We start from the raw sequence: 1,144,487 nt of genomic DNA, 5'->3' as shown, positions 1-1,144,487 counted from the left end.
GCTCAACTCACGAACTACAAGGTCATGGCCAAGATCAAGACTTGGACACTTAACTGACTGAGCCATCCAGGTGCCAGTGGGATTATTTTCTTAATTTCTTTTTCTGATAGCTCATTATTAGTGTATGGAAATGCAACTGATTTCTGTATGTTAATTCTGTATCCTGCAAGTTTACTGAGTTTGTTTGTTTATTTATTTATTACTTGTAATAGTTTTTTTGGTGAAGTCTTTAGGTTTTTCTATATATGGTATCATGTTATTTGCAAATAGTGACAGTTACTTCTTCCTTTCCAGTTTGGATGACTTTTATTTCTTTTACTTGCCTAATTCTCTGGCTAGGATTTCCAATACTATGTTGACAAAAGTGGCAAGAGTGGGGTATCATTGTCTTGTTCTTGACCTTAGAAAAAAAACTTTCAGTTTGTTGCCATTGACTATCATGTTGGCTCTGGATTTGTTATACATGGCTTTTATTACGCTGTGGTACACTAGGCTGGTTTAGTGATGATAAACTCCTTTAACCTTTATTCATGTGGGAAACTTTATCTCTTCTTCAATTCCTTTTTTTAAGTTTATTTATTTATTTTGAGAAAGAGATAGAGAGAAAGTGAGAGAGGGAGGAGCAGAGAGGGAGAGACAGAATCCCAAATGGACTCTGTGCTGTCAGTACAGAGCCTGCCATGGGGCTCTAACTCACAAACCATGAGATAATAATCTGAGCTGAGATTAAGAGTCGGATGCTTAACCAGCTGAGTCACCCAGGTATCCCTTTCTTTCAATTCTGAATGATAACCTTGCCAGATAGGGTAGCATCGGTTGTAGTTTTTTTCCTTTCAGCACCTTGAATATATCATGCCACGCCTTCTGGCCTACAGAATTTCTGCTGGGAAATCAGTTGAGAGCCTTATGGGGTTTCTCTGGTATGCAACCAGTGCTTTTATTTTGCTTCTTTTAAGGTTCTCTTTTTATCTTTATGTTTTGACATTTTAATTGCTCTGTGTATTAGTGTGGACCTCTTTGGGTTCACCTTGTTTGGGACTCTCTGTGCTTCTTGGACCTGGATGTCCATTTCCTTCTCCAGTTCAGGGAAATTTTCAGCTGTTATTTTTTCAAATGAGTTTCCTGTCCCTTTCTCTTTCTTCTTCTGGTACCCCTATAATACAAATGTTAGTATCCTCAATGTTGGTCTTGAGGTCCCTTAACCTATCCTCATTTTTTAATTCATTTTTTTCTTTTTGCTCTTCAGCTTAGGTACTTCCCATTACTCTGTCTACCAGATCACTGATCCTTTATTCTGCATCCTCTAATCTGCTATTGATTCCCTCCAGATTTCATTTCAGTTATTATATTCTTTGGTTCTGATTGGTTCTTTTTTTACATATCCTCTTTGTTGAAGTTGTTACTGAGTTCATTCACTCTTCTCTCAAGTTCAGTGAGTATCTTTATGACTATTACTTTGAACTCTTTCAGTTACTTCTTTTTCTAAAGTTGTTATATTCTTTCATTTGGACCACATTCCTCTTTCTCCTCATTTTGTTTGACTTCCAACATTTGTTTTTATGAATTACACAAGTCAGCTACCTCTTCTGTCTTAAAGGAGTGGCCTTGTATAGGAAGTACCCTATGTAGACTATGTGTGCCTGGAGGTTTTGGTTAGCTGGCTGGAGTTGGAGAGGTTGTGGGCCAGGCATCCCTGAGCACTCTGCACCAGGGACATCCTGATGAGATGGATGGATCTGGGGTGAGTACGGGCTTGGTGATACTGAGGTGCTCTGTAGCAGGGTCACCCAGGTGGGATGGATGGTGCTTGCACAGCCATACTCCAGAGAACTCCATGCAGGGGGCATTCTGGTGGGATGGCTAGAGATGGATTGGGCATGGTCTGGGGTGTCCCAGTGTGCTTTACACCTGGGCTACCTTAGCAAAATAGCTAAAGCTGTAGTGGGTGAAGACTGTGTGTCTCCTTGTGTGTGCCATGCCAGGAGAGCCATGGAGGGACAGCTAGAGTTGAGACAGTCACATGTGTGGGCGGGTGGTAGGGAGCTGGTATGGGCTAGAGCCCAGGGCTTGCTGAGGTAGCAAGCTGCCTAAAGTGCCTAGCCCTTGCTCCTGTTTGTGCTATCAAGGTAGAGGAGAAATGTAAATAATAGCATTCTCTAGCCCTATGACTCTGTAGAAAGTTTTGGCAGTTTCCTCACTGTTAGGTGGATGCTCTAGGGTTGGCAAATGGGTTTTGTTCACTTATGGTCTGGTTTCCCTTTTAACTGCTGGGTTATTTTGTTTGTTTTTTGCTATGTTCCAGGTCATGTGAATCTGAATGTGGACCACTCAATGCTATCCCTTCTCACTGAAGTTTGTAGAGTCATGGGTGGGCTTCCTATTGCTACTGTGTCTCCATCTCTCTTGCTGCTCTCTCTGTGGTCACTCTATCCTTTGTTGTGCAAAAGCTGTTCAATGGACCCTCAGTTCTTCTTCAGGAGGATTTATGCTACATGTAGATTTAGTGTGTCTGTGGGAGGAGATGAGTTCATGGTATTTCTATGCTGCCATTTTGGACCTGCCCTCAATACCTAAATTTTTTAAGCTAAGAAATGACCTACCTATGCTATGAGTCAATGGTGGGCTAGGGTTTTAAGGTTTTTTTCAGGACCTTCACCAAGTCTGCCATACCTTGTTATGGTAGTTTCCAGGGTACTAGGCATGGACTGTACACTTTAAATATATTAGTTCATTTAATCTTTAAAATACACCTGAGATAGATTCTATAATTATCACCATCTTGCAGATGAGAAAACTAAAACACAGAGAGACTAAATACCTCAAAGTAATTGAGAAAGTAAACAGCAGAGCTAGGTTTTGAATTCAGGCATTCTGAATCCAGACACTGCCCTTAAATACTTTAAGGGATAAAGCATATTAAGGGCAGATGATCCTGGGCATTTTCTTCTCTCACCATTTTTTAAATAGTTTTCAAGAATAAGAGTGGGCTTCCAAAGTGACTTTGTGAAGCCCTGAGGACATCCCATGGATAAGTGTTGATGTAGGATATTAGCCTAAGGAGTTAATTTGTTCCTGGGTCACTGGAATATACAAGAAGTGATTTAAGGCATAAGTGCATGACCATGGAAAACCTTGAGCAGAATTCTTTTCCCAAGTGTGCATTGCTTCTCTGAGTACAGACATCCATGGTTAAAAATTGGGATGAGGGGCGCCTGGGTGGCGCAGTCGGTTAAGCGTCCGACTTCAGCCAGGTCACGATCTTGCGGTCCGTGAGTCCGTGAGTTCGAGCCCCGCGTCAGGCTCTGGGCTGATGGCTCGGAGCCTGGAGCCTGTTTCCGATTCTGTGTCTCCCTCTCTCTCTGCCCCTCCCCCGCTCATGCTGTGTCTCTCTCTGTCCCAAAAATAAATAAAAAACGTTGAAAAAAAAAATTTAAAAATTGGGATGAGATAATTTGAGGATAGTAATACAATCTTACTTCATGGAAACAATATATTGATGTTGTCATGTGTTTAAGGTATAACTAACTTCTTGAAAGTTATATAAGATATTTTATGGGACATATGAAAACATACTAACATTTTTAGGGACTAATTAAATATGTATGAGTGTGTATAAATATGAATAATTACTATATTATGATTTATTAAAAAGGAAAATACTTAGAGAAGTAGGATAATACCTAACTTTTGCAAGTGAATTTCACATTATTTCACCTAATCTTGTTTACAGACAAGGAAGCTAAACCTTATAGAGATTAAGTAACTTCCCCAAGGTCACAAATATGATAAGGACAGAACTGGATTTGAAATCAAGTCCTTGATCTTTAAATATCACTCTGTGTGTGTGTGTGTGTGTGTGTGTGTGTGTGTGTGTATTTGAGAGGTAGAAAGAGTGTGCTGAGTAGAATAGAATAAAATGGTTTCCTTTTGTAGTTCTAGTAAGAGCTGAGTGGTACCACTTCTATACATACATTCTAGAGGTCATTTAGTTAGCAAATGTTATTAAGAATATGTTTTATTGAGATTATGTGCAAGATTATGCTAAAAACATTACAGGATATAAAGAACCAATGGTCAGCTCTACCTTGTACCACTTGTGGTTGGAAACGTTCAACTCTGTATCACTTATTGATTTCTTGTTCAAAGTTTCCTTCCTGCTTTTTCTTTGAATATCAGCTCATTTAATTACATCAAGGCCATTTTCTTCTTCCAAGTCCCAGTGATAGTAGGCTTATACCAAAGAGCTCTCAGTGGGGACTAAATGTTAGAGGAAAAGGTAAGAAACATTAAAAACATAGCAAAAGGCATGGTTACTGATATTATGGGAATGACAGATGTGAAAGGGGCTTTGAGGGCAAAAAAGAAAGCCTCCTTATTCCCAGACACCTTTGTATCTGGGTGACTGCAAAGATGCTGAATCATTCTTGAGGAGACAGACATTAATATTATACACAATGCACTCAGAAAATACTGCTGCTATTAAGACTAATGGTCAAAATACTGATTACAGCTCTGGTCAAAGTGCCTTCACATAGGAAGAAGAGATTATCAGGCCTCCGATAAGATCATTGCTATAAACTATTTTTCTAGGGAAGGTGAATTTCTATTGATATTTATTTTGATATAGCTATGAGGTTTAGGGCTTATCCTGTTGCCTTACAGTATAACCCAGCTAGCTATAGGTGAACATAGGGTTGGATTCCAAAATTTCTCCCTTATTACTTGGGGCATCCACCAGAAGAGCCACATAGTTACATATTACTGAATGCCTTTCTTGGAAAAGGAAGTGCCAACTTTTCCTACTCCTCTCCATACACATACCACAGCCTTATTTAGTTCAAGAGTGCTTAATCAGGGAATAACTAAATTGGGAGTACAGTACTCCTCCCACCCCTTATCTGCAGTGCCCCTTCAGTTTCAGTTGCCTGTAGTCAATGGTATTTCAGAAGCAGATGATCCTCCTTCTGACATAATATCAGTAGCCTAACACTACGTCACTATGCCTAAGTCATTCACCTCACTACATCTCATCACATAGTCATTTTATCATCTCACATCATCATGGAAAGGTGAGTCCACTACAATAAGATATTTTGAGAGAGAGACCAGATTCACATACCTATTATATACAGTATATTATTATACTGTTGCATTTTATTATTGTTAATTTCCTACTGTGCCTAATTTATAAATTAAACTTTATCATAGGTATGCATATATAGGAAAAACATAGTATATATAGGGTTTGGTACTATCCTCCATGTCAAACATTCACTGGGGGGGGGGGGGGGTCTTAGAACATAATCCCCGGGGATAAGGGAGGACTACTGTAATAAGTCATAATCAGTGTGACAGGGCAGTGATGAGTAAACACTGAGTGTTCAATAAATCTCAATAGCCAGTCAATAAAAATAGGAGGGACAGTAATTAAGATGGATCGCCACTTGGAAGAGGTAATCTGAGAGGGAGGAAAAGGTGATAGAGGGTTATGCTGCCCCCAGGAGTCAGCAAAGCCCTCATATTCCTTTGGAATTCCTCATGAAACTTAGACCTCCCTTTATAAGAAATGCCGTGACCTTAAGCAAATGCACACCTCAGGAATGGCAAATTGTAGTGATTGCCCAGATTAAGGGTGAAAGATTCAGAGTGGCTTAAAGAGAAAGAAGTGGCAAGGTTGCCAGGAAAGCCTTAAAATTCTTGAGAATGTAGCATAATGAATGAATTAAGAATGAATGTATGAAGAAATGAAGACTAAGAATCAGAAGGCTTGTGTCTTTCTCAGTGAAGCTTGGGCTCCACATCTAACTTCATTTTCCTTGTCTGTAACAGGAGGGGTGTAGGCTAGAGTAGTGCCAAGGTTCCTTCCTGCTTTAAAGACTCATGGTTCTGAACTCACATCATTTCAGAATCTTTACAGAATTGACACATATCCTTGATCCCCAGTGAAATGCTAGTTTGGTTGCCTGACCACAGCATCTCCCTGCCTATTCTAAAACCACTTCTCAAGGAGCATAGTATTGTCTGGCAGTATCATTTCTTTTTAAAGATGTTCTTTGAGGGTGACTTTATATTTTGATATAATTTCAAGCTTATGAAAAGGTTCTCCAATACTTTTCCCAGATTCACCAATTATTTGCATTTTGTTCATTTGCTTAATTATTCTCTGCATGTGTATATGTTTTTTTATCACATATATACTTATAGACAGAAAACCATTTGAGAGTATATTTTAAATATTGTCACCCTTGATCCTTAGTTTACTGAATATTTCCTAAAAACACAGGCATTTTCCAACATAGCCATAGTCCAATTAACAAAACCAGAACGTTTAGCATTGATATATATTATAAGCTAACACACAGTCCATATGGAATTTTAATTAATTATGTCAATAATGTCCTTTATAGATATTTTTCCTTGTCCAGGATCCAATCCAGAACGATTTATTGCATTTAGTTGTAATGTCTCTTTAAATATGGAATGGCTCCTCAACCTTCCTTTACCTTTCTTGATCTTAAAATTTTTGAAGAGTACAGGTAACTTGCACTCTACAGTGTCTTTCAACTTCAGTTTGTGTAATGTTTCCTTATACATAGATTCAGGTTATGCATTTTAGGGAGGTAGTTGTATCACTGAAGTTGTATTGTGTCCTTCTCAGTGTATCATTTCATTCGGTACGTGATACTGGTTTATCCCAATATTGATAATGCTAACTGATCATTTGATTAAGCTTCTAGCTTTCTCTACTGTAATGTTTTGTTTTTTCCCTTTATAATAAATAAAATTTTAATTCACATTATAAGTTTCTAATCACATATACTTTAGCATGTTAGATATTTCTACTCCATTGTTTCACTTTTTTTGTGCTAATATTGGTATGATTTCCTGCTGTCAAGTTTACTTATTCTTTTCATCGATGTTTCCAAACTGATGATAAGCTGATCTACGGGTTTTTCATCTCAGATACAATATATTTCATTTTAGCAATTTCGTTTGACTTTTCTTTTATAATAGTTTATATGTGTATGCTAAAATTACCCATCTGTTTATTTATGTTATAAACCTTTTCCAATATATTATTTTAACAAAGTTATTTTAAAGTCCCTGCCTTATCATTTTAACCTCTTGGCCATCTCTGAGTCTGCTTGTATTTCCTTTACATTTTTTTCTTCATGTGTTTTATAGTTTTTGATGTGTGCATTGTATGTACTAAAATAACAACAACAACAGCAACAACAATAAGAACAACCCAAACCAAACAAACAAGCAAATAAGACACAGTAGAGACTGTGAAGTAAATAATGAGTAAATATGTTTCTACTCAGGAAAGGGAACACCCTTTTTTCTGTCAGAAGTCCATCTAAACCATAGTTGAGCTATTGTTTTAATTAGATTTAGTACACCATTAGGTTAGTGATTCAGGGGTGAATCAGTACTTACCTTTGGCAGAGTAAGAACTCTGTACAAACAATATCCAACTTTTAAATCAATTGGAATCTCATTCTGTCTTATAAACTGGCTCCCAGCTTTTTATGTTGTTAAGGAGTTCCCTTTGCTATCATGTTTTGCTTCCTGGCTTTCTGTGTTTCAAGAGATCGCTTTCTACTTTCCTGTCTTGACCTTGTCTTCGGAGTACTGAGAAGTGTAGTCAGTGAATGCTCAGCATACCTGTAAGGGTTTTAGCATGGTATGTCCAACAGACAGGGCAGAAGAGCTGAAAGAGACTCTCAGGTTCTGGGCACCTGCTCCTCAGTGTTGTCTCCCTTAACTCTTCTGTTATTCCTCCTGCTTTGGAAAGCCTCTGAGAAGTATGTAATGAGGGTCTTCAGTGCCTTGGAGGGTCTCTCTCAGTTCTCCTCTCCTACTCTCAGCATTCAGCAAGTGCCTGTGTTTTAGGGGTTCTGTCTCAGATCTCTTGTTCTGCTCATAATCTTTTGCATAAGCATTTAGTGAGGCCTATGGGAAAGATCTGATGAGTAGGTATAGATTCTCTTTGTGCATAGCACTTCTCAGAATTCTGAACATCATACCAATTGCCATTTTAGTCTTTAAAATGTTTAGAGTTCAGTTAATTTCTCCTGAAGCCCATTAATGGTAGTTTCTTCCTATTTCCACTTTCCTACAAAAGATAAGAAAAGTTGTAGGACATTTTTTTTTTATAAGAGTCTAGTGACTTTCTAGATTTTGGTTAATTTTGGCTTATTTCATCCTCAGCTATCTGATGAGTTTACCAAAAAAATCTATGACTTTGTAGGTTATTTGGCTTGTTTTTGATATTAGGGTGAAAGTAGAAGCTGAAAATAAGATTTGGTGTTCTTTTAACACATTTCCATCATTATGTAACCACTTTCTGATAGAACAAGATGTTCCAGGATCATCTTATACTTTCCCGGCTCCAGCTCTGTAATTAGCCTTTTTCTCATGGATCCCTGGCTCTTTTTAGCGGAAATGTCACTATTAATTAGAAGCCAAATATAAGTATTAGATGTGTTCATTGCTACTAGTGTCATTTCTTCTAGGTCCTCTTAAGTAGACAAAGCTGAAAAACTATCATCTATCTATCTATCTATCTATCATCATCATCATCATCACAATGTATCCATTCATCTATTAAAAACTGAGTTCATACTGGTGCCTCCTATTCCAATCTAACAACATTATATACATCATAATCTTCTCTTTTTTAATATTTGTAACTTTCTGCTACAACAATGTTAAACTTGAGCTTCATTATCCTTAACACATTTACTCATTTGCTCAAGAGAGAATACATAGAATTTAGTTTAAGAAATACTAACCCATATCACTGGGAAAAGACAAAACAAACCAACTAACTAGAATTCAATATTTATTTACCATTTTAAGGTAAAATTTACGTAAAGTATAGAAATATTAACTATTTAATTCAATGAGTTTTGATAAATGTATATGTAGTATAATCCTCACCCCTTTAAAGATACTGAACAGTTTCATTATTCCAGAAAAGATCCCCTTCCCTCTCTGTCCCCAAATCAATTCTCTCTCTCAAACAACTGAAGTTCTAATTTTTTTCATTATATATTAGTTTTGCCTGGGCTACATATTCACGAAATGGAATAATACAGTATGCATTCTTTTGTGTTTGGCTTCTTTGGTTCAGCATAATGTCTGTGAGAATCATATGTGCTATGTGTATCAATGGTTCATATTTTTGAGAAGTATATTATATGTACATATTTCATAATTTGTTTATCCATTTTCATATTGATGTACATTTGGGATTTTCCAGCTTTGCTATTATGAATGAAGATGCTATGAACACTCTTGCACAAGTCTTTGTGTGAACATATATTTTCATTTCTCTTGAATACATTATCATGTATTCATTCTCAAGAATGAAATTGCTATGGCATAGTATATATATATATGTATAACTTTATGAGAAACTGATAAACATTTTGCCCAAATGTTTGTATCTCAAGTATTTTTTTTTTTACTTAATTTTAACACCTTTCTTTTGGAACTAGTATGAGGCTTTTTAGCTTCCCCCACTCTATGGTTTTACTTGACCTGAGTGCCCTCCATAGAAAGAGCTCTAGTGTTGGATTGATTTAAGGTCATACAGGGAGCCCTTACCTAACTGGAGTAGGCTAGTTAAGTTTCTAACTGGGCTTCAAAGAAGTGGCAAGGAACCTACATTCTCATTCAAAGAGCTTCTGGTCTTCCCCAAATTCCCCTCCATCTCCTCAATCATGCAGCTATTCAATTCTGAACCTCTAGGAAAGTTATCATATTTCAGCAACGGCTGGAGTTACAAGATACTCTGAAACTTTGTCATTTGGGAACATACTTTGTCCTCCACAAACCATAAGATGTGATGCTGAGGAGTGGGTTGGTGGACATTCCTTTGGCTGACTTGACCCCTTTGCTCTTTTAGTCATCTTGTGGCAGAGTAATTGGAGGCTACTTAATGGCTGAACCAGGCCCTAGTCTTTGTGATGTCTAGACTTCATGAGCTCTGTCTTTAGCTAAGAATTGTCAGAAACAAACTGACTAGGGCGTTTGAAACTCTGCAGTGTTCTGAAATACAGTAAAGCGTCTGTACTCCCAAAATAGCACTCACACAACACTTGGAGTGTGCATTCTCTCTCTCTCTGGACACTGTTGTTGCATTTTCTTTACCCACACCAGTTCATCCTATTACCTCATCCTTTTCTTTAAAGGGAGAACGTGCTACAGTTTTCTTATCAGATTCAGACACTTCTCCCTAACAAAGTCTTTTCCTTCAGATGTATTCTTATTCTCCTTTTTCTGGTTTATTGGTGTCATAGGGCATTATCATGTATTATTGTCTGGCTGTGTCTCCTTAAATTCAGGAGACACTAAACCCCTGGTAATTACAGTGCTAGCCTAGTGAAGGGCTTTTGTGATTAAAATGTTTTATCATCAGTGGTTGTTGTTCATGATTTTTTAAATGTGTCTGCTGTCATGAACACATACTGTAAACATAGCTGTGATACGCAGCTAAAAAGAGCAGTAAAAATACATTTCCTGGTGAGTCAGTTCATTTTAGGTAACAAACCAGGCCCTGGTTATTATGTATGTAGCAGAGATGGCAGATTCAGAGAATACATGTCAGAAGAAAACTTCTGTTGATGATGAGAGCAGCCAGGCCCTTTTCTTTTGGGCAATGGAGAATGTGCCAGGAGCCCTGCTTCTCTTCAAAGAGAGAAACTGTTTCCATTACTAATTTGGAGTCTATCTTTTACTTCCTGAGATATGACATTATTCTCAGGGAAACCTGGAGTCCTGTGTTGGTTCTTGCAGCCCCATCCAACTGTAAATAGAAGTTCAAATATTTTCTTTCCATATTCCAATAGGTCATTTGTTCTTCCTTTGGGGCATGTATGTACTAGTTTGGAGACCCTGGGTTAAAGGATGAGTTGGATATGAACCCCTCGTATCTGACCACATTAGAGAAAACTCCACATAAAAACTTAACTTTGAATGATGAGTAGAAACTGGAGAGTATGCACCATAAGAGAGTGAATGGCATGAATACTGCCATGGAAGCACAGGGTATGTGGGAGGAATAACAAAATGTCCATTATTTTAGAGCATCAAAAGAGATTTGTGAGGAAATTAGAGCCAGGATATTAAAGGCATTGAATGCCTTACCTAGGGTAAGAATTTAAACTTTATTCAGTAGGCATTGGAAGGCATTTTACATATATATATATTTTCCCCTTTGAACTGGGAGGTGTTTAAGGGAAGCAACGTTTTTGTTTATCTCTCTTAATCTCTAAGAAACTGGCCCTTTTCTTATGTGCATTCCCTTCCCTACACAACTTGTTATTGGAAATACCAGTCTAGAGTAGATAGGGGCTGGGATACATTGGTGGTGAAGGTGATGAGAGAGGAATTCAGCAAATGAAGATGCTTCTTACATGACCAGTGACTGGTTTAAGTCTGTTATATCAAAGCCTTAAAGGAGGGTGATGGTGATGGAAATGAAGGCAAAAATCACAGATTGTTTAGTGAAGGAAGAGAAAAAAAACATGCTTCCATTAAGAGTTTCCAGCCTGCTTAAGTGGGAAAGTGGGGATCAGGAAAAATGGAGACACCTGGAGAAGGAGCAGATTTGAAGGACGTCATAATCATGGGGGCTGATATTTAGCTAGAGGTGCCCAAAATAAAGCAGAGAAATAGGTATATAAAGATAGGGCTGGAAATAATATACACAACTGGAACATTAAAGGAATTAATAAGATTTAGAGGGGAATTGGTTAAAAGGAGAAGATGATCAAAGACAATGTTGGGAAGACACCTCCCCACATTTAACCAGGCAGTACTAGTTGGAGCAGAGACTAGGAAATCTCAGCTTAGTCTCTTAATTCAATTATTCATGTCTTTGGTGATTGTAGCTACTTCACAAATTCTTTTCTATCAGTTAGGTAAAATTAATGTGTTTCAGAAATCAGACTTCAATAATCTCAGGGAGTAAGTTTCAAGAAGTCTCTACACTAAGAGGGCTTAAGGAGCAAAGCAATACAAAAGAGCTAAGCATACTTTTAGAAAATAACATAAAACATAATGAAAAGTGAAAAAAATAGAAGTTTCTAAATACAGAACTACCTCTGAAATGGAAATAATTCTGAATATTACCAAGGCTATATTTAAGGTGACTTCCTTAAATGATATAGGCACACTGATGTTACGGACTTATCAACTCCACTAAATGTGAAGTTTGGTTTTTTTCTCACTGAGTTGCTCAGTTTGACTGAATTGATAAACTGTTTTGCTGTCATAAAAAAAAAATCCAAAAGGTTTTTAAAAGAAATATAGAGAATTCGTGAAGCCTTTAAGGTAACAAAAAATCCTAGATCAGGGCTTAGGAAGTAATTTGGGGAAAAAAAGGTTAAACAAGGCAGAGACGCATTTCTGGCAAATTGCCAATAATATTATACTTAGTGGAGGAAGGAAGAGTATGTATTTTTTTATGGGTTGAACTATGTTGCTCCAAAATTCATATGCTGAAGCCCTAACCCTCAGTATCTTAGAATGTAACTAGATTTGAAGAGGGCCTTTAAAGAGATTATTAAAATTAAATAAGGTCATTGGGGTAGGATCCAATATAATATGACTGATGTCCTTATAAGACTTGAGAGCACAGACTGGCACAGATAGGTGATCATGTGAAGACACAGGGAGATGATGGCCATCTATAAGACAAGGAGAGAGGCCTCAGAGGAAATCCACCTTGTCAACACCTTGATCTTAAACTCCTGGCCTCCAGAACTGTGAGAAAATAAATTTTTGTTTAAGTCATCTAGTCTGTGGTACTTTGTTAGGACAGCCCCAGCAGACTAATATAATTTTTAAATTTAAAAAGGGTGACCTGAATTAAACTTTTGTTTTGTTTTGTTTTTGTTTTTTGAACTTGGACAGGTTACTGGATGGATACTCATGAAGAAAAAAAAAAAAATCTTGTCAGACTCAATCATTATGACCTAGAAAGATAGGTCTAAGAAAGATGTGATGCAGTCTATCTTGACTTGAACATGTTTAAAATTATATTCCATAGGAAACACTCATCATTTTATTAGGGAATCAGATTACAACCATCCGACGGAGGCTCACTGGTTAGAGGACCAAACTCAGAGCGTGGTTATGAAGGTATATGCCAACATGGAGGGGGGTGGTCAGGACAAAGTGGACAATAATCTAGAAAGAAAAGACACATTAACATTTGCTGCTAAAATTGTATCTGTTTTACAAGATAGAATCAGCATTATTAATGCAGATTCCTTACTGATGTGGGCAAATGGTGAGAGATTCACAGAGAATTTTTATTAAGAGTGTAAAGTACAAGGGGCAGAACAATAATTACCAAAAGGGAATCCTTGCTTTGTAATCTTCCTTAGTCTGGCTGATGGCTATTCCAGGGGTGATTATCAAGCAATGAAACAAAAAAGTAGCCCTATAGAGGGTAGAGTCACCATAATGAGAGGCAGGAATAGAAGTGCAGAAATCAGGAACCATGAGGTCATCTTTCAGTTATGCTTGCCACTAGCCAGACAGTCCCTGGGACCCATTTTTAAGCTCTAGATTCCACTTAGGAGTTAGAGGGAGTTTAGAGGTGAAGATAAAAATAATTAGGAAGTAAGCTCTATGAATATAGGTTAAAATAACTGATTATTAAACAAGAGAGGCCTAGGTTATTTAATAGTACCTTGATTTTTTTTTTAAAGAATGGTTTAGTTATAACTGATGATAATCAACCATTCTCCATTTACACAGCAGGGGTCAAAACAAGAGGAAATGGGCCCCAACTGCAATGTGTGGGATTTAGATTAAACATAGGGAAGAGTTGGTTGAGTGGGATGAATTACTATGGAAGGATATGGAGTTTCCTACGTGGGAGAACTTTATAAATAGTTTCTCAAGTGTCAAGCCTAATTTAAAAATTAAATCCTGTCTGAATAGTGGGGCTGGAGATTGGTGAATTGGAAGGTATAAGAAAACAACACAAACACTGAAGAGACCTTCTAATCTTCAACTGTATGATTATCTTGTAAGTAGTACAAGATATGAAGTAGGATATTAGAAAATCAGTGAGCACTAATACATGTGTTGTGATTTATTCTTAATATTTTATCTTTCTTCTTCCATTAATCTGGGCAGCAGTTTGGGCCTTTGCCAAGCAAGTTATAATTATCTATTGTTGAGATTTAAATCTCTTGATTATGCAAAATGCACCAGAAAGACCAGATAGAGAGGTTGGGAAATTTTTGCCTTTAAGTGTGTGTGTGTGTGTGTGTGTGTGTGTGTGTGTGTGACTAATATAGGGTGGTTAGATAAACACATGGGAAAAATTAGTGCACAATATTAGGTAGAATTATTGACTTATGTGACAAGGGCTATTTGTGTTGGAAGAGTGGGACAGAGGGGTTTATAGGCTGGAAGTGTCACAGAGTAGATTTTAAAGGATGGGAAAGAATTAAAAAAGAGTGAGGGTATAAGAAGGACATTTCTGGTAAAAAAGTGACCAAAGGGATGGAAGTGAGAATGTGTGTACTTGAGTCATACTTTTGATACACCTAAGAGCCTTGCATAAGTATAGCCTCTGGGATAAATTCATAACTGTTCATAAGCCACACAAAGCTTTTATGATTTGCCATTACTGACATCTGTGACCTTAACTCAGCTTCTTTTTGTTCACTCTAACTCCCTTTTCTTTGTCACTGCCTTGAGTCTGTTTGAGTTCAAATTCAAGTTCTGCCACTTTATGACTCTGTGACCTTGAGTCTTAGTTGCATCATGTATAAAATGGGGATAATAATGGGACCTATCTCAAGGCACCTGGGTGACTCAGTTGGTTGAGCTTCTGACTTTTGATTTCAGCTCAGGTCATGATCCCAGTGTTGTGGGATTGAGCCCTGCATCAGGTTCTGTGCTGAGTGTGGAACCTGCTTAAGGTTCTCTCTGTCTCTCTCTGTCTCTGTCTCTCTCTCTCTCTGTCTCTCTTTCTGCCACCTCCCCCCACTTGTACTCTCTCTCTCTGTCTCTATGTCCCTCTTTCTGCCACCTCCCCCCACTTGTGCTCTTTCTGTCTCTCTCTCTCTCTCTCTAAAATAAAAAAAAGGACCTACCTCAAAAGGTTATTGCGTGAATCAAATAAATTAATAGATGCAAAGTGCTTAGAATAGCACCTTGCATGTTGTAAGCATCAATAAAATATTATCTATTATTATTATTACTACTAATCCTGTAAGTCATGAAATGTAGGTGTTATCTCATCCTTGTCCATTCCTGAGCAGGCTACATCAACATCATCCGTGTGCTTGCTAATCTTTGTTCTTACCTTGTTCACACACAGTGCTCTAATCCTAGGCTGGGATGTCTGTATCTTCCTGGGTTGTGGGGCCTGCAAGCCACCATATCTTGTTTATTTCTGTGTCCCAGAGTCTAGGAGCAGTCAGTCAATATATGTTGAATAATTAAATGAATGAATGAATAAATAATTGATAGATATAAATCTATGAATTCACACATTATACACTTCCCCCCGCCTCCACTGAATCCATCTTGTTTAGTTACTAATACTAAAGAGTAATATTAGCATTATAAAAAACCAAACAAAATAGTGGAATATGTAATGAACGTGTGTGGATCAAAATTTAATGATTTTGTATAATTGATCTCACTAAAAAAAGCTTTACAAAATATATTCATATTGCAAAACTTAAAGCCTACCACTATTATGTAATCTTAACAATTATATTGTACTTTAAAGATTTGTCCATAGTAATCGAGGCATGAGGTATTTCCACAACCTAATTAGTTATAAAATGTACTTTCTATTTTTAAAGTTTTCTATTGTAAATTCTTAGACTGTAGAGGTGGAGGGATCCAAAGGTAGGAATCAGGAGATATGGCAATGAATTTCTCTGGGCTTTAGATCCCCTTCTTTGAGGGTTTGGACTAAACAGTCTCTAAAATATCTTTCCTTTAGATATGTTTCCTGTAGATTGTCTGAATTTTGTAAATCTATGATGTGGCTGAGGTTATAATCTAGGTTTCTGGAATGTAGACCTAGTGTTCTTCCCATTAAAATCATGTAGTTTTATTAGTCACAGGATTAGTCTTTTCAATTATTTTATTTGCACAGAAGCTCTAAAAGATAGAATTATGGCAATGGAGAATTATTAATGTTTTAATAAAAAATAAAATGGTAAAAATAGAATTTTTATCTTTTTTTTTTTTGGTAGATACCGTTCATTTTTTTTTTAATATATGAAATTTATTGTCAAATTGGTTTCCATACAACACCCAGTGCTCATCCCAAAGGTGCCCTCCTCAATACCCATCACCCACCCTCCCCTCCCTCCCACCCCCCATCAACACTCAGTTTGTTCTCAGTTTTTAACAGTCTCTTATGCTTTGGCTCTCTCCCACTCCAACCTCTTTTTTTTTTTTTCCTTCCCCTCCCCCATGGGTTCCTGTTAAGTTTCTCACGATCCACATAACAGTGAAACCATATGGTATCTGTCTTTCTCTGTATGGCTTATTTCACTTAGCATCACACTCTCCAGTTCCATCCACGTTGCTACAAAAGGCCATATTTCATTCTTTCTCATTGCCACGTAGTACTCCATTGTGTATATAAACCACAATTTCTTTATCCATTCATCAGTTGATGGACATTTAGGCTCTTTCCATAATTTGGCTATCGTTGAGAGTGCTGCTATAAACATTGGGGTACAAGTGCCCCTATGCATCAGTACTCCTGTATCCCTTTGGTAAATTCCTAGCAGTGCTACTGCTGGGTCATAGGGTAGGTCTATTTTTAATTTTCTGAGGAACCTCCACACTGCTTTCCAGAGCGGCTGCACCAATTTGCATTCCCACCAACAGTGCAAGAGGGTTCCAATTTCTCCACATCCTCTCCAGCATCTATAGTCTCCTGATTTGTTCACTTTGGCCACTCTGACTGGTGTGAGGTGATATCTGAGTGTGGTTTTGATTTGTATTTCCCTGATAAGGAGCGACGTTGAACATCTTTTCATGTGCCTGTTGGCCATCCGGATGTCTTCTTTAGAGAAGGGTCTATTCATGTTTTCTGCCCATTTCTTCACTGGGTTATTTGTTTTCGGGTGTGGAGTTTGGTGAGCTCTTTATAGATTTTGGATACTAGCCCTTTGTCCGATATGTCATTTGCAAATATCTTTTCCCATTCCGTTGGTTGCCTTTTAGTTTTGTTGGTTGTTTCCTTTGCTGTGCAGAAGCTTTTTATCTTCATAAGGTCCCAGTAATTCACTTTTGCTTTTAATTCCCTTGCCTTTGGGGATGTGTGAAGTAGGAAATTGCTACGGCTGAGGTCAGAGAGGTCTTTTCCTGCTTTCTCCTCTAAGGTTTTGATGGTTTCCTGTCTCACATTCAGGTCCTTTATCCATTTTGAGTTCATTTTTGTGAATGGTGTGAGAAAGTGGTCTAGTTTCAACCTTCTGCATGTTGCTGTCCAGTTCTCCCAGCACCATTTGTTAAAGAGACTGTCTTTTTTCCATTGGATGTTCTTTCCTGCTTTGTCAAAGATGAGTTGGCCATACGTTTGTGGGTCTAGTTCTGGGGTTTCTATTCTATTCCATTGGTCTATGTGTCTGTTTTTGTGCCAATACCATGCTGTCTTGATGATGACAGCTTTGTAGTAGAGGCTAAAGTCTGGGATTGTGATGCCTCCTGCTTTGGTCTTCTTCTTCAAAATTAGTTTGGCTATTCGGGGCCTTTTGTGGTTCCATATGAATTTTAGGATTGCTTGTTCTAGTTTCGAGAAGAATGCTGGTGCAATTTTGATTGGGATTGCATTGAATGTGTAGATAGCTTTGGGTAGTATTGACATTTTAACAATATTTATTCTTCCAATCCATGAGCAGGGAATGTCTTTCCATTTCTTTATATCTTCTTCAATTACCTTCATAAGCTTTCTGTAGTTTTCAGCATACAGATCTTTTACATCTTTGGTTAGATTTATTCCTAGGTATTTTATGCTTCTTGGTGCAATTGTGAATGGGATCAGTTTCTTTATTTGTCTTTCTGTTGTTTCATTGTTAGTGTATAAGAATGCAACTGATTTCTGTACATTGATTTTGAATCCTGCAACTTTGCTGAATTCATGTATCAGTTCTAGCAGACTTTTGGTGCAGTCTATCGGATTTTCCATGTATAATATCATGTCATCTGCAAAAAGCAAAAGCTTGACTTCATCTTTGCCAATTTTGATGCCTTTGATTTCCTTTTGTCTGATTGCTGATGCTAGAACTTCCAACACTATGTTAAACAACAGCGGTGAGAGTGGGCATCCCTGTCGTGTTCCTGATCTCAGGGAAAAAGCTCTCAGTTTTTCCCCATTGAGGATGATGTTAGCTGTGGGCTTTTCATAAATGGCTTTTATGATGTTTAAGTATGTTCCTTCTATCCCGACTTTCTTGAGGGTTTTTATTAAGAAAGGGTGCTGGATTTTGTCAAAGGCCTTTTCTGCATCGATTGACAGGATCATAGGGTTCTTCTCTTTTTTTTTGTTAATGTGATGTATCATGTTGATTGATTTGCGAATGTTGAACCAGCCCTGCATCCCAGGAATGAATCCTGCTTGATCATGGTGAATAATTCTTTTTATATGCCGTTGAATTCGATTTGCTAGTATTTTATTGAGAATTTTTGCATCCATATTCATCAGGGATATTGGCCTGTAGTTCTCTTTTCTTACTGGGTCTCTGTCTGGTTTAGGAATCAAAGTAATACTGGCTTCATAGAATGAGTCTGGAAGTTTTCCTTCCCCTTCTATTTCTTGGAATAGCTTGAGAAGGATAGGTATTATCTCTGCTTTAAACGCCTGGTAGAACTCCCCTGGGAAGCCATCTGGTCCTGGACTCTTATTTGTTGGGAGATTTTTGATAACCGATTCAATTTCTTCGCTGGTTATGGGTCTGTTCAAGCTTTCTATTTCCTCCTGATTGAGTTTTGGAAGCGTGTGGGTGTTTAGGAATTTGTCCATTTCTTCCAGGTTGTCCAATTTGTTGGCATATAATTTTTCATAGTATTCCCTGATACTTGTTTGTGTCTCTGAGGGATTGGTTGTAATAATTCCATTTTCATTCATGATTTTATCTATTTGGGTCATCTCCCTTTTCTTTTTGAGAAGCCTGGCTAGAGGTTTGTCAATTTTGTTTATTTTTTCAAAAAACCAACTCTTGGTTTCGTTGATCTGCTCTACAGTTTTTTTTAGATTCTATATTGTTTATTTCTGCTCTGATCTTTATTATTTCTCTTCTGCTGGGTTTAGGCTGCCTTTGCTGTTCTGCTTCTATTTCCTTTAGGTGTGCTGTTAGATTTTGTATTTGGGATTTTTCTTGTTTCTTGAGATAGGCCTGGATTGCAATGTATTTTCCTCTCAGGACTGCCTTCACTGCGTCCCAAAGCGTTTGGATTGTTGTATTTTTCATTTTCTTTTGTTTCCATATATTTTTTAATTTCTTCTCTAATTGCCTGGTTGACCCACTCATTCGTTAGTAGGGTGTTCTTTAACCTCCATGCTTTTGGAGGTTTTCCAGACTTTTTCCTGTGGTTGATTTCAAGCTTCATAGCATTGTGGTCTGAAAGTATGCATGGTATAATTTCAATTCTTGTAAACTTATGAAGGGCTGTTTTGTGACCCAGTATATGATCTATCTTGGAGAATGTTCCATGTGCACTCGAGAAGAAAGTATATTCTGTTGCTTTGGGATGCAGAGTTCTAAATATATCTGTCAAGTCCATCTGATCCAATGTGTCATTCAGGGCCCTTGTTCTTTATTGACTGTGTGTCTAGATGATCTATCCATTTCTGTAAGTGGGGTGTTAAAGTCCCCTGCAATTACCACATTCTTATCAATAAGGTTGCTTATGTTTATGAGTAATTGTTTTATATATTTGGGGGCTCCGGTATTCGGCGCATAGACATTTATAACTGTTAGCTCTTCCTGATGGATAGACCCTGTAATTATTATATAATGCCCTTCTTCATCTCTTGTTACAGCCTTTAATTTAAAGTCTAGTTTGTCTGATATAAGTATGGCTGCTCCCGCTTTCTTTTGGCTTCCAGCGGCATGATAAATAGTTCTCCATCCCCTCACTCTCAATCTAAAGGTGTCCTCAGATCTAAAATGAGTCTCTTGTAGACAGCAAATAGATGGGTCTTGTTTTTTTATCCATTCTGATACCCTATGTCTTTTGGTTTGTGCATTTAATCCATTTACATTCAGTGTTATTATAGAAAGATACGGGTTTAGAGTCATTGTGATGTCTGTATGTTTTATGCTTGTAGCGATGTCTCTGGTACTTTGTCTCACAGGATCCCCCTTAGGATCTCTTGTAGGGCTGGTTTAGTGGTGACGAATTTCTTCAGTTTTTGTTTGTTTGGGAAGACCTTTATCTCTCCTTCTATTCTAAATGACAGACTTGCTGGATAAAGGATTCTCAGCTGCATATTTTTTCTGTATAGCACACTGAAGATATCGTGCCAATCCTTTCTGGCCTGGCAAGTTTCAAAAGAGAGGTCAGTCACGAGTCTTATAGGTCTCCCTTTATATGTGAGGGCACGTTTATCCCTTGCTGCTTTCAGAATTTTCTCTTTATCCTTGTATTTTGCCAGTTTCACTATGATATGTCGTGCAGAAGATTGATTCAAGTTACGTCTGAAGGGAGTTCTCTGTGCCTCTTGGATTTCAATGCCTTTTTCCTTCCCCAGTTCAGGGAAGTTCTCAGCTGTAATTTCTTCAAGTACCCCTTCAGCACCTTTCCCTCTCTCTTCCTCCTCTGGGATACCAATTATGCGTATATTATTTCTTTTTAGTGTATCACTTAGTTCTCTAATTTTTCCCTCATACTCCTGGATTTTTTTCTCTCTTTCTCTCAGCTTCCTCTTTTCCATAACTTTATCTTCTAGTTCACCTATTCTCTCCTCTGCCTCTTCAAGCCGAGCTGTCGTTGTTTCCATTTTGTTTTGCATTTCGTTTAAAGCGCTTTTCAGCTCCTCGTGACTGTTCCTTAGTCCCTTGATCTCTGTAGCAAGAGATTCTCTGCTGTCCTCTATACTGTTTTCAAGCCCAGCGATTAATTTTATGACTATTATTCTAAATTCACTTTCTGTTATATTATTTAAATCCTTTTTGATCAGTTCATTGGCTGTTGTTATTTCCTGGAGATTCTTCTGAGGGGAATTCTTCCGTTTGGTCATTTTGGATAGTCCCTGGAGTGGTGAGGACCTGCAGGGCACTTCCCCTGTGCTGTGGTGTATAACTGGAGTTGGTGGGCGGGGCCGCAGTCCGACCTGATGTCTGCCCCCAGCCCACCGCTGGGGCCACAGTCAGACTGGTGTGTGCCTTCTCTTCCCCTCTCCTAGGGGCAGGATTCACTGTGGGGTGGCATGGCCTGTCTGTGTTACTTGCACACTGCCAGGCTTGTGGTGCTGGGGATCTGGCGTATTAGCTGGGGTGGGTAGGAAAGGTGCACGGGGGCAGGAGGGGCAGGTTTAGCCCACTTCTCCTTAGGTGATCCACTTCAGGAGGGGCCCTGTGGCAGCGGGAGGGAGACAGATCCGCTGCCGGATGTTTGGCTCCGCAGAAGCTCAGAGTTGGGTATTTGCGCGGAGCGAGCAAGTTCCCTGGCAGGGACTGGTTCCCTTTGGGATTTTGGCTGGGGGATGGGCGAGGGAGATGGCGCTGGCGAGTGCCTTTGTTCCCCACCAAACTGAGCTCTGTCATCCAGGGGCTCAGCAGCTCTCCCTCCCTTTGTCCTCCAGCCTGCCCGCTTTCTGAGCAGAGCTGTTAACTTATGACCTCCCAGACGCTAAGTCGCGCTTGCTGTCGGAACACAGTCCCTCCGGCCCCTCCGCTTTTGCCAGCCAGACTCGGGGCCTCTGCTTGGCCGGCGAGCCGTCCCTCCGCCCCGGCTCCCTCCCGCCAGTCCGTGGAGCGCGCACAGCCTCGCCGCCCTTCCTACCCTCTTCCGTGGGCCTCTCGTCTGCGCTTGGCTCCGGAGACTCTGTTCTGTTAATCCTCTGGCGGTTTTCTGGGTTATATAGGCAGGTGTAGGTGGAATCTAAGTGATCAGCAGGACGCGCGGTGAGCCCAGCCTCCTCCTACGCAGCCATTTCCCTCTCCCCTTTTTATCTTTTTTTTTATCGTTTATTTATTTTTGAGACAGAGAGAGACAAAGCATGAACGGGGGAGGGTCAGAGAGAGGGAGACACAGAATCTGAAACAGGCTCCAGGCTCTGAGCTGTCAGCACAGAGCCGGACGCGGGGCTCAAACGCACAGACTGCGAAATCATGACCCGAGCCGAAGTCGGCTGCCCAACCGACTGAGCCACCCAGGTGCCCGGGTAGAATTTTTATCTTAAAATAACAAGTAAAACTATATAATCTTTAGTTAATACTAATTAATAGTATTGTTAGTTATCAGCATGGCAATTCAAAGGACTCTAGTGTGTAAACACTTTTAAAGGCAATTTATTTTATTGTTACATATCTGTCATAATTTAGAGATATAAGATAAAGAATATATCTATTTCAGCTACAGAATCCATAGGACTGCTGTATTTGCTTTCATCCCAAAGTTAATTCTTTTTGAGAAAGAGGAATTCAAAGGCCATAATTATATTATTGAAATAGCTAGAACACCACACACAGTATTCCAGGCATTTTGGAAACCAAGTGGGCTAGGTGCATGATGGATCGGATCAATTACCAAAAAGTCAACAGGCAGGGATGAAATTAGCAATGGCACATTCAGGCTGCTACATACTCTCATCTATTAATTGGGTTGTTTAGTGACTGAACTGACCCACCATTTCGCATTTGGAGTTAATTGACATAGCCAGCCTGACTATACTATGTTCTGGTTAACTGAGACATAGATATGGTTCCTGCTTTCTTGGTTCAGAGGGATAGCAAAAATAAGATGATGAAGGCACTAGTCAGGTTAGATTGTCAAATCTGAAATATTCATTTTGGTATTACCATCAATACTCTAAGGAACCATTTTTCTATGCTCTTTCTTTCCTACATTTTAAAGTTAGCATTATTTATTTTAGAAATCTGTAAAACATACTTTACTCCTTTTCTTATAATAGCATTTTGTTTTCTGTTGATGAGGCAGTATAGAACACTGCTCATATTCTGGGAGTATAACATAGTGGCCAAAAGCTTTGGAGTTAAATGGACCTAGACTGGTGCTCCTTTTCTACAGTATGGAAGGTACAATATCTAGTTCCTAAGGTTGTGGGGAATTAAAGGTTCATAATAAACATGAAGGCCTTAGCACATGGTGATTAATACATAGTAAATAATTAATTAATGTTACCTCTTGTTTCTGAGTGATGACACCAGAAATCAATAACCAATTTTTTCCCCATCATCACTTGATGGAAAGTTTTGACTTAACATTTCTCAGGATTCACTGTTGCTTGTATTGGAAAATGATATCCTTAGATGAGAGACAGCCTGGGAAATGGGGATATACAGTACTGTTTGGAATAAACTTATTTTTCTTCCTTTAAAAAAATTTTTAATGTTTTTGTTCATTTTTTTTTAATTTTTTTTTTTAATGTTTATTTATTATTGAGAGAGACAGAAGCAGAATGTGAGTGGGTTAGGGGCAGAGAGAGAGGGAGACACAGAAGCAGAAGCAGGCTCCAGGCTCTGAGCGGTCAGCACAGAGCCCGACACGGGGCTCGAACTCACGAGCTGTGAGATCATGACCTGAGCCGAAGTCGGACGCTCAACCGACTGAGCCACACAGGCGCCCCTGTTTTTATTCATTTTTGAGACAGAGAGAGACAGAGCATGAGCAGGGGAGGGGCAGAGAGAGAGGGAGACACAGAATCGGAAGCAGGCTCCAGGCTCTGAGCTGTCAGCACAGAACCTGACGCGGGGCTCCAACTCACAGACCGCGAGATCATGACCTGAGCTGAAGTTGGATGCCTAACCAATTGAGCCACCCAGGTGTCCCAAAACTAGATCTCATTTTTTAAAAGTAAGCTTCACACCCAGCGTGGAGCCCAGCACAGGGCTTGAACTCACAACCCTGAGAACAAGACCTGAGCTGAGATCGAGCTGGATGCTTAACCAACTGAGCCACCCAGGAACCCCTTATTTTTCTTTTTTAATTGTTTAATTATCAGGTGCTATTAATACAAGGAAAAACAGCTAAAATGATAGTGAGTGAAATAAAACACTGGTCCTCCATCATATATGTCTCATTACCTGAAATGTAGTTTATTTAAAAACTGATATATGCATTGAATTAAATCATGTTCTTTTTTTTAAATGTTAACTTATTTATTTTGAGAGAGGTGGGGGGAAGGCAGAGAGAGAGAGAGAGAGAGAGAATCCCAAGCAGGCTCTGAGCTGTGAGTGCAGAGCCTGACCTGGGGCTTGATATCACGAAACATCAGATCATGACTCGGGCCAAAATCAAGAATTGGTCTCTAACCTCTCAACCAGCTGAGCCACCTGGGCAGCCCGAAGTAAATCATGTTCCAATCTTTGACAGACTCCCTCACTGTGCAGTAGAGAATGGTGGGTAGAAGCTAAAAACTACTTGAAAGACTTCATCCAGCTCTGGCTTCTACAACTGAGAGGGAATAAAGACATCATGTGTGGAAGGTTCAGAGAGAAGGTACAAAGGTGCCAAGAGACTGGAGACTGGAGACTGAAGCCTAGGAAGAAATGCTAATGGGGTTGGGCTTGTAAAGAAGGAAACAGGGTTGGAGGATAATGATACTAATGTTATAAAGAGTTGACACTCAGCAATGTAGCACGGCCAGAGGCCAGGCCATACTAAGGTGAGGTGGGAAATGAATGTCCTCTCTTCCCTTTGGGTGTTTGATTCTGCTCCCCGGATGGCAGGGAGCCCCCTTCCCACACATGCATTTTCCTTTTTTGTTTCTTTCTTATTCCTCCTCCCCCATTGCTGATTCTTCTCTCTAGCACGTCTTAGTGGAAATAATATCTGATTTGAAGCTAGAAGCTCTGAATGTGAGGTTTCAGCAGGTAATTATTAAATATATGAACTTGAACCAGTTCTGAGTTTCATTTTTGGAAAAAAAAAATAAGCGTTTCTTAATTTGTAAAAGGACGATAAAAAATATCTGCCTCATAGGGTTGCTGAGAGGGGAAAATAAAATAGCAGGCACAAAAATCACTTTGTAACATGTAGAGTAAATATGGGTGTGGTTTTTAGTATTATCAATGTATTTCTTCAGTCTTTACATCTTTCCTCTCCTTCCCCTTCCAAGTAACAGGTAGCAGAGAAGAGAGACAGAAAATTGCCTTCTTACCTTTCTTTATAAGGTAGCTTCTTATCTTTAAGAAAAGGCTTAGTGATAGAGGGATGGATCTCAGGCTCTATTAGGCTTTATTCCAGTCTTGTGATTTCATGACAAGTAAACCTTCACATATTTCCTCTGTGGGGTTGCTTATTGCTTTTTTTTTCGAGGCCCAGAGCAATCACTATCGCCTTCTAAATCTATACTTTGAGACCCTAGACATTTTTTAAAGAGAAAACTAAGGAAAGGAACAATTTCAGAGGCATGATTATATTGGTATGGATTGTGCAGCCAGCCTCTCCGGGTTTACCACCACCAAACCTTGTTCAACGCACCCTGCAGCCAATGTGGATTTAATCCTGCAGTGCTTTGCCTTGGAGAAGGAGACCAAAGAGTCCTGACTCCTCTGCATTGGCCATGGCTGCGTTTCCATGGTGATCCCAACAGAGGCCAGACCTCTGCTTCCTGCTGTTTGCACTGTGCTACCTGAGAGACACAAGGCAGAGTCCTAGTCCTAACAGAACTCTCGGTTCTGTTGCTGCCCTAAAATCACAGTGAGCACTGCCTTTGCTCAAACAGTGTAACATGCTGGCCTGCCCTGGGCCACATTCCTTCACCACAAGACCTGGGATTTGCCGAGCAGAAGTTGCAAGTGTCTGCCGTTTCCTCACAGGTGAATCCAGAGTTTCACAGGAAACTGAGAGGATCCCATTTGCTTTGTCCTTCGTCTCTTTCTGTCATTCGGGACCATGTTAGTTTGTTAGCGCTGTGGTAACAAAGTACCATAGCTGGGTGGCTTAAACAACAGAAATGTATTGTCTCACCGTTCTGAAGCCTAGAATTCTGAGATCAAGGTGTCCGTAGGGTTAGTTCCCTCTGAAAGATGTGAGGGTGAATCTATTCAAGGTGTTTTTCCTAGCTTCTGCCATGTACTGGCAACCTTTGGTGTGTCTTTGACTTCTGCTGCATCACCCCAATATCTATCTTCATTTTCACGTGGCGTTTTCTCTGTGTGCATGTCTATATCTGAATTTCCTTTTTCTATAAAGACACTGACCTTCTTGGATTAAGGGCTTATCTTACTCCAGTGTAACCTCATCATAATTATTTACTTCTGCAAAAACCCTTTCCCAAATAAAATTACATTCTGAGGTACTAAGGGTTAGGGCTTCAGCCTATGAATTTTTTAAAGACATGGTTCAATCCATAGTAAGGAAAAACTCTTATATATATCTTGATTAAAATCTATTGAGTGCTCAAACTGTTTAAAACACGATCTGGGTACTGTAGACATTGCTTAAAGATGTAAACTATGAATGACCCATGCCTACTAAGAATACACCTTTTGTTGAAAGTCAACTTTGTAGCTGAGAAATGTTAAACAAACATATGGGAATAATCTGAGCAAAATTAATAGTAGATTTCCAACTTTTTTTAAGCAAGAGGAAAATCTTGGAGATTGAGAATAAAATATAAAAATTAGAAAAGACATATTTTCTCTGATTCAAGTGAGGATTTAGAGTCTCTTCTACCCATTTCTTTTCATAATAGCCATTGAGGTTTCATGGAAGTATTAAAATTGAATTAGAAACCCGAAGAATAGTTTGATCTAAAAGAGCAGAGGTGAGGAGAGGGAGTGTTCCAAAATAAAACACATAACATACGAGTAAAAGTTTGGGGATAGGGATATGGAAGGAATCTTAAGAAATTAGAGACTTGAGTTATAGAGAATAGTGGAAGCAAGTATTGAAAAGTAGGTTGGCTTCTTAGAGTGGAGGATTCCTTCATGGTTTGACTGACTTCAGATCTTTGAAAGAAATTTTGGGTAATTAGAAGCTTTCCTGGCCTCCAATGACCTCCATATATCTTAAATCATCTTATTTGCCTGTCTATACCTTATCCTTGTTTGATGGTTTCCAATCATTAGATAACTTTTCTTCTTAGAAAGGCAGCATTGAGACAATCTTAGAATTGGGGAAGCAGTTTTGTAAACTTGTCTCTTTATTTCTATGCTAGAAACAGCATAATTTTTAAAAATTACTATCAAATTCATGTATATAATATGGACTTAAAGCTTTGATGAGGATCAGATGACAGAATTATGAAATGAAAAGAACTATACAGTAGATACTGTCCCAGGGCCGTAGGTACAATATTGTATCTCATCTTCACAGATTTCTAAGAAAGATTTAACTATTCCTAATTTCCAGACGAGCAATATGAAGTTTAAGTAAAGTATTTTTTCCCAGTCTCACAGTGAGTAAGTGTAAGAGTTGGAATATGAACCCAGATCTGCTTGACTATAAAGTTTATGCCTTTTGTTTCCCCTAAGATCTTATGCTGGAGAATAGAAGATACTGAAATCTAAAGGTATCAACACAAGGTCAAAGCTTATAGTCAAATCCTGGATCAGAAATGACAAAAGAATGAAGGGTTTGTGATCTGAGGAAGCATGAATCCAGACTATTCAGTACTGATTTGACTTTCCTTAAAGACCATGGCAGAATTACATCTTAAAGATGTAAACTCAGCCTCCCATGTCCATTGTTGAGCCAATGGAAGAATTTTCCTACTCTGAAATGCACACTAAGTGGTAGTCACTTCTGTTTAGTCTCCAGCCCATGATATAGATGGTCTCATGTGCTTCTATTCCTGTTTGCCAGTCTGCTTCTCCCTACCTTATCGTCTCATTCATACCAAACTTCATTAAATAAATCTCTTAGTTTTGTGCACATTATTTTTTGTATGTACATATAGAGTCTACATATTATATAGCAGAAAATAATTTAATAGAAATACAGGTCAACTGCTGCCTCTAGGATAATGTTCAGTGGGGTCAGGAGGAAATCAGGAAGTAGGTTATGGAGTTATGCAATGGACTTCAAATAAGAGCAGGCTTTTCCTTCCAAAGGGAGTTTAAAATGTCCTTCCATTGTCAAAACTTGCCAAACACCAACTTAACAAGGAGAATGGAGCCACTGTATAAAAACCAAACTGAAAAGTTAGGTATGAGAGACAGCCATTATATCACATGCTATTTATGTGAAATAATAGGACAGGACACTAGCATTTTACAAAACATTTGGAAAAGCCTGTCATAGAACTCAGTCAATTCATTCTCACTATCCACTAGTTTCAACAAATGTATCAGCAAAGAATAGATACTCAGAAAAAATGTGGAGTTACAAAGAAAAATAATTATACACATGGAACTCTTAAAAAAAAAAAAGGAAAAATATTGAGAACTTGCTTCCAGAAACGCCTGAACTATTATGCAGTCTCATTCAGACAAGCTCTGTATCTTAGAGACATTAGCAGAATGCTAAACTTGTAAAGTTCTGAACCTGGGATCTGGCTATTCATGGGAAGCTGAGTTGTGGATACATTTAATTTAGGTTTCATGGAATGTATTTATGGAATTCTCGGTCACTTCTATGAATGTTTATGTCACTGCTAGCTCTCCTGGTATAGGAATGTCTATCAAAAATGTAGTGAGCATCTTTTGCTTTGACCCACCCAGCACTATGACAAAGAGGAGCATCTGTATCAGGTTATGAATGTGTCCTCCAGTGGTGGGCCATGTATAATCAGTAGTGGCAGAGAAACAGAGTTTGAAATGTGTGGACCAGGAGACAGCTATGGACATTTTTTCCCATAAGCTATAGTTTATATAAAAAATTAACTTGTTGGAATGCTTCCCAAGTCTTATAACAACATAAAACTTTATGTAATATCAATAAGTTGTGAAGCTGAATGAAACTTTGTAAAACATCATTAAGTAAAATAAATTTTGATCAGTCAATGATGATAGATAAAATACTGAATTATTTTCCATTTCCTTAATAAAAATTGTATTATAAAATTGTTGTCCTATAGAGTACTGATTAAAAAGTGTGCAGCCAAAAGTGTCTTAAAAAAATGACTTATATAACTGTGTTGGTCAATTAATAAAAATATTGTTATTTTTCTGAGCTTTGTGATGTTTATGTTATTTGTCAGACTTTTAAGACATTTAAATGTTATATTTTCATTCTCCATTTTAAATAAGTAATCATTTGTACTTAATTTCATATTCATGATTTTGTATTTTTTTCTTAAAGAGTCTCCTTAGTACATCAGTCTCCACCCCCACAAAACCTGAATTCTTTCCTGAATCTGAGCAATAAATGAAACAGTTGATAATAACCAAGATATCTAAAAAGGAATGAATAGACTTTTAAATGTGGTCCTTGTAAATCTTAATTTGATGTCATCAAAAGCAACCTCAGAAAAAGGATTCTCTGAAATTCCAATTTAAGCCTCACTTCTTCAGAAGTTTATCTTACATTCTAAGAACACATAAATTTGTGTCAAAGTATTTTCCAGGCTTCTGTGTATTACTTCCTGTTGCAGTTTCTCCTATCTCACACATAGAAATGTGGAAAGTCACACAATACTAAGAAGCAGAAGTAAGTGCTGATCTATACCCATAATTTGTGAAGTATTTCCACAAATTATAAAGCCACTAGAATTTCCACTGTGGCCAATAGTCTTATATACACTGTTCGCTTTTTCTAATAGAGCTCATATAAGGGTCCCCAGGAAGATAGAATTACTTTAGTCCTATTAACGTCAAGTTCTTGGCTCCAAGTCCCTGGGCCTCTTCCAGACATTGAAATGGGCAGCTGTCATCTACACAGGTATTTTCTTAGAAGTTTGCTGAAGCACCAACCCCTTTTCCTCTCACCATCATGGCTCTTTTTAAACACGTTTTGCAGCTAAAAAGCAAAATGATAAAAGAGCACAAAACAGGGAGTTATAAAAAGAAAATAGGAGCGGCTCATTATGTCACAGAGGCAAAAAGCTGTAAATGGAGGAAGATCAGGGAAAGCCCTGGTAGGACAACTAATTTGACAAACTGCAAATTAGATTATTTCATATATTCCAATCACTCTAAGTGTTACAGAATTATGGACAAGATGAGCATATCCATACTGCATGATGGAAGACACAGGAATGAAGCCAGAAGTTGTATACATAATCTTGTTCTTCAGATGGGCATATGAACCTGGGAGTCTACTCATCCAAAAATGGATAGTAAACAGACCTGGGGAAATTTGGATAGTGGAGGGCAAAAAAATTTCTTTAAGTATTACAGTATATGGAAGTGGAATACCATCTTGAAGATTTATTATTAAAAGAATAGGATGCCGAAAGAGATTTCTCGCAGGGAACAGAAGAAAATTTAATATAAATTTAATAAAAACACCTAGTCTCAATGCTTTCATTTTACTGGATAAACATCCAGTTTACAAGAAGATAAAATTCTTATGAAATAAAAGCCACAGTCATCCAGAAAAGTAGTACTATGAAAATAAACACTGGGGGTGGGATTATTTTTTTTAAACCCTATAACTAATAATGTAATAACGGAATAAAAATATGCTCGTAAAGGGAAGAACTGTTGTTGCAGAAAACCAAATGGGTAATGTCAAGGATAAATATACTACATGTCCCCCAGAATGCAGACAAAGAAACAATAGCAATAAGAAAGAATACGGCAGTTAGAAAAGATAGAGAGCAAGGATTCAACATAAAAATTACATGTCAACTTAAGGACAATGCCAAACAACTGGGACAGATTCAGTAAATAAAGGCAAATTGAACTGTAATGTTTGGACTGAAAAAACAAACAAAAAAGGCCCCCAAACTTGGTAAATGTGGATTGAAAAAGCTCATCGTATTCTGAAAAGAGCATGAAAAGAGATGCTATGCCAAGCTATATCTTGGCCAAATTTATGAATAATCAGTGACATCAGTGTCCCTACAGAAAATGGATGGAGACTCAGAATAATCTGAGGAGAGTTTATTTACAGACAGACTAATTTCAAGGGAGTGGATGAGATGCTTGGGAACCACAAAGATTAAGGTAAGAATCCAGAACTAGTAACAGCAGCAGACTATCTTACTCATAGACCCAAGGGAAAAAGGAGATGGAGAGGTCATCAAATCCCAAATGTAAGTATGTTACATAGGGCAGGCCACCTTAAGGTGATCAGTGGCTTTCTGGGACACCGGGTTGGTTCAGTGGGTTAAGCATCCGACTTTGGCTCAGGTCATGAGACAGTTAGTGAGTTCGAGCCCCACATCAGGCTCTGTCCTGACAGCTCAGAGCCTGGAGCCTGCTTCAGATTCTGTGTCTCCCTCTCTTTCTGACCCTCCCTTGTTCACACACAAACACACACACACACACAAACACACACACACACTCTCTCTCTCTGTCAAGAATAAATAAACATTAAAAAAAAAGATGATCTGTGGTTTTCTGTTAAGGAACAAACCATTTTGAAGCAACCTGACAAAGGGAAATAATACACTAATTTCTCTCCTTTCTCTTCCAAACTCTTGGCCCCAGAGGCCAAATCCAACAGAAAACCACAGGGTGGGCATCCCAATGGTGTACATTATTCAGGCCAATCTCTCAGGAGAGAGAACAGAATGGAGAAGGAACATGATGGATTGATAGAATATGCTCGATGCAGCAATCAGAAAAAAAAAAATCCTTCAACATTTGATAATTGAAGGAATAAAATGTGTAAATAAGCAAAAAATGTTAGGCTTAATAAATGCTTATTTATAAATTTATGATTATTGTTAATCCATTTGAAAACAGATGCATAATTCTTAATAAAGAACATATATATTACAAAATAATTTGAATTATGGTAATAGCTCACTTCTTTTCTTTAATGTTTATTTATTTATTTTGAGAGGGAAAGCATATGTGAGTTGGGGGGGTGGGGAGAAGCAGAGAGGAGGAGAATTCCAAGCAGGCTCCATATTGTCAACATAGAGCCCATTGTGGGTCTCGAACTCATGGAACCATGAGATTGTGACCTGAGCCGAAATCAAGTCAGCTGCTTAACCGACTGAGCCACCCAGGAACCCCATTAAGAGCTTATTTCTTAACACCACAGATTAGAGTGAGATTGGATGGGTAAACTGATTAATTTCTGATCTCATCAGGTGTATAGAAAAGATAAAAGACTTTTTTTTTTTCCTTTTTTTACCCTGGTATTTAGAAAAAGCTATATGTGTATCTGTGTGTGTGTGTGTGTGTGTGTGTGTGTGTGTGGAAACTTAGAGGTTATTTCAAATAGGCACACACTATATTTTTAAATGACTGAATAAATTTAAAATTGGACATAGCAAAAGATAATGTTTGAAAAAGGTAAACTGAAGAGACTGAAGTAGTCAAAATAAAAAAAAAATTTAGCAGTAATTACATGTTCCAATTTTAATAAAAGTTGAAGGTACTAGTTTAAAAAATCTAATAGCATGCTGCTGTAACACAATACAATAAACAAAATGAAGAGAGAAATAAAAATTAGATGATTTATCATGACCTTATAATGGTTCTCAAGCTTTTTGATCTCAGGATCTCTTTACCCTTATAAAAATTGAGAACACAAACAGCTTTCATTTAAATAGATTATATCTATCAATATAGATTGTGTTATAAATTAAACTGATTTTTTTTAGTCAGGTCGATTGCTGTATACATAGTAAAATTTACTCTTTACATATGCAAGTCTATGACTTTTGGCAAATCTCTACAGTTGTATAACCACCATCACAATATTTCCATGCCCTTTTGAGGTCAAATGCCTCTCTCTACTACCAGTCCTGGAACACTCCATTTTCTGGCTCTATATTTTTACTGTTTGCAAATGTCATATAAATGGAATCATTACATAGTGTATGGAGTCTGGGTTCTTTCACTTGTCATAATGCTTTTGAGATTCATCTATGTTGTTACATATAGTTTGGTCCCTTTTATTGTTGAGTACTATTCCATTGTATAGCTGCCCCATGAATTTTTTTATCCATTCACCAGTCAATGGATGTTTGAGGTTTTCCAGTTTTTTGGCTATTATAAATAAAGATGCTATGAACATTTGTGTATGGGGTTTTGCGGGGATATATGCCTCTATTTCTCTGGGTAAAGACCTAGGAGTTGGGATTGTTATATTGTATGGTCAGTGTATGCTTAACTTTATAAGAAACTGTATAAGAAATAATAACTCAATAAAGACAATTCCAAAGTGGTTGAAAAATTTTGCATTTCCATTAACAACGTATGAGAGTTCTATTTACTCAGCATTCTTGCCAGGACTTGGTATTGTCAATTAAAAATTATTTTAGCTATTCTAATAGATATGTAGTATTATCCTGTTGTGGTTTTAATTTGCATTTGCCTGTTGGCTACTGATATACAGCACATTTTCAGTGCTTATTTGCTATCTGTGTCTCTTCTTTGGTAACATGTCTGTTCAAATCTTCCACCCATTGGGTTGTTTTCTTATTATTGAATTTTAAGAGGTGTTTTTATATCTTCTGGATACTAGTCTTTTGTCAGGGTATGTTTTGCAAATATTTTCTTCTACTTGTGGCTTTTCTTTTCCTTTTTATTTTTCTTTAAGTGTCTTTCAAGGAGCTGAAGTTTTAAATTTTGATGAACTCCCATTTATCAATTTTTTAATATGGTTCGTGCTTTTGTATTCTATCTAAGAAAGCTTTGCCTAACCCAGGTCACAGAGGCTTTTTCCCATGTTTTCTTGCAGAAGTTTCATAAAACTGAGAAATTTTTAAAACATAAAAATACACAAGCACACCTACTATTACCCTTCAGAGTGTGATGTGTGTATGTATCAAAGCCACACATCATGTAGACTGGAACATTCTACAGTCCACTCCTGAAAGAACGTGAGTGAGGAAGGCAAATATCTTAGAATTATTCTGAAAAGATTGACCTCATAAGCTTTCTGAAAGGGTTTCAGGGATTCCCAAGAGTTTTTAGACCACATTTGAGAATTGTCAATCTAAAAGGTAAAGATAAACACAAATTATAAGTGGTAATATTAAATTTCAAATGGAGTAAAATTCAGGCAATACATTAAAGAAGACAAAAGGGTATTTCATATTAACAAACTCTCCTTTACCCAATTAAATTATAAGAGCTCTACATTTTATATATCAAACATATTTTTGAATATATTTTAGAATATATTTTAAATATTTTATATATGAAATATATTTGGAATATATTTTAGAAGTCTAGAAAATAAGGATACTTTCAAGTCATTGCAATTGTACTTGAAGAAATTATACGTCTTTAATTATTTAGAAGATAAAAGAGATCAATAATATATAAAATTTTTAAAGAGAAGATATAATTTTGACTACCTGAAACTTTCTATCTTATATAGAGAAGATACAACTTCTTTTGTTTTTAAAGTTCATTTATTTATTTTGAGGGGGGAGAGGGGCAGAGAGAGAGGAAGAGAAAGAGAATCCTAGGCAGGCTCCACACGGTCAGCGTAAAGCCTGATGCACAAGCAATGAGATCATGACCTGAGCCGAAGTTGGATGCTTAACTGACTGAGCCACCCAGATACCCCAGAAAAATACAACTTCTTTTTTAGCATTTATTGAACATTTAGAAATATTATTATTGCCATAGCTCAGTGTAGAAACGTTGCAGTTTGCATTTTTTGGATACTTACAATAAAATTAGAAAATAATCACATAAATTAAATAAACAAATAAAATTTACAAAGCATTTTTCTAAATAATTCTTGAATCATAAGAGACCAATACTGCATTAATAAATCATTTAGAAAATAACAAATAAGAGAATATTATATGGCAAAATTTATAAAAGATTGACAAAATCTTACTCAAAAGCAAATCCAGAGCCTTAATTTTTATGCTAATCACTGATGAGGAGGGGATATAAATAAACTTTGCATCATTCAAAAAAATAATAGCAATAGGTAAACTTAAGTAGAGATAATTAAATAATAAAATCATAGAAAAGGAAATACTAAAAAATATTTTAAAAGGAAATGAAAATACTAACTCAAAAAGATCTCTACGCCCCTGTATTCACAGCAGCATTATTTACAATAGTCAAGACATGGAAATAACCTAAGTGTCCATCAGTAGATGAATGGGTAAAGACGTTGTGATATATATACGTGTGTGTGTGTGTGTGTGTGTGTGTGTATGTGTGTAAAGAAATATTATTCAGCCATAAGCAAATAGGAAATCCTGACATTTGTGGTAACATGGATGGACCTTGAGGGCATCATGCTAAGTAAAATGAATCAGACAGAGAAGGTCAAATGCTATGTGATCTCACTTAGACATGGAATCTTGAAAAGAGTGGGGGGAAGTCAGATTTGTGGTTGCAGGAGGCAGGGGTAAGGAAAGGGAGAATTGGAGGAAGATGGTCAAAAGGTACAAGCTTCCAGTCACAAGATAAATAAATACTGGGGATGTAATGTACAGAATGGTGATGTTAGCTAACATTGCTGTATGGTACATAGGGCACCTGTTAAGAAAATAGATCCTAGGAGTTTTTATCACAGGGAATTTGTTTTTCTTTTTTACTTTCTCCTTTTATTGTATCTACATGAGATAATGAATGCTAACTAAACTCCTGCCTATCATCATTTCACACTATAGTAAGACTATTGTGTTGTATGCCTTAAACTTAAACAGTAATAAATGTCAACTGCATCTGAGTAGAACTGGAAGAAATCTGATGAAGAAAAAAGGAGAGAAAATCAAATAAAATATTGTAAATAAAAACGAATATAGTGAGAAGTGACAAGGTTTTTTAAAAAATATGAAGGATGTATATAAAAATTTTCTATTAATTTGAAAATGTTAATTATACAATACTATTTTGAAAAAAAGAATTTCCAAAAGTGTCTGTAAGAATGTAAAACCAAGATACATCAATGACCATAAAAGGAATTGAAAAATAAATAAAAAATATCATCAACAAAAATCACCAGGACAAGTTAATTTCATAGGAACATTCTCTCAAACTTTCAAGGAATAAATTATATGTTTTCCATTTTAGCCATTGTAGAGAACAGGAAAGGTGGTTAAATTTTGTGAAACTGGCATTACACTGGCAAATATAGAACAAAAGAAAACTATACCCTTTTCAAAATGTTAAACGAAACACTTGAATGTCCTGTCAGGAGTTAATAGTTATCCTACACAGAAAGCATTCCATATATTTAGCCAAATAAATTTAATAAACCATGGATAAAACAAATCTTAACAGAGTGCTCTAGTACAGGGCATCTTAGGATCTCAAAGATACAAAAATGCACGGTAAGCCTTCGTAATTTATTTAACCGTAAAAACACCTGTCCTTATTTTTTCTTCCCTGCCCCATATGCCTAATAATGGTTTATAATATTGGGCCTCCCAGAGTTCCAGGCACTGGTGTGTGTTAGTATTCTCAGCTACTGGACAGACTGTCAGAAACCAATCTCCCTAATTAACATAGGTGTTGAAATCGTAAATGATGAAGATCAAACTGACACTGGCAGAGTATTCACAGCATCATTCATCATCATCTTGTAGATTTTATCGTAAGAATGCAAGATTGATTTACTACTATGAAGCACATTAATGGAAACACTTTAGAAGGTTAGATTTACAAATATGATCATTTAAGCCAATGACAACATGGGCTCTAATAAAATTAAAGAGAAGAATATCTTCCTTTATGAAATTGGCAAAGATGGAGAAAGCCGGTTACAAAGCTGGCAAGACTGCTGGGAGCTGGGTGATCTCAGATGCTGCTGGTGGGAGTGTCAAATGGGCAATCTTTCTAGGGGACAATATGGTGACGTGGGTTTAATATGTAGTAAATTTCTTTAGAAGTTAAAACTTTTTAGAAGGCTTAGATTCTAAGAGAATCGATGAGAGAAAGAGAGAGACCAAGAGTGTTGTTAATAGTGTCTCTATTTTATAAACTTGCTCCAGTCCTTTGGAACCAGCCAGCCTCTGTCCTCCTCCCTTCCTGACCCTCAGTCCCATAGCGAGGACGCTTTCATGTCAAGGAAAATGAAATTAAGTCTCCAATTAAAAATCTTTCCTGGTCCCCAAGTAACTGGCAGGTAAATGGTTATCTGCAATTGTGGGTTAAAATATTACTGGTTCTCAAGTCATATCAAGAAGACAATCTTTGGCCCGGCCGGCTGGGCTGCAGTAGCCAGGATTTCCTCACACAGTAATAACTCGAATTGCTCCATCACCCAGGTTCCTAGGAACAGAAAGTGCTCACAGGCGAGGCCAGGTTACCATATGCTTCCTTCAAAGTCCACGGGGATAAGTGAAAGGGACGCTTATGGTTCTTCAGTCAGAACTTTCCTCCTTCAGCATTCTTAACACAAATGCAGTCTGGGAAGTTTAAAAATGTATTTTGTCACCTTTTGGTTCCCTGACTTCAGAGTACCAGTCAAAGCTGTAATGCAATAATATCCAAGAGGTGAGTTTTTGGTTCCCCTGCAGTCGGGGAGCCACAGCATCATGCTAATGTATCTCCTGCACAATCACAAAGAACTCATAATGCTGGCAGTGTAGGGGCCTGGATGTCTTTTACACCTATTTGTTACCTTCAAGGTCAGCAAGGATGCACCTGGAAAACACAGATGCAGGAACCTTAATCCCACCTACTCAGGAAGACTTGTCTTTGGTTAGGTTATTTGAATAAAACATCATTTGGGATCTCACACGGTATATTCACACATGCTTATTTTAAAAATCTGTGTTTTGTGGAATATGCTGTATTTTAAAAAATTCACTACAGTCTACCAGTTACATATTTTACTTCGCTTTTTACAGACTTCTGATAGCAACAGCAGTAAGACTACTGAAGAATATTTCATTTGTACTGAATATAAGCATGCAGATAATTGTATAAGTACAAAAAATACTGAGATGTGTGTGTGTGCGTGTGTGTATATGCATGAGCTTTAAATATGTACTATTTCCATGGCAACACTGGAGATGAAGCAATTAACAAGATTTGACAAATAATTTCAAAGAAACCTTTGCCATGTTGGAACTTACCAGGATATGTGCTTCCTTAAATTCCTCCTACCTTGACCACACCTTTAGGACTTGATGCTTATAACAAAGGATAGTCTGTTAAATACTAAAAAACATTCTAAAGCAACTTTGTCACCAATATAGCTATTATGATTAATTTTTCACTTGACCCTCCTTTAAAGGCCTGGAACAATTTTTTTTTCTTTTTGTTTTATGAGAAAGAATAAGTGAGTTATGGAAGAGATTTCTACTGCAAAACCTTTATTAAAGTAAAATATTCTGAAGCACATGACTTAAAGAATGTTGTTTTATTCTGCCAGTACAATTTAATAATGTCATTTACACTGAGCTCGATAGAATGGCAGTATCAGAAGTGTTGCACACCAGAAAGTCATTAAGCTAAATATTAAAAACGTTGTTTTATACTTTAAGGTATATAAATAATTTATAGTATGTAACTGACAATCTAGATGAGAAGGAGGGAATGACTGTGAAAAATACCTGGCCAATGCAGATGTGGAGTCTGACTGCTGTTAATGTGTAGTCCTGGGATTCACTGTGGCACATTGATGGGGAAGATGCTAAAAGAGTTAAAAAAAAAATGTAAGTTCTAACTGAAGGGTCACCAAACATTACCTGGGCCAGTCACTAATCCTCTCAGTGCCTCAATTTTATAATCTGCAAAATGAGATCATTTGGAAAATGGAATGAGAAGAACGCTGCAAAGACATTTTGAGAGCATTATTATAATAATACTAGGAGAAACAGAAGTGAAGTAGACTGTGGCTGGGTTAATCATATAGCTTCACCATTGATGTTTATGAGGGTAAAGTTGTGGGATGTATTTTTTTAATAAAATTGTATTTTATTTATTTGTTTGTTTTTGAGAGAGAGCGAGAGAATGCGCATGCATGCTCACGTGCGAGTGAGAGAGGGGTCCAGGGAAAGAGAGAGAGAGAGAGAGAGAGAGAGAGAGAGAGAGAATCTTAAGCAGACTTCGCACCAGCGGGGCCCTGTTGCCGCACTGGTTCTCACAACCCTCAGATCAGGACCTGAATCGAAATCAAGAGACGAATGTTCAACTGACTGAGCTACCCAGGCACCCCATAAAAATTGTATTTTAAATAAGGGCTTAGAGGAGTATGCTTTGCCGCATAACCATTACATTTTTCTCTCTTAATTGACCTTTCATTCTTACTAATAGCTTTTATTCCTTCATGATTTTTACCGTATATATGTCCCGTCACATGCTTCTCAGATATACTTTCATTCACATCTTGCTCATTTTCTTAGTCCAAGGTTTTGAGAAAGGAAACATATTGGTCCAGTTTATCTTCCCATGCCACACAATAGGTTATATGTCAGGGGTCTCTGGGTGACTCAGTCCGTTAAGTGTCCGACTTCGGCTCAGGTCATGATCTCCTAGTCTATGGGTTCAAGCCCCACATGGGGCTCCGTGCATACAGCTCAGAGCCTAGAGCCTGCTTTGGATTCTGTGTGTGTGTGTCTCTCTCTCTCTGCTCCTCCCCTGCTCATGCTCAGACTCCCTCTCTCTCAAAAATAAATAATATCTCTTTCTCAAAAATAAATAAACATTAATAAGTCATATGTCATTAGCCAGCAGGAATGGTTGGCTGTTATTGAGATAGTACCACACCTGGTTTAACCAGCTCTATTCAACGGGAGGGTCCAAGGTTTATAGGATACAAAACATTGCTGACTAAGCCACAAGATACCCTAAGCATGGAAATTTCACTAATCAGGGACTGTGAACAACTGGGTGCTGGGGGATATCTCATATTCATCCAGACATACTGAACAACTTCCATCTTCCTAAAGGTGAAATGTCCTTGCCTCTGGGTCTTTGTAGATGCTGATTCTCCCATTTTCATTTCTTTCATACATCTCAAACTTTGTTTAATAAATAAGCTTACTCCCTTGATTTGATGCTCCACTATCCCTTCCAATATTGAACTCTCTTTTGGCGTTCATTCAACATGCTTGCCCATTCATGCTTTCATTGTAGGCTGGGGAAATATAATTTGACAGGTGGGCCCGAGAAAGCTAACATGAGTAAAATGTAAATACTTTCTTTTGACTGGGTAAAAACAGTATCTCAGCCCCATCAGGCTACTGCACATCTATCCTTACCAACTTTTGATTTTGCCATGTGTGCAAATGAACAAACCAAACTCTGAGAGAAAGAAAGTTGGAAAGGTAAGCTGAGGGTATCTCTTTCATTGGTACGAAAATATAGGAAAGATAATTTGGCTGAGAAAGAGGAAACCAAGCCTTCTAGCAAACAAGCTTCTGAGGGAAACTTCATTGGAACACGCTTGAAGTAGGAGAACAAATTGCTGGTAAGTGATTTTGCTGTCTGAAGAGGAAGAACTAGTGAGAAAGTTTTTAAACCACCTCTTGGATTTTTTCCTTTGAAAAATGTATCTAAAATATTTTGTAGCATAATAGTTAATATTAAGTTTAATTACTGTTATAACATATTCTTTTTGGTGCAAGAAGGAGACTAAATTTACTTACTCTATGTTAATTGAATTAACCAGTGTAGTACGAAGCCTTATAACTTGGGTCACGTGACTGACATTCTCCCACCGCATTTGGAAGCTCACCTATCTTATAGGTGTGACTTTTTCCAGCCACTATTAAAGTCAACTGAGAATACGTAAAATTAAAGATACTTAGTAACAGTAAAGTACTAAGGTAGCAGTGAATGTGATCATGGAAAGAGCCAGAACTTCATTACTTCAGAAAAATAAAATAAAATAAAATAAAAACATTGCCTTTGATGTCTGAGAGGGCTAAATGAAATCCAAATTTTAGGATTTACCTTTTACGTAATCTCCAGCAACTCTTTCCATTTGTTTATTCATTCATCCACCAGATACAAAATGAGTGTTTATCATGTGCCCACGATTATACTAGATGCCAAACATAATGATGAACAAAGCTGGTGAACTAACGTCCTCCAAACGTCTAATCCAGAGACCACCGTCCACTTGTATTTTAAATATGAATATTTCTTATCTCATTGAAAATATATAATTAAGTAGTTTAATTATTTTCCCCAAATTTGAAGGGTTATTGTGAAAACTAAGTATTTTATAAAGTGCCTAGTATAAGTGCTTAATACATTGTAAATATTCATAATAAGTGGTATGTATTATTTCCACAGTGTCTTCTAAAATGTTTAGTATGGGACTATAGTTTTACTGATAATAAAAAATTGGTATTAAGAATATAATTAACTGAAATTTTTATGTTGCTTAAGTCAGAGAGATAAGTATAGTAAGCAGTATGATACAATCTGTGTTGTATATAAGAAGAGTAATTTTTTCCCAACTGACTATATGTGCATAACTTTTTGGAAGCTATTGGGAAAAGAAAAAAAACTATAAATACATAATATTAATTTCATTAGAAAGGTTTTTTTGAAAAAAAAATAGGCTTTTATGAGCTGTTTAAATAAGGGGAGAGAGAGAAGCGGATGAGTTTAGACGGCGTGGTGGGGGGGGTTCTGCTGAGTTTAGAGTGCAGCTTGGAGAAGGTTTGGATGTGGGTGGGAGAGGAATGCAAATAGGAAAGAAGGCTGTTTGCACATGTGCTCATAGAAGTGGTGAAGCTCCACAGGGAAATAAAGGAATCTAAAGGGAATGAAGGATAAAGGAAAAGTGATTAAATAGATTAATTCTAATCCAAAGTGTAATCAATGGGTCCAAAGTGTACTCCATTGTTAAAATGATGGGCACAAGTGGAGGGAAGTTGGACAGTACCCTGCTGGACTATGAGAAGAGTTTGCTTCTTCAAGATTAAAGAGAAGACAAAAACAGAATACTGAAAATGATAGGAAAGTATCAGGTTTTTGGAATGCTGCCTGGGATTACAGCAATGTACTTGCCTTTTCTAAACCTTGGAAGAAATATAACTAATCAGGGAAGAAACCCTGGAAATGGCAATAAGTATAAACTTTCTTCCTGAAACTAGAGGGTACCAGATCTCAACCTGGGTGGTAGAAATTATGAAAGAGGGAAGGATAAAGAGATAGAGGGAAAACAAGCTGAGATGGAGAACAAATAATGTGGATCAAACTTGAGAAGTACACAGACTGGTAATATAAGTAGAGGCCACCAAAGAAAATGGGAACCTTTTAGAGTGTGACAAAAATTGAGTATTAGGTCTATGGAGTGAACAGGGATTCTCAATCAAGCCAGTCTGGTTTGGACTTTGACATTGGACAGGGAATCTGAATAGCATATATTTATTTTTTTAGTGTTTATTTATTTATCTTTAGAGAGAGAGAGAGAGAGAGAGAGAGCGAGAGAGTGTGTGTGTGTGAGAGAAAGAGAGGGGCAGAGAGAGAGGGAGAGAGAGAATCCCAAGCAGGCTCCACACTTGAAGTGGAGCTCAATGGGGGCTTGATCATGACTTGAGCCCAAATCAAGAGTCAGACACTTAACAAACTGAGCCACCTAGGTGTTCCTAAATAGCATATCTTTAAGACAGGCCATGTAAAAGACAATCTGAGTTTTTACCAGGGCGGAGACTAAGAAGTACTAAGAAAGAGTGCTAAAGAAGAGTGGACCAGATGATGTGGGAAATGCATCAACCATCTGGGAATTTTAGGAAAGAGTGATTACCTTGAGAAACATTTGAGAAACATTTTGCGCTGCTTGAAAGTCTTTGACATGTCAGTATCTATGTCAGTTTCCATTCAAATGTAGACTGTGAAGAACTGCCATAAAAATGTGGCCATATTTTCCAAGATAATCTCAATTATAGTGTCTTGAGGGGACAATCTAAGTCTTTCACAGACATAGGGAGGATTTTACACATGTGTCACAGAGAATTAGCTATTATTATTTAAAAAGTGAGTGAGTTGTTCTTGAAGCAGACATACTGACATAGTTCTTTACAGTTGTTCCTGGAATTCCTAACACTTGAAACTGTGAGTACATTTGATGAATGCTTATAGTATTATTAAATTCATTTATTCTTAAATTCATTCTATAAATATTTATTAAGTACTTACTACATTCCAGGTACTATTGTAGGTGTTGGGAATATAAAGGTAAACAAGAAATATAAACTTTCTGTTCTCATGGAGTTGACATTCCATTGATGGCAGAGAAGGAATAGAAAATAAGAAGAAATGTTATTGAATACATGACAAAATAATTTTAAGTCATGATATGTGCAATACAGAAAATAAATAGGATGATGTGATAAGTCATGAGGAGGTGTGAGGCTTGGGTGATCATGACAGAGTCCTCTGAGGTAGTAACATTTAAGCCAAAAGACAAGATGTCAGCTACTGGTGAGGCAGAAACACAATGGCCTAGAGCAGAAATGAGCTTTGGGAAGTCCCTGGAATAGCAAAAGGGTGAGAGAGCATAAGTGCAGCTAAGAGGAAAGAGGGGAAGGAGACACAGTTGGAGAGAAAGACTTGGTCTGAGCGTACACACCATAGTATGGCACAAAATTTGGATTTTCTTCTTAGTGTAGTGGGAAGCCATTTGCTGAAGAGCAACTTTTTTTTTTAAAAAACCAAAACGTTGGCCATCTGGATGTCTTCTTTAGAGGAGTGTCTATTCATGTTTTCTGCCCATTTCTTCACTGGATTATTTGTTTTTTGGGTGTGGAGTTTGGTGAGTGGATGGAACTGGAGAGTGTTATGCTAAGTGAAATAAGCCATACAGAGAAAGACAGATACCATATGTTTTCACTCTTATGTGGATCCTGAGAAACTTAACAGGAACCCATGGGGGAGGGGAAGGAAAAAAAAAAGGAGATTAGAGTGGGAGAGAGCCAAAGCATAAGAGACTCTTAAAAAATGAGAACAAACTGAGGGCTGATGGGGGGTGGGGGGGGGTGGGTGATGGGTATTGAAGAGGGCATCTTTTGGGATGAGCACGGGGTGTTGTATGGAAACCAATTTGACAATAAATTTCATATATTAAAAAAAAAATGTCTACTTTACTACTGATGAAAGTGATATTGAGAAAGTGACCAAAGTATCAACTTTATTACTGATAAAACTGGTATTTATTGGACTGTAACTTAAATATTAACTTTATTATTAAAAACATATTGGAGAATTTGTGTTGTATCTGTGGACAATACTATACAGCATTAGAATTATAATTCCCCCTTCTCCCCCCTATCCTGGGCAGCTTGGACTGGGCGGCCTCTTCTCCTCCTCATGGGGTCCTGCCCCTATAAAACCATGTGAAGGAAGAAAGCAAAAAGGGTGGGCTAGAAAGTCTTCTATCCCAAAGGGTTCACTGGAGGACTTTTAAGAAGGAAGTGACACCGTATAATTTCAGAGGTACAAGAAAATGTCCTACACTTTGATGTTCTACAATTAGAAATGTATTTCTTTGCTCTCTTTCTTCCTTCCTTGGTTTGCCAAACACTTACTGAGAATCTATCACCCATTCATTACTCTGCTGGGTGCTCATGATCCAAAGAAGATTTCCAGCCCTAGGGATCCTCTAGTTTTATGATGGAAATGACACATTTACTAGCATTGGTGGAGGCTTGAACCAGCAGAATTTCTTTTAGGGGGAAAAAATCCATGTTTGTGAAAATGCTAGGATGTGCTGTTTTTGATTATAAAACACAAGGTCTCAACGTAGTGTGATGGGAAAAATTTGGACAGAGGAGCAAAACTGACCCAGCCAGTACAATGTCAGAAATTTGTAGTTTTCAGATTGGTCCACAGGACTTGGAATAAAGTAGAGAGTCAGAGTAGAGGGGTCCAACATGGCAGCAGGTAGCTGGTTGGGCTCTTGGGAGAGACAGCCAGTGAAAATTTCCTGTGATTGGTGAAATTTCAAGGAACATGGGATGTGGAGTTATTTCTTACCCTGGGCTGCAATTATCCCCCATTATTTATGACATTATTCTGAAAAGTCTGTTATGTACAATAGCCTTCTATCCCTGACTGGTTAAATTGGAGGAATGCAGAAGTAAAGTAGATGTCTTTGGTGGGGATGAAATGCTTCAAAGTGAAGAGGTATCTCTCAGAGGTAAGATGGTAAATGGGAGCAGGAAATCAGAATTACTGGTGGCAGAAGTATAAGCCCCTCAGAAATGTAAGCAAAAAGGGGAAGATTGCCTGGGATTTTCCAGCTGAGCCATCTTATTTAGGTATTAAAGGAAAAGGTAATGATCCAGAGGGATTAAGGACTTGAAACTTTCGAGTAGCAAATATTTGAATCACATAGAAAATTATAGTATAGTCTAATAAATACAAGGATTTTGTACTGAAGCCTGGGATAGAGGTAGTTAATGATAGTTTCCTAAGGAGGGCAATAAGAGTTAGCTGTGAGCCAAGGATGGGGTGAAGGAGGAGGTTTTTCATGCCAAAAAAGGTACAAAAGCCCACAGCAGTTTAGTTAATTGCAAGTGAGTTTCTAGCATCTGGGATATAGGACTAAAGTGGTGGAGCTAAAAGGTTAGCATCAAATCCCAGAGAACTTTCTAGACTGTATTCTGGACTCTATCTTGCAGGTAGTTAGACAAGAAGAGGGTCTCTGAAGGATTTTATGAGGAAATGACACACAAGACTTTTTATGTTTTATTTGTATTTTTTAAAGTTTATTTATTTATTTTGAGAGAGAAAGAGTGAGTGCGCATGAGTGGGGGAGGGGCAGTGAGAGAGGGAGAAATAGAATCCCAAGCAGGCTCCTCTCAGAGTCTGACACAGGGCTCGATCTCACGAACTGAGAGATCATGACCTGAACTGAAATCAAGTGTCCGATGTTTGACTGAGCCACCCAGGTACCCCTATACTTTTATCTTTTAAACCGCATTTGCATAAAGGACAGCTTCCCACATATTTAGAGTTGATTATGAAATGAGTGCAGGTTTCCTTGGAGGCTCTTCCCACCTCTCCTTCCTCCTGTTGTAACTTCTGATCATCCCACACTCCTAGACTCTCAGGTTGTATCCCGATGCAGGGTGCCTTCCTTCCCCTGAGGGCATCACATGACTGTGCCTTGATCTTCCTTTTCTTTTCCTCATCAAAGATCACTGATCTTATGTCTCCTACTCTTGAGGCCCTGTTCTCTGCCAAAGCAGAGCTGATAAAGCACCCATGCCTTCTGATGAGCATCGTCTTACTAGGACTGAGGGAAGATGAACTTATACATACCGTGTACCTTCCCTAGCCACAGTCCCTGTTTCATGTCCAGTACCTGGCACCATGCCTGAGGTGCAGATTAGACCTGCAACAAAAAAAATCTAATTAATCATTGCAACCAGCTCTATCTTGTTCTGATTTAGAGATGAAGAAATTTAAATTCAGGCAGATTATTAAGTTTATCCAAGGTCACAAAGCTGCTGAGTGGCCCTTTGAGGATTTAAACCAAAGTGGTTGGCCTCCAAAGCTCATCCTTTTGTCATTCTATCATGATACGCCACTCTCAGAGACATAATTAATATGAATTTCAGAAAAGGAGCTAGCGGTGTGTGTCATTTTCATATTCTTGTAGAATAATGGAGAAATACGATGTGGAGCTGGGATAATTAAGTGGGTACATGACTAGTTGAACAACCATACATAAAGGCGCTGACGGATTGATTGATGTGGGCTTGGAGGAAGATGTCTCCTGGCTATCCCAGTGTAAGTCCGCAACCACGTCCTCCTCAGCAATCTTGTTTAAGGCTAGAATGGAGACATATTGGTAATATGTACTTAATTTGTAATGACAAACGCTGGAGGATAATAAAAATGAGAATTCATAATGTAAAATGATCTTAACAGACTAAAATTTGGGGTTGAATTTTCTCCAACATTTTAGAAAGAAAAATTCTACATATAAAAACAGTTGAATGAATATTATATGAATACTCACATATTGAGTGGTTAGGTTAAACAACTGTTAATATTTTATCAGTTTTCTTTACCTATCTAAATATCTACTCAAAAATTTAAAATAAAATTTTTTTAATGCTTATTTTTGAGAGAGAGATAATGAGAGTGATCCGGGGAGGGGCAGAGGGAGCCCGAGACACAGAATCCCAAGGAGGCTCCAGGCTCCAAGCTGTCAGCACAGAGCCAGATGCGGGGCTCGAACTCACGAACTGCAAGATTATGACTTGAGCTGATGTTGGACACTTAACCAAGTGAGCCACCAAGGAGCTCTTAAATACCTACTTTTTAATCATTAGAAAGCAGGTTGCAGACCTCAAAATTTGACTACTCCCTATCTCCTAAAAATACATTCTTCTATATTACTCTAATTCTGTTGATCACATCTAAGAAGAAAATTAACAGTAACTCCCTAAGATCATAATATCCAGTCCATATTTAAATTTGCTCAATTTTTTATTATGGTAAAATATTTATAATATAAATAGAATTATCTTTTGACCATTTTTAAGTGTACAGTTCAGCAGTCTTATGCACATTCACATTGTTGTGAACCATTACTATTATCCATCTCCAGAATGTTTTCATCATCATCCTCAGTTTTCGAGTCACTGAATTTTATATGAAATTTTATAGGTATGGTACATAATCTTACATTTGGATCTAAAAATCAACTGCATAAGCAGAAGACTGAGGAGATGGAAACATATCTGTAGGATGAATAAAAAACAATTAGGGGCTTTAGTCAACAATAAGTTCAATTGTGAGTGTCAAAAAATGAGTGCAGGCTTAGGCTGACATGCAGTCTTAGAATCTGAAAGAGGGAGTCATACTATTTTCTGCACTGCTCAGACCCTATTTGGAGAAGTATGCCCAGTTCTAGGCTCTATACCATTGGACAGTCAGAAAAATGATACTTGGAAGGTGAAAGGATTTTAAAAAGGCATCATCTAAGAAAGAGGGGAAGAGATTGGATATTTGGGACTTTCAGAGAAACAAAAGTTAACATATTGAGCAAGAGATGTTATTTTAACTGTCTTGGAATATTTAAAGAACTGCCATTTGGAAGGTAAATAAGAGGAAAGTGCCATGGGAAAGGTTTTAATTCAGTGTAAGAATTCGATTGAAAATGTTGTCTTAGGAAGTAGCTAGTATCTTGTTATAAATGGCATTTACTGTAATATTTGGCAGAGGAAATTAGATGCATTGAGTGACTTTTTTTGACTAGATGACTTTAGAGTCTCTTCTGACTGTGTTTTGTTTAGGATTCTTTCGGTTGCAAGTAACAGACCCAAATAGTAAGCTTCTTAGGTAAATGAGGAATTTATTAAAAGAATGCTTGATGCATTGCATATGATCAGTGTTAGGGTTGAACACTGAAACTCACGCCAGGCATGCTTCTCTTTCTCTCTCTGTCTCTCCCAATACCCCCACCCCCCACCCCGTTGCTGTAACTCTCACACACTTGCTTCACCCTCTCTTTAGCTCTGGCCTCAGTTTCTATCATTGATTCAGATGCAACCTGGTCAGAAAAGAAAGCTGCTGACTGTTTCTGAATCTTAAGATGCTTGGTTGAAAAATCCTAGAGAAAGGCTCTGTGTTACCTACCTGTCAACTCTGGCCAGGAAAAATATAATAATGAACAGATTTGCTTTAGCTGTTGAGTTGTCAACTGTCTCAGGTAACAATGGACCCTTATGATGGGAGATTCAAATGTTGTGAAGGCCCAGAGTGAGTGTAAGACCCTATCTTGCCTTAAATGACATGGATGGCCAGTCCCGAAGGAAAATCACCATCTGCAGAGTGCTTCATGGCAATCTCAAGACACCCTAGAGGAGAAAATTCTTGAAGGTCACCCGGAAGCACCACATTAAATGTTGTAGCATAGTTGGGAGCTACTGAGTAATCCCTGCTACCCACAGACTGGCTAAGAATGCGGCAAATAAAGCAAGGCTTTTCTTTTCTGACAAGTTATGGGAAAGCTGTGAGACAAGGGCAGTGGTGCATACCAGCTTAGGCTCTGCAAACATTTACATTGTGGCTGAAAGCCAAGGGCGAGGCCCAGGACCTTTGGCACTGTAGATGAGATCCTAGCATTTTAGCAGAAAAGTCCATCCTTCCTTTACACTCAGGAGAGCTGAAAGTCCTCAAGGTGAAGTAACAATTCAGTGATAGAAATGATCCTCCCTAACATGGGAGTTCCCTGTCTCCTGATATTTCCTCTTTCCTGTACACTGCCCCATCTCTGAGAAATGACCTTATCATCTTCACAGAGGATCAGTGTGACTTTCTGTGCATTCACAGTCTGAGAAGGACTAGGCTTAGCTCTCAGAGGGTGGACAAATGTCCCCAAGTACCAGTTGCTGGTGTCATTGCAAGGACACCAACTGAGGAGCATTTCATTTTAATTTCTGCACAGCTATTTTTAAATTTGCTGAATATCATGTGCATGCACACTAATTTTGCTAGGAAATTATTCATTTCTGGGGAAATTCTACGAGTTGTAGCAGGGAATTGGGAGAGAGAACATAAACACATTACAGGCTCCTATGGGCTTACTCTCCTCCCCTGCAACTTGCCAACGCCCACTGCCCACTTCCCACCTTCCCTAGTCTTGTCCCTCTTCCTGCTCCCTCTGAGGCTGACCTAGGACAGGGGCAGTTCCAGGAGTGACCGAGGCAGAGTTCAGAATGAATGCCTTTAGTTCAGCCCACCTGGCTTTTGCACAGTCCTCCGTGGAAGGGGACATAGAATGATGATGAAGATGATGGCGATGGTAACAATGATGGAAACAGGTTGCCCCTGCCAACCAGTAAATGCAGGTGGATCTGCTTTGCTATTCTGAGAACGTTGTCGAGTGCTGAGGTAACTAATGAAATGAAAGCTGAAGCGTGTGCACGCTGTTGCTTCCCTGAAAACCCATAAGGAGAATGTCAAATGTTTGAATGTTTCATTATATTTTATATTTCATAAGATGCTGCAGGGTATAGAAAGAATAAAAAGTAATGGTTAAAAAATGGAGGAGCAGGAGTGATGAGTCCTAGAATTGAAAATAATCATCACTCTTGGTTTCTCAGAGTCAATAATACACTGTGAAAACCTCAGGAGGAAAAGGAGCAGGACTGAAAAAAAAAAAGTAACCCCACATGGATGTAAATAGGTCTCCAAAAAACAAAACAACAACAACAAAACAGCAAAAAACAATTAGGACAAAAGACAGACAGCCTTACTTTCTCTTTCTGAACTCTCACGCCAGAAAAGAGAAAAGGGGACCATTTGGGAGAATGTGCTACATAATGTAACAGTGGCAGCAGTGACAACAAAAACGTCCTGGCCTCACAATGAGTTATGGATGAAACCTATGTCTGTGACAAATGTGCCTCCTGTGAAAGATACAGCACTTTAAAATATATGGATTTTTTTTCCTCCCTGCATCTTTTGGTATGGAACACATAATCTATTGGAGACATATGCATGCTCATGCCCAGAATAAATCAAGAGTGAGCCCAGCAGCCTTGGGATGTGGAACACGGGCCAGTAAAGAGGGCCCGTTGCTTCGTTACAGTAATCCGATCACAACACCACTCCCCCCACCAAGTTCCACATCTGTCTATATGAAGATATGCTTTCAACAGTAGGCTTCTAGAGGGTGGCAACACGTCTTTCTAATTTGGTCAGCAGTATAACTTTTTTTTTTTTTTTTTTTTTTTGAGAGAATGAGAGAGACAGACAGAGTGTGAGTGGGGAGGGACAGAGAGAGAAGGACACAGAGTCCCAAGCAGGCTCCAGGGTGTGAGCTGTCAATGCAGGGCCTGACACGGGGCTTGAACTCACGAACCGTGAGATCATGACCTGAGACGAAGTCAGACGCTTAACTGACTGAGCCACCCAGGAGCTCCATGGTCAGCAGTATAACCTTCAGATGACTACTTTGGTGTTGGAACTGGGTCAAGATGTTGGAAGATGTCACAATTGTTCTCCCATGAAATGTGTGTTTTAAGCACAAACGGTCACTTGTTGCACAAACTGACCACCATTTCCATAAGAGGCATTGCCACAGGTCTCTCACGGAGAATGATGTGGACAGTGTGCAATTTGTTAATGCAATGTTTTTCATGTATTTTTACTGTGACCTACGTTTAACTCATTTTACACTGGAATGCATTATACATACACATTTGAAACAAGATTTCATGAAATAATAATTACCCTAGCTATGTGCACCGCTCCCTAATTTTTCTATTCTATTTCATTTCTTCTATGCTTTTTTCCTTCCTTCCTTCCTTCCTTTCTCCCTTCCTTCCTTCCTTTTTTCCTTTCTTTTCACCTTCCTTCCTCTTTTTGTTTTATGTATTACATTGGTTGTGGCTTACTGTTTGAATAGTTCTGAATTAGAAGACATAAAGAGATCAAGCAGAGCATCTGTGCTCTATCCAATGGGCTGGTTATAAGCCCTAGGAGGGCAGAGGCATCCTCAACACTTAGCACAGGGCACAGTGCATTACAGGTCCTAAATAAATGTTAGTTATTTTTAACATCATCTACTAATTATTTGAAATTGAACAAATCATTAACTGCTTTATGTTTCTATTTTCTCATCTGTAAAAAGACACTAATAGGGGCTCCTGGGTGGCTTAGTTGGTTAAGCATTTGACTCTCAGTTTCAGCTCAGGTCATGGTCTCACTGTTTGTCAGCTCTATGCTGACAGTATGGAGCCTGCTTGGGATTTCTCTCTCTCTCTCTCTCTCTCTCCCCCCTTCTCTCTGCCCCTCCCCTGCTCTCTAAATAAATAAATATTAAAAAAAATTTAAAGATACTAATAATACTTATCTCTTGGCATTGTTGTGAGGAGGAAAGGATCTACAACAGTGCTTTACACATAGTTAGCCATCATTTTTATTGGCAGTGTTATAATTAAAGACTCAGTGGCAAATGCTATCAAGTGTAGCCAACTTACTTGGCCCATTTCCTCATTCACTCTTTTCTGTAGTGCCTCCTCAGTTCCCTGAATGATGCTAAGCATTTCATATTCATTATTATCATTATCTTCTCAACAATTCTATGAGGCAGGGCCTGTTAGTCTCAATTTATAGATGAAGCTTAACTAGATGAGCTACTTGCCTAACATACCATATCTAATCCTTGACACCAGGTTTATATGACTCTGAAGACTGAGCCATTATCCCTAAGAAAGTGGAGTTGAGTAGAGGTATTTCAGGCAGATAGTTTGGCAATTGTAGAAGTCTGGCGGCAGAACTTAATTCTTTATTTCATATATGTTGTTTTCCTCTCATCTGTGTAAACACTCTGGATTAGATTAAGCGTAAGGAAGGTAGGAAAAACACACACCACTTGTGACAAAATAAAGGAATAAAGGAAGTATGGCTTGCTTCCTTTTCAGTTCTTGTAGAACTACTTTCAGAACCTGCTTCTCCTCAGTCCCATGGTGGGTGGGTTGGAGTCAGTCAGAGACATTGAAGCTCCAAATTTGATAGAGGTCAAGGAAATGCAGTAAGACATAGATTACCTGAAAATCAGGAATGAGAGACAGCCAAGGTCAAATAGACAAACTCAAGACAACTACCAAGTAAATACAAACATATAAATGGAGTAGATTCTGGAACTGGTGTTGTCAGGGAGTGCAGGCTAGACAGGCAGAGACTCATTTCTTAGGGTGGTTTTTATCTGCCCAGTGGCCACTTTTGAAGGGCTGAAGCTATCCTACCTTTGGCCCAAGCCTTCACTTCTGGAAGCCAGCTTTGATAAACGTTGTCGTTTTAGCCACCAAGTCCCAGAGCTGGTGGCCATTTCTTCATGCAAATTCCCATTCCTTATTAATTATAACTTACCTGCTTATTTAAAATTTCTTTTCCAATGTATATACTCAGTGGAATGAAGCACATTTTCATATTTTGATGTGAAAGTATTTCATGTTCATTGAGCCTCTCCAAGATGAGAATTGAAAACAATCCATTCCTGTTTGTCTTGGAGGAGACCGAAAGCCGTACACTATTGACAATGTAGAATGATATCAAAGGAAAAGAAGTTGCATGTAATGCCACATGATAGGTTTCTGAAGGAAATGACTGAGGACTTAATTTAATAACTGGACTGCTTGCAGAGTGACAAGCCTTGTCTTGCGAAAACCTGAAAGGAATTTCCTTTTTAGGAATGTTCTAATTCCAAACTTTTCACCCTACTCAGCCAATCCTGTAAATTTGACAATTTCTTCCATGATTTGTCACATTTTAGATTATGCCTGGGTCTACTTAGAGCCCAAAGATTCAAGTCCCTTGACATGAATGACTCCCATGGTCTGGTGCCTTCCATACACCAGAAAGCTCAGCTGCTATTTAACCTCCCTCTCCATTTTCTGGGTAGCTTATAGGCAGCCTCTCACTCTTCTTATAAAACCACCAAATATCCATATGCATGTGTGTGCACACATACTTCAAGTATTTAACCTGCTACATCATGGACCATGGGCACTGGCCTTAGAAAAACATACTGTATTGACTAAATAATAACCTAGTTCACCAGTATTTCATATTAACATTCCAAATCATACATATTTGGGGGAAAGGGGATATTTCTTTTTTTAAAGGTCATTTATTTATAGTTTCTATGTGTGGGAGACAGAGGAAGAGCCTGAGAGTGAGCAGGGAAGGGGCAGAGAGGGGTGGAGAGAGACATGGAGCTTGGTTTTATGACTCTGAGATGATTACTTGAGCTGAAATCAAGGGTTGGGTTCTTAACCAACTGAGCCATCCAGATGCCCCATGGGGGTGGGGGTGGGGTATTTCTTATATGAGACAAGTGTTCCCTATCGGTAGGAAAGGGAGGTTTGGAACCAGAATTCCTAGTTTGTTGTTTGAATTGCATGCTCAGCCCCAACACTTTCCTTTATGCTGGGGCCACGTCTCGTTCAGGTAGGAACTCACAGACTACCATCTTCTTTGTAAAGCTTTTCTTTCTTTACTGCTCACTGATACCATTAGCAGTTTCTTTTTTTTTATCAGCTTCTCTGAGCTTGTATTTTTACCTTGCTTCCTTTACTGTCCCCTTTTCTGCTAACCTCTTGGACATCACAAAATAAGTTATATGAAATATACATCTACTAAAAGGTTTGGGAAACTATGGAATGACCTAGAGAATGTGCAATTGTCTTTTAAATATGACATTTATCATAACCTCATCCATTTTCTAAGGGAAAAGCACTCAGTAGTTTAACTCTTCAGAAATAGTTCCGTCTAGCGGGGTTTCTCAACATCAGCACTATCAGCATTTTGGGCCAGATAATCCTTTGTTGGGGGGGGGGGGTCCTCTCTGTGCACTGCAGGATTTTAAGCATCATTCCTGGCCTCTACCCATAGATATTAATAGCACTTCGCCAGTTACGACAACTGAAATGTCTCTAGACATTGCCAAATATCCCCCGGCCACACCCCTGGAGTCTATATCATCTGTGTTTGAAAACCACTGCCCTCTAGAGACTTAGAACCACTGCCCTCTAGAGACACACAAAATGTGTTCTGCAAACTAGCAGCATCAACATCACCTGGGAACTTGTTAGAAATGCAGAATCTCTGGCTGTGCTCCAGATGTACTTAAACACAATCTGCATTTTGACAAGATCCTCTTAAGTATACCTTAAAGATTTTGAAGCTCTGCCTTGAAGAATGCCTCCATTTGTTAATTGTCTCCTCCTAACAGATCCATCTTTCTCTCACAGCTCCTTCTAATCTTCCCTGGAAAATTTTTCATCTTTGTGGAAATTCCTTAAGCTGCTCACAGATATCTTGGACTCAAGAGCCATAGAGTTCCCCCTTTCTTTCCAGCAGTTCCTTTCCTCAATTCTAAGTTATTTAGGCTATAATAACGCTCCAGAGGCTCTAGAGTAACATTCCAGAAGATGAGCCTGGGCTAGTAAGGGGAGGGGAAATTTGGGTCTTCAAGTCTGGAATAATAGTTCAGATAAGTACTGACAGTCTATGTCTGTTCACTCTGATGTTTCCTTGCTTGTGGGATTTGAAATTATACCTAGGCTGATTCTGTAGTTAAGACTATCATACTTCATCAGTTGATATCACACTTGATAATGAGATTCAGAATCTATGAACTGCTGTTAAGAAAGTCTGTCAATCTTTGACTAATGACTCTCCTCATTTTCAGTGGTCTTTAGCAGTTAGAGTCCAATATCATTGCTTAACACCTCTTCCCAATGAATTAGCACTTGAATACTATACCAGCAGGACAAATATACCTGCCTTATTTTGACATCTAATGTCCAATTTCCTTTAAAATTTTTCATTTGGTCATCTATTTTAATGTTATTGAAATTTAGAACTGGGCATAACTTCCACACACTTTCATATACTTACATTCTTTGTATCTCACTTCATAGGTGGTTATTTAATGGTTAAAGCAACTAGCGGAGTTCAGACACACAAGTGTCAATTGTTGCGAAGTGATGTGCAAACTGGCAGCCATATAATTATAGATCTAACAGGGCTGGGTACAAGGTGAGGCAAGATAGTTACCTGGAGCACAAACACTCTCCCAAGTTCATGTAACTTCTGATTCTAGTCTCTCCCAGAGACCTTGTATCTTCATTCTGCCTGTGACATGTTTTTTTCCAGTCATTTCTCTATCACCGAAGTCATGGATAACAACTAATTTCCCTGTTGTTTCAATATTCATGTTGTATTTTTTGTTCCCTACACGGTTTTCCCAGTCTCATTTCCTAGTCTTAGTTTTCCATGAAATTGGGCCATCTTGGATTCCTGTCTCCAGGGGAGGTAAATTCAGTAACTTGAAGAGTAGGGAAAATATGATTCAGAAGATCAGACTTGGAATTTTGTTTCCCAGATCCATGATCCCCATATGCTAGTTATCAATTTGTTGACTTCTCAATCCAAACCCACTCCCCTTTGCACTATTTCTTGATAGTGAATCTGTATCCTATAAAAATTTCTTTTGCCGGCTAGCTCCATGTTAAGCTTCGTGAGTAGAGTATGCTAGGGGAACTCTGTATGTACTCCTGTTTTGTTGCTTTGCTTCTTTCTTTGGTAGGGCAGTGGCCACAGCTACGTTCAAGGGGGAGACCAAGTGATGCACATTTTCCAGCAAGTCTTGCTGGCATTCCAGCCAGCATCTTCCTAGTGAGTTTGCAGGAGGTTGCACTTTAGCAGGTTGCTTCCTGCTTTCCAGTTCCACCCTGCTGCACATTAGTGAGCTTCAGTGTTATCCAAGGGTCCACAGCCATTATTGTCTCTAACAAGGTCTAAATCTCAGCCTTGGTGGGAAGGGATAGTGACTTCCAAGTTTGGTGCTTCCTTGGATATTCTCCTTCATTCCTAGAGGTAGTAGTTATTCCCTTCATCTGCTATTTCAGTAGCTCTAGAATTTTCTTTATTTCTACTAGTATTATTTCTCTTTTGCATATTTAACATTTCCATATGTGAAATTACTGGTGTTGTTTCTGTCTCCTGCTTGGATCCTATTTCATCTTCCAGTCCAAAAGAGAAGATCTACGAAAAACTAAGTCTATTCTAGTTTCAGAAGGCATCTGTAGGAGATACAGGGCCCTTGTAGGGATCCCATTTATTTTCTTTTAAACAGATTAGAAATGGCCTTCCTTGGGAGAGACTGTAATGACCAGCTCATTAAAAGGTGATGCTCAGCAGTTAAGTCTCTATTGCTGTAGCTTGTCTTCCTGGGTTCTTGCCTTGCCACCTTCTTTTCTCTAGTTCTGACTGTAGAGGACCTACTACCAATCTGTTTGGACACCATTTACTTATGTTTAAGCTTTGGGCTTTCCTTGTTTTTTATATATATCATTATATATATCTATATATATAATATTTACATATAATTATATGTTATTTTATATATTTATAAATATATATAATATTTATACCTAAATTAAAAATATCTAATATTATATAAAAATTTAAAGTATGTAATATGTTATATTGTATTATATATATATGTATATATATATGTATATATATGAAATCAGGTTTTAATTGTAATATGTAATATGATCTAACTGGAAGAGATCACATTTTCTAACTTTTTTTATTTTTTAGAGAGAGAGAGTGCACAGTGGGAGAAGGAGGCAGAGGAACTGAGAGAGAGAAAGAGAGAAAGAGAGAGAGAGAGAGAGAGAAAATCTCAAGCAGGTTTCATACTCAGCACAGAGCCCAATGCAGGGCTTGATCCCATGACCCTGGGATCATGACCTGAACCAAAATCAAGAATTGGTTGCTCAAACAACTGAATCATCCAGGTGCCCCCACATTTTCTAACTTTATTGTTTTCTATTTTGTTTTGTTTTCGACAATAGTAAATCACTAGAATGGCCTTTTCCCATGGTTTTCTACTTTCAGTGTAGTCTTTCTTAATAAGTGCTTGCTTTTTTATTTTAAAATTTTTTAATGTTTATTTATTTTTGAGACAGAGAGAGGCAGAGCATGAGCGGGGGAGGGGTAGAGAGAGAGAGAGAGAGACACAGAATCCGAAGCAGGCTCCAGGCTCCGAGCTGTCAGCACAGAGCCCGACGCGGGGCTCCAACTCACAGACCGGGAGATCGTGACCTGAGCCGAAGTCAGACGCTCAACTGACTGAGCCACCCAGGCGGCCCAATAAGTGCTTGCTTTTAAACAGCATGGATGTTTTCATGACTAACCATTTTGAGATTGATAACAACCATATTGCTTATGAGGCTTAATGAGAAAATACAAAGTTTTTGTAAGATTTTTCCATTTTTCAGCTATAGTTCTCTTACCAGCTGGGTCAAGGGGCCCTCTGATCTACAGGAAGAGCTGTTGAATGCTAACTTCTATGGGACTGTGATTAAACTGGTTGGCTTGAAAATATACATTGTCTTTACCATGTAATTCTGATCTGAAGACAGTTAAAAGAGGGGACATTAATACCTTTTAGTTTGCATACTTAGAAGTAGGTGTCTTATACTCACTTTGCATATTTATGAAAAATAAACCATACATCACCATCATGAGCCCATGACCTTAGCCCAAATTTATAGCAGTAAAGTATTGCAACACTGATTTCTGATTGATAACCTTCATAAATGGATCTCATGCTTCCCACTGTGTTCTTGGCAAACATACCTTATTATTTATTTTCCTATCAATAAAATTGGCATAGAATTATATTTTGGGGTCCATATATTGACTGTGCATACATTAAATGCAAAGTTTTGTTATTAATAGTAGACACACTGAGATCTGAGAGTTAATAACTGTCTAAACTCACATACTAACATGCCGATCAGGTGAATGTTTGATTAACAAAGTGACCTTCATAATTTACAATGTTTCTTAGTCTAAACTTCCCCATGACTATTTTCATTTGCACCTTGAGAGTTCTGTATCTCAGGGTCTTAAAGTATCCTATGTTATCTATTACTATTACACTATCCCAGAAAAAGATAAATGTTCCCTATAGATTTGTTTGATACAAATATCCTTTCAGAGTATTTTTCTAAAGATAGTGTTTCATTTCTAGATTGTAAAAGATGTAAAATAGATGCAGAATTTATTTTTTTCCCATCTTTTGGTCAGCATCTTCATTCACTGATTTTACATCTTAGTTATACTTTGGTGTGAACACCCATGAAAAGCTCCACATCTAATAAAAACAGCCTGAAAAATAATGCCTTCTTGCTTATGGCATGAGAGCTATTATGGAACACAATTCCTGTGTTTTGAAAAACAATAGAGTTTGTTATGAAATTGAGTTTCCCCAGAGAGTGCCACATGACCATAGGCTATTAATTATACAGTTTTATTATTATCTTTTGTTCAGAACAATAGTGCTCCTGAGGTCCTGTGGAACTTTTCTCCCATGCGATTATGTCGAGTTTTGATTAAGCATCATTATATACAGTTCATTAACAATGTATCTTAAAATGAGTTTTTGATTGAACATTTTTATTGGTCATTTACTATAATTGATGGATTCTGTTGAAATTTTACATAGAAAATTTGCCAGGATAGTTATAGTATTTTTCATTATGTATCATTATGCCCCTTTTCCTTAAAAACCCAAGTTTCTTTAAAAAAATTAACTTTCAAAAATTAGATATTGATCTATTGCCAAGGCAGTTGCTCCTTCCATAGTTCAATTAGGAGAGAAACAGAAACTGGTAATATTGAATAGGAATGAGAAAAATTTGGGAAATTAAATAATCCTATTAGCATAGTCCTTTTTTCCCTAGCGCTCAAGTCATTCTTTGGGAAAGTAAATGAATGCTTGCTGGTTGATAAGGATTCTTCTAATGCATTATAAAACTTCATCTGTTTCATTGGATTCCCCAATATTATAATATTAATCATAATGTTTACTGCACCTGTTCTTAACCTTAATCATAAATGATTTGGCAATGAGTTGACAGATTACTTTTTGTAATATCTTTATATTTAAGGAAATGTTAAAAATTTCTTACAAATTATTTAATGCATTAGTAAAAACTGCAGAAACTATTTAATGTGGTAGTAAAAACTGCCCTGTAATTTTTTGATAGTGAACTTATATTCACCGGAGTTGTTCAAGCAAATGCTTGATAGCTACTCATTGGGAAAGAGAAAATGGTAAAATAGATAATCTTTAATATTTCTTCCAGCTCTAACCTCTTACAAATTACTCATTGAATATAACATAAAGCAGAGAACAAAGGAAGAAAAAGAATTAGAGGAGGAGTTTAAAGACTGATAGTGTTTGGCTTCAAGCAAGCTACTTAACTTCTCTGGGTTTCAGTCACCTGTGATAATAAAGAAATTGGATTAGATAATGCTAAAGTTACCTTTCTATTGGAGCAATTCATGATTCTCTATTTCCCTGATGGCTGAGGATTAAATGAAACTCCTCTGAGAATCTATGTTTCATTCAGAAAATACCAGACCCTTGAGAAATAGAGTCCACTGACAACAGTTGGCAAATGTATGAAATTCCAATGAACTTACAGTTTTGGTATCTGTTACGTTAACTTTTATTCCTACCTCATCTAAAGTTTTGTACAGCTTTCCTCCTACTAAGAATGTGAACAAGAAAAGAAAAATAAAGAAAAAGGATTTTTTCTTTGTAATTCTTTATTTTCTTCTTTGAAATAGCAATTCCAGCTGCTGCTGGAAGCTTCTATGAATTAAAAATTATACTTTAGTGTTGTCATAGAGAAAAGGTCAAATTAAAGTTTTGGTTGCTGATCATGGGTTATTTTTCAGGAAAAGAAGAGCTAGTCATTGCTTACTATTGTAAATCTCATCAACTGATTGTCATTATCCTTCCCCTCATATTTATTTTCCTCTTTTTCCCCCTGGGCAGAATATGAATACTCTTAGCTCACAAGTATAATTCTAACCCTGTAGACTGAGCAGTTTGAACTCAGCCAACCACCCAGATATTTTGGGGGTCAAAAGGGCTCAATCTTCTGAAACTTGAAAGAAAAGAAAGCCTAAATGTAAAGGTCATATTTTATCTACTACAGAACTCTCTCTTCCTTCTCTTTCTATTTCTCTCTCAACATCCTACCCCAGTTGCAAGCCACCACTAACGGAAGGAAAATGTGCCAGGAATATGTTAGATTATAGTTAATTTGGTCACTATTTACCCTATAACATTGAGTGGATTACACTTTTGTATTACTTTATGTCTCAGAATTTATTTTTTTTATTTTTTTTTTTTTTAAATTTTTTTTTTCAACGTTTTTTATTTATTTTTGGGACAGAGAGAGACAGAGCATGAACAGGGGAGGGGCAGAGAGAGAGGGAGACACAGAATCGGAAACAGGCTCCAGGCTCCGAGCCATCAGCCCAGAGCCTGACGCGGGGCTCGAACTCACAGACCGCGAGATCGTGACCTGGCTGAAGTCGGACGCTTAACCGACTGCGCCACCCAGGCGCCCCAATGTCTCAGAATTTATTGATTCAGTGATACCTCAAGTCGTGGCCAACAAGGACACTTTCTCCATCTACCACACCTACTTTCCTTGATTCTCTTGCAATTTAAGTGGGAAAAAAAATCATGAAAAAATATAGTATGAAGAAAATCCTTTGTAACATCAAGTTCATGGGTCAAGTTTAAGACTCTATTTGAAGTTCGTTCACATGATATTTTGATTTACTTGCCATATGTAAGGTGAATGAGCAAACTAGCTTTGTGAGTATTTAATATTTTAACCATATGGAGGAGAATCACTGCTTTTGCTTAAAGGTAAAACAAGGAGATAAGATGCATTTTATTGCCTATCTTGGGTTATTACGGGTTAAGATCTACTGAAATAATAAGAGTTTCCTATCCCATCACATATCTCTACATATCTGGGTAAAAGAAAAATGTTCCAGAGTTAAGATAGTAGCTCAAACAACAACTAACCCTCTTATTAATTGATGTTCTTGGCCAGAAAGGGAAAAAATAGTCAAGTGTGACCCTATGCCTCATCTGTTTTTAATATTGGAAAACAACGTAGCCAAAAAACAAAACAAAACAAAACAAAAATCCTATAGGTTGTCAGTTAGTATTATAATCTGAATGTAGAGAGAACAAAATATGAAAACAGAGCCCAGTGATCCAGCCTGGGAATAGGATGGGAAGACAAAAGTGTCTTACCTTTACACCAGCAATAAGGCATTCTGAGAAAATCATAGAGTTTGGTGGTTAATAATGCTATCCTCCAGCCCTCAGTCCATCATGATGACTTGTGTGACCTAGGCAAGTTAATTCATCTCTATCAGATTTTCCGTCTTCCTTCCTTCCTTTCTTCCTTTCTTCCTTTTTAGAATATCAGATTTACTTTCTTAACATACAAAGAAATGAGACATCCTTGGAAATCTCTGGCACAGTGCCTAGTATACAGCAGGCACACACGAAGTAGTCATGGGTTCTGTATCTTTCCCATTTCCTCATTCATGATGTGAGGAGTTTGATCTATAACACAACAGTTTTCAAGTCTTTTTTTTTTTTTTTTTTCATTTGGACAACAGCAATAAAATTTTTCATGGAATCCCAACACATTAAATAGATAAAAGCTAAACTGTCCTGGTTGAAGTAAAAGTAGAAAGCCCAGAACCAGATTCACTGGTTATTTGTGTTTATTACGGCAAAGGATTGACATTCATCCAAGCTTTTGGTCAGTATATGTTCATAGACACTCACAATCACAAATTTTTTCAGCACCTTTCACTATTTCTTGAGCCAAAATGTATTCCAAGTAGGTTTCACATGGCAGTGGTTTCTAGAGTTCACTTACTGTTTCCTCAAGTAATCTCCTTGACAATTTGATGTTAAAGGGGGTTAATATTGGTATGGCAGATGATAATGATCCTGTGAAATCGCCCTGGAGATGATTCTTTTGTAAATGAAGGGTAACACACTAAACTGCAGGCAAACCTGATTCAAGCAGAATGCTATAATGAATGTCATTTATCTGTTCTGCTGACTGTGGGTGCTGGAATTTTTACTGAAATCTCTTGGGGACCACCCAGGGCAGATATCTATTTTTAACAATACATGAAAAGTTTCTTTTAATTCAAGACTATAAAAAGTTAAAAGAAATGTTTGGTTTAGTATAAATCAGAGCATTGTAATAACTGTATGTTTTACTAAATATTTAACTTACTTATACAATAACTATACTTAGCAGTATGGCATGGTTAGAAGGGGCTTCAGAGTTAAATCCCAGCTCTTTCACTTATTAGCTTTGTGACCTTGAGTAATTATTTTATCCTTGCTAAGCCACAATTTCCTCATTAGTGAAATGGAAATGAGAATTCATTCTTCATTTCGGTTGCTGTGAGATTTAAAAGGAAAAACCTATTTTGAATCCTACCATTGGACCCAGCATATAGTAGATGCCTAGTAACTTTATTTTTGCTTAAATGTGCTATGGCCTTGATGTCACTTATAGTCCCTCCTCAGCAAAAACTTGGTGATACTTGAGAACCCAGTTTGGCTGAGGAGTTGCAATGGTACAGCCTGGCTCTTTACCTTATTTTTCCTCTCTTTTTCTACCTCTGTGTCATTTACTGATCATCTCCAGAGTCTTGAGCTGACTTGGATTTTTATGCCAACTTACAGAGATTCTCAGGTTCTCTTAGGTTACTTGTCAAATGTTTATACAACATAAAGAAATAAATGTCTGCATTAACTGTATGCCTATAATCCAATCAGCTACTAGTAGGTACTGCACCAATTTACACAAAGTTAGAATAAGAGGAAAACTTTCTTTCAAAATGCGTTCTGCAAACTATCTGCTATTGTCATAAGTTTACCTAAGAATGGGTCCCCCACCCCTTTCGTTCCATTAGATGTTTTCCAGGTGGTAATGACTCCAATTTATATTCCACATAAAAACTTTTGCTATTCTGTGCAGACAATGCTAACTGTAGAATTAAATTCTCACAAATTTAATATGCAGACAAAACACTTGGGGATCTTGTTAAGATGCAGATTCTGATTCAGTAGATCTGGTGTGGAGCCTGAGTTTCTGTGTTCTAACAACCTCCCTGATGGTGCTCATGCTGCTGATCTGCAAACCACGGTTTGGGTAGCAAGGCGCCAGGTGCATGCTAGGTCACCTTGCCAATCATCCCTTATTGTCTCTCCACCATCTCCTTTGCCTATCTTGCTAGAATAAGCAGACTTGGTGTTTTGTTTGTGTTTTGTATTTATGTATTCCATGCCAGTCATGGTTACTTTTAAACTTTTTTAACGTTTTTTATTTATCTTTGAGATCCGGAGAGACAGAGCACGAGTGGGGGAGGGGCCGAGACAGGGGGAGACACAGAATCTGAGGCCGACTCCAGGCTCTAACCTGTCAGCATAGAGCCCGACACAGGGCTCCAACCCACAAACTGGGTGTTCATGACCTAAGCCGAAGTCAGATGCTTAACTGACTGAGCCACCCAGGCGCCCCATGCCAGCAATGTTTAAAATATAAACACAAAAACAAAAACCAAAAACCCGACAAACAAAACATTCCCAACTTGGAAATTTTTAGCTGTTTATCTCCAAAAAGTTGTCTTCTAAAGGAAAGAAAAAGAAAAAAAAAAAAAAGAAGAAAAAACAAACACAACTTTGTATCGATTTAAAATGATGACCTAGATTTATATGACTTCCTTTTTTGCATTCTAAACCTTCTTTTGACCATCATGCAGGTTGAATTTTCTGTCCACAAAGAAAGTAAAAATTCCTCATGGAAAAAACCTACTCTTATGACTTTGAAAAGTATTAAGATAACATTGGCATGTGACTGAGGCCGGCCCCCTGCAGGCCCAGCACTGACAATAGGGTGAACTCTTCCTTCTCTGCTTGCACTCAACAGTGAGCTGTCTGTAAGCCCTGTCCAATTAATAAAAATGATGCCTATGTGAAATGAACCTCTGTGAATTTATTAATTCATCAGTAGCCACATGAAAGGCATATCGGGTGACATGTTGGGCTCCCCATCCCTCAAATCCCAAGACTTGAGGATATTCAGAAATGCCATAAACTCCATTATTTTAAGAGCTGTTTCCTAAGAAAACTCTGGGCCAAGCATTTAGAATATATTATCACTTTAAACACAGATTTTCATTGACAACATTCTGTGGGCATCCATTTAATATTAATATTAAGCCAAAGAAATAATGGTCCTTGTTTCTTTCCTTTAAAACGACAGGAATAGTGGGTACTTGTTCCTTCTGAAAAACAGGAAATATCTAAGCCAGCAGTATTCACACTGGTGTCATTACTTGCATTACTTCAGTTATCGATTGAACCTTGCCAAAATTCTCCATGATGCATCTGCCTTCGAGCAAGGGAGAGGCTTCTATGAGAGATTGGCTTATAAAGGTTATCCCAGGATCAAATGATATGCAGTTCTCTGCCTTTTAAAAAAGTCTGAAAAGGCTGGGAAACAAGATACCGAGGCACAGAAAACGAGGCAGCTGGCTGTAATTTTCTAAAATTAGTAACATAATATTTTAATGTAACGGGTACAAAATTTGAACTTAATTTTTCAGAAGGGATGCCCAAACCAAATAAGCATTCATGAGTACTGTTCTGTGTCACCTTGAAATTACTGAATTCTAAATATCTTCCAGGGTTAGAACCCAGGGGCTCTTAGGAGTTTTCCAGAATCCTTGAAGTTCTTGCCTACCAAGCAATTTACAAGGTGGGAGAGGAGTGGGGCATAGCAGCCAGAATCAGAGGTCTAGGATGAGTTTATCCCCAAATTTCAGGGAGACTTCTTGGTGGTTCTTTCACTGACATTTGAGAATGTTGTATTTTATTTTGTCCCTTCTGTTGAATCTAGATTGATAACACCCTCCGAAACTCTTGCCCTAGGGTCTATACACTTATAAACACAAGAAAAGGAATTGCTGAGGCCTCAGTTTGTTCTATTGATTGGAGAGTGCTGCAGGGAGTCCCGAGATCAATAAAATACTGGCTTCCTCTCCTTCACCTCTTCATTGCCAGTTTTCTGTGCCAAATTTGCCTCTTTCTTTTCCTCGTCTTGCTTTTGGGGATCAGTGCCATAGGCATCTGATCTTTTTCTTAATCTCTCTGGGGAAGAAAATATCTTAAACGCCCAGTGATTTTGTCAGGATTTTATCAGCAGTATATTTCAAGGTGGATTGAAATAGTACCAAATTTGTATGACCACCTCCAGGTCCACCTTTCTTGTGTCTCCCTTTATCCATAATATCATGTAAAGGTGCAGTGCTTTAGGCTTCACTCAGATGGGTTTGACTATGGTTTTTACTGGCCTTGGCACAGGCTTGATTATATGTTAGTCTATGTGGTCATGTGAACACCCAGTATATTTCTTTCTGTGTTCCTGCTTCCCATTCTCATCTGCATGTGTGTGCAAGTGTTTATGCACACATGTATAAGTGAACATACATATACCAAGGACAGTATCTGTACGAGAGAGATGGGTATATTTTTAAAAGAGGTCAAAATAGGGATGATAAGACTCACATGAGGATAAAATAGAAGTCCACCCTCAGGACAACACTGTGATATTTTGGCGATTGAGTTCTACCCTAGGTCCTTGGTTTCCTCTCTGGAAGACCACCTTATTTTTGACAAGCCTTCCTTTAGATCAGCCTCTAGACAACCAGTAGGTGCCAGAGACTCTTCCTGAACAAAGAAGATATTCTGAAGAAACTGCCTTTCATCTCTCTAAGACCAGAGATGGATTTCATTCATTCATTCATTCATTCATCCATTCTGCTGCACAAAGACCCAGAACACCAATGAATTTCTTTAGATGCAGTTGTATAATTTCACTTAAGAAGATGTCCTTAGATTCCCCTGAATCTTTCTTTTTCCCTTATCCCCAGAATCAATACAAAAAATAAGAAGAAGAAGAAGAAAGTGAGAAATACATGACCATAATTTTATTTATTTATTTATTTATTTATTTATTTATTTATTTTTAACGTTTATTTATTTTTGAGAGAAAGAGACAGAGCATGAGGGGGAGAGGGAAAGAGAGAGAGGGAGACACAGAATTGGAAGCAGGCTCCAGACTCTGAGCTCTCAGCACAGAGCCCGATGCGGGGCTCGAACTCACAAGCCACAAGATCATGGCCTGAGCTGAAGTCGGACGCTCAACCAACAGAGCCACCCAGGCGCCCCCGTGATCATAATTAAAGAAGGTTTGAATAAAGCTCTTTCCCTACGTAAAGCAAATAAAAGTCTTGTTCTTTCCACCACTACAAACTACATATGCCCCTCAAGAATAGATTACTACTGCTGGAGTCAGCTATGGTTTCCATAATTTGCTCTGAGAACTGTTGGGATTAGCCTTCAAAGGGACCCTCTCCTCTGCAACTTTGTGCCTCCTTCCTTGACTCTGAAATCACCTCAGCAGAATGTCTGTTCCTGAATCCAGAGTGGACTTTACATTAGGAACAAAATTTCTTCCATGATCAATGGCTATCCAAACTAGATAATGGCTAGAAGAGGGGTCCAATGAATAGAACAGTTTCTATCTGGTTGTTCTACTATTCTTTTTTTTTAAGAAAATTCAGTAGTCTTTCAGGTGGGTCTCGGAACTCCCCAAAAGTGAATAGATTTGGAGTTGCTCCCCTTTAACTTCTGATATTGGACCCACATAGGGAGTGTTTTTGATCCACACTCCACACTCCAGGCTCATGTTCGGCTCTCCCTTCCATGACTGACAGTCCCTATCCTGTTCTGAGGAACCATCTGTCTCCACAGCTCGCCCACACAAGGATGGAGTTGTCATTGATGTGGCAGCCAGGACTGCAACAACAGGCACTGATGCCAGATGACACAGGTGGTCGGGAGCATTGAGAGTCACCAAGGAGACTCAGAGAAGACTAGCACTTCCATTAGTTGGGTGGGATGCGTCTGAAGGCATCACCATTTTGTCACAGATTAAGGAAATCTGAGAAAAATGATGGACACTGACTCCTAAAATGTGTCCATCACATTCATAGAGATGTTAAAAAATGCAATATGTCACCATTCACTGAAAAAACACTATGTTTTCACTGTAAGTCACCAGACTTCAGTGCTTCCTTTGACTTGGGAAGCTAAGGTAGGATGAAGAACATGGTCAATTTCATCTCTAACTCTAGATTTTGCTGTATAATTTTTAAAAGGTACAGAAATATTCCAAATATTTTCTTTCAAGATGAACCATTAAGATCATTGGATGACCATTCAGATGCCAAGAAACCATTTCCAAGGTGCTATGCTATGGTAGGTTATACCAAAATATCTCAGGCAGTTGAAGCTATTCAGCACGTCTTGTTTCAAAGAACAAAGAGAAACAACATCCTCTATTGGTCTACAAGTTAGGCAACATGTGAATGTAATGAAATTATACAACAAAACTTGATTCTTTTTCTTTCCTTCCTAATGACGACTCAAAGTCTGATAAGAAAACTCAACATAATCTCTTTCCTTCATTTTCTTCTTCAGTCTAATATGCAATGCATTTCCAGTGAAGTCCTGTTGATTCTTTGCATCTTTTCTTATCTCTTCCTTCTGTTTCTTCCTGGCTATAAATGCTGAGTCTAGAACAGACCTGGCATATACTTAAGTGCTCAATACATTAGAATGTTTGATAATCCCTGCTTAGCCATCTTCCTTGACTTTCTGTTTTTTCCAGGATGAAGTACAAACACCTGAACATTAGATTTAAGACACTTTGCATGTTGGTCTCAACCTGACTTTCCACCTCATTTCCTTGCATCTTCCTCTGCACAAACCTTCTGTTCAAGAAACCTGAAGATCTTGTCATTCCTTAAGCTTTCCATGTTTTTTCATCCATCTCTGCATGAAAACCCTTTTTAAGACTACCTGGAATACAGAGGTGCTGATGATTGTCTTTTCAGTCATTCTGTCAAACCATTCATTCATTCATTCATTCATTTCCTGACCAGCATCTACACATCCTTGAAGACCCAGGCAAAAATCTTGCTGTTCATATGAAGCCCTCCAAGATCCCCTGAGTTTGTCACATTTTCTCAGTGCTTTTGTAGTACTTTATATATAATTCCATTGAGTTGTAATTTATCTTATGTGTTTCCTTTGTCCTCCTCTGGACTATAAGCTACTACAGAGTAAGCAATGAGTCATTTATCAACTTGTCCCCAGTATATTTTACAGTGCTTGGTACATAATAAGTACTCAATAAATGCGTAATGAATAAATGAATAACTAAGCTACTGGGAATAGATACATGTTTTAGAAAGCAGAGATCATTGTTCTGGATTGAGGATTCAGCAGGTGAACTTCATAGCATTTTATCCATATATTTGAAAAACCTCAAGGAGTCTCTTTAGTAGTTATGTAAAATGCATATTGAAATGTTATTAAAATAATATTTTACATTATGTGAAATTCATAGAATAGCAACCAAATAACTTAAAGATCTTGGATCTGTAGACCAAGTAATATGATAATGAGTCATATAAACTGAGCAAAGGATAATGCAGCCTACAGAAAAATGTTTAGGGCTCCCTAGTCTCAATTATCTGTACATAATTCTCTATGAAGCCAATGAGAATGATGAATGACTAAGTAGAGTAACATTTGGTTTCTAGAGCAAGGAAGTTAACTATTTCAAAACAAAACAATATTATATAAATGTGATGATTGTCCTCATGTTTCTTTTAAAAGTGATGAATGTGCCCCCAAGTGACTTATTTAAATTTAAATGTAATTTGGTTTTTAAAGTAGATACTTTCACGTTTCTTAAATGCCAAAAGAGAAGAGCTGCCTAGTCATTTTGTTTTCCAGTCTCTCATTCATGCCTCATACCCTCCTCTGTCAATGACTTTGTTTGTTTGTTTTCCTACCTGAAGCTGCCCACAGAGAAAACAAAACAAAATGTTTGAAGGACATTGAAAATGGACAAGTGGGGGGGGGGTGCTTTCCCCAAGAAAGGGTACTTCTTAAATGAACTGACAGTGTTCTTTGTTGGTACAAATGAAAAGCTAACATAAAAATGTCCCCTAAGCTTCACTTTTAGTGTTTTGCAAGAATGGAGACCAGCTTTGACATATTTCTATGTGCCTATCTTAATCCTTCAGAACTGAGGATTCTGAGCAAACTGCTGAACCTGCAGTGTTTGTCTATTTATCTGTCTTCCATCTGCACATAATATAGACTACACATTGTTCATTTGGGAGTCCCTGTTATTGTCCAAATGCCTGTCACAAAATAGGGTGTCTTAGTCCTCTAGGGTAACTGGCCATGGTACCAACAGACACAGATGGTGAATGAATGCATTAATATGCTCTGTTCATGGCGAAAATTGCACAGAAATAATACATTAACTTTAAAGGATTGCTTCCCATCTTTGTTACAGAGTTTTTGAGGCCATGTCTGCATGCACAAAATGAAGTGGAAATTTAAGGCAATTATCTGGGCAATATTTGGGGGAAAATTATAGTTACCTGTTAATAAAGAATTGTTAATTCTTACATTCTGAATTTGCTCACCCAGCAAACGTTCCTGACGGATTTCACCCCATTTGTCCACTAATTTACCTTGCCATGTTTCATACTTAGAGTCACAGTATACTTAGGTATTTAAAATGCAAAGCTGAGTTTCCCAGCCCCTAAGGAGAAAGGGGAAAAAATGGCAATATTTCACTATAACTCAATTATTATTTATAAGTTGTTTAATAAAAGGCTTAAGTTTCATTTGTAAAATGGGAAGCACAGGACCTATCTGCCTCCCCACCACAGAGACAGGGCTGTGATGAAAGCCCTCTATAATTGTGAAATCCTTTATAAATATAATACTGTTGGGTTGCATGTATTTAGAGATGGGGCGAGGAGTGATGACAGAAGGTAACTCAACAGATCTGGATTTATACGAAATTTTCAGCAGGAAAGTAATCCAATCCTTTATTAAATCTGGTGCAGACACTCTGGAGATCATTTGGTCGTATCATACAAGCACTATATACATACGCAGAAGGACAAGGGTCTCTGCCCTAAATCCTTTCATGCTCAGTACCTGAGCATTGGCTGCTCTTCTGTGGGAAGGCAATGCATGTGAGGGTCAGTGTGAGCTTTCCTTTCTGTCTACACTCTTTGAACCCAATTTCATGCTTTTCTCTACTTTGCTGCCCCTCTGCTGACTTCTGGCATACTTTTTTTGTCTTTCTTTTACCAAAGTTTCCTTAAAATTTTTCAGAACAATTCATGCTTCCTGCAATCAATGAAGCATTGTAAAAAAAAAAAATACATAAAGAAAAATAATTAAGGGTCACCTGGGTGGCTCAGTCGGTTGGATGTCAGACTTGGGCTCAGGTCACGATCTCGCAGTTCACGAGTTTGAATGAAATCTTGTTCAGCTCTGTGCTGAGAGCTCAGAGCCTGAAGCCTGCTTTAGATTCTGTGTCTCCCTCTCTCTGCCCCTCCCCCACTCATGCTCTGTCTCTCTCTCTCTCTTTCTCAAAAATTAAACATTTTAAAAAATTAAAAAAAAAAAAGAAATAAGAATCTTCCTCCACATTCTCTCTCTGAACCCCTGTTTTTGATGGGCATATTCCATCAACTTTTAGAAAGTGATGATGTTAATCACCTGATGTGCTCTTTGCACACTGCTCTCTCTGCCACACATCCATACGTATAGGAAAACATATTTGCACATGAACATTTGGGGCTGACTTTTGCTTTTATGAAACATTATATTAAACTCATCACTCTGAAATATACATTTTTTCATTTAAAAAATCATTATGGACAGTTCCTGGCCAATAATATATTTTCTTAATAGCTACATTTTATCCATGCAATACTCCACTATTTGTTTAACTTATTGTGTCCTTTCAGCTTATTTATAGGTTTTTTTTCCTATTTTTTTAATGTTTATTCATTTTTGAGAGACAGAGACAGAGTTTGAGCAGGTGAGGGACAGAGAGAGAGAGGGAGACAAGATCTGAAGAAGCAGGCTCCAGGCTCTGAGCTGTCAGCACAGAGCCTGACGAGGAGCTTGAGCTCACAAACCATGAGATCATGACCTGAGCCAAAGTCGGAGGCTTAACCTACTGATCCACCCAGGCACTCCATATAGGTTTTTTACTACCAGAAAATTATGCTGTAATTGACACACTTGTTCATATATATTTATTTACTATATTTCTGTTCACATATATTTACTTTAGGAAAAAACTGACATAGTCAATGAAGGTGTGTTTTTACTTTTCATGTATTTTACCTGTATTTTTTGTATTTATCTGTATTTAATACATTACTAGAAAAGTTTCCAAATGGTTTATACCAATTCACATTTCCACCAAACTGAAAAAGAGTGTCTCCTTGCCCTCATCCTTTATCAGCACTGAATTGATCACTTTTTAAGTTATTTTGCCAATTTGTTACATTAAAAAATGTTATCTCATTAAACTGTGTTTGCTCTGTATTTTAGTGAGGTTGCACATCTTTCCCACATTTATTGGCCATTTGCCTCTTCTACTTTGTTATTTGTTCATGTCCTTTATATAAAGTTATAGTGTGTGCATATAGGGTCTCAAAAAATGCCGGTTGAACAAATAACAAAAATATCTCAAAAAATTAAAATTTTCCCCATCAGTTTGTAGTAGTCCCTTGTATACGGGGGTGCTATATCCCCTTTTTTACACTATCTGTATTTTTTTCAGTTTATTTGTCTCTTGGCATTGCTCTACCATAAATAAAGCTACAAGAGATCTCTTGGAACATGATATAAGTAAAAAGCTGATACAAGCTGTAAAACATTCCATAACTCTAGTAACTATGTCTAATAACCATGTCGCTACCCCATGTTGTTATGCCCAGCATATGTAGTGGTGTGTGACCATGTCCGATGAATGACTCTGGAACCAGGTCTCTTACATCACCTGTGGGGCTTAGTTAATAAATCAGAAAGCAAGGCACAGGCAAAAGAACAGCCTTTTCAGCCTTAGAGAGTAGAAATAGGACTGAGAGTGACTGTTTGCCTAATTGAAGGGAAGCCACACCTTTTAGGATATTTATAATGGGGCGCCTGGGTGGCTCAGTCAGTTGAGCTTCTGAAGTCGGCTCAGGTCGTGATCTCAAATTCATGGGTTCGAGCCCCACGTTGGGCTCTGTGCTGACAGCTCAGAGTCTGGAGCCTGCTTTGGATTCTGTGTCTCCCTCTCTCTCTGCCCATCCTCTGCTCACACTCTGTCTCTCAAAAATAAAACAAAAAATAATATTAATAAGAAATAATAAAATGAGCAGTAAAGGAAAATAATAATGTTAGTGATCATGATCATGATAATAGTAATATAAATACATCCTAAAAATGTGTTTGGTTTCTCTGTACAAAAGAGTAGTTGGTATTTTTCGCTGATAATTTAATATCATTTATATGGTGTTTTGTTCTGAAAAGAACTTTAAAATAGAAGGTGAACTCAAATATTTGCATTTAAGATTGCTACTAACCAAATAGAGTTTAGAATTCTGTCACTTTGAGTTGAGATTTATAAAGCAACAGTGTTATGCACATAGGGCCTCAATAAATGCTGGTTGAATAAATACAAATATCTTAAAAAACTTATGAAGTGTGATTTCCTCACTTTATATTTTTTTAAATTTTTGTGTATTTATTTTGAGAGAAAGAGAGGGTAAGCATGTGCACACACACGAATAGGGGAGGGACAGAGAGAGGAAGAGAGAATCCCAAGCAGGCTGCATACTCAGCTTGAAGCCCAACATGGGGCTCGATCCCACCATCTGAGCCAGGTAAGATCGTGACCTGAGCCAAAATCACATGATCATGACCTGAGCTGAAATCAAGAGTCAGACACTCAACCAACTAAGCCATCCAGGCACTCCTCCCTCACTTTATAGGTGTAGCTCTTGAGGTCAAGGGAAGCCAGTGAATTTTGGGGACAGCAAATGAGTATGTGGCAGTGTCAGGATAAAGAGGGACCCTCTGCTTTCAGAGTCTCTGCCCAGCACCCTTCAGTTAATTCAAGATGTAATAAAACTCATCCATCAGACTCTAACTGGGTATTGGACAAAGGGTGGGGTGAAGCATGGTTCTGCTGTTTGCTTAATGGGAAAAACATACCGTTGCTCTGTGACTGATTCTCTTCTTTATGAATATGCTCTTGATGTTCCCAGCACCTTGGCTTAACAGAAGAGGAAAGCTTGCTGATGAAGGCTCATAGTCAGTCACTCAGGGGCTGAGTTGGACTTGAATGGCCACTGTGATTCTTATACTGTTCATAGAAGAGAGCCTAAGAATGAAGAGGTTACCTAAGAAAAATCTGGCATCTCGATTATTGTTTTTATTTTGCAGTGTAATAGTCATTATTATGTTTCATGAGTTACATGGACCTCTGCCATAGATATGACTAGGATTGTCAACAGTTTTCACCTCAGATAACATGGTCAAATGTCTTACCAGGTATGAAGCTTAGTGATGGCCTACATCCAACTTGAACATTGATATGAAACTATTTCAGGGCCAATAAAGTTGTTATCCATCTTATAAAATATATGTGTTCCTCTTTTTCTGGCACCACTCCCAGCAATTGTTGGATGCCTCATCCTGCCCTTGATCTTCATGAGCAAAGCAGTCATGGCTTTCTTCAGCTGTACTCGCAGTTCCCCAGAAACTTAGAATCCCATGTGAGGAGAGGCAGCTGTAAGCACAGTCTAGTTTAATTCTTTAAAAAATAAATAATGTAAGTCACTTCCTTTTCATTTCATTTCATTTCATTTCATTTCTTTTGAACCAGTAATACATTTGCATGGTTCGAAGACATTCAAAAGTAAATAAGAGAAAGTATACAGGGAAAAATCTCCCTTCCATCTTTTCCTCCTTGTCAGCCAATCCTGCCTGGGAGAATATTAGGTTTCCGATGCATTCTTTCAGAGTTATTTCATAGTGTATACATGCATGTGAGGGGGTGGGTTTTGCGTGTGTGTGTACATATGTGTACACTTATACACATATTTGTTCACAAATGTTCACATTCTAACATGTTGTTCTGCTCTTTGAGTTTTAACTTTATAATATTTCTTGGGATTTTTTCCTTATAAATATGTAAAATTGTTCTTTATTCTGTTCATAGCTGCGGAGTCCTCCATTGTGTGGATGTATCATAACTTGTTTAGCCAGTCTTCTATGAATGCATACTTAAACGTTCCTTTCAACATTTGTTATTACAAAAAGTTGTAGGGGTGCCTAGGTGGCTCAGTCCATTGAGTGTTTGACTCTTGATTTCAGCTCAGTTCATGATCCCAGGGTCCTGTGATGGAGTCTGCTTCTGGCTCTGCACAGAGCATGGAGCCTGCTTATGATTCTCTCTCCCTCTCTCTCTTCCCCTCCCCTGCTTGTGCACTCTCTCTTTCTCTCTCAAAATAAAATAAAATAAAAAAGTAAAATGAAATAAAAAATAAAATAACACAAAAAGGTGGTATTAAATGACTCTCTATATTGGTTATTTCATTTATATTTGAAAAAAATACGCTTCAGTTGTATAAATTTCTATCAGTAGAATGGCTAGGTCATGGCATATAGTGCACTTATTTTGATAGATATTACCAAATTGCCTTACATATGAATGTGAGTTGATTGACCGCCATTCAGAAACTGTTAGTTTTCTTAAGATCCCATGAATCTAAATATATGTGATTTTGTTGTTTTGGGCTTATGAAGGGATTTTTTTTTACAAGTAAAGGATGAGTAAACTAAGGGTATTACCAGTAGCAAATGTTTCCGTAGCATAGTATGTGCCAGGCACAGCTCTAAGAGCTTAACATTGATCCAGGAGTGAATACTCCATCCACTTCCCCCTTCATCCTCACAAATAAGAATTCTCCATAATCAGCCTAAAATATTTTCCAATAACTTTATGATTAAAAGTAAATTTTGAGGAGGATTTTTCTTTCAACTTTTTAATCTTCAACTCTTTTCTCATGTAATTATTTGAAAAAAAAATGTGGATTTGTTCCCTATTTTCAGCCAGCTTCCTACTTCCTTTTGGCCATCTTGCCACTTGCCTTCCTCTTAACCTTGCTCCTAGATGCAGACTTTTCCAGATACCACTGTATATCATGTCATGGAGGAGTAGGTACTAATAGGTGTCATGAGCAGTTCTTATTTCCAAATAAAGCACAGGATGGACTTGCTCCTTTCACAGAGTTGAGAAGCTGCTGACTTCTATGTTCTCTTTAGTTCATCCACAGTTTCTCCTTTACTCACAAAGAATGAGTCATTTTCCTAGATCTTAATTTTTATTTTCTTTTATTACTAGCATAATCAGTTGACTTTTTATCAGACATTGTTTTTACAGTGAAACGTTGCTCTCATCTCCCTGTGGTTTACTCTCAGGGACAACAGCAGTGAACAAGAATAGGAAGCCCTTGTATAGTGCTTGCTATGTGCCAGGCTGTGTTCTAAGTGCTTTGAATATTGTATGAGGGGTACAAAGCTCATGTGCCTTCTCAGATCCCTCAATCGTATCTTTCTTTTTCAACATTCAACTAACACCAAGCACCTCTCCATTTGAGACCTGGCTGAGGCATGGAGTGTGGTTTCCAAAGTGCTTGCCAAGGGACCAGATGAAGCTATGGGTAGAATAGGGCAATTACCTCTCTGCAGAGTGAACCAGTGGAATTCAAGAGACCAAAAGGAGCCAGACGGGTATATCCCCTTCCTTTATCTCATTCATGGACTGCTGTGAGGTGTGCCTCCTCTTTGCAACCCTTCCACATTAATCCCATTAACATCACCTATGTTGAAAGAACATCTGCTGAGCAATGTGCTCTGTTTTCTTAGCTATTTGTAGAGTGGCCAGTATGGTAGGGCATCTTACTGCATTGCATGGTATCTTGTCTTGTTAGGTTTCCCTTTTAACACCACTGTTACCACCTTAGGCATGTAACTCCCACATGAACTATCCTCACCATAATGTCTGTCTCTGGGTCTTTCTTCCAGAGGACCCCAGCTAAGATCTATACATCAACTAATTTAGTCCTCACAAAAACTCTACTGGGTAGATACTACTCTTTCCCCATTTCATAACTGATAAAACTGAGACAGAGGGGTTTAAATGACTTACCCAAGGCCACCAAGTTTCTTTGTAGCAGCATTGGATTTTAGTAGGGTGGCTCCAGAATCTATGCTCTTAGCCATTCTTCTCAGCTGCTCTCCAATATGAAGCTCTTGGAGCTAAGCTGTATAGTCACCACTAGGCTCCTTCACGGGTTTAACTGACTTGTTCCCAAGCAACTGCTTTGCATCATAAGACTCAAATTTGAACCTCAAAAAAAATGATAATTTGTTGTAAGTCATGACCCTTTGGAGGTTGTTTGGGCAAACAGGAACCGACTGTTCAAACTGAATTCCAAGGGTTTGTTGTAAGTGTGGTAAGCGTCATATTTACTTTTTTGAAAAGTGTATTTTTGCATACACATACAACAACCCATATGAGAGTCATATCTTCTGGTGTGAGCATTGGGATGTGTGGACTAACATATGTGACACCTCAATATCTCTCCCATGCTAGACAAAAAGTGACCCAGGAGGGGTGCCTGGGTGGCTCAGTCAGTTAAACGTATGGCCGTTAGTTTTGGCTCAGGTCATGATTTCCTGGTGTGTGAATTTGAGCCCCACATCAGGCTTCCTGCTGACAGTGCAGACCCTGCTTGGGATTCTCTCTCTCCTTCTCCCTCTGCCCTTCCCCCACTTGCTCTCTCTGCCTCTCTCTTTCTCTCTCTCAAAAATAAATAAATTAAACAAACAAAAAAATGTGACCCCAAAAATCTGAGACACATGGTTATAGTACATATATATTTTACTGTTGGTAACAATTATTTTTATAGAATTTTCTGTCAAGGTTGGCTTCTCAGTATGCCCATTTGAACTTCAACTCTCAGGAAACCTGGGCGTAACTTCCTTAACTTACTCCCATAATATGGCAATCGATTAATGTGAGAGGCTGACTTCATGAGGCCAGTCCCCAAATGCTGTGGAGATTCCATAGTAAGAGAAGTATACTGCCACTGCTTTAAAAATGGTAAATGGAAAGGAATCAGAGGCGGCATCAATGACGCTTTACACATCAGAAAACTCTCTGTAGACCAGACAGAGAATGTTGAACATGATACCTCTTGGGGTTTGGTGCAGATGTTACACAGTAAATATAGTTTGAATTGTCACTGCATAGATTCTCTCATTGTCAAAAATTATGCTCTTTGAGGTCCATGCCTGAGGCACTGTCCTGTAATTAAATCAGAAGGTCTTGAAGAAGTCTCACATGCAGAATTTATTAAACCGTAACTAGGTTCTGTCAGAACTGTCTCATTATCCTGAATGACCAGTTCCTGGGGTCAAAGTTCCAAGTGACCATTCTTGTTCAAGAACCAGATATTTAAAGTAAAAGGTGCTATTAAAGTGGAGCCCAGTTAGAGATCACCTTGACACCAAGTTTGGCATTAACCGACCACCGAGAAGGGCAGAACGTTTTTGATGTATGTCTGGGTTTGTCAGGAATGAGAGCAGCCTGTTTGCTGTTGGGTCTCTAAGCATAACATTATGTGTGTATGTATGTGACTCGCCATCTAAGAACAGGTGCTGGCTTTCTAAAGCTGGTGGCCCTCCCTGACAGCCAAATTCCTCCCAGGCTCTGTGGGCTTGCCAGAGCCATTATTTGTCATTTGTTTAGTTTTCATCTTTCTGGGAGAATATGGCAAAGCACAAGACCACAGCTGTGCCTCTTCTCAAACCCTTTCATATTTAGACTTGGTTTTTGTCTGATGAGGAAAATTTTACCATAAAACATGATGTCTTCTGGATATGGCTAGCAGAGCCAAATAGGATGGCAATGTCACCTGGCTTTTAAGGAGGCTTAAATACTAAAAGGCCAGTTTGCAAGCCTCACATATTTTGTCACTGACACCAAGCTGGGAAAGAAACGAAAATATTTTGATCACTGGGTATGGGCATTTGTGGCAGATGGTCTCTTCAGCAGTATTCCATTTGGGGGGTCAGTAGGGGAGAGAGGAGGATATCCAAATAGAATATATAAAGTCAAAGAGATAGAATCTTGGCCTCATTTACAGGGCTTTGTGCCAAACCTTGGAACACCCATGCGTCTCCACTCAAGCGGGTAGAGGTTCCCAGTCTGAGCAGTGTGACAGAGATGACAGTACATTTAAACAGTCTGCTGGGAGGAATTGCCCGGTTGGAAACCCAGGACCCAGGGAGACTGAACAGAATGGGAAAATGTGTATGCCTGTACCATCGATCATGAAGGGGAAGGCTTCCAGTTGTGCCTGCATAAGCCCTTGGTAGGAAGAATATTGCCAGAGGCATGTGTCTATGGAAAAGACTTGGAGAAATGCAGCCAAAAAAAGAGCTGAATCATCTGACTTCACCTTAGGTGACTTTGCATAGGACTGAAATCCCCAGCACAGCTCCTTGTCTTAAGACCTGGATCCTGCTGGCTGAATGGCTGGCTGGCAGGGGTCCAGAGACTGAGTTGCCTAGAAACTTTGGCCCCCACCCCCAGTCTCACCAAACAACCATTATGATAATGCAAATGCACTCAGAAAAAGCAGGGGACACTACAAGCTACCAAGTAGAGCTGGGGCTCTTTGAGGTCACAGGATTCTGCTAATTCCACTCACTCGGGTTTTCTGTCTTGATATTATTTATTTATTTGCCTGGAAACTGCAGGCTTTTTGCTTTTTTTTTTTTTTGTTTGTTTTGTTTTGTTTTGTTTTTTGCAAAAATGTTTGGGCAGAGGCAAGAAAATTATATTGGAGAAAATATTTTTCCCAAGGGTTCACTGGGTACAGAAGTTGAGAAAGAAAAGGCCCAAGAATGCTATCAGTGTCATTACAATGGATCACCGTTGCCTTTCTGGACCTCCTGGTTGAAGATATCTCTCTCAGTCAGCTTTAGTCATTGGTGGGCTTGAACTTGGACTAACCTTTGTTGTCTCTGACAGCAGAGGCTATTTTGAGGTCCCTGACAGGTGGGCTTGTGAGCCATAACGCATTAGTGCCTACCTGATGACCAACCCAGGCAATGGTTCGCTTAAGTGATAACATTTTCTGAGCAATAGCTGTGTTCTAAGGCCTGTTCCACTCTTAGGGGAAGAGCAGACAGGAAACTGGCCCCCAAAGAGCATCCTGCTTAAATGTTCAAAAAATTGTTATTTCTTTTTCTGTTGACATAAAAAGACCAGCTAAAGCCCCAAAGTAATTACTCAGAGCCAGTGGCTTAGGACACCTGGTTTGTAGTCCCACTCACCTTAACTGTACATAAAAAGTGACAAGAAGAGGAGACAAGTCAGAATATGAGTTTTCTGTCTTTGGTACACTCATATAAATAAATAATTACATACAGTACATTACAGTTTATAAAGTGCTTCATGTGTATTTTTATATTTTATCTTTGCAACAATATATACGGATGCATCCGTTTTTAGATATGGAAGCTAAGTTTAAAAAGGTCAAATGATTTGCCCAAAGCAAGACATCTCATTGATGGAAAGCTGGGGGGAAAAGGCACAAGTTTAGGATTTCTGAAGCAAAACCTGGCATTTTATTCCTATTTCACAGCTGCCTCACTTATGTAGAGTAGTGCTAAGTGAGTACATCACTGTGAAACCTGTAGATTTTTAGCTGGGGAATGTTTAAAATGGAAATAGCCTGGTACAAAATGAGGCTAATTTTCCCTCTTTGCAGAGGGAGAGATTAGCTTGGGAAAAAGCGTACTAGCAGCCGGGATGAGTCTCATCTGAACAGGAGATGTCCTTCCTCCCTTACTGTGGAGCAGAGAGGTGACTGCAGGAAAGTGTATTTTTGCACATCTCTGGCATATATTGTCCATCAAGTTTCATCCCTAGCTGTGGCTGTGCAGGTTAGATCCTGGGTGGGAGGTGAGACAAGAACTTTGAGTTTCTCTGTCCTTCCTGAAGTTTCCAACAGAAGCTGCTGGAAACCTGAAAAGGGGATGTAAAATGTTCAAGCTCTCTTTTTTTTTTTAAAAAAGTTCTTTAATTTATTTTTGAGAGAGAGAGAGAGAGAGAGAGAGAGAGAGAAAGAGGAAAAGAGTGTGTGCATATGAGTCCGGGAGGGGCAGAGAAAGAGAGGGAGAGAATCTCAAGCAGGCTCCATGCTGTCACCACAGAGCCCGATGCGGGGCTCCATCTCACAAGCAACGAGACCATGATCTGAGAAGAAATTGAATTGGATGCTTAACTGACTGAGCTCCTTCAAGCTCTCTTCTATTTTCACTTTTACTTTACTTTTAACTCTTTATGTAATTTCAGAATACAGAAAAGTCACCCAAAGAGTAATACAGAGTTCCAGTATGTATTTCACTCAGTTGTTAACATTTTACTACATTTTTTCCTTCTTTCATATATATATATATATATATGGGTTTTTTTCTGAACTTTACAAGAGTAAGTTGCTAATACAGTGCCCTTTTATTTCTAAATACTTTACCATGTGTTTCCTGAAAATCAGGACATGCTCTTACATAAACCTAATGCAAATGTCAAACTCGGGAATTTAACACCAACACAATAATATTACCTAATCTATAGACTTTATTAGATTTTTCCAATTGTCTTAATACTGTCATTTATAACAAGAGAAACTACTAGATGGCACTTCGTATTCAAGAGTCATGTCTCTTTAGTTGTCTATAATCTGGAAAAATTTCTCCATCTGCCCCTGACCTTGATGGCCTTGATATTGTGAAAATTACAAGTCAATTATTCTGTAGACTGCTTTTCAGTTTCAGCTTGCTCTGATAATTCATTCTGATAATTTATTCTGGTTGAATTTAAAAATGAAGAAAAATGTCATTAATAAAATCATAAATAAATCAATGTACCTAAATTGTATTGCCTGTTTCTTTTCCCTTTTCCCCCTATTTACAGTTTTCCATTCTTAGTACTAATATTCTTTAGGCCAAGAACACTATATGTAAATATCCATTTTTCACTAAAAAATTCTGCTTTACTGCTCTTTTAAAATGTTCTCACTACCCTTTCCTTTTTTGAAATGTAACAAGTTTGATCCTTTGTCTTCTTTCTCCCTAGTTTCTTGCACATTTCTTAGAATTTTGTGGGTGTCCAGCATCCCTAGACATATAAAGACTCCTTTCCTTACTCACTTGCTCTGTAGGTCTCTTTTGTATCCCGTTTGAAACGTTCTTCTTTCTAGGATGATTGTTTCTCATTTGGTTAGTGAAGTGACACTAAGGGCATGAATCCATGTGGAATTTAGTGAAGTGTGTAAGCATTATAAGATCTCTTGGAAACGAGCTCTGAAAATCTGAGAGTCATTAGCAGGGCCTCTGTAATTGGCCGTGGAGGGGTGGGCTGGACAGAAAGTGCAATGTGGAGCAAGTAGGCTTAGCTCATTTGGAAGTGGAGCACTTTCTGTTTCTTTTTAATGCTTCATTGAAGCTGGTTTTGAGGGAATTGAGAGCAGTTTAGTGGGTACTTTCTACGTTCCCTTCTTTACTACCAACCCATCATACACCCATCCTCACACAGGACATTAAATACATAGGAGGGACAGGAATTACTGAGAGCATGTTCTGGAATTACTGGCGAAAAAAGAGACACTCAAGTCTGGAGGGTGTAGAAAATAGAACGCAAACACATCTCTTCTGCTCTTGCTGTTTTGATCATGGAATGGTAGGTAGAGACAGTGACAAAATGGAGCACGGTTGTGGAAGTTATGGTTTTCTGTAGAAAGGGGTAGGAACAGTAGTAAAAATACAATACTTAAAAATGAAATGTGTATTTCCTATGCCCCCACAGACTTGGAGATACAAGTGGTATCATGTAGGGCAAATTTTGTGGGTTATTTCTGATTTCTGCTAACTCTCCTGTATACTCACTCCTGGAGATGATATATCAGAAAGGAGGTCAACACAATGGAGGCTGATGAAAGGGTTGCTATTTAAAAGTGATTATAACTACTGCTGTAGAGCCACATTTTACTCCTTACTTTTTATGGGTAATTCAAAATTTATGGGATCTATGATTTGGAGGGAAACACAAAGTGGTGATGGAAACCCTGTGAAAATGAAGGTTTCCTTAACTTATGTTCCTGAGTTTTTCATAGATGTGTTTTCCTGCACATGAAACAGAGAGCAGTAATGTAACTCAATGTGTTTGAAGGATGTAACTTTAAGTTTATTTTTTTATTTTGAGAGAGAGCAAGAGAACACATGTGGGGGAGGGGCAGAGAGAGAGGGAGAGAGAGAGAGAATCCCAAGCAGACTCTGCACCATCAGTGCAGAGCCTGACACAGGGATTGAGCCCATGAACCATGAGATCATGACCTGAACCAAGATCAAGAGTCAGATACTTAACTGACTGAGTCACCCAGGCACCCCTGAAAGAGTAATTTTTAAATAAAGGCCATAGACATAGAACCAAATTGTGGTTTAAAAAGAAGAAACCAAAATGTTTTGTATATGAATAACAACCTCATTTGTACCCTTACTCTATAATAGTCTCCCCTTTTTATTCTTGACCCTCAATATCTTTTTACTAATCTTTGTCTGTTTTCGTGCAGGGTCATATGAATTTTCAAAGCTTTGATATTTTCACATACTTAAGAATTTAGTTCCTGCCAATTCAGCTTCTAGTATGCCTAAGACATTGGGCTAGCTGTGGTGGAGCACACAATGAGAACCAAAACATGGCCTCCACTTGAACAATGTCATACTTTAGTATAGAGGTAACAACCTAGAAATCTTGAAAATGAACAAACATAGCAAAGTAAGAGAAATCAAGGCAAGTCATCCTGGCTTCCTCACGTTCAGAGGCAAATCCCAGTGGAAAATGGCCCCAGCTCCTTCTCTGGTCCATTTAGCCTGGAACTCTTTACACTCATAAGATTCATAGGTCATACACTGTCTGCCTTTCCAACTACAAAGAGAAGAGAGGTGAGGGAGTTTTACTGATGAGAAAGAAAATGGGGATCAACACACTCAGGTTTGGTGTTTCTAAAAGTAGGAAATCTAAGACACATCAGATAGAGCTTTACAAACATAAAACATCTTTGTACATAAAAATATTGAGAATCAATATGGTCTACCTAACAGACTCATTTTAGAATAAAGGTAAAATAAGGTTATTTTTCACAACAATGGGAGGCAAAAACCTCACACATGCATGCACTGACTGCTACACTGTTCTTTATTGGTCTCTTCCTGAAGCACATGAACACTTTGTAACTGGAGACAAAATTACAAATAACTATAGAGTCCAAACAAGGATGCCCTGAGAGATATGATGAAGGTAAAATTATAGAAAGAGATTTGGAGATTGATTTGAATACACTGAAGAAAATGAATTCACTGAAGAAAGGTTACAAAGTACAGATACAAAAAATTATTTAAAAAATCATGCTCGAAATCAAACACTCTGATAATCTATTTATCATATCATGTGGTCTATCCTCCAAGATATGTGCAGACACATGTAAATATCAGCATAAATTTTTGAGCCATTTATTTAATAGTATAATGTGCTGGTCTTTATCTGGCTTCTATCCATTTCTTCATTATCTCTATTTTTATGATAAAATTTGTTGGTGTATCATTTTGTTATACTGATGTGCCATAATCTATTTACCCAGTAGTTTGTTGTTGAAAACTATATTTCTGTACTTTTTAAACATTAATTTTTATAAAGTATCTACTATTTATTGGCTATTTACCATCTACCATGCTCTTTATTAAGCAATAAGTTTATTGATCAGTCTCAACTCATTGGGTCTTGACATGGAACAAATTTGTTTTTCTACCTTGCTATTTTAGACCTTTGTTCTTTGTTCTTAGATGACATTTAAAGAAAACTCCATAAGTTTATCATCATTTTCAATTATTAAACATTTGCTCAGTTAAATCTCAAACTTGAGTTCTGGAGAGTTCTTTTAAGGGCCCTGTAGGGAACGCTTTGTGATGGATTTCCCTGGTGTGGAAAAGCAGGAGATGGAATCTGGTTGAGCAACTTCCAAACCCCTCCTCTCCCACCTCCAAAGCTTTTGCTCCCTGGGCAGTACTATGGAGGGAGGCACTGGAAAGGTCCTCAGAAGTGTTGCTTCACATACAGAAACTTAGATATCTGAACCTCTCAGGTTGTCATTTTGGGTGGCCTCCTGTCTTTCCACTCTGCTACTTCTCCTCTCTCCAACTTCTTTCTTGTGTCAGGTAGCCACAAACTGATCAAAAAAGTTATATACCTAACTTTTTGTTCTCCATCTTGCAGAGATCCTTAATCATTTCCAGTGATTCATTTGATGTCCAGTCTAGCTTATTCAGGCTACTATGGCAAAATACTATAGACTGGCTGGTTTATAAACAACAGAAAGTTATTTCTTACAGCTCTGGAAGCTGGGAAGTCCAAGGTCAAGGTGCCTGGTTAGAGCCCATATTCTGGTTGATAAATAGCATCTTTCCATAGAGTCCTCATATGGGAGAAGGGATGAAGGAGCTCCTTTTATAAGGGCACTTATCTCATTCATGAAGTCTCTTTTCTTCATGACCTAATTAATTAAAGCCTCCACTCCAAATACCATCACTTTGGGGGAATTGGTTTCAGTATATGAATTTGGTGGGGGAATACAAGCATTCACTCCATAGCAGAACCACACCAACCTAACTTTTCCCCAACTTAATTAAAGCATGCCCTTTGAAGGAAGAAAAAAACAAAAAACAAAACAAAAAACTATAGTCATGCCACAGTGAGCTGACCACTTACTACTCTGAAGATTTTCTTGTCTTTTTCCTCTACTGTCTTTTGCTTGTAGAGATTGTAGGTTAAACAGAGGGTCTGGATAAGTGTTTCTCAAACCTTAGTATGCATATGAGTTACCCATAGAACTTAATAATATTAAGATTTTAATTCCATAGTTCTGGGGTGGGGCCTGAGTTTCTGTATTACTAACAGGTTCCTGGGTGATGCTGATGGTAATGGTTTATGAACCACATGCTGATTAACAAAGGCCTAGTAATTATGATTGATTGTGGTCAGGCTGTTTTTGCCCTGTTTTAGAGGCCCTGGATACACTTGTGGCCCCAACTGCTGGCTGCTATCCTGTGAATATGTGGTTATAAGTCTTAGTCCTCGGGCTTGGGCTCCACTTTCCATTTCAGGTTAATGCAATAAGTCTCCGTCAGTGTCTTCTTTCACATACATTACCCTACTTCTTCTTCACATAAACTTACTGTTACTGTTAGGTTTACCAATAAAGAAACTGAGGCTTGAGAAGTCAAATAACTTCCCCCCCTTGTTACACATTTTTATGTATAAAACCAAGGAAAAACCCAGTTCTACTTAACTTCTTTTCAACCCTTTCTTGCTAATGCATCAATATCTCACACGATGTCTCACGTCCTAGTCCAATTTTCACAAAAACTGCCACAGAATTTTTCTTTTGCTGTAATAACAATACTAATAACTGAAATGTATTAAATGTTACTAAGTTCAAGGCCCAGTGTTGAGGACTTTACCTGCAAAATCTCGTTAATTTTCACATCTATCCAAAGAGGTAGAGGCTAGTATAATTTAGACGCAGAGAAGTTAAAAAAATAAAGGATCTGGGATTAGAACTGTGGGCTGCTCAAAAGCCCAAGGTTTGAACCATAACCCAATGTTATGGTATATATTGCTACAGCAATATCTTTTTGGTTTTAATTCTATAAAAATAAAGATCATTCCAGTGGGCTTTAAAAAGAAGTACGGATAGTGAAATGGACATTGGTAAGATGATTCTTCAAGTCGTAATAAAGAGATGTGTTCACAAATTGCTTAGAATTTTCTATAAACTCCCAACACACATTCTCTGAGATGCGATGATAAATTTTTTTTTAGGTCTGAACTGATGCATGGACTTAGTGTTTGTCATCTTCTGGGATGGTGCTCCTGGAAGTACACAGTTTCGGATCTCTAGCTAATTATTAGTGTGAGTGGTATGCATGTGGTGTGAGATATGGAGAGTTTAAGTAACTTTTCCAGGGTGACCATAAGATAGGTGTGGGGTTTGACCTAGAATCCAGGTCTGGCATGCACTCCAGGTTATATTCAACCAGGCTACATTGCATGTCTCTTTGTCCTACCTTTGGGAAATTGTGTGCTGATTCAAAATCTTGTCTCATAACCTATTAAGCATCCCTAAAAGGAATGGGTTTATTATGTCTCTTCACTGAAGTTTGCATGACAGATACTAGCTTCTGCTCCCTGAACCCAACTCTTTGTCAACATGTAATTCCTTGGAAGACATCAGGAGGCCCCAGCATAGGCCATAGCCACTGCTGGAAACATGAGCTTGCTCTTACTGTGTACCTATATGCTTGTGACTGGGCATCCTTTTGCCTTTAATGAGATTTTGCAGTGACAGGATTGGAACAGATTGCTGGCATTATGGCAGCCAGGATATTGTCAGGAGGAACTTGGCAGCACTCATAGGTGTTATGATGCTGGCTCTTTGCTCAAGGGCAAGAATATCGAAGGGAAAATTAGAGATAAAACAGAGAGTGAGAGGTAATGTCAGAAAAGTTCAGAAGATGAAACTGGGAGCTGTAAATACATTGGAAATTATTTGAGGTTTACATACTTTGAGTCCTTGGTGACTGAAGACATAGCCAAGAATTGCTTCAGTGATATTCCTTCATAAATCTGCATAATAATCTCTCGGCAGGGATTTGGTGAAATTACAAGTATTCATTTACTAAATTGGGTTCAGTGTCTGTATCATGCACGCCATATGAATATTCAGTGCAGTGAATTCTTCCCAAGCTATGTTGAAGTTAACACATAAGCTGAATATAACTCAAGTAGAACTCAAAATTGCATGCTTATTTTAACCTAACAGAGGTCCTAGTGTCTTAAAGAATTGGACCCACCCCCACGCCCAATATGTCAATTAATACTCATTCTAATAAAACAAAATGTAAAGGCTTTCAGTATTTGTATCTGATTTTTGGCATAAAGTAGTTTTCTTTATAATAGAGGATTAGGATAATAATACACAGGACTATGAATGGTTCCTTAGAACACAGTGGCAGCTGCCAAGCAGATTCAGGAAGAATGTTTAATTACAATACTCAGTAATAACAACAAAGGAAAAGTTCAATGAGAAGAAATGACTCTATTATAAGACAGAGGTCTGTGCTGAGTGGAGGAGGTACAATGGAGCCTTTTCTAGACCATAGACATTTGTTGTAGCTAAAGTTGCCTTGGCAGCTGATGGCCTTTTTACCTTAAAACTTGACTATTTTTCTTCTCAAAGAAACTCAGTTGGCTTTCCAGGTTAAGCATGCAGAATCACTTCAATTTCAAAAAAGTGCATTCTTTCCTGAAATGAAAACTGTTAATGATTTTAAGAGAAGGATTGATCATCTCTAGTTCTGTATGGCAAAAGAACACTTGACCAGGCACTTTGAGTTCTTGTCCAGAACTCTGTAACAAACCAACTGTGGGGTCCTCAAACAGCTATGAAATATCTCTGAGCCTCTTTGAAGGATGAAATTTTCCATGCTATTCTGATTATTAATATATATTTGAGAATATTCCTTTTAGAACCTCCTTGGTCATAATATTTCATATGGCCCTAGAATATAATATGACTTTATATCCACAGTAGCTTGTCACATGTTATATGTGAAATATTATTGATAGGTAATATTTGTTTGGACCTCTTATATGGCAGTTGTTATGCTAAATGTGTTTCACATGTCAAGTGTCAGCATATAAGATAGCTTTATAGATGGAGTGGTTATAGCCCAGAAGGTTTAAGTCACTTGCACAATAACGTGTATTCTCTAAGTAGCAAAACTGAGATTCAAGGTCAAGTTTCTCTGATTCTGACAACAATACCTTTCACTATTCTATACTTCTTTCCTTTAAGATAACTTATAGCTACATGGTGAACCTCCTGTGTCCATCACTGGTGTGGGCTGAGGAAATGGGCTTGTGTTCTTAATTGAGTGTGTTACTCATTTAAAGAGATCTGGGATGAGAGATGGGAGAATATTATTTAAAGGATTGGATTTTAGAGGAACTGAGAGAGGAAGGGTGGAAGTTCATTAACACTATACTTAGCAATAGCAAACAACTAGTGAGGTCAGTTTTCTCCTATTTTTAAGGATGTTACTTTGATATCTCTGTGGCTCTAAAGCAGATGTGGCAGAAACAGAAACATGCAAGTGTGCAAACGGTGCTTGTGAAGGCAGTACATGAGAGTGGGTGCAGATGCAAAGCAAGAAGTGACCTCACTTGCATGGGTCTTTCCAAATGAGGAAAGCTTTGGAAAGCTAATGCAAGGATTTGAGGAAGGAACTAAATATTAAGTCTGAAAGAAGATTTATTTTAGCAGAGACAGTGTGAACTGACTAGCAGACATAGAGGTTGCAGCTAGAGAATTGGGTGTGAAATTGTCTTGATGATGTAAGATGAGCCAAGTCTGAGGACAAGAATTTAGTGATGGTGATCAAGACACATGACTATAATATCTGGAAGGAGATCATCATTCTTAGGTGGTGAGTTGTCAAGATGCAGTCCCACATAGAGAATGCCTCTCAATGGGAATTTTTGGACTTGGAGGGATGGCAGAAGGGAAACTGTGTGCCAAAGTCAGCTTAAAGTTACAGAAACTTATGTAGAAGATAAAACAAGACTCCTGAACATGAAATTAGAGAAATTTATTTTTCTCTCAAGAAGTTTAGATTTAGATCCCATCAAACATGATAATCAGTTATAATGGAAATAGCTATGACTTGTTAAAGAAAATTGTAGAAGAATAATACAAAGTTCTTTGTGGATTGTTATAACTAATGAGAAAACTGGAGAGTATTTTGAAGTGGTGGAAGATGAGATTTATTATGTCAAAGCCAAAAGACCAATAGAATATAATTATGTTGGAAAGCAAGCTTTGGCATTTGGCCTGAAGGGATTAGGTAAGACAAAAGTGGTCAAGGGCAAATTGAGCTGACATAAGTTTCTCCTTGGAAATTTGCTTCAAAACTACTCCATTAGGAACTGTGTCATTGTTGGGCTACCATAAAAATTAAAGTAAAAATTCTTTATTCTTAAATTCAGAGTCTAAAGCCAGTACTAGAGGGAAGGTCTTTCTACATTCATAGTATAAGCAAAGAAGAAAATCATGTGCAAATGAAGCTGTCTATCTCATACTATCGGAAGCCATATATTTATATGTATATAATATAATATATATATACATATATATGATTTCTAACATATATATGTATATATATACACAAATGTTATGCCCAGAATTTGTGATCCCCAAAGACCACCAGGGAGCCGAGTCCGATGCAAAAGCAAAGAGCCTTTATTCGAGCTAGCTCCAGCTCAATCTCCTACTTGCACCGTCGCAGCGGTGAGATACCAGAGAGAGAGCCATGTTATTATGGTAAAAACTGTTGGTTTTAAAGTATACCCTGGAACAGTGAGAGTTTTATATGTAAACTTCAGCTTCTTGTCCACATGAATGGTTCGCTATCCTGTATCGTGATCAAACTCATATACATACATATGTGTATATATATACATATATATGTGTATATACATGTGTGTGTGTATATATATATATATATATATATATATATATATCATTTGTTAATTTATTTAACTAATCTCTATACCTAACATGGGACTCAAACTCACTATCCTGAGATCGAGAGTCGCATGCTCTTCTGACTGAGCCAACCAGGTTCCCCTACATGTATATTTTTTTAATAAAAATAATTCTAATATATTTATTTTGTTAACATTGTGAATATTACTGTGGTAGAGTAAGCAAAGTAAATCTAAATCAGGGAGGAAAAAATAAAGGGGTCATTAGAAAGTCTCTAATTTTAGAATTTCATGAATGAAGATAGTGTTTATAAAATTGGAGGACTAAAATGGGATCCTTCTTCCATATGTCTGTGTCTCCTAGTAAGCATGAATCTGGACAGTAATCATGGAAATTTACACATCCAGGATTAGATGAGTCTTCACTATGTTCTACTTAGCCAACTAACAGAGCATGGAGCTCAGCCTCAACGAGGTCAGGAGACTATTTGTGGTCCTCAGTGACTTTACTTAGATTACAAATGAAGCATCCTGATTTCAGGAAATAACATTCAATAGGAGGCCTGACCTTGTGCAGGCAACAAATGAAGCTGGAAAATGTACCCTTAGGCCAGAACATTCTCAAACAAATTGACTTAGATTCTTGTATTTACATGTCTTTGGTTCCAGCAAAATTTTTTTGGTTCATCTATAAGACAAATGATTTAAAAAAATCGGAAAACAACAAATAAATAAAACAAAGCAAAAGGGATTTTTCATGTAGAAATTTCTCCTTTGCTAAGGTCACTTTTTCTGTGGGTTTAATTATCAGGTCAGGAAGATGTAATCATAAGCCAGAGCAAAAGCAAACAGAATTGTCTGATTTAAAAGGCAAGAGTGGTTCATCTTGGTTTCATACATTTTGATTATATGGTATATTGAATTTGGTGTTTATAAATAAAGTTGGACTAACATGTCCAGACATAATTGTTTTCCATATTGCAATCTTTCAAAATGGAAATGGCTAGGCAGTATGTCCTTGCCAGCATTCTTTTTATTATTCTAAAGGGTACACCTTTTTGGGTTAGATACCTATGCAGACATCAATCTTTTTATCAGATGCCTATCTCTAGTTCCTGTTGACTTTAGCAGAACTTGGTTTAGCTAGTTAAACACCAATTGGCCATATCCAATGACCTTGGAAATTAATCGGTGAGAGTAGGTAGAGCAAGTGATATACACATTTTCCTTTAAAGTTTAGTTAGCAGAAGTAAGAAGCTTCATGAAGGAGACTAAATTACAATTAAAAAATAAATATTGAAGAGGCACCTGGGTGGCTCAGTTGGTTAAGCATCCAACTCTTGGTTTTGGCTCAGGTCATGATCTCACAATTGGTGATATCGAGTCCAGTGTCACTTGTACTCTCTCTCTCAAAATAAATATACATTTTTTAAAAAAAATAAATAAATGTTTAAGAAGCAAAGCATGGGGGCAGGAGGTGTTGGGCTTTCTTGGTGGAATAATGGATTTGATTCTGAGTGTCAAGTTTCCCATGGCTTAGTGAGACACTTGAAAGCCATATATTTATAGGTATTTACTTCAGTGTCTGCAAAATGGGAACAATAATTCCATTCAGTCCTACTTTACAAATAAATAACATGTAATTGACTTTGAGATCATGAGATTTAAAGTGCTATATAAATGTGAATGATTCAAAGTTGTTTAAAATGAATCCAATTGAAGGGTACCTGGGTGGCTCAGTCGGTTAAGTGTCTGACTTTGGGTCAGGTCATGATCTCAAGGTTAGTGAGTTTGAGCCCTACATCAGGCTCTGTGGTGACAGCTCATAGCCTGGAGCCTGCTTCAGATTCTGTGTCTCCCTCTCTCTCTGCCCTCCCTAGCTCACACTCTGTCTCTCTCTCTCTCTTTCAAAAATCAATAAACATTGAAAATAATAAAAAAAAAATGAATCCAATTGTTGAAATTAAATTTTTTTTTGAGAGAGAGAGAGAGAGAGAGAGAGTGTACAAGTGGAGAGGGACAGAGGGAGAGACAGAGAGAATCCCAAGCTGGTTCCCCGCCTAGTGTAGAACCTGATGTGGAATTGAGACCATGACTTGAGCAGAAATCAAGAGTTGGATGCTCAACCAACTGAGCCACCCAGGTGTCTCTAAATTGCACTTTCAAGGAGTCTTTATAAATGAATTGAATCAATTGAAATTTTAAAAACCATATAGCAAGGTATTCTGAATGGATTACTTTTGAGAAGCTGAGCTCTACTTTAATGATTATGAAAAAATCAGAGAAAAGGCAGCAGATTAACTTACATATAAGGCATGGCTCTGTTATTGTCTTGATTTCAAATTAGAACCAGTATTCCAGGAGTTTCAAATGACTGTTGACATGTGGGAAGAATTCTGAGTTTGGACTGTAATTTAAGCACACAGCATTATTATTAGTTTTTCCATTAAAATGAAAGGGAAAAAAAAGCACTTATAATGTGCTTCCTGTGTTCGAAGCAACATGCTAGGCTCTGGCGCTGGAATGGATGGGGAAGTTGAAAAAGAAGGTCTAGGGGCTAGACTCGGGCCATCATGGAGATCTGACCTGAGTCCCCATTTTCCATGACAAAAAGAAGACCTATCAAAATGCCAATGAAGAACATGATACGAGAGGGCTCAACACCACCCTATAAAAAGTTTCCAGGGCTTTATCGTGAAGTTCTAGTATATGGACTCAAGGTAAGAAAATAAAGAATGTCACCACTGGACATATTAAGGAGCATGTTGCAATATAGTTCTGCTGCTTCCTCCCCTGCCCCCTCCCCCCAAGGTTGTTTACAGCCTTAGAGCTTCAGTACTAAAAATAATGTAGAAAGGCAAGTCTGAGTTGCTCTGTAACCAGATAGATAAGGTACTGATGACCTTGAAGGATTTGGGATCCTGGAATCTTGAGACCTGGAGCCCCTTAAAGATAATTTTTCCTTAGAGGGGTATGAAGACCACAGATAGGATTTTCCACCCTCTACTGAAGAAGGCAAAGTATCAAATCTGCTTGATTTCAGGTAAACTTAGAAGACTTACTTATACAGTTACAATAATTTTCTATGCTGACATTATGAAGAGGGGCTATCTTTGCCTCTTCATATAAAGCAGGCAAATTTTAGCCTGTTTTTCTTTGTGAAAAATGGTCTGTGTGTGAGAGGAAAGTAATTTCCCCTCACATCTTCTGGTTGTTACAAAGTCTACATTAAATTTGTTCTTGTCTCTGAGGTAAGCCAGAGTCCTTTCTGAGGATGCCAGGAGATTTCTAGAGAGTAAAGAAGACCTCTCATTCATGGCATGTACTGTCAGTGCTTAATGTTGGACCATTTAGAAACTAGTGAGGTTGTATAATTTTACTTAGGTTTTCTTGCTGGTTAATCCTAGTACAATTTACCTCGTTAATTTGTTCTTAATGAGTTCATCAGCAATGATTTAATACAACTCTGAGGAACAGCTTTCTTTAGTCTTTAATTCGCGACAGTTCCCCTCCTATTTGGCAGTACATTAATGGAAATGGAAAATTGCCTCATTCTAAATGTCAGAATAATGCTGCACCAAAAACAATTCAGTCATGTCTTTCAAACCACGCACATATGGTTCATCACCAAATGTCACTGTTCTTCCCCCTTCCCCCCATGCCCCCCTCCTGCCTGTACCTTCCCTCTTCATTTTCTGTCTGTGGTGATCATTGTTTGGATTAACTTTCTAATATCTTTGCATGAGGTTTATTTCTCCTGCTGTCCAGGAACCAGTTCTCACAACACTAGTTTCACCTAGTTGCTTAGGATTTGCCGAGTTCACAGATCAGGTGACAGCTATTGCTTTTAGTATCGAAAATGGCTTTCATCTGCTCTCAAAATTGAAGAAAAAAAGTTTATGTGAAGTTTCTTCAAAATCATTTTTGTGCATAATTTGTGGCTGTTTTGTGAAGTTCTCTAAGTAAACTGTATTCCTCATTCTGTCGATGCTAAGTCAGTTCTTCCCCACACCCCTGCCAGTTTTGCGTTCAACCAAGTTTCTCTCTAAAAGAGATGCTTCTATTATGAATATTTTAGTTGTGATTTTTTTGGGTAAGTTCATATGAAAACACCCACCGCACAGTTTTACTTGCACTTAAGGATACAAACTTTTAATTGAAAATCTGGATTCACTAATACTTAAAGGACATTTCAATGGAGTTTTAAATTAGTCTACGAGCTACACTGTCTAAAGACTGTCCATTTTTTTTTCAAAAGGAAAGTTAAAAGATAGAGCAGTTTCCAAAATTATTTATCAAGCATCACTTCTGTGGGCCAGCCTCTGAAGAGTATTTTCAATAAGTTTTTCTTTCTTAAAGAGACCCTACTTCCAATAATATTTGAAAAAAAATTTTAAGAGAAAAGAATCTCCACTCTTGGTTGTATATATATATTTTACATTCTTATATTTAAAGTACTTGTCTGAAACTGGAATTTTGAATCTTAATTAATTTATTGGTTTGGCTTTTTATTTCTACCAGCAAGCTGACTCATCTGTGAAGTATGAATATTTTAATTCAAGTAACTGTTTTCTACAGATTGAGGATCATTTGTTTAAGCAGGCAGAAGGTAATCAGAGGGTAACTTGTAGTTTCGCATTACAGAGTTAGAAGCACCAAGAATGTTACCTGATTTCTCCGTTTTTCTTTTCCTCTCTCTAGTGATACATAGTTAAGATATTTTCTGGGTTTGCTCTGCAGAGACTATATAATTACTATCATAATAATTATATTTTTTCCACAATTTACTTAGCATCCACTGTGTCAGGTGCATTATACAGGTTATTGAATCTAATTTTCCTGAAAAGAGTGAAGTAAAGGTTATGAAAATAGTTTTCATAGAAGTTTAAAAGGCTGTTTGACATTACAGAGATGGTATGCATTTGGACGTGCTTTTCTTATTCCACACTTTTTCTTTCATCTGTAGTATTTACTTTAGAGCATAAAAGAACATAAGGAGTGCATTAACCATTCTCCTTCATTGTCAATAGTCATCTGGCCCCTTCTAGAGTATTCCAGTGACACAGAATTCACATATTCCTAGGGCAGGCAGACTGTTGTTGAACAGTTCTAATGGCAGAATATGATTCATTATATACAACTGAAGCATGTCCTATACTCTTGCCCATCATCTTTCTTCTAGTTCCTATAATTAGTCAAATCTTTCTTCCACATGATACTTTCAGCTGTTTGAAGACGCTGCCGATTTCTTGAATTGATTTCTCCTGTAGGCAAAACCTTTCTGATTCCTTGCTGTAGATTCTTTATTATAAACTCATAACAGGGAGCAATAGGCCTGTGATGAAATCTGAAGCCATGTAGGATAAAAAAGGATTTCATTTGGGCATTATATTTTTTTACATGTAGACTCATAGGGTAGCCTGTGCCCTGTGTCCACCTCCATGAATTACGAAAATTTAGGATCAAGTAAAAAATAAACGGCAACATAAATTCCTAGGAACTAGGTCACCCATTTTGTACTAATGTGATTGACCTTTTGACCCTAACATGAAACTTTATACTCTGTGTAATTTTATGCACACTGACTTGGCCAATCAGTGTAGTTTTTGGTTCCATCAATTGATATTTGAATCCTCTCTTTGCCCTAACATCTTTCTGACATAGCTGCATTTCATGGAATTTTTTTCTATATTGTTAGTCAAGTAATTGATATAAATGTCAGTGTAGGGGATCCTTAAAACAAACTCCTAGAACACAACCCCATGGGCTTTCCTCCAGCATAACTACTGTTCAACCCATCTGATGGGCTGTGATTAAGCGTTCCCCAAGTCATCCTGAACCTCCAGAGAAAATGGAGGCTGCCCCTGAGGCCTCTGCCTCTGTCCCAGACATTGCTTGATCTTTAGCTTTTGTTTTGTTTTTTAACTGACATCTGGATGTCAGCCTTCATGTCACGCTTCTAACAGAGTCTTTGTTCTTGGCTCTTTCTGTGTGATATTAATCTTTGCTTTTATAGCCCATTTGTTCAGACATTATTAATTCGTATGTTGAGTAAAACACACAAAAAACACTCATTTACTGGGGACTTTCTATGTGTATTAAAAAAATGCATGCCAGTTACTAGACCCTTATGAATCTATGAAAGACTTGCTCCCTGGGGTTTCTTCTTAAAGCAGAGTTCAACCAACTGCACCATGCATAGACACAAAGGCTTCTTCGGATTCTTCCTTCTTGTCTTTCTGAAAGAGATTCTAAAGAGTTCAATAGACTACAGCTCAGGGCGCCAAGTTTTACTCATTTTCACCCACTGCTGGGCTCATAGGAGGTGCTCAGTTCAGGTTTGTGGATCTCAGCCAAACTGAATTCTGATCACTTGTGACTTCATAAGAATTTCACTTTGAGGGGCGCCTGGGTGGCTCAGTCGGCTAAGCGTCTGACTTCGGCTCAGGTCACGATCTCACTGTCCGTGGGTTCGAGCCCCGCGTCAGGCTCTGTGCTGACGGCTCAGAGCCTGGAGCCTGTTTCAGATTCTGTGTCTCCCTCTCTCTGACCCTCCCCCTTTCATGCTCTGTCTCTCTCTGTCTCAAAAATAAATAAACGTTAAAAAAAAAAAAATTAAAAAAAAAAAAAAAGAATTTCACTTTGAAACTTTTCTATCCTTCTTAATCTTTCATGCTTTTGGAATGACTATCCTTGGGATGACACCTCTTTTGTTTCTTTTCCTCTTAAAATCTTGTGTTTTTGACCAACTGGAGTTCATTGGCCTTGGCTTGATGTGCCCTCTCCATGTGGTTGCTACACCCAACATAAGCCCATCATGTCCACAGAATCCCAACATTTCCACATCACCAGTAACATTCTTTCTGGATGCTCAAAATCAAGTTGTAAATAAGCTAAAGATCCAGAAGATATGATAGTTTCAGTCAAATCCAAAGTAACTAATAACGACAAACAAATGAACAATTAAATTCAAAGGGGCTTTTCTGAGTGCTAATTTTCATATTTTAATTTGTTTCTTAAAGCTTATTTTATTTTCAGAGAAAGAGAGAGAGGGCATGCACAAGTGAGGGAGGGGCACTGAGAGAGAAAGGGAGAGAGAATCCCAAGCAGGCCGCATTCCATCAGCACAGAGCCCAGCTCATGGGGCTTGAGCTCATGAACTGTGATATGACCTGAGCAGAGATCGAGTTGGAAGCTTAACCAACTGTGCCACCCAGGGACCCCTAATAATCTTTTTTAATCCAGAAAAATAGCTCCAACACTTCCTGAGCACCTCTTCTCTGCCAAGCACAGTCACTGCTGTGTTCATGTAAGTTGTCTCTAAAGTGTATGAAAGACTTTCTGGTTACCTACTGCTTTAAGCAAATTGTTTTGTTTATATAGGCTAATAGAGAGTTGAAAGGTAGATCAAAAATATTTGCTAGAAGTAGAATAAAATTTGATTCTCCTTTTGAATGGTTCAAGCAATTTTAATGATTTGTAAATTCAACTAAATTTTTATTTATATAAATGCATGCACATGATAAGTGCTCAATAATGTTAAATAATGACAAAGCTGATTTTTTTAAAAAGTAACTTCGTTTCCTGGTTATTTCTGTGACCAGAATATCAAGTACCAAAATAAACTGTAACATGTCTTATGATTGTTGTTAACTGGCTGGAACTGGCATATATCAGAGGTCAGAAGCTTATCCTCATAAGAATTTTAAGAGCGAAAAGTTTCAGGTTGCATCATGAATGCTTAGGCACATACCCATAATGCATACCCACAGCTTAGACTTTCTGAGAACTTTTTCTTATGTGATAAGTTCTTCAGCTAAATAGTAAGAGGTAGTGGAAAGAATGCTACCCTAAGAGTCAGGAGAGCTAGATTCTAGTATTGCCTTTTTTTTTAAGTTTATTTATTTATTTATTGAGAGACAGTGAGAGAGAGAGAGAAGAGGGGCAGAGAGAGAAGGAGAGAGAGAATACAAAGCAGGCTCCACACTATCAACATAGAACCCAGTGCAGGGCTTGAACTCAATGAACTGTGAGATCATGATCTGAGCTAAAACCAAGAGTCAGGCGTGTAATGGACTGAGCCAACCAGAGACCTTTTATATCATAAATGGATTCCATTGGAGGAGGTGTTGGATTCACTACAATAGGCCAATGGAAAGGGCACTTGAGTCAGATCTAATAGGACTAAACTTGTTGGGACAATGGCCTGGTATCTAAAATATAGTATCTGTATTGGTTTCTTATGGTTGTCACAACTAATTACCACAAACTTGGTGTTAAAGCAATAGGCATTTATTCTCTCATTGTTCTGGAGACTAGAAGTCCAAACAAAATCAAGGTGCCAGCAAGGCCATGGTCTCATTGAAGGCTCTAGGGAAGAACATTTCCTTGCCGTTTCCTGGTGACTCCAGGCATTCCCTGGCTTGTAGCTGAGCTGTGTCACTCCAGTCTCCACCTACCTCTGCCTTCACATAAACTTTTTCTCTATTTCTGTGTGCTTTTCTGTCTCTTATAAAGACATTTTGAATAGATTTAGGGCCCACCTAGTCCTGCATGATGTCATCTCAATTCTTACCTCTAGTGTGTCTTCAAAGGCCCTGTTTCCAAATAGAAGATTTAAATTCTATTTCTTTCCTACTTCTAGGTTCCAGGTAGATATGAAATAGGGAGTGGGAGCACACTGTTCAACCAACTATAGGATCTAAAGATACATGGTAACTTTTGATTTAGGCCAGTTTTGAGTCACTTATTGATCCATTGTTTCATTCATTCAACAATGATTTATTGAAAACCTATTATATGGCAGAATAGTGCTAAGTATGAGGGTACTATCCACAAGCAGATATAAACCACAATTTTATGGAGCTGTCTAGAAGCACATAAAGGGACTCTGCTGCCTATATTCCTAAAGCATGATCTCCGTACTGACTTGAGCATGCGTATTTTTTCAGCATGTACTTCTAATATAAACTTTCACATTTATTTACTCAATTATTATATGAACTACACTACTAATGCATATGTATATTGTATAACACACCCCAAAATTTATTTATTTATTTTTTATTTATTTTTTTATATGAAATTTACTGTCAAATTAGGTTCCATACAACACCCAGTGCTCATCCCAAAAGATGACCTCTTCAATGCCCATCACCTACCCTCCCCCTCTCCCACCTCCCATCAACCCTCAATTTGTTTTCAGTTTTTAAGAGTCTCTTATGCTTTGGCTCTCTCTCCCACTCTAACCTCTTTTTTTTCTTTTTTTTTTTCCTTCCCCTCCCCCATGGGTTTCTATTAAGTTTCTCAGGATCCACATAAGGGTGAAAACATATGGTATCTGTCTTTCTCTGTATGGCTTATTTCACTTAGCATCACACTCTCCAGTTCCATCCACATTGCTACAAAGGGCCATATTTCATTCTTTCTCATTGCCACATAGTACTCCATTGTGTATATAAACCACAATTTCTTTATCCATTCATCAGTTGATGGACATTTAGGCTCTTTCCATAATTTGGCTATTGTTGAGAGTGCTGCTATAAACATTGGGGTACAAGTGCCCCTATGCATCAGTACTCCTGTATCCCTCTGTATCACAGAGTGAATTCCTCTGTGTTTGAAATCAAAAAGACAGAGAAATGCAAGAACAGACATTGTTCCTGCCTGTGACTAACTTTATGCCTTTTAAGAGAAAGTGATCTCAGAGGCGTTACTTACCTCAGTAAAATGAAGGTAATAACACTTAAACTACTTCAAACCAGAGTCTCGGATCAGGAAAATTTTGCCATCTCTTCCAGAAATAAGACACATAACTGTAAGATTTCATTGTTTTTCAGTAAGTTAAATGTTTTCCAAGAAAGAAACTGTTGACTCTTCTAATGATGACAGTTAAAATCGCATACTCAAAGTAGGAGGAGGAGCATTTTCAAATAAATCTATATTTTCATGGACTCAGGAGTGTCACAGAGAACAGTAAGCTGTGGTATGTTTCCCTAAAAAGGTGTGGTTGATTCATAAGTGAATATCTTTGAAGGAATTTTACAGACTAAATGCATATGTAAATGCTGCCTTCATGGACTTGTGTTGTTTGATTAGGAGCATTGCTGGTTCTGTCTGATGTGTTTATAGAGGGAAGTATATTTGCTGAGAAATAGAGGTAATCAAGAAATGGTTTTTATTTCTTCTTTTTTAATTTTTTTGATGTTTATTTATTATTGAGAGACAGAGACAGCGTAAGCAGGGAGGGGCAGAGAGACAGGGAGACACAGAATCCGAAGCAGGCTCTAGGCTCCAAGCTGTCAGCACACAGCCTGACGTGGGGCTTGAACTCACGAACCGCAAGATCATGACCCGAGCTGAAGTTGGACACTCAACCAACTGAGCCACCCAGGTGTCCCAAGAAATGTTTTTTTAAAAACAGGCAATACAAAGATGAATCCTAAGTGGTTAGAAGAATTTGATTCTCACTCATTATTATTGAGGCTACCCATTTCAATACACTTTTGAAGATACTTTCTGCTCAGTTGTAACTATTGTGTTAATCCTTTAAAACTAACAATGGAGGAGCACCTGGGGGGCTCAGTTGGTTAACCATCCAAGTCTTGGTTTCGACTCAGATCATGATCTCACAGTTCGTGAGATCACATGTTGGGCTCTGTACTGACAGTGCAGAGCCTGCTTGGGATTCTCTTTCCTCTCTCTGCCCCTCCCCAACACCTCCTCTCAAAATAAATAAATAAACATTTTAAAGAATTAAAAAAAATAAAACTAACAAGAGAAATACAACCATAATATTATATTGAGATTTGTGATGCTTTTTTAGATAAGAAGTGAAATACCAACATACTTCTCAACAGTTTCGTGTAATAAAAATTACAGGATCTTGTAAGTTGAATAAGCAATGGATTGGACATCAGAAGGTCTCTTTCTCCTGGTGCCCATTAGACTCACACTTCCTATTTTTCAGATAAAGTTCCTTTCCCTCTTTGAGTGTTTTTTATTTTATTTATTTATTTTTTAACTAATGGGGCTGGGGTAGATTTTCTGTAACTTTCCTGATAGAAACATTCTGTTGTTTCTATCTCTGTTTCTTTCTGGTCTTTAACTCTGAGTTACTACTGTGCTCTCATGTTTACACTACGTTCTTCCACCCTTCATCTGCTTGGCTCAGCTGAACAATTATCTTTCCATTATTACCGCTCTTTTCTAGTGTCTCTGCTCTATTCTCTTCTTTTTTTAATTTTTCACATTTATTTATCTTTGAGAGACAGAGAGAGACAGAGCACAAGTGGGGGAGGGTCAGAGAGAGAATAAGACACAGAATCCGAAGCAGGCTCCAGGCTCTGAGCTGTCAGCGCAGAGCCCGATGTGGGGCTTGAATTCACAGACCGCGAGATCATGACCTGAGCTGAAGTCAGATGCTTAACCCACTGAGCCACCCAGGAGCCCCTCTGCTCTATTCTTTATATTCATACCATACCATGTGGATTAGTCACAGTTCAGAGCAAGGTGGATAATACCATTGATTTCAAGCTGTGTTTAATTCAGGGAATTGGATCCCCAAAGGTTAGAAGGAACTGAAGTTAAAAAGTCACTCTGGACTATTGATTTGAAGGTCACACCGTCATAGCAGCTACCCAGAGATCAGAAATTTCTGCTGCTCCCACGCTTTCCCTCATGGTCATTAGCTGGTGACTAGCCTCTGGGGCATGGAGTCCAGTCACCACCAACACACCTGTATGACCTTGCTTGCCAGTATCAATACAGGCAGGAAGAGGGTTGCTACCCCACATTTATTTTGAGCTGTCCTTCAAGTCCTTGCTCAGATTTTAAAACTTAGCCTCAAGTGCATATGGGAAATTTAGAAATTAGATTTTGAATCCCTTAAACTAGAAGGAGGGTAGAATTGTGATTAGGAGAACCAACCCAAATGTCTACCAAAGCATATATAATGCTTGACATGCTGAACTCGTTTATTTTACGTGGATCTTCTTAAGGGCAGGGACCATGCCTTATTAATTTCTGTATTAATAAATTAGGAAGAAGACACAGCATGAAAAGGTTATAGTCCATTCAGAAGATGTGTATCAATAGTAAACACTGAGAAAGACTTAAACAAAGTTATATGTATATATGGTGGACTGACAAAGTCTAGTTAGAAGACTAGTGAAATCTGGACTGATAGAGAAATCTTAAAAGATTTAGATTACAACATGAGTTTTTTTATTCATTTTTATTTTTTTTTTATTTGAGTATAATTGACACAGAATATGACATTAGTTTTAGGTGTACAACTTCTCTAGTGAATCAACTTCTCTATATGTTATGCTGTGCTCACCAGAGAACTCTATTACAATATCATTAATTACATTCCCAATGCTGTATCTTTTATTTTCAGGCTTACTCATTCCATAACTGGAAGTTTGTATCTCCCACTCCCCTTCACCCATTTTGCCCATCCTCTACCCGCCCCCCCCTTGGGCAACCATCAGATTGTTCTCTGTATTTATAGGTGTGACTCTGCTTTTTGTTTTATTCATTTGCTTTGTTTTTTAGATTGCACAAAGAAGTGAAATAATATGGTATTTGTCTTTCTCTAACATATTTCACATAGCATAATGATCACGACATGAGTTTGGAAGAACAGTAGAATTTGGATGGACCCAAAGACAAAGATAAGATGTTACTATGGAGAGACTCCACTCTAAGCACTGTGGGTCCCTGGAGCTGCCTCTTCTCAAAAAAGAAGTTTCTCACATACAAAAATATTTTTCATTTATTCACTAATTCACTTACAAATGTTTACTAAGTGGCTACACCATCTATTTTTCAGGGGCTGGGGTTATAGCAATTAAAAAACAGGAAAAATGATTACAGAAGTATCGAACTTTGGTAGAGCAGATATTTTCAGATATTGATACATTATTTGACACTGTTTTTTATATTTTGGAATAGTTTATGTGATTGAATAAATATCCTTCCCCACCCCTTTTTTTCTTACATATGTGGTTCAAATGGTTTCTAATATGTTTGGCAATGTAGAAATTCTCATATAGGCTATGCCAGATGGTCTCACTGTCTAAATGTTTAACAGTTGCGTTACACTATAATAGATGTTAACACAGTTGTGGAGAGGAGGGTAATAATAATATGTTAAGTAAGAGATATGGAGTGTAGTTAGCCTATTTATTCCCTACCCCATCCCCCATCTTTTGAAAAACATGAGTTTAACAGGGAATATGGTAAGTAGGAAAGGTGTTAATTTTGGCTTTATGTTAAGATTTTGTTCAAAGCCAAAACAAAACCTTTCTAGGGAATGCTAAATGAGTTTAGACTCATGTCTGTTTCCCATAAATATATCTTCATTCAATCTGTTAATGAATTTATATAGTAAGAACAAGTATCTCCCTGACTTAATCAGTGTCCCATGCCTTTATCTTATCTATATTGTAATCTCTTCAAGGGGTGCAAACTTTCAAGCTCTGTAAATGCCACCTCAACATTTCTTTTATTTTGTTCACCCTGAAACTCATTGGTCATTTGTGTGTCTATGTCATATTATTGTGTAATCAATCTGCAAATTCTTCCATCATTTGCCATTTGATTTCTATTTAGTAAACCATCCAGAATCATCTACACAGTTGGAAAATGTCTCCCTTATATTCCTAATCATTTATTAAAATCCTAAACAAAATTTGTTTCCTAGAGTAAATTTTTGGGTGAGAGACTGTATATTTATCCACTCATAAGAGTGACTTTTTAAAATTTTTATTTATTTATTTTTAATTTTTAACATTTATTTATTATTGAGAGACAGAGCATGAGCATGGGAGCGGCAGAGAGAGGAGGAGACACAAAATCCAAAGCAGGCTCCAGGCTCTGAACTATTAGCACAGAGCCTGACACGGGGCTTAAACTCACAAGCCATGAGACCATGACCTGAGCCAAAGTCAGATGCTTAACCGACTGAGCCACCCAGGTGCCCCAGAGTGACATTTATTTTAACCTGAGAAAGAATAATCTCAGGATGTATATTTTATACTCTGCTTTTATAACAAAGTATTTGAAGCAAATATGACTTAATATTGAATCAGTTCATATTTTTAATTATTGTCATTTCTAATGTATAATCTGCCTTTATTTTATAAAGAAATATTTATAATATAAAACATCAAAACTAAAGAAAAATTGAAATATCATAGAGTTCAAACAACAAAGATAACCAATGTTATAATTTTAATGTCTTTCTTTCTAGTCTTTTCATGATACAAAAGATACAAAAGAAATATGATACAAAAGAAAGAAATAGCTATATGTATTCTCAGAGCATTTTTTAGATTGGTTACAAATGGTGCCTTTCCCCTACTAGGTTATTTTTAGACATTCTACCTTTTTATTATGGCTCCATCTCAGAGCTGTTTCTGGTTTATAGCAATTGGGGTCATCACTCCAGACTTTGTGCTCTGGGAAGATCCATAATTCAACAGAGAACAAATTCCTAAAACTCCTGGGAAATAACTAGAAGAGAAGAAGGAAGAATGTTATCCCAAATGGGGGTTAAAATTACCTGAGACACTCTTATGGTTACATTTCAGCAGATATAATTCTGATGTGTTAGGGGTGTCAGGAGAGATAGCACTTCAACTTCCTTTAATTGCCACCCCCCTGCTCCCACCTCCACCCCAGCCTCCCACATCTCAGTCCTTAAGTTTAAGGCTGGCATTTTGGGAAATACTGTCTTCTTTTCCCTTCAGGGTACCCTTGATATTGCTTTTGATCTGCTTGTCTTGGCTACATTTAAGGGAATGTTTGTATGGTGGGGGCATATAAAATACTGCTTTTCAGTGATCCTATATGCCCCTAAATGTGGACTTGATTCTACCAGTTTATGATTCCATTAACTGATACTCATCTTTTGCACTCCCTAGAATCTTCTCTAGTGATCTTCACATAGAATGAAAGTGTGATCACTGGTTATACATCTCAGGCCTTATGGCCATCTCTGTCAAGTTATATGTTATGGTCACTTTCTCTATGCCTGACGATTTTCTGAAGATACATGATTTATCTCTGTCTAGTTTATCAGTCAGTCCAGCACATTTGTGTGCATTTTCTGATGTTAAGTCTGTAATTGTTAGCTTTTGTGGTAAAATGTTTGCAAAGAGGGCCACAGTTATTGTTCTCATTCTTATAAATACATACCTTTTCAGTGTGGGTTGGTTGTGTCTCAGGGTAAGATGTGGAATTTATTTCTCCACTCCCTGCATATGGGCTTGGCACGTGACTTGCTTTGGCCAATAAGATATATGCAAACAAAGGCTTGAAATGTGTTTGCCCATTGGGGCTTGCCTTCCCTTCCCGTCCTAGAAAAACTGTTGCCATGTGGGCAAGCTGGATTAGCTTTCTTGGAGAGCTGAGCCATGTGAAAAGAGGCCCACTTGTCCCAGGTTAGCTTGGCCTTGGTCATCCAAGCAAGGCCACTCTAGGCTCTCCAATCTTCAGGGAGTTGATTCAGACCAGAAGAACTCCCAGTCCGTCTACAGAATTGTGGTCAACAAAAAATATGCTTGTTTTCTTCCAGGCAGTTTCTTACGGGAATAGTTTATTATGCAGTAAAATTGAACTGATACAAAAATTGGTACCAGAAGTGGTAGGATGCTGTAACAAAACTCAAAACATGTAGCAATGACTTTGGAATAAGATTGGAAGTGAAGGCTGAAAAAGTAATGCAGAAACTGCTGTCAAAGCCTGAAAAAAAGGCAAATGAGCTGTTAGAGGCTAGGAAAGTGGTGAGGAAACAGCAATAGCCAGCTAAAAAGATAACCCATATTATGTAGCCATGAAAGAGTTGACATAGCTGTCATGGGATTAAAAATGTACCTAATAACCTTGTAGATATGCCTAAAATGATATTATGGCCAAATGGTTAAAGCGTCCATTGGCTTCTTCTCGCTGTACCTTATATGATACTGTGAGAAAAAGAGGAGCTAAAGAAAGAATGATTTGGCAAGCAGAATTTAGAGATGTAGAGGGAAGCCAAATTTCTAGGTTGGAAAATAAAGCTGTTTTCACATCCAACCTCTCCAGACGGCAAAAGATTCTCAAAATAAGAAATGGCTCCTTGATAAGGGTAAATCAAGTATATGGCTATCAGATCCTTTAAAAATCCTCCAGAAGAGGTAAGGTGGTGCTTAGCAGACTCTTTCAGCTGGACAAAAGAGCTTTCAGTAATTTTAAGGGTGCTTTCCTATATCAGCCTGACATGCTGCCCAAACAGAGAAGTGTCTATTCCAAAGAAATTGTGGATGTAGATTTTGGAACAAGGAGTGGACTTCTTCCTCTTCATAGGGGAACTTATAAAACTTGGTGAGAGATTATCCTAAAGAGAAAAGAAACAGTTGGAAACCAAGAGAAGCCTCTGAGCCCCAAATTTCTATGGATAGGACGCAGGCTTCTAGAGCTACACTGAACAATGGACTTGGGAACCATTCCTGGGATTAAAATTGGGCTCCAATTAAGGAACATGCCCTTCTCTAGGAGTAGAGGCCCTTGTTAATGTTTACTTGGAAAGATTTTACAATAGCTACCGACCAGTGTGACTACCCGTATTTCTTTCTTCCCATTTGAGTGGAAGTATCTATTGATGTTAGCTATTCTTTCTATTACATAGTGTGTGTGTATGTGTGTGTGTGTGTATGTGTGTGCATGATATAAATAACTTTAGTGCTAAGTCTTTGAATAAAGAGGAGTCACATTTGAGGAACTGTGCCTAAAGATCCTCATCTGTTTCTGGACCTTATTTAGATGAAGATCTTGTAATTCAAAATGAATACCATAATGAGAAGTGACTTCTGGGGAAGAAAGAGAATGTATTTTGTATGTGGGAGGAAAGTTTCTTCTGTGGCTAGTGGGCAAACTATGATGGATTGTCTGTAGAGATGGCCACAATAATCCCTGCTATGCTTATATACGCATCTCTTTGTAATGTAACATCGCCATTCTTTCTAATAAGAGGTGGAATTTTATTCTTGCTCCTTTGAATCTGAGCATAGCCACGTGACTTGCTCTGGCCAATGGGACATGAGGAAGACAAAACCCAGGCACATGAATGGTTATACATTAAGACTCATTCTCTGTGGCTGCACATGTCATCCTTTAACAAGGATGTGGCAGTCCTGACCAGAAACCACATGGATGAGAACCAGGGAGGAGAAGTTCAGGATTGCCAGACTGGTAGGTGAGGCCATCCTGACCATCCAGCTCCAGCTGAGCCAAGAGCTGACTGCAGCCACTTGAGTGAGAGACAGATAAATCCAGCAGAACTGCCCAGCTGATCCCAGCACAAATTGTCCATCTGCTGAATCATGGTCCAATCATTGTTGTGTTAAATAGCTAAGTTTTGGAGTCATTTGTTAGGCAGCAAAAGCTAATTGATACAGATTCTTCATTTAAAATGCAATTTAAAGTGCTGTATCTTCATAAAATTCCTTTTTTCATGAACATTACAGCAAATGTTTTGCCTTCATGTGCTTGAGTACAGCCTCCTTATCTTGAATCTCAAGAAGTTCTGTTAATACTTTACCTACTTTCCTTTCTTTGTTTAAGGACCTTAGTGTTTTATTTTGGATTCTCGTGCAAGGTGCCTTGTAATTAAGTAGCTCTTGACCCGTTTAAATTTGTTTAAATTTGACTTGTCACATTTATAGAATTCCCACTCTTCTTCCTGGAAAATTCTATTCCTCCCTAAAATGATTCCTTGCCCTTATCCCCTCCTTTTTTTAAACCGCCTTCTTTCCTTTGCCATTTAGGCATTTAGTGTTTATTTTCAAATGCTTGCTCTTTTTGGGCTGAGTCAAACATTTTTCCTGAGTTTCCAATAAGCTGTTCTTAAACAGTCTCCAGACTTCTTCATGGTTATTTACTTTCAGAACTATTTCTTTCAGGATTTTTTCCCTAAGAAAAGCCCAAATTTTGCCATAGTTCCCTTTTCTAAAACTGAATAACTTCATGATGAATATTTTTGGTTTTCCTTTTTTGTCAGAATGTTGGACTTAATCACGTGGTAATTGCTGTTAAACAAGCACTCCTTGAGAGACAACATCTCTCTTATGAACATCCCTTCAGATGAACAAAACCATCTCCTCCCCTCTTCTGAGGAACTTGAAAAACAAAGCTTGCCTGTCTATCTAAAGCATATTCTTCAGCTGTTGAGAAGATTCAGATGGAAATGAAGTAGAGGGGAAAATAACAGTTTGTTATTTATTTTGGTACTTTTCTGATTAATTAGCCCTCTCTATGAGGACATACCTTTATAGCATCTATATTACAGTTATTTGTAAATTCATCCTATCTTCCGTACTAGACTCAAGACATTTGCAAATAAGCTTCAGGTTTCCATTATCTTTGTATCTTTCAGAGTGAACCCAGGAAATAGGAGTTACATTATAAATATCTGAATAAACGAAGAATTATCAAATAAATTGATGAATGCATCCAAGCTATGACCTGGACCAAGAACTTCTGTGGTGGGAAAAAGAGAAGGTTTTCTCACTTAAGCGGCCCTCCTGAATGAACTGTTTGCCTCTCCACAGTTGCCTAGTTTTGCCTTCCTACCTTACTGTGCCTTCCTTAAATGAAACAGATGGAGTTAAAGAAATAGAAAATCTATAATAACAAATAACATTATTTGTCCCCACTTACCACTCAAAAGGAGTCTGAGCCTCCTGTACCTACTTCTTCTGCTGGTTAAGTTAGAGAGAAATCTGGAAGATGGTGATGGCACATTTCTTGAATCTGTCTGACTATCCATTAAAATAAAAAAAGTAATGACTATGATAAAACCAAACACCCATATAAGAAAACATATGAAAATATATTTTCCTGTACCTCCAAATGTGAGTGGTGACGAACCACCAACAGTTCACAATACAAGGTATTCATACCTGTGTGGGGAGACGCAGAAGGAAGACAACTGGATATCTGTTAGTTCTGAGAATGGTGAGCACTGGGCTAATCTGAGAATAGCAGTCAGAAAGAATATGACAGGTTTCTGTAGAATCCAACTCAAAAAAGACTACAATGGATTATACTACCATAAATTCTAATGGTGCTTGAGGCATCTGGGCCTATAAACTCTCAAAATTATTAAAACAAAACCTATCTTCCAAGGTTGCCTGGGTGGCTCAGTTGTTTCAGAGTCTGACTTCGGCTCAGGTTATGATCTCATGGTTCATGAGTTCGAGCCCCGCATAAGGTTCTGTGCTGAAAGCTTGGAGCCTGAAGCCTGCTTCAGATTCTGTGACTCCCTCTCTCTCTGCTCCTCCCCTGCTCACACTCTGTCTCTGTCTCTCTCAAAAATAAATGAAACGTTAAAAAAATTTAAAAAAAATAAATAAAAATAAACATTAAAAAGTATTAAAAAACTATCTTCAAAAAAAAAGAAAAAAGAAAAATAAAAGAGGGGAGGCTGGGTGGCTCAGTTAGTTAAGTGTCTGACTCTTGATATCGGCTCAGGTTTTGATGTCATGGTTGTGGGACTGAGTTCTGTGTCAGGCTTGTGCTAAATGTGGAGCCTGCTTGAGATTCTTTCTCTCCCTCTCTCTCTGTCCCTCCCTCACTCATGCTCTCTCTCAAAATAAATAGATAGACTTCAAAAAGTAAAGAAATAAAACAAAGCTATCTTCTAAGACTAAGCCCCGTACTGAGGAGAAACTTCTAGGAGTAGAATTCAACAAACAGGATAAAGGCAATAGGGACAAAAAAAAAAAAAAAAAAAAAAAAAAGACAGGTGAGGAAAGAGAAGAGAAGAGAAATATACCAGACTATCAGAAAAATTTCTTTACTTACAGGGATTATGGTTGTATCCAATATAGTGTAATGACTAAGACAAGAGAATAAAAAGAATAAGATTTCTACAGAAAATGAAAACATGCAAAAATGTCATGCCCTCAAACATTTGAAAATTGTATGCTAATTGTGATAGGCATAATAATGGCTCCCTAAAGATATTTTCATCTTAATCCCCTGAACTTGTGAATATGTTAGGTTGCATGGCAAAGAAGAATTGCATTGCAAAGAAGAAGGTTGCAGATAGACTCAGGTTGCTAATCAGGAGTAAACTAAACAAAATAGGGAGATTAGCCTGAATCACTCTGGTTGGCCCAATGTGATATCAAGAGACCTTAGATAAGGGAGGCTAAAAACAGAGAATTAGAGAGATGGTGGCAGGAGAAAAACTTGGTCCAAAATCACTGGCTTTGAAGATGCATAGATGCAGCTATAGGCCAAGGATGTAGGCAATCTCTAGAAGCTGGGAAGAGCAAGAAAACAGAATCTCACGTAGAGTCTCCAGAAGGAACTCAGACTTGTTGGAACCTTAAATGAGTTAAGTAAGTTAACCCAGTGAGATCAATTTTGGATTCTGACACTCAGAACTGTAAAATAATACATATACATTGTCTTAATACATCAAGCTTGTGGTAATTTGTCATAACAGGGACAAGAAATGAATACACTAGTATCTTAAGATTACCTACAAAAATTAAGAAAATGATAGAAGCTATTATAATTTTTAAAAATATAAATAAAGTAGTTGGAGAAAAGCTACATTTGGGGAAAAATGGGGGACAGACTCAGAAAAGAAAAAGAAACGATCATCTCATAAGTAAAGAACAGAGTACAGGAGCACCTGGGTGGCTCAGTTGGTTAAGCCTCCAACTTCATCTCAGGTCATGATCTCACAGGTTCATGAGTTTGAGCCCCGCATCTGGCTCTGTGCTGACAGGTCAGAGCCTGAAGCCTTCTTTGGATTCTGTGTCTCCCTCCCTCTCTGTCCCTCCCCCACTTGCACTCTGTCTCTGTTTCTGTCTCTGTCTCTCTCAAAAATAAATAAACATTAAAAAAATTTAAAAAAAAAGAATAGGGTACAAAGGATATGAAAATGAATAACACTACTGATAATGCCTTAATAGAAGTAGAAGATGGAAAGAAGGAACAAATTAAAAACAAATTAGAAAGGGGGTGTCTGGGGGTCTCAGTCAGTTGAACATCTGACTTTGGCTCAGGTCATGATCTTGTGGTTCATGAGTTTGAGCCCCACATCAGCCTCACTGCTATCAGTGCAAAGCCGGCTTTGAATCCTCTGTTCCCCTCTCTGCCCCTCTCCCTGCTTAGGCTCTCTCTCTCATTAAAAAAAAAAAAAAAAAAAAAAAAAAAAAAAAAAAAAAAAAAATTAGAAGATTAAAAAGAAATTTGAAGGAAAGTGATAGAGATTCATAAAGAAGGTTCAACACATTTATATATGACTCATTATATGAAAAACAAACCAAGGGAACAGAATATACTCTCATTAAAAGTTTTTTTAATTTCTTGAAATAAAAGATTATTTGCAACTTATTAAAATATATACCACATACTTGGGAAAATCTACACAGAAAGGTAAACATCAAGGCATAGTTTAGTAGAAATACTGGATTAAACAAATCCCATGTGCATTGAGGTAAAGAACAAAACCATACATAATGAAAGAAAATAAGATTATCATTAGAGTTTTCTACAGCAACACTTTATCCCAGATATGGAATAGAGTAGCATTTAAGATACTCAGAAGAAAGAAAATTTAAGACACATTTTCTATGTAGACAAACCAACTGTCAACATAAAAGCTGTAAATAAATGCCTATGAACATGTAGTGATTTAGAAAATATTATTTCCATGAGCTCTACCTGAGTAATTTACTGTAGAATGAGCTTTAGCCAACCAAAAGATTAGAGAGGTTTTGAAGTCAATAATGCAGTGTCTGTGTTTTCTTGCAATGTAGATATGGAACAATAATCAAATGGAGAAGAGAAAGCAGAGTATTTATAAAAAGAAGATTGCTGATTGCTTTAACAGTATTAACCTGGAATAAAAGAATATAACTTCATTTTGGATATTGTGCAAAAATTAGGGAGAAAGGAAAGGTTACCGGCTAATTTCAACATAGTTCATAGTGGCGAATCAATAAGCAATAGCCAAAAGTAAATTTAAAGGTACTATAAAAAGATATTAATGTAAGTTTTTAGTGTATTAGTATAACTCACTTGTGTACATATTATGTCTATATACATATATCTTTATGTATGAAACCGATATAGGGCACGAAATATTGATGTGTTGATCATGTCAAAAAATGTAAATAAGTTTAAAACACCCATTTGAAGTAAAAAAAAAAATTCAGACCGGTTAACAAATCATTATTTATTTATTTTGTTTTTATTTATTTTTGAGAGAGAGAGAGAGAGAGAGAGAGCACAAGCCAGGGAGGGGCAGAGAGAGAGAGGGAGAGAGAGAGAAAATCCCAAGCAGGCTCTGCACTGTCAGCATGGAGCCTGATGCAGGACCTGAACCCACTAAACCTGAGATTATGACCTCAGCTGAAACCAACCATCAGACGCTCAAAAGACTGAGCCACCCAGGTGTCCCCAGTTAACAAATGATGCTTGAACACTGGAGCACCTGGGTGGCTCTGTAGGTTAAGCATCTGACTCTTGATCTTAGTTCAGGTCTTGATCTCAGGGTCGTGAGTTCAAGCCCTGCATCTGGCTCCATGGCGGGCATGGTGCCTACTTAAAATAATAATAATAATAACTGAACACTATGCTACATACTATAAATCTGAGAAAGTAGAATTAAGACCAAATGCATTAAGAAATACAAAATTAAGGCTTCATTGTGCTAATGGCTACATTTATTCAATAACATAGTACCAACTTTCATAAAGCAGAAATTACATTAATAGAGAAAATTTTGACCATCTAAGTCAAATCAAGTGGACAAGGTATTGGTAAAGCTACAAAAAAAGTATGATATATTTAATAAGGTAGATATAATATATTCAACAAAGTAGATCTTAGATAAGAGATACATATCAAAATCAATCCTGATAATGGAGGAAGCACTTTCCATCAAGTGGATGTGAAATATTTATGAAGTTGACTATATCAAAGTACAGAAAAAGAACTCAATAAATTCAAAAGACTAGAAATAATATTAATTAATAGTTTTAGACCATAATGAAAGAAAACTAAAAATTAATAACTAAATCAAAACCCGAAAGATTTTTATTTAGAATTTTTTTAAAAAAATCCTAATAGATCTAAAAGAAAATGAAAAATAAAGTTATAAAATTTCTTTTAATTGTAACATAAAAACATGATATATTTGAATCTGTGGGAAACAGAAAAGAAGTTATCAGGGGAAAATTTACAGAATTAATTATTTATCCAAATAGCAATGTAAACAAACATATGAATTTGCACCTCAGGATTTTAGAAAAAGAAACACACCCCACCCCCACCCCCACACACACACTAAAGTAGAAAGAAATTAGTGAAGATTAAAAACAAAACTGATGAATTAAACACCAAAAAAAAAAAAAAATGGAATTATTAAATAAAACTAAATACTAGGTCTTTGAAAAAAATCAACAAAATCAACAAAACAGGCAAAGCATTGTGTAACTTAGAAACAAAAGGAAGAAAGAACAAATACTCAAAATCTAAAATGACAAGGAGAAAATAGTCATAATAGGAGAAATTTAAAATAGAAATAAGAAACCATTCTGCATTAGTTTACATAAATAAATTTTAAAACTTTGAACAGGGTTCTGTGAACTAGAGGCTAAATCTGGCCAGCTGTCTGTTTTTGTAATTAAAGTTTTATTGAAACACACCCATTCTTTTCTGTATTGTATATGGCTGCTTTGCTAAAATGTCAGAGTAGAGTAATTGTGACAGAGACCCTATGGTTTGCAAAACCAAAATATTTACTATTAAACTATTAACAGAAAAAGTTTGGTGACCCCCAAACAGAGAAACTGATGATTTTCTTTTTGGAAAAAGTAGACTTTGAAATGGGCTTCAATTGAAACAATATCACCCATTACTGTAGGAGAAATACAGTAAGTGCTTAAAAAGTTACTGCAAGGGAAGCGTTATTCCATTCTCCCAACTGAGAGACACCTGGAGGCCAGGGGTTATCAACAAGGAGGATCCACAAGTATGCAGTCCATGAAGACTTTGTTCCTACATTCCTGAGACTCCCCTTCCCCACTGAGAGACAGATGGACAGCACCATTAGGTGAATACTATCATCACTAGCAGACCAACATGTGAAGCTTCTTTAACTCTGCAGGCTAGAGACTCTTCCCCTACCTAGTGGCACCAGGTGGCCCAGAACTCAAAGCTTTTTCTGTCTCCTCAAGCAGCACCATCAAAGACTAGCGACACCCTTACAACAACAAATAAGTAAGCAGAACAATAACACTGCAAAGTCTGAAAATTAAATTGTCATGGACCCACAGTCTATGAAAGTAGACCAAGATCTACTTGCTAAACCTGACCACGATGACTATCTTAAATTTAAAAATTTAAACAACTCAGAGACTCTTAACATAATTGCCAAAATGTCCAGCATGCAGTTGAAAATCGCCCATTCCCATCAGACCAAGAACCAGGAATTCACAACTCAAATGAGAAATGATAATCAACTAATGCCAACATGGAGATGAATATTAGAATTACCTCATAAGGACCCTGAAGCAGGCATGATTAAAGTGCCTCAACATAAATTACACATTTTCTTGAAACAAATGAAAAACAAATAGAAAATCTCAGCCAAGAAATAGAAGTCATATTTTCAAAAAGGCAGTATAGAACTGAGAAATATAATAGAAAAATATATTTGAATAAGTGCAAAGATGCACCTTTATCTTGGATAGAAAGTCTCAGTAATGTCAATTTAACTTTAGTTAATGTAAAAATTTAATTACACTCCAAATGTAATATTTAATACATGGACATTGAGGAAATAAGAATGTTGATTGGATGCTTGGTTTTACTATGAAATAATCACTAATCTTTAAATATGATCATTATTTGATGGGTATAATTATGCAAATGAGTTCACATCTTTTGGAAACAAACAGTGAAATATAGAATAAATAATAGAATGTTTATGATTTGCTTCAAAATAATGGAGAATAGCAGGCATTAGGTAGGAATAAAACACAATTCGCTATATGTTAATTTGTTGATAATTGTTGAAGCTAAATGACAGGTATGTTCAGTCTATTATACAATTCCTCTGCTTCAGTATATGCTTGAGATTTTTCCAAAATAAAAAGTTTTTAAAATATGTTCTCAAGATCTGAGGCTTGCTGATTTCTGTTTTGGTGGGGGAAAAAAAAAGGTAAGGTAGAAGAGGCTGGCATTTGAGTAAGATGGAGGTAGGAAAATAATCGCAGGAGCCTGTAGGGGCACTAGTGAAGACGACTCCAGCCAAAGTATCCACAATCCACCATTTATTAAGGATATAACTTCAGAAAAATGACACACCCAATCTTGCTTAAAAATGGCGTTTTTAAAAATAAAAAAAAACCGACTCAAAGGAGATCATACCAAAATTTCCTGTAGTACTCTAAAATTTCTGTCAAAATCACCCTTAGTATCTTCTTATACCAGCTTCTTTTTCTTATTGTTTCTCTTCTTTAAGTGCAATAAAAATAAAGAGATAAACATTTTAGCATACTTTATTAATTTTCTGTTTTGCTTGGACAATAGTATTGTTTTCTGACATTTTTAGTGTAATTAGTTACCTATTCATGGGTCAGAACCTGTTTTCTGAAGACAGACTGTATATTTGAATCCAGCCTCCATCACGTAGGAGCAGTGTGACTTTGGGCAGATCACTCACTCCTTTTATGTGTCAGTTTCTTCATCTGTAAAATGGAGAAGAGCTAGTACTTAAGATGGTGGTTAGAATCAACATACTTACTGTGAAACTAAGGGAATTTGGGACACAATCTGTTCAAATGCCTGGGGTTTTTGATTATTCTCAGTGCATGGAAGGCAGTTTATTTCTTGAACATAAAACTTGGGACTGAGCATTCAATGGCATGGTATTTGCCTCTATAATTCTCCACTATCCATCTTCATTAGTTTTCGGTGACTGTTATAACAAATTACCACCAACTTGGTGGCTTACAACAGAAATTTATTCTCTAACAGTTCTGGAGGTCAGAAGTCTGAAACCAAGGTGTAGGGCAGGGCCACACTGTTCAGAGGCTTTAGGGAGAAATCCTTCCTTGCTTCTTCCAGCTTCTGGTGACCCCAGGTGTTCCCTGGCATGTGACTGAGCTACATCACTCCAATCTCTGCCTCCCTTCACATAATGCTTTTCTCTGTCTCTGTATATTTGTTTTTGTCTCTTAAAAAGATAATTCTCACTGGATTTAGGGCCCACCCTATTGCAATACTGTTTCATCTCAATTTCTACCTGAAGTATATCTGCAAAGACCTTATTTTCAAATAAGCCCACAATCTAGGGTTCCAGGTAGATATGAATTTGGGGGGACACTATTCAACCCACTATAGTATCTAAAGATACATCATAACTATTTTGGTTTGGCTTTCTTGGCTTGTGGTTGTATCACTCCAATCCCTGCCTCCATTTTCATGTCACCCTCTTTTCTGTCTTTCTCTTTTCCTCTGCATGTCTGTGCCCAAACTCCTTCGGTCTCTTTCCTCTAAGGATACGCGTGATTGTTGTTAGGGGTTACCAGAATTATCTAGGGTAAGCTTTTCAAGAATCTTAACCACATCTCTTGCCATGTAAGGTAATATTCACAAGTTCTGGAGGTTAGGATGTAGACATATATTTTGGGGGGCACGATTCAGCTCACTACACTATCTGAAAGAGTCACTCCTCTAACGAGGTATCGAATAAGAAGACTAGGTAAACACGTGTGGAGACTCAAATTCAGAAGCATCCATTTTGGAAGCAGAGGAAAAGGCAACATAATTTGTCACCTACCACACTAGGCTGTGACAATCTTGGATCCAGAAAATACTGGTGCTTTACATTTCTATCACTTGGGTCAAGGTCCACTGAAAGAATGTTGCACTGAATTCTAAGAACATAGCTTCATTACCTTTGTTTGGCTACCTGACTTCAAGGTGCCCCAGCTTGCTGGACCACATTCCTGACTCATTCTGGATGTTTTGAGTACGATTTAGATGAGTGCCCTTGACATTTTTATTTTGTTTTACCTTTAATTACAAAGGTAACACATGCTTCTTGTTAAAACTTGAAACCAAGGACATTATATGTAAAAAGTGAATAATCTTCACCCCTTGTTTTTAATTACTTTCCTTACCCTAACACCACCACATCTCCAGGGTACTCATTATTATCAGTTTGGAGTTTGTGTTCCCATGTCTTTTTATGTATATGTAAATATATATAACCAAAATAGACTTATACCATATGTATTATTTTGCAACTTCTTTCCAGCTTTCCTTTCTTTAAATTTTATTAATAGCTCTGTTTAATTTATCCGGAAAAAAATCCCGAAAACTATGTTACTACTTCTAATATCACCCATCTATTGTAACAATCCAAGTGAAAAATGCTAGCGGCTAATGTTAGCAATAGAGTTTTGAGAACTGACCAAATAATGGAGATCCAGATACTTACTGTGATCCAAACACCCAATGGACAATATTCTTTGAAATGCTTTTGTAAATTGAGAATTGAGTAAGTGATTCATACAGGGCTATCACCTTTATTGGTTTCTATTTACTGCTTAGGAAGCCAAGTACATTTCTTTTACTTTTGCTTTGCCAGGAAGCAGTCATCTACTTTACTTCCAATTTAAAATGCTCTATTGTAATCATGAAGAGCAACTCTAAAGACTTCTCAGTTCTATTAAACATTTCTAGCTCTATTATCAGATGCATATTAGTTAGTATGAAATTTGCACCAACAGCAATTTCATGTTGCTTTTTTCTCATGAAAAGATAGTTTCACTATTACTGTCTTTCAGCATTGTCGTCACTACATTCTCAACAGCCTATGCCTTTACTAAGGTCTATGACATCCTTGGCACTGTGCTAGGAGATACAAAGAGATGTGAGGTAGCCATCCTTTTCTTAAGAGCTGAAAATCTGGATGGTGAGAGAGAATATATAATAGTTCAAGTATCATAAATTGGTGAATTCATTCATTCGTCGTTTTTTTTTAACACTTTATGCTAAAAAATATGTATATCAGCCATTTTTTGGCTCTGAGATAAAGCATTGAACTAAACAGACGCAAATTTCTGCCCTCAAGAGAAATACTCTAGACCGGGAACAAAGCAATTAATAAGAAAAATATATGGTACATTAGAAGGTTAACAAAACTATGAAGAAAAATAAGAGGGAAACAAGAATGCAGAATGTTAGGGATTTTGCACATGAGGTTTTAAATTAGATGGGAAGTGTGGACCTCACTAAAAAAGTGATATTTGAGTGAGAATTTGAAGGAAATATGGGAGAAAGTCATGCCAGTATCTAGGGCAAGGACATTTTATATAGAAGAGATAGAGCAAAATCTCGGAGGCAAGATCATATCTGATGGTTTCAAAGAATAGCAAGGTGGTTAGTATGGTGCAATAGAGTGAAAAAATGGGAAGTAGCAAGAGAAGAGGTAAGGAAGGTCACAGAGCAGGGGGCAGTATCTTGGCTCTTACAATGTCGGAAATAGGGAGAGGTTTCAAGCCGATGAGTAACTCGTTGGTTGAAAATAGACTCAAATGTGAGCTATAGGAAGTTGAGAAATCAGTGAGGACACTGTTGCAATAATTCAGGTGAGGCATGATGGTGGTTTGGACCAAGGTGGTAGGAGTAGAGAAAGGGAGAAGTCATCAGATAATGGATGCATTTTGAAGGTAGAAACAGCAAGATTTTCTGATGAATTGGGGGTATTGTGAGACAAAAAGAGGATTACTCTGAAATTTACTAGGCTGGACAATTGGAAAAAAAGTGTTGCTGTTAACTGCCAGGCATCAAAGTTAGGAGTTCAGTTTGGCACATGGTAAGCTTGAGATGTTTATTAGACATGCAAGTAGAGATGTTACATAAGCAATTGGATATAAAAAGCTACAGTTCAGATGAAAGGTGTGGCTAGAGATAGAACTCTTATAGTTTATAGTGTAGACATGGTCTTTCTAGCCTTGACATTGGGCAACATCAAGAAGATATAGAACATCAAGGTAGAGAAGAGGTCTGAGGACTGAGTCATGGAAAACCCCACAAAGCAACCAGTAATGGTCCACGAGGTAGAAGGAAAACTCATGAAGCTCTGAAACAAAATATTTCAGGAAAGAGTGACCAACTTTGTCATATGTAATTGATGGATCAAGAAAGAGAAGAGAAGAAAAATATACATAAGTATGGAAACTCTTTATAGGAAAGCAAAAGGAACAGAAATATGGAAAGAGCTGGAGGGGAAGGTGGGTCAAGGACTTATTTTAGATGGGAGAATTAACAGTACAGATAAGACACTCTGTTTCATCTCTAATGTTTTAATGCATTGTGGATTTGAATATGTAGAGGAAGAAAAGTTTTCTTTTTCCTCCATCTGTTTTAAGTTCATAGTCTGGGGCCCTATAAATTAGACTGACACAAGACAGAGAAAAACAAACAGAAGTTTATTAACCTGTGTATCACACATACACACGAGAGTATTCAGTGATGAGTGACTCAAAAAGGTGGTTAGAATTTGAACTTATATGGCATCTTAAAAAAAAGAACAAAGCATTTTTAGAGAAATGACAACACAAAGGAAAAAGACTGTTTCTAGGGTAGAAAATTGTGGGAGGGTAAACACATTTAACACTTAGACAACAGGTTTGAACTGTGTGAATCCACTTATACACAGATTTTTTAAAAAAAAAAATATTGTACAAAACTGTAAATTTATTTTTTCCTTTATGATTTTCTTAATAGCATTTCCTTTTCTCTAGCTTACTTTATTGTAATAGAACATATAATACATATATGACATACATGTTAATCGATTGTTCATATTATCCATAAGGCAGCAGTAGGTTATTAGTAGTTCAGTTTGGGGGGGACCCAAAAGTTATATGCAAATTTTCAATTGCCCAGAGGGCTGGTGCCCTTAACACCCATGTTGTTCAAGGGTCAACTGTATATGAAGGAACTAATGGAAGGTAAAGGCTAGCTAGTGAAGTTTCTCATATAGAGTCCTCTGGGTTGATAAGGGTCAGAGTTGACTCTGGTGATTAATTTGGATCTTTCTTGGTGGAAAGGGGAGGAGGGACACCTTTACCAATGTATGTCCTGCCTTTAGGCAAATAGGGAAGCAGCTCTTGTATCTGCTTCTTCTCAATTGCCTTCAGCTCTAAATAATCCTTATGAAGTGGCATATTTTGGGGTAGCATATTCTGCTACCCTTCAAATGCCTCTTGAAAGGGCATGTTCTCTTCAGTTCTCCACATCCACCACATACTGTCTTTTGTCTAGCCCTGTAGGTGTTCAAGTTTGCAACTCCTGCAGGAAAATGTACACCTTTGTGGATTTAATATTGGCAGTTGTGGTATTTTAACCCTGAAAGACATGTACTCATTTGTACCTGTACTGAGGCACTTTCTGTCGGCTTTTTAAAATAATTTTTCGGTGCTTTGGAAAACTATAAAACTAAAATTTGTTTATAGTAGATAATTTAGAAAATACATAAAGGGAGGGGCGCCTAGGTGGCTCAGTCAGTTGAGCATCTGACTCTCAATTTCAGCTCAGGTCATGATCCCAGCATCATGGGGTTGAGTCCTGTGTGGAGCCCCATGTCAGACTCTGTGCTGAGCCTGCTTAAAATTCTGTCTCTCCCCCTGCTCCTCTCCCCCCACTCACTCTCTCTCTAGAAAAAAAAAAAAAAAAAAAAAAAAAAAAAAAAAAAATATATATATATATATATATATATATATATATATATATAATAAACAGAAAAAGGAAAAGGAAATAAATATTAACCATGAAAGATGGTAAATATTTACCATGAAAGATGATCCTCTATTACACTCTAGCATTTATGCTCATAGACTTTTGTGGATTTTTTTCAATGGAACCAAATTTGAGAAAAATGGGGTCACACTCTAAATAATGTGTCATTTATTTTTTACCTTCAACATAGTATAAAGTCTTTTGAAGTAAGTATTCTCACTCTATCTTATGTAGTGATCTATATATGGCACCATTTTTATAAGTAATGGAATTCCATTGTATGGAAGGATTGAAATCTGTTTAATTGATCACCTGTTTAGATATTTATCTATTTATTTATTGTGAATAAAATAATATGACAATGAACACCTTTGTAGCAAATCTTTGCATGTGTTTATTCCAAATTAGGATCAAAAGTGCTGCAAAGCTGGTGTGAAAAGTAAGTCACTTGGCCTCAGGGTGAGCTGGCTGACTTCCTCATGCAAAACTTCATAAAGCTCTGTTGTCTTATTAAAATAAATTACCTCAGTCAACCTTCACCAAAAGAGGTAAATATTATAAAATGTGTCTTTTAAAAAATTGAGGAAATTTTGGGAAAGTCACATGTGTACTGAAATAAAACCTCTCAGATGTAGAAAAACATCAATGATCCAAATAAAAAGTGTACTTCCCATGTAATTTTTCCTAATCTTTCTTTAGAGTTTGTAAATAAACAGCACCATGTCTAACTGGTTCCTTTCACACCTCAAGTCTTAGTGACTATTTCCAGGTTTTCTCTTATTGCTAAGCATTTAGACTTGTCAGTCTTACTATTTAGGCTATTGGCATCTGTATAGATGACTACGTATTTTGGCCTCAGCTTTTTCCTGCAAAGTCTCACATCTGTCAGTTGTCTGAGTAAGTGAGTCAGTCGCTTTGTCCTTTCGCTTTTCTCAAATATGGCGTAAATTCCCTTTCAACCATTCCGAAAGTGCTTTAAGTAACTAAAATCTTAGGCACTTTCACATTGAACTCTAATAAAATTTTGAACTCTGGAGATTCCCTACATAATTTTTATGCATTTGGTGCCTATCTCTTCTATGTAAGTTCCACCTGGGGCCCCTTGTCCAAAAACAGCAAAAAATATGCCATTAAAGGTTCTAAAATACAAAGCTATTTTCCCACAACCCACCTCTCAACTTGTCATGGCACTTTTATCGGCTATTTAAAATCATTCTAGGTGGAGGAAAAAATTAACATTTTAAATTATTACTATGAATGTTACTGTTCATCTTTATATTGTGCCATGCCAGTTTTAATGGCAAATATAAGAACAGTGAACACAAATATGGAATCGCTGAAATTACACAATTCCTATTTGGTGGCTCATAGGTGCATATATATTTTGTACTTACCAGAAGCAGAAATGCTGGACAAAACTAACTCACCTGATCTGTCTTCTCACATGGTGATAAAATTACATTCTGCCAATACTTTCTACCTTTGGATTACTCATGAGTAAGGAAGGACTGAAGGGAGAAGTTGGCTTTATCTTTCCCTTTCCTGCTATGCTGTCATTTTCAGCCTAAGTGGTTGACTAATACCTGGAAGCAATACAAGTAGGAAAAGATATCATAAGGTTCTTTGGCCACTTATGTTTCCTAGAACGCCACTTTCTTCTGCATTTGAAGCAAACTCTGGTTCCAACAGAAAGTGTGCCCTGTCAGTGTATCAGCTTGCTCAGCGGAGGATGCTACATAATCACTGTGTACGGGCTTTGAGTCTGAAGGACCTCCACATCAGAGTTCCCTGTTCACAGGGCATGTAAACACCGTAGGAGAACTAGGCAGCAAGAAATGCCAAACCTACATATTGCACCGGTCTCCTTTGCTCAGACGTGAACTTCATTGCCCTATTAAATTTCACTTCCAAAATACAACTTAAACGATAATGTTAGTAAGAATTTCAAGACCCTGACCACAGAGCATAAGGCCAAGTCTGGCACCCTTCTGACCATTGGTCTCCGTGTGACTGCCCAGGTCATATCCTCACGAAGCTTGCCCTGGTGCCAGCCTTTTCAAATGTTTTCTTGATCTTCATGGTGAAAAAAAAAAATTATGTCCTCTTCTCTTGCTGGATTCTCTTCCTAGAAAGCCACCTTTCTTAAAAGCTACAATTATGAACTCTATGTCAGTAATGTCCACATATCTGTATGTTCACAAATATCTGTATCTTCAGCCTAGAGTGCACTTCTGAATTCCAGAGCCATGTATCCACTATCCACCTGACATGTTTGCATGGATGTCTCAAAAGGACATCAGACTTGAAGTGACTAAAACAAAATGTATGAATTCTCTCTTCATTGCTTCCTTTCCTCCCATCTTACCCCAACACTTCTAGATCTTATCACCTTCTAGTGCCATGGATTTCAATGAAAGAGATCACCATCCAATCAATTACTCAAGTCAGAATTCCGAGGCCATCCTTAACACCTCTTTCTTCTCACCCTCTGTGCAATTCCATCATGACGTCTAGTCAGCTTCACCTTTTGAATATCTCCCTCATTTCTTTACTTCTCACCCCCCTCTCTCTCTCTGTTGCCGCTGCCTCTGTACTACAATGGCATCCTAATTGCTCTTGCTAAATTCACTCTTGCCACATAAGGTCTGTTCTTCATGCTTCATCCAGAACACTTTTGGTTTTTTGCTTTTAGGAACAAATGTGATTTTCCCACCTTCTTGAAACTCATCATTGCTCTTAGTTTAAAAAGAAAATCTTTAATGTGACATGCAAGGCCATTTGTAGACTGACCCCTACCACATCTTTATTGTACTCTAGTTCTGTCTTCCTTACATTCTGTATTTCAGAAACACCAACATTTTAAAGATTCTTAAATACTCCTTGTTTTCAAGCCCAACTTCAGGGATTTTGAAACCTGTCTTCACCATGTCTTGGAATACTCTTCCCTTCAGCTTATGTATTTGGATACTACTCTTCCTTTAGACCTCAGTTCAACTGCCGAATACAATAGTAAAGAATTCCCTGACCCCTAACTGAGTTAATTCTCCATATTATATAATACCACATTTGTCATGTAGATAGTCCTTTTATAAGTATATATTTACAATAACTTAGAATGCATCCTTTGTAAAGTGTTTTTGATCAAAATTTATCTCCTCCTGTATGAGTATACTCTGTCAGTTCAGACAGCATGTCTGGCTCACCATTGCCAACTCAGTTCCTAGCCCAGTATCTGGCATGTAGAAGAGACTAAATAACTATGTCACATCAATGAATGACCACTTACTTTGTTCCAAGCACGATGCTTGGCACTTTACATTTTTTTTATCTAATATAATCCTCAGACAACCGTATAGGGCAGAGTCTATTATTATCTCAATTGTATATAATCTGAGGCTTAAGTTACTTGTATAAGATCATATAGAGTATAAGTAGCAGAACTAGAATTTGAACCCAGAGAATTTGTTCTCTCTTTCTCTTTAAACATAGTAAAAGAGACCATTTAAAACTGGACTTGAGAGGGGTGATGGAAACAATGAGTTGAAACCTTAACCAGCATTCTGGAAAGAATCCTATATGGTTTATTTCAAAAAATTCATCAAAGCTTCAAATAATAGAGATAAATATGTGATCCCAGTGTCAATGCCCAACCCTCTTCACCAAGATGTTGGGAATCCACGTAGGCAGGACCAGCAAAGGAAGGTCTATCAGCTAGCCTCTGGAACAGACTTTTCCTTCCCTATCCTGCCATTCAGTCATCCTTTTCTGAGTCTTTTATAAAATGTGGCCCAGCCAGAGCTACCCTTACCCTTTCCATGTTCCCATCCCGATGGATCCACTGCTGAGAAGTCTATCCATTCAGCAATTGCTCCAGAGCGAGGCTTTAAAGTACAAAGTTTTCATCAACTAAAAGTCCTCCAGCTGTAGCTGTTTCTACCACTGAGCAAATGCTGAAACACAGCTTGCCTTTACAGCCTGCCCTGCCAAGTATGTCTGCCAAAGCTGCCTGGGAATGTCTTCTCGGTCCACACACAGAAGTGATAAGAGTGATTTCAGATATCTTCTTAACTTTCTGCAAGGAGAATAACACTACTTTGCTGCGTGCCACCTCAACAGGGCTTCCAGCACCATGTAAAATGTGTAAAATTACCATCATTCTCCAGGCACCTCTGAGGCTCCATTATTCAACAGTTTCTTTGTCAGCAGCAGGGCAGTTAAAGCTGTCACTGGCAACCTCACTTGGGCTTGTACTTTAACTATTTCATGACTTTGGGGGGGGGGGAGGGTGGAATATGTGTGTGTGTGGGAGTAAATTTAGTGATGGTCTAAAAAATAATTTTCTTTGGCTTTTTAAAATATTGATTATTGATACTTCCTTTTCATTTCCCCAATAATTTCGATTGTTCATGTTGCCTGGTTTGCCCAGTGATTACAAAGATCTTACAATCTGGAAAGTTAATAACAAAACCCATAATAATATATGGAAGCTTCCTTTTGAGAATGGATGTAGAGAAGAAAGACAGATGGAGAAAAAGGGAGTGTTAGAAATAAATTAGGGAATAGGGTTGGCCGCAATCTATATACACCCACATAGAGTTACTTGCAAAACACAGTTTTAATCTGAAAGGCAGTAGAATCCTCATGAATGGACATGGGAAAAGGTGGCATGCAGCAGTTAAATATTTTGTGAGCAGATTGAACTGGCTGAAGGACAGAGAGCTTAGAGGTTGGAAGGACAGAAAAAAAAAACAGGTGGCAGGAGCTAATAAGAGGCAGAGATGAATACAATATTCTTTTAAATGGAGCCCAATAAATATTTTTGTTGTGATTTGAGATGTGGCAAGGCACACATTGCTTTGACACTTACACCTTCCAGCACTGGTGATGCCATTTGTAGTCTATGAAACTAATAAATGGTTTCTGATCCGCCCTTTCAGTGCTGGCATTAACATATAGGGAAATAGTCAAGGCAAAACAAAAACACAAAGGAACTACTGTAAAAATATTGTATTATTTGGATTCAGTCATCACCAATCTTGCCAAATCCCTGCGGATTTCCATTGTCCTGCATAGCAAGAATAAAGGAAAATATAGGGGTCGATGCCAAATTGTTTTAAGTTGAATGTTTTTCAATTTTTTTCATGAGATGTCAGTAGTTCTTTAAAACTCAGTTAAGGGTTTTGCAATATTTTTCTTATATGTATTTAAGCAATACATAAATTTCAGACTCTGTCTTAGTTATTTTAGTTGCCATTTTCAAGTAACTGATTTCAATTGTGAATATGCTGAAACCCACCAAAAAAATAAATAAAAATTAAAAAATGGAAAAAAGATAAATATTGGTGTGAAACGATGCTTTCAATGCATGGGTGCCAGACAGGAAAAGCTCTTAGTCTTTTCCTATATTTGATCAATTGGCTTGTCTAATCCATTTGACTGTGGAAGGTTGGCCTGACATGACTTCAGATTAGTTTAATAGGGATTAAGGTGGCATGAAGTGTAAAACACCATGCATTTGCAAGTACAAACATGCTTAGAAATTCATTTGTCTTTTGGGGGAGGCTAGTTCCAACTCCAGCTATATTTACAAACAGATTCTAGCCACAGCCGAGCAATTTGGAGCTGGGGAAAGTAACTGTGCCTGCCTTTCCTTAAACCCACAGGGCCTTTGATTTCTGCCCAAATAAAGCAGGCCTTTGGCATTCAGCTCTCTTAGCTGGCAAGATATCTGCATAATGTCTGCAGAATTTAGAATGGCCAGGAGGGGCAGGTCAAAGACAGCCAAATTATGATATCACACCCATAAAACCTCATCAGTAGTGACATACAGAAAACACTCAGTGAATTGCTTTCATTAATTTATCCTTATTAAGAAATTCTAAGCAGTGTCTTCATTTCTTGGCAGGTTTCAGATTTAGCCCTTTCCCCTTCCTTCATTCACTGCTTTTCCTTAAAAAGAACAGGCACCACGGACACTGATTGACAGTAGTTGAAGACATGTGGCTTGGGGGAATCTAAGATGCTTGAACTACCCAGGAGGAATGTGTTATTTGCCTTTGGGAGAGCCAAAAACTTTCCAGAACCTCTGCTATGGGTTAGGATGAGAGCTGTTGCTGCAGAGAAGTAAAAGAAAACCTGACTATAGAGAATTCTGTATTTCTCTCTTCTCTAGAAACAAGGACAGGAGCTCTGACATACCCTGGGGCCAGACCCCACCCTGGCCTTGGGTTGCAATGATCTGACTCTGGAAAGAAGAAACAGGGATGGTTGTCATGTTGTCAGGATAGAGGCAGGATCAGGGAAAAGGTGGGATATGCAATGGAAGACGGGCCAAGCTTTTCTTCAGGTCATACATGTTTCTAAAGCTGAAAATCTGGCTGGTCTACAAAATCGACATCAGGAAGAACTGAGGGAAGTGAGAGGACTGATAGGAAACATTTCCAGATAATCAGCTGACCTGTTGACAGTTTAGAATGACATCAGCGTAGGGGCAGATATTCAGAAGACTCAGTGCCTTGTCTGCTTGTCTGACAAGAGGTCTGGGAAACATGACCTGAAAGCCTTATTCAGGAGGCAGAATTCATAAGCCAATACAGTGCCATGTGGAACTTTCCTATATAGGTATGTAGTGAGAGAGGAGTGCCAGAAATCTGAGACCAAGGAAGGCAGAAATAAAAAGACTTATCAGAGCATATTTAAGATTGGAATGAATAGAGAAAATGTTTTTTTTTTTTTAATCTTTATTTATTTTTGAGAGAGAAAGAGAGAGAGCAAGGGAGGAGCAGAGAGAGAAGGAGCCAAAGAATCTGTGCTGGTAGCACAGAGCCCAACGGGGGGCTTGAACCCAGGAACCACTAGATCATGACCTGAGCCTAAGTCGGAAGCCCAACCAACTGAGCCACCCAGGCTCTCCAAGAGAGTGTTTTGAATATGAGAGAAAGGATCAAAGATGTTGCATTGTTTCACAGACAAATTTTAAAGTAGCAAAGATATAATTTATGTAGTGCAAATGAATCCTTGTTCTTTTGTGCTTTTTACTTACTGTGCTAAATTTTATTTCTTGGATTGTATACTTTGAAAATTCAAGTTTTTAAATATTTTAAAAATCCTTTAGTTATTATCAGAACTAACTGAACTAGGGCATTTTGGCTAGTTAAAAAGTATTCTTTTAACTTAACCTTGCTAGTCACTGGCATTCTTAAGGACTTCCACGTTAAATAAGCATGTCAGATGGACCCTTGTTAGTGACAGGCATTGATACAAGATGTGGGCAGGGAATCATGATGAGGGAAATACCCAAGTGCAGATGTTAACCACTCCAAGGAGGGATGAAAAAACCCAAAATCCCCAAAGCATGACTTAAAGAAATCAACTGTGAAGACAGCAGCTCTTTCTTCCTGCTAGCTTACTGATTTGAACAGGATGTTGTCTGGAGAAACAGTCCTACACTAAGGTGAGAAAAGACTATCATGACTCTCATCCCGATTCAGTGTGAATGAACCAAACTAGAACTATGCTCTGATTTTCTAAGGATATCAGAATCTTAACTGTTTTGACATTATTATACGAAGGCTTAAATGCATTCATACTAATTCCTTCTAGGTGTAGAGTCATGATATTCAATAACAAGAGGTAATGCCAAGAGATGAAAAGACACAGCTATTTAACACAAAACAATGCAAAAAAAAACCCCACAAATACAAGTAATGGACAGAAAGGTACCCTGGTGAGAGACCTTGACCCGTGTGGGGATTTGAAGTCTAGTACAGGCTCCACTGCTGAACAGCTATAGAGGAAAGGACCCCTGACTCTAAGTTCCTTTTTAGCTCTGCATATACATATATATATTTCAGTCTGATTCATCTTCCTAAGAAATACAGTCCTAAAAAGAAGGAGATCTTGCCATTTGCAACAACAGGGATGGGCCAAGGCCAAGGTATAATGCTAAGTGAAGTAAGTAAATACCAAATGATTTCACTCATCCATGGAATTTAAGAAACAAAACAAATGAACAAACAAACCAAAAAGAGACAATCAAAAAAAAAAAAAAAAAAAAACCTCTTACAGAGAACAAAACGGGTGCTTGCCAGAGGGGAGGTGGGTAGGGGGATGGGTGAAATAGATAAAGAGGACTTTAAGAGTACACTTAACATAATGAGCACTGAGAAATGTATAAAATTGTCGAATCACTATATTGTACACCTGAAACTGATGTAGCCCTGTATGTTAATTACACTTCAGTAAAAAAATAAAAAAGAAAGAAAGAAATACAGTTTGAGAGGTTCTTGGGTGTCTCAGTCAGTTCGGTGGCCGACTCTTGGTTTTGGCTCAGGTCATGATTTCAGAGTTTGATGACTTTGAACTCCATGTCAGGCTCTGTGCTAGTAGCACAGAGCCTGCTTGGGATTCTCTCTCTCCCTCTCTCCCTCTCTCCCTCACTCCTCCACTCACGCTGTCTCTGTCTCTCTCAAAAATAAATAAATAAACAAACAAATAAACTTTTAAAAAGAAAAAGAAATAGAGTTTGAGTCTCAAGAGCACTGAACATCAGTAAATAGTGAGTCTGATTTCTTTTGGTTTTAGGAAAGACCTGCAATTCTGTATAAATAACTATTTGGGTTTACTCTGGTGCATACCCCTTTCATTTTATTATCTTGAAAACTAAACCTGTTGGTTTATGATTTTTGGAGAGTTCAGAGGTAAAGTTATTATACTGCTGAGTAGTTTTTATTTTCAAGTACAAATGATGAATCTGTTTCTGGTGCCAGCCCTGTTATATCTTCACTGTGGTCAGCTGGATCTGTTGTTGGGGTCAGTTATAGATATTTGACCTAACTTAGGTAGTATGTTGAGGTTTTCTGTTCAGGGCCTCTTTTAAAAAAAACTTTTTTTAAATGTTTATTTATTTTTGAGAGACAGAGAATGACAAAGAATGAGCAGGGGAGGAACAGTGAGAGAGGGAGATACAGAATCTGAAGCAGGCTCCAGGCTCTGAGGTATCAGCACAGAGCCTGACGCAGGGCTTGAATCCATGAAATGTGAGATCATGACTTGAGCCAAAGTCGGACGCTTAACCAACTGAGCCACCCAGGAGCCCCATGTTCATGGCCTCTTTTTTAAGCAAAAGGTGAAAACTCACACAAGCTTATGTGAGCTAGTATAACAACATTTTTGGTTTTACTATCACTATTTTTCCTCCTGGTGGTAACAGGAAAAGAAATTAGAGAACTTTGGGTTAAAGGTCCTCGATTTCTACAACGGCTAGTTTGATCCGTTAAGCACATTTAAGTAAAATGAAAATGAATTGCAGGCTAAAAGCAAGCTGTCTGCTTTCAAGAGTATCTTGGCTGATGATCCCAGGCAGCACTGAAATAGAAACCCCGGAAGAGATGCTACATATGAACCAGCGCACTCTGCAGTTCTCACTTCTCAAGAGAAACGTAAAATGGTCTTGCTCTTGTTGATGTGTACATGCACAAAACAACAACTACAAAACACCTCACCTTTCAATACCTTTGAAAAGTTCTATATGTTGATTGAACGGGGAATTTGATGAAAATGACAGTTTTCTTACCACTGTCAACAGAGAAGTATAAGAATAAAAGCAGTGTGTTTGTATATGTGTGTGTATGTGCTCATGTGTGTTCATACACACGTGAGGAAGAGGTGAGGAGATATTCAGACTCAGGTACTCTTGGTGTGAATCAGTAGATTAACATTTGACCACTCTAAATTTACTTAATGTTTTTTTTTTATTTGTTTATTTTAAGAGGGCGGGGGTGAGGAAGAGAGAGAGAGGGGGAAAGAGAATCCCATGTGCTGATGGCCACGCAGAGCCCAACACGGGGCTCAATATCACAAACTGTGAGATCATGACTTGAGCCGAAATCAAGAGTCAGACACTTAACCAACTGAGCCATCCAGGTGCCCCGACCCTTCTCAATCTCATAAGGGTTTCCATCTCCAGAAGACAGAGAAGAAATACTGACCATTTGGCATCTGTTTAGCTTTGCAGGTTTACTTGTCAGTGTAGTTTGTGTAATAAGGCTTCTCTCATCTCCAGAGTGTTCATGGTGGTCTTTTGCTATGTACTCCCCAAAAGTCCCTTATTTATTTAGGGAACTCTCCTGGGATACTGATAGGATGCAGTGCCTAAAGATGGCACACACTGTCACTTTGTCCTTGTATGCGTGTGGTTTTTAAAGGTATGATTTCTCCCATTTTTTTCAGTTTGGAAGTAGACGAGAGGGAGCTGGTTGTGCTTCTCACCGCCGCGTCAGGCCCCAGACACCCAGATGGATATTCTGGTGCCTGTAGGAGTGCTCGTTAAAGACCTAATCAACAGGCTTCATTGACTCACAGGCTGCAATGTTGTCACTGGGGGTTGATTTTTTTCCCCTCTCGTTCTTTTATTATTTTCTTGGCACCTCTAATATTGTGTTGAAGATCATCTGAGACTGAGACAGAATGATGCGTGATGGGAGGAAATCAGAACTGAATATATTTTCTGTACTGGCACATATACCACACAGTTCTAAGGCTGACAGTCTTATCTGAAATAGCCAATTTTTCCAGGTCATAGCATATGCCTTTGACCCCTGGATGCCTCCCCTTCCCTTCTTACAAAACAAGAATGTCAGAAGAGCTTTTAAAAATTGCCTTAATAGCTATATTCACATCAGATCGAATATCTCCATGGCTTTCAGCAAGAGCAGGCACACTGGAAGTAAAACATTATATTATTTAGAACAGATAATATGAAAATGAGAGATGAAGATGTTTTCTGTCTGAGGTACTCTGAAAAAACAAAACATGTGTCAAAAGATTATAATTCTATTTCTTGCTCTCTCATGCACAATTTTCCTGGCCTTGGAAACATGGATATCATCCTCAGCTTTATCAGAAATATATCATAAAGCTGAGTTTAGACAAGGATGGTGTGAGGATGGATAGATGTGGTGGCATAAGAAAGTCTGAATAGTTGGGTGCCTGGGTGGTTCAGTCGGTTAAGCGTCCAACTTTGGCCCAGGTCATGACTTCATGGTTCCTGGGTTTAGTTCTTGGGTTAGAGTCCCCCACTGGGCGATCTGCTGTCAGCACGGAGCCATCTTGGGACCCTCCGCCCCTCCCTCTCTGCCCCTCCCCCACTTGCATGCATGCTCTCAAGGGCGCTCTCTCTCAAAAATAAGTAAACATTAAAAAAAAAATTCAACTCTGGTGGGCTGGGAGTACATTACAAGAGACTGTCAATCACTCTCTTTATTGAGTTTTGTACAAAATGGGTAATGAAAAGCTAGAAGCAGAAAACATTTCTGTGCAGACAAACTTTGGATATGTGTTCCCTAATTCATAAGTCAAAAGCAAAGAGAAAACGGTAGCTTGTAAGATTGTGTAATCTGGAGATCCTACTATTGTCTGATTTCAAACAGACTAAGGACACTTTTTACAATTGTTTTTAATGTTAATTTTTTTAAAGAATAACATTTGTTTTTAAATGAGGAAGGAAGACTTTGCTTGTGTAAATGACCTCTGAGGATTCTGAATACCAAAGAAACTAAGATGTTGAAGGATGGTTGGAAGCAATGAATAGAAGGAGGAGGTATATTAAGAAATAAAAATCCATATATATATGTATATATACAAAATATGTATATTGTATATACACAAAATATGTATATCTGTATGTATACAAAATTATTTGGATCACTTCCTTTGTTGCCAAATCACACATCCAAAAAAGACTTAGAGAGTAAACCGAGGTTTGCCTCCTCTTCAATAGAATAACCTCAATTTCTGTGTATGCAGAGGTGGGTCAGGGGCAGCTGTGAGCTGGCATCCTGGGAAACTTCATTACTGGATTGGCATCATGGGAATTTGCCCATTCTGTGCAAGACAATTTGTTAAATCCCATTCATGTGTCCAAATGCATGATTAGGGACTTATAGTAACCACCCATGTTCACACATCTATCATTCAGACACAAAACAAAATACAAAACACCAAATGTCTCTAGAGTTGAGCCAGATCTTTCTTATCTTTGAACAATCAAAACTTATAAAAAGCCTCAGGGAATTGAAATGATTTATGAATGTTCAAATTTGCTAAACTTTTGACAATCGTTCTTGCTAAAACAAAACTGTCTACATTATCTTGTATTACCATAAAGATTTTGACAAAAAAATATTTGTTTCCAAAAAAAGAATATTGTTTTCTTGTTATTTCTTTCCCTTCTATTTAGACATTACAATTTTTTTAAAAAAAACTTTGTGTTTTTTTTTCTTCTGAAAGCTGTTATAAGTAAGAGCATCTGGGAGAAACAGAACCTTCCCAATGCAATGTAAGTAAAATCTCTGTTCTGGTCTGGTCCACAACTTACATCCTGTCACCAGGCTAACCAAGTAGACATTCGTTACCTCTTAAACTACCAGGGAAAATTGTAGGTTTTAGAATATGTAGATAGAATATGTACATTCAAGTCTGGTGAAAAGAAAGTGCAGGTTATAAAAGCCTAGCTAACTCTTACTTTATTGTGAAAGCTCCAGGGTCCTGCTACTATTTCTTTTCCTGCCATGCATATTTTTTCACATAGCAATTAGAGGAATATCATTGCTGTTTATGCTCATGGAAAATTAGCAAACAAATGTATTATTTTCTAAAGCATTCATTTATGGATAAATCTGTGGCTCATAATCAAAGTGTTTTATTTGCTTCTTTTAGTCATGTGGTTTCTTAAGAAGAGTCAGCTGTCAGATTTTTTTCCCTGGATACAGAGGCTGGGAGAGGAGAGGGCACACAGCAGAGAATTGCAAAGAGAAAGAATTATGATTTATATTTTCTTTATTCATTTTAAGGTAAAACTGAAAGATGTGAAATGCGGTAAATGAAAAACGTAACTGATCCATTGTGGTTAAAGACTTCTTGGTTTCTCAGTATTAATTTTAGGTTATGAATTTTTCAATCTTTTGTGAGATCTTAATGCCCTCTGTTAAGAAACAATTACGTTTCATTAACGTCTGATTGAGCATCTTGTCAGCCTTAGATGACAGATTGTAGACACCTAGAAAATCTCTAGACTAATGTTGTTATCACTGTTGACAACACCATTCTTCCAGATTTCAGTTACAATAATCAGTGTCTTTAGGCATTCTTATCCAGTGATGGTGAGATTATAAATTGGTGCAAGCATTTTGAAAACAGCTTGGCAGTATGCTGTAAGAATCTTAAAACCAATTCCCTTGAGCTAGTCATTTCTCTTCTTGGAGTACAACATAAGGAAAAAGTACCAGATGTAGAATGCATAGCTTAATTTTTTGATTTTATGTAAACTGAGGACCCCCAGGTCCTCCAACTATCTGGGATTATCCTTTGCCTTTAATATCCAAGTTAAATAAGTCAAGTTTTCACTGATATTAACTACAGAAAATCCAATGACTTTCTAAACTCTCAGAGACTATGGTACGGGGTTGAGGTCAGGACAAGAGATACTTATATGATTACGTTGGTTGTCCATTATAACTTCTCTAAACCACTGCAGCAGACCTTTACTGAATTCCTGTGACATCCCATACCTGCTTTTCCATGTCATACAAGTCTTGCTGTGCCATTTCATGCCATTTCCATTATTATCCCAGCACACCTAAGGTAACTGAATTTTTGGGAATTGTGGAAAGGCTTTGCAGAATGGGATAGGAAATAACTTAAAAATGGGTCTGGGTCACATTATGCTGTGAAAGCTAGTTGGCCATTCCCTTCCTGGTTGACTCTCTCCTTGGGCTCCAAACTATCACCCTGTTGATGGGCACTAGTCTCTCCTTTCAAAGCCTCCTTCCCATTTCCTGGTCACTCCAACTTCCTGTTTCCCTCCCCCTTCCTGACCTTGTCTCCTTTCCAAGAACCACACAAAGGTATTCCAAATTATTTTTTATCTCAACGTAGTTTTCCTTCAGAGAAAATACACTTTAACTTTATTTTAAAGAACAGTTTAGATTCTTTAATTTTAACATCCCCATTCTAAATTTTGTCTGAGACATATTTTTTCTTTTATTTCTCTTTCTTTCTTTCTTTCTTTCTTCTTTTTTTAACATTTTAGTTTTAAGTAATCTCTACACTCAACGTGGGGCTCTTGAACTTACAACTCCAAATCAAGAGTTGCATGCTCCACTTACTGAGCCAGCCGGGCATCCCTTGCCTGGGACCCATCTTATCTTTTAAACCAAAGGGTCTATTAAATGTTACTGTCAAATTCAGGAGCAATCATTTTCTAAAGCTGAATTCCGTTCTCATTGCCCCCTTCAAATTCATGAAACAGAATGTTTTTCTGATGTCCTGATAAACTGATAAAACTAAAAGTAGTCTGGAAAAAAACTAATGTTCCCCCAAAAGGAAAATGATTAATCAAATTAAAGCAGATACATAGAATAAAATAATAGCTTATAACTATAAATTATATTTATGAAGAAGTTTTTGTTTTATATGTCACTATTTTAAATGACATAACATTAAATAAGCCATATTATTTTGGCTATGTAAAAATACTTAAATAAGCAGAATAAAATACACTAAAAATAAATAAAAAACCATCTCAGTAGTAGAGTTATGGGTGATTTTTATTTTCTTTTAAACATTTTTTAGTAGTATCCAGTTTTTCTGTAATAAGCATATATTTACTTTATGACTTAAAAATAAATTTATTTAAAATTCTCGGGAATTTAGACTTTTACATCTGTAACTTCTGTTTTCTTTTCTTCTGATTGTTCACGATGACGGTATAAATCTGGTCAGCATGAATCCAACACAGTTAATGATCTGGGATGAATGGTGGGGCCAATAATCAAAGAATTTAGGCTAATAACTATGTAACTTAATAGGGAAAAAGATGAAAAGCCACATGTTCTCTGGGAGCATCCATTTAAATGTTAGTCAGCTATGAAGAAGATGCCATCTATATATAATTTTCTAAATTGCTAATCTGGCCCCAAGTTAGAAATCAATGATAATAACCTCACAGTCTAGTCATATTCTGTTCATGGTGGTACAGGCAAACACTCAACTCCTCCACTGCCTACTCACATATAAACTAAACCCCCTAAATCTTCAATGATTAAACCCATCAATTGGAATTAAACTCTCCCTTATCTGATATTTGGGGCTGCTGTGCAACATGTTCCACCAGATTTATGAGATCAGAGGACGACTCTGTGTGTCTTGTGTTGCCTGTTGAGCCTCGTGAGATGTGCTGGTTTTTAAACTGTTCTCTTGGCCCCCGTCAGATGCCGCTGCAAACTTTATTCTCAGAGTTCAGATCTTTCTTCGTAAGATCAAGCATTGCATCTGGGTGATATCCTCAACAAGCCTAGCAATATCAAAATCAATGATGTAGGAAACCCATTTATTGTACAAGGTGTAAGCATGGAGTGGGACATGTTGGAGCGCCAGAACCCCTTACGCAGTAGATACCCCTCACAGGCACCTATATTCCCCTTAGATGGTCTTTATTTTTGATGTAACCAAACAAACAGTTATTGAATAATAGATGTTTACAATTTCCAAAATTATTTAATAAGGTGCTTGTCCTTCTCATTAAGAAAAACAATCTTTTATTAAACTTGGGAATATCTGATTTGAAATGATATTTCTTTTATTCCTGTCCCCTGAATCCATAGATCTGTGGAATAAAGTCAGTAAAGACTTTTTCTAATAAACACATATTTGATGGCTCACTTCAGCCCACAATTTGAGATAGTAACTTCCTCGCCTTCTGCACTTTGAGTTATACCTTATGTCTGAGAGTCACAAAGAAAAATAGTCTTTAGCTCTGGGTAGACCATGATAAGCCTAACTCAAAGGGAAATTTATATCATGAAGGTGGCAGGATAGTTTCAAGGAGGAAGTAAAATCTAGAATTGAACACAGAAAAAAAGTGTTGCATTGTAAGATCTATTTTGCCAAAAAAAAAATGTTAATTTTGTTTTTCAATGCAGATAGTTACATCACTGAAGCGTACTTCAATAATTAAATTTAATTTTCATTAAGAAGAAACTGTTTCCACAAGGCCAAATATATGTACCAAATATCTAAAATCTTCTGCAACCAAATTAAAAATATAGAATAATTGCCCAGCAGTCTTGCCAGGTAGCTGCATCACAATGGTGGGGGCGGGGGTCTTCTTGAATAATGCTTCAGGGCACACACAGGCTCTGGAGATAGATGGCCTGAGTTCAAATGCAGGCTCTACCACCAGCTGGCTGTGTGACCTTCAGTTTATTATTTAATCTCCTTAAGCATCCATATTCTCAGGAATAAAATGGGGATTATGATGCTATTAACTTCACATGATTGTTGTGAGAATTGAAGGGAAGATAGTACACACAGAATACTTAGAACAGTGTTTGGGTGATGCTAAATGATCATTAACCTGTAGTCATTGACTGCCATGATTTTCAAGGATATGTGTGTGAGTTTGAAATTAAAAGCTCAATAATGATATAAAAGCTAACTCCTAGTTCACGTGCCCATATGGCCATTCTATGTTCATTTCTACATATTAACTCTGAGCAACTTGCTCTAAATGCTCAGAGGTTATCTCTGTGGTTGATAAATTATCTTCTTACTGAAAAAATGTGAGGAAGAGGATTTGAATGGTGAAATCTAGAATGAAATGCAGATGTGTTTTCCATCAAGAAAATACCCACTATTGTCATCTCCAGAATATCAACTGTCACCAAGCATCCAACAAAAATTGACAAAATATATTTGCCTAGGCCTTAGGGTTACAAAATAAATAACACCAGGGCGCCTGGGTGGTTCAGTTGGTTATGCATCCGACTCTTGAAATGGACTCAGGTCTTGATCTCATGGTCCATGAGATCTAGTCCCATGTCGGGCTCTGCATTGGTAACATGGAACCTGCTTGGGATTCTCCTTCTCCCTATCTCTATACCCCTCCCCAACCTGTGCTCACTCTCACGCTCACTCTCTCTCTCTCTCTCTTTCTAAATAAATAAATAAACATAAAAAAAACAAAATAAGTAACACAGGGTCCTGCTATCAAGGAGCTTTTCTTCTGTAGGGGAAATAGGGGAAATACCAAGTAGCCTCACTATAAGGTAGAAAGGGATAAGTGCCTGAAACATATGTATAAAGTGAGTTTAAAGGAAGGTATCAGGGGCGCCTGGGTGGCTCAGTCGGTTAAGCGTCCGACTTCGGCTCAGGTCACAATCTCACAGTCTGTGAGTTCGAGCCCCGCGTCGGGCTCTGGGCTGATGGCTCAGAGCCTGGAGCCTGCTTCTGATCCTGTGTCTCCCTCTCTCTCTGCCCCTCCCCCATTCATGCTCTGTCTCTCTCTGTCTCAAAAAAATAAATAAATAAATAAAGGAAGGTATCATTCTTTTTCAAATATGTTAATCAAAGAAAAATTTATGGCATTTGAGCCAGACTTTGAGAAATAGCAAGACTTCATGTAGTATTATGAAGAAAATGCAAGCATGATGGCAATTGCATTAGCAAATAAGATTAGTTTTGATTTTCTAGACCCAGGTGTGTGTAGCAAGTTATTTTCTGCATGTGTTTTGCCTATGAGATAACTCAAAGTTTAAGATAATTAGAGTCCTTATGCTTCACCTTATGAAAAGATTAGCAGAGGGATGACTTCTCTTGTAACTGCCCTCTCTCAAAATAAATTCAAAACAGGTCACAGAGTTACACACAAAAGTTAAAACTATAAAATTTCTAGAAGAAAATTCTAGAGAATACTTTGCAACCTAAGGGTAGATTTATCACCATTTATAAATCATACTTCATAAAAAATTAAAACTCTTGCTATCAAAAGACACCATTAAGAAAATCAGAATGCAAGCACAGACCAGAAGAAAGTACCACTATTCTGAATATATAAAGAATATATCCAATGTAATTTAAAAAAAGGCAAAAAACTTCAACAGATATTTTATCAAAGAAGATATACAAAGGGCCATTCAACATATGAAAAGGTGTTTAGCCTCATTATTCACGAAAAGGAAAATAAAAGCCTCAATGAAGTACAACTGACTAAAATTAAAAAGAATGACGATTTGAAGGATTGATGAGGATGTGGAACAACTGGAAATAGCATACATTGCTGGTGGAAATGCAAAATGGTACAACCACATTGGAAAAGCAGTGTGGCAATGCCTTATACAACTAACTATACTTACATCCTACATATCACCCAGCAGTTCCATCTCGGTATTCACTCAAGGGAAGTGAAAACACACGTCTATGGAAAGACTTATATAAGAATGTAGAATTGATAGGTTTGATATAACAGATATATATTTTTAAATATTTATTTATTTATTTATTTATTTATTTTGAGAAAGAGAGTGAAAGCAGTGGAGGGCAGAGCATGTGAGAGAATCCTAAGCAGGCTCCATCCTAAGTACTGAGCCCAGTGCAGGGCTTGATCTCACAACCCTGGGATCATGACCTGAACCAAAATCAAGAGTCAGAGGCTCAACTGACTGAGCCACCCTTGTTATAACAGTTATATTTAAAATGACTTACTAGAGCAGGGATATATTTTTCAAGTACAAATGGGACATTTATAAAAATTAACCATGTACTAGGTAAAAATACCTGTCACAACACAATGCCAATAATGAATATTATATAGCTCACATTCTTTGATCACTAGAAAACAACATTAAAAAGTTTTTCTCTAAGCCCACACGTATTTATAATTTAAAGATTCACTCATGGGTCAATGAAAGAAATAACGTGAAACTAAGGAAATACCTATACCTGATGACTATGGAACTACTACATATCAAAACTTTAGGAATGCAGTTTAAGCCATATATATATATATATATATATATACACACATATATGTATATATATATATGTGTATATATATATATGTGTATATATATATATATGTGTATATATATATATGTATAATCTATAAATGCATTCATTAAAAAAGAAGAATAAAAAGTAAAGGAGTTAAACTTTCAATTTTAGAATGTATGAACATCAGAATAAACCAACGTTGAAGGAAAGAAATAATAAAGATAAGAGCAGATTTAAATAATGTAGAAAACAAAGAAATAACAGCAAGAATTAGCAAACCCAAAAGCTGGTTATTTGAAAAGATGCATAAATAGAAACATTTGAAGCAAGACTGATCAAAAATAAATAGGCAGAAATGAACAAGATTAGAAACGGAAAAGAGGCTATAAGTCCAAATGCACTTGAGCCTTAAAAATCCTCAGAAAACAGACAAGTTTGTTTCAAATTAATTGAAAATTCAGAAGAAACAAAAAAAAAATTTCTAGAAAATTTTCCTTTTTCTTTAGAAGCAGTCCAGCAAAATGATTAAGAGGGCAGCCTCTGAGGTGTATGATCTTGAACAAATTCATTAAGCTCTCAGTTTGCCCATCTGGAAAATGTGGATAATCAGTGTGCTTTATAGAATTGACACAAAAATTGAATTAATAATGTTGTTAACATGCATGAAAGACTATCAGGGAAATATTAAGTACTTGGTGACTATTAACATTTATTATTTTTGTTAATGTTAATTTCCAACTCTAACTCAAGAAGAACAGAAAAAATAAATAAACCAATTACAACTAAAAAGTGAATTGAAAAGTAAAAGTATACTTTCTCTATAGTCACCATATCCACTGTTTTAGAAATGAATTTTACCAGACTTTCATATAGCAATCTCCGTTTTTAATAAAATGCTTCAGAAAATTGCAAATGAGAGTACACTACTAAATGCATTTTACAAGGACAATATAGCCTCTTCCATAAGGACAGTGTCATGCTGGACAAGGATAGTACAATAGTCCCCTTTATCCATGGTTTTACTTTCTATGGTTTCAATTGCCTGCCATCAACCATGGCCCAGAAGCAGGTGATCCTCCCTCTGACATATCAGAAGGTCAATAGTAGTCTAATGCTGTATCACAATGCTTACATTATTCACCTCACTTTACCTTATCACATAGGCATTGTATAGTTTTACATCATCACAAGAAAGTTGAATAAGATATTTGAGAGACAGAGATTGCATTCATATAACTTTTATTATAGAATATTTTTACAATTATTCTATTTTATTATTAGTTATTGTTGTTAATCTTTCACTGTGTGGTTCCAGCCATCCACTGAGGGTCTCCGAACCTATCCTCTCCCACAGATAAGAGGATGCTGGTATACAAGGCATGGAAAATTATAAACCAATGCCATTTACCAACATAGTTGTTAAAACATGGTTGTGAAAAATATGTACTAACTGAAAATTGACTAATTAAATTCAAGAGTATATGAAACATACATATGATGAAGTATACTGTGAAAAGTAGAACATCAAAACAACCTATTAATGTAATACCTATAATCTCAATGAATTCAGAAAAAGTTAGTTGATGAAATTTAATACAAATTAATGACAAAAATGTTGCATGAATTAGGGGCAAACTTTATAAAGTTTATTAACTTTAATTTCTGACAAAATAGAATTTGATGTTCAACTACATTTTTAGAAATTTGCAGCAAACGTCATGGTTAATACCAAGATTCTAGATGCATTCCCATTAACGTAAGGAGCAAATGATAATTCCTTCACTCAACATTTCTGTGCAATATTGTCCTGAGGCTGTACTAATTAGAATAAGGAAAAACAAAGAAATAAGAAGGGTAAGAATTAGAAAGGAAGAGATTATCTTTTACTAGATGATGAAATTATAATTTAATTAGACAATATGCAAACTATTAGAACAAATATGAATGCTAATGTTGTTAGATATGAATCCAACATACCTAAATCAATGATTTTCTTCTATAACAATAAACTTTAGATACTATAATAGAAAACATCCCTTTTTTTTAGCTACAAAATATAAGGGTAAGGATAAATATAGCAAATATATCTAAGAATTTATGGAGAAATTATAAAAATTTTTAATGACATGAAGGTAGACAATAATGAAGCAACACATGGTATTAATTTAAATGTAGACCCAATATTTCAATACTACAAATTATGTGAAAAATAATCAACATAGTTCAATAAAAATCTAACTAGGGTGTTTCATGGAACTAGACAAGCTTTTTCTAAAGTTAACATATACTTGAATGGGTAAAGAAAATGTGGCGTATATATACACAATGGAATATTACTCAGCCATAATAAAGAATGAAATCTTGCCATTTTCGACAACATGGATGGAGCTAGAGTTTAATGCTCTGTGAAGTAAGTCAGAGAATGACAAATATCATATGATTTCACTCATTTGTGGAATTTAAGAAAGGAGTAAAGGGGAAAAAGAGAGAGAGATGCAAACCAAGAAACAGGCTCTTAACTACAGAGTACAAACTGATGGTTACCAAAGGGGAGGTAGGTGGGTGGTAAGTTAAATAGGTGACGGGGATTAAGGAGTGCCCTTGTGATGATGAACACCAGGTGATGTATGGAAGTGTGAAATTACTATATTATATACCTGGAACTAACATTCACTCTATGTTAATGAACAGGAATCAAAGTAAAAACTTAAAAAAAGTTAACTAGAATAGCAAAAGGCAAAGCTAGACTTAAGGAAAATTAAAGAACACATTGCAGCAGAGCAAGTCCTACCAAATAGCAAAAAATAGGAAGCTGTGGAAATGAAGATAATGTATCTGAATACAGAGACAGACAAACAGACCAAGGGAACAGAATAGAGAGCCAGAAATAGAACTAATATGAAAACTTGATATATGATAGTGGTGACATTATAAACCAGTCGACTAATCAATCACTGGTGATGAGGAAATTGGTCATCCACATAGAATGTAGTAATAATGATAGGTTCCAAAATCAAACTATATCCAAGAAGAAAAGTCTATTCTTAGGGGGAGATTCTGATTAACTCTTCAAGGTAAAATTCCAAAAATTTGTAAGGAAAATAAAGGATAATATTATGATGCTTAGGTAGTGAAAGGTTTTTTCGTAGGTAACAAAAATATTGAGAGATTTCAGTATAAAAAGAAAAAGGGGGAAAAAGTCTGCATATGAACAGAAAACATAAAGAAAATGAAAAGGCAAGTCAGAGACTGGGAGAAGTGTTTTTGAATAGATAAAATCAAAACAGGACTGAGAAGCAGTGAGCTAAATTACCTGAGTTCAAAACCAGATTGCATCACTTATTAGCTGGATAACCTTGGCCAAGTTATTTCACATCTATGTGCTCCAGTTCCCTATATACAAAATAGAGATAATGGGTCTTCCATCTCTTAGAATTGCTGTAAAAATCAAATGAATTAATAAATATAAAATTGCCCCAAACAGGGCCAAGCTTGTCACAAGCACTTGATAAATGTTAGCAATTGTTTTAAAGGATTAGTATTAAAATATATAAAGAAATCCTAAAAATAAATAAGAAAATGACAATCTAATTGAAAACTGGGCAAATACTAGTCGTTTAAAGAAGATGCCTAGATGGCCAATAAACATTAGAAAAGATGATTGAAATATAAATTAGAACAATAACGAGATGCATTTCATGCTCATCAGATTGACAAAATTTAAAATGTAGGGCTATGGAGCAATAGACAGTCCACAAACTGCTGGTAAGAATATAAATTGCCACAACCAATATGAAAAGTAATTTGGCAATATCAAGGAACACTGATAATGCTCATAAGAGATAATCCAGCAATTGTACTTCTAAGATATAAACCCTAGGAGAATTTTAATATGGGTGATCCAAAAGACATGTACAATACCATATATAGTAAAATAATAAATTATTAGAAGCAACCTAAATATCTTTCAGGGGAGATATGGATAAATAATATTCTTGTACATTCATATAAAGAGATACTACACACAGTTACAATGAATGGACAAGAACGATATTTATCAACGTGAACAAGTATGAAAACCTAATGCTAATCACAGTTTGTGCATTTAGATTCCCCATCTTTTCTCACCAACTCAAGCACACCACTCTAAGAATTTCTCTTCCCACAAGAGCAAATGTTTTTATTTCTATTGGATTATTCCCATGAGCATACAACTTGCTCTACCTTATTTCATCTTACATTCATTCTTCCGCTATCATCCCATTTCCTGCTCTTCATAGTAGATCTCTTTCAAAGGGTTGACCATACTTGATGTCTCCAATTCCTCTCTTCCCATTCTATTTCTTAATCTTCCTAAATTTCCTTACCTGTTGCAACAGCCAACATCTCAAAGTATTATCCACAATTCTTATCTCTGTGTCTTTTAACAACTTAATATTTTCAATAGATAATATAGTCACACATTTCAGAAATCTAAAAATATAAATACTTGTATGCAGTAAGAAACTCTTTCTTTTACTCCAGTCTTTCTTCTACACAATTTCTACTCTTCTGTTATTTGTTTCTTATATATTATTCAGCTTATTTGTATACACAGAAGCAAATGGAAATATATTTACGCTGACTCTGCTGCAGAACTTTTTTCACTTAATGATGTATTTTGGAGGCCATTTCATATCAGCACATAATAGTTTTTCAATTATATTTTCTAAGTGTCTAGTATTTGATTGAAAGGAGGTACCATATAATTTATTTTACCACTTTCCTATTGATGAACATTTAGATAGCTTCCGTGCTTTTGTATTCATAAAAAATGTGGCAATGAATGACTTTGTATATTTGCTGTATTGCATGTGCATAAACATATGCAGATAAATTTTTAGAAGCAGAACTCCTAGGTCAAAGCAAAAATGCACTTAATTTTGATGGATATTACTAAATTTGTTTTATAGGAATTGTGTCAATTTAAGCTTTTCTCAACAATATATGGGAGTACCTGCTTCCTCACTGACTCCACAAGAAATGCTATTATCAAATTTTTATTTTTTCTCATTTCATGGGTAGAAAATGGTAAATGGTTTTAACTTGTATTTTTCTAACTAAAAAAAGTTCAATTCTTTTCATAGGTTTTAAACTTTGTATTTTTTTCCTTATTTTTTATCTTTTGTCATTTATCTTTTGCCATTTTTTTTTCAATTGGGTTATTCCCTTTACCAATTTCTGGGGGAGCTCTTTGACTGTTAGAGCTATTAGTCACCTGTTTGTGAAATGCTTTTCCCTTTTTGTCATTGACAATTACTTTTGTGATTTTTTTCTGCCATGAGAAGTTTCTTTTTGTTTTATAACATGTTGATTTTATGTCTTGGTGAGAAGAACTGGCCCCACATCAAGGTTATAAAAGGGTCTTCCTAAGTTTTCTTCTAGTGCTTTTATTGACTCATTATTTAAAACATTTCAATCTCTGGATCCCTTGGAACTTAGAATAGTGTACAAGTATGGATCCAATTTTATTTAATTTTTATTTAGATGGCTACAAGGTTACTCCATTTATTGAATACCCTACCCTTGAAATGCCAACCTTAGGCTATTCTGTATTTCTTTATTCCTGTATATTGATCTGTTTGTCTATTAATGTACCAGTTTCATATTGGTTTAATTGCAGGGTTGAGACTTCAAGTATAACTTTTAAATAGGTGTTTTTTTAAAATAAGTTTTAAATATCTAATTGAGCTAATATTTCTGTCTTGCCCTTCTTTTTCAGAATTCCTTTGCTCTTCTTTATTTTTCCACGTGAACATAGCATCTGTTTCTCTAGTGCCTCAGCAATCCCACTGGTATTTTAACTGGGAACCATTACATTTATAAACTAACTCTGTAAGTTAACACATAGAATTGACATCTTTGTGACATTGAATTTCTAACCCAAGATCTTGGTATGTAATTTATTTGAGCAGAATTTCATTCATATAATTTTGTATATTACTTCTGGCAAATTTCTTTCATATAGTCTTAAATATTTCATTTCATTCTCAGGTATTTTGTTATATTTTTTTATTCCTCATGAAAATAAGACTTTTCCAATTATACTTCCAAACTGTTTATTATTGTATACATAAAATATAATTTTTAAATTGATTTCATACTATATTACCTGATAGAATTATCTAGTTTATATTAGTTTTCAGTTGATTCTCTTGCCTTATACAGGTATATAAATGTAGCATCTGTAATAGTGATAATTTTACTTCTTGTTTTTCAGGTTTTATGCACCTAAATATTTCCTCTTCTCAGTTGTGTTGATGATAATGGTGGGCATTTGGTTTTGCATGATTTCTGTGGAAATATCTCTGGCTTTTCCTATTAAGTATGATGTTGGCTTATGGGCTGCTATAGTCATGTGGTAAGGAAATTTCCATCCATCCTCATTACTGCATCATTGAATTATCTAGAAGTTTCCTCAAGATAGCTTCATTGGAGCTATTATTTCCTCATATCTTGCACATCAGAACTGTTTAACTATAGCTTTTACAATTGGATATAATTTTGGCTGAATATAAACTTACAGATGTTCCTTTACTAATGAAAACTACAGTAGGAAAACATGATACCAATTTGATCTCTCCCCCTCTTATAAGAATGGCACTTGCATAACTTATTGTTCAAACTTATTGGCAATTCAAAGAGCAAAGGAGGGTTCTAATAGTAATTATACTGGAACAAAAACCATAAACTGGGACTGCCTTTCCTTCTATTCCTCCCCCAAAGCCTGAGATATATGATAACACTAACAGTAAGTAATTTCTTCTTTATTCTTGGATACACAAGATTTATTTCTTTCTAATTAAAGTTGAACAAATTTATTAAAATATATTTCAGCATTGGTGCCCCTGGGTGGCTCAGTAGGTTGGGCATTCCAACTCTTGATTTTGGCTCATGTCATGATCTCACGGTTTGTGAGTTTGAGCCCCATGTTGGGCTCTGCGCTGACAACTCAGAGCTTGCTTGCTTAGGATACTATCTCTCCTTCTCTTTCTGTATGTATATATATATATATATATACACATGTATACATACATATACATATATATACACATGTATATATATATACATACATATACATATATATACATATATATATATATATATATATACACATACACACACACACACACACACAATGTTGAATGTTCTATTAAGTGTTCTATTTTCTATGGTACACGTGAAATTTCAATATATAGATTCAAGTAGTCTCATATTCCAAGAAAGTTCTTAAGTTACATTTTTCAGGGTTTATTTTGTTCCACCATTTTGCTTTCCTTTTTCAGAGATTCATATATTGGTTCTCTTTTGCCTGTGTTTTATAACAAACATTTTCTCTCTAATCCTTTTTAACTCTTAATTTCTGTTTGAAATAGATTGCTTTTCTCATTTGTGGTGTCTCTTACCTTGCTCCATGATATATAATCTATTTCATGTTTCCAACTGCACTTTATTTTTGTGAGATATATATTTCCTTCATTTCTGAGTTCTACCAGATTACACTTAATCTATTTATCATCATATTTTCCTTAGATTTTATATTTCTGTTTTATAATATTCCTTCAGAGATGTAATTACTTTATCAAGTTTGGAAACTTCCAAGGCAGAATCCTTAGTGATAATTTGTATTAGCCTATCATACCATGTTTTTATGAGTGTTCTTTACCTGTTGATAACTTTTTTTGCTTCTATTTTTTTTCTTATCCTTATATTGACATTGTGCCATGTAATTTTTTATTACTTTTTACTGGATGAATTGTATTTTCCTGGACTAATAACTATTAGAAATTTCTTGAGCAGTTGAATAGAGCCAGGGTAATCTTCTAGGAAACAGAAAACAAAGGTGTCTCTTTTTTTATTTCTATAGAGATAGGCTGTTTCTGGTAAATACCACTCACCTTTATCTACCTCTGAATCCACTGATTTTATAAGCTATCCTCATCCAAGAGGATTTTTCCACCAGCCTTCTTCATTCTAGTTATAATACTTGAAAAGAAATGATGTGGATTTATAATTTAGGATGAGCCCTGTACTATCACAAAGTGTATTTTGTCCAAGACAAGGGGAAAAATGTGAAGTCACACAGCTGTGTTCCTAACAGAAATTCTCCTTTCTCTTTTGAACCTGCTCTGTTCGACACATTTTCTCACCACCTTGCTGAAAGAGGTCTTGCTAAGTATTATTAGTAACCTCTACATTGCTTATTCCAATGGTTGGTTTTTAGGCATGCTTATATTTGACTTTACGTTAGTACGTAGCACAGTTGATCCCTTCCTATTTTGAAACATTTTCTTTGATTGAATTCCAGCACATTCTTCTCTCTTTTCCTCTTATCTCTTTGGCTAATTCTTTTCCATCTCTTTGCTGATTCTTCCTTATCTTCCCAAACTCTAAACACTGAATACAATAGGGTTCCATTCTCAGGTCTTCTGACTTCTTTATCTTCACTTCCTTAAGTGATCTGATCCAGTCTCAAGGCTTTACACACCATCTCAATGGGGTTGAAATCCACTTTATATATCTTGACTCTATCTTCCTATGAACTCCATATTGATATATTTAATTTATCACTGAACACTCTCACTTGGATGTTTAACAGACATATCAAATTTAACAAGTCTATAATCAAACTCCAAAGCTTTCTCTCTGATATTTTTCACTCTTTCCCCATCTCATTTAATGAAAACACTATCCTTATAGTTGTTTAGATCCCAAATTTAGAGTAATTCTTGATTCCTGTGTTCCTCAAACTTCATATCCAATCATCACCAAATACTGTCAGGTCCTTCTTAAAATGTATCCAGAATGTGACCACTTCTAACCAGCCACCAACATCTCAGCTTGGATTATTGAAATGTCCTACTGTTGCCACCGCTCTTCTGTGGTCTGTCCTCCATATGGCAGCAAAACTAATATAATTTTAATATAAATGCTAGCACATTATATCTTTCTTCAAAATTCTTCGAAGTTTGTCCATTTTATTCACAATAAAAGTCAAGTTCCTTCAATGGCTGCAAATCCCTTAATGATGTGCTCTTTGCTCCAAATACAATATAGTTTTTTGTGTGGTTTGTCAATCATTCTAGAAAGTTTCTAACCTCAATACCTTTGCACTTGATGTACTCTTTGCCTGGAATTGTATTCCCCTTTTGTTTTCTGGGCTCACAGTCTCAGTCTTCAGATTGTGCTCCTAAGTCTGCTTAATATTAATGTTTTTCCATAAAACTCTACTTAAAATAACAACTATTGGACCATTCCACACCCCAAGTACTACGTATTTCCTTTTTCTTGCATGATTTATCTCTATAGTGTTCATTGTCATTTGAGATATTAGATGTTTGTATATTTATTTGTTCATTTTCTGTGTGCTCCTTTTTGAACATGTCATGAGGGCTAGACTTTATTGATATTGTTTATTGCTCTATCTTCAGTACCTTGTTTGGCCCATGGTTGAAAGTCAGTACATATTAGTTGAATAAATAAATTAAATACATAGGCAATAAATAGAAATTAAATAAATATATACTAAACATCCTATTAATTAAATAAATATAAACATCGTATAATATTTATATGAAGATTTACATTTGCAAAATAGTAGTCTATAACGCTGATGGAACAAAAGTAGATGGGGAAAGTATAAAAACATCTATAGGTTGCTAAGGAAGGAGAGAAGACACAAGGAGACATACATGGAGACCCTCAATTATACATATGATATTTAACTTCTTAAAAATTGTGAGAAACACATGTAACATAATGTTAAGATTTGATAAAACTCAGTGGTGGGTACACTGGTATTTCACTTATTCTCTACCATTGCTGATGCATTGAAATATTTCATTTCATTCCTTAGGAAAGAGAAAACAGAGTAATTTCTTAAAGGAATCCCAAAAATGTATAGAATAAGAACTAGTTGAATGAATACAAAATTTATTATGCCTGAGGAATGACTGAAGTGATTGGCAGGGATTAGTATGGTATTTAAATCCACCTAAATTTAAACAACTCTGAAGGCAAAAGAGTTTAACCTGGATCCTTTTTTCATCAGATGCCTGGTAAGGTGAGTAACAATTACAAATGTTATTGATCTCATCTAGAAAAAGAATATAGCCTATAGTTTAAGGCACAATTGTCCCTGAATATTTAAAAACCCACATTCACACAATAAATATATAATGAATTTTTTCTATTGATCAGATTTATGCAAGTTATGAGGACTACAGAAATGAATAAGATGAAAATGGGGATAAAAATATCTGGCTTCGCAGAGTTCACAGTCTCGTGGGGAAGATGGACAAGTAAACAGTTATAAAACAATGTGCTATAATCGTGCTATAATAGCGACGCGTGGGGCGCCATGGGGGCAGAGAGCTGTGAGAATGAGCTTCCCATATGTCAATAAAGATCTGTGCTCACAGAGAAACTTTACCCAGAGCCGTGCTGTCAGCAACTATGTTCCAAAATCTACCATAATTATTAGTCCTAACTGCCAAATCCAGGGCCTCCCACTAGAATTTTTTATATTCCAGGTTTTGTGATTATTTTTCCAAGTAATAAGGCATTTGTTAAACTCAACACGTTCTTAGGAAGTTTTTATACTCTGATTTAAGTGCCATGTGGCTAACTTAATTAGGTTGTTTTCTCTGCTTCTGAAATACCCCTATCAAACCAACAACTAACAAGTGAAGTCTTTTTGATCATAATTTACCCACTTAATCTAGTGATAAGAGATATGGATAAAAGCCTCTCTTAGGAGGAAATACTAAAGTGATTTTTTCAAACAAAAGCCAATTTGTTAGATATTAGCTGGCCCCATCTTAAGATACTACTAGTTTAGTTAGGGGTAAAATTAAGTGCAGCAACAGCTATAACAAGGGTCAACAAGAAGAGAACTCTAAAAATATTCACCCAAAGGGTGGTAATAAACAGAAACGGTCTAAATATTAAAAGATCAATATCAAGGTTTTTCTCACAGCCTACTATTCACAAGTATAATATCTTGTCTGTATTTCAGCAGCTGGTTTCCTCTTGGATTTATATCTGCCCTCTGAAAAGAGTACCACAGGGCAAAATCCTTCTGGTTGACATGATGGATAGCTTTGGCATTGCCATTACTGCTCTTAAGTCTTCAGGTATCCTGCCATCAGGTAAATAGATTTCACAAAGGTGAGATAGTTTTTACACTGGAAGCTGCAATCGAGAAAACTTAAGTGTCCCTTTTGGAAAGGAAGGCCATCGACATTTCTCCGGATAGCTTAATCAAAATGGGAAGTAACAAATTGTTATTCCACGAACTTGGAAACTTGTGGATAAATGGTTTCTGTATTTAGACATCGTTTTGCTTTACTGAATAATTCACTGATTAATATAATGGTCAACATTTCCTTCATTTGGACCCTCATGTTTTCCCCTCCATTTAGGTCCTAAAACCTTAAAGTTGAGGAAAGGAATTTTCCAGAACTCATGTTTCATTTAGGCAAATTATGCTATTGCTAAAAGAAAAGCTGACAAATTGTAACATTTACATTTCTATCCACATTATGGAGGAGGGGATTTAGTAGTTGGGTAGGAAATTCAACTTTTGAGGGAAAATAAAGTTCTACTTGGGAATATCCCTGGTCTCTCTGCCCGCAAGACGTAGAAGTGGTATCATATTTCTAGTTTATAGGGTAGAATAATTGCCTCAGGTTTCTGGATTGAATTTTCGCTAGAAGTTCTGTAGGACAATTTAGGCCTTTGGCAATAACTTATCTAGGAAAAAAAATTTATACAACATTTAATCAATTTCATCCCTCTACAGTGTATACTGTTGCCATGACGGTCTTTTGATACAACTCACTTCATGTCTCAATCTCTGCTGAAAACCATGAAATACAGTCTTATTGATTGCAAAATAATATCAAAATCCTTAAATACAGCATTGAAGGTTATTCATTATCTGGCTCCATACTACCCCTCCATTCCTTTCCTCTATTCACTTCTTAAGTAGCTTATTCTCTATTGAAACTTGCCTTTTGGACTTTCCCTCCATATTCTCTGCTTTTCCCACCTGAGTGACTCTCTCCTCCTCTCACACACATACTTTAAAACCCAACTCAAACCTGCCTTCCCAACCCTCCGGATTCCATGTATGTAACCCATCTCTCTCTGAACTTTGTACTTTTCTTCAGAACTTTTACATTATAGATTCTTCTATAATTGTTAGAAGAACACCTTTTCTTTTGCACCTCCTATGTGCAATGCTGGAATTAAGACATGACGGAGAACAACTTCATGGACTCCATAGTCTAGTGGGAAGGATAGACCAAAAATAGAATGAGGGAGGGAGAGAGAGAAAAGGAGAAGAGGGAGAATATAAGAAACAAATTCAAATAAATAAAATAAATAATGTATTACAATAAATGCTATTCATAAACAAACAAGCAAAGAGATAATATTAAAACCATCATGTAGGCCAAGGTATTTTCGGTAAGGGGTATCATTAGTCAAATTTCTTCAGAGAAGCCGAGCAGAGAGAGAGGGAGAGTGAGAGATTGAGATTTATTATGAGAAATTGAGTCAGAGTATTATAAAGACTGAGAAATCCCATGATCTGCCATCTGTAAGACATAGATCCAGGAAAGTCAATGGTGCAGTTCAGTCAGAGTCCAAGGGCCTGGGATCCAGAGTTGCTGAAGAAGGAAGTCTCAGTCCAAGGGCAAGAGAAGATCCATGTCCTAGTTCCATCAGTTATGCATATAAAAGGTGAATTCCCCCTTCACCTTTTGTCCTATTCCAGTTGTCAGTAGATTGGATGATGTCCAGCCATGTCAAGGGAGGGCAATCAACCTGCTTCACTAACTCCACTGATTCATATTCTATTCTCATCTGGAAACACCACTGCAGACACACTTAGAAATAATGTTTAGTCAGATATCTGGGCATATGATGACCCAGTCAAGTTGACACAAAATTAACTATTATGTATGATCAGGGAAAGTCTTCCTAAGAAGGTGAAATTTAAGCTGAGTGTGAAAGATCAGAATAATACAGCTATGGAAAGAGTGGAAGAAAAATATTTGAGGCAGAGGTAAAGGTGTACAAAAGCCCTGAGGAAAAGAGGAAATAGAAGACTATTTGTGTATGATGGAAAGGGGGAGCATGCAGAGCTTGAGGAGGAGACATTTTGTGTTTTAAATGTTCTGTAAAAGGAATGATTACTCTGTCTTTGGTGGGGAAAATGGACTGAAGGAGATAGTAAATAATGGGGCAGATTAGTTAGAAGGATGTTACAGTAATCCAGGTATGGTGCATTGTGCATGACAGTACATCCCACATGCTTTTACCTGCTTCTGTGAAAAGGGGAGGTCATTATTCCCTCCCGTTGAATTGAACAGAGGCTTGTGACTGCCCAAAACACTAGAGTATGGTAGAAGTGATGGTATGACATTGGAGGCTAGACAGTAAAAAGGATACAGCTTCCTTCTTGCTGATTGTGTGGGGGCACTCACTCCACGGAAAGCCAGCCACCATGCTGGTAGGAAGCCCAATTACCTTGTGTGGAGAGACCACATGGAGAGGTTCAGATGGAGAGAAAACTGAGCCCCCAGCCAGTCACAACCACCCAACACGTGAGTAAATGGCCCTTCAGATGACTTTGTCTTACAGCTTGTTTGTGTTGTGTTCTGTCTGGATTCCCGATCTACAGAATCAGTGGGCATTAAAAACAAAAAACAAACAAACAAAAAACTTGTTTTATGCAACCAAAGTTTTGGGGTAATTTGTTTTTAGCAAGAGATAAAAAATAGATTGGTGATACAGGAGGTGACAAGAAGGCAAAGTCATGATATTAAGAGTAAAGAGTAGCTCCACCTACTGAGGTCCCGAAGACAGGAGGATGCAGATGGCAGATTTGGAGAAGGCAAAGCTGATCTTTTCTACTAGACTTTAAGCTCTTTGAGAGCACAGTTGCACCTATTTCCTTCACAGCACAAAGCACAGTGGGTTTGGTTTTTTTTTTTTTTTTTTGAGTCTTAAGTGCAAAAAATATCTCCTAAATTGAACTGTGAAGAAGCTACTGCCCATGACTGCCCCCAGTGAGATCATCGCTTCTGAAAGCATTTATCTACAATATATATGGATATAAATGAAGATGCGTTTTTTACATTTGCATAAAAGGAATTGACATATTACATCAATTAATCACACTTGGCAAAGGAAGAATGCATAAATTAACTTTCTGTCTTTCAGACTTTGGCTGCACATAGCAGAGTGATATAAGGAACCGGAAAATGTATGGTTAATTTGGCTCATGGAGACATGCATATATTAAAACAGGTCATATCAGTCACAAAAATGAGGAATTGTTACGCCACGCTGTGTTCTGTAAACAAAACCTTTGTGCTTCTTACTTATGGCTAATTCTAGTTTATGCTTGCATGACCTTGGCCTTTTCTTCAGTGTGGCTGCTTAGATTTGTATTAGCCAAGTCTTCTTTATAAAGTGCCTAATTGAATATATTCTCTGCAGAATTTCTGGGAACTTTCCTGATGGGTCCAAGACTTTAAATAGACACAAGATGAGAAGTAACATAGCTGCAGTGACAGAAGAGCTCCCTTGCAGGGAATACTCCAGAGTAACACCTAAGTGGCAGTCTTTCTGAGTTCCCTGTTTCTGCAGTGTCCAAAGGAGAAGTCATTCTATCCGCATTCTTGGTGTTTGACACAGCGCTTTCTGCAAACTTGCCCACTTTGTAAATACCTTCACAGGATCTGGTTTGCTTTTTCTTTCTGGCACCTAAGTTAAGAATTTATCCCTTTTAAAATATTTGCTAATCTCATTTATATTCAAAGGGCAAATATGAACCCTGGAGACATCTCCTCTGGCCACATTTTTTGCCTCTGTGTTTCTGGTCGGGAGTAAAAAATGCCATGCTGTGGGTGCCATTAATGGGTCTGTGTGGGGAAAGGCAAAGGCCTTGAAAATATGACTCACAGTCCCAGCCACTGGACACACAGACACTGTGTCTAAACGTCCCATAACTATCCCAGGGGAAAGGTTCAGCTTTTTAATGATATAGATGTTTAATGACAAAGCTGTCTCCCATTTCACGTTTTTCCCCGTAGAAAGGAAGTTCATATAATCAACCCATTTGGCTTTGCTTTTAAAAAATGATGGTCCTGTGTAAGATGTTAATGTTTATCCCTTATTAAGTGCTGATTCTAATTAAACAAACTCTCTACTTTGAATGAGAAAATTGATTTTCTGTTTAAAATTTTTGTCGATAAAATTGTGGTGATTAGTGAGGTTGCAGTTAGTTATTAAGTCTTAATATACAGTTGTAACTTAAATTTAGCTATTATATTTTAATAATGTGCAATGACCCATCAGGTTTCCTGAGGTCTTTAGAGTTTTCACTGTTTATAATCCTCTATTGTGTTCAGAGGATTGTGAGGTACTCCAGGGAGCAGGTGCTAGTGGCCAAGCAGGTTTCTATTTTCATCAATGGGAGGAGTTTTCATAAAGGATTGAGTAATCCTACATCAATTGGCCTCAGGGCATCCCATGCCCAGTGAGTGTTAACACACAGTTTTTCTTTCTTCTCTTTTCTTCCTCTCTTTTTCTTCCCTTTTCTTTCTTTTCTTCCTTTCTTTCTTTTCTTTCTTTCTTTCTTTCTTTCTAACTTCCTTCTTTCCTTCCTTTCTTCTTTCTTTCTTTCTTTCTTTCTTTCTTTCTTTCTTGATGGAAGTTAGATCCACATTTTTTAGCTTGGTAATGGGTAATGTGGAAGAAAAGATGGAGCCTGTAGCAGGTGTTTGGTGATGTCAGGCTGCTCTTAACCCTCTTGTACCTACCAATGCCATTCTTCTGCATCTGTGGCATAGCATCTGGAGGCTTCATAAATTAAGGAAACTGATTTTAAAACTTCCTCTTAAATTTACCAAACCTTTTAAATTTACCTTTTGTTCATTGCAGACATTTGAAACAATGCACCAAGGTATATAAAATATAGTATCTTCATCACATCATCACAACTGATCTTGTGCTCTGCCTAGAGGTAGTCACTGTTTTCAGGCTACTACGTATCTTTTGTTTTGTTTTTTCTATATATACCCATAAGCACACATGTAGGGCTCTGTCGATGGTGGTGATTTTGGTCAAAATGGGATCATGTGATACAGTGCCTCCAGCTAGCTTTTTCACCCAATAATGTATCACGAACATACATCATGTAAAAATATACCATATTAGATCATAACGAAAAGTATTTAAAGAACACTGATTTATTTTTTTAATCAAACTAATCAGCATCCCAAATTGTTGTTCACTTTGTACTGATTGCATCAGAAGTCTAGCTATGTTCTTTCCACATTGCTACCATTTTTTGAAATATCTTTGACACTTTTACATCCACTTTCAGAGCCAGGTTAGACAATTCATCTCTTTACTTTGGGAACTCAAAGCAAATGGAGCATGCATTTTTTTTGCTTATATATACAGTGGGTTTTTTTGTTTTGTTTTGTTTTGTTTTTTTAATAGACCCCAATTTGATAGGCAGAATTCTAAGATGGCCCTCAAGGTTCTTTCCTTTGCCATCCAGGTCAGTATCATCCTCTCACCTGGGGTGGGAAGGGGCTGGTGGCTATGAGGAAATATCTCTTCTGGGATTGCATTATGTTATCCAACAAAGATGTAATTAATCAGCTGATTTTGAGTTAATGAAAAGGGTGGTTATCCTGTGGGAGTGAGCCTGACCTAACTAAAGGTAGGTCCTTTAAATCTCAGTCTAGAGGTCAGAGACAGAGCATGTCAGGCAGATTCAGAGCTGCAGCAGATTTTCCCCTGTTGGCCTTGAAGGAGCAAACTGCCATGTTGTGACGACCATGTGGCAGGAAACATCAAGCAAACTCTTCCTGCTCGGAGTGGCCCTTAAATGGCAGCCAGCAAAAAAATCTGGATCCCTGTCTATACCCTCAAGTAACTGAGGTCAGCCAACAACCAGTGAGTTTGGAAGAGAACCCAGCGCTTCACATTAGATTGCAGTCCCAGCTGACACCTTGATTTCAGCCTGCGAGCTGCTAAGCCAGAGACTCAGTTCACCCACGCAGCATTCTTGACCCACAAAAACTGTGTGATCATACATTTATGTTGTTTTCAGTGGCCAAGCATAGTGGTTTGAATTGTGGCCACCGAGAGGTATGTCCACAGGAACTTTAGAATGTGATCTCATTTGCAGATAGGGCTTTACAGATGTAATTAAGGGAAGGATCTCGAGATGAGATCATCCCGGGTGAGGGTGATGACACGGAGGGACAGAAAGGCCATGTGAAAATGGAGGCAGAGGTTACTGTTATGTAGCCCCCATGCCAAGGAGCACCAAGGGTTGCTGGCAGTCACCTGACGTTTGGAGGGAGTTGGTGAAGCCTTCACTCTCAGAATCTAGGAAGCAAACCAGCCCTGCTGACACTTAATTTTGCACTTCTGGCCTTTAGCACCATGAGAGAATAGATTTTTGTTGTTTTAAGCCTCTCAGTTTGTGGTAATTTGTTATGGCAGCCCTAGGAAACCAACACACCAAGTTTGTGATAATTTGTTACACAGAAATAGAAAAAGGATACACAATATTACAATTTCAGGAGATTTTGTTCTCTGTATCAACCCTGCATCTGCATCTCACATGCCAGCAGCGATTAAGAGGCAGCTGCTGCTGTTTGCCCTGGTCTGAGTGATCTGGTTCTCTCTGTGGACCACACCACTCCCACAATGCCCTTCAAGCACACTCACACCTGGCCTGTGTCTTCACCTGTTGGGCCCTTATGGTCATTTGCACTTTTAATCTTTGCTTTAGGATTTCTTTTCTTTCTTTTTTTTTTTTCTCTAAAACCTGAAACCATATTGCCAATTTATTGACACTTTGTTACTTCTCAGAACTGAAAACTCTCCAGCAGCATCGAGGTTATTCAGAATAGAAATGTGTATGTGATAAAAAAAGAATTCCAAACTATATTCCAAAAGTATGTTGTACCAAAGAAAACTTTTCCAAGCAGACTTGGCCAAACAAACCCTACATTGGACTTGAAATGAGGTGTCACTTTGCGCTATTTACCTACTTATTTCTCAGTACAAAACATTAACAATTTTTAAAAGCTTACAGTACTGTTTCCTGCCCTTAAACTAGAATACCAATACGGAATATAGAGTAGTACTAATTTTCATGGAAACTGAACGTGTCAAAGACAAACCGTCTCTTCAAAGATACATTCTGGATGAGTCCACCTTGAGTTAGGTTCATAGTTCCTGCTGTGGAGTCTGCTAATTCTAGCTTCTCCCTCTCATACCTGAGTTGGCAGCAAGATTCACAATCCTACCTGTTTCTGAAGAATGGGTCTTTCTCTTATGAAAAGGATTTATGGATGCAATTTATGCCCAGTGACAAGACTTCCATTTCTTTCTACCTCCTGCAGCAAAGTGCAATTTAAATTTGTTATTTATTCGAATGGGCAAAAACTTGCCAATGGCTTTAATAATTGCTTATTTGTTTCTTTGTCTGCCAATATCACTTATTAAAAGAACTGGAATGAAAAGAAATGTCAAAGAGCAAATACAGTTTTCCTATAGGTCGTCTTAATGGGAAACTAATACATTTGACCCTTGAATAACGTTTGAAAGTCAGGGGCACCCATCTCTCATGCAGCTGACAATCTGTATGTAATTTTGATTCCCCCCCCCCCCAAACTTAACAACTTCCTGTTCACCTGAGCCAATAATATAAATAGTTGATTAAAACCTATTTTGTATGTTAGATTATTATATACTGCATTTTTACAATGAAGTAAGCTAGAGAAAAGAAAATGTCTTTAAGAAAATCATAAGGAAGGGAACATACATTTACAGTATTTTTTAAAATCTGCATAGAAGTGGACCCATGAAATTCCAACCATGTTGTTCAAGAGACAAAGGTATAGTAGAGAACCAACATTTTCACAGGTGAGAAAGGAAGAGTTGATAAAACACTGAGGAAAAATGATGGAACAGAATAACTATGATATGTAATAAGATCCTTTTTAGTTTGATTCCTAACCTGAATTGAAAATAAAACCTGAGCCACTGTCACTTAAGGATATATGACAGTCTGGGAGTTGTGTTTTGATGATGGTTATGATTGAATTTCAATCAGAATTCAATGTTCAGGTTCACTGCTACCACACCATTACTATTTTATACCGACACAGCATCAGAGGATGGGCAAGCTCGTGTCTGGCAAATAAGACATTGCTATTTTTCCCAAGTCCCCTGGGGTTTGTTGTAAATAGATTTCTCTGCTGATCAGCAGCATTGATCAATATTTATTAAGTGCGGACTGGGTGCCTGGAATTGTGTAAGGCCATTTCATTTGTAAGATTGTTTTTGTCACTCATGTCATTTTTCTTAAGAAGGAATAGCTACTATTATTGTTAACAATATGCAAATAAGAATATTTAATTTATCATCCTTCCACTTTGATCTGGAAAAGGAATTAAAGCTTGCATATTACACCACCTTTCAATGAATCCTTTCCCAAAGACGTTATCCTAGATTTAGTTATTTTTAAAAAAATTTTTTTTTACATTTATTCATTTTTGAGAGACAGGGAGAGACAGAGCACAAGAGGGGGAGGGGCAGAGAGAGAGATAGGGAGACACAGAATTCGAAGCAGGCTCCAGGCTTCGAGCTGTCAGCACAGAGCCTGACACGGGGCTCGAACTCACAAGCTGTGAGATCATGACCTGAGCAGAAGTTGGACGCCCAACTGACTGAGCCACCCAGGTGCCCCGATTTAGTTTTTTTTTTTTTTTTTTTTTTTTTCAGCTAACTGATGCCTACGACTCTTCAGATTGTTGGGACCATTGCATAAATAGCTCTCCCATCCCTACGTGTCTGTTCTCTACAAGTTTCAGATCTCCTCTCCACTTTGACTTGCACAGTCCTCAGAGGGGTCACAGACAAGGGAATGGGTCAGACCAAAGAGGAGGAACAAATTGCAAACAGGGGATGACATTAGCTACAGAGCTTCAAATGGAGAGGAAAGTTGTATATTTGATATACTTACCAAAGACATCTAGTTTTTCAGCTTTTCAGGGGACTTCTGTGTACCACCCATGGTATGTCAGTTCATCGGCAAAGGAAGCAGGAAATAAAATATTTGTGAGGAGTGTTAGGAAAGTACCTAGGGTAACTGAGTTCTCACCTTTAGACAAGAGCAATCTATCAGTGTTGTATTATGCCATGAAGAATTGTTTCCCTTCCCTTTTTTCACTTATTTTTATTTTTATTTTTTAATGTTTTTATTTATTTATTTTTGAGAGAGAGAGAGAGAGAGAGATAGAAAGAGAAAGCAGGGGAGGGGCAGAGAGAGAGGGAGAGAACTCCAAGCAAGCTCTGTGCCATCAGCACAAAGCCCAACGTGGGACTCGATCCCACAAACTGTGACACCATCACCAAAGCCGAAATCAAGAGTCAGAGGCTTAACCAATTGAGCCACCCAGGGGCTCCTTTCATTTATTTTTAAAATTTCATTTATCTGCTAAATCACTTGACAAAGGGAGTATAAAATACTTGTTCTGGGTAATCTTAGAAGAATGTTCTAGATTTTTCTACTAGAAATTTTACCGGTTTCTTTGTAGACTAAGGACAAGTTAAATAGTCTCTTGTTCTGACCCATTTCACTTTCATGTTTTCTGCATTATCTTTGGAATCTTATTTATTCATTATTCAAAACTGAAAACAAACTAGATGCAGTGAGCAAGCAACCATTTTCTTTTGTGGGTGTTTCATTTTTGGCTTCTTAGAACAGTACCAGGGCCAATCCTAATTAGTTGTCATTGTTTGTTTTAGTTCTCTGCTTAGGTGGGAGGATAGAAGACCAGCTTTTATACTGCTGTTTTTATTTATTATTTTCTTACTTTTCCTGAGGTTGAAAAACCCTGCCTCTGCTGTTTTATTCATTGTAACAAAAATGTGCTTAATTAAACATAACACTTTACAGATGCTTCAACAAATGTCTTATGTACAAAAGCACCTATCTGGCTGAAAGAAGGGAAGCTTTTCCTTCCAACTCTTCCTGTATTTTAAAGAAAACAAAAACAATTGGTGTTATTGCTTGGGTCCAAATGTATATGTATCAGGAGGCACGGATGTATACTACAACAAAAAATTAAATTCTTCTGTTTATTTGGAAATCTTGTGAATACTTAAAGAAAGATAAATCCAATAAGATATTATACAAAGGTATGATTCTATTATATATGTATATAGCTATGTGTAACAAGAATAATTATATCGAAGATCATGGAGAAACACTTTAGATTCTTCAGACAGTAATGTATAATGGCAAGTGTTATCTGACCACATTAAATAACAGTGAAAGAAAATGTTGAAAATAGTTATTTAATGGAAATATATGTTTTATATTTTGCTCTTAGCATTTTCTTTCAACACTGAAATTTTAAATGAAGAGTAGAGCATGCCACTGCAATGATAAAAAATTTATACCTATGTTTTTCAGATCCATGGTCCTCCATGATCACCTCTGCCCTCCTCCCCAACCTAATCTCCCTCCAGGACACCACATGTGTCCTTCAGTCCAGGCTACAGGATGCATATTGCCATTTATTATCTCCACTTTGTTTTCCTTTTTCTTTGTTCTTTTCTTTCTTTCCTCTTTTTTTTTAATTGTCTGATTCAGGTTTTTTATACTTGCTTCAAACACTTCTCTTTGAATATCACCTTTTAATTTTATGATTCACAAATAACTAAAGATAATTAAAATTTTCTATGCATTTATACTGCATGTAGATTGCAGTTACAACTACAACTGAAAAGCTAGAGTTTGTGAGCAGCTCATGATTAGAATCCTGTTAAGGTGGTTTGGAGGAATTTCTGTGTGGAGAAATTAATTGAATATTCTGTTGCAGAAGCCCATGCCATAGTGCATAGTAAACCACTCTTGTAGCAGATTTAGTTTATGTAGGTTTATTTTCTCTAAGTTACTCTTTAAGAGATGAAACAGACAAAATGCCTCAGATATAATGCCATGTGAAAAAATTAAAAATGAGAAAATCATGTTTCTCCTTTACTGTTTACACAAATGGTGCTCGAAACAAACGAACAAACAAAAGCAGCAATTTATCTATGGATCTTGTGAGACCTCTGGTTTGGCCCTGTAAGATGATTATCAAAGATTGGTGAAGTCTGTGCACACTGGAAGCATGAAATCATCTCCTTTCTTTTATTGGAGCTGATTTTTTTCCAGTCATGGGGAACTACGTGTAGCGTTCAAATTGAATTATGATGTTTCAGACTGCTGTACCTTCAATGTACAGTCTTTTTCGCCTACAGTCTCTAAAGTGTCTTTCTTTATTTCTTCATCTTATCAAATTCTACTCATATGTCAAGATATAGATGTAGCATCATCTCCTCAAGGCAGCGTTCTCTAGATCTCCCAAGATAGTTAGTATGCATTCTCTCAGCTCAGGTAACATCCTGCATGAGTATTTATCATAGTAATTATGAACTGTTACCATTTTGATTTATTCTGTCTCTCTTGGACCACAAGCTACTCTGGGAAGAAGAGGATATCTTTTCCAGTTTTGTATACCTAATATTTAGAAGCATCTTTCATAGAAAGGGTGCTAACACTAATTTGTTGAATGAGTGAACCTGGCTGATACATTTGACTTGTACCATTTCAGACACTAGTTGGCCAATGAAGCTAATCAATATAATGAGTTGGAGTTCATGGTGTGTTTTCTAAAAATAAACCTGATCTCAGATGTCTATTTAAATTACACTTTTCAATGAAAACCATGGAATTAATTTCTCTGGTTTTCATTTAGAAACTCTATATTTAATAACCATGCCACCGTGTCCAGTTAAGGGAAACTTTAATTTCCAGATTTATGCCTTAATAATATTATTGTTATGGTAAATTTTAATATTTTAATCCCGTATCCTGGCCAGTTATTTAACAAATATATATTGATAACTGACTATGTGCAAATCCTCCCTGTTTGGGGCACTAGGAATACAACTGTGAACAAATTCCTGCTCTCATGGAGCTTACATTCTGAAGGGGATAGACAATAATAAGCCAAATATATATATCTATAGACAAAAACTCTGTCTTTAAAAAAATGTATTTCATGAACTCTGGGTTAAACATGAAACTAACTTTTAAGAAGAAGCTATCATTTAGCAGAAGAAGCTGCTAAAATACTGAAACACCTAATTCAGACCACAGACTCCTGTTTGCTCCTCTTGGGGATGCTTAACTGCAGAATTTGGAAGAGGCATCATGACCAGAAAGACTGAGACTTCTTTTTCTATGAGAAAACAAACATGGATATTTTGAATTCTTTACTACAAAATAGACTGAGTGTGGTTCTGAATATGGTCGCAAAATTGTTTGGCTCTGTGAATCCACAGCACTATAAAATTAAGCTTTCTGGTAAAAGGACTGCTTTTTTAACCTTAAAATTCGCAGGTTTTTTTTTTCCATCATAGCCCCTGTTCTCCCCACCCATTTCTTTGGTGCTCTTGGCAATGAGCCCTTTGGCTACACGGGTTTTCCAGCAGGTAGTATCTCTTATTTTTAGCCCAGTTAATGGCTTACTTGCAAACCAGTGAGTCTAAATCATAAAAAGTAAGGAATGACTCACATTCATTAAAGTGAATTCTGATACATTTGGCTACTCATGTAAAACAGAGGTACATAATGAGTCAATTGGAGGACACAGAATTCATTAATCCATGAGGTGGCAGTGATGCCAAGCAGAGACAGGCAGACATTCCTCTTAGGTCTCTTATAGGCAAAGTAATTATTTCTTTAAAAGATCTGCAGTTTATGAGCATTTGTTACCCTTGGAGGACTCCCCCTTCAAAACTTAGAAAAAGAAAATTCTCTGAGGAATTAACCCAGATGCATGAGTTATTATGGATTACAGTATCTATTTTATTCCCTAGTTTCTGTCAGATGCTATTCAACTACTGTTGATTCAGCAGTTCCTTACCTTCATTTGGATTTAGGCAGGGTGGCTGCCTAGACATTCAGGACCAGCACCACAACAGTCCCCCTGGTCCTCGTCATGGCTTACAGATGTCTTGGGACTGTGTCCACAGATTTGGATTGTTGGGTAGTCTTGCTTATTTATCTCAGAGAGCGGAAACAACAACCAAGGGAAAACTGTTTAGCAAAAGGCTGTCCATTACATGAAAGAATCCTCCTGACAGACACTCATCATTATCATTTTGGCCTTATCATCAGGCCATTTTTCCAAAGTATGGTCTCTTCGTAATTCAATCTAAAAGCAAAATATAATAAAATTAATCACTATTGGTTTAAACTAAATTCTTTGAATCTTAATTGGTTCACCTTCTAAATGAATTAATGGCCATAATAGTTGATCTGGTCGCATGGGTAAGGAAAGTCTTAGATAAGGATCCAGGTGTCATTTTTTGTTTTCCTAAAAGTACCTCTTTGGGGAGGATAATAGATTTACTCAGGTAGCTGGGACACAAAGACATAAAGATATTATCTTATTGTATCCAGAAGTTCAGCTATTTTTTTTTTTTACTTCCAGTGAAAGGATCTAAATAACTCAAATGATTCCTGATTCAAGACAAACTTCGATCATCCTCCAAAGCAGAAAGAACATGAAATTCAAAATATAAATAATAATATATGTGAGGAAATGAGTCATAAAATGACTTTATAAGGAGTTCTTGTAAATTATTTCTACCTGCTATTTTTCTGGACCATCCAAATTCATACATATGTGATAGTTGACATTGAAGACTTACTGATTTGGATAACTCATTTAAAAATCTTAGAAAATATAACCTCTAATCATATATTTTTTTTTTTAATTTTTTTTTTCAACATTTATTTATTTTTGGGACAGAAAGAGACAGAGCATGAACGGGGGAGGGGCAGAGAGAGAGGGAGACACAGAATCGGAAACAGGCTCCAGGCTCTGAGCCATCAGCCCAGAGCCTGACGCGGGGCTCGAACTCACGGACTGGGAGATCGTGACCTGGCAGAAGTCGGACGCCCAACCGACTGCGCCACCCAGGCGCCCCACTAATCATATATTTTTATTTATTTGCAAAATTTGAAGGAGTCACAACATTCATGAAAACTTTCATTTAAGGAGTCAGTTAGACTACATGTAGACATAAGAGTATATAATAATTAACATTTATCTGTATTTAGAAAGTCCTTAGGTGTAGGAACTTGCACTTGCTCTACAGGAGAAACATAGTTGTCAAGAATTAATGACTTGTAAAAAAAATTTAAAAAAAGGAATTAATGACTTTTTTCACCAACACTTATGTTTAGAAAAAAATCCCATATGTAAGTGAACTCCCTGGAAAGGGAGTAGAAAGCTGGTTATTTTGTAGCCCTAACTACCATTTCCTACCCTCTTTATTGGTAAGCTCCTTTCCATCTAACTTGTAGAAATGGGGTTAAAGTGGTCATTTGTATCTTCTCTATCAAATGTTCTAGAGATTCAAGTTTGAAACTATGTAATAAGGGAAATTCTAAAAATAGATGATCCCCTTTCAAGTATTTGCAAATCATCTCCATGTTTTTACCTAGAGAAAACTTTATTGAGTATTTACTATGTGTAAGACCTTGTAAGAAGTAGAAAAACAAACACATTGGAAAGTCACATGTCTGGTAAATAGAAGAGTTACAACTATGGACCACATGCCTCCTGATATTTCCTCTCCTTTCTTTTCCTCTTGCCAACTTCTCAAGAACTGCAGAGGAAATGTAAGTAAAATATTTTAGGAACGCATTATTTTATTTCTTACTACCAGACCATCAGGCGCAAGTCATTGTTCTTTACTAAATGGAAAGTTAAGCTCCTCAAAGTTATTTCTTTGGATTCGACTTAGCTAGAAGCAAGCCAAGACTAAAGATAGTGGCAACACCCAGGGTGGCTCAGTGGGAGATGTAGGGTCCCCCATCACCTCCATAATCACCTCTATAATTCCCTTTCCTTGATCTTTTTTTCTCCCAGTATTATGTAAAATATTATCTCAAGAAACCTTACACTCCCCCTTTGAATTGGCTCTCCCCTTCATAGAAATATTGGATGTGACATTGGACCTAGAGATTTCTCATCTTCTGAGAGTTTGAATGAAAATGTTAGGGACATAGTAGAGTTTTGTTTGATTTAAAGAAATAAAGCATTCAATAATTTATCTGCCATGCTTGAAGATGCAGAAAGGGATCTTGTTGCTAATGTTAAAATATGCATTGTATATCTAAGAAATTTTTCTCCTCAGCAGGCTAGGTCAGTACATAGAGTGTGCTTCTGAAATCTACATGCAAAAATGATCATGATGTAGGTTGATGAGAATTTGGAAGAAGATTGAAGCCACATATCAATCTGGGAAATCCTAGCAACAGTTAAAGATTTTCAATGGCAACTCAAATCTAAAACTCTGTATTATTTCTTATTAAACCACACAAATGCTCTGTGCAATAATCAAGCAAGAAAATAAAGGGATTCAATCAGAATTCAGTGTAACAATGAGAAAATAGCAGCCTGACTTTGATACTTCATGTGAGTCAATTTCAAAACCAAACAGAAAAATAAAAGGCTCTAAATACTACTGTATATATGAGTATATATAATTATAAAGCCACATTAATATGGATATGAAACTATGATTTTTTTTTAATTTATTGTATCAACATAGTCAAACTGGAACTCTATTTTCCTGAATTCGCTTTTTTGTGTGGATTCAGTTTAGGGCTGTACACAAGAGAAATTTGCGTGAGATTTGGAAGGTTGAAGCAGTTATCATGTTCGAAATGTTTGTGTGAATCCCAGGAGCCCAGCATATCACACATGTTCTCACAGTGTTCCTCCAGCTCTTGCCCAAGCTCCTCCTGGAGTTCTTCAACTTCTGGACAAAGCACCATGTATGGTTTGTAGCAAAGTGTACCCGTTTCTTCAGTGGGTAACCCACGTTGTCAAAGTTCTCTGAGGAAATCTGTTAGCCTCCCTTGCCTATAAAACCTGTGTTGGATTTCTCTGTGCAGTTTGCCCGTATAGGGACTGCTGATCCTCTGCAGAAACTGTCTCCACCATCTCTTTTTGCTTCCAGACCTATAGCCTGAATCCAGTCCTGGCATGCTCCAGGACCACCGTAAAGGTAAACAACCAAAATGATTACCCATATCAACAAACAAAATTATTCTCCATAAAACAAACAAAAATGAATGCAAGATATCTCCAATCTATATCAACATTCCTGGGAACATTCATGTTTGGGAATGAATAAGGTATGTTGAATAAGGGTGGGAAAATATAAAATACTGAATCTTTTGGTATAGGTGTACTCAAAAAAGATTCTAGATTCAACGTGTTAGCTTTAGCAGCTGGAAGTGGCTCTAACGGTCATCTTGGTTAGACAATTGAACTTGTTTGGTACCCTGGAGATGATGGTACCCAACCAAGGTCGTAATTCTAGAAAGGATCACCTCAAACCCACTCTCTGTCTGGATGACATTCTTCTCACAAATGATTTGCAGAACACACATGTGAGGGAGCTCTAGACTGGCTATTCTCTGTAGTCCAGAAATACCAGTAGGAACTGCCGCAAAGTAGACTAACTGAATGCAACAGGGATGATGAGACCTTGCAGTGCCAGGGACCAAGTTGTGGCACTTAATGGCCAGAGACAAAGTGGTTTGGCCCACTTTGGGTTGGCCAATAATATGTCTCTAGACAGGAATGGATTGACAGACTTTTAAAGTATTACTTAATGTGTATAGCAGTCAAGGTCTCTTCTGGTGAATGGAAATCTAACTTTAATCATTATAATGGTTATGCTTCTCAACCACTTCCCAGCATTGAGCTAATTTACAAACCTAGAGTCCCTTGAATGAGGCAGAGGCCAAGTTATTCATGAAGAAAGATCCTGCCTCATAGCCAAATATTTGTAATGTAAACGTCGTTTCCCAGATTTCCCCAAAAAGGACATAGAGGCATTTCTCAAGGTGACTGTGCATTTCAGAAGAGAAATAACACAAACTTTTGGGGTAATTGTTGGTCACTGGCTCCAAACTGACTTTAATTCCTGGAGACACAGAATGTTGCTATTGTTCATCAGTGAAAGTAAAGGACTATGGAATTCAGACGAACAGTTTGGGTTCATGTTTATCTCACAGTGGACTCAGCAGGTCCCCAAATCTATATTGGGGTTATTTTGCCAGTTAGAAATGCATAGATGGAGTATTATGCTTAACAATAGGCAGACTTTGCACATTGATTCCTGTTAGTAACTCAGGCAGTTAGAGTTGTGATGATAACACAGGCCAAGCAGAAACCACTGGAAGGACTCTGCCTACCAAATAAGTAAACCAAAAGCAATACATCGCTGTGGATAAATTGCAAAAAATCATTGCCAATACCAAAGGCTTGAAAGATATAGGGGTGGTGATACCTGTCACATCCCCATATAATTTGCTTACTTGGCTAGGACAGAAGATGGCTATATCTTGCTGTGTACAGTGGGTAACCTCAAAATCATGTAGTGAATCCTATTTCAACTGCTATTCTAATGTTTTCTTTCTGGAGAAAATCTGCAACAGGTATGTAGCTATTGTGCCAACAAATACTTTTTCTTTTATGCCTTTTAGCAAAAATCCCAGAAGCAGTTTTCTTTCAGTAGAAAAGATCGTACATCTTTATTATCCTACTTTAAGGCTATACTAACTCTTCAACCTTATGTCATAATTGAGTCCAGAAGGGCTTTAATTGCCTCACCATTTCAAGGAACATTATGCAAGACCATTGCCTTGTTGATATAATGCTGATTGAACCTGGTAAGTAGGAGTAGCAACCACTCTAGGCACTTGCATAAGATAGATGCATGTCAGATAGTAGGAAATAAATCCCATGAATATTATGGCCTGCCACCTCTAAAAACTTCAAAGGAAACAGTCATTTGAAGCTTAGTGGAATTCCCCTTCCAAAGTTAAGGAAAAGTTGTGGCATCTTGTGTTTCCTAGCACTACAAAAGAGACACAATGCCTACAGGGATCTCTTTGGATTTTAAAGGTATCATATGCCTTATTTGGGTGTACTTCTTATATTCATTTATCCAATAACTTCAAAAGGATCCAGTTTTGTGCGGGTTCTAGAACAAGAGACATCTCTGATAAGTCCAGGTTGATGTTCAAACTTCTCTACCATTTGGGATGTATGAGCCAGCTGATCATATAGTGCTTGAAGTGTCTTTGGGGAATGGGATGTTGTTGCAAGCCATTAGCAGGCATTTATAGGTGAATGAATGTGCAGATCTATTGGATTTTGAAATAAAGCTACGGCATATGCTGCAGATATCAGTTCTTTGAAGCAGTTTCTGGTCTGCTACTGGCCCCAATACAGATTAAATGCTAGACCATGACTCATCAATTTGCCATACCACATGAAATACCAAACATGAACTGAGTATTGTCTGACCACCAAACCATGAAGTTGGGTCATCCCTCATCAAATGGAAGTGGTAGATATGATAGCCAATGTCATGAAGGCATAAGTTTCATGAGCAAGTTGCCCAGAATTTTTGTTATGTGGCCTCCTCCTTCTCAACCATAAGATGGCCTCTTGGAGAGTTCCCTATGAGTGTAACTGAAAAAGAATATTTGGGTATGGTTTACAAAGGACTACTGGCACCACCATTCCTTAAAGAGATCAGCCTCTGTGCTGGCAGGCTGATTACATTGGACTTTTTCCATCATGGGAGGATCAGTTCTTTTTCCTCACTGAACAGACTCTTGGTCAGGATACAAATTTGCCTTCAATGCACACATTTGTTTTGTTAAAAAACTCCATCTCTGTGTGCTTTATTTATCCACATATTCCACACAGCATTGCTTCTGACCAAGGAACTCCTAAACAGCTAATGAAGTATGGATAAGGATGAGAGTTTTGAAGATTTTGTTATGACCCTAGCTGGGTGGAAAAATCTTGTAGGGCCAGGGTAGTGTCCTCTAAGTATAGTATTTACCCCAAATCGTGGCACTGTTTCTTTCACAGGGTCATCAAAGAATGGGGATTAGAGTCACTATTCTCATTATTATCATTAATGATCTATGAGAGATTTTGGGCTATACTAGCAACTTCGGGCTGGTCTTACTTTCCAAGAGAAAAATTCTTCTACCTGAGACACAGTAAGGGTTCCGTTAAACTGGAAGTTAAGACTGCTACTTTTAAACTGATACCATCGAATCAAAAGACAAAAAGAGAGGCTGGGATGTTCAATATTGACTATAAAGGAGAAATTGAGTTTTGCCCATAGAGTGGCCATAAGGAGTGGGTGTTTCTGGAATGTAGGCGGTCACCTAAAGCACCTGTTAGTATTGCCTTATCCTGTAGTAAAAGTTTGAATTACTCCATCAGGCATGGAATTATAGCAAGACGAGGTGCCTAGTAAGGAAAAATAAAATGGTAGTGAAAGAAGGAAGTCATAAATATAAGCTGTGGCCATATTTCCAGTAACAGAAATAAGAACTGTAATAGTTACAAATATTTCTTCCTTAATTTATGTACTTATTTTTGCGCATGTATATGTGTGTGTTTGTGTGTGGTGTGTGTATTTGTGTATATTAATAAATTATTTTGCTCCCCTCCCATTTTCCTACTATCCCATATAAGGCATGTTAATAGTGGTTAATTTTAGAGTTCAATATTTAAGCCACAGAATAGGAAGAGTGGGCTCAACCGGAAGAATGAACATAAACTAAACATGGATAAAGTGACATATGGGGCTGTTATATAGAGTGAGTGTGTTTTTGGTTGTACAAAGGATAGTTGCATCATATTCTACCACATTTATCTGGAAGTCAAAACATGCCTGAAAGAGGTATCTCTAGACATGGGGATACCAAGTGGACAAGTTGTTCAGAGACAACTGAGCTGGAAATACATGTTTGAGACTGTTCTTGCATCTAAAGATCCATATTATGAATGGCCCCAAGGGAAATTTGCACAAGATTTGGAAGGTGAAAATGAAATGGCAGCCATTACCCTCTGAAGGACAATATGGGGTGTCAGGCATCCCTGTAGTTCATGTATGTTGTCATTGATCTGCTGGCTCACCTGGGCACAGGACACAGCTGGACTTGTGACTCTTCCACCTCCCACTGTACCTCCTTCATCATCTTCTCCAAGTCCTGGACTAGGTATAAATGCATATCCATGGGAAAAACTATCCGCTTCCTCTGAAGGTCACCTGTGTCATCAAGAATTGCGGTAGCGAGAGACAGATTAAGTTCCAATTCTTCCTTGCAGGTTCCAGTTGGTTCTTACTGTGCTCTGCTTCCATTGGAAATTGCTCCTGGCTGCCAGTACTGATGGCCTACAATTTTAGAACCTATACAGCAGCAACAGCTTTCCATAGACTTTCTCAACCAGTTCCAACAATTACATATGATCTAGACCCTTAAATGAATTTATACCTCCATATCACTTATAATGGATCTATTTTCTGGATTAAACCCTAACTGATATGGTAACTAAAGATGTAATTCACTACGGTCTTCTTTTAGGAAGAATTACAATGTACACAGCCATTAAGAGTCATGTTTATTTTATACTAATTATTTTAAGCAAGAGCTCCTAAATTTATGTGATCCTCACTGACCTCAGCAGGAGAAAATTTATGTTGTTTTGTTTTTGTTTCATAGTTTTACAGTTCCTATTAAGGTTCTTCTCCTAGCATTTTAAGAGAATTATAATTCTCAGAATATTGTAAAATCTTCCTTATATATTAAAAATATGTAGCAAAAAGTAAACAAATAAGGTTTAGTTAACAAATGTGCTTATCTATATTCCATATGAACACAAATTAGTCCAAGTTCTACCTTAAGCACGTATATGTGAAAGAGAAAGGTAAAGATAGAAAATAGTGTCTCTTATTACATAGAAAAAATGGAAAAAGAAAAGAAATTATTTTCTTACCAATTTTAAGGATAGGCTTCAAGATAATAACTCTGTTACCCTAGGCCTAACCTTTAAATTTGAAGATCATAAATAGTCCATAGATGGAATAATACGTTTTCAAAAGAGTTCCACCTTAGATGAATAGGACTATTTACCACATCTAATTGGGGGGAAAAAACCCTGTTTTCCCCACTTAAAGAGATCACCTACTCAGCAATCGGGCTACTTTGTCAACAGTTAACTGGGACTGGAATCATGGGGAATCAATATTGCCACTTCCACCCCTACCCAGCTGGGGGCTGGAACCAATCACGGAGTCAGTAAATGGAGAGTTGAAATGTCAGCTTTTTATTTTTTTAACTGATAAAGTGGCAGCCCGAATAAGATGATTTTTTTTCTAAGCATGTGGGAGGGTGTCAAGATGAGCTTGCTAATTCTTTCCCTATAAAATGGGCAGACTCACCCACATAGTCACAAATAGGGGAGGATGACTGCAAGCCCCACTAAGGTAACTGCATAGTTAGTCCATATCTTTCCAGCAATATGGTTGCTAATTTTTGCTCTTGCTGTCTTGCTATGAAATTAACAATTTATTGTATATAATCCAACTTTGTACTTGCCTTTACCAAGTACCTCCTGCAGGGTTTTGATAGACTCACCTGATGATGCAACCCAAACCCTCATTCCAGGAAGTCTGAGCCCCTGACCATAATCTTCTCAATGTTTACAGGTTTTGATTTTATTTGTATAACATTGCCTTGTTCTCTGTGTATATATGGTATCTCCTTAAATTGACCATAAATTCTTTATTAATAAGAGTCCGTGTTTTATGCTTTTGTTCTACCTCGCTGCCCTTATCATAATGCCAGGCAATAGTAACTGTTCAAATTAAGGAACATATATTGAATAAATGAATTAATGACTGCTAGGTACATGTTGTGGGAGTATGGGAGTAGGTCCTAGGATAGAGATTAATGTGTAGAAAGTTTATTAGGAATTGTTTACAGGATCAATCCCTGGCAAAACAAAACAAAACCAAACCAAAAACCAAAAACCAAAAACAAAAACAAGATAAGGTAAAAGGAGAAGTTGTGTTATGTTGTAATGGCAACAAACAAAGCTCTCAGCTAAACCCATAGACAGATCTAAATCTGGGATGGACCTTCAAAGTTATCCCAGCTTGGGAGAGGCTTCTGGACCTTTACATCACAGTATCTACCATTCATTGCATGCAGGCTTCTCCCAGGAAGGGGCATGAGCTTGGCAAGATACCTCTCCAGGTGACTGCAATTCCTGCAGAGGCAGGCAGGTGGTATCTGTCAGCCAGAAGCACTTCCAAAAACTTGAGGACCACGTGTTTCAGTATTGAAGAAGATCTAGGTGATATACGAGAGCATCCATTACAGACCACCACTTACAATGCCTAGATTCACTTCTTCCTATAAATTCTGGGAGAAGCTTCTCAACGACTCTGGTGGTGGTCTTGTCCTGGAAGAAATTTCTAAGAAGGTGCATGGGACAAATTATAGACTCTCAACACCTGAGCTGTTCTTGCAGCCATTAATGTCATCTAACCTACCTCTTCCTTTACCATCCACTTTAGACTCCTTTCATCCTCAGCCAGTACTTCTTCAATTTTGGGTGGCCCTGACACAGATTTCATGCTTTAGGGATCTGAGTCCCTAATCATCATGCCCTTTTAAGGCTGTGTCATGTATTTGTCCACAAACCATAAAAAATGAGTGAGAATAGGTAGAAACATCCAGCTGAATCACCTGGGTGTCAATCATATTCCACTCTACTCCCATTGTGTAATAACATTTCTACTTTTTTCTGATGGTCAGGGTCGATTACTCCTTCCAGAAATGGTGACTCATTCTTGGCCACAGTCTCTTGGCATTAGGGTCCCTAGGTGCCTGCACAGCAGTTGTAGCTTAAAGTCCAAGGGCACTTCTACTGTGTCCCTTTGTAGAGGTATTCCCTTTTGGGAACCAGGACCTATATCCCACAGCATCTAGAGTTGGGGATTGGGAACTCTAAATTCCCAAGTGGGTCACTGGCAGTGTTATTAAGTGGGACCATTCACACTTCCATCCTGACATATTTTCTCACCACATTTATCTCCTAGTCTATTGCAACTTCAGGGACACAAGCTCAAGTGGCTTAGCCACTTGCATACAGTCTGGACCTACTGAAAATCTCTTTATAGTTCTTCACAGAACTATAGTTAAGTCTCCCATGCAAAGTGGGAAGGCTTTCATTGTATCTGAGAAATGGGTTGGAGAGGTATCCCCAGCTGTGGAATATGCTGCCTCTAAAACCTGAAGAGATCTACCAGCTATTGTGCTTCCTTCTTTGTAGTAAAGCAAGTGAGATGCAATAATTTGTCCTTTACTTTGGAAGTCATGTCCTGGCATGCCACAGACCATGGAACTTCTAAAAATTTTATTGATGTGGTAGGCCCCTGAATCTTCATGGGATGTACCTTCTCTTTCTGTAATGTCTATGTCTTACTAAGGACACCAAAAAATTTGCCAAATTCTTGTTTTTCTGGTGTGACTAGCATAAGGTCACCAATATAGTGGACCAGAAGGATGTTTCATAGTATGTCCAACTTCCAGATCCCTTTGAAATATAATATGACAGAAGGCAAGATACATAACACAGTCTTGGACAAGGCCATTCACTCTTGATCATTCTAAATGAACATGAATTATTTCTGATTCCTCTTTATGATAAAGACGGAGGACATATATGTACATATATGTACATAACGACATATTCGTTATGTACATGTGCCTGAGGTTCTATGAATCTGCCCTAGTAGTGGTATCATATCTAGCACAACAAATACTTCAAGCAACTACTTTTGTCAGTTTGGCGTGGTCTACTATTATTGTCAAGGATCAAGGTCTTTTTTAAAGACCAAGTTAGTGACTTTAATGGGGATATGATGGGACTACATATCTTTTAAGTCTGTAAGTATGACACACTAACTTCTGCCATTTCCCCGGAGTGTAACATTGTTTTTGATTTACCATCTTAGGCTGGAGCCACTTGGCTTTGTCCATTATATAGCTTTTACCTTCTAAGCAAACCAACCAAATTTGGGGATGGGGTAGGAAAACTATCAATTATGTCCAACCAGTTATACATTGCTGGTGAAATGATCAACGATGGGTCTGTGAGGTAGGTAGTTATTCCCTTTTTACAGATAAATCCAAGGCTTAGAGTAGTTAAGTGACTTGTCCAAAACTGACAAGCTAATGCGCAGCAGATCTGGGATTGAAACACATATCTCTCTGATCCCATATCCCTTAGTCCAACAGAACCATGCTAAATAAGCCACTGCCAATGTTAGGACGGGAGTATATTAAACAGTTCTCAGCTCATTATGTGAGAAGGGAATTCTAACAAGAATCAGGGAGTCAGTGTGGGGAACCCTGGGCAATCCCAGTAATCCATCCTAGATTATGCTTCTTAGAAATAAATAAAAGAAAACATGAAGCCTATAAAAAGTTTCTGCAGATTTTAAAAATGAAAACAGACTTACTCTATAAAAAGCAGGGGACATTTTGTTACTTCAAAAGGAGTGCACTTTAGAAAGCTTTGTCATCTCAAAAGACCTAGGGAAACTTGTACATTATGAAACAAAAGAGAAATGATGGGATAAGACCAAAACTAATATAAGAAATGGATTAAATAAGGAAAGATTGTAAAAACACAAATAAAAATGATCACAAAAATTTAAATCAGATTTAAAATAAGGCAGCAGCGATATTGCAGAAAAATGAATTCATGTTGTAAGAGGCAAACTAGAGAACTGTTCTAAAGTGCACAGAATAACAACGAAGGGACCAAATGGGAGGAGATGGTAGATATAAAGGTCAGGATATTAAGAGCCAACTTACAGATCACTTGCAAGCATGAATAGACAAAAAATTTAAAAAGCAAGTTAAAAGGAAATTTCCTGAGATAGAAGACTCTACAGCTAAGAAGGACAGATTTTGTATTAGAAAAAATTAGTAATACTTAGTACCTCGAAAGATCCTGGTAGCATTTTTTAAAGTAAAACAAATTAGTGACATTTAAAATAAAGTAGTTCTTTAAGTAATTCTAGGAATAAGTAAGAAAACTGTACATACAGAATATTTAGGGAGTAATGAGAACATTGTATATATAAATGAAGGGGTGTAGACAAGATAGTTTAAAAAGAAGATTTGTGAATCTAATTTTTTCCAATTAATCAAGAGGTTCAAGAACTGCTCACAGAAAAAACAACTTATATATTCCAGCAGATAAATGAAGAAAAAAACCAAGAACAAAAGAGTAAAATTTCAGAAAATATCTTCATGAACTTGGAGGCCAGGAAGGGCCTCTCTTAAAATTCCCAGAGTACTTTGATAAGAGAATAGTTGATAGCTTTGATATCATTCATATTAAAATGTTATGCACATAACAAAGCACCATTTTAAAAAAGCAAAAGCAAAACATAGGCTGATAAAAGTGTTTTGTTTTTGTTTTTTGTTTTTTTGTATTTTTTACAATGAACACTAGCAACTCAATAGAAGGAGTTCTAGAAATATAAAGAATACTTAAAATCAATCAGAAAAGACAACCCGACAGAAAATAGGCAAAAAGATATGAAGAAGCAATTCAAGAAAGTCAAAAGCTTAACAAAAAATAAACATGAAAATACATATAATCTCACTAATAACCATGGGAATGCAAATTGATATAAAAGGGACAAAATCACATGGGCAAAAACTAAGAATTTTGACAATAGTAAGATAGGAATGTGGAACAAGAAGAACTAATAATTCTCTGCAGTTGGGAGGGCAAATTATCACAAACACCTTGGAAAAAAATTTGACAAGTTAGTAAAATCAAAGGAATGAGTATTCAATGACCTAAGAATTTCATTCCTAAACTTATAGGCAATAAAGGTTGTGCATGTGTGTGCGCATGAAACATTTATGACTGGCGAATGGATAAATGTATAGGTAATAAAATTACCTATATGTGGGATGTTAGTCATCACATTCAGGGATTGGATACCTCTGGGAGAAAGGGAGGAAAAGGGAATATGAAGAGCAACCCACAGAGATTTCATTTGAATATGTAGTATATTATTTTTCAAGTTAGGTGGGTAGATGAGTGTGCATTATTTTATTCTCTATACTTATTTTCATGTGCCTTAAAAATTTATAAAACCAATATATGCCCAGAGAATTAAGATAAAGCCATAAATTAATGAATTAGAAACAGAACAGATCAACTAATCCAAGATCTTGGCCTTTTGGAGAGAAGTCTAAACATGAATTACAAAAATACAAAACACAAATATGGGATATTAGGCATGACAAAAGCATATCATGACAAATGGGATGTTTTAAAGTTCTAAAAGTATATTATCTGTTCAGTCTCAGTAAGTATGAATATTTCAACGAAGAAGACATTTTTCTTTCTTTTTTTTAAGGAAAACAAACCTAACTAAAAAGGCATTACTGGTCTGCAGAGTTTTAAATGCTCAGCTGGAACCCCCTAGTCATACCCTGTGACAGCCCCAAATCCTTCCAAATACTCTGAACATTTCTGAGTACCCAGGTTCCTGAGCCACTTCTGTCCTTGGGATCCCTGCTGACACTCTTCTTTGCCATGTTGACCAAGACATACAATTTATTCTCCTTCTCAGTTTCTGCCAAAAATTTAAAATCACTCTCACCAGACTTTTGAAATGTGGAAGGTTTTACCTAAAATTGGATGACGAAGTTAAATGTTCTCAAACAAAATATTAGACATAAATGTCATTTGGCCATCACATCACTAGGGACATTTCCTTAACTGATTCCCAGACAGCTCTCATTTCCCACCCTCTCCCTGACTTCTCTGTCTTACCTCTTCTTTCTCTATACTCTGCTTTCTTCTTTCTCTCTATTGAAAAGGACAATAATAATTCCTTTCGTCGTATCACACATGTAAGTAATGACACATGCCTTCTGGATCTCATGTTCTATACCAATGGCTCATCAAGGTATTTCCCCAATAGACAGTAGATTCTCTCTGAAAGGGACTCAAATTATAGATGCTAACATGCTGTATTTTTCACTTCCTCATTATGGTTGCCAAAAAACACCCAAGAAATTACAAAACAGTATGTATAACATTATCTAAAATATGAATTATGCCTATCATATACATATGTACTCTAAGATAATGTTATTTGAAGAGATACTGACTCTATTAATAGTGATATTGTTTCTATTTTTTAATATTATTTAGGTAATTAGAAAAATGACATTAAAATAAATAAAAGTATAGGCATAGCTTTAATAGATATAAAATAAATAGATATAAATAAGATATATATAGATATATATATATATAATATATCTATATAGATATAGATATAGATATAGATATAGATATAGATATATAGATATATATATATAATAGATATATATAAAAATAATAGATGTAAAATAAAATAAATTTATTTAATAAAATAAATAAAAGTATAGGCATAGCTTAAATAAAGAAGGCAAAATATCCAAGCTTTCTGCCAATGCAATTTCTATCACATACCTAGAACAAATATTGACAGCCACCATTCTGCCTCCAGGCAAGGCTGCACTGACCCGGCATCGTGGGGCCTAGGCAGACGTATTCCTTGTTCTATTTCTCCGGAAGCCTTCAGAGCGCATTTCCCTGTATATCCCTAGTGCTATTGTGCTGTATTTCCTGGAATCTGTACTCCTGCTGTAGTTGAATTTCTGTCCTTTGGGAAGTTGCCTTGTTTCATATTGATTCTCCAAGATGTCTTGCGGTGTTCCGCCCCTGAAGTCAATTGCCTACAGAAACTAGTGTCCATTCACAGGTATGCATTCAATGAAGAGTAAGCAACAGTGATTCTGGACTGACACCCTGAAACTGCAGCAAAGAATAAAACCCAGGTCTCTCTCTTTGTGTTATGTATGTCCCTGTCCCTATATTATTCTCCTTCCCTAATAATTAGTAAAAGTGACATTTTCTCATGCAACCTTCCTGAAACCCTGGGCTAGCACAACAGGCCTGCTACACATTCCCTTAGCAATCTTCGCTTTGCAATCTTTGTAAACATTAATTCCATGTAATTTAAGGCCCATGAGAGCAGGATCATGTTCCTCTTGTTTATTGCTATATTTATGGATGTAAGAATTGCTTAGTGAATAAATGAAGAGATGGATGAATGGATGGATGGATAGATGGTTGTTATACTGTCATTTTAGAATTTTCTCTTTCATCTTTGATTCTGTTCACTGGTTCTTACAGCAAAAGAAAAAAAAAGTTTAGCCAGTGTTCTCACCAAAATAAACTCTGTCTCCAGTGGGAAAGATCTAAAGGAAATTAAAAGTATCTTAATGAAATCAAGGTAGCAATTTAATAGGAATCCAGTATCAAGATTAAGAGAATTTCAACCAAAGGTTTTTCTTCATCCTCTTCCACTCTTGTTTGCTTTTTTAGGAGATTGTACTCAACCTAAAACATGAGGCTTTTCCCTGCCATTACTCGTAATGACTTCACATCAGATTCCTCTGTCATATGCTGACTCTAAATCTCCACCTACTTTATGCTGATGGCTGCACACTTACATGGCTCCTTCCTGTATCATCACACAGCCCTGTTCCTCAGATGAATACTTCCTTGGAATGTCCCTCTCTAAATTTGCCAACGATCACATTTTCCCACCAAGTTTATCAGTTTGGTTTTCCATATATATGATCACTTAATCCCTCACACCATTACCTGAAATATCATTCCCAGATGCAGGAAGGCTATCATTCCTATGTTGTAATTCCCAGCACATAGGCCCATTCTTCTTTTTCTTTTCTTTTTTTTTTTTTTTTTTTTTTTTTAGTACCCTGATTCTATTGAAAATAGCTCTTTATCATAGGTCATATCTTCAAAGAAAAATATGACTACTCTCCTTTTCCTTCATCTCCCCTACTTCTCCAACACCATCCTGCATAGTACCTATTTCCTGGCTAATTTGCCCAAATCAATCCTTTCTGAGGACATTATTTTCAAAACCTCTAAAAGCTTCTTATTGCCTTAGAATCTACTGATAAAAAAATTCTCCACATTTAACTAGGCATTCTCTGAAGGAGCTATAATGTTTATGTGTAACCCATTTTCCCTCCAATCCTTAATGTTGCCAACCATGCTAGCGTCCTCATTCCTGCCTGCCTGCATTTACTTCTATCGACCTTTTCAGAATGGCTCTCCATTCTGCTGTCTTCTGACCCAAATCCTATTAACTTTGCCCAGATCAGTTCCATATACACCATGAAGCCTTCCTTTAGTCTATCAATTATTGTTTATATGAACTCTTCTTATATTTTGTATTTAATACCAGATCATTAATCTAAATGTTTCATGTATATTAGATCTGCCTTTCAAAGTCCACTGTGTCCTTCTTTATAGAAATATGTATTAGACTTCTGTATTCCCTGTTATACCCACAACAGTGCTTTGGACTTAGCAAAACTTAATAAGTTTAGTGTCTACTGAAACATAAAGATGGCCTCCTTCCCCTGTTGAGTTGTTGAAGGTTGATTATTATTAGGAAAGAAAGGAATTGAATTAGGAAGATGGCAGGGAAACAGTGCACAGTAAATGAACGAGACAGATTTGAAGACTAAAGAGTTTTGAAAACTATTTTCAAGCCTGAGCCAATGTTACCATGACCAAGCTTGTCAACAACCATGAGCAAACTAGCTACCCACCTGCTGTGTTAAGGAAGCATTTGGAGCTCAAAGAGAGTGAGTAGTAGCTTCAGATAGCACTTTAACACTAAGATAATAAATATAATAAAGCATATTTATCAATACTTTTTTGAGAATCCCTAGCTGGTGTCTGGGCAAGCTTTCATGTTATACCTGTGATGGAAAGTGAGGGTACGGATTGTGAACATTTTGACAGAAGAGGACAGAGAGAAATCCCCTGCCGAATCTAACAGTGATACAACTGAGAATGGAAACCGGGTCCCATGCCTCACCATCTGGTGTTCTATCAGCTAGACCACACTGTCTCTCTAAATTGCCAACCTGGATCAAGAACTATGCCTGTGACATAATTCTCATCTTCCTCTTTCTGTGCTGTTGAAGATGGGATGTTTCTTCCATTGGGTATGGTGAAAATTTCTGTCTATATAAACACATTTAAAATTAGTGATATTGCTTCTTTATACACAACAGAATGATGATAAAATAATTTATTTAAGTTTATTTAAATGCCATAGGAAAATTAAGAAATTATTTGGTGTTAGGAAGATATTAAGTTATGAATTATATAAAGAATGTGTTTTGAGAACTGGATAATCTATCATATTCACTTCCATACATCTATCCTAAAGTCCGAGCTACTCTCTTCAACAAAGCAGGAGTCTGTGCACACAGGACTTCTGCAGGTTCAAGTTTGTGCCAAACCATGGTTACAGAAATAAGAATGCTGGTCCTTGTCATCCACTCATCCACTATGCTAGCCCTCATGTGCACTTCCTTGGGCAGGTGCACACTCACATACATTGTTTACCAGAGTTCAAAAACTGTACAATTTTGACTCAGACTGAGATGAGTAGTATTTTCTATTTAATTCAAGGAAAGTGACAGTTTAATATCAGGTGAAATATATTTGGTTTAATTACCAAACCAGGAATCCATTTGGGGTTACAGAAGGGAGCCAATCCTTGAATCACTAGCATTTCAATCTTTACTCTCTCAAATGTCTATGTACTTCAGACCAGCTGTTGTAATAAAAACTTCCCCACCTTTCTTTTATACCTTTATGGGTTGTCTGAATTATACACCACAATAAAGAGAAAAATTGTGGAAAACAAATTATTTACTTGAAAGGGATTAAGAGTTAAGGCACTGTGAGTGAGTGAGAAAGGATATCATAAAATATGGATCACTCAAGGGACAGTGAAGTTTGGTGAGTGACAGGAGGTGGCAGATTTCAGGGACATACTCAGCAGCAGACTCTAGGGAACAGCCCTGGGGCTGATCTTTAGAAGGTAACAGGGTCGCTGCCTCTCTTGTTCACTGTTGCCCTGGTTCCTCAACATGGTTTGCCCTACTCACCACTTCCTCTTTCTAAAGGAAAATTAAGGTTTTTATATTTCCTTCAATGGTGAATTTGAGCTAGACATAATACATAAAACACCAAGGAGAACTATTTCAGCTCCTGAATTAATTCACTGAATGTGTAAAATGGGGCGATAGGTCTGGCAGTGATCCAAATAGAAGAGAAATCTGAAAAGATTTAAAAATATATATAAAATCTCATTTGGGAATGAGCTACATAAGAGAGGCTATGGGAAGAGGGAGGAAAGAAAAGGGCAGGTGTGATGGGTGAGAAAAAAATAACCACTAACTCTTTTTAGTTCTAGAATTTAGGGTGAAAGATAATTGGGAAGGAAATAAAGAAGTATAAAGTAAATAGATGAACACAGGAAGGGAATGTTTCTAAAATATTAGTAAGGATACTGAGCAGGAAGAGAAATACTGCATTTGTGACAGAAGATAATAGTGTCGTGGGGAATACAGCATATTATTCAAGGGCCCTATATTTAGGCAATTGGAAAGTCATTTTTGAAGATTTTTAAAATATAGCAGAGAAGTATCTTTCTCAGTTCTTGCGGCCTCATTGCTGATCGTTGTAAACAGATTTCCTTTTTTAAAAATTTATTAGAAGTTTATTTATTTATTTTGAGAGAGAAAGAAAGGGGAAGGCGCAGAGAGAGAAGGAGAGAAAGAGTCCCAATCAGGCTTCATGCCATCAGTGCTGAGTACAACCCAGGACTCAAACCCACAAACCACGAGATCATGACCTGAGCTGAAATCAAGAGTCAGAAGCTTAACCCACTGAGCCACCCAGGTGCCCCCTGTAAACAGATTTTCTTGTCATTTCAATATTAGACAAGACATAAAATAAAACAAGACATAAAACAAGACATAAAATAAAATGGTGAGGGCAAATATTGTGAAAGGAAGGGAATCCTCATAATGGGGCTGCTGCACTCCTACAGAGCTGCCCAACTTCAGTTAAATAAAGGACAGAAGGGGTGCCTGGGTGGCTCAGTCAGTTGAGTTTCTGACTTCATCTCAGGTCATGATCTCAGGGTTCATGAGTTCCAGTCCCTCGTGGGGCTCTGTGCTGCCAGCTCAGAGCCTAGAGCCTGCTTCGGATTCTGTGTCTGCCTCTCTCTCTGCCCTTCCCTAACATGTGCTCTCTCTCTCCCTCTCGAAAATAAGTCAACATTAAAAAAAATTTTAAAAATACAATAAAATAAAGGGCAGGAAGCTTTAGCCTGCCCTTGAGCTCCTTCCCATGTCACCTGTTCCTCCCTCCCCTCACTTCTCTCTGCTGCTTTCCACCTTTTTGCCTTTCAAGTAGACTGACCCATTCTCTGCCTTCCCCTGGGGAACTGGCCACCACTCCCTCACCTTTCCTCAGGCCTTTCTCCTCAGTGGGAATGGCCATTTCCTTCCTCCTCTTGGTCGCATGTCATAGCTTTGTGCGTATGTTTACAAAGTCACAACAATCCAAGCTGTGTTTGCGGCTGTTGTTTTTTCTACTCTTCAGATCATCCAATAACACATGCTTTCCTTAGGCTGGATTTGTTTTATTCTGGTCACTCCATTTTTTCATGCCACGTGTTTTATTTCATAAACTAAGATTGTAATAAGTAGTGTGAATGCAGAGTCCCTCCTTGATACTATATAGCCTTTCCTGTGTTGACTAGCTGGGTGAAAACGGTGATGACTGAGAAGTGAGGCTTAATATATGCCTGCTGTTTCATTAAGAAGGACATCTACCATGTGTCTTTCACTGAGCATTTATAATGTGCCATGTTTGGAGTTAGAGGCTTGATGTTTAAAATCATAATAGTAAAAATCATCATCATATCTTTCTTTTCCTTTTCTTTCTTTCTTTTTACCTTTCCTTTCCTTCTCCCTCCCTCCGTCCCTCTCTCCTTCCTTCCTTCCTTCCTTCTTTCCTTCCATTTTTCTGAGAGTAAACTTAGTGCTATAATTTAAAAGCATTTAAAAGTTTCTCTTTGTGTTGCATTTTAGAAGTGAAGGTTAAATTGATGTAAATTTTAAGCTTGCATAAGGCAGGCAGTAACTTGGTCTATATGATATTTTTTAAATAAAAAGTTATTTTATTCACATGCTAAATATATGTCAAACCTATAGGTTTAAACACTTGCAATCAGATTATAGAGTTTGGACCTCTTTCCAGACAAACTAAAACCTTCTAAGTCAGTGGAATACTTGGAATAATTTACTAAGCTAGCTCCTTGACTCACTTACCAATGACTTTAAAACATTATTCAGAAATGCTTGGTTAGGGGCACCTGGGTGGCTCAGTCAAACACCTGACTCTTGGTTTTGGCTCAGGTCCTGATCTCACCTGAGGTATAGCTCTGCATTGGGTTCTGTGCTGAGCTTGGAACTTGCTTGGGATTCTCTCTCTCCCTCTCTCACTGTCCCTCCCCCACTCTCGCTCTCTCTCTCTCAAAATAAATAAACTTAAAAAAAAAAAAAAAGAAACGCTTGGTGAACAGTACCAAAAGATTCTACCTTGCTTTTGGGCTCTGCTTACTTTTAGGTATCTAGTGGTATTATAGAGTATGAGTCCTACAATTTGCTCTCCGCAGCCCTGAGAAAATCACAAACTAAAATCGGAGTTTTCCATTTGTGTTTCAAATTTGACTAAGCATTTTTATAGCATGACAGTCATGGACCAATGGTATACATATTTTGAGTCAGGCATGTGCTCGGTATTCACATGTCTTTAGTATGGCTAGTTGATAGTCCTCTCAAGCTATACATTTTCACTTGATTATGCAAATTCTCTTAGTGACCGGCTGGCATTAGTTAAAATTTCTTATGGCAATAAAGAACATGTAATCCTTGGATGTCTAGTTTTATGAGGCAAACTCTTCCATTATTTTTATGCTTTACATTTTTTCTCATATCCTGAAATTAATTCAGTATTTAAAAGTATTTTCTTCTAATTTTTGTGGATTTAATTTTACCATTTAATAATGCAGCTCAAATTTTATCTATCTATGTTGGTATGATGAAAGGTAAAAACACAATTTAGTTTGCCGCATGTAGCCAATTAAGCAACATCAGTAGTTTGCAGTATTTTGAGTCTTTTATTTCAGGATCTGTTTTAGGGTTATCTGTTCTGTTCCCTTGATCTGTCAGCTGATTTTTATGCCAATATCACACTGTTTTTAATTATTGTCTCCTATAATAGAATAAATCTTCTTGTTCCAGTATTTAATTCTTCTTTTTCATTATCTTGGACAGTCCCTTACTGTTTATTTTTTTCGGATTTATTTTTGAATCATTGCTCCAAAGTTACACAACAAATTCCATTGGGATTTTGTTTGGGGATTGCATTTTGAAGATACAAACTGATTTGGGAAGAATTGGCAGCATTACAGTATTTAATGTTCCCAATAGGGTAATCTAAATTTTATGTCTGTGAAAAGTGAAACCTGTTTCCTTTCTGATATTATTTGGGGGGGGAATGACTGTGAATGAATTTCAAGTAATCCAATACCGCTTGTTTGGTCTATGGATGAGCAGAATCTTTAGCTTCTCTTTTATCTCACAGCCTGATGTTCGCGATGGAACTTACACCTTCACTGAGGGGAACAGGAGTCCAAAAGCAAACCCAGGCCAATAGTTCCAGGGACAGGCTTGGTCAAGAAGGGAACTGGCATATCTGGCTGTGAAGAGGACTCCTCTATGTCTGGCCAGGGGCCTCTCTGCCCATGAGGTTACTAATCATGTCTGTTCTTGTGTTTCTCTGACCTTCTCAGCCTGTGTGGCTGCTTCTCCTCCATCTCCTCCACCCCGACAGGCACACTGGCTTGATATATATTTGAATTGAATTAGGGTACAAAGGAAGCTTAGTTCTGAGGCTTTAGGGGTGTCTTTGTCTCTGTTAATGAAAGGGCACACCAGAAATAGGGAATCAGAAATAAACTTAGAGTCTAGTTTCAAGGGAAAGTGTAAGCCTTTAATAAATTTTTTAGTATTAACAACAGATTTCATTGCCTCTTCATTGCTGTGTCTGTCAAAGCTCTCTGATTCACCTTTTTGGTGTTAGGAATTATTATTTTTTTTTTTTTAAAGGAAGACACTTTCCACCAGTCACCTTTTTGTCCCTATAAACACTGAATACTCTCTCATTTCTGATGAAAATAATTTCATTTCCAGGAGACAGCTGGAAGGATACACAAGCTCAACCATCAACAGATTGCAGGCCTTGTGGTTGAAGAGGTTGAGAGGTCTGTGGGTTTCATTTCTGTCCTCCCACAGTTCCATCAGTTGTTGGTAATGCATGTGACACCATCAGTCTCTGGTGTCAACCCATGATGATGATGGGAAATAAATAGCTTTTCAAATGCAAGCTTGGGTTTCAGAGATCCAGTAGAGCCAGGCACGAGGGCACTGAGTTGCATGGTTCCTGCCTATTATGCCTGGTTCTTGTCTTCTTTGCAATCTCCCCCAGTTTTTTGTTAACCCAAACTTGTTCTTGAAAAATGTTTGGAAATTCAATTCTAAGCAGTATTACTGATACGGATACTTTCCCCTCAATGGTTGCATTTAAAATATCTATTTAGGGGAGCCCGGGTGGCTCAGTTGGTTGGGCGTCCGCCTTTGGCTCAGGTCAAGATCTCTCAGTTTGTGGGTTGGAGCCCTGCGTTGGGCTCAGTGCTGACAGCTCAGAGCCTGGAACCTGCTTCAGATTCTGTGTCTCCCTCTCTCTCTACCCCTAACCACTTGTGCTCTGTCTGTCTCACTCTCTCTGTCAAAAATAAATAAACATTAAAAAATTTTTTTTCTAATTTTAAATATCCATTTAAGGGGCACCTGGGTGGCTCAGTGAGTTAAGCATCCAACTCTTGATCTTGGCTCAGGTTATGCTTTCAGTTTCTGAGATTGAGCCCCGAGTTAGGTTCTGTGCTAACAAAGCAAAGCCTGCTTGGAATTCTCTCCCTCTCTCTCTCCCTCTCTCTGCCCCTCTCCTGTCCGCGTGCACTCTCTCCCTCTCTCTCTCAAAATATATAAGGAAATTTTAAAAATAAGTAAAATAAAATATGCATTTAGGTATGATCTGTATGTCTATTGTAAATGTTTACAATATGTAGTATTTATAACAGAAAATGGCACTGTATTTTGATACAGCTTCAGATAATCTGCATCTTTCAAAAAGAAAAGCGAGTTAAGAAAATCTTCCACTGTTAGGCTATTGTGTCAACACAGCAAGAGAGAGAAGAGACAGAGAGAGTAGAGTTGATGTCCTCCTTACTCCGATCTGCTATTCCTGTCCTTAGGGTGACTCTCAAAGTTGCAAATCAGAGTCAGGTTACCTGAGTGTGGGGTCTGCTCACCACAGACCAGTGGTGAGTGTGTGTGCTGCATAAATAGGGGTGAGCAATCCAGAGGCTCTTTGGAGTAATCTTGAATTGCATGTGGGTTATTGTCTAACCAATCTGCTTACTATTCCAAAAGTGTTGCCTTGTCTCTGTAGATGCCTGATGTTCTATCGCATTTTTTCAAACTTCCACAGCCACTGCTTGTTTTAGATCTATTTTTCATGACAGGATGATAGCTTTTTCTCCTTGCTGTTGCTTCAGAAAAATGCTGTGAAAAATGTTTCACAGGATTTTCTTTTTTTCCCCTTTAAAATTTTTTTTTTGTTTGCCCTTTGGGTAGCTCCTGTGTACTCCTTTCACATGCAGCAGGAGATTAGATTTTTTTTTTTTTTAAATTACACTGCATGTCAGTTATGTATTAGAGCAATCTGTCATCTTCACATTAGAAACACTGAATGCTGGCTCCAGCAGCTGGTTCTCTAGGACTTATATTTTAGCAAGTATGGTAACGGGTGTTACATGAACAGTGTCAGCAGAGCGTTATTCTTAATATGACGTACTAAGTTATAAATATTACCAGACATCCTGGTGCAGGTTTAGGAGATGATTCTGTGGTTAAAACAAGAAAACGTTCACGCAACTACCAGGCAGAAGCAAATGAAGAAACTAAAAAATGTATTGTTTCTGTGAAGTTTTAAAGCTGAGGTAGATAGCAGCAGTAACTTGGTCTTATATCACAATAGTTTGGAACTCTATTTTATATGTTTTCTTTCCATTTTATAAATAAGTAAGTAAATGTATGACATATTTATACCCTACCTCTCCTTGCCCCATGAGGTTGGTCAGTGCTCAGCTTGGACAACCACCAAAATGGAGATCTGTAATTCTTCTTGGACCTTTGCTAAAGGTAGGAGCCCAGCGGTAGCTTTATAATAGTATCTATTATTAACGCACATCCATTCTGCAAGAAAAAGGATCCATGCCAGGAAGCACTCCAAAGAACCCAGTCCATTTTATCTTAAGGAGGCTGGTGTTTAAACGTCAAAATAAAATAGCTCACACAGCTGAAAGGAAAGCAGATGAAAAGCAGGAAAACCAAGTGGCGCAATCTGAACTTCCCGGCATAGCTCACCCAGGGGCTCTGCTCACACACTGAAGCTGTGTGCCCTTCAGGAAACTCTTCTTTCTGCAGCCGTACGGATCGTGAAACAAGTGTTTGTGGAACCGTGAAGACATCAAGTTGTAAAATATAAACCTCATCCTTTCATTCATCCACATTTCTTGAAGACCGTTATTTGTAAGTGCAAATAGTGGGCTCCATGATTAAATGCAGATGCATGGTGCAGTCATGTCATGGCAATTTATGTGTATCTGAGCACAACCAGCTTCTTTACCATGTTAAATACACACAGCACCTAACAGTGATCACATGTGAAGGTTAAAAACATCTTGTTCACATACCCATGTGATTTCTTTGTTATTCCAGGAACATTATTTAAAATAAGTATATGTATTTAAAATTCTCTTATTACATGATGGGTTATCAGTTCATAGATACGAAGTATATAAATGTTTTTCTAAAATACCCCATGTGTAATGACATGTGTCTATGGAAAGAGATCAATGTAATCACATTGTCTTTAAAATATGATGCTTTAAATAGTATGAGGCAAACATGAAAATCATGTCCTACCCATATGTGCTAGGCAATCCAAGATTCTCCTATTTACAAAGTATACTTCACTTACTATTAATTTACAATTTTGAGATCTTCTGTTTAACATATATTTGATGTGAATTTTCTATGCTTCAAAATATTTGAGTATTTCTTTCCCTCACACTCCAGAGATGCGACTATAAAAACTATTTGAAAAACGGCATTTTGTTAATACCATTCATTCATTAGCATTCCCTAACATAATAATTACGAAATTAGGATGGGATCTTTTATTTATTATATTTCTGTGCAGTTTTAGAGGATAATTGTATTTCAAGTATTTTTGCTTTAATTGTGAAATTTGAAAATGAACCACATATTATCTGACATTTGTACAATATCCTGATTCTAACCTGAGCTATTGTATTGGATGTTCACAGAACCATAAATTTTTTTCCCAGATATCTATTTGCAGAAATGTCAATGCATTGATTACACCATTTTCCACACCATGGAATCAGTTCATCATTTCTTGGTATCCATCCATCTCATTAACCTTAATTAGTATTTACTTGGTCTTACCATACTGGGTATATGGCACTGTGCTAAGTGTATGAAATGGTTTCACTTTAATTAAAAAATTTGAGTCAGTAATATTGTGCACATGAGCATACACACAGACATATACACACACATTGACCTAATCGAATGTGTAGGCCAGGCTCTAATGGTCTAGTAATCTCTGAGGGTGCACGAGCTTCCTCTGTTCATGAGTGAGTATGCAGCAATGATATTTGGCGAGCACAGAAGTGTTTTTACCAGCTGCACTGCACTTTGGCATCTACGCCACAGTACCAGAAGGATATATAAGGATCATTTGGCTGCTCTATTTATTTTTAGAAGTCATGTGTCAGTTTCATATGTACATTTTATTAAATTTTTAAAATTCATTAGCTATAACCTCCCAAACTCTAAAGTATTAACATAGTTTTTCCTTACTTTTTAAAAAATTAAAAATGATTTTGATGTTATTGACAAGATATCACAATTTCTTTAATATCAGTAATATTCATCAATCCATCACTGAGGCTCACAGACGGTGTGTTGCTTCAGCATGGAAGGTTTACTGAATACTTTTATTTATTCTTTCAATTATTCCATCTATTTGCAAAAAGAGGCATTCCTACCAAATAATTAGAGTTGTTTTCAGAATTTGGGAGGAAAATATCAACAACACACTGAAGGACAACAAAAGGATTAAGATGTAATTTCCACATTAAAAAAAACAAAAACAACTTCTCTTCCACTCATCCCATCCCTGTTTATATACAGTAAGGAATAAAAACCTGAGGCATGTTTAGATAAGTATAGTTATTAGCTATCTAGCTGTTAAACAGGCACAATTTCTTTGAATCTTCAGTTAATGTTGTCATTTGCTTGATAATTTATATTCCTGATGCTGTAGTCCAGCCCAGTCTTTAAATCTTCACATTTGCATTTAACTCCTTAGTTCAAGTTAAATGCTGTGGTAAATCTGAAAAAAAAAAAAAAAAAAATCCAACTGGAAAACATGATTCCTTGCTTGGAGTTAGGGAGGAGAGGGATAATACAGTCATTGGCTAAGGGACAACAGTGAAAGTCAGATAATAAGGCATGTGCAGGTTGCTCAACTATAATATTGATGTCCTGTTGCTTTTTTCTTAATGACAAATACCGGGGTATGTTTTAGCTAAAAATTTATGCATAAAACATCTCCCTTGGCCCTCAGAATACTCTTGATTTACTTTCTCAAAAAGGAGGAAATTCCAGTTTTACTAGTTAATAGGTATGCTACATTTTTGTTCTCTTGAAGCCAAGAAGTACAGATAAATTAATGTAAAAAAAATGGCCTCCCTTTAAGGACTGAAAACATTTTTACATTGCAGATTTTAAACCTTGTTTTATGATTCTTCCATTAAACCAAGGCAATAAAAAATAAGTACTATTAGTACGTGGTCCAAGTAGAGTAAATTAACCCTTGCTTTAAGGTTAAAATAGTACATGGAAAATAGTACTTGAAATAGCAAAATGCAAAATAATGCCCTGTGCACTAAGGGACTGCCTGAGAAACCTCAGGAATTGGTTCAACCACAGCAAACAGTGTCAGTTTGTCTTATACTCTGTGAAAGAAGCGATGGGATACAGTAAAAGACATTTCTACCACCTCTAAAACACCCGCTATGGGAACCGCTATTTATTTGCTCTGAATTCTTTGAAATAGAAGGGAGGCACAAGCTTTAGGCTTATTGATCTGTTTGTTTTACTGTGCCTGAGTTTCAGTGAAGTTACGGATTCTGAATCTATACACCCATTGCAGGTCTTTTCCCAGTAATACAGATGATATCAAGCAAGCAGCCTGCAACAGGTGAGTTAAACAGTGGCTTGCATAAAGTCCCACCTGCTTTTCTATGCCTTCTGGGAAAAGGAGACACAGTAAAAAACTACAAGACCTCACACCCCTTGCAGTCCGACTATAGCAGCCAAGAGGATCTCTGGTCTCAGCCCTTCCTGACCCCTGGATGCCATCCTTGCCATCGAATACCATGGAGCTTTGCTAGACCAGCTTCAAGTTGTTAGTAAAAGACAGGGATATTGGTTCATTCCTGTTGTTATTAAAATCAGGTTGGCAGGGAGGAAATATGTGAATGGCTTTTTGAGGGTCAAGCTGTTTCTGTCTGTAGGGAAGTAGTGTGCTCAGAGCCAGAATAAGAAATAGGCCAGCCAAGCTAGCACCTGGGCACTTAAACACTACTGAGGCCACTACAGCATGATTGAAAATGCTGGGAGCTGCAGCAAATTGCATTTTCTAGAACTCTCAGAGAGGACTGCTGATGATTGGAAGAAATGCCATGATAAGCTGCTTGCTTACCCTTGTAGTCGCAGCCAAGCAGGGTGCCTAAACTATAGGTGCTAAATAATATTCATGAAGCAGACATGATGCGAAGCCTGACCTCAGAGGCATGTTCAAGCAGGAAATGATCACTCGATGGTCTATAAAATGCCTTCTAAAGAGGGGTTATTGGAAGGAGCATTTTTTTTTCCTTTCTAAAATTCCTTCTTTGAGTGGAGAATGCAAGCTAATGACTAAACATTAGAGGAGAGGCTGATTTCTAAACCAGCATGTCTCTGCTCTTGCCCTTCTCAGTGTTCAGCCTGTCTGTCAACCCATACTCATATTTAAAGAATATCAATTTAAAGGAGTGTCAAATTATTAGTTAGACCCATACACTCATGTCTCAGTTTGAGCCTGAAAGTGACACTCTGACTTTGAGCTTGCTTGTAGTTATATATTTTCGGAATTCTAGTCCCAACTCTGTTAGTACATTCATCCTGGTGTCTGGAGAAGAAGCACTGTACAGACTCAGGAGTCAATGGTTCATTTTGCTTCAGTGAAAATCCTCCCCACTCTCACCACCCCCACATACACACGCTCACAAATAAGCATTGCTGTAACGGAGTTAGAGCTGGCTGCGTTGTTTCCACTGAGATAATCAATAGAAGTCCTTTATGTAATGCAGCATGGAAGAAATTTTTCATTAAATTTTATTAGAAGTGAATTGGAAATTTAAAATACCAGAGACATGATGCGACACCTGGGTGTCTCAGGTGGTTAAGCGTTCGATCGAGCCTCACATCGGGATGTGCACTGACAGCCCAGAGCCTGCTTGGGATTCTCTCTCTGCCCCACCCCTGCTCACACTCTCTCGCTCTCTCTCTGTCTCCCATAAATAAATGAATAAGCATCTAAAAAATAAAATAAAACATCTGAGATATGAATTTATTCCTGGACATCAGATACTTTTAACTCAAAGCATAAAAAATGATTGACAGGCATATATGTGTAGCCACAGTACACATTTACACAGTTTCACTTCAATGCCTTAAAATAATTTGTACCCAGTAAAATATCCACTTTATTTTAACAAATCATGAGTAACACACAAGATGACTGAGATTGTTCAGTGGTAATCTATGTAATTCACTTCCTAGGGTCCTTATTGAAAACATTTGGCTGCCCGGACATCAAGTGGGACATACCATCACCATGTATGACAGACTATGGAAACTTTCTCTACGATAATTGCACAGGTTGGATTTAAACACATGGTTAAAAAAAAAATAAAACTCCAGTGCTTTAAAGAATATGGTTCTTTGGTCTGAGATGCTTCCCATGATGGGGTTCCTAAATGAAGTACCTTGTATTGTATAATCAGAAACCATGATATGTGTTAAGGATACACCAAAACTCAAATATAGCCAAGCTATAATTCTTACAAAAGTGCCTTATTGGTGAAATTCAGCCTGCAGTGCTTCTTCCTTCAGTGCCAGAATTTCTGAACATTAATGAAAGGATTAGTTAAATCCTTCATTGAAATGCTAGAGTGTCTGATTTCCCTGACTTTTGCTTCCGGATTACCACTTTTAAAAACATCTGACAAGTCAAAGAAGAATGAGAAGCAAAAAACCTATTACTCAAAGAAGAAAAGTCAGGTAAAGATCAAGTTTAAAACATAACCATAAACAAGGAAACAGAGAGACAAAACCCTGAATATATTTCTTTAATTAAATACCATGTATGCAAATTGGGAATGTTGGGACATTCAGTTAACTTCCAATTTTTTTTCTAGAGTATCCAAATAGCAAAGACCCAGTTTTGAAGGCTGTAGAAAGACTTAAAGAAAAATGATTCTTATAGTGGATGTATGAATATGTTGGATGTATGCTTTTGTTGATCTAGTGTTAAACTGGGAGAATAATACAAAAAATTAAAGGAATCTTTATTTGCTGTTTTCTGTTTTCCTTTGAGATTTAATAAGGTTATCATTTTCGATCAAGATTCCAATGACTAAGGTTTTTTTTTTTATGACTAAGATTATTGATATTCAGCAGTGCATAGAGATAACTACCAAGGTTTCCCTCCAACATCTTAGCCTCTACCCTATGAGCAAGTTTATTTTCAAGAAAATGCTTTCTCCAGCAAACTGTCTGATGGCGGTCTCTGAATGTATTACTCCGCCTGTTGGCTCTTTGTTATTAAGAGTAAATTCTCAGGCTGGGTCAGGATAGGCTCTTAAAAAGTCAGAGAAGTAGAAGCAGGTGATATGCAGGAGAGATACAGGCAATGGCTCAACTATGCTGCAGGTACCACGTGTATCTTCTCTGAAGGAGCAGTTTCTTGGTTCGTGACTCCTGGAGGCCATTTGCCCTGAACTAAACAGTCCTGAAATTCACTTAGCTCTTGCTTGTGAGACTCTTTAAAATTTATGATTATAGGTATTATGTATGTGTGTGTCTATAATTCTTAATATTGAAAAACCCAGAATGTAAAGAAGATAACATTCACATCAAAATCCATCACCTACAGTAATCCTTCTTGACATTTTAAAATGTATATATTTACAATAATTTTTCCATGCATAGGTTTAATTGTAAGGCATTATATAGCCTAAACTTTATGTGTGAATATTTTCTAATGCCATTTTAATGTCTCTGTCATATTTCTCCTTACAAATGCATCATATTTTTAAAACAATGCATATTGTTGGATGTTTAGGTTGTTTGCAGTTTCATATTGTTAATAAACAATTCTGGTACAAACACTTTAGAAAATCATTGAGTAGCACGCCCATGATATTTTTTTAAGGATCAACCCTGAAAAGCAGATTTTTTGAAACTGGCTTTGCAGTACTTGGATCTTGGTATTTCCATGGTTTGCAGCTGTGCAACCCATAGGCTAACTGTGATAACAAACAACATGAAACTCTCAGAACCATAGTACAACAAAGATTTATTTTTTATTCACACAGAGTCTCCTGAGGATGTTCCTGGTCAGTGATTCTTCTGGGTGGCTTTCCTCCAAGCAGTAAATTCAGGATTCAGGCTCCTTCCACTGTATGTTTCCACCATCAAGGAGTCAACGGGAACCATCCTAAGATGACTCATATGTTCAATGGCTGTGTCTGAAACAGGGTATATCACCTCTGGCCACACTAGATTGCCCATAACTCAGTACCATAACTCAATCTATTTAGATTTATCTACAGAATGTCACACAATTTATCTATCTCCAAGTGCGTGTGTGTGTGTGTGAGTACGTGTGTGTGTGTGAGTGTGTGTGTGGGTGTTGGGATTAGTGGTGGTGGTAAATAAAGTCTTTCATTGAGCCCAGGAGGGAAAAAGAATGACTGGACGATGAAAAAGAATGAAATCTTGCCATTTGCAACAATGTGGATGAAACTAAAGGGTATAATGCTAAGTGAAATAAGTTAGAGAAAGAGATTTCATATGATTTCATATGATTTCACCCATATGTGGAATTTAAGAAACACAACAGATAAACATAGGGGAAGGGAAGGAAAAATAAGATGAAAACACAGAGGGAGGAAAGCCATAAGAGACTCTTAAATACAGAGAACAAACTGAGGGTTGCTGGAGGGGAGGTGGGTTGGAGATAGACTAAATGGGTGATGGGCATTAAGGAGGGCACTTTTTGGAATGAGCTCTGGGTGTCATATGTAAGTGATGAATCACTGGGTTCTACTCCTGAAGTCAAGACAACACTGTATATTAACTAACTTGAACTTAATTAAAAAAATACATTTCCACAAATAACATCTCCAAAAAACTTTAACATGATACTTCCAAGGTAGTAGACTCCTATCCTTGGAGCAGTTGAAAGGGAGGTGAGATTAGCATTTTCCAGGGACATTATACAATGGATTTTTAAATTGGTTGGAGGGTTGGAGTAGATAAGTTTCAAAGTTCTCTCAACTCTAGGATTCTCCACTTTTAGTCACTGGTCCACTTGGATCAGAGCCAACTGGGCCTTTTCGGGGGGACCAGCCATTGCTGTCAAATGCACAAATTTGACATGGCTTAAGACAGCATCACTTTGGACTGGGTCTTAAGAAGAATGGCTCAACCATGGCTTTCTAAAATAGCTTAATGCTGGAGATATTTTCAATGTTTAAAAAAGTGGAATTTTCTTTCTTTGCCCTAGGGAGTTACCACTAAAGAATCTAATAATATGTCTTTTCAACTGAATCAGTAAAAGCATGACTCTTCTTACAGGTATTCTTTTTTTTTTTTTTTTTTTTTTTTTTTAAGTGTACCATATTCTCCTCAATTCTGATTGTGTTTGCTGCTTGTGATGGACAGAAAACTGACTAGTTACATTCACATAATGTAATGGGTGCTTGCTAGCCCTGTTTTATTTCCCCTCTGCCTCCCTTTGCAAAATGAGAAGCTTGTTTTGCCTCCACTGGCACATAAATTATATTCTTTCACTGTAAAATTAAGACAGAGTGATAGGAGAGAGAGGAAAGGAAGGAGAGGAGAGGGAGACAGAAAGTGAGATACTGAGGAGGAATAAAGACAGAAATAGAAAATAAGACAAAGGAAAGAGAAAAGCATAAAATTATCACAGGCAAAATGGTATAATTGCTTTGCTTTCAAATTATGCATTGGTAGAATTGCCTAGTGATGGAATAGTTAAAAATATGCTACAAAATATGTCTATTGTCAGGCAAATTAGAGAAGAATAGTATAATTTCAGAAAACAAAACTATCATTAAGGACACTGAGAAAGGGAATAGAAAATACAGCTAAGTCTCTGTTTTGACTTCACTCACTCTGCATAATAGTTTAAATAACATATTCCTATTTACAAATTTGAAAATAAGTGTCTGATATATTTAAAATCATCAACTCTTTTTTCTTCTACCCTAGTTTTTTTTGTTTTTTGTTTTTTGTTTTTTCCCCTTTTTGAGGCACAGGCCAAACCAGGACCCATGGACTCTAGCTTCCGGTTTAGTTCCTGTGTCAATTATGGAGCATACAGAATGGCTTTGAGTTACCCACCAGCCTGCTTTCTCTTTTCTCCCCCCTTTTCCTCCCTCTTCTCTTTTAAGCTTCCCACAACCCAGCGACAATCAAAACACACTTGAATATTTTTCCTCAATTGTTTTTCCTTGCATAATTTACTTCTAAGTCACATCATTCACAACTATACCATTCTCAAAACAAATTCCCAATTATCTTAAGCAAAACAGAAAACTTTATCTTTAAATGAAGGGGGTTAATTTAGGAATTTTTAGGAATCCTGTCAAATAAAAACAACTTTTAGGGGCACCTGGGTAGCCCAGTTGATTGAGCATCCGACTTTGGCTCAGGTCATGATCTCGCAGTTGACGAGTTCAAGCCCTCCGTCCGGGCTCTGTGCCGACAGCTCTGAGCCTGAAGCCTGCTTCAGATTCTGTGTCTCCCTCTCTCTCTGCCCTTCCCTCGCTCATGCCCTGTCTCTCCATGTCTCAAAAATAAATAAGCATAAAACAAAAACAAACAAAAAAAAAACTTTAGAGGCCTCAATAGACCTGCTGAACATAGTACAACCTTGTGAAAATATGAGAAAGAGAAAAACAAAGGAAAATATCCTCTCTAGCAATGGCCCAAACAGCAAGGACTACCAAGAATGAAAATAAAAGTATTAGTGAAATTTTGTCCCCTAATAATTGCAAATTGATCCCATACCAATATGTCTTACTTTGACTTAAGTTACATTATCAAGGATTTAGCTTTATCGCCCAAGTAAAAAAGTAGATGGGTACAAAACCTCAATCAGGTTAACCTCATATGTTTCCAGTCACGTTCATTTCTTCAGTGCTGGCCTTTTAACATTAATACTTATTCATTCTTTTCCTGTCTTGACTTTCTTTTCATTTTTCTTCACTCACTTCTTAAGTCCCATGGTCTTAAAATCACCTGCATGTTGTTGACTGTCAGCCTTGTAGCTGCATTCTTTGCTTCAGCCTTCACGTAAGTTACCCCACTGTCCTCACCTTTGCATTATCTCTGACAAAAAGTCAGTGCCATTGTTGTATTTGTTCTGTTGTGGATTCTATGTCTCTTTCCTCCTGCTATGTTTAAACTGTTTATCACTGTTTTAGGCAGTTTGATCATGTTGTACACAGTTGTAGTTTTCTTCAAGGTTCTTGTGTTTGGCGTTGCACTCATTGGGTCCAGGAGTTTATAGTTGTCAGCAGACTTGCAAGATTTTTGCCCATTATTATTTCTGTTCCACTGCCTTTAAGGACTTCAATTAAAGGTAAATTAGACCGCTTGAAGTTATTCCACTGCTCAATAATTCCCTTTTCATAATTTTTAATTCCTTTTCCTCTTTTGTTTCCTTTGCATAGTTTTTGTCGCTATGGCTTCAATTTCACCAAACTTTTCTTCTATAATGTCAAAACTTCCATTAATCCCACCCAGTGTATATTTTTTATCTCTGAAATTGTATTTTTTATATTTAAAAATTTTCTCTGAGGCCTTTTAAATTTTCTATGTCTCAACTTTTGAACATATAGGGTACAGTTCAAACAACTTTTTAAATGTCTTTCATCTCATAATTCTAACACCTGTGTATATCTTATTGGTTTAGATTTATTTTTTCTCCTTATTACGAGTCATTGAGAATTTTAACTTGCTGGGTGTTGGATATATTTTATCCCGATGAGTATTCTTGAACTATGTTCTGGAACACAATTACTTGGAAACCATTTGATCCTTTCAAACTTTGCTTTTAAGATTTGCTAAGTAAGACCAGACCAGTGCTCAGCCAAGGGTTTATTAATCCCCACTACTAAGGTAAGACCTTTCTGAGTAGTGTACCCATGGCCCATGAATCATGAGGGTTTTTTTTTAATCTGGTTAGTGGGGGTACACACTATTTCTGCATTGTGAAATCTTCAAGTATCCTTAAAGGGATTCCTTCCCTAGCCTTGAATAATTCCCTCCCTTACATGCATTGATCTGTACTTTGCTAAACACTTGAGAAGAATCCTATGCATGTCTCTGACATTTTCTCTCTGTGCAGCTTTTTCCTCTCCAGTATATTGTCCTGTGAACGAGCCCCTTGATTTCCTAGAACTCTCAGTTTCATCTCCTTGACTCAGAGTCAACTAGGCTTTGCTTGGGTTCCCCTTCCCTGTGCCACAGCATGTAAACTCTCTCAAGGAAGCAGGTCAGGGAGATCATGCACCATATCTCATATGTTTCTTTTCTCTCCAGTACTGCTGTCCTTCATTGTCTGGTGTTCAGGTTTCAAATGTTTTAAAAACTGTTATTTCAGATATTTTTCCAATGTGTTTGTTGTTTCAGATTAAAGGTTAAACCCAGCCCCTGTTACACCATCTTAACTAGAAGTTCTACATTGTAATCTTAACCGTTTTGTTGAACTCCAGCTATGCATTCAACATTCAAACTTACATGTCTAACAAACATTCCAAATGTATCATGCATACAGAGTTCTTTATTCCTTGCAGAAGCTTCTTTTAAATTTTCCTCTGTGCTCTAGAAATTCAAGCCAAATATTTAGAATCATCATTTTTGCATTTCTCTATTACACCTCCTACAGTCTATTCATCATCAAATTTCTTTAATTCTACTTTGCAAATACATTCCAAATCCAACTTCATTTTACCTTAACTGAGACCACTCTACTCCAAGACAACATCAAATTTCTGTGAAAGCCCCATGTCAGTCAGGGCTCTGACAGGGATAAAAGATAGTATACTCAAACTGGTGAATTAGGAGAGAATTTAATAAAGACATTGTTTGAAAAGATGAAGCCTGGGCTAGGAAAATCATCAGAGAAAAGTTTTGTAACCAAGAGCTAGTAATAATGGGGAGTCATTTCCCCCCAAAGAGCTGAAAATACAAAGGGAGAAAGAGGTACCAAAGTTAGGGAAATTAGGGGCTACCTAATAGAGACTGTGGCTCTTGGTAGAGAGATACAGCCGACCCTCAGCAACCTCACAGGTGGGAGGCTGAGGAATTTAGTATCCTGACCTCAGTCTCCTCTCCATTTTCTGTTGGTGGCTCCCATTAACTGAACCCAACTGGAAGTCAGAAGTCAAAGGACTTTTTTTGGTACAGCACAGAAAGGTCATGTTCTAGGGACCCAGCATGGAGACAGACAGTGACTCTGGAGGAACAAACAAGTTACTGAGCATGTTTCCCTAAGTGGTCTCACTCCTATGCAAGCCCTCCTACTATCTGTTCAAACCGGCCAGAGAGATCCTTTGAAAATATAAATCTGTTTATGTCATTCCAGTGCTTAAAATGCTGAAGTGGCTTTCCCTGACACTTAGAATAAAATTTAAAATCTTTAGCAGGATCTAAAGTTCCTACATGATCTCATCCTTGGCTATTTGTCCAATCCAATCTCTAATTACTCTTCCCGTCTCTTATTCTTCTACATCCACAGTGGCCTTCCTGCTTTTTCTCCATGCCTTAAATTCCTCCCTGCTTTGCACGTGCCATTCTCTCTAGTTGAGACCTCTTTCACATTCCCTCATTTTATTGTCTTGGAGAGGTCTTCTCAGATTCACTCACCTAAATAGTAGCCTTTATTATTCTCTATCTCCTCACCCTATTTTATTTTCTATTTCTTCATAGTAGTTATTGCCACTTGTTTATTGTCTCCTTTTTGTCTCTGTTAAAATATAAGCTCCATGAAAGCAAGAGCTTGGCTGTGTAATTGGCTTCTGTGTCCCTGTGACTAGAACAGCCTGTCACATTATAAATAATCATATAAATTGAACAGTTAAAGACAGATAATTCTCTCCCTCTTTTCCTAATCCCGAGAAAGTTTCATAATATCCCTTCCAATTGTTGCATCTCATGCAATATTGTAGTTTCCCCATTTTATTTTCCTAAATATTTACAGACAATGTATTAGTTTGCTGGGGCTGCTGTAACAATGTACCATAATCTGAGTGGCCTAAACAACAAAAATATAGCTCATAGTTCTGGAAGCTACAAGTCTGAGATCAAGGTTTCATGAGGGTTGGTTCTTTCTAAGGGATGTGAGGAAGAGTCTGTTCCATGCCTCTGCCCTATATTCTGGTGGTTTGCTGTCAGTCTTTGACATCCCTTGGATTGTAGAAACATCAACTCAATATCTGTCCTTGTCTTTACCTGGCCTTCTCCCTGTGTACATCTCTGTCTCCAAATTTCCCCTTTATTCAACAGCCATGTTGGATTCAGGGCCCACATTAACACTAACACATCTTGACTTCAATAATTATAGCATCAAAGACCCTATTTCCAAGGTCACATTCTGAGACACTGAGGATTAGGAGTTCAACATATAAATTTTGGTGAAACACAAGTAACCCATAACAGATAATGAGTTTGTCATATGAATAAAATAGATTAAAATATGTAAGAATAAATAATTAAAATAATATTTTAAATGCTTAAATAATTTATTTTGAAGTAATTTCATATGCTTTGAAAAGTTATAGCAATGATACAAAGAATTCCTGCATCCTCTTGAGATCCTTCAGCTAAGGCTATGTCACGTGTATCACCTTTTTTCTCTCCTTCTCTCTCTCTTTCTGTCTCACTCAACCTATTATTAATATTCTTTCACTGAGCTATTTGAGAGTAAGTTGCAGTCATAATACCCTGCTCTCCCCTAAATACAGAGGCATGTAAATCTCCAAAACATAGTATAGAGGCTTGACACACACCAAATAGCCACAATACAACCACCCAAATCAGTAGATCAGTATTGATGCAACACTAACTTTTAGTCAATGAAGCACATTAAAAGTTTTTCAAATGCTTCCACAATGTTTCCCCCAACCCCCAGGGTTCAGTCCAGAATAATATATTGCATTTAGTTGTCACCTGTCTTTAGTCTCTTTTAATCTAGAACAGTTTCACGGTCTCTCGTCTCTCAGGATCATCAAAGTTTCATTCTGTGGACTGTTCTTCAATAGGAGTCCATCTGGTTTTTCCCCTTGTCTAGTCTCTGGCTGTGCATTCCCACAGGAATACCACAGAAATGAAGTTGTCCTCTCTCTGTGCATCACATCAGGAGGGGCCTGTCTCTCTGCCGGTGATGGTAAACTTGATCACCAATCCAAATGCCTGTCTGTCATGTTCCTCCCACTTAATATCCTCATTTTACCCTTTGCAACTGAAAAGAGTTTTGGAGGCAAATACTCTGAGACTATGTCAATATCCTGTTCCTCAAACCTTGACCCCCCAACTTAAGCATCTGTTAGTGACTACTACCTGAATCAATCACCAGTGTTACAGGGCCAAATGGTAATTTTTCTATCTCCATCATTTCTTCTAACTTATTAGTTGACATACTAATTTAAAGAGGAGCTTATACTTTATCCCTCCATTTATTTTTAAATACCAGAATGGAACTATGCATGCCTATTTCATTCAAAATGTTGTAATTTATTTCTATTATTATTTATTTCAATGCTCAAACTTCCTAGATTTGGCCAGTGGCAGATTCTCGCTAGGTTCCTGTATCCTTCAGACATGGACTTATCATTCTTTGGACACTTCTTTAGATTTCTTTCTTCCAAATTTTTATTTAAATTGTAGTTAGTTAGAATGCAGTGCAGAATTAGATATAGAATTCAGTGATTCATCAATTATATGCAATACCCAGTGCTCATCATAGCAAGTGCCCTCCTTAATGCCCATCACCCATGTAACCCATCTCCTTCCTCCCTCCATCAACCCTTAGTTTGTTCTCTATCTTTAAAATTCTTTCATGGTTTATTTCCCTCTCTCTTCTCCCCCCAATATATTTGTCTGTTTTGTTTCTTAAATTCCATATATGAGTGAAATCATGCAATATTTATCTTTTCTGACTTATTTTGCTTAGCATAATACACTCTAGCTCCATCCACATCATTGCAAATGGCAAGATTTCATCCTTTTTAATGGCTTAATAATATTCCATCACACACACACACACACACACACACACACACACATACCACCTCTTCTTTATCCATTCGTAAGTTGATAAGACATTTGGGCTCTCTCCATAGCTTGGCTATTGTTCATACTGCTGCTATAAACATTGGGGTGCATGTACACCTTTGAATGTGTATTTTTGTATCCTTTGGGTAAATACCTAGTAGTGCGATTGCTGGATCATAGGGTAGTTCCATACTGTTTTCCAAAATGGTTGCGCCAATTTACATTCCCACCAACAGTGCAAGAGGGTCACCCTTTCTCCACATCCTTGCCAATGCCTGTCGTTTCTTGTGTTGTTAACTCTAGCCATTTTAACAGGTGTGAGGTGGTATCTCATTGTGGTTTTGATTTGTATTTCCCTGATGATGAGTGATGTTTAGCATCTTTTCTTTGGAAAAGTGTCTAATCATGTCTACTGCCCATTTCTTAAAAGAATTATTTATTTTGGGGGGTTTGAGTTGGCTAGATTCTTTATAAATTTTGGAATTTCTTTACATTTTGACAAAGAAAGATGCCATACGCTTACTTTGTATTTTCCTTGCCTTTGCCCTGAAATCAGCCATTTCCCTGAGGATCCCTGGTCTCTTTTAGTGGAGGAAGTTTTTTAGAATTCAATATCTGGGCATTCACTGAGCTTCTTAAGTTGCTTTTTAAAATCCTTTTATGGACAGAATTAGAATATAAATATTCACATATATACATATACGTAACACACACACACACATCTTTCTACTTCCATCTTTTCCATATTTGTGAGTCCTTTCTCCAGCAGTAAGAAATGTTGCTGTCATGATCCTCAACATATTTACTCATGTGTTCAGTACTCAGGTATTCAGCACCATCCTGGCTGCCACCTTTGTTCTGGTCCCAGTGCTCTCACCTCAGCTCCTTGCCTATCACTGTGTCCTAGGGTGCCGCCGCCTCAGCGTCTAGTCATGTCCACTCCTTGAAGGTGAGCGAAAGGAACAGAAAGAAAAGAGGAAGAGCAACAAATCACACAGGATCACCTGAAGTACATAGTAACTATTTTATTCAAATTTGTTTGCTACCTTCCATTGCTCCATTTGTGTTTGACACTTCCTTTGTCCTTCTCCAGACAAGTGAGATCAAACCTCACTTCAATGTTCTGCTAGTGCACCTACTGATATGAAAGACCCTGTCTGAGATAAGGTGAGATACAGGTGAGATAAGACCCTGGACAAGATACACATCTTGCCTTCAGGGTGTCCACAGTTGAGTTGGGGATATGCATGTATGTGGATCTATTTTGTCAAACAAACTGGACTTCTTACACTATAATAAAAAAGCAAAACCAACTTTATTCACTTCTCCTTATTTCTGTTTGATTCTGTGTTAAGCACTCTCCCATGTGACATGTTTACACATTCTGAGAAAGCCTCTTACTGAATGCCTCTGATTGCATCTGCCATATCAAGCCATATGGCTCCTCTGGCCAGTCATCTCCATTATTCCTTTACGATTTCTAGGCTTAATCCTTAATCCTGAACACTTTGGAGCTGCATTCATCTTCCTTGGTAGCAGAGAAAACTGAGAGAAAGCCTTAGAGTTCCTTTTCCTGTAGGCCTCCTTAGTTAGTCCCTGGACTGCTAGGGACATCCAGCTTGTCATGGTCATACAGTGGCTCTCTAGCTTTTTCTGACCTTGAACCCTCAGGGAAGGGAGAGGCAGGAGTTTTGACCAAGGTCCCTGGCAGACATCGCCCAAACACTACCCCTAACAAAAAGCATTCACCTATGCTTCATAAAACCTTTCTTTCCCCATCAGTGAGGTCGTGGCCACTGCATTTCTCTAACTCACTCTCTAACCTGAAGAGATGTCTATATGCCCTTTTTAAACTACAGTAATGCTCACAGTCTATCAAAACGAGGGCTGTGTAAACTATGACAATGCATTTGTGGCTTCTTTTCAATTTTAATCAGATATAGCTACCCTTCCTCAGTGGCTCTTGAGCTTAGATTTTTTTCAAAGTAGACAATGTGACTTTTATACATTATAAGGAAATAAAATCACATGAAACTGCAAATGCAATTTTTACGTCAAGCTTAGTCTCTTCAATTTGTTTAACATGAAGGGGAGATGTGTTAACTGAACCTTGTTGGTGCTGATTACACCTTCAAATGTACTGATTTTTTTCTTTTGCAAAGAAAAGAGATAATGAATTTTTTTTCATTGAAGTACAGCTTTTGTCAAGCTAGCATATTGCCTGCGAATATGTCTTATAAGCCTGATCAGTGAGAAGTTCAACCTGCTCATCTCACTAAGAATCCATGATCCAGAGATCCTACAGACATGTCCAGCATGTACCAGTCACTGTTCCCATTATCCGTGTATAAATAACAAAGTTATTGAAGCCTCTCCAAACTGGACTTGTTTGTCACCATCTTGTGTTTTACTTACTCTTTTAGCTGAGTGAATGCTTTGATTGCATCATTGCACCATCTCTTGATATTTTGCATCCTTCTCCATTCCTGGCTATAGCACTAATCAAATTCAGTCTCAAAATTGCCCTGCTTGTGGCATAGAGCTTACCCACAAATAAGTTCCTTATTTCCTTAATTCAGTTTTAATGCGACAATAGATGTCCATGTCACAGATAAAAATATTCAAAAATGATGGGGACATAATTTTGTTTTGATAATTCTTTCTCTGGAGTTTAGTGTGTATCTTTAACTTCCCTCAGAGGCCTTTTTGGTTATAGCACTTTTCTCCTAAGAAAGGCAAGATTCAGGCCATCTTCATAGCTCAGAGTTTAAAAATCTCAATCTGGTCGTGTACTTTGATTTACTTCTTCCGTCTGGACTCACACTCTGTTCTCACCAGATACCCCGAACAGTCTTTCAAATTCATCAACAGCTTTCCCCATTGAGTGGTTCTTTATATAGCCTTTTATGGGTCCAGAGCTGTCAGTGTTTCTCTGCAATATTTGTTTTGTATTCAGAGATTACCTGCTGGATATCCTTGAAGTAGTTTTCTGGTGATGGATAATAATGGCAGCAGTTGTCCAATCCCCATGCTGTCCTCCATAATCAAAGTTGGCAGTGCAAATATGGGGCTGTCTGTTTTTCCACTATGTGAGAAACCTCTTACAGACAGGCTGTAAACAGCTTGGGTGGTATTGGCATGACACCGTCTAACTTTTCTGTCTACTTTTTTTAGACTTTCTGCTTGTTACTTTGCTCACGTGTACCCATGTGTCTAAATATGTTACTGAAGGCCTTGGAAGATAGTTTTTGTGCAACTTTTACATTGTCAATTTCAAAAATTTAGGTAAATTTGCATACAGAAAATGTACATATCCTATTGTACAGTTCAATGAACTCCAACAAATTAAATACCCCAGTCAAAATATAAAATATTTTGATTGTCCCCCTCAAAGTTCCTTCTACTCTTATACAGTAAATCCACACACATCATAAGCAACCACTGTTTGGATTTCTACTTCCACATTCTTGAAATTCATATAAATTTAATTGGACAATATCTATTCTTTTGTGTCTGACTTCTTTTAGTTATGAAAATTTTGAGATTCATCAGTGTTATTGGGTTTATCAGTGGTTTATTCTTTTCTTATTGTTGAGAAGCGTTATATTATATGAATATGTCATAATTTGTTTATCCATTTTCTATTGATGTACCCTTTGGGTTATTTCCAGTTTGGGGACAGTATAAATAAAATTGTTATAAACATTCATGTAGAAGTTTCTTTTGGATCGTTGTTTTAAATTCTCTTGAGTAAATATGTAAGAGTATAATTTCTTGGTCATGGGACAAGTGTGTATTTAAATTCATAAGAAACTACCAAAGAGTTTTCAAAAAAAACCTGTACCATTTAATATTTCTAACAACAATGTATGGAAGGTCCAGTTTCTCCACGTTCTAACATTTGGTATAATCTGCCTTTAACTTTACCCTTTTGGAACTGGTATACAGAATGTGATTCTAGCAGGTGTGATTTTCATTTGAATTTCCCTAATCAGGCTAAGAATTTTTTGTGTATATTTTTCACCATTTGTATACATTCAGATCTTTTTGCCCATTTCTTTATTGTAATTTTTCTTTTTCTTTTCTATTTGTAGGAATTCTTTGTATATTCTTGATAAAAGTGTTTTCTCAGTTCTATATATGTACTAGTCGGTGGCTTTTCTATTTATTGTCTTAATGGTATCTTTTGGTGAGTAGTTTTCCATTTAAATGAAGTGTCATTTATCATTTTTTTTTCTTTTCTGGTTATTGGTTTCTTCATGCTCCCTGAGAAATGAAATATTTGTCTACTCCAATACTGTGAAAATATTTACCTATGTCTTCTCTTCGAAAGATTTATAGATCGAGGTTTTGTGTTTAGGTCTATAATCCTTCTTGAATACATTTTTGGTTTTGGTGGGAAATAAGATGTGTGTTTCATTGTTTTCCATATGTTTTATTTATTTTAAAGCACTATCTATTAAGAAGGTTTTTTCTACTCCCTTTGGCACCTAGATAGAGAAATAATTTACTGTGTAAGTGTGGATCTCTGTTCAGAGAAGTATCTTTTTGGTTCCATTGATCTATTAGCCCACCTGTGTGTCAATACCATCCTGTCTCAATTACTACAGCTTTAGACTAAGTATGAATACTTAAGTATTATACCCACACTTAAGTATACTTAAGTAAGAATTCATAATAGTATGAATCCTTCAACTTTGCTCTTATTTTTCAACTTTGTCTTGACTATTCTAGCATCTTTGCATTTCCATATATATTTTACAACTGGCGTGCCAATTTTTTTAAATTAAATTAAATTTTTTTTAATTTTTAAAATTAAAAAAAAAGCCTGCTGGGAATTTGATTGGAATCTTTTTTAAATAAGAAATGAGTACTGAATTTTATCAAATCTTTTTCCACATATATCTGAGATGATTATATTTTTCCTTCTATTTTTTAAATATGGCAAATTACACTGTTTTTAAAACCTGGCCTTTCTGAGATTAACCTCACTTGGTCATGATGTATTATCCTTTTTATATGGTACTGGAATCAATTTTTTGATAATTTGTTTATCAGTATTCCTAAGAGATACTGACCTGTAATTTTTTTTTTTCTTGTAATGTTTTGGTCAGGTTTTGGTATAACAATTAGGCTGGTCTCATAAAACTAGTTGGGAAATTATCTCTTTTCCTTTATTTTAAAAAATTCGTATAAGAATGGTATTCATTCTTACTTAAAGATTTAATAAAATCCACTAATTAAAACATTTGTGTCTGAATTTTGTGGGGAGAAGGGTAAAATTTTTATTACATTTTCAGTTTCTTTAGTAGATACAGGGATATTTATATCCCTGTTCTTCATGTGTTTATTTTGGTAATTTGTATTTTTCAAGAAATTTTTCTATTTCATCTAAGTTGTAGAGTTTATTAGCATATTGCTGATCTTCAGATTTTCTTTTTACATTTTGTTATCTGTAGGATTCATAGCTCCTTTCTCTTTAATCTTATATTTTCATTTTCATTGATTTCTCTTATGTTTATGATTTCTTTCTTTACTTCTTTTATTAGCTTCTTCAGATGGAAGTTAAATAATTTGCACCACTCTTCTTTTCTAAAGTGGACATTTTTTAAAATTTTATTTATTTATTTTGAGAGAGAGAGAGAGAGAGAGAGAGAGAGAATGAGTAGGGGAGGGACAGAGGATCTGAAGCAGGCACCATGCCAACAGCAGAGAGCCCAATGTAGGGCTCAAACTCACGAATCTGAGATCATGACCTGCGGAGAAGTTGGAGGCTTAACTGAGCCACCCTGGTCCGCCTCTAAAGTAGACATTTAAAGTTATGTGTTTCATTTTAAGCCCTGCTTTATCTGCATCTCACAAATTTTGAAATGTTTGTTTTAGTTATTCTTCTCAAAACATCCAATTTCTATTATGCTTTACTTTAAGTCCTAAATTATTTAGAAGTGTATAGTTAATTTCTAAATAGTAGGGCCTTCTAGAAATATTCATATTACTGATGTGTAGTTTAATTCCACTCTTGTCAAAGAACATATTCTTTATGATTTTAATACTTTTAATTAATTGAGGCTAGTTTTGTCAGTCACCATGTGACTTATCTTGGCGAATTTTTCATGCATACTTAAAAATAACGTGTTCTTTGGGGCGTCCCGGTAGCTCAGTCAGTTAAGTGTCTGACTTTGGCTCAGGTCATGATCTCACGTTTCTGAGTTTGAGCCCCACATGAGGCTCTGTGCTGACAGCTCAGAGCCTGGAGCCTGCTTTGGATTCTGTGTCTATCTCTCTGCCTCTCCCCCACTTGTGCTCTGTTGCTCTTTCAAAAATAAATAAACATTAAAAAATAATTTAAAAATAAAAATAATGTGTGTTCTTTTGTTGTTGGGTGGGGCATTCTGTGAATACAATTAAGTAAAGGTGGTTTATAGTGTTGTTCAAATCTTCTACATCTTTGTTGATTTTTATCTACTTACTCCATCAATTATTGAGAGAGGGGTGTTAAAATTCCCAACAATGATTGTGTATGTATCTATTTCTCCCTTCATTTTTGTCATATTTTTGTTCATGTATTTGGAAGTTTTTATTTTTAGTATATACACATTTATGACTTTATGTCTTCCTGAGGAGGTGACCCATTTTTAAAATGCCTCTCTATTTCTAGCAGCAGTTTTTGTCTTGATGCCTGTTATGATTCTTCGCACACCATCTTTCTTATTCTTACTGTCTGCACTGTATACCTTTTCCAACTTTCTTAGTCTGAAGCTCAAGTTTAGTCTTAGCTCAGGCTCCCATAACAAAATACCATAGAGTAGGTGACTTAACAGAAATTTAGTTTCCCTCAGTTCTGGAGGCTGGAAGTCCAAGATCAAGGTCCAGCAGGGTTGGTTTCTAGTGAAGACTCTCTTCCTGGCCAGTAAATGCCACCTTCTTGCTGTGTCCTCTCAAGACAGAGATTGAGTCTCTGGTGTCCCTTCATTTTTTTAAAGAATGCCAGTTATATTCCACTATTGTGACTTCATTGAACCTTAATCATCTCTTTAAAGAAACTTTCTCTAATATAGTCACATGTGGAAGGGAACTTCAACAAATAAATGTAGCGGGGGTGGGGGGAACAATCCAATCCATGGCTCTAACTTTTTACATTCAATCTATTCATTTCTCCACATTTAAAGTGTGTTGCTTGTATATAGCATATAATTGGATCTTGATGTTTATGCAGCTGGACAGTCTTTGGTTTTTTTATTGAACTGCTTAGTCTATATTTAATAAAAGCATTGTTATGGCTAGATTTAATTCTACTGTATTCTTATTTGTTTTATAGTTTTTCACTCTGTTTTCTTTTCTATTTTCTTCCTATTCTGCATTAATTTTTGTTAGTCAAAAATTATTTAGTGTTCCATTTTGAATCTTTTTTTTTGGCTTTTTAGCTATACTACTTTGTATTTTTTAGTGATTGCTCTGGGGTACAATATGCATTCTTACTACAATTTTCCCAGAGTTAATGTTGTGATTCTAACATTCACTTAAAATGTATGAACCTCTCAAAATAGAATTCCATTTACTTTTTTCCATCCTTCATGCTACTGTTGTCATATATTTAACTACTATATTTATCATAAATTCTGTAAGACACTATTATTTATATATTTTCTCTAAAAAAGATCAGCTAATATTTTTCTTTAAGAAAAAAATAGAAAATATGATAGGTTTTAAATGCCACAAACGGTCTCTGTCAGTTTTTGTTATTGCTGTTGTTGTTGTTGGTGGTGGTGGTGGTTGTAATGGTAGTTCATACTTGCTTTTGTTTTCACAATCCTTTGAAAATATGAAAAACATTCGTAGCTGTCAGACCAAATAAAACAGGCTGTGAGCTGGATTTGGCCCATGGGCCATTGAATTTGCCTGCTTCTACTCTAAAAAATCAGTTGTTTTTTTAAAGAAATCAGTGCAGGGAAAAAAAGATAGAATTTTATATTTATCATTCTCAATGCATTTTTTCCTTCCTGCAAATGTGAATTTAGGTTTGTATCATTTCCCTTCAACTTGAATAACTTTAAAATTTCTTTTAATGCAGGTCTCATGAATTCTCTCTGCTTTTAGTTACCTGAAAATGTCTCCTTTTTTACTTCATTTTCAAAGGATATATTCCTGGATAGGGAAATTTGTTTGTAATTTTTCTTTTCTTTTCCTCCTTTCCATATTTCAAGTATTATGCCATCATCTATTGTTACACATGGTTCTGATAAGAAATCAGTCATAATTGTTCACCTTTATGTATTGTTTTCTTTTCTCTATGGTTCTTTGTGGTATGTAGAATCCGAAAATACATTGTTCCCTATCCCACCCAAGATTCCAATTCTTAAGACTATGAACATGGTAAGATATCATGCCTTGATTATGTTACATTACATGGAAAAGGGGATTTTGCAGATGTAATTAAGGTAACTAATCAGTTGACTTTAAGTTAGTCAAAAGGGAGATTATCTAGATGGGCCTAGTGTAAACATGGGCATGCTTTCAAAGCAGAGCGTTTTCTCCAGTTGAGATTGGAAGAAGTCCAAGAAATTCATTGTGAGAAGGAGTTGATGTGTCATTTCTGGCACTGACAATGGAAGGGACCACATGAGGAGGAATGCAAGTGACTTCTAGGGGCAAAGAGTAGCCTCTGGCCAACATCCCAAAAGCAAACAAGGACCTTAGACCTACAACCATAAGGAACTAGATTCTGCCAACAACCTGAATGAATTTAACGTGGATACTTCCCCAGATCTTCCAGATAAGAGTCCAGTCCAGATAATGCCTTGATTTCAAGCTTGTGAGATCCTGAGCAGAGTATGCAATTGGGCCCACACAGGCTTTTGACCCAAAGAACTGTGAGATAATAAATGGATATTGTTTTAAGCCTCTATGTTTTGTTGCAATTTGTTACACAGCAATAGAAAACTAACAGGCTCCTATCAAGATATTTCTCCTTATTGTCAGTTTTCAGAAGTTGGATTGTGACATACTTAAGTGTGGTTCTGTGGTATTTTCTTGTTTGGGGTTCACTGAACTTTTTGAATCTGTAGGTTTATGTTTTTCATATAATTTGGGAAATCTTCAGACATTATTTCTTTTAAAAAACCTTTTCACCAGAGTCCCTCTCCTCCCCTTTGAGACTCCGACTGTGCGCACACTTGGCAGTTTGACATCTCACAGATTGCTAAGGCTCTTTCTTTTCTTTCCTTTCAGTCTTATTCTTCTCTGTTTTTCAAATTTTATTATTTTTATTAAAAATAAAATCCCATCTTTAATCTGTTAATCCCATTCATTGAAACTTTCATTCCAGATACTGTATTTTAAAGTTGTCGAATTTCCTTTGGCTTTTTTTAATAATGTGCTCCATTTCTTTGCTGAAATTGCCTGTTTACTCTTTATGTCCATCATTTTTTCTTTGAAAGTCCATGCACACATCTATTAAAGTCCTTATCTGCTGATTTCTGGGTCATCTTACAGTCTACCTGATTTGACTTTTTCTTGATTGTGAGTTTCATTTTTCTCCTTTTTCAGTTAAATAGTAATTTTTTCTTTTTCAAATCTTTATTGTTATAACTTAGATTAAAAGAAGTTACACACATTTAGTGATGCATCTTGATAAATTTGGACATATACATACACTCATGATACCACCGCCACAATCATACTACTAAATACATCCATTATTTACAAAAAATTGCTTGTGTTCTTTTGTGTTCTGTGTGTGTGCGTGTGTTAAGAGCACTTAACATGATATCTATCCTCTTCACGTTTTAAAGTGCACAATATTATTTGTTATCTATTAGTACAGCAGATCTCTAGAACTTACTCATCTTGCATAATTAAAACTTTATACCCATTGAACAAACAATTCATTTTCCCATCTTCCCACAGCCCAACCCAAACGTCCATTTGCAGATGAATGGGTAAAGAAAATGTGTTATACGCATACAATGGCATAGTATTCAGCCTTAAAAAAGAAGGAAATCCTGCCATTTGTGACAAAATCAATGAAACTAGAGGACACTATGCTATTTGAAATAAGTCAGTCACAGGACAAATACTGCATGATTGCACTTATATGAGGTATCTAAAATAGTCAAACTCATAGAAGCAGAGAATATATAGAAATATATTTTTTAATCTAGAATATTATGGATTGTAGGCAGTGTAGATTATACTGTCTTTTTGAAGAAAGTTGAATTTTGTTCTGGCAGGCACTTAAATTACTGTTGTATATATAACAATATATGTGTATGTAACTACATCTGTAGTTAATACTGTGTTCTGTATCTGCAAGTTGCTAAGAGAGTAGATCTTAAAAGTTCTCTTCACAAGAAAAAAAAATGTGACTATATGAGGTGATGGATGTTAGCTAAGCTTATTGTGGTAATCATTTCCATATATATATATATATATATATATATATATATATAAAACCATTGTGTTATATAACTGAAACTTAGACAATATTACATGTCAATTATATCTCAAATTTAAAAAAAAAAATTAATGACTGCTGGTTCATTTAGAGTCCTTCAGGCCTGGTTTTATTGTTTGTTTTGGTTGGATTCTTTAGGATTGTCCTTAGCCATAGAACATGGCCCTTACTCAAGGTTATGGATCTTATGGGCCTTTCTGAGTCTAAAATGAATGACCAAGGAGTTCAGTGTGGCTTCTCTGCTCTGGCTAGACTGGAACACCAATGTCTTCCAGACTCACATTACCTCAGGTATCCATTCTATCTATTTATTATACCTTTGTGGTCTCTATTCAGCTCTCAGCCTCATGGAGACTACTCTCTACCAGGCCTCAGGTTGTCTGGACTTGTACATGCACAGCCAAGACTTTGGCCAAAGTCCCACAGAGAAGCCCCCCATATGGGTTCTGGCCAGCTTCTCCACAGCTCCGGGCATTCTGGGACGCTATCCCACACATGACTGGCACTTCTGTAACTCTGAACTTTGCCCCATCATTCTTTCTTTGGTCAATTCCTCCAGAAATTATTCCCAGAAAATAGCCAAGACAAAGGCACTTGGGTGGCTCAGTTGATTAAGCATCTGGCCCTTGATCTTGGCTCAGGTCATGATCTCATAGTACATGAGATCAAGACCTTCATCAGGCTCTACACTGACAAATAGAGCCTGCTTAGAATTCTCTCTCTTCCTCTCTCTGTCTCTGTCTCTCTCTCTCCCAAAATAAAACACTTAAAAAAAAACAAAAAGCCAAGACAATCATGGTGTTGACTCCTGTAGGATTTAAGTCTTGGGCTGTGTATTGTCTAATCCCTAAAAAAAAAACATTGTTTCATACAGGTTTTCCAGTTTTATACTTGTTTACGGTGGAAAGGAATGTCTGGTACCAGTTACTCCATCATGGATAGAAGCAGAATTTGCCATATTTGTTTTAATAATCTTTCAGGCCCCATAAGAATATTGACATTATTTTTCCTATAAATTGGGAGTATCCAAACTGTAATTCATGAAGTTATAGATCTATGAAAAGGAGTCTATAAATAAATACGCATAGGAAGAATTATCTATTGACTGAACAAATAAAATTTCTTATCCTGTTTGTCAGGTTTCGTCACTGTAAAGGTATTACCCCCCCCCCTTTACATATTGTACTCTTTGGAAGCCCAAACTTAAGGTGGGGGTCACCTCATTGGAGGCAATCTATCTACACAAATTATTTGGAATTCTTATGCATGGAATATTTGTCTTTTATTTTCCATTTATTGCTGCCTCCAATCATTTGTGCTCAGTCAGGGATTGGTTACTTCTATTTAGGAGACACATGGTGTAGACAAAGGGGCAATAAGCATATACTCATATGTTGGTTTGAGTCCTAGCTCTCCCACATGATTGTTCTGTGGTTTGTGTAATTTCTTTCATGCTGTTCATGCTCAATTTCTTCATATGTGAAATGGGAAACAACAATATTTGCTCCCTAGTGTATAATAAAGTTAAGAAAGAAATGTGGAAAAAACCTTTCAAAGAATTGTACCTTTTTGTCTACCTGCATCCCTTCTAGGTAATGAAGAAGTGGGATGATTTAAAGGAATTGAATCTAAAAAAAGGATAGTGATAGCTACATACCAGAAAATATTCAGATAAAGAATAACGGATTAAATCATTGAGATGTGTGCATGTGTGTGGGTATGTATGGATACATGAGTGATGTCTGTAATAAATGTTTATACTGTTAGAAAAATCTAGATAATTTATTCAATTTTACTTTTCAAACTTTTGGCACTCCCCACAGTGAAGCCAGAGAGATAATTACTCCTCTTCCTTCATTTAGTATCAACTACAAACTTGAAGAAAATTATTAATTTATCCTTTAGTTCTGTCATCTGTAAGATAAAGTAAGTACTACTCCTTTTGACCTTTCACCATATACTTTATATTGAAGTTATTTAATAAATATTCCTAAACATTTCCAAGTTTTATAAATCCCTCTTAATATTTAAAGTCTGAAATTAACATACTTTTCTCATAAAAGTCTAACAAAAAGAAGTTGTGTTCATTGAAAATAGCATATATAATTGTGGTTTAAGGAAGATTTTCAGCAACTGAAATAAATTTGGTTCTGAGAATAGTTAGAGAATTATCAGCCCAACATTGTTGATCTATCTGTTTTGATTAAAATAGAAAATGAGATGAGAAATTAAGATGTTTTAAAGTCTCTTTTGGAAGGACAATAAAATGTTTTGAATAATTGTATACCCCAGAGGGTTATCCTGGGAAAGAGAAAAACACGGGACTGAAGGGTAAAAGAGACCATTGCTTCCCCATGACCTGAGCATGAGAGGTCCTTGCTGTAGGCCACCATATTTTACAAGCCCCCAACTCTCACCTTCCTCTGTCTACACTCCACTATGACAAGTAGTGTGCGGTGTCAAGAGGACATGCCCTGTTAGAATCAGCACTCATCCCACCTACTACCACCACGAAACCATATTCTGGTTAGCTGGGGTTTTGAAATCCTAGCAATAGTATGAGTAACAGTTATAAGCCAGTTTCCTCAGCCTGAGTAGGCCTCTTGCTTGGGTCTGTGAGCCCAAAGACAGACTCTATGTCAGCATATGCTTCTCTTGGCTTTAGAACTGGCCGAGGGTGTATGGGAAGTATAGATAGGCCTCATTCATGCTTGTACATGCAGACTGGGTTATCCACAAGTATGTCTTTGAGGCCTATAGTGGTGTGGGTTGAACTAGGGATTAAAAAGAAAAGTAATGATGGTTTGCTTCAGACCAGGGGCTGGATGTCAGGGGCTGGCTCTCTTCATATACTCTGAGGAGTCTAAGAACTAAGAATTTTATTCAAACTGGAACATGCAGGTCATGATGAGGAATGTTTGTCTAAATAGATGTATAGAACATATTTTATTGAACACTTCGTGAGCTTGATTAATAACTTTTTAAGTCTTCAGATATATGACACATAGCTTCCACAGGTACTCCTGCCTTGAGCCCACAATATATTAGGAACAGCCTAGAGATAACCCAAGCTTTAGTTCTGGTCCTTCCACCAACCAGCCCACAAGTTTGAACAAAGGACTTAAAATGTTTGGGTTCTATTCTTTGTATTTGTAAAAGAAAGTGGCTGGCTTAGTTTCAATACTATTTCTGTCATTTATTAGCTGTGTAACTTTGAACACGTTGCACAAAACTCTGAGTTGAGGACTTTTCGTCTGAAAGTCTTAAGGTTTAGATCAGGTGACTATATGATCTATTTTAGTTCTATTCCACAAAGACTTATTTTTTTTTATTAGGTTAGTTGCGGACATTTTTTCAGAAGAAGGAAACATATTATTAGAGTAATGGCTAAGGTTGATAAAAGTTAACCTGCATTAAATCGAGTTCCTCCTTCCCTGCAGTGTCTTCTTTCCTGGTTCATTGTCACCTGAGAGCTCCGTTTTGTTTTAACTTAAGTTAAAATTACAGTTGAATAATGTGGTTCAAGGTCAAAAATCAATTAAATGGAAATTACAGTTTCATGTTTTAAAAGTTCAGGCAGTATTTCACATCATGAATCTGTTGGATGACAGTTGATATAGATTAATCAGCAACCTGCTTTCTCTTTGATCATGACTCAAATCTGCTCTGGACAGGAGTGATAATAAGGAAATAATTATGAGTCATTCCCTTGGAGTGGTGTACATGGAGGGCTTTGGATAAAAAGCCTCTCTGAGTGCAAATTGAAGCTCTTGTTGTTATGTAGGAAAATCAGATTAATTGTCTCAATTCATGTCCAAGAGCACAAAGGGCAGCTCCTGGTCAGTCACATCAATTCTTCTCTGCCCTTTATTATACATCGATTACCCATGAGGCAAAGGTTGATATGTTACCTTTTGTTTTACAAGGCACAGGGAGAGCCAGTGATATTCTCTGGGCTGTGCAGGGGGCTGAAAACTCCATAGCTGTGCTTTCTGCCTTTAGTTTTCTCCTGAACCATTAGAGAGCCTAAAGAAATACACAGAATTTAGTCTGGAAGGGTTAAGTTAATTGGGGTAGTAATTACTAGGGAAGAAACAGGAGGATTTTCCAACTGCAGTCAGAGAGACCACAGGGATGGCCCCTGGTGGAAGCTCATCTCTTCAGACTTCCTGTTTCCAAACTATTGGCCACCATCTTCCAATTTTCTCTATACCATTTATTTCACCTATAAAATGAGCTTTTACTTCCATTTCACACACACACGCACACACACACACACACACACACACACACACACACACAAAGTTTTGAGGCATAAGCATGATTCACAGCAACTCTTCCCTTAATTAATCCATTATACCATTTATTTCACCTATAAAATGAGTTTTTACTTCCATTTCACACACACACACACACACACACACAAAGTTGTGTGGCGTAAGCATTTTTAACAGCAACTCTTCCCTTAATTATTCCATTTACATAAAAATGATCAGATGTCTGTAATGAAGAAATAGCCCCTCTCCCATTTTGAACACCAAAAACAGAAAACATTATCAAGTCCATTCACAAGTTAGGCTTATGCTATACATTTGATGAATAAATATGATGGTGACTAGAATGTCACAATAAAATCTGTGTGATTTCTGTAAGGTATCTACAATTCTTATTTTAAAGAAGGGGGAAAATCACCTGCTATATGCTACTCAAGCAAAATCCTTAAAATATGACTTTATCACAACACCAGAGGTAAATGTTGATAACTTTTGTTGTACCAGAGGTAAACTGTCCAAACATCCGTATTTAAAGCTAATGAGAATGTTGCTCACCTTATTTCTCTGCCTGGGGCAGTGGGGGAAGGGAGGTAGAAATGAATTCAATAGTGCTCATTTGAAGGTAAATTGAGAGATTTTGCAGCCTACTCAAGTTTAATTAAAAATAAATGTGGAAAATTGTTTTATAAGATTGTACACAGTGATTATCTCAAATTGCCATGGGAAATACAGAAATGCCTCATTAAAAAACACATTTAGACATTTTTTATATATAAACTCCATCATTTATATTCTAGCTTAGAAAAACCTCCTCACTTCTAAACAACTAATCTGAAATATGTCATCATCACTTTTATGTATTCTAGAATATTATGTATATGTGTTCAGATGATTTTTAGTGTACATTGACATCAGGAAAATCATTTTAAAGGGAAACTGGAAGCTTGCAAAAATAAAACAAAACCACTGGACAATTAAAGGATTACTAAATCATGCACAGAAGCGAAACCAGCAATAAAACTGAATCAAATCTCGGTAGCCTCCCAAAATTAGGCTTGGTAAGTATCATGATGCTGCTTCACCATACAATTTCTTGGCGTCAGGTAGAGGTTTTACCTCACCTCAATCCTAAACTGTATGTATATGCTACTTAAATATATTGTGTTTTTTCTTAATTGTGTGAAAAACTAACATGACGAGAGCCATTTTAAAGTAGAGCTGGAGCGGCCTCTGCAGAGATACTCCCTTAACAATCTTCTTTTGAACTGGCCCAAAAGCTTTGGACAATTGTTTTAAGCCAAAGTCAGCAGGAGATTGGATATCTTTATCACAAGACATGGCTGTGGATTTTCTGAAGATAGAATCAGTAGTCAATCCATGTATAAACCAGAGTAGCTTAGCTTGTTAATACCCAAAGAAAAGTTTTTCTTATTTTCAACTCATGTAATTGCCCCCTTCTTTTTCCTCATAAAAATTTCCTGCAAGCGAGACAGTATTTGGGTTTCCACCTGAATCTGTGCTCCCCAAATGGCCATTCTGTGATCCCAAATAAATGCTTATTTGCCTCTCATTACACCTCTTTATTTTCAGGTTAACAACTGAAAGATTCAGTAGATCAAGAAAGATCAATTTTACGAATGTTTTTGTCATTGAGTTGAGCCATAGTTTGGTGTTGAGTGACTGCATCATAAAGCTGTATCCACAAAGTCAGGCTTTCCTCAAAGGCCAAAAAGAAATGCCTTGTTACTCTGCTTTCATTTTACTAACCTGAAGAGACACACACATCTTCAATGTAGTTGAGTGGTTCTCCCTGCGAGCAAGAGGTTATGGAGTGGACACGATGCAGAAAAGAAGGAAATCAAAGTTTTTAAGACTCATGAAATAAGTTGTTCCACATTTTAAAGAATTTGAACTTACGCTTTGTGGTTTCAGGAAGAAAGGATATTTGTATCATTAATAGTCATTAATAGCTTTATAGCCAAGAATAAATGATAGTACAGGGAAAATATGGACACTGTATAACTAAATTATTATTACCAATAACATACTGATTTTCCTTAAATTGTGGTTTTTGTGACTATCACTTTTTATGAGCCATATTTTCTATGACATATTTCTTCCTGGAAATTTCCAAAATTGCCACAGTACATGATGACTATAATATGCATACACATAAAATTGAAAAATGGTAATCACTAAAAGAGATTTCATTCTTAGGTAGAACTATGTGTAGACAATTTGATCACTAGCACAATGTCTTTGGGGAGTAAGCCTTTCCAAGCAATTATTATTATATTTTGTACCCACATCTTCTGTTTTATGCATTAAGGGTTAATGGACCTCTGGAGATCAGCAATAGAAAATTTTAGAAACTAGCAAAATATCTTTTTTTATTTTTCACCCTTAGTAACTCTGTGGTTGGGGTTAAATTTGTCCTGGGGTATTATCCACTTAGTCAACTCAGACTCTTCAGGCAAGTTGTCTGCTTTGCGTAGTTTCCGTGAGGCAAATGTTGCTTTCAAATATTCATAGACAGTTAATACCTGCCAGGCCAAATTAATTCCAAGGCTAACATCTTATACTGCCTCTATGAACTCAAACTTTCTGAAGACTAAAGCCTAAATGGTACGATTTGAAATTGATGTCCAGGTATCCTTCACTTTTCAAAAGTTCACATTACACCACTTCACTTTTGTAAAAGACCTGCCTTAGTACCAGTTTTCCCCAAAGGAAAGAAGTCCGAAGAGAGAAGAGGATTTTTGCCTTCACAAAGAGAGGTGAAAAGTGACACTAGTGTTCAGCATTTGTTTTGCAGTGACCCTTTATAGAGGCAGTGTGCACAGGGCTATAGGGGCACCACCGAGCTCTTCCCCTCGCGCCCCACCCCCACACCAAGCGACAACAGCTTCTCAGCATCAAGCCACCAAAGCTTGTATCTGTGAACATCTGTGTTTTATCCCCATATATTTTATACATTCATTAGCTAGATGTGTCCTAAATTATCAGAAAACCCTAAGAGAGAGGTTATTTTGGGGGCCTGGGAACGCTCAAACATTTCCCACATAAATTGATAGTAGTGGCTTCTTTGCTTTATGACATTTCCACTTACAAAATCTTTCATAGAAATGACCTGCTTTCGGATATTGGTGGGGAAGCCTGTCCTTCCCTGCATTACCTATGGTAGAGGAAGTCTCAGCTCTGGAAGGATGTGCCCTGTGTGAGGTGCTTCTCTGGGCCCAGCTCTAAACGCTGCTCCCTGGATACAGTATACTATGTTTTGGAGACACAGCTGGAGGATGGGCATGGGGTAAACGATTGGGAATAATCAGGAACACATCATCCTCATCAAACATTTTGTTTTTTCCTTCAACCAATTTATCTATAGAACATGCATTCAGTAAAAGGAATGTAAGCAAAGGAAATATTTATAAGTAGAACCTATTCAAAAACAGAGCATCACAAAACTACCCAAGGAAGATCTGAAAAAACAATGTACCAGGAGTTCGTTATGGGGAAATATTCCAGCCATCAGGCAACCCAGAGACCTGTATGTGCTTCCCACTTCTTCCCAAATCAAGGTCTCAGTGGTATACTATGTACCTACTTGATTGGCAAAGGTTTAAAAAAAACAAACTGACAATATCATGTGCTGATGAGGATATGGATCAATGAATTTCTCCCACTACTGGTGGGAGTATACAGAGGTAGAACTACATTTGAAAGTAATTTGGCATTATTTACCAAAGTTGAAGGTACAAGGAACATAAGAGCAAACAGTCCTACCAACAGGTAAATACCTAATAGAAATGCATACATACATGTTAAAATTATGTACAGTGTTCACAGCAACTCTATTTGTACCAGTTTCAAATGGAAGGCAACCTAAATGTCCATCAGCCATGGAACGAATTCAAATGTGTTATTTTATGTATGATGGAATACTATAAGCAATTAAATTAAAAATAAACTTACAGGATATAAAATAATATAGAGGAATCTTACATAAATAATATTAACTCCCACAAAACAAGACTGAAAATTATACATCTACATGAGATTCCAATCATAAACTTCAAATCAGACTAAACAAAATTATATTCTGTAGTGACATATAACAGGAGATAAATGTATTGAGCAAAAAACAAAAGGAAATGTGTATCATAAAAAGTCAAGGTGGTGGTTATCACTAGAGAAAACAAAGCAATAGTAATCCAAAGAGTGGCTATGGGAAGTTTCTGGGGTGCTGGAAAAGGTCTATTTCTTAAACCAGCTGGTAGTATATGGATGTTCACATTATAATTATTTAACTATAAATTTGTTTTATGCATTTTTTTCTAAATGTGTACTGTTTTTCTCAGTTGAAAGAAAAGATGTAAAAAAAACATACTTTATAGTATGACTTAATTTTGGGAGAGGCACTTTGGTTCCCAGAATTCAAAACCCAACTATAATGACATCTAAGTTAAAAAAAGGTACTGCATAGGATTTTTTAAACTAAACTTTTATTTTGAAATATTTGTAAATCCACATGCAGTTGTAAGAAAGAATGCAGAGAGAGTCCAGGTACAGGCATACCTCCTTCTACAGCACTTTGTTTTATTGTACTTCACCCATAGTGCATTTTTTACAAATTGAAAGTTTGTGGAAACCGTGCATCGAGCAAGTCAGCGGCATCATTTTTCCAACAGCATTTGCTCATTTCATGTCTCTGTCACATTTTTGTAATTCTTAAAATATTTCAAACTTTTTTCATTACTACTATATTTGTTACCGTGATCTGTGTCAGTGATTACGACTTGCTGAAAGCTTACATGATGCTCAGCCTTCTTTAGCAATGACAAATTTGTTAACTGGCATACATTGTTCTTTTGAACATGACACTATTGCACCTAATAGACTACAGTATTGTGTAAACATAACTTTTCTATGCACTAGAAAACTGAAAAATTGATTTGCTTTATTGTGATAGTCGCTTTATTGTGGTATCTGGAACCAAACCTGCAATATCTTCGAAGTATGCCTGTACCTGTACTCAGTTTCTTGCAAAGGTAACATCTTACAAAATTATAGTACAATATCACAACTAGGATACTGACATTAATACCTCAAGATACTGAGTATTGTCATTACAATTAGCCCTCACATTGCTCATTTTTTCTTTGGCTTCCCATTCCCTCCTTAACTTTTGGCAACCATTAATCTGTCCCCCATTTCTGTATATTACTTCATCTTAATATTTATTTGCTTTTGAGAGAGAGCATGAGTGTGGGAGGAACACAGGGGGGTGGGGACAAAGGATCAAAAGTGGGCTTTGGGCTGATACCAGAGAGCCCAATGCGGGGTTCAAACTACGGAACCATGAGATGGTGACCTGAGCCAAAGCCGGATGCTCAACCAATTGAGCCACCCAGGCATCCCTGTTTTTGTTATTACATCTTAGGTGAGAGCTTAGATAATTAATTGCATATCTTTCATTTCTATTATAATCATTTAAAGCTATAAATTTATTTCTAGGAAGTATTCTGTGTCTCACAAATTTGATAAATTGCAATTTCATTATCGCTCAGTTAAATTTTTTTTGTTATTTTCTTTGAAATGCTTTTGACCAATACATTATTTAGGAATGAGTAATTTAATTTCAAGTAGATGTAAATATTCTAGATATCTTCTTGTTACTGATATCTAGTTGTGGTTAGATATCATAGAGTGCATGATTTTAATCCTTTAAAATTTACTGAGATTTGCTTTCTGGCTCAGCATAGGGTCTATTCTGATGAATATTTCCTGCATAGTTAAGAAGAATTATAGCAAATTGCACAACAATGTTTAAATTTAAATGTTTACTGATTTTTGTTTGTGTGTTCTATTAATTTCTCAGAGAGGGGTATTAAAGAGCCGATTATGTTTGTGGATTTGTCTGTTTAGTTCTGCCAAATTTTACTTCATGTGTTTTAAAGCTTTGTTTTTAAGTGCACATCCATTTATTATTGTTACCTCTTTCTGGTGAATTGATCTTTTATCATTATGAAATAGCTTTTTTGTCTCTAATAACACTCTGAGAAAACTCTTGAAATTTACTTTATCTGATATTAACATAGCCATGGTGGCCATATTTTTCTTCAATTGATTAATTTTAATTTAATTTTTAAATTTCAATATAAAGCCAATTGATAGACTGAGTGTAAAAGCAAGACCAAACAACGTGCTTTTTATAAGAAATTAATTTTTACTATGAAGATGTAGATAAGCTAAAATTAAAAGGGTAGAAAAAGATTATACCATGAAAGCACTAAGCCTAGGCAAGTTTACTATGACTTAAGTGAGAAATAAATTTCTCTCTCATGTAAAAGACTGAGTTGACATGGTGCCTCTGTCCATGAACTTACCAGGAGCCCAGACTTGTTCTAATTTATTGCTTTGCCAACCTTGGGGTATTACACTCATCTTCTTAATTTAAAATTACTTAGCTCTGTCCAAATACTGATGGGAAAGGAGGAGGGGGAAGGCCATCTTTCTTCTATCTAAGGGCAGGACAGAGGAGTTTTCACATGGCACTGGCACTTAGTCCTGTGATCCTCAATGATAGGGTTTCAATATAAGCTGAAGAAACTCTCCAGAAATGCAATAAAAAATAAGGCTCTGTGTAACAGGAAAGAAAATATTAAACCATGAATATTAGGAGCTCTGGAAAATTACAAGAGGGGTAGGAATTTATCAAATATATAAATGTCTCAAACTGAAGGACATGCATTTCTAGATTAAGAAGGAATTTTTTTAACTGTTGGCAAAAAGAAAATTGTGCCATTCTACAGAGGAAAACGGATCTCACAAAATAAATTGAGAACATGAATGACAGCGTGCTTCATAACAACAATGGAAGCTAGAAAGAAAGAGCAATGGCTTTAAATTTTGATTGAGAATGTTTTCCAACCTAAAATTCTATTTCTAATGAAATAGCAACAATAAATGAGCAGAGAGTAAAGCATTTCAAACACAGGAGTTAAAAAAAAATTATCTTGTATTCATTTCTCAGGAAGCACCTGAAGAATGGCTTCACCAAAAATAGGAGGTAATCTGTGAAAACTCAAATCCATGAGTCCAGGAATTAGAGATTCTATACAAAGGAGAGATAAAGGGATGGTGGTGAACATAGATCTGTGATCAAGATGTAAGAAAAAGTTGATAGAATAATAATTTCTGTCTATAAAAGAAAGCTGAATGCTCCAGGAGGAGATTTCCAAGAAGAAATTAAAACCGTATTGGGAGGGGATTTTACCCATCTGGCAGTTTGGTGATGAATTAGTGTTAAATATATGGAATACTAAGCCGTAAAAAATTAGATGATAAAAATTATATGAAAAAACACGGCATTAGTATTCTACATGGCTCAGTAAGGATAATAAACTTGAAAATGGACTTAAACAAAAATTATAAGATAATTGTGGGAGGTGAGCAGAAAGACCCTAGAGATCTGAATCCTCATCTTCTACAGCAGAAAATCAATAGACAATATCTAAAAATGAAAAAAAAAATCAAGATTTAAGAGTACAAGCATGTTATTCAGAAATATGAAGGTAAATGAAAACAGTGAATGTGGTTTCCTCCAACAAATGGCAAAGAGGCTTTGGAAGGTTTTGGGGCAGGGAACTGCTGTTTTATCATTTTCAGTCCTGGTAGAATTGACTTTTATAACCATGTTCATGTGAAATATTGATAAGAAAAATAATAATTTAAAAAGAAGGGAAGATGTAAACTAGCATGATTAAATTCTACAGCTTTCTGCTTGAACTTAGTTCTCCAGCAAACAGGATTGTGCTGTTTCCTAAGTTCAGAAAAATCAAAGAAACACAAAAAGAAATAAATACAGTAAACAATGTAGTGTGAAAACAGAAGACCAATTTGGAAAACTTTCATCAACGATATGGCTGCAACATCACTTAGCTGTTTGTTTGGCTCAGGATTTGCTCTCAGGAATATGGTGAACAGCACCAAGGACCAGAGGCAGAGAGGAGACACACTACCTGCCTTGTCCAGGAGCCCAGAAGAATGAAGTTGACCTTTGGATACATTTTGGAGGTACAAATCTCCTTCTTCAGAGCATGCATAAAGCACAACCCCAGGGAAATTTCAAAGAATCTTTTAACAGATTTTGGCAGATAGGAAGAAGCAGAGAAAATATGGAGCATTTGAGATTTTATAGAGTAATGCTTAGTCACTTATCAGAAGTCTCTAGTGAAACCTTCACTATTTGTTGTATTTTCTGGCCTACAGATATGAAGACAGAGCAAAGGTACATGGGAAGAAGAACATATTTTATCCCGTGGATGCTGCATTTATTCAAGCCTTACTGCTCAGCACAATCAAGAGCTCCCAAAGGAATACAAACCAGAAAGCTGGAGAACCTCCAGAATCTGTAAAAGGACAGAGAAATCACAGGAGATGAGAGAGGGGGGAGAATAGAGAACAGATGGAGGGTGAGAATGATTTAAACCTACAGTGGATCTCTTGAGATCCTTGAGAAAGTTTTGGGAAGAATCTGAAAACAATTTTTTGGATCATCCTAGAGAATATCAGATACTACCTGAGGGAGCCACTAGGTAGTAAAACAAGATCGGTGTGATGCTCCTTCCTTCCAGGGGTTGCTATCTAAGAATAATGGACAGATATCCATTAACGGTTCTTCACAGATATACATATTACCCTAAGATTTGAGTTTTAGAGAAGATAAATAATTCTTTCATGACAGGCTTGGGCATTAAATATGACAATCCTGCTTTTTCAGTAAGGCTCTAATGTCTTAGATCGACAAACGTGAGAACACTTTATTGAATGAATGGCAACGTTGGAAAAAGAATCACTCCTCTAACACCTGCTTCCCAGCAGTCCCTCATTCCTCCTGTCTCTTCTTCTCCTTCCACTTTTAGAACTGTCTCTGGAAAGTGAAAAATTGATCCTTGCTCCAAAACCCTTGAGTTAACAGTTAAGTCGAAATATCGGAGCAGTGCAAAGCTCCTTCGGGCAATCTTCCCACAACCCGCATTCTAGCCATTCTTACCTTAGCAGTCTGGGACCAACAGTTTCTACTTGCAATGTCATTCTACCTTATTATTATTATTATTATTTTTAGTGTTTATTTATTTATTTTTGGGAGAGAACTTGAACGAACACAAGCACAAGCGGGGGAGGGGCAGACGAGGGAGAGAGAATCCCAAGTAGGTTCTGCGCTATCATCGTGGAAACTGACGAAGGTGGCTCAAACCCACAAACTGTGAGATCATGCCCTGTTTCAAAATCAAGAGTGGGTTGCTTAACCTACTGAGCCGCCCAGGCACTCCATTCTCCCTTCTTTTTAAAGCCAAGCTCGATAACCACCTCTTTTCTGATGATTTCCCTGACTTTTTTGGGCGGAGTTCATTATGTTTGGTGCAATGTTCTTGTAGTTAACTACAATTCCATTGCATTTGTATAATTGTATTGTGATTATTTCTGTCTACCGTTTCCCATTAATTTGTCCTCCTCAAAGGTAGAAACATATCTTATTTATCTTTTTCTTTGTCCCGAAGCACATTCCACAGTTCCTGATACAAGAGAGTGCTTCATGATAATAGTTTGCTGAAGTTATTAACAAATGCACAAGGAGTGGCGATTTTCATGCTGGAGGATGAGAAAGATGCTAGAGGGTATTCTAAGTTCTTGACGATAAATCCCAGTCAATCCAGAAAAAGGTCTCATTCTGTTCTGTCATTCTTAGTCGCGATTTATTAGTTTCATCTTTGTGTTTCTGTCCCAATCATCCTTGCTGCTGAATGTCCTTTGTTTCTGCTACAACCATATTGTGTTTGATGGGCAACAGGCAAACACTTCCAACTGTGCTCTTTAGAGAGGGGTAAGTAAGCCCAATCTTGAACAGAACAAAATAAGGGAGAGTGGGAGAAGATAGAATTAAACCAAAAACAAAGAAAACTGCCATTGTGAGCATTTTATATTAACCTTTTTAAATGATGGATTATCCATTCTGAGCACAAATATATCAATCAGGGGAAATTATAGAGGCAAGGGATATGACAGCAGCTGTGGAGTTCGCCCTAACGATTCTGGACTGCCAACATTTCTCAGCTTGGTGGTACAGAAGAGAAGGGCTAGGAATTACGTGAGGTTGTGAGAAGAATACAAATGTCCTGCATACCAATGGAAAACAAAGATCCTAAAAATGAAGACTCCAAAAGTTGCTGGTGAAATGGCTTCTTCTGGACTGTTGGAAGAGTAATTTTCACTACGCCACTACATTTCAATATCTGAGGCACTCCAAATTTGAAACTTTATTAAAACCTTATTAAAAGAAACATGAAAATCAGCCATTCTTACTCCTTAGACAATAGGATCGAAGGAAAGACACACATGTATATTTTACATATACATACATTTACTGAACACACATATAAACACACAAAGAAATACCAAACACTGAACCTGAACACCAAAGAGAACTGAGAATTGCCAACTGTTAAATGTTTAAAAGATTTTTCACCTAAGATCATATATGAATTCATTTCTGCTCAACACAGTGCTTGATGTGTATGTGGTTTGTGGGATTTAAACAGAGGATGAAGCATAGAAAAAAATAAACCTTTTAAAATTCTATTCTTGTCTGGTGCTTTGGGATCCTCAAATTTGCTTTTCAACTTTCTGTTCTGTTTGAGCAGACTTAGAGTATGTTTAGTAAAATTATCTGTAATTTAAAAAATAAACTGATGTGTCTGGGTGACTCACTTGGTTAAGCATCTGACTTCGGCTCAGGTCATGATTTCACAGTTTGTGGGTTAGAGCCTCACATTGGGCTCTGTGCTGACAGCTCAGAGCCTAGAGCCTGCTTCAGATCATCTGTTGCCCTCTCTCTCTGCCCCTTATCAGCTCACACTCTGTCTCTCTCTTTTAAAAATAAATATTAAAATTTTTTTAATAAAATAAAATAAAATAAAATAAAATAATTTGGTTAAGTCCCAGGCTGATGTTGAGGATGGGCAGGGCATGATTCCCACAAAGGAGCCGGAGGGCAATGGGATCACACCAAAGGGTACTTCCAGATCTCCTTTCAGTTAATCTTCAGGTGTAATAGCAGGAAAATCTCGAAGAACAGAGAGATAAACAAAGCAAAAGTTGTTACCCTCCCTTAACAGACTCTTGGTAATGTACACAAAATATATAGTTGCATTCTGATCTAAATGATCACTCATCCATTCATCAAGCAATTTTTGAGCTCTGGTTATGCGGCAGGACCTACTGCTATAGCAAATAAATCAAAGATCCCTGCCTTCATAGCACTTACATTCTAGCAGAAAGATCATGATTTCTAGAGGGGCAAGTCTTAGGGATACGCAGAATATGAAAAGTGCTCTTAAAAAAAATCATGATGTATTCTCCTCTTTCTAATTACCAATCCACCTATTTTCCTGAAGGCAAGTGTTAAAAAATGGCAGAGGTCATGCGAAATGTACACAGTATTAAGAGTAAAACATTAAGAAAAATTTATTAATGATAACAACCTCTTGCCCCAAAGGGTGAAGTCTTCGGCAAAACTAACATTTTTGTCAAATCTCAATCGTTCTTTAGGGTGGGGGACAACTGTGATAATGTCCACATATTTTGGTATTGATAACATAGCCTGTCTAGGGAGGATTTGCTTTAACCTTATGGGTTTCAGACCACAGGGCAATTGCATGTACACTTCTTTCCTGGAAAGATGAATTTCCACGAAATTATTTGTGGCTATTATTATATTAACTTGTAAAAAGATCAGAAAAATTATAACATCACAGAATATAAAAATAGAAGGAATGTCTGTTACAATGTCACTTCGCTAAAATACTTGGTCAAGAACTCTTGAAATTTTTAATGGTTCATATTCATCACACTGCAGGACTGAGTTTGTGCAGACAGAAGCATGCATAGGTTTCAGAATTGATCCTTAGAGGAAAGCTTTGAAAATATTAGCAATAACTACTATTGATCAAGGGCCAATTAGGTACCAGTAGTGGGCTTAGAACTCTGTACCAGTTAGTTGATTTAACAGCACAGCCTTGCAAGGTAGATACTGATATATACATTTTGTAGATTAGGAACTCAAGATCGAGCACTGAGATATGATTTGAACCTCAGTCCAATTCCAAACTTCATGCACTTCCCACAATGCAACAATGCCTCTCTCAATAAGAGTTTGAGTGGATGAAAAGATGAACAATTTACATTCCCTTACTGATGCATGGTTTCATGAGAGCTTCTTTACTAATACATACTCCTTGGGTACTAAGACCAAAAAGCTGTTGTCAAACTAAGAGCTTCTACAAATTTTAAGGGACTAGAAGTCTTGCTAGGTATTTTCAACACGCTTCTACAGTAAAAAATTTCTTATTGTTGTTCTTAACATGGGCAAATAGAATATTCATTTCAATACGCTCTGTTTCAAAAACTATACTCTGGGCATCAAATCATAAATAAGAGTACAAAAAACAAAAATTCATATGAACACCTAATAAAATACTTTTTGTGAAATGAGTTCATTTCAGGTCCACAGAAAGGTAAAATACTATAAAATATTATACTTGTAAATATAATACCTGTAAAGTTCGTCTTCCAATGTGCATAAAATCAGTGGAAAAGTAGAAGAGAGTTTGACCAAAAAAATAGGCACAAGCATGTGTCTCTGGGCTACATGGTGCTTGGTGGCTCAAGTTTCTACTGTACATTTCCTTTAAAGAAAATTGCCTTTTCTAACATAAAACCTCAGCAGGCATGCACTTGGCTAACAAGGGGAAAACTCTGTCCCAGTTTTCCATAATACATTCATGAAGGGATTTGAAGCAACCAACAGTGACTGCAGAAGGAAAACGAAAAAATGTTGTTCCCTGGCATTTTTTAAACAAACACAAAAGTTCAAGCTCTACAGCTATTAAGCTTTTTGGAGGCGACATAAACACAGGCTTATTTCTAACCCACTATAATCCTTGAATCAAACCCAATCTTCATTTTCTGTTGCAATTTTTCTGCAATACTCCAGGCAGCAGGAGTGCCTGAGGCAGGGTCACCAGGCCTGGGCTTCAACTGGATTCCTCCAGTAGCGATATCAGCACCAAGGTCTTCACTTCATCTCTCCTGGTTGAGAGACATCACATAATAAGCACCTTCTTTTCTACTCTGTTTAGTCTACAGGGAGGCCCTTTTCCTTTGTGGAAAAGTACCATCTCTTTTCTTGTTCTCTTTCTTCAGAAAAGGAAGAAGCATGTCCAGGGAGGATGTGGTTGACATATTTCTCTTCCATGTGAGCAGGGGGAAGGAAGTTCTTTTCAAAACATAGCTTGATTTATGCAGGATCTCCTAGGATATTATAACATGTCATGTGATCATTGTGCTCAGGGAAACCTCAAGGGAACAAGGTCCACCCTCTGCCTCTCGACAGACTGCTTATAAATTACAGCAGCACAAAAAGATACAAATGGATCTGTGCTTATAAGTTCTGGAGATGAAGTTTCCACAACTTCTGCTTGCCTTCCCCAGTCGAGATATTTGCCTAATTTTGTCTGAATCGTTTTTTCCATCATCGAAAGGCTTAAAAATATTCTCCTTTCAATAGAGAGAATGGTTGGCCACCAACACCTGAGTAATAACCCCTCAGGTTATTTTTAAATACTGTAATAGCACAATGGACCCAATGCACCATGAGAGGGCAATTTCCTAAGTGGACACAGAAGTCCTGAAGAGGATAATGTATGGGCAAATGTTACTTAACTGTCTCCATTTACCTAGCTACAACCAGGCCCGATAATTACAGGTGAGCAGTGCAAACTCACAGCTCAGTGCAAGGCCACGGAGTTTTTCCTCACATCTGCAGTCTTGCATGGCACTGAAATGCACACAATAGATGATCAATATTAACAAAGCTATCAACCTTGATGATACCAAGGCTCACTTATATGAGGATAAGTACTGGTAAAGTGGTAGAGGAAAAAGGCAAAGTTAACCCAAAAGATCTATACTTCATTGAAGCAAAGGTAATTTTGTATGTTTTGATTTTTACTTGTGGGTGCTTAATACCTATTAAATAAATAATGAGAATTAATAATTATTTACAGTGCAGTGGTTATTTGTACCTTAGTTATCTGAGCTTGCTGAGCTCTGTAGACAAAGGCTATAGTACGTGGTACACACAAAATATTTTTTTAAATATAATTCTAATTATTTAAAATTTGAGATTCACCTTCTCCAGCTAAGAATTCCTTTAGAAGGACTGTGAACAAGGCACTTCATTTTTGGTATGGACCTTGACTTTCCTATTTCTAATACAAGAAGGTTGAAATAAGTGATATTTAAGGTCTCTTTACCTCTAACATTTTGTGATTATAATTAACTATACAGCTGGAGATTGATAGAATTCTGGACCTGGAAGAGATTCCAGAGTGAATTTATATAGAATTGTTCTTAAGACAATCATGGAGGCACTTTTTTTTAAAAGACTGCATGTATTGAAATCTTATTATATGTAGTCTCTAGAAAAACCACTCTCAAAATTCTCTTTTATGCATCTAAGAAAAGTTCTGTGATTTAGACACTGTTGTAATCTTTATCTAAGGAGACCAAGGCTCAGGAAAATAAATTGCTTAGGAACTCAAACCCAATCTCTGGCTCCAAAACCCATGCTCTTAACCACAGTAACTGCTTTTGGAATAACTTCCCCATAATCCTATTCCCTGGAGAAAGTTTGAACTTGATCTTACACATCTCCTCATCACCCTACGATCTTTTTGTCTCCCCTTGGCTCAGAGCCAAGGTTCTGTTCAACTCAGAAAAACTAGTTTCCTGTAAGTGAGAAAAGAAAGTCACATTGCTTCTCAGTATTTCTGCTCAAATATCTGGGCAGGCAAGATGGGACAAGTGACCATTCTGCTAGTCTCAAGTTTTAGCACAATAAGATTTTTCTTTAGAGTTTCATCCGGGGGAACACGGTATTCTAAATTCTTGTTTCCTTGCAGGAGCCACCAAAGTATAGGTCATTCCCCTTCACTATAGGCTAACCAGTAAGGATGTCTCTGACAGGCACTTGCCTCTCTTTCTTTCTTCCCCCCTCCCTCTGTTCCTTTGCCCACTGTGCAAGCAATTAGTGCAACCGAATCTTTAACAAGGACAATTGAGTCCAACCCACATAGCTATTTTGTTCCTAATAAATCAAGTATTTCACCTCAGATTGAGGAGGCTGTCATGTTTACGATATCACAGTCAGTATCTCCATATTTCTGTAAGAAATAAGAATCTAAGGAGTATTCTCAGAGTGGAATCTCATCTTTCTATTTGTGTTAGGGCTGATGGTTGTGCTGCTATTGCTAGAGTCCCTTGTCTTTTTTTTCAACGTTTTTTTTTTTTTTTTTTTTTTTTTTTTTTATTTATTTTTGGGACAGAGAGAGACAGAGCATGAACGGGGGAGGGGCAGAGAGAGAGGGAGACACAGAATCGGAAACAGGCTCCAGGCTCCGAGCCGTCAGCCCAGAGCCTGACGCGGGGCTCGAACTCACGGACCGCGAGATCGTGACCTGGCCGAAGTCGGACGCTTAACCGACTGCGCCACCCAGGCGCCCCTAGAGTCCCTTGTCTTAACCACAGGCTTGAGAAGATGATTTAGCAGTCACTTAGAATACTTTTCACATAGAAGGGAAGAGAACAGATAAGGGTCCACAGAGCTCTGTTCATATTGGGTACAAGGGATTTGAACAAGTATGGAGGACCCTTTTATGCGTGATTTCCCTTCCAAGATTCTATAGGGCTAGGTGGATCCCATTATATAACATAATATTTAAAGCTTACCAAATGACCTTTAATTGGTAGGAATTATCAGTGCCTATTCAATTAGCAAGGTAGAATTTAATCATATTAAATTAAAATTTGAAATTCAGGTCCCAAATATTCCCATAGCTCTACCCTAGAATGGAGAAGCTTTAGGGATCACACACATGTTGAATGTGTCATTTAGGATAAATTTGTACTTTAAAATTTTATATCTTAAAGAGATGCCACGTGCTTTTTACTTAATAATGGAGACTTAACTAATTTTTGAATTGAAAATGTTATAAAAAATAGCTATCCCATTGTACTAGATTTAAAGTATATTAAACTAGATTTAAAGAATTTCCTTAGTAAATTTCCTAGTTGATCAATAATGTGGTGTGATTGCTCATATAACCCATTGGTAAAATATTTAAAGTGAGAGACTGATGCTCTTACTTTCCTTTCATTTTTCAGATAATTGAGCTCAGTACTGTGAGCCAATAGACTCCTATTAGGCTATTTTTAGACTACTATTTTAAGGAAAATAGTGTCAAACCTTAATATATTCTAGGAAGAGTGTTAAAATGGCAAGTGGATTAGAAACCCTGCCAAATATGAAGTAGTAAAGAGATAATGACTTATTTGTTTAGAAAAGGGAAGATTTGTTTCCAGTCAGGGAGTTCCTGCCCTGAGAAAGGCGTTTCAGCTCTTTCGTGTGGAAGAAGGATCAAACTTATTCGGTATGACTCTAGGGATAAAACTAGGGTCAACGAGTAAAACAAGAGAAAGCCAGATTATAATTAACTATGAGGAAATATTCTATTCTAAATGTTCTAATAGCCATAGCTATGCAAAAATGAGAGATGCTAAGTTCGTCTTGTCTAGAGATGTATAGGCAGACACTAAGTGCCCAGGTTGCAGGGATACTGTAGCACAGGGTTTGGGGAAAGAGAGCAGGAAATAACTCATATTTAAAGTTCCTTTCTATGAAAGACTACAACTCTACAGTTTATGTTCTCACTAAAAATATGATCTATACTTGTTTGATTTCCTTGAAAAACAGCATGAGCTCAATAAAAATAAAGATAGAAAACGAGGGAGAGAAATCTGAGGGATGGCCCTCTGATTGCTGCAGAGGAAACCTATCCTCTATCCTGGTCTCTTGACCATGGCAGTACATTTCCCTTCACTCTGCAAAAGAGTGAAAATCAGGGCCTAAACATGTTGACATGGCATCAAATATTAGACTACTATTTATTTTCCCAGAAACTGACAAGCAAATTTGCATCCAGTCTGCCAAATATGGTAAGGCAATAACATTAGGTAAGTTTGGATAACTTCCTCGAAAAGACATCCCTGTTGGAGTACAACAGGATAGCTATTTTTTATAGCATTTTCAATTCAAAAATTAGTTAAGTCTCCACTATTAAGTAAAAAGCACGTGGCATCTCTTTAAGATATAAAATTTTAAAGTACAAATTTATCCTAAATGACACACTCAACATTATGCATCCAGAATAACAAGAAGCTTGTTTCCCTTTTGAGAATAGTCATGATTTTGTTTTGCCTTCTCTTAGTTTTTAATCACTATCCTTGTTGTCTAAAAGGCGAATTAAATTGTTCCAGTGTTCAGCTCTTTGTTCATGCAAATAAATGAAATCTCTTTGTGAATTCCATTGTTAACATAAAAATCTAATTTTGAATTCTTAGTTACATCCAATCAATATCCTACCGTAGATAATATCACAACTATCAATTAATTGTACTCTTTTTATATTTTGGTTGAAATAAAGATTAAAAAGTTGTACATTGCCAAAAGAAAATTTTTGTAACCTTGGGAATGTTAGGAAAGTTTCCCTGGCAGCTAAGTTTTGCAAAGATCCATGGCTTTTTGTGTTATAAGCAGAAAAACATGATTGCAACCTACGTTGTCTCTTTCTTATAGATGGAGGAAATTTTCACCTTTTTGAAATAGTATTATTTACCTTATGCTAAGTTATACTGCAGTAATGATTGACTTCAAATCATCTGTCATTTAAAGCAAATGTTTATTTCTTGCTCTCATTACATATCCACTGTGGGTTGACCCATCTGGAAGACCTCTGCTCCCATCTCTTATTAATACAGTGACTGTGTGGTTGATTGAACAGCCTCAATCTGAGATTACTGAGTTCATGGCAGAGGGAAAAGAAAAGGCACAATGTCACTTTTGCTCGTGCTCCATTGACTAAATCAGGTCACAAGCGTGATGTCAGTCAGTGGAGTAAGCATGTATAAGGAGGAGCTGCGTAGACCTTTGCCTACTGAATGCAATGCTAGAAACATCAAAAGGGTCCTTATAATGTAACAAATGTCCCTGTGGACATATGTGTGGAAACATTTTATCTCATCTGTTCTGTTCCTTCACAACTCTTTTTTTTAAAGATCTATTTATTTATTTTTGAGTAATCTCTGCACCCAACATGGCACTCGAACTCACAGCCCTGAGATCAAGAGTAGTCGGCTCTACTGACTGAGCCAGCCAGGAGCCCCTCTTCTCAGCTATTTGAATGTGATCAATTGAGGTATTTTGTCAAGTTGCCAATATTTCATCACTCGTTATTTTGCCCTTAACCTTTGTTAACCTCAGATTATGTGCCTATAAAATGACAATTCAGTGAAGTTTCATTGTGAATAACCAGGGGACATGGTACTTTTGGCAATGCTTTTTCCCCCCTCTAAAGTAAAAAAAAATAAAATACTACGTGAAGCATCCACATGAATTTTTCTCACTAACACTTCCTAGTAAATGGATATTAATTCATGTTACTATAAATTACAATAGAGTGCCTAAGCTGCTATGGAATTACACCTCACAGCTACAGAAATACCTGGAGAGCTGCTGGGGAGTAATGTGATTATCACAAGCAACACCAGGGAAATAATATAATTTGTTGCCTACTATAAACTGCTACCCCATTTTTCTTAGAAGCTTGGCAGGTTGAAATAAATTATTTTAAAGGCAATTTATTAGATTAAAAAAACCCCACCATTTCCCCCTTCCTTTCCTCACCCAGAGACCTTTAACAAACAGGTGTAAAAGTCGGTAGGCAACCAAATTTAGTGAGGACTTTCTTGAAGAGAAAATCTTGGAATTAGTTAGGATAACATACTCTGAATAGCACTGATAAGATTACTGCCCCAATAATTTCTGGTAGGTTACCTTAAATAACACTTTGAAATTAAAATAATGATTAGATAGGTACACAAAAGAAGAAAGAGAAGAAGGGGGAAGGGAGGGAGAGTAGAAGAGAGAGAGAGGGAGAGAGAGAGAGTGTCAGAGCACAACAAGATTATTTCTACTGGTGCCATGGATTCATCAAAGCATGGGAGATTGTAGAGATGCCAGGTGCTGATATGAAGCTGATTTTTTTCCTTCCTTAGAAAGTAACAGCAGTTGACACAAGCTTGTATTTAAAAAGATTTCCCACAATAATTTCTCAGCTGAAAATCTTCTCTTCTCTCTCTTCTTTGGCCATGCTACTAACCTGAAAACATCGGAGGTGTATGTAAGTAGGTATGTGGGTTGCGTGGAGCTCTAATGTTGATGGTTGCTAGATTGTACCCTGGGTTCTTATTCTGTCCCTGGATGCTCAGAACAGACAGATATCCTGTATCCCTTTGAAACTATGTGCCCAAATGCTTTTTGTCCCTGCGGAGCCAGAGCATTCATATAGCATCTCTTTATTTTCGAATTCCACTGTGTGTTTTCTACTATAGCTGTTTGCATATTATATTCACAAAAATGCTCTTTTGAATTAAAACATAATAAAACAAAAACTAGAGAAATGGCTCAGTATGAAAAAGCAAGATAACACATTCATGGACTCACCACTGAATTATAATTTCACAATTATGGATGCAATTTGTGGTTTCTTTCCATATCTAATCACTAAAATGCCCTCAAGGGTGACAAGAACAGAAAAAATACATCTAGTACATCATCATTACTGCCTTTTAATTTATTACCTCAATATTCAGGTGCCTCCTTGCAATTTCCCTGTTGTTGACACACCTCACATATTCTGCCTCCCAACTGTTAATAATTCTATCATCAGCCTCATGTCTAGTGATTCAGTTCAAGATACATTCTGAAGGTAGAGTGGATAGAACTTGCTTGTAGATTTGGACATAAGGTGCAAGAGAAAAGGAAGAGGCAAAGATGAGTTAAAAATTACCTGAGCACCTGGGTTAATTGTGGTACCCTTACTAATGTGGGGACATAGTTGGACAAGCTGGATGTGGCATAGGAAGATATCCAGAGTTCTGTTTTGGGTCTTTTAAATTAAAGATATTGAAAGGACTATTGGATACACAAGCCTGAAATCCAAAGAGTAGATAGATAGAGCTTTCTCAGAAGAAAAAGATTAAATCATTAAAGAGAGGAGGCTGAATGGAGTCATATAGGGAAAAGGGTGTACAGTTGAAGAGAGGAGGTCTGAGGACTGAAGGGAAGAGCAGTGAACAAAATGGTCAGGAAAGAAGCATTCAGGAAAGTAGGAGAGAATGGCATGAAAGGAGGAGACAGAATGTAAACATTTCTTCCAAGAAGTTCTGCTATATAGTATATAGGAGAAATGGGTGGAAGCTAGAAAGAAAATCTGGTGGTTTTTTTTTTTTTAGTGATTATTTATTTATTTTGAAAAAGAGAAAGCAAGTAAGCAGGGGAGGGGCAGAGATAGAAAGAGACCAAGAATCCCAAGTGAGCTCTGCACTTACAGCAAGGAGCTCTATGCGGGCTCAATCTCTCTCAACCATGAGACAAAATCAAGAGTCAGATGCTTAACTGACTGAGCCACCCTGGTGCCCCAAGGTTTGTTTTATAAGATGAGAGATATTACATCGTATCTGTATGCTGATGGAAATCACCCAATAAAACAGAAGAAATTAAAGATGAAGGAGAAAACAAGATTGAATTCAGGACCAACGATTTTGCATATTTCAGAGGGGATGGGAATCCAGTGTACAAGTGGAGGGGTTGGTCTCAATGATGGAAAGACATTTCATCCACTGTAATAGGAAGGAAGGCAGTGTTTATGGTGACAGATACAGATAGAATGGTTTTTGTGTTGGGAAGATGGGGACATAGGTTGCTGCTAATTTCTAGGTTAAAAAAAAAAGCTTTATCAGCTGAGAGTGAGGATTCAAGAAGCATGGTTAAGGAAAACAAAATGATAGAAATAGTTATGGGAGGTGAATTGACAAGAGAAATAAAATAAGATTTCTGGATAGAACTGATGACCCACTTAAGATTGTGGTCATAATTTTGAAGGGAGACCAGTCGGCATGGTTGTGGATTTTTTTTAGCCACTTTCTGCTGTGAGAATGTGTTTCTAACTATGGTTGCTGTTTTGTTATGTGAAATCATGGATTGGAAGAACAGCAAAGGAGTTGAGATTTTTCAAAAGAATGATTATGGTGAAACACCATGGAACCAAATCTCAGTGAGAAAGAATGGTGGCCATGAGTGCCCATGGCAGTTAAACATCCCTCAAATTGAATTCATAAGCTTTCTCTTCAAACATGATTCTTGTGTTTCATCCTTTCCTCAGTGATGGGTTGCCTAGTTCTTTGAGCTGGAAATCCAGAAATATCTTAAGCTTCTCTTGCTTTGAAATCCCATCTCAATTTTTGTCAAATTGATCACATATTCTTCAAGTATTTTCTATTCTTCTCCCCATATGAGCTCCCCATGATTATGCTCTTTAGTCACTCACTTTGATATTGCAAGAGCTGGTATTTTAACTCTCCTCCAATCTTCCACCTCATTGATCCATGATCTGCAGTTACCAGAATGATTTTTAAGATCTGATCATACTATCTCCCTACTTAAAAACATTTATTGTCTCCAGATACTCTCCAGAAAAAAGTCCAAAACTTCAAGTGACAGAAGAATAATGATAGTTGATAGTTCTTCAAAGGCTACTATGTGCCAAACACTGGGCTAAGTGCAAAACGTCTTCGAACAGCCTCAGGGATCACTGATTGATTGATTGATTGGTTGATTGATTATTCCATTGCAATATTATATTACATGTAAAGAAATGGAAGGACAAAAATATGAAGTTACTTCATCAAGGTGATACTTAGAAGTAGAAGAGTGAGAGTTTGGATCCAAGTCTGACTATTTCCAGAATGTGCTCTCATGACCATGGACATTATTGTCTAAGTATAAGGCTTGCTGTGATCTAACACTTGCTCATCATTCCAGACTTGTTTCTTATCCTTTCTCTCGTCCCCTTAGACTTACCTTGTGGAAAATACTGTTAAATAATCTCATGCCTATACTTATGCATGTGCTTGAAATGCTTTCCCCAAAAGTCCCTCCTTCACCTCAACTCCACCTAACACCCATCTGTTACTTGAAAATTTTTCATTAATTGTTTAAAATTCGCCCCTTTTCTGATATTCCTGGGTATCTTTTTCCCAACTCCCCTTTCAACCTTCTGTTATTATATCAATAATACTTAATTGCATTTTGTTTATCTGTTCATAGATCTATCATGGGTTGACTTGTGTCCTTCCACCTAATTCATACGATGAAGACCTAGCTCCCACCATTTCAGAATGTGGCTGTACTTGGAGATAAATTCTTAAAGAGGTGATTAAGTTAAAGTCAGACCATAGGGTAGGCTCTAATCCAATCAGATTGGTGTTTTTATAGGAATGGGAAATTTAAACACACAGAGACATGACATGGTTGCAGACAGAAGAAGGATCATGGAGATCATGTGAGGACATGACAAGAAGGTAGCCACCTATAAGCCAAGGAAAAGGGCCTCAAAAGAAAACACAGCTGTGACTTTTTGATCTAGGACTTACAGCCTTCAGACTGGTAAGAAAATAAATTTCTGTTGTTTAAGCACCACGTCTGTGGTATTTTATTATGGCATCCCTAGTAAACTAATACAATAGCTTTACTACTAAACATTGGTGCAAGAACTCATTTGCATCATTAACCCTTAGGAATCTTATGCTGTAGACTCCTCTACCCTCTACACATTTTTTTTCATCTGACCAACGTTACAGATATTCAATATACTTTACCAAATGAATGAAAAACTAAACAGGTGAGAATGAATACGTTTGCACACAGGAGAACATTATGGACCTCCTGAATGTGGGTCTGAATCCATTAAATACTCCAAGGCCACGGTTGGTTATTTCTTTTTTTTTTTTTTTTTAATGTTCATTTATTTTTGAGAGAGAGACAGAGTGTGAGTGGGGGAGGAGCAGAGAGAGAGGGAGACACAGAACTCAAAGCAGGCTCCAGGCTCTGAACTGTCAGCACAGAGCCCCATGCGGGGCTCGAACTCACGAACCGTGGGATCATGACCCGAGCTGAACTCGGACGCTTACCGACTGAGCCACCCAGGCGTCCCCACGGTTGGTTATTTCATGTTATTTATGTATTTTCACATCTTTGCCTCTACATGTTATTAAGAATTATAGTTGGGTACTAAGAAATATGGCAGCGCATGTGTTAAATCAGTAGCACTCCAGTAATTCATTAGCCAGAAATGTAAACTGATGTCCAAGCCTCATGACTTTGATCTTCAGAACTATCGACTTCGAATTTGCCCCTTTCAGAGGTACACCTATGGAGGCATGGTTACATTTGCCGGTGTAATAAGAAATTGAGTGCCTTCCTCGGGTTTCTTAGTGTGGCCAGCACCACTGTTATTTTTCCCTCTCACATCCTTTCTTTCCTCAGTGAAGGAAAACAGAAGTGTGTTGACCTGGCAGACATTTTCAAGTTTTCACTGTTCTAGCTAAAACATTCCAAGTTACTGTCGCCATACTTGAGAAAGAAAATAGCAACATAGCCAGCCAGGATCTGATGAATGAAGTTACATAAATATTTGGTGTACGGTGTAGGTAAAAGCAGCATGATGTGTGTTAGAGGGATTCCATCCCTTTTGAGCAAAACTGCAATTTCAGCCGATTCGATTTTGTGGTGAACAAAATGATTTCCTAACAATTATATCAGCTTCTAGAATAGCCACAGTCCCAGCCTAGTGAGAAGAAAAATAAACTTTTGATCTTTGCAATTTGTAGGCTACAATGTCTTGTTAAACCCTGAGGGCCTTTGAAGGACTAGACTTACATTTTGAACCCCTTTTATTACCATATCTTCATTTTTCCTTAATTGTTTCTTTAAAGTCACAGGACTTTGTTTCTTCACCAGGAAATTTCTGACAGGGTTTTTGATAACTTTAGAACAACCCGAAGCAGCTTGGTGAACACACTTTTTGTAGTAACGAAAATGACTACTAAGGCGCGTGTGTTACAATTTTGATTTTGTGTGATTTTGATTTTTTTGCCCCCAGAGGTTGAGTTAGGGCTGGAAAGAAGAGTGCACTGAAGCAGGAAAAACTTTTGTGTTCCAACAAACCATTAGTCTGCTCTTGCAAACCTCCCAGGGCACTAAATAGCTAAGTAAGCAAACATAAACCTGAAGCCTGTCTTGACTTCCAATTCTGTTTGTGAAACTCCCCTATCCTGTCTGAGTTTTCTTTTCTAGTGTCCTATTAAAGATTCCTATAAAAACCCTTACACTGTAATTGTATTTCAAACTTAAAAAAATTTTATTAGAGGCTCATGATCCCATATCTATCAGAGTTGAACTCTCCATATTCCTAATTCCACTGTGGACACTTCCCTTCTCCAGGCTTGGCGGCCTTACCTTTTTCATCCACTCTAGCTTCCCTTTCTCCTGTTCCTTGAAAGAGAGCAGCAGGGGTTATATGAAGAAGGGTTCAGAAGGCCAGGAAACACAGTGAGTCCAATGATAGAAAGTTATGTGATATCATGGCTCCATCTGCGTTTCAATCTTCAAATAACCTGGAATTCATTATTCTGGCCTAGAATATACTATTCTTTGAATAAGATTTTTTAGAAACTATGCAAAGCAGACATTTGATTTGTATGGAGACATCTTACCTTTCTTTTTATTTTATATAGAATCTCCATAAATGTTGATGAAATGTCCCTATGGCCTCTTCCCTTATTTGAATATCAGGATACAACAGAGAAGGACAAAGAGATTTGACTTGTTACCTTGTTACTTGCTAGATACTAGGTAAAGCCAGGACCCTAGTGAGAATATTATTGATAATATTCAACTTAATAAAGGTGGTGAAAACTTCGGATCTAGGGAGGGAAGGCTTAAGAAGCTGGGCCCTCAATATGTTTATCTGAAGTGTACCATTTTCTTTAACTCATCTTTTTGTGAAAATTCCCAGCTCTTCCTAAAATAAACCTATTTTTGTAAGAAAAAGAAGACGTGTTCAAATTGTGGATAGCTTCGACTCTTTCTTAAAAACTAAGCAAAATCTAAACATTTTCATCTCTTTAAGTATTTGATAGGCAATGTAGACCTTAAGAGTCAGAAGAGGAAGGCCCCACCTAGCAAAAGAAACACTCGCTGTTAAATCAGAAATGGCTGGAAAGCAAAACCACAATGATTGCTGCTACAAGGCCATATGGATTTGAGTCTGGTCCATATTATAAAGGCTGAGGAAGACTTAGCCTCCTTCCAACACCACCCATTCCCCACCACCCCTCAGTCCACTGTCTTTGACTTAAAGCCAGGGTTTTGCTATACATTTTGAAGCATAATCCAAATATTCTCCTGTTCTCTTGCCTATAAAAAAAAGAGTCTGTCTTGGGTAATGTGTCTGTGAAAGTGTTCACCCTCATGAACAGTACAATCCAAGAAAACTATGTCACTGTATATATCCACAGCTCTTAACAAAACAATAAGGCCATCTTGTATGCAACACTCTTTCACAGGACAAAAGATACTGGGACTTTCCATGTGGGCAGACGTGGTCCTGCTGTTGTGAAGATGGCTCAGGGGAATAGGGGCGGTACCGGAGGTGAGGATGTGAGAACATGAGAAGAGACCTCCACAGAGAGGACAGGACTGGGATGTGTGAAGGTTTGGCCCCATTTTATGCACAGCTGTGTTATAAATGTGATGAACTAGCATTTCTTGGATGATGTTCAGCCTGGGTCACAGGACAGCTAAGGTGGGAATAAACGTAATGTTACCTTAGGCCTTCCCTCCCCCAGGATTGTATTTCTAAGCATTGAAAACTGCTGAGATCTGTCCTCACAGCTGCAAGGGCTCAGAATAGCATGAATGATGTACATTTTGTCACACCTAGCTCTTGGTTGCCCAGAATTGAGGGGGAGGGGATCTCTCTATATTCCTCTGTCTCTGTCTCTGTCTCTGTTTCTGTCTCTCAATCATCTATCTCAGGATTGGTTGGGGGATAAAGTCATCAGGCCAACTCAGACCTCCTCCTGAGCTCAAGAAGGTGGGAGGGGGCAGGGCTGGTAGTGACTTTGACATAGGCCAATCAGCAAATAATCTACCTAATATTTGTGTGAATTGCTGAGCAAACTGTGGTCCAATAGTTCTTGGACTGGAAGAGAGATTATGGGTATTCATACTCTTCTGGAAAACTGTTTGATATTATATGTTTAATATTAACAAAATACATAGGCATGCTCGAAAATGTTTGCCCTCTATTCCCACTATAAGCCATATATAATAGTTTTCTTCATATATCACAACTCCACAGATTTTTCTTTTCACCCCATGAGTTATGATTTGTAAGAATGGTGGCCAAATTACAAGTGGAGAAACTGAGTACTACAAAAAAAAATGTGTTAACTCTCAGAGCCTTACCACAAGGCATGGGTGGGAACAAACAGACAGAACAGTGTTTATACATCTCACTGGGTTGCCTTTCCCCTGAGAAAAACAGCACATCCTCTATTGATTTCCATGTCTTAATGAACCAGATGTAATTATAAATATGAGGGTGGGAAAGACACTGAGGGAAATTGATTTTGAAAAGAAACAGACAACTATTTCTGTCAGATGAAAGCCTCCCTCTGTGAAGACTGAGCAGGCAGAGAGTAGCAGCTAACGGGTACACTTCCCATGTTTCTTGTCCACTGCACACAAGAACATTCTCTAAGTAAAATTAGGTTTAAAATTTACGTCAGCTGATGCTTGTTAGGGCTTTAAGGATGAGCCTAACTGAAAAGACTTACTTCAGGGATTATGTAAAAATATTCAAGTTGAATATGATGAACTTCTGACTTTCTTATACCCAGATAATGAGTGAATTGGCTTAGAAACCCACCCCCTTAAAATAAGCCTCTGGTCTTAATGTTCAAATCCATAAAAAAACACTGTTGTGGGCTTCAACCTAATATGTGTAATATGATCAAAAGTAAGCACAAAACATTCTCGGCAACCTCACTTAAAGCAGCAGATGTCCTAATCACCTCCCAAATCCTTGAGATTGATGGGGCACCAACGTGATTTAATTCATGTGCTATTCCTTTACACAAGGGACTCTTGAAGAAGGCAAGGCAAGTTGCTGGCAAGGGCAGATCCCTGGAAGGCAATGCTCTGATAAAGTTGGCTCCTGAAACAGTTGTTTCACTCGGTGATAAAATCCCAGACTATGACACCAGGAACTGTTTCTGAGTCATATAGAAAACCACACCCAGTTGCATTTATTTCCTGAAAGAAGTAAATTAAAATTCCCCCTCCCAGCTAATAAACTCCAATGCACTCTATCCATTTAATGTTCTTTACAAAATACAAAAAATGTGAACAAAACATTACAGGAGCCTGATACACTCTCAAAATAAGGGCCCATCGGCTACAGGACCGGAACCCAGAGGGGCTCATGGTAAAGCTGAGGATATGATACTGAAGAACTAATGGAAATATTCTAAAGAACGTAAGATAAATTTAATATGCTCTCTGTCATACTCTCTTTCTCTGTAGGCTTGAGAATCCCTTTGACAGAAAAGTGCGTGTGTGTGTGTATGTGTGTGTGTGCATCAGAGTTCTTTTTTAATTCTAAACCTTATGGGAAGAAATAGAAGTAACTGAAGAGTACATAAACAATGAAATAAAACTGTGAAGTGTAGTTCATGCCCATGTAAAACATGTCACGTGGAAATTTTGATAGTTGATTATTTGAAAAAAGGAATTTGAAAAATTCAATCTAGTAATGAACACCCGATACTAGTAGCCAAATAATCATTGTTAATAATATTAACTGAAACTGTGTTCATTTTAAAACACATAGTACTTTCACAACGCCTTCAAAACTGAGAAAACTTTCCTCCTCTTGTTTTCATAATAAAGTTGGAAATGAACTTCATTTGGACTCTTGTCCCCCAAAACAATTCAACTTCCAAAAACTGCTGAGACATGGGTCTTTTCTCCCCCATCCCATTCTCACCCTCCCAGTTGTCTTTTATTCCAAAAGCATGATGACTGCTAATTATCTAGTTTATAAAAATTGTTTTCTCAAATGCTTTTACATAAAAAGGGCCTTCAAAACTCATTTCTCTTGAATTTTGCTTGTCTTAGTTTTGCTTGTCTTGATTTCTTCCAGTTCTATAAGGCTTCTTTAAGTCTGTAGCAGTCAATAGACTCCAAAATGAATTTTTTCTAACCCCATCATCTGTCTTACCACTTAATTCCAGGCACTTAGAAAACTCTTACTTTGATTGTAGCTGTTTTTCTTTTTCAGTCTGTTTCCCCCATTACCATGCCTTCCATTGATCCTATTTCATTCCCATCCTTTGTCTCTCATGGTCTAGTCTTCTATTTCTCCCTTTCTCTCTATCCCTTATTTGGGGGAAGAGGGGGGCTCTACATGACTGGGGTCCATTCTAAACATTTTTATCCATTTCTTTCACCGAGAGTTATCCTGTTGGAGAAGCTACAGTAACATTGTGTGGTGTAAACAAGAATTCATAAACAGTAAGAACAGTTTGTTGGTCTTTCTTGGATGAATGGGCTAATGATTCTTTTTAAAGCTGAATTAAATACTGCAATTGTTAATTAACTCTCTTGATAAGAAATAATTCAAAGTAAACATGACTAGGTAAAGCAGCAATACCCACTCCTGACAATACAATATTCATCTCAAAGTTTTTGACCTCATTGTCAAAAGCCTTATAAGAACCGAATTTATTAAAATTTCAATTCTTTTTCCTTTTTAGTAGTTTCCTCCTTCAGAAGGTAGAAACTACTGGTGACTAAAGTGACAAAATGCTAAGAAACTGAGAAAGTACTTTTTCATATCAAAGGATTCTAATAGAATAATTTCCTCTCAGTCTGTGACTCATATCAATACTGAGATCCTATAAAAATAAGACACGTGTTTCTTAGCCTAATTCTTTACTGTCAGCCTATGAAATAACAACATTGATACTGAAGGTGTTTTTAATTTTCTTCTGTAGTTCCAGTCTGGTTCCAAGGGAAGGAAAGGATATGTAAAGATATAACATCTAGAGATGGAAGGGAGGTACCTTAAAATAAAAACAGCCAGTATTCTTAAAGAATGTTTAAGCTTTCCCTCCTCCCTACCCTGTGAGCTCACTGAGGGAAGGGCCCACAATTTATCCATTTTGTTTTTGGCCTACCTGGCACCATGCCAACGACATTGTAGGTGTCCAGTAAATATTTATAAATATTTTTGAATGAATAAAAATGACTGTAAGCATTAGACATGCTAAATGGACACAATCCTAAGCAGATCAGATCTGTGGCTTATTTAAGTTATACTCCAAAGCATCAATTCATATTTTGTATACTATTGGTGTTCGAGTCCTCAGTGATTTAAAATTAATCGCCATAGACTAATTCATTCAATATTAATTTCCATCATTTCCTGATGTATGTGTTGAAAATCCTTTCTTTCCTTATTTTTCAGTGAGCTAAGGAAAATTAGGTAAGTATCATATCATATGAGGTGAATTTTGCAATCATAGAAACTTAAGAGACTTGTAATTAAGTGACAAGCCCTGTGGACTAACAAAGGTAAAATTAAGATGATACACAGGCCTTCTAAACCTAGAGCGGTTCTTTATGACCCAAATAAACCCTGGGTTAATGACAGAACCTGTGTTAGGGTGCTAAGATCTCAGCATAGCATTTACACATCCCAGGTTCATTTAAGCCCTTAATTGTTTTGCCAAGGGATTAATCTTTATTGAAGGCAAGAAAAAAGAAAGAAGGAAAAAGTAAAAAGAAAGAAAGAAATCTAGAAGTTCTAATATAATTCGAGTTACTGGAGTTATCAAGTTTAACTTAAAAAAATTTTTTTTAAATGTGTATTCATTTTTTGAGAGAGAGAGAGAGAGAGCGAGCATGAGGGGGGAGGGGAAGAGAGAGAGAGAGAGAGGCAGACACAGAATACAAAGCAGGCTCCAGGCTCTCAGCTGTCAGCACAGAGCCGGAGGCGAGGCTCCAACCCATGAACCTCCAGATGATGACCTAAGCCAAAGTCCCGCGCTTAACCGACTGAGCCAACCACACACCCCTCAAGCTTAATTTTTAAGAATATGGGATCTCTGAGAAGCCTTTGGAGCTGTATTTGCCAAGCAAACCAATTTAAATACTCAAAGCCTCATTTTTTTTCTGTCAAAACTATAGACTGCGTAAGGGTGGGACGACTTCTAAATTTGGCAAAGCTCCCTTTCCTGGTATTCTAGAAACAAGTATCAATCACCCGAAACAAGCAGATCGCACTAATCAGCAACCACATAATGAGTCCCACTGAAAAAACTTGAAGCTATTTCTTGTGTCAAGTTAGAAAAAGCTGGGGGAAAACATTCTTCTTTTGATTAAGCATCACAAAGGAGAATTACATTTAAGCAAGTGCTTTCTGTTAACTAATTTGGAGAACACACAGGAGACTAAAATTTTTACTGAGGATATGGGAAGAAACACGGAAAGAAACATGAATGTATTTATGGATGTGCCACTCTGGGATAAGTGAATATCTATCACAGCTAAAGATGACAGTTAATATTTACAAAAGGGATGTATATTTTTTAATCCAAACATCAATCCTCCAAGAGGAAAAGAAAAATACAAGTGTGATTTGACAGGCTCAAAAACACCATTTTGATGCATTAAAAGCCTTTAATCAAGAGAGGGGCTAAATCAGGCATTCTTACATAGGGAACAATCACCCTAAAGAGATCTATTAGAATTCAAGGGGGGTGGGAGGTGAAAATTTGGATGAAAAAAAATCCATTTTTATTTTTATTAATCTATAACTCAAGCTTCATCATTTCCTTCCAAATGAATGTAGGCAACCAACAACATTATTATTAGCAATATCTATGACTTTGTCGCCAACAGAAATCACAGATATTTTAATAATGTCATATGTATATGTATTGAAGATACCTAGAAATTTTCTTATCACTATTTTGAAATTATAGCAGTTTTAGACCAACTGCTAGATCTTGTTTGTTATTAACATTCAAAGAAATGTTATTTGTGTCACAAATATTTTCTTAATATTTTGACTGTTCTAATATAATTTGTTCCCTATTTCAATATTTGACTGTTTCAAAATAATTTGTTCCCCATATAATGCTATGCATTAAAAACATTATTGCAAGCTTTTATGCATTAAAAACATAATTGCAACACTTTACTAGTCTGCAAAAGGTAATCATTTCTAGGCTAAGCCACCAGTTAGAGTTTGGAAAAATCATCAATATACCTTGTACATGTTTGTGATGAACATTTACCTGGCAGAGAAACACTTTGGAGCATTCTCTACTACTTATATGTAATTATGTACTACAGTGTGAGTTTAATGGCTCACACACTGATAAATAATAGTTCCTTGTGAACTATTTACAAATGAACATTAGCTAGCTAAGTTGTTTAAACAATAAATGCACTGCACACTGGGGAAAAACAATACTCTAACAGATTTTTTTTTTACTAACTTTATACTAGGTACTCTACAAACCTGAAAAATGTTTGCATTTATATGACACAATTTACCAAGCTAAGTGTTCAAAACAAAAGACTTAGGGAGATGAGAGTAAAGAATTTGATTTTCTAGGTTAAGAATGGAGGTCTAATTATTCTATTTTTACATCCATTTTCTGCATTGTCAAACAGTGACTACACTTGAAATACTGACATTGATGTATTATAAATACCACACTCCTTTATTTATTCATCTATCCTGTCATTCTTTGAGCCCCACTGCATAGACAAAGTTGTTTTAAAATTTGGCTCTTTGCTCACTTTATTATTATTGTGAATTCCGTTTCTTGCTCCCTTTTCATTATGCAACAAATGATTCTAGTACTTTCAACACTAGATATTACTAAAAATATGCTTCTCCACTATAACTCTATGGAAGTTGTAGAAATAGGACAACAAGACATTTGGGGCTTGTTACACAGATTATTGTCAGTGATGGTGTTTGGGGCAAAACAACTAGAGAAATGAAGTTACCATGAACTCAGATGAGAAGACAGGTTTGGGGATTGGTGACTGGACACGACTGACACATTACGTTTGAGCTGCTGGTTACATACCCAAGTGGAGATGTCAAGTATTTGGCTGCATATATGAATTCAAATTTCAAGAAAGAAGGCTAATCTAGTGACATGAATTTGGGAGCCATTATGTAGATGGATCTGAATGAGATCGTCTGGGGAGTGGGCGTAAACATGAACAACCATAAACAAGAAGAGGCCCAAGGTAAGGACCCACAAAAAGACTGAGAAACAGCATCTGGAAAGACAGGAGGATGGCTTGGCAATGTTTCTTCCAGGTTCCTTTTCACTCCCTGGTTTGAAGGCATTATAAATGTGAGCAGTTATAGTTTAGTCCTAGAAAATGCTGTAAGGATGATGTTGCTTGGTTCAAATATGTTTAAAGATGCTGAGAAGTGTACCATATGCAGTCCATTGATATTTTTCTTTGGTTTGAATTAAGACTTGCCGGCTGCAGAAAACTAAAAATACATCATGCTGAAAAATGGACACCCTGAACACTTTGTGTGTGTGTTTTTCACAGTTTTCCATGACATTTTAACTAAGTGTGGAGGATATTGTTCTTCTTTTCCTTACACTTGGTATGGCTAATGCTGAATGTGTGGGGATTACAATCATACCATGTGACAGATTGCAGTGTCACACACACAAGATTCTGCCTCCACTGCAGGGATGAACAGAAGGAAGTCATGGCTGGGAGAGAGAAACTAGTTATTCAGCTGTAAATAGCATCATAAAGGGGTAATGATAATTAAGAAAGCTACCAGGCTAAAGTAATGCTTCCCTCAGGTTCTTCATTCTTCACTATTACCTGAAAGTATGTGTCAAAGTATATGTGTGTGTGTGTGTGTGTGTGTGTGTGTGTGTGTTTGCGTGTGTGTGTGTAGTTCAAGGTGTCTCCATCTTTATTAAAACAGATAGTTATATTTGCAAAAATACTCTACTTCTGTTATTCTGTGTTAAAATAGCACTCAACAAAGGCTAACTTTCAATTTAGGAAAAACTGACTTGCTTGGGAAATCAAGTAATGATACTTCTATGTAGAAAATACATATAAGGAAAACAATAGAGATCATACATTGCTTATATAAAAACTGTATTTAAATTTGGAAGCCAGATACGATTGATTAGGGAAGAAGTCCCAACGTCATTGTTTAAGGTGATACTTATCTAGGATGTGTCATTGTGTGAGGTCTGTCCTTCTTGTTCCTCTTGGGCACTGAGCTCCTTTCTCTGAGCACGTTTCTGGAGACAGATCAAGGAAGGCAAAGAAGACAAACATTACATGTCTTGGTTCTTCAGGTGCTATATAACGCTAACCTTAAGAATTTTTTTAAAAAGTGGTTTTGATCGAAGAGCTAAATTTTAACTAAAATAGACTTCTGATAGTTTATGAAGTTAATTTCTTCATGCTTTCTATGTCCCCCAATTTGGAATTAATATCTTAGAGACACAGCCAAGTAAGCAGATGACTTCACTCAGTTGTAGGGGGAAATGCCTCTCTCTGCTGCTGCTGCTTCTCTCTCTCTCTCTCTCTCTCTCTGTCACTTTGTTTGTTTATATGGCTGTTTCTGTCTCTGTCTCTGTTTTGTCTCTTTCCTTCACAATCTCGCCTCATCTTTCCCCTTTTGTAGTATAAGTTGTTAGAATTCACTGATTTTTTTCTAGATAATTTTTTTCAAATGTTTACTTTTTTGAGAGAGAGAGAGCAAGTAGGGGAGGGACAGAGAGAGGGCTAGAGAGAATCTCAAGTGGGCTTTGGACTGCCAGCACACAGCCCAATGTGGGGCTCGATGAGACACTTAACCGACTGAATCCCCCAGGTGCCCCATAATGTTTCAGATACTTTAAAGTTTTAATTCATTTCTGCATCAAACTTATTTCCAATCTCCTTTATTGCATTTTTTTCATCTCTGAATCATTCTATTTTTTTTCCTTAAAGTTTATCTATTTATTTATTTTGAGAGAAAGTAAGCAAGCTGGAGAGGGGTAGAGAGAGAGACAGAGTTAGAGAGAGTCTCCCAAGTAGGCTCTGTGCTATCAGTGCAGAGCCTGACTCAGGGTTCAAAGCCACCAACCATGAGATCATGACCTGAGCCAAAATCAAGAGTCTGACACTTAACTAACTGAGAGCCATCCAGGTGCCCCTAGGTAAAATTTTTGATAGAATTTTATTGTATAAAACAAATTATACTACTTGCTCCTGAGACCAGGTACAGATACATTTCTCAGGCCTCCTTTCATACTCAGTCAAGGGAAAAAATTTCATATCCTGACTGATATATTTTGTGCAGTAATCGTGTGTTCAAAGTAGTGTGCAAGGGGTGATGTTCGAATTCTAAAATTTAGGTATACTGATCTGTGAATTAAAAACTAGTCACTAGACTCTCTGAACCCATATTTTCAAAATTCACTTAAATGAGTTTGTGAAAAATAACACCTTTCATTTTATTCTTAGATATTGCTCTTAATAAATAAAATAATAAGAATAATTGAGCCCAACACCTATGGCATCTGTCCTTTTATGGAAATGCTCATCTTTATATATACTTTTCCAAGAAACAAAAATGAATTAACAGCAATTGATAGAAATTAGCAAGAACATCACATTGACCACATGGAATAAAACTTTCATTTCATTTCATTTCATTTCATTTCATTTCATTTCATTTCATTTTTTAAAGTATCCCTTTAATAGTCCCCTGGACTTCGTGATAAAATTAGGTCAATGAAAGTGATACAGTTTAATGATGTGGTCAAAAAGCCCCTGAGGAAATAAAACGTCAACAATAATTCAACTTGTGTTCAAAATTTATAGCCACCAATTTTGTGGCATTGAAGAAAATTCCGTTAAGCATTTAATACATCTCTTTTTCTCCCTGGAGGAAAACAAAGTATTTATCTCCCTTTACCATGATTAGAGAATTGTCACCTTTAAAAAAACAATGTCCTTTGTCCCCAAAGCAGAAACATAACAAGAAAATCACAAAGCATGTTCTTCTGAACTCGGGAATTGATTTGGTGATCCCACCTTTACTGAGGCATTTCCTATAGGTACACAGAGGTGTACTTCTATCGAATGCTACTAGATGCCAAAAACCGAACTGTGCACTTTCCTACTTAAACTTTTCCTTCAACAACTTCATAAGAATGTTTTTATTATTCTCATTTTCCAGATGAGAACACCATGTTTCAGAAAAGTTAAATGACTTGTTGATGGTTGCTATAGTTTGAAGTGTTAGAGCCAGGATCTGAACCTGGATCCAAAGGTGAAGAACTATACACCATGATGAATTAGCTCTTTGTAAAAATTACATATATTCATTTGTGTATGTGTGCATATGTGCATACATGCGTGTGTGTGTGTGTGTGCGTGTGTGTGTGTGTGTGTTGGGTGAGGGTGGACAACCTACACAAGCCAGCCAAAAGAGCAGATGAAGGTGTGCTTTGTCCTAGATTCAGAAAACAAGACATAAGTGAACAGAAGTGATGCTATGATCTTATGCTTGAATGCAGCTGTGCAGTTGGGTGATATTCTACTACACAGATCAGGGCAATTCCCTAGGGATAGGAGAGGAGCAAAATGGAAGGACCTCAGACCATGAAGACTTTAAGCCACCATCTGAGGCCTGGACTCCTATTCAAAATATTTCCGAAAGTGTCGTTTACTTTAGCCTAAAGCATACGTAACTAATATAGAACTGCACAGATTAAACATTCATTAACAGATTAAGCATTAATGATCTAAATTACAATCAAGAAATTAGGTAAATAACAAAACTTAAGAAAGTAGAAAAACAACAAAAGAGGAAATATTAATGTCATGGAAGATGAGCAAAAAGAATAGAGAAGAGCAATGAAATTAAAGCCCAGTTCTATAAAAGCACCATGAATATAGACAAAATTCTGCCAAAGTGGATCAGGGAAAAAAAAAGGGTGAGAGAAAGAGAGAAGCAATAGATAGACAGACAGGTGATAGGTACATAGTTAGACAGATATTGAAAAGACCATAAATATATGTAATATTGAGGATTTTAAAAACTTGTTCAAAATATCAGAACCTTTATAATAAATTTTAAAATAAAATGTTAATTTTCTAGAAAAAATACGTTAACAAAATGTATTCAATATAAACAAAAAATTTGAGTACACCTATATCAACTAAAGAGATATAATCATTATCAAAAAGTCTACATACAGAAAAAGCAACAGGTCCAGATTGTAGTATTCCACCACGTTTTCAAGAAATAGAAAACCCTTTTCTTATAAAACTGTCCCAGTGTTTACAAAAAATTAAAGTTCACCCACTAATTTTATGGAACTAGTATGTATTTGCTAATGATTCTGCAAATAAAGCCAGAAAAATGATTAGCAATTGTCATTTTTGAAATAGATGTAAAACTACTGTGTAAAATAGCAAACTGATTCACAATGTGTTGATCCTGAGAATATTTAGATGATTTAAATTTAGAAAATACATTAATATAATATGTCAACTTGACAATGTAAAGAAAAATTTATATAAATAAATGCAGCAGTCATTTAATAAAATTCAAAACAACTTATGAAAAAAAAGGAACAAAACAGTAATAGAAGGTCAATTTCTTATCCAATTGTTCATATCTGCCAAACAGCAAGCAAATTCAATGGCAGTGAAATGTTAGAACATTCCCTACTTTGGGGCTCCTGGCTGGCTCAGCCGGTTAAGTAGCCAACTCTTGATTTCGGCTCAGATCATGATCTCATGGTTCGAGACTTCGAGCCTGGCATCGGGCTTTGTGCTGATACCACAGGACCTGCTTGGGATTCTCTCTCCTCTCTCTGCCCTTTCCCTCCCTGCTCACACACACTCTCTCTCTCAAAATAAATAAACTCAAAAAATTATTTTAAAAAAGATCATTTCTTACTTTAGTTATTCCCCCACATATCTACCTCTAATCCAAGTTTAGGCTAATGAGATATAAATTAAAACTTTAGGAGGCAGCTTCCGAGAGCCCTTCCTTAACAGACATCTGGCCTGTGACTTACCACCTTTCTTTTTCTACTCTTCCCCCTTATTTCCACTGCTGATGTGGAGGCTGCTATGAACCAATGGTATCAGAGTGGAGAACTGGAAGGTCTGAGTTCTTAACAACATGTAGGACCATATCAGCCCCAAACTGCCAGTTTCCAGACTTCTTGAAATGTAAGAAATAAACTATTTTGTTTAAGCTGTTATTACCATGACTGCTTCCTCTCAACTCTATACTGGGAAGTACTGGCAAATTAATGAGAGAATAAAAAGAGATGAGATATAAATCATAAATTGACTCGAGGTGAGGAGAATTATATGATTATATACATAGAAAATCACAGAGATTTATACTGCAACATCAGTGAGTTTCAATTTCACAGCCATAATATTGTCAGAAATTAAAAGGTCTGATCACACCAAGTGTTGATAGAGTCATGGAAAAATACAAACCCTCATACATTGCTAGTGGGAGTATAAATATTTTAAAACTGTTTCAGCAAGTTTATAGTTAGAATTCTTTTGGCTTTAGGCAATAGAAATCTTATCTCAAATTGGCTTAATTAACGTGGACGTCTACTATCACCTGTGTACAGAGTTTAGCTGAAAACCAGGCTTATTATGATCAGAGGCTCAATGAGTCTTCAAGAAGTCAGTTCTTTCCAGTTCTGTTTCTGCCATTATTAACATACCAGCTTCTATCCCAGACTGGCCTCTCTCAGGGGCAAGAACACTGTAGTTCCTCCATGGATCTCATCCAGACACACAGTGTCTAGAAGAAAAGCAAGGACCCTATATTCCTGTGACTTCATTTTAGGATCAAGGAAACCATTTCCAAAATTTCATGTTTCTCTGCTCAATATTGGTCATGTGCCCATTCTCAAATCAATTATTGTCAAAGAGAATGGAATAACATAATCATTAGGCAAGGTTTTTCATACCAAAAGGACAAAGACTCAATATTCGGTAACAAGAAAATGGACAAAATTGTATGTTATATCATTACAACATCATACTACATAATAATATTAGTAAGAGTAATAGATAACATTTATTGAGCTGTTACCAAGTGCTAGGCACTCTCTTAAGTACTTGCTCAATATGTATTTGTTTTCCCACAGAGGGATGGACAAAATCCTTCAGGTGTTGGGCATTTAAATTGAGGCAGCAATTTCATCCTATTTCGTACCCATAATATTGATGAAAATTAAAAGTTCTGGTTAATAACAAGTACTGGCAAAGATATATGTTATGTGTGAATGTACATACATATATACATGTATATAAATATATATGGAACATAAACCTCAGAAACTAGTTATAAAAGTTTAATTTTTCATATAAAATTATAAAGCATTGGGGCGCCTGGGTGGCTCAGTTGGTTAAGCATCTGACTTTGGCTCAGATCATGATCTGAGTTCGAGCCCCACGTCGGGGTCTGTGCTGACAGTTCAGAGCCTGGGGCCTGCTTCGGATTCTGTGTCTCCCTCTCTCTCTGCCCCTCACTGCTCACACACTCTCTCTCTCTCTCACTCTCACTCTCTCTCAAAAAAATTAAACATTAAAAATTTAAAAATAAATAAATAAAATAATAAGGCATGAAGAAACTAAATACTTACCCAAGATCACAAAGCTATTAAGTGGCAGAGATAGGATTTGAGTCCAGAGAGTCTTTAAATAGCAGTTAAAATAAATAAATTAGATCTATACACATGTATCAATGTGGACAATTTTAAAGGCATAATGTTGAGTAGATGGAAGCCTTTCAACATAAAATGAAATATAAGAACAGTCCATGCTTGCTAAGGGAGAGGTAGATATTATGAGTTCATTAGGGAATAGGCTGTATTGAAGGTAAGGAACAAGGATGATGCCCCATAGTCATGTATACTACCATCCAAGAGGCAATCAGATACAAAGATTTCAAACGAGGTGTTTGGATCTGGAGAGGTGACAGTTATCAGGTAGTAGTGGAAACTGCAAGTGGATTTAAAAAGTGCAAAGAGGGAAGTAGGAAAGAAAGAGTCCGAAGTATGGGGAGAAAGGAACCAGGAAAAGAGTCTGATAAAGACACCAGAGTAGATGTAGATGACACAGTCAGGTCTCAAATATGAATAAGGGCTGAGCTTCAAGAGCATTATGGACAATATTGTCAAATGCTGCAGAGTGGTGAAAATACTTGGCACATCATTAAAGATATGGGAGAAACCAGTTTCCAAGGTAGTTATAGTTACAAACCTGTATCCATGCTTTGAAAAGTCAATAGGCGATAAGAAGGTTATGTAAAATGCAGCCTCTTTTTTTTCAGAGTAGCTTGGTTAGTGAAGGGAAAGTGAATATTAGAGCATTAGCCAGAGGGAATGAAGGATTTTTTCAGTGGAGAAGACATGGTAGTATTTTTAGCTTGTGTGAAAAGAGTCAGCAGAGGGAGACATCTAAAATACTGGAAAGATAGGGAAGGGTAGGACTTACTGTAGGAACAACATCTGGAAGAAGATGGGAAGCAGTGGATCAAAAACACAGGTGGAGAATTTAGCCTTGAATGTGAGAAATAATGAGGAAGTGAACAAGAGATCTCCCAGATGAGAAGAGAGACAGATGGAACAAAGAAAGGAGAGAAATGAGTTTTGTCCTGCTGTGTTTCCAGTCAGCTTTTCCCAGAAGAGATACTTGGCAAGGAAAACAGGAAACAGACAGGTGGTCCAAGGTCTTTTGGGTAAAGTTAATATATAGTTGCCTGATTATTCAGGTCTGAGTTTTAGGACAAAAAAAAAGTAGATTAAAAGCAATTACTGCAAATTTATGAATCACATCCAGTTGCCCAGACACCAGTCTCCTGACCTGAATTTCTCCTTCCCTTAGTGAGTGAAGCTGGAATATTGCCTATATGGAAGCCATTCTGAATTTACACCAAAAAACAAACTGAAACCAGAAAAGAGTTAAAGAAAAGTCTCACCAGATGTCAACACCAAAAGCCACCTAGTGATCATCCACACAAATCCACTCTCACTGAGGAAAAAAACAAGTCTCAAAAGGGTACATGATAGCTCCAAGGTCATCAAGTTATTGATGGGTGGAGATCTCATACTTTATTTTCATCAAATACATGATATATTTTATTTTTTTTAATTTATTTATCATTTGCCTCCTCCCATGAGAATATGGTCTCCTGGAGAGCAGGGATTTTTGTCCCCATTGCTCACTGCTGTTGCCTCAACCCTCAAAGTGTACCTGGTGTTTAGAAGACATTTGATCATTATTTCTTAGTGAATGGATTCCATCTAACCCAGTGCACTTTCCACTCACCCATAACAATTTCAAAATGAGCACTTCAAAGTGAAACTGACCCTTGTTAACAATCACCTCCACGCAAATAATTTTTATTAATTGCTTCTTCATTGGGTGGAGAAGGCTCCAGGGTACAGCAGAATTCAAATCCAAGACTGCCTGGTCTCATAGCTAAATGTTGGATGAATTTGACCCATTCAGTTAGTTCTCCCTGACAAAAACCGAAGGGGTTTTTGTGGCAATAAACAAAACAACAATAGCAAAATAAATGAAAGCCAAATCAATGTTATGTGACAAACTATACAGAATTCACACAGCAGTGACCTTCACGGTGTATTCCACATTCAAATCTTCACCCATATTTTTATGTCTATGCCCAGGTTTATGCCACCCAAGATAAATATGGTAGGAAAAACTCCCTGGGTCTGTTGCTAGGGGAGTGTTACGAAAATTGTAACTTCATATCACCCTTCCTCTGCTGAAGAAAATTCCCTATTTTGGGGGTTTTGTGTGAAAAAAAGGAGAAAGAAACACTGTAAAGTAGGCAGCTACAAAGAAGAATGTTGTTAGATGCTGGGTGATTCTGAGAGAGGTTTTCCTACTCTCTCTGAAGTGTAATTTTTTTTTTCCTTCAGGAGTCATCTCCAGGGACAGGAAGGAGAAACACTCTGAATGAGGATGTGTCCATCTCAGGGGAAGCATATGAAACCTTAGAAGAACAGCTCACACAACAAAGCATTTATTTGTGAAATTAGGTAAGAGAATCTAATTTTATAGCTGTGAGAGATGCAACTGAGTATTTAAAGATTCACATTCCTCAATGTTTTCTAGTATCTTTGGGTAACCCAAATTCTTACCAGAAAATGTACAGATTAGTATAATCAGTACATTAAACTTTATAATACATAAAATAGGATGGCAAATAGGATACTTAGTTTCTAGAATTTTTGCAAAGATCCAAAGCCAAGAATAAATATACCTCATGTTCTATGTTCAGAAAGCCCACCACCTTCCTACCAGGAATTAGTGACAAGAGCCAGTTTAGAAAATGCCTAGTCACCAACTCTCCCCATCCCCCCAGCATTATCCCAGTCAAAGAGGGGGGTTGGGTAGGGAGAGAGGTGCTAAGTCTTATGGAGAGAGCAGAGCTTGGGTAGGAATGAAAGTACTACTCTTCCCTTTCTAATGCTCAGTGGGAGAACTGCAGGAGGATCACAGAAAGATTGACAGTTCCTGCCAGGGGAGCCTGGCAACCCGAATCTAGCAGGATGTGTGCGGGGCTGCAGAACACAAACATCCCCGTCTGTGCCATCGTTAATGCTGAACATAGTCAGAGAGACTGGATTTGGGAAGAGCATCTGGGAGTCTGAAGCATAGAGCCTTATTCTTTTCAGCCCTCTTCATCCAATATGAGGAAGAACAAACGTGTCCCTGAAGTTGGGAAGTATACACAGACAGTGTGGTCTTGAACTTTCTGTAACAGAAACACCTGTATTAGCAACACTTGAAGAAACTGTGGCACAGTGTACCTGGGAGGAAAATGGTGGTAAGCTTCCTCCATCCCAATTTCCCATAATCCTCCGAAGTGTGAAGCAGACTCCAATAGTTTCCAGAGCTGCATGGAAAGGCACATGAAGGACAAAAGATGAGGGTGGACCTCGGGGCTGGTAAATAGCTGCTGGGCCAATTTCATAAGGCTCAATTTAGAGAAGCTGTGATACCCAATCTGCTGTAAAAGGAAAACTGCCCTAGGGGATGGGGTGTAACTATTTGAGTAACAGCAAGTTAACAGAGTTTCAGGGACATTGTCATGTCACCAACATTTCTGCCCAATTAAGGAAAACATTCATTTTCTTCTCAAGCCCTAATCAGCAAATAACCTGGTATCTTTGCTTTATTTTTCCATTAAAGTAGGAAAAGAAAAGACTCTCTTTATTGCTATAATAGGTAAGATAGTACAGGACCCAGAAGCAGATAGACAAAGAACACAAAAGGCCTAAAGAAGGGAAAGGTCAAGTAGAACTTTAGGATCACTGAAAAGAAATAAGCAATTCTCAGAGTGCTGAGTAATTTATGGGAAAAATCTTGCCATTAATTTCGGAGAAAACAAACCTCCTTGAGGAGCACTGTTGATAAAGTCTTGGTACACAAGCAGAAAAGAAGGGTTGTCTATAACTAATAATAAGGGCTGAAATACAAATAAACAACAACCCAGAGTAGATAGGTATGGGAAAAGAATAGTGCAGGAAACACCAACAAGATTTGGATAGTATATGAAGAAAAAATCAGGATGGGTCCATGGCAGATTGTATTTTCCAAAGAGGAACACCACCACAGAGTCCATCCCCCATTCTCCATTTAGAATGACATTGACAATCCTTCCATCAAGCAATAGAATCTCTGTCCCCAACCCTTGGACCCAGGTAGACCTTTGTGACTGATTTGTTCAACGGAACACAACAGAAGTAAGGCTGTATGACTTCTAAGTCTAGATTATAAAAATTCTCTATTCTTTTACCTTCTTGGACACTTGCTCTGTACATCCAGACACCTTGATATGAGGAGGCCAAAAGGAAGCCTCTGGAAAGGCCCATAAGAGGGGACCCATGAAGAGAGGAACTGAATCCCCAGGCATTCATCCTTCACCAACCTCCAGCTGATAGCCAACATCCAATTGCCAGCCATATGAGTGAGCCATTCGTGGAGTGAATCACCCAATGTCCAATTGAGCTGATGCTACATGAAATGGAGATAAACCTTTCCCACTATACACTGCCCAGACTGCAGATTCTGTGCAAATAAGTGGTGGTTGTTTTAAGCCACTAAGTTTGCCAGGGAGGAATGGGCAACAAATAACCAAAGCAAGACCAGGAAGGGAGGGGACTATTTACCTAGCCAAAGCTGAGTTTCCACAGGTCCTTTGGAAGGAAGAATTGAAAGTTTCTATCAGTACTGCATTTTGTATAAGAATACAAATATGACAAATATGTGATTTCTATAATTTATTGTCTCCTTAACGGTGTATGTGTAGAGAATTCTCACTTCGTTATATAGGTTTAGGTGTTATTAACAATTCTCTTGGCAGTTTTTATTAACTTTCGAATTAAACTTTAAGTATTGTTTTAGTTCACTATACAGAATGTTCAGCTTCAAATACTAGTAGTGGTTATAAGCTGTTGCCCGAAAAGGGGTACGGCACATAAACAATACTCTACAAAATGTGATTTACTCAGGCTGCTTTTTAATTAGGTGAATAACATGCTGTAGTTATAAAGATCGTCATGTGGGAAAAAGAACGCTTCCTGAAATATTTTCCCCAAATCTGAGTGGTAAATTTATAAAAAGTATAATCCAGACTCTCTGTGTAACAATAGAAAACATAAGGATCCATTAAGTGTGTGTTTGTAAAATATACATAGCACATAATTTTTTCATTTAACAGTACTCCAGCAAAGATTTTAGAGAAGCTGCCTGCCAACATAAGACTAGACATAGAAGATACAGAGGTGAACAAAACACATTGGTCCCTGTTGAGATACTAAGATGGTAAGTATATATATGTGTGATATACTTATATAAGTATACACACACATATGTGTATATGTGCGTGTGTGTGTGTGTATCAGAATGTTGAGAGGTATAGAAAATAAATTGAAGTAGGTAAAAGAGATAGCATGCCAAGGTGGGATGGGGGTGGGTAAGCATGATTGCTATTTTATATCGGATGCTCAGGAAACCCCTCCTGATGCACTAGCATTTAAGCAAAGAGTAAATCAGATAGCTACCTGGAAGAAGCACATTTCATGTTAAGTGAACAGCGAATGGAAACCCCATGAGATGAGAACAATCTTAGTGCACTCAGAGGACTTGAAGACACCATCAGGCTGCAACAGAGCAAGCAAAGTGCTAGTGGAATGATAAGCAGTACTGGGAATAGGAAACAGGTTGTGGAGGGACATGGAATATTAGAGAGACACTGGAAAGGTTTTAGCTTTTATTGAGTGATTATAATTAGATATAGATATAGATATAGATATAGATATAGATATAGATACAGATTTAGATATAGATATAGATATAGATATAGATATAGATATAGATATAGATCATGAACTGAATGCTTGGGTCTCCCCGAAAATTAATACATTGAAGCCCTAATTTGGAGATGGAGCTTTGAGGAAGTAGTTAGCGTTAGATAAGGTTAGGAGGGCAGAGCTCTTATAAGAAAAGCAAGAGATAAATTTCTCTTTCTCTGAACTCATGTACCAAGAAAAGGCCATGTGAGGACTCAGCAAGAAGGCAGCTGTCTACAAGCCAGGAAGAGAACCCTCACCAAAACTCAACCCTCCTGGCACTCTGCTCATGAACTTCTGGACTCCAAAACTGTGAAAATAGATCTCTGTTGTTTAGCCACCAAATCTGTGCTATTTAGTGATGGCAGCTTGGACTAAGACAATATGGCTATTGCCACAGTGACATATAGGACAACTACAATGTCAATCGGCTTAAAAAAAATTAACATTTATTTACCTTTGAGACACAGAGAGAGAGAGAGAGAGACAGAGCGTGAGCAGAGGAGGGGTAGAGAGAGAAGGAGACACAGGGTCTGAAACAGGCTACAGGCAGTGAGCTGTCAGCACAGAGCCCAGCACAGGGCTTGAACCCATCAACTGTGAGATCACGACCTGAGCCGAAGTCAGGTGCTTAACCGATTGTGCAACCCAGGTGCCCTCAATGTCAACCGGTTTTAAGTCAAGACTGAAATCCAATTTTCTTGCAAAATATCCTCCTCTTCATTCTTCTCTCAATTCCCCTGTCCACTTCTACTAGCTTTTGGGTAACAACGGTGCTAATTGCATAGTTCTCTGTGTGAGATCACCTAGTGATTGGTTTCAATCACAACTTTTCCAGTTGTATTTCTAAAATGCAATTTTTCTGAAATATGAGCAAAGACATGAACTTTGGGAAGTATGCCTCTCTGCCGACTGGAATGTCTTTTGTTAAAGTCTTTTGCAAACTGTGTCACAAAAATTAAAATAAAAAGTCTTCTCTAATATGCATATTACAGTTATATTGGCACGGTTTTATAGATGCTCTGGCTCTAAGAGGAAAACAATATTCTTTTTAATTTTTTAAAATGTTTTATTTATTTTTTAGAGAGAGAGAGAGAGAGAGAGAAAGAGACAGAGAGAGAGAAAGAGAGAATGAGCTGGGCAGAGGCAGAGAGAGGGAGACAGAATCCACAAAGCAGACTTCAGGCTCTGAGCTGTCAGCACATAGGCTTGAACCCGTGAATCATGAGATCATGACCTGAGCCGAAGTACGATGCCCAACAGACTGAGCCACCCAGGTGCCCCAAAACAGTATTCTTCTATTCGAATGAGAGATTCTTGTCCATTATATGGAAATCCTTCTGCCTATAGTTATTTATTTGTTTGTTTGCTTACTAATTAATTAATTATCCTTTGGTTAAAATAGATGGGGTTTCTGACTCTTCTTTTCAGGCTTTAGCTATCTGATTTCATATAGAATAGATTATTAGGCAGAGTTGAATTTAGCCTGCCAGCACAGGCTCTTATGAGTAGATGACTGTTTTTAGCTTCTCCTGGCCACATTTCATGTTCAGGTAGTTTCTTCTGAGCTCTTTAGAAGTCCCAGACCATCTTTGTGGTTATTGCTATGCTGGTTTTCTCCACATTTCTGTTTTTGTGTTTTGCAGGAGTGCTCAGACACCACATAATGGCAAATCTTTTAAGAGACTGAGACTCCTTTCCTTTCCTGGAGCACCTCTATTTCTCATTTCCTTCATCTTTGTCCCTGTCCCTTGTGCCACTTATCTTAGCACTTCCTCTTCCCCCTCCTCCCCCTCATCCTCCTCCTCCTCCTCTTTCCCCTCCCTCTGTCACACCACCCTTCCTCCTCCTCTTCAGTCCTGTCCAGCATTTGTATTCAGGCTCCCTGGCTCACGTTTTTTCTAGATCTCTAAGGGATTCTCACCAAGTTTCTGCACAATGGGTGGGACTGTTTATCATTTCTCAGTCAAGACTCTTTCTAGGAGAAGAAATAATTACCTTCTTGGCATTTATCTCCAATAAACAAACACACAAGAAGCAAGCAAACCAACAAGCTCTAGCACTGGGGGGCTTTCTGCTCCCTGTCTTTAATACTTATCTAGTGGCAATGGACCAGACATCACAATGGGCAGAAATGGTGCTTTGGACCCCTGCGCTTTTTTTTAATGTTTATTTATTTGTTTATTTTGAGAGAGAGTGCTTATGTGTGAGTGGGGGAGGGGCAGAGAGAGAGAGAGAGAGAGAGAGAGAGAGAGAGAGAATACCAAGCAGGCTACTTTCTGTCAGTGCAGAGTCCAACACAGGGCTTGAACTCACAAACCACGAGATCACGCCTGAGCCAAAATCAAGAGTCGGTTGCTTAACAGGCTGAGCCTCCCAGGTGCCCCTTGGATCTCTGCTCTTTCACTCTTAACTATGAGGATAGGTTCTGTAAGAAATCTGCAGTGTCTTCAAACTCAAAGGGCAGGGAGATTATGAGTTATCATCTGGGCTCACAATAGAATTCTAAGAATGACATAACATATCATTTGGGGGAAAAATGAACTTCTCTTATAAGGAACGTGGCTCACCTTATGCAGCACTTCCTCCACAGATAGAAATGTGGTATTTATGTCCTAGGAAAAACAAGGCCACAAAAATAAAGTGAATTGACAATATTGTAGGGATTCAAAAAATACATTTTTTCCAACTTTGTTTAGATTCTCCATCTTTCACGGCAGCTTTGGTTTTTATGCTTATGAGTCATAGTAAGAAAATTTCAAAACAAAGCTGACAAGATTTATGGAAATTTCATTCCATTATTTTTAAAGGAAACACTTTCATTGGAGGAAGGTAGGCATTCATCCCTCTCATATGTCACTACCTCGATTGCATTGGGCACCATAGGAAAAATGTTCATCTGGTTGTTTACAGAGAAGCAAGTAATCCTGTTAAGTTTAGACTAGAAAATTTTAAAGAGTCATATCATTCTGAACTTTAGAGTCAAAGATCTGGCTTTATATCGTGTTCCCTGTGTAGCCACAGACAGCTTACTTAAGCTCGTTTACCTGAGCTTTCCTATCTAGAAAAACCAAAATATCTGTGCCTACCTCTTAGGGTTATTGTAAGAATTAAAGGAGGCAATGACACATAAAGCACATTTAGCAGCACATCTGGCACACAGTAAATGCTCAGTAAATACTAGATAATATTATTAGAATTGTAACTGTTATGGTCATTTTGCAGTTCCATTTTCTGTGACTCATTCAGAGTATACTAGTGTACTTTGCTCTATTACTAACTGGAAACCTCAGTCAATTCACTTGTTTTCCTCATCCTTCATTCATAGCCTTCTAAATGAGATTTCCTTTACATATAGTGGGCTATAATAGCTACTTAACCCTCAATAAGTTATTTTTAGATCAGCATTTTGTTGTCCAAATGATAACATTTAACAATAGAGGTTCTGTGACATGCTAGTTCTACGGTCTAATTGAGCAAAGAAACTCCAGGGTGCCATGGTTCTGCTCCTTTTCCATCGCCACACAAACATATTCTCTGTGATTACTGTTGATGATATCCAGAATCTGTATTCAATGAATACACAATGACAGTAACTCATAGTATACAACCTCTTGTAACTCATAGTTTTGACCTTAGTAATTTCCAAATAAAAATAATTGTCTAGTTTTTGGGGAAGAGAGAGAGAGAAAGAGAGAGAGCTTGAGCGGGGGAGAGGCAGACAGACAGGGAGAGAGGGAATCTTAACCAGACCCCACGCCCATTGCAGAGCCCCACGTGGGCTCGATCTCACAACCCTGAGATCATGACCTGAGCCTAAATCAGGAGTCAGACACTTAAGTGACTGAGCTACCCAGGCACCCCCCAAAACTGTCTTTCTATCTCTGTCCCTTCTAATAATTAAGACCTTCATGTATGTAAGTTTTTAATGAAATCCAGTTGTTAGTGTTCTGCTAACTAGAAATTAATTATGAACATATTTTTTCCTTATTCTTAAGATAATGAAACTGAGACTGAATTTGACTGAGTTTAAAAGTGTCTTGGAAAAAAAAAGTATCTTGACCAAACAAAAATCAGAAAGTAGTAACAGGAGAAACCAGGATTCAACATTGGTCTGTCAAATACAAAGGAACTGGCTTTAACCATCACACATGACTATACAGTATATGGATCACTGCGAAGGAAGATTTTTTAGGCAGCCATTATAGGCAAAGTTATTCCCCAGAATGAACAATACCAAACTGTGGTGTATGTGGTATTGCTTTCCTTTTCCCATGCATTATTCAGGTGGTTGTTGACCCATAGGGGCTACACCTGTTACTCTACAGACAGCTTACAAATCTTACAGTATAAATAATAGAAGAGCTTGATGGATTCTTGTGAATTTACACACCATGCCAAGTTTCCAGCAACCTCACTCTACCAGTTTCTGTGTTAGTTGACACAGGGTGGGATATTTACACTGCTGATTTCTTGGAGAGGTAATAAGAGCTGTGTGGCAATAAAGGATCATTTAGCTCATCTATTGGCTGGAACTTATATTCTAAAAATGTAAGCTAGATGCATTCTTAAAAAATAATCTTCAAATCATCCCAGCTGCGTCTGATATACAGAGAAACCACAGGAGGTTGTATGTGTTCGAGTGGCTGCAGATATTTGCTGGGGGTGTTTTTATGCATGCGTGTGCAAGGCTCCAGAGCAAATGCAGTTTGTCTTCCAAAAAATGGCATTTTACAGCTTTACATGAACTTGGTGTGCATTAAGGCATCTTTTGTGCTTCATGTTTAGTATTTAGATACAGAAATACTGAAAGATGTGATGCAGTTATTTATAAATGACTGATTTGCTAAAATAATTTTGGATGCACACAAGAAATACTGCCTTCTCTAAATTGTGTCAGATTTTCACTATCTTCAGATTACACTTGCAGAGCACAGTCTCAATAGCTTCTCCACACACACACACACACACACACACACACACGGGTACACATAAATACACGTATAACTCTTGGGATCCTTGGTTAAGCAGTAGAGAGTAGTGATTTGGCTCTCCTGCAGTAGAGCTTCTCTGCTGAACATCTCAGATCCTAGCCCTTGGGTGTCCCATTCTTGGAATTCCTTCCCAGAGCAGTTCAAACTTCTTGATGTGGTGCTAGTTGGGAACATGCCAGACTTAGTGCATGATTAAAATGAGATGGTCCAAGTCTGTTATTGTCAATTACTGATAATATCATCAAGACAAGTCTTTGTTTAGAACTTTGGAACTTTTATCTGATGCATCAAGATGAATTGATAGAATTGTGATAAATTTATCTCTACTAATTCATTAAATAATACTCATGTGCTATATTCATATTTTGATGATTTCTTACTGAAGTTTAAATGAATGTATTTATTTACATCAGAAAAAAATGTATCACATGGTCTTCCCCACTTGGATTTGCCAATGAAAATGCCCCATCCAAAATCATTCCTTTCTGTAATTTTCTATCTCAGCTCCATTTTTATTTACTTTATAACATTCATTCATTACACTTTGTAATTATTTATCTGTTTTATATCAGCTTCATAGAGCACAGATCTTGGCTATGTTTTTTTTTTTTACCAACAGATCAAGCACTCTGAGTGGCAAATGAAGTCCTTCTTTAAATATTTATTGAATGAATGGGGCCCCTGGGTGGCTCAGTCGGTTAAGCATCTGACTTTCAGCTCAGGTCATGATCCTACTGTTCGTGGGTTTGGGCACCGTGTTGGGCTCTGTGCTGACAGCTTGGAGCCTGGAGCCTGCTTCAGATTCTGTGTCTGCCTCTCTCTCTGTCCCTCCCCCGCTCACACTGTCTTCTCTCTCAAAAATGAATAAACATTAAAACAATTTTTTAAAATATTTATTGAATGAGTGAGTGAAGTAATTAAATAAAAGACAGGTATTAATAACTTAAGTAGTCATCTTTTTAGCTTTATAAAATACTTTTTGAGAGGGCAAAAAGGAGGCTGACTCTAGAATATTTAAAACTACTTTTCCACAGACAACCAAGCTGAGAATGGTAGACTTTGGGTGGAAATATTAAGAAAAAGGAGGAAGGGAGTCTGAGTAAGTACAGGAATTACATTTGCTTTAATCTAGCCTTAGTATATTAAGTTAAAATTCCATGGTGAGTTGGGGACAGGATAATCTTAATGTTAAAAAAAAAGGCAGTTTTGCCAAATTTAGGCCAGACTCTAGAACAACTATGAACAATAGCAAAGCCCTTGATCCGATATTGGCCTTGAGTTATTTTCTCCTCTGTGAATCTTGTCCTCTCATAGCATCTTGAGATTCTAAGCAGGTCTCAGTCACCTAGGTAAGTACTAATGAAAGAATCAAAGTGGTGCCTTTTGATTGTCACATCTAGGCTATTGACTTCAGAGTCAATACTAATGAAAAACAGGTGGAAAGAAAGCTACTGGGCAAAGTGAACTATACTAATCTTACTCAGGACAAATGTGAGCCTGCTCATCATGCAAGTAAATGGCCATCTTACATGTATTTATGTAAAAGGATATTTAAGGTTCTTTGTGTGTGTGTGTGTGTGTGTGTGTGTGTGTATTTTTGCAAACAATGTAGATAGATGGACAGACTGACAGAAACAGGTATCAAATACTTTAAATTTACCAATATATCACAGTATTATTTATGCTAAACAATTAGGCACAAAGTGATTTTTCAAGAATCTGAAAATGACTCAGTGACTTATGACACACCGTCATGATAGAATATTTTTATAGAAGGATCTCATTTCCCTCAATCCTCATGCTCCCACACTCACTTCAGAGATGACGTTCCATCATTTCCACCCTTTGGTGTATAAGAGACCTCTGCCCCACCTCTCCATGTGTTATTATTCAAGGTTGAAACAGTTGCTAAACTTACTGGTAAATGGCTGATCTTCATCAGTTCACATTTTCACTAGTGTGGAATTACTTTACCTCACAAGTGGGGACACAGACTTTTAGGCTTTTATTTCATTCTTTACCTTTTCCTTGGGCTGTCCTCCTTGGGATCTGAAAGGAAGTTAGTGGGATCCTTACTATTTTTCCATGTGAAAGCATAGGATCCAGGTCCTGCATTTCAGAATATATGTCTTAAAATCTTAAAGGACAGTGCTTTCTTTAGCAGCACACACCCGAAAATTGGAACAATACAGAGATTAGCATGGCCCCTGCATAAGGATGACATGCAAAGTCGTGAAGTGTTCCATGTTTGGGGGTGAACTAGATAAAGATTAAGAATATACTTGGGGCACCTGGGTGGCGCAGTCGGTTAAGCGTCCGACTTCAGCCAGGTCACGATCTCGCGGTCAGTGAGTTCGAGCCCCGCGTCGGGCTCTGGGCTGACGGCTCGGAGCCTGGAGCCTGTTTCCGATTCTGCGTCTCCCTCTCTCTCTGCCCCTCCCCCGTTCATGCTCTGTCTCTCTGTCCCAAAAAAAAAAATAAATAAAAAACGTTGAAAAAAAAAATTAAAAAAAAAAAGAATATACTTATCATGATGAGCACTGGGTCATGCATAAAACGTTGAGTCATACTGTACACCTGAAACTAATACGACACTGTATGTTAATTATACTTTAATCTAATTTTATTTTTTCTACATTTTTTAATGTTTATTTATTATTGACAGATAGAGATAGACAGAACGTGAGTGGGGGAAGGACAGAGAGAGAGGGAGACACAGAATCTGAAGCAGGCTCCAGGCTCTGAGCTGTCAGCACAGAGCCTGATGCGGGGCTCGAACTCACGAGATATGAGATCATGACCTGAGCCGAAGCCGGATGCTTAACTTACTGGGCCACCCAGGCACCCCAACTTTAATTTTAAAAATCTGATAGAACAAATTCTCCCTGTTAATTTCTTCATTTTTAAGGTTGTAGTTATTTGTGGACTTCTATTTTTCAAACAACTTTTTAAGTAACTTTATTGTGTTCCTCAAATATCTAAGTGGATCTTAATTGGTTTGTACAATAAATTTATAGAAAAATAGACATAGTATTGTCATCTGTATAACATCAAGAACTTTTATCCACAACCATGGGATGTTTCTCTATTTGTCTTTTATTAGAGTATTAAGTTTTCCCAAGGAGAGTATGAGGTAATTATAGTAAATAGGAAGATTTAGTATGGCTTGTTTGTTAGGATTCTTGGGGCATCTTTGTCTTCAGAGATAAGGATGCTCCTTTTCTCTGGCATAGGAAGGGCACCTCTTACCTGAGAATTTTATGATCTGTTTCAATAGAGAAAGATTGGGGGGAAGATCAGAGTGACCTTTCTGCTTCTGCCATTTTCTCAAACTCCTTCAGCTTAAAATATTCAATATGCCAAAGTGCCATATTTGGGGTTAGCATGTCCTGAACTCCATCAAGTAAAAAGGGAAATCCTCAAATATTAATTATATATATGCTTCAAAAATGCTATAGGTCAGTTCTGAAAGATTTTCAAAATGAAGAGAAATACAATATTCTCTGCAAATAATTTCTATTTTCTGGTTCAAATCTAATGATTTTCAAAGTATATCTTTTACTTAGAGTTGCACCAGTAGAAAACTGAGGGAAAAAAAGTATTGATAATGAGCAAAAAATTAGTAATATAATTTAATTTACTAGGAAAGTGACTCTAAGGAAAACAAAGCAATCTATATCAGACTGATCACAAAGAATAAACCCCATGTGTTTCATGCTTAATTCTTTAGGACCTAAATTTTGATTATGGAAGATTCTCATAGAAACATTATATGATGAGAGAAAGTGAGAAAAAAAACAAGAGACTTGCCTTTTCACTCTCTTCCTTCCTATCCACTCTCCCAAACATTACGTGATAGCTGAGTCTTGCCAGTATAATTCTACTTAATCATTTTTATGAGAATTAAGTTGCCAAGTTTTTCATCAAACATCAACTACATATTGGAGAAATACAGACTTTGCGTCACATTTTATTTAGTGTTCTACCAAAAAAAAAAAAAAAAAGATTAAGTAAAGACTGAATTTATACATGTAAAGCAAATGGAAGAAATGGGGTTATTTTTCTGATAGTCTGTGCTGACATTAAATTTAACCTTGTGGAGAAAATAAAATTTAACCTTGGGGATACCTGGAATGAAGTATTTTATGATGGAAAGTAATTGAGAAATTAGCCCCAATTTTTCACTTCACTTAGAGTAAATAATACCTATTTCATTTCAAGCCAAAAAAAAAAAAAAAGGTTTTATGCTAAAGAAAATAAACTACAGAAGAAAATAAACACAAGCACATTAGGAGTTGGGGAACTTATTCACAGTTATTTTTTAAAAGGGCTTGTTGGATCACAATCTCCATTGAGTAACATAGTTCTATAGCTAGGTCACTGTTATCTGTGATTCTAATCTGGGATAACCTGACAGTGTAACCATGCCTAAGAGATCTCTTTTGTTCAACAGCATTTTGTTAACCAGCTGTCTTTTTGAGGTAGAAAACTGAATTTGTTAATATAAATAACACACAGGGAGGATATGAACAGTCAAAACAGTGTAAAAGGCCTCAATCTAATTTTTATCTTCCTGTCATCCTGGGTGGGTTCCCTGAGAGACAATACTCAAGAGCGCAGAGGGAAAACTCTTACGGGATATTTTACCCTTACAATTTATAGTAAGTTGTTTTTTGACAGCTAGCTTAGGGCTTTGCCCCTCCTCTTCTAAGGAATCATGCAAAGAATGTGTGAGCCTAGGAGTCTAAGGCGGTATTTTTCTTAAACTGATGATGAACACAGCCAAAACTGAAACCCAAGGTCACAGATAATGGAAAACACACCATAGGCATTTTCATTGCCTTTATGTTTTTAATGATGTCTTCATTGTCTCTTATTGGGTTTTTGTTTTGTTTTCTTTTTACAGTCGCTTATGTTTCCTGCTCTTTGCCGATTGCTTTTCGGGCTGGCACTATAGCACTTCCATAAAATATCTTAACGGCCCCCTGCAGGGCTTCTGTAGCGAAGGGTCTGCTAATGTTTCCATTATGACCCTTGTCTCAGAGATCTTTACATCACAGTCATCTTAATTTGCATTAGACCATGGGGAACATGTCACATAGGTCAGTCTTGGGAGCGATATTTTTTGGTACACTTGAAAAAAATGATGGTATAAATTCCCCAGCAGTTGTATAGCTCTGGAGCACTGAATCTAGTTACAGTAGCATTTGCTGGGGTTTTAGCTGAGTAACTTCCATAAAAGTTAATTGAAATTATCTGAATGAAGCCTCAGGTGATGCTTTGGAAATAGAGACTAACCTTGTAATTGCCTTGTTCTCCTTTCACCTTCTTCTCTTGTCTTAAATAAGTAGTGCTGCAGCTGATTGAGCTAGAATGTCATCTTACAGATGAAGGTGGAATGACCTATTAATTAAAAACAAATTGTATCTTAGTTTAATAAGGGCTTCCAATATAAATATAAGACATTGTTTTGAAATGTCAGAGTGACCTAGGATAGTGATAATAGAAAGATGCAAATGCCCAAAGCAATGAGCTCTCCGGAACAGACGCTCTGTCCCGGTATGGGGGTGTCACACTTGTGGAATCAAAGAGAATTAAATACCACTTTGTGAAATGCTTGTGATCTATTTTCTGGTTACAAAATGTGATGAGTATTCCAAAAATTTTATTTAAATCCTGAGTCAAAGAGTCAAGAAAAAAAATAATCAAGAAATGAATAGAAAAATATAAGGGAAAGATTCTAGTAATACCCAAATATGTAGATTGTTTAAAAACTTTTAGACATTTGGCATTCATTTAGTCTTTAAATCTTTATAACAATCTTTTGAATCATGCAAGAGATTCCCATTTTCAAGATAAGTAAACAGATTATTGACTGACAGCGTGTATTTTTCAGACAGACCTGGACTTAAATTCTTCCTTACCATTTACTAAGTGAAAGTTCGGGGCAAGTTACTCAATTTCATCAATTATGAACTTGCACATGGGCAATGTAGTGTTACTGTTACAGGGCTGTTGGGGTCCAATGAGATTCATGCATTATCTTCACACAATCCTAGCACAAAGAAGCTACTTACACTGTTCTTTCTCGTACTTTTTTTTCTTTGAGAAGATGCGGACTTACTTAACAACACAGATGGTTAATAGCAAAGACAAAATTAAAATATGAGAGGTTTGACTTTTGACCTGATTTTGTTATACTCTATACCTTGTTCTTCAATAATTAAAGTTAATTCACCAAATATTCTCACATAATTTTATTTTAATTTACTCATTTTCTAATCGAATTAGAAGGGATTGTATTTGAAGAAGCATGATATGGAACAAAGTATTTTATGAATAACAGAACAATATATGATCGTAAGGAAGATAATTTCTTTGCTTCCAAATGAAGCCGGAAAAACACAAGGGAAATCAGAAAATTTTGTACTGTCTGCTAGAAATCATGAAACAAAATGTGTAGAATCTACCACAGGGTCCTACAGAAAACTAAAATCTGGAATGTGAAAATTGAAGGAGATAAAGTTAACCTATATATGTAATAACAAATTGTGACCTTTCATTCTTGTTATCTAGATCACTCTCTAGTGAGTTATTTTACAGATATCTCACAGGATGTGTTCTGGGGAAATGCTCAAATTACAGTGTAATTATATGTCTCCATTTGCCTGAAATGGTCTCTGTTTCGGTTTGTTGTCCTACTGTAATTATTAATATGTCACCTTTCACTCTCAAAAAGTGTCCATCTTTGGATGATGAATTATATGGTCACCCTTTCAATTAAAGACACAAGCCCCTGTCATGAGGAGACATAGTATTCTATCACAATCCTTAACCCGATACCAGGCACATCATCACTTTGGCTACCTATGTTCATTACTCCTTGTCACCATCCAACCCCCAGAGATTAGGGCTCTTTGTAAAACAGAGTATGAAACTGGGAAAGACTATCGGATTGGGGCTACAGGGTGAATATCTGTAGGAACAGGAGGAGAGCCACAGTGGGATACATACACTACATTGAAATTAAGGCATTAATATTTTTAAACTGTTTCTAGTGAATAAAGATGAATAGTGGGTAGCAGAGCATCCAAACAGAGCATCCGGATGCTATAAGTCAATTTCTACTGTAGGACCCAGTTACATATTCAAAGCCCCAGGTTTGGATCACGTATGCAATTGTTTATAAAATTGTCACTATTCTTAGCAGCCACATCACTTAGTCCTATAGGCCATTTTGATTAAGGTTTCTGGAAGGCTTATTCCTGAGAATAATTTATATATTATAAACTGTTCCTGAGAAAATTTATCATATGTTATGCTAGTTCAATATGGTCAGTTGGTTGTCTTAGTTTCTTGCTGGTGTGAATAGATGAACTCGTGTACACCAGTTGAGTTACTGGGTTGAACCATATGAAATTGTTGCCTTTTAACCATTTTGACTTGAAAGCAGAATTCTATCTGGTTTAACCTAATATAATCCTATTAAGAAGGGAAAAGGAAGATAGAAAGCTTAATTTAACAAGGTAAATGATCCTGAAGCATGACAGAAAGGGGGAGAGAAGGGGAGGGGGGGAGGTAAAGGGGGGGGGAGAGAGAGAGTGAGAGAGAGAGGAAGGAAATAGGGAAAAGCCACTAACAAATGGTTGTTGAACACCTATTTCCACATGCCAAGGAACAGTGCCAGGTGTCTGGGACTTAAAATAGACATTCTCTCTTCTGTCATGGCACAGGCCTTTGGGAACATAAATTAAGAGTTCATTGTCTAGTTACTTGTCTTGTTTTTAAACATAAATTCTGATAGAGCAGATTCTCTTCCTCCTTTTCTATTTTCTTTTTTTTCCTTTCTAGGTTTTCTTCCATTCCAGAATATTTTGATAGTAATTTGCAATCATTTTTCCTCCTCAGTCTGAAAGCCTAAATTCCTATTGCTCTAAAGCATCTATTTCACTAGGGTGTATATTAGTTACCTGTTCTGACATCTGTGCCTCCTCTAAGCACCAAAATGTAAGCTCCTTGAAGACAGGGAATGAGAATTATTCATCTTAATTATCATGTGCAATACTTATTCCTGGCCTCAAATGTTGCTCAATAAATTCCCATTAAAGCAAATAATGCCCAGTGTACTGGTGCAATATCTAGGCTATGCCCAAGCCTCAAATATTAACATATTGATAATATAGATATAAGCATTGCTATTCACTACCCAGAAATTGAATGTTGTCACTGGATGTTATGTTTGGAGATCAATTAAAATGAGTTGCTTTTCTCATATATATGTAGCCTCTTTTTTAATGCGAACATTAATGGGAATCATTTTTCATTGCTCAGTATGAAAATAAAACAGTTTTGCAGTTTGATTCAGTGTTTGCTGCTTTTTTATGCAACCATGCCAAGAGATAAAAAATATTACTAAATGACATAAAACATGATGAAAATTTTCTGTGAAAAGCTACAGAAACCTTAAACTATTTATTTTTCTCTTACCTCTTTTCCTGAAAGGAGACCTTGAATCTGGAACCTGAATCGCTCTTGTTTGTCCTAAGATGTCAGTGGAAGATGGGGACAGCCAAGCTGGAAGGTCACCAAGAGACTTGCTAATGCATAATTTGTCTTGCTTCCTGCATTTCACAATTTTTAGAACATTGAATCTACTTGAATAACATAATAGGAAATACATAGCAATTCACTCCTTAAAACAAATAGGAATCCACCTACATGTATATCAGGGTAGAGATTATGCACATAGACACACAATACATATTTCATTTTAGATTTGAGAAAATATATAAGAAAATATTAATATATTCAGTTAAACTTTTGTTCCATATATATTATCTGGTATGTATGTTATATTGTGTGTGTATATATATATTTTTTACATAACATATATGCGTATATGTTATACCTTGTTTAAACAGCTTATTATTTAAACTTGTTCTATTAATAAATGTATATATTGCCCTATAAATACACTATTCCTGAAAATATTTTTTTTTTCTTTTTTTTATTTTTTTTTATTTTTTAATATATGAAATTTACTGTCAAATTGGTTTCCATACAACACCCAGTGCTCATCCCAAAAGGTGCCCTCCTCAATACCCATCACCCACCCTGCCCTCCCTCCCTCCCACCCCCCATCAACCCTCAGTTTGTTCTCAGTTTTTAACAGTCTCTAATGCTTTGGCTCTCTCCCACTCTAACCTCTTTTTTTTTTTTTTTTTTTTTTTTTTCCTTCCCCTCCCCCATGGGTTTCTGTTATGTTTCTCAGGATCCACATAAGAGTGAAACCATATGGTATCTGTCTTTCTCTGTATGGCTTATTTCACTTAGCATCACACTCTCCAGTTCCATCCATGTTGCTACAAAAGGCCATATTTCATTTTTTCTCATTGCCACGTAGTATTCCATTGTGTATATAAACCACAATTTCTTTATCCATTCATCAGTTGATGGACATTTAGGCTCTTTCCATAATTTGGCTATTGTTGAGAGTGCCGCTATAAACATTGGGGTACAGGTGCCCCTATGCATCAGTACTCCTGTATCCCTTGGATAAATTCCTAGCAGTGCTATTGCTGGGTCATAGGGTAGGTCTATTTTTAATTTTCTGAGGAACCTCCACACTGCTTTCCAGAGCGGCTGCACCAATTTGCATTCCCACCAACAGTGCAAGAGGGTTCCTGTTTCTCCACATCCTCTCCAGCATCTATAGTCTCCTGATTTCTTCATTTTGGCCACTCTGACTGGCGTGAGGTGGTATCTGAGTGTGGTTTTGATTTGTATTTCCCTGATAAGGAGCGACGTTGAACATCTTTTCATGTGCCTGTTGGCCATCCGGATGTCTTCTTTAGAGAAGTGTCTATTCATGTTTTCTGCCCATTTCTTCACTGGGTTATTTGTTTTTCGGGTGTGGAGTTTGATGAGCTCTTTATAGATTTTGGATACTAGCCCTTTGTCCGATGTGTCATTTGCAAATATCTTTTCCCATTCCGTTGGTTGCCTTTTAGTTTTGTTGGTTGTTTCCTTTGCTGTGCAGAAGCTTTTTATCTTCATAAGGTCCCAGTAATTCACTTTTGCTTTTAATTCCCTTGCCTTTGGGGATGTGCCGAGTAAGAGATTGCTACGGCTGAGGTCAGAGAGGTCTTTTCCTGCTTTCTCCTCTAAGGTTTTGATGGTTTCCTGTCTCACATTCAGGTCCTTTATCCATTTTGAGTTTATTTTTGTGAATGGTGTGAGAAAGTGGTCTAGTTTCAACCTTCTGCATGTTGCTGTCCAGTTCTCCCAGCACCATTTGTTAAAGAGACTGTCTTTTTTCCATTGGATGTTCTTTCCTGCTTTGTCAAAGATGAGTTGGCCATACGTTTGTGGGTCTAGTTCTGGGGTTTCTATTCTATTCCATTGGTCTATGTGTCTGTTTTTATGCCAATACCATGCTGTCTTGATGATGACAGCTTTGTAGTAGAGGCTAAAGTCTGGGATTGTGATGCCTCCTGCTTTGGTCTTCTTCTTCAAAATTACTTTGGCTATTCGGGGCCTTTTGTGGTTCCATATGAATTTTAGGATTGCTTGTTCTAGTTTCGAGAAGAATGCTGGTGCAATTTTGATTGGGATTCCATTGAATGTGTAGATAGCTTTGGGTAGTATTGACATTTTGACAATATTTATTCTTCCAATCCATGAGCAGGGAATGTCTTTCCATTTCTTTATATCTTCTTCAATTACCTGCATAAGCTTTCTATAGTTTTCAGCATACAGATCTTTTACATCTTTGGTTAGATTTATTCCTAGGTATTTTATGCTTCTTGGTGCAATTGTGAATGGGATCAGTTTCTTCATTTGTCTTTCTGTTGCTTCATTGTTAGTGTATAAGAATGCAACTGATTTCTGCACATTGATTTTGTATCCTGCAACTTTGCTGAATTCATGTATCAGTTCTAGCAGACTTTTGGTGGAGTCTATCGGATTTTCCATGTATAATATCATGTCATCTGCAAAAAGCGAAAGCTTGACTTCATCTTTGCCAATTTTGATGCCTTTGATTTCCTTTTGTTGTCTGATTGCTGATGCTAGAACTTCCAGCACTATATTGAACAGCAGCGGTGACAGTGGGCATCCCTGTCGTGTTCCTGATCTCAGGGAAAAAGCTCTCAGTTTTTCCCCGTTGAGGATGATGTTAGCTGTGGGCTTTTCATAAATGGCCTTTATGATCTTTAAGTATGTTCCTTCTATCCCGACTTTCTCAATGGTTTTTATTAAGAAAGGGTGCTGGATTTTGTCAAAGGCCTTTTCTGCATCGATTGACAGGATCATATGGTTCTTCTCTTTTTTTTTGTTAATGTGATGTATCACGTTGATCGATTTGCGAATGTTGAACCAGCCCTGCATCCCAGGAATGAATCCCACTTGATCATGGTGAATAATTCTTTTTATATGCTGTTGAATTCGATTTGCTAGTATCTTATTAAGAATTTTTGCATCCATATTCATCAGGGATATTGGCCTGTAGTTCTCTTTTTTTACTGGGTCTCTGTCTGGTTTAGGAATCAAAGTAATACTGGCTTCATAGAATGAGTCTGGAAGTTTTCCTTCCCTTTCTATTTCTTGGAATAGCTTGAGAAGGATAGGTATTATCTCTGCTTTAAATGTCTGGTAGAACTCTCCTGGGAAGCCATCTGGTCCTGGACTCTTATTTGTTGGGAGATTTTTGATAACCGATTCAATTTCTTCGCTGGTTATGGGTCTGTTCAAGCTTTCTATTTCCTCCTGATTGAGTTTTGGAAGAGTGTGGGTGTTTAGAAATTTGTCCATTTCTTCCAGGTTGTCCAATTTGCTGGCATATAATTTTTCATAGTATTCCCTGATAATTGTTTGTATCTCTGAGGGATTGGTTGTAATCATTCCATTTTCATTCATGATTTTATCTATTTGGGTCATCTCCCTTTTCTTTTTGAGAAGCCTGGCTAGAGGTTTGTCAATTTTGTTTATTTTTTCAAAAAACCAACTCTTGGTTTCGTTGATCTGCTCTACAGTTTTTTTAGATTCTATATTGTTTATTTCTGCTCTGATCTTTATGATTTCTCTTCTTCTGCTGGGTTTAGGCTGCCTTTGCTGTTCTGCTTCTATTTCCTTTAGGTGTGCTGTTAGATTTTGTATTTGGGATTTTTCTTGTTTCTTGAGATAGGCCTGGATTGCAATGTATTTTCCTCTCAGGACTGCCTTCGCTGCGTCCCAAAGCGTTTGGATTGTTGTATTTTCATTTTCGTTTGTTTCCATATATGTTTTAATTTCTTCTCTAATTGCCTGGTTGACCCACTCATTCGTTAGTAGGGTGTTCTTTACCTCCATGCTTTTGGAGGTTTTCCAGACTTTTTCCTGTGGTTGATTTCAAGCTTCATAGCATTGTGGTCTGAAAGTATGCATGGTATAATTTCAATTCTTGTAAACTTATGAAGGGCTGTTTTGTGACCCAGTATATGATCTATCTTGGAGAATGTTCCATGTGCACTCGAGAAGAAAGTATATTCTGTTGCTTTGGGATGCAGAGTTCTAAATATATCTGTCAAGTCCATCTGATCCAATGTATCATTCAGGGCCCTTGTTTCTTTATTGACTGTGTGTCTAGATGATCTATCCATTTCTGTAAGTGGGGTGTTAAAGTCCCCTGCAATGACCACATTCTTATCAATAAGGTTGCTTATGTTTATGAGTAATTGTTTTATATATCTGGGGGCTCGGGTATTTGGCGCATAGACATTTATAATAGTTAGCTCTTCCTGGTGGATAGACCCTGTGATTATTATATAATGCCCTTCTTCATCTCTTGTTACAGCCTTTAATTTAAAGTCTAGTTTGTCTGATATAAGTATGGCTACTCCAGCTTTCTTTTGGCTTCCAGGAGCATGATAAATAGTTCTCCATCCCCTCACTCTCAATCTAAAGGTGTCCTCAGATCTAAAATGAGTCTCTTGTAGACAGCAAATAGATGGGTCTTGTTTTTTTATCCATTCTGCTACCCTATGTCTTTTAGTTGGCGCATTTAATCCATTTACATTCAGTGTTATTATAGAAAGATATGGGTTTAGAGTCATTGTGATGTCTGTATGTTTTATGCTTGTAGTGATGTCTCTGGTACTTTGTCTCACAGGATCCCCCTTAGGATCTCTTGTAGGGCTGGTTTCGTGGTGACAAATTCCTTCAGTTTTTGTTTGTTTGGGAAGACCTTTATCTCTCCTTCTATTCTAAATGACAGACTTGCTGGATAAAGGATTCTCGGCTGCATATTTTTGCTGTTTAGCACACTGTAGATATCGTGCCAAGCCTTTCTGGCCTGCCAAGTTTCAAAGGAGAGATCAGTCACGAGTCTTATAGGTCTCCCTTTATATGTGAGGGCACGTTTATCCCTTGCTGCTTTCAGAATTTTCTCTTTATCCTTGTATTTTGCCAGTTTCACTATGATATGTCGTGCAGAAGATCGATTCAAGTTACGTCTGAAGGGAGTTCTCTGTGCCTCTTGGATTTCAATGCCTTTTTCCTTCCCCAGTTCAGGGAAGTTCTCAGCTATAATTTGTTCAAGTACCCCTTCAGCACCCTTCCCTCTCTCTTCCTCCTCTGGGATACCAATTATGCGTATATTATTTTTTTTTAGTGTATCACTTAGTTCTCTAATTTTCCCCTCATACTCCTGGATTTTTTTATCTCTCTTTCTTTCAGCTTCCTCTTTCTCCATAACTTTATCTTCTAGTTCACCTATTCTCTCCTCTGCCTCTTCAAGCCGAGCCATCGTGGATTCCATTTTGTTTTGCAATTCGTTTAAAGCGTTTTTCAACTCCTCGTGACTGTTCCTTAGTCCCTCGATCTTTGTGGCAAGAGATTCTCTGCTGTCCTGTATACTGTTTTCAAGCCCAGCGATTAATTTTATGACTATTATTCTAAATTCACTTTCTGTTATATTATTTAAATCCTTTTTGATCAGTTCATTAGCTGTTGTTATTTCCTGGAGATTCTTCTGAGGGGAATTCTTCCCTTTGGTCATTTTGGAGAGTCCCTGGCGTGGTGAGGACCTGCAGTGCACTTCCCCTGTGCTGTGGTGTATAACTGGAGTTAGTGGGCGGGGCCGCAGTCCGACCCGATGTCTGCCCCCAGGCCACTGCTGGGGCCACAGTCAGACTGGTGTGTGCCTTCTCTTCCCCTCTCCTAGGGGCGGGATTCACTGTGGGGTGGCGTGTCCCGTCTGGGCTACTTGCACACTGCCAGGCTTATGTTGCTGGGGATCTGGCGTATTAGCTGGGGTGGGTAGGCAAGGTGCACGGGGGCTGGAGGGGCAGGCTTAGCTCGCTTCTCCTTAGGTGATCCACTTCAGGAGGAGCCCTGTGGCAGCGGGAGGGAGTCAGATCCGCTGCCGGAGGTTTGGCTCCGCAGAAGCACAGAGTTGGGTGTTTGCGCGGAGCGAGCAAGTTCCCTGGCAGGAACTGGTTCCCTTTGGGATTCTGGCTGGGGGATGGGCGGGGGAGATGGCGCTGGCGCCTTTGTTCCCTGCCAAGCTGAGCTCTGCCGTCCGGGGGCTCAGCAGCTCTCCCTCCCTTTGTCCTCCAGCCTTCCCGCTTTCCGAGCAGAGCTGTTAACTTATGACCTCCCAGACGCTAAGTCGCGCTTGCTGTCGGAACACAGTCTGTCCGGCCCCTCCGCTTTTGCCAGCCAGACTCGGGGGCTCTGCTTGGCCGGCGAGCCGCCCCTCCGCCCCGGCTCCCTCCCGCCAGTCCGTGGAGCGCGCACCGCCTCGCCGCCCTTCCTACCCTCTTCCGTGGGCCTCTAGTCTGCGCTTGACTCCGGAGACTCCCTTCTGCTAATCCTCTGGCGGTTTTCTGGGTTCTTTAGGCAGGTGTAGGTGGAATCTAAGTGATCGGCAGGACGCGCTGTGAGCCCCGCGTCCTCCTACGCCGCCATCTTCCGGAACCTCCTCCTGAAAATATTTTTAAATATGCATTAAGTGGTAATTTTTGAATAGGTTTATGTGTTTTCTAGAGAATATTTTCCAGAAGAATCATCATAGTGCTCTCTAAAACCTTGGGAAACCAAAATCTAGAATTATGAGTTTAGGAGTGAAAGATTTTTAACAAAGTAGGGATTTGCCCTTAGCAGACTGTCCCTGGTTTCTCTGGCAAACAAGGGCTGTGCTAGAGTTGAAGGCTAACGTGTGCTGTCAGGTAAAGGTCACAATGACTCAGGTTGTTCTCTGTTCTTTGCAGAGTATTTGGGTGAAAGGCATCAAACTGATTCACAGAGTAATCACTTTGTTGTCTAAGAATAACAAACTGAGTTCTAGTAATAAATTTTATTTTGGCACCGGAGGAACATATTCTAAACAGTGTTTGTTTTTTAATTCAATTTATTTAAACTAAAACAAAAGCAAAACCACTACACCTATTTCTCCCATTGTCAACTCCCTGCCTCTGGCAAACACCAATCTGTTCCCTGTACCGATGAGTTTGTTGAGTGAAATTTTATATATATAAAATCATACATTATTTGTCTTTCTCTGTCTGACTTATTTCATTTAGCATAATGCCCTCGAGTCCATCCATGTTGCTGCAAATGGCAAGGTTTCATTATCTTTTACGGCTGAGGGATATTCCATTGTGTATATAAACCACGTCTTTTTCCATTCATCCACTGTTGGATGCTTAGGTTGTTTCTACATCTTGGCTATCGTAAATAATGCTACAATGAACATAGGGGTGCATATATCTTTTTGAGTTAGTGCTTTCATTTTCTTAGGATAAGTATACAAAGTGGAATTACTGGATTGTATGCCAGCTCCATTTATAATTTTTTAAGGAACTTCCATATTGTTTTCCATAGGGGCTGCACCAGTTTACATTTCCACCAGCAGTGCACGAGTTTCCTCTTCTCTACATCCTTGCCAACACTTGTTATTTTTCGTCTTTTGGATAAGAACGATTCTAGTAGGAGTGAGATGAGCAAGGGTTATCTTTCCATTTATTTGTGTCTTTAGTTTCTTTCACCAATGCCTTATAGTTTTCGGTAGGTTCTTCTCCTTGATTAAATTTATTCCTAGGTAATTTATTCCTTTTGATGCAATGTAAATGCAAAGTATTAGTGCATGAAATACAACAAATTTTATGTATTTTGTATCCTGAATCTTTACTGAATTCATTTATTAGTTCATTTATTAGTTTACAGTTCTTGATGAACTCTAGGATTTTCTATATATAATGACATTTGCGAATAGTGATAGTTTTACTTTTTCCTTTCCAATTTGGATGACTTTCATTTCTTTTTCTTATCTAATTGCTCAGGGCTAGGACTTCCAATACATTGTTGAATAAAAGTGGTGATACTGGGTATTCTTGTCTTGGTCCTGATCTTAAAGGAAAAGATTTCAGTTTTTGACTATTGAGCGTGATGTTAGCTGTTTGCCGTATGTCAGTTTGCCATATATGACCTTTATTATGTTGAGGTAAATTCCCTCTATATCTTCTTTGTTGAGTGTTTTTAGCATAAATGGATGTTGAATTTTGTCAATTTTTTTTCTGTATGTAATGAGTTGATCAAATGATTTTTTCCTTCATTTTGTTAACATGATGTATCACATTAGCTGATTTGTGGATATTGAAACATCCTTGCATGCCTGGAATAAATCTTACCTGATCATGGCATATGATCCTTTAATGTATTGTTGAATTTGGTTTGCTAATATTTTGTCAAGGAATTTTACATCTATGCTTATCAGGGATATTAAACTATAATTTTCTTCTCTTGTGGTATCCTTGTCTGGTTTTGGAATCAGGGTAATGCCGCCTCATAAAAAGTGTTTAGAAGAGTTTCCTCCTCTTCTATTGTTTGGAAGAGTTTGAAAAGGATTGTTATTAGTTAGTCTTTGAATTTTTTTTAGAATTCACCAGTGAAGCCATCTGGTCCTGCACTTTTGTTTATTAGCGAGTTTCTGATTACTGATTCAATATCCTTACTAGCAACGTATCAGTTCAGATTTTCTCTTTCATCATAATCCAGTCTTGGTATATTGTATATTTCTAGGAATTTATCCATTTCTTCTAGGTTTCCAAATTTGTTAGTTTGTAATTATTCACAGTAGTTTCTTAGGATCCATTGTATTTCCGTGCTATCAGTTGTAACATCTCTTTCATTTCTGATTTTATTTGAATCCTGTCTTTTTTCAATTGCCACAAATACCAGAGATTTGCAAAGATTCTGCTTTTCTATTCAAAGAATATCTTTTGGTTCCATTTATCTTTGCTATGGTCTTTGTAGTCTCTGTTTCATATGTCTGCCCTAATCTTTGTTATTTTCTTCTTTCTACTAACTTTGGTCTTCATTTATTCTATGTTTTTAGTTCCTTGAGGTATAACATTGGTTTATTTGAGATTTTTCTTGCTTCTTGAGGTAAATTTTTGTCGCTATGAACTTCCCTCTTAAAACTGCTTTTGCTGTATCCCATACACTTTGGTATATTACATTTCCATCTTCATTTGTCTCAAGATATTTTGTATTTCTCCTTTGACTTCCTCTTTGACCCACTGATAGTTCAGTAATTATCATATTAGTGAATTTTCCAGTTTTCTTTGTGTAATTAATTTCTAGCCTCATACCTTTGTCATCATAAAAGATACTTTATATGATTTAATTTCTCTTAAATTTATTAAGATTTGTTTTGTGGCCTAACATATGATCTATCTTGGAAAATGTTCTACGTGCACTTGAGAAGAATGTGTAGTCTCTGGGATTCCTGGACATGGATAACTCTTTCAGCCATTATTTCTTCAAATTGGATCTCTGCCCCTTCTCTTCTTCTGAGAACCCTGCCCAGCAAATGTTATTCTATTTGATGTTGTCCATATGTCAATTAACCGTCTTTACTTTTTTCATTCTTTTTCTTTATGCTTCTCTGATTGGATGAGTTCCACTGCCTTGTCTTTGAGTTAACTGAGTCTTTATTCTGCTTTATCTAGTCTCCTGTTGAACCCTTCTGGTGTATTTTTCATTTCAGTTATTGTATTCTTCAGCTCTATGACTTCTATTTGGTACTTTCTTATACTTTCCATCTCTTTTTTGAAGTTCTCACTGTTCATCCATTGTCTCCCCAGTTTGGAGAGCATCTTTATGACTAATACTTTGAACTTTTACCAAATAAATTACGTATCTCCATTTTATTAAGGTTTTTATCTTAAGGTTTTATCTGGTTCTTTTCTTTGGAGTATATTGCTCTGCTTCTTTATTTTGCTTGGTTCTCTTTGTTGGTGTCTCTACAATAGATGGTTGGTTTTTGTACAATAGATGCTTTCCAAGTCTTAAAGAAATGGTCTTTTAAAAGAGGTGAACCTTGTTGTTAAACCCTGCTTCAGTCCTTGGTTTTCCTCTTAAATCTTTGTTCTTGTCCAAGCAGCTCGTTATATTATTAATAGCTCCCTATGGTTGAGGATGTGCCAAGACCTCTTGATGTTCCAAAGGGGGAATCTCAGCACCTAGATTCAGGTTAAATGGAAGCCAGAGCCTCACACATTAGCTTTTAAGTGCAAATATATACAGTCCTATGTGACTGCAAGCATAAACCTCACCTGCCACCAGGGGATCCAGAGTTGTCCTTGGGTGGCACAGAAATCAGCACTTCACATGAGCGTATAAGCTCTTCCCTGAGTGATACCAGCACACTGGAGTAAGGCACAGGGAGAGCATTAAGATGGCATCCACAGCTTACATTCCTTAAGGGCAGCTTCAGCAGCCACTAGATATTTGCCAAACCTGAAGCTTGCCTCTCAGGCCAAATCTCCAGGACAATCTAAGAGGCCTCCTGCACAGAACAACTGGGGATTATGCCTCAGTCCTCTATGAAATGCCCTGGAAGTGACAGCTTGCAAAAACCATCTCTTCAATTGCCACAATCCTGTGGGACTCAGGAATGAAAGCCCCCTTGGCCACCAGAGCCAGGCAATCAAGGGATATTCCCTGGGCAGTGGCTACAAAAGCTGGGGAGCCTGACATAAAAACCAGGGCACCAGATGTGTGTAAATCTCTTCAGGGGATGCTGATGCTCTGGAGTACAGCAGAGGGTGAATGCAAAGATAGTGCCTACCCTCCATGGTCTTTGGAGAGGATTATAGTCAATCCCAAGATGTGTGTTCAATTAGAAGCTTGCCCCTGAGGCCACAGTCATGATTAGCTAAGAGGCTAATTCATAGAAACACTGAATTGCTGGGTCTGTTGCCTAGGGTGGTAGCTGTTTAAGAACTCTTTCTCTGTTAGTTAGTCCTATTGGACCCACAAATGTTAAGCCCCACCAGCCACCAGAGCCAGGTGATATACAGGTGTCTTATAGCAGTTGCAAATCTCAGGGTGCCAGAAAGGACTATGAACTCTTTTCTTGGTGACACTGATTATTATAGTCTCATAGGACTAGGAATACAAGCTCTCCTGGCCTCCAGAGCCAAGCGATCAATTGATTACAGCAGCTGCAAAAATTGGGGCACCAGACACACATAAAAGCTTCCTTCCAAGAGATACTGGTGCTCTGAAGCACAGCAGAGGGATAAACAGTTCTATATTTAGAGCACCACACTGTGCAATTGTAAAGGTGTTTGTCTCCTCCTATACCGTGAGCTCATAGGGGTCAACAGAACCTATGCTTGTCTCATCCGCTTTGTGTCTCTCAGCACCGGGCCAGCACTTGGCCTGTCGTACATTATCAATAATTGTTTGTGAGCTTAATTTAACTTGATGTGGAAAACAAGTCTATCTTAATTTCCATTATAGTCTTAAATTAGCTTTCCATTTCCCGGAAGGAGAGAAAGATTATAAATGAAGTGAAACAAGTGTAATGTGGGAGGAAATAAGATAATCAGGTTTACAATTATTTCACTCTGAGCTAATATTTACTAAGTGTTTGTAAATGATCCAGGCAATTTTCCAGGCAGGTGGGTACTCGTTTTTATTCCACTTGACAGATGAGGAAACTGAGGCACAGAAAGGTTAAGCAGTTTGCTTAAATTCACAATGCTTATTAATAAGTGGCAGGGCCAGGATTTGATCCATGTTATCTAATTACAGAGTCTACACTCTTAACTAGACAGTCAGTATCCTCCAGAATATTACAACATGAAACTAAATTATAAAAGTCACTAAGAGGGGCACGTGGGTGGCTCAGTCAGTTAAGTGTACAGCTTCAGCTCAGATCATGATCTCATAGTTCGTGAGTTCGAGCCCTGTATCAGGCTCTGTGCTGACAGCTCAGAGCTTCAATCCTGCTTCACATTCTGTATCTCCCTCTCTCTCTGTCCCTCCCCTGCTCACACTCTGTCTCTCTCTGTCTTGCAAAAATGAATAAATGCATAAAAATTTTAAATCACTAAGAGAAAGAAAAAGTTTTTTTTAATATTCACAAATTTTGCTAATTTGTATAATACTAAAAACAAAAAAGTAAAGTCTAGGATGTGACAATAAGTAATTCTGCTTTAAATTCTGCTTTACTGGAGGGGCATCTGGGTGGCTCAGTCGGTTAGGTGACCAGCTTCAGCTCAGGTCATGATCTCATAGTTTGAGAGTTTGAGCCCCGCATCAGGCTCTGTTCTGACAGCTCAGAACCTGGAGCTTGCTTCGGATTCTGTGTCTTCCTCTCTCTCTGCTCCTCCCCCGCTTTCACTCACTCTCTCTCTCTCTCTTTCTCTCAAAAATAAACATTAAAAATTTTTTTTAATGTTTTTTACTGGAGGTTAATGAAGCATAGCAAATTCAATAGGTGAATATACTAGTTAGTACTTGACATGAACACACTTGTACACCCATTCAAAAATAAATATTGAGCATTTGTCACATGCAAGGTAATCTGTTAGGGATGGAGCCAGGAGGTACAACGGAAATCAAATCACTAACAGACCTAAGGGGGCCACAAGAGGTACATGAATAGCTTCAGTGCAGAATACCAATACAGACAGCATGATTTGAGAGAGGGAGAGAGTTGTTTTCCCCTGGAGATCTGGGTGTGTGGAGATTGGGGGACAACTTGCAGCAAGAAAGCAAGAGACATTCAAGGGAAACGGACAGTAATATGATTCAACTGATGCATAAAATACATAAAGTAGATGAAGAATTTACAAGATACTGGCCCTGTTGGTAAGGCCTTGAATGACAGGACAAAGCAAGGAAGGAATGTGGTGTGTGTGTGCGTGTGTGTGTGTGTGTGTGTGTGTGTGTGTGTTTATGAAAGCATGAGAGAGACCACCTTATCTTCTTTTTAATTTTTTTTAACGTGTATTTATTTTTGAGACAGAGAGAGACGGAGCATGAACAGGGGAGGGTCAGAGAGAGGGAGACACAGAATCTGAAACAGGCTCCAGGCTCTGAGCTGTCAGCACAGAGCCCGACGCGGGGCTCAAACTCACGGACCACGAAATCATGACCTGAGCGGAAGTCAGCCGCTTAACCGACTGAGCCACCCAGGCGCCCCAAGACCACCTTATCTTCTATGCATTATTCTTCCATCATCCAGCTTCCCATCAACTATCTATTTATTGTGATGTGTGTGCAAACACAAATGCATCGAGTTATAGTAGAAAAACAAGGACTTTGGCATGTGATGAACCTAAGTATGGATCCAGACTTCACCTCGCTCTAGCTGTGAGATGTCAGAAAAATTGTTTCACATAGCTGGATCTTGATTTCTTTAACTGTAAAATTCAGATAATACTACCCTGCAGAATTATTATGAGGACTAAATAAGAACAAACCTCACTGCCTTGATTCATAAATATTACTCAATATATATTATTTATCAAAGAGTATGAATATCTTCCTACAAGCAATACAAAGCTACTACAGTATTTTAGGTGAGTAACATACTTGCTAATTCATCTTGGTTCTGATTTCTGTATAGAGTAGATTAGAGGCTTCTTTTTTTTTTTTTTTTTGACTAAAGAATTCATCAATACCTAGTGATATATATACGTGTGTGTGTGTGTGTGTGTGTATAATTTATATAATTTATAATTTATTATATATATAATTTAATGCCCTATTTCTTTGGTGTTCCTCAAGTTTGAGGAGCACAGTTCACCCTGCAGTCACATTCTAAACATGAAGGGCTTAAAGGGCTTAAGACAATCTGGTTTGATGTCGTCCCCCTGGACACCAGAGTAGTCAGGGTCTGCTTGTCTTCTGAGAACTTAAGAGAAATGAGTGCTGACTGGAAAATATTGCTCTGCTACTCAACTAATCTCCTCTAGTTTTTTACTCTTTCTTATTAACAAAGATACCTGTGGAAACTGTGGAAAGTAATCGGGGCAAAATACCCTTGGTCTACCTTGGTGGAGAACTCTGCTGTGACTTTTTTGGTTAACTGTCTCACAAAACATGCACAGCCAGGATAGATAGATATTCACTTCTCATGACTAATGCTCTCTGGGATATCTAAGAAGGAAAAAGAAAAAAAAAAGAAGTAGTGACAGTCTCAATGTTATGAACTGATTGCATGTTAGGTGTCAAATGAGAAAAAATGGGTGAGGGAATGAGAAATTAGGACCCATGAATCTTATAGCAGCAATAGAATATTCTATCACACTTGATATAATTTCCATATACTGAATGCCTACTTTTATATTTCCTCTTTATATTTTTACTTCTAAGCATACCTTGAAAGATTTGTCTCAGTGTGTTTCTTTCAGAGGTCAATCCTCAGGAGATTTTAGACGCATATATTCCTTTTTATATGTATATTATGGTTTTAAGATCCTGGAATTTTGTCTTCAGAACTGAATTGAGTAAGCCACTTATTACTCCACTCTTTTAGCCTGTCCAAGTCAGACTAAGTACGCTTTTGTGACTGCGCCTTCAACGCCTCAAATTCCCTATGTCAGCAGATTTTATCCTCCTAATGCATATGCCCTCTTTTGGGTCATTGATGTATAAAGTGAACAAAAGTCTGTCCTAATATTTATCCCTGTAGCAGTCCATTAGTTAGTCGTGACCAGTTACCATTCTCAATTACCTTCAATCTTAGTTATTCAAGGTAATTTTTCCCCTCATTCAAATATCTCATCCCTTCGTACCATAATTGCTGACCTTGTGAATCAGTTTTTCTGCACTCTATTATATTTTAAAATGTCTCAAATTAGGGGCGCCTGGGTGGCGCAGTCGGTTGAGCGTCCGACTTCAGCCAGGTCACGATCTCGCGGTCCGTGAGTTCGAGCCCCGCGTCAGGCTCTGGGCTGATGGCTCAGAGCCTGGAGCCTGTTTCCGATTCTGTGTCTCCCTCTCTCTCTGCCCCTCCCCCGTTCATGCTCTGTCTCTCTCTGTCCCAAAAATAAATAAAAAACGTTGAAAAAAAAATAAATAAAAAATAAAATGTCTCAAATTATATGGAAGGTATATATTCATTATTTCTATTCCCTCTAAATAAGGATTTCATGCCACCTTGTTCCAGAAAATTTTATTAGTTTTGTAATGAATAGCCTCTTTTAGTGAATCAGCACTATCTCTCTAATTTGAAACACTAATTTTTGTATATAAATTTTTTAGGTTTATATTTAAATTCTAGTTAGTTAACATATGGCATAAAATTAATTTCAGTTGTACAACCTGGTGCTCATCACAACAAATGCACTCCTTAATCCCCATCAACTATTTAAGTCATCCCCCAACCCATCTCCCTCTGGTAACCATCAGTTTGTTCTCTATAGTTAAGAGTCTGTTTCTTGGTTTGCCTTTCTCTCTCTCTCTTTCTACTTTTTGCTCATTTGTTTCATTTCTTAAATTCCACATATGAGTAAATCATACGGTATTTGTCTTTCTCTGAATGACCTATTTCACTTACATAATACTCTATAGTTCCATCCATGTCATTGCAAAATTACATTCACTTTCATAGCTTAGTAATATTCCATTGTGTGTGTGTGTGTGTGTGTGTGTGTGTGTGTGTACCACTTCCTTATCCACCCATCTATTGATAGATACATGGGTTATTTCCATAATTTAGCTATTGTAGATAATGCTGCTATAAACATCTAATGTTTTTATGTACTCTTATTGTCTCCACTCTCCAGTTTCCCATTTAGAAAAAAAATAAACTATTTTGTAGACTTTACTGGATCTGATTTGCTGTACACAATCTTTATAATTTAAAACAAGCATATGTTTTAAATATTTTTAATATATCTTGATTTCATACTAAAATACATTTTATAGGTCAGAGAAAAACACAAGGGAAGCAGAAGGCAGAAAGAAAAGATATTTGAAGATGCCATGCTGTTGCCTTTAAAAAATAAATAAAATGAAATACATTTTGTATATTACTGATACTTGCCTGATTTTCGTGATAAGCTATGGAAGTTAAACTGCTTTCTAGGAATCAAAGCTCATGGACTATTTAAATGCTTTTGTCAGTGAGCCAATTCCAGAGGTGATTCTATCATATGGTAACAGTAAATTGTTTGAGTAACTAAGAATCACTGGCTAAATGTTATTCAGTGGTATATTTAAAGCATTAACTTTTTTAGTGTTTATTTATTTTTGAGAGAGAGAGAGAGAGAGAGAGAGCGTGCGCGTGCCCTCACACAAGTGGGGGAGGGGCAGAGAGAGACAGGGAGACACACAATCCCAAGCAGGCTCCAGGCACAGAGCCAGACACAGGGCTCGATCTCATGAACAGTGACATGATGACCTGAGCTGAAGTTGGATGCTTAACCAACTGAGCCACAAAGTTGCCCCAAGCATTAACTTTTTCCAGATTACACTTTACTAAGTGACTAAGCCAAACCTACAAATCATAGTAAAAATATCCTGATTTGAAAACATTTTTTAGGTCTGAATAGAGCTGATTATTTCCACCTGTTGATGTTTCTCTTGAATTGCAGGATTTACTCTTAAATGGGTTATTGACCTCTTGAATATCAAAACAACAAGTTATGTCACAAAACCTATTTTTGACCATCATAATGAAAACTCAATATTGATCATGTGTGTATTTAAGATATTACACTATCATCACCACATAGACAGCACAGATAGTTTCAGTGGAATTTAATCATATCAACTCTAATTATAAGGAAATACAAACTACAGCCACTGGTAGAAAACCATTATATTTAAATTTTAAGTCACACCCAACTCATGCCTACTGCTGGAGACATCTAAGAATATACTAAAATAATGGATGGGTTTTTTGTTCTGACTGGATTTTTCTTTTGATAACTAGAATAAAGTAACCCATATTCAGCATACAGTTGTCATTTTATAACTTCAGGACTAAACCCTCAGAAAGCCTGCAGTCTAGGGCTGCTAGGGACACCGTGTTTGGAAAACAGTCTCTGGGTCACTCACCTCACAGTAAATTCTCGGTAATGTGCCTACAGTGCTACCAGTTGCTTACACCTCATGGAAAAACAGGCCACATTTTCCATCGTGGGTAAAAGGGCCTAGGAGTATATTTAAGCAAAAAAACATGGGTGGGATGCATCTTGAAGGACTTGAACAAGGAGTGTTGCTAGTATGAAGACCTGTATGCCAGGGAATTATGGATATTGATCATGTTATCAATATCAATGATATGATTGGTGTTCCTTGGACTGTAGACTAACTTCAATCCAGTTTAGTTTTTCTACACTTATGGAAAGTAAATTGTATTCTATTATCTCTTTCCATTGGCTTCTTTCTGTCAATCGCATTGCTATCTCCCTTGTGACAAATTTGCAAATAGTTTTCTTACTTTTAGACAAACAAGGACATGGGGGCATTGCATCATTACAAAACTGAAATCATCAGTGGCCAGTGATGATGGTTAACCATTCACCCTGCTATGGTTTGGAAGATATCGTAACCTAAAGCTTCCTCTCCAGTACAGTTATTCTTAAACTCTATCCCTACTAAATCCTGGACATTAGTACACATACTATGGCTAAAACAGACTCTATCTTAACTTGACAATATATAATTTCTTTCCCTTCCATGGCTGCAAAAATCTGTAACTGCTGAATAATTCATTTGCTCTTGAAACCAGCCATTTTTCATCAGCCATACCTTATTAATTTGCCACCCAAATCTTTTCCTCCTCTGCTAGATGCTATCCTTAACACAGGAACTCAAAATATCACAACAGTAGGTATTTAACTGTGGCTGATTCACTTTTAGCATAAATGGCAATTTGTCATTACATGAATTTGTATATCTTTGGTGCTAGAGAATTTAAATTTTTCATGTGTAATTTTTGTGCCAAATGTAACAGAAACGAAGATCCACATTAGAGTTCATATAAGTTTCCTATTTTGTCTTTATGTGGTACACTTGGGACTATGCATTACATCAAATTTAATCGTTTTCTTTTCTTTTTTCCTAATGTAATTCATATTATAATTTCTCCTATTACTGACTTATAATGAGAGTTTAATTAGCAGAAAAAAGAATTTAACATATTCCATCTCACTAATAATAAAGAAATTATAATTAAAATTATGTATTTTTGAACTATGAAATTGACAAAGGTTAAAAGCAAAATACTAGCATCTAATATTGGAAAGTAAATGCTAAAAGAGATTTGACAAAGGTAGTTATTTTGATAAAGATAGTTTGATATCTAATTTGATAAAGGTAGTTATTTAAGCTGGTGTGAACTTGTGGAATAAATCCTAACAATGTTTATCAATACCTTTGAAAATGTTCATGCCATGGGACCCCTGGGTAGCTCAGGCAGTTAAGCATCCAACTTTGGCTCAAGTCATGATTTCACGGTTTGTGAGTTCGGGCCCCATGTCAAGCTCTGTGCTGACAGCTCAGAGCCTGGAGCCTGCTTGGGATTCTGTGTCTCCCATTCTCTCTGCCCCTCACCCACTCACACTCTGTCTCTCTCTCTCCAAAAATAAACACTAAAAAAATTTTTTTAAATGTTCATGCCATGAATTTTTCCATAAATGCTCTAGCAAATTATGTTTTTAATTATAAGAAAGCTATACAGAGATACACATATAATTTCACTATAATGAAATTTCATATTATTTTACATACTCTGTATACATATTATACAAGTATAATGGCAACATTTAGAAAAATTCAAGGTTTCTTAAGAATAGGGGTGATTAAGTTACAGTATATCCTTTGGATGGAATGTTATACAGATACATCACTCAGATACATGCAGATAGTCATTGATAGAGATATATAAGTAGAAAATTACACATAGAAATATAAAACACCAAGAAGTTACCAGTGACTATTTCTAAGTAATGGAATTGTCAATCACTCTTATTTTTTATTTTTCATTTCCTGCATCTTCTTTGAAATTTTACAGGTAATTATCAATTATTTTTATAATTCAGGAAAATGTTATAACTGAAAAAAATGGAAAATTCTAAAAGTGAGTCAAATATTTTCCCATTCCTTGTGATGTCAATTTGCAGAGTTATTGAGTCTCCACTTGGTTGTAATGGCTGAAAAGATGGGGAGTTTTTCTGTTTGGGCTTCTTGGCCATCAGTAGTGAGTCCCAGACAGTCACATTTTTGCTGTTCCCACCCTCAAAGCACTATTTGGGGAACCACTTCAGAGTTCAGAAGCCTAGCCTTAGCTGTGTGTTGGCCTCTCCCATTTTGTGAGACAGGAGGGTCCTGTGCTGATGATCTGTTTTCCTAACGAAACGAAGGCTGACCACTTTCTCTTTTCCAGGACTTTTTTCGTCCTGCCTGTGGCTTTGTGCAGAGAAGACAGTTAATCTGTACCTCACTTGGGAATTCTCTTGCTCATAAACTATGATACTCACTATGTTGTACCCTAGTCTCCATTTTTATGGATAAACTCCCAGATTTCTGTGTCATGCCTATAAAGGACCATTATACGAGTTTGCTCACAATGCCACTCATTCTACGTTGATTTTGTAATAGTTCTTTTTATATGACAAATAGCAAACCCTTATCAACTGTATTCAAAGATCTCCAACAACTGTTCTCTTCTTATGTGAATTTTACTTTTATTGCAAAAGCATTGTTAACATATAATTTTTTCAGTGTCCTTCTATATCTTATTATGTCAAATTGTAAAAGTTGCCTTTCATCCATAGATTTTACAGGTATTGAACCAGCCCTGCATTCCAGGTATAAATCCCACTTGGTCGTGGTGAACAATTTTTTTAATGTTATTATTGGATCCAGTTGGCTAATATCTTGTTGAGGATTTTTGCATCCATGTTCATCAGGGAAGTTGGTCTTATAGTTCTCCTTTTTAGTGGGGTCTCTGTCTGGTTTTGGAATCAAGGTAATGCTGGCTTCATAGAAAGTGTTTGGAAGTTTGGTAGAATTCCCCTGGAAAGCCATCTGGTCCTGGGCTCTTGTTTTTTGGGAGATTTTTGATCACTAATTCTATTTCTTTACTGGTTATGGGTCTGTTCAAATTTTCTATTTCTTCCTGTTTCAGTTTTGTTAGTGTATACGTTTCTAGGAACTTGTCCATTTCTTCCAGATTGCCCATTTTATTGGCATATAATTGCTCATAATATTCTCTTATTATTGTTTTTATTTCTGCTGTGTTGGTTGTGATCTTTCCTCTTTCATTCTTGATTTTATTTATTTGGGTCCTTTCCTTTTTCTTTTTGATCAAACTGGCTAGTGGTTTATCAATTTCATTAATTCTTTCAAAGAACCAGCTTCTGGTTTCATTGATCTGTTCTACTGTTTTTTTTTTTTTTGGTTTTGATAGCATTAATTTCTGGTCTAATCTTTATTATTTCCTGTCTTCTGCTGGTTTGGGTTTTGTTTTTGCTGTTCCTTTTCCAGTTCCTTAAGGCATAAGGTTAGGTTGTGTATCTGAGATCTTTCTTCCTTCTTTATGAAGGCCTGGATTGCTATATACTTCCCTCTTATGACCGCCTTTGCTGCGTCCCAGAGGTTTTTGGGTTGTGGTGTTATCATTTTCATTGGCTTCCACGAACTTTTTAATTTCCTCTTTAACTTCTTGGTTAGCCCATTAATTCTTTAGTAGGATTTTCTTTAGTCTCCAAGCATTTGTTGCCTTTCCAAATTTTTTCTTGTGGTTGATTTACATCCATAGATTTTAAAAAGAAAAGTGTGTACTAGCTTAGAGGTTGTAATTTTTGATTGTATACAGGGGAAAACCATATTCCCTAGGATTTTCTCTGAAAAAAGATGTATATTTCTGGCGTTGATATTTTTTTATGATATTAACTGATTTGGTAATTTCACTGGTGGGGTCTCCACATGTGGTGCTAAAGTTGAAGTGGTTGAGAGAATCATAACTTAGGGACAAGATGACAGGAAACACGGAATGGAAGAAGTCAGTAGGAAGAATAAGTTGTCCCAGAAATAGTGAGGGCTGGCTATAAACTATGGAGAAAGGTAGCCTATAAGAGAATCCTCTGTGCATTGGTAGGTATGACCAATGGATTCTGGGATCTAGAATATTTTATTTTCAGTTTTAATTTAAAAAAATTTTCAACATGTCATTTTATTATTTTAGCTTTGGCCTATGTATTATCTAGGCCACTGCAACATGAGGAATGAAGAAATGTCCAAGTTTGTGTTTTGGAGGTAAAGTTGGTCAAAGAATGCTGGACTGGTAGAATACTTGACTCCCAAAATATATGTAAAGGAGCCCTAAAAATACTCAGAAATACTTGGACAAGAGATTAGTTTTTCTGAAATCATGTAGAATGAGGTTCAATTTATTGTTACTTAAATTAAAGGGGAGGGTAATTCCAGAAGGATATGTATAAATTAAGTATAACCCATTTGGGTCATTTTTTTTTTTTTTTTTTGCCAATTGCTATGTGGTTCTGGCCACACAATTTTTAAAATAGACATCCCTTCTGCTTTATTTGTATATTTTACTTTGTCTTATAAAATCCTTGTGTAGCTGAATTTATTTTAATTTTTGCCTCTTTTCTATGACCCTAATTTATTTTTTATCCCTTTTTTTTAAATTAAAAAAATTTATTCTAGTACAGTTACCATACAGTGTTATATACATTCCAGGTGTACAATATGGTCATTCAACTATTCCATACATCACCCTGTGCTCATCATGATGATTTTAACTTCTTTATGTCAGTACCACATTGCTTTAAATTATGCTTTTTGAATTTTGTTAATATTGTATTAATTTCCTATGGCTGCTGTAAAAGTATCACAAACTTGGTGATTTAATACAATACAAATTTATTCTCATGGTTCTGAAGGCTAAAAGTTTGAAATTGATGTGTGAGTGAGGCCATGATTTCTCAAAAGTCTTCATCCTTCCTTACTTCTTCCTAGTGTGTGGTGGTTATGGGCAATCCTTGGTGTTTCTTGGATTGTGGAAGCATAACCCAATGTCCACCTCCCTCTTAACATAGTGTTCTCCCTATCTGTGTCTGTCTGTGTCCAAATTATCCTTTCTATAAGGTTATCAGCCATATTGGATTTACCACCCCCTGTAACTCAGTATGACCTCATGTTCACTTGATTATATCTGCAAAGATCTAATTTCCAAATAAGGACATATTCTCAGGTTGTGGATGCACATAAAAATTTTAAAGAATAGTATTCAATTCAGTATAAGTATATTCTAATATAATCCTTGTAATATTGGTCTTTGTGTTACACAGACGTGTGGAATCAAAATTTATGTTATATTGCCACTAGGACTTAAGATAAAAAAAAAAACCTTTGTGTCTTTCATTAATTAAGTAAAAATTTACTAGTGAATATAGGCTATGTGTCAGGCACTATTTTAGACACAAGAATATAGCAAACGAGGTGCCTGACATTATGGGGCTTGTGTTCTAGCCCTATGAGGGCTAGAGAGATGAGGGATACAGACAATAATTGAGTATATATTTGGATCATTTCAGATATTTCAGATATTCTGAAGAAAATAAACCTAACATGAAGGGAGAGAGATTCACTGGGGGCAGTGTCACTGGGGAGATAACATATGAACAGAGCCTTGAAGGTTAAGAAACAGCCAGTCATGTGACCTTCCAGGCAAAGACATAGTGTGAAGTCATGTCCATACACAGGCCATAACTATGACACATCCATGGCATATTCAAAAAATTACAAAGAGGTGAGTTTATGTGGAATGAAGTGAAAGGGAAATGTAGGCCCTGAGGCTAGACAGGGATACAGAGATCAGGTTTTGCAGGGTCTTTTAGAGTATGCCAGGAGCTCAGATTTTATTCTAAGAGGAAATCACTGGAGTGTTATAAATATGAAAAAGGTATGATCTGATTTATGCTTGCAAAAATATTATTTTGCAAGTAATGTTTGCAACCATTCTCCTGACTGTTGGAGAGTTAGCACTCACCCTACATAAGTCAGGATAGTCTGGGCTCTATTGAAATAACAGACATAAACTCTGAAATTTCAGTGGTGTAATACAATAAAGATTTATTTCTCCCTTACATAGAGTCATACAGGTCAGGAATCTCTCCTCCACCCTATAGCTGTGTGATTTAGAATACATACTCCCCAAGGATGCCAAGGCAAGGAAAGAAAGAAGACTGGAGGATCATGTAAGATGCTTCTAAGGACCAGACCTAGAAGTGGCTTATATACATTTGCCCACATCTTGTGAACCTAAGCTCAATTATATGGTATAAAACTCCTAACAAGGAAAGCCAGGAGATTTTGTCTTCTTGTGCATCTAAGAATAGGAAACAAATGTTCCTGCCAAACTCCTTGAGCCAAGATAACTCTGACTTACTGCTTTTTAGAAGCATCAAAACCTGGTAGACATCCTATTCTCTTTTTCAGGAATAGTGAAGCAACACCTTCAGGTCTTTCCGGGGTCTTGGCATCAACTAGCAAGCAGGAACTTCATTAATCTGACAGAGTTCCAAGCCCCCACACACCTTCTAATTGACCTGGGATCTTGAGAGAGTGATAATTATTTCTTGGTCATTCAGAATCACTTTCTGCTTGCTACACCAAGCTAGTATAGCCAAAGACAAAAAAGCTTCTCTCCAGGACCAGAATCCAGAATGACTTACATGCCATACAACTCAGACCCCAAAGGAGGAGCACTTGGTATGGATGGAATGTATGAGCAGCTACATCTTTTCCTTTTTTTAAGTGAGAGGACTGATATAAGGAGTAGCACTGAGAGGAGCCATCTCCTTAATTCTCCTTTGTCAGCAAAATTGTATTTCTCCCCCAAATTTTCCTTTCACAGCTTTTTCTCTGTGAGAATGGGTAACTTCTTATTTCAGGACCACAAAGGGAAAACCAGAATTATTATGACTTTTGAGACACTTGCCTCTTTTTTTTTAATTTTTTTTTTAACGTTTATTTATTTTTGAGACAGAGAGAGACAGAGCATGAACAGGGGAGGGGCAGAGAGAGAGGGAGACACAGAATCTGAAACAGGCTCCAGGCTCTGAGCAGTCAGCACAGAGCCCGACGCGGGGCTCCAACTCATGGACCCTGAGATCATGACCTGAGCCGAAGTCAGACGCTTAACCAACCGAGACACCCAGGTGCCCCGGGACACTCGCCTCTTAACCAGTAATAACACAGGGGCACCTGGGTGGCTCAGTCCATTAAGCGTCCAACTTTGGCTCAGGGAATGATCTCACTGTCCATGAGTTCGAGTCCCACGTTGGGCTCTGTGCTGATGGCTCAGAGCCTGGAGCTGCTTTGGATTCTGTGTCTCCTTCTCTCTCTCTGCCCCTCCCCTGCTCTGTCTCTCTCAAAAATAAATAAACATTAAAAAATAAACCAGTAATAATACAAATACTGGTGATACTAAGAGTACTTATTAACTATCCTTTTTATTTATTTATTTATTTTTGGCCAGATGTTGTGATAAATTCTTTAGAAAGTTTTTTTTCTTTCAACTCTCACTACAAATGTATGCAGTTGGAACTACTAAAAAAATTGTTAAAACTGAAAAGTAGAAAGATTATGTCCTCTTTCTGGTTCCACCGCTAGTAAACAGGGAGCGAAGATTCAAACTCATTCTAATTCCTACTCCCATGCTCTTAATCACAAGAAAAGGATAAGGCAGATCCCCAGCCTGTTTTGATTAATCAAAATCCAACTACTTAGGTTAAAGATTCCATAGCTATTTACTAACTTCCCAAATACTTAGGATTCTAGAATCTATGGTCTAAATCTTTTTATGATAAGCAAATCAAACACAAATTACATTTTTTGCTATGGAGATATTAAACATAAATATTCTCAGGGCACCTGGGTGGCTTAGTCAGTTGAGCATCTGACTCTTAATTCCAGCTCAGGTCATGATCTCATGGTATCAAGCCCTGCATCAGGCTCTGTGGTGATAGTGCAGAGCCTGCTTGGGATTCTTTCTCTCCTTCTCTCCCCACCCCTCCCTTGTGTGCTCCACCCCCGCTCTCAAAATGAATAAACTTAAAAAATTATATTCTCAAAAGTTATAAATTCTATGGACTCTGGAGAATGTGCATGCTTTCTCTGATAGCTTTAACTTCCCAACCTGCCCCTGCTATCAGCCCTGAAGCCATATTTCTTTGTCTTTGAATCTTTCATATTGATTTGCAAATAGTATGCTTTCAACAAATGTTTGTTAAATTAGTGAATTCACATACTTATAAGTGTCTATGGGCTTGAAAATAGATGGAGAAGCACCAAGTATCAATATGTTTTGAAATTATATGACGATGTGTGCTTTTGTCTGTATTATGAATATCTTTTGTTTTTGTCTTATTACATATATAATAAATGATTATTGTAGAAATGACACAAAATACTGATACATTTCGTATAGGATATATGTGTATATACAAATAAAGTGGGCTTATGCTGGTGCACTGCCTTTAATTTTTAAATTTCTCTTTTGATTATCTATCAGCTACTATTCAACAACAAAACTTTCTAAACAATACCTAATATTATTATATGGCTAGTTTCAAGCTTTCATAGACTATTTATGATGTGGTTTTCTGGAGAGGAGCATGTAAAACCAGGTTTAAATCTTCCTGTGAAATAGTTTAAGTTTCACTGTTGTGCCAGTAAAGTATTCTTGCCTTGAAAATAAACAAAACAGCTCAAAAGTGAGATTTTTTTTTCCACGTATGATATGTACACAGATTTATGCAAAAATTCTATTGGTAAACAGCCAAACAAAACAAGGTCCCTTCATTATGAATGCAAGAAAAATAATTAAACAATCATTTAAAAACCCATAAACACAGTGCTCCTGTGCATACCCATACACACACACACACACACACACACACACACACACAGTCTCATTAACTTCAAACCACGAGAAATTAATTACAGATTCACTGCTAATGAACATATGGGCTAAGTGCTGACACTCAACTGGTTTCAGTTCAGTGATCACAGAAACAAAGCAATGCTCACAGACGGATGGTGGGGGAAACGTCAGTGAGTGGGGGCCAGGAAGCAAGTTTCCTTCATAACTATGGAAAGCAGTTCCAAAATATTCAGACAGAGGAAAAAAGGGCTCCAAAATTCATCCCATGTTGAATAGGAACAGACCTTCTCCATCACTACCACCTGCTGTCTCCACCTCTAGAAGAAACTGAAATGTCTTAGGGAGGGAGAAGCTTGAGCAGAGGGGAGAGGGTAGAGAATTGGCAGAGAACGAAGGCTTAGGAGTGAAGAGATACCTACCCCTTAGAAAATAAAATGGGCAAAGAAGAGAACAGAATAATAGTGTGTCTAAAGAAAAGAGTCTCAAGCTAGAATCAGTTACCTACACAAAGAAGTCCTGAGTTAAATCAGAGGTTAAGTTACTGAGAGATTGCAGAGAAATTAAGATAGTGATACTGTAGGTCCTTTTCCATTTAAATACACTGACAATTTGAAACACCTCATGAAGATGCAGATCATGAAGACACTTGCCATTAATATGCTGAGTTACAATGTCAAACTCAAAAGAAATGGCAGCAGCAGGATCAATGTCACTTTATCTTCAGAATTCTTACCTCAAGGAAAACAGAAGGCAGCAATGTCGGACTGGGGATCTATTAGCAAGATGTGAAAGCGAGTGATACCACCTGGAGTTATAAAATAGTGAATGCCACCTCTTATATTGCTTGGGATGAACAAATTCCTCTCCTGTTTCTATTCATGTCCAGAATCACCAGCTCATTTTTCATCACCTGTGATATATGCATTATTCATGATTCAATATTTATCAATTCATATTGGTGATTCTTCCTATTGAATCACTCTCCTATTCTTACTCATCTGTTTTAGATCCACTGAAAATGTCTTAATTTGCCTATGAGATGGGAAAATCCTAAACATCTTGTGCTTATGTACATTACCTATCTTTTTATAGTTACTTCTATGAAAATATTCTCCAGATATTTTAACTTCTTTTGGAATTAGGTGCCTTTATTAGTCTTCTTAGATCTAGAATCGTTTTCCATCAGCTTATATAACCTCTAACTCTATGCTGATAAGGATTTTAGCTTAATATGAGTACTAATAAATTCATTTAGTTTCTGGATTTGATTTTCATCTTCCTGCTTATCAGAACTTTACCAGTCTTCAAAAATAAATCAGACACTGACTTTCAATTATCAACAGTTAGGCAATAATAATAATTAGAGAATCTAATTTATTATACACACATAACATTTTTAAGAGATGTTACATAAAAGTATGCCTAGAAAACCATAATTTCAATCTTGTAAATAGACACTAAGTAACAAAGCATGATGAATCCCGTACTACCATGTCATTTTATTTATTATTCTTGTTGTAGAAAAGAAATACAGCTCTAGCTAATACCCTTCCCAAGTAAATCTTCCAGGGCACAAAAGAGTATAATTATATACAGATCACTATTGTAATAAATAAGTTCACCTTTTACAAATTTCAATGACTAGTTCTGATTGAAGGGGTGTCTAATTATTACTTTGCTAATGTTGAGAATGTATGGTGTTATAGGTATGGCTTTTAAAGTATGGTGTAGGGTAAGGCTTTAAAGTTTAACTGCTTGCATTCAAATCCCACCTTCTTAGCTTGCCAACTAAGTAGCTGTGCCTGGTTTCCTTTTTATGTAAAATTAGCTATTTGCAGAAAAAATCATTTTCAGGACTAAGAGACATAATGACATGATTTATATGAAGTTTTCAGAGCCTTTAATCTGACAAGCACTCAAGGAATACTGGTACCATTACGTTGATAAATGACTTTAAAGCAAGGGAAACAACCTGTTCTTGAAAGGGAAGTGTGTGTGTGTGTGTGTGTGTGTGTGTGTGTGTGTGTGTGTGTGGTGGGGGAGGGAGTCTAGGAACAAAAATTGGACCATACAGCCCCTAAGATAGGGGTGTTGCCTCCATATTATGTACAGCTCATGGGTTTTATCACCATACTCCTTGTGTATATTAGGGCATGGGAATGAAGAGAAGAACTCTTGAATTAAAGATAAGAGAACATCTAAGTTGGGTGGCTTTACCATGTTGATTAGACACGTTCTCTAATCCAGGATCCTTATTATCACAGAGAGTGAGATCTCAATTAAGTATTTAATGATTTGCTTTATTCTTCTTCATGTCTCTATATGGATGTTTAAAATTTGTCATGGACAGTAAAAAGTGATCTATTTTCTCCTTTAGCTCTGGTGACCCTGCACTTTCCTAGTTGTCCTCCCAGAACTCTGGGTATTTCTTCTGTCTCCTGTGTGGAATTCTCTCCCATGCACCTCAGCTTGTGTGCCCAATCCTTTTCTTTTTTAAATTACTCTTTCTGAGAAATATTCACCCTCTTAGCTTTATCTACCACCTAAAATCCCTGCAATGATATATTGAGCTGCCCTCTTACCATCCCCTGGATGTCTCACCAAGAGTTCAACAACAACACGTCTATGATAAAATTTTATTTTCACATCTCAAGTCCACTTCTCCTAAATTCCCTCTCTGAGGGATGGCCTGCCATCCGTTCATTAGCCCAAGCAAGAAGCCTGGAATCTATCCTGTTTTGCTATCCCTAAGCACACTCATCTCATTGTCAGCCCAGTTCTAAGAGTAATGTCTTAACGCTTTCCCAGCCTTTCTGTCCTCAAGTCTCTTAATTTAGCTTTTCATCATTTCTTCTCCACACCACTAGCTACATTAATGCACTGATCATCTCTGAGTTTTCCTTCTTTCACATTGTTTTCCATCCCATAGTCCCAGAAATGGCTTCCTTATCCACAATCACTCTATTGCTTAAAATCTACTTATTCAGACATTAAATCGACACACATTTATTGAGCATCCACTTTGTGCTAGTCCCTGCTCTAGGACCCAGGAAAACATGGTGACCACGCCCTTCCCTTGATGATGTATATAGATAATTTTAAATATATACACACATGCATACCCATGTATATATGTACACGTGTGTTGTATTTTTACATACATATATATATATATATATCTCTATGATGATATACCTACAGATACATAACTTTCTTATGATAAAAATATGTATCTGTGTGTGTATATATATACATATACATACATATACATATATATATATATATATATGTGTATATGTATGTATATGTCGCGGCCATATAAGAGCACCAAAACTGTCAAAAGTTTCCATTTCAAATTGGAAATGCATTAGAAGTATTCTTATCTTGCTTGCATTTTCATTCACTCATCCATTCAGCAACTATTCTTTGGTGTCTCTTTAACGCCTTCATGATAAAGTTCAAACTCATTAGCATTACATACAAGTGCCTTCCTGATCTTATCTCTCTCTCTTGCTCTGGCTCTCACTCTCTCTCTCACTCTAACTATATTTTCTGCCACTCTTTTATATATCTCCTATATTCTGATCATATGTTTTGTGTGTCCTATAATCTTATCTGCTGCCTGAGATTTGACATTCCTCTCCCTTCTACCAGGAACATCCTTTCCTGCCTTACTCATGGAAACTGAAACTCGCTTATTCAGAGTGACTTGTCTCCACTCACCTGACCTTTCAGACTATTAGAGACCCTTCGTTGTACAGAAATCTATCCCACCAGCTGCCCAATTGTATGATAATTGTTTATTTTCTGATCTCCACTGTGAACTTCCTAACACAACCCCATCATATTCACTTTCTTACACAATGGCTGGTACATAGTAGCAATTCATAAATGTCTTCTGAATGAATAAAAGGCAGAATGAATGAGTAAATTAACTACCCCACAAGCACTTGGGTCACATGCTGCAGAAATATTCAGAAGTTTGTAGAACAAAATGCTTTCATTTCTTCTTCTAGAAAGTTCTGGAATAGTGGTCTAAAGATACTATGAAAGTTTTCCTAAATTGAGACTCAAGTCAATTAAATTTTAACAAAATTACTATTTTGAAAGGTATATAAAATCTATTTAACATAATAAAAATACCAAAAGAAGTAGGAGAGAGTCGATCAAACTTTTTCTCCTAGACTTTATGGGCACAAATTTTGTAAATGATGAGACCGACACTTCTTCTTCTTCTTTTTTTTTAATATTTATTTACTTTTGAGAGAGAGAGAGAGAGCGTGCATGAGTGGGGGAGGAGCAGAGACAGAAAGAGGGCGCCACAGAATTCGAAGCAGGTTCCAGGCTCTGAGCGGTCAGCACAGAGCCCAACATGGGCTCGAACTCACAAACTGCGATCTCAAGACCTGAGCCGAAGTTGGAAGCTTAATTGACTGAACCACCCAGGCGCGCCCCCCCTTTTAAAAAATTTTTTAATGTTTATTTATTTTTGAGAGGGAGAGAAACCGAGCAGAGACCCACACTTTTTAAAATCTCTTCAGTTCACTCAAAGGGCAGCGTGCCTCAAGATACTCTTTCTTGATATCCACCTTTACCTCATTTGCCTTAATAAAATTGGCAGTTCTGAAAACTGATAAAACCTCTGGGGCTCTTTGTATCTAGTTTGCCTCATTTTTTTTTTTTTCCTTAAAAACGCAAGTATCCTGAAAGCTCCAAACATTGGAAACAGTGTAGCTGTTGAGATTAATATCCTCTGACCAAACAATGTGAAAACACTGGGCGATACCATCAGTTTTCAGGGGAGGTAACAGTAACCCCCTGCAGGGTCTGCGTGTTAGAGCCTCAGGGTATGCCACCTCGTTCTTCAGTTTTAAAACCAATGCACCCAGCTTCCTTTCTTTGACTATTTCCTCAAAAACTTGGCTTAAAAAAATTAGAATTCTTCAAATAAGAGTTATTTAGCATTACCAGCTTTGAAAGGCTGAGTCTACTGCAAATTATACTTAATGTTAACATAGGGAGTGTGCTTGAAAATGTTTTGTCGTGAGGCAACAAATATATGAAACTAAGAATGAAAATTATTACTTCATGCAGGAAATGGAAGATTTTGTATATGCATTCATATGTAATTTTATATGTAAGATGTTATATATGTATCTATTTAAAGCCAGACAACCAAACTGAATAAATAATGTATGAATTAAAATTCAATTTGACTTTAAACAATTATGTAATGTTCTGAAATCGTCTCAAGCTATAGGGAAGTTAAATTTCCATTAGCAAGGCCATTCTGTAATACTGCATTGTTCATTAATTGTTGCTTGAAGATTGAGTATGAAGTAATGGATTCTATGGCACTTACATAATATTTTATATTTGCAAAGTGCTTTGCAATCATGTGCCAGTTAAATGTTAACTGGCCTTATATCCATTATGGATGAGAATAAGAAATTCCTATATGCAAAAGGACAGATTATTGGAACTTCTTTAAATGAGACCAGAAACCCTTTCATTAACTACATATGTCCTGTAAATTATTGACCTGTCCACATCTTCCATTTTATGAACACTCTTTGAAGTGAAAAGTTTAAAATACAACTAGTCATTCTTCAATTTTAATTCAGATCTTGGAACAGAAACTGCACTGATTCCAACAATCACATATTTCTCTCTAATCAATATTCATCCCAAGTTGTCAATCTACCCTGTATTTTAGTGCATGTTAGCACTAATATCTCTTTTCTTCAACTCTTTGTCCTGTAGGAAACCTTTATCAGTCAGTAGAAATTTAATAATTTCTCCTGTCTTACTGGTCTTTGTATTTTTTTATGTCAAAGTCTTTGAGGCTCTTGCTTATTATTTAAAATGTGTTCAGCCTTCAATAAGATTAATGAATTTTTTTAAAAAATAGATTATATCCTCTCACTTTCTTCCTATCATATCATATTTATGAATACGGGAACTCTTCATAAATAATAGTTATTCTTATTAGAGATAATGTTCTTTAATATATTATAAAGATACTTTGCTGGTGGTAGTGGTGTTTAAGATGGTTTTAAATAAAACTGGATGAACTAAAATAAGGCATGCCAAGCCTCCCAAGTGGAAGAAACTCTTAGAACCCACATATCGTGCCTTGTAAACTCCTAACTCAAAATAGTCACTTACTGAGAAATAAATGTAAATAGAATTTATGCTGGTGTCTGCTTAAAAGGTAATGATTATAAAACACACCTACAGTTTAATTATACAATAATGAGGCCGATTCTTCAATATAAAAAAAAAGCAGAATGCTTCCATCCCTGACTGGAGTCAAGAACACTGAGTGGAAGGCACTGGAACAGCTCAAGTGACATCCCATAGGTACTGGAAATAGGGTAGGGCAGTAGATGAGCAAGGCAATTCCAGGTAAGGGAGAGGCCGCTGTAGAATCACCATAGTGACACAAGGGGCAGAACAGAAGCAGTAGGGGGATACAGAGAAAGCACTGCAGAAAAATCAGAGAGAGAGAAGACATAAAGTTAATTTTAGAGATTTTGGAATTAGGGTAGCGATGTCTGCCAGGTATGTGGAAATACAGAACAGTGCTTTGGGAGAGACACAGAGGTAGGGATGGGGAGTAACCAGTTTACAAGTCATCTGCACAGTTCTTTCTATGAGCCTATTTAAAAAAATTTTTTTTTGTTTACATTTTATTTATTTTTGAGAGAGACAGAGACAGAGACAGAGCACAAGTTGGGGAGGGGCAGGGAGAGGGAGACACAGAATCAGAAGCAGGCTCTAGGCTCCAAGCTGTCAGTACAGAGCCCAACGCGGGACTTGAACTCATGAACCACAAGATCATGACCTGAGCCGAAGTTGGATACTTAACCAACTGAGCCACCCAGGCGCCCCTCTATGGGTCTATTTTATTTTATTTTATTTTATTTTATTTTATTTTATTTTATTTTATTTTATTTTTTTAACATTTTATTTATTTTTTGAGACAGGGAGAGACAGAGCATGAACAGGGGAGGGTCAGAGAGAGGGAGACACAGAATCTGAAACAGGCTCCAGGCTCTGAGCTGTCAGCACAGAGCGCTACGTGGGGCTTGAACTCACTGACCGAGAGATCATGACCTGAGCAGAAGTCGGATGCTTAACCGACTGAGCCACACTGGCGCCCCTATGGGTCTGTTTTAAACAGAGATTTGGGTTTGCAAAGTCAAGAAGTAAATTCTATGTATTACTTTCTAAATACTTGGCTAAACTTAGGGAAAGGTTTTATATCAAGTACACTATACAAGATACATAAGCAGAGAAAGATTCAAGGACATAAAATCACCCAAGTCCTTTTTAGGATTGGTTTCCACATAACTTTCGCTTTCCAACACCCCAATACAATCATTTTTAGGTGGCAAAGGCCTTTTCCTTTGGGGAAAAAATTAAGAGTCAAGGTTAGTCTCAGCGCGCAGAGTGTAGCAGCCCCCAACAGTGAGTTTTTAAAGTGTTTTCTTGTTAACCCCTATCAACGAGGTACCATACTTCCAACTCCCCAGTTGTCCTGCTTTAGGAGAAATAATGTTTTATTTTTATTAGCATTCTCTCTGTTCTCAGAGTTCTGTCCTAGGTCCACTTGTGATCTCTGAGCTGCCTGCTTTTTTTTTTTTTTTTTTTTTTTTTTGCTGTTTTCTTTCTTTCTTTCTTTCTTTCTTTCTTTCTTTCTTTCTTTCTTTCTTTCTCTTTCTTTTTTTCTTTCAGGCTTGGAGAGAAGTAATAGAAAGACAAAACCAAAAAAAGTTAAAACTGAATATTTGTGCTACATGTTTGTGGCTGTGAGACTGTAAAACTTTTCCTAATCAGAGAAAAATCATTGCTTCCTTCCTGCCTTAGCTTTTTGGCCTTTGCAGCTGTATCTCTGTAATGCTCATTTGCATTGGCCAGCTTATCCTCAGGCAGTTCTGACACGTAACTAATTTCAGATACAAAAAAAGCTTTCTCAAATATTCATATTTATCAATTTTACCGAAGTATTTTACAATTTTAAAGTACATTTAAACGGAGACTTCAAACAATTTAAAAATAAAGATGAAATGTTTTAACACAGGCAATATATAGCATATGCCCAATTCACATTTGTAGCATTTTTCTAAATAAAATATCGTGAGATATTACAAAATAACTTGGTTCTTTTCTGTTAGGATACAAGTAAAAGGGGTTTTAATTTAAATTGTAGGGATGAGGGGCCCCTGGGTGGCTCAGTCGGTTAAGCATCCGACTTCGGCTCAGGTCATGATCTCGCGGTCCGTGAGTTCGAGCCCCACATCAGGCTCTGTGCTGACAGCTCAGAGCCTGTTGCAGATTCTGTGTCTCCCTCTCTCTCTGACTCTCCCCCGTTCATGCTGTCTCTCCCTGTCTCAAAAATAAATAAACGTTAAAAAAAAATTATTAAAAAAAAATAAAAAAAAAAAAAAAAAAAATTGTAGGGATGAACTCTGGGGCACCTGGGTGTCTCAGTCAGGTAAGCTTTTGACTTCCACTTAGGTCATGATCTCATGGTTTGTGGTTCGGGCCCTACATTGGGCTCTGCATTGGCAACTCAGAGTCTGCTTGGGATTCTCTCTCACCCTCTCTCTCGGCCCCTCCCCTGCTTGTGTGCTCAGTCTCTTTCTCTCTCAAAATAAATAAATAAACTTAAAAAAATAAAAAATAAATAAATTGTAGGGATGAACTCTAATGAGAAGAGCCAGTCTTAGGTTTAGGATCTGAAATAAATAAATAAATAAAAGTCTTTGCTGACACATTTGGGGCAGCCTGAGAAATAATGAGAGAATAAATTCACATCAGATTAAAACATTACTTAAAATCAGGTAGGATTGTTTGAACATTAAAGAGATTTGGGGGCAAGGGGATATATTCCACATCATGATAAATAGCCATGTATATGCATTACTCACTATAAGGTGATGAGTCTCCCTTTGAATATAGTTAGAAAGTTTATTGGAGGATTTATTAGATTTGTGGTATTTTTGCCTTACCACTTGGAAGGCCTTGCTTCCAACCTGTGAAGGAATGCTTCTTATTTTCCTAGTATGTGCTAAGTTTCAATATCTGCTTTACAGCTTGTATTCTAGGTGCTCTGTGTGCCATACATGATTTATGGAGTAAAGATGAAACGTGTTGTAACACTTGATGTGCTAGCAAGAATTTTTGTATATCGTGTAAGTTATTTATACAATTTACTGAGACTAAAACAGATATAATACACTGCCAATTTAAATCTTTACATAAGAGAGAAAATATGTGCAATTTGTAAGATAGTGCTTGAAAGCTGTTACATTTGACACATTTCCATGACTGGCATCAATCAATTGTGGATTCCATGGTGCAAGAGTTTTCAGTTTTACACTCTCTCAATGAGTACACAGCAATACACAAGGCTTAATATCTTTTTTCTTCTTATAGTTCTCTCATTAAACCGGTCTAAGGCAATGCATATTTGAAAACATTTTTTTTCCTGGTGAATATGTGAGAGCAGCAACACAGCAATGTTTTCATTTATATCTCAAGATTTTACTTAATATCCAAAGCATTCATATGCAAAAATCAGAGAGCCAAACCAAGTGGCTGATGGAACAGGGGTGCTTACCCAAGGTTCTGCTGAAGAACAAGAACGAAGAACAAAGCTCTGAAGGCTGAACCAAGCACCCATGACACCAAAGACAAGTGTCCCCCACAGACAGTGTAGGGCTGTCAACTGAGACACTTCTCCCGCAGGCTTCCCACTTTATCCAGGACTTCACTCAACTCAAGCCATGAACTTAAAAGGGAAAGCAATTAGTGCTAGAGCAGGAGGAAAGGGTAGGAATGTGAGGCCTGAACAGAAAGACACATGACAAACAAGTACTTCATTGGTGAAATGGAGCCTATAAATAGCCAGAGGTAGCAAGGACAACCTGATTCATTTGGTGATGTTTTCCTTGGCTGCTGTTAGGAATTACAATTCTTTTCTCTGTCTGCTGTTAAGCTCCGGTGGGATGGACTAGAAGGGATATAGATAGGTTGGCAGATTTAGCAAAAAAAAAAAAAAAAAACAGCACAGGACACTCAGTTAAATTTAAGTCTCAGCTCAACTATATGTATTTTTTACAGTGTATTTTTTCCCATATATAATGAGTGAAAGCACTTGTTGTGTATATGAAAATTAAAGTGGGCATTCTATGTTTTATCCAGCAACCAATAAATGGGGAGGAAACACGGAAGCAGATGAGCATATGTAAAAAAGAGGAGGGAAGAGGAGAGATGTCAAATCCCTGAGGTCATATCACTATTCGTACATGAACAGCCTCCCATTCATCTTTATCTTCTATGGCCCTCCTCCATCTTTATTACAGGGCCAGGCTGAATATTCCTCATGGGTTCTCTTCTACTCTCTTAGAAATTTGAAAGTCTGTTTTGAGATAAGAGCCACAAATATATTTTACTACATTGTGTTTTTTCCAAACCATTTCTTTGTGAAGCTAAGCCTTGTTAAAACCTCCTCCTGATCCCCACACACTGTTTGAATTCTTCATCAACATACATTCCTTTCTCATACACATACAGTCTGTCTCCTGAAACCTAGAAATAATTGGGACCAATGAGAAGGGCAGCCTCCAAAGTGCCTTGAGCTCAGTGCTTTTACATTTGCCAAATGCTTTTACGAAAAAATCTTCAGGGAATTTTAACTTTCCCCATAAACCAACACCTCAGTTTTGCTTCTCATCTAAAATTTGCTTGTCACCATCGTATAAAAAACATATTTTGGACAACTCACTCAAGGAAGATGCTATGAAAAGATTCTATGGCATTCTTCAACTCATGGAGAGCAGGAAAACCTTACCAACCTGCACAGCTTCAGCCACCATGACTGATAAGATGACGGTGCACTTGGGAATTCCAGCCCAATCAGCAATCTAAATTGGATTTTCACTTTGTTCTCCATGTGTGTATTACTTGTCGATCATTACTGGGCCTTTGTGTAGCATGGTGCTATATCCAGAGGTATCCTAAGTGGGATCTACAGCCATGTTGGATCTGAGAGAACTCTTGGAAGCTAGGGGGTTAAGGAGAAGCACTTCACCATTTCTTCAATGAACTCATGCTTTGGCTCTTCCCCATGCATATAGAATGCAGCTCACATAGAGAGTGAGCGCATGCTGTTGTGATCTCATCCTGTAGTGGGACATTACTTTGTGTTGGCTCCCACACTTGAAGCAATTTGAATTTCTCAGCAACTATACATCACCAATTTTGACAGAATTTGCAGGTTTGTTCTTCACTCCAGACCTAATGGATGAAATGAAACTTGGTGAGCTCCCAGAGTCGGACAACCTTCAGAATGCTGAGACAGACCAAACGAAGGAAGAAAAGTTCTCCAAGACTCAGCCCTCCCCCAGCGCCTGTGGCAAGGTCCAGTTGTTTCAGTGAAAAGCCATTGGACTTTGTGAACCAGTAAGTGGTCTCTATGATGACAAAAGCTTCTGACATTCCAGAATCTTTTGTTCAGCCCTCGTTTTTCCAGCCAAAGAAGATGGCATATAAAGTATGAAAAATACCTGACCCTTACCATCTAGCAAAATGACTTGCATATGCAGATTCTCAATAAATATTGATTCATCTCTGATTGTCTCTAAGAGAAAATACATATTCTAAAACCAGTTCAAAGTGTTAGGGTTAGTTTCTTTGTTTTGGGGCTTGCTTTTATCTGTTTAGTTTAAATTCACCTCAACTTCTTTTGATTAAGATTGGTATCAAATTATTAGACTTAATTTGTTCCTCTTGTACTTAGAATAACATCGAATAACATAGTTTTCGATGAATGAGCCTTCACATGTATCCCTTAGATGTACTAGTGTAGGTGCACTTTTCCTAAACCTGTCTGAAATATATACATTTCTTATTAGTATGTTCTATTTCTTCACAGGCCAGAAATAGCATGAGAACATCTCTTGTATTTATTTTTGTTTTATACACTATAATTTTAACTCTGCCTTTTCTAATGATTGTTATGTAAAAATAGATAAAAGCCACTGACCTAGATAAAACAATTTTTTTAACACTGAATATTCATAGTAGATTTTAGATCAGATCCTTGTTTTGCTTTCTCAAATAAAAATCATGTTCAGGATGAACTCTAATAAACATCTGAATGGGGTAAAAATATTGTTTCTCTTAACTGAGCTTTGTTTTCTTATTAGTTAAGCTCAGCAAGGATGGAGGGCAGGGCTGGCATGGTACTGATGTGTCCTGATGTATTATGAGACGTTACTGTGGAGCTCTATAGCCCTGGGCTGAGGTCAAGCGAAGGTGGAAGAGATGACTTCATACAAGCTCCTGCCAGAAGCTTGATATCCGATGTTGACTGCTGACCACAAGCCAAGTGAATTCACTAAAATTTGGACGCTGCACAAGTTTGGTGCCTCATGTGACTGTATAATTGGTCTTTATACCCCAGATTAAACTGCTTATAAGAGCAGAGGAATTGTCAGGGTGATACAGATTTTACCACAAAGGGAGAAAGATGCTTCGCAATATTCACAAACAACCCCACTGACCCAACTCTGAAGTGTACATATTAAGACTAACAATATAAATGACCTCATGCACATTATATGAGGTTAAAATTTAGAACTGAACTTCTTTCTTCAAATTATCAGATCTGTCCATGTAATTTTCTTGTTTATTTGCATGTTGCCTGTCCCATGATTGTCTGTTTTGTTCACTGCTATATGTATTCCTCAACAGACAGAAGGCTCCCTGGCCCAAAAGAGGCACTTAAGAAATTATGTATTAAAGGAATGATAAATGATGGAAATAAGAAACACCAAACTCAGGTTACTGGTTACCACTGAGTACAAGAAGAATGGAAATTAATTGCAAACGGTTACACAGGGGCATTGCCTGTATCTGTAGTGTCTCCTTAAAGAAAGATCTGATGTAAATATGCCAAAACACTGAGTTTGGGCAAAAAAAAACAAAAAACAACTCAGCCACAGTTAATGGGTATGACATAAACAGTTTCACAACTGGTTATAGCATATACCATGCAATTTAAAATTACATATGTTTTGATTCATATACAGGAAAATATAAAATTGTATTTCTTATCTTTTAATGTTAATTTTTTAAATGTCTTTAGTATCATTTTTGAGAGAGAGAGAGAGAGAGAGACAGAGCATCAGTGGGGGAGGGGCAGAGAGAGAGGGGAACAGAATCTGAAGCAGGCTCCAGGGTCTGTGAACTGTGAGCACAGAGCCCCAGACACCAGGCTTGAACTCACGAACTGTGAGATCATGACCTGAGCCGAAGTCAGACACTCAACTTATGGAGCCACCCAGGCGCCCCTAAAGTTAATTCTTTGTTTTCTTATCAACTGTGTTATGTCTCTGTTTAGTCAGAAATGATCATGAAAAACACCTATTTTTGTTTAATTTCTATATCTTTCACACTGACAACTATAATGGACAATTTCAGATTGTATAATACAGTTTGTCAAAGGCTTAACATTTACCTGTATATTTGACTAGTTTAAATTGTTCAAGCCCACGGTGACTTTAAAGAGAGTCCAAAGTATTTGGACAATAACGCTTCATTGATTACATTGAACAAATAATTTTGTTAAGTCTTTAATTCCAGGGTAGTTAACACTGTGTAATATTAGTTTCCGGTGTACAATATAGTGATCCAACATTTCCATACAATACCAGGTGCTCATTCACAGTAAGTGTGCTCCTTAATCCCTATCACCTATTTCACCCATCCATCTACCCTAAATTTAACCAATAATTTTAATCCTGGATTTTATTTAGCTTTTTTTTTCATAGACAACATCCTTTGAAGATTATAGGAAGCTTCCTGACATATATTCTAGATCCTATTCATTTACAAGATATATTTTCTGTCTCTTGGACTATAAATTAAATTTTCAAAAGTTGAACAAACTTTCATTGATTATCTGAATACATAAATGACAAGGCCAAACAAATGATAAGCAGACTGAAAATATCAATTCTTAATCTCACAAATTGATGCTGGCACTTCTAGAGGTGAATTATTTCATTGGCAACTGTTTGGCAGTTGGAGATATTTATTTTCTTTCTATCCTGCACTCAACATGCTTCAAGTTTCAAATGAATTCCGTGACCTCTATAGGAAGTAGTATAACAGATATATAATTACCACAAAAGGATTTTTGAAGGGATTTCATAATGTAAGAATCAAGAATATGTAACAACACGTTTCTAAGGAAGTTCCCCTAAGTTTCCCCTCATAAACAATGGTCTGCCGGTCTTCTCTGCATCCATTCACTCATTCATTCATTCATCCAAAAGATAACATTCCGAATTTCCTGTCTTCAGGAAGATGGATCTGACAGTGGAATGTTATGTGGGCATTGTCTTTGGACAAAACATTCTTCTCTATACATAAAGTCATACGGTAAGTCTAAACATATCCCACTGGAACTTTGGGGACTCTGTTTTCTCCAGTGGGATGATAATTGAGGCAGAAGAGATTGCCCCTAAAGTCATGCAAAAAATATTAAGAGGCTCTCAAACTCAGATATCATTTGAAATGTGTAGAGTATTTGTGGAAGATCCTATCTAAGGCTTTTCTTGAATATTTTTGGATAAAACTCTTCTTCCCCAGACAAGCGTGGTGTATTTTCTTTTTTCATACCTTTACTCTTAATGTGCCCTCTGTCTAGAATGCCTTTGCATCCTGTACCAGATGGAATACCATCCCCCAACCTCCAAGGCTCAGTCAAAATAGAATCAAATCCCTCTTCTAAAGCCTTTTCTAATTCTTCTGGTAGGAGTCATTTTTCCATCTTCTGAATTTCCTTTGCAACTTTATTAACCGAGTTAATGACCTTTAGATGTTTTCCACACATTTAACAGCTATCTATGTGCTTTAGACAATAAACTTTGGGGAGGTAGTGGGTATTACTTATCTTTGCATTCTCCATCTTAACCAGATGACTATTTTGCATGCACTAGGTTGTCAATCTATGCATGGTGAATACTAGTTGAATAATCTCTCCCTTTCTTTCCCACAGAAGGAATGGCTCAAAAATTACAGTTTGGCAGCATACCTTTTTTTCCATTTCTAGCCAGTCTGTCTCCTTTATAGAATAAAAGCCTTGAGATTCAGCCTATCTAAAACAACAACAAAAAAAAAAAAACAAAAAAAACAAAAAACGGGGGGGGGGGTGGCACTAATAATGGCAGCTATAAACCAGCTGCTACACCTTTTAAGATCCAAGAATTCAGCATAATCTGTTTTCCCAGGAATCTCAGAGCTGTTGAATGTTTGACACCACACTAAAATTATGAACATCAGCATTGGGAGGCTAATTAGCTAACCAATCATTTAGGTTTCTACTTCTCTCCTTATTCTGTTTGGCTGTTAGATAAAAGGTGGCAAAAGAAAAGTTAAAACTAAAGCTCTGGACAAAGAAAATATAGAGAAGGGGAAGTGAGTAAATAAAAGTGAGATTCATATTTTGAACTATTTGTATCTTTCAATTATAAATTAAAATGACAAATATCCCAAATGGACCTTTTCTTTAAGTAACCTGAATTTATCTATACTTTGTTATTGTGTTTGTTTTCTGGATATCCTTATCTAAACCTAATGTAACATATGACACCTGATATAATTTATCTTTCTGAAATACCTCATTACCCATTACATATCGTACCAGACAATTTTTCCCAAAAGAAATTTCCTGCTTCCTTATGGGTTAATAGTCATGACTCAGTCCCATAGTGAATTAATGTTAGAGCTCAGCCTTGGAATCTAGGTTTTCTGTTACCTAATTCAGAGCTTTTACATAGGTGTTAAAAACCCAGATGCCATTAAAAATCAGGCTCCCTTTGAACACATAAAACATGATTCCATTAACATATAATTCAAGTCAAATGGAATTTTTCCAGAAAACATCTATTACCTAAAGCAAGAGACGGAAGTAGTAGGACAAATGTAATGAAATTTAAAATAAAGCTAAGGAAAATGGTCTGGCAATTCATCAAAAGGTTAAATATAGAGTTACCATATGACCCAGCAATTCTAGTTCTAGATAGATATCCAAGTGAGAGATAAATCCACACAAAAAGCTGTACACAAATGTTCAGAGTGGCATTATTCATGATAGCCAGAAAAGTGGAAACAACTCAAATATTCGTCAACTGATGAATGCATAGACAAAATGTGCTATATCCAGACAATTGCATACCATTCAGCTACAAACAGGAACGGATTGCTCATGCATGTTGCAACATGGATGAATCTTCAAAACATCATACTAAAAAAGAAGCTGGTCAGAAATGGCCAATATTGCATGATTTCATTTATGTGAAGCATCCAGGAGAGACAAATTTATAGATTCAGAAAGCAGTTAGAGATTGCCTGAGGCTGGTGGAGGTGGGAAAAGAGAAGTTCAGAGAAAATGTAGAGTGACTGCTAGCAGGCTTGAGATTTTTGGGGTGTGTTGAAAATGTTCCCAAATTGACTGTGGTGACAGTTGCCCTACTCTGTGAATATACCAAAAGCTATTAGATTGTGCGCTTTAAATGGATAAATTTTATGGTATGTGAATTATAGCTCAATAAAGCTGTTACATACTTTTTTTTTTGAAAAAGGTAAGCCATTCGGACTGAAAATCCAATTTATTCATTTATCATTCACTATTTTATTCATTCATGTATATATTAATTTCTCCAGATTAGCCTGCTCTGACCTTGTTACCTCTCTACCTCCATGTCCATCACTGGACTCACAATATCCTCGTAGCACCACTCAATTTTCCTTCAGAGCACATATCACATTTGTAATCACTACAACCTTTATGACAAAGCACCATATCTGTTCTGGTCGTTGATTTATCTGTAGTACCTACTATGGTGTGCATGGAACATGAGCATTGTTTTCAACAACTGAAATATAAAACATTGAACACTAAAGAAGAACTTAAAACTTCCCAACAAAGCATATAAATATATATAATTGGATGAAGGTATATGTGATAATAATAAAAATGAACAGACAAGATTGTCGCTCAGTTGGAATTTTAATCCTAAATCTTTGTAGTTGTTTAAACAAAACAACAAATCAGAAAATACATCAGAGACTGATTTCAGGGAGACCATGGCATTCCTGATAATATGTGCAAATTTTCTTTCTATATATAGTATATAAATATATTTTTTCTGGGAGACTATATATAGCTATTATCCTATTTTAAAGCAGTTTATGAGCCTCCAAATGTGCACTATTATTAGACCTTGATCAAAAAGCCCCCAATTGCTAGTGCAATTCAAAATATGAATTGTCCACTTGTTCACTGTATCCATCTAGTTCATTGTTAATTTTCATTGATAATAACACTTAAATATTAACTGAATGTGCCCTTATGTATCTGTTTCTGCTTTTACTGCTTTGGTTCAGGCATTTGTAATTTCCTGCCTCAACTGATGTACTAGCAACCAAACCACTCTGCCCACCAGCAGAAGAGAGGTGTTCACCTTCTCCTTTAGTGAATTAGTCATTCACAGATGCTGTGCAAACAAACAACCCTGGGCTGCCTACTGTATGCATATCTGCAATTATTGTTTTACTTTCTTCTTTTTCAGTTAGTACATATAAGAGACAATAAGATTCTAATGAACAAAGACCATGATTAATCATCTCTATACTCATTCTTGAAGATTGTAGATGTAGAACAGCTATTTGTTTAATTGAATGAATCTGTAAGCCTCAAATGCCTAGCATGTGCTTTGCATAAGAGAGAGGTTTAATAACATTAAACAAATGAATAATATTTCTACATGCTATGTGTTCATGTAGATGCATATTCTATGTGTTCATTATTTAGACTTTCTTCAAAACCCTCCTGGGGGGAAAAAGGCAAAAACCTTGAAAACAGCAGGAGTTTATTTCTACATATGTTGCTTTATGAAACGGATGTGTCTTAAAGCCAAAGCCAATCCCATTAACAGAATAAAACCCCAATATTCGCATAGTGTGGAGTTGGCGCAATTTAATGTAGTCCTGAAAGTAGCTGCCTTGTAAACTGCCATCTTGTTTACATAATCTAGGAGATTTCTAGATTATGTTAGTATTTTATAAAAATTTATAATAACTTGAATTCTGGAAGTTGTTTTATCAAGGATTTTTTCCACTGTGTAGAGAATTAGCCCATTCAGTTTATTCCATTTAGCTGTCTTGAAAAGCTTTAATATATATTTAGTTATGCCCTAATAAAGACCTTGAACAACAAAACACACTGCTTTTAAAGTAGCTGCTTTAGTGTGGTGCCACACGCATCATAAAGGGCTTATTTACTTTTGCTTCTGGTTTCATGTTCACTAATTACCAGAGGTGTTTAGCTCAGAGAACTAGATTTACTGTGTGTCTTTTGGTAGACAATACATTTTCAAATAAGGAGGCAAATGCTTAGATTTTTTAAAGTCTGATACATCGTTATAACTCAAGTATGGGGCTAAAAAGGTATTTAAAATCTCTAAAGAGCAAGCCTGTATTGAATTATCAGTGTCCAGTCACCTTGCATTACATTGTACACGATAGGTAATGCACAACAACAACTTCCCAAACCACATTTGCAAAATGAATCCCCAGCAATCTATCATCCCTGGAAATGTGCTCATCATGTTCTCCAGGTGCATTTTTCTTCTTGACACTCATTCTATGCTTTTATTCAGTAGTTAACTAGCCATGGGCTTTGGGCACATCTTTGAGGGCGGATTACATCATCAGCAAAGAATCTGACGTCTTAACCTGCATAAAATCATGGGTGCTGAAGTAGACCAAGTATTGAGGCTCTTCCCAGTTCCAACGTCCAGTAATCTGGAATTTAGTCAGCATTTTCAGGCTCAGTAGGATAAGACTACTTTTAATAAGACAAAAGTAGGATGGAAAAGTCAAAGCAAGGCACTAGTGACCATCTTCAAAAGTCGAAAAATTCTAGTCTGTCCCTTCTCTCGAATCTAGCTGTCATTGCTTTAGTTTTCCTAATGTCACTGGGACAAAAAAAATCACTAAACTTCTGATTGATGTCATAAAACAATATTAGCTATATTCTCATCTCATCCTTGGTGAACACTCAGATATATTTCACTCACCTGCCATTTCTTACCTTCAGTACCTCCCAAGCCCTCTAAATAACTCCTGAGTTTCTTGCCCTTGGCAGATAATCATCCCTTTTAGAGATCATCATGGGAGGAACCCCTCCCCTCTCCATTCCCCACTTGTCTTCACCATCAACACACATGTTATGAAGATTCAACCATTTTCACCGTCTTTCTTTCAGGTGCGGAGAAAGACTTTTGCCTCAAGTCTTGTGACCACACCTTTATCATGAACCCATCTTGGCCTGTCTCCTTTAAAAATATGTTTCTCCGGGGCGCCTGGGTGGCGCAGTCGGTTAAGCGTCCGACTTCAGCCAGGTCACGATCTCGCGGTCTGTGAGTTCGAGCCCCGCGTCGGGCTCTGGGCTGATGGCTCGGAGCCTGGAGCCTGTTTCTGATTCTGTGTCTCCCTCTCTCTCTGCCCCTCCCCCGTTCATGCTCTGTCTCTCTCTGTCCCAAAAATAAATAAAAAACGTTGAAAAAAAAAAAAAAATAAATAAAAAATAAAAATAAAAATATGTTTCTCCAAAGATTCCCTTTCTCTTCTCTATTTCTGTATTACACCCTGCATTCTATAAATATGGTCAAATCTTTTGTATCTTAAAAAATAAAACAAAAATCCCCCTTTGATTTACATCCCTTGTTAGTTACCCTTCTAGTTTTCTCCTTCTCCTCTCAATAAGCTCCTCTGTGTGCTGTCTCCAGTTCCTTATTTTATGTTCACATTCAGGATCTACTTTACAATTTCACTATAAGCAATTTAGGGGAGGGTCACCAATAATCTCACTTCTCAACATCTAATGGGAATTGTCAGTGTTTAATCCACTACATACATGTTTTTGAATTTCTAAATATTTGAGCTTGTTTTACATTTCCTCTTTCTCTGGCTCCCAGGATACTTCACATTCCTAGTTTTCCTTCTATTCTTCAATCCTTCTTTCTCAGTATTGTTGCTTGTTATTCTTCCTCCTTCTGCTATTTGCATATTAATGCCTTTCCCATCTTCAACCAGGACTTTTCCTGGGCCTTTCATTTCAAATAGTATTCATTTGTGATGATATTACAATGGATGGGTTGAACTACCCAAATCGATATTTTGTAGGTATTTCCAATTCAATATGTTTAAAATTAGATGACTCCTTTCCCCCAAATATGGACCTATTAAGAGGGAGAATATTTAGAATAAGTTAAAAAGAAAAGGTCTTTTGTGTACTCAGTACTTCAAGAAGTAACATAGCCAAATGATTTTGAAAGAGTTGAGAGGAATTTATAAGTGAAAGAACTAAAAATAACTTCTTTCAGAAATTTCGATATACCTAATTAAATTAAAACTAATATTGAGAGAAATAATTTCACTGCCCTCCCATGAAACATTGCTTAAAACAGGACTTCTGTTCACAAAACACTGGCTGGATAGACCTTGGGTCTGACTTCTGGATTGATCCTGATATTCCTCGATTCACAAAAATGTGAAGAAAGATATTTTACATTGTGTGGAGCAGTGAATTTCCAACCCAGAATCCTGGGAAAGATATCATTCTAGGTACTATATATTAGAATCTTGTAGTTAGGCTTGGAACAGGGAAGGAGTATTAGGGCCTCTAAATCTACTTTGAAAAATGCTTCAACTATTATAATTATATATTATCTATAAAATATCAATCTACACAATCTTGAAATTTCAAATAACATGAAAGAAAGACTTTGGATTCTTATGCTTAACAAAAGTGGGTGTGGATTTCAAAGGCCTAAGAAATATCTGTTTTCTATCATATGACACTTCTTTTTTTTAGAACCTCATTGTTAAACCAATTGTTAAACAGATAGGGGATTTTTTTTTTTTTGCTGTAATACAAGTCTAGTTATTCAAAAAGAAAAACAATAGTAATTTTAGTCATACAACAAACAGTATTAATCCCAATTGGAATCCAAGATTAGAAAGCAGTTTTATGTTCAACTGGCTTTCATAACATTTGTTAAAACAAAATTCCCCATGCAAAGGGACACTTTCATGTTCTCCAGTGCTTTTCAGACACTAAAATTGGCCTAATAGAGTGTCAACCACACTGAACATGGTTCCTGAAGAATCTGTCATAATCCCTGACCTAAAAAATTCAGAGTCTTAATGTTATAATTTCTCAGTAGGCTCCTCAATTGTGACTAACCTTATATGTTCTTATTTTCTGTCCACAGGGGACAGTGCATTTTAACAGTGACTAGAGGATTATTGTGATTAAAAGTTTTATATGTTAAAGCAGCTCTAATGTGACCTTAATTCAGGTAATTTTTAAAGCAATTACAACAACAGTCATTCCAACAACAAAAACAACAAAAACCTTGGTGAAGAGCTAAGGGAGAAGGTTAAGGTAGAGGACACAAATAGTAGAAAGAAGTATGCATTACTGAAAATATTTATAATGTGTTTCTTAATTGGGTTAAAAATTTATAGTGGCTGACAAATGTAATTCAGACTCTACACGTTACAACAGTATTATTCCAAGAGGACTCAAATAGCACTTTATGTTTTTAAAGTCATTATGCTTGAATTTCCTCTTTTGGCCTTGATGCCTGCATTCTTGAAAGCTTTCTTAACCAGCAGAATTTCAGAATAGAATTAATTCTCAATTATCTGTGCTAATGGAGAAAATAAGAATAGAAAACAAAATAATACTAGCAAAAATAAGCAACATTTTATAAAAAGGAATTATAAACTCAAAAATTGTAAACTCAAAATGGATCAAAGTAGACCCAAATGTAGATGCTAAAACCATAAAAATGTTAGAAGGAAACAGGTGTAAATCTTTGAGACTTTGAATTAGGGACGCCTGGGTGGTGATTGGTTAAGCATCTGACTTCAGCTCTGGTCATGATCTTACAGTTCGTGAGTTCGAGCCTACTGTCGGGCTCTGTGCTGACAGCTCAAGCCTGGGACCGATTTCAGATTCTGTGTCTCCCTCTCTCCTGCCCCTCCCTCTCTCTCTCTCTCTCTCTCTCTCTCTCTCTCTCTCTCTCTCAAAAATAATAAACATCAAACAATTTTTTAATAAATAAAAAGACTTTGAATTAGACAATAGTTTCTTAAATATGATGCCAAAAGCACAAGCATCAAGTGTAAATACAGATTAAATGGATTTCATCAAAATTTTGTGCACCAAAAGATACTATCAAGAAAGTAGAAAGACAACCCATGGAGTGGAAGAAAATCTTTGCAAATCATTTATATGATAAGGATCTAGTATTCAGAATATATAAAGAATATTTACAACTCAACAATAAAAAGACAACCCAAAAAGTATTTAAATAGACAATTCTCTACAGTAACTATACAAATAGCCAATAAGTATATGAAAAGATGTTCAACACTATTAGTCATTAGGGAAATGGAAATCAAAACCATAATGAAATACCATTTAATACCTGCTAAAATAGCTATGTATGGTTTTCAAAAGGAAAATAACAAGTGAGAAAGTGGAGGAATTGGAAGCCTCATAAATTTCTGGTGGGAATATAAAATGGTGCAGCTACTGTGGAAAACAATTTGAAAGTTCCTCAAAGAGTTAAATGTAAAGTTACCATATGAGCCAGTAATTCTACTACTATATCTATGCCCAAGAGAACTGAAAACATACAATCACACAAAAACTTGAACACAAATTTCACAGCAGCATTATTCATAATAGCCTAAATGTGGAATAATCTGAATGTCTAGCAAATGATGGATGGATGAACAATATATGGTATATCCATATAATGGACTATGGTGCAATTATAAAAGGAGTGAAGCACTGATACATGCACCAACATGGAAGAACCTTGAAAACATTGTGCTAAGTGAAAGATGCCAGACTCTAAAGGCCAGATATGGTATGACTCCATTTATATTAACTGTCTAGAATAAGGAAATCCAAAGTAGAGTAATGATTACCTGTAGACATTGGGCATGCAGGGGAATGGACTACATGTGGTTTCTTTTTGGGTTAATAAAAATGTTCTGGAATTAGGGGTGCCTAGGTAGCTCAGTCAGTTGAACATCCGACTCTTGGTTTTGGCTCAAGTCATGATCTCATGGTTTGGGGCTTTTGATAGAAGTTAGCCACAGTTACTAACCTGGTTTGAACCCTGTATCAGGCTCTGGACTAATAGCACAGAGCCTGCTTGGAATTCTCTCTCCCTCTCTCTCTGCACCTACCCTGCTCACTCACTCTCTCTCTCTCTCTCTCTCTCTCTCAAAAATAAAAAACAAACTTTAAAGTGTTTAAAAAAAAACTTTCTGGAATTAGTGGTGATGGTCACTCAGCATTGTGGATATACTATAAAATCACTAAATTGTATGCTTTTAAAGGGTTAAAATAGTGAACTTATATTAGTTTTTTAACAATAAAAAAATTTTAAGTAATTAGAGTGTTGTCTGGATCCAGCTTTAGAACTCACAAACATGCGTACATACGTACATACGTACATACACACATTTAAATAGTAATTTGTTTTCAACTGGTCCTCTGATTATTTTTTAGTTAGGCCCTTGGCAAAACAATTCACCAAAGGAAGTCACTGTTGATAAACCACAATGTTACATAAGCTGTAAGTATTCTTTTCCAGTAAAGAGTTCCATCAGGAAAATAGACACAATTGTAGATATTAAAAGCAAAAAGGGAATTAATATAAGGAGTGTAGTGTTTTTAAAACAATTGAAAAGGCTATAGTGAAGACATAGACAGACCAACACTAGCTCTATAGCTTAACCACTCATTTCCATTGAAATGGATCACCCAGGTTAGGAACTGTGGCTAACTTCTATCAAAAGCCCCAGTTGTCTCAAGTACTCTGGGAGGCAATTCACAGGGCAATACCTGGGGGCTGCTGAAAAATTTCCAGTTTTCCAAGGCCTATGCTTCTGTCCAGAGTTGAACAATGCCATTTGGCAGAATGCAAATTGCAGCTAGTGTCATAAAGGCCAATGTAGTTTACAAGTTTCAGGTCTTGTAAAGAGGGGAGAGCATAGGAAGAAGTGGGGCTACATAATTGAAAAACAAATCCAGTACATTTCCAAGAGTTAACTGTAATTAAAATATTTAAATCCTCACAAGTGTCATTATCTGATTGGCAGATGTTAACCCCAGTTTATGTGACTACTATTTTTTCTCATTTAATTAATATAAATATTTATATATTAATTATATATATTAATATATTTAATTAAATTAATATAAATTATTGACGTCTGTGGACTTTTTTTTATGTTTATTTATTTATTTTGAGAGAGAGAGAGAGAGAGAGAGCAAGCATGAGTAGAGGAAGAGTAGACAGAAAGAGAGAGAAAGAATCCCAAGCAGGCTTCATGCTCAGTCCAAGGCTGGGTTCAATCTCACAACTATAAGATCATGACCTAAGCCAAAATCAAGAGTCGGATGCCTAACCTACTGAGCCACCCAGGCATCCTATCTATGGACTATATTTTGGGCAGGTTTTCCTTTCATAAGTTCTCATTCTTTAATAGGAAGTTCCACTTCTTCCCAGCAATAGACCACCAAGTCATCCAAGCCAGTAGGTGCTTTGAAAGGACAAAAACTGAAATGAAAGCAACATCTCTTTGGTTCACTTCAAGCCTACTATGCACATTTTTCTTTTCTTGATGATAATTGTTCTCAATCTAGCTTTCCAGAACAACCTGACTAACCTGGATTATGTTGAAACCTGATCTCAGAAAGAAAAACAGATATATGTGGAAGAGATGGGGTTTGAATCATTATTTAAATATAACTATTGTCATGAATTTCCTAAGATGAATTTAGGTTGGGGAAGATCAAGCTTCAGATCAGATAAAGAGTTAATATTTTCATCATCTTCTTAAAATACATGTTACATAAAGTCAACTTACAGTACATTAATAACTTAAAAACTAATAAAATCATCCCTTTGCAACAGATAATAGAAGGCAGAATCATATTATTAATAGATTTTAGACAAAATGGGGCATGATTCTTTTGAGTTACAAAGTGAGTAAAGCTAATATAATTTCTGCATGGGTACTTTTGACATTATAACCTAATTATATTATTCCCCTTACATTTGAAATAGAATGTTTCAGATTAATTTTGGATAAACTTGTAAAGAAAGAGTGTATTCCTTTTGCTCTTGTAAAGAAAGAGTTTATTTAGGTCATAAATAATAAAATCCTAAAAACTTACTTGCTTTGAATTATAGATCCCTAAATCAGCATGAATGCTAGCTAACACTTAGATTTTTATTTTACTCTCTTTGGAGAATCTAAGGCAATATTCTGGCCTTTTTCCTGTACAGGATGACCTCATCATTGGCTCATAAAGTAGGTGAAATAATGATACTAATTCATAGAAGCTATTTTAATATAAATGCATTTGAGTTGGAAAACACTGTAGGTAAGTATATTTCTTTTCTCTAAACATGTAACAGAAATCTTGTAACACAGCAGTATTATTATTAATATAGTTTTTTGCATAATCTTGATTTCCTGTCATAAAGTTATATTTTCAAAAGCAAAAATTAAATACAGAAATATTTTTGGAAAGTTAACATATGACAGTAACCTCAAAATGGTTCATTAATTAATTAGAATATTCTAATAATTATCCACCTATGAAATTAAAATATTTTGAAAAAAACTTTAAACATTTTCAAAAGTTTTTAAAAAGAAAAGATTTTGAAAAAGTCTATGTCCAAGTTCAAAACATAGAGAACTAATACTTTTACCTACTGTAAGAATGTTTAATCTCTATCATGTGAGCTTCTGTTTGGTTGGGATCTTAAATATGTTGTTCATTGTATCCCAGCCTAGATCAATAAAAATGTGTTGAATGAATTGTAAGGTATAAATATTGTTAATGGTTACAGTATCAACAAAGATGTGTCACTTCAAGATCAAAATGATGTTTCTTGTTACATATAGTAAACTAGCATATTTTAGCCTTCCTGACAATGATAATCTTGCCTACTTTTACTTTACACTGGGTATAACACTTCTTTCTAAAACATAAAATCTGTTTTAATAAACATTATAGGTTACTATCTTTTTGGATAGTATGAGCTATTTCCCCTTCCTGAAATTTCTTATTTCTATATGTAGTCTTAATTGTTATGGGTAAAAACAGGTTAATAAAAAAACAAGTAAACAAACATTTAATAAATGCATCCCCTTTCAACATAAATGAGTCACTAAAACTTATTATTACAATCAATTCCTTTCAAAGTTCTTGCTGAATAGCTTAGTGACTAGCTCCTACAGGCTTGTGTGAGCCTCTGCCCTGCTGGTGAAGAATCCAGTCCAGGAGAATTTCTACCTTCTATCAACCCAACTGTTAGAACAATTTTAAATTCAAAGACCTTAGAATTCAACAAACACATTCATAACAGTTTAGAATCAGTCGTTAAATTTGACTACCAACCTAACACACAAACCAAAATAACTTGACAGGCAGGAATCGACAATGAAATTATTAAATATGAGCCTCTCTTTCAGAAGATGGGTTGAAAATAATGTTTTGTCAAGTTTTAGCATTAAATAAAATAAAACTGAGTTTTTTCTACTTGAAATTTGCCATAAATGTCCCTGCATACCTTATTTTCACTAGTCTTGCTAATGAACCAGCCTCAAAATTTTGAAGAGAAGGACTCTTTATTCAGAACTAGAAGAAAGAATGCCAGGGAGGCTAGGAGTCACAGAAGTCAGTAGGGAGAGATTTTTTTAAAAAGTGAATTTAGCTATGTCAGTGGCTGTTGAGATGCCAAACAAAAGAAGAACTGAAAAGGGCATTAGGAAGATGCCAGTGTAGGAGGATGCTGGGCTCGCCTGTCCAGCTGATCGCTTAGATTCCACCCACATTGGCCTAAATAATCCAGAAAACTGCCAGAAGACTAGCAGAACGGACTCTCCAGAGCCAAGCATAGACAAGAGACCCACAGAAGAGGGTAGCAAGGGCAGAGAGGTGGTGCGCACTACACAGACTGGCGGGAGGGAGCTGGGGCAGTGAAGGGGCAGCCCCGCCTGGCAAGGCAGAGCCCGGAGTCTGGCTTGCAAAAGCGGATGGGCCAGACTGCGTGTGTTCTGACAGCCAGCGGGACTTAACGCCTGGAATGTTAAAAGTCAACAGTTCTGCTCTCAGGGAGCGGGGAAGACGAGAGGACACCAGGAGAGAGTTGTTGAGCCCCAGAAGGACAGAGCTCAGCAGGGGAACAAAGGAACTGGCAAACACCATTTCCTTCTCCCACCCCCCAGACAAAATTCCAAAGGGACCAGTTCCATCACCGAACTTGCTTGCACCACGAAAACGCCCAATGCTGTGCTTCTGTGGATCCATCCCTCCACCGGATCTGCCTCTCTCCTGGTGCTGCAGGAACCCTCCTACAGGGGACCAATGATGGCAAAGCAAGCTAAGTCTGCCCCTTCCACCCCTGTGCACCTTGCGAATCCACCCCGGCTAATACACCCTTGGCAGAGGCCACAGAAAGAGCACCACAAGCCTGGGAGTATGCAAGTAGCCCAGACAGAGGCCATATCACTTTACAGTGAGTTCTGCCCCTGGGAGAGGAGAAGATAAGGTACACACCAGTCTGACTGCAGCCCCAGCAGTGGGCTGGGGGCAGACATCGGGTCTGACTGCGACCCTGCCCACCAACACAAGTTATTCCAGACAGTACAGGGGAAGTGCCCTGCAGTTTGGAGCCACCGCAGGGACTACCCAAAATGATGAAACAGAAGAATTCTCCTGAAAAGAAACTCCAGGAAGTAGCGACAGCTAATGAATTGATCAAAAACGATTTAAGCAATATAACGGAACAAGAACTTAGAATAATAGTCATAAAATTAATCGCTGGGCTTGAAAAAAGCATAGAGGACAGCAGAGAATCTACTGCTACAGAGACCAAGGGACTAAGAAATAGTCATGAAGAGCTAAAAAATGCTATAAATGAGGTACAAAATAAAATGGAGGCGGCCATAGCATGGATTTTGGAGGCAGAGGAGAGAATAGGTGAATTAGAAGATAAAATTATGGAAAAAGAGGAAGCTGAGAAAAAGAGAGGGGAAATTAGAGAACTAAGTGATGCAGTGAAACTCAATATCTGTATAATAGGAATTCCAGAAGAAGAAGAGAGAGAGAAAGGGGCTGAAGATGTACTTGAACAAATCATAGTTGAGAGAAGGAAACAGGCATTGAAATCCAAGAGGCACAGAGAACTCCCTTCAGATGTAACTTGAATCGATTTTCTGCATGACATATAGTGAAGCTGACAAAATACAACGATAAAGAGAATTCTGAAAGCAGCTAGGGATAAACAGGCTCTAACTTACAAAGGTAGACCCATAAGAGTAGTCGCAGACCTATCTACCAAAACTTGGCAGGCCAGAAAGGAATGGCAGGAAATCTTCAATGTGATGAACAAAAAATTTATATGCAGCCGAGAATCCTTTATCCAGCAAGTCTGTCATTCAGAATAGAAGGAGAGATAAAGGTCTTCCCAAACAAACAAAAACTAAAGGAATTCATCACCACTAAACCAGCCCTATAAGAGATCATAAGGGGGATTCTGTGAGTGAAATGTTGCAAGGACCACAAAGTACCAGAGACATCACTACAAGCATGAAACCTACAGACATCACAATGATTCTAAACCCATATCTTTCAATAATAACACTGAATGTAAATGGACTAAATGCTCCAACCAAAAGACATAGGGTATATGAATGGATAGAAATACAAGACCCATCTATTTGCTATCTACAAGAGACTTATTTTAGGCCTGAGGACACCTTCAGATTGAAAGTGAGGGGATGGAGAACTATCTATCATGCTACTGGAAGTCAAAAGAAAGCTGGTGTAGCCATACTTAGACAAACTAGACTTTAAATTAAAGGCTGTAACAAGAGGGGCGCCTGGGTGGCTCAGTCGGTTAAGCGTCCGACTTCAGCTTGGGTCATGATCTCGCGGTCCGTGAGTTCGAGCCCTGTGTCGGGCTCTGTGCTGACAGCTCGGAGCCTGGAGCCTGTTTCAGATTCTGTGTCTCCCTCTCTCTGACCCTCCCCCGTTCATGCTCTGTCTCTCTCTGTCTCAAAAATAAATAAACATTAAAAAAAATTTTTTTAAAAATTAAATAAAAAAAAATAAAGGCTGTAACAAGAGATGAAGAAGGGCATTATATAATAACTACAGGGTCTATCCATCAGGAAGAGCTAACAATTATAAATGTCTATGTGCCGAATACGGGAGCCCCCAAATATATAAAACATTAATCATAAACATAAGCAACCTTATTGATAAGAATGTGGTAATTGCAGGGGACTTTAATACTCCACTTACAACAATGGATAAATCTTCTAGACACAGGATCAATAAAGAATCAAAGGCCCTGAATGATACATTGGATCAGATGGACTTGACAGATATATTTAGAACTCTGCATCCCAAAGCATCAGAATATACTTTCTTCTTGAGTGCACATGGAACATTCTCCAAGATAGATCACATACTGGGTCACAAAACAGCCCTTCATAAGTATAAAAGAAGTGAGATCATACCATGCACACTTTCAGGCCACAATGCTATGAAATTTGAAATCAACCACAGGAAAAAGTCTGGAAAGCCTCCAAAAGCATGGAAGTTAAAGAACACCCTCCTAAAGAATGAATGGGTCAACCAGGCAATTAGAGGAGAAATTAAAAAATATATGGAAAGAAATGAAAATGAAAATACAACAATCCAAATGCTTTGGGATGCAGCGAAGGCAGTCCTGAGAGGAAAATACATCGCCATCCAGGCCTATCTCAAGAAACAAGAAAAATCCCAAATACAAAATCTAACAGCACATCTAAAGGAAATAGAAGCAGAACAGCAAAGGCACCCCAAACCCAGCAGAAGAAGAGAAAAAATAACAATCAGAGCAGAAATAAACAATATAGAATCTAAAAAAAAACTGTAGAGCAGATCAATGAAACCAAGAGATGGTTTTTTGGAAAAATAAACAAAATTGACAAACCTCTAGCCAGGCTTCTCAAAAATAAAAGGGAGATGACCCAAATAGATAAAATCGTGAATGAAAATGGAATTATTACAGCCAATCCCTCAGAAATACAAGCAATGATCAGCAAATACTATGAAAAATTATTTGCCAACAAACTGGACAACCTGGAAGAAATGGACAAATTCCTAAGCACCCACACACTTCCAAAACTCAAACAGGAAGAAATAGAAAATTTGAACAGACCCATAAGCAGCAAAGAAATGGAATCAGTTATCAAAAATCTCCCAACAAATAAGGGTCCAGGACCAGATGGCTTCCCTAGGGAATTCTACCAGACATTTAAAGTAGAGATAATACCTATCCTTCTCAAGCTATTCCAAAAAACTATAAAGGGAAGGAAAACTTCCAGAATCATTTTATGAAACCAGCATTTGATTCCCAAACCAGACAGAGACCCAGCAAAAAAAAGAGAACTACAGACCAATATTCCTGATGACTATGGATGCAAAAATTCTCAATAAGATACTAGCAAATCAAATTCAACAGCATATAAAAAGAATTATTCACCATGATCAAGTGGGATTCATTCCTGGGATGCAGGGCTGGTTCAAAATTTGCAAATCAATCAATGTGATACATCACATTAGTAAAAGAAAAGATAAGAACCACATGATCCCCTCAATCGATGCAGAAAAAGCATTTGACAAAATTAAGCATCCTTTCTTAATAAAAACCCTCGAGAAAGCCGGGATAGAAGGAACACACTTAAACATCATATAAGCCATTTATGAAAATCCCACAGCTTACCTCATCCTCAATGGGGAAAAACAGAGCTTTCCCCCGAGATCAGGAACACAACAGAGATATCCACTCTCACCCCTGTTGTTTAACATAGTGTTGAAAGTGCTAGCATCAGCAATCAGACAACAAAAGGAAATCAAAGGCATCAAAATTGGCAAAGATGAAGTCAAGCTTTCACGTTTTGCAGATGACATGATACTATACATGGAAAATCCGATAGACTCCACCAAAAGTCTGCTAGAACTGATACATGAATTCAGCAAAGTTGCAGGATACAAAATCAATGTACAGAAATCAGTTGCATTCTTATACACTAACAATGAAGCAACAGAAAGACAAATAAAGAAACTGATCCCATTCACAATTGCACCAAGAAGCATAAAATACCTAGGAATAAACCTAACCAGAGATGTAAAAGATCTGTTTGCTGAAAACTATAGAAAGCTTATGAAGGAAATTGAGGAAGATATAAAGAAATGGAAAAACATTCCGTGCTCATGGATTGGAAGAATAAATATTGTCAAAATGCCAATACTACCCAAAGCTATCTACACATTCAATGCAATCCCAATCAAAATTGCACCAGAATTCTTCTTGAAGCTGGAACAAACAATCCTAAAATTTGTATGGAACCACAAAAGACCCCAAATAGCCAATGTAATATTGAAGAAGAAGACCAAAGCAGGAGGCATCACAATCCCAGACTTTAGCCTCTACTACAAAGCTGTAACCATCAAGACAGCATGGTAATGGCACAAAAACAGACATAGACCAATGGAATAGAATAGAGACTCCAGAATTGGACCCACAAAAGTATGGCCAACTAATCTTTGACAAAGCAGGAAAGAGTATCCAAGGAAAAAAGACAATCTCTTTAACAAATTGTGCTGGGAGAACTGGACAGCAACATGCAGAAGGTTGAAACTAGACCACTTTCTCACACCACTCACAAAAATAAACTCAAAATGGATAAAGGACCTGAATGTGAGACAGGAAACCATCAAGACCCTAGAGGAGAAAGCAGGAAAAAACCTCTCTGAACTCAGCCGGAGCAATTTCCTACTTGACACATCTGCAAAGGAAACAATCAACAAAACTAAAAGGAAACTGATGGAATGGGAAAAGATATTTGCAAATGACATACCAAAGGGTTAGTATCCAAAATCTATAAAGAACTCACCAAACTCCACACCCGAAAAACAAATAATCCAGTGAAAAAATGGGCAGAAGACATGAATAGACACTTTTCCAAAGAAGCTATCCAGATGGCCAACACACACATGAAAAGATGCTCAATGTCACTCCTCATCAGGAAATATAAAACAAAACCACACTGAGATATCACCTCACACCAGTCAGAGTAGCTAAAATGAACAAATCAGGAGACTATAGACGCTGGCGAGGATGTGGAGAAAGAGGAACCCTCTTGCACTGTTGGTGGGAATGCAAACTGGTGCAGCCACTCTGGAAAACAGTGTGGAGGATCCTCAAAAAATTAAAAATAGATCTACCCTATGAACCAGCAATAGCACTGCTAGGAATTTACCAAGGGATACAGGAGTGCGATGCATAGGGGCACTTGTACCCCAATGTTTATAGCAGCATTTTCAACAATAGCCAAATTATGGAAAGAGCCTAAATGTCCATCAAGTGATGAATGGATAAAGAAGTTGTGGTTTATATATACAATGGAATACTACTTGGCAATGAGAAAGGATGAAATATGGCCTTTTGTAGCAACGTGCATGGAACTGAAGAGTGTTCTGCTAAGTGAAACAAGTCATACAGAGAAAGAGATACCATATGTTTTCACTCTTATGTGGATCCTGAGAAACTTGATGGAAGACCATGGGGAGGGGATGGGAAAAAAAGTTAGAGAGGGAGTGAGGCAAACCATATGAGACTCTTAAAGACTGAGAATAAACTGAGGGTTGATGGTGGGTGGGAGGGAGGGGAAAGTGGGTGATGGGCATTGAGGAGGGCACCTTTTGGGATGAGCACTGGGTATTGGATGGAAACCAATTTACAATAAATTTCATAAAAAAAAAAGAACTGAAAAATGTTTTTGTGACATTGCTGAGGTCCAAAGAGTACTTGGCAGTTTAGTTGATGTTTGGTGGAAGTCAGATTACTGAATTAAAGAGTGAAAGGTGAGGAAGGAGAAAATGCAAGGATCAAAACTAGTTTGTGCCATTTCAAAGGGGCACATGCACCCCCATGTTTATAGCAGCACTATCAACAGTAGCCAAAGTATGGAAAGATCCCAATGGAGGAATGGATAAAGAAGATGTGGTGTGTGTGTGTGTGTGTGTGTGTGTGTGTGTTTTGGAGTATTACTCGGCAATCAAAAAGAATGAAATCTTGCCATTGGCAACTACGTGGATGGAACTGGAGGGTATTATGCTAAGTGAAATTAGTCAGAGAAAGACAAAAATCAAATGACTTCACTCATATGAGGACTTTAAGAGACAAAACAGATGAATGTAAGGGTAGGGAAACAAAAATAATATAAAAACAGGGATGGGGACAAAACAGAAGAGACTCATAAATACGGAGAACACACTGAGGGTTACTGGAGGGGTTGTGGGAGGGGGGATAGGCTAAATGGGTAAGGGGAACTAAGGAATCTACTCCTGAAGTCATTGTTGCACTATATGCTAAGTAATTTAGATGTAAATTTAAAAAACAAAAACAAAAAATAAATAAAACATTGAAAAAAATAGTTTGTGAATATTTGACAATGAAGAGAAGGAGACAGGAAAGTAATTACAGCCCTAAATTTCTTTAACTCTTTTTCATGAGAGTTGAGGTATATGTCCCATCCCTAGAATTTTTCACTCTGTGAATGCTTAACTAATAAAGAAGGCTTTTCCCATTTTCAGAACTGGACCCTAAGACAATGGCAGCTTCTTAAGAATATAAGCACTGTTTATTTCTTAGAATCATTATCTTTAAACTTATATAGATTTTTTGAAAGTCTCATTTTGGTTCACCCCACTAGACAGAATCTACAACTAAACATCCATCTGAGATAAACCCTCCTGCATGGGTCGTCTGGGTGGCTCAGTTGGTTGAGCGCCCAACTGTTGATTTCAGTTCAGGTCATGATCCCAGGGTCATGGAATTCAGTCCCGTGTCAGTCTCCATGCTGAGCATGGAGCCTGCTTGGGATTCTCTCTCTTTCTTTATGCCTCTTTCCACTGCTCATGCACTCTCTGTCTCTCAAAATAAAAAAAAAAAAAATTAATTAATTTTAAAAACCCCGCTCTACTGTGGGTTATGGAGGGGCCATTGGAAACATATTCCAATACATTTCTTGGAATATGGTCAACATTCTGCAAGGGAGCCCACATAAAAACTGTGGAGAGGCCTATATGGGAAGGAACTGACAGGTAGATAGCACCAATTTTTCAGTCATTTGGAAGAAATCTTAGAAGTGGTTTGTCCAACTCAAGTTGAGCTTCACCATCCAAAAAGGTATGGGTACAAATTGTTCTGAGTTTTGACAAAATTTAGACTTGTGAACAAAATAAATGACTGCTGTTGTTTAAGCCATTAAGTTTTGGGGTGGGGTTTGTTATGCAGCATACATAATTGAAGCAGATGTTGGTGCTGGAAGTGATATGTTGTCATGGCATAACAAAAACCTGTGGCATTGACTTCAAAGTTGGATGGTTATCAGAAGTGGGAAGGGCAGTGAGGGGTCTGTTTGTGGAAACCTAAGAAAATTCAAGGAGTGTTATGATCAACCTCAATGGTTGAGGAAAATGTAAAAGATTTCATAATACTGTTGATGAAGGTTTAAAATAAGGAAAATATCATTAAAAGCTGGTAGAAAAATGGATTCTTGTTATATAATGACAGAAATTTGATAACACTGTCACCTGAAGAAATGTGAAAACATGAACACATCTTCTGAATTCAATTATCTAGCTAAGGAGATTTTTCCACGCAAAGTGTTAAAGATCCTGCCTGGCTTCCTCTAGCTGTTTATTATAAAATTAAACTGGAGAAAGATGAGCTAAGAAGGGAAATTTTGAGTTTTTGAGGAAAATTTAGAAGAAATACAAATGATTCAGGGTCTGTTCAAAAATAAAAATGTCTTATTCTCAGTCTCTTTAGATGACAAAATATTTTCAAATTAAAATATGGCTTCCACAAAAAGGTGGCAGATCTGTAAGACCCTTTGTTAAGACATTATGAAGATTTAAGGTAATGCCTTATAGAGCCTTTCAAACAGACAAAAGACTTTCTAAAGATGTTAAAGGCATGCTTCATAGACCTTCTCCATTAAGCAATCATTTTCTAAGAAAATTAAGGACATGGTCCCTCAGTAATCCATTGTAGAGAAGGGTTTCTCAAATAGATTTTTGTTTGTAGCTTTTGTGTAGTGGATTGAACCCCAATTAGTTTTATAGAAAATCTACACAAGTTTAAAGCTAAACATTTTGGAAGAAGTACTATTTTCTTTTTTTTTTTTAATGTCTTATTTATTTTTGAGAGCACGCAGGCCGGGGAGGAGCAGAGAGAGGGAGACAGAGGATCTGAACCAGGCTTTGTGCAATGTAGGGCTTGAACTCAATATCATGAGATCATGACTTGAGCTGAAGTCCAACACTCAACCGACTGAGCCACCCAGGTGCTCCTAGAAGTACTACCATCTTGAACTAAAATGGACAGTACAAAAGGGAGAGGCTTTTAGAGCACCAACATATGCCTTCTAATGGTAAAGAAGAGCTAAGAAAAAGATTCAGTTGTAAACTGTTTTACTATGGAAAAAGTAGAATGATTCAAAGGACAGGATCAAAAGCCCAGAGAGTGGAACTAAGCCACAGAGAATCATTCACAGGGAGCAGGACTGGGAACTGGCAACATGTGCCAGGAGAGTTGAACAATTGCTAGGGTCCAGACAGTGTTGCATTCATTTTCATCTTTTTTGAATGGAAATATCTACTGAGGCTATCTTATGTTCATTCCACCATTGTATGTTTGTTGTATGGGTGGTGGGGAAAATAACCTGTCTCTTTAGTTCACAGGTCTTCAGTTTGAAAGGACCTGTGCTTGAGAAACCTTATTTACAACTAGACCTGATATCTATAACATGATCCTGAATCTCAAGCCTGAGGCTGAGCCTGTAATGAAAGAAGACTTTTGGGAATGGGGGGTGTTGGGAAGATGTGAGTGTATTTAGCACATGGATAGAATAACAATTAGTTTGTGGCAATGAGCAGACTGTGGCAATTTTAAATACTGTCTCCAACTTATTTTGACACTCTTCTATGAAGAGATGGAGTATCTGGTTTTTTTTTGTTTTTTGTTTTTGTTTTTTGTGTTTTGTTTTTTTGCCTTAATCTGAGTCTGCTTGACAAATATTATATGGCACTGTGTCAGCTGCTAAACTTAGACCTCAAGAAACTGGCAGCTTGTGACCTGGGTGGCTCATCAGTTAAGCATCTGACTCTTGATGTCTGCTCAGGTCATGATCTCATGGTTTATGAGATCAGACCCCACACTGGGCTCTGCACTGACAGCTCAGAGCCTGCTTGGGATTATGATTCCCTCTCTGTCTCTCTCTCTCTCTCAAAATAAATAAATAAACATTAAAGAAAGAAAGAAAGAAAGAAAGAAAGAAAGAAAGAAAGAAAGAAAGAAAGAAAGAAAGAAAGAAAGAGGCATCTTCACTCTCCCCCTTGAAATGCTCGTGCTTGGAACACTGCACCATATTGTGAGGAAGCTCAAACAGCATGTGAAGAACCCCAAGAGGGAAAAAACTGAAACCCCAGGTTCACAAAATCTGAAAGTCAACTACACTTCTTCCTCTTCCTTACCACAAGTATTTATCAAAATTATTAATTTTATCATACATGCAAAAATGTATAAAATGCACATGTTTATATAGTAACTGTATCCACACCCCAACTTAAAAAGAAGATCAGAAATTTAGAGCATCCTATTTGCTCTCCACAATACATTCTATTCTTCCATTCTAAAGATCACTAAAATAAAGAACCAGCTTTTTTATACTTTATAAAGTATAATAATATAATATGCATATCTTTCAATGTTGCTGTAGGCAGCTGTATTTTATTTGTATTAAAATTTTGTAATAAAAACTTTTTGTACTCTGTTAATATTTGTTAATAATCTTTAGTTCCCGATTTGGGCCCCCAAGAAATCAGACTAGTAGTTGCCAGAGGTGGAGGGTAGATGGAAAAATTGAGTGAAGGTGGTCAAAAGTTACAAAATTCTAGTTATAAAATGAATAAGTCCTGTAAATGTACTGTATAGCATGATGACTATAGCTAACAATACTGCATTATATATTTGAACAGTTGCTAAGAGTAGATCTTAAAAATTCTTTTCACAAGAAATGTGTGACTAATGTGAGGTAATGGATGTGAACTATATTTATTGTGGTAATCATATCACAATATATACGTACATCATCAAATCACTATGTTCTACACCTAAAGCTAACACAATGTAATATGTTAATTAAATATCAATGAAACTGGAAAAAAATAAAAACAATTAATTTCCTGCCATCATTTTGGATTTTTTAGTTTCCTTTTGAATTGTTCTCATTGTTTGTTTTTATATTTTATGAAAAGTAATTAAGAGCTTTCTTTTATCTTATTGTAAATGATAATGTTAACATATTGCATATTAATTTTTTGCTTAGCATATGTATATATTTAACTCTTTTCATTGTTTTATGTGCACCTCAAACAGATTACAGCTGGATTTTTAATGCAATTTAATATTCTCTGGATTATAAAAGATCATTTTATTTCTGCATATTTATTAAAAATATATTTGATCTCATTTACTCAAAAAATGTCATTATTTCATATGGTGTTATACTGTATAACTATGTCAAAATTTACTTATGCTATTTATGGACTTTCGGGTTATTTCCTGTTTTTACAATTGCAAGCCGTATTATAGTGATCTTGCACATATTTTCTTCTGGATGTGCGTCTTTGGGAGTAAAAACACTAGATGATAAGATATGTGCGTGTTTAATTAACAAGGTAATTTTAATTTTTTTTGCAAAATGATACCAAATTAGGTTTCATTAGTAGTGTATTAGAGTCTGTTTCTCCTTCTCCTCACCAATATACATAATATAACACTTTTTAACTTTTGACAGTCCAGACAGTGAAATAGCATCTGGAATAATGGTATTGTGGTTTGAATGTGCATATTTTTGATTACCAAGGAGACTGAACAGCTTCTCCTGGGCCATCCTTGCTTTCTCTTAAGGGAAATGCCTTTTCACATCTTTTGTCCATTTCTTTTTCTATTTGGCTGTTGATCTTTTTCTTACTGATTTATAGGAATTTTTAATATTTTGTTAATTTGTTTTCCATCATGTATGTTCATCCTTTTCCAGTTTTTGCCTTGTATTTGTATTCACAGTATAGCATCCTGTGATGATCTAAAGTACTTATGTTAATGTATTTGAATATATTGTTCTTTTCCTTTAGTTTTAGTGTGTTTATTGTCTTATTTAAGAAATCTTGTACCACTCCAAAAATGTGAAGAAATTCTTCTGTATCTTCTTTTAAAACTTTTATAGATTAGCTTTTTATGTTACATCTTTAATTCACTTGGAATTGATTCTTATGTAGTGTGATGTAGGAATTTTTTTTCTAGTAGGCATAATCAATGATTTACCAATGATTCAGTAAATACTAAGTCTTTATTTAGTGCTCCAAACTTTCGCAGGGATATTTATCCCACCTTTACATTCAGAAATATTAATCCCAGGGCGCCTGGGTGGCTCAGTTGGTTAAGCGACTCACTTCGGCTCAGGTCATGGTCTCACCGTTCGTGGGTTCAAGCCCTGTGTGCTGACAGCTCAGAGCCTGGAGCCTGCTTCAGATGCTGTGTCTCCCTCTCTCTCTGCCCCTCCCCTGCTCACACTCTGTCTCTCTGTCTCTCAAAAATAAATAAATGTTAAAAAAAAAAAAAAGAGAAATACTTAAGCCAACTTAACTATGAATTAAATTTTCATAGGTGCATGAATATAGTCCTGGATTATTTAATTTGGTCATTGTTTAATTGACTGTGCACTGCTCTCAAACTGTCTTAATATAACTTTATGATATCTTGATATTTCATAGGGAACACCCCCGACCTCAAACTTTTTTCCTCTTAGAAATGTCTGGTTTATTATTGTTGCATTGCTCTTCCACGTAAGTTTTGGAAGCATCTTATAGAGAATATGTAAGAAAAAAAAATCTTGTTGAGATTTTGACTGCAAGCCTATTTAATATAAAGAAAATTTTAGCAGATTTTATATGTTTCTGCCTATATAAATGCCATATCTCTTGCTTTATTTAGATGTTCTGTTTTCTTTTAATAAAATTTTACAATATTCTCTACAAAGAGCTTGTCCATCTTTTGTATATTAGTTTGAAATATTTTATATATTTATTGATAATGTAAATGCTACCTTTTTACAATAAAATTTCAAATGAAGAACAACAATAAAAGTTCTCAATCATTAGTATAAAACTCAATTTTGATGCTGTGAATACACCCAGGTAACCAACAAATAGGTATTAAAATAGAATACCATCAGAACCCCAGAAGACTCCTGCACTCCCCAAGAAGTACCACTCTCCTGTCTAATTCATAAATTAGTTTACTTGTTGTTTTGTTTTGTTGTTTTTGTTTTTGTTTCTGAGAGAGCAAGAAAGAGCACGCACACAAACACATGGAAAGTGCAGAAGGACAATGAGAGAGAGAATCCCAAGCAGGCTCCTGGCTGAGCAAGCTGAGGGTCCGTTCCATGACTCTGGGATCATGACCTGAGCTGAGATCAAGCGTTGGATGCTCAACTGACTGAGCCACCCAGGCACCCCTTGTTGTTCTTTGTAACTGTATTTCAAAATAATTATAGAATATGTGACTGGATTCTTCAACTCAGCGTTATATTTGTGAAATCCATCAGTGTAGCATTAGCTTATTCAATTTTCATTGTCATGTGATACTATACTGCAGTAATATTCCACCACTTACTCTCTTATTCTAATACTGATGTATAGTTTTGAGTTTTTGGCTATTAGTCATAGTATGGTTATGAACATTTTTTATACATCCTGGTACACATATATTCATATTTCTATTGGTATATACCTTTTAGATCTAGAATTTTATTTTACCCTATTTACAAGCTAGTAAGTTAGTTTCATGAATGCTGGCAGAAGACACAAGACCCCTAGCTTAGAGACAAAAACATGTACTACTCATGGCACACTAAACAGCACGAGTATCAATATATTTGTGCCAGCTTCCCTCTCCTGCCCCAAGACTCATGGGGATGAAGCAGCAATCAAGATGGAGCCTATACACATGAGTACGATGTTAAACAGGACTGGTTATAACAAGCATCTTTTTCTTCTAGATCAGGCAGCAAGCTTCCAAAATGTTATCATTAAATATAAAATTTATTCTCTTTATTATTTGTTATTGTTGCAGTTAGTATTGTCACAGTACATTTTAAATATAACATTGCACACAGATTTTAAGTGTGAGGAGTGAGGAGTTTTGATAAATGTATACAGACTGAAGTAAGTCCCATGGCAGACATGATTCTATGATGGCCTCATCATAGAATTCCCAAGTCCCTAAGACATGCACACTACATACTCTCCTCCTTTTGAGTGTAGATAAGACCTTTGAATATGATATCACTCCCTTGATTATATTGTGTTATATAGCAAGAGAGATTTTGCAGATATTAACATTCCTAGTCAGCTCACTTTGATCAAAAAGGAGATTATTCTGGATGGGACTAACCTAATCAGGCAGCCATAAAAGAATCAAGCAGCAGCAGCAACGACACACTTCTTCTCCTCCATAAGAAAATAATCGAGCATGTTGTAAACTGCCTGTGGAGGAGAACCCAAATTTTAGGCACTGAGAGTGACTTCTAGCTGGAAGTCAGTGAGACACAGAGAACTTAGTTCTACAGGGGCAAGAAACTGAATTCTTTCCACAATCACAGGAACTTGCAAGAGGACTCGGGGCTTCACATGAGATCTCAGCCCCAGATACATCATGACTTCAGTCTTGTGGGACCCAGAACAGAGGACCCAGTTACGTCATGGCCAGAATTCTGACCTACAGAAACTATAAGATAATAAATGTTGCTTAAGCCACTAAGTTTATGGTAACTTGCTATGCAGCAACAGAAGACTATTACATTCCCTCATCCTAGAGGCTGTTCTGATTTCAATCACCATATCTTACTTTTGCCTTCCCTAGAATTTCATAAAAATTATAAATAATTATGTGTGTGGATGTGTGTGGCATCTTTTGTTCATGTTTTTGTGTGCATCAGTAGTTTGTATTTTTTATGGCTAAGTATTTTATATTATTTATGTTAATATATAAAATTATATTATTTGTTGCTAAGTATTTTATTATTATATAATGTAGTTCAATTTGATTATTCACCTGGTTTTGGATGTTTGAGTAGTTTTTAGCTTGGGGATAATATGAATAAAGCTGCTATTTTTAACATTCTTGGCCACAAATCTTATTTGGATATATGTTTCATTTCTTTGGAATACGTACCTAGAGTAGAATTGTTGAGTCATAAGGCAAGTGGATGTGTATAAGATGTTGCCAAATTGTTTTCCAAAGGATTATATTATTTTTCACTCCCACCAACAATGCATAATCATGCCAATTTCTCTACCTCTTGCCAACACTTATTATTGCCAGTCTTTTTAATAGACTATGGAGTCAGACTGCCAAAATTTGAATCCTGGCATTGATGCTTAGCGTACGACCTTGAGCAAGCAATTCTCTGTGCCTCAGTCTTATTATTTGTAAATTGAGAATAATATTAGTACCTGATCCATAGGGTTGTTTTGATGAATAAATGAATTTATGTATATAAAGTCCTTAGAATTGTGCTTGTCATCTAAAATTACACAAATAAAAGTTATCATTTAAAATTTTTGCACTTGTATTCATGAAAAATACAGCTCTATAATTTTCCTTACTCCTACTCTCTTTTGGAGGTTTTCTGACTCCAAAATTATCATTCACATATCTTACTTTTTCTATTCTTTTGTAAATTTAACAAATCATTAGAGCATATTTTATCATTGATAAAACTCAACAATAAAACTGTGTGAGAATGGTGTTTGATTTGGAAAGATTTTTAACTCATTCTATTTCTTTGTTATGTGAAAACTCTAATTTCCCACCTCTTGTGTAATATCAGCAAACTATATTTTTACCCAAAGTTATCAATTTTATCAAACTACTCATATTTATCTCCTATTTTTTCCAATAATCCTTTAATTTTTTTGTTGCATTTATAAGTGTGAACTCAATTGTTTTCTAATAATGCTTGTGTGTGTTTTTTTAATTAGTCTTGCTATCATTTTGGCTGACCTTAATGTTTTCAAAGACTCAGCTCTTAACTTTGTTGAGATGTCACATTGTATGTTAATTTTCCTTATCATTTATTTGTACTCTTATCATTTGCTTTTTTTATGTCCTTGGCAAGATAACTCTTTTCTCTTTTTAACTTTTTAATTTGGATGTTTTACTCTTTAGTTCTCAGCACTTCTCTTAAAAATGTCAGCATTTAAGTCTAAATTTACATTTCCTTCTATGCACACCGTTGCTGCATACCAAAGGTTTATGCTTTGATAAAAAGAGTTTTCATCAAAACTTAGTAGTATTAAAATATTGCTAAATATTTACTCATTTCCACAATTACTTACTCTTTAATATGTGTTACACATACATGGGTTTTTTAAAATTCCAATATAGGCATCCATTCTGGTCATCTTTTTGCTCTTGAATTTTATCAAATGATTTTCTGCATTTTTTGAGAAAATAGTATTTCTAGTCTCTTTATTTGATAATACGGTGAGTTTCATTGGTAGTTGTCAAATTCTGAAACATTTATAGAGATTGATTTACTACCAAAGTTATGTTCAATTTTCCTAAATATAACATATGTGTTTGAGAGAAAATGTGCACCTTTATTTACTGAGTACAATATTTTATATGTCTGTTGGCTAAGCTTGCTAATCAAACTCTTCAAAATCATATATCCTTAGTGATATTTTTATTGGCTTGGTCTATTGATTACTAAACATTAGTTATCTTATTCCCCTGTCATAAATTATGATTAAATATAGTACTAAAACAATAGTTATGAAAATTAATAATTTTGTCAAGTTCAGCTTCTAACTTAGACTTTTTTCATGTTTTGAGACTATTTCATTAGTTGTATACAATTAGATCTCTCTGGCAGTGAATCCATTATCAATACATGGTGATCTTTGTCATTGGTAAAAGTTGTGCATTTTATTTCTGTGATTTGTGTAATACATCATCTTCTTTTGGTTAGTGTTTGTCTCTTGTAAGTTTTTAATATTTTTCTTCAATAATTGAGTATTTTTATACTTTAAGGATCTCTTTAGTAAAGATCTCTTAGCTAAATTTAAAAAATTCAATTTGACCATCTTTGTCTTTTAAGTGAAGAGTTTAGTCCATTTATATGGTTATAACATTTTTTATTTCTATCCTCTTTGTGCTTTTCATTTTGTCTTTCCATAATTGAAGAAGTTTCTCTTTGAACATATCAGTTTTCTATATTCATTATCTCTTTGTAGACAATGAATACATCATTCTGAGCTTTTTGAATAACTTTTAAATTTTCATCCAATTCCTCAAATCTCTCTTCAGCTGAGTTGAATATGGAGCTTAACTATCCATTAGGTTTAAAACTGATTGTTTTTGTTATTCATAGGAGCTCCTTCTCTCTCTCTCTCTCTCTTTTAAGTTATTTACCCATTTGAGAGTACAAGCAGGGGAGGGGCAGAGAGAGAGAGAGAGAGAGAGAGAGAGAGAGAGAGAGAATCCCAAGCAGGCTCTGCACTGTCAGCTCAGAGCCCAATGTGGGGCTCAATCCCACCAACTGTGAGATCAGCCACCTGAGCCAAAATCTAGAGTTGCTACTCAACCAACTGAGCCCCAGGTGAGCTCTTTCTGATTTTTGTTTTCAAATTTTCTTTGTAAGTTTTATATATTCTCTTGTTCCTTGTTTATATACTTAATCTTCTTATATTAAAATGTATTAATATTTAGTTTTTGCTGTCTCAATTTAAATATCATTGTGGGTTTGATGCTACCTCCTGTTGTTTTTGCTGACTCTTACATATGGAGTCATGTTTTCTTGTTTTGTTTTATAACTTTTAACTCTGAATTCATATTCCTTGGAGCTTTTTGTTTATAGAACTGTGAGGCCTGGCCTAAGGTGCATTCTCTAAAGGGGGATTGAGTTTGTTTATGCTTATTCCTGGGAGCACCACTAATCTGGATTCACGTTACATGAGCTGGCATGAATTTGTGCTACAGCCTCACATGATGGAAAGATTGTGTTGTGACATCTCAAGGGAGAATTTTTATATTCTTCTAGTAACAAGATCAAGGGAAGAAATATTCCTTGTTGGCCCCTTCACCTGGGCACCCTGACACTGAGCATATAACCCTTTGAGGCCCCAGCTGTATGTAGGGGAGTTCTGATAGACTCCATATTTTTTTCTGGCTCTAGAATGTATGTGTGTTTCTCACACATGCTGTAGCCATTGAAACTAAAACTCAAGGTCACTAGGGTTTGGCAGATATCATCAGAGTGGCTTAGACACTGGCTTACTTCCCAGAGTTTCTGCTTTAACTCACTTTTTGGCATCTATTGATTCCAACCTTTTTTGCCACTTCAGTTGTATACTAAGTTTTGATCTTTAAAAATTGTTTTTAAAATTTTTGTTCAGATAATTAGTTATCTTCTGCAGCTGGATTTTTCAGAGTGTCCAGTTTGCCAGAGTACTAGAAATATAAAACATTAATTTTTTAATACTTGTAGAATCTATCTCTTTTCTCTGTCTCATTTACAGCATCCTAAGGCCCTCATCTAGATTCTCATCTCGGTTCTGGTTTCACTCACTTCCACATGTGGTCAAATTTTTATAGGGTTCTCCTTGAGTTGCACAAAATCCAAATTCCTTGGAGGGACAGAGAAGGAATGGTCAATAATATGTGACTAAAACTAACGTGTGTGCTATAAGGAAATAGAGCCAATTAAAAAATGGATTACCAATAGTGTATTTTGCAGGATCTAGGGCCATGGAATTTTTTTTATCTCAGTTCTGAGTCTAAAAGTATAGATTTCTACTTTGCATCTGGGGGAAAAAAATCAAATTTTCCAAGTTCAACACTTGTATTTCAAAGCACATGAAATTATTTGCTTAGTCTAAAAAGATCTTTGACAGCAAGTTTCAAGTACTTAAGAATGCATAAGCCTTCTTGTCCATGAATAGAATGAACAGAGAGATGGATATATGCCTTGTTATGAAAGTCTTCCTGAATGATAATTCCATTGCAGATGGATAATGATATGTTGCCTCTCCTTGCCATTATTGAGCATTAGGTTGTTATTAACACTTTGTTTCATTTTCTATTACCTACAAAATGGATATGTAGACAAAAGTAGGTTCTTCTTTCCATAATAAACTTTTAAAGCTTTTTAAAATCAGTATCTAACATATTATGATTTTTAAATTATGATTTAAAAGCATGTGATCAGTTCCTTCACTCAATTAATTTAATACTAATTTTAAGCCCTCCAATCTTGAATGATAATTAGAGTTCGAGGAAATAATGAATCAGATAATACACTATGTTATTTTCATTTTTTTCTGCAGTATGCAAGACACACTCACACATATACACACACATCTTTATCAATGATCCGATCGAAAAGCACCTTAAGTTCTTGGACAGAAGGGGCAGGTTTTGCTGATGATATATCAATACATCTAATATACTGGCAAAATTTCATTTAGTAAAGATCTTTAGACAGTGGAAAGCAAATTTCACAAGGAATATTACCGTGGTTATAAACAGATTAAGAAACACAGCTGTTAAAGAAACTGTGGATATAGATACTTCAGAGAAACACCCTGTCGTCAATAATTCCTTGCCAAAAGCCTGGAATGGATCGTACCAAACTTAGGTCAGATGAAAACGATTTCCAAGGTAAGGGGTGTGCTAAGGTTAGATGTCTAACCCCATAACCTATATCTGCAGTTTGTTAAGTATCTTCATACCTTTATTTGTAGTTTTCTTATAACTCACTTACACTTATAACCCGGCACTTTAACTCAAAATATCAGGGCCTTGCTGATTTTGTTGTCTTCCTAATAATTGTTCCCTGTTCCACAGTCATCAAATGAAACATATCTTATAGTACTGTCCACTTCTAGATCAGCACCATCCAATAGAAATATAAGACAAGCTGGAAGTGCAAACCACATGTTATTAAAAAAATTTCTAGTACCACATTTTTAAAAAAGGAAAATAAATGGGAAATTAATTTTAATAATGTACTGTATTTAATACCCAATATCCAAAATAGTATGTCAAATGTAATCAATTCTAAAATTATTATTCGGTTTTTTTATATTCTTTTCTCATATGAGGCCTCTAAAATTCTCTGTGTATTTTATACATCCAGCACATTTAATTTGGGTTAGCTCCATTTCAAGTACGTAAGTGACAGTACAGTTCTAGACAATTTTTTAAAGGAACATATGGCACAGGCTTTATGAACTCAAGCTCAGTTGTCTTTATACCACCCTATGATAATGGAAGGTTGAGAATACACTAAACTTTCATTTTTAATCCCAGGAAGTTGAAATATCTACCTGTGTATTTAGCAAATATGTATTCTTTGATGACATTATGCTTTATAATATACTTGGTGCTAACTTTATTTTTTCATACTTTATTTTTTTTTTTACTTTTTAAATTTTTTTAACTTTATTTTTTATTTTTTAAAATTTACATCCAAATTAGTTAGCATATAGTGCAACAATGATTTCAGGAGGAGATTCCTTAGTGCCCCTTACCCATTTAGCCCATCCCTCCTCCCACAACCCCTCCAGCAACCCTCAGTTTGTTCTTCATATTTATGAGTCTCTTCTGTTTTGTCCCCATCCCTGTTTTTATATTATTTTTGTTTCCCTACCCTTATGTTCATCTGTTTTGTCTCTTAAAGTCCTCATATGAGTGAAGTCATATGATTTTTGTCTTTCTCTAATTTCACTTAGCATAACACCCTCCAGTTCCATCCACGTAGTTGCCAATGGCAAGATTTCATTCTTTTTGATTGCTGAGTAATACTTCATTGTATATATATACCACATCTTCTTTATCCATTCATCCATCAATGGACATTTGGGCTCTTTCCATACTTTGGCTATTGTTGATAGTGCTGCTATAAACATGGGGGTGCATGTGTCCCTTCAAAACAGCACACCTGTATCCCTTGGATAAATGCCTAGTAGTGCAATTGCTGGGTCGTAGGGTAGTTCTATTTTTAGTTTTTTGAGGAACCTCCATACTGTTTTCCAGAGTGGCTGCACCAGCTTGCATTCCCACCAGCAATGCAAAAGAGATCCTCTTTCTCTGCATCCTTGCCAACATCTCTTGTTGCCTGAGTTGTTAATGTTAGCCATTCTGACAGGTGTAAGGTGGTATCTTATTGTGATCTTGATTTGCATTTCCCTGATGATGAGTGATGTTGAGCATTTTTTCATGTGTCGGTTGGCCATCTGGATGTCTTCTTTGGAGAAGTGTCTATCCATGTCTTTTGCCCATTTCTTCACTGGATTATTATTATTATTATTTTTTTTTTTTTTTGGTGTTGAGTTTGATAAGTTCTTTGTAGATTTTGGATACTAACCCTTTATCTGTTATGTCATTTGCAAATATCTTCTCCCATTTTGTCAGTTGCCTTTTAGTTTTTCTGACTGTTTCCTTCACTGTGCAGAAGCTTTTTATTTTGATGAGGTCCCAGTAGTTCATTTTTGCTTTTGTTTTCCTTGCCTCTGGACACATGTTGAGTAAGAAGTTGCTGTGGGCAAGATCAAAGAGGTTTTTGCCTGTTTTCTCCTTGAGAAAACTAATCTTTGACAAAGCAGGAAAGAATATCCAATGGAATAAAGATGGTCTCTTTAGCAAGTGGTGCTGGGAAAATTGGACAGCGACATGCAGAAGAATGAACCTGGACCACTTTCTTACACCATACACAAAAATAAACTCAAAATGGGTGGTAACTTTCATGTCACAAAAAGTTTTCATGCTCATGGAGCTTGTATGATCATTAAAAGGATGTACACATAGGGGCTTCTGGGTGGCTCAGTCAGTTAAGTGGTCCGACATGAACAACGCAGTTCATGGGTTTGAGTCCCATGGTGGGCTCTGTGCTCAGAGCCTGGAGCCTGCTTCAGATTCTGTCTTCCTCTCTCTCTGCATCCCATCCCCCACCCCACTCATGCTTTGTCTCTCTCTCTCAGAAAAAAATAAATATTAAAATTAAAAAAAAAATTTTAAAGGACAAATAAACAATTGTCATGCATTTTGTGCTAGAAACTCTTCTAAGTGCTCCCTATATATTATCTCCAGCATGTATCAGGTAGGTAAAACTCTTCTCCCTAATTTACAGATGAGAAAATTGTAGTCAACTAGCTCCTTGCTCTAATGCCCTGTCTTCATAGCTCTTTTCCCCAAACTGAAGATATTCTCACCTAAAAAATCCTGGGGCAATAATTGTCAACTTTGGTAGCACATTAGAACTTTTAGGGAACCTCTCTCAGAAATTCTGATTTGGTTGGTCTGACTTTTTTTGGTTTTTGTTTATTTGTTTTTGTTTTGTTTTGTTTTAAACTACCTGGGTGGTTCTAATATGCTGCCAGGATTATTTTAGGAGAAATTCAAGGAGCTTTAATTCCATGGTCATGGGAAACAGCTGTAACTCACCGTTAATAGTAAACTCTTTCTCACCTTTACTCATAATAGATTAAGCTTTGTCTTTGTCCCTGATATCAAGTCTGAAGATTTTTGCCTAAATTCATTTTATCATCTTCTGCTCACCTAAGAGACCAAAAAATCACTTAGCTCTTTGCTAAGCTTTCTGTTCAGTCGAGTTCTTCTCTAAACCTCTACCCCAAAACAGGACTAAGTCTGCATTTCTAACAATATCCAGAAGTTGCTAATGTTTACCCAGGAACCACACTTTGAGAACAATTGCTCTGTGGAATGTTGTACTGGATTCCTCCCAAATACCTTTGGGAGGTACTCTAGCTGCCTCTTCCTAAATACATCATGGTGCTTGCCCCACTCTGGAATATGTCCATCTAACTCCCAGCATCTGCTGATCTACCCCATCTTATGTACTTTGTATTTATTTTAAGTATTTTAAATTTTATTGTTTATTTTTGAGAGAGAGAGAGAGAGAAAGCTCGATTGGGGGAAGGGCAGAGAGAAAGTGGGAGACAGAGAATCCAAAGCAGGCTCCAGGCTCTGAACTGCCAGCACAGAGTCCGATGCGTGGCTCGAACTCACCAACTGTGAGATCATGACCTGAGCTGAAGTCAGACGCTCAACCAACCGAGCCACCCAGGCACCCCTGTATTTCTGTATCTAGTTCTGTGATGAGATATACTTGCACTTTTGCAAATACAACAGTACGAGCTTTTCAGCAACTAGATCAATGATGCTATTGTAGATTCCACACAAACCCCATTCATCTATGAGCACTGCATGTGAAGAATGTTAAAATTGGAACTTTTATTGACCTAGAAATTTCATAGTCCTTTATGAAGCACTGAAGGTATAATGTTATGTCTTTAAGATGGCATATCTGATTATGAGAACAGCAGAGGATGAACAAGAAGAAATACTTTAGGGAGAGGAGAACATATCTAAATTACAAAAAGGAAATATAAAATCAGATCTTCTTAGATCAACTCTGTAGTATACTGCTGCTTATTTATGCCTGCTTCCAAAAAAAAAAAAGAGCATCAGTCCTCTTGAGGTCAATCAGTTTCTATTTTGTCTTACTTGGTCATCTTGTGAGTTATAGGTGGCCCTTGATGTTCTGTACTTTGTATTCTAGTTTAGCCTCTCCTTCTTTATCCTTTGTGGACAGTTCATTCAACCATCATTCCAACTCTCGAACTGTTTATCTTCCTCTATGATATATGATAGATGTTAGCTAAATACTTGAATTCTCAGCTTCCCTTCCCACAAGAAGTGACATAATTCTGTGGCATATTCCCGATCAGGGAGGTACAAGCACAAGTCTCTTAGGAAGGCTTTCTTCAAAACTTCACAAGAAGAAGACTTCCACCTTTATATTTTGCCCTTTGCCTATCCTCCTTCTCTCCACTGGCACCCAAACATATCTCATAAATTCAATAGCAATCTTGCAACCAAAAAATGGCAGGAAGGCAGAAAGATCCTAGGTCTTTGCTGAGATATTTGAGCAATCAAACCCATCATACAACTGACCTTTTTGTTACATCAGAGTGATAATCCCAATTTTATTCATCCCATTTTCCATCAAGTTTTTTGTAAAAGTGAAATCAATCCTACTTGATACATATATTGAACTCTTGAACTACCCTTCAAACTATTAAGTTACTACTTCTTTAAACAATACCTCATTAATGATGACTTTGAGCTCTCACCTGCTGGTACTGCCAGCCATATCTCACCACTGGAGTAAAAGGCCAAACCTCCTCACCAGGCTACAGGAATATTTGCAGGTAGGAGCTTAGGGAAATTATTTTTTCCCTATCATACATGGTTCTAACAATCAATATCTGCAACATGAAGAAGGGACCCTGGAAACTCACAAATATTGGGAAACTATAGTTTGCTTGCTCATGATTGACTACATTTTTTTGGTCAATTCACAACCATCTCTGTCTCCTCACTTATATGCTGTTCCCATTTTTGGTGTGTGAAGCAAGAGTCTGCTGCATTTCCAATAGATAGCTAGAAGTGAGTGTTTCATCCAATCAGTCACCTGTGCGCATTGGTCACAGCTGTTCCTTGACTGCTATGGTGAAAAGAGACACTTCCTACTCTACTCTTAGTTCAGGAACTAACATGGTCTCCTTCAGAGTTTTGAGCTTGAGCACTGCCCAGGACTGTACTCTGGTCCTTCCAGAGGACTCTGGACACATGTGAGTCATTTAGAAGAGGTCACCAGAATAAAAGGAAGACCACCTCTTGACCTAGAGTTCCTTTAATCCATTTTCTGGTTATCCTTCCCAAAGTCTTCCTTGAGTCACAGAGGAATAAATATTGCCCCTGGCCATTGAATAGGCAGAGACTAGATCTTTCTAAACCTACCAGCGTAACCAAGGCAAAGACAGCTGGAAGCACATAAACTTGCTGGTTAAGTTATTGTTAACCAAGAAGGGCTTAGCATACTAAGGGGGAAAAGTGCTGTGTTCAACATTTTAAAACGTTTTACGTCCCTGTAGCAGTGGGATACAGTACTTTAGCTTGAGATTAGTTTCACATAAATTTGCCAAGATAAAGAACCTTTGTGGAATGCTTCTTCCCTAGCTGCTTTATGATTAGCAATGCAACAGTCATAGGACCACATCTTGTGGTCTCCTACTTGCTAAACAGTTTCACTATGTCAGAATTTCACATTAAATTAAAAATGACATGAAAATGCATTTTAGTTTATGATGATGGGGACTCTTAAAGTCTCACACACTGAACAATTCTGAAATATCTGATGACTTACTCTTTTCATAATTTTGTTACTGCATTTTAGCATTCTGAGCTTAAAAAACACAAATTATTTTTAGCATTCGTATCACCCGTTTCTTAACGGAAAAAAACCCATGCTTTTTCTAAAAAGTACTACAAAGTTAACTAGACACAAACATATTTCCAGTGGTTATCCAGTCCATATAGAAAAAAACATTCCAGTGGAAGCAAATCACTTCTGGTAGCATTCTTTACATTTTTGATTCCTTGCATTATTCCTATAACCTCAATGGTTTCATTAATATGTCTGAATGAGGCCTTGGCAGCAAAGCCCTGAGAATGATGAACAAAATAGGTTAATTAGAAGCCTTCTAACTTTTCTTAACTTATAAATTCTCATGAATAAAAGAAGTGAAACATAAGTCTCAGAATGCAAGAAGAAAAATGGCATTATTTTTATACTCCCAGATGAATAAACTACAGTAAGAAAAAATATCATTTATGAAAAATCTTATAGCAATAGCAGGCATTTTTTCAAGATTGGCCCCATGCCATCTTTCTCACTGAGAGTCTACTCCCTATGGCTACCACAGCATCAGCATTTTTATGTAACATTCTCTTCTCCCCTCTTTTTCCCTATAGTTGTGAACTTCTGTCTTCTAGTCCTTCTTTCCCTGTGTTTGGACAGGAAGAGGATGATTTTGTGATCACAGTGATCTATAGTTGTCTTTCAATTATCATCATTGGCATTTTCCACTTCCCAGATTACCTCTGGCACTCTCTGAGCAAGTTTCTCCCACTGTGCAGCATGCTCCCAGGATAAATCCCCTGCCATCAGTTGCTGTGTGGGCAGGAAATGCAAACTAATTTTAACCTTAGCTTAACCAAAGCAGTATCAGAATCTTAAAACCACAGAAAAGAAATCACACAGGAGAGGTGAAAAGCAATTAGGAATGATGGAGAAGTGTGGGCCTATCTGGTAGTGGGGGTTATCCTAAGCTGATTTTCTCAATGAGTACCAATAATTGAGAACAGAGTCTATAGCTTTGCATATTTATTATTCTAAAGCACATGTCAGACAGACAATATTTATCTGGGTCAGTGAGCTCAGTTGGTGTGGAGCTAATAAGGCCAAAAGCATGGACTCTTTCCCCATAGAAACCAGGAAAATTGACTCAGAGAGAAAAACAAACTTATTCTACATTCACAAGTTGTACCCCAAAACCTGGCCAGACATCTCACAAATGCATGCTGTGGATAACAAGTGGGGTGGGTGAGAGAGACTATGCTAACTCATAATAAGTCCAATGAAAGTGTTCCAGAGTTGCCTCCAAGTGGAGGTCCTTCAGGAAGCAAATTAGGAATGTAATTTATTAAGAGGGTTGGCATTCATATGTCAGATAAAATAGGCATATAGATGCAGGTCACTGCCACTTGCCACAAAAAAAATTGTTAAGATAATTTTATCTATGTTGATGTATGCATTGTTTTAGAGAATTCATAATGAGTTTTTGGTGGTCTCCACTATTTTCAGGGTTCATCTCTTATAGGCAACTCTGCCTCTTGGCCACATGGGAAGACACTATGAAAATATCTACTTTGGAATCAGAGCCTGCTTCATTTCCTTCTTGCATGGCCCTGGATAAATTATACTCTCTAAATTGTTTCCTCATATGCAAGAGAGCAGTTGGGAGGATTCAGTGAGATGAAGTATGTAAAGCTATTAATTTAGTGCCTAGGACATAGTAAACTCTTCACTAACAGTTATTTGGGTTATTATTACAACATGAGATAGCATATGACAAGTGGCTGGTGTAATGTCAGGTTCATAACAGGGAAATCAACAAAGATTAGTTCCCATTCTTCTTCCCTTGACAGTTTCTCTGATTTTTCTGTAGGTTTCTCTCTTCTTTTTCCTTGCAGGTCACTCTCTCTCCCTGTCCAAAGCCTTCCTACTTTTATGATTTCACAGAACACCTGCTTAAGAATCTTGGCATCTCTAGCCTGAGGTGTGCTTCATCCTTTACACTTCATTTGTGCATTGACTGTGTCTCAAGGTCTTTTCCTCAGAGCAGCCATCTTGTTACTTAACCTTCTTCTAGCATTCACTCATTGGAAGATTTATAGATCCATTCAAAAACAAAACAAAACAAAACACGTCTATTAGTAGTGTTGTTCGGGAGGCCAGATATGAGGGATATATTTGGAAAGTATAGGCCACTTCACTTCCAGGTTAAAAATTTGCCTCTCTATATACTTTTATCTGTCTAAGAACTAGTTTCAACCTACCTGATTTAATGTTTTTTTTCTTTTTTTCCTCCTCAAAATGAAACTGAAAGTAAGCTTAATGAAAATAAACTGGTGGGCATGGGAGAAATGTACAATGAACCTTAACTCTGGTCTCACATGTTATGTTTCTCAAAGTTTAGTGTTTGCATAGGAACTTTGATGCTGTTTCCATATTTCAGTGATATAAGTGGTAGAAATAGCTGGACTTGATTTTATCCTTGTGTAGTTCACCTTCCAAGAAAAAAAAAAATCTCATTTGCCTCCCTTTGATACTGTGAAATAGAGAGTACAAGAGATCACTTCAACTCTACCATGGGAAACGGGTTCCTTTTTAATATTTAAGAAAGTACATCTGTGGGTACAGCCAAAGGCCTTCAAAAGAAATTCTGCCAAAGCAGTCGATGATTCAAGAAAACCTTGTCTGATTTCTCTTGGTTCACTCCCAACCAGCTCTGAGACCAGAGTGAGCAACCCTCACTCTTTTTCTTCTTTTTCCATTATGTGCCATAATAAGATTTTATCCCTTCTGCTGTTAATTCAATTATTGATCTCAGTTTGTCTGTAATCGTGATTTTTCTACACATTCCAGATTTTGATGACCATTCATGTCCTTGTAGATATATCTGACCTGCATCTGTATTTTTCTTAGTTTTGAAATTTGTTGGTAGGATTCACAAAGAGACAAGATGTTATATGTAAGGATGTCTATATGGAAGGCCCAAAAGAACAAAGATCAAAAAGATGCATTCTTCTAAAGCAGAATCCTTACAGAATAAATTCTGAAAACTCCCATATTTCTCTGATCCCACTCTTGGGTAGATTATCCAATCTGATCTAAAACAGTTTATTCCTCACCTGTTCCAAATTTGTAATGTTGTCCTCTAAGGAAAGCATAACTCCCAAGAGTTTTTCCTCTGACATCTTTCAAAGAATTATGAAAACTGAGGGTTGGAACATTGGGGGGGAGGCTGTCTTTAGTGTGGGTTATGAGGCTGATGGTTGGTCTACATCTTATGAGGACATGCTCTAATACTTTCTTGCTACTCTGTGAGAAGAGTGAAAGACATATGGTCAAGTTTATGCATTCATTAGACTATTGCATATTGAGAACTCATAGATGATGAAATATTCAAAAGATGAAGAAGACATTGGTTCCTGCCCACCATCTAATAGGGAAAGATGTAAACAAATCAGAATACAAATGAGCTAATTTATGGATACACTTTTAATACTTCAGTTCCTTATGGACAATGTATGTGCTTTTCACTTCTATTGAAATAGCACAACTTTTGGAGTAGAATTAACATCATACATCTCCTATAGTCTCATCATATTCTCTGTCCATATTAGTTTCCACTACATTCTTTCTGTTTTTAATTTCCTGTCCTTCCCCCAGGTCCCAGGCCCTCAGTCAATCAATTTCATCTAGTATCCCTTTGATAAGCTGCTGGGACAGTGTTATAAGTGTCAGTATATCTGCTAGTCTCCAGATCACTGAATAAATGTACTAAGACCTAAAATTCACTTGGCAATGCTGTTGGTTGAATCTTCAATAAAATTATGCACTGGGATATACTTGAATCAAAGGCAAACATGGAGTATTTTTTTATTGATATACTCCCTTGAGTCAAGGACTCAAATTTTAAAACCAAATACACTTACAAGGAGAATCATTTATAATGTATTTATTCATTAATTCAAACTGCCTTCACAGTTTAAAAAAAACAAAAAACTTGTAGAACCCAGAATCCCAAGCCTATTCCTTAAAAGAATGTATTTTAACCCTATTACAAAATGTAAAGGATATCAAAGTAGTCAAACTAAACTCATGAATATTTATAAAGTTTTACATATCTTTTCTCCATAGAATATCAAGACCTGACAAGTCATTTTCTCTTCCCTTCCTTTATACCAAATGAACTTATTAACAGTGATTACAATGATTAGAAGTGAAACGTTTAAGAGAGCTGACATTTAGGTGCTCATAATTGGGTTTGAAAGTTACCATATTATTGAGATGGATAGGGGAAGTGACTGTGTCATTTTCTCTTGTTCCAGTGGGCTCAGTTCCATGGGCAATAGAACATCACCAGAGGGAGGTTAAGAAGACTATAAAGTTTAAAATAGGATCCAGCAGAAATCTCACAGAGGGGCAGCAATTTTCAAAATCATAGTCTTTGAGTACCCTAACTTGTGTGGTCTCTGTACAAGTTGGAAATTATTCTTTGCCTATAAACTAACTAAATGTGTTTGTGTGTCCATTGCTTCTCTTTATTCCTGTTAATTACATCTACATCTATACTCGCATATTTCTTTTCCCCTTTAGCCTCTAAAAGAAATGGACTCTTGTTAAGGTGCTATTATGTAAGGAGTATTTCTAATCTAGTGTGTTCATTCTGTGTACCAGAATCGAAAAAGGAATTTTCAGCTGTATCCCTGGTTTAAGCACCTATCTATAAAAATAATAGCATGAAGTGTTAATAAATATTAAGTCACAGAGAGACCAATGTGGCATGAGAACTCCATACGCATTACTTAGGATTAATTATAAATAAAGCCTGGTTCTAGCTTCAACATCCAATGCAACCCTTCCTTAGCTTGGTGGCTTTCTTAGGTAAATTTGGCTAAAGAGATTGACTTTGCCCTCTTTAAGTTTGAATCTCTTCTTTGATTTTTTTTCTGGCACTGCTTTGCTTCCTTACTAAAAGATAGGTTTACAAGGTAGAATTTCTGTCTATTTTGTTTATTCCTGAATTTCTTATTCCTGGATGGTACCAAGTCTATTACTATGTAAACCATACATATATATGTTTATTTAGTTTTTCATTTATACAAATATATAAATTTATATATTTATACATACACACACATACATCAGGCATATTAGGGTTTTTCCCCCCACTAACATGTAACCATTACGTTTATTCTAGTTTTAAGAAGGAATTTCTTTCAGCACAGTACGGAATTTTTTGATCTAAAAATAATTCCCACAACTTAAGCAGCTGGTGGTAAGGGGAAAGATAATGAACCTCTTTGAACTTCAGTTTTCTTCCCTGTAAAATTATAATGCCTATCTCACAGGTTGTTGTGAGATTTGAATACAATAATATACATGAAGTATTTAGTACAATGTTTGGCATCTAGTTAGTATATGCTCGATAAATGCTGTGAAAATGTTAGAAGGGGTCTTATACTCTAAGATTGAGATGCGTTGAACATGATAATTATAAGGTTATAGAATTGCTTTATGGCAAACAGAGAATGGCTGGCCAGAATTCCTGACTGTGAGATCGTGCATGGATGACAAAGCCTAATCAGCCATGGCAGAATTGAATTGCTTATTTTGGCTTTATTTAACAATAAGTTCTGCACAATTAGTTGCTATCAAACTATTAAAATTAATTCCTTCTAGGGAAAGAGTATTATGTAAGTTATGCCTTTACTATTCAAAATGTTATGGTGTGATTTAAATTTTAAACCAAGATTCCTTCCCAAATACCCAAAGTTCAAATATTGCTTACAAATTAAGGTTGTATCAAAGCAAGCAATATGTTTTTGCATTTTAATACCCTGGTTTCAAACATTATTCAAATGTCACTTATTCCTAAGTTATTTTTTCCAGGAATATAAGACACATGGGTGCAGGGAAAATAGTACTAGAATCATCTTTGCATATTTACTTGAAATGCCCCACACTACTGCTTCAAAGTGTCAAAAATATGCTGATGTCAAGTCTACGATCCTATGAAAATTCAATGAAAAAAAATGCTAGCAAATCACAAGTTCTCACTTGATACACTATCAAGCTGTATCTCAAAATTTCCCTAGGTTCTAGGGAGAATACTTGGATTTAGCCAAATTGGGTCCACATCTCCAATGCTACTTCAGCTGCTGGGGCTCAACAGCGTTCCATTTTGACAGACATGCCTTTCACATTTACCATGGCCCACCCTGGATGCATTTCTGCCATTTTGGTTACCTGGGGATTTTATCTTTACTTCCAGAGAGTGGAACAAAGAGACCCTACACATAAATGATAGGCAATGTGTTCAGAAAGTGAGATTCTATGGAGCTACATGTGTGGGAGAAAATGACACATTGACCAAGGCCAGGGAGAAGATACCATAGGTGGAGAGAGGATGGAGTACAAAGGAGTCAAAAACTTTGGACAGCTAGAAGAGAAGTTCCAATGCTAGCAGCAGTCAGGGGGTTCAGACTGATCCCTAGGATATAATTTCTAAATCAGTCATGCCTTGATGATGTGTTAGTGGTGGAATTCACAAACTGAGGAAGACTAACAATTTATTTTCTTCTACCTATGGCTTATATCTAGCCCATCTTTATGCCTTATTTCTATCATTTGCTTTTGGAATATTTGTTATTTTTATTGAAAAATACTTACATAGCACTTACTGTATGCTGAGCACTCAAAGAATTTTACCCACAGTAACTCAGTGGTTCTCAACCAGGAGCAACATTTGGAAATAATTTTGGTTGTCACAGTTTAAGGAGGGGGGTGTTGTTGCTACTTCATCTAGTGGGCAGAAGTCAGAGATGATGCTAAACATTCTATAATGTACAGGACAGCCCCTCTCCTCGAGGCAGAATTATTTAGCCAAAGATATCAGTATCACCAATGTTGAAAAGCCCTGTATTAATTCGCTAATCTTCAAAACAGCCCTGTGAGGTAGGTACTGTTATTATCCTGATTTTACAGACAAGCAAAATGGGAGTCAGAGAGGTTAACTAACTGGCTAAAGGTCACACAGTTAAATGGCAAAGCTGGTGTGCAAGACTAATCAGCCTGTGTCTATAATCCATGCTCAACCACCACACCAGGCTGCCTCTCTCATGGTTTATATACAAAATACCTCTGCTATTTTGAAATCTCACCAAGGAAGACCACACTTCATCCCATTCCATCTCCTTACTTCCATACCACAGAATGCAGACTCTGCTGGCTTTGTCCTGTGTTGTCCATCCCTGCCATGGAGGGTATGGGTATGTCAGATGCAAGGAAGTTATTCCTGTCCTAAGCTGGTCTCCATTCATAGTGCATCCTTAACCTTACTCTGGGATTATTCAATATCATGGTCTCTTTATCCTCTTCTTCATGACTTCTAACATTTTGGCTACTTCAGGGCTAATCTATGTATAATTCAGAAGATAGATAATGGAGAAGTTCAAATGAATCCATTTGTGACAAGTTAGCATTCCTGAAGAAGGTATGAATACACAATTTGGAAAATTATGAATAAAATAAAGTCAGCCCACTATATGTGCATTCTTTAAATAAAACTTGACACACAGATGGCCAGACATATGAAAAGATGCTCAACATCACTAATCATCTGGGAAATGCAAATCAAAACTGCAATTTATATCACCTGTCAGAGTGGCTAGAATCAAAAAGACAAGAAATAACAAGTGTTTATAGGGATGTGGGGAAAAAAGGAGCGCACTCTTGGTGGAAATGTAAATTGGTACAGCCATTGTGGACAAGGGTATGGAATTCCCTTAAAACTTAACAAGAGAAATACCATATGATCCAATAATTCCACCACTGGGTATCTACTCAAAGAAAATGAAAACACCAATCCAAAAAGAAATATGCACCCTATGTTTACTATGGCATTGTTTACAACAGCCAAGATATGAAAACAGCCCAAATGTCCACTAATACATGAATGAAAAAAGGAAGATGTGGTATACAGAACAGAATGTTACTCAGTCATTAAAAAAGGTCAAGATTTTGCCATTTGTGACAACCTAGATGGACCTAGAGAGTATTATAAGTGAAATCAGTCAGACAGAGAAAGAGAAATACCGTATGATTTCACTTACATGTAGGATTTAAAAATAAAAATAAGCCAAAGAAATAAACCAACAAAAAGCAGAATCAAACCTATAAACACTGAGCTGATGGTTGCCAGTGAACAAATACTGAGAGCTGATGGTTGCCAGTGAGGAGAACGGTAGGGGGATGAGCAAAATGGGTGAGGGGAGAAGGAGGTTCAGGCTCCCAGTTATGGAATGAATAAGCCATGGGAATAAAAGGTACATTATAGGAACTACAGCCAATGGTATTACAATATGATTAGGGTGACAGATGGTAGCTACACTTACAGTGAGCACAGCATAATGTATAAGCTTGTTGAATCATTATGTTGTACACCTGAAACTAATGTAACATTGTGTTCCAACTATACTCAAATGAATTTTAATAACAAAATAAAATAAAATGGTCCTTAAATTCCATTTGATAACTCTAAGTATAAATAATTACTTGAGAGTTTGCAAAAATTGATGGGAAAACTGAAGGATAAATCCACCCCTACCTGAAAAAAATAAAAGAAATGGGGATTCATGTTATCTCTCTGCAGTACCAAGTGTACATTCACCGGGAAAACACAAGATTTCCAAGCAATATGTGAATTCTGTCACGTAAAAGATCTGAAGGAAAATATATCAAAGTGTATGTTTTTTAAAAAGCTACTCTTACGTTTGCAAAACACTTGGCGTCCATCAAATAACGTGTGGGTGGACAGCCTTGCTCTCAGAAACAGGGAGTATCAATTAGGCTTCTTTTAACTTTCCTCCACAATGCTGGATTGTTGGTTCTAAATATGTGCTGGGAAACCATGATGCTTTCACTATAACTGCCTGGATCTTCTGATGCCAGGTCACGGATGGCCTGCACCCTGGAATTACCCAGTGTGGCATGCTGTAACTGAATACAACTCCCTCGCCTTTACAGCTCTCATTGTGATGCAAGCATCATTACCACCAACCCAGGCTGTGTGCAGGGGTGCAAAGGGACTATATGCACAGGGGAAACAGAAAAGAGAAGAAAGGGAAGGAAACCAATGAAAGGAAATTGGCCAGAATTTAGAAAGAAGGGAACCAGTAAAGAAGTCAGTAGGACAGAACAACAACAACAACAACAATGACGACAACAACTAAGAAAGTGTTGTCTTGCAAACGCCAAAGGAAAAAGTAGGTGACAGTAGATAAAATAAACAACTACATCAAATAGTGTTTGATACATTGAATCAGGCAGGTTGGGACTTGACCTTAGGATTTGGCAACATGGTGTCAAAGGTGATGGCAGGCTAGGAGGCTTACAAGACCAAGCTGAACAGAGAAAGGTGTTTACCCCAGGTGGCCGAAAGCAAAGTAATTCATGGGAAGAACTAATTCCATGACTGGGAAACCTGGCCCAAGATCCAGTTAGAAAATAGTACACTTATGTGTAAATCTATCCCCATACACTTACTACCTCTGGTTAAAGGTGGTGAACTGTTTCGTGTGCCCACTCATATGCAAGACCAGCCACTGCCATCTGCCCCGATTCCTGCTCCTTCCTGCATTGATCACCTGTCTCTCATCTTTCTCTCTAATTGCTCTCATTTCTTCCAGGTTAATTTTATCAGCATACAAACAAGCTGTATTATTTCCAATCTAAACCACAAAACAAAATAAAACCAGCAAGTCTCACTTGACCCCAATGTGCCCCACTAGCTCTTGCCCATCCATTTGCTCCCCTTGGTGGCAAACATCCCCCAAAGAGGTGTCCTTGGACTTACAGTCTCTTCTCACATCTGCTTACCTCAATCCAGAATATATACCCCAGATTCTACCCAAACAACTCTTGTTAATTTTTCATCACCTCTGACAAGAGGCTCAGGGACTGATGTTAGATTCAGAATGGCAAAGAGAGAGAGAATGAAGGGGCCCTTTCTGCCCAGAAATGCCCAGACTCCATTCCTGAGTGTCTCTTTTGTTCTGTGTTATCTTCTCCGTGATGGAAAATGGCCTCAGACCATTTCCTCTGTGTTTCTGTGCTAATCTGACAACTTGGGGAAATAAATTTTGTTTTTTCTTTGAGAACTGGCATTCTAGAACAAGCCGCTGTTGGTCTCTGTTCACATTCAGCTGCAAAGGAAAGAACAGATAACAGTGCACATGGTCGTAGCCCTTCAAATACTGATACTTGCTACCATTGAACACCATCGTTCTTCACTTAAGCCAGGCCTGTGACAAACAGTAGAAATACAAAGTCTTTATCAATAAGGATTCTCAGGCTAAAATTATAATTCCTTTTTGTTATGTGTCTCTTGGCTAATGGGTAGGTGTGTATGCAAAAGCATCATGACCCTCCTTCATTTGGGTGAAGAAGGTGCCAGAATACCAAGACACTGGTCTGCTTCTCCATTGACTGGAGAAACTTTATCCTCTCAAAACATGGCTCCAAATATGGTTATCATGTCCTTTGCATCATGCTGAGTTGAAAGTCTCTAACCATTAAGTACAAGTATCCTAAAAAATTCCATTATAGACCTGCAAAATATGCAGCTAGACAAGACGCTCCCACCCTTTTCAGTAAGCAAACTCAATCTGTCTCAGAAACTAGCCCTCTAAATTCCAGGGAGGGACACTGTGTTGTTGATCTTCTCATTGCCAAATTTATTGGAAATTCAAATTTTGGCTTTGAATGGAAAGATTAACAGTTTGCCTAAACAAACAAATTTTTTTTCCTTTTTAAAAAATGTTTTTAATGTTTATTTATTTTTGAGAGAGAGAGAGGGAGTGTGTGTGTGTGTGAGTGGGGGAGGGGCAGAGAGAGACAGAATCCAAAACATGCTCCAGGGTCTGAGTTGTCAGCACAGATCCCGATGCGGGGCTCGAACTCACAAACTTCAAGATCGTGACCTGAGCCCAAGTCGGATGCTAATTGAGTCACCTGGGTGCCCCTAAACAAATTTAAATTTTTAATTTATTTTCAGGAAGTGATCATCACTTCTGATTCCCAGGCAACAGTGAATGGTGCTAAAGATAAAGAAGGTGTCAGGGGAGAGGGACTTAAGATTCTAGCATTGCATCTATTCTAATGTACTTGATAACAATTAAGAATGCTGTTCTGTCTGCACTGAGCAGTCTGAGCCACTCTAACGTCTGAGGAAGATACCGTTAGTCACATAGAATAACAATCCAATGTACAGAGCGTGGTCCATAATGAGCTTAATAGGATTCACAAGTTAAAACATCATAAACAAAATACTAGAACAGGTGGCTTGTAGATGAACAAATAGGAAAAGGCAGAAATCTTAAGTTGGAGAGAATACTGGGAGGGAATCAGGTGACTAGGTTGAGTTCCAGATGTACAACCTGCATTGAGGACCCAGGAACTTGCGCTCCCTCTGAACTCTAAACTGGGGATAACAGTATTGTGCCTGCTCACAACATTCCGTCATTCCTCCACAAATGCAACAGAGGTTTGTGTTCAACTTGCAAGGAAGGCTCCCACTGGGATGAAATGAAACATAGTGGCCAAGAGCCAAAGCACTAGAGCTCCACCAAAGTCTCCTTGCAGGAAGTCTGGCAAGTTACTCAGTTCCTTTGTGCCTTACCTTCCTCCTCTGTAAAACCAGGAGAGCCATAGGATGTGCCCCAGAGGACAGTTTTGAGGATGGAACAGTTGATTCTTACAAACGGGCAGAGTAGTCCCTGGCAAACAGTGAGTATGGGTGTTACCTGTCTCATCACCCCTGACCCCTCCACAAGGTATGGGGAGAACACAGATTTGGCCCTTGCCCTTGGAGAGTGTGCTGTGGCCTTGCTGTTTGCACAGGCAACTTTGTATCCTTAAAGATCAAGCAACATCCTAAATGGAAAAAAGCTTTATAAGTTCTTTATAAACACAAGGCATTATTATCATTATTTGAATTCACCACACCCCCAAGGAAGAAAAAGGACTTTAATGATGTGCATTAAACTAAATAATGCAGAATTTAATTAGTTTAAACTGTGGGATTCTGTAGGAAAGTCTTTTTAGGTGGGCTGTAGCATTGCTTTGAGGAAATAATGAGTCCATTTTAGGGTATTAAATGAGTTCCTAATGCCTTAAAGAATGAATGCACCCCCTGAAGAGCCCTCCTTCAGACTGGCTTGGCACGAGGGCAGAGAGCTAGCTCCTTGTTACCCAGACAGCTCTTCGTCCTTCCAATAAACCATCTCCTCTATACAGGAATAGCCAGGCAATTGCAGAACTCTTCTTATTTATTTTTAGTTTTCCATGCTACTTTTCATTAGGTTTAATCCTTTTTTATTTAAAGTCTTTTGAGTGTTTTCTAGTGTAATTTTTTTATAAAGTTTAAGTTATCTAGACTGGCACCAGAAATTATTTTTTGAAAATGTAAATTGATTCAAACATTGGTTCAGTGTATGTCAATTATTAGGCTGACAGCTGAACTCTTGGATCTCTCGACAATTTAAATATTAATGTAGACTTTCAATAGCATCTTATGTGTTATGTCCAATACAATCAAAAAGGAAATGGATGCACTCCAAATAGCTAGCATTTGATAATGTTCACTCTCTGAAACGCCCGACAGAGATGATCCCAGGGGAAGGGGACATTGCAACATTTCCCATAACATTTTGTCAGCCACGTGGCTTCTTACCCATTCCTAGAAAATGGTGAGTCTAGGGGCACCTGGGTGGCTCAGTTGGTTAAGCGGCCGGCTTTGGCTCAGGTCATGATCTCGCGGTCTGGTCCGTGAGTTCAAGCCCCGTGTCGGGCTCTGTGCTGACAGCTCAGAGCCTGGAGCCTGTTTCAGATTCTGTGTCTCCCTCTCTCTCTCTGACCCTCCCCCGTTCATGCTCTGTCTCTCTCTGTCTCAAAAGTAAATAAACGTGAAAAAAAAATTTTTTAAGAAGAAAAAAAAAAAGAAAATGGTGAGTCTAATTTCATAAAAGTTCCTACACTTAGCTGCATCTAAATGTGGATGGTTTTTGGATTCATGGGAGGAGCTGGTATTAACCAGGCTTTTTTATTTGAACTAAAATCCCTAGCACTTCAGGAATCATCCACTTTCAGAAAACAATGGGCTCCAAGCTTCATCCTATTATCATGAATGGGAATCTTTGGAAGGGAGTTGTTAAGTCAATGGTAGGCCTTGGACAGATTTCAAATGCCCAGGTACTCTTAAAAACTGAATGTATTAGAAACTACAAATATAGACGAATTGTTGTCCATGTTTAAAATCGTATTAGGTAGCATTCATCAAATATTATATTCTACTTTCTTTAGTGAGAGATAAGTAGTAATGGGATAAACTAAAGGAATTTTCAGATATGATTAAATTGACAAAATGATGGTTTCAGAGATAGTTTCTACTCAGAGTACAAATGCCAGTAATTACCTGGTAACATCAAGTCTGTCATAGCTTATCTTTGTACAAAATGGTGGATCAAGAAAGTTTTTCCAAGGGAAATTTTTTTCAAGTGTTTTTTAATGTTTATTTATTCTTTGAGATTGAGAGCATGAGCAGGGGAGGGGCAGAGAGAGGGAGACACAGCATCGGAAGCAGGCGTCAGGCTCTGAGCTATTAGTACAGAGCCCGATGCAGGGCTTGAACTCACTAACTGCAAGATCATGACCTGAGCCAAAGTCAGATGCTTAACTGACTGAGCCACCCAGGCGCCCCCCAAGGAAAAATTTTAATAATGAATTTGCAACAACAAGTTTTGGAGTTCTACCTGGGATTGAACCCTGTTTCTAATACTTATTAGTGTGTAATCATGGGCAAATGATTCAAACAAGTCACTGTGTTTTCTCTGGAGATACAATATAATAATGCCTACCTTTTAGATTTGAGAGGAGAAAATATGATAATGTAATTTATGAAACATAACTGGTTCATAGTATGTATGTATGTGTACATGCATTTTTATACATGCTTCCCCCATTACATATACAGAAATTGAGACCCTGACTCATGAATTTACTTCTCTAAGAACACATAGCTCTTCAATAGGAAAATAAGCTTCGAATCTAAGACAAATCTTTTAAATTTCCTCATAGTTAATGTGATCTTAACAAAAACCAGTAAGTCACTACAATGCTCTAATTCTCATTTCTGAAAACTGTCAGGTTGCTTTAATTGATTATTTCAAAATCTTACTAAATACAATCATGAACCCACCTCCCCTCCTCAAGTATGTGAGTTCGCATTCAAGCGAAATAAACCACAAACCAGCATGATAGAAAACTGAGGAAACCTTCAAGATGCTAAAACTGGAAGAAAAGCAATTAACTTGGAAAGCAGGTTAAACCTAAGTACAGCAGACAACTGCTGGTCTTTATTTAGTATTGGTGAGTGAAAAAGAAAGGTCCGTTCCATTCACAATGTAAACCAAACCCTGCACTAGACAGCAACATATTAGCATACCCAAAACTTGGATTTGCCACTCCAGATTTTACTTTGCTCTCACCCATATTTTGCTTTAGCTTATGTGTTTTGATAGGCAGTAATAATGATAATTAATAATGCCTCTTCCTGAAATTCTCCCAAGTTTTGTTTGAGACTAGCAGTCTGTGCTAAACACCAATTCCCTTCAGAATCAGGAGCAATGCAAATGTAGTGCCACTAACACTTGAACATGCACGTGAGGGATATGAGTAATCGTAAGATTAAATCTTTGATTTCAAGATGTTTGCAATATAGTTTGGGAAACTATTATTTAGAATTAGGTTACTTTATAAGTGACGAAAATTCAAAATATAGCCACCTAAACAAGTATATTTGTTCCTAATACTGCTGTATAAAACTATCACAAATTTAGTGACTTTAAACAACAAAAATGTATTCTCTCACAGCTTGGGGGGGGGGGGGGGGGGGAGCAAATAGGCAAATATCCAAAATCAAGGTATTAGTAGGGCCATGCTCCCTCTAGAGGCTCTAGTGGAGATTCTTCCCTTACCTTTTCCATCTTCTAGTGGCTTCCCACAGGCCCTACAGCCGGATCACTCTAATTTCTGGTTCTTGTCTTCATATCTTCTCCTCCTCTGTGTGTCCGATGCTTCTCTGCTGCCTGTGTGTCTCCCTTCACTGTGTCTGCTGTAAGAACACTTGTTGAATTGAGTATGGGGCCCACCTGGATAATTCAGGATGCTCTCATCTTGAGAGCCTTAACTTAGTCACATTTGTAAAGACTTTCTCCAAATAAGGTTACAATCACAGGTTCTAGGGATTAGGACATGGGCGTATCTTTTGGGAGGACATAATTCAACCCACTGCAAGAAAGGAGAAGCTTATTTCTCTCTTATAATACCTAGGCAAAGTGCCAAAGGCTGACAGGATTCTCCTCAGTGTATCAGCAACCTGGACTCCTGCTATCTGGTTTTCCTGCTAAAACGGGCTTCCTTTCTGAAGACCAGCTTACAAGCCAAGATGGCTGATTCAGTCATTGCATCTGATTTTAAGCCAGTAGAAGGAAAAATAGGGCTCATGAGAGAGTTCCAAATGAATGGCAGGGCTGTTGACCCTGGTGTCTCAGACTCCTCATTAGAGAAGAAATAAAAACTCCATATTTTAGTACTTTGTAAGTTAAACTAGTTTTTCTATCACTTCCAGCAAACCAGGCCATAAAAATACATACACATTTTTTAAAATTATTTTTTAATGTTTATTCATTTTTGAGAGAGAGAGAAAGAGAGAGACAGAGCAGGAGAGGGGGAGGGGCAGACAGAGAGGGAGACACAGAATCTGAAGCAGGCTTCAGGCTCTGAGCTGTCAGCACAGAGCCCAATGCAGGATTCAAACCCATGAACTGTGAGATCATGACCTGAGCCGAAGTCAGATGCTTAACCCACTGAGCCACCCAGGCGCCCCCATGCACGTATTAAAGACTATTAAGCCATGCAAAGCAGCATATCATAGGGACTGTGATAGAGTCCAGAAGAGGGGAGAACTCTGTGGCTCAAATGATCCAGAAACAGCTTGTTCCTGATCATTATCAGAATTAGTGAGATTTGACAAGGTGGGAAAAATGAACTTCCAGATGATGTCAAGACTTAATTGATCTTTCTGGACCATAAAATCCCAACAACTTGGATTTCAGTACTTACTTGTTGCCTGAAATCACTTAGATTGTATGTTGGGAACAACAAAAAAAATATCATTCTGAAAGCAATCGGTGTTATATTACTCACCTCTTAGGTTCTGGAGTGCTGTCAGAGCAGCACCAGAAGCAGAACCAGAAGAAACCTAAGATTTACCTAAGATTGCAAGGCACTATCTGAGGAACAACAACCAAAGGGGGTGGGGGGAACAAACAGATATGGGAGATAGGAAGAGAGGTAGAGAGCCTGAGTTTTGAGGAGAACAGAAGAGTTTGAAGAAGATGCTGCTATTTTAAAAACTGCTCCCCACACCCTGCTTGCCCCATATTTGCTACCACTACAAGAGAACTTAGGACAAGCTTATCCTATTACTGAGGGTTTTGGAGCAGCGTTGTAGACAAGACTTAACACAGGGACAAGAAAGTACTGGGGAAAATATTTGCACCTGGAAGATAAAAACAACAGCAGCAAAACTTAACAAACTACATAATACAAATCTCAATTACGATCACTTAAGATGAAGGTAGATAACTACTTTTACTCGTGTAGAGATGATTGAGAAGCTAGGCACTGCGCTAGCCACAACATTTACTCCCTCAAAATCACAGAAAAATGGGTAAGATGCAGACAGAACACACAAATATGGCATAAGATATTGGTTGTTTTCATGTTGATTTCAATAGCATTCTACCTTTATTGCCTTTTAAAATTATCATGCACAATATGCAAATAAACACCCACCATGAGTATTTTTTCCATAAATTACTTCTCCCTGTGCTGAAAGGAGCCCAGGGGATTACCAACCGGTGGTGCAGGTACGTGGTATTTACTTGCTACACAGTGCCATCTGGTGGCAAATGTGGCAAATTTCAGACACAGGGTCCCTGAGCTCTAGACAGACTCACAGGGGCTAGGGGCCTTGATGTGTCAGCCCAATGGAAAATAAGTAAATACACTGGAACATTTGTCAAAGTTGAAGATCAAGTTATTTGTTAATTATTCTCGTTAGTACTCCTAATATGTAGCTAATGTATTTCCAATAAAAATGAACTCTTTTATGAACAAATTGATTCATAATAGCAACAATTCTCAATCTTCATTAACACTGTAGTTTTTAAAGTCCTATTCTTATTTAGGAATGCACAAGATGGCTATGGATATTATGCCTTTCTCACAAATGGAAAATGAAGCTCTGGTAGGCTAAAGAAATCGCTCAAACTCACAAAGCTAAAAATAATGGTGCTGCTAAAGCCCAAATAAAGACTCTCTGTTACTAATCTGTGTGTCTTTACACTGATTCTGTTAGCCTAGGCTTAAAATGAAATGACGCATTTTCAGTTGAAACTAGATTGAAGCTTTTGCTTCCGTACAAAGTGGGTCTTTTGAATTAGATGGCGCTTCATAAAGTAACAGTTCCAAGCCTCCCCTTATGGGATCTGGAGGAAGACTCTGGGAATGTTGGTGGAAATGGCTGTGCATTCCTAAAGATCAATAGGTGATTTTTTTTCTTGTTTTCTCCCCAGCCCTTGTACTCACATATATGAAACACCACCTGTCTTTGTGTTTTGCTCTGCCTCCCTGTCTTGGGATTTACTCTTTATAACTGCTTTTTATCAGAAGCAACACCTACTTTCCAGTAGACCTTCAGGTGGCCCCTCACTCCCTCCTGGTAGATGTATTTCTTTCAGAGTTAATCAAAGAATGATATTTAAGGTGGCATCTCTTATTAGGCATCTAGATGACTTATGCCATTCGTATCAATGAGACCTTTTCAACCCTAATATCTGTTCCAGAGATTTATGGAGTACAGCCTTGAAATTTAATTATGGTGATGTTTCAGAGACTGATGGACAGCTTTAAGCATCTTGCCTTAACATCGTTAGACAGTCCCAAGTTTCAGTGCTATAAAAGATTGAAGATCAGGCTACTGCATGTCTTACCTTCATTATGATCTATAGGTATAAGCCTACATTTCTCAGACTCTGTCAGAAGGTTTTTTATCTTGTGAGAAACTATTGAAATTTAAGGCCATTTTTTCAAAAGCCTATTTAAACCTATGGATATGGTCCTGATGCCGTCAGTATTTTGGTCATTCCTTTATGGCTGCTTATATTTTTAGACTTGAGCAAAGAGTCCTAAAACCATTCCAGGATCAAAAGTTATTAATGTATTCATTTAAAATAACCTTCTGAGGGGCGACTGGGTGGCTTGGTCGGTTAAGCGTCCGACTTCGGCTCAGGTCATGATCTCAGGGTCCGTGAGTTCGAGCCCCGCGTCGGGCTCTGTGCTGACCGCTCAGAGCCTGGAGCCTGCTTCCGATTCTGTGTCTCCCTCTCTCTCTGCCCCTCCCCTGTTCATGCTCTCTCTCTGTCTCAAAAATAAATAAACATTAAAAAAAATTTTAAAAAAATAAAATAACCTTCTGAGAAAAATGCTACTTATGCATTATGATGTTTCATTTTATTGGTTCATCAAAGTCATTTTGAAAATATATTTGAAAATTTATCCCAAAATGTAGAACATTTTCTTTCCCAAAGCTACCACACCAGTGAAAACCCCAAATTTCCCTTTTCCTTTATGCCATTTATCATCAGCCGCAATAAAGATTTTGGAATTAGAACTTAGGTAGCAATTTTGGGATGATGTATTAGCCCTTCTTCAGCTATGTTTGCTCTAGAGAGGTGATTAATATAAATGTCAGTTTATTTGTAAACTAGGAATATGTAACACAGAAAAAAAGACACAGGGAAGAACTGATACTGCCATTTCCAGAGCCTCGTTTTAGACCCTAAATGAACTTTAGTTGGGGAATGGCCATCGCTGATAAACGCTAGAAGTGATATTGCCTAAAGTGACAGAAAATACAGTGGCACCCATCTCTTTTCAAGGTTAAGAAGTTGCTTACTCTGTCTCAAGAGCTCAGTATATAAACACAGTTTACAAGGAACTTTAAACTGATCACTAAAACCTGTGTATATTCAACTGTTAAATCAAAAGGAAGCCTGTGGTGTTGATCAAGCCCAATAATCATTCTTTAATATCACCAGGGAGATAGCAGCATGATGAAAAGTATAAGGATGGTATAAATCAACTGAAGAAATTCTGAGCCAAAGACCTTCATTTTTAAAAGGCAGAGATTAAAATCACCAAGCTAATAAGATCTGCTCAGGGACCTAGAAATGTCAGCCAAAAATATGGAAAATGTATCCCCCAAGAGTAAGCTTTACTAGGTTGGTTTATAAATAATAGTTATCTGCTGAAAACAGACCATTAAGCTTGCTGTTTAGCTTAAAGGTAGTATTTAGTTAGAATTCTATATATGGGATGTCTTATTCATATATTAATGTTCCTGTCTAATGGATAGGAAAAGAAATAACTATTCAAAGGAGATTATGCATTAGTTTCCTAGCTCTTTCCTGACATCTGACATTCCCTTTATGCTGCAAATACTACTGCTTTGTAAACATCTCCCCTGACCCAAGATCTTCACAAGGTACTCTTGGTAACCCCTCATATTATTTTGACCACCTAAGGTAGTGAGTGGTATGATCTATTAATTTAGCAGTCAGTCCCAATAGATTGGGGGTTAAAGAACAAAATAGTGTCCTAGTAATGTTGCCTCCAAGGCCTATCTCTGTTCCAGACAAACAGCAAGTGCTTGGTGCAAAACTGTTGATCTTTATTAATTCTCTCACTATGTCTCAACATAGACATATCTCCAACCCAGCTGATCGACTTCTGATCGCCAGACAATGAAAATCCCTTCTTCTGTCATTTGGTTTATACCATATATCCTTCTAGGAGATTCTGGTTCTTTACTTTCTAACTCTTTCCATTTTTTTAGACAATTTTTAACGCTTATTCGTTTTTTGAAAGACAGAGAGAGAGGGAGCGCAAGTGGGGGAGAGGCAAAGGGAGAGGGAGACACAGAATTCGAAGCAGGCTCCAGGCTCACAGAGCCCGATGCGGGGCTCACACTCACAAGCCATGAGATCATGACCTGAGCTGAACTCAGATGCTTAACTGACTAAGCCACCCAGGCACCCCATAACTCTTTCCATTTTTATAAGTTACAGTCTACGAGACATCCCAGAGAAAACAAACTTTTCTCTCCTTTCTCTTCCTACAACATTGACTATTTTCCCCAATTCTCCTAGCTCATGTTAGTACATGCTATCTTGTGTCACTGCTATGTTTCTAATTAACAATCAGAATTCCAAAACAAGACTGAGTCTCTTCAAGGACAGGAGTCATGTCTTGGATTTTGTCACACAGCAGTTACCTAGGGTGCTACATTAGCACATGCAGGTGCCCAGTAAATCTGAGTTTAAAGAACGCTGGTTCAATGCTCATCTAATGATAACATAGCATAATAAAAATGAAGCCCGGTGCCTGGCAGGCAACACAAGTGCAATTCTGAACGTTACCTTGATAAATTATGTGAAAGTTCAGGCTGAAAACAGGTAATGCAAAATGATTTGATAAAATTAATTTTTAAAGAAAATTTGAATCATTACAGTGAAAATGTTGTGCAAAATCGTACTCATCATTCAGTACATAAAAAAAAAAACACGCCACTTTTTCAAGAATGATTCCCTTATTCATTTCCCTCCCCTCCCCAGCCAAATCAGAAGCAATGGTTTCCTAAGATAAATACTCCAAACCTAGCATTTATTTCTCAACTATTTGGTTTTTCTCAGCTATGCTTAAAGTATCATCTCCATTTGGAATGTACTTAATTGAACATAATGTGTTTTGTCCTCTTCTAAGCCATAAGGTATTTGAGGGAAGGAGATCAAGTTTAATTTATTTTTGAAATAGTCCCAACACGTAGAGCATGGCTTACCTGTAGAAGGGCCTCACTGTGTGCCTGCATGCCTACATGAATGAATAAGGGTCTACATCATTACAATAGGGGCATTCAAGTTAAAATTCTGTACTGGAGACCAGCAATGGTTCTCAAGTCCTAGAAGCACACTTTTTAATTTTAATGTTTATGAAATCACAACACCTCTTACATTGGATGTGAACATTTAGTGTTGTTATTGTGGAGTGTGTGTGTGTGTGTGTGTGTGTGTGAGAGGGAGGGAGGGGAGGGAGAGAGAGAGAGAGAGAAAAGCAGTTATTAATTGGTGGCACATCTTAGAATAAATAGCATCTTTGAATTGAGAAACTAGAATACAGGTCAAAACTTCTGACTTAAAGATTAGCTGGGTTTACACATGTCTACAAGAAAGAGTACATGGTTCAATGTGAGGAAAAGAATCTCCATCTTCCCAGAGAGGTGCAGAGTTCTTTGTCTGATGCATTGCATCCCTAGAATGAGATGAGTAAGTATTTGCTATGACTAGAATACATACTCATCTCTAAAAAACTGCAGGAGTTGTTTAAAAGAGAGCTAGCCAACTGCCCACTGTTCTTCCTGCATCCCTTTGTTCTCAGATGTTAATCCGTTATCTCCCATGCCCCCATTATCACTGTGATTCATGGCCATCTTTAAATATAGATGGATTGCTTAGTTCTATCTTCATTCATGTTTTGCCTGAACCTTCTCATTCATGATAAAGACTAGTTGATTTGGATGTGTAAAATCTTGGGTTCATAGCCAAACAACAGTTGGCCAGTTTGCAAATTAAATCCTCGGTTATAAAGAGTTCCAGGAAAGAACAGAAAATGTGGATCACATAGTGTACCTAGAATTCTACTTCTAGAAACACATTCCCTGGCACCAGACATGCTGATGGTATGATGTGAGCATAACCTTAATCACAAAGGACAACAGGCTAAGCTTCCCACACTGTCTACAAGAAATAATCAAGATGACAGAACCCTTTCTGATCCCCTGCTACCTACTTCGGGATTATCCATAAGGTTTATAAAAGTAAATAGAGGAGAAAAATCACACACTGATTAACTTTGGACAATGGTCAGGGCAGCCTCTTAAGTATATATATATTCAGGAAGTGTCTGATAAAACAAGAAGTCATTGTTCTTAGGCATATGTATGGGAAATGCTGTTGTTTTTCCTTTTTCATAGCATAGCGGTCTAACCACTACCTGTATGTGTGCATGTGTCTGGGTAGGGATGAGTAAGCAAATGATAAAGAACATGTATTGAATCAAATCATATTTTGAAGTGTGATCATTGCTATAAAAGACTGCAGTTGTCCTTGTGAGTCTAAAGAGTTAATTTTTTTCTAGCATGATTTCATTTTACATCCCAAAGAATCAGATTACTCCCAGAAAAATGCCACTTAAGTGGGAAAAATAAAAGGAGGCAAGAAAGGGATAGACAAAAAAGCAGGCTTGAATGCATAATGAATGCTTTGCAACTCATTGATAGACAACCCTTAAAACAAAGCATTGTTGTGTAAAATGTTCTAGAGAAAAGAATTCAAGAGTTTATCAAATGAGTTATTGGAGAAGAATTTTTTTTAAATCTGCCAGAAATGTACCAGGCCATTATTGCATCTTATAAATTATTTATTATTCTTAGATATGTCATAAAGCCCAACACAAATAAAGAAAAAATGCTGACAAGACAGAAACATCATTGTGAATATAGAGATAGCTTTCTGAAGCCTTGCAAAAACTCTCTAAGGATCTCTGCACCCTGCCCCCCACATCGTCACCACTTTTGTGTCTTGCTTCTTTGTATTTGAGGGTGTCAGCACTTCGCTCCTCCAACAAGACCACCCATTCTTGTTTCTCTTTGCATGACTAAGCTAATAGACCACAAACCATTTGTGTCTGGGTGTGTGTGTGTGTGTGTGTGTGTGTGTGTAAGAGAGAGAAAGAAAGAGAAAGAGAATTAGCCATGAAAAATTAAGTAAAATATGATTGTGAAGAGAAATCCAATTGTAAAAACATCTATTAATATGACTGCCTAGTTTATATGCAACTCTGCAAGATTTTGCCATTTCTCACGACTGCCTTAGCTCTTCCAGAGTCTTATTTAATAGAGCAGAGAAGTCTCCCTAGTCTTTCATTCTTATGAACCAGGCTAATGAAATATCATAGAAATGGTTTCATTTTAACACTGGGAAGACATTAAGTATCTGACTGTAAAATACTTTTCTCCTTATTCACTTTTAAGGGTCTTATGGAAATGAGTATGGTTTTAAGTAAAAGCAGTAATTTCAAAGTTGCTTAGTCACATGAGGACACACTATCTTCCATATTTTGCTTTATTCTTTGCCCATTACTCCTTTCCAGTTCTGGAAGCACATTTTTCTTCTTCATGGCCTTTCTGGTGAATGGCTAAAACTAGATCCCAAATCCCCTTAGGACAGACATTCTGTCTTGGGTACCTTAGTATCCTCTGCAGCATTTCATCAAATGTTTTGCAGATCACAGATGTTCCATAAATATTTGTCGATTTTAGTGAGTATGTGTGCGGAGTGGGTGGCAGAGAATCTTTCACCTCCTCCCAGTATGCACCAAGAAAACTCTAGGGCACCAAGTAACATATCACTTTATCTGATCTTCTCCAGGGTAGGGGTCCCAGAGGTCACAGCTCTGATCTTTTTTGTATCTAGGAAATCATACTAAATAATACAGCTATTTGCGATTTAACTCCTGTTTGTGAGCACAACAACCCTAAGAAGACAGCTTGCCTACTGTTAACTGTTAGCCACATGGCTCAACATTCTCCTGACTTCCATTTTCTTAATCTTGTATCTAAATAAATATACTCTTAATCCATTTTTTTTTCCAGAAACATTACTATATATTTTGTTAAAGGTTGCTCTGGCAATATTCAGATGAAATAAAGTCAAGTATGGATGGTCTAACACTTAGGAGTAAGCAGAAAATTTGAGGCATTATAGAAAGAACCATAGTAGGACCTGGGGTATAGTAAGAGATGTCTGTGAAGGCTGAAGTTGCCCGCGAAAGATGCGGCAAATGGAGAATTATTTCAATTTTATACTGTTATTTTTGCCACATTCAGGGCCTTGGAAAAACCAGAACTCGGGTCACTGATTGGGCATAAAGGCCTCTATGACTCTCACATAAATATGGAGTGTATGGCAGTGAAAGGAACAATTGGCGGGTGGTGAGGAAGCCTTACTACTAACAGCTGAGAAATCCGGGGCATTTCTCCTCTTGACTGCAGCTTCTTTGATTGTAAAGTGAAGGCATTAGACTGGATTATTTCATATTTTTTAATGTTTATTTATTTTTGAGAGAGAGAGAGAGAGCTTAAAGGGAAGGGCCAGAGAGAGAGAGAGAGAGAGACAGAATCTGAAGCAGGCTCTGAGCTGTCAACACAGAGCCTGATGTGGGGCTCGAACTCATGGACTGCAAGATCATGACCTGAGCCAAAGATGGACACTTAACGGACTGAGCCACCCAGGCGCCCCTGGATTATTTCATTTTTAGTTTTTTGTTTACATTTATTTATTTTTTTGAGAGACAGAGACACAGCATGAGTGGAGGAAGGGCAGACAGAGAGAAGGAGCCATAGATCTGAAGCAGGCTCCAGGCTCCGAGCTGTCAGCACAGAGCCCAAGCCTGACACAGGGGCTCTAACCCACAAACCATGAGATTATGACCTGAACCGAAGTTGGAAGCTGAACCTTCTGAGCCATCCAGGCGCTCCTGGATTATTTCATTTTTCAATCATTGTATTGTATTCTATGGAATCCATCTGTGATATTTTCTTTCTGCAGTGCCCTATAATCTATCACTCCACGAGGACTCCTGAGAATGTATCCGTGTCTGTTTTCACCCCTCTTTTGGTTCAGACCCTCATCAGTGTTTTCCCTACTTTTGTCTTTACTGCCTAATTTACCCTGTACATTTAGTCTTTGCTAACCATGACTTAAACTGCATCATTTCCAGCTCCAGCATCTTCCAAGATGTCCCACGATTAGAGAACATGATTCACTTACCGTAGCCCAGAGTGACATCTGTTTTTTGTTCATTCTTTACTGAGAAGTTAGCTATTAGCTGACTTCTTATCCCTGATGTCAAGTTAATAGGTGTGAACACTACTTATTTCTTGATTTCAAACATAACCCTTGCTGGTGTGATTTAGGTCCAATTTCTTTCCTACATCACTCTACTGCACAGCGATCTCTTTCTCCCCTAAATCTCTATGGTGCTGTCTCTTCCAATCGTATCTTCCTTACCATTTATTGCTTCACTTGTCTGGATATGCCAGTTATTATTTATGTGGCTCTCGGCAAATTACAATTGCTGAAGTCTTCAGTTGCTCTATCTGTTAAATGCGAATGGCAGATGCATATACCCACAGATGGTCTTGAATCCCCTCAGATAATACGTACAAAGTACTTTGTACTGTGCTCAGTTCCTAAGAATGACTAATACTGTTACCTAGACAATATGTATCATGTCCTTTTTCATTATAAGGAGTTTACTCTTAATTACAACAGAGCACAAGACAAGGAAAAATAAAAGCGACCTAGAGGTCTGGGTAGAATGCCGTGTGTACACAAACATATGACTGCTCTTCTTATGACAATAAAAATGACCAAGAGTATGTCAAAATGGGGAGTGTGAGGAATCTGTGACAGAACAAGACTTGAGGAAGATACCGTCTTCTTTATGGAATTTTCAAAGATTTTCCTGAGAGAAATAATGGCAATAAAACCATACGGAGAAGAGACCCTCAGAGACATATTCACTTCTCTATGCAATAGGGGTGGGCTTTTGAAATCCAGGTAGAAGAGCTCAGGGACTCGATAAACACCATCTATTTGGGTGGATTGAAAGTGACGGTGAACTACAGGGCAGAAGAGGCTTTCCTTGGGCAGTTGTGGATTGAGGACACTTGAGAGAAACTAAGAGGGTATACAGAGGGTCATGGGCATTTACACACAGCAGAGGCTTCCTTCAAGCTGCCTGTCTGTTCTTGAAAAGGCAGTGGGTGAGCCATGAGCATCCTCTCCCAGGCGACACTGGTCCCATTAACCATTACCCAAAGACAGTGCCAAGACCATGTTTCTCTTTTGGAGATTGCCTATTAGTTACACAAAGAAACAGAAAGCAAACGGCCATTGAGCCAAGCTTTAAACTCAGTACTGTTTGACTCCAAAACACTAAAATAAAATATTTAAAGAATAGGAAAGCCATAATATAATTGCCTGAAGATGGGCATCGAATCCTTTTTTAAATGTTTGAATGTTATAAATACGGTTGCAAGAGTGGCAATTTTATTTTTGAAAAATAAAATATGTGATATTGTGAGAATTTTTAAAACTGGAACTATAAATTAAATTATATGAAAATAAACCAGGATTTGGGTGAGAAGGTAAAGTATGGCAATGTTTCCATCCTGCATCACAGGAAGCCAGTGAATACCATTTTGTTCTTGATATTGACAAAACACTTGGAAATTAAATACTCTTCTAAATAAAATATACTAAAACTGAATTTATCAAATATATAGGGAGTATAATGACAACACTGCATATTAAAACCCATGGACCCCAGCCAAAGATGAAATTAAAAGCAAATTTACATCATGAAAAACTTTGATTAAAACAAGGAGAGGGGCACCTGGGTGGCTCAGTCGGTTAAGCTTCTGACTTTGGCTCAGGTCATGATCTCACTGTCTGTGAGTTCGAGCCCCGCATCGGGCTGTGTGCTGACAGCTCAGAGCCTGGAGCCTGCTTCAGATTCTGTGTCTCCCTCTCTCTCTGACCCTCCCCCATTCATGCTCTGTCTCTCTCTGTCTCAAAAATAAATAAACATTTAAAAAAAATTTTTAAAAAACAAGGAGAAATGAAGATATGCAATTTAAAGAAATAACAAAATCATTCAAAAGAAAGGAGAAATAGAAGGGATTAATAAAGAGATATATGCAGAAGTGAATAAGTATAAGAAAAAATAAATCTATAAATAAAAGAAATTCCTTCTATCCTATCATTCAAAAACTGTCTTATAGATGTTAATAAAATATGGAATTATGTTTGATGTGGCATGATTTAAAATATTGGATCCATAGGCACTTAAAAGTTAATTTTAGAAGTTCTGTAGGCCAACTCAAAGAAATAAATTTTCATATTTCAATATAGCTAAAGCCGAGGATGAAGTTTTCGTCTAATCCTAAGGACAACTGAGATGGTCTGCTGGCAAATAAAGGCTATGAGGGAGACAGAAGCTTCACCTTGGGAGCCCATGGGAGTAACTAAAAGAAAAGGTTATAATCCTACAAACACCCAGAGCTGAGACATAATAAGCGATCCACAGACTAAAAAATAGGACAAATATGCCGCATGTATTAAGGAACAAAACGATCACATCAATATAAGTATTTTAAAAAATCAGCGTCTAGAACTAGGAGGAGCATGAGATTTTATTTATCCTACTCTCAAATTAACAAATTATCCCACCACAATTTCATGAAGCTGGCAGAAGATACAAAACCCATGGGTCAGAGACAAAAACCTTATGAGTATCATGTTTATATTAATTCCTCTTTCACCCGAGTTCTAGAGGAAGTGATGTGGGGTGGGGCCCAGTGGTTGCTGGGCACACAGTGGGTTTGCAATCATAGCTGAAGAGCCTTGAGCTGGAACCCAAATCTTTTGTAACGGACTGCATGCAAACCTCCTTGACCTCTGTGGCAAAGCAAGATATTATCATATTATCTTTATTATGCTCGGCAGGAAACAGATCTGTCTTCTGCTCCAGAGGGAGACATTATCTTTATCTTCCAAAGCTGTTTGCTCTACAACATCTTTGAAAAGTTATCCTAGGACACAGGCCGCCGTGCCTCTGCTCACAACATGTGCAGAAATGAGGGAGACCTATGGAGAATTGTCTCTGAACACACACAGATGCTCTGAACTGCAGATGCTGACTTACAATTGCTCTGCATCTTAACCTGTACATATCTGTGTAACAGGCTATAGAGTAGATAGGATCCAGGATTTACTTAGCAACGCTTAATAATTTTTCCAAGCAAGTCAGATAGTTCATCCAGTAATGTACAAATCTAAGAGTTAATTATTTGAAATTATTTTTTTACAGGAAAAAAATAATAGCCAGACAGCCTGGATGAAAAATTTAAAAATGCAGAAAAATAGAAATTAGGAAAAGTATATAATACAAACAAAGAGGTCAAAAAACATCATAATAAAATACTATATTTAACTAAATGATATAATATATGATTTTCTAAGAAACACGAATTATCTAATTTTTGGCACTTTAATCCTTCTGGAATAAATTTTGGTATACAATATGGCAGTGGCATTGAATTCTGAAACATTAATTTATCAAATATATCCAATACCTGATATCTCAAATGTACTATATAATTCATCTTTAACCTACTGGCATATGTAGAGAAAAACCTAAAATAAAATAGTATAACATTAGAGATAGTGAAAAATGGTCAACAGATTTGATTTGTGATTTTATCACTGTCCATTCTGTCTAGGCAGTAGTGTAGGGCAGCATTTAAGAGTTTAGATGCAAGAACCTGCCTTCCTCAGTAAGAAAACTCACCCATCCCAAAATAGCTGAATGACTAGGGGCACGTTATGTTATCCCTTAACTTTTCTGTACCTTGATTTTGTCCACTGTAAAATGCAGATAATAAATGTACATACCTCTATCTGGATTAAATGAGTTAATGATTATAAAGTGTTAATATAGAACCTGAGACAAAGAAAGCACACCGAAAGTGTTAACAGTTGTTATTTTTTGCTATTTTTCATTTAGCACAGCAAAATATGGCAAATAGAGATGACAAAAAATGTAACATGTCTGAGATTCAGATTATTTAGTCTTAATTTAAGAGAAACCTACAAATCTTTAAGAAAAAACAAAGACCCTGATGGAAAAATTGCTAAGAGACATAAGCAGGTGACACACACACACAAAAATACAATGAAAAATACTATTAAAATATTTAATATTTTATGTGTTAAAATATTTAATATTCTGTGAAAATAGAAACAACCAGGTCTTTTCCTATCATATTGCAAAGATTAAAATGAGTGGAAAAATATGCATAAAAATGCTCAAATAGTGCTGAAAGAATAGGCATAGAGACATATCAATTGCCTGAAGGAAATATGTCAATATGGATCAAAGCCTTAAGTGTTTGAAGAAGAAATCCCACCACTCTACATTTATTCCAATGATAAAATCAAATGTCTATAATGTTGTGTGTACACACCTAACAGAGTGTTATTTATAACAGCAAAACATTAAAAAGAACCTAATGTCCAGCAGGAGAGCACTGATTATGTATATTATGGTGCATCTTTACGATACCAGGTTCAGGACTGAGACAAAGGTGAGGCAAGACAGGTGCTCAGAGCACATGATGTAGGGAACCACTCACAGTCACTGTCATGGCTAAGTGCCAACACTGATCGTACAAGCCTCCAGGAGTGAGCACCTCCTCAAATATTGCTACCGAGGCAAAATTCTTTTGCCTCACCCTAGGCCAGATCCTAAATATGAAACTTTCATATTTATAAGTGTTTATAACATGATATAACACTTAAAATCATGTTATAAAAGATTGTCTAATGATCTAAGACCATATTTTTATATATTTCTAATGCAAAATCTAGGCTTGACACAAAGGCAGAAATAATACTAGGATAACATTAGTCTAACTCTCGTCCTATTACTTATTCAACATTTAATTTCTTGCTTTTTTTTTTTTACTATTTTGAGTAGTGTTATGATGACTCTCCTTGTATATAATTTTTTCTGTATATCATACATTATTTATTTTTGTTTGTTTCTTGGAATTGGAATTGTTAGTCAAAAAGTATGAACATTTTTAAGACCCTTGATAAAAGTTAATGATTGCTTTCCAGAAAGACTCCATTTTTATACCTTCAAGTGAGCAGTGTGACTCTGAAAGCCTCCAAATATGTGTCACCCCTTCTATTGAAGCTCAAATGCATGAAAATTTTGGATTATTTCTCCAACTCACCAACTATAGAAACTTCTAGCGAGGTCAAGACTTGATTGTATATACTTTTGTTTTCCTTTCTGTGCTTTGCATATTAACCTGCATTAAAAGCTTACTAGGCACTAGTTGATTGGTAGTACCTCACATATATTTTTTCTGCTACAACTTTATACACTTTTTTAAAAAAATATTTTTAATGCCTTTATTTATTTTTGAGAGACAGAGAGTGAGCAGAGAAGGGGCAGAGAGAGAGAGGGGGGACACAGAATCTGAAGCAGGCTCCAGGCTCTCCACTGTCAGCACAGAGCCCGACGTGGGGCTTAAACTCACAAGCCGTGAGATCATGACCTGAGCTGAAGTCAGGTGCTAACCAACTGAGCCACCCAGGCGCCCAACCTTATATACTTCTTAAACTTATGAGTTCCTTTTCTTCTCTTTCCTTTTTTTTTTTTTTTTTTTTTTTTATCTTCTGGTCGCAGCAATATGAATAGAGGCTGGCCAGAAGTCAAGGGAAGACAAAGGAGCCAGCTGGCTTCAGCAGCTCCTATAATTCTGTACAAATCACAGTGTGGAGAATACTGAAAAATGGCGAATTAATGTCGAAGGCCTTTCAGGAGAACTTCTCCCTCCACAGACTGCTATCCTTGATTGCACTGTGCTGATATTGCATACAAAATGCTGCACAGGTAATATTGAGAATTTACTAAATTAAACTTTGAGCGACAGGACATTAAAATCCACTTGAAAAAGAAAACCAAGAAAATAGTTCTGATTCTTGTTTCCATTGCCAAGGCGTCCCAGAATAAGAGGTAGATTTCTGAAATGTTTTCATGAGAATGGTGCCAGTGTCCAAGGGGCCACGTGGGTATTTTTGGGCCACATCAAAATTGACCAACAGATCCTCTATTAGTCTCTTTAGTTTCCTGCTTATATTAATGGGAATTTCCACCTAGCTGATGATACCAGTGATCCCAAGGCTCTGTGCCAGGCAGACACGAACACAGAATCAATAATGTCACAGCCCAGGCTTTCGTGGTCAAAAGGACACGGACTGAGAGCCCACATGAAGTACCTACGGGCTTCCTGAGGGTGATGACTTGGCAGATAACTATGACCTGAAGGAACTTGCAGTGAGGGGCAAACTGACACACACACAAATGGCAGCACACTCTAGGAGTCATCTCAAATTCCTAGAAAGAAAAATTTGTTGTTAAGGCTTTGATACTTGTTTTATTTTTCTGTTCCTTCCTCTACCTCTTTCTGTCTCTCACATTTACACATTTAAAAGGAAACTTTCAATTAGTCCAAGAGAATCTGCCTGTGCTTTTAAAACAACAGGAGGTCGCCAATCTTATTCTCTAATGAATACTGACTAGTAGGCATATTTACAATGGGACTTGGGTTTTCTTGGTGGATATTGTGAATTTTTTTTGAACGTTCAGTATCTATTTTAGCAATTGCCCCAGAGACTTACTTATGATTTCTCTATCAGGTAACATGGCATTATATCTATAGTTACCAGTTTTGAAATTTAAGCTGTAAGCTACTGAATAGCTTATCATAGAATGTTCATCCCTCTTTTAGCAGTTACAGTATTGAAAATAATGTTACAGACTTTAAGAATCTAAAAAAAACCACTTCTGATAGCAAACAAAATGAAGCAAGCTTAAGTGTTTTCTCTCTTTAGTCCCTCAAGATCCAACGGGTCAGGTTTTCTTGGCACCTGCTGTCCCCAGCTGTGGTGGCTACGGTCTGGCTATGGGATAATAGACTCATCAGAATTGTGCACCACCAGCTGTTCCGTGTTTCCATGTCTTGTCCTCAGGGTCCCCTTCTGATTCCGATTGACCCACTAGTTGAGTGCCAGTGCTCTGAGCATGAATTATGAATGGCGTGCCTTGCCCATCCATCACCTGGACTCTGCAAGCTACCTACACTTGTCAGAAGTGGGTAGAGTGCTACTTGTAAAAGCCTGTATAAAATAACACATCCAAGGAAAGGATGGCATTCTCTGCACTTATCTTGCTCAGTCCAGTCCTGGGCCTTCCATTTGCACACCTAGTCAATACAGCTTTCCTTTCTCTCTAGCAGCGAGGAAGTTTTTGTAGGCAGAAATCTTCTGACAAACATAAAATGCAATGAGAGAAAAGAGTCAGAAGTCTTGAGTCTGAGTTCTACTTGAGGATGTGAGCACATTTAAGCAATCTGGACCTGCATATTCATCTAATGAATTCAGTTTGGAAATTTGGCTCCTATCGCTACTTCCTAAAAGAGATGGAGTGCCAAGAGGGTAGCAGCTGAGAGGGGAGGGACAGAAGGCTGCAGAGTGGGCGAGACTAATTGGTCTTGTCACATAACACAGATTAGATTATGTCTGCCTAAAACTAGGAGGGGGAAGGGATGTTTAATCATTGTTTATACCAAAAAGATATAAAGCCGAGCAGCCTCATAGAACCAGATGCAGGGATAGAAGCACAAGCTTCTTGACAAGAAAATAGGAAAAACTAAGTGTGAGAAAAAAATTTTTTAAATGGTACAACATTTTGTTTTTCAGCTAGATAAGGGAATTGAGAACTGGAACAGCAGAGTATAATCTAATAAGAATTATGGTAATTTCTGACAATTCACTAAGGCCAGAACAGAAGTTTACCTTGCTAACCTAGTCAATAGATTTTTTTTTAATAGAGCAAGAGATTGGTGGAGTTGTGGGGCATATTCTAGCTACAAAGATCAACTTTTCAAGGAAATGGGAGTAAATATTTTAATATAAATAACTAATATGGCTAACTATTAATGATTCTTATCTGTCAATAGAATAAGGCGTCTTAGAATCTCTATTCTAGAATTACTATTATAATTCAAGTTACTGTGTGTTCTACAATATAAAACTGCATTTTTGAGGACAGTACTCTGCAGATCAAACTCAGAGAACCCAGGCTGAGCACTCCTTCATTTGTTCATATTATTTAAGGGACTACTGCATGTTGGCTAAGTAAACAAAATGTCTAAAAGGAAAACCGATATGGGTTTTTTTGTCTACCCTTTCCTCTTACCTACTTGTTCTCCTGCCCCACTTTTTCCGTTGGATCTTTCTGACTTTCTTCCTTTCCCAAGATAGTTTGTCCCTTTCTGGCAAATTCCAACTATGTTAATAAGAAAACATGAGGAAGAAATAGCAAGTGTTGATTTGTGACTAAAAGTTTTCTTCAGATTACTGTAGGTTCTATGACATAACCTTTTCCCTAGACTCTGGAACTCGAATGAAACAGAGATTTCCCACAGGTCATTCTCTCTGTTGCCTCTGGCCTCGGACCACAGTTAAATCAGCCCCCCTGGGTTTGTCTTACATACCACATCAGATATCCCAAACAGCCCTCATTATTAAACCCAGCTGTGAGCTAACTAATAGTACCAAAATAGATTCTTCTCTCCTTTTTACTGTTGGGAAAACATACCTCAGAATCATAGCTTCCTGTAAATAGATGAGCCTGTTCAGCCACTTTAGTAAATAATCAGTGGCTTTGTCATGGGAAGTTTTTATTTAATTGGGGGGGTGGACATGGTTTGTCATATTGCATTGTGTCAAAGAACGTAAAGCTTTTATTCTATTCTTTTCAAAAAGGTTTCAGAGGGTTTTTAGTACTCAATACATATTTCCTATCTTGTCTTTCTTTTTAACTCACAGTTGCTGGATATTCATTTTCTGTGAAATTATAATTAGTGATATTTCTAGAAAGAATAATATTGAGTTTTGTATTGCACCTGTCACCCTTGAGTTCTCTGCAGATGTTTTTAGCAAGATGGATGATAAGGTAAGGTAATGACTGTGAAGGTAAAATGCATCAACTTGTGAATGTTCAGAAATGACTCACCTATGAGCTCAAACTGGAGCACTTATTTCTGAAAGGATTTTGGCCAGGAAACTCCAGCGAGGAAGATGATTTTATTTGCTTTTAGAAATGAGAGAGGGTAACTCTAGTTTCTAACCTTACATTCATCAGGATCAGGGGAAGGGAGGGAACGTGCAGAGAAAGGAAAGGACTCTGAGGGTAATGTGGGAGAATTTTGTGGGAGGGTATTAGGCCTCTCCATTAGTTACTGGAAAATCCTGAGTAGGTCACAATAAAAAAAAAATTCTCTTAAAAACTCTTAGCAAATTACTTGAATTATTTTTTGGAGACACTATTGCCAGAGACTGATTTTAAAGGCATCAGAGTTTTCTCGGAGATCTGAGTTCAGGAGAGGTGAGCTACCCTTTCCTTGTAGCCTTGTTGTCTACTAAGCTTGGGGGCAGTGTTTTAACCGGTTGCTCTGATAGTCCCAGGTGAGCGCAACACGAACAGTAAATACTCTCAGCCTGTGACCTGTATGGTCCCTCAGACGGTCTCAGCCATTAATCATGTGTTTTATTTTCTCTTCTATTTGTAGCCCAAAATGACATCTTTGTATTCCATTAGAATAAGCAAAAAATGGGCTATGTATTTTGATATTGATAAACAACAATTATTTCTGCTAATGTTATTGACTACTTACAATTATGGTAGTGAGGTAACTATCTACTTATCTATTTATCTATGTATGTATCCATCTACCACCTCTTTTCATCCTCCTAACAGTTTTATGAAGACAGGTAATATTACTGTCTTCATATAAATATATAAAACTTATATTCAAGGGCTGAAAAATTCCCAGGGTCATAACACAAGTAAGAGATAAACCAAGTTTTAAGCCCTTATCATTTTGACTATCAAGTCCATACAACTATCTTGCTCTCCTGCTATTTTAATTGATTTCATGTTATGACATTGTCATCATTTGTGTCTCATAGACAAAAGAGGCAGGAGTAATTACAAATGTTGGAATGAGGGGCACCAGGGTGGCTCAATCAATTGAGCATCGGACTTTGGCTCAGGTCATGATGTCACGGTTCATGAGTTTGAGCCCCGCATCAGGCTTGCTGCTGTCAGTGCAGACCCTACTTCGGATCCTCTGTCCCCTCTCTGCCCCTGCCCTGCTCATTCTCTCTCTCTCTCTCTTTTCTCTCTCTCTCTCTCTCTCTCTCACACATACACACACACACACACACACACACACACACACACACACACACAAAATGTTGGAAGGAAATGAGTTTCCTTTGTTTTACTACTATTCACATGCCATTTCCCAATTTCTGGTCACTTGTGTATGAATAGGTAATTAAACCAGATAAATTACCAACAGGGTTATAGGATTTTGCTTTGGTACTTTCTGTTTGCCTAGTATTTGCGTTATTCTCAGAGAAAAACGTATGATTGTTCTGAGATCATCCTTCACAGCTGTATTTTGTACAACTCAGTTCATTTTTATTTGTCTGAAGAGAGAGAGAGAGAGAGAACTTTGGTCTTGATAAAACTCATAAGAGTAGCTAGGAATATTTCTCAAAGCAACAACCTAAATGATTGAGCTCAAGGCCTCCAAATCACGATTTTTTGATGATACTGCATTGTATATTTTTTCAGCATTGAATTTATTTAAACCTTATTCTTTACAAAATGGCTTAAGGCAACTTATAGAAGAGACACAACAAGAAGCATACTAATTTGGGGGACAAAAGAATCAGCAAATAAGTCATAAGGAAAAGAGAAAAACACAGGTAGCCTAAACGGCAGGGTTAACTCAATTGTACAACTAAACTCCCAAGTTTGCCTGTGAGCCTCCTGGACACCAGAACAAGGAAGCCTGATGAATTGCATTGTTATGTCTAGAAAACATATGTTTAAGGTAATACAATTGAGTGTTGTCAGCCCTATTATGAACTCTTCTTTGTTTTCACATCTTTATTATGTCCATTCCTTCATATTAATTTTTCTAAGAAAACTGTTAGATGTGGTTCAAAACTTTTATAATCCCATATATTCCTGGAATTGGCATTAACAGGAAAGTTGTTATAAAATAAACATTCATTCTAAAAATAAATAAACGAATTTAAAGTGTGAAGCTACATTTCTGATTAATTCTGTTGGATCATCAATAATAGTAAAACCTACTAAATAAGTGGTTGAAGATTATGAAAAGAGAAATATAGGCATCTGTAAAACAGTGCAAATGAGCTCATGAGGAAACTGTGACACACTGGCAATGTTTAGCTCTGCCTCTGGACACATGGCGTTCAAGTTGAGCATGTAATGGTGCTGAGGATTCTTGAAGAAGTCACAGGATAAACATATTGAAGAAACTTCACACCAATTTTTTTTATATTATTGACCAAATTTTTGCTTCCTCTTGGAGCAATACACTACAATATCAAACTTCACAGTTACCAAAAAATTATTTATAGTTTTGAAAAATGTCTCCATCTAGAACTAGATACCTCAGCTGGCCACTACAGACAACATGAAATATATTTAGACTGCCTTTCAGCTGTTTCCTACAGCTTTTTTTTTGTCAGAATTTTACTTGACACTGAGTTGTTACCAATCCAGATTCTAGCTGGCATTTTTGTAACCCTTGAACCATTAAATAAATCATAGTCTTGCTACATTAGAATTCAACATTTCAACAAAATGGTTTCTAGACGTCTCTGTTGCATACTATTTCTTACATTTAACAACAACAAAATCCATAACAATTTTCTTTTTATATAATTTTATAACACTTCTGAAATTTAAATGTGTATTAACTTGTTCCTGACGTATTATTGATATTTTCTACAGGAAAAAACAAACAAACAACTATCATTTTATTGTTGAAAAGCAAATGACAGATAAGTGGACTCCAAGAAAAATCCAGAAAACATAGATATTCTACTAGAATTCCTGGGATTAGATAAATCAATTGGTTGAAAGTAAGTCAATAATTTTCTGCTCAACAGCTTTGATAAACTTGCCTCCTAATTTTGAAATAAGTGACTTTAAATTGTGTGTAATTTTAATTCATTTCTACTTCTTTTTAAGAACTGTCGTAAGTTCATGTGTCTTTTGACGCATGAAAAGATGCTCAACATCACTCATCATCAGGGAAATACAAACCACAAGTACAATGAGATATTACCTCATACCCATCAGAATGGCTAAAATTAACAACACAGGGAACAATAGATGTTGGTGAGGATGTGGAGAAGGGGGAACAGTCCCATACTGTTGGTGGGAATGCCAACTTTTGCAACCTCTCTGGAAAACAGTATGGAGGTTCCTCAAAAAATTAAAAATAGAACTACCCCACAGTCTAGCAATTGCACTACAGGCATTTACCCAAAGGACACAAAAATACTGATTTGAAGGGATACATGCACCCTGATGTTTATAGCAGCATTATCAACAATAACCAAACTATGGAAAGAGCCCAAATGTAGATCAACCGATGAATAGATAAAGAAAAGGTGGTAAGATATACAATGGATATACATTCAGCCATAAAAGCAAAACAATGAAATTTTGCCATTTGCAATGAGGTGGGTGGAGCTAGAGTGTATTATGCTAAGTGAAATAAGTCACTGAAATACAAATACCATATGATTTTACTCAAATGTGAAATTTAAGAAACAAAACAGATCAACATACGTGGGGAAAAAAGAGAGAGAAACCATAAAACAAACTCTTAACTATAGAGAACAAACTGAGGATTGCTGGAGGGGAGGTGGGTCGGGGGATGGGTTAGATGGATAATGGGTACTAAGGAGGGCACTTGTGATGAGCACTGGGTGTATAAGCAAGTGATTAATCACTAAATTCTACTCCTGAAGCCAATATCTCACTGTATGTTAACTAACAAGAATTTAAATGAAAACTTGGGCAAAATAAATTTAAAAATTATTAATACACTTAAATATATGAATTGAACATATGAATGCAATCTTGGTTAATTTAGTGTCACACAAATAGGTGATGAATCTAATAGAAGAACATGAAGCAATGGGATATTCTTTGGAGCCAGAGTCATTTCAGAATTCCCTTTTCACATAAGAAGACAAGGATCATGGTTGGTTATGTTGGACATTTCCCTCAATTCTTAGAGAACTCCATTTCTATACATGGCTTCATGGGAGACAGAACTGGAAGGCTGCTTACCACTTAATAGCTCTGTTATTTATAGCTTCTTCAAACTCCTCACTTTTCCTCCCTTTAAAATAAAGATACAAATATCCCCTCCCCCAAGTTTTAAAAATAATTATTTGTATATGACATTTCTTGGCTCATAGAACTATTAAGTATGTTCAACTCCGTTACCTTTCTTTGTATGCTGAATGAACACTGCCTTGTTATCTTCTGCTTCATCATTCCAATTTTTTTTTTCCTCTGGAGCTATATTAAACAAGCCTTATTGCAAAAAAGAAAAATGAAAAAGAAAAACAAAAGAACTGTCATAAATTTATTCCCTAAACAGTAAACAGAAATACAACATTTGTATAGGGAAATGTCCCTCAAGTTCTGAAAATAAAAGAGTTTTTCATTCATGTCAAGGATAATGCTCTATGTCTGCTGTAGGCAAATATACTAGCAAATGAGATGTATTTTCTGGACAAGATTTGCAGATGATGCAAAAGTGATATCACAAACACATATCTGTGACTTGAATTGCATTTTTAGCATAATTCTTTTTATCACAAATGAAGAGGATAAATGTTTAAGTGGGTAAAAGATGATTCTAAGAAAGCATGAAAAATGTTTTTGTTCAGACATGCTATGATGTATAAGAAATGCCAGATTTGATTTATGTTGTCCAGTAAAATAGATTCAGGATCAATAAGGGGCTGTTAGAGAGAGACTGCTTTCAGCTATCTACAAAAATTGTTTTAGATTGACAGCTTCATGAGGGCAGGAATGTCTTTTTTAGCAGTGTATGTTAAGCTTCTAGCAGAATGCCTGGAAAAACAAAATTAACTTATTAATAACAGTTAAATAAGCAGAAGTAAGATTTTAGAAGGAGAAGAGAACTTCCCATTCCTCCTTTCTCTCTGCAAAGATATACTCTCATTCAAAGATAGGTCAGGCTTGAAGTTTAGCAGAAAGATGCTTTGTAGGGAATCCCAAGATGACCATAATGGTCTGTACCATACCGTTCAGATTAATGGTTGTCAAATTTTTTCTGTAAAGGTCGGATAGTAAATATTCTAGGTGCTGAAGTCCAGATAGTCTCTTTCACAACTATAAAACTCTGCTGTTACAGTACAAAAGCAGCCATAGACAGTAAATAAATGAACTGGTAGGACTGGATTTGGCTTATAGGCACACCATAGTTTGCCAACCTACCATCTAGTTCTGTTATTACTCTCTCCCTACTTCCTTCCTTTAGCGATGCACTTTTTATAATTAAAATTATTTTATTTTATTGTTTATTGTGCTAATGTATACATTACAAAATATTAAATTTTAACCATTTTTTAAGTGCAACAGTTCAGTGGCGTTAAGTGCATTAACATTTTTGTATGACCATCGCTGCTCTCCATCTCCAGAACTTGTATATCATCCCATACTGAAAATGAATACCTATTAATCAACACTTCCCTTTCTCCTCCTCCCTCCAGCCCCTGTCATGACTGTTCTACTTTCTGTCCTTACTGTGGGTGCTTCATACAAGTAGAATCATACAATATTTGCCCCTTTGTGTCTGGCTTATTTCACTTAGCATAATGTCTTTGAGTTTCATCCATGTTGTAACATATGTCAAAAGTTCATTCCTTTTTTAAGACTATTTTTTTAATCAGTTTTACATTCACAGTGAAATTCAGAGGGAGGTACAGAAATTTCCCATATACTCCTGCCTCCTCATATGCATATCCTCCCCCATTATCAACATCCCCTACCAGAGTGTTACAACTGATGAACCTACATTTGGCATATCATAATCACCTGAAGTCCATGCTTTACACTGGAGTTCAGCCTTGGTATTACACATTCAATGTGTCTGATAAATGTCTGGATAACTTGCATCTATCATTTCAGTATTATGTGGAGTCTTTTTAGTGTCCTAACAATCCTCTGTGCTGTGCCTTTCCAATCCTCCCTCCCTCATTCCCTGGAAACCACTGATCTTTTTGCTATATCAGTTTGGCCTTATCTAGAATGTCATATAGTTGGCATCACACATCATGTAGCCTTTGGAGATGGTCTTCTTTCACTTAGTAATATGCATTCAAGTTTCCTCCATGGCTTGGTAGTTCATTTCATTTTAGTGCTGAATAATACTCTATTGACTGGATATATCACATTTTATTTATGCACTCACCTAGTGAAGGGCATCTTGGTTGCTTCCAAGTTTGGGAAATTATAAATAAAGTTTCTATAAACATCCACATGATGGTTTTTATGTGTACATACATTTCAACTCCTTTGCCAGGTTGTAGGGTTAGAATGTGTATAGTTTTATAAGAAACTGCCAAAATGTCTTCCAAAGTGGCTGTACCATTTCACATTCCCACCAGGAATAAATTAAAGCTCCTCTTGCTTCATATCCTCACAAACGTTTGGTATTGTCAGTGTTTAGATTTGTTTGAGATTATATTCTAATAAGGGTCTGGTGGTATTTCATTGTTGTTTTAGCTTGCATTTACCTGATGGCATATGATGTGGATCATCATTTCATATGCTTGTTTGACATCTATATTACCTTTGGTAAGGTATCTTTTAAGGTTTTTGGCCCATTTTTTAATCAAATTATTCCTTATTGTTGAGTTTTAAGAATTCTTTTTATATTTTGGATAACAATCTTTTATCAGGTGTATCTTTTGCATATATTTTCTCCTTGTTTGTGGCCCATCTTTTTGTTCTCTTGACCATGCTTTTTAATACAATTTTATTTAAACATTCCAATTATACCTCAAAGGAACTATAAAAATTTGAGGGAAAAATGTACTTCTGGTTAAGATTGGAGCAGCTCCTCCTGAGTATAGAGTTATCAGTGATAGAAAATAAAAGCTCACAAATGGAAATAGAAGTCACAGGAGTAAATTGAGGCTATAAAGTCCAAGCATCACATTTCCCTAATACCAACTCTGCAGATCTTTTCTTAGGTATTTCAGCACTTTTACACGATTGCAAAAAGTTTATTGGGGTTCTGGTGTCTGGTAAGATGGAATGAGCACATTCTGCTACTGAATGCATAACAAAACATGGACAGAATGCATGAGGAGCTATTTGAGAACACTGAAAAGTAAATAGTAACAGGCAGATGGGGGGGGCATAATTCTAAGTGCCACTAAATCACCAGTTATCTTACCATTTTTTGTCTCTGATATCTGCAGAACTGGTCTCAATGTAGCCTGATACTCAGAAGTTGGCATTCTCACAGAAAGAGTCATTAAGTTACAGCTTGCAAGATGGGAAAGGGATCTTCTAACGGTGAAAGATAGTGGGATAAAAATCTCTGTGCTATTGTTTCCTTTTCTCCTTTCTGTCCTCTCCCAGTTCTCAAGCAATCCAGTGCAATTAGTGGTGGCAGTGGAAGCAACAGCAACCATGATGGCTAAGGGAGGCACAATGAGGAAGTAGAAGCTTCCTTACAAATCAGAGATTAGACCCCATAAGAGTGGGGCAAGCACTTGTTGCTTTTTTTCTTGCTGCATCTCACTTCAGGAAATGCTTACAATTGCAGGGAGTACATGACAGAACTGGGAAAATAAAGCCCCAGTTTTCTGGCTGAACTGAAAAGAAGAGCCCCAGAGAGCCCAAAAAGTTCTAGGAAGGTCAAAAAAGAAAAGAGTTGGGAGAGTGACCTGAAAAGGTAGTTCATGAGCTCATGGGAACACTCCCAAGACACACATGTATAGCTTTGACACATAATAACATACCTCCAACTTTGAGAACTGAGCTGCAAGGTAGATCACCACCCAGGATTCAGAATGGCCACAGGTGGGAACACACATAAGACAGATCCATATAATACTGCAAAGTTACTGACAAAGGAAGTGACATTAAGACCACAACTCCCATAAGGCAGAACTTGAAAATTGAAACAAACAAAGTCAGTTGTGTGCTAAAAGAAAGACATCAACATTCTTCAGAAGACTTGGGCAAGACCCTGAGAACTCTAGCATAATATTCAAAATGTCCAAGATACAATCCAAATTACATGGCATATGAAAGACCAGGAAAGTGTCCCTTTGTGTGAAAATTTCTTTATAAATGCAAATTTCTATTATAAAAGGAAAACTTGTATCCTGTTTTTAAAGTTTTCCCTGCACCTACTGATTCTCAATAGCCATTAGCTCAAAATAATCCATATGCCAAAGAGACATATTTTGGGATGGCAAATTCTGGTACCCTTCAGGAATGATGGTTCTATAAATCTAAACGGGTTAAAATTCAGAGAATTGTGCACTCTAAAACAGCGTATTTTTATTATATTTTAACTTGAGCAATAAAAAATGTTAGAAATACAAAAAAAACTCATTGGGGAAAAGTAAACTTAAAATGTGAAAGGAATTTTGAGTTAGATGTTCTTCATTCTAGATCACCATCCAATAAATCACCTTCAAGTAAATTCATTTTTAATTCTTCTGTTCCCAGTCTATTAAATGGGAATAATAATATCTGACCAAACTTTCTGGATGGTGTGGTTCTCAATTTTATTGTCTCGGTTTCCCATTTATGTTCTTAAAAAGTATTAAGTATGTTAAGGATTTCATTCATATGGGTTATGTTTAGTATTTACAATATTAGATAATATTACAAAATTAAAATGAAGAACAAATGTAAATATTTATTAACCCATTTTAAAATAACAAAACAAACTCATTACAAATTAGCACAAGTAATATTTTTAATAAAAAGTATTTTCCAAATCAAAGAAAATAGTGAGAAGAATAGAATTGTTTTAAGTATTTCTAAATCTCTCAATGTACAGCTTAATGGAAGACAGCTAGATTCTTACTGTAGTTTCTTCTCTCTGGGCCCTCTGGGAACTCATACCATGTTTTGGGAACTACTGCTTTAGAGAATAGGAGAAAGAAATAATCTGAATCTTTATATATACATCATTAATATATTTTAAACTGGTGTGTGTTATAGATTCATAAACAGAGCCGAAAGCTACTTGTTTCTATGTGAATGAGAACACATGAAAATTGCCGTAGCCCAAAAAACTAAAATCTTCTTCTCTGACCCCAAATCCCATATAATTTCACTATGCCATGTTGCCTCTCGAATGCCTTGCTAGGGACATTCCAAATCCTGCTTACTTTGCCCCCCTCTGGACTATATTGGAAGATAATATTAAACACTTCTGAAATCATTAGGTATTTTTACAGTCTAAAAATGCTATTCTTATTTAGTTTGTTGTTTTCCTATTTTCCTCTTGGGTTTTTTTCCTCTAAATTAATACCTTCCCAAATATTGTCTGAATTTTTCTGAATAACAACAGCTGTTCATTCCCAGGTTGGCTATGACCCCAAAGCAGCAATGGCACCAAGCCAATGTTCTCTCCTTGACAGCATCAAGAAAATTAACATTTTCTGGATTCTATTTACTCGTAGATCCTCTTCATATATGCAATCACAGGAAATGTTAGAAGTGTGAAATTAAATGAAAATAGTGCACCTTCTGGACTTTTTGCTTTGGAATATTTAAGAATATTGGAAGGTCCCAAATGTCATTAATAATGAATATATCTGAAAAAAGAATATATCTGAATATATAATATATAATATAACCTATAAAATTAAAGAATTTGAAACGTCCTTGAGAGACTATTTTATTGCACAACCTTTATACAGTAACACACTGATGTGAGAATTGTATGAAACTGCTGCAAATATTTCTCATCAAAGAAAAGGGGAGACTTCACAAATGTTCTCGGTAGCCCATTGTAATAATTTTTGCTATAGAACAAACCACCTCAAAATGTGTTCATTTAGCTTGTGATTTTCTGAGCCAGCAACTTAGGCTAAGCTCAAATGGCTGGTTTTTCTGGGCTCAGCTGGCCTTATGTGTCTACAGTCAGCTGGGTAACTCATTTATTTAAAAAAAAGATTTTTTTAATGTTTACTTTTGAGAGAGAGAGAGTGAGACAGAGTGTGAGCGGGGGAGGATCAGAGCGGGGAAGGGAGACACAGAATCAGAAGCAGGGTCCAGGCTCTGAGCTGTTGGCACAGAGCCCGATGCGGGGCTCGAACTCATGGACCACAAGATCATGACCTGAGCGGAAGTCAGACACCCAACTGACTGAGCCACCCAGGTGTTCCATGGGTAACTCATTTCTGAAACACAAGGTCTCATCCCTTAGCATGTTAGCCCACACACTGGATAGTCAGAATTTTGCAACAAAGCAGATAATCACGATTCTTTTGAAGCCTGGACTTAGAATTTGTACACTTATGCTACATTATGCCACATTCTATTGGCCAGAGCAAGTCACAAGTCCAGCCCAGGTTGAAGGTGTAGGGGAGTGGAATCCATCTCTTGATGGGAAAAAAACTAAGTAACATGGAAAGGGTATATTTATAGGAAGGAATATAATATAGCCAGTTTTTCAAATAATCTGCCATACCCATTTTATGAGATCCAGAAAGCTACTCCATGTCAATTTTCAGCACAAGAAAATTATAAAGATGTGGAGGCAAAAATAAGAAAAAGAATGGGAAAATATCTAAGTACACAAGGAGGGACACTTTTGTTGGTGGTGACAGAGAGAGATGGAGAAAGCTGAGCGCTAAGGAAAATAAACAGCACTTTGATCTCCATTGTGTAGTTACATAGAGTGTAAGTAGGAGTAATGGAGAGTGAAATTGAGAAAAAGAAAACTTGGGCAGAATTCTATGCAAGTTCTAAGAGTAAAGATTATTATTCTATAGAATAATCTTGCAGACTAAGCAATGTATTATGCATTGCATCAACACTCAAAGAAGGCCTATAAAACCACACTTTTTAATTCCATAAGGAAGAAACTTGCTTCATATGCTGCGAGGCTGGCCAGTGTGTTTAACCTTCTCCTATTCTGTACTTACCTGCTGATGATGCCAGTTCTCAGAGTATGTTATCCCTTCCCCCTCCATTTCACAGTCTTTGGGCAGATCCCAATCAAATCATGCCTGGTATGCATCTCAGCTGGCCATCCTGTTTCTATCATTTCCTCTTCTTACAATAATACTGAGAACTGTATTCCAAAGGTATCATCTTGGAATTGCACTCTCCTGAACAATGTAGTGTTTTGTTTAAAACTACCATTTTCAGGCAACGGACATTAATTCAGCTCTTGTCACATGCTAGGTGCTGGATAAAAATTAGTTTGTTATATAAAATGTCATCAATGTCTAACTGAATATTTTCTTTTTAACCATTTCAAAGAACTTTCTCATCTGTTACATAACTGAGTCTCTGTGAATTGGCTAAGCAGATGTCGATACACGTGGAAACTAGGTACTGTAAAATATATGGGAGTGACTAAGGCCATGTAGCCAGTTATGTGTACAATTCCCCAAATTAGCAACAACAACAAAAACACAAAGAACAAAAAATTAAGACTGTGAGGCCTGAGGAAGAAATGGAAAGTATATATTGCACTGTTTGCTCTGTTTGAGCTGGTCAAAATTGGATCTTCTAAATCACTGCTCACTTAAAAAATACTTATGAACATGGACGATCCTCCCACGGAAAATGTGTTCTTCCTTCTGCCAGCTCTCTCCTCTCTTCAAAATGGTCTTCAAAACTCACCTCCACCAAGGAATTTCCTAGAGAATCCTTGGTTATAAAACCATTTTACATTTATAGATTGCATTAAGAAAAAAAATACTTGTATAGATTTTATTTGAACCTCACATGGTGGTTCATGTGAGTGGATTTTTCTGTTTTTACTTTACTTTTCAGATGAAGGATCTAGGATGACTCTGGGGAGTTAAGGGATTCCTGAGGGTCATAGCGAGTAGAAGAGTCAGTATTATCATTGGAGAACCCAGGGAATTTCCTTCTACAGGCACTGGTTCTAATTAGTCATTATAGTTTCTCCTTGGGGCCTGTGAATGTTGCTACACATCATTGCATATTCCTTCTGTTTATATACCTTCTATCGGAGCATGTTCTCACACCCCTCATTATGGGATGAATTGTGCTCCACTCTTCCTATGTCAAAGTCCCAATCCTCAGTACCTCAATGTAACCATATTTGGAGATAAGTTTTTTAAAGAGGTGATTAAGTTAAAATGAGGTCCTTAGGATGGAGCCCTAATCCAATATGACTGATGTCCTTATAGAAAGAGGGGGGTGACACCAGGGATGTGCATGTACAACCGACACAGAGAGAAGGTCGCTATCTTCAAGCCAACAAGAGAGGCCTCAAGAGAAACCAAAACTGCCATCTTGGACTTCTGGGCTCCAGAACTGTGAAGAAATAAATGTCTGTGTTTAAGACATTTAGTCAATGGTATCTTGTTATGGCAACCTGAACACCTTAAACCTTATGCTGTGGTCATACTTCCCACTGTTCTTGGAGTGCCTGGGTGGCTCAGCCAGTTAAGCGTCCGACTTCAGCTCAGGCCATGATCTCGAGGTTCATGGGTTCCAGACCCGCATCAGGCTCTATGCTGACAGCTAGGAGCCTGGAGCCTGCTTCAGATTCTGTGTCTCCTTCTCTCTTTGCCTCTCCCCCACTTGCCCTCTCCCTCTCTCTCTCAAAAATAAATAAACATTTAAAAAATTAAAAAAAAAATAAGAGGACTGTTCTCATTTCATGGTAGATTTTATGTCTAACCATAAAAGTTTCAGGGCTTTCTAGCATCTTCAGAAATCAGAAAGAAAATATATACGCTTTGGCACATTACTCTTCCTTCGAGATAAATCCAACAAATGACCTCTGCACTAAAACAACTGTTAGAGGTTTTCAGGTAAGAAAAGGGAAAAAATTAAAAAGTAAATTTGATCAAAAGAGTGTTGCTTTATATGACTTTCCTGTGGCTTAAGGCTCTCAGATCACCAAAGTTTACATTTCAGGTGTCTTTCCAATATTTAAATGCTTATTGGGATCTAGGAAAATGTTGGTGAAGAGGGCTGCATCTGCTGTGACTACAGTAACAAAGTATGTTGCTAAAATAGAATTTGTTCTTCCCGTGCATGTGTCTTTTCCCCTTCATCCTGGAAGCACACAGCCCCACCCACAGGTTAGTCTCCAAAATTAAGGACAGGCAGAATATGCGTGGTGAAATGCTAAGTCATGCTAGGTAAAGCCTCTCCTGTTTTCTACTGATGTCTCAGTTGTTTCCTGATCCTGTTCGAAGTGCAGCATTGACTTCTTTTTCCAGCCTTGGAAGGACTTGGTCACTCTCCTAGAAGAACGAGTTTTAGAAATACAGGGAATTGATGAGACATGGTGTAATGGTATCAGAGTCCTGGCAAGGGATTATAGGCAAAATAATTCAAACCAATGCCATTCACACCTGCCAGATTTTTGGTCAAGTAATGTGCCAAATATTTGACAGAATAATGATGAATGAACAATGAGAATCTTTAGAAAACATGAAAAACTGCTTTATTTTGAGAACTGCTCAGCGCACAGACAAAACATAACTTCATAGATTAGAGCCGCTGTTTAGGAAATAGAAAATCATATTCTACCAATCCTCAGGCAAATGTTAGTAGCACAACAGATAGAAGTACAGGTATTTTCTTTTTTAGGAACCTGTGGGATTCTGGGCCTGTCTGTTGGGCTGTGTTTCTGGTCTGATGGGACACCCAATTCTAGGTCTCTTGTCAGGAGAACGGCAAGGAAACAAAAATCACTTCAGAGGATTGGGTCCATATGAGTGCTCTTTAGATCTAACTCTGCAGGAACTGGACAAAATAAATCCTGTATTGTCTTCTTGCAACAAACAAATTTCTCTCGTGTTACACTGGAATCGAAATGGACTGCTGGAGTAGGAATCAGGACCAGAGACAGCCCTCTCGGGGATTTAGAATCAAATCCCAGATTTCCCCAAGGACCAAATGAGCCTCTAAGGCTGGTGGTGGGTGGAGGTGGGATGGAAGTGAAGGCTATCCTTCAATCTATGCCAAAGCAGGAAAGAGATCCTTAATCAAGAATTCTTCCTACAAATATCTATTAATTTACTTTTCTATGTTGCATCACTACCAAACCCCAGAATGGCTAAACATTTGTCAGCTGAATTCACTTCTTTGCCCTTCATGGTTATCTTGTGGAAGGTAACAGATAAGAAGGCATAGCACACCTTCCATCTGAAATCTAACATTCTTTCCACTCTCTGTGCCTCATCAATATGGAGAAGACCATGGTGTCAGAGGGAGGATTATGATCTGAAGGGGAGGAAAATATGGAGCTTGCCCTGTCTGCCTTAAAGCTTCAAAGTGCATATAAATAATTCAAAATGTAGATTATTAACTTGTTCATAAAGTTAACTTCTGCTAGAAATCCAGTATGCCAGTACAAATGAAAGAACTTTTTCTCAAAGAGAATCAGGAAACATGGAAAACAGAGTTCTATTTTCAGATTGATTTTCAGAAAAAAAAACCTTTTACATCTTTGTAGTTATTTTTTACTATGAAAGTAATGCATGCTCCCTATCTAAAACAAAATTTGAGACAATACAGAAGAATATATAGTAGAACATGTGATATTCTCATTTCCCTCTGCTCTCTTCTTCTTTGAATTGAATTCTCTAGGGATAAGAACTTTAAAACAATCTGATGTATAGCTTTATGCAAATGCCTGTGGATTTACAAATACACATCCCAAAACCAACAGAATTGCAGGAGTTATACAACAGAGACTATCCCATCATACATTCACTTAGTAATTCACTGTGGGCCTTTTTTTTTTAACATGTACATATTTTTGAGAGAGAGAGAGCACGAGTGGAGGAGGGGCAGAGAGAGAAGGGGACATAGAATCTCAAGTAGGCTCCAGGCTCCAAGCTGCCAGCACAGAGCCTGACACAGGGCTCAAACTCACGGAGAGATCATGACCTGAGCTGAAGTCAGCTGCTTAACTTACTGAGCCACCCAGGCGCCCCCACTGTGGACCTTTTCTAAAATAATATGTAGATCTACTTCATTATTTTTAACCACTGCATAATATTCTAGTACATGCATTATAGCAAAACTTATCTAACCAATCCCTAAAGATGAAAATTTAGGTTTTTCCATATTTATTTAAAAGAACATAAACACTATGCCTGTACATGCAAGCATGCATTATACACTGTCTTCTCTTACAGCACTTATTCCTAACATTGCAATTCATAGTCAAAAGGGTACTAGCAATTAAAATATTGACAAGGGACACCTGAGTGGCTCAGTTGGTTGAGTGACTGACTCTTGATATTGGCTCAGGTCCTGATCCCAGAGTCATGGGATTGGGCCCCATGGTGGGCTCCATGCTGAGCATGGAGCCTGCTTAAGATTCTCTATCTCCTCTTGTCCCTCTCCCCAACTCGCACTCTCTCTCACTCTCTCTCTCTCAAATAAAAATAATAATAATAATAATAATAATAATATAATAAAATATTGACATAGTTGACAAATTGCTCCAAAAAGTGTGTCCTAAACTTATTTATGATCCTAACAGTACTGTATGAGTGCCCAATGTCTTGGGGTGCCTGGGTGGCTCAGTTGGTTGAACGTCCTCCTCTTGATACTGGCTCAGGTCATGATCCCAGGGTTATGGGATGAAGTCCTGCTTGGGCTCTGCCTCAGCCCTCTCTCAGCCTCCATACTAAGCATGGAGCCTGCCTGGGATTCTCTCTCTCTCTTCCTCTGCCCCTTTTCCCTGCTTGCGCTCCCTCCCTCCCCCTCTCTCTCTTTCTCTCAAATAAGAAAAAATAAAAATACATATATATATGTATATATATATATGTATTTTTTTTAAAGAGTGCCCAATGCCTTCATTCTCACCCAGACTGGATAGTAGCAGTCATTTGTCTTTTGCCAATCAGATAGGCAAAAAGTTACATCTCTTGGTCATTTTTGTTTGTTAGTGAAATGGAACATATTTGATATTGTGCAATTTATATCTCTTGTGAGCTGCCTGTACATACCCTTTGCTCATTTAAAACAATGTTTTCTTCTTCCTTATCATACTGATATGTAAGACTGAGCTCCTTATATTCGAAGAAGGTTAGCTTATTTCATGTGCTATATGCTGTGAATATATTTTGTTAATATCTTGGGAATGTTTGTTCATGTAGAAGTTTTAGATTAGGATGTATTAAATTTGAATCAGTTCCTTTCCTTATGGCTTCTAGATTTTGTGTCAGGCCTGGGAAATTCCTCCAAGATTGTCATAATATTCAATTGCATCTCATCCCAATACCTGTATGACTGCATTTTTAAAAAGACATTTAAACCTATACCTCATCTGGAATTCATTCTGGTGTTAAATTTGAGGTAGGGATCCAATTTACTTGTTTTAGCTACTGTTAAAATCATCAGTGATTGAATAATTATTTCCCAGTGATCTGTAATGCTGTCTTTCTCACACAGTGAATTCAAATAAAGGTTTAAACCTATTTATTCATTAATCTGCACCATTGGATTATCTATTCTTTTACTGGTACCACAGTATTTTAATTATTGTAGCTTTATAAAAGCCTTAAAATCTGATATGAATATTCCTCCCTCCTGATTATTCTGTCTTTCTAGAATTTCTCATCTTAGTCTAAGATATTTATATCTCTAGCTGAAATTTATGAAGTTTAAAGAAAGCTGTTATGATTCACATTAGGATTTCATTTACTTTATACATTAATTTAAAAAGCATTTTTATCATTACAGTAAACTTTTCTATGCAAGAATAAAGATTGTCTCTCCTTTTAAAAGGCAATATTTTTCATACTTGTAGCTTATCATTTTTTAAAAGAGGTGCTATGTACTTTTTTCTATATTTCTAGCGTGGTTTTTTTTGTTACTTCTTTAACTGGAATATGTTTATTCAATCATCTTCGATACCTGCTTTTGACGTTTGTAAGGTAATTTTTTTTAATGTTTATTTATTTTTGAGAGAGAGAGAGAGAGAGCATGAGTGGGGGAGAGACAGAGAGAAAGGGGGACAGAGGATCCAAAGCTGGCTCTCTGCCGACAGCAGAGAGCCTGATGTGGGACTTGAACACACGAACTTGTGAGATCATGACCTGAGCCAAATTCAGACACTTAACCAGCTGAGCCACCCAGGCACCCAAGTAATTTTCAACTAGTTCCCAACTAAATTTTAAAAATGCAGTCGATTCTGTTTTTTCCCCTCCAGGCATGCAGTCTTAATATAATTTGCACATAATCCACCCTACTTGAATATAAACTCCAAGAGTGCAGCCCATCCATCTTTACATGGCAGTATGTCCTAATAGCCATGTTATATGACTGACACCTAATAGGCTTTCAATCAATATTTGTGGAACAAAATGGATGAAATAATGTTTTCCCCTTTGTAGCAATGTTTCACATGTTTCTTCATTAATCTTAAACACTACCAATTATAGTGGGTATCACTGTTATATTTCTGACTTTAATTGTAATACTTCAACTGCTTCGTTCTTTACCATGACACTTTTAGTTGGCACACATATTTTTTCATGTGAAGGAAATTTCTGTTGATTCCTATTTCTCTAAGAGTTTTTCTTCTTGAATCAGGAATGGGTAATGAAATTTTCAAATGTCATATCAGCATATGTTGAAACCATCATTTGTTTTTTTCCTCCTTTGACTTATTAATGTGCTGAATATTAGTAATGCATTTTTAAATATTGAATCAGTTTGGATTTCTGGATTTAATCCCAATTGGCCATGGTGAATTATTCTTTTAATGTACTGCTGGATTCTATTTGCTAATATTTTATTTAGGAATTGCATCAATATTTCTAAGTAAGATTGGTTTTTAGTTTTCTTTTTGTACTTTATTTTAAAATATCAGCATTATGGGCTTAGAATAGAAATAGAAAAGAAGTTTACCTTCATTGTGTTATAGAAGATTTTAAATAGCAGGCAATTATTTCTGACTTTTGAGGTCTCCTTCCCCTAATTCTCTAGTCTGAAGAAAGGTTAATCTTGATCCCTCTAGGGGAAATCATCCCTTTCCAAGTTTGAGATATTGTTCTGATATCTGGCCCTTTCAGATCTTTTTGTAGATTCTGCCTTCCTTCACCAGAGAGCTTTTAGAATTACTATGTGTGTCCTACATATGTATGTACTTGAGTACTTGAAAGCATTTTCCTTCCTTGTTTAGACCAAACTTGAATTTCATCACGTGGTTCTCCTTTTTGTGTGTCACATGTTTATTTTCATCACTCTTATTTGTATAAACATGTGCTGCATATTACGAAAGATATTGAGGGGCACCTGCGTGGCTCAGTCAGTTGAGCATCTGACTCTTGATTTCGGCTCAGGTTATATCTCACAATTCGGTTAATGACATTGAGCCCCAAATAGGGCTCTGTGCTAACAGCGTGGAAACTGCTTGGGGTCTCTCTCTCTCCCTTTCTCTCTGCATTTCCCCCACACTCTCTCTCACTTTCTTTCCTTCTCTCTCTCTAAAAAATAAACATGAAAAAATAAAAATAAAAAGATGTTTAAAGATATTGATTGGGATGCCTGGCTGGCTCAGTCAGTTAAGCATCCCACTCTTAATTTCGGCTCATGTCATGATCTCACCATTCGTGGGATTGAGCCCTGCATCGGCCTGTGAGTGCTGACAGCCTGGGATCTGTTTGGGATTCTCTCCCTCTCTCTGCCTCTCCCCCACTTGCATATGCACAAGCATGTTCTCTCTCTCTCTCCTCTCTCTCTCTCTCAAAATAAATAAATAAACTTTATTTAAAAAAATAAAGGGAGGTGCTAGGGTGGCTCAGTCACTTAAGCATCTGTCATGATCTCAGGTCAAGCTTAGGTCATGATCTCACGGTTGGTGGGTTCAAGCCGGATCAGGCTCTGCGCTGACAGCTCAGAGCCCGGAGCCTGCTTCGGATTCTGTGTCTCCCTCTCTCTCTGCGCCTCCCCTGCTCACACTGTCTCTCTCTCAAAAATAAAATAAACAGTTAAAAAAATATATAAACATAAAGATTGATTAAACACTATGCTTTTGCTATAATTAAACATTTAAAGAGCAGTGCCTGGGTGGCTCTCTTGGTTAAACATCTGACTCTCAGTTTCAGCTCAAGTCACAATCTCACACTTCATGAGTTTGAGCCCCACATCTGACTCCATGCTGACAGTGTGGAGCCTGCTTTGGATTTTCTCTCTCCCTCTTTCTCTGCCCCTTCCCTGCTCACCCTCTCTGTCTCTCTCTCAAAAATAAATTAATTAATTAAAGAAAAACATTTAAAGATATATCCTTTGGAGAATATTATCATTCAACCTTAGTACTTTTATTGTAATAATTTTGAAGCACTATTGGTTATCATTTGAGAGAAAGTGCGACATAAACCAGAGTTGGGTGATCAAAAGATGCAAGTATTAGGTTACCCAAAATCTTGACATTGTGGCAATGTCCAGAGACACTGTAAATAGACTAGACTGTTTAAATTTATGGTTTGGGACAAACTTTTCCTGATAGTGCACCAACAGATAGGGTGATGCTGGTTTCTGATGTTTCATTATGCCAGAATACTAATGTGTTATTAAGTATCAAAATAACAGTCTTTTTGTTGCTGTAATACTATTTTGATACTTTTTTTTACAAATATGAAATCTAGATCATTTCTGCTTTAAAATGCCTCTAGAGATTTATATGTTACATTAAGTTTTCAACTGGAAACAAAAATATATTCCTCCAGAAACATTCTTCACTGTGTAAAACACCTCCCAGTGCATATTACTGTTTTTATTCCAAGTATTTGTGTTAGCAGGGAGGTTGAGCATATTGTATTTATTTTCTATTTCTATTTTTTTTTTGGTGGAGCCAGTTTGTATTTCTACATTTAGAAGATCCTCAAGGGCTTTAAGGAAGGTGGGAGAAGCCCATGGAAGGATAACTGGGGAGGACAGTGCAAGAAGGGATAACAGCAGGGATCCAAGGCCCAAATCAAGCCCTTCCTCTGATGTTTAACCATCTCTTTCCCCTAGAACTGGATTCCTTCTGCTACTCTCATTTTTTCCCTTAGGACCAGATCTAATCTCTAGGTCTTTATCTTCCAATGATAATTTATGTTAACCAGGGACTTCTTTTTAGTTATCTAGTTGAGTTACACTCAAGCATGAAAGACAGAAGAAATTTAGTCCTGGACCCTGAGCTTTTCTTAGGGGAAATTGTTTCTAAGAAAAAAGTACAGAAGACTATCACAATGTAATCTCATTTTTTAAAGTAACTATGCAAAGAGTTATATATTTTGTTCTCATATTAAAATCACTAACCACATTGATGGACAAGGCCAAATATTGACCTTTTAGTTTCTCTTTCTTAAGTTCTCCAAACAGTATATTTTAGTGGGTAAAACCCTGAAGTAATTACAGTGAGTCTGGGAGCACTTTAGGAGGGTCTAAAATATTGTAGACAAATGTAAGCACAAAGAAAAAGCAAGGGCCACAATACGAATATCAGATAAATTTACTTAGCAAAAGAAACCTATATCTCTCCTGCAACTTTATGCCATAGTTGGTATAACTGTTGTGTGACTTTAATAAATCCTCAAATGTAAATAAACAAACTAAAGCAGAAGAACAGGACATTTTAAGTTCTGAGTGTTATCAGAACCAGGGACCATGGTAGGAAAAAAAAGAAGGAAGAAGGGGAGATTGAAATGATCTGAATGAGAGACAGCAACATCAGTGGACTGAAGTTTCACTAGTCTGGTGACCAGTTTATTGGTGACCAGTATATTGACAGCTCCCAGGATTCTTGCTGAATTTTGTTTGGAGGAGAATGCAACTGTTTGCTCGTGTGTGTAATGAATGAGGATAAGTTGACCTGAGAATGGAAGATAAAAGCTAGGAGAGAGTAATATGGAAATGTTGGCTGGAGTGGAGGGGTAATGGTTTGGAAGTGGCAAAGAGGGGAACTAAGAAACGAACCCCACCATTTGTGACCAAAAGATATGGGAGAGAGAGGATAAAGTGCTACCACCTGAGATGCCACCTGCTGAAGCCAGGTTCTCAGGGTCGAGGCAGGTTTTAGTGAAGCCTAAGGAGAAGGAAGCAAACAGAGAAATGATTGAGCTATGAAGAAAAACTGATAACTTTGGGAGGACAGTTCCAGAGGACACAGAGACTTGGAGAGAAGTGGGACTTGGGGGGATGGGTGAAACAGGTGATGGGGATTGAGGAGGGCACTTGATGTGATGAGCGCAGGGTGTTGTATGAAAGTGTTGAATCACCAAATTCTACACCTGAAACTGTGATAGAAAGCTGGAATTTAAATAAAAACTTAAAACTAAAAAACCAAATGTTTTGGACTCAGTCCAATTCATAGAAAAATACTGAATAGTTAATATGGAGGGGTAGCCTTATGGAAAACAGAGGGTAACAGTTAATATCATAGGAGTCAACTGACAAAACATAGGAAGCATGATCAATTTAGCCTCATTTTCAGGAGGGTGGAAATTGTGCCTGATGCCCAGATGCCTTGGCATTTAAAATACTCAAGAGTCTTCCATATACAAAATCAGTATTCAGTATTAGTGACTTAAAACCGTAATCATATAGAAAGTTAAGCATAATTTCAATGGGTTCCCTTTTACCTATGATTTACCCATTTGGTTTATAATAGGAATTGTGATATCATAGAAAGATATGTGGTCTCTGTCCCCAGTTCCTTTGTTCTAAGCTCCTAAAAACCTTGGAATTTTCTGAGTGATAAGAATAACAGAATTGTCTTATGCTCTAATGAGGCTACCTTTGGCAGGCCCCTGGACAGCTTCAGGATGGGTGCTAGTTACCAACCAGAAAGACCAATCCTTGATTAAAAGCTTGGAACATGCAACCCTATCCCCCAGCCTCTAGGAACAGGAGAGGGACTAGAGATTAAGTTAATCTTCAAGGGCCAATGATTTCATCAATTATGCCTACCTCATGAAACCTCCATAAAACCCCTGATGTGACAGAGTTCAGAGGGCTTTTAGGTTGGTTAATGCATCCAGGTGCAGGACAGGCGGTACACCCCAGTTCCACAAGGTCCACTGCTCTAGACCCTTCCAGACATCACCCTTTGTACCTCTTCCTCTGGTTTATTTGTATGCTTTATAATAAACTGGTAAATGTAAGCAAAGTGCCTTCCTGAGTTCTGTGAGCTGTTTTGGCAAGTTATTGAAGAGGCTCATGGGAACCCCTGAATTGTAGCCAGTCCGGCCAGAAGTACAGGTGGCTCAAGACTTGTGACTGACATCTGAAGTAGAGGTAGTTCTTGATGGCCTGAGCCCTTAGGATATGAGGTCTAATTCCAGGTAATTAGTGTCAGAATTGCATTGACTTGTTAGACACCTAGTTGGTGTTAGAGAGTTAAAGACATAGGTTGAGAAAACATCATAGATTTGATGTCAGGAGGGAAAAACATCTCTCAGGTACTCTTTTATTATTAGCCTTATTAGCCTAAGCTACACAGAATGAAGTAAAATTGAACAGAATGCAAACTCTACTGAGATGAACTCTCTAGTACCCCCTACACTGAAATTTAGTCATAGACTGTAATTCCAAAGTCAAATAGCAATAACTGTGAGCATAACTGAAATTTAAATTTATGAGTACCTAGTGTTTTCTAAGAAACTACAATCTTCCCTCCTCTGTATCTTCCATATAGTTTTGTTCCTATTCCCAAGATTAGACTATAATTACTTAATCTAGCTTGTAAACTTCAGGATCATTCTGAGATCAAGCTTGTAAAGGATACTTCTATTGAAATGAATAGCATTTCTAGGCTGTGCTGAATACTCCAAAATATTATGTAAGGAAAGATGTTCAGGATACGTGGCGACTATGTGAGCCCCACATGAAATAAATTTGTCATTGATTTTTACTGCAATTATTGTATGAATTTCAACTGATCAACCAGGATAGCTGTTTGAGACCTTGAACTTCCTTCCTTCTGATATGAAATTTAAATGAATAAATCACCTCTTCCTATTCAAAAAGTATGACAATACAGAAATTGAAGTACTTTTACCTACAGAATTTCTCTTTGTAGATTATACTATCACTTTTCATTGACACATACATATTCTAGAGAGGTAAATAAATATCTCATCTTTGTTCTGTCTCAACTCAAATTAATATTCTGAACCAAGCATGATTCTCAGACACTTTACAGTAAAGAATTCTGAAATATTCATTGATTCTTCTATATCCCTTGAAAGCAAAAAGCATGATAGTTTTAGTCTTCATTGTTTATGTGAGATAATAGTTTCCTCAATCACTTTCCTATGGAGTAAATTTGTACTATAGGGGAAAATTTTAAACTTGGTATCTTCTCATTAACAATGAATTTTTTAAATACAGCACATAAATGCCAATGTGAATCTTTTATGTTTAATAGATGATTTTAGAGGACATTTAAAAAATTATATTGTAATCTTATCTAATCAATGTGCTAACAAAATTTCCCTATGGTAAGTTAAGGATATATTTGAAGATAGAAATCTTTAGCATGTTTATATTTAAATTATCAAAAATGTTTCTACTTATGTTACTAACCAGTAACATACACTGAATTATCTGAGCATTGTTAAGAATTAGTGGATGTATCCTAGAGGAAAAAATATATTCTCATTAATGATGGTTTTATACTGAAGAAAGAGAGCTGAGGTACTTGCTATAACTTTCTTAATGAATTGTAAGATACCTCTCCAATCTCTGTCACCTATTTCTCCTCCCCTATTCTATACTGAATTTCAATGTGTAACATATGCACTTTAAACATGATGCCAGAGATATGTAAATATGTGAAAAAGAGAACAGGTGTTGGTGTTAAAATTAGAAAAAGAAAATTGAAAAAAGAAGAGTTTATCACATCTCAATTTATATTTGCATAAAAACACAATGACATTTATCTTTTGTTTGAGGTGGAGGGATCATATGGAAATTTGACCTGTGACTGCATTGCTCACACCTGTATGAATTAGTAGAATTTAAAACTTTAATGTACATCAGTGGACATATATCAGTTTTACTGTGAAAAAAGAAAAGATGTTTTGAAAGGCACATACTAAAAAAAAAGAACAACAACAACAGAAAAGAAAAAGCTAACATCGCAGCACTACTTAAAACAGTAATTATCTCTCGTTAGTAATTGACATTATATTACATCAGGAAGTGATTTAAACTGTCTGAAGTTTTCTGAAAATATTAATTTACTAAATTCAAGGTAATGCACAAACTGTTGGATATATGTCCAGGTACTTTTGGAGGGCAGGAGAACTCTGAATGTAACAAATAACAGTGTAATCATGGTAACATAAAACGTTACAGGTTACAGGAATTTAAAATCAAACACAATTAAAAAAAAAAGCACCATGTGCCAGAGGGGGAGAGGGGCAGAGGGAGGGGGGGGAGAGAAGCTTAAGGAGGCTCCATGCCCAGTGCAGAGCTTGAAGTGGGGCTTAATCTCATGACCCTGGGATCATGACCTGAGCTAACATCAAGAGTCAGACACTCAAGTGACTGAGCTACCCAGGCACCCCAAAAATCAAATACAAATTTAAAATCAAACTAAATTTTTCTTAAAAACACCACAATGTGAAAACTTTTAATTTTTTTGTCAGTGTATTGACACTTACTTTTTCATATAAAATCATTATCTCTATTCAGTATGTTATTCTAAGCAGCTTAAGATACAAGGGTTCAATTTTTTTTAAGTTTACTTATTTATTTTGAGAGAGAGAGACAGAGAGAGCAAACAGAGGAGTGGCAAAGAGGAGGAGAGAGAGAATCCCAAGCAAGCTCTGTGTTGTCAGCACAGAGCCTGATGCAGGGCTAGAATTCATGAACTATGACCTGAACCAAAACCAAGAGTCGGACACTTAACCAACTGAGCCACCCTGGCGCCCCAAGAGGATCTCATTTTTAAATGCCCCATGTGGACCCTACAGAAATTCTACACTTTCATTAGTTTGCATGAAGAAAATTAAAATAGTAATTTTGATATACAAAGGGTACTATTTTGTTTTTCTCAGAGCATCTGATATAATTGGACAAAAATGTCAAGGTATGAGGGATGTTCCCAACTCAATGGAAGATAGCTGGTTGTGTTTTCTTGTTATATATAGTACTTCCATCGACACCAGATCTGTCAGTTTTTCAGAAATTCATGGAAATCTCAACAAATGTAAATCGGGTTTTCATGTAGATCTCCATCAAGCTTGAACCATGTCCAGAATTCCATCTAATGTTAATGAAAGAACTATAGTGTATCTGACAGCAAACAATCTTGCTCAGTCAAGCTTGCTGAAATTTTGCCTTATGCAAAATGTCAAAAATATATCTTTCCAATATGTGTCCACTTTATTAAATGACTAGTTCGGGAGCATTGACTCCTCTCACCCATTCCAATCACCAATATCCAAGTCTTAAGACTTTATCAATCATGTTGAAATGTTTTTGCTCAGTACTATTTTAGAACTTTTCCAGAGTCATTTGTTTTTCTTTCTTTCTGAGAAAGACTGGGGTGACTATAGTGTGGCGAAGAATTGCAAACAAACTTGCATTTCCACATTCTATCAAATTTTATGAATATCTCCATGACAAGACACAGAATAATAGATACTTTCACAAAGTGGCATTTCCCTCCAGATAACCCCAATTTAAAACAGGATATCCTGGTCTCTCAATTGCCTGACAGGAACTCTATTTGGATAAAATAGACCATATGTTTTCCATGATGCAAAACAAAGAGATGAAGGATTTGGTGGGAAGTTATTAGACATTCCTCACAAGGATGAAGGAAAGCAGCAGAAGCGTCTTTGAGCTGCACTCTGGAGGAGCGTGTCATAACAGATTTAGGAAATGATAATCCAAGACACAGAGAAATATTTAGCTAGTGGAAGGGAGAATACATTTTCTAACCATGAAGCTATTTAACATTTAGTTCTGTGGAGCGAAAAGTTTATAGGGGAAATTCTTTGGCTTCCCCGCTAAGATAATTCCCTGAGGGTGCCTCTTCAATTCTTATCTTAAAATACACCACTGAATCTTGGAATGATAATGATTTTCATTACTTTTATAGGGATTTGTCATTTTTTTTTCAAGTTTGAGTATGTGAATTATTTATTTCCCCAAAATAACTAGGGGAATATTCACAGATACTATTTAACAAGTATTCCTTCATTCTGAATTCATCTAGAAATAGCATTTGCTTGGTTCCATTGCATATGTAATTATGAAGAGGGATAACATTAGTAAACTGAAAATGACTTACACATCCTGAGCATAAACATGATTGTAATAGTGATTCTCATTAGATATTTTCATCTGATATTGGTGATGTGCAGTGTGTTTGTTATCCCTGCTAATCAATACCATAAGATCTTTATTTCTTAAGTTAACTGACATTCATCAAAAACCTTATACTTACTAAGCACTATACTAGGCACTGAAGAAAGAGACGATCAAGTAAATTATCTATGAAATACAGTATATTTTAAAGAGCTAAAGGTAATAAATAATCTGTCTATAAACAGACATTTATTAAGTACCTAATAGGTTCCAGAAACTATGGTTAGTTGCTGAAAATTTAAAAGTGGATAAGACATGATTGCTGCCCCCACAGATCATACAGGATATCAGTTAAAAATAATTACAATGGAATATGATAAATTCTGACAAGCAAGTAAAGATTATTAATAGAAGTACATAACTGGCCAACCAAACCACTCAAGGCAATCAAGGAGTAAAGACTTCTAGGAGGAAATGTCTAAGTTAGGACCTAAAGAATTATTAGCAGTTACAAGGTCAAGGAAGAGTAGAGAGTGAAAAGGGAGTATTAAGGCAGGGAAAACATGTATAAAGATAAAGGAGAAGAGGAAGGATTTGAAAGAAGTTTAGTACGCCAGAGTCTAGTCTTTAAGAGCAGAAGTGACAAGAATTGAGGATAGGGGAAACAGGGGCCAGGTCATAAAAGACCTGGATCACTACCTTAATGGGATTGGTCTTCATTTAAGATCAAGGAGGAATTATTTCGAGTTTTAAGTATAGGAACAATTTATCAAACTTACCCTTGGAAATACTACAAGGGCTGCACTGTGAAGAATGGATTGAGTAGAAAGCAGGGAGATCAATTAGGCTTCTGTAACAGTAATTCAGGTAAGAATAATGATGGTCTGCAGTAAGGCAGTGTGGGTGGAGAGGGAAAAAAGTTGAATTTAAAAGATATTTAGAAGGCACGATGGCATTTCTGAATGGTAAATGTGGAGAGAAAGTGGAAGAGATGAGGCTAGAATAGCCCTGGTTTGCTGATTTAGATAACTGGTAGGAAGGTGCCAATCATATATTCAGGGAATCCAGGAAGAGGAACCATTTAGAAAGTGGAAAGGTGGGAGTTGAGTCTTGAATATGCAGAATTTCAGGTGCATGTGAGCGATCTAAGTAATAATATCTAACAGGCAAATGGTCTAAGGATATGAGAGCAGCCTGAATTAGAAGAATAAACTTGAGAGTCAGTAGTATTCCAAGCCACTACAGTGTGCGATCATAGATGCCAAGAGATGAGAGTGCTTCAATAATAGTATTTATTAGATACTTGCAACTTTATTTGAGAGCTTCCCCTGCCCCCGGGCCTATATGCAGGGGGAACTGTAAAGTGTCAAAGAGGTAATGTCTACCAAAAGAAATATAGGAAATTGGCGGGTAAATGCCCCAGCCTGCTTGTGCATTTTTTGTAGTCTGAGGTGTGTTCTACACAGTGTCCTAGAGTTCCCCGGTGGAATTAAGGCCCAGCTGTCAATGGTGGCAACATACTTGCTGAGTCACCCTTCATTGCTTCCCTCTCTGCTCCACTTCATCACTCCACCACGTGTGTTTTCTGAAATCACCTGAAAAATTAACTATTTGCACTCGATTTCTTGCTCAGGATCTGCTTCTGAAGGAAACTAAAACTAAGATAGCTGGTATAAGAATTTGTCTTAGGAAGCACTCTGTTAACATGGTGTTCTGAAACTCAATCATTTATCCATCAGATGGCAATTAAGGATACCATTGCTGGTCATGATATGGTTATAATTCCTGATATTGCTGTAGCACCATAATCACAGTGCTCTTGTGTGGAGTGAACTGGGATGAATACAGCTAGGAAGGAATGCCCTGGATTATGCAATACCTCTAACCTAAACAGATAGGGAGTCTATGGCAATAACAGGAGGTTTAACGTTTATTTAATTTTTAGACAGAGAGAGACAGAGCATGAATGGGGGAGGGGCAGAGAGAGAGGGAGCCACAGAATCGGAAGCAGGCTCCAGGCTCTGAGCCATCAGACCAGAGCCCGATGCGGGGCTCAAACTCACGGACCGCGAGATCGTGACCTGAGCCGAAGTCCGACGCTAAAGCTAAACCGACTGAGCCACCCAGGCGCCCCAACAAGAGGTTTAAAGTAGGGGGTGGGACGCCTGGGTGGATCAGTTGGTTAAGCTTCTGACTCTTGATTTTGGCTCAGGTCTTGATCTCAGGGTTCCTGAGTTTGAGCCAGGCATTGGGCTCTGCATTGACAGTGCAGAGCCTGATCAGGTTTCTTTTTCTCTTTCTGCCCCTCCCCTGCTCTCGCTCCCTTCCTGCCTCAAAAAAAGAAAAAGAAGTAGGTGGACTGTTACTTGGTGCAATAGATTGAAACTTCAACCTCTACAAGTTTTCCATGGTAAAGCCAGAGTTAGAGTTCTTGATAGAGTTCTTGAAATCAGAATATGTGGGTGACTATGTGTGAGAAGAACGTACCTGCAGATTCTTCTGAAATCACTGGGCTGGCAGAAAAGGACTGCATCCTCTTGTGAGAGAATGACAGTCCCCTTTTATTAGAGAACATGCAAATTTATCACCTGATGGAGTTGCCTCACAAGATGATGCTTGGCCCTCTGAAAATCTACCCCCACCCGTCAGTACTTCTGGACCAATAACTAGAATACAGGCTCAACATGGCAAGATGGTGGGGGTGGGGATAAAGTCCTTGCTATGGGAGAAAAAGGATTATTACTAAAATAGCTTTGGGATCAGGCCACAATGTACTGGGAAAAAACAAACAAACAAACAAACAAACAAAAAAAAAACAGGAAAACATGCCTGAGAATAGATATTGTGAGTGATAACCCAGTGGCTGCAGAATAAAAGATTGAATAAAGGAGAGTGCACTGATATAGGGCACTTTATCATGACTCAAGATTTAATGATGAGGCAAAGTCATGTATGGCCAATTCTAATATACTGATGGATTGATTCTTTTAATTTTTTTTATGTTTATTTAATTTTTGAGAGAGAGAGAGAGAGAAGCAGAGCATGAACAGGGGAGGGGCAGAGAGAGAGACACACACACAGAATCCAAAGCAAGCTCCAGGCTCTGAGCTGTCAGCACAGAGCCTGATGCAGGGTTCGAACTCAAGAACCGTGGAATCATGGCCTGAGCCGAAGTCAGCACTCAACTGACTGAGCCACTCAGGTGCCCTGATGGGTTGATTCTTCTAAGCACAAAGCAAATTATGGTAATTGGGATGAAGTATCAGAATAGCCCTACCAGAGTATTGAGGAAGGAGTCAAAAGGCTCAAAAAAGGAGTGTATACTAGAGTGGACTTATCCTATAAAACAGAGATAACTGCATTCCGCAGGAAAGCCAAAGGGATACTCCCTTTATTCAAATGATAAAGAATGGGTTAATGGGGGGGCGGGGGAGGGGACTGGTATCATTGAGAAATCCAATGGAGGCTATCCTTGTAGGACAGTTAAGTAACTGATCCCTATGGCACCAATGAGGGTGATAGGACTTTCTAATAGTGGAGCCAGGTAATATCATTTAACTGATGGAGTCAAAGTGGGTACAATTACCATAATGTGCAGGAGATACCTGTAGTTATGGCAAATAGACCATGGTATTTGAGAAGTGAAAGGCTTCTAACAAAGGTGTTGCTTAAGTTTCAAAGCCAAGATATATCAAGAGCAGGTGAGCAAAGGCTGTTTCAGCCAACAGAATAGAAAGCCATCTTACCAGCAAACAGACATGAATCAGACCCAATGAACACCGTAGGGGAGGGAGACTCTCCTTCAGGAACGATCTTGCAATGTCAGAATAAATATATACAGTATCTATTCTCCAATCTTTCCCCACAAAAAGACATACAGACATTTACCAGAGGAGTTGTACCCATATATTTAAAGGATTGTTGAATAAAGAGTTGAGCTAACACTGGTAACAAAAAGATTCAAAAGATACTCATGACTCCTTTTTAGAGCTGGGTTTGGGGAGGCCTGGTAGAAAATAGAGTCCATGAACCTGCTCAGGGGTTATTTGTCTAGCATCTGATTGCATAATCAGGATGGATATAATTAACACCTTGCAGAACCCTCACATTGGTTTCCTGATCTGTAAATTAAGAACCATAGCGGCAGGTAGAAAACGCCAGGTGACAGTCACTGAAACAGCCCCAGATCCAGCTGAGATTATAAACGAGAAGCAAAACACATCTTCAGGGAAGTGTCAGAGATCACTGCTTTCTTCAAAGATTTTTAATAATGCTGAAGTAGTGGTCCCCATCATATATGCATTGAATTCACCAGTTTGGTGGTTTGGAAAACCAGATGGATCATGGCAGATAGCTAATGTCTGAAAACGTAACTAAATAGTAGCCACAAATGTAGTTGCTGTGCAGGATGTGATTTTGGCTATAGCTCATGAAACACTTGGCAATGTTGCCCTGATCCATTTGTCAAGTGATTTGGAAGCCTTATAATCTATATGGAGCCCAGAGCAAAAGAAGGTTGTGCAGCAGATATAGACTGCAATACACATAACCCTTCTTGGCCACACGACATGGAAGATTCTACGTTATTAGAGGGAGTATCCATGGTGGATAAGGATGCCCTGTGGATCTGCTAGCATGCCCTGGTAGCAAAGTCATGATGCACTCCTCAACATTTCTGGAGCACACTCATATTGTCTACACAGAAGAGCTAGCTAATGTCTAAAAAGTGACCTTAACATGGCTTATGCCTCAGTAGAATAGCTATGGAATTGGAGCTTCCCATATATGCCAGGCCTATCAGGTTGACGGGCACAGAAGCAATCCATTAGATAATGGAAACATCATATTTGCAATTGGATTTAAGCATAGAGGGGAGACAAAAGTCAGTTACATGAACAGGCGCCCACTTTATCATGTCACCTCTCTGTGACACCTCTCTCTTATCATACTCACAGCTTTGTTGAGGATTTCCTATGACCATTTGATGGAGGGAAGGGAAAAAAAACAATTTGTTTCACAGATGGGTTGGCTTAATATGCCCACGAGAACCAAAATTGGACCACAGATGCACAACATACAATCCTACTCAGCAGTAGTCCCAGATAACAATGGTGAAAGACAGTATTCCAGTGGGCAGAGCTTCAAGAAATACACCTAGTCATCAGCTTTGTGAGTTTTGGATATACTTGGACTGCAGCGAATGGCTGGTTTTGTTGCTTCATCAGAAAGACTGTGAGGAGAAAAACTGGAAAATCGGAGACAAAGAAGTCTAAGGAAGAAGTGTGTGAATAAACCTAGGGGAATGCACACAGAATCTGCAGTTCCTTGTGTTTCACCACCATACCTGCCAGACAAACTCCTCTAAAGAAAAGGCACTAAGCAACAAGGTGGGCAGGATGGCTTTTCCTGTGGAAGTCATCCTGCCTCTGTTATTGGCCGCTTCAGTGTTTGTGCAATGGACCTATGAACAGAGAAGCCATGGTGGCAAAACTGGACACTACGAATAGACCCAGTGGCATGGACTGCCCTTTACCAAAACTAACCTAGCTACTGAGCAGCTGAATAGCCCAAGTGACCAAGGTGAAGTTTGAACCCTTAATATGGTGTATCCTGAACTTGACCACTTTGAACCACTTCCTTCTGGGAAAGGATAGGGATTCAGAATTATTAAAATTAACTTAGTTTCTGAGTATCAGTTTGTCTTTCTTACTCCCATTGTCTTAGCCAGCCCTACTATACAAGGTTTCACACAAAGTATCTTATTTGTCCTATGCAATATTACCTTGGACAAATTTTGTGGGGAAGAATGTGTGATAGCGGGAACATGACTGTGGGATCCTTTATTCCTACTGTGACCACATGATCCTAAAACAGCCAGAATGCAAAAACATTGAAATAGTCTTCTAAAGATAAGCTAAAATGCCAGATAACATCCTGGAAGGTTGGGCCCCTGTCCCTCAAGATGTGGCCTATATTCTCATGCAGTCATTATATGGTACTGTGTCTTTGAAAGGTGGAACATATGGTCTGGGAAACAAAGGGTGGGAATAAGAGCAACCCCTGTCATCATCGCTCTCCATGACCCACTAGCAGAAACTGGGTCTGGTTTTCAGAAGGAGGATATTTCCACAGGTGATACATTAAGGACTGTACGAAATCATTTTGGGCTCTTCATGCCAATAGATTAGCGAGTGAAGAAGGACGTTACTAGACTGCCAGTGGTGTCTGGTCTAATTACCATGTAAGATAAGGCTGCTAATAAATAATGTGTCCAGAAAGCAGTATCTAGAAAGTATATCTAGAGCCTTGGAAATCCATTCACTATGCCTCTTTTAGCGCTTTTGTGTTTCCCATTCCCGCGAGCAAGAATTATAGCATCCATGACCTGCCCCCTGGAGCTTCAATCATGAGCTCGGACCCCTCAAAGCTAAAGGTTTTGCTTACCCTACTAAGCAAATAAGCTAGACTAGCAGAAAAGCTAGCCAAGGATAAGAGACAATAAAATGGGCGGTAAATAAAAAAAAATGATAAGTAGTAACACCAATTAATCTCAGAGCTGACTGCAGTAGAACAGAATGTAGCTTATTCCACTACACCCTCACTGGAAGTCCTTTTGTTGGTAACTGTGACTGCCATCACCTAGGAGAGTCAGTGACAAAACTGAGGGGTTTAGATCTAACCTATTATTTTACTTGGAGAGAAAATGAGGCCCAAAGAAGTTAAATACTTTTCTTCAAATCACTCGGCTAGTGAATGACAGAACTGGTACAGTTCTATCAATCAAATGTTTGTTTATTTACTCCCCAACCCACCCCCCCACACACACACCCAAAAAACCTGTGCCTTTTCATGCGTTAGCATTAGTTATTGTATTTTTTACATCATTTAATGTGTACACCTCTTGTTTTCACAAAATTATAATCTCCCACTAAATTATCCCTCATAGGGTAAATGCAGTTCTTATTAGTAAGTCTACTAGAATCTGATGACTCTGAGAACTCCGAAAATACGAGAGTCTCTCACGTGAGGGTGCAGTAGCTTCCTACCTTGTCTCCTGTCTCTGCCATCATCTCCCTAACATCCATGCTTCATGCAGCGCCCACAGTGATCCTCTTAAAATGTGAGTCACACCGTGTTACTGTTCTGCTCATTGCCCTGTACTGGCTCCACTTGCATTAGGAGTGAAGAGTCCAATTCTCATTGGTCCTTTCATGATTCTGACTCCATCTCCCAAAACATGACCTCATCACCTACTGTTGTTCCCTCTCTCATTCTGCTCAAGGCCTTCAGGCCTCCTTACTGCACCCACTTATGTTAGCATGCTTCTGCCCTCAGGCCTTTGAACCACCTGTTCCTTCCACCCAAATGTCTGCAGAAACATTTTACCTTTTTTAACCTTTTTCAGTTATGCTTAATGTCACCTTCTAAATGAGACCTACCTGATCACCCAAGTGAATACTATCCCCATCACACTCCACCTTAGGGGCTACAATTTTATTTTGTTCTATAGTATACATTAGTTTTGAACACTCTAAAGTTCACTTTTATGTCTATTTTTTAATTGTTTGTTTCCTCCTACTGTAACATAACCTCCACAATAGTAAGGAGCACTGTTTTGGGCTCACTTGTGCATTCCAGACTCCTAAAACCATGAATGGCACATCCACATGCTTAATGCTTAATAAACATATGTTACATTGAAGTTATCCTTTCCAATAAAAGCCTACTCAGTCCACTTACAGCATACTACATATTTTAAATTTCTCAAATAATTGCATTTATATTAATTACTATGATAAAGTCATAGTAATAATTTCAGGTTGGATAAAGTAGCCATAGAAAAATGAGCAATCAGGTAGACTATATAGATATATCTTACATCATTCTATTTCATATTTCCAGTGTATAAGCATTTCCTGAACGTAAGTTGGTCATCTTTGAGAGATACATTTACACTTTCAGATGACTAAGGTGCTATTTAAAACACCAAACAATTGGCAGACATTTCTTCAAAGGAGACATACAAATGGCCAATAGACACACGAAAAGATGCTCAACATCTTTCATCATCAGGGAAATGCAAATCAAAACTACAATGAGATATCGCCTCACACCTGTCAGAATGGCTAAAATAGAAAACTCAAGAAAACAACTTTTGGTGAGAATGTGAGGAAAAAAGGAACCCTCTTGTACTGTTAGTGGGAATGCAAACTGGTACAGCCACTGTGGAAGACAATATGGATGTTCCTCAAAAAATTAAAAGTAGAACTAACCTATGATCCAGTAAGCGCCCTACTGGATATTTACCCAAGGAATACAAAAACAATAATTCAAAGGGATATGTACACCCCTATATTTATTGCAGCATTATTTACAATAGCCAAATTATGAAAGCAGCCCAAGTGTCCATTGACTGATGAATGGATAAAGAAAATGTGGTTTACAGACACAATGGAATATTATTCAACATAAAAAGAATAAAATCTTGCCATTTGCAACAACATGGATGGACCTTGAGGGTGTTACGCTAAGTGAAATAAGCCAGTCAGAGAAAGACAAATACCATACAATTTCACTCATATGTGTAATACAAGAAATAAAACAAATGAGCAAAGGAGAAAAAGAGAGGGAGAGAGAGAGAGAGAGAGAGAGAGAGAGAAACCAAAATAAACCAAAATAAAGACTCTTAACTATAGAGAACAAACATATGGTTATCAGAGGGGAGGTGGGTGTGGGGATGGGCTGGATGGGTGATGGGCATAAGAAGGGCACTTGTGGGGGCACCTGGGTGGCTCAGTCGGTTAAGCGTCCGACTTCAGCTCAGGTCGCGATCTCGCGATCCGTAAGTTCGAGCCCCATGTCGGGCTCTGGGCTGATGGCTCAGAGCCTGGAGCCTGCTTCCGATTCTGTGTCTCCCTCTCTCTCTGCCCCTCCCCCGTTCATGCTCTGTCTCTCTCTGTCTCAAAAATAAATAAGCGTTAAAAAAAATTTAAAAAAAAAAGAAGGGCACTTGTGATGAGCACTGGGTGTTATATGTAAGTGACGAATCACTAAATTCTACTCCTGAAACTAATATTACACTATATGTTAACTAACTAGAATTTAAATAAAAACTTGAAACTTAAAAAAAAAAGAGTACACTTATCTTGATGAGCACTGAGTAATATATGGAAGTGTTGAACCACTGTATTGTATACCTGAAACTAACATAACACTATATATTAACTACATTGGAATTAAATTTTTTTAAAAAAAAGAAGCAATCAGAAAAAGCAGTTTAAAAATCTGGTAACAGTTCCCTCTGGGAAACTGGAACCAGGGGTGCAGTGGGAGTCTCCTGAAGACTTAGAAGTCTGTAGTTCTGTGTAAAAGGATGTATATGTATTATTTTGAAAAATATTATTTTGAAATTGCTGATATTTGTCAGTTTTGGCTTATGAAAATGGCAATTATACATGGTTCAACTTGATAAAAATTAAAGTAGAAAAAAATTAAAATAAATAAACCCTGGAACAGAAAAATGATAGTTTATAAAACAGTCCAAAAAAACCTTGCCTTAATCTATCATGCTAGTACCTTAAAAGTCATATAGAAAGATTTTTATTGTTTTAATTTAATTTATATTGCACCCTCATATAAAAACTTCATTCACCAGATTTGAGCTCATTTTGTCACTTAAATTCAAGCAGAAACGGATTTGACCAAATACAAACAGAAATATACATACGGCAACAATGTCATTTCATTCTAGTTAAATTTTCCTTAGTCTAGCTTTATTTTCTTTTATTTGTTCATTGTGATGCTTTCTGGTAACTAACTACATTAGACAATATCTGTTGAGTAAAAAGCATTGCTTAGAGAAGTCTGCAGATAGCTTTGTTTCCTCCCACTAAGAGTTAATTGTTAAGATCGAAATTTTTTAACCATTTTCTTTATAAATATAAAAATTTGTTAACTGAAGCAGAGAATCTGTTGAGCCTTTGTTATCCCCAGGAGAGATGCTGAAAATGCATGAGTTAATCTACTGTGACTATGGAACTTAGATACTATTAATAAGGGGAAAATAAATATGATTCTAGGCCACCATCCATTTTTAGTAACTATATTTGTCGCTATTATTCTCCCTATTGAAAATGTACATTAGGATTTGATGCCCTGGCTTTGGTGTACAGAATGCTAATACTCTCTAATTAGAGATATTTCCTGACACTCAGGTAGATGCTGCAGATAGTGTCCAACAATCCGCACCTGTGGTGTAGCCCTATGATTCAATATTGCTGAGAAAGCAAGTGGTCAGGGGAAGACATTGCTCAATGTGGCTATTTTTATCTTAGTTCTGATTTCCTTTTTCAATATATTCCTCTGACTGAATCCTTTCAATTATTTTGTTCTCAAATTTCTTCAGATTCAGGCTTACAGACCTTTTGAAAATTTAAGGATTAGAATCTTAGACTATCTCTCCCAGAATATGAAAATCTCAATGGATATTCATAAGAAGCAAGAATAAGGAAGTAAATCAGATTAGATAAGGCTGCGGATAGACAAATTATTATGGTAAGGACACAATGCACATAGTGGAAATTGTAGAGGGTCTGGGGCCAGCCCATCAATTCAAATCCTGCTTTGGGTACTTTAAATTAAGCTACAATTGTCTCACTTCTTGTAATGTGATTATAATAACAACCTAACCCATAAGATTTTTGTGAGGAAAGTGAGATATTGCTTCCAGTACATCTTTGCACTTGGAAATTCTCAATGAATAGTACCAATCATATAAGTTATTCCATTAAGTTTACTATCGTTTTTCTTTGAGATGAGTAGGTCATCCTAAAATCAATAATCCAGTGGGACAAGAGCATTAAAATCACACACAATGAACTTATTATGGTTCTGATAAAGGTTTTTCTTGGTTAAATAAAACAAAACAACATTCTGAGGCTTCTGTTGACATTTTTACTGACCAAAAAGTTTTAAGTGAGGTTTTGCAAGATGTTGCAAGTACCATATGGCTACAGTGGAAAAGTAGTTCAGAAATTTGAGCCTTAAGGTGAAGTTGAACTGTTACTGCCAAAGGAAATGGAAGGCAGACTGTCCCACAAGAGGCTTTAGATGGAGACATCCGTTACCCCTGGTTTCTCCATGGTGTGAGGGATGACCATCTCACTTTCAAGGCCAGACACACACTTGGTATGGATAAAAGTTTGAAAGTTACAGTTGATGAATGTAATTATGGTAGATGGCAGGGGTGGTTTCTTTGAAAGTCATTTTTATAATATTGCAGAACAAGTAAAGATGACTCTAATGTTCCGTGATTTGTGTAGCTGGCTTACTGTATCTTTGAAGGTTTCAACACCATTCTGAAAGAACTCGGCAAAATTAAAGGTATCCCCCTACTTGTCTCCAAACTGCTATGTGTATGGCAGAAACAGGAATTTGTCCATCTCCCAAGGACAGAATCATATTAAGCAGTTCATATATAAAATTGGAAAGGCAATTTATTAGTTGACAATGAATAATCTCTGCAATGAAACTAAATATTCAAAATCCTTGCATGTAGACTTACATGCAAGCCAAATATATATTAGAGGTTTTCTTAGAAAGCAGAAATCAGACCAAGAGAAGTTAGACTAGTGGAAATATATCATATGAATCCAATATTTAATTATATGCTTCTTTTTATAAAATTAAAAAAATTATTTGAGAGAGAGAGAGAGAGAGAGAGAGAGAGAGAATCCTAAGCAGGCTCCCCTCTGAGCATGGATCCTAGCGTGGGGCTCAATCCCACAACCCTGGGATCATGACCTGAGCCAAAATCAAGAGTAGGACACTCAACCAACTGAGCCACCCAGGTGCCACCAAGTATGTGCTTCCTTGACTGCATATCTCGTCTACCTATTGCTGCATGGCTCTGCTCTTTGCTTCCATCAAAATCTTCAGAGGAGTTTCTAGAATCGTCACAGCTTGCTCTGTCACCATCCTTTCATTCTTTCTTGAACCCACTCCATTTGGCCTTCATGTTGCCAAATCCAATGGTCAACTTCAGTCTACTCTAACTTGATCATTCAATGGTGTAAAACTACGTAAAACATAATGATGACATCCCCCTCCTTGAGACATTCCTTCACTTTTTTCTAATTTTTTTAATGTTTATTTTTGAGAGACAGAGAGAGAGAGAGAGAGAGAGACAGTGTGAGCAGGGGAGGAGCAGAGAGAGAGGGAGACACAGAATCTGAAGCAGGCTCCAGGCTCTGATCTATCAACACAAAGCCCAACACGGGGCTTGAACTCATGGACTGCGAGATCATGACCTGAGTCAAAGTTAGACACTTAACCAACTGAGCCACCGAGGCACCCCAAAACATTCCTTCACTTTTTCCCCCAACTGTGATGCCCCTGGCACCATACTCTCTTAGTTTTCCAATATCATGCTGATTCTCATGGACTTTTTAAACTTTTATTTGAAAATAAGTTTATATTTACAGAAAAGTTATGGGAATAGTACAAGAACTTCTGTACACGCTTCACTCAGATTCACCAACTGCTGACATTCTGCCACACTTTATCATTTTCTCTCATTCATTTTTATCCCTGAACCATTTGAGAGTAGAGACCACAATCCCCTTATCTCCTTTACTTTTCTGTGTAATTTCTCAGAACCAGGATACATTTTAACATAATTATAGTATAATAATAAAAATCAGGAATTGTAAGATTTATACACTACTATTTTGTATTCTACATTGGAATTAATCAAATTTCATCAGTTGTCCCAATAATATCGTTTATAGAATTTTTTCTTCTGGCCTGGGATCCAATCTAGGAATCATGACTCTATTACCTTGTTACACCTCCTTTAATCTGGTACTTTTCCTCAGACTGTATTTGTCTTTCATGACATTGACTTTTTGAAGAATACAGGCCAATTATTTTGCAGAATGAGTTTTCCTCATGATTACATTTAGGTTTGCATGTTTGGTAGGAGTGGAACTGTGTCATTTTCAGCACATCTCATCTGGAGACACACAGTGTTGGCTTGTTCCATTATTCATAACATTCTCTCTGATCATTTGGCTAGAGTTATGTCCTCCACGTTTCTCCCTATAAATTTACTACTTTTCTCTTTACAGTTAATAAGTAATTAATGAATAGATACTTTGAGATTCTGTATATATTCTGCTTCTCGTTGGCTTTCAACTACTAGTCTTTGTGTTTGTTGATGATTCTTGCTTTAATCAATCATTACTATCAGGGTTGCAAACGAGTGACTTTCTATCTTCAACCACATTTATTAGTTGGCATTCCTTTTGCTTTCAGGAAAAGTTTCCTATTTTTCCCCATTTGCTTATTTAACCATTTTTATATCAGCATGGAGTCCATGAATTTATATTGTATTCAATGGGTTCATTCAATGGGCTTATTCAACCTACTGTTTTTATAATTTGTTTTGCTGTTCAAATTGTTCCACCTTTTGAGTTCCTTTTGGTGGATCTTTTTTTTCTAATGTCTTGGTCTGTCAACGTTGGAAGTATTTAGGGCTAGTCCACAACTCTGATTTCTTTTCTTTGTACTCACTCTGGGAAATCTCATCTAATCCAATAGCTGAACCATCATCTTTACATTGAAGACCTTAAATTTATATCTGTAGTCCAACCCTTCCCCCTTAATTCTACATTTACATTTCCAATATCCTACTTTACTTTCTATTGTCTATTAGGCATCTCAAATTTAAACTACTCTCCAAACCTGCACACGACCCCCCTTCAGTATATCCCATCTCAATCAGGTACAGTTCTCCTGAATCAGAGCTCAAGCTAAAATTCTTGGAGTCCTTCTTGACATCTCTGTTTTCCTCACACACCACGTTTAATCTATCAGCAAATCCTGTATCCTCCAACTTCAGATATCATCTAGTACCTGACTGCTTGGAATCACTTTCACTGCTATCATACAAATCCAAGCAGTCATTATTCATCACCTGGATTCTTGCAGTAGGCCCCTGAGTGTTCTCTACATTTCCACTTTTACCTGCTATCCACTGTCTGTTTTTCAATCACTAGAGAGATCATTTCAAAGTGTATAGCATATTATAACATTCCTCTGTTCAAAATCTTCTAATGGATTCCTATTCATTCAAATTAAAATTCAAAAACTTAATCATGGCCTAATTTGGATGATTTGGCTGGTGATTACCTGTTTGACTTCATCTCTACCACTGTCCTCTTTCCTCAGTACATTTCATCCATTCTTGGCTCCTTGCTCTTCCTCTAGCCCTCAAAGACTGATCCCCGATCCTGCCTCAGGACCTTTGCATGTGCTGTCTTTTCTGCCTCTCTTTCTCCCCTTTCAGACATTTGCATGGTTTACTTCTTTCCATCCTTCAAGTCTCCGCTCAGATGCTACCTCCTCAAATAGGCTATTGCTGATAACTCATCAAAAACAGCACTCTTGTTTCTATTCCCTTACTTTTTTCTTAGCACATTTCACTACGTGATGTATTTATTTGCTCACGTTTTCAAAATATCTATCTTCCACAGTAGAATGTAAATTCTGAAAGCAAGGATGTATCTTTATCTTCCAATGGTATGTTTTCTTGTGTGTTGAAGAGTGTCTGGTACACATTAGGAACTAAATATTTGTAAATATGTTGATGGGATTATGCTAAGACAGACTTACATAACCTTCTCTAGAGATAGTCTTGCTAATATATCCAAAATCCCTGATGTCTGCTGATGCTAAATCTTCTATCCCCAGGACAGACTTGGGTGGCAAAATAGTTCTCCTTCTTCTGTGCTTCCTATGGCCTGAAAATTGCCATCTCACTTCCTGAATACATACCACATTGTTTTTCTAGACTTGCCAGTCCTTCAGTCAGGTTGTATTTTTGTCTTTCTGCTCTCAGTGTTATTTGGTCTATAAAGTGATTTTGCCCAACTATGGTCTATGATCTTACCTTTAACTCTCAAAAGCCAATCTTTTTAAAAAAAATTTTAAAATGCTTTTTCATTTTTGAGAGCCAGAGAGAGCCAGAGAAGAATCAGGGATGGAGCAGAAAGAGAGGGGACATAGAATCTGAAGCAGGTTCCAGGCTCTGAGCTGTCAGCACAGAGCCCAACATGGGGCTAGAACCCATCAACTGTGAGATCATGACCTGAGCAGAAGTCAGACAAGTAAACAAGTGAGCTACCCAGGCACCCCTCTCAGAAGCCAATTCTGATGCCTGTTTTCCAAATACTCGGTAACACCACATTGTTGCTTCTTGTTCTCAAAGTCACAATTGTTCCTTGTGAATTCTTTCACAGAATCATTTGTCACATAGAAGAAGTTGGCCAACTTCCCTTTTACATAATAGAAGCTCTGGTTTGGATTTTGTTAGCTAGGTTGTGTTACATACTATCTAATTTGAATATCAGTATTCATCTTTGTAACTATGACATGCAGAAGCAAATGTATATATACCCTTGATTATAAGTCATTTTCTTTTACCATAGATGGAACAATTCTTATATACTATTTTGGTGTCACTTATGACAATTGTTATACTATACTGTGCTCTATGTCATATACAAACATGTTTACATGGAAGCATCCAAAAACCGTGTGGAAAGAGTAAAAATTTTTACTTTTATAGGTAAAGAAATGGAAGTTTGGCAGGTGTAAGTACTTTTTCCCAAGACCATTCAAGTAAGACTACTTATATTCAAACCCAATTCATCAAACTCCAAAGCCTGTTCTTCTGCTACTATATCATCAATTTCTCTCAACATACTGAGTAAAGAGCCCTAGCTGTTTATGACTGTGACCTCTCCAACCAACCTAGCAAATGTTCTTAGTGCAAAGTTGCTTTCTTTTTAGTGCCTATAACAAGTGCCTGTGGATTCTTATTAGATATGACTGAAAAATATTACATTCTAAGCCAAACAAAGTGTATAATATATGTAAGCCTCAAACCTGCCAATAAATCTGGGCAGGTTTAATTTCTACCCAATTTTTTTTTTTTTTTGTAATGGATTGATATAGGGCAGCAATTCTCAGCTTGGGGCAATTTAGCTTCCAAAGAGATATTTAGCAATATTTGGAGACATTTTTGCTTGTTACAACTGTGGAATTACTACTAGCATCCATTAGGCAGAAGACAAAGATGATCCCAACATCCTACGATGCACAGAACAAAATATCTGATCCAAAATATGAATAGTATTGAGGATGAGAAACTTTAATCTAGGACAACCATGATATTCAAACAGCCTGGATGTCAACAAACAGGATTTGTCGTATATCCACAAAACAGGAATAATAATATTTATCTGACATAGACTGTTGTGAGGTTTAAATGAGATAATGGTATACAACTAGCAAACACTCCATACATATTCACTACTGTTATTACCAGTATATATTCTTTTTACCTCTATGCCAAACAGGTGTTTCTTAGTTTTTCCTTGAGGCATGTGCCATAGCCTTGCCTCCCTGAAATAACTGTTTTCTTGATCTAGGGAAAAGCTGAATTTTGATGGTTAGTAGAAGTACTTCTTCTTCTTTTCTACCACACCATGTCTGCTCCAAAAATTGAGCATCTGTGATCACTTTACACTTTTTCTGATCCTTTCTGTGAACTAGCAGATTGATTTTTAAGCTTATCCTGTTGACATTTTCAGTTCCTAGGAAGTAAGACATTTGTTTCTCTCTAAGCTCTGTCCCTGTGGATAATTCTACCCTGATGGCACCCATCTTTTAGGGATTTCAACAATCCCCCAAATAAACCTAAGTCCATCTGCTAAAGGACCTAAAAAGAGTCAGAAATGTGATTAAAGGAAATTGAACCTTTTGGTCTCACCATTCCCTCTGGATTTTCTTTTTGTTTGGTTTTCTTAAAACTCTAAATTTCCAGGGAACAAGTACTGTATCCTGCAGGTTAATGCACGTGTTCTCAGTAATATGAGAAATAGGGGGGAAAGGTGCTGGGGGAGAGAAAGTTATTACTGGAGAATTAGGAGGATTCATTACAGTCAAGGAGAAAAGGTATTTCAGCCTAATGGATTTTTTTAATTTTCTTCCACTCTTAGGCTTTAATGTGTGAGGAATCCCATTTTCCATGTAGGAAGGCAGTTTGGCAGAAATTTAGGCACAGACTGAGCTCAGATTTAGGCACTCCTATATTTCTCCACTGATTCAGCCTGGGCTTATTATAAGGTCTGAGCCTCACTCAGACCTTGGTTTCTTCACCATATCACCTGCCAGGACCAAATGCATAGTAAGCACTCAACGTTACTCTTATTTTACTTGTCCAATATTCCTCTTTGTTCAGAGTCTCCAACCCTCTTTGGAAAGAGGAGTGCTTAATATGCTCCAACACAGAAACTTTATCAAAACATTCTAATAACCTAAAATCTGATTTGTCAAGTTCTTTTTTAATTTTTTTTCTTTTTGCTGGTTTTTCTTCTTTCTTTTCTCACAGGTCTCTGATACAGAGCAAGATAAAAGATTTCCATTGTTGATTTCTCAAACTATCCTTATATGCAAATATTTTGAAAAGAAAAGGTTTCTATTCTAAAGTTACGATTTCTAAAGTTACAGGCGTTCTGGGCTCTAAGCTCTCAAATATGCAGAGGTCACTAAAAGCTACCTCTTGAGGAGTAGCAGGAGCTGGAGTAGAGCCATCAGGTCTGTGATGGGAGACTGAACATCTTCAGGAGTCACCGGAGGCTATAGGTTGTTTAGAGCTGTACACTGTGTTGGGAAAAGGAACACACACCAATCCAATAACCTGGGCTAGTGCTAAGCATTTAGGTAAACTACTGGATCTGTGATAGCTCCAACTAACAGCTGCCACTGTGAGGCCAGATTCTGTGCTTGATGAAATGGGGCTCAGTGTAGGCAACCAGAAATCAATTAAGTAGGGATGACTAGGGGCACCTGGGTGGCTCAGTCAGTTGAGCATTCAACTTTGGCTCAGGTCATGATCTCATGGTTTGTGGGTTTGAGCCGTGTGTCAGGCTCTGTGCTAACAGCTCAGAGCCTGGGCCTGCTTCAGATTCTGTGTCTCCCTATCTCTCCGCCTGTCTGTCTCAAAAATAAACAAACTCCCTGCTCACACTCTGTCTCAAAAGTAGACAAACACTAAAAAAAATTTAAGTCAGGATGACTAAAGAAAGAGGGAGAAAAATTAAAAGGGACAATAAACAATTAGAAACAATTCCTACTAAGAAGAGTCTGTATGACATAATCCACAGGAATGTATAGAAAACTAATACTATGGAAAAACCAACAAACTCAGTAATAAGGAGAAGGATTAACTAGTTGAAAAATCAAAGAAATGATTGTAAATGAGATAAAGGGAAGAATAGCAAACATTTTTAAAAATACATTCTGAAATAAAATTAGGAAGATATGAGTCAAGAATAAAAACAATAATAAATGGATATATAAAAGCACCAGTTGCAGAAATTTGCAGTTAAAATAAGTTTATTAATTTTTTTTAATTCCATGGATAAAATAATGTTCTAGCATAGAGGGACAGCTAAAAAGATAATTACTAAATCAGAATATAGACCTGAGGAATTCTTTCAGAACACAGTTTTGGGAGATAAAGAAAGAAAAATCACAGCAGAGAAAGTAAGAGACATGAAGGATAGAATGAGGAATGAATACACTTAGGTCTCATAGTTTCCCAGAGTTGAGAATAGAGGGAATGCCAGCGAGGCAATGTCTATTCAATGTGGTTGAGAATATTCCACCTTTGAAGAAAGATGAAAAAAAATGTGCATATAAAGCCAAGCCAGATAAATGAAAATGATTACTCCAAGAACACATCCTAGTGAAACTGCAGGATACCAAGAACATATAAAAGATCTTGTAAGCCTTTGAGAAAAATAAAAATATTACCTGCAAAGGAATGACAGACCTAGAACAGTGATCTCATCAGCAAGAATAAAAAGTAGAAGATGTTAGAATAAAGTCTTCTAAGTACTAAAGGACAATAACTCCCAATTTCACATTCTAGATTCTACCTACCATTCCAAAGAGAGAGAAGTGTAGATATTTTCAGATATTTAACACATAACAGAATTTACTACCCAAAGAACCTCATTGGAGAAACTACCAATAGTTACAATTTAGCAAGAATAAAAGTGAATCCAGAAAGAAAAATACCACAAATGTTAACAAAATATTTATCATAAAAATTACAAATTTTTGGTCAACATATGTACAAATCTAGAATTCTAAAAGTAAATTCTGTACAATTAAAAGTTAAACTTGCTAAATTTTATTTCTCATGCAAGAGAAGTAATGAAAACTTTAGGCTCTGATAGAAAAAAGTACTTGAGTATATATGTTAACATTTTTAATGGTAATAAAACAGTAGAGAGGAAAAGAGAATAAAGCAAATTGATCTAACAGAAGGCACTTGGAGAAAAATAAGCAAAGGAAAATCATACTAAACAGAAAACACAAAATATTAGAGATGATATTTGAGATATTAGATATTATTAGAGATAATATGAGAGATAATATTTCCAAATTCAACAATCTAAAAAGTGAAATTAGAAATATTTTTAAATTATATCATACATTTGAATACTACAATAATCTAAATATACATTAAAGATTAAACAAAAATAAAATTACAAAATATTTATAGTGAATAACATAGAAATACTACATATCAAACCTAATAGATGTAAAGTATTGGTTAGATAGAAACTTTAGACAAATGCAATTATTCTAAACACAGAGGTGTTAAAAACAAATTAGCTACAGAAGCTATTAAAAGAAAAAAGATTATACCTAAAGAAGGCAGAAATAAGGAAATAAAAGAGACAAGAGCAGACAATAATGAAATAGAAAAAATATATATAATCGCAAAAGCAATAGAATGTTTTTTAAAAAGAGTAATAAACCACCTCTAACAAGGTTGATGTGAACACTTTATATTAATTTATTTAATCCTCACAGGAACGCTGTGTGGTAGGTACTATTAACAGTTGGTACAAATAAACATTAATATAGAAAGGAAGGTAAAGAAGAACATGGCTACAGACTCAACAGAGATTTTACAAATAGTAGCAAATTCTGAAGACAACTTTTTGCCGGGACACTGAAAATTTGTCAATATCAATTACCAAAAGTAACTTACACTAAATAAATAAATAAATAACCCAATACCTATTTTAAAAAATGAAACTGGCAGCCTATAATCTCCCCCTCAAAAAAGTCATTTGTAAGTGGAGGCACTTTTACTGAATCATTTTATTAATTTCAAATCCTATCTTATACAAAAGGTTTTACATAATAAAATTAGGGAGTAGTTAACAAATTAATCTCAGGAAGCTAATATACTTTGAAAATAAGACCTACCAGAGAATTCAAGAAAATCCAAAATTAAAATAATCCCATGTGCTTACAAAGATGAAAAAAATCTTAAATACAATTTTTGTAAATCAAGTCCCGCAATGTTGTAATAAATACCATGTAACCAAGGAGGATTTCTCAGAGGAACTCAAGAATGATTCAATGTCAGAAAATACTGTAATGTAATACACATATTGACGTGACAAATGAAAAGCTATTTTAGGAAAAAAATACGTACATATATACAGTAATACTTGAGAAATATTCTCATTCATCATGAATAAGGCAGTGTTGCCCACTATCACTCGTCACTCATCAGTATTCACCATTGTACTAAAGTTGCTAGCCAAGGAAAGGCTAGCAGAAAAATAAACACATAAAGATTGGTAAAGAATAAATTAAAAAATTATTTGTATAGAACACATTTATAAATAAAGAAGACATACAGTAATTTCCAAACAATTAGAATTCACAATCAAGTTCAGCAAGGTGATTAGATAGGTCAATATGTAAAATCAAAAGGAGTGTGTATGTTTTAATATTTTAACTATATAAAATGACAAACCAATAACTAATTGAAATTATGACAGAAAATGTATTTGCAATTATAAATGTACCTGGAGATTATAATGTATCTAGGAAAATACCTAGCTAAAATAGGTAAGCCCATACTGATTTCCTATGGCCACCTTAACAAAATAGCATAAACTGAGTGGCTCTAAAATAACAGAAATTCTGAAGTTTCTAGAGCCTAGAGGTCTGAAATCAAGATTTTGGCAGGGCCATACTCTCTTTAAACTCTCAAAAGGAGGATTCTTTGCCTCTTCCAGCTTCTGGGAGCCTTACCCAGGTGCTCCGTGGTGTGTGATGCATACCTCCAATTTCTGCCTCCATGTTCCCCTGGTCCTTTCCCTACGTGTCTATGTCTCCACATGGCTGCCCTCTTATAAGAGCAATCATACTTATTAGTGTCCTACTCTATTTCCTGAGGACCTCATCTTAACTAAATATATCTGTAATGATCTTATTTCCAAATAACATCATATTCTGGGAACTTTGAAAATAAGAAGTTAAGATTAAGGAGGTTAAGATTTCAGCATATCTTTGTGGGGTGGGGGGCACAATCCCCAAATTCAAGGGGGCTTTGTTGAGGGGGTTGTTATTTAAGGAGATAGAAAACAAAGGACATTAGAATAACCTGTCTACAAACCTGACCATCAATTCTCCTGATTACTTGGCTCAGCAAGGAAGACTGCATGCCATGGGGAACAGTAAGAAGAGGATGTGTATGGGGGCCTTTGACAGGATTTGGTCTTGGGCTGTTGATTCGGGTGACAGCTTAAGGAATTTAGGGTTTGCTCTGGACTCGATGATGTCAGAAAGCAAAGGTAGCTGCTTGGGGATTGTGGGTTATTGGAGATCTTAACTTTTTCTGAGAAGTGAGAAACAAAGAAGTAACTTTGTAACTGGAAAAGGAGCAACATTCACACATTATCTGGAAAGGGGACATTAGGTCATCTTTGTGGTTTGCATGGTGTCCTTATTTTTGCCTGTGTCATTAGGTAATTGCCTTGTTTTAGTCTTGCTCCATCACAGGCTCAGTGACCTCGTGTGATGGGGTTCTGTGACATATTCACCACCATCCAGCTGTCACTGTCCAGCTGTCCAGCTGACAGCTATTAAGGGTACTTTCCTCCATATCACCTGAACTAATGGTGAAATTTACCATGATCATGAATTAGAATATTATAAAGATGTCAATTCTACCAAAGTTAATTGATGAAATCACTTTGTAAATAGACCCAGTAAGGATTACAGATTTAAAAGTGCATGCTCCTGGCTAAAAGCATTAGCTTTTTCAAAAGGACACAATTCATCCTTGGAACTGATTTCGTCCCATTCTATAGTTCAGGTGACCACACATTCTAGTTTTCTTGAAACAGTGCTGACTTACACCTATGTATAATCCTATCTTCCAATCCAGTTAGCATTTTCCCCAGATTTTTCATTTTTTACCAAAGTATTCATTTTAATATTTGTATTAAAAATAAGCCAGAATTAGTTTGGTAAACCTCCTCTGTGTACTTCCAGCTTGTCTATCATCTAGTAGTATGTGATGTATATGTGCAGAAAATAGCCTCATTTAGTACCAGGTGATTCAGGAAATCGGTCTCCAATGACCCATCTCTTTTCCAAACCTTTTCATAAATAATACAAGTTATATTCAAGAACAACATGCCAAGTATTCCCTGATAGAGCAAAGTTGTCTGCCCACAACAGCAGCTAGAGACAGCAACTTCTTTGGGTATCCAGTTTCAGTAGGGAAAGGTTTTGAGGGGCAGGGGAGTGTTTAATTATATTTTTATTTACTAAGGAGTCTCATTGGGGTGGGAGCTGTTACCATTAGTCTTACAAATAGAAATGTAAATTAAGCTCAGTTAATTAATTTTAGCAATATCCTGGCTTTTAGTAGTATTCCCCCCAGATTTACTGAAGTATAATTGACAGATAGAAATGTAATGTATTTAAAGTGTACAACGTAATGATTTGATATACATATGTGTTGTGAACATTTTCCTGCAATCAATGGGGGATGTATTTGATGTCACTGTCCTGCTGGCCACATGGCATACCAGACAGTTGTGCTCTAGCCTCTAGCCCCTGTCATAGTTTGCAAGATGTACTGAATCTCCAGACCTTGAGTTGGTGGAGTCAATAAGAAACATGGCAAATTACAGGTGAAGTATATGTGAAATATGTATGGGAAATGGAGACTGAGTAGTCCACAATAAAGAGTCGGGAGTGGCTTCAAACTTACGCTTATTTTGGTAACATTTGTTTTCTTTCCCATTTATTCAATCATTTATGTATTATTATGGACTCATGGAGTTGTTGTTGTTGTTTTTTTTAACCTCAGGGTTAAAATTCAATATTAGAGTTTGTTCTAGAATTACAAACTTTTATTATAAAACATTACACTTTGCTTCTTTGTAACTTCTCAGAAAGTGAGAAACTTAAGTCACATTATCTGCAATATATCTACTTCTTTGTTCATGCTTAGCATACCTGTAAAATAGTTTCAGAATTATTGACATGTATCTCCTATGGCAACATTTAAATTTTGCAACAAACACTTTTTAATAGCCATCAACTCAAGAAAAGGATGTCAACATTCAGTTAAAAATTAAGAACTGAATTTATTTCTCAGGATGCCTAGGTAGCTCAGTCAGTTAAGCGTCTGACTTCATTCAGTTCAGGTCATGATCTCATGATTCATGGGCTCCAACCCCATGTCAGGCTCTGTGCTGACAGCATTGAGCCTGGAGCTTGCTTCAGATTATGTGTCTCCCTCTCTCTCTGCCACTCCCTCATTTGTGCTCTCTCTCTCAAAAAGAAAATAAACATTAAAAAAAAATTTTTAAAGAACTGAATTTATTTCTCAAAAAATTTCCATAGTTATTTTCAGAAGACTATGCCCAAAGATGACCTAAAACGTACAGACTCAGAAGATGCCTTTAAGTATAACTCTGTAAAGTATGACATTCATTTAGATTAATTACTGAATGGATTTTTGCTTATTTTCAAATCCAAGTTTTCTTTTACATGATCTCCAACTTAAGTGATATCTGATAATGTGTTAATTAACATAACGTGATAATTCTATTATCAGAAAAAGATAATACACAAAGCATATTATATTAATGCCATCAGATTCTATACAGGGAAATATCAGTGAAGATAATTGTAATAATACTATGATTTTTTTATATATTTCATGAAATTCACATAAATCTTTTTGGAATTTCATCCTCTCAAAGGTGAGACAATCTGACATTAAAAAATTTTTTTTAATGTTTATTTATTTTTGAGATAGAGACAGAGCACGAGTGGGGGAGGTGCAGAGAGAGAGGGGGACATAGAATCTGAGGCAGGCTCCAGGATCCAAGCTGTCAGCACAGAGTCTGAGGTGGGGCTCAAACCCACGATTGGCAAGATCATGACCTGAGCCAAAGTTGAACACTTAACCAACTGAGCCACCCAGGCACCCCAGACATCTGATATTTTTTAAGTGCTTTTGTAAATTAAGTTAAAATGCTCAACATTGAAAATAGTTTCTGTGTTTGTAGTAAAATATCAATATAAATTTTGTGAAGAATGAGATTACAGTAAAAACGATGCCCTTACAAAATTAAGAAATATTTGGGGGATGCTCAAATGGGATGGTATGGGAAATATTTGGGTGGCTCAGTCAGTTAAGAGGCTGATTCTTGATTTCAGCTTAGGTCATGATCTCACGACTCATGAGTTTGAGACCTGCATCAGGCTCTTTGCTAAAAGCATGGAGTCTGCTTGGGATTCTCTCTCTCTCCCTTTCTCTCCTCCCCTCCCTTACTCATGTGTGCATGCACTCTCTCTATCTATCTCAAAATAAATAAATACACTTAAAAAAGTAAATATTTGGGGCAGAAATATTCTTGGAAATAGTTGTAGTACACACATAATTCAAATTGCATATGAACAAGCTACAGTATTATGAAATAGAAGCTATAGTTGTTGAATTTCTCACACATGCACACACATGCATGCATAGACTGGTAACCTGAATTAGAATAACTGTACTACAGAGTTTGTGGGATAAAGAGATGACCAAGGGGCACCTGGGTGGCTCAGTCGGTTAAGCGTCTGACTTAGGCTCAGTTCATGATCTCGCAAGTCTGTGAGCTCTAGCCCCTCATGGGGCTCTGTGCTGACAGCTCAGAGCCTGGAGCCTGCTTCAGATTCTGTGTCTCCCTCTCTCTCTGCTCCTCCCCTACTCATGCTCTGTCTGTCTCTCAAACATAAATAAACCTTTAAAAAAAATAAAAAAAATTTAAAAAAAGAGACTGAAACTGAAAAGATACTTCAGAATGGCGGCATGTACTTTCACTGTTGCCCATCGTCATCCTGATTTCGGAAATGTTTTGCTTTTAAAGAACTACTTTGTAAGTCAACTCCTTGTGAATCCTCTAGATTTTCTTTATTTTCTTCATAATCAATATGAAATCTTTACTAAAATTATTCAACAAAGGGAATTGTCAAAAATGCCATCTTTGAAAGACTTTGCTTAATTGCAATATATTGGAAAACAAAACTGGTAAACAGGAAGACACTGACATTTATTCATAGAAAAGCAAGACTAACTGAAATGATATCTAACATTTAATTCTGGAATTCTATAGTTTGCTTTGGAGTATCTTGACTGGTAGCAACACTATGTTATTGGAATTCTAACTATTAGTTGAATAAGTTATGTTCTGGGATGAAATGAATCTGACAAAATACCTATGATTTTACACCACCTGAAGTTGATAAAACAACCAAAAACTCATATTAACATATTTGATACACTTTTTTTCATGTGCAAACATTAAAGAATGGATGCTAACTGGAGGCTGACCATGAATATCTGTGAAAATATTGGAGTTGAAATATTTATATATTTATACAAAAAATTTTACCCTTGAGAATATTCTTCATTTGGCAGAATTTGCTCTGAGCTTACCAGATACCTTGGCATTTTTAGTGTTCTTTTAATTAAAAATAATACAATCTACAGAGAAGATTCAGTGGTAGGTGTCCATTTTTATTTTGTTAACCACAAATGCAACCTAGAAGTCTATTTCAGGCAATTTTATGAAAAAATAATAAAAGAATGAGACCATATTTGGGAAAAATACCAATGGCATTGTATTAAAGAGTCACTGCTAATTCATTAAAGTATGTGATTAAAAACGTGAATTACTACTGAAGGAGGATCCAGTCCGTTGCCTTGACTGACACCATTTTGCCTTCAACTTGTTCCTCTTAATTACTTTGTTTTTCCCTCCAGCTGATCTGTTAATTCAGGCAAGGGGCCCTGAGTACAAAATATGCAGCGATAGTAACTGAAACTACCCTCTCAAGCAATAATGGCTGCCCTGACTACATCAAGATCCTGATTGACCCCAAAGACAATGATCAGCCTAATCTTTGCTGCTCAGCTGCATGTACCCACCCATCTTTGTTCCACACTTTCATTATATAAACTTAGAAGTATTCACATCTTGAAGATAGATCCTGGGACCCTAGTCTGCTGTCTTCCCAGTATTGGCCTCACTGAAATAAATTCCTTTCTTGTTTCACCACTGCTCCTCTCTCTGCCTTCGGATTCTGTCCATGGTGAGTGGTTGTACCTGGTCGATTCTTGCACCCTTGGGCTCTGGAAACAATACCAAGACCAATTATGCTGCATCTCTTCTTTTTAATGTTCAAATAATCAATTAAAAGGTATTTTGGCATGTTACATGAAGGTATATAGATGTGTGCTATTTTTATTTTGGGGAGAGAGTTTTATTTTTGAAAACAATTTTAATAGAATTATTTTATACATCCAATATAACAAAATTAGTGGGAAAATACATAATTTTAGCTATTTTTGGTACCCATTTTACTCTCACAATTGTCTCATTTTTTCATCTGCCTTTTTGTGACCTGCTACTGTCTATACATTTGCCAGCGTTTGGTGTAGGATCAAAGTCTGAAGCCTTTCATATCTCAGTAAAACCCTTGCTAGCCTGTTCAGTTTGATTGGGCAGTCCTTGGTTTAAATCCTCTTAATTCAATGGACATTTCTCAAAAACTAGTGCTAGGTTTAGGGATGTGGTATAATCTTTGCTTTCAGGAGTCTTTTTTTTCTTTTTCTGGTGAGTTAAAAGTTCTGCACATGAAACAACTCATTGAGACCAGTATACATCAGTGCAAAATAACATCATCAAGAACAAAAATAAATGGGGCAGAGAAATTCATACTGGCAGAAGGGAATAAAAGCACTAAGGATGACTGGGTTTTCTGGGAAAGGTTTGAAAGAGTAGATCTAGGACTGGTTGTCTAGATAACTAGGTAAATTTCAAACAGACAAGGAGAAAAGGGGAGAGGTGCCTTGAACTGAGGGAGGGAGGAGGCTTGCTTGCTCTGGGGTCAGCAGACTAGGCAATAAGGTGAAGGTGTATTGCAAGAAACACAGAAGGCAAGGGTACAGATAAGAACTTTAGCCGAAGGTCTAGAAGGTAAAGAACAAGGAGTGTCTAAGATTTAGTAGGAAGGCCATGCATTGCTAGATGGATTGGAGAATAGGACACTGACGTTGTAGAAAATTCAGAGACATGTTAAGAAATCTAGATTAGGAGTGATTAAGTCCTGGACTAGCAGAACGAATGTGAACGTGAAAAAGAAAGGGACAAATCCAGGAAGTGTTTTGAAGAAAAGGGAACTGGCAAGTTATCTTATGTAAGAAACATGAGTTTTTTTAAAAAATGTAATTCTTTGTGATTTAACTCAGAGACTGTGTGGGCTAACCTGGGAGTCAAGATTATACACGAACTTTTCCTACATAAAACCTGAAATAATATACTGTATTGATATAATCATCTAGTCACAAGATGTATACTAGAAGGGAGGCTCAATATCAGTCATAACAAATACACAAAATAAAAATTCTAACAGGATTTTTTAAAGTAAAGTTGTTCTTTTTTTTTTTTTAATATGAAATGTATTGTCAAATTGGTTTCCATACAACACCCAGTGCTCATCCCAACAGGTGCCCTTCTCAATTCATCACCCACCCTCCCCACCCTCCCATCCTCCCCATCAACCCTCAGTTTATTCTCAGTTTTTAAGAGTCTCTTATGCTTTGGCTCTCTCTCTCTCTAACAGGAATTTTTTGGGTTTCAATAAAGTTTGTAGTAAATCGTGACATAAATGTTACCAGGATGCCCCTCAGTTGGTTTGCACAATGTCTGAGGCTCCCAGCATTAGTCACTCACAGTTGACAGGCCTTGTTAAAATGCAAACAAGGTAATACATGAAGCCATTAGGATCCATTAACACCTTGAACCAATTTAATTGATCAAATTAGCTAACCTGTTCTAAAGCATGAGGAAAAGAAGGATGCAAGCAAGGACAGCAGGGAGATTTTTTATGTGGGGGAAGAGAGAATACTAGAGAAATCATTCAGCATCAGGCACCTACAGCATGTGCTGTTTGTGATGTTGCCTAGTTTGGCCCTGCATTGTGGATCCTTCTTTCTAGAAAAATCCACACATTTTTGTCTTCTGTGGAGGTAATAAGGAATAGGATAAAGGAAGATTGGGCTGGGAATCAGAAGATCCGATGCCAATCCCAGCTCAGACAATAAATTGCTGTATGACCTTACTTAACCCTTGACTTCAACTTTTATTTTTATAAAATGAGGGCTTTCGACCATTTAAGTAATGCCTGCTCCAGCTACTCAATTCTATAAAATAGTTACATTTTTATTTTCACAGGGTTTTTTGTTGGTGCTTTTCTTTTAGGATAAGGGAGTTTTATAAATAAGAAAAACTCAGTTTTATCAAGAATATCACCTATTTAAGATTCTGAAGCATCAATGATGTTTCAAAGACATATTTTGAGGCTCTTTTACAGATTAGCCTGATATCTTGGTTTATGATGAAAATCTATAGGACCTGTATTTGCATAAGGCAGTATCAGTTTTCCTCAAAGCCATATTTCACTTATTACAGCATCCCAAAATGTATGTTCCATTAGTCATCTAACTATATGAGAGATTTTACTTCCAGACTAACCACTGCATCATTGAAACAGTACAAAATTTACAAATAGTTTAGTCTTTAATATACATGTCAAAATGCAGAAAGATTAAAGTGATAAATCTCATCCTATTCTATCCCTTTCATTTTTGTGGATTATATACAACTGTCAAGCTTCTGGAGTTTCATCAAATTATCATCCTGCTATCAAAAATAAAGTTACTTTTCTGATATCCTTGGCTTTTCTACTATAGAGGATTACTTATAGGAATATTATTTAAGGTATCAAATATGCTTTCAACTAAGATGAAGCTGCCATGACATGCAGGAGGAAAAATGGAGCTGGGATTTTTTGGGACAATGAGACATGCTAGGAGGTCAGATATCTGGCCTTTATGCTTATGGAGTACATCCCAAATCTTCATTTTGAAAAATGCATCTTACTTCTAAATACCTTTATATTGGTGGAGACTTTACTGATGAGCATTATTTAGTAAAGAGGGAGAAAAGGAAAGAAGAAGGGAAGAGAGGAAGAAAGGAAAGAAGAAAGGGAGGCAGGAGGAAAGAAGGAAAATAAATGGTTTAGGGTTCTCAGTTGAACAAGTAGTTTCTGGCAGCCTATTTTCTCCAGACTGAAAATCAGTGGTCTTTTATATAAAAAGAATGGCTCCTATCTGGGCACCTGGATGGCTTAGTCAGTTAAGAATCCAACTCTTGATATTGGCTCAGGTCATGATCTCATGGTTAGTCAGGTCAAGCCCCACACTGGGCTCCATGCTGACATTGTTGATCCTGCTTGGGATTTTCTCTCTCCCTCTCTCTCTGCCCCTCCCACACACACTCTCTCTCTCACACAAAACAAATAAGTAAACTTTAAAAAAATGGTTCCTATCAACATATTACTGAAAAGTATTTACTTAACAATTTTTATTTGAATAACAAAACCAAAACAAAATAAAACCCAAAGTTCTTCAATTTCAGGAAAGAAAAACACATACCTAAGAAATGAAAATAAAAAAGTTTCCCTTTAAACTGATGCTAGATGTTTGCAGGATTCTTGATGAATTATACAAGGGATTAACATCACAATATTGGAAAACTAATGACTGGATTATTTGGATACTTTTATAATAAAATGTTAAACCACAATGATGACCATCCAAGTAAAGCCATTTGAAATTTTTCTTGTTCCCTAAAATAATGACGAATGCAATCTAATCCCTGTGGCAGAAAAGGACATATTCTCTTCTTGAATGTAAAACTAGTCCACATTTCCTAGCCCCCTTGAATTTCACTGGAGCCAGGTGACAAGTTGTCTCCAAAAGAATGTGAACAGAAGTGATGATGTGTTCCAAGTTCAGAGTGAAGCAGTTAAGATATGGGTGTGTTTTCTCCACATTCTCTTTTTTGTCTACTGCATGAATGTGAAGACTGTGGTAGTGGCCCTAAGGAGTGGCAAAACTATTAAGAGGGAAAAAGACCGAATCTCTGGAAAACTGCACGGGCCTGCTGACTTGGGCTGGCTTGTGAAGTAAGCAAAAAAGATATTATTACTTTAAGCCAATGGGATTTTTAGGATTGTTTTTCAAAGCTGTTAACCTGCCCTGACTGATACACTTCTCTGAACATACTTTGGGAGAAAGCAGTTAATATAAAAATTTGGTCTACCTACTGTTGAAATAAATTTCTAGACCCAAGATAGAGCCACTCCTGCCTGAGGTGCCATCTAAGCAAACTGAAACTTAGATAACTTTCATGTTCCTGTCAATGCTCCACTTGACCAAAGAAATACAGTGTGTGACTTCAGCTGATCCCTAAATGCCAAACCAACTCTGGACTCTCCTTATTCCTTATTCCTTCTCACCCCAACCAAGGTCGACCATGTGGCACCAGACAGATAGCTCCTATTTTTCTCTTCCTTGTTCTTTATTCTTTATCCTGTAAAAGTTTCTTGCCTTCCACCCCATTTTGCAGTTCTCTGAATGGAGAATATTCACCTTCTGTCTTAATAATTGTCAACATGGTCTTCTTTAATAATTTTTCACTGTCAAAGTTTCCACAATTCAAATTTATGTGAAAGCATACCACAAATACTAAAGCATTTTGCAAATTTAATATAGGATTGTTATTAACAGCATTAATAAAAATTTTAATAGAGAATTCGGTATTTCAATTGTATATTTTGGAGTGGAAGTTGGGAAAAGAAGTGGATAGACATATAAGAATCCCCTTAAATCTGAATTTTATTTATTTTTTAATTTTTTAAGCATATTTACTTTGAGAGAGACAGAGAGAGAGAGAGACCGCCCACAAGTGGGAGAGGGGCAGAGAGAGATGGAGAGAGGGAATCCCAAGCAGGCTCCACTCTGCCAGTGCAGAGCCAGACACACAGCTTGATCCCACAAACTGAGATCAGGACCTGAGCTGAAATCAAGAGTCATAAACTTAACCAACTGAGCTACACAGGCGCCCCTGAATTTTCTGAGAGGTACTTCATGCTGAAGGATCACAGCTTCATTAGTACTCTAATAGCTGAACTTATTAAGAAAAATATAGACTCATAAGAAAATGTAAAACATAAGACATAGGCGACTAAAAGATGTAACAAAGCTGAATCTTGACTTTTCATTGTTTCTGGATTTTTTTTTTCCTAATGCACTTTTATTTAATTTGGCTTAGCTATTTTACAGATTGTATTACTCTAGTCAGAAGCAGTGTTTTAGAACTCAGCTGGGTCACAGGAACTTTCTCACCACTCCATTCTAATTTGCAGTTTTGCTATAATAAAAGGCCCAAATATATTGCTACTGTCTAGACGTTTTATCTGAAACAAGTGTCCTTTGTAGTCTCAGAGGACTTTTCTATTTTATTTCCAGTAAATCAAAGTCTGTGAAGAGCTTCGGTTCTTATTAAGACATACCCTTCACAGTCCAGTGACTGCCAACAGTAGCAAGCCATTGACAGTTCATTTACATATAAGTGATGACTTCCATCAGGTAGTTGGCTCAAAAACACAATGGACATTTAGAGCATATCCAATATTTCTTGTTCTTTGATGAGCACCAAGTGCCAATTTTTATATGGAAACTAACTATTGAGAAGTGAAGGCTTCTTTTCCCTGACCTTACGCTGTCTCCTGCAGCTCCACGGTGACATATTGTCACTGAACTTTAATGTAGGATCACATCTCTGAAAGACATTCAGTAGCCCTACCTCAGTTTGCTAAAAATAAAGAATAATAGTCAAATGTGGGAAACAGGAGATAAGAACAATTATCACATTTTGTTAAAGGAAAAATAAACTTCTATATTCTGCCCCCAACTGTCATAATCATACCTTAATTTTTATGTTTTATTTTTACAGGGTAATATTGATGCTTTTTTCTATTAATTGTTTTCTCTTATAAATATATTTGCCATTTGAAATAGTGACACCCATTACACAACACTCATTAGGAAATCCTGTATTTTAGTTTGTAGGTGCCTTTCATTATAATTCTATGGTTTTGCTCCCAATTTTTTCTTGAATAGTGGTAGCAGAAATCCAGCCAAATTTTCATCCTAATAATGCTATAAAAAGGAGCAGGCTGATGATCTGTTACCACACTGGAACTCAACTCATGTGTGATTTTTTTCTTTTCTTTTTTTTCTTTTTTTATTGTGCGCTTTCCAGATTTTTTTAGTCTTGAAATAAAGAAAAATGTTTTTCTTTAAAATGAAACACTTTCAATTACCAACAGGGAGAATTTGGATAATTTAATTTCACAAATAAGCTAATGTGTATATTTTAGCTCGTAATCATTTACCCTCACCCCTCCCCACCTCTAGCCCCACCCCCATCAAGTGTTTTACTGAAAACATTTTCTGGTTAGAGGATTAGCATGTTTTTTAGCCCAGCTTGGTTCTGGTTTTGGTGAGGCCCTGACTTAACATGATTTTTGTAACTGGCTTTTCTAAACATTTTATTCTAATAACTTCCACATGGGTTCTACAGTAAACTTTACTGAATCAAGTATCCTGAGAGAGATTTTATTCTTAAACCAGAGTTGATTACAGAAGTCACAGATCACAGGTAAGAACCGAAAAAATGAAACACATGTAGTTCCCACCTCTATTCATATCTAGTCTCTATGTTAGGTACACATTCTGTTCCTTCACTTATTTCTCCAACTGCATTCAGAAGGAGGAAGTAGAGGAGGGAAGAATTGATAGATAACCTGATGGATGGAAGGATGGATGGATGGATGGATGGATAGATAGATAGACAGATAATATTAAATGCAAGATTCTTAAGAAACTGGTGTTGTCCAACTGTGCCTCAAATCCTTTCTGAACTAAGGCAAGCAACTCAGGAACACTATATGTTGACTTCCAGTTTTTCACAAGTGAGGAATGACAATAGGGAAAAATAATACTAGACTACACTAATAAAGTCATATAGTTTAAAATACATTTTGAGAAACAATTTCCAAAAAATTTAAGAGAGTTTTTAGAAACAAAAATTGTAAAGTCTCTTTATGGCATTTATTGGTAATGGAACAACATAAATTAAAGTTCAACGAAAGGAACACTTGACACTAAGAGGTTTCAACTTCATTATGATAAGAGTAGCTTTTAGTGAAGAAGAGCCAGTGAATGGTTCATCCAAAGATATTTTGAAATTATAAACTGACTTGTTGAAATCCTTCTTTTGATATCCAAAGATGCTTGTCATTTTTTCCTGTTGATATATAATTAATCCATGGTCGATGTTAATGTATCTTTGGGTAGAAAGGTTCAACTCTTAAGATAATAACATTGTGTTGAAACATTATTCTACTTCTTTTGATAAATGTCTCATTTTCCTTTCTCTTATAGATCTGGATACTAACTTTCCAACAATCCGGATGTTAGCTCTTTTGAGTATTGGATGTCCGTTCACTATAAGACAAATATATACTACATTAATATATTTTCAAATAATATGACAATGTGCCATGCTTTTGAAATCATAAAATATTATAGGAAATAAATTATAGTTGTTCTAGAACATTAAAAAGTTTGAGTTGGACACATTTCTTTCAGGTATATTGTACTACATTATATATCATGACAAGAGACTCAGCAAGAGTTACTATAAAACCAAACAGCTGAGAGAAGGGATGACAGAACCTGGATCCCAACATACAGTGTACTTCAAATAAGTTAGATGCAGCATATGTTTGATCATAAGAGCAACAGTATTATTATTATTTTTTACAATACAACATACTCAGTTCTGATATGGGTATTCAAATCAATGTAAACTATTTACATAGATTGCTTGTACTAGATTCATCTTTGGATAAAATGACTTTCCAAATGAGAAACAAAAGCCGTAGATTTAATGTGTCTACCATGATACACACACTAATTTACAGATATGGTAGTATGTTTTTGCCTTTCAGGACCTATTGCTGTTATGAAGCAAAAACAACCAAAAAATAGTTTAAGTTATGAGGAGAACAATCCACGTTACTACAAGGAATTTAATGACTTGATGTGTTGCAAAAGAAGTATCAGGGCACTGTTGCTGTTTTATGTTATCTATATTGCCGTTAGACAAATACCAAGGCCTCTAATAACATAAATAAATTATACCACATTTGGAGTATTTATAAAATAATTATAATTGTATTTTGTAATTATAATTGTAAATTGTAATTATCATTCCAATTGTGATTGTTGGTAGCCACCAACTGGTGTTCTAATCTAGTAGTTATATAAGATAAGCATGTTAGTTCTAAAGATAAGATCTCAGGAAAAAAATGATTTCCTGTTGTGAATGTTTTTTAATTATATACAATACCAACCATACATTTCATCAGACAGAAGACAGTTAAAATATAGGATTTCTCAAATTACTTAAAATAGAAAAAATAGTGAAGATAATGGTCCAAGATCTTGTTTCTACACATTTTTCAGTGAATCCAGCCTTAGTGCTCAACCTTAGTTTCCTTATTTTTGAAGTGGGGATAATATCTATCTTGTTCAGTTGTTGAAAGGATCCAAAAAAACCATATATCAAAAGACATATGTTTAATAATGTATTAATATTTACCTTTTATTTATAATAAATATACCATACTAATGCAAGGTGTTAATAATTAGAAATGGGAGAAGGGGGTGTAAGGAGGTATATGGGAGCACTTTCTACTTTCCACCAATATTTCTATAATCCTAAAACTCCTAAAACAATAAAGTCTATTAGTTTAAAAAAAAGATATGTCTGATACTTCATAAATATTCAAGATACAGTTGCTGTATTGTGATTACATACACCATGATGTTATAATGTATAACCTTTATAAAGATATTTCACTAACAATTATGTGAGATAATAGAAAAAATATATTGGTCTCTGCCTTCTGATTCTTGGCACTGAACTACTAAAACCTTTGTAATTTTCTAAGTGATAAAAGCACTAGGAGCATCTTTTGCCCTAATGAAGTGACTCTGAGTGAACTCTTGGGTGGCTGCTGGATGAGAGATGGATCCAGGACACCCAGTTAGTATCCAAGAATTACTTGTTGGTGTAAGGGAAAAATTCACACACGGATGACCAGAATCCTAGTTGGTGATCAGGAGTGGGATTGGGAGTGGAATCCTAAATTTTATAATCCATTATTTTATAAATGTTTCAATTAAATAAAGGATCATTTAATTTTAGGAAGAATAAAAATATAAGTATACATGATATATTTTTAACCTTTCAAAGTAAATATCCTTGACCTTCATTTTCATCATATAGCAGAGAACAATCCTTTTGATTAAAACAAGTCAAATCTTGAATAAAATATTATATGTATTTTAACTGCATTGCTAAGCTGGCAGAGAAGTAGGAAAATGCAGAGGCCAAAAAGAAAGTAAAATAGTAATCTATAGTGGATATTTGAGTGCCAAAATCAGTTTTGTTTTGTTTTGTTTTTTTGGACTGAGGTTTTCTGCAGAACCCTGGATACCTGAACTTTATTCAGCCTTATGAGGGGAGTGGGGACAGGAGATAAAGCATATGGTCCATTCAAAATGGGGAGTTCATCAGGAGACCACAATGAAGGGGTGGGGCCCTAGAGGGATACAGCATCAGAGTAGGCAGAATGATGTTAAAAAAGAGAGAAGGAAGGGAAGGGAAAGAAAAGGAAGGGAAGGGAAGGGAAGGGAGGGGAGAGGTGGGCAGAGCAGAGCAGGGCATGGAAAGAATAGGAAGGGAAGCAGAGGGGAAGAAAGAGAAGGACGGGGGAAGGGTGAGCATCTGGGAAAGGAAGGGAAGGGGAGGGAAGAGGAGAGGAGGGAAGGGGAGGAAAAGGAAGGAGAGTGGAGGGTGGGGTGGTGGGGAAAGGAAAAGGAAAAGAACACTTCAAAGAAAAACATCCAGGGAACTTTCCTATCTCTGTGAGGCTGGTAGATACAACTGAACCCCAAGCCTGGCCCTGGTTTGATGTTCCAGTTCATGTCACCTGTGTGGTCCAAAAAAATTTCAGTAAGTGTAGAGTTTGTTGGTCTGCCAACAAACCCCTGTTGTTGGAAAAACCCCTATAGAAGAAAGCAACTTAAGAAAGCAACTTCAACCAAGGCTTTTAAAATACATCACAAAAACATACATTATCAAATGCCTATATGTTACAAAGTTATTTTAAATGGAAAAACAGATTACAAAGCAGTACCCACAAAATAATCCCAGTTTTTTAAAAAAATTATATGCGTGGGGCAACACCCACAATATTAAAAGAGCAACATGTTAATAGTGAGTGGAAATATAATTTAGCTTTAGTTCTGTTTGTTTATCCATATTTTTAACAGAACATACCATTTATGTAAAAATAACAATGTTAGAGGTCTTCAAGTTTCTAGATTGCAATATATAATAGAAAGTCATTTTTATTGTAATGAATAAATAATCATGAGTTAGATATCTTTGTTTATACTTCAATAATTTAAAGAAATGATTCAAATTGGAGAATTATTCAAATTAAATAGATAATATGCTGAAAATATGCATTTCATTAGCTGCATTTTTAGGAAAGGATACTAAAATTTTCTCAAAGATTGAAAGTATGCTTTGCCCTCTGTTTTCTTTTTAACCACCTCCAGACTTTCAGGTTCACATATCTATTTCATTATTTTTCATGCAATCTCTCTGACCTCTTCAAGCATATGTATTATTCTACACTATTGGCTACCTCCTGTGAATGCTTCAAAATGAACCTTTGAAAGGAACTTGGAAAGAAAATGAATGTGGATTATGTAAAAAGTAAAATATACATTTATGTCACTGAGTATCAGTAGAACCCTGTTTGTGCAGGGTCATGCTAAGTGTTATGAGGTGATGTAGAGGGCACCAGCTTAGACCTTTCTGAGTCTTCATTTCCTAACCCACAAACAAACCAAAAACAATAAACAAACAAACAAAACCCAGTAATTTTATGTTACTCATAGAGATTTAGTTAGAAAAAATAAATGAAAGCAACTACCTAACATGGTATCACAGCCCTGCCCACCAGCAAGATTATCAGAGCCTATAAATAGCACAAATATAGTCCTAGATGACAAACAATTAAGGACATATTTAAGTTGTTACATTTGATGCTAGTATATGGCAGGGTCCAAGTTTGAACCTGCATGTTGTGCACTTTAGAATTTCAAACAGGTGTATGTCCAGAAGACTGGCAGAACAAATCCTCCAAGGACCTTTCTGTAAAGAAAGAAAGAAATCCTCTTGGGGAAAATCTCTTAATACAGGAAGAGTTAGCTGAATATTCCGTCTTGGTCTATGAAGACAGTGGCAGCTGGCAGGGATGGGTATATTTACGTAATTTGAATTGCCTCTTGCTAAGATGATTTTGCTTTGACTTTCCACTTCCTTATTCCCTATCCATCTCTTCCCTCTCCCCCCCACGGCCCCCCCACCCCCCATCTGGATACTCTGTGGGAGATACTTTGTGGGAGAAAGGCCCCAGTGAGAAAATGACAAGGGAACTGAAAAAGCTGTTTTCCTACACCATGCCCTTGGGATGCTGAGAGCACAAGGCATCAATACTGAGATTGAGGTAACAGTGGTTCAAAGTCCAAGGGAGAAGTTTTTCCTTCTGCAGGTTGGAATCAGCATGGCATGGCCTGTATAGGTGCTGACAGCAATGGCAGCAGCAAGACACCTTTGCTAGGCTTCCTGCACTTCAGAGTGACAGCAGAGTGTAGAAGTCTATTTTTAGCCTAGAGTTGGGTATTTATGAGCACATGTGAGACATCCTAGAAATAACCAATTATGAGGACTGCTTTCAAAGAAATAACAGATTGCATAAAAGTAGGTAGAAAATTCTATGTGACTACCTTTGTGACTATACATGTATCTACATATACATATGTGTGCATATATGTGGTTGGATATTGTTTTGAAATATTAAAGGTTGGCTTTCGACTCTTCACCCCTCTTAGCTCCTGGTTCTGCCATTCAGGCAATAGTAATGGTTTCCTTGAGGGTGACTGAAAATAAATCACCTCATTTCTGACACTTACCAGTTTGAAACAAGGAAAAATTATGTAAATAGGTAACAAATATTCCATTATTGAGTTTTTAAATAGTTGGGTTCCTCTTTGTAATCTATAAAAAAATATATAAAGCAGGAGAACCTGGGTGGCTCAGTCAGTTAAGCATCCGACTCTTGATTTCTGCTTAGGTCATGATCTCACCATCGTGAGATCAAGCCCTGCATTGGGCTCTGCGCTAGGTGTGGAAACTGCTTGGGATTCTCTCTCCCTCTCTTTGCACTTCCCCTGCCTTTCAAAATAAATAAATAAACCTAAAAAGTGAAAAAGAATTGGACTAGCAAACTGGAGGGGAACAAAAGAAAAGTTATTGATGCTCTCATGAGAAAGGGCCAGGCAGCCTTTCCCCTTGTACCTTGCCCTGAGGGAATGGAAAATGGAAATCTCAATGACAGAAAGCACTTAGAGTTTGTGGAAAGATTTAGGAGTAAAGGAGTTTTGTTGAAGGGGCCATGATTCTTCTGAAACACAAAGCCAAGTGGCCAATATGGTGCTGTGACAGTAGCTGTGGGGAGGGTCTAGGTAAGGGTTATGCAGCATCCCAGAACAAATTGCAGCCCAATGTGGTATGAGGAGAGCCATTGAGATTGTAGAGATTTCTAAGTGGGAATGGGAATTCTGAGAAGACTGGCTGACTGGAGGAGGCCAGAGGTCAGGACAGGGAGAGAATCAAGTAGATGCACTTCTCTACTGGGGCTAAGGCAGATGCTAAGACTGAATGCCAATGAATGGTTCCTAAGGTCCCAAGGTTCCCAAGGTCCAGGCACAAGAGTTACATCTCAGGAGGCCATCAGAGAAAAGAGGTCACAGTGAGGATATCTCTCATAAGATGAAAAGAAACAGGAGAGCAGCCCTATTATAGGTGGGGGCCTGGCAAAGACTAAGTAAGAAAGAAGGACAAAAGTTGATGGTATATATAAGCAACAAGACTGGAATAAAAACACACAAGTTAGAGATGTAGCTTACAGATTACTAAGAGGAAAGCAGTCTGGTTACTAACAGGGAAATATTTTCTATGTGAAAAACTTGAGTATGAAACTCTACTTGCTGTGCAATCAGAAAATATGAGTTTCATCACAAGTGATATCCACTTATGGAATGGGGTAAGGGAAAAAGAGCTGACCTAAGTAACTTGAAAAAACAATGTTTTGCCTAGAAACTGGAAGCTAATGAAAAATGCAAATGGATAGATGCAGATAGATACATAGAGAAATAATTATGTTTACAAACTTGGGTTAGTAATCCAAGAATCATATTATATATATATATATATATATATATATATATATATATATATATATTTCTTAGATCTGTCTACTGAGGGAGGCTGGAGACCTCAGTAACAATGAACACATCCCAGTGCCCAGATTTTGGTTTCTTAAGACTACTCTCCAATAAAAGGAACCAAGAGTCCCTGGAGAAATGGCTGGCTCTAGGGCCAAGGCAGGGACAATATAAGATGAACCTTCAGAATCTTGTAATGTCAGAAAGTAAGGAAGTGCTCAAAAAACAAAAGGACAGGAGCATGTCACAGGGACTCAGGAGTCTACGTGAAAAAGCACCCAATGTCTAAAGCTGGAATAATCTGAAAAATAGCAACAACAAAAGAATGCAGTATTAGATTATAACTTAAAGTATAAAAGAAATATACAGGAGTACATGTAAATAAATGATTGAATAAATAAATAGGGGAGAAAAAATCTTCATTACATAAGAATTCTTTATAATTTATGTAGATATTCCCACTTCCCAGAGAAAATGTTTAATATCTCATTCATACTTCCTTGAGTGTGAGCTGGATTTAGTTATGGACTTTCAAAAAAAAAAAAGATTGCAGAGGGTGGATGGGGAGAAAGTAATTTATAGCAAATGGAGGAACCAGACAAACACTATCTTGGCCCGTTGATCGAGGTTAATATCACGAGAAATAATTCATATTGGTATGAATGTTCTTGCTAATGTGATGTGATGAGAAGGGCACTTCACCTCTGCTATTCTTTCAAAAAAATACACAACCTCAGCATTTGAAAAACAATAATATTGACAATGAGAAGGATAGCTTCCATTTAATGTACATTCATTCTTTGCCAGGCACAGTGCTGAGTGCTTTACTTATATTATCTCAAATTCTCTTTCTACCAATACCAGATGCTGTCATTAATATTATTATAAGAAACTCAGGGGCGCCTGTGTGGCTCAGTCGGTTAAGCATCCGACTTCCACTCCGGTCATGATCTCATGGTCTGTGAGTTCAAGCCCTGCATCGGGCTCTGTGCTGACAGCTCAGAGCCTGGAGCCTGCTTCAGATTCTGTGTCTCCCTCTCTCTCTGCCCCTCCCCCACTCACACTCTGCCTTTCTCTCTCAAAAATAAACAAACATTAAAAAAAATTTTTAAAAAGAAACTAAGACTCATAATACTAACATGACTCATTGGGCTATATAGGTAATTTTTGATACACATATGAATTGCAGAACCTTTTATAATAACTCACTGGAAACCATAGCACTATTTAAATCATTCATTTTTAAAGCAGGTCTATGTTACATTATATAATTCTTTTGCCTTTTTACTTAGTACATCCCTTGAGCATCATTTGTCCTTCTTCAAAATATCAGGTAATATAATTTTTGTGTCACTGCATTAATCTCTAAAATAGTGTCTTGCAGATTAATGAGTGTTCAATAATTTTGATAATGCTTATTTTTTTTACAAAATTTTCATCATATTATACATATTTTGCTTTCTTCACTCAAGAAGAATTGATGGAAATCTTTCCATGCTAACCAGTATAGCTCTAATTCATTATTTTAAGTGGTGCATAGTATTTTGTGATGTGAATGGATCATAATGTTGCTTTATTGATTAGCATTTACTTTGCTCCTCAGTTTTCCCAAATAAAAATAATGCTTAAAATAAGCATGCTTATGTATTTAGTAGCACTGTCATTTCCATGTGACAGATTCCCAAGATGTAGTGCAGAGTCAAAAGTATTTATATTTTTAATTTTAATTGATATTGCCAACATGCTTTCTAAAACAGGATGAAATGCAATTTATACCAGCAATGTGTGCCAATACTTCTTTGCTCATAACCTAGCCACAATAGGCATTATTGTTTTACTTGCTTTGTTTTAATCGTGACCAGTCTAAAAGCTGCTAATCCATTGAGTTTCCTCATCTTCTAGTGACTGAGCAACTTTGCATATATTCAACGACTTTTGGATTTTTTGTGAGTGGTTTCTCTACATCTTTTGTCTATTTGCTATTAGATTATCCTCTTTTGCTCAATTTTAAACAGTTCAACATATTAAACCTCTGTCTCATAAAATGCAATTCTACTCCAAATCAATTTTTAAAAATAGGTTTGTTTATGGTACTTTTTCATAGAAAAGTTTTGAAATTTTTATAAAACGAAAGTCATTTTTCTTCTGTTTTATATTCCTTATTGAGTATCTTTCTTGCTCCTACCTTAAATATGTAGTTCTTTAGATTTCCTTGCAAATTGATTATTGATTGACTAATTGGTTGATTGGACTCATTGTTGAATTTTCTCAATTGCTACTTTTAGTATCTATCGATATTATTATATAATTTTTCCCTAAAAGTCTTTATGTAATAAACTATGGGAATAGAATTCTGAATTTTTAATATGGTGTTATCCTTATATTTGGAACAGAATGTATTTGGCCTTAGTGTGTTATCCTTTAATAGATGCCTGGGACAAGTTCCTTTTTCCAAGTACTCAGTGCTCATAACTACTAAGACAAAGCATACCAGCCACTTCTACCTTGTTAGAAACTTTCTTTGGATCTTTCAGGCCCAATTACAAGAAATCCACTCTCAATAAGAGCCCTTTCGCCAGCATCATATAATAGTGGCTAGGACTGCCTCCATTACCCAGATCTCATTCTCTGCTCAATGGCTAAGTGACACAGCTTCAAAGCAAAGACATGAAAGATGAAAACAACAAGAGGAATTTTAGAGTTTTCAATTGGAAATTCTTCATCATATTTTTAAAAGTGTTATAAAAAGACAAAGTAATAAAAGCCAAAGACTATACAATCTGTGTAAAAAAGGCACAAATATGAAATTTCTCTAAGCTGAGGTAGATCATTTTTTCTGGGGAGGTTGTAGGAGGGAATCAAGGCAAGATCTTAATATTCCAGACAAATACATGAGATTAACATAACGAGGAGGCCCATCCAGAGAACTCACATCTTAAAAACTAGAAAAAAAAATACGTCCAAATGCATTTCACCCTAGATGTTTTCCAACTTAGTACCTCTTTTGAGCATCATTTGTTCTCCAACTCCTTGTCAAAAGGAGTGCCCCAATCCTGAGAGGCCCCCATAAGCCACCAGGCTTCAGGAGGTGCGAGGTTCATCAGAGCCTCTCCACTCCCCTCCCCATAGATGAGGCAGTCTGCAGCAAGCAGAAACAGTTGGGTTCTCTTATGGCAAAACGGCAAAATACCAAAAAGGAAGTTGAGAGAAGCCCTCTCTTTACTATCCAAGCCAAACACAAGCCTTTCTGATACCCTGCAACGGCGTCGTGCCTTGTACCACGCAGAAAACGAACTCCAAGAAGCCAGTAAACAACACAAAACAAAATAAAACAACAACAACAAAATGAAAATGGTATGGTATTATTACAATAATCTACCAGAAAATACTCAAGTGCTTCATTATTCATTTTAATCTACATTAGGACAACAGCAGAGTGAAGATTCAAATTGCTGAACTGCCTCTGAAAAGAAACAATCACAAAAAAATTAAAGTATTCCAATATATGTGCACAATGGAAAAGAGCAAAGAAGGTTTAAACCATGTATGTTGTAATCTATTGCATTCTAATTGAAATCCAATTGATCTTAACAGGGTTTAGATAAGGACATTTAATGGACAAACTTTTCAAAGCAGAATGGTCAATGTCTCACCAAGAAGTGATAAAAATTCTTGTGACATTTTTAGTAGAGAGCCAGGAGCATGAACTTTGGGATCAGAAAGACCAAAATACTAAAAGACTAAAATATTGGCGTTTTTAGCTTAGCACCTTTGTGATGTTAAGAAAGATGACTTTGCATGTCTTCATCTGTAAAATGAAGACAATATCAGTACCTACTTCAAAGGAATAGTATAGGAATCTAATAAGAAAATATACATAAAGCACTTGATTTAGATTTGAATGTATCATAAATTCTTATATTGTGTCTATTATTATCCCCCTTTCTCTTCTTTTTTGTCCTCCTCCACTGAGATGGAGATTAGTTTGTCACAATCTGCCCTGCCAGATATTTATTAATTTACTGGGTATTTTGTTGTTATTTTCTTTAAAGTGTACTTGCATTGTGAATGCCACTTCCAGATAAGCAAACAACCCTTTTCCAATGAACCACCATATTGTTTCCTCTAACTTCTTCCCATAGACACATTCTGTATTTACCACTGATGTGACTGCATTCTGATGTGAAAACCAGTGAAAATATAATTCCTAGTTAGTTTTTAACACACAATGCTACCTCTTCCACCCACACACATAACCAAGTGAAATTCTGAGAAATATAAAATCTTCACTTTGTTCATTCTTCTTAGATAAATCAGATAAACCTATCTAGTGTTTCCAAGAGGTCTACCAAAACAGCCCGTCTTCCTGCCCTTCCACCTCTCCCTTCTCATATGAGCATGACTCTGGAAATCTTGTTAAGACAGTCTGGTGGAGGGGTGCCTGGGTGACTCAGTGGGTTAAGCATCCCACTGTGGCTCCAGTCATGATTTCATGGTTTGTGGGTTTGAACCCCAGTGGCAGCACGGGGCTCTATGATGACAGTGTGGAACCTGCTTGGGATTCTCTCTCTCTCTCTCTCTCTCTCTCTGCCCCTCCCTCACATGTGTGTGCACACACTTGTGCCCTTTGTCTCTCTCTCTCTCTCTCTCTCTTCCCCTCTCTAATAAATTAAACTTAAACAACAACAACAAAAGACTCAGTCTGGTAGAGCGTCTTAAATTTCCTTCTCCCAGACCTTGAAGTGAGGCACTTACACTTTCTGAGTAAGCATATTTATTGATCATATAATCCCTTTCTATACAGTGTCTACATCTGTGAAAAGGCTTAGAATTGGGTATGTTCACAGAACAAATATGCTCAGTTAAACTTTACCACTAGGTGTCGCTCTGTCACATCCAAGCCAAAGTGGGGCCACTTCACACTACCAAAATGCTGTGCAGTCTAGGCACTTGTCCCACACCTGAGAAATATCTAACAGTAATATTGACTTTGCCGCACTGGAAGCAAATAATTAAGATTAATATAAGACCAAAGTTGGCTCTAAGTATCCTCTGATCAGGATAGAAGAACCCACTTATCTCCACCAACCATGATCTCATTTGATAGGTCCCCACTTCCAAAGGGCTGAGGTACACCTGCAGTGTTTCTGTCTCCAAGAGTTTTCAGCTTTCCAAGCTCCATGATGCCAGAGGCTAATGGAAGCACTTCTTTTATCCCCTCATATTGTGTTGGTGTCATGAGCAACAACTCAGATGGGCCTCTGAACTTATAATGAAAACTAAGGTTCGTCAATATGTCTTTACCATATGAAGCTGCTATGCAAACATGATCCAATTGATCCTCATTCTCTAAGATTCATTCTACTATTGCTGACAAATCATGGAAATTAATTTTCAGGCTGAGAATCTGGCAACTATTTTGCAGTGAGTTAGTGCACCCCAGAAAGAATTTTGTGGAGCTGAGTTCATGAAAAGCCCCAATTCTAAGCCTTCTAGATTCACACTTAGCACTTCTACTTCCAAAGATGGCCATCTCTAGAGATTTAGTAGTGTGTTCTATCCATGTCTACCAAGTCTTTTTCTCCCTTTGGTACCTCTCATGAATTTCTCGAGTTTTGTTTTTTTTTTTTTTTAAAACAACTATAATTAGTCTGAACCAATGATTAAAAGCAATAACAACAATAACAACAAAAACTTGTTTAATTATAAGTTTCACAGCAGTGAGAACATTCTCACACTCACAGAGATCCGCATTTATCTGACATGAACATTCTTTGAACAGAAGGATTTTTGAGTTCTTCGGAAACCAGGTCTCCATTGAGACTTGGTTAAAACTCACATCCCATTGGAAATTTAATGAAGGACTTCTTTAGACTTCCTCAATTTAGTAAATTTATATGGTACTGAATAGGTTTGCTTCTCTTTTAGGCATATCTTGTCTTGAACAGGGCATTCTAAGCAAAATTATAATGGGTGCAAGTTCAGTTTTGTTGACATCCTTCTCCTTTATGCTATCCTTTGACCAGAAAAATAGAAATGGTGAAATGTATTTGTGGCTCAAGTACAAAGTAATTTTAATGCTGAGCAGAAAGTTGGATTTAAATTTCCAGGTTATAGATCCCACAGTGAAACTCAAATACAAGTCATGGATCCATGAGATTCCATTTCTGGCAAAATCTGAAGCAATGATGATGAATTCTAAATCTTACTCAGTCCCATAATAATATGCCCCAAATCTAGCTTCTTAAAATTATTTTAAAGTTATCTTTAGACATCTTTTTGACAGTCAATACTTTTGCACACCCATTTGAAACTTCCTTTAAAAACCGTCTCTTTCTATTTGTTTCTCTATGTATTAGTGCTCCCCTGTATCAATCCTACGAATCTCTTTGGTCAGTAACCTTAAAATTTAACCATACATGCTAACTGCTAAAAAATCTATCTTTATACCTCTCTTTCATCTAAACATCAAGAAATGTCCCCACGGTCATGATCCTTCCCTATTTCTCTCCTTCTGTTCCCATGCTGTTAATGTGTACCTACTCTTGGAATGCTGCCCTTATCTTACATCTCTACCTCCTTCATGTATGTTTCTGGAAAGGCACTTTTCTTCTACTATGATTGATTTTTTAGGCAATAATCAGTCTATTCCCACACCCACTAATTTCAGAGAATAAAATACTCTAACATTGTAACTGCTAATGTTATAATGATTGAATAGATAAGGAAATCCAGCTTAGAGGGGCTAAGTAACTTGCCCAATTAAGAGGTGGACTGTGAATAAACACCCAAACAGCATTACTCCAGAGATTCAGTTAGACAGGCAGCATGAAATGATGGTTGTGAAGACCAACTCTAGACCATACTGTCTAGGTCTAAATTATCAATCTGCAGCTTACCATCCATGTGGTCTTGAAACACCCTCTCTCTCTGCTTCATTTTTTACATTTTTCAAATGGGGATAATGACTATATTACTATTTATAGTTGTGATGAATAAATGAGTTAATATATGAGCAAAACACACACAGTAAATGAGTTAAATGAGTAAAATGTATAGTAAATATTAAATTGTTATCATTAAACATTGTACTGTATCATTTTTCAAATTCAAAAAATATTTTAAAAGTAAATGTACATCTATAAGTCAAAATAATATGACCAGTCTATAACTCAAGTTATAAATAGGGGTATAACTTAGTATATTTAACAGAGGAATGATTCACTAACCTGTCTCTCCATATCAAATACTTTAGTAGTGAAACCCTCGATCAGAGTTTGAAACATGTAACAGATGCTTAATGATGATGATAATGATGATGATGATAGCAATAACTGCTAACATTTATTGTAACTTACTGGGCACTAGCTGCTTATTTGACGCTATGGTCAGTGCTTTAATCATCCCTATTCACAGATGAGGAAGCTGAAGCTAACAGGTTAAGTAATTTGTTCAAGATTGAGAAGGAACCAAATATCAACGTTTGAGCTTCATTTCACTGAGGTAATCACAGAGCTGACCGGAGCCTAAAGCTCACAGTCAAAACACAATTGAGTAGCACATACATTTTCAGATAAAGATGCTTCAAGTATTTGTAAGTGTAATCGTATTTCTTTGATTTATCTTTACATGGCATTACATTTGCTTTTCTACTCTAAAGTTGTACCGTTGGTCATAAAGTCATAGAATCCATTACTAATAATAAGCTTTAGGTTCAAAATATAATTATTTAATGTAAAATGTTCCCTAAATATTAGAATAAAAAGAATTCCAGAATATGTGCCTACTAAGCCTCTGGGTATGAAGATAGTTGTAAATTTAAAGGTAATTTTACCAAGAACCTTGTAAGCTGGCTCCATACTAGAATGGAGAAAGCTGCAGCCCAAAAAGGTTAACAAGTCACACAGACAGTAAGAGGCAGAATGGTTATTTGAATGAAGGGGGTTTTTCTGATCACAAAGTAATTTCCACTAAACCGAGTGGTTCTCCAAAGTACATATTTTTTCTTAAATTTGCCAGTTATAACTTAATTTTTTCCTTATAAACAAATTTAACTTTAATAAAATCAATCTGTAATCATACCCTCAAGTGCATCTTTTTAAAAAAAATTATTCTATTGTCACAGTTCCTTGCTTTTGAGAGACAAAATTAGTGGCGTTACACCTAGAATTTTTATAAATTGGCATCTAGTGTATTGGTGGTGAAAAAACTACACATACTATCCATCATATCCTATCTGGATAGCATATGAATATTGTGTACCAGTCTAGACAGTTTCATGCCCGAGACTATAATGCAATCTGTGTCTATAAGATATAATAAATAGAATAGGTTTATTCTGTTTCTTCTCAGAAGGACTGCAAAAACGAAAGCCTTGTGTTAAACCTTCAGAAAGAAAATGTTGACTAGACTGATAATGTTAAAGCAAATTCAATAACGAAATGTAAGATGTTTTCAAAAATACCCTGGATCTTATTCTGTGTCAGACATTGTTCTAAGCACTTTATGTGTACTATTTAATTTATTTCTTATCACAACTCTGTGTGACAGTACCATTATAATCTCAATTTTATACAGGAGGAAACCGAGGCACAGAAATTTTAAGTAAATTTCCCACAGACATAATGTTAGTAAATCCTATTACTGTACTTCAAACCCAAGCAGTGTAGGTGAGGTAATCATACACCGACTCCCATATACGACAAAAACAACAGCATTAGCAATAACAGTAATGGGTCAGACACCTACATAAGCATTTTACGTGTATTTTTTCACTTATCCTTGATACTAACACTATGAGATGCTACTACCATAATTCTTGTTTCATAGATGAGAAAACCACAGCAGTTAGATAACCATACAGGATCATATTAAATTTTTTTAATGTTTATTTATTTTTGAGAGAGAGAGAGACAGAGAAAGAGAGAGAGAGAGAGAGAGAGAGAATGAGTGGGGGAGAGGCAGAGAGAGGGGTAGACACAGAATCCAAAGCAGGCTCCAGGCTCTGAGCTGTCAGCACAGAGCCCAATGTGGGGCTCGAACACAGGAACCACGAGGTCATGATCTGAGCCCAAGTCAGATGCTTAACTGACTGCGCCACCCAGGTGCCCATTTTAAATGGCAAGATCAGGATTTGAATCTAGCTGGCCAACAGACCCCATGCTTTTGCCTTTGTCTGAATATTAATTACCCGCATATATATTTAGTTGATATATATTTATATTTTATTCAAATATTTTATACACATTATGATCTTAGCTCCAGGAATTTAAATGTAAAATAATTACATAAGTATTTATAAGCATTTTCTATTCTTGAATATTGACCCTGCAGTGGATATTGGGGATTGATTCCTGCCTTCAACCTTCCCTTTAGATTTAGAGCAACTGCAAATAAAAAAAATAAATTAAAAAAAACCACTTTATTTCTAAGATGGCCTTGAAACTAAGACTCTGAGTGTTACCTTCTATCAATTAATTATACTTTCACAGGATTTGGAAGGCTAAAGGGATGTGGAGACTTTTTTCTACCTTATTTGTTTCACCTTTCTGCTAGCAGATCAAGTAAAACAAAACAAAATAAAACAAAACAAAACGAAAGTAAGTTTGTTCCACCGCAATGTTCCAAAGACTGTTATCTAGATTCCTGAGTGACTAGGAGAATTTGGAACTGCGACAGTAATCTTCCTAATTTCACATCCTGATTTCCAGATCAACCGTTGGATGTTCTTGAAGTCATGGCTCCAATGGCAACTGCCAAGGTGGTAGCTTCCCTGATGGGCCAGGCCTTCATTAGTCTGAATGCCACTCCCAGAAGTTCAAAGTGAAATCCACCCGTTCACCCTCCGGTGATTTGTTATACTTAATTTATTGTATCAAATCCGCTTCTTCTTAAAACATCTAGCGTGCTTTTCATTTCCTGTGCTGAGCCTTGACTGATACAGTATTCGTTGTGGGAACTGTATTACTGCTCTCCAGCAGCAGTTCTCGGAGCTGATGACTTTGAGAGACTGTGGTGCTGTAGTACCTGACAGTTTTATCTTTCCATACACTCTGGTCCATCCTCCTCACCTAATCCTCTTTCCTTTAGTAACCCTGTCCATTCCCTGCTTCAAAACCATTAACGAAAACCATTTGATGGTCATGCCTAAGATGTGCTTTGCTCCCATTTCAGGAATATTAATATCCTTTTGAAAGAAAGAGATCATTCAGAAAGTAGAACATTCAAAATCAAATAGATTTTGATTTAAGTCACTTAAAAATAATGTTTCTGATGAAAATAAGTTTTGTAGGTTTGTTTGTTTGCTTTTCTTTTCTCTGGTATATTTAAACCAGAAAATATGTCCTGGTATCTAGTTCCTATCTCCTGCCACTTTTCACCATTAGTGCAACACCCTTTGGTGCTGCTATTGTTACTGCCTCACCTTTGCCCTAAAAATTGTTTCAAAAAAGGCTGTAGGTACTGTACTTGATACTTGATATTTGTCACAAACTATAAATGTCTACAAGACATGTGTATAAAAACTGGAGATCAAAATCATGCCAAGCCCCTCACCTCTGCCACAATTTTGCACAAAACCCTTGGTGCAATAACCTTTTTTGAAAACACTGTCAATTTTTTCCCCAGTGTATCCTTTATTAGCAAAATGGAGTTCAGCCTAGGAGTAGGCATTTTAAAAAGTCCCAAATCCATTCAGTTAAAAAGCTCAATAACTTTATATCAAAGAATAAATATTGGTACCAGAGCACCTTGCTGAATTTGTACTCAGCTGCACACTAAAATAAATACCATACATATTTATACGTGATGGTTGTTGGGAAGAATATCAGAAGGGTAAACAACATTTGGGAAAAGCAACAGCCATTTGCTTCTTTGTACCTGACCAAAAATATGTTCAGCTGGTATTTGTGCTACTACATAGATGGGCGCCTACAGCCCATCTGATACTTCTGCTCCCGTCTTCTTCCCCTGCAGAAGGGAGGGAGAAGACAGATTGAAAACTTTGCCCAAGTCCCCAGATGCCACAGCCAAACAGAAAAGTATCCTAACAAAAGACAAAGTCCCTGTCTCTGGGAACTGGCTTAGCTCCTACTTTTTGTCTCTGGATGGCAATTTTTGTAGAAAAAACAAATATGAAGTAAAATACAATTCCCACTCTCAAAGTGTCTTAAACACTAGTTTGAAAGTTAATCAGGTGAATGCGCTTATGTGAAAGGAACTGGAACTTTTTGCATTCTGGTTTCCTTCCAGATCTTTTTCAAAAACGTAAGTAAAATTCCCATTACTATTTTCTTATTATTCCATTGTGTTTTTCCTACACATTGTAATTCATTGATTTTTCCTCTAGTTATGATTCTTTAAGTTCAGATCGGAAGCATGGAATTTCCTTATCAAATAGTATTTGATGCCACAAGATTATTTTAATTTACATTTATTATAAATAATCATTTGATGAAACAAATAAACATCTATTGCATGTTCAATGATAGGGCCAGCAGGGGAATATTTGAGTCTTTAGTTTCCAATGGTTTATTACCAAATATTTGCAAACATAACAAAAATGTGAAAGAATTATACAATTAAAACCAGTCAGAGTCTACAATTAATATTTCACTATATTTTCTTTATTATGCATCTTTCCATGTCTCTGCCCTATTTGGGGATTTTGTAATCAGATATAAGAGGAATCAGCTAAAAAAAATTTAAAAAGTTTATAACTAACTAAATAGAAATCTCCCCACCCTTAATAATGTTTTCAACATTTTTACTTTGCTTTTTCCTTTCTAAAAATTACTATAAAAATTTGGATAATGTTTGAAGTGAATGCTGGGATTATGACTCACTCATATCTCAAATGTTTTCTGCAGGTTTTCTCATGTTTTTCAATAAAGTAGGATTTGTTGAGCAGTAGAGGACAAAGGGTTATCGCTGAGTATCAGACTAATATATAAAGCTCCTTACATGCCATCACACTGCCCTCGATTTTTAAATAATGGGATTTTATAAAAAGACTAAAAAAAGGACTCTAAAGCGATAAACTACAGAGAGATACAAGATGCTATTGCCAAAAACAGATAGCACTCAATTAGTTTTTTTAAAGGCATTCTTATCACATCTTCTCCTAATATTAGCTTTCTCAATAAACAATAGCCTGCTGCAATATTGCCAGGGTCGCCCAGCTGAGATGACAATGTGCAATGACAGATGATCGGGACCATCGAATGGTTGATGTTATTCACAAATGGCACTCACTGGCCCTTCGGTTTTTAAGATTATTCTATGACTCTAGCATGAAACCAGATTAATATTTATGTGGGAAGAGAGATGAGAAATGCATTTTCCTGCAATAAAAAATAAACTAAAAATATTCTGTGGGTCCATTTCCAGCTACTAACTTTTATCTAATTGAGTTTGATATGTACATAAAAAGCAACAAACACAAATCTTTCAGCTTTTTAAAAGGCTTTAAATCTTGTATGTCTATTCAAGAACTTAGTTAAGGTTTTCATATTGTATTCGGAAAAAAAAATCTCTACAATTTAAAGTAGAATGCCACCGTTCACACTAGGTTATGCCATTCTCTGGTATGTATGTATGTATGTTTGTATGTATGTATTTATTTATTTATGTTTTTATTTATTTCTGAGACAGAGAGAGAGAGAGAGAGGAGCAGAGAGAGAGAGAGAAACACAGAATCCGAAGCAGGCTCTAGGCTCTGAGCTGTCAGCACAGAGCCTGACACAGGGCTTGAAACCATGGACTGTGAGATCATGACCTGAGCCAAAGATGAATGCTTAACTGGCTGAACCACCCAGGCACCCCAGTCTCTATTTTTTTCTAACATATCAATTAGTACATTAAACTGCTGAGTCAAATTAAAGTTTAGAATATTTTATAATCTGTTCTTTTTATCCAGAATATAGATAATATGTAGTTTTAAAACAAAAAAAAATCATTATTTTAACCCATCTACCTAAAAAGTGTAATTTCAAGATATTTTGGGACATTGGCCAATTTGACAGTATTGAATCATCTGACTTTCTGAAAGGAAATTTAAATTTTACTTACAGGCTAGCACAAAAGTAAGATACCAATATCCTTGTAACATTATAATATCTCCAATTCAACACATAATGCAATTACTACCTTATGATAAATAAAAAAAATCTTAACATTATCTATAATGCCCTGAAAAGTGTGGCCCCTTTCTATCTTTTCAATCTCCTCTGGAATGATGTTCACAGGGTTTCCAGGTGAGTCAACTGTCTAGTTTTCTCCTACCTTCATGAACTTCTTCTTCTCTGCCTTTTTTTAGGATTCTCCCTCCTTCTCTCTGACTTGGTATCATATTCTGTGTCTTGAACACTATCCTCTATTCACCCCTTTGCTGTCCTTATCCAATCCCATGTCTTTAAAGATCATATATTTCTCAATGGCAATCAAATTTATATCTCCAGTTTCAATAGCTCCCTAAACCCCAGATTCAGTATTAAAAGGGGCTTTAGGACCCACTACATATCAGGAGGAAAAATTGAACCCTTTCAGTGATGTGCTGGACCAGTAAGAATAGATTTTACACATATCTTCCCAATTCTGCATTCAGTGACATCTCATTAGAAGCCTGAAATTGGCCATATTGGGAATATTTCACCCCTGAAAGCCAGCAAGTGGTACAAATCCTTGCCCCCTGCAGAACTAGCTTAGCAGCAAACAAATGCCTGTGATATCCTGGAGAGGCCCAAGAAAATGAGGGCCAAGAAGATGCTGAGTACTTAAGATGCCCTTGTGGTGTGTGTGTGTGTGTTGGGGAGGGAGAAATTGTTTTAGTTATTCCTTCAAGATCATTTTCTAAATCTATTGCTTTGGTTTATTTAAAATATTTCTAGGGGCGCCTGGGTGGCTCAGTCGGTTAAGCGTCCGACTTCGGCTCAGGTCACGATCTCGCGGTCTGCGAGTTCGAGCCCCGCGTCGGGCTCTGGGCTGATGGCTCAGAGCCTGGAGCCTGCTTCCGATTCTGTGTTTCCCTCTCTCTCTGCCCCTCCCCCGTTCATGCTGTCTCTCTCTGTCTCAAAAGTAAATAAACGTTAAAAAATTTTTTTTAAATATTTCTATATACACAAAGCTCCAAATCCTGATCAGCAACTAAATTCGTTTGTCTTGGGATATTTAACCTATTCATTCAGATGGAATAACATGGTTAGACCAATATATGAAGTTAGAAGAAACAAATTTAATTACTTCAAGGAAAATTTTACTAATAATTATTATTTGGATTGGGATCCTATGGTACTACCACCTCTAACTCCCCCCCAATGCAGATATTTAGATCTAGGAGGAGATACTTAACACAAGCTGGGCAACGAAATTTTTTCTCCTGGAATTTGTAGGGTGGTTAGCTCTTGATAGCCAAGCTGGAAAGTCATATTTATATCTTCCATCTGACATTAGTGCTGTGAAGAGCAATGTGTTACAGAGCAGAGGAAATCACAAAGCAACTAGGAGAATAAAGAAAATATGCAAAGAGAAACAGTGTTAAGAGATCTTGTGGTCCAGGAAAGAGAGGGCAACGTGACATTTCATAACCTGCAATCCCATGAAGCATGGCTATTCTGCCTGCAATTGGGTTTCACATGCTTCAGTTCTGTTCTTTAAATGAACACTTCTTTAGTTTAGAAGTTCTTATTAAAAATGCCATTTCAGATTTAGTTGAGAAAAAATATTCCATTAATATCCAGTATGGAATTAAATTGACCTCTTGCAATCACTTAGCAATCACTTAGATGTTTAATAATCATCTCAAAATTTACATCCAAAAGTGAACTCCCGAATTTCACCCCAAACTGTTTCATGCACATTTCATCTTTTTCTTCACATAAATGTCTGCTTTTTTTTCTAGTCATTCAAGCTAAAACCATTTGATTTTGACTTCTTTTCTCTCACATAACTACATCCAATCCCATATAGCATGTCATGTTGGCTCCATTTTCTGAATGTATTCAAAATCTGAATTTCTCATCATCTCCATTGCCACCAAGCTCTTCCAAGCTATTATTCTCTCTTGCCTGGATTATTGCAATAACTCTGAGTTAATAGTGCTCGTTTCTGCCTTTCTCCACCTCCACCCTTCCCCAAGTCTATTTTCTACACAGCAACCAGAGTAAATCATCCCTCTATTCAGACAACACTACATTAAGCTTCCTTCCCATTTCCCTCAGGCTCAAAGCCAAAAAACCATATAATGACTCCTCCTCTTTAGCTCTCTAACCTCACCTCCAACTATTCACCTCTTCATTTATTTCCTTCCAACTCTATGTTCTTCCCTGCTTTCCTGAAACACCTTTCCCTTCAGGTTCTTTGCCTTTCCTGTTCCCATTTGCTTAGAAATTCTCCTTAGTTATCTGCTTAGTTCAATTCCTCACCACCTTCAAGTGTTTACTCAAATGTTACCTTATGACTACAGATTTTCCTGGCCATTCAATTTAAATTAAAACACCCCCACCCCCCAGGACATCTTATCCCCTTTCAAGCTCCCTTCTGCCATATAATTTACAAGCATGTAATGCAGTATATATTTAATCCCTGTTGTTAATTTTGTTTCTTTCCACTAGACTATATATAAACTCTGTGCTGGCAGAAATGTTTGACTGTTAGATCACAACTGCATCCCCCTGTGCCTAGGAAGGTGTTTAGCATATAGTAGATGCTCAATAAGCCCTTGAATAAGTGAATGAGTACATTCAAATAATAAATAAAAATATTTGTGGGGGTGAAGTTGGGAGATGGCTGAATTACACAAACTATTTGCCTCCACTGCCCTAATTCAATGGAATATTGCCAACTCTTTGTTTTGTTCTATTTAGATTCTGCATCTGTGTAGATTCCGTTTCCAAAATTTGTGGATGTATAGTAATTTAGTCAGGAAAAAAGTTGTTTCCATGGATGCCTGGTAAACTGATTACAATGAAATTGGCACTGGGTTCTATAATATGACACCATGGCATATTAGAATTCTAATTTACACTATAAAGTTTTTCTAGTGGCAGAACGGGTACTTTCCCAGGTCTTTTTTTTTTTTTTTTTTTTTTTTTTTAACAGAACTTAGATAAATAGCCCATGTTGTATCTGGCATCTGATCACTCATAGCAATCTTCTCAGATAAAAACACAATGTCAGTGAGAAGAAAGGAAAAATATCCTGCAGAATAGAAAAGAATAATCCCTTGCAAAACCATCTCTGGATGCTAATGAACCAACAATAAAGGCCCTATTATGAAATTGTTTTGAGTGATATTGTTCACATTAAGTTTCAGTGATGCCAAAGGCAGAATCACCCTGAGGCTTGGACCCATCAGCTAGGACAATGACATTTAAGCTCAGCAATTTTAAAAATGGTTGGTGCGTCTAGTTTATATCAGAATGAAAAATTGGAAACTTGAATTTATTTTTAGTCTTATTTTGACATTATTGATCATATTCTTGAGCAGAAAACAAAGGAAATACCCTGAAATACACCAAACATATATCCTAATGAGACAATACCAGCATTTAAAGTGTATGGAGTCCTCCACACCCATCCCCAGGCTGAAAGAGTAATATGTGCTTGTTTTGAATTTCCTGTGTCCTCACACTGTAAGATTTTGAAATCTGGTTAGATTGGTAATTGCTTCCATTGCCATATGTAGACACTTTAAATAATGATGTAGGTGATAGGAACTGGAGACGAAATGCATAGCCAATATATTTTGACTTGCTCATAAATCTAGGAAATTTAGAGAATCTCTAGTCATTAAGTAATGTTTGAAATCATATGTGGATAATGAATTCCTCCATGGCCCTCCAAGGACAACACAGACTCCAAATTAGACACTAGAATTTTGTACTATATGAATGTGATACTGAGATCAGATGTTCAGCATTTTGGCATATTTAATAAACCATACTTGACACAATTGTATTTTTTAAATGTACAATTAAAGTTATGTCACAAACGAAGTAGTTGATCTAGGAAACGTTTAAGTCTTCAGTTGTAAAACTGAGTATTAAATTTGAACAGCTGGATCTTTTTGGCTAACTCTAGTGAAGGGATGGGCTAACCTCCTCTATGATTAATCCTCATATCCTTGGTAGACCATTCTGGAATAGTCCAACTTAGAAATTCTTACAAAGTTAAAGTTTCTATGAATGTAAAGATCATGTAGGACAGATGATGAAGAGGGTAGCTTCTCATGAAATTTGAGGCCTGAGAAGAACACTAGAGCTCAGCTTCACTCAATTTTTTCATTTTACAGATAAGAAGTTGAAATCCAGAAAAGCAAAGTAATGTGGACCCATAATAGTAGTTATAATTGCATTATGTGACTAAAGGGGATCTGAGTATGCCATTCCAAAATATGTCACTCTGGGAAAAGGATGATTTTGAGTTGAAGGCAACTGAGAAGCAACAGATGTAGGAAGAACTCTGCTCTCCCACTTTCTGCTAAAAGCAGGGCATAAGTTTCCTTTGGTAAGTTTCTCCATGTCTGTCAAAATTCAAAGTACAATCATCAGCCACTTTACTGCTGCATCACTTGAGCACTTAGAAGCAGTCCTAGCACACACTCAATGCTCAATAAGTATATTTGATTCACAGAAATGGATTCCTTTCATTCCTTTTGCTTACCTTCTAATTCATTTTCAAAGGGGCAGAGTGATCTTTTCAGTTCTCTAACACTATCACATCATTCTCCTATTAAAACCCACATTGGCTTTCCATCACTTTTTGAAAAAAAATTAATAAGCCTTAAATGGTCCTGCATGAATGGATTGGTTAATACTCTATCTTGTACAAAACAAGATGAGAAATGTGAGTCTGTGCACTTGTAATTTATTACCACTGTATAGGATTTGCACTGTGATGTCAACCTCCACATTGAATAATTGGGAACTGTGAGTGTGCCAAACTTCAATGGATGCAAGAGGAGAGAATATTGGGGGAAAGGATATCCCATATGGCACACACATTTTAAAATAAAATTTTTGATTATAAATATTTTCAGACACAAATGGAGAGAATATATAACTCCATATACTTATCACATAGTTTTAACAATTATCAATATCTTATTTTACATTCCTTTCTTATAGCTAAAGTATTTTAGGAGAACTCCTAAACCTCATACCACTTCATTTCAACTTTTATTTATTCATTTATTTCTTTACTTACTTATTTATTTACTTTTACTTATTTTTATTTTTTATTTTTATTTTAGAGAGAGAAAGCACACGAGCAGGGAAGGGGTGGAGGGAGGACAGGAAGAGAGAGGAAGAAGGGAGGGAGACAGAGAGAATCTTAGGCTCCATGCTTAGTGCAGAGCCCAACACAAAGCTGGATCCCATGACACTGTGATCAAGACCTGACCCAAAATCTAGAGTTGGATGTTCAACAGACTGAATCACCCACGTGCCCCCTCATTTCAACTTTTAATGGGCACCTTAACAATATGCACACTTCCTGATAAACTTCAATGCTGCTATCCTATTAACAAAAAAAGCAATAGGTGCTTGACATTATCTGATTCAAAAGCCATATTAAAATATTTAAAATTCTTTCAAAAAGTGTCTTTTTTACATATGAGTTATTAGAATGAGGATCCAAATAAGGTCCATAGATTGTGTTTGGTTATGTCTCCTAAATTTCTTAATCTGAAGCAGTCCTCATTCTCATCTTTTAAAATGTTATCCCATTGACTTAAGACACAGGGTTCGAGGTCCTACAGAAAGTCCTACATTCTAGATGTTTCAGTTTGATTCCTTTGTGGTCACATTTAATTTGTTTTGCCACAAAATTTTCTGTAAATTGAAAGTTACCCCAAAAGACTTGAATAAATTCAGATGAGTGTCCTCTTGTATTTTCTCCCACCAAGAACACTGAAGTGATGCTGTGCATTTCTCATAGCATTACAGAAGAGGCACACAATGTCTGATTCTCTTCTTAATGATACTAAAATAAATGTGGGTTCAGGTGGTGATGGACTGACCCCCTCCATTACAATATTACCAATCACACTTTTAACCAATACCTTCCTTCTTTGATTATTTTTGTCTTAATTAGGTTTTAAGGGTTTACAAATGATCATTTTCCAACTCTATCAATTCTTCCATATTTATTTGTTGGAATTTCTCTGTAAAAAAAAAGAACAAAAAACAAAACAAAAAACACCTTTTCCCTTGTCAACTAAGGCTGTTTACCCTAAAATGTAGTTCATATAGATAAAGCAGGATTGTTTTTAATTGTCTTCCATTAATTGACAAGATCCAAGTCTAGGTCCAAGGTCTAGTTTGCGTATATGTGTGTTTCTACAGCTCCGTTGAGATATTTCACATATTATAAATCATAGTTTACAGTTCAATGCTTTTCAGTATATTCATAGACTGTGCAGTCATCAACCTAATCAAATTTTAGAACATTTTCAATACTCTTGAAAAATCCCTGCCCATTAGCAGTCACTTCCAATTATCCCTACTTCCCAGTCTTAAGGTAACACTAATTCCATGTCTGACTCTATAGATTTGCCTGTTCTGGCTACTTCACATAAATGAATCATGTAGTGTGTCATGTTTTGTGATTAGTTTCTTTCACTTAGCATAACGTTTTCAAGGTTTATCTATATTGGACCATGTATCATCACTTCATTCTCTTTTATTGCTGAATAGTATTCTATTGTATTAATAAAACATATTGTTTATCCACTTGGGTGATATCATCAATAATACTGCTATGAACATCTGTACAGGAGTTTTTACATGGGCTTATTTTGGATAGATACCTAAAAGTGGAATTGCTGGGTCATATGGTAATTTCATATTGAGCCTTTTGAGTAACTGTCAGACTTTTCCAAAGCAGAGGTAAAATTTTACATCCCCATCAGCAATATATGACTGTTATGATTTCTCTATCTCTTCATCAACACTTGTTATTGTCTTTCTTTTTATCTTAGCCATCCTAGTGGTATGAAGTAGATTTTAATTATGCTTTTGATTTTCATTTCTCTAATGATCAAAATTGCTGAGGATCATTTCATATGCTTACTAACCATTTGTATACCTCCTTTGGAGAAAAGTGTATTCCAATTCTTTGATTACTTAAAATGTTTTTTAACTTTCTTTTTTTATTTTGAGAGAGAGACAGAGAGCAAGTGAGCAGAGGAGGAGCAGAGAGAGAGAGGGTGAGAGAGAATCTAATGCAGGCTCCTCATTGTCAGCACAGAGCCTGATGCAGTGCTCGAACCCATGAAGAAGCCATGAGTTCGTGACCTGAGCAGAAACCAAGAGTCTGATGCTTAACCAACTGAGCCACGCAGGGACCCCAGACTGTTTTTTATTTTGCTACAATCCTATGGGAATTTAACCCATTGGTACAGGCTTATTTAACTTTAGTTACTACTAACAATCCTATCTCCATATATTTCTATTCTTTACTTCATTATTTCCTCTCTAATCTTCCCCCCCCCCTTCTATTTCTAGATTCTTAGGGTGGAAAGGTAGATTGTTGATTTGAGATCTTTCCTCTTTTTAAATATAGGCATTTGCAGCTATAAATTCCCCTCTCAACATCACTGTAGTTGCATCCCATTACTTTCAGTATACTGTTTCCATTTTCAGTAATATCAAAGTATTTTCTAAAATTTCACTTACGAATTCTTCTCGACATACTGGTTATTTAGGAGGGTTCATTTATTTTCCACATTCTGTGAATTTCCCAATTTTTCTCAATGTTGATTTCTGATTTAATTACATTGTGGCCAAAAAACATACCTTGTATGATTTTAATACTTATAAATTTATTGAGTCTTATTTTATGACCTAGCATATTTCCATCCCGGGGAAAGTTCTCACTGCCCTTGAGGAGGATGAGTGATCTGCTGCTGCTGAGTGCTGTGTTCTACAGATGTCCATAAAGTCTAGTTGGTGTTTAGCCTTAAGTTTTCCATTTCCATGTTGATCTGCCTAGTTCTATCCATTATTGAAGTGGGGAAGTGAAGCCTCCAATTATTATTATTGAATTATCTATTTCTCCCTCCAATTCTGTCACTTTTTGCTTCATGTAATTTAGGGCTCTGTTAGTAGGTGAATATGTTATAGATGATTGGCCAATGTTCTTGGCATTATCTTATTAGCTATTACCTTATTTTGCTAGCTTAAAAGCAATGATTCTATTACTATTTCCTGTTAATCCTGAAAACTACTTTATTCCCAATTAATACAAATTAGTGGGTTTTTTTCTACATCTAAAGTTTCTATACCCTAATATAATAGTTCCCATTTGGAAGTGTGTGAAATTCAATCTTTGCTTTTTAAAACAGATTCTTTAAAAATAATCCAATTGACTTGTAAATATGAAACACCACTATGACATAATTTTTTTAAATGTTTATTTATTATTGAGAGACAGAGAGATACAGAGTGTGAGCAGGGTAGGGGTAGAGAGAGGGAGAGACACAGAATCTGAAGTAGGCTCCAGGCTCTGAGCTGTCAGCACAGAGCCCGATGCGGGGCTCGGACTCACAAATTGTGAGATCATGACCTGAGCTGAAGTCGGACGCTTAACCGACTGAGTCACCCAGGTGCCCCTATGATATAATATTTTAAGGATGGATGATGCAGTGAAATGAATAAAGGTTACAAATTTGAACATTAATATGGCAAAAATCATGCATAAGTGTTGTCAAGAGGTGATCACAAAATGGTAGATGGATCACCTTTAAAAGAAGTTCAGGGGCACCTGGGTGGCTCAGTAGGTTAAGCATCTGACTTTGGTTCAGGTCATGATCTCGCAGTTCATGAGATTGAGCCCCACATCAGGCTCTGTGCTGGTGGTGCAAAGCCTGCTTGGGATTCTCTCTCTCTCTGCCCCTCCCCCATTCTCTCTCTCTCTCTCTCAAAATAAATAAACTTAAAAAAATTAAAAAAAAAAGAAGTTCATGCCTGATAACTGATGCATTCGCTCTAAGAATACTTTGCAAGTATGTTATATTAAAACACTGAAACTGTAGAGGAGAGAGGAGATAGAAAATTCAGGCTCCATGCAACATGGAAATTCTATGACTTCCTATTAAAGTAATGAAAATGCATATGGAGCAAATATCAATAGGAAGATATAAACAGGAATGAAAGGCTGAAGACAAAGCTATAGCAACTTAAAGGTAATTTGTTAATCTCTATCATCTGTAACCAATATCCACGGCTGTGCACAGAAGACAGGCAACAAGGCTTGACTTGCATATAATGTTCTATAAATTACCTCCGTATAGTTCAACTTCAGTGAAATGATGGACTAGACAAAAACCTGTCCACAGAGAAAAGGAAAAGACATAGAAATGTGTCTGATATAACCTGGACACTGGGCAGGAAAAAAAAAAAACTTAATTGAAAATTTATAACCACAGTTCTTCCCTCATGGGTTTAGGATTATAATTTATGCTAACTGTATAGTTCCCAAAACTCCAAACTCCAAACTGAATCTGCATTTGTTCCATGATAAGGGTATCCCAATAACCTGGAAAGAAGCCATGGCAAAACTTTTCTAAAGTATTTATAGACTCATAATCCAAAATTTACATAAAGCCCCAGGAAATAGACAGCCACCAGAGAAAGTAGAACAATACATTGCAGACTTTGACCCCCAAGAATTTCAAATTTTACAAGTATATGAGATCTAATGAAAATTAATTAAAGTGTAAAGAAATAAGATTGAAACAAAAAGATGAACAAATAATAAAATAAAAAACAAAGAATAAAATATCAAGTGATGTGGAAAAGACCTAAGTGGATCGCTAGAGATGAGAAATAAAATAATGGAATTATAAACTTCCATACTGGTTAAGTTGCAAAATAGACATTGTAGAAGAAGAATGGGTGATCCAGTTGAAGAAACTGAGAGAATTAGCAAACATGAGAGGTAAGTTAGGAGATGTGAAGAAAAGAATGAGAAGTTCCAGTGTAAACCTAAAGGAGGTTTAAAAGGAAAGTGTATATTGGAAAAGATGAAATGTTCTAGAGAACAGGGGGTAAGAGTTAAGAATAATATAAAATATAGAAATTCAAGATTCTGGAATCCCAAACAAGAAAAATAATTTACCTACATCTAAACACCTTTTAGGCTGTAAGAAATCAAAGACCAAGAGAAGATTTTAAAAGAATCAGAGGACAAATATAGTTACATAAAAATGAGTGACAATAAACATGGCAGCAGTGAGAGACCCAAATTAATATTGGTGAGGTACTAAGAGAAAATCACTATAGACCAAGAATTAAATATATAGCTTATCATTCATGACCAAAATAGAAATAAAGATAATTTCAGATAAATAATAGTGAGGACATTCTAAAGGACATAATTCTGGAAAAAGAAGTTTCCCAGAAGGAAGTCAGAGATGCAAGAAGAATTGATTAGCAAAAAGAATTGGAAAAAACAAAAAATCTAAACAAATATTAGTGTATAAAATAATAAGCAGTTGGGTATAAAAATACTGAATAATAGTTTCCAAGTCAGGATGTTGGATTTCAGATGCATTTCTCCCTTCTCATAGTATTGTTCTTGGCATGCCCAATGCCATTTTTATTCAAATTGGTTTTAATATAACCTCTCTTTATTTGTTATGTTTTCTCTTTGTAAGCGTATGGATAATTTAACATAATCTTGATGGGTGTCTTGCTGTATTTATTTTTATGGGTACATTGAGGGCTTATTTAATTCGCTCTCATCTTAAATGTTTGGAAAATTTTCTTCCACTATTTCTTTTATAATATTCTCCCTTCATTTTTTTCTATCTTTACTTTTTGAAATTCTAATATTTCAGTTTAGATTGATACTCTAATTTTCTAAATGTTTTTTTTTTTTTAACATTTATTTATTTTTGAGACAGAGAGAGACAGAGCATGAACGGGGGAGGGTGGGAGAGAGAGGGAGATACAGAATCTGAAACAGGCTCCAGGCTCTGAGCAGTCAGCACAGAGCTCGACGCGGGGCTCGAACTCACATACCGCGAGATCGTGACCTGAGCCGAAGTCGGACGCTTAACCGACTGAGCCACCCAGGCGCCCCTATCCTCTAATTTTCTTACATTTTGTCCTCATTTTTCTTCTTTTTTTTTTTTTTTTTGCATTTTTGTATACTTCATCCTTTTCTTTTGAGAGATTTATCTTGCAAATGTTCTTGTTTTTGTCTTTAATGTTTATTATATTATTGGTTTCTAAGCAATGTTTTGCTTGTTCTCAGCCTCATTTATGTACTTTTTTAAGTTTGTTCAGTCACATCTTCTGGAGCCTTGACTACTTATTTCATGAAAAGCTCTGGTGGGTCATCTCTCTTCCCTTTCTGGAACAAACAGATGTCTGGCATCTCTTGCACTGAAGTCAGGTTCCAGGGCCTCCAAGGTGACTGCCAAGGTGGGAGTCCCTGCCTACTGGATACCCAAGTCCCACTCAGCTGAATCCAGTCCCTTTACTTGCAAACTAACCTGAAGCTCATAGCAGCTGGCTTCCTCAGCAAACACATTATACTCTGTGAAGACTGAATCTGAAAGATCTACTCTACATAGTTTTGTATATCTAAACTCCTCATCTTGAGAAAGGACTAATTTGAATATTTTTACCTAGTTATTCATTAGGTTGTATCAGAGAAAGGCACTTAAATCAAATCTTTCTTCCAGAGAACTTGCAATTACACTGTCTTGAGGTCCATATCACTGTCTCCAGACAATTTTATTTTGTTTTTTATTGGCCTATAATTTAACTGACACAGAAAAATCAAAGAAAGAAATCCTGCCAAATAAAACCTAGCTAAAAGAATAGGAAGAGCACATGTCCACAAACAGGTACCTAAAGCTGCCCCAGTGAAATTTAAGAATTTAAAAGAGGCCAATTCAAATGGGAAAGATGTCACAAAGCAAAACATATAAACATATCTATAGCTCACATTTGTTTTGATCACACGTTCCTCTAGGAAACACATGGCAACTAGGAAGAAAATCCTATTTTCACTGCCAGCAGTTAAAGGACTAACCTGCCTTGGAATCCAAAGTATTAGGAGTGTTGTATGTGTTTTAAAACTCATCAAGTGCCACTTTACAGGAATGTTAGAGATTCACTTTTGCAGTAATGATAACTGTTTCTATTATAGAAATATCATTTGCTGAATATAGCTTTCAGGCAAAAAGACCACTATGTGAGTTAATAGACTTCAGGTTCTAATTAAGTGCTGCTCTTTGGAGAATGGTTTACATATGGGTACCCTAGACTTAATGTTTTATTTAAACATAGCTTGTTTTGTATAACAAAGGATGGGAAATATAAAAGCATAAACTGAAAAATATCCCAAGGGGTTATATATTGCTTCTCTTTAACCACTGGAGAATTGTACAACCCACTTATCATGGGGTTGTCTGTTCTTTGCTAAAGAATGAGGGTGAATCTTAAATTATTCCAAGTATCTCACTTCGATTTCCTACGACCATTTCTATCAGGAGACAGAAAAGTATTTTGGGAACAATAAAGTGCTATGCAAATGCAAGTTTTTATAATTAGTATTAAGACCTGTTCTCTATTCCCAGAAGAGGAAAATGACTAGACATTTTGCATCTTATAAAAATTCTTGCACCCCTGAAAACACTAAGATGTTATTCTTCAGCTTTCTCCATGAAAATAAAACTCACATTTTACTTTTTCCTAATTAGCCTTACTTCTCAGTCTGAGTTCATTCTCCCTATTGGACAATTGCCAAACTTACCATGCCAGAAATATAAAACAAGTAATAAACTAGCAGAAAATGGGGTGATTTTTGTTAAATTTTTGATATTTTTAACAGATAAAGGTCAACCTCTAATTCAAGTCAATCATGTCTAATACTTATATTTTAATTTTTACAACTTTTAATTATGAATAATTTTAACATGAAAATTGAAAGACTACTACATCACCAGGAATGTCTACATCACCAGGTGGTCAATTTGATTCAACAATTATTAGTGTTTTCTTATAGCTGATTATCTATCATACACCCACATGCACACATACACAATTTTCCAAATTATTTTAAAGATGCAGATACTGCATAATAATAATGCAATTATCTCACCAAAAACCTCCAAAATCTCATTCAGTGTCAAGTCCATGATCAAATTGCCATAGTCATCCCACAAATACCTCTCCCACAATCTATATATTATAGGTAGTTTCTGGTTTAGCTCTCCAATTTTTTTATTGAAAAAATATATTATATATATATAATTTACTTTTTATTTGAGTATAGTTGATGATACACAATGTCACATTACTTTCAGGTATACAGCATAGTGATTCAACAAGTTTATGCATTATGCTATGCTCATCACAAGTATGGCTACCATCTGTCACCACACAACTCCATTTCAATGCCGTTGACTACATGTATATTATGTGAAAGGAAGCATGCCGTATGCAATTCTACACTTTGTTTTGTTCATTTAAATTGTATTCTTGTGATCCCTGTATATCAGCGCATACTGGTCATCTTCATTTCTCTAACCTCATGGGGTTACTGTGACTATGGGTTAATATATGCAAAGGGCTTAGCACAATGGTCATAAAATAGCAAGCTCTCCATAAATGCTAACTGCTATCCTTTTAGAGAGACTATATAAGAATCCTGGAATTAATGGAGAAAAACACCATGCTGTTTTCAGGGAAAGGTATATATAAACACACACACATATGTGTAAATTTACTCCAAGATATTTACTAATTTAATGAAATATGATTGCTGACTTTGGATTGGCTATCAAAAAGCAGTAGCAACACCTTTGTTCCCTATTGTCTTTAACTTCAGAGGCTGAACACCTTTACTACTCAACTCTCTGTCCTCTACTGCAGCTAATGATGTCAGGGAACATTAGTATGGTTATTGAGAGTGTGTGAGCATCCCTTACATACTTTTATCCTATAAAGAGGCAAAGTGTCACTGGGAAACTAGGAGTACAGTTTTCTATGGGTTCATTTTCCTCCTTCCTCCATCTTCCTGCCTAGAACTCAGCTCTGTTGACTAATGGTACATGGGCTATCTTAGGACCTTAAGATACGAAGCTTGAAGGCAAAGTCTTGTAAGTTAAAGATGGATGAATTGAAAACAGAAAAAAAAATCCTGAGTCCCTTAGGGCACTGCAGAGCTGCTGTGCTAACTTTATATTATCTACAGATTTCATGTTATAGGAGACAAATTTATATTTTGGGGAAGCTACTTTTGCCTGGTTCCTGCTTTTTTTCAGTCAAATGCATTCCTAATGGACACAGATAGAAGTCAAAATGAAAATATTAACAGAATTTTTCTGAAAACAATGCTTTTATTTTAAATTACATTTTTGATCCTTTGTAGTTGAGAATACCAAAGAGTATTCAGAAAAACAATGATGCAGAACACTAATATTATCAGCCTTTCTGTATATTAAGATAGATTTGAAGCAAAAATAACTAAATTAGCATATCATTGGGTGGCAAATAAATGATACATCAGTGGAAGAATATTAAAGTTAGTAAATGTCTAAAAGTATAATACATGAAAAATCAGGCATGACCAAATGATGAAGGCGGCAAGGAGCACCCAGTCATTTTTAAAAAGTCATCAACTTGAAAAACATGAGATTTGCTCACAAATTTTCTCGTGTGAAGCCTTACAGATTAATTCTTGTGGTAGACCACAGAGAGAAACCAACATACCCTGTTCTGTGCCATTGCTGTAAATTTTGCTCTAGCAATTTTCACATATGTTAGAAGTGTTGACTGGCTTGTCTTTTAACACCAACTCCTAAATAGCGCCCGTGGGCTCAATAAATGAACAAAAAATAATTGAATGCTTACTCCCTTCAGTGTTTGGTTGTGGCAAATTTATATAAATAAGACACACCCACCCTCAGAAACCTCGCAACCAGTAGAGAGGATATGATTATGTAACCCACCAAAAAAAAATAATACAAGTAGAATGTTATAAATATCTTGCAGTGGATGCAAACAAAATATTCTCTGAATGTACAGTATTCAAATGAAACCAAGAAAGAGGGAAATGTTTGTTTTTGTCAAATATGTGGATGAATATAACTGTAATGTCCTATATATTATTTAAAATAGTGTTTTTATCTTTTAGTCAGTGATGGACTACTTTGAGATCCAACCGCTCCCTATAAATATTCCTATATACATAGACCAAAATTTTGCACACAATTTCAGGAGATTTAAAGATTCCCTTGAAGTTTGGCCATGAACACTTAGTTAAGAACCCTTGATCCAGATATATGTAGTTAGGATTTTATCACAATTTATGTAATAAATAATCTGTGTCCACATATAAACTAGTAAACATCATACAGAAATATTTTTAGTAGTACAGAAGCAATGTTGCAGATCCATGATACAATAAATGTTATATATTAAAATACAAGTATTAAACATTATATTTCAATAGTTATGTGAAAATTTTGCTTGCAAACAGGTTAACAGAGCATGATACTTTCAGAGTGTTAGAACTGTTTCTAAACAATTACTTTTTAGCACTGCTAATGAAAATGACAACTTTTGCAATGACTTTTTGATGAAAACTTGGCACAATTAAAAGGTTACTTTTATAAAGGTTGATAGTTTCCAGGATATTGAGAGCATTTTGTGCACGCGACTTTGATTGAATATTAATTATGTGTTAATAAAAAATTATAAATGTTGAAGTAGATTATGTAGAAATGGACTTAAAACACTTCTATGGAAGAGGGAGTTTAATGCATTAACATAATTTTTTTCATGATGACTATACAGATAATTTGGGCTTAACAATCATGTGTTTGTTGCTGTGACTACTGACAGACACATGTGTACAGGTGCAGGAAGAATAGGAAAATATCTTTGAAATTCAGGACTCACTTATTCAATGTCGTTAAGGCTCAAACCATATTCAGGTCTGAGGGTCCCTCTTCTCTCAACAGCTATATTCTATATTTGTTAGTAGAAAAATACCATTCTTACTGTGGGGTTCTAGGGAAACAGTTATGCCTCATAATTTTCTACCCATACCTTTATAGTGATTCAAGGAAGAAAAAGTAGAGAGGGAATCTAAGGGCACAAAATATATAAGGGAGATTATGGTCAGAATTGTTCAACTGAGAATCAGTGCATCTCAGAAATTTGCATTTGCATGTTCTATACATCATTTTGGTGTATATTTATTGGTTCTGAAAATGTTGCTTTAGGGGCGCCTGGGTGGCTCAGTCGGTTAAGCGGCCGACTTCAGCTCAGGTCATGATCTCGGGGTCCGTGAGTTCAAGCCCCGCGTCGGGCACTGTGCTGACAGCTCAGAGCCTGGAGCCTGTTTCAGATTCTGTGTCTCCCTCTCTCTGGCCCTCCCCCGTTCATGCTCTGTCTCTCTCCGTCTCAAAAATAAATAAACGTGAAAAAAAAATTTAAAAAAAATGTTGCTTTAAATATATATCCAATATTAAACTCCGGGCCATCATTGACTCCTTTGTCCATGAAGGCAAGGAGGTGAGGCTTGGTTTACAGAGAAGCAAGCCACAGACTCAATGGTAGTTCCTCAAGTTCAATAAAAAATGCTCCATTTTTCATGAAATAACCGTATGGGGATCCAGACACCATACATGAAAATTAGAAATTAACAATGCTTTAATCAACATGTGGAACTATGTGGCTATAACATATTTCTTAGCTACTTATTAGGATCTTTCTCTATTTGGAGTATCCCATGTCATACAATTTAAAATTATTATGCCTCTATTTGTACGGTGCCTCTTAATTTACAAGGCATTTTCACAAACACGGTTTTCTGTAAACCTCTTAACTTTTGAGCAGTTCTCTCCATTTTATAAATGAGGAGAGCTAGGTTTTTCAATGACATATGCCTAGTAAATGGCCAAGCCAGGACATTAATCAAGGTCTTTCAACCCTCTCGCGCATTATTTCCATTTCAACACGGTTACTTGCATTTCGCGATACATAAAATGTACTGGCTTTTACATTTTTCATTATGAAATAATTCATCATAATTCTCAGAGGACATTCTTATTTGAAAATTCATCAAAAAATATATCCAATATAAGCATTTTTAAGTGAATGGAATATTTTGATTATCTTACGCATTTAATTTCTTGAGACCGAATGTAGTTGGTGTTTAGTTCTTCTTAAGAGAGATATTTATGGATCAAAACTACCTTTCCAGACTGCTGGTTTCCTTCCAAACAAAATTTCTTTTTGCTTTTTTTCCTCTGGCACAAGTTTCTGCATGTAACAGCAGGAATACAAATTATGTCCAAAGCACTTACGTAGTTGGCAGAAGTATTTTCTCTTCTGCTATAAATTTATCAAACATTTTTCAAAACAGTAAATCCCTGAAAACAAGGGCTGAATTCCAAATAGAATCATCATAGTTATGCCATTTACAATGTTTTAGTTAAGAGAATCTTCAATTATCTATTGTAAAGATCCTAAGTTCGAACGCAATAACAATTTGCTATGGGTCTGAACTGGCAGACTAATTTTCAGCTTCAGCAACTCTATTTTTTTCTTGAAACTTTAGGCCAGTTTTTCACTATGGGAAATGCATTACTAATTAGTGATCAGTTCCTGCATGGGTCTTTTTACACAACGTAAGAATATGCATGGCATTGCAGACTGTAGCATTATCATCAAATCGGGAGCATAATGGGACAGATGGAGGAGAAAGAAAGAGCTTTCAGGAGTCAGAAGACAAAATTGAGTGCATACGACATCATTTATAATGTCCTTATGTGTGCAAATTCAATTAGAGGTAAAATATTGATTAGGTAGTTGATGTCATAGATAATACATTATGGAAAAGTAATTAAACATTTTCAATTTTTCATTTTTTAAATATTCACAACACTAGAGCAGAATTAAAGATGAGTTAGTTAGGAAATAAATGGTGCTGATATGAGAAATGAGTTGAGTATGGACAGTCAGATGAGAATTTTTGTTAATCATAAAGTATTCAGCAAGGATTTATTAAGTGCCTAATATTTGTTAGGCATTCTGTCAAGCAAAATAGATACAATGATGGACACAGAGTAAGACATAGTCCCTTCCCACAAGGACTCTCACCTCTTGAGAGCAGTGAACACTCATCCTTTGAAACACCTTGCACCATTGCTCAGATTCACTAGGGTATTTATCTGGAGTTAGAGAAATATAACTGGGTATGTTGATGCAACTCCAGTTGCCACATCTCTATTGACCAACAACACAAAAATTTATTAGTACAGTAGTTGAAAATGGCCACCATCAAAGCACAGATTTATTAAGACCTTTCCAGATTCTGATTATTTGACATTTATCCTTTATTTCTAAGCTGTGCTTGAAAATATTAACCAGATGGAACCTCAGACAAGAGTCTCTGGGCTCTTGACTGCATATCAAATGAAAAGGCCACCCTGAGAGCTCAAATACAAGTTTGAATAATCTTAAATACTAAATACCAAAATACTTACATGCCAAAAACACAGGAATACAAAGGAGGTGGAGATGTTATGAGGAGTTCATATTTATGAATATAGAGGTGGAAGAGAATATAATAAATGCACATAAAGAAGGTAGTGTTCATTTCTCAGGGTAAAAAATGAAGTCTAGCAGCTGGTGGGATATAAAGGAAAAAAAATCAAATCAGATATGGAACAAAAATCTGTACAGTTAGCAACCATAGATGGGAAAGTGTTTGGAGAACATAAAAGGAATAAAAGAATATAGTCTCCAAGGATATGGAGAAAGAATGGTACAGAAAATATGTACACAAATATAGAGCTTTTCATCGCAGATTTTTATGGAAAAAGATTAATTAAGCAGTTGACAGCAATTTGTCCTTCTATAGAAAAAGCAGAGAAATATATTTAGCAGAAAGATACAGACATCAATTTATACTTTACATAGAAGAATAATTTGAATAACCTAACAAACTGAAATTCTTTGCTAATGTTTCCCATTATGAAGAAGCAATAATTCAGTAAATACATAAATGCAATCTCCCTTGAGACAGGAAAGTATGTTTTGGGATAAAATGGCACATCATTCACATAGGGGTTTCTGTCTCGCAGATCTACATATTCATAAGAGAAGGGACATTAGGCCATATAAAAAAAGAAAGGGGTGGGGAGGAAAGAGGCTTCTAAGCAGCCAAAGAGATAGCAAGATTGCATAAAATACTGTATACTCAACAAAAAGTTCCTAATACAGTGCCTGACACATTTATTGATCAGTGACTTAGTCAAAAAAACTTTCTTGGCCCTCATCTTACAGCCACTTAACTTTAATTTTAAATATTTTTCTAGCCTTGCCATTTGTTTTCTTAGCCCAGAAGAGATGAAGAGATGGAGATAAGTAACTTGATAAAAAATAGGAAATAGCTGACCTCCAGACACTAAATGGGCAAGTAGAAAATAAAATTTGAAAAAGCCTCAAGAAAACTCAAAATCGGTCACTTCATGTTGGAATATACCCCTGAAACAACTCTGCAGGAAATGGGTGTGCAGGGCAGAAATTATTACTCACAATCACGAACTTATTTTAGTCATCTATTTTCTCAGTGTATACTTACTGATCACCTACCTTAAGTGACCTACATTCTCAATCCTTTTTTCATTTTCACCCTGTAAGAAGTCTATTTAGACACCTATTTTTTTTCCTGAACTGCCATTCGCCACTCCTGCCATGAAAATGTAATACCACAAACATAATATTTATCTTTTTATGTACTGTGGTCCTTTGAAGGGTTTCAAATCTCTGTAATATCTATGATTTTTTCACCCATTAAAAACCACACTTTGTCCCCTTGAAGGCAATATAGCACCCCCAATGAAGATATATGCTCTACTTTGAGCCAAGCACTGAAGTATGTAATGGTAAACAAAATAGAAATGGTTTCTGCCCCTGTGGAACTCACTGTCTAGAGAAGGAGATAGTTAGTATAAGCTCAGTATAGTAGCAAATGCAAGGATAAAATGATGAACCCATATTACTAGTCAGCTGGGTAAGAAAAGACTTCTTTGGGAAAGTGACACTTGAACTGAGATCTGAAGATGGGTAGGATTATCTAGTAAAGAAGGAAAGGAAAAGCATCTGAGGTAGAGAGAACAGCATGTACCAAGGGTCTGTAGCAGGAGGGAGTATGGTAAGAGCAAGAGATTTAAGAAGACCAATATGGATAGAGCAAAGAGAACATCAGAGAACACAATGTACAATGAGGCTGCAAAGCAGGCAAGGGGGTTGCAGGCTATATTAAGGCTTTTAGTCTCCATTCTATCCATTCAAAGAGCAAGCTGAAAAAAGTGAATGGCCTCAACCAGAAGCAGAGTCTTTAACATAATCAGATTTACAATAATCACACACATACAAATTGAATTATGTTTAAAGTATATTCTGTTTGTAAATGCCTGGAATTATGGAAGTTGTAATATTTTCAGTGTTTTCCATTAAAATGACAATGATTTAAAAATTGATGCTTCTATGGTGGATTTTAATTGCCTAGAAAATTAGACCACATGAAACAGTTAATTCTCAACAACGCCAGGAAAAGCAGGTATTTTTCTATTTAAAATTGGACCAACTCATTGTGACATATGGAGTAATAAAGAAAATGAATAATGAATGTATGCAACAGATGATTATTATGTTTATAAAGTATGACAAGTAGAATGGTTGCAAAATAATTGATGAAGAATAAAGGCTGATAAGAGGCATATGTCATTCTAAAAGCTGTAAGAGTGAGCCTCTCCTCAACTGATATGCTATGCATCCCTACTTGAACAAAACAACTGCTTCTCTTACCTTTGAATGCATTTGTTTCCTACCATATTAGAAATTTCCATTAGAAACCATACCATTTTAAGAAATGACTTTAATAGTCACTCAATTCCTATTCTTTGGTACTATACAATAGGTGAGTCTTTTTTTTTTCTTTTTTCCTTCTTCCTTTTTATTTTATTTTATTTATTTTATTTTATTTTATTTTTAATGTTTATTTTTGAGAGAGAGAGAGAGAGAGAGCAAGGGGTAGGGAGAGAGGGAGACACAGAATCTGAAGCAGGCTCCAGGCTCTGAGCTGTCAGCACAGAAACCGATGCGGGGCTCAAACCCATGAACTGAGAGATCATGACCTGAGCCGAAGTCAGACGCTTAACCGACTGAGCCACTCAGGTGCCCCTCCTTCTTCCTTTTTAGAGAGAGAGAGAGAATGTATGAGGGGGAAGGAGAGTAAGAGAGTAAGGAGGGAGGGAGGGAGAGAGAGAGAGAGAGAGAGAGAGAGAGAATCTTAAGCAGTTTCTACATTCAGCATGGAGCTCCGACATAAGGGCTTAATCTCACAACCACGGGATCATGACCTGAGCTGAAATTGAGTTGGACACTCAACTGACTAAGCCACCCAGGAACCCCAACAGGAGGTGAGTCTTAACAGAGTTCAGAAACTTGCTTAAACTTAGTTACATTAGGGTTCAAATACATCTTTGATTTCTATTCTCAGTATATTTGTATTTGTCCACGTGTATGTGCATATACCATTGAATATTAGGTTCTAAAAAATCTCAAAATATCCTTTGAGGTTTTTTTCTACATTTTAATTTTATTTATTAATTTTAAATTTTTTTGCATGTTCATTTATCTATTTTTGAGAGAGAGAGAGAAGGAAAGCACGAAGAGAGAAGGAGTAGAGAGAGAGGGGAAGAGAGAGAATCCCAAGCAGGCTCCTTGCTGTCAGTGCAGAGCTCAACACAGGGCTTGAACCCATGAGCCCTGAGATCATGACCTGAGCTGAAATCAAGATTAGGACACTTAATGAATGAGCCACTCAGGCACCCCTTCATTTTATTTTTTAAGATAATACCATAGTAGAGAAACCAAGTGTTGCTATTTAAGAGCAGACTGTGTGCCCCAACTGATGCTCTCAGGTTAACCAGGAAGTATATAATATGAAAGAAAGGCAGGGAGGCCTGGAAGTTTGGTTTTTTTATGCTGTTCTAGAAAAACCTCATCTTGTTCAACTTGGCTATTTAACACTTTGGTCAGATATGTGCACACAACACAACCTTTGACAAAATTACTTCCTGGGTTGCTTTTATTTTCCAAATGAGGTAAAGTTATGTAAAGCGATCAACAACTTTCCACCACCCTCCCAAAGATGACAGAAACACTACTGCTCCATGCCATTGTGGAATACAAGGATGTGCTCCCATACCAACAGAGGCCCTGAGCCAATTCCAAGGTCCTTGGAAACTATCCAGTGGGTGAGAAGCCAGATCAGAAAATATTTACTGAGATGATTCACAAAAGGTCAGTCAAGATGGGGCCTCTGAGGACATTACAAATGACTCTAGGATGGGTCCAAAGAGCCGTGTGTGAATTAAAGTTCTGAAAGGCCTGGCAGGAGTCAGACTGTCACCCATGCCAGTCATCCCAGAGCCCAGAAATTCATGGCCTACACCAGAATGAGCTCCACTCAGACATTCTGGCACTGCCTACGGTTGCACACTGAGTCATAGGATGTGGCAAATAGTCCAGCAATTATCATTCTGGCATCTCACAAAGTAAAAATCATGGGTTGCTTTTGTTCTACTCTGTGAAGGCCAAACTGACAAACAACAAAACAAAAGATGGCAGGAAATTTTTTAAAAGTTTCTTTACCAAATCTCTTTTGGAAGTCAATTGGAAATTTGTGTGGTGGCACAGAGTGTAACTGTTCTTTATAAATAAAAGAGTAGTGTGTTAAAGGGCTTGTGAACAGCTCTGAATGTTGTTCAACGATCTGGGATCCTGAAAATATTCTTGTTCTTCCCTGGGCACTTTCCTCCCTCGCTTATGAAGATCTTCCACCCTGTTTCTAAAAGAAGTACACATCTCTATAGTGGGGCAGTAACACACAGAGGCAAATAGGCAGTAGCAACAGCCTTTCATTGGGGCATACTTCCCCTGCTGGTTGGCCCTATTCACACTGCATCCTGCAGCACGCCTGGGCACTCCAAAAGGACCAGCCCTACGGAGCTAAAAGACACCAAAATGCTCACATCTGCACCCTAGCAGTCCTTGAAATCACAATCATAATATTAACTATTACAGCTTATGGCAGTGTATTTATATGGCATAAAATGTGGCCCTAAATTATTAAAATAAGCTTTCCCTCCTGTGGAGAAACTGCTCTGCAACCACATAGCTAGCTACCTAGATGATAGATAGAATATGTTCAGACATATTTTTCAGACAGAGTATTTCCATATCATATATCATAATTATGAAAATTCAATTTATATATGTAATATTTTCATTTTGTAATTAATAAACAACTGGTTGGCGATGGAAAGTCTGTACTTTATATACTGAAATTCAAGACCGAGAGCTTAATAGTAGTGTTCACATTGTCACACTTTTTTTTTTTAAGTAGAAAAGTTGTTCAGGTATCTCTGCCTTAAGAAGAGCTATTTTCAATGACATTTAGGCTAAAATTAGCAAAAGTCAGACTTCTATCTTTACCTTGTGATATCTTCAGGTGAAGATGAAATTTTGTGACTTTAATTGACTGTCTTAAGGAAGTGATCTTAGAAGCTAGCTGGTCAGTAATCTCTGCAGACCAAGGACCTATTCCAAATCCCTCAATATAGTGGTCTTTACTGATTTCACCTCACTAGATTTAGATTTTTATATTGGAACTGTGTACAGTATGCTGGTGAGCAAATGGGCAAAACCCTCTTTTATTGTTGTTTTAGAATATGAGGAAAAAGAAATAAAGAAAACTTAATTAATTATCTTTGTATGTTTCAAGAAGCTAAGAGGTAGCCTCCCCGTTGCCATGGATATGGGCATCCTGTTTATAATAATGGTCTTTTCAAAGAAACTGAAGCTCATTAAAATCACCAGTTACACAGTAGCGCTTTTATTGCAATGCCCCATTAAATTTATAAAATTTATGTATCCTCAATATTTTGCTTTCAATAGTCTTTTGTAGCAGTTTTTTTCCCTACAATATGTTTTTCAAATGTCATTTTTAAATGATTAATATTTTAGTGTATTTTAAAACAAAATACAGATTCTATTCATTACAGTTCTGTTGGATAAAACATAATTGTTTAACAGTTTAAAATATGTTTTTATTTTTACACATATTGTGTTCATGGAAAATAGGTTAAAAATCTGTCAGTAAAAAAGTCAATTGTAGCTAACGTTTTTTGAGCGCTCACTATGTGTCATGTCATCTTCTAGGTGATTTGTATGTATTAACTAATCTGTATTTGGGGTCTGAAATTTATTTGGCAGCCTTAACAGAGGCTGAAATTAGTAATATTGTTTTGACTATATAGAAAAATAAAATTTATCGGTTAAATGTTCTACCCAGAGCGAGAGAAGAAGGAAAGGAAAGGAGTTACGGGGATGTTTTCTACTAGGTTAGTAAGCTTCTAGTTCACCTTAAGATCCATTTTATTAAGGTAGTTCTGTTTTTAACTTTTAGAGGAACCTGTTTTCCATAGTGGCTGCACCAGTTTTTGCCTCCAGCAGTGCAGGAGAGGGTGGATGGGTGAAATAGGTGATGGGGATTAAGCAGTCCCCTTGTTATAATGAGCACATCCAGTGATGTACGGAAGTGTTGAATCACTATAGAGTACACCTGAAACTAATATTACTAACATTACACTGTATGTTAAGTAATTGGAATTAAAATTTTTAAAAATCCACTTTATTAAGTTAAAAAAGTAGTTATGGTTCCTAGGAAGTACAATAATGAAAGTTGTCAACAATTACCAGGCTTTTTTTTTTTTTTTTCAGGCACTATGCTATGTTACTTAACTATTTTGCATTATTCAATCTACAAATGCTCTTTTCAAAATTTTTCTTTTATGGATAAGAAAACTTCTGTTCAAGGAAGTATATAATTTGTCCCAAAACACACAACTAATGGTGTTAGAGGTGAGATTGAGCCCAAATTATTCTACTGTTCTACTCCAGTACATAAGGTCTCAACTAAATTATCTATTTTTATTATTATATATAATTAAACTACATAGCCTTATCTTATAGATAACTTTATATGTATTTATATATCTTCATATATATCATCACATCTATATCTTAATACATATAAAATCAGCCTCTCACTCTGCAACCAGTCTTGGGGAATAGAATAGTAATACAATGAAGGTGGCCACAGTGAATATGATAGTCTAAAAGTTATGTCTTGGGGCTCTATGGCAAAAAGGAAAATGGGGGCCTAGGTCACCCCAGGCCTAATAAATTCCTCAAGACTTAAAAATAGCAACACTAGTGAGGTTTTCTTCACTAGAGTATTTAAATTATGCTTTTATTTTTTGAGCATTGAAAATCCAACTGTGGATATCTAGAGCCCTCTCAAAGGAACCTAACTCTTGTATTTGCATTCTATCATGTTCTTGGAGTCAACGTACACTGACTAAACTTAAAGCTATATACAGATTTCCTTTAGTGTTGGTTGTAAGTAGTAGTAGTACCTATGTAATACAGATCCACATTTCTATCCACTTACTCATAAGTATTTATGGAACACCTGTGATGTACCACAGTGTACAAGTACTATAGATGCAAAGATTAATGAGAAATCACTCCCACCTAATGTAGCTCAAAGTAGAATTTAGGAGACAGATATGTATAAATCTAAATTGTGATGTATTGTGCTAGAGGTCTTCAAAGTGTCTGAAAAAGGGCTATGGGAGCTCAGGGGATGGAGTGATTGTAGAAATCTTAATGTTTCATACCATAGTGCCAATAGATTTAGTTAATGTATACAGATAGGGTTTCCAATCAAGAGAGCAAGTCTTTTCTGTGCAAGGGAACCAGTGTGCTGAGGCAGGACCAGAGGAAGTTAAAAGGTTCAGAATGCCAAGGAGGTAGGAGACCAGCAGGCAATGGGATGGAGAGAAAAGTGTCCGGGTCAGAACAGGAAGGATCTTGAATTTTGTTCTCAAAGCCAGTGTGGTCTCTGAAATTTTTTATTGTGTACCTCTATTAGCACAAAGCCCTTAGGATATGCATATTTATCTATGTACAGGTGAACTTACTTATGTTATCATAAAGCACACATTAAAAATACAAATGTCAGAAGATATAAGAAATTAAATCAAATAGAGGTCCTGAAATTTTCTTCTCCTGTCCCAATGACACATTCTTTGTCTCTGCACCCCACTTTAGGCAGTGAACATTCAAAAGAGACTTGGAAACAAGGGAGTGGTGCCATCAGCTATGCATTCTTGACCAGCTCAGGGAGAAGTGTGAAGAAAGGATTGAAAGAGATCAGGGGGTGCCTGTGATGGTGCCAGAGAGCTGGTGGGGGAACCTGGATTGAACTGTGGCACAGCAGAGGGTGTGACTGATTGGCTCCCCTGGTTGGGGACGGGGAATGCCAGGACCACCCTGAGGCTCTAGCTATCCATCTGCCAGGGCTACTCAGAACCATATATACACAGTTTCTCGAGGAACTCTTCTTCCGCATGCTTTGTATCAAGACCTTGTTAAGGAAAAAAAAAAAAGAGAGAGAGAGAGAGAATAAAGAGAAGTATATAAACAAAAATTTTAAAGTTCTATCTGGATAGTAAATAGGCGAATGCTCATTATATTAGTTTCTGTATTTCTCTATGCTTTTGAAATATTTTAAATAAAAATATAACTTATTTGCATGTTTACATTTTTAAATCAACTTCATTAACAGAGAATTTGATTTCTGTGACTATTAAACATTAAGTTCTCCTTACAGAACTATGAAGCAGTTTTTTAAATTCAGTGAAATGTTGACATGTGAGAATTTCTTACCTTAAAATGACTAAACATTTCATACATCTGCAGATAGGTGCAAAATTGCTATCAACTCCCCTCTTCTGTTACAAAATTAATGAGTGTTCAGTGAAGCCATAACAAAGAATTTTCCTCTAGGCATGTTATAAAAACATTTCTAGTTCTAGTATGAATGCAAAGTCTTGACTGAAATCCAGTGATTTAAAATATGCACATTTTTGAAGATGACGAATGCCACACAAAGTAGTTCTTTTGATTTTTCTCATATTTAAAAATCTCTGATCTACCTTATCAAGCCCTATTCATAATGAATATTTTCCTAAGGGAAGATTGAGGAACAATTAATGATTAAATTCAAAGCATTCTCATTTCATCTGACTACTTGAGGATATGGAGCTCCAATAAATTCTGAGTATCACTAAAGGACTCAATTGATACTACTGTATCTCCTTCATAAAGGACGATTTTGTTCAAAACTGATACCTCAAATTATTGGAGGAATAATGGATTTGCTTTCACTATGATAGTTTTTTGATGTTATATAATAACACTGGGGTCTGAATCTCAGTCTCTGACTCATGGCACTTTCATTTTAGTCTCAATATAAATGAGAAAAGTAGTGTTGGAAAATAAGAGACAAGTCCATGAAAGTGCATGGAGTCATACATTCATGAAATAAATAATCATCAATGCATTCGGAGTTTGTCCATTATGCTCCTTATGAAAAAAACTTAATATTTCCATTTTATTTCCCCCTCTCCTTTTAAGAGTCCCCATGAGAATTTTCTATATTTTGTGGATACTTCTCAATTATATAATTAACATTTGTCATTAATCTTTATAAATGAAAGAATAACAAGCCAAAAATATTAACTGAGGAATTGTCTTTCCATCATCAATAGTCCTGTCTAGGAATTTTACTCTCACATTTATAGAATAACAACCTGAGGTTTCAAATGTAAAAATTAATAAAATAGATAAAAACAGTAATGTATTCTTAAAGGGCATAAGTCACATAGGGAAAAAAACTGCAAATATCAGAATTATTAAATCATGAAAATCCTCTGTTTTGTAGATTCATGGAGAAAAGTATATGCATCAGATCTACTAAAAACACATTTTATAACATGGACTCAACTGTATGTATGTTTTATTTTATAATTCTTATTTTTCCATTTATATTTCATAGTATTTGTATCTGGTTGAAAATAAACTCATTTTACACAACTTCTAAAAATGTCAATTACGCTGGAAAAAGAAATGGCTACTTCGATTAAAAAGCCATCATGCCACATTTCCACCATATTTAAAAACGCATGCTGAAAAAGCCTTGAACACTTGAAGTTTTGAGGTTACCTAGAAAAATTATATTGCAGTCATTGGTTTGTGAAGAAAGCTCAATCACCATCTCTTGCTCATCATTCTTTGTAATTGATGAGACCACTATATGAAAATAAGACTACCCATAAACTGATAGAATTCCTTCAACCCCAGTCTTCTAGTCTGCAAAATGAAAAAAAAGTCTACTTATCTATATCTGTCTATCTATCTATCTATCTGTCATCTACCTATTACTTGCCTCGGTAATATTGAAATGGTCACATTCAGAAGTGTGTTTTATAATGTTGACTGTAAATCACACAACTGCAAATATTCACAAAGAAGACAGCAGGAGTATGAGGTGTGTCCTCCCCAGAACACTAAATGGCTGTTACTCTGCTTTGTGGCTCCTGATTTTTAAAAAGTGCTTTCCTACATTTCCCAACTTAACAGTAATGCTCATCCTTCATCTACTGACATATTGCAACCCACCCAGGAACAAAGGGAGTCAAGAAAGGGACTGATGCTAGAATATTCCTTTCTGGGATGTGTAAGATCATAGGTGTAGTAGTATTAAATTCTGCAAGGGTAGCTTCTCACAAATTCATTTATCAAGAGTCTCTCTGGCTGGGCAGTAAGATTGCTGGACTGGGTAAAACCCTGCTAGTAAAGTTAGTTTAGAAGCTTCCTAATCAGATGACTTAGGGGGTCTGACCCATAAACAAGTGGTTAGCACTATCACCAAACAGATATTATCTTATCCAGGGATGAAAAAACAGGAAACACAATCACTCTTTCTCTGTCTCTGTACCAACAAATACTGCAGAACCAAAGTGATCTAAGGATTCAGAGGAAACATATTCCTGATAAATTATCTACTGCTGTATTCAAAATAAAACTCTTGGAAATTTTGGTACTTGATGCCTATGAAGTAGGAATTGAGCCTTCATTTGTTTAAATAAAGGGTTATTAGTATCTTAAACCTGACAGGTGTTTTCTTAAGGCAGTGTTTCTCAATCTCTTATATGTATTAGAATCACCTGGGAGTCTGGGGAGGCCCCCACCCCCCCCACCCCAGACTCATAGTATTCAGTGCTGCCCAGGTGATTCTAATGTGCAGTCAGGGCTAACCACTCAGCTAGTATAGGATACATCTGTGAACACAGGGGCACGGTTCCAGCTGTCATGGAGCCATAGTTCTGGAGGTTAGAGTTGCATCGTAAACAGAGAAGTAACATAATATTAGATAGTGATAAAAGCCATGATGAAAACAAAGCAGCTTATATTAGAGAGAGACTGAAGGCAAGGAGCAGGACATTTTTGATTGGCGAGGGTGGGGAAGACTTCCTTATAGAGGGGACATCTGAACTGAGACCTAATTATCAAGAAAAATGAGGCTTGCAAAGATCTAGGGGTACTGGTTTACAGGAAGAGGAAACAGTGTAAAGCCTTAAAGTGGTATGATTTTGATGGAGTTGAACAAAAGAAAGGAGGCCAGCGAGCCTGGGATGATTGGTGTGATGGAGATGAGAAGGACAGGCCACAGACAGATCAGAAAAGCCTCCTAGGGCTTGATAAATGTCCTGATTTTTTTTTTTTTAATTTAAAGTGAAGGCATAGGAGATTTTAGGCAAGGGAATAGCATGATCTTATTTACACAGCTATAGATCATTTTGACTTTGTGTGGAAAACAGAATGTTGGGTGGGCAAGAGGAAGATTAAGAGACTTTAAGTGGTCCAGACTAGAGAGCATACAACTGGAACAAGAATGAAATGGAGAGAGCACAAGGGAGGTTCTGAAACACTGCAAAAACGCAATGACTGATGAAGCTGGGTAATGAGGTTCGCTGGGCAATTCTCTCCATAACTGTCGGAAATCTCTGGAATAAAAAGCTGTGTGAACATATAAGTGCAGAATTGCTGTAGGCTTTCGCGGGAAAAGATTTTGACCTGGGTGCTTCATGTGCATTCTAGTTTTATGATGGGGACAGAAAGACTTTCGCAGGGTATGTGAGGACTTAAATCATTTTCACATTATTTCAGACAAACTTTAGCGGACGGAATGAGTAATCAAAACTAAACTGAGGAATGGAAAAGTTGTATGTTATAGGTTTTTCCTTATTCTATTCAGAGCCCCAAATCAAGGGTCTTATTAGATAATGTATTGTCAAAACACTCCTGCAGCCTGATCTTTTTCCTTAGTAGTATTCTTGTTTTTGCTGTGTTCCCTTTCTTAGGAAGTGTGTTTCTTAGGCCACATCCTTTAATCCACAATTTAGATGGAATTTGTCAGGCTAATGGTTGCTAAGATTTTTTAGGTCTCTCCCTAAAACCTGGAGCTAGACTCCCTGCCTAAATCAGTGCTCCTCTCCTCACACACGGGTTATCTCCTCGTCCCAGCTCAGGACTACAGAGCAGCTTATATTCCTGTGGGACTCAGCACCTACCTGTTCTGGGCACTGTGGTTCCACTGGAACGTGAACTACCTGAAGATATTTCTGGGAGTTGCCCATTCTGTTAGCATTAAGTCCACTTGGAATTTAATTTAGCAATCTTGTAATGTAACTAAATTAGGAAGATAATTCATCATACATCACAGTGGATACTTTTGATGGATGTGTCACAGCTTGGTACATAAAACCTGTTAGACCCAATGTCCACAATCTAATACTTTAAACTTGTACAGTTGAGTCATCCCCTCTCTGCTCTACAGGAGACAGATGCACTTTACGGTCTCCTCTCTGGTGATTCACCCTGTAGGCCAGACTGTTCTAAGCTCCTTGGTACATGCTCAGATGCCAGATGCTAAGAAAGTATTCCGTATTTCCTTTTTTACTTTGTTTTTTATTGAAGGTACTTTGAAGTTTGCAGAAATAGAAGCTTTAAGAGTTTGGTAGTTTATCAATAGTAATTTAGGTCTATAGGATGAGTCACGGTCATTACCTATATATACTTGAGCCTAGCAAAGGCAATGATGAGTTCTCTTAGCTTGTAGAACTTCTCTGAATGGCTAAAATATTTACACAGTTGGATACTCTCCTGTATTACCAATTTTTTTTTTCCCTGAACATAAGCAGAAGAGCAAAGAAAACCAGATTGGCCATTTTCTTTATAGGGAATTGTGACTGATGCTCTTCTGCGTCTTTTTGACTCATGTCGAATGACCTGAATCACTCAATTATTCAATCAACAAAGATTAGTACACTCTCCCATAGCTAACAGTATATTTCCATTGCTTTCTTCATTCTCGTCTTCCATTCAGACATGTGAATATTCTTGGCTTAAGTATGATAAAAATAAATATATACAAAAGTGTTTAACGTTATTAACATATGCAGTTAGTAAATTTTCTTACAAGCCATTATACAATTCATAAAAATACACAAAATCAACAGATTATTTCTAAATAAGTATTTCTCATTGCATTTTCTAAAATTTTCATAATGAGAATGCATCATTTTTATAATCCCAAAAATGATTTTAAAATTCCTGTGTGCATGTACAATTTGTATATGTCTTATCATTACAACTATAATAGTTGACCATGATCTACAGTTTCATTTCATGTAGTTTCAGTTACCTGCAGTTGACTGCGATCTGACACACCTCAGAAGGTCAGTAGTAGCTTAATGCTATATCACAATGTCTACATCATTTACCTCACTTCATCAGTTACGCATTTTATCATCTCACATCATCACAAGGGTGAATACAATACAATAAGTTATTTTAAGAGCAAGAAAAACAGACCACATTCACATAGCTTTGAATACAGTATATTGTTTTGATCATCCTCTTTTGTTATTAGTTATTGTTGTTAATCTTTTACTGTGTCTATAAATTAAACTTCATCACAGGTACATATGTATAGAAAAAACAGGCATTCCCTCGGGATCTTGGAATGTATCCCCCATGGAAAAAGGGGGACTAAGTATATTTTTTAAAAAAGCACAACATGAAAACACAGCAAAAACTTAATGATAGTTATCTCTTGGTGGTTTATTTTATAAGTGATCTTAAAGACTCAATAAATATTTGTTGAATAAAAAAATAACTTTTCCTCTTTATCCTTCCTAATTTTAAATAGATTTTGGTTATGAGCAAATATTGCATTCTTCTTAAAACAAAAAAAATCAATAAAATTTAACTTCGGTCATTGTTATTGACCCATAAGAACTAATCCCCCCCACACACCCAAAAAAGATTTTATTGATTACTAAGGCTTAAAATTGCCAGTAAAAATACTGTATCTATTCACAATATACAATGATTCCCATCCAAATAATTGTGTGTGTTGTCCCTCTTTTTAAACTATTGTTTGAATCTTTTATTCTGATCTATTTTTACAGGTTACGTGTTTAATACCCTACATCATTTTAACTATTCTAAATCATGGGCTGAAAAGTTAGAAATCATGAGCTGGTTTCATTTCACAACTCTACCACTTTCTAGCTATGACTTTTAGGTATATTGCCTCTCTGTGATTCATGGTTCTTATGGCACATGGCCCATTGGGTCTCTATGAGGATTAAATAATATTGCTTACATGAATATAGGTAAATCATTTAGCACAGTACTTTGCATATAGGAAGCATTCAACACATGTGAAGTATAATTATTTTTCTTTTTGCTTCCTAATAATAAAGTGTCTGGAGCACAGTTCAGGTTCACTAAACAGATACTGATTTGCTTTGAAGAATTCTGATTAATGTGAAACTTAAATCCAGAAACCAAAATCACAAATAAACAACGAATATACATGGAAGAACAGATTTGGGTATATTCTACTGTGTGGAAGAATTGTTTTACTACTATAACACACAGTTGTAATTTATTTAAGCAGGTTTTTTTAAAGCTAGAAGTAGTTCTCTTCTTCCTCCCATACATATGACAACATACAGTGATGTTTTTGCAAATAACCAGGCACCAGCAACTACCATAAAATTCCTTTCTCACCCATCTCTTGCACACGTTTCCCTCTCCTGCCTTTAAATTTTACTCTTAAAATCTCTTGTAAGTGCCCATTAGACAGTGCCCTCCACTGTCAGGTGGAGGTTAATATGTGTAACTATGAAAAGCACGAATGTTTTATGGTGCCAAACATTATACACTTTGCATATTTTTTAGTTCAGAGGTCCTATATGTCCACCTACAAACTGGCTCAAAAGAAATCCACTCGGTGTTTGGCCTGTTCTACAATTTTTTAATGTCACTTCATAGCTACAGGTTCCTAGTAAGTACCATAGCATGCACTTCAGAATATGTATTGAATAAATGAAGTTTTGAACCTTTCTTTTAAATAAGGTGAGATAGAATAGTTCATATTTTGCATAGACATCTGTCAAACTTACTCTGAAAAGAAGAAAGCAGGCCAGCCATACCACCAAAAAAGGGACAGTATATAATTGTGATGTGAATGTTTAAAAACATATATATGGTATTCATGGTCACTGAGTCCTTCTCATGCATAAATAAAGACAGTTAAAATTGTTGAAAGAGCTCTATTATTTGCAACATGCCACAAAGATCATTTTTTAAAATAAAATTATAAGCGGTTTTTATAAGCATTATGTCAATATATTTATTAAATAACTCCAGTATGCAGGTGTTTGCATATCAAATGAAACCTGGGAGCCTCTACATCTTTTTCAATTCATCACTCACTATTTTACCACAATATACAAATAGTTATAAGCTAAATAAATCATAATCATCAGTTGACTTTAAGTCTAAAGTATCTGTATTTATATAAAAATATCGGCTGCAAATTTTAAAGACTTTAAGAAAGAAAGACAACAATAGTTTCAGTACATGATTTACATACTTGTTTAAACTAATGTTAACATTAAAGGCATTTAAAATGTTCCAGGGTAAGCTTATTTAACAGGTTAATTTATTCTAATATTATATAATCAAAACAGGGTTCAGGCAAACTATATTTGAACTGAGATTAACATAATGACATACCTTTAATAGAAAGTCTTATCAGCTCCCTACAATTATCAAATGTTCTAATTTAACTGACAGTCAAACAATACAGAGGACAATTATAAAAATTCCTAAGTATTGTGAAAACATTCTTACCTCATTATACTTCAGTCTTTAGGGGGAAAAGTCATTACTATACCCTAGGGATATTAAATAATTTTCAGCTTAAAGTTTACATCTAATAAGGATCAGTTTCTGTTTTATGTGAGATTTCATGATGAAGCACTATTTCCTACAATTTAATATGTGTGGTTGGAAAAGGAAAGGAACTGAGCTAAAAATAGCCGTGCAAAACAAGATGTGACAGACCAAAACTGCCTGGTCAGAGTCTTTCAAAAAGGTTAGAAGCCAACATGTGCACTGGCAACAAGAGTTTTTGCAGCGCCAGACGGAGCAAAAAGGGGAGTGAGTATGGTTTCTTTCAGTTTTTGCTTTAGAAAATATACAAAGGACAAAACTAGCAGCCAATTTTTTAAGCTGGAGGGAAACAGAGAGAAAAATAAAGACTAGTACAAAGACAGATGTAGTAATGCTTACTTTGTCCAGAAAAATTACTTTTCATAATAAAGCCAGGATGAGGGAGTATGTGCATGTGGTGGTGGAGGGTAGATAGTGATGGGTCTGATGAGACTCTGAAGTTGAATCACCATCATGTTTATAATTAAGGTCATGACCTGGAACAAGCCACTTAGCCTCTGTGCCCTCTGCTCAATTCAAATGATTTTTTTTCAATACCTGCTAACGGGATCCCTGTAAAACTAAAAAGAGAATTGGCAAAATGACATGTATGTCCCTTCCAGGGCTTAAATACTCTAGTTACAATACGTTTTTACAAAATACTGGAAGAAAATATGCCAAAATAAAAAGTAGTTATATTACAGAAAGTAAACTCTCAGTAATATTTTCTTTTTTTAAAATTTGGAAATTATCTGTAATTCACCTTTATATTAAGTTCACACATAAAAATATCAATGTATAGGACACTATGGTTGATCACTATATAATGAAATAATGCTTACTCCTTAGTAAACAAGTGCACTATTTTAAATTATTTCCGAAGGGCTAGTTAAGCATACTATCGATGTTTTCGTTGAGGGCACTCTCTTCCTGTGAGCGTGAAATAACTTAAAAGGCATCCAGACAGTTCTCTAAAGACATCCCAGGTCTCTGCATCAGGGCTTATGCTCCTCTCTCAAGCAAAACCCCTACTATGCCTAACCTCTCAGGATTGCTTAGTGGATCAACTGAGAACACAGCATGGACTTGTTTTACAACTCTCATCGCTTTACATCTTCTACTGTAGTTAATTATGTATTGGTATCATTTCCCCAGCCTAAATCATAAACACTGAGGAAAGCTGTTTTATTTACTTTTGAATTCTCCTGCCTATCACAGAGTATTGAACATAAGGAACTCAATAAAGATTTGTGGAGTGACTGAATATGCTCTCATTACCTTGGATCTTTGCTTCCATTATGGTAAAATTATATTTTATTAATAAAAATTTTAAATATTAAAGAACTGTGCCATGTGTATTATAGCCATATCATATTACAGTAATCTTTGAAGGAATCCACAGAGAACAAACAAAAGTAATTTTAATATGTTGATTGGAAAAAAAGTATTTACCTTTAACATGAAAAATAGCTTAAATGCTAGAGTAATACTTTATGTATGCATTCCTATAACAAATAGTTAATGCATAAATGCCTACTATGTGCTAAGAATTCTAGAGTGGAAATAAGGATAATTAAATAGAGTGTGTTCTCAAAAGCTTATGGAATTATCAGAAGAGGTATTTAAAATAAGTATTATATTTTCATACCTGAAATGTAGTTTTAAATGCAAAACCACTTTCAATGGTTTTGTAAAATAAAATTTAAAAATGGTTTCATTCATTTCTCAATTTTTTTTGAAATGCTATATTTTATTTATTATTAATTATATGATAAATATACTTTTCATTATACTTCAACACAGCAAAATCAAAATAATATAAAGATAAACTTACCAATGAAAAACAATGTAAACATAGATAAAACTCTTTGATTTTTTTAGGTAAAGAATATGGCTTACATATGGAAGTTCAAAATGATATTTTACAAGTCCCTAATAATTTTATTACTATTGTTAGACAAGAAATGTAGAGTAAAACATGTAGACTATGTAGAAAAATTAGAAAATTCAGCCATACTCGAATAGTTCAAGTCCATTGGATTAACACAAGATTAAAATTTGCATATTCTTACATTCAATTGATATAACCATGTGAGTATACACACCATGCTATTATAAATATGTATTTTTTTGTATTTCCCTATAAGTAAGGGAAATACTTATAAGTCCCTATAAGACTATCAAAACATAATTTTGATAGTCATATAAGAACTCCACCTTATCATGAACCACAGTATACTTAACCATTTCCCTATTCCTGGGACTTTACATTGTTTTAACATGTACAGTAATTACAATATTGTAATTACTATCATACATATATCTATACGTATGATTTATTTAAGATAAATTATTATATACCTGAATTCTGAAAGAATAATCATAATTTAATGTTTTCTTGATGATTCAAAATAAATCACCACATTTATTGCAGTATATAGTAAGGTGGTAAGTGCTTGCTCTCAGTGCAGAATGTCTGAGCTGAAATCCTGGTGGCACACCCCAACAGCTGGATGATCTAAAGCAAGTTTTTTAGCCCTTCTAAGAAATGTTTCCTCTGTAAAATGAGTTCAATAATAGCAATTATCATATAGATTATGAAGATGAAAGGATAAAATCACATAAAATGTTTAGTCATTAGGCTTAAAGAGTACAAAATGAATAAATATGAATTTTATATTAACTATGTTATTTTACCATCGTAACAATCAGTAAATACCAGGAATTGCTAATTGTTCAACTCTATTTACCCCTCACTCAACAAACTAAAATTACAATTTTCAGTTTTGAAATATCATATATATATATATATTTCATAAATTACATGTAACTTCAAGATCTGAGTGTCTGTATGTACATGTATACATACACATATGTACATATAATTATATTTATTTATTTTTAGCACAGAGTATCTTACCAAGTGTAAAACCTCTCTTAGGAAATATTTTGGAACTTTGAGGATGTGGTATTGGGTATCATAATGATTGGGATGAGATAAAGTGACTTTTATTAGGTAGGAGCCAGGAATACAATATTTCCTTCAATAAATGACACAGTATATGCAACAAAGAAATGTCCCATATCCTACACAAATTTCAAATATTCTCCTTTAACCTTATGTAAAAGAATCCCATTTATTTTTTACTGGTTTTATTGAGAAATAATTGATACATGTCACTGTGTAAGTTTAAGGCATACAGCATGATGGCTTGATTTACACATATTTGTGAAATGATAACCATAATAAGTTCAGCTAATATCCATCCTTTCATATTAATACAGTAAAAAGAAAAGACAGGAAAACATTTTTCTCCTTGTCATGACAACTCTTAGGATTTACTCTCTTAACAATTTTCCTATATAACACAAACGTGTTATCTATAGTCACTATGTTGTACATTACATTCCTAGTAGTCATTTATCTTATAATTGGAAGTTTGTGCTTTTTGACAACCTTCCTCCAATTCCTCCTTCCCCCACTCCATGCCTCTGGTAACCACAAGTCTGATCTCTTTTTCTTTGACTTTTGTTTTGTTTTGTTTTAGATTCTGTATATAAGTGAGATCATATACTATTTCTTTTTCTCTGACTTATTTCACTTAGCATAATGCCTGCAAGGTCCATCCATCTTGTCACAAATACTAGGACTTCCATGTTTTTTATAGATGAACAATAAGTGTTCATGTATGACTGAATGGATACAGAAGTTTGAGATTCTTTGTTCTAGTTCTGCAAAAAATGCACTGGTATTTTGATGGGGATTGAACTGAATCTACAGATTGCTTTGGTTAGTATGAACATTTTATCAACATTAATTCTTCAAATCCATAAGCATTGAATATCTTTCCATTTATTTGTTCTGTCTTTGATTTCTTTCATCAACATCTTGGAGTTTTCAGGTCTCTAATCTCTTTGGTTAAATTTATTCCTAGGTATTTTATTCTTTTTGATGTAATTATAAATGGGTTGCTTTGTTAATTTCTCTTTCTGATTGCTTATTATTAGCATATAGAAATGCAACCAATTTCTGTACGTTAATTTTATATCCTGTGACTTCAGTGAAATCATTTACTATCAAATAACTTTTTGGTGAAGTCTTTATGTTTTTCTTTTTTTTAGATTTTTTTTAACATTTATTCATTTTTGAGAGACAGAGCATGAGTGGAGAAGGGGCAGAGGGAGAGGGAGACAGAGAATCTGAGGCAGGCTCCAGGTCTGAGCTGTCAACACAGAGCCTGACATGGGGCTTGAACTTATGACTGTGAGATCATGATGTGAGCTGAAGTCAGAAGCTTAACTGACTGAGCCACCCAGGCGCTCCTTTAAGTTTTCTATGTATAGTATCATGTCATCTGCAAATAGAGACAGTTTTACTTCTTCCTTTCCAATTTGGATACCTTTAATTTCTGGTTCTTGTCTACTTGCTCTGGCAAAGACTTCCAATATTATGTTGAATTAAAGTGACAAGACTAGGCATTCTTGTGTAGTTCCTGATCTTAGAGGAAAAGTTCTAAGCTTTTCACCATTTAGTAGATGTTAACTGTGAGTCTGTCCATATGACCTTTTTATGTGTAGGTATATTCCTTCTATACATGCTTTGAGAGTTTTTATCATACATTGGTTTTAAATTTTCTAAAATACTTATTCTGCAGCTATTGAGACAATATAATTTTCATATTTATTTTGTTAATGTAGTGTATCACGATGATTGAGCTGCGGAACTTGCATCCCTAGAATAAATCCCACTTGATTGTGGTGTATAATCCATTTAGTCTACTGAATTTTGTTTGTGACTATTTCATTGAGGATTTTTGCATTTATGTTCATCAAGGATATTGGCCTGTAATTTTTTCTTCACTTTATTTTTCTTTTTTACTTTTCTGTCAGTTTCTGTCTCTGTCTCGTCTTTGTCTCTCTATCTCTCTCTCATTTTTTGTGGTGTCTTTGTCTGATTTGGGTATCAGAGTAATGCTCTCCTCATAAAATGAGGTTGTAAGTATTCCTTCCCCTTCAATAATTTGAGGATAGTTACTATTCAGTTATTTGATGATAGTTAAAAGTTTGGTAGAATTCATCTATGAAGCCATCTGGTCCTGGTCTTTTTTTTTTTTTTATAAGCCTGCTTACATTACTGATTTAATTTTGTTATTTATCATCACTCTATCCAGATTTTCTACTTCTTGTGATTCAGTATTGGAAAAGTATGTGTTTCTAGGAATTTCATCCATTTCTTCTAGGTTTTCTATTTTTGTTTTCTTTTGTTTTTTATTTTTATTTTATTTATTTATTTTTAATATTTATTGTCAAATTGGTTTCCATACAACACCCAGTGCTCATCCCAAAAGGTGTCCTCCTCAATACCAATCAACTACCCTCCCCTCTCTCCCACCCCCCATCAACCCTCAGTTCTTAGTTTTTAAGAGTCTCTTATGCTTTGGCTCTCTCCCTCTCTAACCCCCTTTTTTTTTTCTTCCCCTCCCCCATGGACTTCTGTTAAGTTTCTCAGGATCCACATCAGAGTGAAAACATATGGTATCTGTCTTTCTCCATATGACTTATTTCACTTAGCATAACACTCTCCAGTTCTATCCATGTTGCTACAAAAGGCCATATTTCATTCTTTCTCATTGCCATGTAGTATTCCATTGTGTATATAAACCACAATTTCTTTATCCATTCGTCAGTTGATGGACATTTAGGCTCTTTCCATAATTTGCCTATTGTTGAGAGTGCTACTAAAAACATTGGGGTACAAGTGCCCCTATGCATCAGCACTTCTGTATCCCTTGGATAAATTCCTAGCAGTGCTATTCCTGGGTCATAGGGTAGGTCTATTTTTAATTTTTTGAGGAACCTCCACACTATTTCCAGAGCGGCTGCACCAGTTTGCATTTCCACCAACAGTGCAAGAGGGTTACCGTTTCTCCATATCTTTGCCAGCATCTATAGTCTCCTGATTTGTTCATTTTAACCACTCTGACTGGCGTGAGGTGATATCTGAGTGTGGTTTTGATTTGTATTTCCCTAATGAGGAGTGACACCGAGCATCTTTTCATGTGCCTGTTGGCCATCTGGATGTCTTCTTTAGAGAAGTGTCTATTCATGTTTTCTGCCCATTTCTTCACTGGATTATTTGTTTTTCAGATGTGGAGTTTGGTGAACTCTTTATAGATTTTGGATACTAGCCCTTTGTCTGATATGTCATTTGCAAATATCTTTTCCCATTCTGTTGGTTGCCTTTTAGTGTTGTTGATTGTTTCCTTTGCTGTGCAGAAGCTTTTTATCTTCATGAGGTCCCAATAGTTCATTTTTGCTTTTAATCTCTTGCCTTTGGGGATGTGTCAAGTAGGAAATTGCTGCAGCTGAAGTCAGAGAGATTTTTTCCTGCTTTCTCCTCTAGGGTTTTGATGGTTTCCTGTCTCACATTCAGCTCCTATATCCATTTTGAGTTTGTTTTTGTCAATGGTGTAAGAAAGTGGTCTAGTCTCATCCTTCCGCATGTTGCTGTCCAGTTCTCCCAACACCATTTGTTAAAAAGACTGTCTTTTTTCCACTGGATATTCTTTCTTGCTTTATCAAAGATTAGTTGGCCATACTTTTATGGGTCTAGTTCTCGGGTTTCTATTCTATTCCTTGGTCTCTATGTCTGTTTTTGTGCCAATACCATGCTGTCTTGATGATTACAGCTTTGTAGTAGAGGCTAAAGTCTGGGATTGTGATGCCTCCTGCTTTGGTTTTCTTCTTCAAAATTACATTGGCTATTCAGGGCCTTTTGTAGTTCCATACAAATTTTAGGATTGCTTGCTCTAGCTTCAAGAAGAATGCTGGTGCAATTCTGATTGGGATTGCATTGAATGTGTAGTTAGCTTTGGGTAGTATTGGCATTTTAACAATATTTATTCTTCCAATCCATGAGCATGGAATATTTTTCCATTTCTTTATATCTTCCTCAATTTCCTTCATTAGCTTTCTATAGTTTTTCAGCATACATATCTTTTACATCTTTGATTAGGTTTATTCCTAGGTATTTTATGCTTCTTGGTGCAATTGTGAATGGGATCAGTTTCTTGATTTGTCTTTCTGTTGCTTCATTACTAGTGTATAAGAATGCAACTGGGGGCGCCTGGGTGGCTCAGTTGGTTAAGCGTCCGACTTCAGCTCAGGTCACGATCTCGTGGTCTGTGAGTTCGAGCCCCGCGTCGGGCTCTGGGCTGATGGCTCAGAGCCTGGAGCCTGCTTCCGATTCTGTGTCTCCCTCTCTCTCTGCCCCTCCCCCACTCATGCTCTGTCTCTCTCTGTCTCAAAAATAAATAAACGTTAAAAATTAAAAAAAAAAAAAAGAATGCAACTGATTTCTGTACATTGATTTTGTATCCTGCGACTTTGCTGAATTCATGTATCAGTTCTAGCAGACTTTTGGTGGAGTCTATAGGATTTTCCATGTATAGTATTTTGTCATCTGCAAAATGTGAAAGCTTGACTTCATCTTTGCCAATTTTGATGCCTTTGATTTCCTTTTGTTGTCTGATTGCTGACGCTAGAACTTCCAACACTATGTTAAACAACAGCGGTGAGAGTGGGCATCCCTGTCGTATTCCCGATCTCAGGGAAAAAGCTCTCAGTTTTTCACCATTGAGGATGATGTTAGCTGTGCGCTTTTCATAAATGGCTTTTATGATGTTTAAGTATGTTCCTTCTATCCCGGCTTTCTCGACGGTTTTTATTAAGAAAGGATGCTGAATTTTGTCAAATGCTTTCTCTGCATCAATTGACAGGACCATATGGGTCTTATCTTTTCTTTTTTTAATGTGATGTATCACATTTATTGATTTGCAAATGTTGAACCAGCCCTGCAGCCCAGGAATGAATCCCACTTGATCATGGTGAATAATTCTTCTTAAATGCTGTTGAATTCGATTTGCTAGTATCTTATTGAGAATTTTTGCATCCATAGTCATCAGGGATATTGGCCTGTAGTTCTCTTTTTTTACTGGGTCTCTGTCTGGTTTTAGGAATCAAAGTAATGCTGGCTTCATAGAATGAGTCTGGAAGTTTCCCTTCCCTTTCTATTCTTTAGAATAGCTTGAGAAGGATAGGTATTATCTCTGCTTTAAATGTCTGGTAGAATTCCCCTGGGAAGCCATCTGGTCCTGGACTCTTATTTGTTGGGAGATTTTTGATAACTGACACAGTTTCTTTGCTGGTTATGGGTCTGTTCAAGCTTTCTATTTCTTCCTGTTTGAGTTTGGGAAGTGTGTGGGTATTTAGGAATTTGTCCATTTCTTCCAGGTTGTCCAGTTTGTTGGCATATAATGTTTCATAGTATTCCCTGATAATTGCTTGTATTTCTGAGGGATTATTTGTAATAATTCCATTTCCATTCATGATTTTATCTATTTGGGTCCTCTCCCTTTTCTTTTTGAGAAGCCTGGCTAGAGGTTTATCAGTTTTGTTTATTTTTTCAAAAAACCAACTCTTGGTTTCGTTGATCTGCTCTACAGTTTTTTTAGATTCTATATTGTTTATTTCTGCTCTGATCTTTATTATTTCTCTTCTTCTGCTGGGTTTGGGGTGTCTTTGCTGTTCTGCTTCTATTTCCTTTAGGTGTGCTGTTAGGTTTTGTATTTGGGATTTTTCTTGTTTCTTGAGGTAGGCCTGGATTGCAATGTATTTTCCTCTCAGGACTGCCGCCGCTGCATCCCAAAGCATTTGGATTGTTGTTTTTTCATTTTCATTTGTTTCCATATATTTTTTAATTTCTCCTCTAATTGCCTGGTTGACCCATTCATTCTTTAGGAGGGTGTTCTTTAACCTCCATGCTTTTGGAGGTTTTCCAGACTTTTTCCTGTGGTTGATTTCAAGTTTCATAGCATTGTGGTCTGAAAGTATGCATGGTATGATCTCAATTCTTGTGTACTTATGAAGGGCTGTTTTGTGACCCAGTATGTGATCTATCTTGGAGAATGTTCCATGTGCATTTGAGAAGAAAGTATATTCTGTTGCTTTGGGATGCAGAGTTCTAAATATATCTGTCAAGTCCATCTGATCCAATGTATCATTCAGGGCCCTTGTTTCTTTATTGATCCTGTGTCTAGATGATCTATCCATTGTTGTAAGTGGAGTATTAAAGTCCCCTGAAATTGCCACATTCTTATCAATAAGGTTGCTTATATTTGTAATTGCTCTATATATTTGAGGGCTCCTGTATTCGGTGCATAGACATTTACAATTGTTAGTTCTTCTTGATGGATAGACCCTGTAATTATTATGTAATGCCCTTCTTCATATCTTGTTACAGCCTTTAATTTGAAGTCTAGTTTATCTGATATAAGTATGGCTACTCCAGCTATCTTTTGACTTCCAGTAGCATGATAGATCGTTCTCCATCCCCTCACTTTCAATCTGAAGGTGTCCTCAGGTCTAAAATGAGTCTCTTGTGAACAGCAAATAGATGGGTCTTGTTTTTTTATCCATTCTGATACCCTATGTCTTTTGGCTGGAGCATTTAGTCCATTTACATTCAGTGTTATTATAGAAAGATATGGGTTTATAGTCATTGTGATGTCTGTAGGTTTCATGCTTATAGTGATGTCTCTGGTACTTTGCTTCACAGGATCCCCCTTGGGATCACTTGTAGTGCTGGTTAGTGGTGATGAATTCCTTCAGTTTTTGTTTGTTTGGGAAGACCTTTATCTCTCCTTCTATTCTAAATGGCTTACTTGCTGGCTAAAGGATTCTCGGCTCCATATATTTTTCTGTTTATTGCATTGAAGATTTCCTGCCATTCCTTTCTGGCCTGCCAATTTCAGTGGATAGATACGTCACTATTCTTATCAGTCTCCCTTTATATGTTAGACCATGTGTATCCCTAGCTGCTTTCAGAATTTTTTCTTTATCCTTGTATTTTGCCAGTTTCACTATGATATGTCATGCAGAAGATTGATTCAAGTTACATCTGAAGGGAGTTCTCTGTGCCTCTTGGATTTCAAGGCCTTTTTTCTTCCCCAGATCAGGAAGTTCTCAGGTATGATTTCTTCAAGTACACTTTCAGCACCTCTCTCTCTCTTCCTCCTCTGTAATCCCAATTATGCGTAAATTATTATTATGTTTTGTCGCATCACTTAGTTCTCTAATTTTCCCCTCATACTCCTGGATTTTTTTATCTCTTTATCTGCTTCCTCTTTTTCCATAATTTTATCTTCTAATTCACCTATTCTCTCCTCTGCCTCTTCAGAGCTGTAGTCGCCTCCATTTTATTTTGCGCCTCATTTATAGCATTTTTTAGCTCCTCCTGACTGTTTTTTATTCCCTTGCTCTCTGTAGCAATAGATTCTCTGCTGTTCTCTATACTTTTTTCAAGCCCAGCAATTAATTTTATGACTATTATTTTAAATTCATTTTCTGTTATATTGCTTAAATCATTTTTGATCAGTTTGTTAGCTGTTGCTACTTCCTGGAGTTTCTTTTGAGGAGAATTCTTCCATTTCATCATTTTGGATAGTCCCTAGAGTGGCACGGAACTACAGTGCTCTTCCTCTATGCTGTCTGGAGTAACTTGTGTTGGTGGGCGGGGCCACAGTCAGACCTGATGTCTGCCCCCAGCCCACCGCTGGGGCCACAGTCAGACTGGTGTGTACCTTATCTTCCCCTCTCCCAGGCGCAGGACTCACTGTGGAGAGGTGCAGCCCCTGTCTTGGCTACTTGCACACTGCCAGGCTTGTGGTGCTGCTTCTATGGGATCTGGTGTATTAGTCGGGGTGGATCCACAAGGTGCACAGGGGCAGGAGAGGCAGACTCAGCTCGCTTTGCCTTAGAAGGTCCACTTTGGGAGGGGCCCTGCGGCACCCGAAGGGAGGCAGACCCGTCGGAGGGATTGATCCACAGAAGCACAGCACTGGGTGTTTGCGTGGTGCAAGCAAGTTCCGTGAAGGGAATTGGTTCCCTTTGGGATTTTGGCTGGGGGATGGGCGAGGGAGATGGCGCTTCCCAGCGCCTTTGTTCCACGCCAAGCTGAGCTCTGTCCTCCAGGGCTCAACAACTCCTCCTCCCGTTGTCCTCTAGCCCTCCCACTCTCCGAGCAGAGCTGTTGACTTATAACATTCCAGATGTTAAGTCCCGCTGGCTGTCAGAACACACTCCGTCCAGCCCCTCCGCTTTTTCAAGCCAGACTCGTGGGCTCTGCCTTGCAAGGGGGCTGCCCCTCCATTGCCCGGCTCCCTCCTGCTAGTCCGTGTAGCACACACAGCCTCTCCGCCCTTCCTACCCTCTTTCGTGGTCCTGTTGTCTACGCATGGCTCCAGAGAATCCATTCTGCTAGACTTCTGGTGGTTTTCTGGGTTATTTAGGCTGATGTGGGTGGAATCTAAGTGATCAGCAGGATGCGGTGAGCCCAGTGTCCTCCTAGGCCGCCATCTTCCCTAAACTCCTGTTTTTAACTTTTAAACTGCAGTTTTAATTGAATTACGCACCAATATTACCATATGGAAGAATTTAAATATGACTATATATTTACCATTACGAGTGAGATTCACCTTAGTGTTTTATGTTTTTATGATGTTAATAATCATTCTTTTGCTTCCAGTCAAAGAACTCCGTTTAGCATTTCGTGTAAGGCAGGTTTGGTGGTAATGAATTCCCTCAGCTTTTGCTTATTTGCGAAAGTCTTTATTCCTCCTTTTTTCCTGAAAAACTGCTTCATCAAGGATAGAATTCTTGATTGACATTTTTCTTTCAGTATTTTGAATCATCCCATTCTCTCTCAGTCAAAAATGTCTTGTTGAGAAATCTGCCTAAAGTGTTATGGGGGGAGGGATGTAACCTCTTGTATGTAAATTCTCTTTTCTCTTGTTACTCTTGCCATTTGTGATTTTGTCTTTGACTTACGAAAATATAATTATTTGTCTCAGTGTAACCCTATTCGGTTTCAACCTATTTAGCATCTTTTGAGCCTCATGAATCTGGATACCCATTTCTCTCCCCAGTGCTGGGAAGTTTTCAGCAACTATTGCTTTAAATGTATTTTATATCCTTTTTTTCTTCCTCTTCTCCTTCTGGAATTCCAATAATGTGAATATTTTCTCTTTTCATTGTGTCCCCTAACTCTTGTAGGTTTTCTTCACTGTTTTATTAATTTTTTTTCTTTTTTTTCCCTCTGGGTAATATCCTAGCCTCCAGGTCACTTATTCTTTCTTGTGCATGGTTAAGTCTACTTTTGAAACCCTCTATTTCTTAAATTCAGTTATTATATTTTTCAACTCTATAATTTTTTTGTTTTTTCACGGTTGCTATTTCCTTGTCAAACTCCTCATTTTGTTTATGCATTATTTTCCTAATTTCATTAAACTGTCAATGTTTTCCTCTAGTTCATTAAACTTCCTTTAGAGGACTATTCTGAATTCTTCATCTGAAATTTTATAGATCTTCATTTATTTTTTAGGGTCAGTTAATGAAGCCTTATTAGTGTCCTTTGGTAGTGCCATATTTATGATTGCTCATGATCTTTGGCTTCTTATATTGATAACTGTGCTTCTGAGTAATTGGACGCCTCTTCCAAACTTTACAGGTTTACTTTAGCAGGGACAGTTTTGCATCAGTCAGTGCAGTATGGGTTTCTGAGTGTCTGTTGGTAATGTCTTTGGGCAGGTGAGGCCTGCTAATATGGTTTATTTTGGGATGGGGCAACCGCTGGAGCTCTAAAGAGGGGGATGAGGGGTTGTGTCACTGGCTGAGAACAGTTGACTAGGACTGCTGAATTGGTACCCAAGTAATCCTGTAGAATGAGTTCTGCAGTTACCTGGATTCTCTGGTCAGAATCAGGTGGTCAGGACTGGGTAGTACATTCAGTTGTATATGAGGTTTTAAATCAGTTTCACTTCCCTGGCAAGGCTACAGGACAGGACTCAGGTTCTGTACTGCTTGTTGGTTAGGAACCCAAATCAGTCTAGATGTGTACTGAGTCCCCTTGAAGATGAGGCCATTGGTTTTGTTCTAAAGATGGGGGAGTCCACAGACTGTGCTTTCTGTTCAAGCACTGCTGTATGTAGGTTTGCTGAATGGGCTATGCAGTTTCCCATGTTCTCTGGTTAGCTTCCCTGGTCAGATAGGCTGAAGCTTATATTCTGCCACACACAGGGCGACATAGTAGATTATCTGTCTGGAGACAGCAGGAGAAGCAGCTCCAAAGCTGGTAAAGTTCTTTGTTATCTTAACTCAACCCCACCCACACTGCCCCAAGTTCCCTGACCAGTCTATTGGATTTGCTCTGCAAATTATTGGCTCTGGTCACTTCTCAGCTCAAGTGCTGTTAGGCCAGCACAGCTTCCAGGAGTTGTCACCAGCTTTTCTGGTCAGATGGAGCTAGAAGACATTCTCCATAGTGATTGGGGCAATATCTCAGCTCCCTTGCCTAGGCAGGATGGGGAGAGGCCACTCCAGGCTACTCTCAACTTCCCAAACAGGCTATCAGTTGTGAGGAGCTGGGAGCTATCCTCAGCCTTGGCTATGAATTAGTCCTCTTGACTGTGCATGGCATGGGAACACTCCACACCCAGTATGGGCTTTATGCTGGGGTAATCAGCTCTGATCATCTGCCTCTTGGGTGAAGAACCACTAGACTACACTGCTTTCAGGTGTTGTAGCCAGCCCATCTGGTTAAATGGGGCCAGAAGATATTCTCCACAGCAGCTGGGGCTGTGATTCAGCTCCTTGCCTTGGCAATGACAAATCAAATTCTAGAGCTGGCAAAATTTCTCATTTGAGGATCCAAACAAACAGATCTGCACCCTGCTGAGTTCCCTGGTCAGAGTGTGATCCCAATTTAGTTCTGCAGGTGAGCAACACTGCAGGTTGGAATTACTACTTGGGTACAGCAGGTATCATCAACTTGGTCTGCCAAGATTCACATGTTGGTCGTTGCAAGCCCCTGTCCCTTCTCTGTCTTAGTCAGATTCCTAATGGTTGAGGCTCACAGATTTCCCTCTAATGCTCGTGATGTGAAATTAGAGTAAGGATTCCCATAGAGTGACTCACAATGCTGCAATGGGGCTGCTTGTTGTACCCCCTGGGTTATCTTTTCACTCTGGAGGAAGTATAGGCTCAGGGGAGATCTCTGTGCATTGTGTTGCACTAGCCTGAGAGATGGGCAATGCAGTCAACATATAGCTGTCTCTCTCACCCTTCTAATGCAGTCTGTCTTTGGCCTCACTCTCATGTTCTAGAATTCTCTCGGTAGTGTCTTGTTCTTAAATAGTTCTTGGTTGTTCTTCTTGTGAGGGGGTATGATGTCAAGAACAATTTATATTGCCTTCTTGGTGATGTCACTCTAAAATCCTGTTTATGTTTATTGGAGCATAGAACCCAACTTCATGTTATGTATAATCACAAAGTTTTTTTATTTATTTATTTTTTAAATAGAGAATTATACTTTATTTATTTATTTTTTAATGTTTATTGATTTTTGAGAGAGAGAGCGAGCGAGCGAGCAGGGGAGGGGCAGAGAGAGAGGGAGACACAGAATACAAAGCAGACTCCAGGCTCGGAGCTGTCAGCATAGAGACTGATATGGGGTCAATCCCACAAACCATGAGATCATGACCTGAGCCGAAGGTGGATGCTCAACTGACTGAGCCACCCAGGGGCCCTGCACAAAGCTTTTTTTAAAGCACTATTTTAAAATACACCAAGTTTTCAATGAATAAAAGCACAATGTAAAACACAAGACTAAACTCTGTCTTATTCAAAACTTTACCAAGAATTGTTCATTTTGAAATTATATCCCCCAAAAGCAATACTTCTCAAAATATTTGAGCTAACAATTCACAACACCTTTGTCATTCTACACTTGTAGCTGTCATATTTATGGTGTTTCTATACATTGCTGCAAACATATGACTATTTTATATATCCTTCTATAATATAGTCATGCCCAAGTATTTATATATCAAAGCACATTTTCATACACCACCTTTCCTTTTATCCTTTCTCATACATACATATATAATAAGGTAAATTTTAAAATATTTGTTATATAAAACGGGTGCTAAGTCTAATAAAGTTGAGACCCATTACTCTAGGACAAATTCTCTCAAACAAGAATATGCTTTTTCTGGTGTTTGAAATAAGAATAAATGGGCATTGAATGAGACTCTCTCCTGTGAGCTTTAATATGTTTCTTTTGTTATATCAATTTTGACTGGCTAGAGACACTTTTATGTGAATTTCCAAATTCTTTATTGCATTCTGAAGTTGAATTTATCACCTAAAATACTCTTTAACACATAAGAACTTACTCTCATCTCTAATTTTATATATTACTTCTATAATTAAAATATGTACTTATTACCTAAAATATTAATTAACTTATGAGGAGAGATTAGAGTGTGTGTGTGTGTGTGCGCGTGCACGTGCACATGCTATGTAGTCATAAACTACATTAACTAAATGTGAGAGTGAACGGGCATAAACTTCCAAGAGGTGACTTTATGACACTTGGCATTGTATACTATGTCACCAATTTATCAGGCTTTATAAAACCACTGTCTTAGTCTCGTGTAAAAGTTGTGCAGAAATACTTTATAAAAGGGGTGTGAGGTGGAATTTCTTTAAACAAACAACTGAAGAGAATGGATCTTTCCAATGTCCTTCCCTTTGCCTATAACACTTTATTATCTACTTAGTAACTGTAATCTGTGCTATAAGAACAACTCATATACCATAATCTTTATAAAATCATCTCTCATACAGCCAGATGTAGTCATTCCCTTCTCTTAGGCTCACAATTATACTTAATTGCTTCTGTTATTTCAATTAGCATGAAAGCTTGATTGTTTTCTTTATGTGCTTATTTATTGAGAATAACATGTCCTCATACTCTTAAGAAAAGTCAAATGTTTCTACAACTATGGCAATAAGTTACTACAACTTATTTTTAAACTTCTTTAATTAATCAATTATAGTTCTTTAGCTATGGTGGCAAGTAATGCCCAGAACAAGTTATAAACCTGTTTTATCAACAAGTGATAGCTCAATTCTGGAAACATACTTCTGAAAACCAACCAGTAAGTGAGAGATACTACTTTGACATCTAACTAATTAGCAAAAGTCCCTCTCTAGTAATACATGGTTGAAGGCCAGTCAATCAGCAACTTGGTCTTTCCTGAGGAACTATACCATAATCTTTTTTTGTTTTTAAGTTTATTTATTTATTTTGAGAGAGAGAGACAGAGTGCAAGCAGGGGAGGGGCAGAGAGAGGGAGAGAAAATCTTAAGCAGGCTCCACACTGTCATTGAAAAGCCCAACATGGGGCTCAAACCCACAAACCATGACATCATGACCTGAGCCGAAATCAAGAGTCAGACACTTAACCAACTGAGCCACCAGGCACCCCTACCCTAGATCTTATGTCATTTCACTTCCATTGCTAAAAGCCACTAACCACTAACTTGCATGTTGTGTAACAAATTACCCCTACCTTAGAAGCTTAAAACAACATTTGTCTCACATAGTTTCTGAGAGTTAAGAATCTGGAGTGGATTTTCTAGGTGGGTCCAGCCACAGTCTCTCATGGGGTTACAGTCATCTGAAGGACTGATGGGGTAGAGACTCCACTTCCATGTTGCATTACTCACACAGACCTCAGTTCCTCACTGGTTGTAGGTGGATGGCTTCAGTTCATTAGCACAAAGACCTCTCAACAGGTCTGCCTAAGACTTTTATCACATGGCAGCTAGCTTTCCTCAGAGAAGCTTATCTAAGAGAAGGCAGCAGGAGTCACAAAATCTCTTTATGAACTAGCCTCAGAGGTAACACACCATCACTTTTTTTTTGTATTCTGATACAGTATGTGTATTTCCACAAAAGCATGAATACCAGGAGGCACAGATCATTGGGTCCATCTTCAGAGATAGCTACCACTCTTCCCCCAAACCCTATATAACATCAATAGTCTGCTTTGCTCAGAAAGACTGTTTAACCAGGATAACTCTCACTTACTTAGATGTACAACAAACTGAGCTTGGAGTTTTTATTTCACATATTGACTGTTGCTGTTAGGCAGGTTCTCCCAAGATTTTTTTTTTTTTTTGAAGATCCTTGTTTTGTGGCATTTTGTTTGACCCATAGACCAATAGAAGTGCTCACTGGGACTGACTGAGCCAAAACACTCTGATAGTGCTTTGGATCTGCTAGAATGTGAACACTTCTAGGGCAGGGATTAAGCTCAAATTATTTTTCAAACTTTATTGCCAAGAACATAATTGACACTTAGTTCATGCTTGTTAAATAAATGGATGCAGAATTCAAATAATAAGACATTAATCCTACAATTTTCATTTTAAAAAGTTCAGAAGTATTGAGTGGTAGATTACTGTTTAATATGAAACTCACATTTCCTTTAGCTTATAGATCTAATGCCACATCTTAATGTCTTTCGCAAATGCTTCCATCCTGCTTGGTGAAACTGGGTTTTGGGAGAGTGGGAGACATATCTCTGATTTTATCAATGAAGTCCAAGAAAAAATGGAATTCACATAGAACACATTCATTCCATTAAATGAGCAAGACCTCATTCATCATCCTAAAGAATTTGTAATAACTTGACCATAGTTGAAAACCTTTCACCAGATACAATACAGCATTCATTTTTATCTTTCTGTGGATAATTTCTGTGAATGTACTAAATGTTGAAAGTTTTAACCAACTGAACCATCATCTAAAAATAAAATACCATTGTTCCACCAGCAAGTACCATCATGAAAACATAATCACATAATTTGCCCTTAACAAAGAAAATCAAAGGGACATTAAAGAACATGAAAGTTGAGGCTGCTGATAGTTTATAGTTGGTAAAAAGGGACATCGACAAGTATATATCAAAAAAACTTTACAAGTCCAATTGAATATAAAATATAGTTTTTAGTGATATTATTCTCCTCAAACAAGCAGGTTATCCATAGGCTAAGTAAGACCCTGATATAACCATAGTATGTTTAAACTTATCCAAACTATAATAGACCATTTCCTGTACTTAAGCATATATAAGTGATATAAAATATATGACGCTCCCTTCAAATCAGGATTTGAGTTTTTCATTTTTTAATAATTAATCTTACAGAATACCCCAAAGAACAGGTTAAAAACGCAAAGTAGTTTTAACAAGAGTACAAATGTCTATATCTTAATAAGTTAAGGATAATCAGGACAAGTCAGGATAGCAAGTTTAAGAAGGCAAAATAAATTGCACACATATTAATAGTATAAGAAAATATGGTAAAAAAGGAAAGAATGATGATGGGTAGAAATCCAAATGCTGAGATGTGTGTTTTAAAAGTTTAAAACAAGTGCCTATTTTTATCTTCTTTTATTTTTCCCTATATTCATTTGTTTTGTTTCTTAAATTCCACATATGAGTGAAATATGAGACTCCTAACTATAGAGAACAAACTGAGGGTTGCTAGAGGGGAGATGGGTGGGGGGAATGGCGAAATGGGTGATGGGCATTAAGGAAGGCACTTGGGATGATCACTGGGTGTTATATGTAAGTGAAGAATCACTGGGTTCTAATACTGAACCAATACTACATTATATGTTAACTAACTTGAATTTAAATAAAATCTTGGAAGAAGAAAAAAAAAGTTTAAAACAAGTACAGAGATATAAGCAGAATATGTGGTAGCTGGATTATATTCACAATAAATTAGATATATTCGATTATCATATCTTCTGAATTCCATCACTTAAAAGAAATGAGAAAATTTGGAAAATTTTTAGAGAGAAGTACCAAAAGACATTAAGGATTAGAACGAGGGCTTCTGAGGAATAATATTTTTAAAGGCCTATTATAGAAAAAGAAAGATTCTTATTAATCTATGCATAGACTTAATTTTGTGGATTGTGGAAAAGTTACAACTGCAATCAACATGTGTAAGAAAAGAAAGTCTTATGTTTCAGAGTAGAAAGTTCTGAGATAGATCATCATCAAAAATCAGACCTGTCAAGGACAATTATGTAATTGCCAGAGTCTAAAGATGGGATTCTCATTTGGCTAATATACATCAGGTCTTGCCTGAAGGCAGTGGAATAAACCGAACAGCATAAAGAGATATCTTTCACTTTTATAATGGGTAACAAAACAGTGATTAGGCCAGGAAATCAGTTCCAGCATTAATTATATAACTTAAATAACCATATGTTATAGGGGTAAGTAAAATGTACTATATGAAGGGCTGGAAATGATATATGAAGAAGTAGTAGAACTAGAGGTCTCTGCTCATTACTCAGGATCTGAACTAATTAGAAACCTTACATTAATATAATAATATGATTCAGTTAAGAATGCACCATTGGTTTGAAAAAGTAATTTAATCATTCATTTGTATTCTCTAAATGATTGTCTTGAGAGATAATGGCTAACCTACTCCTTTCAAGGTATTCCCATTAGAATTCCAGGGGTTCTTAATATAATCTACAGCTTTCAGGTTGAGAATCCACCAAAGTCACAAAAGCTAATGCAGGTGAGAAATAAGTTCAGTATGTCTGCGACAGGCCAGAAGAGCAGCGGGACTCAAGGGCAGACAACTCATAAGGAAAGATAACAAAAGACACATTAAAAGACCAGCCTTCCAAAAGGCTTGTTAAACTTATTTTCTGTAAATACATATGTTCCTGGAGAAAAAATAAAAGTTTTTAATTCATTGATCTAAAATGATAAATTATCATTCAGAAGAAATACTTTGTGTATTTAAGCAATTTGAAGGTATGACTGACTTATGCTGCATTCCAGTGACATTCAAACCAGTATGATAGGAATTCTGAGATATAAAAACATGGATATAATGATACTTTTAGAGTATGTATGGTCTTAATACTACCAAATTTGTTAGCAACCCATGCCATTTATAGAACATTCAGTAATTCTATTACTACTCCTCAGTTCTTGCTGATGATACTTCCCTAAATTACAGAGTGAAATCAATAAACAGGAGTGCCTACATGGTGGAACACATAATAAATTCCCAGAGCTAACTTCCTTAAAATGTTTCTAGCAGAGCAGATACTGAGTTTCAGAAAGTGCTTCTGTAATACACTAATCTTTCTCAAGGCAAATGCTGAAAACTATTTTGTCTATCAGTTTAATAACAACTGTAATTCAAAAAAATGCGAGACCTTGGTCACTTACAAAAAGGGAAAAGGTAAGCATAAAACTTCAGAAGATAGAGTCTTTAACTTACAAAATAATGCCTCTTGCATGTTTCCTTTATGTTTGTTTTATTTGCAACAAATGTTCACAAATGGGCTATAAACAATGAACACAAATCTTTGGAATGATATGGATTCCACTGTGGGAATGTTCAGGTGGAAAAGGGCAAAGAGAAGATAAATTGCAACAGGGTCTTGATTCATCTTATAAAGCCTGAAGCCCTCAATCTTATTTTTCATAATTTTCCTTCTCTTTTCCTCCTCTTCTTCCCCTGTTATCTATCAGAACAGGGTACTTAAATATGCCATTACATACACTAGCCCAATGAGACTGTGCTAAATCTGTGGCTCTCTATAGATAAGTTCTAAAATGCTGAATCTAAAACTTAAAATCATTTCTCAAAATTATTACCAAAATACAAATTTCACTATCTTGGTTCTTTAAATTTATTTTATAGCTTTATTGAAGTGTAAATGAAACTGCACATGTTTAAAGTATACAATTTGATGAATTCTGACATATGTACATATACATGGAACTATCACCATGATGAAGATAATAAACATTACCATCATTCCTGTCACAACCCATCACATCTCACTTCCACGTCCCAACCCAATCCCAGGTAAACATAGATCTGCTTCTGTCATAAGGTTTAGTGTTCATTATCTATAATTTCATAAAAATGAACTCACACTCTTACCCTCTTTTTTTTTTTGGAGGGGGGGTCTGGTTTCTTTTACTCAGCATAATTCTTTTGAGATTCAGCCATGTCGTTACATGTATCAATACTGTCAATAGTTTGTTCTTTCATATTGCTGAGTAGTATTCTGCATGGATATATCACAATTTGTTTAGCCTTTAACCTGTAGATAGACATTTGAATTTTTTCTACTTTTGAGTCTTTTACCAATACATGGATATTCATGTACAAGTCGTTTACAGATGTATACATTCTTTCGTCTTGGATAAATATCTAGGAGTGGTATGGTTGGGTCATAAAACAGGTTTATGTTTAACTTTTTAAGAAAACATCAAATTATTTTGCAAAGTGTTTTTACCATTTTACATTTGCACTGGCAGAATATTAAAGTTGCTACACATCCTTGCCAACACTGGGTGTGTTCAGTCGTTTTAATTTTAGTCATTCTAGTAAGCATGTAGTGGTATCGCACTGTGTTTCAATTTACATTTCCCTAATGAGTAATAATGATGCATATCTTTTTTGGACTTGTTTGTCATTCATATAAATCCTTTTTTCTTTTTCTTTTGTATTTATCTTGAAAATTTTATTTACAGTAAAATTCACTCTTTTGTTATACAGTTCATTTTGACTAATTTTTAGAGCCCTATGACCATTATCATGATCAAGAGACAGAACAATCCCATCACCCAATGAACTCCCTCATGCTGCCTCTTTGCAATCAAATCCTCCCACCAGCTGTAAGCCCTGGAAATCACAGGACTGATCTCTGTCCTATAGTTTTGCTTTTTCCAAAGTGTCATTTAAATAGAATCTATATATAGCCTATGAATTTGGATTCTTTCACTTAACATGATGCATGTGAAATTCCTGTTGTTGTATCAATAGTTCATTCCCTTTTATAGGTGAAAAATATTTCATTGTGTAGATGTAAAAATTTTCATTTACCACCTCACCAGCTAAAGAACATTTATGTTGTTTCCAACTTTTGGCAATTATGACTAAAGCAACTATATACACTTATACACAGGTTTTTGGTAAACAAATACTTTCATTTTTCTTAGGTAATTACCCAGGACTGAGATGGCTGGGTTATGGATACAGTACTGCAACTTTATAAGAAAGTACCAACAAAATATTCTTAAATTGATTATATCATTTTACATTCCCAACAGCAATAAATGAGTGTTTCAGTTGCTCTACATCCTTGCCAGACTTGGCACTGCCATATTTTCAATTTTATTTTAGTCTAATAGGTGAGTATTCTTGTGGCTTCAATTTGTATTGCCCTAGTTACTAATGATGTTGACCATTTTATATAAAACTTCAACGTTTTTTATTTATTTTTGGGACAGAGAGAGACAGAGCATGAACGGGGGAGGGGCAGAGAGAGAGGGAGACACAGAATTGGAAACAGGCTCCAGGCTCCGAGCCATCAGCCCAGAGCCTGACGCGGGGCTCGAACTCACGGACCGCGAGATCGTGACCTGGCTGAAGTCGGACGCTTAACCGACTGCGCCACCCAGGCGCCCCTAAAACTTAAAGAGAAATCATTTCATGTGCTTATTTGCCATCTATGTATCTCATTAGTCTATTTGGTTTTTACCAAAATACAAAGGTAATTAAGAGAAGGATAGTCTTTTCAACAAATAGTGCTAGCATATTTGGATATCACCATGTTAAATTTAAGAAAAAAAAAAGAACTTCAATCTATGCCTTGAGCCAAGTAAAAAAAACAAAAAAACAAAAAAACAAAAAAAAAAAACAAAACAAAAAAAACCCTCAAAACAGATTATACACTGAAATATAAAACCCAAAGGTATAAAATTTTCTGGAGGAAACCCTTGAGACCAGAAGTCTGGCCAGTTTTCTTGGCTATCACAACAAAAACATAAAGAATACAGTAGTAAACTGAATTTCATCAAAATTAAAAACTTCTCTTCAAAACATATTATTGAAAGAAAATACAAGACACAGACTAGGAGAAAATATTTTCAAAGAATATATCTTAAAGGATTTATATTCAGAATATCTAAAGGACTTTCAGCACTCAATAATAAAAGATATATATTAAAAAATGGTCGGGGCGCCTGGGTGGCTTGGTCGGTTAAGCGTCCGACTTCGGCTCAGGTCATGATCTCACGGTTTGTGAGTTTGAGCCCCGCGTCGGGCTCTGTGCTGACAGCTCAGAGCCTGGAGCCCATTTCAGATTCTGTGTCTCCCTCTCTCTCTGCCCCTCCCCTGTTCATGCTCTGTCTCTCTCTGTCTCAAAAATAAATAAACGTTAAAAAAAAAATTTAAAAAAAAAAAGGTCAAAAAATTTAAGATGGACAGTTGGCCGATGATGATATCCAATGCCAAATACATGAAAACATACTAAATATCATTATCTCCTGGAAAAGTGAAAACCACATCAGAATACCAATACTTCTCTATTAGGATGGCTAAAATTAGAACAACTAATTATACCAAATACTGATGTGGAGCAATTGCAGCTCTGAAGTCTGCAGGGGGCGGGGGGCTCGGGATAAGAAATGATAGAACTGCTTTGGAAAACAGTTTGGTTAAGAGGCATAAGCATAGACTTATGCTAGGATAAGTCTATCCACGATCCTGTGCATGAATGAATGTTCATAGTAACTATCCGTAGAGTATCACATTTTCGAAAGCAACATGAATGTCCATCATCAGGTGAATGAATAATCACAGTGTGTTTCTGCTATTCTAGAGGAAACACCAAAGTGTAATACAGACACTTTTTAAACTGCAGGAATAATACTTAAGAACTAAAATGAATACTCCCCAGGGCCTAGATATTACACTACATCATCTAAGTGACAAATAAGAGTTAGATAAAGGGTCATTTCTTCTATAATATAAAAAAAAATAATAAGATTCAGCATCTTACCTATATATTTATATCCTTCTTCCCCATTTACTACGGGTCTCAGCCAAGTTGACCTAAGTCGTATATTTTTACACACATGGGCACCTTGAGGAGGATAGAGTGTAAATAACATTTCAATCGCATTGTACTTCTTGAGGAGTTGAGAATATCTGTCACGGTCTTCTGTAAAAAAAAAAAAGAATATATATTTTTTAAATTTTAGACATTTTGCAAAAATGTCTAGTATTTTTAAGGGACGCACATTAGAAACTATTTAATAATTTGAATGTTAATGGTTATGTTGACAACTTGGGTTTTCTTTAGTAAGAAGTACTTCACCAATAATCTTACTGTGCAGATAATTCCTAGCAAAAATTAAGGAGTAATGGGTTTACTAATATCATCTTTAAACACTATCAGTTTAAAGTAGTATTGTTAACAGGTATGGAAAAAAGTAAAGTAACCAATGAATAGCATTTATATTATACATAATATAACTATATGTATATTTGTAATTGCTATTAAACAATGGAAATCAGATTAATCTGACAAAAATGTTGACTAAACGTAGAGTTCCCTAAAGTGGAATGACTAAATTAATATTCCTAGGCTATGGTCTTTAAGAAAATACAATGATGTGTGTACAAATATTTATTTTATTTTTTTAATGTTTACTTATTTTTGAGAGCGAGAGCAAGCAGGAGAGGGGCAGAGAGAGAAGGAGACACAGAATCCGAAGCAGGCTCCAGGCTCTGAACTGTCAGCACAGAGTCTCATGCAGGACTCAAATCCACGAACAGTGAGATCATGACCTGAGCTGAAGTTGGACACTTAACCAAATGAGCCACCAAGGCACCCCATACAAATATTTACATGCCACTTACTATATGGAAGGAATTGTTCCAAGTTCTTTTAAAAACTAATACATTTAATTTTCGTAAAACATCTATAAGGCATATCTTATTATTTCCATTTTACATGAGGAATTTGAAATGCAGAGAAATTAAGTAACTTGCCTAAATCTTGCATTCTGTAAATGATGCAAATAGGCTTTGGGTTATCTAAGGAAGCTCTCATTTGCAAACATATAATTCTCAACCAAACATAACCTGCATTAACTAGTAGATGAGAAAACTAGAATTCAAAAATAATTGGAACTGTAGAGTGAAAAATCTTTGGTTATGGACCCTGGGCCTCTGGGTGGTAACTTCAGTTTTTGGCTGATAAACTAGTGCCTAAAATTCAATAAGACAATCTCTTGAGCAATGAATTCAAAGTAACTCTACCTAGAAACATCTCAAACAAAAGAGAAATACTGATGTAAACCTTCACTTATAACCCTGTTACATTTTCTTTCTTTCCTTCCTAATTTCCTCCCTTTCTTCTTATATTCCTTTATTTTGTTAAATAGCATATTTTGTGGTAGAGTAAGTATAAGACAATATGACATAATGCTTGAATGATTAAGAAAGTAGACTTGTTGGTGGGTAGTGTGCCAGGTATCAATCTATTACCTCACTCCTAATCCAACTTTCACAGTCCTGCTTCTGAGACTAGAACACTTCACCATAAGGCACAATTTTAAGCATCTTACATAGAGAGCAAAGAAGGGAACTAGATGAAGGGGCTCTTCCTGGTTCTGGGTTCTTCTGTCTGCAAGCCCAGTGGCCACCAGTGTAGGGCACTTTCTGGGTTGTGTCTCCTGGAACACCCCACACACATACACTGGGAACTTCCTACCAAATTCCATGGTGCAGCACCTTCCCATAAATGGGTTCCCAGTGAGTTCCACAGTGTGACACCTCCCTAGGGACAGTTCCCCAAGAACCCCAGAAAATGCCTTCCCTGTGAGTTCCCCTAGCCTCCTACCTCAGTGAACTTCTTTGCCATTCACTGGGCCAAAGCTATGCTCTCTCCAAGAAGATGTGGCTTCTGGGAGGTGGGGGCACAGTGGAGGAAGAAGCTCATAAAATTTGTTCTCTCCAAAGGTGCTCTGCTTCAGACCTGGAGTACCAGCCACTCCCTGTATCTGCTCTCCTCAATTCTTTGCAGTTCCTTTCACGCATTAGTAGCACATCATAATTAATGATTCTTTACATTAAACTGTTCCTGCTCAAATTACTGTGTACTTTCTATTTCCTAACTGGACCCTGGCTGATACAGACAGACCTGGGCCCTAATTTTCAAATCATCATTAAGAGCTGTGAAATATTAGACAAATCAGTTTATCTTTAGGTGATAATATTGACCTTACAAAATTATTGTTAGGATAATCCTAACATTTAAGTGATATAAGATATATAAAACATTCATATGTCACCATGTCATATGTACTAGATGAATGTGTTACCAATTTTCATCTACTATTATTTCAATAATAGAAATGATGAAAGAGTCAGAAAATAATAATAATATGTTATCTCATCTTTCAATTATACACATCTTAGGGACTTTTCTGCCTCCTTTTAAAAGGGAAAGTTTAAAATTGTTCCCTTGCAACTAACAAACAAACAAAACAAAGAAATGAAAACCCAGACATCCTCACATATGTGAACAGATTACATGTAGATTTAGAAATCTATACATGATATATATATATATATATATATATATATATATATATATATATATATATATATATATATATCTGTCAACACCTGCCAACATCATCTGTCAACAGAAGAAAGGAGGCTTGAACTATTATAAAACCAGCGCTAAAGAGTGAACCTGTTGTACTTTTTGGCTCATACTTCTTCAAGAAGTTGGGGAGGTGGTACCTGGGTGGCTTAGTTGGTTAAGTGTCTGACTTCAGCTTCAGGTCATGATCTCACCGTTCGTGAGTTTGAGCCCCTCATTGGGCTCTGTGCTGACAGCTTAGAGCCTGGAGCCTGCTTTGGATTCTGTGTCTCCCTCGTTCTCTTCCTCTCCCCCACTCATGCTCTGTCTCTCTGTCTCTCAAAAATAAACATAAAAAATTTTTAAAGAAAGAAGTTGAATGGGGGGCTTTTCATGCTGGAGGAGGCTTCCAAAGTTGTAAGGGAGTCTAAGGATGCAGCATTACATCATGATGAGAAGTCACATAGCTAAATAAAACATAAGACTGAAATTTTCCATGATACACAAAATAAAGAAACAAAATAGATCAGAATTTCTCTCTTTGAAACCATAAAGAAAATGAAAGCAGGAAAGACTAGCAATAATAGCAGTTATTTAGTGTAAAAAGATAGAACCGTACTTAAGGTTTCTCCCCTCCCTAACACTTATATCTTTCTAACTCCTTTAGCCTGAAAAGGGTGTTTAGTAATATAGCTTGATAGGATTATGCTTATTGGTTTTAATAAGCACTATATTTTCCATAAAAACAAGTGTTTCCATCAAACAAAATAAAATGCCTACACTAAAATCTCTGTAGTGGTAAATGTAGAGCTACAACTTTTTCTTACTGGCTTAGCTCAGAGTCCTGCTAATGTCACCATTTACCATCAGGTAACACAAATGATATGATTTCTGAATGACTGTACCTTCCTTCATAATATCAAAGTTGATTACAGATAAACATTTTTAGTTTTAGAAAACATATAATTTATAAAACATGTTATCTTTTTATTACATATGTCAACACAAGATAAAATCAGGGATTTAACTTTTGTTGCTGATATTGAAAATTTTTGTTATTTATTGGAGCACCTTCCTTTGAATGCACTGCTAAGCCAATATTGCCATATTGGATTCAGATATAGTAGTACTGTTCTCAGAATCCAGAATAAGAGTTCTTCCTTCCTCCTTCCTCCCCACGCCACATGTATAGTAAAAATCTGAAGACCTTCAATATATGTGTCATAGTCTGGTTCTGTGGCAAAAGCCCACACAAAATTTCCAGAACTCTCTATTGCTCCCAGGTCACCAAGTAGTTAGTCATCTTCATTAGAGGGAGCAGTGGTTGCCAGCAGAGGCTCTGGAGCAGCACTTCTTGAGTGTGAATCTGGATCTGCCATTTATGAGCTATGTGACCGGAAGCTAGTTAGTTAACCTCTCTCCAGATCAGTTATCATTGGTAAAGCTGTCCACATGATAATGTTGTTATGAGGAATACATGGGTTAATGTACATAAAGTCTTTAGGAGAACATCTAGTCCTTAGAAGAACACCTCATCTATAGCCAGTATTATTTAAGCGTTAGATACTACTATTAATATGATCTGCTTCATTTAACAGATACTGATACAGCCTCTGTCCCATTTAGGTAATGATGGTAGTTTCCTGTCTCTTCCTCCATCTTACTTGTTTGTGGGTAGGTGGAAAAGACGTCAGTTGTCTTGAAGCAATTGCCCTTTCTACACTTTCACTCCTACACTGTTTTGGATGCTCTGATGGTTGGTGGTTCCTATTGGCTATGGACTGGAAGTTTTTGTTACTTGGTCACTTGTGGGCTACTAATTGGTGTTATGGAGGTCTTCCTTCTTATAATTATTAGTAATAACAATATTTTGATGGATCTAAGACATTACAGATGTTGAGGGCCCCATCAATTTATATACCACTAAGAAATGCAAAGGACTAGAAATTTAACTATGGCATAGCATTGATTATAAGACATAGTTTAATTTCAGTAACATTAAAATATGAAAGTATACATCTTAGAGTTAACAAAATGTGGCAAAAACAAGATACTTGTACAGTTGACTAATTGAGAACTCCACTTAACTAACGAAGAGGCAACTCAAAGTCTATGCACCAAAACCAGTCTTGTGTCAGGGTTACCTATCTCAGTAAATAGCATCTATCTAATGGTAGAGTCTAGAAAAAGCTATCACCTACATCAACAAAAACTCCTTAGTTTCCTAAATAGCCTTCTTGGCCCTTCCAATCTTATCTCTAAACAGCAGCCACAATAACATTTTAAAAATGTATTTTTTATCCATTTTCTATTCATTGGTTTCTTGATGCTCTTAAAAGAATGTTGGCCCTTTACTAAGTCCCAAAAGATGCTGAACATTCTGGCCCCTCCACCTCCTCCATCTCTAACAACCTTGGATCTCTTTCAGTTTCATAAATACACCTTATTTCCTCCTGTTAAAGGACCTTTGCACAAGATGTTGTGTCTGCCTGGCATGTCCCCTCTCCTTCCCTCCATTACCCCAGTAACTTCTACACAACCTCATGTCTCTCCCCAGAGACTCCTCTGACTCTCACCAAACTAGATCAAGCCTCTGCATTTTAAGATCCCAGAGTTATTGTTTTTGGAACTTTTCCTCTGTTATACTTACTGAAGTTTGTAATTCTATTATTTTATATTATTATTATTTGATTAAAATCTGTGTCCAGATTATTAGCTCCAGGCAGGCAAGGTCCATGACTGCTTGCTAACCTACTTACACTGTATCACCCATCACCTAGGAGTACCTGATACTTACAAAGGATCAATAAAAGGCCTCTTAATTAAATGAATAAAACAATAACTGGTTGTGTTTTTTGGGTGCTAAGCAGGTTATATATACTAGCTAACTGAATCCTAAAGGCACATATATTAACTTGCTGACAGCCCTGTGAATTTCATCTTATCATACTCATACCAAATATTTTTTTTTTTGTAAATGTTTGTTTTTTGGAGAGAGAGAAAATGCACACATACAAGTGGGGAGGGGCAGAGAGAGAGGGACAGAGGATCCAAGATGGGCTCCGTGCTGACAGCATGGAACCCAATGTGGGGCTCCAACTCACAAACCACAAGATCATGACCTGAGTTGAAGTCCGATGCACAACTGCCTGAGCCACCCAGGTGCCCCTCAAATCTTAAGACACTGAGACAGAGAGAGGTTGCAGAGCATTCTCAGGGCTTCACAGCTAGTAAATAGTGAAGCCAGCATCTACTCTTAATTCTGTCTCACCTCAAAGCTTGTCCTCTTAACGAGGATGTCAAACTGTTTTAAACACAGGGGACTGGGTATCAGGGGCTGTCAGTGGCCTCTAGAGTTGCTAGTCACCTGGTGGCCTCTCCCCTTGAAGTTTTCTTCCCATCTTTCTAACTGTTCAGCTGTCCCAACATAGTCAGCTAGTCCACACCATGGTTTCTCTCACAGAGGCAGCTCACAGCTCTTTCCAGCAGTTTTCTGACACTCATCTTCTCACAAGAATTTATTTTGTAGAGAATACTGATGATCTCTCAGATCGACACCATTATTAATCAACTGATTAAAACCCTCTTTGTTTGCTAACAATGTAAACTAGCATAAAATCCCAGTGTGACCCCCTTAGCTTCCTCCAGGTTTCCCCTGCCTCTCAGATAAGTGATGTTTGTTATCTTCAATATTTGTAGTAGATGGTGAATTTTCAGAGAACCCCAAAATGCACCTTCCCTTCCTCTCCCAAACAGGGCACTGCATTATTGACAGTTCATTGCTTCCCTCTTGCAGAGCCTGAATCTGAATATTTAAGGCAGGCTCCCAAACTTGAACACAGTGATTAAAAAAAATATATATTATCAATGGGATCTTACTAATTGAGTTTATCTGTATTTGGCAAATATTCTGGTTTCATGGTTATTTTAACATTATTTCATGGCTTTAAACCCATTATGTGTTCATGATAGGAAATTCTGGAAATACAAAAGAGCATAAGGAATAATTATTACTTTCAGTAATTGGCTAATCTAATCCCATATGCATAATTTTTATTCTCCCACAACGCTGAAGAAACCACAATAGAGCACAGGTAGTAAATAGAACACTTGGTGGCAAATCACTCCTGGATGAAATAAATATTAAAATATTTCTATTAAAAATAATAAATTGAGCAGATGCTTTAAAAATAAAATATTAAAAATTTTAAATTGGGTAATACACTGAAAGTTGGCAGCTTTACATTAGCAATCAGAATGATAAAAACAAAGACCATTTATCATCACACTTGTCCCTTTCTAAAATTATTATTAAAGGATATTTTAACACTAAACATGCAAGAGCAACATAATCTTAGATGAAAGAACATTATTTACATTGAATGATGGGAAACTTGAGTTTCTAAAATTTTTGAAAGTGTCAGTTTCTTCCTAATGGGCCTGTCCTCAACACAAATCCCAGCATAGACTCAATACTTAAAAAGGGCATGTATGTAAATTATTAAGTTCAAGACCAATTCTAAGTGTATCAGGGAGAGTTAGAAGGCTAAAAAAGCTTGACTAGTGACCCTGGGTCATTAAACCAGAATGGCAGACCTTGTTACTGATGTCAATTATTAACAAGTATTTTCAAGTATGGGTAGAAATAGCCTATTCTTTACCTTTGCCCAGTAACTGTACTACTATGTAGCCCAATTTATTGCCGAGGTAAAAATATTCTTTAAAGCCTTCATAAGCACACGAAGTTCACAAGCTAAAAGCAATGGTGACAGTCGAGGTTTTCTTCCATTGTGAACATTATGCATTCATTAAAACGTTGATTTATCTCTCATGTGCCACTGACCGTCATAGTGGGTTTTGGTATGGGGTTAATGAATGTGAGCTTGGACTGGTGGTCGAATGGACTATAACCCACTGTAAATGACCACTTTCTAAATGTTGTACTTTTACTATCTTGCCACTGCCACAACACGTATGTGGCAACCATCTTCTTTGATTTGAAATAAGCGAATGTCATACTTTTTCATCATGCCATTTTATCTAAGCTTTTTCTATTTATTAGTAAATTTATTTTTTTATTAATTTTTTTGTTAATGTTTATTTATTTTTGAGAAAGAGAGAGAGAAAGAGAGAGTATGAACAGGGGAGGGTTAGAGAGGGAGACACAGAATCTGAAGCAGGCTCCAGGCTCTGAGCTGTCAGCACAGAGCCTGACGCAGGGCTCAAACTCACGAACCAGGAGATCATGACCTGAGCTGAAGTCAGCCACTTAGCCGACTGAGTCACACAGGCGCCCCTATTTATTAGTAAATTTTAAAGAAGGCTACCAATTTATCAGTGTAAAAATTATCTATGTCTTGAACAAAGGAGATGAATGTAAAGCCTCCCTATTCTGAAAGTAATGAAACTTTCTTATATTTAATTTCTTTTAAGAAATAGAAGATCTTAACTATCATTAGTGGAAGAGCAAGATGTTAAGGTTTGAAACCAAAGGGCAAAATGGTTGAAAGCAGTTAAACAATCTGCCACTGGATGATATGACCTGCAAAAATAAATACAAGGACTATTGATCTTTCATATTATAGTTAAATACTGTTATTACTCACTTTAAAGAAGAGCAAAAATGTCACTAGCACTTGACTGAGAATAAAGAATATAAAATAAGGACGTACACCAATTAAAAATGTGTTAAAGATAGCAAATATTAATTTAAAAATTATTAAAATATAGCAAATATTACTACTTTTAAATCTCCTCAGTTCACGGAAACAGGCACATATTGTGAATTTTTCAGAATGTTCTTTACTACATAATTCAAAGGTTAAATATTAGAAAACTGTGTCTTTGACATATATCTTTATAAATCCAATAAAAATTATGCTATTAAATATAAAACTATAAAATTGCAGCCATTGGATTATTCAATAATAAAAGTACAGTTATTTCAAAAGGTTCACTTCTAATCAGAACAGAGAGTTCATAAAGAAATATGCTAACATTTTAATTTTATTCCCATTTTATTTTTACTCTTTACACTTAAAAGCAAATGCATTTTCAAGTATTTGATAAAGAAAGCTAAAAGACATTTCCCCTTTTCTGTCTTCATGAAACTTAGAGAAAAATACAGATCGTACTACTACACATAAATTATATAGCTACATAAAACAGTAAAATAACTGGTTAATAATTCCAATAGAATTATAAAGATTCCTTATGATGGGCTTTTTCTAAAAGCCTATGTAAAAACAAATGGTCTGTTAAAACCTAAATTAAATTGCTAAAGAAATGCTCAATGATAAATTTATGTTAAAAATCTTTTTTAAAAAAACATTTTTAAAAAATGCTTTAAAAAGATTTTTTCAAAATCTTTGGAAAAGAAGCATCTTTGTTATTAAACAACAAAGAGTAAGATAACTTTACATCTAAAAACCTGAAAACCATGAAAAACCCAACATCATATTTAAATAATAATACCTAAGGAGGAACAAAGATTCAAGCTGTAATATGATAGATCGAATAAAATGTAAATTATTTTTATAGATGTTGAAAAGGTATTTAATAAAACTAAAAAAAATCTCTTCATAAAGATATCTAGTAAACTTGGAAGAGAACACTTAACTTAAAATAACCATCAATAGTATATAATATTAAAATCAGTGAAGAAATAACAATGTCCATCCTTATCATTATTATCTAAGGTCTCAAAAGGTCTAGTCAATGCAAAAGCCAAGAAAAATATATCATAAAGTCACATCCTATATGACAGATGCATAATTATGAAAAATATCACAATATCATTATTTTCAGGGAAACAATTACATACTAATAAAAGTCAACAAGATCAGCTGAAAACTATTATGATTTTAGATAGTACAATATGGCTACAGGTCATAAAATAAGCATATGATAATTAACAGTCATAAGAAAAACTTGCTAAAATATATAACAGAAAAAGAATATGATTCAAAGAGTTTTTAAAAATCACAATCAAAACAATTACAAAAAAGCGCCTATGTGTGTGTGTGTTTGTGTGTGGTTGTCTGTGTACTAGAAGTAATGCAAACATTGTCTCATAAATGATTGGGGTATTCTGGTTAATATAAAGTATTCCATTTTAAAAATATGTCCTTCAAGGGCGGCTGGGTGGCTCAGTTAGTTAAGTGTCTGACTCTCGATTTTGGCTCAGGTCATGATCTCATGGTTTCATCAGTTCGGGCCCCACCTGGGCTCTGTGCTGACAGCACGGAGCCTACTTGAGATTCTCCCTCCATCTCTGCCCATCCCCTGCTTGCACTTTCTCCATCTCTCTCAAAATAAATAAACAAACTTTTAAAAAATGCCCTTCATTTTTCTCTTAAGGTCTGAGTCTCAGGATGGCCAGATTAAATCCATTAACATGACTCTACCTGACTAAAGACAAATTCTCCTCTCACCTTACTTTGAATGCCTTTACTTTGAGAGAACACAATACCACAAAACGTTCTTAAAACTTAAGAGCACAGTAGCATACATACAATGAGCTCACCATACATAATTCAAAAGATACGTCTTTTCACTTTCTTTGGAAGAATATTTTCATAAAGAAATTTACCTCCTAGATTGGAAGCATAAAAACTCCAAATAAATATAGTTACCTTAAATTGTTAAATCAAATATGAACTCCCCAATCCTCTTGTTTTTCTTGCCACATACTGTCATCTTTTTTGTCATTTCCCCATATATATACATATTCTTAAGGGTCAGGTGAAATCCAACAAATATTCAGGCTATTCATTAGTAATATCAGTTTTGAAAAGTATTTGGGGAGGGACGCCTGGGTGGCTCAGTCGGTTAAGCGTCCGACTTTAGCTCAGGTCATGATCTCCCAATCCTTGAGTTCAAGCCTGTGATGACAGCTCAAAGCCTGGAGCCTGCTTCGGATTCTGTCACCCTTTCCCTCTGCCCCTCCCCCACTCATGCTCTGTCTCTCTCACTCTCAAAAATGAATAAATGCTTCAAAAAAATTTTTTTTGAGTATACTGGGAAGAAAGGTGGAGTTATTTCACAATTCAGTGTTTTAAGTATTATTGCCCCCTACTATCTCAATCTCTTACTGAAAATTATAATATCTGGCAATTGAATATAACAAACCTGGGGCACCTGGGTGGCTCAGTTCACTGAGTGTCAGTCTTGGCTCAGGGCATGATCTCATGGCTCGGCTCCTGAGTTTGAGCCCTGTTGTCGGGCTCTGTGCAGACAGCTGCAGAGCCTGGAGCTTTGGATTCTGTGTCTCCCTCTCTCTCTCTCTGCCCCTTCCCTCCACTTGCACTCTCTATCTCTCTCAAAAAATAAACATTAAATTAAAAAATAATAACAATACAACAAACTTAGCTCTATACCTTTACTCAACAGTTATGTCAGTCTGCCATGCAAAAATTATTATCAAAAAAATCCAAAGATTTACTTTACCTCTCATGTGCTTAGGACTCTCTCCAGATACAGGAAGCCAAAATAATACCATTCTGTTTCATACAGCAAAATATGAACTCTAAATAACTAAGAATCTTTCCTGATGGATTTTCCAAATGAATACTACATAAATGAGGTTTTAAATATTATTTTATGTACTAAATTTTTAAACAGTGAGTGCTTTTAGAACTGAGCAATTTATTTAGCTTTTTGGAGTTCATTTGCCGGGTTAATTTAGATTTCTTAATACCAGTAAAGAATTCTATGACTTGAGGTCTGTTTATTAATTATCAAAAATCTTAAATGAATCTAAATTCCTTCTGAAACAAGATTGAGTACAAGTTAATTAGCAAGTGGAAGAATTAACTTATTTAACAAATGTCCAGTTTCCTGGCTCAAAATATTTACAGGTATACTTACGGGTAATAATATCCCTGGTTAAAGGTAGTAGAGTGAAAGAAATTTTTTTTCTCTTCTTCCATCCCATGATAACCGCCCCCCCAAAACATTTTTAACACACCAAAAATATAAATATATAAACATATTTAGTAAAAAATTAAAGTTCCCACAACCTCTAATAAATCGGAAAAGTATTTGACAGAAACAATGAAACTCAGACCTAAATGAGAGAGAATATCTACAGCTGACACAAACTTCTTCAAATCCTGGACAAGAGACAGATGTGTCTGAAGGGAAGAATCATGGTCCTGAAGGACCCCTCCAGGGACCTTTTGAGGAAATGACAAGACCTATCTGTGTAGATGGAACATAGGAGAAGCAGGAAAAGTAACTGAGATACCCAGTCCCAGTCCACACCTCAGAATGACTTCGAGATGGAGCCAAAGGAATCAAGGTTAATGTCTGTCTCACATGCATATTCACCTCATCCCAATGTCACTTAAGTCTCTACCATTGATAGCATCAAGTCAAAATCCAAAAATCTCATCAGTTCAAAAGTCCCCAAACTCATCATCAAAATCATCTAGGGGCACCTGGGTGGCTCAGTAGGTTGAGCGACCGACTTTGGCTCAGGTCATGATCTCACAGTTTGTGAGTTCGAGCCCCACATCGGGCTCTGTGCTGACAGCTCAGAGCCTGGAGCCTGCTTCTGATTCTGTGTCTCCCTCTCTCTGCCATCTCCCCCGCTCCTGCTCTGCGTCTCTCTGTCTCAGAAATAAACGTTAAAAAAATTTTTTTTAAAAATCATCTAAATTTGGTATGGGTGATGCTCTGGGTATAATCCATCCTGGGGCACAATTCCTCTCTATGTATGGACCTCTGAAACTTAAGAACACATTGTCTGCTCCCAAACTACAATGCTGAAACAAGCATACGATAACAGCTAAGATATTTCCATTCAAAAGAGAGAAAATGGGGTGGGGGGGGGAAGTGTTTTTGAAATCCAGCTGGATAAACTCCATTAGATTTCAAGGGTTGGAAATAATCATCTGTACTTTTCATCTCTGCCCTCTGAATCATTTTTCCTTTTTCATGAAGGGTAGCATGGAATCATAACAGAGTAGTTTTATCAGTCTGTTTCCTGCCTCTATACTTCTGGGTGTCCAGGAGCTTTCTTTCATTTCATAATGTTTTTGTCCTTTTTGGTCAAAACTGACCAGGTTCTGCTGGTATTAAATTCTCAAGAACCTTGTGGTTTTTCCATGTATGTTACATAGATTCATTCCGTTAGACAAAAGGCTTCTCCACACATCCTTCCTAAAATATCTTACCCCCATTTGTGACTTCTGCATAGATAACTGAGAGTTTCTATTAATCACATATTTTTCTCTCTTCAAAGAACCTTTGTGTAACTAAATTGTCTTTTTTTTTTTATCTTTCTGACGTATTAGCAAAATGTTGTCTAGCCATACTCTCAGCTTTTCCTATAGAGCATGTTTTTTTCTGATAGTGAAGTCTTAGTTTTAGCATCTTTCACAATTTGAATGAGTTGAAAATTTCCCAAATCATCTATTACGGGTTCCAGTTTTTTCTCAATTTATCCTCTTGCATTTTACTATAAGCTGCAAAAAGTAACCAGGCTGCACTTTCAACTCTGCTTAGAAATCTCCTAGTTGAATGTACAAGGTCATAGCTTCCAAACTCTAGTCTGTACATAACTATAGGACATTATTACATTATTTTCTGCCACTATATAATAAAGATCTCCTTTCCCCTAATTTCTAATCAGGTGTTCCTCATTTCCTTTTGAGCCCCAGTAGCAGTACATTTAACTTCCATATTTCCACTAACAGTCTGTAATTTAGGCATTCTCTAAGGTGATTTAGATTTTCTCTACCATGCTCCTCACTTCCTTCTATATCCTAATTAGCAGAATCATTAACCTCCATAATCCCACTAACTGTCTGTTCAAGCCAATCCAGACTTTCACTATCAGAGTCCTCAATATTTTTGTCTCCACGGACTTCCCAATTCCACATTTTTAGATAATTTTTATCAGTCAGCATTCAACTAGAGAGGCAGAAAGACATTTCTGATGTGTTGCTTATACACTTGTGGGGACTAGGTAGACAAGTCCTAAATTCATAGAGCAGACTATCAAGAAGGGCAGGCTGGAATTCTTGGGCATAGCTGAGGTCACTATCCATAGGCAGAATTTCTTCCTCAGGGAGGCCTCAGCTCTGCTTTAAAGGCCTTTCACCTGATTATTTCAGGCCTGCCCAGATAATCTCCCTTACTTAAAGTCAACCAATTATGTACTTCAATCATATCTATAAAATATCTTTGGAGCAACATCTAAATTAGTGTTTGACTGAGTAAGCGGGAATTTTAGCCTAGGCAAGCTCACACATCAAAAAGACCATGGAAAACCTAATGAACTTAAGGATATACAAAGCAGCCTCTGGGAATCCAAATCCCTTCCAACAGGTGATAATAGAGGACTTTGGTTCTTCCAAAACAGAAATCAACAAAGAAACAAAAAAAAAACTTAAAAGTTCTGAGAGAAGGTGCAATCCTAGAGTTTTATATGAAGCTAACTTTATAAAGATACAAAAATCATTTTCAGGAAATACGGCACCCACAACCTCTTTCTGGAATAAAACAAAACAGAGCAATAAAACACCACATTGTGTTAAAATAGAGCCAAATAAAATTGAATCAAAATAAGGAACTAAAGAACAGAGAAGCTCATGGCAAAACATTAAGGAAGGGAAGAAGGAAGGAAGGGGAAAAGGAAGGAAGGAAACTGATAAGTAATGAACTCATTTAATATATAGAAACACAAGGCCAAACAACTGTAGGACTTACAGAAAAGGTATATATGTTAGAAACCTTGAAAATATTTTAAAAAATCATTAGATATATTTTTAAGATTGGGAGATGTTTGGGAGAAGTAAAAGGAAGCTTAATTTTATCGTTTTATTGCTAGGATGTCAATAGAGGGTTTTGATAAGTTAGGAAATACTTAAAGTATTTCAATTTCTTAAAATATGGGGCGCCTGGGTGGCTCAGTCAGTTGAGCGTCCGACCTCGGCTAAGGTCATGATCTTGCGGTCTGTGAGTTCGAGCCCCGCATCGGGCTCTGTGCTGACAGCTCAGAGCCTGGAGCCTGCTTCTAATTCTGTGTCTCCCTCTCTCTCTCTCTGCCCATCCCCCCGCTCATGCTCTGTCTCTCTCTCTGTCAAAAATAAATAAACATAAAAAAATTAAAAACAAATAATAAATTTCTTAAAATATGCTTAAAAGGGCCAAAACCAATGCAGAATAATTTCTGATAAAGCTAAACTTCCAATGAGTAACATACATAGTATTTTATCCAGATATATTGCTGCCTCTAACAATTTAGAGGTTTGGTTACCAATGAAAAGGGGAAAGACCACACATGTATATATTTACCATCTTTTCCCATTCTCCAAATAAATTAAAGGCATTTGGAAAGAAACTCTCATGGGATATTTTTCCTGTAAATATATAAATAGCACATGTTTTCTATAATATAGAAGTGTATCGTTATGCGGTTTTCTACATGAATATAGAAGTATATCATCTTATGCTATTTTCTAGAGGTAGCTAAATATTTATTAGTCAGGTTATTCCAATAAATGTATTTAAAAGAAAAGTTCTATGGTGTTTAGAAGATTTTTTTCTGACATTTGAGATAGAGTAAGTAGCCAAATTCCAGTGTTTTGTGCATGCTATTTCTTGGAAATATAAGACAACTTGGGTTATTTCCCTTTGGGTTTTTCCAAAAGAGAAAGATTAATTGCTTGAATAAAGATAAGCTTATTACATAATTTATAAGTGTGTATGCAATCCACTGTACTTTATTTAATTTCTTTCATAGGATAACAAGCTTAAAGGATAAAGTAGATTAGAGACCTGCTATCTTTCTATTTTAATGGGGCTTTAAAGAAGATTTTGTAAAGACAAAAATATATGGAAACTAAGGAAAAACAGATTAGCAAGCACTAAGATCAAAAGTATTGGCAGAAATAATAAACAGATTGTTTTTAGTGGTCCATGGCAAATTAACAAGACATATTAAACTGATAACAAACATGAGCCTAATACACTGTATTGTCTCGAAGAAAAAGGGAAAAAGTTAGTGTAACATAGTTCAGAAAATGCACTGGGATAATCTTCAGAAATAATACAAAGTAAAGAAGAAAAGATAGGTGAATTTGACTACATTAAAATTAAGAACTACTGTTTATCAAAAGATGACCTTTCCCCTTAACATCCACTCCCTTTAAGGTGGAAATACCCTTTATAAGTACCACATACTAACGTGATACATAGTACACACTGCAATTAGATCACACTCACAACTTTCATTTCTTACCTTTAACCTTAAAGCACAGTCAAGAGACAGTTTGCTGACAACTAGCTCCTCCCTATGAATGATATAACCTGCAAGTAGACTTTTCTATGCTTCAATGAGGTTTTCTTCTTGGCTCAAAAATTAGCATTAACTAGATATAAGTGACTAAGAGAATAGAGAACAGATTCATTTTTATCTGTACTGTTATTCTCTGCATCCCTTTCATAACAGGCTAACGGTTATTTCTCTGATCATTTATCCTAAAATCTTGGATTTTGATTCAGATTTTTTAAAGTAAGGTTTATGTTTCAAGCAGCATTAACATGTTTTACCTAGGATGGCAGTTGGGAATAAAAAGAATATATTTATGTTATTTCTTCTGAGAAGTACACCTGTCCATCATTTAGGTTGTCACATAATCTGCTACTTATCTGGATTAAAAATGTTTTTCCCCTAAACAGACACACGAAAAGATTCTGAACATCACTCATTATCAGCGAAATTCAAATCAAAACCACAATGAGATATCACCTCACACCCGTCAGAATGGCTAAAATCAACAACACAAGAAACAACAGGTGTTGGCAAGGATGTGGAAAGAGGGAAACCCTCCTGCACTATTGGTGGCGATGCAAACTGGTACAGCCGCGGTGGAAAACAGCATGGAGATTCCTCAAAAAATTAAAAATAGAACTATCCTGGGGTGCCTGGCTGGCTTACTTACTAGAACATGCAACCCTTGATCTCAGGATCGTAAGTTCAAGCACCATGTTGCTTGAATTACTTAAAAAGTAATTCACCATGTTGAATTACTTAAAAAGAAAAATTAATTATTAAAATGAAATAAATAAAAATAGAACTACCCTAGGATTCAGTAATCACACTACTGAGTATTTACCCAAAGAATACAAAAATATTAATTTGAAAAGATGTATGCACCCCTATGTTTATTGCAGAATTATTTATAATAGCCAAATTATAGAAGCATTCCAAGTGCCATCAATAGATGAGTGGATAAAGAAGATGTGATATAAATACATAAGTCTAAGGGTCTCCAATTTCCAATAAGTATACTCTTTCTTTGTAAATAAAAGCATGCAAAAAGTCACCCTGCCAATACTTATATATATATATATATATATATATATATATATATATATATGTATATATATATGTATATAACTATATATATATATATAGTTGCAAACTAAAGAATATTTCCTATTTATTCCTCAAGGGTGTTGGCATGTAAGCATTTTCCTCAAAACACTTTTGATATGATTTTTTCTAACTTCCAGAGAAATCACCAAGGACTAAAAAAATATGTGATAATTATTATACTCTGACATGTAATATTCTGGATAAAATTATGTTGCTGACTTAAAATATTGAAACTATAGTTCAATGATATTTCCTTTTATTATTTGCCAGAGAAATTTGGAATGAGCCATTCACACTCTTATTTGGTGACTCATATAATCCCTGAGATGTATTTATAATAAAGCTGTCTTTAAAAAGGAATTCCTTCTTGTGCAATGGAACAGAATGGATTCTTTGTGTCAAGCTAACCGGCCCATGAAATAACTGAATATATAATTCTAGGTCTTTCTAATATGCTCTGTTCAAAAGAACTAGCTGGCTCAAATATGAATAATACTTAAACTTTTGAACAATAATAAAAATCTGTGTCAGTGACATTTGTTTTTTACAAAATTTTTTAAGATGCAAAGTGTCATTTTATTGGAAAGTAAATTGTATGGGAATGAGGAAAAACTTGAGAAATTGTTACAGCAAGCTGAAACATGGAATTTATTACATGGTACCAAAACCTTAATTTTAATAATCTCGGGAAGTGGTTGAAGGAAATAATGGGTCTGACACTTATACACATGTTAACTATTTAGTTATAGATTTCTTGTTAAAAATTCAAATGAAAGACATTATGCATTCTTCTAAATTGTACATACAAATGTATTTCCATGAACCATTCATTTTAGTAGAATATTTCATAAAGAAATTCAGAGAAAATATACTGCTTTAAATTTCCTTAAAATACAGTCAGGCTAATCAATAATAATTTCATAGAATCAGAACGGTAAAGCTCAAAAATTGTTTATATTTTACATGTATTAGAGTAAAATTCAAATGTTGCTAAGAATGTTAAGTCCCTCAAACAAAATGTTAACACATGATGTTAAAATAGCAGAAATCTAAAAATCAATCATTTTTAATTGAGCAATTATTATGTGCTAAACATTGTGTAAGGTATTAAAAATAAAAAGACAGCAGTGGCACTTTCCTTCATAGACCTGACTGTCTATCAGGATATGAGATAAATAATAAAAACAGAAATGAACAAATACATGCAAATGATTACTCATGTAACAAAGGGCAAAGACAGTGATGTGACAAAAAATAATACAGTGGGTAGTGGAAGAAACAACCACTTTAGCTAGATTTGTAAAAAAGAAATGCTTTTACAAAGATTGAAACCACAAAAAATATTTATAGGAAGAAGTTATCAAACATCATTAAGATACAATTCAAAATGTGTAGCATCCATAAACAAAATCGATAAACCTGTAGCCAGGCTTCTCAAAAAGAAAAGAGAGGGGACCCAAATAGATAAAATGACGAATGAAAATGGATTTATTACAACCAATCCCTCAGAAATACAAGCAATTATCAGGGAATACTATGAAAAATTATACACCAACAAACTGGACAACCTGGAAGAAATGGACAAATTCCTAAACACCCACACACTACCAAAACTCAAACGGGAAGAAATAGAAAATTTGAACAGACCCATAACTAGTGAAGAAATTGAATCGGTCATCAAAAATTTCCCAACAAATAAGAGTCCTGGATCATATGGCTTCCCTGGGGAATTCTACCGGACATTTAAAGCAGAGTTAATACCTATCCTTCTCAAGCTGTTCCAAAAAACAGAAAGGGAAGGAAACCTTCCAGACTCATTCTATGAAGCCAGCATTACTTTGATTCCCAAACCAGACAGCGACCCAGCAAAAAGAGAGAACTACAGGCCAACATCCCTCAACAATTCTCAACAACAAACTAGCAACTCAAACTCAACAGCATATAAAAAGAATTATTCACCATGATCAAGTGGGATTCATTCCTGGGCTGCAGGGCTGGTTCAATACTTGAAAATCAATTAGTGTGATACATCACATTAATAAAAGAAAAGATAAGAACCATATGGTCCTGTCAATCGATGCAGAAAAAGCATTTGACAAAATTCAGCATCCTTTCTTGATGAAAATCCTCAAGAAAGTCGGGATAAAAGGAACATATTTAAACATCATACAAGCCATTTATGAAAAGCCCACAGTTAATACCATCCTCAATGGGGGAAAACTGAGAGCTTTCCCCCTGAGATCAGGAACATGGCAGGGATGTCCACTCTAACCGCTGTTGTTTAACATAGTGTTGGAAGTCCTAGCATCAGCAATCAGACAACAAAATGAAATCAAAGACATCAAAATTGGCATAGATGAAGCCAAACTTTCACTTTTCACAGACCACATGATACTCTACATAGAAAATCCATCAGACTCCACCAAAAGTCTGCTAGAATTGATACATGAATTCAGCAGAGTCACAGGATACAAAATTAATGTACAGAAATCGGTTTCATTTTTATAAACCAATAATAATTCAACAGAAAGAGAAATAAAGAAACTCATCCCATTCACAATTGAACCAATAATCCTAAAACACCTAGGAATAAACCTAACCAAAGATGTAAAAGATCTGTATGCTGAAAACTATAGAAAGCTTATTAAGGAAATTGAGGAAGATACAAAGAAATGGAAAACATTCCATGCTCATGGATTAGAAGAATAAATATTGTCAAAATGTCAATACTACCCAAAGCAATCTACACATTCAATGCAACCCCAAACAAAATTGCACCAGTATTCTTCTCAAAGCTAGAACAAGTAATCCTAAAATTTGCTTGGAACCACAAAACTTGTATGGAACCACAAAAGACCCCAAATAATCAAAGTAATATTGAAGAAGAAAACCAAAACGGGAGGCATCACAATCCCAGACTTTAGCCTCTACTACAAAGTTGTAATCATCAGGAATATGGTATTGGCACAAAAACAGACACATAGACCAATGGAAGAGAATACAGACCCCAGAATTGGACCCACAAATGTATGGCCAACTAATCTTTGACAAAGCAGGAAAGAATATCCAATGGAAAAAAGACAGTCTCTTTAACAAACAGGGCTGGGAGAACTAGACAGCAACATGCAGAAGAATGAAACTAAACCACTTTCTTACACCATACACAAAATAAACTCAAAATGGATGAAGGACCTGAATGTGAAAAAGGAAACCATCAAAACCCTAGAGGAGAAAGCAGGAAAAAAAACCTCTTTGACCTCAGCCGCAGCAATTTCTTACTTGACACATCTCCAAAGGCAAGGGAATTAAAAGCAAAAATGAACTATTAGGTCCTCATCAAGATAAAAAGCTTCTGCACTGCAAAGGAAACAATCAACAAAACTAAAAGGCAACTGATGGAATGGGAAAAGATATTTGCAAATGACATATCGGATAAAGGGCTAGTATCTAAAATATATAAAGAACTCCCCAAACTCCACACACAAAAAACTAATAATCCAGTGAAGAAATGGGCAGAAGACATGAATAGACACTTTTCCAAAGAAGACATCCAGATGGCCAACAGGCACATGAAAAGATGCTCAATGTGACTCATCATCAGGGAAATACAAATCAAAACCACACTCAGATACCACCTCACACCGGTCAGAGTAGCTAAAATGAACAAATCAGGAGACTATAGATGCTGGCGAGGATGTGGAGAAATGCCCTCTTGCACTGTTGGTGGGAATGCAAACTGGTCCAGATGCTCTGAAAAACAATGTGGAGGGCCCTCATAAAATTAATAATAGATCTACCCTATGACCCAAGCAATAGCACTGCTAGGAATTTACCCAAGGGATACAGGAGTGCTTATGCATAGGGGCACTTGTACCCCAATGTTTATAGAAGCACTTTCAACAATAGCCAAATTATGGAAAGAGCCTAAATGTCCATCAACTGATGATGAATGGATAAAGAAGATGTGTTTTATATATACAATGGAATACTACTTGGCAATGAGAAAGAAAGCAATCTGGCCATTTGCAGCAACGTGGATGGAACTGGAGGGTATTATGCTAAGTGAAATAAGTCAGGCAGAGAAAGACAGATACCATATGTTTTCATTCATATGTGGATATTGAAAAACTTAACAGAAGACCATGGGGGAGGGGACAGAGAAAAAAAAAGTACAGAGAGGGAGGGAGGCAAACCATAAGAGACTCTTAAGAACTGAGAACAAACTGAGGGTTGATGAGGGCTGGGGAAGAGGGGAAAGTGGGTGATGGGCATGGAGAAGGTCACTTGTTGGGATGAACACTGGGTGTTGTATGTAAATCAATTTGACAATAAATAATATTTTAAAAAATGTGTAGCATCTGATAAAAATTACCAGAAATGCAAGGAAACTGAATAGTACAACCCATACTAAGGAGAAAAGTCAATTTATCTAAACAAAGACAGAAATAACACAGACTATAGAATTAATAGAAAATGACATTAGAAGTATTATTATAACCATATTCCATATGTTCAAGAAGTTAAAAGAAAGATTAAACATGTAAAGTAGTAAGTGAATGACATCATAAAGACTAGAATAAAACATCTAGAGATGGAAACTACAATGTCTAAAATGAAAGTATACTTGATGGAATTAATGTCAGATATAAGAACAGTATTTTAAATTGAAAACATAGTTATAGAAACTGCAAAATGAAACAGGGAAAGAAGAATGAGAAAATATAAACAGAGTACCAGTTAGCTGTAGGACCAACTTCAAGCAGTCTAATATATGTAAAACCCCAGTCCCCTAACAAGTAGAGAAGAACAGGGATAAAGAAGAGAATATTTGAAGACATAGGGCCAATTTTCCAAATTTAATGAAAACTGTAAACTCACAGGTCCCAGGAGGTCAATAAACCCGAAGCATAAGAAACATGAAGGAAACAATAACAACATATAATCAAATTGTAGAAAACTGGTGATAAATAAATGATCTTTAAAGTATCCAGAGAAAAAGGACACAATAAATACAGAGGAACAAAGATAAGTTTTAGAAATAAAAGGATTTCAACACTCCTCTCTAGGTTATTGATAGAACACACAGACAGAAAATCATTAAGGATATAAAAGAGTTTAATAAAAATATCAAAAACTTAATTGACATTGAATAAAACACTGCAACCAACAGTATCATAATATATATATTTTTCAAATGCACACAGAACATTTTCCACAATAGATTAAATTTTGGGTCAAAAAAGGTCTCAATAAATTTCAAATGATTCAAGTCATATACCATATGTTCAAGGACTACAAAGGAATTAAGTGTAAAATCAGTAACATAGAGGTCTCTGGAAAAATCCTCAAATCTCTGGAAACTATATAGCACACATCCAAGTAATTTCTGGGTCAAAAGGTAATTTAGAAAATATTTGAACTGAATGTAAATAAAAACATAAAATATTAACATTTGTGGGATGTCACTAAGGTAGTAGTAGTACTTACAAATTTATAGTACAAAATGCCTCTATTAGAAAAAGAAATACTTCTTGCACCGAAAAGTCAAGTTTCTACATTAAGACTCTAGAAAAATAAGAGTAAATGAAAGCAAAAAATTAGAGATGAAAAGAAAAAATACAGGACTGAGCAGAAAACAGTGAAATACAAATAGTAAATCAATGAAGAAAAACAACGAAACGAAAGAATTCTTTGAGATCAGTAGAATTGATAAAAACTTTAAGCCAAAAGAAGAAAGAAGATTTAAAAAAATATCCAATATCAGGAATGAGAAAAAGTGACATCACTACAGCATCTACAGATGTTAAAATAGGGGACTATTATGCACAACATTATGCCAATAAATTCAACAATTTTGATGAAATTGACAAATTCCTTGAAAGACACAAATTAGCAAAGCTCACTTAAGAAGAAATAGACAGCCTATATCTATGAAAGACATTGAATTTGTGTAGAAATACCATCCCACATAAAACTCCAGGCCCAAATGGCTTCAGTAATGAATCCTACAAAATATTTAATGGAGAAATGATAGCAGTTCTTTGAAATATTTCCAAGATTCTTGAATAAGAGGGAATGCTTTCCAATTCATAGTGTGAGTTAAAACTATTCCAACAGAAAAAGAAGGAAAGACATTAAAGAAAAACTACAGAACAATATTTCTCATGAACATACGTGCAAAAATTCTTAACAAAATTATAGCAAAATGAATTCAACCATATGCAAAAAGGATAATACATCATGTATAAGTGGGGTTTATTTTAGAGATTATGGGCTAGTTTAACAGTTGAAAATTAATCAATTAAACTTCCCACATTATATGACCATATATCATCTCAATAGATGCAGGAAAGGTATTTGTCACAATCTAATATCCTTTCCTGGTACAACTTTTCACAAAGTAGGAATAGAAGGGGACTTCTTCAACATGATAAAGGGCACCCATAAAAAGCCAACAGCTAACATCATATTTAATGGTGATAAACTGCATACTTTCTTTCTATGGTTGTGAACAAAGCAAGGATAAACGTTCTCAACTTCTTTTTAACACAGTTGTTCTAGTTAGTACTATAAAGCCAGATACAGGGGTGGTGGGATCTATTGTAGGAAGGAAGCAGTGAAACTGTCTTTATTCACAGACTACATATTTATGTGGAAAATTCTTTTTTTGTTAATTTTTTTAAGGTTTATTCATTTTTGAGAGACAGAGTGCGAGTGGGGGAGGAGCAGAGAGAGGGAGACACAGAATTGGAAGCAGGCTCCAGGCTCTGAGCTGTCAGCACAGAGCCCAATGCGGGGCTAGGACTCACTGATTGCGAGATCATGACCTGAGCTGCAGTCGGTTGCCCAACTGACTGAGCCACCCAGGTGCCCCTAAATTCTATGGAACCCACAAAAAACTACTAGAATTAATAAGTGAGCTAGGTCAGCTTGCAGATTATAAAATCAATTGTGTTTTTATATGCATGCAACAAAACTTCAGTTTGATATTTTAAAAACTACATTATAATATATGAAATATGTAAAGATAACTAGAAAAAAGGTATGAAGGACTTGAACAGTGAAAGCTACAAACATTTCTCAAGGAAATTAAAGAAAACTTAAACAAATGGAAAGATATATCATATTCACAGATCAGAAGACTCAATATTGTTAAGATGTCAAGTCTTCCCAAATTTATCTATGGATTCATTGCCATCATAACTTTGTAAAAATTGATAGATGATTCCAAAATTTGTATGGAAATGCCAAGAACCTGGATAGCTAAAATGGTTTTAAAAAAGAAGAATAAAACTGGAAAATTTATACTACCAAATTTTAAGGCTTAGTACAAGCTATAGTAATCAATACAATGTGGTATTCATATAAAAATATACAAATAGATTAATACAAAAAATATTAGAAAAGTTTAACTTGAAAAAAGACATTAGAAAGTAAGTTTTAAAAGAGAGAATATGGTAGACAAGCTTTAAACAAATAGGTAATGGAATGTACTAAATTGGAAGTAAAAGTCTCATGTGGCTGCATTATAGAGATTGTGGGAGATTAGCAATGAGACTGGAAATATAGGTAGGGCCTAGATAACATCTAGCCTTGTACACAATAGTTACTAATTCTTATAAATATAATGAAAGGGCATAATAGGGTTTTATTCTGGGTAATGTTATGATTTAATTTACATATTTAATAGACCACTTTGATTCATATGTGCTGAAAAGTAATATTGGAAGGATAGAGATTGAATGAGAGACTATTTGCCATAGCCCAGGCAGAAAACAATGTGCTTTGTAAAAAGGGGGCAGAGAAGTACAATCCAAAAATGACTTTAAGAATTCCATTCACAACATCATAAAAAAGAAGAAAATAATTAAAAATAAATTTAACTGGTGGGTGCCTAGATGGCTCAGTTGAGCATCTGACTTCAGCTCAGGTTCATGGGTTTGAGCCCCAAATTGGGCTCTCTGCTGTCAGCACAGAGCCCACTTCAGATCCTCTCTCCCTCTTCCTCTCTGCTCCTCCCTGGCTCATACTCTCTCTCTCTCTCGCTCTCAAAATTAAAGTATAAAAAAAAATAAAAATAAAAAATTTAACCAAAGGAATGTGAAATGTGTATACTAAGAATGAATTTGGACCCCTACCTTATACTAGATACAAAAATAACTCAAAATGGATCAAAGACCTAAATATAGGCTTTAAGCTATAAAATCCCTAGAAGAAAATAGGAGTAAATCTTTATAACCTTTGATTTGGCCATGGTTTCTCAGAAATAGTATCAAAAGCATAGCAACAGCAACTAGAAGAAAGATAAATTTAACTTAAAAAAATTTTAAAAATTTGGCTTCAAAGGACACCATCAAGGAAATGAAGACAACCCACAGGCTAGGAAAAAATATCTGTAAATTTTATTTGTAATAATGGACTTATAGCCAGAATATGTAAGAAACTCTCACAACTCAACAATAAAAAGACAATCCAATTTTTAAATGGGCAAATGATTTGAATAGACTTTTCTCCAAAGAAGATATATAAGTAAGTCAATAGTGTATGATTAGATACTCAACATCATTAGTCATCAGAGAAATATAAAAACCAAAGTGAAATACCACTTCATACATAATACAATGGCAATGATCAAAAAGACAGATAATAGCAGATGCTAACAGAAGTTACAAAGAAGTTACAGCCTCATATATTGTTGATGAGATTGTAAAATGATGTAACTACTTTGGAAAAGAGTTTGGAAGTTCCTCAAAATGGTAAAGGTAGGATTATCACATGATCCAGCAATCCTGCTTTTAGATATGAACCCATGAGAAATGAAAACATATGTCCATACAAAAAATTGTACACAAATGTTCATCACAGCATTACTAAAAATAGCCATAATGTGGAGACAACCTAAATATCCATCAACTGATTAATGAATAAACAAAATGTAGCTTATCCATACAATGAAATATTATTTGGTAATAAAAATATTAAACACAAATAAATGAGATAACATGGATGAACTTCTAAAATCTTATGCTAAGTGAAAGAAGTCAGTTATGAAAGACCACATTTTATATTATTTCACTTTATGATTATATCTATAATTGGCAAATCCATAAAGACAGAAAGGAGATTATAGTAGTGTTTGACCAATGCTGGGGATTTGGGTGGATAGCGGCCAGGTAGGGGATGGGAAGTGACTGCTATGGTTATAAAGTTTCTTTTAGGGATGATAAAAATGTTCAAAAATTAGGTTCTAATGATGGTTGCACAGCTCTACAAATATGCTAGAAACCACTGAATTGTACACATTAAAAAGATGAACTTTATGGAATATAAATTATTTTTTAATAAAGCTATTCATAGTTGTATATATTATATGTATAATATATATAACGATTATTGATTAAATTACTCAAATATTTAGACTGAGAGACCTATGGCTCTCTTGGTCTGGAGTCCTCTTTACCGCCATCTTCAAGTTACAATGCCCACTTGCCTAGAAAATGGAGACCATGCCCATCTCCTCTACTTTGTATGCTTAATGGAAAGTTCAACTCTGGATTTGATAAACATTTGTTCAATGTCTTAATGAATAAATGACTATAGTTTTATTAAAGCTATGAGTTAAAAAAAAAAGTGGATTAACATTTAATGCTTCCTATGAACCCAACAGCACCCTAGACATTGCCATACATGAGATCTCATCAATGACAAAGATGTTATGTTTTTGTTGTTATTCCCATTTAAAGATTTTTTAAAAGACTCAGAGTGGTTAAATTTGCAGAATGTTCCACAATTTTAAATGAGGTAGATCTGGTTCCAAACTTGTATTCCTCTAATTTTATATTTTTTCTCTATGCCACAATTAAAAGATTACCAATCACTTTTTTTTTTCTTAGAATCAATACAGTTCTTCCCTATCTCACTTGGTTACAACTAGAGTTACCAGGAAACATTGAGAAACCTTCTCTGTTCTTGGATTGCATTATAATTAGAACTTTCTAGAAAAGAAGTGTTGTATTTGTCTACAAAATGGATATACACTGGCCCTGGATCTTCTCCAACCTCCTGTGAGTTATTCTGGTCACTACTATTAAAAGAACAAAGGCAGGGTGATAGAAATGTGCCCTGCAATAGAAAGGGTAAACTTAATTAAGAGTGTGCTGCTCTCTTCAAATATGTAGTTTCAGAATGGACTTTAGCAAAGGCTCATTCACCTTGGCAGAGTTGATTTTAAAATTTATAACAAATCTAGGGGCGACTGGGTGGCTCAGTTGGTTAAGCATCTGACTTCAGCTCAGGACATGGTCTCACACTCTGTATCTCTCTTCCTTCAAAAATAAAACATTAAAAAAATTTATAACAAATCTGAAGAAATCAAACACAAGGCCATGGGAAGCATTGCCTGCTATTTTGCTATTAGCGTGATAAAAGAAAAAAAAACATATATCAGAGGTTGGCTGGCTAAAGGAAGAAAAAAGATACAAAAGTGTTTTTTCAAAATTGTGCAGCAATAATTTATGGAAAAAGGATTGGGGAAAAGGGTACCATGGTGCTAATACTGAGTTTTAGAAATTGAGCAAGGAATAACTTTTAAAATTATTTTTCTATGACTTTACTTTTCTATTATAATCATGTTTCTTCTTAATAATAAAGAGAAATGCCTGCATGTATGTTAAGAGGAAGAATGAAAAATCAGAAATTCATTTTGACTTGTTACTTTATTTCCTTTTCCTTACATATCTAAGTCATAGTTGGTTCAGGAAATGTAAATTAAACAATATTATATGCACATCAGCATGGGCAATCCCAGAGAGAAGAGGCAAAGGAGAACAAAGATAAACATAACACAAAGAAACAAAATAGGATAGGGGGCAAATGTCACACAAACAACTGACAAACAACTGACAAAAGTCGAACATTATAAGTACCACAGGAGAAGACGTAAAAAATCTCATTGGGAAAACAAAAATAGAAGTGTTGGAAAATGTTTAATTTTGTGCTTGAAAGTGTTTAATTATTCAGGCATTGTGGCTAATCAGTTTACTTAAATTATCCTGGCCATCTGAGAAATAATGTGATTTTGTTACATTAAAATAGGGCCAACGAAGAATGTAAAAGAACCTTCCCTAACAGGTAAACAGTGTATTTCATGTAGTAAATAAATTTTGAATACATAAATGAAATAAATTCAGGTAAAAGAGATGGCAAAACGTCTTATCTAAAATTTCTTGAGGCGCCTGGGTGGCTCAGTGGTTTAAGCATCTGACTTCAGCTCAGGTCACGATCTCGCAGTTAGTGAGTTCAAGCCCTGCATCGGGCTCTGTGCTGACAGCTCAAGGCCTGGAGCCTCTTCACATTCTGTGTGTGTGTGTGTGTGTGTGTGTGTGTGTGTGTGTGTGCGTGCGCGTGTCCCTCCCCCCGCTTGTATTCTGTCTCTCTTTCTCAAAAATAAATAAACATTTTTAAAAAGTTTTAAAAATAACAAAATATATTAACATATGTATCCAATGAGTAAATTTAGGGACCAAGATTAATGAAAGGCAACAGGAAATAAGTGCAAATATTGAGAACATTCAATGATAAAGTGTGAGACTATAATCTTCTTAGTGTCTTTTTCCTTTTCTTAAATGTCAATCTTAAGATTAAGTAACCTTGCTGTACAGTAAATTTTAATTTGTTAATGTCTAGTTTGTAAGAAAAAAAATAATTTAGGAGTCGATTTTCTTACAGAAAATATTAGAAAAGAAAGATTAAAACAATTTTATCCAGGGGTACCTGGGTGGCTCACTCAGTTAAGCATCTGACTTTGGCTCAGGTCATGATCTGATTGTTTGTGAGTTTGAGCCCCGCTTTAGGCTCTATGCTGACCGCTCAGAGCCCAGAGCCTGCTTTAGATTCTTTCCTTCTCTCTCTGCCCCTTACCCCCACCCCTCTCACCCTCAAAAATAAACATTAAGAAAACATTTTTCATCTTAAAAAAATATTTTATCCAATGTTATTCTTATAGACAAATTGTTTTGGTGTCAAACATTTTGAAAGCTAATTCATAATTTTATATTCTTGAAACAAAATCTTTTCTTCAAGTGGCCATGAATAGAGAACTTAACTGATTTATAGCTTTAAAATAAACAAATAAGCAAATAAACAGATTCAACCTATAAAAACTGTTTAGTTTCCATGGTCCTCCTCAAAGTACTAGGTTTGGGTGATTATGCTTTACCACAGATTAAATAGTTTATCTTTTGGGTGCCCTAGGCAGCCATCCAGTCTAGTAAATGGCTAACATAAGTCACAACAATAAAGCTAAATGGAGGGTTTCTGTCATTGTTATTTTACTTTCATCACCAGTAGATTATACTGTGGTGGGAATGTGACTCCCTGGCTGATGCCTTGAAAAATAATCCCATTTTTCATAGAGTAGCTCTGTCTATACTGAAACAAAAAGGTCTAATAGCTCAAGAAACATTATACTCCCTATTCTAAAAGCCTACAGTATGATCATATACTCAAGTTGAATGTAAAATAATTGTGGGTTTTTCTTATTTCAATGGGATAAAACAGACACAGAATGAAAGAAAAACATATCCTGTGTTGAGATATTTGTCACATTGTTTCCCCTAAAGGTCAGACTTGGCATTCTCAGCCACTCACTACTGTCTTGCCAATGCCTGGCACTTAGTAGTTACTCAGTAAATGTTGGCTGTTGGATTAACTGAAAACTATGAAGAAGTACTTGCAAAATCAAATTAAGAAAGCCTTCCTATTTTACCCCTTAATGTCACAATCTAATTTTAACTTAGTTTCAAGGTTTTAGAAATGACTGCATATATACACAGCATTTTTTAGTTGTATAAAATGTACACTTTAGAATTACCAAATAAATGTTTTAATTACCCCACGTAATATGAGTATATTGCCTCAAATTAAAGGTGAAAGATGAAAAGTTCTTGGTATCAGATAGTGTCATCTAAGAGGATCAACATCAATATAATAAAAGAAGAAAGAAAGAGGAAAATGGAAAGATGGAAGGAAGGAAAAAAGGATGGAAGAAGGAAAGGAAAGTAGGACCAAATTACTGAGTGTAAAAATTAACTAGGTGATGCAGAAAGCTGTAAGGCATTTTAATACTCACCACTGCCATATAGACCAAAAAATACTGATGGTCATTGGAAAATATTTATTTCATTAAAAAATAATCAGATATTGATTTTCAAAATTGCTGCTGGACCTCTCAATTTACTACTATTATACCACTTTAAAAATTCCTCTGTTAAAATAAAATCAATGTCAAAATATGTTAATAAAATAGTGCTTCAATCTGAACAGGTAAAGGGTCACATGGATTGATTGCTACTGCTCATGGTAAGATAACATCTAATGACCATGTTGACCATGTTATGACATCAAGAGTCATATCCCCTTGATAAGAAAAAACATTATGCTTATGAACACCTGTCTTTTCAAACAATATACATAAGCTTAGATTAGAAAATGTCAAGAAGAAGAAACATGAAAAAAATAGAACACTGTTGATTTCATTTCTGATTTTGAAATCGATTGGAAGGAAAGAACAATTCTAGTGTGGCAAGTTTCTTATCAATGGCAACATGAAACCGATAAAACTGAAGGAATAATTTACACATATCCAACCTGAGGCTATCCCTGGTATTGTGAATCATTTTCAAGAGCAGAAATTTCCATTAGAAAAGATTGAATGTTATCAAAACTTGGATTTGTCCCAATGGAAGTATCTTGTCTTGCATCACCTTATGAGGTTGCTTGTTACATTGTCAAAGAAAAGAAGTGATGAATGACTAAATATTGATGATATATTGAATAAACCACATGCCCAGAATATAAATGGTCAAAATGGCTGTGGCATTGACGGAAAATAAATATGAGTTCCCTTAGAACTACTTGGAGAAACTCAAATCTAAGCTAGAGGGAAGGAATAGAAACCTGAGAATGGTTAAAGAGCAAAATTGTATCCGTTAAAAGCCTTCTTTTTAGAGTACTAGAAAATGAGAAAGTAAAGTTCTTACACTATAAAAAGTAGTTGCTTTTATAGACTTTATTAATATATACTTTGGAGCTCTCTAGATAAATTGTGCCTAAGAGATACATAACATTTATTAAATCATTGAAGAATTCTTTGGAGATCTTGTTAATGTTCTACATATGTGGTACCCAAATGCACATTATGATTTGGTAGGGTTGGAGTGGAGCTTGAGGTTCTACATTTCTAGCATAAGTCCAAGTGGCATCAGTGTTGCTGATATCAATTAATATTGAGTGAAAAAGTTATCAATGGGCTGCCTCACTAGTGCAGGAGAAGGGTCTTTTTCAGGGATAGACCATAATCGGAATAATGACACTTCTTCAGAAAGAAAATAACTCAGTCAAAATAATGAGATGCCTGCCTATTGTCTCACAGTCCATTTAACTGACTACTATAAAGACATGGGAGAGAAAAGAAGGAGCATTAGAGGGATAGATGAAAAACTACTCATCTTTCCCCATTCTCCACAACAGCATGTACCACCTACAGACGGTACACTGAAGTTAATTTTCAATAAAGCAATAGAACTGTTTCCTGCTGTTTGAATCTCTTGTCTTTTATTTTCTTGTTTATCTTGCATGTGTCTTTTTCTCCATTCTCCACTTAGAGCTCATTAGTTATCATGGAAACAACGACTCTGGCGTGTATGAGGAATAGAGACGTAAGTATTTTCAAGTGAGGCAAAGTGCCACAATTACACTCAATTCTCAGAGCTGGGTTAACACCACAGCTGGACAGCAGCAAAATTAAATCAGAAATTAGACTGCTGAATTATTCTGGATTCAACTCTAGAAGTCAGGCTGCAAGTCAGGCTGCTAGTCTCCACAGGAGAACATATGAATTTGAGCTACAAAGAATGATTAGGCAATGTACAACACACTGGGACAAAATGAATTTGTAGGAGGAAGGGATAAATAAAAGTTCTCCTTCTCTATTCTACAAATTTCAAAATATCCCTTTGGTGTGAAGAGTTGGAATTGCTGCATTAAAAAACCTGTTAATAAGAACTTAGAAAAATAGCATGATCTCCATCATTTAGGAAACAGCTTTGGTTAAGGAAAATAATAAAGATATCCACATTATACAAAAATTCCATTTATATATGCAGGCAAAGTAAAGACTACTAAGCTGGAGGTGTCCAATGAAAATCTGAACCTGATTCATTAAGTCATGAAGACAAATGAAAATCAAAAAGAGCACTTTGAAATTAACTGCCATAAACAACAGGAATACACCTTACCCCTGCTATTAGCCATAATTGGCTTTGGGAAGGAAACAGAAGCTGAATGCAATATAGGTAATTAAAGAACAAGCTTTTGTTAACACTGGCAATCATGGGGTTGTGATTTTACAGACTTGGAACCTATTAAGGTACCCTGAAACTAGTCTATTTTTAAATAGGTAGTGTATTTCTCTTTCTCACAACACTACAGTATAATCCTGGCTAACAGACAGTTCGTTTTCTATTCAAACTATTTACTATCCATTTAGGGCAAAGATGAGCATTTTTAGAATCCAGAATTACCATGGAAACCATATTCTTAATCCCTGAGGGCTGGGGAACAATTGGTTATGAAATCATGATGGCTAAATTACAAGTCCCTAAATACTGCATTATTATAACTACTATCTCAATACTAAGCATATGGGGTTTTATTTTGTTTCCCTTTAAAATGAACTCTTTTTTTATAAGATGGCTATAACATATTAATTAGGTAACTTAAAGTAAATATGGTATTTCAAAATATGATGGCTGAGAATCAAAATTAAAATCATAATGAATTTAAAAGAATGATTACAATTGTCATACCAGATGTTCAGCATTTTTGGAGAAATAACATAGACTTAGCTTTTTAAGAAAAGTTCAGAAGTAAAACATGAAAATAACACCAGATATAGACCCGATAAGTATGAACCTTTTTAGAAAGTTCCTAACCATGCTGCTTGGAAAGAAAACTTGAATCTCAAAGAAGTAGCTCTTCAAATAAGAAATTAGAATAAACTGCACATTCACATTTCTTTCTACTTTGGGTATAAAAGTAGAATTATAAAGCTTTGTGGTATTCATCTTTTTCCTCTTTTTCTGTATATGTAATATTGCTACTCTGCTAATTATAATGAACTATTGATATCAGACTTTCATCACCTACCATTCCACAAAAAGGACACGTAACCCTATCTCAGTATTCTGTTCCGCATCACATTCTTAATCAAGGGCAGCTTAATTGCTGTTAAACCAGCTTTAGTCTGAGATTACCATCTAACTCTACTAATTGGTTTCTAGACTAGATCCTCATGAATAAACATTAGTCTTCACCTAAAAATCACTCTGAATCCAGTACTCAGATTCTTCCTTTTCCCTACCTCCACCCAAACCAAATTCTTAACATAGTATGTTGCTTATTTCTAGTCTCATCTAGAACTAGAACCTATCCTACTTTCATCTTGCTAGAGCTCTCTGGACTAGGTACCCAGCCCCTAAATTCTCTCTCTTGCCAGATTGGTCTGATTTCCCTACCTTGACATTTGACTATTGCCTGCTATCATACCCTCGATGCCAATACCTTGCTTACCTATGGTAAGCCACTAGGCCCTTCTCATGCAGACTTGACTTAACCTAATTGCACTTCCAATGACTTTTTTTTAATTTTTTTTTAATGTTTATTTATTTTTGAGACAGAGAGAGACACAGCATGAGCAGGGAAGGGGCAGAGAGAGAGGGAGACACAGAATGTGAAGCAGGATCCAGGCTCTGAGCTGTCAGCACGGAGCCCGACGCGGGGCTCGAACTCACGGACCATGAGATTGTGACCTGAGCTGAAGTCGGACGCCCAACTGACTGAGCCACCCAGGCGCCCCTCAATGATTGTTTTTGATGGAACTTTTTGAGATTGCTTTGCCTTCCCTGGGAGATCTCACCATCTCTAGGTTCTAGTTCTACATGATCAGAGCTACTTAATAGAACTTCCAGGGATGATACAAATGTTCTGTTATCTGTGCTGCCCAATATGGTAGTCATTAGCAACATGTGGCTCTTGAGTACTTGTAATGTGGTTAGTTCCAAGGCACTGAATTTTTAACTTTTAAATTTTTAATTAATTGGTTACCATTTTGAATAGCTCAGGTCCAAGTCCTCCCCCAACTTCTTGGTAGTTTACAAATAAAAATCATAATATAATGTTAAATAGGAATAGTTAAAAGTCTAGATGTATGATAGACACATAAGAGATACAGATAGAAGGAAACCATGATATTATTATTGTTTTCATCCTTCCCCCATTTCCATTATACCTGTGATACTAACAAGTCTGTGTAAGTACCTGAACCATTAACAAAAGAATTGATAACATATTAATGATATATAAATAAAAAGGAGAAAGGATATTTAAATGTTAATCTTTATGTATTTTTCCATGTGCTGTTTGGTATAAATAAGAAAAATATTCAGTGAATAGTATTATATTTGATTTTTTTAATCAATAACCTAACAAAAGGTTTGTGATATATATGGCTTGACAAGCACAGTTTACATAAATAATACACGTGCTTTTAATTGGTCTTCAAGCTCTGTATAAACACTTGTGACATGGTCACTAAAAATATGCTGTTTCTGTATATAATGGGATGCTGTTAGGAGCCAAAGGGAAAAATTGGTAACTAAGATTCACAAATCTACATTCTAAGTCTAGAAAGCTACAAGCTGTTGAGGCTTGCTGAGAGATGTATACTGCAGAACCAGCTCTAATTCCCCTCAATACCCACCTCACTGCACAAACACCACCAGCACTGGTAGAAATGAAGGTACAGTGGAGGGAAGGCCACTGTAGGAAAGTTGCTCCTTCTCCTTACCTCCTTGTGGGAACCTCCCCAAAGTCAAATTAGAAAGATTCTGGAGAATTGGTTGTAAATAATGGAGTTCCCTTCAAGAAGGGGACATTAGCTTTTTGGTTCCTAGTTGGCCATCTATTAGGCACTATTATCATAGACCTGCTTCTATGCTACTGAAGCAGAGAAAAGAAAAATGAGGAAAGATGAAAAGCTACCTGGTAGGGAACTGCCAAGGGCAAAAGAAGGGCTCCTTCTTATATACCCAGTTTCCAGGAGATCAAGGCACATAGATAGATTCAGGAGATGGTGAAGGGCAGGGTGGTTATGTTACTTTGTTTTGCTCCAAACATTTGAAATAATCATGAAAACAGATTTAAGCATTAGAGGAATATATTAAGACACTACAACTGGGAGATACCCAGAAGATGTAGTCTAGTCTAGCAAAGGGCCATCAATGCTTATGCAGGCTACTTGGGTGTGAGCCCTTTTGCAGTGAGTCATTTTGAAGCTCTTGCCATAGATACTGAGTCTATATACAATAAGTTAGAACAGCAGATACCACCAAACCTGATAGAGGCATAAAAATAAGGATACCATTGCCTTTCCTAGCCAAACTCTTGCCCAGCATTAGGACAGTAACTGCCCAGGAGAAGGAATGGAGGAGTGAAAACACACTGAAAGCCACTGGAGCCATGATCAACACTGTGCAAGAAAAGCAAGGTCTTAATGAAAGTATAAAATTAGTTGGTCAGAGTCTTATCAAACCAGATGAGGTGATTTAAGAACTGGAGGTGACAGAAAATTATTACACTATACTGAGACATAATTAATATACATGGATTCCCAGCAAAGAAAGGGATGCTGGTGGTTGATACCAGAGAATAGGAGGTTATTATTAAAATAAAATTATTTCCTTTTACTCCCAAATGAGATCACATCCTAATATAAATCGCTAGAGCTGAATCAGAAAAATATATAGGGGTGTGTGTGTGTGTGTGCACAGAAAATATGTGCCCAAATAGAAAGATAAGCAAAAAGTAGAATTCCCAGAAAGGAATATAAGGACATTTAAGAAAAATGCAAAGGTCTAGCACATATGTAATGAAGTCTCAGAAGAGGGAGAATGAGATATAATTCATAAACTTTCCAAAAGTTATGAAAAAAAATCAAACCAGAAATTCAGGAAGCACCAGGAAACCCAAGCAATATAAATACAGAGAAAAATCACTGATAGGCAAAGATAATGAATTTTTAAAAAATTTTTAATATTTATTTATTTTTGAGAGAGAGACAGAACATGAGCAGGGGAGAAGGAGAGAGAGAGGGAGAGAGAGAGAGGGAGAGAGAGAGAGGGAGAGAGAGAGAGGGAGAGAGAGAGAGGGAGGGGGAGAGAGAGAGAGAGAGAGAGAGAGGGAGAGAATCCAAAGCAGGCTCCAGTCTCTGAGCTGTCAGCACAGAGCCCAATGTGGGGCTTGAACCCATAAACCATGAGATCATGATTTGAGCTAAAGTCAGACGCTTAACCAACTGAGCCACCCAGGGCCCTGATAATGAGTTTTCTAAAAATTGAGTATTGACTATATAAAAATGTTATATGAGATTTTAGAATTTAAAAAATTGCCACTATAGACCAACAGACAGATTGGAGAAGTAAAATGGAGTTTAAGTGTTCTAAAACATTACACTGTGAGAAGTGGTCAAAGAGATAATTTAGATTAAATATTAACAATATTCATGTTGTAATCTCTAAAATAACCACAAATAAAATGGAAAAGATAGCTTAACAAACGATAGAGAACAAAACTGAAAAAAATAAAACCAATCACAAAAGATTCAAGAATAGAGATAGAAGTGAATGTAGAACAAGTGGAGCAAATAGAAAATGAATAATGAGAAGGGAGATTTAAACACAAACATATGGCAAGAGATATGAAATATAAACAGCATAAATTATGCAACTAACCAAGATCGTCAGACTGGATAAAAACAAAAGCAAATTCCATACCTCTTACAAAAGCCACATCTTAAATATAAAGACATGCAAGCATAAAAGAAAATACAAGGAAAGAGATATACCATTCAGCAATAACCAAAAAAAAAAAAAAAGAAGAAGGCGCTATTAGAACTGTAATTATCATAAAATGAAACAAAGTAAATTTTTAACAAGAAGCATTACAGAGATACAATGGAAATTTTCATAATGATAAAAAGTGTCAATCCATAAGGATAACAATTCTAAATTTATTTGCTACTAATAAAACGTAATATATAAAGCAAAAATTGATAAACCCAAGAAGAAACAAACAAATCCACAACCATAACAGATTTAAAAATATCTATCTCAATAACTTATAGAACATTTATATAAAAACAGGAAAGACTATGGAGTTCTGAACAATGTAATTAACAAATTTGACCTAAAATACACATTCTTTTTAAACTGTACATAGCAAATTTACCAAAAATGACCACATTCTGAGCCAGAAGGCAAATTTCAATACATAGTAAGGGGGTAAAACAATCCAAAGTATGTTTTCTGATCACAGTGAAATTAAGCCATAAATCAATATAATTTTTAAAAAAGATAACCGGTAAATCCACAAATGTTTGGAAATTAAGCAATGTAATTCGAAACGACCCATCAGTAAAATAGGTGAACGATAGATGATAAATGATAGGTAGCTCTCACTAGAAATTACATCTTTGAATTGAATGGTAATGAAATTACAGCATATCAAATGATATACAAATAGTAAAAAGAAAATATTTGCAACCTATGTACCAAAGGATTAATCTACAGAAGTTACTAAGAGCTCTAACAAGTTAAGAAGAAGACAATCTAACAAATAGAGAAATAGTCAAAAAAGTATCAAGAAATTAGAGGAAGAGGGGCACCTGGGTAGCTCAGTCGGGTAAGCGTCTGACCTTGGCTCAGCTCATGATCTCATGGTTCATGAGTTCGAGCCCCGCGTCAGGCTCTGTGCTGACAGCTCAGAGCCTGGAGCCCATTTCAGATCCTGTGTCTCCCTCTCTCTCTGCCCCTCTCTCACTCACACTCTCTCTCTCCCTCAAGAATAAATAAACATTAAAAAAAATTAGCTGAAGAAGAAATACAAATGGCTAATAAATATTTGAATCAGTCAACTTCATTTACAGAGAAGTACACATTGAAACAACTGAAATATAGTTTTGTTTATCAGATTTTCAAAAAGTAAACCAATTGATAATGTTGGAATTAAAACCTAGGCTGACCTCATACATCATTTTCACTGCCACCAATATTGTTTCATTGAATCAGTATTTTGAAGTGACTGTGAACAATGTTAATGTGTGCATCTCTATCATATCAGCTAGAACACATCATCACCGTTAGTGTTTATTTGCCCAGCTGCTTCCTACTAGATTGCAAACCCCTTGAGCAAAAGAATTGTGTGGACTGTATCATACAACCTGAAAGCCTTTCTTCATTGGCTCATAACTGAAGTATAACAACAACCACAACCACAACCACAGCAATGTTCAATTGAGTGCTTAGTTTACACTAATAGAAATGCAATAATCTGATCAAAGGAGATGCCTGTTTTGTTTATTTCTGCATGGGTTGAAATGGTATATTCAATTCTATGCATTACACTTTCTGTGGAATTTTACCAAGAGCAACATGACCAACGGAGGGCTCCACAGAATAGTCTAGACTGCTTATTAAAAAAGAGCTGGGGATGCTTAACTTCAAGCACACTAAAAACACAAAGGGCTTAGCTGTCTACAAAGGTTAACAAGAGTACCAGAGGAAAGTATATTATTCAGTATATTTTTCAGTAAGGATCTCAGAGAGAAAACAGACAACACACCTAATAAAAAGTTTAAGTAGACTACTTGAAAAAGGTTAAGGTCAAGGTTTAGGGTAACCAACAAGGGCTAGTGCATAATCTCAGGGCTAACAATTTCAGGGAGCTGTTATACCAATGGGCCTGATGGAACCAGAAAAGGGCACAGTTATCAAAATTCTTAAGGGCCATATCACAGGAGCTATAGATTTCAGTAGAGCAAGGCTGCCAATGGTGGAGACACAGCAGGAAAGAATCTGGGGAAATAAATACCCCAGCCTCATTGTCCCTTTGTCCTCTGATCTAGTGCTGCTGCCCCCCATTGATCACACTTGAGTGAAACCTCAAGGACCAGGGAGCCTGTTGATGCAGTTCACACAATTCATCATCTCAGGGCACAGAGCAGAGTGGAGAATGGCTCTGAGGGAGCGAATGAAAAATATCCATCATGGCATGTTGGAAGGTAGTAAGTATGCAAATAGTAATAAGAATGACAAAGTAGGGGCAGGGGGATGATGAGTACAGAGATGAGGAGAGCGTGTTGCACTATAAAGGGGTCAGAGTAGACATAATTGAGAAGGTGTCATTTGAACTAAGACTTGAAGGAGATAGGGAAGTTAGCCAGGTGAATATCTGGGTAGAAAGTATTTCAGGAAGAAGAAATGGTTGGTGCGTGGCTGCTGTGTTCAAGGAAAAGCAAAGCAGCCAGTGTGATGGGAGCTGTGTGAGTGAGGAAGAAAGTAGTAAGAGATGGAGACAAAGTATTTCAGGGAGCCAGATAATGCATAGTTTTAGTGGCTAGTGAAGGGTTTTGGTCTTTACTGAGCTAGGTCGGGAAACTAATGAAGAGTTTTGACAAGAGTAAAGACACAACCTAACATATTTTTAACAGATCATTCTGATTGCTGTGTTGGAAATAGACTGTGTGGCAGGGAGTAGCAAGGGTAGCATCAGAGCAGTGTGGGAGGATGATGTTGCAGTAGTCCAAGTGAGATGATGTTCAGACTATGGTCTGGCACCAGAGAGAAGTAGTGGTCACATATAGTTGAAGGTACAGCCCAAAGAATTCTCTGACAGATTAAATGTGGAGTGAGAGAAAGGCAGGAGTCAAGGATGTCTCCAAAATTCAGGGCCTTGGGAGCAATGGGAAGGATGAAATTGCCATTAACTAAGATGTTAAGATTGTAGGTGGGGTCAATTTGAACCAGAAGATCAGGAGTTTATTTTGAATATGTTGAATCTAGAGACTCTATTAGACCTCCACATGGAGATATTGACCAGGAAGATACATAAACAAGAATTGGGAGAGGGGTCTGGAATAGAAATAGAAGTTTAGGAGTGGTCAGCATATATGTATATTTAAAGCCATGAGAAAGAGATGGAAGAGATCATGAAGGTAGTAAGTATAAACAGAGAAGGGAAGAGGACCAAGATCTGAGACTTGGGGAATTGCAACACTAATGTGGTTGGGAAATGAGGAATCAGCAAAGGAGACTGATAAGGAAAAACCAGAGAGAAGAGGAAAACCAAGAGATATCTTTGAACAACAGTACAACTAAGTCTATGAAGGAGAAGGGAGTGACCAGCCCTTGGAAATGCTGCTGGTAGACCAATTACGATGATAACTGGATTTAGGAAATGAAGGTTATTGGTGGCTTTGACAAGAGAAGTTTGGGTGTAGGAATGGGAGGCGTGTGTGAAAACCTGACAATAGTGGACTTAAAAGAGAAAAAGACGAGAGGAATCAAAGACAGTAAGTGTAGACAACTCAGGAAATTTTGCTGCAAAACAAGTGATAACTGGCAAAGGAAGAAAGTTTTTGGTTTGATTGGTTGTCATTATTCCCTATTTAACCTGGGAGAAATACCAGCATTACTGTGGGAAATATCCATTAAAAAGAGGAAGACTGGTGATTTGGAGAGAGAGGTGAGAATTACTGCAGTAATGTCCTCAAGAAGGTGAGATGGGGCTGGATCTAGGCACAACTGAATGGACCAACTTCATCTGGAACATGAATCAAGTGGTGCATCTATGGTAGCAAGAGGAAGGCAGGGTAACTGATGGAAGTAACAAAGGCATAGACATTTCTTGTGAGCAACAATGTATTAGCCTCTTTGCTTGACATAGAAAAAAATTCCAAAATCAATCTCCTTTTCCTCACTCAAGCTGACCAGAGTAGCAGGAGGAACACAGGTTCTCGATTAAAAGGGAGGCTTTATATTACAATGTGAAGTTAGATGAACTTACGGATAAACTGACTTTATCATGAAGTCAGAAAGTCATCAAAACATTACTAAGTCTTAAGTGACCAGCAGTGTGAATTTCAGTGTAGTCCCTGAAGGCAGTAAGAGGCTGGGGACTAGAAGTTTGCACATTCTTTATAACCTGAAAAAAAAAAAAAATAAATTGCTAATTATCTTGAAAGGTCCAAAAAGTCAGATTCAAGATCTCTTCTATCAGACTAGATTTAGTCTAAGCTGCAAGGAGAGAAATTTCCTTATTTTTTTTTCCTTTAAATAAGTTACAGGAAGCTTTATGAGCCAGAGAGGAGAAAAAGCAGACTGAAAGGGTGAGTCCCCATGCCCATCAGATCCAGGGGTCCATCTCACATCAGTGGCATTGAGTCCTAAAGCTCTCTAATGATATTCCTATTCGTACAATAACAGCAACTTTTCACTTGAATAGAATTTTACAATTTAAACAGCTTTGTGCCATATCAAATGAAAATTATGTTGAAAGGAATCTCACAAATAGAGGAAGGCCAGAAACCTGGCTTCTGGGAAGACAGCTGGCGTCATAGAAACAGCCTGGTGCAGTGTGTAGGTTCCCAAGTGGAGTAAGGGAGGCTGCCATATGCAGGGAGCTCCAGATACGGCTCAAGAGATTGCACTAAGACTTGATCTCAAAAACTGTCTAGATCTGGAAAAACAACTGCCACAGCTGAAACAAGATGATACCCAGAAAAATAAAGTATACAGAAACATTAGATGATATATAAAGTACAAACACCGATAGACCTGCAATTAAAGGCCACTTTCAGAGATTAAAGGATGATCTTTGTATGGCTATCAACATGGAAGAGTGTTTTGTTCAAACCTCACAAGCATTGTTAATATGCCATTGGTGGGTCCACCTTTAATCACTGTGATTTAAAAATAGTGTTCTTAAAAGATATTTAGATATATAAATAGAAATATTTTTGGGGGCGCCTGAGTGGCTCAGTCGGTTAAGCGTCCGACTTCAGGTCAGGTCACGATCTCGCGGTCCGCGAGTTCGAGCCCCGCTTCGGGCTCTGGGCTGATAGCTCAGAGCCTGGAGCCTGCTTCCGATTCTGTGTCTCCCTCTCTCTCTGCCCCTCCCCCGTTCATGCTCTGTCTCTCTCTGTCTCAAAAATAAATAAACGTTAAAAAAAAATTAAAAAAAAAAAAGAAATATTTTTTAAAAGATTGTTTCCATGATCATTCATTCATTCATTCATTCATTTTCTTGACTGCAGCAGATTCTACTTCTGTATCAGGCAACATAAGGTGACTCTCATGCTGAAAAGGGCCGAAGCATCCTCAGCTCCGAGATGTCCAGCTTGCAGTGTAAGAAGGTGTACCGGGTGTACTCATTTGCCGGAGATTCCTGCAGGTGGTGTCGTCCACTGGGCTCTGCAGGGCCGGTGGCTTGAGTGGGCTTTTTTGGTGGATTTTGCTTCACAGGATTTGATGCCAGTCCCTTTTCACTCTGTCCTGATTGTGCAGAGAGAAACGGTGGGAGCAAGTCCTCGAAACACTTGTGCTTCTATAAACACAGTCTTTACTGCCCCGACTGGACCGTCCTTGCCACAGCAGTAGCAAGGCCTCCAGGACAGGACACGGGGGTGGGCCCAATACTTGATTCTTTTAATGTTTTTTTTTTTTTTTTTTAACGTTTATTTTTGAGACAGGGAGAGACAGAGCATGAACGGGGGAGGGGCAGAGAGAGAGGGAGACACAGAATCGGAAGCAGACTCCAGGCTCTGAGCTGTCAGCACAGAGCCCCACGCGGGGCTCCAACCCACGGACCGTGAGATCATGACCTGAGCTGAAGTCGGACACTTAACCGACCAAGCCACGCAGGCGCCCCTACTTGATTCTTTTAAACATGGAAAATTCTTTGTAAGAGTTTATCGGTATTGCTATAATGTTAATTATTTCAATGCCTGTACTGACCTGTGAAAAATATATAGTTACCATGCAACATTTATCTACTACAAAGAAAAGCATTCTTAAATAAATATATTAAGTTGTCTCACAAATATTTACCAATAATCCAAGACCACAAGAAATACCTGATTATAAAATATGCACTAAGGAAATGAAGGTTATGCTAAAATGAGCAAACTAATTTCAACATGATAAAAGTTCTATGAAACATTTAACTTTTCAAAAATACATTTGGGATAGACTAGGAGGCGGAAACAACCAAATTTTGAAATCCCTCAATTCATTTTCATATAAATGGCATTTCAAGTCAAGAACATAAATGAATACATTCTAAAAAGTTGTTAACACAACCTTTCCAGATATATTATTGCCATAACAACAAACTTCCTACTGTCATTTTTGAGGTTGTGTCATAATAGATAGACTGTCTTAAAGAACATGGAGAAATGACAACTTTCTCCTTAGGTACTGAAAACACACAGCTATGACCCAAAAGGACACTGTTCTATGCTTTACTTTGTGGTGTTTTATGAACTATGTAAATTCTAGAAAAAAAATAGAGGAGGCGGAGTAGGTAGACTAACATAATTCCCAAGAAGAGAAAGGTAATGGTAGATACTTGATCTCAGAAGGGAACATCAGCAGGGTGCCTGGGTGGCTCAGTAGGTTAAGCATCCTACTCTTGATTTGGGCTCAGGTCATGATCTCTGGCTCAGATCATGATCTCACGACTGAGCCCTGAGCCTGGAGTTAGGTTCTGTACTCACAGCCTGCTTGATATTCTCTCTCTGCCCCTCCCCCCACTTCTCTCTAGAAAAAATAAAGGTAACATCAGTTACCTTTATAAATGTGGAAACTTGAAAACACACCTAGGCATTTTTCTAAAGGACAATGAGAAGATGGACCTTTGGATGGCATGAATGGCTATGTAAAAACAGCAGTAATTTAAAATATTTTTGCTAAAACTATAAATCAAATTCTAATGATTTATAATGAATGGCTAAAGATTCCATCCAGCTAAAAGACTTGGATGATCTAGCCCTCTCCAAATACATTTGGATGGAGATTTAATTGGATGTTCTATTTAGAGTCTGTGCTATTGAAAAAGGCTTTTATCAACATCAAATGGGCATAGTAACATAATTCAACAAGCAAGCAAGTAATGGAATGAAATTAAACAAAGGAAAACATACACCCACAAAGGTGAACTTAGCGTTGGAGGGCTTCAACTACATTTTTTTAAATGCTGAATTAAATACAAAATGTCCAACATAGTCTTCCCAGCAAGTGCATTATTTGTTGGAAGCTAGAATGCTACTTCAATGCATTCTGATTCCTTATTTTGTTACATAATAATATGCTTAAAAAGCAACACATTGTGAGCTTGGGAGCTGTTAGGCATTTATTTACCATGGTGGGTTAATCTCATTCAGTGAGGTATAGAAACTCAATAATGAGTGCTACAGTATATAAGCTAATTGCTAGGATAAAACCAAATGAATAATTACTTAACTCCAGAATGAGGCCTGCGGGAATTTTTCTTTAATAAAGGTTTAATTCACCAGTGATAATGAATGCAATCTCACATACTACTGAATAACACCATTAGCATAATGGCTGCGATACAAAAACTATAATTAGAACTAAACAGAAACGTTAATTACAACCACCAAGGTACTGAATGAAATACTGTTGTTTAAGAAATTGACCTGCTTTGCTGTCATGCTTTATGGGTTCAAGGATATCTCTGTAATTATATATATATATATATATATGTATATATATATATATATATATATATATATATATATATATAGCCATAGAATAGGGTTTTTTTTTTTAAATCACTGTACTGGAATCCTTTTAAGTATAATAAATATATTAATGATAAATTGTCTAGAATTTGAATACAAGCTAAAACATCAACATGATTAAAACCTTTGTTTTATCTTGATTAAATGCAAAAATCAATATGTGTGTTAAAAAAATTCCAATATTAGAGAGAGTGGGAGTCTCCAATTTTGCTTTCTACTGACGTTAGCTCTATGAACACTAGAAAAACAATTACTAAAAAATGAATTGATTAATAAATGTGAAATATTACTTATAATAGGCTATAAAAATAAGTTGCATAATCAATGAAAAAAGTCAAAGTACAAAACTAATGGTTCTAAAAAGACTCAGCTATGATTCTTAAAATTATCTGAATTTCACTTACCAGATAAATAAATATGTATATGGCATTTAACTGCACACATAATAAAGAATTTATGTATCTAGATAGATATATATTGATAGGCATTTTGAAACCAAGTGTCACATTTGTTCTCTATTAAATATCAAAAATAGTAACAATAACCATAACAACCTTATATTATATACTTTCTTTTATTTTTATTTCTTTAATGATATATTTTTTAGAGAAAGAGAGAGAGAGAGCATAAGCAGAGCAAAGAAGAGAGGGAGACATAGAATCTGAAGCAGACTCCAGGCCCCAACCTTTCAGCACAGAGGCTGACACAGGGCTTGAATTCACAAACTGCAAGATCATGACCTGAGCCGAAGTCAGATGCTTAACTGACTGAGCCACCCAGGTGTCCCTCTAGATACTTTCAATAGGATATGCTTAAAAATATTATCAAAAGGATAAAGCCATATGCTTCAAATATGTTTCAATGCCAACTTCAATGGTATTAATTTTTCATTATCTTTATTTTTAAGATAGAACTTCAAAAGAAAAAACATATGAGCCAAATCAGTAAGACTAGAAAAATCTATCCCTGGCTACTCTTATCCCTATACTCATTTACTCCGTTTTAATGAAATAAATGTATCTCCACTATTTTTCTATCAATCCCCTCCCTCTATCATAATGCATTTTCCAACAGTCTAACACAATTTTTTGAGGTTATAACATCTCCAGTAATGCATCTGGAAAGTGGCTGTCTTCTCACTATCAGCCATCCCATTAAAACTCCATTCTTTAATGAAATATTACCTGGTAATAATTCATACAACAGATGTATTTATCCTTCATAGTACTCATTACAATTTTCTGTGACCTACATGACCGCTCACCACAAGTGGATTGTTAATCACAGCCTCCACCCTGACAATAGCCCATGAGGGAGAAGGGAGAAAGCAATAGCTGAGATGTATCCTTTCCCATGTTGCTTCATATCCTCTTACACTAATAAACTATATGAGTAGAACTGATGGTTTCTGCAAGTTTCTCTTTCGCCATCTACTCTTCTGTGGAATGTGCCTAAAACAACTACACCTGATTGGCCAGCTTTAAAATTTGAATTCCAGACTCCTGCTGGAGATTCTAATAGATAACTATAACTCCCAAATATGCCTTTGACCAAAGAAAGCTGCTCTTGTATCAAGGAATATCATCTTCTTGCACACTTTTGGATGGGTTACAGAATGCAGGGTAGAAAGGGAGGAAGACTGTGATCTGGCAAATTAGATGAGTACAATCAACTCTGGCTCCATTGGGATGAGTGATCACCCTCATTACTTATCTAATTGCCTGGTGGGCATCTCCTTCCCAATGATTTACAAACTAACCTCTGCTTGGTATTGGTCTGCACACATCTTCTTCCTCATATTCCCTATTTCAGTTAATGGTAACAAGATCAGCTCAACAACCCAAGCAGGAAATGCAGAAATTTTTCTCTACATTGTTAAATACAATTGACTAACAACTTTCAATTGCTTTTTAAAACAATTTATTTTCTTTGTCATCCTCAATAATTCTCTCATTTTTTTTTTCTCATTAAGAAGGGGAGGGTGAGACGCCTGGGTGGCTCAGACAGTTAAGCATCTGACTTCAGCTCAGGTCATGATCTCACTGTTTGTGAGTTCGAGCCCCATATTGGGCTCTGTGCTGACAGGTCAGAACCTGGAGCCTACTTTGGATTCTGTGTCTTCCTCCACACTCGTACTCTGTCTCTCAAAAATAAATAAACATTAAAAAGAAAAAAAGAAGGGGAGGGTAAAGAAGAGAATAATTTTCCTTCAACAAAAACTTGAGTGAGTTTTAATTTACCTTGAATTAAAAGAACTCTTTTTAAAACCATGAAAAGCCAACATTAAGAGTTTAAAAATACTTCAAGTAGAACAGCATAATATTGTCATTTTTGGAAACTGTGTCACCAACTGATGATCACAAATGTGGATTTAATACTATTAGTCCATCCAAGTATACCTAGAAATGCCTATCATTAAATTTTAACTCCCCAAAACATATATGTTGAAATTGCCTGTAAACATACAGTAAGAGTAATCTCATGTTTCTCATAATAAACAAGACTATGATTTGCCTGTCTTTCTAAAGGAAGAGAAAGGAAAATCCTAATGGCTCCCAGCAATCGGTATTTTTACCCTTGAGTGATCTCTGCAGTTTGAGAATGCATGCATGGTCTGAAAACATTCACCTTGCTATGGACCTTGAACCATTCTGCAAATACATAGAAAAATAAATTAAGTTAATTCAAGTGCTGTTGTGCTGCTAACACTGTCCTTCACGAGGAGAGGAAAAAAAATAGGTGGGTGGGGGAGTAGGACTATAGAGAAAGAAATTTGGAAATGGCACAAAAATCTACATTCTGCCTAGAGCTTACTGGCATATAAATTTCTTAAAAGGAGAATCATAATCAAACACAAACCATCTGTTTTGTTGTATAAAAATTAGTAACCATAGTTCCAGCATGTGGCTCTATCCAGATACAATGCTTTTCTTCTTTTTTTTTTATTTTTTGCATTTTCCACTTCATAATATATAAAAACTCCTGTCCAAACAGAGCCTGATACTACACCCACAATAAGATTCAGCCTCCTCTGTATTTTTAATTAACTCAGGCTCAGCAGTCGTTTTTAACAGCTAACATTTTGTGTGAGTTACAGTATGCACACTGCTGAGACATAAATGCAAAGTAATCACTCTAATAAGTAGATATAAACATTTACAATAATTGCAACAAGTCTCTGCAACAAATAAGGGGATAGGAAGAAAAATAACCAGCGGTAAGCCAGGAAATAAGTTTCAATACAACTGCATGAGTACAAATATCATTCAAAGCTCTGATCTTTTGTTGCATAGTCATTTCAACACCCCAAAGTCACTAACGAGCTTGTACTTTCAATGCCAAAAAATGAGTACCTTGATTAAGAAACAAAAACAAAAACCAAGACTTCAATTTTTATGTTTGTGCCAAAGACACCAACAGAGAACTCAAGGCACTTGGGTGACAGCATCATTTCCATAACAAAGAAAAATTATAACACCTCAGTCCAGAACCAAACAGGGCAAGCCTTCAGTTCTCTTTCTGAAAAGAACAATAGACCCTAAGTTGGAAAGATGCTGGACAGATGGGAAGAGCAATGAAAATGCCAAAGGGGTAAGATGAGGTTGGAGAAGGAGGCAGTGTGTGGAAAGCCTTCTAGAGGAGGATAAGGGAAACAGATACTAAGTATAATGAAAACATGGGAGACTTTTAAGCAAGGTGGCCCCATGACCTTACTTACGTGTCTTGAAGGTTACCATGACAGCAGGTTAAAGAATGGGTTATATGGGGCGAGAGTGAAACCAAGAAAACCGCCTATGGGCTATTGTAGTAGGATGCTTGGTCTTCATGAATAGGACTGTAGATAGAAACAGAAAGAACAGATAGATCAAGGAAAATATTAGGGAAAGTAAGGCAAAGGAAGAGACAAAGAATGAATCCACACTGGGACTTGGGCATATGGGTGAATGATGATGTCATTCACAATGACAGGGAATACAGGTAATAGAGAAAGAATAAAAGTTCATACAGAATTGAAGTCAACAATTTTCAGGCTTCTGATCTATATCAAGCACTGTCTACTATATACTATGGGTATTGCCATTGCCTTTTACTTAGTAGCGTATTGTCTGCTATGACACAGAAAAACAAATACATAATCATTCTAAAAGAATAGCTAACATGTGGAATGTATTAAGTGTGCACTAAGCACTAATCCGAGTGCTTTATCCATTTAAATCTCATACAAACTCATGTTACAGGTGAGTGAACTGGGGTCCAGCGAAGTAAAGTGGCAAGCCCACATACCTGATAAATGTTAGAGCCATGATTCAAGATGAGGCAATTTGCTTCCAAAGTCTATACCCTTAACCCTTTATACCACATAACTTTTAATACATACACACGTATATGTGTATACACACACACACACACACACACTATAAATTCTACAGTAAATGTACAGTAGAATAAAGATTGATGCCAACTCGAAGCATCTGGGAATGCAGACAAGCTACTCTGAGGATGGTGCAGAACAAACACTGAAGGCTAGATAAGTTTTTGACAGAAAGGAAGAGCTGGGTGTGGTTGTTAGGCTAGGCAAAATGGTTAGTGTACATATCAAGTGGGTAAGGTAAAGGTACCTTAGCTACAGAATCCAAAGAAAGCTTGAAAAATTACTTCTCCTCAGATATAATTTTGTCTAAGCCAAGGTTTGCCGAAAACAGTTGACACTCAAAGCAAATGTCTATTCTAAGTTGGTAGGGTGGTTTGTCTAACTGTGGTAAGAATTGGATAGCTCATTACTTACATTATCCCAGAGTAGTGAGTGTTTCATCCTCTCAGAGGAGGAAGAGATATTTAGCTGCATGAAATTAAGCGAATAGAACAGACCTGCAATTTCCATCTATGGGCCTTTGTACCCTTTTTACCCTTTGTACCCATCAGGCAAGTGGAAACATCTTGAGGACTGGCCAGCAAGAGCTTTTCTAAAGGGATAATCACATGAGGAGGGTAAAGGAGTTGTGAGGGATTAATCACATCTTTTTTATCAAATGGTATTTAGTTTGTTTCAATACCTTGATTATTGTGAGTAACGCTACAGTGAACATCAGGGTGCAGATATCTGTTCAAGACACTAATCTCACTTCCTTTAGACGTGGAAGGAGTAGGATTACTGGATAATATGATAGTTGTATTTGAGGAATCTCCATACGGCCTTCCATAGGCTGTACCAATTTGCATTCTCACCAGCAGTGAAAAAGGATTCCCTTTTCTCCGCATCCTCACCAACATGATCACTTGTGTTTTTGATAACAGTCATCCTAACAGGTATGAAGTGGTATCTCCTTGTGGTTTCAACTTATATTTTCCTCATGATTAGTGATGTTGAACATCTTTTCATGTGCCTATTAGCCATTTATATTTCTTCTTTAAAAACATGCCTATTCAGGACCATTAAATCAGGGTATTTGTTTTCTTGCTATTGAGTTGTTTGAGTTCCTTATATATTTTAGACATTAACCCCTTCTTAGATGCACAGTTTGCAAATACTTTTTGCCATTCTGTAGATCATCTCTTCACTTGGTTGACTGTTTCTTTTACTGTGAAAAAGTGTTTTGGTTTTTTTTTTTTTGTTTTTTTGTTTTTTAATGCCATCCCTTTGTCTAATTTTGCTTTTGTTGCCTGTACTTTTGGAGTCATATCCAAAAAGTCATTGTCCAGATTGATGTCAAGAAACTATTTCCATATGTTTTCTTCTAGTAGTTTTACAGGTTCAAGTCTTATATTTAAGTCTTTAATTCATTTTGAGTTGAGTTTTGTATATGGTGTGAGATGAGTTCAAATTTATTCTTCTAACATGTGGGTATCCAGCTTTCCCAACATCATTTATTGAAGAGACTATTTTCTCCCCATTGTGTGCTTTTGGCACCTCTGTTGAATATCAATTGATGGTAAGTGTGTGGATTTGTTTCTGGGGTCTCTATTCTGTTTCATTGATCTATATATCTGTTTTTATGCCAGTACCATACTGTTTTGGTCACTAGAGCTCTATAATATAATTTGAAATCAGGATGTGTGATGCCTTTAACTTTGTTCTTATTTCTCAAGATTGTTTTTGCTATTGTCTTTGTCATTCCATAAGAATCTTAGGAATGTTTTTTTTCTATTTCTGTGAAAAATATCATTGTAATTTTGATAGGGATTGCATTGAATCAGTAGATCTCTTTGGGTAGTATGGACATTTTAACAATATTCTTCTAACCCATAAACATAGAATATCTTTCCATTTATTTTTATCTTCTTTATTTTCTTTTATCAATATCTTATAGTTTTCAATATATAATCTTTCACTTCCTTGGATAATTTATTCCTAAGTGTTTTATTTTTATGCTATTATAATTGGGATTGTTTTACTAATTTCATTTTTTTAGATAATCTGATGTTAGTATATAGAAATGCAACTGAGTTTTGAATGTAGGTTTTGTATCCTGCAACTTTACTGAATTCATTCATTAGTTCCAATTCATTCATTAGTTTTTTGGTGGAGTCTTTAGGGTTTTATATATATATAAGATCATGTCATCTGCAAACAAAAGAATTTTATTTCTTCCTTTCTGATTTGGATTTGTTTTATTTCTTTATCTTACCTAATTGCTATGACTAGGATTTCCAGTACTACATTGAATAGGAGTGGTGAGAGTCAGCATCCTTGTCTTGCTCCGGATCCTAAAGGAAAGGCTTTTAACTTTTCACTATTGAGTGTGATGTTAGCTGTGGGTCTCTTACATATGGTGTTTATTATATTAAGGTATATTTATTCTATACTTAATTTGTGGAGAGTTTTTATCATGAAAAAAAGTTGAATATTTTGAATGCTTTTTCTGCAAATAATGAAATAATCATATAATTTTTATCCTTCATTCTGTTAATGTGGTGTATGGCATTATTGATTTGCACAGGCTGAACCATCCTTGCATGGTGAATGATCTTTTTAATGTGATCTTAAATTTGGTTTGCTAGTATGTAGTTATTTTTACATCTATGTGTAGAAGAAATGGATAAGTCCCTAGAAACATAAAACTTACCAAGACTGAATCATCAAGTAATAGTGTGTGAACAGACCAATAATAAGCAAGGATATTGAATCAGTAAGCAAATATCTTCCAACAAATAAAAGCCCAGGACCAAATAGCTTCATGACCAAATATTTAAAGAAGAATTAATGCTACTTATTCTCAAACTCTTTCAAAAAAATTAAGACAAAGGAACACCTCCAAATTCATTTACAAGGCCTGCATTACCCTGATACCAAAGCCAGACAAAAACACTACAAGAAAAGAAAATTACAGGTCAACATCCCTGATGACATTCATTCCTGTATTCATTAAATATTTATCAAACCTCCTGGTCTACCAAGGCCTCTTTGGGGCCTAATATGTGTGTGTGTGTGTGTGTGTGTGTGTGTGTGTATATATATATATATATATATATATATATATATATATATATATATATAATGACAAACAAGACAGGTATTTGTTTCCCAAATACACACTGTCTAGTGGAAGGGATAAAAACAAATAAATGCAATAACATCTTTTAAGTGCTGGGTAGGGCAACAGTGAGGACAAAAGGGAAGGTAATTTCTGTTAACTGTTGGGTACTGGGGGATAGTGGGGAGAATTGTTCAGAATGGCTTTGTGGAATCTTTCCCTCTGTCTTCCCTTTTGTCTTTTTTGTGTGAATAACTAAAAATTCTGAGTTGAAAAAATACTATGATGTTTTCCTAGGGAGTTACAATAATAGGGGGGACAAGAAAGTATACACAATTCTCTAGTCAGCTTTTCAAAGAAAGGAATGCCAAGGGAGAAAACTATAACTGATGGTGGCTACTTCTTTGGCTGTGTCCTGAGCTTCCTGGAAGGAGTTGGAAGGAGACCATCAGAAAGGGCCCGGGTCTGAGAAGGATAAACAACAGAGAAGCTACAGGACTTTCAGGCACAGGGATACTCAGAAAAATCAATCCTTCATTTCCTCCCCAGAAGGCCAGATATTAGGGGGGGAAATGTTACATTCCCCTGAATGTTTATCAAGGTAAAAAATAATGTTGAAATTTTATTTCATTTTTAAAAAGAAAACTACCAAAAAAAATCTCTGTGTTACTATCAATTGCAAGTTTGTTTGTATATTCTGATTTTAACTTTTCTTTCATTTTTTTTTCTTTTTGGTTCACAAGTTGTCTTGCTATTTCCATGTATTATTGAGTGGTTTTTGTTCTACTGTTACCAAATTGAGGCCAATACCCAAAATCATAGGTGCAATAAAATAGCACATTCTAAAAACAATTCTAGACACATCTTTGGGAAACTTCCTAAAAGAAGTTAGAACTAGCCCATTATGCCAACCCCACTCCATATCTACAATGTTTAAACAGAACACTATTCAAATAGAACACTCAGGCTGTAAAGTCGAATATCTGTCCTAATGAGTCAGTAGTCTAGGGTCATTTGTTTTTCCCGTCTTCTCTCCATAAGGGAAGGGAGGCACATGCTCCTTCCACCCAAAGCCAAGTGATGATCTGTAAAAACTGGGTGAGGTTGCAAGAAAGAGAGATCAACATTCTGTCTCTGATTATGAGCAAAATTACTCTGTGACTACTGAGCCAAAGAAAGTGAACTGGGAGAAGCCACAGGAGAAAAGGCAAGGGTCGATGATGGGGGCTGCCACCACTTCCATTATTTAGTGTGGCAAGGACTTCACATTTCTGGCAGGATCACATTTATCACAGAAAGCGGGCTGCCTTGCAAGTATTTCAACCTATTAGACTGCTTCCTGGGCATGGGGCTCCCGGCAGCCAGAGGCTCAGAGCTGTACCATGGGGTGGACAGAAACTAAGAGGCCATGCTGAAATCGATGCCTCTGTCAAGAAACTGAAATAGGGATGATCCCACAGGGTGCTGTGAAGGACACACATACCTCATCAGAGAACAAGCAATTAGAAGACAATTAAATAAAAAAATGTCTTCACGACTGTCATTTAATCCTCCCTCCAGTTCTGCCCCCTGCCCCAACACACACACACATATCCATCGCTATAGAGCTAGATGAAAAACAGAAGGGGTCGCAGCTGGGAGTATGAAGGAAGGCACAGGCCATATTCACTTTCACTCACATTTCAGGCCAACACCTGCCTGGTGGGGTTGGAAAGAGAAGGGATACGTGGAAGAAACAAAACTAAAATTGTGCACTGAGATAAATGGTACTGGATTTTTTTTTTTTTTAATATGTGAAAGGACAAGAAAACTATGGCTCTGCTTGAGAAACTGTTGAGAGGAAGAAGGCATATTTGAAGGCAGTACATGAAGAAATAAACAAAAATAGATGCCCCCCCAAAACTGTTCAATAACTGGTATTACCAGCATAGTTGGGTATTTAGAGAACAACTTTTACAAGTGATATCTGGATAGAAATAAAGTTGGAGACATGATTTATCCCCCTTCAGATGAGGAGAGAAAAACACACATTCAATTCTCCCAAAGTTCCTGAAACACAAACACAATTTCTGGCTCTTGGGAAGGAGTGGAGGGCAAGTGAAGAATGTTATACAGGGAACAGAAAATGTTAGGTGCAAATGCTTACCTATCATGTATCACTCCATCAGTTAAATATACACACATGTAAATATACCTGCTACTTTTTCTAGAAACAAAATAGTATAATCACCAGTTTTATTTAGCTCCTTTAATTTTCTCAAAGAAACAATATTTTTACATCAAAATATTAGGAAAGAAATAATTTGCCTTAGTAAAGGAGAATACAAACATAGTAACTCTAATTTGGAAAGATACTGAACCTATATTTATTTGCTAATCAAATATATTGTAAAACCAGAGAGACACAGCAATATTTAAAATCTAGCTGATTACTCTTTGGAGGCAGATGACTAACAGCTTACCTCAGCAAAGCAAAAATTGCTACCAGAGATTTTTTTTTTTTTATAGAAATGGTCCTTATTTATTATCTAAGTAACAGCTGTATACCCGATAGGCAAGAAATGAAAGCTCTTAAAAGCATGATTTTTAAAAATCTAAACTTTCTGTTACAGTAATATGAGGCGAATTAAAGGGGTGACTTGGAAATAAATTCAAGATATCTACTTCATAATCCACGGTAATGAAGAAAGGAAATGTAGACTGGCCAAAATAGTGGACAGAGAGTCTGTTGTATTTACTTTGGGATGTAATCTTTATCTGAATATTCGAGCCAGGGGAATAAAAAACATTGCCTCGGAAATTGCCTTAAGACTATGCAAGTTCTTCTATCTGACTCTTTCATGCTCAACAACTTCCAGTAACTCAGTGCATCCTGAGAATACACTGCTCTTTTCCAGCTGACCAAAGGCAACAGCCTAAGCTTAGCAGACCTTGCAAACCCTTTCTGGGGAAAAGTAGTTTAAATGAACAATCAATTATTAAGTTCCTGTTTTGTCCAAATCCAATTTGGTAAAGAAATTTTGTCTCAATGAACTTTCTTTCAGCGTTTCAAAGGTAAAGAATACCAGATAACAATAAAGAATGATTAAATAAGAAAGATCTCAACTATCAATAAAGGGAGATATCCCTGCAGAGTGAAAGCCTTACATGTGGCCCTTATAGAAGTCTGCTTGATTACGTATGACTTAAGCCAACAAAGTGCCAAATGACTGGCAGGCTTAAGTTTAGATAATATAAACCCTCTCTCTGTATTCATTTAGGAAGGAATGAAAACAATCCTCTGTTAGATGTAGTAAATTGAAACTTAAGGTAATTAGGAAAAAGTTAACAGAATATAGAAGTGTATGAAAAGAGTTCAAATATTCAGACTGAGATGACTGAATCAGAGATGGCTGAAAGAATCTTCAGATATGAACACATGCTACCTTGAATGAACTTTTAGAAACCATAGAAACTTGAAAAGTTACCAAAAGACTAAGGCAAAAGGGTGTTTTGTCCTTTTTTTTTTTTTTTTTTTAAGGATGGGTTCCAGGAACCATAGAAATGTTGACATCAACCTCAAGAGAAAATTTAAGGACAGAATTTTAGGCAGATAGCCTGTATATATTTAGGGAAAAAAGAGTTGAAATAGAAGGAGTCCAGTAAGAAAGTTCAAATCAAATCAATATTAGTTCCTTTTTTGATACTATTTCTCTAGTAAAAGAGTAGAAGAATACTCTAGACATAAATGACCCTGATTTCATTAAAATATTCAACAAAATCACATGCTATCATGGAATATAATAGAGAAAGAGAACAATGAAATGATATCAACTCAGAGTGCTATGCTACTCTAGGCTCTTTCCTTTGGCAATATTGTTTCTCAGCGCCTGCAAAGAACACATGTAAGTCATGATTACCTGTTACTTTGGGCTTCTGCACAAGCTGTTTCTTTTGTTTGCAGTGATTTTCCCCTTCCCTTCCTGGTTTGTTCAACAGAAGAGCTCTTACGTTTTCACCAAATCTGTTTGACTTAAAATTCTATCTTCTAGGATGCCTTCCCCAAAGAGCTGCTGACATATTTTCCTATACCTGAGTGAGTTGTTTACTTGTTCTTTAGCCATCTAGACTGTGACTGTCCTGAAAAAAAGATATTGTTCTTTACATTCATCCTGGTACAGATGAATAACAGATATTCAATATTTGATGAATAAAACCAGCTTGCATGATTCCAGAAAAAAGTTAGTCGGGATGGTGAGAAGCTTTTTATCAGAAATTGCAGAAGAAACCACAGCTATCTACCTGTTAGTAAAGAAAATTCCTGGTAATGTGAAAGGCATTTACCTGTTCATTGCTTCAGATTCCTACTGAAATGGCACAGAAAATGTAAAAAAATAAATAAATAAATAAATAAAATACAAGGTAAACTTATCAACAATGAGAAGGGACCACCAACATGACATTTTTAGTAAATTATACAAAAAACAGTACAGATGGGATCATATCGAAGATAAGAAATAAGAGATGATTTCCAAGTCTCCTGCTGAGATGTTCAGAATCAACATGAAGAAAGAAAATTCATGCAGAAAACTACTAACACCACATAACTTTGAGAGTAAATACTGGATTCATGGACAGTGCATGGCCAACATGGAGCACCCTTTTAGGGTCCTCCACTAGGACGTCCGTTGCTCTGGGAACTAGCACTGGGGCTGCAATGTCAGCAGGTAAGTGGAGCAGCAGCAGCATGAGAAAGGCTGACCCCGTGGTGAGGCTGAGAGCCAAAATAAGACAAGTTCCTTCTGTGGCTTTTCCAAATTCCCAACATGGCAGTTTCATTAATAAGAAGAGATTCCTCTATAAGGAAGTTCCCTTGTTGGTTATAGGGGGAAGTCCTTATAATAAAGTTAAAGAATTTTCTATAACTTTAATTCCCTTCCAGTTCACCTTAGGCTCCTAAATCACTGGTTAAGGAAATTTAGTTCAGTCTAATATCTCAAGACATGATAAAGGACTTTTAGCACAGTTTAGACAATAAGAACCCATCAAACCATTTATGGGCAATTACTAGCCCTGAATAGACTTCTCTTGTTCAATGAATATTTTTTAAAGTATCTAAATATATAAAGATATATAGATATCGTTATATAGAGACCAAAATTGCTCACTATTGAAAACAAAAGTAAAATTTGTAAATGTATCACTTTGTACTCATAATAAAATTCAATGGAAGTAAGAATTCTGGAACTACAGATAAAAAATAAAACGATAAAGCAATAGGCTGAGAAAAAGAAGAAAGAAGAGCCCATGAGGTAAGGGAAATTGAAAAAAAATGCAGTTGCAGAATTGAAATATGCATCAGGAGAAATGAATAGTGAAATTGGCACTACAGGAAGTTTGAACTCATTATGTAGGGGACAAAAGGGAAAAAATTTCCAAGCAAGCAAAAGGACTAAAAAAATTGGTATCCAATAGACATCTATGTGTTCCTAAGAATATATCAGAAAATTTTTGAATAAAAATAAAAATAATCAAAAATAACATCTCTGATCTATAGAAATGCCTGAATCTGAATATCTAAAGGACATACTAAAAATCAAGAAAACTAATGCAGACAAAAGAATACATGGCTATAGGGCAATGGAATTTTAAATTTCAGAGACAAAGACTCCCTAACCACTCAGGTTGAAGTAGTTTGAGGGGAGAAGGGAATCAAGACGGCTTCAGAATTTTTCCACCAAATATTCAATGCTAAAATGAAATGTCTACAGAGTTTTCGGAGAAAATAACTGTAACCCAAGATTTTGATGTGCAGCCAAATTGTAGATCACATGTAAATGCAAAAGAAAGATTCCCTAAAAGCTAGAGCTCAGAATCTAAAACACTAAGTATTTTTTTTTCTATTAATATTATTGAAAACTTATGTAGCCAACCAAGCAGTGAACCACAGGAAAAAAAAATATAAATAAAAAACTGAAATGACCAACAAAAAATCAAAATACAAAAAAGAATCTGTATCAGCTCAGAAGCACTGAGGAACTATAAAATATCATACAAACTTCAGGAAACTGAGGGACATGCTTATTTCAAAACACCAATATTTTAGAAAAAAACTACCATTAAATCAAAAAATAAACATCAAGTTGGAGAAAAAATTGCATCTGGAATGTTTGACAGAAGAAGAGCAGTAAGCAAAAGACATGGGGCACCTGGGTGGCTCAGTTGGTTGAGTGTCCAACTCATGATTTTGGCTCAGGTCATGATCTCATGATTCATGAGTTCAAGCCCTGCATCGGGCTCTACACGGCAGCTTGGAGTCTGCTTGGGATCCTTTCTCTCCCTCTCTCTCTGCCCCTCTCCTTCTCTCTCTCTCTCTCTCTCTCTCTCTCTCTCTCTCTCTCTCTCTCTCCCTCTCTCTCTCTCTCTCCCTCTCAAAATAAACTTTAAAAAAAGGGGGGGGGGCGCCTGGGTGGCTCAGTGGATTAAGTGTTGCACTTCAGCTCAATTCATGATCTCGTAGTTCGTGAGTTAGAGCCTACATTGGGCTCTGTGCTGATAGCTAGAAGCCTGGAACCTGTTTCATATTCTGTCTTCCTCTCTCTCTGCCCCTCCCCAGCGCTCGCTCGCTCTCCCTCTCTCTCCCTCTCTCTCTCTCTCTCTCTCTCTCAAAAATAAATATTAGAAAAAAAAATAAAAGAAAAAGACAGCTGCACCAATTAAACAAATTAGCAAATGACCCAAATATATCATTAACAGAAGAAGGATTTCAAATAGAGTGGAAGCTTATAAGAAAGATTCACTCTTACAGCCATTGAATAAGACAATTTAAAACAATACTATGAAATCATTTTTCATCTATCAGATTAGAAAAAAATGAAAAAGTATGAGAGTCAAGGTGAGAAGAAATGGACATTGTCATATATAACTAGCAGTCATATATGAAGTATTAATCTTTCTGGAAAGACACCTGACAACATGAGTCAAAAGCCTAAAAATGATTTCCTCTGTAACTCAGCAATTCCACATTAAAACTACCAATCAAAATATATGCACAATACAATGTAAGAATTATATAGGAAAATCATCTACTTATTTATTCAATAGGCATATATGTATTACCTATTATGTACCAGGTACTATTCCAAATAGGGACATATAATAATAAACATGGCAGTTCAAGTCCCTAATCTCATGGGGTTTACATTGTAATGGGGAAAAGGGGGGACAACAGGTACATCACGGAAATTTTTCAATATATCACCTAAAAAGTACATAGGAAAAAGACGAATTGCTGAAGTCATAGATAACCTGTGATTTAGCTTTAATTTAAAAATAATCTTTGACCCCTCTATTGAGGTAGTATTTCCTAAAGTATGCCATACTAAAAAAGGGGAATTCCAGAGTCACATTGTACTGGCAATAGTATATATTGGGAATCCCCTCAAACTGAAGGTTCTAAAGAGGTTTGAAAGTAAGATATCTGTTTTGTTTTCTTTAAGTTTTCTGGAACTTGTATTTTTTAAAATGTAGCTCTATAGGTTTTATCAGATTATATAAAAATATATTTGAAATACTTTCAAAAAGAATAGTATAAAAAAACAAATATAAATCCTCTGAATTCACACTACCCTGAGATAACCACCATAATAAGCATTTTGCTATTGATCTTCTTTTCTTTCATGTCTCCATGACTATATAGCCACACAGTCAACGTGTATTTAAAGACTGTTCTAAAATACTGTCCTTATTGTGGATGTATTTGTTTTATTTTTCTTTTCTCTTACCCCTCCATTTTCCATCCTGAAAATCAATGTTACGAATCTGGTCGTTTCCATATTCATATAATTATGCACAATTTTTTTTTAATGTAGCAGGATGTTAAATGGGATTGTCTCTGTACTTTGAAAGATGCTGAAGCCCTAAGCAGAAGATGTTGAATGATCAGTGCCAAAACATTCTAAAGATTTTAAAGAGGTCCTAGACACATTTTCACATGACTTACTAGGAGGGGAACAAAGTTGGGCCTATGAATCTTAGTTACCCCTCAACTTGAGCCTACATATGACTATTTATTTATATAAAGAGGTGCTGGCTTAACAGAGGGTGAGCCAGCATTTCTTCCTTCTAATAGAGGAAGGGGTGCTACCTTCTCACCTACCAAGCCAAGAACAGGAATGGGGAGTGAGGAAGACAGCAATAAAATCCTTGGGAAGATTATAGGAGGCTTGCCTAAGAAAACTTTGCCATGTCATTTTCTGATTGAATGCTTGTCAGTGTAAGGAAATACATCAGCCCAACCAGTACTACATTTCATACTATTGCAAAAGAATTCTCGGAGAATATGATATAGTCCTAACAGAGTTTGGGGGAATACATCATAAAAACAGAAGCTTCTGGAATTCCCCTGACCTCAGAAAAAGGAAGGAGATTAAAACAGAAATAAAGTACATTTCCATGGATATGGGACAAGAAGATAAGTTTTCCACATGTCAAGTGATACCATAAATGAAGTAGGTTAAAGCTGCCTTCAAAAGGTCCCTGTTCAGGGTACCTGGAAGAAAGAGAAGACCCAAAATATATAGTCTTTGCAAAGGAGCTAAGAAAAAATTATAAAAATATAGACCAAAGAACATTACTCAAATTAGGATAGGTGGAATATAAAAAAGTCATAACACCAGATTGCTTGGGTAGGGGTACCATTAAGGAGTCTACAAATGCATTTCAAAGAGAAGGAGCTAGCAGCACTAAGACATGTGTCATAACAGACAGCATACTGAAGCCAAGAAAGAACTCCCAACAGCATCAGCATTTGCCTGGTTGCCTCTCATCTCTCCTCCCTCCTTTGACACTGGAAGAATAAGCTGCACAAGAAATTTAGGAAAGAAGCAAGAACAAGAATAAATAGTGAACAAAGAGATGATACTGCATCACTACTCACATGCCTCTCATCTTCCTCATTGCTGTTTTGCAGAAGCAAGGATCCAGCCTGAACCAGGGGCAAGGGAGAAGATCTGAATTGCTTAAGAGATTGGTTTTGGTATTAAGTTAGATTGGATTTTTTATATGGGAAAAAAAAGAAGACTGGAAAGCCAAGAGATCTGAGATCAAGAGATAATCCAGGGACAAGGAAGGGATGCCTGACAAAGTCTATTTGGTCATCAGTAGAGAAAAATAAAAGGTATTTCCACATCAATCAATCAATCAATCAATCAATCAATCTTGTGTGGGTGACTGTGTCATTATTAAATTTACAAAATGCAGTAACGTTTATATATGTTATATTTCTTCATATCTTCCTCTTCTTATTTAATAATGCCCTCTGGAAAGCCTCCCAAACTTAGTTCTAATTCATTCATGAATGTTACTTTTGAGTCCTTGGTAGTGATGTGTCCATATTATCATCATTCCTGTGGCATAGACTCACAGTTAGTTATTTTTTTAAGCTTATTTTTATTTTTGAGATATAGAGACAGAGCAAGGGCAGAGAGAGAGAGAGAGAGAGACAGACCTGAAAGCAGGCTCCAGGCTCCGCTCTGTCAGCACAGAGCCCGACGCAGGGTTTGAACTCACGAACTGTGAAATCATGACCTGAGCCGAGGTTGGAGGCTTAACCGACTGAGCCACCCGGGTGCCCCAACTTACATTTCTATATGCATATATATATTTTTTGCTGCTACAAAAAACCCTGAAATATGCATTCTTTTTTTATACCAGCTTTTATTTATATCAGATTATTTTCTAGGAGTCTTCTTACTAGGAAAATATATGCATAATATATTCTAATATATTGCCAAAATGAATTCCACAAGGACTATAACAAAATTTCCACCCTCAATATAAAGAATGCCATATTCTTGGAATCCCCACTAGTAGATATTACCACTCTTTTTAATTTTTAACAACTTAATAGGTGAAAAGAGCTGTCTCAGTAGTTTTTATTTTATTTTATTTTATTTTTAGTTGGGTTGAGCATGTTTATTGGTCATGTGAATTTGCTCTTTTGGCAAATTCCTTATAATACCATATGCCTATTTTTCTACTCAGGTATTTATCCTTTTTTCTTATCAATTAAAAGGACCCTTTGAATAGAATTTAATTATTCATAACCAAAATATTATAAGTATTATTTATCAAGCAATCATATCTTAGCTATACATTATTTTTTTATTCTTTTAAAATAACCTTTGAGTTCATAAATAATTTTAGATTTATAGACAAGTTACAAAGATAATACAAAGAATTCCTGAATGCCCCTCACCTACTTTCAGTTCCCTGTGATATTATCATCTTCCATGATCATGGTACATTTGTCAAATAAGAAATCAATATTGGTATATTACCAATAACTAAATTTTAGACTTTGATTTCACATTAAAAAAAATTTTTATGTTCCTATTTATTTTTGAGGGGGGGGAGGAGCAGAGAGACACACACACACACACAGAATCTGAAGCAGGCTCCAGGCTCTGAGCTGCCAGCACAGAGCCCTAACACAGGGCTTGAACCCACAAACCATGAGATCATGACTTGAGTCGAAATCAGATGCTTAACCCAGTGAGCCACCCAGGTGCCCCCACATTTTTCCATTAATGTCCTCTTGCTATTCCAGAATCTAATCCAGGAAAGCACATTGCATTTTTTTTTCTATCTCTTTAGTATCCTATTATAATATTATAATAGTTTTTCAATCTATTCTTGTTTTTCATGACCTTTTAAGGAGTAGTAGTCAAATATTTTATAGAATACCCCTCAATTTAGATCTGATATTTTTCTCATGATTAAACTGAGGCAATGGGTTTTTGGAAATAGTACCACAGATGTGCTCTTCTCATCAAATAGTATCACACAGCACCTGGTACCATGTGACATCACTGGTGATGGTAACTCCATCACTTGGGTATCACAGTGTTTGTCCACCACAAAGTTCCATTTGTCTCTTTCCATACTCTATTCTCTGGAAGCAAGTCTTTAAAGTCATACGCTTTTTATAATCAAATACATACTTTTCATTTAAACTCCTGAGTTTCCTACCGAGATGTTTCATCACGGCTCATGGAATCAACCCAGCCTCTACAACATGACTCACAAGTCCATGGCAGATGTGACCCTACCCACCTTCCTCAGCCTCATTTACATGCTTACTCCATTCTTTTTTTTCCTCTCTGTCACCTCTGGTTTCACAGAGTTAAATCCCATTCTTTCATCAGATATTAACTTACATGTCACTTTTTTCACAATGCTATTTCATGAGATCTCCAGTTTGGTTCTGGTGATGCATCTCTGTGCTCCCATGGCACAATGTCGTCCCCTGTAGCAGACTTTATCATTGTGTGCTCTAATCTTCCACATCCTTCATTGGATTATATATTATAATAGGACAGTGATAGTGTCTTTCCTCTTTCTTTTGTGTGTCCCGGGTCTAGAATAGTGTCTGATACATAATGTGCACTTGATAAATATTTGATAAATAAAAATCTGTTTCAGAATACCATGGCCTTGATGATAGCAGCCTTCAAAAGTATTTGTTTATTGCTCTTAATTCTCATTCATTCGTTTAACCAATATTTATTACACACCTTCTCTGTGTCAGGTACATGCTGAGTGCTAGGTACCTAGAGAATAAGACAGACTATAGTCTCTTCTCTTATTATTTTATAAACATGTACTGCATGGAATTGTAAAACTTTTTAAAAAGCTAAGGCAACTTCCAAAAGTCACTCACACATTGTGGTTATCAGCACTGACTGATCAACCCCTTAGTTTCTGGGGGAACATAAGCTCTACTCAACAGAAAATGTAAATTAAATAATATTATTCCAGTTGATCAACTCCCCCTAGAAAGCACAAGTAAGTAGTTTATAAGAGTTAGGGAGGTGGGATGAGACTGGGGAGTAAAAATGTAGAAGGAGGAGGGGAAATGGTTTAGAAATTGGGAGATTTCTGCAGGGTTTTTCAGTGATACCATACACAATCTAGATCTGCAAGTTTTATCTCAAGCTAAGAAATTTGTTGATAGAAATGGCGGCAGCATTTTTAAACTTTTTATTATAGATATTTATTTGGCTTAACTTGAGAGAATTCACAAATATAAATTTTAATGGAGAGCTTTTGACCTTTCATATTAGATTAATTTATTTCTCTTTTAAGTTGTTTGAGTATTTTCATTTGATTCTGTGTTGTCAGTTGAATTATTCTACTAAGTCAGAGGTAAAGCTTACAATTATGAAATCCAAGCATACTTGTGACTTATGACCCAACCACCTCAAATTACTGCTGACTGAGTGAACCCCAGACCTTCTAAAATATTAATTGTGTAATTTCCGCTGAGGCCCTTGCTATTTCTCATAAATATGTGTTTCAAAAAAATGAAGTCACTACAGTCATCCACTATTCTGAATAACTTTTATCTCATAAAGCTGAACTGAAGTGCTTTTAATAAAGATACCCTTAGCTTCCTACTGTATGATTGCTTGGGTTGCTATGTGAATATAGCCAAGAGGGATTTAATCTAAGCTCAAAATACCTTGTTTAGGTTTTTATTTCCTTGCCTATAAAACACCTCCAGTTCTTCTCATATAAATAATGCAGCCATGTCCTAGATGTCATTTTTAAGTACAGAGCTAATGCAGACTAATGAACTACATGTACCCCAAACCCACTCTAGCTAACCAGTGGACCATAAGTCCAAAGTTGGTAGAGAAGGTAAATCTGGTCTCCTTATCCCAAAGAGAATCTTTGGAAGATTTACAATCTCCAATCTTACATTTTGTTTCTAAAGGTATGGAATAATTTAAAACTTGGACAACATACTAAGTGAGGAGAGGGAGTTGAATATTTCTTAGTATAATGAGCCAATTCCTGAAGGTGAATAAGAGTTCTGCACTCATATTATTTATAGTGCCCAAGTTATCCTTATGTTTTTGTCAACATAGCTTAAGAACTATTATTCACTCTATCAAAAAAACACACATGTGCAAAACAAATATTCCTTCCTAAAGAATAAGTGTGGAATGAAAAGAAAGAAAAGAGGGGTCACATTTATCCATTTAGTTGTAATAAATAATGCAAGCTTTCCAAGTGGAAGTACTGGAATAATTAATTTTCCAAAATTATTCTAGTGTATTCAATTATGGATTTTAATTATTTTAGAGAAGCAACTTGCAGTGTTAATGAACAAGACAGTAGTAAAAATCATGGTGGAGTTAGGTTTCATGTTTCTGCATTCTATAAGCTTTATTAGACAATGTTAATCAAATATTTGATGAATACTAAGAGCCTTTTGGGATAGTAAAATGAATATTATCATCATGACTCTGAGAACTAGGTTGAAGTATAATCACAGTCAGTTAAGGTAAGCGGATTTCACTGCCAAAGGGAACATTGGTTGAAAAGAGGCCTCTGGAGAACTGTTTGGTATTAAATAGAAATAATACTAAAATAAAAATTAAAGCTTTCTGAGTTCAAAATGTAAACCACAGGAAACCAAAAATAATAAGATAATGTCACTCTTCAATCTTCAACTCATAGTGGATAAAGATTCAGAAGGGTACAAGAGAATAGAATAAAATACGTATCATTTCATTTTCTACATCATATATATTTCACGTGTCACCCAAATACATCCTATTCTTTTCTCTCTATGGCATCTTAAAAAAGAAAAAGAGAAAAGAAAAAGAGAAAAAAAATGGTGTTTCGTTCAATGTTTATTGGACTACCTGCATCACAACTACCTGTCAGCGATAGTTAAAAATACAGATTCCTTGGGGCGCCTGGGTGACTCAGTTGGTTAAGCGACTGACTTCGGCTCAGGTCATGATCTCATGGTTCATGGGTTCAAGCCCTGTGTCAGGGCTCTGTGCTGACAGCTCAGAGCCTGGAGCCTGCTTCGGATTCTGTCTCCCTCTCTCTCTCCGCCCCTCCCCTTCTTGTGCTTTGTCTCTCTCTCTCTCTCAAAAATAAATAAACATTAAAAAAAATATTTTTAATACAGATTTCTTGTAGTCACCCAAATCTAATTAATTGATTGCTAGGGCTAAAAACAGGAATTTGTTATTTAAATGATCTACCCAAGTGATTCTTAATCACATTAAGGTTTAAGATCTGCTGAATTAGATTGCTGAGTAAAAAGCCATGTTAAATATCTATTTTGATTCCCCCCTTTTCCTCCAATAATAGCATGACAATCTTTATAAAGTATATGAATTTTACCTCCCTTAATAAATACCACATACTGAAATACTTTGCTTATTTGAGGTTAAAAAAATCTTCTGGAAACTTGTATTAGGGAACTATTGCTGTGAGACAAACATCAGAGACTATTAGGGACACAGAATGACAAGCATTTATTTACCTCTCATTTTTATCATTACCAATGATAAAAGTTTAATTGGTTCATGTGGGGGTCAGGTAAACTAAGCCAGGTTTACCTAGGCAGATATAAGCTGTAGGTTGGTTTTCAGTCTGTTTCATGTCTCTTGTCATCTTGGACCAGAGGACTAGTCGGGGCATGTCATTCTTACAGCAATGACTCAGGCACATGAAGACTAACCATGCAAGCACAGGTCAAGTATGCTGGTGTCACATTTACTAATATCCATCCATTGGCTAAAGCAAGTCACATGGCTGAGCCCAAAGCAAAAGAATTATAAAGCACATTCCACCCACTATGTAGCTAAACTAGACAAACTACCTAAAGCTAGTTACATGGCCAAATTCAGTATCAAGTGTGTAGGTAAGTCCACTCTTACCATGGAGTTTGTAGGGAGGAAATAACTAACAAGCTTAAAAGTGATAATTTACCTTAATAAAATTAGAGTAGATCTCTGCTAACTTAGTGCTAACTGGGTAGATGAGGGAGACCAGGAAAGGGGTCTTCTACCCACCATCATCTGCCTCAAATATCACTGCTAAGTTTCTTCTTTTAAGTCTGTATGGTATGTAGAAATATTCTGGTATAACTCAAGCTTCCCAGAAAGGAGGCAATACATTTTGAACAAAACAATATATTTTTTAAAAAATAATACAACATTTAGGGTACTGTCTCAGGAGCATATTCTTAAGTTATATGGGTCAGATATAAGGTATCAACAAAGAAAAAGAAAGGAAGGAAAGGAAGTCAGAGATACATGGGGGAAAAAAAAAAGAATCAAGAGAACACAAAAACTGATTGGATGGTATGAAACAAGTGTAAAGAATAACAACAGATTTTAGGTCCCAGTGGGTATTGAAATGGAAATGACCCACAGAATACTGGAAATGTGAGAAGAGAGCTCAGCCTAGAAGTTAGACCAGAGAGAAGGGGAATGGAAGGAGGGTGACAGGGAGGAAGGGGGTGAGAGAGAGAGAGAGAGAGAGAGATGGAAGTCTTTTTATTTTAAGTTTATTTATTTATTTTGTGAGAGACTGAGACAGCACAAGTGGAGGAGCAACAGAGAGAGACTCCCAAGCAGGCTCCACATTGCCAGCATAGAGTCTGATGCAGGGCTCAAACCCACGAAGAAGCTATGAGATCACGACCTGAGCTAAAACCAAGAGTCTGATGCCTAACCCACCCAGCCAGCCAGGTGCTCCTGGAAGTCTTTAACATATAAGTGGCAATGAAACTTGAGAAAGGAGGTAATGAGGTCACCTAAGATAAGCACTGGGAAAAAGTGTAGGAAGTAATTAAAGAAAGACTCTTAGGGAGTTTCTGCATTTAGGGAAAAATTAGTAAAGGAAACCGAGAATACCTCAATTAAGCTTACTTGTCCAGGACACATCAACCATACAATAAATAATAGATAATAGATAGCATTATTTGATCTAGAGAAGATAACAGAGAGATGACATTAAATCCCTACGATGTGATTTCTTGTCAAACAGTGCAAGAGACCATTTACTAGGCATTACTGTTCTTTTGCTGGGTAGAAATCACCTTCCTGAATCCAGTAAAAACAAGTAAGGGCAACTTGATGCTGTCTACAACACAGAGAAAGTATTATACAAATTTGTGATTAGTTTTCTACTAGTATTTCTACTAGTATTTGTTGACTATTTGATTCTATCATTTTGAAAAATTAGAAAATATATTCTAATTACTTTGTATGCAAACATAGTGACATTTGCTTTTCTTTGAATCAGACCATGCACTGGAATAGTGATTTCTTAATAATGTGCCAGTTAATATATGTGTCAAGCTTTTAAAACACTTTTACGTTTGATACCTGTTAAACAATATGTGGTAGACCTGGCTAAGATTTCCCACCAAATGGTAATAGTATGGTAACGGTGGTTAACATCTGCAGAGCACTAAGCACTTATATATATGCCAGGTACGGTTCAAAGTGATTTTTGTATATTAGCTAGTTCAATCCACACAACAACCTTATGAGGATACCCTTATCTTCTTTGTCACATAAGAAAATCAGAGCAAAGGAAGTTTGAGTAATGTACAGGCTCTCACAAATGGCAGATGCAGAACTCAAATATAGTCTGACTCCAGGGCTCAGCTGACAACACATCTCTCTCTGGTTTTTCCTGTTGTCCCAATGTAATTATTAACTTCACATCCTTTAATTCTCAAAGTGTCCCATTTGGGATGATAAGTTATATGGTTAGCCTACCTACAGCCTAAACCCTTACCAACTACACAAAGCTGCCTCTTGGGCAGAAAGTTTGCAGTGCTGAGGAAGGAAACAGAAAAATGAAGAAAGTACTGCTCAGAGTGGTAGGCAGATTAGTTAAATCTCAGGAAGCTAGGAGAATATATCAGGTTTATTTGCCTTATGTATATAAATGTAATTTGAATGTTCCAGGTGTCACAAATCTAAGATTATAAATAGTTCCATTAGCTTAAATGCACAAATCCTAACTGTTCTTAATTCTGTCTATATGATTCTAAGACATCATGATTTCCACAGACTCCCTCAGTTATACTAGGGTTTCTAAAATACACATCACATGCCTATAGACACAATGTATTCATGCTCTTCCATCCTGCCTCATCATTGAGCGCCTGATGTCCATCAGCTACTTAGCAGGGACATCTCTCCTATCTTATATACTCCATAAAAACACCACTTTCTCAAGAGTCCCAACCTTTCCTGTTGCTCTACTGGGCATAGCAACCCTCTGCTGGTCTAGCTACTATAGGGTTGCAGGTTCCCAAGTTTCCTTTCATTCTGGGAGGAAGCAAGGCCAAGGGCAGAATGGCTCACTAACCCACTCTGGGATGCTGCTTTTTCTTACATGGGTCCATAAGAGATAGTTTTGACCCAACATGTCACCAGGTTAATTATAAACAGTTCTTTTTGGTTATGGGCATATTCCTTCCTTACACAAGGCCTCAAATCCATCTATTAGTTAGAAAGCAAGAAATGCCAGTGAACAATCTGTCATCCAATTTTCCTCTTTGCCATCTTTCTTAGCACCTAAGAAGAGGAAGAGAAGAATGAGAAGGAGGAAAACAAGAAATGGAAGGAAGAGAGAGAGGGAGGAAAGAAGGAAGGTAAAAAACAAGGAAAAAACTTTCCTCCTCATTTTTCTACCATGCAAATAATTACCTCACAATACTCACAAGTTCCATATAGAATAACTCAATTTCTATCTCAGAGACAGAAAGAAAAATTATTCTACTTTTTGTAATGTTTAATTCAGCTTAAATATATGAATCTTTCAGCCTCTCTCAGAGTCAGAGGTTTTAGGTCAAAATGCATTCATGTCATTGAGTTGCAAAGTCTCAAAATCAGTCGACCCTTTAGACAATAATTTCACTAACATTTTAAAAGATAAGCTATTATTTAAATATCTTTAACATCAACAACATAAAAGTCTTCATTAGATTAACTGGGTGTGACTGAAACAATTGAATTTCAATGACTCCTTTTTCTAATTTGGAAGATGAGGGTAATACTTGAACACATCAATTAGGTTATATTGGCCCTTTGGACTCATACCTGCCACACTCCTCTGCCACTTCAGTGCAACTGATTGGAGCACTTGCTTTACTCTCCAGACTGGAGGGACTTGGAGAGTCTGAGTGACACCAGGGGTTCCCTGAGTTTTCTCTGGGCTGTAAAAGAGATTGGAGGCTAAGGTGGAGAGTCCTGGGACAAGGATCAGAATACCACTCTTTACTCTGAGAGATGGGACCAGGAGTGATAAGACCCTTGGAAACAAAGGACTGCTTATCCCAGAGAGCAAATACTAGTATCCCTTTCACTGGAAGTGTTACAGGGGAGTAAATGAGTGAGTGCAGTGCTTCGGACACTAGATGCTGAGAGAGCCTTTACCGTTAAGATCATCAGCGAGCAGCAGACAGGGTTCTTTGAGTTCTTTCCGGTACCTTGCCAGCTACTGACAACTTGCCAGCCAGTCCTTGCCAAACTATAGGGCAGACAGCTGCTCCCCTCAACACTATTCACACTCTCACAACTCCAGGCAACCAGCAGCTGCCCCTGGCCACCAAGAACCATACATACACAAAGAAAAATAACTTTATACTTCAGGAACCCAAGAGCCAGACAGAAGAAGAAATAGAACACCCAGAATAAATGGCTCCTAACAGAATAGAATTGCTGATGGAAACAGAAAAACACTTGAAAAAAATAAAGTAAGGGAATGTAAGTACAATTAGAAATTTTTTTAAAAAGCCTTTCCATAACAATAAAAATACAAGTCTTTAATAATTCAGTTTGTAAATTTAAAAAGAGCATAATTACTAATAAAGCTTGATTTAGTAGCCTAGAAGATAGTTGATGAAATGAATTCAAGTCATAGTAAGGAGGGGAATAGTGAATTTCTCAATATCTCCAGAGAAAATATAAACAACATATCAATAGACCCAAGAAGTATAACATGCAAATAGAAGTTTTATAAGAAGAAAGGAGAAGGAGGGAGAGGGAGGAAGAGAGGGAAGGGTAATCAATCAAGTGACAAAAAATTTTTTTGCTTGAATTAATCCGGATTTGACTCTATAAATTGAAAAGATTTACCAAGTTCCAGAATTCCAATTAGGACTGTAAATACAATTAGTTAAAAACGAAAAAGAATCAGTCAGGCAGTGGACTTGTCATCAACATAGAAAGTTTTAAAAAGTACCATAAAATCCTCTAATCGCCAAAAGAAAGGAGAGAATTCAATACATTTATACACAATCAAAGGATTGTTCACTTGTAAGAAAAAAGTATATTTTGGAAGTGCAAGAATTTTGAGAACACATTCCCCATGTTTTCCATCTGAGGATAATAACCAACAAAAAATTAGAAGAAAAGCCACAAGACAGACGAAGATGAAGAGGAGAGTAGAGAATGGTAAACAACAACCCTAAATATCTACATTAATATTGATGAATGGATGGGTGGATAGATAGATTTAAATCAAAATGGACAATAAGAAACAGACTGAGATCATACATAAAATAAGTACTATATAGGAATCCTGGAAAAGGAATATTAATATTGCAGGGGCAAATCAAATAATCTGGAAATAAAAATACTTAAATATCTCTGTGAAACATAAGTTGGGAAAAGAGCAGAGTAAAAGCATTCTAGATTGAAAAAAGTGAGTAGAAATAGTACCTGGTTATGTTGGATTATGATTAAGAAAAAAAAGAGTCATTAAAATTGATTGAATGAAATATTGTAGTAAACAATTTTCAGTTAAGAGATAAAAAGAAAAAAAGTGACTTGATTGAAAAAATAGGAAAAAGGGGGAAAAAAAAACAAAGATATATAATAAACTGGACCTAGCTGACTGAAAATACAAAATCCAGTTATATTTAAGTTATTTAAAAAACAGAATTTAAATAGTGATAGAAAAATACTGAAAATAAAGTAAAATTTTTCAGTTAAGAAATAGAAAAAAAGTGACTTGATTAAAAAAATAGGAGAAGGGGAATGGAATACAAAGGACAAGATTTATGAGAAAATATAAGTATCATAAATGTTTATGCCCAAACAATATGGCAGCTAAATATATAAGGCAAAATCCATTAGAATTATAAAATAATTAATGGAAAACAAAAAGCAATATCAGACCCATACATAAACTATGCACTTTCAGAACCAGATAGATCCAACATAATTGACAAAGGCATAACACAATTATGTTTAAAAAAATAAACCAAATTTGATATAAATTTTGCCTTATTTCCAAAATATTTCCAAAATCCAAAAGATTTCCAAATCTTTAACAGAGTTTAGATTTTACATATCTTCTGAATATAATCCAATTACATTGGAAATTAAAAATATGCAGATTCATTAAAATATTAATGACTTGAAAACTCATAACATACTTCTAAAGTAACTTTTGATTCAATCCAGTTATCCCATTCCTTAAGTACATACCCTAAAGAAATGAATGCGTATGTTTACCAGAAATATTTACATGTTCATAACAATTAGTGTATAATAACTTCAAACAGGAAATAAACCAAACTACCATCAATAAAAGAATGAATAAATAAATCATGATACATTCATACAATGGAATTCCAAACAACAACAATAAAGAATGAAATATTGTTACACAGGACATAGGTGATTCCTGCAGATATTAAAAGTGAAGAAAGTCAAACACAAAAACTACATGTTAGATGATTCCTTTTATATAAAAATGTAAAACTGTCTCTGGTGATACAAATCAATATGGTGCTTATCTTTTAGAATTGTATGTTGGTGTGAAAGGGCACAAGGGACCTTTCTGAGGTGATGTAAATGTTCTGTATGTTGATCTAGGTGGTGGTTACACAGGTATATACATATATATAAAATTCATCTAGAGGTATGCTTAAGAATTGTGCACTTTAGAGTGTGTAAGTTATACCTGATTAAAGAAAAATTAAAATAAAGGGACTGAAATTATGCAGTGCCTATTAAAAAAAAAGGACTACTTCAAATCAAAACAATTAGGATAAGATCTAATTTATAGCTTTGTATTCCTTCATTGTTAAGAGGAACTGACTACAAATAAAGAAATTTAATTTCTGATCTTCAAATTTTTTTAATGTTTATTTATTCTGAGAGAGAGAAAGCATGAGTGAGAGGGTGGCAGAGAGAGGGAGAGAGAGATTCCCAAGCAGGCTCCACACTGTTAGCACAGAGCCCAATCTGGAGATGGAACTCATGAAACACGAGATCATGACCTGAGCCAAAGCAAGAGTCAGATGCTTAACCAACTGAGTCATCCAGGCACCCCTGATCTTCATCTTCAAATGTTTTAAAATGATAAAATAACTAAAAGAAAATTATTAAAGATAAAAGCTAACAATAATGAAAAAGATGGGTGCCTGGGTAGTTCAGTCAGTCAAGCCAGTTAAGGATAAATGGCCTTTAATTAGATCTAAGTATATATAGGAACTTAATATATAGAAAAGCATTTTCATTTAGTGGCCCAGAGACCATTAACTTAGTAAATGATGTTGACACAAATGGATATCCATTTGCAAGAAAGTTGAACCCCTACTCACATCATATCCAGATATAAATTCCAGGTAATTAAAGATATGTAAAATATAATAAGTTTAGAAGAAAATTTTGGTAGGTTTTATATATAACTTAGAGTTTAAAATACTTTTCTAACCAAGAAACAAAGACATAAAAGTACACATTGTTAGAAATACAAAATTTTTGTATTACACAAGACAACATAAACAAAGTTCAAAATTAAATGACTGGAAAATGATCATAACATATATGGCAGGTAAAAAATTAATATATACAATAGAGTAAAAAGCATATTAAAATCAGTAAGACAAAGAGAAAGAACCAAAACTTAAATGAAGGACAGTTAAATGTCACAGATAGGGAAATATAAACTAAAGTAAGTTTAAATCATTTCCTACTCACCAAATTGGCAAGTACATCTGCCACTGGGAATTTGGATAAAAATATTATACTCAAACTCTACTGGTGTAAATCTGAATTGTTACAGCCTTTCTTGAAAATAATTTTGTAGAGGCACCTAGGTGGCTCAGTCAGTTAAGCGCCTAAGTCTGGATTTCAACTTAGGTCATGATCTCACAGTTGGTGAGTTCAAGCCCTGCATCAGGTTCTGCGCTAACAGCACAGGGCCGGCTTGGGATTCAATCTCTCCCTGTCTCTCTGCCCCTCTCCCACTCCTGCAAATGCTTTCTCTCTCTCAGTCTCTCTGTCTCTCTCAAAAATAAACAAACTTGAAAAATTTTTTAAAAAGAAAATCATTTTGTAAATATCAACCAAAATTTACAATATTTACATCTTTTGATCCAACAACTTCACTCTTTGAAGTTAAAAGCACCAATACAAAAAGATGTCTGTAGTGGTCCCAAACTATAAGCAAAGTCAATTCTCATCAACAGGGGAATGACTGAATAAACTGGTGTGCATCCATATCATAAAATATCATGAAGACATTAAAAAGACATAAAGGGTTCTCATGATGTATTGCTAAGTGAAAAAAGATTTAAAGAAATGCATATAACACAATTCTAGTCTGCAAAATAAACACTAGCTATAAACATTTACGTTCATATGCATCTATAAGCAAGATGATCATAGAAGATTTTTTTTTAATTTTTGCAAGAATATATTATATAAAAAATGTTTTTTCTTCACTGTGAAAAAGTTCAAAGAGCTATACAAGTGTGAAAAAATGGCTCCTCCTCAAATACTTTGCAGCCAGTTTCTATTACACAGATGAAAATAGAATCCACACAAAATGAAAGCTATTTCTCTGGGCAAGGAGAGACAAATCCATGTTTAATTTATAAACAATTAAATAATGCTGACAATAAAATGTTCTAAATAGACTTTTAACAATTTGATATTGTTTTTGGCATTTTATACATTTATAAACATTGGAACTAGGAAATTCTATGAAAATACATATTTTATGGTGATATCTTAAATATATAAACTGTGAATATGAAGGATTACTATTCAGAACAAAAAATAATCATTCTGCTATACCTTTATTTTTTGTTTTTTCTATATATTTTGTTTACTGATGAATCATATATCCATTTTAAAGAAATCATTATAAATATTTACAAATAATTAATTCTATTATTTGTGTTTATAACCTCTCAGAAAAAGTTATTACACATAAGTTTGGTTGTAAGACATTTACAGATCAGCAAAGCAAGGAGAATTGTAGTTTCATGCCAAAGCACTTTCCTGTATGATTCCTGGAATTATGATCTCAGCAAGAACTAAGTTATAATAGAGATACCAATCTGAGAAGGGAATCACCAGATCAACTTACTATAAAAAGACCATGATTATTACTCCCATCAAGTAGGACTTCACTCTCATCAAGTATCACTAGACTAAGCATGAGTTGGCCACAGCAACCAAAGCAGGTTTAATAGTTGAGTCCTTTGCCCAGAACAGAAACAAGAAAGGATGCAAAGTGATTAAATTAATGAACCTGTAGATGTGTTGCTTTATATGTAATATGTATTCCTCTATTGTTATAGACTGAATGTGTGCACCCCAAGTTCATATGTTAAAGCCCTAACCCCCAATGTTATGGTATTAGAAAGTTTTGAAAGTATTAGAAAGTATTAGAAAGACCTTGGAGAGATAATTAGGTTTAGATAAGAACATGAGGGTAGACCTTCATCACAGAATTCGTGCCCTTGTAAAGAGACACCAGAGAGTCTTCTCATCACCTTGTGAGAATACAGTGAGAAGGCAGCCATCTTGAAGCCAGGAAGAGGGTCTTCACTAAGAACTGAATCTGCTAGCACTTTGATCTTGGGCTTCCCAGCCTCTACAGAAGCAGGAGAAATAAATGTCTGTTGTTTAAGCCGCCCAGTCTATGGTATCTTATTATGGCAGCAGGAGCTGATTAAGACACTAGATGTATTTGTGAAATAAATCTTTAATTTCAATGCATTTGTCTTCAGAAACCGCTACAAATGATAATTTCTTGGATATAAGCTGGCAGCTACCAGTTTTTAAAATTCATTATATGCAGCACCAACAAAACTAGGCCCCACAAAGGAGATTGTATACTAGTCATCAGTCTTATTTTTATTTTAACAATAAGAATAATGCTCCCTTTTAATATTTAAACATTTGCTCTGATTAAACAGTCCATTTCTGCTGACTCATAACAGACATTGGCCTGGTACTGTTTATTAACTTTCCTATGAACATATTGTTTATAGCAGGTGTCTGATTAACATAACTGGTCACTGAAGGCTCATTGTTGGCCACATAAGAGAGTAGCTTTGCTTGGCAGCAGAGCCAGCTCCTTTATCACCTCATGTATTTGAATCCTAATCAGATTTAATCTCCTCCTAACATTCCCTTTTGTTGGGTGACTCATACTTGGCTGGCTATGCAAGTGTGTCCTAAGTTCACCAGACCATTGCAAAAAAAAATTTGAATATGTCTCAATAGATATGGTCTTGGGATGCCTCAAATGTTTTCACCTTAAAAACCTTAAAAACAACATATAAACTAAATAAAAACATGAGCAACAAGAAGCCCTTTTGGAGCCTGGTAAACAAAGCTGATGCTGGCATGACACCAGACCATCCTATATTCCTACAAAGTGACACATTTGCAATAGATCTATAAGAGATGTCCCATGCTTAAAATCATATACCCCAACACACCAAACAGAATAATCATGAATAAGAAATTATTACCTGGGCAAGCCTATAGGATCTGCAAACGTTTGGCTGGCAGAAAGCTTTGGAAGGTCCTGAGGGGATCAGACTTTTTCTGAAGGGTAACATTCCCTCTTGGCTCCAAGACATGACAGAAGGTGACTGAAGAGTCTACTTTTTATCATCTCTAGGAGTACAGGCAGATGATACTTTTTCCATTTTTTCCTACTCTAATAATTTTAGAGGAAAGTAGGAAATATTTTCCTTTCACATCTCTTTCCTTAGAACTGGCATGTATCCTTCATTCTGCTGTGGCTGGTGACATCATCTCTCCCCTTCTTTCTGTATACGCACAAGGGTCTATCCTATGAACTGGATCATAGCAGTGAACAAGAAAGATAAGATCACTGCCATATTGGAAATCAATAGGCAAGTAGAGGAGATAGACAGTTAACAAATAAACAAATACATGTTTGAATATAAATACATTCAAATATGTAGAAAATATCAAAGAAACGGAGGAGCATAGAGGGCAGAAGACAATGAGAGGAAAGCGAGATATTTCAGAAAAGAAAATCAAGAAACGTCTTTCTAAGAAAATAATACTGGAGTAAGCATGTGAGTCAAACTCTTACAAAGTGATCCAAAAGGAAAGAGAGTTCTAAATAGAAGAAATAGTGAGTGTAAAGAATTTAATATATTCAAAAACGTAAAGTCATCAGCCTGACTGGAGCAGAGTAAGCAAAAAGGAGAAGGGTAGGAATTGAAGTCATAAAGGTAAAAAAATGTATCATTTGTTAAGTATTTGAAGTTTATTCTACATGTGACAAAAAGGAACTGGGAAATTTTGATTTTTTAAATTTATTTCAGACATATAAAAAGAAGTTACTAGAGCAGCAAAAATAAACATGTGTACCCAGCACCCAACTTAAACATTAAAAGAAAGGTTAATCTTCCTTCATATCCTATAGCAATAAAAGATATGATACTTAGAAATAAGTCTGTTAAGCAAGATGAATAAGTCCTATGGGATCTGCTGTACAACACTGTACCTATAGTCAGCAATCAGCAATACTGTACTATGCACTATAAAAATTTGTTAAGAGGGGAGATCTCATGTTAATTTTTCTTAATATAAAAATATAAAATAAAACAAAAAAGAAAGAAGTCCAATAAAAATGCATAAGACCTTTAGGGAAAAATGAAGAAAACTACTGAAAAACATAAAAGATATAAATATAAAATATATACGAAAAACATAAAATGTAAAATATAAAAAAAACTTAAAAAATAACCTATACATAAGCACAAAGATTTAATATCCAAAAGTTAATTTTCTACAAATTGTTTTGATATTTACTGCATTTTTAATGCAACTAGAAAGACTAACTCCCACATTTTTATAGAAGTGAAAAAGTCCAAGAAGGTACAAAACAAAAAAAGGCCCTGTCTGGTCCAGTGACTCATTATAAAGCTACACTGACTATGATATTGGTACAGGAATATACTAAGAAAAAAAGAAATAGAATTGAAAACCCAGAAACAGACCCAGATTTAGAAGAGAATTTGATATATGTTAGAAGCAGGATTGCAAATCAGTACTCCAAGAGACTACTGATTTGATCAAAGAATCAACAAAGCATGCTGGGATAAATAGTTTAAAAGGAAAAAGAAAATATCTTACTCCCACTAAAAACTGAAAATAAAATGTAGGTGCTTTATGTAATCCTTTCTCAATTGTATTCTCACTTTTTCCCTCCCACCACAGTGGTAATGGCTCCTCTCTCACCTGCACACTGAGATGACCTAGTGTGAGTGAGAACATTCCCCTTATCCTTTTATCTATTTCTTCTATCCCATACCCGTAACCTGTATACAGCTCAGATTTGGCTGTGCTGGAGAGCTCCCTTTTATGCAAAATATTTCAACAGGAGCTTCCAGAAGTTTCACATGGGCTAAACTTGGCAGCATTTCTGTTAGGATGTTAAGATGGAAGTTTTAGTTCACATTTAGTTTTTGAGAGGATATTTCTGTAGTGCTGGACTCTTGTCCTGTACAATATTGATCTCTCTTCTCTGTGACCGACTGGGGCTCCCTGACATGCCTAGATCTCTAATGAAGCTGTTTCTGCCATGGTGAAGAAAAAAAAAAAAGAGTTAATCATGACTCCAAATTTACGATTTTCCCTTACCTCTTTCATGTCTTTATGCTTTTATTACAAATCTATGTACTCTTAAGTAATTAAAAGTTCATGTTAAAAGCCTAAAATTTTTACATAAATTATGTGTCCTTTGACTTCATTATTTTTTGAAAAATATTTATCTATGTTGCTACATGTACCATTAGCCCACTACCTGAGTAGTATTTATTACATGTCAGTGATTTTTTTATATGTCTAAATTACTTGATAATATGTCTTAAAAAGAAAATGATAGATGGAGAGGTAAGAAGATAACAGTCTTTTCTAATTTTGTCTGCTATATCATTTTCATTAGAGATAAGTCATTAGCAAGGAGGGGGAAGATAGAGGTGTTAAGTTTGAGAAGGACTGAATTGTATGAAATATTCTGGGAGAAGAAGAAATTGAATTAACTAAAAAAAATGGAATAAAACTGCCTGGCAGTTCTGGGGGTCCACCTGATATTTATGATCAGAAATTAAAGTGAAATAAATCAGTATGGTTGTGTTTTTCTCCAGCCATGCCATGTTCGTCTTCTTGAACTAGGCAGAGACTTGGCTCTGTCAGATTCAGCCTTTTGGAAATTAAGGCTGGGGAGAGTAAGGAAGTTAATATGTATTGTGAAAAGCTGACATGACTGGATCCATTTTAAATAGAGCTGGAGTGGTCACTGCAGAGAAACTGCCTTACCTCCCTTTATTTGAACTGAGCCATAACCTTTGGACTGGGCAAAAGGGCAAGCAATTGACTTAAGAAGTCAGTAGGAGAAAAGACATGCTGATCACAGGACTGACAGTTGTGAACTTTCTGAAGACAGAATCAGCAGTCAGTCAATGTATAACCCAGAGTAGCTTAGTTTGTTACCATCCATCGAAAAATTTTTCCTTCCATTCTTCAACTCATTTAATCACCCGCTTTTTTTTCCTCCTAAAAACCCCTTGCTTTCACCCTACAAGTGGTACACTATTAGTGGTACACTAACACTAACTATATTTGGTTTGTTACCATCCATCGAAAAATTTTTCCTTCCATTCTTCAACTCATCTAATCACCCGCTTTTTTTTCCTCATAAAAACCCCTTGCTTTCACCCTACAAGTGGTACACTATTTGGGTTTCTACCTAACTCCGTGCTCCGTGAATTGTAATTCTTTGATCCCAAATAAAAGGCTTTTGGGCCTCACATTACAGCTCTTATTTTCAGGTTAATAGTATGTGTGGGGTACCATGGAATAAATCCAAGCTAAGTAGTGGGGAAGGTGAAAGACCCCAAGGGTTATGAATATTATAAATATAGTAAAGTTAATGGATTCAATGTTCCATGTGCTGCAGATTTATTGAAGGGAAAGAAGAGCCATAAAGATGTGAGAGGTGGTCAGGGAGAAGGAAGCTTGAAAAACAGATATTGGAGGCTTGCAGTTGCTGGGAATGACAAAATCCTGTTAGAACCAAGGAAGTAAGTTGCTATAGGAATATGACCATTAGAAATGAAAATTAAAGAAAATGAGAGCCTAGGTTATGCTCAAAACTGCTAATTGCAAGCACCTCCAGAAAACTGAAGGAGCTGTAAGTAAACAGAACAAAAGTCCTCAAGTTACTATAAATGCCTCAGTCCTGCAAATGTTATATTTAGGAAGCTAGTTATTATCTGCAGAATAACAAGTTTGGAATATGGTAGTTGGTGATGGGCTTCTTTGTCTTTCACTTCAACCAAAAACATCATGAAGACCATAGTATTAGAAGCATTTCTAGCAATGATTGGTTCTAGGTAGGTACAGAAAACAAAAGTATGGCACAAGCTAGAAATTTACAGTACTTACATGAGCAGTCATCTCATTGCTGAAAAGCAGTACTGCTCTTAACTCCACAATAATCAGAATTTTTTCCAAGGGCAGAGTAAGCAGAGTAAGACTGACCTACTGGAAATTAGCCAGCTGATATGGGCTATTAACACACGGCAAGTGTTCTTACTCTATTTCTGGCTACACCTGCCCAGGGTGAGGTTCACCTGCATGACACATGCACAAGGGCTGAATTTGGGTGCAATTCCCAACACACCAGTCTTAACTCCATCCTTTCTCTCTCAACAAAAAGTCTTTAGAATTCCAGTAAGTTAGAGTGATGCTACAGGGATTATTTCTAATCCATTTAAATTTCTTTCTTACTTTAAAAATTTGGGTACAATAACTTTCTTAGAATCAAATTATTTGGAAATAAGTTTTTAACTTATTTAAATGCATGAGAATAAGACCTTGGTTAAGAGACATAAGTTTAATAGGTTGTTTAATGTTACATGAAAATCGCTATACTAGAAAATATACACAATAAATTGTAGGTATAGAGTCAATTTTGCCTTTTCTGATTAGTACTATGAATTAAACTCCACAAAGAATAAAGAGAAAAAGAAGGTTCTGATATCTGCCTTTTTTGAGCAATTATTAGTGTTGATGGGAGTTACTAACTATAATACATATGCTATGCAAATGTGCTTACATTTGTGTACTTGTTTTTACCTTAAAAGATGACAACTGCATACAAGGATGCATATGAAAATTAAGTCCTCTATATATAAACCACTAAGGAGCATCAGATGAAAAGATGTTTGGTTACTCATCATGCCAAAAATATATATATAAGCATTAGTAGATAAGGTATCATTGGAAAGAATACTTTGAAAGACTATAAATCCAACAACTTTCTGGTAGAAATATGAGGTATTTATGTTAAAATGCCTGAAAAACCATTCCCTGAAAGAATCTTACTCTATAAACATCTCCTTGCATAACAGACCAACGTGACTCATAAGAAAATGCAGCTACAAAACAATATTACCATGTGGATTTCAACATGGAAACAGTCACAGATTTTAAATTTTGGAAATTGAAATACCAAATGAAACTCATGAGCTTATCACAGCTTTAAAGGCAAACTTTAAGTTAACAAGACTTTAGCATTAACAACTGGCTTCTATGATGCCAAATTGGCAGTTCTCACAAGTGTGGTTCTATAGATCTGAATCATAAGCTTGCATTTCAGTACCATTTATAATATACAGAGCATGACAGACTTCACAACCTGGGAACATCATGGTGCCTTACTGAGCAGAGCATAATTTTTTTTTTTAGTTTTTATTTAAATTACACTTACTTAACATACAGTGTAATATTAGTTTCAGGTGTACAATATAGTGAGTCAACACTGATTTTTTTTTAATCTTGATTCAAAACTGTTAGAAAATGTGCATTCCTAAAGGTGACTTAAAAAGTGAACTGGGGAGACTGCGCGGGGCGAGCAGGAAGCCCTCGGCCAGGAGACCCTTTCTCTTGGTTTCGGGAAGGTGCTTCGGGCAGTTCCGTCTCCCCCACGGCCTCCTCCACGCGGAGGCTGCAGGCGCGGGGCGCAGGCAGGTTGAGATTGCCTGCCTGCAAAAGTAGTTCAGCTCGGGTTTAAGAAGACTGGACCTCAAGGAAGCATTTTATATGTATCTTTTCAGAAATTTGATTCCACCCTCCTAAGGACCCCAGAAGAACATGGGATGCAGGGGCTCCTCCTGAAGTGGATCACCTAAGGAGAAGCGAGCTAAGCCTGCCCCTCCAGCCCCCGTGCACCTTGCCTACCCACCCCAGCTAATACGCCAGATCCCCAGCAACACAAGCCTGGCAGTGTGCGAGTAGCCCAGACGGGACACGCCACCCCACAGTGAATCCCGCCCCTAGGAGAGGGGAAGAGAAGGCACACACCAGTCTGACTGTGGCCCCAGCAGTGGGCTGGGGGCAGACATCGGGTCGGACTGCGGCCCCGCCCACTAACTCCAGTTATACACCACAGCACAGGGGAAGTGCCCTGCAGGTCCTCACCACGCCAGGGACTCTCCAAAATGACCAAACGGAAGAATTCCCCTCAGAAGAATCTCCAGAAAATAACAACAGCTAATGAACTGATCAAAAAGGATTTAAATAATATAACAGAAAGTGAATTTAGAATAATAGTCATAAAATTAATCGCTGGGCTTGAAAACAGTATACAGGACAGCAGAGAATCTCTTGCCACAAAGATCGAGGGACTAAGGAACAGTCACGAGGAGTTGAAAAACGCTTTAAACGAATTGCAAAACAAAATGGAATCCACGATGGCTCGGCTTGAAGAGGCAGAGGAGAGAATAGGTGAACTAGAAGATAAAGTTATGGAGAAAGAGGAAGCCGAAAGAAAGAGAGATAAAAAAATCCAGGAGTATGAGGGGAAAATTAGAGAACTAAGTGATACACTAAAAAAAAATAATATACGCATAATTGGTATCCCAGAGGAGGAAGAGAGAGGGAAGGGTGCTGAAGGGGTACTTGAACAAATTATAGCTGAGAACTTCCCTGAACTGGGGAAGGAAAAAGGCATTGAAATCCAAGAGGCACAGAGAACTCCCTTCAGACGTAACTTGAATCGATCTTCTGCACGACATATCATAGTGAAACTGGCAAAATACAAGGATAAAGAGAAAATTCTGAAAGCAGCAAGGGATAAACGTGCCCTCACATATAAAGGGAGACCTATAAGACTCGTGACTGATCTCTCCTTTGAAACTTGGCAGGCCAGAAAGGCTTGGCACGATATCTACAGTGTGCTAAACAGAAAAAATATGCAGCCGAGAATCCTTTATCCAGCAAGTCTGTCATTTAGAATAGAAGGAGAGATAAAGGTCTTCCCAAACAAACAAAAACTGAAGGAATTTGTCACCACGAAACCAGCCCTACAAGAGATCCTAAGGTGGATCCTGTGAGACAAAGTACCAGAGACATCACTACAAGCATAAAACATACAGACATCACAATGACTCTAAACCCGTATCTTTCTATAATAACACTGAATGTAAATGGATTAAATGCGCCAACTAAAAGACACAGGGTATCAGAATGGATAAAAAAACAAGACCCATCTATTTGCTGTCTACAAGAGACTCATTTTAGATCTGAGGACACCTTTAGATTGAGAGTGAGGGGATGGAGAACTATTTATCATGCTCCTGGAAGCCAAAAGAAAGCTGGAGTAGCCATACTTATATCAGACAAACTAGACTTTAAATTAAAGGCTGTAACAAGAGATGAAGAAGGGCATTATATAATAATCACAGGGTCTATCCACCAGGAAGAGCTAACTATTATAAATGTCTATGCGCCAAATACCCGAGCCCCCAGATATATAAAACAATTACTCATAAACATAAGCAACCTTATTGATAAGAATGTGGTCATTGCAGGGGACTTTAACACCCCACTTACAGAAATGGATAGATCATCTAGACACACAGTCAATAAAGAAACAAGGGCCCTGAATGATACATTGGATCAGATGGACTTGACAGATATATTTAGAACTCTGCATCCCAAAGCAACAGAATATACTTTCTTCTCGAGTGCACATGGAACATTCTCCAAGATAGATCATATACTGGGTCACAAAACAGCCCTTCATAAGTTTACAAGAATTGAAATTATACCATGCATACTTTCAGACCACAATGCTATGAAGCTTGAAATCAACCACAGGAAAAAGTCTGGAAAACCTCCAAAAGCATGGAGGTTAAAGAACACCCTACTAACGAATGAGTGGGTCAACCAGGCAATTAGAGAAGAAATTAAAACATATATGGAAACAAACGAAAATGAAAATACAACAATCCAAACGCTTTGGGATGCAGCGAAGGCAGTCCTGAGAGGAAAATACATTGCAATCCAGGCCTATCTCAAGAAACAAGAAAAATCCCAAATACAAAATCTAACAGCACACCTAAAGGAAATAGAAGCAGAACAGCAAAGGCAGCCTAAACCCAGCAGAAGAAGAGAAATAATAAAGATCAGGGCAGAAATAAACAATATAGAATCTAAAAAAACTGTAGAGCAGATCAACGAAACCAAGAGTTGGTTTTTTGAAAAAATAAACAAAATTGACAAACCTCTAGCCAGGCTTCTCAAAAAGAAAAGGGAGATGACCCAAATAGATAAAATCATGAATGAAAATGGAATGATTACAACCAATCCCTCAGAGATACAAACAATTATCAGGGAATACTATGAAAAATTATATGCCAGCAAATTGGACAACCTGGAAGAAATGGACAAATTTCTAAACACCCACACTCTTCCAAAACTCAATCAGGAGGAAATAGAAAGCTTGAACAGACCCATAACCAGCGAAGAAATTGAATCGGTTATCAAAAATCTCCCAACAAATAAGAGTCCAGGACCAGATGGCTTCCCAGGGGAGTTCTACCAGACATTTAAAGCAGAGATAATACCTATCCTTCTCAAGCTATTCCAAGAAATAGAAAGGGAAGGAAAACTTCCAGACTCATTCTATGAAGCCAGTATTACTTTGATTCCTAAACCAGACAGAGACCCAGTAAAAAAAGAGAACTACAGGCCAATATCCCTGATGAATATGGATGCAAAAATTCTTAATAAGATACTAGCAAATCGAATTCAACAGCATATAAAAAGAATTATTCACCATGATCAAGTGGGATTCATTCCTGGGATGCAGGGCTGGTTCAACATTCGCAAATCGATCAACGTGATACATCACATTAACAAAAAAAAAGAGAAGAACCATATGATCCTGTCAATCGATGCAGAAAAGGCCTTTGACAAAATCCAGCACCCTTTCTTAATAAAAACCCTTGAGAAAGTCGGGATAGAAGGAACATACTTAAAGATCATAAAGGCCATTTACGAAAAGCCCACAGCTAACATCATCCTCAACGGGGAAAAACTGAGAGCTTTTTCCCTGAGATCAGGAACACGACAGGGATGCCCACTGTCACCGCTGCTATTTAATATAGTGCTGGAAGTTCTAGCATCAGCAATCAGACAACAAAAGGAAATCAAAGGCATCAAAATTGGCAAAGATGAAGTCAAGCTTTCGCTTTTTGCAGATGACATGATATTATACATGGAAAATCCGATAGACTCCACCAAAAGTCTGCTAGAACTGATACATGAATTCAGCAAAGTTGCAGGATACAAAATCAATGTGCAGAAATCAGTTGCATTCTTATACACTAACAATGAAGCAACAGAAAGACAAATGCAGAAACTGATCCCATTCACAATTGCACCAAGAAGCATAAAATACCTAGGAATAAATCTAACCAAAGATGTAAAAGATCTGTATGCTGAAAACTATAGAAAGCTTATGCAGGTAATTGAAGAAGATATAAAGAAATGGAAAGACATTCCCTGCTCATGGATTGGAAGAATAAATATTGTCAAAATGTCAATACTACCCAAAGCTATCTACACATTCAATGCAATCCCAATCAAAATTGCACCAGCATTCTTCTCGAAACTAGAACAAGCAATCCTAAAATTCATATGGAACCACAAAAGGCCCCGAATAGCCAAAGTAATTTTGAAGAAGAAGACCAAAGCAGGAGGCATCACAATCCCAGACTTTAGCCTCTACTACAAAGCTGTCATCATCAAGACAGCATGGTATTGGCATAAAAACAGACACATAGACCAATGGAATAGAATAGAAACCCCAGAACTAGACCCACAAACGTATGGCCAACTCATCTTTGACAAAGCAGGAAAGAACATCCAATGGAAAAAAGACAGTCTCTTTAACAAATGGTGCTGGGAGAACTGGACAGCAACATGCAGAAGGTTGAAACTAGACCACTTTCTCACACCATTCACAAAAATAAACTCAAAATGGATAAAGGACCTGAATGTGAGACAGGAAACCATCAAAACCTTAGAGGAGAAAGCAGGAAAAGACCTCTCTGACCTCGGCCGTAGCAATCTCTTACTCGGCACATCCCCAAAGGCAAGGGAATTAAAAGCAAAAGTGAATTACTGGGACCTTATGAAGATAAAAAGCTTCTGCACAGCAAAGGAAACAACCAACAAAACTAAAAGGCAACCAACGGAATGGGAAAAGATATTTGCAAATGACACATCGGACAAAGGGCTAGTATCCAAAACCTATAAAGAGCTCATCAAACTCCACACTCGAAAAACAAATAACCCAGTGAAGAAATGGGCAGAAAACATGAATAGACACTTCTCTAAAGAAGACATCCGGATGGCCAACAGGCACATGAAAAGATGTTCAACGTCGCTCCTTATCAGGGAAATACAAATCAAAACCACACTCAGATACCACCTCACGCCAGTCAGAGTGGCCAAAATGAAGAAATCAGGAGACTATAGATGCTGGAGAGGATGTGGAGAAACAGGAACCCTCTTGCACTGTTGGTGGGAATGCAAATTGGTGCAGCCGCTCTGGAAAGCAGTGTGGAGGTTCCTCAGAAAATTAAAAATAGACCTACCCTATGACCCAGCAATAGCACTGCTAGGAATTTATCCAAGGGATACAGGAGTACTGATGCATAGGGGCACCTGTACCCCAATGTTTATAGCGGCACTCTCAACAATAGCCAAATTATGGAAAGAGCCTAAATGTCCATCAACTGATGAGTGGATAAAGAAATTGTGGTTTATATACACAATGGAATACTACGTGGCAATGAGAAAAAATGAAATATGGCCTTTTGTAGCAACGTGGATGGAACTGGAGAGTGTGATGCTAAGTGAAATAAGCCATACAGAGAAAGACAGATACCATATGGTTTCACTCTTATGTGGATCCTGAGAAACGTAACAGAAACCCATGGGGGAGGGGAAGGAAAAAAAAAAAAAAAAAAGAGGTTAGAGTGGGAGAGAGCCAAAGCATAAGAGACTGTTAAAAACTGAGAACAAACTGAGGGTTGATGGGGGGTGGGAGGGAGGGCAGGGTGGGTGATGGGTATTGAGGAGGGCACCTTTTGGGATGAGCACTGGGTGTTGTATGGAAACCAATTTGACAGTAAATTTCATATATTAAAAAAATAAAAAAAAAAAAAAAAAAAAAAAAAAGTGAACTGGGTGAGGTACCTGGGTGGCTCAGATGGTTGAGCATCCAGCTCTTTATTTTGGCTCAAGTCATGATCTCACATTTTGTGGGTTCTAGCCCCATGTTGGGCTCAGTGCTGACAGTGTGCAGCCTGCTTGGGATTCTCTCACTCCTTTTCTCTCTGCCCCTCCCCTGCTCACACTCTCTCTCAAAATAAATAAACTTAAAAAAAAAAGTGGACTAGGTGAGGGGCACTTGGGTGCCTCATTTGGTTGACCGACTGTTGATTTCAGCTCATGATCCCAGGTCATGATCCCAGGGTCATGAGATTGAACCCCCATGTCATACTCCACACAGGGTGTGGAGCCTGGTTAAGATTATCTCTCTTTCTCCTTCTGCTCCACTCCCCTGTTCCCCCACCCCTGCTCTCTAAAATAAAATTAAAATTAAATTTAAATGTAAAAAGTGGACTGGGTGAGATTGGCAAAACTCACTTGACTGTCAAGGGCTGAAAATTACTCTAATTCCTTTGACAGTTTTCACTTCGCTGGGGGAATTAATGGGACTCTGGATCAAATGGAATGCCAGAAACACACACACACACACACACACACACACACACACACACACACACACACACAGCTCTTTAATGCTTTTTGATGTTGGAATACTTATACTATATCATAAAATGTTGCATTTCATAAGACTTTCTGATGAAATATTTTATATTAATGTTTTATTAATCAGCAACTTACTAGCAAAGTTGTTTTCAATATTTCATACCCCTGATACTATGGTAATTTAATCATATAAAACAAAGACTTGCTAGTGGATTTTGCATGTTAAGAGTATTGGGTGTGTAATCTTAATAAACAGTGATCTAACAAAAGGAGCCTAAAGCCTTGCCCTCTAATAGACTTATGAAAGTAATTATACCTTTATTGAAGTTACACTCCTCTCAAACCCCTGCTGTTCCTGCTGTTTCTTGAAGATGGTTATTCTCTACTTAACGAAAACAGACAGGCCTTAAAAGAATAGCTAGTGTTAAGTCATATTACACAATTTAATCAGATGCTCTATGTAGCTTATAACAATGGTCCAAATATTTCAACCCAAACAATAAAAGACTCAAAGGCTTAAAAAAAAAAAAAAATCCCAGAATGGCTAATTAGACTACCTTACTAATTGGAGTAACAACTCACATGACTGCAGGAAGACAGGAAAGAGGGGAAAGGGGAAAGTCTTTCACTGGCCCAGATCATTCCCAGGGCATATCATTAGCATAGGCTTTAACAGGCTTTGCACAGCCATAGCTAGGGTGAAAGAAGGCATTAACAGAATGAAATAATGAAATATGAGACAAAATATCAAGAACCATCTTTAAAAAGTGTTAGGGGAGAAAGCAGGCAAAACTGTGGGAGCAGCTGCTTGGATTACATAGCTGAAGCATGGTGGTGAGAGACAGATCCTACAGGGTTGCTCTTTGCCCCTAGGGTCTGGTCCCTCTAGTTTATGCAGGGGTGTTCAAGTTCTAGAGAAACATGTTTAAATAGCTCCTAACTGACACAAAACTGATGTATGTATCCAAAATCTAATATGAATTGTGTATTTGAAAATATCCATTTCCAATAGATGCCAGGTGAATACATAGGATTCAAAACAAGAAGAACAGTATAAGAAGAAACCACTGTCAACTAGATCTCAGTGAATGATCTGACATCTTTTAGTCAGCAGTTTTAGTAAACCACGCTCTCTCCAGTTACCCACAGATTTCTCCTCTTCACCGTTACCAGCTGACCTAAAAATTCTAATTTGCCTTGCACAAATCTCTCTTTTTTTTTTTTTTAATTTTTTTTTTTTAATTTTTTTTTCAACGTTTTTTATTTATTTTTGGGACAGAGAGAGACAGAGCATGAATGGGGGAGGGTCAGAGAGAGAGGGAGACACAGAATCGGAAACAGGCTCCAGGCTCCGAGCCATCAGCCCAGAGCCTGACGCGGAGCTCGAACTCACAGACCGCGAGATCGTGACCTGGCTGAAGTCGGACGCTTAACCGACTGCGCCACCCAGGCGCCCCACACAAATCTCTCTTTTATGTGTGAAACCTCTTTCTCTTATGATCTAGTTAACTCATGCAACAATGATTGACATTATCTTCAACATTCTCTATAACCTTCTCTGACTTCCAAACTTAAGACATGACATTTGTATTAGTGCTCGATACTATTGTGAATATATAAACATTTACAACCTTGTATTTATCTAGTTATATATGTCCATTTCCCTCCTGTTATTAAGTGGATTTTTGAGACCTTTGAACCACAATATATTTCACAGCACATATAAAGTGCTCAAAATGTATTTGTTGAAATTGTTGTTGAAATTTGTTGTTACAATTTTTTCAAAAAAGATTCTGGATTGCCACAACCACAGAAGGCATCCATGTAGTATGCTCTAATTCATTTCTTTTCACTTCATAACTTATTCCTGAAATCATCAGTCAGAGAAGAGAATGTGTTTTTACCTTTCACGTGGCTGAAAGCATCAGAAAATATCTACTAAAACACCAGAAAAAAAAAGCTGCAACCTGCTATACAAAGGCTATAGACACCACTGACAAAATCTTTACTTTTTTGTAATGCATGGAAAGAGTATCAGTTCATGGGAGTTTTGCAGTACACCCATCGAGTAAGTACTTGATATTACTTTTTTTTTTAAGTTTATTTTGAGAGAGAGAGAGAGAGAGAGAGAGAGAGCAAGCATGAGCAGGGGAGGGGTAGAGAGAGAGGGAGAGATTAAATCCCAAGTAGTCTCCACAGGGTCAGCCAAAGCCAGACACAGAGCTCAATTCCATGAACCATGAAATCATGACCTGAGCCGAGATCCAGAATTCGATGCTTAATTGACTGAGCCACCCAGGTGCCCCAACACCAAATACTTCTAAAGGGATCCAGTGTTCTATAACACAAGTACATGAAATTCTGCTAAAGAACTTCATGATAAATCGGTTCAGGATTCTTCTAGAATTCTTCTAGATTCTTCTAGGAAGTGGAGGTGATAGTAAAAGGAGTATTATCATTATATAGTCATTAGAATAGGTGCCAAACTTTCCTAACACTGACCATATGCTCCAAGTCATCTTTATTAAGTCATTTCAGATAATTTTGTCCTAAGAATTCTACTCATTTACTTGCCTCCATATTTTTTGAGCATTCTGTCTTTCTCTAGTGAACAAATTTAGATCACTAGGTCATAGGTTTTACTGAACTGGGTCATGACAATAGTATGAAGAACCAGTATCAGTATGTCTAACATGAGGATTATTCCTCCTACCCCCCCAGCCAGACACCAATCAACCAGGAAGCTAAATTGATTTGAAGAAGTAGGAAAAACTCCACATCTATTGACATTGAATAGTATATATAACACAATTGATAAGAAATAAATGGAGAGACACTGCAGCTGTGCTAGCCTGAATTCAGTCTGAGTTGGGGCAGGCACTGGCAAGCCGGAAATTTCAGAGGCATATTTCGAAATGAGAAAGCCACAGAATGGCTTGACAACTATTACACACATCCCAAGCTAACTGGAAAACAATGGGAATGAACAGGAAAGACCCAAGAGTACCAGTGGAAGGTAGAATATGAGGCAGATGTAAAATATGAGCACATTCGAGCACTGAATGTACTCCCAACCCACACACACAGATCAGGCAGAGGCTGGAAACCTTAATGGCTCAAGGTGTTTGAGTAAACACTCTATCTAATCATAGGCTGACAGCTAGGTTATACAGAATCAGAGATAGCTTTTTCAAAAGCCACTCTAAAAAAATTAAAACAATGACTGAGCAGAGAAATGAATAGCCAAACACCTGGGGGAGACAGATCAGATTCCAGATATTAAGTCCAGAGAAGTTACTAAATAAATAAATAAACCCTTGGAAAGGGGACGCCAGAATCCATAGTTGCAACAACATATTACCTAAAATGTCCAGTATTCAACAAAAATAACAATAGAAACATTCAAATAAATAGGAAAGTGTGACCAATACTCAGGGAAAAAACAGCAGTCAACAAAAATTAAGTCTGAATGGACTTATATATCAGATTTAGCAGACGAAGACATCAAAGATGCTACTATAAATGTGCTCAAATAATTGAAATAAATTATATTTAAAGAATTAATGGGAAATACGACAATAACTCAAAAATGGGCATTATCACGATAAACAGAATCTGTAAAAAAATAAATGGATTCTAGCATTGAAAAATGTAATAACTGTGGGGAATAAGCTTAGGAGTTCCCTGAGCCTGCACTGATGGGTTAACAAGGCATAAAGAATTAGAAAGCCATAGGATGTACACACCCAAGTTTGGGTAAACAAGATTAGGTAAATAAGATTAGGGAAACAGGGCAAAGTCCCCCTGTGTAGGAGAAGCAGGGCAAAGGCCTCCAGTATAGGACAAAAGTATAGGAACAGAGAATCTCAGGATGAAAACATCCAAGATGAGGTAAACAAGATTAGGTATTCAGGGTGGAAACGCCCCCCAACTTAGTACAATAGCAGAAAGCTGCTTTCACAGGAAGGACCAAATTAGGTAAAGAGGTAAATAGAGTTATAGATTGCAGTGGGGCAAAGTTGCCCAGAGGGGAGCTAATTAGCAAAAGAAAGGTGCCTTGTTGACCTTGAAGTAGCATGCTCAGTCTTTCTGGTCTCCTAGACCAGTTTAGGTAAACAGAGGTGAGGACTCAGTCTGCTGTGAACAACCTTCTGTCTGGTGCCAGGATTTTCTTTTGTATTGACCCAAACCCCTAACACCGCATATCTTCAAAACCCCCTTTCCCTACACACCCATGACTTAATGTTCATGATTTCATTGTCTCTTTGTGCACATCCATCACCACATTTGTAAGCCTTCTGATACTAATAAAAATGGAGCAAGGACCCTTATTTGGGGCTCTTGTTTCCTCCTGGACATTAGCCTCTCTCTCATTTTTAATCCTGTGTCCCATTTTCTTGCTGGACAAGAGAGAACTCCAGACACAGAGTCTATGACAAATAAAAAATGAAAAATTTACAAAACAGGCTCAGCAACAGATTTGAGAAGACAGAAGGCAGAAAGTAAACTTGAAGATAGATCAATAAATATTATCCACTTTTAAGAACAGAACAAGGGGCTCCTGGGTGGCTCTTCAGTTGAGTGTCCAACTTTGGCTCAGGTCATGATCTCAGAGCCTGGAGCCTGCTTTGCCTATGTCAAAGATGACACTGCAGATCAGGTAGACACTCCACATGCTATGTCAGTATGTAAATGCCCTCTATCCCTTTAGCCACAATCTCAGAAAAAAGGGAATGAAAAGCCAGACTGACTGAAATTCAATTTTGATGGATAGAAGCTAGAAATAAAAATTAACTTGTTGTAGAAAAACAGTGAGGGGGTGCCTGCGTGGCTCAGTTGGTTGACTGTTTGACTCTTAATTCAGCTTGTCTGGCTCTGAGCTCAGTGTGGAAACTGCTTAAGATTCTCTCTCTCTCTCTCTCTCTCTCTCTCCCTCTCCTTCTGCCCCTCTCCCCTGCTCATTCTCTCTCTCTCTTTCTTTCTCAAATAAAAAGAAAAAAATAAAAACAGTGAGTTTATGAGCTGAGATTTGTACCAACAACATAAATATATAGTGTGATCAAATTTTTATTATATAAAAAAAGAAGATTGTCAGATAGTCTCTACAAATGTTAATAGTAGCACTAGGAAATCCATATAAGACCTGACTACCTATTCTATTTGACCCCTAGTCAGTAGCTGGAACACAAAATAACCAGTAATTTTCATTTCATCTTTTGTTTTTAGGGTGTGTCTTCAGCATTTTATAATAAATATGTGCTAAATGTTTTTAGAAGTTATTTAAAATAAGGCTCCAATACTTCTGTATTTTTTTACTGCCAGAATTTGCCCATGTCTCACATTTCCTATACCCTAGAATCTCTTACTATCTTTTTAAATCCTCTTTAACCACTTTCCTGCATAATTAAAATTTTATCATTAGAGTGTCTGTTCATACGAAAAAAATTTAAGGAAAAATAATTATACGTTTCTAATTTAATAACATAAAACCTTTTCTCTAAAAAACAGCAAAAAATTCAGTGTTGTCCATTTATGGTGGACAAAGCTGTGCCCTGAGGAGCAGGAGGCCCAGGATTTAGTTATAGTTTGCTACTAACTAGTCAGGGAACTTGAAATAATTTACATTCCATTTTAGGCCACAGTTTCTTCAGATGCATAGAATATGTTAGGTTAAATAACATACAGGTAATTTCTGTGTTTCTGATTTTAAGGTTTTTGTCTAGAGCTCCATAGTGAAAATGGACTTGTCTTCATTATTACTGTGTGTTCATTTTAACTGCAGAAAATAAACTAAACGTTCTATTTGCATGCTGGAAAAATACTGGAAAACACTCAAAGTTCAAATTTCTAAAAATTTAGGCAGATGATAAGAGAACAGATGATATAGAACCACAGTGTATTATTTTCCTTACTTTCAGATATGCCTTTCTGTAGTTTTTAGTTTCATTTGTTGAGATTTAAATGAATATCAAATAATATCATGTTTGCATACTCTTCAGCTTTTAAGATCAACGCATGCATGTAGGCTAAGATCAATGTATACATGTAGCCTGAAGTTGCTTCATTTTCCCAAGGGAAGATTTTCAGACAAAAACCGTGTCCTCAGTCACAAATTTTTTTGTTACCATAGTGATGAGAATAAAGAATGGGGGTGGGGGAGCTAAAAATACCTGAATACATACAGACAGTTTTAGGAATGTGACCTACTTGGTGTCATACACCAAAGAAGTTAATCAATTGAATTAAGTACATATGCGTTAGGTAAAATATGCTACTGGATGAAAAAATGCGTAGGTTTCACATCTGGCGCTATTATCCCAATCAAAGAAGTCAGTATGAATGAAGATGACTGACAATCTAAAACACATAAAATCAGATTATTTTAAAAATGGAATATATACCAGAAGCAAGTAGAAAACCATTAATTTAGCTTCATTTCTCATAATTTTTTTTCCATTAGTTAGTATATTTCCATTTCAAATGAAAGCTTCTTATGCACCAAAAGAATTTTTTCAAGTGGATGGAGCAACATAATTGGACATATATTTTAAATTATGTTAGAGTGGCTCCTTTCTGTAAAAAAAAAAAAAAAAAAAAAAAAAAAAAACCACTTCCCAATTTCAGGCAGTATAATAAAAACAATATGGTTTAAAACTAAGTTTTCTTTTGAAAATTCTAGTTTTAATAAGAAATTTCATAAACTCAATCATTTGCAGAAAACCTACTATATTGCAAGGCATTAGGCTAGTCTGTGAAAGATCAACAAAAGGCAGTACTTGCTGTCAAGAATGTTTTCATCATCTAATTATGCTTTCATAACATCAACTTTTAAAGTATCTTCACATAGTAAAATGGAAGCAACACTGAACCTAACTTAAAGAGACCAGGAGTCAAGTTCCAACTCTACTAGTGAGCTTAGAAAAGTCTCTTCTTAAGTCTCAGCCCTCTCATCTGTAAAATGAGCATAAATGAACACACAGGTCATTGTGATATAAGAGAGTGTGGAAACCAACAAAAAACATTCACTAAACAAGCTCTATAGAATGAATCAGTATACAAAGAGATTCAACAGTTAAACGTTATCAACATAAAAAATTATCAAAATGATTAAGTATACTTACAAATTTTTTAAGAATAATGAAAGCGAACATTACTGAGCACTTGTATTGGGACACATATTTTACATAAATTATTTCATTTAAACTTCACAACAGTCCAATTGACTTAGATGGTATTATCTTTGTTTATGGTTGAGAAAAATAAGGCATAGCAGAGATAAATAAATTGTCCAAAGATACAACCAGTAAGTGGTGAAGCCAGGAATTAAACCCAGGAGAGCTAATGCCAGAGCCATACTCTAAATCTAAGCTTATATGATATATTCCAAAATAATCAGTAGAGGGAAATATTTCTATGAAACTGTTAATTTGAAAACAAAATTATATTTTAGATTACTAACACTGATCAGTATAAGTTTTAAAATGTCTAATTCATGCTATTTTGCTGCATTTAATTTTTTCATTATTATTTATTATAAAGAAAAATGAAAACAATTTAAACATGCAATGATAAATAGCTTATAGAACCTCCATATGACAGATTATCACCCAGTCATTAATAATGCTGTGAAAGGTATGGCTTGGAAACTTGTAAGTATTGGTAAGCAAAAAAAGCAGATTTTTAAACATGTAGAAAATAATCTCACTTTTCATAAAAATAATGTCATATACATAGAAAAAAATAGGAAAGATAGACATCAAATGCTTACAATTATTATTTCTTGGCAGTTTTGTATATTTATACATTCCTAAATTTTCTATAATAAACATTCTAGGTTTCTGTCATTAGAAAAAAAATTAAACAATCTAGTCATGACTACTAAAGCACAAAATGATTTAGATGCTTCTGCCAATCTGTGAGCAAATAGTTATTGAGAGTCGAGAAAACTGTTCTAGGTACTAGGGATACAGCAGTGGCAAAGCAAAGTCATAGGTAATAAATTAGGTAAACTAAAAATTAAGAAAGAGAACTTCAAACCTATAATGAATCTCCAACTTTGTCACTCTGACCTTAATCAAATCTTCCTACAGGTATATGAGTCTTTTTCCTGTATTTAAAGTTTATTTATTTATTTTGAGGGGCAGGGGAAGGGGCAGAAAAAAATGGGAGAAAGAATCCCAAGCAGTTTCCTCAGTGTCAGTAGAGAGCCCACACAGGGCTCATTTTCACCATTTTTCTCAATTAAATTGTGAACACACCATCCATCATCTCTAAACATAACAGCAAGCTATAGCACTATTATGCTCATGGAAACATTGAGAAGAACCTTAAGGAATTAAGGAAAACTTGTTGATATTCCCTACATCTTCGTGACAATTTTCACGGGATGTTCTTCCATTTAAATTATTAAGTATTCTCATACAATACTATCCTTTCACCTATTTACTGTTCAGAAAATAAATGAGTTTCTAACTGTAAAATTCTATTGAAATAGTTTACAATGTTTAAATATTTAAACTTGGCTATGTTCTTCAGTACCAAATCTAGCTATCCGGTAGAAAGATTTTTAGCATCAGTAGTTAAAATATAGTGGCTTAAAATACACTATGTTAGACATAATTTATATTGTATCAAAAATATATTAAAATCTTAAAAACTTAAAATAACCTCCTCCGCCCCTTTAAAAAACGTGTATTACATTAACTTCTTTGAATCATCCTTAAATTTCTTCTTTTATATATATTAAAATCAGATTTTTAAAACTTTAGGAAAAGGATTTTATAAGACAAATTTAATGGAAAAGAAACATGGGAACAATTTAAATTTAAATTATATTTAAATTAAATAAGAGAAGGAAGGAAGGAAAGAACAAGGGAGGAAGAAAAGGGGGAGAGGGAAAGACAAAGTAAGAGAAAAGAAGACAAGAAATGGGAAACCACTCACCTTTATGGACCAGGTCCCAAACTTCATCAATTTGCTGCTGGATTGGGAAATGACCACACTCATTGAAGAATTTAAGGAGCTCGCTTCTTTCCAATCCTTGCCAATCTTCTCTCTTAGCAAACATTGTTTCATAGACTAAAAGAAAGACATAAAATATTTTCTTTTTTTTTTTTAATGATGGAAATTTGGGAGAATGAGAAAGTTGATTTCATAACTAATTTACTTAAGAGGGCAGTTCTTTTTTTTTAATGTTTATTTATTTTTGAAGGAGAGAGAGAGAGAGCGTAAGTGGGGGAGAGGCAGAGAGAGAGGAAGACACAGAAACTAAAACAGGCTCCAGGCTCTGAGCTGCCAGGGCTAGCACAGAGCCTGAAGCGGGAATGGAACTCACAAACCACAAAATCGTGACCTGAGCCGGTTGGATGCTTAACCGACAGGGCCACCCAGGCGCACCAAAATATTTTCATTATAAATACTCTGTCAAGTACAAACTACCAGAAAGCTTCATCTAACTTCAAAGGAACTTTACCTCCAGTTTTATTTTTATGTCTTGATTAGAGTGGCATTATGGCGACCTCCTGGGGAAGGCTAGAAGGAAATGCGGCATGCTTCTCCTTCCTACATCCCACAGTAGTCAGATTTGGACCTGTTTCTGCAAGAGAACACTGGCATCCTCTGGCCTGGTTTACATGACAATTGCCCATGGATCATGCATACATCAGTGCTCAAATCACATTGTAAGACATAACTTTGATGTCAGGATTCATTTTTCATTAGTTCCCCTAATTTTTTCTTCTCTTTCAGGCTTCTATCTACATTCTAACCACTCGTATAATTGATTCTCCTCTGGACTATTTATTCTGCTTCTGATTTTGCCCCTAAATGGAATGATGTCTATTTTTTGTTCACTGACTTCATGTATTCTTCCTTCCTAGGTAAGGTCACTTGCTTCAAGTGACCACAGAAAGTGACCTTGCCACTCTTCGCTCAAGGTTTCCACAGAAAACCACTCAGTTGGGTCATCCTTCACCTATCTCCTATACTTGGCATTAATGGGAGTTAGACAATAACCAAGAAAACTGATGCATACATTTTACAAGTGTAGTTCCCCATAAAGAGTTTATTTTTTCTTTTCAAAAATGGGATACTAAACCTGTACTCTGAAGTATGATTGATTCGCCCCATGATGAGGATTGTCAATCAGAGTGAACAGAATGACAGGGTCTGCCTCAGTACAGGTTTAGTTCTGAAATACGGGTTCCAAATGACAAAGAGCACTAGAAAGTTTTCTAACAGAACTTAAGGTACAATCCTGGCACTCAACCACATGGACTTCAACTTTCCATTTATTTACTTATTTGTTCGGTTGAGGTGGACAGTCATGAAATATCAACAAATTCAAGAAATATTTAGTGATTGCCTAAATATAAGCCACTATTCCAGAACCTAAAACACAGCAGTAAAATACATTCATATGTAGAGTATCTATGGCTTTTTCTCTCTTTTCAAGGAAGCAAACTAGGGTCACCTGGGTGTCTCAGTAGTCTAAGCATTGGACTTTGGCTCAGGTCATGGTATCATAGTTTGTGAGTTCAAGCCCCGCACTGGGCTCTGTGCTGACAGCTCAGAGCCTGGAACCTGGTTTGGATTCTGTCTCCCTCTCTCTCTCTGCCCCTCCCCCACTCGTGTTCTGTCTCTCTCCTGAATTCAAAAATAAATAAACCTTTTATTTACTTTTTTAGTTTTTATTTAAAAAAACTTTTATTTATTTAGTTGGCTTTTTTCTTAAAAAAAAAAAAAAAAGGGAAATTGCTCAAATAAGCAAACTAGAGCAGTTGCTGTTGGTGCCCCATCCATATGGCCTTGTCCCTGGCATTTCTGTGAATGCTGACCTGACTTTCAATTGCCAGCATCTCATTTCACTGCCTCAGGGCTCCCTCTGGCTGCAGGACTCCACTCTGCCCACCTATGCAGCAAGTCAGAAGTGCCAGGGAATTAAGGCCCACAGTGCAGTGGCCCTCAACCACTGGCCATCCCTCAACTGAGAGTTGATGTATAAAGACCCAGCACTTAAGGAAAGTTGTCTACACTGTTCCCTAGAGGGATCGAGCTCTAGTTGATGGTAATCTGCTGGATAATGCATCCTTTTTTGACTTCCATCCCTTCCCTATCTTACCTCATTCCACTAACAGTATTTGCTGGGATAAACTTTCAAATAAGTTAGTTGTACTTGAATTCTTGTCTCAGGGTCTGATTCTGGAAAAATCCAAACTAGTGCAAAAAGAATGCCACTTTTTACTTTTCTGTTTAAGTAAATATACTTCTCCTTGAAAAAGTATATATATCTTCATCAGTTTTTCATTTAATCAGTTTCAGATGCTTCTCAGTAGATCAAACTGATGTACATATTAACATTATGGTCATGTAACTATATTAATAGATAATAATGTCCTTAACCTGTATATTATGCTGAAAAGCAAATGTTCAACAACACACTAGCAGAATTAATATTCTAGGCAGGTTTAATTAGGGTCATTACAAAACTTAAATCATGAAAATTAATGACATTTTCTGGTCATTAAAAGATTCTTGAAAATGTGTATAGATACCTGCAAAATATCACCCAATTAGCAATACACATATGGAAGGGATGGAGAATTTTCTAAGGAACATAAGGGCAAATAAGAACTTGCAAATTCTGTGGACTCTAGAGTTACTTTAATCCTTAATGCAAAGGGGCGCCTTAGTCGGTAATTCTTTAAATCATTCATTTAGCTAATTCTCTCCCACTGTTTAGATGCTACACTGGACAGAGCACCATCAGTCCTAACTGGACTGGACTCCTTTATGTACTTACCTCATGTCAGCCTATTCTCCACAAAACAGCCAAAGGGATGTGTTCAATCATAAGTCATATCATAGCCCTTGGATAACAGTCCTCCATGGGCTTCCCAACCTTTTCAAGGTAAAATCCAGTGGTCTATAAAACCTGACACAGCCTATGCTCCTGCTCCCTGCTACCTCTCCCATCTCATTCTGCTCTGTTCTTGCTCCATTCCAACGGCAGTAATAGTTTCCTCCAATACTAACAGCCTCCAACTTTGTGCCTTTGTGCTTGGGGCTCCCTCTGCCTAGAACATTCTTCCTCCATGTATCCACTTGGCTCCCTTCTGGCTTTTTTTTAAGACTTTAAGTAATTTTCAGCTCAAAACCACCAGAGTCCAGGCAAGAAAAATGAACCACATTAGCTCTTTTTCAAAATGAGAGATTAAGATGCAATAAGGGTGAAATCTGCAGCTAAAATCAAAGAGGAGAAACGGTGGGAAGAAAGTAAAACAGAAAAATAAGCAAGATTCTATAAGGTTAAAAAATGAATTTAGTGACAGACTTGGGGATGAAGACAAGACTAACTGTGTGAAATAGTGGGAGTATTTTGGAAAGTATATGTGATTTGGTAGTCAGTAGCTTAAAATATAAAATGAGTGGAAAAGAAAAGGTGTTCAGTGTAATAACTGTAAGAAATGTAAGGTCCTAGTAATTATTTTGATAAAATGATAATATTTGTACAGTAATCTCAATTAGAGAATATAAAATTACTGTCCATTAAAGAGTATTGAGAATACCTCTTATTAACTATAATTAATAACACTGTATTACATATTTAAAAGTTGCCTAGGCAGTAAATGTTAAAAGTTCTCATCAAAAGAAAAAGAAAAAAAAAAAAAAACTTGCAACTATGTATGGTGACCAATGCTAACTAGACTTATTGTGGTGATCATTTTGCAATATACATGAATATTGAATCATGTTGTACACCTGAAACTAATAGAATGTTATATATCAATTACACTTCAATTTTTTAAAGTTCGTTTGTTTATTTATTTATTTATTTATTTGTTTGTTTATTTAGAGAGAGGGAGGGAGAGAGAGGGAGAGAGGGACAGAGGCAGAGAGAGAGAGAGAGAGAGAGAGAGAGAGGGAGAGAGAGAGAGGGAGAGGGAGAGAATGAATCCCAAGCAGGCTCCACAGTGTCAGTGCAGAGCCCAACTCGGGGTATGAACTCATGAACCACGAGATCATGACCTGAGCCGAAATTGAAAGTCAGATACTTAACCGACTAAGCAACCCAGGCATCCAACACCTCAATTTAAAAAAAAGAAAAAAAAACTGTAAAAAAAATTATAATAAAACAAAATTATTATAAAACAAAAAAAATTATCTTTTTGAATTTTGTATATAGTGGTTGTAGAGTTTATGTATAAAAGTTGTAAAATCTGAGTGCATGTCAGTATAATCTCCCTCTCTCTCTCTCTCTTACTCACTTTTTTTTTAAAGGATTTTTAAGACAAAGGAATTCCAGCAGCTTCCTAATGAGAGAAATATTTTCCCTTTCTTGCCTCTCTCACTTGCTTTCTCTTTCTCCCTTCTTCCCATCTTTTCATCTCCAACACATTAGTCTCTTCTGCTTTTTTCTCTGGACACCAAGATTTTGGACTGCATTACGTGATCTAACTTAATTCTGTGACTTGTATAAATCTGTCTCTGACTTCTTCATTCCTTAACTTCTAGCTACAGAAAAGGAGTCATTCTAACTCAAAGAATTCTGGTTATTTGTAAATATCTTTCAGCAATTTTAGCCTAAGTAATAAACTTGATAAAAACTATCAACAAATATTTCTGAATCCTTTTGATAAAACAGGCATTTCCTAATAGTGTCTATTTATTAATTAATCAAACAGATACAGTCCTTGTCTTCATGGAAGTTATAGTCCACTGTGAAGTCCACATTTCATGATTGAACTATATAAAAAAATGTAGCACTATAATAAAGCAGTAAGATGCTCATTTCAGTTAAATATATCTGCATCATTTTGTTGTTTTTGTTTTGTTTTTTTAAAGACAATTTTTTAAAGGGCAGTGTTAAGTTGACAACAAAATGAAGAAGGTACAGAGATTTCTCACATACCCACTACCTCCACATAAGCATAGCCTCTTTTCATTACCAACATCACACATCAGAGTGATACATTTGTTACCAAGGATGATACATCACAATCACTAAGGTCCACAGTTTACCGCATAATTCACTCTTAGTGTTGCAAATTCTATGGGTTTGGACAAATGTATAATGACATGTATCCATCATGCAGTATTATGCAGAATAGTTTCACTGCCTTAAAAATTCTCTATATTCTGCCACATCCCTCCTCCCAACCCCATCTCATTCCTGGAAAATATCAATCTTGATTTTCTCCAGTTTTGCCTTTTCTAGAATGTCATAAGGTTGAAAGTATACAGTGCATGGACTATTCAGATTGGCTTCTTTCACTTAGTAATACACATTTAAGATTCTTCCATGTCTTTTCATGGCTTGATAGCTCATTTCCTCTTACATCTAAATAAACTCCCTTGTCCAGATGTACCACAGTTTATCTATTCATTTACTGAAGGACATCTTGGTTGCTGCCAAGCTCTGGCAATTATGAAAAAGTAGATATAGGCATACATGTGCAGGTTTTGTGTGGATATAAATTTTCAATGTCTGTGGGTAAGTTTAATTTGTGTGGACATAAGTTTTCAATGCCAAGGGGCAATCATGCCCCTTTAAACACCAAGGGGCATGATTGCTGGATTTTTTGGTAACAGTATGTTTAGTTTTATAAGAAACCACCAAACTGTTTTCCAAAATGGCTGTATCACTGGCATTCTCTTTAACAATAAACTATAGTTCCTGTTGTTCTACATCCTTACCAGCATATCATATTGACAGTGTTCTGGATTTCAGCCATTCTAATAAGGGTGTAGTGGTATCTCTGTTTTCATATGAATTTCCCTGATAACATATGATGTGGAGCATCATTCCAAACACTTGTCATCTGTGTATCTTCTTTAGTGAGGTGTCTATTGATATGGTTTCTGATTGATTGAATATAATTCTTATCTTTCTACCTCTATAGGAAAGGAATTTTTTTCCATGGCTTCTTTCAGGATTTTTTTTAATCTCTGGTTTTCTGTAGTTTGAAGATGATATGCCTACATCAAAAATGTAGTTTCTGGAACTTATTCTGCTTGGTGTTGCCTGAGCTTCCTGGATCTGTGGTTTGGTGTCTAAGAATAATTTGGGGAAATTTTCAGTCATTATTGTTTTAAATATTTCTACGGTTCTTTCCTCTCTTTCTTCTCCTTCTGATATTCCCATTATCCATGTTACTCCTTTTGTAGTTGTCCCATAGTCCCTGGATATTTTGTTCAGGTATTTTTTTTTTCAGTCTTTTTACTCTTTGTTTTTTGATTTTCAAGGATTCTACTGGTATATCCTTTAGCTCAGACAGTCTGTCCTCAGCCATGTCCAATCTACTAACAAGCCCATCAAAGGCATTCCTCATTTCTGTTAGTCTTATCTCTAGTTCTTTTTGGTTCTTTCTCAGTATTTCTATCTCTCTAGTTACATCGCCCATATATCTTTTGCATGCTGTCTACTTTATTCATTAGAGCCTGGAGCATATTAATCATAGTTGTTTTATATTCCTGGTGTGATAACTCTGACGTCACTGCCATGTCTGGTTCTGATGTTTGCTCTAGCTATTCAGATTGTAGTTTTTGCCTTTTTGTATACTTTGTAATTTTTTCTTGATACCCAGACATGATATATCAGGTAAGCTGTAAATAGGCCTCTAGTAATGTGACTGAATGTGTGGGAGGAAATGTTCTATAGACCTATGATAAGGTCTCAGTCTCTTAATATCCCTGTATCTCTCTGGGCTGTGAACTATACAAGTGTTTGTTAGGATCTTTTTTCTCCCCCTATAGGTGGGAGAGGAAGGCCAGAATGGACTGAAGTTGGGTATTGCCCTTCACCACGTCAGTTAAGCTCTGAAAATAACCCAGCAGGTTAGGCTCCAGTTAACTAATTTCCCTTGAAGGTAGGCCATGTAAAGAAGAGTGTGATCTGGCAAATTTCAAAATGGTTCTGTCTCTCTGATATTTACTGTGGGAATCTGCTCAATTTCCTGGAGGTAACTATCACAACACTGGGGTGGTCTTCTTATGACTGGGTCCTCTTGGAGTTTTGTTGTTGTTGTTGTTGTTGTTGTTGTTGATGTTGTTTTTTGTTTAACTCTTGGGATTGTTCACACTGAGCCTCCAGCTATTTGCCAATGACAGCTCATTTTTCCTAATTGGTGCTGGTTCTCACATCAATTTCTTTTTTCTTTTCTTTTTTAACATTTGATTTTAAATATGGTATAATATACAGTGTTACATTTGTTTCAGATGTACAGTATAGTGATTCAACAGCTCTACACACTCATTACTCAGTGCTCATCATGATAAGTGTACTCTCAGTCCGCTTCACCTATTTCACCCACCCTCTCTCCCACATCCCTTCTGGTAACCACCAGTTTGTTCTCCAAAGAGTCTGATTTTTGTTTTCTTTTTTACTTTGTTCATTCATTTTATCCAATTCCACATATGAGTGAAATCATAGTATTTGTCTTTCTCTGATTGAGTTATCTCACTTGGCATTCATTCTAGATCTGACCATGCTGTTCGAAATGGCAAGATTTCATTAGTTTTTATGGCTCAGTAATATTCCATTGTGTATATGTACCATTTCTTCTTTATCCATTCATTTATCAATGGCCACTATCATTGCTTCCATAATTTGGCTATTTTAAATAACGCTACAATAAATACATGGATGCACACGTCTTTTTGAATTAGTGTTTCTGTATTCTTTGGGTAAATACCCAGTAGTGCAGTGACTAGATTGTATGGTAGTTCTATTTTTAATTTTTTGAGGAACTTCCATACTGTTTTCCACAGTAGCTGCACTGGTTTGCATTCCCACCAACAGTGCAAGAGGATTACTTTTTCTCCATATCTTTGCCAACCCTTGTTTCTCCCCATATCAATTTCCACTCACCAGTCTCTGCTCTGGTAACTGCAACTCCCTGTATTTGAGTGTCTATCTCTTTAACCAGTTTTCTCTGTCTTTTCCCGTCTCTTATAGATCCATGAGAAGTTAATTTTTTAGTATATTCAGCTTTTTTACATGTTAAAATGGAGTGGAGACTTCCAGGCTCCTTACATGTGGAACCAGAAACCAGAAGTCCTCATTTATTATTTTTTTAATCAAGAAACTGGCTGTAATGTCCATCCTAATCCTAAGCAATGTAAATTCATTAAATATAATAGGAACCAGGCTCTCTGAAAGCTAAGATATAAATTGAGGAACTTGTTCTGTGAACAGAATTTCAACACTAACAAGCAACACATAATAGATATCTATTTAGCCTGCTTGGTGTCCATTAGCTATTTTTCTGTTAGCAGTATGTAATTTTCCTTTGGGGAGCTACCCTTCCCCCAATGGATATAACCTCTGTGAAACTCAAGCAAAATTCTCTGCCCTCCCATGGCAGAGTGTTGGATTCATGATTCAAATTAAGCTAATCAGATGTTCTCTCCCTGGAATTTGAATTTAAAGCATAGAAACAAAAAAGTCTTATAAGTGACAACAGCTTATCTGTCTCCCAAAGACAAATAGAGATTTTTTTTTCCCCTTACTTTTTGCTCCCTAAATCTCTGGAGTAGCTCTGTTTCAAATTCTGTGTGAAATCTGATTCTTTAACTATTTTTCCTATATTTTTCCTATAAATTTTCTTTTTGCTTTGGTTAGCCAGAATGGGTTTTCTGTTGTTTATAAACACAAGATCCTAATAAATTAAGCCAAATATACATCACTTTAAAATGCAAATAGCCACCAGGTGTTACATGGATGTATTGAGTCACTATATTGTACACCTGAAATTAATATTACCCTGTATGTTAAACTAACTGGAATTTAAATAAAAACTTTTTTAAAAAACTTAAAAAATAGATGGGGGAGGAGCCGAGATGGCAGAACAGCATGGAAGTTTTTTCTGTGTCTCGCGTCCATGAAATACAGCCAGACCAACACTAAACCATCCTACACACCTAGAAAACTGATGGGAGGATTAACACAGCAATCTGCACAACCTGAACCACAGAATTCAGCAGGTATGTGGCACGGAGAGGTGAGTTTGGGGAGCGAGAAGCCTCAGAGGGTAGGGAACCGCTTTTGGGGACAGAGAGAGGACAGAGACTGGGGAGGGGGGGAGAATATGGGAAAAGCACCCCTCCCCAAAGCAGCTGGAGAGAAAGTGGAAAACTGGAAACAGCCGCAGGGACTAAACTAAAAAGGGAGAAAGGAGAAAGGAGAAGGTTTAAATCCCATTAAGACTGTAAACAACGGCAGGGCAAAGTCTGCAACTCCACAGCTCAATACCTGGTGGTGCTCTGGTGGGAAAGACGAATCCCCAGGAACAGAGTGGGGTCCAGGAGGTTCTCAGGCCACACGGGGAAAAGCGGTTCCACTGCTGGAAGGGCATTTGGTAGAGACTGTTGAAGCCACCTGGTCCCAGCACACCCCAGAAAACGGCCACATCCACTGGTACTGGAACAAGGCCGCTAAGGGTGAAGCCTGGTGCCAGATGCGTGTTGTGATTTTCCATAATCCCTGAAAAGCTGCCGCTATACTATCTCGTGAACTTTTTCCAGGGCAGGCTGGCACCTGGCTGCAGTCTCGGGGCACTGGCAGAAGCAGGGTCCAGCAAGCGTTCCTGGGTGCAGCCAACATTTGGCCATTGCTTGTTCAGCCATTGCTCAGTGAGACCCTCCCACAGAGGGGCGGAACGGGTCAAAGCCGCAGTCCTTCAGAAGTAAGGGGCCAGGGAAAACAGCCGCATCTGAGACAAAACTTGGGAGAGAGGTACTGCCTGGGGCCTGGTCATGGAGAGTGAAAAAGCGGGACGTGGACCAAAGCTGAAGACAGAGGACAGGTGCGTGATTTCTGATCCCGGAGAACAGACTGGTAGCCAAATGGTGCCATGGTCACCCCTCCCGCGCATGCGCATACGCACCTACAAGCACCGCCAACAATCCACCCCAGTAGGCTAGCAGCGCCAACTAGTGGAGAGCAGAGCTGTTACACTGAGCCCCACCCAACTGGGCCAACTTCCCTCTTCAAGAACACAAGTCTCACCGCCGACTTAGTTTATGGCCTATAAAGCGCTACATAGACTAACTTCTAGGGGAAAACGAAGTAATTTCAGTCCTACTTCAATCTGTGAGCAGGTTCATCTATTCAATTTTCTTTCTTTTGTTTTCTTTTTCTCTTTTACATTTTCTTGAATACAGAAAGAGAAAAAATTCATTTTTATTTTCAATTTTTAATTAAAAATATTTTTCTTTAATTTTTATTATATTTTTTACTTTTGTGTAAATTTTTTCAAATTCTATTTTACTTCCATCATTTTGTTTTAGTCTACTTCAGTATATTCACCATTTCAAATTTTCAAAGAATTTCCTTTTTTTCTTCTTTCTTTTTGTTTTTTGTTTTTTGTTTCTTTTCTTTTTCTTGAATGTAGAAAGAGAAAAACTTCATTTTTACTTTCAATTTCTATTAAAAATATTTTGATTTAATTTTTTACCATATTTTTGCTTCTATGTAAATTTTTCAAATTCTATTTTACTTCCATAATTTGATTTTAGTCTACTGCAGTGTATTCACTTTTTTCAAATTTTCAAACGATTTCTTTTTTTCTCTTTTTTCTCTTTTTTCTCTTTTTCATTTCTTTTTTTTCTTGAATATAGAGAAATAAAAAATTCATATTTATCTTTAATTTGTATTAAAAATATTTTTCTTTAATTTTTTCCACTATATTCTTTACTTTTGTGTGTATTTTTTCAAATTCTATTTTACCCCCATCATCTCATTTTAGTCTACTTCAGTGTATTCATTTTTTCAAATTGTCAAACGATTTCCTTTTTTTTCTTCTTCTTCTCACCCCCCCCATTTTCTTTCTCTAATCTGTCAAACCACTTTCAACACCCAGACCAAAACACACCTAGGATCTAGCATCATCTATTCGATTTGTGTGTGTGTGTGTGTGTTTAATTTTTAATTTTAATATTTTTTAATTTTAACTTTTTTTATTTCAATTTTTATACCTGGTTAATTCCTTTTCTCACTTCAAAATGACAAAATGAATGAATTCACCCCAAAAGAAAGACCACAAAGAAACGACAGCCAGGGATTTAACCAACACAGATACAAGCAAGATGTCTGAACCAGAATTTAGAATCATGATAATAAGAATACTAGCTGGAGTCAAAAATAGATTAGAATACCTTTCTGCAGAGATAAAAGAAGTAAAAAATAGCCAGAATGAAATTAAAAATGCTATAACTGAGCCGCAATCACGGATGGATGCAGTGTCGGCAGGATGTATGAGGCAGAACAGAGAATCAGCAATATAGAGGACAAACTTATAAAGAACTATGAAGCAGAAAAAAAGGGAGATTAAGGCAAAAGAGCACAATTTAAGAATTAGAAAAATCAATGACTCATTAAAAAGGAACAACATCAGAATCATAGGGGTACCAGAAGAGGAAGAGAGAGAAATAGGGGTAGAAGGGTTATGTGAGTAAATCATAGCAGAAAACTTTCCCAACCAGGGGAAAGACACAGACATCAAAATCCAGGAAGCACAGAGGACCCCCATTAGGTTCAACAAAAAATGACCATCAACAAGGCTTATCACAGTCAAATTCACAAAATACTCAGGCAAGGAGAGAATCATGAAAGCAGCAAGGGAAAAAAAGTCCCTAATATACAAGGGAAGACAGATCAGTTTTGCAGCAGACCTATCCACAAAAACTTGGCAGGCCAGAAAGGAGTGGCAGGATATATTCAGTGTGCTGAATCAGAAAAATATGCAGCCAAGAATTCTTTATCCAGCAAGGCTGTCCTTCAAAATAGAAGGAGAGATAAAAAGTTTCCCAGACAAATAAAATTTAAAGGAGTTTGTGACCACTAAACCAGCCCTGCAAGAAATTTTAAGGGGGACTCTCTGAGGGGAGAAAAGATGAATATATACATATAAAAATAAGTAAATACCAAAAGCAACACAGATTACAAAAGACCAGAGAACACCACCAGAAACTCAACTCTACAAGTATCATAATGGCAATAAATTCATATCTTTCAGTACTCACTCTAAATGTCAATGAACTCAATGCTCCAATGAAAAGACATAGGGTAAGGGAATGGATAAGAAAACAAGATCCATCTATATGCTGTTTACAAGAGACCAACTTTAGACCTAAAGACACCTTCAGATTGAAAATAAGGGAGGGAGAACCATCTATCATACTAATGGTGAACAAAAGAAATCCAGAGTAGCCATACTTATATCAGACAATCTAGACTTCAAAATAAAGACTGTATCAAGAGATGCAGAAGGGAATTATATCATATACAAGGGGTCTATCCACCAAGAAGACCTAACAATTGCAAACATTTATGTGCCAAATGTGGGACACCCAAATATATAAATCAATTAATCACAAACATAAAGAAACTCATCGATAATAATACCATAATAGTAGGAGACTTCAACACCCCATTAACAGCAATGGGCAGCTCATCTAGTCAAAAAATCAGCAAGCAAACAATGGCTTTGAATGACACATTGGACCAGATGGACTTAACAGATATATTCAGAACATTTCATCCTAAAGCAGCAGAATACACATTCTTCTCCAGTGCACATGAAACATTCTGCAGAATAGACCATATACTGGGACACAAATCAGCCCTAAGTAAGTACAAAAAGATCAAGATCATACCGTGCATATTTTCAGACCACAATGCTATGAAACTCGAAATCAACCACAAGAAAAAATTTGGAAAGGTAACAAATACTTGGAGACTGAAGAACATCCTACTAAAGAATGAATGGGCTAACCAAAAAGTTAAAGGGCAAATTAAAAAGTACATGGATGCCAAAGAAAATAATAACACCACAACCCAAAACCTCTGGGAGGCAGCAAAGGCGGTCATAAGAGGAAAGTATATAGCAATCCAGGCCTTCCTAAAGGACAAAAGATCTCAGATACACAACCTAACCTTACGCCTTAAGGAGCTGGAAAAAGAACAGCAAGTAAAACCCAAACCAGCAGAAGACAGGAAATAATAAAGATTAGAGCAGAAATTAATGCTATCAAAACCAAAAAAAAAAACAAAAAACAAAAAAAAAACAGTAGAACAGGTCAATGAAACCAGAAGCTGGTTCTTTGAAAGAATTAACAAAATTGATAAACCATTAGCCAGTTTGATCAAAAAGAAAAAGGAAAGGACCCAAATAAATAAAATAAAGAATGAAAGAGGAGAGATCACAATAAAAACAACAGAAATAAAAACAATAACAAGAGAATATTTTGAGCAATTACATGCCAATAAAATGGGTAATCTGGAAAAAATGGACAAATTCCTAGGAAGATATACACTACCAAAACTGAAACAGGAAGAAATAGATGATTTGAACAGACCCATAACTAGTAAGGAAATCGAATTAGTAATAAAAAAATCTGCCAAAAAACAAGAGTCCAGGGCCAGATGGCTTTCCAGGGGAATTCTACCAAACATTTAAGGAAGAGTTAACACCTATTCTCTTGAAACTGTTCCAAAAAATAGAAATGGAAGGAAAACTTCCAAACTCTTTCTATGAACCCAGCATTACCTTGATTCTAAAACCAAACAGAGACCCCACTAAAAAGCAGAACTATAGACCAATTTCTTTGATGAACATGGATGCAAAAATCCTCAACAAGATATTAGCCAATCAGCTCCAACAATACATTAAAAAATTATTTACCATGACCAAGCGAGATTTATACCTGGGATGCAGGGCTGGTTCAGTATCCGCAAAACAATTAATGTGAATCATCACATCAATAAAAGAAAGGAAAAGAACCATATGATCCTCTCAATAGATGCAGAGAAAGCATTTGACAAAATACAGCATCCTTTCTTGATAAAAACCCTCAAGAAAGTAGGGATAGAAGGAGCGTACCTCTATGAACAACCCAATGCTAATATCATCCTCAATGGGGAAAAACTGAGAGCTTTCCCCTAAGGTCAGGAACAAGACAGGGATGTCCATTCTCATCACTGTTATTCAACATAGTATTGGAAGTCTTAGCCTCTGCAATCAGACAACACAAAGAAATAAAAGGCATCCAAATCAGCCAGGAGGAGGTCAAACTTTCACTCTTTGCAGATGACATGATACTCTATATGGAAAACCCAAAAGATTCCACCAAAAAACTGCTAGAATTGATTCATGAATTCAGCAAAGTTGCAGGATATAAAATCAACGCACAGAAATCAGTTGTGTTCCTATACACCAACAATGAAGTGACAGAGAAATCAAGGAATCGATCCCATTTACAGTTGCACAAAAAAAACAGAAAATACCTAGGAATAAATCTAACCAAAGAGGTGAAAAATCTATACACTGAAAACTATAGAAAGCTTATGAAAGAAATTGAAGAAGACACAAAAGAATGGAAAAAGATTCCATGCTCCTGGATAGGAAGAACAAATATTGTTAAAATTTCGATACCACCCAAAGCACTCTACATATTCAATGCAATCCCTATCAAAGTAACACCAGCATTCTTCACAGAGCTAGAACAAATAATCCCAAAATTTGTATGGAACCAGAAAAGACCCCGAATAGCTAAAGCAATCTTGAAAAAGAAAACCAAAGCAGGAGGCATCACAATTCCAGACTTCAAGCTATACTACAAAGCTGTAATCATCAAGACAATATGGTACTGGCACAAGAACAGACACTCAGATCAATGGAACAGAATAGAGAACCCACAAATGGACCCACAAATGTATGGCCAACCAATCTTTGACAAAGCAGGAAAGAATATCCAGTGGAATAAAGACAGTCTCTTCAGCAAGTGGTGCTGGGAAAACTGGACAGTGACATGCAGAAGAATGAACCTGGACCACTTTCTTACACAATACACAAAAATAAACTCAAAATGGATGAAAGACCTCAATGTATGACAGGAAGCCATCAAAATCCTCAAGGAGAAAGCAGGCAAAAACCTCTTTGAGCTTGGCCGCAGCAACTTCTTACTCAACACGTCTCCAAAGGCAAGGGAAACAAAAGCAAAAATGAACTACTGGGACCTCATCAAAATAAAAAGCTTGTGCACAGCAAAAGAAACAATCAGCAAAACTAAAAGGCAACCGACAGAATGGGAGAAGATATTTGAAAATGACATATCAGATAAAGGGTTAGTATCCAAAATCTACAAAGAACTTATCAAACTCAACACCCAAAAAACAAATAATCCAGTGAAGAAATGGGCAAAAGACATGAATAGATACTTCTCCAAAGAAGACATCCAGATGGCCAACTGACACATAAAAAAATGCTCAACATCACTCATCATCAGGGAAATACAAATCAAAACATAATGAGATACCACCTCACACCTGTCAGAATGGCTAAAATTAACAACTCAGACAACAGATGTTGGCGAGGATGTGGAGAAAGAGGATCTCTTTTGCATTGTTGGTGGCAATGCAAGCTGGTGCAGCCACTCTGGAAAACAGAATGAGGTTCCTCAAAAAACTAAAAAGAGAACTACCCTACAACTCAGCAATTGCACTACTAGGCATTTATCCAAGGGATACAGGTGTGCTGTTTTGAAGGGACACATGCACCCCCATGTTTATAGCAGCACTATCAACAATAGCCAAAGTATGGAAAGAGCCCAAATGTCCATTGATGAATGAATGGATAAAGAAGATGTGTTATACATATACGATGGAGTATTACTCATCAATCAAAAAGAATGAAATTTTGCCATTGGCAATTACGTGGATGGAACTGGAGGGTATTATGCTAAGTGAAATTAGTCAGAGAAAGACAAAAATCATATGACTTCACTTATATGAGGACTGTAAGAGACAAACCAGATGAACATAAGGGAAGGGAAACAAAAATAATATAAAATCAGGGAGGGGGACAAAACAGAAAAGACTCATAAATATGGAGAACAAACTGACAGTTACTGGAGGGGTTGTGGGAGGGGGAATGGGCTAAATGGGTAAGGGGCACTAAGGAATCTACTCCTGAAATCATTGTTGCACTATATGCTAACTAATTTGGATGTAAATTTTAAAAAATAAAAAAATAAAATTAAAAAAGAAGATCTACAAAGTTGACTAATAAAGAGAAAAGTCCTAATATGTATTGAGAACTTATATTCCCAAGCACTATTCTTGGCCTTTTGTACCTATTTATGATTTAATCATCTTGACTTCTTTGTGAGATAACTGTTATAACTCACTAGACAAATTGTTTGAAGGGAGAATTGGAGACATTAAATGATGTGCCTAATAAATTAAAAAAATAAAAATAGAAAATTTAAAAAAATTAAAAACTTAAAAAATAAATAAAATGCAAATAGCTTTCAGCAATATAAAACATGGTTTTCCTTTGGTGTCTATGGGTAATTATATGTAAATTATGTATAAAACCTCAATATTTAAATGAATTCCAATTTTAAAATAAAATCAGAAATGACTATCACTTACATTTTTTTCTGTCCATCCATTCCTCCAGCTCTACCAAGTTTATAACTTGTCTTGTCCTCCACAGACCAAGTCGATATTTAACACGATGGATTAGTCTATGATACATGTTTATAACTGCTCTCAAATTTGGTCCATGATGCAAAGCCTATAAAACAGCAATATGGACAGTAAAGCCCCATATTTACATATTTCTTTTATGTGTATTTAATCTGAATTTGCCCTTTTCATTTCATCTATTTCACCCAGTTTCTTAAATTATGAATGTATTTGTTAATGTTTATTCTGTAGGTTGGTTAAACACATGCACTGTTGAATGAGATAATCTCTTTCGAGTGCAGAGAGCTTCATCATAAACTGTTTTGTCATCAGATACCCGTAATTCCCATATCATAGAGTTTTCAATGATGGATACTTTCATGAAAGCTTCCTATGTTGACATCCAGATTTCTATATATGTAACCCACTTGGCCAGAATAAAAAAAGTTTTAAGGCAGTTTCTGTAATGGTGATTCTTGCCTAAGCTATTCACTAGGGGTGGGTGCTCAAATTCTCGTTCATTTTCTTTCTTTTGAAAATTGTATGTTTGTATCTTTTACTTATTTTTTACTATAGTTTTTCATGTCTTTAAAACTCTGTTAAATAAATTAATCATTTTCAACATATGTGCAAGTTTTGTTCTTTCAATTTACCTTTTAACTGTGACTATATTTTCTATATATACATTTTCTATATTCTACTACAATAAATTTGAAAAATTAAAGTATAAAAACCAATCTATTTCAGATTTCTTCTTTTCTAAGTAGTTTCATTTTATTTAACAATTCAATTATTTTTACTGGTTTACATTTTCTAGCTCATTAATTTCTCTATCTTTATTAATTCCTTTTTTAAGGATTATTTTCCTATGCTTGACTTCTTAAATTATAAATCTTTTTTTTTATTTTTTTTAATGTTTATTTATTTTTGAGACAGAGAGGGACAGAGCATGAATGGGGGAGAGTCAGAGACAGGGAGACACAGAATCTGAAACAGGGTCCAGGCTCTGAGTTGTCAGCACAGAGCCCAACGCGGGGCTCGAACTCACAGACAGCGAGATCATGACCTGAGCTGAAGTCGCCCACTTAACTGACTGAGCCACCCAGGTGCCCCTTGACTTCTTAAATTAAAGACATCTATTTTCATTACTTTTTTTTAGAATGTGTTTAAGCCCATGAATTTTTCTCTGAGTCATCTTTCCTTTGATGTGCTTTGTATACCGTTTTACAAGTGAAAAAACTGAAGCAAAAAAAAAAAATCTTTAAGTTTTCCAGTTATTGGGTGGTTTTCTGCAATAGCTATTAAGTTAGTAAGTTGCAGAACTGGTCTTGAACCCAAAACTAGGACACTTCAGAGCCCATACTTTTTATTATACACTATATTCCTCTTAATTTACTTGAATTTAGTATTTTTCGTGCATTCTGTGAATTTTTGTTTTGGTTTCTTTCCTAAAACATTTCTTTCAACATTTAATAACATTTCCCAATGTTTATTTTTAATCTGCCGTTTATTCAACAGGCTGTCACTTTATTTTAAAAAAATAAATGAATTGGTCACACTTGTGGAGCATTCCCTACCATATGAATTTTAGTGGAAGGCAGAACAAACCTCCCACAATTTGAAGCCACACATCAGATACTAATGACCAAAGCCTCCTCTGTTAAAGCTTTGTTCATTATCCACATCAACACCAGATTTTGAATCGAAACTCGTGATGGTTTAGATGCAAAACACTGGTATATCCATTTGCGTGGTAGAGTGTGGCAGCAATATCCATTTTTCAAGGGCAGCATTTGTGGAGGTAGGAATACCCAGGATTGGGTGTCTGCATTAGATTCCTTCTATGTAGGATGTAGTTGGAGTTCTGAGAGCTATCTAACCTTCATCATCCCTTCATGTTTCTAAACTTAGTTCTCCAGACCTCTGCCCAGTATTCTCCTCAATATCTCTCTGCTTAAATCTGTTAGCAGGTTTCTTCTGCTTATAATTAAGAATCAAGCAATGTTTTCATTGTGCCCTTAGAGCATGAGCCAAAAGGATCCTGGTTGCAGTGTGTCTCTTAGACGGATGATGACATTTGCTAAGAGAGCAGGAGCACTGGGCAGCTATCAGACCCAACTGGAGTGTGTTTCCCTCCAAATTTAATAGAGCCTCTTTGGGGACACAACCCAACTTGTGGGGGACTCCTCAGATCTAAGGCATTCAGAAGGTTACCTAGGTTTTTATGTTTAACAATTTGGGTCAGATCTGCATGGTTCATCTGCATGGTTCATCTGCATGGTTCTGCATGGAAAATAATCCATGCATCTGCAACCATGTCCATCTGCATGGTTCTTATTACAATGTGTCTCTCTCCCAGTCCTCTGCATGGGAATATGCCTCTGCTATGGTGCTATGTACATCTCAGTTAATAAATCTTTCACCAATTTCTAAACATTTCTCAAGATAGAATCTATCAGAAAAATGTACAAATTGATATTTACAAAAACAATATTGGAATCTAAAAGACACACTGCAAATTAGTAATTATAGTTTTCCAATTCATGCTAACTTAAAAGGTAAACATATCATACTTATGACACATCAACATTTAAATTTTTTCCAGTATGCACTTTCAGTCTGCCTTTTGTTTGATATAGTCATCTCTCTTTTTTAAAAAAAAAGTAATAGGGGTGCCTGGGTGTCTCAGTCTGTTAAGTGTCCAACTTTGGCTCAGGTTATGATCTCACTGCTCCTGAGTTTGAGCCCTGTGTTGGGCTCTGTGCTGACATCTCAGAGCCAGGAGCCTGCTTCAGATTCTGTCTCCATCTCTCTGCCCCTCCCCTGCTCACTCTCTGTTTCTGTCTCTTTCTCTCTCTCTCTCTCTCTCTCTCAAATATAAAATAAAACATTAAGAAAAATTTTTTGAAGTAAGGAATGGATTCCTTGCTTGGATAATTCCACTACCATATGACACTTACTAGGGCTTAATTTCTTTGATTACTAGCAGGAGTTCTCTCTTTTCATATTTATTTGCCATTTATACTTCTACAGAGAAGCTATTATTATGGTATATTTCTTATCAGTTTGTAAGAGATCTTTACATGTGGAGTTTTTTTTAAACACTTGCGAAATATTACATCAAATGTTTTACTACAGATTGACTTTCTAACTTTTAAAAAATGATGTTTATTGTGTACTCCATTGGAGTACTACGTGGCAATGAGAAAGAATGAAATATGGCCCTTTGTAGCAACATGGATGGAACTGGAGAGTGTTATGCTAAGTGAAGTAAGCCATACAGAGAAAGACAGATACCATATGGTTTCACTCTTATGTGGATCCTGAGAAACTAACAGAAACCCATGGGGGAGGGGAAGGAAAAAAAAAAAGAGGTTAGAGTGGAAGAGAGCCAAAGCATAAGAGACTCTTAAAAACTGAGAACAAACTGAGGGTTGATGGGGGGTGGGAGGGAGGGGAGGGTGGGTGATGGGTATTGAGGAGGGCACCTTTTGGGATGAGCACTGGGTGTTGTATGGAAACCAATTTGACAATAAACTTCATATATTGAAATAAATAAATAAATAAATAAATAAACAAACAAACATTAAAAAAATAAAAAATAAAAAAAAATAAACCAATTTGACAATAAACTTCATATATTGAAAAAAAATGATGTTTAAAAATAAAAGCAGGTAACTTAACCACGTATATTAACTGAAGTGTAACCTTGTTTAAACACTTACATTGGACATTATCTAAAAGGTTCTTTATACAAAAACCTTATTAAAACTAAGCAGGAAAAGATTTTTAAACTTAAACTAAACCAAATGAAATAAAAAATGAGTATTTTGAGTTGTTATCTTAAACACATATACATAGACACACACAAGTATACAAGCCATAAATAATGTTAACTATGATTTTTGTATTCACTTCCCCATCCACTAAAGAATTAGTGAAGCCCTTAGCCACACCCATGTAGCTAAAGCAAATGTCTCTCCCCTGGGCTTGGTTCTTCTCTTTTTAGGCCTCTTCTCTATAACACCTGCTGTTGTCATCCGCTCTGATCTTGGTCAGAATGATTATTATATACCTGAAGTACATGGTTAATCCTTCTATCTCTAATTGCTTAGTATAAAGACTGTGAGTACACATTCTTAGTCAACTGTATCACTGAATCTTGTTTTCCTCCCACACGCCTCTGCAAAACGTAGCACCTTCTGATTGCCACACAATTGGTGTCCCTTTATATGAATATAGCATCTCTCTGCATCATTCCCCTGATATGATCACATCCCAATTGGCTTTACAGTATTAGAAGGTAGTTTTAATCTAAATTTGGCTTTTGACCGGACACTCCAATGTCTATGTTGAGCCTGATCTAAGAAAAGACTCCACCATTTTGCAATGATTGCTGAATACTGCTGTTACCAAAATGGTCTAATGTTTTAAAGGGTCTGTAGCCAGACAGGCTTCAGTTTTATGCTCAAAATTCAAATATGCCAGTGGCTGGATGTGTAACTTTAGACAAATTTTGTTAACTCTCTGTGCCTTACTTTTCATAGCTAGTAAAGATAATTATGCAACTTAGAGGGATGGTATCACTTCAATTCTTGATCCCCAACCTCACCTGGCCTGAAAATTCACCCATGTTTTCCTAGGCATCTCTCTTTTTTGTCATTTTCTATAGAAATTCAATCTCCTCAAACATTCAAACTCACTCATTTAGAATGAGAGCATTCTAAATGCTCTCAGCAAATGACCTTGTCCCTTACTTCACCAAGGAGAAAACATTAGATTATTGCTATCTCAACTTCCTATCACCAAATCTAAACACTCAGCAATACCGTTTGGTCCTACAATACAGAAATATGTCTCTCTTACCTAAGGCTAATCCTGTCAGGTGTCTTAAAAACACACCCTTTCCAATATTCTTAGCCTTTTAATATGGATTATCCTCATCTCTCATATCATCAACCTTCTCCTCTTACTAGCTTTTTCAATAAGCATTTAAATGTACTTAAGTATTTTCCATCTTAACCTTTCTTTCCCTAAACCTCATAGTGTCTCATCTTTATCTACTCTAGATATTTTCACTTCCTTGATTTCACTTCCTTGCTTCCTTGCAAAATTTTTGTCTCAGGGAGTTACATTATAATGGAAGGAACAGTAATCCAGTAAATAAATATCTATGTGTTGGGTGGCAATAAGTGGTTTGAAAAACAATAAAGTCTTTTAAATGGAATAGGGAGTGACCAACATCACATCTACTGAAACTTGCCAGGGTGATCCATGAACTAACTATTGTAAAGACAGGAAATTCTCTCTAGACCTTCATTCCTAGCAGCATTTGAGACTAGCTACCCTGCTTTCTTTCTTAGACTGCCTCTGAACTTCCTTGATCTAGCATATTCTGGTTTTGTTCTTACCCCTCTGGCTAATGCTTTACTGTTACTGGATTTTTCATCATCTGCCTTCCTCCTGAACAGTGTGCTTTCTCACTCTTACCCTTTAACTGCTTTTCTCCTTACTCTATATATTCTCCCCAGACAATACATCAATTCCCGTGGCTCCAGTTAGTATCACTAATAATAATCTCAAATCTCTGGATGGGGGCAGAGTACAGGAAGTTATCCTTGGTCAGGAAGCTAAATAAAAATATTTACAAATGTTTTTTTTTTCAAATTTCTCATCTTCTGATCCAGATATTCTATTATAATCCTCTATCATATTGAAAATAACTTATTTTAATTTATATATTTATTTTAACTAATTTAATTAATTAATTAACTAATTAGGGACCTAATATGTGCCAGGAATGTTCTAGACTTTGTGAACAGATTAATAAACAGAAAAGGCAAAATTTTTGTCTCAGGGAGTTACATTATAATGGAAGGAACAGTAATCCAGTAAATAAATATCTATGTGTTGGGTGGCAATAAGTGGTTTGAAAAACAATTAAGTCTTTTAAATGGAATAGGGAGTGACCAGACTGGACGTTAGTTTTTGGGTAGTATCGGGCAGTCTTTTTGATAATTAACACAGGTTAATTAGCACAGACATGAATGAAGAGAGCCATCTAGTCACCTGGGTAAAGAGCTTTCTCGGAGATAACATGAGAATCATTGCTAAATGGAGCTACTTTCATGAGTGGGAAGGTTTTATCATCTTTCTCAAGTGTGTTAAGGTGGAAAAGAATTTAAGAACTACTGATGAATTCTAAATGTTTCCTTATGGGCCAATCTTCCTTCTGAGTTTTGGACCCAAATATTCAACTTCTTCCCAGACATCTCAAAGATTTCCCACAGGTAGTTCAAAGTCAGTGTTAAAACTTGGACTCTCCTTTCCTTTATGCCCCACTCCTACCTGCTCTTCCTCTTAACTTCTGTATTTCACAATCATCCACTGGGTTGCCCAAGACAAAAACCACAAAAACTGAGGAACTGTTCTTGACTCCTCCCTCTTCCTTACCTTCAAGTCCATTTAAACCCAATGTCCTATCTTTGCTCCATCTCTCCATCCCTAACTCAAGCCACCATTGTCACACACTGAATTATTGACAAAGTATATTAGTTGTCCTCTCTTCCTCTTCCCCAATTCACTACCCAGAGACAGTAATTTTTCTAAAAGGCAAATCTGTTAATATCACTGATTTCCTTTAAAGTCATCCATTCCCATATACTAAATAAAAGCATAAAGTCCTTAGCCTGATTTTTAAGAAAATGCGTAATCTAACTGCTATCTCAGCATCATCTACTGCCACTGTCCTCCCAACCAACCCCTAGCCCCTCAATGTTCTATCTCCCCTAAGGCCATTGATATTGTCTTTCCCTGTGCCTACAACACTCTGAGCCTCTCAGATGACCTGACAAAACATAACTTCCCCTCATTTTCCAGATCTCAATGTATAGGCACTATCCAACCCCTACACCAGACACAGCCTTTTGGATTAAATGGCCTTTCTAATTTCTCTATTAGTACCCAATACTTCTTTTAGTTATCTGCATATATCTCTGGACTATATGCTCTATGATATCACACACCAGGCAAGAAATTGGATCCAGTAGTAACTGTTATTAATTTTTTTAAGTAATCTTGAATAAAGAACACAGTTCCCCTGGTGTCTGGGAGCTAGCAAACTTACGTAATAAAACTTTTCTGATCCATGTCGCCTGTGCCATAGGGCCTATGTATGGGCTTAAGGATTTTCTTATTGTTTCTGTTTTGTGTTTTGAGATAATGAGAGAAAATCTATAATCTATTGAACTTTCAAAGGATTCTATAACCTCCAAAAGGTTAAAAACCACTGGCCTATGTATGGAGTATTGCTATCATAACCTTAAGCCTCAGATTTTCCAGAAGTATCCCAAGTTTATTTATTCAACAAATATTTATTCAAAAATAACAAATATTTATTCAAAATTCAATTTGAACACTTTCTTATTGCAACCATCAGCTTTTCAAGTGCCCTAGGATTTCAGTATGTTTGGCAAATAGCAAATGAATATTATCAATTTAAGCCTAAAATTTAAAAATTTAAATTATAAATATTCATAGAAAAATATTAAAATTAAGTAAAATCTTAGAGGCATTATGCTCAGAAAAATACTGTTTTTGTATCTTTATAGGTTTTTTTTAAAGATCATTATTAATTATTCCAAAACACATGCAAACAACACAGAGTTTTTAAAAGGAAAAGGACACTTTCAATGGTGGAAACAATTCTGGTACTTAAATGCAGCAACCTCTGTGGTACCCTTATGACTGATCTAATTCAATGTTGCTTCATTATTTCTAAATAAACCCAAGCTGGAGCATTTCACAGGAAATGGTGGAAATTGTACATTCTCTTGAGGTATCGTAAAGTGACATTCTCATAGACACTTTCCACGGCTACAAGATCTGAAGCAGTAGCCAAACAATATGACCATGGAAGTCTTCCAGCGCAGGGATTGCCATGGTGCTGACAATTATCCAGTGATTTGCTGCACAGCCTCAAGGGCAGAAACTCTATCAAGAATTCCCCCAACTGCAACCCTGTACACAGGCACAGTCCTGGAACCTGACGATGTGTGCATTACAGGCCTGATGCACTAGCTGTTCAACAGCAGGCAAGACAACATTCACCATATAAACAGAGCAGTCATCCAACATACAAAGCACCATATGAGTGATATAATAAAAAAGAAAATCAGTGATTGTAACAAATTTTATAACCAAGTCAAAGTCAACAGTCTAGTTTAAACTGGCTCCAACCCATTAAAAGTGCTTCCCATTCTTTCCATTTCAAATTCTACCTCTACATAGAAATTCAGCATTTTCCTTGTCTCTCCTTTTCACCATTCTCTTGGGCCCATTCTTGCTCTCTAAGTTTACTAAGACTCATTTCTCTACCAGAGGTGATGGATGACTCTATAATTCACTCTAACGCAAGAAATTCTATAATTAAATCATAATATAAATACATAATCATATATGTGATATATAACCATATGATATATGTTATATATTATGTACTTATATATACGTGTGTGTGTATATATATATATATATATATATACACATATGCATATACATTATTTCTCTCTACATATAAATATGAATCATTGGGAGTGTCCTGATAAATTTCTATAACTATATTTTGTTGAATTAATTCATCCATTCAATACATATTTACTGAATACTTACCATGTACTAATCACTATTCTAGGCATTCAAACACAGTAGCAAACAAAACAGAAACAATGTAAACATATACAAAAAACTAAACAAACAAGAAAAAAAGCAGATAATAAGTGCAAATAGTTAATATAATAGAGAGTGTATATTACATGTCAAAATAGTGTAGTGCTATAAATATAAAAATAAAGGGTATATTCTTCCAAATAGGTCACATATTTGTATTGCTTATGACAGACATGTATATAAAGGTCACAATATAGATAGCTGAGCACAAGAATGACCAAAAGGATAGAGAGATAATTACTGCTTAACGGACCTGAGACACTGTCTAAGCACATATATGCAAGGAAGATCTTGAAAGATGAGTTGGAGTTTATCAGAAGATTAGGAAGGAAGAGTATTCCATCTGAAGAGAACAGCATAAAAACATAAGATATAGGGGCGCCTGGGTGGCTTGGTCGGTTAAGCGTCCAACTTTGGCTCAGGTCATGATCTCACGGTCCGTGAGTTCGAGCCCCATGTCAGGCTCTGTGCTGACCGCTCAGAGCCCGGAGCCTGTTTCAGATTCTGTGTCTCCCTCTCTCTCTGCCCCTCCCCTGTTCATGCTCTGTCTCTCTCTGTCTCAAAACTAAATAAACGTTAAAAAAAATTTAAAAAAAAACATAAGATATAATAGGAAACAATCAGGGAATTAAAGAATTTGGGCTTTGCTAGAGCACATGGCATTAGTGAGGAATTCTCATGTGAGGAAGATGGACAGCAGGCAAGTGCCATACCAGGGAGGTAATGTGTACCATGTTATGTTAGAGAATTTATGCTTTCTCTTATAAGCAATATAGGCCATTAAAAGATGATAAGAAATGGCATAAGGTAATCTATGTGAAATTTCTATAATTTTATATGACAGATTGGGGGGTAAGTAGAAAAGAGGATAAATAGGAGATAACTGTAGTTCTCCATGTGAGAGTTAGTAACTAGAAGCTCTGGCAAGAAACAAAGAGAGGAAGAGCAACACAAGAAATATTATGCATGTGATAATCAATTAAATATGGAAGTAAGCGAGTTGAAAGTATAAAAAACTCCAGGTATAGCTTGGTGGGTGGTGGAATGGTTCATCAGTATAGGTAGTACGGGGTGGGGGTTGGGGGGGGTCCAAGATAGGGCATAGGAAAATCCTGAACTCCTCTCTTCCCACAAACAAACCAAACCTGCAGCTATGTATGGAACTATTCCCTCTAAAAAAGAACTGAAAACTAGCAGAACTATTCCTCTATAACAGAGGATGAAAGGTCCACATCCAGATGGGTAGGAAAACCAACAGGGTTTGCATCCAAGGAATACAAAGGGCTGTAGGAAACCAAGATTCTCTTATTGAAAGGCTCACCTGCAGTCTCACTCATGTTGGGACCTACCACAAAAGCAGCAGTTTGAAAAGCACCTAGACTACAGGTGAAGGAGATTCACTTGCTAATCTTAAAGGATTTGTTGAAGGGGCAGGGGACAGCTGGGACTCTCTGCAGAGATGGAGGCACTGGCAGCTGTCAGTTTTGCACTCTCTCCCCACCCCGCTAGCACAGGAGAGTATGTACAGACTCAGTGCCATCCTGCTGCCTTGCTAAGGCTGGTGGGGGTAATGGCGGTGGCCCCCTGCCTTCACTGGCTGGGGCCCATGAGCGTGAGCAGTCACAACATTCTCCCAGTCCCTTGCTAAAGACTGTGAGCATGGGTGGTTGCAGCCCTGCTCCACTCCCTAGCTGGGGCCAACAAGTGCAAGTGATCATGACATTCTCCCACTCCCGTGCTAAAACCAGCATTAAATTTAAGACTGAAATCGTACCAAGCATGAACACTGAATGGTATGAAACTAGAAATTAATTACAAGGAGAAAAGAAAACTCACAAATATGCGGAGATTAAACAGCATACTACTAAACAACCACAGAGTTAACAAAGATATCAGAGAAATTTTTAAAATACCAAGAGACAAAGGGAAACGGATATATGACATACCAAAATCTATGGGATGCAGCAAGTATTTCTAAGAGGCAATTCATAGCAGTACAGGCCTACCTCAACAAAAACCAAAAACAAAAAAACAAAACAAGACAACACAAAAAAACAAGAAAAATCTCAAATAAACTATTTAATTTTGCACCTAAAGGAATAAAAGAAGAAAAAGTGAAGTCTAAAGTTAGTAGAAAGAAGGAAATAATAAAGATCAGAGCAGATATAAGTAAAATAGATACTAAAAAGATAATATAAAAGATCAATAAAAGAGCTGGTTCTTTAAAAAGATAAACAAAAATTGACAAACATTTAGCTAGACTTACCATGAGGAAAAAAAAAGAAAACTCAAATAAAATCAGAAATGAAAAAACTTACAACTGATACCACAAAAAATACCAAGAATAAGACTATTGTGAATAATTATATGCCAACAAACTGGACAAACTAGAAGAAGTGGATAAATTCCTACAAACATACAATCTTTCAAGAGTGAATCAGAAAATATGAATATATCAGTTAATAGTGAGGATATTGAATTAGTAGTCAAAAACCTCCCAAAAAACAAAAGTCCAAGACTAGATAGCTTTACTGGTGAATTCTACCAAACATTCAGAGAAGATTTAATACCTACACTTCTCAAACTCTTCCAGAAAATTAAAGGAATGAACACTTTCAAACTCACTTTATGAAATGAGTACTACCCTGATGCCAAAACCAGAGAAGGTAAAGAAAGAAGAAAAGAAAAGGAAAGAAAAGGAAAGAAAAGAAAAGAGGAGAAGAGAAGAAAAAAGAGAAGAGAAGAGAAAAGAGAGAAAGAAAGAAAGAAAGAAAGAAAGAAAGAAAGAAAGGAAGGAAGAAAAGAGAAATCACAGGCCACTGTCCCTAAAGAACATAAATGCCAAAATTCTCAAAATATTAGCACTGAATTCAACAATACATTAAGATGATCATATACCATGATCAAGTGAAATTTATTCCAGGGATACAAGAATGTTTCAACACCCATAAATCAATCAACCTGTTGCACCACATTAACAAAATGAAGGATAAAATTCATATGATCATCTCAGTAGATGTAGAAGCATTTGATAACATTCAATGTCCATTTATGATAAAAAAAACTCTCAGTAAAGTGGGTATAAAGGGTCCATACCTCAACATAATAAGAAGGTCATATATAACAAACCTATAGCTAAAATATGCTTAACAGTGAAAAGCTAAAAGCTTTCCTGGAAGATCAGGAACAGGGAAAGAGGCCCACTCTCACCACTTTTATTCAACACTGTATCAGAAGTCCTAGTCATGGCAATTAGGGGAAAGAAAAAAAAAGGAAATAAAAGGCTTGCAAATTGGAAAAGAAGAAGTAAAATCGTTACCATTTGCAGATGACATATATGGAAAACCATTGGGGCACCTGGGTGGCTTAGTCCATTGTGTCCAACTTCAGCTCAGGTCATGATCTCATGGTTTGTGAGTTCAAGCCCTGCACTGGGCTTTGAGCTGACAGCTCAGAGCCTGGAGTCTGCTTCAGAGTCTGTCTCCCTCTCTCTCTGCCCTTCCCCCTGGTTGTGCTTTCTCTCATTCAAAAATAAACATTAAAATTTTTTTTAAAAAGAAAATAAAAACATAAAGACTCTACCAAAATACTATTAGATTTAATAAATGAATTCAGTAAAGTTGCAGGCTACAAAATCAATATATAGAAATATGTTGTTTTTCTTTATAGTTATAACAAGCTATCAGAAAAAGAAATTAAGAAACTAATCTTATTTATAAGTACATCCGAGAGAATAAAATACCTAGAAATAATCCTTTTTTCCCAAGATTTTATTTAAATTAGTTAGTTAACATAGTGTAGTACTGGTTTCAGGAATGGAATTTAGTGATTAATCACTTACATATAACAGCCAGTGCTCATCACAACAAGTGCCCTTCTTAATGCCCATCACCCATTTAGGCCATCCCCCCCACACACACACATTTCCCCCCAGCAACCCTTAGTTTGTTCTCCATAGTTAAGAGTCTCTTATGGTTTGACTCCCTCTATGTTTTTATTTTATTTTACTTTTCCTTCCCTTCCCCTATGTTTATCTGTTCTGCTTCTTAAATTACATGTATGAGTGAAATCATATGGTATTTGTCTTTCTCTGACTGGCTTATTTCACTTAGCATAATATACTCTAGTTTCATTAATGTCATTATAAATGGCAAGATTTCATTGTTTTTAATGGCTGAATAATACTCCATTGTATAGGGGCATCTGGCTGGCTCAGTCGGTTACGTGTCTGACTTCGGCTCAGGTCATGATCTCACAGTTCATGAGTTTGAGCCCCACGTCAGGCTCTGTGCTGACAGCTCAGAGCCTGGAGCCTACTTTAGATTCTGTGTCTCCTTCTCTCTCTGCTCTTCCCACGCTGTCACTCTCTGTCTCTCTCAAGAACAATTAAAAAAAAAATTTTTAAATACTCCATTGTATATATATACCATTTCCTCTTTATTCATTCATCAATCAATGGACATTTAGGCTCTTTCCACAGTTTGGCTATTGTTGATAGCCTCTTGGGTGCATGTGCCTCTTTGAATCAGCATTTTTGTATCCTTTGGGTAAATACCTAGTAGTATAACTGCTAGGTCATAGGGTAGTTCTATCTTTAACTTTCTAATGACCCTGCACACTGTTTTCCAGAGTGGCTACTCCAGTTTGTATTCCCACCAAAAGTGCAAGAGTGTTCTCCTTTCCCCTTTCTTCCACATCCTCACCAATATCTTTTGTTTCCTTAGTTGTTCATTTTAGCCATTTTGACAGGTGTGGGGTGGTATCTCATTGTGGTTTTGATTTGTATTTCCCTAATGTTGAGTGATGTTGAGCATTTTTTCATGTGTCTGTTCACCATTTGTGTGTCTTCTATGGAGAAGTATCTACTCGTGTCTTTTGCCCATTTCTTAACTGGATTATTTGGTTTTTGGGTGTCGAGTTTGATAAGTTCTTTATAGATTTTGGATATTAGCCCTTTATCTGGTATGTTATTTGCAAATATCTTCTCCCATTCTGCAGGCTGCCTTTTAGTTTTGTTGATTATTTTCTTTGCTGTGCAGAAGTGTCATTTTATCTTGGTGAGGTCCCAATAGTTCATGTTTGCTTTTGTTTCCCTTGCCTCTGGAGACGTGTCTAGTAAGAAGTTGTTATGGCTGACATCAAATAGGTTTCTGCCTGTGTTCTCCTCTAGGATTTTGATGGTTTCCTGTCTCACATTTAGGTCTTTCATCCATTTTGAATTTATTTTTGTGTATGGTATGAGAGAGTGGTCCAGTTTCATTCTTCTGCATGTCTCCAGTTTTCCCAACACTGTCTTTTTTCCACTGGATATTCTTTCCTGCTTTGTTTAAGATTAGTTGACCATATAGTTGTAGGTCCATTTCTGGGTACTCCATTCTGTTCCATTGATGTACGTGTCTGTTTTTGTGCCAGTAACATACTGTCTTGATGATTACAGCTTTGTAATACAGGTCAAAGTCTGGAATTGTAATCCCTCTCACTTTGCTTTCCTTTTTAAACATTACTTTGGTTATTCAGGGTCTTTCCTGGTTCCATACAAATTTTAGAACTCTTTGTTCTAGCTCTATGAAAAATGCTGGTGATTTTGATAGGGATTGCACTGCATTTGTAGACTGCTTTGGGTAGTATAGAAATTTTAACAGTATTTGTTCTTCCAATTCATGAGTATGGAATGTTTTACCATTTCTTTATGTCTTCTTCAATATCTTTCATAAGTGTTCTATAGTTTTGTGAGTACAGATCTTTTACCTGTTTGGGTAGGTTTATTCCTAGTTATCTTATGGTTTCTGGTGCAGTTGTAAATAGGATAGATTCTTTGATTTCTCTTTCTGCTACTTCATTATTGTATATGGAAATGCAGCTGATTTATTTATATTAATTTTATATCCTGTGACTTGACTGAATTCATGTATCAGTTCTAGCAATTTTTTTGGTGGTGTTGTTTGCGTTTTCCACACAGAGTATCATGTCATCTGTAAAGTGAAAGTTTGACTTCCTTGCCAATTTGGATGCCTTTTATTTCTTTTTGTTACCTAACTGCTGAGGCTAGGACTTCCAGTACTATGTTGAACAACAGTGGTGAAACTGGACATCCCTATTGTGTTCCTGACCTTAGGGAAAAAGCTCTAGTTTTTTCCCCATTAAGGATGATACTAGCCGTGGGTCTTTCGTGTATGGCCTTTATGATGTTCTATCTCTACTTTCTTGAGGGTTTTTATCAAGAAAGGATGCTGTATTTTGTCAAATGTTTTTTTCTGCATCTACTGAGAGGATCTTATGGTTCATACCTTTTACTTTATTAATGTGGAGTATCACATTGATTGACTTCTGAATATTAAAACACCACTGCAGCCCAGAAATAAATCCCACTTGATCACAGTTAATATGTCTTTTACTCTACTGTTGGATTCAATTTGCTAGTATCTTGTTGAGAATTTTTGCATTCATGTTCATCAGGAATATTGGTCTGTAATTCTCCTTTTTAGGATGGGTCTTTACTGGTTTTGGAATTAAGGTAATGCTGGCCTCATAGAATAAGTTTGGAGGTTTTCCTTCCATTTCTATTTTTTGGAACAGTTTCAAAAGAGTAAGTATTAGCTCTTCTTTAAATATTTGGTAATTCCCCCAGGAAACCATCTGGCACTGGACTCTTATCTGTTGGGAGACTTTTGGTTACTGATTCAATTTCTTTACTGGTTATAAGTCTGTTCAAATTTTCTATTTCTTCCTGTTTGAGTTTTGGTTTTATATGTTCCTAGGAATTTATCCATTTCTTCCAGATTTCACATATAAATAAGTTTAACCAAGGAAGTGAAATAACTGTACCTTGAAAAGTGTAAGACATTGATGAAAGAAACTGAAGATGACACAAATAAATGCAAATATATACTATGCTCATGGATTGTAAGAATTAATATTGTTTTTTTTTTTAATTTTTTTAACGTTTATTTATTTTTGAGACAGAGAGAGACAGAGCATGAACGGGGGAGGGTCAGAGAGAGAGAGGGAGACACAGAATCTGAAACAGGCTCCAGGCTCTGAGCAGTCAGCACAGAGCCCGACGCGGGGCTCGAACTCACGGACCGCGAGATCGTGACCTGAGCCGAAGTCGGAAGCTTAACCGACTGAGCCACCCAGGCGCCCCAGAATTAATATTGTTAAGATGTCCATAATACCCAAAGTAATCTACAAATTCATTATAATCCCTATCAAAATACAAGTAGCATTTTTCACAGAACTAGAACAAATAATCCTAAAATCTGTATGGAACACAAACAACTCTGTATAACCAAAACAATCCTGTGAAAGAAGAACAAAGTTGGAGGTATCATGCTCCAGGATTTCAAACTATGCTACAAAGCTTCACTGATCAAAACAAATACAAAGATCAAAAGAATAGAATAGGCAGCCCAGAAATAAACCCACTTACATGGTCAAGTAATCTATGATAATGGAGATAAGAATATACAATGAAAAAAAGACAGTCTCTTCAGTAAATGATGTTAACACTGAACAGCTACATGCAAAACAATGAAACTGGTTCAGTTCCTTACACCATAAACAAAAATAGATTCAAAATGTATTATTGACTTAAGTGAAACCTGAAAACATAAAATTCCTAGGTGAACACATAGGTAGTAAGCTCTTGAATATTGGTCTTAACAATATTTTTTAGATCTGTCTCCTCAGACAATGACAACAAAAGCCAAAATAAACAAATGGGTCTACCTCAAACTAAAAAACTTCTTCACAGCAAAGGAAATGATCAACAAAATGAAAAAGCAACATAATGAATTGGAGAAATTGTTTGCAAATGACATATCAGATAAGGGGTTAACACCCGAAATATATAAATAACTCATACAACTCAGTATAAAAAAATCCAATTAAAATATGATCAGAGAACCTGAATAGATATGTTCCCAAAGAAGACATACAGATGGCCAATAGGTACATGAAAAGATGCTCAACAGCACTCATCACCAGGGAAATACAAATCAAAACCACAATGAGATATCACCTCACACATGTCAGAATGGCTACTATCAAAAAGATAAGGAATAACAAGTATCAGTGAGGATGTGGAGAAAAGGGAACCCTTGTGCATTATTGGTAGGAATGTAAATTGGTATGGCTACTGTGGAAAATAGTATGGATGTTCCTCAAAAAATTAAAAACATAACTACTATACAATCCAACAATTCCACTGTTGGTATTTTTCAAAGAAAATTAAAATACTAATTCAAAGTTATATGCACCTCTCTGTTCATTGCAGCTCTATTTACAATAGCCAAGATATGGAAGCAACCTAATTGCCCATTAATAGATGTATATGTGTGTGCACACATACATACACACACACACACACACAATGGATTATTATTCAGATATAAAAAAGAATAAAATCTTGCCATTTTCAACAACACGGATGGACCTAAAGAATATTATGCTATGTGAAATAAGTCAGTCAAAGAAAGGCAAATATTGTATGACCTCACTGATATATGGACTCTACTATAAAACAAATGAACAAACAAAACAAAGCATAAACCAGCTCATAGATACAAAGAATAAATTAATGGTTGCCAGAAGGGAGGAGTGCAAGCAGATGGACAAAATCGGTGAAGGGGATTAAGAGGTAAAATCTTCCAGTTATAAAATAAATAATACACAGAGATGTAACGTATAGCATAGGGAACACAGTCAATGATATTGTAACAACTTTGTATGGGGACAGATGATAACACTTACTGTGGTAAACTTTTCATAACTTATATAAATATTGCATCACTATGTGTACAACAGAAACTAATACAATGTCATACGTCAATGATTCTTCAATTTAAAAAAAGAATGAAATTTTGCCATTTGTGGTAACATGGATGGATAACATAGGAATTATGCTAAGTGAAGTAAGTCAGAGAAAGATAATACCATAGGATTTCACGTACATGTGAAATTTAAAACACAAATGAACAAACAAAATAAAAACAAAACCATAGATTAAGAGAAGTGGTTGCCAGAGGAGAACTAGGGAGTAGATGAAACAGGTAAAGGAAGTGAGGTAAAAACTTCAAGTTATAAAATAAATAAGACATGGTGACTATAATAGCTCACACTCAATAATATCATAGAGCACACTTGAAAGTTGCCAAGAGAATAAATCCTGAAAAGTTAACTTCATATGGTGATGGATGGTACTAGGCTTATTGTGGTGATCATTTTGCAACGTAATCAAATACCAAATCATTATGCTGTACACCTGAAAGCACTATAATGTTATATGTCAATTATTCCTCAATAAAATTTAAAACAATAAAGGAAAGGAAGAGCTTTGTGAAGTATGAAAACAAATTCATTTAAGGCTATGTGAAGTTTGATTTAATTATGGACCTTTCAAGTGGGCAATTTAATGCCTGAATTTTGAGTTCGAGAGATAGGTCTCGATATGGCTTTAGATCAGATTAGGGACGAATCAGCCATAATAGTTCAGTAGATGATATGATATATAGAATAAGATTGGCTTTGGAGTCAGACAGACATGAGTTTGAGTTCTACCTCTGTCACTTACCAGCAGTGTTACTTTGAGCAACCAGCTTTATTTCTCTGAGCTTCAGTTTCTTCACTTATAAAATGGATAAAACTGTTACCTCACAGAATTAATGAAATATTGAAATATTAATTATATGGAAATTTTACCTTTTTGTTAAATTTTTACATGTGTTATCACATTTAATCATCATAACTACATACATGTATTATGGGTATATATATATATATATACATATATATACACACACACACACACACACACACACACACACACACACAGAGAGATAGGCAGATAGATTGCCTTCTAACAGCATTACAGAGTTCTCAGAGAAATGCATTTGGAGTGTCCACCAGAAAGCCATTCAAGAAGGTTCCTCCCAGAAGTGCTAGGAATGTAAGAGGGCACTCCTGACCTATTCTTCTATTTGTAGTTGGCTTCACAAATTCCTTGTGAGTGGTAAAACTTTAGCCCTCAAGGTGAGGATATTTTAGGATCCTCTCAGAAGTCGCCAAGATCCATCCAATCAGGTTCTTCTGCATTGTCCCAGACAAAATAAGTCCTAAATATTTGTTTTGAAAGTCAGGACTGCTGCTTATAAAAGTTTCTCAGAGGTGTGTGTGTACATGTGTGTTGTATGTATAGTTCTTTTTGAGTTGAATGTATATGCAATACAACCGTATCAAGGGGTGTGGGAAGTGAAAGAAAGTTGCTTTATGCAGAGAATAAACAGCAAAAAGGAGAAACAAAATTAGAACAAAGATAGACAGTCCTGGCCTTAGCATAAAAGTGGTCCCAAAATACTGGGTTAAGGATAAACTAGTCCTTTTGCTTAGATTCTCCAGTTTGACAAAATCTGAAACTGTCAGCAGAATAGATTATTCATACCATTTTTTTCAATGCAAAGAATGCATTCAGAATTTTATTTAGAAAATCATAGATATATTGACGAGGTGACTATTCAAAATCTACACAAGAAAATTTACACACATTATATTTAACATATGCTTTACCTTGATCATTATTCTCTGGTATCTTCTGCGTTCGAGCCACCCTCTGACATAGGCCTGCATGATGGTGATCATTTTCACTATTTTTTTGGTATTTATGAATGTGTTCCTTTCCCGGAACACTTGGAAGATTTCTATGTGTGGTCCAATTCTTTTAACTTTATTGTCAAGTTTACCACTTTTAGTTAGAATAGATTTTGACCTAAAAATAAAATATAAAACTTTCTTAGTGTAGTTAATAAGAAAAATAATCACTTCTGAAAAGTCTTAAATTCATTTCAATGATAAATATACTGAAATAGGAAATGTATTATTATTTGTACATAGATTTCACACAGATCACCTGAACATGTCAACAGGGTTCTCTAAATAAGTTTCAATATGCCAGAGTCAACGTAATATGTACAAAATTAACCTTCTAAAGAAAGCAAATCCAAAAGAAAGCAAATTTGTCAAAGCTTATCCATAACTATTCAAGAAAGAGATATAATATTTGAGGAACAAAATGTTTTCATATAACAGAGTTAGTCATATAGTTAGTCAAAATAAAGACTACTTCAAAATTATTTGGCACTGATACGCTGCTTATCAGACACAATCTGAAAAGTGATTTTATTTTCCAAATGCTCTCTATCAAAAGGCATGGTAGTGTAGTGGTAACGTCATGGACTATAGGATCACAGAAGCAAGTGACCATAATGGAAACCATTATAAACCCTGACATACTGATGTGGATGGGCCTTGCAGTGATGAAAATTTGTGAGAAAACTTCAGACTTTCTACCATGGACAGACTGTCTGTAATCTCGTGTCTGCTTTTTTCATTTATATATGGTGTATTCTTTATGTGGCAGTTAGTTTTTTCAAAGTCTTCCAAAGTTCAAAGTATAGTTTCCCTGCAATTTTTAGCATATAAAAATCTTTTTTTTCTTCTTCATTACTTTGGTTTCTGCATGTTTCACAGCTGAAATTCCAATGAGTTGCCCAGGTTGATTCATACACCAGACAGAACTGAGTCTTGGCCCTAAAAAGTACACTGTATATAGATATCTGGATCCTGGGCCCAACTTTCTTGATTCCCAGAGTGAATATCATGGCTCTGTTTCTGCATTTTCTTTCCTCTGGAGTTTATTTTGATGTCTGCATTATGCTGATTCATGAGGAGTCCTGTTCTATTTTGTACAATGGACATTATTGTTCTTCCCGTGGTAACTGAAATGTTGGGAGTCTGATTTTGATTATTTCACGCAGACATCTAGTCTCTGTCGGGTGGTAGATGGTAGATGACAGCTCAGTCTTTCTCATTTATTCTTTTATGTTAGTCTTAAAGTTTATGATACGCCTTGTATTACATGTAGTTTGAACACGAGTATAGCTAAAAACATTTAAGAGGCAATTTTGTGCCAACCAGAATGGAGATCAGCTCCCTATCAAGAGACTGTCATAACAAGTATCTTCTTTGACTCCCTGACATTCCTATTCCCAAGAAGCCAAAACTGACAAATGAAATTTGTTCAGGCACAGAAAACTGGGTTCCATATCTACTTTTCACCTATAGCTAAGGATGTAGAACTAAGGCTGTTTATTCTCTTTGTGCTTGTGTGTATAAATGAAAAAAAAAAAAGTTCTCACTCTCCTTGCAAAAGAAAAGAAGTTAGCTTTGTACAATGTTCTTGTAACTGTAGTTCTTTTGTATCTATGGCTGGTCCTTTCTCTCATTCTCTTTCTTGATAAAACTTTTTTTAGATTAATGAGTCAAAACTATATCATTTTGTGTTCCGAAGAAATATCTTATTTAGACAAAACTACACTAAAAGGCAAAGAAAAGGAAGTATACCTTTCAGAGGTTTTTTGTTTAAATTAATATTGATTTTGAACAGCTTAGAAAAGAGAGCTCTGTCTTATAAGAGGATTTTTGCTTGGTTGATATAGCAATTTTGATGAATGACCTCGATGTATTAAAAAAACTAGTGATGTAGACAAAATGTTAATGATTAGTTCTGGCTTATCCAGAGTTTAAAGACCTACTGTGAAATCTAGAGAATTCCGATTTCCTAACTTTTCTCCTTTCTGTCAGAAGAATTAAGAGAATTGTCATAGAAATACTCAAGTGTGCGAAGTGTATACCCTAAGTTCCATGTTCCAACAAGAAGAGATAAATAAATCTTAAAGGGGTATGTATGATTGTAAATTGATGTGTGATGTGTACTGTTGAAGCACGAGTATTCTGCTGGTCTCTAAAATTGCCTTGAATGTCACAGAGTTCTTAGTTACCCCCTGAAAAGTGTGTGTGTGTGTGTGTGTGTGTGTGTGTGTGTGTGTGTGTGTAAGAGAGAGAATTGAAACTGAAATTAGTTATTTTGGTTATAAGCTATAGTTAAAATGAGTGATTAGAACTATATTAAGTAAAATAATTATGAAGAAATGCAAACATGTGTACAGAATGATGGATATGTTTTGTCTGTTTTTATCAACTTAACAAGAAATAAGTTTTATCTTAGGCTTTAGACATACAGACTTTGATCAATAGTACATCTCTAAATAACTGGAATGCTAAAAATAATAGAAAGGGAAATTTGAAGTTGAAGTATAATTTATAGAAGGCTTGATGTAAAGTGAATTATATTAAAAAATAATGGATTTGAAAAGCTATAAAATATATCAAATTTTTACCAAGTCAATTTTGGTAAGTTTAATCATAAAAAAGAGAAATGCTTGTGAATCCTTGACTATAAAATGTTATTTAAGTGGTATACAAAAAGAATAAGATTGGAATTTGATTTACTTTCTGTTGCATTGACAGACTGAGTTTTGAATCCATTCTGCTCTTAATTTAACAAAGGAAAAACCATTTAATGCCTTCAATATAGTGTGCCTGGAAAATAAAAGTTACTCATATCACAAAAATATTCTATCGTAATTATCTTTTTTTTTCTTTGTGATCTACTGCTTGCAAAATCTGGTATTCCTAATGTTTAATGTTACGGTGGCTGTGTTACTATTGTTTTACTCTAAAGGAACCAATGACTTGCTCATAATCTTGGCTCTTCTAACAATTCTTTCCAATATTGTTTCTCCAAGTTCAAACTCCAAACGTAAAAATAAACTATTATTTTATATTTTAAGCTATCTTCTGGGTGTCCCAGATGGCTGCAGGACCACACCAAAGATTTTCTTCTTCACTATATAAAAGGAGGGATGCTACAAATGGTAAAGTATGTTTGGCATAGTTATATAACTGAACCAAAGATGATTTTTTGTATATTGGCCCCTACGTTGTTCTTATATCAGGATAGGACCATTAGCTCACAAGCCTGCTGGCTCAAAACTCAAAATTCTTAGACATCCTATTGTTTTAAATATCTCCCAAAAAGTATATTTTCAGCCATTCAGAGCCTGCCTATATATTTTGGAGATATTAGCAGATTAAATTCGAGACCACTGCACAACAGTGAATATCAATGTGATTATTGCAATGAAATGAGTCAAATGAATTTGTTGGTTTCCCAGTGCATATAAAAGCTATATTTACACTATACCATTGTCTACTAAGTGTGCAATAGTGTTAGGTCTAAAACAAAATGTGCATACCTTAATTTAAAATTCTTTGTTGTCATTTCAACAATCTTCACAATATGTCCACCAGGATTAGATTCCATTTTAAGAAACAACATTCTGGGGCATCAGGGTGGCTTAGTTGATTGAGCATCTGACTCTTGATTTCGGCTCAGGTCATGATCCCAGAGTTGTGGGACTGAGTCCAGAGTCAGGCTCTGCACTGACAGAGTAGAGCCTGCTTGGGATTCTCCCTCTCTCTCTCTCTCTCTCTGTCTCTCTTTCCCTCTGCCCCTCTACCCTGCCTGCTCTTTCTCTCTCAAATAAAATTTAGGGTTTTTTTTAAAGAAAAGAAAAGAAACCACTTTCTTTTCTCATCCTTAAGAAGCAACTCCTCATCGGTGCAAGTTTCATTGTGAGAACGCAGCAATTCAGTCACATCTTCAGGCTCCACTTCTAATTCTAGTTCCCTTGCTATTTTCAACACATCTGCAATTACTTCCTCCTCTCTGAAGTCTTGAATTCCTAACAGCTTCCATGAGGGTGGGAATAAACTTCTTCTAACCCATTTATGTCACTATTTTGACTTCTTCCCATGATATCACAAATATGGTTAATGGCACCTAGAATGGTGAATCCTTTCCGGAACGTTTTCAATTGACTTTACCAGATCCATCCAAGGAATCACTATCTACAGCAGCATTAGCCTTACAAAATGTAATTCTTACACAATAACAGTAAATCAGTCCATGACCCATAGCCTACAGAAGAGATACCATGTTAGCAGGCATGAAAACAACATTCATCTCATTGACCATCTCCATCAGGGCTCCTGGGTGACCAGGTAAATTGTCAGTGAACAGGAATATTTTGAAAGGAATCTTTAATTCTGAGCAGTAGATCTCAACTCTGGGCTTAAAATATTTAGTAAACCATGTTACAAACAGATGTTCTGTCATTCAAGGTTTATTGTTCCATTTATAGAGCACAGGCAGAGTAGATTTAACATAATTACTAAGGGTTCTAAGATTTTAAGAATGGTAAATAATCATTGGCTTCAACTTAAACTCACCAGCTGCATTCACCCCTAACAAGAGTCAGCCTGTCCTTTGAAGCTTTGAAGCCAGGCATTGACTTCTCCTCTCCAGCTATGAAAGTCCTAGATGGCATCTTCTTCCCATACAAGGCTGCTTCATTTACAATGAAAATCTGTTGGTTGGTGTAGCCACCTTTATGAATGGTCTCAGCTGGACCTTCTGGAGAACTTGCTGCAGCTTCTCCATCAGCACTTGCTGGCTCACCTTGCCCTTTGATGTCACTGAGATGGCTTCTTTCTTTAAACCTCATGAACCAACCTCTGCTAGCTTCCAACTTTTCTTCTGCAGCTTCCTCACCTGTCTTAGCTCTCATAGAATTGAGGAGAGTTAGGGCCTTGCTTTGGATTAGTTAGGCTTTGGCTTAAGGGAATATTGTAGCTGGCTTAATCTTCCACTCAGACCACTCAAACTTTCTCCCTCTCAGCAATAAGACTGCTTCACTTTCTTATCATTGATGTGTTCACTGGAGTAGCACTTTTCATCTCCTTTAAGAACGTTTCCTTTGCACTCACAACTTGGCTGTTTGGCACAAGAGGCCGAGCTTTCAGCTTACCTGAGCTTTCGGCACGCCTTCCTCACTAAGCTTAATCATTTCTAGCTTTTGACCTAAAGTGAGGGATGTTCAACACTTCCTTTCACTTATTAAATGATCTAATTTCAATCTTGTTATGTCTCAGGGAACAGGCAGGTCTGAGGAGAGGAGACACAGGGGGAACAGCCAGTTGGTGGAGCAGTCAGAACACCACATTTATGGATTTTGGGTGTGTTTTGTGACACCCCAAAACAATTACAATAGGAACAACAAAAATCACTGACCACAGAACTGTAACAAATATAATAATTATGAAGAAGTTTGAAATATTGAAAAAATTACCAAAATATGACACAGACACATGAAGTGAGCAAATGCTGTTGGAAAAATTGCTCAACACAGGGTTGCCACAAACCCTCATTTTGCAAAAAAAAAAAAAAAAAAAATGCTACTGTGAAATGCAATAAAGTTAAGCACAGCAAAACAAAGTATGCATATAGTTCTCTCTAAACTAATCTCTAAAATAAAGTTATATGTATAAAAATATCAATCATAGTTTTCCTTACCATGGGAGAAATCCAGAAACAAATATCTAAGTAAACTGTATTATACCCAGTCAATAAATTATGAGGTCATAAAAGTGATATTTATGAACATTATGTAATAACTTAAGTGCTTACTATTCCAAAAAAGGATATTAAGAGAATGAAGACATTAAATTATATGCATTATACGATTGCAACATTATTTTCTAAATGATGTATATAAATAAGTCCAGAAAGAAACATGCTAAATATTATTAGTGACTGTATTAATGTGGTGGTTCCGAATCAAGTGAGGCATCTAAGAAATATTTTCAAAGAACTCCTGCTCAGGGTCTTTCCTCATAGATTCTGATGCATTAACTCCTCCAATAAAATGCAAATCCATGATTAAACAGTATGTTGTGAAGAAAACCTTAGGTTAATTTTTTTAACGTTTATTTATTTTTGAGACAGAGAGAGACATCATGAATGGGGGAGGGGCAGAGAGGGAGGGAGACACAGAATCGGAAGCAGGCTCCAGGCTCTGAGCCATCAGCCCAGAGCACGATGCGGGGCTCAAACTCACGAACCTTGAGATAGTGACCTGAGTTGAAGTCGGACGCTTAACCGACTGAGCCACCCAGGCGCCCTGAAAACCTTAGCTTTAATAGAAATGGTTAAAACTCACTATTGAACAACATGGGTGTGAACTGTGCAGGTCTACTTATATGTGGATTTTTTCAATATAGTACAGTACTATATATGTATTTTCTCTTCCCTTATGATTTGCTTAATAACATCTTTTCCAGCTTACTATATTGTAAGAATATGGTATATGATACATTTAGCATACAAAATATGTGTCAATTGACTTTTTATTACCAGTAAGGCCTCTGGTCAACAGAAAATTAGTAGTTAAGTTTTGAGGGAGTCAAAAAGTTATATGCAAAATTTTTATTCTGTGGGAGAGTCAGCACCCTAATCTCCATGTTGTCCAATTGTCAACTGTATTTATTTCTTGTTCTCTATTTTTATATTTTATGTAGACTAATATGCATTGTACAACAAAAAAATAAATATATAATAATTAAATCCATTAATAGCAGTAGTAGCAGCAGCAATATTTTATTAAACATTTGTTTCAGATATACTTTCTCCCTTAATCCTGAAAACAGTTTTATTGGATGGGCGCCTGAGTGACTCAGTTGAGTGTGCAACTTAACTTTGGTTCAGGTCATGATCCCAGTATCGTGGGGTCTAGCCCCACATCCACCTCCACTGACCATGGATCGTGCTTAAGATTCTCTTTCTGTCTTTGCCCCTGCCCCGCTCATGCACTCACTCGTGCCCTCTCCCTCTAAAATAATAAATAAATATAAATGTTAAAAATAAAATAATAATTTTATTGGATAAATGTTACTATTATGATTTCACCCATTGATGCAAGAGAAATTAGGTGACTTCCAAAGATCATGAAGGTGTAATTAGCATAGTCAGAATTCAAAGTCCTCCTTGCCTTGTATGTAATAAAATCAAAAGAGAACAAAATCATGTCCTGACTTCCCCAATCCTCAATTGTTTAGGATGATTTGGGTGACTGGCTCTAGGTTTCTCTTCTTTTGTTTGTTACAGCAGTACTGAAAAGATACAGCCATACAACATATACTAAGATAGGGGAGATGCATTGTGACTGCCAAATATATGGAGGCCAAGTGACCTCTTATTAGAGAATCAGTAGGAACTATCCTGTGCTTACCGTCTAAATGAAATTTAAAAATTTATCTTCTTTCACAATGTCTTAACACAATTCTGATATGGAGAGAATTCTCATTTTTACAGATTCTTAGCCACTAAAGAGTCTCTATAAAGTTCTTCTGGAAAATCTTTATGAAGATAAATATATAAGTCATTAGAGGCTACATATAAAAACAGTTTTCCTCATTGAAGAGACCACCTGCTTTGTCCTCAAGCCACCTCCTGCTAAAGTCACCCTAAGAAAGACTGAAAGACCAGGGATGGCTTGAATAGCTGAATTTGACTTTTTCATTTGAAGTTTGACAAATTTATCAAGGTATGAAATCAAGTAGTTTTCAGTGAGAGAAGAAATCATTAAGCAAGATTACATGTGAGAAAAGATACAATAAGTTAATTAGTAAGTTAATCATGTCTGAACATTAGATACTGAGCTTGGCAAACATTTGAACAGGGAATTTCCTTTCAACTACTAATGCTTATATGGTAATATATATTAAACACTAAATCAGTTTTAGAGTTTGGTTCAGATATTGCTACTAATTAGTTTTGGCTGATATTGAAGTATTTTGTATGCTCCATTTATAAAAGCACTGCTTGCCCATCTGTTCATAGGTTGAAAGTGATTAAAGGGTACTTATTTTGGCTGTTGTAAAAGCCAAATACTTTTTAAGCTGCAAATATGTGACAAAACCAGTTGAGGTTGCCAAGTTCAGAAATGTATTAAAAGAGATTTGTGATGTTTCCCTCCCCCAATTCCTCTTCCAACCTGCATTATCAAAAAGTAAATATCACTGTTTTCCCGATCAGACTAGCATGCCTCTTTGTCCAAATGCTTGCAATTTCGTTATAATTTTCACAATTTACCCTGATTTGGATCCTCTGCTACCAAGCTGTGTTGAGGGCTTTCGTTTCCTGTACGTGCAGCCTTGAAGTAGAAACATGTGATGCCCTCGTGCTCTGCATGCCAGATTTGAAAGCAATGTGGGTAACGAGTGAAGTAAGTTTGTGGCCTCCTTTAATCCCCTACATGAGGTCTGTTCAGTTTGAAAACAATGCATTTAAATTCAGAGTGGGATTTTAAAAAACAAAGATTTTTAAGAACAGGGATGCACTACATTTCCATGAATAATATAGTCTCAATACTATTTAAAATTTTTAAGTAATCCCTACACCCAATGTGGGGCCCGAACTCACGACCCCTAGATCAAGAGTCACATGCTTTTCTGACTGATACTGCCAGGCGCCCCTTGTCTTAATACTATTTAATACTTCATTTCCAAATCTTCCCAAGGGATTAGTGCTGCATATTTGTAAAACCTGTACACTTCAAAAATCAGACCGGGGTTTCGGGGACTTTTAAAAATAAGATGCAATCTCCTGAAGTGGAAAATAACACCACTTTAATTCAGGCAAAATGTTTAGTTTCAATATCTGCATGAAATGCATTTTCTTCTGTTCTTTATACACTCCTTTTGTATTTTGATCATTCCTCATGATGTCAGCCTGCCAGACGCTCCCAAAACCAAGTCGCCTCTTATTTTTGGCTGTTCCCGGTAGCATAGCAATCTCTCAAAGTAGATCATATTAAAGGGTGGGGTCGACATTCTATCTGAAGTCTCTGTGGGTAGGCTCAGTCAGTTAAGCATCTGACTCAGCCTCAGGTCATGATCCCGCAGTCCATGGGTTCAAGCTCCACATTGGGTTCTGTGCTGGCAGCTCAGAGCCTGGAACTTGCTTCGGATTCTGTGTCTCCCTCTCTCTCTGCCCCTCCTCTGCTTGCACTCTGTCTGTCTGTCTCTCTCTCTCTCTCAAAAATAGATAAGTATTTAAAAGATTAAAGTTTCTGGGGGTATTTGCTTTAGTTTATTTACTACCTGAAGTTCTCTAACTAGTACCTATCCAGCAGTGCAAGTGATATAATGGGTTGGTAGGATTTTCTCTCCTTGACCCTACAGAAATTCTCCCAGCCAATTTTGTCATATCTAGGGAAAGATGGGTTTTATTATTACTGCTGCTGTTGCTTGGTATCAATTTATCAAAAGCTTTTCCTCAAAACAACTTGGAAATATCTAAGTTCAAATTCAGTTCAAAAAAAACCCCACAATTATTCTTTCCCTCACATATAAACATTTTGGAGGAGCACTTATTTATTGTGAATTAAAATGAAATTGTCATTTTACATAGTAGAAAAAAAGTAGAAAGGAAATGTTATTTTTGTTCAAGTTTCATTGATTCTGATTTTATGGTCAAGGTAATCGATGATGCACTTTCAGAGAATTCTCTTTCATACAAACATTTAAAACTCCTTTTTATTGTGCCTATGTGTTTTATCCATAGGACACTGAAAAAACTTACCCTGAAGATGCCTGAAATGACTAGGATGTTTATGCCAAAGGTGTAATAGGAGCTGATTTTTCTGTGGCACAGTGACCAGAATTGTCAATTTTTCATGAGCTTATCTAAAAAATAGGGAACATGAGTTGTCTACTCTCCCAATAGTGTAATTTGCTTATTTCTCTTGGGGTGACCCTCTGCTCCTGGCCCAAACTTTAGTCAGTCCTAGAGGAGAGTTGCCTCCACCCACTGCCATCTGTCTCTCTCATCTCTGCTCAAAAAGGGCATACAATGAAGACTGGTGCCTGTTCATAAATTACTTGTCCCTAGAATAGAATTCAGGTGATTCTAAAATCATTTTCTGATATTACTCTCAATCTTTTAGCCCCAACCACGTATATGTTTTAGGGACTGTCATTTCTAGGAATTCAGAGACCCTCAGGCAGGCACAAAGAGTGATGGTCAGACAGTGGCAGGTCAAAGTCTATTAGAAAATCAGGAAACGTGGATGGTCTTCAGAGCAACCTGCAGGAGACAGAGAGGGACTTTATAGCCCCCTTTCTCCTTGTTTCTGCCTCCGCACTCTCTCTCTGTGAGTTCTTCCATTAAAAACTAATTGAAAATCTGATTTTCCCTGCTTGAGATATTCATTTATTTTGCTTGCGGGCAGGACTACTGTGATTTAGAGATGGGAATTTATGTGTGTTTTTCCTCCCATGATTCTGCTTGTTGCTCCTCAGACATTTGCGTTCTGATCCCATGCAGGAATCACACCTTCACAGGGGCTTCCCTTTTAATCAGGCTCAGCCATTTTTCCCCCCAGGTACTGATTCTATGTAGTCAGTTTCTTCCTTGCTCACTGCTACATCCCTCAGCAGACACTGGTGGAATCAAGAATAACCCATGCATATGAGAGACAAAGTAAACTCAAGACTTTTCTAACTTCTCAGCCACCTCTACTTCAAAGAAGAAAGCAGAAGTTCCCAATTCAGCCTCTAGCTTAAGCCAATATGCTCCAACTCCGTTTTACCAGAGAATCCAGCTATCAGAATGTGGTTACTGTTTGGCTTGCCTACTGGTGTTAATGTATCTCCATCCAATTGGACAAGATTGAAAAAACCAGATGGTGCTGACCTAATGATCCTTGGTGACTCTCACCGATGCTGGATTCTGGACACATTCAGAGATCGAAGCTGCCAATGGTCTACTGCCGACCTTGCTCCTGCTTGGGTGTATGGCTTTCTTGAGTAGAATCCTTACACAGGAATGTAAGTAATAAAAGGCACCAAAATTCCATAATTAACAACTAAGAGAAAGTTTCAAAATTGTTGGCAACAGTCATAAGCAGGGGGCCAACAGTTCCTGAATATTCAGACCAAAGTAGACATTCTAAAAGCCAGGGAAAGCTAAGATAGGTGAAGGATCAGCACAAAGGACACACCAAGCAGGGAAAAGAAATAATTGAGCCAATTACCTGACCTATATTTAGCTACCTTTGTCCTCTTCTTACACTATTGAGGAACAGGCCTGAGGAAGGCAGGCCTGGAACACTGGGAAACATTTGGCCAAATGATAATACTTGGCTTTAAGGTGTATGAGTTTTGAGATGGTAGCATTTCCCAGCAGATACAGTTCTCTGGTATCTTCCCAGATTTCTTCATATCACAAGATAATGGCGCTGGAGGTACTACTCTATCAAGGTACTACTCTATCAAGGTACTACTCTATTAACTTGATAACCCTAGCAGAAAGCAGTGAATTCATCCTAGGAATTGACAGAGCTGGAAGTTGAAGGGAACACTGGACATAGTCAAATACACCCTCTCGCTAGCTACTCAAAGTGTGATATGAGGACCAGCAGCATTTGGCATGACCTGGGGTTTACTGGAAATGCAGTATCTCAGGCAATGCAATATCTCATTGGTTCTATGTTGCTCAATAAGAATGACCATCATACCAAAGAGGGCAGAACAAATACTCATAGAAGAGAACTCAAACTGGAAAGATTTCATAAGCAAAACTGAAGCTCCTCTTAGTTAAATTTTCTGGGCTCAGACAAATAATTTTCCAGATTCATCTGTTGATCTGCTCTCTTTGAGAAACCGGACGATGAATGTGATATGAGAATTCTGGAGAACGGTAAATGTCTTCACTTTCAAAGAGGAAAGAATTAAAAAAAATATGTAAAGTATGGGGCAGTAAGTATGGACCAGATTTTATCAGTTACCAACTGGATGGTATATAATTAAAGTAGTAATGGTGCCAAGAGTCAGAATGTGTATAAAAAGAATGTCATGCCATCTTGAATTTCTTTTACTTTATTTTAATTTTATTATTATTATTGTATTGTTTTGCTAGATTGCTATTATTTATGATGTTTCTGAATGTCAGGAAGGTAATTTTCAAGGTTCTCATAAAATCTTTGTCAACCAGGTAGAGAAATAATAGGCTGATTGGGTGGTCTTGTGTGTAGGGTGGATAGTATCATTACCAGCTGAGATAGGGAATATAAGAAAGAAGATTTGGAGAAGGGATACATAATTACTTCAGTTTTGAGAAATGGTTATGGGATATTACAGTAAAGATACTAATAAGCAGTAGAAATGGGGAAAAAAGCTACAAATAGCTAAAAAAGGGAAAAAATTCATTACAAGACAAAGACAAAATTCAAAAATTTAATTCATCCATTGAAAAAATATTCATTCATTCATTCATTCATTCATTGTAAGATGCTCTTCTAGAACTGAGGATATATTAGTAATTAAAACATAGAAAACTCTCTGTCCACATTGGGCTTATATTCTAGTGGGAAAGACAAACAGTAATCACAGTAAACAACTTAACTGCAGAGTATTTTAGAGGCAATATATGCTATGATAAAAAAACAAATAAAGTGGGAAGGCAATTAGGGAGTGATAGCAAGGGTGGAAGATAAAATTTCAAATGTGTGTCATGGCAGGTATAAGTTCTTGAAAAGGTAATATGTCAGCTAATTTTCTGAAGTAAATGTGACAAGGAGTTAAATCCAATGTTGAGATGTGACAGCTTTACTTGCAAAGCTATGCAATTGGTTGATGCATATGATTATACAAAGAATTCCTCTCAGACCCATGGAGATGGTTAGGTACCTTTCCTCCATCATTGCAGTTACCACATTACTTTATAATTATCTCTGGGTCTATCACCCTTCTATACTCTGAATTCCCTGAGAGCAATGACTCTTTCTTGTGTGCTTGGAAATATTTAGTAGATGAAGAAAAGAAGAGCAGAAAAGAGAAGAAAGGAGAGATGAAAGGAGAACAAAATGGGGACAAATTAGAATATCTGATGTCTCAGAGTCTGCTTGTTTGGGGTTTTGTTTGTATTTCAGAATTTAAATCAATGTATTACCCTTAAGAAATTGTCCACCAAAACTGACATAACGATGGGCTTCATGAATGGATCCACAGTGTTGACAGTTTGGTCTCATTCTAGCTGTGTAGATAAAATTATATCTGAAATACTGTTTTTTCCTAAGCAACATACTTTATTTTTTTTAAGTTTATTTATTTGTTTTGAAGGGGGAGGGGCAGAGAGAGAGGGAGAAAGAATCTCCACACTGATAGTGTGGAGCCCAACATGGGGCTCTATCTCAAAACTGTGAGATCATGACCTGAGCCAAAATCAAGAGTAAGAAGCTTAACGAACTGAGCCACCCAGGCTCCTCCAAACATCTTTTCATGCTAAGCAAGATACTTTAAAAAGGATACTTTTGAGTATGGTGAGCACCTGTTCCTTTCCTCTATTTTATACCTCCTTGACTTTTATAGAACTGCACTTCCTCCAGTCCACTCATGTGACTTCAACATGATTTGTCTAGGGTTGATTGTGTCATCCACACTGAAAGGTCAGCCAGAATAATTCGGGGCAGCGGGGGGGGGGGGGGGCAGTCAGTGGGTGTGGATGTGTGAAAGAGACCATTCTTTTTGGTAAGAGCAGGAAGTAAGTCAATTGCAAATAGCTGGAAGCAAGCCATTTTCCTTAACACATGGAGAAAAAGTCTTTAGTAAGAGGTATTAAAGCCAAGCAGGAGCAAGCAGAGATTTGAAATGAATGAAGAGAGTACATCTTGAAGACATTACATTTGACCTCTGAACAACATGGGGGTTATAGGCACTGACCCCTTGTGCAATAAAAAATTACATATAACTTTTGACACCCCCCAAAAAACTTAATAGCCTGTTGACCGAAGGCCTTTCTGATAACGTACACATATTTTGTACATGTATCATATACTGTATTCTTATAATGAAGTAAGCTAGAGAAAAGAAAATGTTACTAAGAAAATCATAAGGAAGAAAAAATAGACTTACAGTACTATATTGTAAAAAAATCCTCACATAAGTGGACCCTTGTAGTCCAAACCCATATTTTTCAAGAGCCAACTGTACTTGAGTCTGTTGAACCAGTTAAACCTGAGATGTTAAAAAGATACAAAGAGCAGATGCCCACCTTACTCTACACTCTTTGAATCTCCATTTACATGGACATACAGATTTAAGTATCATTTTGCTTAAACTAAGTTGAATTACCATTCTAACATGTTGTAAAACCATTATATATATATATATATATATATATATATATATATATATATATCTTAAAACCATCATATAAATACACACACACACACACACACACACACACACACACACACACTTAGGGGCTTAATATAAAAAGAGAAGACTAGTAACTAGGGCAGTGCCTTCAAGAAGATAAAGTCAGGACCAACGGGTACGAGTTCAAGGGGGATAGGTGGTGAGCTTTATACAGAGAACTGTCTGAAGAATCTGAAAAGTCCTTACATTAAATGAGATGCCACTTGAACAGAAACATTATGAATCCCTGGAGTTTTCAAGTAGAGGCTATGTGGGTACTGTATTATAAAAATGCACGCTTTGGATAGACGGTTTCAGTAGAAAATATCTAAGGTTCCTTAAACTCTGGGATTCTATTAGTCTCCAAAGACAAAACACACAAGTGGAAGTACCATTGGGGAAACATTATTCCCCATAAATATTATTCCCCATAAATTTATTTTCATAATTTCTTAGGCTGAGTACTGCCCCAGATAAAGAACCGTTCATGGAAGATACTAACCATAAACAAGCTAATGTTACATTATTAGGCAACAAAATTTCAAGAAGAGATCAAAGGCAAGTTATCAGTTGGTAAATTATAAAAATTGTGTTGAGATAAAATAAGAGAACCTGACCCTGTCTGGGAAAAAATGGCAATGCACAAATATAGTAATTTCAAAGGAAACACTCAACAACCCACCTAAATTTCCTGACTCTGAAATGTGAATTTCATACTTACATATGGCAATAAATGTACTATATTTTTTAATATCAAAAAAGGAAAAATTGAGGATAGTGCAATTTTACTTTTCAGTGACATATTGGTTATTCATGTCTTGTTACTATTATCCTTTTGGTTCCAGTATACTATAAAATAGTAAGGAGAAAGTATGTAATTATTCCACATCTACATATTTACATGACCTATCTGGACAGTTAAAATTCTAAAGAATAAAAAAAAAGGAACTTCAGGTTTCCAAAATGGTATACTTTTCTCATAGATGATATATTCAAATAACATTTTCATCATCCAAAATTGAAACAAGTACTAAAAAGGTGAAAAGTGATGACCAGCCTCTGAACTTATTACAACTAGAAGGCTAGTATTATGAATCAACAATAGAATATTTTTCCTCTATGAATTAAAGATCCATCAACTGCTCTGTTCTATACTTGCAAATCAGTCAGTCATTAAAAAAAAAACCAATTAAGTGCTTTAGAAATTCAACAAAAGGAAAATTCATCACGGAGGTCATATGAATTTGCAAGGGATTAACAGCTCACTGCAGAAAGACATCAAAAGAAAATAAGAGTCTTATTCATGGAATATAATAGTTTATCTGAAGGAAAAAGATTTTTGCCATATGGCTTGAGGTACTAAACAAGTTCGAGTAGACTCAAAGAAGATTGTTTATTTATATAAAGAAAATCTTTCTCACAGAAAATAAAAGTACAGTGTCATCGCAATAGTACAATAGATTACAATCAATAAAGCTCCTGGCTCACAATTTTTTGCTTAGATCTTGAGAATGGACTCTGTGTGTGCTGATGCATATTTCCCTTGACCTAATAATATAAACTGCATTTGATACTTTACATTAAAAATACTATATAAAAATAAGAGAAAAATGGGCTAGGTATAAAGAAGTTAATGAACAGATTTTTAAAAAGATGATGCTAGGAGAAGATAAGATCTTACTTTATTGCAAATATCAATCTTTACCTTTATTGAGGTAAAAAAGAATAAATATATATACATAATTCATGTACACATTACCTTTTTTACACTAAAAATTAAGAGTTACATTTATTTGTCTTTAATTCTTTCTGGTTTAGAAAACTTATAATTGAGGGGCGCCTGGGTGGCGCAGTCGGTTAAGCGTCCGACTTCAGCCAGGTCACGATCTCGCGGTCCGTGAGTTCGAGCCCCGCGTCAGGCTCTGGGCTGATGGCTCGGAGCCTGGAGCCTGTTTCCCATTCTGTGTCTCCCTCTCTCTCTGCCCCTCCCCCGTTCATGCTCTGTCTCTCTGTCCCAAAAATAAATAAAAAACGTTGAAAAAAAATTTAAAAAAAAAACAAACTTATAATTGGTATTTTACTTTAAAAAACAATAAAATTCACAAAAATGTTCCTTTGACAATTCTAAATGAACTGAAATCAGTTGGCTTTCTTTGAAATGCTTCACTTATACTTTCCTTAATAATGGTTTCAGGCTTTCTCAACCATACTTTAATCTTATGGATTTCTAATAATCTGAAACCTGTGGAGTTTTAACAATTTCACAATTTATTATTTAAATTGAAATACTGAAGTAGAAATTATTCAGAAACAAACGTTATAAATGCTCATCTATGAAAATTATATTCTAAAAATGTTGAGCAAGGGCGTATATGAAAAAAATGTTTACACCAGAATTAGAAAATTAAGGCAATAAGATCACCTCTCTCTTATAAAAATACACAAATGTATATATTTAAGAACCCAAAAATAAAAGCAACCAGCCACTGTTTGGAGTCTGCAACCTGCAAAATTCAACCTAAATGTACTGGATTTGAGGACTACAGCTCTTTGTTTAATAATAACGCTAATGAAAAGTCTTCTGTACATCTGTACATATATTTGCACAGGCAAATGTACCTAAGCATTACTATGCCATCTTTTCTTCTCCTAAATTTTGAGATCTTGATAGCTGAAAAAACAGGGAGATAAAAGAAAAAGATAGGAACTTGAAAACCTGTCTCTTAAGTTTATGATCATTGAAGACTAGGACAGAAACCATCATGACTCTGCCTTTTGAACCATCATTTACCTACGGAAGGGCAACAGGTTCCATTCCCCACCTCCCCCACCAAGAACAGGAGTGGGTACACCAATTTGCGTAATTCCAAATCAAGTGCAGCAACTCCATTTTTCATTTGCTTAACTTCCTAGCCCCACCTTTTAGCAGACAAGAGACTGTTTCTTTAAAAAATAATGCTGAGTTAGCACACAAACCAGTTCTATTTGCCAAATGTAGAGGGTTCCTGCAAAGCTTGTGGGTATGTGTAAATGAATTCCATTATCTTTTCTTTTTTTTCTATAACTAAGAAGAGGGGATGGGGGGCAAACTGTCTTGTATTTACTCTAGCCTGATAGTGACATATATTTACCCTTGAAATGCAAATGTGCTTTAGAAATTGGCCAGTACCCCATTGAAGTTGACTGATGACTGACAGAAGGTTATAATACACCCTGCCTCATGCAGGCTGTAAGGAAACCTTGAGCTGAAAATATATGGGAAATTCCTTTCTAACAAGAAAAATCCTTCAGGTCAAGCTTATAAGGTCTCAACATTTGGATTTTAAAGTTTTCTGGAATTTCTATGACAGAAATGGTGTGGGATTTCAGGTAAACAAGAAAATATTAATATTGTTTCACTAAGATATTTTCAATGAAATTGTCTGCATGTTTTGTATTTACAGTTTTATATTGTTCACCACTTTATTTTCACATTGCTTCCTTCTCCCTGGGATTCTATTCTAGTGACACTTTTTAATCACTAGAGCCACTCTAAGATTTGCTAATTCAATAAGTACAGTTTCAGTCTACATTTCTTCAGTGAGCATCAGAAAGACAGTTAAAATTTAATATCACAAATGGCATAAAGCAGCATGACTGGTAAGAATATTGAGGGAGGTGCCTGAGTGGTTCAGTCAGTTGAACATCTATCTGACTCTCCATTTCGGCTCAGGTCATGATCTCACAGTTTGTGGGATAGAACCTCATGTCAGGCTTTGCACTGAAAGTGCACAGCCTGCTTGGGATTCTCTCTCTCTCCCTCTCTCTGCCCCTCCCCCCCTCTCAAAATAAATAAACATTAAAAACAAAAAAAAGAATACTGAGAATCTGTTTTTCTTTTTTACTTTTGTGACCTTGAAGAAGTTACTTAATCTTTTTGAATCTCAGTTTTCTCAACTACAAATTAAAAGGATTAAATCAAAAGACCTCTAAACTTCCCTTTAGACATCATTCTCTAAAATGTTTAAGATTTCCCTGCAAAAATAAGCTATATATCCCTGCAAAACTTTGCCACAGCTCTTTATGCCTGCAACAGATGGAAGACTGTACAGGAAAATGTTTAGCATCCAGATTAGCTGGCTGGCTCCAGTAAAATAACTATAATAAACACTCATCTTTCAGACTGTACAATTTTTTAATCATTGAAAGGGCTGGCCTGGATTTTAATTTAGTGACACCTATGAGGGAAAAAAAAAGACTTCCTGGTCAAACTAATCAGGTAGAGAATATTTATAGGAAAAAGACATAATATCAGCTGATTTATCACCATTAAATTGTTATAAAAAATAACTTTCGTTTCTTTAAAGCAAGTTTTTTGGGGGAAAGGTTTTTTATAACAAATTAAATTTCTTTACTAGACATGAGTCATCCAAGTTTTCTATCTATTCTTGTTTCAGTTTTGGCATGCTATCTTTTTTTCAAAGAATTTGTCCTTTTATCTTTGTTGTTTTGCACATAGTAGGCATGAAGTCATTCACATCCCTTTATTTTTAATATTGGCATTTGTGTTTTAACTCTTCTTTTTCTTAATAAGTTTTGTAACGACCTTACAAAATTTATTATTGCTTTCAAAGAATCAACTTTTGGATTTGTTAATTTGCTATATTGTTTCTCTGTTATTTATTTCATTGCTTTCTTATTTCTATAATGAATGTTAAATGTGCACTTAAAAAGAATGTATATTGCACAGTTGTTGAATGTAGTCTTGTACAAATGTCAATTAGGTCAATTAGTTGGTAGCTTGTTCAAAGCTGCGATAACACTATTTATTCTTTTGACTAATTTTCCTATTACTAAAAGAGGCATGGGAAAAATTTCCAGGCATACTTATGAAGTTGCCCATTTTACTCTTTAATCCTGTCAATTTTTGCTTTATTTACATTGAATATTTCTAAGGCATACACATTTAGGATTATTATCTAATTCTGAAAATTGACCCTTTTACAATTATGAAGTGTCCTCTTTATCTCTGGAAATAGTCCTTGAAGAGTACTTTGATGTTAATATGACCACTCTAGCACTCTTCTGCTAGCTTTTGTTCATTGTTTTATCTTTTTCTATCCTTTTACTTCCAATTAATGTCTTTACATTCATGTTTTAGAGAGAGCTGAGAGTTGTTCTTGCTTTTTTATCCATCCTGAGAAGCTCTTTCATTTACATATAATGTTTACATTGTATATTTAATATAAATGTTGCTACAGTTGGGTTTAAGTCTATTTTGTATTTGTTTTTTATTCACTCAATATGTTCCCCTTTCCTGTCTTCTTTTAGTATTCCATTTAGTTTTAGGTATTCCATTTCAGTTTCTAGAGTATCTTTTAGGTTTGCCTTTTTGTATTAGTGGTTGCTCTAGGAATTGTAATATGCATTCTTAATTACCACACTCTGTTTAGAATTAATACTGTTATACATAAAATGAAAGAAATTTGCAAGAGAATAGCTCCATTTCTGTTGCTATTATTGTCACACATACTTGTATCTAACTAACTTATAAGTAACATAATAATGTTATAATTTTCCCTTAAATGGTCAATTTTAAAGAAATTTTTAAAAATTATTCTTTTAAATTGATCAACATATATTTTCTATTTTCAATGTTCTTTATTTCTTCTTGTAGATTAAAGTTCCCATCAGATGTCATTTCCTTTCATCATGAAGAACTTTCTTTGAAATTTGTGAAGGGCATATCATCTGGTAATAAATTCTCATTTCTTTAATTTAACTGCAAATTGCTTTTTCAGCCTCAATGTTGTGTGATAGTTTCATTTGATATAAAATTATCAGTTGATAGTTTTTTTTTTCTTTCAGAACTTTATATAATTTCATTGCCTTCTGTCCTCCATCATTTCTGATGAGAAGACATCCATCATTCTTAAAATTGTAACTTTCCTTATAATGTACATCCCCCACAGCTCCCTGCTTATTTCCAAAGTTTTTTCTTTGCCTTTGATTGTCAACTCTTACTATACTTGTCTTCATGGGGTTTTTCTTGTATTTATCTTGCTTATATTTGATGATCTTGGATATGTAAAGATGTTATTTCATTAAATTTAGGAAAAATTCAGCCATTATTACTTCAACTGTTTTTTTTTTCTGCCTCTTTTTATTTCTCTTCTCCTTCTGAGACTCCAATTCATATATGGTAGTCCATTTGATATTAGATTATAGGTCATTCAGGTTTTGTTCATTTTGTTTCTCCATTATGGTTTACTTTGCTTCAGATTAGTTTCTATTGATCTATAAGTTTACTGACCTTTTCTACTGCATTTTCCAACATGCTGTTAAACGTACTCAATTGTATTTTCATATCAATACCATATTTCTCAGTTTCAGAATTTTTATTTGATTATTTTGTATAGTTTCTATTTCTGCACTGGCATTGTCTATTATTTTTTTTAATATGAAACTTATCGTCAAATTGGTTTCCATACGACACACAGTGCTCATCCCAACAGGTGCCCTCCTCAATGTCCATCACATACTTTCCCCTCCCTCCCACCCACCGTCAACCCTCAGTTTGTTCTCAGTTTTTAAGTCTCTTATGGTTTGCCCACTTCCCTCTCTGTAACTTTTTTTTCCCTTCCCCTCCCCCATGGTCTTCTGTTAAGTTTCTCAGGATCCACATAAGAGTGAAAACATACGGTATCTGTCTTTCTCTGCCTGACTTATTTCACTTAGCATAATACCTTCCAGTTCCATCCATGTTGAAGCAAATGGCATGATTTCATTCTTTCTCATTGCCAAGTAGTATTCCATGGTATATATAAACCACATCTTCTTTATCCATTCATCAGTTGATGGACATTTAGGCTCTTTCCATAATTTGGCTATTGTTGAAAGTGGTGCTATAAACTTTGGGGTACAAGTGCCCCTATGCATTAGCACTCCTGTATCCCTTGGGTAAATTCCTAGCAGTGCTATTGCTGGGTCATAGGGTAGATCTATTTTTAATTTTTTGAGGAACCTCCACACTGTTTTCCAGAGCAGCTGCACCAGTTTGCATTTCCACCAACAGTGCAAGAGGGTTCCAATTTCTCCACATCCTCACCAGCATCTATAGTCTCCTGATTTGTTCATTTTAGCCACTCTGACTGGTGTGAGGTGGTATCTCAGTGTGGTTTGGATTTGTATTTCCCTGATGAGGAGTGACACCGAGCATCTTTTCATGTGCCTGTTGGCTATCCGGATGTCTTCTTTAGAGAAGTGTCTATTCATGTTTTCTGCCCATTTCTTCACTGGGTTATTTGTTTTTCAGATGTGGAGTTTGGTGAGCTCTTTATAGATTTTGGATACTAGCCCTTTGTCCGATATGTCATTTGCAAATATCTTTTCGCATTCTGTTGGTTGCCTTTTAGTTTTGTTGATTGTTTCCTTTGCAGTGCAGAAGGTTTTCATCTTCATGAGGTCCCAAGAGTTCATTTTTGCTTTTAATTCCCTTGCCTTTGGGGATGTGTCAAGTAAGAAATTGCTACAGCTGGAATCAGAGAGATTTTTTCCTGCTTTGTCCTCTAAAGTTTTGATGGTTTCCTGTTGCAGGGAGTATGGCTGGAATCGCAAAAGATGAGTCCACAAACAAAGTGCACTTAAGTGAAGGTCCTCATACTCGAGTGGGAATGAGGCCCTGACTCCAGAATGAAGCTTCTTTTTATTAGGATAATTGCTAAAGACTACATGCATAAAGTCAGCTAAGCAAGTGTGTTAATCAACCTAATTTAGCTTTTCAAGGTTGAATTTCAAGTTAATTGGTTTCTATAACACTAGGAAGGGTCACATGTGAAGGAGGAACCAGCCTTGGAAAATGTTAATGGCTCTAGGCATTCCTTACAAGCCGCAGCCTTGTTCAGCTGTGCAAAAATGTCCTAAGGCCTTGCACCTTCTCCAGCCCTTCCATTTTGAAGCCTTTTCCTTTGATGCTTCTCTCTTGCATCTCACAGTTTCCTGTCTCATATTCAGGTCCTTCATCCTTTTTGAATTTATTTTTGTGAATGGTGTACGAAAGTGGTCTAGTTTCATTCTTCTCCATGTTGCTGTCCAGCACTCCCAGCACCAGTTGTTAAAGAGACTGTCTTTTTTCCATTGGATATTCTTTCCTGCTGTGTCAAAGATTACGTGGCCATACTTTTGTGGGTCCAATTCTGGAGTCTCTATTCTATTCCATTGGTCTATGTATCTGTTTTTGTGCCAATACTGTGCTGTCTTGATGATTACAGCTTTGTAGCAGACTACAGTCTGAGATTGTGATGCCTCCCACTTTGGTTTTTTTATTCAATATTACTTTAGCTATTCAGGGTCTTTTGTGGTTCTATAAAAATTTTAGTATTGTTTGTTTCAGCTTCAAGAAGAATGTTGGTGCAATTTTGATTGGGATTGCACTGAAAGTGTAGATAGCTTTGGGAAATATTGACATTTTGACAATATTTATTCTTTCAATCCATGAGCACAGAAAGTTTTTCCATTTCTTTGAATCTTCTTCAATTTCCTTCATGAGCTTTCTATAGTTTTCAGCATACAGATGTTTTACATCTTTGTTTAGGTTTATTCCTAGGTATTTTATGCTTCTTGGTGCAATTGTGAATGGGATCAGTTTCTTTTTGTCTTTCTGTTGCTTCATTGTTAGTGTATAAGAATGCAACTGATTTCTATACATTGATTTTGTATCTTGAAACTTTGCTGAATTCATGTATCAGTTCTAGCAGACTTTTGGTGGAGTCTGTCGGATTTTCCATGTATAATATCATGTCATCTGCAAAAAGTGAAAACGTCACTTCATCTTGGCCAATTTTGATGCCTTTGATTTCCTTTTGTTGTCTGATTGCTGATGCTAGAACTTCCAACACTATGTTAAACAACGGCGGTGAAAGTGGACATTGCTGTCGTGTTCCCGATCTCAGGGGGAAAGCTCTTAGGTTTTCCCCATTGAGGATGATATTACCTGTTGGCTTTACATAAGTGGTTTCTATAATGTTTGAGTATGTTCCTTCTATCCTGACGTTCTCGAGGGTTTTTATTAAGAAAGGATGCTGAATTTTGTCAAATGCTTTTTCTGCATCGATTGACAGGACCATATGGTTCTTATCTTTTCTTTTATAAATGTGATGTATCACGTTGATTGATTTGCTAATGTGGAACCAGCCCTGCAGCCCAGGAATGAATCCCACTTGATCATGGTGAATAATTCTTCTTATATGCTGTTGAATTCAATTTTGTAGTATCTTGTTGAGAATTTTTGCACCCATAGTCATCAGGGATATTGGCCTGTAGTTCTCTTTTTTTGCTGGGTCTCTGTCTGGTTTAGGAGTCAAAGTAATGCTGGCTTCATAGAATGAGTCTGGAAGTTTTCCTTCCCTTTCTATTTTTTGGAACAGCTTGAGAAGGATAGGTATTATCTCTGCTTTAAACGTCTGGTAGAACTCCCCTGGGAAGCCATCTGGTCCTGGACTCTTATTTGTTGGGAGATTTTTGATAACTGATTCCATTTCTTTGCTGCTTATGGGTCTGTTCAAGTTTTCTATTTCTTCCTGTTTGAGTTTTGGAAGTGTGTGGGTGCTTCAGAAATTGTCCATTTATTCCAGGTTATCGAGTTGTTGGCATGTAATTTTTCATAGTATTCCCTGATAATTGCTTATATTTCTGAGGGATTGGTTGTAATAATTCCATTTTCATTCATGATTTTATCTATTTGGGTCCTCTCCCTTTTCATTTTGAGAATCTTGGCTAGAGGTTTATCAATTTTGTTTATCTTTTCAAAAAGCCAACTCTTGGTTTCATTGATTTGCTCTACAGTTTTTTTTTTAGATTCTATATTGTTTATTTCTGCTCTGATCTTTATTATTTCTCTTCTTCTGCTGGCTTTGGGGTGTCTTTGCTGTTCTGCTTCTATTTCCTTTAGGTGTGCTGTTAGATTTTGTATTGGGGATTTTTCTTGTTTCTTGAGATAGGCCTGGATTGCAATGTATTTTCCTCTCAGGACTGCCTTCACTGCATCCCAAAGCGTTTGGATTGTTGTATTTTCATTTTCATTTGTTTCCATATATTTTTAAGTTTCTTCTCTAATTGCCTGGTTGACCCACTCATTCTTTAGGAGGGTGTTCTTTAACCTCCATGTTTTTGGAGGTTTTCCAGACTTTTTCCTGTGGTTGATTTCAAGTTTCATAGCATTGTGGTCTGAAAGTGTGCATGGTATGATCTCAATTCTTGTATACTTATGAAGGGCTGTTTTGTGACCCAGTATGTGATCTATCTTGGAGAATGTTCCATGTGCACTCGAGAAGAAAGTATATTCTGTTGTTTTGGGATACAGAGTTCTAAATATATCTGTCAAGTACCTCTGATACAATATATCATTCAGGGCCCTTGTTTCCTGCTTATTCTCTGTCTAGATGATCTATCCATTGTTGTAAGTGGAGTGTTAAAGTTTCTTGCAATTACCACATTCTTATCAATAAGGTTGCTTATGTTTGTAATTGTTTTATATATTTGGGGGTTCCCATATTTGGTGCATAGACATTTATAATTGTTAGCTCTTCCTGATGGGTAGACCCTGTAATTATTATAAAATGTCCTTCTTCATATCTTGTTACAGCCTTTAATTTAAAGTCTAGTTTGTTGGATATAAGTAAAACTCCAGCTTTCTTTTAACCTCCAGTAGCATGATAGATAGTTCTCCATCCCCTCACTTTCAATCTGAAAGTGTCGTCTGGTCTAAACTGAGTCTCTTGTAGACAGCAAATAGATAAGTCTTGTTTTTTTTTATCTATTATGATACCCTATGTCTTTTGGTTGGAGCATTTAGTCAATTTACATTCAACGTTATTATTGAAAGATATGGGTTTAGAATCATTGTGATGTCTGTAGGTTTCATGCTTGTAGTGGTGTCTCTGGTACTTTGTGGTCCTTGCAGCATTTCACTCACAGAATCCCCCTTAGGATCTCTTGTAGGGCTGGTTTAGTGGTGATGAATTCCTTCAGTTTTTGTTTGCTTGGGAAAACTTTTATCTCTCCTTCCATTCTGAATGACAGTCTTGCTGGATACAGGATTCTTGGTTGCATTTTTTTGTTGTTGTTGTTCATCACATTGAAGATTTCCTGCCATTCCTTTCTGGCCGCCACGTTTTAGTAGATAGGTCTGCTACTACCCTTATATGTCTACCTTTGTATGTTAGGGCCTGTTTATCCCTAGGTGCTTTCAGAATTCTCTCTTTATCCTTGTATTTTGCCAGTTTCACTATGATATGTCGTGCAGAAGATCGATGCAAGTTACATCTGAAGGGAGTTCTCTGTGCCTCTTGGATTTCAATGCCTGTTTCCTTCCCCAGATCAGGGAAGTTCTCAGCTATAATTTGTTCATGTACACTTTATGCCCCTTTCTCTCTCTTCTTCTTCTTCTGGAATTGATATGATACGAAATTCATTCTGTTTGATTACATCACTTAGTTCTCTAATTCTCCCCTCATACTACTGGATTTTTTTCTCTTTTTCTCGTCTTCCTCTATTTCCATAATTTTATCTTCTAATTCACCTATCCTTCCTCTGCCTCTTCAATCCGTGCTATGGCTGCCTACATTTTCTTTTCACCTCATTTATAGAATTTTTTAATTCATGGAGACTGTTTTTTAGTCCCTTGATCTCTGTAGCAATAGATTCTCTGCTGTCCTCTATGCTCTTTTAAACCCCAGCGATTAATTTTATGACTATTGCTCTAAATTCTTGTCCCATGATATTGCTTAAATCGGTTTTGACCAATTCGTTAGCTGTCGCTACTTCCTGGAGTTTCTTTTGAGGAGAATTCTTCTGTTTCATCATTTTGGCTACTTTTCTGTCCCTCATGCATTTTAAAAGCTTGTGTGCTCTGCACCTGCAAGCACTGTCATGTTAAAGTAGGATTATACATGGTCCAGGGCCTGGCCCTTCAAGAGGTGTTTTTTTCGGGGATTGTTACTTGCTCTCTGTTGTGACTTTGGTTATTTTATTACCCTGCTCGTAGTAATATTTTGTACCCTCCACCAGGTGTGCTTTGATTTGTTCCTTGGAGTAGCCCTGTAGAGGAAAACAGACAAACAGGAGACAAAAACACGCAAGCACACAAACAAAAAATACAAACAAATAAACAAAACAAAAGCTTAAAGACTAAAAACAAAAAACCCATAAACACCGACTACAAGTAAAGAAGAGGGTGGAGGTAATGCTTATGGAAGAGCACATACAAAGAGAGAAATGACAAGGGGGGTGGGGGGGGGGAGAATAAACGATGATTAGCCAGAGAGACTAAAAGGCTTAATCCAGAGGGAGGAAAATAAAGAAGGAGGCAGGGAAAACGAAAGGAAGATAAAATTACCCAGATAGAGAAGCTATATGGCTTGATTATTCCACAGAGAGAGAAAGGAGTGTAAAGAAGGAGGTGTAGAACATGTATGAAGACAATGGATTATATATGTCTGTTTAGATAGACCAATAACCAAAGTAACCAGCCTAGGGGAGGGAAGAGATAAGGAGGAGAAATGGGGGAGAGGGGGTTAGAATATATCTATATATCCAGAATTGACCTAGAGTTAATCCAGGCAATGCTGATCACTTGTCGGGAGGGGCTATCTGCCGGGTCTGTGCTGCTCTGGTGGATACACAGTTACCCAGTGCAAGGGCATGTGTGTTGGCGAAATCTGAACCCACCTCCACTATGGGCCCGGGGAGTGATCCCTCTGAGGCCCCACTTCGGTGGTGGTGGTGGTGGTGGGTGGGGGGGGGATGGTGATTCCCCCAGTCTCTTCTCCACGGAGCCAGACTCAGTGGACTCCATTTGAGTCTTCCTCAATGTGTTGTGGGTGCAGACAGGGAGCTCCTTCTCACTCCACCAACTCCCCTGACCCTGCGTTTGGCTAGGATTCAAAGTCCCACTCTGTGTGCTCTGGCACTGGGGAAGCACCTCTCTGTGCAGCGATATGTGGTCCCAGCTGGCTTTGTCTGTGCCACCGCATTTCAGGGAGGACCGACTTCTCCTATTGCAGACTGAGAGCTGCTGCCCTCACCGCAAGCCCCCAGGGTGGCGCACACAGGCAGGCTTTGTCTTTTCCCACAGCACTCCAGGCAAACGGCCGCCTTATACTCCTGCAGACTGTGCCCTCCGCCCAGCCACTGTGCCTAGGCGTGGCAGATGCAGGCAGGTTTTGTACTATCGCGCAGCCCTCCAGGGAGGGAACCACTTTCTCCAGCTGCATACTGAGCCTATGACCTACCACCACACCCTGGCCTGGCTCCCCTCCTCCCCAGGTGCGGGAACAGGGAGTCAGCCCCTGTCTGAAGAAAGCCCCACAGTTAGAGACCGGATCCCTCTCAGTCTCAGTCTGCGGTCTTTCTCCTGTCCAGCTATGGTCCTGCACTCCCCTAGCCACTCTTTCTCTTCCTTTTGTCCATCTGCAGAAGGGAGTCCCTCCCCTCCGTGACCATGCAGACTTTTTTTTTTATCTCCCCCAGTTGGTAGTTACCCACCTATTTTTTTTCCAGCTTTCCCATTTTCTTTCTAGTAGATTCAGTCTCTTTTCCTCCCAGGCTCTGGTGTTCAAAGTCCTTTGGCTTCTACATTTCCTTGTTTGAGAGACGCTGGAGTATGGATCCCTCTACTTCTCCGCCATGTTGGCCCTCTCCCCGCTGGCATTCTCTATTATTATGAACATCTTTTCCTTTAAGTTCTTGAACATTAACAATAGCTACTTTAAAGCTCTTTGCCCATTAATTCCAACATCTGGGATATCTTTTTCTTTGATGTAAATCAGATTTTCCTGTTTCTTCATGTCTAGTATTTTATTTGTTGTATACTAAACATTTTACATTATACAGATTCTGAATTCTGTTACTGTCCTTGGCAGAATGTTGGGTTTGTTTTTTTCATTCTATTTGGTGGCCAAATTACTAGTTTATCATCTTGAACTTGTCAAGGCTTAATTTTACACTTTCATTAGGGCAAATCAATTTGTTTTGTCCTTAGTACTTAGGTGAATCCTTTAGTCCTAAGACACAGTTTCCACTCCTTAGGTTTTTGCCTTCTAAGATTTCTATGGAAAGAATGAGGTGCTCACTAACTCCCCATCACTCAATGGGACTTAAACTCCAATTTTTAACTACTTCCATTGTGAACAGCAATGAAAAGTATGCCTAGGCTTTAAGTTAAATCGATGTAAAGAGTCTATCTTGTTCACGCTGTCTTTAGCACATAAAACAGCAAGTGTTTAATATTTGTTGTTAAATGAATAAACTATAAAAGACTGAAAGAAAATTTTCTCAAAAAAACAAAATACAAATCTGTTTTTCCTTTGCCTCTGGACATTGTTCACTTATGCAATTGTATTTACTGGGTTCAGCTATATTCCAGAGATTATGTGAGGAGCTTTAAATAAAAGTGCAAACAGAATCAACAATCCTTGCCTTAACAGAGGTTGAAATTTTAGTCAGAGATCATTCTGGCACAATTTATAGTATCATAGCTATGTGTCTATAATTAAAGAACCTAGGTTTGAATCTAGCTCCATTGCCAACTAGCTGGATGACCCTAAATGAGATATTCAACCTCACTTTTCTCATCCATAAAATGGTGATATCAAAAATACTTACTTCATTGTGTTCTTAACAGGAGTTATATGAAAGTACAAAGTCAAGTACATAATAAGTCCAGACTGAGTGCTATGGCTAAACTTATTATAAGACTAGGTCTCCAGTAATATCCAATCTTAAACTGGACAGCTGTTAACTGAGTATTTAAAAAATTTTTTAATGTTTATTTATTTTTGAGAGAGACAGAGACAGAATGTGAGTGGGTTGGGGCAGAGAGAGAGGGAGGCACAGAATCTGAAGCAGGCTCCAGGCTCCGAGCTGTCAGCACAGAGCTTGACGCAGGGCTTGTACTCACAAGCTGTGAGATCATGACCTAAGCTGAAGTCGGACATTCATCCAACTGAGCCACCCAGGCACCCCTGTTTACTGAATATTTAAATAATTGCATTGCATTTTTCATAGCCATATTTGGCCTAGATTTTCCATAAGTGCAATTCCATAGTACTTGAAACTTAGAGTCATATATATTTTGGAAATCATATTTTTTTTTAATTTTAGGAAATTAATATAGTATATTTACAATATATTATGTAACACTCAAGCAGGGTATGAGGCAGTGTCCTGATACAAAACACATCAATATTAATTAGCTAATGTAATTAATGTTAATATGTAGGCAAAATGTGAATATCCACATAAAATAGGAAAAGTAAAAACCGAATAATCATAATCACTTGTCACTTGAGGTCAGGTTTTTGACACCAAGTAATTTTAGTACCACCTTAAGTGACATCAACTTTCAGTTTCTGGAGCTTTCTGAATTTTGGAATTATGGAGGAGGAATTATGGACCTTGTAGAGCCACATATTTTGAGTAAATGAGAAGAGGAATGAAGAAGGATATAAAGTAGAAGAAGGTAGCCTGAATAATATATTTCAATAAACTTGTATTTACTGGGGGCTTAGAGTTCCAAACTGGTAGCTTCTGACAAACTTCAGTCTCCAAGGTGTACCCCTTTACTATATGCATCTGGATGGCCTGGCACAGTGCTTTGCACCTCATTAGTCCTAGATAATATTTGGTGGGTTAATGAATGAATGTATTACCAGTAAATAAGAAAGCACAAGTGTGAAACTTCCCTTTCTGAGAACGTTCACTGTTACCTTTCCACAATCCATTCTTTCCCTCACACTGTCCAATCTATCTCATAAAATCAATAGTTTTTCACAAGTTTGTTAACAAATTTGATACATATAACAGCAAAGAAATCTTAACACTCTCTCTGAGTCATTGAAAGACATGCTTTTACCATAGTGAATTATAGTACCCTGTTTCTAATAAACAAAATAGATGAAACATTATATACTATTGTTTACACTGATTTTCTCAGCTACTACATAGTAAGCTTCAGCCTGGTCTACTGAATGCTCATTAATATACTCAAAAAAAAAAAAGATTTTTTTTCTCCTTGCCTTAGTCAAATTAAATGGAAGCACTAAAACATATACGTTAAAAACTCAAGCTTTCAATCACATGCACTTCTTTAAACGTAGATACCTAAGTAAGGATAAAACCAAAACAAGCACATTAATTTATACTTTTCTGCTATCACATAAAGATATACCTGGGTGGCTTTGGTTCTGGTTGGATAGGCTGTTGCTCTTTCTTCAGTAAGGTTTTCTAGAATAGAGAAAGAAGAGTTGACATAAGTAGGAAAACAACTTCAATGTAAAATTCTAATTTCACTAATGTTCTATTATCAAAGGGAGAAGGAACCATTCCATTCTAATCTATATCACAAACCTAAACACTGATGTAAATTTGTAAGTATACTATGAACTGAAACATCCAAGATGGAGTCAGGAATGTCAAAGGCCCTAGAATGTCAGGATCCAGGAGACCACTGGGGAAATGAACAACTACAAGTGGATGGAACATAAACTTTTAGACTGTGCTGGGCACAAATGGCTACATCGTGTTGCAGGTCTCAGAATGAAGCTTATATCACTGAATTCCAACCTAACAACTAGCATAGTAACATACCCTAAATAGACTAAAGTTAATTATTTTTACCTACACCAGTCATAATTCTTTCAAAACAACTTATAGAAGCCTGAGGGTTTTGCCTTTATATACTCTTTCTCCTCCCTCAGGTTCCTCCTGAATCTGTGTCTCCTGGACTGGAATTCCTAAAGACCTCAAAGAAACTTTTGGTCTGCTTTGCAGCCTAAGTACTTTTCTGTTTGACAATACTCAGAGGAGTATGATCATTGTACTTCCTCCAGCATCTTTTGGCACCCAGGAATACAGTTCCTACCAATCATTTCAGTGAAAAAATATCCATACAAATCTATTACAGATGAGAATTTATTTATTTATTTATTTATTTATTTATTTATTTATTTATTTATGTGTTCCCTGTCTTATAAAAGAGATTCAAGATAGCTTACAAAAAATATAGTACATATGAAAAAGGAAAATAACAAAGCCAGATTAAAGGGAAAATATAGATAGAAAGATAGTATCAAATATTTTCTGATATTTTTGTCACACAGATTTTGTTCTCCATTTCCTAGCTATCAAAATGTATGAACTGAGTTATGTTCCACCAAAATTCATATATTGAAGTCCTAATTCGCAATGTGACAATATTTGGAAATAAGGTCTTTCAGGGGTAATTAAGGTTAAATGTGGTCATAAGGGTGAAGCCCTAATCCAATAGAACTGTTGGCCTTATAAGAAGAGGAATAGATGGCCAGGGACACGTGTGCACAGAGAAACACCAAGAAGCAGCCATCTGTAAGCAAAGGAGAGAAGACTCAGGAGAAATCAACTCTGCCAGCATCTTGATCTTAGACTTCTAGTCTCCAGAAATGTGAGAAAATTAACTTCCATTATATAAGCTACCCACTCTGTGGTATTTTATTATGGCAGGCCTGGCAAACAACGAATACACAAAGTAATGAAGAAAACATGGTAGTTCTGACATTCACAATGTCTATAAGAGAAGCAAATTTAACTTCTGTGAAAAATTTCTTCCATGAGTTCTTCAAAAGAAGTGTAGTATGTTGTGATGATTAGTTTCAACAGCATTTCTTCAACAATTACATGAGAGTGTTTAATGTGGATTTTTTTAAGACAATTCTTCAATTATCTGTCAACATTGGAAAGAACAACCAGGAAGATAATTCTATAAGACTTAAGAATAACTGGGCCATTCCCTCCCTGGTCATTCTGTGTGATCCAAAGGTTAAACTTATGCCTAGAGGCATTGATGAATTGCATATCTACTTTATAATCTGCCATGACAATTATTTTGCACAAAATATCTTTGGGAAAAAAGTGGTCTCAGATAAAAGGAATTTGAGGAAATCTTGATAAATGAATTAATGGATTTTGGATTGTTGGTTTTGTCTTCCCCCTCAGACTCTATAAGAAGTCAGGAACATAAAATGTCTTGGCTATTGTTATATGGTATGCTCATGATACCACAAGGAAATGCTCATTTTAGTTCTGGTTCTTAAGTTTCAAATATGTCCTTAACCACTATTTGACAAGTAAAGCCAAAGAAGTTTTAGAGATATAAAATCTCTAAATCTATAAAGGAAAAACATAAAGACAAGTGAAAGTAAGTTGTGTTTGCATTGCAAACACCCCTCAATATTAGGACATAAGAATGATTGTTTTAAATATTTTAAACAAATTATAAGTCTCCCTTTTAAAGTTACACTCATTCTGTGTCATATTACTCTCTCAGATGCATCTGACTTATATATGTTAATTTTGTATTTGATGCCAATCATTTTTTAAGATCAAAGATTAACTTTTCTTCTATCATTATGTTAAAATGCAACAATCACCTTGAAAATTAGTTTGTAACCTCTCTCAACTATTTGTAACTTTTAGAATTCCCTGATGATGTTTTCATTTTCAAAGTAGGACATCATCTTCAAGAATAATACTGTAATTTAAAAAAAATTATGAGCAACATGTAGGTCATCATAAAACGTGAAGCAGGACCTACATATTTCAAATGTTGCCCTCAAGATGTTCCATGACACATATTCATGGCTACAAAAATACTAATGACTACAAAAATTAATTTTAACAAATATATTCCATACTTTGCACAAAACAATGTGCTTGGCTAAGAACACACTGTCCGTATGTGATACTACTATTTACACTTGCCAACTTGATTTTTTTTTAACTGCTTCCTTCTTGGCCAGACTAACTGAATTGGCATGCTCTCCATGATGAAGGGTGTCAAGTTTGAAGGCTGCTAAGTAAAACAGTCTCAGACAAACATTCTTGAGGATTTTCAGTACTAAGATAGTCTCTGATTTTTTTTCCAGTTACCCTCTTGCAACTGTATGGCCTTAACAACCTCCATTGTGCCTCTCTCTTCCTATCCTTCTATCTCTTGCTATCAAAAACTGGTTTCTGTTTTGGATCTTTTCCGATTTGAGGGGGGTAGTCTCCATTTTGCAAAATCAGCAGCAGTCCTATTTAAGAGGTCCTGTGGACTTTTGATAAGTATTAGTGTTCTACATATAGATATATTCAAATCTCAAGTCCATTCTGTCTTAATGTTTCAACTCCATTCTTTATCAAAATCTTTCCTTTTCCACAGGTATGACCTGCTTCTTTAAACTATTTCAAGCTCTTTGTCTCTAGATGACCATGCATTTGGAGTGACACATTCTAAATTTTTTTTTAATTTTATTTTTGAGAGAGACAAGGCACAAGTGAGCAAGGGGCAGAGAGAGAGGGAGAAAGAAAGAGAATCCCAAGTGCGGAGCCTGAAGCAGGGCTCAAACTCAGGAACCACCAAGATCATGACCTGAGCCGAGGTCAGATGCTTAACCAGCTGAGCCACTCAGGCACCCTACATTCTAAATACTTGATATAAGATGTAAGTCATTTATTAAACCCTCATGTCAAAATTTTTAAAACTTTTAACAACCTGTGTGTTATTTATTCCAAACCACTTCTCAGACTCCATTCCCCCACATATTTTCTCACATCCTACAATTTGGTACCAAGATTAATTCTGATAATTTACACAATATTATTGCACCTCCAGCTTCTTTTTAGAAGCAGCTGTCTAATCCATCAATTCTTCTTTTCTTTCCAAATTTCATCTGGATTTTTTTTTTCCTTTGGACAATTCTGAGAATTTCTCTCATACTATAATGATTAAATTTTTGATTAACCACAGATGAAATATGGAAGAAAATCTTTCATTTTTCATATTAACTCTAAGACATATTCCTTTTTTTAATGTTTTTATTTATTTTTAAAAGAGACAGACAGAACATGAGCAGGGGAGGGGCAGAGAGAGAGGGGGAGACACAGAATACAAGCAGGCTCCAGTCTCTGAGCTGTCAGCACAGAGCCTGATGCAGGGCTCAAACCCACAAACCATGAGATCATGACACAAGCTGAAGTCAGTTGCTTAACTGACTGAGCCACCCAGGCACCCCTCCTAAGACATATTTCTATATTACTAGTATTAGTGTGGAATTCTAGAATATTTTTACTATAAAAAGGTAATCTATTATTGGCATATTACACCTCCAATACTTACCCCAAATGTGGTTAAAGGGTATTTTCTAAAGAGCAAGGAATTTTCATAGTTCTAAACAGTTATATGACCCTACCAGAAGTATATATAAACACACCATTAAAGGTAAAGTTAAAGGTTGTTTAATAGTAGGTAATTGTGAAGATAAAATCATTAATAGCATATACATATAAAATTACAATTACACATTAAAACATGTGAAATAAACTGAAAATCTTTTCCTGCCAGGCTTGACTATTAACACTTGTGTTTCCCCAGCAGAAGTCAGTCATGTCACTAGCACCTTCTGTGAAATAGCAGTAAGCTTCCTCCTTTATATTGCTACTGCTTCTTGTATGAGAAGCAATTTAAAGGGAGGAATGTCAATAGCTTGCACACATGCAGAACCAGAAGGCACCAAACACATCATTCTGGGATTTTTCACAAGTCAGTATCTTTGCATTATTAAATTTTAGAGCTTCCCCAAACACATAAAAACCACAGGAGGATTTTCAAGCCATCTAACTGCCCCTAGGAAGCTTTGATATGCCCAGGAAACCCATGGATATTCAAAATCTCCTCATGCAGCAAGAGCAGCATCCATTTTGGAAGATGTTCTTAGGTGTAGCATTTTCTTCACGGTTCTTAAGAAAAATAGAGAGATTCCAAAGGTAATGCTGGCCACTCAGTAATGGCGATGACCTCAAAAAGCCATTCAACTTTCAGATTAGGGAAGACTGAAGAAGGTCTTTAGCTCACCAACACACAGGTTGTTTCTTTACCAGTCACTATATAAAGTTTCTTCAATCTCCAAGAGAAATCAAAACTATAGGAATTTATTCTTCTAAATGCAGGAATTGAAGTATAACATGAAAGACAATAAAAAGACTAATGAGAGGAGGGAGCTGGATGGAGAAGTTTACATTACAATATAAGTCCTTCTGAGGGTTGAAATATATTTGTAAAAGATATAGACCCAGAAAACCGCCAGAAGACTAGCAGAACAGACTCTCCGGAGCCAAGTGTAGACAAGAGGCCCATGGAAGAGGGTAGGAAGGGTGGTGAGGTGGTGCACACTACACGGACTGGCAGGAGTGAGCCAGGGCGGAAGGGGCAGCCTGCCTGGCAAGTCAGAACCCCCGAAGTCTGGCTTGCAAAAGCTGAGGGGCCGGACTCCGTGAGTTCTGACAGCCAGCAGGACTTAACATCTGGAATGTTAAAGGTCAACAGCTCTGCTCAGAGAGCAGGGAGGGTGAGAGGACGCCGGGAGGGAGAGGTGTTGAGCCCTGGAAGAAAGAGTTCAGCTTGGCAGGGCAACAAAGGCACTGGCAATCACCATCTCCCTCTCCCCACCCCCCAGCAAAATCCCAAAGGGAACCAGTTCCTGTCACCAAACTTGCTTGCACGGTGCAAACACCCAATGCTGTGCTTCCATGGATCCACCCCTCTGATGGGTCTGCCTCCCTCCTGGTGCTCCAGGGCCCCTGCTGCAGGGGACCACCTGCAGTAAAGCAAGCTAAGCCTACCCCTCCCATCCCTGTGCACCTTGCAGATCCACCCTGGCTAATACACCAGATCCCATCAAAGCTGCACCACAAGTCTGGAAGTGTGCAAATCGCCAAGACAAGGGCCACACAACTCCACAGTAAGTCCTGCCCTGGGTGAGGGGAAGATAAGGTACACACCAGTCTGGCTGCAGTCCCAGTGGTGGGCTGGGGACAGACATCGGGTGTGAATGCGGCCCTGCCCACCAACACAAGTTACTTCAGACAGCACAGGGGAAGTGCCCTGCAGTTCTGCACCACCCCAGGGAATACCCAAAATGATGAAACGGAAGAATTCTCCTCAAAAGAAACTGGAGGAAGTAGGGACAGCTAACGAACTGATCAAAAACGATTTAAGTAATATAATGGAACAAAAATTTAGAATAATAGTCATAAATTAATTGCTGGGCTTGAAAAAAGTATAGAGAATCTATTGCGACAGAGATCAAGGGACTAAGAAATAGTCATGAGGAGCTAAAAAATGCTATAAATGAGGTCCAAATAAAATGGAGGCGACCACAGCACGGATTGAAGAGGCAGAGGAGAGAATAGGTGAATTAGAAGATAAAATTATGGAAAAAGAGGAAGATGAGAAAAAAAGAGATAAAAAAATCCAAGAGTATGGGGGGAGAATTAGAGAACTAAGTGATGCAATCAAATGGAACAATATCCATATAATAGAAATTCCTGAAGAGGAAGAGAGAGAGAGAGGGACTGAAGGTGTACTTGAACAAATCATAGCTGAGAATTTCCCTGATCTGGGGAAGGAAAATGGAATTGAAATCCAAGAGCCACAGAGAACTACCTTCAGATGTAACTTGCATTGATCTTCCGCACGACATATCATCATACTGAAACTGGCAAAATGCAAGGATAAAGAGAAAATTCTGAAAGCAGCTAGAGATAAACAGGTTCTAACCTACAAAGGGAGACCCTTAAGACTAGTGCAGACCTATCTACTGAAACTTGGCAGGCCAGAAAGGAATGGCAGGAATACTTCAATGTGATGAACAAAAAAAAAATATGCAGCCAAGAACCGTTTATCCAGCAAGTCTGTCATTCAGAATAGAAGGACAGATAAAGGTCTTCCCAAACACACAAAAACTGAAGGAATTAATAACCGTTAAACCAGCCCTAAAAGAGGTCCTAAGGGGGATTCTGTGGGTGAAATGTTGCAAGGACCACAAAGTACCAGAGACATCACTACAAGCATGAAACCTACAAACATCACAATGACTCTGAACCCATATCCTTCAATAATAACACTGAATGTAAATGGACTAAATGCTCCAACCAAAGGAAATAGGGTATCAGAATAGATAAAAAAAGCAAGACCCATCTATTTGCTGTCTACACGAGACTCATTTTAGACCTGAGGACACCTTCAAATTGAAAGTGAGGGGATGAAGAACTATCTATCATGCTACTCGAAGTCAAAAGAAAGCTGGAGTAGCCATACTTATATCAGACAAACTAGACTTCAAATTAAAGACTGTAACAAGAGATGAAGAAGGGAATTTTATAATAATTACAGGGACTATCCATCAGAAGAGCTAACAATTACAAATGTCTATGTGCCGAATATGGGAGCCCCCAAATATACAAAACAATTAACCACAAACATAAGCAACATTATTGATAAGAATGTGGTAATTGCAGGGGACTTTAATACTCCACTTACAACAATGGATAGATCATCTAGACACAGGATCAATAAAGAAACAAGGGCCCTGAATGATACATTGGATCAGATGGACTTGAAAGATATATTTAGAACTCTGCACCCCAAAGCAACAGATTATACTTTCTTCTCAAATGCACATGGAACATTCTCCAAGATAGATCACATACTGGGTCACAAAACAGCCCTTCATAAGTATACAAGAATTGAGATCATACCATGCACACTTTCAGACCACAATGCTATGAAACTTGAAATCAACCACAGGAAAAAGTCTGGAAAACCTCCAAAAACATGGAGGTTAAAGAACTTTCTACTAAAGAATGGATGGGTCAACCAGGCAATTAAAGAAGAAATTTAAAAATATATGGAAACAAACGAAAATGAAAATACAACAATCCAGAGACTTTAGGAAGATGGCGGCGTAGGAGGACGTGGGGCTCACAGCGCATCCTGCCGATCACTTAGATTCCACCTACACCTGCCTAAAGAACCCAGAAAACCGCCAGAGGATTAGCAGAAAGGAGTCTCCGGAGTCAAGCGCAGACTAGAGGCCCATGGAAGAGGGTAGGAAGGGCGGCGAGGCGGTGCGCGCTCCACGGACTGGCAGGAGGGAGCCGGGGCGGAGGAGCGGCTCGCCGGCCAAGCAGAGCCCCCGAGTCTGGCTGGCAAAAGCGGAGGGGCCGGACAGACTGTGTTCCGACAGCAAGCGCGACTTAGCGTCTGGGAGGTCATAAGTTAACAGCTCTGCTTGGAAAGCGGGAAGGCTGGAGGACAAAGGGAGGGAGAGCTGCTGAGCCCCCGGACGGCAGAGCTCAGCTTGGCGGGGAACAAAGGCGCCAGCGCCATCTCCCCCGCCCATCCCCCAGCCAAAATCCCAAAGGGAACCAGTTCCTGCCAGGGAACTTGCTCGCTCCGCGCAAACACCCAACTCTGTGCTTCTGCGGAGCCAAACCTCCGGCAGCGGATCTGACTCCCTCCCGCTGCCACAGGGCTCCTCCTGAAGTGGATCACCTAAGGAGAAGCGAGCTAAGCCTGCCCCTCCAGCCCCCGTGCACCTTGCCTACCCACCCCAGCTAATACGCCAGATCCCCAGCAACACAAGCCTGGCAGTGTGCAAGTAGCCCAGACGGGCCACACCACCCCACAGTGAATCCCGCCCCTAGGAGAGGGGAAGAGAAGGCACACACCAGTCTGACTGTGGCCCCAGCAGTGGGCTGGGGGCAGACATCGGGTCGGACTGCGGCCCCGCCCACTAACTCCAGTTATACACCACAGCACAGGGGAAGTGCCCTGCAGGTCCTCACCACTCCAGGGACTCTCCAAAATGACCAAACGGAAGAATTCCCCTCAGAAGAATCTCCAGGAAATAACAACAGCTAATGAACTGATCAAAAAGGATTTAAATAATATAACAGAAAGTGAATTTAGAATAATAGTCATAAAATTAATCGCTGGGCTTGAAAACAGTATACAGGACAGCAGAGAATCTCTTGCCACAAAGATCGAGGGACTAAGGAACAGTCACGAGGAGTTGAAAAACGCTTTAAACGAAATGCAAAACAAAATGGAATCCACGATGGCTCGGCTTGAAGAGGCAGAGGAGAGAATAGGTGAACTAGAAGATAAAGTTATGGAGAAAGAGGAAGCCGAAAGAAAGAGAGATAAAAAAATCCAGGAGTATGAGGGGAAAATTAGAGAACTAAGTGATACACTAAAAAAAAATAATATACGCATAATTGGTATCCCAGAGGAGGAAGAGAGAGGGAAAGGTGCTGAAGGGGTACTTGAACAAATTATAGCTGAGAACTTCCCTGAACTGGGGAAGGAAAAAGGCATTGAAATCCAAGAGGCACAGAGAACTCCCTTCAGACGTAACTTGAATCGATCTTCTGCACGACATATCATAGTGAAACTGGCAAAATAAAAGGATAAAGAGAAAATTCTGAAAGCAGCAAGGGATAAACGTGCCCTAACATATAAAGGGAGACCTATAAGACTAGTGACTGATCTCTCCTTTGAAACTTGGCAGGCCAGAAAGGCTTGGCACGATATCTACAGTGTGCTAAACAGAAAAAATATGCAGCCGAGAATCCTTTATCCAGCAAGTCTCTCATTTAGAATAGAAGGAGAGATAAAGGTCTTCCCAAACAAACAAAAACTGAAGGAATTTGTCACCACGAAACCAGCCCTACAAGAGATCCTAAGGGGGATCCTGTGAGACAAAGTACCAGAGACATCACTACAAGCATAAAACATACAGACATCACAATGACTCTAAACCCATATCTTTCTATAATAACACTGAATGTAAATGGATTAAATGCGCCAACTAAAAGACATAGGGTATCAGAATGGATAAAAAAACAAGACCCATCTATTTGCTGTCTACAAGAGACTCATTTTAGATCTGAGGACACCTTTAGATTGAGAGTGAGGGGATGGAGAACTATTTATCATGCTCCTGGAAGCCAAAAGAAAGCTGGAGTAGCCATACTTATATCAGACAAACTAGACTTTAAATTAAAGGCTGTAACAAGAGATGAAGAAGGGCATTATATAATAATCACAGGGTCTATCCACCAGGAAGAGCTAACTATTATAAATGTCTATGCGCCAAATACCCGAGCCCCCAGATATATAAAACAATTACTCATAAACATAAGCAACCTTATTGATAAGAATGTGGTCATTGCAGGGGACTTTAACACTCCACTTACAGAAATGGATAGATCATCTAGACACACAGTCAATAAAGAAACAAGGGCCCTGAATGATACACTGGATCAGATGGACTTGACAGATATATTTAGAACTCTGCATCCCAAAGCAACAGAATATACTTTCTTCTCGAGTGCACATGGAACATTCTCCAAGATAGATCATATACTGGGTCACAAAACAGCCCTTCATAAGTTTACAAGAATTGAAATTATACCATGCATACTTTCAGACCACAATGCTATGAAGCTTGAAATCAACCACAGGAAAAAGTCTGGAAAACCTCCAAAAGCATGGAGGTTAAAGAACACCCTACTAATGAATGAGTGGGTCAACCAGGCAATTAGAGAAGAAATTAAAATATATATGGAAACAAACGAAAATGAAAATACAACAATCCAAACGCTTTGGGATGCAGCGAAGGCAGTCCTGAGAGGAAAATACATTGCAATCCAGGCCTATCTCAAGAAACAAGAAAAATCCCCAATACAAAATCTAACAGCACACCTAAAGGAAATAGAAGCAGAACAGCAAAGGCAGCCTAAACCCAGCAGAAGAAGAGAAATAATAAAGATCAGAGCAGAAATAAACAATATAGAATCTAAAAAAACGGTAGAGCAGATCAAGGAAACCAAGAGTTGGTTTTTTGAAAAAATAAACAAAATTGACAAACCTCTAGCCAGGCTTCTCAAAAAGAAAAGGGAGATGACCCAAATAGATAAAATCATGAATGAAAATGGAATAATTACAACCAATCCCTCAGAGATACAAACAATTATCAGGGAATACTATGAAAAATTATATGCCAGCAAAGTGGACAACCTGGAAGAAATGGACAAATTTCTAAACACCCACACTCTTCCAAAACTCAATCAGGAGGAAATAGAAAGCTTGAACAGACCCATAACCAGCGAAGAAATTGAATCGGTTATCAAAAATCTCCCAACAAATAAGAGTCCAGGACCAGATGGCTTCCCAGGGGAGTTCTACCAGACATTTAAAGCAGAGATAATACCTATCCTTCTCAAGCTATTCCAAGAAATAGAAAGGGAAGGAAAACTTCCAGACTCATTCTATGAAGCCAGTATTACTTTGATTCCTAAACCAGACAGAGACCCAGTAAACAGAAAGCAACAGAAAGACAAATCAAGAAACTGATCCTATTCACAATTGCACCAAGAAGCATAAAATACCTAGGAATAAATCTAACCAAAGATGTAAAAGATCTGTATGCTGAAAACTATAGAAAGCTTATGCAGGTAATTGAAGAAGATATAAAGAAATGGAAAGACATTCCCTGCTCATGGATTGGAAGAATAAATATTGTCAAAATGTCAATACTACCCAAAGCTATCTACACATTCAATGCAATCCCAATCAAAATTGCACCAGCATTCTTCTCGAAACTAGAGCAAGCAATCCTAAAATTCATATGGAACCACAAAAGGCCCCGAATAGCCAAAGTAATTTTGAAGAAGAAGACCAAAGCAGGAGGCATCACAATCCCAGACTTTAGCCTCTACTACAAAGCTGTCATCATCAAGACAGCATGGTATTGGCATAAAAACAGACACATAGACCAATGGAATAGAATAGAAACCCCAGAACTAGACCCACAAACGTATGGCCAACTCATCTTTGACAAAGCAGGAAAGAACATCCAATGGAAAAAAGACAGTCTCTTTAACAAATGGTGCTGGGAGAACTGGACAGCAACATGCACAAGGTTGAAACTAGACCACTTTCTCACACCATTCACAAAAATAAACTCAAAATGGATAAAGGACCTGAATGTGAGACAGGAAACCATCAAAACCTTAGAGGAGAAAGCAGGAAAAGACCTCTCTGACCTCAGCCGTAGCAATCTCTTACTCGGCACATCCCCAAAGGCAAGGGAATTAAAAGCAAAAGTGAATTACTGGGACCTTATGAAGATAAAAAGCTTCTGCACAGCAAAGGAAACAACCAACAAAACTAAAAGGCAACCAACGGAATGGGAAAAGATATTTGCAAATGACACATCGGACAAAGGGCTAGTATCCAAAATCTATAAAGAGCTCATCAAACTCCACACCCGAAAAACAAATAACCCAGTGAAGAAATGGGCAGAAAACATGAATAGACACTTCTCTAAAGAAGACATCCGGATGGCCAACAGGCACATGAAAAGATGTTCAACGTCGCTCCTTATCAGGGAAATACAAATCAAAACCACACTCAGATACCACCTCACGCCAGTCAGAGTGGCCAAAATGAAGAAATCAGGAGACTATAGATGCTGGAGAGGATGTGAAGAAACAGGAACCCTCTTGCACTGTTGGTGGGAATGCAAATTGGTGCAGCCGCTCTGGAAAGCAGTGTGGAGGTTCCTCAGAAAATTAAAAATAGACCTACCCTATGACCCAGCAATAGCACTGCTAGGAATTTATCCAAGGGATACAGGAGTACTGATGCATAGGGGCACCTGTACCCCAATGTTTATAGCGGCACTCTCAACAATAGCCAAATTATGGAAAGAGCCTAAATGTCCATCAACTGATGAATGGATAAAGAAATTGTGGTTTATATACACAATGGAATACTACGTGGCAATGAGAAAAAATGAAATATGGCCTTTTGTAGCAACATGGATGGAACTGGAGAGTGTGATGCTAAGTGAAATAAGCCATACAGAGAAAGACAGATACCATATGGTTTCACTCTTATGTGGATCCTGAGAAACATAACAGAAACCCATGGGGGAGGGGAAGGAAAAAAAAAAAAAAAAAAAAAAAGAGGTTAGAGTGGGAGAGAGCCAAAGCATAAGAGACTGTTAAAAACTGAGAACAAACTGAGGGTTGATGGGGGGTGGGAGGGAGGGGAGGGTGGGTGATGGGTATTGAGGAGGGCACCTTTTGGGATGAGCACTGGGTGTTGTATGGAAACCAATTTGACAGTAAATTTCATATATTAAAAAATAAAAAAAGAAAAAAAAAAAAAGAAAATACAACAATCCAAACGCTTTGGGATGCAGTGAAGGCAGTCCTGAGAGGGAAATACATTGCAATCCAGGCCTATCTCAAGAAACAAGAAAAATCCCCAATACAAAATCTAACAGCACACCTAAAGGAAATAGAAGCAGAACAGCAAGGACACCCTAAACCCAGCAGAAGAAGAGAAATCAACAATATAGAATCTAAAAGCAGAAATAGATCAGAGCAGAAATAAACAATATAGAATCTAAAAAAAAACTGTAGAGCAGTTGAATGAAACCAAGAGTTGGTTTTTTGAAAAAATAAACAAAATTGATAAACCTCTAGCCAAGCTTCTCAAAAAGAAAAGGGAGATGACCTAAATAGATAAAATCATGAATGAAAATGGAATTATTACAACCAATCCCTCAGAAATATAAGCAATTATCAGGGAATACTAAGAAAAATTATATGCCAACAAACTGGACAACCTGGAAGAAATGGACAAATTCCTAAGCACCCACACACTTCCAAAACTCAAACAGGAAGAAATAGAAAACTTGAACAGACCCATAAGCAGCAAAGAAATGGAATCAGTTATCAAAAATCTCCCAACAAATAAGAGTCCAGGACCAGATGGCTTCCCAGGGGAGTTCTACCAGACGTTTAAAGCAGAGATAATACCTATCCTTCTCAAGCTGTTCCAAAAAATAGAAAGGGAAGGAAAACTTCCAGACTCATTCTATGAAGCCAGCATTACTTTGACTCCTAAACCAGACAGAGACCCAGCAAAAAAAGAGAACTACAGGCCAATATCCCTGATGACTATGGACGCAAAAATTCTCAACAAGATACTACAAAATTGAATTCAACAGCATATAAGAAGAATTATTCACCATGATCAAGTGGGATTCATTCCTGGGCTGCAGGGCTGGTTCAACATTAGCAAATCAATCAACGTGATACATCACATTTATAAAAGAAAAGATAAGAACCATATGGTCCTGTCAATTGATGCAGAAAAAGCATTTGACAAAATTCAGCATCCTTTCTTAATAAAAACCCTCGAGAACGTCGGGATAGAAGGAACATACTTAAACATTATAGAAACCATTTATGTAAAGCCAACAGGTAATATCATCCTCAATGGAGAAAACTAAGAGATTTCCCCCTGAGATCGGGAACAGGACAGGGATGTCCACTCTCACCGCTGTTGTTTAACATAGTGTTGGAAGTTCTAGCATCAGCAATCAGACAACAAAAGGAAATCAAAGGCATCAAAATTGGCAAAGATGAAGTCAAGCTTTCGCTTTTTGCAGATGACATGATATTATACATGGAAAATCCGATAGACTCCACCAAAAGTCTGCTAGAACTGATACATGAATTCAGCAAAGTCACAGGATACAAAATTAATGTACAGAAATCAGTTGCATTCTTACCCACTATAATGAAGCAACAGAAAGATTAATAAAGAAAGTGATCCCATTCACAATTGCACCAAGAAGCATAAAATACCTAGGAATAAACCTAACCAAAGATGTAAAAGATCTGTATGCTGAAAACTATAGAAAGCTTATGAAGGAAATTGAAGAAGATATAAAGAAATGGAAAAATATCCCATGCTCATGGATTGGAAGAACAAATATTGTTAAAATGTCAATACTACCCAAAGCTATCTACACCTTCAATGCAATCCCAATCAAAATTGCACCAGCATTCTTCTCAAAGCTATAACAAGCAATCCTAAAATTTGTATGGAAGCACAAAAGACCCCAAATAGCCAATGTAATATTGAAGAAGAAGACCAAAGCAGGAGGCATCACAATCCCAGACTTTAGCCTCTACTACAAAGCTGTAACCATCAAGACAGCATGGTAATGGCACAAAACAGACATAGACCAATGGAATAGAATAGAGACTCCAGAATTGGACCCACAAAAGTTTGGCCAACTAATCTTTGACAAAGCGGGAAAGAGCATCCAAGGAAAAAAGACAGTCTCTTTAACAAATGGTGCTGGGAGAGCTGGACAGCAACATGCAGAAGGATGAAACTAGACCACTTTTGTACACCATTCACAAATTAAACTCAAAATGGATAAAGGACCTGAATGTGAGACAGGAAACCATCATACCCTAGAGGAGAAAGCAGGAAAAGACCTCTCCGACCTCAGCCGCAGCAATTTCTTACTTGACACATACCCAAAGGCAAGGGAATTAAAAGCAAAAATGAACTATTGGGACTTCATGAAGATGAAAACCTTCTGCACTGCAAAGGAAACAATCAACAAAACTAAAAGGCAACCAACAGAATGGGAATGACATATCAAACAAAGGGCTAGTATCCAAAATCCATAATGAATTCACCAAACTCCATACCCGAAAGACAAATAATCCAGTGCAGATATGGGCAGAAAACATGAATAGACACTTCTCTAAAGAAGACATCCGGATGGCCAACAGGCACACGAAAAGATGCTCAATGTTGCTCCTCGTCAGGGAAATACAAATCAAAACCACACTCAGATATCACCTCACGCCAGTCAGAGTGGCCAAAATGAAGAAATCAGGAGACTATAGATGCTGGAGAGGATGTGGAGAAATGGGAACCCTCTTGCACTGTTGGTGGGAATGCAAACCAGTGCAGCTGCTCTGGAAAACAGTGTGGAGGTTCCTCAAAAAATTAAAAATAGATCTACCCTATGACCCAGCAATAGCACTGCTAGGAATTTACCTAAGAGATACAGGAGTGTTGATGCATAGGGGCATTTGTACCCCAATGTTTACAGCAGCACTTTCAACAATAACCAAATTATGGAAAGAGCCTAAATGTCCATCAACTGATGAATGGATAAAGAAATTGTGGTTTATATACACAATGGAATACTACCTGGCAATGAGAAATAATGAAATATGGCCTTTTGTAGCAATGTGGATGGAACTGGAGAGTGTTATGCTAAGTGAAATAAGTCATACAGAGAAAGACAGATACCATATATTTTCACTCTTATGTGGATCCTGAGAAACTTAACAGAAGACCATGGGGGAGGGGAAAGAAAAAAAAAAAGAGGTTAGAGAGGGAGGGAGCCAAAACATAAGGGACTTAAAAACTGAGAACAAACTGAGGGTTGATGGGGGGTGTGAGGGAGGGAAGGGTGGGTGATGGGTACTGAGGAGGGCACCTGTTGGGATGAGTACTGGGTGTTGTATGGAGACCAATATGACAACAAATTTCATATTAAAAAAAAAGATATAATAGGACCATTGTTTCTAGAGCTATGTTCATAATAACAAATCACAACATAATACTCTAATAAATTCTAAAAACAAAAAATAAGATATTTTAAATACATGGCTGAGTTGTTGGGAAATTAATAGAAATTCTTTCTGGTCAAAAATAACAAGAAATGTTGAATTTACTATTGTATTAGATCTGGAGCCCATCTTTATCTTGAGGATAGCATAGAAATTCCTGACAACCTAGAGTCTGGATTCTAATGAGCTACATGCCTTGCAGTTGGAAGACACAACTGAAGCCAGAGAATGAAAGAATGTCAGAGTTGAGAACCTCCCTCCAAAAACATGAGTACTAGAAGTAGGATATCCTTAGAGTATAAACGAGGATTTAAAATTTCCCTATAAATGGGGTACCTGTGTGGCTCACTCAGTTGAGTATCTGACTGAGGCTCAGGTCATGATCTTACAGTTCATGTGTTCAAGCCCTCCTGTCAGGCTTTGTGCTGACAACTCAGAGCCTGGAGCCTGCTTTGGATTCTGTGTCTCCCTCTCTCTCGCTCCTCCCCCCACTCACTCACTCTCTCTCTCTCTCTCTCTCCAAAATAAATAAACATTTAAAAAAGTTAAATAATAAATAAATAAAATTTCCCTACAAAGAGAAAGAAAGAGAAAGAAATACGATAAGACCACATCTGTGTCATGATCTTGGCCCTGTGTGGCTCTAGGCTCCAGAACACTCCCCCCAAAAAATGAAAAGCAAAAGTTTAGAATAAAGTGGTCTCAGGTTGGTAGAGCTCTAAAACACCTGGTAAAATCAAGTATCAAGCATTTTTTAAAGACTGCAATTTAAACTCAGGTTTCAAAGTATTCTTACAATAAAATACCAAGAAAAATGATTTCAAAATCAGAACAGTCATTAAACATAAGAAAACAAGCAATCAAGGAGTCAGAAAAACAACAAAATACATATTCAGAACCTCAAAGATGGTAGTACTATAATTAAGATATATCGAACATAAAATAAGGTTTTACTTCTACATGTATAGAGAAGATTAAAGGAAGCAAAAATTTTCAAAATTGACTAAGCTGACTTGGAAAATAACAAGTAGACATTCTAAAAGTTAAAAATAATATTTACTAAAATCAGAAACTTAATAAAAAGATAACCAATAATCTAAAAGAGAAATCAAAGGGGGGGGGGAAGAAGACCAGTAAGAGACAGAAATGGCAAATATGAAAAATAAACAAGGCAAAAAATGAAACTGAGTGAAAGAAGAAAGAGAAGAATGGAAGGCAGAAAGCATTTGAAGAGATCATGGCAGAGATTTTTTTTTCAGAATGCTGAAAGACAGTGATTTTAATATTTAGGGAGCCAAACAAAAACCAAGCAGAATAAATGAAAACAAAACCACACTTACATATCATAAAATAAAACAGCATAATAAAAATAATAAGTTCTTAGAAGTAGACAAAGACAGAGGAAGATTACTTAGAGGGGAAGATAAGTGGAAAAACATCTGATTTTTCAACAGCAACAGCAGCATCCAGAAAACAGAGGAATGATAACATGAAAATTCTGAGAACGTGTGGTTGAGGAGGAGTAAGAAATAAATATACTGTAAGCTGAAGTCTTCTGCAAACTGACCCTTATTAAAAGGTACATCTAAAGGATGTAGCTCAAGAAGAAAAATCATCTGTAGGTCTGAGATACTAGATATAATGGCAAGTACAAAAAAAGTTAAGCATGTAGGTAAACCTAAGCAGTGGAGTATAAAATAAAATAATTGTGTCTAATTTGTGAGGTTGGAAAAGAGAGAAGAAAAGTTCTGGGGAAGATAACAGAGTAGGAGAGCCCTCTGCTCACCCCATCTCACATTTACAACTAGATATCATCCATATTCAAGTCAATAAACTGGAGAGTGATCTGAAGACTGGCAGAACAAACTCCACAACTAAATGTAGAGAAGAAACTGCATCTGAAAAGTTAGGAAACTCAGAAAGGTGAAGGAGGCTGTCCGTGGGAAGGAGGGAGCTGCAGGCATGGAGTGGGCAAGGAAAGGGGCCCTTGCACCAGGGAGCTCACACAGGGAAAACTAATCCTCATAAATTTGGCTTTGAAAACCAGAAGGGCTAAATTCTGTGAGTTTGTAAAACCAGTGGGACTTGGAGCTTTGAGCTTTAAAAGTCTGCTGAATCATACTGGACAAGCAGGGAGGGCTGGTGATAACTTGATCACTGCCCTTTAAAGAGACAGCAGTCTGAGCAGAGAGGCAACATAAAAACAGCATTAACACAATGCCGGGGGAAAAGAGGAGACAGATCTGCTCATACTGATTTCAGACAATGTTGGGGGTGGGGGGGCTTCTCTAAAAATGAGGGAGCTGGGAGCACCATTGTCTTCCCCAGCCCCCCAACACAAACACAGAGCCACCTTCATGAGACAGGGCTACACACACACTTACTACCTAACCTGCTAGCAGTGCTCCACCACAAGTTCTCCTGAGGACTTGCACACTCCAAGCCTGCTATTTCAGCCCCGGGCTCAGCACAGATTTTGTTAAAGCCATGCACCCTGCCCAGCTGCCCAGGGCACAGCTGTTGCAGTGCCCTCCAGTCCAGCCACAGAGCAGCACTCCAATCACTGTGCAGAGCCCAGCCATGTGCATCCTGAGCTACCGTGGTGTGCTAGGTCCAGCTACACCTAGCGATGTCATGTGCCATGCCCAGCCTCATGCCCTTGGCTGCCCCAGTGCATAGTCCCCAGCTGCCACAGTACTTTGGGGGATCAGGCATAGGACTACTGGCCTAACACATATTTTGCTACCACCACTGCCATACTCCCATATTTCCTGATGGGCATACTCCCTCAGAACTGGCCTCCCTGGGATCCACTAACACCACAGAAACCAGGTACAGCCCAGAACAGGCCAAAAGCCAATGCAAAAGACTCCACTGAAAGGAAAAGTGATTCAGACACAACAGCAGGGCATAAGCAACATATAGAGGATACTGTCTTAAGGTGGCAGGTTCTAGTAAACAGGGGAAACTTCACTGCAGGGCAATCCAGGACCCCTTCTTCATAAAATCACTACTTTCAAGAACAGAAGACACAGTTAACTTTCTTAACACATGGAAACAGTCACAGAGAGGCAGACAAAAGGAGGAGACAGAGAAATTTATCCCAAATGAAAGAACAGGTAAGGCCAGAGATCTAAGCAAAACAGATATAAGTAACATGCCTGATAAAGAATTTAAAGCGATGATCATAAGGACACTCACTAGACTTGAGAAAAGAGTGGAAGATATTAGTAAGACCCTTACCACAGAGAGATAAGGAATAACATAGCAGATAAAGGGCTCAATAAATGAAATGAGAAACACACTTGGTAGAATGATCAGCAGGATGGAAAAAGCAGAGGAATAAATTAGTGACATAGAAGACAACATAATGGAAAGTAATCAAGCTGTACAAAAGACAGAAAAAAGAATTACACAAAACAAGAATAGATTTAAAGGAGTCAGTGACTCCATCAAATATAAGATTCATATTACAGGAATCCCAGAAGAACGAGAGAGAGAAAGGGAAGCAGAAAATTAATTTTAAGAAATAATAGCTGAAAACTTTCCTAATCTGGAGAAGGAAACAGATATCCAGTTCCAGAAGGCACAGAGAACTCCCATCAAAATCAACAAAAGCAGGTCAACACCAAAACATATTGCAATTCAGTTAGCAAAATATAGTGATAAAGAGGAAATTTTAAAAGCTGCAAGACAAAATAAGACAGTAAGTTACAAGAGAAAACCTGTAAGGCTAGCAGGAGATTTCTCAACAGAAACTTGGCAAGCCAGAGGGAGTGGCATTAAATTTTCAAAGTGCTGAATGGGAAAAAAAAATCTGCAGCCAAGAAATACTCTATCCAGCAAGGCTATCATTCAGAATAGAAGGAGAGATAAAGTGCTTCCCAGAAAAACAAAAACTAAAAGAGTCTGTGTCCACTAAACCAGCCCTGTGGGAAATATTAAAGGAATATTTCCATTCCTCTTTGAATGGAAAGGAGAGACCAAAATGATACTATGAAAGTAGTAAACACAAAAGCAGTAAAAATGAATTTTTCTGTAAAAAATCAATCAAGGAACTCACACAAAAAAAGGATATGAAATATAATAACATATACCTAAAACATGGGGAGGAGAGGAGAAAAGAATGGGTTCAAACTTAAATGATCATCAACTTAATATAGACTGCTATATACAGAAGATGTTATATACAAACCTAATGGTAACAATACATCAAAAACCACTAATAAGCATGCAAAGAATAAAGAAAAAAGAAAACAAATATACCACTAAAGAAAACCAGCAAAACATGAAAGAAAAACAAGAAAGCATCAAAAAAGTCTTCAGAAACAACCACAAAACACGTAATAAAATGATAATAAATGCATATCTATCAACAATTACTCTGAATGTGAATTGGCTAAGTTCTTCAATCAAAATACATAGGGTCACAGAATGGATGAAAGAAAAAAAACAAAACAAAACAAGACCCATCGGTATGCGACTTACAAGAGACTCATTTTAGACCTAATGACATCTGCAGGTTAAAAGTGGGGGGATGGAGAAACATCTATCATACAAATGTAAACCAAAGAAGGCCAGAGCAACAATACTTACAACAGAAAAAATAGACTTTAAAAAAAGTGTAACACAAGACAAAGAACGACACTATATAATAATAAAGACGACAATCTAACAAGACGATATAACAACTGTAAATATTTATGCACCCAACATAGAAGCACGCAAATACATAAAACATTTAGTAATAAAAATAAGGGAACTAATCAATAATAATACAATAATAGCAGGAGACTTTAACACCTCACTTACATCAATGGACAGATCATTCGAACAGAAAATACACAAGGAAACAATGGCTTTGAATGACTCACTGCAACAGAAGTATTTAACAGATATATTCAGAATACTCCATCCTAAAACAGCAGAACACACATTCTTTTCAAGTGCACATGAAACATTCTCCAGAATACAGCACATTTAGCCCATAAAACCAGCCTCAATGAAATCAAGATCTGAGTCATACCATGCATTTTTCTGACCACATTGCTATGAAACGAGAAGTCAACTACAAGAAAAAAATCTGAAAAGACCACAAATACATGGAGGTTAAATAATATGCTGCTAAACAATGAATGGGTCAGCCAGGAAATCAAAGAAGAAAAAAAAAGTACATGGAAACAAATGAAAATGAAAACACAATAGTCCAAAACCTTTAGTATAGAGCAAAAGTGGTTTTAAGTAGGAAGTTTATATAGCAATACAGGCCTATCTCAAGAAACAAGAAAAATCTCAAATAAACAACCTGACCTTACACCTAAAAATAGCTAGAAAGGAATAATAAGCAAAATCTAAAACTAGCAGAAGAAAGGAAATAATAGCCTAGATCTGAAATAAGTGATATAGAAACTAAAAAACAAAACCATAGAATGCATCAATAAAACCAGGAGCTGGTTTTTTTTGAAAAATAAATAAATAAAATTGATCAATTTCTAGCCAGAATTATCAAGAAAAAAAATAGAAAAGACTCAAATAAATAAAATCACAAATGAGACAGGAGAAATAACAACCAACGCCACAGAAACAGAAACAGTTGTATGAGACTATTATGAAAAACTATATGCCAACAAATTGGACAAACTAGAGGAAATGGATAAATTCCTAGAAACATAAACTACCAAAACTGAAACAGGAAAAAAATTTAAAATGTAAACAAACCAACAACCAGCAAAGAAATGGAATCAGTAATCAAAAAAAAACTCCCAACAAACAAGTTTAGAATCAGATGGCTTCACAGACAAATTCTACCAAACATTTAATGAATAGTTAATATCTATTCTTCTCAAATATTCCAAAAAAAAAAATAGAAAAAGAAGGAAAACTTTCAAATTCATTCTATGAGGCCAGCATTATCCTGATATCAAAACCCGGATAAGGACACTATTCAGAAAGAGAAATACAGGCCAATATGAGCTGATGAACATAGATGCAAAAATCTTCAATAAAACACAAGCAAACTGAATTCAACAATCCATTAAAAAAATCATTCACCACAATCAAGTGGAATTTACCCCTGGATTGCAAGGGTGGTTCAATATTTGCAAATCAATCAATGTGATATATCACATCAATAAGAGAAAGGATAAGAACCATACGATCATTTCAATAGACACAGAAAAGGCATTTGACAAAGTTCAATATCCATTCATAATAAAAACCCTCAACAAAGTAGGTTTAGAGGGAACATACCTCAATATAATAAAGGTCATACATGAAAAATCCACAGCTGACATCATATTCAATTGGGAAAAACTGACAGCTTTTTTCAGTTCCTTGTCAGGAACAAGATACGACTTCTTCCTACTTCTATTCAACATAGTGCTGGAAGTCCTAGCCACAGCAATCAGACAACAAAACAAAAATAGCAATCAGACAACAAAAATAAAAAAGGCATCCAAAATGGTGAGGAAGTAAAATTTTACTATTTGCAGATGATAAGATCCTATATATGGAAAACCCAAAACACTCCACCAAAAAACTGCTAGAATTGATACCTGAATTCAATAAAGTCAGAAGGTACAAAATCAATGCACAGAAATCTGCATTTCTATACACCAATAATGAAACGGCATAAAGAGGAATTCTAAAAAATATTCCCTATTTACAACTGCACCAAAACCAATAAGATACCTAGGAATAAACCTAACCAAAGGGGTGAAAGACCTATACTCTGACAACTGAAACACTGATGAAAGAACTTGAAGAAGACACAGAAATGGAAAGACATTCCATGCTCATGGATCAGAAGAACAAATATTGTTAAAATGTCTATACAACTTAAAGCAATCTACACATTCAATGCAATCCCTATAAAAACACCAACGGCATTTTCCACAGAACTTGAACAAACAATTCTCTAATTTGTATGCAACAACAAAAGATCCTGATCTTGAAAAAGAAGAGCAAACCTGGATACATAACAATTCCAGGCTTCAAGTTATATAATGTAGCTATAGTAATCAAAACAATACAGTACTGCCATAAAAAAAAAAGAGACATATAGATCAATGTAACAGAATAGAAAACCCAGAAAATAAATTCACAACTATATGGTCAATTAATCTGCAACAAAACGGGAAAAATATCCAGTGGGAAAAGGACAGTCTCTTCAACAAATGGTACTGGGAAAACTGTACAGTAATATGCAAAAAAAAGAAACTGGACCACTTTATTACACCACGTACAAGAACAAATTCAAAATGGATGAAACACCTAAACGTGAAAAAATAAATGTGAAAAAATAAAAATCCTAGAAGAGAACACAGGCAGTAACCTCTTTGACACTGGCCATACCAACTTTTTTTTTAGAAAGGTCTCCTGAGACAAGGGAAACAAAAGCAAAAATAAACTATTGGGACTACATCAAAACAAAAAGCTTTTGTGCAACAAAAATCAACAAAGTAAAAGGCAACCTACAGAATGGGAGAAGAGATTTCCAAATGATATATCCAAAAAGGGTTAGTATCCAAAATATATAAATAAATTATAAAACTCAACACCCAAAAAACAAATAATCCAATTAAAAAATGGTCAGAAGAGATGGACAGACATTTCTCCAAAGAAGACATCCATTTGGTCCCAGACACATGAAAAGATGTTCATCATCACTTACCATCAGATAAATGCAAGTCAAAACTACAAAAAGATATCACTTCACACCTGTCAGTATGGCTAAAATCAACAACACAAGAAACAACAGGTGTTGGCAAGGATGTGGAGAAAAAGGACCCCTTGTGCATTGACGGTGGGAATGCAAACTGGTGCAGCCACTGTGGAAAACAGTATGGAGGTTCCTCACAAAGTTAAAAATAGAACTATGCTATGATCCAGCAATCACACCACTGGGTATTTACCCAAAGAATAAAAACACTTGAGGCACCTGGGTGGCTCAGTGGGTTGAACTTCCAACTCCTGATTTTGGCTCGGATCACAATCTCACAGTTCATAGGTTTGAGCCCCGGGGCACGTTCTGCACTGACAAGTGGAGCCCGCTTGGGATTCTTTCTCCCTGTCTCTCTGCCCCTCCCACCTTCTCTCTCTGTCAAAAATAAATAAATGAACACTTCTAAAAATACTAATTCAAAGGGATACATGTACCCCTATGTTTATAGCAACATTATTTACAGTAGCCAAGATATGGAAGCAGCCCAAGTGTGCACCACTAGATGAATGTATAAAGAAGATGTGGTATACACACACACACACACACACACACACACACACACACACACACACACACACTGGAATACTATTCAGCCATAAAAAAGAAAATCTTGTCATTTGCAACAACATGGATGGAGCTAGATAGTATTATGCTAAGTGAAATAAGTCAGTCAGAGAAAGACAAATACCATATGATTCCACTCATATGTGGAATTTAAGAAACAAAACAAATGAGCAAAGGGAAAAAGAGAGAGAGACAGAGAGACAGAGAGAAAAACCAAGAAACAGAGTCTTAATTACAGAAAACAAACTGACAGTCACCAGAGGGGAGGTGGGTGGGTGGTTGGGTTAAATAGGTGATGGGGATTAAGGAGTTAGTGCACTTGTTATGATGAGCATTGGGTGATGTATGGAATTGTTGTATCACTATACCGTACAACTGAAACTAATACAACACTGTTTGTTAACTAACTGGACTTAAAATAAAAACTTAAAAAATAAGAGACAACCAAACTTTAGTAGTTAAGGAAATCTAAGATTTCTGTATGAATTGGGAAGAGGGTAAAGATACTTAAAGTTAAATTTATATATTACCATCTATAGGTTAACTACTTACAAAAGTAAGAACAAGAATACGAATGCCAAATTAGTATAAGGAAAACTATTACAATGCCAAGCTTGGAATAGGAAAAATGGAACAAGAGGGAAAAATATGTCAATCAATTTTCAAAAAGACAGCAAAGGAATTGAAAAAAGGGGAAAAAAATTGAAAGAATAGAGAACACAAAATAGAAGGAGTAGAATTGCATCTAAATCCATTTTTAAAAATACAACAGTATGACATTTACAAAGAAGAAATAATGGTGGCCTAGAAATATGTGAAAAATTCTCAGCCTTATTTGTCATTAGGAAAATGCAAATTAAAATCACAAAGAAATATTTCATGCCCGCCAAATTGGCAAAGGTTAAAATTTTGACATATTAAGTATTGCCAAGTATATGAAGCAATGGGGACTCTCGTAAGCTGCTGCTGAGAGTGGAACAGTGTTTGCTAGTGCCTGGTAGAACTAAACATATACCCACTGGCCACCACAGCCATTCGACCAGAGGCAATCAATTATGCACGTAGTCAATAATCAGTTATTGAGCTCCCACTGTCCAGGCCCTGCCCAGCTGCCTCAAGGCTGAAGGGATCAATATCCCAGCATCTATATAACCCATTCTTGATGCAGCAGGATGCACGTTCATAGTGATGGTAGGAATTCTTGCCCTAGATAAATTCTTGCACCTATACTTCAGAAGACATGTAAAAGACTGTAGAAGAATTGTTCATAATAGGAAATAGCTAAAAAAAAGGGGGGGGGGTGCAAATATCTCTCAGCAACAGAAAGAATAATTAAACTGTAGTGTAATCATCCAGTGGGATGCTGTGCATCAATGAAAATGAATAAAACACGGGGGCACACATCGACATTTATGAAGATCGATGGATCTCGAAAATACACAGTGTTGAGCAAAAAGAGAGGCAAGACATTATGATCCCATATACATAATGTTAAAAACAAGCAATAGTAAACAAAATCCTAATTAGAGATATGTGTATATGTGCTAAAATTCTAAACAAAAGCAAGGGAATGATGAACATAAAGTTAAGGAGATTGGTTTCTTCAGGATATGAAAAGGAAAGAAAAGACACACAACTCTATTATGTTTTGTAAGTATTTGTTTTAGTATTATTCTTTAAGATACACAGAAATAGACAGATATGTATAATGTGCTCTTGTGCATAAGTAACATATAAGACAGAAGAAACTTCTTTAAATAACAGGGTAGAAAAATTCCTTGAACTTATGACGAGCACCCCTTGAGAAAGAGAAGAATGAAGAGACCTTGGCAATCCACAGGTTTTTCAGGTATACCACAACTTCCTAGGACATGACATAACTCCAAATATCTCCTGTGGTTTGCGTGTATTCTTGGAAATTCTAAAATTCAAGAATGCCAAAGGATAGAACAGCTGCTGCCAGGTCTGAGTTATTTCTGAAGTCTTAAACTGTATGAATCTGTAAATACATGTGACTGGTTGTTTTTATAAGCTAGAATTAAAAGGAAAAATTGAGGAAATGAGTCTCCACTTTACAATTTGGGGGCATTTTAATATGTTTGTGTTTACACTGATGTTACAGTTGGTGTTTAAATAGATACAAGGTGCTTATTTGATTTTGAAAATGTTTCTCCCTTAGGATTGAAACTAACATCCCAGGCAGTTAATTTATTACTAAACAAATCAGTTACAAACTGAACAGTATTTTAAAATATTGAATTCAACCCTTTTCATTTGTGATTCTGTTTGAGATTTATTGGAATGTGGAACCATTGTAAATACAAGTTTGGGGGCGCCTGGATGGCTCAGCTGGTTAAGTGACTGACTTGGGCTCAGGTCATGATCTCACGGTTGGTAGGCTCGAGGCCCCGCGTGGGGCTCTCTGCTGACAACTCGGAGCCTGGAGCCTGCTTCCGATTCTGTCTCCCTTTCTCTCTGCCCCTCCCCCATTCATGCTCTGTGTGTGTTTCTCTCTCTCTCAAAAATAAATAAACATTTGAAAACAAGTTAAAAAAATGTGAGTTTGGTTATCATCATGAGATTTATATACTTTGTGGTAGATATGGAAGTAGATCACAGAACTAATAAATTGTTTAACTAATAATTAGAACCTATTATGTGCTTATGTACATTTTCTTCAATCTTCACCAAGGCTGCACAAAAGATATTTTAATTCCCACTTTTGCTAATGAAGTTGCGACATTTAATATTTTTACCCAGATGACACAAGTAGGAGGTGGCTTGGATTCAGATTCAATATACTACTGTATTCAAAAGGTGAAATTGGTAACTAAGCAGATTTTTAATCACTGCAAACAGAACATAGTGAACAAAGACAGTATCAGAATTTGTTAGGTTTTTAATTGATTGACACTCAGCAATTTTGTTTTCCACTTTTATTTCTTTTAGAAAAGATGTCATGATTTTGTAGGGAGTCAGTAGGACTTAATCATAGTGGGATTTAGGACTGCCCATCAAATGCATTGAGGTCAAAGCTTGTCCCCGCCCCCAAAGTACAACTTGACTATCACTCCTTATTTGGAGAACTTTTACAGAAAATTACACAAAACAGTTCTTCTCAAACTTGAACGTGCTCATAAATCACTAATACCTGATTCCTAGAGACTCGGGGCATACTTGGATGGATATATCAGCTTATTGAAATTGCCCAGATTAGTCCATTTGGGTGAAAGCTCTAATTATAAAAATATCTGGCATATTTTCCGAGGCCAATTTTGACATTCACTGTAGTTCCATTTCATTATTTGACAATGAGTTTCTTATAGCTCTGATTGGTTATAATCTCACTCCTCAACTTTCACAAGAAAATGCATTCCTACCCCACCATGTGACTCTAAATTCAACACAGAATAGCTGCACTTCAGGTATTGGTCAAGAAAAAAAAAAATACTTCATATATACTGTGACTACTTATCAATGCTCACTTAACAGGCAGAATACCATGGGGAATGATCTAAAACAGCATTTGTAAAACTTTAATATGTTTATAAATCACTATGGATCATGTTCAAATGCAGATTCTGGTTCACCAGAGTTGGGGTGGGGTCCTGAGATTGTACATTTGTACCAAGATGATAACGGTGCTATTGAGTCACGGAGGAGAAAGGGCCTAATGAATATTCCCCTGCTCCTCAAGATATCCTAAATCTACCTCTGATTTAAACTAGCCCTGCAGAGACCTGGATACTATGTTACCTAGTAACCTAGCTTACCTGGAGGGTCTTCTAATGAGTGTTGGAAGAGATTGAAAAAAGAAAAAGAGAAACCAACAAGAGAACTGCCTGACAAAATGAGAATAGCCACTGATTCCAGAGAAGAGAAATGGAGGGAAAGTCTATTTCAGAACAAAGAATCAATGATTGTTCAACTCCTTTTGGTCAATATAGAAAAAAATAATAATAATTACAGCAAGATTGATGCAACTACTTTAAATAGTTTTTTTTTTCTTTTCCCTCCTCCTAATAATATTATTATGGCTGTATTTTTCACCGCCTAGGGAACTTGGGTCTCTTTTGTGTTCCTTTTAGAGAAAATTTCAAACAACCTATTATTCATTTTGAGCAAATATTTTCCAAGGTCTAATTTATGACATTACACTACTCTAAGCACCAGGGCTGCCTCAGTGATCTTAAAAGTCCTCACCCCTGTGGGGCCTACATTTTAGAGAAAAAGGCCAGGAATAAACCAATAAAGAGATACACAATACACTGTCAGGTCAGAGTACCTCGTATGATGAATATAAAGGCAGTGGTCCTCTTTTGGTGGAGCACAGCAGAGGACTCTCACAGGAAGATGCATCTATCACTAAGAGGTAATCATATCTGCCTAATTCTGCCAAGAGGAATCATACAAACATGGGCATTCCAGGATATCTTGGACCAAGAATCAAGAACAATGAATATATGATCATGCTATTTTCCTTAATAATATGCGTGTGTTTTCATGTAAGTGTGTGTATATGTCTGCCCTCATCTGTTTCTCTTCCCTGTCTACCTTCATCTACTACTACTAGAGGTCTATGATGAGACTCAGAAATCCAAAAAGCTTTGAAAACCAACAAATTTTGTGTAACTCACATGTTACTCACATGGAAGAAAACTTAACCCACTAGATCTTTGGTGGCAAAACCTGATGTGAACCAACTTAAAAGACCTATATAGTGGCCTCTCTCACCCACTTAATGAGAACATTTATATGCTTTACTGCAAAACATTAATATGTTTTGAATACCGGATTCATCGCAGATCTATTTATCTTCTTTCCTCTCTAAAGTTTGAAATTTTCTGAGTTCCTCAGTATATCTGGCCCCAAGAGTTTTGAAAAAGGATTATGGATCTGTACAACCACTACAGGGTACAACTATTAACTACTGTTGCTGTGTGTGCTACACAACTGTGTCTTTGAGTAGCTCTGTATTTGTTATTCCAAATCATTCCACCTCACTAGCTGAAGCCTGAAGAGAAAACTTTGCACCAAAACTATCTACTGTTTAATAAATACACTTGACTTTTCTAAACACTTTTTTCTGCTCATTTAAAAAAGGAAATTACAGCATGCTAACTCAATGCAATATTAACAGCCATGGCAATATCCAAATCCTGGATACTAGCTAGCAATTTGTATGTCTACTCTCACTTTCTACGTCTACTTACTATTACTATTGAAGTTTTCATTCATATTCAACATCCATGTCTGGTGCCTTTTGTTTGATGAAAACAAGCTAATTAGTGTTGAACTTTCCCTAGTTCATAAATTTATTCCTAAGAACATTAAAAAGAAGTCAAGTGAGACATGTTCAGTAACAGATGTTTGCCTTTTTTGGCTGCCTTTTTACAGTTTGTTCTCTTTCATTACTTTTTAAGAAATTTAGTTAATGTTCCTTTTACAAGAGAACAAGCGTACCTAGCTTCCCAGCAGATTGGAGGCGGGGGGGATTCCCCAGGGCAGGCACAGTCTGTTCATTCCCATAACCTAATATCTTCCCAAATGCTCTCTGCACTCAACTTTCATTCTTTCATCCAGGTTTTGGTAACAATCATGCTGCAGCTTAAAAAAGAATGCATAGATTGACTGGAAACCATAAAACTTGAACCAATATGGGCACTAACACTAACACACATGGGTCTACTGTCCCTCAAATATCTTTCCTGCATGGGAGTATCTCAAAATAAAGGATCAATATAATTGAAATACTGGTTCAATCTTTTGGCTTCCACAATAAAGATTGTGAAATGGTTTCCAGAAGTAAGAATCCAATTTAATAATAAATGAGAAGTATAGATAAATATTTTTCTCCATAAAATTAAACTGATCCAAAAATACAAACTTAAAATTATCTGATTATCTTCCTAACCCTCCACTTTTGAAAATTGTTTACTCTGGGTCAGATTGTGACGCGGTTTAAGTGGTAGTATACTGGAAATCTAAGTAACATTGCAATCCAAAGCGTGCACTCAACAAGAGTGCTTTCTTTTAATAATTTGTGAAAATAATTGAATGGAAGTTTCGACCAATTTATTGCAACTACTCCTCTTGACCTATTAATTGCTAAAGGAATAATGCATACCTCCATTATTTTTCCCAATAAGTTATCTTAACTAGGACAACAGTAGGAATTTTTATCTAAAAGGAACGATTCAATAAAATAAAATAAATGATGGTTGTAAAAACATACTTCAGGCCAAGATAATACCACTGCAAAGCACCGTAACTATTGAAATGTAGGCTTTTAACTGCAACTGTGTAAATTTAAAATGTCCACCTATATACATATATATCAAAGTAAATATCTACTTCATTCTATCATAAAGATTAAAACCTTTATAGATTAATAATTGTCAGGGACCAAGAGGATGAATAAATGGAAGAATGCCAATGGGTATTGGTTTTTGGGGCGGCGGGGGAGGGGCTGATGAAAATGTTCTGAAGTATGTAGTGTTATGGTTATATAACTTTGTGAACATACTACAAAACACTGAATTGTATACATTGAAGTCTCTGAGTTATATCTCAATAAAGCTTTTATTTTAAGAAGGTTAAAAACTTACTATTTCACAGAAAAAAATATGCATTTCAAAATTAAAATGTGAAGCCTAAAGATAACATACATTAGGCATCACTACTCCTTGTAATATGACAAAAACAAATGAATAAAAAAGTACACAGATAAGAGCAACTACTGGAATGTTATTCAAAATGTCAAAAAATCACGGTCACTTAGCTGTTAACTCAATGCCTAAATTAATCCTAAGCCTACTGCAGGATTTTCAAAGAGTAACTTTATTTCTATCCAAAAATGACAATAAATACTTAGGAAATCATTTGAACAAATAGAAAATTTTAATTTAGTAGTTGTGATTATTTGTGCTAATTCTTACAAATATCAAAATCAAATCAGATGACTTTTTTTTTTTTTTTTGAGTCAAATGTAGCCCACCAAGGGGGAAAACCATGAGCATGAAAATAATTAAAACACCTCCTCAATTGTTTTGGAGAAGGGAAGGAAAGGCTCAGAGAGAAGAAATTGGAGTGGGGGAAAAGACAATAAGTAAAGATGCTTTACATATTAAAACTTAATTAACTATTTTTTATTATGTAATAAACTCCTTCAAGTGAATGCCCACAATCTTCTGAGAGTACAATTTGGTAAAGAATTACAAAAAGACATCTAAATTTCCACGTTAAAAAAAATATCTCTTTAGATTCTTAAAAGTTTCTTTTACTAAAATTGCTCAAGAAAATTCTCCAGAGAAAACTAATCAGAAAGTTCACGTTAAAATATAGTCAATTCGTTCTATGATCAAAATGAACCCGATATGGAGTAAAAGCAGTACCACCTTAAAAACCTGGTGTGGAGTAGGAGGACCCTAGGCTCATCTTGGGTCCCCGGAACACAACTAGATAACTATCAAATCATCCTAAATACCCCAAAAATTGGCCTGAAGTCTTAACAGAACAAACTACACAACTAAAGGAAGATAAGAGGCCACATCAAAGAAGGTAGGGAGAAAAGGTTTGTGGCTGCTGTGGTGGGGAGGGAGTCGTGGTCACAAAGAAGGGTGAAAGAGAGGAACATACAGGGGAATGCACAAGGGAAATGTTTCTCAAGGCCATTGGTTTGGAACACAAGAGGGGCTGAATTTTGTGAGTTCTTGCAACCAGCAGGGCTTAACGGCTGGAGTTTTAAAGGTCAGCAGACCCCAGTGGCTGGGATAGAGCCTGGAGGGCACTGCACTATTACTGGAGAGAAGGCAGGCAAACAACCTGGGGCAGATATCACAGAAACAGTGATCTGAAAACCAACTGGGGCACACAGAAGAGAGATTATTCACTCTTCTAGGAGCCCTTCCCTGAGAGGCAGCATTCAAGGAGATGCCTCTCCAAGAACAAAGGAGCCAGCTGAGGCCATGTACTTCCCCTACCTCTCAGCATAAACAGAACCACTTGAGGGAATCAGCTCAGCATGAACATTAGCTGCCTAGCTTGCTTACATCAAGGCCCAACCCCTAGCGCTAAGGTAGGACTACCCTTCTCAGTCAAGCTTGCCTCAGCCCGTGTGATAGGCCCCTCCCCCAGAAGACCAGAACAGGCCCTGACCACACCACATCTTCTGACCAAAGAGTTCTACAGGGCCTCAGTTCTGGTGGAGCTGGTGTCAGGCCTCATTTCACAAGCATACCTAGTTAAAGCTTGTCACATTCAGGCCAGAGACCAAACACTTCCCACAGCAGGCAAGGAGCACCTCTGCAGACAGCTAACCTGAAGGATAGAGTAGCCAGAACACAACAGCCAGTACAGTAGGCACAGCACACACTTGAGATACTCCCTGAAGTGCCAGACCCTGAGCACTATATGACCTCTTCTTCATAAAGTAAAGCCATTACTTTCACAGGCAGGAGACATAGCTGGCTGTTCTAAAACAGAGAAGAAGGCAGAGATTTAGACAACATGCCAAAAAGGAGGAATTTATCCCAAATGAAAGAACAAGATAAGGCCATGGCCAGAGCTCTAAGTGAAACAGATATAAGTAATATGCCTGGTGGGGAATTTAAAGAACGATCATAAGGATACTCACTGGACTTGAGAAAATAATAGAAAACATCAGTGAGACCCTTACCACAGAGATTAAAAAGTTAAAAAAGAATCAATCAGAGATGAAGAATACAATAAATGAAATTGGAAGCAGGCTTGATGTAATGAACTGGCGGGAAGAGACAGAGAAACAAATTTATGACCTAGAAGACAAAATAATGGGAAATAATTAAGCTGAACAAAAGAGAAAAAGAATTATGCAACACAAGGATAGACTTAGGGAATTCAGTGACTCTATCCAACATAATAACTTTCAAAGGAGTTCCAAAGAAGAGGAAAGAAGGCAGAAAATTTACTTCAAGATATAATAGAAGAGAACTTCTCTAATCTGGGAAAGGAATCAGACATCCACCTCCAGGAGGCACAGAGAACTCCCAATCAAAATCAACAAAAGCAGGCCAACATCAAGTCATATTGTAATTAAATTTGAAAAATATAGTGGTAAAGAAAAAATCTTAATAGCAGCAAGACAAAAGAAGTCCTTAACTTATAAACCCATAAGGCTAGCGGGAGATTTTTCAACAAAAAGTTGGCAAGCCAGAAGGGAGTGGCATAATATTTTCAAAGGGCTGAATGGGAAAAATCTGCAGCCAAGAATACTCTACCCAGCAAGGCTATCTATCATTCAGAATAGAAGGAGAGATAGAGTTTCCCAGACAAACAAAAACTAAAGAAGTTTGTGATCACTACACCAGCCATGTAAGAAATATTAAAGGGGACTCTGAGTGCAAAGGAGGGACCAAAAGTGACAAAGACAGGAAAGAACCAGAGAGAATCTCCAAAAACAATGACAAGTCAAGTAATAAAAAGGAAACAAATACATATCTATCAATAATTTCTCTGAATGTAAATGGACTAAGTGCTCCAATCAAAATACACAGGGTGTCAGAACAGGGTGTCAGAACAGATTAAAAAAAAAAAAGACCCATCTATATACTGCCTACAAGATACTCATTTTAGACCTAAAGACACATGCATATTGAAAGTGAGAGACTGGAGAAACATTTAACATACAAATGGATGTCAAAAGAAAACCAGAGTAGCAATACTTATATTGGATGAACTTGACTTTTTGTTCTTGTATTTTTTTTCTCCTGCTTTGGGATCAGGGTAGCACTGGCCTCATAGAACAATTTTGAATGTGTTCCCTCTATTCCATTATTTATAAGATGTTGGCAAAGATTGCCATTAATTATATTTTTAAATGTTTGGTAGAATTCACCAGTAAAACCATGTGGTCTTGGGCTTTTCTGTGCTGCGAGATTTTTGATTCCTAACTCAATTTTCAGTCTTGTTATTGGTCTAAGAAGATTTCTTATTTCTCGGATTCAAGATTCATGATTACATCATGGTAGCTTGTGAATTTTTAGGAAATATCTGATTTTTGTCTAAGTTATCTGATTTGTTAGTATGTGATTGTTTATAGTAATCTGTTATCACACTATGTATTTCTGGGGTTATCTGTTGTATTGTTTTCCATTTCTCATTTTGGCTTTTGAGTCTTCTCTTTTTTTCTTAGTTTATGTAGTTAAAGCATTGCCAATTTTGTTTATTTTCTTGGAAAAACTGGTCATTACTTTCAGTGTTATATTATTGTTTATTCTGGCCCTTATTTTATTTATTTATGATTTTTCTTTGTTATTTTCTTCCGCTACTAAATTTTAGCTAAGTTTTTTCTTTTTCTGGTTCCTTGTGATATAATGTTAGGTTGGTTACTTGAACTTTTTTTCTTAATCCAAGCATTTATATCATACAATTCATTCTAACATCTGATGTTGCTGCATCACATAGGTTTTGTAATATTGTGTTTTTCTTTTGTTTTGAGACTTGCTTTAATTGGCCATTTGATTTCTTATTTTGCTCATTAGTTGTACAGTAGTGTGTTGTTAAATATTTACATATTAAATATTTAATATTTACATTGTAGATTTCCTGGCTTTCTTTTATTGTTGATCTTTAGTTTTGTACCACTGTGGTTGGAAAATACACTTGGTATGATTTCAGTATTCTTACATTTGTAATATTTGTTATGTCCTTATATATGTGATTTAACCAGGGGATTTTTCTGTGTGTAACTGAAGAAAATGCATATTCTATTTTTCTTGGATGGAATATTTTATATGTATCTTTTAGAACCATATATTCTGAAGTATGCTTCAAGTAAAATATGTTCCTGTTGAAAAAAAAATAACTTTAGGGGCACCTGGTGGCTCAGTTAGCTAGGTGTGTGACTCTTGGTTTCAGCTCAGGTCATGATCTCACCATTTATGAGCTCAACCCCTCTTAGAGCCTTCTTAGAATTCTCTCTCTCTCTCTCCCCCTCCCTCCTCAAAAATAAATAAATGAACATTACAAAAATAATAACTTTAACTGAGGGTACTAGTTTAAAATCAAGCATATCACAGGGGAGGTGGGGGGATGGGTGAAGTAGGTGACGGGGATTAGAGTACACTTATCATGGGCACCAAATAATGATACACAGAATTGTTGAATCACTATATTGCACACATAAAACTAATATAACACTATGTTAACTCTACTGGAGTAAAATTAAAAAATTAAAATTAAAAAACAAAATTAAATTAATGTGGAGAATGATAATGTTATATTTGAAATTTCTTTTCATTTCTAAAAAATGTTTCTATAAAATCCAGTGAATTTTGTCGACAAGATGAAGATATAAGTATGTTTAAAAATATGACCAATGAATTGTTTTCTTATCTCTTATGTAGGATGTGTTCCCCTAGGGAAGGGGGGATAGGGGATAGTGCAGAGGACAACGAAGCCAAATGCCCAGAGGACTGACTCACAGTTTGTTCTCTGAAACAAAACAATTTATAATGCAACCAATTATTAAACTGAATTCTACTTTTTTTTTTATAATCCCTTATGTCCAAGTGTCAAGGTTAGGCAAATTCCTTGCAATCAGGGTTAAGAAGATAACGTGACTGACAGTCTTCCTACAAAGACACTTCATGATAATAGGGACTTGCTTATCTCTTCAGTTTCATTTCTTGCCACTTGCCCCTTAGAAAGAATGTGCTGCACTTTTACCACAATGAACTTCTTTCAATTCCTGAAATGCCCCTACTCTCCCATGTCAGACAACTACAACCACTCTTTTCCCTCCATTCTACTGCCTTGAACCTCATCACCATCCCATCCTGGATGCATATGCACACGCTTGGCATTCCCTGGCTTGGAACTCCATCCTCACTGGTAGATATCACCAAACGACATATTTCCCCTCAGAAGGGGCACTGCAACATAGTTAATAACCACCCTCTGAGGAGAGGTTTGCCTTACTAACAACTAATGAATAAAAGTTATTGCACTTTCTCCTCTGTTTCCCAATTTTAGCTAGAAATTAACTACTTACACAAATTTCTGTCAATATTTGTTTTTATCCTAGCTATTTTTAAGAACACTGTTGATAAATACATTAATTTTTCCATCCCAGAATTTTGATAAATACCAAGGTTGTTTTCTATAACTGTAACTACAGTCCTCCAGGTTGTGGTTTCAAGATTGCTTCATACATGATTATAAATGTTAGCAAAACTTTTAAAGAAGAATTATAAAATGAAACTGTGGTGAGAAAGTTGGAGATTGTATTATTGCCATGTAATATTACATTGTTATGTTATACAAAAGATTACATTTTCAGTATTCACTTACCATGAATAAATATTATCTTTCAAGACAATTACGGCTATAAATATCTCAGTACTTCAAAAAGCATAAAAAAAATTTTTAAAAATCCTCAGTATTTCAAAAAATCATAAAAAATACCATCAGTAACCTTTTCTTCAGGATGCAGTTTCTTTAACTTCATATAAAGACATTTTATGGGCCCATAGGACATTGCTTAAAGTAACTAGAAATTCTAATAACATAATTCTAATATAGTAAGGCTGAAGTTTCAGAAATGAAACATTAAAACTAAAGACATTAAACATTATTAAATTATTATTTAATTGGAACTGAAAACATATGGTGAGGATGTGGAGAAAGGGGAACCCTCTTACACTGTTGGTGGGAATGCAAACTGGTGCAGCCATTCTGCAAAAGAGCATGGAGGTTCCTCAAAAAGTTGAAAATAGAACTACCCTATGATCCAGCCATTGCACTATTAAATATTTATCCAAAGGATACAAAAATGCTGATTCAAAGGGGCACATGCACCCCAATGTTTATAGAAGCACTAACAACAAGAGCCAAACTGTGGAAAGAGCCCAAATGTCATCTACTGATGTATGGATAAAGAAGAGGTGGTGTGCATGCGTGTGTGTGTGTGTGTGTGTGTGTATTATATATTATATATAGTATATATATAATAATATATGTCATATATATATGGAATATTACTCAGCCATCAAAAATAATGAAATCTTGCCATTTGCAATGATGTGGATGGGCTAGAGTGTATTATGTTAAGCAAAATAAGTCAGTCAGAGAAAGGCAAATACCATATGATTTCACTCGTGTGTGGAACTTAAGAAATAAGACAGATGAAGATATGGAAATGGAGGAAAAAGATAGAAAGAAAGAAACAAACTATAAAAGGCTTTCAATGATAGAGAACAAACTAAAGGTTGACAGAGGGAGGTGGATGGGGGATGGGCTAGATGGTGACGGGTATTATGGAGGGTACTTGTGATGAGCACTGGGTGTTATATGTAAATGATGAATCACTAAATTCTACTCCTGAAACTAATGTTACACTATATGTTAACTAACTAGAATTCAAATGAAATTTTAAAGAACTGATAACATATAAGGATTCAAAAGATTTTATAAAGAAAACAAAAACTTCAGGCTTAAAAGGGATAGTGTTGTTTTGTTTTGTTTTGTTTTTTAGGTTAAAGAAAGCATATCCACAGTGACTTTCTTACCTGAGTGAATTAAAATTTTGATAAGAGTAGCTATGCTGTAGAGAGCGTTTTGAAAGCAGAATGTGCAAAATTTTTCTCTCCTCCTACAAAATCAAAGACAGGGTTTTCTATGCCCTGTGCCTACTTTTACCAGTGCAGGTTTCTACATTCTTTTTTTCCTACTTACTTTTTGGTCTGACTGAAAAAAACTCAGATCAAGATTAGGTACCATTTCCCACCCATTAGTAAGGCTGCTATCAAGAAAATGGATAATGTAATAAGTGCTGATGAGGATATGGAGACATTGGAATATTTGTGCATTGCTACTGGGAATGTAAAATGGTGCAGCCACCGTGGAAAACAATATGATGATTCCTTAAAATATTAAACATAGGAATACAATATAGTCCAGCAATTCTACTTCTGGGTATATACCAAGAGAAGTGAAAGCAAGGACTCAAACAATATTTATACACCCATATTCAAAGAAGCATTATCCAAAATATCCAAAATGGTAAGAGCAATTCAAGTGTCCATCAACAAATGAGTGGATAAACAAAATATGGTACAAGTATCCCCCGCTTTTTGAAAGTTCACATTCTGCCACTTCACTTTTAGGAAAGACCTATATTAGTACCTACTTTTGCTAACTCAAAGAAATCCAAAGATTTTTGCTTTTATCTAACGAAAAAAGTGAAAAGTGAAAATAGCATTCAACATTTGTTTTGCAGCAAGCCATTATAAAGGTAGCACACAACCCAACCAGTGAGAGTGGCCTCACCTAGCTCCTTCCCTGGAAACTCCACTCAGCACCTCATCATCAAGCTACCACACCTTTGAACTGTGTCTTGTGAGCATCTGTGCTTTATCTTAAAGCATTTTGTTCATCCATTAGCTAAGATATCAGAAAGGCCTAGGAGAAGTTATTTTTGGGATCTGGGAACACTTGAAATTTTTTCCATATAAATCAATGGTAATTATTTCTTCACTTTACATGATTTCAGCTTACAAAATTTTCATAGGAATGTTCTACTTTGGGATAGTGGGGAAACCTGTACAACAGAATATTATTCAGTCTTTTTAAAAATTAAGGAAATTCTGACATATGTTACAACATGAATGAACCTTGAACACATTATGCCAAGTGAAATGAGCCAGTCACACACACACACACAAAAAATCAAAACCATAGAGACAGAAAGTAGAATGCTTGTTGCCAGGAGATGAGGGAAGGGAGAGAGAATTAATGTTTAAAGGGTACAGAGTTTCAGTTTGGAAAGATGAAAAAGTTTTGGAGATGGATGGTGGTAATGGTTACACAGCAATGTGGGTGTAATTAATGCCACCAAATGATACACTTAAAAATGGCCAAGATGTAAATTTTATGTTAAGTATATTTTACCACAATAAAAATTGGGGAAAAAAAGATTACTTAGAACATGATGTTTGATCCCTTCTAGGATTGTGATTATTTTGAAGGATAAACAAAAGAGCAATTCTTACTTAAAAAAAAAATAAAAAGGCCATTTAGACTTTCAGTAGTAGAAACTGAAAATCAAGTAAGCTGCAGGAAAGAAATTTGAAGGTCTGAATCCTGCTCCTTATCCATTCACACATACCCACCCCCAGTACTGTTGGTTTTCAAGGATAAGAGACAAGCCTTTAACTGGACTGATACAAAAGGCCTTTTCATGCTCACCCAGTCTCCACTCCAGTCTACCCCAAACTCTTTAGCCACGTGCACGTCCCCAAAGCACTATCTTTTATGTCAGAGCTATGGGTCTTTTGTGTTCCTAATTCTCCCACTCAACAATGAATAAATATACCCTGTCTTGCATTTGCTCTCCACAATCAAGTCTACCCTTGCCAGATATATTCCCCCAAAGAAATATATTTAAATGTGGTTTGTCACACAGCTAGGAGCAGTCTTTAAATTGTTAGTGTAAAACAGGGTAGAGCTGGATCTGGAAAGCTTAGAAGAAGCAATTCATTTTTTTTACCTTTACTGGGAGATAATAATAACAGCCTTCTATGGGTATTGCTTTTGTTAAAGACATCATATTATTTTCCTTAATAATATTCATATAATGTCCTTGTCTAAAACAGTGTTTAGTTTTAGTAAATTTATTCACAAATTTAGCAATATAAGTTATATATGACATGATTCAAAAAGTTTTGGTCTATGGGAAAAATATAAAAATACAACCTTTGTTTTTTTTAATCTTAAGTAATCTATCTATTCAATAAACAGGAAAAATAATTTTTCAATATATTTCAGTTGTCTAATGGTGTTATGGACTGAATTAGGTCACCTCAAAATGCGTATGTTGAATTCCTCACCTCTAATGTTACTGTATTTGGAGATAGGGCCTTTAATGAAGTCATTAGGTTAAATGAGGTCATAAGGGTAGGGCCCTAATCCAATATGATTAGTGATCTCTTAAGAAGAGACAGACACCAGGGACACATACAGGAAAGGCCATGTGAGGACACAGCTGCCTGCAAGCCAAGGAGAGAATGGCCTCAGGAGAAAACAGACCTGCTGGCACCTTGACCTTGGATTTCCAAACTTCAGGACTTTGAGAAATAAATTTCTGTTGGTTAAGCCACCCAGTCTGTGGTATTTTGTTATGATTGCCAAACACACTAATACAAATGACAAGTCAAGAAGAAAAATAGTGATACAAAAAGAGAGAAAAAGTCAGTGAAAGGATGAGACAGACACATTCACATACAGAACCGAACACGGAGAAGATGTAAGAAACCCAAACATATATATATATATAGGTACTGTGAGACACGACATTATAAAATAGAAATTGTTGCTAAAGATTTCAGAATCACATGAGTTTCCTCTACTATTGATATAGAAACATCTTAGGACCTTGCCTGATAAATAGATGAACTCAAAGTGAAGTCCAGATTCCATTTTCAAGTCCCAGATTCCCATGTTTCAGTTTAGAGAGTCCTCATTCAGAAAACCATCAATGTGTGGTTGTGAAATTGTCCTTGGATTTTTTAGTCCTCTGTGACACTCCTAACAGCTATCTTCATGCCCCACTGGCCTCCATTATATTTACTTGATAGTCTAGGTACCATTACAAAAATAGTTACTATCACATTTGGGGCAAATCATTGTGATGATCACTTTGGCTATCAGTACTCTTCAAATAAAAATTAATACACATATTTAGGAGTTAAGGTGATCCACTAGATGCAAATTTTGCACAAGATATGATAACAGAAGTAAAGCGCTGTTTCAGGACAAAGAATTTCAGTGGAGAATCATTTGGGAATGAAATAGGTCCATAGCACAATCTCACATATTTTATCAAAATTAACCCAATAAGCTGCCAGAAGAATGGTAACGCAACTCTATATCCAGTTTCACAAATACTCACAGAATGGTAATCCCGAAACATTGATGATGGCCCACACAAACTAGGCCAGCTGGAGTCAGGAGTCAAACGGGAAGGCTTTGTTGACATAATTCCTTTCCAATCGTAGAATGTTTTATCTGTTAGAAATATCAATGCAAGTTAAAACAATATTTATCCAAGAAAAGTACACACAGACCATACTGCTTAATGTTACAAAGAGGAAAATAGATCATCTTTACGGCCCTGTTATTCTATATTAAAATCGCATCTTGTCATCTAATCAGAGAGATGCAGAAGCATGAGCACCGCACAGAGAGAGGCTTCAATTAATTGGTTCCATCACACAGTAAAGCTCTTGTGTTTTTATTGGGTACGGTGTGCCCATCAGAAGACCAGGTTCATTCCTTTGAGTCTCTTCTGTTCAAGAGCACTGGCTTCTTTTTTTAAAGGAGGCTTAAAGCAAAATCATATTTGTGAATAGCACTTACAAAAACAAAGGGAAAACTCCTCTCCCTGCTACGTCAGTACTTTAAAAGAAAATTCAGAATTATGATGAGGGTACACATTTTGAAATGGCAAAGTAAGTGAAATTATTAAAAGTGCTCTAGACGAATAAGTTGAAAGAGCAAAAGCTTAGCCAACATATGCCCACATATTTCTTCTGTCTCATGGCAGTTGTTGCATGGGATTTCTGCAGACAAATTTTTTTTAAAGATGAGGAGATTTAAGATTTATTTGTCTATTTCTCAGAAACATTAATCATTTAAAAGAGAAAAATTCAGTTCAATCCTGCCATCCAAAATGAATCAAACTGTTTACACATTTCCAATTTTCTTTCTAATACTTATTTATATACATATATTCTTTCCTGAAACTTTTGATTTAATAGAGACATCTATGGACTGCTTAATTTCACATAAATTTAGAGAAAACTCAGACGTAATAAATTCTCTCATTTCATTGCTTCAACTTATTTATAGGATCATAAGCTAAGTGTCCTATAGGGAGGCAGATAGTAACATAAAATAATAAAAAAAAATGTAATGTTATCTCAGAGACATTCCAATCAATAACATGCATGTAATCTACCCCATTCTAATTTTATATGTATATAATTTCTTCCACTTCAGTCAAAAAGAATCTTTGTCCTCTTATCAAAAAGGCAAAGTGTCTAGAAGAGGCAACATAATAAATCGTATTTCAATCACAACTCAATATGAATAAATAAAATTCTTTAGTGGAAGCAGATGCCAACAATGGAAAGATTATAGGGAACCTGAACATATTAGTATCTGGGAAGAGGACAGCAAAGAAAAGGCCATACACATTAAACTTTAACTGGGGATTTTTATAAACCCAGGGGGACTTAAAAGGGTAGAATAAGAGTTATCAGAGATGTGTAAGTCCCCACATTTCTTATGACGCTTTCTTGAGTAATTTAAAGCATTCCTCAACTCACTAACACTATCTCTGGACCACCTACTTCCCTTAATGAACTTGCACCATAAGTGTCTTCACATGTTTTAGATAATTGGGCATCTCTTTCCAATCTCCTTTTTAATTTTAACTAGGGTCTAATTTACTTTATTTTTTTCATATTTATAATTTTTACTTTTCATTTTTTAATATGATTTATTGTCAAATTGATTAACATACAATGTGTACAGTGTGCTTTTGGTTTTGGGAGTAGATTCCCATGGTTCATCATTTACATACAACACCCAGTGCTCATCCCAACAAGTGCCCTCCTCAATGCAATCTCCTTTTTAAACTGATGAACGCTTCCAGGACGAAGACAATATCTTAGTTGGAATTTATCTGTGCTTCTGGTTCATCAGCAATGCAATTGAGGTAGCTATGTAAATACTGGTGAACAAGAATTAGCCTCCAAAGGGGAGATCTCACAGGGAAAGGGAGTCTTCCTGATCATTGAAGAGCCCAACCCAAAATGAATCTAAGCGCTATACAAATTATTTTCCAAGACAGTGCAGAGCATTTCAAATATTTTATCTGGTTTACCCACAAAACAGACTCATGCAGTTGAGAAGGCCATGCATTATTTTCTCCAGTCTATAGGTATCACATTAGAAAATATAGCTATAACTTTTCCACTTCAGGAAGCAGTAAACCCTCCACTAAAATCCTCAAGGTAATCATTCACACACTGATGTATGCTAATGACTCCTCCTCAGAAGCCAGGCCCGGAAGGTGACATGCAACAAATTCCAGTTTATTCCACAAAGTCAGTCAAAAGTTATAAACTGGTAGTTTGAAGAACAGAGTCATACATCAGACTAAATGTTCACAAACCCTCACGGAGCCAACACTCTTCACAGATACTGCCACAGAGAAACGAAGATTCTGAATGCTGGAAATGGAGTGGGGAGCAAGCAAGAGTAGGTTGCTTATTCGTAGGTGAAAAAATAAGAAATCTCAGCAGTGATCCCAGTTTAACAGCCAGCAGGATAGAACAAAATATTCTGATATTAAACAAATCTGGGGAAAATGCAATACCAAAATTTGAAAAGAAACCAAGAAGGTTCCATCAGGTTAACAAGCTGGTGGAATAGGAGCTACCTTGGAACATAAAAAATTTGGTTAAATAACTACCCATACTGATGTCTTCCTGCCTTTGTATTTCCTCAGTACTTATACAGAATCTTTTTGAAAAATATTATACACTTAGTTCATGTTATTTTGTTGTCTTCTGCACATCTTATTTTCCTATCTAAACTTAAAAGTCTTTTACTTGCTTTGCATTTCCCATAAAACTGAACATAATGCTGTGCCCAAAGCATATGTTCAATGTATGCTCTGGAATTACTTGGCACTGATTGAAAGGCCAATCACCAAAACTGTTAAAAGTGAAAAGTCCCATACAATGCAACTGACACAAATATCTGAAGGAATGGAAAAAAATTTACAACAGGTTTTTAAAATTCTATTTTTTTTCAGGATCAACTATTTTCCACCAGATTATCTTCTCTCACTTTCTAGCATCATCTTGATGTTTATAAAGGTAATAATTTTTAAACATATTTCAGTTGGGGGTGCTTTTTTTAAATTTTATTTCCCGTTTCTACTTAAATTTATGTAGTTAACAATGAGCCAATTATTTGCAAAGGTGAGAGACAGTTCCAAATTCTAATTGTCATAGTTATTTTAGAAACTAAAATTTCTCAAATGACTCACAGAAAACTGATAAGGTTCTATACTGTGGTGAGACTGCCAAGAGAATGAAGAAAGAAAGAAGGAGAAAGGAAGGAAGGGAAAATTTGTAGCTAGTTGAAACATTCACCACTTATGTAATAATCTTCATAGTGACAAATATTTCCTCCAGGTTGCAAATGGATATATTTGTCCAAGTCACCTGAATTATCAGCAAAAGACCCAAAGACAGTAGTTCAAATTTTTTAAATATATTGTGTCCATCAACCATGAATGAAGAACTAAGAAATAGTCTATGCTAATGATATATAATGTAAGAATATAATAGTTCAAAAGAATATGTCTATGCAACTGCATCCAACAGAGCCGAAGAAGTCCAAATGAAAGTGTGAAGTATCTTTACCAGGACATGATAGAGCCCAAGACACTAGTGGGTTCAAGTGGTCCTGTGTCCCTAGAGCCTTTTTTATGCCAAGCTTGTTCTGTTTCCCTTTTATCAATTCCCTTGTATCAATTAATTCTCTGAGTTAATTGCACATGCAGTTTTAATCTGCGTGTAATTATAAACAATTAATAGGAGACAGAATTAGCAGTTCTTAGTTTGATTATCTATATAATTAAAAGGGGTGGTAAACTAGAGTTGACAAATAGCATCTTAATCACTTGAATAATCAAACCCAGAAGCTTGCTTGGGCAGCTGAACTCCATCTGTTACATTAGTTCAACTTTTAGAATCAATGACTGAAATGTCCATTTAAATCAATCATATTTCAATTTATAGTCAAAAACATACAATATGTATTCTCAAATTGCTTAAACTATTTACTTTGTTTCATTTATTTAAAATTAACTGTTTCCAAAAGGGTTTAATAAAAATAAAGATTCAACAGACTAACTTTTGTGTATCTACTGAATACCAGTTAATATTCATGGTTCCCAAATCTTATATTATAAAACATGTAAGAAATACAGATAACTCTGTGTTCCAATTAACACTTTTATTTAAGTGAATCCTGAGAGACAGCAAATAAGACATACCTATGATCCTTTTTTGGGTTCTGATGGGATCACTTGTTTATACATACAAAGCAAATACTAAAAAACAGGAGAAACTTAAAGTGAGTTTAAAAATATATGAGAACTTCATTCTTATTAGGATATAATATAATACAGAACAGTGGCATCACTGTTGCATAATATGTTTCTGAATTGCCAAGTATTTGAACAAGTTTGACAGATACTTTCAGCTAATAATGGATAAAAAAAAGTGTTCAAAAAGAATCATTTCTGGTTCAATATGGCTTTGTGACTTCTGGCTGTGAGGCAGCCCCTTTTACAGTACCACTAAAATACTGTAACAATAAAGAAAAAGATGAAAATCTCAAGGTTACAAGAAATTAAGTCTAACCATTCATTAATATGCAGATGAGAAAACAAAATTCTTTAAGATGAGGAAGTGAATTGAGGAAAGCAATTAGTGACCTTTACATAATAAAACCCCTAGCCCATCTGAAAGATGTTAGAAAAAAGGCTTATTATCTCCCAAGAAAAATATAAAGAAAAAAGAACAAAACCCATTTCTGTACAATGTGGATGCTGCTTTTGAAGAACCCTTCCCTTTCCATACCCTCAACTACCACAATCCACTTGGACACTACAACTCTAAGGAAACAACTAGAAAAGAGAGTAATCCTGACTGTACCAACAGGAATTGAAACAGTCTTATTGTAAAGAAAGAGCTCTGTGCAGAGGATGGCACCGACAGGATTTGACAACAATGCATAACGGGGATTGTAATTTTAACGTGCTAAACAGCTAAAAATAACAGTAATACTAAAGAATGAAGGAAAAATGAAGGAATGAAAGGACCCACCCAGTAGAACCAAACTGTTCCAAATGGGCATCTCCGGGTTACTGAGAATTCGGCAGAGAAGGGGGCATTGACACCAGCTCATCAACTATAGAACCAGAAAAGGTAATTGGCACATTCAAGTGAACGTGGAGCAGAGTAGAGAAAAATCCATATGTTCTCTCTGTTCATAATCACTCACTTTGCATGGAGCTATGTCTTTTTATTCAGGGCAGAGTAAACATCCTGGGGCCTATATTGATCATGGAAATGCCAGTTAACATTTACGGAGGACCTAGATTGTTGAATACTTTACACGCATTACCTGACCTAATCTACACAAGAACCCTAGTTTAACAGAGGAGAAAACAAATTAAGTCACTTGCCCCAGTTCAGGCAGCTAGTAAGCAGTTGTGTGAACCCAGGTCAATCTGAATTTGAAGCCCAAGGGACAGCAACACAAGGGGAAAGGTCCCAATGGAAGACTGAACAATGGCCCCAAAGATACTCACATCCCAATCCCTGAAACCTGCAAATGTTAGAATACTTGGCAAGAGGGACTTTGCAGGCATGATTAAATCAATAATCCTGAGAGGGGAAGATAACCTAGGATATCATGATGGGCCATATGTGTACTCACAAAGGCCCATGGAAAAGAAGGAAATGTGATGACAGAAGCAAGAGTGATTTGGAGAAGAGGTCATGAGCTAAGGAATGCAAATAGCCTTCAGAAGCAGAAAAGGAACAGAAATATTCATCCCTAGAGTCGCAGAAAGAATCAGTCCTGGGGAACATCTCCACGTAGTCCAATGAAATTAATCCCAGATTTCTGGCCTCTAGAACTGTAAGAGAATACAGTTGTGTCCTTTTAAGCTAACAAGTTTGTGGAGTCAATTGTTGAAGCAGCCCTGGGAAACTAATACAGTCTGCAATTCTGAAAATCTATAAAAGAGTTTAAGTCAAAAATATTCTATTAGACTCAGAAGAAAATTTTAGAATAGTATTGGCATTCCATTGTACTATATAACAAGCCAAACTCTAAAATAGAAGCCAAAAGCAATAAGGAGAAAACAAACTAAGACTTTATACAATAAGAATATTTGCAAGATAAATAAAAATGGAAATGAGTGATCTTTAAAAGGCAAGAAATACCAGGAAACCAAAACTGTAACAACAGAATTAAAATGTATTTCACACTTAATAGGAGTGTAAGAGACAGTACAGAATATCAAATGACTAGATTTAGCAAGTGTTCCTAGAATAAAGAAGTATCCAAAGATGAAAATTATAAGAGAGAAGATTAAAGATTATAGATTAAAGTTGACAAAAAATAAGTATCCATCAAAGGAGTCCTATACATTACTGAAGATGAAACCACAATAATCAAAAGTAAAGAAAACAAACACGACTGAATAATAATTTCCTCAGCTAAAAAAAAAAGCATGTATCTTCTGAGTATTAGGGCTTATTGTATATTATGAGAAAGTAATTAAAAGAGATTTGTATGCCATTACATCCTGCAAAATTACAAGAATAAAGAAAACAAACTACCAAAAGAATTCACACACATTTGCAAAGAAAAAACATCTCAAACGTGTAAAACACAGGTTGTTATCAAATGTCCTCTGTGAAACAACAAAAGAAACAATAAATGACAGAAAACCACAAACAGAATTTCCAAGGAAAAGGAAAAGTTGTGAAACAGAAATTTTAAAACCAAATTGTCTTCCATTTATAAAGGCCAGGGAAAAAATTCATTCTCCGATATACCAACACCCCGAAGGTCTGCTGAGAAAAATCACGTGTTTTTGTTTAAATAAAAAATATCTATCTGAAGATCAAAACTTGAATCAAAATTAAGGTTAAAAGAGTTTAGAAATCATGGGACCAGCAGTTCTTCCCATAACCAGAATAGCCATTTCAAGTAGGGCCACAACAGTCACGTGGATTCTACACCTCAGACTTACAGCTTGGTCTTCCCAGTCCTAGCCTCATAGTTCCTTTTCTGCTTCATTTTGCTTTCCCAGGAAACAAATAGTTTGTTTCCTATGGTATAAGCTTTACCTCACTCACAGTTCAAATGAAATGTTCTTTCAAATGGAATCTTGTTCTATGATTACCAAAAACAATAACCAATGACCAGCATTGGTGTCTCGTGCACTTAGAATGGCTAAAGGTTCTAAGTGCACCCAATAACATGCACCCAATAAACAAAACAAGGAAACAAAGAACAATAGTGGCTATTTTCATTTTCCAAGAACTTAAATAATGACTTTTCTCCTTCTTAAAACTTCAAATTGAATCACCTAAATCACGACATCACCCCCCAGGAAGTGCCTCTTTATATCATGAGAACAGCCTCTGAATATTCCTATGGCCCTCAGTTGTTTAAGGGGAAAAATATACCTGGAAAATAGATTGTAGGATATACACCAGAATTTCATAGTGAGTATTTCTGGGTGGTAGAACAATAAACGAGTATCTCTTTTTGTGACAGTGTTCTGTATTTTCCACATTTTCTGCAATTAATCATACTAATTGCAACTTTACAGAGAACACATTTAAAATAAGTCTGTATAATTTTAGGCGAAATTAGGCAAAAATTATGTAGAAAAACTATGAACAAAAGCAAAGTCTGAAGAAATCATCACAGAACTTTAGGGAGATTTACCTCTCTTTTTTCTAACAAAGATGTTTTGTACTTGGTAAAGAAGAAAACACAATTTGCTTAAACTTCTTACATAACAAGCATACATACAAAAATAAATGCTTCCTTTATTTATTTTTAAAAAAAATTTTTAACATTTATTCACCTTTGAGACACAGAGAGCGAGCAAGGGAGGGGCAGGGAGAGAGAGACACAGAATCAGAAGTAGACTCCAGGCTCCGAGCTGTCAGCACAGAGCCCGACGCGGTGCTTGAACCCGCAAACCCGAGACCATGACCTGAGCTAAAGTCAGACACTTAACCGACTGAGCCACCCAGGCACCCCAATAAATGCTTCCTTTACATTTGTCTTCAATGACACAACAGTTTGGGGGCAGGGGAGAACCACACTATCTTTAAAGAGTCATAAACTCACATCCCCCTCTCAGGAAGTAACAGAGATAGTCTGCTATGTTGAGGTAGCTTTGGAAAAGTTTAGTCTCAGTCTTTCTGATTAACTAAAACAAGCCCAGGTACTACTGTCACAGATTTATTTCTGTGATACAAGGGCAGCTATCTGAATACATGATCTGAAAATGCCTCTTGATGGCAGCCCACTTGTCATCTTTGCCCAGAAGCACTATGACAAATACAGCTCATGCTAGCACCTGCCTGCAAACTCCAGGTGGGCAGACGTCACATCCTGTATACTGTTGTATCCTCTACACAACCACAATGCCTGGTACAGAATATGTATGAATAGTTTTGAAGAAAAAATGTTAACATGAACCGGATGATGCTTGTTTTACAGATGGCAATGATGTCATAGGTTTCTAGGCAAAAAAAAAAAAAAAAGAAAAAAAAAAAGACAAGAGTACTGGGAGAAAAGTGATTTATTGCATGGTAATTCGATGGGAGTGTTCTTAGCAGTCCCTGCCCCATCCCTGTAAAAAGAAGCAACAATTAACTAGCCATTTGTTTGTCTCATATAATCCTAAATTTTTAAAAATTATTTCTTCCAGGTTGACTACATACTGATGTTTGGACAATACAGATCTTACTGATTTTAGTCAAGGTTTCTGTGCCCACACTCATACATGCTTGGTGAAAATGAAAATTTTAAAAGATTCTGGGAAAGTAATTCGCCAGTGAGAGAAGTCTTTTAAATATTCATATTTTTGAAGTAATATCGATTTCTAGGAATCTTTCATAAGGAAGTAATTTGAAATATGCCACAAGATTCACTAATAATGATGTTTATTACAGCATTATTTATAATAATTGGGCAGAAGAGTTAACATAGCAAAGCTGAGACTGTTATTCCTAGAAAGACAAGTTTACAAGGTTAATCCTGGGCTGGTATCTGGGAACTTGGCAGGTGAACAGTTCCCTACACTGATGTAAAACTTTTCCTAAAAGATAAGAGTATCTCACTGTGCCTAGACTGGGCAAACAATACGGGTTTATGCAAAATGTGTGCTTCCTTCTGGAAATCTGGAATGTTGGGACATACTAAGCAGAGGATACTTAGATTATCCCCCAGTAAAAACCTTGTTGCTGAATCTTTAATGAGTTTCCCCAGTGTACAACACTTCACACATGTCACGATTCATTATTGGAGGAATTAAATGCATTGCAGTGACCACTGGAAGAACTCTTAGAAGCTTGTTCCTGGTTTCCTCTGGCCTCCACCACATGTGAAGTGATTTTTCTTTGATTGTTGATTTTCCTTTGTATGTTTTTATATAATAAACCTTTGCTATGAATATGACAACATACTGAGTCCCATGAATCCTCCTAGCAGATCACTGAACAAGGGGTAGTCTTTAGAACCCCAACACAATAATAAAAATTGAAATTAACATAAATGTCCAGTAATGGGAGATTGTTTAAGTAAATATAGTACATACATGCATTGAATTATTTTTCAACAACAAAAATATATATCTTGCACTTTCAATTATGAACGAAAAACCCATAAACAAAAAGACTAAACAAAAATATGCCAAAATGCTAAAAATAATAATTTTTGGTTTAATCGAACTTTTGTCTGTATTCTGTTTTTTTGTTCTGAATGGGCTGAATGCAAAATTCATGAATCTGAAGGACCTGACTCACATAGAGCCATTTTTGAGGAAAGCTATCCTAATTGTTTTTTCCTCCTACTGGTTGCCATAGGACCTAACCCATGGTTTATTTGTAAAACCAGACTTGCTGCCCGAGCTTGAATAGAATGGATAAGGAAGCAGTCCATGGGCCTGAGACAAATATACATGAGTTGGACATGAGGGGGTAAGTACATATTTGGCTCAAACTCTGCCCAGTTTGGTCTCTACACCACACGGAAACAATGTAATACAATCAAATCTTATGTTTTAACAGTTTAAATGCTAAACGAACAAAAAGAAGGAGGTTGTTAGCTAAGAGGTGAAATACCCCTCGACTTCTCTCTGAAGCAAGTTGATAATCCCAGTTTTAAAAAATCTGGAGCATAGGGGTGCCCGGGTGGCTCAGTCACTTGAGCATCTGACTCTTGATTTCAGCTCAAGTCATAATCCCATGACCCTGGGATCAAGCCCCAAGTCAGCTCCATCCTGAGCATGGAGCCTGCTTAAGATTCTCTCTCTCTCTCTGTTTCTCTTTGTCTCTCTCTCCGTTCCTCTCTACCCCCTTCTAAAATTTAAAAAAAAAAAAAATTAAAAAAATAAATCTGGAACCTAGAATGACTGCGGAATTTAGGGGACGACTTTACAGGATGTTTTCGTATACATGCATCACTCAAAAAAATATGCACATGCCACTCCCTTCCAGTTATAAGGATGTTGACCTGAATATTTAGCTTTCCAGAAGCTTTTTTACGGAGATATAGTTGTTTTGTATTACAAAAGAATGATTAAGCTTTAAACAAAACTATCTACCAAATGTTTTGTCACAAATCTTTGGTATTTTATTTACTCATAGGTTATGCATGAACTAGAATAATTGTGCAAATTCTGGAATGAGCTGGCCTTTTTAGAAAACAAAAACAAAACTCTAATCCCCTAAGAAAGATTGTTAATTTTTCGTTATTTCCATCTGTCTTTCATGATTGGCTTCTCAGGAAACTGAAGTTCATTAATGTATCATTATCTTTACTAAAATTCATTAAAGCAATACATTCAAGGCAGGAGAAAAGATTCTAGTGACAAAAACAAACGGATAATTATGGAACAGCATTTTAGCTCTGCTTATGTCAGTATTTTTATTCTAAATGTTTCACTCTATTCTTTTCTTCTAGTCATAGCTAGGAGAGAGTAAGTCTGTCACCTTGTGAGGCATAGAGCATATATGATTGATGGAACCTTAACTAAATTCCAGGTAGAGTATTATACAAAATTAAATTTAAAATATATCTAAGTACAAAGAGATTCACAGAGCCTAAGTCTATAAAGCTATAGCAAACATCACACATAAATATAGCAAACAATATTAAATAAGCTAACAAAAAGAACATTTTTATGATGATAAAAAATTACAATTATCAGGCTTAAAAATTAGCCAATTTCTACTTGTCCTTTTCAGTCCTTTCAATCATCATCAGAAAGGAGGCAAACATAAAACATAAATTAATGTTTCTGTTTGTTTATAAATACAAGAAATAGTCTAAGTTCTGAGTGGATGATGAAAATTCTGGATTTTAATGTGTTAAATATTATCTATAAAGCTCAATAGCCATGGAGATGCTGTTTCCATTATCACTAATAAATGAAAATTGACTGTACCAATGAAATATTTCACAGATGCTCTGCCTTCTTACTCCTACACATCAACAGATCAAATTCAACAAATTTGCTTCTTTTCAGAAACATAATATGTATTATTTTAGCAGCAACTTTAAGAATAAATGAGAGCAAAATAAAGACTATTTCTTAATTTACTTTCCTGGTTTTACTAATGACAATGTCAATGTATGAGTCTTTCCTCTAGTTGAAGGGCTCTACTTGCCTTAACCTAAACAGCACTGAAGCCCACTCATTTGCTTCCATTTGTGATAGTTCTTTTTGTGTCAACCTGTCTAAAATACAGTGGCCAGGTATTTGGTCAAACATGTATGGATGTTGCTGTAAAGGTATTTTCTTTGAAGGGAGGGGGCAGTTTGTGCATGGAAGTGGGGGTGGAGAAGAGAGAAAGGGAAAGAGAGAATCCCAAGCAGGCTCCATGCCCAGCACAGAGCCTGACATGGATTCAATCTCATGACTGTGAGATCACAACCCAAGCCAAAATCAAGAGTCAGACACCCAACCAATTAAGCCACTCAGGCGCCCCTGTAGTTATTTTAGATGAGATTAACCTTCAAATCTGCTAAAGCAGATTGCTCTTCATAACATGGGTGGGCCCCATCCAATCAGTTGAGGCCTCAAGAAAAAGACTCATCTCCTCTAAAACAGAGAATTCTGCCAGCAGACTACTCCAGACTCAAATTTTGTACTTGTCAGCCTCTACAATTGCATAAGCTAATTCCTTAAAATAAACCTCTCCATATATGGAGTCAAGAGGAGAAAGAGAGAGATTTAAGGGCTCACATATGAAGAATGAGAAAGAGAGAGGGTATCTATCATGTATCTGTCTTTCTATCTAACTATACCTCTACTTGTCTATCTTGAGCTCAATATAAATATATACATAAATAAGTAATAAGGTAGATCTAGTTATATTTTTATCAAGAGGAAAATAGAGAGGACATAGAGAAAGAGAGACAGAGAGAGAAGGATCTTATTGGTTCTGTTTCTCTGGAGAACACTGACTACCATACCCAGATAACACATTCTAACCAGTCTCCACCTTCCCAAAGCATACCCAACTTTCAAGGACAAACTTTCAAGACTCATCATCTTTTTCTCTCCATCCAAAAAAGCATATTGTAATTCAAAATATTTCCATTATGGTTACTGATACCAAATGTCTTTATCTATGTAAACAATAGAAGCAAAAATGATAAAACAACTCCATCTCTACTTGAATGAACTCTCTATCAAAATATGATGAAAAATGTAGAATTTGAACAATTGCTAGATATTAATTGATATTAAATTATTGTTAATTTTTAGATGAGATTATGATATTTTGGTTGTGCTTTAAAAAGAGATTCCTGGGGCACCTGGGTGGCTCAGTGGGTTAAGCATCCAACTGCAGCTCAGGTCATGATATCAAGGTTCGTGGATTCAAGCCCCACATCAGGCTCTGCACTGACAGCTTGAAACCTGGATCCTGCTTTGGATTCTCTGTCTGTCTGTCTCTCTCTTTCTCTCTCTTTGCCCCTCCCCTGTTTTTGCATGTTCTCTTACTCTCTCTCTCAAAAATAAAACATTAAAAAATTTTTTTTAATAATAAAAAGAGATTCCTTATATTTTATAGTAAAACTGAAAAACATTTATGGAAGCATATCAAGGAATTTGCTTTAAATGGCCCAAGGTGGAAAGATAACTGAGTGGGTACATGTACATGGATGCAACAATACTGACCATGAATTTATAATTATTTAAGCTGGATAATAGGTACTTGTGGGTTTATTATCCTACTCTCTTTTTGTATATATTTATATTTTCCATAATAAAATGCTTTTTTATCTATTTATTCAAAAATGCATAAACCTTTCCAGTGCCAAGAAAAACTTGAATTAAATAGCTAAGCATCAGGGGAAAAAAAAGAGCAGAGCAAAACATGAATAACAATACTTTTCTATCTGGCAAGATTTGGTTTGAAAAAGGAAGAAGAGAAGCACACATTAAGGTGTAAGAAAGTTCAGCTAAGAAAAATCCCCACCAAGTCTTCATATGGTGGCTTTGTTGAAAATACTGTAAAATCCCAGGCCAGAACCTTCCTCAGAGCAGAGCATCAGAAATTTATTGTCTGTCTTCTCCAATAGAATATAAGTACTACAAAGTCAATAACTTTTGTCATGCTCACCATTATCTCCCTAGCAACAAGCAAAGCACACACAATATGTGATCAATAGATATCCGTTAATCATTTCTGTGTACAAAATATGTTCTCCGATGGCTATCACCACTATGCCATAAACTATTAATTACAGGTATAAAACTATTAGAATAAAAACTCATTTCAGAGATTCAAATTTCAATTATATATGTATCTTTCTGAAAATTATTTATCAGCAACTTACATCTATTTAGCATGTTAAGAATAACTTCTACATATACCATCTCATTTTAGCTTCCTCAAAAAAGAGAGATATAAAACAGGGATTACCTCTCCTATTTTAAAAAAGAAAAAGCTGAAGTTCAGAATATACTATTCTGCTGAGATTCCAAAGCTGGTTTTTTTACTCAAGATCCTTAATTCTTTCAATTGAAGAACCATCTGTATGTCCTTTTTAACTTAGGATACTTCTAATTAATCAAACATTTTCACTCAGTATTATTCATTTAAGGACAGAAAACATCCTGAAGTTGAGCCCAGACCCAAAAGATAAGAGATGGAAAATCAAACCTATTATGTGGGTGTTTGGGTACAATATTAAGGAATATCATTTCAAATCTTAAAAGATATGTAGAGTTCACCTTTCACTTTAAATATAGAAAATCACACAAAAAATGTTTTCCACTCTAGCAATAAGAACAAGAGAGATAGTGTATAAAACAATAATTTTTGATCCATGAAGAGCTAAGGTCACAAGGCAACCTAATGAACAACTATACAAGGCTGACAAGCTCCTCCAAGAAAAGATAGAGTACAATTCACCTTCGACAGACCATGGGAAGAAGAGATGACCACCATGGAAGCATGGAAGAAAACAACAGCTGAAACTTTGGATAAACCTTTAAAGACCAAATGTGTACTCATTTGGTAGCACAGATTTCTTAGAAGCCCAAATGAGGCATCTGCATCCACAATTATACTCTTTTCTAAAGGTTTCCACCCAGTCTTCCCTGGGAAAGACCAGGGGAAGGCAGGAGATCTGAGAGAGACCTCCTCTGTGATGCAGGTGTCTAGAAAAGAGGCACTGCAAGAGGACAAGGTGGTTGTTGGCTGCTGCAGGAGAAAAGCCAGGAAACTCAACTAAGTTTATGAAGCCATTATAATTCTGATAGCAAAGTCAGACAAAGATTTTATAAGAAATAAAAACAGACCAATGTCCTTGAGAAACACAGATGCAAAAATCCTTAATAAAATATTAGCAAATCAAATACATCAATATATGAAAAGCATCCATCAATATATGAAAACCATAATGTGATCAATTAGGTGTATCCCAAGAATATAAAGTTGGTCTGATATACGAGAATTCACAGTGTAATTCACTACAATAAAACACTGAGAAAAAAATCAATAATTATCTAAGTACACTACAAAAAAACACTTTAGAAAATTCAACACATTTATGATTTAAAAAAATTTTTTTTCCAGAAACTAGGAAAAAGGGAAATTTCCTAATCCTGATAAAGGGAATCTACAAAGAACTATAACTAATATCATACATAATGATGAGATATTGATGGCATCTACCTAAGATTTGAAACAAGATAGGATGTCTGTTGGGGTGTCTGAGTGGCTAAGTCGGTTAAGCGCCTGACTCTTGATTTCGGCTCAGATCATGATCTCTCAGTTTGTGAGATCAACCCCCATGTCAGGCTCTATGCTGGCAGTGCAAAGCCTGCTTGGGATTCTCTCTCTCTCTCTCTCTCTCTCTCTCTCTCTCTGTCCCTCCCGCAGGCATGCACGCACTGTCTCTCTCTCTCTCTCTCAAAATAAATATTTTTTTTTAATTTGAAAAGAAAAGAAAAGGAAAGAAAAGAAAAGAAAAGAAAAGAAAAGAAAAGAAAAAGATAGTATGTCTGCAATCACTACTTCTATATAGCATTGTGCTAGAGTTTCTAACCAGTGCAGTAAAACAAGACAGAGATAAAAGACATGTAATTTGGAAAGAAAAAAAGTAAAGCTCTCTTTATTCAGAATGACATGACTGTGTATATAGAAAATTCTAATGAATTGAAAAGAAAACTGGTAGAACTAGTAAATAAATTCAGCAATGTTGCTGTGGACAAAATCAATTAAAAATCAATTATATTTAATATAGTAGCATGAATAATTAAAAAAATCAATTAAGAACAAATTTAACAAATAGCATGTAAAACCTTACATAAATATAAAATATATATCTTACAAAATATAAAATAGTGCTGAAAAATTAAAGAAGACTTACATAAATGAAGAGATAAATTGTGCTGATGGATTAAGGACTTAACGTGAAGAGTGTTGTTCTATATCCCTGAAGTGATATATAGATTCAAAGCAAAGCCATTTATAATCGCAGCCAGCATTTTTTCTGGAAATTGGCAAGGTAACTTTAAAAATTTGTTTGGAAAAGCAAAGGAACAAGAATAGTCAAAACAATCTTGAAAACAAACAAAGTTGGAGGATGTGTACCATATAATTTTAAGACTTACTATAAAAGTAGTAAGAAAATGTGGTATTGGCAAAATGATGTATAAATACACTAATGAAACAGAGTTGAGAGTCCTGAAGTAGACATGCACAAATATGAAGATTTTTGACAAAGATACCAAAGTAATTCAATGGAACAAGAAAAATCTCTTCAACAAGTGATACTAACTTAGGCCATACACAAAAATTAATTTGAAATAGATCATAGGTTGAAACATAAAAGCCAAATCAACAAAGCTATCGGGAAAAAAAACAGAGATCTTTACAACCTTGGGACCAGGAATGATTTTTAAGGAAGGCACAAAGCACAAGTCACAAAAGAGAAAATGAAAAATTGGACTTCATCAAAAATAAAACCTACTCATAAGAAAAGGCAAGGAGAAGGGGAAAAAAAAAAAGCAAGTTAGAGACTATGAGTAAATATTCACCACATATGACAAGGACCTAAATCCAGAATATATACTCTTACAGCTCAGTAACAAAAAGACAAATCACTCTGTTTTAAAAAGGGGCAAAAGATATAGAAACTTCACAAAAGATACGCAAATGGAAATACACATGTGAGAAAGTGCTCAGCATCATTAGTCATCAGGCAGAGGAATACAAAATGAAACCGCAAAGACCTACCTTACCAACTGAGTGGCTAAAATTAAAGAGACTCCGGGTGCCTGGGTGGCTCAGTTGGTTAAGCGTCTGACTCGGTTTTGGCTCAAATCATGATCTCAAGGTTTGTGAGTTTGAGCCCCAACTCACACTCTGCGCTGGCAGTGCAGAGCCTGCTTTAGATTCTCAATCTTTCCCTCACTCTCTGCCCCTCCCCAACTCTTGCTGTCTCTGTTTCACCCAAAATAAATAAACTTAAAAACAAAATAAAATAGAGGATCCTGGGAAGATGGCGGCGTAGGAGGACACTGGGCTCACCACGTGCCCTGCTGATCACTTAGATTCCACCTACACCTGCCTAAATAACCCAGAAAACCGCCAGAAGACTAGCAGAACGGAGTCTCCGGAGACAAGCACAGACGAGAGGCCCACGGAAGAGGGTAGGAAGGGTGGACAGGCGGTGCGTGCTCCACGGACTGGCGGGAGGAAGCCAGGACGGAGGGGCGGCCCGCCGGCCAAGCAGAGCCCCCCGAGTCCGGCTTGCAAAAGCGGAGGGACTGACGAAGTGTGTTCCGACAGCAAGCAGGACTTGACATCTGGAAGGTTATAAGCTAACAGCTCTGCTTGGAGAATGGGAGGGCTGGAGAACAACGGGAGGGAAAGTTGTTGAGCCCCGGATGACAGAGCGCAGCTCCGCGGGGAACAAAGGCGCTCGCCAGCGCCATCTCCCTCGCCCATCCACCAGCCAAAATGCCAAAGGGAACCAGTTCCTGCCAGGGAACTTGCTCACTCCTCTGCGCAAACACCCAAAGCTGTGCTTCTGCGGATCCATCCCTCCAGTGGGTATGACTCCCTCCTGGTGCCACAGGGCCCCTCCCGAAGCAGATCTCCAAAGGAAAAGCGAGCTGAGCCTGGCCCTCCAGCCCCTATGTACCTTGCCAATCCACCACAGCTAATACACCAGATCCCCAGCACCACAAGCCTGGCAGTGTGCAAGTAGCCCAGACGGGTCACGCCATCCCACAGCGAATCCCGCCCCTAGGAGAGGGGAAGAGAAGGCACACACCAGTCTGACTGTGGCCCCAGCGGTGGGCTGGGGGCAGACATCAGGTCGGACTGCGGCCCCCCCCACCAATGCAAGTTATTCAAGACAGCAAGGGGAAGTGCCCCACAGTCCTGCACCACTCCAGGGACTATCCAAAATGACGAAACGAAAGAATTCCCCCAGAAAAACGTCCAGGAAATAACAACAGCTAACGAACTGATCAAAAATGATTTAAACAATATAACAGAAAGTGAATTTAGAATAATAGTCATAAAATTAATCGCTGGGCTTGAAAACAGCATAAAGGACAGCAGAGAATCTTGCTACAGAGATCAAGGGACTAAGGAACAGCCAGGAGGAGCTAAAAAATGCTATCAATGAGTTGCAAAATAAAATGGAGACAACTACGGCTCGGATTGAAGAGGCAGAGGAGAGAATAGGTGAACTAGAAGATAAAATTATGGAAAAAGAAGAAGCTGAGAAAAAGAGACATAAAAAAATCCAGGAGTATGAGGGGAAAATTAGAGAACTAAGTGATGCACTAAAGGGAAATAATCTACGCATAATTGGTATTCCAGAGGAGGAAGAGAGAGGGAAAGGTGCTGAAGGGGTACTTGAAGAAATCATACCTGAGAACTTCCCAGATCTGAGGAAGGAAAAAGGCATTGAAATCCAAGAGGCACAGAGAACTCCCTTCAGACGTAACTTGAATTGATCTTCTGCATGACATATCATAGTGAAACTGGCAAAATACAAGGATAAAGAGAAAATTCTGAAAGCAGCTAGAGATAAACATGCTCTAACATATAAAGGGAGACCTATAAGACTCTTGACCGATCTCTCTACTGAAACTTGGCAGGCTAGAAAGGAATGGCAGGAGATCTTCAATGTGATGAACAGAAAAAATATGCAGCCGAGATTCCTTTATCCAGCAAGTCTGTCATTTAGAATAGAAGGAGAGATAAAGGTCTTCCCAAACAAACAAAAACTGAAGGAATTCGTCACCACTAAACCAGTCCTACAAGAGACCCTAAGGGGGATCCTGTGAGACAAAGTGCCAGAGACATTGCTACAAGCACGAAACCTACAGACATCACAATGACTCTAAACCCATATCTTTCTTTAATAACACTGAATGTAAATGGACTAAATGTGCCAACCAAAAGACATAGGGTATCAGAATGGATAAAAAAACAAGACCCATCTATTTGCTGTCTACAAGAGACTCATGTTAGACCTGAGAACACCTTCAGATTGGAAGTGAGGGGATGGAGAACTATTTATCATGCTACTGGAAGCCAAAAGAAAACTGGAGTAGCCATACTTATATCAGACAAACTAGACTTCAAATTAAAGGCTGTAACAAGAGATGAAGAAGGGCATTATATAATAATCATAGGGTCTATCCATCAGGAAGAGCTAACAATTATAAATGTCTATGTGCCAAATACAGGAGCCCCCAAATATATAAAACAATTACAAACATAAGCAACCTTATTGGTTAGAATGTGGCAATTGCAGGGGACTTTAACACTCCACTTACAGAAATGGATAGATCATCTAGACACACAGTCAGTAAAGAAACAAGGGCCCTGAATGACACATTGGATCAGATGGACTTGACAGATATATTTAGAACTCTGCATCCCAAAGCAACAGAATATACTTTCTTCTCGACTGCACATGGAACGTTCTCCAAGATAGATCACATACTGGGTCACAAAACAGCCCTTCATAAGTATAGAAGAATTGAAATCATACCATGCATACTTTCAGACCACAGTGCTATGAAGCTTGAAATCAACCACAGGAAAAAGTCTGGAAAACCTCCAAAAGCATGGAGGTTAAAGAATACCCTCCTAAAGAATGAATGGGTCAACTAGGCAATTAGACAAGAAATTAAAAAATATATGGAAACAAATGAAAATGAAAATACAACAATCCAAATGCTTTGGGATACAGTGAAGGCAGTCCTGAGAGGAAAATACATCGCAATCCAGGCCTATCTCAAGAAACAAGAAAAATCCCAAATACAAAATCTAACAGCACACCTAAAGGAAATAGAAGCAGAGCAGAAAATACACCCTAAACCCAGCAGAAGAAGAGAAATAATAAAGATCAGAGCAGAAATAAACAATATAGAATCTAAAAAAAACTGTAGAGCAGATCAATGAAACCAAGAGTTGGTTTTTTGAAAACATAAACAAAATTGACAAACCTCTAGCCAGGCTTCTCAAAAAGAAAAGGGAGAGGACCCAAATAGATAAAATCATGAATGAAAATGGAATTATTACAACCAATCCCTCAGAGATACAAACAATTATCAGGGAATACTATGAAAAATTATATGCCAACAAATTGGACAACCTGGAAGAAATGGACAAATTCCTAAACACCCACTCTTCCAAAACTCAATCAGGAGGAAATAGAAAGCTTGAACAGACCCATAACCAGCGAAGAAATTGAGTCGGTTATCAAAAATCTCCGAACAAATAAGAGTGCAGGACCAGATGGCTTCCCAGGGGAGTTCTGCCAGACGTTTAAAGCAGAGATAATACCTATCCTTCTCAAGCTATTCCAAGAAATAGAAAGGGAAGGAAAACTTCCAGACTCATTCTATGAAGCCAGTATTACTTTGATTCCTAAACCAGACAGAGACCCAGCAAAAAAAGAGAACTACAGGCCAATATCCCAGATGAATATGGATGCAAAAATTCTCAATAAGATACTAGCAAATCAAATTCAACAGCATATAAAAAGAATTATTCACCATGATCAAGTGGGATTCATTCCTGGGATGCAGGGCTGGTTCAACATTCACAAATCAATCAATGGGATACATCACATTAATAAAAAAAATATAAGAATCATATGATCCTGTCAATCGATGCAGAAAAGGCCTTTGACAAAATTCAGCAACGTTTCTTAATAAAAACCCTCAAGAAAGTCGGGATAGAAGGAACATACCTAAAGATCATAAAAGTCATTTATGAAAAAACCACAGCTAACATCATCCTCAATGGGGAAAAACTGAGAGCTTTTTCCCTGCGATCGGGAACACGACAGGGATGCCCACTCTCACCGCCGTTGTTTAATATAGTGTTGGAAGTTCTAGCATCAGCAATCAGACAACAAAAGGAAATCAAAGGCATCAAAATTGGCAAAGATGAAGTCAAGCTTTCGCTTTTTGCAGATGACATGATATTATACATGGAAAATCCAATAGACTCCACCAAAAGTCTGCTAGAACTGATACATGAATTCAGCAAAGTTGCAGGATACAAAATCAATGTACAGAAATCAGTTGTATTCTTGTACACTAATAATGAAGCAACAGAAAGACAAATCAAGAAACTGATCCCATTCACAATTGCACCAAGAATCATAAAATACCTAGGAATAAATCTAACCAAAGATGTAAAAGATCTGTATGCTGAAAACTATAGAAAGCTTATGAAGGAAATTGAAGAACATATAAAGAAATGGAAAGACATTCCGTGCTCATGGATTGGAAGAATAAATATTGTCAAAATGTCAATACTACCCAAAGCTATCTACACATTCAATGCAATCCCAATCAAAATTGCACCAGCATTCTTCTCGAAACTAGAACAAGCAATCCTAAAATTCATATGGAACCACAAAAGGCCCCGAATAGCCAAAGTAATTTTGAAGAAGACAACCAAAGCAGGAGGCATCACAATCCCAGACTTTAGCCTCTACTACAAAGCTGTAATCATCAAGACAGCGTGGTATTGGCACAAAAACAGACACATAGACCAATGGAATGGAATAGAAACCCCAGAACTAGACCCACAAACGTATGGCCAACTAATCTTTGACAAAGCAGGAAAGAATATCCAATGGAAAAAAGACAGTCACTTTAACAAATGGTGCTGGGAGAACTAGACAGCAACGTGCAGAAGATTGAAACTAGACCACTTTCTCACACCATTCACAAAAATAAATTCAAAATGGATAAAGGACCTGAATGTGAGACAGGAAACCATCAAGACCCTAGAGAAGAAAGCAGGAAAAGACCTCTCCGACTTCAGCCGTAGCAATTTCTTACTGGACACATCCCCAAAGGCAAGGGAATTAAAAGCAAAAATGAACTACTGGGAGCTTATGAAGATAAAAAGCTTCTGCACAGCAAAGGAAACAACCAACAAAACTAAAAGGCAACCAACAGAATGGGAAAAGATATTTGCAAATGATATAATGGTCAAAGGGCTAGTATCCAAAATCTATAAAGAGCTCACCAAATTCCACACCCAAAAAACAACCCAGTGAAGAAATGGGCAGAAAACATGAATAGACACTTCTCTAAAGAAGACATCCAGATGGCCAACAGGCACATGAAAAGATGCTCAACGTCGCTCCTCATCAGGGAAATACAAATCAAAACCAACCTCAGATATCACCTCACGCCAGTCAGAGTGGCCAAAGTGAACAAATCAGGAGACTATAGATGCTGGAGAGGATGTGGAGAAATTGGAACCCTCTTGCACTGTTGGTGGGAATGCAAATTGGTGCAGCCACTCTGGAAAGCAGGGTGGAGGTTCCTCAGAAAATTAAAAATAGACCTACCCTATGACCCAGCAATAGCACTGCTAGGAATTTACCCAAGGGATACAGGAGTACTGATGCATAGGGGCACTTGTACCCCAATGTTTATAGCAGCACTCTCAACAATAGCCAAATTATGGAAAGAGCCTAAATGTCCATCAACTGATGAATGGATAAAGAAATTGTGGTTTATATACACAATGGAATACTACATGGCAATGAGAAAGAATGAAATAGGGCCTTTTGTAGCAACGTGGATGGAACTGGAGAGTGTGATGCTAAGTGAAATAAGCCATGCAGAGAAAGACAGATACCATATGGTTTCACTCTTATGTGGATCCTGAGAAACTTAACAGAAACCCATGGGGGAGGGGAAGGAAAAAAAAAAAAAGAGGTTAGAGTGGGAGAGAGCCAAAGCATAAGAGACTGTTAAAAACTGAGAACAAACTGAGGGTTGATGGGGGGTGGGAGGGAGGGGAGGGTGGGTGATAGGTATTGAGGAGGGCACCTTTTGGGATGAGCACTGGGTGTTGTATGGAAACCAATTTGACAATAAACTTCATATATTGAAAAAAAAAAAAAAGATCCTGTGTAATTTAGATTAAAGCAGAATCCCCAGACTTTAGGATTCATGGTTCAAAATAATTAAAAAAAAAATAAAATTGAAGGACTGGAAAAAAAAATTTAAATAACTAAATTCTACACCTGAAACTAATATTACATTGTATGTTAAGTAACTGGAATTTACATAAAAACTTGGAGAAGTAGCTTTTGGTTTACCTGAGTTGTGAAACAGAAACATAAATGCTGCATATCTTTAATTAATTTAAAAATCTGCATATTCACATATCAGTTAAAATAAAACATTAAGCTTTCATTTAAAAAATAAAATAAAATAAAATAATAAAATAAAATAAAATAAAATAAAATAAAATAAAATAAAATAAAATAAAATAAAATAAAATAAAAGAGATTGACAACAACAAATGTTGGAGAAGGTGGAGCCACCAGAACACTTAATCACAGGTGATGAGAACGTAAAATGGTTATAACCACTTTGCAAATCCTACTTTGCTTCTTAAATAAACACACATCTATTCTGTAACCCAGCAATCCTGCATTCAGGTATTAATCCAGGAAGAAATGAAAACAAAGGCCCCCACAAATACTTACACACAAATGCTACTGCAAAGCTTTATTCATACTAGCTAAAAATTGGAAACAATTCATAAATCCATAAGTAGGAAAATGAATAGCTACACTGTGGTATTATCAAATAACAGCAATAAAAAGAATGAACTACTGATATATACAACAACATGGATACATTTCAAAGACGCTATGCTAAATGAAAGACATGAGACAAGAAAATATATATGCTATAGGATTCCATTTATATGAAATCCACAAGTTGGCAAAATTAAACTATGATGAAAGAAATCAGGTCAGTGTTTACTTCTAGAAGTGGAGAGCACAGCATGGGTAGATTGATTGCGAACATGCAGACAGAAACTTTCTGGAGTGATAGAAACACTGTGTCTTGATAATCCATTCCTCAAAACTTCATGAATGGTACCTTCGAAATATGAGCATTTCTTCTTTTTTAATGTTTACTTTTGAGAGAGAATGAGAGAGAGAGAGAGAGAGAGAGCGAGCAGGGGAGGGGCAAAGAGAGGGGAGACAGGGAGAAAAGGGACAGGATCTGAAGTGGACTCTACTGACAGCAGAGAGCCTGATGTGGGGCTCAAACTAAGGAATGGTGTGCTGAGATCCTGATCTGAGCCAAAGTCAGACGCTTAACCGACTAAGCCACTCGGGCACCCCAAGATATGAGCATTTCACTAACGTAAGTTATATTTCAACAAAAAATAAAAATAAATTAAATACTCTATGTCCCTTCTATTAGCATCTTCACACAAGCAATTTATATTATTCATATTATGGTGCCAAATAAAATTTGAGTTATAGTCCTAAAAGGTTAAAAGTTCCTCCCAAATACTTTAAAAATACTTTCTAATTTAAAGTTCATCTTCAGAATAAATCATTCACAAAACAAAGCATTTCAAAATCTAAATAGCCAAGTCGTTTTTCTAGGAATAAGCTCTTGTTCTTTCCCTGGCACATGCACTAAATTTAAAAATCATTTTTTAAATGTTGCACCAAGGTGGTTTTCTATTAAGGAGAATCAGAATTCCTGTGGGTATTTAAATTAGATGAGACTTTTTTAACTTCAGAATTTCTTCAGTTTTATTGATTCAAGTTATTAATGTTCCATTCTAAAAATGATTTAAAGCTCAAAGTTTAGCACTTCACAGTTTATACTTCTACATAAACAATCTTGTCTGATTCTCATATTTACAATGAATAGTAGATAAAAGAGGCATTTCCTTCCCTATTGTAAGACAAAACAATGATTTTCTCTTCTTTTACTGTCTTCCTGATCTTGCTTGAAATTCTTGTTTAACTATCCTCCTCTTTGATTCCTTAAATTTTAACCACGTTTTCTACCTCTAATATCTCCATTTAAGGCTTTGTCCTTAATTAAGATCCTCACTTTTCCTAAAGAAATTATCTTTTTTATCCAAGTTTTTTCTTTCATTTTTAGGCCAATCCTGTGATACAAAGACAATTTTAACCATGCCAAAAATATATTAAAAGATTTTTAGCAACTAGATAACATCTTTGATGTAGTCTTCAGAAAATACTTGTTCTCATTTTCACTGGTAATTAAATACCTAACTCTGACGAAAGAAAAACAGAAAACTAGGGGCTCCTGGGTGGCTCAGTCGGTTAAGCGTCCGGCTTTAGCTCAGGTTATGATCTCACAGTTTGTGGGTTCTAGCCCCACACCAGGCTCTGTGCTGGCAGCTCAGAGCCTGGAGCCTACTTCAGATTCTGTGTCTCTCTCTCTGTCCCTCTGCCGCTCATGCTCTGTCTCTCTCTCTCTCTCCTTCAAAAATTAAAAAAAAAAAAAAACATTTTAAAAATTTAGAAAAACAGAAAATTAAAGAGTAATGAGTGAATGACTAATTTTATTTAGCCCCTTATTATTTTTCTCTACATCAATTTATTAATTCTAATGGAAATTGTTTTTAAAGACCTGTGGTATTAGACCCACACAAAAACCTATTTTAATTGTGTGTTATTTCAGAAACACTAAAAATTGAAAAATAAAAATACCATTTTAAAAATTCATGTTCTACAGATTAATTGTGGAAAACCACTTTCATTTACCTACAATTAGGTAAAAATGATTAGGGAGCAATTAAGACTGTGAAAAACATCAAAATTCTTTTTAAAAGTCCATGTGTTTTCCCAATTTTATAAGTGAGAGATAAATGGTCTCATTTTTTAAACACAATTAAGTGAAAATGTATCAGTCATTTAAATATTGTCTTCAATATATTACTGAACCAAATTTTGCCCCACAGAGGAATTTAAGCCAAAATTAGAAACCCAGAAAAAGAAGACTTTATAATTTTCTATTATACTTATTTCCATGCTTTAGCCTTCCATTTTTTAGGTAAGATAAGCTTCCAAAATATTCTATAGCAGACATGGTCATGAATTATTAATCCTAATTTGTAAGACTTATGCCAGAGAAACTACCTTAGGTGTAAAAAAAAGGTTTCTAAATCCAGTTGGAAAATTGACTTTAAAAACAGGAATTAGGGGCGCCTGGGTGGCTTGGTCGGTTAAGCGTCCGACTTCGGCTCAGGTCATGATCTCACAGTCCGTGAGTTCGAGCCCCGCGTCGGGCTCTGTGCTGACAGCTCAGAGCCTGGAGCCTGTTTCAGATTCTGTGTTTCCCTCTCTCTCTGCCCCTCCCCTGTTCATGCTCTGTCTCTCTCTGTCTCAAAGATAAATAAACGTTAAAAAAAAAAAATTTTTTTTTAAAAAAAACAGGAATTAGATCTTGCTTTTAATTAAGGAATAAGATCTTGCTTTTAATATTCTAAAAAATAGTTCAAAAGTCATTGTAAGTGAATTAAGCAACATTGAAATTTTGGTTGTCAAGGACAAAGCTAAATTCTCAGTGTGTATATTCAAGAAAAAATACTCCAAACAGTGAAGAGAAAGAAAGAGAGAATTAAAAACAAACATGGACCTCCCATCCAAGTACTAACCAGGCCCGACCCTGCTTAGCTTCCGAGATCAGATGAGATCAGGCGCATTCAGGGTGGTATGTGGATCCTGAGAAACTTAACAGAAACCCATGGGGGAGGGAAAGGGAAAAAAAAAAAAGAGGTTAGAGTGGGAGAGAGCCAAAGCATAAAAGACTCTTAAAAACTGAGAACAAACTGAGGGTTGATGGGGGGTGGCAGGGAGGGCAGGGTGGGTGATGGGTATTGAGGGGGGCATCTTTTGGGATGAGCACTGGGTGTTGTATGGAAGCCAATTTGACAATAAACTTCATATATTGAAAAAATAAAAATAAAAAAAATAAAAAACAAACATGGGCACCTGGGTGGCTCGGTCAGTTGAGCGTCAGACTTCGGCTCAGGTCATGATCTTGTGGTCCCTGGGTTCAAACCCCGTGTTGGGCTCTGTGCTGACAGGTCAGAGCCTGGAGGCTGCTTCAGATTCTGTCCCTCTCTCTCTGCCCCTCCTCCCCATCGTGCTCTGTCTCTCTCTCTCAAAAATAAACATTAAAAAACTATTTAAAAACAACAACAAATAAAACCACCTTCATAAAATGCTCTCATAGAGATTTGCTTTATAGGACTGATGGTACAAGTAATTAGTATGACAATAAATGACACTTTGAAGAACTGCTAAACCCCAGTAAACCTTCAAGTCATACTACCTTGGCTTTTATTTGCTTTTAAGCAACAGAATTATATTTTGCCACCATAGTTCCACCACCTCATGTTTAAAAGATTCATATGTATAAAATGCTTGAAAGAAACATTCCTTATATACACTGTATTTCCCAGTGGACATAGCTTAGCACAAACTGATAAAAATGAAGGGTCATAAAATAGAAAATCCATTTTCATACTCATTGGTGTGTAATTGAATAGACCTTTTTGAATAGTCGCTATAAATTAATTCCAACTTAAAAGCAATGAAATATTTTACTTTTTGCAAAGCAGTCAGGAATGACAAAACTATTCTTTTCTCCCTTTAGCAAAGAAGGGATATTCTGTGATCTCAACAGTTATTGCCTTCATCTATCTAAACTATAAACCCATCTCATGGACTGCACAGGAAAATTTGGAGCTCCTTCAAAGCTCAATCATCCAAATACAACAGAGATTTTCATTGGCTTAAAGTATATTTTAGAACACTAAGATATTGTTCCAGGATATTAAATTTGAAGAATGACTGACTTTGGTTTCTCTATGAGTTAGGACATAGTAATGAATAGTTCTCCTCAGATTTAAAATAGGTTCAAAATTATATTTAGGGACACAAATAGGGCCTACTGGTCCATAAAATATGTATCAGCCTTTGCCATATGTATTAGAAGGAAAAAACACATCAGTTATATTTCTTAATTAGGAATAATAAATGTGGTTACCTAACAGAACTCACACACAACACGGTATGGACCACAGAGAGCTTTATGTTCTAAGACATTTACATTCAATAAGAGTAGCCTACACATCAGTGCTTACTTTTTTGTGTTTTATTTTTTTCTTCTACCTTTTTTTTAAATCAAAAATGTTATTTACCACTGTTACACTCAATCAGGCAAGCAATACTTACTAAACCTTAAGAATAATAATGTAGTGTGGTTTTCTTCAGGGCCAAATAAATTGTTACACCTAGTATTTCAGTTCAATACATGGTTTTATTGTCTACAATCCCAGCAGGTATTTAATTCATATTTACTAGGTGCAACTAAACACCAAATGCATACTCTTTGCCACGCATGTGCTAAGTGTTGAGAATACAAGATGAACAATACACAGCCCCAGGCTTTGAGAAATACACAGTCGAATAGGGAAAAGTAAATAAAGACAACACATAGCACTTTGTGGTAAGTGTTTACTAGATGTATGTTTCAGAGGCTCATGCAGAGATGAGGCATTTCTAGCCAAGGAAGTCCAAAGATAGCTTCATAGGTGATGACGGGACACCTGAGCTGGATACTAAAGGATGATGAGTAGCTCTAGCAGGAGGTAGAAGCGTTTCCATCTCTCAGTGGAGACAGCAATAAAAATGAGGAGTTAGGGCTCTGAGCTCTAAATTCCCAGGGCACTCAAACATTTTTAGAGATGTCTTAGTACAGAGTACTTGAGACTTAGTATAACTATTTAGCCAGAGAGGAGGGTGTAAAGTGAAAGAATTCAGTCAAAATCCAGAAGTTGCCCATGATAACCAGAAAGGATGATCAGGCAGGACAAAACTGGCAGTCAGGAGCTTCTTAAGAAACCCAACTGATGGTTTAACAATGTGGCCTTTTCCTAGATGCTATAACTAGAAACTCCAAATACATCTCTCCAATGGATTACCTTTATATTCCTACTTTATTTAAAAAAAAAAGTTTTTTTAAGGTTTATTTATTTTTGAGACAGAGAGAGACAGAGCATGAACAGGGGAGGGTCAGAGAGAGAGGGAGACACAGAATCTGAAGCAGGCTCCAGGCTCTGAGCTGTCAGCACAGAGCCCGATGCGAGGCTCGAACCCACGGACCTGAGATCATGACCTGAGCTGAAGTCGGACACTTAACCAACTGAGACACCCAGGTGCCCCTAGATTCCTACTTTAAAACCTGAGTTCACTCTGCCTTCCTACTATTATATTTCCTAGCATAATTTTACAACTGATGAGATGTCCAGGGCCTATGCTTCGTATTTGATGACCTCTCCAGTAGTAAAGTGGTCCAGATGCCCAGTCACCAAACCATCCCAGTTTGTGCAAGACTGCCTCTGTTTTAGCACTGATAGTCACAAATCCTGGGAACCTCCTCAGCCCAGGGCAATCTGGGCCCATTGGTCACTCTAAGACTTCCTATTCCCAAGGCTCTAGCAGAATAGGTACACAGCATTGCTTTTCATAGTGAAATTTTTTTTCTTTTAAAAATCTACTATTTTAAAATGTAACATACATAGAGAAAAGCACATAAATATAATGTATACAGTTTTTAACAAATAGTTATGTGTACAGTTTTCAGGAAATAGTGGGCCACCTAGTATCAGAAATAATATATATGCCACCACTCCAGATCCCTTCCTTCCTTAAGTGTTTGCCATCCCCCAAGAATTAACTCCTTTCCTAAATTTTCTTTTAAACATTCCTTTTTAAAATAAATGTGCCAATGGTTTTAAACTATGAAACTTAGCTTTACCTTTTTATATGAACTCCATCTATCAAAATATAGTACTTCTATGTTTTGCTTTTAGTGCTTAACATTATGTTTATAAAACTCATCCACGTTGCTGCATGTAGATGTAGGCTGTTCACTTTCTTGCTGTATACTCTTCCCTTAGATGCATTTACCATAATTTATTCATCATTGTACTGTTGATCACATCTGAATTGCTTCCAGTTCTAAGTTATTACAGACTAAGCCATTATGAACATTCTTGCATGTGCATTCTGGTGCAAGTGTGCAAAAGGTTCTCTGAGGCTATACTAGTGAAAAGTATGGTCAATGAATTAGCAGAATCATCATCACCTGGGAGCTTTATAGGAACGCAGATGCTCAGGTCCTAACCCAGACCTGCTGAATCAGAATCTCTGTTCTAACAAGATTCATTTGCATATTAAAGTCTGTGTGAATAATACGCAGTACAGGGTGAGATGCACTGCTCTACAGCATAAGCTAAGAGGTGGAATCACTACAACTAAGCTTTACTTGATGCCAGCAGAGTGAGAGTTCCTGGCCTTCCACATCCTCACCAACACTTTGTACCGTTAGTCTTTTAGATCTATAATGCCCTAGTGGGTGCGATCTTGAATCTCCTAGATTTCTTTTGCATACACCTAATCACTAACGGGGTTGATCATCTCTTTATAAGTTGATAAGGGATTTGGATAGACTCATTTCAAATTTCCTTTCCAGTCTTTTGTCCAGGTTTCTATTGGTTTGTTTCTCATTGTCTCCTTAGTTGGAAAAAATTTGCTGCATACATTGGGTTTTAGAGAATTGGTGGGTGTATGTATTGAGGATTTCTCCCACTGTGTGCACTTTTTACTCTTTATGGTGCCTTTGACCAACAGAATTTCTTAATTTTGATGTAGGTAAGTTAGACAGTTTTTTTTTCGCTTATGTTTGGGGACTTAGTATATTATTTAAGAAATCCTTTCCTACTCCAAGGTCCTAGATATATTTCCCTATACTATTTCCATGAAAAAATTCACATTTCTTAACCTTTTATTGAAATAGAATTCATGCAGAAAACTAAACATGAGAATTCAGCTTAATAAATTTTCACCAACATCCTTGTGAATGATGACATGATTTCTAGCCACTAGAAACCCCTATGATGTTCCTCCCCCTTAGTCACTATTCCTCAAGATGAAGATGATGTGAGATAATTGCCCTGTTTCACCTTTTTCTATAGGGATAATTAACCTTTCTAGTACAATGTACCAGAAAGTCCCTTTTATTTTCACTCATATGTGGTGCCCCTCTTTAGTATATCAGATGTACATGTAAGGTATAGATCCCTTGGCAAACTCACAGCCCCAATCTGGCCTGGTGATTACTTTCCACAGTCCTTGCAACACGGAGATTGCACTCCAGACCCTCTGCCAGCACTGCCACCAGACTCCCTCTGTTCATGTATCCTCTCCCTAGGTGGACACTGGGCATTCCAGGCCTCCCACCTGCACAGCAGTACACCCACTCCCCCTGCACACCTGTGTGCCTGTGTGCCTGCCCCTGCATGAAGCTCATGTGCAACTCAGAAGGTTGCTTCCTGCTTGACCATCTCCGGTCACACAGTGAACTTCTCTGCCTTCCAGCAGGCTGCAACTACATGTTCTCCAGTGTGGGGATGGGAGGCCCCCTCAAAGTCTTTCCATCACTGGATGATCTCCTTCAGCTTTAGATACACTGTACAATTCTCTTACATCTCTTTTTCATGGCTTAATATCTCTTCATATTAAATATCCCTTGTTTAAATCACTGTGTACTCCATGTCTCCTGATTAAACCTAGACTAAAATAAAGCCTTTATATTTCCAAAATATAAATTTTAACTACTTCTGAAATATGAGATTAGAGGTTTTTATTCTTTGAATGCCTGATAGAAATTGCCAGTGAAGCCATCTGCCCTAGCAGTTTTTGTGGAAAGATTTCCACAAGGAGTTACTTTCTTTAATGATTGTGAAAGTTGAGGTTTCGTATTTTTGTTGTTCTTGTTGAGCCAGTTAGGGGTACATTATATTTTTCCAGAAGCCTTTTTACTGTGTCTACATTTTCAATACTTCTGGCATAACGTCCTCCCTTTCTTCTTCTATGTCTACGATATCTATAGCGATATCACCTTTTATATTCTTAACATTGGTAAAAGTATTGAACTATATACACTATGCTAACAGAGATCAAAAGAAAGTTGAAAAACCTTTTACTTCAACTTTCTATATTCTATGTTTTAAATGTATCTCATAAGTAACATAGAGTTGACTCTTTTCCCTACAATGTAAAATTCTTTGACTTTTAACCGAAGTATCTCTTCTCATTTATTTTCAATGAGTAATATTTTTTGTAACTATCTAATTTTTCCTATTTTGTCACTTACTCCTTTTCCCTCTCTCCTTCCTTCATTTGTGCTAAGTACTTTTTATTATGCTACTTTTAACCTGTGTCATCAGTTTGAATGACACACTCTTTAGATAATTATATTCTAGATATTAAAAATGCATACATAACAAAAACTTTATCCTTTTCTTGGATACACTAAATTCTCTAGAATACTTTAACTTTTATGTTAATTTAAAGATAATATTATAATCACTATTTAATATTTTAATTATATTTTCTAGACTCACTAGATATTATTACTGCTATTGCACATCATCAGTTTATTTTCTTGTAAATATTTGTGATTTTTTAAATCTATATTTTTCTTGTCCTGAAGTACATCTTTTTTTTTTAAGTTTATTTATTTTTGAAAGACAGAGAGAGACAGAGTGCAAGCAGTGGAGGGACAGAAGAAAGAGGGAGACACGGAATCCAAAGCAGGCTTCAGGCTCTGAGCTGTCAGCACAGATCCCAACACAGGGCTCAAACCCATGAGCCATGAGATCATGACCTAAGCTGAAGTTGGTTGCTTAACCAACTGAGCCACCCAGATGCCCCCAAAAGTACATTTTGAATATTTCCTTCATGAGATTCTGTTGGTCATAAACACTTTCAGTCTTTGTTTATTTTATCACATCCTCATTGAACCTCTTGAAAGATATTGACTATGCCTGTAGACTTTTAGACTAGCAGGTATGACTGTAAGCACACTAGGGTTATTATTCCATTACCTTCAGGCTTTCATTGTCACTGTTGATAAATTGATTATCTTACTGCTCCTGCTGTGGAGTTTTTCTTTCTCTTTCTTTCTTTCTTTCTTTCTCCTTTCCTTCCTTCCTTCCTTCTTCCCTCCCTCCCTCCCTGACTTTTAAAAATATTTTTTTTTGTTTGGTCTTCTTTATCTTCACTGATTTCAAAGTATATATTTCTTTTATTATTTATCCAAATTAGGATTTACTAGGCTTCGGTTTGGCACTCCAATATTCTGCTTCCCACTCTAGTTGCAGACAGTTAAAGAAAAACTGACGTGTGGTATTCCCCACTGTCTTTTTAGTCCTTCAGTGATTTTTTTCATATATTTTTAGAACATAATTTATCTGACATATTTTATTATTTCAAAAGGGATGCTGTATATAAATATTCCTTAACCTCAGTAAGTGAAATAAATGCTTCATCAGAATTGTCAAATTATTAAAATCAAAGTTTAATAGATTTCCTTTATCTACAAACTAAAAAGAGATGCAATTCCAATGTCCATATTTCCTTGGCTACATGGTAACACATTTTACCTGTCCATGGGTAGATAACTAAGTAATATTGGACTAAACGTATATCTCCTGAGATATTAATCACTGGTAGGTCTCCAAACACCTTCTTCCCAATTTAGAAATGATAAAATGTAAACATGGTACTAAAATAAAGAAATCAATATGTCTCAGTGGTTCAATATAACTGTCATAAAAAGCAAAATGTTTGTGTTTTTTTTAAGAATACTGTAAAGCTGTTTCACAAAAACCTTGTTTATCTGTTAAAAAAAATAGTAAGTTAGAATAATCAGTTAATCCATTATCTTCCAAAAGATACAACCTCTTATGTTCTAAACTGAATTGTGTTCCCCAAAAAGATATGTAGACTCCTAACGCCTAGTACCTCAGAATGTGACCTTTTTTTTGGTAAATAAGGGTCACTGCAGATATAATTCATTAAATTAAGAAAAAGTCACATTGAAGTAGAGTGGGCCCTTAATCCAATATGACTCATGTCCTTATAAGAAGAGGAAAAACACGGAGACATATAGGAAGAAAATATAAAATCAGAAGCAGAGACTGGCACATGTCTATGCCACAAGACAATGAGCATCTAGGGCTATTACAAACTTGAAAAGCTAAGAAAGGACCCCGCCTCAAGATTTCCGAAGGACCATGACCCTGCCATCACCTTGGTTTCAGACATCCAGCTCCAGAACTGTGAGACAATAAATTTAATTTGTTACAGCAGCACTAACAAACCAATAAACCCTATTAAAGTGTTATTTGAAATTTTATATCTTATCAGTAACTTTTGAGGAGGTTATTAGACTATCATTTAACATAAAATACAGATAGATAATAATATGCTCGGCATTAAAGATTAATGTATGAATTATAATTCTTTCAGGGAGACTTGCTTATTGGCATTTGCTTGAGTTCCTCAAAATAGTATCACACCTTCTGGCTTGTAATTATGGAATAAAAATACAATCTTTCCCCCTTCTTCTCTTGGAAATAGTCCAAAATCAATAATAAAAATTAAACACCAGAAAAACAAATTCCTTCAATGAAATAAGAAACCATCTAAAACCTAGAAGCATGCTATAAAGACAGAACTTCCAAATATAAATGAAAGCCTGGGCGGCCCAGTGGTTGAGTGATCAACTTCGTCTCAGGTCATGATCTCACAATCAGTGAGAGCCTGGAGCCCACTTCAGATTCTGTCTCCCTCTCTTTCTGCCCCTCCCCTGCTCACACTCTGTTGTCTCTGTCTCAAAAATGAATAAACGTGAAAAAAAATTTTTTTTAATTTAAAAAATGAAAGTTAAATGGATGTGAAAGAAGATGAAATTAAAGATGCCACCATTGTAGATCTCAGGTAATACAGAGGATAGATCACTAAAATAAGTAGCCACATCTTGAAGAGCAAATCCCTTTGGGGGAAAAATGAAAAATAAGGGGTCTATACTGATAGCAGAAGTGCCCTGGGCCACATTATCTCAAGATCTCAAAAAGTGGGGAAGTTGGGACTGGATGAGGAATCATATATGTGAGGCATATTTTCAGGACTCAACCTCCAGTTGAAGCAAAGGGTAAGGAGAGACATTCAGCACTGTAAGTTGTCCTTCAGAGTGGAAATAAAATGGTTGGGGAGAAGCAAAGGCTAAAACAACTCATGCATACCACCGATCTGCATCATTAAAGGTCTTTTCCATCAGGGAACCTGCGTGGCTTAGTTGGTTAAGCATCTAACTCTTGACCTTGACTCAGGTCATGGTCTCACAGTTCATGAGATCAAGCCCCCCATATGGCTCTTCTCTGAAAGTGTGCAGTCTGCTTGGGATTCTCTCTCTCTCTCCCTCTCTCTCTGCTCCTCCCTGCACTCACTCACTCTTTCTCTCTCAAAAATAAACTTAAAAAAAAAAAAGGTGTTTTCCATTAACCAGGAACATTGTCCTGTCCATTCCTATATGCAAACCTCCTACAAATGGCTAGTCCAGGAAGAACATACTCCATTAAAAGTAAATAATAATAATCATAATCATAATATATATTGCAGAAACAAATAAAATGTAAAAGGCATTTTTTAAAATGACACATGAATACCATGAGAAAAAAATGTTGCCAAGTGAAAAAAGATGAAACATATTGCCACAAATAAGATAAACTTTTTAACCAAACGCATTGCCTAAGAAAATGTTTGGAGGAAAAAAGGTAATTGCCTCTATACAAAGAATTCTCAATAAAAATATATAAAAACTGAAGAAAAATATAGCGAGACAATAGAGATCACTGCTTGAGTTGAAGGAGCCCAAAAAGAAGTAAATGGAAAAAATTAAATCATTTGCAGAAATGAAGACAGAGTATGGGGCACTAGAAATAGGATTGATAGCAGTGAACGTGAAACATAATAAACAAAGCTTAAAGGGATTATAAGAAAAATGATAGACATAGGAAACAGGCAAAAGAAGAAAAGAAACAAAGTAATAGAATAAAAATATATTAAATATATAATTTAAGAAATAATCATTGAAATGAAATAAAATTAGAACCTTCAAATTGGAGGACATACTTTATGTCATGAAAAAAAATTATCACAGTATAATGCTTGCCAAAACATATCTCAGAAATATCACGAGAATTCAGAAATAAAAAAATAGGCAGGCAAAAAGAACAATATGACTATAAAAAGCAAAGCTGCAAACTACAAGGCAGTAGAGAAATGTGTACAAAATCCTCAAGAAAAATGAGCTTGACATAAGAGTATCACCCTGGCCTAGATGACAGAATCAATAAATAACTAACAGAAATTTTAAGAAGGAAAAGAAGTTGGTAAATGATGTAAGTTGGTAAATGCTGATTTCAACATCTTTTATAGTTAAAGGGGGAAAATTCTCATTTGGAATTAGTAAATCACTTGGTACAAAAATAGGCATATTTAAAGTAGGACTATCATGTATACTTTACCATGTATACTCTTTTTTTAAAGTTTTACTTTAAATTCCAGTTAGTTAATATACACTATAGTATTAGTTTTAAGAGTACAATGTAGTGATTTAACACTTCCATACAACACCCAGTGCTCATCAGAGCAAGTGTGTTCCTTAATCCCCATCACCCATTTACCCTTCCCCCTACCCACCTTCCCTCTTGCAACCATCAGTTTGTTCTCCATAGTTAAAAGTCTGTTTCTTGGTTTGCCTCTCTCTCTCTTTTTTCCCTTTGCCCATTTGTTTTGTTTCTTAAATTCCATATATGAGTGAAATCATTATCATGTATATTCTTAGTGTATACCTACACACTAAGAGAAAAAACATATCTAATAAAATCATTGGTGGATAACAGATAGAGGAAGGAAGAATAAATAGATATATAAAACTCCATTATTGTCCATGGGAGAGACTCACAGTTACATATAAAGAAAATATGTCTTCTACTTTTGAAATAGTAACTACTATGGGAATGGTCTCCTGTCACAAATAGCTAAAAATCTAGACAAAAGATTTATTATAAACATATGGTAATTAGAAGCATGTGGTACTCTTCTAAGACTAGACAAACAGATCAGTAGAACAGAATAAGACAGAGCAACATATCTATGCATATGTGGACATTTAGTATATGACAGAGGTGGCCCAGAAGACCACTGGGTAAAGAGAGCCTTTTCAGTAAATATGTCTAGGACAAGTGAGTGTCACTATGGCAGAGGAGGGTGAGAAGAATGGGGAGGGAATGAAACTGGACCCTTCTCTCACACTTTGCACAAAATAGACTCCAAAAAGCTTAAAAACTAAATATAAACATAAAACCATAATAACTTAGAAGACATCAATGGACATTAAGACCTTTAGGTAGCAAAGGTTTTACACTAAAATTTTCAAATAAGATACAAAAGAAATAGTCATAAGGTAACACTGATAAATTCAATTTCTATTTAGCAAGACACCATAAAACAGTTTATAAAGACAAGCCATGGACTTTTTCTAACACATGAGTTTCTAACACATGAGTAAACACAAAGATGCAGTTTATGAGATTTTATGAGAAATGTTTTAACTCAATAAGAAAAAAGCAACAAACCAAAAGAAAAATGGAAAAAAGTAACTGAACAAGATTTTTTTAAAGAGGAAATCCAGGGGTACCTGGGTGGCTCAGTTGGTTTAAGCATCCAACTCTTGATTTCGGCTCAGCTCATGATCTCAAGGTTTGTGAGTCCGAGCCCCATGTCAGGCTCTGTGTGCAGAGCCTGCTTGGGATTCTCTCTCCCTCTCTCTGCCCATCCCCCACTGTGCATGTTCTCTCTCTCTCTCTCTCTCTGTCTCAAAATAAATAAATTAAAAAAAAAAAGAGGAAATCCAAATGGCTAAGAAGCATATGATGAGGTTCAACCTCATGAATAATCAGAAAAATGCAAATTAAAAAATTTTAAACACTGAATCCCAACTGATTGGCACAAATTTACAATTTTAACAATTTCAAGTGAATAGGCTGTGAAACAATGGGACTTCATTCTCTGCAAGTGTGAATGTGAATTAGTGCCAATCTTGGAATAGTTTGGCATTATTGAGAAGTTTAAAGTATACGTAGCCCATGAACCAGAATACTCTCTCCTTGATATATAGAGAACCTCTTGCAGACATACAACAGGAGACATGCACAGTAGCGCTGATACAGCCCTAAAGTGAAAACAACTTAAATGTCCATCAAGAATAGACTAAATGCTGTATTATGTATTCTTAAAATGGTACACCATACATTAGTGAAAATGAACAAAATACAGTAATCTGTAACAGCATGGAAAAATTTTGTAAGCAGTGTTGAGCAAAACAGGTAGGGCACAGAAACTATAGATAGTATAATATAATTTATGTAATTTTTTTAAATAGGCACCAATAATTCTCTATCAGTCTGGGTGGTAAACCTACAGAGAAAAACATGGAAATTGTTACCACAAAACTAAAGCTGGTGGTTAACACTGGGGGGTGAACAAGAGTGTTCTAAATGGGAGGAGAAAAGGTGGGAGTGGGGGTAAATACTGAGTGCTGACAACATTCTATTTTATGATCTGGGTACTGCTGACACAGGTTTAACTTTATAATTATTCATCACATCATAACAGATTTCCATTTGCTCATTGCTGTCTTTCGGTCTGTCATGGTGGTTTTGACTTGCAATTTATTGCTGTCAATTTATTGTTGCTGGGCCAGTGCAGATCTTCAGGTGTGCAGGCTGCACTCATTCACCAGACCCTCCTTGCTCTGCAAACACAAACAGGGCAGAAGGCATGTGTCTGCAGTCGCTGAGCTGGAACCCGGGAGGGAGCGGGTGGTCAAGACTCCATCCTTGGGGTATAAGTAGGGAGGAGGAGGTGGGACCAATTGGGAATTAAGGCCCCAAGCTTCCCTTGCATGTTCCATTATCCTATTAGACTTACTTACAAACCACAAATTTAAAGGTAAATTACTTAGAAGTTCAAGACAATGACCAGAGAGCATTAATCCCCAAGAGCTGATCCCTTTCTAAGGGGCAGAGTCCTGTGTGACTTCAGGGTCACATGCCCATGAAGCCAGCCCACTACCATAGGTGTATGTTTTCTGCACACCTCTACATGTATTTTATATTGTGTATGTGAATGTGTGAATGGAGGAAAGGAAACAAAACAAAACAAAACAAAACAAAACAAAACAAAACAAAACAAAACAGATGATGCTTCTATTTCTTGCTTCAAGTCCCTGAGCAGTTCAGGTCTGAACAGAAGGGAAATAAGAAGATCTGAAGTGATCATTGCATTAACATTTTAAACCATCTACCTGACTGAAGCTTATTTACCAAAATGTTCATATATATGAATGTAGACCTGCATGTTTAAAGGATGTTTTATAAATTAAATATTAAATATTTATAATTAAGATCATGGGCAATTAATTCCACAGCATGCTAAGCAATTTAACATAATTGTCCTTGGCTATAATCTAAATGCCAAGAACCTCCTACTCTGATTCTAGTTCCTTCCATTCCACTCACTTTAACTGAAAAAAATGTAATGTTTGGTGGGGCAATTTATGAAATCTAATAAAAGTGGATATGAGCAGATTAAGTTATCTAATATAGGACAATTCAGATTCCAGAAGGGAAGTGGGATGGAAGGAAACCAAGTAGGTGCTCTACCTTTGATACCCTCATTTAATTCTCTCACAGTAATACTGAAAGGCATATACAAATATCTCATTCCTACAAAAGAACACTGAGGTTAGGAAGGCTAAATACCCTTACCAAGGTCATCCATCTAATAAGTGGATATATATACTCCAATCAGGCAACAAACTTCTATGACCTTTCTTTGCTATCTTTTTTTCTTCTTTTCTTTAAACATTTACTGTCCATTTACTATGTGCCAAGCATGATCACAAAAATGAGTGATCAACATCCACTGGAGGCCCAAATCCTAATCCTGTGTTCTCAGTATGATAAAGTGTGGCTATGAGCACTTGAAATGTGGCTAGTATGAATGGTGATGTGCTGTATGTTAAATTATATGCCAGATTTTAAAGAATTTGTAAGAAAAAAAAAGGAATGTAAAATATGATACTAATAATTTTTCATATTGATTATGTATTAAATGATGAATTTTATATATATTAGGTTAAATTTAGTGTGTTTAAAATTTATGTCATCTTTTCTCTTGTTTTATGTGACTACTAGCAAATCTATTTTTCTTAAGTTTATTTTTTAGAGATGGGGAGGACACAGAGAGAGGGAGAGAGAGAATCTCAAGTGGAGAGCCTGACACAGGGCTCGAACTCACAAACTGTGAGATCATGACCTGAGTCAAAATCAAGAGTTGAATGCTTAACCAACTGAGCCACCCTGGCACTTCATCCAGAAAATTTAAATTATAAGTACATCTTTCATTTTATTTTTATTAACATCATTGGTCTAATGATCCCCTTTCAATCTTGCTTCAGGATATATAAATGAATTACATGCTTATAACGCTTAAATGTTTTATTTTAAGATTATTTTGCATAAGAAATATCTGTAATCCACTGTGGAATGTATCTTCCTGCTACCATCAATATTTATAGATGATATATTCAATCTCTTGAAATTTCAGAAATTAGCTTAGCTAAAATTAGCTAAACACTGTTGGGTTTTCCTCTTCCTGACAGAGTATATAAATGAACAGAGAAATACCTGGATTCAAGACACAGGTATTCTTGTAATGGAATAAAAAGAGGTTTTTCACATTCCTCAAATATCTCTTAGAGATTTGCTGAACACTTCTAATATCATAGGATGCATTTTTCCCAGCATGAAAATTTTTGATTGTTTAGAATTTGGTACATTAAAAATACTTTTTACATTTTCCTAAAAATGATGAGGCAAGGTGAATTTTCAGACAAAACACTTGTGTTTTTACAAGATGTCTATTAATGTGAGCAGTGGGGAATAATGCAAAAAAGCTATATTTCCTAATACATTATTATATACTTAAACAGCAGTAGAAACTAATTTATAATTCAATATAAAGGCTAACACTCTAAAATTATATATGATGTAACAATATTATTGATAAACTTGGAAGACTAATTGAAAACATAATTCTAAAAAATATGTACAGTAGTGAGAAACACCATATTTAGACCACATAGTATCAGATGGAGAAAAACTCAAAAATTACACAAATTTACACTACCCTTTAGTTTGTAACATTTTATGTACTACAAAATACTCACTTTATAAGCCCATCCTATATTGAATTACTCTGTTTTGTCATGAAATATAGCCTTAAAATATCCCAATTTTAGGGGCACCTGGTTGGCTCACTCAGTAGAACATGCTACTCTTGGTCGCAAGTTCAAGCCCCACTTTGGGTGTAGAGCTTACTTAAAAAAATAAAATTTGAACAAAATATCTCAATTTTATATTTAAAGAGCAAAATATTCATAGATACATATAAGACAATATGAACCTATATAAAGCAATACAATAAAATGGAATGAGAACTGGGAATCAGAAAACTAATACTTGAAATTTGAGCTACTTACATACTTTTTAATATTTAGTTTCTTCATACCAGTGATGGGAAAAATTAGATGAACTTTGCCTGAAAATCCCATGAGAATCAAGAATACAACATATAAAAAGAAACTTACCAGTAAGGAGTGATACGAATTATGTTATTAGTTCATTAAAAACAAATTTATTCTATTACTTTGTTAAAACATCTATCTTTCAGTTAATGTTTTTAGTAGCCATTGTGGCAAAAAATTAATAAAAATATTTTAAATATCTTAAATTTCAGCTTTTTTCAAATAACTTTTGGAATTTCCTAGGTATAAAATAATAACTGACATTGTATCAACAAATGAAAGTATTTATGAGAAGGTACTTGATTATTACAGTAGAATTGGGGGAGATAGGGGATCACAGAATCAAAAAGGCAGGTAGCAATGGTCTAAATGTACACAAGGCCAGCATCATCTCCCTCTCACTGCACCTGTTGTAATATAGTGGATTCCTGAATAAAACTAAATCTGCTTAGAATGCATAGAATTTATTATTTGGGGGCAAGAACAAGCATCTTATGAAAGGCAGCAAAAAGGGAGCCAAGAAGAAAGTGGTTGATCCATTTTCTAAGAAAGATTGGTATAATATGAAAGCACCAGATACGTTCAATATAAGAAATATTAGGAAAACACTAGTTACCAGAACACATGGAACCAAAATCGCATCTGATGTCCTCAAGGGTCATGTTTTTAAAGTGAGCCTTGCTGATCTGCAGAATAAGGAAGTTGTATTTAGAAAATTGAAGCTAATTACTGACGATGTCCAGGGCATCTTTCCATGGCATGGACCTTACCCATGACAAAATGTGCTTCATGGTCAAAAAAGTGCAGAACATGATTGAAGCTCATGCTGATGTCAAGACTACCAATGGTTATTTGCTTCATCTGTTTGTGTTGGTTTTACTTAAACAACAACAACAACAACAACAACAACAACAATCAGATTTGGAAGACCTCTTATGCTCAGCACCAACCTCCAGATTCAGAAAAAGATGACAAAAATCATGACCCAAAAAGTGGAGACAAATGACTTGAAAGAATTGATTCTAGACAGCATCAGAAAAGACATTGTAAAGACTTGTCACTTTATTTATCCACCCCATGATATCTTTGTGAGAAAAGTAAAAATGCTGAAGATGACCAAGTCTGAATTGGGAAAGCTCATGGAACTTCACAGTGAAGGTAGTAGTTCTGGAAACACTACTGGGGATGAGAACGGTGCTCACGTTGAACGAGCTGATGGATATGAGCCACCAGTCCAAGTATCTGTTTAAAATTCAGACATTTAATGGTGACAAATAAAAAAAATCTTATTTGTGATGTTTAAAAAAAATAACGTATTATTTTAAAAATTCTATTTTCCACTTCCAAAATGAGTTGAAAATACCTCTCTACCCTCCTCCCTTCCTATCTTCAGCCGGCTTCACATACTGTCAAAAGGCGGGAACAAAGAACATGGTTTTTCCTCCTCTAGTACTGAGTGCTGTGGACTTAATTTTGTTCCTCCCAAATTTTTATGTTGAAAGCCTACCCCTCAAGGTGATGGTAGTTGGGAGATGGAGCCTTTGGCAATTAAATTTAGATGAGGTCATGAGGGTGGGACTCTCATGCATGATGAGGTCATGAGGGTGGGACTCTCATGCATGATGCCCCTATAAGAAGAGACCAGAGAGCTCTCTCTCTCTCTCTGAATGTGCCCTCTCAGAAAAGGCCATGTGACAAAACAGGTAGAAGGCAGCTGTTTGCAAGCCAGGAAGACAGCTCTCAACAGAACCCAACCACGTAGGTACCCTGATCTCAGGCTTTCAGCCTCCAGAACTGTGAGAAAATATTTCTGTTGTTTAAGCCACCCAGTCTATGGCATTTTGTTTTAGCAACCCAAGCTGACTAGTACCTGAATAACCTCTGATGAGCAAGTGAAGAAGCTGGAGAGTTAGCTGCACTGGTACATGAGGGAGAATTCCCTTGTATTCATTGAGAGAAAATGAAATGGATGCTTATGTCCAATTAATGAAAGAAAACTATTACATTAGACTTAACTAGAAAAAAAAATTAAGTATTGCAACTAGGTTTTAAAAAGATACAAAGGAACAAAATTGAAAGGAAATAAACTAAGTTGTTAAGCACAGCTGTGAGAGGGTGGTGGCATTAATTGACAAGTTTTTTTTTTCTTTTTTCCAAATTGTTCTTTAATATAGTTGTCTGTATTTTTATAACTGAAAAAAAAAAATAAAACCTAACATTTGGCTATTGATCTCAATACAAAAGGAGTCTAACAGAAAGGTTTTGTTTATTTTCAGTTATCTTCACAGGGGACAAAAGCTATTTATAAAGCATTTTTTGAGTTCCCATATGTCTACCATTCTATTGGCTATTTTTTTTAAGTAGGCTTCATGCTCAGAGAGAAGCCCAATGTGGGGCTTGAACTCGCGACCCTGAGATCAAGACCTGAGCTGAGATCAAGAGTCAGATGCTTAACCGACTAAGCCATCCAGGTGCCCCTCTACTGGCTATTTTTAAAGGGTATGTGCTGCCTTCCTTAAACTCATCCATTTTATTGAGAGAAGATTCCACCACAGTAATTGATAATAATACCATATATACAGTATTTAGACAATTTTCATTGTAATGAGTAAATGCTGAAGTAAAATCAAATAACAAATATTAAGATCTCAAAGAAAGCACTCACTCAGAGCTGACCAACACGGAGAGCAGGAAAATATAATGATTAGTAGAAATTCATGAAATAGAAAGCAATGCACTCTAAAGAAAACCAATTAATCCTAAAGTTGTTTCTTTAAAAAAATAAATAAAGTTGACAGACATTCAGCACAACTGACTCAATAGAAAAAGGAAGGAAAGGAGGGAGAGAGAGAAAACCTAAATAATTAATATAGAAAATTAAAAAGGAGACATCAGTACAAATGTTATTATGGACAACTTTGTGGCAATACTTTTGACAACTTGGACATATTACTATAAACATAACTTATAAAAAACTGGCAGAAGATTAAAATAATTTCATCAGTTCCAATCTTATTAAAGACATTTAATCTATGATTTTAAAATCCCATATAAAGAAATCTCCAGGCCAAGTGGCATCATTAGTGATTTTCCCCCAACATTTAAGAAAAAAAATAGCACAATCCTACACAAAGTCTTCCAGACAAATGAAAAAAGTGGGAATAGTTTTCAACTTATTGTATAATATTCATTACCTCAACACCAAATCCTGACAGGAACATTATAAACAAGGAAAATTACAGGTCATTTCTCTTTTCAAAATAAGTTTAAAAATCGTCAACAGAATATTAGCAAATTAAATTCAAGTTTGGTTTATTCCAAGGTTGAAGATTAGTTTCACATCTGAACATGAATGAGCATAATTCACTACATTAAGAGAACAAAGGAGAGAAATCATATAATCATCTTGAGATAAAAATAAAATCATCTGATAAAATTCAACATTGACTCATGATGAAACCTCTTCACTAAGTAGGAACTTCTTTAATATAGACAGGCTTTGACAAATACTATACATTATACTTAATGCTAATATATATAATAATTCCTTCTGAGATAGAAAATGAGAAAGCTGTTCACCATTTTTGTGTTACATTGTTCAGGGGGGGCTAACAAATGCAATAAGGTAAGAAAAAATAAATAAAAGACCCAGAGTAGGAAGAAAAGAACATAAACTGTCATCATTCATGGACAGTATGATTATATACTTAAGAAATCTAGAAGGATCAACAGATAAACCAGATTAACTACTAGAAATTATGTTAATTTATAAAGTCTATAAGATGTAAGGTCCATATAAAAAGATTAACTGTATTTCTAGGTTGCAGAAACTGGGGTAGGGCTGAAATAAAATTTTAAATAGCATTTAAAATAGCATCAAAAACATCAAATGCACGGAAATAAATCTTTAAAAAATGCAGAAAACAATAAAATATTATTGAGACTTTATAAAGCCCTAAATAAAAGGAAGGACATATCATGTCCATCTGCAGTTCATTTGGAAAATTTGTAAGTTTTTTTGCAATTCTTGATATCTACCTGGGGACAGGCAAATCTAAACAAACATCATCTTTTTATAAAATAATGACAATTATGGCATAGCTTGTGAGATTACAGTTAAAAAAAGACAAAACTGGAATAGTGGACAATGAGAGTAAGAACTTCAAGATTGGGGGAGAGCAAACCCACAGCATTTCATTTTATTGCCCCAAAGAGGGTAATATTTTTGTTCAATTTTGTCATATTTAAATCAATATCATTTGTTTATCAAAGACACCCTTAAAGGAAGTGAAAAGACCAGTCACAATACAACAAAAGATTAGTATCAAGAATTTAATAACACTCCAAATCTAGGAATCTAGGGTGGAAGCAAAGAGACAGGATTTGGCAAGGGCAAATAAGTAGATATCAGTTGCTATCAATATTATTAAACAAATGAAATAAAAGAGGGCAACCCATGAACAAGTGATGAGAATGCATCATGACAAAAAATCAATCTATTAATCTAATTCTGGATTCCTGAGATCTAATATGAGTGTGTGTGTGTGTGTGTGTATACATATATATATATATATATATGTATATATATATATATATATATATACATGTGTGTATATATATATGTGTGTGTGTGTGTGTGTGTGTGTGTAGGTATATATCTATATATCTATATATGATTGATTGAAAGGAAAAGGAACAGAAGTGATACAAATTTTTTGTTGCTTGTTTGTTTTAACTAGGAGAGTTGTAAGCTACCAGGAATATAGGTATGAGCCCTAAAAACAAACTACTCTAAATAATATAAAAAACCTTGTGGAATCAGACTTTCTTATATTTTCTGGTTTTACTATTTTTATGCTTTCCTGCTCGTTCAGCCAGGGTTTTAATCTTATCTTTTAATATTTAACTAGCATTTTTAGGTGTTCTGTACCCAAAAGTCTTTCCTCGCATAGTTGTTCACCATGTTCTCAGAAACACACATGCACACACACACACACACACACACACACACACACACACACACGCACACACGCACACACATATAGAGCTGTATTTTTTTCAGCTTTATTTTTTATTCAAAATGAAAACAGCATATTTAAGCTCCATGGGTGGAACTATTTATTCTAATAAATTAGATAAATTTCTTCATTAAATAGAAAAAAAATAAATATGCAAATTGGTACCACTCTTAGAAAATGAAATGGTATCTTCACTCATAGTGAGTACTTCCTATGTGCCAAGAATGATTCTGGATCCAAGGGATTTAGTAGTGAATAAATCAGTCAATACTATCTGTCTTCATGGATTTTACATTCTAGCAGGAGGAGGCAGACAAAGTCAGATAAATGAAAGAAGCAACATGTCCTGAGATCTCAAATGCTAGAGGTCAAAGTAAAGCAAGTGACATAACAGGGCTGGCAAGTATGGTTGCTGCTATAATAAACTGGCCAGGAATGGCCTTACTGGTAAGGAGGCATTTGGACAATGCCCAGAAGTGGCCAAAAGGTGATGCCTGTGATATCTAAGGAAAGGAGCTTTCTAGACAAAGAGAACAACACCTACGGAGTTCCTGAGTTGGACATGTTAGGTTTGAAATGCCTGTTAAAAATTCAGGTAGACATGCTGATTAAGCAGCTGAATGTGAGATGGAGTTCAAGAGAATAACCAGGCTGGAGATATGTTTGGAGTCATCAGCACATAAATGATATTTAAAGCCACAGCTTGGATAAAATTATCAAGGGAATGAGTGTAGCTAAAGAAGAAATTCAAAAATTTAATGCCAGGCCTCTATTTTCACTAGGGTCCCAAGACTCTTAGTGGGATTTAAAAATATTTTTAGAGTTTAGAAGGTGATCTGGTGAACAGTAGTGCTCTTCAATGTCAGGTTTTGGAAACATTTCAAAGGTATAACTATTAGAGAATACATGTAGTACGATGGAAAGCAAAATCATTTAAGGAAAAGGGCTCAAGGAATGCAGAAGCCAATGAGTCAGAGAGCTTATTTATTTGGACACCCACATCACAGTTATTACAAGACTGGTGCTTGAGAAAGTCACGAGGGCCCAGGGTCTAAATTCTTTAAGATATTTGAAAATGGATGCAAATCAATAGATTACTGTAAGAAGAAGAGATAATGGAGGATATCATTTGATGACATGGGATTCAAAGATGGATTCATGTTAGAGAATAGGAAGCGACAATGGTCTGGAAACAGCATAAGGAATAAGGTCACTACTCCATCTCCAATCCCAGACAGGCGAGGTGTGGGAGAGAGAACCATCACCACTTGAGACAACAGCAGAGAAAGAAATGTCCTCAGGGCTAGGGACAGAGCACGGATTTTAGTGAGACCAAGAGCTAAAGGGAACACTTAGCAGAAGAGAAAGATTCAGGGCTTTTGCTGGTTACTGGCTATGATTTCAGAGAGGAGAATAAACAGTTTCTAGGAGCAAAAAGGATAAGGGATAAGGTCACAAAAAAAGGCATACAGAATTAGAGAGAAAGGGAGTGGGACTTTGGTGATAAGAGGCAACCTGGAAGTCCTAGGTGTCTTGTGGACACTGATGTAGACAGAGTTAAAGGTCATACTTAATGAGATTCATCCCAAGGGTCCCAAGGCTGTGAACTTACCAAGTAGGGTAAGGTAAGAAATCTTGCTAAGAGCAAAGGCTGGGGTTGGTCCACTTCTCTCCAATCAATGATTATGTACAGAGATTTTAATATCTGAGAAGCAACCCTACAGGTAAGGGAAATATTCTAACCTTTTGTTCTTTTCACTGAAGATAGTTTCATTCTTTCCTTGAAGATTACAGATGATGAAACTAAAGCCCAGAGAACTGGGGTACCTCCTACCATGGGCCTATTCCCTTAGAATCATAAAGATGGAGGTAAAGCTCTGAAATGACTGGTGAAAGGAGTGCTTGAAGAATATCAATTTCAGTGTGACCTACCAAATTCATTGAAATAGCAAATAAACAGGCAGATTCAAGGTCTAGAGCAGGATGCTAACAATGATAACGACAAAAATAGTTGAATTCAGGAAAGGTCACAGTGATTGTGTTTATACATTAACAATAAAACTCACTTCCTGAGTTCCATGCTGTGATAGGGTTGAGTGTGTGGTTAAGAGGTAGGTCTTGTGCTTCTAGTAATAAATCCTTTAGGATATATGCTTTACTATTTACATCTAGGGAACTGAAATTAATAGTCACAGCTCAATTTTATTAAGCACCAGGATGTATGGTATACATGTTATAAACATAATCTAAAAATTTTGAGGTTGGTATTGTTATTATTCCCCATGTAATCAATGAGGAAACTGACTCATAGAGTGATTAAGTCACTTGGATGAGGTTTCCAACTAGAAACTGGCAGAGCCAGAATTCTAATCTCATTAGAATGACTAGAACAACTTCAGTGCCTTCACTACTGTGCTATCCCATAGCCCCCTTACCTGCAGTTTCACTTTCTATGGTTTCAGTTACCCACAGTCAACCAAGATCCAGAAGCAGATGATCCTCCTTCTGACACACTGTCAGAAGGTAAATAGAAGCCTAATGCTGTCATAATGTCTATGTCATTCACCTCACTTCATCTCATCAATAGACATTTTGTCATTTCACATCATCATGGGAAGAAGGTGGGTGTAGTACAATAAAATATTTTGAGAGACAGACCACATCCATGTAACTTTTATTACAGTATATTCTTATAACTGTTCTATTTTATTATTAGTTATTGCTAATCTCTTAATGGGCCTAATTTATAAATTAAACTTTACCATAGGTACGTGTGTATAGGAACACACATAATATATATAGGGTTCGGTACTATCTCAAGTTTCAGGCACCCACTGAGGGTCTTGGAACGTATCCCCCATAGATAAAGGGGGACTATTGTACCACTTTAAAAGGCAAGGCTTCAAGTAGTATAAAGTATATATATTTCTATATATATAACATATAATTATTATGTGTCATACATAATAATATATGTAAGTCAAATGAATAGAAGTCTTGACTTTGTCTTAACTCCCATGTTCTAATTTCCTTTCCTTTTTCCTTTAATAAGAATAATGTAAAGGAAGGAAAAAATAAGATAAAAACGGAGAGGGAGGCAAGCCATAAGAGACTCTTAAATACAGAGAACAAACTGAGGGTTGCTGGAGCAGAGGTGGTGGGGCAGGGAGGGGGCGGAGATGGGTTAAATGGGTAAGGGGTATTAAGGAGGGCACTTTTAGGGAGGAGCACTGGGTGTCATATGTAAGAGATCAATCACTGGGTTCTACTCCTGAAGCCAACACTATGCTGGACGTTAACTAACTTGAATTTAAATTAAAAAAAATTATTTATTTATTCTAAAAAAGAATTGGGCAATTTTAATTTAAGAGCCCAGTAAATTATCATATACCTCTGAGAAAACCGCAAGATCAGCATTCTCCACAATTTAAGCTACATCCTCTTATTAAAGAGACCTCAGCAACTGTTTCAGACATTCAGTGAAGCTGTAACTTACTAAACAGTGTTAATACTGATGTCCAGAAAAAGCTTTGTTGGACAAATTTGTAGACTAAAGCTGTAAAATGAACTAAAAAATTAACATGAATTTTAAAAAATATTCATAAAGTATTGATTATTTTTCACCCAAGACACAAAGCCAGGATCACACCTAGGTCACACCTAAAAAAAAAAAAATCAACATTTTTCACACTTCTCTGATAGTTAAGTAAGTCCTGGCCACAAATTTTCAGACATTTCTGACCTTACCAATAATAATAATAATAATAATAATAATAATAATAAAATTGCTATTATAAAAGAGTTGTTTGGCTGAAAACAAAGCAAAATAAAACAAAAATTCATATGAAACAAAGCACTGGTGAAATTTCCACTCTTATTTTATTAAAAATACATTTCATTTTAAGGAAAAAAGAAGAACTGCACTATAGCATTTGGAAATAATATTTTATTGAAAATTTTTATACTTTCAGCATGTTTAACCTTCCAACTCCCCTGAAGTTATATGAGTATTGAGAGACTTATATCATAAAACTAATAATCTGCCCAACAATTTGCTTTTAAAGCATATAAATGAAATGCATAACATTTTACTTATTTTTATGCTATCTCTGCAGTCTACACATAATCAGTGTAAACCAGAACCATAAAAGAAAAGTGTCCAGTGCCCTTTTTTTGCAGGTATATATTCATTGTTGTTTTTGTATTTTATTTCCCCAAATTCATCTTTTTCTTTTAGCCTATAATGCAGAAAGAGATACACAGATACATATAGAAAAATATTCCATTTGGGTGGCTTCTTTTAATTTGTCTTCATTCATTCATTCATTCATTCATTCAACAAATGTTTATTAATGCCTAATATGTGCCAGTCACTGTGATAAGACAAGGAGCCTTCATCTCCCATGAAGTTATTATGGATCTATTAGTAAATATTCCAAATGTGTCAGCAGAACATTTTTGCATGGACAGAACCTTTAGCAAACCTCAAAGCACATCCTGTAGGTGACTGCCCATTCTGCAGGCCTTTGACTCACAATTTCATAATAATCTGTAGCTAGTAATTGAGATTCTCTCAATAAACATTTTAGAAAGATTTTGTCTTTTCTTTAGCACTAAAAAAAACAAAAACAGTGGTCAAACTCCAATGGAGTAAGTTCCATGTAGATGGAAAAAGACTTAAATTTCTACATTCAGAGTAAAGCCATGAGAATTACTGAACCCTTCAATGAACTAAGAGGTGGCTCTAAAAAGGGAAAAAACATATGATTTATCTGAGTTTGATGGTATTTGAAAACAGATTTTTATCAGTGCTTAGTATGATTCTGAATAAACTCTAAATATCATAGAACTTTCACTTATAAGGTAGTTAAGGGCTGCAAAACCTCAGCCTTCACAGTTATCAGATTTCAAGATTATACTATTTCACCTATTAGATCCTATGCTTTATGAAGAATTTTTGACAGCATTTACTTCTTCATATACATATTCTAGACTCAGTTGAGATCCACACATTGTTTACACTACCTGGGACCTCAAACTACCTGGTCAAGCCTTAAAAGAATTTAAGCTATGGATCAATTCAACATTCAAAAATTTTAAACAGATGTGTGTTCGACTTTAAACAGCATGTGTTCAAGATTCTGACATTATATTCACAAATATTAAAAGTACTGGTGAATATTGGTTGGATTAATGAAAATGTGGTGCTTGAGCCTCCATTTGATGCTTGAATTCCTTATAATAATCAAAGCAGAGAAACGCTGGCAAAATTGTAGTTGGATAAAGGAAATTTTATGCAAGAATGTCTTAAGAATGCAAGGAGAAGCTTCTTCTGCAAATTTTCAAAATCAATCAAAGTCCCACTCTACAAGAAGAGTTTTCTCTTAATGACAGCCTGAAGCTCAAGAACATGAGTAACAAGTTTAAAAAGAGGAAAACTACAAAACAGTTTCTTTGGATCAATAGCCCCCTAGGTCTGTCTTTAAGCAAGTCACCAAGTTCCAGAGAGTTAGCTTTTCAATCACCCTTAAGGGACTTTAAAGAATCATCTATATTTTCTTTTGAAGAATTATGTATTCTTTTAAAACAACAATAACTCAAGGATAGAGGAAATTATAAAAGTATAAGAAATTTATGCTTATAATTTCCTAAAACCTTCAATATTCACACACATTAAAAACATCCAATCTGGGGCGTCTGAGTGGCTCAGTCAGTTCAGCATCCGACTTCAGCCTAGGTCATGATCTCGCCATTCCTGAGTTCAAGCCCCGCATCAGGCTCTGTGCTGACAGCTCAGAGCCTGAAGCCTGTTTTGGATTCTGTGCCTCTCTCTCTCTGCCCTTCCCCTACTCATTCTCTCTCTCTCTCTCTCTCTCTCTCTCTCTCAAAAATACAGAAACATTAAAAAAATCCAATCTCTCAAGTTCAAATAAAAGAGCTGAAAATGAATTATTAGTATTTGTTTCTGAAATCTCTTTATATTTTGACACAGTATTTAAAGGAAATACTAGCTGTTTGACACTACATTTTAAATGAATGTGAAATAATGAAAGTCACTGCGTTATTAACACTTACGAATGACTCACCATGTTCTTTCGGAAGTCCCATGGAAGAGGTGGTCATGGGTTGTAAGGGCAAGCCAAAGTTGATGGGGACGGCATATGGTGAGACCAACAATCTGTTTCCAGAATGTAAAGATAAAGCCTTGAGTGATTTCTAATCCCTATTTTGTAATACAAACGCTCAAGAACAATGTTATAATATTAGATGCTAATCACAGAGAAAAAAAACACTTGTCTCCTATCAGTAGAGACTATGCATGTTGGACCCTCAGCATTCTGCAGAGTTAGAAGCATGCAGTAGGCCCTCTATAAATATTATTGAAAATATATATTTATATGTAATTATGTTATTACATATAAATATATAATATTTATTGAATTAAGACAAAAATAATACCAAATTTTGCTGGCTCTGAGCATGGATAACAAATAGGAACATTTGCTTTCTGAATGAAAACAAAACTCAGAAAACTGAACAAACATCATATCTATTTATTCTCGCTTTCACAAGAGATTTTAAGTAACATGTTTCTTATCATGACTTAGTGAGATTTAACCAAGTCAGCTGAATCAAAAACTGGGTATCATGTAGAAATTTTAGCAAATGTACATAAGCAAAAGGAAGAAAATAAAAATTAGCCCTAATTCACCACACTATTATTTTAGTCATATTTGTAAAACCTTAAATGCTTCTTAAGGGCCAGGCACGATTCTAAGTTCTGTCTGTCTTGCTGCATTTAGTGCTCACAAGATACTGGGTTTTTATTATTATTACACCCATTTTATTTTATTTTTATATTTATTTATTTATTTATTTATTTATTTATTTAAATTCAAGTTAGTTAACATACAGTGTATTATTGGTTTAGGAGTAGAATCCATTGAATCATAACTTACATATGACACCCAGTGCTCATCCTAACAAGTGCCCTCCTTAATGCCTATCACTCATTTAGCCCATCCCCCCACACTAACCTCCCCTCCAGCAACCTCAGTTTGTTCTCTGTATTTAAGAGTTTCATATGGTTTGCTTCCCTCTCTGTTTTATCTCATTTTTCCTTCCCTTCCCTTATGTTCACCTGTTGTGTTTCTTAAATTCCACATATGAGTGAAATTATATATTTGTCTTTCTCTGATTTCTTATGTTTAGCATAATACACTCTAGCTCCATCCACGTTGTTGCAAGTGGCAAGATTTCATTCTTTTTGATCACCAAGTAATATTCCATTATATATATATATATATATATATATTCCATTATATACATATATTCCATTATATATATATTCCATATATATATATAATAATAATATATATTATATATATTATATATATAATAATATAATATATATTATATATAATATATAATAATAATATATATATATTCCATATTCCATTATATATATATATATAAATATATATATCTTCTTTTACAAATGAATAAACTAAGACATTAAATGGTTAAGTAGTATATAGTTCAAATGATCCCAGCTAGAAATGGGTGGAGCCAGGATTTGAATCCAAGTAGTAGGACCTCAAGAACTAAATTCCTTATAACTATTTTATACTAACTGTATTTGTCATAATTAACATATGTACTATATTTCATACCTTCTCTGTTTATTTGCACATATATGTACATGAATCCTTTAGCTCATTTTTTTTTACTTAATATCATGAATTTCTTTATTTGTAAATGTACGAAGATGTACACTGTCATTTAGACCCTTTACAAAGCATTCCATTATATGGATTTAACATACTGATGGTTTATTTACCAATTTCTTTTGCTGGATATTTGGGTTGCTTCCACTTTTTTGGTATTTATAAACAAGGATGAAAATCTTTGAACATTCATATTTGTGAACCTATCCAATTCTTTTCTTATTATAAATGTCTAGAAATTGAATTGCCAGTTCAAATGTTATATAAATATTATAGAAATTTTTAGGATTTTAGGGGCGCCTGAGTGGCTCAGTCGGTTGAATGTCCAACTTCGGCTCAGGTCATGATCTTGCAGTTTGTGAGTTTGAGCCCCACGTTGGGCTCTGTGCTGACAGTTCAGAGCCTGGAGCCTGCTTCAGGTTCTATGTCTCCCTCTCTCTCTCTGCCCCTCCCCTGTTGGTGCTCTGTCTCTCTCACTCTCAAAAATAAATAAACATTAAAAAAAATTTTAAGAAATTCTTAGGATTTGAAAACATTTTGCCCATCAAAAAACTAGGGTCTCTGAGGGAAGACTCTGTGGCAGAGTTTTACATTTGGCATACAATTGATACTTAATAAATAGTAAATAAATGACTGACTTAATAGGATCCATTAGTCCATCTGTCACTCATGTGGTCACATGCAGTGGCCAAACAACTGAGGTATCACTAGTATGACCAAATCATACAGTCAAGGGAAAATATGAAAGTCTTGAGTATACAGTCAGCTTTGCAAAACCCCATTTAAAATTCTAGAATTTATTTGTATGTCATCAAGAATAGGGCCACAATACACTAATCAATCACAATTTTCTTTGATCTCTTCTATCTGGCCCATGGTTATATATTTAAATCTCCAAATTAGGACTATTAATTGCATTGTTCAATGATTCCCTATTAATGAAAGATCCTAACAGAAGCAGACCACAGTTCATCCACTTAAGCAAAATATTTTACAAACATTAAGGTGAAATGGCAGGGTCGTTTCAACTTGGATGTGAAATGCAGTGAGGGATTCTATCATTACTTTATAATCTTCTCATTTTATTATTCAATTGATCAGAATAGCCTAAATACAAACTGTCATATAACACACAAGAAACTCCCGAATGGTCACAAAACTAGGGGAAGAAGTCTGGGCTCACTTGCCCAAGTTACAGAATGCATTTACAGAAATACAGTTGTCATACCTTCAAATGCACCAAATATTATAAACAACAACAACAAAAATAGCTCTAAAAATAAGTGCATAGAAAATTAATTTCCTTGGTGGAAAATTAACATTTAGAATGCACTCACATTTATCACTATTGTCATAAAAAGAGCATGTTAATGTACGGTAATCTTTGAAGTTAGAATTCAAAGGTATATTGAAGAACTTCACTTCCTTAAATTTGAAAATTCAGAGGTATTCAATTTTGGTTTTGCTCTGCAAATCAAATGTAGAGAAATCTGGCAAAAGGAAATCATACATTTATAAGATTGTATTTCTTCATGTATTGTCCAAGGAAATTTCTTTTGTGGAGCCAATATTTTTACGGTCTACCTAAAAATATTATGTGTCTCCCTTAGAAATAAGTATTTTCCAAGGCATCTTCAGGGGAATTGTAAGTAGTTTATATACAGCTTCCCTCACAGGGGTCTATTCGTATTGAACAGAAATCTTCCAGAAGTCTCACAAAGAGTTGGGCAATTCATGCTAATTAGTGCTGGACTCTGTCCCTGCATTGTTAACAACCTCCTACCTGATTTCCAACTGATTCTATTGTCCTTTCTGTTGCTTATATCCTCATGGCTAAGTTTCCTTATCTTTATTATGTGGTGAACTAGATTTCAGTAAAAATTTCACTCTAATGGCATCTTATTTGTCTAGTTAAGCACAGGTTTTCTAATACCCTGAGTCACCATGTCCCAGAACACTTATTTGTCTTTCCTTCTGTATTCCCATCACACTTCTAACATTAATGAATGAAGCTAACTGCAAGGTAGGAAACAAGTTACCGCCATAAGCTAGCTATAAATAAAGACAAAGCAACCCTAGTGGATTGAAGTTCAGGCTTTATGTGCCCCAGGCTGTTACCGGGAGTACATGGACCTGCTCTTAATTTCAGAGGGTGTTGATCTTCCTCATTAGGTAGGACATGTTTTCATTAAAAATGGGATGTTAGGGTGTCAAGAGACCTTTATCTTCCACCAGTTACAGAAGAAACAATTCTTTGAGAAAGACTCAACTCTCTTGAGAAAGACATACTGAAAGATACTCTACCTGATCAGATTTATTATTAATGAGTGCTCCACTTGTCCCTAAGTCATTATTATTCTTTCTTGAATCTTCAGTCCCATTGAAATATACAGAAAATGGTAGATTTTCAAATTAGTTCAGTTAACTTTTCTAGTTATTAAAAGCGTACTTGAAATTCTAAACTATTTGGTTAAATTGGTCTATTTTTAGCAGTTACCACTCTGCTAGATCAACCTGGGTCTTGGTTTAAATTAAGGCCAAAAGCAAATTTTTTTTTAAACTGGTAAATTCCCAATATAATCATTTATTTTCCTTTGCAATTAACATCTTCCCCTACCATGGATAAAACCAAACCCTCAGTATTAGAGCTTTACATAAATTCCACTCTTCCAAATTTGAATATCACATTACACTTATGCCAACAAAGTGTTGACTTCTGAGCATCAATCTCCTAGTGTTAAGCACAGATTGTTGGATAAATGTTGGAAGGTCCATGATATTCTTTATAGCCAGGGAAACATTTTCTCAAATTTTTATTATTTATTACTGTGCTAATTATCCCAAATTTCTGACGATGTTACATAATGAAATAATGTAAAACAAATGACTGAAAAACACATTTAACAGAGCAACATTGATAATCTACAAGTATAAATGTTCCTACAAAATGTGCTGAAGAACCTTTAGAGGTTCTGTAGCCCTAGGGCCAACAGTTATGTACACAATTGTAAAGTTACCTTGAAGATGACCATGCTATTTAATGGAATAATGCGGAAAAGTAACTGACTCATCTCCACACACCTTTGGAAAGCAGAAGCAAATGCCTTCCCTGAAACTATGCTCTACAGGATCAGTCTCACCTTCCGTTAGAAAAAGACTAACTTTAAATTATTAAATTAAAAAAGAAAAATTATAACTTAACTCTGCTCCATAATTGCTGCAGAGGAGTTATTAAAATTCCAAACTTATGTAATATTATCATAAAATATGGCATTTTTCTCAAGAAAGCCACAAATTGGATTTGAGCTTATGCACTGTAAAACCCAGATGGTTAGCTTAACTACTCAGACATCCTCCAGTTCAAAAGTTAATTGAATTGAAAACTAAAATTTTGATAATTGATATGCTTTAAGGGACTCAAGCAGAAGGACAAATTAGGATCCCGCACGACGTGTTAATAGACTTGAGAAACTACAATTGGTCAGGAAGTATTCGCATAGTAGAATAAAACTATACATTTTCTATAGGTTAGGTAATTACACATTACCTGGACTTAACATGGTGCTGATGCTTTTCTTTCTCCATTTTTCTACCCACTGATTCAATATTAGTCACTATTTTACCCAGTTTAACTTGTTCTGGAATTTTAAAAAAAAGAAAAAAACCTTTAATTGTATCCTCTTCGTTTTCAAGTTCTAAGGCGTATTTTGAATTAAATTGCAAATTGCAGATTTTTTAATAACAAGAGGTACAATATTTTTCAAACAAATTACTAACACAAAGATACTCTAAAAACACATTTGAGTGTTTTTTTTTCACCCCACGCTCCTCAGATGTTTTGCAATTACCAAAATTTAGTACTGAAGGTATAGAGTAAATGAAGTGCATATATCAGAAAGGAGATAGCTCCCCAAGAAATGTCTGCAACAGCACAGTACATACAAATGAATACCAAAGCCCCATTTATACATATCAGCATTATTATCACCATTATCGTCATGAGTCTTAGCTTTTATGGAGAGCTTGCTATTTTAAAATAATTTAGCAATCATTAGTTAATGTAAGTAGGAATACTCATCAATTTGATAAAGCAAGACTGATGTCCAAAAAAGGCAAAGTTCTGCTTTAAAAAAAAATTGAGGTTTTAAAGTCTAAAGAGAAATTTACATAAATATTTTTAAATACCTATTCCTTTCTATTTTATATAGATAATAGGACTAATATAGTTTGAAACATTATCACAAAATATTAATTCAATATCTATTAAGCACGTTCTAGCTACCTGCTCAAGTATAAGAAAGATACACTAAAGATACAGGAAACTTATGAAGTGAAACCCTCTGTTTTAAAAAAATTTACAAACTAGTTGGTGTGTCAATACTAACAGAAGAGCACAGTTGACTATCTTATGTTAATTTAGATTTAAAATATATAACACAAATACAAAAATTTTGGAGAAACAGAATCTAACAGAATGTTAAAATTTACTGACTATTTATATACCAGGGATGTTGGTTAGCCTTCCCCATAAATTGTCTCACACTTAAGCCTCAGAACCAGTTTCTGGCGCTTTTGTTTGTTTGTTTTTTGGTGAAGTGCAATGATTACTCTCTTTTACATGGAAGGAGAACAGCTTACCCAAGATCGGGGAAGTTAAAAAGTACAGAGACAGAGCTCCAACTTCTATCCCTCTGACTGTAAGTTCCTTCATCACTACAGCCCCTGCAGCTCAGGGGGCTCCCCTCAGCTGCCTAATGAGGGAAAGAGGACCGTTTCTTTCTTGCTTACTTTGGAGGGTAATAGAGCTCAAAAGACATACTTTATATAAAGACACTAATAGATGGAGAAATAGAGGAAGAAGTAGGGAAGGAATTTATAAGTTTGAGTCTTAAAAATAGAAACATTTAAAAATATTTGCCATATGCTAAATGTGCTAATTCCTATACATGGGTTATCATATTTTACTCTCACAAGCACAATACAAATTAGGTTCTATTATTATCCCCATTTTACAGATGAGGAAAATGAGTCAGAGAAAGAGATTAACTTCCCCAAGGTTATATAGCTAACAGTAGGTAGAGTCAATATTCAAACCCAGGTAGGCAGTCCTTGGAGCCTGCATTGTTGATCAATATGATACTCAATATGCATATTTATTTTATTTCAGTAATATCTACTGAGTGAAAATTGCTATGCTAACTCCTAAAGAGGGGAGATATAAGACACAACAATTAATAAAACATGATTGGCACTTTCAAGGGACAGCATGACTAACAGCAAAAATTATTGCAGAAAAGCAAAGGAGCAAAAGGATAGGGAGGAAAGATCACGAGAACATGTGATCCAGAGATCTAAGGAGTGAATTTTATAGTGATGCTAAAGAAAGTAAGATTGGGTTACTATAATAATTAATAAAGCAAAAGATATGCCCATTTGGGGGGGGGGGTTAAATTCATTTTTTTAGTAATCTCCACACCCAACATGGGGCTTGAACCCACAACCCTGAGATCAAGAGTTGCATGCTCTTCTGAGCCAGCCAGGCGCCCCTATACGCCCATTTTTAATAAAATCTGTTAAAAAACTTCAGGCATAATCCATTTAAATGCTAAACTAAAAGCCTCTACAGTAGCATTTAACTAAATCATGTTAGGACTGCATCCAAAATTTAAAAAAATAAGTATAGTTATATCCCTTTAAAAAGAGGGATTTCTAGAAAGGCAATTAAAGCATATAAAAAATCCAACATTACTTCTAATTAGCTTAATAAACCTTTGGATGGGGAACCAGACTTATTGTATGCCTTTGGGCAAATTATATCATCTCAGAGTTCATAACTATTCCCTTTATGTAAAATCTAGTCTCTAAACCAATTACATCAAACTCAAATTCAGTTCTAGAATGTAAATTATAAATCACCTCTGGTTAGAATAATTGGTAAATAAGAGACAAACAGGGAGACTCGGAGAAGAAAATGCAGGTAAAGCAATAAATTTTTAGGGCTTTTGTAATGAAATCAAACATATGGAACATAAGGCATTGGAACTGCCAAAGGACTCTAGTCCTTAACACTATGTACCATGCTTTCTTCAGAGTTCAGCTGGAATGGACCATTCATTCACCTGGAATCAATCATCCATTTGATTTCCTTCACTTCTGAGTACTTCACCTGTCTCTTCATGGACTCATGTTGCCTTGCCACCTCCAGCTGTTGTGCATGCCCCACAGCTCTTTCTTTGGCTGCCTTCTAACCCTTTACTTGAATGATCTAGCCAATGCCCATGGCTAAATTAATCAACTAAATGTAGATGCCTCACAAAATCTATGTATCTTGCCCAGCCTGCTCTCAAGTGCCAAATTTGAATAACAAACTATCTCTATATATATGTCCCAAGACATCCCAATTAACATTTCTCTCTCACAATTAATGACACTACCATCCATCCATCTACTTGGAAGTTACTTATACTCATTCTTCCTCAGTTTCCTCCTACAATCAGTCATTAAATCCCTTCCATCCTTTCCCAAACATAGGGCCTCAAAACGGACCTTTGTCTTCTCTCCTTTGAAAACTAATACCTTCCTTCCTTGGATTCCTGCCTCCAACCAAAATACCCTCCAATCCATCCTCCTTACTTTCCATGAGTAATCCTTGATTTTCAAGTTAGGGATTTTAAATTATCATTGTCATTTTTTTAACTTTTTAATTCATTATCATGGGTTTTTACTTATTTTTTAATGTTTATTAATTTTTGAGAGAGTGTGTGTGTGCACGTGTGCACAAGCAGGGGAGGGGCAGAGAGAGAGAGGGCGACAGAGGATCAGAAGCAGGCTCTGTGCTGACACCAAACATCGAGATCATGACCTTGAGCCTAAGTCAGACACTTAACCAACTAAGCCACCCAGGTGCACCTCATTGTCATTGTTTTAAAATATAATTTCACTGTAATCAGAGAACATGAAGTATAATTCCAAATTCTTTGAAGTTTATTGATTCCTACTCCATAAAACAGTGTGTAGTCAATTTTTCATAATGTTCCATATTTGTCTGAAAAATATATATCCTCTCATTGTTGTTCTATATTGATCTAATAAGTTGACTTTTTTTTAAGTTTATTTATTTATTTGAGAGAGAGAATGTGTGAGCAGGGGAGGGGCCGGGAGAGAGGGGGAGAGAATCCCAAGCAGGCTCCATGCTCTCAGCGCAGAGCCCAACAGGGGGCTCAAACTCACAAACCTTGAGGTCATGACCTGAGCCAAAACCAAGAGTCACATGCTTAACAGACTGAGCCACCCAGGCACCACAATGAGTTAACCTTCCTAATGTAGTTGTTTAAATCAAATTTTATAACTTTACTGATATGTATACACATATAATTTATCTTTTGCTGGACCATTTGAAAGTAAGCTGAAAACAGTATGACATTTCTCCTTTAAATATTTCATTACATAGCTCCCAAGAACAAGTACATTTCTTACACATTCATAATCCCCACCTAAGGATTTAACATTGATAAAATAATATTATCCAATAAATTGCCTATAAAAATTCCCCTAACTGTCCCCCAAATACCCTTTATAGATGCTTATTTATTTAAATCCAGGATCTAAACAAGGATCATATATATCTCTTAGATCTATTTAAACCTAGAAATTCCCTGTGAATATGGTAGCCACCAGCATATAACTACTGAGTCTTAAAATGTGGCGATTCTAAATTAAGATATACTATATGTATAAATACAGTCTGAATTTCTAAAATTTACTACAAAAATGTAATATTTCAAATTAAAATGTTATAGTAATTAAATACTTAAGTAATATCTTCCTATATTGAACTAAATAAAAATATGTCATTGAAATTAATATCACCTGTTTTTCTTTATCTTTTTCCATGTGGCCACCAAAAAATTTTAAATTGCATCTGTGGTTTGCAATGCTTTTCAACAGGACAGGACTGACCTAAAACATTCCTCCTATTCTTTTTTCATCTTGAAGGCAATCTGAATTCTCCCCATTGTTTCTTTATGACTAGATTAAGACTAAGCATTTTTGACTGGAAGAGTACAGAAGTGTATGGTGTCCTTCCTACACATCCTATTAAAGCTCATCAAAAAGTGTTGCTAAATTTGGGCATTTGATTTGGGTGGCAACTGTCAAATATTTCTATTATGAATGTACATTTTCCTCTTGTAATTAATAAATAATTTCTGGCTGATACTTTGGCTGTTCCAAAATTCTAATTCGGGTGGCTAAAAGCAACCAATCTTAGTTAAGCTAGACCAGTGGAATTTAGTAGGAACCTAGTTTTCTGGAATTTAGAGTTTTAATAATTCAGGTATTGGATACTGTAAAAGGTAATGTGTTCCCCATCACAGGTATTTCCTGGCAGAGACTGGACAGGGACTTTCCAGAAAACATTAATTAAGGAACTTTGTATCATGAAAATAGTTGGGCTAGAAGAATGTTAATGTATCTTCAATGCAGAGATTTAATGATACTAAGAAAGTGCTTCACACAGGTTAAATCCAGATCCTTTTCATTCAAAAAATGAGATTTTAGGTTTTGTATACTGAGTAATTATAAAATGCTTTTTATTTTATTTTATTTTATTTTATTTTATTTTATTTTATTTTATTTTAAATATATGAAATTTATTGTTAAATTGGTTTCCATACAACACCCAGTGCTCATCCCAAAAGATGCCCTCTTCAATACCCATCACCCACCCTCCCTTCCCTCCCACCCCCCATCGGCTCTCAGTTTGTTCTCATATAAAATGTTTTTCTCACCTTTCTCTCTTTTTAGGACCCACTGTTTAAATTATATTCAATCTCATATGAATTAGAATAAAATTTAAAACTTAATGTTGCAAATTTAAAGACAGATTCATTAGTCAAGAATGACAGATTGCAATTTACTGACATTTCACATTCTAGTGTGTGGGCTGGGTGGATGTCATATGATTTTCTACTGTTGGAATTTCTAGCACATGTGTGTTATATAGAATGCCAATTCCTCCCTAGATTGTGAACTCTTTCATGGTCTCTTGAGGACAGGGATTGTGTTTTTATCCAACATCCACTTATTCAATCATTAATTCAACAAATATTTACCAAATGCCTCTAATGTGACAGGCAGTCTGCTAGGCACTGGGGATGCAAGACATAATGTGGGGATTATGAAGGTTATATCCTAGGGAATTCAATAACTAAATAATTAATTACACAAATAATTGAGTACTTCCAATTGCAGTGCTAAAAAAAATCTATTTCCATTATCTCATACATTTAAGACAAGGAATGAAATACATCCTTTCGCTTTTCTAATTAGGAGCCTATTCATGGAGAGTTAAAGGCAAAGATAGAAGCAGAAGCAAGATTTCACTGCTATGAAGGAATAAACTCATTGGAAATAATAAATGTAGACTCTCTTTTTAAAAAGTGTGGTTTGAAGAGGAGGAGAGAGATGAAATGACCATCATGGGGACATAAGTTTGAGAAAGAATGTTTTGGTGTCGATATATTTTTAAGATGAGGAGATTTTAGGATGCTTATAATATTGTAAGAAAGGAAAAAGTGGAGACATAAAAAAAAGAAATAATATGTAATAGACAAGGTAGGTTCCTGGCAAGAAGGAAGGGATGGGATAGAATTTACCCATATTCTAGAGAAAATAGATATATTTTCTTTTCAAGAAGGTAGATAAGGTTTAGGTAGCTATGAATAAGTTTCTAAAGAGTTCACTATCAAGAACTGTATTTTCTCCATGAAGTAGGAAGTGAGATCATTTACTGGGAGAGGGGTGTAGAAGTTTGATAAGGATCTTCAGGAGAGTGGCAAAGATTTGAAATAAACAGTAAGTGTGGTGGGTAAACAAACTGACCAAGTTTAAATAAAAGGTTTTAACTCTGATTACCTCAAACGCAGTCATCATCACAGCTATCACTTCAAAACAAAACAGAACAAAACCTTCTCTTTGCTTTATAGGAAAATGATTAAACTGGCTGTCTACACATAGTTTACACTTCCTCATCCCCACTTCTGATCCACTCCCAGTAAAGGTTGCTCAGACACCATATCAAGGGCACAATGACTTCCATGCTATCACTCCCACTGGACAAATCTCTGTCTGCTTTTTCCTGGGCAGTACACAATGGTTAATAGTAACCCTCCTGTGAAGGGATTACATGACACTTTCTTCTGGTTTTGCTCCTAGGAAAACCAGGCTGCTCATTTTCAATATCTTTTGCTGACTCATCCTCTTTTATCAACCCTCTAAAGGGTTGAGCCTCTATCACAAGCCCTTTTGTATTAATTTCACTTGTTCCTTAGGAAACTTCATCCAGGTCCTTGGACAAATTATGTCCATATACCAATGACTCTAAAACTTTATTGTCTGTACCACATCTGTCCTCAAAATTTCGCTCGTGTATACAGCTGTCTTACATGTGAACTTGCATGTTAATAAGTATCTCTAATATATTTAACAGAACTCTTGATTTTCTCTCCCAAACTGTTCTTTCTTGTATTTCTCATGTCTGTAAATATTATCATACAGCCACCCATTCAAATCAGAATCTCATTAACTATCACTAAGATATATCTCTAATTTGGCCATTTCTCTCCAATTTCACTAATACTACAACAATTGCCAGTATAATACTGCATAGAAAACCAAACCAAAAATCAGTGGATTACAGGTTTAGATTTTTGTTGCTCACAACTCTTCAGCTTGGCCAGAGCAGCTCTGAGTCAGCTGGCTTAGATGGGCCAGGCTGGAGAGTTCAGCTACCTGGGGCACAGTTTTTCATGGCAGATTGTGGAGTATAAGAGGCAAGTTAAACCACCAATACATTTAAAGCTATTGCTTGCATCATGTCTTCTTATCTTCTATTGACCAAAGCAAGCATAGGGCCAATCTCACAATCAGTGGGTCAGGGAAGCGTACTCCAATCCAAGGTAGCAGAGGAAGAGAGTGAATACGTGTTGAACAACATTAGGAGTGAAAAATAGTTTTCTGGTTAGTCTATTTCCCTCTAGCCTCTATTACTTCATTTTACACACAGAGGTCAACACATCTGGTTAAGATGGAATTCTGATCATAACATTTGCCTTAAAACCATTCAATCACTTTCCACCACTCTTAAAACAAAAATCAGCTTCTTGCATTACTTACAGGGCCATACATCATCTGATTCCTGGTCATCTCTCTCACACGATTTCATATCACTATCCTTATTTTCTCTGCCATTACTCTACATCCACAATGGTTTCCTTCCTTTCAGAACCTTCAATGAGTCAATTCCTGTCCCCTCTCAAGGCTTTTCCACTGCCTGGATTTCTTTCATATTGCTGCCAGTGATGTGTTGCAGCTGGTTTATACAGCTTTCAATGGCCGGTTGTTAAATTTTTAGAAATTTTTGTAATCCAGATGTTAAACTATTGGTAGCCTGAAATTAGCCACAGTGGGATATTTACACCATGAAAGTCAAGACATGTTATATCAGGCTTTTTTTTTTCTTTTTCCAGAGTGCTAGTTTACCAGCACACCACTGGTCCTCCTCTCCGTGACATCTCACATCAAATATGAGTTCCTCAGAGATGACTTCAAGACATTTGCATCTAAATATATCCCCACAGTCTATTACATCACTCTGTTTCCTTCATTGTGATCTTTGTGTTTTGTGATTATCTTCTCTATTCATATGCTTTTTGTCAATCCTATCCCAGCAGAATGTAAGCTCCATTTCACAACTATATCATCAGTGTCAAGAAGAGTGGCTGGCATATAATAGATGTTTAATAAAGAATGAATGAATGAATGAATGAATGATTTTTTTCTAGCATATTATTAGCTATTTATGAATTGAGATTTTTTATTCCCTTTCTAACTCATGCATAGCATTATAAATCAGAAGCACAGTAAATGTTAATTGTATAAGTGAAATAATTTATTAATGCATTTACCAGGTACAGATATAATGAATTTTAGTCAGAAAGGGGATATGCTAGACAAGTTGTCTGAATACTTCAGATTTTACTATATATTTTTGTACTCCATTCTCATGTAGGTATTTTTGTCCACAATATGATATCATTCAACTAACAAATGGTAATTGACTACCTCCTTCAGCCATGTGCCAGAGACCATGGAGGTTATAAGAAAATGGGAAAACATCATCACCACTTTCCAAAAGTTTGTATTCTATTAATCACACAATAAAGATAATCATTCATTCATTTGTTGAACAAATCCCTCAAGTGCCTAGCCTAGCATGTATTAGGTACTCAATAAATGCTGAATGAATAAACAAAACCCTGCCAGGAACCAAGAACAGATTGAATTAAATAAAAGAGAATATAAAGTTCTCTGTGATGTCAGAAGAAGAATACTGGAAATTAATACATATTTTGTCAGTACAATTTAACTATACTATGAGACCTCAGTGTGTAAAACAATAATGCAAAATGTACTAAAATAACAAATATATAACTATTTTCAGAAATCTAAAAATATAATGTAATAATAATGAAAAAGAAGACAAAGATTATACAACTCCAATCTCCTATAAAGTTTAAGACAATTTACTCAAGTATAATCAATTCAATATGTACCAGGTACAAATTATTATGTTAACTGATATCCTATTTTAGGAATCTGAATCTCATCCTCTAGGGGGTATACTGCATTATTTATTAGGGATCACACAGAAAAATGATTAAGAGGACAGAGAGACTTGAGGGGGTATAAATTTGAACTTTATCACCAGTGTGACCCTCAGGAAGTTTCATCATATCTCTGAGTTCATCTTCCTCACTTGTAAAATGTGTATGATGATAATAGGTTACCATGAGGATTGGATGAGTAATACATGCAAAGGACTTAGCACAACAACATCTGGTACATAGCCAATGCTCAATACAATTCGTGGTGGTGATGGTTAAAGTAACATGTTATTGATTATAGTCCATACAGGATATGAAGCAGACATGTAACATGTTATAAAGTGAAAGCTATATGTGCTATAATGTGCTAACAAAATACTGTATCAAGTATGTAAACTTTTAGTAATAGCACAACGTATTGAAAACAAAACACAAAGTCGTATTATGCAAAGTAAATATTCCTATGCCTAAAACTTTTCTATCAAGCATTCATTTCTCTCTTATCTAGTCATAAAATACAGCAGTACTCATTAAGCCTTTAGCAAATTAGGTAGCATACACTCTTCCCCCAAAGCAAAATAATGCCAGATATCCCCTACTGAAATAGCTGAATCTCTACCAAGTAAATATCATAGCTAAAGGCTTAACAAAATTGCCCGGAAGAAATGTATTTATATTGATCTTCTTAGGCCACCCTCTCCTACAAAAAATAAAACAACTAAAAAGCCAAACAACAATAAGAACCAAAGATGTGGGTACAGTTAAATGACTCTTACAAATCTGAACCTTCGCTCGGCCTTACCGGGCTCTGGTCCACTTGATGGAAAAATACTGGTGCATATCCCCAGTAAGCCAATCTTGATCTTTCCCTTACACAAAATTAAAACAGGTGGCAGGAGATAATTCTCTATGAATATTTTTACTTTTGTGCACTGTCAGGGCTTTCTGGGCAACAAATTCTGGCACCTGGGTTAGAGGATGCCTGAATGGCAAACAAGCCAAGTAAGTTAAAGGTAGAGACTCAAAAGAGATTTAGGGGCACCTCCCCTGGAGACATTTATTTACATTCCAAAGACTAATAAACAGAGGGACCTTCACTTCACCTCCTTCTATCATTTATAAAGCACTTGTGAGCTTTCTTGCACTCACTCTCGCTCTCTTTCTCCCTCTCTCTCCATTTCTTTCTCTCTCTCTCTCTCTCTCTCTCTGCCTCCCTCCTCTCCCCTCTCCCTCCTCCGCTGTCTCTCTCTGCAGGGAAGAAAGGGCAATTGTGCCAAATGCCCCCAAATAAACTCTAAAATTCACAATTGTAGAGTTCCTCTTCGTGGTACTAACTCCACGGTATATGAGGTACAGGGAAACTGAGGTAAGATGTTCTGAGTAATTAAGTCTATCTCTGATACAGAAATCTCATGTTTCTTATCAAGATAGGTAGATGTGGATGGATGGATGGATGGACGGACATAGATAGCCAGATTGCTAGCTAGCTAGCTAGCTAGCTAGCTAAAGATATAAAACTTAACATAAGCAGGGTTGATGTACTCCTTTCCCTCACAGATGAGCCACATTGAGGGAAGTTAAGGAACTGACTTCCAGATGTGTGAGTGTTTTACCTAGCTCTGTCAGATCACCACCCTTCATACCTGTTCCCCATGCTCCCTCCTCACCATGCAAGGAAGTCCATCTTTGGGTTATGACTCCAAAAACCTTAGCACTATTCTCTTTTAGCTTATAGCTGGGCACCTACTAAACTCTCTAGTTCTAAACCATTCCATTGCAATACCTCTCAAGAGTTTTTGAAAACAACTTGCTACAAACACTCATTCCCTCAGGAAATGCATCATACCAGAGAGTATGAGCCACTTAAAGTGAGCAGTGTGGGCATATGGATTAGCAGACTGAGCTGGCTGGTCCACCACTGGCCTTGGGTAAGACACTTAGCCTCTCTAAGCTTCAGTTTCATCATTCTTAAAATTAGGGAATGATACTTCTGAGTGTTATAAATTAGACTCTAATGTGTTCAGTAAGTTGTCAACTATCTGCATATAAAGCACTGCCTGTATAGGCACTCAGAATAGGGAACTGTTGCTGCTATCATTGATGTGTGTATTGTCTCTTTTGCTTTTTATAAAGACAAAACATAAATTCCTCAGCACTTGCTTTACCTAGCAGGACTCTTGTACTACTAAGGCCATCACCAGAGGGACCCAAGGACCTCATCTTTCTTTCCCATTGTGTCTAATCTAAAGAATACAGGAGACTTGCTAATAACCCCAAATCCCTCTGAACATGCTTCCTAAAAGTGAGGCATAAAAACACACAAACTGAGTCTCAGAAGCAAGTAAATACATCACACTCTAGCACAGGCCCTGAATTCGATCTTGAGAACTCAAAGATCTTATTTGACCCTACCTAGAATACTGTCTCCAGAAACCTGGGAAGGTAGCAGTCGTCATCAGGAGTCGGTGACAGATATAAAGACAAATCAATGTAAAGCTAATTAAATTCACATGTTAGGGAACAAAATACAAGCATTCATGGAGAAACCTAAAATACCACAGCCCTTAATCATAACCATTTAGTAACCTTGACATGGCAAGGAGGGTATTCATTTATAATCTTATCCCTCACAGCAGATATTCCTGGGGTGAGAAGGGTGTAATTACTAGAGCAGGACTGCTAAACATAGAAGGTGGTAGCTTTAGGCATTAGGGAGTGTTTGCAAATGGAGATTGCTTTATTTATTAATTTCTGAAGCATAAATCATGCTGCATCTTGCAATGGTGTTGTCATTTCTCTTGCATGCACACACTGAATTACTGAGCAGTGCTATGCAATGTGTCTCACACACGCTGGCACTTCCATTTCATACTTCACAGTTTTAGTGTCACTTTGAGGTTTGAAATGTTTCACAGTTATTTGCTATATGTGGGTGCCAAAAAAAAAAAAGTCAGCCTATATCACTGAAAAAGATGCTGCAAGAATAGAAAATGGTTAGAGTCAGATGGGAATGTTTGTCCCATTAACATTCAGAACTTTATCAAGAATCAATTTACTTTTTATCAAAATCTAATTTATGCTTTACAGATGCATGGGAGCATACAATTATTTTGCTCACCACATACACTTCTCACAAAGTTAAATATAAACTTTTATTGATATAGATAAGATTCTATAATTAGGAAATTGAAAACACCATACATATTTTCTAGCCTACAACTTGTCCATATGCTCTAACATAACAAACCCCAAATCCTCAATCCAGTCACCTGATCTAATCCAGTGTAAATATTGAGTGAATTTCTATGTATATATCTTGACACATGTTTCAGTTTAATGTGCTGAAGTCAATCTATTTAAATAAAGATAGAATGGCTTATATCTGCCATAAATATAAATGTGTTAAGACAGATCATACACTGAACAATATATGGATCGACATCGACAAATAATGACAGGCGTTTTACTATCAATTCTTGTAAAGCGCTACCACACCTGATGACGTCCTATTTCTGCCTATATACTTTTACTGACGACTCCCTTACTTTTACACGTACCCCCAGTATTCTGGCATATGACCACCCACATACCACATGTATATTTTTATTAACATAACCTGTCTAGTTGTCAACCACAAAACTGAATAAACAAATAAATAATAAACATGTTAAGACACAAACAAAAAAGGAAGCTTTTCACACGAGAAGTGTCTAGAATAAGCACTTGGCAGAAATCAAGCACTAAGTAAAGATGTGTCCTCTTCTTCTCCTTGTCTTTCTAACTGCACAAGATGTCTCCTCAAGCTTAAATGTCTGGTTTGTTTCATTACAAATAGATTCCGAGAGCCTGGTAAGCATGAGAAGAAAGCAAAAAGAGAAGTAAGCAAATACAGATGGAAACTCAAGTAGTGACATGTTTGGGTATGCTCTGAATACTGTTTAAGAGATTTTTTCTCCTCCTAAGAAGAGGAGTTTAGGCCTATCTGAAAGATTATAATTAATTGCTAGAATGTAGGAGAGTAACTTTTCCATATAGCCCTTAACAGAGAAACAGATGATGTCAGAGAAAATAATACTGACTTGTTGCCAGCACTACAAAGAGTCCAAAGGGCTATTCTAGTTGCAAATATTCCAACAAGAATCCAGAGTAATCCTGAAACTGGGTATTCGGAGATAAGACCAAGCTCCACAAAATGGACAACGGGCGCAAGAAAAGCTCGTTACCACAGAATGCTAGCATCGGTCTGCTTTGTGTTCCCAACTTAAACTCTACCTTGGCAACGCCACACTAAAAATGCAAAACTGTGTGTATTTGCCATATTTTATATTTGCAACTTTCTAAATGTATGTACAATTAAATGAATAGCAGCAACAACAAAACTTAAAACATACAACTTCTTTATCATAGAATAAAAGTGGCTACTAGAAAGCAATAATATCACACTATTTAAAAGGTTTTGATTCCACTTGGTTACCTCTGTTAGCTACATATAATGGATATTCTGACCCAGGATTTACCATTGCCCCAAAGTACTGACATTGTACCAAACTGCCTCATGAAATTAACAAAAGAGGTCTCACAATGAATCAATTGCAACTCACGTTAAAATTAACACTTCCTAGTGGCATGTTTAGAAATAGGTGGGGAGAAGAGGTGGAAGAAATGGATCAGAAAATACCTGCAGAACTTTTCAAGTATCACAAATTCCTTAAAAAGATAGGCAAGTATTGGTTTAGACAATAGGCCAAGGCCTCGACTGTGGTTTCTAAAGAGACTGACTGGGCCTTCAGTCAATCATGTTTTTGCTTTACACTTTATTTAGTTATAAACATGTCTTGTGTCAAACTTTCTGTCACATGCTGTGGGGTTAACAAAAGTGACAAAATATATGGTCTGAGTGATCATCAGAATTAGAGAACACCTTATACAGAATAAGAAATAATTTTATTTAGAAAGTAATAATTCAGAGTTTACTTGAGCATGTCAAGGGAAAAAATGATTACCGTTAAAGGGAAAGTCAGGCTAATGGTTAACTATTGAGTAGCTGAAGCAGTTCTGATTAAAATGTTAGAATATGAGGGGCGCCAGGGTGGCTCAGTCATTTGAGCATCCAACTCGATATCGGTTCAGGTCATGGTCTCGTGGTCGTGGGATTTAGCCTTGGGTTGGGATAGAGCCCTGTGTTGGGACTGTGGGACTGAGCCCCATGTCAGGCTCCACACTCAGTGTGGGGGATTCTCTCTCTCCCTCTCTCTGCCCCTCCCCCATTCGTACGTACATGCGTTCTCTCTCAAAATAAAATAAATATTTAAAATGTTAGCATATGAGAGAATTAATTCATAAGATTCTAACATTCTCTAGAACCCTTTCTCTATTTCACACCACCACACGTTACTCCATAAGCTGAGAGTGTCTTTCTCATGTATAAGCACAAGACAGACATATTCCCAAATGCATGGTATTTGTGAAGAATGTGCAAAGCTGGAGAAGTCTCCAGTCTTCCAGTCTTTTTCGCACTCTACTATCAGTACAAAAACATTTTATCAGGGGTTCCAATCTATGTATAGTTGTTTATCTATAAATTACACTGACATTCTGCTTTATTAACTGTGTACATTATAAAACAAAAAATAGACATTTTAATCAGAAGATACAGAAAAATATCAACAGAAACTTCTTACATAACCAGGTATCACATTGCTTAACCCTTGGAATAAGCATTCCCTACTATAATATCAATGGATCAGAGTAGGGGTTGGCAAAAACCAGAGCCACGGGCAAATTCAGCTCATTACCTATTTCTGTAAATAAACTTTTATTGGAACACAGGCACAATCACTTGTTTACCTACTATCTATGGCCACTTTCGTGTTACAAAAGCAGAGTTGAATAATTGCGACAGGCAACACATGGGCCACCAAGCCAAATATTTTTACTATTATCTGACCTTTTACAAAAACAGTTTGCCCTGCCCCCCTGCCCCATCAGGATTAATTTTGAAGTATCTAAGGATGGAGAGTTCTACAGATACAGCAATAAGACGGAGCATCTGAAATGGAGAAAAAGAAAAAGGCAGAAGTGACGAATCGGCTAGGGAGGGCAACCAAGTTGCAACACAGACAAACGAGAAGAATTCCCTACCAGAATAAAACTGACCGCAGCATCAGAGAGTATGAACGCAGAACTTAAATACTGGTGAAAACAAAACATAAATCAAAGGTATAGAGGAACAGTTTATTTTTTAAAACTGGTATTTCTTACAATACCTCCACGAAGGTAGGTAACTTCTATCTCAGCACAACTTTGGTTGGCATACCTTTCATATCTATGTCAGCACTTGCCACAAACTTCAGATTAGGGGCCCACAAAATATTTAGGATATCAATGGTTAAAAAGTTTGGTTTAACATGAAGAACGAATAGCACAAATTCCAATTCAAATCTCTCTCACACACACACGCACACACATAATTCTAGTCCTCGCATCCTCTAGCAAATATCATAATATTCCCTTAGCTGTGACAGGGGGTTCTCTTAAATATGCTACTAAAGATAATTGTTGGAATATGGAGAGTGAAGGCATTCATGTCCCCCATAATCTCCTTCCTTTACGAAGCTTTCTTAAAGTCAATGCCAAAGATCCTACCATTTATTTATTCTGCAATAGTAGTTTTGACTTTCCCAACTAGAGAGGACAGAAATGACAAAATAAAGATACCTGCTGTGTTTTAGTATGCCACATGTCTCTTAGAATGGGCCTGTGGTAATACACCCAATAAATAATTATTGATTGATTCCTGAGAGGTTATCTGCAAAATGTGTTGTTCCATCTTATCGCTTTTATTATAAAACTGAATACTCTTTTTAAAAAAAATGTTTCAGGATGAAGTGGAAAGAGCACTGGACTAAGTGTCTTAGAAATTTAGTTCTAGTCACAGTTGGTGTGACAAACTAGCTTTGTCACACACTGACTTGAGCAAGTCACTTTATCACTTTTGTTTCTCTCTCAGCATAATGATGGGTTAGAGCAGCTGACAACTAATACCTTAATATTTAGCTCTAAAAACCCTGTGACAAGATCACATTTAAAGATACAGCAAATCATTTGAAACCATGTTATTCAGGTCAGGTGTTATAAAATGGCAGCTGGAGAGCTGAATCCAGACACAGATTTGGCCGGGGTTGGGGGGCGTGGGGAGAGGTTTCAATGTTCAAGGTATTGAATCAGAGTGTATCTGGATGGGTGTGCTTTCTCTAGCTTGCCATAGACACTATTCCTCCCATTGATCACACTGGCTATTTTATAGTTACCTGCTGATCTCAGAAGGGCATTTAAGTTTGTACCCCATGACTTAAAGCAATTATAATTCTGTTGTTATTTCAATACCTAGAATGATGAAAAACAGAAGTACTATTGTTACCGAACAGAACTTTAGAACACATAATGAGAAGGTACTAAGCTCCCAATATCCTTGAGTTCTTCTTTGCTCAGAAGGCAATGTAGAGTGTAGTGACAAAAAACTCTGAATTTTAGATTCAAAAAAATCTTGGTTTCGGCTCTTCTGTTTACCACTAATAAGACCTTTGACCTTGGGTGGCAATTCTTTGGGGCTCTCTGGACCTCTGCTTTCTTACTGGTAAAATGGAGGTGGGGAGGTTAGACTAAATTGTGGCTGATGTACATTTTATCTCTGCAATTCTGCAATTCTATGAACAATTTCATTGTTTTGACCTTATTTCCTAGAACTTTGAGGAAGCTACAGCCCTTTAGAAATAAACAGATTTATCTAAGCTAAAAGGAGGAAAAGATGCAGGAACACTCTAGTCTGATAAAATCAAAATGCAGCAATAGAAGAAAAGGAGGAGTCATTTCCTGCAATGTACACAGCAGTAAATAAAATAATGGAGAAGCCCTCACTAAAACACACAGCCAACAAAGCCTAAAAATTCTTTAGCAGTAATACAAAAACAGGCCAATGGTAATAACATTAGACTATGAATTAAAAATACTGCATTGTAGTCCCTGCTGTGCCACTTATTTGTGACTTTAGCTTCTTATTTAAACACATTGAGCCTCAAATTCCTTATTTGCCAAAAGGAGGGAATGATAGTGCTTTGAAACTACAAATATATGTGCATAGAATTTATACAAGTTACAATAGACACATATTGTTGGTAAGATAATCATCTAGAGTTCCTAAAGGTTAGAAGAGGCAATCTGCCATGGGTCCTAAACACACTGAAAATCATACTGGGTGACAAGAATGCCAGGTTCTGGCTGTTCTTTGCTCTTTACTCAGACTGTTTCTCAGGGTTGTGTTTGCAGCAAGCCAACCTTGAGGAGTGAGGTAATGCCTCTCCCAAGACAGACAGCATGCTTCCTCTAAAAGCCATAGATTCCCTCAAGCTCACATCTCTCAGCTGTAACCCAAACCCACCATGGGAATGGCAGCCCTCCATGTGGCTCTCATGGGACTTGAGGGGAAGGGGAAGAGACGTGGACATGAAGCTCAGCTTGCATGCTCTAATTTGAGTAATGAAGTCCTTATCTCTCTCTGACAGGTCCTGATTCTGTCTTCTGCCTATATCCATGAAACTGTATCAGGCTAATTTTTAGCTTGTAAATAGGGAGAAATCCCAGACCTTTCAGAGACCTTATGAAAATGCTTGAAAATCCATGATTGCTGTATGAACACAAATTAGAATATTTCATATACATTTCATTTCCTTTTCTTAATAGAAATCTAAGGTAAGTTTATTGTCTACTCTTATGAATAAAGAGTTCTATATTTTAATCTACAACCAGGAAGAGAATTTGTGTGGCGTTTGTGATCTTCCTTATTCCTTATCGCACAAACTGTCCTCTGTTAAGTAATTTACTACACTACCATCAACATCCCATCCCGCCAACCACTCAACATTATTGATGACAAATGCCAGCACCTCACCTCTTCTTTCCTTGGTCAGAATTTTCCTGCCCTCAAAAGCTAAGATCTTTTAGCCTGACTACTAAGGTCCTGATCCGAGCTAATCCCAGATCTGCCACGCTAATTACAAAGCAAGTTATTGTAATGGTATCCAGCACCAACACCCAAAATATATCCTTTTTGTGGAAACTTTACAAATGATACTTCTGTGCCTTAATTGCACTTGAAATTGTTACAGAAAAAAATAGGTATAGCTGAAAAGACTGTAAAATTGCTTAGGATTGTAGACAAGAACTTGGAGATTTAAGTGCCACCTCTACTATATTTTGTCAGAATGTAAATATAATTGCAGGTGCTCAGAAAAAAAAAAAAAAAAGACAAGTATACCAATAAAAATCTTACATGCTGAACGCCAGGAAAGCAATAACACTTCTATTATAAGCCATTTTATGTGATAATTGCCTTTTGAGAAATAGGGATAGGGATATTATCACTAACAAAAAGGCTTTAAGGAAATGCAAATTCCTGATTAGGATCATTTTCAAGTGAGGTAAACAGCCATTTGTAAACGATTATTTCTTTCTCTGTTTTCTCACCAGCTCTTAGCTTTCCTCACATTTTATACCATCACTTGTTTTAGGTAAAATATTTCAAACACCTTGACATACTTTCTCACCTTGCATTAGGAGTCCTATTTTTCCTGTGCCTAAAACTAAGTCTATGCGAACGGACAGAGGATGTTCGCCAAACCACGATATGCTGTTTGTCCTCAAATGGATTTGGCAGTCTTCTTGTTGTTTATCTACACAGACTTGCCAATGGCATTAAACCACCAGACAGAACAGGAATCTGACTCATCTGCGGCGAATCACAAGGCTCGAGGCTGTAAAGCTGACCAGTTTTGTGACTGGTTGCAGACACAGAAACCAAGGTGAAACAGAGGATGGAACCTGGCCCCACTCCTAATTAAGACACTTCTGCTAAAACCCTATTTCCCAGTACACTTGATGCCAACAACATTTGTCACAGTTGCTCCCTGGCAGTTTATTAAGTAGTTAACGTTTTATTAAGTCTTGAAAACCACATGATACACGAAATTCTAAAACTTAGACGATACACTTGGGCACCAACATAGCTTGGCACCAACATAGCTCGAACACATTTACGTAAAACTAGAACATTAGTTTTCAAATAACTGCCAGGTGAATGGATCATACTAAGCTTTAGATGCCCTACCCAGTGTAATGTTTGAATGTGATCTGTTGACTGAGGAGGAGAGGGAACACAGACAACCCACTCAGATTTCCAGGAAAATTTTCTTTTTGCAAAAGCGCTTTGTAACTGCTTTGTAATAAGACAGCCATCGGCTCTTTTGTATCAGCATGTACATTCTTTTCTTATGTTAGTCTTTCAATGAGCCTTTAATAATGTACCTGGTATTTTATAGTTTATATTTTCGCATAGAAATCTTATTTGATCCTCACAGCGATCTAGTCAGCAGGTATTTTTATCATTGTCATCTAAAAAAATAGGAAACTGAGCATGCAATCAATGTGTTAAATAATTTCACCAAGATCATGTAGGAAGAGAACGAGACCTTGATTTTTTTGTTTTCTTTCTGAAACTCAGATTCTTCCCCAAGCAGATGCAGATTAGACTCCCATTATCATCCATGGACAGACCATCATTCTGGACTACGTTCAGAGTACGGAAGCGCCATGGCGAAGTCTTCTTGTCCCACCCTCTCAGACCACTGAAGCTGCTCCTTTAAGCAGTGCAAATATTTCCTCATGGACAGGATGTTCATATCAGAGCTACAAACACAGTAACAAATCTAGGAAGATGTGAAATTCACTCTAGGTGTTAAGAGAATAAAATTTGGAGGCCAACCACCAAAAGAGTACAGCCTCTAGTTACAGTGACAATCAAGATTCGAAAAACATTCCTTTGTCAAGGAGGAAGAGAGACCCAGATCTGTAGATCTGGACAATTAAAATGTCTGTAGGAAACAAATGATTAGAAAAAGTGTACACTCATTTGATTTTACTGCTTATGCCATAAAACTTAAAACTTTTTTCCAAATGTAATTATGCCTATAAGTAAATGAAATCAGCTGCGAAAGGCAGATTTGAGCAAACTGGGGTTTCAGCTATTGTGATTTTTTTTCTTTAAACAAGGCAAAGGCACTATGTACAAATTAAAATCAGCCTTCATTTAAAAGCCAGGCAAAGAAATGCCTTGGGCAGTATAAACCCCATGTCTGGTGGTTCTAGCATTGGGTCCTAGAATTATAAGCATTATAGTGTCATTGCTGAGTTCTAACTACTCACATAACAATTTTACCTAAGAAACTGTCTAGGAACATCAAAAACACCTTCATAGCCATTTTGGGCAGTTCATTATTGTTGACCCAGCCAAGTAATCACGCCTTCAACTCTTTTACAGAGACAGTCAATCCTTCCCCATATTCTGGCTGCTCCTCCCACTCAAGGAATCCATCTGTGCTTTCATTGATGAATGTGGTATTGTTAGAAAGGATTTTCTAGGTAGATGTAGAAACAGTCACCATTTTCACAATAAAAAGAGGAAGAAAAAAAAAAGCAACTGCCAAAGCTCATCCCAAAGCTAATATTCTCACCTTTAAAATATCTGTGTAACATGAGCTGTCTTTTCATTTTTACTAGCAAAAATAGATTCATTTCCTGGAATTTCTTGAGTCCTCTAATACACAGCACAATATATCCCTCAGATGTCATTTCTTTTTCTGGTGAAATTTCTAAAATGCATCAGGTCTCTGTGGCTTTGGTCAGACAGGAAGGTGAACCCCGCAGCAATACTGGAATATTTTGCTCCTGATCCATAGAATCAGTGCTAAATTACCTAATGGTTTCCACTGGCATTCTTTGTCTTCATCCACAGGATGCCTCTGTAAGGACCTATTGAAAATGATGCTGCCCCTTGGGAACATCTTTGGAATACCAGGAAAGCCTACAATTGCTACCGGACATAAATGACAATGGCATAATTTTCATTATTATCTAAGATGAATTTGGGCACTTTAAATGTCACCCATCTTCTGAAAGATCATAACTCTGCATGAAAATACAATAGCTTTCCAAAGCAACAAAGAACAGATCAGTTTAATGAGGCAAATTGAGATACAGAGAAGAAAAGTGACTCACTCAAGGTATACAAGAAATTAGGAGATTTAGCACCACTTCCATGCTCCCAGAGCACTTGGGAGACCCTCATTCCTCCAAGCACCCTAAATTGCTCCTGATGCCACTGAGAAAGAGGATGCACGAGTGGAAAGAATGCAAGCTTTAGAGTCAGAAAGACCTCAGTCCTGGTTCTGCCATTTGCTATCCATGACAACAGCATGGGCACTGTCTCTCTCTGTGCCTGTTTTCTTAACTATACAATGCAACTAATGACGTGTCTATCTTGCAAGACACTGGATAATGCATGGCTTAATACAGTGTCTAATAAGTAGTAGATGCTCAATATATGTCGTTTCTTAGCTCCTCTGTTCTGTCCCCCATTATTTGGCTTCCAAAAGAAGAAGAGTGGAAACATTTTCAATTTCTTAACACCAAAAATTAGCCTCTAGAGATAGAGGTTTCCAAACTTTCATCAAGAAATAAAAAAGCAAAGGTCATTTATTTACCACGCTACAACCTCATATCTCAGTCTGTTTATAAATGCCACTTAAAGGCCACACTTAGTGGTTTAGTGTAGCTGGAAACCAAGAATTTAAGTAGAAAGTGCCATCAATTTAATCACACTGAAGTACTTAAAAGCACCTATTAAATATGCAATGATAACACATTATATGTCTTCATGAATGTCTCTACAGTGACTGCATGGAACACTTCTTAGATCCATCCTAAGTATAGTCAGAGTACTCATTGGACTTCTGGAATAGTTTTTTAAAAAATAAAGTGTCTCTAAAATAATGTTTTGATTCATTAAGTGCAATGGGATCAAAACCAGATGGACTTGGCAGCAGACTTGTTCCCCTGGTTCTCAGGCTGTTTCAGAGCAGTGCCAGCTCAGAGAGGAGATGATCAATGTCACACATTCCACACTTCAGGCACTAATAGATCCTTGGCTCCAGGTTTCCCAGTGTTCAGACGGAATGCCAGAACACACGTGCTGTGACAGAATCATTTTGGAAGCATCCATGCAGACCAGAGAAATGAATAACTGCTTTGGGCACTGAATAGCTCGGGCACCAGCTGTTTCACACTGGACAGTGATTAGGATCGATCTCTTTATTCTGTACAGTAACTGTCACACTTCACAAACACACACACATACACATTAGGTCTTCCTAAGGTGTAACAGGGATCAGCACGTTGTAACAGAAGTATCAACTCAATGGTAAGTGGAATTGTTTGAAAAACCACCAGGCTTGCCTAGAGCTGGTTGGTGAGTTACACTTGCACTCATACTTACACCTTTCATCCCATTATCCAACAAATGTGTATGGACTACTCCTCAGGTTCTAAATGAGCCCATCTTTCTGCTTTTCAGGCACTGAGAATATAAAAGCAAACAAGAGAAATAAAATCCCTGCCATTCCCACTAGTGGGCTTACTTTTTAATGTGAATTACAGATCAGTTCATAGGCAAACCACTCCGATGGGAGATGTTCTTGGAGCTATCAATTGGAGGAATACCTAACACTCCTCTAAAATGATAATAAGAACACTGTCCACTCATCTTGGAAGACTTTTGATGACTTACAGAGCCTAATTAATCAGGATCTCTGCAGTAGAAAGCTATGAAGAAAGATTTTTTATTTTAAAGTTGGTTGGTCTCGGGGAGCCTGGGTGGCTCAGTCAGTTAAGCATCCGGCTCAGGTCATTATCCCACAGTTCATGAGTTGGAGCCCCATGTCAGGCTCTGCGCTGACAGTGCAGACCTGCTTGGGATTCTCTCTTGCCCCCTCTCTCTCTCTGCCCCTCCTGCTCTCTCTCTCTCAAAATAAATAAACTTTTAAAATAATAAATAAATAAATAAAATTGGTTGGTCTGAAAAGTAACTTACCTTGGTATATTCTGATACAAATTAACTAAATCAGGGTTGTAAGTGGCCTCACCAGAAGAAATTGAAAGAAGTTTATAAAGATATTCACTGGCCAACGTTTGCGCATAGTCATAGTAACTAGCAAAATAACCAATATTAACTAGATTATAGAATTATCTTCTATTGCACTTCTGCTAAAACCGAAGATAAAATTACAATAGCAAACAAAATATGTTCCTTTAACTGCAAGAATATTTTTGCTTAATACAACAAGTCCTGCTTTTCTCTATCTGATCCCCTCCCCCCATAGAAAGATGACTTCTTTGGGGTTGTCTGCCCCATGCAGTCCCCTTCTCCCAAACCACTTTCTCGTCTATTGTCTCCACTAAGAGGTTGGGCCTAAATGGCCATAATGGTACCTTACCACCATCGCTTCTGCCCTGACTGTGGCTTTGGGATCACCTAACCAAACCTAGGTCTATCATATTGCTCTCCCAGAAATAGGAGCTTTAAGAAAATGAGTTAGATGTGTAGTGTAAACCCAAAACTTCATGTGGGCTTAGGCCATGAGGCAACCATGTTGGTCTGTGTGTCTGATGAAAAGGAGAAGAGACTTAACTGTGAGGAAAACCAGAGGAAACAGTCCCACTGGGAGAAGCAGGAGGAGAGACCAACTGGTCCTCAACAGCCTGAGAGGGCACCTCAGTTTCTGCTAGGCTCTCAGTTCTTACGAGACTCAGCTGTATTTTATGTTCCCATTCCTTGCATTTAGCGAGGTCTGAAACTTGAAATACATTCCCTTTACTTGAGCTAGCCTGAGGTGGGGTCTTTGTCCTGTGCACCCCACAAACATATAAGGACAGGTGCAATTGCCAATTAAAATTTGACTCAGAATGACCTTTTATCACCCTCCTTCCATGCTGATAGTCAACTTTTTCTCTGAATTCATTCATAAACATTTATTGAGTATCTGTCAGGCTGAGGTATGGGTTATAAAACACTGAAAGAAACTACTGTCGACCCTCAAGGAACCACTGTGTCCCTGTTCACACCCTGATGTGAACCAATCAGCCGGCACTTGAGCTCCGTTTGAAGCATCTGACTCTCTAATCACCGATTTCTACTTATTTAGGTTATTCCTCATTGCCAACAATTTTTGACCCCTACCAGGACCTATTATTCACTGATACTACCACCTTCCCACACTCCCTTGCCATCTTTATAACTTAGCCAGTTGCAATTCCAAGTCCGTCCCCATGCTCATTCTCTCACAGACCCTCAGCTCTTTTGACCCTCCTGCATTTTGTCATGTTCATTTGTGAAAACACAAAACCCTACTTGAATCTACATCTCCACCTCTTGTGTGGTATTTGCACCCTGCATGATTGATGTGAGAGTAGGAAACAAAAACATGATTGGCCTCATTTCACATTCATGAACGAGAACCCAAGTGGGCCTAATGTATCCAGTAGTCACAACACAATTCCTTAGTCCATTCATTCTCCCCTCTCTGTTTCACATTTTTCTACTCTCTCTTCAAACCTTCAACACTTCCCCGACCATACTTTCAGCTGATATCCTTGCTTTCAATTTCACTGAGAAAACAAAAGCAATCAAAAGACACCACTGGGGGCACCTGGGTGGCTCAGTCAGTTGGGCGCTTCGACTCAAGTCATGATCTCACAGTTCGTAGGTTTGAGCCCCACCTCAGGCTCTGTGCTGACAGCTCAGATCCTAGAGCCTGCTTTGGATTCTGTGTCTCCCTCTCTCTGACCATCCCCTGCTCTGTCTCTGTCTCTGTCTCTCTTGGAAATAAACATTAAAAAAAAAAAAAAGACACCACCAAAGCTATCCTCCTGACCACATCTGTACCCATTCACTCTCTGCCTTTCCTTATTGCCAGTGAAAATACCCACGTTCCGATCTAAGGCCAACCCCTCTATGTGTCCAACAGTTCTCCTCTACTCTCACCTTCTCAAGGACACTGCCCCAATAATTCCCTGCTCCTTGCTTTATTATAATTTTTTCCTCTTCTCTTGAATGTTCTGATCAGAAATGTTGTAATTTCTTTCATCTTAAAACAAACAAGTAAACAAAAATACTACTCTCTTGATCTCACCTCCCCCAATAAGCACCCAGTTTCTGTTCTCCTTTATAATAGAATTCCTTGAAATAACTCTTATACTTGTCTCATTTCTCTCTTCCCATTCTCTTTTGAATTGGACACGCTACTGAAACAGTGGGTGTTAAGGTCAACATTGACCTCCACATTGTTAATCCAATGTCAGTTTTCGGTCCTCACCTTACTTGATCTATAAACAGAATTTGACAGTTAATCACTCCCTTCTTGAAACACCCTCTTCACTCAGTTTTCAGCATATCCCAGTGTCCTTTTTGAGGTTTGTTTGCTTGTTTTTTTTTTCCTTCCTCATTTGCTGTTGCTTTTTCAGTCATCTTTGCTAGGTTCTCATAGACTTCTTAACTCACTCCTATGATATATCATATAGCCTTAGAGCATTAAATACGGTCTATAAGCTGAGGTATCCCAAAGTGATATCTGAGCCTATTCCTCTGCCATGAACTCCAAATCCAGATACCAACTTTCTATTCAATATCTCCACCTAGATGTGTAACTGATATCTGATTTTATATGACTAAATTTAAATGACTGAATTTCTGGTCATAAGACTCAAATCTGTTCTTCCCATAGACTTCTCCATCTTGCTAAATGGTGACTCTACCCTCACGAACTTGGGACAAAAGCATTTATGTTTCAGGTTTGTTTTGAAGTAGAACCTTCAATAGGAATTGGTGATGAACTGCTCATCTCTGACTCTTTTCTCTCCAAAAACATCCAGTAATCAACTCATCAGCAAATCTTATTGAAGGTTCCCAAAGCCTAAATACTTGCTATCACCCTAATCCAAATTACCATTTTACTATTTCTGTTTTATGACAGTAGCTTCTGATTTTCCTGCTTAACTTTGGGCCTCCACTGGTAGTGAATCCAGGTATTTTAGGGACTAAAAATTATAAAATTTGTGGGGACATACTAAAGAAAGTGTCTGTAAAAGCATAAATACAAAATGAGGTGTGAACGTGAATATTTAGAATTAGAGAAGGTTATCACCATAAATAACAAATTCTTAAAGCTGAAAAGTAATCACAACATCATAAAATCCAGATAAATAACAGTATTTTTGTTAATTACCTACCAGAGATACCTCTGTAATACATTTTGCCTCCTTTTTTGGCTCTGTATTCCTTGATTACTGCTTCATATAACAAAAATTTCTTATTTTCCATAAAAAGAATAGAGAGATAATTCAGTCTTTCTTCTATCATGATTAATCCAACTTTTAAAAAATATTCATAGTTGGGATACATAAATATATAATTTTACCTCCATTATCCTGTGGGCCCTGGGGAAACATTGAAGGATTTTTGAAAAAAAAGAGAGTGTAGGATTTGCATTTTACAAAAATCACTCTGGCATAAGTTTTTTTTAAAGATTGAATCAGATTTTGACCAGAGGCAGGGAGACAAGTTAGGGGAGCGTGTTAATAATATTAATAATGTAGGCTCGAAATGACCAAAGACTGTCTCTGACTGAAAATGGGATTATTGTCTTAACAGCATTCTTTAGTTTACATGGAGATCAGTGGGGAAAAAAAAAATTCACATTAAAATTTGTAAAAAGAGAAGACAATTAAGTTAGCCTCTGCTTATTTCTTTTACACATATATCAATCTCAGAAAGGTATTGTCTCTGAAAGACAACCAAGATCTTAATAAGATGTTCAACCTCAAATGTTGAAAGTTAACTCTACTTGATGTACTAATTATCCAGCAATCAGATCTGTGCCTGAAATAGGTTAAAGTAATAAACATGTTACTGGTTGGGGTTGACTAACTTCCACACAGTAGGACAAAAATAATTATGGGTCTCTTGGCTACATATAAATCACTAAGAGGAAGGAAATGTTCCATGGCTTACATTTTTTTTTAAATCCCAAAGTACCCAACATAGCAAGGAGGAAATTACATGCCACTCAGTAAAAGATTTAATTACCTTAACACCCAGTTTATGGCTGTTTCTTTTCCAAACCCTCCAAAACGTATGTAAACCTCAGTCAGACAATAGGCAAATCCTGCAAGTGGTAACATGGTGGCCTCTGACGATAGGAATCTGTAGTACTGGGGAGCACACATTTATTTATGTTTTCCCTTACTTCAGAGACACAAAGGAGATGAGGGTATGGCTAGACAAAAAGGCTCATGGCTTTGGTTTGTGAGAGGCCAAGGCCTGCCTTCACCCTGTGCCCTTCCTCATTCTGACTAGAAAAGCCAAGCTGGGCTTGATCCCTTCAGAGTGTCTCCAGCCTACAAGAATGGAGCAAGCAAATACACTCTCCTCTGCAATAGGAGGTTTCATTAGAGGGCAGGTGTTGCTCTGAGTGTGTGTAGGGGTGGGGGTGGGGTGGTGGTTAAGCCACAGGGCTACTTATCCAGTGCCATATTCTCCCATCAGCTTTCTCTGTAACAAAACGAACATTTTAATCTCCATTTGTCCAACTCCTGTGTCTTCTGCATTCAATTGGTTCTTAATTCAGAAGGGAAAAGACAGTTACTTATAACGCTGGACTCCCACCTTGAAAAATCTCCACCCCCCCCCAAAAAAAAACCCCACCCTGCAATATGTATATTTTTTGAGAGAAAGAGAGAAAGGGAAAGTAATTTATGCTAAACTGAAAGTTTCAGGAGGGCAGGGGCCATGGTATGTAGTATCTGATTCAAGGAGGAGCTTAATACAATTGCTGAATAAACATATGAATGAGGAAATGAAAGTTGAAACAATTGACCTACTGATCACACTTTTGCACTCATTATAACAAAGAGGTTATTTTTCAATGTCTTGAAACCTACTTTTGGAAGGACATTATATTAGTTCTATATGACTGTTATAACATATGGTGGCTTAAAACAACAGAAATGTGTCCTCTCACAGTGTGGGAAGCCAGAAGTCCAAGATCAAGATGTCAGCAGGACTCCACTCCTTCAGTCTCTACAGGCAAATCCATTCCTTTCCTATCCCAGCTTCTGGTAGCTGCCAGCCGTCCTGGGCCTGTGGACATATCATTCCGATCCCGCTTCTATGGTTACTCTGTGTCTCCTTTTCTATGTGTCTATAATCCCCCTCTGGTTTTCTCCTATAAAAACACTTGTGTGGCGTTTAAGGCCCACTGGAATAATCTAGGATAATCTCTTTAGCCCAATATCCTTAACCTAATCACATCTCGAAAGATCCTTTTTTCTGAATAAGGGAACATTTATAGGTTTCAGGATTTGGAATGTGGTATCTTTGAGTGGCTATGATTCAGCCTGTTACACACATCTTAAGTGGAGTTTTTCCTACATTGACTGGATAAGGACGGTGTTTCCATCAGACTACCAAGAAAAAAACCAACAGAAAACCAAATTACCTTAAAAGGAATCAAAGAAACTGATGAGTGTGAAAGCTGAGATGTGAATCTAGGGAGTTGAACTCCCATGTTCCAAGCCACTGAACTATCTGCCTTCTCCAAAGGGCAGAGTTCACTGATTCCCATAAACTGGGAAATCCAAGTAAAGTCTGTCTTCATCAAAGCTTGCATCAGAGGCTTAAACAATGTCATCAGGGCTTATTTATCTGCATCATTCAGCTTACTCTTCCACGTTGACTATACTCTAGAATTCCTGTGCTATATTCTCTGGTACCTCCAGGCTCACATCATTCTTCCTCATTTAAGCCCAACCATTCCACCCATCACTGTGGTCAGGAGAATAAGCTCATTTCTTTGTGCCTGAATCACATGCCAAGCCTGGGGCTAGAGGGTGGGTGACAGCCCTTTCTGCACTGCACAGACTCAAAGTGGGAGGAAATGTTTCTCCAAAGTCAAACCTGAGAGCTGTTACCAGAGGTAAGGTTAAAGGATGCTGAGAAGTCAAAAGCAACAAAGGTCCACTGAAGATTTTCACTGCAAATAGGAAACTACTCCTAGGAAGCAAGGACTCTCATTTTAGTTCCTCGGGGAAGCTGGTATTACTTACTCCTACAGAGAACTTATGTACAAATGACTTAGGAAGAACACTAGCCCACTGTAAAATATTTCACTAGCCTCAGCTCTCCTCTGCTTGTATTCCTTGTCAAATGCAAAACATAGAACAAATGTACTTAATCATAAAACCTCTGCAAGTCACTACCCTACCCAAAGATTTCTGTAATTCCCTAAATTATCCTCTGGGCTAATAAAATAGTAGAAGGCAAATAGTAAAAAAGAAAAAAAAAATGCCTTTCAACTGTTTCTAAATCCTTTGTATTGTTTAATAATTTTTATATTTAAGATACTATTACTTTATTAAAAGTTAATGAACTTTATGACTAGTTAAATGTAATAAACCATGTTCCTATAGAGCAATGAGTCTCCTATCTTAGAGTCTCCACATTGCATCTTTCTATTTCAGAACTTACCAGGTCAGCATAAAAAAAAAAAAGAAAGAAAGAAAAGTATAAGGAAGAAAGAACTGTGTTCAAGACATGTGTCACTCAAATATATAATTTGCTAATCTTAATCCTTAAGTCCTTTCCTCAAGAGCATAGGCAAGCAAAAGAAAATTACTGACAAGAAATGGGAAGAAACATAGCAACCTAAACCAGAAAGAAACTAAGAGAAGCAGAGAAGCGGTTGCAAAGTTCTGTGTGATTATCCCAAATTTATTCCCTCATCTAGAAATTCCTCAAGTAGAGTCTGTTTTCATATGTGGAGGAAGATGCTTCAAGTTCCAAAGCTCCAAAAATCAAATTATTCTGTAATATAAAATTCAATATAATCTTCCACCTCATTTAAAAGAGCCTCTAGATTCCATGTTTCTTATATATTGTTATGGAACTTGGCCTCAAATTCTTCTAAATAATTTTGTAGGAATGAGTAAAAAAACAATTTTAATATATTTGTTGAAATCATATATATATTTAAAATCATTAAAACATAAAACAGAAGATTTTATATACATTGCTGATCAAAAAAATTGTTTGGTAACTTTTCACAACTGAAAAGAAAATAAATAAACATAGCACAAAGTCATTTTTCCTGATAGGTTTCTCCAGTGCTTTCCAGCCACATAGTTATTTTAAAGCATTATTAAAAATCATTCTGCCTTCATTTTATATTTAAAGGAAGATTTGTTTGGAGACCAAAGAATACATACACACATAAAAACACATACACACACGAACATATACACATTTACTCCTTTCAAAACTGGTTAAGGAACAATCCAATATTGACCTTAAATATATTTGCTTGACATGAATATCAGGAAAGCTCATTGAGTTTAATTAATCTGTTTTCAAATTTAAATGACTCAAAGTTAAACCTAAGTATTTTTTTGTTCCTAAAGGAATACACATAAATGAGTGAAAACTATATATTATATAGTAACTATAGCCTAATATTTTATATTACAAAACCAGATTTTCACATGTGACTTCTAATTATCAAGATTCATAAATTGTTGGCAGCTTGACAATACAAAATGGTTAAGCAGTACTGTAGAATATCTATATACTCAAAGAAGAAATCATTTTATATTTTTTCTGATTTTGCTCTATGAAGAAAAATATGGGCATTTATTACATGTAAACACAGAGAACATATTTACTAAAGATACTTGATATTATAATTGTTACAGTGTATTTTTATTTTTTTATTTTTTTTTAATATTTGTTTATTTTTGAGAGACAGAGCATGAACTGTGGAGGGGCAGAGAGGGAGACAAAGAATCTGAAGCAGGCTCCAGGCTCTGAGCTGTCAGCACAGAGCCTGATGTAGGGCTCAAACTCACGAACCGTGAGATCATGACCTGAGCCAAAGTCAGACACTTAACTGACTGAGCCACACAGGCGCCCCTATTACAGTGTATTTTTATTTTATTATTTAAAAATTTTTTAATGTTTATTAATTTTTGAGAGAGAAAGAGAGAGCGCAAGTGGGGGAGCACAGAGAGAGGGAGACACAGAATCCAAAGCAGGTTCCTGGCTCTGAGATGTCAGCACGGAGCTCGACGCGGGGCTCGAACTCACAAACCGGGAGATCATGACCTGAGCTGAAGTCGACTGAGCCACCCAGGGGTCCCTATTTTATTTTTTTTTAATTTTTTAAAATCTTTATTTATTTTTGAGAGAGAGAGAAAGAGACAGAGAGAGAGAGAGAGCATGAGAAGGGGAGGGACAGAGAGACTGGGAGACACAGAATCCGAAGCAGGCTCCAGGCTCTGAGCTGTCAACACACAGCTGGACGCAGAGCTCGAACTCAAAGACCGCAAGATCATGACCTGAGCTGAAGTCGGACACTTAACCGACTGAGTCGCCCAGGTGCCCCCAGTGTATTTTTAAAGTTGATATCCTTGGATCAAATTCAAGGAATGTTTGGCCTCTTCTCATACAGATGTTTAGCTTATGGAAGATAATGCAGCTGATCTGTCAGTGCAGCATGAGCAAGGTACATGTATCACACACACAGGACTCACTTTTCTTTCTAATCTCACAAACTTTAATCAAGTTCTGGAATTAATACTGCTGATATCTTGGATCATGCTTCCATTCACACTGAAGTGAATATTAGGAGTATGTTTAAAAAATAGATGCAAGTTACAGACTTAATATATACTTTTTGAGATAAGAACTTTAAGAAGTGAAATCCAATTTTAATTCAAATATAAACTCTAAGATCAGCACTTCACAGCTGTCTGGTGGGACACATGCAAAAGCTCCCAGTAAAATGTCTCTGGCTTCAACAGAGCCTATAATAGGATTTTCAGGAGGACCAATGTCATCCTTGTGCTCTTGATAAAACTTTCACTCCTTTCCCATATCCCTCACCCCCAACATCCTTGGCCTCGTGATCACAAACCGCTAAAGAAAACAATCCCCAAAAGGAGACTACCATTTGAACATTTTACCTGTCTTCTATAAAAGACCCTCTGAACTTGTCTTCTCATTCTTTGCTTTTGACCTTAATCTCCACAGACCCCCACTGTTTTATCCTTCCTTGAATTGCCTCCCCAAACTCTTCACTGTATCCTAAGAAACCCCAGATGTTTCATCAGCTGAACTGATATTCTAGCTATGTTCTGTGTTTGAACTGTCTTCTTGTTCTAACCCTTATTTTCCTAAGGGCACAACTTCTTCAACAGTTCTCTCACGGGGTAACCATTATTCTCTTTCACCCTTCCCATAATCTAGGGCTAGAGATAAAGTCAGATTCTTCCTTAATCCTTACTGACACTTCCCAACTATTTCTCTTTTCTCTTAAAAAAAAAGCGGGGGGGGGGGGCGCCTGGGTGGCTCAGTCGGTTAAGCGTCCGACTTTGGCTCAGGTCATGATCTCGCGGTCCGTGAGTTCAAGCCCCGTGTCGGGCTCGGTGCTGATGGCTCAGAGCCTGGAGCCTGTTTCAGATTCTGTGTCTCCCTCTCTCTCTGACCCTCCCCCGTTCACGCTCTGTCTCTCTCTGTCTCAAAAATAAATAAGCGTTAAAAAAAAAATTAAAATTTTTTTTTAAAAAGGGGGGGGTATTTTTCACAGAAAATTACCTTTCCTAGTCCATGCACTTCCACACTTTCTCAGATTATGATTAACTCACTCTTCTCCTCACTCCTCAAAACGCAATACTTCCCATCCCTTCCTCAAGTGAAGACCTTACTTCTAACTTCACTGAAATAAACAAACAAACAAACAGTACCAATCCCACCATCTAATCTACCAATGAGACTGTCTCTGTGCCCATGGCCCTGTCTTTCTTCTAGGACAATGGATGAGATTTCCTTGCTCCTGTCTAAGGCATTCCTCCTCCTTTACTGAAATACGAGTAATATATTTCACACTCTCATGATTTCTTCCCCAGCTCTTCATTTCTACTTCCTTTGCTGGGCACTTCTCTTCTTACCCTCTAAATGTCAGAAACCTCCAGGACTTAGTCCTTGGATATTTTTTCTCTACCTACATTTATTTATTTGCTGATATTATCTATGATTGTAAATTAAAATGATATCTATGATGTTCAATGCAGTAGCCACTCACCAACTATAGTTACTGAGCATCTGAAATGTGGCTACACCAATTTCTAAAATATACACTGGATTTGGGGTATAAATGTAAAATAATGTAAAATACTAACAATTTTTATATTGACTACCGTGGCTATAATGAGTTAAATAAACCTATTATTAAAATTAATTTTATCGGTTTCTGTTTTTTTAGTTTATTTAAGAATCTCTATATCCAATGTTTGGCTTAAACTTACAACCCCAAATCAAGAGTTACATGGTTTTTCGACTGAATTATCCAGGTGCCCCTTACCTATTTCTTTTTTATCTTTTCAATGTGGCCACTAGAAAGTTCTCAATTACATTTGTGGTTCATATAATATTTCTATTAGACAATATTGATCTGTACTTTAGTGACTCAAATTTTGAGCCCACACTTATACACTACCTATCTGACATTTTCATTTGTAAGTATAATAGACACATTAAACATAATATCCAAACCTCAATTCTACATTTATGCCCATTGAAAACTGTAGGTCACTCTCCTGTCTCAGAAAGTGGCAACTCCTATCTTCCAGTTCATTAAGTTTTAAAGCCTAAGAATTATCCTTTCTTGACTCTTCCTTTCCCTCACATTCCATACTGTCTCTTACCAAATACTGACAACTCACCATCAAAATATTTTTTAAGAGGGTATTTTAAGAAAGTGAGCTCAAGGAACAGGAAAGAACAATGAGGAAATAAAACAAGAAAGAAAGGTAATGTAGGAAACCTTTCTGAGTTGAGCATCACTACAAGAAACTGGTTGCTTAACTGTTTAGGATCTTCTGAGAAGTTTATATAGTGTAACTAAGACCATTCTCCCCAGGGAAAGAAAGGAGGAAACATTTACCCATTGGCTCTTATCCTCCCTTCCTTGTTGCTCATGTGCCAGTGTTGAGCCCATTTTTGTTGGTGTCCCAAGCTGGGAAGGAGTCAGGGAAGCCTGGAGAAGGAAGCAGCCTCTACTGCAGTAGCTGGATAAGAAGTAAATTTAAGAATATTTCAAATGGTGTGTGAAAGGTGTTTGCCCCAACTATGGAAAGAACAGACTGTGCACATCTCTTCACAACTCCCCTAATCAGTGATGTAACATTGGTAGCTTGAAATTGGCTACATTAAAGTATTTACACGATGGAAATTGGCAAAGACTATAAATCAGGCTTCCTCCCTCTGCCCCACCATAGCCAGTTAATAAACATTTGCTAGCACAGCACTGACTACAAGGTCCTATTTTTCAGATAGCTGCAGGCTACCCCTCTCCAGCTCCTTCCCAGAACCGTAGCCTCATAAGTTCTTTTTGTACTTCTTTGAAATTATGTCTGTGCTTCCCTCCCTTGGGCCATTGCAAATGGTTTTCTCATGACGTAGAACTCCAAGCAGGAATTACTTCTTATCCTAGTAATTCTTCCTCATCTTTCATAGCTTAGCTCAATTATCATTTCCTCTGGAAAGCCTTTGCTGACCCCAGTCCAGGCACCATTCATTTGTCATATACTCTCAACTGCATGTAAGTGATTATTTAATTGATAACTGTTTCCCCCGCTAGTCTCCAAGTTCCATGAGGGAGCAAATTTCCCTTTTGTATTCCCCATACCAAGTTTTGCATATTTACTGAATATCTCAATCAAAATTTTTCAATTGACAGTTATTAGAAGCACTTTTACAGGGTTCCTGGGTGGCTCAGTCAGTTAAGTATACGACTTTGGCTCAGGTCATGATCTCACAGTTCATGGGTTCAAGCCCTGCATCAGGCTCTGTGCTAACAGCTCAGAGCCTGGAGCCTGCTTCAGATTTTATGTGTATCTCTCTCTGTCTCTGCCCCTCCCTGGCTCATGTTCTTTCTCTCTCTCTCTCTTTCTCTCTCTCAAAAATAAATAAACATTAAAAAAATTTAAAAAAAAACAAAAGTTCTGTGTAACAGAAAAAAAAAATTTTTAATAAATAAATAAATAAACGATAAATACGTAAAAGCACTTTTACTATTCTCCCATCAATGAAATTGCAATTGTTTTAAGAGTATTGAAAAAGAGTCCTCATAGTTGAAAATATGGGAGACATGTTGGGAAAAGAACAAAAGATATTTTTTGGATAAGCATCACTTCTAGCTATAATCCACTGAGCCAAATCTCAGTCACATAGCTCCACCTAACTGTAAGCAACATGAGAAATGTATGTTAGCCAAGTGCCCAGGAAAAAAAGGATACAGTAATAAGTTTGATAAATATCTAGCCAGTCTCTGCCACAGTCAGCCCTTTTGAACATCAAATATCCATCCATTCTTATTCCCTGACAAATACACTCTTCCTCTCCCCAAAGGAGATAACCTAAAGTTCAACCAAAGTACTACATTCAGCTCAGAGTCCAGAATCTCTGGCTATTTGAAGTCTTCTTCATCAGGTCCAGGTTTGGCTCCTTCTGGCCAGTAATAATATATACAAGATATATAAAATTATTTCCACCTTCCCCCAGAAGCACACAACATCCAGCTTTGGGGCAGGTATAGGATAACTTCAGTAAAAACTCCATTCGTGAAAGAGAAAAAGAAAAGTCACATAGCAATCACCAGACTAAAGAAGTTACAGAATCCTGCTGGGGAGTCACTGAGAGCCCCCCTAACCTGGAGGTGGAGAAGTTTTTTGAGTACACAATGATTCTGTCCTGGAAGTACACTCCCTTATTCTTTTTTTTTTTTTTTTTTTTTTTTTTTTTTTGGTTCATTGTTGTCTCTGGATCTACTCTGGGAAGATTTTTCTTTGCTTGTTAGCTACACCTTGCTATTGTCCTCCCTGGGGACTATACAGCTTTTGTGGGTCACTTCCAAATAAAGCCAGGTTATTTTACTTTTGAACATTTTATTAAATCAAAGTTCATGGTTTCTTTGGCAATAACATTCTCTAAAATATTTGTTAGATTTTTTAATTCATTTTTTTCTAATTAATTCTTCATGCCAAAAACCACATTCAAAGTTCTTTTTTTTTTTTTAAGTGTAGCTTTAAAATCTCTTTTGTATCTTCATTTATTTATCCCTTGCTTTAGTCTTTCAACTTAGTGTTAAGTGCCTGGAGGGGATCTGAGAATATGGGCTGGGTTAAGAAGGACACACCCTTAATCTGATTTTTGCTGCAATGATAGGTCTTAGACATTTGCTCAAAACCAAGGAATCTAATACCTAGTACCACTCTATGCCCTTTCATTTCTGCTTGCAAACCAGCCAATACTTTTGATAGTTCATCTCTTTTATAGAATAACTTCCCACAGGCAGCCAAAACCACCAACATATTCAATAATGCTATTTCCCAACTTCATCACCTAGAACAAAGCTCAGTAGGTACATGGTTTAGATTCCAACTTATTGCTGGTGGCAGTTTTACTATTACATAAGATGTATCTCCAACACTTTAATTTCCTGCATCCGTTCCCATGCTGCCACTTAGTACAAACTATGCCAGTGAATCCCACAGCCCTTCCCCTGTGTCTTATGTTCCACCTACTGCTGACCAAATCTAGAAACTCTACTTCTTAAATGTCTCTAAAATCTCTTCCCTCAGTTCTGTTCTCAGTGCCACTACCTTAATTCAAGTCATCCTTTCTCATATGAATTAGTCCCCTCATCGATGGACCCTGTGCCTCCAAAATTCAACACACCTCATCTCTGCAACCAGGAATGCTCTAAAAATGTAAATGTGATCACTGCCAACTTTTCACTAGAACATCTGAAAAGCAGGGAACCTGGGTGGCTCAGTCCGTTAAGTATCTGACTCCTGGTTTCGGCTTATGTCATGGTCTCATGATTTCATGGGTTCTAAGCTGGCAGCATTGAGTCTGCTTGAGATTCTCTCTCTCTCTCCCTCTCTCCATCTCCCCCACTCACGCTGTTTCTGTATCTCTTAAAATAAATAAATAAACCTAAAAATAAAAAAAACATCTAAATGGTTCCCATTACTTTTAGGCTAAAATTCAAAGTTCTCCAAAATCTAGTCTCATCTCTGATTACTCCTCAATCTTCATTTCAGTCATATAAAATCATTTCAGCTCCTGCAAAGACACTACAATCACTTTCTCAGATATCCATTATCATGTAGAGGTTAGACCATCTGAGTCTAGTTAGAGTTCTATAGAACTTTTCATCTTTCATTATTTTTTTAATATAATTTATTGTCAAATTGTTTTCCATGGAACACCCAGTGCTCATCCCAGCAAGTGCCCCCCTCAATGCCCATCACCCACTTTCCCCTCCCCTCCACACCCCATCAACCCTCAGTTTGTTCTCTGTATTTAAGAGTCTCTTATGGTTTGCCTTGAGTAGATGTTTAATCACCCTTCAAAATTTACCAAAGACTTTAAATCTCCTGGGAATCCATCCTTAATTATTAAATCTGAAGAAGGTATCGCCTTCCTATTGATTTCAAAGCAGTAAAGCTTATTTTTATTACAATATGGGTCACACTATATTGTAACTATCTATTTATTGTCCTTTATCCAACCACATACAAATTACATATATCAAGTTTGAATTTCTTCAGGGTAAGTAGCATATCTTTTGTCTCTATACATTTCACATATAAGTAAATCTTGGCTGAACAAATGCATGAACCTCACAATTACATCATGGCAGTTAACCCCCAACGTCAATCTTCAATCTTCACCTGTCTCTCTCTTATTTGCCAGATCTCCAATTCCAACTTCCTAATGGTTATCTTAATATTCATGTCTACTTGTCAGGTCTAAAACTCAATTCACTATCTTTCCCATTCCTTTCTCCATCTGCCTAAGTTCCACTTGTCTTTCTCCATTCCAATCTCAATGTAATAATGCCTACCTACCCAGCATTCCAGTCTAGAAACCTCAATGTCTTTCTTTAGGAATTCTTTGCTCAAATGAATTGGTGATGGCCAAGTTAAAAAGAGCAAACAGAGTTCTTTTCTACAGCATTTCACAGAGCTCTCAATATATTAATGCTCAACATGAATCTCCAAGTAGTAAATGCATTAAAACTTATCTAACTGGAGATCCCTTTTGTTGAGGTGAATGCCTCAGAACTAGTGTTCTGAAGACTCTACTTTGAGAAATGCTGCTGTAAATCCCTCCTCCACACTTACTTGATGCTGACTACTGCCCTCACTTAGGCCCCTGCCATCTCTTACATGGACCATCTCTTTCCCATGCAACCTCCTCACTTATCTCTCTGGCACCAATCTCTGCACAGCCTCTACTGACAGTTTTATTTTTCTATCAGAAGTATATGGTCATATCTTACCCTTTCCCCACTTTTCCCTTGAAATGACCAGTGGCTTTCCATTACACACAGGTTCAAATCCTAGGCCTGCTATTATATTTTCTTCTAAATCTAGCCTCACCCATCTTCCTAACCTCATTTCTTATCACGTATCTCCTTTCCCAAAACGTATCACATTCTTTCTTCCTTCAGAGCTTTAATATTTTTCTCCCATGGCTCAAAATGGCCTCTTCTGTTCCCACACTACATTTAACAAATTTCTCCTTAAAACCCCTTTCTAATGAGCTCTCTTCTGAGAAAATTTCCTTCTGGCACTTGGTTGGTTACTCCACAATGTTCCCGTAATGCTTTGCACTTACCTCTAGTGTAGCAATTGTCACACTGGATAATAAGAAATTACTCAGACACTCATCCCCACCATTACTCTATGAGCCTTTTAACCTTTATTTCTCCAGCTCCTAACATAGGAAAGTATCCACATTGAATGAATAACATAAGAAGCAATAACAAAAGAGGAAATATGGAGATGAAGTTACAAAGGCTTAAACAGAAATGTGTTTTAAGAAGTCATTTTGTCTAGAGATGCCTGGGTGGCTCAGTTGGTTTCATGATCTCATAGTTTATGAGTTCAGCCCCTCTATGCTGACAGCACTGTCTGGAGCCTGCTTCAGATTCTGTCTCCCTCTCTCTCTGCCCCTCCCCCACTCATGCACGCATATGCTCTCTCTCTCTCAAAAATAAACATTAAAAAAATTTTTTTTAATAAAAGTCATTTTTTCTAGCCATTAGTCTCAGGAAAACAATATCACTTTGCTTAAATAGACTTCCAAGTTCCATCTTACCAAGTTCCTGATAGAAAATAAACCTCTACTATATAATTTTTCTTAAGGAAAATTCTACAATTCCTAAAAATCCTTTTGGGGTTTTGGGGGAACACACTCACAGCTTGCCTATACTATCTACCCTGCTCAACAACAGAATTCAAAGCCATAAACCTCTCACTGCTTTAGTAATGGTGAACTACAATGGTCTGAGAATTTGTATCAGAAGAAATATTATCCTGTCGGAAGACGTGGCTAACCAATTTTGTCCTAATAAATTCCTCTTTCCCATTAGCATACTCTCTTCTCAATTTCTGGTAGTCCCCAGAGCTTAGTAACCCTTTTAATCATGGCTCCCTACCTCCCATGGCTAAGACTTAAAGTATGGGCTTTTGTTTCAACAAGGAAATTCCATTAAAAGCACACCAGAAGCAAACAGTTTTGCCTGTTGGTTTGCTGAAATTCTCTGCTCCACCAAAAACTTACCTTTCACAATTAGATCCATCGAGTCCTTGAATTTTTCCTTTACACTAAACATGCATGGCTCCTTAAAAGAAGTTTGTTGAGGGGTCTCCTCAAAATGTTCCCTTTTGAACAGGTGTTTGGGAAAACAAATCTTTTTGTGTGCCGTCCAAAGTTCTTGGACCCCATCAAGTGTTTCCTTTTTTTTAATCTCCAAAGGTATGAATTTTACAGATTTTGGTTTTTGATGTTTATTTCTAAAAACATTTATAGAAGTACTTTGAACTTTATTCTGTGAGTAAAACAAAAATAAATTTAATAAAACTCAATTTTACTATTAATAGTATAATACAAAAATTATATAATACATTTTATAATAAAATTATATCCACTCATTGCATTTTACAAAATACCTTTACTATATAAGACATTTATTATAAAGCACATGACAGTAATCAGATAAAGCAGATGTTATCCTTTATAGTTCTTCAAAAGCCCTTAACAAGAATGAGGGTTAGTTTTCACTTCCAAAAAAAAAAAAAAAATGTAAATTCTAAAATAGTAATTTTCTCCTCACATGTGATATTTTCAAATGCAGTTTTAAAGTCCACTTTACAATAGAAGTTTTCAAATACTAGACATATTAAGAGTTTAATATTTTTCAAGCATCTTTGAAGAATTTTCAAATGTTCATAAAATGCTAACACTCCCAAACTTCTTGGTTGAACCAGAACTTACAGTTCTTATTGGAAGTAAGTTCTCAAGAAAGCATATTAATAATCAGATATATATTTCAGATCCTTTCAATCACTTAATTCCTTCTTACTTTTGACTACCTTGAACAATAGAAACACAGTCCCAGGTCTCCAACAGGTAATTATCCAAACAATTATAACTGTTCTAGTCATTATCTTGGCCCATAGACAGAGCTATGGCTCTCTGCCCTCAACACTCCCCTCCAGAAAAAAAGATTTATACAAATTCAAATTGGTGCCAACTCAAGATGCCAATAAAAAGATTTTAATAAGATAGTACTATGTTTTGCCAAGCAACCAAAGATAGAAGAGTATGCTCTTAGGATTGGATAAAATTCTTTAGAAAGGTCAAGTTTCTAAAATACATCTATCTAACTCTTTAGTTTTCAACCTATGTTTCTACTAGTGAAATCAATATAACTTGAAATCATTTTTAATTGGTTAGAGAAAAAAAATTAGTTAAGCAATGTTAACAAGGTTGATTACAAAATTAAAACCACTTATGACCAGTTTCAGCCTAGAGGACCATTCAAAAGAAACCTAGGTAAAATTATATCCCCCTCACCTACAAGCATTTAAAAATATTTAAAGTCCTTATCTAAAATTCAGTTTTTAAAAAAAGCATTCAAGGGGCACCTGGGTGACTTAGTTAAGCATCCAACTTCTGCTCTGGTCATGGCCTCACAGTTTATGGGTTCGAACCCTGTGTTGCGCTCTGTGCTGACAGCTCAGAGCCTGAAGCCTGCTTCGGATTCTGTGTCTCCCTCTCTCTCTGCTTCTCCCCCTTCCTCCCCCTTCTTCTCTCTCAAAAATTAATAAACATTAAAAAAATATAAGTATTCAAAAAGCAGTAGTATGATGTGGCACACAGTAAGCCATCCTAAGATCCCCTTACCTTACCTGTCTCCCCAAAGACCCATTTCTCGCAATAGCTGCTGCTCCCCTACAATTTCTCATCTCGTCTGCAGATGCTATCCTCTAAAATTTCAACCTGCGCTGATTCCTGTCTTATTGCTGACCGATTCCCTCACACTCCCACCTTCCAAATCTATGCCATTCAGCAAATATTCATTGAACCAACCACAAAGCTTGTTGCTGGAGATGCAACATTCACAAAAGAGTCACGGCCCTCAACGGATGGTCAGACTGGTAAAGGGCTCTAATGCAAAGTGATATGAAAGGAGATTCAGGGGAGAATGTCATTCTGGGGGCATGGGAAAGACACATCTCACAGTATATTTTCTAGTTTAGCTTTATCTAATAGTGTTTAAAGAGGGATATTTATTTGAGATAGTTAATTCAAATATTTGTTATAATTCATTAAAACATTAAAAATTGGATTAAATTTGCAAATTAAATATATATATATAATCAAATAATCTGTATATTTATAAAATCTTATTTTTAAATGCAACCTAAAATCAATTTTTATATCTAGTGAAGATTTCATTTTCTCTTCTATTCAGAATCTATTAGGGTTCATGCAACCATTTGGAACAATCAGTGTAGTATACAAAAATAGTTATTAGTTTTCTGAAAAATAAGTTAGATAAATGGAAAGCATTAACCTCATTTACTTTCTCATAATGTTGGGCAATGAGAGTTTTTGCTTCTTGAAAAAAATCTTGCTTGGCGATCTCTAATATGGGACCTAAAACAGAAACACAAAATGTTTTGGTTTGTTTGTTTTTTTTTTTTTTAATTTTTTTTTTATTTTTTTTTTTCAACGTTTTTTATTTATTTTTGGGACAGAGAGAGACAGAGCATGAACGGGGGAGGGGCAGAGAGAGAGGGAGACACAGAATCGGAAACAGGCTCCAGGCTCCGAGCCATCAGCCCAGAGCCTGACGCGGGGCTCGAACTCACGGACCGCGAGATCGTGACCTGGCTGAAGTCGGACGCTTAACCGACTGCGCCACCCAGGCGCCCCTGTTTTTTTAATGTAGTTAATGTACTTTCTTGATCACAAATGGCAAAACTATGAGATTAAAATTTGGGCAGTGATGAATCTTGCAGGATATTATAAAAGGTAAGTGTTACAAGTGGATGTTGTAAGTGAATGCAAAAGAAGTTCACGGAATGATCCTTCAACGTAATATTTTACTTTAAAAAAACATCAGCTTACAATGATGAGAGTGGTAAGGTAGATATCCTCATTTACTTAAGTCCAGGGAAACCAAACAAAACACACAAAATCTAAATCTCCTTCAGCTCTTCAAGTTCTTTAAATGTTACTATATAGAAGACATAATATGTTTTGGGCACAGAAATTACTAATGAATCTAAACGTATTTTGTATACCTGATGACTAATTCATATGTCTGTACATTTCTTCAAGAATATTTACCTTATATCTAGATGTTAAAATTATAACTACAAAATAAACTCAATAGGTTTACTGAGTAGGAATAGCAATGGAATAAAAAAATACACAACTACAAATGAGTAAATAACAATAACTCTTATTTATATTCTCCTAAGATTCTCATTCTTTTTATCCAGAGCTACATATAGAATTCTACAGCATGTACATAGACTACATTATTCTCAGTCTTGTCTAAAATTTCCTCCTTAGAGGAAAGGAGGATCAAGATTTTTCTCTTTTCAGCCATTCAAATTTTAAGCAATTAGAAACTTCATCTTCACAAAAATCAAAACCTTAATAAGATACTGTCTTACTTCATGTGGGCTGCTATAACAAAATGCCATAGGCCAGGTGACTTACAAGCAATAGACATTTATTTCTCACAATTCTGGAGGCTGGGAGTACTAGATCAGGGTGTCAGCATGGTCAGGTGAGGGTATCCTCACATGGTAGAAAGGACTAGGGAGCTCTTTGGGGCCTCTTCTATAAAAGCACTAATCCCATTAAACCCTTTGATGAGGGTCCCACCGTCATGACCTAATCCCCTTCTAATACCATCACCTTTGGGGGTTGGATTTCAACATTCCAATTTCTAGGGGTAGGGGTGGGGGGGCAACATTCAGATCATAGCCACCACATACCCACCAGAATGGCTAAAATTGAAAACACTCATAACAGCCAATATTGGCGAGTCTGCAGAGCACTGGTAGGAATGTAAGATCATCAGTTTGGAAAAGATACGGCAATTTCTTATAAAACTTAATATACATCTATCCTATGACCTAGCAATCCCACCCCTAGGTATTTATCAAAGAGAATGAAGCATATATCTACAAAAGAGTTGTACCAGAATGCTCATAGAAGCTTTATTCATAATAGTTCTAAACTGGAAACAGCCCAGATGTGTATCAACAAGAGAACAGCAAACAAACTGTAGTATATTCACACAATAAAATACCACTAAGCAACAAAAAAGATTCAAACTACTGGCACACACAACAACATGAATGAACTTCAAAAACATTATGCAAAGTAAGCATCCTTACACACACACACAATATAATACTTTATCGTTCCACTTCTATGAAGTTCTAGTGCAAACACAGCTAACATATGGGAGAAAAAAAAAAGAACAGTGATTTTTCTGGTGGGAGATGGCATGAATTGACTGAAAAGGAACATGAAGGAAATTTCTAGAGTAATGGTATAAGCATTCTATATTTTGATACAGAGTGGATCACACAGGCATATGTAATTAACTCAGTGAATATATGTCTAAGATGTTGGCATTTTGTTGTTGTACATTTTATACTAATAGAATAAAAATATAAACAAGTAATGAAGTCTGACTATGATATGCATGTTGATGCATGGATATGAAATAAATTGAATACAGTAAAATATTCATGGTAAGAACTGGGTGGTAGGTCTATGGGTGTTAATTTAAAATTCTTTCAAGCTTTCTATATGTTTGAAATTTTCATAACAAAATATTGGAGACAAGTTCTCTCTTCATTCCTTCACGAAACCTCCCCTTGCTTTTCCCCATGTAGACTCATGGGCCACAGGTAGCTGTTCCTTTGGGGCAATGCCATCCCAAGGATTGAAGCCTGGGAGAAGACCTTAGCAATAAAGGAGAGAGACAACTGGACTCTAGCACCCCCTTAAAAATGTTGGGTTAGAAGAAAAAGCATTTACTAAGTTGTCCCATCAATGGGCATTAGAATTATTTCTGTGCAGTCATTCTAGAAAAAATATCTTTTCTTGCTCTCAGGCTTCTTCCTTCCTTCCATTCATACCTATACCATGGAAAGTGGTGTATGTAAGTCATGTCAAACTCAAATATCCCTGTCCACCACACACTTGCCACTGTGTCTCCCCACATTCAGAGCTATTTACATATTTCTAAGGATAATGATTGGTGGGTTTTTTTAATTCTTTCCAATAAAAAAAAATTGTCAAGACTTCACGCATGTGCTTTTGGAAAAGTATACATATTCTTTGTACAGATCAGAGCACAAAGTCACATGTGAATCATAAAATATTTCATTATAAATATCATCACTCAAACCATAAGATGCACTGTCCTCACATGGAAGAGACAGGAGTTCAGGGATTAAAACTGTCTGTCAAGTTTGAACTAAAATCCAAATCCACTTTGAGGGGTCTTCTAACCAGACCATGTACTTCCCAGAGGAAAGGCAGTAACATATTCTGAGGGGTGACTCCACAACTTATCCTCTTTATCTTCCTCTCATGATGATTTTTCCTCCTTCAAATCCATCCTTCTGACTAATGGAATCTCCCTTATAATTACAGCACCTCCATGTGTCATACACATGACAAACAATATAACTTATTCATAGATGAGATGGTTAAGTCACTGAGTTTTGGTGAAACTATTTTGTCTTCATTCCAAACAAGACCTTGAAGATGATCTAATCTTCATGTATAGGCAAAGCTCTGACACGCCGAGGGCCCAAATGCCTACTGAAGTCAGCTGAGCTGGAAGCCTACACAGGAGCCGTTCTTGTGAGTTGCTTTCTGCTTTTTCCTACACATCTGCTTCTTTTGCTGAAGCCATGCACTCCTTTTGAGTACTGAAGACTCCAATGAGGTTTGCCTGTTCACTCTAGTAAAATATTTGCATTTCATTGCCACTTTCTGCTATGGACAAAAGATATGTATTGCCCCAAAATTCATATGTTGAAACCTAATGCCTGATAGATGGTATTAGGAGGTGGGGCTTTTGGGAAGTGATTAGGTCATGAAGGTGAAGCCCTCATGATTTAGATTAGTGCCCTTATGAAGAAGCCTCCAGAGAGGTAGGTAGTCCCTTCCATCCTGTGAACATACAGTGAGAAGACATCCATCAGTGAGGAAGCAGGCCTCACCAGACATCAAATCTGCTGCCACCATTATCTCGGACTTCCCAGTCTCCAGAACTGTGAGAAGTAAATTTCTGTTGCTTATAAGCCACTCAGAATATGATACTTTGTTACAGCAGCCTGAATAGACCAAGACACTTTCATTTCAAGCTGTCAATCCTGAGTCCTTATTGTAATTTAATGTCCTGATAAAGCTGTTCTGATTTTCCCCCTCATAACTATAAATTGGCCTTAGACAGAGGAGATAAATTCCCAAGTCAGCATTATACTCCTAGCTGGGCTTTTTGATGACTGGTGTGTCTGATTCTCACCAAGAGCCACCTGTCACCTCTGAACTGTGGAGGAGTTAGTATACACCCTGGCAACCCTAATGGCCTTCCTGGAGCCAGCAAGTAAATTCTGACTCATTGAGGGACTTGCCACAGTGAACTCATACAGTGAAGCCATGAAGTTCTTGAACACAACAAGGCCTGGGATTGTTCTTAAAAGGGCAGAGAAAGGCAGCCACCATCAAAAGAGCGCAACTTCTCACAGACCCTAAAACGACTCCAACTGAAGACATGTAGATACACTGACTCCAGGTCAGCAATCCCGAGCCCTCACTGGCATTTAAGATGCTGAGGCAGTTGTTCTGATTTCCTCTGGTAACTAAAAATTAGCCTTTGAACCAAAAAGTTAAATTCGTAAAGTAGAACAAGAGAATTCATATCTCAGGCCCTTAGAAAAGGCAAAGCTCTAGTGTGTGTTCCTTAACTTTATAATTTCTAAGAATCTTTATATATTCAACAAATGACTCTAAAATTATGAGAAATTAAGCAATTTTGATGTTAAGAATCCATCCAGTTAATAATCTTTGAAGCTTCTGTTTCTCTGTTCATAATAGGGTAAGTATACAAGCATGCAGCTTTTATACATTCAAGTGTGCATTAGAACTTCAATTATTAAAAGGAAGCTGTCAAGGTCTGCTCCTTCTCTTAAAAAAATCTGTAATTAAAGCTTTGTTTACTTGCAGATACACATCCATAGCATATAGAATGACTTTTAAGAGCTCTCATTCCTGAGTCACACTATTTTGGTCTTGAATTACAATTTGCTCATGAACCTTATTTTATTGTCTTAAGCCTTCATTTTCTCATTTGTAAAATGAGAACAATAATAAGAATATATCTTGCACAGAGTTTTGAGGATTCAATTGCACTTGGTTACAAAGCACTTAGCACAGAGGCTGGCACATAACAAGCTTTCAATCAATGTGAGCAATTATTACTGTAGTTACTGTGGTATTACTCTCATTGAGCTAAACTTTTCTCCAACCATGTTTATATAATTAATTTCATCAGTCAGTTCTCATTTCTTCAGTAGCACAAAGATAAATTTCAACTTTCTAAATTAGTTTGAATAAATCTGGTCTTATTATAGTTCTTTTTATCCAAAATTAATTAATTAATAGGTTTGAAAATAATACAATTTCTTTATACTTTGGATTCCTTAAGTTACTAAACCCCCAAAAGCAGTAAAAAATCATTATAAGCAATAACAAATATTTTATGATAAAGTTCATGAAGAGATTTAAATACTTATACTACTTAAATAAAACATGAGTACAAATATTAACATTTCTATGGGGGAAGATAATGAATTTCTAATGCCAAATGATTTCACTAGCCTAAAATTGTTTTCTTACGTTTATTTTATATTTTTTTAAAAAACTCACTCTTCCTATATCATCAGTTTAATGCTATTATGATAGATAGTTCATAAAACTTCATATTTTTCTTAATGCTTTGGAGGTTCTGTGTAATTGCTCTAGTAAATCTCTGAAGTGAAGACACCAGAAGATCTAATTTTGGAAGTTATGACAGGGAACAAATCATTGGCCATCTCTTGATTATATCATTGAAAAAAATCTTTTCTGCCCCTAGAAAAACCAAGGGACTAGCAAACATGTGTTTGGTAATTTGTTGTAGCAGCAACACAATACTAATACAAATTGTTTACTCATTCTTCTGTTGATGGACATTATAGCTATTCCAAGTTTGGAGCAATTGTGAATAACACTGCTATGACCACTTTTTCACAATGCATTTGGTGGAAATTTTTCACTTGTTTTGTGGAATAAGAATAAAAAATAAGAATAAGAATAAAATTTCTGGGTCATAAAAAAAATAACTGGCCTTACTAAGAGAGTTTCTATCCTTCCTACTAACAGGTTCCATTCTTCAGAGACATCACAAAAATTTACTACGGAGATATCCTGAACAAAGATGTATGCCTACATGGCTAATGCCTTCTTTGCCTCTATAGTCAAAGTAAGTGCCTATGTGTTTGATCTCACAGACGTTAGAAAAGCCATACCTCAGACTCAAAGAGATTTAGTTCAGCATATGTTCATTAAGCACCTACTAAGTCCCAGATGCTAAATGTGCTAAATTTGGTGCTGATTTGGTGCTAAATGTGCTGAAATAAATAGGACATTAGGTAGCCCTGCCTTCCAGGTACTTAGAGCCTAATGCCAGGAAAAAAAAGAAATATTGTAAATAAACGCCATGACATTCAGTATGCACATACATTGTGATAGAGGCCAATGTAAGTCACTAACACCCCCTACTGCCAGCTTGCTAATGTATGAATTTCCCTTTAAAGATATGAGACTTTGCATTGTATTATTAGAGATAAGGCTTAAAACAGAAATATCCCAAGAGAAATAAAACAGTGAATCAAATCCAGACTAAGACAGTGGTTTTAAAACTGTGCTTCATCAATTTCATGTGCCTTCAGGGCCCTTCCTTCTTTCAATCACAGAAGCTCAGACCTTATCTGTTTTACATATTTGAACTCTTCCTAAGTTTTCATTTTGTAGGAAATATCCCTTGGCTAAAAATAACAAACACACAGCAAACAAGTAAAAAAACAAATTAACAAAGGTTTGAATATTACTTTGTGTGCTGAAAGATCTCCTTCTAAAAGCAGGTTCAGAGGACGGGCAGGATTAAGTCAGGGGAGGGGAGAAGCTTAGAGACAAGGTGCAGGAGAGAGAAGCTGAAACTAAGATGGTTTAATTTGTTCCAGGGCAAAGAGTTGTGGAAACCAGAATGTGAAGGGAAGCTCTTTGAAGAGAAACCTCAAAGAAAATAGTTTATATTCAATTCCACTACACTTAAGTGAAGAAAATATAATTTATCTAATTTCTTTTCAAAAAGAATTTATTTTTTTAAAGATTATTTTGAGAGAATATGCGAGAGCGCACAAGCAGGGGAGGGGCAGAGAGAGAATCCCAAGCAGGCTTCTTGATATCAGCCCAGAGCCTGATGCAGGGCTCAATCTCACAAACTGTGAGATCATGACCTGAGCCGAAATCAAGAGTTGGATACTTAACCAACTGAGCCACCCAGGCGCCCCCCCCCAAAAAACCAAACGAAACCCAAATTCCAAGTGACATATGGCTATAATCTCCTAAAACACATATTTGACAATTTTTTCTACAGCACATTCTCCATTAAGACCCAACTCTTCAGTTCCATTGTAACAGCATTCTGTTGAGTTGTCCCTTACACACTTTTCCTCACTTCCCCACTTTCTTTATTCCTTCTTTAGCCAAGTGGTTTATCGTCTTTACAATAATAAACTAATTAAGGTTTCTACCTACCTCAGGGAGATTTTACAGTGTACCTCCCCTCCAAAACAATCTCTCTATGTTAATCTTTCCCAGAGTGGGATTAGGTTGCTAAGGAGATACATGGGAATTACCAGCTCTCAGTATCAAGACTTCAAATATAATTTAATTAATTATGGACATGACCCTAAGGCAAAATGGAACTAGAGAACAGTCCTCCTCTACTTTATGGATCTTCTTCCCTTCTGTCCTATACATCTTAAAAATGTGCTGTATTATCCGGATAAAGAGTTAAAGTAATCCACACAGCGCTCTGTTTGTAGCCCAGAATAGAAGCTGGCTGGCCTGTATCATATACTGCCTGGGGTCACAAGAGTCAAAGAGAGGTAGCCTAACAGGAAATCTTAATGATCTCAGCCTCTATGCAGCACTCTATGTTTCTCAATCTGGTTACCTAAGCCTAAATTTAAGGTTACCTGCATGTTGCCAAGTCTAGATTAGATCTAAATGAAATACAATGTGAAGGGTGCCTGGGTGGCTCAGTCAGTTAAGTGTCTGACTTCAGCTCAGGTCATGATCTTGTGGTTTGTGGGTTCGAGCCCTGCGTTGGGCTCTGTGCTGACAGCTCGGAGCCTGGAGCCTGCTTCAGATTCTGTGTCTCCTTCTCTCTCTGCCCCTGCCTTGCTCGCACTCTGTGTCTCTCTCTCTCAATCTCTCAAAAATAAATAAACATTTTTTAAAAAATTCTTTTTAAATAAATACAGTGTGAGCCTAATATAGACACATTTCTAAAAGTGAAAAAAGATGAAATTAATTTTAATAACATACATAACTGTTATAGATTTTATTTAAAGGACATATATCCAAATATCATTTCCACATCAATCGATACTAAAAATTAATGATATTTACATTCTTTTTTTGTTGTCTTCAAAAATCATGTATATATTTTACACTTATATACCTCTCAATTCAGATGTTGGGCTTTACTCAAAAATAATCTATTCAGGTTCTCTAAAATATCCACTTGCAAAAGTATATTCACATACTCAAGTTCCTCTAAACATGGTTAAAAGTTTTCCAATAACTGAGTTAAATATTTTAATAAATCAAATTACATTGAAATTAAAATTAATTACATTTAAATTAAAAGAATTAAAATCAAACACTCAATCCTTAGTTTGGTCACATTTTAAGCAATCAATAGCCATATGTGGCCAGTAGATACCATGTTGGACAGCACACTAAATTAAAAGTTGCTATAGATCTCTCAAAGAGAGATTGGTTATATTTAAATAAAGGGAAGGAGGTGAATTCTTACAAGGCACACCAGTAACTTTAGTGCTCCAGATATTAATAATTAGAAGTTTCTCAAAACTGTTGGAGCACCATGCGTTGCGCACTGAGTCGTTAGGGAAGTGCAATACTCACCTTCTTTTTTATCAGACATAACTTCCACAGCAGTCGTGATGGGCGGTTAGGGTGATCTTTTTTGAGAGCTGAGTTCCAAGTCCCTAAACACAATCACATTAAATACTGCATTGATAATAAATACTTGCTTTTATCTATTTCTTTCACCCACTCATGAAAAAAAAAATAGGGTGATTAACACTTTTTATACATCACTCCTCTGCTCTAAAATCTCCTATGACTGCCACTTTTTTTTTTTTTAATTTTTAACATTTATTAATTTTTGAGAGACAGGGAGAGACAGAGTATGAGCAGGGAAGGGGCAGAGACAGAGGGAGACACAGAATCCGAAGGAGGCTCCAGGCTCTGAGCTGTCAGCACAGAGCCTGATGCGGGGCTCAAACTCATGAACTGCGAGATCATGACTTGAGCCGAAGTCGGAAGCTCAACCGACTAAGCCACCCAGGTGCCCCTATGCCTGCCACTTCTAAAGACAGTAACCACAAGAGCTAGCATTGGGTGGGGCTCTGTGGTTTACCAAATGCTTGTGTGTGTGTGTGTGTGGGTGTGTGTGTATCACCTTACTGATTCCAAACAACCTGACTGGAACTTATCCCACTTTTGGCAGATGTGGAAACTGGAGCTCAGAGATGTGAAACAACTTGTCAAAGTAAGCATATATTTAGTGGCATGTACAGAACTCAAATCCAGATCTTTGGGCCCAATTCCCTATGCAGGCCCCTCTGAATTCTCACTATTTTCCCACTAATATCCAGTTAATACCTGGCACATACCTTACACATCCTTGCTTTGAGCCAACACACTTGAGCTTAGGTTGACATTAGTTTTCTACTCAGAATGCCCCGTTCTCACACCTTTGTTTTCTTATGTCCTACCCATCCTTACAACATAGGTTCAAATCCTACCTCCTCCATGATCACCCCAGCCTCTAGGGGCCTGTTCTTGCAAACATAGCAGTTATGATGTCCATGCCTCTTACTTGAAACTTAGTACATGCTTCTGTGTAGGGAGCTAAAAAAACAAACAAAAAAACAGAGTGAAAGATATAAATAGAAGTTCTGTATTCTTAATTAAACTCTAAGTGCCTTGAAAACCACAGTGTACTTTATACCAGTGGCTCCTCAACCCTGGATGTCTATTTAAGTTGCCTGGGTGGGAAATGGTTAAAAATGAAATCAAAGTCTAGAGTTGGGCCTAGGAATCTGTGTTTTTTTGTTTTGTTTTGTTTTTTAAGTTTCCCAAAAGATTCAAAGGTTCAGCTGGAGGAGTGAACCACTGCCTTTTGCCTTGAACTTCCTAATGCCCACCTCAGTGAATCACATTCTGGAAGTGCTCAGTAAAGGGCTGATAAACATGTTGACTAAGCTGAGCCCTTCTTCCTATGTTTGAAATTATCACTACTTCCAATGGATTATCCAAAATGCTTCAAATGTTACCCCAGGGAGTCAGGGGTTACCCCAGGGAGTCAAATGTTACCCCAGGGAGTCAAATGACCCCAGGAAGTCAGTTATACCAATGCATATTACTGTGTGCTCACATGACTTTATAATTAGAAATAGGAATATTAAATGTTTTACAGAGTCCCATGGACCCTCTTGTTCTAAAACCCTAGGTATAATTTTTAATTAGCTGACTAGAGCATCAAACTGTGGTGAAGTATTCAAGACCTTTTAAATACTCTGGGCATTATTTGAGTAAATGCACAAGCCATCATGGCCCTATGGAAGTCATGACTCTATGACAACATGATCTTAGGTAAAAGGCTACAACACTTTTTCTCAGCTTCTACTCAGAGGGGGGGAAATATTGCAGTTAGTTTTAGAAAGCAAATCTGAAACATCCAAAAATGATTCATTCTCAAATTGTCAGCATTATACCATGGGCAAGAGTACAGACCATGTACCTCATTTGCCTGATTGTACAAATGAACTGGGACAAATTGAAATACTGCACCTCCCTTAGCAATTAACAATCAAAACTCATCTTCTGGTCTGGCTTAATTACTATCTCCTTTCCATTTAAATATAAGAAGAAAACAAAGGTGTTTTGTGCTCTGTCATTTTCTTGTTTTAATCTCCATAGCAATGGACTCTTCTCTGGGGCGGTTGGCTCTTCCACCTTAATTCAGTATGCTAGGAGTGTCAGCCTGCATTAAATTGGCTGGCAAGAAAGCCGTCCCACAGTCCTTTTAATGCACAAAACTAGTCAAGCATCCTAAGGGGTGCTGGTGTGGTAATGTCCCCACAAACCCAAGGTGATAGGGAGTAACTGAGACAGAATCTGGGGGTGGATGAAGTCTTTGGAGTCTATAACAAGTGTGAAAATATTCCATGGATCAGAGTATAAAGCAAATGGAAAAGTCATCAGATAGACAGAGGTGTCCATTTCCTAGAAAATGATGAGGATGGAACTGATTAAAGATACGGAGCACAGAATATCAGATAGGGTCCCTCTCCACTTTCCATCCCCAGCAGACAGTTATGAAATGTTGCGTACCTCCTGATATATTGACCAATTTCAATTAATAAGAGCAAATCTAGTATCTGGGTTTTACAAGGGGTACTTCATCCATTTTGGAAGAAAAGGCAAACACATAAGTCAAAATTTTAAATAAAATCCAAACAACTATATGGCAGATGTCATAAGAAAGCCTGTGAGCTTTGTAAATAAGTGATATAAACCCATGAGTGCCATGAGTTCAAATGAAGACAAGACCACTGAAGGCTAAGAAAGGACTGAAGCAATGCATCAAAGGGAGACTGAGCAAAATATGGAAGGGTGACTGTTGAGGTAACAGTGAAATTTTGAAAAACTGGTTCAGCACAGGCATCAACCAATTAGAAGTGGATGCTGGCCAGCACACCTGTATGGTACTGAGTATCAGATCCGTCCCGAGTGGGTCAGGTTGGCTGCTTTAAGAGGAACAGAGAAGCAGGCAGGTGAGAGAAACAGCAAATGTAAGGTGAGAAAGCACATGGACAGCAAATAGTGGCTCTGATTTAAGCAGAGGGTTAGACTATATGCTGTTGAAGTGGGCAACAAACCATTGAAATAGTTTGAAGCAAGCAATGACATAAGCAGTGTTCTGGAATGTGACTTCCATAAAGGAAGGATTCTCTTTTCTTCCCTGCTTCAGTCCCAGTGCCTTAAACAGGACCTAGCATTTAGAAGGATTTCAAAAACTGTTTGTGGAATGAGTAATTGTGTCAACAGGATGCTGGAAAGGGATGCCCTACCTTCTTATGTCTTTTCAGGAACATCTGTGAAAAAGTCCTTCCACCCCCTCTCCTCCCGTAGATGCTCAAGGCTCTCCTATCAGGTTATAGGAATGCTAAGGGTTTCTAATTCTATTTCTATGTGGATAAAAAAAGCAAGCAGAAGTGGAAACAGCATTTCCCTACCTTATCTCCTTAGCTTATCCTTCCAAAGTAGATGACTGGGAAGAATTTATCATGGTACCTTATATAATTAAGGATCCTGGTGACAAAACAAAACAACAAAAACAAAAAACTGCCCTATGGTATTCAGCAGGACTTGGGGAAACACGTCATGGTCCATCGATGTAGACAGTCAGTTTCAACAGTCAAGATAAGGGTGAATGAGAGCAATGCTCCTAACCTTCAATCACATGTTAGTCCCTCCCCACTTCTCCATGTTAGAAATTGCACTTATATCCACCCAGTTACTCAAGCCATAAAACGTTGACTCCTCCGTATTTTTACCTACCACATCCAATCCATCAAGTCTTCTACATTTTTAACTTCAATATACATCTGCTTCTCCTCATCTTCCCTCTTCCCAGTCACAATCATTTCATTCTTGGAATGCTGAAATAGCCCCCTACCTGCTCTCTCAATTTCCAATCTAATCCTATTCCCATTCATTCTCCACACAACAGAAGTTGTCTTCTTAAATGTTTATCAGAGCATATCATTCCCTTCCCATTACTTCCGAATGCATTTAGAATAAAACCCAGCTTCTTGCCTTGGGCTTTTCTCTCTCTCGCAACTGAGTAAGTATGGATGAAAAATATAGCACTGTCATCGCACAGCTCCATCCAGAACTGAGCCAAGGGGCTTGCTTTGACTTCTCTTAGCCTCAGCTTCCTTATTTGCAAAATAAAACTGTTGGGAAATAAGACCTGGAAGGCCCCATTAGTTTCTAAAAACTGTTATTACATTGCTTTTGTATGCAATTCTAACTGGCCCCAAAACTCAAACACTATGAAGTTAAGAGTTTGTGCCTCCCTCTAGTTCCTCTTCACTTTCCTGAGCAGAATATCCAAGAAAGTGGCCTAGGCCTGACCTCTTTCCATCACATCCCTGGTTGCAACCCTCCTCATGTGCTCTCTACCCTTGGCCACCAGGGTCTCCCTCTCAGATTTTGTCCTGTCGCTTGTCCTGTTTCATTCCCTGATAAGTGTGAGCCCTCCTCCACTTTTTCTCTTTCAAGAAAACAAGGATCTTTGGGTCCTTTTCCAGATTTGTTTCCAAACTTCTCTCTGCCAAGTCTCCTTGTCCCTCAGACCAGATATCAGATATGCTGGCACCAAACAATAGGAATAAAAAAAAAAAAAAAAAAGGAGTATAGGGAGAAAAAAGGAAACAGAACAAGTCCTCACTAGGTCCAATATAACAGAGCCAATATTAGACATTTATAATGGGTAAAAAGGTATACTCAGAGAACAGGAGAATAAAAAACTTATAACTGTATAATTAAAATTATGAACCAAATTAATGAGATAGCCATAAAATGAGTTGGAAAGAAGATACTTTATGAATTTGCCAACACCAGTATCAACTAAGCTGGGATCCTGGGGAACACATGTAACAGTGGCAAACACACTTCTTTCCTGACGCAGAAACCTCCGATTGTCTAATTAACTTGGATGAAGACATTTCTCAGAGCCAGGAAGTGGGAAGGGAAAGGACATAATTGAATCATTAGGATATTGCCCCAGCTGACACAAATATCAGAATCTCAGAGCACTGTGGAGATAGCAAAGTTGGATTTCAGTCCTGATTCTGTCATTGCCAAAGTGTGTGATCTCAGCCAAACCACTTAACCTCATAGAATTCCACTTCCTTCCTGAATTCCTGTCTATAAGTGAAGAATTTAAAATAGACACACAATTCTTAAAAGAGCAGCTTCAACCTATGTTTAAAGGAAACAGTTTCTCAGAAGTCAATGAGGACAATAGATGAAAGCCTGGCTGTTCTCACTCAAGAGAGTCTCAGACCTTCTCCCTGCATGGCCCTCACTGCCACCAACACCAACCCAACACTCCAGGGTTGGAAAAGTCCAGTCGGTGACTACAGGTGCCTTGTGAGTGTAAGGTTCAACTTCATAAAACAGACATTATGCTGTATTTCCTTGTGGGCTTGCATGGACACTGGCACTTAATTAGGAGATCCCAAATATTCCTGGTTTTACATAAAATATTTAGGTCTTCAAATCACCAAAGATAGCTATTAATTTCATTTCAATTAGCAAGTCGTTAAAAAGGAGATGTTAAACTGAGAAGACTCGCACATGATGCTTGAAAATACTCTAAGCTTAAATATACAAATTCTTTCCCATTTGGCTTCAATGTGTAAAACTGGTCCTTCTGAGCCATATGCAATAAGCTATAAAGTTTTTCTGTGTTCTTACCTTAGGGTTTTGATACAGAGATAGATAAAATAGGATTTGGGAACACATGAACATGTACATTTAAGGCCACTGAGAATCAAAGTTTACCAACAGGAGATGAGGGCCAGGGTTGGCAAGATAAGACTATCATTCCACAGTGGTCAAGTGGAGTAACCGGTCAGGGAGAGGGAAGCAATCAATGTCAGATGTAGCCGTACTTCAGTAAAGAGATCAACTACTAGAGAGAACTGAAATATTGACTTTTAGTCCCTGAACTTTCCAAAATCATAAGCACAAAAATAACATACACAACATAGATAATTTTGACAAATCAAAGGAAAAGACAGACAATCTAATATAAAGGTAGGCAAATGATTGCAATGGACACTGCAAAGAGGATTTTCAATGGGAAATCAGCATGTGAAAAGATGGCTCAAAACTCATTGGTCATTAAGGAAACACAAAGTAAAACCACAACTACCACACACCCAAACAAATGGCTTTCACAAAATCCTAGGTGTTGACAAGGATATAGAGCTACTGAAATATGCATTTACTGCCTGTTGGGAGTGTAAATTGGTAATCTCTGGAAAACTATTCGGCAGTATGTTCAAAACCTAAATAGGTTAAAAAAGAAGATGGCGGCATAGGAGGGCACTGGGCTCACCATGTCCTGCTGATCACTTGGATTCCACCCACACCTGCCTATATAACCCAGAAAACCACCAGAAGACTAGCAGAACAGACTCTCTGGAGCCAAGCATAGACAAGAGGCCCATGGAAGAGGGTAGGAAGGGCGGGGAGACATTGTGCGCTACATGGACTGGTGGGAGGGAGCTGGGCGGTGGAGGGGCAGCCCCCCGGCAAGGCAGAGCCCCCAAGTCTGGCTTGCAAATGCGGAGGGGCCAGACGGAATGTGTTCTGACAGCCAGCAGGACTTAACATCTGGAATGTTAAAAGTCAACAGCTCTGCTCGGAGAGTGGGAGGGTGAGAGGACACCGGAAGGGAGAGGTGTTGAGCCCTAGAAGACAGAACTCAGCGCGGCAGAGAACAAAGGTGCTGTCAAGCACCATCTCCCTCTCCCATTCCCCAGCCAAAATCAAAGGGAACCAGTTCCCATCACTGAACTTACTTGCTTGTACCACGCAAGCACCCAATGCTGTGCTTCTGTGGATCCATCCCTCCGACGGGATGGCCCACAGGGGCTGCAGGGCCCACAGGGGACCACCTATGGCAAAGCAAGCTAAGCCTGCCCCTCCTGCCCCTACGCACCTTACAGATCCACCCCAGCTAATACACCAGATCCCATCAAAGCAGCACCACAAGCGTGGCAGTGTGCAAGTAGCCTGGACAGGGGCCACACCACTCCACAGTGAGTTGGGCCCTTGGGAGAGGGGAAGATAAGGTACACACCAGTCTGACTGTGGCCCCAGCGGTGGGCTGGGGGCAGACATTGGGTCTCACTGAGGCCCTGCCCACCAACACAAGTTTCTCCACACTGCACAGGGGAAGTGCCCTGCAGTTCCACACCACCCCAGGGGCTACCCAAAATGATGAAACAGAAGAATTCTCCTCAAAAGAAACTCCAGGAAGTAGTGACACTAACAAATTGGTCAAAAATTATATAAGCAATATAACAGAACAAGAATTTAGAATAATAGTCATAAAATTAATCACAGGGCTTGAAAAAAGTATAGAGGACAGCAGAGAATCTTTTGCTACAGAGACCAAAGGACTAAGAAATAGTCATGAGGAGCTAAAAAATGCTATAAATGAGGTGCAAAATAAAATGGAGGTGACCACAGCTCAGATTGAAGAGGCAGAGGAGAGAATAGGTGAATTAGAAGATAAAATTATGGAAAAAGAGGAAGCTGAGAAAAGAGAGATAAAAAAAAAATCCAGCACTATGAGGGGAGAATTACAGAATTAAGTGATGCAATCAAACAGAGCAATATCTGTATCATAGGTATTCCAGAAGAAGAAGAAGAGAAAGGGGCATAAAGTGTACTTGAACAAATCATAGCTGAGAACTTCTCTGATCTGGGGAAGGAAACAGGCATTGAAATCCAAGAGGCACAGGGAACTCTCTTCAGACGTAACTTGCATCAATCTTCTGCACGACACATCATAGTGAAACTGGCAAAATACAAGGATAAAGAAAATTCTGAAAGCAGCTAGGGGTAAACACACTCTAACATAAAGGGAGACCCATAAGACTAGTGCCAGACCTATATACTGAAACTTGGCAGGACAGAAAGGAATGGCAGGAAATCTTCAATGTGATGAACAGAAAAATATGCAGCCATGAATCCTTTATCCAGCAAGTCTGTCATTCAGAATAGAAAGAGAAATAAAGGTCTTCCCAAACAAACAAAAACTTCAGGAATTAATCACCATTAAACCAGCCCTTCAAGAGATCCTAAGGGGGATTCTGTGAGTGAAATGCTGCAAGGACCACAAAGTACCAGAGACATCACTACAAGCATGAAACCTACAGACATCACAATGACTCTAAACCCATATCCTTCAATAATAACACTGAATGTAAATGGATTAATGCTCCAACCAAAAGACATAGGGTATCAGAATAGATTAAAAAAAGCAAGACCCATCTATTTGTTGTCTACAAGAGACTCATTTTAGACCTGAGGACACCTTCAGATTGGAAGTGAGGGGATGGAGAACTATCATGCTACTGGAAGTCAAAAGAAAACTGGAGTAGCCATACTTACATCAGACAAACTAGACTTCAAATTAAAGGCTGTAACAAGAGATGAAGAAGGGCATTACATAATAATTGCAGGGTCTATTCATCAGGAAGAGCTAGACATATAAATGTCTGTGAGCCAAATACAGAGCCCTCAAATACATAAAACAATCACAAACATAAGCAACCTTATTGATAAAAATGTGGTAATTGCAAGAGACGTTAATACTCCACTTGCAGCAATAGATAAATCATCTAGAAACAGGATCAATAAAGAAACAAGGGTCCTGAATGATACATTGGATCGGATGGACTTGACAGGTATATTTAGAACTCTGCATCCCAAAGCATCAGAATATATTTTCTTCTCGAATGCACATGGAACATTCTCCAAGATAGATCACATACTGGGTCACAAAACAGCCCTTCATAAGTATACAAGAATTGAGATCATACCATGCATACTTTCAGACCACAATGCTATGAAGCTTGAAATCAACCACAGGAAAAAGTCTGGAAAACCTCCAAAAGCATGGAGGTTAAAAAACACCCTACTAAAGAATGAATGGGTCAACCAGGCAATTAGAGAAGAAATTTAAAAATATATGGAAACAAATGAAAATGAAAACACAACAATCCAAATGCTTTGGGATGCAGCGAAGGCCGTCCTCAGAGGAAAATACATTGCAATCCAGCCTTTATCAAGAAACAAGAAAAATCCCAAATACAAAATCTAAGGGCACACCTAAAGGAAATAGAAGCAGAACAGCAAGGACACCCCAAACCAAGCCGAAGAAGAGAAATAATAAAGATCAGAGCAGAAATAAACAATAAAGATTCTAAAAAAAAAAAACCTGTAGAGCAGATGAATGAAACCAAGAGCTGGTTTTTTGAAAAAATAAACAAAATTGATAAACCTCTAGCCAGGCTTCTCAAAAAGAAAAGGGAGAGGACTCAAATAGATAAAATCATGAATGAAAATGGAATTATTACAACCAATCCCTCAGAAATACAAGCAATTATCAGCAAATACTATGAAAAATTATATGCCAACAAACTGAACAACCTGTAAGAAATGGACAAATTCCTAAGCACCCACACACTTCCAAAACTCAAACAGGAAGAAACAGAAAACTTTAACAGACCCATAACCAGCAAAGAAATTGAATCAGTTACCAAAAATCTTCCAACAAATAAGAATCCAGGACCAGATGGCTTCCCTAGGGAATTCTACCAGACATTTAAAGCAGAGATAATACCTATCTTTCTCAAGCTATTCCAAAAAATAGAAAGGGAAGGAAACTTCCAGACTCATTCTATGAAGCCAGCATTACTTTGATTCCTAAACCAGACAGAGACCCAGTAAAAAAAGAGCACTACAGGTCAATACCCCTGATGAATATGTATGCAAAAATTCTCAACAAGATACTAGCAAATCGAATTCAACAGCATATGAAAAGAATTATTCACCATGATCAAGTGGGATTCATTCCTGGGATGCAGGGCTGGTTCAACATTTGCAAATCAGTCAATGTGATACATCACATTAACAAAAAAAAAGAGAAGAACCATATGATCCTGTCAATTGATGCAGAAAAAGCATTTGACAAAATTCAGCAACATTTCTTAACAAAAACCCTCGAGAAAGTCGGGATAGAAGGAACATACTTAAACATCATAAAAGCCATTTATGAAAAGCCCACAGCTAATATCATCCTCAACGGGGAAAAACTGAGAGCTTTCCCCCTGAGATCAGGAACACAACAGGGATGTCCACTCTCACCACTGTTGTTTAATATAGTGTTGGAAGCTCTAGCATCAGCAATCAGACAACAAAAGGAAATCAAAGGCATCCAAATTGGCAAAGATGAAGTCAAGCTTTCACTTTTTGCAGATGACATGATATTATACACAGGAAATCTGATAGACTCCACCAAAAGTCTGCTAGAACTGATACATGAATTCAACAAAGTCACAGGATACAAAATCAATGTACAGAAATCAGTTGCATTTTATACACTAAAAATGAAGCAACAGAATGACAAATAAAGAAACTGATCCCATTCACAACTGCACCAAGAAGCATAAAATACCTAGGAATAAACCTAACCAAAGATGTAAAAGATCTGTTTGCTGAAAACTATGGAAAGCTTATGAAGGAAATTGAGGAAGATATAAAGAAATGGAAAAACATTCTGTGCTCATGGATTGGAAGAATATTGTTAAAATGCCAATACTACCCAAAGCTAACTACACATTCAATGCAATCCCAATCAAAATTGTACCAGAATTCTTCTTGAAGCTGGAACAAACAATCCTAAAATTTGTATGGAACCACAAAAGACCCCAAATAGCCAATGTAATATTGAAGAAGAAGACCAAAGCAGGAGGCATCACAATCCCAGACTTTAGCCTCTACTCCAAAGCTGTAACCATCAAGACAGCATGGTAATGGCACAAAAACAGACATGGACCAATGGAATAGAATAGAGACTCCAGAATTGGACCCACAAAAGTATGGCCAACTAATCTTTGACAAAGCAGGAAAGAGTATCCAAGGAAAAAAGACAGCCTCTTTAACAAATGGTGCTGGGAGAGCTGGACAGCAACATGCAGAAGGATGAAACTAGACCACTTTCGTACACCATTCACAAATTAAATTCAAAATGGATAAAGGACCTGAATGTGAGACAGGAAACCATCAACACCCTAGAGGAGAAAGCAGGAAAAAACTTCTCTGACCTCAGCCACAGCAATTTCGTACTTGACACATACCCAAAGGCAAGGGAATTAAAAGCAAAAATGAACTATTGGGACCTCATGAAGATGAAAACCTTCTGCACTGCAAAGGAAACAATCAACAAAACTAAAAGGCAACCAACAGAATGGGAATGACATATCGGACAAAGGGCTGGTATCCAAAATCTATAAAGAATTCACCAAACTACATACCCAAAAGACAAATAATCCAGTGCAGAAATGGGCAGAAGACATGAATAGACACTTCTCTAAAGAAGACATCCGGATGGCCAACAGGCACATGAAAAGATGCTCAACGTCGCTCCTCGTCAGGGAAATACAAATCAAAACCACACTCAGATACCACCTCAGGCCAGTCAGAGTGGTTAAAATGAACAAATCAGGAGACTATAGATGCTGGCGAGGATGTGGAGAAATGGGATCCCTCTTGCACTATTGGTGGGAATGCAAATCTGTGCAGCTGTTCTGGAAAACAGTGTGGACGTTCCTCAAAAAATTAAAAATAGATCTACCCCATGACCCAGCATTAGCGCTGCTAGGAATTTACCCAAGGGATACAGGAGTGATGATGCATAGGGGCACTTGTACCCCAATGTTTACAGCAGCACTTTCAACAATAGCCAAATTATCCAAAGATCCTAAATGTCCATCAACTGATTAATGGATAAAGAAATTTTGCTTTATACACACAATGGAATACTATGTGGCAATGAGAAAGAATGAAATATGGCCTTCTGTAGCAATGTGGATGGAACTGGAGAGTGTTATGCTAAGTGAAATAAGTCATACAGAGAAAGACAGATACCATATGTTTTCACTCTTTTGTGGATGCTGAAAAATTTAACAGAAGGCCAGGGGGAGGGGAAGGAAAAAAAAGTTAGAGACAGAGGGAACCAAAACATAACAGACTCTTAAACACTGAGAACAAACTGAGGGTTGATGGGGGGGTGGGAGGGAGGGGAGGGTGGGTGATGGGCATTGAGGAGGGCACCTGTTGGGATGAGCTCTGGGTGTTGTATAGAAACCAATTTGACAATAAATTTCATATTAAGAAAAAAAAAGCTAAATATATGCCTAACTATGGCCCAGCCTCCCACTCCCAACAGAAACACTTTACAATGTATACTAAAAGACACATATAAGAATGATCACTGAGCGCAGCACTATTCTGTAACAGGAAAAACTGGAAGCAACTCCAGTGTCCACTGACAGTAGAATAGATAAATCGCAGCATATTCATACAATTCAATGTGTCACAGCAGTGAGGATGACCTGCTATACACACAGACATAACTGACTCTCTCTCTCTCTCTCTCTCTCTCTCTCTCTTTCTCTCTCTCTCTCTCCCTCTCTCTTTCTATCACACACACACACACACAATCCTGAGATAATGCATGGAGAAGACAGAATGTATACCTCCATTAATGTCAAGTTCACAAAAGGCAAAATATTAATGGTAATAGAAAACAGGGTAATGGTGACCTTTTGGAGAAAGGGTGTAGTGTCTGATGGGGCACAAGGAAAGCCTATAGGGTGCTGGTAATGTGTATTTATCAGATGGTGGTTACACAGGCATGTTTACTTTGTGAATATTCCTCAAGCTGTATACTTAGGAATTGTGCACTTTTCTGATAGTATGTTACACATCAATTTAAATTTAACAATAAATTTTAAGTTTTAATTATTAGTTTTTCAAAGCAACCTATTAATCCTCTGAAAACACTACTTTCATCATTGTAGATAGTTTTGTTTCTACTCTTCTTACTCCTTCTCAAAAGAAAAAATGAAGCTAAGAACTTTGCTAAAGGCCAACAATATCTACACTAGAATGTAAGCCCCACTAGGGAAGGAACTAGTTTTTTTTTTATTTCTTTTGTGTCTTCCATAAGACTGATCACATGGCTAACCAAGCAATAAGGACCTCGTAAAAAATGTATTTGAATTCCTACAAGAAGTCCTCTAACATTATAATCTTAGTTTTCACAGAGTTCCTAATATTTATTTAGAAATCTCAGTACTACTAATTTTTCCATGTAATGTGTCATGATTTTTTGCAGTATGGCTAATGGACTTTTTTTAATGGAGCCAATGGTCTCTAGTGGGTGACACTGACATTAATAAATGACCAGCAAACGAATACATACTTCTAACCGATGATGTGTACGTACACAGGAAAAGTTCAGAGTGCTGGGACCAAATGTAGCAGGAGGCCAGGTAAAGTCCCACAGGGTGGCCATTACAAAAGATTTTCTCAGAAAAGTGGCATCTGTGAAGTGATGGCTGAAGAGTGTTTCCTAGTTTCCTAGGCAAGAGGGGTAGGGGAGGAAGTGCATTCATACATTATCTTGTTTACTCCTTCCAGCAGCTGGAGGAAGTAGTTAGGATTTCATTTCACTGCCTGGAGAAACTGAGGTTCAGTGAAATTCAAACAACTTTTCCAAGTTCCCACAGCTAGCATGGGGATTAAGGAGTGCACTTGTGGTGATGAGCACCAGGTGATGTATGGGATTGTTTAATTTTATGCACCTAGTTCCCTTGATAGGAAGACCATAATTATCCAAATGAGGAAAGGAGCTAATTACTTTGGCCCAAATTGAGTAGTAATCTCACACACACACACACACACACACACACACACACACACACACACACACACACTGGTTTCAGAAAAGCCAACACTATTCCACGTTTTTCTCATCTAAAACTCCCAGTCTTTGAATTTAACCTTAAGATACTGACAGAAAGGGGCCGGGGAGCAGGTAACAAGATTTTTCTTGAATGAAATGTTAAAAATATTTGAAGTTATATCTTGTAAATTTGAATTTGGTGAAATTTTAGTTAGAAACATATCAGATACAATTCATGCGTCCAGGAACAACACAAAAAGGTCACAGTACTTTACTTCTTAAGCACTCTATTATATCAGAAATGCTTTCCATATATCTTAGGAAGATTCACATCTCAATACATGCAGTTATGCCTTCAACAAGAATTGTGGCATGTTGGGACACTGTTTCTCATGATTTTTCACAGATGAAAACTGTGCTGTTATAAAAGTACATTCTCTCAGCTATTAATCACACATGCCTTAAATAGAAGACATTAACATTTTATAAATAACAATAAAGAATGAAAGCCAGATTTTAAAGCAGCTCCTGCTTAGATGTTTAGGACATTATGTAAACAGCTAGAGACAACAATGAAAACACTATAAAGTTAATTACCACAAATTAAATAAAATAAATTAAAGACCAGAACTGTTAAACTGTTTCAGTGGAATTTGGCTGTGCTCAGATAGTCGCGTTGATGTTAAAGAGCTAGATCTAGAAATATGAACAAAATCATGAAATACTATAAATCCTGATATCTATTTTCAGATTTCTTCTTTCCCCATTACCTTATAACTTGATGGGCTATGAAACAGTTTTGGAGTTTATTTTAAATTTGGAAACAATCTTAGGAGTCGCCTTCTTGTTAGTCCTCATTTTATGGGTGAGAATACAGCTGTATGGGGATGTGAGTGATTTGTCCAACTTAACACTGGGTTTGTGGACACCCTGGAACCAGAATTCAGGTCTCCTGACTCCTGCTAAAGCACAATTTTCCCTAACAAAATTCCTTCCAGGAAATAGTACACCCCGTTCATGAATTCTTTCATGCCTTTACTTTCTATCTCCTCTGTGAATCAGTCCTTTTATCCCTACTTTGTTCTAATAGAGACAATATAACATGGTGGTGAAGAGCAAAGACGGTAGTCTCAAGAGGACCTGGGTTCAAGCCGAGGGCTTTGCACCTTCCTGGTCATTGTCCTTAGACATGGGGGGGGGGGGGGACCAATTCATCCGTTTGCCTAGGACTTTCCTGTTTTAAAACTGAAGGTCCTGAGTCTTGGCAGCCACCTCAGTCCCATATAAATTAGGTTAGCTATTTACTTAACTCTATAAGCTTGAGCTCTTTTATCTGTAAAATATGGATCATCGTCATTCGTATGCCTCATAGTGCTGCTAGGAGATCAAATGAATGAATAACTGTATGAAAATATTCAGCATAGCTCCTAAGCCTGGCTCATCTAAGCCCTCATTTCCATATGGATCCTTTCCTCTTCCACCTCTCCATGTTAGAGATGTAGATTTGAAAGTCTGTAAGACTCAAGTGATACGTAAAGCCAAGAGAGAGAAAAGAGTTTCCTGAGAAACAGGACAAGCAGCTGACTTGTGGAGGGTGGGAATAGCACAGAAAGAAAGAGAGTGCCTTGAGGCACTTGGTCAGCATAATCAGACAAGAAATGAAAGAATTTCAGGGCAATGGCATGCTTGGAAAAACTTAGTAACAAATTCTACTCTTGAGTCTATAAACACATGCAGATTCCATAAAAGATTTCTTTTTTTATTTTTTTAAATATTTATTTATTTTTGAGAGACAGAGTATGAGCAGGGGAGGGGTAAGGAGAGAGAGGGAGACACAGAATCTGAAGCAGGCTCCAGGCTCTGAGCTGCCAGCACAGAGCCCAACACAGAGCTTGAACTCACAAGCCATGAGATCATGACCTGAGCTGAAGTCGGAAGCTTAACCAACTGAGCCACCCAGGTGTCCCTCCAAAAAGGATTTTTTAAAAGTAAGTAAAAAGAGGAAGTGAGAGTGAGGGGTAAATAGGTATAATACTTTGCTACATGGGATAACTTTAGAAACATGAAGAATCATCAAAAGAGACAAAAACACCTATAATTACCACATCACTGATATAGACAGTACCATATCTAGCATTTATATCTTTCTAGAAAAAAAAATATCGAAGTGGAATAACATATTGAACAACAAATATCAAAACACCTATCTTTTTCTCACCAATATCTGGCTGAAGACTTTTTCCCCAGGAGTGAGACAGGCCTGAATCAGGTAGAAATCTTTAGTAATCAGGAGTAGAAAACAAATGCAGAGTGGTGATAGCAAAGAAACTGTGAATGCTGTTCTAGTTCCTAGACACAGGCAGAGGCTACTTGGAATTCAGTCACAGTGGGAAACCCAGAACTCAGCCCAATTCCCACATCAGGTGCAGGATCAGGACCAGGCCCTGCTGAAAAACCACCAGATGAGAGGAGGCAGAAAATACAACTTCCAAACCATTCTTGGAGCAAGGACTTATCAAAAGCTCTATACTGGGGAGGCAGAAGATATACACATGTCCCACCACCCAGACCAGCCATACCAGCCACTGGCTCAGAGACAGAGCTTGAAATATCATCAGTATCACAAGGGCAGGAGCTCCTAGGAACCAACCTAAGACCTGGTTCTGGAATGGAAAACACTGTGTCAACTACAGTACTATGAATCAGAATGCAGTGAGTATAAATAAAACATAAAAATATGATACAACTTCTACTCTACGTAAGCCTGAAAATTATTATAAAATCATTTCAAAATTACAAAACACATGCCCAAAACAAACACTAAGAAAGATACAGTCAATAAAATCAACTACTCTGTAGTAATTCACTCCATCGGAAATGAAAATGATAAAAGAATTTAAAATAAGTAGGTTAAGAATCCACCAAGAGACAGAGGAGGAAATAATATTCCTAAAAATATATATATGACAATATGAAACAAAGAAGCCAGAAATAAAGACATAAAAAAAAATCAGAGCTTTCAGGATAAAAATATATCCCTCTTTTAGGGGCACCTGAGTGGCTCAGTCGGTTGAGTATCTGACTTTGGCTCAGGTCACAATCTCACGGTTCATGAGTTCAAGCCCCACCTCAGAGTCTCTGCTGTCAGCATGGAGCCTGCTTTGGATCCTCTGCCCTCGTGGTCTCTGCACCTCCCCTGTTCACATGCATGTGTTCTCTCTTGCTCTCTCTCTCTCAAAAATAAACATTGAAAAATATATTCTTTGAAAAAATTTTATAAACTCAGTATACAGAATAAAATCTAGACTAGATATGGTATAAGAAAAAATACTGAGGAATTTCCCAGAAGATAACAAAGATATAGATAAAAAGATTAAATAACAATTAAAATTTATAAAACATAGACTAAAAGATCCCAAAATGTGTATAAAAGAAGTTCCAGAAAGGAAAAAAAGAAGAAGAAGAAAAAGAAAAAGAAATGGAAAAAAGCAATGTTTGAAGAGCCAGTATTGAAAAATGACATGAATCTTGAGATTCAAAGTACACTCTGAATGCCAGGCAAGAAGAATAAAAATAAATCTATATCCAGATACTTCTTAGCATCAGGAATGAAGAGGAAAGAGTCATCTGTGCTCACTGTCTCTGATTTCTGTCTTCCCATTCTTTTTTGAACCTACTCTCATCAGGCTTTTGCCCTCACTACTCCATCTAAACTGCTTCTAATGGACTCTGTGATGTGCCAACCACAGCCTCTAGAAGAACTTACTGCCCAGCTGCTAGAAATGCACCAGGAGACAGTTCTGACCCTTCCTGAGACTGCACTGGCTAAGGGAGTCACTTTGTCCAAAATCAGGGTCCTTTCCAGGACAGCCCACTTCCAATGACTAGTCAACATGGTGTTTATGCAGGTCCAGATACCTCACTCTGTCTCAACAGCAGAGCTCCTCATGGGATTTGCTGCAACCTTCATTAGACTGGGCATCACAGCCCAACTTCCTGCCTTCTTCCCTCCCTTCCACAGATGGCAATTATGAAAGTAATTCTTAGCAAACCTCTTACTCATCTCCATCTCAGAGTCTTACTCATCTCCATCTCCTCACAACCTGCCATTCCTTCTATCAGGGTCACTGATGACCTTCATGCTGTTAAACCCAACTGCCAATTCTTAGCCTTTATCTTGGTTCACCTATCAACTGTATTTTACATATTTCATCACTGACTCATTCTTGAAATGTTTTCTGCATTTGGCTCCTAGGAACCCCCACCGTCCTAGACCTTCTCTTACTTTTTTTTTTTTTTACCTCTTCAGTATTTTTGCTGGTTCCTCCTCATCTCACTGACCTCAAAATATCAAAATGTCCCTAGACGCAGACCTGGAATCTCTTTTCTTTTCCACTACATATATTTATTTTGTTATGTCATCCAGCCTCATGGCTTCAAATACTATCTCTATGTTTATGATTGGCAAACATGTATTTTCAGCCCGGTCCTCTCTCCTTGGCTAGTTCACATTCCCATTTGAGCGTCATAAAGGCATCTCAAATTTTTCATATTGAAAGTGAGTTCTAATCTTCCTCTGATAATTTTCCCAACATCAGCAAATGACATCTCCATTCTTCCTGGTACTAAGGCATCCCTGACTCCTTTTGTTTTTTGTACATCCCACATCCTATCCATTGGCTAATCCTAAACCAGCAATACTTTCAAAATAGATTCAGATTCTGATAGCTAAGCACTACCTTCGCTATTAACACTCTAGTCCAAACCATTACTATCTCCCACCTAGATTATTAAAGTATCTCTAACTGGCCCCACTCTGCTCCCTGCCTCTATCCTATAATCTATTCTCAACTCAGCAACCAGAGCTATCCCACTAAGTCAGATCATGCCCTCCATTCAAAACCCACTGGTGGCTCACACAGCCCTACATTATCGGTTACCTCACTAACCTAATTTATTACCCCAACCCCTTGTTCACACTCCTGGAACTACACTGCTTTCCTGGTTGCCCTAGCCAGACAAGGCTTGCGTCTGACCTCAAGACATTTACATTTGCTATTTGCTATGTCTGAAATGTTCTTCCTGCAGATCTCCACAAGGTACCAAACCCTCACTTCTTGCAGGTGTGTACTCAAATGTACCCTCTGAGCAAGGACTTCACCAGCCACCTATATACAATTGTGATCCCACCTCCCACAGCCCTCCCTAGCTCCCTCCTTGACTTACTTTCCTCCTTAGCACTAATACTATTTAGCATACCATGTGTTTTACTTGTGGCAGGGCAGAAACTGCTAGCTGGCCCCCAAATGTGTTTTCTCTTCTTTCCTTCAGCCCACAGCTGAACTACTTTTCCCAGGCACCCTTGAAGTTAAATGTGAACAAGTGACTTCATCCTAGCCATGAGAATATGGGCCAAAGTGGTAAGTGCCATCTCCCAGGCTAGCCCTTAGAAACCTCCCATGCTGGGGTGCCTGGGTAGCTCAGTCAGCTAAGCAGCCAACTCTCGGTTTCGGCTCAGGTCACGATCTCACAGTTTGTGAGTTCAAGCCCCACATGAGGCTCTGCACTGACAGTGTGGAGCCTACTTAGGATTCTCTCTCCCTCTCTCTCTGCCCCTCTCTCCCTCTCTCTCTCTAAATAAATAAACTTAAAAAAAAAAAAAAAAACCTCCCATGCTAGGGCGCCTGGATGGCTCAGTCAGTAAGCATCCAACTCTTGGTTTCAGCTCAGGTCACAATCTCACAGTTCGTGAGTTTGAGCCCCTCACCAGGCTCTGCACTGACAGTGCAGAGCATGCTTTGGATCCTCTCTCTCTCCCTCTCTCTCTCTGCCCCTCCCACTTTATCTCTCTTTCTCTCAAAATAAATAATAAACTTTAGGGGGAAAAAAAACCTCCCATGTAATCCTCCACAATCTTTTCCCTCTCTGGCTGCTAGACTGTTGGTGACCCCAGCACAGCATCAGAACTAAATGTTAAAGATGACACGGTCACAAAGTAGAAGAAGCCTGTATCTTGAGAACTCCCTAACTAGGAGCATCCATAACAGACAGTGTTAAATATAAAAAATAAAATCTCAAAATATTAAGCCAATGATAATCAGGTGTTTAATTTATTATAATGGCTAGCTTTATCTTAGCTAATACATTCACTTGTTAGACTGTAAGATCTTTGAGTGCAGGGAATTTTTACTGCTTTGTACATTGATGAATACCCAGTGCCTAGAGCACTAACTGTCATCAATCAATAAATATTTGAAGAATAATGAAAAAGTGAATTTAAAAGAACATAAATTCCACATAGAGAAAAGATAGGCCATATAGAAAAGAATGACAGCTTAGGCAAAAGCTCTAATCAGCAATGACAGTTGACAGAAGATAATATCTTAGAATATTAAAGGAATGTAACAATAAACATAAAATTCAAAGTCAATATAAACTATCATATAAAAGTGAGAAGAAAATAAGGACTTTTAGAAGTATTAAGTCTAAGAAATCTTCACATACATACACGTACACACACAGATCCCCCTAAAATGAGGGGACATACTTCAGTTAACAGACATACTTCAGTTAAGAAGAAAGTGAGTCTGGGGGCACCTGGGTGGCTCAGTTGGTTAAGCGTCCAACTTCAGCTCAGGTCATGATCTCGCGGTTTGTGAGTTCGAGCCCCGGCTCGGGCTCTGTGCTGACAGCTCAGAGCCTGGAGCCTGTTTTGGATTCTGTGTCTCCCTCTCTCTCTGCCCCTCCCCTGCTCATGCTCTGTGTCTCTCTGTCTCTCAATAATAAATAAACGTTGAAGAAGAAGAAGAAGAAGAAGAAGAAGAAGAAGAAGAAGAAGAAGAAAGTGAATCTGAAAGGAATGAATGGAATGCAATAAAAAATATATAAGCACAGAAATATGATAATGTTTGTAAATATAAATAACTATTACCTACAAAATATTATGAGTAGTTAATATGGGTTTTTTCCCATGGGAAACTAATTATTTTAGTGTGATTTATTTATTTATTTATTCATTTATTCATTTATTTATTTATTTATTTTGAGAGAGAGCATGAGTGGGGAAGAGAAGAGAGAGAGGAGGACAGAGAATCTGAAGCCGGCTCTGTGCTAAGAGGCTGACAGCAGTGAGCCTGATGTGGGGCTCCAACTCACAAACTGTGAGATCACAATTTGAGCCAAAGTCAGATGCTCAACCAACTGAGTCACCCAGGCACCCCAATGTGAAACTAAAAATTTTAATATAATAACCAGGAAGGGGGCAGGGATGACCCAGAAGGGAGCAGTTTTCAGTGGATTAAAAGTTCAGGGCTCTTGTCTTGCTTAAGAGGAGAATAAATATACTGACTAGTTTTTTAAGAAAAAATTAGAGGCATATATTTCCAATAACATATTAAGGATGACTTCTACTAGAACACCAATATAACATATAGCTCTGAAACTATCAGAGGAATAATATATAATTACTGAAAACTCTATCAAGCCAAAAGAAGGCAGTAGAATGAAAAAAAAAAGGCAAAGAAAAAAGTTCAAATGGGAACCTAAAATAAGATAGTAAGATAAATATAAATTATTAATATTTATAAGTGCCATAAATATAAGTAGATTACACCCATCTTTGAATAGACAAAGATTATAGAATATAAAAAAATTTAACTAAAGGGTTTGTTTTAAAAGGTAGACTTAAAACCAAAGAACACAGAAAGATTGGAAATTCATGAAAAATATTTACCTACATATAATAACCAAAAAAAGCGATTATAACACTATTACTACATTAGATCAGACATTAGTCCAAAACAGACATTAGAACAAAATTATTAATAGGAATGAAGAGGTACACTAAATCATGGTTAAGGAAACAATGCTTCAAGAAGTAGGACGATCATGAATTTGTACATACCTAACAAAATAGGTCCAAACTTTTCAGTAATAGAATTACAAGGAAAAAATGTTAAAATAATTAGAGAGGGATATTTTAACACACCACTATTATAAACATGGATCAAGTATATACAGAATGATAAGGATATAGATTTAACATTAGATGCTTGATGTAATATATGTTTTTAGAATCCTGCACAAATAAAAAATATACATTCTTTTCAAACACATATAAGGCATTTAAAACTTTTTTCCATACACTAAGTCACATGTAATGTCCCAATAAATGTTAAATATTTGAATAATACAATTGTTACAAATCAACAGTAAAGACAGTTTTTTTTAAGTGTACTCCTGAATAACTAATTGATTAAAGAGGACATCAAAAAGAGAATTATGAAATATTTAGAACAGGAAGTAAATGGAAAAACCACAAGTTAAACTTGTGGAGGAATGCAGGCAAAGTAGAATCAAGAAGTAAATGTATTGCCTTAAATGTATTTATTAAATGAAACAAGTATTTAAAATAGCAATGCAGGGGCGCCTGGGTGGCTCAGTCAGTTAATCATCCGACCTCAGCTCAGGTCATGATCTCGCGGTTTGTGAGTTTGAGCTCCACATTGGGCTCTGTGTGGGCAGCTAGGAACCTGGAGCCTGCTTCAAATTCTGTGTCTCCCTCTCTCTCTGCCCCACCCCCACTCACATTCTGTCCCTCTCTCAAAAATAAATAAACATTCAAGAAAAATTTTTTAAATAAAAAAATAAAATAGATATTCAACTTTAACACACATAAAGCAAAATTTATTAAATTCAAAGAAAGTAGAAGAAACTAATAAAGAGCAAAAATAAGTATAATAGAAAACCACCACACAAAATGAAACAGTAGAGATTATCACCAAAATCAAAAACAAGTCCTTTGTAAATACTGACAATATCTACAAGCCTCTAGGTACCACAAAAAGAAAGATGGGGGCGGGGGAGAAGAAGAGGAGGAGGAGGAGGAAACAGAGTGGGGAGGGAGGGAGGAAGGAAGGTGGGGGAGAAAGGGGGGAAGAAAGAAAGAAGACAGGGAGAGGGTGGGAAGAAAGGACAGATGGACAAATAAGCAATATTAGGAACAAAAGGAAAGGCTGAAGAGGATGGGGAGGGTAATCTAGATTTGTTAGAGTACTGGAGGAACCAAACAGGCCCAGGTAAGGCAGAAAAGTGAAGAAGACTCAAAACACCCAGGAGCAGCATGAAGGCACTGAATTCTACATGGGAGAAGAAATCACATAAAATAAGGAAAAAAAAAAAAAAACACAGAAAAGAGCATGAAACGCACTAAAGGAAGAAGCAAGTGTAGAGCAGCATAAGGTAACCATATGCTAGCTCTTCAAGTATTTTCCTTTCTAAGTAGAAAACTAGCATTACATAAAATAAAATCCATTTAGAAAATGACTTTATTAAGAACTATTTATACAAAATTATAATAATATAGCAGAAGGCTGAGAGTGAACTTAATTGTTCTTTTATACATCTGTGTAGCGCATTAACAGAAACCAAGGTATTCATTAAGAAAGGATGAACTGGGAGCTGGGGCTCCTCAGTGGCTCTGCTGGTTAAGCACATGACTCTTAATCTCAGCTCAGGTCATGATCTCACGGTTCATGAAATCTAGCCCTGTACAGAGCCCTGCATGCTGCCCTGTCAGGCTCTGCGCTGACAGCATGGGGCCTACTTAGGATTCTCTCACTCCCTCTGTCTCTCTCTCTCTCTCTCTGCCCCTCAAAAAAAAAAAAAAAAAAGAACAGCTGATGTTCATCCAAAGAAAAATCCCACATCCAACTACCCACTAAGGGTCTGGTTCCTGATTTCATGTGTAACAAAACACCTCTTAGGTATGAAACACTGATCATTTTGTTTCATTTTTATTAAATAAAAATAATAAAACCACCAATGAACTCTGTGTTGTATTTGTGTATTTTACTTACATGTATGTATGAATTTATATTTTATATTCCTGAGATATTATTCAAAACAGTAGGTTAGGTAAAACTGTGAAGTCAATCTAAAATATAAAAATCCATATTTGCCTATATATTCTTGAGAAATGTTCTTCCCCCTTGTAGATATCTTTTCTCTGCACAGTGCTCTTGACCTATACCCAAAGTCTTTTATATTTTAATAGGGGAAAATACATCAAGAAATTGATCACTTGCCTTTAAGGAATTTGTATAAGAAAATATCAGATATTAGCAGACAGAGAATTTTTCTAAGTCTTGTAAAACAAGCTTTCCTAGTAGCCCTAAAATCACAAAATACAGAACTGTTACTGTCAATTCCATGGACCCATGCCTATGTCAATTCCAATGCCTATGATATATAGGCCAGGATGTGAAAATGAGTAAGAGTGTTTAGAGCCAACAGACACATAGACCAATGGAATAGAATAGAAACCCCAGAACTAGACCCACAAACGTATGGCCAACTAATCTTTGACAAAGCAGGAAAGAATATCCAATGGAAAAAAAGTCTCTTTAACAAATGGTGCTGGGAGAACTGAACAGCAACATGCAGAAGATTGAAACTAGACCACTTTCTCACACCATTCACAAAAATAAACTCAAAATGGATAAAGGATCTGAATGTGAGACAGGAAACCATCAAAACCCTAGAGGAGAAAGCAGGAAAAGACCTCTCTGACCTCAGCCGTAGCAATCTCTTACTCGACACATCCCCAAAGGCAAGGGAATTAAAAGCAAAAATGAATTACTGGGACCTTATGAAGATAAAAAGCTTCTGCACAGCAAAGGAAACAACCAACAAAACTAAAAGGCAACCAACAGAATGGGAAAAGATATTTGCAAATGACATATCAGACAAAGGACTAGTATCCAAAATCTATAAAGAGCTCACCAAATTCCACACCCGGAAAACAAATAACCCAGTGAAGAAATGGGCAGAAAACATGAACAGACACTTCTCTAAAGAAGACATCCGGATGGCCAACAGGCACATGAAAAGATGCTCAACGTTGCTCCTCATCAGGGAAATACAAATCAAAACCACACTCAGATATCACCTCATGCCAGTCAGAGTGGCCAAAATGAACAAATCAGACTATAGATGCTGGAGAGGATGTGGAGAAATGGGAACCCTCTTGCACTGTTGGTGGGAATGCAAATTGGTGCAGCCACTCTGGAAAACAGTGTGGAGGTTCCTCAGAAAATTAAAAATAGACCTACCCTAAGACCCAGCAATAGCACTGCTAGGAATTTACCCAAGGGATACAGGAGTACTGATGCATAGGGGCACTTGTACCCCAATGTTTATAGCAGCACTCTCAACAATAGCCAAATTATGGAAAGAGCCTAAATGTCCATCAACTGATGAATGGATAAAGAAATTGTGGTTTAAATACACAATGGAGTACTACGTGGCAATGAGAAAGAATGAAATATGGCCCTTTGTAGCAACATGGATGGAACTGGAGAGTGTGATGCTAAGTGAAATAAACCATACAGAGAAAGACAGATACCATATGGTTTCACTCTTATGTGGATCCTGAGAAACTTAACAGAAACCCATGGGGGAGGGGAAGGAAAAAAAAAAAACAAGAGGTTAGAGTGGAAGAGAGCCAAAGCATAAGAGACTCTTAAAAACTGAGAACAAACTGAGGGTTGATGGGGGGTGGGAGGGAGGGGAGGGTGGGTGATGGGTATTGAGGAGGGCACCTTTTGGGATGAGCACTGGGTGTTGTATGGAAACCAATTTGACAATAAACTTCATATATTGAAAAAAAAGAGTGTTTAGAACCAAATAATACACTAATTCAGCTCTTCCTTCACACATGGCCTTATTACTCAACATTGGAAAAAAATCCTAACAATCTCTCTTAATCATGGATCTACAGTTAGTTCTGTCCCACCCTTTATCCACAGGGGACACTTCTAAGACTCCCAATGGATGACTAAACAGTGGATACTACCAAACCCTGTAATACTCTGTTTTTTCCTATACCTACGTATCTATGATAAAGCTTAATTACAAATTAGGCACATTAAAAGATTAAACAACAATAATAAAATAGAACAATTATGGCAATATACTGTAGTGAAACTTAGGTGAATATAATCTCTCAAAATATCTTATCATACTGGACTCACCTTCTTCTTATGATGATGTGAGAAAATAAAATGCCTACATGATGAGAGGAAGTGAAGTGAATGATGTAGACATTGAGATGGAGCATTAAGTTACTATTAACCTTGTAGCAATAAGTCAGAAGGAAAATCATCTGCTCCCAGAACATGGTTGATTGACAAACAGTAACTGAAACCACAGAAAACAAACCCAGGATAATAGGGACTACCATATTCACACTCCTCTTTTGCTCAAGATGTCAATGTTTATAAAATAATATGGTAATAAAGAACCCAAAGAGGTAAGTCCAACTCCCAAGTCTCAATGCTCTCACTTAGGCATGGCACACAAGATCCCATTTCTGATTCCCACCACAAGCACCCTGCGCATTCCTCCCTTGCTCAGTTTCATTCATTCTGTTTTTGCCACCTAGGTATCAACTTTGCTACATCCCAAAAAGCAAACAATCCTGATTTTCCTTAGAGGAACATATCAAACGCCTCCTCCTCCACAAGTTTGCTCTTATTCTCCACATTGGAAGTCTTCCTTCTGTCCTAAGAACCCCACAGCCCTTCCAGTATCCCTCATTTATGACACTTGTTCTTTTAAATCTTGTATTGTGGTTATTTGTGTGCAGATGTTATTTCCCCCATTACACTACAAAAGTCTCAAGGATAATATTTCTGTCTGAATTATCATAATATCCATCAGTTCCTAGGAAAGTTCTCTAAATAAAGTAAATTGATTGTAGCAATTAATTATGGTAATTTTATTAGTAGTACAAAAAGCCAGTTCCCCAGAAATATATGTACCAAAACTAGGTTTAGCTGCTGACTTCTTATATGACATCACCCATTTTCTGGGACCTCAATTTCCCAAACATATAGCATTAAATAATAATGGAAAAAAAAGTTTTTAACTTATAAAATTTATGAAAAAAGTTACCCACTATATAAAGTGAAAAATCAAGTACCTTAGAATTAAAGTGGATGTTATTATAAGTATTCCCAAAAGAAGAAGTCTGACAGCTTACAGTAAGAAACTAAGGAATTGATCTCCATTAATAAGACTTAATCATCATGTAGGACAATATATACAGGGAAAGAGGTAACACAAGAAAGGGAAAGACACAAGAGCAAGACACAATTTTTTTTAATTGATAATAAAAGGTATAAGTTCCCAAAATCAACTTTATGATTAAAGGATAAAATATCTAGGCATGGTTCTTCAGGAAAAAACAGTAACAAAAAAGAAGAGACAGGATAATAGATGTCGAATTTAAGGAGGACAGATAAAATTAATCAGTCTAGTCAAATAAGAATTCCAATGGCATTTTTCACAGAAATAGAATAGAAAGCCCTAAAATTTGTTTGAAAACACAAAAGATCCCATATACCCAAAGCAATCTTGAAAAAGAAGAACAAAGTCTGAAACATCATGCTTCCTGATTTCAAACTATACTACAAAGCTACAGCAATCAAAATAGTATGGTATTGGCATAAAAGCAGACACATAGATCAATAGAACAGAATAGAGAGTTCAGAAATAAACCCACGTATATAAGGCCAATAAATTTACAACAAAGGAAGCAAGAATATACAATGGGGAAAGGACAGTCTCTTCAATAAATGGTGCTGGGAAAACTGGACAACTACACACAGAAGAATGAAATTGGACCACTACCTTACATCCAACAGAAAAATTAATTCAAAATAGATCAAAAACTTGAATGTAAGACCTGAAACCCTAATACATCCAGAAGAAAACATAGGCAATACTTCTTTGACATTGGTCTTGGCTATGATTTTTTAGATTTGACACCAAAAGCACAGGCAACAGAAGCAAAACTCAACAAGTGAGACTACATCAAACTAAAAAGCTTCTGTACAGCAAAGGAAACCATCAAGGAAATGAAAAGACTACTGATTGGGATAAAATATTTGCAAATAATATATCTAACAAGGGGTTATATCCAAAGTATATTAAAAATGCAAAAACCTCAACAGCAAAAACAAAAACAACAAAACAAAACAAAAACAAAAACAAAAACAAAAAAATCTTGATTTAAAAATGGGCAGAGGATCTGAAAAGACATTTTTCCAAAGACATACAGATGGACAACAGGTACATGAAAAGGTACTCAACCTCACCAATCATCAGGAAAATGCAAATCAAAACCATCATGAGGTATCACCTCATACCTGTGTGAATGGCTATTATCAAAAAGACAAGAAATAGAAAGTGTTAGAGAGGATGTGGAGAAAAAGGAACCCTTGTGCAATGTTGGTGGGAATGTAAATTAGTGCGGCCACTGTGGAAAACAGTATTGAGGTTCCTCAAAAACTTAAAAATAGCATTACCATGTGATCCAGCTCTTCCACTTTTGGGTATTAACCCGAAGAAAACTAAAACACTAACTCAAAAAGATATATACATCCCTATGTTCACTGCAGCATTATTTACAATAGCCAAGACATGGAAGCAACCTAAGTGTCCATTGATAGATCAACAGATAAAGAAAATGTGGTGTATATATAATACAATGGAATATTATTCAGCAATAAAAAAGGAAATTTTGCCATTAGCAACAACATAGATTAAAGGCATTATGCTAAATGAAAAGAGCCAGACAGAAAAAGACAAATACCATATGATCTCACTTACATGTGGGAATCTAAAACAAACAAAACTAGGGGCACCTGGGTGGTTCAGTCGGTTAAGCATCTGACTTTGGCTCAGGTCATGATCTCATGGTTCGTGAGTTCAAGCCCCATGTTGGGCTCTGTGCTGACAGCTGAGGGCCTGGAGCCTGCTTGGGATTCTGTGTCTCCCTCTGTCTCTGCCCCTCCCCCCACTTGCATTCTATCTCTCTCTCTCAAAAATAAATAAACATTTAAATTAAAAATAAATAAATAAAACAAACAAAACTGAACTGACCGATACAGAGAACAGACTGGTGGTTGTTAGAGGCAGGGGGCGGGGTGAGGGGAGTGGTGTAAAATGGGTGAAGAGAGTCAAAAGGTACAAACTTCCAGTTACCAAATAAACAAGACATGGGGACATACATGTACAGCATGGTGACTGTAGTTAATAACACTGTATTGTATTTTCACTAGTTGTTAAGAAAGTAGATCTTAAAAGTTCTCATTACAAGTAAAAAAAAATTGTATGCATGGTGATGGATGTTTATTAACTGTGATCATTTTGCAATATATACAAATATTGGATCATGTTATACACCTGAAACTAACATAACGTTATATGTCAATTATATCTCAATTTTTAAAAAGTAATAAGGTAGGGCACCTGGGTGGTCATCTGACTTTTGATTTCGGCTCAGGTCATGATCCCAGAGTTGTGGGATCAAGCCCCACATCAGGCTCCACACTGAGCATGGAGCCTGCTTAAGACTCTCTCTCTCTCTCTCTCTCTCTCTCCCTTGACCCTCCCCCCCAACTCACGCTCTCTCTCTCTCAAATTAAAATTTAAAAAAGGAGTAGTAAGGAGTAGTATCCTACACTATGATAATTTTAAGTAAAATATTAAGAAAAACTATATGGTGATTTTTAAAAATTGTATATAATTTTATACACAATTGCTTACCCAACATAACAGGAAATGTTCCTCAATGATGGAGAAATTCAGGAATATGTTAAACATTATTTAAAAAACAACGAACAGAATAAGATCAAATTTGGAGAATGATCCTTCTAAGTCAGCCTTGCAAGTTTCTCTTCATAGACAAGGCAGATGAAATGAAGGGTGGTTTAAAAGATAACACCAAAATCCAGTCTGGGGAAAAAAGTTATTTCTTCCAGGTTTCATATTCAAATTACCAGTAATTACGGCATTGTACTTCACCACAAACTATATCGAACTCTTGATAAAAACAGTTACCAAGCATTTTATTTCATCTTCTGTGAGGTAGCGCTAAAGGCTAATTGAAAAGGACAGTCTTACTTCATTACAATGTGAGCACTTAAGACAAAGGCTGAGCTATTTCTATATTATAAAGGCATCTTGATCCTGTAGGCTCTGCTCATCTGGCCGTCTCTACGAGGCAGTCAATGCCACCATAGGAGAATTATATTTAATTGCCTTGTTATTTAATAAGTTTTAGGTATAGTTTCACATGAGGGATTAGTTCTAGTTCAGATTAATTTATTAAAAGCCTATTCAGTTGTAATTTAATGATAAGGTTCTCCACAGATCTCTACAACCTCTAACCGACAAATCCCAAAATACTTTTTTATTTAAATCACCGTTCCTAATTACTCCTATTAGGGGATCTCAGAGATGTTCTTCTCTGTCCCACACAGCAATTTTCAGTAGCAGATTTAGTAAAAATGTTAGATTTAAATACATATACACATGAAGTGCAAGCACACTCACACACACACACACACACGCGCGCGCGCGCATACACACACACACCAGGCCCATGCTCTGATAACACCATCTGAAGTAAAATCACAAAGGCTATTGAGTTTCAATGAGTGAAGTTTAAATATAATTAAATCTTATTTAATATTTGCCTTTATTCGAAAAATATGATGGCTTCCTATTTATACAGAATCTGTCATCTTCACTGTCATCATCAGAAAGCAGTGAGATGGACAGTACATCATGCTGCTACTGTACTGATTAGCAAGACTTACATAACATCACAAAGAACAAACAAACGTTCGGAGTCCTTGCAGAGTGTTATATTTTTGCATGTTGAGTTTAGCATCCATGTGAAAATACACAGAAGAGGTGGGATGTTAAGAAGCTCCAAAAGGAGGAGAAGAGGCTTAGAGAAGCACAAGAGCCAAGGTGTTCCTTCCCCGAAATGGAACATCAGAGAGAATCTCACAGAGGTTTGTAAAATAGGAGTAATCAGTGTGGGAAACCCCGAGAGCACCATCTTTACTATGCAAAACCCTTTCAATCAAGGCTTTATGGAATATCCACAAAGATGCTCTGCACTTAGTACTAATAATATCAATTTCTTTAGATAAGGACACTGCTGCTCAGAGAGGTAACTTCTTCAAAGCCAAAGAGCTGGAAGAGCCAGGATTCAACCCAAGATCCTCTGACTCAAAAACGCAAACTCTTAACCATTGGGCTTACTGCCTCTTTCCATGAAAGGAATGAGAGAAACTCTCACAGAAAGATGCAAAGCCTGAAGAATCAGAAACTCATTTTTTTCAATCTAGAAGATTCTCCACAATGAGGAAAAGAAGGTAAGAGCAGAAAGTATTTGGTCATGTCAGTGGTAGAGTTGAGCAATATGTCCTACTTGCCAGGGAAAGGATGCATTTTCCTCAAAACAAAAAAAATCCAGATTTATCCAAAGAGGAGGTTAAATGAGGATGCTACTGTGTCCCCTAGTGCAGAACCAGGCACCATAGATGTCATAGCTGGATAAAAGCTTCACATCTTACAAGTGTTTTTTAACAAAATTAACAAGTCCCAAGCTACATATCTCTGGTCAGTTATGGTTTAAATTATTTCCCTAAAAATTTAAATTTAACTCTTTAAGTTTACTTATTTATTTTGAGAAAGAGAGAGAGAGAGAGCAAGCAAGGGAGGGGCAGAGAGAAAAAGAGAGAGAGAGAATCCCAAGCAGGCTCCACACTGTCAGCACAGAGCCCAATACAGGGCTCGAACCCACAAACTGTGAGATCATGACCTGAGCCAAAACCAAGAGTTGGACCCTTAACTATATAAGTCACCCAGGTACCCCTATCTTTAACTTTTTACCAAAGTAACTTTAGCTCAAACTCAAAAGCAGCACTGTTTTAACATTCATTTCAAATGAATGTTAAGTAATCAGGAAAGAACAGAGTAAAAGGGCCATAGAGAGATATTTGAATCTGCCACCAACCTAAAATATGATAAAAATGAAGGCATTTGACAGCTGCTAAACATAGAGAAATGTTTTCCTCTACCTAACCACATCACAACCACTTTAAACATGTGAAAAGTATCCCCCAAAATATTTCTCCATGAAATGCCCTAATAAAATTTATATTTGTGACCAATACTTATAAATCTTATGTGATGGCAAATACTGGGATCAGGGAAACCAAGAAAATAAGTTAGAGCCTTTCTGCAAAGTGTTCTCCTACATGAAGTGCACTTAAGGAGCAATAAAGAATAAAAATGGATTTGTTATGACATAGGACCCAGCAGATACTGACCAAGGGAAGAGAGTATAATAACTACCACAAGAGAGAAATCAAAGATGAAGTAATTTGGAAAATGAGAAGAAAAAAGATAGAGTTCTGTGTTAATCACTATTTTTTTTTCTATTTTTTATTTTTGAGAGAGAGAGTGTGTGAGTGAGCAGGGCAGGGACAGAAAGAGAGGGGACAGAGGATCTGAAGCAGGCTCCACACTGGCAGCAGAGAGCCCGATGTGGAGCTCAAACCCATGAACCACGTGATCATGACCTGAGCTGACATTGGACATTTAACCTACTGAGCCACCCAGCTGCCCCTAATCACTATTTTTAAAATTTCTCTGATTTGCTAAAAAATCACAGAACATTTGCTACCTTGCAACCACTACTCCATAACTGGAAGATTTGTTATGAAGGATCTGTTATAAAGGAATCTCAGCTTACCAAAGATGGTTGATGAAAACAGAAACTTCAGTGGATCCCCATAGGTAGAGGATTTGGTTCTCAGGTTTGCAAGACAAAAAACTCACTACAGATAACTTTCTGATTTTTACATTTAATCTCACTACTGCATTCTTTCCACATTAACAGAAAAATGCTGCAAAAGAAAAGATTAATATTGACCCTAGTAGGAGTAATCACATTTTTTGTTACTTTATCTAAGGCTAATTGAAATATTTTTACCTAATGATATTATTAACAAGAAAAAATATTAGGTTCAAAATAATATGTAAGGAATGATCATATTTTATAAAAAATAAAAATAAAAATAAATTTGATGCAATTTCGTAATTTTTTTCTTTTCTAATTTTCCTAAAAACAACATGCATTACCCATAATTATTAAGAGAGGGAATAGGAAGAATTGAAAGCTAATGAAGTGATATTTATTAACCAAAGTAATCTACCACCAACATGGCAATTTACCCATTTCTTACAGTAACTATCATGATCTTCATGGGGACAGGTGTTGCTCAGACATTACTATCAAAGTATTAATTCAAAATATGTTCTAAGATATTTATTTCATTATACTTAATTATATCTTAGCATGGTTTGTTCCTGGTGTCATATTCAGCTTCTGTCATTTCAAAATTATACTATATGAGTCACTTCTAAAAGAGATGGCTGTAAATAGCAAATTCCATACATGGATGGTACTAGCATCAGTCTGAAAGGGTAATATTTCCTGAATTTGACCCTAGTTTCAAGAGTGCATCTTGTTTGAGGGCCTGTGATCTTTTCTCCACTGATTATGTTGGTTTGCGTAAAAATTTCATTATTGTAACTGCATGCTTTAGCTCTGAATATTAAATGGTCTGTTGAGCTGTGTTATCATCATTGCTGATCATTAGTCTCTGTCATTAAGATGACAAGTTGAACTGGCTTTTGAAGAATTCAAATCTCTATGTGTAAATAATTGTTTGAAAAATAAGAAGAGAATGAATGGGAGTCTAGGAGGAACTATAGATACATTTAATAAAAAGAGACAAAATAAAATGGCTTTTTATAAATGTGTATGTGCTAAGGGGATCTGTTTTAGAGTTTTGAGTATTTACTACTTTTAACTTACATACCTGACCTAATTTCAGTTACATGAGCCAAGAAAACTATTCAAAATGGGTATGACTACTAGTCTATGTCTCAAGGAAAGTAACTCACAGCCCTGATGTAAGAAATTTTATCACCTCTCTGAATTCCTAGAAAGATAACTCAACAGGAGACGAGGTTCTTTTCACACATCTTGCATTTTGCTTCAAATTAAACTTTTATTTCACACACAAAAAATGTGAAGAGGTGACTAGATTAAACTGTTAGTAATCATGCCTTCAGCAGAGACATAATTTCACTGTGTCTGTGAAGCATTTTACAGTTTGGAGACTGGATTAACCACAACACCAGGAGGCAGAGTGACCTTGCCTACCTCACAATTTCTGTAATAATAAAACCAGGGTTAGAAATTGAAAAGTTTATTCATTAGATAAATCATTTATAATGAATCATCTGACTTTACAGCCTGTTACGGGCATAATAGATTACAGCAATAACAACCAACAGTCTACAGGAAAAAAAACAAACTTAAGTAGAGATAGGATATCAAATGTCATTGCATCACTTAAAAATTTCTAGACAAGTGTATTTTAAAGTTAAAATAAAATCCTACTTAGTATCAATGGTCTGAACAGCCCACACACCCTGTCTTACTTGAATGTCTGCTGCCAAGAGTTCTAACATGTAGAATCCAGTCTGTGACATTTCTGTCTGTAAGGGGATTATCCCAATATTTTCCCCACCCTAATCAGAGTAAGGTTACTCAGCGATGGTAGCATTTAAAGAGAGATCAAAGGTCATTAAGGAAAATACTCCTAAGATTTGGCAATTGAATCATGTATTTACCGAAGGCTTAAGATATGTGAATCTTCTGTGGTATTACTTGGCACTAAGAATTATGAACAAAACAGCTGACAAGCTTGAGCCTTTGGGCAGTTTATATAACTTGCTCACCAGGACAACTGAATTCTTTGCAGTATCTGTCTGAGACTAAATTTACAAAAATATTCATGGATAATTTAAACTATTTAGGGTATTACATTTAGATCAGGCACTTTAGAAGGAATATAAAAATCACCACAGATCTTACAGTGAAATATCCAAACAATTTTCCGCGATAAAAGATTTACTATCATTTGCATTTAACAATTCATACATGTGAGAAAACTTTCATTGCCAGAAGTATCCCTGCTGTATTAGAACTTACTTAAACTACAGATTCTTTCTCATTAACTATCTATGCTTGCCAGGTTTTCATTCTTGGTCTTTCTCTGATTCTGAACAGCCTTCCAAGGGGAATTCATTTAAACCCATAAATTCAAGTACCTCCTGTGGACAGATAAAGCCTGAGTTGTATAACCATATATGCAACTGCCTGCTGGACATATGCCCCAAGGTGGTTCATCCAGAATCACAAACTCAACTTGACCAGATAAAACCCGTGACCTTTTATACCCAAAATGTGTCCCTCTTCATTGTTACAAATAAAACTATCAACCATTCAGACCCAACATTTTAATGGGGCACAACAGAGAAGAAAAGGCACCAGCCAGTTTTCCTAAAAGTGCATAGTGAGATCAGAGAACCACCACGTAAAAAACAGAGCCCAAAAATGTGTGGGGCTCAATAACTAAAAGAGGTTAAAAGTAAAAGGACAGAAAGCCTCCTGAGTGGCTCGGTCTGTTAAGCATCTGACTCTTGATTTAGGCTCAAGTCATGATTTCATGGTTTCCTAAATGAAAACTCTGCCTTGGGCTCTATGCTGACCACAAGGAGCTTGCTTGGGATTCTCTCTTTCTCCCTCCCTCTGCCTCTCCCTCACTTATGCTGTCACTATCTCTCTCAAAATAAATAAATAAACAAACAAATAAATACATTCATTTTTTAAAAAAAAACAGTAAAAGGATAAAAATGACAGACTTTCTACACTTACCCCCCCGCCCCCCAAAAAAGACTAGAATGGCTATATTAACTAGACAAACTAGATTTCAGAGCAAAGGCTATTACAAGGGATAAAGAAGATCACTTCATAATGATAAAGAGTACTTAACAATTCTAAAGGTTTATGAACCTACTGACAGAACTTCAAACTATACAAAGCAAAAAGCTGATGGAACTGCAAAGAAAAACAAATCTACAAATTATAAGATTTCAAAGTCTTTCTTTCAAAAATGGAAAATAAGTAAGGACAAAGAAGATTTAAATAACATTATCAAGAGAATAGTAAATGAAACCTAAAGTAAGCAAAATAAAACACTAGATAGAATTCAACAAGGGAAAACAAAAACAACAAAAATCAATAACTTCAAAAGCTACCTATTTGAGAAAGTCAATAAAATTGATAAACTGCTATCCAGACTGATAAAGAAAAACAGAGTGAGGACAGAAAATACAAATAATCAATAGCGAAAGAAGTCACATGACTACAATTCTACAGAAAGTAAAATAATAATAAAGGCAGATTAGCAACAATTCTATGCCCATAAATTTAACAACATAGATAAAATGATATCCTTGAAGGACACAAGCTACCAAAGCTCACTCAAGAAAAACAGATAACCTGAATAGCTCCGTATCTATTTTTAAAATTGAATGTGTAGTTAAAACTTTTCCACAAAGAAAACCCCAGGCTCAGATGGCTCCACTCAGATGGTAGAATTTGGTGAATTCTACCAAATTTTTGAGGAAAACATATCAGTTCCATACAAGCTCTTCCAGAAAACTGAAAAAGGAAAACACTCCGCAATTCCTTCAATGAAGCAAGCATTAAGACAAAATCAGACAGATACAAGAAAAACAAAATAAAACCTACAGATCTATCCCTCACAAACATACATTAAAAAAATCCCCCACAAAATATTAGTAAAATACATCCAATAATATACATAAAGAATAACATATCATAACAAAATGAGGTTTATCCCAGTAGTGAAAGAATAATTTAACAATCAAATATCAACAAATATAATTCACCATAGTAACAAATGAAAAGAGAAAAACCATATGATAATTTCAAAAGATTCAGAAAAAAGTTTTTGACAAAATCCAACATCCATTCTTTAATCATCATCATCATCATCATCATCATCATTATCATATCTCAGCAGGCTATGAAGAGAATAGAATGGAAAGAAATTTCCTTATCCTGATAAAGAGGATCTATGAAAAATCTACAGCTAGCATCATACATAATGATGTTCAGAAGACTGAACAATTTTCCCCCAAGATTAGGAACACGGAAGCAATATCTGCTCTCATCACTGCTCTACAGAATTGTACTGGAAGTTCTAATCAATGTAATAAGGCAAAGAAAATGAAGTGAAAGTCATCCAGAGAGGAAAAGAAGACAAACTGGCTTTACTTGTCCAGTACTCTTTCTACTATATGTCTAATTTTATGATTTATATTTTCTTTCCTCATTTTTTTTTTGGTTAAGTTTATTCCTAGATAGATTATTGGTATTTGGTGTGATTGTAAATGAGATTATTTCCTTAACTTCCCTTTTCACTAGTTCATTATTGGAGTATAGAAATGCAACAAATTTCTGTATATTAATTTTGTATCCTGCAACTCTACTGAATTCATTTATTCTAGTAGTTTTTGAGTGGAGTCTTTAGAGTTTTCTGTATATACTATCATGTCATGTGTAAATAGCAAAAGTTTTATTTCTTCCTTTACTAATGTGGATGCTTTTCATTTCATTTTCTTTTATCGACTTCCAGTATTATACTGAATAAACATAGACCCTAACTTCTTTCTTCACATATTTTAAGTAGTTCTAAAACCTAAGTAGTTCTAAAACCTAACATTCATTGGGGTACCTGTGTGGTTTAGTAGGTTAAGCGTTTGACTTCAGCTCAGGTGATGATCTCGCAGTTCATGAGTTCAAGCCCCACATCAGGCTCTGTGCTGACAGCCCAGAGCCTGGAACTTGCTTCAGATTCTGTGTCTCCCTCTCTCTCTCTGCCCCTCACTGCTCACACTCTGTCTCTCAACAATAAATAAATGTTAAAGAAAAATTTTTAAAAATAAATAAAACCTAACATTCATCAGTGATTATGCACTTCCTATAAAGAACACTTTTTTTTATTTTTTGTCAGATGACCCCAGGGAACTTCTGTCCAACAAACTATCACTGTGTGCCAAGAATTCTCATGGCAACCACTTTAAAATCTGTGGTTTTTAAAAATGTCTTATTTAATTTTTTATCTTAGAATTATCATTTAAATATATGCCCCTATCACACACAATGCTTTATCACAGGATATAAGTAAAATGAAGGCAACAGAATAAAAGCTAAAGACACAGACTGCCTTACAATAGTTGTACCATACTTAATTGTCATACTGTCTCTTAAATTCTCTTAAAATGTCCTCTTATTACAAGCCAATTAATTTATTTGCTTTCAGTATGAAAGTCATCTCTTCAAAATAGTCTATAGTAGAGTGTAATTTGTTTCTCATCTTATTTGGGAGACAAGACAGACTAATAAGGTTCTTTCATCTTTCATTATTTATTTACTTGTTGGTTGGTTACTTAGTTCAGTCTTCCTCTTTATAATACTTTGATTGCAATGAAAAAGCAGAAAGAGATATCAAGGAATCAATCCCATTTGCAATTGCATCCAAAACCATAAGATACCTCAGAATAAACCTAACCAAAGAGGTAAAAGACCTGTACACTGAAAACTACAGAAAGCTTCTGAAAGAAACTGAAGAAGACACAAAAAATACAAAAATATTCCATGATCATGGATTGGAAGAACAAATATTGTTAAAATGCTGATACTACCCAAAGCAATTTACACATTCAAGGCAATCCCTCTCAAAATAGCACCAGCATTCTTCATGGAGCTAGAACAAATAATCCTAAAATTTGTATGGAACCAGATATGATCCCAAATAGCCAAAGCAATCTTGAAGAAGAAAACCAAAGCTGGAGGCATCACAATCCCAGACTTTAAGCTATATTACAAAGATGTAATCATCAAGATAGTATGATACTGGCACAAAAACAGACTCATAGATCAGTGGAATAGAATAGAGAACCCAGAAATGTACCCACAAATATATGGCCCACTAATATAAAGAACTTCTCAAACTCAACACCCAAAAAACAAATAATCCAGTGAAGAAATAAGCAGAAGACGTGAAGAAGACTTTTCCAAAGAAGACATCCAGATGGCTAACAGACACATGAAAAGATGCTCAGCATCAATCATTATCAGGGAAATACAAATCAAAACCACAATGAGATACCACCTCACACCTGTGAGAATGGCTAAAATTAACAACTCAGAAAACAATACATGTTGGAGAGGATGTGGAGAAATGGGAACCCTTTGCATTGTTGATCAGAATGTAAACTGGTGCAGCCACTCTGAAGAACAGTATGGAGGTTCCTCAAAAAATTAAAAATTGAACTATCCTATGACCCAACAATTGCACTACCAGATATTTATCCAAAGGATGCAAAAATGCTGATTTGAAGGGGCACATGTGCCCCAATGTTTATAGCAGGACTATCAACAATAGTCAAATTATGGAAAGAGCCGAAAGTCCATCAACTGACGAATGGATAAAGAAGATGTATATACATATACATACAATGGAATACCACTCAGTGATGAAAAAGAATGAAATCTTGCCATTTGCAACAACATGGATGGAACTAGAGTGTATTATGCTAAGTGAAATAAGCCAGTCAGAGAAAGACAAATATCATATGATTTCATTCATATGTGGAATCTCAGAAACACAACAGATGAACATAGGGGAAGGGAAGCAAAAATAAGATAAAAACACAGAGGGAGGCAAACCATAAGAGACTTAAATACAAAGAACAAACTGAGGGTTGCTGGATGGGAGGTAGGTTGGGGGATGGGTTAAATGGGTGATAGGCATTAAGGAATGCCTTAATGAGGCACTTTTTGGGATGAGCCCTGGGTGTCATAGGTAAGAGATGAATCACTGGGTTCTACTCCTAAAACCAAAACTATATGGTATGTTAACTAACTGGAATTTAAATAATAATAATAATAATAATAATGTTTTGAAATATATTATATTCATATTTGTAATTTTATTGAGTTACACTGTAAGTCCTAAATTGTGTGTGTGTGTGTAAGTTCTCACACTCAATGTAGTTACACATTCACTCATAAACAGACTACTAATGAATAACAAAGCACAAATTCTTGTACTTAATAATGAATTGTTATGACAATACATTTTTATTACCTTTATTGAAAATCAGCCATGCTAAAGGATTTTTAAAATTGTAATGGGGGTAGCATTGGAGGTATTTTAAATTAAAAGGATAATCACATATTCTTGTAGTAGGGTGACCCTATGTCTCATTTCAGTCAGTCTAGTCTTTGAACCTGTTGATCCAGTTCTGTCCTGTTGAGCATTTGTTCTGGTAAAAGTGTCCTTGTTTGGACGATCAACTACATGGTTACCCTATTTTTTTGAGATTACTCTGAGACTTTGAAATGTTCAAATCTTTTGGTCTAATAATCCCTCAAAAATCTATTCAAAAAAATCACTGATGCAGGATGTACATTTGTATAATAAACATGTACATTATTAGATCATTCAAACTCACAAAAATGTAAACAATTTAAAAGGCAACAACTGAAGAACTGATAGGTAAGTAAGGTTCATAAATGAATGGAATACTATGCACCACTTAAACATTGTTTCTAAAAATAATTGAGTGAGCGAGCTCAAAATATAATTTTAACAGAAAAGGCAAAATATAAAATGCATTTATAATATAATCCCTTCTCTATTATATATTTCATACATAATACACACACCATTCATAAAAATAGAAATACCCAGAATGATGAAAAGTTAATCTCTGAATAATGACATGAATAATATTTTTTCTTCAAATTTTGCTGTATTTTAAAATTTTTCTCTAATAATGCATCGCTTTTATAATCATAAAAAATAATTACTAGGAAAGCAAAAAAGAGAGAGAATCAGAATTCTAAAAGATCTGCTCTTTTGGAGTTTTGGCAGAGGAGAGACCAGTTTGAGTAAGCAAATGAAGCATAAAGCAAGAAGCATCTTTAAAAACAACACGGTAACATTGGTTAGTAACACAGATCATGTTCTGTGCTATTATCCTTTTCAAAGGTTACTAATACCAATAGTAATTCAAACAGAAAAAGTCTCTCAAACCAAGGTAGTATATAGTCTTACTTAAACTTAAAACAGCCCAATGTTACCTCGAGTATTACATTGTGCGCACTTTAAAAAGAAACATTATTTTATGGAATATATCTAAAGGATAGCAATTAAGATAACATTTTTAAAAACCTGAATGAAGTCTGATGAAGAATAAATACTTAAGGACACTGGGAATGCTTCTTCTAAGGAAGAATGTAAGCAAACACAGGTTTTGTGTAATCTAGTGAAGAAAATAGCTAATGGTTAGAGCTACCTAAGGAGGAAATGGGATCTTTCCTCAGGCAGTAAGTTCCCCCTTTCTGCCCACTTGGGGATTGCTATCCATTAAATACATGTAAGGTAACTGCTAAAGAATCTACTTGACAACCACTTTGGAATCTACTGTTATTTGTAAAGATATTCTCGTTAATCTTGTTTAAGAGTGATAAACTAAGCATCAGGTGGGTATTTAGATTAAGTGTTCTCTGATGAGCCCTTCAAATTGGCATGTCATGCCTTTAGATGTTCTAAAACCAATCCCAATGTGGGAGCAGGGGTTCTCTTCTGCACAACACCAAGCAATTCTTGGGACACTCTAATGGTACCCAAGAATTCAACTCAGTTCTGACACTAACTACCTGGAGATACCATCAGATTGCACAGGTTAAGTGTTCAGTCCCACAAAACTGCCACCACAACCCTCACCTCAGATGTCAGTTGCAAGCCCAGGCTATTTACTTATGCCTCTAATTGACCAGCTACAGACTGTAGGTTCCAACAATCTCCTCCTTAGGTTTAATTAATTTGCTAGAGGGACTCACAGAACTCAGGGAGACACTTAACTCACGTTTACCAGTTTATTAAAGGATATTATAAAAAAATAGAAATCAACAGCCAAATGAAGAGATAGTCAGGGCAGGGTCTCAAACCTAAGCTTCTATCTTCATGGAACTTAGGGCCTGGCTCGGTGACACATAGAAGCATTCTGGTCCCCAAGCATGGAAGATCTCTGGGAGAAAAAAAAAAAAACAGGCCAAAAGTTGTTCTCATGACTTTTTATGAAGGCTAATATAGTCATTGCCTAAGTCTTTGGTCATTGGCCAACTCAGCCTTCAGCCTCTCTCCTCTCCTCGGCGTTCAGGCAGTCAGACTGAAAGTTCCAACCCTCCAATCACATGGTTGGTCCTCCTGGCAACCAGCCCCTGACCTTGGGTAATGTCTAAAAGTCACCTTCATTAATAACAAGACACTCATTTCACTTTTATGGCTCTGAAGCATGTTCAGGAACTGTAGATGATCATCTGAATGGCCAATGCAAAAGAAGGTTTAAAACGAAGCACTGCTAACAGTCACTCAAAATAGTCAAAAGGACACTGAGGAAGTAGGGCCTACACATGTATGTCTCTTGTTTCAATCCTTTAACACCATCAACTTTTGATTTTTGTCAACTGCAACTCCACCACTTCCTAGGACACATCCTTCTACTTTGAACTGAAATACATAATGCAACACATCTGTTAGCTAAATAACCAATTGTGTTACTAGGCAGTCAGTTTAAACTCTGCCAGCACCGATCATAAGTCTTTCAAAACAAATTACATAACCCTATGGTTTTTGCCTTTATAAGCCTGCACTCCCATTTACAATTCAGAACACACTTTTAATTTCAGTTGACTCTGTGCCTCCTGGATTGCAATCCATAGGACCTCAATTAAGTGCTTTTGGTTGCTTTACAGCTTCTTCTTCTTATATATTTCTTATAAATCGTTACATCGCCATATAATGTTACTATTCCTGAGATTTGACCCATGTTGCTCACATTTAGTTTTATAGCAAACTGTTAAGACATGGATGTTCCATCATTAGTTACCGATTCTCCTCAGCTACTTCACTATTCATTAGCACTTCCACTAGAAGTAGAGGGGGTGGAGAGAAGTTCATTCAAATGAGTTGACTCTTGTGCACGTTAAAAGTTAAAATGAAAGACTGTGTGCAAGAGTTTAACATCCCTGGCCAAAGTGCTTTATTAGTATTACGAGCTCCCTTAACCACTTTATCCCTATTATCTATCTCCCTTTGCATAAGATCTCTTCCATATGGTAACTAGGCATACCACTAAGGATTTAGAATATAATTGTGAAATCAGCTTCCCTGAAATGCCAAATCTATAACAATAATAACATGATAGTGCTGAGTTCATCTAGCTAGCCCAGAGTTCTGATTTTATCACAACTGAATATACATTTTATAAAGGACTGATCTTTTGTCTTGCTTTATCATGGCTTCTAAGGTAAACATCATTCACCCTAAGCGAATGGACCATAAGTATCCCTAAGCTTCATTATTGTAGATTTCTGGGTAAGTTCCTCATCCAGAAATTTTATTTACAGAAAATAGACTACATTAACCAGGTGAGAATTTGCTTCTATTAACTACTGTAGTAAAACACACACACACACACACACACACACACACACACACAAACATAAATTATACCATCTTAACCTTTCCAAGTGTAGAGTTCAGTATTTATTAAGTATACTCACACTGTTGCAAAACAAGTCTCCAGAACTTTTTCATCTTGCAGAACTGAAGTTCTATACACATTAAACAATATCTCCTTTCTCCACCCTGTTCCTGGTAACCACCATTCTACTCTGGTTTTAAGAATTCACTTTTTGTATATAGTTTTCCAATTTTCTTGTATTTCTTATATATTTGTGAAAACAGTGAAAAATGCACACTAATGTTTCATCTCACTCTTTTTAAAAAAAATCAATCATTATTCAAATTTTAGGTTTCCCTAAATGTCATAGTATATATTGTTTTAATGCTACACTAACTATAAAAGCAATTTGAAAAGTAACAGGCTTTTTTTTCTTATCATACCTGAAAAGTGACTGTTAGAAAAAAAATGCAAAAGGCATTTAAGCAGTTTTTCTCCTTAGTTCTGTTCAAATATAGAAGAGCATAATTAGGTAGACAAGCTGCCTAACTCTGCAATACACTTCATCTCCACAACTCACAAACCCGCAGCAGTAACAAGCTTTGCAGTAAATTAAAATCTCCACTTTCTGAAAAAAAAATTACATTCAGAAAGATGAAGTAAACACCAATTTTCTCTTTCCCAAGAGTGAAGTTTATGAGGTTAGAAAAAATTTCTTTCATTTTTTTTTTAATTTAGCAAGTTAAGATGCTGTAATAATGATGAGACATTCATTTTTCTCACCACCAAGTAATCACTTCCACATTAGTGGACAGCTTATGGGTTTGATTGCTTCACTGCCACTTAATAATCCTGGAAAAAAAGCCAACATTTTTCTTGGGTTCTTTTTGTGAAAGAAAGAAAGAAAGAAAGAAAGAAAGAAAGAAAGAAAGAAAGAAAGAAAGAAAGAGAAAGGAAGAAAGGAATGAAGGAAGAAAGAGGAAGAAAGAAAGAAAGAGAAAAAGAAAGAAAGAAAGAAAAAAGAAAATATAAGAAAATAAAGAGGAGGAAGGGAGGAGAGGAGAGGGAATCTAAGAAGTTACTTTGGCAATGCAGCAACTCAAGTATTTCACTTTGGATCAGTCTTCCTTTTTTGTGAACATTTAAAAGATAAATTTCTTTCTGGGGTGCCTGGGTGGCTCAGTCGGTTAAGCTTTTGACTTAGGCTCAGATCATGATCTCACAGTTCATAAGTTCAAGCCCCACATTGGGCTCTCTGCTGTCAGCACAGAGCCCACTTCAGATCCTGTCTCCTCTCTCTCTGCCTCTCTCTCTCTCTCTCTCTCTCTCAAAAATTAATAAACATTTTTAAATATAAGTTGCTTTCTTTCATTCTACCCTAAATTCAAAGTTTCTAAGATAGATCTCTTGATTCTACCCACATTCTTGAAATGATTAAATACAAAATCTTCTCTAAAATAAGTATGTGAATGAATGCTGCTTCTCCAAAACCAAGTTGACCCAGTCAATGTCAAGATAAGACCAGAATACATATTTCTCAGACCAGGTAAGGAAGTAATGCCTAAAGTTTTCAAGATCTATGGAGAGAAAGCTAGTAATAACCCAGAAAGTCATGCATGGAAGCTCAGCAGAACCTTAAATCTGTCAGTAAAGAAACAATAAGAGGGATGCCTGGTTGGCACAATCAGGTTAAGTGTCTGACTTCAGCTCAGGACATGATTTCGTGGTTTGTGAGTTCAAGCCCCGCATTGGCCTCTGCACTGTCAGTGCTTGGGATTCTCTCTCTCTCTCTCTCTCTCCCTCCCTCCCCTCACTTGCACTCTTTCTCTCTCTCAAAATAAATAAACTTTAAAGAAAAAGAAACAATAAGAAAATGGATCCCTAAAAGTATTAAAACCTACTACAGAATCTGAGATAAAACCATTATCTCTTCATTTCTTTTTTTTTTATTTTTTTTAAATTTACATCCAAATTAGTTAGCATATAGTACGTTATCTCTTCATTTCTGATCTGAGGATGTCCTTTTCAGGAGTTCTATTGGTCAGCACAGCTCACAGACTCACTACGTGTTATACAGGTCTTTTAACCAAATTAATGATTCTAAAAACATATTTTCCAGTTCATTGCAGGTACATCTCTAAATTACACTGGGCTTGCAAGTTGTAACAAGCACTATATCACATAGCTGTAAGTTCCTCCCACTCAACCTATTTTAAGTTCTGATATCAACCAAGGTAATAATGCCCATCACAAAAAAACTATCACAGGTTTCAATACCTGTTTAAACACATTCATTAACTCAAAGATCAAGAGCCCTAAGTGAAAGGCACTGGACTAGGTGGTGTAGGTGACACATAGTTAGAAAACCATCCCTACCCTAGTCTGTTTTCAGTCTCCCCAGGATGACAGGGATAAAGAAATTAACAATGAAATTAACATTGAAAGAAATTAACAATGAAATCCCAAATTGAATCTGTTATTCAAACTAGGATACTTTCAGAGTGCAAGAAGTGCTTCTAAAAATTAAGCCAGGATAACAGACATAAACAAGTCTGTCCAGGGAAAACTGGGACATACAGTTACCCTAACTATGGTATTCAATGTTTTGCAATTTAAGTTTTTCAAAAATGTTATTTTATTTTTTGACTAGAACAAAGCCATGAGATAAATAACACAACACAATCCCCACTTTTAGATGGGAAAACTAAGCCTCAAAGAAAGTAAATGAGTTACCTAAGGTTTACACAACTAATAAATGATGGGACCAGGGCCTGAGCTGACATTTTCTAATTGCACATCTAATGTCTTTCCACTATAACACACTTGCCTCATCATTCGCTGTAACTACTACATATGCATATAAATTCTATAATGACAACTTGTGGGAAGCATTGTTCTTCTGATTATAATATATGTACAGAAATATAGGGAGAAAACATTTACCAGTTTGACGGCATTTTCACTTTCATAATAAAAATTATGTGGATAAATGAAGACAGACTAATCAAAGGAAACTATATGACAGAGCTGACCTACAAAAAAAAAGAGAAGAGCCAAAACAATTTCAAATAAAATCAGAGTCTAAAGAGGGATATCCTCATCACTGTTATTCAAAATTGTCTTGTACATTGTAATGGATAAATATTGGATAAGAAGAGATAAAATCATCTCCTTTTCCTAATAAGACTGTTATAATAATAGTGACAATGACCAGAATTTTTAAAAATTGGTAAGATAGTCAGATTCAAAATAAATATTTTAAAACTCAGTAATATTTGTATCTTCCAGCAATAAGTTCTCCCTCCTACCAATCCCAGACTCCTCCAGACTTCTTCTCATTCCATATAAAGTTTTGTCCCCAGTTATATCAGATTTTTCCAGTCTTGAACAGAATACCTAACATCCTACTCTGAAGTGTCTGGTTTGGATTACTTCTCCAAATCCAGAGCTACGAACAGGACAATGATTTATTGTGTATCTGTGACCAATAGGACTTGCTAATATTTTCCTTTCAGGACAAAAGACTGCCTCTAAACAAAATTCTACCCTTAGTCTTAGAGCCACTGGCAACAAATTTCTGGATATTTTAAAATGGCAAATTTCTTTCAGTCTTTAAGAACGTATAACTACTGACATCCAATATCAAAACACTCAGTGCAGACAAGGAAAAAAAATGTCCATGATAAAAGGATGCATGTGTGCTTTTTTGGGGGGGGGTGGCGGGTGGGAATTGTCCACTTCACTATTAGCTCCCTAACAATCTGATATAACCTGTTTCAAATACCTCTTTCAGTCACTACAATCTCTTTATTTCTAAAATGACAGCAGTTTCTACAAAACTCAAAAACTAGTTGATTTATCAATGATATTTATGTGTCATCCTTTTAAAGAACACTGGTAACATTAAAAGAATTTCCATATCATTGCTGTGTTGAGATTTATTCTTTGAGAACTTGCATCTTTGTGTCTGTAATAGATACTTGTGACTCTCCTCGTGGGCTTGGTGAAGTGAGCAGCCCTGTGAAGAAGCCCACATGGTAAAGAACTGCAACAGCCTCTGGGAACTGCATTGGCTTCTAGGATCTGAGGATCTGTGTGGTTTTAGAACCACAGGAAATGGATTCTGACAACGACCTGAATGAGCATGGAAGTGGATTCTTCTCCAGTCAAGCCTCCAGTTGAGAAAGCAGCCTGGCCAATACAGTAAATAAAGCCTTGTGAGACCTTGAAGCACAAAGCACATTCAAGCCATGCCCAGAATCCTGGCCCATAGAAGCTGTATGTGTTGTTTTAAGCCACTATTTGTAATAATTTGTTACACAGCATCATGAAACTAATGTATCTTCCAATGTCTCTGTCTTAGAGTAAAATCCCAAGTCATTTTCACAATTTGGCCCCTTGCTACCCACTCTAACTTCATCTTCTCCCATTTCACCACTGCAAACTTTGCTCTAGCTACAATGGCCTCTTTGCTTGTCAAATAGAACAGACTTGCCATATTTCCTATAGGACAGACTGGCTGAGCCTTCAGCATTCTGCCTGGAATGCTGTTCCCAGATACCTGCTTAGCTCACAACTCACCTTCTTCAGGTACCTATTCAGAGATCACTTTGTTGGAGACAACTTCCCCTGAAAAAAAATAGGAATTCCAACCCCCATTCAACATGCACTGCTAACATCTGACTACTTTATTTTCCCCACAGCACTCTCATATCACCACCTGATATGTTTATCTGTTTATTGTATCTGTCCCTGTACCAGAAGGTAAAGTCCAAGGGGGCAGAGATTTTTTGTTGTTGTTACCTGTTGTTAACCTATATATGTGCAACATGTGTTAAATAAATAAATAAATTGATAGATGAGTTAACAAATTAATTAATCAAAGCAAATGCACTATTAAAGAAATGAGAGAGGAGTTAACAAAATGACTTAGTGTAGAGATACATTTAATCTAACAAATAGAATAGAAAAAGCATTCAGAACTATAACAAATTATAATTTCCTAATTCCTCATGATCCAGGAGGGAAAAATGATAGATATATTTTTTCTAATTGGGGCCTCTGGGTGGCTCAGTTGGTTAAGCGTCTAACTCAGGTCCTGATTTCACAGTTCATGGGATTGAGCCCATCAAGCAGTGCAGAGCCTGCTTGGGATTCTCTCTCTCCCTCTTTCTCTATCTCCCCTGCCAGCTCATGCTCTCTCACACTCTTTCTCTCAAAAACATTTAAAACATTATATACAGTAAACATTTAAATATATATACAGTAAAACCTTGGTTTCCAGGCATAATTTGTTCCAGAAACATGTCGTAATCTAAAGCACTCGTATATCAAAGCAAATTTCCCCATAAGAAATAATGGAAACTCAGATGATTCATTCCACAGCCCAAAAATATTCATATAAAAATGATTATAATAGTGTAATATAATAGAAAATAATAAAGAAAATACAAAATATAAAGAAAAATAAGCAAATTAACCTGCACTTACCTTTGAAAACTTCTGTGACTGGTGTGAGGGAGACAATAGAGAGGAGGGTTATTGTGTAAGACGACTTTCATTATCACCAACAGAATCACTGCTATCTTTTGGCTCAATGGAATCTTTTTCTGCGTGGGGGCCATTGTATATGCTTGTACAGATGTTGACTATAGCACAGTATTAATAAACTCTTGTCATATACTGTATTTAATGTAACTGGCAATAAGGCAGCAGAGGAAAGGGTCTGTATCTACAGACAGCCTGATCTAGAATGAAGCAAAGAATTCCTGAGCTTACTCTTGTATGGAAAAGCAAAGGACTGTTCCTAGGTGATTTGAAGTGACAAAAAATACCAGTTGTGGTAGTACCAGTTGTACCTGGTACTACCTGGTAGTATCTGGTAGTACCAGTTGTGGGCACCTTCCAATGTTCTGAAAAATCACCAATTTCTGCCAAACACTACAGCCTGAGACCGAGCATCCGAGCATGGGAAATGATCACCCACAATCCCACAGCAAGAGAGAGAGAGAAGAACCATTGGCTCCATTGTGATCATGTGACATTCAGCATCATGTATTACTTGTATTGCAAGACATGGCTTATTTATCAAGTTAAAATTTATTAGAGATGTTTGCTCATCTTGTGGAACACTCTCTCATAACCAGTAACTCCCAATCCAAGGTTTTACTGTGTATGTGTATGTGGGTGTGTGTGTGTGTGTGTGTATATATATATATATATATATATATATATATATATATGAGCATATACACACCCACATACACATATATTTCCTAATCATGGGAATTGGACTAACTCCATATTTCACAACAACTTCCACACGACAATGGAGCAATGACTAAAATGTTCTAAGAGAAAGAGAGAATTACTTTACTATTTTATACTCAATCAGATTTTCCTCTTTAGATTCAGGCAATTGACTTTATTAAGCAAAAAAAAATCATAAGAAATATAATTTCTACAATAGCTTTATGAAAACTGAAGTTCTACCAGTCAAGAAATTGATGACATAAGGGGCTCGGAAATGGAAAAGCAAGAATGAATAAAATAAGTGTTGGTGGGCATTGAATCAATTTAAATAAATCTAGTTAGACAACTACAGAAATTTGCTAGAAAATACATTTTGAATGCTTTAAACTTTGACAAAGAGAAATAATATAACTGACAAAGCTGAAAGACTGGTGGAGAAGTGGTAAGAGGAAGTAAAAGGATATTAGAATATTTCCTCATAATTCACATGAGGGAGAAAATTTATATTATCTCAAAAATTGAAGCCTGAAATTTTTTTAATGGCCCAAACAACTTAATTTATTCTTCATAATAATTTTAGTAACCTTAGATCTTTTCAGAATTGTTTTTACAAAGTTCTTCTGTAGATTGGCACAAAGTAAATATTTAGGCTTTGTGGGATGCACACAATCTCTCTTATGTTTTTCTTTCTTTATTTCTTCTATAACTCTAAAAATGTGAAGACCAACCTTAACCCCCAAGCTGCACAAAAACAGGCCTTGGGCTGAATTTGACCTGCCTGCTGTATTTTGTTGACTCCTGGCTAAATAACATTCTACTGTTCTTTCATTCCCACTGTAGAATGTTTTGATTCTGTTAAATGTAAGTAAAGCTGATTGTGGTATTTTGTATTTAAACCTGTATGATAATTTCTAGGGCTTCCACTTTTGGCCAAGATGTACCCAGCAGGTATAATTCACGATGTTTGACATCCAACCAAAAATTATCAAGCATGCAAAAAACCAGGCCAATATGAACAATTAGGAGGGGGAAAAACCTAAATTAAAACCAACATGGAAATTACACAGATGATAAAATTTGTAGACAAGAACATTAGACTAGCTATTACAGCTGTATTCCATATGTTCAAATAGCTAGAAGAAAGATTGAGCATGTTATGCAAAAACCTGGAAGATATTTAAGACTCAAATATAACTTCTAGAAGTGAAAACTTCAATGTCTAAGATCTTTAAAAATATATACTGGGGGCACCTGGGTGGCTCAATCGGTTAAGCGTATGACTTTTTTGATATCAGCTCAGCTCATGATCCTGTGGTTCATGAGATCAAGCCCCACATGAGGCTCTGCACTGACCACATGGAGCCTACTTGAGATTTTGTCTCTCCTCCTCTCTCTGCTCCTCCAATGTTCACTCTCTCCCTGTGCCTCAAAATAAATAAACATTACAAAAAATTTTAAATACACCAGATGGGATTAACAGAGATAAACGCTGCAAGAGGAAAAATTAGTAAACTTGTAAGTGTATCAGTAGAAATCACCCACACTGAAACACATAAGGAAAAAAGGCTGGAAAATAAATGAACAAAGTGTCCGTGAGTTGTGGGAATATTTAAACTGATCCTACAATTTATCAATGTTCTGCTCATTGTTTAACTGAATCCTTGAGAGAGAGAACACAGAAAAATATTTGAAAATACAACCACCAAACTTCATCAAAATTTCCAAATTTGATGAAAACTATATTACCATATATGCAAGAAACTCAATTAACCCAAGCACAAGAAAAAAATGAACCACAAGAAATTGTTTAAAACCAGTGATAAAGAGAAAAACCTAAAAGCAGCCAAGGAAAAGACACATTGCATACAGGGAAACAAAAATACAAATTAAACCAGTGAAAAGCCAAAAGGTAGTGGGGTCACATTTTTAAAGTACTAAAAGAAAAGAATTGGCAACCTAAAATTCTAAACCTATGGGGGAAAAAAAGCTTTCAAAAACAAAGGTATATACTTGTTAAAATGGCTAAAATCTAGAACACTGACAAAACCAAATGCTGACAAGGATGCAGAGCAATGGCAACTCTCATATATCACTGGTGGGAATGCAAAATGGTACAGCTACTGTGGAAGACAACTTGGTTTCTTACAAAACTAAACTTACCATACAATCCAGTACTCATTCTCTCTGGTATTTACCAAAGACGCTGAAAACTTATGTCCATACAAAAACCTATAAGGATATTTATAGCAACTTTATTCATAATTGCCAAAACCTGGAAGCTATCAATATGTCCTTCGGTAGATGAATGGGTAAATAAACTGCGGTACATCTAGACAATGGAATATTATTCAGCGCTAAAAAGAGCTATCAAGCCATGAAAACATACAGGGGAACCTCAAATGTGTATTACTATTATATGATTCTAACTATCTGGCATTCTGGAGAAGGTAAAACTGTGAAGACAAAAAAAAAATCAAATGGTTTCTAGGAAGCAGGGGTAAGATAGAGACACAGGCAGAGGAGAGAGGAGTTTTTTTAGGGCAGTGAAAATACTCTGTATGAAATTATAATGATAGATCTATGTCATTACACATTTTTACAAACCCATGTAAGATACAATGCCAAGAATGAACCTTAAGAAAAACCAAGGATTTGGGGTGACCATAATGTGCCAATTTAAGTTCATCCTTGGTAAAGAAAAAAAAAATGTACCATTCTTGTAAGTGATGTTCATAATGGGGGAGGCTATGCATGTGTAGGGGCAGCAGGTATATAGGTAATCTGTCCCTTGCTCTAAATTTTATTGTAAACCTAAAACTGCTCTTAAAAATAGAAAGCCTTAAAAAATATGACTTACTAATGATCAATAAGCACATGAAAAGATGCTCAACATCATTAGTCATTAGGGAAATGCGAATCAAAACCATAATGATTTACCACTTCACACCCACTAGAATGGCTATAATTAAAACAGACAATAACAAGTGTTGACAAGGATGTGGAGAAATAGGAACCCTCATACACTGCTAATGGGAGTGTAAAATGGTGTAACTACTTTAAAAAATAATTTGTCAGTTTCTCAAAATATTAAATATAGAATAACCATATAAACTGGCAATTCAACTCCTAGATATCTACCAGGAGAAATGAAAATACATTCACATAGAGTTACACACAAATGTTCACAGCAGCATTATTCAAAACAGCCAAAAAATGGAAAAAAATCAAATACCCATCAACTGATGAATGTGTTTACACCTATACAACAGAATTCTATTTGGTGATTTAACACAGCAATAAAGTCCCAATACATGCTACAACATGGAAGAATGTCAAAAATATTATGCTTAATGAAAGAAGCCAGACACAAATTAATGCTATTTATATTATCCTAGCTATATGAAATGCCCAGTAAAAGTGCCATAAAGTAGATTAATGATTGCATATGGCTGGGGGAAGGAATGAGGATTTAGTACAAATGGGCATAAGATTTGTTCTTGAGATCATGGAAATGTTCTAAAATTAGACTGTGGGGATAGTTGCACAACTCTGCAAATACACTAAAAATCACTGAACTGTATACTTAAAATGGAGTTACAATATCTTAATTAAATCTAACCTAAGCTATTTGAAAAACACAAAAGTAAATAAAGACCTTCTCAGACATAGAAAAGAATTTATCATCAGCAAGCATGCGCTATAATAATTGTGAAAGTAAGGCTTTCCTTCAAATGCAAAATGATATAATATAGAAACCTGGATCTAAACAAAGAAATGAAGGGGTGCCTGGGTGGCTCAGTCGGCTGAGCATCCAACTTCAGCTCAGGTCATCATCTTGCAGTTTGTAAGTTCAAGCCCCATGTCAGGCTCTATGCTGACAGCTCAGAGCCTGGAACCTGCTTCAGATTCTGTGTCTCCCTTTCTCTCTCTCTGCCCTTCTCCTGCTCATGCTCTGTCTCTCAAAATCAAATAAATGTTAAAAAAAATTAAACAAAGGAATGGAGCAAACAGAAAATGATAACTAGTGGGTAAATATAAAAGACTTAATCATTTTTTAAATGTCTTTCAAAAAATTGTTTAAAGTGAAAATATTAACAATATATTGTGACACATATATAACAGGTGATGGGGATTAAGGAGCACATTTGCCGTGAAGTACACTGGGTGTTATATGGAAGTGTTGAATCACTATATCATATATCTGAAACTAATATTACACTGTATGTTAACTAAGTGGAATTTAAATAAAAACTTTTTAAAAAAGAAGTAAAATATATGAAAATAGCACAAAGGCCAGGAGAAAAGAAATGGAAGCAAACTTATAAGCTAACTATGTTATGGAAAAAGAGGACAAAAAATGGAAAAAATAGAAAACAAATAGCAAGATGAAAGCTTTAAACCCAAACATATCAATACTAATATTAAATGTAAATGGTATAAATACTGCAAATTTAAAATCCTTTGAAATGAGTGTTTCTTGTTGGGTAAAAAGGAACAACCAACTATATGCTGCCTGTAAGAAATCCACTTAAAATATAGAGAGAAATAGATTAAAAGAAAAAGAGTGGAAAAGATATACCATGCTAACACTAATCAAGATAATGCTGAAGTAGTTATATTAATATCAGACAAAACAGATTTTATAGCAAAAAATTTCACCAGAGATAAACAGAGTTATTTCATAGTGATAAAGAAGTCAATTTATCAAGAGGACATAACAATCCTTGATGCTTATGTACCTAGTAACAGAGCTTTAAAATACATTAAGCAAAAAATGGCAGAACTTAAAGGATAAATCAATAAAATAAAATTTATAGTCAGAGATTTCAACATACTTACCTTAGTAACTAATAGAACAAATTGGCAGAAGGTCAGTAAGGATATAAAACACTTGCATAATACTATCAACCAACTTAATCTAACTGACATTTACAGAACATTCTACCTGACAACAGACAAAAACACATTCAATTCAAGTAGACTCAGAATAATTATTGGGTAGATAGAGCACATTTCAAGGAATAAAACAATCTTAATAAATTTAAAACAATATAAATCATGTAAAGTACGTTTTCTGACAACAATGGCACTAAATTGGAAAGAAACAACAGAAACATAGATAGCAATAACAGAAACATAGCAGAAAAATCTCTAAATGTTTGGAAGCTAAGTGGTGCTCTCCTAAATAACTCAAAGGTCAAAGAAGAAATCAAAAGAGAAATTAGAAAACATTATGAACTGAATAAAAATGACAATACAACATACTAAAATTTATGGGATTCAATTAAAGTAGCTTTTACACAAGAGTGCTATTTTGGAGGGGCACATGCACCCCAATGTTTATAGCAGTGCTACCAACAATAGCCAAATTATGGAAAGAGACCAAATGTTCATTGACTGATGAATGGATAAAGAAGATGTGGTAAATATATATAATGGAATATTACTCAGTGACCCAAAAGACTGAAAAAGAATGAAATCTTGCCATTTGCAATACCGTGGATGGAACTAGAGTGCATTATGCTATGCTAAATAAGTCAGAGAAAGACAAATATCATATGACTTCACTCATATGTGGAATTTAAGACACAAAACAGATGAAAGTAAAGGAAGGAAAGCAAAAATAAAAACAGAGAGGGAGATAAATCATAAGATACTCCTTGTGAGGAAATAAGTTCACTTAAATAAATGGGTTAGAAAAAAGCTTAGGTCAGAAAGTTGCTGCCACCATGGGGTGAAAGTGCCAAGGATAGCTAGCAAGATATTATAATAGGATCATGAGTAACTTGTTATATCATCTGCAGGAAATTACTTTCCATCTGGCACCAATGTACCTTGATCACAAACTCCACTTGTCCCCCAGACCTTTTGCTTCTTACTCACACAAGTTAATGGTTACTATCTGATTGTTTTCTCCACATTCACGAGTATAAGATCTTATTTTCTTCACATTCACCATGTGTGTAAGATCTTGAGAGCTCAATAAATACAGAGATGAAAACCCTGTTCGGGGCTCTTGGCTCCTCCTGGACATTAACCTCTCTCAAATTTAATTCTGCGTCCACTCTCTTGCTGGACAAGAGAGAACTCTGGACTCATAGTCTGAGACAACGCTTAAATACAGAGAACAAACTGAGGGTTGCTGGAGGGTGTTGGGTGGGGGGATGAGCTAAATGGGCACAGGGCATTAAGGAGAGCACTTGTTGAGATAAGCACTGGGTGTTATATGTAAGTGATGAATCACTAAATTCTATTCCTGAAATCATTATTACACTGTATGTTAACAAGCTTGGATTTAAATTTAAAAAAATAAAATAAAATAATAAAGTAGTATCTACAAAGAAACATAGCACCAAATGTCTATATTAGGTAAAAATAAAGTTTTCAAAACAATGGCCTCAGCTTCCACCTTAACTAAACACACACACACACACACACACACACACACACACACACACAGAAAAAGAATAATAAATTAAATCCATATTAAGTAAGAGAAAATAATAATAAAGATCAAAGTGAAAATCAATGATACAGAAAACAAAAATAGAGAAAAATCAATGAAATTCAAAGCTAGTTCTTTTGACATCAATAAAATTGATAAACTTGTAGCAAGACTGATCAGCAAAAAAAAAAAAAGAGAGAGAGAGAGAGAGATAAAATAGAATTTACCAATATCACAATTAAGGGTGATATCACTAGTGTCTATAGAAATTAAAATAAGAGAATATTAACAATTTATGCCAATAAATTAAGCAATTTCGATGAAATGGAAAAATTCCTTAAAAGACACAAACTACCAAAGCTCATTCAAAAAAAAAAGACATGAATGGCAAAGAAGTCTACTGAGTAAGTCAAATCTGTAGTTAAAAACCTTCCTAAAAATAAAACTCCTGGCTCAGATGTCTTTACTGGTGGGTTGTATGAATACCAGGAGGCAGGGTTGCTAGGGACTATGTCAGAGTCTGTCAGAAATAGTATATACTTTGATCCTATTTTAATAAAACTATTTCTATTTAAGTACTTTCCATTCACTTCATATGGCTATGCATCCATCTATAATGTAGAGAATGTTTATTTAATAACAGATGCTATTTCTGAGTGAGGACTTAGCAATTTTCAGCTTTCTTCTTTGTAACTTTACATGAAATGGGTGTATATCACTTTTATAAAACATTCTAGTAGAATAATAAAATATTCTTTTGGAAAGTAATAGTGAAGCCCCAAATTAGTGTAATGTCATTAATATGTCACTAAAACAAGAGTATTTCAAGTAGAAATATTTGATCAAGTGATTAATTCAGCAGAGAGCTTGATAAGCAAGAGAGCTGAGAAAATACCATTTGGATTAGTAATTAGGAGATCAGTACACCTTCTACAAAGTTGAATGGGGAAGCCAAATTACAGGGTGTTAGGCAGTGAGTGAGTGGTAAGGCAGGAGAAAAAATGGTTTAAAGCACTTATTTGAGAAATTAGGCTCTGAAAGGATGGTATCTATACCCCAGACTAGCTGTGGGAGGAACTGGAAAATTGTTACTCTTACTTTACTCCTAAACAAAAAATTACTGGAACACCTAAGCCATCTAATCAATTCATGCAATTGTTAGTATCAGTGGACAGAGTACTATCAGGCCAACTTTCAAAAAGGAGAGAATGGGTTTCCTCATGTAGGGGACTAGAGACAATATGAGATAAAAAATTCTAGCTTCAAGAAGAACAACCGAGATTATACTTGTCCTGAAAGTAAATGAATTCTTTTTTTTTCTACAAAATAAAGTGATTACAAAGGAAAAGAAAAAAAGGATATCTTAATAATAGTCAATTAAGCTTAGAGAACCCTGTGATCAAATTAGCCTTACTGTATCATTCAGATTATATATTCTTTACAAGACTGTTTTGTATACATTACTGAAATAACTTTCTGATTTCTAAAATATATCTACAGAATTTCAAATTTTTCCTTAAATATGTAGATGCTTGAAATCACATTCCCCACCATATCCTTAAGAGTGGTTATCCTCTGACTTCAGTTTTTAAACAAGGAAATCTATAGGCTGATTTCAGTAAATGTAAAAAATTCTCAGGTGCATCCTATTAAAATTCATATCTACAGACATTTTTAAGATGACTTATAATTTGCCAAGCTATATTTAGACACCTTAAAAAAAATTAAAACTCCTGAATGACCAGCAAACTCATACTATTTATAAATAAAAATACCCACTGTCATTTATCTGTTAAATAAATCAGGATTTAACAATTGCATTTCACCTGCTAAGTTTTCAATGTAACCACATATTATAGCTCAACTAAGAAGAGGCAGATGATTCCAATGGTTCTATATTTTTTGTTTACTTGATTTTTCTACTGGAAACTGAATGAAGAGAGCCAAATTAATCCTTCGAGCCTTCTCTTTGTATTACTATTGTTCATTGACAAACCTTCCACACAATCCCTGGGCTTTTAGCTCCAACAGGATTGTCCTCAGAATGTTTAGCTCCCTTCATGCCCTTAGTAAGCTACTTTTAAAATATATTGTATCCATGGGTGCCTGGGTGGCTCAGTCAGTTGACTTCAACCCAGGTCATGATCTCGTTGTTCATGAGTTCAAGCCCTGGTCAGGCTCTGAGCTATCAGCACAGAGCTTGGAACCTACTTCGGATTCTGTGTCTCCCTCTCTCTCTCTGTCTCTCTGCCCTTCCCCACTCATGCTCGCTCTCTCTCTCTCTCTCTCTCTCTCTCCCTATCCATATTTCTTCTTTATTGAAGAATTATCTATAACGATCAGCATTTTAGTCTAGGTCATGATATATGGCTTTCTGGTAAATGATATTTCTCAGGCAAATGCCTGCTCAAATTTCTTAATCAGGTACTTCAGAAAAGGGCAAAAATTCAGATTGAGAAAAGGTGTGCTGTTTTGAAGGGGCACATGCATTCCAATGTTTATCGCTGTGCTATCAACAATAGCCAAATTATGGAAAAAGCCCAAATGTCCATCAACTGATGAATGGATAAAGAAGATGTGGTATATATATGTACAATAGAATATTACTTGGCGATCAAAAAGAATGAAATCTTGCCATCTGTAACAACGTGGATGGAACTAGAGTGTATTTTCCTATGCGAAATAAGTCAGAGAAAGAAAAATATCAAATGACTTCACTCATAAGTGGAATTTAAGATACAACACAAATGAACATAAGGGAAGGGAGGCAAAAATAATATAAAAACAGGGAGGGGGACAAAACATAAGAGACTCTTAAATACAGAGAACAAAGGGTTGCTGGAGGGGCTGTGGGTGAGGGGATGGGCTAAATGTGCAAGGGGCATTAAGGAAGGCACCTGTTGGTATGAGCACAGGGGTTTATATGCTGTGGATGAATCACTGTCCACCCTGAAATCATTATTGCACTACATGCTAACTAACTTGGATATAAATTTAAAATAATAATAATAATAAAGAATTCAGATCAAGAGATAAACATCTTTTTATTATTATTTATTTTTGAGAAAGAGAGACAGAGCACAAGAGGGGGAGGGGAAGAGAGAGAGGGAGACACAGAATCTGAAGTAGGCTCCAGGCACTGAGCAGTCAGCACAGAGCCCCACTCAGGGCTCAAACTCATGAACCACGAGATCATGACCTGAGCCAAAGTCGGAAGCTTAACTAGCTGAGCCACCCAGTCGCCCCCAGAGATAAGCATCTCAATTGCATATAAATGTTGGAAAGTCTCTTTTTTTACTGAAAAGTAAAATATGCTATTGTGAAAAATAGCAATAGCTATTACAAAAACCTATAGCTCATTAAGCCAATAAGGTCCTTTGTACCAACTATTCCTATATCAACTATGTAACCTTAGACTAACTATACTTATAGAGTCTATCTTAATCGTTCACGATATACTTGGCATTTGATAAAATTTGATTTTTATTTCATCCTCTATCACTATTTAATATTTACCATTAACTAATTTTGTATGTCTATCTTCCATAAACAAATAAAACTGGATCTGTTTCTGTAACAGGTTCCAGAGAGCAAAGTAAAACTTAAGGTCAGCAAAAGGGGAATGCATAGGCTCATTAAATTTAAACAAAGTAACACATCACAGGCATGGCTGGATCTAGGGGCTTGAAAATTTCATCAGGACTCATTTTCCATCTTTCTATCTCTCAGCCCTCACCTATGTTGGCTCTGTCCCCAGGAGGATCCCTATATACAGTGAAAAGATGGCTTCCAACAGTTCTAGGCTAACTCTGTCAGTAAACTCTGTTTGCCTTAATTTTAGCAAAGGTCCATGGATAAATTCACTGGCTCTGAAAGCCTTGGCTTGGGCCACATGTTCTTTTTGTTCAGTAGAGGTTATACTCTCCCCTGGAGATATACACACACTACATGGACTAAAAATAGATGACATGTAGTTCTATAAGGAACATCAGGAAAATGTTACTAAATGATTAAACACAAAAAAGATTATTTGTACCAGAAACTTAGATTTTTCACTATCTAAGGCTAATAGCCATATGATATACAGATCAAATTGCAGCCTCTACAAAAATACCATGATACTAATATCCTTTCATTTGGGGCTATTCGGAATTCACGTTGTCAGAATACCCACCAGAAACCACCATGTTCCTATCTGATAAAACACATGAGAAGAAAAAAAAATAGGTTCCTAATAAAAACATTTTGAGTTAAACAGTATTAACCTGAAGAAGGGAAAACAAAAACAGGGAAACTTGTTCAGATTCACACTTCTTTGCTGCAGCAGCCCAGTGAGTAGCTTAAGGCAACATAAAAGTCCAATACAAGCAAAAAGCAAAAGAAAACAATCAGAAAACAGAAACAAATAACACTCTTGCTGACTGAACCAGAAAACCAGTTCAGGAAGAGGTCTGCTATTACGATGATTCACTTCATCCTTCTAATTCTTAAATCTAAGACCTCTTCACTCCCAACTACAAGATCAGTTCTGCAGCAAGATTTCTAATCCTGAAGAATTTAAGGACCCCAGATAAGCAATCCTATATTAATTTAGCCTTGCTCTCAGTCTCCTACTGACTTTGTTCCCTGGGCCTAATAACTGGATTCTTGCTACATTCCTCAAAATGAAAACCCCACTTGTACTGCAATTCCAAGGCTCCCATGTTCCTAAGTTTCTTTTTCTATATGACCCCAACCCTAAAACATCTCTACTTCATTCATTCATTTTTTCAATAAATTTATATTTAGTGCTGCTAGTTTCTACACATTCTGCTAGGCACCATGGATATAGCATCATCACTGTCCTCATGTTGCAGTTATTGCCTTCCCAGACTCCTCTGATCCCATGCTTTCCCTATCCACTGGGGTGACAGTGGCTTTCCACTATCCCTGCTAAGAACTATCATCTTAATGCCTGACTTTATGAGAGCTCTAGAGAGCACAAACTACAACCAGAGGTGATGTACTATGTTTGTGCCCTCTACGTGCCATTATAGAGTCTGTCTAGATATAAACAAATCAAATTAATTAAGTTAATAAATAAATTGTGTGTTCATGCATTTTTCAACACCCCAGGACAAAACTGACAACAAAAAATTTTAGGGGATTTATGGCTCCCTCATTCCCTTTGGTATGTTTCTGATGTTCACCTATCTTCATCTGGTATTTCCTCCTCCCTTCAACCTGCTACACCTGGACTTCACCCCTACCATCAAGGATGCCTTTTTAGCACTCACTTTTTTTTTTTTTTTTTTTTTTTTTTTTAATTTTTATTTTTTTCAACGTTTTTTATTTATTTTTTGGACACAGAGAGACAGAGCATGAACGGGGGAGGGGCAGAGAGAGAGGGAGACACAGAATCGGAAACAGGCTCCAGGCTCCGAGCCATCAGCCCAGAGCCTGACGCGGGGCTCGAACTCACGGACCGCAAGATCGTGACCTGGCTGAAGTCGGACGCTTAACCGACTGCGCCACCCAGGCGCCCCTAGCACTCACTTTTTAGCACTTTATGATCTTCACATGCCTGGTCAGTTCTGCCACTAAGAAGTGAATCTGTGCTCTTTACTAGGAGGGAATTTGAGATATCAGAAAGAAGAAAGCTATCTACTGTCCATCAAATTGGGTGGTAATAGACTAATTACACTGGATTGATACTGAGTATCAAGCTACGGCTTATAAAAATGCCTGACATACAGCATACAGCATGTTATAGTTCTAGAGACGACATTCACACATATTACACAGCTGGAAAATCTCAGAGAACCTAAAATGTTAGCAAGTTACACACAAAGAGGGAACAGAAACCCAACTAGAGGGCTCTTTCCAAGTGTACTCAACACAAGTGGAAAATGAAAATGTCCCCCAAATCTATGGAGGTCTCTAAGGAGCTCAACTGCATGATATTCTGATAAATGCTCACCCCTATTAATCACAAATCTAATCAGACCACACCTGATTTAAATCCTTCATGGCTTCCCACTGTTCTTGGTATAAAGAAAAAAAAAAAACACTTTTGAAAAGTCAGCCTTGTTTTGCATCTTTCCCCAGAGTCCCAAAACTATACCCCCTCAGTTTTCTTCACCTCAGCTGTCCTGCCCTACATTTTCATGTGGAAAGCATCATGCTATCTCCTTCCACAGGTTCTTTGCACTTGCCCTTCCTTCTGAAATGCTCCTCCATCATTGCTCAGGAGTTAACTCCTACTGTTCCCATCTGAGTTCAAGCTTCTTCAGTTAATATTACTCAGGCCAATAAAGGTGTGTCCTCTTCCTTCAGAGCATTGATCACAGTTGTGGTATACTTTCTATATTAATATATTTGGAAACTATCAATCTTCTCCAATGAGACTGTAAAGTTCAGGAGAGGAGGAACTGTGTTTATTTTTACTCACCACTGCATCTACAGAACCAACTTACTACTTACTGTGTTTTTAGGCAGTTGGCACATTAGTGATTGACAGCAGTCTTTGGAGTCAGAAAGACCTGGCTTCAAATCCAATTTCCACATTTTACTAGTTCAGATAACTTTGGGATGGTTACCTACTCTCTTAAATCTTAATTTCTTCATTTTTAAAGTAGGAATAATATTAACCTAACCCAACCATACCTTAGATTAATTGTGGAGATTAAAAAATCACGCAGTAGACAAACATAGATGCTTATTTCTTCCAAGGTCCACCACCATTCAAATATACAATTTATATTTGGAAGGAAGGTGAATGATGTTTTGAATTTAATTAAAGAGACCTGTCAAAATTATTTAAGTATAACCTCTACTATGGATCAGTTACCATAAAAGGATAAACTCAAATAAAATGTGTTCTCTGATGCAAGAAACCCTGAAGTGTTAGTGGGATGAATAACTCACATGATATAACTTGTGGGGGTAATTAGACAATGACAATCTGTGCTGTAAATTAAAAGATAAATTAAGGACTAAGGGAAGATCCTTGCACAATTAAGAAAGAAATTCTCCCTACAGCATAGGTTGAAATCATAATATGATTATCAAAAATGACAGTGAAACAGCACGACTCAGCAACTATAAATTCCACTCTGAGATAACCCAGGGGTCAGGCCATATGTCAAGGAAAAACATACACTCGTATGCACACCCTCTTCCCTCTAGTATCAATTAAATACATGCCAAATCTAGCTCTTACACATTTATGCTAAAACAATCTGATGACTTCAAGTAAGTAGCTCAGTCATCCAATTTTAATGGTCTTTTTAAATTTATCATCTCAATATTAACATAAAGATAAATATTATGAATTTATACTCCCTAACAGCCTCTTATATGTTAGATCATTGACTTCATTTTAGAAAGAGCAATGGTTATTTTAGATAATCAAACTTGCAGTAATTAAAAAGGAAGGCAATATAAAGTATGAATAATTTTATTAAGGTACCAAAATTTCCAATGAAAGGATTAATAATGAGATTTATGTTTCATATTTCATTAATATAAATAGCTTTTGTAAGTAACATTATTTACTGACTAAATTTTATTACTGTCTTTTGTTGTTTTTTTCCCTTTCTTTCATTGACTGTAATTATGCTTTCTACCTAGAAAATTTTTAACCTGCAGTCATGCTATTGAATGGCTAAGAATTCTAAAAGGTTCATTCCACATCAGAAATATAAGCACACTTCATATGATGTCCTTATTTTACACCACAGGGATGTTTGGATGAAGAGACTGTTATAGAATAAGAAGCAAAACTCCAGATTCCCGTTCGATTACTTGAAAATTGTCATTAGTGCAAACAGTACACATTTAAACTATCACCCTGGAATCCTAAATCTTAAACTCAACATAGAGATTAAATATCAGCAGAAAAATAAATATGGGTTGAGAACTAAAGTTTTGTTTTTCTTCCACAACATGGAAGAGAGTATACATGCAACAGACATCAAGAACAGGCTAACCAGAGACTGAACAGATGCAAACAGGATGCCAAGCAAAACTCAGCTTTTTGCCAAAGGTTTTCCCCAAGAGGTGAATAACATTATCCACAAGTATAAGGAAACTGCAGAATTGGTTTGGTAATGAAATACTCTTAGCCACTTTTTAACGTATGATTTAACATTTCTGTTTTCTACTGAATAGGACAGGTTTATTAATTATGTCAGAGGGAAACCCATATTTATTATTCAATGAAAAGATAACAGTATTTTAATTTACTTGAGAAGATTTTACCATACGTAAAATCGAAAACATGCATTTTTAAACTGACTTTTGATAGTGTAAGACTATTAATACAATTATAGTGTAATGCTGCAAGATTAAAATTAAATATAAAATTTTCAGGCAGGAGCACTTTGTATTATGTGACGCTAATTGCAACGTATTATAGTTTAAAAAGTCATATTGTAATTTTCATAAAAGCTACATAAGTTGGGCCACTTCATCATTGGAAGGTTAGATAGCCATATAAAGGAATTTGATTTTTAGAATATTTTCTGTTCAATAGTTCATAGGTGCATCACAGATGATTTTCAAACAACAGAAAAATGTAGCCTATCAGTAACACCTATTTTTGTCTTTGACCCACCATCAGTGATCTTCTCTTATTATTGGCACTCAGTGTTTATAAACAGAAATAAAAACTGGCTACTGTGTTTACTGTTTTTATTTTACTAGATTATTTCTAGAATTAGAAAAGCAATCAAACCAAGTCATGAAAAATACAGAAACCCTGCAAAATTGTTGTGAATTAGGCAGTAATGCACCTGACTGGTCCCCAAAGTGTCCAGAGAAACAAAAGCTTTCAGAAGTTTTCAACCATTGCTAAAAGCAGGCTCCACACTTAGCTCCGTGCATTTCAACACTGGAGCAATGTTCATATGTCGTAGACTATCCTACAAAGATACATAAATTGTCTGTATCCTTGACTGGGCACCTGTGACTTTGGAAAATTAAATTTCACATCCATTATTTATGAGGTCAGCACAAATCCCTTGACGGAATTTCAGCCTAATTAGCAAGTATTAAGAAAGGTGCAGATGTCCTAACTAGTTCACATAAATGCTCCACTGGTATAAAAAGTAGGTAACTACCTTCTGACTGAGGACAGGTCATGAATCCACAATATTTATACCCAAGATCATCTACAGAAATTCAAATTTGTTTTCCTGTTGTAATTTTGAGTTTTAAGTGTTCAGGACTATCTCGAAGTTTCTTCCATGCCAAAGGAAGCAGGAGGCAGGAGACCAGATATTTTCCTTTTTTTACTCTTTGCCTTTAGGCACCTCTTCCCCCATTGACTATCATCAGTTCTTTTACTTTACTTCTCCTCATGCCTCTTTGCTCTAATTCCACCAGCTTCTATCCTGCTCCCTCTATTCACTCCTGCTTCCTATCTATAAAATCAAGCAAACCTTAAGATTATTTTAAGTAAAACTCATTTAGGGGTGCCTCAGTGGCTCAGTCGGTTAAGCGTCTGACTCTTGGTTGCAATTCTCTCTCTCTCCCTCTCTCTCTGCCCGTCTCCCCTTGCACTATCTCTGTCTCTCTCTAAATAAGTAAATAAAAACTTTAAGCAAAAATCATTTAAAACATATATTTTTTTGGGGTGCTGGGTGGCTCAGTCAGTTGGGCGGCCTATTACAACTCAGGTCATGATCTCACAGTCTGAGTTTGAGCCCCACATCGGGCTCTGTGCTGACAGCTCAGAGCCTGGAGCCTGCTTCCGATTCTGTGTCTCCCTCTCTCTCTGCCCCTTCCCTACTTGCTCTCTGTCTCTCTCTCTCTCTCTCTCAAAAATAATAAACATTAAAAAAAATTTTTTTTAAACCATATATTGTTTTGGGGTGCTTTGGTGGCTCAGTCAGTTAAGCATATGATTCTTGATTTCAGCTGAAGTCATGATCTCACTGTCTGTGAGTTTGAGCCCTACATCAAACTCTGTCAGCACAGAGCCTGCTTATGATTCTCTCTCTCCCCCTCTCTCTCTTTTTGCCCATCCCCTGCTGGCACTCTCTCTCAAAATCAATAAATAAACATTTTTTAAAATATATGTTTTAAATGTGAATATTATATATGGGTTTCAGTTTTTCTATTTTTACCAGAACATAAATTTGTCACCACAAAACTTTCATATATTTTGTTATAATACTTCATTATGGTTAGTCAGTTTTAAGACTCAGTCATTTAAGAAGTATTTACTGGATCTGTCCAATATTCGGTCCACGACAGAATTTATAAGGGATCAAGGACAGGTTGGGGGGGGCAAAGAGGACCAGAAGATACTTAAACCTGGTTTCACTCCCCCTAAAATTCTTTTAAAAAAAAGGCATAAGCATTTAAATAACATTATGCTCAAAATGTATGTTACTACTGAGGCAGGATGGCAGGCTGAGCACAAACATTTACCTTTCTCCCTTTCAAATAAGACTGAAATGAATCTACAAATGCAGAAAAGGGAATGTGATAGCAAAAAGTGAATTAGGAAGGGAAGCAGAATGGACAGTAAGTTCTGAGTCGTCTACAAAGTTTAATGAATTTGGAGAAGACAGGTTACAGATGGAATTATTGGTGTGACAATATGTATGAAGACAAAACATGGAACAGCAGATGACGGCTGTACAGAAGGCAGGTCTATTTTGCCTGAGAGGTCCCAGAAAGGTTCTAACAACACAACCCGCAGGCATGGAAAGCAAAAATAGGTTGTACAGCAATACTGAGGGTATTAAAGGGCTAACTACTGAACAGCTGGCTAAGTCCTTCCCACTTTCACTTTCAGACAACTGGCAGAAATACCACATAATGTAGCCTATCCCTAAAGAATTTAGATATTTTTCCTTGGAAGGCTTACACTCCAAAGGAAAGCATCAGAGTGTCTGTTACACAGTACACATCTATCTACCAGTCAACATGCCTACTCAAGTATACGTAGTTTTTACTCAGGGGGACATAGCAATATATAACGGCATAGGAAAGCTACACCAGCGAGTTATGCTAATAAAACTTCCCAATTAACAAGTAAAAATGATCAACCATGCACTACCAGACATTTGAAGAAAATAAATAGCACAAGACTAGTCTAAGAAATATTGCATCCATATAATAAAAATAGGTTTCTATGAGGGGAAAAAGGAGTAAATTAGAGAATAAGATTTTTTTTAATTTTTTTTAACGTTTATCTATTATTGAAAGACAGAGAGAGACAGAGTGTGAGCAGGGGAGGGGCAGAAAGAGAGGGAGACACAGAATCTGAAGCAGGCTCTAGGCTCTGAGCTGTCAGCACAGAGCCCGACGCGGGGCTCGAACTCACAAACTGCGAGATCATGACCTGTGCCAAAGTCAGACTCTTAACCGACTGAGCCACCCAGGCGCCCCGAGAATAAGATTTTAAGGGAGATTAAAAATATAATTACTGAAATATAGTATGTGTGCCAACTATACTCAAAATGTTTTAAAAAATATAATTATTGAAATTAAATTTCAATGAAAGAACTAAAATATAAAGTCAAGAAAACCATGGAGTAAAAAGAAAAAGATAATAAAATGGTAAGATAGAAATACAGATGTGTAGATATTTCAAATTTTATTGTACTTTAATAAACAATATACAAGATATAATTTTTTTATGATTACAAAACCTGCAAAGAGACAAGAAATTCACAAGCAAGAGAATACATACACATTTTCCTTGATGGGATTACATCCCAATAAACCCAATATATGCTGGAAATATCCTAAGTCAATAATGCATTTAATACACCTAACCTACCAAATACAGTATCTCAGCCTAGCCTACTTTAAACACACTCAGGGGGCGCCTGGGTGGCTCAGTCGGTTGGGCGTCCGACTTCGGCTCAGGTCACGATCTCACGGTATGTGAGTTCGAGCCCCGCGTCGGGCTCTGTGCTGACTGCTCAGAGCCTGGAGCCTGTTTCGGATTCTGTGTCTCCCTCTCTCTCTGACCCTCCCCCGTTCGTGCTCTGTCTCTCTCTGTCTCAAAAATAAATAAACGTTAAAAAAAAAAAATTAAACACTCAGAACACTTAAATTAGCCTACAGTTGGGCAAAATCATCTAACACAATGCCTATTTAATAATAAAGTGTCTGGGGCACCTGGGTGGCTCTGTCGGTTAAGCGTCCAACTTCGGCTCAGGTCATGATCTCGCAGCGTGTGAGTTCGAGCCCCACTTCATACTCTGTGCTGGCAGCTCGGAGCCTGGAGCCTGCTTTAGATTCTGTGTCTTCCTCTCTCTGCCTCTTCTCCTGCGCTCTCTCGCGCTCTCTCTTTCTCTCTCTCTCTCTCTTTTCCTCTCTGAAAAATAAGTAATAAGGGGCACCTGGGTGGCTCAGTCGGCTGAGCGTCTGACCTCAGCTCAGGTCATGATCTTACAGTCCAGGAGTTCGAGCCCCGCGTCAGGCTCTGTGCTGACAGCTCAGAGCCTGGAGCCTGCTTCAGATTCTGTGTCTCCCTCTCTCTCTGCTCCTCCCCTGCTCATGCTCTGTCTCCCTCTGTCTCAAAAATAAATAAAAACATTAAAAAATTTTTTAAAAATAATAAACATTAAAATAATAATAATAATAATAAAGTGTCAGATATCTCATGTAATTTATTGAATTCTATACTGAAAGAAATAGAATGGTTGTGTGGGTACTCAATCCACACAGTGGGTTGACTGACTCTCAATCTTGGCTCAGGTCATGATCTCATGGTTCGTGAGATCAAGACCTGCATCACACTCTGAACTGACAATGTGAAACCTGCTTAGGATTCTCTCTCTCCCTCTCTCTCTCTGCCCCTCACCCACTCATGTGTGTGCTCTCTCTCTCAACCTCACTCTCTTTCTCAAAATAAACATTTTTTTTTTAAAAAAAAGAATGGTTGTAAGTGTATTGATAAGTTTATCCTCGTGATCATGTGGCTGACTTGGAGTTGTCACTGCCCAGAATCATGACAGAGTATCATATTGCATATTGCTAGCTCAGGGAAAGATCAAAATTCAAAATCCAAAGTATGGTTTCCACTGAATGTATATGGCTTTTGCATCATCATAAAGTTAAAAAGAAACTGTAAGTCGAACCATTAAAAGTCAGAAACGGTCTATATCCTACACAAGCAAGATACAATGATTGAAAAATGGGGTATTCAGGAGATAAATGGCAACTCTATAAAAGAACTAAAGGGAAATTCTAAAACTAAAAAATACAGTATTTGAATTTTAAAAATTCTTTCAATGAACTTAACTTCTAGACTGCACAATGCAGAAGAAAGAGTACTACACTTGAGAGTTCAGAAGTGATAAGAATATATGGATAACACTTTAATTATTTTAAACATCACTTTCTACTATAGTTACTATTACACATGCAGCTTTAGCTTCTGACCTTTCAGATTTGATTTTGCCCAACTGCTATGAATGACATCATTGGTTTCTTCATAGGTAATATATTTGTAATTGAGATAAAAACTCAAAAGTGGTAGGTGGTATCTGGAGTCTAGTATAGCTGTCAGCTTCCCACTGGTGTGACTAACCAAGGAAATAAATCAGCTTTCTTTTTTTTTTTTATGTTTATTTTTCAGAGACCGAGCAAGAGAGAGACAGAGTATAAGTGGGGGAGGGGCAAAGAGAGGAAGACACAGAATCTGAAGCAGGCTCCAAGCTCTGTGTCAGCACAGAGCCTGGAGCTGTGAGATCGTGGCCTGAGCCCAAGTCAGGTGCTTAAGAGACTGAGCCACCCAGGCAACCCTAAATTCACTTGCTTTTCTACTCACATATGCTATTCCATAAGAACAAGCCCAATAACTCCTAAAATAGATTATATTTCAAAGGTTTGACAATTTAGAGCAAACGTAAAAAAAAAAAAAAGAAAAAAGAAACACTAAACTAAAAGAAATTTAGTTTAAACTAAAATATTTTTCAAACCTACCAAGGATACAACCACATTGCATTGTCCCTGCCACATAGCAAAACACAAAGAAAAAAATACATCTCTGAGTTATTTCCTTCAATCAAAGAGTTGCTGAATTGATCTGCTGAATAATTCTGATATCTCTGCTTTGCTTTTGACAATAATTAGTCTCATAACCCTGATTATTTATTCCCTTAAGTTTAAAATAAAAATAGTTTATTTAAATTGCTTTCCTCTAGTTAATGGATGTTTAATGAATAATGTTTAATTGAATTAAACATTTGTTTGTTTAAATATTAAACATTTAATGAATAAGACAGAATAAGCACCATATATGTTTTATGGCATCTTTATGATAATAGCTTTGTAAGGGTCTATATTCTCTTTCCCAAAATATTAAAATATACATAACACAAAGCATAACACAAATTCCAAGCAAAAATACAAAGCCATTTCTCCAAAGTAAGCAATAGTATTAACTAAAAGTCCTTTATTATAGAAAATGAACTTGCCTACAATATTTCCAAGTTCAAAGTTTGTCATTTTCCCATTTCTCTTTCTCCGTTCATCTTCTAGGGCTTGGGGCTCACCTTCCCAATCCCAGACATACCATACCTTCTTGTTGGTCTTTAGATGTCAAGTGAGCCCACCTTAGTACCCTCTGCTAAGGTTTGCCTTACACTGAAGAACCACAGGGACAAAATTACTTCCTTCTTCTCTCTTTCTGACCCCCTCAAAATGTCCATTAACTAGAGAAAAGCAACTTAATTAAACTAAGCCACACTGGATTCTGAATGATTGATTAATAGACTACTTGACCCTCCCTGGGACATTTTTATTTTTAAAAAGGAGACTGTAATCTAAGTGAATCAGTAATGGACAGAACTTGACACAGTTCAAAAAAGTAGGGGGAAATATATAGGCTCATTCCAGGAAAATATGTTTTGATAGAAGAGCCTTCCGAGGGTCTCTTAAATTATCCCTGTTGGTGGCCACCTAACTCAGCCTCAGTTCCTGACTAGGAGAATAAAGCATTGACTGAAATGCCCTTTTCCAGTTTTATAAGTGAGCAGCAAAGTACTCTCAAAGGGAAGACATTTGACTTTGAAACAGACTTCAGAAGTTGAGGTATGGTTTATTACTCCTCCGGGTGAACTGAGAAATATAAATGCTTCTTTTAACTTGGAGTCAAAATCCCAAGAGCCATCCTTAAACACCAAATATCACTATGACAAAGGTCAAATCCTCTGTCATGTGGAAATGACCCTACAGATACTCTTTTTAGATTAATCACATGTTTTTTTAACTTTTAATTGGAGGATGAGAGTGAGCACCAGAAATATGTGATATAACCACATATTATGGAGACACAAATGAGAATATAATAGCAGAGGAACCTCTACAAACTTCAAGGTAAAGTTCAGCCTCTCACCTCATCAATCCTACCTTCTAGATCATCTACACATACACACACACACACACACACACACACACACACACACACACACACATTCAGTGATGGTAAAAAGCCCTATTTCCCAAATATTATTTATAGAGTATCCTCTTAAAATTTAGCTAAGTATCACCTAAAAACTTTGGAATAACACTGATAATAAAACTGCTAACATGTCTTTATTGTTGACAAAATAGGTTAGACGTAATTACAACACCCTTTTTGCTTTAACAGTATTTTTTTTTCCTGCTTTAACCCTGGTATAAAATACAAAGAGAAGGAACTGTTTACTTCTTGCCTCCAGTTTCATCTATGTAAACTGAAGCTGATCTTCCACTCTAGCTAATTATAAATCTTGCCCTCCCCTACAACAAGATGACCACACAGACCTCTGTGGTCATGACAAAAGTCATTAGCATTTTACTTTGTTGTAACAGTTGTAAAAATCAACAATTTGACCCTTATTATGAGTCAACTGCATTAGCATCTCAAGGATCTCTTCTGCAGAAATGTCAGGCTATACCTATACCTATTCTTTGGTGAATTTTTTCCCTGCATTAAAATATCTACTTAGCCCCTGGTGAACTTTTTCACTGCATAAAAACATTATACTTTGCCTTAATTTTCAAAATTCACTTGGTTGGTTGAATAGAAAACTACCATACAAGAAAGACATAGTTGCAATATCTATCCCCCAAACAAGAAAAGTTTAATTGATATTTTTTTCCTTTTAGCTCTAAAAGTAAATTCCACTTCATTGCTAAGTAAACCTTCTACACCAAAATGTGCACCATTAATTTAAAATCTGCCTTCTGAAAACTTCTCATCAGAGGTACATTTTGAATAGGGTACCCCAGGGCAAAAGAGCATATTTAACAAATGTCTAATTTGGCCTATTTTTTAAAGACATGAACCCACAGGAAGGGGAAGAATAGGAGAGAAAACAATAGCAGCTAAGTTTTGGAAGGCAGAGAGCAGATACACACCCAGACCCAAGAAAGTTCAATCTTAAGGGGTCAGTGAGAAAAGCCAAGAACTAATAGTTACACAACAGATTCTCCACAATGTTCAGCAAATGTTAGTACCAGTTACTCTACAACTGAGGATAAAGTGGGGTAGGCAGGTGGAAACCTAAAATAAGTAGGATTTGATAAAGGCTATTTGAAAAGTAGTTAGACATCTATATGTCTTCCCCTATTTCACTTTCCTGAGTAATGACCCTCACCCCTGCCCACTTCCCCCTCTACCACTCCCACTGAGGTCTAGAAAGAGTAAAACAGAAAGTCTTTAAATCAGGGGAATCCCAAGCAACTGAGGACATGGGAACCTTACTGAAAACAAGAGATTGAGTAACTGTGCATACAGGATACAAGGTGCTGAGACATATTCCTTCCACCCCCATACCCTCTTTTTTTGGTGCCAGAAGACTGATAGCTAGAACTTCCTCCAGAAAGGAGATTAGAATGCATTTCTCTAGGGAGGTTGATCAACCTAATCAATGGCCTATCTCCCACAGTAAAGCTTAAATTTGACATTGCTAAAATACTCGGAGCTTCCAAAAAGCTTTTCAGCCCCCATTTAGGGAAGACAGCCCAAAACAAACATCTTATTTAAGAAGCAACTTGTATGACACAGAGGCTATTCAGGGAGGAAAAAAAAAACGTTTTAAAAAAATCAGAGCAGGGGCGCCTGGGTGGCGCGGTCGGTTAAGCGTCCGACTTCAGCCAGGTCACGATCTCGCGGTCCGTGAGTTCGAGCCCCGCCTCAGGCTCTGGGCTGATGGCTTGGAGCCTGTTTCCGATTCTGTGTCTCCCTCTCTCTCTGCCCCTCCCCCGTTCATGCTCTGTCTCTCTCTGTCCCAAAAAAAATAAAATAAAAAACGTTGAAAAAAAATCAGAGCAGTAAGTCAAAATATCTCATCCATGATCAAAAGACTAAAATATCACAAATAAGAAATATTCAAAGAACAGCCATAAAATGAACTATTAGAAACTAAAAAGCAGGATTTCAAAATCAGTATAAGGGTTAGGAGATAAAATTGAAGCAATCACCCAGGATCAAAAGGATAAAAAGATGTGAAAAAGAGAGAGAGAAAGAAAGAGAGAGGAAAGATACAAAAGGTAGGAGACGATTCTAGGAAGTCAACAACTATAAAGCAGGATTTCCAGGAAGACAAAACAGAGGAGAGAAAATCATCAATAACGTAACTCAAGAATTTTTCATCTCTTCAACCAGAACGACTGAAGTTTGAGAAAGAATTGAGCTGGGTGCCCTTTAGTGCTGTTTCTCCATGTTTAATTTTGTGAAGAAAACAAATCCAAATACCATCAAATATCTAAGCCAAATAGAACATTCTTCACTTAAAGTATTAGAATCTTATTTGATTCATCTCTATCCCGAGCTGGAGCAAACTGATCCATCTCTAAATAAGGAATACCATTAAAGAACTCTCATTGGTTAGTCCTCAATAATGTTCTTCTCTCCCTAGAAAAACAAAGAAACCAGCAGGTGGCAAAATTATTATTCCAGAGTCTTTAGCACAGATTGCTTGTTGGATTTTCTCATAATCTGACAAGTAGGCAATCTGCTCTGACCCATTTAGAACCCCAAAGCTTCATTACAAACCTCCCCAGAACTGGAAATCTGCAATTCATTAGGAACATGCTGGGATCCAGGGCTTCATGAAGGAGTTGCCTAAATTGGAGAAGGCAGTTGAAAAGAGTCTTCTGAATTCTTTCACATTTCTAAAAATAAGCAGGAGACTCTCTGGATAAGCTTAAAATATAGAAAATCAAACAGAGCTTAGGTCCTAGGTTCTTTAATACTCATCAGAATAAAACCTTTACACACTACCCAAACTTCTCAAATACAGAGAATTAGGTTTAAAAATTGCAAGACATTCCAAGAGGAAATACTGAAGAGCAAATTTCCATCAGGTACTGATCAAGGAACTTCACTCCAAAATAGTTTATGTTGATATTTCCATACCATAAATCATATTAGAAGCTTGTAACTTCCACCCCTTGAAAACATATAATTGGCTATGCTATACTGGAAACAGCTCTAGAAAATGATCATCTCATCACTAGAATTGTATTAACAACCTGTTTGGAAAGAACCACCCAGTTTCTATATCAAGTTAATTGTGTTAAGTCTACAGAGTAATTACTAAAGATGAACAAGGTAATGTTTTTACACTTTATCACTTCAAAAGTATAAACATAGTATTTTTAGTATGTTTTAGAATTCCATGATAACTTTTTTCATAACAAATCACAAATATCCACCAGGTGTCCAGAATAGTTACTAGTTATTCTAATAATCACTTATTCACCTCTGTTCCACCTCACATAGGAACAGCTGAGAATGATTTCTCTGACCTACGTCTTGTTCTATCATTAGCATTTGACCAAATGGACAGAGACCATCAATAGTAAAAAAAAAATAAATGTATAATGCTCACATAGAGCCTATATATTACCACTTTCAAATCTGAATCACATTATTACAGTTAAAATCTGAGATTTTTCTCATGCCCCATTCAATACACATCTTTCAAGAAATTAAATATGTCTGCATCCGAGTACACAAAAAATCTATATCTAAATAACATGGATTGTTTAGTGATGGGACTGACTTTTAGAGGAAAGCAACAAAAACAATGTAAGTGTCCTACTCTTTGAGACTGGCATAATTTTTTCTCAAAGAAGTGCTGGTCTGTGTTGACAACAGTTGTAATAGCTCAGCATTATGTACTGAATACTAAATGTATTTAATTTGGCAAAATTATTCAACTTTTAAGTGAAAAAAATTATGTATCTCAAATATGTGAGTCAACTCACAAAGTTACAATTATATAGTTTATAATTGAGTTAGCATGAAGTTGCAATACTATGTAAAATCAGACACTGGCCCGAGGCCTTAATTGTCTTTACACACAATGTGGTAAATTAGTAACCTCCACTTAGAATTCTTCCTTCTGAGGCCTACAGGAGGGAAGGCTTTCCATCCTATAAGGCTCAAAACTCTGAGAGCTAACAGACAACATGTTTCCATCTTATAAAACAGCAAACATTGTTGACTATATATCTTAACATCTCTAAACAAAAAAACTTTATCAATATAATTTTGTCAAATCCTACAATAAAACGTGTTTCTCTGGACAAACTTTGTGACCAAAAAAAACTGCCTTTAAACGCTTTTTTAAAAAAAACAGATAATGAATACTACTTAACCCAATCGATACTGCTTAACTACTTACCTCTTGCCTTAGCTCCAATGAAACTTCTAGAAACAAATTCACTGCCCCAAAGTTATAATGAGCTCAGCAGCTTGATAGTACCTAATCCCTGTATTCTTCCTTTATTCTTTTTTTAATCTATAATTATCCACCTTTAAAATTTTTGCTTAAAATTTTTAAAACCAATTCCAAATAAGTCATAAATAATTGAATTCATTTTCTAGACCCCTGACAACCCTGTGATTATTTCCTACTTCTCACATATGTCTGCCTTCATCAGACACCCAAAGAATTCTAGAATCAGAATATTTCCTTGTAATCTACTAGATGATAATTGGCTGTTACTATAGAACTACTTATAACAAGGTGAGCCTTTCTATTCTAGGCAAGAATTCAGGCTAACCTCCTTTGTGGAGAATACCAAATCTGACCACAGAAAACAGTAAAATACCTCACAAAAGGAAGAATCCACTTCCAGCATGTAAGATTTAGAAGAATCAATAAAAGTTGACTGAAAGATGAACATTTCTTATTTTTCATTTCTTAAAATATTTATCATGTAAGTATAAAGTTACAATTATCCATGATGATTAAAACTTCAGTATTTATAAATGTCAAGTATTAAATTACATCAAAAAACTTGATCATTCTCAATGTTCTATTCAAATACAACATCAAACGCAAAACTATCAAATGTTGCACAGTTGCCAGATCTAGAATATTGAAATAACACTGAAATTATCTCTCACTGGCTTAAACTTATAAGCGTTAGCTCAGCCTGACTGCACTTAATAGCAAATGGTTTAAATACTATGATTTGCATCTTATTTTCATACACACACTGATGGATTCGAGATAGATACCTTCTCATGGGTCATTCTTCTCTCCTGCATCATGAACATCCATCAGTGGTCTTCAGTCAAGGGTGATTTTTACCCCCAGGGTGAGAGAACATTTAGCAATGGCTGGAGACAATTTCAGTTATTACAACTGAGTGTAGTGCCACCAGCATCTAGATAACTACAATGCCCAGAACAACTCCCCTGGCCACCCACAATTACCCTGCCCAAAATGACTATTCTGTGGAAGCTGAGAAACCCAGCTACAAGGACTAACACTCAAAATCTCCTATTAGGTGCTAGGCCTCAGCTTGCAATAAAAACCTCAGATGCTATGCCTCAACCTGTAATAAGGAAGGAGAAAAGAGAACTCAGGCTGGGATATAATTCCTTATATGGTCAATTTAACTCTGAAATGTATTCTACATTTCAGCACTCAAAGACTGTATCATTAAGTTCTCATTCTAGTCACTAACCCTTTCATTCAGTCAAGAATCTTCTTTATGCCTTTCCAGACCAATGCTAGAAGATTCCCCTGTATAATTAAAATTAAGTATAATTTTTAATAAAAGCTCACAGAGAAGCTTAAGTAGAATACATTTTACCAATCACTAGTTCTTCAATGTCCTCCCTTTAAAACATTTAACTTTTAACCTCCAAAAGAAGTTGATTGTTCATCTATAATTTTCATGTTTTTATTATAGTTCTGACAGTTCTTAGAAACTCCAGCACTGATCACAAAGAGAGATGCTCTAAAATGCAAATCAAATGTGCTCACTATATTAAAAACTGAATAGTACCACAATCAAAATAACAGAAGTTGAAGTCCTCTGATCAGATGCTTTCTATAACATATGAAATACTAGACAAATTTAAGCTTTGCCTCAAATTTATATGCTTCCAAGCTATTCAAATATAAAACAAGCACTAACAAATGGGCAACCTTGTCCACTGCAAGGCTAATAAATCAAAATCACCAAGGTAAGTTAACTGCATTTCCAGTGGATGCAGATTTATCATCAGAGGCCTGATAATCATGCAACCACTAGAAAAAGCAATGTGTTTTCCATGACCTTGGTCATAATTCACCAACAACACTGACTTGTAACTTTTCACTATTATGTCACAGTGGGCACACTCTAAAAAAGATTTCAGAATTTTTGGACTTCTGAATGAAGAACATGCATGTTTCCATCTGATTTTTTTTTTTATATTAGAACTCAGTATAGAAACTATAAACACCTGATACTTGAAAAATAGAACAGTAGATAAAAAAAAATGGAAGAAAAGCAGGACTTAAACGCCTTGGAATTTTTCTGAAAATGAAAAGCTAAATAGAAGTTTGAGTTGGTCCAAATGCAGAAGCCTCCAAACTTGCACATTTCAGCAATTACTATATCTCTTATATCTGGTCATTTCTTTTAGTTGACTTCCTCACACCCAACTGGTAATAAAGCAAGCAGGAATGTCACCAAGGTTGAAATAAAGACAGAAAAGTTCCCAAGCATTCCATTCTATAAGTAGTTTTATTTTGATCTCCACTAGTGGAGAAAGGCCTAGCTGCCACAAATGTTTCCAAGATGGAGAAAGTGGTTAAGAGATGCTGATATCTTTCTAGGCTTTTCAGAGATTAATCAAAAGTATAGCAAATCCCTTCAAGAACACAAGATGGAGGAAACAGGGAATAAGGTGCTACCACAATGGGCAACAAGTCAAGGTAATATATTTACCGAACTTTCCCCTTGGCTTCCAAGCTTAGAATAATGGAGAATAGAAATGATGAGGTTTTTTAAAATATTTAAACAGAGGGGTTTTGTTTTGTTTTGTTTTGTTTTGTTTTTTTGTCTTAGGACAACAGACCAAATATCCAGAGGATAAAATAGTGAAGAAGCACACTATTTGAAGAATTGCTTAAAACTGAAAACCTGGGGGCACCTGAGTAGCTCAGCACTGACTCTTGATTTCAGCTCAGGTCCTAATCTCATGGTTTGCGAGATCTGTGAGTAGCACAGAGCCCACTTCGGATTCTCTCTCTCCCTCTCTCTCTGACCTTCCCCACTTGTGCGCTTTCTCTCTCTTTCTCTCTCTCTCTCTCTCCCTCCCTTTATCTCTCTCAAAAATAAATAAATATACTTAAAAAAAAAAAAAACTGAAAGCCTGAATTGGAATCCTGATTGGAATTCTTCTTGGATGTAAAACTTTAGGCTAGCTTGTAATCACTCACAGCCTCTGGGTTTTGCTGTTATTTTTTTGTTTTGTTTGTTTTAATTTTGAGTTGGGTTTTGGTTTTAAGCTATAAAATAGAGTTTATAAAATCTAACTTCCAGAAAGATTATATGAGCCAATATATGTAAACAGTCGGAAACATATATGAGAAAATGTATGGTGTTATTAACTGTCTGACAAAGTCAAAGTTATTATTATGCATTTCTATGTCAGAAGACAAAGAACAAAGACAAAAGGTGGGCAGAAGCGAGCATATTGGGTGCCACACACCTTTCTGGCCCTGAGTTTAATGAAATTCCAGAGAACAACCACTATGGACCTTTTCTGATTGCTGGGTGGGAAATGAGTCCATTGGAAAACTCAAGATTCTAACACTAGCAGCTAATATGCCAGACACAATAATCCAATTAAGGTGGTTCTATAATTATCTATTAGTATTCTCATTTTATAGCTGCAGGAACTAAAGGTCAAAGAAATTTAAGAATTTACACAGGTTACAGGCAGAAAATTGGAGGCATGGAACCTAGAGATGTACTAGAAACAAAAGCAAGCCCAAGAGTAAGCATCAATGGGCACAGAGTGAGTTCTATCCATAATGAGTCCTGAATGCTGGCTTCCCGTCAAGGTATCCCTTAAGAGCTTGCAAGCCAGGGTTAACCATTCTTACAGACACATCTTCCCTTTAGCACCTTACCTTTCCTTACTAGGCTAGTATCCAGTTTTCCAAGCAGAGGTTTGGGAGAGGACAAAAGTTTCAGCAAGGAAGCAAATATGAACAGCAGGACTGGGTTCTAGGAAAGTCAAGCTTGAATGAGTAGGATGGCCAAAGCAAGTATACAACACCAACACAACATCATAGATGGTTTTTGGTTTTGTTTTTTTTTTCCCATACAATATCTGGGAGTGTAAAGAATTAAAACTGAAGAAGCCAATTTTGACATTAGCAGGGAGTACAAACACAAGGTCTGGAAACAGCAGACAAAGCACAGAAATTAGGAACTAAATACGCTCAGGTATGAATTAGAAAACCAAAGGCAAAATCAGAAAGTGAAAGCATCCAGAAACTTTGCCCTGAACAGGGGGATTCAGACATATTGAGGAGTGGAGAAGAGTCAACACCTCAGAGGCCAACTCTCAACGAGTGGGTAAAGGAAGCCCATGGATTCTGCTCTAGTCTCCTGTTCTTAGGGCAGACAATTCTGAGAAACACTCTGCACACTTCTCAGAGGTTCAGATAGAACAGTGCCCTCACTGCCTATAGCAGCAACCTTAATAACACATCCTTACATTGTTATTGTTGTTTTTCTCTTTCTCTGCCTCACTGTCTCCACTCACATTCTACAGTGTCCCTAATAAGGTAAGAAATTTGTGTCTAGATGTCCCCTGAGACCATAATTTCTGCTTGCAAGGCAAGTTTTTTATGAGACAATTAACTCCTACTTTGCCAAATACCCCCATTCCTTGGTAGGGTAGCCCGGTAGGGTCTGCAGAAAGTTAGCAAGAAAGGAAAGAAAACCCCCACGATCATCTACCCTGTCCCAGAGGAAGGCACACTGCTCTGCATGACTCAATATCACTGCAAATGACATCAAAGTCCAGGCCCAATATGGTCAGTGTACATATACTACTTACCATTGCGTTGACTAGCAGATAAAAAAGGGAATCATTTTGGCTTCTTTCGTAATCCTCCAATTTCTGTATTATGGCAATAAAATAGAACATGGAGTTCTTTTCTATTGCTCTAACAAAGAATCTTTCCTGGAGAAGGAAGGCCTTCTCAAAATTGGCAAGCCCTCGGACAGGCAATTCTATTGGGACAAATTTGAGGGAGACTGGCACAATACAGGCATTGGAGTGGAAGGAGGAAAACAGACACAGAGCTCTATGGGTCTGATGACCAAGTTCTGTCCTCAGGATCACTGCAAATGCCATCAGAGTCCAGGCCTAATGCCTCCCAGTTTGCACAAAGTCAAGATGGAGAGAATGCACCAGGATAAGAGTCCTATCAGAAGGCTTCCTCTGGTCTTGCCTCACCTTGGCCTCCTGCTGAGTGGCCTGTAGACTCTCTCCTCTAGGCACACAAAGCACCCCTACGTGCTATTCAACAGCAGTGGCAGACTTGGCAGAAGGGACAGGAGATGGACAGACTGTCAGTTCCAGGAGAACTCGACCTCCTTAAAATTGTCCAGCCAGAGGATTCCCTCACAGTCTGAACCCTGGTATCGGGATTCTGGAAGAGAATATAGGCATCTATGGCACCTATGATTTCCTAAGTATACATTTTGTTTGTTTATACCTGCTGCAAAGATATTCCATTTGTATCTTTATAAATGTCCTCAAATGCAATGAAGTATTTATTATCAAATTTTTAAGCATTTTAAACCATGTTTATCAGGTGCTTTATTACATTTGAGGTAATTTATAAAGGTATATATATGGTAAAAGGACAAAAATGAGAGGAAATCAGGGCAGGGGGTTAAATGGAAGACAATAAGACAAAACAAATGTAACAGATAAACCACCAACTAGCCTAATATTTTTAAGGGAGGAAAGGAATATCCACAAAATTAAGGATGAGTAATAATAATAATACAAACATTTATAGAGTGTTTATAAATGCTAGTCACTGTTCTAAGCACTTCTCACATATATTGCCTCATTTTTTCCTCACCACAATCCAATAGGTAGGAACCACTTCTTTCTCCATTTCATAGTTGGAGAGGCAGGAGAAATAATGTCATTTACCCAAGGTCACACAGCTTGTTAACAGTGAAGCTAGGATTCAAATCCAGGCAGTGTGGCCCCTAAGTCCACACTCTCACGTATTAACATGCTGTCTGCTGACCCAGGAAGGGAAGGAACTAGAAACACAAAGATTTTGAAAAGAATGTAAGAGACTACTTTGAACAATATCATGCTAAAAATTTGAAAACCTGGGGATATTCTTATAGGAAAATGCATGCTACTAAAATTGATTTCATAAAGGAGAGGGAAAAGAAAACACTAAACTAAAACCATGGGGGGAAAAATGAGGAAGTTGTCGCAGAGCTGGCCTCAAAAAACTGCCAGATCAGTGCTTTCTTATATTAATTAGTTCAATATAATTAAGATATCATTTTAAAAATTCCAGAGCATAGAAGAAAAAAAAAGAAAAAAGGTATGTAAGTTTATTTTCTGAGTCAGGCATACATTAGTATCAAAACCTGGTCAGTTTTGTTTAGGAATATAAATGCAGGCCTCCTATATAAAATATTAAAAATTCATATCCAGTGGCTTACTTACAAATAACATCAAAAACATGCAGTCTTTATACTAAGAGTGCAAGAAAAGCTCAACAGTAGGCTATCTATTGATAAAAATTGATACATTGTGAGACTAAGTAAGAACAACAATTGGGTCATTTCAATAGATCCTGAAAAATGCATTTGAAAAAAACTGACACCCACAATGATATATTACTTAAAGCCTTTAGTAAACTAAAGATAGAAATTCCTTCAACAGTATCAAAACATTTTTAAATAAACACAACAACAAATATCCTTAATGATAAGACTCATTCTCATAGGAGATGGAAGTTATGACACCTTCCCTTATTCTACTGTAATCATATATATTAGTGGAGAAGAGAAAATCCAGATATATCTACACACAGTGGGGAACTAAGTAGAAGATAAAAGGCTAATTTCAAATAAGTGGGAAAGAATGAATTATAAAACAAATATAATTGGGACAATTACCCTTTATTTAGTAAAAAAAGTAATACTACTTTATACCACAATACACAAAAATAAATTCCAGAAGCAGTAAGTTTTATCTGTAAAATCCAATAGAATATTTTTGAAACTACAATATTGGGGTACCTGGCTGGCTCAGTTGGTGGAGCATGTCACTCTTGATCTCGGGGTTGTGGGTCCAGGCCCCACATTGAGTTTAGAGATTACTTAAAAATAAAATCTTTAAAAAAATTTTTTATAAAAACTATAATATTTTTATCTTGAGACTGTTCTTTATAAGCATGAACTGAAACTGAGAAATCATAAGGGAAAATATGAAAAGATTTTACATGTAAAAACTATAATTTCTGTTCAAGAAAAAAATAGCATAAACAAAATGCAAAGTCAAATAGAAGTTATTGGGAAAAATATTTGTAGTAGACATGACAAGAGGTTAATATCTTTAATCAACAGTGTACATTTAAATCAATTTAAAAAGATGAACACTATAGTTTTTAAAAATTAAAAGACATAGAGACAATTCATACAAGAAAAGCAAATGACCAATAACTGTAAGAAATTTGATCTCACAAATTATTAAAATATAATGATTAAGACAACAATCTGATAATTACCTATCTGCAAAAAATCAATATGATTGTTAATGTGCAGTGTTGGTGGGGGAGGTTAGGTACCGATAAACAGGCATGTATATTGGTACAACCATCCTGAAAAGAAATCTGGCAATCTGTATCAAATTTAAAATGTACATGCCTTCAAACTTGGCAATTCTGCTAGGAATGTTTCTAAGAAGCTAACCTAACAAGTATTCAATGAATTATACACAAAGATATTAATGAAGAATTACTTAAAACAATGGCTTTTTAAATTTAATTTATTTTGTTCCCAGCTTTGTTGAGATATTGACATATCACATATGTAAGTTTGAGATGTTCAGTATGATGAGCAGATACATGTATATATTGCAAAATAATTACCACAATAAAGTTAGTTAACATCTCCATCTCCATTCCTTCACATAATTACAATTCTGTGTGTGTGTGTGTGTGTGTGTGTGTGTGTGTGTGTGTGTGTTGACAACCTTTAGGATCTATCCTTTTAAAAACTTTCAAGTATGTAATACAGTATTGTTAATTATAGTCATCATGCTGTGCCAAATAACAGCATATTTAAAACAACATAAATGTCCCTCAATTTATTTGTCAAATTATAGTGTTTCCATAGTATGAAGTGTTATTCATTTGTTTAGAAAAATAAAGTAGATCAAATTTATAAAGTTGTTCATGATATACTATCACTTGATTAAAGTAGGCTAGGAAATAATTATTAATAATACATTTTATACGTATCTAAATGTATTTTTTTTAAGTCTGGAATGGTGTAACCAAAAAAGAAGAAAAGAGCTTGGAAGAATTTAAACCAAGGTTTATATAAACATAGTTGTTTAAAAATGGTTGAATTATGAGTATTTTTGTTTTCTTCCTTTTGTTTCCATAGTTCCTGACTTTTCTTTAATAAGTGTGTTTTTCCCTTGTAGTAATTATTTGCATTTCTTACAATGAAAGAATCTAGATTAAAATATCAACCTATTTTAATAGACCCATAAACATTAATTACAGAAAACCAATCTTTTTATGGAATACTGTTGTTGTGTTTTTTTGCTGTTATAGCAAAATACACCAAACTTCCTAGCATTTTTTCATACTTAGGATAATTGATTAGTCACTTCTAAAAATGTAAAACCAAGGGACACAGCTAATACACAGTCTTGATTTCACCATTATAACTTTAGTCTTTCCAAAGTCAAATATAAGTCTCTTCACACATCAAATCGTTTTTCAAGTGACATGGGTAACTCAACGTTAGGGGTCCAACATATGTTGTTGATTGGCTGACTCATGTTCTATCAACGTAGAAAAGCATCATTATCTACTGACACACTACAATACGATGACAATTTAATTAGTGTATGAACTGTAATTACAGAAAATGAAAATAAACAGGAAGAAAATAAAGGATCTTGAAATTGACCACATCAAGAATTTTGTGTAAATGTGGAAGACAGCAGATTTTTCTGTTCACAGATATTAGTTGGATACTTCTGCAATTAATTTTTCAAGTCTCAAATCATGTTCTGGAATCACTAAGTATTCAAAACAAATTTGTTATTTTAGTCTCCACACCCATTGAGTCTTTCTCCAAAGAAGCTGCCAAACCCAGCACCAGCTGGCCTCTTGGGAACAAGACTAGGCTAACTACAGATATTTCTTTTTGAACTGTTAATAGATATTAAAAAGACAGAGTTGAACTAATCTAAACTAATCTAAACTAAACTGATCTAATAAAGGGTTACCATCAAGAAAGATTGAATTGTATAGTGAATATTTAAAATATGTCCATTTTCTTACCCATAAATCTTTATCTCTTTTAAGCCTTCTGGTTTTTCTTAAACATTAATTGTAGATAAGGTGCCCAGCAATTCTCCCACTCCCTTCTGCCTGGCTCTCCTCATGTTTCCAGAGGGGTTCTTTTAAGCATTAGTGAAACCTGGATAAAAGCACACACAGTAGCATAGCTTGTGGTACACAAGCCCCATTTCCTTACCTATCTTCCCAGACTCTGTCCACAATATCAATGAAATTTACAGAGATCCAAGTAGTTAATAGAGAGAAAATAGTAAAAGCATATGATCACTAGATTGCTAGGAGGAATAGAAATTGGCCCAACCACTCCACAGAGTAACACATAACAACATTCTTTAAAATCTTCATGCCCTTTGAGCCAGTAATTCCCCAGAACTATTTATATTCAACTAGGCTCAGCACAACATTATTTGAGTCCTAGGACACTCAATCTTTTGCCAAATCTTTTCTAACTTTGATCAGGTGGTACTCTCATCCCAAATACACTCACTCGTCCAGAAACAACATCATTAGATCCTCTGTAGACTGAGCAAAGCTTTAGCCTAGTGATCTCCTATAATTCTCAACCAGGGTCCCAGGGGTTGTTTGGAAATATGGCAAGTATTTTATAGTCCTGGTGGGTAGGGCCAGGGATGTTACACAGCTGCAATGCTTGGGCTATTTCCACATAACAAGGAATCGTTCTGCCCAAAGTACTAGTAGTAGAAGTAGATATTCTGCCCTGAACCTCTTTTCAAGGCCAATGCCCCAGGGGCTAGGAATATTGTTTGTTTATGGTTCACAGCTATGCCCCTCACCGAGCATTGCTCCAGATTACTGCACCTCCCAGAAGGAACCCATAGGTGGTATCTGGTAAAAGCTGCAAAGGCCTGACTCCTCTACTTCCACTTGGGACAATTCCATAGGGCTTTCCTTTCTCCATGGCTCCCTGTAGGATTGGCTGAGACATCAGTTGCTATCCTACTGCAACTCAGCTTCTCCCTGTGCCCCATCCTGCCCTCCTAACTTCAGACCAGGAGCATTTCTTGTAAGCATCTACAAGTAAAGCTTGTGCATTCAAGTCTCCCCCTCCGAATCTGTTTGCACAGAACCTGATTTATGATAATCGCCACTGAGATACACTGCTTTAGTCCAACTCCTTCATTTCCAGATGAGTAAAAAAGGGTCTAAAAGGGTAAAAATCATGTTCAAACACAGAAGTGGTTAGTTCAGCACTCACTACATATACTACACATTACAAATGGTGAGAAGCTTGAGAAATTGGAAGGAACAGAAAGAGAAGGAAAAAATATGTGAAAATCTTTATTGTGGGTGGGGCACCTGGCTGGCTCAGTCAGAAGAGCAAGCAAACCTGGATCTCAGAGTGGTGAGTTTGAGCCCCACGTTGGGTGTAAAGATTACTTAAAACAATAAATTTAAAAATCTAAACAAAAAAATCTTTAGTAAATCATAAACAAGAATTTTAAAAAGCATTTAGATTTAACTATATGGAGAAATGCTTAATAATGATCGAGTCTGAGAATCAATATTATTAATTAACTGCAATAGTGGAAATCAAAAGAAGACTGTTCAAATATCTCAGTTTGGGGAAAACTATTTACTGGATTCCCTAACTACTATCAGTCCACCTAAACTATTCATATTTAGTGTGCATCACTGTGATGGAACCAAAAAATAATTAGAAATTTTCCTCTTAAAAGCAAACGGCTGGAAAGATATGGAGAGTAGCCACTGAGGTGAGAGTGAATAAACATGAACAGTAAATCAAATCCCCTTCATTTCCATTCCTCTTTCCTCAGAAAATGTAGCTAGTTGTAGACACCCACTGCCCACCAAAAAAGTCTGACATCCCCAGTGCTCTCTTCCAAGCCATCAGTCATTCTTGATCGACATGTCTCTACCGTAGCCAATCCCTCCACTCCTGCTTAAAAACTAGTAGGAATTACTAGTTTTTCAGTATGGCATTATGACATTTTCACTCTGCAATTTTTATACTTACATCTTTGTTCTGTTCCCAGTAAAGAAATTTCTCCTATTATGTTCAAGAATCATGTAGACAGAATAACAATATTGCTCAAAGTTCCAAATGTAGCCTAACAATCACCCTCTAACCTCCACAAAAAAAGGAAAACAGGGGCGCCTGGGTGGCTCAGTCGGTTAAGCATCCGACTCTTGATCTCAGCTCAGGTCTTGATCTCAGGGTCATGAGTTCAAGCCCCGCATTGGGCTCCAAGCTGGGTATGGAGCCTACTAAAAAAAAAAAAAAAAAAAAAAAAAAAAAAAAAAAAAAAAAAAAAAAATTAATTAAAAAAGAAAAACAAAATATACAGGTTTGAAAGATCTTTTTTTTTTTTTTTTTTGAGAGAGAGAGAGAGAGCATGCAAGAGCAGGGGAGAGGGGTAGAAGGAGAGAGAGAGAATCTTAAGCAGGTTGCATGCTCACCACGGAGCCCAAGGACCCTGGGATCATGCCCTGAGCCAAAATCAAGAGTCAGACACTCCACCAACTGAACTACCCAGGCACCACCCCTAAAAAATCCTTTTTAATGTAACCCCATAATTGTGATACAAAACTGAGTTGAAAATTACTAAGATTTTTTTCTGAGTAAAAGAAAATAATGTCTTTATCACACATTGACTTTCTTAATTTCCTCAGAATCAAAATTAGTATTTAAAAAGGCAGGAAATAAAACACAATGAATGAACTGAATTATTACTAAAGCCAACATGACCAAAATAATTTTCCCCAAACCCTCATTTGAAAAGAATTTGAGGGGCGCCTGTGTGGCTCAGTCGATTGAGCATCCGACTTGGGCTCTGGTCATGATCTCAAAGTTCGTGAGTTCGAGCCCCACATCAGGCTCTGTGCTGACAGTTCAGAGCCTGGAGCCTGCTTCGGATTCTGTGTCTCCCTCTCTCTGCCTTTCCCTCACTTGCACTTTGTCTCTCTCTCCCAAAAATAAATAAACGTTAAAAATTTAAAAAAAGAAAAGAAAAGAATTTGATATCTTAAAGCAAAAACTCACAGAAGTCCTTTGCATTTAACTAAGAATCTCAAAATACTGTGTCAAATATTTAACAACTAATTTTAAAACATTTTGAGTGGTACTTTTACCCCATATATGTCCCAAAATAATCCTGAAAATGATATTTTTTTCTAACATATAATAAAATACTTCCTGCATTTCAAAGTCTGAGAGACAGCATACATAACATACTAGGTTCCTGTTTATTAGTTCATGATATGAAAATAATTTTTTCCAGTAGCTTCAGGGAAAACTACTAACTAGAACTTACTATTAATGTTCTCATTTTCTTGGTCATCTACATGAAGTACAGTAAGAAGTCAGACTTACTCTTTAAAACTGAAAAATGACAGAAGTTATTTCCAGACCCCACTGTTATATAAACTCTGGTTTTACATCAAAGAGCACCATGATTATTTTAGTCATCCTCTGATTCATTGGCCACACCCCCTAATATTGCATAGAACAATCATATGTTTAATTAAATCTGGAAAAAGTAATAAGCATTCTACATTTGGGGGTTAGCAATATGGGCCTCCTCCTGTGTTAAACATGTCCCAGTTTATATCTAAGTTGACAATTCAAAGGCTAAACCAGAAAAGTCAGGACAGCTTGACTTTGTTGGTTTCCCAATTGTACAGCTTGCAATCTCTCTATTTCATCGAGGTAGCAGGGCACCATAACAGGAACAGATTGTTCCATCAGCAGAACAAAAATTGAACTGACAGCAGATTTCTCCAAAACTGTGACTGTTTTCCAAATGTGCATGCTCTAGTTAGGGCTAAGGTTATTTATTCAAAGCTAATAGAAGTTATTGTGGCCATCAGTTTTCTAAGTTGAATTTAGAAACTGTTGCTTTTCTCTCTTACCTAAAAGATCTGGTCATATTCCTAGACCTTTTTCCTGGCTGTTAGGTTCTGAACCAAATATCCTCATATCTGTGTGAAATTGTGATCTGATGTTGATCGCTCTGTTTAGTTTGGCATCATTCCACAAACACTCACACAGTTAGAAAATGACATTTCTTTGATATTCTTATAATTATGATTTAGTTCTTCTCTAGGTCACTTTTAAGACCAGTTCTATGATGAAAGCAATAAAAAAAAACTGGAAAACTTTGGATCATTGGAAATGGTTTCTGATAGATACTCTCTGTTAAATCTCTACTAAATCATCCCTGGCTTTCCGCTGTCCTTGAGATAAAACCCAAACTACTTAATTCAGCTTACAAGCTCCCTACCATCTGCCTTTTGTTACTTTTTCAAGGTCTCATTTCTCCCTTGAACTCTAGCTTTAGCTTCAGTAAACTTCTTCCCATTCTGGAAGGTACCATGCTCCTTCCTGCCTTGGAATCTGTAAGCATGCTTCTCTCCACCTAAACATTCTTGCTGGAAATACCCCCACCCCTTTTACCTGCCTACCTCCCTTCTCATCCTCTCTCTCTCTCTCTCTCTGATAGATATAGATAGATATAGATGATATATAGAGAGATACAGACATAGACACAGACATAGATACAAATATAGATATATAGATGTATGTATTTATAGAATTTATCAATGTCTGAAAGAATCAGTGATGCCATTAAGATACTTACCTGTCTCAAAACCTCTCTTACTACACATTCTTATAAAGATGCAAATAAAATTTTTAGAGAACTAACAAAGAATTATTTACATGTAATAAATTTAGTATAGTTAATAATGTGATTTGCTTTGTGAATATGCCAGGCAGAAAAGAGAGCTCCAAGGTAAGAAATGGGGGCCAGGATAGGGAGCCCCCTAAAGGCCTAATCATCTATATTAGCACTACCAAAAGGGACCACAGACTGGCACTTGCCTGTGAACTGTGTTATAGTATAGTGAGGAGATAGCAGCTTGCACTAGAGTGTAAATCCACACATTGCTTCTGAGAAAGTCTTGCCAAAAAAAAAAAAAAAAATCAGTTAAATTTAACAGCTAAATTTAACACTAAATTTAAAGTTCAGTGACTTTGCATACCACTGATCTATAGCAAAATCTCAAGGCCCTAGATAAAGAACTAAACATAACAGAAAGTACCATAAAAGCAAGAAGAAACTTACTCAATAGAAGTTTTACATCTGTCAATTTTATTTAATGTCAGGCTTTAAGTTATATCCATAATGACATTCTTTTTCTCTTACCTCTGACACACTAGACTTGGCTATAATATTAACTAGGTAAATAAGGAAACGTTTTTTAATTCAGAAAACATCAGTACAACATTAACATTTTACAATGAAGAGATTGCACTAGATCAGTGGTTCTCAACTGAGGGTAATTTTGCACCACTAACACTCCCCTGCCCCCAGGTAGCACTGGCAATATTGAGAAATTGTTGATTGTCACAGCTGAAACTGGTGAATGAATTATCTGCATTTAGTGGATAGAGACTGGGGGTACTGGTAAACTCCCCATTGTGCACAAGACTTATATCTCCCCAAACCAAAAAACATCCAGTCCAAAATGCTCCTATTGTTGAAGCTAAGGAACTTTGCACAGTAGATGGTTTCTAAAGTCCCCTTCATCTCTCACATTCTCTGATTATTTTGATGTTCACAAGAGTTGTATTCATATTAGTGACCTAATAACAGTGGGCAAAGTGACTTCTTTATCTAATGTCAATTTCTGCAATGAAATATATTTAGGCTATAAAGAGAACAGGATAATACAGTTTCAGTATATATTCAAAAACTGAAACAGTTATAATGCTCAGCAAACTTCCATAATGTTATTGATTTATTCTAATTGAATTTTTTTTAAGTGGGGGGGAGGGACTGCCAGAAACTTCTGCCCAAAATGACTTAATTTTCTCTATCAGCTATTTGTTTAATCCAGTTGTATAAGGAGTTGAAAAACATTCAGGAAACTTAGATTCGGTCAGCACCTCTGTCCTGATCTATTACAAAGCCTTAAGCAGGGTTCTATATTCTGGGCTTTAGTTTTTGTTTTTACTGGAAAACAGACATACTACTTAAAGGCTAAAACCAAGAATGTTTGGCACAAAAATAACATGGTTTGTTGTATTCCTTGAGGCCTTTGTTTAAACTTTTCTGCAGTTAAAAAAATAACTACCATGAAGTAAGTTTTCTTCTGACATTCTTATGAGTACCCTGCAAATTCACTAACTCTAAATAGAACAACTATTTCTTTTAGATACACTTCAGAGTGTATGGTAATTTTTTTATTAAGTTAAAATACTATGTTCAAAAGAATATATATCTTATTGCATATAAAAATTATTTCCTGATGATTTCTAGTGCCTGCTTGCTTAATGATATCATTGTGTCTGTAAGATTCACCAGACGTCAGATTTGGAGCCACGATACTTTGGTGAAAGACCAAAGATTTTCACAAAGGATGTCAGTTATGCCCCTGGAATTACACCCTTCTATTTGATCTGTTCCAGCTTTCTCAGCTGGCACGTGCATACTTGAAAAGAAAAAACCTCAAGTTCCCAGGATGGTCTTTTGTCTTTGGTCCTTTTTTGCAAAGAGAAGTAATCTTGTCTCTGCATCTTCCACTATAGTTTTGTTGAGTGTTTCCAAAAGCACTTATCCCCAAATACTTGGATACTGCTCTTAAGTGTTCTTCAAAGTCATTAGATCTTTTATACTCCATCCATAAACAGATAGGGTTTTGTAAGCCTTATATAAATATTAATGACTACAGGCTAAGCATCAAATGCAAAATGGGCAATCAGGATTTTTATTTAAATTTAAAGGTGCAGGATAGAAATGTCAAGCCCATAAGCAAAAAAAACTGCAGACTAGATCTCAAAAGGCAATATGAATAACTGGAATGGTAACAGAGAAGTTTCCAAATGTATCAGAATGAGTAATGAAATCAAAATAAAATAATACTGGCATACTTACAAAACAATAACCTTGTTTGACCTATTAATAGATTTAAGAGCAAAATCTCTGAAGTCCCAGTCTGCCTACGAAAAACTGAGTAACTTAATCTCTGTATGTTTTGATTTCCTTATCTTTAAAACATGATTTTAAAAGTCCTTATTTCATAGAGTTAGTGTGAGTATTGAATGAGTCCACATGTTAATGTGTTTGCTCAGTGCCTGACACACAGCATTAACTTGATATACATTAACTATTATTCATAAAAATGTTATAAAGATCTAGATTGGAGGTAGGGAAACCACAGCCTGGCCCACAAGCCGAGTCCAGCTGGCCACATGATTTTGTAAACAGTTTTTTTGGAACACAACCATGTCCCATTCATTTATGTACAGTCTAGGGCTACTTTTACCCAACAACAGCAACATTGAGTCCTCATGATGGTGACCGTATGGCCTGCAAAGCCTAAACTATTTACTCTTTAGATCTTACTGTGTCTAAGGGTCTGTTGCCCTGAAAGAAATGACAATAAACATGCTGGTAATCAATAAGAAGCAGCACACAAGTCCCTTCTGCGAACACAGGTCCAAAGCTTCTCAGAAGTTCTAACCCTAAAGGGTTTTGATTTGAAAGGGGAAGCAGAAATGGGACTGGTGAGGGAGAGAGAACAAAGACAACCTAGAGGGATAAGGGCAAAAAGGTTTTCTTCCAATATCAGATTTTTGCCATTAAAAGCCACTGTCATGGCTGTTTCTTTTAGGGCGTTAAAATCAGACCATTTTGAAAGTATCATTTAGAATCTACATAGAGTTGTGGTTAAAAACACAAACACTTAGGGCGCCTGGGTGGCTCAGTCGGTTGAGCATCCGACTCCAGCTCAGGTCATGATCTCACCGTCAGTGAGATCTAGCCCCACGTCGGGCTCTGTGCTGACAGCTCAGAGCCTGGAGCCTGCTTCAGATTCTGCGTCTTCCTTTCTCTCTCTGCCCCCCCCCCCCCAACTCATGTTTTCTCTCCCTCTCTCTCTCTCTCTCTCTCACTCTCTCTGTCAAAAATACATAAACATTATGGGGCCCCTGGGTGGCTCAGTTGGTTAAGCAGCTGACTTCAGCTCAGGTCACAATCTGGCAGTTCGTGGGTTGGAGCCCCACGTCGAGCTCTGTGCTGACAGCTCAGAGCCTGGAGCCTGCTTTGGATTCTGTGTCTCCCTCTCTCTCTGCTCCTCCCCTGCTTGTGCTCTACCTCTCTCTGCCTCTCAAAAATAAATAAATGTTAAAAAAGTTTAAATAAATAAATAAATAAATAAATAAACAAACAAACATTAAAACACACACACACATAAACATTGGAGCTAGGTTCCTTGGGTTCCAATCCTGATTCTACCATTAACTAGCTGTGTGACCCTGGCAAATTAAATAATCTGTGGTAAGGATTAGATAAATCACTAAAAGCACTAACATCAGTAATCCATTCCTAAAAATTGAATGGTGAATGGTGTATGCACAAATGCTCACCAGACTGCATTATTTTTAAAAGAGAAAATCCATATGTGTGCCCCACCTCACACACCCCACCCACGACACACACCTACTTAATTACTATATCTTGACTCCACAATGACCAGTTACATACAAGAGTAACGCTTCCTATGAGTGTGCCAGTCCTAGCTAGAGCTTTTGGCACAATGCTGTCACCTTCCTAAAGCCGTAAAAATGCCTATTCATAATTATTAAATATCATTTTAGTATTTAGATGTTCAAAACATCTTTCTGATTACTACATCATTAACAATTTGTTAAAAAGTTGCTTTGTATGAAGTCACATCTTCTTTTCCATGTAATTGCTTTTCTCGGTTGCTCTGCTATTTCGCTATTTTCTTCAACACTTTCTCATTGCACAGTTTTAGGCAAAACAAGGCCTCAGTACAAAAGGCATTGTGGAAAATTTGTTTGGGACCAGGAACCCAATGACAGGATCGCACTGTGCAGGAGGCAGTGGGGCCCCTCCTAGAACGTGCAGCATCCTAGATGCCCAACACTGGCTGTGCAAGACGCCTGCTCGCAATTCTCATTTTCTACCCCTTTGGATTAACTCCAGACTTTTTCTGCACATTTTTTGTTTAAAATGTACTGCGTTTCATAAATATATTTTTGCAATATAAACAATGCCTGAAAGGTTTGTCCACTCTACAAAGCTTAAATATTAAAAACCACAATACACGTCCCCCAAACACACCCCAACCCTCGCCCAAACCTTCCTGCAACCCCTGACTGGCACTCGCAGCTCACCAGAGTCCCGATGCTCAGCCCCTAGACAGCGCCTGGAGCCTCCAGGACGTTCAGCGCCTTCACCTTCCGGTCTGGCCAAGCCCCGCCCCCCTTCCCAGCACTGCCCTCCTCCCTTCGCGCCCTCCCTCCCTCCACCTCGGACCTCCCCTGGCTGAGGCGGCCATGCAGGGCCCTTGCCTGCGTGCTGTGGGGGCGCTTCTCCCCCAAGCCCGCATCTGTGGCTGAGGCTTCCAAGTCTTGACAGAGTTGCTAAGAAACGGGATAGTGCCCTCGGGGTATAAATGAGTGCTTCCCCAGGCAAAGAGGCGTCCCAAGCATTTGAAGAGGGACACAGCTGCACCTAAAACTATGGCCATTGCCAAACCCCGGATGTAGCCGCAGTTTACCAAGATTCAGAGGTCGTCACGAACTTCAAAAGTAGGCTGTTAGCTAAGAAGTTTTTATAGGCCTGTGGCCTCTTAGTCTGTGGTCCAGGACTACTAGAATATGGATGCAAGGCATCTAGGTAACCGCTGGAAATAAGAACCACGGAGTTGCCACTTTGGAGCTCCACCTCTGGGTTCCCTCTCGGCTACACGCACGAGGAGGGCATCTTTCCCTCACTAACTCCCTAAGGCTCGGTCGGAATTTCTGCCTCGTAGGGGCTGTGTAGGAAGACCTGGCCAGAGAAGCTGCTGCAGGAACATTCTCCTACCTTCCGCCTCTGTTCTGCTTTGTTCTCTGCCTGTGATCAGAAAGAAAGCCGACTCAGAGTAAGTTAGTAAATGCTTGATTCCTTGTCTTACTGAGGGCCACAGCCCGGGAGACCGTCTTTCAGATTCTTCTCAAGAACCGCTGGGAAGCTTGTTCACTACAAGGGATTTTACTCTGAGTGCTTGCAAACAGTTCTCCAGATATTTGGTTGTCACTAGGTATGATGTGTTACTGTTGTAAAAATTAAGGTTTTCTGATTTCCACATAGACACGAGAAAGACCCTTAGTGTAACTAACCCAAAGGAGAATTCCTCCACCTGATGCGACCTAAGCAATAAAAAATAAAATAAAATAATGAAAACACCAATAAAAACTGACAGCTTTTGCGGTGAACGAGGATAAGACCATTTATTGGCGTGGCACCACCCGGGGGAACTGGGAGCTAATGCTCAAAAGTTCCTAACTCCAAGATGGCTTTCCAGTGAAGGGTTTTAAGGGCAAAATTTGGGCAGGGGTCTTATGAGAAGGTGGACACTTAATTGGAGGTCCATGAGGTCTTATTAATGCATGTTATTTAGTTGTTATTGGTGCCACTCTATCTGGTCCCACCGAGTTTTGTTCCATCTCAAGTCGACTTGGAATCTGAAAAATATCTTCTGTCTTCGTGTTAGAGATTTTATTAGGTGCATCTGGTGCCTGTGTGTTCAGGATAGTGCTGATTAGCTGACTGTGCTCAAACTAACTATACTTGTGTAAGCTAGTGGGGTTGCATTTCTTTATGTTCCTTTGAATGATGAGCAAGCATTCCTAGCTCCTGGGCCTGGGTCTACGTGTTTCCTGGCCAGTTAAGCAGTGCTGGGGATGATGTGACCTCTAGTGTTCATTCTTTCATCTGAACTAACAAGATGGATGCTGCTTTTATTAGGTCATCTTAATACATTATATTTCTATCATCAGATTGTTTTAAAATATTGCTTACGTGTCTCTGCTTAACGGGTTTTGGTTCTTCCCATTTTTTTTATTTCTTATTTGATACAGTCACAGGAAGTCAGCATCAGTTACCTGCTGCTGCAGTTTTAGTGGACATGCCTCAATGACCTCTCAGTGATTGGAGAGTTAGGAGAACAGGAGAAGCCAGACACCTTTTCTCATTGCTCTGGGTATTCCAAGTTCCAGTTTTTCAGGGCATATTCTCACACACACACACACCCCGCCTGCTATGTACAAACACCAATACATCCGCTATATCCTGACTCTCCAATAACCGGTTTCATATAAGCACTAACCCTTACTGTGTGTGTTAAGTCCCAGCTGGGACTTAACACAATGCTTTCTACTAAAAGTAGGTGGTTGTTTATTTTTAAGTGGTGAATACAGAATTAGGTTTGTATATTAAAATGATATATATACATATTTATTGGAAATGATGGAATGATCGTGGTGAAAACTTACAGTCTGGGAGCCACCATGATCTATGCCATCTCTTATTGGTCTAGGGTTAAAACAGGAGAGAAAAACCTGTCAGAAAATAATGGAGCCAGACAAGCAGTGTTGGTAGTTGGGGGTGGGAGTGGGGGGGTGGGGAGTATGCTATGCAGATTTGGTGGTGTTCAGAACCTTCAGCAGAGGAAAACATCAGTGTCCAGGTAGTTGGAAAACCTTGGACCATTAGTTTAGGGCCAATCCCTCTCTAGTCTCTCCTCTTGGGAGACCCTGAGCCTCATATCCATCAGGAATAGGTATCACTTTTTTTCATGGCTCCCTGCCACTCTTCCCAACCATTACCATTGCCCTCCTATTCCCACATAAATAAACTCAATCCCAGAACCTGATTGAGTATTCACCTGCAGGGCTTAGGGCTTGGATGTGCTTAGTCTCCCCAAATGCCAGATGCTTACATGGAGAGGGGAAAAAATAGGAAAGACCTAGAATTTACCCCATATTCTGATTTGCACAAAGGTTACCTTTTGCCATTTTTGAGAACATTCTCAAATAGGAAGTGAAAAGTGATATGAAACAAAAATTTCTTTTCATTCACAAAGAGCATTTTTCATGAAATATTTGTAGTACTGAAAATTTCAATTTAGGAAAATGACTTTTGCTCTTGCTATGAAAATAAATGCTTACTACAAAGATTCCCATATTTTCACAACACCCTTAGTATCACAGTAATCTTTTTACAGCACTTCTAGGCCAAAAAGAAATACCTAACAGTTTTGTTTATTAAGGAGTTAGGTCTAAACAACGTAACAGGTATTTATATACTAAGAACTTAGCAGCCTCTGAAAAAATAATAAACATTAATTGGAAGAAAATATTATTTCATTCATAAATTACAGTAATTGCTAACAGGATGTGTGAGCCTTTTGGGCACACAAGATTCTCAAGTCTCAGAATCAGATTGTACACCCCACATTCCTTCCCTATTCCATATTGATTTTTACATAGCAATTTTTTTTTTCTCAAGGGAACCACCGAAAACCCAGTGTTATAAAGATACAGCATCACTGAAAGTAATGTAGCGCTAATATTGAGACTGTGAACTACTTGAAGCTAATCCTCTGCAATTTCTTTAATTTTTTTAATGTTTATTTATTTTTGAGAGAGAGACAGAGTGTGAGTGGGGGAGGGGCAGAGAGAGAGGGAGACACAGAACGCAAAGCAGGCTCCAGGCCCTGAGCCGTCAGCGCAGAGCCCGACACAGGGCTTGAACTCATGGACTGTGAGATCATGACCTGAGCTGATGCTGGATGCTTAACTAACTGAGCCACTGAGGTACCGCTGCAATTTATGATAAATGACAAGTATCACTGTGTTTCCTTGGATATTTTACATATCCTGCAGTGACCTTGTGAGTTCCTAGCGCTTCATAGTATGTTGGCACACAGTTTGAGAACCATGGGTTTAAACTCTGTAATGACGCATAGTATCACGACACTGTGAAAAAACGTATGGGACAAGAGAATGTGTGTGCATGAGGGTGTTTGCAGTTACATTTAGATTTATGTCTTTGGGTGCCATGTGATTATAGGAGCAATTCTTACAACCTCGTAGTAAGTCAACACTCTCACAGTAAAGTGTCCATCATGTCATGTTTTTTAGATCTAAGATTTTTTATTCCTCCAAGCAGGGACACTCTAGGTCCCAGGTTTCATTTTCCAACTCTCTTGGTTTACTTAAGGAGAAGAATATCAAGGAAAGATTTTATTAATTACTAGATACACAATTACTCCTGCATATGCCTAGAATGTGGGATTGTTTTGTCATTTGTGCCAATCAATCTGAATTATCAAGTTAAAACAATGATATGATGTCAAAAGCTGATTTTAAAATTCTATTACAGCTTATTTTGAAGAGAACCATGCAAGTAGAATAAATATGTGAACATATTTGCTAATTCTGAATTGTGTACCTCCCTGATGCATATGTAGTTATGTGAGTTTGAATGTCTTGTGCATAAAAAGGAAAGATCAAATTTATCTTAAACTGTAACTCAAAGGATAACATGTAATAGTTCTTCATGCTGTGATCATTCACATAGTCAAATACATATATTACTCCTTTTCAGAGACTCCAAGTATATTTAAAACACATGTGTATATTATGACTGGATCATTTGTAGCAAATACAAAGCTAAGTCTTAAGTAATTCAAAGGGGGTCTAAGTTTCTTAACTCTGAATTGATCCAAACAATCACAACTGCATTTTAATAAATAAGTTTTTACACAACTATGCTAAAAGACTTGTATTTCTTCTCATTCTTCCAAATGATCTTTTGAAGCATTTGCTGGCTGATATAGCAAACAGATTTTATATTTGTAATTTCACTTCAGTTCAGGCTTGAACATGATTGTTTTTCTGTTTACTCTCCAGTATTACTCTAGGTCACTGGCACTAACTCTTTGAACAAATAAGTAATCCAATGATGTAAGTATCATTTTCTATGTGTACAAAAACGTGATAGAATTTACTTTGTCCTACCGTATGCAGTTATGAAATCTGACATCAGTAGAATTTATATTTGTAAGCATTTTATAGAAGAAAGGTGAAGTAATGTTTACTAATATGATCCTCCTTGCTGTAACCACATATAAACCCTTAGAAATTTTGTTCTGAGCTCTTATTTTTGTCTCCAGAACCACTGAATGTTGAGCTTCTCTGTCTCATACGAGTCAGGAACTGGAGATCTCTCGGAGACCTTCTACAAAAGAATGGAAACAGGTATTCAGCTCAATCCTATTTTATTTCTAACATATAAAATAAGAAGTACAAAAATGAATTTGGAAGTTTCCCTAAGAACATTCCCTTTCTTAAATAAAATGAAAGAAAAAGTACAGAGCAACAACAACAACAAAAGACAAGGTGTTCTGCCTATAAATGCTTAAGAAAGAGACTTTCTATAAAGTTCTTAGAACAGTGTCTGGCACTATGTATTAGTTATTATTTTTTATTGTTATTCTGGCTGAGTGCTGCCTCTTCTCATTGCATGAAAGGCTGAGATGGCAAGAATTAAGAGAAATGGAAAATATCTGAAATTGTTTCAAAATAGTATTCCTGCCATACAGATAACAGTGGAAGGAAGATAATTGTAAGCCAGGAAATAAAGTTGTTCTATATATTCTCTCCTTCTGACAACATACTTATATTCCTTTATAAAGTTCACTCTTCTAATAATTATTTGGCAGCGACTGATATACCTGTGTACGTCTTCAGAGTTGGGACCCAAGAAGGAGTTGCACCATAAATCCAACTTTTTTGTATTGCTTCCATCCCTAGCACCTCAGTCATGACATGCGTTGCAAAACAGATCTATGTCGCACCCTGTTCCTTCCCACAATCTCTCCACTGTCACCCCCATCTAGAATATTCCATGCATTCACCCAAGGTCCACTTCAGAGTAAGAATTTCCCTCTGTATTTCATGGTGACTTCTTTGTCTACAGGTGAGAAGTCCTTCACATACCTTCAGGAGCAAAGGATACTGGTTAAGACTTGCAAAAATACACAGGCCAGCTTTCCAGTATGAGATGTTAGTGGTTCCATCCTCATCCTCTGAATCACTACCTCACTGTCCTCTGTCTTTCCCATGGGGTCAGGAATACTGCCCAGGAAATCTCACCTGGGTACGGGCCTCCTTATCCCACTCTGATTCCTATCAACAAGATCAGGAGTAAAAAGTCAACAGTTTGCTGTGATTGTTTTAGTAAGTCACCTAGATTTGTTTTGTCTTGTTTTGGTCAGTGTCTTTATTGGTGGGTGTAATAGAAAAGTAACATTCCACTGCTTTACTGGGCAGGAGTAAAATCACAGTGCATTTTGCCCCCTTCTTATAGCTATTAGCAAAACACTTGTGTATCTAAGCAGTGATTTGTCTGTCCATATCACTGTGAGAAACAGTTAACGTCTAACCCAGTGTTCCCCTACCTTGTGGTTTTAAGAGTCTTTCTTCTCTTTAACATGATTGCCTACACCAAAGACTTTTATTTATGTCGGTTATACCTGTTGATACTTACTGCATGATCAATTAAAACTGAAAAATTTTTCAAAGACAATAAAGCACAAATATACATTTCATTAATCACCACAGCAATGACATTATCACTGTACACTTATGAAGAAAGGCACATACCTAAAACCTTGACACATCCCCTTTTATGCACAAAAAGAGTTGGTCTTTTTAGAAGTCTTCAGGACTAAATATAAACAGAAAATCACTTTCCATGTGTCCCTACTCTCCTCATATATGTTGAGGAATTATGGATAAATTATGATGTTTGGAAAACTCTAGTAAGGCTGCAAACTTAAGGCTCTTCCCTCATGAGTAGTTTCTTCCCAGGAGCTTGAAGGCCACCTGCAAAAATCTCTCCAAATTCAACTCTTATCTCAATTCATAAATATTTATCAAGCCAGACATGATCTCTAAAAATCCCCATCCATATTCCATGAGCCAGTTCTTCAACAAAGACACTGACATTGTCCCAATTTTAGGCCTTCTCCCAGGATTTTCAGGGCCTGGGGTAAAAGGATATTTAGAGATACTAGTTCCATGGCCCACTACTCTTCTCTTCTCACACACAGCTTTTTCTTGCAGTGTATGGAGCCTCCAACACATCCATATGCATACTCCAGCCACAAAGCCAACCTTCATCCATACCTCTCTAGACAACCATCTTTCATGGTCACCCTAAGGCCTAGACCCCATGGTCTTCCCTTAGGACACCCACAACAAAGAAGACCATGCTAGCTCTGGAACCAGGCTTGGGGTCATTTGGGCAAGGAATTCCAGGATAACCCAAGTGTAATGTAGAGTGGAGGGCACAGGCTCTGGTTAGGCACATGTCCTGGTGCTGCAGCTCCTCCCCCTGTGGGGAGGGCCCAAAGAGAAGGACCAGAATGAGGTCCCCCAAACCTTGAGGCCCTGAGCAGGGGCCTAGTTGCCCAGCTTCAATAATAATCCTGCTAAAGAGCAATGGTTCTACTTCTCTTAGTGTGAGTATTGGTTGTAGATATATACTGCATAAGGATTTTTAAAATCCTGGAGGAGATCCCAAAATTAATGAAAGCATTCTTAAATTTTTGTTCACTTTTAAAGACCATTATTTTAGTAATCTTAGTTCTCAATAAACTAGTGGAAACTAGTTTTACCAAAATTTCCTTCAGTTCTTCTGGAGTTGATCAAAAGATCGCCTCATATATGCCCACAACCCATTTGTCACTGGAATCGCCACACTTCAACTGGACCATGTCCACTACCCATAAAGCCAGGAAGAGAGGCTCCACTGTTCACATTGTCTTTGGAACTTCAAGATTCAAGCCAAGGGTACTAACTACAGAGACTTTTAACACTTCTGTCCTTAGGAATCTCAGATTTATTCTGGGATCCTTGTAGAAGACAAGACAATGACATCCTGTCCAACTTTTTGTCATATCTTGTCACCTGCATAACCCAACAGCTCTGTTTATGCCCTGAATCTCAAAAAAGTCCCTCTTGTATCGTTCTGCAAATTTCTGGACCTCTCTTCTCTGACAAAGAGCTCAAACCCAATGCCACACATTAAAATAGGAGCAGACGCTGTAGTATGTGGCCCAATCCATTCATTTTAACGCCTCATGTCTCTTAAAGCAAATCCTGCATTCATGTAAATGAATGTAAACAGATACAAGGTTCAAGGAGTGAGATAAATAGATGTGTGCCCTGTTACGAAGGTATTAAGGAGAACAATTTGAAGCCTGGTTTTAGATAAATGAAACCATTACAATGTATAATAACAGCAAAGTAAAAGCCGTTGTGTCCAAGTATTGTAGGCTTGAAGAGGTAAAAATGTCCAGATGTGAAGAGATAGCTAACCAAATAGCTCCTGGAGTTTCTTCTTTGTATCCAAATTCTATCACTTTCACTTCTGTTAGTGCTCCTGTTATGACAGATTCCAGGGATATTAGCTCCCTCTGAAAAAACCCTGGTCCATATGTGGACAAAAGCACGTGTGGACAAAACCTTCAGAAGCACGTGCCAAGACATAACTAGATATGTGAAAGTGTTATTGGGGGAAACACTGGTGAGGAAAAATGGAAAGGGTCTTGAAAGAGGCCATGAGAGCCTCAGATATTGATACAGGTTTGACTACTGTGAAAGAGAACAGGAAGGAACAAGGGAATTACCATACCTCAAACCCATCTTCCTGCCTCCCCCTCCCCAGATGTATAATATTACTAGTGGATCCTGACCATTTTTTATTCAGTCTTGTCTCTGTAGATGGAGTCTCTTATATCTGTACCCTGACATGTATTTTCTCCTCCAGAACCCTCCTTCTTGGTCACTTTCCTGACTCCTGGCTGGGATTTAGAGAAACCCTACAGATCTTTCTCTGCAGCAGGGGAACAACAAACATGGATATTTTCAATGAGACATAATTTTATGTCCAACCAGAAAATGACATGCAATTTATTAATACCAATTTTAGTGACTTCTGGATGGATCTCTGATTAAGATTATCTAAGACTCTATCTCCTTCCCACATTTCCAATAAAAAAAAAACAGCTAATTAGAAGAAAATATAATAAAACATCCTGAGTCTCCTTTACACTAGACTGAATGCTCCATATAGTATGATTACTGATGGTTAGTACATTGGAATCAGTATGGTAATTAAAACTTAGAGCCATTTCATATAATGTGTGTCAAGGTAAGAACAGTAATGAGCATTGAATCACCATTTCTGAATCAGGGAAAACCAAATTATAATACTGCTTAATTTTTAGTGCTTTGACGAGAGCCCAAAATTCAACGGTGTCATTTATGGTGAAATGATAAATAGGTAATAGTGGTTGATCACCCTTTAACATGTTGGCAGCTTTTGTTATTAGAAAAATCACCTTAGCATTTCATAATGTATAGAATTGTCAAATCACGGTGTCATACACCTGATACTAATATAATATTGCATGTCAACTACAATTAAAAAACAGAAAGATCAAGTCATCTTATAGAAAATAGCACATAAGTTCCAGAAAAGTCTTGGACATAAACATCTTGGATCAACTTCTTTTATATGAACTTGCAGAACCCTTTAAAAGAAAATGGATTAAAATAACCATGAAGAAGTGGAAAAATAGAAAATTTCTGTTTAACTGTACAACTTGCCTGTTACCATAAGTAATCAAAAAATTACATCTGTCAACAGTGACTATAAAACAAAACTGAAAGAAAGATGAACAAGCCACACATTTTTAACAGCCAGGAAAAAAACACTTCTTAAACCTGATTTTGGATGTAGTAAGGTCACTGTTTACTACACAAGGTGGAAAGAAAAACTGAAGTGAAAACTTTTGGTTCTGTAAAACATGCTGTGTGGAAAACAGGTTCTTTTATTATTATTATTATTATTATTATTATTAATTTGTAACATTTATTTATTTTTTAGAGAGAGACAGAGTGTGAGCGGGGGAGGGGCAGAGAAAGAGGGAGACACAGAATCTGAAGCAGGCTCCAGGCTCCAAGCTGTCATCACAGAGCCCAACGTGAGGCTCAAACTCACAAATCGTGAGATCATGACCTGAGCTGAAGTCAGATGCTTAACCCACTGAGCCACCCAGGCACCCCTGAAAAATAGGTTCTTGATGAATTTTGCAACAGAGAAAAATATTCTTATATTTGCTCATGTGTTGAGGCACATATATATGTTTTCTTGGGCTGAATATTGTCATATTTATTTTTGTACCATTTAATACATTAACTTGAACAGTAAGCAGTAATACCGTAAAATCTCTATCAACTAAATCTTTGCATTTTCAAAAATAATTTAATGTTTCAATAAAAAGCAGATTTCCATGAACCATTAAAACTCTTAAAATATAAGCAGTGAGTAAAAAACTAAAATAAAATATAAGCAATGAGCCTACTTTATACTTACACTTTCACTACTGCATTATACAACCAATTCCTCAGGGAAAACATTAGCTATTTACTTTCATTTTACTGTTTCACTAAGGTTTATTTTTTCCACTTAAACTCTTGCATGTTATTTTTTTTCCTCCAACTCTGATTTACTCCATTATCCTATAGCTACTCTTGCCCAGTGACAGGGTCATGTTGATCAGCATAAGTTCCTGAAAACCATCCCAGGTAACTCTTAATCTGTAAAGCGCAAGAAGAACCAAAAGAGTAGCCTTGGAAGATAAAAGTCAGAGGACTCCCAGCTTTAAAAGAGCAGAACAATAACATCAGAGGCTGTTTCCCTTTGAACCATCTGCAAACAACAAAGAATGAGGAACAGAAAGAGATGGGAAATACCACAGTATATTTGAACAAGTGTTGCAGTAAAATTGGACCAATGTACAAAAGGATGCTGGGAAAGGACACATAAAATCAATGTGAAAATACTAAAAGAAAAAGGAGGAACAAAACATGCATAAATAGAAGGTAGACTTAGAGTGCACACGAGAAAATTTTTCCCGTGAAATAGGTAAACATCTTGCCAGACTATTCTTTAGCAAATATAAATTGGCCACTATGGGGCACCTGGTTGGTTCAGTCCCTTTTGCCTCTGACTCTTGAATTTGGCTCAGGTCATGGTCTCAAGGTTCCTGGAATCCAGCCCCACCTCTGGCTCTGGGCTCTGAACTACCAGCCTGGAACCCACTTGGGATTCTCTCTCTCCTCTCTGCACATCCCCCACCTGTGCCTGCAGCACACGCATGCACACACTTTCTTAAAGTAAATAAACTTAAAAAAAAAAAAGAAAAGAAAGAAATGGCCTCTGTGAAATAAGAGTTCAAAGCACATAGAAGGATTCAAGGGAGAAATAAGAAAAAGAAGTTTTTTTTCTTCTCTTAAACTAAAATAACTCAGGAAAGAAATGGGGAAAAAAAATCATCATAGAATTTAAAGCCACAATAAATGACAAGATAAAGCTAATTATTTAGAATGGTCTGATAATGGAAAGTATGGACTGTCCAGAAATAGACCCATATAGATCAGATTTTCTAGTCAATAAGGTTGCATTTCAAATTAGTAGGAAAACAAGGATTGAAAAATGATGTTGAAAAAACTGGCTAGTCATCTGAAAAAAAAATGTATTCTTACCTCACTCTTTATGCTATCATATATCACAGTAGGTCAACTGTTGAAGCATAAAAGTAAAGCAAAGCCATACATTTACCAGAGTAAAAAATATTTTTTTTATTTTTTTTAATGTTTATTTCTTTTTGAGAGAGAGAGAGAGCACAAGCAGGGGAGGGCCAGAGAGAGAGAGAGGAAGACACAGAATCTGAAGCAGGCTCCAGGTTCTGAGCTTTCAGTACAGAGCCCATTACAGGGCTCAAACCCATAAACCATGAGATCATGACCTGAGCCAAAGTCAGATGCTTAACTGACTGAGCCACCCAGGTGACCCCAAAAAATATTTTTAAACTATTTCAGAGGAAGGTAATATACAAAACTCATAAATGCTACTTTATAAAATAAATTTTTAACACTACAAAAATAATTCCCCACGAGCCATGCCAAACAGGAAGCGACCAATTAGAAAAGAAATCTGTGGGGCACCTGGGTGGCTCAGTCAGTTAAGCATGGTCCATGGGCTTGAGCCCCTGTCAGTGGGGAGCTGGCTTCAGATCCTCTCTCTGCCCCTCCCCCACCAAATAAAACTAAAATACTTTTAAAAAGAAAAGAAATTTGCAAGTAAGTATGATAGCTAGTAGGATTATTTCCTTAATATATAAGCTCATGGGGCACCTGGGAGTCTTAATGGGTTAAGCATCTAACTTTGGCAGGTAGTGTAATGATTTCAGGTAATGATTTCAGAATTCCTGAGTCTGAGCCCTGCATTGGGCTCTCTGCTTTCAGCGCAGAGCCTGCTTTGGATCCTCTGTCTCCCTCTCTGTCTGCCCCTACCCAACTTGTACATGCTATCTCTCAAAAATAAACACTAAATATATATGTGTGTGTGTGTATATATATATGTGTGTGTGTATATATATATATACACACACACACACACACACATATATATGTATGTATGTATACATATATATATAAGCTCTTAGTAATCATTAAGAAAAAATCAATAATCCAAATACCAGAAAAATGACAAAAGTCATGACTAAATAGTCAATTTAAAAAGAAATACTAATGTGGGCACCAGGGTGGCTCAGTTACACATCTGACTTTGGCTCAGGTCATGATCTAACAGTTTGTGAGTTTGAGCCCCACATCAGCTCGCTGCTATCAGCATAGAGCCTGCTTCAGATTCTCTGTCCCTCTGTCTGTCTGCCCCGCCCCCACTCATACTATCTTTCTCTCTCTCAAAAATAAACATTAAAAAATTTTTTTACATACTAACGTAACACTCTGTGTTTACTAAACTAGAATTAAAAAAATTTTTAAAGAAATCTTAATGTAATTTATACTTATAAAAAAAACTAAAAATAATGTTAAAGAAATAAAATTAAAACATTGACAGATGATTTCTTATTCCTTAGTTTGGTAATTTGTTAACACACTGTGTCAACCAGTATGTGGAGGAATAGATACTCCCATATATTCTTATGAGTATATAACTGAAATAATAATGTCTCAGGGAAAAACTGACAACAACAAATTTTAATGAATATCCATAGACCACCAATTCCACTTTTAGGAATCTGTCTTACAGATATACACATCTATGTTTGCAAAGATATGAACAAGGGTTTTCACTACAAAATTGTTCATATTTAAAAAAAAAGATTTGGAAACGATCTAAGTGTCCACAAAGCCAGACATATATGCATATATGCATATACAAGTTCATATACAAATGGTAATATCTGTAATACTGTTCTGCATATTACCATTTCTTACAAATATATCTTGGAGATTATTTCCTTTTAGTACATAATAGATCTGCTTTATTCATTTTAACAACTACATAAATCATCTTTCATATTTTAGATGCCTTTCTTTCTGTCCATATTTTCCAAACTGTTCCATAGTACTGTGTACAAACTCTCTCCCCACCCAAAAAAAGAAAGAAACAAAATCCCTCATTCACCCTTCATTGCTCTTCATCAGAAGCCTCCTCTCTCTTCTCATACATGGATAAACTTCTCAAGAGAGTTCACATACTTCCTCAACCACAACCCATTCTTGAACCCTCTCATCTGTTTTTGTTCTCATCCTTTCAACAAAACAGCCCTAAGTAAGATCATCAATATTGTTCATATCACTGGACACTTAGAGCATTTTTTCTCCAACCAGGGATCTTTTTTGTTTGTCTTACTTACCATGCAGTGTGCTCTCCCTGGCTTCTGTAATAGAAGGCAATACTGGTTTTTCCTCTACCTTGATAACTTTTTTTTTTTTTTTTCTGATACTGCCTGGCCATTTGGTCTTAGAGTTCCTCAAGTCTCAGTCTTAGGCCGTCTCCTGTTCTCACTTCTACTCTCTTCCTAGGCGAAAATACACTACGGGGTTAGTTATCTATCCTCCATAGCGTATTGAGCCTCTTACAGGTCCAGACCTGTCCTTTGAGTTCCAGACTTGCCCATCCAGCTGCCTATTTGACCAGTACCTCTCCTTGACCACCATCTTTTGGAAGTTTTAAAAGTACCTCAAAATTCAGCATACCCAAAATTAGCTCATAATCTTCCCCAAAATTCTAGGCTTAATTTCCACTGTTTCCTATGTCACTGAATGCTACCATAATTTGTCCTGTGGCAAAAACCAGATGCCTCAGAATTATCTTTGATACTTTTCTCTGAATCTGTCACAATATCCTACCTATTTAACCTCTTAAAATCTCAAATATGTCACTCCTTTCCATCTCCACCACAGGCGTTGAATGCCATGACACCCTCATCTCTCATATGGATGACTATGGTAGCCTGTTAGGTGTTCTACCTCCATCCACTCTCACCAGCCTACCCAATCCAATCTCACTCAGCAGCTGATGATCTGTTCCGTATGAGCACTACACACGTCGCTCACTTGTGTGGGGACATTAATGGTTCCTAATGTGGAACATTTGGAATAAAGCCCAAATGCCTTACGTGGCTTGCATGCCACTGGCCCCTTGCATGTTCTATGCTGTGGCCATGGTTTCCTTCTTTAATTTCCTCATTGTGCCATGTTTCCTCCCACTAAGTGTCTTTTCACAAACTGTCCCTCTGTTGAGAATACAATTCCCTCTCTTCCTTGTCTAATTAATGCCTATTTATCATATGTCCTATAGATACATCTTCATATCCCCATATCCTCAAGAACCTCTTTCTGCCGTCCCTGACTAGATCAAATTCTTTCTGTTAAGACCTATTGCTGCTACTTAGTACCTGCTACAGCTGCAATTTTATATTGATTTATATAATTATTTTGTTAGCATCTATCTCCTTATTTAGACTGCAAGCTGAGAGTGATGAATGTTATTTTTCATTGCAAAGAATGTTTCCCAGTACAGAGTATTTCTTGGTACATGGTAAACGCTCAATAAATAACTATTTAATGAATCAGTTATACACAATAAAGCAGCAGTGACTATAATTCAGTTCTACTGAATTGGAGAAAGAATGAGATTCATAAAAATAGTGAGATTTTTCTGAGTATGAGGAGCATTGTCTCTGAAGAAGTCAGAGATTTCTTGAATATTTCAAGGATGAGTGACCAGAACAAGAATAGGACCAATAACTGATAATGGATATTTATGGATATCAACTTGAAATAGGAAAGTGAGTTTTAGTTTGTTGAGTTAGAGGTTGTGGTGACATCCACCAAAGCTGGCATTTTCAGAGATAAATAACCCTGGCTGCTTCATAGGAACTGCTCAAGCTGTAAGCCAGGATTTCTAACTGCTCTGATTACAATGTGCCTACCTCTCAGTCCTAATTGCAAGTCCTGGCTAGCTCTTCTGTAATTCATTCAGCATGCCTTCCTTTCCACTCTTTTTCAACTGCCTCATAAGCATCCAGACACATTTCATATTTTACTTATGTTTTTCTCTGTCCTTAGAGTCCTAAGGGGCTCACTCAGAATTTTTCACCTCCACCCCTCACTACCACTCTTAATTCTTCCAACCTGTAGGCACAACACAGACTAGCATTCAATCTTCATTAGGAATACACAGGACAGGCAAGTGGAGATGTCTAGCAGCCTGGCAAGGATATGACTCACCAGCAGAAAGATTTATTTGGTAACTGAAATTGTGGAAAGGGCTGAGTTGCCAAAAGTACAGAACAAAACCAGAGGTCAGAGAACTCAACCTCGGGAAGTAACTACTTTCAGGGATCAAGTGGAAGATAAATGGCCATTGTCTGTAAGTTCATTCTCCACATAGAGAGCAAACAAGTCAGTCTCTGGAGCAGAATTCAATTCATCAAACACTTTGAGTCCCTACTAAGTAACTGATAAGGACTGCTTATATTAAAGAAGGTTAGAATAAGTCATAGTCATTCAATGTTGGGTGTCTTTTAAGTTGAACTCCTTGAGAAATAGACTCTGAGATGGAGATTTGTATGGAGAAGATTTATCAGGGAGTGTTATTTAGAACAATACCTATAAAAGAGTAAGGGAAACTGAACTGTGATATAGATCCAGCTGATCCCAGCAGTAGCCCTTGAGTTGAGATGGCCCTTCAGAGGGGTCATCAATGGAGGCAGGGGAATCTGGCCTTTGGACCCCCACATTGCTCTATCATAGGATGTGGACTGTGGATGGGATGAGGTGTAACCTTTGAAGAGTAATTTCATCAACTGAAGGCAATTCCCAAAGAAAGACTTTTGCTGTGAGCCACCAGCACTCAGTGAGCACACTGAGCTCACTCAGTGTGAGTCGACACTCTGAGCAGTTGAGAGAATAAATCCTTCAGTCTTTAAAGTGTGGGTCTGCATCGTGCATCTCAGCATCCACTACAGAGAAATATTCAATGGTATCTTTTCTTTTTTGTCAGGGAAAAACTGAAGCCCTTTAGCAGAGTAGAGGTTGTGTTTTTTTTTTTTTAAACAGCATTATTGAAATATAATTCATATACCATACAATTCACCATTTTAAAGTGTACAATTCAATGGCTTTTAATATATTAACAGAATTGTGCATCCATCAGCACAGCCAATTTTAAAACATTTTTATTACCTCAAAAATAAATCCTATACTCCTTAGCCATCACCCTTCCAATCCCCTTGTCTCTGCCAGTGCTAGGCAACCACTACTTCTGCTGCGATAGATTTTCTGTTCTAAACATTTCATATAAATGGAACCATACAATATTTGGTCCTTTGTTAATGGTTTATTTCACTTAGCATAATGTTTTCAATGTTAATCTGTGTTGTAGCATGAATCAGTATTCCATATCTTTTTATTGTCAAATAATAATCTAATAGAGATATACCACATTTTATTTGTGCATTCATCAATTGATGGACACTGGGGCTGTTTCCACTTTTTGGCTATTATGATTCGTGCTGCTAAGAATGTACAGCTGTTTATATGAAAATACTTCTCATAGATACATACCAAGGAGTAGAATTTCTGGATTATATGGTAACTCTATGTTTAAACATTTGAGGAACTACCCAACTCTTTTTCAAAGCAGCTGCACCATGTTACATTCCCACTTCCATACTATGAGGGTTCCAGTTGCTCTACATTCTTGCCAACACGTTATTATCTCTTTTTATACATATAGCCATTTCAGTGGGTAAGTGGGTATGAAGTGGTATTTCATGGAGGTTTTCACATCCACTTCCCTGATGACTAATGATGTTGAGCATCTTTTCATATACCCATGTGTAAATCTTCTTTGGAGAAATGTTTAATCAGACCTTTTCAGTTGTGTTGTCTTTTTGTTATTGAGTTGTAAACATCTTTTATATATTTTAGATACATGTCCTTATCAGATATGATTTTCAAAAAAATTCTCCCATTCTTTGGATGGCCTTGCTTTTTGATGGTGTCCTTTCAAGCACATGAGGTTTTAATTTTGATGATGTCCAGTTTATTTATTTTTTCTTTTGTTGCTTGTGTTTCGGTGTCATATCTAAGAAACTATTATCTAATTAAAGATCACAAAGATTTCAATAGCACCTTTTTAAACAGAGATATAAGCTGGTAGAGAGGAGAAGTGTAGCTAGTGGGTAAGATGCAGTCTGGATGCAAAAAACCCAAAATTTCACTTGGGAAGTTTAACTTCAATTCAAATCATTTAAACATGAATCTGATTTTATGGCCACAAGGGCTCATTTTTTTTTAAGTTTATTTATTTATTTTTGAGAGAGACAGAGAATGAGCAGGGTAAGGGCAGAGAGAGAACAGAATATCTGAAATGGGCTCTGTGCTGACAGCAGAGAGCCTGATGTGGGACTTGAACTAATGAACCATAAGATCATGACCTGAGCCGAAGGCAGACGCTCAACCAAATGAACCACCCAGGTGCCCCACAAGGGCTCATTATTAAGAGAGATACATATAATTCATGAAACATTTTAAAAATGGGTCCATGATTAAAATGGTCAACCATTAAAAGAGGTCAAATGGAAGAAGCAATACATTGGGATTAGAAATTGATAAAGATTTAAAAACTAGAACATGAGCTAGATCTTGTCAGGTACGTAGGATCTAGAATATAGAGAGAAAAAAGAAGATCTTTCCAAATTATATGAATAGCAAGAAAAAGAAAAATCACAGAGGAGAGAATGGTCATATTAGCCAGGTGGGAACAGCAATCTAGACCAGGAGTCGGGAGATGAGAGATACTACAAAACCTAAAAATAAGGGTACAACACAGAGTGCAAGAGCAAAACAAACTTACATATTGTTCAGATAGACCTCAGAACTAAAATTAATCCACAGGACAAGACATGGTGACAACAGTCTCTCGTAGTACCTTGAGAATCAATGAGAATTGTGGGTAGTTCTGGGAGACCTATCCATTTACCACAGGGGGGAAAATGGCCTATATCTAAGACTAAAGGAAGCATAATACAACTCCTCCAAGGTAACAAGAGTAGGAAGAAATATGTGGATTAGAAATCAGAGCAGCATCCTCAATCCTCAAAGGAAACAATGGTATCATGCAAAATAATTGGCTGGTGTATGCATGGGGTGGAGATGGAAACCCAGTTCAAAGTGCAGTGCTGTGATGCAAGGGGTGAATTCAGAAAGTTTAGAGGGCTTGTCTAGGTGCCCCTGGTCTTCTGGTCTGGTAGGAAATAGGACTTAATTCTTTTTTTAAATTTCAGCTTTATTGAGGTGTAATAGATAAATAAAATTGTAAGATATTTAAAGTGTATGTCATGGTAATTTGATACACACAATAAGGACTTAATCCTAAACCCCACCTGATACGGTGCTAAAGCTGCTGGTAGACCTACAGGCCACATCAGCTCTGTATAATATGTGGAACAGCCTTCATCCCACTGATGGATGGACACAGTCCAGGGGCTGGACAAAAGAGAAAAAGGAGAAATACCTCCCATGTGCTAGTAGCACAGACTGAGAAATATGGTTAGATGGGGCCATATCCTGGAGGATTTTGAAAAGAAGACCAAGTTCTGACTTGACTCAGGATTAAGAGTCATTCTCAATATGATGGAAGTAGCATCCAATAGGATTAATTTCAGAGTTTCATTCCACTATTTCCCATTTTAATTATCTACTCTTAAGCACTCTTTAAAGTGAAAATACCCATTCCCTTAGCTATGCTATCCATGCTTATTCCCCTACCATGTTCCTTTTTTTGTTCTGTGTTTCTTCAAAAGCACAGTGGCCTACTTAATTTAGAGAAAGCCACCCAGATGCAAAGCCCTAGAAGGTATTTCTTACTTAAAAAGCCCAGTTACACCAAAACCATAATGATATTGGAGAATTCATTTGACTCAAGGTCCCCAGAGTATCAAACTGATTTCTTTGCTGCAGCTGGTTGCTGCTTTGTATGAGGTGATGTATTAAGGAGCTTGAAAAGTTCAACAGTTATGTCCGTCACCAGTCTTATCTCTAAATATCTGCCACAACATATCTGCTGACAACTCAGTGAAAGCACTTCTATCTCTGACATCAGCAATGGTGACAGCTCTGCCTAAGTCAGAATTCTAGATTTCTTTTTCTCCCAAATCTGCTCCTCCCCAAGTCTTCACTGTCTCAGTAAATGACACCATTCTTCACCTGTTAGCAGGACAAAAATGTAGAAACCAACTATTACATTTTGGTAATTCTTGTAACATTTCAAACTTTTTCATTGTTCATGTATTTGTTATGGTGATTTGTGAGCAGTGATCTCCGATGTTACTATTGTAGTTGTTTGGGGGCACCACAAATCACACCCATGTAAGGTGGTAAACTTAAGTGATAAATGTATGTGTTCTGACTGCTCCAGTGACCAGTCATTCCTCCTTGTCTCTCTCCCTCTCCTCACGCCTCCCTATTCCCTGAAACACAGCGATATTGAAATTAGGCCAATTAATAACCCTACAATGGCCTCTCAGTATTCAAGTGAAATGAAGAGTCACACACCTCCCATTTTCAATAAAAAGCTAGAAATGATTAAGCTTAGTGAGGAAGGCATGTCAAAAGTCAACATAGGTGGAAAGCTAGGACTCTTGTACCAGTTAGCCAAGTTGAGGGCAAAGGAAAAGTTCTTGAAAGAAATTAAAAGTGCTACTCTAGTGAATACACAAATGATAAGAAAGTAAAACAGTCTTATCGCTGATACGGAGAAAGTGTGAGTAGTCTGGATAGATCAAACCAGCCACAACATTCTTCTTAAGCAAAGCCTAATCCAGAGCAAGGCCCTAACTCACTTCAATTCTATGAGGGCTGAGAGAGATGAGGAAGCTGCAGAAGAAAATTTGAGGCTGTCAGAGGTTGGTTCCTGAAGTTTAAGGAAAGAAGCCATCTCCATCACATAAAAGTGCAAGATGAAGCAACAAGTGCTGATGAAGAAGCTGCAGCAAGTTACCCAGGAGATCCAGCTAAGATAATTCATGAAGGTGGCTACAATGAACAACAGATTTTCCATGTAGATAAAACAGCCTTCTACTGGAAGAAGGTGCCATCTAGTATTTTCATAGCTAGAGAGGAGAAATCAATCCCTGACTTCAAAGGTTCAAACGTCAGGCTGAGTTTCTTGTTAGGAGCTAATGCATCTGGTGAATTTAGGTTGAAGCCAATGTTCATTTATCATTCCAAAAATCCTAGGGCTCTTAAAAATTATGCAAAATCTATTCTGCCTATGCTCTATAAAAGGAACAATAAATCTTGGATAAAGCACATCCATTTACAACATGGTTTTCTGAATATTTTAAACCCACTGTTGAGACCCACTGCTCAGAAATAAAGATTCCTTTCAAAATATAACTGCTTATTGACAATGCATATGATTATCCAAGAGCTCTAATGGACATGGACAATGAGATTACGTTGTTTCCATGCCTACTAACACAACATCCAGTCTGCAGCTCATAGCTTAAGGAGTAATTCTGACTTGCAAATCTTATCATTTAAGAAATACATTTCATAAGGCTATAGATGACATAGTAGTGATTCCTCTAATGAATCTGGGCGACGTAAATTAAAAACCTTCCAAAAATGATTCACCATTCTAGATGCCATTATGAATATTTGTGATTCATAGGAAGAGGTCAAAATACCAATATCAACAGTAGTTTGGAAGAAGCTGATTCCAAACCCTCATGGATGACTTTGAGGAGTTGAAGACTTCAGTGGAGGAAGTAACTGCAGATGTGCTAGAAATAGCAAGAGAACTAGAATTAGAAGTAGAGCCTGAAGGTGGAACTGAATTGCTGCAATCTCTTGGTAAAACTTTAACAGATGGGGAGTTGCTTCTTATGGATGAGCAAAGAAAGTCGTTGCTTGAGATGGAATCTACCTCTGCTGAGGATGTTGTGAAGACTGTTGACATAACAACAAAGGATTTAGAATATTATGCAGATTTAGCTGATAAAGCAGTTGCAGGATTTGAAAGGATCAACTCCGATTTTGAAAGAAGTTCTCCTGTGGGTAACATACTATAAAATAGTATCACATGCTCCAGAGAAATTATTCATGAAAAGAAGAGTCAATCAATGTGGCAAACTCCATTATTGTCTTATTTTAAGAAATTTCCATAACCACCTCCACTTTCAGCAGCTACTAGCCTGATCAGTCAGCAGCCATCAACACTGAGGCAAGACTCTTCACCAACAAAAAGATTATGACTCACTGAAAGCTCAGATGTAGCATTTTCAGCAATAAATGCACATTGTTTTTTTCTGAAACATAATGCTATTACCCAGTAGACTACTGTATAGTGTAAACATAACTTATTTATGCACTGAGAAAACAAAAAATTCATTTGACTCACTTTATTGCAATATTCCAGCTACCCAATATCTTAACATATTTAATTATAAGAGATGCAGGGCATCTCTGCAGGACTTCATGCATTTAGCCTCCTATCCCAATCTCTCCACCATTTTTTTCAAGGACTTCATCTTTGGGAGAATTAACATTTTTCCCGTACTCTGTGTGGACTCTGTCCACCAACAGTGCCATGAACAGCATGAAATTATATCCAGAGGTTGATTTGCAGTGTCAATACATTTGTTATCTCCAGGGAACTCCAGACTACAAAATCATTATCTAATTAAATTAAAGGGTGACAGCGCAAAAGCCTTCCTAATTCAGGTCACAGTAATTCCAACAATGAAGAGAGCAATGGCAGTCCATTAATTGTCTTACCAGGAAACACACTTACACACACACACACACATACAAAACCCTTAGGTCCTTGGCTGCGCTGTTGAGATAGCCCTAAAGACCTTAGTACATTGATTGTTTGGCTTATAATTTTTGCTTCTTACTATTGAAAAGATTTTATTTCCAAAACAACCCATCAAACTGTGAATAATTAAATTACCATATGAAAAATTCCTTTGAAAATAGTTTTGTTGCCTATTACAATAGAAGGGACATTTCCTCAGATATGGAAACTCTGAAAGCCCTGTTTTAAAATATTAATTTAGAAACTTAAAACCTAAATCTTTAAGAATCTACATGCACATGAATTTATATGTTTGTAGTCTCTAAGCATGAAGTGTATATACAAAGGAGTTAGGTTCATGACTTATCTTACATCATAAGATCTTAAAAAGATGTAACATATTGTCCTGTTAAAAATTATAAACACAGATTTCTTAAGGAAATCTGTAAAAGTCTAATCAAGTATTCACAAAGGAGAGACAAAATTAAAGTGAATTAATGCATTTAAAGGGAGGACCTTAGGAGAATCTTGATGGCTCAATCAGTTAAGCATCCGACTTTTGGTTATAGCTCAGGTCATGATGTCACCACTCCTAGGTTTGAGCTCCTCATCTGGCTCTGTGCTGACAGTGTGGAGCCTGCTTGGGATTCTCTCTTTTCTCCCTGTCTCTGCCCTTCCCTCACCCTTTCTCTCTCAAAATAAATGAACATTTAAAAAAGTTTTTTTTTAATAAAGGGAGGACTTTATAATTTATTTAAAATTTAACACATAGAATGGGACACCTGGGTGGCTCAGTGGGTTGAGCATCCGACTTCAACTCACGGTCATGATTTCATGGTTCATGGGTTCGAGCCCCGTGTCGGGCCTGTGCTGACAGCTCAGAGCCTGGAGCCTGCTTCAGATTCTGTGTCTCCCTCTCTCTCTTCCCCTCTCCCACTTGTTCTCTCTCTCTCTCAAAAATAAATATTAAAATCTTTTAAAAAAATAAAACAACACATAGAAAACTCTAACGCTTCGAGGAATTTCATTTTAAAACTTTGCTACTACATTATGATGAAGTAAAGCAATGCAAAGCCAAGGAAATTACAGAAATTTTTACTAGTATACACTGACAAAAGTAAAGAAAAACTTTTTAAATATAGCCCAGGATGATAACAGCTTACGTGTGAAAGCTGCCAAACAAATTTCTCTACAGTGTTAGTTTTCAAAAATCTCCAAAGGCATCAAGCACAGAAAATCTTTTAAAATTAAACACAATACACAGCTAAGAACCATTTGTGATGTGTCATTTATGGCCCTTAAAAATAAAAGAGAATGAATTTGCCAGTTGTGCTAAAAGAATCTGGTAAAATAATCCTTCATAGGGGTTATCACCAACAGTTACCTGGAACACCTATATTTTTAGGAGAGATTTTCTGGAAAACGAACATGAATACAGTACGTTTCTGGAGTCAAACAGCTTCTAGCAACCAATTTTACGTAACAGGTTTAACCTATCCCTGTTTGTTTGTGATTTAGCACACAGGACAGTTCCAAGTGGAATGGGTGATTTTTAAATGATTTTGAAAGAATTTGCCTAGCAATAATTTTAACATCTTTGAAAAGAGTAATTGTTAATTCCAGCTACCTTCCCCATGATCATCATAATCATAAGTCATTCTTCCAGGAAGTACCTACAACAGTGCCTAGGACAGAAGAGATACTCAGTAAATATGTTTCCCCCCTTTTCCCTCACCCCTAATCCTTCCATACCACATGCTATGTAGTGGTTTCCCTGTGGTGCTTTGGAAGCCCTAGCCAGTGACAGAGCAAGATGAAGGGGGAGGTCAACCAGGCTGGCCTTCTGCATAAGCAGTTTCATTTATATCTGCTTCAGATATTGACATCCAGTTAAGAGTTTGTTTGAATAGAGTTCTAATTGCACTACTAGGAGAAAAAGAAAATCATCTCTGTTCTTCAGAAGTGGAATTCTGTCCCAAGCGTTCTCTTTCCAGAGTGAGTCCATGTCCTCCTACAGCTTCAACTGCCCTCTATACAACAATGCCCACATCACTATCCCAACTCACTATCCCCAGTACCCAATCAGCCACAAAGTCCTGTGAATCCTAAATATATTTTACTCTGCTTCATTCCTACCACCACTGCTTTAGTTCAGGTCCAGATTATTTTTGTGTGTATTCGTGGAATAGAGAATTCATTCCAGCAGTGATATGTAGGCTCTACTGGGAGGTACATGAGATGATGAAGACTTATATCAGAAGGTAGCAATAAGAAAGAAGGGCTGAGTGTGAAAGATACCACACAGGAAGATCCAAAATATTTGTTTACTGACTAATCATGAGGGGAAGAGAGAGCAAGGAGACAAAGTAACTCTAAAATTTCCAGACTAAGTGAATTAGAATATGCCTACAGAGATTAGATTGCGGAAGAAAGTAGAGTCATTAAAGAAGATGCAGTAAGTTGACTTGAAAGTGAAAGGAGAACCAGAATTTCACAGCACTAAGGATTAAAATAGCAATAAATATGATTATAAAGAATACATAATTTGTAATTAATTTTATCACTAATAATTGTATTCATCATTATTTTTTTCCTACAAAGAAATATAAGGGCCATGGGGAAATTATCGATAATATGAAACGATGGAGACATTAGAAAGACATGAATACATAGGGTACCTGAGTGTCTTAGTCAGTTACGTGTCTGACTTCAGCTCAGGTCATGATCTCACCGTTCATGAGTTTGAGCCCTGCATCAGGCTCTGTTCTGACAGCTCAGAGCCTGGAGCCCACTTCAGATTCTGTGTCTCCCTCTCTCTCTGCCCCTCCCCTGCTTGCTTTTTGTCTCTCTCAAAAATAAATAAACAATTTTTTTTCATTTTCAAAAAGAAAGACATGAATATGGAAAAATGGTCACTGGATTTGCCAATGGGGAGACCATCAGTGACCCCCAGGGGATCACTGGGGAGTGGGAATGGAAGCCAGTCTATGAGGAACTGACATCATGAGTCAGTGATGAGAAATGCAACAGTAATAGATTTTAAGAAGTCTGGCAGAGAAAGGAAGATTGGGAAAGGAAAATATTAGGATAAGATGACTGCTTAAAGGGATTATGAGCCATGTAAAGTTTGCAACCATTTAGAAGACAGAGTAGAAAAGAACCATTCGTTTTGCAAAGCAAGAAATTTTGCTTCCAGTGTTTCCTTTATAAATAAGTCACAATAAGAGACAGCAGGCTTTCATATCGAAGAAGATATATAGAAAATTTGCACTGATGTGACATAGACCATATTCTTAGCTTTTAAAAATCTATCTCTGAGTCACTGGCTAAGAGGGCAAGGGCAGAGATATGGCAAAGATAGCTATTGCCTTCTAAACAACACAAATAATGTCACAGGTCTGCTACCTTTCAAGTAGTATTTTCCTTCATGATTTCAGTTTAACATTTTAACATGTTTTTCAAAAAATAGATTCTATAAGAAGTTACTGGATGATACAAAATGTTTAGAATATGACCTATATTAAGTCAAAAGTCATCCAAACTTTAATCACCAAAATGGCCAGATGACTGACAGCATATCTGCCATTGAGCATTCATGAAGTTATCTCCATAAGAGAATTCACACTCTTACACTCAGCAGCAGTCAGCATGAAATTAGAATAAAAGGTAATAATCCCAAACACATGCAGTTTACTGACTGGCCCTCACCGTATCATAAATAGAGGGTGCTTGAAACCTGCCCTTCAGTTCTCAATAATAGCCTGCCAAGAGCTTCTAAAGCAAGTAGGAAGGAGTGGGGGAGTGAATTTGTGATCTGAGGAGGAGATATCATATATTTGGAAAATTCCATTTAAATAACCCAAGTTTAACAAATCCCCTTCCTAGATACCCATTCTAGGAGTCTGAAAAGCAGTAATTAGAATGGGTGGGCTGAGAAAGTCAACTAAACACAGATTGACAGATAGGCCTACCCAAAGAGGCATCCCATGAACTGCATTATTCCAACAAGAATGTCTTTATTTACATAGCAAAGTGGGTATATTGTGTTCAGCAAAGCTTTTCAATAACCAGAAACATGCTGCTAAAAGAATTGCCCACCACCACGAAGAACTCCTAATGTAAAGATACAAAAACCAGTGTGACAATTATGTTTGTAATCCCACAGAAAACAGTGAAATAGCTTTCTTCATGAGCAAATCACAACCATAGCAACTTAACATGTGCAGTCCCATATGGGTCCACTGCTTCCCAAAATGAGGCCAAGAACTCGGGAATTCAAACTCTTACATCAGAACTAGAGAAAAACTGGACATGAAATAGTTTTGTATCAAAGTTAAATTTTAGAAATTCTAAAAGCAAATTTCAAGTAATCATCATGTATATCCCTGCATCTTGTTATACTGTTTATATGGATGCAGTCAAAATGTTCTGATCTGTTCTATATCCCCACAAAAATCAAAGAGACTCACTTAGATTGAGAATGTTCATTGCACAGATGTATATGATTGTGTGGGGATATATGTGTTTTATTTTTTTTTTCTGATTCTGAATTAAAGAAAATTTTCAAAAGAAAATTTTTCCTGCTATGAACAGCCACTAAATAAGACTAATACTGGCTATGGAAAAGGGCTATTTCCAATGGTCTACCCATTTGAAGCACATACCCTGAATAAATCAAAAAGTGCTGATGGACTACCTGAAGCCAAAAATATAGAACTGGGTCCCTGGTAATTAAGACCCTTGATGGATATTTGTTTTCTCATATATCATAACAGACTGACCTAGATAGATAAGTTCAAATCCTGGTGCTACTTCTTAATTTCTATACTTTTAAACAAATTACTTAACTTCTCTATGCCTCAGTTTCCTCATCTGTAAAATGAGGGATAATTAATGATGCTTACCTCATGGAATGAATTAATACATGAAAGCAACTAAAACAGTACCTGTCTGGTAGTAATTGCTCAATAAATGCTCTCTCTAATGATCAAGAGAATGCTTTAAAACAGCACCCAGCTGCCAGACCTGTGATTGCATGAAAAGTGTGCCAATGTACTGTGTTGGCTTTACATAAGAATTAAATATTAGGTCTAAAAGGAAATAATTCTAATGAAATATCATTTTCTAAATATTTAGTGCCAACATATTGGAAAAAACAAATTAGAATATTTATAAGGTATTTGAAATCAGTACCTTCTGATCACAATTATACTCTTAAAAAAACTCAAATGCTATTTCCATTAGGAAAAAAAGTAGAGCCATATTTGGGGTTTACTTTTCTTCCTTATCACTCTACCCTTTTGTGGTTTCTGTCTCTTTTCTGAGTTTCCATAACTGGAACTATGAGAGTGATTCAAAAAAGTATAAATCAGGAACATCCTATAAATGATTACTAAAGAAATAAGAATGTCTATAAAGGAATTAGGGCAAAGAACCTAGCAGCTGAGCCTCTTTTAAGGGCCCCAACACTTTTAGGGAAAAAAAATAGAGAGAAACATTTTTATACATTTGAAATTAATCCACACATTCATTCATTAAAAAAAAATATTGAAAATGCTATGCACTCTTTTAGAAACCACAGATACCTATGTAAATCCCTTTCCTTAAGGAGTTTATAGTTTAGTAGAAGGACACTCTCCTAAACCAATGATTACAATACAGTATGACAACAGAAGTATTAGAAATATGTAAAAGATACAATGGGAACATAAAAAGGACCAATGTCTTTCTGGAGGTGTCAGGCAAAAATTCATAAAGGAAAAAAAATAAATAGAAAAGAGATTTTTCTCAGCCTGGGAAGGATAAGAGGGCATTCCAGGCAAAAGGAATGCCATCTGCCCAAATCTGGAGGCATGTAAGTGCCTGCTTGACATGCTTCAAAGAGATTTGTAATGCCAAAGGGTGAAATATTAGGTGGAGAGTCAGAGCTAGGAGAGAAAACTGGAGCAGTTGATAGGAAACAGATCAGTCATGCCCGGCTACAGAATTCAGGCTTTACTCTACAGGTGATACAAAAAGAACTATGACAGGGGCACCTGGGTGGCGCAGTCGGTTAAGCGTCCGACTTCAGCCAGGTCACGATCTTGCGGTCCGTGAGTTCGAGCCCCGCGTCAGGCTCTGGGCTGATGGCTCGGAGCCTGGAGCCTGTTTCCGATTCTGTGTCTCCCTCTCTCTCTGCCCCTCCCCCGTTCATGCTCTGTCTCTCTCTGTCCCAAAAATAAATAAAAAAACGTTGAAAAAATTAAAAAAAAAAAAAAAAGAACTATGACAAAGGAACGAACTAATTTCAAGTTTGGAAAGCTCTAGCCCCAAAACAAAGCGTGGATCAGAGGAAAAGCAGAGTAAGAACCCCAGACTAGAAGTGGTGGGTGCCGAAAATAAAGCAGTAGTCACAATACACAGAAATGCAGGTATGCTCAAATACATATTTAGGAGCACAAACTTAACAGAATTTGGTAAAACATGAGAAAGAGTCAAGAAACAAGAATAACGCCAAAGTTTCTATCTTGATTAAAACTGATGAAAGATCAGGGCAGAAAGAGGTTTGTGACTTCAGTTTAGGATGTATGAGGTGTCTGTGTAATTTGCGGGTGCAGATGTTGGATCTGGAAGTCAGGAGAGAGATTTGGGCTAAAGATAGAGATTTGGATATGAAGAAGACAAAAGGTGCAGTTCAATCAATGCACATGAATGAGTTCACCTAGCTAGAGGGTAGATGAAAAAGAAAGGACCAAGAAGTCTGTCATATGAGAGGTGAGCAAAGTCAGCAGAATTCCTAAGGAGAAGCTGGAAGCCAAAGAGACCACAGAGAGGGTGAATGAATGGTTGTTGGTACCAAATGTTGCTGCCAGGACATGAAAATGCGCAGGAAAAAAAAAAGTCTACTGGATTGAATAACTAAGGAGCCGTTAGTGACTTTAAGAGGAGTGGGGAGGGAGAGAAGCTGGATTTTGTGGGCTGAGGATTAAGTAAGATGTGAGCAAATGAGAGTAGGCAGACCCAACTCTTTCTAGATGAACACATGCAGCTTATTTTATGCAACATGGCAAATACATAGTCACACTTTCAGCCCACTTGTTGAAACCATGCTGGTCTTGAGTAGATGTTTATGGTAAGCTTCTATAAATGTAGTATGATCTTAAACATGCCAAGAAACCCTGTTTGCCCCGTAAAGACCTTTCCATCCACTAACTAATGCCTGAAAATCTGATAGAGGCCAAGCCTTCCTTTCATACAGAAAGAGCTTATAATATAAATTCCTTTAGAAAAGGTAAAACATGGGCAATTTTCAACCTAAGCTGAACATTCCCTTTGCTAACCCTTCTCTGAGAGGAGGTTTGGGCAGAGCAAGGGGCCAGGAAGAATCTGAGAGCCCTGAGGGAGAGAACAGAAAAGAAGGCCCAAAGGTACTGAAAATAAATTTTACCTGGCCCAAAATTGTATTTAGTGTTACCCCTGTCTACCATGGTTTTAGAGGTCACATTGTCATAAACACAAAGACTCAGATTCCTAACCACTGGGAGAATTCTTTCCCCTGGTTGCTGAAGGAGAGAATTACACTGATCAGTAATTTCACATTGTCTAAATTCTAGATAGCTTTAAATAAAAGTCTACCCTTATCCTCCAACCCACATACTCATTTTCAGCTTCTACCTAATAATCTTGACACATTTCATTTGGTTTTAGGGTTTTTTTTATATCTCTTTAGCATTAGTTAATTTTTTAATTGCCAAGAAAGGTTTTTAAAATCTATTATGGGTATTATGATATGGAACTATTAAACTTGAACATATATACTGATTTTCAGATATTTTTGAAACCTGTCATAAAGTCTTAACTTTTTTGAATACTCTGCTACTTTCATGAGCCTTCTAAAAAACCACTCATCAGAGCCATTTAGAAAGAAATATGACATTAAAAGGAGGTAAATTTTCCATGTATTATACTGTGATTTAGTAGCGCTCTCCCATTAAATCTAAATTTGTCTTCTAACCACTGTGAAGTAGTCATGGTTTATTTGATCCTTATGGCAAAGGTCTATTAAAACAATAACTTGGAAATAGTCTTCATAGCTAACATGTCATTCATTGAAGAGATTGGGGCAGGAATTCCACAGAAGGTTGTGGGTCAATCTGTATCAATGCTATCAAGGAAATAACAACCAAAGGAACTAAAGATATCTGACTCTTCATGCACAGAGAACCTCACTCTCAGAGGATCTCAGAGAACTAGGGAAGACTGAAAAACAGTCCATGGAAGAGAAAGTCTCAAAGCCTGCACCTGCCACCAGCCATGAACCATCTCCACAGACAAGCTCTGCACTTAAAAAAAAGAAATGTTTACAGTTTTTAACAGTCTCTAATGCTTTGGCTCTCTCCCACTCTAACCTCTTTTTTTTTTTTTTTTTTTCCTTCCCCTCCCCCATGGGTTTCTGTTATGTTTCTCAGGATCCACATAAGAGTGAAACCATATGGTATCTGTCTTTCTCTGTATGGCTTATTTCACTTAGCATCACACTCTCCAGTTCCATCCATGTTGCTACAAAAGGCCATATTTCATTTTTTCTCATTGCCACGTAGTATTCCATTGTGTATATAAACCACAATTTCTTTATCCATTCATCAGTTGATGGGATGGGGGGTGGGAGGGAGGGCAGGGTGGGTGATGGGTATTGAGGAGGGCACCTTTTGGGATGAGCACTGGGTGTTGTATGGAAACCAATTTGAAAGTAAATTTCATATATTAAAAAATAAAAAAAATAAAAAAAAATAAAATAAAAAAATAAATCAAACACCAAACTCAAAAAAAAAAAAAAAAAAAAAAAAAAAGAAATGTTTAGGGGCGCCTGGGTGGCTCAGTCGGTTAAGTGTCCGACTTCGGCTCAGGTCATGATCTCACGGTCTGTGAGTTCGAGCCCCGCGTCGGGCTCTGTGCTGACAGCTCAGAGCCTGGAGCCTGTTTCAGATTCTGTGTCTCCCTCTCTCTGACCCTCCCCCGTTCATGCTGTGTCTCTCTCTGTCTCAAAAATAAATAAACATTAAAAAAATAAAAAAAAGAAATGTTTGCAGTTGGATAAGGGGGGGTGGGGGGTGGGAAGGATATTTAAAATAATATCCAACAGAGTTGCTTATAATACAGCTTGCTAGCAAATAGATCTAGACATACTGAAGATCAAATTCATATCCCCCAAGTCATAACCATTACATTAGTTCAAGCCCAGGAAAGCACAGCTATAAGGAGTGTTTTCACTATGACCACATCTTCCAAACTCTCTTGTAGCCTTTGCAAGATTAAGGCTTTAGTACTTGAGTCCACCAAACTACTTTCACCAGAGACCCTTCTTTTCTACTCCTGTACACCTATATTTTTTAAACATTTTTTAAATGTTTATTTTTGAGAGGGGGAGGTGGGGCAGAGAGAAAGGGGGACAGAGGATCTGAAGCAGGCTCTGTGCTGACAGGAGAGATCCCCATGTAGGGCTTGCACTCACAAACTGTGAGATCATGACCTGAGCCAAAGTTGGACACTTAATTGACTGAGCCACCCAGATACCCCTGCTGTATATTTTATCACCAGAGTTCTCAGAGGCAAGTTCTAGCCTCACTGTCTGTTTTTTCTCAGTACAAGTATGTTCCTCAATTCATTGCCTCCACACCCCCAGAAACTGCTTTCATTAAAATACCCAATCACCTTCCAGTTGGTAAATCCAGCTCTATTTCTGTCTTTGTCTTTCCTGGTCTTCTGCAGCATTTACCCACGTTGATGGTCTCTTCCATTGTTCTCCAGAGCCCTAAGAGCATATGCTTCTCCTCCTCCCACTCTGATCATTTTCACTACTGACTTCTACCTCTACTCCCAGCAGTTCTCATGTTTACATAGCGAGTACTCTCCTCCATTCACACCACCTCCTGTCCCTTTATGATCTCAGCCACCATCTATACAGGACATGAGTTTCAAAACTTCATCTCCAGCCCCAGTCTCTCTCAAGATCCAGACACACGGGTCCATCTTTATGTTTCAAAGGCTCTGTTCACATACTGTGACTGAAACTTATTTTGGTTTTGTCCTACCCCACCTCTCTTCAAAACCTATTCTATTTTTCTTATCTCAATTAATGGTGATACTCCAAATGTAAAATCCTGGGAATATTTTGTGCTTCCTTTCTCTCACCCCTGATACCCCAATGCATCACCAGAATTCATTAGTTCTATCACAGAAAAGCTTCACAAATCAAATCTCTCCTGTAACACTTGCCTCTGCCTTAGACCAACCACTCCTTGTCTGTCAAATGGATTGATGAAATAACCTCTTAACTGGTCCCTGCCTGCAATGTCACCCCATTCTGCACACATTCACATACCTGATCCTAAAAGCAACTGCTCATACTATCACTCCTCAGTATAAAGATCCCACTGCTACACCTCAGCTGCCTTCAGATGGTTCATGCTCCTTAAAGAGGCATACAAGATCTTCACTATGGCCCCAGCCTACTACTCCAGTCTTAACTGATGCAGCTCCTCTCACAAAGTGTCTACATATACTATGTAGGCCTTAACATTTATTCCCTCTGAAATCTTAAATAACATTTCCTAACTGAATGACCAATACTTCCTAACTCTCCAACTTATTCACTACCTTAGCACAGTGTATCTAATTCTTTACATCACTGAAATCTCCAGTCTCTCAATAACACCCTTTCTCCATTTATTTTCAATTTTTAGCTGCCTTTTGAGCTAAAGGCTCATTCCTAGATGCCTTTAGTTAGGTCCTCAATATTTCCTCATCTGTCTTGCTCTCCTGGTCTTTTTATTTATTGTATAAAACCCAACTTTGGATCAATCCAAATACAATATATGAATCCTTCGTTCCTATGCCTTAGAGGTAATCACTTTTATCAGTTCTGTTCTCAGAAATAAGTCCATTAAATTTTATGGAAATAGCTTATAATAGCAGTAGGTATTATTCTACTCCATGAGAAATTGATGAAATGCATGATTCTCAGAATATTCTCTGATGCTGCCACAAGTTAGAGCTTTTTGGTGGGAAAAAAGCACAGAGGATTTCTGTGGCCAGGAAAAGCTTTGTCTTAGTCAATGAAGAGTTTGAGCCCAGAATCAGGAGTTTTGGTGAGCTGGAGCTTCATCCTGTGGATCTCTTTCCAGCCAGCCTACATGCAAATCTCGTTAGATCAAATCCTATTTCCCAACCTTTTCAGATGAGTTTTGACTAATTAATTAATTGAAACTGAGAGTAATTAAATAATAACAGAAAGGTACATTCCTCTTTTGGTTCCGAACATGAAAAACATTATTCTTTGAATAGCAAATTAACTTACAGAGAAAGAGGACTGGCTCCCTTTCTTTTATGTGGAGTGGTATCTTGTTAAGATCCATTACCAGGATGCCTGGGTGGCTCAGTCGGTTAAGCTTCCAACTTCAGCTCAGATCATGATCTCACCATTCATGAGCTCGAGCCCCACGTTGGGCTCTGTGCTGACAGCTCAGAGCCTGGAGCCTGCTTCAGATTCTGTGTCTCCCTCTCTCTCTGCCCCTCCCATGCTCACTCTCTCTCTCTCCTTCAAAATAAATAAACATTAAAATAATTTTTAAAAAAAGATCCATTACCAATTTCACTCAGCACACAGTAGGCAAACCTGGGCTCCAGGTGGAGATCCTGAATATTGTCAAATATGGACAAATGTCAAATATGGACAAATCTTAGAGAAAAACACAGAAAAGAACTCTTTCTATTCAGAAATGGGGTTCAGGTTGCAGGCTTACTTGAGGTGAACAAAAATCAAAAATTGTTAGTATATTTGTGATTCTGGTCAAGTAAGAACAGAAAAAGCTAAGGAGCAAACACAAGGAATAATAAAGAGAACAGGGACCCAACACCGAACACTCCAGGGGAAAAACAGAAGCAAACCTCTTGTAAGTAATAGAAAAAAAATGTCAGGGGGCAGCTGGGGCACTTCAGTCCAAATTTCAATAGCTAGGATTCAAGAGTCAGGATCAGGCAATGGGAAGACCCCATCCCTGTTTCAGATAGATGGCCTAGAAGAATCAAGAATGGCCTTGGAATCTGTGTGAAAAGCTTGTCTCATATTCACTGTACCAGGTAATCAGTGAACACCTCTGCTTGATCAGTGTTCCTACAAGTGGTCTTAGCAGTTCCTGGCCATCTGTATTTGTGTGGATTACCAAAAGGATCCATTTCCTTTCCTCCTCAGGTGATGTCAAGGGTATTTTTTTTCCCAGCAAATAGTACATGAATCCTGAATCACTATCCCCAAAACTAAGGAATCTTAGTTTTGTTTCCTCCTGCCAATATCTGCGCTAGCATTTTGGCCAGTTAAAAAAAAAAGTAGCCTTGTTTTCACATATGATCACTTAGTACTGATGAGGGAGTATACGGCAGGCTGAAGGCAAAGTACAAGCTACCACACACACACACACACACACACACACACACACACACACCAGGTGGGATATGTATGATATTCCTTGGACACTCCTGGCTACCCAAAAAACAGAAAGGACAAAAAACAATTGGTTAAACTGATAAGAGTCTCCACCAGTTTACAAGAAAAAGGCAATCTTATCAATAGCCTAATCTCCAGAAACCTATAGACTCAGTTTCCTACAGCCCCAACATCAACCTCCCCTCCATAAGAAATGGGAACCCTCTTGCACTGTTGGTGGGAATGCAAATTGGTGCAGCCACTCTGGAAAGCAGTGTGGAGGTTCCTCAGAAAATTAAAAATAGACCTACCCTATGACCCAGCAATAGCACTGCTAGGAATTTACCCAAGGGATACAGGGGTACTGATGCATAGGGGCACTTGTGCCCCAATGTTTACAGCAGCACTCTCAACAATAGCCAAATTATGGAAAGAGCCTAAATGTCCATCAACTGATGAATGGATAAAGAAATTGTGGTTTATATACACAATGGAATACTACCTGGCAATGAGAAAAAATGAAATATGGCCTTTTGTAGCAACGTGGATGGAACTGGAGAGTGTGATGCTAAGTGAAATAAGCCATACAGAGAAAGACAGATACCATATGGTTTCACTCTTATGTGGATCCTGAGAAACGTAACAGAAACCCATGGGGGAGGGGAAGGGAAAAAAAAAAAGAGGTTAGAGTGGGAGAGAGCCAAAGCATAAGAGACTGTTAAAAACTGAGAACAAACTGAGGGTTGATGGGGGGTGGGAGGGAGGGGAGGGTGGGTGATGGGTATTGAGGAGGGCACCTTTTGGGATGAGCACTGGGTGTTGTATGGAAACCAATTTGACAGTAAATTTCACATATTAAAAAAAAAGCCTTTTAAGAAAAATAAATAAATAAATAAATAAACTGTACATGGGTAATGAATAATTAAAAATATCAGTTAATGTTCTTCCTAACCCTGCTTCTCTTTGGTGCTGTATTCTCTTAACGAATCCTTTACAACTGCAAAACAAAACAAAACAAAACAAACAAACAAACAAAAAAACCTCCCCTCCATAATGATGTGGGGAACAAAGGCAAGAAGGAAATGGCAGGTAAAATTGAATTTCCTCATAACCTTCAGCCCACTGACAAATACTTGAGGCAAATACAGAGTAGAGTATAACATTTCTCCAGGAACTCCCTACTGTCTTAAAGTTAATGCTTTGCTAGAGAGAAAAACAATCTTAGCTTGACAATAGGTAGGCCTCCAGTAATCTGTGAGTGTTTAGCATATGAAAGTCTCTTTGGAAACTTCCCTCCTATCTTTACTTCTCCCAAATCCATAGTATATAACTAGTCATTCTACGCAATCTCAGTGTAGCTCTTCCTGCCCACAGGTCCTTTTCCCCTGCTTTAACAAAATCACCTCTTTGCACCAAAGATGTCTTCAAGAATTCTTTCTTGGCCATCAGCTCCAAGCCCCATGAACCCCACCATCACCCCAAAACCTCATCAGTACCATTTTGAAAGGCCCAGTTGCAGTCTCCCTCTAGCAGGCTAAGACACAGCCTTCTGGATAGAGAGAAAATGGAAAGGAAGGGTAACAGAGGGGGAGGGGGAGAGAGAGAGAGAGAAGAAGGAAGTCATTTATTTGACTCATTTTTCTGGCAGCATTAATTTATGATTCTTGGAAACTTTTGGCAGAAAAGTGGAAGGAAAGATTTCAAGAATTCATAGAATCGTTTAAAAAAACAAAAAAGAAGAAACAGGGAAATGTGTACCTACAGTGTGCATATAGTCCAGTTCTATCATTTCATAGGTTCAGACAATGAAGAAAAGGAAAGGGGAAAGAGGATAACATTTACTGGAATCCTAGAGTTAGCCAATTATTTTATATATTTGTCATTTCATTCCTCTTCTTTAAAAAGTGTGAAGCAATGACATCTCCAGTTTATAAAGATGGAAACTAAGAATCAACAAGGTTAAGTACATTTTCTATGGGCACAAAGCTAGTAAATGAAAGAGCCGAGATTTCAGAGTTTTCTATTTCTAGATCCAAAACCTCTTTCCACAAAGAGGTACTGGAAGGTTAAAAGATTGTCTCAGCAATGCAACCAGTTAAGGGAGAGCAGGTCTTCTGACCCCACCTCATAGTCACTGTAACACTGCAATTTACAGGGTTTTTTAAGTGAGGACAAATGACTGAATTAAATGATCCCATTCATTTAGCATTCTGTTGGGTTTTGCCTGTCCAGCAGGCAGGTTGCCTGCCTTTCTTTTCCTCCTGCCTCTGCTGCAAGCCTGCCCCAAATTCACCCTTGTACTGGACTGCTCACTGACCCTTACTTTCCCTTCTCATTTCCTCCCCTCTCAAAGTATCTGTCCTTTCTCTTATTCCCTGAGGACCAGGTGTTCTAAAGAAATGAAACATTCATTTAAGGAATATGTTAACTAATAAGGCTTAATGATTTAATGTATTATAACCACCCAGACACCATTTACATGTTAATATTCAGCTACATTGTAATGCTCAAGGGATTCAAGTGTAGGGAATTACAAGTCAATGAAGGGCACTTTAGAGGCTTGAAGCTTTTTAATCAGAACTTAATTAATTAATTAATTAATTAATTAAATTTATATCCAAGTTAGTTAGCATATAGTGCAACGATGGTTTCAGGAGTAGATTCCTTAATATCCCTTACCCATTTAGACCATCCCCCCACCCACAACCCCTCCAGCAACCCTCTGTTTGTTCTTTATATTTAGGAGTCTCTTATGTTTTGCCTCCCTCCCTGTTTTTATATTATTTTTTTCTTCCCTTCCCCTTATGTTCATCTGTTTTTTACCTTAAATTCCTCATGTGAATGAAGTCATATGATATGTGTCTTTCTCTGACTAATTTCACTTAGCACAATACCCTCTAGTTCCATCCATGTAGTTGTAAATAGCAAGATTTCATTCTTTTTGATTGCCAAGTATTATATATATATATATATATATATATATATATATATATCACACCTTCTTTATCCATTCATCTGTCAATGGACATTTGGACCATTTCCATACTTTGGCTATTGCCAATAGTACTGCTATAAACATTGGGGTTCATTTACCCCTTCTAAACAGCACCTGTACCCTTGGATAAATACCTAGTAGTGTGCATTTGCTGGGTCATAGGGTAGTTCTAGTTTTAATTTTTTGAGGAACCTCCATACTGTTTTCCGGAGTGGCTGCCCCAGTTTGTATTCCCACCAAAAGTGCAAAAGAGATCCTCTTTCTCCACATCCTCTCCAACATCTGTTGTTGCCTGAGTTGTTAATGTTAGCCATTCTGATAGGTATGAGGTGGTATCTCATTGTAGTGTTGATTTGTATTTCCCTGATAATGAGTGACATTGAGAATTTTTTCATCTGTCTGTTGGCCATTTGGATGTCTTCTTTGGAAAAGTGTCTATTTATGTCTTTTGCCCATTTCATCACTGGATTATTTGCTTTTTGGATGTTGAGTTTGATAAGTTCTTTATAGATTTTGGATACCAACCCTTTATCTGATATGTCTTTTGCAAGTATCTTCTTCCATTCTGTTGGTTGCCTTTTAGTTTTGCTGTTTGTTTCCTTCACTGTGCAGAAGTTTTTTATTTTGATGAGGTCCCAAAAGTTCATTTTTGCTTTTGTTTCCCTTGCCAAAAGAAAGAACAGGAAGAAATGACAGCCAGGGACTTAATCAACACCGATACAAGAAAGATGTCTGAACCAGAATTTAGAATCACGATAATAAGAATACTCGCTGGGGTTGAAAATATATTAGGATCCCTTTCTGAGGAGATAAAAGAAGTAAAATCTAGTCAGGACAAAGTTAAAAATGCTATAACTGAGCTGCAATCTCAAATGAATGCCACAGCGGCAAGGATGGATGAAGCAGAGCAGCAAATCAGTGATATAGAGGACAAACTTACAAAGGACAATGAAGCAGAGAAAAAGAGGGAAACTAAGGCAAAAGAGCACGATTTAAGAATGAGAGAACTCAGTTAACTCATTAAAAAAGAATACTATCAGAATGGGTCCCAGAAGATGAAAAGAGAGAAAAAGGGGTAGAAGGTTTATGTGAGCAAATCATAGCAGAAAATTTTCCTAACCTGGGGAAAGACACAGCCATAAAAATCCAGGAAGCACAGAGGACTCCCATTAGATTCAATAAAAACTGACCATCAACAAGGCATATCATAGTCAAATTCACAAAATACTCAGGCAAGGAAAGAATCATAAAAGCAGCAAGGGAAAAAGAGTCCTTAACCTACAGGGAAGACAGAACAGGTTTGCAACAGACCTATCCACAGAAACTTAGCAGGCCAGAAAGAAGTGGCAGGATATATTCAATGTACAAAAAGAAAAGAAGAAGAAGAAGAAGAAGAAGAAGAAGAAGAAGAAGAAGAAGAAGAAGAAACAAAAGTTTCCTAGACTAATAAAAATTTAAGGAGTTTGTGACCACTAATCCAGCCCAGCAAGAAATTTTAAGGGGGACTCTCTGAGGGGAGAAAAGATGGGGAAAAAAAAGCAACAATGATTAGAAAGGACCAGAAAACACCACCAGAAACTCCAACTCTACAGGCAACATAATGGTAATAAATTCATATCTTTTAGTACTCACTCTAAATGTCAATGGACTAAACTCTCCAATCAAAAGACATAGGGTAATAGAATGGATAAGAAAACAAGATCCATCTTTATGCTGTTTACAAGAGACCCATTTTAGACCTAATGACACTTTCAGATTGAAAGGAAGGGGATGGAGAACCAACTATCATGCTGAAGGTCGCCAAAAGAAAGCCAGAGTAGCCATACTTATATCAGACAATCTAGACTTTAAAATAAAGACTGTAACAAGAAATGAAGATGGGCATTCTATCATAATTAAGGGGTCTGTCCACCAAGAAGATCTAACAATTGTAAACATTTATGCTCCAAATGGGAAACACCCAAATATATAAATCAATTAATCACAAACATAAAGAAACTCTTTGATAATAATACCATAATATTAGGGGACTTGAATACCCCACTTACAACAAGGGGCAGATTATCTAAACAGAAAATCAACAAGGGAACAATGGCTTTCAGTGACACACTGAACCAGATGAACTTAACAGATGTATTCAGAACATTTAATCCTAAAGCAGCAGAATACACATCTTCTCCAATGCACATGGGATATTCTCCAGAATAGATCACATACAGGGACACAAATCAGCCCTCAACAAGTACAAAAAGATCAAGATCATACCGTGCATATTTTCAGACCACAATGCTGTGAAACTCGAAATCAACCACAGGAAAAAATTTGGAAAGATAACAAATACTTGGAGACTAAAGAACATCCTACTAAAGAATGAATGGGCTAACCAAGAAGTTAAAGAGGAAATTAAAAAGTACATGGAAGCCAATGAAAATGATAACACCACAACCCAAAACCTCTGGGACTCAGCAAAGGTGGTCATAAGAGGGAAGTATATAGCAATCCAGGCCTTTCTAAAGAAGGAAGAAAGGTCTCAGATACACAACCTCACCTTACACCTTAAAGAGCTGGAAAAATAACAGCAAATAAAACCCCAAACTAGCAGAAGATAGAAAATAATAAAGATTAGAGCAGAAATCAATGTTATTGAAACAAACAAAAAAAAATGACAAAAAACAGATCAATGAAACCAGAAGCTGGTTCTTTGAAAGAATTAACAAAATTGATAAACCCCTAGCCAGTTTGATCAAAAAGAAAAAGGAAAGGACCCAAATAAATAAAATCAAGAATGAAAGAGGAGACTCACAACCAACACAGCTGAAATACAAACATTAATCAGAAATTTTAGAGTTAGGTTAGTACCTTCTTTCCCCAAACCTGGTTTCTAAAGTAAAATGCATGGGTCAATCAATATGCATTTCTTGAGTACCTACAGTGTGCTTAGCACTATGCTAGTACTCTGGAGAGATGAAAGGTGAAAATGAAAGATTTCAGACACCATTCATCACTTTAAGTTGCTCACATAATAATATTTGTGAATTAAATAAACTGGCGTCCAATAACCTACTAGATATCAACTCTTCAATGAACTCCTGAAGCCACCTCAGACTCAACATTTCCTCCCTTCCCCAGTAAAAACTCCTCTTTCTGCATAAATGAAAGCCTGCATGTGTAATTTGGCCCATGAAACCATCTTCCCAATAACCTAGACACAACACCTTTTCTCAACCAGTCAGTTGTCTGGTCCTGTCACTTATAGCTTGGCCATGTCAATTAACCATCCCACTCTTTCTTTTCTCACCTGCTACTATTATGATCATCTCTTCACTGAACTGTTGCACTGATCTCCTTGTTTACAGTCTCTTCTCCTCTTAACCACTATATGTATACGTTGTTTTAGTTTAATCTTCCTTAAGTACATCTCTGTCCACATCATTCCTCTGATGAAATATCAGTGGTTCTCTGTCTATAATAGCAGACTGTATTCCATGGCCCGGCACTCAGAGCCTTTCATGATTTGGCCCAAGCTATCTTTCCAGTCCTAGCACCCATTTTCACTTTCCTTTGATAAACTTCGTTATGCTCTATTCATTGAGCCAATTTCTGTTTTTCATAAGAATTCCTGCTCACATTCCTCAGTTTATACCTTATCCTAGCAAGCCCTTCTTTCCTCTTTCTCTCTGCCCCCTAAATTGTATCCTTTCCTCAAGGGCCCACTGCCATTTCCACTGAGAAACAGTCAGAAGCCACTGCACTGTCCTCCAAATGCTCACAGCATTTTATCTGATTATCTAAAAGGATACCAAATAACCACTACTTTGTGTCACAGTTATTAACATATACATCTCATCTTTTTGCTGACCTGTAAACTCCTTGAAATGCAAGACTAACATTTAATGCAGATAGAATCAAAATGCTTTGGTGGTGGAGAGAAGGTAGATACTATTTCCATCTAGAGAAGTCAGGGACAAAAATAAAGAAGCCTTTGAATTGAGCCTTAAAGAATGAGGAAAACTTGAATGTATGAAGACTGAAAAGGTCTTTTCATGAGAAGGGGCAGTGGGGTGGGGAGGAATTTTGAAATAAGGCTAACTTTATAAAGAAAAGAAGTTTGTCCAGTCTGGGTAAAGTTCAGAGTATGTCTTATTCACCAGATACAGTGCTATCAAAATACTTTTCTTTAAGTATAAAATTTTAACCTGCATTGCTAGTTTAAATGCATAACCTGGACAAATACCTTAGAGGAAGCAGTGTGACTAGTGATCTGTATAATATGTTTTGCCTCTTGCATTTTTCAGTATTGGCCTGGAAAAGGAAAGGAAGGGAGGGGGAATAGCCAGCACCTTCTGGCAACATTGTCTAGTGACTTGCCAGCCAAACAATCATTGAAGGCTACTAGAAGAAACAGTGAGCAAAGAATAATAAACTCATCAATGTGAAGATGCAAAAAGATCTCAGCTGGCCTTAATCTATATCTGAAAATGATTCGATTATTAAGCCTGTACAGCAGGATATTAATTCATGTCTTATGTTGCCACGTATTTTTCTGTAAATTGTCTGGTTGAATTATAAAACAAAGAATCTTCATGAAATGTTTTTAAAACATCCATTGCGGAGGGGCACTTGGGTGACTCAGTCGGTTGAGCATCCAACTTTGGCTCAGGTCATGATCTTACAGTGTATGAATTGAGCCTCGCCCCGGGCTCTATGCTGACAGCTCGGAGCCTGGAGCCTGCTTCAGATTCTGTGTCTCCCTCTCTCTCTGCTCCTCCCCTGCTCACACTCTGTCTCTATCTCTCTCTCAAAAATAAATAAGCAGGGGCGCCTGGGTGGCTCAGTTGGTTAAGCATCTGATTTCAGCCCGGGTCATGATCTCATGGTCCATGAGATCTCACGGTCCCGCCTGCTTCTGATTCTGTGTCTCCCTCTCTCTGACCCTCCCCCAGTCATGCTCTGTCTCTCTCTGTCTCAAAAATAAATAAACATTTTTTTAAAAATTTTAATTAAATAAATAAATAAATAAATAAATAAACATTTTGGGGCACCTGGGTGGCTCATTTGGTTAAGCAGCTGACTTCAGCTTAGGTCATGATCTCCCAGTCTGTGAGTTCGAGCCCCACGTTGTGCTCTGTGCTGACAGTCCAGAGCCTGGAGCCTGCTTCAGATTCTGTGTCTCCCTCTCTCTCTCTCCTCCTCCCCCACTTGTGCTCTGACTCTGTCTTTCAAAAATAAATAAGCCTTAAAAAATGTTTTTAAATATCCATTGAGGAAACTGAATCATACCTTCATTCAACAAATATTTTTTACATACTTTCTTTGTGTCAAGCACTTTTTTTTCTAGGCACTGAAAATGCAGCAATTAATATAACAGACCAAAATTCCTTCCCTGATAGAGTTTACATTCTAGTGTAGAAAGACTAACAGTAACCAAAATCAGTAAATAAGTTACGTAGTTATTAGAAGGTGGTTAGTGCTATGGAGAAGAATCAAATGGGAAAGGGGGAGGGAATAGCATTTCCAGGTAATTAGGGAAGTCCTCACAGAGAAAATGACATTAGAACAAAAAAGATTTGAGAGGGCCAAGCAAATTAGGCATGTGATTATCAGAGGGCAAACATTCCAGACAGAGAAAGCAACAATTACAGAAATCTTGAGGTGTCCAGTTATGAAATGAATAGATCATAAGGATGTAGTATGCAGCATGGTAACTCTGGTTAGTAATACCATATTTATTGTAGTTTTGAAAGTAGCTAAGAGAGTGGATCTTGTGATCTTTCTCATCACACGAAAAAAATTATAACTATGTATAGGGATGGATGTTACTGGAATTATTATGGTGATCATTTGCAATATATACAAATACCACATCACTACATTGTACATATGAAACTAATATAATGTTATCTCAACCATACCCCAATATAAAAAAAAAAAATTCTTGAGATGGGAGCATATAATGGAGGAAAGACAAGGAGGTCACCATAACTATTGCTGCCACTGGGGATTTGAGGCAGTAACAGAGGCTCCTGGTACAAAATAGGAAGTTACCACAGATATAGGAATGTGTAGTTTAGACTGATGGTATTGGGAGGTGGAGAAACCAAGGTCATATATGATATGGAGTGACTCTTCCTATAAAATAATAACCAGAGAGAGGAGTTGGCCTCATGGAGGAAGAGAATGTTACCTAAAATGAAATTATAGTCCTCCTGCTACAAGAGCCCACAGTAATCGGGGAGCAGGTTGACAAGCATAAAAGGTGGCAACCCAGCAGTACAAGGGCTGGAGGCTTTGACTTCTGCCACTGGAGAGGCCCCGCTCTCCCATACTGGCTTCTCCCTACTACCTGTGAGTTTCGTGGAAACCACACACACACACACACACACACACACACACACGCTGAGAAAGGGGTTTTATAGGAGTGTTAGCATTAACATTTAGTCTTTCATGCTTCATCTTTGACATGGCTGATTCTGTTTTCTCTGATAGTTTAACCTTTCTCAAAAACTTTGCAGGGGGACAGAAAGACAATTTAGGTTGGAAGATTGTTCTATATAGATTATATTCCAAGAAATGCTGAGAGGAGAGGGTATCCTAATAAAAAGCAGTATACTTAATGTAGGAATCTGAAGGACCCTGGGGGAAAACTATACCTGACCCAAGTAAAATATATTAAAACATTGTAAACAAAATCTTGACTTCCAACAAATGCCCTGACAATCTGTTGCCTTCTTGATCACCTGGGTGGCTTAGTCAGTTAAGTTTCTGACTTTGGCTCAGGCCATGATCTCATGGTGTATGAGTTTGAGCCCCTCATCAGGCTCTGTGCTGACAGCTCAGAGCCTGGAGCCTGCTTTGGATTTTGTGTTCCTTTCTCTCTCTGGTCCTCCCCCACTCATGCTCTGTCTCTCAAAAATAAACATTAAAATAAATTTTTTAAATAAAAAAACAATCTGTTGCTTTCTTGAACAATATTCTTCTAGTATGTTCTGATAAATAAACAAAGATCACATTTAACTTCATATATTAAGCCCAGTATCAACATTTAACTCTTATTAAATAGTTTCAGATAGAACAAAGACCGAATTATTAAATTCCATTACCAAGTGTTAAAGATAAGCTGTCTAAAGTCCATTAAAATATATATGCTTGAATGCTCCTTCATTTCAAAAAGTTGGAAAACAAAACAAAAAAAATAATGAAACTCTTCGCTTCACTAAAAATATCCATGCCAAATTGCAAATATATATGGGAAAGTCATCACTTAATAATAGCCAGACAAACGCTTTCAAAATACCAGAAACCAATATAACAATAATTATTATTCACTTGAAAGCTCTGTGCTCTGTGCTTGAAAGCTCTGTGCTTAGCATGACTTCTATATTTGTGTCAGCGTTAGGTGATCACATTTGATTCTGTCGCATTTCACAGTAAAGCAATGTCATGTATAATGATGTTATCAACCTCAGAAAAACATAACTATTGTAACAGGATATCTTAATCCTGCTAAATTAGTGGTTTGTCACTAATTTGCTACAGCACTAATTTTATCAAAGTACAAACACCTTTATAGCAATCCACCTGCATTTACTAGGATTAAAATCTAACCCTTTTCTTCAACAACACTGCCACCTTCTGTTTTGTGTGGACTTTATTTTTATTTCTATGCCTTAGAGTCATGAAATTAACTTTGGATTTGTATATACTTAACCATAAAGACACCATAAAAAAAAATCTAATTGAGCTCTCACATTCTATACATGAGGAAACCGAGACCCAAAAGTAGCAAGTCTTATAGCCATTTTGCCCAAATTAGAACTCATAAATTATTGATTTTCTCTGGTTCTTTTCACGTGGACATATCTACAATTAAATTAGAGTGGGGATGTTTTATCAAGACCTTAATAACACTTTTCTCCAAGCACGGGATTTGCTTATTTATATTACATAAATTTTTTCCCATGACCAAACATTATACTTTCAATTTTAAAAGATTTGTGTTTTTTCAGTGTCTGGCCTTAAATAGAAGAATTATTTTAGACCATGAAAGAGGTGACAACTAAAAATTTTTCTTTTACTCTTTTTCTTTCCTTCACTTCTCCTCAGTTGGCACAACACCAATGCTAATGGAAAGGTTCCAGGAAAACAAGGGACAAGAAATATATTGTAAATATTTAGGAGTAACTAAACAAGAATTATGTTACAATATTTTATAAGTATGGTACACCTATAGATATATTTACATTTAACAAACTCTCATTTAGCAGGGTTTTTAAATTTTATGTAATGTTTATTTGGAAAGGGAGAGCACAAGCAAGTGAGGAGGGGCAGGGATAGAGAGAGGGAGAGAGATAATCCCATGCAGGCTCCACACTGTCAGCACACAGCCCAACATGGGGCTCAGACTCCCAAAAGGTAAGATCACGACTGAGCTGAAATCAAGAGTTGGACACTTAACTGAGCCACCCAGGCGCCCCTAGCAAAGTTGATTTTTTTATTTTCAGTTTTGTACAAACTTAAATGTCTCATTTAGCCAGGTTGGGTGTAAATTGGATTAGCATTTCCAGTTATAAATCCCCCTGAGTGATTCTAGCATATTACATATTTATTAGTATTTTGTAAAGGATTTTTGCATCTGTGCTCATGAAAGGATATTGATTAGTGGTTTGCTTTTCTTGTAATGTTGCCTGGTTTTGATATCAGAGTAATGTTGGCCTCATAAAAGGAGTTTAGCCTCCTCTTCTGTTTTCTGAAAGAGTTTCTGTAAGATTTGGAAATTTTCCTTCATATATTTTACCTGGGTCCAGAGTTTTTGGGGGGTTTTTTGAAGCAAGGTTTCTATTTATGAATTCAAGTTCTTTGATAGATTTAGATATAGATCTATCCTGATTTTCTATTTCTTTTTTAGTTCATTTTAGTAATTGGTGTCTTTCAACGATTCGTCCATTTAATCTAAGTTGTCACATCTATTGGCATAAAATTGCTCATAAACATCCTCTATTATATTTTGAAAGTCTATAGGATCTGTAGTAATATCCCCCCTTTCAGTCTTGATATTGGTGATTTATCTCACTTATTCATTTATTTTTGAACATCTTTTTAATGTTTATTTATTTTTGACACAGAGACAGAGTGTGAGCAGGGGAGGGGCAGAGAGAGGGAGACACAGAATCCAAAGTTCCAGGCTCTGAGCCGTCAGCACAGAACCCAACATGGGGTTCAAACACACAAACTGTGTATCTCACTTTTTTATGATTAGTCTGGTCAGAGGTTTATCGATTGTATTGGTCTTTTCAAAAAACGAGACTTTGGTTTTATTGATTTTATCTAATGTTTGTTTGATTTTTATTTTATTAATTTCTTCTCTTTGTTATTTTCTTCCTTCAACTAACTTTTGGTTGTTCTTTTTCTGCTTCTAATAGTGGAAAGAGAGATCACTGAATTTAAACCTCCTTAAATATACGCATTTAAAGATATAAATGTATCTCTAATCCCTGCTTTAGCTGCATTTCACAAATTTTGATATATTATATTTTCATTAACATTTCAGTTCTATTTTCTAGTTCCCCTTGCTTTTTCTTCTTGGACCCATGTGATTTTTAGAGTATGTGATTTAATTTCCAAATATTTTAGGATCCTTAAGAGTTTTTTGTTATTAATACTTAATTCAATTGTCATCATAGAACAAATTGCATAATTTTAATCCTTTAAAAGCAGTTGAGAAGTGTCTTATAGTTCAGCATATGATCTGCTCTGCCATTGTTTAAAGTATTCTGTTAATAATATTTAGATCAAGTTGGTTTACTTAGTTTTTATATCAACCAACCCAATACTCAAAGATACATTTACTTTTTAAATTTTGGGTTTTTTCATAATTTTCAAAATTAAATTTCATTAAATTTTGTTCATTTTCATAATTTTAGATCCCTAGACTCATAGCATATCAGAGCTGAATATCTTTTTAAGGCAATAAATCAGTTTGAAAGCTAGAGTCCACATGATTTCCTAGTGTCCCTTATTCTGAAATTTTATGATTAAGTTTAATAATAGAAAATTTAGATTATAAATCTTTATTTGAACACTGGAAATATGTTCAATATATAAGATTAATAAAACTAAAAGATAAAATGAAGATTTATTTATAATTTTATAATTTTATTATTTATAATTTTATTTAAAATTTTAAAATTATTTAGGGGTGCCTGGGTGGCTCAGTAGGTTGATTATCCAACTCTTGATTTTGGCTCAGGTCATGATCCCAGGGTCGTGGGATCAAGCCCCACATCAGGCTCTGTGCTGAGTGTGGAGCCTGCTTGGGATTCTATTTCTCTCCCTCTGCCCCTCTCCCCTGCTGTCACTCCTCTCTCTCTCTCTCTCTTCCTCTCTCTCTCTCAAACAAAACAAAACAAAACAAAAAGAAGCTTTAAAATTATTTATGATTTTATAAGTATTTATAATTGTAATTATAATTAAAGTAGAATTAAATTAAATTTGTACAGTGGCCAATGCATTTAGCCTTATGGGCTTAATTCTAATTAACCTAAGTTACATGAAAAAAAATTAAGGAGGCTTTGCCCCCAAACCAATGGATTATTATGTTGATTTGCTTCATTTCCCTAAGGCCTACTGATCTTTAACTACTTTATTTATGCTAGAGTTTCTTGCACAGTGTATGCCATAAATTTAGACTATAAAAAAGAATGCAAAGTTAGTGGGCTTTTTGGAGATAATATAGAAACTGATCTGGGTATCCCACAGGAAAAATACCTTCATTCACTGTCACAGCTTTACTCAACCATTCTACTAATTTACTCCCTATTCTACAATCACCAATCATGGCAGGAAGGCCTAAAAATAGCAAGTACTTATCCTCCTTTTCTTGTATTCAAAGGTAAGACCTTTGAGAGTCCTTTAACAGTCCAAAAGTTTATAGCTAAGTTACTTTTCCATCTCATCCTTCCTCACCAGCCTACAATGCACCTGCTGGAATACTGAAACTATCATTAAGTAGCTAAAGAAATCATCATTAATTGAGAAATACTGAGAAAGGGAAGAATACCAGAAAGGAGTCAAAGTGAAGCAGCATCATGTCATCAAAAGATTATGAACTTTGGACATGAATCAAAGGATTGTGTGACATTAGGCATTATTTAAGCCAACTTCCTTATTGAATGAGCATAATAATAAATGTTTCATACATATAGCACACTACATGGTATACAGTAGGTGATTAATAGTGATTCCCTTCTAACCATCCTACAGCCCACCAGTCCAGTCCTCCAACTGGATATAATTTGTTGGTGTTTAAGGACATCTCTTATAGTTTATCTTCCAAATTATGGAAATAAATATTAGAAATAGTAGCTATATTTTCCAAACAGACTTAAGCAATTCATTTTGACCATCTTATAATACCCAAAGCCCTCAAAAAAAATGGTTTTGTATTATTACCTGAATTCTACAATACACACTCCTAAGCCCTATAGTTTCCATTGCTTTTTCAGCAACCAGTCACTGCAATTTAGACTTATGGTGATATTACAGATGACAGTAGTTAGTAAATATTAGTTAAGGTAAAAAAAAAAAAAGGTAAGTGTGTTTTACAGTAGTAAGAATTGGAAAGTATTTACTTCTAGACTTTAATTGCATTATACAAATTATTTAAACACTGATGAATCATTACTGAATCTGGGTGTAAGAATATTCAAGATATTCTTCCTATGAAAGCAACCCTACTTGTATGATTTTATTTCTAAAGGAAAGCACCTCATTGCTTAATAGATCAAATATTTTAATGAGAAGCTGTTACCTCCTATCATATAATGATGAGCACATCTTAACAATTGATTGCAGATCAACAGAAATTGTTACTGGCTCTTACCAGCAATTCAAAGGAAAAAAAAAACACACAACACGTTCAGGGTAAGGATCCATAAGACAATATGCAGCAGATTTTGCCATCTATTACTTCACAGCTGAAGGGGCAGGGGTGGGAGGATTTGTCTCCAAGACTCTAAGATTTCTCAGCACATCAATAATCACTTGTTGGGAATTGGTGTGTCCTAAGAAATAGTTTGGATTAATTAATACTTAACACATAATGATATAGAGAAATTAGCAACTTTTAAACTATTAGAATACAGCAAAATATACTTACTACCCAAATTCTACTGAACATAATATAATTGTTTTTTGGATGTTGAGAAGCTTCAGATCTTGTGCTTCTAGGTCATTGTTCCAAAAGAAATGATCATTAGATTATACATGAAAAAGGGATTAGATACTCCACAGTAACTCAATTTGTTAATCATGGTACCTGCCATGCTAGTGGCCTCTTCATATGGGAACTGCCTATCCCCACAGCCTCTGCACAGTGGCAGCCTAAGGCAGCTCTTTCAAAGTTAGGACAGCACCTGCTGGTTGGACCAAAGTGATCATTTAATCCATAAGAAGCCAATCCACAGTCTAGCTAGCAATCTATAATATGTTTTGACATGAAAAAAATCAACCTCTATCTTAGGGAATTTAAACTTGTAAAAAAAAATATATTATAGCTGTCAGAGAAGGCCAGTGAAGACTCATGGAAAAATATAGGGTGTAGGAAACTGACAGCCCAATTTATGAGTAAACCAAAATCATGTGTAAGCAGAAAGCAGAAGGTAGACAAAGATATACATAGAATGGGGAGGGTGAAGAATGTAGTGAAGAGAGAGAGCAGAATTGAACAGACATATGAAAAATAACTCAATCTCATTGACAGTAGAGTCCTTAACTCAAAATCCATAGAGTCCTATTGTCCCAATCCTTGGAACTGCCTGGGATTCTGAGCTGACATCTAGTTCTGGTTTTCTTTTGATTCTTATATCTTGCTTGTGTCTTAACCTCATCCCAAATTACCTGATATAAATTGATTTTCAAATCTTTTCTATCCAATCAGTATGCAAAAATAATAAACTGTCCATCACAGACATTTAGTACAGTAATATCAATAACATTTGTTTTTATTACTGTTTTGGGGATTTTATTTTAACTAGCATGCAGACTCTGTTATGTAACTCTCAGGTGAAAGACAGATTGAACCCAGAAATACAGAATTTAGACTAAGAATCAAATTTAAACCTCCATTTAGACAAAAACCAGCTCCACAAAGGGAGGAATTCCAGGTTCTATTGTTAAAACTATTTTGAAAAATTCAGGTACCATTGGTCTTAAATTCCCAGAAAAAAAATAAAATAAAACTTGCATAGAGTTTGCACACATAGTTGTACGTTAAGCTTATAAATCCCTAATTCCAATAGAAAAAATGAAAATGGAGAAATCTAATGAAATTAGATACAGGCACAATATTTGAATTACCAAATTTGAGAAATAAGATAAATGTAACACAAATGTCAAGAGAAGAGACAGAAGGGAGAGAAAGAGCAACAGAGAGAGGATATTCTAAAGGTTAAAATTATGGTCTGAAATCTGTATACAAATACACTTTAGACTCCACAAGGAAAACTGGGTAGTTAGAGTAGTTAGACCTAGAGAAAAGACAATTTGAAGAAAGACTAATACTTCACCTTTTAGCCTGAGACTTCTTTGTGAATAAGACAGTAAAAGTTTGTGTTCTTTAGCCCAGTGTTATAATAGATTTGGCTATAAAGAGAAATTGAAGGGGCTTTTATGGTCAATGCTGAAAATAGAAATGTGCCACTCAGGGAACCCTAACTACATTTTCACTAAACTATGTTAAGGCACCTATATATTTGCTTATGGTATATCTAAGAATCCTTGACCTATACCACACTCTCTTCTAATTTTCACAACTGGAGGTTCCCATGTGGCTTCGTTGTTTTTTTTTTTTTTCTGAAGATTATCTTATTTCCTCAAGATCTGTGAGTTTTTTTACTCCATATAAATAACAAGTAAAATAACCTCGAGATCATATGTAGCTAGTTGTGACTCAGATTCTGACTATAGGTGATCTTCATCACTCTCCCTGAACATTGGAGTCCAAGGTCATTCACTAGGGAGATGTCACTGATAGGCCTTGCCCACCCTACCTCATAACCGTCATTGGTACCAGATCTCAAAATGTAGTGCTCATGTAAGCAACATTGTCAATGCTGTTAGACACAGTGATATAACACTGACACTAGGACTGAATAGGCCTTAACCAGCGACTTTATTGTTCTTGTGAGGAAATGCATACTACATCCTAGTCAATGAGCCAACATTTTAACTTCTGGAGGGTGCAGGTTGGGGACTGCATGCATAAGTGCATATGTATGTAATACGTAAGAAAGACTTCAAGATTTTCCTAGGGAATAAGTGCAGAATTTTTGCTTGAAGGGGAAAAACGTTAACTTGTTTAGCTTTACTTCACTCAGAAACATTGCATTAACACATTTGTTTTGAGAAGTCAAAGATTTTGCCACAGAGAAACGCTGTCTTTATACATTGCCTTAAGGTGAGTCCAAAATGAAAAGTCCCAAATGTTCGTGTCATTTTAAACGTTAAAAGTTTTTGTAATCTATTATAAAGTTTAAATGACAGGATAAATAAATTTTTTTAATGGCAGCAGAGAAAAAACTGAATTCATTTTTTGGGAGCCTATTAAATTAAAGTGATTTTAGCACACTCTGCATTCTCCTTGCTTCAAAGAGAAATAATAATTCAGAGACCAGCCCTTTTTTATTCCTCTGAGAAGCATAAAGAACAATGACTGAAATGACTTTGAGAGGAGAAAAAGGACTGACAGCCAGCAGGGAGAATGGATACTGCTGTGAAAAAAGGACTTGGAAGAAAAATATATCTTGAGTAAGGTAGTCAAAGTCTAGTGGAAAATGGAGAAACGAGCACAAAAGAATGGATGGGTCAGGGGAAATCAGAAATACTGCAAAATTTTTGCATTGAAAGCATAAAATATAATGGGCACAATATTGGCCAGAAATAAAGTCTCAAAAAAACCCCAAAACTTCTAGTGCCTATAAAATATGTGCATGTTATGAAATTCTGTTTTATTAGTATACCAATTACTTCCAAATCTAGAATGATGACTAAATAAATTGTCACATTTTCTGTATTTGTCACTTATCCTTAGTTACTAAAAACTCCATGTTGCATTTCATTAAAGGAAAGTAATTAAATGGGAAAGTCTGGACTTCTTTAAGAAAACACATTTGCTTCCTTTTTCCATTGCACTGCAAGAGCAAATCATCAAACCTTGTGAATTTCCTTTTTAAACTTCTTTAATATTACAGCTGATGCCCACAGAAAAATTTGGAAGGTAATTAGCAGCCCTCAACCAAAATATATTTCTCCTTTTTTTATGAAGCAAACAGAACAGCAAATACCAAGTACACATTTTGTAAAATACAATCCTAACAAGTCTCATTACATGTACTAACAGGAACCCCCAAACTCAGCCCAATAATGCAGTTCATCTTCTACTTAAAGAAAGAATATCTTCATTGGAATGATTTCTTTCTTTCCTCAGAAACTTGCAATGTAGATACCTGTTTGCAGCATTAAACACCATAATACTGCATAAATCCAGAGAAGCACCATCCACTTTGGAGCCCATGTAAATAGTGGCCCCTGGAGTTGTGCAGTGTATAGGCTATTAGACAGTACATGAAAGCTCTAGCAGTATTTATATTTACCATAGTCAACTTTCCTAGAAGCCTTGACTATGATTTCCTAGAAGCACGTATCATGAATTTCAAACAGTAACACCAATAAAATTTACTTATTATCAAAACTGATTCTCAGTCCTTGTTATCCACTTCCCAGTAAGATGTTGGAAAAAGAACACCAGCTTTCCCTCAGACACATATAGTTTAAATCTCAAATCTGCCACTCACTACTCATGAGATTTTGTGCAATTTATCTAGCCCCTAGGCTTTACTCAAATGTAATGGGCTTAGCCAACTCTCACAGGATTATTATAGGCATTAAATGTAAAAACATAACTTCCTGACACAGAATAGGTACCAATAAATATTAGCTGTTGTTATGCCCCCAACATACTAAATCTGATATGTCTGGATAATAAAATATTCCAAAAGTTAAGGAGTTCAGGATTTACAAAGGAGCAAAGAATTTAAAATTATGTCCCTGGTTAGATATTATCATAAATAATATGTATGGCATTATATTTTTTATATAAGTTAGAGTTGTGTCATAGGGAGATTGGTATATTTTCATACTCACACAAATAATTCTCTAATACATATAAACACATATAAATTTTAGTGAAAAGACATTAGTAAATATAACAACAGTTATTAAAAGATTATGTTCAGTCACAAAAAAATACAACCCTGGACTCAAATGCCTTTACAAGGGAGAGGTAAGTTCCATAAAACATTCACAGAACAGATATTCTAATTTTACACAGATTATTTCACTAATTGAAAAGGGGACTTGTGGTGGTACTTAACTCATTTAACGAAGCCAACAGTAACTTTGATACAAAAACCAAGATACTTTTAAAAACTAAAATTACAGACTAATTTCATTTATAAGCATACAAAATCCTAAACAAAATATTGATCCAAATCTAGCAGTATATTTTAAAAAGACCGTAACTGATTTTATTTATAATAGCCATGCAAGGATGATTAACTGTGATAAAAATGTACTTACATAATTGACCACTTTACTAGATTATATGAGAAGTTATATGAGCACCTGGCTGGCTCAGTGGAATAGAGCATGCGACCCTTGATCTCAGGGCTGTGAGTTCTAACCCCACCTTGGTGTGGAGCCTGCTTAAAAAGAATAAAAAAAAAAGAGAGAGAGAGAGAAGTTACATGATTATCTCAACAGGTAGAGGGGGAAAAAGCATTAGATAACATTGATCCTACCCATGATAATTAATAAATAAAAAATATTTCAAAACCAACCTCAGCACAGTGCTAGAAAAACAACAACAACAACAACAACAACAACAAAACAAAAACAAAAAGAACTTCACTAACCCGAAAAAGGATACATACTAAAAACTTGGAATGACCATTACACTAATGGGAAGCTGAAGCACTCCCTTTAAAGTCAAACATGGGACAGTGGTATTTCTATCACTGGTTCTACTAGCCATGTCCTGGAAGTCCAAACCAGTTAGTAAAAGAAAACAAAACAAAGATTTATGGATTTGGAAAGGAGTAAGCATAGGTGTCATTACTTTACAGATTGTAGGACTTTTAGCCTAAAAAACTCTAAAAGAATCTATAGACAAATTATGAGAAAAGCATTCAACAGATGTGAAGTGAAATAAAGAATCATATATGAAATCTATAGCATCCCCACATTCTAGAAACAATTAGAAAATGTAACTTTTAAAAGACCCCAATTACAAAAAAACTGCAAAATACATAGAATTTTTTTAATGAGTAGCATTTATATGGAGAAAATTTCCAAAACATTATTGAAAGGTAGAAAAGGACAGCAAAAAAGAAGAAATATATGATGTTCACGGATAGAAAGAATCAAACTATAAAGATTTCATTTTGCTTCACCTCATACATAAGTTAATGTAATTCCAATAGAAATACCAACAGAGATTTCTGCTGAACTTGAAAAACTGAAAAATAAAAGCTGAGGCAATTTTGGAAACAAAGAACAAGCTGGGGTAACTTGACAGAGCCATAGGTAATCAACACTTACTATAAAACTCTAAAAGTTAAGACAATGGATTCTTGGCAAATTAGCCAAATAGAAAATAAATAAATTGGGCTACCGTATACAAAGATTGTTTGTAGTTTCAAAGATCAAAACAAGTGGAAAACAAAAATGTAAAACATCTATAAGGAGGGGCAACAATCTTTATGTCTGCAGGGTAGAAAATGATTTCTGAAACAAGATGCCGAAGTACAAAGAAAATACTTACACTACCAACTACATTTTAAAAATAAAATTTGCACACAGCAAAAGACAACAAGAAAAGACAAGGTACAGACAAGGAGAAGCTACTTACAACAAAAATAACTATCAATAGATGGTATCCAGAATTTACCCAGTACTCTGAAAAATAAGAAGACCTCAATAGAAAAATAGCCAAAGGACATAAAGAGGCAAGTCAAAGAGGAAGAAACACGAACAATTAATGAAGAGATGAAAAGATGTGCATTCTAACCAGTAATCTGGAAAATGCAAATTAAAACCACAATGTGAGACTATTTCATATTTATCAGGTTAGCAATAAATCTAAAGTACCAGGTGTTGGCAAGAATAAGGAGCAATGAACTCTCATAAACTGCTGATGGAGATAGTTATAAATAGGTATAACTTTTGAGAAAAATTTGGCCATATCTAAACGGATTGAAGATACATATATGTTTTTATCTCTGCATTTCCACTCCTAGGTTTATATCCTAAAGAAACGCTTCCAAGGTAACCAAAGATACTTGCATGCAATATTCTTTGTACTGCTACGTACGAGAGCAAAATAGTGAAAATAACTCATATGCCTCCCAGTAGAAGAATGGACTTTTAAAAGTGTTATGTGGTTAACTAGAATAATATTTTTGTCATATTAGTCTGTTTTTTCTGTATATTTGCATTATTTCTCTTTTTAAAACAAGCAGAAAGAGGGTAAATAGAGTAGTTATGTTAGAAAAAGGAAATACCTCTGATTTTTCAAATTTATGAGCCATGCTAGAAAATTGCTAGAAGAAATCATTACACAATAAATTCACAGACACCTTGAAGGCATCAGAATGTATGATCTGTAAGGAACAGGTCTCATCAGGCTCACCTAATTTTGTAACATGGCAGAATAATAGATCTGGCAGGTAGAGAGGAAGCGATAAATGCAATGTCCCAACTTTAGTGAGAATTCTTATCTTGTGCCATATGGAATTCTCATCAAAAAAGGGGAAGGGGAAAGAAAATTTATATAGAAAGTGGGGATAGCATAGTCTAGAGCTAGACTCCAGTCAATAGAATAAAATTACACAGCACACAAGAAGATGGATAATTTTTCTTCCTTAAAGACCATTAGCAACCTTTGGGAGCAAAACTAGAGGCAATCCTAAGTTCACATGTCTCTTGGCTTCAGTGGAATAAAGACAATGGAGGCCTTAAGGATGCAGTTAACATCTATCTAAGAGGGAGTGAGAAGTGTTCTTTCATATGGAGATGTATTTATTAAATCAAGAAAGTGGTCAAGATGAATCTAATATTTTAAGAGAGATTGCCAAAAAAGTACATCTCAGGAAGAGAAATTAATATTCTATATATAAAATATGAAAAATAACTGAAGCTCTAACTAGGAAGCACAATTCATAGTCCTTCACATGAAAAAGAACTTTGGCAAGGAAAGTGGTGATTTTCCATCAAGCAATTAATTTGATGAGAGACACAGGATAGCAAGGGAGGGACCAGCTTCTCCACAGCTGCGCCTCCATGCTGTCTGACAAGGCAAATCCACGCTAGTGACCAATGGTGTGGGTGACCAAGCAGATGGTCTCACATGCTGAGACTAATCAGTCGAGAGTAGAAATCAATTTAGGGGTCAGCTTGGACATCAGATTGACTTACAAACATCAACATGTCACTGAGATCTAAAAATCAGTTATAATGGGATACAGAAATAGGAGCCCTGCCCTGAGGGTGAGGCCAGTTATTCTCCACTTTTGCTCTGTTGTGTGTCCATTTCTGTCTTCTCCACTCAAAGGAAATGTAAAGGTATAAAATGGGCTAGGAGACTCTTCAAAATCAGCAAGTATGCCAATGAGAAAAATTATTTTAAAATTCATATTATCAGGGAATTTTAGCTGTCCTTTCACATTTATGCTTTCATCCTTACTCAGAATGTTGTTCCCGGCTGTTCTTCAACTTAGGAAAAATAAAATACAGGTTTAGATGTACAACATGAGATATTTAGGTCAAGATTAAAAACAACTCTCTGGCAGAGAGCAGCTGATAAACTTTAGAAAGGGTCTGTATGAGAAACCATAGAATTTCCTTTTAGGGCATTCTTCAATAACGTGTATTCTAGCCTGCCTTGGAAAATACTCTCAAAATTTCTCTCAGTCCTCAAATAAGAATCTTCCTAGAAATAGTGTCCCCCACCCCGTGAAAAATTACTTAAGGAAATATTTCAAGAGAAAAAAGTTATTATAAAACAAGTACCTGGGAAAGTAAGCTGTGTATTGTGTAATGAAGGTGTTTTACCTTAAATTATACACCCACATTCAAAAGGAAGATCAACATTAATGCTTTTAAAACAACTAATGCTTTACAGGAAAAATATATAATTTCAGAAACCATCTGCCCACAAGTCATATTTTCTTTGTTACTTCCTTGTGTTTTCTTAACTACTTTGTTAATATTTGCATAAAAGCAGGACCTTTCTTTCATGATGGCACAGATATTCAGTTGATGTTTATAATATTACACGGCTGTTGAAATTACACTGAACAAAAACACATATGTAGTTCTGAGGAGTTCACATGCTGGAAGTGTGAGAATTCTCAGAATAAGTAATATGTGTGTACTCAATGCTGAAATTGCTGGTGCTTCTCTATTCTCTAGTGTCTGTCTTTTATCTCTTCCCCTCCTAGGGTGGGGTGGCAAAGAGGAGAAAATGGAAGAGGGATATGTGTGTGCACCGGTTGTGATGGGGCCTCTTTGTGTGTAATCCTACCCTTCCTCTCTTAAAGGAACCAAGGCAGGTCACTGTTTCACATATACACTCAAATTGCTATGGAGAGACTGAGATTAGGGTGAGCGAAGAGCATCCTGATACCATAGATTAAGAAGACACGAGAGCGGGAGTGCTTGGGTGGCTCAGTCGGTTAAGCATCAGACTGATTTCAACTCAGGTCGTGATCTCACACGCTCTGTCCTGACAGTGTAGGCTGCTTGGGATTCTCTGTCTCTCCCTTTCTCTCTGACCCTTCCCAGCTCACATTCTCTCTCTTTCTCAAAATAAGTAAATAAACTTAAAAAAAAAATACATGAGAACAGGAAAATGCTCTGAGTATAGATTTCATCTATCTTCTGTAACCTGAGGAGTCAAGAAAACAAGAAAACTAAATTTATCTTTAAACCAAACAGGAAATAATGACAACACCAAGGAAGGCCTGACAGTCTCCTTCCTCTTTCTGCCTTGCCCAAGGCTGATCCTGGGCAGAGGAAGAATTACCCATGGTGGCTGTAGGATTCAGGAAAAAGAGCCCGTATCACTTAGATTTTGTCAGTTGCAAATAATAGAAACTGATTCCAGCTAGCTTAAGGGGAAAGAATGTTTTACCATAATATGAGATTGCTCTTAGATTTGAAGAAAAAGCGGAAGGCAAGAAAGATTTTTTTTAGAAAAAGCCAGAATCCCAGCAGCTCTAGGAATTTAGGAATAAACAGACAATTCCTTCTCAACCACCCCATCCATACCACTATGATGAGGAATGAGTTCTAGTCCCATCCTTGTATCACTCAGAACAAAATTCAAATCAAAGAGAAAGGGCCTGATCTTGAGTTTGTGCTCACCCCAGTCAAGAGTTTAAATGGCTACCTTGCCTGACAGTCTCACTGAAACTGCGTTCAGCAGGGGAGGAGCCATTCCCCCATAAGAAAAACTAAGTTGCTATTAGAAGAAGTAAGAACAGATGATAGGCAGACAAAATCGACGGAAGTATAGGCACAAACCAACCAGAGCAGGTGGGTGGCTAACAAGACAAGGAGGGCTAAGGGCATGTGTATAGACCCACTCTAGAGAGTAGCGGACAACACGAAAAAGGCCACAGGCTCCAGGGACAACAGGTTTACTGGACTGCCCCTCTCTGGACTCATAGCAATCTAGAACATTATTTAGCATGCAAGAATTTTGCTTGTCTATCATTCTGCTTTCACCTAATTATATTTCAGCTCTATCTCATCCTCATGCCAAAACCTCATTTCAGTGATGGATTAATGGGGACTTCATCTCACACTCCCATTCCAGTGAAAACATACAGACCATTTTAAATATTATCTTCTCATTAATTCACCCATTCATTCATTCAACAACAGCTGTCTGTAGCTGGGATGCGCCACTTAGATTGCAGTAGGGGCCTTCAGCATCAGCAACCAGGTCTTTGAGACGTAACTCTAGTAGCTGAATAAGCTATTGATACAAATGTGCACACAGAGCTGGTTCTAATGACTCCTCAAAATTAAACATGGTCACGAAGAATGTGTTAGATCTGGAGGCATTTCATCAATTCCAGACCCAATCAAAAAACAAGAGTTCTGAGGCATTCAAAGCAAGAAAACACTCTAAATTTTTTAAAATGACAACTCTAGAGATTAATACATGTGTTTATGACATTTTCGAACATACCCTAAATAAATGCACTTATAAAAGGTGCATTATTGAGTCATTGTTTATATGTAAGTATGGATGTCAGCACTGTACATATAGTCATTCGGTTATAAGTGGCACCTACCACCAACAGAACACCCCGGTTCTATTTTTTCTGGCTCCTGTTTCTACATAGAAAGTGAAGAGATGCATGTCTATACACACATATACAGGTACTTACGCAGTCACCTACATAACACCCTGCATGTTTTTACACTTGAGGTGGAGATTCTATAGATGTGGCATATTTATAAATGATTCACTAAGTAATAAAGTCCCCTTTACCCTTTCTGAGCTTAAAGAGCATTAAGCAAAGAAGAAAAAAAAAAAAGAAAAACACACGGGGAGTTGGCAAAAAGCTAAAAATAACAAGGACTAAAAATAACAAGGAAATTTTTGAAGAGAAAATTATAAAAGTATGGTTGAAGGGGAATAACATTTTCCCAACAGCAGAGGAAGCACACATTTCTTCCTTTGGTTTCCAAATGTGAATTAAATAGGCAGACAAGCATGAAGAACTGTGCCTCAGCTTATAGCAGCTAAGAATGGAGTGATACCTTTACAGACTGCCAGCCAGAAAGTCTACTCTGGAATATAGAAATAGATATTTTTAATGAAACTTTAGTACTTTTAAATATCTATAATAATCTGAGAAAACCAACAAATGGCTAATATGGAGAACCTGGATTTAATGAAAAGATAAGCAGAATTTCTTATCTAGCCCTCAAATATTCTTATTGCATAGAAATGCATAGCAAATTCAAATTAGATTTTTTTAAGTATAACCTGCCACACTGTTTTTTTAGCTTAATCATAGGAAATCTATAGCATAAATGCTTTAAATCCACATTCTAATGTATTCAGACATTCAGACTCACAAATGTTGCAAAATTGTGCCAAAAAGATAGCAGCTATTTTTAATTTGCAAGAGCTATGAAGCACCATATTTCTCTACTCCCAGCCCCTGTCCACTACCACCATGAATAAAAATTTCCCCAAAACATTAGGGCAGTTGTGGGAGAGATGTCAGGGCTTCGTCAAGATGCTGCTATTAATTAGCTACACGAAGAACAGGAGGCGGAGTGGTTGCTACAGTCGGTATAATTTAGCCCTAATTGAGGAGAGAGCTCTGTGAAACCAAAATGGGCAACGTGTGTGCTTTAATTCATATTAAGTACCTGTTTAATGGTTCGAATAACCTTTTATTTCTGTACAACCTCTTTTACTCCTGAAAATGTTTTCTGGGGAAAGTTGGTCTTCTGCTTTCTAGGTTGAGTTGGTTAAATCCAATTAAGAATGGCTTCCAAATGCAGGAATTGGCTTTAATTGACTAATGCAGAAATATTATATTTATTTTTCATGCAAATCCACCATTTCCTGTTTTACCTTTTTGGGTTTTTTTCTGTTATATAACATAAAATTTGTCATTTTAATCATTTTAAGTGTATATAATTCAGTGTCATTAATTCTAATACATAATGTTTTACAGTCATCACCATATCTATTTCCAAAACTTTTTCATCACCCCAAACAAAATCGATACCCATTAAGCAATAAATCTCCCATTTCCCCTTTACTGCAGCCCGTGGTAACCTCTGATCTACTTTCTGTCTATGAATTTGCCTACTCTAGATATTTTACATAAGTGGAATCATACAATATTTGTCCTTTTGTGTCTGGCTTATTTCATTTAGTATCATGGTTTTAAAGCTCATCCTTGTTGTATCATGTATTTGAATTTCATAACTTTTTACAGTTGCATAATATTTCATTGTATGAATATACCACATCTTGTTTATCCTTTCATCTGTTGATGAATATTTGAGTTGTTTCGACTTTTGGCTATTGCAAAGAATGCTACAGTAAACAGTGGCCCTTAACTACAACCAAATAATTCTGTTTGAGTACCTGTTTTCAATTCCTTTGGGTTTATACCTAGAAGGAGAATTGCTGGGTCATATGTTAATTCTGTTTAACTTTCAGAGGAACCACCAAATTCTTTTCCACAGAGGTTGTACCATTTTACATTCCCACAAGCAATTTTTTTCCTTTTTTTATGCAACTTTTTCTTAAGCCTCAGAATGGAGAAAAAGAAAAGGAAGAAATAAAGCACTAGCCTATATTTCAAGGAGCCAGCCTGCATAACCTTTCATCTTGCCATGCCATCCTGCAGACTTTTATAAATGGACTGTAAAATAGCCCTCATTTTAATACTTGGTTTTATATTTGTTTTTTTCTATTATACAGTAATGTGTAATTAAGTACATATTTCTCTCTTTGGCTCACTGGCCCATATTATCTGCATCTTCCATGCTAAGGCTATAGGAAAGCATCATTTTGGTTGAATGGAAGGAAGCATGTCCAGGGCTTGTTATTAGGCATATATATATATACACACACACACATATGCTGGGAGTTGTTCTCTGGTCTCCTAAATACCCAGATCCTTCCACCTCACCAGACTGCAGTTACACTTTCCAGTCTTTTTCCTCCCTTAACAAGTTTCCCTATGTTAATTCCCAGAGCAATTGCAGGCTGCTCTTCCTGCTTCTGACAGATTGATTGTCTCATTTAGTGGTGTGGTTTTGCTTTGCAAACAGAAAAAATTTCTTCTGCATTAATCTTTTGTCTTAAAATTTCAGGAAAAACTCCACTAAGTATACAATTTAGTGGTTACTAGGAATGTGAATTGCACATGATTGCAGCCAAAAGAGCCACAGATGGCATTTTTGAAAACTGCACTCTATACATCTTTTTGGCCCATTATGTACCCCAAGCAGAGGGGTTTCAACTGATTGATGTATTAAGTTCTCATAGAGCAAGAACCCCACCAGACAGTGCATTCTCAATGTACAACCAAAAACAGACCTTCTCATATTACTAGTTAGGCAGCAGATAGGAATCACAAAGTATTATTGAGTGGCTAGCAGTGAGGTGCTCTCCTTGGGTGCAAAACTTAATGGGTGCCAAAAAATCACAGTAATCAAGATAAATAATATTTTAATACAATATTTTCAAAAAATAAAATTTAGTGCAAGAATATCCATGATGAACAATATATTAAAATTTTAAATAAAGATAGGATTAGTGTTACTGATATTTCCTTTCGCCTCTAGCTCCATGTGGTTTGGCACAACACTGGTGCTTAAAAAGAGTTTTACTATGATTATGATAAAAGAAAGCAGAATCACTATATTACTCCTATGATTGCATTATTCTACTTCCTTGTATTTCCCTCACGTAGAAATCATTCGCACAGAGCTCACACAGGGCAAAACTGTGAACCAGGTAAAATTTGTCCTCAGTGGCTTCCATGTCCTTCTTTTTCCTCCACACCCACCCACAGATTCTCCTCAATATCGTGCTGTCCCCTGACTTCTGAGGGCCTCCCACGTGCGCAACTTAGCTACACCTACTGTCCCACAAAATAGGCCAACACTGCACCTCTTGTAGCTTTTGTGTAGCCCCAAAACAAAAAGAATCTATCCTAAAGGCAAAGGAAGTTTGGTATCAAAAAAGACCAAAGATTCTTGAGAGACAAATTCGTTTTAGATAGAAACATACAGTTTTAGAATAAGATCACAGAGATCCACCAAATGAATTCCTTTTATTTTACTAATAAAGCAACAAGGAATAGCTTGTGCACTGAGTTAGACTAGAGACATAGCAAATAGTAGAACCCAGCTCTACTCACCTCACTACACAACTGACAGAGCTTAATCTCTACTCTGTGTTTTTGACATTTGTAGCAGAACATGAAAAACAATCAGAAATCATTGAGACATGAAACTATTCAGTGTCTTTCTGAGAGCTTATTGTGCAATCGCCATCATTAATGACTCCAAATACTTACCCAGGGATGATTTTTGTGTCTGGAATACTGTACTGAAATCTTGAAGTCTTGGTGTAGGAGGCAAAATTTCAAATGATCATTCAATAACTAAAAGGAAAGAGGTCACAGAGAAAAGTAAATGGGCAAACACGAACGGGGAGATTAAGCAAAATAGGCAGTAGGTATGTTTGCTATAATAAATTTCTTTTAAAAAGAGCCACTAGGGGCGCCTGGGTGGCGCAGTCGGTTGGGCGTCCGACTTCAGCCAGGTCACGATCTCGCGGTCCGTGAGTTCGAGCCCCGCGTCAGGCTCTGGGCTGATGGCTCAGAGCCTGGAGCCTGTTTCCGATTCTGTGTCTCCCTCTCTCTCTGTCCCTCCCCCGTTCATGCTCTGTCTCTCTCTGTCCCAAAAATAAATAAATGTTGAAAAAAAAAAAATTAAAAAAAAATAAATAAATAAAATAAAAAGAGCCACTATTCAAGTGGGTTACAAAATTTGAGGTTAGAAAACTTTTTCAAATATTTTAATAATCTGATTATCTTCAAGATTTGACCTAGGAATGCAGATGTATTTTCTAACAAGAATATCCCTTGTGCCACAAAGGGTCACAGCTTCAGACTTCTTTCCCTTCTAACCAGTTTCTTATTACTCTCTAATGTGATATATAAAATATGTTTACATATACCAATGTCAAATAAAAAGCAAACACTGAACATTAGCTAGAAAATGTATATCACTACATTTCAGTACAATAAACAATTTGGGGAGCGTGGGGAGGGAGAAACTGAGTAGACCCAATCCCAATTTTGATAGCAAAAAACACATCAAAAGCAATTTATGGATTAGGGGATGGGGAGTTGACATGGTTCTTATCTTTCTGAAGCTCTTTTCTGCAAAATGAATACTCTAAATCCAAGAATTTAATTGACCTTTCTTTTGTCCTATAATATTGGTGATTTTTTTTCTGCATTCAAATGGTTGCCTATTTTCTGAAAGCTATCAAATACCTAAAGATTCTACTTTTTTTTGACCAGAAGCTTTTTAAAAAAAAAAATGTTTATTCATTTTTGAAAGGGAGAACATGAGTGGGGGAGGAACACAGAGAGAAGGGAACAGAGGATCCAAAGCAGGTTCTGGACTGAAATCAGAGAATCCAATGTGTGGCTCGAACTCATGAACTGCGAGATCATGACCTGAACCAAAGTCCTATGCTCAACTGAGTCACCCAGGCACCCTATCTATCACAATCACCATCCCAGGCACCCAGGCACCCCATTCATCAGAAGTGTCTAACCCATTTCTTTAAATCTCTAAAACATTTAAAAGTAAACAACACTTTTTATATTATTACTCAAATTATTCTTCTAGATTTAATATAATGATAATAATTGTTGAAGCTATCTCAGGTAATATATTAGTAAACTAATACAGTGACAAGCTATGTGGAGAAATCTAAACCAACAAGTGATGCATACATTGAAATCCACCACCCCACCCCCAATCACCCGCACCCATTCCCACCAAACATTGCCAAGGCTTTCTCTTCCCAATCTATGGTTGCATTACACTTTCAAAATTCCCAGAAAGTCTACATTTCTATCTAGACTTTAGTTAATGAATACAAAGCAGTTATCATGTCTTTGGACACTTTGTTTTACAATTCTATGCAGCACATTTTTCCTAGATGCTTCCCTGGCTCCAATCTAGTAGTTTCCTTGATAGTAATTTTACCTATTCTTCCTCAAGTGCAAATCTAAAATTACAGAAGCCTATATATGGCCAGTTTCCACATTCTTACTAGAAAGATGACCACACAATGCAGATGCTACGCAGCAGGAACATTGGTTGCTAACTTGGCATTTCAGGGAACAGGCAGAGAATATCATATAGTAGCTTTCAAACTGTCACTTTAAGCTCGGAAATATGGTTTACGATCAACTTGACTTTCCAGTGTTTGATTTTGCACTTGGTGGGCAGGCATTTCTAATCAATATTATTGATATACGCTAGGCAAGTGATGAGGTGGAACTAAATGTACTATAGCTACACACAGATTAGCACTTCAAAACAAAGAAGTGCCTGAGTTAATGCAAAATTGCTTCACATTTCATTACTCATTTAAAGCCAAAATTTAAAAGGTGGCTCAGTGATTGTTTCCTCACAGTCAACATTCTCTAAACTGTACTCTAATAAACAGAAGTTCAGAAGTCAGTTCAAGCATACTTTAAGTGGACTAAAAGCATCATATAAAACTAAAGTAAAAGTAAGTTTTTATGCCATGGCTGACATACTGATTAATTCTTATTCAAATAAAATGTTCCTGAAAGTTTCTTTCCAGATACTATGGAAATTAAATATTGGAGTACTTAAATGGCTTTTTCTGATAACATTGTTGCATGCTAAAATAAAATGAAGGTTAAGTGTATCAAATAAAACATGAAAATGCTTGCACATGAGATCTTAGTTTTTCATTTTTTTATTTTTTATTTAAATTTCTTTAATGTTTATTTTTGAGAGAGAGAGAGCTCGGGCGTGCGTGCGCGCGCGCACACACACACACACACACACACACACACACGTGGGGGAGGGGCAGAGAGAGGGAGACACAGAATCCAAAGCAGGCTCCAGGTTCCAAGATGTCAGCGCAGAGCCCACCGTGGGGCTTGAACCCGTGAACCGCGAGATCACGACCTGAGCTGAGGTCAGACGCCTAACCGACTGAGCCTCCCAGGTGCCCCAGTTTTTCAGTTTTTGAGTGAAGTATATTGTGAAGATTTCTCCAACTGAAGAAATGTTGAATGAAGTGAAGTAACAACAATCTTGGAATTATGACTGTCATGCTTGAGTTGATGAATGCCAAAAGACATTGAAATATTTATCCTAAAAGCTAAAATTGTATTAATTGTACTCTTCTATATACTTCCAGGAAAATAATTTATGTAGGAAATGGCCTACATAAAAAATTACACAAAATCAAGTAAAATGATAGGAAGTATACTGCTGTGCCATATTTAGAGTTAAGTTTACTATAGTCGGGAAATTTGTGGGTGAGAACCCACATCCTGGGTCATATCTAACCCAGTAACTGCCATCTGCAGGCTGGTCGGCAACTTATATGAGGATCAGGCAGAAGACCTCTGGTCACTAGAAATGTTTTGTCCTAGATAGAGACTGACCCACCTAACCAGACCTCTTGCAGAAATCTGAGTAAAGGATGTATATAAAGCGTTGATAACTATCAGTGAGGGCAAAACCCAAGAGACAACTTAAACCAAAACTAGAGGTCAGTAAAAAGTAACACACTAGCAATTCAAGTGATTTCATTTAAGGTCACATAAAATGACTCTGCTTAGTTACATCACCCAGCCCACACAATATATAATCTTATCAGTGTTTTCTAGTATATTTGGGAAACTGAGCTTTTTTCATGCCTATGTCTGGATTCAGTCCTCCTCACTGCCATCTGGCTTCTAACAATTGCCCTCTACTCACTGGAGATTTCTACTTACACGCTACCATCCCAGATTCAAACTCTCTTCACGTTTATTTCACCGAACACCCTTAATCTAAGGTCATTATGTATAACATATATTTACTAAAGGCCGAGGATAATGGAGGTAAAGGTATAAACAAGTTTAGACTGTATGTTAATTACCAATTTCTCTAGCAATTCATTGGACATTCCTTACCACATATAATTTCATTGGCCATTTCCCTAGTAAGTCCTGTCTTTTTTCTAACCTACTAAGGAAACTTTCTCTCTAGGCTCATGTACAGTTGGTTATACCCTGCCTTATATGGCAGATAAAGTGAGTGACAAAAGGAAAGCAAATACAGGAATAGCTTTTATTTTCACAAAGAAAAAAAAAAATTTAACATAGGGCTTTGTCAATCTTTCATTTCCCAAATTTTTTTCTCATTCTTAAAGCTACAGTTAAGAAAACGTGTGTGTGTGTATGTGTGTGTGTTGGTATTATGAAATGGCAACTGATGTTGGCCTCATCTCCCAGTAAGTACAGGATGATGAGTGCAAGAACAAACTAGGGAGTACCTCCCATAGAAACCAGAAATCCAGTCTGTGAAAATTTTCCTAATTTTTAAAATTACTACTTTAATATTTTTGTAAATACTATGTGAGCTAAACAAAATTTATATGCAGTGCCAAATTCAGCTGCAGGAAGATCCTGCCATTTATCTCACATTCTAGGGTTTCTCTCTACCATTTGAGTTGCCAATGGACAACTCTAAAATTACTATTTTAAATGTTGAAGTAATACAGTCTGAACTAGATAAAGAAAGGAGAATTTAATGAATATATCTTTTGGGTCCCTAGCTGAGGAATGCGGCTAGGTCTTGGGAACATTAGGTCCAGGGACTCAAATTCTCTCAGAACTTCTGGTTGTAGAAGCACCTGGGTGGCTCAGTTGGTTAAGAGTCCGACTTTCACTCAGGTTATGATCTCACAGTTCGTGAGTTCAAGCACCACATTAGGCTCGGTGCTGACAGCTCTGAGCCTGAGGCCTGTTATGTCCCCCTCTCTCTCTGCTCCTCCCCTGTTCTCACCCTCTCTCTCTCTCTCTCTCAAAAATAAATAAACATAAAAAAATTAAAAAAGAACTTCTGATTGTAGTGACCACTTTTCTCTGTAGAGATGTTCCATCTCTGTCTCTCTGCCCTTCTCTCTGTCTCTGCTTCTCTCTGTCTGTCTCCCAATCTTTGATTTTACTCATATCTTCTGCCTACATGGCCACAGCCATGGAGAACTCCCCAGCTTTCATTTTAACTCTCCTGAAGAGAGTTAGCACCTCTGTTTCAATTTCCAAAATTTCCAGATAAGGACTCTGGTCCAGCTTCGGTCAGGTGAGCAACGTTGGACCAATAAAATATGACCAAAGTGGGTCTAATTATAAGTGATATGTAACGAGAAGAGGCAGAAATGGTAGAAAATATTGCATAGAAAAAAAAGAAAATAGCTGTCACTATGCAAACATACATTGCAAACACACTCCTACACTCATAAACCTTTAGATAACTGTGCACAGGAGCCCATAATTAAATGATCAGATGTGTGATACAAGCAGCTTAGCTATGTAGGACTTAAAAAAGATTTAATGTAGCTTGGAGTCAGTAGAGGAAAACTTTCTGAAGGAGGAGTGATATGAGCTGTCCTCTGAAGTGTACACAAGATTTTGTTTGCAAAGAGCAGTCACAAAGAGATACATATATTCAAATCAGTTAAACTGAACTTTGTCAGGGACCTGTGCTCTATAAGGGATTATTCAAAGAACCAAGGACCAATTATGATGATGAAGGGTTAGGGAATAGTGTGATCATTCTGACTGCATTGTACTTGGTTGAACAACATGCTTAGAGAATATTAATAGATTTTTGTCAATATTGAGGGAAATACTGCATTTTATAGAATATTACACTCAACTCTGACTCCTAAACACTTTACCAACTTGAATGAAGGCATTTTAAGATGCTTACAAAATCTGCCAAGAATATAAATTTGAGAAAATTTAATAAATCAAGAATACTTCAAAACATTAAAATAATAGATCACATGAGTGTAAAATTTAATAGGAATCGATATGAAATACTGCACCAAGGATCAAAATGAAAACTTGTTTGAGGCTCAGAATGTGGCAGACCTGGCAAAATAGCAATTGTATAGGGCACAAAAAACGTATGATCTTTTGTTATTTGCAACATTGCTGTAAACCAACCTTCTGACAAGACACTAACATATCATATTCAAGCTTTAGCAGAATTAATAGAATTATTGTGCCTAGAACAAGAGTCAGTAACACGGCTACTGGATCTAATTACATCTAGATCATTCTGTTCAACTCTGGATCCTGCATTTAAGGGACACATTGACAACCACTTCTAAGGAAGGGGACCAGGAAGTGGAATGGTCTAGAAATCATATCGTAAAGAATAAACAGGGGGTCCTGGACGGCTCAGTTGGCTGAACAAAGAACTTCGGCCCAGGTCATGATCTCGCAGTTTGCGATTTCGAGCCCCATGTCAGGTTCTGTGCTGACAGCTCAGAGCCTGGAGCCTGCTTCAGATTCTGTGTCTCCCTCTCTCTCTGCACCACCCCTGCTCATATTCTGTCTCTCTGTCTCTCAAATATAAACAAAAACAGTTTAAATTAAAAAAAAGAGGTCGAGGGGGTGGGGAACAAACCAGAAAATAGTTTCATGAGAATAGGAATTTAGACTAATTCTGAGGGTCTCTAGCAGATGGAATTAGTACCAGTGAAAAGAAGTTATCAAGAGGCAATGCTGGATTCACTTTGAGAAAGAAAATAACAATTACTGTTTTCTCACATAAGATGGGTTGTTTTTTAAAATAGTGAACTGGACAAATATTTGCCAAGCCTTGTGGAGGGCTTCCTGTAGAGGGGAAGAGTTTGGGCTCAATGACCTAACAATCTCTTCTAACATTCTATATTCCATTAGTTTATTTTTCTTTACATATTTATGTATAAAGTTGGTGGGGGGGAGCATCTTTGCCCATGCTGAATAAAGGAACCAGCCTGTATCCTTCACCTTCAACACATTTAGAATTTAAAAACTAACATCAGCTTGGACAAGATGTTTGGTAAATTTATTTCATTCAGAAAACCTCAAAGTAAACTTATCTGGTAAATAGATGTAATAAATGTAATATCAATTCATGGACTACTTGTGGAGGAGTGAACTTAAGGAGTCAAATGTAACATTTTCTGCCTGAAGGTCAAAATTATACCAGTGTCGGGGGCATCTGGGTGGCTCAGTGGGTTAAGTGTCCAACTTTGACTCAGGTCATGATCTCACAGTTTGTGAGGTTTGAGCCCCGTGTCAGACTCTGTGCCGACAGCTCGGAACCTGGAGCCTACTTCAGATTCTGTGTCTCCCCCTCTCTCTGCCCCTCTCCTACTCGTGCTCTGACTCTCTCTCTCTCTCAAAAATAGAGATTAAAAAAATACCAGTGTCTCCAACTCATTTCAGAACAAAGCACTGTACGTGCACTTCTATGAAGCTTCCATATGCTGCTGGCGAGAGACTCTTCCAGTAGAAACCAGATTTGAGTACCAGCTATGCTGCTTACTGGTTGTATTAAGCTGGACAAGTCATTGGCCTATCTAAAGCCCAACTTTTCATCTCTAAAGTAAAGCTATTAATGCAGTAATACCTCCCACATACTGTTTGGAGACTGCATGCAAATCAAACTAGACAGTGTATGTGAATACTTTTATAAATTGTAAATATTAGCCATTATATAGAGAGGAAAAACAGCATATATTCAATTAAAATTTTCTGCAGCTAGGATTTCTTGCACTGAAACATTTTCAATGTTCCATAAAATCCCTGCTTCTACTCACAAGGTTGCCTGGTTTTACTACACTGAGTTACATTTTAAAGATCTAACCATTTCCTAATTACAGTTGTTTCCTATATCATAAGATTAACTGTTGTTACACTTGAGCACTGAGTTTAGCAGCTGGTTCAACTTTAATGCATTTTACTCTGGCCACACACTGTGGTATAATATCCTTCATTTTATTCCATTGTCTCGCATGAATTTTACACTTTTTAATTGTCCTTTACAGTATTTTTGTCTTAAAAAATTACTGAGTCAAATGAAACATATCCTGGGACCACACAGTAAGAATTTCAACTTTTCCTATTGAGTCACTCAACAATTTTACAAAGGATAGAACTTTATAAAAGATAATAAAATTTCTCAACACCAAAGCTGGGATTTTAACCTAAATTATTTATAAAGCAGAAACAAAGGATTAGATACTGCTCAAACAAAAGGATTTTTCACTTGCAGTTATTTTAAATGATTTTACATGCACAGTATGTTTTTAAAAGTTTACTGATCCCACATTTAGTAATAAACTCCATGGGATGTCTGGCAGAGATTCCCTGCCAGAACAGTTTACATCAACCATCTGTGTCTACAAGAAGCTTCCAGATATTCTGCCACCTGATTCACTGTCCCAACTCTTCTCACTTCTATTCACAGGCTTCTTTTCATTTTCCTCGTATACTATATCTGCCCTGAGAGGAAGAAAATATTACCAAAACAATACAGTGTTACATATTCTGAAACCAAAATAAGATTGAAGAGCTTTTAACAACCAATTCAATTTATAATGGATTGATGATTCTCTTGCTCTTCAGAATGAGGATACATCAGCACCAGAGAATGTTTACAGCAGAGGTCTTTAAAGATTGTTTAGTCCACTGCCTTCCTTTGACAGATGAGGAAACTGAGGCCCAGAAAGTGAGAGGTCTGCTAGAGGCCCCACAAACTGATGTTGGTGAGCAGGGAAGAGAACTGTAGTGCAGCCAACTCCCACCAGTGCCCTTGTCAGCACATCACCCCAATTCAGGGATCCTCTGTGACTAGTGCCTTCCCTTATCCCAATCCAAAGAGCAGCCTCCCAGCTACCACGTGGCTTGGAAGAATAGACCCACCTACTAGGAAAGAGAACATTTCCAAGTAAGGCAAGGCTGGCTGCTCTCAAAGGCCTCTTTTCACTGACCCCATGGCCCTGTCTCCCCTCACGCAGTACCCTAAAGTCTTTTTATTGAGGTATAATTGACACATTAATTTCAGGTATATAATGTAATGATTCAGTATTTGATATATTGTGAAATGATTACCACAATAAGTTTAATTAGCATTCATCACCTCACACACTTAAATTTTTTTTATGATAAGAACTTTTAAGATTTACTCTCTTAGCAGCCTCCAGATATACAATCCAGTATTAACTGTTCACCATGCTGTATATTACATCCCCAGGACTTACTTTATCATTGGAACTTTGTACCTTCTGATTCCCTTCACACTTTTCTCCCATCCCCCTGCTCCAAGCTCTTGACAGAGCAGTGGAAAGAACACTTTGGAGTCAAGACACCAGGGACTCAAGCCTCAGTTCTGCTCCCCTTGGGCATTTGTTAACCCCTCTGTGCCTCCATTTCCTGCTCACTAGAACAGGCTTAATATACCTACCTTTTAGGGTTTTGTGAGATTTTAATGATACAATTTTGGATATCTTCTTTGGGTTTTTTTTCATCTTTATTAAGATATAATTGATATATACCATTGTGTAGGTATACAACATGACTTGACCAATGCATATATTGCAAAATGATCACCACAATAAATTTAGTTAACATCCATCACTTCACACAGTTATGATTTTTTTCTTATAATGATAATTTTTAAGATCTCTCTTAGCAACTCTCTAATACAATATTGTTAACTTAAGTCACAGTGCCGTACATTTTAACCCCAGAATTTTAATTTAATTTTAATGTTTTGGATGCCGTATATGTAGGTACTTAAATTTCTTACTGTAGCCTTAATGGAACCACAGGATTGAAATGGACATTAAGAAAGTGTTGATTCAACACTGCAAAGAGCGTTCTAAAAGTCCACCACGTCTCTCAATCCTCACATGCAGAGACTATTCTGCAATTTCCCATGGTCTTCTCATTACTTACTACCCTCTAATCCATCATTCATTTACCTAAAAGAATACAGGCCTACTATATCAGTCTGGAAAAATTTTGGAATAATGACCCATTGCAACACTGCTTTTGTTGCTTATGATTTCCAAGTAAGAGAGAAGAATAAGTCAAAACATTCATTAACATATCTCATCTATTCACTATCTAAATATTTGCCAGGGTACTCAATTATTTTAGGCTCTATTAGGGAGCCTCAATTACTGCAGATTGTTCAAGTCTATCCTAGGACCATGCATATGAGAAGGCAAGTCTATAACTTCTCTACGTAATACAGACTGAAGTCTGAAAATTCTTCACTATAAGTATCTGAGTAGCCATGAGAAGGGGAAAAACAGTCATTGCTAAGGAAAGTAACTTTAATCTCAACCTACCTGGACTCGAAATAAATCTCACCCTATCACCACTCATTTTAAACCTCTAGTATTCCATCTTAATGTAGGTGGGTGCTTACAGGTTTAAGAAGAGTTGGGTGACAAGAGAAAGCTGGGTTTGGAAGTAACCAGTTAGTGTCAGCTTCACACAGAAGGTATATTAAGCATAGTTTAACACACTTCTAACATTCTGCTGTCTTGAACTTTATAGGTCCCTGGATTTACTGATTAAGATTTAGCCACTCTGAAAAATGTGGCAACGGTTGTAACAATTCCAAATTAAATTAATGCAAACACAGTAAAAAGAATTGGAGAAAGAGCTAGTTAGCTAATGAATAATTTTATAAAGTGTCAAAAGCAACTGACAAGAAAATAGTAATATTAATTAATACCAACTGGCTTCTCAACAAATATCTAGCAGCCTCTCTCAGAAAATGTGATTTACTGGGTTACAGTCCACAGATTCATGTGGCATTTGGAGTAAGTCCTGCAGCTCTCAGCATTCTGGACTGTGAAGATCCCTCAGATGGAGCAGTGACCTCACTGCGCATAGATCCTGCCAGGCCTTGGGTAACTCCCCATCTCATACTCCCTGGAGAGATACTGCCTCCAAAAAACTGCAAAGTATATAATACATTAATGTCTCAGGAGGTAGGGGTGGGGCAGACTTAGGTTTTCTGTGTTAAGATGTTAACATATATGAGTTTAAATGTTCAAAGAAACATAATCAAGACTTTTCAGAGCAAGTTAGAAAAGACATTTCTTAAATAACTTCTTTATGAGCACCTAGGTGGCTCAGTCGGTTAAGGGTTTCACTCTTGATTTTGGCTCAGGTCATGATCTGTTTGTGGGATCAAGCCCTGCATTTGGCTTCGCAATGGGGGCACACAGCTTGCATGGGATTCTCCCTCTCCCTCTCTTTCTGCCCCTCCCCCACTGGCACACACACTCTCTCTCTTCTCTCTCTCTCAAAACAAACAAACAAACAAATAAATAACTTCTTTAATTGTAAAAGTAAAGATCATTTATTGCATATAACTACATGATAGGAAGGCACAAAGAAAAGAAATTAAATCCACCAATAATCCCCTCCATCCTGAAATGACCACTGTAACAATTATGAATTTTTCAATGTGGGTATTAAACCAGGACTATGATGAGAAAGAGGTAACTTCAGCTGAGGTAGATGTACAATGATGCTCAGGGCAAGAAAAAAAAAGGGGTTCAAAAAAACTTTTTTGAAGAAAGCAAAACTTAAAGGTTATTTTGACAAAAATTAGCCAGAACACTGTAAGAAATTTTCACACCCTGTCACACTCAACCATGAAGTAGAGACTGAGATGGTTTGGAGGTCGTTTTTTGTTTGTTGTTTGTTTGTTTGTTTGTTTGTTTGTTTGTTTTAGGGGGGGAGAGAGAGAGAGAGAGAGAGAGAGAGAGTGTGTGTGTGTGTGTGTGTGTGTGTGTGAGCAGGGGAGAGGGGTGGAGGAAGAAAGAGAATCACAAGCAGGATCCATGTTCAGCACAGATCTGATGCTGGGCTCAATCCCAGGACACTGGAATCATTACCTGAGTCAGATGGTCAACTGACTGAACCACCCAGGAGCCCCTAAGATGTTCACCTTTGTATCCTTAACACCTAGCACACCTGAAAATAAAAAAGAGAGGAAATCCTTGCCGTTCCTCACCTGGAGGACTTGCCTGAAACAGAATTCTTGTCTTTGGAATTTTTCCAGTTAAGATTTATATTGTATACCATTTTTGCTTTCTCAGTCCAGAGCATCTTAATGCACAGCATGTCTGTCCTGACAGCAGTCTCACTTCTGTCCTGCCTTCGTTTTCAGGTCACATCTCTCTCTTTAAGGTATTCCCAGAGCCCTCCCTACAGTTGAATATTATGTACATCACATACTCCTTACTTGAAGTCAGAAAATTACAAACATATTCCAAATTTGGTAGATATTTGTTCAGCCATTTTCTCACAATATCGTAGAAAATGGAGAGAAATAGATCATGGTCGTAGAAAACAGAGAGAAATAGATAATGGTGGTTGAGTTCAGTTCAGTGCAACAAATATTGATCACGTATTATATGCCAGCAACTGTCCAAGTAGGAAAAAATAAAAATAAATACATTCTCCCTGCCCTTCAAAATCTGAGTCTGAAAATGGGAGAGAGGCACATAAATTATTTTTGTATAATTGTGTATTAAGTACCAGTGTCTCTGGTACATGAAGGACAGAAGAAGGACATTGTATTAATTTCTTTCAGCTACCTTCCCTTCTTTTATAAAACTTATTTCTCAGTTTCTTTGGTTTTGGACTTTTGAGCTTAGTATTATTTTTAATTCATTAAGTGATTATTATATATGGCAGGCATTATATTAAGTGTTTTATCAACATTCCCTCAATTCTTAACAACCCTGTGTGATAAATATTACTTCCACATTTTAAAGATGAAGAAACAGAAACTCAGAGATTATGCTTTGTCCCAAAGCATAGAATTAGTTAAATGACAAAGTTAATATTTAAATAGTAGTCTGCCTCCAATACTATTTAAATAGTAGTAATTTTCTTTCCCTGGAAATATGATGCTCTCATATAAATGTAGTCGATCCTGATTAGAATGGCAATCACCTCTGTTTGAAAAAGTTGTAAATTTGAATCCAGATGCAGTATCATAATCCTCAATCTTGTTTTTTTTTCAGGATTATGTTTATCTGAGCCTACTGAAGTGTTCTATATGAACTCAGTCTCATGCATTCTGTTTCTTAATATATAACCATGTTACAAAGGTAGTTCACTTTCGGGGTATCAAAATCAAATAATTACAGATGAAAAGTATGCTTAGTGTGCTTTGATTGTGTAAGCCCCTTTAATTAAGAATTTCCAGTGATTCATTATTGCCTTTAAGAAAGATTTCCATATAGTGGTGCCTGGTGGCTCAGTTGGTTGAGTGTCCACCTCTTGATTTTGGCTCAGGTCATGATCCCAGGGTTGTAGGACTGAGCCTCACGTCAGGCTCCTGGCTGAGCATGGAACCTGCTTAAGATTCTCTCTCTGCCCCTCTCCCCTGCTCACATCCTCTCTGTCTCTCTGTTATCTCTCTAAAAAAAACTCCATCTTAAACAAACCCTAGCATTCAAAACTGTGTCATAATCTCTCATACCTCTACTGTGGAGTTTGTCTTTACAAAGTCCATTTTGAGCCCTCTTCCTCATTAGGTAAAATTATTTATCAGGAACTTCTCACTGCCCAATAAAGACAAAGTTCCAATATGCAAATGTTTGAATCACTGATGTCAATATAAGAAAATAATTTTATTTGATAATGTTACAAAATGACAAAAATACTTACCATTTTCATTTTGGTCATCTATATTTAACTAATTTAATAGAAAAAATTAGACTATTAAAAATTCAATTTTGTTATATTCTGCCTCCAGACTAAAGAATTTTTAGATTTTTCTTTCTTAGGATTAAGTCCAAAATAAATATATTTTTTTATTTGACCAGAACAATAATGTTACAACTACCATAATTTTGACTTAATCCACAGTGTTCTTTTTGTTATGAAAAAAATTTACAAAAGCCACATGTGTACAGTAGGACATTAGAAAATACAGACAAGCAAAATTAAAATTAAAATACCATGTTCCTACCACCAAGAGACTACTACTCTTAACCTTTCATGCATATTCATGTTTTGTGTGAGAATATGTGTCTCAAAATATATGTTTTAAATACTCAGATTTTAAAAATTGTGCTTCTAAAAATTGTGAAATCTATTAACCATATTTTGTCTGTGTTAATGAGGAAGTAAACTCTAGTAAAGAGAATGTCAGAGAAAGAGCTGATGAGCATAAGAGAAAGAGACTTGAACTTCTAAAGATATATAAAATCAAAAAAGAAAGAAAGAAGAAAGAAAGAAAGAAAGAAAGAAAGAAAGAAAGAAAGAATCGTTTGAGAGTGAATTGCTCTCTTTTATAGATAACTTCATGACCATCCACAGATTCTGCTTAGCAACACAGCTAGAGGTTGCCAGTCTAGACAGGTTAGAGAAGAATGTCCACATTGCTTCTCAACCAAAATGGGAGTGTTTTCCAAACACTGCAGAACATGAAAAGCCTCGAGAAGTCTAAACTAGAAAAGGAAACTATTGATTCTATAGTTTTTAAATGGCAATAAAGTTGGCCCCTTCCTTTATGCCTAGTCTTCTAAGCACTTTACATGTATTAATGTACATAAACCCTATGAGATCAATACTATTATGCTTTCTTTCACAATAAGAAAAATGAGACATGGTAAAGCTAAGTGACTTGCTCAAGGTCACAGTACTGACTAATAAAGGAGTCAGGAATCAAGTTCTGGCAGTCTGGCTCTAGAGCCTAATCTGTAACAACTACTCTATTTTACTTCTTTTAACTATCTGATCATCTGAAGGTCAAACAGAGGAATACTAAGAAGAAAATGCCTGTAGGAAAATATCTCAGACCAAGGTAAGGGACACAGTTCTCCAAACCAAGTGGGAAACTTTGAAAAGCAAAGCCTACAATAATTTGTTAGAGAACTTCCCTGACAGAGAACAAACAGAGGAGGTGGTTTTGAGTAAAAAATCTCACAGATACATCATCTTTGCAAGACTGCAACTCCAGAACATAGACCAGACCCCTCCATAGTACAAATTTCCCACAAATAGCTTGTCCAAGAAGAACCTTCCTCATTCAAACATTTTCAGTAATTAAAATGTGTCACCAATGGATCTATACTTAGGAACTGAATTTTTAAAAAAAATTTTTTTAACATTTATTTATTTTTGAGACAGAAAGAGACAGAGCATGAACGGGAGAGGGTCAGAGAGAGAGGGAGACACAGAATCTGAACAGGCTCCAGGTCAGCACAGCTCTGAGCGGTCAGCACAGAGCCTGATGCGGGGCTCAAACTCACGGACTGCGAGATCATGACCTGAGCCGAAGTCGGACGCTCAACCGACTGAGCCACCCAGGCGCCCCTGAATTTTTTTAAAACAGGGAAAACAAACCACACACAAACCTCAACCACCAGATAAATGTGGCCATGGAGCCAATGAAAATCATAACCAAACTTTCTATGCCATCAAAAAAAAAAAGGCTTAAATAAATAATAAAGACTTTCATAAAATACGAATCCAAAGCAAAGATACAAGGGTTTATAAAGTTGTTAAGATACCAGAAAAAAAAATGGAAATGACCTAGTAAATCTTAAGAAAGAAATAAAAGAAGAAAATAAACCACCACAGAATGAAGACTTGTTTTGACACAAGACACTACTGGAAACACAGTAAGGGACACAGAAGACAGGAATGAAAACAAACAAACAAAACTGCCAAAGGAAAAAAAATAAGATTAGAGAGAATATGACTGATATTAAAGACAAAGGAGATCCACCATCTGGATTGAAGCGACAGCTTCACAGCTCGGATTGAAGAGACAGAGGAGAGAATAGGTGAATTAGAAGATGAAATTATGGAAAACTAGGAAGCTGAGAAAAAGAGAGATAAAAAAATCCAGGAGAATGAGGGGAGAATTAGAGAACTAAGTGATGCAATCAAATGGAACAATATCCCTATCATAGGAATTCCAGAAGAGGAAGAGAGAGAGAAAGGGGCTGAAGGTGTACTTCAACAAATCATAGCTGAGAACTTCCCTGACCTGGGGAAGGAAAAGGCATTGAAATACAAGAGGCACAGGGGCGCCTGGGTGGCGCAGTCAGTTAAGCGTCCGACTTCAGCCAGGTCACGATCTCGCGGTCCGTGAGTTCGAGCCCCGCGTCAGGCTCTGGGCTGATGGCTCGGAGCCTGTTTCCGATTCTGTGTCTCCCTCTCTCTCTGCCCCTCCCCCGTTCATGCTCTGTCTCTCTCTGTCCCAAAAATTAAAAAAAAAAAAAAAAGAAATACAAGAGGCACAGAGAACTCCCTTCAGACATAACTTGCATTGATCTTCTGCAGGACATATCATAGTGAAACTGGCAAAATACAAGGAGAAAGAGAAAATTCTGAAAGCAGCTAGGGGTAAACACGCTCTAACATATAAAGGGAGACCCATAAGACTAGTGGCAGACCTATGTACTGAAACTTGGCAGGCCAGTAAGGAATGGCAAGAAATCTTCAATGTGATGAAAGGAAAAAATATGCAGCCAAGAACCGTTTATCCAGCAAGTCTGTCATTCAGAATATAAGGAGAGATAAAGGTCTTCCCAAACAAACAAAAACTGAAGGAATTCATCACCACTAAACCAGCCCTACAGGAGATCCTAAGGGGGATGCTGTGAGTGAAATGTTGCAAGGACCACAAAGTACTAGAGACATCACTACAAGCATGAAACCTACAGACATCACAATGACTATAAACCCATATCTTTCTATAATAACACTGAATGTAAATGGACTAAATGCTCCAATCAAAAGACATAGGGTATCAGAATGGATAAAAAAAAACAAGACCCATCTATCTGCTGTCTACAAAAGACTCATTTTAGACCTGAGGACACCTTCAGATTGAAAGTGAGGGGATGGAAAACTATCTATCATGCTACTGGAAGTCAAAGAAAGCTGGAGTAGCCGTACTTATATCAGACAAACTAGACTTTAAATTAAAGGCTGTAACAAGAGATGAAGAAGGGCATTATATAATAATTACAGGGTCTATCCATCAGGAAGAACTAACAATTATAAACGTCTGTGCGCCGAATATAGGAGCCCTCAAATACATAAAACAATTAATCCCAAACATAAGCAACCTTATTGATAAGAATGTGGTAATTGCAGGGGACTTTAATACTCCACTGACAACAATGGATAGATCATCTAGACACAAGGTCAATAAAGTATCAAGGGCCCTGAATGATACATTGGATCAGATGGACTTGACAGATATATTTAGAACTCTGCATCCCAAAGCATCAGAATACTTTCTTCTCGAGTGCACATGGAACCTTCTCCAAGGTAGATCACATACTGGGTCACAAAACAGCCCTTCATAATTATAAAATATTTGAGATCATACCATGCACACTTTCAGACCACAATGCTATGAAACTTGAAATCAACCACAGGAAAAAGTCTGGAAAACCTCCAAAAGCATGGAGGTTAAAGAACACCCTCCTAAAGAATGAATGGGTCAACGAGGCAATTAGAGAAGAAATTTAAAAATGTAGAGAAACAAATGAAAATGAAAATACAACAATCCAAACACTTTGGGATGCAGCAAAGGCAGTCCTGAGAGGAAAATACATTGCAGTCCAGGCCTATCTCAAGAAACAAGAAAAATCCCAAATACAAAATCTAACAGCACACCTAAAGGAAACAGAAGCAGAACAGCAAAGACACCCCAAACCCAGCAGAAGAAGAGAAATCATAAAGATCAGAGCAGAAATAAACAACATAGAATCTAAAAAAACATAGAGCAGATCAATGAAACCAAGAATTGGCTTTTTGAAAAAAATAAACCAAACTGATAAACCTCTAGCCAGGCTTCTCAAAAAGAAAAGGGAGAGGACCCAAATAGATAAAATCATGAATGAAAATGGAATTATTACAACCGATCCCTCAGAAATACAAGCAATTATCAGGGAATACTATGAAAAATTACATCCCAACAAACTGGACAACCTGGAAGAAATGGACAAATTACTAAGCACCCACACACTTCCAAAACTCAAACAGGAAGAAATAGAAAACTTGAACAGACCCATAACCAGTGAAGAAATCGAATCAGTTATCAAAAATCTCCCAACAAATAAGAGTCCAGGACCAGATGGCTTCCCTGGGGAATTCTACCAGACATTTAAAGCAGAAATAATACCTATCCTTCTCAAGCTATTCCAAAAAACTATAAAGGGAAGGAAAACTTCCAGACTCATTCTGTGAAGCCAGCATTACTTTGATTCCTAAACCAGACAGAGACCCAGCAAAAAAAGAGAACTACAGGCCAATATCCCTGATGAATATGGATGCAAAAATTCTCAACAAGATACTAGCAAATCTAATTCAACAGTATATAAAAAGAATTATTCACCATGATCAAGTGGGATTCATTCCTGGGATGCAGGGCTGGTTCAACATTCACAAATCAATCAATGTGATACATCACATTAATAAAAGAAAATATAAGAATCATATGATCCTGTCAATCGATGCAGAAAAAGCATTTGACAAAATTCAGCATCCTTTCTTAATAAAAACCCTGGAGAAAGTCAGGAGAGAAGGAACATACTTAAAGATCATAAAAGCCATTTATGAAAAGCCCACAGCTTGTATCATCCTCAATGGGGAAAAACTGAGAGCTTTCCCCCTGAGATCAGGAACACGACAGGGATGTCCACTCTCACTGCTGTTGTTTCACATAATATTGGAATTTCTAGCATCAGCACTCAGACAACAAAAGGAAATCAAAGGCATCAAAATTGGCAAAGATGAAGTCAAGCTTTCACTTTTTGCAGATGACATGATATTATACATGGAAGGCCCGATAGCCTCCACCAAAAGTCTGCTAGAACTGATACATGAATTCAGCAAAGTCACAGGATACAAAATCAATGTACAGAAATCAGTTGCATTCTCTCTCAACAATAGCCAAATTATGGAAAGAGCCTAAATGTCCATCAACTGATGAATGGATAAAGAAATTGTGGTTTATATACACAATGGAGTACTACATGGCAATGAGAAAGAACGAAATATGGCCCTTTGTAGCAACGTGGATGGAACTGGAGAGTGTGATGCTAAGTGAAATAAGCCATACAGAGAAAGACAGATACCATATGTTTTTACTCTTATGTGGATCCTGAGAAACTTAACAGAAACCCATGGGGGAGGGGAAGGAAAAAAAAAAAGAGGTTAGAGTGGGAGAGAGCCAGAGCATAAGAGACTCTTAAAAACTGAGAACAAACTGAGGGTTGATGGGGGGTGGGAGGGAGGGGAGGGTGGGTGCTGGGTATTGAGGAGGGCACCTTTTGGGATGAGCACTGGGTGTTGTATGGAAACCAATTTGACAATAAATTTCATATATTGAAAAAATAAAATAAAATAAAATACTAAAAAAAAAATAAAAAAAAGAAATCAGTTGCATTCTTACATACTAATAATGAAGCAACAGAAAGAAAATAAAGAAACTGATCCCATTCACAATTGCACCAAGCAGCATAAAATACCTAGGAATAAACCTAACCAAAGATGTAAAAGATCTGTATGCTGAAAACTATAGAAAGCTTATGAAGGAAATTGAATAAGATATGAAGAAATGGAAAAACATTCCGTGCTCATGGATTGGAAGAATAAATATTGTCAAAATGTCAATACTACCCAAAGCTATCTACATATTCAATGCAATCCCAATCAAAATTGCACCAGCATTCTTCTCGAAGCTAGAACAAGCAATCCTAAAATTTGTATGGAACCACAAAAGGCCCCAAATAGCCAAAGTAATTTTGAAGAAGACCAAAGCAGGAGGCATCACAATCCCAGACTTTAGCCTTTACTACAAAGCTGTCATCATCAAGACAGCATGGTATTGGCACAAAAACAGACACATAGACCAATGGAATAGAATAGAAACCCCAGAACTAGACCCACAAACGTATGGCCAACTAATCTTTGACAAAGCAGGAAAGAATATCCAATGGAAAAAAGATAGTCTCTTTAACAAACGGTGCTGGGAGAACTAGACAGCAACGTGCAGAAGGATGAAACTAGACCACTTTCTATACACCATTCACAAAAATAACCTCAAAATGGATAAAGGACCTGAATGTGAGACAGGAAACCATCAAAACCCTAGAGGAGAAAGCAGGAAAAACCCATTCTGACCTCAGCCGCAGCAATTTCTTACTTGACACATCCCCAAAGGCAAGGGAATTAAAAGCAAAAATGAACTATTGGGACCTCATGAAGATAAAAACCTTCTGCACTGCAAAGGAAACTATCAACAAAACTAAAAGGCAACCAACGGAATGGGAATGACATATCAAACAAAGAGCTAGTATCCAAAATCTATAAAGAACTCACCAAAGTCCACAACCGAAAAACAAATAACCCAGTGAAGAAATGGGCAGAAAACATGAATAGACACTTCTCTAAAGAAGACATCCAGATGGCCAATAGGCACATGAAAAGATGCTCAACGTTGCTCCTCATCAGGGAAATACAAATCAAAACCACACTCAGATATCACCTCACGCCAGTCAGAGTGGCCAAAATGAACAAATCAGGAGACTATAGATGCTGGAGAGGATGTGGAGAAATTGGAACCCTCTTGCACTGTTGGTGAGAATGCAAATTGGTGCAGCCACTCTGGAAAACAGTGTGGAGGTTCCTCAGAAAATTAAAAATAGACCTACCCTATGACCCAGCAATAGCACTGCTAGGAATTTACCCAAGGGATACAGGAGTGCAGATGCATAGGGGCACTTGTACCCCAATGTTTATAGCAGCACTCTCAACAATAGCCAAATTATGGAAAGAGCCTAAATGTCCATCAACTGATGAATGGATAAAGAAAATGTGGTTTATATACACAATGGAACACTACATGGCAATGAGAAAGAATGAAATATGGCCTTTTGTAGCAACATGGATGGAACTAGAGAGTGTTATGCTAAGTGAAATAAGCCATACAGAGAAAGAAGATACCATATGTTTTCACTCTTATGTGGATCCTGAGAAACTTAACAGAAGACCATGAAGGGGGGGAAGGAAAAAAAAAGAGGTTAGAGAGGGAGGGAGACAAAACATAAGAGACTCTTAAAAAACTGAGAACAAACTGAGGGTTGATGGGGGGTGGGAGGGAGGGGAGGGTGGGTGACGGGTATTGAGCAGGGCACCTATTGGGATGAGCACTGGGTGTTGTATGGAAACCAATTTGACAATAAATTTCATATTAAAAAAAAAGTTATAAGTCAAAGGGTACCTGGGTGACTCAGTCAGTTAAGCGTCCAACTTCAGCTCAGGTCATGATCTCGAGGTCCGTGGGTTCAAGCCCCACACTGGGCTCTGTGCTGACAGCTCAGAGCCTGTAGCCTGCTTCAGATTCTGTGTCTCACTCTCTCTCTGCCCCTCCCCCATTCGTGCTCTGTCTCTCAAAAATAAATATAAGAAAGTTTATAAGTTATAAGTCAAAAAGCAAAGAATTAATCCAAGAAGATTTAAATCTAAAAACTGAAAGCAAGATACACTCTGTCTAGGAAAAATTAACATACAAATCTTAACACTCAAAATATCCAAGTAAAATGAAAGGACTTCAAATAAAGAATGCTTTAGGCATCGAGACAGGAAAGAAAACACCATCTATAAGGCTTTCAACATTCAACACATCCAACACAAATACGTGATTCAGAAATACCTGCAAAATCCTCAAGAAAGAAAATGTAACCCAAGGATTTAATCCCAGCCAAAAAGAGCCATAAATAGAAAGATAACAGAAAACTCAAAGAATACATTTCTCCCTGAGCCCTTCTGAAAGATGCTATTAGACAACAAACTGAAACCAAATGAGAAATGAAGAACTTACAATAAAAAAAAAACAGTTAAAAAAAAAAAAAAGAACTAACAGTTGAACATTGACTGTAGCCATAGGACTAAGACTAAAGTAAGTCTTGATATTATGATGCTGACAGCCAAAAGCCAAAAGAGGTTATTTCCAGTGAATTAGTCAAGTAATATATAGTACACTTAAAGGTAAGCACAAAAAGAATGTAAACAACTAAAACTAAATGGTTGGGTAAAGGTAGTCAGAGGAAGTGGAAATATATTCATTTTTTTCATTGCTTATAGTACAGAGTCAAGAGATATTTCCTAAAGAAACAGATTATTCAGAGTATTTAATACAGTTTTAATTAAAAAAGTAACCAGCTGAACAAAATGCAAACCTTTCAAATTATGAAAACAAACACTTAGAAATCAAAGGCAGACCATTTCTGAGAATTTAAGCTAAAGCAACAGATAGTGAAGCGTAAAGAACAAACTAACAAATACATCAGATAAGGAAACTCATGTATTAAAAAAAACAGGGAAGAAAAAGTTGATTGGAATCAACAATATGGTGAGAGATAAGGGAAACAATTAAAAGTGATTCAGAAAAGTTGGGAGTGAAATAATGGACAGAAATATTCCAGGCAATATAAACATAAAAAAGTGTTCATGATCTTAATAGTCAGGCCCAGTTGGATTCAAGGTCAAAAATATTTAACCAATACAAGGAAGCCATTTCATCGTAATAAAGGATGCAATCACAATGAATATCCTCAAGTAATGATTACCTATGCACCTCGTAACCAATCATCAACTTGTATTAAGCAAAAGTGCAAGGCGCTACAAGAAGAAACATGTTAACAGTAGTACCTTTAATTCATCTCCCCCAGGGCACCTGGGTGGCTTAGTCAGTTGAGCATCTGATTCTTAATTTCAGCACAGGTCATGATCCCAGGGTCATGGAACCAAGCCCCATGTCAGGCTCCACACTAAGCCTGGAGCCTACTTGAGATTCTCTCTCTTCCTCTCCCTTTGTCCTCCCTCCCCCCACCTCTCTAAAATAAAAAAAATAAAATAAAATAATTCATCTCTCCCAAATTATGAAAGCTCAGGTGAACAGAAAGAGAATTTAGAAAAACAAAGCATACTTGATAAGATAGGTGTACTTGTTACATTATTAAAAAAAGAAACCTTCTATGCCCTGAAAAGAGGTAATAAACTCATTTGTCAAGTATCTTTGGAAAAATCACATTAAAAACAAAATAAAACACAAAGTTCCTATAATACTCCATAAAATAAAAGTGAATAAATTCCAAAAGGAGAAAATAGTATTCTCTGATCATATGCTATAAAACTAGAAATGAGAACACAGCAGTGTAGCCCTGGTATATGAAGAGAAGGACAGAAAAGGGTGAAAATGAATTACTTGGTAAATACTGTTGGAACAAATGGGTAGCCAGCTAGAAAATAAATAAAATAGGAGCCTTTAGCATAGACTACCAGTTATCCCCCATATCCACTCTTCTTTCTGATTATGAATAGACACTTTATACAAAAGGAAATTGTTGATAATTTAAACATACAAATAGCTATTCAGTCTTATAATAAGGGAAATATAAATGAAAGCTGCTAAGAGGTGTCATTTTCCACCTATTAGATTAACAAACAACAAAAACTTTGATAATACATTCTTTGTGCAAGATTTTGAGGAACAGGTAGTTACATATTGCTAAGTATAAATTAATACAACTTATACTGAGGGCAGTTTGACAATATATATCAAATGTATAAATGTACACACCTTTGACCAGAAATTCCCCTTCCAGAAATTTTTTGTATGTGTGAACATTTGCCAAGTGATGCACGCACCAGGATATTCATTGATGCATTATTTGGAGAGATTGGAAAGGACCTAAATGTTCATCACTTAGAACTGGTTAAATAGATACAGTATATTTATACACTGGAACCATATACAGCTATTAAATAGAGCTCTCTATATACTGATAGGGAATGAAAAGAGATACATTGTTGGGTGAAAGAGAGCAGAAAAATATGCATATTATAATTCTTTTTGTGTTTAAAAGCAAAGACTATATATGTATATGTAAATGTACATATTTGTGTAATGAATATTTTTTGAAGTATACACAAAAAACTCAACATAGTTTGCTTCCAGGGAGAAGAATCTGGCTAGAAGAGAAGTAGGGGAGAATTACTCTTATAATTCACACCTCTGTGCATGTTTTTAATATTTCAACTGTTCATATATTACCTAGTCAAATTAATTTTTAATTAGATTTGAATGAAATAGAAGAAAAAGAAAATTCTCACACAATGAAAAAGATTAAAAAATATAGTTTATAATCTCTATTTACAAGTATCATCCTGGACTAAAATAAATGTTTGAAAGGATATTTAGACTTTCAGTCTTCGGCAACATCCCAAATAAAGAGCTGAAAGATTTAAATTAAATATCTCTATAAAATGCATTGTTGCAACAGACCAAATGTTAAAATAATTTATTAATAATTGAAAAAATAAAGGAATGATGTTCATTTCATTACATAAAAGCAATAGTTACAGCAGTTCCAAAATAGTCTCAATGTTCTTTCATTTAAAGAAAATCAGGGGTGCCTGGGTCGCTTGGTTGGTTAAGTGTCTGACTTGATTTTGCCTCAGGTTGTACTCTCACGGTTTGTGAATTCAAGCCCTGCATTGGGCTCCACACTGACAGTGCAGAGCCTGCTTGGGATTCTGTCTCTCTGCCCCTCCCTCCATCTCTCTCTCTCTCTCAAAATAAATAAATAAACTTTAAAAAAATAAATTTTAAAAAATAAAGAAAATCAGTAAATTCCATTAAAGCATGTTCTATGTCTTGTTTCTGGCCATCCCCCAGAGCTTGTGACAGGATCTGACACAGCATAGGGACACAACAAATATTCACAGAATAAGTTAAAGATTTAAGTGGAATTATAACAAAAAAAAAAAACAAATACAAAAATGTAATATTATAATTTATCATTGAAATTCATTGTAAATCACTTTAGGCCTTAGTATTAATCCAAGTTTCTGCTGTTCTGATATTCGTGATGTCTAGGATGTCATTGACTTTTTACCTGGCACTTTGACTATACTGTCTATGGAGAACAGACTGCAAGGTTTACAATTTCTTGGGCAAATTTTCATGTTGTGGCACTTGCTCTCTTTTCACACACACACACACACACACACACATACACTTCTCAATTTTACTGTTGTCAGGCTGCTCACTTCTCATACCAGCTGCTCCTCCCACCTGCTCCCCCAAAACATAATGTAAAGCCTCCATCTGATGCACAGAAGGGACATCAACTAAGATAAGAGTAAATTTCTGAATATGGTTCTATTCTCGATTGAGGCAGAGGGTGTTGAAAGACCTCAGAAGTTAGGTAGCAGGCAGATAATATGATTTTGGTTCAGACACAAAGATAGAAATGATCTGGCATCAATCAGAAAGTAGAGGAAGCAAAAATCTTTGGGGAGGATTTTTCCTTTTTGGCTAAAGTTCGAAATCCCAAAACCCCTCCTTAGAATGAAGGCATTTAATGATGAAGACTTTAGTCTTTTCTGAGAAAGCCATAGGATTCCTAATAAGAATTCCTCCCTTAATTTCAGTGTTTCCAACCAGTGAGGAGGTTTAACAAGAACATTTGAGGTAATGTCTTGTCACGTAAATTGACTCAAAGAATTTGGGCACTCTGAGGTCCTTAGAGAACATGATGTAAATGTAGATATTTTTTCTAGAGAAACTTTCAAAAGTTGCCAACAGTAAATGACAAAGGAGACTTGTCAAGCTTCAAAATGGAGTATGGGACTGAAAAAGTAATTTGTGTATTTTAAAATTGTGTTTAATTTAAGGTTAAGTTACTGATATAAAATTATGCGAAGATCTGCTTCTTATTTTCTTTTGTAGGAGTATAGATTATTTTTGTTCAATTGAATTATTTTTATCTTAATTGGAACTCATCTGCTATGAGAATTTAAAGCAGAAGATAAGAAGGAAGACCCAGTCAAGTCCCTGACAATGACAGGAGTCATTGCTAAGAATTAAAGAAGCAAAATTTGGGAAAAACCAAGTTAAGCAGCTAAAACCAGAGGCAAAAGTTGTGGTGGAGAATCAGGTTGACACAGAGCCAATAAAATAATAATCTTCTATGGAACTGAAGCCGAGGGCCCAATCAAATAAAGATAATAATATGAAAAGAATCCTATTAAAGCACAGTGCATATAAGCACAGAGGTGGCTCTTTCAAGTGCCGCATAACCACGTGGAGGAAAAAGGTAATGCAATTATCCACATCTGGCTCCTGGAAGTTTCATTCATACATTACCCAACAGATATTAATTAATGGCATTCTCTGTGCAAAACACTATGCTGAGTGGGGCGCCTGGCTGGCTGAGTTGGTGGAGCATGTGACTCTTGATCTTGGGGTCGTGAGTTCAAATCTCGTGTTAGGTATAGAGATTACTTAATTTAAAAACAAAGTAAAAAATAAATTAAAAACACTATGCTGAGTGCTGGAATGAAAAAAACAAACATGGTTTCTAACCTCATGGAGTTTACATTATGTCAGGGAGGCAGGAGGAGAGAAAATCAAATAAATAAGTAACCTGATGAAAAAGTAAGCAAATAAAATATTGACGATTGTAATATTACAATGGAGGAATCAAGCAGGATGCTGAGAGGTAGCACAGGGAGGGAGGAGACCTGTTTTAGAACAAGTAGCCAGGAAAGGCTGCCTATAGTGACCCTGAACTGAGGCATGAAGGATGAGAAGGAGCCAGATAGGAGGAAAATGGAAGAAGAGATTTCTAGACAAAAGGCCCAGTGAGTACAAAGATCCAGAGCTAAGAAAAGCTCAGCCTATTCAAAGAACTGCAAGCAAATCCATGTGGCTACAAACTGACGCTCCTCCTGTAGCTACTACCTCTGCGTCACGGTTTATTCCACAGCTCATGGCCATCTTGAAATCATTGCCTGGAGTATCTACGTTACTCCTCCTCTCTCATTTCTCCTCCAGAAAGCCTGTCTAAATCGTGACCTCAAGCTGCTGATAATTAGGAAGGAGATTTTCTTCAAAAGTTGTTTTTTCTTTTTGTTTTAGTATAATGACATACCTCAAATACTGAGAAACACCAGGAAGTTTTCTAATCAATGTACAAGCATTTGTATGTGTCCCTACAAAGGCCCACCCACCTAACTCAGAATCACTGGCCTTCCTTCAGGAGGTTACCATGACATCCATCTTCATAGAATACACAGCTCACTTACCATCTAGCTGTGTTTCCCCTGTAGGTGTCAGGGGGGGACAGTCTCTTCAGAGAGCCACAGAGCTAGGGGAATCAGCAGGCACTCTAGACCTGATGAGAGAATACAATATGCAAGGTTAAATTACTCATGTGGTCTCGGGTTTACTCCTCCCTTGTATTGGGTGGCAGTAATGCGAATTCTTAGGAAATAAGTTATTTTAGATATGAAAAATGCTTGAATCTTGGTCTACAAACCAGGAATACAAGAAATGGCACATTTCTTTATTTCCTTCCTATGAGCCTAAATAAAACTCAATCTCTGCCCCACCAGGTGGTGGAAAATTTAATTTTAGTCATTATAGGGTTTCTTTTTCTCCTACTCACTGCTACCTCCAACTCAAGGTCATGCAAAGGTCATTCAGAGAAGTCAGATATTGACATTCTTTGAAAGCTCTGAAACCATACTACCTAGATTTGTATCGGTTCTGTCACTTACTAGTGTGTAACATTTGGTAACTTACGTAACCTCTTGATGATTAATGGAGAGTAATTAATAGCAGTAGTACCTCATAGGGTTATTGAACAGTTAGGTTAATGCATCCAGGGTTCTTAGGATAATGTCTTGCACTTAAGTGTGCAGTAAATATTTATCGTCATCATCACTATTTTCACATGATGCAAAAGTATCTGAGTCTCCTCCAGTAACTGGCTACTCCAGTTATCAGAGATGCCCAGTTTCCCAACCCAAAGGATTTCCTCATATCCTGAGACCCCACTGCTTCTAACTGGAAGCACCTAAGCCTCAAAATGTTGTCTCCTCCCCAGGATAATACCCTGGAATGAGCCACAAGCCTCCACCAACAATTCTAACTATGCCCCAGGAACCTCTCTGCTACTATCTCCCCATCTTCCCTCGTAGGGCCCTCAAAAGCCTCTCCTCTGTCTCTCAGAACACTCAATGTCTTCAATGGGTTTAGTCCCAACAACAACAACAAAACTGTCAGAAACTTCAAGCAATTTTTGCTGCCTGGAAAAAGGCTGGCTACCAGCTTGCAGAGGGGTCAGGAGGGAAATGGGATAATACAGAGAGAATAAATACAAATCTTTATTTTCCCACCACACTGATTCTGTCATGCTTGCTTAGATGACATACACCCCAAAAGATTGCAAATACTGTGCAGCTGACAGCAGTTTCACAAGTTAAAATATATCTGTTCACAGTAATAGCTAATTGGTCAGGGCTGATTCTCACTTGGTGGAGGTCAGGAGAATAGGTCCTGGTGGTAGACTGTGAAGAAAGGGTAGTCAGTACAGGAGCTTAGGAAGCCACACATGACTGGGCAGTGTGGTTTGTAACCTTCACTTGAATTTGGGTGCCATCAGAGTTTGAAGACTCACCTACTTTCCAAATAAATCCCAAAACAACTGTGGTATAGATAATAATGAGATGTGCAAATTGGGAGGGGCAGGAGTAGTAAGTCTGGTAGATTCAGAAGAGCTGTGATGACAATGAGCTGAGGTTGGGGATTGGCTAGGGGACAGGAGAAGAAAGTACTGGAGATCCGGCAGGGAGTCAGAGAGGCCAGTCATCCATAAAGCATTTGGGGAGAAGATCCAGGAGGGAGGCCATTCCAGGAGGGAGGCCACTCCAGGTGGGGAGCAGAATGAGCCTTATAGCACTGAGAGAGGAAGGAGTAGACATCCAAAATAATGCCTAGAAACTATTTCAATCCACCCCAGAACCTTGACACTTTAGCTCTAGTATTGCGTTGTCTTTTTTTGGCATTCAAATCCAGAAACAGTCTCTAATTTTTCCATATGATTATCTCTAGCATTTTTCCTAGTAGTGCTATCTATCAATGTTGCTTTCTAGGCCCACACCTCCCCCATATTTTGGAAGATGGGGAAGAGAGAACAGAGAGAAAAAAAATAAAAATACAGTTATGAAGAAACAGGATCACTGGGCTTTTTCATAGTTTTCAGTAACTTTGGGACCATTGTTCTGAGTACTTCTCTGAGGCTGGCAGTATTCCATGCAGCTAGAGAAGGGGTTGAAGGAAGGGGGTCACCTGTTGTCTCTCCCTTCTCATATCTCCCCTGCCCCCCGCCCCAGGTACATTTATTACTGATACTGACTACTCATATAAGATACGAGGGGTGGTGGTGAAGGGGTGGTAGTCTTGTTGTCCAAGAGCCTGTGCATTAGTTGGGAAGAAGGGACAGGTCTTTTGTTCTAAATGGAGCCTATAGGATGTGACTATATGTGAGATATGTCTCACAGATATGGTGTGCAGATTTAATGAAATCATGTGTATATAGCTTGCAGCAAAGTGCCTAGCACAGAGTAATCATTCAACAAATACTAGTATCCTCCCTTCACTATTCCTTTTCTATAGAGACCCTCACCTTTCTTTCTGACTTGAAAGGGTCATTAGAAAAACCACTCCTCTGAGTTCAGGCAAAAGTGTGATCTGGAGAAAACAATAATTAAATGTAATTGAGTTACTAAGGAAGGAAAAAGGGTTGGGGTTTTACCCTTTTCCCAAGAACACATTAGCCTGGATTGGGTTTTATTAAACAGAGTATTTGTCTACTATTAGTTTTATTAGTCAGTTCTGAGGAGGTAGCAAGAATTGTCTAGGAAGAATGGGGCTTCAAACTAAAACATTGGTATCTGTAGAGGGAAGTGAGGGAAGGGGGAAAATTCAGTGGCCTCTACCCATGGGAAAAGTATCAGATCACAAGGGAGAGAAAATGAAAGCGTGGTTTTCTGAATTCAGAATTCTGCCTAAAATCAGCCCAGGTAACCAGCATGGGAAAACTTAATAAAATAACACAGATTATTAATTCTGTAGGCAAGGAGGTATTTTAATCCACTCTGCTCAAATATGTCAATAAGTACTTAAAAGCAATGCTTCTTGTCTTACGAGAATTAACTATATTCGCTTTCGTTGACAGGATTTCTCTAAGACTAGAGAATTCAATTCAATTCAACTAGTATCTATCATGCCCCTATTAAGTGCCCTCACTCTACAAGCCCTTGCAGTGACAGGGAATCAATCTTTTGTCTACTAAAAGTCAACTCTGAAAGGCCCACTCAAAAAGACCAAACAAGTTTCAGGAGTAATGTGCTATAATAAGGATATTTACACAGAATTCATTGTTTCTGTTCCACTTACAGTTGGCTTCAGGCTGTCATACTGATGAAAGGGAAAATAAGCTCTAACGATTAACACAGTGAGGGTTTTGTTTTATTTTGTTTGTTTTTTGTTTGTTTGTTTGTTTTGCATATTCTTTATTCTCTTACACTGTCCAAGGCCAAGAGCATTCTCCAGGTAACTGATAACTTTAACAGAAGATGGCTGATGAGGTCATGATGCTCTAAAGCCTATAATGCTCATTATAATAAAAATCAACACTGTGAGAACCTTAGCCCAGCAGATTGAGGGCTGTGGAAGATACGAAAGCTGTAAATGCATGGAGAACTAAAGACAGGCGTGAACTGCATAAGGACTTCAAGAACACATTACCGGTGACCTGTGTGATTGACACATGCAGATGGAAAGCTAAGGTCTTATTGACCATGAGGGTCTTAGTCACAGAGCAGAAGAGGAATGGCATTCAAGACGTGGGGAGCAGCATAAATAAACACCAATAAGTGGAAATGAGCATACGCTTTTGGAGACACAGGTCCAAGAAAAAGTGCCTAGACATGAATTCACTCCTTAAGTCCTCTTCAAAATCTTGACATTTTGGTCTATAGTATGATATGTTACTGCCACTTAATGCTAGTCTTATTCTTTTTTATATATGGTAGAGTCTAGCCTATATTAATTTAATGGTGTGTAAGGGTTTGTGTATACTTCTCCCAGTATAGTGGCTTCTCGATAATAGGCACTAAGTAAATAGATTGACGGTTGATTGATGCCCAATCATTGGGAGATGGATCATCAAGTGCTTACCCTCATGCCTTTGTTAGCTTCACCCCATTTGTTCTACATTCCCACCTGACTGTTGATCTGAAAGCATAGTACCAAACTTTAAATCATTGGTTCACAGACTTGATTGTATTGGAATCACCTAAGGTCCTGGAGCCTGATTCTTACCATGAGAGATTCTGATAATCAATTAGGGCATGACCTGGGCATTAGGATTTCTGAAAGCTCCCACAGTAATTCAATGTGTATCTGAGGTTGAATACTACTACTTTAGAAGGAAATAAAGGACAATGAAGAACAGGAAGGCTAATCGGGAAAAGCAAGTCTGGAAAGGTGCCTTACCTACATCATTTATCATAATGTTGTCATTTGTATTAAAATGACAACACTTATTAAGCAACCATATCAATAGAGATGTCTTTGGAAAAATAGGAAAAAAATATGATGTGTTTTTAGGTCATTATTACCTGCTATTAAAGACAACCAATTTTTAACTTTTGGATTAAATGAAATATATCTATTATTATAAGAAAAAATATTTGAATATATAATATGTTGTGTTAACAGCTAGGCCAGTTTTATCAAGTATATATGGAAACTTTAAAGCATGAACTCTATCTCAACTATTTCAAGAAATATGTATATTATCATATCAATTAGGGAAAAATATCTATATATTATGCTTCAACCTGAACAATTGTGCTAGGCCCCTAACAATAATAATAATAATAATAATAGATATCATTTATGGAGGCATGCTAATAAGTACTTTATGACCATCATCTGATGTAAGCTTAACAACAAAACCAGATATCGGGATTATTACCCTCATATTATAAGGGGGTAAATATGATGAGGCTAAGGAGATCAGAGATGTGAAGTGATATATTCAAGGTTCTACAGCTTATAGGTGTTGAATTTGAACGCACGTTGATGGGACTCTAAAATGTGAAGTTATTGATCACCACAGTATGTTTAATTCTGACACAATAAGATGGATTCAAAGCTTTTTATTTTTAGAATTATATAATAAAACTACCTCAAACCTTAAAGTGTAGTTCCAATGACATTTTAAGAAAGCTTCAGCTGGTCTCCATTGCTCTTAACGTCAGGTACAAAATTCTTTGCCTGGTATGCAAGGAAGGTCCTCTATAACATGGACTAGAATCTAACTTTTCATATGCTTGCTCATTACCCCCATACAATTTTCCTGTGCTGTATTCAAGTTCTATCCAATTTTATTCCCTGAATACTCCAGTGATATTTTTCTCTCCCATTGCCTTTGCTCATGCAGTTGTTTTGCTTAAAATGCCCTCCCCGCGTTGTGCAATTTATAATTTTCCACATCCCTACATATACACATCTCATATGCCACACCTTCCATGAGGTCTCACTTGATCCCTTAGTTTTAACCTTTTACTCCTTAGAAACATCCTGGAACTACCTCTTTTTCAGCATCCATATCATATCTGTTTGTCATATTTGTTATCTGTCTTATTCTCACTAAATTATGAACATATTGATCATGGAAGCTCTTACTTTTTGTCTTCATATTTCCCACAGTGTGCTAAGTGGTTCTCAGCACATGGTCTCTAGAACAGCAGCAGCAGCAGCAGCATCACCTTAGAACATACTAGAAATTCAGGGGCTCTTGGGAGGTTCAGTTGGTTAAGAGTCTGACTTCGGCTCAGGTCATGATCTCATGGTTTGTGAGTTCAAGCCCTGAGTCAGGCTCTGTGCTGACAGCTCAGAGCCTGGAGCCTGCTTCGGTTTCTGTGTCTCCTTCTCTCTCTGCCCCTCCCCTGCTCTCTCTCTCAAAAATGAATAAACATTTTTTTTTAAATGCAAGTGTTCAGGTCTTATCCCATACCTACTGAATCAAAAACTTTGGGAGCAGAGCTCAGAATCAGGGTGTTTTTTTAACTTCTTACTTTGAAATAATTACAGATTCACAGGAGGTACCAAGAAATGTACAAGGAGGTCCCATGCACCCTTTACCCAGACTACCCCCATGTTAACATCTTATATAACTAGAACAAGTTCAAAACCAGGAAACTGACATTGGTATAATCCATAGAGATTATGCAGATTCCACTAGTTATACATGTACCCATATGTGAGTGTGTATGTGTGTGTATTTTAGCTCTATGCAGTTTTATCACATGTTTAGTTTCATGTAACCACCACCATATTCATAATATGTAACTATACCATCAACACAAGACCCCTCTGTACTACCCCTTTATAGCCATACCCACCCCCCCACATCCTGACTCCTGGCAACCACTAAATCTGTTCTCCATTTCTGTAATTATTACCTCACGAATATTATTCAAATGGAATCATGCAGTATGGATCCTTTTGGGAATTTTTTTACTCAGCATAATTTCCTTGCAGTTCATCCAAGTTCTTATGTGTATCAATAGTCCATTCTTTTCTATCGCTCAGTGATACTTCATGGCGTGGATGTACTGCAGGTTGTTTAACAATTCATCTATTGAAGGATAATTTAGGTATTTTCTAATTTGAGGCTCATGCACATTCCCGCAGGCAAATAAGTTTTCAGTTCTCTAAGTATGTGCCTAAGAGTACAATTGCTGGATCAAATATGTCCATTTTTAGTTTTAAACAAAATTGCCAACTGTTTTCCAGAATGGCTGTACCATTCTATATTCCCACCAGCAATATCTGAATGGTCTACTTTCTCCATGTTATCACCAGGATTTGGTGTTAATATTATGCTTTTCTTTTAACTTTTAGTCACTCTGACAGGGATGTAGTAATATGTCATCGTGGCTTTCATTTGGATTTCTCTAATGGCTAATGATGTTGAGAATCTTTTCATGTGTATATTGGCCATCTTTATATCTTCTTTAGTGGAATGTCTATACATTTAACAGATACTTGCTCTATTAAAATAGAGCAAAAGTTTTAATTTTGCAGAGGTTCAACTTACCAATTGTTCTTTCATGGGTCATTATTTTGTTGCCAATTCTTTGGCTAGTCCTAGGGTCCAAAGATTTTCTCCTGTTTTTTTTTTTTTGTTGTTTGTTTGTTTGTTTTTTTTGTAGAAGTTTTATAGTTTTATGTTTTACATTAAAGTCCATGATTTATTTTGAGTTAATTTTTGTATAAAGTGTGAGATTTAGATGGATTTTTAGGGGGTTTGTGTTGTTACTGTTGTTTGTGTTGTTTTTGCCTATGGATGTCCACTTGCTCCAGCACTATTTATTGAAAAGATTATCACTCTTCCTTTAGATTGCTTTGACTCCTTTGTCAAAAAGTAATTGGTCATATTTGTGTGCATCTGTTTCTGGATTCTCTCTTCTGTTTCATTGGCTTATATGCATCTATCCCTCTGCTAGTACCACGCTGTCTTGATTACTATAGCCATATTGCAAGATTTAACATCTAGAAGAGGATTGCCCCCCACTCAATTCTTCTTTCACAAAATTGTTTTGGCTGTCCCCCTTTCACATATATTTAGAATACGCTTGTTTGTATCTACAAAAAAAAAACTTGCCTGGGTTTTGATAAGAATTAATTGTTAAATTCTAACAATCAATTTGGGGAGAATTGCCATTTTTTACTATGTTGACTTTCCTAATCCATGAACACAGTGTGTCTATCCAAGTATTTAGGTCTTTTTTGATTTATTTCATCAGAATTTTATCATGCTTATCATACCAATCCTGTACAGGTTGTTAGATATATATCTAAGTATTTCAATTTCTTCAAAACAACTGTAACTGGTATTGTGTTTTTTAACTTTAGTTTCTGTTTGGTGTTAGTATATAGAAAAGCAATTGATTTTTTTGTGTGCTGATCTAATATTCTGTGACCTTGCTGAATTTGCTATTAGTCCTAGCAGTTTTTAGTGCACATGTGTATGTAAGTATGTGTGTTTAAAATTCCCTGGGATTTCTACATAGACAATTATCTCACATGCAAATAAAAAGTTTTTTCTTCTTTTCCAATATGAATGTATTTTATTTCTTTTTCTTGCCTTATTTCACCAACTAGGACTTTAGTCACTGTATTAATAAGAAAAGTGAGAGCAGACATCCTTAACTTGTTCCTAATCTTAGAGGGAAAACATTTAGTCTTTCACCATTAAGTACAATGTTAGCATAGGGTTTTAGCTAATGCTCTGAGTTTGAGGAAGTTCTATTTCCTAGGTGTACTGAGAGGTTTTTATGTTAATGTTTATCTCTTTTTTTTGAGAGAGAGAGAGACAGAGAGTGAGCAGGGGAGGAACAGAGTGAGAGAGGGAGACACAGAATCCGAAGCAGGCTCCAGGCTCCAAGCCATCAGCACAGAGCCCAACGCGGGGCTCAAACTCACAAACCATGAGATTGTGACCTGAGCTGAAGTAGGACGCCCAACCAACTGAGCCACCAGGCGCTGCACTGAGAGTTTTATCATGAATGAATGTTAAATTTTACCGAATGCTTTTTCTTTACATTGGTATGGTCATGTGAATTTTTCTTTTTTAGCCTGTTGATATGGTGCATTACACTGATACTGCTTTTCCAATGTTGAACCAACTTCATATATGTGGAATAAATCCCACATGGATTATAATTCCTTTTATTCATTGTTATATTTGATTTGCTAAAATTTTGTTGAGGATTTTTACACCTAAGTTTATGGGAGTTAATGGTTTGTAGTTTTCTTTTGGAGGCATTTGTCCAGTTTATTATGTCAAGGTAATAATGACCCCATAAAATTTGTGATTTGGGACACGTTCCCTCACCTTCTATTTTCTAGGAAATATTGTGTAAAATTTGTGTTACTTCTTTGAATATTTGATAAAATTATCCAATAAAGCCACCTTGACCTGGATGTTTATATTTCTTATAGTTTTTAAATAATAAGTTCAATTTTTTTAATTATTATGGATATATTCAAGTTATCTTTTTCATCTTGGTAGATAGTGGGTTTTGATGAATTGGCTTATTTCTTCAAAGTTATTGAATTTGAGTGTAACCTTATTCATAGTTCTTCCTTATTATCCTTTGAATGGCTGCAGCATCCATAATTACATTCCTTGTCATTAAAGATATTGGGGATTTGTTTCTTCTCTATTTTTATCTTTGTCAGTCTTACTAGAGGTTTATCAATTTTAATGACTTTTTTCCAAAGAACCAGCTCTTTGCTTCATTAATTTTCTCTGATATTGAATCCACTGACTTCTATTACCTTGATATCTGCTATCCATCCCTCTGCTCTGGGTTTATTTTTATCTCATCTTTCTAATTCCTTGAAGTAGGAACTTAGATTATTGATCTGAAATATTTCTTCTTCTCTAATGTAAGTATTGAGTTCTCTCAATACTGCTTTAGTTGCATCCCAAAATTCTGATATACTGTGCTTTCACTTTCATTCAGTTTTATGTATTTTTAAAATTCCTTTGAGATTTGCTCTTTGACACATGGATTATTTAGAACTGTGTTGTTTCATTTTTGAGTATTTGGAGATTTTCCTGTTGTCTTTCTATTAGTGATTTCTGACTACATTCCATTATGGTCAGGGAGCATACTCTGTGTGATTTCAGTTCTTTAAATTGCTTAATGTTTGTTTTATATCCCAGGGTATGGTCTAGCTTGATGAATGTTCCATAGTGCTTGAAATGAATGTGTATTCTGTTTTTGTTGGATGGAGTGTTCTATAAATGCCAATTATAACCTATTATTCAATGGTGTTTTCAGTTCTGTACTCTTGATAATGTCCTGTCTAGGAGTTTTGTCAGTCGTTAAGAGTGTGATGTTGTCTTGTGATGTTGTAAGCAATCTGGGTTTTACAAGCCCTCCAGGTGATTCTGATATACACTAAAATGTGAAAAACACTGGCCCATAGCAGAGTAACTCAATAAAATTTGTTGAATAAAAGTCATTATTTTATACACTGTAAATTAGAATTTTTTGTATGAACTTAAATTACTAAGTTCTAATAACTTAGAACTAACACTAAGTAAGTAATAACTAATAACAATACTGAGTATTGTATTTACTGTTTTCAATAAGCACAAAAAATTATTTAGTTAGGAAGGTGGTAATATAATGGAAGCCCTCACCTTAGTTGTTTTCTTATATATGATTAAAATAGATAATCAGGGGCTCCTGAGGGGCTTACTTGGGTAAGCATCCAACTTTGGCTCAGGTCATGATCTCACAGTTCGTGGATTTGAGCCCTGCATCAGGTTTTGCACTGACAGTTCAGAGCCTGCTTGGGATCTTCTGTCTCCCTCTCTCTCTGCCCTTCCCCCACCTACATACATTCTCTCTACCTTAGAAATAAACATTAAAAATAAATAAATAAATAAATAAATAAATAAATAAATAAATAAATAAAATAGGCAATCAGTTGCACAACTACCCCCGTGGGGACAGGTTTACCACAAACAGCACTGCACATGGAAGAGTACGCAGAAAGCTTTGGATTAAAAAGAAGGGCAGAGTACTAAGAAGGTATATAAAGCAGGCCTAAGGTGGTTCAAAGAGAGCAGGGAAGTTTTCCTGATTACTTGACAGGAAATATGAGATTTAAAGGATGAGTTAGACTTGGCCTAATGAAGAAGAAGGAAATGAGGTTAAAAATCAAGGAAACTCCATTATCAAGAGCTAAAAGAAATATCTTGGCCTTATACTGGGAATGGAAGTAAAGATGTACTAGCAAGAAAATCAAGAGTGGTAATGCAGACTAGAACAAGTGCCCATCTACTTGAAGTGGTCTATATGGAGATCACAGCTTCCAGCCATCTCACCAAGTGAGGTGCACATCTCACCAAGTGAGACTGAGAACCTGTGAAATCACAGTGGTTCCATGTGCCAAACCCTACTATATTATGGGAACAGTAGCAGAAAGCTTCTGAACATTCACTCCTGTGATTTCTTGGGTCTGCATCAACACATTTTGGGGTCTACTAGAATGAAGGGTTTGGAGGGGACCTATTTTAAAACTGAATAGGAAAACCAATAAATTCTGCATTTGGACACCTTCCTCCATTAACCCTTGGGCATTGGGGAGGATAAGAAAGTAAGCCAGAGGTAGGAAAAAAATTAACATCTGTCAAGGGCTTACTGTGTGCCAGGTACTAGACTGAGAGTTTTACATGAGTTTTCTGTGTTTATCTCTTCTAATCTTCACAATAACCCTAGGAAAATGGGCCTTATTTTGTCCAATTTTAAGACATGGAAAGCAAAGGGGAGCCTGGATGGCTCAGCTGGTTAAGCCAATTCTTGATTTCAGCTTAGGTCATGATCTCACAGTTCATGGGATTGAACCCCACATCTGTCTCTGTGCTAAGTAGCCTGCTTGGGATTCTCTCTCCCCCTGCCCCTCTCTTTGCCCCTCCCCCACTCACACGCATGCATGCTTTCTCTCAAAATAAATAAACTAAAAAAAGGAAACATGGAAAGCAAAACTTGGAAAATTGAAGTAACTTTCTCATGGTGAAAGCTCATAAATAGCCAAGGCAAAAGCTGAATCCAGAGTCTTGTGTGAAAACAAGCAGGGCCAATTTATAGTTGGGGCTGCTTCCTTGGGAACTGAGTTCCAGCCCAGGGACACTTGTTCACTTTTTTCTGTCCCCTCTCATTGTTTTTCTTTTTCTTCAGTCCCTGGCTTAACTCCAACCCTCCGCTGGTACTGGCCTCTCTCTAGCTCTCCCTCTTACAGCCACCAAAACTTTTTCTGGAACAGTCAATAACCAAAGCTAGACTTTTTCTTTCAATGTCTGAAAGTCTGCATTATAAGTGTCATTTTAAAATTCACAATGCCAGCCACATCACTGTAAGTCCAGATCTATTACTTTACCCTCTTTCTTTTATCAACAATGATGTAGATAGAAACTTAGGTCTAAAAGAAACATTTTTAGCTCTTCCACTGATATATTACTCTGTTTCAAAATGTTATTGCTATTGTATTGGTAGGATTTTATTTGGATTCTAATATGACTTTGGGGGAAAGTGAGATCTGTAAAATATATTTATGCAGCTGCAATAAAAGAATTGAGATGGCTGTGAAGGGAACAAAAAGAGAACAAAACACCAAAAAGGAGCTGAGAATTACTGTGGATTTTCTATTTCTGCTATCTGGTATGAAACTCATACAGGAACGATTTCCGAAAGTATACAGATAAAAACTGAAAAGTGAAAATATAATTTCAGTTGGGAATAAAATTGTGGGTAGTGGGTTTTTTTCTATTTTAGGCAAATAAAAAATATATATGTATGTATGCTCCAAAAAACTTTAAATTCTAATCAATTGTTAAAAAAAAAAAAAAACACCATAATTTATCTAGGTTGTCGTAGAACTATCAAGTAGAGTGAGTGTAAACACATATGAATACTGTTTTAAAGATGAGTGGTTTAGGGGCACCTGGGTGGCTCAGTCAGTTAAGTGTCTGACTTCAGCTCAGGTCATGATCTCACACTCCGTGAGTTTGAGCCCCGCGTCAGGCTCTGTGCTGACAGCTCAGAGCCTGAAGCCTGCTTCAGATTCTGTGTCTCCTCTCTCTGCCCCTCCCCTGCTCATGCTCTGTCTCTCTCTGTCTCAAAAATAAATAAAAACATTAAAAATTTTTTTTAAAAAAGATGAGTGGTTAAGTTTGATGGAAATAAAAACTGAAAATCTATGAAGCCCATAGATTTTGTCCTTCACCTCTAGAACATTAAGCATTAAGTGTAAAGTGACCTGATTTTGAATGTTGTTTTGAACAAGGTTTCTTTTTTTTTATTCTTCAGATGAACAAATATTATGCAAACAGCACTAAGTTGGTTGGCCCAGGCACACAGAGAGTCTGACTGAAAGCAATAGAGAGCCAGCCCCACTTAACCCCAGTAGCTACCTGGCAATACTGGCATAGCCTGATATTGTTGAGAAATAGAGTGAAGTGTTTGGTTTCCTATGTGGCATTTAGTTTTGAATCTCTATCTTATACTTAGAACGTATATTTGCATCCTGTCTGTATTGATTCTTAAGTAGGGGAGGAATCTTGTCGCCCTTCATCAAAGAGCAGACGGGCTCCAAGGCACCTGGGTGGCTCAGTCTATTAAGCATATGACTCTTGATTTCGGCTTGGGTCATGATCTCAGGGCTCATGAAATAGAGACCCAATTCAGGCTCCACACTGAGAGTGGAGCCTGTTTGGGATTCCCTCTCTCCCTCTCTCTCTTCCCCTTCCCTGATAGCACTCTTTCTGTCTCAGAATAAAATAAAGCTAAAAACTTTATTAAAAAGAGCATATATGCTCAAAGTCAAATCCTAATATCTATAGATGATGTCTGTATCCACCTCCCCTCACCAACACCTCTCAGCTCTATTTATCTTATAAGAATCACTTTGATAACCACACACATATTCGGTTACCATGAAAACAAATACATGAAGCCAGTGTGATTCAGAGATATGTATTGATCACTTATATGCTATGAGCCTGCATTGTCCTAAACATCAGCACTGAAGATGTGAAGTTCAATAGAACACAAGCTGTAACTTCAGGAATTCACAGTGAATCTAGGCCTTAATATATTTCACCAGCTAAGGAATAGTGGAAGAAATGAGGAGGACTCTTCAGGTGGAACACACGACATGAGTTATGGAAGAAAGAGTGGCAGATGAGAAGAGTAAAGCACAGAGTAGTCAGGTTGGTCTGAACTTAATTATTATGAACAGTTAGGAGCCACTGAAAGATTTTTATGGGTTTTGTTTAGGCAGAGAAATGAGAGAACCCAATCTGTGTTTTAAAGACACAGCAGTGTGGGAATAGGATTGGGGTAGAGAGGTAAATAGAAGTCAGAGGGAGAAGTTGGGAAGCTATTTTCATAGGAAATAAGATAGAAGAAATAGAAAACATTCACTCACTACCACCTCCACATCACCCTCCCACCCCCCCGCCACACACACCACCTATAAAAGTACCTTACCTAGATTGTTTTATAGAGGAAAGTCCACCAAGTTTTTAAAGAGAAATAATTCCAGTGCTACTTACACTAGTCTAGGAAATAGAAGGCATATATGCATACAACATTGCAATAATTCCTAAATCTGACAGAGATAGCACACACAAGAAATATAAAACTACAGATGAACATTTCAAGAATGCCCAATGCAAATTGCATAACTAAAATATCAGCAAAGAGAATAAATTAATCAGTGTGATTTATTCTGGAAATAAAGTAAATATAATTAATTTTATATATTTAGTTTATATATACTTAGTGTTAGGAAATTGTCAAGGATCGTCTCTAAATATGCTGCAAACGCACTGCTAAAATTCAAGATCCATCTGTTTATGTCTTTTGCCTATTTTTCTATTAGGTTATAAGTCTTTTTTATTGATTTGTGGAGTTCATATGGGGAAAATATTAATCTGGAGGAGTGCTCTATATATTCTACAGGCAGTTCTTCTACTGCAAAAGTTTTCTTTCAGTTTGTGGTTTTTCTTCTCATTCTTCTTATGATTTCTTTAGAAGAATAGAGTTTTTTTAATTTACCTTAATTAAATATATTGATATTTTCCATTTTCTTATTATTTAATCTAAATATCATTCTCTAAAGATTATGAAAAAGTTTTTATGCTTCAACATCTGCTCTTAATAAAATTAAGCTTTTAATAAAATAGGAATGTATAGATACTTCCTTGACGTAATAAAATATATGCACCTAGTTCCAAAGCTAGCATCACACCTAATGAGGAAACACAAGAAGTACTTCATTAAAGGCAAAAACAAGACAGGAATGTCCATCATCACTACCACTATTCAACATTTTTGTGCTTATTAGCCAAAACAATTTGAGAAGAGGGAGATATATAAATTATATAAATTGTAAAGGAAGAGGTGAAATTATTTGTATATGGTTTGAACATATACCTAGAGAACCTAGGAGAATTCACTAAAAAGCTATTATAAACAACAAGAAAATTTAGTAAAATGACTAAATGCAATGTTAATATAAAGAAATCAATAGCTCATTTGTTTTTTTTTCTGTTTTAAGTAATGTCTATGCCCAACGTGGGGTTCAAACTCACAACACTGAGATCAAGAGTCACATATTCTACCGACTGAGCCACCTAGGCACCCCATCAATAGCTTATTTTTTTTTATTTTTTTATTTTTTTTCAATATATGAAATTTATTGTCAAATTGGTTTCCATACAACACCCAGTGCTCATCCCAAAAGGTGCCCTCCTCAATATCCATCACCCACCCTCCCCTCCCTCCCACCCCCCATCAACCCTCAGTTTGTTCTCAGTTTTTAACAGTCTCTTATGCTTTGGCTCTCTCCCACTCTAACCTCTTTTTTTTTTTTTTCCTTCCCCTCCCCCATGGGTTTCTGTTAAGTTTCTCAGGATCCACATAAGAGTGAAAACATATGGTATCTGTCTTTCTCTGTATGGCTTATTTCACTTAGCATCACACTCTCCAGTTCCATCCACGTTGCTACAAAGGGCCATATTTCGTTCTTTCTCATTGCCATGTAGTACTCCATTGTATATATAAACCACAATTTCTTTATCCATTCATCAGTTGATGGACATTTAGGCTCTTTCCATAATTTGGCTATTGTTGAGAGTGCTGCTATAAACATTGGGGTACAAGTGCCCCTATGCATCAGTACTCCTGTATCCCTTGGGTAAATTCCTAGCAGTGCTATTGCTGGGTCATAGGGTAGGTCTATTTTTAATTTTCTGAGGAACCTCCACCCTGCTTTCCAGAGTGGCTGCACCAATTTGCATTCTCACCAACAGTGCAAGAGGGTTCCGTTTCTCCACATCCTCTCCAGCATCTATAGTCCCCTGATTTGTTCATTTTGGCCACTCTGACTGGCGTGAGGTGATATCTGAGTGTGGTTTTGATTTTATTTCCCTGATGAGGAGCGACGTTGAGCATCTTTTCATGTGCCTGTTGGCCATCCGGATGTCTTCTTTAGAGAAGTGTCTATTCATGTTTTCTGCCCATTTCTTCACTGGGTTATTTGTTTTTCGGGTGTGGAGTTTGGTGAGCTCTTTATAGATTTTGGATACTAGCCCTTTGTCCGATATGTCATTTGCAAATATCTTTTCCCATTCCGTTGGTTGCCTTTTAGTTTTGTTGGTTGTTTCCTTTGCTGTGCAGAAGCTTTTTATCTTCATAAGGTGCCAGTAATTCACTTTTGCTTTTAATTCCCTTGCCTTTGGGGATGTGTCGAGTAAGAGATTGCTACGGCTGAGGTCAGAATGGGTTTTTCTTGCTTTCTCCTCTAGGGCTTTGATGGTTTCCTGTCTCACATTCAGGTCCTTTATCCATTTTGAGTGTATTTTTGTGAATGGTGTGAGAAAGTGGTCTAGTTTCAACCTTCTGCATGTTGCTGTCCAGTTCTCCCAGCACCATTTGTTAAAGAGACTGTCTTTTTTCCATTGGATGTTCTTTCCTGCTTTGTCAAAGATTACTTGGCCATACATTTGTGGGTCTAGTTCTGGGGTTTCTATTCTATTCCATTGGTCTATGTGTCTGTTTTTGTGCCAATACCATGCTGTCTTGATGATGACAGCTTTGTAGTAGAGGCTAAAGTCTGGGATTGTGATGCCTCTAGCTTTGGTCTTCTTCAAAATTACTTTGGCTATTCGGGGCCTTTTGTGGTTCCATATGAATTTTAGAATTGCTTGTTCTACTTTCGAGAAGAATGTTGGTGCAATTTTGGTTGGGATTGCATTGAATGTGTAGATAGCTTTGGGTAGTATTGACATTTTGACAATATTTATTCTTCCAATCCATGAGCACAGAATGTCTTTCCATTTCTTTATATCTTCTTCAATTACCTTCATAAGCTTTCTATAGTTTTCAGCATACAGATCTTTTACATCTTTGGTTAGATTTATCCCTAAGTGTTTTATGCTTCTTGGTGCAATTGTGAATGGGATCAGTTTCTTTATTTGTCTTTCTGTTGCTTCATTATTAGTGTATAAGAATGCAACTGATTTCTGTATATTGATTTTGTATCCTGCAACTTTGCTGAATTCATGTATCAGTTCTAGCAGACTTTTGGTGGAGTCTATCGGATTTTCCATGTATAATATCATGTCATCTGCAAAAAGCAAAAGCTTGACTTCATCTTTGCCAATTTTGATGCCTTTGATTTCCTTTTGTTGTCTGATTGCTGATGCTAGAACTTCCAACACTATGTTAAACAACAGCGGTGAGAGTGGGCATCCCTGTCGTGTTCCTGATCTCAGGGGGAAAGCTCTCAGTTTTTCCCCATTGAGGATGATACAAGCTGTGGGCTTTTCATAAATGGCTTTTATGATGTTTAAGTATGTTCCTTCTATCGCGACTTTCTCAAGGGTTTTTATTAAGAAAGGGTGCTGGATTTTGTCAAAGGCCTTTTCTGCATCGATTGACAGGATCATATGGTTCTTATCTTTTCTTTTATTAATGTGATGTATCACGTTGATTGATTTGCAAATGTTGAACCAGCCCTGCATCCCAGGAATGAATCCCACTTGATCATGGTGAATAATTCTTTTTATATGCTGTTGAATTCGATTTGCTAGTATCTTATTGAGAATATTTGCATCCATATTCATCAGGGATATTGGCCTGTAGTTCTCTTTTTTTACTGGGTCTCTATCTTGTTTAGGAATCAAAATAATACTGGCTTCATAGAATGAGTCTGGAAGTTTTCCTTCCCTTTCTATTTCTTGGAACAGCTTGAGAAGGATAGGTATTATCTCTGCTTTAAACGTCTGGTAGAACTCCCCTGGGAAACCATCTGGTCCTGGACTCTTATTTGTTGGGAGATTTTTGATAACCGATTCAATTTCCTCGCTGGTTATGGGTCTGTTCAAGCTTTCTATTTCCTCCTGATTGAGTTTTGGAAGAGTGTGGGTGTTTAGGAATTTGTCCATTTCTTCCAGGTTGTCCAATTTGTTGGCATATAATTTTTCATAGTATTCCCTGATAATTGTTTGTATCTCTGAGGGATTGGTTGTAATAATTCCATTTTCATTCATGATTTTATCTATTTGGGTCATCTCCCTTTTCTTTTTGAGAAGCCTGGCTAGAGGTTTGTCAATTTTATTTTTTCAAAAAACCAACTCTTGGTTTCGTTGATCTGCTCTACAGTTTTTTTAGATTCTATATTGTTTATTTCTGCTCTGATCTTTATGATTTCTCTTCTTCTGCTGGGCTTGGGGTGTCTTTGCTGTTCTGCTTCTATTTCCTTTAGGTGTGCTGTTAGATTTTGTATTGGGGATTTTTCTTGTTTCTTGAGATAGGCCTGGATTGCAATGTATTTTCCTCTCAGGACTGCCTTCGCTGCGTCCCAAAGCGTTTGGATTGTTGTATTTTCATTTTCGTTTGTTTCCATATATTTTTTAATTTCTTCTCTAATTGCCTGGTTGACCCACTCATTCTTTAGTAGGGTGTTCTTTAACCTCCATGCTTTTGGAGGTTTTCCAGACTTTTTCCTGTGGTTGATTTCAAGCTTCATAGCATTGTGGTCTGAAAGTATGCATGGTATAATTTCAATTCTTGTATACTTGTGAAGGGCTGTTTTGCAACCCAGTATATGATCTATCTTGGAGAATGTTCCATGTGCACTCGAGAAGAAAGTATATTCTGTTGCTTTGGGATGCAGAGTTCTAAATATATCTGTCAAGTCCATCTGATCCAATGTATCATTCAGGGCCCTTGTTTCATTATTGACCATGTGTCTAGATGATCTATCCATTTCTGTAAGTGGAGTGTTAAAGTCCCCTGCAATTACCACATTCTTATCAATAAGGTTGCTTATGTTTATGAGTAATTGTTTTATATATTTGGGGGCTCCGGAATTCGGCGCATAGACATTTATAATTGTTAGCTCTTCCTGATGGATAGACCCTGTAATTATTATATAATGCCCTTCTTCATCTCTTGTTACAGCCTTTAATTTAAAGTCTAGTTTGTCTGATAGAAGTATGGCTACTCCAGCTTTCTTTTGGCTTCCAGTAGCATGATAAATAGTTCTCCATCCCCTCACTCTCAATCTAAAGGTGTCCTCAGGTCTAAAATGAGTCTCTTGTAGACAGCAAATAGATGGGTCTTGTTTTTTTATCCATTCTGATACCCTATGTCTTTTGGTTGGCGCATTTAATCCATTTACATTCAGTGTTATTATAGAAAGATACGGGTTTAGAGTCATTGTGATGTCTGTATGTTTTATGCTTGTAGTGATGTCTCTGGTACTTTGTCTCACAGGATCCCCCGCAGGATCTCTTGTAGGGCTGGTTTAGTGGTGACAAATTCCTTCAGTTTTTGTTTGTTTGGGAAGACCTTTATCTCTCCTTCTATTCTAAATGACAGACTTGCTGGATAAAGGATTCTCGGCTGCATATTTTTTCTGTATAGCACACTGAAGATATCGTGCCAATCCTTTCTGGCCTGCCAAGTTTCAAAAGAGAGATCAGTCACGAGTCTTATAGGTCTCCCTTTATATGTGAGGGCACGTTTATCCCTTGCTGCTTTCAGAATTTTCTCTTTATCCTTGTATTTTGCCAGTTTCACTATGATATGTCGTGCAGAAGATCGATTCAAGTTACGTCTGAAGGGAGTTCTCTGTGCCTCTTGGATTTCAGTGCCTTTTTCCTTCCCCAGTTCAGGGAAGTTCTCAGCTATTATTTCTTCAAGTACCCCTTCAGCACCTTTCCCTCTCTCTTCCTCCTCTGGGATACCAATTATGTGTATATTATTTCTTTTTAGTGTATCACTTAGTTCTCTAATTTTCCCCTCATACTCCTGGATTTTTTTATCTCTCTTTTTCTCAGCTTCCTCTTTTTCCATAACTTTATCTTCTAGTTCACCTATTCTCTCCTCTGCCTCTTCAAACTGAGCCATCGTCGTTTCCATTTTGTTTTGCGTTTCATTTAAAGCGTTTTTCAGCTCCTCGTGACTGTTCCTTAGTCCCTTGATCTCTGTAGCAAGAGATTCTCTGCTGTCCTCTATACTGTTTTCAAGCCCAGCGATTAATTTTATGACTATTATTCTAAATTCACTTTCTGTTATATTATTTAAATCCTTTTTGATCAGTTCATTAGCTGTTGTTACTTCCTGGAGATTCTTCTGAGGGGAATTCTTCCGTTTGGTCATTTTGGATAGTCCCTGGAGTGGTGAGGACCTGCAGGGCACTTTCCCTGTGCTGTGGTGTATAACTGGAGTTGGTGGCCGGGGTCGCAGTCAGAACTGATGTCTGCCCCCAGCTCACTGCTGGAGCCACAGTCAGACTGGTGTGTGCCTTCTCTTCCCCTCTCCTAGGGGCGGGATTCACTGTGGGGTGGCGTGGCCCATCTGGGCTACTTGCACACTGCCAGGCTTGTGGTGCTGGGGATCTGGCGTATTAGCTGGGGTGGGTAGGCAAGGTGCACAGGGGCAGGAGGGGCAAGCTTAGCTCTCTTCTCCTTAGGTGATCCACTTCAGGAGGGGCCCTGTGGCAGCGGGAGGGAGTCAGATCCGCTGCCGGAGGTTTGGCTCCCCAGAAGCACAGAGTTGGGTGTTTGCGCGGAGCGAGCAAGTTCCCCGGCAGGAACTGGTTCCCTTTGGGATTTTGGCTGGGGGATGGGCGAGGGAGATGGCGCTGGCGAGCTCCTTTGTTCCCCACCAAACTGAGCTCTGTTGTCCGGGGGCTCAGCAGCTCTCCCTCCCTTTGTCCTCCAGCCTTCCCACTTTCCGAGCAGAGCTGTTAACTTATGACCTCCCAGACGCTAAGTCGCGCTTGCTGTCGGAACACACTCCCTCCGGCCTCTCCGCGTTTGCAGGCCAGACTCGGGGGCTCTGCTTGGCCAGCAGGCTGCCCCTCCGCCCCGGCTCCCTCCTGCCAGTCCGTGGAGCGCACACCCCCTCGCCGCCCTTCCTACCCTCTTCCGTGGGCCTCTCGTCTGCGCTTGGCTCCGGAGACTCTGTTCTGCTAGTCTTCTGGTGGTTTTCTGGGTTAGTTAGGCAGGTGTAGGTGGAATCTAAGTGATCAGCGTCAGGACGCGCAGTGAGCCCAGCGTCCTCCTACGCCGCCATCTTCCTATCTCAATAGCTTATTTATAAGACCAACAACCAATCAGAAAGTCCAGCCATTTTATAATAGAAATACACTTTTTTAAACATGCAAGATCTATGTGATTAAAGGTTTCAAAAGCTATAAAGGCCTGAAAGAGAACTTGATCAATTGGAAAATTATAGCATATTCTTTGACAGCAGGATTCAATATCATGAAGATTATATGCCTATAAATTTAACATAATCCCATTAAAAATATCAAAATGATTTATTTTAACTAGATAAGATGATTCTAAATTTCAGATGGGAATTATACATTAAAATATAATAATTCTGAAAAAGAAGAAGAAGAAGGGAAGGCTAGACATAAAGATAGTAAAATGTACCCATATAATAATGTAATAATAATTAAAAGTGAGATATCAAATAACCAAACATAGCAATTGTACAGAAAAGAAAAGCAAAAAAGAGGTCTAAACACATGTACGAATCCGCTATATAAGAAAGGCATTATTTCAAATTGGCAGGGAAAAATGGCACTGAAAAAACTGGGGGAAATGGCCAGCAGTAGGGGATGTCACCAAAATGACAGTATAGAAGACCCCAACCTCCACCCTCCAATGAGAATCAACAGTTAGACAGCTGTCCAGAATAAAAACAGCTCCAGGGGAGTTCTGGAGTCCACTTAAGAAACATCAGCAACACAGTGGAACAAAAAACCTGAGAGAAGCTACACGTAAAGGAAGAAAGACAACTTCATTTTGCCTGTATCATCCCCATCACCCAAGCCGGCATTGCTCAGCACCAAGAAGGAGCAACCTAGCTAGAAAGACTTTTCATCACTAAGATGAAGAGCAGGATGAGTAAGCAGATTTCCCAGCCTTTCAGGACACTGTACAAAGATCCCACTTTGGTTTCATTCTACTCAGACCAGCAAAGCTGAGATGTACAGAGACATTTAGGAACAAGGAGAAAAAGCAGGGGATACCAATAGCAGCAACACAGCTGAAGCAATTATGGTTCCTGGTGATGTGCTCTGCAGACAAATTCAGCAGCTTTCACTACTGCAGCTATGCACTTATATGCTACCAGCCTAATACTTGTCACCAGCCTCCACTGCTGTGCACATACCTAGGGGAGACTATGCAGCTGTAGGAGAACACAACATCCGGGACCCTTGCAGCTGCTTGTTGGCCTAGATCAGGCTCCATCTTCTGTCACTGGCCCGAACCATTGCACTCATCTGCAGCTAGTCCTACCCCTGCGTACCTACTTGCCCTGGCCCAACCTGTCACCAGCTTCCACTGCCACATGTTCACGGTGAGACCCACCAGCCATATCAGTGCTTGCCAACAACCAGGGACCCCACAGCTGTCAGTGTGCCCACAGTTGACCCTAGCCCTTGTTGCCTGCCCTGGCCCTACCACTATGTATATGTCTGCCACCGGCTCCTGCCACTACACAGGCAGCTACAGCTGGCCTCCACAACTAAATGTGTGCACACCAGTGGATCCAGCCACCATTGCTGCCTGGTCCCCAAGTGCTAAGGAGCCCAATAGCACTTGCAGCCACTTCACAGTCTCCACAGTGCTGGCCAAGGACCACACAGTTGTTGATGCTGTGGACCCCAGCAGCCTGAGGTGAAGAAATATGATGCCTCCTCAGATATGGCACCACCACACAACCCTGCACTTGGCATCCTACACCACAAGACTCAGAACACCGCTAGTCACAGAGCGTTCTAGTGTGTGCCCACTTACAGGTGAAATTCTTCCATTACCAAAGTCAGTCTATAAAGTCAAAAAGAGGTGACTGCTTCTTCAAATGACAGTCACCTATACAATCATAAAGAGTCATAAAGAATCAGGGAAACATAAAGAACCCTCATGCAGTGTTGGTAGAAATGTAAATTAGAACATACTGTGGAAAACCGTATGGAGGTTTCTCAAAAAATTAAAAATGGAAATACCTTATGATCCAGTAATTTCACTACTGGGTATTTACCCAAAGAAAACAAAAACACTGATTCAAAAAGATATGCATCCCTATGTTCATTGTGACATTATTTATAGTAACCATGATATGGAAGCAACCCAAGTGTCCATCAATAGACGAATATATAAAGAAGATATGATATATATCCACACAATGGAGTATTACTTAGCCATAAAAAAGGATGAGATCTTGCTATTTGTGACAACATGGATTAATCTAGAGGGTATTATGCTAAGTGGGAAAAGTCAGACAGAAAAGACAAATACCTTATGATTCACTTATATGGAACAAAACAAAACAGGCGAATACATAAACAAAAAGCAGAAACAGACCCACAAATACAAAGAACAAATTGCTGGTTGCCAGAGAAGAAGGTTGGGGGGGATGGGCAAAATGTGTTTAAGGGAGTGGCAGATACAGACAGTCATGTAATAAATAATTCACAGGGATAAAATGTACAGCACAGTGAATATAGTCAATGGTATTGTAATAGTGTTGTATGGGGACAGATGGCGGCTACATTTATGGTGAACACAGCATAACGTATACAGTTGTCAAATCACTAAGTTGTACACCTGAAACTAATGTGACATTGTATGTTAACTATACTTCAATTTTTAAAAATAAAGAATTGGTATGTATTTTTTAAAAGGAGCTTGGAAAGATGGCTGAGTAGGAGGACACTGAACTCACCCAACCCACATTTACATCTGTATATCACTCACATCCAAGTAAATAAACCATAAAATGACCCAAACACTGGCAGAACAAATTCCACAACTAAATGTAGAAAAGAAGCCATATAGAAGAGGCTAGGAAGGGCAGAAACAGTGGTAAGGAGCTGCCCACAGGAGGAAGGGAGCTGTAGGCAGAGTGGGGAAAGCACCAGGGAACCCTCATGGAGAAAACAAATCCCCGTAATGTGTGGCCTTAAAAACCAGAGGGGCCGAATTCCATGAGTTTGTATAGCCAGTGGAACTTAGAAGTTGGAGCTTTAAAAGTCAGTGACTCAGGGGCACCTAGGTGACCAGGCTTAAGCATCTGACTCTTGATTTCTGCTCAGGTCATGATCTCATGTTTTGTGAGATCGAGCCTTGCATCAGGCTTTGCACTGACAGCATGGAGCCTGCTTGGGATTTTCTGTCTCTCTCCCTCTCTCTCTGCCCCTCCCCCCTCTAAAAATAAATAAAAAACTTTGGGGGCGCCTGGGTGGCGCAGTCGGTTAAGCGTCCGACTTCAGCCAGGTCACGATCTCGCGGTCTGTGAGTTCGAGCCCCGCGTCAGGCTCTGGGCTGATGGCTCGGAGCCTGGAGCCTGTTTACGATTCTGTGTCTCCCTCTCTCTCTGCCCCTCCCCCGTTCATGCTCTGTCTCTCTCTGTCCCAAAAATAAATAAAAAAAGTTGAAAAAAAAATTTTTTTTAATAAATAAATAAAAAATAAAAATAAATAAAAAACTTTAAAAAAACATATTCATGGACTCAGCACTGGGCAAGCTGGAAGGACATGTGATAGCTGGACCCCTACCCCTAAAGAGATAACAGCCCACAGAAAGTCGACATAGAAGAAGGGATACAGGAGTGCTGATGCATAGGGGCACTTGTACCCCAATGTTTATAGCAGCACTCTCAACAATAGCCTAATTATGGAAAGAGCCTAAAGGTCCATCAACTGATGAATGGATAAAGAAATTGTGGTTTATATACACAATGGAACACTACATGGCAATGAGAAAGAATGAATTATGGCCTTTTGTAGCAACGTGGATGGAACTGGAGAGTATAACTCCAGTTCACTATAGCATAACGCTAAGTGAAATAAGTCATACAGAGAAAGACAGATATCATATGTTTTCACTCTTATGTGGATCCTGAGAAACTTAACAGAAGTCTATGGGGGAGGGGAAGAAAAAAAAAAAGAGGTTAGAGTGGGAGAGAGCCAAAGCATAAGAGACTCTTAGAAACTGAGAACAAACTGAGGGCTGATGGGGGGTGGGAGGGAGGGGAGGGTGGGTGATGGGTATTGAGGAGGGCACCTTTTGGGATGAGCACTGGGTGTTGTATGGAAACCAATTTGACAATAAATTTCATATTAAAAAAAAAGTACAGTGTACACAATACATGGGGTAAAGGGGAGAGAGATTTGTTTATACAGATTTCAGAGACTGTTGAGATACAGAGAAGTTGAGATACTTCTTCAGGAACAAAGGAGCTGGAAGGTGCCATTTTCCACCCCCATCTCCCACCCCAGCATAAACACAGAGCCACCTGCAGGAGGGGGTGCTGCACAGACACTGTCTAACCCACTAGCAGAACCTGCCCATAGGTTCTCCTGAGGACTCGCAAGGCAACTGCAAACTAACTGGCCTTGGCCCCGGGCTCAGCCCTAATTTTGTCAACACCCCACCCAGCTGCTGCCTCTGCATGCCATGCCCCCAGGAGTTACCACACTGTGGGGGATCCAGGCTAGGACTAGTGGCTCAGTGCAAATTTTGCTTAAACCACTACCTCTCCCCTGAGCCCTCCCAGGGTCATTCCCTCTCACAACCTGCCTGTCTGGGTCTTACTAACATCACAAACAGCAAGCACAGATTACAACAAGGAGTCAGTGCAGATGTCTGGATTGAAAGGAAAAGGTTCTCAGACAAAATATCAGGATGCAAGCAACACACATAGGAGGCTTCCCTGAAGTGCCAGGTTCTGGTGAACAGGGGACACCACACTGCAGGGCCCTACAGGACCTCTTCTTCATAAAGCCACGACTCTCAACAGCAGAAGACACAGCTGACTTCCCTAACACAGAGAAACAGACACAGAGAGTTAGACAAAATGTGAAGAAAGAGGAATAAGTTTCGAATGAAAGAAGAGGACAAAATTACAGCAGGAGATCTAAGCAAAACAAATAATCCACCTGATAGAGAATTTAAAATAATAATCATAAAGATACTCACTGAACTTTAGAAAAGGGTGGAGGACATCAGTGAGACCCTTGACAAAGAGATAAAAAGAACATATCAGAAATGAAGAGTTCATTAAATGAAATTAAAAAATACACTAGATGGAATAAAATAGTAGACTACAAGAAGCAAAGAAATGTTATCAGTACCCTGGAGGATAGAGTAATGGCAAACAATCAAGCTGAACATGTGAGAGACAAATACTGAATAATGAGAACAGACTTAGAGAACTCAGTGACTCCATCAAGTGTAGTACTATTCACATTATAGGGATCGCAGAAGGAGAAGGTAGAGACAAGGGGAGCAGAAAATGTATTTGAAAAAATAATAGCTGAAAATTTCCTCAACCTGGGGAGGGAAAGAAAAATCCAGATTCAGGAGGCACAGAGATCCCCCAAAAATTCAACCCAAGGAGGGCCACACCAAGACACATAGTAATTAAAATGGCAAAAAAAAAAAAAAAAAAAAAAAAAAAGATTAAAAAAAGAATTTTAAAGGTTGCAAGAGAAAAGAAGACAGTTATATACAAAGGAAACCCCATAAGGCTATTAGCTGATTTTTCAGGAGAAACTTTTCAGGCTACAAGGGAGTGACATGATGTATTCAAAGTGCTAAAAGGGAAAAATCTGCAGCCAAGAATACTCTGTCCATCAAGACTATCATTGAGATAGAAGGAGAGATAAAGAGTTTCCCAAACAAAAGTTAAAAGAATTAATTAATAAATCAGCCCTACAAGAAATGTTAAGGGGGACTCTGAGTGGAAAACAAAAACCATAAGTAAGAGTAATAAAACTAGGGAGTATAAAAGAAAAAAAAATTAAGATTTCTGTAAAATCAGTCAAGAGAAGCACAAAATAAAAGGATATAAAATAGGATACCAAATATCTGAAACATGGAGGGAAGTGGAGTAAAGAATGAGTTCAAAATTAAGCAACCATCAGCTTAACAAGGATTGTTATACACAGAAGATGTTATATATAAACTGAATGGTAATCACAAATCAAAAAAACAGTAATAGTTATGCAAAAACTAAAGAGTAAGGAATCCAAATATATTACCAAAGAAAACCAGCAAACCATGAAACAGAGAAAGAGAAGAAAGGATCCAAGAAAAACTACAAAACAACCACAGAACAAGTAACAAAATGTCAATCAATACATATCTACTGATAATTACCTTGAATGTAAATGAACTAAATGCTTAAAAGAGTTCTTCAAGCCTAAATGAAAGGACATTAATTAGTAACACACAAAAAAACAGGAAAATATGTAACACAGTGGTAAAGGTATATAGCCAGATTCAGAATACTCTTAATACTGTAACATTATGATGTGGTAACTACTTAACTCTTGTGTAAAGGTTAAAGTACCAAAATATTAAAAATAGCTATAAGTATAGTAATTTGTTAATGCATACACAATATAAAAATATATGTAAATTGTGATATAAACAGAAAGGGATGAGTGAAAATGTAGTTTTGTAACCAATTTAAGTTAAATTGTTATCAACATAAAATAGACATTTATATCTATAAGATGTGTATATAAGCTATATGGTAATCACAAAGCAAAATCGGTGGCAGATTCATAAAATATAAAGGGAAGGAGTTAAAGGAATCAAAACATTCCACTATGGAAAATTATCAAGTCACAAAGGAAGGCAGCAAGAGAGGAAGAAAGGAACAAGGGAACTATAAAACAGCCAGAAAATAATACAATGGCATTAGTTAGCTCTTACCTATCAATAATTTCTCTAAATGTAAAAGGATTGAATTATCCAATCAAAAGACATAAGAATGGCTGAATGAATTAAAAAAAAAAAAACACCTTTATGCTGCCTACAAGAGACTCATTTCGGCTTTAAGGACACAGATAGGCTCAAAGTGAAGGGATAGAAAGATATTCCATAAAAGTGAAAACCAAAAGACAAATATATGCAAATAAAATATTGACAAAATCTCAGACAAAATAGATATGCACCTAATAGATATGCACAAATACATATGCACCTAACATCAACACACTTAAATATATTAAGCAAATACTAACAGGTCTGAAAAAAAAGACAAAAAAATCATACTAGGGGACTGGAATACCCCACTTTCAAATATGGATAGACCATCTAGACAGAAAATAAATAAGCAAACATTGGACTTAAATCATACTTTAGACCAAATGGACCTAACAAACATATACAGAACGTTCAATCCACGAGCAACAGAATACACATTCCTCTTAATTACACACAGAACATTCTCCAGGATAGATCATATGATAGATAAGTCTCAAAATAAGGATTAGCAAATTTAAAAGACTGAAACTATATTAACTATCTTTTACAACCACAATGGCATGAAACTAGAAATCAATAAGAGGTAACTGGAAAATTCACAAATAATTTGGAAATTAACACAGTCCTGAACAATCAATATTTCAAAGAAAAAAATCAAAAGGGAAATCAAAAAATATCTTGAAACAAATGAAAATTGAAAACAAAAACAAAATAAAACCAATAGGATACAAAAGCAGTTCTAAAAAGGGAGTTTGTAGTGATAAGTGCTCACATTAAGGGAAAAAAAGAACAATCTCAACCAAACAACCTAACTTTTTTTTTCCTTCCCCTCCCCCATGGTCTTCTGTTAAGTTTCTCAGGATCCACATAAGAGTGAAAACATAAGGTATCTGTCTTTCTCTGTATGACTTATTTCACTTAGCATAACACTTTCCAGTTCCATCCATGTTGCTACAAAAGGCCATATTTCATTCTTTCTCATTGCCAAGTAGTATTCCATTGTGTATATAAACCACATCTTCTTTATCCATTCATCAGTTGATGGACATTTTTGCTTTTTCCATAATTTGGCTATTGTTGAAAGTGCTGCTATAAACATTGGGGTACATGTGCCCCTATGCATCAGCACTCCTGTATCCCTTGGGTAAACTCCTAGCAGTGCTATTGCTGGGTCATAGGGAAAAATAAATAAACATTTCAAAAATTAAAGGAAAAATTGACAAATTCATAATTTATAATTAGGGATGTAAACACGCCTTTCCCAGCAATTGCTGGAACAGTACAAAGATTAGCAAAGATATAGAACACCTCAACAACACTATGAACCAACTTGACCTAACTGATATTTATAAACCCCAAACCAACATAATAGACACTCTTTTCAAGTGCATATGTATCATTCACCAAAATACACCAAAGATGGGCCACAAAACAAGCCTCAATTAATGTCAATGGAAATCATAAAGAGTACATTCTCTGAACAAAACTGTATTAAATTCAAAATCAAAATCAGAACAATCCCCAAATACTTGGGACTTAAACAACACACTTGTAAATCACCAAAAAGACAAAGAAGAAATCACAAGGGGAATTAGAAAATATTTTTAACTGAATAAAAACGAAAACATAATATATCAAAATTTGTGGTAGGCAGCTAAAGTACTGCTTAAAGGAAAAGTTATAGGTTTAAATATTTATATTAGAAACAGAAGAAAAGTAGCAAAGCATAAAATTAATTAAGAGTCCATCTGAGGACACTAGAAAAAGAAGAACATATTAATTCCAAAGTAGGTAGAAGGAAGGAAATAAAAGTAGAAATCAGATCTAGAAAAAAGAAAAACAATGGGAAAAGTCAATAAAACTAAATTTTAGTTCTTCAGGAAAAAAAAATCAATAAAAGTTAATAAACTTCTAGCTAAACTGTTCAAGAAAAAGAAAGAGAGAAAGCACAAATTACCAATATCAGAAATTAAATGTTCTACAGACATTAAACAAATAATATTAGTTTACAAGGGAATATTTGTAACAACTTACACCAATAAATTCAACAACTTAGGTGAGAAGGACAAATCCCTTGAAAGATACAAACTACCAAAGTTCATTGATGTAGCAAAGCTCAGTAGCACAGATTGCTTCACCAATTAAGTCTATCAAACAGTTAAGGAAGAAATCATATCAATCCTATATAAACTCTTCCAGAAAATAGAGGAATGTAGAGTCAGCACCAGATGTCCCTAAACAGAGTCTGCCTCCAGCTTCCCAATGTTTCAGAAAGTGGCTCTCTCAAACTCTTACAAAAGCACAGATCTGCTGAAAGTAAACATAGATTAAGGGAACAGAAAAAATAGAAAATATTTGCAAATAACATCTGCCCACTTTAACTTATCCAGTTTGAAACCAACACTTCCATACAGCTTCTTTGGTGTGTGCTTTAGTAAACGGTACCTTATTTGAGATTCTGACCTTGGGTGAACAGCCATCCATCCCAGTTCACCCAGGACTTTCCCCATTGTGGCACTGAAACCCCAGGAAAACCAGAATGATGGTCACCCTGTCTAACCCTGAATTTCATTGTCCTCTAAACCAAAACCTTATTCTAAACTCTCTAGGAGGAGTGCCTGGGTGGCTCAGTCAGTTAAGCATCCAACTCTTGATTTCGGCTCAGGTCATGATCTCAAAGTTCATGGAGTCAAGCCCCAAGTCGGGCCCCATGCCTGATTCCAAAGCATGGAGCCTGCTTTGTGAAGCCTGCTTGGGATTCTCTCTCTCCTTCTCTCTCTGCCCTTCTCGCACTCACACTGGCGCTCTCTCTCAAAATAAAACAAAATAAAATAAACTTTCAAGGAAATTTCTGTTTCTTTAATTTTTCTGCTTCCCTTACACATATGTATTCCAATCAAAAGAGAATTTAATCATAAAGAAGAAAATAACAGCATAAGGGATCATTCCCACCCTCATTTTATAAACTCCAGCCCCTCCTATTTTCAAGTAGCAAATATGATTTTTTTAATCCCAACTGCAAAGAAAATCCCTATTAGGGAAATTCTTATATTATAAAACTTATAATTCAAAGAAATGTTTTTGCATGGACTTAAGAATTTTAACAAAAGTCATCAGAAAGACAGTATTTACAAGGTGACAAAGTAATTGCATTCAGCCCTAAGGTATGGCTGTATTTACCTTTTATTTACACCAGATGGCAGACATGAGCTCAACTTCATCTTTCTGCCTTCATAAGATTCTGAATTGAGTTAGATTTTTTCAGTTCAAAGTCATAAATCAGAAATGTCCTTAGAGTGACCTAGGGATGTAAATTACCAGAATTTATCATCTGCTGTTACATATGTGGGATCTTTCCTGATGTCCTGCCTCAGAGAGTCATTTATTAAGTGTGTTCAAAAGGAAATTTTTCCTTTGAGGCCCCACAATGCGGTCACTGCAGTGGAAAGCCTGTTTCCCATACTTAATGACATACCACTCTCTGGGTAAAGGACAAAGATGAAGAACACTTGGAGAGATATGAGAAGGAGCAAAAGGAAGGGTCTGGATAATACATTCCATGTCTTAACATCTGTTACAATCTCTAAAATGAATACATAAATTGAAAGGTACAAAAATACTGCATCTTAAGAAGTTCCAATCTCTCTTGACTCTCTAAGTCATCAACTTTGAGTAATATTGATCTTTATCTGTTCTTGGAACAAATGCATAAGGTTGCTTCTCTCCATTTGTTATAGCATGGAGCTAGAGTGGCACACAATTTATTCACACTACACCGAGATATGCAAAGCAAATACAGCTTCTTTATTTTCCTATTGTCTTGCTAATCTAGCTTACCAACCTCCCACCCACCCACCCCCGTTATGGGTAAAAGAAAAATTTAAACTTGCTGAGAAGTAATACCCAGTCACTTCATGTTAAGCAGTCTGCTTTCAGTTTGTTATAGTTGTTTTTTTTGTTTTTGTTTTTTTTTTTCAGGTAAAAAGCTCAGGCTTTTAGAAACCCCCACTATCACCACTTCCCCTCTCCAAAGCTGGCATCTAATGGTAGGGTAAATAAAACTTTATTCTTCCTGGAGACGTTGCGGTATTCCCCAAGCCCTTGGTGGCCTGGGCAGTAAGGGGAATTTTATGCACCAGATGGTCCCACACCCTGATATTCACAGTTGACATCCTATTCTCTTTCTGGGCCTTGCAGCCCTCACTGCTGACGTAGTAATACCAGCCTCAGCTCTTTTCTCAGCTGAACATCCCTCCTGAGATGGGGCTTTGATTCTGAGGCCACACGATCCACTCTGCCACCTTTGCTTTCATCCCCATTGCACCTACATTCTTGATAAGATTACCAGCCTTCCTTAACCTCCCCAGGACAAGCGAGAACTTCTAGATGCCTTGCATCCCACATTGGAGGTAAGGGAGACTCCCCCAAGCCAGTCAGGCTCTTCCTCTGCCTAACCCAGTTACACTCTGAAGTTTACCAGGGTATGGCTGCTCTTGGGGTACCAAATGGGAAAGAAGGCAAGAATCCCTCAGTATTTGGCTTAAACCTCTGTAGTATTTGCGCACACACACACACACACACACACACACACACACGCACACATTCTGGGATTTTAGCGCAAGGCAGAGAAGCCCATTACACGTTCTGGATGTCTGATCACCTCCCTTCCTCCTGGTCTCTCCTCATTGTCCAGCCACCACATGTAAAGGGATGGGCTCACACTTCCTCTTTTCCCCTACCTTGGACTTCCCAGTGTCATTCAATTCTGGGGCCAGTAAGCCTCAATGCTCAGTCATTAGGTCTAATTATGACTTTAGGGGGGCCCCTGGGTGGCTCATTCAGTTAAGCGTTTGACTTTGGCTCAGGTCATGATCTCACGGTCCATGAGTTCGAGCCCCACGCAGGGCTCTGTGCTGACAGCTCAGAGCCTGGAGCCTGCTTCAGATTCTGTGTCTCCTTCTCTCTTCCCCTCCCCCACTCCTGCTCTGTCTCTCTCTCTCTCTCTCTCTCAAAAGTAAATAAACATTAAAAAAATTAATTATGATTTTAGGAACTACTACTAAACTTGAATCTTGATATATAAAAGTCCTTGGAATTTAGAAATCTCATATCTCTGTCCAAAAACCTTTAAAATTTTTTTAATGTTTAATTTTGAGAGAGAGAGAGAGAGAGTGTGTGTGTGCAAGCAGGGGGGAGGGACAGAGAGAGAGGGAGACACAGAATCTGAAGCAGGCTCCAGGCTCTGAGTAGTCAGCATAGAGCCCAACACAGGGCTCAAACTCACAAACCATGAGATCATGACCTGAGCCAAAGTGGGACGCTTAACCGGCTGAGCCACCGAGGCGCCCCTCCCTCTCTGTCCAAAAATCTTATTTTCAAGACCCTTTCTCCCAACCTAAAAAAGTCAGGAAATTTACTGTTACCTTTTTGTTCTGTCTGATATCACCCTTTCCTTCCCTGGGGCAAGAAACTTCACAGTTTAGCCCACCCTTTGGGTTGAAGTTAAAAGGGAATAAGATTTAAGGAACAAATGAAAATAAATCATTTTCAAATATATAAATATTATCACTATTATAGGAGCTCCATGTGTAAAGTGTTTAAGTAACACTTGGCACAGAGGCAGAGTGATTACCATTATCAATATTATTACTGAATGGAAAGTGAAAGCAGGCTTGATACCAGAGATAAGAAAGCAAATTGTCATGTTGGGACTATTATAAAAACTAATAACTGTGACACAAAATACCTTTTGAATTTCAATTTTTAAAAATGTTAAAAGATAGGGGATGCCTGGGTGGCTCAGTCAGTGAAGTGTCCACCTCTTGATCTCAGTTCAGGTCACGATCTCACACTTTGTGTGTTCCAGCCCCGCATCTGGCTCCGTGCTGACAGCTTGGAGCCTGCTTGGGATCCTCTCTCTCTCCCTTTCTCTCTGCCTGTCTCTGTCTCAAAATAAATAAGTAATCATTTTTTAAAAAATGTTAAAGATAGAGGAAGTGAGGAAAATGTTAAGCGTTAAATCAGAATATAATTTTCACTGTGTTTGTGAAGAAAGTTGATTGCCCGATTCAACATCTGAAAACAGTAACCTCCTATTTTGATTTTGATTAGATGGTGAATGAATGTTGTACTTAATCATACCAACGTATGTCCTAACTTTTCCCAAATCAGAATAAACAAAGTAGTCGGTTGCCTCATCACCTCAGAAAATGAGGGCCAATATGGTTATATAAAGGATGTGAAAGTAACTACAACAACAAGAAGGTAACTACAACTACAATTGTTGTAAAAGAAAATTATTGAAAGGAAATAATTGACTCCTAGAGGTAGCCCATTCTGGTGGGACAGACGCTGTTAATGACAATTAATACAAAGTTGCTTCACTTATAAGTTTTATGGTCAAAACTTTCAAGTTGAAACGTACATGTTGTTTCTGTTTTCTCTCAATGTGACAGTTGTGAGCCCTGGTCCATTAAGCAGACAGGCCTGTGTGTGAATCTGCTGGGCGAAGCTGTATTAACCTCTTTGACATTGGTTTTCTCACCCAGGGGCTCTTGTTTTTTCAGTTAATGTGCATTTGGTGTTAATATTTCCAGCCTTCTAAGGGACATGCTTATAGGTGCCACCTAACCTTTGAGAATAATTACATTCTTTGGAAGAAAGCACCTAGTATCCTAGAAAATCAATAAGACCGTCCAAATGTATAAGATTGAAGTAAAAAACAAAATCACTAATATCAGGAGGAAAAAAGCATAGTATCCAGCCATTTAAATATTTCAAAGGTTTTATCATTTTTAAATGACATAACCATTTTAGGGCCTGCTTTTTCAAGGTTTGGATTTCATAAAAGCCCTCATGGTTTAATTGTTGTGACATCGTTAGTCATCACTTAACACACCTGAAACTCCTCTCAAGGCTTCTGGCAGCCACAAAGTATAAAACAGGATGCAGGAGAATGGCAATGGGTGGTAATTCATCATCTGCGAGACTCTCCCCTTGAATCAGGCAAAATATATAAGGGGTGCTATTCCCCATAGTCACGTCTCTTCACAAAACGAGATTTCTGGTGGGGTCTATGTCTCTGACTGTTCAAGGTGGTTTCCAAGGCATGCTCCACAAGGCCCAGAGGTTCTCCAGTGCCTCAGCAGCTGAGATGAGGATTCAGAAGAGCTAGGCTTATGTAGTGGGCTTCCATTTATTCTGAGGAAAGGGCTTTTCTGTTTCCAGAAACAGTTCTAGGGGGTCCTGGGTGACTCAACAAGTTAAGCATCTGGCTTCAGCGAAGGTCATGCTCTCTTGCTTCGTGAGTTTGAGCCCTATGATGGGCTCTGTGCTGACGGCTCGGAGCCTGGAGCCTGCTTTGGATTCTGTGTCTCCCTCTCTGCCCTTCCCCTACTTGCACTCTGTCTCTCTCTCTCTCTCTCTCTCTTAAAAGTAAATAAGCACCAAAAACAGATCTAGGGGTGCTTGGGTGGCTCAGTCAGTTTAGTGTCCAACTTTGGCTCAGTTCATGATCTCACGGTCCATGAGTTGGAGCCCCACCCAGGGCTCTGTGCTGACAGCTCAGAGCCTGGAGCCTGTGTCAGATCCTGTGTCTTCCTCTCTCTCTGCCCCTCCCCCGCTTGTGCTGTCTCAAAAATAAAATAAACATTTAAAAATTTTAAACAGAAAACAGTTCTAAACCCACTACCTTAAAGCCTCAGTGTATGATCACAATACAGAGAAGAAAACACAAGCACCTATTCTCATGGTTCTACTCCTTCCCCAAGCCAGTGCGAACTAGGATCACCTGTTTGAACCCCCAGAAGATAACAGGGGTATAAAAACAACTAGAACAGATTGTATGTAAAATATCCTGGTAAAGTTTATTTTGAAAACAAGAGTTATACCTAGAAGACAAGAGGTACACACAAGGTGTTTGGTGCAGTAACCCTTTACCCCGGTCACACATACGAATCACTGGAGAACTTTAAAAAAAAAAAAAAAAGGTGGGGAGGACCCACCTAAATATGTTCTGATTTAATTGGTCTAGAATAGAATCCAGGAATTATTATTTTTTAAGTTCCCCAGGTGATTCTGATGTGCAGTGGGGGTTGATAACCACAGTATTACTAATATGCAGAGAAAGAGATTATATCCACCCAGACAGCAGAAGAGCAAAGATACCCCTTCAGGTCTTGTCGCTTCCAGACACTCCAAGGCTTCTGAGGCTCACGCTTCACTTGAAGACTACTGATGTGGCAGCTGTTAATCCTGAGAGTTGACGAGAACAGTTTTCATCCCCACGTCTCTGTCTGATTACATTACCATTTACTTTAGGACAGTAGTTCCAAAACGTACAATCTTAAGAATCACCAGACAGACTTGTTAAAACTAGCAATTCCAAGCTCTCCCCCACTAGGCTCCAATTCAGTGGGTCTGTACTGCAGCCTATGAATCTGTACGTTCAGAAGCACCCCAGGTGATTCTTATGATTTGGCAGGTTGGGACACCCTGCTCTAGAATCTGACTAAGATGGCCTCTTATTGTCAGTCTTAGAATTTCACCCAGTTCCAGTCCATCACAATACTATTTCTAGAACAATCTTCCCACTTCCTATATCCATCAGACCATTCTGTGCTGCCTACCATAGACTGACTAACATGTTATTAAGTTGTTTGATTGATGTGTTCTTGTTTATCTTCTCCTCCCCTCTGGGACTGGGCACAGAGGGGGTCAGTCTGGTCTTCAGACCGCAGAACATGGAGGGGAGGTTATGAAAATCTAAAAATAATAACAAAACAATGATAAAGGGATGAAACCATATCTGGAGGTCAAGCAGACGGCATAACTGGAAAGCCTCTCCAGACTGTGCTGGCTCATGAGGCCAGCACTTGTGTATGTGTTAGGAAAAAGGCAATAGCACAATAAAGAACTGGTATTTTTCATACTTGCCGCTCAATGCTTTATGTATTTTACCTCATGTGGTCCACATAGCATATGATGCATATACTACTGTTGTCTCCGTTTACATAGGAGAAGATCTAGTTAAGTAACTTGCCCAAAGACACTGCAGGGGAGTGATAAAGAGCCAGGAAGCAGGCCCAGACCAGGCAGGTTTCAAACCACCAAGCAATACTGTCTCCCACTTTCAGAGAACAGACTAAGCAGGCAGTTTTGGGAAGGTGCTTCAGTTCCTTATCATCTCATCCTGTGCTTCCAGGGGAAGGAACAAGTGACCTACAAAAGCTTCAAAGCTTAGACTTAGACCAGTCTCCGCAGGTGTCCTTTCCTGCTCCTTCCTGAGCCTGCTTGTCCGGAATTTTGGTTTACTGTTGTTGTATTTGTTTTTAAAAATCAGTGAATAATGGGGCGCCTGGGTGACTCAATCGGTTAAGCCTCCGACTCTTGGTTTCAGCCCAAGTCATGATCTCACAGTTCATGAGTTGGAGCCCCACATCAGGCTCCACACTGGCTGACAGTGCAGAGCCTGCTTGGGATTCTCTGTCTCCCTCTCTCTCTGCCCCTCCCCAACTTGCACTGTCTCTGTCTCTCTCAAAATAAATAAATAAACATTAAAAAAAAAAATCAGTGAATAAAAGTATGCATTAATCGAATGTGATTTACTTGAAACTTACTTTATTCCCAGGTATGAGATGTTTATTAAAGTCATCTTCTTTGCTTGACAACTCAAAAACAGAATTCTGGTAACTAACCTGGGTTCTATATCTGTTTCATATTAGTTTTTCATCACAATTCTGAGAAATGGGGCCATTCCCTTGGATGTGTTTCTTGTCATCAGAAGTTCCAGGAAAATGAGAATTAAAAAAAACAAACTGGTGTCTCTACTTTTCTGAGGATTGTGAAAGGAAACCTTTTAGGAAATAGACTATAACAAAAGGTATAGTGAAAAACAAATGCACTAGGAGCCAAACATGCCAAGTTTTGCCTCATTGTGAGCTGCATAACCTAGATTAATCACTTCCCGTCTCTGAGATATGTGCTAATCTTTAATGTAAGGATAGGATTACCTAAAATAGGGATGGATGAGCCATGACCACAGGCCAAATCCAGCCCCTTAGACTGTTTTTAAGGTCTTCCTTCCAGATAAGAATTTTTACATTTTTTTAGAGGTTGGAAAGAGAGAAGAGGAAGAAAATTCAGTAGCGATCCTATGTAGGCTGCAAAACCTGAAATATTTACTATCTGGCCCTTCACAGAAAAAATTTACTAATCTCTGACCTAAAACCAAGATGATACCATCTGTCTAGCTTATCATAAACAACAAAGGCAAGATGAGCTGCAGAATCCATATTTTTTTTAATGTTTATTTATTTTAGAGAGAAAGAAAAAGTACATAAGTGGGAGGAGGGGCAGAGAGAGAGAGAGAGGCGAGAGGGAATCCTAAGCAGGCTCCATGCTGTTAGCACAGAGCCCAATGGGGGGGCTCTATCTTCCAAACCATGAGATCATGACCCGAACTGAAATCAAGAGTTGGACTCTTATGGTGCCTGGGTGGCTCAGTCAGTTAAGCATCTGCCTCTTGATATCAGCTCAGGTCATGATCTCACGGTTTCCTGAGTTCAGACCCCATATCTAGCTGTGTGCTGGCAGTGCACAGCCTGCTTGGGGTTCTCCCTCTCTCCCTCTCTCTCTGCCCCTCTCCTGCTCGTGCTGTCTCTATCTCTCTCTAAGTAAATAAATAAACTAAAAACAAACAAACAAAAAGAGTTGGGTGCTTAACCGACTCAGCTACCCAAGTGCCCCCAAAATCCATATTTTAAAGCAGTCTCTCTAAAGGGGCACCTAGGTGGCTCAGTTGGCTAAGCGTCAGACTTAGCTCAGGTCATGATCTCATGGTTCATGAGTTCAAGCCCCACATTGGGCTCTAGGCTGACAGCTCAGAGCCCGAAGCCTACTCCAGATTCTGTGTCTCCCTCTCTCTCTGCCCCTCCCCCACTTGTTCTCTCTCTCTCTCTCTCTCTCTCTCTTTCATTCAAAATTAAATAAACATTAAAAAAATAAAATAAAATAAAGTAGGCTCTCTCACTAGCTAATTGACTGCTCCCAAGCAGCCTCTCAGCACTTAAAATTCAAATCTGTGCTTCAGCAAAACTTCAGATGACCACAAATGGTCACTCACAAATGAGACAGACATCCAAGACTCATTCTGTGAAAGGCAAAGATCTATTCCGGATTGAAACAACTAAATTATTGCCAAGCATGGTATAGCATAAAGGTCTTGCAACAGGGAAAGAAAGAGAACTTGAAGTCTAAGACCCTCAAATGTCACACAGAATCATAAACAAATAAAACAAGTAAATCCTAGTGTGGTTCTGGAGGGGAAGGAGCAAGATGGGTTGAGCTGAAACCCCTCCCTTATTCGACCTCCTCCAAGCAGAGCAGCCCCAAGAGGTCCATGGGGACCATTTAAAAACCACTGATGGACAGGGGGCTCCTGGCTGGCTCAGTTGGTAGAGCGTGTGACTCTTGATCTCAGGGTTATAAATTCAATCTCCATGTTGGGTATAAAGATTACTTAAAAATAAAATCTTTTAGAAGGGGGGAAAAACCCCACTGGTGGAGAGAAAAGAAATGGACTTGGATCTTGAGGGGCTCCATAGAATCCTTTATGAGCTTAAGTAAGTCCCATTCCCTCTTTAAACCACAATTTCCTGAGCTTTAAAAAAGACGGTCTACCTATCTTTTAGAACTGTGTTTAAGACCTGTGTTGATGCATATAAAGTAATGTATATATGGCCATAAAGAATGTTCTTCATTTGTATATACATATCAATTTTATATATATATATAATTTCATTTTATTCAATTCTTGACATACTATATATATTTCAAAATTTGAACAAAATGAAGTTAGCATATAGTAACATGATAAAAAGTATGATAGGAATGCTGTAGAAGGAAGTAACTATGTTATAAAAGTCTGCAGTTTCCCTCATCACTATGGTTAGAGAAAATTAAGTGTCTCAGCCAGAACTTGGAGAGTGTTACATTCTCCACCACTGCCCCCACCTACCCCTCACTGTTTCTGTTTAAGGAATTCATACCAGCCACAGGGAGATTTGGCTTCCATCCAAGAGGAGAGGGAAGAAAACAAAAACAACTCCACTGTAAAATAGAAAGGAAAATGAGTCTGACAGATTTATTCCTTTCTGCATTTCCTGTTGCTGCTTCCCAAGACTGGCTTTCAAAAGCAAGACTTTGTCCCATGAGAATAACCTCTACAGTGAGGCAGCCCTTTCTGAGAAAGATCTGTCTCTCCCATTTCATTTCTTAATTTTTTTTTTTAATTCTGGAGCCAAAACAAGCCCCAGGTGCCCTTTGTGTCCAATACTAACATGTAATATTCTCTTTCCTCTGTTTTTACAAGACTTCAGAAACGAAAGGGTAGAAAGTTGTCAAAGTCCCAAGGACAGGGAGGGAGAACCCAGAAATAGTCCCAGAGGGAAGAAGAGAGCCATGTGATATTTGCAGAACAAACAGAAATAATGACAAACTAACACTTTTGAGAAACTAGAACCTTTCTCATTTATGTGTCTGTTTAAAAATGTATGTTTTGTAAGTATATGCAAGCGATACCCCTAAGAAGGACTGAGGAGATCAGAGATAGGTATGAATGTAAGTGCAGACTCAAGCAAAGGATAAAATGATTCAATGGGGGTTGAATGGCAAACTAATGTATATTACATGTCAAAGTGTCTGCCAATTGGGTATGCTCTTATAAAGAATTAATGTTTCACTCACATTCAATACAGTTGACTTGCTCGAGCTGAAATGGGCCTAGATAGCTATTTATTATCTGAGCAGCTTTAACACAGTCTTCTCCACCCTGCAGCTGAAGTTATTGAGTCTAACATGTGGTATTCATTAGTTGGAATCCTGCAGTATAATTGTCTAGATTTGAAGCATAAAGCTTTCCAATAAAATTTTGCATTAAAAAAAAGATTTATTTGAAATTTCCTGAGTTCTGCCACCAACATAGTAGAAATAATACCAATTTTCTTCTGGCCTAAAATAGACATTTCATTGGCTTTTTGATAGGCAGTTACATTCAGAAAAACTAGAGTTCCTTTTGCAAACAAATTTTAAATAATATTTAGGATATCATTTCTGGAAAATCATTTAAGGAAAAGAACTTCATCCTTCCTGGAAGTACAGGGAATAGTGATTTCTATATCCAAAGCATTTAATTCCCTCCAACTTTCTTCCTCCTCCTCTTTCTCAATTCCCCATTCCACTGGCTTATTAGAGAATTATAATTATACAGGGGGGAGTAATATTAATAATTTATAAAACAAAACAAAACAAAACTTGTTCAATTTTTTTCATTAGCAAAATAGTATTTGATCTCTTTTTGCTGTAACAAGTTTTATAATCCATTTTCATTCATTTATTTTCACAGTGATGAAATTATGTCAAGGGCCTAAGGAAAATCTATAAACACTTTTTGAGAGTGAGGTATAGGGAACAGTTTTGGTGTAGTTTTTGTTTTTCTTAAGTGCCTTTATTTCTAAAACAGAAAAGTTTTGAATTGTTAATTTTTTTAATGACAAAATATTTAAGATAAAATCATCAAATATGAAATACCTCGCTTAAAACTTGACTACCACCAGTTCCACAATAATCTAAGGACTATACAAGATAAAGTAATTGCAAATAACCCAGAGTTTCAAATCATGACATATTTCTATATGCTGATTAAAAACAAGACATTGCTCTTTTTTATATAATTTATGATTTTTGTATCTATTAAAGTAATACATATCCATGCTTTAAAAAGTGAAATAACACATGCAAAATAATGAAGTTGGGCCCTTACCTTATACCATATACAAAAATTAACTCAAAAAAGTATCCAAGATATAAATGTCAGAACCTAAAACTATTAAACCCTTAGAAGAAAACATAAGGGGAAATTTTCATGACATTGGATTTGGCAATGATTTCTTTGATATGACACCAAAAGCATAGACAACAAAAGGAAAAATAGATAAAATGAACTACATCAAAATTAAAAGCTTCTGTGCATCAAAGGACACATCAAAGTGAAAAGGCAACCCTTGGGAATGGGAGAAAATACTTACCAGTGATAGCTCAGAGGTGTTACTATCCAGAATATATAAAGAACTTCTACATATCAACAATAACAAAAATAATTAAACATGGGCAAAGAACTTGAATGGACATTTCTCCAAAGAAGAGATACAAATTGCCAACAAGCATATGAAAAAGTATTAAACATTACTATTCATTAGGAAAATGCAGATCAAAACCACAATGAGGTACCACCTCATATCCCTTAGGATGGCTAAACAATTAAAAACAAAAATAAAAATAAACAAAATAAGAAACGTTGGCAAGGATATAAAGCAACTGAAACTCTTGTACACCATTGGTGGGAATATAAAATGGTGTAGCCACCGTGGAAAACAATATAGCAATTCCTCAAAAAATTAAAAATAGAATTACCATATGACCCAGAAATATCACTTCTGGGTATATACCCAAAGAACTGTAAGCAAGGACTCAAAGAGATATTTGTACATTTACGTTCACAGCAGCATTATTCACAATAACCAGGAGGTGAAATCAACCCAAATGTCTTAAATGGCCAAACAATGAATAAATGGATAAACAAAGTGTGGTAGTATTGAATATTACTCTGCTTTAAAAAGGAAGGAAATTCTTGGGGCACTTGGGTGGCTGAGCCAGTTAAGCATCTGACTCTTGATTTTTGGCTAAGGTCATGGTCTTCCGTTTGTGAGATCAAACCTACATCAGCCTCTGCACTGACAGCACGGAGCCTGCTTAGGATTCTCTCTCTGCTCCTCCCCTGTGCTCTCTCTTTCTCTGTCTCTCTCTGTCTTTCTCAAGATAAATAAAAACTTTAAAAAGAAAAGGAAGGAAATTCTGACACATGCTATAACATGGATGAACCTTGAAGAAATTATGCTAAGTATAAGCCAGACACAAAAGGACAAATATAAGTATGATTCCACTTATATGAGGTATCTAGAGTAATAGAATGATGGCTGTCAGAGCAGAGGGTAGGGAAGAATGGGGAATTATTGTTTAACACATACAGAATTTCAGTTCAGGAAGATGAAAAAGTTCTGGAAATGGATGGTAGTGATACTTGCACAATGTGAATGTACTTAATGCCCCTGAATTGTACATTCAAACATGGTCAAAATACTAGATTTTATGTTTTATTTACACAACTGTGCACATATACACACACATAAACATACACATATGTATATACACTCCACTTATCCCCTACCACATTCCACAGACAGGTGGCAAAATTTTTACTAAATCAGTATTTTATCATGAGTATCTGAATGTTGTTCAGACATAAGCCTTCTAGTGTACAATGATTATACTCCCATTTATGTACAACCTTTTGTATTTCCTAGAGTTAATAATCACTTCACAGTCTTGGGTTTGGGAAGGGTGGATTATTTTTCTATGTAATTCTTTTATCTATGTAATTCTTTTTATTCCTCTCTCAAAATCTCCAAAAGAACTTTAAATTTTTTTCAATATAATAAAAATATTAAGCAATACGTGAGGTTTTTTTCTTAGAGATATTTGTCCTAGAACCCACTGTCTTCCCACTCCAATCTGGACTTTTAGGCTCAGTCTACTGCACAGCTGTCATATTAGGACATCTATTCACTGTCATCCTAGGACGTACTTTTATCTCCAGGATTCTATGTTTTTGTTGCTTTTTCTCAGATCTCACATCTTTTTTTTATTTTTTTTCCCTTAATTTACTTCTTTCTTTTGGCTAAACACATTTCTGGAAGCTTCCTGGGGGAGGGGGGGGGGAAGGACACATTGGAATTTAATTTTCTTAAAATGTCCTTGTAAAATAATGACCTTATTATAACCCTTATTGGAAAAACATAAGTAGCTGACTCTTGAATTCAATATTGGAAATAACTTTTACTCAGACTGTTGAAGCCACTTTGCATTGTTCCCTAGATTTAGGGATTAGTGTTCAGAAATTAAATATCATTTTGAAGACTGATCCTTTATATATGACTCAAGGTTTTTTCTAGGCATTTTGAAGATTGTCTATTTACCCTCAGTTTCAAAAAGATATGCTTTGTTTTAAGTTTCTTTCCCAATAATATGTTGGGTATTCAGTATATAATTTCATCCTGGAACTTTACATCCCTCTATTCTGGGAAGCTTTATTTCTTGCTTTTTTAAAAAATTTCCTCATCTCATATTTTTCACTTCCTTATTTTTGAGACTATTAATCAGATATTAGATCACCAGATTTGATCCTTTCATGTTCTTATCCTAGTATTTTTTGTTCTAATTTGATGGTATATTACTCCTTTGATTAGGCCCCATTACTTGGCAAAGTTGATGGGATGTCACTCCCATGACCCATTATGTTATATAAGACAGTCTTAGCAAACTAATGAGAGATTATCCTTGCTGGCTTGATGAAGTGAGCAAGCATGTTGAAAACATCATGTGACAAGGAACAGCAAGTGATCTCTAGGTGGCCTGTAGGATTTGAAGGCAGTCAATATCCAGGAAAAGAGGAAAAAATGGTGAATCCTGGACTCATACAGCAGCAAGAAAATGAATTCTGCCAAGAACTTAACTGTGCTTCAAGTTGGAAATTTCTCCAGGTGAGCCTCTGATGAGACCGCAGCCCCTTTGAAATCTGGATTGTAGCCCTGGGTGACTCCAAAGGAGAGAACCTTACTAACCCATGCATGAACTTTTAACACACACACACACACACACACACACACACACACAACTATAATATGAAGGTGTTTATTGTGTAGGCCACTAGATTTGTGATAATTTGTTACACAACAATCAAAAACAAATAACACTAGGATAATTTTCTCAACTTTATTTTCCAACTTTTTAATTAAAAGTTTAAAATTTCTATCACATTTCATTTCCAATAGTTCCTTTTTTTTCTTTCAATGCTTTAAAAATGTCAGTAGTGTCCAGTTCATTATAGAAGGCAAGAGAAATATTCTGAGGACTTCTTTATAATAGATAACAAAAACTAGCCACAATACTTCTCTCTTCTCTATATCCATACCCTTTGAAATATGATTTTGCAACCACTTTCATGAAGATGTAAAGTTATTTACCCCACTCTTTAATCTGAGCTGGTCTTCTGACTTGCTTTGGCCACTGGAATGTGGAAGAAATGATGATGTACTAGGTAGAGCCTAGGCATCAGGGAGTTTCACATGCTTCTACTCATTTTCTTGAGGCCATGCCTCTGCCTAATGAAAAAGCCTGTTGGAAGATGAGAGACCCCACAGACAACAGCTGAGTCAGCCTAACTACACCAGCCAAAGCCCCAGAGATGTGAGAAAACCCAGCCACAATTAGCAAAACTACTTACCCAACCTGTCAGATGACTACAGGTACATGAGCAAGACTGTCCTATGTGCAGCCCCCTGGTGACCAGAATACCTATGAGCTTAATGCTTGTTATTTTAAAACACCATGTTTTAGTGGTTTGTTATACAGCAATACCCAAATAATACACAGTTCTTTATGTAGACTTTTAACCAATCTTTTTTTTTTCATTTCCACCCTCATCTTCTTCAGAGATATCTCTTGTGTACAGTTCCTGGGAATCTGTGGTTTTAGTTATTTTATTCTTATTGATTGCTCCCTTTGTATGCCATTAGATTTCAGCTTCCTAGGCTCTGCCAAGTCAGCTACAGAGCTCTATCTTTCATATTTTCAGTGCCAGTTTCCATTTGGTATGATATTCTCTCCCATTCTTATTGGCCTTATTATTTCTTAACTGCCATTTTAGTGGGTTTCAGGAAAGAGGTAAGATAAGCATGTATATTCGAATGTCTTATTATGAGTTCAGTACAAACCTCAGCTGTGAAACCAAGGTCTACTTTTGCTTGCAAATCGAAGGCCATTTTTATAGAAACAAGATGTACTCATTCTCATTTGCTTGTCACTGTTTCTCTGATTTATATTTGATCTAGATATCAATCACAACTTCCACTATTCCCCAGCATTCTCTATCCCCTTTATCCTGCTATATTTTTCAGCACTTATCAGGGATTCTTCACTGAGGTTCCACAGAATCCTAGAATATCTGTGATATGTTATTAAGGATTCTATAGGAGAAGTGATGAAAAATATAAACATTAATTTTTGAATTTTGCATGCCATGTAATTCTAGCACTCATAGTAATGGATAATGACCAAGCAGCCCTGTTAGAAATTTCTTTAGTGGCACCAGAGTGGCTCAGCTATTAAGTGTCCAACTCTTGATTTCGGTTCAGGTCATGATCTCACAGTTCATGAGTTTGAGACCCGCATCTGGCTCTGTGCTGTTAGCTTGGGATTCTCTCTCTCTCCCTCTCTCTCTGCCCCTCCCCTGCTCATGCATTCTCTCTCTCTCTCAAAATAAAGACATAAACTTTAAAAAAAAATAATTTCTTTAGAAGTCTTTCTGCCCATGGGGTGCCTGGATGGCTCAGTTGGTTAAGCATCCAACTTCAGCTCAGGTCATGATCTCATGGCTTATGTATTCAAGCCCTGTATCAGGTTCTGTACTGACAGCTCAGAGCCTGGATCCTGCTTCAGATGCTGTGTCTCCCTCTCTCTCTGCCCTCCCCAGCTTGCTCTCTCTCAAAAATAAATAAACATTTAAAATTAAAAAAAAAAAAGAAGTCTTTCTGCCCCTTATGACAGTGCAGTAGGACCATTTCATTCAATTAGGTTCTTTGCCAATTTTTGGTATGAAATATAGAAGGTTATTGATAATTGTTGAGCACAGAATTGCCCAGAATGGAGGACAATAGACTAATGATGTCTACCTTTCTCTTCCAAATTACATCCCCAAACACTCCTTGCACATACCACGTTGACCTACGGAAAAACAAAAAACAAACAAAAACTCTTCCAGTACAGCAGAAAATCTAAAGGAAATTTTTATTCTGAAGAAGAAACTTTTATGCACCATGACTCAGCTTCTCCTCTGTCAATTTCCTGTTGTTGTAGATACTGCATAGATTGTGCATATTAGAAAAGAATTGTGTTGGATGTTTTCATAGTCTTTGTTCCTTTCTAGTTTGTTTGTTGTGATCTCTTGTTTTCTATTTTATTATCATTTGCTTTAAAAAATGACTGATCTCCAACATAGTGATATTTGAAAGTGGATGAGAGATGGGAGAAGAGAATTCTTGTCCCAGGCTTAGGAACAATTTTCATAAGGTTAGTAATGAAGAAGTATAATCTTTTGAGATATTTCACTGTCCTGTTGCAACAATTGATAGAATAAGAGAAAGAGATGGGGCTAGAGAGAGAAGAAAGGAGGGAGAGAGGAAGAAAGAAACACAGATAAACAGACAGACATATAAGCATCAGAAGCAAAAACGGAAATTGTTTTATTTCAGTTGAATATAAAATTTGTAGCTTATCTCACTTGACCCAAAACTGATTGTTTATGCAGCAAAAAAAAAAAAAAAAAAAAAGGGAGGGGGCACAAATATAATATTAAAAGGTACATAACATTCTTTACTTTGGATTTCAAAAATAATGTTTTGTACATGTACATGCCTACAAAAGAAACTGGGAAACTAACAAGTGTAATTTTATAAGTCTATATGTGCCTAATAATTAATAACTATACTGAAGCCTGAATTTGTCAAGAAATAAATTGTTTCTTCTAAATCTTGAATAAAACTGTGTCTTAGTCTATATTTTTATTCATATTGCTTTGGGTTATGGTATTGGTAGTGTTACCATCCAACATTGTAAATAAATTTTCATGTTGAAAATAGCATTAATTAAAATCAATTTACAACTTCTATTTAAATCTATAAAGCCTGCCTTTAGGAAATTAATCCCATTTTAGCTTAAGACAGTTATTTAACAAATTTATTATGTTGGTCACATAAGTTTTTAAATTTTATGAATGGTAAGAAAATAAATTTTAAGTAGAGTAAGCTTAACTGCCTACATTTTTCAAGAAAATTTGGCTTAAAAGCCTTCTTTATTGTTCTAAATAGGAAAAATCTACTTTTTCACATACTCTATTTATATTTCGTATCGTAGAAATTTGTAATAACACTTCTAGGCTGTGGTAAACCGAATATTGGCCCCTAAAGATGTCCACATTCCAATCTCTGAAATCTGTTAATGTGTTACCTTACATGGCAAAAGAGATTTAACAGATCGGTTAAGCTTAGGGTCTTAAAATAGGGAGATTATACTAGATTATCCAGATAGGCCCAGTGTATTGAAAAGGGTTTTTATAAGAGGAAAGCATGAGAGTCAGAGAGAGAGAAAGAGTTGAAGATGTTAAGCTGCTAGCTTTGAATAAGGAGAAAAGGGCCATCAGTGAAGGAACACAGCCAGCCTCTAGAAGCTCAAAAAGGCAAGGAAATGGATTCACTCCTAGAACCTCCAAAAGGAAAACAGCTCTACGAAACCATTGTGGACTTCTGATCTCCAGAACAATAAGCTAATAAATTTGTATTGTTTCAAGCCACTAAATTTGTGGTAATTTGTTATACATATAGCTGCAGTAGGAAACCAATACATAGGCTAACGGGATAAGGTTTTAAACACACATACACAATGAACAGGTAATTTTTTTAAACAGAAAAAAAACCTGAGTTTCCTCTTCCTACAACTACTGATTTGTTTTGTGGGGTTTATATGCTTGGTGGGGAGGGGGAACCAAACAAAAATAATAGTATACTAGCCAAAATAGATCTATAGGAAAACAACATACTCTATCAAAAGATCATTGAAAATGCTTCTTCCGCACAAGCGCAAGGGGTGGGGCTGTGCAGAGCTGCCTGGAAGTCAGGGAGGGCGCCAGGCCTGGGTCCCCGACCCGCAGGGCCCCAGCCTCCCCTGTCTTCCGGGCCAGGGCTTCCGCTCTTGCTGACCTCGGGGCACGTGGGGAGGTCTCTAAAGTCCCCGGTTCCAAGTTCAGGGCTTCAAGGGGGATCGGAGAAGAAACTGTTTGCAAGGCTCAACTAAAACCATTCACGGCTTTCCTACACATAGACTAGTCGTTTTTGTCTCCAAAACCTTCGGCTTTTGTATTTTTTTAATTACACTGTTATCCTTGATTATTGTCTTTTTTATTGAGTTGTTGGAGAAGCAGGAGATAGTCGTGCCTCATTCTGTTATTGCAAAAATGTAACAATAAACTTTCTCAAAATAAAAAAATAAATAAATAAAAGAAAATGCTTCTTGGATTATCATATCTACAAGTTACCGAACCTGCTAACATACCATGAGCTGCAGATATAATCATTTTTAGGCAGAGGTTCTCTGAGACTTGAAAATTATTTCAAGGGTTCATTCAGATAAAAAGATTGAGAATGGTGGGGCGCCTGGCTGGCTCAGTTGGTGAAGCCTCTGACTCTTGATTTCAGCTCAGGTCATGATGTCCAGGTTTGTAAGTTCGAGCCCAGTGACAGGTTCTACACTGACAGTGAGGAGTCTGCTTGGGATTCTCTCTCTCTCTCTCTCTCTCTCTCTCTCTCTGTCCCTCTCCTGCTTGCGCTCTCTCTCAAAATAAATAAATAGACTTAAAAAAAACAGTTAAAAAAAGGTTTAGAATAGCTATACTGTATATTTGCTTGCTTATTTGCTTATTGCCTACACATGCACTCCAGATAGGACAAGTGTTTACTTCCTGCCATGTCATCAGTGCCCAGAACTGCCTGACACTGCCAATGTAGTTGACCACAGTATGTGCTAAATGAATGTGTGATGACCATATTTTCTGAACCAATCAGACACCAATTCCGGCGGAAAGTCTTAAATGAGGCCTGATAGTGGCGTCTCCAGGAACATGAGACTGACCCTAGAGACTAAGAACAGGGAAGCCTCCTTGTCCCTGCTGCTACAGAGGTTTGTGGGCTTCGTTTAACAGTAGTCCTGTTAGCACTTTGTTGCGGACTCTTTGGCTACTGGATTCCATATTTGTTTTTCTGTGTCTCTTGCAGTTTTGAATCCAGTGGTATCTTAGTCTTTGCTTAACTACTCCATCACAGTGCAATCTGTAGCTGCTGACTCAGAAAAACCCTGCTTCCCTCCACTCTGACACGCCAGAATCTGCAGTTCTGCATCTCTTCCTAAGCAAGCTCTACAGTTCTGCCCAGGAGATGCCTAGGAGAACAGAGCTGTCTATTCTGAAGCTGCATCATCAAAGCTCTGTGCCAGAAGTTGGCAATTACTAACTGCAAGCCAAATCTAGCCCACTGTTTCTTTTTGTAAATAAAGTTTTATTGGAACACAGACATGTTTGTTTGTTTATACAATGTCTATGGCTGCTTTCAAGTTACAACTTCAGAGCAGAATTTTTTAAAAAAAGATTTTTTAATAAAATATTTACTGATAACTTTTTAATTTTTTTATTAAAAACTTTTTATTGTGTTTATATATTTGTTTTTTGAGAGAGAGAGAGCAAGCCAGGGAGGGGCAGAGAGAGAGGGAGAGAGAAATCACAAGCAGGCTCTGTGATGTCAGTGCAGAGCCTGATGCAGGGCTTGAACTCACAAAATGTGAGATCATGACCTGAGCTGAAACCAAGAGTCTGACGCTAAGCCAACTGAACCACCCCGGCACCCCCTAACTGATATTTAAAACAAAAAAAAATTTTTTTAACGTTTATTTATTATTGAGAGACAGAGAGAGACAGACCATGAGCAGGGGAGGGGCAGAGAAAGAGGGAGACACAGAATCCAAAGCAGTCTCCAAGCTCTGAGCTGTCAGCACAGAGCCCAATGTGGGGCTCGAACCCACAAACCAGGAGACTGTGACCTGAGCCGAAGTTGGATGCTAACCAACTGAGCCACCCAGGCACCCCGGCCCCCAACTGATATTTTAAAGAAAAAATTGCTTACCTTTGCTCTATGCTTCTATATAAGAAGGGTTGTTGTTGTTTTTGTTTTTTAAGTTTATTTATTTATTTTGAGAGAAACAGAGTGCAAGCGGAGGAGGGACACAGAGAAAGGGGGAGAGAGAGAGAATTCCAGTCAGACTCTGTGCTATCTCAGCACAGAGCCTGACACGGCCTGAACCCATGAACTGCGAGATCATGACCTAAGCTGAAACCAAGAGTCAAAAGCTCAACCGACTGAGCCACCTGGGAGCCCTAAGAAGGTTTTGATCCTCCTTCCATTGAAATAGGCTCTTCCTTACAGTTTGAAGTGAAAATTGAAAAAAATTTTCCTATTTGTGCAGCACAAAACCACCTGCTCCATAACAGTGTCACATCTATTACTAACCCCATCAGAGTCTGGGGATATTATTGTTTATTCATGTAATGGGCAATAGCATACCAATTACAAAAAGTGCCATACAAAGAGAAAATACTATCTTACCAGAGAAAACGGCCATTTCAAGTTGCCTAGTTACCCATGAATATAAAAAAAAACATGGATTTTATTTTTACGATAAACAAAAGACTTCATTAATTTGCAGCCCTTGTGATCAAATATTTTCAGAGATACTAGTGTTCAAACTGTTTTCTCCATAATATCTAGAGAACTTCAGTGAGAATTCTATTCATAAAGCTGTTTTCCTGAAGCAAGTGCCTATGTATATGCTTTCCTAGTAATTGGGGCATTTTGTAATAATTTTTAAACCTATGCCACTGACATTGAATCAGTAAGACCAAAGTCATAAATCTTCTCTTTTTCCCTAAGAAAACTCTCTATCTCAACCACTGAAATAGGAGTTTTGTTCATTCCAGTCAGCATTATTTATAGATTGCCCAAAATTTGCATTTTTAAATGGGAGCTTATAGGCTTCCATTATTTTAACATTTAAAAAAATCTAGTTCTACAGCATGAAGAGCTGAGCATCAAATCCAGATTCTCAGAATGCAAATGATCTCAGCGTATTTCTCTCCTGGCAGAAGGTGGCACTAGAGTTATGCTTGCAAAACCATTGCTAAATATTGACAGTATTTAATTAGCAGCCTTCGAACAGCTCACTAGAATGGGAATCACAATATATACAAATCAGTGTGTGCACTTGAAATATATTTACCAGCATTAAGGCCATTAACTTCTCAGAATCCTCCTCCAAAACCTTCAAACAAGCATCACAAAATACTCATTTTACAAGTATTTAGTGACACAAAATTTATAAAATTTATTTATAAAAATATATATATTAGTAATACTCCAAACACAATAAAAATATTGAAACTTACCTTCTAATGGGAGACATGCATATTAAATAAGCCATAGGCAACTACATACTTAATGACAATTGTTGTATTATTAAGCTGATGCACAGGATGCTATGATAGGATATTAAAAGAGAGCCTGATCCAGTTGTGGGGGCAGGGCAAGAGCTCTTCCTTGAATCCTTCCTGAAAGTGCTTATTCTTCATTCCTAAAATGTAATTCTTTCTAGACCCTGTTTCTATTTCTACTTTTAAAAACCACTTAATAATTAATTACATGATTAAAGTTCTGTCCCATATTCCATTAGCTTGTCTGGCATTATGTAATTTCCCTTGGTTTTGCAGTGCTAGTTTTTTTGAGCATTCAATAGAGCAGTAGTTTTTACCTGGGCCAGGACCACCATAGTGGGCCATTTAGAAACTTGTGGAGGTTTTTTTGTGGATTTCGCAATGATTTGGAGGGTGCTTCTGGAATTAATGAATGAGGGCCAGGAATTGTAGGCATCCCGCCAGGAGTAAAAACCATCCTGCACAAGGAAAATTTACTCTTTATCCCTCATTACTTTCCAACATCCCACTGGTCATTTATGTACATAAACAGCCTGCTTATAATTATCTCATGACTTACATGTAAACACAAAATCTTTTGCATGGTTTTCATGTAAACTGAATTTTCCAGGAATGCAACATGACTGTAAATAGAAGGAAGGCCGTACTATGTTTAGTTTGAAACTTTACCAAAAATTCTTAATCATTTTGGGAAAAACCTTTCACTAATGGCAGTGCCACAGCTGGTATTTGAGTTGCCTATTTGACACACTAGTACCATTCTGCTTTTTATAGGCGATACATTCATAACGATTCTACAGATGGGTGTAAGCATCTGACCATGTCATAATTTCTCTAGTATAGTCAAGTCACACTATTTGCACATTAAAATACACGTCATTTCATTAAAAAATTACTTTCCTTGAATTTCCCCTGTATGTCAAAGCCAGAGAACTTTATTTTCTTTTTATTATGTGTGTAGGGAAATTACATTATCTATGAATTTCATTCCAGGGTGGTAAGAAGACATTGGTTCTCGTGAGGAGAGCCACTGCAACAGAGCGTAATAGTTAAGAAACCAGGAGATGACCAGATCGGAGTTAAAAACCTGCCTGTCACTTATTGCCTGTGTCTCCTTGTGCAAATTCTTAAAACACTTATTATTTCAGTGTCATAATCTATGTAATGGGACACCAAAAACCTGTCTCATGAAAGTACTGTTGCTTCTTTGAGGATTAACTGAGATAATGTTCAGAGAGCCTGTAGTGCAATACCAAGCACATTATAAAAATTCACTAAATGGTATTTTATTATTTTAACAAAGTGACAACTGATAATGCTTTAGAGATTATTTTCCTAGTCAGGCAAAGCATACTTGTATCTATCCTCTGAATATTAAACTTTCATATTATGATTAAGAGTATGTGCAGTATGTACACTTTAAAAAGAAAGTTTTTAATTATTGTTTTAGGTTTTAATCCTTTAGGATTAAAGCCATCTGGCTTCCACTCTGAATCCAGCTATACATGACCCCATCATCTTAATTTACATTCCTGCTGCATGACCCTATAATCAGGGATAATATGAAAATGTATTTGGTGATCAAAACTTATAAATAGAAGTCAAGATCTTGTATTTGATGAGGAAATATTCTTGGCCCCACTTCCTATATAACCCTCAGGCCCCCTTTATCAGAACCAAGTAGATCATTGTCCAGTTGAAAATTGTCTCTTAAATTGAGGTTGAGAAAAAGATTGATATTATCCCTGAATAAGCTTTTTATGACTGGATAATTCGTTTACTCAACAAACATTTATTTGGCTCTTACTTTGAACCAGGAGAAGTGCTGGGAGCTAGAGTGAATAATGAACTGTGAATTGTAGGTTAGTACTCACCGATTTATTCTTTCAACAAATATGCATTGGCATGACAGGCTCTGGGCCTCGTGCTAGGGATACAAAGACGAATAAGATACGATCTGTGCTTCAAAAATCTGAATCCATATAAAATAAACCAACTGAATCTGAAAGGCAAACAATCTCATCTTGTCTCAGAGAAAGTTTGTCAGATGGAAAATAAACTATTGAGTAGCCTCCATGACCAGAGTACTAAAAAGTACTATATTGTCACATACACTAATGTTCATTTTCATTTAATCCTTATACCTACCCTATGAGACAGGTATTATATTAATTTTTGGTGTTGGTCATGAGGAAATCAACTTAGTGAGAATATGTAACATTTCCAAATTAATAATAATAACCAGAGCTAGTCTTTATTGATACAAGTACTGTACATTAAATTTCATTTAATCTTCATACAAATCCTAGATGGTAGGTATGTACTATAGTGTTCCTATTCTATTATGTGGAAACAGGGAGTGAGAGAGTTCAAATAAATGTTGCAATTTTCACATAGCTAGCTGTGGAACCAGTATACAGCCCAGGCCATCTGCTTCCTGAGCAGGTACCTCTGACCACTAACTGACAGTTATCTGTAGTCCCAGTGATGGGTAGGAGACCCAGATGAGGACTTCAGTTTGTCTGACTTGAAATTCCCTACTTTTTCTACCAGATTCTCCTTCCCCTATCTCTGCTGTATGCCTGATGACCATGGAGAAGCTGTACTCCATGATTTTTTTGAACCCTTAATGAGATGAGATTGAAAAGGAACTGCATGGATGGAATAGAATGAATAGTTTGAGCTAGGCCAATGCTTCTACCAAGAATAACCAGAAAATTGACATAAAATACAAAACTCATTTATTTTTTTTTAAGTGTCCAAGATTTTTAGAAGTAAGAGGAATCCAAGGACTGAAATTCTGGAGAGAGGAAAGCCTCTTAGAAGTGAGCTGAGGATCCAAGCATCTTTTTTTTTTTCTCTTGGGGGAATTTACCCAATTCTGGATGGGGCTAGACACTGACATTTGGGGTTTGGCCCAGCAGAATCTATATGTGGGCAGAGAAAATGGCAAACTATTGGCAGTTGCTCCAGGGTTTGAATGACAAAAATTGGAGACTTCAGGAGCCTCAAACACACAGTTTACCATCTAAGACTTCATTAATTCCAAAATTTCCTCAAAAATGAGGAAAGAACTTAAAAATCTAAATCTAAAGTCTCTGATAAGCAGAGCTGACTTTTCCATGATCTCTCTTGTGGCTGAGGAAACAAAAACTTGGCAAGCTCTGAATTAAAGCCCTGGAAGGGCCATGCTCTAGAAAAAGGGACAATCAGAAGTAGACTGAACCTTACTGTCTTAATCAGCTTGGGCTGCCATAACAAAATACCAGAGACTGGGCAGCCTAAGTAACAGATATTTCTTTATCCTCAAAGTTCAAGATGCTGGGACGTCCAAGATCAAAGCTGCAGGCTGAATTGGTTTCTGGTGAGAGCTCCTTTCCTGGCCTACAGATGGCAGCCTTCTCACTACAACCTCTTATAAAGTCACAGTCCTATAGAATTAGGGCCCTACTTTTAGGCTCTTATTTAACCATAATTATACCCTGAAGACCCTAGCTTCCAAAGATAGTCACATTGGGGGTTAAGACTTCAACATATGAATTTTGGGTGACACAATTCCGTCTATAGCACTTATCAAAATGTAGCCTGGCCTCAACATACTGAAATGTGGTAAAGTAAAATAAAAAGTATTTCTTAACAATGTTAACTGAGAGTTATAGCCTGTTTTTGAATGAATTTAGACTTTAAGTGTGAACTACCTGCAAAAAAAAAAATTAGTTGAATATTTTTTTCTCTGTCTGAGCCCACTACCTCAAGCTGTAGATCTCTGACAGTAAAACATAAACAATAAGAAATAAGCCACAATGTCAACATCTTTTAAATGTCAACCCTTAGTGCAGTGTGGTTCTTTCTGCAGAACTAATTGTTTGCTCAATTTGAGGCTTCTGGGGCTGTTATTTGTGACATCACTTAATGATTTACTGAAGATTCTTACTCAGTGTATGAACCCCTTTCATCAGACAACTCTTTGGGTTCTTATTCCTTCATTTGTTCTTAGAAAATTTGTCAATGCCTTAATATTATAAGTGAACACTTAAATGTTATAGCTGATAGAGACTCTTAACTGATTCTAAAGTTGTGTTGAAGTCAAGGGTGTTTCTTCCTAATTTGGAGTCAGCCAAGTTCAGACTCCAGACACAGGGAAAATGCAGAACAGGACTATCAGTCTTCTTTGTTCAAAACAGATGACTCTGTAAGTATTTGCCTAGTTAAAAATAACAGCATTCCTTCCCCAAGTCATCAGCTGGACAGTCTAGCCTGCTTATGTTTTTTTTAACCCAGTCAGGGGAATTGAGGTCAAAAGGCTATGTACTCTGAATTAAATTTTTTTTCACAGTGGATTATGCTGAAAAATCTATCTACCTTTGATATTTTTCTTTAGTGATTACCCTACTTCTCATTGTGAAAAATGTAACAGATTTACCTTAAATTGCCATGGAACTGCTTCTCTTTCACTGATTTTTCATGTTGTTAACAGAAAACCTAATTAGTTTTCACTAAATTGTGATTCAATTTCCTTTATGAAAGTTTCTAGTAATTCCGATAACAACTCTTGCTTGAATAATTCCATCTCTTGATGGTTATTTTCTGTGATCTATATCAAGTAAACAGCATTGGTATTCTCATTCTGTTGTTTCATTTGTATAATTTCCATCCCCAAGTGAATATATCCTTGTCTTTGATTCACATAGAAACTTGTCATGCTCATTTGTCTCTCTCACTTTTTTTTTGTTACATGCCTACTCTTTATTCCATCTCAAGAATTTCATGCAAGAGTAAATACATATATTTGGCATTTTAGGATAAAATACCAGCAAAAAATCCCACACTCTTTATTCTCTTCACCATTAATTTATGTTCTGCCCTATCCCTAGCACCAACGAAGAGAGAAAATATCTAGAACAACAACAACAACAACAACAACAACAACAACAAAAAGTTATATGAACTTGTAAAGTAAATGTCAAAGCTCTCTCTTTTAAATCTCAAGTATAACTTACTGCTATTGGAAAAGAGTTACAGTGAACAAGTAGTTGATAGCATGATTCTGACTGTTAAAGCATTGTGAGTACTGAGGAGATATTTATATTCTAGCTGAGATTTTAGAACCTTCAAGAAAGCTGCATGTGGTGTTTTTTTTTATTTTAATAATTCATTACATATTCTGATTTAATCAAATGTTGAGCTTATACTGCTTTTCAGATGTGGGGAAGAAAATACATGGTTATACAATCCATGTCCTCTGTGGAGTTCCTATCACTTCCCATCTTAATGCCCAGGAGATGTAGTACCAAAGCAGCACCAGATGATCTATGTCAGTGTGGTTCCTGATCCCACCGATAAAGATCACACGCTTGGTACTGCATGTAAATAATCAGTACTGGTGATTGTGATCTCAAGAATTTTGCACAGTTTGGGTCCTGGCTACCTGAGATCATCTTTCTCCCCTGGGTGCTTCACGATAACCACAAAGGGCAATGGAAGGCTGTAAACTTGGTCAAAGACACATGGAGCCACAGGGTGCATTGAGGGTCACTGAAGGGCAAGTATGCTTTGTGCACCATTTATACCACCTTCCTCTGTGATCACTGGTGATGAACTGGGGCACACTTCCTCTAATGATTCCCCAAAGGAGGGTTTTCTTCATCAAGTTCATGCCCTTGACCTTCAGATCAGGCAATGAAATTAGAATGTTCAACAGCAGCAAGGCTAGGAAAGTTTATGCTTCTCTAAATAGCCACAATGGAGCATCCATTATATGATTTCTGAGCTAATTTTGCTAATATAGAATTTTTAAATTAACTTATTCACTCAATGAATTTTTAATTAGGACATAGAGGTGGGATGACCCTCTATCCAGGCAAGAACACAAGTCAGCCTTTTCAACTTTCAGTAGAATGTTAAGCTTGCCTTGTGCATTCTGATATCTAAATCATGTGTGTCTTCTTTCAAGTAATAATGTCTGATATTTTTACTTTGGATTTTTGCCAGAATTTAACTTGAACAGACTGCTCCACAGCTTCTGTCAAAAGGCAGCAGAGAGAAGTGATGTTTGAGCAAGACAGTTTATACATTCATCTCTTTAGGTATTCTAAACTGTCTTCTTTATCAAAATAGATCTCCAGAAAGCTATTTACTTGGATTGCATAGATTTAGACCTTTGAAAAACTATCTCCACTGAATTTACATTTTGTTATGCACTTGGCAGTTATTAAAGGTCAGTTTAAGGAGTGCCTACCTAAAAACATTTCTAGTAATCTGATATGGTGGAAAGAAGAATTAGAAGGTGTTAGAAATTAGGACTTAGGGACCTTCATTTAATGCTCAATGGTGCTCCCATACCAACTGGGTCATATCACTAAAGTTCAATTTTCTCATATTAATAAGAGAAAAAAATACCTAGATTTAGTAATTCTTAAAGTAAATGAGATAACATAGAGATCTGACACAGAGCAGATGCTAAATACGAACTGAATCTACATCTTGTATGAAATTTGTTGCTATTATGTTGCTCACAGTCTCTCAAATAAGAAACCCTGACCAAGAAAGTAATCATTCTTATTGAGAATCATTATACTTCTTTTTAAAAGATAAAAAAGATGGTCACCTGGATGGTTCAGCCAGTTAAGCATCTGACATCAGCTCAGGTCATGATCTCATGGTTCATGAGTTTGAGTCCCTCATTGGGTGAACAAGAGCCCCGCTTTGGGGGAGCCCCACTTCTCTCTCTCTCTCTCTCTCTCTCTCTCTCTCTCTCTGCCCCTTGCTCACTTGCACCCTTTTCCTCTAAATAAATAAATAAATAAATAAATAAAAATAAAAGATAAAAAAAAAATGTATCCAACTTGTACCTTTTTAGACTTGGCTGATAAGAAAAGTGTAGCTAAATTTAAGGCTTAAAACATTCTATATACCTAAGTATTTTTCATTTTTCCACATGGTCTTTTTTATTTTCTATTATTTAATCACCGTATCTTGGCTTTGAGGGTTCAGGAAACATTCAGCTAGCTTTTTGCTTTATTTTAATCAGCTCCCTTTGTCTTTCCCCACAGTGACTTTTCTACACCTTCATCTCTGTCCTGAAGCCAACACTATCTTCCACCACTCAAAAACAATGATCATAAATCTGTACCATATTCCTAGAGCTGTAACAAAGTACCAAAAACTTGGTGGCCTAAAAGGACAGAAATTTATTTTCTCACAGTTCTGGAGGCCAAACATCCAAGACCAAGGTGCCAACAGGGCCCTCCTTCTTCCTCTGGGACTCTGGATAGAATTTTTCCTCGTTTTTTCCTAGCTTCTTGTGGTAGCCACCAATTCTTGGCATCCCATGGCTTATGGCTGCCTTACTCCAGTCTCTGCCTCTGTAGTCACATGCTATTTTTCCTCTTCTTGTAAGGACACTAGTCATTTTAGATTAGGACCCACCTCAATGACCCCATCTTAACCTGATTACATCTACAAAGATCCTATTTCCAAATTAGGTCACATTAACAGGTATCAAGAGTTCAGACTTCAATAAACCTTTTGGTGGAAACACATCTCAAACCATAGTAACTTTCTGTTTCTCAGACAAAACGGTATTTTTCTTCTAAAATATCTACAGTCATTGGGGTGCCTGGGTGGCTCAGTTGGTTAAGCCTCAGACTCTTGATTTCAGCTCAGGTCATGATCTCATGGTTCATGGGTTTGAGCCCCATGTAAGGCTCTGACTGCAGTGTGGAGCCTGCTTGGGATTCTCTCTCTCTCTCTCTCTCTCTCTCTCTCTCTCTCCCCCCCCCCCCGCCCCTCCCTAACTTGCTCTCTCTCTCTCTTTCAATGCAAATAAATAAACTTCAAAAAAATTAAATATCCACAATTATCTATTGTGACTTCAACACTTAGGACTTCCCTGCAGTACCAGAAGACGGTTCTCTCCTTTGTGTTGCTGGACCTTCCACCTCAGCTGTAGGCTCCATCTCCTTCCCACTTCACAAATTGCCCCTCTCTCAGCGTTCGCCTCAGAACTTCACTTCTCCTACTGAATTTCATTGCTGTATTCCGCAAATACAGTTGACCCTTAAACAATGAAGAGGGCGTGGGCACCAACCCCCTCCAAGTTAAAAATCCATATTGCTTTTGACTCCCCAAAAACCTAATAGCCTCTGTTGACTGGAAACCTTATTGATAATATTAACAGTCAGTCAACATGTATTTTGTATGTTTATGTATTATATACTGTATTTCTACAATAAAGTAAGCTAGAGAAAAGAGAATGTCATCCAGAAAATGATACAGAAAATAAGACATTTACAGTAATGTACTGTATTTATAAAATTTAAAAAAAAATCTGCTTATAAGTGGACCCATGCAGTTCAAACCTGTGTTGTTCGAACATCAGCTGCCTGTTCAAACCTTCCCAATCTATTTAAAAAACACTTTATTTTGAATCTTTCTTTCTATTTTGAACCTATTTTTGCCATTACTAAGTTATTCTCCTTCCCTTGGAGATCCAGGTTTATGGAAAACTTAATGAACCCAAAACTTATGGAACCCACCATTTCTGCATTCCTACCACATGTGTTCATTCTACAAGGAATCACTGAGTGAAGAGGAACTGTCTGTCCCTGGCATGGAAGTCACAGCAGTAAAGCCAGACAGATGTTGCTCCTGATTTCAAGAAGAGAAAACAAACACCAAACAATACCTACATGTCTCCATAGAGAAACTCCAGAACTTGCATGATAAGGAGACCAGAGAGTGCAAGGTAAAGAGACCAGCCTAGAATGTGGAATTGGGGGTTTTCCTGAAGAAGTAGCATAACCTAATCAAGCAAGAAATCAGAGGAATTAGCTACATAAGGCAGGGTGGGATTCCAGGTGAGGGGATTAATGGGTGGGAAGACCCTGGGGTAGAAAGAAATGTGGTGTTTTTAAGAAACTGGAAGAGGACTGATGTGGTATTTGTAATAGAGAATTCGGTGTTTGTGGGACCCTCAATGGACAAGTCATGAGGGTCTTATGGAACATATTGAGGATTTGAACTTGACTTTAAGGGAAATGGGAAAAGAGCTTTAAACAGGGATGTGACTTGATCAGGCTCCATGCCGTCAGCATGGAGCCAGACTCTTAGCTCAATTTCACAAACCATACTGTGAGATCATGATCTGAGCCAAAATCAAGAGTTGGATGCTTAACTGACTGAGCAACCCAGGCACCCCTGATCAAACTTGATTTTAAAAGGATCACTCTGGCTGTAGGTGGAGAATACATTGGAGAAGAAAGGACAGATGGGAAAGAACAAGTGCTGTTATAGGAGTCTAGCGGAGAGACTCTATCACTGCATTATAGTCATGACAGAGGAAATAAGAATCCTGGACATGCCGGGGAAATATTAAGTAGATAGAATCAACATGACTTGGTGATTAATTGGCTATCTGGGGTGAGAAATAGGGCATGTCCAGACTGATCCCAGGTTTTTGGCTAGACAGATGGATAGATGATGTTGTCATCACTGAAAAAGGAAATACTGATTCAGTGGTGGGATGTCAGAATCAGGAAAATGATTAGTTCCAATTAGAACACATTGACTTTGAGGTGCACATAAGACTTCCAAGTGGAAATACTAAGTAGGCAATCTTTAACATTAGTAAAACTGCTTAATAATGCCAATAATAAGCCAACTGCTGAATGTAATAAGCCCATTTCGGTATTCAGCTAGCTTGAGCTCTCAGCAGCAGTCAGAACCTTAAAATGTTCGAGATTTTCAGAGGAATTGCCACAGTCCTTATCTCTTCTTATTTACATTCTTTCTGTCTTCACCAACTCACTCTTCAGTTCTGCCTTTGCAAACAGGGTCTTAAGTTTATAAATCCCAAATCTATATCCCTAGCTCCAACTTCCCTCAGGACATACATATGAGATTCCTCTACCTAGATTTTCCACAGGTAGCTCAGACTCAATTAACCTAACCCAACTTATTATCTACTCTTCTGTCTCACCACATTATTTCTTTGCCTGAATACTCTTCCTCATTTAATAGCACCACAAGATGAGGGAGAAGGGAAACCTTTTTCTCATCACCAAAATTTAATCTCTAAGTCCTTATAATTCATCGCAGAAAGCACCTCTCCCTACTCCTTCACCACCATACCTATTATATCTCACATGGACTATGGCAATCATTATATAACAGCAAACATTTTCTGTAAAGGGCCAGAGAGCAAATACTTTAGTCTTCATGAGCTATAATAGTTCCTATGACAAATGTTCAACTTCACTGTTATAGTGCAAAAGCAGCAATGGACGATATGTAGATGAGTGAACATTACTGTGATCCAACAAAACTTTATTTATAGATACTAGAATTTGAATTTCGTATAATATCATGAAATACTCCCCCCCCCCCCCGCCCCCAATTAAAAATGTAAAAGCCATTCTTAGCTCTCAGCTGTGCCAAAACAGGTGGCCAGCAGAGTTTGGTCCATGGGTATAGTTTGGAACCCCTAGTCTAAATGGTCTCTCTCTCTACATGGCAGCCAGAGATGACTCTCTAAATACAAGTCTGTACGTATGGAACGTGCCTTCTTAAAAATCTCTGATGTCTCCTTTACAAACACACTGATAAGACTGACATACAAGGCTCTTCCACCAGGTGGCCCCAAAACTTACTTTCTAAACTCCTTTCTTTCTCTAATGCCTCTATGCCCTTATATCAGGTCCAAACTGACCTAAGCCAGTTTGGTCAGGCTCAACTCTCAGGTGCTTTTTGGTAGATATGTAAAGTCCCAGACAACATGTGAAGGAAGTGAGCCAGCCACTCTCATTTCCTACTTAGTTATAATGAAAGTAATTCTCAGACCAAATTCTTTCTCACATTTATTAGCAAACTGGCACAAAACAGTGAAACAACGTATTTAACTCAAACTTCGGTGAAGTTTGAGCAATTTGTCTGCATTGCCTCACTTCAGTAGTCCCCTGAGGCAAATGAGGCAGTATTCTCGTCGCAGGATTCAGCTAACTACACACTCAGATAAAAGTCGCATACTCCATCAACAGAGCCAGCCAGGTGAGGGGGTGCCATTCTTAAAAGTAAAAGAGACCTTGCTAAATTTCTATACCCCATTCATGCAAGATGAGAATGTCTCCCAAATATTTTCACCAATCCACAATTCTTTTTTTCTTTTTTAATTTTTTTTTTAATTTTATTTTTGAGAGATAGAGAGAGTGGGGGAGAAGGGCGGGGGTCGGGGAGGGGGGAGAGAGAGAGAGAGAGAGAGAGAGAGAGAGAATCCTAAGCAGGCTCTATGCTCAGCATGGAGCCTGACACGAGGCTCAATGCCATGCCCCTGGGATCATGACCTGAGCCGAAATCAAGAGTCGGGTGTTCAACTGATTGAGCCACACAGGTGCCCCATCCCATATCTTGAATACCACTAATCTGACAACTAAAAGCCCATTTCTAATATCATTTATGCTAATAAACCAGCCACTAATTTCACCAATGAAAGTCACATTGCTAACACTTATTATGATTATTTAAACCCCTTTAGTGGTGATCAGAGATAAAACTAGCTGAAGCTCTTGCCATAGCCTCCTCTAGAGTGGTTAAATGCCAGTATACACAGCCCTTGGATGTGCACCAAATTAGATAAACTGATAACACCTTATAATTGTAACAAATATTACACAGTCTATGTACATAACAACATGACATTTCCTCTACTTCAGTGTCCTTTCTTCTTTGTCTAGAGAGGCTAATCTTCCTTTAAAACCCAGTTTAAATTTTGCCTCTTATTTAATTCTTACCGACTTATGGGCATTACCCGTGGCAGTATTAATTTAATCATTTTGTGAATGAGGAAACTGAGGCTCAGGGGGGTTAAGTGGTCAGCCCAGATTAGGTGACAGAGCCAGAATTCAAATCCAAGACAATTCTGCTGAATCCTGTGGAAAAAAACTCATGAGGGCATGCTGAACAAAAAATACCTAATGAGTTTAATTCAAACAAACCTTAAGAATCTGTGGAAAAGGGGTGCCTGGGTGGCTCAGTCAGTTAAGTGTCTGGCTCTTGACTTTGGTTCAGGTCATCATCTCACAGTTCATGAATTCGAGCCCCACACTGGGCTCTGCGCTGACAGTGCAGAGCCTCTTGGGATTCTGTCCCCCCTCCCTCTCTCGTATGCTTCTCCCCGACTTGTATGCTCTGTTTCACGCTTTCAAAATAAATAAACTTGAAAATAAAGAATCTGTGGACTATTTGCTTGAAAACGATTGAACTAGGATAAAATATACAGAATTATGAGAAACAGAAGTATCTGACATACGTGGCTCGGAACGTGGTTTTGTTCGATAGATCTGAAGTGTAACTAGCAGTACTTTATGTCTTTTTTATCAGATATAACCAAAGCCCAATAAAGTCTTTCCCCTACAGTAATCAAAAGGCTGGTCTTCTACTGCCTAAACGAAAGGCATTGATGACCTATGTCAAGCAGCCTGACACATAATGGTAGTTTGGTAAACATTGAATAAGTGAATTGCATTAGCTTACCATTCATTTCACAGTCTGATACTATGCTAGGCTACTAGACATTGGTTCGAACCACTGCTTTCATAGAAATAATTTCTTTGACATGCATCTTATCATATGGTTAAAGTAATATGAAGGTCCTCTTCTAGAATCCATTTAGTCAACTATTATTGCATCTTCATACATGCTGAAAAACAATGTAATTTTCCCACACAAGGCATGTTCCAAGAACAGAGAACTCATTGCTTATGGTTGTTTAAATTCCTTAAACTCCTTTGGCATGCCACTTATGCCCAATATAAGACAAGAGATAGTGTGAAAAACTGACAATCATCTATTTAGTCATCTAGAAAAGATGAGTCAGAGTAGTTATAAAACATCAAAATTCTAGCCAGGATAGAAAAGCCCAATGCAACTTCCCCTATGGTGAAAGGACCAAGGAGTTAATATTTGAAGTAAATCTTCCCAGCCCACAGACAAACCCAAGGACATATGAACTCAACAAAAAACTCCAGAGCTCCTTACATGGTGACCTAATTAAGAGTATGGAAGGGTCACCATAGAGGCATTTGATCAATACAAACTAAAAGGCATGACTATAGCTGTGGTTGTACAACTTCTTGACCCTGCTGATAACAGCAAGAATTTCTTTGTTGACTTTATGTTCTATGGATGAAACAGGTTTTGATTAGTAAGCAACTGAGAATTTAATGCCCTTGCACATGTCATGCTTTAGCACTGTTCTAACTCTGTTGGGAGAGCAGCAGTAATACGAAACAGGGTTATGCTCATCAAATAACGTACTAGTGTACTATCTTTGATTCAAAAACCACTAATAACGGGGTGCCTGGGTGGCTCAGTCAGTTAAGCGTCTGACTTCAGCTCAGGTCATGATCTCGTGGTTCCTGAGTTCTAGCCCCACATCAGGCTCTGTGCTGACAGCTCAGAACCTGGAGCCTGCTTCAGATCCTGTGTCTCCCTCTCTCTCTGCCCCTCCCCGCACTTTCTCTCTGTCTCTCTCAAAAATAAAATAAACATTAAAAAAATTTAACACACACACTAATAACTTGAAATTATGGATGATGTCCTTCTCACGGAAGTACAACACCATAGAGAGGCTTTGTAGAGTGTATGATAAGATAGCACCTTTTAGAAGGGAAGAGAAAAAAAGTGTTAGAAACCAATTTTTCCTAAAAATTTGGAAGCTTTCCTTTTTTGAGATAGAGCATGCTAGGTTTTACATGGTTTTTCTTGAGTAGGGCACTGAAGTCATTTCCACAGTCGCCAAGAAGCATATTTCCTTTCATCACTTTATTGAAATTAAAACTTCCCAAGAGTTCATCTTCTGCTGATACCTATCCATGTTCAATACTGCAAACAAAAGTAGAAATAATTCTTGGGATTCTAGAATCTACAATCGGATTTTTTTTTAAAAAAAACAATATAATATTCCGGATACAACAGAGGTTTCTGGTATCTGACTCCAGTGGCTCCTTGTTGAACAATTTGTTAGCTTTGGTGGCATTGTTGAGGAGCCACTGTTGATAACTATGAAGGTTACGTTTTGCAAAGGCCTCCACCTCAGGGAGGAAAAGAATCTATTGAGAGCAACCGCAAGTATGGGTGCTACTTAGGGGCTTATTCAAACGCAGTCTTTGCTTATGTGACTTTGGTACTAGCATAACCGATTATAGGACCCTGGTCTTGTGAAACTGTATGGGAAACACGGGCCTGTACGTTGAGGATCTTACACTGTATACAATACTGAACTTTCCTACACTTCAGTTTCTTCATCTATAAAACTGGGGATAATAATAATAGCTCTACCATCCCTGCAAAATGCTTAGAACAGTTCCTGGTACACAGCAAATGCTCAGCAAATGGTGACTGTTGTATTTTTTTCTGACTTTCAAGTGAAGTGAGGGAATAGTTTACGAAAAGCAATCTTCCTGGGTCTCTCTAGTTCTTCTGAGAAACTGTTTCTAAGTTTCTCATTCTTGAGAAATCTGCTGACAACTTCGTGTCATTTAAGAAACTCTCAAAACTGTGGGGCACCTAGGTGGCTCAGTCGGTTAAGCGTCGCGCTTTAGTACAAGTCATGATCTCCTGAGTTTGTGAGTTTGAGCCCTGCATTGGGCTCTGTGTGGACAGCTCGGAGTCTGGAAACTGCTTCCGATTCTGTGTGTGTGTGTGTGTGTGTGTGTGTGTCTGCCCCTCCCCCTCTCATTCTCTCTCTCTCTCTCTCTCTCTCTCTCAAAAATAAACATTAAAAAGTTAAAAAAAAGAATTTCTCAAAACTGGAATGCACAAGATAATGCAATTTTATGAAGTAAAACAGATATCCTCACCAGTTTGGTTATTTAATTTATGAAATTGAAATCTTTGAAGAATGACTGGTGGTGCTATAAGAGCTACGCCTCCAATTATCTTGCAAGACTTTTCCCACAGTTCTATTTTACATATTTTAGGTGAAGTGGGAGTAGAGATGGATCTTATTATGCTTTGAAATTTGCACACAGAGGTTGCCAAGGGCACAGCATATTTCTGTCCTTAGTCTTTTATTTGGTTTACTTACAGAAAAAGTGAAAGGCTTTCAGCCACAGAAAATAAGCTGATCAACATAAAAATATTTTTTTTTAACTTTTGTGTTCAATGTTTATTTAGTTTTGAGAGAGAGAGAGAGAGAGACAGAGCACGAGCAGGGGAGGAGCAGAGAGACGGAGACACAGAATCCGAAGCAGGCTCCAGGCTCTGAACTGTCAGCACAGAGCTTAATATGGGGCCTAAAACCATGAACCATAAGATCATGAGCTGAAGTCAGATGAGCTAAAGTCGGATGCTTAACCAACTGAGCCACCAGGCTCCCCAACATTAAAATCTTCAATATGCTTCAGAGACAGTCCTTTGCACATAAGTAATGTATATCCAGTATGGATATTTAGAAAAATATTTTCCATATCAAAAATAAAATAAAATTAATGCAACGACACGGAAATATTCACTGTTAATATTTTGATGCGTATAATTCTAGTCTTCATGCACCCCATGTACACACACACACATACAAATAAATATGTGTACACATATCAAATTCTATTTGATAATATACTGTTTTCACTTAAGATATCATGAATCTACAGACAAATCTTCAAGGAAAGAAATAGGTGGAGCTCCTGGAAAACAGACTATGGGTTGGGGGGATCTTCTCAAAGGACTGAGAGGAATGGTCAGGGGAAGGCAGGACTCTGTGCAAGATGAGCAGAAATATGGGCCAGGATTGCAAGACGGAGAGGGAATCAGACATCACGAAACAAGATGGGAGCAAGGTAGAGACTTGGTAAATTGGAACAAAGAGCAAACACAATAAATGAAAAAGAGTACAGTAACTAGACTTGAGACTAGTGACAAATTGTCCTGAGGTGTTGGACTGGTCAGGCAGGTCAGACTGACAAACAGACCCCACACTGCAGTGTCGCTTAGCTTGGGGCTGGTGGGGTCAGCAGCATCTTCCTGACCATTAGACTTCAATTATGGTGGTGAGAACTTGAAACTAAAAGGTCAATGCCAGCCCCCAACTTACACTCTTTCATCCTTCCCTAGATCCCATAAACATCTAATTGCTTGTATTAAGTCTCTTTACGGGAGACTTGTGATTTCCAGCTAGGCATGGAAAGAACTTGGAAGTTGTCACCGTGTCTTCACAAAAGGAGAAATGCTAAACAAACTGAAAATCAACATCTCTTCTTAGATCCAAAAACTGGAGAACAGGTGGATACAGAAAGCCACAGTTTGCTAGGTAGGAACAGAAGCCCACCCTGGAGCCAGTGTTGGTAGGAACACTTCAAACTGTAATGGAGGAATTGCTGGAGGCTCAGTGTAGACTAACTTGAGAGTTAAGAATTCTAAGGGGCCCCAGGCTTGTGGGGGCGCTCCCACACATTCACAAGTTTTATCTCCAGGAGCTCTACAAGGTTTCTCACTGTGATGATTAGAGAAAAATCCTATCATGCTTCCCACAGGAGGAAAAGAAAAGTAACCATTTTGAAATATGCGTGGAGACCTCTGTTACCCTTGATAAGGCTTGCCCTCAAAGGAAACTCTTTCACAAAACCTAACAAAACTGATCTGAGGGAAGGCAAATACCCATCTCCAGCCCCTTTCCCTTTGTTGTCTCACTTAAGGCGGAGGAGGGGGAACTGAGAAGCATGCGTGAAGGTCACAGCCCAGGGATAAAGGCTCATTAAAAGACAAACCTAATCACAGGACTATAGAATGATTCTTTCCCCCCAAACGTCACCAACATCAATAGAGCTTCTGTATAAAAACGGGATTACAGCTGACACAATTGCAAGCCTCAGACCCTATTTAAGAGGTCTCTGGGAAAACACGAAGACAAATAGGACAAAAAACAAAGACTAGAGGAAATTTCAGCCTCTGATGCTACAGCTACAGCAAACGGTAAATCTCATTTAACTCCTAACCAAATTAACATAAAACTCACACCCAAAGCCTATTTATGCATACATATATCAAATCATCACTATGTACACTTTAAATATCCTACAACTTTATTTGTCAATTATACCTCAATAAAGCTGAATTTTTTCAAAAACTGTTTACCTCAGTTCTTTTGACTTGATACATCACGTCTGTCTTTCAAAAAACTTTTTCAAAACGTATGTTAAAAGGCAAAGAAACACAGTCAAAGGACTCAAAACATGCATTAGAACCAGACTCAAATACAGTGGGGATTTTGGAATTATCGGACCAGGAATCTAAAATAACTATGATTAATATCCTAAAGATTCTAATGGAAGAAGTAAACGACATACAAGAACAGATGGGTAATATAAGCAAAAAGGTGGAAATTCTAAGAATCTAAAAGAAATGCTAGGAATCAAAAACCCCAAACTGGGGCAGGGGGCAGGTGGGGGGGTTCCTGGGGTGGCTCAGGCAGTTAAGTGTCTGACACTTATTTCGGCTCAGGTCATGATCTCCCAGTTCGTGAAATGGAGCCCCTTGTCATCCTTCATGATGACAGCAAGGAGCCTGCTTGGGATTCTTTCTCTCTCTCTCTCCCTCTCTTTCTGCTTCTCTCTCTCTCTCTAAAAATAAATAAATAAATAAATAAATATCCCACCATAACTGAAATAAAGAATACCTTAATGGGCTCATCAATACAATTGATGAGCTGAGGAAAGAATCAGTAAGCTTTTAAGAAATGTCAATAGAAACTTCTAAAACTGAATCCAAAAAGAGAAAATAATAAAAAAGATAAAACAGAATATCCAGGAACTGAGAGACAATCACAAAAGATATACATAATGGAATACCAGAAGGAAAAGAAAGAAAGGTGAATGGAAGAAATATTTGACGAAATAATGGCTGAGGATTCTCATTTTTTCATTTTTAAGGCTGAAAATTTTCTAAAATTAATACCAGCCACAGGTCTAGGAACCTCAGAAAACATGAAGCAGAATAAATACCTGAAAAAAAGGAGTCTTTATAATGAAAGTATAGAAAACTGGATCCTTTCTATTTGAAACCATCCAAGTCATTTCTATTTCCTATTCTGAACACCAGCTTATGTGATTTCTTACTTAACTTCCCAAACTTCAGCCTCTTCTCATATAAAATTAGGGCAGTAATATCTGACTAAGTGATATATTATGGGAATTAGACGTTGTATCGAAAGTGTGTAGCACAGTGATATATAAATAAATAAGTGTACCTACATTTCTAGATACAGTATAGATATATTTGCTCAATATGTGTTAGTTATAATCATTATTATAAATGATGAAGTACCAGTTCACAATTCTTTCGGTTTTCTGATGGCAATTTACTGGTCCATGCCAAGCCTCGGGAGGAACTACACACCCCCAGGTGTGAAGGTGAACAGTTGTTGGGGCAGAAAGCCAGACCGAGCATTCTATTAACCTCCGTAATTCTCAGGGACATGCTCCCTGCTTACCTCTCCAGGGTACTTGCACTTACTTCATTGCCAACTTGCTTCACCACATGGCATCTGTTCTTCCTAATTCGTAATGTCAACAGTTCCTTCAACTCTATTCCAAGGGCCTTTCCAAAATGGTCCTTATACTCCTGCACTTTTTACAGTCTTCTAACTCCAGTGTTTCAACATTTTTGCTAGACTTATCTTTTTAGTTCATAGGAGCTAATACAGTTATAATTACATTTTCCCACATGGATAGCATAGTATTTGCAACAAGGGTAATTTTGTCCACCATAGACTCATTTTCACATGAGAGATTAGGGTATTTAGAGTTGATGTACACTGTAAGTGCACAGCTATACCCCAAATAATTCCTGGAGCCCCACGTGACTCAGCTTGCTGGAAGTTGCATATATAAAGATACACAGTCTAATGCAGAGTAAAATTAAAGAGAATTAGGGGCACCTGAGTGACTCAGTCAGTTAGGCATCGAACTCTTGATTTCAGCTCAGGTCATGATCTCACAGTTCGTGGGATAGAGCCCTGCATCAGGCGCTGCACTGACAGCTCAGAGCCTGCTTGGGATTCTATCCCTTTCTCTCTGCCCCTCCCTGGTGCTCACTTTCTCTCTCTCTCTCTCTCTCTCTCTCTCTCTCTCTCGCTTTCCCTCATTAAAAAAAAAAAAGATTCTACTCTTCATTTGTGCTCTTGAGGAACATTTAGAGAGGTTGAAACTCATTTTCCACATTTTCCACATCCTCTCTTCTCCCCAATTTTCTCACATGCAACAGTTGTTCTTAAACTTCTCGTTCGACAATGCCCTCCAAAGAAGTTCTTCCAGACTACCAAATTTCAGGTTTCCCTTCTTTTTCTTTTCTTTCTTCTGTTACCTATTGTAAGTCTCTTTATTATGTTGGTTGAATCAACTTCTGAGCTCAGCAAGTTTCCCCCCACCAACTCATTTATCCAGATTCTATATCACAAAACATTACAGACCCAATTGAAAACAAAACAAAGCAAGAAAAATTAGAATTGTTTTTGGATTCCAAATAAAGACAAGAACCTATATAGGTAGAGGACAAAAGAACACTCACCTACAGCTAAAATTTGGCCCCATCACAGACAAGTTGTTGGGGTTCTTTCCTGCCGCTATAGGTTGAGGAGCATCTCCCACCTTGTTGCTGAGTGAGGGGCTTCTGCCCTGGGTCTCTGCCAGCTTGTGAGGCAGCCAGGCAGGCTCAGCAGTAAAAGATCACCTCCATCTCCAGCTCTTAAAGCCAGGGTCCTTCCAGCTCTTGTCTCCCCTTGCATTCCCCGGAAGCCAGCCTTGACCATTTCTGGCTTTAAAAAAATAAATGCACCTTCTGAACAGGAAAATGAGGCCCCTAAATGTGCCTTTTCAGTGTCCTTAAAAATGAAAAGAAGTGTTTATAATTCTTTATCTTTTCTTGGGGAGGAGAAAAAGAGGATATCATCTTTCTCCAAATCTTACTTATCTGTCCTTCTAGAGCTATTATTGATGAATCAGCCAAGCCCCATTTCCTAAAGAGACTGGAAGATCTTCTACCTCCCCAACATATATATTATTTTGTACAGAACTCATTTGCCAATACAGCATTGGCTCTGTGAGTCCATGGAAGGTGGCAGGAGGCAAATGGAAGAAAGAAACTTAAAAAAAATTTAATTTCAGTATAGTTAACATTCAGTGTTATATTAGTTTCAGGTGTGCAATATAGTGGTTCAACAATTCTATACATTAATGCTCATCATAAGTGTACTCTTAATCCCCTTCACTTATTTCACCTGTCCTCCCACCAATCTCCCCTCTGCTAACCGCCAGTTTATTTTCTCTAGTTAACAGTCTGGTTTCTTTATTGGCTCTTTCTTTCTTTCTTTGTTCATTTGTTTTGTTTCTTAAATCCCACATATGAGTGAAATTATATAGTATTTGTCTTTCTCTGACTGACTTATTTCTTTAGCATTATACTCTCTAGATCCATCCATATTGTTACAAATGGCAAGATTTCTTTCTTTTTTATGGCCGAGTAATATTCCATTGTATGTATATACCCCATCTTCTTTATCCACTCATCTATTAATAGACACTTGGGTTCTTACATAATTTGGCTATTACAAAAAAATGTTGCTATAAACCTGGGAGTGCACATACCTTTTCAAATTAGTGTTTTTGTATTCTTTGAATAAATACCCAAGTAGTGGAATTACTAGATCATATGGTAGTTCTATTTCAAATTTTTGAGAAACTTCCATACTGTTTCCACAGTGGCTACACTGGTTTGCATTCCCACCAACAGTGCATAAGGATTCCTTTTTCTCCACATCCTCACTAACACTTGTTGTTCCTTGTGTTTTTTATTTTAGTCATTCTGACAGGCGTGAGGTGATATCTAACTGTGGTTTTCATTTGCATGAGGGACGAGTGATGTGGAGCATCATTTCACGTGTCTGTTGGTCATCTGCATGCTTCTTTGGATAAATGTCTGTTCATGTCTTCTGTTCATTTTTTAATTATATTATTTGTTTTTAAGGTGTTGTATATGTTCTTTGTACGTTATGGATACTAATCCTTTATCAGATATGTCATTTGCAAATATCTTCTCCCATTCAGTAGCTTGTCTTTTAATTTTGTTATTTCCTGTGCTGTGCAGATTTTATTTTAATAAAGTCCCAGTATTATTTTTGTTTTTGTTTCCCTTACCTCAGGAGACATATTTAGAAAGATGTTGTTACTGTCAATATCGGAGAAATTACTGCCTATGCTCTCTTCTAGGGTTTTTATGGTTTCAGGTTTTAGATTTAGGTCCTAATGCATTTTGAGTTTATTTTTGTATGGTGTACAAAGATGGTCAAGCTTCATTCTTTTGCATGTAGCTGTCTAGTTTTCCCAACAGTTTGTTGAAGAGACTTTTTCCCATTGCATATTCTTGCCTCCTTTGTTGAAGATTAATACACATATAATTGTGGGTTAATTTCTGGGTTCTCTATTCTATTGATCTATGTGCCTATTGTTGCGTAAGTACCACACTGTTTTAATTACTACAGGTTGGTAATATAATTTGCAGCCCAGAATTGTGATGCTTTCAACTTGCTTTGGCTATTCAGGGTCTTTTGTAGCTCCATACAAACCTTAGGATTATTTGTTCTAGTTCTGTGAACAATGCTGCTGGTATTTTGGTAGGAATTGCATTAAATCTCTAGATTGCTTTGGGGAGTATGGGCATTTTGAAAGGAACTTTTACTTTTTTTATTAAAAAAATTTTTTTAAACATTTATTCATTTTTTTTTGAGAGACAGAGAAAGACAGTGCGAGCAGGGGAGGGGCAGAGAGAGAGGGAGACACAGAATCTGAAGCAGGCTCCAGGCTCTGAGCTGTTAGCAGAGAGCCCAGTGCGGGGCTTGAACTCACAAACTGTGAGATCATGACACGAGCCGAAGTCGGACACTTAACTGACTAAGCCACCAGGTGCCCCAAAAGGAACTTTTAAGGACACGAGCCGAAGTCGGACACTTAACTGACTGAGCCACCAGGTGCCCCAAAAGGAACTTTTAAGTTTAATTAATTATTTCAAGCATAAAAAGATGTAAAGTATAATATAAAGAACAACCTTACATCAGTACCTAGGTTTTGCAAATCTTAACATTTTGCTCCATTTGCTTCAGAGCTCTTTCTATTTTTACCCTTATAGTGAAGCCCTCCTTATAGTTTCACTCCCCTTATTACTTCTCAAGAGGTAACCATGATCCTGAGCTGTCATGAGGATACTTTATCTGTTTCCCACATTAGACTATAAACTCTCCAAGGGCAAAGTCTATACCATTTGTCTGAAGTTAAAACAACTCCCTGTTGGCTTTGTAACTACAGAAAAGCAGGAGCTCAGCCACAAGTCAGAATCCCACCTCTTCCCAATGATTCTGGACACATCCAAAGGGGATGCTTCACAGACACCCACAAAGCAATTTGTCTGCTACAAATAGCACTTAGCAAAACAAGAATAAAAATAGCTAACATTCATTAAATGCTGTTGAGTGTTTACTCTGTGCTGATCATTTTGATAACCAGTTCACATGTAAGCATTTAATCTTAACAATTACCTATGAAATGAGTTGTTCTCACTTTAGAGACCGAGAAATGGATCCTTCAAGAAGAAACACATCACAGATTATGTGAGAATATGTGAACCTAAACATTTGATTCCACGACATGAAATCCCTTCTCATACCCCTTCCTTTAGCCCCATTCTTCCACCCAGCTCCAATGCCCAACCTATTTGTCCAAGTTTACTACGTGCAAAGCCATGTGGAGATCCCACAGCAATGCCCAGCCTTTCGTGACAATATCAACGCCTATGCCACCGGTGTTTGTCAGATGTTCCCAAACATAATAGCAGGATGTTAGGGTGGGACTCTTCCTGCACCAGGATGATAGCTCTCAGGACCCAAAGAGAAAAGAGACAGACCTCTCCAATGCAGATTTTAAATCAAATAACCCTGAGAAACTGTCCCATGATATTTTGGATCCTTCAGTGAGAACAACAGTATTAAAATGGAGGGTTTGGAGGCATGAAGATTTCTCATTTTGTCCAATATAGAGTGTGTCTCTGTAGAGAGCTTATGTCTCCCACAACTAAACTTAAAACTCTGGACAAGATACAAAAGCAAACAAACAAAAACAAAAACAAAACAAAAAAAACAAAACAAAACAAAACAAAAACCCTGCCTAAAGACCTTGAAAAGTAAACAATAGCAGGAAGATTCAGGAGGAAAGTCAAAACTTAAAAAACAAAGTGAATAGCAGTGAATTTCATGATTATTCCCCCCCTCTCATTTTCCCTTATTATCGCCTGACTTTGACCAGAGAACAGGCTAAATCAGGGAACTATTTAGTGGATGCAAGTGGCAAAAACCCCAAGAGAAGCCAAGTGTCTGACTAGAAGACCAAACAAGGGGTCCCTGAGATCCAGAGTAACACACATCTCCCGTAAGCATTGATCACCTCTTGCAAAATTGACCACATCTTCCAGCTGACACCTGACAGTTGGGAACATCAAGGCAAATTCCTCTGATTATCATGCCTCTTTTCCCACGCTACTGCTGCCACAATCCCTAAACATAGGCCCCAATCTCATCTAACCTCCATGGCCAATTTCAGACCTATGGGTTCCATCCTCCATACGTCTCAGCAGCTAAGAACTGGGGACGGGAGGACAGATGGCAATCCTCTGGTGAGCCATCCTAAATGCCCTCCCTCCCAGTGTCTCTTTTCCCCAGTTCCAGTACCACAGGAACAGGTCATCAAGTCTGCTTCTAAGAAATTGATCAATAATGGAAGAGGATACTAGTCCCCCCTTTTTTGCACACATCCTAAATCTTTATAAGTGGTTCTCTGGAACTTTTCCTTTGTCTCAGATAAGGGGAAGAAACATCTCGTCCTATCCTCCATGGGGATGGGAGTGGCATTTAGTGCACATTGTGCTCCCCCTCATAAAAATTACTTCCTCTCTTCTATTGATTCAGAGTGTGGGAACTCAAATGGTAGAAGGGCCAGTCCTGGAGCATGCTGGGAAAACTTGTGGTGAAAAGGCTGTTCCTAATTATTGAATATAGAATATGGGATACTGGATACCTTTTGTCCTCAGCTTTTTAAAATTTTTTTTTCAACATTTATTTATTTTTGAGACAGAGAGAGACAGAGCATGAACAGGGGAGGGGCAGAGAGAGAGGGAGACACAGAATCTGAAACAGGCTCCAGGCTCTGAGTGGTCAGCACAGAGCCCGACGCGGGGCTCGAACCCACGGGCAGTGAGATCATGACCTGAGCCGAAGTCGGACACTTAACCTACCGAGCCACCCAGGCGCCCCTGTCCTCAGCTTTTGATCTGAGTCACAATTTGAGGACAATAGGAAAATCATATCAGACATCTTCATGCAAAATCAATTATGGGATTGAAAAAGATCTAGTCCCAGTGTACAATAAAGAATAAGGACAACATTTTCAAATGACCCCACATCCATCTCCAGTTGACCCTCTCTAATCAAGTGTTAGATTCTAAACCAGTGTTTTTGAAATGGGCTTGACCCATAGGTGAGGCATAAAATCAGTTTCGTCAATCACTCAAGTAGATGTTGACCAGCATCATGTAAAATGAAATAGAATAGAATAGATGAGCATATTTTGAGAAATTTTGGTTTGGAAAGCTCTGCCGTAACTGGGAGGGCAGAGAAGGAGATGGTAAACTGCGCACACATGGTAGAAAATCTGTCACACTGAGAGTTCCACAGAAGAATCCCACAGCAAGAAGGCAGGTTTTTCTCTCACCTAATGAAGGTTGGCTTCAGGGAGCTGGGGAAAATATATAAAATAAAAATAAAATACAAAATATTTTTAAAAAGTCAGATTGTGGCATTTGAAATTTTCTTGAAGATGGAAAATACTGTTTCCTCAAAGCCATTTATATTCTGCCCAAGTCTGAGTTACTGAGCTAACCAATGTAAAGCTTTTAGCACAGTGCTTAACATACTTTAAGTGCTAATGATATATATCTCGTATTATTGTTGTTGTTGTTGTTGTTGTTGTTGTTGTTGTTGTCATTCATTTCCTGAAAATTCTTACCAGTTAATACTATCCAATTTCCTAGGGTAATGCCACACTGGTAAAATATCCAAATATACAGTGTTGGGGAGGGAGAAAACGCCTACATTTTAAAAGTATTTTTTAATGTAGGTTTTGCCATTTCTTTTGCTTAAACCCAGTGTTCAGGATGACCTAATTTTAGAAGAAAGTGAACTTAACATTTATTTTCATCACAATTAGAATGATTTGTTCTGCCCTTTCTGTAGGCAGAAACTTAAATCCAAATGAGATTCTGAAGTGAAAAATAACATTCACAAGTAAGTACTGTCAAGGCTTATGCCAGATGCTACTCTGTTAGTTTTAAGTGCATTAATTTCAGCATCATTATATCCTAATATTAGCTGACACTACAAAGGCTCAGGTGTATTGAGACTCTTGTTTCTTTTCACTCCTGGTCCCTTCCCCCACCCTTTCTTCAGTTCCAGGACCCATTATCTGTTATGATTGGGTTTACAAATTCATCTGCCTGGGGGCACCTGGGTGGCTCAGTTCGTTAAGCATCCAACTCTTGGTTGGATCCAACTCAGCTCAGGTCTTGATCTTAGGGTATGAGTTCAGGTCCCACATTGGGCTCCGCATTGGAAGTGAAGCCTACTTAAAAAAAAAAATCTGCCTCCCTATCTGCATCCAAGATGAATTCTTTTCTGGGACAAAAAGCAGTTAGGTAGCCCTTTACTCAGTAGCAAACCTCTGTTTCTTCACCTATAAAGTGGACATACTAAAAGTATCTTATTAGCACAGAGCCAACACGTAAGAAAGAGCTTAGTAATAATTATTATTAGCTATCATGACTTTAATTATCATTAGTTTTAAGAAGGTCCGTCCTGATATTTATGCTTTTTCTGAAACACCATTAAGTAGATTCTGGCTTCTTATTTTCCCTTCTGGGGTTTCCAAAATCACCCGACTAGGCAGCTGTCCACTAAGCGTATGCCTACAGCTTGACTCAAATTATTTTTTAAAGGACTAGGACAAAGTCTTCTTTTTTATCCATTACAGAAGCTAGCACAAATGTTAACAAAGATTTTGAAATAATTTTCTTTTATTTAAATTCATCCAAAGTCACAGAATAATTTTTCAGAAATTGCTTTTTCCTTTTTTTGTGTATATTTTTTAAATTGCAATAGAATAATGCATACTGAAAAGAGAAAGAGTGAAAGAGCAAGACCAAGAGGGAGAGAGAGTAAAAGAGAGAGAACATGAGAATCGGAGTCAGTTAAAGAAGAAATAAAAAAATTCTTGGCCTTAGATTAAGAACATCTATAGAGAGAAAAAAATCCTTAAACTAGAAGAGTTCCCAAGATAATGGTTTCCTTTGCTCTATGATTCGGAAAACACTATAATTGTTATTTGGAAGTGATTCAGGACTTTAAAGTTTGTTTTGAAGGTATATGGCAAATTGGGGCGCCTGGGTGACTCAGTCAGTTAAACGGCTGACTCTTGATCTCAGCTCAGGTCTTGATCTCAGGGTCGTGAGTTCAACCCCATGTTGGGCTCTGTGCTGGGCATGAAGCCTACTTAAAAAAAAAAAAAAAGTAAAGTGTATGGTAAACAAAAATCAACAACTGATGTTTCCAAGTTCAAGTGAAATAAATTTGAATCCATAACAATATTTATTCAAAATCTATGACACTGAGAAAATATTTTCTTTAATGATACAGCTGTCCATTTATAATGAGTGAGGGGGCCAAATATTTTTTAAAGATGTGGGGTCCTTCTGTCAAAACCATTTAGAACCACAGATCCAGACTTATAGATTTTGAGGCAAGATTCTGCTATTATATGGCCACAAACACCTGGAACCCTTGTCACCACAAGGGAAAAATAGAACTGCCACAGTAAAGGTCAGCTCCTCACATTTCCTGCCATGGCTTCCCACTGGCAGATCCTATACTATTCTTCCTCTACAGGGAACTCCAGAAGGTCTGCAGAGTCAAACCAACCAATCATTTTTTTGCCAAGAATGGAGGTTAAGACATTAGGCCTTAATGTATATCCTGGCTCTGTAATCTACTAGACCTGTGGCGTTAGGTAAGTTACCTCTCAGCACATTTCACATATTCGTTTACTCATTCAGACAGTCAGCAAATGTTTTTGAGCACCTACAATGTGCCAGGCACTATGCTAGTCATTGCTAATCAGTGATGTGTAAAAGTGAACACAGTGTTTGTGGTGGACACTAGGGGTTGGCTAGCCAATACCCACTGTCAACCCTGTTCACTGCTACTATTCCACAAATAGCTACATGCCATGACTTAACTTCCTTGAGTCATTTTTCTCATCTATAAAATGGCTGTGTTGGTCTATAGGTACTCTATAATCTCACCTGGTTCTGTGATTATATCTGTCTGAATTCTGGGTATTTTTGTTAAGTTTCTACCTTGTGCAAGCACCAAATAAAACTGAGCTAGAGAGGGAAGATAAAACATTGATGGCAGCCTAGGGCCTCCCAAAGATTTGGGAGGAGTAAGCCATTTTCTCCATAGCATGTGTATGGCAGAACTATAAGCTGTCTCGACTCAAAATATCTCCCCTACCAAAGCATCCATCAATGGAGGGCACAAAGAACCTGAGAAATCACAGCATGTTCTTCCCAACCCCCAATAATCTTACACCAGTAAATCTAAGTTAAAACGATCAAGGGCAGAAAGAGATCACAAAAGAGTAAGGATATCATTTGTCCTGAGGAAAAAGGGCTGACTCATATAATTTACCTTAATAATGGATTGCGTTCTTATAGCATATTTGTGGCAAAGAAAATTTGCTGCTGGAGGTATGGGTTTTGCTATTTGACTGCGGTAGGTTTGCATGGCTTCAGTTATCCTATTGTATTCTCTAAACCTAGGTCACAACTGGGTGGTAGACCATTTCCCTCTTGAAAGATACTGGAACTCCTGATGTCAAGCAGGAAAGAAGGCAGATCCTCAGGAGGACTTAGGGACAGAGGAGCAGGCTGTAAGCAGATTGGAAAGGGGATTCAAGCTTGCTTTTCTTGTCCTATATTTTGATGAATAAATGTAGCTAATACAGTCCTCCCAGTAGAAGGGAATAGAGTCTTTGAAATGCGATCTAGGAAGGAGGTTGTGCGGGGAAAATCAGAACTAGAGATAAAGGATCATAGTTTACCCAAGTTAATCAGATTCATATTGCTGTAGTTTTAGTCTCCTTTTATTATTCCCCAGCATTGGGGCAAAATTTTTCTTAACTGTTTAGCCGTTTCTCAGTTATAGGGTATGGAGAGAAGTTTCGTGTATCAGGGTTTGATCAGAGGAACAAACAACTAGGAGTTAAATAAGCATTAAGGGATTTATTATAGGGATTGGACCACAAACAATTATGGGATCTGGTTAAACAGTTTATGTGAAGCTGTTGGCTTTGCATCTGGTGCTGGATCCTGAAGTAAGCAGGGCAGGAAATGAGGTAGAGAAGATGGATAGGAAGTGAGGGAGAACAGAAACAAACCAGAACCCACAGAGGCTGACCAGAACCCACATTTCTTTCACTGTCTCAAGACTCACCGTTTTGATGAGACAGAGAAGCTGGTGCTCAGGACCCTTATATTAGTCTACAGTTGGGCAAAGTCATCTAACACAAAACCTCCTTTATAATGAAGTATTGAATATTTCATGTAATTTATTGAATACTGTACTGAAAGTGAAAAACAGAATTGTTGTATGGGTACAGAATGGTTATAAGAGTATCACGTGTGTACATTTCTGACCACATGGCATCCTGGGAGCCACAGAGGCTGCTGCCCAGCGTCACACGAGAGTGTCACACCACACATCGCTAGCCTGGGGAAAGAGCAGAACTCAGAAGTCACAATTTGAAGTACAGTTTCTACTGAACTCATATCAATCGCACCATTATGAAGTTGAAAAATTGTTACATCGAACCATCGCAAGCCAGGGGCCATACTGTTGCTGAAACCAAATGGGACAGTTGGGATCGTTACCATTTTAACCTGCATGTACAATAGTAGGCAAACATTCAGCTCCGAGCTTCCTGGGAACCAAGGTCAAGGGAAGATCTATATTTTACATAAGAGAAAAGGTATTTGACATATAAAGGCTTGTTACCTCATGAGCAAGGATAAATACATCAGATTTGCTAGCTATCACCTTCACACTAGCTCAGGCTCTCATCTGTACCACCAATCTCTAGCTTCACTGATTGCAGTGACCTCCAAAATGTGTACTCTGACTCTATTCTTGTCTCCCTCCAATCTATTCCTCAACTTACAGAAAGATTGGGGGGGGGCGGGGAATAAAGCAAATATGGCAATGACTTGCTGTTGACTACAAATAAAATATACCCTATTGTAGTATGGCAAAAAAGATACTTTTTAATCTCATCCTTATATACCTCTCTGGCCTTATCTCCTACCTTTTCTTTCTTCATATCTTTTTCTTTTTTAAATTTTTTAATGCTTATTAATGTTTTGGCAGAGAGAGAGAGAGCGTGCATGAGCAGGGGAGGGGCAGAGAGAGAGGGAGACACAGAATCTGAAGCAGGTTCCAGGCTCCGAGCTGTCAGCACAGAGCCCAATGTGGCGCTCGAACCCACGAAACTTGAACCCACAAACCGCGAGATCATGACCTGACCTGAAGTCGGACATTTAACCAACTGAGCCACCCAGGTGCCCCTCCTTGTTTCATATCCTAAAGTCTTATAAAACCCGTTGTTAAAATGTCCTCACACTGTGTTATTTAAAACCCCCATACCTTGCTCATATTTTCCCTTTGCCAAGAGTGCCTTTGCAGCCTATCTTATCCTGAATAACTTACTCATCCTTTTCAGACTTAGCTCAGCTGTGATCTTTTTAGGATACGTTCCTTGAACCATCCTACCCCATGGTACCTAGTATATGCCTCTAGCTAAGCACTTAGGGTATTTCTATTTCATGAACAAATACTTACTGAGAGCACTGTGTCAACTCTTAGAATACATCAGTTACCTAAATAAACCATCTTAAAAAAAATAAAAAATAAACCATCTTAACTTTATGTAATCAAATTTATTTGTCCTGTCCAGCTAAATCACACATTCCACGAAGCTAAGCCATGGTTTTGTCAATGTGTACCTGGAGCGCCAAGCACAGTGCCTGGCACATAATAGTTGCTCAGCATAAATCTTTGTGAAAAGAAAGGAATCAAATGATGGGACAGGACAGAAGATGGCTACATGTTGATCAGTAGGGAATTGAGATGAGAAAGGCTGATTCAGAACTGCCTGGGAAGCACAAACCGCAGAGGAGGACCCTCAGGTGCAGGGAACAGCAGCACAGGTCTGGAAGCTATGGGAGAAGTGCAGGAACCAGACTTCACTGACTACGGGATTTTGCCTACAGCTGCCCCTACATGAAACAGCCAGAAATAATTTCAAGACCACATAAGTGCTGAGTTTTTAGTGGTGGCAGATCCCCCGCTGACATCCCACTGGAGGATGTTTGATTACCCCCCTATATTCCAAACCAGATGTCTTTGGATGGCAATCTACTTTCTCTCACCTCGGGGTGGCCAGAGGGGAAGTTGGATTAGAGGTAGGTGGGCAATAAGGTGAGGGTTTTAAAAATTATATTCCATGACTGATTGCTTAAGATTATGTATGAGGTGTGACCATAAAGTAATGAGAGCCATTTTCATGTGCGACTTGTCTTATGTTTTAATCACACCTCATATATGGAATGTGTGTCATTTTATACAATGTTTGAAAATTACCACAACCTAGGGTTTTTGGCAGGAAATGTTAAATTGTTATTGAGTGCTCTTTTGCAAGGTAGCTATACTCTGGTTTCTCTTCAGAGCATATATGAAAGTATAATGTAGAAGTAATTCCAGGCATGTTAACTAAGAAAAGAAGAGAGAAACACTGTTTAAAAAGTTGTGGTCATCGAAACGCTCCACAGCCTTATGACACTTGTTATAAACTACTTGGCAACAATGATAAAAATGAATATTTTTATGAATATGTAATGGATATACATTTGGAATTAAAGACAGAAGTGAATTAAAATTACAAAAGTGGGGATAGTGAAGGATTTCTGTACTGAATAGTGGTCATAGCTCTTGCTGGCATTTATCACTATTATCCAAAGGTCTTCTAATGGAATCTGGATGGTGATTGAACAGATATTAAAACACTAACATTAAAACATAAGGACTTTTTTTAAAGAGTTCTTGCTGTTTCTAAAAGAATACTTACAGCTGACTAAGCAAGAGAATAACCATATTTTAAGAACCTAAGATTTGAAGTTAAAGATGTCAAATGCAAAAGAAATAACAAAAGAAAAACAGCCAGTTAGGAGGTTAATAATAATTGGATTCTGTCTTTGGCCACCTAGAATGAAATCCCTATCCATACTAGATCTTGAGGCACAAATATGGCCAACCCGATATGAGAATTAAAAATGCCAGCGGAAGCTGGAGTTGCACTCAGCAGAGTATGAAAAGGGATTTTCAAAGAACCCTTTTATCTGGAGTATGCAGTTTTCAAAATGACTTAGAACTGAAGTTCTCAAACTTCATGGTTCATAGAAATCACACAGAGTCCAAATTCCTCATTAGGGATGGAGCAAGAATCTGCATTTTATTCTGATGTAAGTTGTCTTCTGATTACATTTTTAAAGTAGCATATGGGAAGTAGGAATTCTTACATAATTGTGATTTTTCATTACAGCTCGACTACCTAATCTAATAGTGATAGCACTGAGATAAAGATTCAGGGAAACTTTTACATGGGAAATAAGTCCCTTTAAAAGTATTTCCCCTGGGGCACCCAGGTGGCTCAGGTCATGATCTCACAGTTTTGTGGGTTCAAGCCCAGCCCCGGGTAGGGCTCTGCGCTGACAGCGTGGAGCCTGCTTGGGATTCTCTTTCTCTTGCTCTCTTCCCCTACCCCACTCACACTGTCTCCGTCTCTCTCGAAATAAATAAATGAACTTAAAAAAAAAGTATTTCCCGCAAGTTTAATTATTTGAGGGGTCTATATCCTTTAGAGTATATAAGAGAATTCAGTGGGAACTTAATTTTCTCATGACTAGGATTAATGACTTGAAAATCATAAAGAAAGAGGAAATAACTAAAGTTAAGCTTAAACTTTCAAAGGTGTAGGTTATAATACATAATCAAGATAGATCAGTTTTGTCAGAGGGTGATGATTTGACAAGGGAACCAAGTTGGAAGCATTCATATTTGTACTGATCCAACTTGAGTCCGCAAATAGGGACTCCTTGCTGAGAAGCCATTTTGCAAATTTTGCCCGCATTGCAAATGCGAGCTCGGAAAGTACTACCCCCACAGTTTCCAAAGGGTCCAAAGCTGAGCTGGTCCCATCTGCCGGAGGATTCTACCACTTGTAAAACCAGCAACTGCCACTTCTCTGATTTATGTTGATATGAAACTCCGGAGCAAAATAAAAGATTGGCATCTGGGGTTACTGCTACTTTGATAGAAACTTTACTATTATTTTTTTTTTTAATTTTTTTTTCAACGTTTTGTTTTTGTTTTTGTTTTTTTTTTTTTTTGGGACAGAGAGAGACAGAGCATGAACGGGGGAGGGGCAGAGAGAGAGGGAGACACAGAATCGGAAACAGGCTCCAGGCTCCGAGCCATCAGCCCAGAGCCCGACGCGGGGCTCGAACTCACGGACCGCGAGATCATGACCTGAGCTGAAGTCGGATGCTTAACCGACTGCGCCACCCAGGCGCCCCTGATAGAAACTTTAATGCTATGTTTGTAATGACTCCAACGTTTTTTTGTTTGTTTTTGTTTTTTGAAGGACCCATTTTTTTCAAAATTCCCTGTTGAATTCTCATACATGTTTTATTACAAATATGTCTGTCAGAAAAACAGGACCTTATTACTTATACTACTATAAAATGGGATTGGTAAATAAGATACTATATAAGCAAATATAGATAAAAGCCAGATTTTACTCCAGTTTAAGTCATATTTCTACATAGCAGTAGCTGTGCATGCAAGGTTTTAAAATCATTAGAAATATATTTACATAAGTGACATGAGGGAGATGCCTTCCTTTACAATGTCATTGTTAGTGACAGGTAGGGAGGAACACATGTAAATTATGCACGCTGCTGTGATACAAGAATACAGATCAAAGAAGGGACAAAAAGAAGAGAGAATGGACAATTTTACCTGGAGAAGACTGAAAATGCTTCCCAGGAAAGGTGAGCTGAAAGTTAAAAAATGAATGGATAAGGAGGAAAAGTACCTTGCATGTAGGGTGTCATGCAACCATCATGGGAATTTGAGGAACCACCAACACTTGGATAGAGTATAAGGTGGGGCATGATCCATGTGAAAACTACAGAGGTAGGAAGGCACAGGGATGACAGTTAAAGAGCTCTGTCTGGTTGGCAATGATCAGAATTGTGGGGGCAAGGCTCCTGTATCAGGACCTTTTAATAGCTCTGTAAGTGATTATAATGTGTTGCCAAGATTGATAGCTACTTCTCTGGTGCATCCTCAGTTTTAGCATACATATTGTATATGAACATTCAACATCTTAATGTGGGGCTTATATCATGTATATAATACTAAAACTCAACACTTCTTTAACATTACTGCTGCAAACAATCTATTAGTGTCATTGTGGTTAGGATAGTCTGTGTGGAAGGCTCCTGCATCTGCAGGAGAAGGGATGGAACTTCAGGTAGGAGACTATTCCAGTAGTGCTAGTAATAAGCCAGGCAAGATCAAGGAGGATGAGTAGGAAGGGGTGGATGTAAGAAATAGGAAGGAGGCATAAATGATAAGACTTGATCACAGAAACATGGGTAAGAAGAAGTCAAAATCTCTGTTTTGGGTAAGTCTATGGATGACCTTAGCATGAATTTTCCCAACTAAAAATATTCAGATCTTACCCATCCTTCCAAAATCAACAAAAATAACACTTCTTCCATGTGTCCCCTAATAGATAGTGGTCTCTCTTTCTTCTGACCATCCTTAGAACTTGACCTATATTTCTCTGTGGGACTTGTCATTTCTAATCATTTGCTGACAGAATGCCTATGTGACCTATATAATAGGCCTCCTATTCAAAGTCTTTTCCATATCTAAAGCCTTATAATTCTGTACAGCAAATAAATGGAAGATTGTCTACTGTGCCTCCTAGAGGTTTCTACTTTGAGATGTAATTCCAAAGCCAGTTTCTTAATCTTTTGCATGTGCGTCATGGACCCTGCTGGCAATGTAGTGACAATCTGATAAAGCTATGGATTCCTTTCATCATAATGCTTTTAAATATGAAGAATAAAATACACAGAATTACAAAAGAAACCAAGTGTATAGTTATCAAAATAGTTTTGAAACACAAATGCGTAATATAATACTATGCGTTTTTATTAATGCATATTAATAAGAACCTAAGAAAATACATTAAAATATAGACAAGAAAATCCATTAAATAAGAATAAGAAATACATTAAATAAGGACAAGAAAATACATTAAAATATAGACAAATTGAAAATAAATTTATTTTTAAAATTTTAGTAGGGGACACCTGCCTGGCACCGTTGGTAGAGCATGTGACTCTTGATTTCATGAGTTCAAGCCCCATGTTTTTAACTTTCTTAAAAAATTTTCTAATAAAAAAATAAAAATTTAGTGAAAAGGCTGTTGTTGGTAGACTGAATAAGAACATTAAGATGGAGAAGTCTTGGGGCACCTGGGTGGTTCAGTTGGGTGAGTGTCCAACTTCAGCTCAGATCATGATTTCACAGTTCCTGAGTTGGAACCCCACATGGGGCTCTGTGCTGACAGCCGGAAGCCGGGAGCCTGGAGCCTGCTTTGGATTCTGTGTCCCCCTCTCTCTGCCCTTCCCCCGCTCACACTCTCTCTCTCAAAAATAAATAAACATTAAAAAAAAGAGAAGTCTTTGAAAAAGCTATAGGCATGTCTCGGATAAACAACTGATTTCAATTTGTTGTTATTATTTCTTACAGGTGTTGAAAATGCTGATTTGTAAAGATAAGTTCTTACAAACAGATTAAAGCTTTTATAGCTACTTTACAAGACAAAGATAGTGTCTTTCAAAAACCACCTGAATTTTCCAAGGGTTTTAAAATTAAACTACAATTGTAGCGTGTGTGTGTGTGTGTGTGTGTGTGTGTGTGTGTGTTTTGACCTAAGACTAATGAATTTCTCCTTGGCTAGATGCTCATCTTAACATACTTTATATCAGAAAGAAAAAGGAATGATGGTCCACAGTTGAACTTTGATGCCATCAAGATAAAATAACTTGTAAAACTTTCCAAAATGTTTCCAGATGTTTCTCTTTTCACAGAGATTGGCAAAGAACTTTGTATCTCATCTTCATGGGGTAAAGCATTCCCTCTAGCATTGACAGTTGGCAAAGATGTTCCACATTAGCAGCTCAGGCAGGAAATGTTGTAGATTTCCAAGAGTATCCATTAAGGTGACATTAAGACTCATGTGCTGTGTTCAAAAGGCCCTGCTGCTTTACAGAGAATTAAGAATTCTTATTTAAACTGTCTAGTTTTGCAAAATTTTAAGAAGTAATTCCTTGTATTGAATAGCAAACAATTGTACATGGGCAATCCTATAAAGTAGCATAAATGTCTGCCAGCATATTATAGGGGGATGCCGCTATAAGAATATGTGACTTCATGTTTGGTGAAGGTACAGAGTTGACCAATAACTGACTTAGAACATTGCACAATATCTGTAGACACAAAGATTATGACCTCATGTGATCTAATTTAAAAGTAATAATCAGTGGGGCACCTGGCTGGCTTAGTCAGTGGAGCATGCAACTTTTGATCTAGAGATTATAAATTCCAGCCTCACATTGGCTATAGAGATTACTTAAATATAAAATCTTTAAAAAAAATAATAAAAGTAATAGTGAGGAGTGATCTTTTGCAATATCTGCAATAACTGTAATGTGATATGAAAGTGCCTGTGGTTTTTCTTGGTAACAAAGTCACAGGAGTACTAATACCCCTTGATTTGTTACCTATATCCGTAATTGAAAGGCAATGAGAGTGACATACAACAAAGGCATACATTTTTTTCTCTTCTATTCCCCAAAATTATGACTTCCATCCACACAACTCTTGTTCTAAAGAGAAAACTGAGACTACAAGTTTTTCTTCTGAAATTCCAGAGGAAAAGTATATCAAATGCCCTAAGATCAGTGTACTCATAAAATTTCATTGTCCAATCCACTTTAGGTGGGGAAAGGATTCTGTTACTGATGATATCAGAAAAACAGTCTCCAAACAAGATCATCCCTGGCAAACTGAGATGTTTGGCTGTACTATCCAAGACAGAAAAAAGATTAAAACATTAAACAAAATATTGCAGATATTAAAGGAGGCTTTATTTTCTCCCCATCCCGTACAAAGAATCATAGAATCTGAGAGAATTATTGACTATAGCCCAAATTAAAGTTAGAACTTTTTGCTTGTATCTCAGCAGATATAGTAAACCATAGTCATCAATAAAGTAATTTTCCTATATTTTGAAAATGAGCTAAATGAAGTTTTTTAGCACAATGCAAAGTTTTCATTGGTCTGATACCCACACTCTCTATTAAAATTTTATCCTGTACAGGAGTACTGATGCATAGGGGCACCTGTACCCCAATGTTTATAGTGGCACTCTCAACAATAGCCAAATTATGGAAAGAGCCTAAATGTCCATCAACTGATGAATGGATAAAGAAACTGTGGTTTATATACACAATGGAATACTACGTGGCAATGAGAAAAAATGAAATATGGCCTTTTGTAGCAACATGGATGGAACTGGAGAGTGTGATGCTAAGTGAAATAAGCCATACAGAGAAAGACAGATACCATATGGTTTCACTCTTATGTGGATCCTGAGAAACATAACAGAAACCCATGGGGGAGGGGAAGGAAAAAAAAAAAAAAAAAAAAAAAAAAGAGGTTAGAGTGGGAGAGAGCCAAAGCATTAGAGACTGTTAAAAAACTGAGAACAAACTGAGGGTTGATGGGGGGTGGGAGGGAGGGCAGGGTGGGAGGGAGGACAGGGTGGGTGATGGGTATTGAGGAGGGCACCTTTTGGGATGAGCACTGGGTGTTGTATGGAAACCAATTTGACAGTAAATTTCATATATTAAAAAAATAAATAAATAAATAAATAAATAAATAAATAAAATGACAGAATTTTCTAAAATTCAAAAAAAATAAAATAAAATAAAATAAAATAAAATTTTATCCTGGTTCGGGCAAATTAACGTGCAAGTCTAAATTATTATTAAAGTATCTAAAATATAATCTTTTTACCCGTTGACTGTATCATCACCAATATCCAATTATCTGTTGTAACCAATTATCTTATGGTAGCTTATGAACTCCTGATACAATAAAAGTAGAATAGGTATCAAAATCGTTGACTGTTTATACCTTAGTATTCAAGGGCTTGAGTAAAAACAGTGGTTAGAGATTTCTGAGATTTCCCTACAAGCTCATTAGGCTTTGGAGTCCCAGTGCTCTGGAGACACAGGTACACAGAAGAGGTAAGCCTCTGTAGTTTCTGCAGTTCTTTCCAAGAGGCAAAGGAAAGTATTTTTCCAGAGGAAAATCTCAGAAGGTTTAGGGAAATTCGTAAGCTTTCCTTCATGGGGAGATAAAATTGAGTGAAGACAAGACACTAGGGAGGAAAAGGAGGAAGCACTCTTCTTGGGGGTCTACCATGTGCCAGGTATTTAACATATTACTGCATTCAATAATAGATCTGAACAGGGGCCCTTTATCCTATTTTACAGTAGAGTAAATTTAGGATCAGAAGAGGTAATTAATTTGCAAAAGGTCACAAAGTGAGGAAGTACCAGAGATAAATTTTGAAAGCAATCCAGAGCGTTCTTTGCTCCAAACTGACAACTTCACCCAGTGTGATATATCAAGAAGAAAACTATGCCTATTGTGACCCCCTCTTGCCTCTGGAATATTGTGTCTGCCTCCTTCTGAATATAACATCTAAGGATGGTTGAGGAGAGAAGCAGGAAGCCCCGAGTCCCTGAGGGAAAAAGTTCAGGTCCTTTGGGAGTACAGGTTAGGAAGATGTTTCTTAGAATAAAGTAGATATTAAAGTTAAGTAGCTTTTGCTACAAATGTTGGGCTATAAGAGCAGGAAGTCAAGGTTTTTCAAACCCTAAGGAAGGTTTTTTTTTTTCCACAGTCCAAAGCAATTATCACTATGACATAACACACTCATTGGGCTTTCAACCAAGTCAATTATGATTTATATTCATCATAATACAAATAGAGATTCATTGCAACATATGTAGAAAACATGCTTGAAATATTGTTTCATCAATCTTTCCCCATATCTATAGTCCAGCCCATATTTTCAGGCCTGAGCTATGTAACTAGAGCTGTTTCTGATTAGCAAAATTAGCTTCCACTCCCTTTTGTGTTAACATGTAACACAAAAGCCTTAAATTGAAGATAAGACTGATTGCCCTCTTTGAGTAAAGAGCTTTCAACAGAAATCACAGTTAATTGGAAAAGTTTCCCTTGAGATATAAACCACAGGGGAGAAAAAACAGGAATAACAATGAAAAATTAACAGAAATTTAGTATTTTATTTTGTAAGGCAGCATAAGTTTAACAGCAATGATAATTATACAATTTATATTTATTACATTTTTTTCTGTCAAGATACTCCACAAATTTAAATAAGATTGTATTTTTTAAATTTACTTAAGTAATGTCTACACCCAACATGGGGCTCAAACTCATGACCCTGAGATCAAGAGTTGAATATTACTCTGACTGAGCCAGCCAGGCGCCCTGAGATTATAATATATGATTGAAGATTAAGGCTTCATTCAGCCTTTGATTCATTCATTCACTTCGTTAGCATCAACAATTTTTCACACAACAACAATGTGCTGGACGTACCTGCCCTACTAGAACTCACAGACTGGTATCAAAATGTTTAGGAAGTACCCAGTCTTTAATCCTCAATTCTCTGACAATAGAAGTCTATGTCACAGCCTGGCAGACACAACCAGGTAAGTAAAAAGAACAACAGATGTTAAATCAAAAGGCCAGAGTTCTCCCCTCAATTCTGCCACTCTCTCCATGAACATATTACTTAGAACTCTGTTTTAGAAATAATATAAACTGGTTCATATCAGTTTAGGCAAAAACACACACACACAAAAATGAAAATTATTATAAACATATGTGTCAGGAGTGATATTTCTTAGTATTTAAATATTATCAATTTTTTCCCAATTTCTCCTATTCCCTCCTAACCCCCTCCCAAGTTTCCAGGGAGGGCATTATTTATTATTTTTATTTATTGTGATGAGCAATAAAGATAACGAAAAGAAAGAACAAGAGAGGAAAGATGGGGCGGCAGTGAGAACAATGAGGTATAAATCCATACATGTTGAAATGTAAGGGAGAGTATTTTAATTTGTCATGTGAGTAGTTTCAAAACAAGCATGGAAAACCAGGAGTCAGATGAAAATAGCTTAAAAAATTTTTTTTAACATTCATTTCTTTTTGAGAGAGAGAGAGAGAGAACAAGCAGAGGAGGGGCAAAGAGAGAAGGAGACACAGAATCTGAAGCAGTCTCCAGGCTCTAAGCTGTCAGCACAGAGCCTGATGTGGGGCTCAAACCCACAAACCGCGACATCATGACCTGAAGTCAGACGTTTAACTGACTGAGCCACCCAGGCACCCCGAAAATGGCTTTTTAAAAAAATGTTCTTATTGGTTGTAAACCAATCCTCAAGAGACCCAAGATGAGATTGGAATGTCCTCTTTATTAAAATGTTTATTTATTTATTTTTGAGGGAGAGAGGGAGACAGAGAATCCCAAGCAGGGTCCATGCTGTCAGTGCAGACCCCAACATGGGGCTTGTACCCACGAACTGTGAGATCATGACCTGAGCCAAAATTAAGAATCAGATGCTCCACCGATGGAGCCACCCATCGCCCCGGGAATTCCCTTTAAATTATCTTTTGTGTGTTATCTTATGATTCTTGCAAGCACTGGGCCAAGTAGGATTCCTATTTCTGTCTGTCATGTTTGATAAGTTCTTTGCTTCACTTTCAAGTACTATATTCCAATAAAAATTAAAAGTATCTTTCTCTAGTCTATCCAATTTCTGCTGCAAGTGCTGTCACAGAGGCAAGGCTGTCTCAGGGACCCTGTGGCAGACAGACAGCCTGAAGTCAACACTTCAAAAAAGTTCTCCTCCATATCCCCACTCTTTCCCCCCCCCCGCCACCGCTCCCTCCTTCCCCTCTCATCCCTCCCCCTCTTCTCCCCTCTCATCCCTCCCCCTGCTTGCTATTGATGATAGGCAGAAGACAAACACCCCAGAACCCAATTGGGCAAACACTTTGATCTTTGGCCACACTTCCAAATTTTCATGGAGGACCTCTGATTCACCCAGTAAGGCCAATTTCTTATGGGAAGGGAATTCATCCCTGTGAGTCTTTCAATCACCCAGAACAAGCTGTTGCTTTAGTCCCCTCTGAGGTTTTATTTGCTTAGCTGTAAAAAGAAGATAATCATTATCCAGGCTTAGCACAGGATTACTGTGATTTTTAAATGAGCAAATATAGATAAAAGTGACATGGAAATTGTAAAATTCTCTTTAAATGGATTATTTATATTAAAGCACTTGAAAGCAGTATGTTTGTTATTTATAATAAGAAATAATGCCATGTGGACACCAACTCTACACCCACTCCCAAACACCCCTTTGACTTAGAGCCAAAATGTCAGCTTTGGTGCTCGGGTAACAGGACCACCACTGAGGAGCAGAGTTGGTTACACTTTGAGGGGCATGACGCCCTCTGAGCCAACGATGAAAACTACGAAATTTCTTCCTACAAACACACTCTCAAATTCCTAAGTGCAACATTTTGTACATGATTTTGGGGGCTCCACAGTCCCAAAGAAACCCCCATAGGTGCCAGGTAAAGAACCTCTTCTCTAGCCCAGGACACAGCATGCTCAGAGACTTAGTAATGTGTAACTCTTCTCTCCATTTAGGCAAGAAAAAAGTCACTTTCAATAGATTTCACTGTCACAAATCGAATAAGAGCAGAAAATCAGAGGCAGAGGCAGAGGAAAAAAGGAACTAAATCCTCTAAAAAGGTTACAAATTCCATTTTCATCTCTCCAAAGACCATTTCCTTTTCAATTTATCAAACAGCAAGCATTTCCCCTTGTGTCATTATGGAATGGGAATTAATGCACTTCTTGTCTTTATTTCCTTTAGTAGAAAATGTTTTGTTTTTTTTTTTAATTCATGAGGGTTAACACTATCCAATATGATGATGATTCATCCTACCAGGTTCTGCTACAAGACACCAAAATCTGAACATGAAGATTATATCATATTTATAATCAGAAGTATACAGGCAAAACAAGATGTCAACATGTCCACTCAATTTGTGCTTGATATGACTCATTTCTAGTCAGTTCTGGTCATAGTATGTTGGGACAGTATTCTAATTAAACTAGACACTTGATTATTTATTCTACTAATTGTTTGACCCACTAATAACCCAAGTGGGTAAATTTGATGGCCATAAACATGAAATCTAGATAATTTGGGCCAAACCCACTTTTCACAAGTAGATCTTCAGCTTAAGGTATATGGAAACTGTCACATCTATCAACATAGAGCTGGAGATATTTCAGTAACTAAGGACAAACTGTCAAGTCATATTTTTTTGTTGATTATCATATTTCATCTAGCAGGCTAATCATATGGACATTAACCCAACTCATGGAGAAATCTAGCTATAGCATCTAGATTTTCCCAACTTAGCATATAAATTGGGATCATTCTTTTTTTTTTAATTTTTTATTGTTTATTATTTTTGAGAGAGAGTAATCAGGGAAGGGGCAGAGAGAGAGGGAGACACAGAATCGGAAGCAAGCTCCAGGCTCTGAGCTGTCAGCACAGAGCCCAACACAGGGCTCAAAATCACAGACCGTGAGATCATGACCTGAGCTGTAGTCGGCCACCCAACCAACTGAACCACCCAGGCGCCCCTAAATTGGGATCATTCTTGAAGTGAATTGACCTGGATAAGGTTTTGGAGCTCCTTCAGTGCCTTTTAGCACTCATTGCTAAATTGTACCCAAATTTGCCTCCGTTAAAATTTTAGTCATGGCATTTACTGGCGGCATGAACTTTACCAAGTTACCTGGTTTCTCTGAGCCTCAATTTTCTTGCCTGTAGAGTGGGGATGACTTGAAAATTTGTTGTGAGGTCTAGATAAGAAAATGTATATTCCCCATACAATGCCAAGCATATAGTAAATAATAAATGGTAAATTGTTAATACCAAAAGGGTTCACAAAAATAATAGATGAATTTGCCAACTGTTCCTCTTGGCTATGAACATCACCCTGCACTCAAAAGACATACAAATACACTCTAGTCTTATCAAACTAAAAAGTTAATATTCAAACTAAAAAAAGGTAAGAGTGATACTGAAAAAACTTATTTGTATTTGACACATTTCCCTGGCTTATCTTGGCAATAGCTTTTATGATCTAGAAGCTGATCTTACTATTCAAATGTATCTTCTATTGTTTCTACATATATTAGTAAGTCTGAAGTTTTAAATATTTTATATTTTTGTACATAATCCAAATATACTCAAAAATCCACATTGGGGAGCACCTGGGTGGCTCAGTAAGTTGAGTGTCCAACTCTTGACTTCTGCTCAGGTCATGGTCTCACGGTTTGTGAGTTAGAGCCCCGCATCGAGCTCCACACTGATGATGCGGAGACTGCTTGGGATTCTCTCTCCCTTCTCTCTGTACCGCCTCCCACCCCCCCACCCCCCCGCCCAAGGTAGATAAATAAACTTAAAAACAAAGTTGTTGTTGTTTTTAAAATCCACATTGGAATTACCACAGTACAGGTCACTTACCTATCAACTTTTTTAAATGGTTATTTATTTATTTTGAGAAAGAGAGAGAGAAAGAGGGGGAGAGGGACAGAGAGAGGGAGACAGAGAATCCCAAGCAGGCTATGCACTGTCAGCACAAAGCTCAATGTGGGGCTTCAGCCTATGAACTCTGAGATCATGACCTGAGCCGAAACCAAGAGTCAGATGCTCAACTAATTGAGCCACATGGGCACCTCGCCTATTAATTTTTTAAATGAATATTAGAAGTTATATTTGAGAGCACCTCTCTGGGTCGGTCGATGGAGCCTGCAACTCATGGTCTTGGGGTTGTGAGTTCGATACCACCCCATGGTGGGTGTCAAAATTACTTAAAAATAAAATCTTAAGGGGTGCCTGGGTGGCTCAGTTGGTTGAGTGTCCAACCTCGGCTCAGGTCATGATCTCACGGTTTGTGGGTTTGAGCCCTGTGCCAGGCTCTGTGCTGACAGCTTGCTGAAAGCCTGAAGCCTGCTTTGGATTCTGTGTCTCCTTCTCTCTCTGCCCCTCCCCTGCTTGCACTCTGTCTCACTCTGTTTCTCAAAAATAAATAAATGTAAAAAAATTTTTTAATAAAACCTGAAATAAAAAGGTATATTTGAGAATTAATCATTGTAGATATTTACTAGCATTTTTAATTATTGCTTTTGTCCACCTAGCATCTGAACACCCATATGACTTCTTGTGGGAGGCGCCTCTCACTCTAGAAGTCTAAAAAGACCTGATTGTTGCTTCCCAGCCTCCCATGCAGCTAGGAGGTGGGCAAATGGGTAGGTCAACCAATCAGTTACCCCATCAGAGATTTTGAATAAGGCTCTTAGGACACAAAGAAGGAGGGAAGTGTGGTGGAGAATCTATTCGGCAAAGCATTGATCTTCCAGAAGTAGCATGGATAGAAGAGGCATTCAGAGCTCATCAGTAATGGCAACGGTGTCCCTGACAGACTGATTCTGTGGCATGAATGTGTGTGTGGTCCCATGTACACCCTCATTGTGCCTATTGTCCAAGCCTGGCTCTCCAGCCATCCACAATTTGGTTAGGCACTGATTGCCTTCAGTCATTTCCTTTTCCTCTTAAATCAGCCAGAGTCAGTGTCTATTGCTTGCAAACAAAATTCCTGACTGATACACTAAATCTAAATATGGAAACAAAAATTTGAATGGCATTTTATACCAAGTATGTTGAATAACTGTAGAACTTTTTCCAAAAAATTGATCAGAGTATCTAATTCCTACCCAGTAAATCATTCCACTTAGAAACAAAGAAAACATCTATTGACCTCATGTCTATCTCCAACCTACCACTCATTTATCTGCTTAGATTCCACATCAATTAGGAAAAGATTTAGTTACCATAACAAGGGGGGGGGGGGATAACGATTTTACCATGCAGGTGGGTTTTTTTTCTCTCTCTCTCTCATTAAAGAAGTACAAAAGTAGGCAATTCATTGAATCATCAGAGACCATTCTCCTCCTCTTTTGTCACTGCACTGGATTTTGATGTCATGCTCTGAGTTACCTCATGGTCCAGGATGGCTCTTGAGGTGTCAATCATTACATCCCACATCCCAAGCAGCAGAAAAAAGGGAGGAGGAAAGGGCAAAGTGGTGCTCCTTCCAGCTTCCTTGTAAGAAACTTTCTTTTAAGAAGCCTGCTCTGAAATATTATGTCAAGAGCCTTGTCATATGGCCACGCCTCCATCCCCAGCTGCGGGGAGACTAGCAAATTCCTTATCCCAGGGAGCAAAGTCTAGGTAAAATGTGAGGCTCTGCTTCTAAAATCAAAGAGGAAAATGCATTCCAGGAAGGCAGCTAGTGTTTCTGCCACATGTTCACAGCAAAATTTGTCCAAAAAACCCAAAAGAGTGGTTTATATTCACATTCCTCACACCATCCTCCACCCAGTATTCTACCACCTCCAACTCCCCTGAAGCTGTTCTTGTCAAAACCACCAACTTCCAAATTGCCACAGCTAGTGAAATGTTTTGAGCTTGGTATTTTTTGGCTTTGCAACCGGTATGTGGCACCATTTACCAGCCCTTCCCTCTTGAGTCACTGCTCTTGGCCTCCATTACCCATGCCCCCCGGGTCTCCCTGCCACGTCTTCCTCCCTCTTCTCGGACAACACACTCCCTCTAAGGGAATGCATACAGTCCAGTTTTAAATACCACCTATGTTCTAATGACTCCTGAAATTATATCCCCAGTCCTGACTTCTCTAAGTTCCATAATTATGTTGATAAATGTCTACTTCACATACGCACTTTGCACCTCAAATGCAGCATATCCAACATGACACCCTTGATTTCTAAATTTGAAAGAATAAACAACCGTGACTCTGATTTCCTAACTCCATGAATGAATAACCATCCACATGGAGCTGTTCAAACTCAGATACCAGTAGTCCTTGGTTCTGGTCCTCCTTTTGTCCCCAAACATTCAATTCACAAATATAGTGTTGTTAACTCTGGTTCTAAAACATATACCAAGCCTGCCCGCTTTCTCCTGCCTCACTGTTGCCACCACAGTGTAAAATTCCAAACCAACCTCATTTCTTACCTGGACTATAGATCTAGACGCCTGATTTACCTGCTTCCGTATTCCCCCACTCCCCTGTTAAAAAGATAAGCCAGCAGGGGGTGCCTGGGGGGTTCAGTCAGTTGAGTGAGGGACTCTTGATTTCAGCTCAAGTCATGAGCTCACGAATTGTGAGTTTGAGCCCAGCATTGGGATTCTCTCTCTCTCCCTCTGTCTGCCTGCATGCGCTCTCTCTCTAAAAATAAATAAACTTTAAAAAAAAAAAGATAAGCCAGCATAAGACCCTTACAATTTTACTAAGAAGTAAATCAAATGACCCATAGGCTCTTTGTGACATAGACCCTCCCTGCCTCTCTGCCCAAAGCTCATACTTCTCTCTCCTTCCCTAGCTACACTTAGCCCCACTGGTTTACTTTCTGTGCCTTCAATACGCCAGGCTCCTTTTTGTCTCATATCCCTTGCATTTGCTGTTCCCGCCATCTGTAGTATTATCCCCTCCAGGCATCACCTGGTTGGCCCCTTCCACCACTCATGTGTGTCTATGCCACCACCTCAGAGCCTCTCGCTTTATCACCTCTTCTAGCATCATACTCACTTACCCACCTGGGCCTCTCTTTCCCTACATGTTTCCTCTTTTATTTTTTATTTTTTTAATAGCCCTTACCCCGTCTGAAAGTCTTAAGTATTTACATATTTGCTTGTTAATTGTCTCTTGTTTTTCTCCAAATGAGATGTAAGCTCCACTGCAACATGAAGTTTCTCTGTATTTTTTTCACTCTATCCCAGCTGTGTCTAGGATACATATTTGTTAGTTGAACACATGCATGTTTGCATGAAGAACTGGTGGGAGTACGGCATGTAAGAGCAAGAGGAGGACGAGGAGAGACTCCAGTCACATCAGAAGTGGCTTCCATGCAAGCCACTCCAACACAGCGTAAGTTAAGGAGAAACAAAATTGGGTCCAGTGGGCCCCACGGTCTGAACCAATAAGGCAGTTCCAGACATTAGGAAAGGCTGGAAATAGGAAAATGACCAGTTAGGTCAGAAGCCAAGCAGATGTAGAATGGGATGGAGTGAATTCAAAGGGAAAAGTTGTGGTAAGTGGTTCAAAACCAAGCCATGAACAGCTTGGGTGTGTTAAAGTTCTCCTATTGTGTGAATTCTGGGGTATGGGACAAGAGCGGGGCAATTTCTTATAGGAATTAGAGAGGAGTCAGGATCCAGAAGAAAGAATCTCTGGGAAGAAGAGACATTTATGCATTGGACAGATGGTGCCAATTAGCCAATTTAGGTCATGTGACAATGGATACACTGAAACTGGTTAAGTGACCCCATTGCTGCCAAGTGTGTAAAAGGCCTCCTCCATGCCTCCTGAAAATACTAATGCACTCTTTCCCTGGAACAAATAAAAACATCCTGGAACTTTTTCACCGGTGTAACTAACCTTTATTTCTTAGGGTAAGTTTGATATCAGAGATGGATAGAGTCCTAAAATGCTACTGGCTTATAAATAAATACTGGGGCACTTGAAAACATTTCTGCATGTGGGAATGTAAACTAAACAATGTAAACTTAGATCTTTCTAAGTCATTAAAAGAGCAAGAGTCATAAAAATATCTTTACCCAGGGGTGCTTGGGTGGCCTTAAGTGTCGAAGATTGAGCCCTGTGTTGGGCTCTGTGCTGACGGGGAGGAGCCTCTTTGGGATTCTCTCTGTCCTTCTCTCTCTGCCTCTCTCTCTCTCTCTGTCAAAATAAATAAATAAACTTTAAAAATATTTTTATCCACAATCCCATTCCCAGAAGTGTATTCTTGGTAAGTATTTCTACAGAGGAAAAAATTTAAATGTATGAATCTATTTAATATAGATTTTATAATAATTTAAAATTGGAAATCAATTAAATTTCTAATAAAAGAGATATGTTTAAATATATTTCTGGTATATCAAAGAATGACTATTAAATATAATAATGGGAAAATGAAATATAACCAACTAGAATACAAATTGTGGAACACAAGTTGTGTCTACACTAAAACTGTGCATATGTACAAACTGTGTCTGTACACGTGTGGATGGACATACAGCGATGTGCTGGAACGGGCCTGTATCACAGGTTTGTGAGAGCCAACTGTCACATTTTCAGGAATTTTGCAAGCGAGTTGTGAAACCCAGCCATTATTAAAAACTAAATTAAACAGGGGCGCCTGGGTGGCTCAGTCGGTTAAGCATCCGACTTTGGCTCGGGTCATGATCTCGCAGTTTGTGAGTTTGAGCCTCATATCGGGCTCTGTGCTGGATCCTGCTTCGGGGTCTGTGTCTCCCTCTCTCTCTGTCCCTCCCCTGCTCACACTCTGTCTCTCTCTCTCTCTCTTTCTCAAAAATAAATAAACATTTAATAAATAAATAAATAGTAAATTAAACAAATACTTGTATAGTAGGAATACTACATCATGCTGCACTACTGCACATGTTTTCCTAACTCCATCTTGTTTGGTGTCTCTTGATTTAAATTTGCCATGATGGGAGTGTTTACACCAAGGAATCTGACAAATGCTACAAATCAGGGTTGATTTCTTTACTTCGTTGATTGTCTAGACTTAAGAAAGCAGTAGAGAATATGTTAATAATGCCGATTAAACTTCAAAATGTGTCCTATCTGTTGCTATTACATTGTGAGTGGCATTAAAAATTTAAGGAGTGTTTCTCCAGTCTTCGAAGACTATTGTCCAGCTTAGCAAAAAATTTGCTCCTCTTACTGACAAATTTAAGTGAAGGTCTTGCAATACATTTTCATTTTCTTTCTTTTATTTTAAATAATAATGCAAATGAAAATATCAACCAGTGTTCATGTCAGACCCATACTTAAAGTGCCAATTTTTAAACATTTAACAGTACAATACTTTGTGTGCATGTAAAACTACAGTTCATGATTATAAAAAAGCAACTAGTAACCTAAAATTATGGATGAATACTAATTTTAAATATTTCCATGTATACTTATTTAAATATAAAATAATTTTCAAAGAAAAAAATGAAGAATAGTTTTAGAAACATTTTAACATTTTTTAAAAAAAGTAATATAGGACACAGCACTAATGAATTATTTATCTCTTGACTTTTATTCCTTTCCTTCTTTCCTTCCACAAATATATATTGAGTCCCTATTTTATGTAAGGCATTGTTTTACCATCCCTGACCTTATGGAGCTTATATAATTTTGTGGGGAGTCAGAAACAAAACAAATAATTATGAACCAAATATTTAAATGTCAATTTTGTTAAATACTATAAAGGAAAAGACCCAGGAACCTAGACTAGGTTAGAGAGGGGAGAGGGCAAGTAATTTTAGGAAGTAATTTTAAGCTGATATTAAAAGAGTAGGAGTTAATTTGACAAAGAGGATAGAAAGGAGCATCTCAAGCAGAGGAACAGTATATGCAAAGGCCCTGAGGTAGGACAAAGCTTGGCCTGTAGGTGCACTTAATGACAGGTCAGTGCAGGGTGGCATGGCCAGAGCACAGAGGAGTGGATATGCATACCAGGGCTGGACCCAAACTGTACAAGGCTTCACAGACTATGGGTGTGGACTTTTATTCTCATTCTAGGAGTAATGAAAAGTTATCACTAAATCTTAAAATTGCTCAGGGAGTAGATGCAATGAAAATTAAGGGTCAAGTTAGCCCCACTGACTTCCAAGTTAGAATTATCTACAACATAAGAAGTGATATGAATGAATCCTTTTTTCTTTTGCTTTACATTACACTTCATGATAATAAGTATAAAACAGAGGAAGATCAAAAGGTCTTGGTCCCATCAGATCTACAATTTAAGGAAAATAATTTCATCAGAATGCTTTGGTTTGACTCCTTATATTTAGTCTAGATTCAAATGTGGTCCTTTGAAATTCAGCTACAATTATTTCTAGACACCCAACCCACATAGTCCAATCTTCCAAGATTTATGCAGATTGTCAAGTACTTCAGTGTGCCTGGTCACTCTGAAACATAAAATATTCTAGGCACATTTTGTACTTTTCCTACCCTAACCCTTGAATTGGCCTTAACTTAGCTTCTTTCCTTCCTCCCTTTTTCCTCCATTCCTCCCTTTTATTTCCTCTTCTCCCTCTTCCTTTCCTCCTCCTCCTTTTTTTTCCTCTTCCTTCTCCTCCTCCTCCTCTTCTCCTCCTCCTCTTCTCCTTCTCCTTTACTCTTTCTTTCTTTTTCTCTTTCTTTCTTTCTTTCTTCTCCCTCCTCCCTTTTTCTTCCCCCCACCCCTCCCCGCTCCTTCCCTCACCTAAAAGCTATGAGTTCATTCTGATACCCCCGTTCCAATCCAACATTGCAGGGATCATTCTTGTTTGTCCTTTTCCATTTTGGTAGTTCCCTCTTCTTTTGATATATTGACCTCTTTGCTCATGGCTAGAATACCTAGACAATTGTTTCAGAATGCTAAACTATATCACTGAGAAAGTGATCATCTGCATTTTTTTAAAATAAAGGAACTGCAGTTCAGAATGCTTAGATGATTTCCTTGAGAGACAATAAATGGCAGAGCCAGGGTTATGCTTTTCTTCTTCTGATTCCTTTTTCCACATCCTTCCTACAATTTATGTTTGACAAGACATGAAACAAAATAATGACTCTAAATTTATTAACTCTACTTCTAATCAATCATTCCCATACTTTTGAACAGTACTTGAGGTATCAAAAATGTTAGGGAGTGTGGATGTTGCCAGTTTTGACTAGAGGTTGTTGGGTTTTTTTTAATAAATTCTATACTTTTCATGAGGCAAACATTAAAATATGGAAGCAATTTTCAAAACAATGATTTTTGTTGCATATTTTTTGAAAACTTAGCCAATGAGATTACTCAATTCTAATTAGATGGAAACAACTTATTGTGGAGAGTATTTGACTCCCGTGGGACTTTTTTCTCCACCCTCCACCCACTCACGCTCCAGAGAAATAGGCTAAGCAGCAAAGGTAAAAATTAGCCCAGATGGGTGGGGTGTTTCTTTGCTCAAGAATTACAGGGCTAAGACTCTAACATTTGAGGTCTTGCATGAAAAATCTTATCTAATTTCAGGTTGCAATTATACTGTGCTGTCCATTTGCTTACTGAAGTCACCTGTGTGTGGCTGCTAGAAAGACTATCGATGGCAGAGCCCAGGTAGCACTAGGCAGGTTTGGGCCTAAGAGTATAAGAGACTGACTGAAAATAGAAGCACAGTTGGGTTTTTTGTTTTGTTTTGGTTGTTATTGCTGTTGTTGTTGTTGTTTTCCTTGAGCAAGAATATCTAGGTAAGAAGCACATTGTAATTAGAATGTACAAATAATTATAGATGTACTAAGAGAGCATGGGTGTTAGTTATACTCCTCAAAATCTATTATTGCTTGGTCTTCGAAGCAACCATTATGATACCCTGATAGTGAAGTTGTAATTAGAAGATGTGTTGTATCAACACATTTTTGCAAAACAAAATGAAAAACCTTACCCTTCTTTTCCTCTGGGGGAAAGTGTAAGAGGACTTTACCCACGATGTCAAAAATTAAGAGGTGTTAAAAAAAATTAAGACGTGTTGGGGCACCTGGGTGGCTTAGAGATGGTTAAGCATCCAACTTAGGCTCAGGTCATGATCTCACAGTTTGTGAGTTCAAGCCCTGCATCAGGCTCTCCACTGTCAGCACAGAGCCCACTTCAGATCCTCTGCCCCCCTCCCCCACTTCTCTCACTGTTCCTCCCCTGCTTGTTCTCTCTCTCTCTCAAAATAAATAAATAAATAAATATATAAACTTAAAAAAAATGTCTTAGCTACAAGAAATTTAAAAAAATAATAAGAGGTGTTAGGAATAAACAAGAAAAGCAAATGTCTTTCTCACTTTGTGGGCCCCTGGAGTGCAGTTCTGGTGACTTTCCCTTCCTGAGACTGACTGCCTGATGGCACCAGGAAAAACAGACAACAAGGAATGAGGTAAGCAGGAGGAGTTAATGAACTGCCACTTACTACTAATTTGAAAGAAAGCCATTGTCCTGGAGACCTAATTTGTAAAAGGGATTTTTAGGCAGACTCACAGGAAATAAAGCTTGTGCTTTATTTCACAAGAAATAAAGCTTGTGCCCCCTGCCAAAAAAAAAAAAAAAAACTATAAAAAAAAAAAAAGAATTCTGTGGTCTGCTGTGGAGGGTGGGATGTGATGAGGTTGGTGGAATATTGTCTCCAAGGTCAGTCTTTCTCCCTGCCCCACCAAGGACATGGAGACATAGGTTAGGGCCCAGAGTCTCAGGCCCTCCCTGGCTGGCCATATCCCTGACTGGGACAAGGCATACCTAGTGATCTCTCCCGCAGTTTCTCAGGGCACTGGTAGTTGGGGTGTTTCTATCTCATCCTCCCAGCCAGGGCTAGCAGGTGAAGAGTTCTCTGAAGCCAGCTTAGTTTATGCTGCCCAAATTGGCTTCAGCGTAGCTCCTGACAAAAAGAGGAAACAATCCAAATGGCCATTGATAGAGCAATGGGTAAGCAAAGTATGGTATATACAAACAATGGAATGTATTCAGCCTTAGAAACGAAAGACATTCTGACATATGCTACAACATGGATGAACTTTAAAGCCATACTAAATATAATAAGTAGACAGAAAATGACAAGTGTTTTATGATTCCACTTATACGAGGTACCTAGAGCAGTCAAATTCATCGAGACAGAAAGTAGAATGGTGGTTGCCAAGGACTGGGGAGAAAGGAGAAAGAGGAGTTATTGTTTAATTGGTACAGTGTTTTGGTTTGAAATGATGGAAAAAGTTCTGGAGAATTGGTCGTGATAGTTGCATAACAAAGTAAATACATTGAATGCCCCTGAAATGTACACTTAAAAAATGACTAAAATGGTAAACTTTTAAAAGTTTATTTATTTTTGAGAAATAAAGACAGAGCATGAGTGGGGTAGGGGCAGAGAGAGAGAGGGAGACACAGAATGTGAAGCAGGCTGTAGGTTCTGAGCTGTCAGCACAGAGCCCAATGTGGGCTCAAACTTGGGAACAATGACATCATGACCTGAGCTGAAGTAGGACACTTAACCAACTGAGCCACCCAAACACCCCTAAAATAGTAAATTTTTAAATGTATATTTTACCACGAATTTTTAAAAGTAGATATGTAATTTACAAGCCTTAATTGTTAAGGTTAAAGTGAGTTTCTTCACCCTATCTTCTCATTAGTATATTAATTTTTTAATGTTTATTTTTGAGAGAGAGAGAGAGAGAGAGAGAGAGGGGGAGACAGACAGAGTGAGAGAAGGGGGGGGCAGAGAGAGTGAGACACAGAATCCAAAGCAGGGTCCAGGCTCTGAGCTGTCAGCACAGAGCCCGACATAGGGCTCAAACCCACAAGCCTTGAGATCATGACCTGAGCTGAAGTGATGCTTAACCGACTGAGCCACCCAGGTGCCCTTAGTATATTAAACTTTTATTCAAAGTAAGCTGTAAATGAATAAGAGACCTAAGTATTCTTTGGGGGCCTCACTGTTCTCATCACAGACAAGCATGTGTCACTCTTCCTTGTAGGAAAATTGGTTCTGTCTCCTTAACCCCACTGACATTTCAATGGCTCTTCTAAAATAAACCCACTGAGTTCATTTTTGGCAGCTGCTCTTCTGAATCAATGAACAGTGGATTTGGTCACTGGGCCATAACACTGGATGATGCCTCCTACAGGCTTATACTTCATGAGACTGACATGTCCCTTTCTTGGTAATTTTAGGCCCTGGTGAGTGCCACCTATTCCACAAATTTTTCTCACAACTATGGGGAAATAGGTTCTACTTACATAAATGGGTTAGAAAAAAGCTTAGAGTGGAAAGCCGCCACCATGGGGCAAAAGCCTGAGGCTAATTAATGGGATATTGTAATGGATCACGAGTAACTTGTTATATCACCTGCAGGAAATTACTTTCCATCTGGCACCAATGTACCTTGATCACAAACTCCATTTGCCCCCCCCCCCCCCCCCCCCCCCCGAGCCTTTGCTTACACACACAAGTTAATGATTACTGTCTGATTGTTTTCTTCACATTCGCCACGTGTGTAAGATCTTGTTTTCTTCATCTTCACCAAGGAGAGACTATCTTGTGCGCTCAACAAATACAGAAACGAAACCCCTGTTCAGGGCTCTTGCCTCCTCCCAGACATTAGCCTCTCTCATATTCGATTCTGTGTCCACTCTCTTGCTGGACAAGAGAGAACTCCAGACTCATAGTCTGCAACAGTAACTTCCCCGTAAGTACTTCTTGTCTCTTTTATCCACATAACACTTTGTGTGTACTTCTGTTGTAGCCCTTCCTAAGGGACTTATGTGTGTATCAGTGGATTGTGAGCACTTCAGGGCAGATAAGATCAGCCATGTGATGTTGGAACAATTTGACCATTTTTGACTTACAAAAAAATTCATAAAATGCAACTAAATACTATTATATTTATTATTGTATTATGAATAAATAATTATCTATTGTTCATCTTTGGGTGCCCCATAGCCTCTACTGTGATATTTTGCAATACTTGGTGCTCAATGAATAATGCACAGAAATTTCACATGAATGGCATACTGCACAAAGCAGTGCCATGAGGTTCAGGAGTGATTAAAGATGTCCAGAGAGGAGGTGGAGGAGAGCACAAACTACTGGGTTCATTTATAAGGTGGAAAAGTCAGGGTAGAACCTATGTTTTGCATACACAAGTTTAATCCTCACAACTACCTGGTGACCATTACTTTCTGCCTTTGACACATAGGGAACCAAAGTTTAGAGAAGGGTGACAACTTGCTGAGGTCACATGGCTAATAGGAGACCCATTTACTTGTCATATGCCAAATCTTTATTCCACATCATGCTGGGAAGCTATTTTAGCTGATGAAAAAGTACTTTGTAATAAATAAAAAAAAACCTCTTTGGAATAATGTTGGTGGTGGGCCAATGGCAATCAGGTGATCATCAGTAGATATGTAATCACCACTCTCACCAAAGAATGAGAACATTGTGTTTTTCTTGAACTGTATACCTGACTGTTCATGCCCCACAGGTGAATACAAATGGGTGTGCCAGGTGCTATTCTAGAACCTGAGGAATCCATGGTGAACCAAAGTTCCAGCTTTCAAGAAGCTCATATTCTCTTGGAGAACTTCAGATTATCTGACTTGAGGCCTGTGCTCTTAACCTTGAGAGTGTATCTCCTAATTTTCATTGAAATAGTTGATAAGAAAAGAGAAACTAAATATACAGGAATCGGTTATAACATACATAACTCCAAATGCTGCATCTCTAATAGTTCTAATATTATCCCTAAACAACATTGAACGGTGTGATGGGCATGATTCAGGGCAAGAAACAGAAACAACTCTTCATATGTTAAACAGACAAGGATTTAATGCATGGAATTAGGTGCTAATAAAAATGCTTAGCTGATCTTAGTCTAGAGATCTAGAGATCTAGAGATCTAGCAATGAATGCTAGAGCCACTCCTTAGAACTGACTCAATGGGATGCTATTCCTCTGAGGCTATCATTTTAAAGATAGAGTTCAAGAACACGTGGTCATGGCTGTAGTGGAGAAATTAGGAAGTGGGAATGAACAAGCTAAACATGGTTTCCTCTCCCCAGCAACTCCTCTCAATACACAGAATGCTAGATAATGGACTTGGAAACATTACTACCAGAAACTTCACATTTCATGGTCTAGTTTGCCAATGGGATAAAGCAAAAGTCGGGAAAATGGCTTTCACTTTACTTCTGCCTCTCAAATCTCATGCAGGTGCACCAAACTGGAGGAACCTATCATGAAAAATGAAATTTTCAGCATTCCAAACTCTACAGTAGAAAAACACGTACTACAAGGATGATCAAATAAAAAATTGAATTAGCCCATCCACAATGCCAAACACAGAAGGAAAGACTGAATTCACCAAGTCAACTGATCATTTCTAGTTACTAGTTAAGTCACATCTCCAGTTTAGTGCCTACTAGGATGTCTGACACAGATGCTCAACAAATATTTAATAAAGAATGAATCAATGAATGAATGCATTGTGGATGTCATAAAAATGAACCATAATGGCTTTTGTCCTTTTTTTTTTAAGATTTTATATTTCTAAGTGATCTCTATACTGAACATGGGGATCAAATTCACTGCCCCAAGATCAAGAGTCCCCAGCTCTACCTACAAAACCAGCCAGGCGTCCTAATAGCTTTTTGCTTTTACTCTTTAAAAACAAACAAAATTCTCAGATGACTCAGTGTTGGTTAGTTGTTCTTTTATTTAAAAATATAAACTGAAATACTCTTGACTGTTTCATTTCCCTTTTGTTTTTTACCTAAGTAACTTTTGAAAAACTCAGCAAGTAAAATGTATTTTTAAAAATTAGAAGAAAGCTAGATTTTTGTCCTTCCTTTTATTGGACAATGAGTTTCCTTCTCAAACTTTTGTGGTTGTTTTTGCTAAAAGTTTCCTTCAAGGAGAAGTCTTCCTATTTTATTTTTAGAAACTGAAGCTTTCATACAGAGAAAGCTTTTGAAAACTGGAATCTCAAAAGGGAACTTCTAGGCAATGGCTCTTTATTTAGCCCAAGAGCAGCAGCTTTGAGAATAAATCTAAAGGTCTCACTTGACCATGCTGGCCGCCTGATCTCAGACTTCCAGCCTCCAAAACTGTGAACAATAAATGTCTGTTGTTCATAAGCGACCCAATCTGTGGTATTTTGTTATAGCAGCCTGAATGGACTAAGATAGTTACTCAATCAAGACTTTCTCAAACCCTGCAATCACAATTCATGACTACCTTTTAAGAATTTCCATGGGATTTTCTTTACTTCTCTATTATGGCATGTATCAGGCTGCCTTCTGAAGGGGTAGATAGTATGTAGTTGGATACATATCAATTTTTGTTGTTGTTCTAGCAATTTGGTGAACTAGATAACATAGAAGCCTTCTAGCTATAAGCCCTTAGGAACACTGGATAGAAAAATAACAAAAAGGGCTGCCTGGGTGGCTCAGTTAAGTGTCTGACTGTAGATTTCAGCTCAGGTCATGAACTCATGGTTCATGAGTTCAAGCCCTGCATTGGTCTCCATGCTGGCAGTGTGGAACCTCCTTAGGATTCTCTCTCTCCCTCCTTCTCTCAGCCTCTCCCCACCTTGTTCTCTCTCTCTCTAATAAATAAACTTGAAGAAAAAAAAGAAAAAGAACCAAAAAATGCTTATTTTAGCTGACAGAAATGGAATCTTCAAGTGCCAGACATACGAGGAAATTAAAAGCCAGAGTAATAGGGGCGCCTGGATGGCTCAATTGGTTAAGTGTCTGACTTCCGCTCAGGTCATGATCTCATGGTTCATGGATTCGGGCCCTGTGTCAGGCTCTATGCTGACAGTTCAGAGCCTGGAACCTACTTCAGATTTTGTGTATCCCTCTCTCTCTCTGTCCCTTCCCTGATCATGCTCTGTCTCTCCAAATGTTAAAAACAATTTTGTTTAATTAAAAAAATAATCAGATAGAATACAATATTTTCATCTCAAAATTCAATTGTTTTCAATAGAAAAATGATCTAAAAGAAACCATAATATAAATATATTTTACATTTTGAAAATCGAAAAGGCATTGAAAAAAATTTAGAAATGGCAATTCACTGTGGGAAAAAAACACAAATTTTAAAAGAACATGTTAAAACTCTTAGAAATGAATAGTCATTTAGATTTACTACTAAACAAACGGGTTAAGCAGCAGATTAGAACCAACTGAAGAAGGAATTAGTAAACTGGAAAGTAGATTTAAGCAAATTTTCCTGAATATAGGACATAAATAAAGAAATAGAAAATATGAAAAGGCTTGGAGAATAAACTTAAAGGTCTAATTTCCATCTAACAGGAATTCCAGAAGGAGAGAATAGACAGGACATGGAAGATAAAACATTTCAAGAGATAATGGTTGGCTAATAAAGTCAACTGACAAAAGATATATTTTCTTCTTTTACTAGAAGATTACTATTTTACTAGATAATTAGTGGCTTTGGGACATAAACTATTCATATTTATATTCTTAGATAATTGTTAGAACTCATTAAATATTGGTTTAATTAATATAATGTTAAGTGTACATATATCAGTAAAAGACAAATATTAGTAACAAGGAAGATGTGATGGGTGTCATTAGAGAAGCACACAGTGCTCACTGCTGAAGAATTTATAGCGAGAAATTGCTTCCAGCTGGGATTATTAGAGAAGAATTCATGGGAGGCAAGTACAATTTGACAAGTAGAAAGAAGAGCCTGCATATTCCAAACACACAAGATGACCTAACAAAGGCACAGAATTTGAAAATGCAAAAAGCATTCCAGAAAAGGGAAAGAGTCAGTCCATTTTGGTCAAAGTGTCTATCTACCAAGAAACAGACACTTTTACCATGGAGAACAAACCCATGGTCACCAGAGGGGAGGTGGGTAGGGGATGGGTTAAATAGGTGATGGAGATTAAGGAGTGCCCTTGTTGTGATAAGGGCTGTGTGTTATATGAAAGCGTGAATCACTATATTATACACCTGAAACTAATATTACACAGTATGTTAACTAACTAGAATTTAAATAAAAACTTAAAGAAAAAGATGTTACTTGAAAAAAATAATAAAGTGTACATCTAAAGATCAATTGTGGGAGATCAAGAAAATTAGAGCCAGATGATGTAAACCTTGACTGTCAGACTAAATATTTCAGATGAGCAGATAAAGAAAAGGCACTTCAAGTAACTTACTGATGGAGGAAAGGAATTTTCAGCAATGGAATGACAAGATCAGAACTGTTGTTTAGGAAGATTGATCCACCCGGCAATTACTTGCGATACAAACTAGAGGGAAGACATAGGAGTGAGGAAAACCAATTGATTTGTGTGTCACTAAGAACTCTTAATAGTGACAGAAAATGCAACTCAATCTGGCTTGAACAAATAAGAGTTTTATTAGATCATGTAACCAAAACGTCCAGGGTAGATTGGACTGGGTATGTCTTTACCCAGTGTTGTATAATAGAGAATTTGGCTGGCCTTTGTCCCCAGGCTCCTAGAAGGTAACCTCTAAATCCTTGGGATTCCCTGAGTAATAAGAGTATTTCTGTTATTTACAGTGGAGCCTGATAGTTTATGCTAATGAAGTGACTCCTAATGGGTCTCTAAATAGTTTATACTAAGGAGATGACTTAGGATGGAGGCTGGCCATGCCAAAAAGATCAACTGTATGATTAGAGGATTATGGATATAAGCCATATGATATAAAGCCTGACCACCACAGAGGGGAGGAGCTCAATCTGGAAATTGAGTTCAATCATATGGCTAATGATTCAATCAACGAATCAATGAAATCCCAGTGAAAACCCCAGAGGAGAAAGTTTGAGTGACCATCCTAGATTAGCAAAATTATGTGGGTATTGTTACATGCAGTGTGCTGGACAGTCAATGCATCTGGAGTCTGTAGGGAGAGGACATAGAAGCTTTGCATTTGAGACCCTCTCAGACCCTACCCTGCCTTCTTTCCACTGGACCCAATTTGGTTGGTTATTTTTTGCTATAGTAAAGTTGGAATCATAGGTATATGATTGCCTGAGTTCTGTGAGTCGTTCTAATGAATTATCAAACCTGAAGGGGTAGTGTGAGCACTGAATTTGTAGCCATTGGTCAGCAGTGTAGATACCCTGGGAACTTCTGAGCTTGAAGCGAGGGTGGTGTTATGGAGGACTATGCCCTTAACCTGTGAAGTTTGGTTTAACTCTGGGCAGCTAGTGTCAGAAGTCATTGCATCCAGCAATGCAAAAATCCTGAGGTGAGATCCTGCTTGGAATGCTCAAGGAACAGCAGAGAGGCCCAGATGGCTGGAGTGAGTGTTGGTAACAGTGTGATACATATGAGATCTGCCAGGTGGCCTGCAACAGATCATGTAGGCAGTGGTTCTCAGCTCTGGCTGCATGTTAGAATCACTGGGGAGCTTTTAGAAGAAACCAATATTCAGGCCCCGCCACTGGATGAAATCAGAATCTCTTGGGGTGGGCACAGGCATCCATAGTTTTATCAGTTCCTCAGGTGGAATATATCTTGATGGAAACCCTGGTTGGCAATACTGTGAGAATATTAGATATCGTTCTGAGTGTAAGGACAAGCTCATGATGCCTGTTGAGCTGAGAAGTGACATAATCTTTCTCAAGTTTTAAAAGACCATTTTGGCTACTGTGTGAAGATTACTCTACGGTAGAGGTGGAGGTGGGATATCAGGTGAGAGATGAAAATGGTTTGGGGTAGGGTACCTCTGTACATGGCAGTGGTTATAGCTGGTGTATGTTTTGAAAGAAGACAATTATTAATTGTAGGTGGAATATGAGAAAGAAAAAGAAGTTGTGGATGAATACGTGATTTTTGTTTGTTTTTGTTTTGTTTGTCTGGTGGGTTGGTTTAAGCAAAATGGACTGCTAGCCACTAGGACGAAGACAATGGTGTCAACTGACCAGGACAGAGTCACATGCCCATCTCATCGCTGAAGCAAAGGGGTGAAGTCAATCTTGCCTAAAACACATGTACTGAGAGTGGAAGAGGGTACTTCACCAGAGAAAAAAATCAGGACACGCCACCAAAAGCAAGGGTAAGAGATGCTGGGTGACTAAGGATACTGGCTCATTCGAGGTCTGTTGGTTATATTCTAGAGGACACCTATGGAGTAAAACAAACTTCAAGAAAAAAAAAAAGAGCTCTTCTTCTTCTTTTTTACCTTCCCAAACAAATCAGAACTAAAGCCATGAGGTGGGGCCAAGGGCGTAGCCATGGTGGACCAAAGCAGGGTGTTACACCCTGAGAAGGGTGAGAAAGACATTCAGGTAAGGAGACAGCAGTGGTAGCCAAGTGCTGTATGTTGGAGCTTGAGTGGAGTGAGAAGGGTAACACATGCGAGGACTGGCCTGTGAGGAGTGTCAGAGCCTAAGAGGAACATCTGTATAGGAAGGCCATCCAGTGTGGGGTATCCAGGTCCAAGTGGGAAGAGGAGAACACACATGCAGGAGGTGGCCCATCAAGGGGCACTGAGGTCTGAGTGGGGTGAGGAGGACATCTGTGTGCCATGTGAACTGATGGCCATCAAGGTACATGTATGTATGTATACATACACATTCTATACTCCCTAGATCTGTCCACTGAGAGGCCCGGGAGCAGCTAAAACCCATAGCAATGAAAACCCCTATTACCCAGATCTTGTCCCCTAAATATCATTCTCCACTGAAGGGAAGAAAAATGACTGATTCCAGGGCTAGGGCAGAGAAAGTACCACATGAGTCCAGAATATATAACTGAAAGAAAGGAAGTCCTCAAAAAGGATGGGGACAGCAAAAGGACATAGAAATCAGCTTGAATGCATTGGCCAAAGTGGGAGTCACTTGAGAATTAAAGGAAATGATGATAGTAATTGGGGCACCTGGGTGGTGCAGTCAGTTAAGCATCTGACTCTAGATCTTGGGTCAGGTCATGGTCTTGTGGTTTGTGAGTTCAAGCCCTGCATCAGGCATCTGCACTAATGGCTCAGAGCCTGCTTGGGATTCTCTCTCTTTCCCTGTCTCTCTGCCCCTCCTCCTGTTGTGCGCTCACGCTCTCTCTCTCTCTCAAAATAAATAAACTTTAAAAAAATGATAGTAATTGAATCCTATCACTGTGAGTCCAAATTGATAAAATAAATGAATAAATGGAAAGTTCAGGGAAGAATAAGATATTTATGTGAGCTTCAGAGCTCCTTCTCACAAAATATTTATTAATTACAAAGGGGGGAAAGTTTCTAGTGAAGAAGATTGGCAGGTACCACTTCAATCAGGTGATCAAAGGGAGTATCATGGGTGATGAGACAAATTGAAACTGAGCCCCATCTGATATGATATAATGAGAAGAGCATAGCACCACTTATCTGCCTGCCCAAAATGCATAGTCTAACTCTAGTCCTGAGGAAAAATCAAACCCCAAACTGGGGAACTGTACAAAATAACTAGTCTGTAATCTTCCAAGTATGAAGGTCATGAAAGGCTAGAGAAGACTGTGGAAATGTTCTAGGCCAAAGGAGACTAAAGAGACATGACAGCAAAGCACATGGTGTGGTTCTGAACTGGATCCTTTTACTTAAAAGGGTATCATCAGGAGATCTGGCAAAATGTGAATGGGTTGTGAAAATTAGAAGCAGCAACTTATCAGTTAATATCCTAACTTTGATATTTGAGTTGTGCTGTGTAGGAAAATGTTTTTGTTTATAAAAAATATATGATGAGGGGCGCCTGCGTGGCGCAGTCGGTTAAGCGGCCGACTTCAGCCAGGTCACGATCTCGCAGTCCGTGAGTTCGAGCCCAGCGTCAGGCTCTGGGCTGATGGCTCGGAGCCTGGAGCCTGTTTCTGATTCTGTGTCTCCCTCTCTCTCTGCCCCTCCCCCGTTCATGCTCTGTCTCTCTCTGTCCCAAAAAAATAAATAAAAAACGTTGAAAAAAAAATTAAAAAAAAATATGATGAATATTTAAGGATAATAAGACATTATATTATCAATAAATTAACATTTATTTTCAAATGATTCAGAAACAAAGTGCTTTGTACTGAATTTGTACCTTTTCTGTGAGGTTGTTAAAAATTTTTTTAATGACACAAACTTAAAGATTATTTTGTATCTACCAGAGAGAATTATAACTAAAATATGAAAAAATAATTTCGAGCTAGCTGATACCATTTAGTCTGTGATATAATTCAGAGGTTTTTTTTTTTTTTTAATCACTCATTTGCTCCAAATAAAGCAGTGTTTTATTTTTCTTTTCTTTTTATTTTTTTAAAAGAAGGATTTAAAAAAAAATGTTTGTTTGTCTGTTTGTTTGTTTAAAGAATCCCAAGCAGGCTCTGCACTAAAAGTGCTGAGCCCAATGCAGGGCTTGATTTCACAAACCATGAGATCATGGCCTGAGCCGAAATCAAGAGTCAGACACTTAACTGACTGAGCCAACCCGGTGCCCCTAAAGCAGTGTTTTAAAAAATTATATATCAGCAGCAACCTTATTAGTAACTCTTTAAGACTTTCTTCAATTTTTATAAAAGATTTTTCTGATATAGAATGTGGATAAATTTATCATTTCTGCCTGAAAATCTTGACATTGGCACATAGACCGTAATGAATCTGGGAATTTACAGTTTCTTGGTGATGGCCTTCAAAGTAACTGTAGCAAACACGTTTATTTATATATTTTTTGTCTTTTTAAAAATTTCATTTCCGAGTAATCTCTACACTCAGTGTGGGGCTTGAACTCACAACCCTGAGATCAAGAGTCACATGCTCCATGGACTGAGCCAGCCAGGTGTCCCCAGCAAACAAGTTTATACCACCTCTTACAAAACTTACATTGGGGTAAAACTTTTGCCCCAGGGAAAGTCTTTGACCAAACTAGTAATAAAAGAAAAGGTGATCAATGTTATCCACCTATTCAAACAACAGTTCAAAAATATAAAGCTTACACATTGTTTGAATTAAGATTCATTAAAATATAAAGTGATTGTTGGGGTGTCTGGGTGGCTCTGTTGGTTGAGTGTCTGACTCAGGTCATGATCCCAGGGTCGTGGGAAGCTCCCAACATGGAGCCTGCTTGGGATTCTCTCTCTCTCTCTCTGTCTGTCTCTCTCTCTCTCCTTCTGCTCCCTCCCCTCCTCTCAGTCTCTCTCTCTCAAAGGAAAAATAAATAAATAAATAAATAAATAAATAAATAAATAAATAAATAAATAAAGCAATTGTACATTGCAATGTTGTATGTCAATTTTACCTCAATAAAAATGAACAAACGAAGCAGTCGTGTGCAGACACATACCAGGACCGCCATACTGCATTTCTCTGCTGCCTTTCTCTTAACATTCTAAGTTACTTTAAGAATTTCTGACCAAACGTGACAAACTGGTAAACTACATGATACGTGGTAGGTGGCTTCAGAATCATTTCAAGAGAAACAATTGGGCAATTTATAGTGGTTTGCAGAATTTCCATCATGTTACAAGGCCTGTCGTGTACATATTCAGGCCTTGCCAGGTCTATTAAAAGAATCTGAGAAAGCTGAAGAGATTAAGACAGTCCTTGTTAAAAAATAAGAATTTAAAGGAAAATTATTTGTAATTACTTGGGCAAACCCCATTTTCTACATATTTGTAACTATATACTCAGATTTAGTCAAGCATTTTATGTCTTAATGAAAAGAATATGTCACCTTGGAACAGATCTTTCTTCCAAGTTAGCACCAAGACTTTGTTTCAAGAGAACACATTTTTCCTTCTTTATTTGTTCTTCTCTATGCTTTTGGAATCTGTTGCTAGGCCCAGAGTTGTAGCTCATACGTGGGTCATCAGAAGGTAGGAAACAGTGCTAGGCACTGACACAGCAATGACAGCTGGGACAGAGGGCCCTGGAGGGCTGAGTCATTTCATAGATGTCTCTTCATGAAGACATGGGACTAAGCTTTTGAACCAGGTAAGACCTCAGGAATTCAGAGCTTACCACTAGAGGGAGGAATTATAGGAGAAAAAATACTATTATTATTACAGTAATAATAATAAATAGTAACTAATTTTAATTAATTTAAGTACTGAAATAAATGTAATTTTATAATGTTAGCAAACAATTAAAAATGAACATATGGGTTACATTAGGATGTATAATATTGGGGCACCACACCTAGCTCTGTGCTGACAGCACAGAGCCTGGTTGTGATTCTCTCTCTCCCTTTCTCTGCCCCTCCCCTGCTCACAGTCTCTCTCTTTCTCTCTCTCTCTCAAAGTAAATAAATAAACTACGGGGTGCTTGGGTGGCTCAGTTGGTTTAAGCGTCCCACTTCAGCTCAGGTCATGATCTTGGGCTTTGTGAGTTCGAGCCCTGCATCAGGCTCTGTGCTGACAGCTCAGAGCCTGGAGCCTGATTCAGACTTTGTTTCTCCCTCTCTCTCTCTCTCTGCCCCTCCCCTGCTCACGCTCTGTCTCCCTCTCTTAAGAAAACAAATAAACATTAAAAAAATTTTTTTTTAATTGAAGTAAATAAATAAATAAATAAAAAAATATGTGTAATCTTATTGCACACACATATATCTGATCTTTTGTATAAACAATAAATCATGGTCAATATCAGGTGTCTCAGATAGGACTCTGGGAAATACCAAGGAAAAGCCCTTGACCCTAAATCTGTAGCCAAATGAATGTAGATTTACTAAAGGTAAAGTGTGGGTAGTATTATTATTAACATATATATGATAAACATATTTTTTTTACTCTTGAATATTTCAAATATGTGTACAGGATAACACCTGTCTTAAAATAACCAGCTAATTTGCATTGTAAACCTACTGTAGGTATAAAAATCATTAATTTTTAATTATAACTTCCTAAAGAGACAGACTTCTTTATGATTAATGAATTTTGAAAGCTTGAGATGAACATTTTCTAGAGTTAGCATACCCTGGAGTCAATTTCTATCTCTGCTGCTTAATCTTTCTTATTTCCTCATCTATAATCTGTTTCTTTAACTAGGTCATAACTACTTATTAATCATCACAAAAGCTTTATTACCCTTTAAGTACTCATGAACATCATTATTTTACTCTCAAGTGCATGAACACAGTTTGTCACATTCAGTATTAATATAAACATGGAATGTGCTACTGAGAAGAGGAAACCACTAGAAACATGATCGATTTTAAGATAATTCTTTTTGAATTTTAAATGAAGCAAAAAGCTTAGATTTGAAGAGTAAATTTTATACTGGGTTTAGGAAATTTGATTCTATAGAAACAAAATGAGACTACTGTGGTACTTTTCCATGGTCTTTCACTTTTGATATTATTAAAATAATTGTTGAAAATCACTGTCTGTGCCTCCATTCCCTTATCTGGAAAGCAGGAACACTACTACCTGCCCAGATTTGCTTCTTAGGAAGCTTTCAGAGAAAAAGTTCAAATTCCTAAGAAGAGAGTTGCTGTATAATTTTAATGTTTTTACTTCATCTGAACGATTATTGTAGCTGAACTAGTAAATCACGAAATAACTGAGCATAATTTTGAATATGTAGATGGAATTTACATAAAAAGTGAGAATCTTTGTCCCAGACACTTTGTGGAAGTGAAATGTACCAATAGGAGGAAATAATAACCACAGTTTCTCTTAGAAAAAAAGAAAGAATTTGTGTGCTATATACATTTAAAGCATGCATGTTTGAATTTTCTTCATGATATTTTTATAAAAAAATTAACCTGAGAATTTAAAAATAATTATTTTGAGGGGTGCCTGGGTGGTTCAGTCTGTTAAGCTTCCAACTTCAGCTCAGGTCATGATCTTGCGGTTTGTGAGTTCAAACCCCGTGTCAGGCTCTGTGCTGACATCTCAGAGCCTGGAGCCTGCTTCAGATTCTGTGTCTCCCGCTCTCTCTGCCCCTCCCCTGCTCATGCTCTTTCTCTCAAAAATAAATACACGTTTTAAAAAAATTACTTTATTTGAGAGAGAGAGCACAAGCAGGGGAGAGCGGCAGAGAGAGAGAGAGAGAGAGAGAGAGAGAATCCGAAGCAGGCTCCACACTCAGGGAGGACTCAAGTCTCAATACCACAGCTGGGAGATCATGACCTGAGCTGAAGTCAAGAGTCAGATGCTCAACAAACCCACTGAGCCATCCTGGCATCTGAAACTTGGAATTTTTTAAAGACTTAACCAATAAGCTGAGTTTGAATTTTCTGAACCTGAAAAAGTAGTTTTAATAATTCCCTCGTGTACATTTGCAAAGAAGCCATTAATATATTTGTAAAAAGCTGTAAGAATCATGGCAGAAAGGGCAGCAAGGCTCCCAAGGTGAAACAACAAATAAGAGAACAGTTTATATGAATCTTTTTTCTGGTCTAGGTTCAGGTTATGGAGTAAATGGAGGCAGTCTCTCCCTGAACCATTTTGCTTTTTGTCCTTTGTTATTAGAACTAGACAAAAATACCAAAATGTATAGTCATTAAAGATTATGAAATTAAAAATAACGCTCAGTTTCAAAAATTCAAGTCCATAGTCACCGGGCCCTTTCACTGAAAATAGTCATTTCATCATTTTTGCTTCTGGGAGCAATGTTTGGCACGTAGTGAACAGGAATGAAAACATGAGACAGCAGAAAGTCTTAGCACAGTGCGGTCTAAAAGGCTTGTAAGCATCTTTAGGTAATAAATAATGGAGCTGGAAAACTGCCTGTAAGAGCTAAAGTTTCTGGCCAGAAGTGAAGACTAGCCAACACATTTGAAAAGTAAAGTAGCATGAAGCAAAATCAGCAGATGTTCAAGGCAACTTTTCTTATGTAAAACTCCATAAAGAAGTATGGCACGAAAACTCATTTAAACAAATAATGCTAAAGAAAAATTTGCATTGTATTTGTAAATCAAGGTAGAGGTAGGCAGGTGAGGTGGTTGGGGGAAGGGAGTTACCACTTGGCAAAAAGGCAGCTCCAAAATTCTAAAATCGTGTTGCTAATCTGTGTGATCTAAGGACAAATGTTGAGAACAAAAAACAATTACCTTCCCTTCAGGCCTAGTTGAGCTTTTCTGCCCCAAATGGTTTTTAAAAGACTCCTCCTGGATATCATCAAGAAAATGTTCACATCCAGATACTTCGTGATTTAAAATTATTGTTTATCAAGAGCAGAAAAGGGCCATTTGTAATCATGCGAAAAATGGAGAAGAGCTTTTGGATTAAAATTCTTAGATTCTCTGTAGCATAGACATGAAGTCGTTTTTAAAAGCAGTCTGGGGGCGCCTGGGTGGCTCAGTCAGTTGGGCAACCGACTTCGGCTCAGGTCATGATCTCGCGGTCCGTGAGTTCGAGCCCCGCATCGGGCTCTGTGCTGACAGCTCAGAGCCTGGAGCCTGTTTCAGATTCTGTGTCTTCCTCTCTCTCTGACCTTCCCCCATTCATGCTCTGTCTCTCTCTGTCTCTAAAAATGAATAAACGTTAAAAAAAATAAAAAAAATAAATAAAAGTAGTCTGCACAAAAGTTTTTATTCAGACAAATGTTAGATTAAGAGGTGTGAGAAAAGGTACAGAGAATCCACCACCAACAGAGAGCTAAGGTCAAGGCTGGCTTCCACACAAGGGCTGGCCAGTCAGGGCCAGTCCCTCCTAATGAAGCCCTCTTCAATCAGGACCTGGCAGACAGAATTGGTAGAAACTGCAACCACCAAGGAGAATTAGACCCATCTCTGTAATGACGAATGATTAGCAAAGATAGTGTTTCTTGGTTAGAAAAAAAGGAGTTATCTCAACAAAGTAAATACCAGTTGAAACATCCTACTCTTCAAATTCTGCAGTGGCCTAAAAGGAGAGAATTTGCTTTGCTTCTACTATGAATTAACCCTAATTAATTAATAGTTGCTCACCTAGGACCCCCAAATTTCGTTTGCATTAAGATTGTAATGCTGAAACTAATTTTTTGCCATCGCAATAAAAATTCAAATTTTGGCAAACTGGGTTTTGATACATACCACATATTAAGTAAATAACTTATGAAAAGTGATTACATCTTAATTCTTATATGAGGGTTAGGAATAAAATTCTTTACACAAATTAATGCAAAGAGCATAAGCAAAATAATTTTAACTAACAGCTGTGGAAATTCTTTCTCTTCTCCCTTCACTCTTGTTGAGAAACAGTAATCTTTTTTCAATTTAGGGATATAATGTTAGGGAATAATGTTAAAATAATGGCATATTACATAATTGTATTTACTATGAAAGAAGGCCAAATCTTTTGTCAGGGATCTTTGAGTGAGAAAATGTGTGTAGTTGGTGTTCTAAAGCTCGAGTGATTGAAACCTGCACTACCAGCCTGCAAGATGACCCCAATGATCCCTGACCCCTGGTAGTCATACCCTTCTGTCCCACATTAACAGGGCTGACCCATGTAACTCACAGGATGCTATGAGAATGACATAATGGTTTTTACCTTGTTCTCTCATGAATGCTTGTTCTAGAGGAAGCCAGCTGAGATGTTACAACACTCAAGCGACCCTACAGAGAGGTGTTCATGGCAAGGAACTGAGAGCTCCTACCAACCATGTGAGTGAGCCAGGTTGGAAGTGGATCTTCCGGTGCCAGTCAAACCTTCACAGGACTGCAGCCCCAATCAACATCTTGACTGCAATCAAATGAGAACTCAAGGGAAACTGCCCCTAGATTTCCGAATCACAGAAACTGCTGAGTTAATAAAGAAATTTACAGCAATACTTATTGCTGTAAATCACAAGATTTGGGATAATTTGTTACTACAGCAATAGATTAGAAAGTGTGTGTGTGTTTCCCCCCTCCAAGAAATAGTAATAGCAAAACATTTTAAGTCATTTAAGTCATTTACAAAGCTGATTGGTTCTGTAATTACTTGGACTTATGAGGCCTTATCTCAAGGAATTTGCCATTTAGTTCCTTTTTTTTGAAAGTGCTGTGCCGAGACCAGCAGCATTGGCATTACCTGGGAGCTTGTTAGGAATGTAGAATTTCAAATTCTATCCCAGACCTACTGAATCAGAAGCTACATTTTATGAGATTCCCCCACTGCATGTAAGTACATTGAAGTTTGAGAACACTTATGTGTTTGATAATGTTACAGCCTGTAGTTGGAAACCCTGGCTATGTACATTAAGAGCACTTTCAAAAACTACTGTTGGAGAAGCCCAACAGTAAATTGTGATTTAATTGGCCTGGATTGAGGTCTATTTTATAATATTTTTTTTAAATTTTTTTAACGTTTATTTATTTTTGAGACAGAGCATGAACAGGGGAGGAGCAGAGAGAGAGGGAGACACAGAATCCGAAACAGGCTCCAGGCTCTGAGCTGTCAGCACAGAGCCGGACGCGGGGCTCGAACCCACAGACCGTGAGATCATGACCTGAGCGAAGTCGGATGCTTAACCGACCAAGCCACCCAGGTGCCCCTGAGGTCTATTTTAGAAATTTTCCCCTTGAAAACTACACTGAAACCTCAGATCAGCTGACTTCCTGGCCTGCTCCAGGCCTGATTCTAGAAGTCAGCTATGTCCGGGTCTGTCCCTGAGATTGCTCTGGGGCTACAATGCTGCACTGAACAGGATTCTTCTGGGGCATTGCCAGGCCAAGGCAACTTCACACCTGCTTAAGAACTACTGTGGATTTTTCTGCCTTCTCATATTCATGTTCTTCCAGGACTCAGATCATTCCAAGAGAAGTATCCGTGCTTTCCTAACTTACAGGTCGATTTGGATTTGTTTTCTAGGGCCAGAGAACCAGGTGCTGAATAAATAAGGTTTCAGGGTAGGTTGGGTAACCTGCTGGATTAGGAACAAACATCTTTTAGTTTTATATTTCCCTAATGGCAAAATGGAAGTAACTAATGTTTCTCACAAGCCTTTAGGAGATACGTTTTTACTGTTGACCAAGCGCTAGTAAACTAAGATTTCCAATGTGATGGGTGCTTACAAATGTTAGACATATTGCTTAATAAGAAGCTTAAATTTACGACATTTAATACCACTTGAGTGCAAGTGGGGGAGGGGAGGTGTTTGTTTCCCTTACTAATGCATCCCCAGTGATGGAAACAATGCCTAGCACATGGCATGCTCTTAAGATATAATTGTTGACATAAATCCCTCAAAACCCAGTAACTTCTGATGATTCATTCAAAGTTATTCAGCATCCTATGTTAGCAAATCTGCAATGGAAACTGTTTTATTAAAGGTTTTTAAAATAAAGCTTCAAATTTCCTCTTAAAAAGTAAATTTTGTGCCCAAATCCAATGGCATGTTTCGAATTTCTGCCCTAGTTTGGCCTCGGTTCCTCCTTTGGAGATTAGTTAGGGATGTGATCTCTGCCCTTGAATCTCCTTCCTTTGTAGTTTTTTTTGGCCTGCGCGTTTACGTTTCCCAGGCGGAGGAGCGCGCGCCGCGGCTGCGCCCATTAGCGCGCTGCGCGGGTTTGTAGCTGTCAGGCGGGCGGGGCTGCCTAGGACCCGGGAGGAGCCGCTCCTCTCGCGCCGCAGAGCCTCCGCGCCGACCCGTGCGTCCCCCTTCTCCTGGCGCACCCACTTCCCTCCCGGGTTTT

General features: G+C 37.0%; 1 protein-coding gene, 3 long non-coding RNA genes, 1 other non-coding gene and 2 pseudogenes across 19 annotated transcripts; 5 read left to right on the top strand and 2 right to left on the bottom strand.

The window, feature by feature from the left end:
* Window positions 1-73,723: 73,723 nt before the first annotated feature.
* On the bottom strand, window positions 73,724-77,899 carry LOC122216969. The gene is made up of 3 exons (XR_006201214.1): window positions 77,763-77,899; window positions 76,715-76,915; window positions 73,724-73,882 (listed from the first exon to the last, which is right to left on the bottom strand). It is a non-coding gene; the product is annotated as an uncharacterized LOC122216969 (long non-coding RNA).
* A 172,992-nt stretch (window positions 77,900-250,891) lies between these two features.
* IQCM (IQ motif containing M) lies at window positions 250,892-913,441 on the bottom strand. 15 transcript variants are annotated; one of them, XR_006201682.1, is made up of 18 exons: window positions 913,197-913,441; window positions 838,702-838,807; window positions 837,797-837,879; window positions 829,068-829,150; window positions 826,769-827,036; window positions 787,023-787,113; window positions 781,835-781,926; window positions 729,385-729,500; window positions 688,017-688,072; window positions 657,383-657,581; window positions 638,057-638,201; window positions 621,568-621,702; window positions 524,212-524,373; window positions 275,645-275,778; window positions 272,456-272,560; window positions 269,179-269,206; window positions 264,734-264,778; window positions 250,892-251,036 (listed from the first exon to the last, which is right to left on the bottom strand). XR_006201682.1 is itself a non-coding variant. In XM_042935330.1 (15 exons), exons 4-15 carry the CDS (start codon window positions 837,813-837,815, stop codon window positions 447,068-447,070), a joined length of 1,476 nt encoding a protein of 491 aa, XP_042791264.1. In that variant the 5' UTR covers window positions 837,816-837,879; window positions 838,702-838,807; window positions 911,561-911,629; window positions 913,197-913,441; the 3' UTR covers window positions 446,777-447,067. The 15 variants fall into 15 exon arrangements, 12 of the variants coding, with proteins under 12 accessions (XP_042791267.1, XP_042791269.1, XP_042791264.1 ...); XR_006201681.1 differs by lacking the exon at window positions 269,179-269,206; XR_006201683.1 differs by lacking the exons at window positions 250,892-251,036; window positions 264,734-264,778; window positions 269,179-269,206 and adding an exon at window positions 271,122-271,139.
* On the top strand, window positions 269,306-269,409 carry LOC122218770. Its single transcript, XR_006202101.1, has one exon. It is a non-coding gene; the product is annotated as a U6 spliceosomal RNA (small nuclear RNA).
* LOC122217207 lies at window positions 763,966-771,980 on the top strand (annotated as a pseudogene).
* Window positions 913,442-931,737: 18,296 nt separating the features above from the next.
* On the top strand, window positions 931,738-940,280 carry LOC122216968. The gene is made up of 3 exons (XR_006201213.1): window positions 931,738-932,336; window positions 936,414-936,498; window positions 940,076-940,280. It is a non-coding gene; the product is annotated as an uncharacterized LOC122216968 (long non-coding RNA).
* A 10,929-nt stretch (window positions 940,281-951,209) lies between these two features.
* On the top strand, window positions 951,210-953,033 carry LOC122218411 (annotated as a pseudogene).
* Window positions 953,034-1,077,717: 124,684 nt separating this feature from the next.
* Window positions 1,077,718-1,088,974, top strand: LOC122216967. The gene is made up of 3 exons (XR_006201212.1): window positions 1,077,718-1,077,954; window positions 1,082,252-1,082,508; window positions 1,088,934-1,088,974. It is a non-coding gene; the product is annotated as an uncharacterized LOC122216967 (long non-coding RNA).
* The last annotated feature ends 55,513 nt before the right edge of the window (window positions 1,088,975-1,144,487 follow it).

Source organism: Panthera leo, chromosome B1, assembly GCF_018350215.1.
Source record: "Panthera leo isolate Ple1 chromosome B1, P.leo_Ple1_pat1.1, whole genome shotgun sequence".
Classification (NCBI taxonomy): Eukaryota; Metazoa; Chordata; class Mammalia; order Carnivora; family Felidae; genus Panthera; species Panthera leo.
Note: the sequence above shows the minus strand (reverse complement) of the source record. Positions and strands in the feature narration are given on the sequence as shown.

What these genes read in the sequence shown, in the direction of transcription:
- IQCM (XM_042935330.1), bottom strand. An exon ending in TGTTTCGGGATTACCATTCT is followed by an intron (nt 688,073 to 729,384) that starts GTGAGTATTTGT and finishes TCTCTATTCTAG; the next exon opens with AAAACCTTACTGAAGAAAGA. An exon ending in CCAGAACCAAAGCCACCCAG is followed by an intron (nt 657,582 to 688,016) that starts GTATATCTTTAT and finishes TTTTATTTTTAG; the next exon opens with GTCAAAATCTATTCTAACTA.